This window comes from Jaculus jaculus, chromosome 8 (assembly GCF_020740685.1).
Source record: "Jaculus jaculus isolate mJacJac1 chromosome 8, mJacJac1.mat.Y.cur, whole genome shotgun sequence".
NCBI lineage: Eukaryota > Metazoa > Chordata > Mammalia > Rodentia > Dipodidae > Jaculus > Jaculus jaculus.
Window position 1 is genome coordinate 66095227 of NC_059109.1, and position 1153433 is coordinate 67248659.

A 1153433-nucleotide genomic window follows, 5' to 3' on the forward strand; every position below is an offset into this window, starting at 1 on the left:
ACAGCATAACACAATTGTTATGTTAGCGAACCCCAGGAATTAAATCTTTAAAAATTGTCTAAATACCTTTGGACTCGAGATTGAGTATAACGCGCCCCCCAAAACAGCTATTCCCAAAGTACAATTAAGAAAAAAAATAATTTGTAGAGGCCCAGCACTAATCTCTCCTACTAAATTCATTTTCTCTGTAGGCAAATCACCTCCCATGTGCTCCTACCTTGTATTCTATTTAATTAAAACAATAGTAATCACCAACTCATCTAGCTTACTCTTAAGAAATGATTGTATGCTCACTCGCAAGTCTGGTTTTGTTTATTTGTTCGTCTTCCTCTAGGGAGAAAAGGAGATTGAAAAAGGTAAGTATTGGTTTGAGGTTAGCAAGGAGATTTATGAAAGAAAATTAAAGTACCAGGAGAATCAACTCCATTTAGCCATAAAGCATCTCCTCTGCAAGCACAGGAAAGATTTCCAATTATTTACAAACAGATAACATTGTGTAGCTCCCACTGCATTACAGATAAGTCACCAGAAAACAACTAGTTTGACAAAATTGCCCAGCAGCCCATTAACTGTATGGCTCTGCTAATGTCCACCATGGGCCTCCCTTGCAGAATCTGCTAAGGAAGCGAACTGGAATGAGTATTCCATCAGTATATGGAAAATTTGGAGATGAGAGGTAGGAGATGCTTCATACAAATGACATATTAACTCTATCAGCAAAGGAATGTGTGGGGGTGTAAAAGAGAGAGAGAGAGAGAGAATAAATACGTGGTAAAACATCCAGTAATAGTAAATAAATGTCCCAAACCCTCTATTGAAGAATATTTATTGAAGAATATGGTCTGTCCAGGGACAACTCAGTTTAGTGATCATGATAGAAAGACCTGTCTTCTGGCTCAGCTTTTGAGAGTAAAATTATTTTTCTCATTTTAATGTAGATAAATTTCTACTGTGCTATGCTACAATTGGGAAGGAATTAAGCCATGCTAACTTGAGATGGTGAGACAAAATGACTGACTGTAGTTTAGTGTTACATGATTAAAATCCTACCAAGAAATACTTTTGAAAGCTTTTTTTTTTTTTGCTTTTACTAAGATACTTTCTCAGTAGATGTGGAGAGAGGTTCAAGTCATTTCTATTTTTGGAGGCTATTGTTATAATATAAAATAAAAATACATGCTAAGGTATAAAAGTCCCAGAGCTCCTTACCTAGCTTCCTTTCTCCCACCTTCCACCTGGCAATGGGGGGACTAGTTCTGGGACTCTGGATTCAGATATGCTAATTGAGGACACACTGGATTTAGAAAAGGGATTGTCACCTGTCCTTCTTTCAATGGATCCCTCACAGAGCAGTTTTCCTCCTCTTCCCATAAAATCCTTTTTCTGGCCTTTTCTCCCTCTCTTTTGGCTTTCATCCTGGTACATGCACTGCCCTCTCTTTTTCTCTCTCCTTCTGGCTGTTTTCGGTTCTCTTGCTTTTCCCCTGCTGTGTGTTCCCTCTTTCTCCCCTCCATCTCTCTGTCCCCTCTCAACCACCTGTTGTCTCATGCTCAGTCATTCCTTCTTTCTCTTCCCCCCTTTTCTTTCTCACCCCTTATAATAAAGTCTTAAACTCAAAAACTCTCATAAACTCAGTGCCTCTATCCTGACCCCTATAATCTAATACAAGTTTAAAATTACAAAAACTGACAGAATTTTAATATCTGAATTGAAGATTTTGAACTTTGAACATATAAGATACAATTTAATAAAACTGATTATTCTAAAAAATAATATGTACCATTATAATCTGAAATGAGATAGACATTTAAAGTTAATTGTTAAGGGCCTTCTTCTTCTCATCCTCCTCCTTCTTTTTATTGTTTGTGTGTGGATGTCCATGTTCGTGTGTGTGTGTGTGTGTGTGTGTGTGTGTGTGTATCAGAACGAGTATGCCATGGTGTGCTTGTCAGGGTCAGAGAACAACTTTTGAGTCAGTCCTTGCTTTTCCTCCTCATTTGAAACAAGGTTTCTGGCTTTGGATTCTCATTCTACTGACCACCACAGGTGTACAGGAAGTTCTTGTCTCTGTCTCTAATGAGTAGCCCACCCTGGCTTTTGGGTTTTTTTTTAGCAGGGATCTGGGGATTGAATTCTGGTACTTCAGCTTGGATGGTGAGTACCCACAGAGCAAGTGCTATAGTCTTACCATCTTCTCTTAATCTTATTGGTTCATTTCTGTGATTATATATGAAAACAACTACATTTGGAGAGAAGGTCACTAATTCCACGTAGTCACTGCATGGGAAGCCCAGTGCTCTGCCCCATCATTCTCCTGACAGGCCCTGAGTTTTCCTCATCCATACCTGCTCATGACAAATACAGTCTGAGAGTAGGACGTGATTTGGGAAACAGGTAATTCTCACTGCTGATCCCCAAAGCCTAGTCTGTAGAATGTTCCATGCTTCTGAATGATATGACATTGTCATTAAACATTCAGATTTGAAGGCCCAGTTTAGACCTTTTGCCGAGTGTCTTCAGCCTGGGTGTTAAGGGTCTGCATTTATCATAGAGCCTAGGTGTTGGAGATCACAGAGGTCTCTGAGCACCACTGAGTGAAACAACTCTGCTGACATTTTGTGTGTAAATACCATCTTGTAATGTTGGTGCTGTTCATTGCATCACTGGGAGCACTTGTATCACTGGATTTACTGGGGGGCAGTAGCAGCATTTTAAACTGCCAATGCCAAAGCCTTTTCAAGTTTTTAAACACGTAAGGAAACATAGGGAGCAAGTATTCTGGATTCAAGGTGCCATGGTAGATTCTTTTCTGATGTGGTCTGGTTGCTATTACCATGAGAGAATAAGCATTTCTTTCCTTCTAGAAACAGATATTTGTATTGCTCCTCTGAATACCCTAACAAATGTCTGCACATTGCTGTGTTGACAGGAACTGACCTTGAGAGGAGGAGAATCATGGAGGTGACAGGAGGGAAGCAGTAGGACCAGAGCTCCTCAGGGTGGTCCTACTGGGCATATTCTCTGTCATGCACAGTATAGAGAATTCACTGGTGGAAGAGGTTTGTGGCCAGTGAGAATATACTGATGTCCTCTGCCTGAACATGGGCCAGTCTGCCCTTTCTACCCATACAAACACTACTCAAATACAGAAAAACAATATGTTTTGACTACAATAAATGTTAGGCCTCTTTATGGGAAAGGATGGAGACAAGCTTTCCCCAAACCCCAGCAAAACAGAACTGGACTAGGTCTGGCTATGTACAAGGAGATGAGCTCTTGGATAACCCTGTGCACTCTACTGTTCTGTATATGATTCTTGGAGGGTAGGGTGCCCTGAATACAAACAGCTCTAATAGCCTGGGTACTGGGATGGCCACACTGACTTGGAAGAGAGAGTCTTGCTAAATTGAGGAAAATGGAGAATCAATGAGAACAAAGTATGTATGAAAAGTACCATGATGAAACTGTTATTTAGTGTGCTAAATTAAAAACCAATAAAAGTAAACAACTCATATTTTTGAATGAGGACAAGAGGGTGAAATTTGAAAGCTGTAGAGAAACTCTAATCAGTATATGTGTTCCTTGTAACTTTTATCATTTGCCATAATTCTAAAATTGTTAGATGATATCGTTTTCCAAAGAATCACATCTTTAGTAGAGGGGTTCTATCTCTATTAGTGCCTTTAACTCATCAAAACAAAGCCTTTTTGATATAGAAAAGTTATACACTATTGTGACATTTATTTTGATTCTGGAGGTTAAGTTACCCATTGTAAAGAAATGCAGGGCCCTTCTGAAGTGATATTTGTTTTCTGATTCCTATTGTCTCCATTAGAATCCTTCAAACCTAGGACAAATATTACACTCCTAAAACCCCTGACTCTACTTTCTTCAGCCAAAATTATCAGCTTAGTCATCTGCATTCTGGAGGCTTATAATTTCTACCTCCATTTAAACATTTTTGTCCCTCTTTCTTATGTGATGGCATTTCTGTCATCTGTCCCCACTCAATAATGACCTCTAGGAAAGTGGGACCATACCATCTTCATTAGGCCTAGATATGAGGATATTACCACCTCTATCACTCATAAACCCAAATAGTGGCTTTCAGATAGAAAATTCTTATGAAACATCCATTAAGCTACAGTTAATAGTCCTATAGCAGAAGTCATAAACTGACAGACCAATAGACCAAGGAGTATCTTTAACTTTTTGATATAATGGTAGAGCAGCAGATGTTGCAGTCAGCTTCACATTGCTGGGGCAAGCATCCAATCAGTAGCATCTTATTAGAGGAAGGGTTTTATTTCAGCCTTAAAAATTTCAGGGGGAAAACTATCAAGTACAGAAAAAGCTGTATCGCTTTAATAGATCCAAACAGAGAGACACCACCAAACAGCCAGCAAGTATCAATCCACCAGAACTCTAACTACGCTCCACACACTTTAGTGCTAGACTCAAGATCCATGCCACACACACCACATTCTGGACTCAAGATCAACCCTCAAACATACCATAAGGCTGGACTCCAAGTTCTGCCCCACAATCCCAGTGACATACCTCTTCCGCAGTATGTCTCGACCCACTGGAGACTCAAGATTAAAGCCTGAGTCTATGGGGCCATGCATTCAAACGACTACAGTAGATTTCACAGAAAAAAAGTTCCTGTAAAAGGTCATCTTATCAAATATTTGAAAAAAAATTAAAAATATATATGGGCTGGAGAAATGGCTTAGTGGTTAAGACACTTGCCAGCAAAGCCCAAAGACCCAAGTTCAAGTCCCTAACACCTATATTATCACATGCACAAGGGGGCACATGTGTCTGAAGCTCATTTCAAGTGGCTGGAAGCCCTGGTGTACCCATTTTCTCTACCTCTTTCTAAAATAAACAAATACATAAAATATTTATTTATAAGAGGACAAGCTTCTCTGTGGTTTCCTACATTTACCTCTTATCATTTATTTTACCTGATAATACCCCTGGGCACCCTTCACACAGAAGCCATTCTCTTACCTTCTTTGACATTAATGAGGATGAAACATCTCCATGTGCAGTGTGTACCTGTATGTACATGTATGTGTGTACATGTGTCTCTGTGTATGTGCATGTGTGTGCATGCATGTGTGTCTGTGTGCATGTGTGTGTGTATGTGTGTGTGTGTGTGTGTGTGTGTGTGTGTGTGTGTGTTTGTACATATGCTGATGGTGAAGGCAATTCACAGCCAGAGTCTAGTTGGCTGGAATTAACCACTTACTGGTCAACAGTCAAGCAACCAATTAGTTTGCTGCACTTAACAGTCTGATCTACTTTCTGAGGTGACAAAGGCTGACTATCATATTTTGTTAATGTTTAATGTTTATTGGCTTTATAGAATACTAATAAAGCTCCAGTGTGAAACTAGTACAGATAAAATTAATATTAACATTTACACCCAGTACTTGGCATGACACTTTTACACACTTATTTCCTAGAAATTCCTGTAGGCCTTTATGAGTTGTCATCATTTTTTTTTTTTATCACAGGTTTGTATGCTCCCACTTCCCTGTGTCCTCCACCTGCTGTAGGCTGCTCTCTGATCCCTCCTGAGCTGGAACATGGTTGTGATTATAGCCTCCAGGTTACCAAGTACAATGGTCATTTGTTTAGTGTTCTTTGACCTCTACCAACCTTTCCACTACTGACTGGTCTGCCTTTTGTCTGGGAGCTGTAATATCATACTTTTTATATTCCTTTTAACTACCTCATCACTCTTTGAGCAAATCCTTTCTGTACATATTTCCCTATACCTAATAATTGAGTTTTTCAAAACTGACTTCTGGTCCTTTTCTCACCTCATTCTATATATTTTTGCTAAAAAAAAAAAAAACAAAAAACAAAATTTTATACTGTCCTGTACTTCAATTTCTACTCACATGAGAGTGAAATTAGCTGTCTGTTGACTTATCTGTCTATCCTCTATAATATATCTACCATTATCCTCTTTCTTCCCATTGGATCATTGGCTACATAACACCTTCTTTTGGATGTCCCAAGGGTATTTAAATTTATCCCAAAATAATCCATACTCTCTCTTGAATTGGTCCCCTGCCAGGCTTATACAGCTCAGTTAATAGCACAGACATTCTCTATATATTAGTACTTCCTCATTGCTGTGACCAAATATTTGACAAGAAGTAACTTAAGGGAAGAGAGGTTTATTTACTTTCACAGTTTGAGAGGTAAAGTCCATCATGGTGGGAAAACATAAAGGCAGGTGTCTCCATGGCAGCAGGCATGTGTGACAGTTGTTTGCCCACATCACAGAGGTACAGGAAGCACAGACATGAAGCAAGCTAAGTTATAAGTTGCAAGGCCCAGCCCCATTGCCTCTTTCCTCTATGGAGGCTCTACCTCTTAAGAGACCCATTATCTCCCCAAAACACTACCACAATCTGTGGACCAAGATCTCAAGCACATGAGCCTGCAGAAGAAGATTGTATATTCAAATCTTAACACATACCAGTGAATCATTTGCTTTGCATACTTTTCTACTTGATGATCACCATCACCAAGCCTCATATTTAACCTCCTACATGCCTTTAGTCTGTCTGCTTGTCACCATCTATTTCATCCTATACTGATCCAAGCTACCATTATCTATGACCTGGATAACTTAGATGGCTTGCTAACTGGCCTCTTCTAGTTCATTTCCTGCATAAAGCCAGAGTAATCTAAATGCAAATGTGATCATGCTTAAAGAACCCCTTTAGTGGCCTTCCATCGCTCTTAGAATAGACCGGAATTCTTAACAAGGCTGTGCATGATATGGCCCCACCTGTTTCTTTGGTCTCCCTCACTGCACTTTTCCGTTGCTCTCTGTGCACTGACTGCAGGCAACTCACCATGCAGGGTCTTTGTATACCATTTCTCCCCTCCATGTTTGCAGTGCTCGTTCTTCTATTTCCAAACTACACCACTTCAAAAATTAGTCCTTTCTTCCTTCACTTCATCACGAATACCACTTTCCCTCACAGTCTTCTTTTACTTTCTCTAGGATGTTCTCTCTGTGATGGCATTAATTATAGGGAGTAATTATAAATTCAGTTTTCAGACTGATTAATGTTTCTTTCCCACACTGTTTTTTACTCACAGTTCCCTTAAGACTCCCTCTAGTTCCTATGTAATGCAAGGAAGAAACAAATTTAATAGAGGGTACAAGTTGATTTGCTAATTCTGCTGATTAGAAACATCTAAGTCCACCCTAGCAAAACACCCTATTATAGCTCATCAAGCCACTTCCCATTTTTTTAGTAATACCACATATAAATTGTCTGCAGAGCAAAGTTGATAGAAATGCCTTATTGAAAATAAGAACAGATTCCTGTGTATGTGGCTCCATATCATCTCTACACACACTCTAAATTTAAAATTCTTTTGTAGCTTCAGAAAGTAAAGTGTCAAAGATAGATAGCTAATGGCAGGATATTTAAATTGCTTTAGTAAAACCATTAAATGGAAACTGGGAACAATGTTTTGATTGATTCAGCATAGCAAACAAATTGCACTGATATGCTTCTAAATTGCTACTATCATGATCTTTAGCAATTGTATAGTGTAAATCATTAGTCAATCAAGCACTCAGTATACCGTGTGAGCGCCAACAAAAATGGACTAGATATGATAATTAGGTGAAAGTCTGATCATTAGATGAAAATGAAAACAGGGCTTCCATCAATAGTATGGATATGTTTGGCAGTTTTGGTCCCTATGTAGTGCACTAATTATTATTCCATTATTGTGAGTTTCTCTCTAAAGCACTGATGCACAAATGAACTCACTGGAATTTTTTAACCATGATATATAAAACATACTGTGACGACTTTAGCTATTTGAAGAAGAATTTCATAGATTTACTATTTTCAATTGTTGCTTTTCTAATTGAGAATTTTCTGGTCTTGTTACCCAGGAAGAGTAGAAATATTTTTCATGATTTCTCTTCAGACAACAGTAGGTACACTTCAGGAAGAAAACAAACAAACAAGTATACATAGCTGAAAAGGAAGACATGACAGCAAATATTTATAAGTCAAAACCCTGTATGTCTAGGTTGTGGAATATTTTTAAAGCAAACAAATGAACAATCCAAGCACATGAATGTGTTTCTCCAAGGTTATCTGTTTGGTCTAAGAAATACCGGTTTTCAGTACCACTGATTCATCTGGATACAAAAATGGAAAATGTGATATCTTACCCCTGCCTCTCTGCATGTGGATATTTCCCAAGTCAGAATGGAGCTTTGGGAATTGTAAAGTAAGGTCATGTTTGCTTGTGGAAGGCTGAGCTTTGAGTAACTTTTCCATCAGGTACTCTGATCAGTTTGTTTTGGTTTAAGAGCTGCTCAATTGCTCATGGGACATGAAATGGAATTAGCACTGAGCCACACTTCTGAGCACTAGGGATCATTCAGAAATCAAATCTCCTAACACAATCAATAACCAGTCGTTTATCTTCCAAAAACACATTTGACTAATCAGATTGTCTCCTTTTCCTCTATAGTGACTTTCAACCTGCTTCCTATTAGATAGAGGAGAAACAGAACTCTCTTTCCAACTGCTTTCCATATAATTAACATAAAAGAGAAGCAACTGATTCACAGTCACAGATAAAAAATTAGCCAATTATGTACTGAAACTAGGGAAAACAATTATGTCAATAAAATCGACTAGTACATGAAGCCAGTCACATGATATTGGGGTGTTTGGCAGAACCTAAGACTTTTATTCACTGCAGAATACTGTTATCCTTCCAGCCTGTCACTTGTGAACACAACTGCAGGACTAGGCAGGGAGTAATGGAAACCTGAATATGAAGGTCATGGCTGTAGCAGGGGTCTCTTCAGGCTGATTTAACCAGCAGGGCTGTCTAAGTCTGTGTAATGCAAAGAAAGCACTTTGCTTTTCCCCATACAAGCCTTAATATAGAAGCATTAATTGAGCATGCCTTGGACTGGTGAGCATTACCTTTTCAAAAAAGACTCTTTTCCCCTGGCATATAATTTGGAAGGGAAAAGAGATATCTTAAAAAAGTATGTACTGGAATCTTTGAACACTGTTTTCCAGACATTCACAAGTAAATTCTTGATTCAAGGGCATGCATCTCTGAAATGATACACACTGCCTGCAACATCACCCTTAACATTCTATCCTCTTTGAGTGGGCATAGACCTAAGGCAAATCCATGTGGATTGAGTGCACAATGGTGCACAGGTTATGTACTAAAGAGATGAGTTTTCTGGCTCTGTGTTCTTGTAGTTTCTGCTCAATGGATACAGCTTCAAGTTTGACTACACATTTATAGATAGAGATGCTCAGTGCTCCCTAATTTCTAGTGGTATTATTAAGGAACTAATTGTGGAACCCATTTGATCACCTGGTACCTGTGTGATGTAGATAATAAGATATATAAGTTCCTTTGTCCTACATGTGTCTGAATTCCTCCTCTGGATAAAGTTAGGGGCGTTGGAGGTTAATAAACTAAAGCCACTTAGAATATGATTTTATTCATTATTGCTACAGGAAGGAAATCTCATGCATGAACAGATAAAGAATAGTTATCTTTGTGTCTGGAGAAGAAATGTCACATTGGCTTGGCCTCTGACATCATCCTAACAATCTCCAAACATGCCATTTCCAGTACGTGTAGCCTCTAAATATTATTGAGTATTCTAGGGTAGGAGAGGGAGACTCGTACTTAGCTAACATAAATTTGGATTCTTGTAATTCTAGTATTTTTATTTTATTTTATTTGTTTGAGAAAGACAGAATGGGTGCACCAGGACCTCTAGCAAACAAACTCCAGATGTGTGCCCCACCATGTGCATCTGGCTTACATGGATACTGGGGAATTGAAATTGGGTCCTTAAGCTTTGCAGACAAGTGTCTTAACTGATAAGCCATCCTTTCTGCTCAATTCTAGGATATTTTAAAGTCCAAATACCTACAGTAATTTTCCAATAACCAAAAACTTCTTTTTACAAGTGAGTTTATTCCTTTGTAATTAAAGAAAGAATAGTATTGTCATCCAAATGCCAGTATCAGTCCAGCAAGAGAAGAACAGGAAAAGACTGTCCACTTGCCCTGTGTCCTTTTATACCAGATCAAGTGGTTGTGCACATAGTGCACAGAAAGGCAGTCATGGGCCATGAAAGATAGGGTGAGTAGCCAGAGTCACACCAGCATTCACAGCTGCCAAATGGACATTTGGAAAAGAACTATGTGAAGATCCCATGACAAGTCAGAGTGGCCAGCAATCGGGTAGAAAAGAACAGTCTTTGAAATTGTGATTTTTTTTCATATCATGTAAAGTATCCCTGGTTCCATTCATAACACAGCATAGTTAAAAAGAAAGCCCCAAGATCACTAACTTGAAATCCTCCACAAGTTCCTTTGCAGTTTTCCTTTTGTCTTGCCACCGCTGACCTCTGAGAGAAACTCCACTGTAAGTGGTGAACTCTTCTGCCTTGAAGTGATTTAGAGAACAAGGATGGCTTTAGTCACATGGAGTCATCCTTTTCCAAAGGTTGTCCAGAACTGACTTAACACATGGAGGCTGTTACACTGTCTTTTCATGGGTCCCATGCTGAACTTTGATGTACTAAATGCAGATAGCATGGCCGAAGTTCCCTGCACAATAGTTTGAGGACTGTTATCACAGCAAGCACTGAGTCCAAGAGGTGTGGGACTCCATACAAGAGTCACTCCCAGTGAGGTGGCCAGGTTAAGAGTTCCTAGAAATAAAATATTCACATCTGAAACTTCTCTAGACATTTTTGGAGAAAGAGTGCCTGGGGTATGGATGGGAACATGGAAGGGTGGGGAGAGGACAAGAACTGTCTTCTCCCATTCTACTGTCCTTACTTTTAAAATAAGCTAGTGAACATTATTTTTAAGAGTACTTCCAAGTTTCCAGCTGAGCAGGAGGTATAGAGAGTTCCCAGAGAGTTCCTATATTCCCCTCACTACCTTCTCCTGATATTCCCTATTATTTGCATCTTGCATTAGTGTGGCATATTTATTACAAATTGGGGAACTGATGATGGCATGTCATTAATTAGCCTTCATAGTTTACATGAGGGGTTACTCTTTGCATCACTCAGAATGCTTGCATTGTCCTATGAATAATCCATTCTCCACCAGTTCACTCGTCCCTTCCTACTAGACCTCAGCTAGTGTTATTTTTTTCACTCTCTCTATAGTTTTACCTTTTGCAGAATGTCATGTCATCAGAATACTATAACACACAGGTTATCTTTTTTCAGTTTGGGGTTCTTTTTTAATAAGATGCAGTTAAGTTTTAGTCACATCTATGTGTGACTTGACAGCACATTTGGGTTTATAACTAAATACTAGTCCATTGTGTACATATACAAGTTAATTTATCCATTTGCCCACTAGTGAACATCTTGGCTGCTTCCAAGTATTAACAATTATGAATAAAGATGCTAGAAACACTGATGAGCTATTTTTGTGTGTCCATAAATTTTATTCCTTCTATTTGTGCATATCAAATTCTGAAATTTTGGATTACATAGAGTCTCAACCCCAAATGATATACCCATAGGTCCAGTGAGAAGACAAACACCATAAACCTGCCGCCTAGACAGAGAATTGCTGCACAGTTGTAACTGCCTGATCACTATTGGCTGAATGAGAAAATAAACCAGCTTGCTAGATTGCCATGGACTGAATTTTATCCTGCCTTCTTGATAGGCTGGCATTCTAACTTCCAAGGTGGCTTGATTTGGAAGGGACATTTAGTATGTAATTAAATGAGGTCATAGGGTGAGAAATTCAAACAGAACTGTCCTTACAAGAAAAGCCACCAAAAATCTCTTTCTTCCTGTTATAAGGAACCAGGCATAAGGTAGCAATCTACAAGACAGAAAAAAGGCCTCACCAGAAGACAGTTTGGGCACCTTGGTTTTAGACTTCCAGTCCCAAGAGCTGCGAGGAAGTATTTTCTGTTGCTTAAGCCACCAAGTCTGTGGCATTTTGTTATAGCACCCAAAGCAGACAAACACATCAGCTCTCTCTTCCACGATGGCACTGGTGAACATGGGTCAAGAGACAGAGAGAAAGCTATCTACATCACAGACCCTGAGGAGTTGACATCATCCAGAGCCCATCTATTCTCAGGCTAAGAAGGGATTTCAGTTGACAGTTGTTGTCAAAAGGGGTTACAGAAAGTTACCCTGATCATTTACCTGGAGAAATCTAGATGTGGAATAACTAAGGTGGTATTTCTAGGTTCAAGAGTTTACTCAGCTCTTACGCATTGTCATGCTACCAATTCTGCCTGCTTCTACTTTTCCAGGAGGAATTTACTTACCTGTGCTACTATTGTCACTATAAAAAATAAATCTTGGTGGACCAGGGGTGACATGGTGGCTTAGAAACCAAGACTGTCAGAACAGCTGATTATAATTAGGCATAGGGAAGCAAAAGAGTAAGAATGTTGTACCACTTGGCAAGCTCATTATACTATCTTTACAATTCACTTGCTTCTTAGATGATTGGACTTGTTTCCTGTGGCTATAGCTGCTGCCTCTGCCTCTATCACCACAGGGGACAAAGCTGGAACACCACCTGACAGGACAACCTTGGGTTGCATCACTAGGGATCCCATGGAAGGGGCTCTAGTGATCAACATCCCACTCCAAACAGAGCTCCTATTACCACAAAGAAACAGCTACCTGCCCTTGTCTAAACGCTGCAACAGTTACTGCACAGTCAAGTCATCTCCAGGAATGAACTTCATACAAGCATAGGGCTGAGAATCTCCAAGAGAAGAACTTGACTGGTAAAGAATAGCACAGGGCTGGAGGGATGGCTTAAAGATTAAGGTGTTTACCTACAGAGCAAAGGACCTAGGTTTGATTCCCCAGGACCCACGTTAGCCAGATACACAAGGGGCACAGATGTCTGCAGTTCGTTTGCAGTGGCTGGAGGCCCTGGAATTCCCATTCATATTTTCTCTCTCTCTCTTTCTCTGTCAAATAATAATAATAATAAAAGAATAGCACAGAGCATAGTCTACAAAGACATGGAGGGACCATCAAAGGCAAGGGAGTTCTCAGTGACAAGCAGGCTTCAGACAAACCCTGAGTCACTTTTCATATACTATTTCCCTCTTACAGATATGTCTTCTTTATATAATACTCAAGGTCAATTTTCTAGGCCAGCCTGGTCACAATATATTTTCACCTTATATCTTTTTCGTTCTTCTCTATATTCTTTCCTTTCATTTTTCCTTTTCCAAAGAGCATAGGCAGGTCTGGTTTGAAGGATCACTTTGGCTCAACCTCCTCAGAGATGAGACTACTCTGTTATCTGATTACATATTATTAACCCTCCCCTTTCAGTCTACCTTTAATTAAAACTCTCACATTTCTCTACAATTGTTGCTGTTGTTTTTATGCCTCTATAGTACTCCCTTCTATTAATTTTCCCCTTCATTACATTCCAACTAACAACCTATTACCAATCACTGTACAATTTGGGTTTTTTCCTTCATTTTCTTTTCTCTACAAGTATACCCCTTCACTCTGTAAAATAATTTGTACTTAAAGAGTGATTTTTTTTATATAGTCACTAACTGTTAATCTATTTGCATAGTGGGTGTACATCTGGATAATGACTTTTGTTGCCCATACAGTATTCAATTCTCAGTGATTACTACTCCAACAATAGTATAAGAGAGAAATGTGAGACTTCAACCCTACTACAAACTAGCTCCTTCTAGACATTTCAAACACTTCTACTGAAAAAAAAAAATGAAAAGTAACTTCAATTTAAAAAAGAGAGAGGCTGGAGAGATGGCTTAGCAGGTAAGAAGAAGAACAGAATATCAAGGCTTAAAGACAAGATAGAGGAAATGGATCTTTCAGTCAAGGACAATTACAAATTTTAGATAACCTTCAGACAGATGTAGCATGTGAGATCTATAGGAACAGCATGAAACCAAGTCTGTGAATTAGGGGGACAAAGTATAACAACTCCATACAAAAATTTTGCTATATAATCGAAGAATAATGTTTCCATAAACTAGGCAAAGAGATGCCTATCCAGGCAAAAATGCATAAAGAACATGAAATAGATAGGACCAGGAAAAATATTCTCTATATTATATTATACTAATATTATTAAATATACAGAATAAAAAGATGCATAGAGAGGCACAGAGAGAAAGACCAAGTCATATATAAAGACAGGCTCATCACAATGATAGCCAATGTTTGAATGGAAACTGCAAACCCAAGGGTTTGGAATGAAGCATTTTCAAGTCTTGAAAGAACACAATGACCAGACTTGACAGCAATGCTATGTTTCATAATTGAAGGAGAACACATTTCATGATAACATAGGCCAAAAGTTATGGCCACTAGGGTAGCTCTACAGAAGATGCTAGAAGAACTTGTTCAAGCAGAAGGGTAAACACACTCAAGAGGTTACAAGGAAAAGAATACATGATGCTTGGACAGTTGTTAAACAAATTAGGACAAGGAAAACAGCAAACACTAAAAATCAACACAGGCAACATGAAATAATTCATTGCCTTTTAAAAAGAACTGTGGTTTCTAAATTCCCCAAACAAGAGGCCCAGTTTATTTAATTAGATTAAAATATAAGCTCCATCTTTTGGTCACTTTCAGGAAACATACCTAATTATTAAAGATAGACAATACCTTTGGAAAAAGAATATAGTAAGGTATTGCAAGAAAATAGAACCAGGAAATAAACAAACTTATCTAATACCTAATATAATAGACTTTAAGCCAAAACCAGACAGAAGAGATAAAAAAGGTCACTCCATCCTGATTAATGGAAAAATACATCAAGTGGAATTGCAATGCTAAAGATATATGAACACTAAATACAAGTATACCCAATTTTATATAAAAAAATACTACTAGATACCAAATCAGAGCTTAACTACAACATAGTTATCGTGGATAGCTGTCAACACCTTACTCTTAACCAAGTCATTCTAGCAAAAATAAACAGAGAAATAGGGAAGTTAGATGACATCATATGTCAAATGGTTTTAATAGACATCTACAGAACATTCTATCCAACCACTGCAGAAAACATCCTTCTTAGCAGTCCATTTAACTTTCTCTGAATAAATCACACCTTAGGGCATAAAGCATGTCTCAAAAAAATTCAGGAAAATTGAAATAATTTCTAGTATTCTATTTGGCTGAAATTGAATAAAGTAAAATATCAAGAGAAAGTACACAATTCATGCAGATTAAACAACACACCATTTAATGATGAATCTGTCACTGATGAAATCAAGACATGAAGGAAAGACACAAGATATCAAAATCTATGTGATACAATAAGGGCAATCCTCAGAGGGAAATTTATAACTCTAAATGTTTACATTTAAAAAAGCATAGTCCAACAAAAACTTAAAGCCTTGGTAAAACAAGAATAAACTAAGCTCAAAATCAGTAGAAGGAAAAGAGAGCATCAGGCAGAAATTCAGGAAAAAGAAATAGTAATAACAAAACTCAATGAAACAAAGAGTTGGTTTTGGAAAATACAAACAAGATAGAAAATCCCTCAGCCAAAATAATTAAAAAGAAGAGAGAACACTCAAATGAATAAAATCTGAAATGAAAATGGAGACATTAAAACAGAGACCAATGACACTGAGAAAAGTGTAAGAACATATCTTAAAAACATATATTCTTGGGGCTAGAGAGTTGGCTTAGTGGTTAAGTACTTGTCTGTGAAGCCTAAGGACCCAGGTTCAAGGCTCTATTCCCCCGGATCTACATAAGCCAGATGCATAAGGTGGTGCACATATCTGGAGTTCATTTGCAGTGGCTGGAGGCCCTGTCACGGCCTTTCTCTCTCTCTCATTTGCCTTTTTTGTTCTGTCTGTCTGTTGCTCTCAAATAAATAAGTAAAAACAGAGAAAAAAATTTAAAAAAAAACATATATTCCATTAAATTGGAAATCTGAAAAGAAATAGTTGACTTTCAAGGGTTATGACCTACGCAAGTTAAACCAAGATGAGTTACAGAAATTAAACAGACATATAACAAGCTATGAGGTTGATATGGTAACAAACAAGAATCTTCTGTCTATAAAATGCTGTTTCAGATGAAGTCACTACAGAATTCAATCACATATTCAGAGAGTAACTAACACCACATTTCCTCAAGTTACTCTGTAAAATTGAAAAAGGAAGAAAGCTGATGAGTGAACAATGAAAATGTGACACATATGCACAATGGCATGTTATTCTGCTGTAAAGAAATATGAAATTTTCAGGAAAATGGATGGATCTGGGACATGGTTTATTGAGTAAAGTAACCTAGGATAAGAAAAAGAACACCACATGTTCTCTCATATGTCAATTCTAAATGCTAATATTCATAAATGTGCATTTATGTGGGAGTGAGTATAAAGCCAGGAAAGTAGAAAGGGGCTATGTGAAGGGAGCAAAGAAACTTTGAGAAAATGAGAGAAATTAGACCACATATGAGGTGAAAGTGGAAGGGTTAATACTGGAGGGGAAAAGGTCTAAGGAGGTGTAGGAAGAAGGACATATGGTAAAGGAGATTGTGAGAAAGCAGATAAGCCAAAACTGAAGCTATATAAAAAAGCCATAAGGAAACGTGATGATGAGTAAACTAATTTAAAATAAAGATTTTAACCAGAAAACCCTACATGGACAGATATGGCTGCTCTAAAAAGCTATTGTTGGTTAAAAAAATATCCTAATGCCAGGGAAGGGCTGTTTCCCTGCTAGTGGTTGGTCAGGGAGGCTTTGGAGACCCTCAGAGAAATTCAGGCACTTGTTTCATCAGTTGATTGCCCACCATAACTAGATGATAACCCTTTATTTTTTAAGACACCATACAATTTGGTCATAGGATATTGTGAAATCAGGCTGGAATGTGGATTCCTCCCTGATGGCTAGTTCTCAGATAGTGTGGGAGGGAGCAACGTGGGCTGCTGGGAGTAATTGTGATCAAAAGCTTTATTCAGCTATGGTCCCTGAATGATGCACTACCAACAAGACAGGAAAGAAGTGCCCACTCATTTGAGGAGAGGAGGGAGAGAAAGAAATGCTTTACAACCTCCGATGCAAATCTTTCAAAGAGCTACGTGGGACACGGATCAACCGCCATGCGCACATTACTACAGAAGTGCCCACTCATGCAATGGTGGCAATTCAATAATGGGGCTAGCCAACTGCTTTCTGATTGCAGCTGACACTGTTCCATGAGAGGAAAGCCACATTGGATACTGTAAACCTAGTCAAAAACCCTTGGTAGGGGAGGTAATGGGCCCTAGTGGGCAAGCCATTTCTGTTGGTTTGATAAATGAACATATAATGTGCCAATAACACTGCCTTTTGAATAATTATGTGTATACCCAAAGATTAGTATTGCTGTCAGCTTTGGTCAGAGAATCTTTTATTACAGTGGATAGCAATTACCACAGAGACTCATAGCTGCTCAAAGTGCTAAGATTAAGTAACTGTGGAGTGGTGATCCCTAAATGGTACATCAGTATTATCCCTCCCAAGGCTCAGAGAATTTTGCAGAAAGGATATGGAAGGAATGTAAGAGCAAGAGGAAGGAGTGGAGTGGAATGCTGTCTTTGGATCATGGCATCACCACCATTGTACTCTTTTTATTATTATTAGTTTTTGAGTGAGAGACAGAAAAAAAGAGGGAGAAAAAGAGAGAGAATGGGCATGCCAGGGCCTTTCAGCAACTGTGAAAGAACTCCAGATGTATGCACCCTCTTGCGGCACATGCGCAACAGTACCTTCTGGTGTCACTGTGTGTCTGGCTACATGGGATCTGGGGATTCGAACATGCATTCTTAGGCTTCTCAGGCAAGGGCCTTAACCTATAAGCTATCTTTCCAGCCCCACCACTGGACACTTGATCTCACAGCATTGTGATGACCAACAGAAGACATGCATAAAACTGGGCCTGTCAACGTTCTCTCATGGAGGTAGATGGACAAGGCCCTGCTCCTCCCTGAGGACTTTATAGACAGAATGGTAGTAAGGGGGTAGGGGCTCTTGAAGCCTCACTTTTTTTTCAAAGAATTATTGGCAGTTAGTGCTTGCTGGGGTGGGGAGAGACATTCTCTTTAATGATGTAACCATTGGCCAGGAGCCCATGCTCCTTTAAATTATCCCTCACCCAGGATTCTATAAGCAACTCTAAGGAAACTCATTGGGTCCATTAAATAAATAAACAAGTAAAATAAAATAAAGATGGCTGGGCATGGTGGCATAAACTTTTAACCCCAGTACTTGGGAGGCAGAGGTAGGAGGATCACCATGAGTTTGAGGCCACCCTGAGAGTACATAGTGAATTCCATGTCAACCTGAACTAGAGTGAGATCCTACCTTGAAAAAAACCCCCCAAAACTAAAATAATAATAAATAAAGATATGAAAGTAGAAGGACTATTTGGGAAAAGGTCAGGAGGAAGGGAGCAAGAGAAGTTAATGAGGATGGATATGCTAAAAATACATTACATGCCTGTCTGGAAATGTCATAATGAAACACGTTACTGCATATAATTAGCATGTGCTGGTAAAATCAGGAAAACAAAATAATCAAAAGGACTTATATCAAAATTAATGGTGATCTTTAGATAATGAACTTATGGAAATGTTCTTTGCTACTTTCTGGTTTTTGTAAGGATCTTTGTGTGCACATATGTTATTCATTGTGTGGATGTTTGTGTGTGTGTGTGTGTGTGTGTGTGTGTGTGTGTGCATATGGGAGGTGTATATGATGAGCCACAGCACACATGTAGAGAGGCCAGAGACAACTTTTGGGTCATTTTCCTCTTTTCAGACCTCTCTCTGGATTCTTACTCTTGTTCTTTGCTGGGCTCACTGTGAGCTTTCTAGGGAATTTTCTTGCCTCTGACTCCCATCTTGCCATCAGCATTACTATGCTGTGATTTCAGGAGCCTCCAAGGCTTCTTGGAGTCTTGGAATTAAACTTTCAGGTACTCTGGCTTGAGTTGCAAGTAAGTCATCCACTGAGCTATAACTCTATCCCCTTTTGTTAGGATCTTTCCATTCAGTATATACTGTATTTGCAATTGGGATAAAACCTATACTATTAAAAATCTCATCAGCTTCATAAGCAAATCATATCTGGAAGCTTCTTCAATTGATACTTAGTTGGTACCTATTAAGGTAGAGTATCTTTGTTTTTTCTATGACTTACTAATTCATATGTTGTTGTATTCCTCTTGCTATATGTTCATATTTTCTCATGAAGTTATAAGAAATCTTTATGTATTAAGAAGACTAATCTGGCAAATGAGTATAGCTTTTGTGTGTTGTTCATTTGGATTTTTTACCAACTTCATTCATTGTTTCTGCATTTCATCATGTTCATAAACTCTCATTTTCAGCAAATATAAATGTATATTTGTCTCTTTTTCCATTTACTATTTTGTTGTTTGGGCTTCTGTAACAAAATTTTCAATTATTCTGGAAATTTCTTGTCTATAAAATGAACCATGGGAATGCTCTTCCTGCTCTGAAACAGACATCTGGAGTAGTATTTTCTCTTCTGACCCCTTCTATTTCTCACTGGCCTTGAACTACCTCAGCTGAGTTGGAAGAATACCCACTATAGGTGAAAACAGGTCAAGAAAAAAGGACAAGGAAGACAGAAATAAAAAAGGAGGTAGAGGGAGTTTCTTTGATTTAAAAAGCTAGATATAATAGTTACTTTAGTTTTTTCTGTGTTCAAAATAAGCACATTGGATAGCACAAGTAGTGGAACTCTATTCCAGCTCAGGTCTATAGGATTTCAGAATTCTGAGGGCAAACCTCAGCTTTAATCCCCTATATTTTTGTAAATAAGACTACTGTACCCTAAGCAGCTATGAGCTGAAATTATTTTTAAGATCAGAAAATGTTAGAAACAGAAAAGATTTCAGAGAACTTTGAAACTCGATCAAATGATTTTGCTGGTAAGGACAATGAGTCCCAGAGAGGTTGATGTACCAACCCCCGACCCCAACACTGGTCAGCCACAGAGTCCGTTGAGGGCTCTGGCCTTCAGGTCTTCATGTGGCTTCTCCCTGCCCCCAGTGTTTCAGCCTGCCCTTAATTTTCTTGTGACTTCTAAAATTTTGTTTGAAATTAATTTTACTCTAACCTTGATTTTTTCCATCTTCTGTTTATAACATTGTTTAACGATGAAAACTGAGGAAGATGATGGTTTGCAACAAGAAATAGGAATGGCTAGCTTATATCTTGGGAAATTTATCACTTAAGGCCACCATGTGTTTTTAGCTTCCCTTGGGCACTTTAAAATATATTTATCCCAGAGCAACCACCAATCTTTTCACTTTTCTTCTGAGAAAGTGATTGCAGTCAAAGCAATAGAATCTTCCATTTTTGCCTAAAAGCAGTGAAATGATTACCTATATCCTTAATTTAAATCCCCACTGACAGCTCAGATGCTGCTGCGGCTGGAGGTGCAAGCTGACCTTCATATTTATTGTCAATGTAGAGGCAGAAGGGAATGTTATTGACCAGAGAGGATAATGTGCATTAGGGAAGCCAAGCAAAGATGCTCTGACCTATTGGAATATATTGCGAGGTTAAAGAGCAGCAGATTGAAGCTGAGGTGCTTCATTAGCATAAATGCCGATTGTGTCCCACACTCGCCTGACCATCTGTGCCTTGGGGACTGGCAGAGGCTTGCTTTCAGCTGATCTTTGCTTGTTTGTGGTGCTGTGAACAGTGCTCACTGCCAGCCCCTTGAGGGCTGCTGCTTGAGAAAGGAGTAAAGGACTGATTGCAAGTTAGAGAATCCCAGAAATTCCATCTGCATATTTCAGAGCCTCTGATACACTAGGTCACTCCTTAGGGGGTCAGTTTACTGCATTTGTCTTTAGAAAAGAGCCCTCAGAAACCACTCCAGGGATTGCTTCCTGAGCAATTTTGCTTTCACAGTGGCCCTCCCCCTTCCCTGCTAAGTGTGTCTGAAAAGTGCCTCTCTAGGGACACTTGTTCCTGGTAATACCAAGTAGAACTACATGAGAATTCTTGTTTCCTGCTTCCCTCTCAGCCCATGCATAGGGGAACAGGGGCTGGCGCTGAGGTCCATTATGAGTCCACTCAGTGTCCTGGGAACTTGCTGACTTCAGCTGCTTTCCCATGCAGGGCTGCAGCTCCATTCTACAGAGAAGCAGAGTAGGCTCTGTCCTGTGTGCTTTATGCACATTTCTCACTAGGTAGTGTTGCTATCATGCCTCTTTGAGAAGGGAAGAAACTTTGGCCTGATAAAATTAAGCGTTTTCACAGAAAGATATACAGCCAGCAAGGGGAGAAGCTGTGATGTGACCCCAAGAACTTTAACTTCGAAGGTCTTAGTTCCTGATCTTTTCACCAGGACTTTGTTTTTCCCTGAAGTAGGGCTTCTAGTGTTCCACCAAGACCCACTGGCAGTAAGCAGGACCCCATTTCCTACCTAGTGGTAGTGTTGACTGATGACAATTCCTAATGTTAACTACTGGGAGATCCATCCTACTTCCTTATTGTAGGAATAGTCCACACCTACAACCTGAACATTGTGGGGCACAAAGTCTGATCCCCTTACTATACTGTGTGACCAATGCTGAGGACATTTCCTACTCTTGAGTTTTCTGTAGGATTAAGCTGAAGCTGGACACCAGCTTCACCATTGCATCCTCACTGAACTACGTTGCCTTTCTCTCTCTTTCCTGCCTTAGAATTTCAAGGTTTTCCAAAGAGTCAAACCTCAGGCACTTCCATGTCTTGTCTATGCCCTACTATATTGTCTTTGTACTGAGACTGTTTCTATGTAGTATCCAACACAAACCTCATAGTTCCAATCTTACATGGTCATGTTACACAAAGAAAGCCTCTTTCCCTCTGTGAATTCTATCATTTCTCTAAGACAGGATCCCCTGCCCAGTCTAGGTCATATGGGCTGGGTGAAGTAGAGGGAGTCACGTGATCAATAGTAACAAAAGAAATGCAAGCAGAAGAAATAGATTGAGATGCCAGCAAGTAGCTGCTAATGGGACCCTGAAGAATGACAAAATGATTTGAGAATCTTACCCACTTGTTGGCATGTCAGAGTCATCACAGGACAAAGAAAACCTTTGTTTACACATCGTACGAGGATGGAAGTAGGAAAGTGGACATGTTGGTTTGATGGCATATCTGTCTAAAATCATGAAGCCAGGAATCTTGAGTGAGAGCAGAGGGAAAAAAAATACTCAGATGGATCGGGAAGATAAGGCAACTAGCACTTCCAGAAACCACCTAACTTTCAGATTGTGTAGGCCAAGGTAAGTGGACAGGGGCCAGTAAAGCATGCTTTGCATCCTTCTCCAGATGGCATGTGCATTTGTAATTGGCTATTGAAGAAAAGCTCTTTTTCTCTTGTAAGCAATGGTGGTTGTAACTTTGCTGACTTTGTGTTGATTAACAGCACATTGACTCTGCAAGTAGTACTAGCCCCAACTACAGATAAGGGAAGAGTATTTCATAGAATTATACAGTGATCTGTTCCTAAGCTAAGAGGCTGACTTTCTGTCTCAGGCTTTCCACCCGTCAACAGATGGTGCTTTGTTTGCTGTGAGGAGCTTAAAAGACAGAGGGACCAGAGGACATTTCAGTTAAAAGCAAAGATTTTTGGAGTCCAAGTTTCTTCTTTCAAGAGAGCCAGTTTTGACATGTCTGGAACTACAAATCCATAATGGTTGGTGAGTTGAGTCATGGGCTGTCAGCACTGTTTGAGCTACTGGGGGCTTGGCATGCAGCCAGAGAAAGGGTTTGGCTGGTTTCAGACAGAACAGATTGGGAAGCCAAGACCCTGAGCATTCGCTCTTTAGGGGGGCTCACACAACTCCAGCAGGTAGAGAAAGGTCTAGACAGACAGATTGTTCATAGAAGGAGCAGGGGACAGTCACACAGGTGGTCGTGTTGAACTTGAATGAGATATATTGTGATAGTTGACACATAGATGGGCAGCATGGTCCCTCAGCTGAAAGGAATGTTGGGGGAATCACCAATGAGGTAGCAGCCAGAGGTCTAAGGTCTAGGTCTGGAATTTTAATTCACCAGAGGTAGGAAAAAGACAAGAGAGGGTTTTGTTTGCTGCACTGAATTCCTCCTTCTCACTGCATCCTCATATAAGGAAGACAAAACAAACACCCAAAAGACTATAAAGTACTAACTACATTCATGAGAGTGTGTCCTCTAAACCTAATCATTTCTGAAAGGCCCTTCCCACTACTATTTAAACATGTAAATTTGAGAAGAACATGATCTTTCAAATCATAAAAAAGGACTTGCATGAATAGGTGGCTGCAAGATCACACTGAGGTTACTGAGGTGACACTAATTGGAATCTATAGATGATGAGGCCTAGGAAGGCACCAGCTACTGAAGCAGAGTAGCACATCACTCTAAAACTTGGTGACATAGGACAGTCAGCTTGTCCTACTTATCTATTCCATGAATGAAGAATTCAAAGAGGGTACAGCAAAGGGAGCTTGCTGACATTCTATAATGTCGGGGGCCACAGCTAGGAGCTCTCCAATGCAGACTTGATGGCTGAGACTCAAATCTTCCAGATGGGTCTTCATTCATGTCTGGCTGCCAGCGATGACTGTCAATAAAAGAACAAGAAAGACCCAGGATGGGGCACCAGCCTATCTGCAGAAGACACAGATGAGTTGCAGAGAGTCCAAAAAGGCATCACAGGCCCTCATAAAGCTCACCAGCTGGTAGGATGGAGGACCAAATCCAAGCTTGTAATGTCCTTGGCTTGTTGCATTCTTGTTTCCGAACCTGATCAATGAACTTTCTTATCATCTTCCCAGACTCTTGTCTCCTTAAAGATGTCCTCCATTTTAAGCAGGACAAGGTCTAAATGATTTGAGAAAGTTGTAAGAATGTGTATGAAAATTGTGGGAACCAGATTAGAGAACATTATTGACGGAAGGAATTTCAGTACCTAATCAATAATTTTGAAATATTAAAATTGATCTTGCCCTCTTTTTTTCCAAACAAATCATGAGGTAAATCCCTGATATTTAGAGAAGATAAAAGCACAAGTGATCGTATTAAAGCAGGGGTGGGGTCATTACCTCTCCCCATAGCCCCTGTGAGTACTTGTGTGCAGCCCTGTAGTTCTCATTATGAAGAAGTAAGTTTAATAGACATGGGACTTGGGATTCTCACTCTCAGACTAGGGATGCAATATTTCCATTTGTTAAAGAAATTTTTTTAAAATTTAGATCACATTAGTAGCATGCTTCATAAAAGTAAAACTCACCTTTAATCTTTTGGTCAAGAAATAAATATTCTTAACAGTTGGTGTAAGTTATTCAAATCTTTTATATTTTTGTTACACAGGAACCTAACATAAACACTATTTTGTAACCTGACTCCTTCTCTTTATATTTTCATGTGAGCATTTAATTTAACTTAATTAGCTTACCACATCATTCATAAGGAAGTATCATGACTTATTGAAGGGCTCTCATTACATTTTGTCTACTTCCTTTTTGAATCAGCATCTTCAAGGGTACATAGTTTTGCACATCTGGTTTAATCTGATTTTGACACATTCCTAGGTGAACATTTATGGGTGAAAGTGTATATACATTTATTAGTTTTTTAATAATGTCAGCCAAGTTGACTGGAGCTTTTTCTCTATGTACCAGGGCACCTCTTCCTATGGGGTCACTCTGCATTGTGTAGTTCAGATGTTCACCCTTGGGAAGAGTTTGGAGTGCAGTGGTTGGAGTTTTTTAAATACAGAGCCATAGCAACATTGAATTGGGAGGAATTTGAGAAGCTAAATAGCCTATCTCTTTTTCTATTCAAACTAACAGAATTTAACCTGAGAATGAGAGAAATAGAAAGTTAGTAGGAGGAATCTTTCCAAATGGTCTCATGCTAGTCATTTATGAAGTTAACATAACATGAAGTAAGCATCAGGATTCCTTGCTTTGCCTACGTTTGGACTGAAGTATGCCTGACTATGCTTGAAGAAAGGCTGATGGTATATGTCTATCAGTGATGTCTGGACTAGAGGGTCCTAAGGAAATAGATTTCATGCAAGGATCTTAGAAAGAATAAATGATTCTGACTTGTGTGGATTTCTTAGCACAATTATAGCAAATTACCACAAACTTAGGGACTTAAAGCAAAATAATTTTTTTTTCAAATTTATAAAGGCAGAAGTTTATAATGAATGTTCTGAAGCTAAAATCAAGATGTTGACAGAGCTGATGCTGTCTGGAGCCTCCAAGGAAAACCTACATATTGTCTTTTTCAGCTTTTTGTGACTGCTGACAACTTTTGACTTCTATACCAATCTCTGCTTCATTGTTACAATGTTACCTTCTCTTCTGTAGCCAAAGTACACTCTCTTTCTCTTATGATTATACTAATTTTACGTTTTTGATTATATTTGAGGCCAACACAACTAACCCATGACAACTTCCTTATATCAAACCCTTAACTTTGGGCCTACTGCAAGGCCTAAATGCAAATGCAATTTGAAGCTCAAAGAGTCTATGATGAGAATATGGAAAGGAAATATCCTGACAATCCATATCTGCTGCCAAATGACAAAGGAGTAGCCCAGTATGGTGGCAGGACCAGAGAAGTGCACCATCAGGTCCCCGTGTCAACCACTAGAACCACTAGGAGCCATAACGTAAGCTCTATAGGCTCCAATGTGCATGGTCTTGCCCATGGACTCAGCACTTTGGTTTATAAGGCATGGGTAGAACCATATGTTTTCATGGTATTTTCTTGGCTTGGCCTACCTCCCACCTTAGCTATTACTTAAAGCATTCTGGAAGCAAAAAGGACACATGTGGATGTGCAGCTATGAGGACTATACTTATAAGCCCAAGGAGAATACAGCTGTAAGAGCCACTTGAGGGTTGGAAGAGTCTCACACTGAATCAACGTGCTGTGAGGTTGAGCCAGGTATGAACTATGCTTGATTCTAGCTCTTGGCTTCTTATAGCTACAAACTGGTGGGTCTAAAAAAGTGCATTGTACAAATATGCCAGTGCCTGTATGACCATATATTCACATTCAAACCACCACATAGCTTTAGGCTCAAATTTGCTTGCTACACTTTGTGAACCTCTTCTCTAATCTCTTTTCTTATCACTTTTCTCTTCTCTAATCTGAAGCACTAATTCTATCATGTAAGTAAGGCTTTTCTACTGCCAATGACCAAAAAGTCAGTTCAAAATGTCTCCAGCATGAGCAAAAGTTGTGAACTGGCTTACAGACCTGGAGCATCTAGGAGACTGCTCTGGAGTAGTTCAGCCGACAGGCTGGGGACTTCCTGTCTCAAGACTGTCTCTTTGCTGGTCGCAGCCCTGATTTCCTTCTTAGATCACCTCTATCCTCATGCAGCTCACCTCACTGCAGTGGGAATGGCTGTCAGAAGTCCAACCTTTATGTCTTCAGATATATTATCCAGAGAAAAATCTTCCAGTAGCTGTATTGGTAAGATAACATCTTTCTCAATGGCTTCTAACAAATAGCTAACATTATATTGGCTTATATTAGATGACCTGCAATGTCTGCATCAGTAACCAAAGTTCAAAAATAGGCTTCTCTTGCTAGCTTCAGTTAATTTCATGTAAATATGATCAACAATGGGACAAAGCTGGTTTTCCAATGGAAATACTGAGATTTACTGTGCAAAAGCTGGTTGGTCCAAGGGGCAATTGCATCAGTACTATCAGAGAGAAATGCAAATCTCCAATCTTACCCCATGCCTACAGAAATGCCATTCATGTTTATATAGAACCCTCAGACAGTTTATCTGCCTATTTCTATTTAAGGAGCACCAATTTTTGTTGCCAGGAAAGGCGGACAGAAGCAGAGGAAAAGCAGTAGGTGGCTGCTACACAAACTTCCCTGTTATGATATTAAATTGGTTTTGACAGCATTTTTCATAGAGATTACAAAATGACTTGCACCTTTATCATCTATCAGTTTAAGATTTCAATAACAAACCTAAACCTCAACAAGCTTAAAGAGTGAAGAAAAAAAAATTATCATGCATTACAAAATGGTAGAAAAGTAAGGAAATTCTGGGGCTTGTTCACTGGTTTTAAGAACTTGTTTTTATTTTGTGTTTTGCTGTTGTTGTTTGAAACTGGGTCTTGCCATTGATCTAGTCTGGCTTTGAACTTGCATTCCTCTTGGATTACTCTCCTGCATACAAGGATTACAGGCAGGCATGCAACACCAGGCTCAGGAGAATCCCTCCTTAAACATTTCCTTCCAGGAAGATGGAGACTATGCACCACTTTCCTTAGTGAATAGTTTAAACTAGAGGTTTGTATGGTCCACATCTCACATCAGTGCCTACCTCTGACCTGTGTCTACCAAGGCACATCTCCATCCCTGACTTGGGCAATTCAAGATATAACCAGGAGAGAAGTGGACTCCAAAACCAAGTCAGGCCCATCTGCAAGGAAAGACCGTGTTGGTATCCTGAGGCTAGCAGCTCATCTTCCATGTGTTAATGGAGTGTCCACTGATTGCTACAAATGTCAGTATCTAGAATTCTTTGATTACTCTGCTGCTGTATGTGAAAACACTAACATTATTTGTTTATATATTTAGTTTTCTAAAGTGAAGCTAATAAAAATTTTACTAAGAAAAAGCATAGACTAAGAGCAGCAGGAAAGGATTTTCATATTCAGACTTCTGGTGGGATGTGACAAAAAGGCAGAATAAATAAAAAAGACACTTGACAGAGTCCTCTATTAGAAAGGCCATATTTATTTTGTGCATGGGTAGCACAGCCTCCTTTCCCAGGCTTGCAGCTGGGGATCTGTATCTACCAGGATCAATAAAAATTTTGGCATCACGCTACTTTAGCCCTGGGGCACACATTTAAATTGTCATATTTGGTCTAACTCACAATGGCATTCTTCAGCAAGAAAAGAAAAATAATGTGTGGCTGGTGAGAAAGAGTGAAACTAAATATGCTCTTTTGCCTGTCACACAAGAAAGTTGGATGCTTTTTAACACATAGACTTGTTTTCCTTCATTAGGGACAAATATCAAGTTAATTCTCAATTTGCTAAGAACAAGGCTATGTACTGAGTGAATTAGAAGCACTTAATTATGCACAGTGCTCTTTCAACCTCTGAGCATGTGACAGCTTGCTAGGAAAGGATGGACAACTGGACTCCCCCGAGGCTGCAGCCTGTGAATGGCCAGGCTCTCTTCAGGGCTCTAATAAGAATATATGGCCCTTGAACTCTTGCCTTGTGACCCAAAATTCCATTGTGGTAGGGGCAGTGCTGGCTTTGTACTGGCTTTATTTGGTTGTTGAATGAATGGTCTCTGGACACATGATTTTCTTTGTCCACATTTGATTAGTAAGTTCCCTATGCAGAGAAGTTTGGACAAGTTCAACTCTTGCCAGAAGGGGAGGTTTTATCAAGTGTTTTATCCACTTTAGAACAGTCATGTTGGCATGTCACTAGCCTCTGGCAGCTTTTATTCCTAAGTCCTGGGTTGTTTTGGGCCTTCTCAGATATTACAAGAGTTAGAGCTTTTGCCATATTGAGGGCCCATAGCTGCCAAGTACCACAGTGAGATATTTAAGTGCAGCAGCTGATTCCATCCCTTCATGTAATTTATGAGCAACTAAGGCACAGAGGAACTTTGCCTTGCTCATGGTCACATAGCATGTGGATGGGAGATACAAAGGTCAAAGCCAGCCCTAATCTGCACTGAGGCTTTTTATGTTTCATTGCCAGGGTGATGTGACCCTTGGTCCCACCCTGTGCTTTGGTTTTATTTGTGTAAGAAAGCATATTGAGGCATGAGCAGATCTATGCTTAGAGGCTGGAAGTGAGAAACCACCAGCTCAGAGATTTTTATTCTGGTGTGTTTTCCTGGTAGACAACCAGGAAACACCAATCTTGCTTTTGCGATCCAAGCTCCTCATGTTATCATTAGCATTTTCCTAGTTCTCCAAGCCAGAGACTTTTATTTACTAATTATTGTATCCTAAGAACCAACACAAAATTCACTTAGAGAGGATTCTCCAGAACCAATAGAATTTTTGCCTGTCTTTGTTTCTCTTTCTGTATCTCTTTCTTATTCCTCATGTGTGTATGACAAAGTTTATTCTATGATTTTGGCTCCTGAGATTATGTTGGCTAAGAAGTCTCATGATCTGTCCTCTCCATGTTGGGATCTTGGGAAAACTAGCAGCGAGGTTTAATGGCTGGAGAGCTGGTGTAGTTTCCAGTTCCAGTTAACTTAAGCCCTAAGAATGAGCAACATCAAAAGCAGAAAACCAGCTACAGCTCAAGCCCTTAGACAGAGGTAATTCAACTTTCCTCTGTGTTTCTGGTTCATTCAGACTCCCAGTGGATTAGATGACAGCTCTCTGTGTCAAAACAGACCATCTGATCAGGAAAACTCTTAGATATACCCCCAAATAATATTTGAACAGGTATCTTTGCATCCTATATCCTAGTTAAGTTGATGCCTAAAATTAACCATCATAACCACCAAAATGCTATGAAATGGATTGGGGTGAGATCAGCAAAAGAGCAGACCCAACTTATCTCTTTTTATATAATCAGATCAGTTTTTTAAATTGTAGCTCCAATCTTAAGCAGGTGCTGTGTGACAGTGTGCAAGGCACTAAATACATCTGAGTTTTAAAGATAATATCTACCATGCAGGTGTTCTGACCTTAGGTAAAATGAGATGAGGAATAGAGTTTAACAGGATATTAGCACAGTATTTTGCCTATGTCGGGAATGATAATGCCATATCCATTTCTAATACAGTGAAGGTTTTGGGGTTTTAGACACTTAAGCTTCATGACCCCCAAGAAAGGTTTTTGCCTCTTGAACACATTGCTATGTAAGGAGTGGGCCCAGAGTTCTGACCATAGTGTGTAGCATATCTGTGCATTTCAACTGTCCACACCACTCACCTCATTCATGCCTCTGTTCATGGGGCTGGGGCTGGGGCTGACTGCTTTCCATTCCTGGCCTACTATAGCCACTATCATATCAAGAAACAAAAACAGGAATCTTCCTCTTCCAGGGAGATAGAGCCTAACCAGCATTTTTTCCAGTGAATATTTTTAAACTAGAGATTTGTATGGCTCATTCAGAACCATTGTACCAGAAAAGGCAGCCTCAGGGAGAAATGACGTAAAGAACGTGTGAAAAAGATGGCTTGGTCGGTCTTTGTGGTAACAGAAATACTGCTATTATTAATATCATGCACTTAGAGAGTGTTGTTTTCCAAAGGAGTTCAGAGCATTGCACATTAATTATCTTGTTTCTCCTTGCCATATGCAAGAGAGGTAAAAGACAGGACTAGGAAATCTCCAGGAAACAACCACTGCTTACTGATGTGCATTTGGGTAGAACTGGAGCCAACCCTGCCTGATAGGATGAGAATTAATGAATTGTATTCCCAGAAGCAGCTAACTTCCCACTAAACACCACTGAGTGGCAAGAGTGGTGAGAGTTTCCCTTTGAGTAAGACTCCAGCAACCACACCTCGGGAAGGAGTCAGTGTACTCTGTGTCTCTGGGTTTCCCAACACCCCTTGGCACTCATGGCTGACCACTGGAGCTATGAGAAGCTAATTCCAGTTACTGCCTTAGCATTTCAATGATCCTGACATCTCCCAAGGGTGCTCATGGAATTCTGCGGGAGGAGTTAGGAATGCCTCCATTCCACAAGTCCTCTCCCTCTGAAGGGCGTCAGACATACATAGGATTAGGCAGTGGAGGATGTGCTGGATTAGCTTTCTTGCTGATTTAGGGATAAAGGAGTGTATGCAGTATTATATGTCAAAGAACCTGTCTGCATGTTTTGGCATTTATTTCAAGCTATGTATCCTTAACCTCGGTCTAATCCAGAGCATGTCACTGTCGTGTTCATCCTAACTGGTACTTGACTCCATATAAAGCTAGCAGTAAAGGAACACATGTGGGTAAATATTGTGCTATCATGCAGACCTGGTATACGACAGAGGCTCAATCCCATCCTTTCAGGTGATGAAAACTTTGGGTGTAGTTAGAGCTCTCATAGAATCATTCAAAAAGGCATCTTAGCAAGTTGTGGTGGAGAAAGTGTCTGATGTCAGAATCAATCTGACAAACTGATTTCAAGTCATAGAGCTACATGTACTTGTCTGCAAGTCCTTCAAAAGCTCTTTAATCTTTGAGTCTGCTCCTCCACCTTAACCTCTAGTGAGGAGGCTGGCAATAAGACTAAAAGGCATATGGCAGCAGGTTCTCTCTCATGAAGGAAGTGGGGATAAATATTGGCACATAATAGCGCAGGGAATCTTTATGCTTTCCTTTCAGTTATAGGTACCTTAGAGTCTTTGGTGATTCTATGAAATGGTAAAGTTAGGTGAAACCTGTTGGCATTTCATGATCACTGATTATAAACACATCGATATATTCAGCCAGAGAGAATGATATAGGGAGAGAGAAAGAGAGAGATAGGTGAGACATCAAGGTGGCCACAAACTTGAGGCACTGGGCTAAATACCACAGACACTGTGAATGAGCAAGAGCCCCACACCTGCCCTCAAGGAGAGGAATCTGTGGTATTATTCTATTTTTAAATCCTAGGTGATTATGTACAAACTCCATGTAGGCTTAGTGAAGTTGCTAAAAGAATAGTGAAAATAAATAGCAAACATTTCTCTAGTTTATGAAGCTCTTGGATTCAGTACTTCCAACCATACCAATTACAGTCTTTTCTGTCATGATTGACCTTTGAGGAGATTGCTTCAATTATAAAAGGTCACCATCTCCTGGTCCGGGCATAACCATGTCCTGAACCTGGAAATAAAATAAAACCAAATAACCATGGAAGTCCTTTGTCTCTGCTATCTGTCATGACCCAAGGCTATCACAGATGCAAAATAGGTGCTTGACAATTAAGCACCTACATCTACAACATAAAGTTATGCACACACTTTTTATTAGCAATTCAAAATGGTTTTGCCTACCATTTGTAACTAGAGATAGCAAGTTTGCTGCTATTTCCAAATGAATTAATTCCAATGTTTAGGTCCTTCTCCCCGCCCCCATTGAGGGGTGTCCCTAATAATGGTAGGAATCTTTCTGGATAGGACAGCAAGTGAGCCACCAAGTACTTAAGTACCAAGTACTTAAGTTTTAGTTTACAGTTAGACACTTCTGGATTTGGACTCCAAGAAAAAATATGTTCTTTGATTTCACCTATAAGGATAATGATGACGGCTGAACTATCTTCAGTCCCACTGTGAGGTTCCATTCTTAGAAACTACAAGAATCCATGACCCCTCACTCAAAGAATAGAAAAAACACTCATGGTGACAAGGGGGCTTGGTTTCCCACCTGTGTAACTGCTTCTGTGACCCAAATACAGCCTTATACACATACTTACTCCAGAGAGATGTCAAAATTGTTCACGCTCAGGCCAGAGGAACAGAATCAAGCTGGCACTAACTTAAAGTACCTTGCACACAGCTTAGATAAGCAAGTGAAAATTTCTGACTGACACACTTTCAATATTTGGTTTGTGGGCTGAAGCTATAGCTCAGTAGTAGCATGCTTATAGCTCAGTGGTAAGTGTTTATAGCTCAGGGGTAGAGGGCTTGTGGGCTGAGAATGTAGCTCGCTAGTACAATGCTTGCCTGGTATTTGTGAGGCTGAGTCTAAGTCCCAGTACTGAAAATAAAAGGTTTGATTTTAGGTCTAGTTTTCAGTTAATAGTCTCTTTGATAAAACACCACTCTCAGGCCTCTTTGCTCACTTCTGTGAGCCCAGTGCTGCTGGCAGGACTCTTCCTGATATGGCTTACTTCTGGTAGCTTATAGGTGACTAGCAAAGATTAAAGGCCATTTTTATCTAGAGATAAAAACAATTGGAGAGGTCTGTTGACAGTAAAATGTGGTGGTCTTTAGAAAGTCTTTTGTGGGTGACTGGGGAGATGGCTTAGCAGTTAAGGCAGTTGCCTAAGGACCCATGTTTGATTCCCTAGTACCCACACAAACCAGATTCACAAAGGGGCTCATGTTTCTGTAGTCCGTTTGCAATGGCTAGAGGCACCCCCCATCTCTCTATCTGCCCCTTTCTCTCTCTCTCTCTCTCTAAATAAATGAATAAATAATTTTCTTAAAAAAGAAAGTCTTGTCGTTTTGAGTTGATATTAAGTATAAGTTGACTTTGTATCATTAAAATATTATGCTCAAGGACAAAAAAAAAAAAGTCTTTTGTGCCAGTATTCTGCCTTCACAATTGCCTTCATCCTATAGCACTGCAGAGCTTCGTAAAGCTGACAACAGAGAGGTCTTGACATTTTTAATGGTGTTGTATCATGGCAAATTGAAGACTTAATTTCACAATAGCAGAAGATTTCAATTATTGTTAGCCAATTTTCCAGGTATAAATAGTAATGAAGACAAAAAATCAGAAACCAAATGAGCATTACCCAAACTGAACTCATAAAAAAAAAAAAAAAAAAAAAAAAAAAAAGAGGCTGGGGACAAAAGTAAATAAAAGAAATGGTTAAATCTAAACTCAGAGAGATTAGAGTAAATATTTAGAAGATAATATTTCAATTTTATGATAAGGAGACATTCAGAGAACAAGAGAAAAATAAATATTTCTATTCATTAAAACACAGTTACCAAGCTAACCATGGTGACACAGCATTTGGGAAATGGAGGCAGGAGAATTACTCCAAATTTGAGGCTATTCTAGTCTATGTAGTGAGTTCAAAGCCACCCAAGGCTATATATAAAGACCCTGTCTTTATATGAAACATAAAAATTAGAAGAAAAAAATCAACAACTACTCATTTTTAAAGAAATCAATAAAAAGATTGAAGTCTAAAATATTTCTCAAAATCAGAATAAAAATATAGAAATAGGAAAATGTAAGAAATGATAATATACATAAGGAAAATAATAACCTAAGTTATAATTATCAAATTAATAAGCTCTTTAGAAAAAATAGGATTGAGAAAACAACGGCCAATAAAATAATCAGGAAGAAAATTTTCCAGAGCCCAAATTCTGATATGTTCTAGTGGAAAGTGTATACAAGGACTGACTCCAAGGGATGGGAGAAATCCTCCTCCAGACACAGCCTGTGAGTCTAGAATGTGTGGGACAAAGGGATGACTCTTGAGCCTTACAGAATTTTTATTTGCGGGGGAGGGGGGCTGTGACAGGCACTGGGCTTTGAACCTAGAGCCCAGTGCATACTAGGCAAATGTGTTACCACTGGACTATATCCCCAGCCCTGCAGAAATTAATTTTAAGTACCTGAAAAGAACAATGAATACTCTTGGCATCAATCTTCCAGAAAGTAACATTGGGTACTGGAAGTCAATGAATCAAGAAACTTCAAAGTTTTTAGGCAAAATGATGATCAACTTAAAATACTGTGGCCATTCCCATAGGAGGTGGGACTAACAATCTTACAAGCTTATACATGCTTAGGAAATATACATCTCATTACTGACAGGTTTCAGGCATTGAGAAAAATGGGTGGAATGGAGAGGGGTGGCTATGAAACAACCCGAGATTTGCCAAAATTGGGCTGCAACTGAAATTGATGGGTCTCTACCTGTATACCATGTAAGTCTGCCTAGGCAGATTGTCTCCATGGATTCCCTAGACACAGGACACCCCTGAGACATTGTTGTAGGGCTCATTGAGTCTCACTACACTAGCTGTTGCCACTACTACAACCCAGTGGGTACTCGTTGTGGTTTGCATTCTTGGTGTTTTTAATTTATCAATTTAAAATCATGAGCAGAGAAACCTGATGGATGAATCCTAGCCAACTTACTTATGGTATAGATGTGAAAGAGGGTAGAAAAGTGGACTGAGGTATTTTTGTGTGTCTAGTGGGGACCATTGGACTTTGGCTCCACAAAGATTCAACTAGTGGGAAAGTCTCCAAACATGTAGTTTAGACTCTGATTAGAAAATATACATATATCTTCACAAGATGGCATTTGAAATTACTTGGTGATGTTCTAAAGGCAGAAACACAAATGAAAATGAACAAATTAGAAGCTCAAAGAAAAACAAATGAAAAGATTATGATTGGCCATCTATGAGGCCAAATCACATTTTGCTTTGGCTGAGAGTAGTGGAAAAAGATCCTTTTAGCATGACTGTTAGAAGTGTGCTTACCTGTGACACAGGAATCACAACATGAGACCTGCAATGGCATGCTGGTCAATCTAATAAAAAATAACATTTATCATTGTGGAAAACAGTGTGGAGGTTCCTAAAACAGCTAGAGATTGATCTACCATATGACCCAGCTATAGCACTCCTAGGCATATATCCAAAAGACTCATCACATTTCCTTAGAAGTACATGCTCAACCATGTTTATTGCTGCTCAATTTATAATAGCCGGGAAATGGAACCAGCCTAGATGTCCATCAACAGATGAGTGGATAGTGAAGATGTGGCACATTTATACAATGGAGTTCTACTCAGCGGTAAAGAAAAATGAAGTTATGAAATTTGCAGAAAAATGGATGGACCTGGAAAGTATTATAATAAGTGAGGTAACCCAGACCCAGAAAGCCAAGCGCCACATGTTCTCTCTCATATGTGGATCCTAGCTACAGAAGACTGGGCTTCTGCGTGAGAATGAAAATACTTAGTAGCAGAGGCCAGTAAGTTAAAAAGGAGACATAAAGGGTAGAGAAAGGAAGGGGGGAGGATACTTAATAGGTTGATATTGTATATATGTAATTACAATGATTGTAATGGGGAGGTAATATGATGGAGAATGGAATTTCAAAGGGGAAAGTGTGGGGGTGGGGAGGGAGGGAATTACCATGGGATATATTTTATAATCATGGAAAATGTTAATAAAAATTTTAAAAAAAATAACATTTATATAATTATAGTAATGTAACCAGATTCTTATTGTTTCTAATGTTTCCTAATGATTTGTAGACAGTTCTTCTCCTATGGTTGCAGAACAGGATGTAAATGCAAAGAACTTGGACAATGGAGCGCAGGTTAGGAAGACAGATGGGACAGGACATCTTCACCTGTCAAGTCAGGTGTCAGGAATATTTTGAATATCAGTGGGACAGGAAATGTAATTGTATTTAAAGTCATAAAGAGCAATACTAGACAAGATGATATAAATGAACTATAAAATGCTGGAAGAAGAAGAGAAGGGAGCAGTGTGTACCAGCCACACCTACATATGGACCTTTATCTCTCCAGGTATGGTGCCAATGCAGAACAATGGCATTAATAAGGCTAGAGACAGCTGTGGGCAGTGAGACTACAGAGAAGAAAAGTAGGTAGCCTTGTTTTTCTTCACATGCTGTGCTGTTAGCATGTGTAGGCAGCTCTCCATATCTGCATGTTCTGCATGCACAGGTTTAACCAACTGTGATGGGAAGAGCTATCTCTGGAAAACATTGTGAGTATATTGAACATACATGTACAGCCATTTCTTGCCATTAACCCATAACCAATAACATACAACTATGTATGTAGTCCTTGCTTGTAATTCATGTAACTAGCCAAGAGGCAATGGAAAGCATCCAGAAGGATACAAAACTGCTATAGGCAAACAGCCTGTCATTCATAGAGTGTAGCCTCTTCAACCTGAAGCCTGTCACCTAAGAGGCCAAGGAAGGATGGGATAACTTCATAAAGTCTAAAATTCATAAGTCCCAAGCTGCAGAGACAGGTTAGTGGTTAAGGTGCTTGCCTGCAAAGCCAAAGAACCCAGGTTCAATTCCCCAGAACCCATGTAAACTATATATACAAAATGGCACATGCATCTGGAGTTCATTTGCAGCAGCCAAAGTCCCTGGCACACCCATTCTCTCTGTGTGTCTGCTTCTTTCTATCTCTCTCTCATATAAATAAATGCAAATAAAAAATATACATTTAAAATCATAAGTCTGTACTTTCAGTTGAGAAATAAACAAAATAAACAAAATTTATTTCTCTTTTTTGTTTCAAGATAGAAAGAAAATAATTTGAAACAGATTACAAAATAGAATTATCTTTAAGAATCTAGAATATTGACTTCTGGCCAAGATGGCGATGGCCTAGTTGTGCTGCAAATCCCAGGAAAAGAAAGGCAACATATTAAGGGTACACTGGGGCTTTTAGGGGAGGGAAATCTCCAATAGATTGTCAGTGAGAGGGCACAGGAGGGGGGGAGACAGATCCCCTTGGGGGCAGGTAGCCCACCCCTCCCCCCAAATAGCCTTCACGTTTGCCACCTCTGCTGCCGCTCATGGATCAATCCCTGTGTGCAGAAGCTTACACAGCTCTGCGCACTTGCCCATTTACTGCTCTGGACACCATATGTTCAGCAACTCCTGGCAATAACAGGGAATTCCTGATTCCCTGAGTAGCAAGTAGCCCACCCCTCCCAGTATCCACAGCACAGCTGCATTCAGATCAATCACTGTGTGGAAGTTCAGACTGCTCTGCCCACTTGATTGCATAATGCTCCTGCTGCTGCACGTTCAGCGAGCCCAGTCCCACAGCAACTGCCACACAAGCTCAAACTGTGACTCTCGCTTGTGCCAGCTCAGGTGCCTTCCCCTACCTGTCTGACATGCAGCCATCCGACATTGTCCTGTGGCAGGGAGCACAGACTGCTTCCAGTTCCCAGTGTTTGTAGCCAGAATTTGGGCTGCTTCAGTGCTTGGTACCTCAGTGTCCCTCCTAGCTTGAACACAGGCAGCTTTGGCACATTACTGCTTGAGAATTCAGGTCCCTGCCAGGCAGCAGATAGGCAGCTTTGGCAAGTAAAAGCCAAAGCTCAGGGTGCTTGGCAACTGCCCCAGGCTGCCTCAGATTCCCATTGCACTTGAGCCCAGGCTGATCCACCCACCTACGTGCCCATACACTGTCATGGGCAGACCACAGTGCAAAAGAAATCACATGAAAAATAAAATCCAAGAAAATCCAGTTAGATCACCCAGACCTACAATTAATATATCTAACCAAAACACAGAGGAGTCATTAGGATCAGAACATCAAATGAAGCTATGAGCAATGTAACCCTGAACAACCTACTGGTAGAACTTGCAGGAAAGCAACAAAGGACCGATAATCGTGTAGATGCTACCATCACTAAACTAGAACTAATAGATAAGAAAAAGAGAGTTAAGAGATTTGAGGGACAGTGAAAAAAAGAAGACCTTAAAAATCAGCTGGTCATGCTAAATGAAGACATAAAGAAATATAAGGATGAATTCCAAGAAGCATCAAGAAAATCAGAAAATGATGTTGACAGAGGGATGGAAATTATACATAGAAGAGTAGTAGAAAATGCAAACTTAATTGAACAAGTCTAAAACTCTCTAGAAGCCCTCAAGAATAGAGTCAGCCAAGTGGAGGATAGAAACTCTGATCTGGAAGACAAGATGGAAGAAACAGTTCGAGAGTTCAAAAATTTCAGTATGTTCAAAAGTTCCTGTTAACAGAACATGAGAGAATTGTGGGATACACTTAAACATCCTAATATCAGGATCATTGGAATACCAGAAGGAGAAGAAATTCAGACCAAAGTCATGGAGAACTTATTTAACAAAATAATTGAAGGAAACTTCCCCAGTCTCTTAAAAGAGAGGGCCATCAAGATACAAGAACTCCAAACAGACTGGACCAAAGGAGAAACACTCTAAGACATATTGTCATTAAGACTCTAAACATTGACATCAAAGAGAAAATCCTAAAAGCAGCTAGGGAAAAACAGCATACCACTTTCAAAGGTGATCCCATCAGAATTAAATCAGACTTCTCAATGGAAACCCTAAAAGCTAGAAGGGCCTGGAAAGAAACACTGCAAAGTCTAAGAACCTATGGCTTCCAACCCAAATTACTCTACCCAGAAAAAGTATCCCTCATAATAGATGGTGAAAGAAAAATTTTCATGACCAAACTCAGCTTTACAATTATAAGAACACAAAACCAAACCTACAGAGAGTATTTCAGGAAATTCTCCACAGAGAAGAAACAAACAATCAAACCCAAATACCTACAAGAAACAGATCACAACAACCAAACTCAGATTAGGCACAAAAAAAAAAAGTCCATGAAAACACCAACCCACATATACCATCACAATATGGCAGGGATCAAATAAAAATCTCACAGGCATTACCCTAAATCTTAATGGCCTTAATTCACCCATCAAGAGACATGAGCTAACAAAATGGATCAAAAAGTTAGACCCCTCAATCTGTTGTCTTCCAGAAACCCACCTCACAATTAAAGACAGACACCTCCTCAGGGTGAAAAGGTAAAAAACAATATTCCAACAAATGGAAATAAGAAACAAGCAGGTGTAGCTATATTAATATCGGATAAAATAGACTTTAAACCAAAAATAATCAAGAAAGACAAAGAAGGCCCCTTCCTACTTATCAAGGGAATGATCCATCAAGAGGATATTACAATCATAAATCTGTATGCACCAAACACAGGGCCACCACAGTACATAAAACAAAACCTACTTGACAATAAAACAGAAATAACCACCAACAGCATCATAGCTAGGGACTTCAATACACCATTATCAGTAACAAATAGATCATCCAAACAAAAGCTCAACAAGGAAGTAAGAGAACTCAACAAAACCATAGATCACTTAGACCCAATGGACATTCACAGACTACACATTCCTCTCATCAGACCATGGAACATTATCTAAAATAGGCCATATACTGGGTCACAAAGCCTGCCTCCACATATTTAGGAAGATTGACATAATTCACTGCATGATATCAGATCACAATGCTATTTTGCTAGAAATCAACAACAAAAGACCCACCAAGGATCCCAACAGCACCTGGAAACTGAACAGCACACTTTTAAACAATAAATGGATAGGGGATGAAATAAAAAGTGAAATTTTAAAATTTCTGGAATTGAATAACAATGAGAACACATCATACCAAAATTTATGGGACACAATGAAGGCGGTTCTCAGGGGAAAATTCATAGCAGTCAATGCCTTCATTAAAAAAGACAGAAAGATCCCAAATCAATAACTAACCATCCACCAAAAGTTACTGGGAAAACAAGAAAAATTCAATTCAAAGAGCTCCAGAAAGAAAGAAATAATTAAAATCAGAGCAGAAATTAATGAATGGGAAACCAAGGAAACAATTAAGACCATTGACAAGACAAAGAGCTGGTTCTTTGAAAAAATAAACAAGATTGACAAATGCCTGGCCAATTTGATCAAGCAAAAAAAAGAGGAAAAGGTTCAAATTAACACAATTCAAAATGAAAAAGGAGAGATCACAACAGACATAAGTAAAATTTGGAGAATCATCAGGATTTATTTCAAAAAACTCTACTCCACAAAACTGGATAGTGTGGAGGAGATGGAAAAATTCCTGGATGCATACCATTTATCAAAGCTAAACTCAGAGCAGATTAATCACCTCAATGAACCCATCACACTCATGGAGATTGAAAAAAGTAATAAAAAGCGTCCCCAAAAAGAAGAGCCCAGCACCTGATGGCTTCTCAGCTGAATTCTATCAAACCTTCATGGAAGAACTCAAACCAACCTTCCTCAAACTGTGCCACACAATTGGAGAACAGGGAAGTTACCCAACTCCTTTTATGAAGCTAGTATCACCCTAATTCCAAAACCAGGCAGAGATGCCACAAGAAAACTACCAGCCTATTTCCCTGATAAACTTAGATGCAAAGATCCTGAACAAAATCCTCGCAAACCGAATCCACCAACACATCAAAAGCATTATCCACCTTGACAAAGTGGGATTCATCACAGGAACACAGGGGTGGTTCAACATGCGTAAATCTGTCAATGTAATACACCACATATACAAGGTTAAACATATAAACCATATGATCATCTCGATAGATGCAGAGAAAGCCTTTGACAAGATACAACAACACTTCATGATCAAAACATTGGAGAGAATTGGCATAGTTGGTGCATATCTTAACATAATAAAGGCAATATACAAAACTCCAAAGGCCCAAGTAATTCTTAATGGAGAGAGACTGGAGGAATTCCCATTAAGATCAGGAACAAGACAGGGTTGTCCACTCTCACCTCTGCTTTTCAATATAGTACTGGAAATCCTAGCTCAAACAAAAAGACAGGAGAAGGAATTAAAAGGGATACAATTTGGAAAGGAAAAATTAAGTTAGCTCTATTAATGATGACATCATTGTATATGTAATAGATGCAAGACATTCCACCCAAAACACCTGAAGGTGATTAACTCCTATAGCAAAGTAGCAGGATACAAAATCAATGCACAAAAATCAGTAGCCTTTCTATATGCAAATGACAAAGCTACAGAGAAAGAAATAAGGGACATAGTCCAATTTTCAATAACAACAAAATGAATAAAATACCTTGGAATAACGTTAACCAAGGAAGCGAAAGATCTATACAACGAAAACATAAAAACACTCAAAAAAAAAAAAAATTGAGGAGGACTTGAGAAAATGGAAAGACCTCCCATACTCCTGGATAGGCAGAATTGACATTGTGAAGATGACAATCCTACCAAAGGCAATATACAGATTTAATGCAATTCCAGTTAAAGTCCCTACAGTGTTCTTCCCAGAGATAGAAAAAATGATCTCAAATTTCAGATGGAAAGGCAGAAGGCCTCACATATCCAAATGTATTCTCAGCAAAAGAAATACATCTGAAGGCATCACCATACCTGATCTAAAGCTATATTACAAAGCCATAGTAATAAAAACAGCATGGTACTGGCATAAAAAACAGGAGTATCAATGGAATCAATAGAATAGACTTGAGAACCTGGACTTTGGGGCAAGCAACTATAGCTACTTGATATTTGACAAAGGCCCGGACAATATAGACTGGAAAAAAGATAGCATCTTCAACAAATGGTGCTTGACAAATTTGATAACCACATGCAGAAAACTGAAACTTGATCCATACATTTCACCATGCACTACACTCAAATCCAAATGGATCAAAGACCTCAACATAAGACCAGAAACTCAAATACGACTGGAAGAAAATTTAGGAAGTACTTTCCATGACATAGGAATGGAAAAAGACTTCCTGAACAAAACCCCAGTATCTCCCAATTTTAACAGTCACTCAACCAATGGGATCACATGAAGCTGAAGAGTTTCTTTACAGACAAGCATACAATAAGCAAAGCCAATAGATTATCCACAGAATGGGAGAAAATATTTGTGGGTTATCCAACTGATAGAGGCCTAATCTCTAGAATCTACAAAGAACTCAAAAATCTAAACAGTAAGAAGTCAAACACTCCGCTCACAAAATGAGGCAAAGAGCTGAACGGGCAGTTCACAGAGAAAGAAAGACAAATGGCAAACATACACCTAAGAAAATGTTCATCATCCCTAATCATCAGAGAAATGCAAATTAAAACAACTATGAGATTCCATCTTACCCCAATAAGGATACAAACATCAGAAAATCAAATGAAAATAAATGCTGGCAAGGATGGGGAGAATTAGGAACACTCATCCACTGTTGGTGGGAATGTAGGATGGTACAACCACTTTTGAAAGCAATATGAAGACTCCCAAAAAAGCTGACTATAGAGATACCAACAGACCCAGTTATTCCCTTACTGGGCTTCTACTCTAAAACCTTCAAACCACAGGCCAGAGAGATTTGCTCAACCATGTTTGTAGCGGCTCAATTTGTAATAGCTAAAAGCTGGAATCAACCCAGATGTTCATCATTAGAAGAATGGATAGCTAAGATTTGGTATATCTACACAATGGAATTCTATACAGCAGTAAGAAAAAATGGCACAATGAAATTTGAGGAAAAATGGTTGAACCTGGAACAGATCATTCTCAGTGAACTTACCCAATCACAGAAAAAAAAAAAAAAAAAAAAAAATTACCACATAGTCTCACTCATCTACAGCACCTAACCTGAATCTACCCAAGATGACTTACACACCCAGCAAGTATCTCATGGACTAGACAATAGTTTGGGTGGGGAGGGAGGAGAGGGGAATGGAGGGGTGGGAAACACAAATCTAGATCCAAATGGCAATGGTACCATAAAATTCTACTTCCTAAAAGGCAGGCCAAATGACTGAACCTTCACCAGTCACTTATAGGGAACACCTGAACCACAAGACATTGGAGATGGTAGGATCAAGGCTAACCTTAATCTTCTGCATCTTCCCTCCATCTATCTCCCTCTCTCTTTTTCTCTTTCTGTCTAACTCTTGTATATTAGTTATCTTTTTCCTCATTTTCTTAATGGGCACTGACCTGTCACTCCCAGTACCAGCATGGGGCTATCATCCACAATGCTCTTTTGATCAGAGAGACCTAAAAGGTTTCTTAAAAGACAGGCAGATTTCTGTCAGAGTACTTGATGACCCACCAAAGGTTAGTGGTAAGACCCTACTGTTGAAGACACCATATGCCATTGACACGTAAAATGGAATGGCATGGCTAGAAGCTAGAAGAGAGTCAGTCCCCAGACAGTCAGCGCGTCTAGTGCCAGAAGGTTCTACATGGGTGACTGGGGGAAAATGACCAATATCTGTCCAAGCAACTCATGACTACTTAGCAGCAAATAACCTGCTGTAATGCCCACACAAGTGCAATAGTGTCACACAGCCGTGGTGGGGAACCAACTACTCTTGATTTGGCTAACTGATCCCCTCAGTGGTGTAGAACCCAAAGCTGGAGCTGGGAAACAAGTCAGAACCATATCCAAACATTAGCCCACTCTCCAATATCATACTACCATCAATCATGGGCTACAAGAGGGCCTACACCTATTAAATTCTGTATTAAAAAAAAGTAAGGGTTATCTCATTTTCCTGGTGCTAACTTACTCTCCATTGGAGAATCTGCTTCTCTTTTTCAGATAGATTTAGATGTAAGGAGAGAGCCACCCCCTCATACCTCAAAAGGGCCCCGGCTGAAACTAAGAAAAATTGGCAAAACAAGCATGGGCACTGTTTTCCTGATGAAGTGGATACCAGCACAAGAGGGAAGGAGACCAACACAGAAAAAATCAACTCCTACCAAGAGAGCCAGAGCCTCAGAGGCCCCCAACACCTCATCACTGAAGCAGACCAAAAATGAACCCAACATGGCTCAGGGAAATATTGCGGAAGAGGGGGTGGAAAGAGGGTCAGAGCCAAATGTTGGGCCGTGATATGCAGAGACATTTATCTTACCCATAACTGTGGGCTAACTCCACAAGGCCTGACCCATATACCTCAACAAGGAGGGGCTAATGGGGAAGGGGTAGGTCATGGATGAGCCTAAAAATGCTACCAAACTGACTGTATTTGCTGAATACAAAACTAATTATTAAAAAAATTAAAAACCAAACCAAATAAAAAAAGAATCTAGAATAGTTTCTTCCATATCTTTGTTACATACAGTTTAAGAACAATGATTTATTTTCATTTTACTGAAATATTTTCCAAAAAAGATATTTTAAAAATATTTTAAAGTAAAATACATGAATTCAGTATAAAACAAAAACATTAAGTGTTCACATTCCTTCGGAAAGTGTATATTTGCATTGAGTTGTTTCAGTTGTGCTCTCTGTTTTAGTTTGTGTTAAGGTGGTGTTATCTCCTGGCTTTTAATTTTAGAAGAGAACAGCAGAAAACTATAATATTTTAAACTAAGCAGCTCACTTTGACAGAAGTTGTTGTGTTCCACAATTTAACTCTTTTCTATAGATCAATGAATGGTAGAAATGGTGGATCAACCTTGACAAGATGGAACAAATATAGTCATTAGTGAAATCCTAACAGTGCAGAACAATTGACTGAATTTAGGTCAGTTTGCCGTCCTTAAAACACTTTTCCTCTTCACTACTTCATACTTGACTAATTTCTATTGGGTGCTTGACATGTTTTATAACTGCTTATAAGCAACTTGGCATCTTCATTTATTCATACACACACACACACACACACACACACAATGTGAGTATAGAGAATATGGCTAGCATAGTTAACCTGAGGTTTATCACAACGCAGAAAACCCAACAGCATGACTCTTCTAGAATCTCTAAATAAAACATATTTCTACAATGGCAGGTAGATGATAAGGGGGTAGAAAAGAAGTCTACTAGAGTATGGGACTGCAGGAGCACTGTGTCTATGGAAGATAAGGAAATATGGACCCAGGACCTATATATCCATGGCAAACTTTGAGAAGATTCAAACTAGAGAGGAGCCAAACTGATATGTTGAGGTAATATTACAACAGACACTCCAGATGTGACTGGAGATGCAACAGGCACCCAAATCATCATCAGTTTTCTGTGATTGATCATCAGATTGAGTTCTTGTGTTGCTTCCTTCTCCCCATGGAACATTCTTTGTCACTAAGAAAGACACAGGAGGCTTATTCATATGGGATTTCCTGGGAACCTAGTAGACCTGTTACATTGTCTCTGAATGTCCTTTATATTCAGCAGTGTGAAAGAGTCAAGGACTCTACACAAGTTTGGCAGGAATTTCCTCTGCTTGCTAACTAGAAACCACAGCATGGTCCCATATGCATGAGCTTCCTAGGGGACTCATGCTATGCTCTCTAGTACTCCTGTTTTGCATAATGTGTACTGTTTTATTTTCTGCTCAGAGTTTTTCAAAATCAGTTTGATGGATGACTCAGTGCCTCTAGTGTTTATTTTGTTGCACTCAGGTGAGTACACATCTCCTGGTCATTTTTTTTTTGCAGTCCTACTCAGAACCAAACAGGTTCACTTGCATATTCACTCCTGGCCTTAGCCTAGGTCATTAATGGGAAGTCTCCTACATGCCTGCAAAGTCCTTACCTAAAACCTTTAACCTAGTATGCATCTTCATTATCACAGGAAAGGAGCAGAGATTTGCCCACCACTGCCCTAACCTTTATCCCATCCAACTTCTCTTATATTCTGAACACCTTTCTATGAACAATTGCTAAGGCATCCTAACCTGGACTTTTGATCTTTCTCTCCACTATAAAGTTAGGGTCATCCACTGTGTGCATTTCTATTTCTCAAAGCTAGATTACCCCTACTTTATTCCTAAATTATACTAGCTTCACTGAATTCCAACATCCTTTGTTGAACATTGGCTATTCATTTTAAAGTGGATTTTGGAATAATCTTTTCTTTTTTTTAATTTTTATTAACATTTTCCATGCTTATAAAAAATATCCATGGTAATTCCCTCCCTCACCCCCCAACTTTCCCCTTTGAAATTCCATTCTCCATCATATTACCTACCCATCTCAATCATTGTACTTACATATATACAATATCAATCTATTAAGTACCCTCCTCCCTTCCTTTCTCTTCCCTTTATATCTCCTTTTTAACTTACTGGCCTCTGCTACTAAGTATTTTCCTTCTCATGCAGAAACCCAATCATCTGTAGCTAGGATCCACATATGAGAGAGAACATGTGGCGCTTGGCTTTCTGGGCCTGGGTTACCTCACTTAGTATAATCATTTCCAGGTCCATCCATTTTTTTAAAAATTTTTTATTTATTTTTATTTATTTGAGAGCGACAGACACAGAGAGAAAGACAGATAGAGGGAGAGAGAGAGAATGGGCGCGCCAGGGCTTCCAGCCTCTGCAAACGAACTCCAGACGCGTGTGCCCCCTTGTGCATCTGGCTAACGTGGGACCTGGGGAACCGAGCCTCGAACCGGGGTCCTTAGGCTTCACAGGCAAGCGCTTAACCACTAAGCCATCTCTCCAGCCCGGTCCATCGATTTTAATGCAAATTTCATAACTTCATTTTTCTTTACCACTGAGTAGAACTCCATTGCATAAATGTGCTACATTTTCATTATCCACTCATCAGTTGAGGGACATCTAGGCTGGTTCCATTTCCCAGCTATTATAAATTGAGCAGCAATAAACATGGTTGAGCATGTACTTCTAAGGAAATGAGAAGAGTCCTTCGGATATGTGCCTAGGAGAGCTATAGCTGGGTCATATGGTAGATCAATCTTTAGCTGTTTTAGGAACCTCCAGACTGATTTCCACAATGGCTGGACCAGATTTCATTCCCACCAGCAGTGTAGAAGGGTTCCTCTTTTTCCACATCCCCACCAACATTTATGATCATTTGTTTTCATGATGGTAGCCAATCTGACAGGAGTGAGATAGAATCTCAATGTAGTTTTCATCTGCATTTCCCTGATGACTAATGACATAGAACATTTTTTTAGATGCTTACATGCCATTCATATTTCTTCCTTTGAGAATGCTCTATTTAGCTTCATAGCCCATTTTTTGATTTGATTCCTTATTATTTAACTTTTTGAGTTCTTTGTATATCCTACATATTAATACTCTATCAGATATATAGCTGCCGAAGATTTTTTCCCATACTGTATGCTGCCTCTTTGCTTTTTTCACTCTGTCCTTTGCAGTGCAAAATCTTTGTAATTTCATGAGGTCCCAGTGATTAATCTGTGGTTTTATTGCCTGAGCAATTGGGGTTGTATTCAGAAAGTCTTTGCCAAGACCAATATATTGAAGGGTTTCCCCTACTTTTTCCTCTAGCAGTTTCAGAGTTTCAGGTCTGATGCTAAGGTCTTTAATCCATTTGGACTTAATTCTTGTGCATAGCGAGAGAGAAGAACCTATTTTCATCCTTCTACAGATATATATCCAGTTTCCCCAACACCATTTGCTGAAGAGGCTGTCTTTTCTCCAATGAGTATTTTTGGCATTTTTATCAAATATCAGGTGGCTATAGCTACTTGGGCTTACATCTGGGTCCTCTATTCTGTTCCACTGATCTACATGTCTGTTTTTGTGCCAGTACCACACTGTTTTTGTTACTATGGCTCTGTATATAGGTTAAAATCAGGTATGGTAATACCACCAGCCTTATTTTTCTTGCTCAGTATTATTTTAGATATTCGAGGTTTTTTGTGATTCCAAATGAATTTTTGGATTGTTTTTTCTAATTCCATGAAGAATGCCTTTGGAATTTTGATAGGGATTGCATTAAATGTGTAGACTGCTTTTGGTAAGATTGACATTTTCACAATATTAATTCTTCCAAACCAGGAACAAGGGATGTTTCTCCACTTTCTAGTGTCTTCTGCAATTTCTCACTTGAGTGTTTTAAAGTTCTCATTGTAGAGATTCTTTACTTCCTTGGTTAGGTTGTTTTTAGCATATATGAAGACTACTGATTTCTATGTATTTATTTTGTATCCTTCTACATGGCTGTAGGTTTTGATAAGCTCTAACAGTTTGCTGGTAGAGTCTTTAGGGTCCTCTATGTATAGAATCCTGTCATCTGCAAATAATGATAACTTGATCTCTTCCTTTCCAGTTTGTTTCCCTTTTATGTGTGTCTCTTGCCTTATTAGTATGGCTAAGACTTCCAAAACTATATTAAATAAAAGTGGGGACAGTGGACACCCTTGTCTTGTTCCTGATTTAGTGGGAAAGCTTCCAGTTTTTCCCCATTTAGTAATATGTCGGCTGTAGGCTTGTCATAAATAGCCTTTATTATATTGAGATATGTTCCTTCTATTCCCAGTCTCTGTAGGACTTTTATCATGAAGGGATGTTGGATTTTGTCAAATGCTTTCTCTGTGTCCAATGAGATGATCATGTGATTTTTGTCCTTCAACACATTTATATAATGTATTACATTTATAGATTTGCATATATTGAACCATCCCTGCATCTCTGGGATAAAGCCTACTTGGTCAGGGTGAATGATCTTTTTGATATACTCTTGTATTCTGTTTGCCAATATTTTGTTGAGAATTTTTGCATCTATGTTCATGGGGAGATTGGTCTGTAATTTTCTTTTATTGTTCTATCTTTGCCTGGTTTTGGTATCAGGGTGATGCTGGCCTCATAAAGGAGTTTGGTAGAATTCCTTCTTTTTCTATTTCCTGTAAAAGCTTAAGAAGCAATGGTGTTAGCTCTTCCTTAAAGGTCTGGTAAAATTCAACAGTGAATCCATCTGGCTCTGGGGTTTTGTTAGTTGGGAGAATATTGATAACTGTTTGGATCTCCATGTTTGTTATAGGTCTATTTAAGTGATTAATCTCATTTTGATTTAATTTAGGTAGGTCATATAAATGAAGTAAATCATCCATTTCTTTCAGATTTTCATACTTTGTGGAGTATATGCTTTTATAGTATGTACCTATGATGTTTTGAATTTCTCTAGAATATGTTGTGATGTTACCTTTTTCATCTCTGATTTTATTAATTTGTGTCTCTTCTCTCTTTCTTTTGGTCAGATTTGCTAAGGGTTTATCAACCTTGTTTATCCTTTCAAAGAACCAACTCTTTGTTTCATTAATTTTTTGGTTTTTTTGTTTGTTTGTTTGTTTCTATTTCATTAATTTCTTCCCTAATCCTTATTTCTTCCCAACTACTGAGTTTTGGTTTGCCTTGTTCTTTTTCCAAGGCTTTAAGGTGAAGCATTATGTCATTTACTTGTGACCTTTAGAATTTCTTAATATAGGCACTTAAGGCTATAAATTTACCTCTTAGAACTGCCTTCATTGTGTCCCAGAGATTTTGATATGTTGTGTTCTTATTATCGTTTGACTCTATAAATTTTTATATTTCCTTCTTGATTTCTTCATTGACCCATTCATCATTTAGTATTGTATTGTTTAGTTTCTATGATTTTTTGTATGCTTTATAGCCTTTCTTGCTACTGATTTGTAGTTTAATTCCATTGTGGTCAGATAGAATGCAAGGAATTATTTCAATTTTCTTGAATTTGTTAAGACTTGCTATGTGTCCTAATATATGGTCTATTTTAGAGAATGTTCCATGTGCTGCTGAAAAGAATGTATGTTCTGCAGCCTTTGGATGAAATGTTGGATAGATATCTTTTAGGTCCATTCCTTCTATGACCTCATTTAGTCCAGATGCCCCTCTGTTTATTTTTTCCCTGGTTGACCTGCCAATTGATGAGAGTGGGGTTTTAAAGTCACCCACCAACACTGTGTTTGGTGTTATATGTGACCTTAGTTCTAATAGTGTTTGTTTGACGAATTTGGGAGCCCCCATGTTAGGTGCATATATGTTTAGGATTGTAATGTCCTCCTGTTGGAGTGTGCCCTTAATCAATATAAAGTGACCTTCCTTATCTTTCTTGACTAATGTTGGACTGATGTCTACCTTGTCAGATATTAGGATAGCAACCCCTGCTTGTTTACTAGTCCCATTTGCTTGAAACACTGTCTTCCAACTTTTCACCCTAAGATAATATCTATCCTTTGTAGAAAGGTGAGTTTCTTGAAGACAACAAATTGTATGATCCTGCTTTTTATCCCAGTCTGCAAACCTATGTCTTTTCGTTGGGGCACTGAGGCCATTGAGATTAAGAGATATTATTGAAAGGTGTGTATTTATGTTTGCCATTTTTTTCTTTTTCTTTTTTTTTTTTTTTTGGTTCTGGCTCTACCTGTGCTCTCTTGTGTTAACTATCATTTGAGTATTGCTTTTTTTTTCCCTAGGTTCCTTATATGTGTGTTTTTCCTTTCTTCAGCATGAAGGATCCTATCAAATATTTTCTGTAGAGCTGGTTTTGTCTTCAAATACTCCTTTAACCTGCTTTTGTCATGGAATGTCCTTATTTCTCCATCTATTTGAATGGATAGCTTTGCAGGATAAAGTAATCTTGGTTGACAGTTGTTATCTTTCAGAACTTAGATTATATCACTCCAAGCCCTTCTGGCTTTTAAAGTTTGTGTTGAATAATCTGCTGTAATCCTGACGGGCTTGCCTTTGCACTTTATTTTTCTCTATAACTGCTTTCAATATTTTTTCTTTGGTTTGTGTGTTTGGAAGTTTGATTATAATATGGCAAGGAGAGGTTCTTTGCACGTTTTGTCTGGCTGGGGTTCTAAAGGCTTCCTGTATCTGCATTGGCACCTCTTTCCTAATTTGGGGGAAATTTTCTTCTATGATTTTTTTGAAGATGCCTACTATGCCTTTGGAATATAATTCTCCTTCTATTATGCCCTGAATTCTTATATTTGATCTTTTCATAGTGTGCAGAATGTCTTGAAATTCCCACTTATACTTTTCTATAAGTTTGTCTTTCTCTTTGTTGGACTGTTTTAGATTTGCCACCTGGTCTTCTAGCTTACATATTCTGTTCTCTCCTTCATCCATTCTACTGGTGAGATTATCTATAGAGTTCTTTTTATTTCATTAACTGTGTTCGTCATTGCTAGTAATTCTGCCTGTTTTTTCTTTATTATTTCTATTTCCTTATTGATGTCTTATATTGCCTTCTTTATTTCATTTAATTGGTGTCTTGTATCTTCTTTGATTTCCTCTTTGATTCCTTTGATTTCCTCTTTGATTTCGTCTTTGATTCCTTTGATTTGTTCTTTGACCTCTTTGAACATATTTACATTCTTTTGAAATCTTTCTCAGTCATTTCCTCTAACTTGTTTTCACTGGAGGTCATTTCTGATGCATTAATACTGTTAGGTGGATTTATATTGTCTTGCTTTGTAGTGTTTCTTGTGTTATAATGTATGTATTTTTGCATCTTGGATTAAGTTAATGCTTGGATTTTCTAGCTAGCTGGGTATTCTTAATTGTATCAATTGATTTGATATATTTTCAGGGTAGGAGCTTAAGGTGTCAGGTGTGGCTCTTAAGACTCTCAGAGTATCTACAAAGGTGTTCCTAGGGGTTGAGTTTCCCTGCTATGGGAGTATTCAAGTAGTCTGAGTGTAATAAAATACAGGTTGATTCTAAAAGTTAACTAAACACTGTACACATTCAATCAAAAACAGCCCCAAGTATGTATGCAAGAGTAGTTATTATAACAACCAGATCCTCTATCAACAAAGAGGTTAAGATTTCTGGTCTGTTGAGGTATCCATCAGCTTGTGACCAAGTGAGACCCTTCCCTGGTGCAATCCCAGTTACCTTGGTTGAGTTTGCTCTCAGTCAAGTTGCTGCCTGGTTCATCAGGCTACTGTTCTAATTTCAGGAGCTGGGCACTGGCTTTTCCTGTGGGGCAAACTGAGCCTGGAAACTGTGGCCCCTGTTCCCCACTGCTGGAACTGTTGCTACTGAAGCTGCCTCTGCTGGGTCTATTGCTGCTGCTGCTGAAGTTGCTGCTGCTGGGTCCACCACTGCTGCTGCCTCTGCTGCTGCTGCTGCTGTAGCTGCCACTGCTGGAGCCACTGCTGCTGCTGAAGCTGCTGCTGGGTCCACCGCCGCTGCTGCCACTGAAGCTGCTGCTGTTGGATCTCCCACTGCTGCCTTTGAAACTGCTGCTGCTGGGTCTGCTGCTGCTGTTGCTAGTGGATCTGCTGCTGCTGCTGGGGCTGCTGTTTCTGGTGCTGGAGCTGCTGGTGTTGCTTCCAGACTCTGCTCCTACTTGGGTCCCACTCTAGGCTCAAGTTGGCATGGCCAGGTTCTGGGACCACTGCTCTGTTCCCTTGAGCTGGGCTCAGGTAGTGGGGGAGGGGAGGGAGCCGCAGCTGCTTTAGTTTTCTTGCTGTTCCATGTGTTCTTCTACCTTGTGATCTGCTCCTCCATTGCTCACTGCCGCTCTCCCTTCACGTTTCTTGAGTTGCGGAGAGCTCTGGTTTGAGTGGAAGCTCCCCTCACCTGGTTTTTCCTGCAGTTTGAGCCAAGCCTGTGGCTTTCTGGTGTGCTGCCGCCACCGCCATGATTGGCGGAGCTGCTGCGGCCACTTTTGCTGGCCTGTGCGGGCTCTGGATGCTCTGTATTTCTTCTACTTCTCTGCTGCCACTTCAATTTCCTATATACCTTACTTTTTAGTAAAAGTGTGTATTTTGCTGAGTTTTTTGGTCTTTATCCCCCCCTAGGCTGCTTTGGTGTGTTACCTATGCCGCTATCTTGCAAGAACCAGAATAATCTTTTCTTTTCTTTTTTTTTTTAATTTTTATTTATTTATTTATTTGAGAGTGACAGACATAGAGAGAAAGACAGATAGAGGAAGAGAGAGAGAATGGGCGCGCCAGGGCTTCCAGCCTCTGCAAACGAACTCCAGACGCGTGCGCCCCCTTGTGCATCTGGCTAACGTGGGACCTGGGGAACCGAGCCTCGAACCGGGGTCCTTAGGCTTCACAGGCAAGTGCTTAACCGCTAAGCCATCTTTCCAGCCCAGGACTTACATTTTAATATAAGTTTCAGCACCCATTTTCTTTTCAACAATATTCTCCATGCTGTGGGGGAGAACTAATCTCTCATTTGGACAGGGATCAAATGTACATTTGAGCATACCTTCTTGCCTATCCTGCCCATGAAGCACTAATCAGGTACTTCCAAGACTTCACTATAAGCACTACAAAGCAGAGCAAAGTGAACAAAGAAGTATTATATCCTTTTTCTAGAACTAAGTTAGGTGTGCCAGAAAGACCTGACTAACTCACCATATCCAAATGAGAAAGTCATAGCAAAACATGAAAAACTTAGCCAATATGTCTTCCCCAAGAAATACCAATCCCATAATAGAGGATCCCTATGAGAACTACATAGAGAAACTCCAAACGGAGATCTCAAAGGAATTATTGCACATATGTAAAAAGAATTCATGGAAGACATAGATAAATGCATGAATAAAACTCTGAATGAAACAAACAAATACCAAATGAAGAAATAGATATTTTGAAGAAAACCCAAAATGAAGTAAAATTGGAAATGAAAATACAATAAGACAAACAAATAGCTCCATGGAAAGCTCTGCCAATAGAAGGGACAACTGGAAGACAGCCTTAAAGCAAAAGAACAAAAGTTAGACTAATAAGTGAAAACCAATGAGAATTCAAAATCCTTTGAACAGAATTGGAGAGATGTGTGCCATGCTCTGAAAAGACAATGTTTGAATTATGGGCATACAAGAAGGACGACTTCATGTCAGTGGTATAGAAGATATTTTCAATAAAAAAGCGCAAATTTCCAAGAATTAGAGAGAGAAAGGCCCATCAAGGTGCAAGAGGAATACAGAACACCAAATAGACAGGACTAGAAAAGAAATTTCCCTATAACATTATAATCAAAACACTAAATCCACAGAAAAAAAAAGATGGGATACAAATAGCTGCAAAAGATAAGCATCTATCACATATAAAGGCCAATCAATCAGAATTATAGATAATTTTTAAATAAGCCAAAAACCAGAAGGGCTTGAAATGATGTATTTCAAGTATTGAAAGTCCGTAGCTGCCCACTAAAAGGACTGTAACCAGAAAACTTAACTCTTATAATAGGCAAAGAAAGAAAAATGATCCAAGATAAAAACAGGCTAATGAAATTTATGAATACCAAGTGTACCCTATAGATGTTACTGCATGGAATATCTCACATAAAAAGAGGAATATACATATTCAAGAGGCTATAGGACAAAAAATGGTAACCAATGCTAGAACACTTGTTAAGCAAATGAAGACTAAGAAAACAACAAGCTCCACAAATTTCTCATGACATGGATTAACTTACACTTTTCAAAGAATAGCACTGAATATAACAGTGGCAACTTCTGAATCAAAAGACACAGACTAAGAGGCTTGATCTGTCAACAGGAACCATCCTTTTGCTGACTTCAGGAAACTTACCTCATTGTCAAACACAGACACTACCTTAGGGTGAAAGATTGGAAAGGAATTCTAAGCAAATGGAATTAGGAACATTTGGCAAGATAGACTTCCAACCAACATTTATCAGAAGATATAAAGAAAGGCATTTCATACTGATGAAGAGAACTCACCAAGAAAATACTGCAAACCTAAACAGCTATGAAACAAACATGTCCCTAACTTTATAAAATGAAATTTTATTACTATAGATAACTCACTACCTACAGATAGTGAGTGATTTCAATAGTACAGTATATGAATAGGTCATCTAAGACAGAAAGAAAATAAACAGAGAAACATAGGAGTTACCATGATACCATAGATCAAATGGACCTAACAGATATTTATAAAACATTCTGTTCAAAAATTACAGAATATATGTTCTTCTCAACAGCCCATGGAACTTTCTTTAAAATAGATCATAATTTAGGACCCAAAGCAAGTATCAACTTATTTAGGAAAATTGAAATAACCCTTTGGGGCTTAAGAGATGGCTTGGCACTTAAGGTGCTTGTCTGTAAAGCTGAAGGACCCATGTTTGATTCCCTAGTACCCACATAAGCCAGATGCACAAGGTGGTACATGTGTCTAGAATTTATTTTCAATGGCTGCAGGCCCTGTTAGGCCAATTCTCTCTTTCTCTGTATCTGCCTCTGTCTCACTCCCTCTCAAATAAATAAATAAATAAATAAAATATTTATTAAAAAAAGAAATGTTTCCTTGTATTTTATCTGAACACCATGAAACAAATTAACAAGAGAAACTACAGAAAATACCCAAATATTTTGAGATTGAACAATATAATATTATACAAAGAAATCAGGAAATAAACAAAAAACTTTCCCAAGAATTAAATGGAAATGAAAAACCTCAGAACATAAGGAAGGCAGTCCTGAAAGGGGATTTTATAACTCTGAATGCCTATATTACTGAAATAGACATAACTTAATGGTGCTCCTGAAGGACTTGGCAAAACAAGAACAAATCAAATCCAAAAGTACCAGACAAAAATAAATAATTAATGGGCTGGAGAGATGGATTAGCGGTTAAGTGCTTGCCTGTGAAGCCTAAGGACCCTGGTTCGAGGCTTGGTTCCCCAGGTCCCACGTTAGCCAGATGCACAAGGGGGCACACGCGTCTAGAGTTCGTTTGCAGAGGCGGGAAGCCCTGGCGCTCCCATTCTCTCTCTCTCCCTCTATCTGTCTTTCTCTCTGTGTCTGTCGCTCTCAAATAAATAAATTAATTAATTAAAAATAAATAAATAAATAATTAAAATCAGGGCACCAATCAATGAAATAGATACTAAAAGTAATTTAAAAAATTGATGAAACAAAGAGTTGGTTCTTTGAATAGATAAATAAGATTGACAAACCCTTAGCTAAATTAACCAAAAGAAAGACAGAAGAACCTAATAAATAAGAGTAGCAATGAAAGAGATGTGACAAGTACAAATGAAATTGAATAATAACTAAAGCAGATGTGTAACAAGCACTGAGAATGACATAGTAATTAAAAATTTCCCAATCAAGAAAGCCCAGGTCCAGATGGTTCACTGAAGAATTCTACCAGACTTATAGATGAACTGAAGCCACTGCTTATCAAATTATTCAACTAAATCATAAGATGGAAATGCTTCTCCTCCTTTTCCTTCTCCTCCACCTCCCTCTGATCATAAATACAAACATTTTTTAAAAAACAGGAAGGAAGCCAAAGAAACTGTCAACTGACTGAAAAGATAACTCACAGGATGGGAAAAAAATCTTCATGATCTATATGTCTGACAGAGAATTCATATCTACAACATATAATGACCACAAAATAAACTAACCAGTAATAAAACCCAACAACCCAATCAAGAAATGGGCCATTTACTGAAGAGAGAGTTCTCAAACGAAAAAAAAAAAATACTAATGTCCAATTAATATATTTTTTTAATATTCAACATCTTTATCCATTAGGGAAATGCAAGTTAAAACTACTTTGAAGGCTCTCTCCCTCCCTCTGTCTCTCTGTCTCTCTCTCTCCCCCCAACGACAACAATAAAAAAAAACTACTTTGAGATTCCTTTTTACCATGATCAGAATGGCTATCATCAAAAAAATTCAAATGACAACAAATGCTGGCAAGGGTGTAAAGAAAGAAGAACTTTAAATAGCTGTTGGTGGGAGTATAAACTGTTGCAGCCACTAGAAATCAGTGTGGTCATATCTCAGAAAGTTAAAAATAGATCTACCATATGACCCACTTATACCACTTTGTGGTGGTTTGATTCAGGTGTCCCCCATAAACTTAGGTGTTCTGAATGCTAGGTTCCCAGCTGATGGATATTTGGGAATTAATGCCTCCTGGAGGGAGTGTATTGTTGGGGGTGGGCTTATGGGCTTTATAGCCAGTTTCCCCATGCCAGTGTTTTGCACACCCTCCTGTTGCTGTGGTCCACCTTATGTTGGCCAGGGGGTGATGTCCACCCTCTGCTCATGCCATCATTTTCCCCTGCCATCGTGGAGCTTCCCCTCGAGCCTGTAAGCCAAATAAACCTCTTTTTCCCAGAAGCTACTCTTGGTTGGGTGATTTCTACCAGCAATGCGAACCGGACTACAACAGTAAAGTGGTACCGAGGAGTGGGGTTGCTGATAGACACCTGACTGTGTGGCTTTGGCCTTTTGAAGCTGATTTTCAAGAGGACTGTGGAAGGAGTTGAAACCTTGGCCTAAGAGATGCCTTGCAGTGCTGTAAGTACAGCTTGATGGTCTATCCTGGTCAGAGCTGAAAGACCTGAAGGCAGTAAGAACTATGGACTGTGAGGTTTGGCTTATGAGGGTGAGAAAGAGCTGTGCCTGGACTGGGCTAGCAGTTTGTGTGAGAAGCTTGCTCTTGTGCCCATGTCCTGAGAAGTTGTGCAGGGTTGCTTAGCGTAGAAATGAACTGGTGTGTGCAGAGGGATATGGCACAGAAAGAAAAATCTTTGGGTGAACTCTTGCCCGTTCAGCTGCAACTGATCTCTCAGTTACAACCTTTGAGACTTAGCTGACCTGCGCTGGGGCAACAAGAAGAATGTCAACTCTTTTGAAGGGGTCTGAGTGCTCAAGGAGTCCTATTCTTCAAAGTCTGCTTTATTCCCCCCTGGATTAACAAATTGGCACCCTACCTGGTATTGTGGAGTATAAGAGGGTCATTGAGTTTGCAACACGGTCTTGTGTTTTGGAAATGGCCATGGGCAGTGTGAAGCGGGTTTGCTGGTTGCCTGCATAGAGACCCCATGGGGCCATGAGGATGAATCGTGGCTTGCAGTGGAGACCCAGTGGAGATGCCGGGACCATGAGATGGCTGCCGAGGAGCTGCCGGCCCCGATGAAGTTTTCCAGGACTGTGAGTAGCCTAGCTGGAGGGGCGGAATTGGAATGCCAGAGACTTGTTGCTGGTTAGAATTATCGGACTTGAAGATTTGTCACTGGTTTGAGTTGCTGGACTTGAAGCTACAGAGTTTGATGTTTGCCCTGGTTGTTTTAAATCTTGTATTGGTTGAATGTTTCTTTGCTATGCCCAATGCCATCTATTGCAGTGTGAATATTTATTCTGTGCCATTCTGGGTTTTTTGAGGTTATATTTTGGTATTATGGCTCAGTTAAAAGATCTTGAACTATGGGGATGTATGAACATCATTGGGATTGATCAAAAACTATGGGGACTTTTAAAGTCAAACTGAATGCATTATATTTTACATCATGTATGATTATCAGTTTATGGGGGCCAGGGGCGGAATGTGGTGGTTTGATTCAGGTGTCCCCCATAAACTTAGGTGTTCTGAATGCTAGGTTCCCAGCTGATGGATATTTGGGAATTAATGCCTCCTGGAGGGAGTGTATTGTTGGGGGTGGGCTTATGGGCTTTATAGCCAGTTTCCCCATGCCAGTGTTTTGCACACCCTCCTGTTGCTGTGGTCCACCTTATGTTGGCCAGGGGGTGATGTCCACCCTCTGCTCATGCCATCATTTTCCCCTGCCATCGTGAAGCTTCCCCTTGAGCCTGTAAGCCAAATTAAATCTCTTTTTCCCAGAAGCAGCTCTTTGTTGGGTGATTTCTACCAGCAATGTGAACCGGACTGCAACAGTAACATATATCCTAAGAATTCTACTTCTTACTCCAGAAATATCTACTCATCCCTGCTCATTGATGCTCTATTCACAGTAGCTATGAAATGGAGTCAACCTATATATCCATCAACTAAGAATGAAGATATTGTACAAATACACAATGCAATTTTATTTATTTACAAGGAAAAATGAAAATTTAAAATTGCACTAAAATGGATGAACCTAGAAAATATACTAATTTAAGTAACCCAGGTACAAAAAGACAAATGCCACATGTTATCTTTCACATGCATGTCTTAGCATTGAAATTTAGATTTGCATGTAGGAGGAGGAATCAGTAGACGGGGTGTTAAGGGGAGGGAATAGAAGATATGTAAATAGAGGTACAGAATACTGGGGGTGAAAATACCTAAGATTGGTCATGGGAATGGAATGGCAGACTGAAATGAAATAGGGGAGGTCTAACCAAAATTAGAGATGACATCAATAAGCCATAATGGCAACCCATTTCTTTATTAGATAACTAAAAATATAGGGTGTTGCAGGAATATTCCATTGCCTGAAATGGGAAACCTCCCAGTAAGTTGTTGGTCAGGGAGACCCATGAGGCCCCCCCAAAGAGTGCAGCTATTACAAATGCATGGTTTCCCACCAGAGCTAGATAATAAAAATTGCTGAAGACCCTCATGCTTTGATTTCAGGCCATGGAGGAATCAGTCTGGAACTGAGATGAAGCCTCCTCCTGCCGTCTAGTTGCTACAGTGCTGGAAACTGCCATGCAGGCTACCAGCAGGAAAAGTCATCAATAGTCTTAACTAGGAGTAGAGCCTGCAGATTAGACAACTGGTCAGCCAACAAGATGAACCCACTAATGCAAAAGTGTCATGACATTTTGGAGGTAACCAAAGGCTTTCTGAATGAATTTAAGGCCCATTCCACAGTGATGAATTCATGCCTGTTATTGAAAACTTAGTTTTGACCTATGGCTTTGAAGGTCATAAGGAAGAAGCTACTACTATTGTTTGGCTAAATGAATAAGCTGTGTCCATCAAATGGCTCTCTAAATACCCATGTTTATGTTCATATAATAGTACTACACTCACTTTTGATTAGAGAGCTTCTGTTAGCAGATGAGAGTGACCACTAAGGAGACTCAAAACTCCTCAAAGTGCTGAAAAAAGTAGCAGTTAAATGCTCAGCATTAAATAATGACATCTCTATCACATCTTCCAAGGTCCAAGGGACATTGTAGAAGAAGGGGCAGAAAGAATATGAGAGGCAGAGGATGGGAATGAGAGCTTTTGGACATGGTATTCCAGAAGCAAGGTGAACATTACAGTATTGACATCATAATAGTTGTCATTACCTGCATGCACAATATTGGATTCATCAAAATAACATCATGGATGATGAAGAAAGGCAATAATAAGATAAAGTAAGAAGTACATAAAAATAATAAATGGCCTGGTTGGAAGGAGGATGGGGTTCAGTGGGAGAGTCACAAGAGAGAATGGTGGGAGGAGATCATGATCAAGATATATTATGTACATATGTAAGAACTGTCAATAAAGTTTTTTAAGGTACCTAACAAACTCGATGGGCATTGAATGTTCCTATTTTAAGATGTACACATACACATGGACATATTTTAAGATTTGTGTTAAATTGCTAGAAACACTTTCACAATTTATTTAGAACAAAACTCATCTCTGCTTTTAGCTTTACAAAAAACACCGCTTATTTATGCTTACTACAGTAAACAAATGTTTCAAAGGTAAATAAAGTTGTCAGACTAATCCCAAGGTTTTGTTTTTTTCTTTTCTTATATTTATTTATTTGTTTATTTGAGAGAGAGAGAGAAAGGATGGACACACCATGGCCTTCAGCCACTGCAAACGAACTCCAGATGCCAGTGCCACCTTGTATATCTGGCTTAGATGGGTCTTGGGGAATAGAACCTCGGTTCTTTGGCTTTGCAGGCAAGTGGCTTTAACTGCTAAGCCATGCCTCCAGCCCTAATACTAACTATTAAATTACCTTTTCAATTCAATTAAAAAGTTGTGGTTTTAAAATAGCTTCTAAGTGCTTATTCTAATAAGACTTAAATGTTTAACATATTATTAACTAGGTTTTATTAATGAAACATAGAACTGTTTATCTGTTTTGACTGTGATTTTTAGTGTTGGTTGTTTAAGATATGTGTACCTGATTCATGCATTTCATATACAGCTTCCTGCATCTTCACTTGAAAAGTGCTTCTAAACATAGCTTCCTGAGCTTTCATTTCAAAAGTGTTTATAATCACAGCTTCCTGAGTTCTCATGTTCAAAGTGTTTATAGGCTGTAGAGACAGTTTAGTGATTAAGGTATTTGTCTGCAAAACCTAAGGACCCAGGTTCAATTCTCTAGGACCCACCTAAGCCAGATGTACAAGGTAGCGATGCAACTGGAGTTCATTTGCAATGCCTAGTGTTGTGCCCATTCTCTCTCTGACTCTTTCTCTATCTCAAATATAAAAGTAAAATATTTAAAAAAATTTAAAAATGTGTTTACATACCTAGGAGAAAAACAACACAAAATGTCAACAATATCCACAATGAAAATTTCACAAAACTAATAAAAGAAGTCAAAGTGGATATTAGAAGATGGAAAGACTTTCAGTGCTCCTGGGTTGGCAAAATTAACATTGTAAAAATGGCTATATTACCAAAAGTAAGTTACTGATTCACTGCAATCTCCATCAAAATTCCAATGGCCCCCCTCATTGAGCTATAAAAAAATAATTCAAGAATTCATATGGAAGCACAGCACATCATGGATCGTCCTCGTCAAAGCAATCCTAAGAAGGAAGAGCACAGCTGGCACCAATGACGACATGCAGACCAATGGAACAGCACAGGGGACCTAGACATACATTCACACTTTTTTGGCCCTAATTTTTGACAAATGAATGCAAACTATTCAATGGGGAAAAGTCAGTCTATTTAAATGGTACTGGCAAAACTTAATATTCATCTGTAGAAAAATGACATTAGATTGATATCTTTTACCCTATACCAAATATCAATTCAAAGTGTACCAAAGACCTAAAACTTGAACCCCAAAACTTCCAGAGGAAAAAATAAAGAACATATTTCAAGACATAAGCAAAGAATTTCTTCATTTCTTTAGGCTTTCTGTTCCCTTTGCTGATGGTTTCTTTTTCTATACATTTTTTTTTTTTTAATTTTAAGTAGTCCCATTTCATTTGCTAATTAATGGGATTATTCCCTCTGCTATTAGAGTTCTGTTCAGAAAGCCTTTGCCATCATGAAGAAAACTGACAACAAATTCTGGGAACATGGAGGGCGAAAGGGGCTCTCATTCTCTGCTCCTGGTAGTGCAAACTAATGCAGCCATTATGAACATAGAAGTCAGTATAGAGGTATCTCAAAAAGATTAAAACAGAACTCCCATATAATCCAGCCATACTCCTTCTGGGTATATATCCTAAGGACTCTTTTCTACAGAGATACTTGCACATTTAACCCCTAAGAAATGTTATCAGTCTAGAAGTCCATAGACAAAGGAATGTACAATGAATGCAAAATGGAATTCTATTCAACAATATAGAAAAATGAAATTATGGAATTTGTAAGAAAATGGCTAGATCTGGAAAGAATTATATTTATTAAAGTGATACAAACTCAGAATGACCCAAACCACACATTCTTTCTAATATGTGGATCTGAGTGTATAGTATATATGCATATATGAGGGAGGAATGTGAGTAAAGCTTAATAGCAACCAAGGGAACACACACACACATATGGTGACTAGGAAGAGGAGGGAAGGGCAAAAGGATACATGATGGGGGAGGGATACTGGGGAATAGGGACTGGGGAGAGGAGGGGTGGATGAGAATCAACTAAAACAAATTGAACTTGAAAATACCAAACTGCACGATACCTAAATCACTGTATACAGGATAAAACCTTTCAAACTTTTGAAATAACAACAATAATATAGGAAGAGACCATCAAATAAAGCCATAAGATGTGTGTTTCTGATAAAGAAGGTTAAATAAGGTTGCATTAAAGGTCATTACATTTCTGGTTAAGGAACATTTTATAAGGTCATAAGAGTTAAGCAGAAAAAAGATGACATGGTTATAACTAAATTCATTATTGTTAAAGGTTGATACATTTCTAAGGTCAGAATTTTAATACTTTAGAATAAAACTAACACCTGATTCTCTATTTACTAAAATAAAGTTTTCCTAAATATTGTTATGATCTTAGTAATGCATGCAGAATTGCTTTAAACTGAGAATTTTATATTTTATCTTTATCTCTCAATGAGACCTTTAAAACCTATGATTAGGGCTGGAGAGATGGCTTAGCGGTTAAGTGCTTGCCTGTGAAGCCTGAGGACCCCAGTTCGAGGCTTGATTCCCCAGGACCCACGTTAGCAAGATGCATAAGGGGGCTCACGCGTCTGGAGTTCGTTTGCAGTGGCTGGAAGCCCTGGCACGCCCATTCTCTCTCTCTCTGTCTATTTGCCTCTCTCTCTCTCTCTCACTCTCTGTCACTCTCAAATAAATAAATAAAAATGAACAAAAAAAAATTTAAAAAAAACCTATGATTAAATTATATTCACATGATGAAAAAAGTCCTTTATTTGGCAGTTGGTATACTTAAAGTCTAAATTTTAACACAATCTAGAGGTCTCTTGAATGTTGTTCTTGCTTTGTCTTCAGTCTCATCATAGCCCATTTTCCCTTTGACTACAGCACGCCCAGCATCTTGGTCTCATATCTGTATATAGTGAAGTACTTTACCTGGACATTTTCAAATAACTGAAAAGTTCTTTCTCCCATGTTTTCCTAGATCATCCTTTCCCTGTCACCTCCTGTAAGATGCTCTCTGTGACTTACAGTGTGAAGCACACATTGTTATACTGTTGGGCCTTGAGAGGCCCTGGCGTGAGGCTTAGTGGAACTTCCTGAGCCTAGCTAAAGTTTGGTGATCTGCCTTGGCCAGCTATGTCTAATGGCTTCTGGCCTGCTACTTCTGAGTACTAGTTGGAATTCCCGCATGTGCTTGGGACCAATCATCTCAAAGGTCTCTGTTACTATTGGCCCTTACCTTACCCCCCCAAAAAACAATCTCTGCCTTTCTTCTCAACATTATATAGGCAACTGCCTGTAACAATAAAGCGAGTTCCTGCTTTGACAAGACTCCCTACTCAGTTTGTTTTTTTTTTTTTTTCTCTGTTGACTAGGGGAGAGGTTCTGAGTCATCCGAAGTTCATCCCTTCTTTTCAACCCCTTGGGAGGAACCAGCCAGCCTGGTCCCTACTCAGCACTACCTACCCGCCTGGGAGGAGCCCAGCATTATACAACACAGATCACTGCTTGAACTGACATGTTATTGTGTATACATATGAATGTCTAATATCTGTCTTCCTAGATAATAAGCTTCAGTTCATATAGGAAGAATTTAATCATATTTTTTCTTTTATCAATTTTTTTGTTTTTATTTTATTTATTTACAAGTAGAAAGAGCCAGAGATAGAGAGAAGAGAGACATACACAGAGAGAATGGGCATACCAGGGCCTCCAGCCATGGCAAACGAACTCCAGACACACACGACCCCTTGTGCATCTAGATTATGTGGGTACTGGGGAATTGAACCTGTGTCCTCTGGCTTCACAGGAAAGCACCTTAACTGCTAAGCCATTTCTCCAGCCCCCATATTCACTTTCCTATTCCCAATACTTAATACCTTAGCAAAGTGGTACTGTTACATGGTCCAAATCACAGGCTCATGTTTTGAACACTGAGTCCCCAGCATGTGGTACAATTTTGAAGGCTGCAGGCCCTCAAGGAGATGGGCCTGGACAGCAGGAGTAGATCACCAGAGGCAAACCTCTGCAGTTTATACTCACTTTATGGTCTATTCTCTCAGCTTCCTAGTCTATATCATTTGAGCAATTACCCATCACAAATTCCCACAACCATGGACTGAGTTGTTTCCACTACCATATATATACTATGATGAACTGAGACCCTCTGACAACATGAGTCAAAATAGATCCCATGTCCCGTAAGCTACTTCTGTCAAGCATTTTATCACAGGGAATAAATGAGAAAGTACAGGAAGCTACAAAAAATGTTGACTAAATGAATGGCGGTTAGCATACTGAGGGTCAATTTCTGTATCATCAGAGTTTATGAACATGGGTTTCTGACTGAATCCTGAGTACTAAGCTAAAATGTTACAGAAAAAAGTAAAGTTTGTTGAACATAAATGAGGACAGGCCAAACACACGGAGCAGATGGGGCCTAAGCCAACAGGATTAGGAGAGGTAGAAATAGGAATGGATGAAGTAGAAACAAGAGGAGATTTGGGTATGTCATATCTGTGTATGACTACTTGTACATAGAGAAGCATTATCCTATAAAAAGTAATGTAAGCCACATATGTAATTTTAAAGCTGGGAAGATTGCTCAGTGGTTAAGGGTGCTTGCTTGGAAAGTCTGTTGGGCTGCATTCAATTTGCTATCGCCCATGTAAAGCCACACCTAAAGTGGTACATGTACCTGGCATTTGTCTGAAAAAGCAAGATACCCTGGTGTGCCTATACACATACAAACTTAAAAATGCATAAATCTGAAATAACTAAATTAGAATGCATAAAACTGATTAAATTAATTGTGATTTTTTTAATACAATGTGTAAAATATCACTACATCAACATGTAATCTTTATAGAAAATTCATATTCTACATTATTTTTCAAGGAAGTCTTCAAAGTCTGCTCTTACCCATCTCTGGTAAAACCAGCTACATTTTAAGTTCTCTATAATTGCATGTGGTTGCCCAGGGAACTCCATGTTGGACAACTTTGTTGGTTTATGCCTTGGTATATTGGATGGTTATAACAATATTTTATGGACTGAGTGACTTAGACAATAAATAATACTTCTCCAAATATTCATTTGTGGAGGCTGAGTAGCACAAGATCATGATGGTGCATGTTTAAATTCTGGGTAAGTCCCTTTTTCCTGGCATGAATATCATTGACTTCTAGCTTTGTCTTTCCATGGTAGAGACTGAGTGAGGGTGAGGGCAAGGACACACCTGTTTAGTTCTTCTCATAAAGACATGACTCTCACCATGAGATTCCCTACCTTCATAAGGTCATCTAAACCTAAGTGCTGTTCACAGGGGTCATCTCCTAGTATCATCTGACTGCTGGTTAGGTTTTTCAAACATTCAATTCGTAAGTATTTTCAGAGGCTTATTTGTACCAACCATGAACTTCTCCTAGCTTTCTTACCATGGGACAGTGTCACTCAGATGAGGCATAGCTGCACAGCTGTTTATCTATTGTGTAGAGCTGACATATAAGAGAAGAAGCTTTTGTATACCTCCAGCATATGAATCAAGGAGAAGTGAGCCTCAGGAAGACAAAGAATCCTCAGAACCTGAATCTACAATGCACCCTGCCTACACTTCTATGAAAAGAGCTCAGCAGAGCCTGATGTCCACCTGGGCCCAGATTCAACAATTCAGTGAAGGCTGTGATCAGATGATTTTCCAAGTTCCTTTGAATCAGGAGAACCTATAATTAAATTAATCTTGGAATAGACTTCCAACAAACAGTAGTTTCTTTTCTTTTATGGCTTCCTCCTAGATTTTAGAAAATGCTTTAGATGACATTTTGTTTTCTAAGCAAATATATTGTTAATTCTAGCTATTCATACCAAGGAAACTGGAGAATTCAGATAACTCCTCAATCATTTTAGAGAGAAAGCAATGAAAACAAGGGCTGGAGACAATAAAATGAAAATCTCTTTAACATTGTTTTCTGGTGTCAGATATGCTAGTATCGACTATACTCAGGTGAATTTTACCTTCCACAGCACGCTGGAATAATATGCAATCTCATTTGAGAAACAAAATAAGTGAGTGGTTATATATGTGCGCAGCTCAGTTTTTGTCAACAAAATTCCAACCACATGATGAAATTAGGTAATATTTGCTAATAGACATCTATATTAGAGAAATAAGTAGCTCTAGGCAATGCTGACTTACTATGGTTGACTACTCCTAGCTTGTTAGGTCAATGTGTGATGCATGAAACTTCTGCTTGCTGCCAGGAATAGCCTCAGTGAAGTTCAAGCCTATGTGACGTTGAGTTCTTACCTCCCTCCTGCAGATAAGATAATTCAGTTCAGTCAGACTGTAAGGAAGACAAATATTAACATTTTTTGGAAATTGAAAAATTTGCAGAAATAGTTGATAATACAGAGAAGAGTAATATGTATTTTGCAATAACAAAATTTCACTATTTGCTTTACTAAAGGACTACGGTTTATTTCTAGAACTCTGCAATCTTACTTTTGGTATTTTTGATATGATTATTTTGAATGTGAAAAAGGACCCTTGGTATTTGTGGACAGAAGGTTACTAACTCTCTCAACTCTGACCCACTATCCATGTGGCCACACTCTTCAATCATTCCCTGCCTTTCAGCATCATTGAACATATTGACCTCACACATGTATATATGTCCTCATACAGATACACGTATGCACACACACACACACACACACAGGACATGGCAACAGGATCTCATGCAATTAATTTACTATGCAATTTATAAGTATAATTGATTAAAAATAACATATTTGCTCTTTTCCAAGCCTTTGTTTATCTAGGATCCTCCTATTATATCACTTGCCAGGTAGGATAATTTTTTTTTAATCAAGAGTAACACAAGCCCACTCTACAATATCAAGCTACCATCAATCACGGGGTATAAGAGGGCCTACACCTATCAAACTGTCTATCAAAAAAGTAAGTGTTATCTCAATTTTCTGGGTGCTAACTTACTCTCCGTTGGAGAATCTGCTTCTCTTTTCCAGATAGATGCAGATCCTAAGAAGAGAGCTGCCCCAACATACCTCAGAAGGGGCCCAACTGAAACTAAGGACAACTGGCGAAATAAGCAAGGGTGATGTTTTCCTGTGAACTGGATACCAGCACAAAGGGGAAGGAGATCAATGCAGAGAAAAATCAACTCCTACCAAATCAGAGAGCCAGAGCCTCAGAGGCCCCCAACACCTCAGCACTGAAGCAGACCAAAAATGAACCCAACATGGCTCAGGGAAATCTTGCGGAAGAGGGGGCGGAAAGAATGTCAGAGTTACATGTTGGGTCATGATTTTCAGAGACATTTATCATACTAATAACTGGGGGCTAACTCCACAATGCACGACCCATTTTCAATAATAAGGAGGGTCTAATGGGAGGGGGTAGATCACAGATGAGCCTAAATAATGGTACCAAACTGCCTGTATTTACTGAAAAGAAAACTAATAAATTAAATTAAAAAAAAAAAAAAAAAAAAAAGAAAAAAAAAAAAAAAGAGTAAGTTCAAAACCACTATCTCAGTGTCCCAAAATAATTTAAACCATGATAAAATCTATAAGACACTAAATAACATTGCATTTAAAAAGAATTTCACTCAGTTGAAATTTTCTTTTTTAAACATATTGTTTAATTCACTCACTCATTCACTCATGCATTCATTCATTCATTAAACCCCTAAACACCCACATATTGCCAGCTATAATACAAAGAGAGTAAAATCCATGTCTTGTAAGCAAGGGTCACATGAGTCAAACACTACTCTTACTGTAAGATTGTAAGTCTCAGAGTGGACAAATATGCATTGTATGTGGTAAGCATGTCGGAGAGGGAACAAAAAGCTCTGCCTGCCTCACAGAAGAGATGGGACCCATGCCAGGCCTTCAGGAATGCTGGGCACTTTTGGCACTCACCAGAGGGCGAGTGCTATAGCCCAGAAAAAAAGCAGAAAGTACAGGGCATGTGTGGGGAGACACAGGTGATGTGAAGCAACAAGGCTGTGGGGAAAGGGCTACAAAAGCCAAGAGAGATTGAGGAAATAATAAGGATGGTCCTTGTTCTGAGAATGTTCCTGGTCCTTTCTAACATTTAGAATTTTTTTTAAAAAATAAGCTCTATTAAAGATAGAGGCTTTAGAATCTTCTAGAATACTGGATTGGAAAGTAAAAATACCAAATAGGCTGTATTTTGGTAATGATGTCAGCAATGATAATTTCCTCCTTCTCCTCCCTGCTCTTTCTCCCCTCCTCCTTTCTGAGTCTTCTTCTTACTGCTATGAAACAGTAAGAATCGTCTTTTTGTTATAATTTCACAAACAATAGTTGATAGAATGCACATGGGGAAATTAGGGTGCTACTCTGTACTAGTTTCCCATTCAGAAACAAGACATAGATATCTCATAGACACTAGAATGTTACTGAGCTAAGGCTCCATGCCTGCTCTGAGCCACGCTGGGCAGCATCAACTGTGGGGAGCTCTGGAACTGCTGTGTGACATGCTTGACTTCAAGTGAGCTCAAAACCCTATTGTGATAAAGCTGTCCTTATCATGAAAGGAGACACTCACACTGAGACCTGCAGCCACAGAAAAGGGAGCTAGGCCACCAGCCTGGGAGGGTTATGCATTCTTTGTAGACCAGCATGACTATAGTCTTGTCTCCTAAATTGAGTCTGTTGATCCCATGGGAAAGGAGGAAACTTCAAAGTGAATTTTCTCTGCTGCCACAGTGTAAAATGGCTAATCAATCCTATTGACTCTGGAGAGCTAGCACTAAGAATCTAATTGCCAAGATTGTGTTGGTACTCCAGACAGATTCAAATCCAGTAGCCAGATTATCTTGCACACATAGACATACCCAGGTCCCCATGGTGCATCATTTATTGGCCTGACTTTTGATTAATCACTGCTAGTTCCTGGGGTGAATCTAAACCTTTGCTGCTCACCTAAGCAGCAAACAGGTTGGCTGGGTGCAGGCTTCCAACCTTGCAATCTTAATGCCATCACCATTTCTTCTGAACACATAGAAGCCACCACAGAAACACCACCATGCATTTCAGAAAGGGATGTAAAAGATCATTGAATGCATTGAATTTTGGAAAACTTAAGCTTCTTATAGTTTAACTAGTTTCTCCAAACTCTGTCTGAGCTTTGCCCACTCGTCTGGGACAGTGCTTGACCTACTGTCAGATCTCCTAATGCCTCCTATCGCGTCCCCCATCACCCAGTCAAGTGTGTTATGTTCTCTGTACTCACGAGGTGTAGTCTTTTTCACAAACTCAACCTCTTTTCTCATCTAAGTCCCTAACTTTCTAGCTTGTGTGGCTCTGGCTTATTTTCTGTATTCTCTGAACAGTTGCCAAACAATATCAAGGAAATATAAATATTTTTTCCTCTTCATATGTATTGCAGTAAATATTCATCAAATTAGCAATTTGAGGTCAAAATTATGTGCTGTGAAGGACATAAAAGTGTGGAAGAATTCTATAATTAAAAGCTATATTTGAAAAAAGAAACTAATTAGATAGACAAATGTACAAATATAGCATGGTAAAATGCATGTGAAATCACACTTGAAACTCTGAACTTTGGGAAACCTATAAAGAATGGCAGTGACTAGAGAGCTGAAAGAAATCACATAGGTAGCTGTGCTTTAACTGGATGGCAAGGTATATGACTTCACTTTTTATTGTTTTTGATATATATCTTGTATCAGAGATTTAATCACGCAGTGTAGCATACTAACAATCTGATTTCTAGTCCAGTCTTGCCAACTGTAGTTAGTCTGGACTCTGGAAGACAGTACCCTTTAGTGTCAGCCCCATCTGATTATGCTCTCACATTCCTCAACATACAGTGCGATAGGAGCCTGGACACAGTGCCATGAATAGGAATATGAGCAATATGTAGATGCTCTAGACCACCTGAAACTTAAGGACTCTAGGCCTCCTTTAAATACAGTGCTTTATACAGAATTATAACAGTCACTATGATCCATGTCAAAATATGACTGCTCTCTGCAAAGCTGTTACATATCTAAAATATGCCAAGCTGCTCTACAGAAGAACCTTTGAGACATTGAGATCTTGGAACCTAAATTTAGACACAAAGTTATTTAATGCTTGTGGGAATAGATCCACCTCCTCCTGAGCACATATAACTTTGCCACATGGGACAGAGCCTAGACAACAAATGGACAAGTCTCATTGATATCTCTATGATACTTAGTGGTGAACTTAGTATTAAAACAATGATTCTTTCATTGCATGGAAAGCTGTTCATAGTCTCAAGACACTTCAGCTCTTTGAAAATGATTTTCCTTGTGATTTGTTCTAGCCAATCTTCTTGCTGCGTAGGATAGGTTAACCCATTCAATGGAACTTTGGAATAGGCAGTGGTTAGTTCTGCAGTGATTTCCCATGAAAGCCCCATTAGTCCCCAATTCAATGTTATGGCTTTCTCAGTGGCTCCATGCCTGGGTCACCTTCTTCAGCCTCTAAGTCAGCCAAGCCGATTTCCAGCATCTTTGTTTGTCAGACACCAGCATGTGCTGAGCTCTCCTGCCTCTTCCACATATACCATTGGAGGCACTCAAGGTCCAGAGACTTGACTGTCTCCTTACGGCACTGGGCATCACTGTCACCATTTTAGCTCTCACTATCACATAGCGATGCCCTTTGGATTGGGAGAGTTTCACTGTCTAAGGTCTTGGTTTTCTTGACTGCCAGCTTGTGTTAGAGTATGTTAGCCTCCCAGGCATGGCACTAGTGGTCTTAGGAAATGCTGATACAACTGTAGCAATTTCCTCTAATTTGTTCCTGACAAAGAATTCTCTTCAAAATTGAGTTGGCTTCTTTTCTTTTGTTCGAAAATGCTGGTAAACACAATTAGCCTCGTTAACCTCAGTTTCTTTTTCATAACCAAAAATTAGCCTACAATCACTGCTTTGCTGGAAAGCACAGTTGTAATTAGTCTTTAACTGACTGATGTAAAAATCTGCCTCTTATTTAAAAAATTTCATTGACATCTCAGTGCATAGAAAACATGTCTGAACTCTCCTATGTTGGCACTTGAGACTGAAGTAAAAATAAATCAGGGATTTAAACCAAGGATCTCCAGCTGAAACATGAAATCCCATACTCTTACATGTGGACAGACACAGGGAGTGAGGAGGCATTTGTTGGGAAGAAGAGGGTAAGCGGGAAGATACTATGAGGTCTCTTCTCAATACCACCTTTAATACCCAAAGAAACTTTTTGGGAACACCGATGAAACTCATCCATCACCAAAATCAAGTTGTTATTTTTAAAAAAATGGGAAAAAAAAGAGTTGCTTTCTGGGCAAAGGGGGAGAAATCATTACTGTAGCTCTTGAAATTCATGCTGTTGACTAGCATTAGCACTGATGCCTTTTTGTGGGCAAGAAAAGAAAGTCACATTTTGCAAGCAGTCTCCACACAGTCTTTTTTGTCAGGCTAATGTTTGAAGACAAACCTCCAGTTCTTGTGATCTGAAGGCTGGAGCATGAGTGTAATCAAGGCCAGTAAGGGATAGCTAAAGCCTGGGTAACTTCTGATAAGGTTATGGGGTAGTGACATCTGCAGCTGGGGAGATAACAGATCAATGTGCAATATCTTTCCCACAATTAGCCTCAGTTTATGATCCCTGAGACCTGCCTAGCTCTGACACTTTGTGTGCATGCTAACCAAAGTAACCACCTCCAGCCTGAAAGCATTAGATTCTGAAAAAGACATGATTCATCTTCTTCATCACACCTCTCTCCCCTTCCTCATCTTACCCTGTTTTCTTAGTTCCCACTACTGACACAGAAATGCCCCTAAGCTGTGATCAGAGCTGGTCATTTCACACAGAAAACGCAGGCACAAATGGTATAGCTGCTTGAGACACTGGATGGATGGCTGTGGTGACAAGTCTGGAAATGAAGGGCCCATCCTGGGTAAAGCTGGGATTGCAAGCCCATCTCCCACTGCTTCCATCTTTTTGAAAGCTGGTTCCACTACTGGGTGGTCTTCATGGCGCCAAGGAAAATGGTGCACTTGGGAACTTTTGAATGTAGGTTCACTGACTCTTCTAAGATTGTTCCTCATGATCATGAAGGGACCAAACTGACACCATGACAGACTTCAGTAAGGTGCCACCCTAACTTGGTCTAAGTTTCAGTTTCTCAGAGTGGTAGACAAGACTTCTGGAAAAACCAGGACCAAAGGGCAGGCTGTTAGTCAACAGTAACCCTGACTTGTGGCCAAGGAAGATAGCTGCCATTTTGTTCTCTGGGGACTGAGTCAGTTCCTGGAGACATGTCCAAACATGCCCAAACATGTCATTTTGGTGTGCTTTTTCCCCAACCATTCAGAGATTCACAACTGTAGCTATTGCTTGTCTAGTCAATCACATTAAAAGATTACCTAACCCACCTGGGCATTGTGCTTAAAAGGAGCCTGCATGCTCTTCTTGGTGTCGCCATTTTGCATGAATTATTAACCCCTGCATGCTGGCTGATTCTGCAGAGTAAACACTCTTTGTTTTTACATACTATTTGAGTGTGTGGTCTTTCTTCAGCAATTCCCTGACCCTTACAATCACACCTAATTTGCATGCACCAATCAGGACCTGTTGGTGTTTATACAGACTCCCACACTCAGCTTCTCAGGGTGTGTCTCCCAAAGAGAAGACTTGAAGGATGAGGACCTGCCCCAGTCAGGGGCCAGCTGGCCTAGAAGGGCTACCTGAGCTAGGACTGCCATACCCCAGGTGTCTGGAACAGTTTGTGCCAGGGCTCCTAGAACTGCACCTTCCTCACAGAGCCAAGAACTGCAGCTGCTTGAGGTCCGGGGTCTTAGCTCATCCTGTGGGTACTGAACTTATTCCTGCCTCTGCAGGCACAGAGCTGTTCTCTGCCCAGCCCTACTTCTACTAAGAGATGATATGAATAGTCACACCAGGGCTTCTAGCCATGGCAAACAAACTCCAGATGCATGTGCCACTTTGTGCATTGTGCTTTATGTGTGGACTGGAGAATAGAACCTAGGTCTTTAGGTATTGCAGGCAAGTACCTTAATCATGGAGCCATCTCTCCAGCCCCACATCTGCATGTTTGCTGTCTGGGCTCTCTCTCAGAGAGACCCACCAGGACCTGCTGCCTCAGCAGCTTCTGGTTTGTGGTTAAGAGAAGACCCACTGCTGCTCCTGACCCTATGGACATGCTATTGGTAGGGAAGTGGTGGTACCTGCTCCATGCTTCCTGACTGGTATCCTAAAGCCTTTATAAGGACTCAGATCCGAAACACTTTCATGTCTTTTGGGTTGGCAAACTAGATGCCACTAAGAATTAAAGCTGTAACACTTTTACACCCTGTCAGTTGTCAAACCTGCTGCCACCAAGAGTAAGCTATAAACCACCTTTGTCTTCCTGGTTGGCAATCCCACATCCACCAGGAATCTAGATTTTTGTGAAAATAAATAAGTCTTTGTTCATTCACCCTTTACTCTCTGCCCATTCTCTTCTTCAGGTGGATAGACAAGGTTCTGGAAAGAATAGATCATTTCACTAAAATTCTTGTTTCAGAGGGCTTTCCCTATGGACTTAGATGAAGCCCCTAAAATGTGTGTGTTCAAAGTGTATGCATTATTTCATAGTGTAGTCTCTGGCTAGAGGGGGTATGAAAAGAAGCTGAGTTGTTCTATCTCAGTGCCCAAACTGCAAATGAGAAATCTTACAATTCAAATTGAAGTTCTCCTGTGTCACTCCCTGAACTTCTCATCAAGCCCCATTATGGTGAAATAAAATTTTCACTGAGTCAGGAAATAATATAGAGCAGTAAAGTGGCTTTTATTAGGCACCTAAGGCATCAGATGAAAAAAAAAAAGTAATGGGAGAGGAAATTAATATTCTTTCCTCTGTGGCTGATTGGAGAGAATGGCATGTGACACTTGACTCAGTGGTAATGTCTTTGAAACATCTTTGTTATTCTCTTAATTTTTGTTTATGTAGGAGACTTGTCTACATTGGAAATGGTCTTATGGTTGGAAAAGAGGATCTAATCCCATGGATTTTGAGATAGAAGTGTCTCACTTTTATGCATCCCCCAGGAATGTTGTGTGTAAGAACCACTGTCTTCCAAAGACTGGCAGGAAGCCTCTTGCTTGCTGATACATGTCTTTGCTGGACTGTTCCCCACCCCCTACCATCTCTAGCTTCTGAACCATAAGATACTTCCATTTTATTTTCTATTTATTTCAAGCAAGCATCACAGTCCTCCAGAAAGAGGAAAGAACTTAGAATGGCTGTTTTGACAAGGTACTCGGGGATGAAACCTCCCTTTCCCTGGCATTCATTTCTTGCAAGTGTAATTAAACACAGAAAGGTCGCCTTACATTCTGGCAATAACAGGAAATTGTAGTGGGGGAAAGACATAAAGCAAAAGCAAACAATATTATTTTTTATTTTTCTTCTAGTTTCTCTACAAAGGGATTATTTGTTGATTATTCATATGCCACCTACTTCCCTAAGGATTTTTGAGGCAGTCCAATTTGAAAGCACCTCACAAACACCTGCATGTCGCTAAATTTAATTTCTTGGCAGAATAACACAACACCAATACAAAAAATTGATTTGAGTACTTAAGTTTCAGAGAAATACAATATATGTGTCAGTGAAAGTATCTATAGTAACTTGCTCCAGTCCTCTGTTCCACCATCCACTCATATTGTCTTTAAGGGAATGTTTACCACCTTGCCCTGCTCAGATATCCAAACAAAAACAGGGGTATCCAAGACATGACTCTTCCATGTTATACCTTTTTCTCACATTGCCATGAGCTGTGTAGATATTTCCACAGTCCCCGGCATTTATAGAACCCTAGGTCAGAATAACCCTTTTTCAATATAACATAGCTACTGTAAGACCCCCAGAACGAGGACCCCACACTTTGCCCGGAAATGGCGACACCCCAAATCACTCACGAGAAACGGTCTTGATGCAAACAGCAAGAGGATTTTTATTCCAAGCGTGCTGGGGCCCACAGTCGTACACCACGCAGGGGTAGAGGACTGCAGAGCCCCGAATGCAGGAACGGGACAGTTTTTATAGGGTTTCTAACAAAGCCTGTGCATTAGACCCATCATTTTTTTAACATCAGGAGCCCGTGGGGTGTGAGCCAGTCAGTTTGTGCCACTCCATAGTTTTTAAGCCAATTAGTTTAATTTGTTCAAGCCCCTCGTGGACCAATCAGTCTCCTATGACCTTGGTGGTCAGCATTTGCGCAGGTCCTTGGGTGGGAGTAGCAGAGTGTGGTATCAGTCTCCTATGACCTTGGTGGTCTGAGGCAGGTTGCTACGGCTTATGGTGCAGGCTACTAAGGCTTACGGTGCAGGCTATTTACAGACACCAAATAAGTGGTTTACTTTATTACTCATTTCCCATCCTTGAGGGCTATCTCATGCCCTTTTTACCTAGTTTTATATTAGGAGCGGGCTCTGATATAATGAGAAGAGGGATTCTTTACTTGCTTCCAACAGAGAGTAAAGCCTGGAGTTTGAGGTATGCAGGGGCCCGCTTAAGCCCCCTTTGGAGCATGATAGTATTTTTGGGCTTCTGAATTCTTGGGGCTTTCACTACCATATTCCTATCTCTACAGGTCAGTTCTTAGAGTTCATACCAGAATATCAGTCACTTCCATTCTGGGCTTTATTTATTAAAATGGGTCTTTACCATGCTGTGAATAAACCTTGAGATTTACCACTCTGTGGCTATTTTCATGATATTCCTTAAGTCTAAAACTCTCCTCATTTAAACTGCTATAGTCCTGTTCATCTTCATGGTTTTGTAGAATGATTGCTGCCACGGGAAGTGGCGAGTACTGGCTATTGGTTGTCACAGTAAAGTTGCATAGAAGATCTCAGTTAATTTCTCTTTGCTGGGACAAAATACCCAACCAGAAACTGCTTAAGGAAAGAAGAAGCTTTACTTTTAGCTTACATTTTTAGAGGGAAGTACATGGCCAGAAAGCATGACAGTAGCAGGAAGCTGTGTCACATCATCACATCAGCATGAAGAGAAAAAGAAAGAAAGATGAATGCTATTGCTTCACTTACTTTTCCTTTTTATCCTTTTTATCGAATGTTGCCATCCACAGTTAGGATGGGTCTTCTCACCTCAATTAATCAACTCTAGAAAATCCCTAACAGACATGCTAAGAGATTTGTTTCCATAGCGATTCTAAATCCTATGAAATTGAAAACCTTGAAGACATGTTTTCTCTCCCCAGTCTAAAGGCAAGCAGTGAGGCTCTTACAGCTTCACTTGTACCCACTCACCTATTTGCAGACAGTTATGTGTCCATCTTGCCTGAGTTCTGTCAATGGAAGGAGGTTGGCTGGATGTGAAGTAATGTAGAACAGCTTGCTTTGGGACAACAGACAATTGTGCATTCTTCTCCATTATCTCTCATCTTTTATTTATTTATTTAGTTAGTAGTCCAGACTGATCTGGAATTTACTATATAGTTTCAGGGTGGCCTTGAACTCACAGGAATTCTCCAGCCTCTATCTCCTGAATGCCCGGATTAATGTCATGAACCACCATGCCTAACCATCTCTCATCTTCTAGTATAGTAACTAAGGTTTTGTCTTGTGGTATTGTCACATTTGTGAAAAAAAGAAAGAATGTCAAGGCCTCTTCAACCTAGGCTCAAAGATGACACACCAGCACTTCTGCTATATTAGCCAGAATAAGTCACAATGCCACCACAGTTTCAAAGATTAGGCAAATAGATTGTACTCCATTGAAGGCAAGACTCACAAAGTCACATACCACTGGGAATAGATAGGAAGAAAAAAGAGCTGAGAAAGTTTTGTGCAATTAATCTACTGGAAGTTTTTAATTGTGGTTTATGTTTTTCTTTTTTTGTAAATAATCTTAATATAGGGCATAATTTATGCACATGGTTTAGCTTTCTTTATAACTCCCTTAGAGTCAAAATCTGTGTCCCATTTATTGTTTTGGCTTCAAGTTGCTTAGTCTACTAGACATATTCCAAAATGAAGCATTTTAAATCCAAGGTAAGATAGAAAAAAAAAAAAAGAAACAGAATTTGAATCTGGAATAACTTCAAAACTGTGTCTGTTCCTGGGCTAGAGAGAAGGCTTAGTGGTTAAGCACTTGCCTGTGAAGCCTAAGGACCCTAGTTGGAGGCTCAATTCCCCAGGACCCACATTAGCCAGATGCATGGGGGGAGGGTGGGCACACACGTCTGGAGTTCCTTTGCAGTGGCTGGAGGCCCTAGTGTGCCCATTCTCTCTCTGACTCTTTCTGTGTGTCTGTTGCTCTCAAATAAATAAATAAAAATAAACAATTTTTTTTAAATGTGTCTATTCTATTAACCTACCTCGTAAACCTCTTTAAATGGAAGGCCAACAAAATCAGGCCCCCTCTCAGTTTGCATGTATCTCAATGTATGCATTATTAATGCTCCCTAATGCTTTACATTTCTGATTTCCTATTAGAGCAACCACCTTTCCATTTTTATTTCTTTTGATATGTCTGTCTTCCTCTCATCACAATGCTTCTTCACACTTCATTGATAACACTATCATTTTTCTTAGTGCTCAGTTTGGAAGCTGCCCAAACACATAAATGGCCATATCTTACCTACTAGATGCATAGTAACTGCTCATACAACTCAGGGTTATAAGAATTGCTTCTACCCCAGTGTCTTTCAATCTTATCTAATAGAGGGTTTTCAGGAATGATAGTACATAGTGCTGTAGGGAATGTTGGATTCTCTGTCTGTTGTGGTCCCTTCATCCCATGTCTCCCTAAGGGAGTTTGTCCTCAAGACTACTGACATACTGTGTCCATTCCAACTGGCATCCTCCAGTCAGTCTTTAAAATATATATGGAGAGAGAGAGAGAGAGAGAGAGAGAGTATTGATACCCCAGGGCTTCCTGCCTCTGCAAATAAATTCCAGATGCATACATCACTTTGTGCATCTGGCTTTACATGGGTACTGGAAAATCATGCCAAGGCTGTTAGGATTTACAAGCAAGCAGCTTTAATTTATTAGCCATTTCCTCAGGCACCCTCCATTCAGTCTTTTGGACAGGGCTGTATTATTTGGATGACAAAACCAGCCCAATATAAAGGGCAAATTGTGCTCTTAAAGGGAAAGGAGAGATGGACTTCTGTATTGATTCATTCATGTTGAGAGCTCTCCACTCTGGCAAAATGGAAATCAATTAATATTTCAGGTTTTAATGAAATTTGTTCTCACCATGACTTTTCCTGTCACTACTTATTTGAGTTCTAAGTTTGCAGAACTCAGTATCAAAGAAGGTCATTTATAATCAGTATACTCCCTTATGGATGTCTTCATTTGGTTTAATTCCCAAGTCAAATGGCTGAGAAAGAAGAACCTGGTTTTCTTTCAGTGGGATACAATTATTAAAAAGAGGATACAGTGGAACACAAATGATATGAAAGCAGTGGTGGGGCTCCTGGGGTCAGAAAGGGCTAAGCAGTGGTGAGAGCAGGGAGAGGGGTGGGGAAAGGGGATAGGAAAACCAAAACTTATGAGATTTGAAATAGCCATTAGAAAACATACTACTTGGTAAACTTAATAAAAAAAATCAAAATAAAATGTGGAATGCTTTCCAGATCCATTAATTGTCCTGGAAATTTCATTTTTCTTTAAACCATCTGTCTTCTAATTGGACTGGAGGCTGGCTCCATGGAAGGGAATACAACCCTGATACTGAAAACCTACAACAGGGGTAGTCATGAGACCTAGGGGTGTAACATCTGCTGCTGTCTGCATAAATTTATATACTATGCTTATCAAGATGCGCAGTAAGCACTTCTCTTAATGTTCATACCCATATATTAATGCTACTCTCACTTTTGGTAGAGAACCTTCTCTTTTCAGATGGCAGTGACCTTGGGATGACTCAGAAGGTATCATGGTGCTAAGAAGAAGTGACAGGAGTGCTCAGCACTGCAATATCTCTATCATACTTTCCAAGACTCTGGGTCTATTGAGGAAGAGGTGGAAGAAAGAACTTAAGAGCCAAAAGAAGGATAGGACTCCTTCCAATGTGCTCTCCCTGGACACAAAATGGCCTGGATATCCATGACCTCACAGTGCCTGACACTACCTACTCAAGACCATCATAATAGGAGGAAAAGATCATGACATCACAATAAAAGAGAGACTGATTGAGAGGAAGAGGGGATATGATGGAGAATGAAGTTTCAAAGGGGAAAGTGTGTGTGGGGGGGGAGAGAATTACTATGGGATAATGTTTACAATCATGGAAGTTTGTTAATTTTAAAAAATTAAAATTAAAAAATCTATACCAATAAAAAATCACTATGGAATGGAGAAGTACCAATGCAGGTGGACAATGCTGCTCCTGGAAGCCAAGGGTTATCAAACAATAACATTATTGCCAAGCATGGGATACCTCCTAGTGAGTTTGTGTTCAGAAAAGCCTCTGAGGCCCCCAAAAGAAAACAGGTCATGGTTCTTTGCTGCCCATTAGAACAGACAGGTAAGACCTTATTGCTAAAGACACTATGCCCATTGGTTATAGGACATTCAGAAATCAAGTAGGAGTCAAAGGGGAAAGGTCCTTTCTGCTGGCTAGTTTTCATAGTGCTAAAAGGTGTTATGTAGACTGCTATCAGAGAAAAGTCATCAAACATATTGCTCAATATTGAATCTACATTCTGCAACAGTGACCCACCAGGCAAGATATGCCCTCTGGTACAATAGTGGCATGACAGTGATGAGAGTTAACCAACCCTTAGATGATTGAATAATACCCACTCCACATGAAATAATTCATGGTGGGAACTGAGAACTAGGTCAAAAATCCATGATTTGGGGGAATATACACCTGTGGAAGAACCTAGAATTGCTGTGTTGCTCAAGAGTTATTTTGTCAAACTGCTTCTAAACATTCTTCTTGATACCCACAGATCATCTCTGCTGTTGGTCCCAGTCACAAAGAACCTCTTTTCCCTTTTCCTCTTTCCTTTTTCTTTCTTTCCTTCTTTTTCCTTCCTTCTTTCCCTCGCTCCATCTTCCTTCCTTCCTTCCTTTTTTCCTTCCTTCCCTCTTTCCTTTCTAACTTTCTTTATTTTCAGTTGGAGGCAGTTAATGCTGAGAATCAAAACTGCTAAGTACTGAACATAAGCAACTGATGAGTGCTTGGCCCAATACAGAACATATACATCATCCCCTCCAGGGATCAGGGAACATTGCAAAACATGGGTTGTAAGTAGTGTAAGGACCAGAGGTATTCTGTTGTCCTCAAAATGCAATACAATAACACTCATGGCCTCAGCAGCCGTAGGTATCTGTACCTGATGGACTGGGGGCTGGGGGAGGTGGTAGGAGACTGCTCCCCTCCCTGATGAGCTAATGACAGGTAATGGTTGCTGAGGGAGGGCGGTCTTGTCTGAGGTAGCTAAGGGAGGGTAATGTAGGGTCCATGTAATCAAAATGTAATGTATAATGTATAACATGTCAAAAGGCAAATAAAAATATCATTTAAAAAGAAAACCATATGTGGCCTAGAATTCTCTGCTCTCTATTGTTTGTTAAAATTTGGCATATTTCAAACCTCAGTTTGCAACACTGTATGTCATGCACATTTACCCCAAACCACTGTCTTATGAGGCAGCCATTCCTCTGTGACTTTAGGATAACCTAATGCCTATTTCTTTCTCACCATTTATCCGTCACATCAGATACTTCTCTATCCACAATTTGACTGAGGGTACTGCCAATCTCCCCAACTTTCAGGGTGATCTGTTAATCTTGAAGACTATAAAGTACAACTTTCTTGACTTTGAGTCATCACTGAAAAGACTTTTCTATCAGAAAAGACGTCTTACTTTACCTCTTAAAAGAAGGGGGATCCCTAGTCCAAAATCATTTTCTTTTCCCTATCAAGACCTTATTTGAAAACTCATACCCCCTTAAGGCTGCCTAGAAATGTACCAGACCTGTTAATTTATAGTTTGCTTCAGTGAAAAGGAATGTTTCTCAAAATCCTTTAGGAACAAAGCGATCAAAAATGAACTCTAGCTTGGGCAACATGGAGGATGTATTGACCCACATAAATCAGGGATAATTGGCTGCATGAGCTTGATAATATTCATAATATGCATATTCTGAGCTAGGTAAAGATAAAGCGAGAAGCAATTTTTCTGTCCTCTATTGCTCTGCTGCAAACCCATTCTGTTGAGTAATCTCAGAGATTTAATAGTTGCTTTCAGATTTGTTTTTAAAAAAGAAGTCAATCATAGGTGAATAATATACCATAACCTCATTCTCATGTACAAGGGCATGGAGTGTATGTTCAGTTCCATTTGTCTTCCTGTTCTAGTCTTTCTACATTTTAATAATGATTGACACTGAGGAGTAGGCGGTATCACAGGGCAGGCACACAGCTGGTGCTAATGGTAGCTGAGGATGGCATTCTCTGGTTGTGGCTAATATAAGTGGATTAGTTCTCCTGCTTATGGGACATGTGTATAGTTTCCTTAGGTTTGTATTCCATCAGGCCTCTGACTGTGCCTTCCCAATTTGGGAAATGCTTACTCTCTCTAAATATGTAGAGCACAGCATAAACCTTAGGCTTTCAGGCGTCCAAGCCATATATTCCATTCTTAAACACAGGCAGTAAAAACTTAGCCCTTAGCTTCATCTTAAGTAGGCACTGACTGGCCATATACTAACTGCTCCCCTTCTTAGGGAAAGAAGTGAGCGAATGGTTCAAAAGATAGCTCAAGGATAAAGTGCTTGCTGCCCAAGTGTGATGACCTAAGTTTTTATCCCCAGAACCCATGTAAAACCAGCTTGACTTTGTAATCCCAGCACTCCTACAGCAAGATGGGAGATGGAGACAAACAAATCCCTGGAGGATCTCAGGACAGCTAGTTTGGCAAACATAGCAGTGAACAATAAGAAGACTGTCTCAAATAGTGGAAAGAGAGGATCAACACCTAAGGTTGTAACCTCCACACACATGCCATGACACATGTTGGAGCCAGAAGTTCAACATATCAAACTTATTACTCATTGCTTGACCATACTTCTGGCACCTATGGCCTCAGTTTGCTATTTAAATGTCCCTTAACCTGCTTCTAGGGCAAAGCAAGCCTCTCCTTATATGTGCCATCGGCCTAATTGCAGACTCTGTTTTTGTGATCCACCTCCTGGCTCAAAGGGCAGTGAACAGGGGATGGATCTTATGTACACTGTATGGCTATAATCTCCTTCATAGTGAAGGATAGAGTCAGGGGCAAGGGAGACAGGAGCATCCAATATAGGCAGAAGACCAAAACCAAGGGCTAGGTTTCCCTGCATATCCCATTCTATGGTAGTAGCATTGTGGGACATCTGACAATTCTAAGTTAAAGCCCAGACTTCAAGGTATTTATGAAGACATATTTATCAAGATAAGATGATGAAATTCATTTTAGTTATTGTAGTAAGCTTACTATGTAACAAAAATATTTAGACATTCAGAATTGGTTCATGCAGCACATGGACTGTCTGTTGAATTCCAAGGTTCCAGCAAGATAACCTGGCCTGGCCTAGTTCCTTCCCCCAAGTCCTTACCTGGCTGGCAGGAAATGCTTCAAACTCACTACTGCAGATGTAGACTTCTCCCCTGCTGACACTTCCCCATTTGTTTTCCTCTGCCTGCCAGGCTGCTGGAGCCATGGCTTCTTATTCTCACACTTTTTCTAGGTGTGGATCAGATCAAGTATCACTTTTTTTGGTATTTACATTATTTAATCAATAGAATTATATATTTTTTTAAAAAATTATTTATTTATTTATTTGAGAGTCACAGAGAGCAGGAGGAGGCAGAATGAGAGCGAGAGAGAGAGAGAGAGAGAGAGAGAGAAAGAGAATGGGCATGCTAGGGCTTCCAGCTGCAGCAAACGAACTCCAGATGCATGCCCCCCTTGTGCATCTGGTTAACATGGGTCCTGAGAATCAAGCCTCGAACCAGGGTCCTTAGGCTTCACAGGCAAGCACTTAACTGCTAAGCCATTTCTCCAGCCCAGCATTATATTTTTTATTTATTTTTGGAGACAAAGAAAGAGAGAGAGAGAGAGAGAGAGAGAGAGAGAGAGAGAGAGAGAGAGAGAAAATGGGCATGGTAGGGCCTCCAGCCACTTCAAACAAACTCTAGATGCATGCATCACCTTATGCATCTGGTTTATGTGGGTCCTGGGGAATCAAACCTAGATCCTTTGACTTTGTACACAAGCACCTTAACAGATAAGCCATCTCCTCAGCCCCAATAAAATTATTTAATATAGCTCATTTGAATACTTAGAATGTAGAATACTCAACTTAGCACTGGAAATGGCTATTTTTTAGTATTTTCTTTTTTTGAGCCTACTTACACTTTATTTCCTATTAGTTATGGACATACTCAGTATATAGACAACACATTTTGATACCATCCATATCCTCATCCCTGTCCCCCCTCCAAAGGGACCCTCATTGTTGGGGGTGGCAATGATCCCCATGGGAATTGTGGGTCCTGCATTGTGGGGATAGCCATCAGGTATGGGAAAGAGGCAATATCTCTGAGCATAATGTCCCAGCTTTTGGTTCTAAAAGTCTTTCTGACCCCTCTTCCATGTATTTCCCTGAGCCATGTTGTGTTTGTTTTAGGTATATTCAGTGATCAACTCTTAGGAGCCTCTGTGTTTCTGCATCTCTGGTTTGGTAGGAGTTGGGTGTCTTCAGTGTCTATATCCTTCATCCTTGTGCTGATATCAGGTTCACTGAGAAAGCAACACTCTCTCATTTCCCCAATTCCTCTATAGTTTCAGCTGGGGTCCTGGTGAAGTGTGATTAGCTGTTTCTCTCCTCAGATCCTGCTTCCATCTGAAAAAGAGAAGCAGATTCTCCAATGGAGAGTGAAGTCAGCACAGGTTAAATGGAATAACCATTGTTAGTTTATAGAGAATTTAATGGTATATAGGCCCTTGTAGGCCAAGATTAGTGGGATTTTGATATTGGAGAGTGAACTATCTGGATATGATTCTGACTTGTTTCCCAGTTCCAGAAAGGTGTTCCTCTTCACTGAGTAGATCTTTTAGTAGCTGGTTACCCACCATGGCTGTGTGTCACTATTGCACTTGTGTGAGCATCATGTCAGTTTGTTTGCTTCTGAGTAGCTTAGACCTTGAGATGCATGGACAGATGTTGGCCACTTTCCCCAGTAGCTCATGTAGAACATTTTAACACTAAATGGGCTAACTGTCTGGGGACTGACACTTTACAGGTTCCAGCCAGGTCTCTCCATGTTCCATATGGACAGCAAATGGTGTCTTTAGTAGTAGGGTCTTATCATTAACCTCTGGTGGGTAATCATGTGCTCTGACAGAAACATGTCTTCTTTTGGGAAACCTTGTAGGTCTTTCTAATCAACAACTCATTGTGGGTGTTAACCACATCCTGGTATTGGGAGATACAAGCCAGTACCAAGGTAAAAGAAAGAAGAAAAAGAAAGAAAAGTAAAAAATTAAAAAAAGAGGGAGAAACAGGAGAAAATAAGGTTAGGCTCCATCTCCACAGCCCTTTGATTCAGGTGTTCCCTCTAAGGTCCTGATGAGGGCTCAATCTTTTTGTCTTCCAAGATATAGGATTTTATGGTACTAGTTCCATTTGGGTCCAGTTTTGAGTCCCCTTTTACCTTTACCCTCCCTTCAATCCTTACCCTCCCTATTGTCCAGTCCTTGTGATGCCTATTAGGTATCCAGGCTAAGAACTGCAGATGAGTGAGACCATGTAATGATTATCTTTCTGTGATTGGGTGAGTTCTCTGAGTATGATCTGTTCCAAGTGGAACCATTTTTCTAAATTTCATTTTTTCTAACTGCTGAGTAGAATTCCATCATGTAGATATACCACATTTTGGTTATCCATTAGACCAATGATGGCCCTCTGGGCTGATTCCAGTTCTTAGCTATTATTAATTGAGCAGCTATAAACATGGTTGAGCAAATCTCTCTGAACTGAGGAATGGAGCTTTTGGGTAAGTTCATAGTAAGGGAATAACTGGGTCTGTTAGTAACTCTGTAGTCAACCTTTTTAGGAGTCTCCATATTGCTTTCCATAGTGGTTGTACCATCTTACATTTCTACCAATAGTGAATGAGGGTTACTATTTCTCCGCATCCTCACCAATATTTGTTTTCATTTAACTTTTTAATCTTTTCTGTCCTTACTGGGGTAAAGTGGAATGTCATAGTTGTTTTAATTTACATTTCCCTGATGGTTAGGGACGTTGAACCTTTTCCTGAGTGTGTTTTCCATTTGTATTTCTTCCTCTGAGAAATCCCTATTCAGTGTTCTGCCCCACTTTGTGACTGGTTTGTTTGAATTTATATTGTTTAGGTTTTTGAGTTCTTTGTAGATTCTAGAAATTAGGGCTCTGTTAGTTGTATCACCAGCAAATTTCCTCCCATTCTGTGGGTAGTCTATTGGCTCTTCTAATTTTGTAAAAAATATATTTTCAGCTTCATGAAATCCCAATGGTTGAGTGACTGTTTAAATTTCTGAGCTACTGGGATTTTATTCTGGAAGTCTTTCCCCACTCCTATATCATGGAAAGTTCCCCCTAATTTTTCTTCTTATAGTAGCAGAGTTTGAGATCTCATATTGAGGTCTTTGAATCATTTAGACTGAATTTTTGTGCATGGCAAGGCCTGTGGGTATAGTTTTATTTTTCTGCATATGGTTATCCAGTTTGTCTGGCATCATTTGTTGAAGATGCTGCCTTTTCTACAACCTATATTATTAGGGCCTTTGCTCATGATCAAGTAGCTGTAGTCACTGGACCTGAAGTTCAGATCCTCAATTCTGTTCCATTTGTCCATAATGCTGTTTTAATGCTAGAACTATACTGTTTTGTTTTGTTTGTTGGTTTTCCTGTGGATTGTAATATAGCTTTAGAACAGGTATGGTAATGCCTCCAGAGGTGTTCTTTGGATGAGGATATGCTTGGATATCAGATGCCTGCTGAAATTCCATATGAATTTTGAGGTTTTTTTTTTTCTATCTCTGTGAAGAATAATGTGGGATTGTTGTTGGTATTCCATTAAATCTGTACATTGCTTTTGGTAGGATTTCCAATTTTCACAATGTTAATTCTGCCTATCCAGAAGCATGGGAGCTCTTTCCATCTTCTCAAGTCCTCCTCACTTTTTTTCTTGAGTGTTTTTATGTTTTCATTGGAAAGGTCTTTCACATCCTTGGCTAATGTTATTCCAAGGTATTTTGTTATTGTTGTTCTTGTTGCTATTGAAAATATGACAATGTTGCTAATTTCTTCTTGTGTATTTTTGTCCTTTGCAAATAGAAAGGCTACTGATTTTTGTGTATTGGTTTTGTATCCTGCTACTTTGCTGAAGGAATTAATCACCTTTAAGAGGTTTGAGATGGAGGATTTGGGTCACTTATGTATAGAATCATGTCTCTGGAAAATAGGGCTAACTTAATTTCATCCTTTCTAATTTGTATCCCTTTTATTTCTTTCTCCTGTCTTATTGCTTGGTCTAGGACTTCTAGTACTATGTTAAAGAGCAGATGTGAGAGTGGGTACCCCTGTCTTGTTCCTCATCTCAATGGGAATTCCTTGTATCTTTACCCATTAAGTATTACTTGAGCTTTAGTCATTTTATATATAGCCTTTTATGTTGAGATATAAACCATCCATACCTATTCTTTCCAACATTTCACTGTGAAGCGATGTTGTATTTTGTTGAAGGCCTTTTCTGAATCTATTGAAATGATTATGTGGTTTTTGTGGTTAAATTTATTTATGTGGTGTATTACATTGGCAGATTTCTATATGTTGAACAAACTCTGTGTTGGGATAAAGCCTACTTGATCAAGATGGATAATGCTTTTGATGTGTTGTTGGATTTTGTTTGTGAGGATTTTGTTTAGTATCTTAGCATCCAAGTTCATCAGGGATACAGGCCTATAGTTTTCTTTTCTTGTTGTATCTCTGTCTAGTTTTGGTATTATGGTGATGCTAGCTTCAAAAACAAACAAACAAACAGCAACAACAAAAATAGAGTTGGGGATCTTTCTCTGTTCTCCAATTATGTGGCACAGTTTAAGAAAAATTGGTTTCAGTTCTTCCATGAAGGTTTGATAAAATTTGGCTGACAAGCCAGCTGGTCTTGGACTATTCTTTTGGGGGTGGTTTTTGAATACCTTTTCAATGTCAGTGGGTGTGATAGGTTTGTTTAGGAGATTAATATGCTCCCAGCTTAGTTTTGTAGGTGGTATGTGTCCAGGAATTTATCCATTTCTTCCACATTATCTAGTTGTGGAGTAGAGGGAAGCCCTGATGATTCTTCCAATCTCACTTATGCATGCTGTGATTTCTCCTTTTTCATTTCTAATTTTGTTAATTTGAAGCTTTTTTTTTTTTTGTCGTTTGATCAAATTTGGCAGGGGTTTATCAATCTGGTTTATTTTTTTCAAAAACCAGCTCTTTTTTTTTCATCAAGTTTCTTAATTGCTTTCTTAGGTTCCAATTCATTAATTTCTACTTTGATCTTGATTATTTCTTTCCATCTGGAGCTTTTTGCATTGTATTATTCTTGTTTTTCCAGTGCATTTAGATGGATGTTTAGGTTATTGATTTGAGATCTCTCTTTGTTGTGAAGGCATTTAGTGCTATGAATTTTCCCCTAAGGAAAATTGTGTCCCATAACTTTTGGTATGATGTGTTCTCATTGTCATTCAATTCTAGAAATTTTGCAATTTCAGTTTTTATTTTATCCACCACCAATGTGTTGTTTAAATGTGTGTTGTTCAGTCTCCAGGTACTGATGGAGTTCCTGGTGTATCACTTGTTGTTGATTTCTATCTTTACAACATTGTGGTCTGACATCATGCAGGAAATTAGGTTAATTTTCCTAAATATATGGAGGCAGGCTTTATAGCCCAGTATATGATCTATTCTGGAGAAGGTTCCATGGGTTGCTCAGAAGAATGTGTATTTTCTATATTTTAGGTAGAATGTTCTGTAGATATCCATTAGGTCTAGTTGATCTATGGTGTTGTTGAACTCTTTTACTTCCCTGTTGGTTATCTGACTAGATGTTCTATCAATTGCTAATAGTGGAGTATTGAAGTCCTTGACTATGTTGGTGTTGATGTTTGTTCCTGTTTTGTTGTCAAGTAGGTTTTGCTTTATAAATTGTTTTGCATCTGTGCTTGGTATATAAAGATTGATGATTGTGATATCCTCATGTTGGATCATTCTCTTGATGAGTAAGAAGTGGCCTTCTTTGTGTTTTTTGATCACTTCTGGTCTGAAGTCTATTTTATCTGATATTAATATAGAGATGCCTACTTGTTTATTATTTCTGTTTGCTTGGAATATCATTTTCTTTTCTTTCGGCCTGAGGAGATGTGTCTGGTAGGGTGGGTTTCTTGAAGACAGCAGATTGAGGGGTATATTTTTTCTGATTTACCCTGTTAGCTTGTGTCTCCTGATGGGTGAATTAAGGCCATTAATGTTCAGGGGAATAATTGTGAGGTTTGACTTAATCCCTGCCATATTGTTGTGCCTTATGTGGTTTGGTGTTTTCTTGGACTTTGTAATTTTTTGAGTCTTGTCTGGGTTTGATTATTGTATTCTGCTTCTTGTACACTCTTCATGTTGGTTGTTTGACTCTCTTCTGTGTGGAGAATTCCCTGAAGTACTCTCTGTAGGTTTGGCTTTGTGTTCATATAGTTGTAGAGCTGACTTTTATCATAGAAACATTTTCTTTCACCATCTATTATGAGGGATACTTTTTCTTTTTTAAATTTTTTTGTTTATTTATGTATTTATTTATTTATTTGAGAGCAACAGACACAGAGAGAAAGACAGGTAGAGGGAGAGAGAGAGAATGGGCGTGCCAGGGCCTCCAGCCACTGCAAACAAACTCCAAATGTGTGCGCCCCCTTGTGTATCTGGCTAATGTGGGTCCTGGGGAATCAAGCCTCTAACTGGGCTCCTTAGGCTTCATAGGCAAATGCTTAACCACTAAGCCATCTCTCCAGCCCAAGGGATACTTTTCTGGGAACAATAGTTTGGGTTGGAAGCCATAGTTTCCTAGACTTTGTAGTGTTCCATTCCAAGTCCTTCTGGCTTTCATGGTTTCCAGTGAGAAGGCTGAGGTAATTCTTATGGGGTTTACTTTATATGTAATGGGTTGTTTCTCTCTTGAAGCTTTTGGGACTTTCTCTTTGTTTCATTATTTAGAGTCTTAAGAATAATATGCCATGCAGAGTTTGGTCCAGTCTTTTTGGAGTTCTGTTATCTTCTTATATCTTCATGGGACTCTCTTTTGAGAGTGTGAGAAAGTTTTGTTCAATAATTTTGTTGAATGAGTTCTCCATGCTTTTGGTCTGAATTTCTTCCCCTTCTGGTATAGCCATGATCTGAATGTTGGGATGCTTAAGGGTACCCCACAGTTCTCTCACACTCTGTGCACAAAAATTTTTGAACATGTTCAAATTTTTGATCTCATGAACTGTTTCTTCTGTCTTGTCTTCTAGTTCTGAGTTTCTCTTTTCCACATGACTCTGTTCTTGAGAGCTTCTAGAGAGGTTTGGACTTGTTCAATTTGGTTTCTATTTTCTGTTGTCTTTGTCTGTACAGTATCCATCACTCTGTCAAATTCCCTCTTCAGCTCATTTTCTGATTTTCTTAATGTTTCTTGGAATTCAACCTTGCATTTATTTATGTTTTTTTACACACAATTTTTTATTGACAAATTCCATAATTGTAAACAATATCCCATGGTAATTCCCTCCCCCTGCCGACTTTCTCCTTTGAAACTACACTCTGCTTCATATCGCTTTCCCTCACCCCAATCAGTCTCTCTTTTATTTTGATGTCGTGATCTTTTCTTATTATGATGGTCTTGTGTAGGTAGTGCCAGGCACTATGAGGCCATGGGTATCCAGGCCATTTTGTATCTGGAAGAGCATGTAAGGATTCCTACCCTTCCTTTGGCTCTTACTTTCTTTCTGCCACCTCTTTTGCAATGGACCCTGAAGCAGGGAAGGTGTGATTGAGATATTTCAATGCTGAGCAGTCCTCTGTCACTTCTTCTCAGCCCCATGGTGCCTTCTGAGTCATTCCACAGTCACTACCATCTGAAAAGAGAAACTCTTCTAACCAAAAGTGAGAGTAGCATTAATATATGGGTAAGAACATTAAGAGAAGTGCTTGCTGTGTAGTTTGGTGAACATAGCATATATATTTAGCCAGATAGAAGCAGACGTTATACCCCTAGGTCTCATGACTACTGCTGTTGTAGGTTTTCAGTATTGGGGATGTATTCCCTCCCATGGAGCAGGCCTCCAGTCAAATTAAAGGACAGTTGGTTTCCCCCATAATAGATGTGCCACTGTTGTACCTGTTGGCTCATTTGGCCTGTCTAGCCAAATATTAGGCTTGCAGTATCCACTGTTGGGTAACTTCACTGGTGATTTCTTTCTCTCCCATTGAACTGCATGCAGCGTGGCTTTTTCCAGCTTTCTGTCAGCTTGTCTACATGGAGGAGGTTTTCAGCTCAGCTCCAGCAGGATCTCTCAGTGACCTTGCAGCCCAAGTGGAGTCTTCAGCAGTAGGGTCTTACCATCTATTCCTGGTGGGAAACCAAGGGCCTCTCAATAGCCTGTAATGTGTTGGGGGCATCAGGGACCTCCCTAGCCAACAACTCAGTGGAAGGTATCTCATCCCTGCCACTGAAAATTTATGAAAAACAGGTCTCCATATGACTAATTTATGACCTCTTAGATTTTTATTAGCCCTCCCTCCATCTTTCCTTCACTCATTCTCTTTTCTTGACCTCACTTAGGCCTTTTCACCCCCATTAATCTATTCTTTTACTTACATATATACACTACCATCCCATTAAGTCATCCTCCCTCACTTTCTACTCCTTTTATATCTCCTTTCTAGCTTACTGGCCTCTGCTACTGAAATTTCTTCCTATTTACACAGAAGTCCAATCATTTGTAGCTTGGATCCACATATGAGAGAGAACATGCAATGTTGCGTCTTAATTGAGCTTAGTCAGCTGACTACTGAAGTCCTTTTTTTTTTTCTATTTCTTATTTTTTCTATTAAGTCCAACCTAGAAAGGATAGCATTCACACAATTGTTGGTATTTTGTTGATTTTCTACAAGTTCTGCCAATTGTTTGGGCAGGGTAACATAGCTTGTATCTTCATTTTGGGGCTGTGCTCCTGTTGTCTCTTCTATGTTTTCATTAGACACTTCCATTGTGGGACTGAGAAACCTTGTTGGGGTTAGCTCCATTTGATGTTTCATGTTATTACCCATACACTGTGGTCTGCCCATCACAGTGTGGAAATCTTATTTAATTCAGAAGAAAGCTGTAGTTCACCCTTGAAGTGTCTTCAGTAATTGTTCCCTTTTATGTTTATCTAAATCAGGCTTTTCATGGCAAGGGGGCCTGTCTTCTCAGGAAGGAGGGGTCAGTTGGGCCCTGGTGGGGACCTGAAGTCCTGGTGTGGAGCCTGTTGGCCAGTGGTGGGATGGGTGTAGAGGGGATGGAGCTGATCCAGCCTGGTGATGTGGTGGCGTGGTGGGGGGATGGGACAGTGCGGACCAGTGGCATGGTGAAGCAGGGGTACAGGACAGCATTGTTTGGTGGTGCAGGGAGATGGGATGGTATGGTCTGGTGGCATGGCAAAGCAGGAGGATGGGACCATGTGGTCTGGTGTTACAGTGAAGTGGGAGGATTGAACGGCACTGTCCGGTGGCCTGATGGGTTGGGGGTGATGGAACTGTACAGTCTGGTGGTGTGGTAAACCATGGGATGAGATGGCATGGTCTGGTGGTGCTGGGGAGATGGGGCTGCTGGTCCATTGGCATGGGTGGGGAGAGAAGCAGATGGGACCTCACACAGTCCAGTGATGTGGTGAAGCCGGGGAATGGGACTGAGTGGTCTGGTGGTGGGGCATCAGATATGGGACTGCATGGTTTGATGGCACAGTGCATTGAAGCAGGAGGATGGGATGAAGTGGTCTGGTGGCACGGCAGGGCAGGGGTATGGGGTGTTGGTCCCAGTGGTAGGGAAAAGGAGGAGAGCCACGGGAGGGAGGGAGGAATAAGAGTTGGTTGGCACAGGGAAGGGTGAGTGGTGCCTGGCCAGGATTTGCAGAGACTGCAGGTAGCACAGGAGCAAACCTCGTCCAAGGTGTAGCAGCTAGGACAGCTGCCTGAGGGGGTTGAGGGGCTTATGGGCTACCTGAGAGCATGTGAATCAGCAGATTTCCCACTATACTCCTCCAGGCCCTCCCACTGGAGGTGTGCTACCACCTGACCCTAAAGTCATCACTGATCTTGCCTGTTATTGCCCTGTGAGGTGTGAGGTGAGGCATGGTTAGGCTGACACCATCTTGACTGGAAGTCAAGTATCACATTCTTTATTCTTCTAAGTCTGGAAGTCAAGCTTTTTGACACTTCCTCTCTTTGCTTATGAAAATAAGATTGTGCTTCCAATCCTCACTGTAAAAGCTAGAGAGAACTTGTAGAATGGCAATTCTGTCCCAAATCTCTGCTATGACCTTTGTAGCTTTATAGAGTCTTGACTAATGTGGTGGATTGAATGCATGATTAAGCTTCCTACTTAGTCTCCAACAAGCATAGTGCTGCTAAAGAAGGTACCACTTGGGGGTGGGGGTGACCTTGAATCTAGTCCTAAGATGTCTTCAGAACAGGATTGAGCTCTGGATGATGGTTCTTTCTTTACTATGGATATATGATGAAATGAGCATGCTACTTTGCCCATGATGTGACCATGCTCTAAATAGGCTTGTTGGTCCTGAAACAACCTCCTATTATAGAAATAGAGATTTCAGCACTGTTGTTACCTCTGCCCTTTATGCTCATACTTGGGCTGGGATCCTAAAATTGCTACTTTGTATCATGTAATTAAAATGGTATATATATATTTTCTCTTTTGCACTTGACCTAAGAAATCAACTTCCACCCTTCTATCACCTGTTGATTCTGTGGTCTTAGTTTTCCAAAAAAGTATAACAGATGTTCCAGAGAGCCTGGCTACTTGAGGATCAAGCCAAACCTCTCCAACACCCCCAGCAGTACAGTACAATGTCTTCTTCTCTTGCTGCCTTTCCCTACCCAAAGGGCTGGGAAATCTCTTTCTTCTGTTAGGTAGTTCTGGATAGCCTTTCTTTATTCTGCCCTCTACTCTTCTATGTCCATTCCTCCTTCTGTCCTCTTCTCCTCTACATCCTCCTTTCTTCCTTTCCTCTACTCCTCTACATACTCCCTTCCACTTCTCCCCTACATCCTCCCTTCCTCCTGTCCTCTTCTTCTTTAGATCCTCCCTTCCTCCTGTTCTCTTATAGTCTAGATCATTCTTTCCTCCTGTCCTCTTCTCCTCTAGATCCTCCCTTCCTCCTTCCCTTTTCTCTAGATCCTCCTTTTCTTTTGTCCTCTTCTCCTCTAGAACCTCACTTCCTCCTGTCCTCTTCTCCTCTGGATCCTCACTTCCTCTTATCTTCTTCTCCTCTAAGTATTTCTTTACTCCTGACCTCTTCTCCACTAAATCATTCTTTCCTCTTGTCCTCTTCTCATCTAAATCCTCCCTTCTTCCTGACCTCTTTTCCTCTAGTCCTTCCTCCACCTGTCCTCTTCTCCTCTAGACCCTCCATTCCTCCTGTCCTCCTCTAAATAATTCTTTCTCTAAGCCCTCTTCTCCTCTAGATCCTCACTTCCTCCTGTCCTCTTCTCCTCTAGATCCTCACTTCCTCCTGTCCTCTTCTCCTCTAGATCCTCACTTCCTCCTGTCCTCTTCTCCTCTAGATCCTCACTTCCTCCTGTCCTCTTCTCCTCTGGATCCTCACTTCCTCCTGTCCTCTTCTCCTCTGGATCCTCACTTCCTCCTGTCCTCTTCTCCTCTAGATCCTCACTTAGTCCTGTCCTCTTCTCCTCTGGATCCTCACTTCCTCCTGTCCTCTTCTCCTCTAGATCCTCACTTCCTCCTGTACTCTTCTCCTCTAGATCCTCACTTCCTCCTGTCCTCTTCTCCTCTGGATCCTCACTTCCTCCTGTCCTCTTCTCTAGATCCTCACTTCCTCCTGTCCTCTTCTCCTCTGGATCCTCACTTCCTCTTATCTTCTTCTCCTCTAAGTATTTCTTTACTCCTGACCTCTTCTCCACTAAATCATTCTTTCCTCCTGTCCTCTTCTCATCTAAATCCTCCCTTCTTCCTGACCTCTTTTCCTCTAGTCCTTCCTCCACCTGTCCTCTTCTCCTCTAGACCCTCCATTCCTCCTGTCCTCCTCTAAAAAATTCTTTCTCTATGCCCTCTTCTCCTCTAGATCCTCACTTCCTACTGTCCTCTTCTCCTCTAGATCCTCACTTCCTCCTGTCCTCTTCTCCTCTAGATCCTCACTTCCTCCTGTCCTCTTCTCCTCTGGATCCTCACTTCCTCCTGTCCTCTTCTCCTCTAGATCCTCACTTCCTCCTGTCCTCTTCTCCTCTGGATCCTCACTTCCTCCTGTCCTCTTCTCCTCTAGATCCTCACTTCCTCCTGTCCTCTTCTCCTCTGGATCCTCACTTCCTCCTGTGCTCTTCTCCTCTGGATCCTCACTTCCTCCTGTCCTCTTCTCCTCTAGATCCTCACTTCCTCCTGTCCTCTTCTCCTCTGGATCCTCACTTCCTCCTGTCCTCTTCTCCTCTAGATCCTCACTTCCTCCTGTCCTCTTCTCCTCTAGATCCTCACTTCCTCCTGTCCTCTTCTCCTCTAGATCCTCACTTCCTCCTGTCCTCTTCTCCTCTGGATCCTCACTTCCTCCTGTCCTCTTCTCCTCTGGATCCTCACTTCCTCCTGTCCTCTTCTCCTCTGGATCCTCACTTCCTCCTGTCCTCTTCTCCTCTAGATCCTCACTTCCTCCTGTACTCTTCTCCTCTAGATCCTCACTTCCTCCTGTCCTCTTCTCCTCTAGATCCTCACTTCCTCCTGTCCTCTTCTCCTCTGGATCCTCACTTCCTCCTGTCCTCTTCTCTAGATCCTCACTTCCTCCTGTCTTCTTCTCCTCTGGATCCTCACTTCCTCTTATCTTCTTCTCCTCTAAGTATTTCTTTACTCCTGACCTCTTCTCTACTAAATCATTCTTTCCTCCTGTCCTCTTCTCATCTAAATCCTCCCTTCTTCCTGACTGCTTTTCCTCTAGTCCTTCCTCCACCTGTCCTCTTCTCCTCTAGACCCTCCATTCCTCCTGTCCTCCTCTAAATAATTCTTTCTCTAAGCCCTCTTCTCCTCTAGATCCTCACTTCCTCCTGTCCTCTTCTCCTCTAGATCCTCACTTCCTCCTGTCCTCTTATCCTCTAGATCTTCACTTCCTCCTGTCCTCTTCTCCTCTGGATCCTCACTTCCTCCTGTCCTCTTCTCCACTAGATCCTCACTTCCTCCTGTCCTCATCTCCTCTGGATCCTCACTTCCTCCTGTCCTCTTCTCTAGATCCTCACTTCCTCCTGTCCTCTTCTCCTCTGGATCCTCACTTCCTCTTATCTTCTTCTCCTCTAAGTATTTCTTTACTCCTGACCTCTTCTCTACTAAATCATTCTTTCCTCCTGTCCTCTTCTCATCTAAATCCTCCCTTCTTCCTGACTGCTTTTCCTCTAGTCCTTCCTCCACCTGTCCTCTTCTCCTCTAGACCCTCCATTCCTCCTGTCCTCCTCTAAATAATTCTTTCTCTAAGCCCTCTTCTCCTCTAGATCCTCACTTCCTCCTGTCCTCTTCTCCTCTAGATCCTCACTTCCTCCTGTCCTCTTCTCCTCTAGATCTTCACTTCCTCCTGTCCTCTTCTCCTCTGGATCCTCACTTCCTCCTGTCCTCTTCTCCTCTGGATCCTCACTTCCTCCTGTGCTCTTCTCCTCTGGATCCTCACTTCCTCCTGTCGTCTTCTCCTCTAGATCCTCACTTCCTCCTGTCCTCTTCTCCTCTGGATCCTCACTTCCTCCTGTCCTCTTCTCCTCTAGATCCTCACTTCCTCCTGTCCTCTTCTCCTCTGGATCCTCACTTCCTCCTGTCCTCTTCTCCTCTAGATCCTCACTTCCTCCTGTCCTCTTCTCCTCTGGATCCTCACTTCCTCCTGTCCTCTTCTCCTCTAGATCCTCACATCCTCCTGTCCTCTTCTCCTCTGGATCCTCACTTCCTCCTGTCCTCTTCTCCTCTAGATCCTCACTTCCTCCTGTCCTCTTCTCCTCTGGATCCTCACTTCCTCCTGTCCTCTTCTCCTCTAGATCCTCACTTCCTCCTGTCCTCTTCTCCTCTAGATCCTCACTTCCTCCTGTGCTCTTCTCCTCTGGATCCTCACTTCCTCCTGTCCTCTTCTCCTCTAGATCCTCACTTCCTCCTGTCCTCTTCTCCTCTGGATCCTCACTTCCTCCTGTCCTCTTCTCCTCTAGATCCTCACTTCCTCCTGTCCTCTTCTCCTCTAGATCCTCACTTCCTCCTGTCCTCTTCTCCTCTAGATCTTCACTTCCTCCTGTCCTCTTCTCCTCTGGATCCTCACTTCCTCCTGTCCTCTTCTCCACTAGATCCTCACTTCCTCCTGTCCCCTCTCCTCTAGATCCTCACTTCCTCCTGTGCTCTTCTCCTCTGGATCCTCACTTCCTCCTGTCCTCTTCTCCTCTAGATCCTCACTTCCTCCTGTCCTCTTCTCCTCTGGATCCTCACTTCCTCCTGTCCTCTTCTCCTCTAGATCCTCACTTCCTCCTGTCCTCTTCTCCTCTGGATCCTCACTTCCTCCTGTCCTCTTCTCCTCTAGATCCTCACTTCCTCCTGTCCTCTTCTCCTCTGGATCCTCACTTCCTCCTGTCCTCTTCTCCTCTAGATCCTCACTTCCTCCTGCCCTCTTCTCCTCTAGATCCTCACTTCCTCCTGTCCTCTTCTCCTCTAGATCCTCACTTCCTCCTGTCCTCTTCTCCTCTGGATGCTCACTTCCTCCTGTCCTCCTCTCCTCTAGATCCTCACTTCCTCCTGTCCTCTTCTCCTCTAGATCCTCACTTCCTCCTGTCCTCTTCTCCTCTAGATCCTCACTTCCTCCTGTCCTCTTCTCCTCTGGATCCTCACTTCCTCCTGTCCTCTTCTCCTCTAGTTCCTCACTTCCTCCTGTCCTCTTCTCCTCTGCATCCTCACTTCCTCCTGTCCTCTTCTCCTCTAGATCCTCACTTCCTCTGTCCTCTTCTCCTCTAGATCCTTACTTCCTCCTGTCCTCTTCTCCTCTGGATCCTCACTTCCTCCTGTCCTCTTCTCCTCTAGATCCTCACTTCCTCCTGTCCTCTTCTCCTCTGGATCCTCACTTCCTCTTATCTTCTTCTCCTCTAAGTATTTCTTTACTCCTGACCTCTTCTCCACTAAATCATTCTTTCCTCCTGTCCTCTTCTCATCTAAATCCTCCCTTCTTCCTGACTGCTTTTCCTCTAGTCCTTCCTCCACCTGTCCTCTTCTCCTCTAGACCCTCCATTCCTCCTGTCCTCCTCTAAATAATTCTTTCTCTATGCCCTCTTCTCCTCTAGATCCTCACTTCCTCCTGTCCTCTTCTCCTCTAGATCCTCACTTCCTCCTGTCCTCTTCTCCTCTAGATCCTTACTTCCTCCTGTCTTCTTCCTCTCTAGATCCTCACTTCCTCCTGTCCTCTTCTCCACTAGATCTTTTCTTTCTCCTGTCCTTTTCTCCACTAGATCTTCACTTCCTCCTGTCCTCTTCTCCTCTAGATCCTCACTTCCTCCTGTCCTCTTCTCCTCTAGATCTTCACTTCCTCCTGTCCTCTTCTCCTCTAGATCCTCACTTCCTCCTGTCCTCTTCTCCACTAGATCCTTTCTTCCTCCTGTCCTCTTCTCCTCTAGTTACTCCCTGCCTCCTGTCCTATTTACCTCTAAATCCTCCCTTCCTCCTTTCCTCTTCTCTTCTGGATCATCACTTCCTCCTGTCCTCTTCTCCTATAGATCCTCTATTCCTCCTGACTTCTTCTCCTCTAGACACTCCCTTCCTCCTTTCCTCTTCTCTAAATCATTGTTTCCTCCTGTCATCTTCTCATCTAGATCCTACCTTCTTCCTGTCCTCTTCACCTCTAGATCCTTTCTTCCTCCTGTTCTCTACTCCTCTAAATCTTCCCTTCATCATGTCCTCTTCTCTTCTAAATCCTTCCTTACTCCTGTCCTCTTCTTCTCTAGATCCTTCCTTCCTTGTGTGCTCTTCATCTCTAACTCCTTCCTTCCTTTTTCCTCTTATACTCTAGATTCTCCCTTTCTCCTATCTAGATCCTCTCTCCTTTCCTTTTCTCCTCTAGACCCTTATTTCCTCCTTTCCTCTTCTCCTCTAGATCATTCCTTCCTCCTGTCCTTTCCCCTCTAGATCCTTCCTTCCTCATGTCCTGTCCTCTGCTAGATCCTCCCTCCCTCCTGTCCTCTTCTCCTCTAGATCTTTCCTTCCTCCTTTCCTCATATCCTGTAGATCCTTCCTTCTTCTCCTCTCAATCCTTTCTGTCCTCTTCTCTAGATCCTTCCTTCTCCTATCCCCTTCTCCTCTAGGTTCTGAGTTACCTCTCCTTGTTCGGCTACTATTCAGATGTTCATTCTACTTGTACTCCTTCCTTTTTTATCAAAGTTATCTTCTTTTCCCTCCTTCTTGAACCAAACCATGCCACTCTCTTGCTCATGTTAAATAAAGCCTTGGACCCCATAAACTGGCAAAATATAGTCCTTTTATTTTAAACCTGACACTAGGGAGCCACTGATATGTTTTCTTAATTTTTCATTGACTTCCATATATGTAGAATGAGTTTGCCTTTTTTACTTATTTGTTTTTATTTTTTCTTTCGGAAAAAAAATATTTTGAGTTTCACCCAGGTTGTTTGTTGAGGAGTAAAACTTTGATAGTTTTCTACCGCTGAAGTGTGTTCAGTTGTAGGGATGTGCTGCAGTCTAGTCCCAATTAGTAGATATTTTAGTTGCATTCAATTTGGGTTTTTTACACAAAAAGCTGATATGAGCATCTATCTACAAGTTTGTGTGAAAAAAAAAATGTTTTCATTTCAGTTGGATAAATACCTAGAAATGGAATGGTTAGGTTGTCTGGTGGCATTATAGTTAACATTGTATTGAAACTACCAGACTGGATTCCAGGGTGGTAACATTTGGCATCTCTGCCTCAGAACAGTGCTTGAACAATTTGTCAGTGATTCCCTCTCCTGCCTCTCCTGCAGCTCACTGGTGCGCTCTGACATTTACAACCCTCCCTGTGTTACCCCCTTCTTTCCTATACAACTTAGAGATGGATCACAAATGAATGTTTGTTGCTGTTATTTTATGATCTCTTAAACCAAAGGGGTTAAAAAAAATAATTAAAATAAGAAGGGTGTTCCCTAGCTGCCTGACACTGGTATTGACAGGGGGATGTGGGGATCTTTGAGAGTGACAGACCACTTACAGCTCTTGGTTTTGCTTTAACCTGGGAGTTAGGGTGCCAGACTCTTACAGTCACACAAAACTGCCACTGAGTCAGTAGCCCCCAAGTTCTTGTCTAACAAACTCAGAGAATGAAATACACAAATAGAGGATAAAGATTAGAGTGAATTTATCCTAGAGATCACATATAGAACTTAAGAGAAGGAAGGAGTGCAGAGTTTTTGTCCAAGAAGCAGGAAGAGGGAGTTCTGGAAAATGAAAAAGCTAATCTAAGATAGCCAGGCTGGGATCTTGTAGAGCTTGGGAGAAGGAAAGAATCCAGAGCTCCCGCCAAAAAGGAAGCAGTTCAGGTGCCTAGAAATAGGAACTCTGACCTGGAAATCCAGGTTGGGGTCTTTTATGCACTGGATTGAGCCTCAAATAACCAGCCCTGATGCTCAGCTTCTAGGCAAGTGATCATGTTTCATTCTCCAGGGAAACAAATTATCTACCTTATCTCTTCTGGGAAAGGGGAACTCCTTTAGGAAAGAAAAGGCCAAGGAGGGATTCAGCTCTAAGGAAAAAGAGCTTTAGGGTGGGGACTCTCTTAGGCAAAAAAAATAAATAAATAAATAAATAAATAAAAATAAGGAAAGTTAGATTTCTTCTTACAGGCTCTAAGACATTTCTGTCCTTCAGCCACTTTTTGGTTACTTTTGTGGGTCCGCAGAAACCCTACACTGCCTCAGGATCTTAGATGAACATGGCAGATATAAGCAAAGTTGCCCTGTGTCCTGATAATGTTTCTTCAGACATACACTGCAATAGCCTGGGTGGTGTATCGGCTCTTGATCATATTGGTAGAGTTCACTACAGAACCAAAGCCCTGGCTTGTGCCAAGAGCTGTTTCTACTTCTCTAACTTCTCCATAAGCAATGGCTTTATTCTTCATAGGTCATACTCAAAAGGATTCCAACAGGACTGGTTTCCTTCTTAGGTCACATGCCCACTCCCTGTGTATTAGTTTGGTTTTCCTCACAGCAGAAGTTGATAAGACTTTGAATGCAGTTTTTAATTTGGGAGGGCCTCTCCAGAAAGCACACTGTGAGGAGTGTCCAGTAAAAACTTGTGAGCAGTTTGCAAGTAAGTAACTCAGAATGCTTAAGACCCTCTGAGATATGGAAATGCTTTTCAGCATTGCCCCATGAGGAGTGGGGATACTCCACTGTCAACCAAATTGTCCATCCTTAATGGATGAGAGCACCTTAAAGGAGCCAAGCTCTCAAGGGTTCTGCTGTGTGGACGCTGGCTGAGACACTGTGCATCCAGGCTCTAGTTTAGGCTGAAAGCTGCAGGGTCAGTTTGAACTTTCTGCAGGTCTCTTTGCAGCTAGACTAAGTGGATGTCTGAGGCACATCTGCATACTATGGTAGCATCATCTACAGCCTTGCGTAGGACTGCCTCTGGGGTAGGCCAAGAGGAAAGAGGACAGGCAAATGCTTTCCATGGATGACAAAGTAGAGTCTACTGTTCCAGCATTGTCAGGGTATGAAGCAGCTGAGGATGGTGGACTGGTCTCTAAAAAGAGCTTGTTTCAAAATACTTTAAAGAAATCTTCTATCTTTGAATAATTAAAAAATCTTTTACTGAGCAACTGCTATGTGCCTGGCACTGGCATTATGCACTGAGTATCCAAACATGAATGTCCTTAGGCGTACATTTTCTGCCAACCACATCAGAAGCCTGGGGCTCCCCATCAGGAATGCCTACAACATGGACTTCCTGTCTATGCAAATGTGGCATACCTGTGCCATAATGAAACCTCTTCCAACACAAATAAAACTCAGGGATAAATTATAGTGCTAATGACTGAGTGGGTGGTGAAGCTAGGAAAACCATTAGAACTTGAAATGAAGAAAAGTTTCATCATGAAGAGAGGAGCTGAAAAGATCAAGATATGGGTAATGAGTACCAACCTGGTATGGCATAAGTAGACTCATTTTCTTTTTTTATTATTATTTAATAAATTAAATATGAATGCACACACATACTTACTGGAAAAATAAAATAGCTTTAATATGTAGCAGTCAAATATTTTTAATTCTCTGTGGATAACTGCTTAAAACTTACTGTTAAAAGCATACAGATTTTTTAATTATTTAAAAAAATATTTTATTTGTTTATTTATTTGAGAGAAGAAGACAGAGAGAGAGGCAGAGGCAGAAAGAGAGAGAGAGAAAGAGAACAGGCACACCAGGACCTTCTAGCCACTGCAAATGAACTCCAGACACATGTGCCACCTTGTGTATCTGGGTTTACATGGGTCCTGGGGATTCAAACCTGGGTCCTTTGGCTTTGCTGGCAAGTGCCTTAACTGTTAAATCATTTGTCCAGCTCTCAAAAACAGATTTTTCAAACCTGGCTTGCATGCACTGTCTGTTAATAATACTACAGAGAAACAGGTACAGCTGCAAATATCTAGTTTTTTTTTTTTAATCTATAAAATGTTTACTGTGAAATGCCTCATTTTATTTTCTATTATGTGTGGTAGGATTTACCATAAATATCTCACTTTTTGATAAAAAGAAAGCAATCCAGGAGACTCTTCTCATCACATGAAGTTCTTCATTCCATAGTAATTTCTTGTATCAAGGCATCTAGCCTATCACTGGCCACAGTGGTAGTAAATGGAATGTGTCCACTGTGATGGTTAATCTCTAGTTGTCAAGTTGACAGACTTGAGACCATGTGCTTAAGTGAACTACTATGCAAACAAACCTCTGGTCATGTCTGTGAGGGATTTTCTAGGTTATATTACTTGAAGTGGCAGGATCCACCCTAAGGGTGGCCTGCTCTAAGGAAGGGTTCCTAGCTGAGTTAGCTGGGCAATTGGCATTCATTGCTTCCTACTTCCTCCTTTTTCTTATGTGGAGATAATGGTTTCCTGTTTCTGCCATGCTTTACCCACCATGATAGACTTCCCCTCAAAACTGTAAGGTGGGGCTGGAGAGATGGCTTAGTGATTAAGGCACTTGCCTCCAAAGTCTAAGGACCCAGGTGCAATTCTTCAGGTCCCTTGCTAGCCAGATGCAAAAAGTGGTGCATGAGTATGGAGCTTGTTTTGGTAGCTAGAGGCCCTGGCATCCCACTTATCTCTGTCTGTTCTCTCCCTCTCTTTTTCCTCTCCTTCTCTCTGTCTCTAATAAATAAAGTTTTAAAAAGAAAATCAATGACAATTTCTCAAAAGAGTTAGCATGAAAAATGTTGGCTTAAAAAAAAAACAACTCTAAGATGAATATAAACAGCTTGCTTCCTTAAGCTGCTGCTGGTCCACTTGTTTGTCTCAGCAATGAGAATGTGACTGATACAGAAAATTGGTAATGAGAAGCAGACTCATCAATGCCATAAACCCAACCATTTGGTTCTTACACTTTTGGAACTGTTTTTTTTTGTAAGGAATGTGGAAGAATATGGAAGTTTTACTAGAAAGCCTTTCAGTGTTGTAAGTAGAGTTTAATTGGCCATTCTGATGGGAGTTTAGAAGGCCAGAAGGCCAAACGAAATGTAGACTCTGCGGACACTACTCATGCGGTTTTAGAGAGGAAAAAGCACTTTATCAGGAACTGGACTAGAAGCACTTCATCTGATATTATGACAGAGAAACTGGTTATATTCTTCCTGTACTTAATTTAAAAGTAGTGGCTTGGCAGAGGAAATTTCAGTCAGAAAAGCACTGTATCTGTGTCATAGTTTCTCTATGCTGCCCTGTTTCAGAGCTACAAAGAAGTAGAGGAAAATATAGAACAAGAAGATACAAAAGCTGTACAACTAGGCAAGGAAGGAAATGTATGCAAATTTAAAGTACAAAGTACCCAGCACAGGAATGGCAGCCTCTCCAGCTACCATTGTTAGAGATCATTACCACGGAAGATGTCAGCTGCTCTGCACCGAGACAACGCGAAGGATGCAATGAGAACAAGATCCACCCACTGAAGGCTCACAGATAGAAATAATAAAAAAAGACTACAGGAAGAATTGTTAAAAAAAAAAAAAAAAGAATCTCTGCTTTCCTAGGTCAGCATAGAGAGGCTGTAGTTGTATTTCATGAGTACCATGCCTCATTCCAATCTGGAAGCAGAAATTGGCAGTACTGTCCACCTGCTACTAGTTTTTGAAGAACTTAAACCACACAATTTAGGAGGTCATACAATATTTTACCATGGTTTTGGAGGGCTGTTGAAGCTCAAATTTCCTACAGGGAGGCCTGTGACACTTAGAACATGTATCCCAAGTTGTACTGGAGACCTCAGGATGTTAGAGTTGCCAGGGCATGTCCTACCCAGGAGAGATCCTACAGACAGCACAGCTGGTATACCCAAGTCTGTCAGCCCAGCTGATCTCATTATGAGTCCCAGATGCCACATATAGATCTGTAAGATTTAGGGTTTGGTTTGATGGGTGGCTGTCTTTCTCTGGTGTGATCATTCCTTGATATGTCCCCATTCTTCCCTTTTGGAATGGTAATGTTTATTCTGTGCCATTATATGATTAAGTAAGATAAATGGTGTTTTTTAAAAATTTTATTTATTTATTTATTTGAGAGCAACAGACATAGAGAGAAAGACAGATAGAGGGAGAGAGAGAGAATGGGCGCGCCAGGGCTTCCAGCCTCTGCAAACGAACTCCAGACGCGTGCACCCCCTTGTGCATCTGGCTAACATGGGACCTGGGGAACCGAGCCTCGAACCGGGGTCCTTAGGCTTCACAGGCAAGCGCTTAACCACTAAGCCATCTCTCCAGCCCAAGATAAATGGTGTTTTGATTTTACAGGGCTCACAGTTAAGAGACTGCCATGAGTCTCAGATGAGGCTTTAGACTCTTGAACAGTATTGGAACTATTAAAGAATAGGAGGATTGTTGAAGGTGAATTCAGATCATTCTGTCTTATGAGATGGTGTAAGCCTTTCAGAACAAGGAGTAGAAGGTTATAACTGATAATTGAGTGTCAAGTTGACAAGGGGTGGACATGTGATGGTTAATATCTGTTTGTCAACTTGATAAGATGTAGAATCAAGATGCAGAAAAACAAATCTCCAGTCATATTGTTGGGCACTTCCAGGCACAGGTTGGAGCCTTCAGGAGAAGGGCCTGAGTTGCCAGGCACAGCTAAGGACACTGGGGTTGCAGGAGGCCACTCCCTCTCCAAGCCCAGCACACCTGAACTTAGGCATTGCCCATAGCCCTATGACCTTTGGCCAGTTGCCTAAGAAACTCCTTATCAGCAAGAAGCCTTTACACAGCCCATCCCCCTGAGACCCTCTTTCTTCCACCAGATCACCTGAACCCCCCCCCCACTCCACACCATTGCCTACTTACTGGAATGAATGTTCCCACATTAGGCATAAGCTAGCAACCTTTAAGCCCACCAATCCCCTTACGGTCCTCTTCCCACCTTCAACTGCTTATAAATCCATTTCCCTGTCAATAAACAGAGAGCTGTTCACTGAACCTGACTGCCAAAAGTGATTCTTTCTCTTGTCACACATGCACAACCTTGGTCTCCATGGTTGCCTGGGACACCTTCAGGGGAACCGTGGCCAGGCCTTGGAAGACACAGGAACCCACATATATCTCATAAGAATTTTCTAGATTAGACTAGTTGAGATGGAAAGACTCCTAACTGTGAGCAGCACCATTACAATAATTAGATTCTTGGTTTGCATCATAAGAAGAAGGCCATCTGAGCATTCAGTATCAATCACTCTCTACTTCTTGATAATGCAAAGATGTAATGTGCTTCCTGCTTCTTCTATGATCTTTTACAATAATAGATTTCCCCTTGAAGCTACAAACTGAAAATAAACCTTGAGCTTCTGTAACCTGCTTCTGGTTGGATATTTTGTACCAGGAACAAGACTGTAATTGATACATCCACCTTATCTTCTCATTGGGCACTTGTAGTTTCATTCCTCCTCCAAATAAATTCATAAGGAGATGGGGCCTAGTGCTTTTCAAGCATCATTCTGGTAGTCTCTATCTTGCTTTATTGGACTATGGACTGAATGTTATTCCTTCAAATTTATGATGCCTTACAGCTTCCTATACAGTATCCTTTTAGCAGAAGAAAGTTGTTCTTGATCTCCACTATGTTTAGGATATATACAGACCCTCCATTCTTATCAGAACAGTGGGTTCCTCATTATTATACATGCTCACTATGTAAATGCCTGTATTACTTTATCTGTAATCCAGTTGGGAGCCATGTCAAGCTTTGAAGTCAGTCATGGCAATGTAACTCCATTTGAGTAGCCCAATGTTTGTCCTGACATCTGGCCAGCAACTTCTGTCCTCTCAACTACTCAAGAGGCTTGAGGAAGAAGGGTCACAGCTAGCCTAGGCAATTTACCAAGACACTGATTTCAAATGGGAAAAAAAAAAATAAAAAGAGCTTGAGGGTATAGTTCAATGGTATAGCACTTGCATGAGGTGTTGGGTTCAATCTCCAGTACTACAAAAATAAATAAATAAATAAATCTTCCCATTGCTTCTGGGAATAGTCCTCCTGGAAGGAGGTATCTCCTGGCATATATAATCATGTAGCATTTGCAGTGGTGTACTAGAAGGGTTTATAAATTCTTTTTGTGAATTTTGTGAATCAATTTTTAAACTACTGGTGGCTTGGAATCTGTCATTTTGGGAATATTTTCACAATAGATATTCTTACACAATACATATTCTTAAATACTATGAATCAGATTTCACTATTCCCTTCCCCAGAAATCAAGTTATTAGCATGCCACTACACTTGAATAATTAAAATAAGAATAAGAAAACAAAGACATATTTTTCAAACATTATCCATATAAGAATTTTATTGAAAAATACTTTCTAGGTGGTCTTTTAAAAGTTTAGGTCAAAAAATCATTCACACAGGTAAGTACTCCCTAAAGAAAAGAGACAAAATTCTACCTCTTAAAAAATTGTTTGACAAATTGGATTTTGCTAAAATTAAAAACTTGTTAACTAGTATTAAGAAAATTGTTAACTAGTATTAAGAAAATGAAAGATAAGACACAAATTGGACAACATAGTCACAATATAACCAAAAAATGATCTAGAATATATAAAAATATTACAAACAAACAATGAAAGTGACAATTTTGTGTTGAATTGTGGAAAATATTTGTTGCAGTCAGGTTCCCATTGCTGGCAGAAATAATCCAACCAAGAACAGCTTGTGGGAAAAAGGGATTATTTTGGCTTGCAGACATGAGGGGAAACTCCATGATGACAGAGGAAAACGTGGCATGAGCAGAGGGTGGACATCACCCCCTTCTAACATAAAGTGGAAAAAGAAACAGGAGACTATGCCAAACACTGGCAAGGGCACACTGGGTATAACACCCATAAGCCCACCCCAACAATACACTGCCTCCATACACAGGAGGCATTAGTTCCCAAACATCCATAGCTGGGAATCTAGCATTCAGAACACCTAAGTTTATTGGGCTCAACTGAGTCAAACCACCACATTTTGCCCCTCCAGCAAGCGCCTCAACAAGTCTTGGTTCTTTACCTGGAGGGGTTATCCATACCTTCATTCCTGAAAGATCTGGGCCATTTATCACACTACCTTGATTGGGTTGTTGCAGTTGTCCACTGACTTTGATAACAGGGCATGGTAACCCTAGGATACACCCTACAGGATCTCCTGTACTCAAGACATACTCTTTACTATCTCTCCACTGTGGAGGAGCAGTCCAATTTTCCCCTGGCAGTCTGGATCAATCACCCCTGTTAACACTGTAACTCCTTTCTTAGCTTGTTGACTACAGGGCATTAGGATCCCAGAGTGGCCAGGGGAAAGTCTTAGCTTCTAGTTCAATGGAATGTTCTTTGTGCCTCCTGGCAAAAACAACAAAAACAAAACCAAAAACAAAACTCCATGCTCTGGCACCAAGACCTCTAGTCCAGCAGAGCAAGCGTAAGGTTGTAGGAACAGAAAGTAAAAATTGGGCTAATGGGTTGTTTGGGGTGATAGTAAGTGGGACATGATTGGGCTTGAGCAGGCTCTGAAGGCACAAGTAAGTTACATGAGGAAGTTGCCTGAATGCCTATGGTTTCTACTTCTGTTACAATGCCTTTGGTCCCCAAGCATGCTCCTATGGCATCATGATCAACTGACTGAGGAGAGGACAAGGGCATGTTTTACAGATGGTTCAGCATGTTTTGTGGGCATATCCCAGAAGTGGACAGCTGCAGCAGTACGGCCCCTTTCTGGAACAACTCTGGAGGACTATGGTGAAGAGAAGTCTTCACAATGGGCAGAATTTTGGGCAGTGCACATGGTCATGCATTTTGCTTGGAAGGAAAAATGGCCAGATGTGCGGTTATACACTGACTCATGGGCTATGGGTAATGGTTTGGCTGGATGGCCCAGGACTTGGAAGGAACACATTTAGAAAATTGGTGAGAATAGCATTTGGGGAAGGTTTTTGTGGATAGAGCTCTCTGAATGGGCAAAGGATATAAAGATACTTGTGTCCCATGTCAATGCTCATCACAAGGTGACCTCATTGGAGGATGACTTTAATAAGCAAGTAGATAAGCTAAACTGACCTGTTCTGTGGATAGTGGCCAACCTCTTTCCTCAGCCACCCTTATCATTGCCAGTGGGCCTATGAACAAAGTGGCCATGGTGACAGAGATGCAGGCTATGCATGGGCCCAACAACATGGACTTCCACTAACTAAGGCTGACCTGGATATGGCTGCTGCTGAGTGCCAAATATGTCAGCAACAGAGACCAACTCTGAGCCCCTGATATGGTAGCATAATTCTAGGTGACCAACAAGCAACTTGGTGGCAGGTTGACTTCATTAGACCTCTTCCATCATGGAAAGAGCAATGTTTTGTCCTTACTGGAATAGACACTTATTCTGGGTATGCATTTGCTTTTCCTGCATGTAGTGCTTCTGCCAAAACTACCATCCATGGGCTTATAGGATGTCTTATCCAGCATCATGGTATCCCACACAGCATTGCTTTGACCAAGGAATTCACTTCACAGCCAAGGAAGTATGGCAGTGGGCTCATGACTATGGAATTCACTGGTCTCACCATGTGCCTCATCACCCTGAGGCAGCAGGCTTGATAGAACCAGTGGAATTGCCTTTTAAAGAAACAGCTACAGAGTCAACTATGTGGCAATAACTTGGAGGACTGGGGGAGTGACCTCCAGCAGACTGTATATGCTCTGAATCAGTGTGGTATATATGGTGCTGTTTCTCCTACAACCAGGAGTCCTGGGTCCAGGAATCAAGGGGTAGAAATGGGAATGGTCCCACTTAACCATCACCCCAAGTGATCCATTAGCTAAATTTTTGCTTCTTGTCCCCACAATCTTAGGCTCTGCTGGCCTAGAGGTCTGGTTCCAGAAGGGGGAGTGCCTTTACCAGGAGGCACAAAGAATATTCCATTGAACTAGAAGCTAAGGCTATATTTGATAAGATAGTTCTTAAAAGAATATATGCAAATGGACAATAATCACATGCAAATAAGGTTTGACATCATCATTAGGGAGATGAAAATTAAATCACATTGAAATGCCATCTCACATTTCTTGCAATGCTGGATTAAAGGCTGTCTCAAGAGTGTGGAGCACCCAGAGCTCATATATGTGGCCTGGAGAAATTAAAAATGTTGTAACTTCCTTGGAAAATTGTTAAGAAGTTCTTTATAATGCTAAGCATACACCTACCCTTTGATCTTGTGATTCTGCTCCTGCCCAAGGGAAATGAAACATACCCACAGCAAGACTTGCACATGAGCCTGATGGCAGCTTCATTCACTGTAGCTTTAACCTGGAATCTTCCCAAATGTCCTCAGTATCATAGTGAATATGTAGCTGTGGTACATTTATTTATATAATGGAGTACAACATAGCAATAAAAATGAGCAAATCATTAATGTATTTGTCAACATGGATGAATATTAAAATTTGGTATGCAAAAGAATCTGAAGTTAAAGACTGCAGACCATGTGATTCTATTAAAATGAAATTTAAGGACAGTCAAAACTTACCTTTGAAATAAAAACAACAATTTCCTTACAGAGAATCAAGGTATCTGGAAGTAAATGGAAAGGTACACAGGGCAACTTACTGGGGTGATGGAATACTGCATACCTTGAGTAGGATAGTGAATTGAATGCATCCACTGATCATAGCTCATATCTATACGTAAATTCAACTCCATATAACAAAGGAATAAAACTTAAAATGAACCCTTCCTCCCAAATAAGCAACTGAAAGAACAAAACCTGAGTAGACGGATTTCATGATGACTCAGGACATTGGCCAGAAGACAAAAAGAGTAGAGATCAGTCCTATACATTCAGCATGATAGTACATTAAAGTTCACTACCATCACTCTACTTCAGCAGAATGTTTCCCTAGAAATAGCACTTTTACTCATGGCCCTTTAAAATTTTTATTTTGGCTTGTTTATTCATCTAGGTGGAAATAATAAATTCAGCAAGTCATTCCAGGCTTCCCATACTCCTTGGCTGGTGTTAAGCTTCTGACTGACAGTGTGGCTTCCAGGCCCAGCAGAACCTGCTTCAACAGGCTTTCTCATTACTACAAAGCCACAAAGATTTGAGCAGATTAGAGGAGGAATTAGAGAGTTGAGGAAGTCTTCTTATGAATTATGGGGCAATGTGGGCCCAGGTTGACAAGCACTTCTGAAACTTGGTGTGGTTAGTCTTCTTTGCTGTGAACACAGGCTACCATGGTGCTCCCAGAACCACATGGCTTGTGCTTTCCATCAATGGAGTGGTATCAGTGGTTATGCAATATAGAAGCCCAAGACCTAGACTTACTTTACCATTAAAATAGGATGGCTTTGGTATATCCCTCGTCCTGTTGACTACACCTCCCATTTCCCTCTGGACATTTCTGAAAATTCCTGGGTGCTCCCCACATGTCCTGGCATTACCTGTCAACACTCTCCCAACCTCACTCACATCCCCAGACCATCCAGTCCATGGGGGTGGGGGGCTGCACTGAGAGTACGATCCACCCAAAGCAACCTTGCCACAAGGCACTTCCTCAGCTTAGAGGACCGTCAATTTACTGGTTCTACTGAAGGCTTAGGGAGATGAAATGGATCATGATACATACTAGGAATAGACACATTAGTTTGGGCTGCTTTTACAAGCATACCATACATTGGTTGGTATGCAAACAACAAATATTGATTTCCCATGAAAACCCTACTCTTGCTCATTCTTGTCTGATGATGCTTAGTGACACAAGGTCATCGGTCCTCCTGACTGCGTGCCTGGCCATGGCCTTGATTCCCCATCTAAAAGTCCTCCAAATACAAGGGTAGCAATGAAAAGCAGTCTTCATAATAGATTACCTTCCCTTCCTTTTCATTCATTTATTATCACCTTGAATTTGTGTCCCTGATGACTGTTACATTTAGGCTAGATGTTTGTTGAAACTCATAATTCTATAGAACAGAGTTTAGCCTAGACTTTGATGGATGAGGAAGGGAGCTCTCTGCTAACACATGCTGTCTCAATAACTCTTGTTTCTGAGGTATCACTTTTGCAATCTTGTTTTTCATATCTTTCTTCTATTTTTCCACATTATGAGCACTGTGTATCTGCATCTGTCAGGTGAGCAGCCAGAGGACTAACAAGTTCCCTGAATTTGAAGCAAGCTGAAAGTCAGTGGTTTGGGCCACTAAGATTACTTCACTTGGGCACATGTGCTCAAGTGAACACACACACACACACACACTCTCTCTCTCTCTCTCTCTCTCTCTCTCTCTCTCTCTCTCTCTCATGCACATGCAAACATATTCAGCGCTTTACAGTGGGTCAGTTGCTTTTTTATAAACTCCCTTCTCTGATCCTGTGTGATGCGCTAGCCGTGGAAACAGTGTTCTCTTATCTGCTAAGTTTCCCCTAAAGTGACCTGGACGCCTATCTCCCAAAGCAGCTCAGAATTGGCCTTACCAACTCTTTACATGTAAAACATGGAAACACTAAAGCCACTTGTTTTTGGATCCAGCTTCTGCTGCCCTTGGTTTTGTATTGTGGCAACCTCCACTTCCACCTGGGTAAGAAGTCCTGGGAGCAGAGTCACACATGGCTGCCTGGCCTGGGAGCTTGCAGGCTTGCTGGCAGAGGCCAAGGATAAACAGACTGGATTAGCATTTTAAACAGGTTTCAGGAAAAGAATAACCATTGGTCACAGAAGAAAATACTGTGCACTGGAGCATTCTCAGACCAGCTTTCCAGCTTCTTCGTCTTACTGTCCTGCTGCCATATTATAGTGTTCACTGGACTACTGGACAAGGGAGCCTGATGTAGGGCCTGTAAAGGTCCAGGTTTACTGGCCAATAGTATTTCTTCCACTGTGGGAGATTAACAAACTAGAGATGATAGCTGGAGAGATGGCTTAACAGTTAAGGCGCGTGCATGAGAAGCCTAAGGACCCAGGTTCGATTCCTAAGTACCCACGTAAGTCAGATGCACAAGGTGGCACATGCATCTGGAATTCATTTCCAGTGTCTGGAGGCCCTGGAATGCCCACTCTCTCTCTCTCATAAATAAAACTTATAAAAAGAAACTAGAGATGAAAATGAAAAGGTTCTAGTACTTGTTATATCAATGCTTCAGGGGAGAAAGTCATGGCTACTTCTCTTTTCTTTTTTCCTTAAATAACCAGCACTAGGAATTATAGACAGCCAGCTCAGCTTGGGTCAACTTTAAAAGCCTACCCCTAGAATCCCACTAAGATAAGCAGCCCCCATGCTGAGGGGATCTACCATCAGCCATGAGGGACAACTGGGCCCAAGGTACAGAAAGGAGAGAGATGCTTTTACAAAAATAACATAATTTGGCTCCTGGAGGAAAAGGAGGGTAAAATGCAGGCTGTGTTCCTTCCTTTCTCTCTTGCTGACTTCCCTGGTGGAAGCACTAATAGGCTTAGTGCTTATTAAGGTGAAATCAAAGCAAGAGAAGGAGAAGGAAGCTGCATGAAGGATAAGGCTAGAGGTGCTTAAGTGTGAGGATGTCCAGCAGGCTTATTTATTTCAGGAAAGATTTAGAGAGGTTGGGGCCTCTTTCTATCTTCATTTGTCTTTCAAAGGAGGCCAAAAGACAAGGAGACACAGCTAACAAAGGTGTGACTGAATATAATGGATATTCCATTTTTCTCTTGAGCAAACATTAATTGTGTGCCTATTATGTGCCCAACATTGTGCTTACTATAAAAAGTATTTCAAATGACTCAGTCACTGAGCTCATCCTCATAAACGAAAATGTTCTAGTCACTGAAGCAAGCCTAGGATGATTCACCTGGGTCAGATACCAGCCGCACCCTGTCGTGAGTTACTTCTGAGTCTTTGTGATGGGGTGGAAGTGCTAGGAGAACCAATACAGCCCACTGAAAATCTTGAAAGCATCATCTTTGCCTGTTTTCTCTTTCTTACAACTCAATTACTTACAGCACACTGACATCACCCATATTAAACACTAACCAAATGTCTTCCCCATATTTGACCTCTGCTCCTCCATATGTGCTGCTGTGGAATCATCTGGTTCCGAGTCATTTGGAGCCTATAGCAGATGCTCAGCGCTCTTGAAGCCAGTCTGCACTGGTCTGTGGTCCTTATGCTCCCATCCTGCCTGCCTGTCTGTCTGGTCTCTGCTTAGCATTGTGTCTGCAAAAAGCCTTACTGAGAAAAGAATCCTGGAATATTCACCAAGAAAACAGACTTGCTTTCAGTTATTGGACATTGTTTTCTGTTTGACAAACAAAAAGAGTACAGAAATATGCATTTTTGTGTTCAGAAAAGTCTGCTGTCAGAAAGACCTGCAGGAATTCTTCTCTTAGAAAAAGACACTATGTGATACTTTAAGCAGCTGTATGTGTCCGCATTATTTATATTGATATTTTTTACAGCCTAGGCTGGTGTGTGTGTTTGTGTGCGTGCACATGCATGTATGTGCATTCACAAGCATGCAATGGGATTGGATAGTGTTATCAGTGGTCTCTGGGTGTCTCCAGATTCTGGGCAACTTACTCAAAGAATTGAAAAAGATGCAAACAAAAAGTAAAACAGCAAGAAATTTTATTAAAAGCAAAGTGATAGCAAGGTTTGAATACACTGCCAAGGAGGGAATACACTTGAGTGGCAAAGTCCTCAAGAGCCCTCATTATTGCCCAGGGCTTCGTTTTAAGGCATTTACAAGAAGGCAGGGTTGCTTGTTTTGGATGGTACTTTGGGTTGACTGACAGATTTGGGTTATATAACCTTTCTCCTATTGTACCTTCCTAGCATGCATCTGATTTTAGTCATATGTAAGCTTACCTACCTAATATTACCTAATATGGTAATTAGGGATTTTTCCCTAAAAATTCATTTAGAGAACATAGTTTGTCTTACTGTGCATCTACACAAAAACCAGTCAAGGCTGGATGCCTTCCCCTGCTGTGTTAGTCCCAGACCTATTTAAAGATATATTTGAATAGAGATTAACCACAAATAATGGTTGCTAGTGAAGGAGAAACTTGTTTCATTGTTTGGAGTGGGGTATATGTGGAGCTCAGGGCAGGTGGGCATCTTAGGCTGCTCAAGTGCATTATGAGAAAAGGGTGCGTTTACTGCCCAAGCCAAGCAGTGTTTCATGTCGCCAAGCTATTCTCTATGCTTGCCGGCCTCAAAAAGAAATTGAGCTAGGCATTTTTGCAGAAATTAAGCAATTGCTATTTGCTGGTACAACATCAGTTCGTAAAAGATCGCTTAACAGCATCAAATAACATGGCTTGGAAACGAAAAACCATCCCTGAGAAAACAGATGCATTTGTTTATTTGAAACCTCTGACCCTTGCAGTTAACCCAGACTGCAAAAGATAGGATCCCACATGCCCATCAGCCTAAGGACACTCTGAAAGCCCCATGGCCTTCAGCCCAAAGCCAATCACTTCTGGGGAAATGGGTGACTTGTTTACTTTTCATTGAATGGAAATTGGGAGATATTTCACAATAGGATTGGGGAAATTTTACCAGATGTTTCATCCCACAGTGTTCTTCTGGCAAGTCTACAAGATATGATGCTGAGAAAGGCTAATAAATCAAGCTAGGTTCAAAAAGCTTAGAGAAAAAAATTCATAAAAACTTGAACTTCAGGAGGACACCTTTTCTTCAGCAGCTTAAATATGATATTCTATAACTCTTGTTTTGAAACTTCACAAACAAGCTCATATAAATCCTATTTTTGCTTATTGCTCTTCTTTGTTGAGACAGGGCTTCATGTAGCCCAGGCTGGCCTTGAACTGGTTATGTAGCTGAGGATGTCCTTGTACTCCTGATCATTCTGAATCTACCTCACAAGTACTGAGACTATACAGCTTTCAACCACAGCTTCAAGTTGAGGAATTATGTTTGTTTTATCCAAGGAATGGTACAAATGAACAAATCCTGAGACTTTAAAAATATTTTATTTATTCGTTTGAGAGAGAGAGAGAGAGAGATACAGATAGAGAGAAAAGTATTGGGTGCACCAGGTCCTCTAGTCACTGCAAATGAACTACAGATGCTTCTAGCTTATGTGGGTTCTGTGGAGTCAAACCTGGATCCTAAGTCCTTGCAGGCAAGTACCTTAACCACTAAGCCATTCTCCAGACCCCTGTGATGTTTAAAATAACAAATTAATTTTAGCACCACCAAGCACAAAATGGAAAGCTTTATGTCCTGTCCTCTTCAAATATTTTCAGGTACTTTAAAAAGCAAATGCTTATACTAACTGTGGCACTAGCTGGAGAAACATTGGTTTAGACTTTATTCTGGGTATCTATTACTGACTAAGGATCCATATATGCCTTAGGGACTGTATTCCCAGGTGTCTTAGTTATCTAATGCTGCATAACAAAGCACCTCCAAACATGTGGCTCAAAACAACACACACACATGCACACGCACATGCACACACACACACACACACACACGAATTTGTATGTGTAGATGTATCTATATGTTCATATATATGTACATATAGTATTATTTTTCCTGCACATCAAGAATCTTGATAGCTTTGGTCAGGATCTCTTCTAAGATTACAGTCAAGATAGTCATAAAGGCCACATCCAAATGAAGGCCTGGCCACGGTTAGAGGATTCAGTTCCAAAATGGCACACTCACATAGGCTTCAATTCACTGAGGAGTGAATCCACTTTATGCTGTGGAGTGTCCTTAGTGTGGCAGTTGATATCCCTGAGAATCAATGTTCTGTGCAAGGACCTGAGAGACAGGAAACATGAATCCACGGGGACTTTTATGATCTAGTACTTAAAGACACAAACTGTCACATGTGCCTTATTCTACTTGTTAGAAACAAGTCATGAAATCTAGCCCAGGTTCGATGGGAGAAGAAGTAGTCTCCATTCTTAAATGGAGGAATTATGAATACATCTTGAAATTATTCTACCTGCTGATGAATTTCTAACTTTTGCAGGCTATAAATCAGTGCCATGCATTAAAAAAATAAGAGCAGAAGAGAAAGGAAAACAGTAAGAGAAGGAAGAAAAATGAAAGGAAAGAGAAGGAAAGAAAGGAAAAGAAAGGGAATAAAGCAAAGGGTTGCTTTGTTTCTCCATCCTGCCCAAATATCTTCTCTGAGCCCCAATCCATCCTTTATGCTTTTCCAACAGCACACTGTGGCTTTTACTAGCCTTTCCCTTCCCTTACTCACAATTGTTGGTCTGCTATTCGTATATTTCAGTAACACTCTTGATCTATTGTAGAAAAGAGCCAACAACATACAGAAACTCAGATAGCCCTGAGTTGTAAGAAAGCCCATTCCTCTGTGAATTTACAAGACGTAGGTGAAGGTCATGTAGCAGATTCGCTACTAATCTTCTGGGTGCTGTGGCTAAGGATTCTCAGAGAAGTCCCTTGGCTCTGTCATGCTAGGGACAGGCAGTCTACCTTGTGAGGAGTGGGGACTGGGGCTGCTCTCTTGCCCCCACACCTTTGAAACTCTCCAGAGCTTCTGGGCCCGATGTTCCCAGCCCCTGCTTAGCAGTAATTACAGCACTCCATCAGTCTTGTCTTCTCATTATTATCTAGGGACTTCCCATAGACAGCTCTATATATCTCACCAGGATGTAGATCATCTTTTCACTTTCTCTCTTTCATGCTCACAGCAGGCAAGAAAAGTGGCTTCTGGGACTACCAGCTCATACACACAGTCAATCCTAATGGTCTTATCACTGGGCTACCTGCTTCTCCTTCCCAGAGGGAATGCCCGTTAGTGTAGCTGAGCCAGAGAGTCTGGCTGAACCATCCTATTACTGTTTTATATAAAGCACTTACAGAATTCCTAGAGGGGCAAGGACTCTCTAAGGAGAAGCTGTCTCATTAAACTGCTGCCTGCTTTCTAAGCAGCCAGAGAAGATCCAGAGAGAGAGTGAGACCTTTGGGGTCTTGGGGATACTAATGCACTGATCTTTGGACACAGGGCAGTATAATGGAGGATGACCTCAGAGGATAAAGAAGGAAATGTGCCTTTGTCCTTTGCCCTACTTAATGGGGTTGAAGAAGAGGCAAAGACATCTTCATAGACTTAAAAATATACTCAATATGAAAGCTACTGGGTTCCTGTTCCTAAAAACTCTTTATGATTTGTTCTTCCCTTCTTTATGTTTTTAAAGTAAAATTCTCCTTCTCTCTCTGTTCTATAGCAGTCTCTACTTAGCCCTAGAAAGATAAAGAATATGGCTTCTGAAGATGTGGTGTTTTAAAAGCCTAAAGAAAGACCAGAAATTTCTTTAAAAGGCCCCTTGCCACAGTGTCTTTCAACTCTGATTCATAGGAATCATTCAAAGAAACCCTTTGGAAAATAGCTTTTATCTCTTACTAAGAAAGCATTCCTGAAAACAAGTCAGCTCCCAGGTTGACAGGATGCTCTCTGCACAGGCATTGGGGACTGTGGCTGCAATGTTTTCCAGAGCGGACCAATGAGTTAGGATGTAGAATACTGTGAATGACACACCATCATCAGGGCTCTTTCTGCTGCAGGGTCAGTCTGCACAAAGACACGTGAGCCCTTAGCACAATCGCAGATACAGCAGTGGGATGTTTGCTGAAGGCAGCTTTGTACCAGAATAGGCCTAGCAAACTCTCTCCTCCAAGCTGCTCAACATAGGGAGGAGGGTTTGAAGGACCTTTCCACATTAATACTAGGTGTGTGTGTGTGTGTGTGTGTGTGTGTGTGTGTGTGTGTGTGTGTATTAGTACAACACATATGTGCTGGCAGCAGCAACTTCCCAGTGCCTGACAACACGTGAGTATCTATTACCTCAGAGGGGCCATTTGCACTTGGAGTAAAATGCTGCACTGATTTTCCTTTACCAGGACTGAGCTTTGTTCTTTGGCAATGTATTGAGTCTTGATCATTAGATCTAAAAGCAACTCTTCTGATATTCCTTCCTTAGTGTGTTTGGCAGAACAACTTCTTCCAGTCTCCTTTGAAATACGCTGATAGCAATCTGAAGATCTGGCTTGTAGCTAACCAAAATGTAGGTGGAAATATGTGTGCTTTTTCTTAGTTGAAACTGTAAAAATTGTTACATAAGTTACATGTTTTACATGCCAGGGGCCTGACAATGGGCTACATGGTGATTGATTTCAGGGTGAGGATGACTTGGAATGGTGTCGTTGGTGTCCTGAGTGGACATGCAAAAAAAAAAAAAAAAAAAAAGTGACAAGCCTTTGCTGATCTAAGACATAAGATAACTGGATTATTTCTTATTGCACTATAGCATATTTTATTCTACCTGGCTTAAATTCCCCTCAGAAGAGGGGACTTCTAATAGCTCATGGAAGAATACTTCATGAGGACAATTATGGCCTATAGGAACATCTCTAGATAAGGGTTTGGCTTGGAAATGTCTCACTTCCAGTCTAGTCTAGGACACAAGAAAGGACCAAGTTGTATAAAAATTAACTATATGATTCTACTGTGCAAGGATAGGGGATTAACTATATTTTCAATTACATTTTTAAAATTTGCAATTATACTAATCCATCTTTTCCCCTAAACCTGCGTGCTATCTACAGGCTCTATAAAACATGTGTAGATGCTATTTCTTTCCAGGATACCCTTTGTTCTTTGAACAGGATTAAGGCAGAAGATCATGAATCATGTCTCCAGGGTGATAAAATCAGGCAGGATTTCTGTATACCTCATATTTGTTTTCTTCATGAATTTTTACACCTGGCAACTGCACAGCAGACATTGGCCTAGCTCTACTTCATAGCCAATAGGAATAAGCAAAAGGTTGCAGGCAGTAACTTATCACCATCCTACTGGCATCAAATGGGCAATGGGCCCAGGTATGTGGTCACACCTGTAATCCTAGCACTTCCAGGAAAGTTTGGCTACGCTGAAAGACTTTGTCTAAAAAAGAAAAATAATAACACACAAATCCATATACCCAAAATGGGCAACGTGAGGTATTACATGAAGAGTCTGCAGAGTAGCCATGGCTACCTCAGTAGTAGGTGAACCCCTTGGGCATGCATGAAGTCATCAGCTAGATTCTAGACAGAGTCCAAGGCAGGGTTGAAATGTGATGCTTACCTGGGGCAAACCATGGGAAGAGAAGCAAGCCAAGCTGCGCAAAGCGGTTTCTGAGCCACCCTGCTTCCGTAAGAAAACACTCTGCTTGTGCCTCTCTGCGGGCACCATAGGATCTTCTGCACTGCAGAGCAATCTGCCACTGACAGGATGCGGGCAGTTTTCCTTCTGGCTTCTTTCTGTTTTCTGTTTCTGACCATCTCACCATGTTATTCCTACCCTTACTCCACTGTCAGCCTCTATTCCTCAGCCTTTATAGGTGTTTCACTTCATTCCGACAAAAAATGAGAAGGACTCAAGGTTTTCATAGCTCCAAAAAGGGCTGTAAAGAGCAATTGAGCTACTACCAGTGGGGATAGAACTTTGATGTGTAGATCTGAGTACAATCCAAGCGCTAGTGGCATAAGGAGAGAGTGATGGAGCTGATGCTCAAAGACTGATTCCAGCACTGCCATTCGGTAGTGAAGAGTTGTGATATTTGTATGGAGGTAATGGTTAGAGTCCTTGGAGTTTTGCTATATGTTAGTAATTAACTAGTTTTCACTATAGATGGTTGTCACTCTGCCATGTGGGGCTAGTCAAGAAAATCAGTTTGAATAAGATTGAGGAGATTTTAGGGTGTGTCAGAACTGGTATACAGAGATTACCCAGCTTGTTGGATATTATAAGACCCATTCTGACTACTAGAAACTTTGAAAAGGTAAGACTGAAGTTAAGTAAGGCCTTTGTGACTACCTTTACAAAGTCAAGATGCCTAGGTAATTATACACATTCCACAGCCACTAACTAGAGTTTGCCAGAACACATGGATGCACACTGTCCAACCTGAAAAGTCAAAGAATAAAGCTACTGTCGCTAACTGCTGACATAGTCAGAGTAGCAGGATATGACTACCTGGTATCATAAATCCAGAGACAAATTATAAGTATCATATATATCAATATGCTTGGTTTATTGCAATACAATCTTGAATTAAGGCTGTGTGCATCATTGCCTTGGTTGGAACATCTTAAGAACAAGGCTCTAAGATGAAGTGTTTTAAAGAAGCTTGCTTAACTTAGAATTTCTCAAACTTATTTTTATCACAAACCACTGATTTTTTTGTAACAATGATCATCCATCCAATGATTTAGGCCACCTCTAGGCTATTTTGAAAGGCAACATTACAGGCAAGAATTCAGGCGGCTGAAAGCTACGCATTGTGTGCTGGACCAGCTTGCAACATTATTTCTCTATCACTTTAAAATCAAGTCACATACCTACACCATGCCTTAGTTTCTTCATTTTCCAAATAGAAATAGTTCTATGTTATAAGGCCATCAGGAAGGCAGATGAAAGAATGGGTACAAATGCAATTTGAAGTTAAAAGGAAAGAAAAAGCAAGTGAACTCTTCAAATGAACAATGCCATGTAGGATTGATTCAACAAGCACTCTCCTTCTTACAAATGAGTTTTGCACTGATCTGAGCAGGTTTTGTCTTTCTCAGCAGACTCTCACATCATTTTATGAATGCAGAGAGCCAAGAAGAGCGGATGTTGAGTGGTTGCCAGAGTGAAATGAGCAAGCCCTGCTGCCAGCTTCCCACCAAAAAAAGTAGGTGCTTGGACCATTTTATTCAAAACCAGTTCTTTGAAAGGTCTTTGTGCTGAATAAAGATCACTCAAATATGTGTGTGGCTTCTCTGCTGGGAGATAGGAAGTGAATCACTGAGTTGAGGGTCCACTGTGTCTGTATCCACACATCCCTCCTTGCATATTCCTCTGGGGTAAAAATGGAATGAGGAATATTAGACATAAAAATCCTAGAATAAAGAGAGCTTTAGGGTTCATCTGTCCTCTCTTGCCATTCATCTGAGGGGTAAACTGTGACCCAAGAGCTGTGCCCAGACTCTCTAGTCAAATGGATTATTAAAAACAGAGCTGGACTCAACTTTGACTTAAGTCAAAGCTAGTACTTCTCCTGTACTGCACCACCTCATTTCTGCCTCCCCAATGCTCTGAAGACCAGCAGTTTATCAAATATCACCACCTCAGAGGAACTGCATAAACCTTCTGTTGATGTTTGAATGTCAAATGGCCCCCATAGGCTCATGTGTTTGAATACTTGGTATCCAGCTGGTGACACTGTTTAGGAAGATCGTGGAACCCAGAAGGTAGAGTCATGTTGGAAAACATGGATCCCTGAGGGTGGGCCTTGTGGTTGATGGCCCTGCACAACTGCCCACCCACGCTCTGCTTCCTGACTGCAATGTGATCAGCTTTGTCACACTCTTGCTGCCTGATTTCCCCATCAGACTGTAAGCCCAAATTCTTTCTTAAAGTGCTTATGTCCAGTATTTGGTCACCATAACCAAAGGTAACTTTGTAGCAAAGTGTTTTCCCCACAGTTAAGGTAGATTTTCTACAGAGCATTACACAGAATAATAGAGTGGCTGGGTGAATTAGATTGGGTTTCTTAGGGACATCAGACACATGGGACCCATGAGAAGATAAAGGAGAAGGCTAACAAGAAGGCAGTCACAGGTGAGGCTTAGCTGTAAGGTAAGACCGGCTCTGTCTTATAAACAAGGAGGGTGCTGTTACCTCATGTCACTGCTGTGCACTTCTAGGAAGGGTAATTTTTCTCCCAGCAAGATGACTGTTGTTATCAGATGGTAGTTTTCTAGAGAAAGCTACAGCTGTGAGACATTATCAGCTACTCTCACAACATCAAGTGAAGTTGGGGTCCTAGCTGGGTCAGGGGTCTGAGCCTGGCACACACAGGTCAAGCCCAGGAGCAGAGCATGAGTATGAGATGGGAACAGTTAAGAAGAGAGCAGAGGCAGGCCTACTGTCACGGACTTGGACATAAGCATGGCCAGGACTACTCTTCAGGTCTGGGGAGTGAGCGGATTTGTGATTGACTCTGTGCAGCCATCCAGGTGTGATCCTTTCTGGTGCCTTAGAAGCCATGTGTGGGCCCCAGGTTGGGGGTCCTACCTTGAAGAGCATTTCCCCTTTTATTCAGTTCCCTCCACTATATGAACTCCTGATCCTGGCCTGTGAATCAGCAGAGATATTAATGCTAACTTATTTGCACAAACATATGTCAACAGTGCTATAAAAAAACAACAACATGCTCTTCTTGTCACTCCTTGAAGAAAATATTAATTCTCCAATTTGGAGAGGTTAGGTTTTGACACCCAACCTGTCACGTAGATAACATTAGATGTTATTTCTGGGAATTTCCTTAGGATACTCTCAGTTTAACCTCTTCATGTGAAAGGGGAGGAAATAAAAGTCCAGAGAAATGAAAGTTATCTGGCCAAGTATACAGAGCAACTTAATTTCAGGGACCATAAAGATCATTCCTTCTTTATTCTTCTTTTGGCCATAGTGAGATTGAACCCATGGTTTTATGCATGCTAGGTAAATACTCTATCATTGAGCTTTATCCCCAGACCTTTGTATATTTTTTGTTTTGATATAGTGTATTACTAAGTTTTCTGGGCTGACCATGGAATCTCTGTAACACAGAGCAGCCTTGAAACTTTCTATCTTCCTGCCTCAGCCTCCCATTTAGCTGTAGGACTACAGGCTTGCAACAACAGACTCAGTTGAGTATCACTCATTAAACAAATAGAGGAAAAGGTGATGATGCTTCCACTGGGTGATAACTGCTGAAGGTTGTGCAAGGAGCCAAGCATACCCAGCTATAAAGGATCCAGGGGCTGCCCCAGGGATACACACTCTGCGTAGACACCACTGGAAGTCTGAAGCAGGAAATGGAGGAGATGAGTAGTGAGTGGAACATGTAATGAGATTTACCTGTGGGAGCCAAACTTAGAGGATGGCTCAAATTTTAAAATTCAAGGAAGCAGGGAAGAAAGAAGACACAGCTTAAATGAAGCCGAGAGGCTTTTCAGGGGAGGCTCTTGATATGTGGGGAGATGTCCATGGGTTCTGAGCTGGACTTAGGGGCAGGAGTAGAAATGGGTTGTGAGTTCAGAGTATGAAACGTAGGTTGTGAGTGGAGAAGTAGGAGAGAAATAAATGAGGAAGACAGAGCACTGGCCAGACTCGTGACTAGTGGTTTTAAGAGCTGAGATTGGGCCTCTTAACTGTGAGGGCCTTACTACAGAGTTCAGTAGATGCCCTTTGAGTCATATGTCTAAAGTTCACTTTCAGGATTTATTCTTTTGAGCACTAAAACTGCCTCAGTCTAAAGTGAATACTATTAAAGAGCAATGCCTGAATGGGATTAGTCTAATGCACTAGGTAATGCCAGGACATTTGTGGATAGCTAGATGGTAGTTAGTTGTAAACAAGATCTGCAAGGAAAAGCAAACAGAGGAGGAATCCAGGAGCAGGGAGTTTGGTGGTAAGAAAGGGGAAGATGCTGAGAAGGGAGGTTTTGAAATATGTGCTGCAGTGGGCCCCACCTGAGGATGGCATGTATAGGCCAGATATGAGGTCAAAAAGAATTTTATCTGTCCAACTGACTTGTGGGAAAGCTTAGGGGAAAAAATAGGAAAATCTTAAGTTTACTATTTTACTTCTGGAATGTCGATAGTGTTGGCTTATGAAATTAACTGGTAATGTACTCACAAATAGAAAAACCATACAATGTTATTAACATTTCTAAGCACAGGAGCCATACACAAAGTATGAGATTCAAAGGCAGGATGACCAACCTGCAAAGACAGCTAAACAAAGGGGACAGGGGTGGGAGCACTGGGGGACAGGGTGGCACAGGGTATGAAAGGTTGAGGGAAATGGGTGGACAGTAAGCAAGGCTTGTTTTGTGATGCAGATCAAGTCCCCCAGGTGATAGCCACCTGTCAATTGTAAGTAGGTCACATGTTAGAACCCTAAATCACTCTCTTCTTCCTGTGGTCAAACCTGTCCTAGGCCAATTAGGGAATCCTGTTGAGGCCTGGATGGAGCACTAAAGATGGGAGAGCATGTCCCAATGCAGTCCCATTCTTCTTTGGTGTTTTGAGATAGGGTTTCTTTCTAGTCCAGCCTGACCTGATATTCACTATGTAGTCTCACGCTGACCTTAAACTCACAGTGAATCTCTGACCTCAGCCTGCTGAGTGCTGGTATTAAAGATGTGTGCTGGCACATCCAGCTGGACCCATTCCTCTTTAGGATAATAAGTACACAAAAAGAGTTGTTCAGCTGTGCCCTGTGGCTGGAGATGGAAGGGAGGCTACTAGAGGTATGCTGGATGTAAGAACAGGGTGGCAGTGGTTATATGGACAGGAGGAGCTTTCGTGGCTTTATTGCCAATTTCACTGATGTCTTGCTTCTTAGAAGGAAGTGTTGCTGAAAGCTGGGAGAATGATCTGCTCCTAAAGAGGTGTGACAGATCTAGAGAGAGAATGATTCAGATAGTACATGTTACCTAGACCCATGAACTTGGCCAAATCACACCTTTTGGTTTTCTGGATTAACATTTCTGCCAACCTTGATAGAAACCACTTTCCTCAAAGATTATGATTAAACTGAAAAGAACCAGCACAGACCTTATCCACTAACTCGTGTGGAGGAAAGCAGAGAAGGGACATATGCAAAGACATATGGTCAACATTTTCCTTCTTCTAAATTTAGTCATAGTATTCCTTCTTCTTTGGGGGGACTGACCAACTGCCAATACATGTGGCTCTAGTGTGATGAACAAACACTTTCCCTCACTTTTCCTGAGAGAGGTATGTGACTGTATTCTGGCTAATCCGAATAATTGTTTACTCAGCCACATTAATACCCTCAGGGGTGGATATTGATTGAATCGGGGACAGTGGGGTCTTCCTGATTTCCCTGTCAGTACTCTGAGGATGGCTGCTCTTGTCTTAACTGCTTTGCTATGCAACTGATAATGACTCTGAGCTTGAGAGCAGCAAACCATGATGAGCACCTGTGGACAGTCCAAGATGCCAGATAAGATCCTGGATACTCTTGTAGGCTGTCAGTACAGTAAATAAACTCCTTCTATGCTAAGTTAATGTGTTCAAGTTTAAAACAAATCAATTCATTATCACAGAAAAAGAATAGTCCACATAATATGCCTCTTTAACCATAGGGGAAAAAAAATGAAACATGAAAGAAAGCAAGTAGGAACACCAAAGAAAAGAAGTAAAAAAGTTGGGAACTGAGCTAGCATAACATATTAAAGAAATGAGAGAGCCGGGCGTGGTGGCGCACGCCTTTAATCCCAGCATTTGGGAGGCAGAGGTAGGAGGATTGCCATGAGTTCAAGGCCACCCTGAGACTCCATAGTGAATTCCAGGTCACCCTGGGCTAGAGTGAGACCCTACCTCAAAAATCAAAAAAAAAAAAAAAAAAAAAAAAAGAAATGAGAGAAAACTCCTGCAAAGGAGAAAAATACATTAAACAGAGAAACAAACAAACAAACATGGACATTAGCAATTCCAGAGACATGGACAATTATTATTACTAGGTATCATTTAGAATTTTAATTAAAACATAAAGTGGTAGCAATTAAAGGATAAACATAGAAGGTACAGGCATACACACATGATGTGTATAAATGAATAAATTTATCATGTATAAATGTATACATGATATGTATAAATTAAATATGTAGCCAATGCTCACAAGGAGTGATTCTAATACTAATACTAATAAAATATGTCTTAAATGCCACATATTTTATAAGGCAGCTATAATTCTTTGGGTGAAAGCCCCATAGGCTCATGTGTTTGAACACTTTGTCCCCAGTGGGTGGCACTTTCTTGGGAGATTGTGGAGCCTTTGGGATGGGAGGCATGGCTGGTAGAGGTATGTCCCTGGAAGAGGGCCTTTAAGAGTTATAAACCCTACCTTGTCTGTTTCCTGAATTCCACTGTGATTTAATAAGACATCTCATATCCTGTTGCTACAGCCATGAGACTTTTTCACAGAACATATATATATATATATATATATATATATATATATATCCATAAACCAATACAATACCAAACCTTATCCATTGCTTCTTTTGGTATTCTGTCACAATGACAAGGAAAGTAACACAGCTACTCTTATGAGGATCCTATGAAAGTAGAGCTCCATTTCATATGGAGAAAAACAAGTAACAAAGAGGTTAAGTAACTAACCAGAGTCACTTAAAGATAAGTGGCAGAGATAAGATTTGAAATGTGTGGGCTGGTTCTAGTGTCCATGTTCTGAACTGCTCTCTATTCCAGTTTTCATGTATGAGATGAAACAAACGTGGTCTTAAAATAGTCAGCAATGAAATACAAAGAAAATCTGAGGGAATGATAGTAATAGTTAAGTGTGATCTAATACTTATCTATGCAATCTATGCAAAATAAAAAAGCAGAAAATCTAGTACAAAATTATTTTCTCACAATCCAAGTAGCTTGTGATAAAGGATAAGGCATAAAGCAAAGGTCTTATGCCCTCCAGACAAATAATAAGTATAAGAAAATATCTTATTGGCTTTAAAGTTCTTAATTACCACATTTAATGATAAACTACCATTGACCAATCATGTGAAAATCCTTACAAAAATAATTTGGATTTCTTATTCTTATTTTTACCTTACATTATACTTTTGGCTTAAACATATTCATATATCATATGAAATTGCATTTTATTTTTACTCCCTTTGTTTCATTACTAGAGATAGAACACAAGTGAGAACATAATTATAAAAGCACACTATATGACTTTGCTGAAGTACAAAAAGTAAATCCATTGATGTACATACCATTATTTTACTACTTACTTAAACATTAAAACAGCAACAAAAGAATCTTATATTCACTTGACTATGATATTTTACCACTTTTAGCCATCTTTGTTTTTAAAAATATGTGGGTTTTGGTGCTGTACTCAGAGATAGAGAGAGGGCTTGCTTAGTGTGCACAGGGCCCTGAGTTTGAGCCCGAGCACTATGAAAACAAAAACAACCACAGCTTCCCACAATTCAAAGCAAAAACAACTATAGTCTTACACCTGTTTTTTTTTTTTTTTTTTTTTTAATTTTGCTTAAGTGGGTTATATTAGTTATGGTAGGATAAAGAAGTGTGTTCCAACTAATAGTATTTATCGTGTGTAAGTGTTCAGGCCCAGGCTCTATGACTGCATCTACAGAGCTCAGGACTGGGCTGAAAGTGTGGGTGGTAACCACCTGTGCTTTGTAGAAGGCTCAGTCAACACTGTCTGAGGCTGAAATAGTGAACTGTTTCTGTTGCTTTGTTTTTCCTTCCTCTCTTTTCTCTTTTCCTTCATTCCTCCAGCCTCCCCTCTCCCTCTTTCTTTGTTGTTTTTTGAGATAGGGTCTTTCTAGATAGACTGGCCTGGAACTTTCTCTGTAGCTGGTCTCAAAGTTGTGAACCTCCTGCTTCATCCTCCTGGGGATTCATCCTGATGGGATAATAAATATGTGCCACCAGGAAAGCTCTCCCAACATAGCCCATGCTGGCCTTGAACTGACAATCTTATTGTCCTTTTTGTCCCTTTAGTGTACATATACCACTATGCCTTGCACATAGGAGCTTGTATTTTTTAAATTGTAAAAGTTTTCTCAAGGTCAATATATTTTATTTTATTTGTTTATATCCTATTAATATTTTAGGTAATGTATTCTAATAAAATGACTTGTGTAAATTTTACTTTTGTGAAACTTGAAACCTGGAATCATGCACTGACTTAAAGTTCTCTAAGTACTCAGGAGCTATTTCTAGCTGAGATTCTTGAAATTGCTTGATTATTATTTTTTTTTCTGTGAGCAGCTATGGCTTTTATAGAAACATAAAAGTGAAAGTATATGTGTGTATTTACAAAAAATATCCAAGAAAATTAAATTAACTTCACATCCTAACAAATAATAATTATTAGGGAATGTGTTTAATTGGGGTTCATGGCTCACTGATATCAGCCAATGCCATCCCATTATGTCTCACCTAAGCTGATTTGGATCAGCCTTATGATTTATACAGCACCATATGTTGTCCCAACTGAATCCTTACACAGTATGAAATAATTCCTCTTGACAAGATAACCATGATTACAGCAAGTGGGCTAAACTAGGAAAAGATAGCAATCCAATTAAGGAAACAATAAGTAGACAATTACCTGTACCCATTACCAAATGTTGGCATGAGTCTGTTCAGGATGTTAGAATCTTACTGCAATTTGAACATTGCCCCTCCAGAATATATGTGTTTATAAATTGCTTAAGCTTTGTGATGGTGTTAAGTCTTGATTTTTGTAGTATTCTGAAAATTGAACATCTCAGTTCATGCCTCAGAACCTGGAAGTATAGCATCAGAAGCAAGAATATAATTGAAATTGGTTTTCTTTCTTAGCCTTATGCCTTAGTTTAATCACCATGAATGCTAATTTTAGTGTCAAAGGCTAATGTTTAATCACATGACTGAAAACGGTTGTATAGTCTAGAATGTCATGCTCATATGATCCTCCCTACCCTTTGACCCTGCCATCTCCCCTCTGCCTTCCTTTGTCATCAGCGAGCAAGCCATATCATATGTTGCAGTGAGTGACTTTGTAGATATCTCAGAGAGAGCTCTGCTGAAAGGTGTTGGCCACATGGATCTAGTCATCCCTTTCCTTTCAGAATCCTTACCCTTCCTTTTTAGCATGAACCATTGACTCCATTACTGTTCACTCTTCTGAACATATGATCGTGAATCATGCTGAGACTCCAAGCCTGGCTGAAGATTCATCCTGGAGGTACAGGCTTGGATGAACAATCCACTGGACAGCTATGCCCAGAGTGAGATAAGCTTCCTTTTAGTCTGAAGGCTAGCATGGAGGTGAGAATTTCTTCTGAAGCTAGAACAAAAAATTTAAAGGTGTAATTGAGGGATCTCATGGCTTGATTACAATCTAGGTCTTTAAAAACAGTCTGTTTACCTGCTGTAACATTTTATAAGACAAATCATTATCTCATTTTCTAAAAATTAAGAACCCATGAGCTTATAACTTGTAAGTTGAAAAAGAAGGGAAGAAGTACACCAGTGAAAGCTTGGAGGATTAAATGATAAAATCAAAAGTGCACACTGGTGGTTTTGAATACACCACAGAGCTTAGGTGTTGTACAGCCGCAAGGTATGGCACTGGCATTGTTAAGTTTATTTACCTTCATTTTATGTTATAGGCCACATTTAGTCTTTTCTTGATTTTTGCTCATATGTGTGTGTGCGTGTGTGCGTGTATGGGGGTGTGTGTGTGTGTAATGTATACATGTGTATTTGCCATGGTAGTGCCTCATGTGCTTGCCCAGGGCAAGGGACACTCTCCTGTGGAGTCTAGAGCAGAAGGCCAAGTATTCCACGCCGTTGCTTTCCTGGCTGCTCTTATGTGAGGTGGAGGCTCAGAATGATACAGAAGCTTGCAGTTTTTCACAAGTCTGGGGGATTCTGGGATCTCTGCTCCCCTTTGCAGGACTGGGGTTACAAGCTCATATGTCCATACCAAGTGCTCTACATGGGATATGGAGATTCAAACTGGTGCAAGTTCAGGCCCCCTCAAGCCCTCGTGAATGCCTGCAGCATTTCTTTGGCTCTGCAGGTATTCTTTATTTGTATCATTTTATCTGATTTGTGGATTGTACCCCTGAAAATGACAGAAGCTGAGGAAGGAGATTACAGATGCTAGCCAGTATAAACAGTCTACTTGGCTTTTTTGAAAAAGAACATAAAACAAAAAATATGGACAAATGAAGAGATTTATTATTAAGCTTCCCATTTTGATTGAATTACTTCATGCAAGAAATCTCCCCAGTAAACATCCCCTTCCCTTATTTATACAATAGCCTTTTAAACAATAACCCATTGGCAGTCCTCAAGTGTTTATGCCTGCTGCATGACCCAGTCACTGATTGGTTCATCCATCCTGTCACGACCTTCAGCCTTTGGTTTTCAAGTATTTCTGTGTTTCTAAGTCACCAAGAAATGTACTTTCATTTTTTTGTTTGTTTCTTTAATGTCTTATTGTATATAAGTATATATATATATATATATATATATATATATATATAAAACATGATCATAATCCCCTCCCACCACCCACTATTTTCCACCCCCTTGTCTTCCTGTAGTGAATTGCTTCTTTCCAACTAGTAACTCTTCTATTTTGATGTTATCATTTTCCCCCTATTATGCTACTTTGTGTAGGTAGCAACAACCACTCTGAGGTCATGAATATCAAGGCCATTTTATGTCTGGAAGAAAGTATGGAAAAGCACACCTCCCCTTCTTTTGGTTCTTATATTCCTTCTGCTGTCTCTTCCACAATGGTTCCTGAGTCTTGGCAGGTGTGATGTCTCACTTACTGTTAACTGTTCCACTGTCACTTCTCAACACTTAGATGAATTTTGAATCTTCCCAGTGGTCACTGCCATCTGAAAAGAGAAGCTTCTGTAACCAAAAGTGAGAGTGGCATTAATATATGGACATAAACATAATTATTTAGAGGGCAGTTTTATGGATACAAAATATACCAATTTATCTAGACAACAGTAGTAGTTTCCCCCCTAGGGCTTATGACCTCCTCAGCCATAGGCTTTTGATTAGTTTTTTAGTACTAGGCATGAATTCCCTCTCCTGGAGCAGCCTTCAAATCCACTTAGATCAGTTGTTTTCCTCCATAATAGCTATGTTGCCATTGTAGTAGTTGGTATATTTGGCCTAGCTGTTGAGCAGTAAAGCTTGCATGGTTCACTGCTGTTTAAATATGTTGATGACTTTTCTCTCTCAACAGATTGCATATGTCTTTCCAGAACCCTGACATCCTGATTTCTCAGTGATCTGAAGTCCAAGCATGTGGAGTCTTTAGCAATCAGGTCTTACCTTCTAGCTCTGGGAGCAATCAAAAGTCTTGGCAATAGCCTGAATGGTTTGGGGGCACCAGAGACCTACCTGACCAACAACTTGCTGGAAGGTGTCCCACTCCTGGCAAGAAAATTTTCTTGTACAATCTATAAACTCTGGGCACCGCATTATTCACTCCCCACAGGGCTAAGAGAGTTTTTGAGTCTCCTGAAATTCTTGTACTGGCTCCAAAGATTCTGATGTGATTGGTATGGATAGCAGCTAAGTTTGAGATGTTCTGCCATAAGGTAGTAGCTAGTAGCTTTCAACATGTTGTCCTTGGACCAGTAGCTACATGATCATCTGAGAGCTTATTCTCAAAGCAAAGGTTTCTGGGATTGGGACCAGCACCTGCTTTTAAAAGCCCTTCAGTTAGTTCTGATGCAGGCTCAATTTGAGAGCTAATTCCTTAAGTAAAACTTTAGAAACACACAAATAATATGCCAAAACTCATCTCCCAAATTGTATCTTTTTGCAGGAGACAGCAAGACTTGAGTTTGAAGCCCAGCTTCATCATTCATGAGCTGTATGTCTTTCTTTAAACATGCATGCACTTTAGCCTCTCTATGCTATGGGCTCTTCAGTTCTGTACCAGTGGAAATGTTATTTAACACATAATTTCAATATGAAAATTGTTTGGTATAATAATGTCTCCATTGGATTCAGAATATGTTAATTTATTCTTAGTTCCATGGCCTTCCTCACTTCGATTCTTCAGTTTAGCAAGCAATAGGAAGTACTTAAATCTTGGTAGGAGTGAAGTCTGCACTTTCATGTCAGCTCATACATATTCTTCTCTACCCACTTCTGAGAGCATTCCTTCATTTCACCCAAGTTAGCAGCATGACAAGGGACTTCATGACTATGTATGTCCCATGAATCAGGCTCAAAAACAGGCTGTGGTGATAAGGCCAATGAAAGAATACAATTATAGGTTCCTTAGTTTCTGGTGTAGAAAACAGTAAGGTGAGACCACTGAGAACCAAGCAGGCCTTTTACAGAGCTTTCTCAAGGGATGGGCATTTAATCACAGGCACTCACAGTCCTCAGAAGTATTTACATAACCTGTATAAATTGCATTGTCTATTTGCTAAGAAGCTAGGGCTTGCCAATACTGCCATTATACTATACTTTGGTGGCAAAGTTCTAGAATATCTCTTTCTTCTCCCCTGGTGATGCCCACTCTATCTCCTGTCTCACTGTGGCAAAACCCATTATACTGATTCCTAGCCCATGAACCATGTTTATTCATTCCTCCAACACCTTCTACCTGAGCAAAGGAGACAGAGAGAAAATACCAGAATTAGATATAAGATAAACTCCACAGTGGAAATCTCTGGGTCTACCACATGTAGCAGTGGAGAACTTACCTATGAAGCTGCTTCAAGGCATTTGTAAAATATAAAGAGATGGGAATAGCTGGCATAGTATATTTCTCTAAATTATCTTAAGTCATTTGGGAGAGTGGCACAGAATGCTGGCTGTAGCCCAGTGATAGAGTGCATGCTTACTATGTGTGAGTCTGGGTTTGAGTCCTAGAAACACACACACAAACATGAATGGTATAGATCCATTATTTCAGGCAAAATCATGTGCAGGGAATAAGATCTGCTATGAGTTCATGAATACAGCAGACTTGATATTTCCAGAAGATTACATTCTACAGCCCCCCTTCCCATCCTCCTGTTCTTACCTTCTTTCCATTTCCTTTTTCACGAGGTTCCCTGAATCTTGGAGGATGTGGTTTAGATGTCATGTTTAGGGGTGAGCAAAACCTAATCACTTATTCTGGATAACTTTGCCATCTATGCATGCTTGCATTTATACCCTTTGCATAAAGAAACTTCTGTGATTGAAGCTGAAAGCAATACCAATCTATGGGAACAAATATAGATATTTAAAAGGCAGTTTGACATATAACCTTATTAGGACAACAATAATAATGGATTTTCCCCCTTGGGCCGAAGTTCCTAGCCACAGACTTTTATCCAGCTTTATAGTACCAAGCATAATATCACTCCTGTGGAGTGGGCCTCAGATCCAGACAGAGAGAACTTGGTTACTCTCATACCGCTCAGGTCACTATTGAACCAGTGGACATATCTTGCCATGTAGCTCAGTTGTGAAGCACATGGTATTGTTGACAACTTTTCTCCCCCAGCAGCTTGCATAGCACAAAGAAAGCTAGCTGTTAGGCAGGAAGCATCCAGCTCAGTTCTAGATTGGTTTACTTATTTCTTGCAACCAGTGTGTGGTGTCCTCAACAGCTGGGACATATTATTCAATTTTGGTGGGCAACCAAGAGCAATGGCTATAGCTGATATTGTTTTAGAGGTTCCTGTAGCCTTTCTGACCAGTAGCTCATTGTGAAGTATCTCATCTCTGGGACTGGAAATTTTTATTAGTACTCTATGTCTTCTTTATTCTTTATTATTTATTCACCCATACAGAGGATCTTTGTTTAAACACTTTTTAAAAACTTTATATTTTAAATTTGCTTACCAAGTACTGGGCTTCCATATGCCTTATTCACTTTTCTTTCCTTATCTTCTCACCATTCTTGTCCCTCCCTCATGCCATGCCCTTATGCCTGCAAAAACCTTTCCCTGCTACTATTACCCCTACTTCTTTCATGTCCTGTGCATTCTACTCTATCTCTACATAACCTCCCCCATCATGGCTTCTCTCTACTTCCTGGCCTGTACAGACACTTATTCTGACTTTATTGAAATTACCTTCTCATGACTGGGACAAACACCTGACCAGAAGCAGCTTATTGGAGGACAAGGTTTGATTCAGCCTTGAAGATTCCAGGGGAAGCTGCCTTACAGAACCAATAGCCAGCACCAGTCAACAGGTACAAACAGCCAGATATCAAGCTGGCTCTCTACACACCTCTTAGGACTGGACTCAAGATCCACTCCCAATGACATACCTCCTCCACCAGGGCTCCAACTGCTGAAGACTAAGTAAGAAGATTAATCAAAAATGCCTAAGGCTATGAGGGATATACATTTACATTCAACCACCACAGACTTTAGTCACTAATATAGAAATTAGAAGCCAAGATCCTCATATGAGAAAAAGCATATCATGTTTGTGTTTCTGAGTTTGGGTTACTTCATTCAGTATGATCTTTTCTATTTTACTGCAAATTTTATAATTTCATTTTTCCTTACAGCTGAAAAAACTCCATTGTGTATATGTTCCACATTTTCATAATCCATTCATCAGTTTATAGGCATCTAATCTGGCTCCAGTTTTCAGGCTATATACCCAGGAGTGGTATACCTATGTCATATGGTAGATCTACTTTTAGCTTTTTAAGAAACCTCCACATTGGGGATGGAGAGATGGCTTAGTGGTTAAGGTGTTTGCATGCAAAGCCAAAGGATCTTGGTTAGACTCTCCAGGACCCATGTAAGCCAGATCACAAGGGGGTGCATGCATCTGGAGTTCATTTTACAGTGGCTGGGGGCCCTGGCATGCCAATTATCTCTCTCTCTTTCTCTCTTTCTCAAATAAATAAATTATTTATTTGGGAGAGAGAGGGGAGCAAATATATTTATACAGATAGACAGAATGGGCAATCCAAGGCCTCCAGACAATGCAAATGAACTCCAGACATGTGTGCTACCTTGTGCATCTGGCTTACTTGGGTACTGGGGAATTGAACCTGAGTCCTTAAGCTTCACAGGCAAAAGTTTTAGCTGCTAAGCCATCTCTCTAGCTCATGACTACCATTTGCTACTTTAACCTTGTAAATTTTGTCCACAGAGAGGTCCTCCTCTGCTATAATATCTGAAGCAAGTGATGGGGTCTTGTTGTCTAAGCCTATCACTCACTATGTCAATTACTGCATTGTCTTGTTTTGTTTTTTTCCTGCATGTCTCCACTGGATTCTAATCTTTTGAGAGCAATTATTTTGAATTCTGGATCAACTCAATTTCTCCATCAAATGAAAAAAAAAGGTGATAGAAATTATGACCAATGCCATTTCTATTTCTATGTTAATTCATTCATTTTTGTAATATTTGTGGTGAGAAAATGTCAAAGCTAGCCTTGAATGTTGGAGAATGTCATATAAATGGGCCATATGTGGATCCTGCATGGACTGATTGGATCAAGCATGACTCCAGCAAGTGTGGCATGCTGTGGCCATGAGGATGGTCATTCAAACTTGGCTCAGCAAGCAGGGTGCACACTCAGAGGGCATGCCTTCCTGAGGGTGACTCAGCAAAAAGAGAGATGTGCGCATGCAAAAAGAGAGATGAGGTTGAATCAATAATCTCTGCTCCCCAAAACAAATTTAAAAAAGCAACTTCCCTTCTCATTTCTCCTTTAATGTGGATGGATATGTTTTGGCCAGGAGCAAAAATGATGTCCTTGAAGACAGACTGATGTGTGTATTTCATGTAGACAGACCCTTTCCTGTGAGGAAGTCAATACTGAGAACACGCTTCAAAACTATTCTGCCCAACTAAAGGATGGGGAAAACATCAAAAGACCCGGCATGACCATTCTCACTCTCTCTACCTCTGTCTCTCTCTGGCTCTTTTCCTTTGTCAAATAAATAATTTTCTTTTCAGTTTTTCCAGGTAGAGTCTCACTCTGGTTCAGAATTCACTATGTAGTCTCAGGCTGACCACAAACTCACAGCAATCCTACTTCTGTCTCCCAAGTGCTGGGATTAAAGGCATTTGCCACCATGCCCAGCTCAATAAAATATTTTTTAAAAAGCACAGAAATTTGACTCAGAGTCTTGCCTACCTTATTCATGAGCTCTCTTTTTCTTGCCTGTCCCAATTTCAGTATTTCCACAAGACTCTTTTCTTATTTCCCTCATTTAGACTTTTCCATATCCATGATTTTAAGGATAAATAAAACTTCATTCTTCAGTCTAAAAACTTTATCTTTTTCCCAAGCTTCAGAAACTTATGTCACCTGTCAATAAGCTATTAAAATTAACAGCTTTATTAAGACAAAACAGGCAGTTGAGTAAAATTTGGTATGGTTAACATTTTCATATAGCCGAGAAACTAATAGCATTATCAAGATAAGAAACATATTCATCTGTAAAAGTTCCCTTGTGCTTTCTTTTGTAATTCTGAATCCTCCTCCTTGACATTCCAAAACACTGTTCTGCTTCTACTATAGATTTACCTTTTAAAGTTTTTGCATTTTACACACACACACACACACACACACACACACACACACCTCCAGGTTATACTTTTTTATCCCCTTTTCCTGGCCTCCACCATGCTGGAGACCCTCCCCTGTGGTATCACAGTTCCACTGTGGGGCCTGGAGGCCTTAGTTAATTCCTGTGGGGTAGCTGGGAGACCATGTCTCAGTTTATTCCTACCTACTCTATGGCTCTTACAATTTTTCAGTCCCCTGTACCATAATGTTTCCTGAGCCATGGCAGGCCTTTTAGCAGTCCAGTTTAGTGCTGAGTTCCCTGTAGCCACTGGATTTCTGCGTTTATAAGTTTTGATTGATCACTATATCCACCATCATCACCCTATCCACTTAGCAGCAAGAGCAGTGTTCATGTCTCTTCTTCCTCTGCAATTTCTCCTAGGGAAATTTAATTAAATGCCTCCCAACAATAACAAAAATCCAGACCCAGACAGTTTCACTACTGAATTCTACCAAACCTTCATTAAAGAACTAAAGACATTTTTTCAAGTTATTCCACAAAATTGACACAATGGGAATACTCCTTGAGTCCTATAAATGCAGCAATACACTTTTACTTAAACTAGACAGAGATACAACAAGAAAAGAGAACAATTCCTGATGAATTTAGATGAAAAAATTCCCAATAAAACGTATGGTCATTTGATTCAGGTGTCCCCCATAAACTTAGGTGTTCTAAATGCTAGGCTCCCAGCTGATGGAGATTTTGGAATTAACACCTCCTGTAAGCAGTGTGCCATCCTTTCCCCCTGCCATCATGGAGTTTCCCCTTGAGCCTGTAAGCCAAAATAAACCTTTTATGAGCACAAGCTGCTCTTGGTCTTTCTGCCAGCAATGCGAACCTGACTGCAACAAAATTCTTACAAACCAAATTCAAGAACACATCAAAACCATCATTCACCTGAATCAAGTAGGTTTCATCCCAGGATGCTAGGTTGGGTCAACATATAGAAATCAATAAATGATCAACAGACTCAAAGACAAGAAACATGATGATCTCAATAGATGCAGGAAAGGTCTTCGGAAAAATTCAGCATCACTTCATGATTAAAACATGGAGAAGATAGGAATGGAGGGACAATATCTCGCCATAATAAGGGCAATATACAACAAACCTAAAGCTTGTATCACACTAAATGGGGGAAAACTTGAAGCATTTTCATTAAAGTCTGGAATTAATCAGGGGTGCCCACTTTTACCATTGCTTTTCAACATAGTACTTGAAGTCTTAGCTCAAGTAATATGAAAAAGACATAAAAGGGATATAAATTGTCAAGGAAGATTCAAACTTGCCCTATTCACAGATGACAAGATTCTATACATAAGAGTACCAGAACCTCCTAGAACTGATAATCGCTTAGCAAAAATGACAGGATATAAAATCAACACACAAAAATCACTAGCCTTTATATATATCAATGACAACAATATGGAAAAAGAAATCAGGGAAGCACAAAAAAATCAAATACCTTGGCATTTCCATAGCCAAGGAAGTAAAAGACCTGTCCAATGAAAATACATAAATCCTGATAGCCTGGAATTTTCATAAGAAAATTATGCATGTATAGTCTTTGCTCTCTAGCTTCTTTCATTTAATGGCACTGTGTTAAGACACATTCATATTAATGTATCACTAACTCATTTCTTTTTTTTTTAATTTTTATTTATTTATTTATTTGAGAGCGACACAGAGAGAAAGACAGATAGAGGGAGAGAGAGGGAATGGGCGCGCCAGGGCTTCCAGCCTCTGCAAACGAACTCCAGACACGTGCGCCCCCTTGTGCATCAGGCTAACGTGGGACCTGGGGAACCGAGCCTCGAACCGGGGTCCTTAGGCTTCACAGGCAAGTGCTTAACCGCTAAGCCATCTCTCCAGCCCCTCATTTCTTTTTGTTACTTTATAGTATCCCACTGTGTGGGTATAATTGTTCTGGTATGTACAATAGCAGCCAAATGGACCACATCTGGCTCAAGATAGCTATGAATGAAGCCCCATACAAAATTGTAAGTTTGCTTAAAACATTATGAGTTTTTTTTTTTTTATTTTCTGTAACTTGATTGCATAGTTCATAAGCATGAACTTTGTAGATGACAGTGTTTATTGTAATTTCAAAAGGTTGGGCATGGGTCTAGGGAGATGGCTCAATGGTTAAAAGTACTTGCTCACAGAGCCTTCCAGCCCTGTTAAATTCCCCAGCCATCTATATAAAGCCAAATAGGCACTTGTTCATAGACACACCCTGGCACACCAACACAGACACACACACACACACACACACACACACACACAAATAAATAAATATTTTTAAAAGCTGACCTGTCTTTATATAATTATCTCTTGATAGACATTTAGGCTATTTTTAGCTTATAAAGCTACCATAAAGGTTTATATGAAAATCTTTGCATCACTTCATTTTCATAAATATTGAGATGTAGAATGTTTAATTTAAAAAACTGTAAAATTGTTTTCAAGATTGTACCATTACTTTTCAGCCACTTGGATAAGATTAAGCATAAAATGCTTGTACCAAGTTAATATTGCCAGCACTATGTGGAAGAGTTCCAGAGGTTCTATATCCTTGCCAAACATAATAAGGTCAGTGTAGTTTCAGCCTTAATGGTACTGGTGCAAGGTATTTATTTATGTGGTCTGATTCATATCTATCTCCTACTCTCTTCTCTCTTCTTGCATACCTTGTTTCTATGCCGTTTTCCTACTCAGGTCTCTGATGTCTTCTCACATTTCTTGCCACCCAAGAAACTATCACTTCTACACACTTGGCTACTTCCTACTTAGTACCACATCCATATGCTGACTATTATGTCTAGTTCGTGTGCCCTACCTTGTACTGTCTTAAAAACAAAAAGGAGGGGAGTCAGAAAAGAAAAACTCTACAGTATTGCTTCAAGTAAATTGGAATTCACAAGTATTATTAAAACTTTACCACCGTAAGGAACAGTGAGTTCCGTCAAAATTCAAACTAAAGCTTCAAACAAACTTCTCTTCCAAATAGCTTCTCTTTCTTTAATCATTTCTTTCTTTCATGAAAGTACCATTTACAGTGAAATATAGATTCATATTGCTGAGAACTAAACCCAAAGAGGGCAGTAGCAACAAATGATTACAAATGATGTTTCCATTAAGAATTTCCATTCCTTTCAAGTTTCATGCTTACAATTTAAGCACCCAAGGAAAAAAGAAGGAATTCTAGGTTTGCTGGGCCCCAGTTTCCATTTAAAAACAGAGCTGTTTTAGAGATGATATAAAAGCCTCCTAAGTGGGTTGGAGGGATGGCTTAGCAGCTAAAGCATTTACCTGCAAAACCAAAGGATCCAGGTTCTATTCCCCAGGATCCACATTAGCCAGATGCACAAGGTGGTACATGTGTCTGGAATTCATTTTCAGTGGCTGGAGGCCCTGGCGTGCCCATTCTGTCTATTTCTCTCTCCCTCTTTCTCTCTGTCAAATAAATAAATAAAAATAAAAAAAAATTTTAGAAAAGCCTCCTAACTGAAGGAATGTGTCTCCACTCCCTGTTGTGGCTGAGACACACGGCCTAAGGTAGATAGAGCAGCATAAAGAGGACTATTTTGCAGCATTCTTGCATTGCGCTCATCTTGTCTTTTGCTAAATCATTGTTGTATGGCAAGTTCTTCAGAAATGAAACATTCCCTTCTGGAGAGAGGAGGGAGGCTCCTGAGACTCAGGTCTTGGGGAGTTTCTAAAACTTACAAGAGCCACAAGACCCTTACCCAAGGTTATAGAAGCAGTAAAAACTTGCTGGAGAACTGACTCTCCTACCAGCAAACTGCTCCAGGGATGCCATTCTCTGAGGGGTCATCTATGCTGGGGTGGGCTTCCTGGTGATGCAACTGCCTTTGAGTCATAATACATGCTCCTGTAAGTAGCCTCCCACGTGTATTCCTGAGAGTAACCGCAACAAGCTCAGTGGTGTGCCAAGTTAGATTTCAGTTTAGTTGTTTGTTCTGTTGTTGGCACCGGGATTGAAGTGAATTGATGTTTGTTCACATCTCGTCAAGAAAAGTTGATGTACTGGTTGTGTATCAATAGAAGCTGACTTGTTAACAACAGAAGCTGATATTTTAACTGTTTTTTTTTTTTCCACTAAACTAAAGGTCTTATTTAGGTAACATGCCTGTTTTAGACTTCCTCAGCCATTGAGCTCAGACAGAGATTATAGAAGCAAAACACATAGCTTTCATCTCAAAGAGGTTTAGAGATTACTCTGAAGCCAAATAGGAGTGACCACAGCTAGGGAGCATAGGTTCTGGTGACCCTAAATTCTATGCTCCAACATGATAACAATTCTGTGATGGTTTTATAGCTACAAAACAAAAGAGTCATAAACCAAGTCACTTTTCAAATACATTGGTGGTAATAGCAAAGTAGGGGAATTTCTGCTATAGGCTTTAGATGTTATTTGATGGCATTCATAGCCTTTAGGCTGGTGGAAGCTAGTGGTCTATAAGTACATTCTGAAAAGTTTTCACCTGATCAACTGATAGTCACAAGGACGTTAGGTCAGACACTAAGATGGGTAATATATGGCTATAAAGGGGCAAAGGGTAGACCAGGCTAATTTGGCTCTGAGCCTACAACATCCCATCTACCCATAATCATAATTATATCAGTCCATTAACCTTGTTTGAAGTAGAAGCTGTGCTTTTGGAAACTTTAATTCATAGGATTTAAAGCCCAATTTTCTTGCCTTATACTTATCTGTATAACATAGGCTGCTCCACTCCCTTCAGGGTAACTGGTCTCATTCCTCTATACTCTGTCTTTTAGTGGAGACTAGTCTCATTAATGGTGCTAAGGAGAGAAGGTTGTGACTTGAGTATGTGGCTCTGCTCTGTGTGCCTGAGTTTACAAGAACTGAAAAACAGCTGTTTTGATGTCAGTATGTCAGGAAGCCTGTCTAGAACCTAGATACCAAAGACTCTTGTGATCAACCACTCTTTAAAATTTAGAAGAAGAGAGTGGGGCTAGGATGGTTCCTTGTAGATGGGAGGATTTCCACTATAAACTCAGCTTAAGTCTCAGCAGTTAGTGTTCCAGCATTTTTCCCCCTTCATAAAATGATTGTAAGCCTGGGTCAAAAATACAGAGTGGTGATTTGACTCAGGTGTCCCCCCATAAACTTAGGTGTTCTGAATGCTAGGTTCCCAGCTGATGGATATTTGGGAATTAATGTCTCTTGGAGGAAGTGTATTGTTGGGGGCGGGCTTATGGGTATTATAGCTTGTGTCCCCATTCCAGTGTTTGGCACACTCTCCTGTTGCTGTGGTCCATCTTTTGGCCAGGGGGTGATGTCCACCCTCTGCTCATGCCATCATTTTCCCTTGCCATCATGGAGCTTCCCCTCAAGCCTGTAAGCCAAAATAAATCTCTTTTTCCCAGAAGCTGCTCTTGGTTGGATGATTTCTACCAGCAATGTGAACCAGACTGCAACAGTAAAGTGGTATCGAGGAGTGGGATTGCTGTTAGACACCTGACTGTGTGGCTTTGGCCTTTTCGAGTTGATTTTCAAGAGGAATGTGGGAGGATTTGAAACCTTGGCTTAAGAGATGCCTTGCAGTGCTGTAAGTACAGCTCGATGGACTATTCTGTTCTGAGCTGTAAGACCTGAAGGCAGTAAGAACTATGAACTGTGAAGTTTGGCTTATGAGGGTGAGAAAGAGCTTCACTTGGACTGGGCTAGCAGTTTGTATGAGAAGCTTGCTCTTATGCCCATGTCCTGAGAAGTTGTGCAGGGTTACTTTGCATAGAAATGAACTGGTGTGAGCAGAGGGATATGGCACAGAAAGAAAAATCTCTGGGTGAACTGCTGCCTGTTCAGCTACAACTGAGAGATAACAACCTTTGAGACTAGGCTAGCTGACTTGTGTGGGGGCAACAGGAAGAATGTCTATTCTTTTGAAGAGGACTGAGTGCTCAAGGAGTGTCCTGTTCTTCAAAGCCTGCTTTATTTCCCCCTGGATTAACAAATTGGCACCCTACCTGATATTGAGGAGTATAAGACATGCAGGAAAGAGAGGGTCATTGAGTTTGCAACACGGTCTTGTGTTTTGGAAATGACCATGAGCATTGTGAAGCAGGTTTGCTGGTTGCCTGCATGGAGACCCCATGGGGCCATGAGGATGAACCATGGCTTGCAGTGGAGACCCAGTGGAGATGCCGGGACCACGAGATGGCTGCTGAGGTGCTGCCGGCCCCGTTGAAGTTTACCAGGACTGTGAGTAGCCTAGCTGGAGGGGCAGAATTGGAAGTCCAGAGACTTGTTGCTGGTTAGATTTATTGGTCTTGGAGATTTGTCACTGGCTAGAGTTGTTGGACTTGAAGCTACAGATGGTTGCCCTGGTTGTTTTAAATCTTGTATTGGTTGAATGTTTCTTTGCTATGCCCAATGCCATCTATTGCAATGTGAATATTTATTCTGTGCCATTATGGGTTTTTTCAGGTTATATTTTGGTATTATGGCTCAGTTAAAAGACCTTGGATTGTGGGGATGTATGAACATCATTGGAATTGATAAAAACTATGGGACTTTTAAAATTAGATGAATGCACTGCATTTTATATCATGTATGGTTATCAGTTTATGGGGGCCAGGGGCTGAATGTGGTGGTTTGACTCAGATGTCCTCCCTAAACTTAGGTGTTCTGAATGCTAGGTTCCCAGCTGATGGATATTTGGGAATTAATGCCTCCTGGAGGAAGTGTATTGTTGGGGGTGGGCTTATGGGTATTATAGCCAGTTTCCCCATGCCAGTGTTTGGCACACTCTCCTGTTGCTATTGTCCATCTTATGTTGGCCAGGGGGTGATGTCCACCCCCTGCTCATTCCACCGTTTTCCCTTGCCATCATGGAGCTTCCCCTCAAGCCTGTAAGCCAAAAATAAATCTCTTCTTTTTCCCAGAAGCTACTCTTCGTTGGGTGATTTCTACTAGCAATGTGAACAGGACTTCAACACACAGGCTCATCATTTTTTAAAGATACAACCCTGGAAGCCGAAGAGATTGCTAAATGGTTAAAGACACTTGCTTTCAAAGTCTGATGGCCTAAGTTCAATTCCCCAGTACCCATGTAAAGTCAGATGCACTGGTCTGGAGTCCATTGGTAGTGGCAGAAGGCCTTGGCAAGCCCATAGCCTATCTTTTCTCTCAAATAAATTAAAAACAAACATACAAGCAAAGCATACAGCCCTAAAGATAGGGAGCTGCATTCTTCACACAAATAGTGAGTATTGCTTTGACCTGAGTGACATCAAAAGTGTTGTATCAGACATACCTAGGGCAACATTTTTGAAATGAAAGAGAAAAATAATTTATTTTCACCTTGGAAAGGAAGTAAGATATCCTGATCAAGAGGTATGGACAGTGCTTCAGTTTTCAGAGATTGATTCCTTCAATGCACATGTATGTCCATGCACACATGCATGCTTACACACACACTACTAGGGAATCTGGTTGTAGCAGATTTATTATAATGCTAAATTCTTTGGCAAGCTTCCTATGAAGGCATCTGGCCCACTGGCTCTGCTTGTGAGTCTGAGTTGGCCTGAATGCTAATGTATCTCTGCCACTCTGGCCTTCAAGAGTCTGGCCTTCAAGAGGCCTCGTTGTATTTGTATACAAGTAGCCCAACTACAGCTTTGCCTTGAAATCATGCAGAGAGGCCTGAGATGCAGGGAGCAGAAGAAGGCCTTGCAGAGATCAATCTTCTAGCCATTTCTTATGGTTTAAATGTGAAATTTCCCTCATTGGCTCATGTGATTGAGCACTTGGGCCCCAGGAAGATGTACTTAAAAAAAAAATATTTATTTATTTATTTATTTGAGAGCAACAGAGAGAAAAATAGGCAGAGAAAGAAAGAGAATGGGAGCACCAGGGCCTCCAGCCACTGCAAATGAACTCCAGAGACATATGCCACCTTGTACATCTGGCTAATGTGGGTCCCAGGTCCTTAGGTTTCAGAGGCAACCTCTTAATTGCCAGGCCATCTTTCCAGCCCAAAGACGTACTTTTTTAAAAATTGTGTAACCATTTATTCATGGGACCTGGCCTGCAGATGTAGGGCCATAGGAGCTGGATGTGCATGTTGTGGAATACCTCTCTCTTAGCCCACGTTCTCCCATCTACTAACATGTGATAAGCCACTTCATGCTCCCACCACTGTGGGAAACAAGGGTTCTCATGTTACCACCATCATACCTTTGTCTGTGAGACTAAATAAATTCTTCCTCCCTTAGGTTGCTTTTGTGAGATATTTTGTCACAGGGACATAAAAGTAACTAATCCACCCACCAAGGCCCTAATTCTTTGGAACCTCCAGCCTAGTTGTCACCAGCTGAATTACCAATGTATTTTCTAAGTCCCCACATGATGCAGAGGAGTCCAGTTTTGACCCATATAAAGGAAACTGATTCTTGACCAATAAAAAATAACGTTTTTTTCTTTCCACTTCACCAGGTTTTAGAATACCCAGTTGTATATCAATATACTTCTGGAGCTCTGAGAAAGGACAAATTCTATAGAAGCCTCTTGTGAAAGCTGTCTTTGGGTCTCTCATTCCCTTTTAAGATCTCACCCTGATATATAAACCTACTTCTTTTCTAGCTAATAATATATATGTTATAAAAGAGAGAGTTTTGGCAGAAGAATGGATGGATTATTGTGCCTAGAAGCCATAGAATGTTACTAGAAAAGTTCAGTGTCAGGAGTGGGATATATTCCAGCAAATTGTTGGCTAGGAAGCCTCTGATGTCCCTAAAATAATATAGGCTATTGTCAGGGCTCTTGGTTAACCATCAGAACTAGAAGGCAAGACCCTATTGATAAAGACTCCACATGCTTGGGCTGCAAGGTCACTGGGAAATTAAGTTGGAGCTGAGCTGGAAACCTCATCCTTGGTGACTAGCTGTCATGATGCTGGAAAGTATTATGCAGCCTGCTGGGGGAGAATGAATAGTCATCAATGGTGTTAAGCAGCAGTGGACCCACAAGCTTTGCAGCTGGCCACCCAGGCCAAATCTACCAACTGGTACAATGGTGGCATGTCTGTTATGGAGGATGTTCTCTGATCGAATTTGAGGCCCACCCTAACTGGTGCTGAAAAGCCCAACCAAAAGCCTCTGATTGGGAAGGTCATAAGGCTTGGGGGGAATGGCCTACAAACTGTTGTCTGGAAAATGGATATATTATGTTTCTTTATCAGGGTGAGATCTTAAAAGGGAATGAGAGATCCAAAGACAGCTTTTATAAGAGGCTTCTATAGAATTTGTCCTTTCTCAGAGCTCCAGAAGTTCATTACTATACAACCGAGTCTTCTAAAACCTGGTCAAGTGGAAAGAAAAAACTGCCTTCTATATCCTTAGGTTTATGCCCACATATTAATACTACTCTCACTTTGATTACAGAAACTTCTAAACTTCTCTTTTCAGGTGGAAGTGACAACTGAGTTGACTCTCACCAACGTGCTGAGAAAAAGTGACAATGGAACATTTAGCACTAGGTGAGACATCTCTATCACATCCCCCTAAGACTCAGGGAACATTGAAGAAGACATGGCATAAAAAATGTATGAATCAAAAGAAGGGGAGGAGTGCTTTGTAGTAATATCTTCCAGACACAAAATGGTCTTAATATTCATGACCTTATAGTGGCTAACACTACCTACACAAGGTCTGCATAGCAGGAGGAGAAAATTATGACATCCTGAAGGGCTTCAGTGGAAAGATATGAGAGCAGAAAAAATGAGGGTGGTAGCATGGGATTATGATCATGGTATATTTATGCTTGCTAATAAAAAGTTTAAAAAACTCACCCTACCCTCTTCACTTTCCTGTGGGTCTAGTTTTTCTAGGACCTTAGAAGTACATTTTTCATGAGACCAGATGGACTCCTTATTTCAGTTTCCACCTTTGCTTTACTAACCTTAATGACTACACATGAAGGGGTGGACTCAAGATAGTGGCACTTTATGCTCTGATCATCCAGGATACCCTGTGACACAAACTTTACTGGTCCCCATTAGAGCTATTTAAAAGTTGTTGTTTTTAGGATTGAGAACGAGAATTATGCTGAAGAGGAAAGCTAATTTGTTCAAATGTTTTCTTCTTAGAATTGGAAAGGAAAATATTCAAGGAAATGATTAACTATAGTATTTTAATCTTGCCTCATTTTTTCTTTGTAATAATAATGTTTCTCTACCCTGATGTTCATAGCCTAAACCTTGTGCTTCATTTCAGGATAACAATTCAAAGGTTTCCAATTATTAGTCTCTGTTAGAGCTATTTTTCTCTTTCTCTTACCCACCTAAAATTAGCATTGCTAGCTGGGATCTGTAGTTAACGCAGTACACTGCTCTGACTCTGAGGAGATGTCAGAAATACCTTTTCAGCCTGAGTCCCAGGGTGCACATGGCTGTACTGTTCCAAGGGCATCAGTATAATGCTCAGCCATGTGTGGTCGCTTCTATTCTAAGGGATACATCTTATTGTTTATTGAGCAGCAAGAAACAGCCTAATCTTCACCTGCTGACAAAATAAGTGAGGGTAAGATGCTTCTGGGTTCATGGCGTTGGTGTTTGTGAGCAGTAATCAATTGACTTTAGGCATGGCTTACAGCAGGCACAAGCTTATTGGCCTCATATTCCCAAGTGATATAAAAAGAACTTTTCTTAGCTTGGTAAATCAAGAAATGTTTTGAAATTTTATGTGTCAAGATTACTCTGCTGCATTTTTCAAGGAGTTTTGGTTATCTTCTGATTTCTTCTTATCAAGATGTAGAATATTTGCTAAAAGCTCAAGAAGAAATCACATTAGAAGTAGGAAATCAGACTAAAGAAAGGATTATTTAGGATATGCTGTCAGTTGTAGAAAAAAAATGAGGATGGCTATATAACTTATTACCTAATAGGACATTGAAAGGAGGTATTTTAAATAATTACACTTAGGCAATATGCATAAACTTGGGCAATATTAAGTAAATAAGAAGGATGGAAATTTCCAAGTCAAATGGACTTAAGCAATGCAGAAGTCTTACTGGTCCAAATGACAAAGTCTAGAGACTGGATGGACTTGGGAATGGTTCAACTGATTTCTTCTAATGTCTCCTCTCTATCTTCCAGACAGTAGTTGTATCCTGTGGCTGCTTTTTGTGGTTGTTGAAAGGGTTCCAGGAGCAGCTGGATTTTGCTGTGCTTCATCTCAATCAGCAATGCAATGAACACTTCTGTCCCAGCATTCCTAGCCAGAATTAGGAGGCTCAGGCACATAAGTCATCTGCCTGCTGCCATATCACTAACACAACTAAAGAAATGAAAGCCTAACCTTGCTTCAACCCAGGTCTCACCTTTAGAGCTGTGATGGGTCATGAGGTAGGGTAGAAGGACCCCATAGCCACATATGTTTTACTTAGTCCTCAGCTAGTGGCAATTTGAGAGGTGGAGCTCTGCTAGAGGACATGTGCTGCTGAGTGGGCTTTTGGTGTTTTAGCCCATCCCCTCTTTCCCAGTGCTAGCCAGCTCATTCACTATTTTTTAAGTAGAAATTTTATATGGACACATCATGTGTTGGTACCATCATTCTTCTCCTCCCTGTCCACATCCCACTAAGAGCCCTCCTCAGTGGAATTGCTGGTATTCACCATGTGGCTGTGGGTTATGAATGGTGAGAGCAGCAGTCAGTTATTGGAGGTAAGGGAGCAATACCTCTGGATATTCCTTCTTACAAACTTTCTTCCCATTCTCCCACAAAATTTCCTTAGCCATGATGAGTGTGTTTTAAGTCTACTTTACTGCTGAGCTCTCAGCAACTTCTGGATTTCTGCTTTGGTTTGTTTTGAGTTTCGTCAGTGTCTGTCCCCATCACCCTGGCACAAGTTGTCAGGCTCACCATGGCAGCAACCCTGTTGCCTTTCTCACCAATTACTCTGTGGTTTCACCTGGTCACTAGTTGATATGTGAGGGGTGATTCATCTTCTGCCAGGGTGTCATCTCTCTTTACTTGTCTTGTTGATAGATTTTGGTTATTTTCAGTTCTTAATGCCTTCTGAAAAAGCAAAACATATTCTGTAATGGAGGGTGAGATCAGCATAGGTTAAAGGGGACAAGCACTGTTAAGAATTAGAACAATTTGGTATCATTCATTCACTTTTAAAAAAATATATTTTTAAAAATTTATTTATGAGGGCTGGAGAGATGGCTTAGTGGTTAAGCGCTTGCCTGTGAAGCCTAAGGACCCCGGTTCGAGGCTCGGTTCCCCAGGTCTCACGTTAGCCAGATGCACAAGGGGGAGCACGCGTCTGGAGTTTGTTTGCAGAGGCTGGAAGCCCTGGCGCGCCCATTCTCTCTCTCTCCCTCTATCTGTCTTTCTCTCTGTGTCTGTCGCTCTCAAATAAATAAATAAAAAATTAAAAAAAATTATTAAAAAAAATTTATTTATGAGAGAGAGAGAGAATAAATTAGAGTGCTAGGACCTCTTGCCATTGCCATCAAACTCTAGACACATGGGCCATTTTGTGCATCTGGTCTTATGTGGGTACTAGGAATCAAGCCATTTCCCTAGACTCAGATCATTCAGTTTTGATGCTTCCTTCCAGCTGCTGTGGCAAGATGTGAAGCCCAGCATCTGCTCTTCCATGCTTACCCTGTCATGATGAAATTCCCCTTCAAAATCATACATAATCATACATTAAAATAAACCCCTTCCGACCATAAGCTGATTCTGGTTGAGTATTTTTTCCCAGCAATGAGAAGGTGATTATTATAGGTTATTTTCACAAATACTTGGGAATTTTGTTTTTCCAAATTGAAAGCTAGGTAATGTTGAGGGAGTGTGGTAGTGAGCACTGAATAGATAGCCAGGAAAGTGTCTGAATCCGTGACTTCCTCTATGCTGTGATAATTAAGATGGTCTTTCTAGTGTTGCCAAGGTTTACACCTTTCATACCCATGTGAACTTGGCCATGGTTGTTTAAGGCATTTTTCTCTAATCCATAAATTAAAGATAATGATAGTGACTACCTTATATGAATGTAATACAATTAAATGTTATAAGCAATATGCTTATAATAATATCTAGCATGTAATAAGTGCTTAAAGAATATTAGTTTCTTATGTAATGGTCATTAAAATAACTTTTAAAGGGGTTTCTGAAGTATACTTTTATTTGTTTTCTTTAATGGTCCTGGCCTTATAACCTACTCCCTGAAGCAGGCCATAGAAACTAGTATTTCTCTTCCCCATGGCTGGTTATAGAAATTCCAATCTTTTCATCTTTATGTCCTCTAGCTGTCTGTCTTAGCCATATCTGATGGCAGATCCTATGACCCTGATGTTGCAGAACCTTCTTACTCATACTTGCAGAGAAGAATGCTGTAGAGAGGCCAAGAAGAAAGTAGGAAGCAAAGAGTCCTTGTCTTGTTTCACCACAATCTATTAGCATCTGATATATAATAAAATCTTCATAAAAATTCAAAAGGAAAATATTCTTTAAAAGCTTAGAAGGACAGGGTTTTAGGGCTTCTAGACAACTAAGCATGTGGACATTTCTAGGAAGTCAATTCAGCCATCAATGGACTGGGATTTCTCATAATTCTAGCTCCTGTGTTAGACTCCTACACTTCATCCTGGATATCTCATCACCTGGCAGTTTTGGTTCTGTCCTTGAAAGATGTCAGCATAGTCTTTCTCTGAGTTCTATGAGCCACTCTAGCAAACTAATCAAACCTGAGGAGGGGTTATGGGACCTATAATGGATAGCTGCTTGGTCAGACATTCCAGAAGCTCAGACTTGAGACTGGGTTTAAAGAGTAGTTAGTGAGGGGAACTGAACCTTCAGTCCAGTGTCTGAACTTAATAAAATTAGAGTATGGTACCTCACTTCCACTGCAGACTCCTTGACTGCCTGGAATAGAGACATTGCCACAGCTTCTGAGGTAATTAAATATTATTTTTGTTGTTATTGATTGTAATGTAGAGGAAGATGGTGTTTGTTTTTTTCCAGACACACAAGGATGCTATCAGCAGTCCAGAAATTCATTAACTTCGGTGAGGGGAGGACAGAGTAACAGCAAGTATAAGGGATGAAAGAAAGGTCAAGGTGAGGTCTGCATTGAAGGGAGAAGGATGACACCCAATCAGCTACAAGTAAAGTCAAATTCTAGAAAACTTAAGATGGTTTCTATCAGAGGTAAGACTGTTATTATTAAGCCTTACAACAGTTTAGCTTAGGGAACATTTCTAATGTATCATGGTCAAGAAATTCATATTCTGGATACATCCTTCTGGTTGCCACATAAACCGTTTTTTTCTGTCACAAAAAACATGGAGAAAAAGTTTAGAGATGCTGAGAGTTGAGATGGAGCTTCAGGGATGCTACAACAGGAATGACAAGGCTTAGTGACATCCGCCTTAGTAACAAGAGAAGGGCAGTGTCAGATGTCAGCCTGCGATAGTGTGCGTGAAAGGCAAGGGGACAACAGTATCTTTGACAAAGAGCAAGAAGGAAGAGGTTGGTCTGCCAGATAAGGAGTCTGATTTATAAACATCAGGTGGAGGTATTACCAGAGCTTTGAGTCTAAAGTCAAAATGATGTCAGAATAGTGAAGACATTTTTTTCCCCTTTTCTTTCCCTCCTAGGCAAGTACGAAGCTGAGAAATGAGTATAGAAAAATGGGGTACACAGGAACAACATCTAGAGACCTGTGCAAATTCTGGCAGTTTACTCTAGAAATACACCAGGGTAGATATTATCTAGTCTTAGGTTTGGTGTGATCATGAAAGAGAACAGAGCAGTGGTTGTCCATTTTTCTCTGCTTCCTATGGGGTTTTGTAGCACAGTGGGACTTTTTTCTTGCACCATTCATCAATGCAATGAACCATCTCCTTTATATATGCAGTCTCAACCATTCACAACAAACACACTTATGCATAGTTTAGTTTTTGCTTTCCTGTGTTTTACTATGGACTTTAGGACTATATTTGGCTAGATTGTTTTATTTAAAATGCCCCCCCACCCCCACACACAAGATGTAGCTTAGTTAGGGAAAGGAAAAATATGAGGCAAAATACACTTATAGAGCTGCATTTATAACAAGACCACTCGAAACATGCTAGGACCAATATGGCTAACAAGATGACAGCTAACTGTCCCTTTCTTCATTATAATCGTGCCTCTATGTCATTAACTTTGCAAAATTACCTGGTCCCAACATAATCTGACACCATAACAGACCTTTAAACTCTACACGAGGGAAGAAAAGAGACATACACACCATTCAGGGAAAATCCAGACATATTCCTGGAATTCTTTGTCTTTTCACAATGGTAACTCAGAAATAATCTTCTTTTCCTTTTAAAGTTTGCTCATGAAGCAAGCTACCCCATATTCCATCATGCTTTAAGAAGACTTCATTCAGTTCTTAGGTATATGCTTTTGCCCTTTAGCAAACATCATTCGAATTTAATAATTTGTTTTATGTCTGAATTCTTGTTCTGCTGGATACCAGAACCTGGAGAACCTGGATATAGGTCTCATTCTGGTACTTTATCTCATGGGGCTAACCAGCTGCCTTCCAACTGGACGTGAGGCCCACTTAATGAGAGAGAGCTCATAACTGGTGCTTGGAACCAAGTCAGTGCCACAGGCAGGAAACTCACAACCCCTAGAATCAAGCCTGCATTGTTCTGCCAACAAGTTGAGTGGTATCCCCACCAAAATGTCTCTCAAAATTATATACATAACCTCCTTAATCAAAGCTGCTATCACCCTTTGGAGGTGAATCTGATTTATTTTACAGATGGTAGAGAACAGTGGGGAGATCCACGATCCACCAATTTGATAAAAAAAAAAAAAAAACATAGCTGACTGCTCACTGAAAGATGTGCTACCTCTATCACGTTTACTGGGCTCCAGGAGAAACCACAGAGGAAGCAGCAACAGGAATATTGCTCCCAATGATAGCCTGACAACTGCCTCCAGGGAAACAGTAACAAACATGGAGGTGAACTGAAACATATTGTAACAGAAATATAAGGTTAAAGAGAACTCAACACTAAAAACAAACTGCTAACACACTCAAGGCTCAGGGACTGCTGAAGAAGAGGGGGTGGGAAGAGTGTAAGAGCTGCAGGTCGATAGAAATAGTCTAAAGTACAAACTCCACCCCAAAAAACTAATAGAGTTCCTAATTACTCCACAGTAAAGAAAGACCCTACATAGGACGCCCCTTGGGGAAATGGGAAGCAGAAGCAAGGGGATATAAGACTATAATCTATGTAAAAAATATTCATATATATATATAAATTGAAAAAGAAAAGAAAAGAAAAGAGATGAGAACAAATCAATTAAGTGAATCAACCTGTCAACTAGGAGACCTAAGTCTGTTCATAAGAAGTTTTGAAATATTATTTGTATTGATGTAAATTTGTGAATATGACAAAATAGTGTTGTGTGTTTTAAAATATATTTCCCCTAACTTATTAAGTTGCTTAAGAATTTACTTTTTTTGTTTTAACCACTTGGCTTACTACTGTCCACTAGTCTCAATTATTTAGCAGCTAAAGCTGACACTTAATAAGTATGTAAATAGGAAGTACCCTAATGTAATACAGGTAGCTTCCTAAGTGCCAATTATATGCCTCAACATTCCCTTCAATTTGAATGTGTTAGTAAGAATCTAATTACACTGGTTTATTGCTGATGGAATTACAGAAGGAGATTTCTCTCCTACATACTTATTAGACCTCAATAAGTGTTTCTTTGCAATCTGTTGCTATTCAATTACCAAGTAATAACTGTCTTAATGAATCTAATTGAAATGCTTATTTCAGACTCCCATCGCCCCCAAAAAAGAGGCTGCATTTGGAATGATCCTACTGAACAGGGCCTGACTTATTTAATCCAGAAAGCAGTGGCTTCCTAGGGAAGAGAGTCACATGTGCAGCCTGTGAAAACTTTCAATGATGTTCATATCTTTATCAATCGTATGTCATGAAACCTAATCTTGACCTTGTTATTCCAAGCAATGTCTACAAATATGTGATCAAGCACACACTCATTCCTCATGCATTTTCTTTTCATCATAAGGAGACTTGTTTAGTGTTCCTTGATAAAGACAAACTAACATTGATTAAAATTGTCAATAGGTATAATGCCAATACTGTCTAAAAACTTCATTAATCTCAACAAATCCTCTAATATGGATATGTATTATTGTCCTCAGTTAACAGATTTGGAAAAAGGATAGTTTAATTTTTGTAGGAGAGAAAATTCTGATAGGTTATGGGTTAATAAATGGCAGAAAGCCTGATGCAACCATAGGCTGGCTCAGGAGCCTACCACCCAGGCACACACACTCACAGAAGTAAAACTTGCCATGATCGTTAGTGCTTAGTTGATGCCATTTCTTGTCACTAGGAAAACTGTGTCTTCAAACTTAGACAGTAAAGATAATATTTAATGCAAGCCTCTATTTTGTGTATCTTGTTATATCTCCTCTTTTGTAACTTTTGTTTGTATCACCTTTTTTTGACTATATTTTTTTACTGTTTTTTTTAATTAAAAATTTTTATTAACATTTTGCATGATTATAAAATATATCCCATGGTAATTCCCTCCCCCCCCCACACTTTCCCATTTGAAATTCCATTCTCCATCATATTACCTCCCCATTACAATCATTGTAATTACATATATACAATATCAACCTATTGAGTATCCTCCTCCCTTCCTTTCTCTACACTTTATGTCTCCTTTTTACCTTACTGGCCTCTGCTACTAAGTATTTTCATTCTCACGCAGAAGCCCAATCATCTGTAGCTAGGATCCACATATGAGAGAGAACATGTGGCACTTGGCTTTCTGGGCCTGGGTTACCTCACTTAGTATAATACTTTCCAGGTCCATCCATTTTTCTGCAAATTTCATAACTTCATTTTTCTTTACCGCTGAGTAGAACTCCATTGTAAAATTGTGCCACTTCTTCATTATCCACTCATCTGTGGAGGGACATCTAGGCTGGTTCCATTTCCCAGCTATTATAAACTGAGCAGCAATAAACATGGTTGAGCATGTACTTCTAAGGAAATGAGATGAGTCCTTTGGATATATGCCTAGGAGCGCTATAGCTGGGTCATATGGTAGATCAATCTCTAGCTGTTTTAGGAACCTCCACACTGATTTCCACAATGGCTGGACCAGATTGCATTCCCACCAGCAGTGTAGAAGGGTTCCTTTTTTTCCACATCCCCACCAACATTTATGATCATTTGTTTTCATGATGGTGGCCAATCTGACAGGAGTGAGATGGAATCTCAATGTAGTTTTAATCTGCATTTCCCTGATGACTAGTGACATAGAACATTTTTTTAGATGTTTATATGCCATTCATATTTCTTCCTTTGAGAACTCTCTATTTAGCTCCATAGCCCATTTTTTGATTGGCTTGTTTGATTCCTTATTATTTAATTTTGAGTTCTTTGTATATCCTAGATATTAATCCTCTATCAGATATAAAGCTGGCGAAGATTTTTTCCCATTCTCTAGGTTGCCTCTTTGCTTTTTTCACTGTGTCCTTTGCAGTGCAAAATCTTTGTAATTTCATGAGGTCCCAGTGATTAATCTGTGGTTTTATTGCCTGAGCAATTGAGGTTGTATTCAGAAAGTCTTTGCCAAGACCAATATGTTGAAGGGTTTCACCTACTTTTTCCTCTAGCAGTTTCAGAGTTTCAGGTCTGATGTTAAACTCCTTAATCCATTTGGACTTAAGTCTTGTGCATGGTGAGAGAGAAGAATCTATTTTCATCCTTCTGCAGATATATATCCAGTTTTCAAACACCATTTGCTGAAGAGGCTGTCTGTTCTCCAATGAGTATTTTTGGCATTTTTATCGAATATCAGGTGGCTATAGCTACTTGGGCTTACATCTGGGTCCTCTATTCTGTTCCACTGATCTACATGTCTGTTTTTGTGCCAGTACCATGCTCTTTTTGTTACTATGGCTCTATAGCATAGGTTAAGATCAGGTATGGTGATACCGCCAGCCGCATTTTTGTTGCTAAGTATTATTTTAGATATTCGAGGTTTTTTGTGATTCCAAATGAATTTTTGGATTGTTTTTTCTATTTCCATGAAGAAAGCCTTTGGAATTTTGATAGGGATTGCATTAAATGTGTAGATTGCTTTAGGTAAGATTGCCATTTTCACAATATTGATTCTTCCAATCCAGGAACAAGGGATGTTTCTCCACTTTCTAGTGTCTTCTGCAATTTCTCGCTTGAGTGTTTTAATGTTCTCATGTAGAGATTCTTTACTTCCTTGGTTAGGTTTATTCCAAGGTACTTTATTTTTTTTGATGCAATTGCGAACGGGAGTGATTCTCTAATTTCATCCTCTGTGTGTTCGTTGTTAGCATATATGAAGGCTACTGATTTCTGTGTGTTTATTTTGTATCCTGCTACATTGCTGCAGGTATTGATCAGCTCTAACAGTTTGCTAGTAGAGCCTTTAGGGTCCTTTATGTATAGAATCACGTCATTTGTAAATAATGATAACTTGATCTCTTCCTTTCCAATTTGTATCCCTTTTATGTGTGTCTCTTGCCTTATTGCTATGGCTAAGACTTCAAAAACTATATTAAATAAAAGTGGGGACAGTGGACACCCTTGTCTTGTTCCTGATTTTAGTGGAAAAGCTTCCAGTTTTTCCCCATTTAGTAATATGTTGGCTGTAGGCTTGTCATAAATAGCCTTTATTATATTGAGAAATGTTCCTTCTATTCCCAGTCTCTGCAGGATTTTTATCATGAAGGGATGTTGGATTTTGTCAAATGCTTTCTCTGCGTCTAATGAGATGATCATGTGATTTTTGTCCTTCAACCCATTTATGTAATGTATTACATTTATAGATTTGCATATGTTGAACCAGCCCTGCATCTCTGGGATAAAGCCAACTTGGTCAGGGTGAATGATCTTTTTGATATATTCTTGTATTCTGTTTGCTAATATTTTGTTGAGAATTTTTGCATCTATGTTGTTGAGGGAGATTGGTCTGTAATTTTCTTTTTTTGTTCTATCTTTGCCTGGTTTTGGTATCAGGGTGATGCTGGCCTCATAGAAGGAGTTTGGTAGAATTCCTTCTTTTTCTATTTACTGGAAAAGCTTAAGAAGCAATGGTTTTAGCTCTTCCTTAAAAGTCTGGTAAAATTCAGCAGTGAATCAATCTGGGCCTGGGCTTTTTTTAGGTGGGAGATTATTGATAACCGTTCAGATCTCCATGTTTGTTGTAGGTCTATTTAAGTGATTAATCTCATTTTGATTTAATTTAGGTAGGTCATATAGATCAAGGAAATCATCCATTTCTTTCAGATTTTCATACTTTGTGGAGTATATGCTTTTATAGTATGTCCCTATGATTTTTTGAATTTCTCTGGAATCTGTTGTGATGTTACCTTGTTCATCTCTGATTTTATTAATTTGTGTCTCTTCTCTCTTTCTTTTGGTCAGATTTGCTAAGGGTTTATCAATCTTGTTTATCCTTTCAAAGAACCAACTCTTTGTTTCATTAATTCTTTGGATTGTTCTTTTTGTTTCTATTTCATTAATTTCTGCCCTAATCATTATTATTTCTTCCCGTCTACTGATTTTTGGTTTGCCTTGTTCTTATTTTTCCAAAGCTTTAAGGCGAAGCATTAGGTTGTTTACTTGCGACCTTTCTAATTTCTTAATATAGGCACTTAAGGCTATACATTTACCTCTTAGAACTGCCTTCATTGTGTCCCAGAGATTTTGATATGTTGTGTTCTCATTATCGTTTGACTCTATAAATTTTTTGATTTCCTTTTTGATTTCTTCATTGATCCATTCATCATTTAGTATTGTTTTGTTTAGTTTCCATGTTTTTGTATGCTGTATAGCCTTTCCTGCTACTGATTTGTAGTTTAATTCCATTGTGGTCAGATAGAATGCAAGGAATTATTTCAATTTTCCTGAATTTGTTAAGATTTGCTTTGCGTCCTAATATATGGTCTATTTTAGAGAATGTTCCATGTGCTGCTGTAAAGAATGTATATTCTGCAGCCTTTGGATGAAATGTCCTGTATATATCTGTTAAGTCCATTCCTTCTATGACATCATTTATTCCAGATGCCTCTCTGTTCATTTTTTCCTGGGATGACCTGTCAATTGATGAGAGTGGGGTGTTAAAGTCACCCACCACCACTGTGTTTGGTGTTATCTGTGACCTTAGTTCTAATAGTGTTTGTTTGATGAATTTGGGAGCCCCCATATTAGGTGCATATATGTTTAGGATTGTAATGTCCTCCTGTTGGAGTGTGCCCTTAATCAATATAAAGTGACCTTCCTTATCTTTCTTGACTAATGTTGGACTAAAGTCTACCCTGTCCGATATTAGGATAGTAACCCCTGCTTGTTTTCTAGGCCCATTTGCTTGAAACACCATCTTCCAACCTTTCACCCTAAGGTAATGTCTGTCCTTTGTAGAAAGGTGAGTTTCTTGGAGACAACAAATTGTAGGATCCTGCTTTTTAACCCAGTCTGCGAATCTATGTCTTTTCGTTGGGGCATTGAGGCCGTTGATATTAAGAGATATTATTGAAAGGTGTGTATTTATGTTTGCCGTTTTTTTTTTTTTTTTTTTTTTTTTTTTTGTGGTTCTGGTTCTACCTGTGCTCTCTTCTGTTAACTAGTATTTGAGTATTGCTTGTTTTTTCTAGGTTCCTTATATGTGTGCTTTTCCTTTTCTTCAGCATGGAGGATTCTATCAAGTATTTTCTGTAGAGCTGATTTTGTCTTCAAATACTCCTTTAACCTTCTTTTGTCATGGAATGTCCTTATTTCTCCGTCTATTTGAATGGATAACTTTGCAGGATAAAGTAACCTTGGTTGACAGTTGTTATCTTTCAGAACTTGGAATATATCACCCCAAGCCCTTCTGGCTTTAAAAGTTTGTGTTGAATAATCTGCTGTAATCCTGATGGGCTTACTTTTGTAGGTAACTTGATTTTTCTCTCTAACTGCTTTCGATATTTTTTCTTTGGTGTGTGTGTTTGGAGGTTTGATTATAATATGGCGAGGAGAGGTTCTTTCCAGGTTTTGTCTGGCTGGGGTTCTAAAGGCTTCCTGTATCTGTATTGGCACCTCTTTCCCAATTTGGGGGACATTTTCTTCTATGATTTTTTTGAAGACACCTACTATGCCTTTTGAATGAAATTCTTCTCCTTGTACTATGTCCTGGATTCTAATATTTGATCTTTTCATAGTGTCCCGAATATCTTGAAATTCCCACTCATACTTTTCTATATGTTTGTCTTTCTCTTTGTTGGCCTGTATTAGATCTGCCACCTGGTCTTCTAGCTTAGATATTCTGTCCTCTCCTTCATCCATTCTGCTGGTGAGATTTTCTACAGAGTTTTTTAGTTCATTAACTGTGTTCTTCATTGCTATTAATTCTCACTGGTTTTTCTTTATTATTTCTATTTCCTTATTTATGTCTTGTATTGCCTTCTTTATTTCATGAAACTGGTGTCCTGCATCTTCTTTGATTCCTTTGATTTCCTCTTTAAGTTCCTCTTTGACTCCTTTGATTTGTTCTCTGACTTCTTTGAACATATTTACAATCATTCTTTTGAAATCTTTTTCAGGCATTTCCTCTAACTCGTTCTCACTAGAGGTCATTTCTGATGCATTAATATTTTTACGTGGATTTATATCGTCTTGCTTTTTAGTGTTTCTTGTGTTATAATGTATATATTTTTGCATCTTGGATTAAGTTAATGCTTGGATTTTCTAGCTAGCTGGGTATTCTTAGCTGTATCAATTGATTTGATATTATATATTTTCAGGGTAGGAGCTTAAGGTGTTAGATGTGGCTCTTAAGACTCTGAGAGTATCTACAAAGGTGCTCCTAGGGGTTGAGTCTCCTTGCTATGGGAGTATTCAAGTAGGCTGAGTGGAATAGAACACTAGTAGATTCTAAAAGTTAACTAAACACTGTACCCATTCAGTCAAAAACAGCCCCAAGTATGTATGCCAGAGTAGTTATTACAATAACCAGATCCTCTATCAACACAGAGGTTAAGATTTCTGGTCTGTTGAGGGATCTCAGTCAGCTTGTGACCAAGTGAGACCCTTCCCTCTTGCAAACCCAGTTACCTTGGATGAGTTTGGTCTCAGTCAAGTTGCTGCCTGAGTCGTCGGGCTGCTGTTCTGATTTCTGTAGCTGGGCACTGGCTTTTCCTGCCGGGCAAACCAAGCCTGGCAACTGTGGCCCTGCAGATCAGCACCCCCACTGCTGGAACTGCTGCTGCTTCTCGGTCTGCTGTTGTTGCCGCTCCTGGGTCTGCCGCTGCTGCCGCTCCTGGGTCTTCTGCTGCTGGGGCCGCTGGTACTGGTTCTGGAGCTGCTGATGTTGCTGCCGAACTCTGCTCCTGCTTGGGTGCTGCTGACGGCTCAAGTTGGTGTGGTCGGGTCCCGGGACACTGCTCTGTTTGCTGAGCTGGGCTCAGGCAGTGGGGGAGGGGAGGGAGCCCCAGCTGCTCTGGTTCTGTCGCTGCTCCACGTGTTCTTCTACCTTGTGGTCTGCTCCTCCGTTGCTCACTGCCACTCTCCCTTCACGTTTCCTGAGTTGAGGAGAGCGCGGTGTGAGGGGAAGCTACTGCACCTGGCTTTTCCTGCGGCTGGATCTGAGCCTGGTGGCTTTCTGGTGCGCCCCACTGCCGCCGCGGTTGGCGGAGCTGCTGGGGCCACTTTTGCCGGCCTGTGCGGGCTCTGGATGCTCTGGATCTTACCTACTTCTCCACTGCTGCTTCAGTTTCCTATACACCTCACTTTTTAGTAAAAGTGTATATTTTGCTGAGGTTTTTTGGTCTTTTTTCCCCCCAGGCTGCTTTGTCGTGGTACCTATGCAGCCATCTTAACCGGAACTTTCTGTATCAACTTTTGTTGTATAAACAAGTCATAAAACACTTTCTCTCAAGATCAAGGGGTCATTTGTCTGAAATAACACAAGATTGTACCTTGAAAGATATCACTGAGGTAATTTTCTTAAATGAGTAATAGAAACTATTGTGAAAAAATAAAATTGATTCAGGAATGGCAAGTCACTTTGACAATGAACAATTTTTCTGAATATTCTGTGCATAAACTGCATTTTTTATTTTTACTTTTTTTATTAATTAGTTTTGTAACCAGCAAATACAGTCAGTTTGGTACCATTATTAGGCTTATCCGTAACCTACCCCCTCCCTTTGGCCCCTCCTTGTTGAGTTATATGGGCCATGCATTGTGGAGTTAGCCCTCAGTTATGAGTAGGATAAATGTCTCTACATATCATGACCCAACATGTGGCTCTGACATTCTTTCCACCCCCTCTCCCACAAAATTTCCCTGAGCCATGTTGGGTTCATTTGTGGTCTGTTTCAGTGATGAGGTGTTGGGGGCCTCTGAGGCTCTGGCTCTCTGATTTGGTAGGAGTTGATTTTTCTCTGTGTTGGTCTCCTTCCCCCTTGTGCTGGTATCCAGTTCACCAGGAAAACAGCACCCTTGCTTGTTTTGCCAATTTTCCTTAGTTTCAGCTGGGGCCCTTTTGAGATATGATGGGCTGGCTCTCTCCTTAGGATCTATCTGAAAAAGAGAAGCAGATTCTCCAAAGGAGAGTAAGTTAGCCCCTGGACAAATGAGATAACCCTTAATTTTTTTTTATAGAGAATTTAATAGGTGTAGGCCCTCTTTTAGCCCACAATTGATGGTAGCTTGATAATGGAGAGTGAGTTTATGTTTGGATATGGTTCTCACTTGTTTCCCAGCTCCAGCTATGGGTCTCCTACCACTGAAGGGATCAGTTAGCCAAATCAAGAGCAGTTGGTTCCCCACCATGGCAGTGTGCCACTATTGTACTTGTGTGGGCATCACAACAGGTTATTTGCTGCTAAGTAGGTTAGATGCTTGAACAGATATTGATCATTTTCCCCCAGTCACCCAGGTACCACCTTCTGGCACTAGACAAGCTGATTGTCTGGGGACTGACTCTCTTATAGCTTCTAGCCATGCCATTCCATTTTACTGTTGCCCACATAAGGTGTCTTCAGCAGTAGGGTGTTACCACTAACCTTTGGTGGGTCATCAAGTACTTGGACAGAAATATGTCTTTCATTTAGGAAACCTTGTAGGTCTCTCTGATCAAAACCTCACTGTGGGTGATAGCCACATGCTGGTACTGGGAGTTACAGGTCAGTGCCCATTAAGAAATGGGAGAAAAAGATAACTAATATACAAGAATTAGAGCGAAGAGAGAGAGAGAGAGAAGGGGGGGGATAGGGAGGCAGGGAAGCTGTAGAAGATTAAGGTTGGTCTTCATCATACCCTCTCCAGTGTCTTGTGGCTCAGGTGTTCCCTCTAACAGTCTGGTGAAGATTCAGCCATTTGGTCTGCCTTTTAGGGAGTAGAATTTTGTGGTACCATTGCCATTTGGGTCTAGATTTGTCTTTCCCACCCCTCCATTGCCCTCTCCTCCCTCCCCATCCATCCTATTGTCTAGTCCATGAGATGCTTGCTGGGTATGTAAGGCATCTTGGGCAGATTCAGGTTAGGTGCTGTAGATGAGTGAGACTATGTGGCAATATTTTTTTCTTCTGTGATTGGGTAGGTTCACTGAGAATGATCTGTTCCAGGTTCAACCATTTTTTCTCAAATTTCATTGTGTCATGTTTTTCTTACTGCTGTGTAGAATTCCATTGTGTAGATATACCACATCTTAGTGATCCATTCTTCTAGTAATGGACATTTGGGTTGATTCCAGCTTTTAGCTATTACGAATTGAGTCACCACAAACATGGTTGAGCAAATCTCTCTGGCCTGTGGTTTGAAGGTTTTAGAGTAGATACCCAATAAGGGAATAACTGGGTCTGTTGGTATCTCTATAGTCAGCTTTTTCAGGTGTCTCCTTATTGCTTTCCAAAGTGGTTGTGTCATCTTACATTCCTACCAATAGTGGATGAATGTTCTTACTTCTCCACATCTTCACCAGCTTTTATTTTCATTTGATTTTTTGATGTATGCTATCCTTATTGGGGTAAGGTGGAATCTCATAGTTGTTTTAATTTGCATTTCCCTGATTATTAGGGATGATGAACATTTTCTTAAGTGTATGTTTGCCATTTGTATTTCTTCCTCTGTGAACTGCCTGTTCATCTCTTTGCCCGATTTTGTGAGCGGGGTGTTTGACTTTTTACTGTTTAGATTTTTGAGTTCTTTGTAGATTCTAGAGATTAGGCCTCTGTCAGTTGGATACTCAGCAAATATTTTATCCCATTCTGTGGGTAATCTATTGGCTTTGCTTATTGTATGCTTGTCTGTAAAGAAACTCTTCAGCTTCATGTGGTCCCATTGGTTGAGTGACTATTTAAGATTGTGAGCTACTGGGGTTTTGTTCAGGAAGTCTTTTTCCATTCCTATATCATGGAAGGTACTTCCTAAATTTTCCTCCAGTGCTAGTTGAGTTTCTGGTCTTATATTAAGGTCTTTAATCCATTGGGACTTGAGTGTAGTGCATGGCGAAACGTGTGGATAAAGTTTCAGTTTCCTGCATATGGTTATCCAGTTTGTCCAGCACCATTTGTTGAAGGGGCTGTCTCTTTTCCAGCCTTTATTTTATTTATTTTTTTTAAGATTTTTATTTATTTATTTGATTATTTGAGAGTGACAGAGACAGAAAGAGGCAGATAGAGAGTGAGAGAGGGAATGGGCGTGCCAGGGCTTCCAGCCACTGCAAACGAACTCCAGATGCGAGCGCCCCCTTGTGCATCTGGCTAACGTGGGACCTGGGGAACTGAGCCTCGAACTGGGGTCCATAGGCTTCACAGGCAAGCGCTTAACCACTATGCCATCTCTCCAGCCCTCCAGCCTTTATTGTTAGGGCCTTTGTCGAATATCAAGTAGCTGTAGTTGCTTGACCCAAAGTCCAGGTCCTCAAGTCTATTCCATTGGTATATTCTGGTTTTTATGCTAGTACCATGTTTTTATTACTATGGCTTTGTGATATAGGTTTAGATCAGGTATGGTGATGCCTCCAGGGGTATTTCTTTTGTGAGGATATATTTTGATATGTGAGGCCTTCTGCCTTTTCATATGAAATTTGAGATCATTTTTTCTATGTCTGTGAAGAACAGTGTAGGTATTTAATTGGAATTGCATTAAGTCTATATATTGCCTTTGGTTGGATTGCCATCTTCACAATGTTAATTCTGCTCATCCAGGAGCATGGAAGGTCTCTCTGTTTTCTCAAGTCCTCCTTGATTTCTTTTTTGAGTGTTCTTATGTTTTCATTGTATAGATTTTTCACCTCTTTAGTTAACATTATTCCAAGGTATTTTATTTTTTGCTGCTGTTGAAAATGGGACTATGTTCCTTATTTTTTTCTCTGTATCTTTGTCATTTGCATATAGAAAGGCTACTGATTTTTGTGCATTGATTTTGTATCCTGCTACTTTGCTATAGGAGTTAATCACCTTCAGGAGTTTGGGGGTGGAGTCTCTCGGATCTCTTACATATACAGTCATGTCATCGGCAAATAGAGCTAACTTAACTTCTCCCTTTCCAAATTGTATCCCTTTTATTTCCATCTCATGTCTTATTGCTTGAGCTAGGACTTCCAGTACTATATTGAAAAGCAGAGGTGAGAGTGGACAACCCTGTCTTGTTCCTGATCTTAATGGGAATTCCTCCTGTCTCTCTCCATTGAGTATTATTTGGGCCTTAGGAGCTTTGTATATTGTCTTTATTATGTTAAGATATGAACCAAGCATGCCAATTCTGTCCAATGTTTTGATCATGGAGTGATGTTGTATCTTAATAAAAACTTCCCCCAAAATAAGAGTCCAGGACCAGATGGCTTCTCAGCTGAATTCTATCAAACCTTCATGGAAGAACTCAAATCAATCTTCCTCAAACTGTGCCACACAACTGGAGAATAGGGAAAGCTACCCAACTCCTCATATGAGGCTAGTATCACCCTAATTCCCAAACCAGGCAGAGATGCCACAAGAAAAGTAAACTACCAGCCTATTTCCCTGATGAACTTAGATGCAAAGATTCTAAACAAAATCCTCGCAAACCGAACCCAACAACACATCAAAATCATTATCCACCTTGACCAAGTGGGATTCATCCCAGAAATATAGAGGTGGTTCAACAAATGGAAATCTGTCAATGTAATACACCACATAAACAAGGTTAAACATAAAAAGCACATGATCATAAACTGCATTTTAAAGCCACCCTGGGAACTTAGATGAACACAAATAGTTGCTCTATATAGAGCATCTCAGAGACTTCCAGAAAACTCAGTTTGGCCTCAGCAAGATGTGATCTTCCTTAGACCTATCCTTGTCTCCTGTGCCATACACAACTCACTTACACCGCTATGTTTATGACCTCTGTGTTTAGTTCTAGGACATCAGATGCCTTTTGCATCCAGTTAGAAATTATTTATAAGAAGCAATGTGTCCTTGTATTTACCTTATTAATTTAGTACCAAAATTTCAGAGACTGCTAGCAGTTACACTTTCTTTTCTATTGAATGAAAACCACATAATAGAAGTGACTCATTTACCTTCCTGAGGAAACCCTAACTTCTATGAATGGGCCAAGCACCCTACTGGGATTCCTGCCACAAGGACTGACAGCCTGCAATCTTCAGGCCATCACTTTTGGAAAACTCCCAGGAATGTCCTCACAGTGATGTCCATGGGAAATGCAAACTGGGAAACAAATAGCACACAATGGAGAAAGGAGAGGCTGATGGAGTGCCTGATGTAACCCCATCCTTTCTAAACAGAAATGCTTGTCCAGAAGGTTCATGTGCTATCCAGAAGTATTTAGTACTTCTCCCACATTCATAAACACACACTTTTCTGCCATGGTGCAGGTGATATTCTAGGTACTGCAACCATCTGCCCTACTAGTTTACTTAATGAACTTTCCTACCTATTATGGTCTAAAGGGTGAATTCATCCGTTGTCTGCTAGCTGTGGCCTAGTGAGAACAATGGCCACCTTTAGACCTAAAAGAAATAAGAATCCAGCACAAGAATGTGGAGAATGCTGTGAGTGAGCAGCCACCCTGAACAGACACTTTCAATCTCAACTTTAGAATGCCAAATGTCTGCTAACTGTGGGATGAGGCTGGACACCGTGGAGGCTAGTGTCACACTGCACGTGCATATGCCACCAATAGGCTTGCCATCAAGAACAGAAAACATAGCTGGGTGTGGTGGTGCATGACTTTAATCCCAGCTCCCAGGAGGCAGACGTAGGAGGATTGCCATGAGTTAGAGGCCAGCCTGAGACTACATAGTAAATTCCAGGGCAGCTTGGGCTAGAGCAAGACCCCACCTCAAAAAGACAAAACAAAACAAAGCAAAAAAACAACAACAAAGAGCAAAAACACAATTAAAAAAAAAAAAGAATAGAAAACAGTATGCACCCACAAAATTGTAAAGCTGCATACAAAGCAAAAAGAATTATGGGCAGATTTCAGATAATGACAAAAGATTTCTGTGGGAAGTGGCAGATTACTTCCAACCAACTATGCAGAGTAAAATGTTCCACCCAAAGATACTTTGTTGGCATATTTCAAGCCTTAGATCTCCTCAGGCACTGAAATGGAAAGAGCTCCTTTTTATTTTATCTTGACACTTTCATTCATGTATGCAGTGTATTTTCATTCCCTTCCTACCATTTACCCTACCTTCATCTTTTGTTCCTACTAAAACCCTTTTTAAGAAGTTGAGATATATGTATGTATGTGTGTATGTATGTGTACATACAAGGTAAGAAATAGGGGCTGCAGAGGCTCTCTGGGATCCCATATCTATCTAGTAAATATTGTTTCATGGAGAGAAGAGACTGAGTTCTGACTTCAGATCCAATCAAATTACTCCTGCTCTTTTGGGTAGGCTTCTGAGGTATGTTACCTTCAAAACTAGGCATCATAAGACTGCCTTGGATTCTCTTCTGAACCTTCATGACTCTCCTCTCCCTTCTGGGAGACCAAAGTCCCTATTGCTTTGAGCCAGCAAGACAACTGTTATGTCTATGGTTTTTTTCTTTGAGGTCTATGCACTTTATGTGGACATCCATAGACATACATATAATAAATTGATTGTTTTTCCTATTATCTAGTGCTAGTTTGGTGTATAGGTTAATATTATCAAAGCTTCAGTGGAAAAAGAAAATGTAACACTTACCTACACAGCAGATGAAGAATTGTTTGTCTTGCACCTGAGGGAAGCAGGAGACATGGTGGTGATTGGCTGAGGACATTCTAGTGGAGGGAATGGAAACTGGAGGGTGATAAGCCAAGCTCTGGGGATGGAAAAGCTGATGCAGTTGCAGAAAATGGACAGAAATTCTGAACATGGAAGGAATTGTAAGGCCTTGGCTCTTTCTCAGAATCCACCCAATCTGTACCCTCATCACCTTCCTTCCTGTACCTGATACCTTCTCTTTCCCTCTTCTGTTGACTTTCTTTTATTATTATTTTCACCTCATCTTTTTTTAGATGGAGAGAATTTGGATGTGAGGGCAGATGAAAGTTGTTGGGATTCTGAAGGATGAATGTCACCAAAAACTTATCAAACTTAAGTTTCCTAAGTCTAACTCAGTCCTAGCCCCGGGATCACTTGTCAGATTGGGAAATAATCAGAAAAAAAGAAATGAAATGATTTCATAGCAATAGCTATCTTCTGTATCCTTTAACTCAATTCCCTTGCTTCTTGCTCTTTTTTTCCCCTAAGAATCAGGGGAAAAGCATGAGCTAGCAGAAGCAGGACAAATTTTAGAGACTGTTCTTGTCCTTTAGCATTTGGCCTTCGAAGACCAGATGCCAAATCTCCTATTATGAGTGCCAGTGAAGAACTGACTCACATCTCAACCAATGCACACATCCTGCTCATATACCTGAGACAGTAGCTTTTCACTTCTTATAGGACATAGCACTGACCACATGCCATTCAATTATCCAGCCAAAGTCCTTCCTCTACAAGGTTGAAATAGGCACTTAGACTCTAATTTTGGTAAATGCACTGCCTCCTCACTCTGGCCCACTAGCAACTAAAAGCAGGTGAGAGTCTAACATCTTTGCCTTCATTTTCTGTATACTTGTCTCATTTCCTGTGGCTGAAGGCAGAAGGATGCCATTTCTTCTTGGGTTACCTTGAATTCCCTGAACAACAGAACTTTGCAGGGCAATCTGACCTCTCCCCATAAGGACAATTACCTAGAATTGTAAAGCCATACTTTGGAGCAGAAGTAATCATCTGTTGAAAAAAAGACTCCTTAAGGCATGGCAGTAAGGACTTCATTGGACCTCCTTGCAGAGCCAGAATGGAGACAATGAACCAGCAGATACCTGACCAGGACTGCTTCACTAGCCATACCTCAACTCCTACCCACTTCAGTTCTTTCTGTATTTAAACCAAAACCCTATGCTAGTATTCTGGAATATGGACTTGGAGTCCCTGGACCCTTTATTTGTTCCTCTTCCCAAAGTGGTGTCACTGAATGAATCTTCTTACTCTCCTTTTCACCATTACCAGTTTCTTGCATTGGCATGGATAAGGGGTGGTGGAGCCAAACCTATTGGATGGCCAGGGCTTAAGCTTCGGCCTTAAAATCTCCAGTTACAGGATGACCCTGCCTAAGGAAATATTCAGAAACTATCCTGGCATTTTCTGTGTGTTTTTAGTTGCTAGGGCTTTTTTTTTTTTTGAGTGCTTGGCATATAACCCAGGGACTCACTCATGTAAGGAAGTGCACTACAGGAGTCACACACCCAGCTGTGTTTTTGGTTTTGGTCCTCTCACCACAGAGTCTTAGTTAAAGTTAAAAACTAAATCTCAAGAAAAGACTCTTTGGTTTCTGTAGGTGTTCTCACAGGCTCAGCAGCAGGAGTTCAGTACATGCCCACGTGATGAATGAATCACTATGTTTGCAAAAAGGTTATCTATATTAAATGTACTCCAATTGCCATTTAGCATTCCTTCCTCTCTAAATTACCATTTAGTATTTCTTTTCCTCCAGCAAGGAAAAATAATACTTTGGTCATTTCCCCCATCATGTGTTTTATTCTCATTAATCATGCAAACATTTTTCTATAACAACCCAAGACAAAATGGAGACTTTGGTAGTCTGACTGGGGTTTGCATCAGTTACTTTTTCATTGCTGGGAAAAAATGCCAGGTGAGAAGCAGCATAATGAAGGAAAAGGTTAATTTTCAGTTTCTAGTTTTGAGAGAGAGTTTTCACAAGGTGGGGAAAGCATGGCATGGGGAGGAAGCCTGTATTACATCAGTAGGGAGAAAGAAAGAGGAACAGGATATAGAGTCGGTTATAACATCTCAAGGCCTGCCCCCATGATTCATTTTCTCCATCAAAGCGCCACCTCCTAAAAGTTACACAACCTCCTGAGCAGTCCACAAGCGAGAAATTAAGTATTCAAACAAGTGAATCTATCCAGGACACTATATATTGAAATCACTTTCATGGCCCTTGAGAGACCAATGGTCTTGCCACTTCTGTGTAGAGCACCAAGCTTCACAATGGCTCATGGCATCATGGGAAGTGCTGATCCTCCAGGCTCTTAGAAAGTTCCATGCAAATATTCTTGCTCCATTCTCTCTTGGATCAAAATGGTATTCTATATCTCTACTTTCTTCAGCTGGGCCTTATCAAAGTTGGCGATTTCTCCCATATATGAGTTGCCTGCCACATTCTTTAAACAATTTTTTGGCATTCTGCTTTCAGCCAGGCTGCTAGTGTCCTCATTTGGGCTCCTGGCACCCTTACTTGGGCACTTGATGCCACCACTTGGGCTCCTAGAGTTCACACTAGGGCTTGCAGTACTCCCACTTTAAGTTCTGCAAAAAGAGACCTATGTTGAACATTCTTAAATCTTTTCCAGGTTTGACCATTTAAATCTTGAGCTTCTAGCAGACTGTATTTGGTCCATAAAAGACCCTAAAAATATCCTTGTTTAAATAAATTAAAAGTTGTGCTGGAGAGACTGCTGAATGGTGAAGGCACTTGCCTGCAAAGCCTAAGGACCCAGGTTTGATTCCCCAGAACACAGATGCATATGGGGGTGCAAGTGTCTGGAGTTTGTTTGCAGTGGCCAGAGGCCCTGGTGCTCCCATTCTCACTCTCTTTGTCTAAATAAATAAATAAATAAATGTTAAATCATTAAATAAGCAGCCCTGTCTTACAAGCATGATTATAAAAATTGCTGGTAAAAAATGAGAGACCATTACTGGGGCCATGTTGGGATGTACCTAGTATATAAGACTGAGGTAAATACAGTTTTGTTATTACTTATTCTTTTTGCTATAGGAAGGCTTGAAGTATTTTAAGCAGAGAGGTATTGAGTGATCAAGATTGTTTTAGAAAGATCATTCTGATGTATAGAAGATAAATTGCTGTGGTAATAAATTTGATGCATGGCTACACTTTTGGTGTTTTCAAAAACTGATAATGAAACATCACTGAATAAAAGGTTTTAGAATTCAAACCTAGGTGCAGCTATCTTAAATTCCATCAATTACTAATGGAAATAAATATCATATATTCACCATAAAGAGCCCAAGGGTATTTTATAGTTGTAGAAGACAAGGGACAGGTCCTCATGAGAGTAATATAAGCCAAATATGCACTATTATTTACCATTTCAATAAAGAACAAAGTAATAAGGAACTCTCAGATCCTTAATAGCAATCAAGAATGTCCTCAATCTAAGAGAAATGTTCCCATTCTCATTTTTTGACATCCCTTTGGAAAAATTAATTCTTTGATTTTGGCGGCTTTTAAACTGTTGGCTAATAGCATTGTATGATTTTGTATCTACTCTAACATTAGCAAAAGTTGCATCTGTGTAGGGAAATGCTGGCCCCTCATGGTAACACCTTCATGTTGTGTTTTGGACAGCACTTAGACTTTCTCATCAGAGCTCCCTGAAATATGTTGAACTATAGCCAAGAATGAAACACATCTATCTGTGCTTTTGCACCTCCACAACTACTCAAGAACCTCTTTGATTGATTATTCACTATGATATACTATGTATGACAACAGATTCTGTACAGCTTCCATTTGCCAGTATCCCCTACTCCTTCATCCAAACTGGATTGTCACTGACTTTGTGTGATCTCCAAGTCATTGCCTTGGAGTTTCCACTCGCAGAATTTTGGAATATTCCACGTGAAAGAGCTGAGGTGGACTCCTGAAGGAAGAGAGGTTTCATGGAGAGGGAGACACATGACAAGCCTAGTCCTGCTGCCCCAGATCTTCAGCTGAGACCAAAGCCATTTGAGGTCATTGAGGATTAGCCAGCCTTACAGACAACTGTGAGATGACCACTGTCAACATGACTTTGTCATTTAGAGTGCTCTCGGCTCAAAGAAATAGTGTTAGGTCACTAATGGTGCAGTGTTCTCTCGATTAATAGAAAGTCCAGATAGAAAGGGTGGGGACAGACCTCAGAGTTGGTTCATTTGGTGGCTCTTTATAGCCAGCAAGAACTTAAGGGCTTCGCATCCTTTGCTCGGCCATCTTCATCATGCACACCTGTCCACTACTGTAGTACCCAGGGGGGTGGGGGTGGCTGCTGGCTTATGTACCTGTCATATGTCACTGTTCAAAAGTCAAGGGTTTCTGTTCTTCCTTTTTATTGGGAAATAGGACCTTGTCCCAGACTCTTCCAGATCTTTGCTCAAATTTTGCTGTCTAGACCTGCATCATGTTTCCATGTACTTGGTGCATGAAAGGATGGAAAAATGGAAAATTTTGCATTTGTAGCTTCTGTTGGGGGACAAAAGTTCTTCCAGTAAGTTCATAGCAGAGGAAGTTGAATGAATGGCTAATGGGTAGATAAGCAGTAGTGTTGACCTTATGTGCATTTCCCCATCCACATATACAGAAAGACAGATACACAGACACACACAAATGTGATTGTACTACACCTGCTCTGTACTCTACTCATTTTTCTCTCACCTTCTGCTAATGCTGCCATTATAGGTTAGATTTACTATACTTTCTCCACTAGTATATTATCACCCGATGTTGATCTCTAATAAGGTTTTTAGGGTTTACATAAAATGTCCTGATGTGATGGGAGTGTATTACTATTTACTTACCAAAATAGGACCCTGCAGTATATAATAGTAATTCTTTTAAGTCAAATACATTTAAGTCAAGTGCATACCTATTATTACCTAACTCTCTCAATTTTTTTTCTCTCATTCAACTGTATTTCCTTCCATTCATATCAAGGAATCCATTGAAAAGTTTTCCTAGCCTACTTCATAGTCTGTTTCAGTTGTCATGGTAGACAGCTATGAAGCAAAATGTCCTCTAAATACTTTTCTGTCTTTCAACTAAATGTTTGCAACTTAAGTTTACTGGAGCTTCTGAATTTCCATTTCAGTTTTGAACTCCTTAATCTCTGCTTTCCTAATAATTTATTGCTTTAGCTTCTCGAACTGCCTTGTTCCCTGAGGGAGATTTCAACCCTTGGAATGATGTTTTTCCTCTATAAACATGCTTCAGTTTCCCAAAAGTTGTCACTCAAGCTGTAGAAATTTGGGGACTCAGTCTCTATAGACTCCTATTTGATCCAATGTTTATACCAACCCCATGGAGGTTTTTTTTTTTTTCTTTTCCAGAAAACCCTGAAATTCAACCATTCTGCAAAGTATTTCTACTGTATTGTGTTACTAGTTTTGAGAATTTAATTTATTTTTGTTTTAATTTGGTGTCAAAATCAAATGACTATTAGATATATTTATACAGATATGAATTTATAGATTTCTGTCAAATATCATTATCCTAAATAATTGTTTCTTCTAATTAAACTGGCATCTAAATGAGGAAAAAAAGAAAAGAAGCAAAAATAAATATCAAAATAAAAGACAGGACTTCCAGGTATTGTGGCAGCATGGTTAGTACATGAAAGCAATCTAGAAGGGAAAGCAGAAAAACAGCAAAATACACTCTTTGTCTGAAAAGTGAATGTGTATAAGGAACTATCAACCACAACAGAGAAATGGGAGAGACCTAGATCTTCCAGCAAGTAGGAAACCAGCCAGATTTGCAGTCCATGGCACAGAGCTGCAGGAGCAAAAGGCAGGTGAAGGGATTTTCCATTCATACCAGCCTCCTTACAAAGTTAAGAAACCTGAAAGGGAAGATAGCCAGGAACAGCTAAGCAGCTCCAGTACAACTCCAAGCATTCTTCACAACCTCTTATCCCCCAACCACACTGGTACAAGCCACTGGAAAACTCATCTACCCATGACCATACAACATCCAGTACAGCTGATAAGAACAGATCCAGAGACCCAAGCAGCACAACATAAAGGAACCAAGGTGGGTACTCAGCATAGGTGAGATTAGAAGCCATCATAAAGAAAGCAGGACCTCCTTACACAAAGCCAGGTACAGGGGCCTACTCTGGAAGTGTTAATCTCACTTTCATGTCAGGGCAGGTTATGTGTTAGATTTGATTGATGTATTCTTGGTTGGCTTTACTGTTCTCAAATAAGTTGTATTTTGGTGTTGACTATTGTTGCCTTTGACACTTCCTGATTTATAGGACCTTTTTCTTTATCTTCACTATTGGGGGCAGGGTCTCACTCCAACCCAGGCTGACCTGGAACCCATTTTAGACCAGAAATCACAGTCTTCCCGTTAACAGGATTAAGGATGTAGGATAGCACAGACCCTTGAGGACTTTGGCTTTATTAGATTATCTGTTAGTTTTAATCTCTACTCTTGTATAACTACTGTTTTTTATTGAATATGTATGTTGAATATGCTGTTTTTTATTGAATGTGAATGTTGCTCAGTTGAATTTTAGAATTTGCCAGTAATTTGCTCCACCCAGCCCACTAGAATATTTGCATAGCTGGCAAACACAACACCTAGGGTCACTTCTGCTGTTACTCTGGAAGTAATATAACAGCCACACCTGGCACCTTAAACTACTACCTTCAAGAGTTATAAAGTCAGATTTACATGTATAAGAATACTACAGATAATTAGAAAACCCAAGTATCATGTTAACTCAAGATGCAAAAATCTCTACATTATAGTAGAAGAAACACAAAAATTCAGGACAATACAACTCAACCAAAAACTATAAATTCATCAGAAATGACCTCCAGTGAGACTGATTTAGATGAAATACCTGAAAAAGATTTCAAAAAAAAAGATAAATAAAGGATAGCATCTATACTCAAACAAATCAAAGGAATCAAAGAACAAAACAAACTCTTGAAGGAATCCCAAGAGAAAACAGAAACCCAACTTAATGAGATAAGGGGGTCTATACAAGACATGAGTAAGGAAATAGAAATATTGAAAAAATTACCACTCAAAAATACTAGAAATGTAAACAGAGTAAGTCAAATAGAAAACTCTGTAGAAAGTATCACCAGTAGAATGGATGAAGTAATAGGAAGGCATGAATGGGAATTTCGAGATATTTGGGACACTATGAAATGGTCAAACCTAACATTTCATGGTATAGTAGGAGAAGAATTTTACTCCAAAGGCATAGTAGGTATTTTCAACAAAACCATAGATGAAAATTTCCCTCAAATTGGGAAAGTGATACCTATACAAATACAAGAAGCCTTCAGAATGCCGAACAGACAAAATCAGGAAAGAACCTCTCATGATGATATTACAATTAAACTATAAAATACATAAAACAAAGAATATATATATATATATATATATATATATATATATATATATATATATATATATATAATTTTTTTTTTTCGAGGTAGGGTCTCACTCTGGTCCAGGCTGACCTGGAATTAACTCTGTCATCTCAGGGTGGTCTTGAACTCATGGCAATCCTCCTACCTCTGCCTCCTGAGTGCTGGGATTAAAGGTGTGTGCCACCACACCCGGCTAAAAAAAGAAAATATATTGAAAGCAGTTAGAGAAAAAAATCAAGTCACTTATAAAGGCAAGCCCATCAGGATACCAGCAGATTACACAACACAAACTTTAAAAGCCAGAAGGTTTGGGGATGATGTATTACAAGTTTTGAAAGTTATAACTCTTAACTAAGATTATCCAGCAAAGCTATCCATCCAAACTGATGGAGAAATAAAGGCATTCCACAACATAAACAGGCAAAAGAAGTATATGTCCACTAGACCAGCTCTACAAAAAAAATACTTGAAGTGATCCTTCATGCTGAGGAGAAACAAAAGTACACACATAAGGAAACAGGAAAAAAACAAAACAGACTATACTCAAAAAAATAATTATAAGACAGTAAAGGAAAAAGATGAATAACTATAAAGCAAGAAGAATGGCAAGAATAAATGCACACCTTTCAGTAATAACTCAATATCAATGGCCTCAATGCCCCAACCAAAAGACACAGTCTTGCAGACTGGGTTAAGAATCCTGATCCTTCCATTTGTTTCCTCCAAGAAACTCACCCTCCATAAAAGATGGGCATTATCTTAGAGTGAAAGGATGGAAAACAATATTTTAAGCAAATGGGCCTAGAAAACAAGTAGGTGTTGCTATCCTAATATCTGACAGGATAGACTTCAAACTAACATTAGTTAGGAAGATAAGGAAGGTTACTTCATATTGATTAAAGGAACACTGCAACAGGAAGACATTACAATTCTAAACATATATGCACCTAGCATGGGAGCTCCCAATTTCACCAAACAAACAGTATTAGACATAGGGTTACAAATAACACAAAACACAGTTGTAGTGGATGACTGAAATACCCACTCTCATGAGTTGACAGGTCATCCCAGCAAAATAAATAAATAAACAGAGAAGTGTCTGGATTAAATGAGCTCATACAAAAAAATGGACCTAACAGATATCTACAGATTATTTCATCCAAATGCTCGCAGAATGCACTTAATTTTTTTTTTTAATTTATTTATCTGAGAGCAACAGACAGAGAGAGAAAAGAGGCAGAGAAGAGAATGGGTGTGCCAGGGCTTCTAGTGCAAGTGAACTCCAGATGTGTGCTCCCCCTGTGCATCAGGCTAACGTGGGTCCTGGGGAATCGAGCCTCAAATTGGGGTCCTTAGGCTTCACAGGCAAGTGCTTAACCACTAAGCCATCTCTCCAGCCCCACTTTTTTTTTTTTTTCTGGAGCACATGGAATATTCTCTAAAAGACACAAAGCAAATGTTAACAAATACAGGAAAATTGAAATAATTCCTTGTACTCTATCTGATTAGAATGGGATTAACCTACACATCAACAGCAAGAAAAGCTATAGAGCATTCACAAAGTCATGGAAACTAAACAGTACACTTGTAAATGATGAATTGGGTCAATGAAGAAATCAGGAAGGAAATAAAAGTTCATAGAATCAAATAATAATGAGAATAAAACATACCAAAACCTTTGGGACACAATTAAGGTAGTCCTAAGAGGAAAATTAATAACTTTAAGTGACTATATTAAGAAATTAGAAAAGCCACAAGTAAACAATTGAAGGCTTCATCCCAAGGCCTTGGGAAAAGTAGAGCAAGACAAGCCAAAAGTCAGTAGACTGGAAGAAATAATAAAGATTATGGCAGAGATTAATGAAATATAAACCAAAAAAAAAAAAAACAAATAATGAATGAAACAAAGAATTGGCTTTTTGAAAGGATAAACAAGATTGATATACTGTTAGTAAACCTGACCAAACAAAAGACAGAAGAGGCATGAATCAAAAATTTAGGGATGAAAGAGCCACTATCACAACAAATATCAATGAAATTCAGAAAATTATGAAGACATTCTTTAAGAATATATACTCCACTAAGTTTTAAAATCTGAAAGAAATATAGGATTTTCCAGATTTATATGACATACTAAAATTAAATCAAGATTAGATTAATCATTTAAATGGATCTATAACATGTATGAGGATTTCTCTACTAAAAAGTCCAGGCCCAGATGGATTCACAGGTGAACTTTACAGACCTTCATGGAAGAATTAATACCAATGTTTCTCAAACTTTTCCATAAGGCAGGGAAGGGTGGAATATTCCCAAAATTCTTCTATGAAGCCAGCATTATTTTGATAGCAAAACCAGATTAAAAGGAAAAAAAAAAAAAAAAGAAAGAAAATTACAGGCCAACTCCTCTCATGAACATAGATGCAAAAATTCTCAACAAAATACTGACAAATAGAATTCAAGAATATATCAAAAAGATCATGGGCTGGAGAGATTGCTTAGCAGTTAAGGCACATGCCTGTGATCCTAAGGACTCAGTATCATCTGAATAGAGGCAGAAAAGGCATTTGACAAAATCCAACATCCCTTAATGATAAATGTCCTAAAGACACTGGAAATAGAAGAAACATATCTCAACATAACAAAGACTGTTATGACAAACCCATAGCCAACATAATATTAAATGGGAAAAAAATTGAAGCTTTCCCACTAAAATCAGGAACAAAGCAAGAATGTTCCCAGTCCCTGCTTTTGTTTTTTAATATTTTTATTTTATTTATTTATTTATTTTATTTTATTTGAGAGAGAACATTTCACACACATACACATACACACACTTAGAGAAAGGGAGGGAGAGAGAGAGAGAATGGGAATATCAGGGCCTACAGTCACTGGAAATGAACTCCAGATGCATGTGCCACCTTCTCCATCTGGCTTATGTGAATGTCCTGGAGAATTGAGCCTGGGTCCGTTGGCTTTGTAGGAAAGTGTCTTAAACACAATCTTCATCCCTTGACTTTTACTTAATATAGTACTGGAAGTCTTAGCTAGAGCAATAAGTTAAGAGACACACACAAAAGGGATACAAATTGGAAAAGGAGAGATCACATTGTCATTATTTGCAGATAATATGATTCTATATGTGATGGAACATAAAGACTCTACCAGCAAACTATTAAAGCTGAAAAAAAAACCAGTTTTAGCAACATAGGAGGATACAAAATAAACACACAGAAATCAGCAGCCTTCCTATATACTAACAAATATGCTGAGGATGAAATCAGTGAATCACTCCCATTCTCAATGACCTCAAAAAAGATAAAGTATCTTGGAATGAACCTAACCAAGGAAGTGAGTGATCTCTATAATGAAAACTTTAAAACACTCAAGAAAGAAATTGCAGAAGACTCTAGGAAATGGAAAGACATCCTACGTACTTGCATTGGAAGAATAAATATTGTGTAAATGTCAACCTTACCAAAGCAATCTATACATTTAATGCAATCTCCATAAAAATTTCAATGACATTCTTCATGGAAATAGAGAAAACAACCTTAAAATTGATTTTGAAACACAAAAAAACCTCAAATAGCCAAAATAATTTTGAGCAACAAAAATAAGATTGGTGGTATTGTCATATCTGATTTTAAGCTATATTACAGAGCCATAGTACAAAACCAGCATGGTTCTGGCATAAAAATAGACATAAAAATTAATGAAGCAGAATAGAAGACCCAGGTATAAGTGTAGGAAGACACGGGCATTTGATTTTTAACAATAATGCCAAAAATATTCATTGGAGAAATGACAGCCTCTTTTCCAAATGGTGCTTGGAAAACTGGATATCCATATGTAAAAAGATGAAAATGGATCTTTGTCTGTCTCCATACACAAGAACCAAGTCCAAGTGAATCAAAGACCTTAATGTCAGACATGAAACTCTGAAACTGCTAGAGAAAAAAAAGGAAAACCCTTCAACATATTGGCACAGGCAATGACTTTCAAAACAAACTATGGAACTAAGTAGAGAGTTTTCAAATGAAGAAATAGAGATGGGATGTAAACATCTAAAAAAATGTTCTACATCCTTAGCCATCAAAGAAATGTAAATTAAATTTCTTTGAGATTCCATCTCACTCCTGTCAGAATGGCTATCATCAAGAAAACAAATGACAATAAATGCTGGCAAGGATGCAGTAAAGGAGGAACACTTTTACACTGTTGGTGGGAAGGTAAACTGGTACCACCATTGTGAAATGTGGGATGTTCCTGAGAGAGCTGCAAATAGTTACCTTATGACTCAGCTATACCACTCTTAGGTATATATCCTGGACTTGTCTCACTACCTTAGAGATGCTTGCACATCCATGTTTATTGTCATTCCATTCACAGTAGGAAATGGAACCAACCTAGAGGTTCCTCAGTTAAAGCATGGATAATGAAGATGTGGTACATTTATAAATGGAGTTTTATTCAGTGATAAAGAAAACTGAAATTATAAAATTTGCAGGGAAATGGATGGATCTAGAAAGGATTATACTAAGTGAGGTAATCCAGGCCCAGAAAGCTAAACACCACATGCTATCTTTCATTATGTGGTTCCTAGCTACAAATGTTTAGACCTTTATGTGAGTTGGGGTAAAACTCAGTAGCAAAGGCCAGTAAGCTAGAAATGGGCTATAAGGGAGGGAGAAGAGAGGAAGACTTGAGGGGATGGTACTGTATATATGTAAGCAGATGAACAGATTACTGGGGGTGGAATGGCCTAAGTGAGGTCATTGAAAGAGACTGAGTAAAAGAAGGGTGGGGGGAGGGTTAATCAAAATTTAAGAGGCTATGAACAAGCCATATGAACACATACATATTTAGATAACTATGTACTCAGAAGCCATAGATGACTATTAGAAAACTTTCAATGCCACAGATGGGCTACCTTCTAGTGAGCTGTTGGCCAGGGAGGTCCCTGGTACTACAAAAACATTATAGTCCATTGCCGAAGGTCTTGGTTTCCCACAGGAATAGATGGTAAGCCTCTGTTGCTGAAGAATCCATATGCTTAGGCTGCAAGGTCACTGAGAAATCAAGCTGGAGCTGAGATGAAAACATCCTTCCTGGAGCCGGGCGTGGTGGCACATGCCTTTAATCCCAGCACTCGGGAGGCAGAGGTAGGAGGATCGCCATGAGTTCGAGGCCACCCTGAGACTACAGAGTTAATTCCAGGTCATCCTGGACCAGAGTGAGACCCTACCTCGAAAAACCAAAAAAAAAAAAAAAAAACATCCTCCCTGTAGACCATTTGACAGTAAACTGGATAAAGCTATGTTGCATGCAGACCTATGGGCAAGAGAAGTGATCAATGGAGATAAGCAACAGTGGATACCTAAGATTGACCAGCTTTAAGTTTAGCCCGCAAGGCCAAATGAGCCAAGGTGTGTAATTGTGGCATGTCTGTTATGGGGGAAAATCAACTATCCTCTAATTGGACTGGAGGCCCACTCCATGGGAGGCAATGCATGCTTAGTTCTGAAAACCTATTCAAAAGCCTATGGTGGGGGAGGTCATAAGCCCTAAGGGTGTAATTACTGCTAGTTTCTGGCTAAATGAATATATTATGCTCACCAAACTGCCCCATAAGTACTTCTCTTGACGTTCATAGTCATATATTAATGCTACTCTCACTTTTAGGTTAGAGAAACTTCCCTTTTCAAATGGCGGTGACGTCTGGGTGATTCAAAAAGCACCACGGTGTTGAGAAGTGATAGAGGAGTGTTCAGTACTGAAACATTTCTATCACATCCTCCAAGGCTTAGGGCCCATTGTGAAAGAGATGTCAGAAAGAATATAACAGCCAAAGGAAGCATAAGACTGCTCACAAGGCAGTCTTCTAGAGACAAAATGGCCTGGATATCTATGACCTCACAATGCCTGGTACTTACCTATACAGTACCCTCATAATAGTAGGAATAGATGACGACATCAAAATAAAAGAGAGACTAATTGAGAGGGGTAGGGGATATGATAGACAGTGGCCTGTGAAACAGAAAGTGGAGGGGAGGGAATTATCATGGTTTATTGTCTATAATTACAGAAGTTGTCAATAAAAAAGTTAAAAAATAAAAGACAAAAAAATTTCAAACAGGACTGCCAAAAAACTGTCACCACTACTGTAAGCATGGGCTAATAACTTCATTAGGCCACTGTGGGTAAGGTCCAAGCAGCACACACTCAAGAAGCTGCTAACAGTGGTTCTTAGTGTGCCAGCACCTCTGCTTTAGGTCCTATTAGATTTAGAGTTTAAAACCATTCATTGTAGAAGATTTCATTGTAACATTAAGGTCTTTGGAGTCAGGCCACCCATCTAAAACCAAGAGAACTGTGTCCCTGTATAAGATAGCAAGTGTTTTTGACACTTGGATTTATGGCGCAAAAACCATATGGTGGCATTCTCCCTTTCCTAGTCTATGGTTATCTTCAAGGACTTATCTTGGTTATTCATTTGTGTAAATTAGGACAGTAGAAAGACTAGTGGGGAAAATGTGACAGAGAGATACCCCTTTATATGCCAATTCCATTTTTCTGGCTATACAGTTTAAGATTTCTTAGAAATGTCTTTAAGAGAGGAGGCAGAGAAAGTCATTCTATGAAGGGAGGAATTGATAAGTAGTGAAAAATTTGGATTTGAAAGTAGTGGAGGGAGGAGCTCCAGGGAGTTTCGTGAAGGAGTGTAGCTTTCCTGATGTCCTCAAGTGGCATGCTGTCAAGAAGGGTAGGATTTTGGCTCTACTAATTACTTCATATTTTTTCAAGTTGTCATTACCATAATCACCTCATTGTCTTTAAAGCTATCTGCTCTTTATTCATCTGCTGCCTTGCTTTATGTGTTCCTGAATTTAGGAAAATAAGACCAAGGAAAAAATGGGAATTTTCATATTTCTAAATTATTGCACTCTGAGACAGGCAGGGGATGAGGCCCACATGCCTCTACTATGCCTTGTGGACTCTGGGATCTTACTCATAGCCTTGCTGTGGCTCTGCATTGACCATTGGTGTCTCCTCACAGGCCCTCTCTCTCTCTCTCTCTCTCTCTCTCTCTCTCTCTCTCTCTTTCTGTCTCTGTTTTCATTTTGATAGGTCTTACTCTGTAGACCAGGGTTGAGATTATAGGTGTGTACCATTATAGACACCTCATAAAACCTTATTTTGTCTTTTGATAGCTTCAGTTTCCATATTTCAAAACCTGAACATCTCCTGCTAAAAAAGGAACACTTTGTGTAGACATTTTAACAAGCTAATGACATTGAAGCCAAGTGTGATAACTGTCATCTCCTGCTGGGCCATCAGATCTTTAGGGAGCTTATTTTCACTGGTGAAAAGAGACTTCTTCATTTCATGAGACTAGTTAATAGTCAAGCTATATTCAGACTTTTTCTTAAAACAGAATGAAAACATATTGAGAACTTTTTAAAATGCATATTTGAGTGAAGCACATTCTAAAATATTTCATTTTTAATGATTGTAACTGGTTTTTAATATTTTATATTCTTTTTTTCTAGATTGTTATAGTGATGCTTACATAGTATATGTAATGTTTAAAATCATTTGAGTTATATTGCATTCTTTAGTTTTAAGTATTTTTCTATTTTAATTCATTTATGGTATATACTTCTGGAAATTAACCAAACATTATGAGCACAGTCCTTTCTGCCTATATGTGGAAAGTGGAGGTAGATTCTATGCATTCCATGGGTAACTGGAAGTAATAGTTTATTAAATCCTGGAAATCTGATGGGATTACTCAGAGAATAGCCTCAACTTGTACAGTCTTAAGAGGTGACTGCCAAATCATGTGGAAGCTTGTTCATGAATCTCCCAGGTACTGCTCAACATAAATCCAACTTGACAGACCCAATAAATTGCTGCCTTTCAACCTGAGATGTCATGGATTTGGCCGTTTAAGTATATCCCAAATGTTCACTAATATTCAAGAGTTTTGATTTTGCAAATATATTCCAGGGATTACATTCATTGCTTTGCTTTCTGGTGCTGTGGCCCACTAATAGAATGCTCCTTTGAGAAGGTTCAAGAATGATGAAGAGGGTTCAGAAGCACCAGGAAAATCTGAGATTGATATCCATGCAAGCCAAGTCCTACAGGCAGGCGAACACACTAATTACAGCTTTTAAATAACAGAACAAACTTCAAGCCAGATTTGCAATTAGTGAGGAGATGAAATGTGACCCTAACTCCTCATGAGACACAGGGTGGAATATACAAGGTTTTTCTCATCTTTTAATCATATTAATACCTCCATGGAACTTCTATGCTTGTACTGGTGGTTGCCATTTAGATGGTGCTGTCCAGTCTGAAATACTTTAGGGACACTAGCCACATTTAAACTGCTTAAGAGTCATGCATAGGAGGATGCCATATTAATCAAGAGATATGGGGCATTTTCCATATTTGATACTAACAGTAAAATCCCTACTCTGACTGGTTTGAAGTCAGCCTTTATAGTATACTGGAAGACCCATCTCACAAATGAAGTGCAAACCATTCACAAAGAATAATGCAGATATAAGAGATTCTATATAGTTATACTTTCCTTCACCAAAACCCAGCATAAGGTTCTGAGGTGCACTGAAGTAGAATGTGTCCCAGATATTTAAAAACTTGTAATCAATATCTAATTTTTTTAAAAAAAAGACTTACATCACAGGACAGGAACTAGAAATATGCTATTTTCCTTTGAATGTGAGTTCTAGTTGACCCATAATCTGAATGTCCAGGACATTACCTACCTCCCTTTTTATCCCCCACACTCACCCTCTAAGAATTAAGATTGATTTTATTATAGGTTCATCTATCTTTGTTATGAAATTACATCTATTGGATAAAGAATGTAACACTGACAGGAATATAAATGTTTAACATGTTATATATGCTAAATGGGTAAGCATCAAATATGGATCCAAACTAGATAGCTTAGAACACATTGTTTATCATGCCTTACTTTATTGCTATTTTTCACATACATTACATATCTAACAAAGAAAGGGCTTCACACATTCATAAATAGCCTGCAAACCAAGGTACTGAGTGAGTAATATTTAAGCATAGCACTCATAAAATAAGTAACAGAATTACAGAATTGACAGAGACCATAGAACTGTCAGAGAAATGAATGTCAAACCATCTCTGTTCAGAAATGAGGTAACTCAAGTTGAAAGACAGAGTGCCCTAGTCACTTTATGAGTGATTGAATCTGGATGAGACCTGGATTGAAGGATGTTTGACTACTGTCTTCTTTGTCCTGGTCTAAGGAATATGAGGGAGGGAGGAAGAGGTGAGGAAAGAAAGCTAGTCTCTCTCAGATGGCAGGGAGTCTTCTTGGTGCCAGGCCAGCATGTACTCAAGGCTATAGCATCTTAGCTTAGTGTAGGAGATGGCCTTTCTTCTTAGCCTGTATCAGCATTCCAAGTATTCCATCTGAATTCAAAGATACACTTCCTAGAGTAACCTAAATGTCCAGTAAATGGGCTTCTGGAACAAGTATTGCGTCCCGAGTAACCTGTTGTTTGTGCCTTCACTCTCCAGCTTCACAATGCACTCCCTCCAAGTCCCTGTGCCCTGCTGCTCTCAAATGAGCTCTGGGTGTTTATCTTGAGGATTCATAGATTTTAGGGGACTGTGGGTTGCTGAAAAAGAAAGTGCAATTTACCTCTCAGGTCACTGTCTTCATTAACTACCAGAGATGTCCATGACTAAAAAAAAAAACCAAAAACACTAAGAATGCCTACAAAAGGAAGAAAGAAAGATGCAATTTTTAGAAAGAAAATTTACAGAATCTCAAAACCTCTCTTCTGCTCTAGGATAAGAAATACCAGTATAACAGAAATAGGCATTGTAGGGGAAAGATAAGGCAATGCTAAAAGATATTTAAATGAAGGTACAAATGGACTCTTGCATATTCCTGAGATGGGTGACACCTCTCACCAAGCAACACCATGGAGTTAGCCTTCCACACTTCCTCCCAGTGCTGGGTGGGGCTTAGGATGCCATGTTTGCTTTTCCAAGCCTCTGCCATGAAAGGATTCATGTGAATTTTTCCTCATCTCTCTAGACTGTTACATGCCATACAATGCAAATGGGCCCCATATCACTGAAATACATTGGCATAAACCTCCTCTTAGATATAAGACCCTGGCAGAATGTGGCCATTTCCACTGCTCAAAGAAGCTGTTGAGGTTCTCTGACAAGGTCAGGTCATATATTACTGTAAATCTGGGAGAAGCTGCTCCAAGTAGGCAAAGATTTCTACATCATTGCCTTTCAAATACCCACAGGGGCATTGACAACCACTACCAAATAGTTATGTGCTGAGGGACATGCATGGAATTCTATTAACTTTCACTTTTAGGGGATATATATTCTAATATTGAATTATAATAATGGGATGGAGAATTCATAAAAACAACACATGAAAACTGTTTTTCAGTTATAATTTTGAAGAAAATTACATTATAGTTTTCATGTGGTAATACAAATCATTAATGTTTAAAATGTTGGTTGAACTATATCTGGGGATAATGTACACCTGAAGCATTTGACCATTGATAGAGGTACAGTTCCTCTGATTTTCTGAATCATTTCTCCAGAAATCCTAGCCTTTAGAATCAGCCTCCCAAGGACAGAATGACAGTGTAATTGAGACCAGGTAGCAAGTACTACAAGTAAGAATATTTTGGTAGGTTTCGGAACAAACTCAGGTGTTGACTGAGTTAAAACTATGATGTAGTATAACCCCTTTAATACCAAGAGGCAGGATACCATCATTTGGATATTTTATTTTGACTTTACATGCGGTGTTAAAAACCCAAAGTACATATTATTTACACATACACAATACAAGTTTACAAGGTATCTATACACGTTAAAGTACTCTATAAAACAGTATAGAGCCACTTCACTTTAGGGTTATTTTTTATGCCGTACCATTAAAAAAGATACAATCTGTGTTTACCTTTGCACAAATGGATAAAGCATTTAAAAATTAAATTAACAGAATACAGACTAGAACCCATGTTAGAAATTCCAACATAAATACTGATAGAACTCACATTACAAACTATAAAGGCAGTACAATGTTACAGAATGTTATCTGGGGTCACACACAATTACCACACTGGGATTAATATTGGTAAGGTAAATTCAGAAATGTTTGTTGTGGGTGGACTGAGTAGAGTTTGTCATTGGGTGGTTTAATTTATTATTAATTTTTCATATTTTAGTTGCAAAAATGAAGCTTTTGAGAATAGTTGTTTCTTGGAAGTTCAAGAGCTGACAGGAAATTCTGTTTTCCACAAAACAATGTCTCAAAGGAAAAGAACAACTGTATCAGTATTCTACATTCTATATAAAGAAGATCTTGTCTTCTGTTTCCCATCCTCCCCCAAGTAACAAATACCATCAGCAGTAGCACAAGGAGTAAGTTGAACTTACATATCTGACTAGGTCAGGAGCCTTGGTTCAATAAACGTTTGGGTGGTGTGCAGCATATTAACTGAAAAAGAAGGTTGCACCTCATCCACAATCAGTGGTCTCTGCCAAACGACTTAGAAATGACTCTGTGGTTTCTGCAGGTGTTGCTTTCCCCTAGAAACCTGATTTGACTTCACATTGTCACCATCTCATTCTCAGCAAAGGGAGTGGAATACTTTTCATGACAAAGGATATATACTGTTGCTATTCTTTTTGGTGGATTGTTAAACAATTAGTTGTTCTAGGCTGCTTTGATGATTTTTCTAAAGGTTTTGAGGTGCTGGCTGAGAAACATTTACAACTGGCACTCAGTAAATGATGCGTGATATTGAAAACACTGGACACATATTTTAGTACTTATATCATTCTCGTGAATAAGGCACAAAATGCACAGATTCAGGTAAACTCACACATAGTATTTAGAGTATACTGTCATTACCTGCATGACTCAGGAGATAATTCTTACATAACACAACACAACGACATGATCACACCATAGAGGTTTTCATAGACCCTCCCTGTTAAGCAAATTGGAATTTCTTTAGTCTTTTGTCCTATTTTGCTTTTCCTTTTTTTTTTTTTTTTTTTTTTTTGCCTTGGACGTAGGAGAAGTAAAGGATGAAATTCTTTATTATATGAGGGGGAAAAAAAACACACACACACACAATCGAAATTAACCCTTAGGTCCAAGGTTAAGTACTGTGCCTCAGGCTTCAATTCACAGTGGACAGGTAAATTTTACTACTGAATACTGGTAGATAGATTAAGGATACCTCTTAAATTCTCTAGCTTCTTAAACTGGCAAGACTGGAATGAAATGTTAATGACTAGCAGCACGAAATTACTTAGAACTCTTACATCCTGGCATTGGATACCACCTATGTTAAGTTTTTACTGACTATCAAAGCAGCCTCAATTGTATTCCTTCCTCAGAGCTGAACCCAATGGACTGATGTGGGAAGAACTTAATGTTCTTATTCAGTCATGCTTAATGTAAACAACTCCATAGTACAAAAGATGCAATGGGCACCTAATTAAATCCAAGTGGGTACAGAGCTGTTTCTCTCCATCTCTTTCTCTCTCTGCCTATCTCTCTCTCATTCTATGTCACACACACATACACACACACATACACACACACACACAAACACATGCACCTCCAACATTTTGTTGGCAACATAAAAAAATGCTACAATTTGGGTCAAAGATTGAAGTTTTAGCAAATTGCTTGGTAATCTGTAAATTCATTTTGTAAGACATTACCATCCTTTTATTTTTGACATTTGTGCAAGAGGCAAGGTGAATGCATACATATTAAAATGTTCACATTTAATGGGAAGACTGCACATCATGGCAGTCTAAACTGAGCCCATTTTCAAGTATTTGTTCACAGATTCTTCTGAGTACTGTATCATCAGCTCTTTATACTGGGTGGGGCAGCCCTTTAGAGCTACACATCACTTCAGCTTGGAACAAAAGAAATGGAATGACCAGCACCTTCCTTTGTTTTCAGGCTAGTTCACAGAGCCTTGCTGCAGTAGCTACATGTGCCAAGTTCTGATGATGCCAAAGGGAGACAGTTTCTTTGGCTACTTGGTTTTCTTAAAAATCCAAGCAGGTCTCTTGTCTTAAGGTACCTTACAACATCCTTCTAACAACACAGACAGGATAAAGCCACACTGGAACAGCACGTGTGAGGCCTAGTAAGTGTATTTGTTTAGTGGTCTGACAGATGTGGTCTGCGGAACAAAGGAAGGCTTTGGTGGCACATCAGGTTTTAAGGACGGTGTCCTCTTTAGTCCCGTCCTGGGAAGCGTGCCATTACTGGTGTAGCTACTCTGTCTGGAGAGAGAGGGTTGCAAGTGGACACTTCCTGGTGCCCCCTGAATATAGTCCACCTTTGCCCCTGTGGGGGTGGGCATATATCCTCCACGGTTCATACTAGGCTGCCTGGATAACAAAACACCATTTGGTGAATTTAAGTTTTTAGGCATAGCAGATATAGAGTGCCTCTGGGAGGAATTTTTGTGATAACCACGTTGTCTTTCCAGAGAAGTCATTGGGACTCCAGGAGTGGTGGGAACATCCACTCGCTTGGTTGGACTATTTCTGGGAAGTGTTGAAGGAGGGGAGTACAGAGATGCCTCTCGGTTAGGTACTTTTGGTGGGACCTCAGACATAGGTCCCACAGGATCCAGCATAAGGGTCTGATGGGCCATTTGGATGTCTCCTATGATGGCTTTGGGATTACTATTTGGGTCACTTAGATGTTTCAGGAGATCATGAAGGGTATTTCTGGAATCAACAGACCGCCGGTGATCCCTCTTACTAGCTGACTTTGTAAGAGGGTGGTCAATATTTTGAAGCTTCTTTTCAGCTTTGTGAGCATTGGAGTTGGAGAAAGATGTGTTATAGTCATGGGTAGCATTTGGAAGAACAATGGCACTGGGGATATGCCCATGACTTAATGGAGAATGGGGTGGAGGACTAGAAGGGAAAAACTGAGGGGCTTCCTTTCTTGAAGGTCCATGGCTATGGCCCTTGTCTGAGTGGCTCTTCATGGCCTGCAGGGTCTTCTGGTGGAGTACAGGCGTGGACTCTGGTGTGGGGAGAGCAGCCAGTTCTGGAGGCTGGCCCCGATGGTCCATCACCATTGATTTTGTATCCCCATTGGGTGGTATCTCCTTGCGACTGGTCAGCAGATTACTATAAAGCTTAGGAGAATCAATATTCTGTTGATATTCCTTGACCGGGCTGTCCAAGAGACCATTCAGCTTGGCAAAACTTCCACTGGAGTCTGTGCACGACTGGGCAGATTCTGCATCTTTGTGGATTTTCCTGTTCTTCCGCACAAACATGTCACGGTAACAGTATACTGCCACTCCTGCAATGAATGCACCCAAAACAAAAGCGGCAAAGACACAGGTAATGAGGACATTCATGTGGACCATCTGGTTGGACTCTCCAGACTGGACTTCCCATCGCACACCTGCAGTAGACATATAGGAAAAGTCTGTATGATGGGCTTTAGAGAATCAATATTAAACAGTGAACTCATACTATCTTCACATGGTCCATCTGCCTAACTTGGAGACTCAAGTCATTTCCACAATTTCACATGTATTTTCCCCCTGTAATCACATGTAATCCCCAGAGACTACATGATTATTGAAAATGTCAGGATAACTACATTTCCCACTGATCAATACTTTTTTTTTTCTAATTTCCTCCAATCTTGTGTACTGAGTTGTTAGAAATGTTAAGAGTTTCTATCTAAAAATTAGAGTTGGAAGGTCCTAGGAAATTTCTCATGATTTCTACCTAATTCATATGTCAGGATTAAGGGACGGGTACTAGAAAATATTTAATAAGAAATACATATTATGTTAAGATAATGATACCAAAGCAATAATGTTAATTAGAATAAAACCATAAAATTTGTTCACAAACTAGAAGTATCCAATTGCTCACTAATAGCTATCAGTGTATTTTTATGTTACATAGAATTTTTAAATAATTTATATACAGTTAAATTTATTCAAGCATTATACTTTTATACAATAAGAATGTTATCTGGGAAATAATTTTTAATTATTTTCCATAAATGTAGACTTTCAAATTTTTTTATTGCATTTTGGGATGAAACATTTCTATGTTTCCTGCTATGTAAGAAAGCTAGATAGTGAGGAGATATTCTATACATTAGTTAAGTAATATTTTAATTATCTAGAAGTACTTGAGAAGTATTTAAATTATCCTACAAAGACAAGACCGAATTAGTTTATCATTATTGGAATTTTTAATGCAACCACAGACATCTAACAATCAATAAAAGAAATGTTAGTTCCAGAGGTATCCAAGTCTGTTACATGTTATTGACAGAGCTCTCCCAGCATAAGCAAGCCAGAAAGATCTGGAAGATTCTGTAGCATTAGGTTAGTACTAATGCCTTTGAATATTAGCTGCTTTTAATCAGTGTCCAGGGTTATGGGAGTCAGTGTCACTGAGAAAAACCAAGAGAGAAAAGAAGAAAGAAATGGTATGAATGAAGAAATCAAAGCAAAAATAATGATTATAAAATTGTTTGCAATAAAAATATAAAAACCAAAATCAACAGAAGTAAATCATGAATGACAAGGCAATGCCATAGAAACTGACTGGAAACCTGACACCAAAGTTTAGTATGCTCAAAGCAGTGATTTTTTGTTTGTTTGTTTGTTTTTGAAGCAATATTTCCAATAAGCAAATTCATTTGGCAGCTGTTGTGTAGCTGTTTCTGTTAGGAGCTGAGAGTGGCAGTTATGGACATGCACTCAATTATGCTTTATGACTTGTGGCATTTAAATAAGTCATCACTCCACATATGCTTTTCTCATTGCATTTTGAATTGAAACTAAGTAAGAGTCTGAGAAAATTACAGCAACAAAACATCTGATAATGGATATTTGCCAATAATGACCTTTTGTTTTTTCTAATGCTGTGAGAGTAACCCTTGAAATTCTCTGAAATTCAGAGGCTCTCAGCACCTTCAGATAGAAGGCAACACAGATTAGATTGTCTGAGTAGCTGTTTCACAAGCCATGTCTTCAACAGCTTTCTGACCCCTTTCATCCTTGATGGAATGCACTCAGACATAACCGCGGGAGGCCACTATCACTGTATCCATTTGGAGTTGAGGTGAAGCAACAGTGGTTGTACTAGATTAGTCTCTGGAGCCCTGTGCTCCTTGGACATGTTAGGAATCAGGTTTCCACTCAGTTACAGATGAGGCGCCTGGTGAGGCTTACCCTTTGGGATATCTGATAAAGTATCAGTAAGATCAGAAGTGATTGGGTCATCTTGAACTACAAATGTCCGGGAGTTCGTCAGATTAGGTATCCAGGTATCAATCACTTTAGGTGTAATTTCTGGGATACTTGCCACTGTGGTAACAGAAGATGAAGATACCTCCATGTCTGTGGTGGCAAACAGACGTTCATTAACATGAGTACCAACAGAAGACTCCTGAATTGGTCTGCTGCATTTTTAAGTTTAAGTAAGAAAGGGTTTTTGTTTTTGTTTTTGTTGTTGTTTGTTTGTTTAAGAATTTGTAGGAACACTCTTGAAGAGACTATACCAAATCCCTTACTTTTAAGAGAAAACAACTGAAAATTAACGGTAAAGGCATTTTTAGTAGATTTCTCACTTAAAGGCAGTCAAACATTCTGACTAACGCCTGCTGGAGCATGGTAATGTGAATCCCAATGCAGTTTTGTTGTGGTTCTCTCATTTTCTTGAGAAATATCATCATTTAATAAGTTTTTTAAATAAATTATTGTTTGGTGTGTATTTTGAAAGCACTTTCATAAATGGTCAGGATTATTGTATCCTTCACTGGAGAAGCTACAATGTAATTTCATTTAGAAAATACCTGCTTTAGTCCAAGTAAACACTTGATTTTGGAGCTGATAAACCAGCTTTGTCTAAGAGGCTGTTTGGTTTCTCCATGGGCCTCTGTCCATTTGTAGATTTCCACTGTCCTGTGAACCTCCCTTCCACAGTATATCACAAACCTTGCTTGTGTTTTCCAAAATGCCTGGGGAGTTTCTTTCAAAGAGTTATCAGCACTGATACTGGCAAACTGAGTGAAGATATTCAGATACATTAAGACCTGCCATCCTCTACTTGCCAACCACAAGAAAGAAGCTTCTACGAGCTGGAGAAATACAGCTGGAATACGAGAAACTTAACCATTTCCCATGTCTATTACCAACTTTCACCAACTAGATTTCCATGAAAACATGAGCAGATGCTTTTAGGCTACAACCTGAAACCACAGTTCATACTGGTGCAAAACATTCAGAGATGGAAATGTCTCAACAAACACAGAGAAATGTGCATGGAGACTCCACTGCACATCTTTATACAGTGAAACCCTGCTTCATTGGCTGAAGCTCTCTCACACCACTGAGACCACAACATTCGAAGAGTCTCAGGATTGCCAGAAATCATTCAAAAATGATCCTTAAATTTCAAATACACATTTTTGAGAAATGTGTATTTGTTCACTAGGTCTTAGGAATGGTGAGGAGAGAAGGGGAAACTTATGCAATTCTGCCATCCATTAAATAGATGGTCAGAGGGGGCATTCATGATGCAAAGGCAGAGAGAGAAGAAAGCTTGGGTGGGCATTGGTGCAGCTGGAATGCAGTGTATGTCAGCCCATTTGATTTCTCTTCGAGAACGTGCCTTGGTGAATGAACTGTAACATGCTACACAGCGGTGAAGTGCTGAGTAAGAAAAGTCTCTTGGTACCACTGGTGGGATATGAATCAAAGCAGAAAAATGAAGGATTGCCAAACTGCGCAAAAGGAGGGGAGGAGGGGCTGAAAATGCTGAACTGAAGGAAAGAAAAGATTGTTAATTCAAAAAAATTAAAAAAAACTAACCAGATGTTGGACCGCCAAATATTTTGTAATCTGGTGTAGTTGAAGTAGGCAAAATTTCTAAAAGAATTAAAGGAACAAGTAATCAGTGAAAAGTAACTGAAAGAAGCAAAAATTTATGAATTCCAATTAACTGAAAAAGGTCAAAAGACTGCAAATTAAAAGATAACCTATTGGTTAGACTGCCTTTGTCTAGAGTTTCTACAAAATTGCAATGGTGAAGGAAAAGTAAGATTCTTTTCTAACAGATCCCCATGACCAAAAGCTCAGCTTTTGCGAAGTTTAAGTTAAATGCTAGGATGGTATGTATCCCGAATCACTAAAAAGGCTGATTGTAAAATAATGTCCACGTGCAAAGGTGGTCAAAAATAAGTGGCAGGAAGGAAGGGAGGTTCTGCCTTACCATGGCAGTCCCCTAGGTGGGCTGTGCCGCCGTATTCCGTGTCCTGTTCATACCCTCCAGCGCTGTGGTTATGGAAAGCAAAGAAGTCTTCAGTTAACAGTCTTCGTAGGAACGCAAGTGTCAACCAGAACAGAACCAAGAACAGACAGATTAGTAAGAAGTGGTAGAGAGAGCAAGTCAAAATATCAACATGACTGTTAGCATTTTAACTAAAATGTTAGAATGTTTGAAAGAATACAAATGTTTCTTTCTTGGCATCATTTCTCTACAGTATTATTATGTCTACAATCTCCTTTCCTTCTCCCATTTACAGTTGTTTTTTTTCTTTAACCCATACCAAAAAAAAAAAGGAAAAGAATTAAAAGAAATGGAAAGTATTGTAATTAGAAGTTTAAGAATTTAGTTTTAGATGTTCTGAAGATGACTAACTTGACATATGTATACTCACAGCATCCCTAGGGTCACTCTTCCACAAGTTCCCTGGCTTAACCAGCCGCAGTATGGGTCACGTGATGCAATGCAAGACCTACATGAAACCGAAGAGATCATGACTTGAATTTGCTCATCCACATAGGACAGCAAGGCAGTACCAGAGCTGGTTTAAGGAAGGACCCACAGCTTACTTTTTACACGACCCATGCCGCTCGCAGCGGCTGAGGGGTACGCGGATGACGCAGCTGGAGAATGCCACATACAATGCATGGTGCTCTTTGTCCAACTGCAGGGAGAGAACCCTTTTGTCGTCCTCATTCTCCGCATTGCACCTATTTGAAAGGGCACATGTGGAAGCCATACATTTAGTCAAAACTACAAAGGTGTCCAAGGCAAGTACAGCTTGGTACAAATAAGCAAATCCATCATTTGGGAAGTGCTAGCTATGGAGCACATCTGCATGTCTGTGTATACCTGCTTTAATTTCAGACTGGACAAAGTCTGAAAATAAATTGTTTTCCTGTCATGATGGCCAAAGGGGATTATGTTCATGAAGAACATGCTGGACTCTAGGGAATGGAAAAAAAAAACTGTTTTTGGTTTTCTGAGGTAGGGTCTCCCTGTAGCCCAGGCTGACCTGGAATTCAGTCTCAGGGAGCCTCAAAGTCATGGCAATCCTGCCACCTCTGCCTCCCGAGTGCTGGGATTAAAGGTGTGCACCACCACACCCGACTAAAGATAATGTTTTAATGTATCAAAAGCTTCCCATGCTACATGTCCCTGGATGTCTACTTCACTTTGTTTCTCTCACCTATTTTTTACATGTCTTAATAGTGTGAATAATCTCTTAAGCTTCACTGGCTGGAAGAAAATGCCAAACTCTTAAACATAATCTGTGTGTGTATGCTTATAACCAACTGTCTGCCACGTGTAGCATCTTGAAATATACCTGCAAGGTATGAGGATAAGTGCAAAAGTGTTCTCATTTTCTGCAAATTAGAAAGAATTGCTGAATTACTTTTAAACTCATTGGCTGTTCACCTTGTTCTAGTGGGTTTAGGAAGGCAAGCTTAAAATGTATTTCAGTGAGGAAATAAGTAAAAAATAAACAAATAAACCCCAAACAAAAACACTGTATGCCAAATCACCTCTGATATAAAAGTGGAAAGGAAGTTACTAGATGAAACACACTGAAAGCTTCTGAGCAATGCTAGAGAGTTGTTTTCTGAAACATACTTACTTTGCTTGGTTGTAAGCTTCAATCTCTTCCAGTAACACACTGCCATTCAAGGAGAAAGGGCTGGTCTTTGCCAAAACTTTAAGTACCACACCAGCTTCAGAGCCAACGAAGATGACCGTGTAGTTCTGGTAGGGCCCTGCTGAATGGTCTACTGCGATGGCCGTAAGTCTGTACCTACCAGAGGAGGCAGTAAGTCAAACCAGGTGGCCAGTGACAAGAAAACCTCTGGGGTGGGAACAGGCCACTTCCTCCTACACACAACCTTACCGAACCCGAGTCTTTGTGAACCAGGGCTCATCAGCAATGGGTGGAACAGCAGCATCCATCAGAGGGTGGGATTTGATGAAAGACAGGGTCTCATCAGGGAAGTCAATGGAGGTTTTATAAGCTTCTGCAAGGCCATGTTTGGCACAACAGCCAGGTCTGAAAGGAAAACATTGTTCTTTTATCATCCCCCCCCCCCACACAAATCATATTTCAGGAGCAAGTGCACACCTCTAAGAAGGATGCAATAAAGAAGAAGAGTTAGCAATATCATTTCCCAGAATCCCATGGGTTCTCTATGTTCACACCCACAAGGCAGCAGATGGCTTCATCTGAGATGCTACAGATTCATTCCTTCCTCACATGTTGGAGGATGTATGCTTCCACTGAACACAGGGTTTCATTCAAAACAAAACCCTTTTCATCTCTTTCTTTACCTTGGCCTTGGTACTTTGTCTTCAGGAACTGCTGTCCAAACAGAGTCTGGAGTTTTCTGTTCTTTAAACCGTCCTTTAAATACTTTTTCAATGTCATCCATGCTAAATGCACAAACTGCAGAACCAGGGATGCTGAAAAATGAGAAAAGCATCAGGAAAGGGCTAGTGATAATAGGTCCATCCTTGGTTCTGACAAGTGAGCACAGAACTCCTTTTGAAGGGCCAGGAATCTGTTCTTACCTGTTGAGCTGTGTGGTAAACACCCCAATCACCATGGGGATGCCATTGATTTGAATTATGTCTGTAATAGACTGCAGAACATCAAAGTAGAAAAAAGAATCTCCAGGGACAGAACAGTTAAGCCGAGCCTTCAGAAAAGAAGTCCAGTGTTTCTCCAGGACCCGCTGGGATCCACCCATGTCGTTTTTACATATGCGTGCCACTCGGGAATATACTGCCTGCCCAGAGACAAAAGCAACCCAGGGAGGTTATGAGCATGGGAGAGAAATAGAGCAAAATGCTTCTATTCATGGGAGGGACAAAAGATCTGCTAAAGCTGCTTTTTCTCCAGGGTTCTGTAGAGCAGAATGTAAACAAGATTTACCTGTGAGGAAAAGGGAGCAATTTCCCCATTCTGGAATATATGCTTACCCACACCTGAGCTGCATGAAAATCATCCCCTCACTTTTGTCCCTAACTCCTGCTTCTCATGTTGCTCATAAAATGTTTAGTCTTTGAACGTGGCATAAATGGGGTTGTGGTTCTCTCAAATCAAATGGGCATTTTTACTGAAACACTCCAAACTGAACAGGATCCCCTTTTCTCCATTCTGCTTTTTACACTGAAAACAATGAGTGTCCATTGATTTCTAAAGAATGAAAGAAGCTTCCAGAGCTCAAGGGTACCTGTAGAACACTTTCTATGGTGACTAGAAAGAAACATGTGAAAGCTTCCCAAACCCAAGGCTGCTGTTCCTATTCTGGGCACTGTCAAGGTCTTTTCCAGCAGTTATTCTCATGATGAGTAATCTAGCTCTCTGAACTTGGCCTTACATGTATTGAGCTGAGTGCTGAAAAAAAATGGCAAGAGATCATCCATCACTCTACCAAATTCTATGCAGTCTATTTCACAAGACAAATCAAGAATAAGTACTTGCCTTGCCTAAGTTATTATGTTCTACAGCAATTTCTCGGAAGAAGAAATAGACATAGTTTCCATATTCTATGGCATGAAGAAAGTGTGGCTCTGAAAGAAAAATTGAAAATACGGTGGTTCCAAAAGGGTAATTCAATTAGCATAAGACCCTAACTGCTCACTCTGACACACAGATGTTACATAGTGACATTTATAGCAACGATTTTGAGGAGTCCTAATATGGGTGTGTTTAAGCTCCAGGGAGCACGTTGACTTTAAAGTCAGTTAATGGACTGTGAAAAGGCCTATAGGGAACTGAACTGCAGCAAAGGTCTTTGTTTGAACCAATTTATTCATTAACCTATTTAACTAGGAAAGAAAACCTCTTACATGAGAATTAAAAAAAAAAAATCTTGACTTCAGAAATCTAAACAGCAAAAGGGATTTGCAGCTATGAACTCATAATTATCACTGCTAACTTTCTGAGATGGGTGGATGGGGCTGGGCGCATACCCGTATGTGTATTGAGAATTATACACATTGGTATGAGATTTCTCCTTAGGTATCTTGTTTGTCTAGATAACTGCCTGGATAAACTTACTTCCTTGACTAGCCTGCTCGTCTCCTCATTCTCTGTCAATGCTTGGTTCCTAAGCAAAGCACCATGTGCTTGTTCTAAATGGATGGTATGACACCATGCATGGAACTTTCTGCCAGCCTAAGGTGCTGCTCCACTGCCCCCACGAACCCCAAAGCATTGCTCTGTTAAGGTACCTTTGATCCATTTGGAATCATATTTTATTGTGCGAAGGGCAGATCCATCCCCCATGCTTCGATAAATGACAGCATCACTGGCCAAGAAGTCAGCCACTGTGGCAGAATACAGCTTCCCATCTGAAACCAATGTTATAATTTGGTAAAATAACCATAATTATCCTCTACTTGTTAGTGCATGTAGGAATGTAGTGTGTTGGACCCTCTGCAGTGCTCTCTCCAGCCACCCCTTTCTATATAAAGCAGCCTAGATCTGATGCTTACCTTCAACCTCTAGCAGGCTGTCCAGTGATAGCAACACTTTTACAGATGAAGCATCTAAATATCAGATGTTAAACATTACACATGGTGTTCAAGGTAACTGGCTTAGCCAACAACACAGCCACATGTGGAATATCCATAATACGCCCTGAAATAGCCTTGCTTTTCCAGGCCTTTATTTTTGCAAATCTGTTCATAAACTTTAGCCCTTGAAATGTTTTTGTCAACGTTTATATCCAAGCTGAGCTTTTATTCCTTTTTCTTTAAATTCTTTTTGTACCTTCAATGTCATTAATCATTTATATTCATTATGGTATAGGTTCTTACCAGCAAAGAGGGCAACATTGGTTTGTTTGGCATCAAATGGGCATCTTGCCAGGCCACTAATTTCTTCCCCATCATACTCTAAGGTATTCAACTGCAAAAGAAAAAATAAATAGCTGCTGTCACATTTGCTCAATGTACCTGTTTGAAGGCAATACTGCTTTATTTATGCTGGAATTATATTTGAGGCATTTAGTTTTTATTCTTTTACAGCATTAGAGATAAAACAAATTACTGGGTTACAGCCGAAAAGATTCAACTATAACAGCATATCCATGTAGTAAAAATACAATTGATGAAAAAACACATCATGTAAAGCAGACTTACTTTGTAGTATCTACACATTGGATTGAATGCGTTGGTACCACAGACAAAAACCATCTCATCATTTCTTGGAACAAATACTTTGATAAAGTTGTGGCATTCATCCTAAAGGAAGTAATAATCACATCCATGTTAGGCATTTCCTGTGTGAGATATGGCACCAATCTTGCAGAGAGACGCGGTCCAGCAGGCCTCTGTCTGCTTTACTCACTTTGTGCTTGCCTTTCATAGCACAGTTTTCTCGGTCTTGTTGTTTTGACCTCCATGTCAGCTTCTGTATAAATGCAAATATCAAAGCTGTTTTAACTGGCAGCATTTTTGGGAAGGGGCATTATTCAAGTTTTGAGGGGATGCGAATAAATTTGCCCACGACACTTGCTCACCTTGCTTGGTGTGACTTCTGCTTTGGGAATTTCATTTAAGTTTACTGTATACACTTGATCCCTGTGGGGAAAATGCAATGAATCGTAGCATTTGAGTGCATCCAAATGTGAAGCTGCTTCTCATTTTATATTTCAGATCTGCTGCTACTATGCTTTGAAGATCATCTGGATTTTTTCTGCCTCCAACAAAGTCAACAAAGAGTACTGTTTCATTAGTGAGGTGCTTTTATACTATTATACTGTCACCAGGGAGCAAAAGAAGCTCTTCTCCTAGGTCTTAGGTCAAATGGACATGATATTAGCATAGACATATTTCTAATATTTGCTTGAATAATTCTAAGTTATAAAATAAAGACTTTTCTCCCTGCTGCTCTAGGAACAAAGAGAGAGAGAGAAAGGGAGAGAGAGAGAATGGCATGTGATTTCTTGATGGCTGTAATAAAACAGCACTGCTGAAGGCTTTAGCTCAGATTTTTTTCCTGGTACACAACACAGACTCTTCTTGGGGAATATTTTTGGCTACTTGCAATTCTTGATCACAATCACATATTAGTTTTTCATGAACTAGACACATTAATGCAAGCACCACAAGAGAAAAGAATTTTAATCTAATAAACCAATGAGAGGAAAATTACCTGCCAGCAATATAAAGTGTGTCTCGAATTTTCAACATCAGCTGAAAGTCCAGCCTGTGCTGCGATTCGTTGCCTGAAGGGCGTCCTCTAAAAACCGGATATTGCTTTGAATCTGCAAGTAAAAATGGGCTAAAACCATCAGTCAGGATTATAGAGCTGAAGAATCAATATACAGCATTGATTAGCTGTATATACTAGTTGTAGAAGGGCTGTAACTAAATTCCTCTCTTAAGGTCTTGAATATAAAAGAGTGAAAGATGGTGAATATCAGCAAATGGTCTTTTTCTTTTTATTGAAAATACATAACTTTTATGTAGGGCCACTATAGAAAAGTACCCAAAACTGTTTCAGTATCCCTAAACACAAGGAGATGAATACAGATAAGTTAACATGCAAAATATTTAAGAACGTATTAAAATCTCATTCTGGTGCTAAAAACAAGTACATGTGGAAAATGAACAACAAAAGGCATCTTTCTTAGACAAAGGCATTGCTTTGGAGAACTTACAGTGGTAGTCAACAGTGTTAAGGGGTTCATCGTCTTCAGGAAAGCTGATGGCCCTTAGCCTTGAAACCACCAGGAACAGTGTACAGACCCAAAGCAGAAAGAACCTCATTGTGGGCCAAGATGAAGCCAGAGCCGCCCCTCAGAAATTCCACTTAGCTACCTGAAAAACAAAAGCCATTTGGAAAGATCTAGAATGCTGCCATGAAACTGTTTTCTCCTTTATCAGCAGCCTGATCTCAACCCCTCCCCCAGCTCTTTCCAAGGCTTCCCTCCCACCAAGAGCCGTGGCCTTTGTAGCTCAGTTTTCTCCAAACACAAGGCGACCAGTAGCGCCCGGCCTGGCCTGGCTAACGCATCTTGAGCATATGCTAATGTTTTAGGTAAATCTGTCGGAATCATTGAGGTAACTCTATGTCATCACAGCAAAGTTCCAGAAAACACAAACAGAAACACTGCCTGTAGACTTCGTAAAGAGATGTGCAAAATGGGGACCTGAATTTTAAATTCCAATCAGCATCCCTTCCCTTAGCTCTGAAATGTATTCCATAGAGACATCTCTGCCCCATGAAAGGGTTAAACTGCTTCAAAAATATCCAGAGCTCAAGATCCTGTAACCTCTCATTGGCTTTATGCCTAAAGTATCTCCAACTTTCCAGCATTGCCCAAGTTGTGTCTCTAAATCCTTGGAATGCTTCTTGAAGCTTCTAAGACCAATAAGAAAAGAAAGGCAGGTGACCCTGTATCAGGGTGAAAGAGCATGAAAAGAAATGAAATGATTTCACGATAACCAATCAAGCAAAGCAGGGAGTGATGGAGCAGCCCAGCTGGCACCCAGCCACTAGGGACTCATGCATTTTCACATCAAATCATTTGAAGGCAAACCAATTTCCTAAGTGTGCCTGTCCTCTTAGCTTTATTGAGCTTTAGAGTGGTAGGGGGCCTTAGGGAACATCTTTTCCAGCCCCCTCATTTTTTTGATGAGAAAGCTAAGGTCTGGAAAAATGAATTCACTCAATGAATTTTATGGAGCCAGTTAGGCAAGAATAAAGTCCAGATAAACATCAACTGAACCCTGACCACGTTCTTTGCTCTAAATTAGACTTCTTCAAAAATATAGCATTACAGAAAAACTCTGGGGGACATGGCTAGATTCATCACCTTTTTCTGAAGTGATGTTTCACAGGTGGTAAATCATTTTAAATTTGTAGTTACTATAGATCAAATCCTCAATAAATCAGAAAACAGAACAGAACATTAAGCTGCATGATAATCTTGAAATCATACAAGACTTGAAATATCTGTATATGTTAACAACTTACTGAAAAAATAAATTGGGGCTTGGATGGCCAAAGGATAGGCACTTTTGTGAAACCCCAAGTATTGTGTTTTGCAACAAAACCATCCCTTCCACAATCTCACTTTCAGTTACTATGCTACACTAAAAATACTTAATCTAGCCTCACTCCTGTGTGCTAAGAACTTTGGGGGAAACAATAAATAACTATTTCAAATCCACTCATTCAACTTGTTCAAATACCGTAGTTCCCCATAGGTGTAAGCATGCATTGCTATACAGAATTTCTTATCCTAACTAGAGAATAAGCCAAGTATATGAGTTTTAGAAGTCATGTTTTGCAAGGAGAGAGTAACAAGGCAATAATTTTTTTCTTAATAGATGATTAATCCAGAAGTAGGTTAATATACAGAAAATGCTACCCAAAAAGTGCAGTGGAGTGGGACCCGTGGTAGTATCATTTCATGCTCATTGAGAGTACAGGCTGGGAAATCTGGCCTGAGTCAGGATGGAACTCCTCCTCCCTTGCTAACTGACTTGGGGAAGGTTATTCAATTTCTCTGAGCATTAGTTTGCTTATCTGTACATGTGGAAAATAATGCCTCTTCTCCTCAGAGGAAAATGAGTTACGTGTCTGGTTCACAGCAGGTTCTGTGCAAGGTCAGTACTATGTACGACTGAACAAGGTCTAGTGAAAAGACCTCCTAAAATATGATAGCCATTTGGCCAGTTTTTTTTAAATACAGAAATTTGGTTATTTAAAAATCCTAATGGACTTCTTTTAGAACAAATCTTACAACTGGTGATAAATGAAATAGGAAAAGAATCCCTTCTCAAATATTTTACCATCCCAGTGCAATAAATGTATTAATTTGTCATAGTATTTCTGCTTCATTTGTGCTTTGAAATGTGACAAGATGATCTTTTTCAACACAGGTATGTCTCCTGAGAAGCATCTGCATGCCATGTTTTTCCACAGTGTTTTACTGTTTACAAACACCCTACAAGACATTGTAGTATAAAGGAAAACAGTATCCTGAGTGCCAGTTTTATTGTGGAACCAGGCCCAAACTGCCTCTCCTAGAAGGACAGTCAGTGGACCTTCCTGCTAAGAACCAAGTAAAAGGAATCCAAAACCCACCATTCCTAAAGAAATATGAAAATACATGCATGAAAATCCATAGTTCTGTGAGTCCTTCTGTTCTCACAGCTCACATGAGGTTTGGCTGTACCTTCATACTCCAGCCAGGCAGTGGGAAAGGGACCTACCTCATCTGCAAGCACCTCTCAGCAGTGATCCCAGCACCCAGGTCACAGTGACTGCTGGCCACCATGTAGCTCATTCATCTGACACTTTTGGGAGCACTTCTCCCCACACCCTCACCAATCTTCAAAAATAAAGTTCCTACCATTAGCTACTTCCTGTCCCTTCATAACAACACAGATTTGCTGTTGACATTCTAAATGAACTTTCCTGTTACACATAGATCAAAGCAGGGCTGGGTGAGAGTAGATACAGTCTGGAAATACCTGAGAGAAATGCAAACCCATCAGGTTCTTTTGTTTTGTTTTGAGAGAAAGTTTTACAGTATTCCAGGCCAGCTTTGTAGCAATCTTATTTCAGTCCCATGAGTGCTGGATTTATAGGTGTGCACTACCACAGCTGGCCCTGATAACTTAGTTCTTCCTTTATTTAAGAAATAGACTGTGGATGCTAGAGCTATGTAAAATTAGGGGTCCAGTGAGGTGATATCAAAAGGCACTGTTGGAAACAAACAAGGACCTGGGGGTAGAAAAGCTGCATTCAAACTTGCACATGCCATTTATTTCCTGGCTCTGGACTTTAAGTTGGTATGGTCTCTTTATGACATGATTTCTCAAGTGTGAAGTGTAATTATCTTCACTGGCCCTTCTTAGCATTAGACTGAACCTGGTTCATAGCAAGTTTCTAGTCAACTTCAGTAAATATTATAACTTATTGTCACATTCCACTGGGCAACAAGATATTAAAGGGTTTTACACTTTCATCTTGTAGCACTCTTTACATACGTGTTTATGTTGTGGCCGCACAATATCCACAGATGTTTCCTAGAGGACAAATGCCTCCACAGAAGAGGAGGAGGAAGCTTAAAGTCCATTCCTCCTTGGTGAGGATCCTGTTCAGGAGGGACAGTGATTCCACAGTAAGCAAATGTTGTTTTAATTTTTTGGATTTACATTCTCCCATACATACTAGCACTGCATCTAATAAAATAATAAGGAGCTCTAAAAGGAGTTCTGAGCTGCTAAGACAGTCAGGGCATGGGTAGCATATCCCTAGAGAGAAGGAAGGCAAGCAAAGTGAGTTTTCCACCAACACCTAAATCCTAAGGTCTCTACAAATGAAAGATCTCTATATGGCTATAAAGGAAAAACAAAGCAAAACAACAACATATTTTTGGTTCTCCTAGAGAGTGCTACAAGTAAATGTGTGAAGGCTATCATTCCAACCTCTAAAAAGCTATATTATGGGGAGAGCAGAAAAACATGAGGGAGACCAAGCTTTACAGCAATTCCAACCTGATTTCCAGGAGGCCAAGACCTAGGACTGGGCAAATGTAATCTTCTCCCAACCTGGCAGGCTTCCAGAAAAGATAAGGTGAGCCAACTCCTGAGAAACGTAACATACTCCAAAGATGATTTTTCATATGCTATGTTCAACATTCAAACAGTAATTACTAGAGCAAGTACCGCAACTGCAGAACAGATATACAGATAACCCAGGCATTTGTTGTCAAGCATATGGTTAAAAAAAAAAAAAAAATAACTGTGCTTACTCTAAGAAAAAACAAAAACAAAAGAAATAAGGTAGGGAACCATACCAGAGAATTCAAATCCACAAACAGAATTAAATGGAAGTACTACAACTAAAAATACAGTCACTATGCCTTCTTCATAATTGTGTTTAGTGGCATAACTGTCTTACTTACTGAAGAGATTAGCAAACTGGAAAATAGGTTAAAGGAAGTTATCAGGCAGAAATATGGACAGCAGGCCTGCGGAGATGGTTCATTATTTAAAGGTACTTGCTTGCCAACCTGGAAGGCTCAGGTCTGGCTGTCCAGTACCTACATAAAGCCACATACACAATTTGGAACATGCATCTAGACTTTATTTGCAGTGTCCAGAGGCTCTGGTACATCCATCATTCATTCATTTTCATTCTTGCTCTCTCTCACTCTCTAGCCAGCCGTCAAATAAATAAATAAATATTTTTTATACAAAGAAATATGAAGAGCAAAAAAGATTAGAGAAAAAACATAAGGGACTGAGAAGGTAGCTTAGTGGTTAAAGATACTTGCAAAGTCTGTCAGCCAGGAGTTCAATTCCCCAGTACATATGTAAGGCCTAATGCACAAAGTGGCACGTGTCTGTGGAGTTAGTTCATTTGCAGTGACAAAAGGCCCTATCATGCACATTGTTTTCCTCTCTCCCCTTCCTTGTAACTAAATACATAGAAATATTTACAGAAACAAAGCAAAAAGTAAATACACATGGCCATGTGGGAAGATCTAACTCATGAGAGAAAAAAAAAAATAAGATGGACTATTTGGCAAGATAATGGTTGCATTCTTACTTCAAAATTGACAAATTAAAAACTAATAATTTCTAAATGCAAATAAAAATCACATTTAGACACATTGCATTGTAAATGCGAAAACTAAAGATTGATTTTAAAACTGTTAAGTGCTAAAAATAGATATATTACTGTCAAAAGAGCCAGAATAATATTAATATGACTTGTCCATAGAAATAACGGAATGCAGTAGACCACAGAATAAGATTTTAAAGTGTTGAAAGAAACTTCCAACTTAGAATTCTATGACAATAAAGATAATTTTAACAAATAAGAGTGTTTTTTAATCTTTCCTTCTCCCTTCTTCCTTCTCTCCTGGCCCCCTTCTCCCACTTTACAATAAATCTTGGGTCCAAGAAAAGAATGCTTTTTTATAAATAAAATCTTAAGAGACTGATTATTATCCAGCCCAAACAACAACAACAAAAGTACTCTCTAGATAGAAGAATTCACAAATGGAATTAAAGCTACTTGTTTTTATGGGTATAATGAAGTGGACGAATTTGCAATTCATGACTCCCAGATAAAGAAGCTGGTATTTAGGTCTCTGACTTTCTGCAAGTCACACAAACTCAAAGAAAATAAGCATGCAGCCCAGCCACACAACACGGATTGATTTTCACGCTTTTCTCTCGCTTTCTTGTGCATATACCACTTCTCATAGAGGGTCTGTCCTGTCTCTGAATTTGGCCCACCCCGAAATCAGGAAGCAGAGATGGTTACTTCTCATTTCCCAGTGACTTCTCCAGCCCTTGGGACATCATAATCTTAGAAGATGTCTTTGCTTACTTGAGGCTTGGCTCTTCCTCCTCTTTCTTAGGTTGACATCTCAGACCATTTCTGGATCTTTTCAAAGTAGCCCTTGCCAATGGTTCCATCCTGTGATTCCTCAAAAATGGGAAAAGTCTGGAAGTCAAACATTGCTTGCCCTGATCCTAATAGCTTATAGCTCCAGCCTACTTGTTTGATTCCTTCCATACTGACTCTTCTTCACAGCTCAGCCCACTGAAAGTTCTGTCCTCTCTAGTCCTGACACAATTCTCTCTGAAATGGCCTCACTATTTAGCTCATGCTGGCCTCAAAGTGAGGATTCTCCTGCTTCATTCTCCTGAGTGCTGAAATCACAGGTGTGTACCACCATAGCGCCCTTCACATGCATTTGCTAAATGCAGCAAGAAATCTCTTTCCCAAATATGAACATGGTCATATGATCTCCTAGCCCTCCAACAACTTCACATTACTTTTAGTACAAAGCCCCAGTCCTTCAGTGTAGCCTTCTGGGTTCTGTATCGTGTCTTTTCTCTAATCACATGCTGAACCCCTACTCCTCTGCTCTTGGTTTCCAATTATCCCAGCTCCACTTGGGAAACTTGAATGTTACATGCCGTTGTCTACTACCAAACTGTTTCTACTTAACCTCTGGATGGCCCTTAAGTCAGGGCTTTGCTATACAGCCCTAGCTGTCCTCAAATTTGTAGCATTCCTCCTGTCTGTTCCTCCTGGGTGCCAGGATTATACATGTACACCACTCAACTTGGATGGCCATTCCTGACTCCTGCTGTTGGCTTAGAGCCTACAGAAGCTCCCAGGTCCTGGAGACAGGTAAGTCCTAGTTACCACTGCCTGGGGAAACTGTGAATGAACTGTGAGGGAAGGAGTAAATAAAAATCATGTGTTCTAAATGGTCACAAGCCTGCAAGGTTTCTCTCAGGGCCAGAGGATCATTTGGGACTCCTGTCTAATCTAGAATAATAACAAACTATTAACCTAGAGCAGACAGCAGACAGTAGGTGAATAGGCATCTAGGGTTCCACTCTCAAACAGCATCAAATCCACTGAAAATGTTATGGGATATAGGGAGAAAGGGGTGGATCTATAGATGTAGCATAAAGGTACTATTCACACAAGTCTAGGAATTCCAGGCACTATAGATCTACTGTTTGATAGCCTTGCATTGTGACATAGAAAAGGAATTATGGGTTTAAGAAGCCTCAGAAGGTAATTAGAAGTAAGTGAATTGCTATTCCTTGGAGGCCACCATAACACAGACATGTAACTGGAGGTCAACTATAAAAGAGAGGTCTTGGTTTATTCATCGTTCCTTTATCTGCATTGGAAGTAGTGTGTCTTTGCAGGACTTTGGATTTCAGGCAGTGATCAATGTTGGTATGTAATCAGACTGGCTGATGGTATGGCCTTTGGTCCATAAGTAAGTAGTATGGTTTACTATTTTTTATCTGTGGTGATAAGGACCACCACTAGACATATCTAGATTCCAGAAGACTCCCAGGTAGAGTTGGGAGAGGGTCCTCTGGGTCCTGAACAAGGTGGTTGTTTCCTTTCATACAGGCTCAGCAAGTTCTTGGCTGATGGGGTGTCTTAGATGAGCATTAGCTCTTTCATCGAATGACTCTACTGCTACCCCATGCTCCCATGCGCACAGTCTTTGAGGCCAGGTCCACATATGAATAAATGAATACTTCCTTTTCTCCTTCCAGGCAAGGAAGTAGTGGCTGACAGACCCCTGACCCCAAGACCCTTTATTTCTCTGAGAACAGGGCTGCCAAGTTAAAGGAAGAAGATTCCAGCACTCTCACATTAATACACTTTAACTGATCCCTCAACTTTGTCCTGTGACACACTGAGGAAATGACAAAGTAGCTGAGTCACCACGCAGCTGCAGCCCGACAGACACCCATGGGAAGCCGGGAGGACGTGCCTTCTCAGTGCCACAAGAAGCAAGTTGGGAATTCTCCCACTGTCAGTGACATGAGGAGAAGAGAGAGACCAGGCATGTCACAGACATGCTGTGTTTCAGACACAGCACTCAACCTCTGTGACCTGAATTTCTTCACATAATAAATAAACACAAGCAGCTGGGGAGGGGGTGGGAAGTGAAACGGAGAGGAACCTTTATCTCACCAAGCATCCATGATCTTCTGGGAGCTGGAAGAAAGATTCCCAACTGCCTTGCCTACTCAGATAACCATCCAACTTGTGTAATCCCCACTGGGTTCCTTACATACGTGCCACCACGCCTCTACAAGAAAAGCAGCACGAGGGGCTTCCATCATAAACAGCATTTCCCCATCTGGATGCGGCCTGTGCAATCCCTCTTTCTCCTATCCACTCTCCCAGTCAGGCTTCTTTGATGATAAGTCTGAGCTAAGTCTATCGTCTATTTCCTCATTTTTTTAAAACTACTTTAACCACTCCAGCCTCACAATTCCCACTCATCAACCACTTAATTGCCAAATCTAAGGCAATCTGCTTTGCTTTTATTTTTAAAATACTTTGTTGACAACCTCCAAATATATACACAATATATGCTGATCATTATCCCTTTCCTTTCACTCATTCCCTTCCCCCACTCTTTCTCCTCTTCTTTCCAACTAAACATTTTTTGTTTGCTTTCTTACACCATCCATGACAACATGCTGATGGAAGCAAAGTTATGCAGTCCTTGCATAGGTAATGTCAGAAGTGGCAGAAAGAATGTAAGAGCCAAAGGATGGGGAGAAGTGATTTGGAATGCTGTCATTTTTTTTTTTTTTTTTTTTTTGTCTTTTAGCGGTCTTGTGTTGCCCAGGCTGGTCTTCAACTTTTGATCCTCCTGCCTTGATCTTCTGAATGCTGGAACTACAGGCAAGAATCATCACCATGCCTGGTTTTTCAGTGCTGGGAATTTAATCCAAGGCCTTGTCCATGCCAGACAAGCACTCTACCAATTGAACAACATCCCTAGCTCATCCAAACATGTCCAATCCTTACACAGGGCTCTTCCTGGTGCTAGGTTGTCTCTGGAGATTCAACTAATCTCACCAGCTAATCTTTGCCATCACCAGTTACCCAAATCACAAATCCACATGTCTCACACTTACCACATCCCTACCTCTGATTCCAGCTGTCCAACTCTCTACAACATACAACTGAAATTCGTGAAGGGCTATAAATGAGGTTAATCATTCTCTATTGACCTTTTCCTCTGAGTAATATATTCCAGACCACGGCTTAGAGCTGACATGGTCTGGACTCAAATGCAGTTACCATCACTTTCAGGTCATGTGAGTTCCTTTCCTCTAGCCATCCTAGGACTGTACACTCTTCTGCTCCTAGCCTGTTCCCATCACATGGCTCCACACAGGATGACAAATTATAAACTTATCAGAGTAAATACTTCCCTATAGAATTTAGTACTTCATAGTAATGGTATACATTTCCCTATTAACTCTGAAAAGTTAGATTTAATTAACAGCTATTTACATCAAATCCTACTATGTGAGATGGAGCAGCTGGGTGGAAAATCTATCTCCTCTTTAGCCCCAGCACTGGGTCCATAGGATATTATCAGGAAATATTTATTTAATGGACATAGAAAGAAGTGAATCTATGAGAAAGGTATGGGACTTGTCAGTGGGCACCAGGCCTTGGCACCACTGACTCTTGGGTGTACTGTTATTCTCTCATAGATTTCTCCAGTCTCCCAGGCCATAATCTTCAGGCTACAGAACAAGGAGCTGTTTACAAATGACAACAGATGCCTTATTTCACACCTGCCCATCACTGGCAAACTGCTCCTTGGCCCAGGAAACATGTGCAATACAGGATAAATAACTAGGTGATTTTCCGTTACTCACCCACTTCCACGCCTCCCTTGAATGTTGTTGGCTCACCATGCAGTTCTCCTGATATATACAGTAGAGGAAAGCTGAATGGGTCCTGAGAGGGGGGGGGTGTCAGAGAAGCCTGCTGGGCTTGACCCCCATTACTCAGCAAACACATATTCTGCAATAGAACATTTTTTTTTCTTGCTATCAAGTAACTTACTTATGCTAAAGCACAGTAGAATTTAGAAATCAGCATGAATACATTTACAGCATATTTTCTTAGGGCTAGGCTCTGACTAAGGAAAAAAAAAAAGAAAGTGGGAGTGCACAAACAGAAAGGAGCAGATAGCAGGTGAAGTAGACACACAGACGGGAGGTGAGGTAAACACATGCACTGGACAGGAGGTGGTTGTGGACAAACGGGAGGTGGACACAGAGACGGGAGGACAGTGCAAGATGAGCCACAGAAGTCTGGGGTCATTATTATTGCCTCGTTTTGTAAATCAAGGCCATCCTGACTGCTGCGTCAGTTTTCAGTTCCATTTTCCTTTTATGAACACTAGAAAGCAGACAAGTGAACCAAGTGTGTGTAGTGACACAGTTGGGATGCAGGTTTTCATTGTCTAGCTGGACTTCCTTAGAGCAAAAATTCACTCATAACTGAGTCAGAAATCAGTGATGCTTCAGTAATTCTTTTAGTAATTCAAAATGGAATTGAACTGAAAACATGTTGTACAGGAAGAGACAGAAAACGAAATCTAACTTGTCTTTGCCAAAGTCAAAGCAAACCTGAACAGGGATTCCAGAATCCCATATCTGACTGACCTGTTCCTGTGGGGGTGGGGGTATTCCAAGATAACTCATTGACAACTGCCTTTTGGACCCAAATCAAATTGGGTGACATTTTTAAAGCATAACTGTCTTAGCAAAAATCCTCATTTACAGTGAACTTAACACAATGATGAGATAAGTCCCAGATGAAAGCCAGAAGAACACACTCCCAGGACCATGACAAAACAAGCCATCCTAAGAAATCAAGCCAAAAGAACTAGCTTTGTGGAAACATAAAGTGCAGAAAACCTTCTTCAACTGAAGAAGGAAAAGAATGCACAGCATGAGCGTTGAGAACAATGGCATCTCCTTTGCTTTCTTCAGAGAGGACAGGAGGGTTTTTAAGGCTAACTAGTGAGGAGAGACATTAAAAGCACGTCTGTCCTTTATTATGGGTTCCACACTCGGTCCAGCCAGGGGATGCTCCCCTCAGCCTCTAAGAAATGAAGCTGCTTTAGACAAAGGCTGGCCTGGGCTCCAGAGGATGACTGGCATGCCAAAGGGCTCAGCCTTTCACTGGAACACTTGCTTACTCTACCAGATGACCTGCTACAGTTGCCATATGGCCTACGTGAGCCATTCTGCTCAGGGGAATGGGCCTGGGTCCATGTCTCGTTCTGCCCACAGGGCCAGGATGACAGATGTAGAGAACACACGTTCCAGTTCTACTGAATAATACAGCCACTCTGCAGCCTTAGCTTTTAATATCATCCAAGGAGATGTTCTTCAGGATTCAAATAATATAAATAAACATTCCCCAGCCAACAATTCTAGATCCAAGTTGTTTGGTTTTCAGTCATCAAAATATATGACATTGAGGCTGGGGAGATGGCTCAGGGATTAAAGATGTTTGCTTGCAAAAGCCTGCCTGCCTGGGTCTGACCCCCCCAGTACCCATATAAAGCCAAATGCGCAAAGTGGCACATGCATCTGGAATTCATTTTCAGAAGTGAGGGACCTTGGCGCATGCATACTCACACTCACACCCTCTCCAAATAAATGCATAAAATATTTTTAAAATATGACTTTTGTATCTGCACTGTGTTTGAAATACACAGCACTTTTCCATGGGTAAGTAAGAGGGTTTAGAATTGCTCTGAAAGACCTAAATCATCGTCAGAATTATACTGCCTTCCCAAAGGAAGTTCCTGACTTGACTCAGAAAGAAACTTCTTAGACGGAGGTACTGGGCTGTATACTATTGCTGCAACTTCCTGTTAGTTTATAACTATTTCAAAATAATTCATTTTAAAGATATATTTTGTCCTGAAGTTCTTGATGAGTTACGTTCAGTCTAATAGTACAGGACTAAAAATGAACCTGTAATCAAGAAGGAGAGCCATGTGAATTCTGTGACAAGCAGAGCTCCCAGGAGGGCTCACATGATCTTGCTCTGTAACTCTTTTGTGACATAAAATGTCTGGGAGACTAGGAACTTTTAAAACTTTTTGAAGGCTTGGGTGAATCCACATAAGTCCTTAGAATCTCAGCTAATATTTAAAAATATTATTTATTTCTTTGACAGAGAAAGAAGGGGGAGAGAGAGACAGAATGTAAATGGGCACGCTAGGGCCTCCAGCCATTGCAAACAAAGTCCAGATTAGTGTGCCCCCTTGTGCATCTGGCTAACGTGGGTCCTGGGGAATCAAACCTTAGTTCTTTGGCTTTGTAGGCAAACGCCTAAACCACTAAGCCATCCCCCAGCCCTCAGCTAATTTTTTTTGAGTGGGGTGTGTGTGTGTGCGTGTGTAAATATCTATTCATATGTGTATATGTGTGCATGTGGAGGCCAGAGACTGATGCTGTGTGTCTTCCTTAATTATCTTATTGATTTAGTTAGGGATTGCCATTGAATCCAGAGTTCAACAATTCAGCTAGTGTAGCTAGTCAGCAAGTGCTTTATCCACCGAGACATAGCCCCAGCCCTTCACTTGCTAAATTTTACTAAATCAACACAAGACAACAAGGGTATAAGCAAAACTACTGTCACTCCTTCATCTACTAAAGTTTTGAGCAGTAAACTCTGATAAAAATCACAAGCTCTGAAGCTGGGCTGCATGGGTAGAGTCCCAGATTTTCAATTTCCCCAACAATCTGACCCTGGACACGCTGATTTACTTCTTAATGCTGTCATTACCCTGTAAACTGGGGAGGGAGCACCATATTTGTTAAAAGGTAGGTTGAGTATTAGAAGCTTGTTCAAGGCCAACATCACAACTTTGAGGAAAGGTTGGGAGGCTAGAGATCATTACACCTCAAACATTACCCTACCCTTACCTATATTTTTTCTTCTTTTCCCTTGTGAATCAATGCAGGGAATCTCAATTCCAGCCATTAAACACACATAGAGGCAATAGGGAAGTAAGCAATCTGGATTCCAGACAGGAGGCCATGAAGAAAACCAAGACCCTTCTTCAACTCCATTTTCCTCATCTATATTAGCAGAGGTGGGGCTACAATATAGATGATCTCTAGGGCCCCTTCTAAATCATGAAGTTTTATTATTGTGAATGTGGTGCCTGGATTGAAAAGAGCTCTTTACTCAGTATAAAATGATTCCCAATTCACACTTCTATAGCATCAATGTTGCCTAGGATACAAAGTGCATGTGTTGGCTCTGAACCTGAGACAGGAGGGCTCTGTTCTTAGGCAAACCACAAATGGGATTTGTAGTGCAAATGAATCTCCACTGGTACTTATGAATGTGGACTTGGCACTCTGAAGGAGTTGCAAATGAAATAGCAAAGGCTACATTTGTTTCCCCACAACCTGGTGACCTTAGGAAATAAGGCTGTTAGGTACCATCTCTTGCTTCCCTGGCCTCAGCAGTGAGATACCGCAGGCCTCCCACAGGGCAACACTTTCTTCTCTAATTGCATGACGCTCTGTGGGAAGCACCATTCCTATATACTCACAAGCTCCACCCATGTCTCTTAGCCCTCCCTGCACTTTGTAGCCAACCAGAGGTGTTTCATAGACTTCTTTTGGGAGTCAAGGGTCCCTAGCAGTCCAATGATATTTAGTTTGGCCCAGGAAATGAGAAAAGCAAGTTTCACTTTTATAACAACTTATACCTCTTAAAGTAAATATATCTTATCTAGGCTAATCCTAGACTTAAAGGTTTAAGAAGAAATGTGATCTCCACTGAATGTCCTATGATCTACATAAGGACAGAAGTCATGCCTATGCTATTTTCTGTTTAATCTTTACAACCCACAGTAGTGACTGGTCCCTGATATCCACTTGCTCAATTAGTGAATGAAATTCCAAATAGTTAAAGAACTATATAAAGTCATACAGTTAGTTAAAGGCTTCAGGATCACCAGTCTCTAGGTTCTCTGCCCTTCCTATCACTTCATCAGTTCGCCCTGACTCAGGCAGCTAATACAGACGAAATTATTGTTTCTGCAGTGACATTCAGAAGAGGCCTGGCAATACGGCATCTGAGAGTGTCCAACAAGTAGCAATGTAGGATAACTCTTTCAACTCCTTTCATTCTGAGCATGTGAAGACTCCATACTAAGAGAAAACACAGCCTTCCTTCCCTGTGCCCTGGTGTGAATCCTGTCTACCACGAGAACATTCTTCACGGCCTGTTCTCTTCCTTTCCATGCTAATTCCTACGAAGAAATCAATCTGCCTCCTGAATCCCCTTTTCCTTCAATTGCCACCAAATCCAGGCTCACCTTCATCATAGTTCAGCAACTGTTACAGTTCTTATTTTTTCAATGTCTCTGTCGCTCCACATCCTACAAAGGTGCTGGAGGCAGTATCTTTTAAGTACATAAATGATTTTCCAAAAGAGTGGTTGGTATAATGGACTTAACAGGTTTTTTTGAATGAATTGTACCTTGCCAAGAAAGGAATTTAAAAAATATCCAAAGAGTACTTTTTCCCAATGATCAAAAAGGGCTACTGACATGCCTCCCCACCATCACCAGTTAAGAACACAGACACACACCAACAGAGCAAATTGTGCCCTATCATGTGTGAACCAGCTTTTCTTATAGTCACAGATTTGGCCATAGGAAGATTTTGGATGTCACAGATTTTTTCTCAAACTCTAGGAAGGGCAAATGCAAATGCCTAGGACCTGGGGCTCCAAATTCTATCCTATTCACAGGAAAGTTCTTAGGGGTGGCTGGGTGATGGAGTAGAAGAGAGTGTGGCTATAAATCTGTGAACAGCTGAGCAACGGTAAAAAGAAAAAAATACATTGAGAGAAATTAGCCTAATTACCTACAGAAAGAAAAGTGGAGTTTTTTTTTTTTTTTTCATTTCCTACCTTATTATAGAGTCACAGCTCTTTGATGTGAAAAGAAAGAATTATAAGGCTAGGGGAGGCATGGGTGTGGAGTCCTTTGTATGAAGGTGATAGGGACAAAATGGGGGTTTATTTAGAGCAGGCAAAGAGCTCCAGCAGGTCCTGAGTGGAAAAAAGACAAAGAGGGCCTGGAATGCAGGTGGCTTCATGAGTGGCTACGGCGATACCAAGCTAGGTAGAGAAGAAGAATTGCTTCATGTTGGCCATGTAGAAGGTCCCAAACAGTACTCAGATGAGTGGACACTCATGAACAGAGATTACCTTTAACCCATGGATTATCTTTAACTCAGTCCAGTAGAAGAGACTGGGCTGAAGTGCTCTAATCAGAATTTCTAGGCCCTAACCTCTTCCTGGATGCATCTGTTACATCCCCTCAGCTTACTATGTCGTTTACTCGCATCCAAGGTGCCCAAGGCAGAAGAAACAGTCTCTGTGAAGGAGAATGATCCCATACAGCAGAGAGCCACCTGCACGTGTTAGGCTTGTAGGGGGCCCAGCACCCTCCATCTCACTTTGTTGGAGGTAAGGTGAGGGCACATCTCTGCTTACTACCTCACCAATGCTTTTTAAAGGGACAAGTGAGAACATGTGAGCAAAAATACTTTTTCAGCTGCAAAGGTGCTATCTCTGAGGAGAGGAAGTATTATTATCATTATTGTTGCTTTATTTAGTCATTCTGCATCAGCCCAGTAGACCAACATGGCTGAGCTCAAATAAACAGGAATATCCATACTGCCACAGAAGCAGCAATGCTGCAAGTCCCCAGCCTTGCTGGAAAGTTCTACAACAAGGGCATCCTAACCATGCACCTTATAAGAACTATCGACAGTTTAATAACTTCCCCTTCCCTCTGGTCTCTTTTTTAAATGCTCTATCCTCTTCTCCAGTGGATTACCTTTGATGGGTAGCCTTCTCCATCTGCTTGCCTGACTTTCTGACTAGACTATAAATTCCAAGAAGGTATGCTCTACCATGTTTCAGTAGAGTTAAGTTCACAGAACAATGCCTGAAATCTTTCCTCTTGATGGCTCCCCTGCTATTTACCTAACATCATTCTCATTTTGTTTTCTTGTGACTCACCTGAACTCTGTGTATATGTAGATGAAGGAAATAAAGACAGTTACAATCATCACAAGCCAGGGCTGAGTGCTCACATAGCTTTTCAAATTGTGGTAGGTAGGAAAGCACCCACTAAGAGGTGGGGCAATTGTTCCAAACATGCATAAAGAGGCTTACTCTGGTCAGTCACAAAGTGAAAGAGTAGAGATGAGGTCCACTAGGTACCCATATCTGAAGATTTGGTTAATTCATCAGGAAAAGTGAATGAAGAAAGGGGATTGAAAGCAGGAAGAAGGCGTGCTCATTTTTAAAAGAAACACTGTTTTATTTTTAGCTTAATTTTATTACTTTAAGACATGAATACTACCTACATTTCAGCTTCTGTTCCAATGATCTAGCAGGTAACTATGACAAAGGCAAATAAGCAAAACTTTCTATGGAAAAAAGACACATGCGGGCTGGAGAGATGGCTTAGCGGTTAAGCGCTTGCCTGTGAAGCCTAAGGACCCTGGTTCAAGGCTCGATTCACCAGGACCCACGTTAGCCAGATGCACAAGAGGGCACATGCATCTGGAGTTCATTTGCAGTGGCTGGAGGCCCTGGTGCGCCCATTCTCTCTCTCTCTCTCTCTCTCTCTCTCCCTCGCCCTTGCCCTCTCCCTCTCTCTCTCTCTCTCTGTCTGTCTCTCTTTGTCTGTTGCTCTCAAATAAATAAATAAAAATAACAAAAAAAAATAAATAAAAAAAAAGACACATGCTAGAGGTCAGAGAAAGGGTGCTCTGAATACCTTGGAGACAAATGAAAGTCAAGATCTCTCTGGGATACCCACCCCCTCCCAAGTCTTTCCAGGTTAAGAATGGCTCCCTTTGGAACCTTTTCTTTGAAGCAATTGGTCCACAGGTTCAATATGAGGGGGAAGCACACAGCACAGTTCTGGAAAGCTTGTCTACTTTTTCACCTTTCTGTTTTCACCACCCAACAAAAGCAGAGGGCTAGAGAGATCACATAGTGGTGAAGATACTTGCCTGTGAAGCCTAAGGACCCATGTTCAACTCCCCAGAACCTACATAAACCAGATGCACAAGGTGATGCACACGCACAAGGTCAAGTATGCACACAAGGTAGTGCATCTGAAGTTCGACTGCAGTGGCTAGAGGCTCTGGGAAACCAATCCTCTCTCTCTCTCTCTCTCTCTCATGAGGCACACACCTTTAATCCCAGCACTCAAGAGGCAGAGGTAGGAGAACTGCCATGAGTTTGAGGCCACCCTGAAACTATGAAATGAATTCCAGGTCAGCATGGGCTAGAGAGAGACTCTACTTTGAAAAAAAAAATTAACAAATAAATTTTTTAAAAAGCACAATAGAAAGTGCTTGTCCTGCCTTCACCCCTGTGCAACAAAGTTGTAAACAGTACAACTGCAGAAAACTCCTGCAAAGAGTCACTGGATGACAGCCCATCTTCAGTCCATTACCTGAGGAAAATATCACCAAAGAACCTCATGAGGAAGCAGGTTTCACTGTAAAAATATTTTGACTCCACCTGTAATTAGCTATGCGACCTTGGAAATACATCTCCACCTTGCCCTGCTGAAAGCATACAATTGGACATATTGAAAATAGTAATTTTAAGAGCCGGGCCTGGTGGCGCACGCCTTTAATTCCAGCAGTCGGGAGGCAGAGGTAGGAGGCTCACCATGAGTTCAAGGCCATCCTGAGACTACATAGTGAATTCCAGGTCAGCCTGAGCTAGAATGAGACCCTACTTCAAAAGAATAAATAAATAAAAATAGAAAATAGTAATTTTAAGGGTTATAGACTTCATATATGGAAAACCTTCACAATTGTGCAAACGCTGGCAATTACTACAGCTCTGCTGGATTCTCAGTGTTGCTCCACCTCCTGTTGAAAATATTTGAAGACCACCTCTGATGTTTTCACTGTTGCTTTTTTTCCCCCTATATTTCAGATTTTCTCTTAAATATACTTTAAACATATTTTTAAGTTTATTTGAGAGAGCAAGAGAGAGAGAAAGAGGCAGACAGAGTGAGAAAGGGAGAGGGAGAGAGAGAGAATGGGTGAATCAGGGTCTCCAACCACTGCAAAGAACTCCAGATGCATGTGCCACCTTGTGCATCTGGCTTACATGTGTCCTGGGGAATTGAACCAAGGTCCTTTGGCTTTGCAGGCAAATGCCTTAACCGCTAAGCCATCTCTCCAGACCTTTGAATACACTTTTGAAGGCAGGATCAAAAAAAATTGTAGAGATACTCTGGTTTCTCTTCAGATCGCATAAATCTTTCGCCTTTTACTAAAGATTTCCGTGGAGAGGAACAACTCTGAGTCTTAAACCAATTTTTTGAGGCCTTGTGTTGGCAAGGCTAGAAAAGGAAAAAGAAAAAGAAGAAGAAAAAAAAATTGTAGAAGTTTCCTTTTTCCTAGCATCAGTAATAGGTGAAACATCTACGTCAACCAGTCAGCAATCTGATGGGATTCTCATGAACTGTCAGCAATTTTGTGGTATAATTGTACCAAAAATATTTAGCCATCCTATTTGAGATGCACCACAAACTTAGGCCCACCTTGTCAATCTTAACAGAAAAGGGCAATGATACAGGTGACAGGTGATGGAAAGTTCTAGGACCTGGTTCCTTGGGGAGGATTAGCAGGGCAGACAAAAGAATAGAAGCCAATTAGGAGAGCCAGGGCTGAATTCCTCATTGTAAGGAGGAGGATTAGGTATGTGGAGGACCTCTCCCTCAAGCACTCTGGGAACAGGGGTGGAGGTGAATACTCAATGCCTCACGGTTGCTGGTGTCCCATTGTCTCGATTCATAGCTGTTCAATGGGCTTCAAAGTTACAACCTGGCCATTTATAAACAATCTCCAAATGGTTTAATCCTCTCTCCATTTACAAGTGGGTATCTTACTCTTCCTATGAATATGGCTGTGACTGAGTAAAAGAACATGGTAGAAGGGTTTCTGTGCCAGTTCTGGGTCCAAGACTTAATAATGGGTATCACCTACTTTTATGTCTTCTGATGTGTGTTGTGGGAACCCAGCCACCAAAGCATAAGGAAGCCTAAGCTGCTGTGGCCTTCATGAAGAGGCCCATGTGGAGAAGAACACAGGCACTAGGTGGGCTCTCAGCAGATGAGCCATTTCAGATCTTTCAGCCTCAGCTGGACTACCTAGGAGAAACTATTATGGAGCAGAGATGAGTCTCTTCTAAGGTCTACACAAACTGTAGGCTCATGAGCTAAATAAATGACTATGGTAGTTTCAAATACTAGGCTTTGGTATGATTTTTAGTGTGGCTATATAAATGATATCTGCACTCCATGTCTGGTGGTGTGGGAACCCTCTTATACATCTCAAAGCATCTTCATGTTCCGTAGAAGGTTGAAGTTGGCTGTTGGAGTTGACAGAGTGGCACCTCCCTTGCCAAAACCTTCAATTTTCTGTGTTTCAAATAGGAAGAAACTTGTCCCCATGTCTTGTCAAAAAAAAAAAAAATCATGTTACTTGTCAGCAATGTTGTTAGATGTTAATTCGAGGGAAGTATAATTTACATTGGTAAAAGTACCTTTTAAAAAATATATAACTGGGCTGGGGAGATGGCTTAGTGGTTAAGCGCTTGCCTATGAAGCCTGAGGACCTCAGTTTGAGGCTCAATTCCCCAGGACCCACATTAGCCAGATGCACAAGGGGGTGCATGCGTCTGGAGTTGTTTGCAGTGGCTGGAGGCCCTGGAGCATCTATTCTCTCTCTGCCTCTTTATCTCTCTGTCGCACTCAAATAAATAAGAATAAGCAACAAAAAAGTTTTTAAAAATGTATAACTACTCAGGTCAAATGGGATGAAATAAACACACTGCACATGGCAGGATAATAGCACAGCCATCTTAGAAAACAGCCTGGTCATGTGTACCATGGCTCCCCTATCTACTCCCCAACCTGTGAATAGCTTCTGATAATTCATCCTAAGTAAATATCCTAATGTATGAAGAGTAAAAATATACAAGAAGATATTTATATTTAATAGTTAAACTGGAGACAACTTATATTTATAAACATAAAAAGGTAGTTAAAAATAAAAGTATATTATATTGTCACATGGAGTATTATGTAACTATTAAAGTTTTTAAAAAACTAGAGGTTGGAGATATGGCTTATTGCCTAAAGGCACTTGCTTGCAAGACCGCTAGCCCAAATCCATCTTTCTCAGTGCCCAATGAAAGTCAAATATGAAGTGGTACATGTGTCTGTAAATCCCAACCAGCCTATAGCAATGGGAGGCTGAGCCAGAAAAAATCCTGAAACTTGCAAACAGGGGCAAGAAAGACTCTCACGAAGAAACACCCTGATGATGTCTTCTGACTGCCCCATGCACTCCATGGCAAGCACACACCTGTAAACACAAACACGCAGCATATAATACAATATACATTCACACACAAGCAAATCACAAAATTAAGATAAAAACTGAAAATATTAACTTATAAATATCAATAATACTCAGTGTATATAAAATATTAAGTAAGAAAAATCAGAATATAAAATCATTTTCTGAATGTAATCCAGGCTGGCATTAATTTTTAAGGGTTATTTATTAATTTGAGAGAGGGAAGGGAGAAGGAGAGCAAAGGAAAGAGGGAGATAACTGGCACACAAGGGCCTCCTGCCATTGCAAACAAACTCCAGATGTATGTGTAATTTTGCATCTGGCTTTATGTGGGTACTGGGAAATCAAACCCAGGCCATCAGGTAAAGAAAGCAACTTTAACCACTGAATACTGAGCAATCTCTCTAGCCCCTATTTTTTTAAAATATTTTATTTATTTGAGAAACAGACAGAGAAAGGGAATGGGTGTGCCAGGGCCTGTAGCCACTGCAAACAAACTCCAGACACATGCACCACCATGTACATCTGGCTTATGCGGGTTCTTGGGAATCAAACCTGGGTCTTTTGGCTTCCCAGGCAAGTGCCTTAACCACTAAGGCATCCTCCAGCCCTAGTCCCTGTTTTTCTGTTTTGTTTTGAGGCAGGATCTCACTCTAGCTTAGACAGACCTGAAATTCCCTATGTAATCCAGGCTGGCTTTGAACTCATGGTCATCTTTCTATCTCAGCATCCCAAATTCTAGGATTATAAATCATGAGCCACATACCCAGCTATAAATTGCTTTCTGATCATAACTTTGTAGAAACAAATGTGTATATATAGACAAGTACCAGAAAGTAATAAACACAAAAGAAGTTATTTTTCAGTCTTTTTCTCATTTAAAAAACTATACTTTGTAATTATTTTAGCAATTTTTTTTAAAAAAAGGTCCAAGCAAGGTGTAGTAGCTCGTGCCTTTAATCCCAGCTCCTGGAGGTTGCATCAAAACTGCTACAGATTGACAGGTAACAATAGAGACTTCTAGGCCCAGCGCTCCAGAGTGAGACTCTGTCAACAAAAAACTAAAATAAATAAACAAGCACATAGATGGATAAATGAAATGAAAAAAATAAACTTGAAAGAAAGGACAGGAGATATTCCACTAAGTAAATTTTAAAAGTTACCTTCCAGTCATAGACCCTACTATTGTTTGGCTAAATGGATAAATTGTGTCCATCAAATTGCACTGTAAAGATCTATGTTTATGTCTATAGATTAGCACTGCTCTTATCTTTGGTCAGAGAAGCTTCTTTATGCAGATGGTGGTGGCTACTGGAGAGACTCAAAACAAGTCAAAGTGCTAAGAATAAATGACTGTTGGGTGCTCAGCACTAAATAAGACACCTCTGGCATGCCCTCCAAGGCCCACAGAACACTGCGGAGATGGGCAGAGTAGAATAAATGTGAGGGTCAGAGGATGGGGAGGAGTGCTTTGGAACACTGTCCTCCAGACAAGAAAGCCATCCTTGCATTCATGACCTCACAGCGACTATCACTGCCTACACAAGGCCTGCTTATTAAAGGGACCAGATTCCATCATGGATAGTTAAGAAAGGCAAAAAGACTTCACTTTCCACTAAAATAAACTTAGCAATTCTTGGTGAATAGCTGTTATCTATTGAACAAACCAAGAATTAATTAATGCTTGAATCCTCTAGGACATTTATGCAAGATGTAACTTATGTTAGATGGTATCTTGCTAGGGAAAAAGTGTTCTATCATTTTCTATGCTATGTTTATATTGTAGGCATGCAGTATGAAAATGAAGTTAATTTAGAAGTCTCACTTAAATTAGCATAATACATTGTTGGCTGTACTCTTCTTTCCTTCCTACCACTTACTTTATCCTAAGCTTCCAAACATAAACTGCTAAAAAGAAAAATCTACAATATTTTCTATATTCAGAATGAACTTTAATTCAGTTTTTATAAAGATCCATGCCAATTTAAAATCACCGCTACTTTCTTGCTGCCAGGAATAAGGGCTGTCTTTTGCATTAAAAATTAAGAATTACGATCACAGAGTGAAAAGAAAACCTCTTAGATTTCTCAGTGGCCAAATGTATAGCCGAAAAAAAAAAAAAAAAAGCTAATTATGTATTTAGATACCTAAAGCCAAAATCACTGTTAACCCATGGGTAATCTCGGTATTAAGATTTCCTTTCTGTTCTCTCAAATTCTGCACAGGGATGTGGCGATGAAGGCCTGGGTCTTTCATAGGACAAGCTTCTGGACAAAGTACAGAGTGTGGTGGCAGGAAGAAAGGGTGTCTTCTTTGCCAAATACTTGCTCTCCACTTGGGTCTTCATGCTGTACTCACTATTTTGACCCAAGCTGAGCCCACAGGCCACATGCACCCCTGGATGTCTATGTATGTGGCCCTCCACATTTGTATACAACAACAGGGAACAACATCAGAAGGTTGGACATCCTGCTATGACAAAACATCAAAACATTTTTTATAACTGTTTTCATAAACTCACTCACAGATACAGTGGCACTGTTTCCATTTATTTTGTAGATATGTGGTTGCTGGAATGTTGAATCCATTTCAGAATCTGGTCACAGTGAGCTAGTTTTCTTAGTCATAAAATAATTATTACAGCAGAGCAGGGTGACCCATAATTCTGTCTTTAGTTGTTGTTAGAACAGCAAGTCACATTTGAGCTATTTCGGGGCTCCTCTCCTACTTACCCCACTCAATGCTAATACAAATGTAAGTGCATTCTTTAGACCACATAGCTTCTTAAAGCATGGATCCTAGCCTGGCATGGTGGTTCATGGCATGAATCCCAGCACTCAGGCAGCGGGACTGCAATGAGTTTGGGGTTACCCTGAGACTATACAGTGAATTGCAGGTCAGCCTGGGCTAGAATGAGATCCTACCTTAAAACAAAAGCACACACACAAAAAAAAGAAAGGAAAAAAAAAAACAAAACTCAACATGGATCCTGACTCCATATGGGTCACCTAAGTGATTTTGGGAGGATTAGGAAATCTGATAATAGTAAAAGGTTTCTGAACACACAATCGCTAATAATGAATTCAAAAGTCAAACTGTCCTGTGCATACCATCACAAACCACAATGCTATTAAATGCTGCCTGAAACATTGTGGTTCAAATTTAAGAACTGTGTGTTGTACAGTGTTTTATTATACAGATTTTTTTTTTTGCTCTTAGAAAAACCTAATGATTTAATCACAGAAAACAAAAGATTTTAACCATTTCCCAACTGTCAGTAACATTTTGTATTTAGATTGTATTGTATCAGGATGTTTGACTTAAAAAATCTCTATCTGAATCACTGGCTGAAATTTTATTAAAAGTATCTTCACATGAATTTTAACTTGGGATTATAGAAGAGACTTTCCAATACTTTCTGAAATGGCCCTGCACATATTTCTGCCATTTTGTACCATGTATGTAAGTGGTGGTCTCACCTTTAACAGTCATAAAATCAAAATGCTGATGAACTCTGAAGATGTACTATGGCCTGAAGTATTAAACATTCAGCTAAGATTTAATTCTCATGTCACAATAAATAAGCATATCCACTCACTGGTGTGTAAAGTTGCTTTTGTCTTTCATAAATGGCAGAATTATTTGTATGCCAAAGAACTGCCTTAAAATAAATTTTTTATGATTTATTACCAATAAACATTTGATTGGTATTCCAATTTTTATATATTTATATACTCAGAATCTAGAAAAAATTTCTCAGGAAAAAGCATTAGGGATTAAGCTGGGCAGATGGTTCACATCAGTTGTCCCATCACTTGAGAGGGAGAGGGAAAAGAAGGAAAGAGAGAGGAAAGAAGGGGAGGGGAGGGGAGGGGGGAAAGGGGAAGGGGGAGGGGTAGGGAAGGGGGAAGGGGAGGGGGAGGGGGGAAGGGAAGGGAAGGGAAGGGAAGGGAAGGGAAGGGAAGGGAAGGGAAGGGAAGGGAAGGGAAGGGAAGGGAAGGGAAGGGAAGGGAAGGGAAGGGAAGGGAAGGGAAGGGAAGGGAAGGGAAGGGAAGGGAAGGGAAGGGAAAAGAAAGAAAATTCGCATAAAATGCAAACAAAAAGGTAAAGCCTCAGGAAGTGAAAAAAATGTAGTGTCTCTTGAACCAAGAGGTAAACTCCCTTTTGGTTTCCCAGCTTCTAAGCTAAGCACCTCACTGCTGAACAATCAAAACAGGCAGACATTCAGATACTCTCTCCCAAAATAAAATGAAATTAAATTAAAAATCAATAAATAAGCTGTCACATGCCTATAATCATAGCACTTGAAGTTGAGACAGGAGGACTGAGTTTCATGACAGTGTGAACTGCATCATGAGATACTGTCTCAGTAAAGAAACTTAAAAATTCTTGGCTGGAGAGACAGCACAGTAGTTAAAGGCACTTTCTTACAAAGCCTGATGAACCAGGCTTGGTTCTCTAGTACCTACGTAAACATACATGCACAAAAATGAAACATGCATCTGGAGATCTCTTGCAGGGGCAAGAGGCTCTTGCATGAACATTCTCTCTAACAATATATATATATAATATATAATATATGATATGTTATAATATAATAATATATATATGTTGTGTGTGTGTATATATAAAATAATTAAAATAACGTATACAAGACCTTCAAACCAGAAAACTTTTTCAAGGCCCAGTGACATACTTATAGCTCTTAAAAGTGCAAGTATCATTCCTTCTTTCTCCCGGTCTCCATTTTTTAGGTTGTTTAAAAGAATCTACATTAACACCTATGTAATGGTGTCAAAGTAAAAACTGCTTAGATCATAAGTATAAAAACCTATAGCACTATCACCTTGATCTTAGGCCTAAATTAGAGTTGTGTGGCTCTTGAAACTGCAGAAAACTCCCCATCTCTCTGCTGAAACAGGTTATCTACCTGCTTGCCAAGTGGAGTGACCTCTCACAGATGTAAATATGTTGCTGAGTGACCAAAGAGGCTGTGATCATCAACTTCTTTTGTGATCTTAAACTTGCTCAAGCAAAAGGTGGTTTCATGTAGAACTGACAATGCCTCTAAAATTGCTTGCTAAACCTCAGGTAAGTTAGTTTTGTTTGAAAAAGTGATCTCAAATCATTTCTTGTTATTTGTTTTGAGACAAGGTCTCACTCTGTAGCCCAGACTGGCCTGGAACTCTCTTCCATGTAGCCCAGAATGGTCTCCATTTAGCAACAGCCTTAGCCTTCTGGCTGCTGAAAAACTTCACCTTCATGAAAAGAAATGTAAGTGTTTATATGGGCTGGGAAGATAGCTCAGAGCACTTGAGGGCCTCGAAAGGCTTGAGACTGCCCAAGTTCAACTCCCCAGAATCCCCATAAAAAGCTAAGTATGGGTTGAAGAGATGTCTCAGCAGTTTGAAGTGCTTGCTTGCAAAGACTGATGGCCTGTGGTCAATTCCCCAGTACTTATGTAAAGCCAGATTCACAAAGTGGCCCATGTACCTAGAGTTTGCAGTAACAGGAGATGCCCATATTCACACTCTCTCTTTCTCTGCCTGTCTCTCTGAATTAAATAACTAAATAAATAATACATAAATAAACTATTCTTTTAAAGTTATGTGTGGCTTCTCAAGTCTGTAACCCCAGTCTGGGGTGGGGTGAGGGAACAGCAGTGGAGAATGGAGAATTGCTGGGGCTTACTGACCAATAATAGCATCTCTTGGTTGAGAGGGAAAAAATCTCTCTCAAGGAAGTACATTGATGAGCAATAGAGAAGGACCTCCTAAGTTACCCTTTGGTAAACACATGGTAATATGCACACACATGTGCATACACCACACATATTCTGCAAATTGGTACACAAGCCCCCCATGAGCATGCACACACAAGAGCAGGCACACACACAACCTTAGTTAATCTAGAAATTCCCTCACAAACAAACATGTGCAGACGTTTGTCTCTTAGGTGATTACAGAACCTCTCAAGCTGTCAATCAATATTAACAACCATAGGACTACACTAATACCCTTTCTAACTGTTAACATGGATGTGTAACACTATGGAGGTTATGCTAAGAGCTTGCATTCAGGTTGTATCACATGATGAATGTTGTTTTGATTGGTTAGTGCTCATGCCATAGCCCTGCTTGCAGTTAGAAAATTCTCAGGATGCCAATATTTGTATGTAAGTTTTAAAGTCTTGGATATGGATTTTTTTAAGTATGGCAAAAGTACAGGAGTGAGTTAAGTCTCCTTTGGGAAATTAGCATGAAATCTATAGAGAGGAAAGGACAGATCTAAATGAAATGAGCAGAATAATGCCACAGTCAATCAATTTGATTTTATGTTGCAGATCCAACAAGTAGCATGGAGGCCTCTGCCAGAAGCTGAAGGTTCCAGGAATGGTACAACTTTCTCACTAGCTATACAAATATGTTTTTTTAAAGAGAGACTGAGAGCAGGGGAGAGAGAGAATTGGTGCACTACGGTCTCAGCCACTGCAATTGAACTCCAGATTGTTGCACCACCTAATGGGCATGTGCAATCTTGTGCAACCTCACTTTTGTGTGTCTGGCTTACATAGTATCTGGAAAGAGATCAAACATGGGTCCTTAGGCTTCTCAGGCAAGCACCTTAACTGCTAAACCATCTCTCCAGCCCCACATATGCTTTTTTAAAGAAGAAATCCATGCACAAAGTCTTGACACCTTTCATATGTCAATACTTCATGTAATGCCAGGCATCTCTGATATGAAAGTGACAGGAATAACAGCAAAACTACTATAATTTGTTGAGTTGCTATGTCAGGTTCTATGCTAAATTCTGGGCATCTATTTCCTCTAGAAGACCTCTTAGCCTGGCCCCCTGTGCTCTCTCTCTCTTTTTCTCTACGAAAGAAATATAGCAACCATTTTGTTACTTCATTTTCTCGCTCTCTCTCTCTCTCTCTCTCTCTCTGTGTGTGTGTGTGTGTGTGTGTGTGTGTGTGTGTGTGTGTGTGTACGCATGCATGTGTGGATGGGTACACAGCCCAGAAGACAATCACAGGTAACATACATCAGGTGCCATCCACCTGTTTGTGAGACAGCATCTCTCATTGGCCTATAGCTTGCCCCTTACAGTGTTTCCATGAGGCAGAAGCATCCAAATTTACCAGAGAAGAAAACAAGGCTCCCCCTAGAAAGTTAGTAGCCAAGTCAGAACTTGAACTTGGGACACTGTCTTCATGGGAATAAGACTTGGGAAGGAAAATAGTACAGGCTGAGAATGCCTCAGGTAACAGCTACATACTGTCTCCTTTGAGAAAGAAGCCTTTGTCTTGATAAAGTCAAAATGATGTCTTACCTTGGTGAACAGAAATGCAACCATAAAACACTGAAGATAGAAATTCAGATATTGAAAATCAAGACAGTTAATTTTTATAGCTTAATGCAAAGGCAGATCAGCTGTACAAAGAAAATAAGGGAGGAGCCTCCTCACCCAGATTTTATGGTGCCATAGACCTGATTTAGTGTTTTACTATTTGTTCCAGGAAAAGAGGTTAAACAGTGCAAAGGGGAAGGAGATTCAGTTCAACTGATTTCTATTCAGGAAGCTTTCAATTCATTCTATTAAGTGACAAGAAAATGCAAAGAATGATGACCTTTTCTAGTAGAGAAAGGATTGGTCCTATGGTTCTATGTCACACAGGCAACTTCAACCTCAGAGCTCCAGAGGTTAAGGGCTTCTTTTAAAAAGAACATTTTTTTTTAATTTATGAGAGAGGGCAAGCCAGAGCCTCTTGCCAAACCAACTCCACACCCATGTTGTGCATCTGGCTTTACAGAGGTGCCAGGAAACTGAACCCAGGCACCTTTAAGTGCTGAGCCATCTCTCCAGCCTAGAGCTTCTTTTTTTTTTTTTTTTTAAGTAGGAGCATGAGAAAATGTGTATTTGTAGTTAAGAAATGTTGGAGAATTAAGTTAGCATTTTTGTCACTACCTATCAACAAATAAAAGCACCCTTAGAATGATGCTTTTATTTACCATGATACTTTCATGTCAGTCTGGTAGGAGAATCTCATTTCTCACTTCACATAAGCTACAAAAGAAAGAGCATGAGAAAGCAGACTCGTATATTTATTCTGTCCACCTTTTGGTAGCAATTTCCTCCAATGTCACATTGCTTATATTTTTAACTGCTTACTTAAGTGCCATTTCTGTTTCATAAATTTATGAAATAATGAGGAAAATTATTTCTGGACAAAATCAAACTTTTCTAGTTTGTGTGTTCCTACAAATACACTGCTGTGGTTTGCAATGTACACACACAGTATACCTATGTGGCACTGAAGAGAAACATGTGCTTTGCAATCAGATGTTCCTGCGCCCAGAGGTAGGCCGATCTCCTTTGTCCGTGACAGTGCTGGTGGTCCCATTCCCCTGGCCAAGACTGCTTTAGACAAGCTCTGAACAGATTACACGGCCCTGTCCAACAAGACCGAAAAGTCTGCCACTAAGACAGCTGTCCTGATCTCGTGCAGTCTCACCTGGAATGCTACAGTCCTACAGTGAACATGTAAACAGCTGCCTAAGGGAAAGGCCACCAGGCTGGGAATGGTACAAAGACCATGGAGGGCACCTAGGCTTTGATGGCTTTATTTAATTAGTTGAAGAATTGACCTTGAAGCCACCATATCCCAGGACTTCTAATGAGGTCATAATTATTTAAGTAGTGTTGAATTGGACTCTATTATTTTCATTTCCAAACATCTTAATACTAGAAAAGCCACCATGCCTGAACACCTTAGTGGGTTCTAATAATGGCAAGGACCAATCCCTCTGAATTACAGTTAACTCATTTTATATCTCTTTGAGAATATTTTTTCCATCTCACAGAAAAAGAAAACAAGACTCAGAGAAACTAGTGATACACCCAATTTCTCACATCCATTAAGAAAACAGGGCATATCTTCAAGAGAAATACAGTACTCCACAGTATTTTCTGTAGTTACCTATGGTCTGAAAATATCAACTAGTAAACACCTGAAACAAACAACCATTCATTAAGTTTTAAGTCCAGAATCATTCTGAGTAGCAGGAGGAAATTTTATCATCCCATGCACTCCTGTTCCACCCCACCTGGGATATGAACCATCCCTTTGTCCAGAGGCTCTATACTGTAAATGCCATCACCCACTGGACATGTAATTATGTTGTAGTGACCTGACAGATGGCTATGGTACCATGGTGCTTATGTTCATGAAACCCTTTTTATACTTGACTAAGTAATGTCCCCAAAGTACAAGAGTGAGGGTTATAATCCAGATATGCCTAAGAGAAGCCATAACTTGCTACATTAAAATGGAATGATGTAAGTAAATTAAGATATCTTGAGAGCTCAAATTCTCATAACCTTAGTAATGTTAGCACTGCTATAATGGTCATAATGGTCTATTCTTTTAAAAATATTTTTATTTATTTTCAAACAAAGAGAGCTAGAGAGAAGAGGGACAGAGAATGGGCATACCAGAGCCTCCAGCCACTACAAATACCAGTTGCATGTGCCTCTTTGTGCATATGACTTTATGTGGGTACTGGGGAATTGAACCCAGGTCATTAGGCTTTGTAGGCAAGTGCCTTAACCACTGAGCCATCTCCAGGCTCAAGGGTCTATTCTGTTATTAGTTAATGTTAATCTCTTACTGTGCCTAATTTGTAAATTAACTTTGTCATCAATATTTCTGAATAGAGAAAGGCACAGTATGTAAAGGGTTCAATACTCAGGTTTCAGGCATCAACTGGGGATCTGGAATGAATTTCCTATGAATAATAAAGGACTACAATTTTCAGCGAAAGATAGAAAATTTGTTTTTGAGTGGCTAACACCCTTCTCTTTCAGAAAATATTCTGTAAGTGAATACAGGCCTTCTTTTACTTCTTTGCTTTTTTCTTCTTCCTCTTCCTCCCCATCCTCCTCCTTCCTGACTTTGGATGCAAGGTTGCACATTTCTATACCACCAACAAAAATGGCCACAACCACTATGCTAAGGATAGCTCTGAGTTCTGGAGCTCATCAGCCTACTTTGTTGAATGGGGAATGGTGGTTCAGGGATGTAAGTGAATGTTACAGAGAAACTGTACAACAGTCCAACCCCGAGAGTGGACTGAGATGCAATTACTGTTAACTGAAGATAGTATCATCTATTTCTGAAAATGGAGTCTAAAAACTATAGTAACAGTAATGAAGTTCAAGTTATCCCAAAAGAAAAGAACAACCTGTAGCAAAATGTAAATGGCAATAAATAAATCTGAGAGGTTTTACTATCTGTCTCTTTATACAGGCAACTCTATCCTCTTTCCATCCACATTCACAAAATGATTTGTGGCTTTTAAAATCATCAGTATATTTGAACCTACTACCTATATAGTTAAAATATGTGCATAGATAGTGATTAAACAAGCTTGGAGGTTATGTAGACTCTCTGTTAATCACCCCAACCTCACTCTGTTCTAAGGAGACTGTGAGAACCAGTAAGGGCAGTGCCTGTCCACACACTTCCAGCTCTGCCCTCTTACTAAGTTTTCAAAGTCTTCTGACACTTTTTTAAATGACAGCATATAGATTGAACCTCAAAATTATGTTGCCCTTAGATATGTTAAGAGAGAAAAGTGTGTGTGGGGGGAAGCAAGTAAGGGAGAGGCCCCTGATAACTGTCTATTATTCTTTGGAGATCTACCCAACAAAGACATCTGATTTAATGCTGGACCTCTGGGACATCAAGCTTCCCAGTGGGAGGCCATCTAGGCCAGCAGTGAGGGAGCGTGTTGCGACAGTCTTACCTGAGGAAGCCCGTCCAGTTGGCCAAGAGACAGTACCAAGCCAGCAAGTATATGGACAGTTGCCTTTGTCATCCTTCTTTAGTCATACTCGCTGAATTGATCATGCTTTCCTACATACAGATCTTAGATTTCAAACTGATGCTTGTCTCCAAAATGCACCTTGTTTATTCTGTCTGTTTGATCAGAAAATACACATTGGCTCCAGGATCCCTACAAATTCAGTTACTCTAGTAAATAATATCCACCCTCAGGAAAAAAAAAAGTAGAATTCTTGGTATAGAGTTCAACATAAAAATCAATTTAAGAAATGTGTGCATTGCTACTAATTCTGATGATCATATTTTAAAGCCCCTAGCTGATTATCTTAAAAGGAATGAACCACTTATGTCCTATGATTTTTATATTTTTCCCCACTGATTAAATTGAGGAGGATTGTGTGAGTGATTGAGATCATGGATTTTGAAGTCAGACCTGGGCATCAATTCTGATTCTGCTTCTGCATGCTCCCAGCACGTTCTCAGACATGGTAAGCAGGTAACATTTCCTCCATTCAGAAATGTTTGCACCTAGCTTCCTGAAACCCGTGAATAGACATCTTATGCGACAAGAGGTAGATTAAGTTAAGGATCCTTAAACTTAGGAAATTCTGGATACTCTCAGTGGGCCCAAAGAAATCCGAAAGATCCTAAAACCATGGAAGAAGAGGCAAAAGAGTTAAGGGTGCAACTCTGCAAACAAAAATTAGAGGCTGTGAAGGAGAAAGGATAGTAACTGGGGAGGTGAGGACATCCTGGAGAAGCCAGGAAAGGCAGAGAGATTCTTCCCTGAGCCAACACCCATTTCAGACCCCACAACCCTGACCTTAGACCATCGATGACACCCATTTCAGATCCCGCAATCCTGATTTAGCCCACTGACACCCATTTCAGATCCAGCAACCCTGATTTAGCCCACTGACACCCATTTCAGATCCCACAACCAGGGCTTAGCCCACTGACACCCATTTCAGATTCAGCAACCCTGACCTTAGCCCACTGACACCCATTTCAGATCCAGCAACCCTGACCTTAGACCACTGACACCATTTCAGATCCAGCAACCCTGACTTAGCCCACTGACACCCATTTCAGATCCAGCAACCCTGACTTAGACCACTAACACCCATTTCAGAGTGTAAAGTAATAAACTAAATTATGTCAGGTTAGTGACCTGTGGTAATCGACTCCTTGAGATTTTGTATCCCTTCAAAATGGGAATAAAATAACTAGGTGCCCCCTCCAGGCTGCTAGGAGCCTGAGACAATGTAAATAAACAGGGCTTGGCATAGATCAAGATCGCAATGTTCAGTCATTCTGCATATTTTATCACAGGGTATAAATTTATAGCTTTCTGATTTCAATAAGCAGTGATTTCATAAAGTCTATTTCATTGTCATATGACACCTGGTTTTACAAAGCACCATCATGTACACTGTCTTACTCGATGCCCATGACAATTGCATGGGGCAGCAGAACACCCACAAGTAAGGAAGCTGGTCTGTGGGCCTAAGGATGGAGAAGTGGGTACCTGCTGCCAAGTGCAGCATGCTCCTGACCTCACTAGTAGGATATAAAGACAGACGCATATGGAACATGGAATCAGAATACTCAACAACAACGATGCAGCCAAATGATGATGGAGTGGCTCACTGCAGACCAGACACTTCCAAAATGGTCTTAGCCAGTGGACTTTCTGCCAGGACCTGCCTACAGCCCCTCTCTCCAAGCACATCCCAACACTTCCTTTTATGCATCTAGTCAACGGTGCAATGCAAATGGGAAAACTCCCGTTCTGATGGCAGCAGGTGATCACGTTCTCTACCTAGAAGCATACAGTTTGATGACTCTTATCTCAGCTTATTATTAAATCAAAGCTGCTGATGGGGATTCTGGCCTTGGTCTCTGTTTTTAAAATGATACATGCCAGTGAGCAGAAATGAACAAGTACCCTTTTTCTTTCAGAATTCTGCACATTATGGATTTTTGTAAGACTCCATCTTTGATCAAATGTTATTCCTGTATCTACTCTTCCACGAGTTGGCTGAGATGTCTTAGGTGTGGCGTCATTCTCTCTTTGCTGCAAGCAGCTTTGGTGGACCTAGTGGCCAGCCTGTGCCAGTACCTTGGAGACGTCACGTTATGCCAGGCACTGGGTCTAACCAGACATCAGTGGGTATGTAGGCACACTGCTAATTGAGAAGCTCTGGATATTTGGGGGAATGTTTTCTCAAGGGGTGGGGCAGGGACAAGGAGTGTTAGCTGGGGTCCTTGTTAACAATGCAGCCTTCGGGGCTCCACCCCAAACTCAGAGTTAGGGTTCTGGGGACCTGCACCTTAACTCTGTCTGATACTGCTGAGTTTTAAACTCAGCCTCTAAACTACCCATATCACTGCCTTGTCCCTGTTGGCTGAATGTGAGGCAGTGTATGCGTGAGGGTGGCAGGCTGCTGGGCAGCAGATTTCCAGACCTGTATGCTAGCTGACGCACAAAAATACAGTCACCTGTGAACAGAAGCATAGGGTAGGAGCCAGAAGCCAAGGCTCTGGAGCTAGGATTCATTTATTTTTACCTAACAGACAGTGGTGCATTTAAAACCTAACTGCATGCCAAGCACTATTATAAGTGCTTTTCAAATATTAATTCTTCTATGTCTCACAGCAACCTTCAGAGGTGGGCACTACAATCATGGTCCTTCTTTTATAAAGTGAAAGTGAGGTTCAGAGAGGTTAAGTAACTTGCTCAAGATCACACAGCTTAACTATCACATGGCCAGGCTCACCTTCCTCCAAAACTTGGCTGAGTACATATCTCAACCACATATTACACACCGTTGATGGGACCCTGCTCCTTATTTCCACTATTTGTAAATTTTTATTTGTTTTTTGAGAAACAAAGAGAAGCAGGTAGACAGATAAGTAAGTAGGCAGGCAGGCAGACAGACAGACAGACAGACAGATAGATAGATAGATGCATGCATGCATACATACACAGACAGACAGACAGACAGACAGACAGACAGACAGACAGAGAGAATGTGCATGCTACAGCCTCTAGTCACTGCAAAAGAACTTCAGACTCATATACCACATTGTTCATGTGGCTAATGTGGGTCCTGTCTAATCGAACCTTGGTCCTTTGGCTTTGCAGACAAGTTCCTTAACCACTAAGCAATCTCTCCAGCCCTCCTTCCACTACTGACTGACTGCTTGGCCCTGGGAAAACTACATACCCATCCATACTTTAGTTTCCTGATGTATAAAATGAGTATATTAATAGTGGCCAACTTAAAGAATATTAATGGAGTGATTAATATATTTATTTAAGTATCAAGCACATAGTAAGGACTCAATTATGTTGGCTATTAGCTAATAGCTTTACATTCTTAGGGGTGGCATGAGGATTAAATGAGACAACATACTTAAAGTGCGAGGCACAGCGCCAAGGCACGGAGAGGCGATCAGTGCATGCTAGCTGTTATTATCAGCCCAGCTTAGCCAGGCCAGTTTATTTTAGCTCTGTCTGTAGACAACTGTGCTCTGTCTGGGAAGGCAGCTTTGTCCTTCACTTCAACAAGCCACTGAGTAGGAGCCAGACCAATTAGTAAACAGGTTCTCTGTTTTAAATCACCAGAATATTCCTGAAAAGTTCTCCGTATTGGACTTGTTTATGCCTAGGCCTTTCCATTGTTGACCTATTTTATAGTTTCTAACTGATGTCTAACTGACAGTGATTCTGCTCCATGACTGTCACATAAGTATGAACTCATGAATACAAATATACTATGGAAAATATACCATGAGAGCACTTCTTGGCAAAGCAACTGACTTGGTCATTCACTAAAGTGTTCATATTCATTTATCTTTTCTTGGCTGTGTTTTTAATAAGCACACTTGTACTACAGAATCTCTGGGTTTTCCTCTCACAGAGCTTATTACCTCCACTATGAAACTTAACTGTCTATATTTATGTTAACCTTCTGGTTAAGAGTGGCTTGAAAACATTCATGCCCAAACATAGTTTGGAAAAGGCTTTAGCATGAGGGCAATTTGAAGAAGGTAAGCTGAGAAGCCAGATGACATGGGAGGTGTTATGGGGAGTACTGGGGGTAGCTGAGTTTATCTTGAAAGCTCAAAACTACAATGGGGTGCTGAACTCTAAAAGAATGTGGTGATAATTTTCCAAGTCACTTTCCTCAATTTGGAAAAGGCTGCCTTGGCCCCAAAGGTTCACCAGCCATGACTTCTACAATGTGATAAATTTTCTCACTTAATGTATTTCTTAAAGTATTTGTTGCACATGTATCATGTGTCACTCACTCAGCTCCCTGTACTCCAGTAACAGTCTTGGGGAGCCTATAAACTAAGGGAGTTTCAGCCATTCCACCTTACTAACATGGTTTAGCCCCTGCCTCTTGTCTAGGCCTCCTCTCCTCCCCACATGATTTATTTTTTATTACAGTCTATGTTTTTCAATTTAAAGAAAGATACAGAGGATAAATCAACAGCCTTGTAGTTTGGCTCTGTGAAGCCACTGTACGTGGAGGAAGTCTTGCTGGGTTATCATCTGCTATGTTTGTGCACTGACATGGGGGTCTTAGTTCTGATCATGGAGGATGGCACAAGCTATAGGGCTGTCTGCTGAATAACTAAGCATCAGAGCTCAAAGACGCTCCGCAAGCCTGTGAGGGTTGTATGGCCAGCTGCCTCCAAGCACCTGAAATGCAACTTTACTGAGGTGACCACTAAACTGTGCTCACCCTGATCTAGACGCTGGTTCCCTTCTGACCCCAGAACCTTTGCTTAAGCTGTTCTCTATGCCTGGAATGCTTTATCTTTCAACACCACTCCCTACCACCTCTCACCCTCATTGTCCACCTGTCCAAATGCTACCTAGTTCAAGGACCAGCTCAAATATCAGTGATCCACAAGGCCACCCCTGACTACCCTAGACAGAAATAACCTCTTAGTGTTCTCAGTTTCCATAGGACCGGGTCGATCATCTCTGGCATTTAAACCACTCTATTTTATTGTGGTCATTTGCCTACCCTGTGTTCTCTAGAGCATTCAGCAAAGCCCTTGAGCTCTGGAATGGTGTCATATTCTCCTTGGAACCCTGGGCCCCTGCTATCTACTTGTGCCAGGTATACTTGGTAAAAGCTGAGTGAATGAATGTCTGTTCCAGCAATGATATAAACAGAAACTGCACTGTGTGTGTGTGTGTGTGTGTGTGTGTGTGTGTGTGTGTGTGGTGTGATCTATGTGTGTTCATCTATGTGTAGGTGTATGTGTGGAGGCCTGAGCTGGTGTCAGGGGTCTTTCTCAGTCAGTCTCTACCTTATGCTTTGAGATACTGTCTCTAGACAAGCCTACAGCTCACTGATCCACCTAGAATAACCAACCAATGCACGCCAGGGATTCCCTCTCTCTTTCTCCTCAGTGCTGGGATTTCAAGCACACACTACCATGCTTGACATTTTACAGGGATGCTGGAGATCTGAAATTTAGTCTTTATGCTCACATGTAAGTACTTTACCCACTGAGCCATCTCCCCTCCTCTGCAACATTCTTCATCTCTTCTTTGGCCTCTCCTATAGCTTAAAACATATATACCTTTACTTGTTCTGGCATTTACCCAGGAAAGATGTGGGAACTTGAATGCAGACAACACTATAGACCAAAAAAAAACTTTCCAGTGAAGTCAGTGACTGTGGTAGTGAGAGCATAAGTCTACCCTAGAGAACAGCTGTAGACACTTCTTTCTTTTTACCACTCTTTTGTCCTTCCTTCTTTCTCTTTCTCTTTTTCTTTCTCTTTTTTTCTCCCTTTCTTTCTTTCTTTCCTTCCTTCTTTCTCCTTCCTTCCTTTCTCCTCTCTTCCTTCCTTCCTTCCTTCCTTCCTTCCTTCCTTCCTTCCTTCCTTCCTTCCTTTCTCTCTCTCTCTTCCTCCCTCCCTCTTTCTTCTTTCTTTCTTTCTTTCTTTCTTTCTTTCTTTCTTTCTTTCTTTCTTTCTTTCTTTCTTCCCTCCTTCCCTCCCTCCCTCCCTCCCTCCCTCCCTCCCTCCCTCCCTCCCTCCCTCCCTCCTTTCTTTCTTTCTTTCTTTCTTTCTTTCTTTCTGCCATAAACTTGATTTGATCACAGTGACAGAAAAGGTCTCCTTAGTCCCCTTCTGGGGCTCTGTAAGAGGGTGATGCTCAGTGTGCTGGGGGCTGAGTTGGACAAGGCGTCCCCAACAGCCAAGGCCTCTCTTCCTCTCATTGCTCTACCTCCATGTGCCAGTGGGAACTTCTGACTCTATTTCTAAGTACAGACTCCAATAATAGGCAAAGTAATTGCAGATCTTCCCGAGGCCTTATTATACATGGCCCAACATACTGAACTCTTAAAACCCATACTTCCTTCCCCTAAATATAGGTTGAAAACCTGAAATTTCAGCCTTATATGTAGTGGCAATGCATATTTAGTTGTATGTTTTTCTTCCCATAGGAATCTCGAATAAGAAAACACAACATCAACAAAAACAAAGTTAATATCTGGGTGACAATTTTTCAACTATGAGCCTGCCTGCTTATTCAGGTGAAAGGACTCTCTCTTGCAGACTAGAAAGAACCAAGAGTCAGCTGTGACAAACACGCAGACTTCATGGCACTTCCCTGCTTGTGCCACTAACCCAGTAACACTCCTGGGAAACGGGACAAAAATACCCCGTGATGTTCACCTGCTAACACCAGGATCACGGATGACAACTCCACCCAGATGCCAATGCACTTTTCCCAGAGTGAATATTGCATCCGTCTCACCCAACTGTGACCCTTTATGGGAAAGACCAATGTGGAGAAAAATAATGGTTGAAGACTGTTTTGAGATACTGGAAAAGAAGGTATAGTGCTTACTTAGATCACAAGAATGAAAATATGAGTAAAACAAAGAGGATTCAAGAGTATAGCCTTGGAATCAGTATGAACAATCTCTCCAAATGTGACTCTTTTACTTAAAAATATGAAAAAAATATCAAAGCAATTCAGCACAATGATGAAACAAATGTGCTAAGATGTTTGAAGGTCTGAGTTCAAATGACCTCTCCACTGAGTGACCTTGGGAAAATGATCCCTCTTCTGAACCTCGGTTTCCTCTCTGTTGGTGCACTGACACTAGAAGCCACTGCATGCAGCCACTTAAGTGCTACAGGGCATCATCAGGATGAAGCTCCTGTTAGGGTGCCCTCAACTTCGAAAAGGCAGCAGCCTTCATTTAGTGTGGGATTGTGCGTGCAGTGTTCTCTTCTGCCATCATCACCCTCTAACTCCCACTCTTTGTACTTGATTTCACTATTATGTATTAGAGAAGAAAGCATCCTACCTAACCCACACAAAAGCTTATCAAATTCCAAAAGTAGTAGTCTTAGTTAGAAAAGTTCAAATAAACAAATGAAAAAGCTAAGCAACATCACCTAGGACATCCCCCCATATGCTTGCTTGAACAAGTCATAGTTATGAAAACAGAGACACTATTAAGCAAAGAAAGAGAAATTGCAAAATATCATCAAGGTGCTAGGGATGTGGTTCAGCAGTTAAAGATACTTTCTTAAAAAGCCTGTTAGCCCCAGGTTTGATTCCCCAGCCACCCAAATAAGCTAAATACAAACAGTGGCACATGCATGCATCTGGAGTCTGTTTGCAGAGGCAAGAGAACGTAGCATGTCCACTTTTTGATGTCTCTCTCCTTCTGTCAAGTAAATAAATCGAATGTACTTAAAAATGTGATCCAAACCATTGAGACCAGTAGCCATGGACATGTATTTCGGTGCATCACACATTCTCTGCGGGAAAGCATGAAGCAAGAGCATGCACAGTTCACCCAAGACTGACCCAGGTCTTTCTGTCTTCAGTCATTGAGTATCACAGAATAAAGACTAACTTATGCTTTTTTGAATATTTCATTTATTTATTTATGAGAGAGAGAGAGAGAGAGAAGGTGCCACCTTGTACATGTAGCTTAGGTGGGTACTGCAGAATCAAACCTGGTCCTAAGGCTTCATAGGCAAGTGCCTTAACCACTAAGTCATCTCTCCAGTCCAAGGTCCCTTATTCTGTTCATATCTTTTTAAGCAGAATAAATTCTGAAGATGTAGGCAAACTAAGGTCTGAATAGCTCCTTCTAATTCTACAGTTCTGGTGTGGCTTACTAGTGTCAAGCCTGAAGAGTCATTGCTGTGGCTATTCTAAGTTGGCAAAAACCCTTGTAGGCCAGCAAAACCCATTACAAGTCCACTTCCAGAACTGTATGAGGGGCCTGGCACAGGTTGTGAAACAATGAAAACTTCCTGTTCTGGGTGTTAACTTTAGTTACCACAGCCAGACAATGCTGCCAGTGGTGTGGAAGAAAGAATTGCTGTAGCCAGCTGTGCTATTCACAGTCAGATGGGATCCATGTAGCTCCAAATGGTGATGGAGCCAGCAGCCTGTTGTAGCCAAGGACAGGATGATGGATGTTCTATACACTGTGTCCAAGTAGAGAGAATGGCAGAAGTTCACTACAGGGTTGTTAAAATGCTAATAGGGGTGAGTTAACAAAGCCTTATAGAAAAGAAACTTTTGAAAAATACGAACATCTCATGTGGTATCTGCACAGACCCCTCATTTGAACACCCTTGGTTACTTTCTGGTTGTCCTTCCAAGCAAGATGCTTTAGTAGTTTCCTGTTGGAAGCAATGAAAGCAGTTTCAGAGTTCAGCTGCGCTACCCATATCTAAGCTTAGAGTCTGAGGAGGAAAAGAGCTATCTCAACTGAAAAGGGTCCTGGCACGCTTAATAGAGTCACAGGGGTTTTAGTGTCTTCATGGTCATGGGAATAAATCACAACACATGTTTTCCCCCAACTGAAAGTTGGCAGCTGTTCACAAAATAATGGGAAACCCTAAGACGCTAGATTTTGTTGAGTTTTAACGCTAAGTCTCTATTCACTTAAGCCACGGAAAGTGCCACTGCTCACTGGAATGACTGATCCAATGTGTGAATTATAATAATAGACTATTGTGTCATCCATTCATACAGGAAGGCTAGGCTACTGTAAATAGTTGGTGTAGACAATCCTGCTTAAAATATTTTAGGGTATATTAATATACTCCAAAGGAGACATGCATTTATATTATCATGAAAAGATCTGGACTACCATTTAGAATTCTTGCTCGAGTTGAACATATGGAACTATATTTGGACCACCTGGGATTAGATCATGGGCTAGCAAAATTCCTTGTAAATGAGAGGTACTCAATAAACACTGACCTGCTGGCATAGTCTGATCATTTCTTGCTTCTTCTAGCAAAGAATCTAGTGCATGAACTCTCAAAGTCCATTAATTGAAATAAAACACCATTTTACCCTGCAGGATGGTAAGGAAGGAGTTTAACACCAATGTTTGCACCAATAATGGTTAGGCATTCAACAAGGCTCTTAGCTCTGCATAAAATGCATCAAAAGAATCAAAATGAGTGTATTTGAGGTGTATTTCCCAATTTTTGTATCTCAGTGAAACTCACATGCAAGAACAATGACTAAGCTAATTACCACAGTTCATTATGAAGGAACAGCAAGAAGTGAAGAACTTCCTAGATTCCATAAGTCCTTAACAATTATGGGCATCATTGTGAATCAAAGCTTTGATCCCTAGTTACTTGCCATCAGCCTTTCAAGGAAGAGAAATCACGACACAGGAAGTAGCAGCCCTCTCACCCAGATTATAGTACTGGACAGAGCCTTCCAGTGCAGCAAGTTAGGGACCTGAAGACTTGGATCTCCAGGTTGCCTTCTCTCTACACACTAACAGACTTCCATCACAGACATCTTTCAAATCCACCCCAAAAGGGGAAACATGACCAGATGGTGCTATTAGAGAGCACCTCCCCCAGCCCGAAGAGAGGGCAAAATGCCCACAAATCTAAATCAAACTCAAGTTAACCAGCTGTCTGGTGATGGGGAAGGCACAATATCCCTGGCACAATCTCAGCTGAGCATCAGAAATGCAGCATCCTAGTAGAAGTGAGGCAGACACTAACCTACGTTGTGCAGGACCCAGTAAGAAATGATATAGTAAGTGTCACTCTCACTAAGTGTGCCAATGGAAACTGCTCAACAACACGGGGAGTCCTCCACTTAACTGGTTTCTGAGAACACATTCTACAGACCTAAACAAAAGCATAGATACTATAAAAATACAAAACCCAGCCATGGCTGAGCAATCACTTATTTATCTTATAAAGACGTTTAAGTTTGTGACAATATGCAGCCAAATCTCAGAGCTTATCTGGCAATGTGTATGTATCTAAGAAAGTAAATGTGACTTGTGCCAGCTTAACAGAATGAGACTGTCACTCACTATATTAAACATGACTACACACAAGTTAATTTCCTGTAGATATCTGAGAGTAAATAGTGAGATTTATTTTTGTTTTTAACATCATGAATAAACCAGCGCCAAAACCTCTTGTTTTAAACCCCCCAAAAGACAGTGAAACTCTTCCTCTTAAGATTTCGAAATACAAGGAAGAAATCTTGAAAATAAATCTTCAAGTGGATTATTTCTCCAATTCTGAAGAGTTGATACCAAACCAGTTTAGAAAGATGTTAAACCTTTCCCCAAGATCTCAGACTTGAAATAAGCAAAATAATCTACTTTATTTCCCTACATATCGAATAGAGGGAAGACCCATCTTTCAAAACAAGCACCCACATTTTTGTACTGCATTTTGTACATTTTGTATTGCAGACATACGTAGCAGGCAGAAAAGTTCTGAGAGAATATTGCCTTAGACATTTTTCTCTCAAGTAACCAGAAATACTAGGTTATATTTAAAGGGAAACAGCCGCTGAGGGGCGGACATGGGGTCCAGTTATTGAGTACAAAGTGTGTGTGTGTATGTATGTATGTATATATATATGACAATTATCTGCTGTCTGTGAGCATGCTAGAATCACCTAGCAGGGAGGACGGTCCCAGTTCATCTAGCGCTCTAACTCATACCCTACTCCAATTGCCCCTACCTCTAACACTATTTATTATTCTTGCAAGTTCAGGATTTTAAACAATCTCCTGACAGCCATGGTCCAGACAGTCGATTAAGCAGAATTTTTCCAAACCCAGTTCTTGTTCATACCTCCAAGTCCTTTCTGACCTTTTCATTTGGTACCAAGAGTTAGGCATGCCAGAGGACACTGTAAACCTTACCCAACGAGGGGGTGGGGTGGGGTTTTCCTATCCCTTTCTACTGGCCAGGGACAAGCACCAGGGCTGTCAAGACTGGAAATAAGTTTCCCTACCTTCTCCCGAGCATGCCCTGGCCCGTGCTGCGGGCGAGCGGGGCTCCCTCCGAGCTGCAGGACGCCTCTCCAGGCGGCCGAGACGCGGCTCATGCAAAATTGACTCTTCCTTATTTGTTTCCATCCATAATTGATGGGAAGATGAGAACGCAACTCATCCCAGCGCGGAGCTCTTGCCGCCAGGCGGAGACCCCGTCCAAGGCGCTTCGGTGCGGCGTTTGCAGGAGAACAAAGCACGGAAAGTTGCGGGGGAGAGTGGCTGGGTGGAGAAGCCGGGCGCAGGGTGGGCGCTGGGCAGCTGGGGCCTCGGAGCCAGCCGGCGGCGAGCCGGGCCACCAGGGGGAGCAGAAGGGTGGGCGGGGGCCGGGAGCCCGTGCCGGGGCCCGCGGTGGGGGCGGCCCTGAAGCCCGAGCCCCCGCCCTCTCCCGCCGGCGCCGCCCGGGGCGGTCCCCGGCCGGCCGAGCGCGCGGACAGGTAGCTGGTGCCCGCGGCGGGCTGCTCTGGGGTCTTCCCGTCCAGTCGAGGCGGTCCCAACGTCCCCTCCCAAGGCCCGGAGCCTGCGGGGAGCGGCTCTCTTCCGCTGCCTAGAGGCTCCGTGCCGGGCACCCGAGCAACCCCTGCTCTAGCTGCCAGAGCGAGGGGGAGCTGCTTGGCAAGAAACTTTTGCTTGCGCCCCCGTCCGCTTCCCCCTTTCTTCCCCAGGGGTGCGGGGTGGGGGAGGGCCGCGTCCGCGCGCCCCTCCCCCAGCCGCCGCGGAGAGGGCCGGGCGGACGTCGCGGAGCGTCCCGGGCTCGACCGGCCGGGAGCTGCGGGGAAGAGACACCGACTCCCCAGGGGCACGACGCGGCTCCCGCACGAGCCCCTGCACGCCCGCACGCTGCGACTCGGGCTCCGGGGCTCTGGGTCCGGCCCCCACCAGCACCCAGAGCTCCGGCAAATTTTGCAAAGAGGGTCTTACCTCATGAGGAAGGCTGCTTTACAAACGAAAAAAGAAAAAAGAAAGGAAAACACATAAAGCTTGCGGCGATCAAGAGAAGACGGCAAAAAAGACAAAACGCAAAAACAGATATCCCCGTGTCTCCTTAGGTCTTGGCTTCCTCGATATATTCTGAAACTCGTCACCACCAGCCCTTGCAGCGGGGGTGACGGCGGAGGCAGCGAGACCCAGCAGGAGCAAAACAAACCGACGCACCGCAAATGGTGTAATTCGATCCATCTCCCCGTCAATCCATCCGGAGCGCCCGAGCCCGGTCCCTGCGCGCGAGCGGCGGCTCACGACTCCGTCCCACCCCCGGGCGCAGACGGCGGGAGGCGCGGGCGGCCCGCCTCGCTCGCTCGCCCTCGCCCGGCGCCGCGGCCAGCGCCGCCCCGAGGCCCCCTCCGCGCCGCGGCCCCGCCGACCCGCGCCGGCCTCCGCGGCCCGCCCGCTCCCCACCTTGCGGGAACTGCGCCGGCCAGCGACCCCCCCGAGCCTCGTTCATCCCGCTCGCCGCCGCCGCTGGAGCCTGCACGGCAGCCTTTTGGCTTCCCTTCCTTTTCCCTCCTTTTCAGGAACCCTCACTTCTTCCAGAGCATTCCCCCAGACATCCAGAGGACGAATCATGGCAGCCCAGTGGAGCTGGGGCGCACTTGTACCCCGAAGTTGTATCCCAGTTTTCTCGTCTGAGATGTAGCTTATGAGCACACCCAACACCGGCCCGCCGCCGTGTTGCCCCCACCAGCTCTGCTCCTTACAACCACTGAACCAGACATCTGGAAAGAAGCAATCACACCATGCTTTATCTTTACAAAGTACAGAAATTGCCTACTAAGAATCCTATTTCCACTTTGAATGAAAGCCATTCAGTACAGTGTAATTTTGCAAGCTAATGAGCCAGTTTTACAGGCAAGTGTTTTCGTGTACTACGTTGAGGGAGAAATGAAAATGTCCTTCAAGTGACATCATTTAAAATTGACTGTCATAAATGAAATAAAAAGACACATCTTCCAAAACAAGAGGGTTTTTAATCCAAAACTGGTTTCCACAAGCAGGCAGTGTTTATTAATTTCCAGTTACATCGTGCGTCACTAAGGACTCTTAACTGGCTGGAATGAACCATGACGTCCCGGTTGAAAAAAATAAATAAATAAAAGGAGTGTTTTTCAGCCAAACTTTTAATTTTTGTTTGAGTATGGTTAATTACCGTGAAAAGAGAAAAGGCGTCCACAGAAATGATAGTCCTTTCCTCGACGCCCCTGCTTTCTCCCAAAATTAAATGTTTATATTTAGAGGGGAAAAAAAAAAAACTGGTCCAAAAAGTCCACTGACAGCCTTGAGAAGGAACTCAAAAAAGACACCCTAAGGAAAGGCCCTGGACTTATCCGGAGAACTGCTTCCTTCCTAGTTAACACTTTGTAGCCAGAAAGGAAGCAGGAGAGGGGAAGGGTGGCCTTTTCAAATATAAACTCTTCCTGCTGTTCTATTACTAGAAAAGGGTAGGGGGCGGAAAGCACGGCTTCGGCAACACAGTTCAGTGATTTTTCTGTTCACTCTTTTGTTGGCTGGCCTGGTTGGTATTTTCTGGTGGTGCTGGGTTCTGACATCACTGCAAGTTACTTGGCAGTCAGGGCCATTCCCTGGCCCACTTCTGACCCAGAAAGCTGTGCTGGTTTCTGGCGTCCAGTCATTCCCTGCTTTGCCCTCTGCAGGCAGGGCACTGTGCTGGGCTCTGCATGCAGATGAAAGGGGCGGTCAGTGGCTTACTGAGGAAGCAGTAACCATCCACCTGGAGATAAAGGCTTGTGAGATGTTCTGTCTGCACTCGCTGAAGAAAAATAGTTCATTTCTACCGAGTACTGAATTTAATATTATTATTATTATTATTATTTTTTTTTTTTTTTGGAGACAGGGTCTCACTGTAGCAAGCTGTACTGTAATTCGCATGTGGCCTAGGCTGGCCTCCTGGTTGTGAAGCCCTCTTGCCTCAGGCCCTGAGAGTGCTGGGATCAGGCCTGAGGCACCACACCTGGCGCGGATTCCTGTCCTCATCACTGGAATTCTTCCACAAGAGTAAACTCCACAGCAGTAAACACCCAGAGAAGGCATTTTACCCTAGACTGAGTTCTGATATCCAGGGCTGAAGAAGGATAGGGTAATTTGTAATTTTGAACTATGGATTAGACATATTTTTAGTCTAAATATCAGTCTACACCTCAGAGTCAATCCCTGTATTTGCTCTGCTAGGTGAGGACACTGGCAATCCACTGGCTTGGAAGGAGTGGTGCCTTTTTCTGTTGGTCAAGATCAAAATACTAGTCCTAAGGGTTTGTTGTAGCTCTGCTTCCAGGAATGGTGCAACTCAGGAAAATGGCACTTTCAACTTGGCTTATGCAGATAAGCATCTAGGGAAACTGCTCAGTTCATGCAGCCTCCTCTGCTGTGGTTGATTGGCATCTAGTTGTGTTGACCTTACACGTAGTAACCCTTTAGCCCTGGTTTCTTCTCATACCAGCTCCTCCCGCTCTTCTTATCTTACACTGTAGTCAGTAGCACTGTGTGAATCCTTAACCCCCATTGTGCACACTCACGGTGGTCTCCATGGCTGTGGCACCAGTCCACACATTGCTGCTGTGTAGCTTCTTTTCTGGTTTTCTTCACTTAGCAACAACAATAATTTGTTGAGTATCAAAATTTCTCTTACCCTGCTAACATTTTGTATGGAACTAAATATCTTCTGTGCTCCAAAATGCTTGGTAATCCAGTTGAAAAGATGTCATTTGTTTGGGATGTCTTCCAAGCAGACACTTCTTCTTGACAATAAATTCTTTTTTTTTTTTTCTTTTTGGCTTCCATACTCAGACAGCCCCAGTTCCTAGCACAAGGATGTACACTCTGTAAATGTTTGTGGACCAGATGTGATAATAGAGCCTGCAGTGGTCCCACACCCTCTTCTGTGCTGAACCACAGAGGATAGCTCTTTCTATATTGGATGTTCCTCCAAGGCAGGGGTTATTCATCATGTCCCCAGTTCTCATGCCAGACACTTGTCACATGGGGAAAATGAAACACTGGTGACGGAAGAAAGTCTACATGGTCAGCGACCATGTGTCAGTGCTGCCTATGTGCGGCTCCTGTATGTAGAAAGTAGTAACTCCATTTCCAATCTAGTCGGAAGTATCAAAGCAATGTGGAAATTATAGAAAATCTTTGTGCATAATTATTGATAAATAATTATCAATCATCAGTGCAGTTCTTTATCAGTTACAATTACTAAACGCTCGTGCTTAATATGTGCCAAGTTTTGTTATAAACACTAAAAATATAGTTAAGAATTATGACAACCATTTGAAATTTGAGAAAATCTAGGATTAGAGAACTGTAAATGATTATGCTAATTTCATATAGGTTGTAATAAGGATTTGTATCCTACCTATTACTTAGTGAGGGTTCAATAGAAATGATTAATAATTGGGGCTGCGGAGAAGCCTCAGTGGTTAAAGGCACTCACTTGCAAAGTCTGATGGCCTAGGTTTGATTTCCCAGTATCCATATAAAGCCAGATGCACAAAGTGGCACATGTATTGAGTTCATTTGCAGTGGCAAGAAGGCCTGGCATGTCCAGTTTCTCTCTTTCTTATTCTCTCTCTTTCCTGTCTCTTTGCCCTGGCAAATAAATAAAATATTTACAGGAGAAAAGAACTAGTCAATAGTGAGGTCTTTGGAGTATTGTGCAGCTTGGATTCAAATGCTGCGTCCTCCAGATAGTGTTAGTTCTTCCCCATACTGGGCTTCAGTCTCTTTATGTGTAAAACAAGGATGATAGTGTCAAATGGATTTTTAGGAAGACTGAATGTGATAAGCTGTGGAAAATGTTTAGCATCCTACCTGGTGCACAGCAACCACTGAAACCACTAGGAAAGCATCTTATAGATGCCAGGAAGGCAATGCCATTGTGGAATGCTACAGAATTGGATTAGAAACTTATCCAAGCTCACAGTAAATGTGAGATTTAGGAAAATAGTATATGGTACACAGGAGATTTGCATTAAATTTTGTTCCATTCTATCTCCTTCATTCCCTTATCCATGTGCATATGACTGTAAATTCAGGTATACATATGACTCACTATACAGTTGGTAGGAAAATATTTCACATGAATCTTAATGAGTACCATAGTTTAGGATAGTGTTTCAAAATAAAATTTCAAAAGCAGCTTCAGCTTTCCTGATCACTTTAATGTGTGATGCACACGCACTATTCCTTGCACTTATACATTATACAAACTGCTTTTGTAGCAAGGATTGCTTTCAAAACTAATCTAAGTTCTCTATGACATGCTAAATCATTAATAATATAGACCCAAGCCTTGGCATCTGTGTAGCACAGCTGGCCTCCTTGTGTCTATACTGCATATGAAAGTGACTCTGCCAAGATATTTCATTTTAATGAAAACTATTTACCATGGTAAATCTTAAACCTCAAGATTTTACTGACATAACTCATTTCTATTATTATGTACTGTGATAATCTAGCACCACTGCTATGCCTATGCTTGGAAGGATAAATGTGACTTTATTTATTTATTTTTTTACTCATTGTGATTACTCTACCTTACATGAATAATTTTTGCTGTTCACTCTGAGTAACAGAAATTCTTCATGAATTTATGGAAATAATTAATTATCTAGTTTTGCTAATGACTTCATTGTTGCCACTGTGTGGACCCTGAGAGCTCAAGGTAAAGCAAAAGCATAAAGTGTAAATATATATATCTAGTTATCTCCATCAAAAGGATGAACAGCACATGGCTTTAGTAATAGTCAGTCTTCTGAAAACAGGCAAGAGAGATGAGTGCTATTGCCCTTTTATCTGTACATTGTATGCGTCCAATACTCAATACAACTGTACTGAATCAGTTGTGAATTACAAGGACTAAGATCTATTCAACACCATGCAAATCTATATTAAAACAAGTCCCATTCATTAAGCTATAAAGCACTTTCATTAATGGTTAGGGCCATATGGTCATATTTTCCAAACCTGCTCAACATTTTCATCACCAAATTCTCTCTATACAGAAACTTATGGTCCTTAGCAAAAAATGGGTTCAAGGCTGGGTGTGGTGGTGCATGCCTTTAATCCCAGCACTCGGGAGGCAGAGGTAGGAGGATCGCCATGAGTTTGAGGCCACCCTGAGACTCCTTAGTGAATTCCAGGTCAGCCTGAGCTAGAGTGAGACCCTACCTTGAAAAACAAAAAAAAGGGGGTTCACTGCCAAGAGCCACTAGAGTCACCTACTGGATAGAAGCAGAATAGAATTCTGGGTAATTTCTACCTTCCCAAATATAGGCACTCATGGCATTTTTAAAAAACTTTTCTGTTTATGTTCTTAGATAAACAAATGTATTGGAGTTATTGCAAATTACATTGATAATATGCAAGGATGGGATGGTGGTGTATGTATGAGGGCAAATGTAAGTTAATTTATTTTATGATAAAGAGGAAGAGCAAACACTCAGTGTTTACCTATTAAAATGATGACTAGGCCCAGAAATGAAGAAAATGATGCACCTGCTAATGGTGAGCATTTTAATCTGAACCTTGGATATGGTATCACTAAGTAAGTAGTGACTCAGAGGAGGTGACAGCAAGGACACACTTTACCAGTCACAGTTTCAAGGGTTTCATTTATGTCCTGATGCAAAAATCCTCAACAAAATATTGGCAAACAGAATACAATAATATATCAGAAAGATTATTCACCCTGACCAAGTAGGCTTTATCCCAGAGATGCAGGGATGGTTCAACATATGCAAATCGATAAACGTAAACATTATATAAATGGACTGAAGTACAAAAATCACATGATGATCTCATTAGACACAGAGAAAGGGTTTGCCAGAATCCAACATCTCTTCATGATAAAAGTCCTACAGAGACTGGGGATAGAAAGAACATATTTCAATATAATAAAGGCTATTTATGACAAGTCTACAGCCACCATATTACTAAATGGGGAAAAACTGGGAGCTTTTCCACTAAAATCAGGTACAAGACAAGGATGTCCACTGTCCCCACTTTTATTTAATATAGTACTTGAAGTCTTAGCCATAGCAACAAGGCAAGAGATGCACATAAAAGGGATACAAATTGGAAAGGAAGAGATCAAGTTATCATTATTTGCAGATGACATGATTCCATATATAAAGGACCCTAAAGACACTACCAGCAAACTTAAAAAAAAAAAAAATCTCCCTCATTTATGTCCTAAAAGGAATCTCAGAAGAAACACAATTTGTCCAACCTGTAGCTCTACAAAGTATTTTGTCTAAATTTTACTTGTCTCCCAAATACCTCTGGCCTTTGAACCTACTATTGGTTGTTAGCAAACAAAAGTAATTTGTACCTATACATTTTTATAACAAACTTTCTTACCAGGTCATTTCCATATGCCAAGCTATGTTTTGTTATCTGATTCATTTCACTACTGTCCATGGGAAGCTCCTTGTAGCTAACCTCCAAAAGTTTATCTTGAATTTTGACAAAGCATTCAAATTTATATTTTCAAGAAAAGCCTAAGGCGTCTTACAGAACTTGCCATCAATATTGTGTTTCAGTTACAAAGTTAAAGGAAAAAAAAAAAAAAAAAAACAAGGAAGAAACTGGGAAATTTTCTGAAAAATCCAGAGAAGTCCAGAAGGATGGCAAGGTTTTAAACAATATCACACAATAATAAAATTTGAATGTTTCCCTGTTATATTTGTACCTAATGATTTATTTTTCAAGTCTTCCTGTACATGGATGTGTGTGTGTGTGTGTGTGTGTGTGTGTGTGTGTGTGTATGCACGTGTGCATGCATGCGTGTGTTTTTTTCTCTAAGCGCCTGTGTAAAGGCTTTATGAGTTCTTTGGCTATATTAAAATCCTTGGAATTATGCTCATAAACTATCCCAATATGCTCTGAATTTCTGGGTTATAATTAAAAAATAAACAGATTCATTTCTCATCACGAATTTTAATTAAGAATTCCAGTTATGCAATTATTTGCTAATGAATAATACCTACTCACTACCAAGGCGTGCTATTAAATGTGTTTACTCAAAAGTATGTTTTCTGAAGACAGTTCCTGTGGGTCAGTGTCTCATTTGTAAACCAACAGCTCCAGTAGCCATCATAGTCATAGCACAATGAAAGGGCAACTCTTGTTTCCTACATCATTAAGATAGATGGGAACTCCAGAGGCAAGGACAGTTAATGATTGTAGGCTAGTCATCCGTGATTTCCACTCCTCATAATTACCAGCTACAACTTCTGTGACTGAGTTTTTGGTCAGAGTGGTAACTGAGGCTGTCCTTTTACCCCATGCTTGCCTTTTCCTATATGAGGATCAGCAGGGGAACTTACTTGACCCATGTTTCCTTATTTGAGAAACAACTGCAGTTGGAGCTACCTGTTCCATAAGTATGCTCTTGGTGCCATCCTACTGAGGAAAGTCAATTTGCTTTTGAATTATTTGCCAGGTTTTATGCTGAACAAACATATATATGTATGTATGTATGTATGTATGTGTGTGTATGTATATATATATATGAACACAAAGAAAACAGTAATCCATTTTTGAAATCAGTGTGTAACTTGTGGAAAGAAGACATGGTGTCTTTAGAAAGTGGAAACAAAGTTAACCCTTTCATGTGAAGTGACCACAATCACACACAAGCCTGGATTCAGTGAGTTCTAAGGAAACAAGAGACCTCCTATATATAATCAGGGCATTGGGAAATTGAATCATGGAGGCAAGGCTGCATCCCTGAGGTAAGACAGACGGAAGTGAAGGGGCAGGATCACTCACTCATTCCTTCCCGCATGCATGCATTTCATTCAGCATTTGTTATTAATAGTAGTAACCTGCTTTATGCGAAACCCTGTGCAAAGATAAATGAGAAGAACCTTTCATTAAGACAACAACTGAACATTTGAAAGCACTTTTATCATTCAGAATCCTGGCAGGGAGCACATGGCACACTTGACTGAGGTAATTTGAGGAGCTGTTTGGGAAGGTTGCAGGGAGGCCACAGGAGCCAGGTATACTGGGGCCTTCCTACCCTAGGTTCAAAGGAGCTGGAGGGGGGAGTAGAATCCAGAGCCACAGACGCTAGGCAAACAGGACCCCTTTGCAGGTGTGCTCCATGTTAGCAAAGGGACCCTGACAGCCTGTGGTGACCTGCAAGGATAGGACTAGGAAAACAAGTATCACAGCATACCCTCACTGGAAAGCCAAAAGGCAACTGGCCAGTTGATGTCACCTTTAAGTATGGAACTCTGGGGAAGCAAACTGGGGGCAATCAATTGAGAGCACATATAGAAAGTCACCATTTCATTTTATAGAACTCTACCTCCTGCAAATGAGGAAGCACTACTGGGAGGTTTGCTTATTAGAACTGGGTTCTAAAGCAGAGCTTTGTCTTGAACCTGATCTCCTCTCATGAATCTAATCCTCAAGCTTATCATAGCTCCTCTGTTCTTGGCCCTTTGAATTTCCTTCTTACACTTACCTCATAACCTTAATAGCATATTCTACTACTTCACGGACAGCTATTCTGAGAGAAGAAACTAGGTCTTTGTGTTATTTCTGTCTAGAAGATGGTTGGTACAGAAACTCTGCATCTTTGATGGATGGAGTAGTGAGTGAGAAAGTATGCAACCTAACTGGGAAGAAAAGAGCTAAGGGCACCTATAACAAAATGTTATGAACAGCTACTCTGAGGAAATGAAGAGATGTGTGTTAGAACAAGGAGCAACAAAGGCTATAGGACTAGATGGCAGAGCTCCTATGAGCTGAGTGAAGCACTCCTACAAAGATTTCCAGAAGTAAAGTGTGTGACAAAGAAACTGTTATAGTGGGCACTGGACCAAGAGGAAGGTGATCCCCTGGTGTAACTGGGATATGGTCAATGTTCACAGAGGCAAATAGTCAGACATGAGGCAGAAAAGGCAGGATAAAGTCATTGTATGGAGTATTTAATTGGCATGTACTGGTGTTTGAAAGTTTTTTGAGTGTTTAGAAGATAGACATTTTGGGGAAACTGTGGCTTGTCAGAATGATCTTGAGACATTAGATTTCTGAGGAAAGGATTATAAAGATGCTTCTCAGACAGAAGTCAAGCCCAAGAGAGCCAGAAATAAGAGGAGTCAGATGCAAGGATGCTGGTATGCAAAGACAGAGAGTGACAACACTGGAAGTGGAATCCAGAAGGAGGCTGGGTTCTGGAGGACACGGCAGAGTTGTTGGCTGCTTGAACATGAGGGGGTGGGGGAAAACCATAGATTTCCCCAAGTTTCTTAGTATGGCTGAATATAAGAAAACTTGAATTACTCTAAGACAGACATTGGGGGTGGAACAGGTTTGTAGAAGGTAAGTAACTGAGTTTGGGTTTGACACATAGAGCTTAAAATGGTGTCCATGATGGGATGCCCAGCAGAAAATTGGAAAATATTGTTATAAGGACAGCTACAAGACAAGGGAAACTTCCTTTCAGAGGAATAATGAAGTCTCAATGAGCCTAATACAGATAAGAAAGCAAAGAAATCTTATTTTTTTTCAGATCATATAGGTGAATCAATGTAGTTCCTTGTAGTCGCAAGTGGTCTGAGTAGTTGGAGAGCCACACAAGCAGTCTGTATTCCTTCTCAGCACCCCCGGCACGGGCATCCCACCCCAGCCTACCACGAGAACTAGGATGTCGTACCAACCCACACCATCATCAAAAAGCTTACACAATCATAAAGCAGGCCGGGTACTCACCCTGTTTTCTTTAGTATTTTTCTTTTCACCTGACTGTTCAGTGATATTTTCTCAGCCTGATGTATGACCTAAAATCATTAGCAAAGGTGGGGGGCACTTTGGTCTTTGTTAATATTATGTAAATGAGGAAAATGTGTCTAAAATTAATTTATTTTAACCAGTATCACTTATGTAAAATCATACAACCTTGGTTTTTGATGATGAATATCTGATTCTAAAACCACAGTGAACTTGGAAAAATATAGTCAGAGAGTCTTCTTGGAGTTGTGGGGTTTTTTTTTGTTGTTGTTCTTAGACAACATGGACATCATAACCCTTTTACTTGATTTGAAAGGTTGGAATGAAATATAATGAAAGATCTCAATTCAGAATAAAGAATCACATTCTGACTGCTGGGTGGTTCAGAAAGAGGAGGGGTACCAGGTACTGGGACATTAGTTAATGGTCAACGTAAACTTAGAAGGAACAGTATATAGAACATAATTTATAATACAATGCTTAGTAGTATTATAAGCCTGGCCACTTTATTATTATTTTATTATTATTAAGATTTTTAAAAATAATTTGTTTTTAACATATTTCACTCATTTATTCTCTCTCCCCCTTGGTCCCCTTTCCCTGGGGCCCTCCTCTGTGGGGTTATGGGATTTACAGTGGGCCATGAAGGCCTCAGTCAGTCCCAGTGGGATAGTGGCAGGGGAGAACCATGCCTCTGGTATTATTTCTATTTTTTTTTTGTTTGTTTGTTTTGGCTAGTGTCACCTGTCCTCTTTCCACAGCCTTGTGAGTGGCCAGTACTACAGACATGCCTGGCCACTGGGCCCGGCCTAACTCTACCTTATGTTGGTGGTGATTAGTTTCTTCATGCACATTATATAGGCCATTTCTAAAAAACGTATGTGGTGTTTTTTAGCATGTGGAGGAGATAGAACGTGTGACAGTGAAAAGGAAAGCAAATAAGAAATATAATTAAATAGCACATTTCCAAGAAAAGAGAAACTTTAGCAACATCCACAATCTCCACTTCTGAATTGTAAGTTCTTTGACTGTCAAGAGCTTCGGCCTTTTGTTTTATTATTTGTCATTAATGGAAGGAGAAATAAAATAGATATAAGTTATTATATAGAATGTATGCTTAATTATATAAGCAACCTTTTCATTAAAAGCATCATTTTATTTTCCGCTATAAACATTTTATGATCTGTTCAGCTTATGGCTAAATTAAGAGGAAATGAAAGGTGGGGATAAACTACAAAAGGGCTCTTTCCTCATGACTTAAACTGATTTCATTAGAACTGTAATTTATTCCTCTGCATAAATGAGCAGTTCAAGACTAGAGATAAGACAAATCTATACTTTTACTATTTAGTCAAATGTTGAGAAAGTAGTGTATGGCTTTGATGAATATTTAATATTCTGAAGTGCTCTAAAGATCCTGCTTTAGCAGTGAGATCTGGGCTGTTTCAGCAGAGACTGAATTGGCAGCCTATCCTCCAGAGTTCTTTCTTCATTTTCCTTCCTTTGGTATTCCTTAAGTTGCAAAGAGACAGAGGCAGGGTGGTGGGGGGAGAAGCAACCTTTAGTAAACTCATTTTCCTATTAGAACTTGTAATTATAGATGAGGAGCAGCACTCTGGATCCCCAGTGGTCCACACTCCAAGAAGCAGGCTGCTTTTGTTCTGAAGCTAGCATATGTAGCTGTCCAGCAATGGATTTGGACTCCCACAGGTGGCCCTACACCTTGAGGACTGGATAAATACACATTGTTTTAGAATCCTAACCACAGCATAGACTTTGGCCCTAGTTGAGCCTCTTCTCTCTTGCTTCTAGAGCAGACCAAGTCTTGTGGGAAGTAATAGGAGGACTGTCTGGAGTAAGCCCACATTTCAGGGGGATTGGAGACTGACAAGGAAGGCCAACTGCAATTGATGGTTGAGTGGTGGAAGTAAAACATGGGAAGCTTGGGGTTAGGGGGGAATCCCTCACTAAGATATGAATCCTAGACCTCTTGCCAAAATGTCAGGAACATTTTACAAATCATGTTTTAAAATTATTTTATTAGGGTTAGCATAAAAGGCTATCTCTCTCTCTCTTTCTCTGTACATTGAACTTAGCTTTGGGACCCTAACAATTTTGAGCTTTATGTTCTAGTTCTTTAGTGCAGAGAAAATGCCTAACTTGGCTATTATTATAAGCAAAATAAAGGATGTCTGTGAAAACATTAACTAAATTTTCTACAGAAAAACTTTGAAACTTGATATTAAGGTGAGAGTCCAGTGTTCATTTTGGGAGCCACACCAGAACCCCTTAGGATGTTTCTGCTGAACCATATCTCTCTCACCTGCCACTCTCCTTCTCTATGATGAGCCTGTACTGGGTCCTATTTCTGCACTCTCCCACTGAGTGTCATCCACTGCTGTGCTGTGGCTCACAGGCACTTCAAAGTAACAAAAAAGAGTGAAAATCATGGCTTTTAATAGTTCGTGCTAGACAATATGTGATTTGTTTATATCTGTAGGACAACACCTAAGTGCATTTTTATTGAATGGATAGCTTGAGTGATAACACAGATAAAACTGCCAGAAATGTGAATGCATTTCTACTGCTATACTACATCTTAAAAAAAAAAAAAAACAACTTTAAATGTGTCTTGCTTACATCTGTAAAACAAAACTAGAATATAATTTACCAAGATCAATGTATAACTTTCTCACATTAAACTCCAACATAGCCTCACCTTTTAAGTAGAAAAATAAAACTATGGATAGTAGTAATAAAATGTGCTTAATTTTTTTATAGCTAGCTAATGCAATATGCTAAGAAAATGAAATAGAGTCATAAAAATAAGATAAAAGGGGCTGGAGAGATGGCTTAGCGGTTAGGTGCTTGCCTGTGAAGCCTAAGGACCCCGGTTTGAGGCTCGGTTCCCCAGGTCCCACATTAGCCAGATGCACAAGGGGGCGCAAGCATCTGGAGTTCGTTTGCAGAGGCTGGAAGCCCTGGTGCGCCCATTCTCTCTCTCTCCCTCCATCTGTCTTTCTCTCTGTGTCTGTCGTTCTCAAATAAATAAATAAATAAATAATTAAAAAAAAATAAGATAAAGGAAAATAATTTTTTTAGGAAGAAAAAGTGAGTCTATTCCTTAGAAATTTGCAAAATAATATGAAAATCAGTGGTTTCTCTATTTACCTAATATATACACAAGAACTAGTTAACACATGAGAAAATAGCCCATTCAAAATAAAAATAATTAAAGATAATTATATATGGATAAACTAGGAGAGAAATGTGCTATATTTATATGAAGAATATTATTTTTTAGAAGAACATAAAAGTGTTGAATAAATGAAAGACTTGATTTTATTCTGATATATAAAGTATCAATGCAATAAATAACTCTCTAAATTCAGTGTAACTGTAATCTATATGACCACTAGTCTATTTCCTATATTTATTTATTGCTTCTAAACATTTCATGCATGTTCAGCATGTGATCTTTTCTGTCTGGCTCTTTTCATTTGGCATGTCTTCAAGATTAATTCATGTTCTACTATGTGTCAATATTTCTTGGTTTACAGTTAAAATAAATTACCATGAATAGACATACCATATTTTATTTATCCATTGCAAGTTGATGGGCATTTGAGTTGTTTCTAATTTTTGACTATTATAAATTATTTTGCAATGATAAATGTTTATATACTTCCTTTGATATATGCCTATATGTGAAGTTTCTGTCAAATTTTTGAGAATGAAAATTGTTCCTCAGTAGAACATTTTATTGTCTGATTAGAGCCATCATGTTGGGTGGAAAGTGACATTCCATGTTTTCCTCTCTTATGTGCTTGGTCTTCTGAATATGTTCCTTGGGAAAATGTCTGTCTTAATTCTTTAACTATTGTATAATTGAATTATTTGTTTTAATTGTTAAGTCTCAAGAGTTCTTTGTATATTATGTATACATTCACCTTATGTATAATTTGAAATTGTCTTTTACAAAAATTTCTATTTATTTAACAGAGAGACAGAAAGAAAAAAGCATGTCAGGGCCTTCTGCCACTACAAGTAAGCTGCAGATGCATGAGCCACTTTGTGCCTCTGGCTTAATGTGGGTATTGAGGAATTGAACTAAGTTTGTTAGGCTTTGTAGGCAAGCACCTTAACTGCTGACTATGTCTCCAGCCCAAGAAAAGTTTTCTAAACACCACAGAGCCAATACAATGTCCAAGCTGAAGGAGGTAGGCCAGGAAGTGGGACTCAGACTTCTGAACATGCCTTCCTTATTGCCTGAGTTGTTGAACCATGTGGCCATAATTACCTATAAAATTATTCACAAATAAAATCTGTGTATGTTTTTAAATGTAAAGTTATTCAAATAGACTAAGCACACCCATGTAATCAACAGTGAACTGCTGACCAGCAGAATTTGCTCTGCATTGAGTTTCTACAGTTTACATGGTGTTTCATGTCATGCTACTAGGAGCCTGTTGAGGCTGGCCTTGAATTCCTGATCCTCCTGTGTCTACCTCCCCAGGGTTGGGATTACAGGCATGCACCACCACACTTGGCTCATTATTTGTACTTTTGTTGACTTATCTAAGAAATCATTGCTTAATACAAAATGTGAAGCTGTACTCCTTGGTTCCCTAGTAGGTCTGTGATGCATTTTGAGTTAATTCTTTCTATGATATATGACAGAGATATAGGTTTATTCTCTTATATGGAAAATGACTGCTATTCTTAATATATTAAGAGCACTTTAATAGAAAATACAGATATGCCAATAAAAAAATGGAGAAATGATGTTGAATAAGTAATTTCAACTAACTGACCTATAAAAAGATATTAACTATATAGCAAGCAAAATGCAAATTGAAACAGTGAATTATCCATATTCAATGAATTTGGCAGCAAAATTTACATTTACAATGGTAATACATTTAAACTATTTAAACTATTTACAGTAGTTTATGTGCTTAGAAATGTATATGCCATATACTGATATAAAAAATATGTAGAAGAGTTAGGGAGTTAGCTAAATTTGTAAAATGTTGCCTTGCAGGTATCAGGACTTGAGTTTGAGTACCATTTTCCATGCAAAATGAGGAGCATGGTAGCATGTGCTGGTAATGTATGTGAAAACAAAGGCAGGAGAGTCCCTATCCCAGGCTCCTGACTGAGCTAGTCTAGCCTAATTGAAGAGCTTCAGGTCAATGAGAGACCTCCTCACAAAAGGAAGTGGAGTATGTTCCCGAGAATACCACCTGACATTGTACTCTGGCCTTCCATGTACACGTGCACATATGCTGGCACACAGATGTGCACTCATACACACACAAACACACACAGACCCACAATCACATATACACAACAACACACAAATTGGCTATAATTACTATTATCTCATATGCATCTATTTTTCTAAAAACCAAGCCAAATGTGTATGTGTAAATCCTCTCCTTCATGTTTCCCCAGGAACTGTGAGAGATTGTTTAAGATTCTCCAATGAGCAACAATTCTTTCTGTTGGCTGGAAAGCTCCTGAAACTTTACAAAGCTTTTAAAAATGAAAATGTAGGGGCTGGAGAGATGGCTTAGCGGTTAAGTGCTTGCCTGTGAAGGTGAGGACCTCGGTTCGAGGCTCAGTTCTCCAGGAACCACGTTAGCCAGATGCACAAGGGGGCGCAGGCGTCTGGAGTTCATTTGCAGTGGTGGGGCGCCCATTCTCTCTCTCTCTCTCTCTCTTTCTCTCTCTGTCTGTCACTCTCAAATAAAAATAAATGAAAATGTAGATGCGTAACTCCTATCGACCTTGAGCTACTTCCTTGGCACCTCCCCTTCATGAGTTCGCAACTCAGGCGCGCTGGAGAAATACAACATAGAGAAGGTCGTTGCAGCCCACATCAAGAAGGAGTTTGACAAGAAGTCCAACTTCACCTGGCACTGCATTGTGGGGCGGAACTTTGGAAGCTGTTCAAATATGGTTAAAAGCAAGGACTGCCAAACACCCAGTGATCCATCCAAAATAAGGACTGCAGCCTAAAGTCCAAATACCAGAAACGGAAGTCCTCCTCCTTTGAATCTTTACTGTGTTTGTACAGGGCCTCCTCTGTACTAGTTTATTGTGGTTATAAAATAATTAGTAAAACAAAAAATGAAGATGTTTCAATATCTGAATCAAATATATATATATATATATATATATATATATATATATATATATATATATATATATATATATACATGATGCATAAACATCCCATCAAGCCTAACCTTACTCTGGAAAGAGAGGTAGACCATTATTTATAATCTTATTTTAAACTCTTATATTGATTTCAATATTTCATGGAATGTGTGAATGTGTATGCCATTTCTAGGTAATTGCATTACTTTTCTACTTTCTTTTAAGTTAATAAAAATTCAAAATGTAGACATTATATTTCACAAGAATTGTTTTTTCCCTAAATCAGTTTCTAGAAGTTGTCACAAGATGGGTTGTTGCATACTACAATCTTTTCTTCTACAGGAATATTGACATACATAGAAGTTTGCATATCTGACTAAAATGTGTTGTTTTTGAGATATGACATAAGCTATAGTTAAATAAGAAATATATCTACATATTGAAATAGCAGAATTACATGTTTTCTATGAAAGCATGAAAATATTTATGATTGTACAAAATGCCCCAAAGTATTATGAAATGAAGTATAGCCTGTACAAGTGCAATTCTGCGATGCCATAAATTACAGTTACCTAATGTTAGTGAGCTAACTACAGTAAAGATTAAGACACATGATTAACAACATTCTGTATAAATTGGAAATTCTTTTAGAATAATTTGATACTTCAATATAGCATGTGTTCTTCAAAATATTGCACAAGAGGGTTGGAGAGATGGCTTAGCAGTTAAGTTGCTTGCCTGCAAAGCTAAAGAACCCAGATTCAGTTTCCCAGGACACACGTAAGGCAGATGCATAAGGTACTGTGTGTATCTGGAGTTTGTTTGTGGCAGCCAAAGGACCTAATGTGCCCCTTCTCTTCCTGTAACCACCTCTTTCTCTCTCTCCCTATCTCTCTCAAATAAATAAATAAATAATAACATTTAAAAATTAAAATATTTTACCAGAAAAATTGAAATAAAATATTTTGCCCTTAATATTAAATAAATTTGCAAGTGCAGCTCTGTTCAGAATCTTTAATTCATCCTTGCCCTCAAATATGCACACTCATTATATTTCCATTAGTGTTCATGGCTGATGTAGGTTCTATGGGAATGGACATCACAACATGCATTTATCACTAGAGTATCACATGAAATACTTCCATGGCTCTTTAAATTTTTTTTGTTGTTGTTGTTTATTTTTATTTATTTATTTGAGAGCGACAGAGAGAGAGAAAGAGGCAGGTATATAGAGAATGGGTGCACCAGGGCCTCCAGAAATGTGTGCCCCTTTGTACATCTGGCTAACGTGGGTCCTGGGGAATGGAGCCTTGAACCAGGGTCCTTAGGCTTCACAGGCAAGCACTTAACTGCTAAGCCATCTCTCCAGCCCATTTCCATGGCTCTTAAAATGTTCTCTGTACTTCATTTATTAATGTTTGTAATTCTCCCTCCAAACCCTAGAAACCAGAACCATTTTATAGTTATTCCCTATGTAAAATATTATGTAGGTAGAACCATACAGTATGTAGCCTTTTCAAAATGGTTCCATTTACTAATATACATTCAAGATTCTTCCATGCCATGTCATTGTTTAATAACTCATTTCATTCTAATTTTGAACAATGCTTCATTGTGTAGACATAACATAACATCCTTTTATCTTCTGGACCTCTTGATTGTTTCCAAGTTTTGGCAATGAGGAACAAAGTTATAAATCTATCTGTGTGCAGAGTTTTGTGTAGATACAAGTTTTGAGTTCCTATAGAGGAATACCAAAGAGTGAAATTGTTGGATTATATGAATATATATTTAGTTATATAAAAAAGCCCCAAAATGTTTCCAATGTGGCTATGTATTTTTCCATACCATAAACAATAAATGGAAGCTCCTGCTTCTACATTCTCATCATCAATTGTCAGTGTTCTAAATTTTATCATAATTTTATTGTTTTATCACACAGATTTTTTAAATTCTGATTTTTTATAAGAGAGAGAGAGAGAGAGAAAGAAAAAGAAAATTGGGCCTCCATCCACTACAATCAAACTCTACACAACCTTTTGTGCAAGTGTGATCTTGTGTGCTTGCATCATTGTGCATCTGGCATATGTGGAACCTGGAAAGTCAAATATGGTTACTTAGGTTTTGCAGGCAAGCATCTTAACCACTATGACATCTCTCCAAATGAGATTTTTCATATAGATCTTGTACATATACTGTATACATAAGTATGATATGTTAGCAGATGCTCATGTAAGTGGAAATTCACATACCACTTGTTCAACTGTTGGTATATAAGAAACAGTTAACTTTTGTATTTTAACCCTATATCCTAAATCATAAATTGTTATTTATTGCTTTTAATTTTTATAATTATTTGTCAATTCTTTGAGAATTTCTGCATGAACAACCATATCATGTTTGAACACACACATTATTACTTTTTCTTGTCTTATTACATTAGTTGGAAGTTCTAGCATACGTCAAAAATCAACAATAAGCATGGAGAGATATCTCAGTGGTTAAAGGTTCTTTCTTGCAAAGTCTATTGTCCTGGATTCAATTCCACAGCACCCACAGAAAGCTTGATACAAAGTGGAGCCTGTATTGTATATTTGAGAACTCATACACCCCCTGTATACACAACTAAATAAAATCTAAAAAGTAGCAACAATGAAAATGGACATCCTATTCATTTTCCTCATTTTTGGGAGGAGTCTTAGAAGATTCCAGTCAACATAAATGAATGACTGATTACTTACACCTTTCATGAGTGCTGCAAGAGGTACTAGAAAATCTTGAACTTATTTTTATTTATTTATTTTTAATTATTTTATTTTTATTTTTATATATTTATTTGGGAGCAATAAACAGAGAGAGAAGGAGAGGGGGGCTGGGAGAGAATGGGTGCATCAGGGCCTCCATCCACTACAAATGAACTCCAGATGCATACTCCAACTTGTCCATGTGGCTTACATGGGTCCTGGGGAATCAAGCCTCAAACTGGTGTCCTTGGGCTTCACAGGCAAGCACTTAACCACTAAACCATCTCTCTGGCCCTTGAACTTATTTTTATCTTTTCTTTGTTTTCATTTCTCCAAAGATTTCCCTTCTTCTGCCATTGAATTTATGCTAAAGGCCAAACATTATTTTAAGGGTCTGGGCATTTGGCATAATTGGCAGAGTGCTTGACCAGCATGTAGGAAGCACTGGATTCCATCCCAGCACTCCATGGTATGGTGGCATACGCCTGTATTCACAGCTCTTGGAAGGCAGGGATCAGAAGGTCAAGGTCATCCCTGGATATACAACAAGCCTGAGTTAAGCCTGGTATATATGAGACTCTGTGTCAACAAGCAAGTGGCATTTAATGGAAGTGCCTAGATGTGATATGAAGCAGGACTACCCATGTGTCATCTGACTGCTGCTCTGTCAAACAGAATGTCAAAGGTCTAAGGTCTTTTTCAAAAGGTCATTCAGTAGAGCGGTAAGTACATACAAAGAAATTTATTTATGATTCCCAATCCTGTAATAGGTGATTACCCTTGGAGATGTTACTTAAATTTGATGAGTTTTGATTTATTCAAGTATAAAATAGTGATGTTAGTAGTCTTCATAGGTTGTTAAGGCCCTACATGAGATAGAAGAAATAGACTTAGGCACATAATGAGATTACAGAAACTGTTAGTTCTCTTGTTCTTTTACCTAAGTTGTATGGTATTAGGGGTTTTAAGGGTCTTCATAGGTGAAAATTGAACAACGTGGAATCTCAGGAAAAGTGAAAGTCCCTTACAAGTCTGGTACAGACTGAGCTTTCATACTGTCCCTAGGCCAGGTGCACAGCAGGGGCTCAACAGCAGGGCGGGGAGGGGAGTAATCAGGATAAAAAAAGGCAGTTATGGATGACTGCTTAATGTTCTGTCTCTTCTGTAATCACAATCATTTCCCTTGGTTCTGCCTTTCCTCTCTAACACCCACTTTAAACTTAAGTTTATTGAATTTATTTATTTATTTATTGAATTTATTATGTTTATTGAAAGAGGATGTTACAATACTATGATGGGGTGTAGTTGCTTGTGCCAGTGTCTGGAAAACTATGCCAGTGTGTGGTTCATAGGAGTCCTGTAAGTGCAGAGTGCTGTGCCAGCTCTGAGAGTGAATGAGTGCTGTGCTGCACTGACAACGCGCTGTGGCCGCAGCAAGGACACCGCAGCATGAGTGATTACGTATGCCTGCCACGAGCACCGCACGAGCTTCTAGATGCCTGAGTGCCAGTGACGTCTAGTTCATAGATGTGGAAATACGTGGCATTACAGGAAAAATAAATGGAAGGAAAAAGTTACAGGTAATATCTATATGGGAATGGAATAATCAAGTTAATAAACATTTCTCATTGAATGGATTTACATTTTTAGACCCCATCAGTATAAGAACCCCTTTCATTTCCTTCCAGAAAAATTTTCCTGGTTATTAAATTTTAGTTGCCACATTATAAGGGAATTTAATTTTTGTTGCTAGAGGTTTTTCAGTAGCAGCAATAAGATTTTGTTTTTCTCCATTGGAAAATTTGATCATTTTGTCTACTAAGTAACACTTATCCTTACACTGTCCATTTTTTCTTATTTTCTCCCTGCTTCTATTGTTTACTTAAAGGTAATGATAGATTATCTCGAACTGCTTACATTTCACTATTTACTGACCATTACCCTTTCACTGAGCACTGTTCAAATATTAAATTTCATGGAATATAAAAAACATACAATCCTGAAGGAATTTCACAATGTCCATATTTAGATAATGAGACATTCTGAGGAAAAATGAAAGCATGGATAATCCCCCAAGCATGTTTCCTATAAGCAAGTGTTAAATGTCAAATTATTTCTAACAGAACAGACTTAAAATGGCATGGATTTTAAAGATCATCTGTGAACAAGTCTCTTGTTTTGCTGATATAACCATGGAGCTCCAGAGGAAGTGAATGACTCTTGCAAGGCCTTAGTGAATTAGGCAAGTACTGTGTGGAATGAAATTCAAGCCTCATGACATCACAGTATTCCCAAGCAAATATTACTGTGTTTGGTGCTTTCTGAGTTCATGATGTTATAATCTTTGCCTAACTAGAAATGCTGAGCCTGAGATGGAAAAATTAGGAAGGCATAATTAGTTACAAAGTAAGATTAATTAGAATTAACTTCAAATCATCAGAGCTTCTCTCCATTATTGCAAGAGAGATTATTGGGTTATTATACAAAATTTGTTAGAATTAGAGTGTAAATAAAATGAATATTGGAAATTAGTAATAAACCAATTGGGAAAATATTACCATAATGTTTGTGAGTGGGGGAGAAAAGGCAGCAGGTAAACTAGAGCCAGAGCCATTACTGGAGCACCCTGGACAGCAGCTCTGTGAGCACCCTGGACAGCATTACTATGATCATCCTGGGCAGCAGCACTATGAGATTCCTGGGTAGCATCATCATGAGCTTTCTGGGCAGCATCGCTATGAACATTCTGGGCAGCGTCACTATGAGCTCCCCGGGAAGCAGCACTGTGAGCATCCTGGGCAGCATCAATATGAGATCCCTGGGCAACATCACTATGAGCACACTGGACAGCTTCACTGTGAACTCCCTGAGCATCCTGGGTAGTCTCAGTATGAATACTCTGGGTGTTCCAGCATTTGATGTGGGAATTCAGAGAGCCAAGGCAGTGCTTGGACCTTTTAGAGAAATAGGATAATGGTTGACCTCTAGAATGCACATCAAGATTGTACTGTGAACAGACACAGACTTCTTCAGCCCTAGCAGAGGAAAGGGATATTTATATCCTGCATCCAGTTCTCTTGGTATTGGTAAATTCAAAATTGTGCTTTGTCCTTGTGCTTCTGGGACAAGATAAATACAGTTGACATAGTCTAGCATGTTCTTTAAAACCTAACACCTGTGTATAGGGAAGATGAGAAGAACAGCAAATGCATCTTTTTCTCTAATAAATAATTGATGAATCACTGTATGATGCTGAGCACACTGTCACATATTAACAAAGATCTTTACAGGGCACAGAGACTATGGGGATGATTGTGATGAGGATAATTGAGGTGACTGAGATGATGGTCATGGAAGCTTCTTGTCAATGCAAACACTTGCTTGGGTGCTATATGAGACAAGTGTTATTGTCACCAGCTTTAGACCTATGATTGTATACCCAGCTCCAAGCATAGGTATATGGCAACTCTTCCACTACTTGTGTGTGGTAGTGAGAAGACTTGATCTCTTGCAGCCTTTTTCTTTCATACAAAGTAGGAATAATCCATGTGGCAGGATTGCTGGTGAAGGGCTCTTCACAGTGCCTGGCTGTCAAGAAACTCACAGCAGATGTCAGCCCTCACTATGGCCACCCTCTCTCTGTTCTCATCTGTGGTAGCAAGATCCCTCACCAGGTGCTTTTGTTAAGTAGATGTCACCACAGAGAAGCACTCCCACTCCATTCTAAACTTTACTTCAAAAAGTAATAAGAATAACAAAAACAACTTCAGAGAGTTGTAATCTTTGAAAACAAAATCTACAGTATGCTACTCAGCCTCAGAGGAATCCTTATCCTGCTAGAACTTAGCAAGAAATTTCATTACTTGGGACATGTGTGGATTTTCAGTATGGGCAATTGTAGGAAGGGAGTTCAGAACTTGCAAACACTGCTTCTAATAGATAGATAAGCCTGGCACATATTAAGCCTGGGTCATCTGAACAAATGTTGTACTGAAAACAAGTTTTTGTTTGTTTGTTTTTAAGTTCACAATAAAAGCCTGAGAAAAGTCACGTTAGATACCCTTACTCCTGAAGGCAGCATTACCTCAAATCAAAGAAAGATACTGAAGGGGAATGAGGAGACTTCTTTAGTGATGAGGAAAATATCCATCCTAATGGGTAGAGGAGAAACATAAGTGGGGTAAACCGACACCCACACTTGCAAATGTAAATGTTCTTCTAGCAGCAGCTGCTTGTTAATGTGTGCAAAAGCCCCCCACGACCTGTTTCTAGCAGCACTTAACTGAAAGCCATGCTTACTGGATACACTCATGGTTTACTGGTCACAAAAATGTCAGCTTAGTTTGTCATAGATCAATAACTCATTACATGCTCCAGAATATACAGAAATCCAATATAAATCAACTTGCTGTCATATCCAAGCATTCAAATCTCATGTCAAGATGGACTTTCAGTCATGTGACCCCTCATTTTCCCTTTCTATACTAGCTTTGGAAATTTATATATATATATATATATATACACATACATACATACATACATACATACATACATTATATATATATACATATATATATATATATACGTATATATATGTGTATATATATATATGATCTTGTATAGCATTTGATCAGCAGTTGGAAGCATTGACAGTCAAAGAGGAAGTATCAAGCAATGATAGTAAGTTTTTCGTACAACACGATTATGCTTCTCTGTGTGCAACTCTTGCTTTTCTGTGGGTAGAAGCTGGTAGGCCTTCCATAAGTCAAATCAGCAGCACTGTCAGGAATGACAGACTTCTTCCAATTGATTTGAGATATGATTATTCTTGGCATATTGTGAGGTATTGAAGATGCCCACACTCCCTACATTGCTTACTCTATCATCTATTAGGGCTTGAGATTCAACTTCACTGAAAAGGGAGATAATATACACTGCTATTCTGGAAAAGCTCTTAAAGATTTTATGTTTCTACATTAGAAAATGTAGAATTCAGGTTTAGCATTAGTATACCAAATCAGCTTGAGTCCAGGGAAGTTTGATTCACATTTCAACAGAGATGAGGAGCTTCATTAATTGAGACTGCCAAATAATTACTAACTCATGGCTAGGCAATGGCCTGTCTGTGGAACTTAGGTCCTAAGCCTGGGAAACACATGCCAGACACAGTTCGCCATATTTTTCTTAAAGAAATAAATATATTTTTATTTATTTGCAAGGAGAGAGAGGGAGAGAGAGCAAATGAATATGGGTGCATCAGAGTCTCTAGCAGCTGCAAACAAACTGCAGATGCATGAGCCACTTTGTGCACCTGGCTTTACTTGGGCCCTGGGGAACTGAACCTGTGTCCTTAGGCTTTGCAGGCAAGCGCCTTAACCACTAAGCTATCTAATTGGCCCCATCTTGCAATTTAATTAACAAATTATTTCCATCAATGTTCACTTCAGCTTTTGCCTAGAACAATGGCCTTCTTAAAAGTTTGTTAGGGCTGGAGAGATGGCTTAACGGTTAAGTGCTTGCTTGTGAAGCCTAAGGACCCCAGTTTGAGGCTCCATTCCCCAGGACCCAATTTAGCCAGATGCACAAGAGGCACACACATCTGGAGTTTGTTTGCAGTGGCTGTAGGCCCTCATGCATCCATTCTCTATCTGCCTTTTTCTCTCTGTCTGGTGCTCTCAAATAAATCAATAAAAATAAACAAAAAAGTTTTTTTAAACATTTGCCATGTTTGAGGCCCCGAGTCTCGTCTCCATTGCTGACATGCATCATGACTCTCTCACGTACTCTGTTTGGACACAGATTTATTTTAATTGCAAGCCTTTCCTACCACAACTTTTCTTCTTTTTTATCATATTTTTAATCTTATTTTATTTTTTCTCAAGTTTTTTAATTTATTTGAGAGAGACAGACAGAGAGAGAAAGAGGCAGATAGATAGATAGAGAATGGGCATTCCAGGGCCTCTAACCACAGCAAAGTACCTCCAGATGCGTGTGCCCCTTGTGCATCTGTCTAACGTGGGTCCTGGGGAATGAAGACTCGAACCAGGGTCCTTAGGCTTGACAGGCAAGCGCTTAACTGCTAAGCCATCTCTCCACCCCTTTTCTCAATTTTTTCAAACATTTTCCATGATTATAAAATATATCCCATGGTAATACCCTCCCTCCCCCCACTTTCCCCTTTGAAATTCCATTCTCCATCATACCCCTCCCCATCTCAATAAGTCTATCTTTTATTTTGATGTCATGATCTTTTCCTCCTCTTATGATGGTCTTGTGTAGGTAGTGTCAGGCACTATGAGGTCATGGATATCAAGGCCATTTTATGTCTGGAGGGAGAACGTTGTAAGGAGTCCAACCCTTCCTTTGGCTCTTACATTCTCTCCACCACCTCTTCTGCATTAGACCCGGAGCCTTGGAAGGTGTGATCAAGATGTTACTTGATACTCTTGTCACTTCTTTCCAGCACCATGACACCTTCTGAGTCATCCCAAGGTCACTGCCATCTGAGAGAAGATTCTCTACCCAAAGTGAGAGTAGCATTAATATAAGGGTATGAAAATTAAGAGAAGTGCTTACTGGGCAGTTTGATAAGCATAGTATATACACTTATCCAGACATCAGCAGATGTTACACCCCTGGGATCATGACTGACCCTGTTTTAAGTTTTCAGTATCAGGGATGTATTCCCTCCCTTGGAGTGGGCCTCCAGTCCAATTGGAGGGCAGCTTGTTCCCACCATTACAGACTGCCACTATTGCACCCATTGGCTCATTTGGCCTGGCTGGCCAATTATAAGGCTTGCAGTATACACTGTTGAGTATCTTCACTGGTGGTATTTCTTTCTCTCATTGAACTGCATGTAGAATGTCTTCTTCCAGCTTTCTGTCAGCTGGTCTACATGGAGGAGGTTATTAGCTCAGTTCCAGGAGGGTTTCTCAGTGGCCTTGCAGCCCAAGTATGTGGAGTCTTCAGCAATAGAGTCTTGTCATCTATTCCTGGTGGGAAACCAAGGGCCTCAGCAATGTCCTATAATGTTTTGGGGGCCTCAGGGATATCTGTGGCCAACAACTCACAGGAAGGTATCCCACCCCTGGAACTGAAAATTTGCTGGCAATGATCTATGGCTCCCGAATGTTCCATAGTCCAAAATCAGAGAATTCCATATGATTTATTTATATCCTTTTAGATTTTGATTAGCCCTCCCTCCACCTTTCCTTTAGTCAATCTCCCCCTGACCTCACTTTGGCCCATTTACCCCAGTTAATCTATGCTTCTACTTACATATAGACAATACCAACTTATTAAGTACCCTCCTCCCTTCCTTTCTCTTCCCTTTGTATTGGTTTTTTAGCTTACTGGCCTCTGCTACTGAATTTTTTCCTTCTAACACAGAAGCCCAATCATCTATAGCTAGGACCCACATATGAGAGAGAACATGTGGCGCTTGGCTTTCTGGGCCTGGGTTACATAACTTAGTATAATCCTTTCCAGATCCACCCATTTTTTGGCAAATTTCATGACTTCATTTTTCTTTACTACTGAGTAGAACTCCATTGTAAAAATGTGCCATAACTTCGTTATCCACTCATCAGTTGAGGGACATCTAGGCTGGTTCCATTTTCCAGCTATTATAAATTGAGCAGCAATAAACATGGTTGAACACATAATTCTAAGGAAATGAGATGAGTTCTTAGGATATATGCTTAGGAGTGCTATAGCTGGGTCATATGGTAGATCAATCTTTAGCTGTTTTAGGAAACTCCACACTGATTTCCACAATGGCTGGACCAGATTGCATTTCCACCAACAGTGTAGAAGGGTTCCTCTTTTTCCACATCCCTGCCAGCATTTATGATCATTTGTTTCCATGATGGTAGCCAATCTGACAGGAGTGAGATGGAATCTCAATGTAGTTTTAATCTGCATTTCCCTGATGACTAGGGACATAGAACATTTTTTTTTAGATGTTTATATGCCATCTGTATTTCTTCCTTTGAGAACTCTCCATTTAGTTCCATTGGCTTGTTTGATTTCTTATTGTTTAACTTTTTGAGTTCTTGTATATCCTAGATACTAGTCCTCTATCAGATATATAGCTGGTGAAGATTTTTTTCCCATTCTGTAGTTTGCCTCTTTGCTTTATTCACAGTGTCCTTTGCAGTACAAAATCTTTGTAATTTCATGAGGTCCCAGTGATTAATCTGTGGTTTTATTGCTTGAGCAATTGGGGTTGTTTTCAGAAGTCTTTGCCCAGACCAATATGTTAAAGGGTTTCCCCTACTTTTTCCTTTACCAGTTTCAGAGTTTCCCATCTGATGTTAAGGTCTTTAATACATTTGGACTTAATTCTTGTACATGGAGAGAGAGGAGAATCTATTTTCATCCTTCTAAGGATACATATCCAGTTTCCCCAACACCATTTGCTGAAGAGGCTATCTTTTCTCCAATGAGTATTTTGGGCATTTTCATCTAATATCAGGTGGCTATAGCTACGTGGACTTACATCTGGGTCCTCCATTTTGTTTCATTGATCTACATGTCTGCTTTTGTGCCAGTACCATGCTGTTTTTGTTACTATGGCTCTGTAGTATAGATTAAAATCAGGTATGGTGATACCATCAATATTATTTTTTTGCTCAGTATTATTTTGTTGCTCAGTATTATTGCTCAGAGGATTTTTGTGATTCCAAGTGAATTTTTGGATTGTTTTTTCTATTTCCATAAAGAATGCCATTGGAATTTTGATGGGGATTGCATTAAATGTGTAGATTGATTTTGGTAAGATTGCTATTTTCACAATATTGATTCTTCCAATCCAGGAACAAGGGATGTTTCTCCACTTTCTAGTGTCTTTTGCAATTTCTAGCTTGAGTGTTTTAAAGTTTTCATTTTAGAGATCCTTTACTTCGTTGGTTACATTTATTCCAAGGTACTTTATTTTCTTTGAGCAATTGTGAATGGCAGTGATTCTTTGATTTCATCGTCTCTGTGTTTGTTGTTAGCATACATGAAGGCTACTGATTTCTGTCTGTTTATTTTGTATCCTGCTACATGGCTACAGGTGTTTATCAGCTCTAACAGTTTGCTGGTAGAACCTTTAGGGTCCTTTATATATAGAATCATGTCATCTGCAAATAATGATATCTTGATCTCTTCCTTTCCAATTTTATCCCTTTTATGTATGTCTCTTGCCTTATTTCTATGGCTAAGACTTCCAGTAGTATATTAAATAAAAGTGGGGACAGTGGACACCCTTGTCTTGTTCCTGATTTTAGTGGGAAAGCTTCCAGTTTTTCACCATTTAGTAATATGTTGGCTGTAGGCTTGTCATAAATAGCCTTTATTATATTGAGATATGTTCCTTCTACTCCCACTCTCTGTAGGACTTTTATCATGAAGGCATGTTGGATTTTGTCAAATGCTTTCTCTGCATCTGAGATGATCATGTGATTTTTGTCCTTCAATCCATTTATATAATGTATTACATTTATCAATTTTGGTATATAGTGAAACATCCATGTATCTCTGGGATAAAGCCAATTTAGTCAAGGTGAATGATCTTTCTGATATATTCTTGTACTCTATTTGCCAATATTTTGTTGAGAATTTTTGCATCTATCTTCATGAGGGAGATTGGTCTGTAATTTTTTTTTTTGTTGTTGTTGTTGTTCTATCTTTGCCTGGGTTTGGTATCAGGGTAATGCTGGCTTCATAGAAAGAGTTTGGTGGGATTCCTTCTTTTTCTATTTTATGGAAAAGCTTAAGAAGCAATGGTGTTAGCTCTTCCTTGAAGGTCTAGTAAAATTCAGCAGTGAATCCATCTGGGCCTGGGCTTTTTTTTGGTTGGGAGATTTTTGATAAATGTTCGGATCTCCATGATTGTTATAGGTCTATTTAAGTGATTAATCTCATCTTGATTTAATTTAGGTAGGTCATATAAATCAACACAGTCATCCATTTCCTTCAGATTTTCATACTTTGTGGAGTATTTGCTTTTATAAAATGTCACTATGACTTTTTGAATTTCTCTGCCATCTGTTGTGATGTTACCTTTTTCATCCCTAATTTTATTAATTCGGGTCCCTTCTCTCTTTCTTTTGGTCAGATTTTCTAAGGGTTTATCAATCTTGTTTTTTCTTTCAAAGAACCAGTTCTTTGTTTCATTGATTCTTTGGAATTTTTTCTTTTTTTTTTTTTAGTTTCTATTTCATTAATTTCTACCCTAATTTTTATTATTTCTTCCTGTTTGCTGATTTTTGGTTTGCTTTGTTCTTCTTTTTCCAAGGCTTTAAGGTAAAGCATTGGGTCATTTACTTGCAACCTTTCTAATTTTTTAATATAGGTACTTAAAGCTATAATTTTACCTCCTAGAACTGCCTTCATTGTGTCCCAGAGATTTTGATATGTTGTGTTCTCATTATTGTTTGACTCTATAATTTTTTTGACTTCCCTCTTGATTCCTTCATTGACCCATTCATCATTTAGTAATGTGTTGTTTAATTTCCATGATTGTGGGTATGTTCTATAGGCTTTCCTGCTATTGATTTCTGGTTTGAATCCACTGTGGTCAGATAGAGTGCAAGGAATTATTTCAATTTCCCTGTATTTGTTAAGATTTGCTTTGTGTCCTAATATATGGTCTATTTTAGAGAATGTTCCATATGCTGCTGAAAAGAATGTATATTCTGCAGCCTTTGGATGAAATGTCTTGTATATATCTGTCAGGTCCATTCCTTCTATGACCTCATTTAGTCCAGATGCCTGTTTGTTTATTTTTTCCTGGGATGACCTGTCAATTGATAAGAGTGGGGTATTGAAGTCACCCACTACCACTGTGTTTGGTGTTATCTGTGACTTTAGTTCTAATAGTGTTTGTTTGATGAATTTGGGAGCCCCCATGTTAGGTGCATATATGTTTAGGATTGTAATGTCCTCCTGTTGGAGGGTGTCTTTAATCAATATAAAATGGCCTTCTTTATCTTTCTTAACTAATGTTGGACTGAAATCTACCTTATCAGATATTAGGATAGCAACCCCTGCTTTTTTTCTAGGTCCATTTGCTTGAAACACTGTTTTCCAACCTTTCACCCTAAGATAGTGTCCATCCTTTATAGAAAGGTGGGTTTCTTGGAGGCAACAAATTGAAGGATCCTGCTTTTTAACCCAGTCTGCAAACCTATGTCTTTTCGTTGGGGCATTGAGACCGTTGATATTAAGAGATATTATTGAAAATATGTATTCATTTTTGCCATTTTTTTGTAGTTCTTCCGGTTTTACCTTTGCCCTCTTATGTTAACTAGTATTTGAGTATTGCTTGTTTTTTCCAGGTTCCTTATATGTGTGCTTTTCCTTTTCTTCAGCATGGAGGATTCTGTCACGTATTTTCTGTAGTGCTGATTTTGTCTTCAAATACTCCTTTAACCTGCTTTTGTCATGGAATGTCCTTATTTCTCCATCGATTTGAATGGATAGCTTTGCAGGATAAAGTAACCTTGGTTGACAGTTTTTATCTTTCAGAACTTGGAATATATCACCCCAAGCCCTTCTGGCTTTTAAGGTTTGTGTTGAATAATCTGCTGTAATCATGATGGGCTTGCCTTTGTAGGTAACTTGATTTTTCTTTCTGACTGCTTTGAATATTTTTTCTTTTGTTTGTGTGTTTGGTAGTTTGATTTTAATATGGAAAGGACAGGTTCTTTACAGGTTTTGTCTGGCTAGGGTTCTAAAGGCTTCTGTATCTGCATTGGCACCTCCTTCCCAATTTGGGGGAAGTGTTCTTCTATGATTTTGTTGAAGACACCTACTATGCCTTTGGAGTATAGTTCTTCTCCTTCTACTATGCCCTGAATTCTTATATTTGATCTTTTCATTGTGTCCTGAATATCTTGAAATTTGCACTCATACTTTTCTATAAGTTTGTCTTTCTCTTTGTTGGACTGTATTAGATCTGCCACCTGGTTTTATAGCTTAGATATTCTGTCCTCTCCTTCATCCATTCTACTGGTGAGATTTTCTACAGAGTTTTTTATTTCATTAACTGTGTTCTTTATTGCTAGCAATTCTAACTGGTTTTTCTTTATTATTTATATTCCTTATTTATGTCTAGTTCTGTCCTCTTTATTTCATTAAATTGGCATCCTGTGTCTTCTTTGCTTCCTTTTATTTCTTCTTTGACTTCTTTGAACATATTTATAATCATTCTTTTGAAATCTTTCTCAGGCATTTCCTCTAACTCATTCTCACTGGAGTTCATTTCTGATGCATTAATACTTTTTGGTGGATTTATATTGTCTTGATTTTTGGTGTTTCTTGTGTTATAATGTATATATTTTTGCATCTTGGATAGTTTAATGATTGGATTTTCCAGTTAGCTGTGTATTGTGAGATGTATCAATCAATCTGATGTTATATATCTTTAGGGTAGGAGCTTAAGGTGCTAGGTGTGGCTCTGAAGACTCTTAGAGTATCTACAAAAGTGACTCTAGGTGTTGGGTGTGCCTTCTATGAGAGTATTCAAGTAGGCTAAGTGGAACAAAATACAGGTAGATTCTAAAATTTAACTATACAATGTACACATTCAGTGCACAACAGCCCCTTGTATTTATCCAAGTGTAGGTATTATGACAACCAGGTCCTATGTCTGTCCCTTAGGCTGTGTGGTGCCTTGCCCACTCCCTTAATCATGACAACAAAGTGGTTAATATTTCTGGCCTGTAGAGGGTTCTAAGTCAGCTTGTGTCCAGGTAAGACTTTCCCTGATGTATAACAGAAGAGTAAACAAAGCCACTATAATTCAAGAAGCAACAAATAACAAGCCCAATGTACAGCTTATTTAAGAATGGCAAATTTGACCATCCATCCGGTTGAACATATAATTTATCCTGATATGGAAGGTGCAATTAGCACTTCTAGTTCAGGCATATATAGCAGGTTTATTAGGCGGGTACTGACCTGGTGTAATCCCAGTTACCTTTTGGGATGATTTTGGTCTCAGCTGGGCTCTTGATTGGGCCCGTCTTTGGTGCTCTGTCAGTTCAAGTGGGCATGGCCGTGCCCCTGGACTGCTGCTCTGTTCCGGAGGCCTGGGCACTGGTGGTGGGGAAAGGGAGGGAGACCATGCTGCTCTAGTTCGCCCGCTGTTCCACGTGTTCTTCTACACTGTGATTTGCTCATCCATTGTTTGTGGCTGTTCTCCTTTCACGTTTCTTGAGTTTGTGGAGAGCTCTGGTGTGAGTGGAAAATCTCCTCACCTGGCTTTTCCTATGGCTCAAGCCGAGCGCCTCCACCACGGCTGGAGGCATTTCTGCTGGGCCCATGTGGGCTCTGGATGCTCTGGATCTCTCCTACTTCTCTGCTGCCATTTCAATTTCCTACACAACTCACTTTTTAGTAAAAATGTGTATTTTGCTATTTTTTTTTTTTTTTTTTTTGGCTTCTTCCTCCCTAGGCTGCCTTGGCGTGCTACCTTAGCCACCATCTTAACTGGAAGTCACAAGTTTTCTTCTTTGTCATTTGCACATAAAAATGATTCTGGAGAGGGGAGGGAGGGTATTACCATGGGATATTTTTTATAATCATGGAAAATGTTTAATAAAATTGAGAGAAAAAAAGAGATTCTGTCTCCAGAAGAGTTGCTGTGCTCTTCTTGCTCCCTGTTGCAAAAACTAACTTGCACTTGACTGGCCAAAATAGACACATGCATTGAAATTTCCACAATTGGGTTGTTTGTATGTGTGTGAGCCTAGGAGAAATATTGCCATTTGTATCAGGGGAGTGAAGGTACAGCTCAACCACGGGCCTATAAACTTCAGCATGGTGACCGACCACCACAGGCAGGAGGCAAAGGTTTCACAGTAACCCTGCATTGACTGGAGAGACACACAAAAGCGAAGAAGGAGTGAGGCATTTGGAAGTTTATTGTATAATAAATGAAGGGCAAAGTCAAAAGGCCTATTTTAAAAATCACTTTGGGTAAGTTGAAAGTGGAAAGAGGAAAGTCATTTACTTATTATTATTTTTTTTTCTAGACAGATTGTACTTGCTCTGCAGCCCAGGTAGGCATGAAAGTCACTGTAACTCAGGCTGTCTCAAACTCACAGTAATTCTTGTGTCTTTGCCCTCTTCATGCTTGGATTACAGGTACCTAGCTCTCAAGTTCTTTCATAATTAAAATTTATTTTTAGTGTATTAAAGAATAAAAACTGCACATTAGGGGATACTATGTGATATTTAAGTACATATATATTGTATAACATTCAAATCATGGTGAACATATCTCTTCAAACATTTTTTAATTTTATAGTGAAAATATACAAAATTCTTTTCTGTAGCATTTATAGTATACATTATCATTATCTATAGTGACCAATCATGCAATAGCACTCCAGAATTTATTCCTCCTATGTGTATGTAATTTAGTACCTTTAATAAACCTCCCCCTATCCTTCCCTTCCCAACCTCTAGCAACTTCCATTCTACTATTCTGTGAGAGAAACTTCTTAGTATTCTGAACATGAATAAGATTATGTGATACTTGCCTTTTAGTACCTGACTTATATCACTCAAAATGGTCTCCAATTACACCCATCCTGTCATAAATGACAGGATTTCATCCTTTTTCATGGCTGAACACTATTCTATTATATATATATACCACCTTTTCTTTATCCATTCATGAGTTGATGGACATTTGAGTTCATTCTATATCTTGCCTACTATGAATAGCACTACAATAATCATGGGCATGCAGCTGTCCCTGTGACACTGAATTCATTTCCTTTGGATACACACTGAATAGTGGGATTTCTGCATTAAATGGGAATTTTAACTTTTTGAGGAATTTCCATACTGTTTTCAACATTAAATTATATTCCAATCTACAGTGTACAGAGGCTTTCCCCACCCCCCTTTATATCCTAACCAGCATCTTTTATCTTTTCTTTTTAATAATAGCCATTCTTACTGGCATGGATGATATACCTCATTGTAGTTTTGATTTGAACTTCCCTGATGATTAGTCATGTTGAACATTTTTTTTTTCCTTGTGCCTCTCAAACATTTAAAAATTTCTACATCTTCTCTTGAGAAATTACTGCTTGGGCCTGTTGTCTGGTTTTTATTTATTTATTTAGTATGTTATTGAGTTTTAAAGTTTATGATATATTTTTAGTTTCAAGTTCTCAAGTTAAATAGTGGGTCTAGGGAGATGGCTCAGTAGTTAAGAATGCTTGCTTGCAACTTGTGGTCTAAGCTACCTAGCAGCAAACAACCTGACGTGATGCTCACACAAGTGCAATAGTGGTGCACAGCCATGGTGGGTAACAAACTGCTCTTGATATGGCTAACTTATATGTTCAGTGGAATGGAACTCAGAGCTGGAGCTGGGAAACAAGTCAGAACCATATCCAAAAATGAGTGGGCTCTCCATTATCAAGCTCCCACCAATCATGGACTGCAAAAGGGCCTACATTTATTAAATTTTACAGTTAACTTTTCTTTCTACTTTGTCATAAATAATTTTAGTTGTTTATTTAGGGCTTACATAACAACAAGTACCACAAACTAGTTAGTTTAAAAACCAGTAAATTACAATTTCCCAGAATTAGGGGCCAGAAGTCCAAGGTTGAGACTGGAAGGCTGAGCTTTCCGAGGATTGAAGGTCTGTTCCACGTCTCTCTTTTGGGTTTATAGATGTTTGTTTTCTCTCCATAGTTTCTCAGAATGGTGTCTCTGATTCTGAGACATAGGTGCTTAGGAATTCAATGCTGTGTGTTGTGTGTGTGTATGTGTGTATGTGATAGTCTTTAATAATTCAAGGGAATTGCCTTAAATTAACCAGAAGTCTAGACAATGGTTAACTTAGACAATAGTACGTAGAATTGAACCTTCTGAATTATTTTAACTCTTAGGTACAAGTGACTCTAAAATGCTTCTAAGTATTCCAGCCTTCTGGCTGTCTTTTGTTTCTTTTTCTCCTCCTCTTCGCTATTGAGACAGAATTGCACTATATTGCTCAGGCTGGCTTTGTTATAGGCTCAAGTGATCCACATTCTTCAGCCTCCAGAGTAGCTGGACTAAAGGCATATTTCACCTTTCCTGGCTCATCTTTCATTGTTTAAGCAGCTCAGTCTCTTTCCCATTTTAGAATTACTTTGTAGTTCCCTCTACCCAGAATACCTGCCATATGGCATATGCATAGAGCAATCTTTGCAACTATTGAGATTTCATGCAAAATGCTGCCTCTTGAGTGAACATTTCTTCAACATTTTCATACAAATATCTTCTGCTTCCCACTTTTCTTTTATAAGCAATTGGCACTTTGTGTATTTTGTTTATTGGCTTTTCTTTCCTCTAGAGCATTAAGTCTATGAAAACAATAATTATACAAACAATACTTTGTATATGGTAAGCATTTAATTTAGATTTTTTTTAAGTGAATGAATGAACCCAGCTAATGAAGGGTTCCTAAGTATAGATAATAGACTATGCTATCTCTTACCAATTATGGTTAATATGTTTTTATTCAGTACTTTCTGTGAACCTATCCCTACATGGTAACCTTATCTATATAATCTCTAACACTGAAACACTCCTGTATTATTAACACTGCCTTGTTGAAAAGAAAATTAGTGCCTTGTCCACAACTAAAATTCTGAGTCAAACCCAAGACATGCTGACCCATCTATCTTCAGATTATTGTGAATTTAACAATTTTCTGATCAGTGTGGGAAGATTTCTCAGTGGTTCTTGTGTGCAAAGTCTGATAGCATGGGTTCAATTCTCAGCCACCCATGTAAAGCTGGATGGGAATTCATTTGCAGTGGAAAGAGATCCTCACATGCATGCTCACTTGCATGCACATGCACACATACACACATACAAATAAATACGAAAATAAAATTTATTTCTTTATTTTATTTATTTCTAAGCAGAGCGAAGAGAGGGAGAGAGAGAGAAAGAGAGAGAGAGAGAGAGAGAGAGAGAGAGAGAGAGAGAGAGAATGGTGCACTGAAGCATCTAGCCACTGCAAACGAACTCCAAACACATGTGCCACTGTGTGCATCTGGCTTTACATGGTACTGGGGAATTGAATTCAGGTCCTTAGGCTTTGAAGGCAAGTGTTTTAAGTGCTGGGTCTTCTCTGCAGCCTAAATAAATAAATAAAATTTAAAACAATTATTCAAGCAGTTGTATTTCTCTGTGTCAATGACAGTGGCAAAGAGGGCAGTTTTTGCAGTGCCTGTAACCTTAGCTGATACAGATGAGAGAGCGAATGTGCTGTCCTCCTTGCACTTCCTTTGCTTCAGGCAAGTAGAGGTACACAGTGATTAGGCTGATGAAGTACACAGACCTTTAGCTATCATCCTGGAATTTGAGCTTTTGAGAAATACTGGTTTAGGCTGGGGAGATATCTCAGTTCATAATGTGGTTGCCTTGCAAGCATAAAGATCTGAGGATAATATCCAATTTCCCCAGTAACAATTCTGGGTATAGTGGTGCACACTTCTAAAGCCAACACTACATAAATGGAGAAGAGAGGATCCCTGGAGCTTGATGGCCAGCCACATTAGCCTAATCGATGAGGTCAAGGCCAATGAGAGATTGTTTCTCAAAATCAAGACTGATCAGAAAATTGTTAAGTTCACAATAGCATTCCTGAAACTAACACTTGAAGCTGTCCTCTGCTCTATATTCGCACACACATGCACATGCACACATGTGGACCCCCCCCCCCCACTAAAACATTATTTAAATAAAATGGAAAGCTTTGGTTTCAAAGAGAAAATAGTAACTTTATTAGTCGAAAAACTTGATAATATCACTTCAACCAAATGTTCCAAGTCAATGTTAGCGAGAATAAGATACATTCATACCAAATACCTCATGATATGATGTTCTGAGATGGACTCAAACATTACTTCTTTGATACTTGGAACAAGAATATATAACTTGGGCTGGGAGATGGCTCAGTTGTTAAAGGCATTTACTTGCAAGGCCTGTTGGCCTGGGTTCAAATCTCCAGTACTCATGTAAAGCCAGACAGACAGAATGACACAAGTCTCTGAAGTTCATTTGCAGTCACAAGAGGCCTTGAAGTTCCTAATCCTTCTCCTCCGCCCTCTCTTTGATCTTGCAAATAAATAATGATTCTCACAAATAAATAAATATATTAAAAACACATAGCATCATTATTCATGAGATAGATAATGGCCAATTGAGACACATTCTAAAACCTAAAAAATAGCCAATACTTTCACAAGTATGGTGGTTATGAGGACATGTTCAAGGTTAGACAAGATTAAGGAGACAGGACGTTTAAGTACAGGCTGGATTCTCGACCAAGTAGCCATAGAAGAAATTGGTAAAACCCAAATAAGGTGCGCAGATAAGCTAATAGTACTGCATCACTGCTAAAGTTTATATTTAGATAATTATTCTTTGGTCATGTAGGTAAAGTTGATTAGAAAGTACCATGAAATCCTGTATATATTTTTTATAATTCTTGATTTAAAAATCATTACAATATATGATAAAAAATAGCATGGTTTCTGAAAAATCCAATTTCTAAAAATTAAAACTCAAGAAAAAACTACCAAAGGGAGTTTAGAATAACACTTGTTTGTAAATTGATGAATGTGTAAATTTAGGGCCACTGGGAGTCATTCTTTGGTACCAAAGGTTTTTTAAAGCATGATAAAGTATACTGTGGTAATGTTTTGCTATGGTGTGGTTCTTTTAAGATGGAATCACAGAAAATAAACTTACAAATCTATATAATATCTCTGCACATTGAAACAGGTAATTCTTTAATTTCCCCTCACTCCAATTCTAAATAATGTCTTGAGAAAATTGGGAGTTCTTTGTGGAAAATGGTGAAGAAAATCTGAAATCAAGAAAGAAAATGGAGCCGGGCATGGTGGTGCTCACCTTTAATAACAGCACTTGAGAGGCAGAGGTAAAAGTATTACCATGAGTTCAAGGACACCCTGAGATCACATAGTGAATTCCAGGTCACCCTGAATAGAGTGAGGCACTACCTCAAAAAAACACACTGAAAGGAAGAAAATGGAGAAGCTATGGAGACAGCAATCAGTAAAGTGCTTGCTTTGCAAACATAAGGACCTGAGTCCAACCTCCAGAACCCATGTGAAAAAAATATGGGTATTGTGGCATGCACTATGGGGGTGGAGATAGGTGTGTTTCTGGGGCTCACTGGTCAGCCATTCTAGTCTACATGGTAAGATCAAAAAAGGTAGATAGCTCTTTCTTATGGGGATGAGAAAGGGGGATAGAGAAAGAAGATAAGATAAAATAATGGGAGGGGATTATCATAAGAATATATATATAATACTCAGTATCAAAGAAAGATTTGAGGCTGGAGAGATGGATCAGCAATTAGGAGCCCTTCCCGAGTAAGTATGAGGGCTCAAGGAGTCTTAAGAGACCATTCAAGCTCCATACCCAAGACCACCTGAAACAGCTGGGTGTGGCCCACATGTTCTCATCCCAATCTCATTGTGCAGCAGAGACCCAAGAGTCACTGAAGCTCATGAAAAAAGGCGAGATTTGTGTCAGGAAGAGGCTGCGGCTCCAATGAGAATGGTGGAAGACTGATGGTGTGGGACACCCTAGTTTCCACTCTGTCCACTCCAGATGAGTGCATTCCACCGCAGGTAAGCACATGGAGCATGGCATGAACACATACCTATGCAGACACCACTCACTGGGAAATGACCCTAGAGGTTGTCCTTAGCCTTTGTATGTGCATACCTACACATAAACACACATGCACGCACCCCCACATGTGCACATGTGTGCGCACACACAGAATGATATATCCAGGGTTTCGCTTTTTGCTATTTCAATCACTATGGTTAATAAGAATAAGGGTGAGTCTTATGCTTCAGACTACACTTTTAAGAGAGATATCACATTCATATAACTTATTATACATTATTTTAATTATTCAGTTTTGTCATTTATTACTGCTAATTTTTTTCTGTGCCTAATTTATGGATTTAACCTTATCACAGATGTGTAAATGTAGGAAACGTAACATCATATGTGTGAAGGTCAGTGCTATCCGCAATTTCAAGCAACTACTGAGTTCTTTAATTTTTTTATTTTATTTCATTACTATTATTATTTATTTTATTTTTTATTTTTTTATTTTTTGGATTTTCTTTTTTTTGGTATGTGTGTACACATTTAGTTTTATTGTAACAAAGCAACTGATACACTTAACGTTTAAAACTGAGCAGTATCTTTCCTTTCCAGTGAAAACAAAGAAAATTTAAAAATAAAACAAAATTACAATAGAGAATGTCAATTCCAAATAAATCCTACAGGTTCTGCTGATTCCCCCATAGAGTGGCAGGGCTCAAGTCATCATTAGAAGAGAATTTTATTTTAAAAGTCTAATCTTAAACTGCAAGGATGTCCATTAAACATCACAACTAAACATGCCAAAGGAGAAGCCATGTTGTCAAAATGCCCACTTAACCCACCCAGACATCTCACCCTTTGCTGACCTTCTATACCCCATTTTTTTAAAAGATTTTTTTCTTTTTATTAAACAAGAGAAAGTAGACAGGTACATGTTGGTAAATACTAACTATCCGTATTCACATAGAGACACAGTGTAATCTCTGAGCCCAATATACAGAGAAAGGAGGAAAGAAGCTAGAATCTATGCACTACTACACAGGGCCAGCACCCTCCAGCTTCTGTCAGAGTGAAGGGAGAAGAAGGTTTGTCGAGGTAGGGTTTCACTCTAGCTCAGGCTCTCCTGGAATTCACTATGTAGTCTCAGGGTGGCCACGAACTCATGTGATCCTCCTACTTCTGCCTCCCGAGTGCTGAGTGCTGGGATTAAAGGCTTGCATTACCACACCTGGCTTTCTCCTGAGTTCTTGAAATGGATCCTGTGGATAAAGGGGAACCATGCTGTTCTGTCTATTTCACACCTTGATTTCTTAAGCTTTAAAGTTGTTTTCTCTAAATATCATGAAAGACTAAATCAACTAGTATCTCTTCCCTGTTTACCATACTCCTGTAATAGACTAGAAGAAGGTTTTGAGTAAGGTAATTATGATCCAGACTCTGGGTACAGAGCTGTAAGAGAACCTGAACTTGGTGTCACATGCTTTCATTCTTAGCTACTTGGGAGGCTAAGGTAGGAGGACCACTGAAGCCCATGAATTCAAGAACAGTATAGGAAACATAGTGAGACCTTGTCTAAAAACAGACAAGAGTAACAACACATGTTTTGAGACTTATAAGATTTTCTGTAGATGCAACTTGCCTCCTACTGCCTCTGGCCTACCACTTCATAGATGGGTCAAATTCAGTGTCTGCAGAGAAGCCACACAGCTGGTAACTAGCAGAAAGTGCCAGAGCCTGTAGAGGAGGTTGTGGGCTTGCTTTTGAGGAGCAGAACCTGTCTGCTCAGACAATATGTTTCAGGGAAAAAGTTTTGTTCCCAATCTCTGCTTACACCACCCTATCACAAATTCCTCCTTCCCAGGAAACCTCTGACAAGCTGTGACTAGGAAAGAAATGATCAAGCTTGCTGCAAAGCCATGTGACCAGCAAGCTTGTTCCTTCAGACTGCGGTGGAAGCCCATGCCATGAGGAAAGGCATGTCAAGAAGGGGCAAGGTGGAATAAAAACCTAGCTCAGGGCTAGAGAGATGGCTTAGCGGTTAAGCACTTGCCTATGAAGCCTAAGGACCCCAGTTCGAGGCTCGATTCTCCAGGACCCACGTTAGCCAGATGTACAAGGGGGAGCATGCATCTGGAGTTCGTTTGCAGTGGCTGGAAGTCCTGGCGTGCCCATTCTCTCTCTCTCTATCTATCTGCCTCTTTCGCTCTCTGTCACTCTCAAATAAATAAATAAATAAAAATGAACAAAAAAAATTAAAAACCTAACTCAGAGCAGGCAGTGAACCCATTTCTAAGAGCTGATAGAGCAACTATGGATGAGGACAGGACCAGAGAAGAATTAATATTTGTTATTGCTGTTGTGTGTGATGGACATTGAACCTAACTGCCTTGTGCACACTAAGTACACACTGTACCACTGAGCTTCGCTCTCAGCCCTAGCTAGGCTTCCTGGAACACGGTTTCCTCTTCCCATTGTGAGAGCCTTTAGCTTGACTGGGACTCTGAAGGGAGGAGATTCTCTTCACTCTACTTAGGGGCCAGCGAAAACCCCAGGATTATAGCCTTAGGAGAAGATGTTGGGCAAAGCAACCTAGGCATCTGCATGCCTTTCGATGCTTTCTACCTCAGTGATCTACCAGCTAATTTGATAAGGCCATGACACTTACCTTAAGAGATAGCCAACAAAGCAAGCATAATAGAATTCTCCAGAAACTGCCTTCTGATTAATATAATTTTATCAGATTTTAAAAATTTAAAAATTTTATCAATTTTTCATTCATAATGGTACCAAACTAACTGACTATGGCATACAGTTACATGTTGTTCAGACTGCTTTCCTATATCTAGAAATACAGTCTTTTCTGAATAAGTCATCAAAACCAGTGATTCAAATTGTCCTTAGGAAAATGAAATTCAAAAGAATGACTAAAGCTAGGATACATCTTAAATGTGCACATTGTTCAGCATGACGAATGTGAGTAGAAATCATAGGTGAATGCAATTTGGCAGTGAAAATTCTAAGTTAATATCTGCTTTCAGTAATCTATGCCCCTGCCACTCCCTCCCAGACTCCCTTTTCCGGCAGGAGTGTTTGAAGACTAGTGCAGCGGTTATATGTACAATGATTCAAAATGGCTTGTCCATGACTCAAAATTGGTTTACACTGTTATTGCCAACTTGCACAATGAGCCATGACTCATTTTCTTTCCCAGAAGCTCTCAATTTTTCAAAAGTCTTTTCGGGTAACCAAATATGCATGTGATAAATTTGCTGAGCTGAGCCTTATTTACTGAAGTGTAAGGACCGTTACCTTTAGGGACATTAGGAAACATTTTGCCAAGCCCCGATCTTTCTGTGAGGAAACTAAACACAGTTGGGTGGGTTGCCAGGTTACACAATGAAATTATAGGCTCAGAGTGAAGGTAAAAATCACCTCCCAGGTAGTCCGCTGGAATAATTTTGCTTCACTGAGGTCTCTCATGCACAGTTAGTGTGAATCACAGGATTGAGGGTTGGAAAGCACCTTAAAAGTTTGTTACCCTAGCATCTGTGTAAGCTTGCCATCAGCTCTGCAAAATCCTTAGCAGGTTTTCCTCTAGCTCCCATTAAAAACCTTCATGATAAAGAATGTACTACCTCTATGACCTTAGTAGTAATTGTTGAATAGTAAATATATAATAATTTAAATTCAGCTTTTTATTATCACCTTTCTAATTATTGAAAAAAATATTTTGTGTAGGTTGAGTATTCTCATTCACTTTGATATATCTTAGGTTCATCTTCATCTTTAGGCTCTTCATCTCTTGGTCTCATTTCTGTCGCTGCTTCTAGGATGATGTCCTTAGCATGGTCTGACCAGCTTGAGTGGGAACAGAACTTGCCATGGCTTTATTTTAGAACCATATATTGCAGTAGTGCACACCATTGTCACTTATTGCTTTGAAAGCTACATTAGATTGTTGACTGTATGAAGTTAGGACATTTTAAAACTGATTTTCAATATTCTATTTCTAGTTCACATATTTGTTAACTCTTTAAAAATATATTTATTTGCAAGGGATAGAGAGAGAGAGGATGGGTACACCAGGGCCTACAGCCACTGCAAACAAACTCCAGATACATGCACCACCTTGTGCATCTGGCTTAAGTGGGTCCTGGGGAATCAAGCCTCAAACCGGGGTCCTTAAGCTTCACAGGCAGGTGCTTAAATATTAAGCCATCTCTCTAGCCCCTATATGTCAACTCTTAAATATGTAGTTCAATCGTATGCATGAGTTTTATCAAGGTGCTTATATTCAATAATATCTTGGTCACCTATATTTGAATGAGCTATGGGATATCAAATTCTATATGTCTTAAATTTTCATTATTATTTGCTTTCCTTAAACTTCTACCCATTGCATAACTTCATCTCCCTAAAATGGTACTATCATATAACACAAGATTCAATTAGAAAATCTTGACAACTATCTATGAGTCTTCTTGATCCCCTCACATCTCATATCTGATAATTCACAATATCTACTTGTCTCTATCTCAACGATTTCCACTTCCATCTAGTTTCACCATTACTGGCTCTCAGGCTTTCCAGGTCTGTTGTATGGGTTTTTCTTTCTGTACTTTCTATGTGTATCTAATTCATATCATTTTCTTGCTTGAAACTGTTCAGTGTACTCCTGTTGCCCTTACAATAGAACTTAATTACTTAATGTGGCTTAAGAGACCTCTCATAATCTTAAAGTCCATTTTCCAGGCCCTTCCCTTCAGTTAGCTACTGTTCTATCAGGAGCATTCAGCTTCTCTGCCTCATGTGGCTAATTCCAACTCATTTGTATTTAATTAAGTCAATTAACTTTCTTGTTGTTTTTCTTAGGTGTATGGTATGTATGATATAGAATGTGTGGTAGATGTATGCCTTATTTGGATCATATTCACTTCCATTATCCTCTCTTATACCTCTCTTCTTCTTCCTCTTTCCAACTAGGACCCTTACTCATTTGTTATGCATATAAATACATGCATCCCATGAAAATGCACATGAAGACCAGGGGAAGACATCAGGTATCTTTATGGCTCTTCTGCCTATTTCCTTGAGGCATAGTCTGTAACTGAACTTAGAGCTTGTTGTTTTTTGCTTAGACTGGGGGGCTAGGAGGGCCCATGATCCTACTGTCTTGGCCCCCTTTGGCGCTGGTATTACCAACATGCATAAACATACCCAGCTTTTTATGTGGGTGCTGGGGATTGAACCCAAGTCTTCATGTTTACACAGCAAGTGCCCTTACCTGCTAACTCCCAGTCCATATTTTTTAAAATTTTTATTATTTAAAAACTGAGCCATAGAATTTCACTTATACAGTACAAAGGGGTATTTTTATATTTGTTTATATTACATGATGTTCTAATCAGAGTGAGCACATTTTCCATTATTTCTTTAACATGAAAATACTTGACATCCTTTGTTCTATTCTTTCCCCTGTTTTTTTTTATGTTGTTACTTTCTTTTTTAAAAAAGTTTTCTATTTATTTGCAAGGAGAGAGAGGAAGACAGAGTGAGGGGGAAGAGAAAGAGACAGACAATAGGTGTACTGAGCCATCTCTCCAGCCTTATTTGATTAATTTCAACCTGTGTTTAACCTATTTATTTATTTGAAAATTTCACACATGTATATAATGTATTTTGACCATATTCACTCCCATTATCCTCTCTTATACCCCCCTTCTTCTTCCGCCTCTTTCCAACTAGGACCCTTACTCATTTGTTGTCCTTTTTGTTTGGTTTTAGTCACCCACTGAGTTTAGTTAAGGCTACTTACATGAGTACAGGTGGGGTTTATTCATTGGATCTTGGGCAATCTAACTGCCAGTTACTCTTCAGGGAAAGGTGGGGCCTCAGGAGCACCCACCCCACTCATTGAATGTATGTACTAATGTGAATGCCACTTCTATCTCAGACATCATTTGTCTCAACAGTTTTTCTTTCACAACACTGGGATTCACACTTTAATTCTGCTAGCCTAATGGCCTGGCTTTGCTGCTGAAACCCATACAGTGAGTGCAGACAAGTAGCTCTGAGCCCATAGTAACTGACAGGATGGTGGAAGTAGCAGAATCTCAAACCTTTCTCATGGGAGAAAGAAAGCCAGAGGTTTCCATTTTATTGCTATCAAACTTCATATTCCTAAGTCTGTTCCATTGCTTGTCTTTGTTTCTGGTTATTCCAGTGACAGTTGGAATTGTTAGTATTATTTTAATTTTTCCCTGGCTAGTTTTTCAACAGGGTGCTCTTATGTAGTTATGGCTGTCTTCATGTTGTAATCCTTTTGCTTTCGCCTCCAGAGTGTGCCCCATTCACCTCCAATTTTGGTAACACTGTCTTATGTATTTCATTCAAGGAACTTGACACACATATTGATCTGATAATAAGATCACGTCCTGAAAGGTACATGATGAAAGAGCTGGAAGTGCTAGGAAGATGAACTATCAGGATTGACAAAACTAGAACTAGCTTGTGAGCCTCACCAAATGTGGTACCAGTTCATGTGTTGACTGAGTTCACCTATAATGCTGGCAACTAAGACAACTGTGCTGTTTTTGAATACATTCTAAAGCTGTATGAAGTGCCTTTTCTTGCATGTACTCAGGTATGTTGTCCCCTTAGACATTTGGTTTAACAGTTATTAGATGAGCAACTCTTCATGTCTAGGAATGAAAGTACTTTGAAGGGCATTTTAGAATGCTTGAACTTAATTAATTGACCTTCCTAAAAATCCAAATACTTAACTTCTTATTCCTTTTTTTAGGCCAATTCTTTAAATTGCTTTACTTGTGAACTATTACAAATGATTTTATTATAGGGAGCCCTACTGGGAACAGGGTAGGATATAAATAATTGAAAATGACTCAGAGTTCTCTTAGTACTACTATTCAAAAATGCATTGTTTTTTTTTTCATCTGCATCATAGCTGAAAGTCAATGACCTCTATATTTTAATTTCTTTTCCTGTCTGAAAATCCAGACCAACTTGCCCTCTGGTAGAACCTATGTTTTAGTAATCCTACTCACCCCAAGGATGCCTGATATATGCTGCTTCTAATCATCCATTTCCTTCTGGTGTGGATATCTCCCAGAGGTGTTTCATGGGGTCTAAAGGAGATATAAAAACTACTGTAGGAACACAGCATACATCCTTGGAGGTAGTTTTACTCCAAGTTTCTGTTTAGATACGTCATGGGGTTATCCCCAGAGTTTCTGTGCAGCCTCTGTCCCTGGACAGATCCTTTGATGGTCTCAAGTGCCTCCTAACTCTGTAGACTCACCTGCAGATGATGTGGCTTGCCTTATGGCTTCTTAAAGGGGGGGGGGGGCATGTGACCCATCCCAGAATGACAAGGAGCCAATTCTACGAGGGACAAATTTTCATCAACTGGAAAGGAACTATCAGATAAACTTCCTCCCTTCACCTCTTTACCTGTTTGGTAGACTATCCAACAACATTATAAATGCTATATCCCCCCGCCCATTGCCTTTTAAAAGACTTGCTGACAAATTAAGCATCAACTATGTTTGCTGCAAAGGGGTATCTGGCTCAGTGATGTCTCCCATATTCTCATCACTTATTGCTCCCCCTTATCCTCCTTTGCTCTCCCTCCTACCTCTCTTGTACTGGAGTACTCAGCACTTAGTTTGTGTGAGAATAGTTCTATTTTCTAGGAATTCTAAGCAATCTTATTGGGTGGTATTATACAAAAGTTTCATAAAATTTATGAAAATCACTCTCCAAAGTTACTTAATGCTTACAATGGTCTCTTAAAGATGCACAGCCTGGTGCCCTGGTAGGATGGCTCTCCTCTGCTCTTAGGAGTCTTCAGGGAAAAGTGAGGACTGGAGAATGCATGTCTCAGTACATTTAATCTGTGTGGTAGTTTGAATAGATGGTCCCCAATATATTCAGTGTTTTATTAGTTTGTTATTCGGATCTGCAGCCACCTCGCCAGAGAAGGTGTCACTGTGCTGTGTAGATCTTAAGATGTGGGGGTGGGTTTGAAATTCCAACCTGAAGATATGTAAAGTGCTTAATTCCACCTGGAGTTCCTGAAGTGCGCTGTGCCATGTGGCTTTTGGCTTTTGGGCTTGTGGCTTCTCTCTCTCCCTCTCTCTGCTTGGACCTGTGAAAGCAGGGCCAGCTTCTGCCATTATGGAATTTCTCCTGGATCTGTAAGTTTCAATATATATACCTTCCTCCATAACTGTGCCTGGTCTGGAAGTTCATCTCAGCAAACCTGAAGATGTCTGCTACAATCTTCCCCTCTTTTCTCTACTTTTGTGATGCAAGAATTACTCTAGCTTTACACCTATGTTCTCTGCTGGCTTATGTCTCAATGTTTGGCATTGAGTCTAACTTACAGAATCTGTTCATTCAGTAAATATTCTTAAATTAATTTATGAATGAGCAAATAAATGAATTATGAAGCTCTTCTCATTTTTTTTTCTATCAAAACTAACAGGCAATGAATAATTATAAGTGAGAATGCTTGTGATAAATCTGCCAAGTAGCACAAAATTTTCCAAAGGGAATTTCCATACTAAAAGGTCTAACATTTGCTAAATATTTAACTTTCAGTTATTATTATATAAATGCAAGCATAGAACCTGAGACAAGATAGGCTTATTTATTTAGTTAACAAATTATTATTAAGCTCCTACGATGTGAGAGTAGTCTTAAAGCCTGTAATAGAATGAAGCAGTCAAAGTTTGCTCCTCTCATGGAATGCTTGCTCTATTGGGTTTCTATACTTCATTGCTAACTGTAAATTGTTTCTAGGGAAAAAAAGTGATGTTATATGATGCCACTACAAATGAGCATAAATATGTCCAATGTCCATTTTCCCAGATAGTACCAGACATGTAGTCAGTATCCAATCAATAATACTTATTATTATTATTGAGTTTTAAATTATTGTTATCAGTGGTGAAATGGACTAGGGGCTATTCCATAAAATAATGCAATTCACATGAAGAGAATGCAAGTATGAACGCATGACTCCCCCCCATGGTGAAGGCAGCACTTGATGTGGATTTAGGAAGGCATCAGACTTTTAAGGGAAAAGAGAATGCAGTTATATTGCTTTTCTTCCTGTCCAAACTCCTTAGGTATGAAGACCCTTGAGCCTGCCATCCCCAAGGTGACTTCTTATCAACTGACACAAAGCAAAATCTCTTCTTCCAAGAGTCTTGCCTTATTACTGTCTGTCTGCAGCAGCTCACGGATTTTGCTATTACTAGGTATTCAACTTTTGAACAGCCACTAAATACATGTTAATAGAAAGATATGACAGTTACACATTACAACTGAAGATAAAGCACATTTCTTTTGTGTAGCCAAAAGTCCAGTCAGCCGTGGACTTCCTGCCTGATTTCTCAGAGAAACAGCCATTCAGTGCTTGCATAGCCACCCTACTACTAGTGGTAACTAAGTAACTATTTTGTTAAAATAGGGCAAATATCAATGTATTTTAAGCTAAATATACAAAGTTGATTTTTGTTAAGTTTAAATGCAGACATATAACTAAACTTTAATCATATTCAGGTAAAATAGGAGATTCAACATACAAACAGGGATATTTTTCCAAGTGCCAACTCTATACTAGAATGCAGATTTAGAGACGCAAGCATAGCAGACCATGGCTGAGAAAAGTATACATCACACTGTTCGGAACCGCATGAAGAGGACACCTGACACTTCCATGATGTTGTGTCAGCTCCCACCAACTTTTCATTTGACCACCTGGTATAGCATTAAGGGAGCTACAATCTCAGGAACTTCAGGTCAGCAATGTCACCACTGTTGATGGGGCCTACTGATATTGCCATCCATCAGTCCACCCATTTGTCCATTTCAACCTGGTCATGCCCTTTACCTCCATAGCTTCTGTGATCCTGAACCTCACTTTGGAAGCTCACTTTGACCCTGAGACTCCACTCAAACCTGTGACCCTAACCCTTGTCTGGAGTCTGGAGTGTCGGATAACTCACCCAGATCCCCTTTGAATTTCTATCAACTTCTGACTTCTGTCTCTTTAAAACTCTTCAAAATCTATTGAGGCCTCTTTTTAACCCCTTGTAGCTATCCTGCACTTTACAGACAGACAGACAGACAGACAGACAGACAGATAGATGGATAAAGATATAGAGATACTTTCTTTGTGAGGTGTCATGTGTGATCTGAGAGCTAACATTGGTAATTAAGTTTATGGGGACCAGGGAGATGGCTCCGTGGTTAAAGGTGCTTGCTTGTAGCTAAGTTGGGATAAAAGAACCTGCTTTGGCAATTACCAGCTGTGATGGGAAATTGGGACTATGTGGCAAATTTCAGCCAATGAAACTGATATTGATTGTGAATTTATTGCTGTTCAACAAATTCTGACACAAAAATGTCCATTAATGTTTCTGACATAGCACATTTAACATCAAAGAAATTGACAACACATTCATGTGTTATCATGTTGAACAGATCTTTTGCTAGGAAGCCCTGTGCTCCTTCTTGATAATGGTGCCTATGATATGCAGGGTTTCCATCTGACTTATCAGCGGACATATGTGGGCAGAGTTCTATGTCTTGCTCAGGACGAATGAACTCACATTTAAAAAAGTTAGTCGTTAGTTTATGTTATTAGTAGACATAGCTGTGTTATTCTGAGAGTATAGTACCAAGTGATTTACAGAAGCTTAATTATTATCTTCTTTGAGTGAGGTGATATGACAAGTCACCCTAGATTTTAAAAGTTCAAGATTTGTTATAATAGGGTAGGTAAACAATATAAAGAAGTAATCTTTGTCATTGAGTATATATAAATATGAAATATAGATACATAAATATAAATACATATATAAATATATAGATAGATAGATAAAATATATAAATATATATAGATTGTAAATATAAAATATAGACTATAAAATGTCCCCCAAGGTCTCATGTGTTTGTGATTAAGCCTTATAATTAATCCTCAGCTGATGGAGCTTTTGGAAAGTGGAGCCTTACTGGAGAAGGACTGTCACTAGTGTTAGGCCTTGGGGTGATACAGTCAAGCCCCTACTTGACACACTCAGCTCAGTCTCTCTACTTCCTTCAGGCAGATGTGGAGCTATGACACCAGGCTATCAGCTCTTGCCATGAGAGTCCTACCATAATAAAACTTCCTCTTGAAACTGTAAGCCAGAAATAAACTCTTTCCTTCCATATACTGCTTCTGGTCAGTGTTTTATTCCAGCAATGAGAAAGTAACTTCTACACTGAATCATTTTATTTTGTGACTTGAAAATAGGTTTTAGAATGCTGACAACCTGGCAGATATAACTGACATGAAAGTGGCCCTGTTTAGGTCAGGGTGGAGCACAGTTCTGTTCTGAAACATGACTGGTTGTGAATGGATTAAACAACTAAATTTATGCTTTAGGAGTTTATATATGCCCCCAACATTATGCCTTACCTAGTGACATTTAGTAAGATGAATACTGTGGGACTAAAACTTGGCTGTTATAAAAATTGAATATTATTTGAAACAACTAGGCCAAAGGACTAAAAGTTTTCTTTGAGATTGATTTTTATAATCAAATACTTTTATTTACACTTGAGCAGTTTTGCTCATAACAACTATCCAGTGATGAAGGCTCCTTCAGTTGGAGAAATATTAGTACAATTTATAACGATAATAAACCTTTTCAGGTTTCACCATACTTTATAATCAATTATCATCTCATTTCCATCTGAAATCATCACTGTGTGGAGATATTGCTCTCTGAGTCTGGAGAGGTGAAGTATCCATTCCAATATGAAATAGTGACTTAGTGGCAACTGTTGATCTCAAGCAGACCAGTGACATTCAGGGTGTTTCTACCTCTTTGCTATTGTGAATAATGATGCAATGGACATGGGAGATTAAGTAGGTCTTTACTGTATTGTTTCTATTTCTTTTAGAGGAATACCCAGTAGTATTGCTCAGATGTATAGCAGTTTTCCTTCTGAGCATTTTGAGAAACTTCCATACTGTTTATGATAGCAATTGCTTCAATTTGCATTACCATCAGTGCACGAGGGTTTCAGTTTGTCCATATGATCACACTGTTTGCTGTTATTGTAATAACATCCATCCTATAAGGTGTGAGGTAATACCACATTATAAAAATTTTTAACATTCCTCCAAGGATGGGTAAAGATGCTCATCTTTTCGTTTTATGTATTCTTTGTAGAAATTCAAAGTCATTGACCCACCTATTCAAGTCACTGACCATTGTCAAATGAGGTAACATATTATTTTCACTTTGAGTTATATGAATTTATTATGTTTGTAGATTCTTCCACTTTCTTTTGTACCACTGTTTATGTAGATTCTTTGTATGCAATCCTTTACTTTGGAATAAATATCTGACTTTCTGATATATGCAAGTATTTGCATTTATGCTATTAGCCTTGTTTCTATGAAGGCCATGATAGGAAGTCTTTTTCATACAAATCTGCTATCTGGAAAAAGAAACTTTAACCAATTATCCTGCATTTTTACCTAAAAATCATATTATTGACTAAATTCCATTATTTGGTTAAAGAAGGAATTCTATATGGAATGATACAAAATACAGAAACTAGTGAGTGAAGAACATTGATGTCTTTGGAGAACACAAGGTATGGCTAGGAAGACAGGCCTGGAGGTTTTGGGATGCACTTCAGTGTGGGGTTAGACACTGAACTGGAAGATGTAGTATGAAGAATAGTATGAGATTATGGTTTGAAGAGCTGCTGTGGGCAGCTGATGAAAATGGCACCACAAGCAATTGATGATACTTTGTCTCTGAAGAGAAGCTGGCCCCTGGAACTGTAGCACTGACAGCCCAGGTGCTGGCTCACACTCTGCTTGTGAGGAGGTCAGATCTATATCCTGCCACTTTAGGATGGGGCTATATTGTCAGGGACACTGAGCAAGTAAGTAGGGCCATTCCATGATGGGCAATGTCTGGTGATTAGCAGACCTTTGACTATTGCCATGGAGGCTCAAGCTGGATTATATGACTCTTTAAGGCTCCCTTTGCCATTGAATAGCTTGGAGATAGGTGAATGTAGATAACCTCTCAAGCAAATCATTTTTAGACTACCAATAACCAAGTCTTCTCCTTATGGTCACATAGACCAAAAGTCAAGAATTGGAAATGGTGCTTGATGTCTGAAGAATGTTACAAATATATTACTTGTAATTACTGTATTTTTTCTGCAGGTGTCTGATATTATAAAATTTCTCACAGAGAAATTTATTTCAATTTCAGTTAAAATATATATGTACACTGTGAAGAACTTTGGGGTACAGATAAGGAAGTCACGAAGAAAAAGCAAGAACAATAAGGTGTTGTGTCTAGGTGTCACTGAGACCCAACCAGAGAGGGGTCAAGACTGCAGAGTGGCCAGAGGGGAGCTCCTAGGAAACAAGGCGCTCATTCTTTTCTCTAAGAACCAGTGTGAAAGACCTACTTGCAGGAAAAGAAAAACATGCCAAGCCAAAGGAAAATTTATCTTTCTTAACCAAAAAATATGGCTGTACAATATTTTTGGATCTTAGAATCATATTAATATACACACACGTGCATGCATATGCAAAACACATGCACAGTATTGCCTAACTACTCTGAGAGTCACTCAGCCTGAAGAGATAGATCTGGGTCTTTTGATTATCAGGCTAGTGTCTGCTTTTCATATGATTTGAGTTCATAGCAGAACTCCACAGTTTGCAGTGACGGTGCTTGAAGAAATGCTTATCTGTAGTAGCAAGTAGAAGTTAGCACTGTGAGCATGAAGACGCAGTCTAGAACATCACACCAGGCTTTAACATCAAATTCTGCAGTCTAGAAATGCATGACTTGAGAACCCTATTATCCAGTTCTGAATGCTCTCTCTGTCTTGCATTGCTGATATATCGCTATGGGTCCTTAGTTTGTTTGCTCACGTGGATACTCACTATTATTTTTTATTTATATCTCTGAGGGAGCCAGGACATCGTCTGAGAAAGCTAGAATTCAGCAGATGTTAATTATGTACTAACTCCTTAACTAACAGGAATTTCTACTTCTGCTGTGGAAGTGATGCAGGCACATCCCATATCCCCAGTAACAGAGTTAAGTCAGTTACAAAAAGTTGTGTTCACCTTAATCCTCACACAATTCTTTCTCAGACTACAAAAGCCTTACCCTGTCCAGCTACTATCCTTCTCTTTTAAGCTTGCTTTTGGTTGAATCACATTTCTTTTAAAGACATATTGCAGAATTTAGACATAAAAAGCAGAATATAATAAGTAGTTCAGAATGGTTGTAAACAGAACCTTGACCATTTATATTAGTCCCTTTTTCCTTGCCATGATCAAAGACCTGGCCAGAAGCAACTTAAGGGCGAGTTTATTTTAGCACACAGTAATATGGTGACGACAGCTTTAGGCAGCTGGTCACATTCACTCTACAATGAGGAAGCAGAGAGCAACAAATGCCTGTGCTAATCCAATTCTCTCCTTTTTACACAGTCCAGGACCCTGGCTCATTAAATGGTGCCACACACAGTTAATGGGAGTCTTCACCTCAATTAAACAAATCAAGATAATCCCTCAAAGGCATGTCCAAAGACTCACCCAATCTAGAGAAAAGTGATTCTAGGTCCTGCCAAGTTGACAAGATAAACCATCACACCAGTCCAAACACAACGACTACAAATAGAAATACATGACATGAATACAAATGTAGTACGAATGTGTGTAAAGGGGGTAAAAATGACCTAGTATCTGGAAATTTCATTATGCTCTTAACCAAAGAACAGGTTATTTATTTAAAAAAATGTTTGCAGAAAAGGTGGCAGAAAGATCGAAAGAGCCATGGGTTGGAACATCATGCCCAGAGGCATTGCCTCCCCTCAATAACTGACTGCTGCTCCCACAATGCATAACCCACAACCCCATGGGGAATGCCAGCAACCCCTCTGAGGAGGGCCTCCTGCGGAATGGGGGCAGCAAGGAGGGAAAAGATGGTACCAACACATGATGTATCCATACAAAGTATGTTCTTAATTAAAAAAAAAAACAAACAAGTTGGATTAAAAGAATGTTTTATATGCCTGGCATGGTGGCGCATGCCTTTAATCCCAGCACTTGGGAGGCAGAGGTAGGAGGATTGCTATGAGTTCAAGGCCACCCTGAGACTCCATAGTGAATCCCAGTCAGCCTGTGCTAGAGTGAGACCCTACCTCGAAAAACCAAAAATAAGTTTTATGTTTCTCAGTAAACACTAATTATATACACACAGTGTGATTTAGTGCCTGGCTTTCATATGTGTACAGACCACATGCTTCCACTTTTGCTCCCATCCTCTCCTAGCGCCTTTCTTAACGTCTAGTAATCAGTATTTTACTTTCAAGTTGACTCCCCCCACCCACATATGTGAGAACATGCAACACTTAGTTTTTTGTTTTTATGGGGGACATCTGGCTTATTTATTTCAATGTGCTGTGATCCTGTCCTATTCACTTTGCTGAAAATGACAGGGTTTTGCTTTTCTTTCTAAATAATACTCCATTATGTATATTTACCTTATTTTCTTTACAATTCATCTGTTGATAGGCACCTATGCTCATTCTAAATCTCAGCACTTGTAAGTGTGGAAAGCCTTTTGCATGCTGATTTCGTTTCCTTTGGAAATCCCAGGAGTGGGATGGCTGGAACATATGCCAGTTTTACTTTTAGCTCTTTCATATTTATCTATGCTCTACTCTACAGGAGCTGTACTAATTTTCTCAAATAACTTGGCATTAGTTCTTTAATAGTTTCATAAAATTCAGTATTGAAGTCATCCAGTCTTGAGCATTTCTTTCTTGGGAGATTCTACCTCATTACTTATTATTGTTCTTTTATGGTTTTGTAAATAATCAAGTAGTTCAATTTTGGTTGGTCATATGTGTATGAATATTTGCTTATTTTTTCTAGATTTTTTCCAGTAGTTTTTCAAAATATATAATTTCTATGGTGGGTTCATTTTTCATCTGCAATTTTATTTCTTTGGGTCTTTTCTCTCTTTCCTTTGGTTAGTCTAGCTCAAGGTTTGACAGTTTTTCTTATCTTTTCAAAGAGCCAGCTCTGCTTCTTTGATAGTTTGTGTTTTATTTTTCATTCAAATTTCATCTCTACTATGGACTTAATGGATTAATTTTTTTCTACTCTGGACTCTGGATTAATTTTTGGTTTGGCTAGTTCTTGTTTTACAAAGTCCTTGTGATACATTACTAAGCTGTGTATTTGAAATCTGTCAATTTTTTGAAAATAAAGGCTTTCATTGTAACAAAATTTCCTCTTATGGTACTATTTTTTTTTTTTTGCATCCCATAGGTTTTGGTATGTTATAGTTCCATTTTAATTTGATTCAATTTCTTTTTAATTTCCCTTTTGAGTTCTTCAGTGACCACTGATCACTTAAAAGTGTGTTCGCTCTCCACGTGTTTCTAAATTTTCTACCGTTTCTTTTGTTATTGACTTCTAGATTCATTTCTTTGTGATCAGAAAGCATACAGGATATGGTTTCAATTATCTTAAAAATTTTAAGACTTCTTTCAGATCTAATATATGATGTTTTCTAGAGATTGTTCCATGTGCTAGTGAATAGAGATTATATTCTATAGCTTCTGGATGAAATTATTTTATAAATGACTGTTAATTCCACTTGATCTATGGTATAATTTAACTCATGTTTCTTTGTTAAATTATTTTTTGGTATGGGTGATCTGTCATTAATGAAAGTAGAGTATTGAAATGCTATACTACAGTTAGGTTCATGTAATTGTATAATATTTATATCTTCTTCATGAATAAATTCCTTGCACATTGTGTGGGGCCTGCTTTATCATTTCATACAGCTTTTGAAAAAAAAATTTTGTTTATTTTTATTTATTTATTTGAGAGTGACAGACAGAGAGAGAAAGAGGCAGAGAGAGAGAAAATGGGCACACCAGGGCTTCTACCCACTGCAAATGAACTCCAGACACGTGCGGCCCCCTTGTGCATCTGGCTAACATGGGTCCTAGGGAATTGAGCCTTGAAGTGGGGTCCTTAGGCTTCACAGGCAAGCTCTTAACTGCTAAGCCATCTCTCCAGCCCTCATACAGCTTTTGTTTCAAAGTCAATTTTTTTTTGTATTTTTAAAAAATATTATATTTATTTATTTGAGAGAGGGAGAGAGAGAATGGCCTCCAGCCACTGCAAACAAACTCCAGATGCATGTGTCATCTTGTGCATCTGGCTTATGTGGGAACTGGGGAATCAAACATGGGTCCTTAGGCTTCATAGTGGCTTAACTGCTAAGGCATTTCTCCATCCCTTAAACTCTATTTGCTCAAGTTTCTCAAAAGCTAAGTAGAGACCTACCATATGACCCAACTATATGACTCTTGGTCATATACCCTATGGACTCTACATTTGCTATAGAGATACTTTCTCACCCATGTTTATTGTTGCTTTATTCACAATAGTTAAGAAATGGAAATAGCCTATATAGCTGTCAACTGATGAATGGATAATGAAGATGTGCTACAAACACACAATGGAATTCTATTCAGTGGTAAGGAATAATGAAGTTATGAAATTTGCAGAGAAATAAATGGAACTGGAAAATATAAAATTAAGTGAAATAACCAAAATTCAGAAAGAAAAAAAAAATACCACATGTTCTCTTTCACATATGGATCTAAGCTTTTTTACTCTTTTTAAAGATCTTCTTATTTTTTATTTATGTATTAGAGACAGAGAGTGGGAGAGAAAGAGAGGGAGACTGGATATGCCAGGGCCTATAGCCACTGTAAAGAAATTCCAGATGCATGCACCACCATGTGCATCTGGCTTATGTTGGACTTGAAGAATCCAACCTAGGTCCTTATTCATCGCAGGCCAGCACCTTAACCACTAAACCACCTCTCCAGCACTGGATCTAAGCTTTTTGATTAATGAAACTTGGGATGGGAGTCAGTAGAGGCCAGACAGTGAGAAAGGAGCCATGAGGGGATCTTAAGAGAAGAGAATAGTAGAGCATGTGTGATATGAAAGTAGAAGGATGGAATTCTGAAGCTAGAAAGATTTATGAGGGGTCATGAGGGGACCAAGGAGTATAGGAAATAATGGTAGCATTAATTAAAACTTAAGACATGTGAAAATGGTAAATGGAAACTTACTTGTTTGTTAGTTAATTTAAAACTGCAATTGAAAAAGATTTTAAGTACAAATACTTTGGATGGGAAGATTATGCTGTGCCCAGAAACCATAGATTGTTGTAGCAAAGTTCCTGTGCCAGAACTAGTCAGAGAGGTCCCAAATCCCCCAAAACAACATAGGCTACTGCCCAGACTCTTGGCTTCTAGTCAGAGCTAGATGGTAATCCCCACTTGCTGAAGATTCCATATGCTTTGGTTGCAAATCAGGCTGGGGCTGAGCAGGAAGCTTCCTCCTTGCTGGATAACTGTTATAGGTGCTAAGCAGGCTACTGGAGGAGAAAAGTCTTCAACAATCTTAGCCAGCAGTGTAACCTGCAAGTTATACAACTGACCCATGAGTTCAGATGTGCCCATTAACACAGTAGTAGCATATACGTTATGAGGGTAAAGAAACTGCTCTCTGTGTTTGAGGCCTGGCTCTATGAGAGGAAATTCATGCCTACTCAAAAGCTGGGAGGTCATAGATCCTATAAGGAAAGCTACTTTTGTTTATTCTCAGCATTTTGTCCTCTAACATTTGTAGTCATGCCCACAGATTACTGCTGTTCTCACTTTTGATCTGTAAAGCTTCTTTGTTTTTTGTAGTTGGCAGTGACAACTAGAGAGACCCAAAACTCATCAAACTGTTAAGATAAGTGATTGCTAAGTGCTCAGAGTTAAATGAGACGTCTGTATCACCCTCTCCAAAGTTCAGAGAGTAATGCAGAAGAGGCAGCAAAAAAGAATGTTAAAAAAAGAGGATGGGGAAGAGTGATTTGGAATGCTGGCTTCCAGACAAGGAACATCCATTACATTCATGACCACACAGCAACCACCATTACATGCAAAACACTGGGTACATAAGCATTTCGCCATGGATGGTGGAGAAGGGCATGAGGCCCCCATCCCTCCCAGAGGACTATTGTCTATCAGTGGTTGCTGAAGTGCTGAGAGACATTTTCTTGAGTGGTGTAAGCACTGGTAAATGGGATGTGCTCTGGTAAGAAAGCCAATTCTCGCACAATCCAAATTAAACTAGTGGATATTTCTTCCTGTCTGTCTCTCTATCATACTCTCTCTCTCTCTCTCTCTTACCCTCTCTCTCTCTCACACATACACATAAGACATCACAGCAGAAGAGGGACCATTTATGAACAAGGAAGGAGTTTAGTGAAATACAGATGGGAAAGAGGAACAAAAGAATATGTCATGGAATTATATAAAGAATTAAAATAAGAAGACAATACAAATATACAAATAAAGTTCATTAACTAGTTTGTATCTTTTAGTTCAAGAATTTAGCCCATTTACATTCAAAGTTATTATTGAAAGGTATGAATTTATGTGCACTATCTTATTGATTTTTTCTATCTGCACATACATGTATGGAGGACAAAGAACAACCTTAGGTATCATTACTAAGATACTGTCCACCTTTTTGGAGACAGGGTCTTTTATTGGCCTGGGACTCCCTAAGTGGGCTAGACTGACTGGTTAGCAATGCCCAGGGATCCTCTTGTCTCTATCTCACCAGTACCATGATCACAAGTTTACATCACTGCACTCACTTTATTTTTTAGATGTATGTTCTGGGAATCAAACTCATATCATCTTACTTGTGAGACAGCCACTTTATCTACTAGCCATCTCCTTAGCCCTTCTAGTTTTTTTGAATTATTCATTATTTTCTTGCTGTTAGTTATCTTTCTAGTTTGAGGGTTAACCAAATTATTATGTCTTATTCTTTCACATTTGTCTTTTATTTATCTACTGTTCTAATGAAATATTTACTTACATATTAGTATCATCATGGTGCTTATATTTCTTTAACTTCTGAATGTAGGAATTCCTTAAGAATCTTCTGTAAAACTTGTCTGGTAGCCATAAATCTCCTCAGACTTCTGCCTGTTTGCAAGTCTTTATTTCTCATATATTTGTGAATAATAATGTTGCTGACTATATTAAATTTTGTTAACAGGTATTTCCATATATTTAATTTGAACTTTCCATTCTAATGACTCATGCCAGTAGGAGTTCTACTGAGAAATCCACTATTAATCTAATGGGGTTTCACCTAAGACTGACTACATTTCTCCTATAGATTAAAAAAAAAAATGTATATCCTTGAATCCAATATGTTGTGGTGAATTTTTTTTCTGAGCATGTCTATATGAGGTTCTGTATTAGTTACTTTATCTTTGCTGAGAAAAAATACCTTACAGACATCAGTTTAATGGAGGGAGGGTTTATTTCAGTTTACAGTTTAAGGTTCATTATAGTAGGAACCACATAGTGGTGGGAAGTTGAAACAGAGCTCGTCACATTCAATCCCAAGTGCAGAAGCAGAGGGTGATGAATGCTGGTGCTCAGAAAGCTCTTCCTTTTATATAGCCCAGCCCAAGAAATGATGCTATCACAGTTAAAGTGAGTCTTTCTACCTCAGTTAACCTATCAGATAATCATGCACAGAAATGCCCAGAGGCTAACCTAATGTACACAGTTGCTCAAAGGTAATTCTAGATTTTATCAAGTTGGCAATCTATACATATCTTGTGAATTAATATCCATTTCTGTTTTCATTTTATGTATCAGCTTTCTATGTCTTTTACTTTAATATCCTTCCCTTTGGATAGTCCAGTAATAAGGATGTCTATTCTTTTAATGTCCCAAAGATCTTTAATAGAGTCTGAGTTCTTTTTATTTTCCTTTTTTTTTCTTTCTCACTTTTTATTTATTTATTTTTGTCTAGATAGAATAACTAACAGGAGCCACCTTGGTGAATTTGGTACTGAATTGTCTGCATTCCCAGTCCCAAGGAGATAGTGAGTTCAAAGCCAGTCTGTGCTTTATAAAGACCCACTGTCAGAAAACAAAGGGCTGAGGATATAGCTCAGTCATAGAATGCTTACCTACCCTATGCAAGGTCCTGAGTTCAGTTCTCAGCACCTGCAAAAATAATACTGTATTCATGTTCAGATAATTTTTCTTCCACTTGACCTGGTATGCTATTCAGGTTTAGAGCTTTCTTAAAATTTGAATTATTGAGCTCTTCATTTTGAAGATTTCTTTTTCAAAAATATCTCTTTGCCTAATATCTCATTTGTCTTACATCATCTTCCTAATTTCATTTGACTTTTTATCCTAATTTTCTTGAATGGACAGGAAAGAATGAATTAACAAGGATTTGTTTACATACAAATATATATAATAACAACTTGAACAAACTCTGGACTCCTGATGGCTTCAGATTTGCCAACCAGAAGGCAAAGGTGGTTTGTAGCTCCAGCTCTGCACTACTCACACCCAGGCCTGATAGTACTGTACGTTCTGGCAAGGTGTAAGGGAAGCTCACAACAAGAACCTCCTAAGATCCTCAGTAGAAGCCCTGCCTAAGACTAAAACCACGTCCTTCCCATGATTGTGCATGCCTGATGACCAGGCAATGGCTGGGGTTTTCCTCCTGAATCTTATGCACAGCACAAGCACTAGTGAGAAGGGGCTGCAGCAATGCAAAATTACTATTGGAGCATGCTCTAGCTGTGCACACCCAGGGGTTAGTGACAGCTGGCACCCCTATCTCCTGGAACCTTTCAGCTGAAGTGGCTTCCAGGAAGTAAATGAAACTCAGACATGATGGAACAAAGCAAAATTCCTCCATGGAGTTCCTTATGCTCATGTCCTGGAATCATGGAGACAGCCAGAACTCTGCCACTGAGTGAGGCCCTCTGTGTAGGAAAGCAGTGGAAAGAACCATGGAGTAATGTTCCCAGCGCCCTGTGAGTGATTGGTTGCAATGAGGTGTGACTTCCTTCAGTCCTGGCCCACAGTTGGATCTGTATGACTATGCACACTGTGGCACTTAGAAGCCATGCTTGTTGTCTTTCAGGTCTTGGCACCCTGTGTTCCCTTCTGTGCTGCAGTTTCCATCCCCTTCAGTTCAGGACACTCAGTAAATTTTAGTACATCACTCACCTGGGCTGGTTTTGGATGCTCCTGTCCACTGAGCCAGGGCAGTGGAATGAATGTCTGTGTGGCCCCAGAAATGGGATAATGCAGGGAATTCCGACCCCTAGAGCAGAGCAAATTTATCCAAAAGCCCCTTATCAAGATGGGTTCTGGGTATAGCACCCTGGGGGGATGACTGGAAGATGATGGGAACTCTTTCTTAAAGCCAGGCTAGCCTTTCAGGTCTTAGGTCAGTTATTTAGTTGGGCTGTGAGGGTGGTGAAACTATCCAATAGCCATACAGCCAGTGTGGCCATAATCCACAATGTGGTTAGAATAGGAATTCTTCACCCTGCAGAGGGAGATTCCTCTCTGGCCATGAGATGGAGAGCAGGTGCTGTATATTCGTTTCTAGTACAGGTCACTGGGTCTTATTAAGTTCCTTTATCTCTTACTGGTTTCAAGTGTTCTTCCTCCATCAGTCATCCCAACCTGCAGGCACACAACAGCTGCCTTGGTTCTTCCTTACAAAGCAGCAGGTGAGTGCTGTCTCTGTTCAGCCATCTTGAATCCTCTATGGGCAATGTTTTTGGCCTGACTCTGGCTTATGCATTCTCAAGATTATGTGGTCTTCATATTGGAATAGAAGGGTTTAATGTGCCCCTAGTGTCATACATGGCAATGATGATGATAACTGAGGAATCAGATGGTTTTTCCACAATATACTTCTTTCCTTCCGGCCTGCCTTGACATTTACTCTTCTACTCAGAGAGAAAGTTTGGCTTGATGATGGTTCAGAGATTTGAAGATGACTGTGAAACTTTGAAAATAGACCTTCAGTTCTTATGGTAATAACCCTACCACCAACAGCACATTCCCCTATTTCACTTTTGAGGAGCCCAATTCAATGGACATGTGAGGCACTTGGCATAGGACAGCATTCCAGGAGTGACTGCAATCTGTGTGTTGAGGTGGGGTCATCTCCTAGACTGCACAGAGTGAAGAAAGAGCCATGGAATTTTTCCAGGGTTAAAATTGGATGAGATGCCCACAAGACAGGATGCAGAGTGTAACAGAAATGAAACATAGAGATTAGAAGCAGGCATTTCAAGACAGAAAAACTGACTCTCCTAGTAATGAAAGTGCAGTACCTCCCTTACTATGGAGACTTGAGAGAGTGTGCCTGCAAATTTCCTATGGGCAAAGAATGCTCTGAAGACAGCAGGTCAATTTAGGAGCATTACACCTTGGTTTCTTTTCATTACCTTCTTCCTAGTGTTCATTCTTTCTTTTAGAGCTCACTCTGCCCCTCTCCTCTTATGGAGCAGCACCTGCCCACTTCTTTTCCCCTCCTACTGCAAGATCCTGAGTATCTAAACAAGGAAGCTTCCCTGCAAATCTCCCTCCACAGGATGGGACAGCCCCCACTGATGGCCTTCCAGATCACCCCAGCTGCCCTGTGACAGGTGTGTGGGCAGAATCCTCAGTGGGGATTCTAAGTAGACAGCCACTTGAAAGCAGGGGTTAACTTGGAGAGGAGAAGGGGAGGGGAGGAGAGCTCTCAGCTCACACCGATTTCTGTCAGATTTCAGCTGAGGTTTGTGAAGAGATAATTGTGTTACATTTTCTCATCTTTCACAGCCTGGTGGTTCCTGTATAATTATATATGACTGAGCTTAATATTATTTCAGAGAGAAAGTATAGCACAGATTTTTAGCCTCAGGCTTCTTATGATTGGGTATGGATTTTACTCTGGAAAATAATTTAGTTCCTTTTTGCCTCCTTCTCAAAGAGTCACTGGCTCAAGTGGATAGCCAGCCATCAGAGATGAGAGTGAGTGAAGTTACCAGGGGGCATGTGTCATTTAGGACCCAATGACACTCACTAAAGTGGTCCTCTTGTGTTTTAGGTGATAACATAGATGGATTGTTCAGCCTCCATCAGAAGCTATAGGGGATTTGTTTGTGGTAAAAACCCTATCTGAAAAAAGTTCATTGTCTCTCTGATAGTTCAACAAAGTTTTGAAAAAATTAGGAATGTTTTTAAAAGGTCATTTAATTTTTGTCACGTACATTAGTAATGTGATTAAGTATTATTAGGTTATACTTATTATGTTGCATGGACTTATTATGATAATTAATACAGTGCCTACGGTGGAAAATAAAAAGCAGTGCCTCAAATTGAGTGAAATTCTCATATTGGCATTATATAATTATCATTATTGAACCAGAAAAACAAACTAAAACCATTAGGAAAATAAAACCTAGTCCAAATCTTTTTATTAATATTATTAATGCATGTACTCAAGATTGTCAAAAACATTAATTCAAGCTGATGATAGAATAAATTACATAAGCAATATAATTATTTCAATTTAATCAAAATATTATTAAGATATTTTTCATGGGTGGTAGCCCTATGTTTCTTCCTGTTTACCTTTTTTTCTGGATTTTGGTCTCTATATTGATGGCTTCCTTGCATAGTTTGGGAACTGCCTACTTTCACAAGCTTCTGTGGTCAGTGGTCCACAGAGCTCTAGACATCTCCACCAAGACCTCACTGAGAGTCAGTGTCTTGTGTGTGGAGTGGGGAACACAGGAGCACTCTGCTCCTAGGTGTTGGCCTTGCTGTGGTATGATGATATGAGATATGCAAAATTCGTGGTATCGTGCCATGGTGTTATGAGTTCAGACTGTGGAGCCACGCTCTCTGGATTTGAAACCTGGATTTAGGTGTGACTATTAGCAAGTCACCTAACCTCCCTGTAATTTGTTTCCTTTATAAGAAAAGTAGGGATGAGCATATTATAAGGATTATATGGGATAATATCAAAAAGGATATTAAAAGTCTATAAATTCATATTGGCAAACTTGTTAGAACAGTGTTTGGCTATAGTATTTGTAATGGTGGGCATCATTGTCACCAAGATGCTACTTGGCATTCAGCAAACTCTCAGTGAAGAACAGCAGCTATTCTTATAATTCTGCGTGTGCTAACAAATCAGAGTGTCCCTACTGCCTCTTTCATTGGAAGCATGGCCATCTTCTTCCTCTCTGCCATTCAAGCTTTTCCTGACTTGCTTGCCCTCACATGGGTCCTGTTTGCAAGCCTCATAGTAGCTTCTCTTGCATTGCTTCTATTCTGTTTTATTGTTACCAAACAATATATTATAATCACCTCTAAACTGATCTTCCTGCTTACAGTCACTTCCCATTCTGATCAATCCTTTGTGATATTCAAAGCCATGCTTTTCTTTTTTCTTTCCCTCTCTTTACTGACTACTTGTGTTCTACCCTCCTGATCCCTTGCTTCTTCAAGCCAAGCTTTCCACATATGGGATCTGGATACACTTCATAGTCTTGTGCTCCTGCCAGGCTGGTTTATTCCAGCACTATGGTCATCATCAATATTCTTTGTGTGTCTCCCCAATTATCCAAATTTTATGTACTTTCCTTCTTTTTTGTAATATTTTTATGAGAGAGAGAGAACGAGAGAGAGAGAGAGAGGCAGGGAAGGAGTATATTGGCATGCCAGAGCCTCCAGCCACTGAAATTGCACTCCAGACGCATGTGCCACCTTGTGAGCATGTGCTACCTTGCATGCTTGCATCACCTTGTGCATCTGGCTTATGTGGGATCTAGAGAGTCAAACATGGGTCCTTAGGCTTCTCAGGCAAGCCCCTCAGCTGCTAAGCCATCTCTCTGGTCCTGCTTTCCTTCTTAGGTTTGTCTTTCTAGCCATTCTTATTTTCTACCTGTCCTGCCTCTTGTATTCTTATGCATACCTTTCGTGTTTGGTAATAGGAATAAATACTGATTGAATTATTTCATAATTTGATTGTTGTCTATACTGAACGCATAATCTTAAGGGCCACTTCTAATAGTTTTCTTGAATACTTTATGTTGCATAGCATAGTGTTAAGCAAAATGAAAAGTACTCAAAAATTCTTAGAATAACTCTCCTGCCCAGTAAAAACTATTCTGTTTCATTTTCAACTCAATTCCACATCATTTTCTTGTTCTTATGCACAGTGTATAATGAGATTTACTTTGCATCATCAACACTGTAGGGGAATGTATAAATGAGAAAAAGAAAACCTACCACCAATTTCTTTGAAAATGGAATAAAAACACAAAGATATTTTTCCCCATATCCCATTATCAAAATATAATCTAAATTCAAAGCTACCATCTCAGTGATGCTTTTGTTTGCTCAAGATTGTGAATTTGGTTTAGGAAATATATCTATCAAAGCAATTAAATGGGAAACAAAATCTTTATAAAACACTACTGCATAATATTTCTTTCAACAAGAAATAGGCTTGGCTAGGGCTGAGTAACTAACACAGCAGAAGGAATATCACGACACTTATCATAAGGGTCATTGGATTGGGAGTGTGCAATAGCAGCCCTTAAAAATGAGGAGTGAGGTTAGAGAGCTTGGATTAGCATATAAGTACTGATATGTGTACAAAAAGAAGCCCTGCACATTTCTTTTGTTACTCCATTCCTGTGCTATTTTAATACTTTAGATGGTGTTTCTGGTAATCATCACAGCTACCAAAAGCTTTAAGCTTCACTTTAAAGAAGCCTATACAGCTCCGAAAAAGCTATGGCTCTGTTTCCCCATGCGAATTCTTCTCACATGCTACCTGTATTCTGTGGGCACTGGCCAAGATCACCCCAAATTCTCTTCACCTTGGTTCTACTGTCAGATATATTGCACCATAGGCAAGGATAGTCACATAAAACCATGACCTTCTTGCTCAAGACATACCATATTTTCAGTAATGGAATTAGCCTGGGTGTCTAAGACACAGTAGCAGACACAGTATAGTAGGTGTGACCACTCATCTGTTGGGCTTACATGAAACATAAGGAAGTCTCTATTGTCACTTATGGAGGGTTAAGGGGACACAAAGAAGGAGTAGGTTAATACTTTTTGTCTAAGGGTGGCCAAGAGGGAGGTGTTTACCTCTTAGCGTACTTCCCAGGCAGTAAGTCATGTGAGCAAGACCTTGAAGGACATGCAGAATTTCTACAGCTGGGAAGTGCTCATCATACTTTGGTCACAACACAACATTCCCAAAGGTACAGAAAGATTTAAAGGGCTCAGTGTATTCTACAGACTTTGAACAAGGAAGGGGTACTTAGGTAATTAACTGACTACCATATACCAGAAACTAATTCACAAATGTCAACAAAATGTTACTTTCTTAGAACAATATAATCCCCATCTTATAAAAGAAGTAAGGTTGGGCTGGAGAGATGGCTTAGCGGTTAAGCGCTTGCCTGTGAAGCCTAAGGACCCCGGTTCGAGGCTCGGTTCCCCAGGTCCCACGTTAGCCAGATGCACAAGGGAGCGCACGCATCTGGAGTTCGTTTGCAGAGGCTGGAAGCCCTGGTGCGCCCATTCCCTCTCTCTCCCTCTATCTGTCTTTCTCTCTGTGTCTGTCGCTCTCAAATAAATAAATTTTTTAAAAAATTTAAAAAAAGAAGTAAGGTTAGCAATAATTTCTCAGTATCATTGTTATTTTTTGTTTATTTTTATTTATTTATTTAAGAATGACGAGAGAGAGAGACAGAGAGAGAGAATGGGTACACCAGGACCTCCAGCCACTGCAAACGAACTCCAGATGCACGTGCCCCCTTGTGCATCTGGCTAATGTGAGTCCTGGGGAATCAAGCCTTGAACTGGGCTCCTTCGGCTTCACAGGCAATGGTGATAGAGTATAAGCATCTGCTGGTAAGTAGAGAAGGGAAGCTGGGGTTGGAGCCTGCCCAAATGTGTCTCTAGGATCTTGGAGGCATCCCTCAGTGTCACTGTTAATAGACTGCCTGAGCCCTCCTGGGGTCACATTTTGGATCCTGCAGGCTGCAGATTTTAATCCTCCCAAAATGGATATGCTAAAGTTAAACCCATTAGGGGCTGTGTTTTCAGGTGGGAGGACACAGGTCATGACAGTGGAGCTCCCATGCTTTGGCTAGGGCCTTTATGTAAAGACCCCTTGAGAGCTGTTCAGACCTTCCACACCAAGGAAAGTGACCATTCATGAACCAGGAAGTGGGCCCTCAGCAGTCATCATCAAATATTGCAGCACCCAGATTCTAGACTTCCCCTGCCTTTAGATCTGAGAGCATAAATTGCTGCTCTCCACCTAGTACATGGTGTTTTTGTTTTAGCAGCCCAAATGGACTAAGACCCCACATGAAGGATCAGGCCTCTACTTGTAGCTCTGCAAGAGAATGCTGAGAGCCCTTCACTTCCTAGAACTTGACCATATTTTGCTCACCTATCATTTGTTTATTATTCTGTGTGATTGTTTATTGGTTTAGAGAAACAAAGAATGATGATGGTAGTGATTGTTGCAATTGGTCTTGTCTTATAACAAACCAGCCCACAATTTATTTGGTGGCAGATTTACAGCATAGATTTTATGTTCCATAATTCCTGGTGCTTAAACTGGAAAGGCTGGAAAGAGGCAACAGAGAAGATTGAATCATGTGGCTGCATCTTCATGCTGAGGTTGGCCATCCGGGCTAGGATGACTTCAGCACTGAGCTCAGGTAAGATTGCTGACTGCATTTCCTGGGAGTAAGCATTTGCGTAACTTAGGCTTTCCCCCAGGAAGGCAGGGTTAGCTGTCTCTTGGGCAATTTGACTCTCCACTATATAAACCATATGAGGATGATTACACATTTAGAAAGTACCTGTATTTCAAACACTTACAGTTACAATGAATGTTTCACCTGCTGTTCATATGCTGGTTATATCACCTGCATGTAAAGAATATGGAAGAAAAAAAATGAAAGAAGTGGGAGATTCTCACAGTGATTACAGAAAGAAGAATTTAGCAAAATTTTAAGAGTAACAGCTTAATTCAGCCCTGCACTCTGCATATTCTGTGGTTGGTGCCACTGTTTTGCACCTTCTACACAGTTAAAGAAAATGTCATCAAGCCCATAGGACTTGCCTCCTTCCAGGGCATTCTCCACATTTTCAGGCCTTGCAATTTTCCTAAACAAAAATTAAGGAATAGGTGAGTAAGCATAGGGTTTTCCCTTAAATGTCACAATTGTGCCATCATCTGGGCTGTTGCTAAATATAATACCTAGTAAATTCCTTCTCGGGGATTTCATAGGTCCCTGGCCTTGATGTTATATAGAGTCTTGTCTGGGCTCAACTTCCTGAAGCAGGAAGGATATGCTATTCTTTTATTTCTTCTCACAACATTGAAGGTGGAAACACTGAAGGAGTGGGAAATATGAGTAAGAATTTGTAGAGAAAAACATTTTTGTGGGTTTAGAAAAAAAGTGTCATACAAAATTTCCTTTAACAATCATCTAAAAATATTATCAGAACTGTTCAAGATACCTGAAGTCTAAAGCTGTGGGGAACATTCATAGTTTTTTTTTTCTTCTTTTTGAAAAACACTTAATTTTAGAATATCAATGTTTTATAACCTAAGATTTGGAGATATGTGGTTCAATGATAGGACAAAACCTGAAATTCTGATTTTTATACTCTTGGCTTTATTGTTGTTGAGTGACCTGTGAGAGTGTATCTTCCTCTCTAAGAATGTAGGTTTTCTGGAGGATACCTTCATGCTTCTAGGCCTTCCATGTGAGGTACTCAGAGCAAACGATTTTTAGGATAGGAACCAGGGGTATTTCCCACCCCAAAGTCTGCCCACAGCCTCTCTAATCCTGTCCTTAGTCTGTCTACTTGCACTTCTGGCTTTGAAAGGCAGAAAAGAAATCATGAAAATATGAACAACAGTAGGAACTAAAAGAAATGATGAAGTGAGTGGAAAGGATGGAAAAGAAAGAATTCTTGTGAGCAGAGAAGATGGTCTAAATCTGTGGGAAAAAAAGCAGAAAATAGTTCCTTCTGCCTATCTTTTCTTTTTACACAAGACCCAAGAGACTCAGTGAGAGCCATCCATATATTGACTTACAGAAGAATGACAAATAATACATCTGAACCTCATCCAGTGAGCAGATACACACTCTGGATGTAGATAGGTATGTTTGACCAAGACAAACGTTGAAATAGGAAGCACCAAAGCTTTCTGACAGGTGAGACAGAGATTGACCATGTAGCACTCAGCCTCAGAATAGCTCTGCTCTCTCGCCTCTTTCAAAGCCAGGCAATTGCAGTGCCTGCACCTCCTAAGGCTGCTTCCCACACCTTCTAGCCCTCTAGCCTCCTGCTCCATTAATGAAAACACAATGAAGAGCATGCAGATTTAACTGGTGAGTTCAATGTCACAGGTGAGCTTGAGAAACTTGTGATGAGATGCTGAGTTAGTTCAATACTAAGAAGTGGTCAATCATCCAAGCTTGGCATCACCACTCATGGGGTGAGAATGAGGGAGTTAGATGGAAAGCAGTCTCAAGGGAGCATGGCAACCATGGAAGATGGTTCTGTTCATACCACAGCATAGCTCTATTGCCTTTTTAAGTTAAAAAAAATTAAGTAGATTCATTAACATCTTGAATGTTTCCTGATGTATAGGGTTGGAGCTCACTAAATAGTCTATAAACATGGTTCTACCAGAGCTCAGTTACTGTTTGGGTGAGGAATCTTTTAAAATAACCCAGTCTGATAAAATTCCCTTATTTCTTTTTAGGATTTTTAAAAATTTATTTATTAGAGAGAGATCGAGGGAGAGAGAGAAAGAGTATGTGAGAATGGGCATGCCGGGGCCTCTAGCCACTGCAAAGGAATTCCAGATGCATGTGTCCCCTTGTGTATCTGGCTATCATGGGACCTGAAGAATCAAACTGGGGACCTTAGGCTTTGCAGGCATACGCCTTAACTGCTAAGCCATCTCTCCAGCCCTAAATTCCCTTATTTTTAAATTTCTTTTTGTTTTAGAGTTTTGGGGATTGAGCCCAGGGCCTAGGCATGCTAGGGTAGTGCTCTACTATAAGCTACATCCCTAGCACAAAGGAAAGGGTATACCCTAGGCTGGCTTCCTACTTGAGATCTATCTGCCTCATTTGCTTTGATATTTGTCTTCCTACAAACACCTACACAAGCTGCACCAAGCTACCTGTTTCTGGATTCTTAAACCTCATTCATTTAGAACAAGTGTCATTTTATGTGCACTTGGACAGATGTGTTAATTGAGTAGAAAAGACTATAAATAAACAATGATGTCTGTGATAGATATAATGTCATAGGGCAAACACTGTTTTGCTTTGAAGCTCTGTTTATATATTTAGTCTTGTTGTCTTTAGATTTACTCTGACACTTATTTCTGAAATTTTTGTTCATAAAAAAATATATTAGTTGAGGCTGGAGGGATTGCTTAGTGGTTAAAGCATTTGCCTGCAAAGCCAAAGGACCTTAGTTCGATTCCCCAGGACCCACATAAGCCAGATGCACAAGGTGGCGCATGCGTCTGCAGTCCGTTCATAGTGGCTGGAGATCCTGGTGTGCCCATTATCTCTCTTTCTCTTTCTCTCCCTCTCTCTCTCTCTCTCTCTCTCTCTCTCTCTCTCTCTCTCTCTCTCTCTCTCTGTGTGTGTGTGTGTGTGTGTGTGTATACCTCTTTCCCTTTCTCACTCCCTCAAGTAAGTAAATCAAATTTAAAAAAGAAAAATACAGTAGTCAAGATGAAATACCCGGGAAAGAGAAACCAGAGCAGATATACAAGATAAAGGACTCACGTTTTAGTCCTACAAGGGCTCCTGATGGCCTAGTGACTATGGACAACAGCTTCCCATCGAATCAGGGACCTGACTTAAATCAGCTAAGTACTGTCCATGTGCCAGTCTTTCTGGATAAGACTAGCTAGCATTTTCCAACTTTGTCTACTCCTATCCAAATCCCCAAATACCTTGGGAATTTTAGCAGTTTCCTTTCATGAGTGTTTGAATTCAATGAAATCTTTTGATTGGTTTTGTTTATAGAACTTTCTTGAAAACCTGTGAGTGCTGTATTCCACCATAATACCAGTTCTAATGATCTGAGTCTAAATGTCACAAGGTTTATTTCTGTGCACCATTAAATCTCACATTGCTTTGCAAGTAAATTCTTTTTTGAAAGCTCCCAATCATATTATTATTGAAGAAATAAAACAAAGGAAAATTCTGGATGTTACTTTAGAGACTAATCTAAGATGAATTTGTGGTCAGGAAAAATGGTAATTTAGTTTCATATGCTATGCATTAGTCAGAATAAGTAGTTTACTAGTCAATCAGAAGCACAGATTCTGAGCATCATACTACCTGGAGCAGAGTAATTTTCCATCACGGATCCTGATCAGCTTTTAGCTCAGTCAGTGAGCAGTGCTTTTGGAACATTCTTTGTGAAAATTGGATGTGTAATTTTGGGGATGGGGCTCCTATTACCTACCAAATTAAAAAAGTTGATGATTATTAGGCACTTATATTATAGAGGACACTGTTAGATGTATTACATATGTTACCTCCGCTATTCAGTCCATATGATTCATTTATTTTTGAACAATGAGTCTTATTTTACCTTCTTTCCCTCCTTAAACTCATCCCTCAGTCTAGGTGAGATATCATCTGCTTTGAAGAGTATCTTTTACTCTAATCAAGTGGGTATATATTAATATTCAAAATACATGGATTGAATCAAAGTCATGTATCATTTGCTTAAAGTACAAGTTTAAAATGAACTGATTCTTAAGTGATGCAAATCTGCATAACATGGAGAAAGTCTCATTTGCATGTTTTTGTTAAAATGTATCTGAACATATTATGAGACTCATTATAAAGAGAGGAAAATAAATTCTAAGAAATATGCAAAAAAAAGTGGTGAACTAAGAACATGATGGCCTTTCTGATTTTATACTGCTACCGGTAACCCATAAGACTGAGATGAATGACACTCCATAAAGGCTTGGCTGATTTCAGTTTTCAATGATATATTCTAAGAGAATGGCAAAGTCTCAGAGATGGATGTGCCCTTGTGATTCTCACATTACTAGTTCTGCTCCTACATGTCATTGATAATCTACAGGACACAATACAGCCACATGCGTTACTCCAGGAACCAGTGTGTGTGGTGGGGGCAGGGGCAGTGGTAGTAGCTGGGCCTCTCTTTTGTATGGGGTAGGTTTACTGGAAATACTATAATCTACTGCTTTCCACATCCGTCTTCAGAAGAGCAGAGAATCATGCACACACTGTAATGTCCTTCTGCCCACCCAGTGAGGCATGTCAGTTAGATACCTAAGAGGTGCATATCACTTCTGAAGGCTGTAGTGATTGGGTTTAGAAGAGGTCTCAACTCATTGCTGCTGTTAGAAATACCAGAAGGAACTGAGCAATTTGTGATTTGTGCAAGATGTCTGGGCTGATTCTCCAACTGGGACAAGGGTCTCTGAGTAACACAAAGTTCTAAGTGTGAAGCAAACATTTGCTGTTTTAGAGATACGGGTTCTAATTTGACTCTTGCCTGTACTTTTGACATTTAGAGCAAAATCTCTGTGTAGCTAGGCAACGTGGTTTTGCTTTGAACAAAAGGACTCCCGCATCACCTTCTCAGGACACAAACTGATCATTATTCTCCTTGGACGCACAAGCATTATTACCTTCAAAGTTTCCATTTTCCCACAGAGCCAAAGCTTCGGCTCCTCTGTTCACTTCCTGGAATGAGCTTTTCACTAAGACTGTTTTTCTCTCTGAGTTCCTCCCTTCAGGAGAGAATGTGAGAAGCCAGCACTTCATGCAGTTTCCATAGCGTCCCTTCTCACCCAGAAAATTTTAGGGATTGTAGATTTAGCAGGGCAGTGCCAAGGTGTCCATGCCCAAATGGATTTACAAACATTAATTCAGCCTGCTAGGCAGGGATTACACCATCAGTATTTTCATCATAAGTTTTTATTTTAATTTTTTTTGTTCAAGTGGAAAAATAGAAAGATACAACTGTATATAAGAAGAAGGCATTTACTACTGAGTACCTCAAAAATAGTCATGTTCAATCTTTATATACTACCCATGAAGCAATTTCCCTTGGGAACCAGATACTGAGGATTTCAGCCTGGAAAGGGGAGAAGGGGCTATCAGGGCCTTGAAAAAAGGTGAAAGGTGTATCTAAAGTTATTAAGAAAGATCTACTTTTTCTTCAGTTCCCTTGCATGAAAAAGTGAATACAGAAAGAATCCGGTGCTCAAGAATTCAAAACTGGGTAGTTCTTTTTTGCTCAGAGACGACTTTTGGCAAATAGTACAGTGCTTCTTTATCCAAAATCTAAAATTTATTGGGACTGAAGCAGTAGACTTTTCTTTCTAAATGATCTAAATTTGCATTTGAAAACATAAGTTCTCTTAAACTAATCAAATAAGTGCAGAGAAATATAGTGAAAACCCCACTCTTCAAGATCTTCAGGAAGTTTATGAATCAATCTGGATTCAAAAAAATACCACTTGGAAGATCAAAACTAGATTTCCAATAAACTCAATAAGTAACAGAATTGCATGGCAAAAATATCACATGTTACAGAAAGAGAAAACTATCCACCAAAAAGTAATTTTTCTAAGAACCTCTGTCAACTTCCTGAAGACAACTCCCACTCCTGGTTCCTCAATGTCCCATCTATACACGCAGAGAGAGTTCCGCTATGTGACAGTCAGTGTGAGCCTGCTTGCCCCTGTGTACTGCTCATACCTTTCAACTCCCCTTTTCTGAACTTCAATACACATTACGGCTCTTTGGATCTATACATTTTGCCAGTGTTCATTATTTAATTGAGTCTCCTCTAACTGTACACACTTAGATCAATTTCAGACATTTCCAATAACTTTTGTGAAATATTTTATGTTCAAGATAGCCATAGGCAAGCTACTTAACCTATTTCTGTTTCCTTATTTAATTAAGAACAACAATTCCACTTACCTATAGCAAAAAATTTTAATTAGCTAAGTAACTATTTTCTCTTTACTGTTTATTTATTTTAGCAATATTTTATTTATTATTTACTTGCAAGGGTTGAGAGAGAGAGAGAGAATGGGTGCACCAGGGACTTTGCCACTGAAAACAAACTTCAGGGACATGTGCCACTTTGTGCATCTGGTATTACATGGGTACTGGAAAATTGAACCCCAGGCTGTAAGGCTTTGCAAGCAAGCACCTTTAACCACTGATCCATTTCTCCAGCCTTCCTTCTTGAGTTTAGAAGCATGACTTCATTTCACTGGCTATACAGCATGGGCAGATGGTTTAGTGGAATTCCTGCATTAGTCTTTTAAGATAAGAATTGGTTGGTTTTTTATTTATTTTTATTATTTTTTTGGTTTATTTTTATTTATTTATTTGAGAACAACAGATAGAGAAAGAGGCAGAGAGAGAGAGGGAAAGAGAGAGAGAGGGAATGGGCACGTCAGGGTTTCCAGTCACTGCAAACAAACTCCAGATGTATGTGCCCCCTTGTGCATCTGGCTAACATGGGTCCTGGGAAATCAAGCCTCGAACTGGGGTCCTTAGGCTTCCCAGGCAAGCGCTTAACCACTAAGCTATCTCTCCAGCCCAAGAATTGGTTAGTTTTAACACGATCGGTAGTGATATCTCCCCATGCTGGGGATCTCTTGAAGTCCCAGCACTAGGGCACAAGACCTGATATTGTAGCCTTTTATCTAGCAGTGTGTGAATAGGGTAAGGCTATCAGTTAAGAACTCTGGGTCCAGTATTTTTCAGCTATGCAACTTGAGCAGGTTACTTCAGTTGTGTCCCTCAGATATAATTGTACCTCCTATTTAAAGGATTTCCTGACTGTAAACAAGTAAATCAATAGAGAGTAAATCGGTGCCTAGTACTTATTAAATGATCAATAAATGTTGCTATGCATACCATCTGAAAAATGAAATTTACAGTGGATGAGGCTGAAAATCTGCATAATTATATATTTTATATAAATTTCTAAAAAAGGAAACAACTTCTGGATCAAAAAACATAGATTTGAAATTTTTTCTCAATTTTTATTAACATTTTCCATGAATATAAAAAATATCCCATGGTAATACCCTCCCACCCCCAATTTTCCCCTTTGGAATTCCATTCTCATTCATATCCCCTCCCCATCTCAATCAGTCTCTTTTATTTTGATGTCATGATCTTTTCCTCCTCTTATAGGTCTTTTGTAGGGAGTGTCAGGCACTGTGAGGTCATGGATATCCAGGCCATTTTATGTCTGGAGAGAGCACGTTGTAAGGAGTCCTATCTTTCTGCCATCTCTTCCGCATTGGACCCTAAGCCTTGGAAGGTGTGATCAAGATGTTACTCAGTAATCCAATCACTTCTTTCCAGCACTATGATACCTTCTGAGTCGTCCCAAGGTCACTGCCATGTGAAAAGAGAATATTCTCTACCCAAAATGACAGTAACATTACTATGCTTATCAAACTGCCCAGATTTGAAATTTTAACATGTACCATTATGTTATTCTTCAAAAAGTGTTTCAAATTAAAATCAGAATATACTTCCAGATACCCTTCCCAATGTGTATAATCAACCTTTTCTAATTTCAGATAGTAAGTAAAATTTTATTTCTGATTTTCCATACACTTATAATCCACTTATGTTTATTTTTCATTAACCATCATATTCATGATGTTGGTTTATTAATTTTGCCTTTCCTTGATTGAACTTTAAGAACTTTGTGTGCAGTGCATATGAAATTATTCAGTGTCATGGGCTACAAATGTGAATTGGTCTTTTAAAAATATCTTGTGTGTGTGTGTGCATGTGCACACACATGCATGTGAGTGTTTGTGTGCATGTGAGTGCAAGTTTGCATGTGCCATGAAACACATGCAGAAGTCACAGGACCTCAGGGGGTGGTCTGCAGTTTTTACCTTGTTTGAATCAGATTTTCTTTCTTTTCTTTTAAAAAAATATTTTATTTATTTACTTACTTCAAAGAGTGAGAGAGAGGGAATGGGCACACAGGTGCCTCCAGCCACTGCAAACCAACTCCAAACACATGCACCGCCTTGTGCATCTGGCTTATGTGGATACAGGAGAATCTAACCTGGGTCCTTAGGCTTCACAGGCAAGCACCTTAACCTCTAAGCCATCTCTCCAGCCCAAGAGGAAAATTTCTTGATGATCAGCACTGTGTGTGTTAGGATCTCTGACCCAGGAGCTTCTGGGGATTCTGCCATCTCCGTCTTTCATCTTGCCTTAGAAGCTCAGGAATTGCAGATGCCCGTTACTATGTCTGGACTAATGTGGCTCTTTATCACATTTGCACAGCAAGTATTTATCCACTGAGCCATCTCCCCAACACTTGTCTTTGCGTTTTTGTGTTTTGGGGGCACATGTGTGTGTTTCATATGTATCTAGAGAATCTGGGAAACAGTCTCCATGACATTTTAAAAGATAATTGTCTTAACACAATTCAGCCTCTTTTTGAATACAAAATGCTCCGTCATCCACTATCTAACTATGTAATAAATTATGACTATATATGATAGTATGATAGATGCTAGAAGATGATAAATCAAATCTTTGCAAATGTGTGTGGGAATGGTGAAGTTCTTATAATGCAAAATAAAAATTGGGAGAAATAGGGCCAGGCATGGTGGCACACACCTTTAATCCTAGCACTTGGGAGGCTGAGGTAGGAGGATCACCATGATTTTAAGGCCAGCCTGAGACTATGTAGTGAATTCCAGGTCAGCCTGGGCTAGAGCGAGACTCTAACCTCAAAAAAAAAAAAAAGGGAGAAGTGGGTTTGTTCAGTAATATTCATGTTAATGTTAAATTAAAACTAAATGATTTATAAAAATTCAGGAGTGTTTTTGTCTTATTTCCTTAATTCTAAGTGATGTGTGTTTTTCAATGTTTTTGAAATTAAGATCTGTCTTATAACTCATCTGTATGTTTTGTAGAAATGTCTCTCTTTCCTACTGAAATATATTTTACAATAACAATTGTATCTAAGGATTGCAGAGTATATTATTATACATTATAATCATATAGATTCCCACCTCTTATCCCAAAATAGCAAGGATATTTAAACTTATCTACTAATATTAGTCACATTTATACTCATCTCTCAAATATGCATGAAAGTATGGGAATGATCAAAAACTGTGAATGAAATTTGATATCATTAAATTTAAAACCTCTATAACACATTAGGTTAAAAGTAGCACTTAGTTTATATAATAAAATATGTAAAATCAACTGCTACTGCCACTCTTATAGTAAGACTTCACAGATATTCAAACCATGATAAAGAAATAGAGGTCCTCTGTTCCTATGTGGATTGAATTTTTCTATGAAAACTTAAGTCTAAATTAGTTGGTGTAGTATTGAAAACAGCAAATAGCTATGCCACTTTTATCAAAAGCAACTGGGACAACACATGGGAGACTTTTAAGATCAGGCCTATTGGCATTTCCCCATAGAAGTAAGGGCATGGGGAAGGTCGTCAGATCGCCACCTGAGATCCCAGGTGCCCCCTGTGCCAGCTATTTGCAAACATGCGGGAAGCCTGTTGGCCTCTGAGGGAGATGGAGTATACAGAGGTTAAAGGGCAAGGCTTAATGAGCTCCATCCAAATGTCCATGAGGAGGCCATCAGCCATGCTGAGATGAGACTTCTCATTTGTATGGCTGCTTTGGGGTCTCCACGCTCTGCAACTAAGCCCTAACCCTGAAGCTAAGGGAAGAACACTCTCAGAGGAAATACCAACACAGGGAGCTCAACCCAAGTAGCTCGGAAAGGGTGCCATCCATGTTGGGATGAACTTTCTCAATGTTACTGCTGCTGTGGGGACTCCACATTCCTGTAAGCAACCACTCAGTCTGTTCTATAAGTAAGCCCATTAAACTAATTGGTTCACTGAAACTGGTTTTGGCATAATCAGCCTTTGGTCTGTCATTCGTGTCTTATGTGGGGTGAATAGATGTTTGTTCGCATCTCCCCAGGGAAAACGTGTCACACAATGGTTGTATAAATACATGGTCATTGGGGCCAAGCGTGGTGGTGCACGTCTTTAATCCCAGCACTCAGGAGGCAGAGGTAGTAGGAACACCATGAGTTTAAGCCACCCTTAGACTACATAGGGAAATCCAGGTCATCCTAGCTAGAGTGAGACCTTACCTCAAAAAACATATACCTATATATATGGTTATTGAGAAAGAAGAGACTGTACATTGATGTTTTTACATGTATTATCTCAGAGGCAAATTCTAAAATAAATATAATAAGAAAATTAGGACATGCAAAAAATAACTTGCTCATATGCTTATAATCTCTAGTTCAAAATTAAAGTGGAAATAATTGTGTCAGTGATAACAATAATAATACTCATGCCCTAGGGAAAAGATAAGAAAGGATAGCAATGAATTTAAGAAAATCAAAAGTCTGCTGAAGTACACAAATTCACACACATGGGACTCTTATTTCTTCTTTTACAGAGATCCTAATTATTAAGCTATTCAGAATTTACAGATATGTAACATATTCCCTTTTTATATTTTGATATTAAAATTGCTGCTCCATTGACTCATTGCCATGTATTTGTGTATACCTGTTTATTTCAATAAATGTTAGCATAACTTTTCCTTTTTGCCTTTTATGGCAAGCAGATGAGTAAAACTGTGTTCGAGTTCCATGGCTGAGCCTACTTGCCTCCTACTGTACAGAGCAGAATGTCCGGCAGAGTTCTGGTATTCGCTGTGAGTTCAACATGGCCTCCAAAGATCTTGCCCAGCTCGAGGAATTACATGGGGTGGGGTGGGGATGGCATCTGTGGCTCCATATTAGTGTGAAGCTGTTCTTTTCTCCTCTTTGTGCGCCCATTATTTTCAACTGTCATAGTTTGTACTGATTTACACTCCTACCTCTGCTTTTGATATAAGCTGATCACTGTTCCATTTTTCTACATGAATTATAGCTGTGTGTAGGAAGCAGGTATAGACTTTCACACCAACAGACATTTCCCACTCACAGTGCCAGAAAGGACTGGTGTTGAATGCAACTCACTTTCACTGTTTTGGTGTTGAGCTGCTACTTGGCTGCTGTTAGGTATTTTTCTACCTACTTAGAAGTTCATAGAATTTCTGGAAGCCTGGCTTTTTCAAAAGACTCAGTTCTGGAGGGTAGATTTCCAGTCATGGAATTTGCCCTATAGATAAGAGAATAATGAAAAATGCAGTACAAATAGAATTAGTGCATCCATTGACGTCAATGCTTCTCTTTTAACTATCGTTGAGTTGAAGTGCTAACACAGGAGGAGGACATCTGCAATTGTGTGCCAGAAACCAAGTGGTTCTCATTCGTCACAGTGATAGGCAAAGTCATCACAGATGCTTCAGTGAAAACTGACATACTCCTAGGAACACACACCATGTTAAGTTCTTGCCAGCCTCTAGTCATAACATTATCAATAGCTCAGTACATAATCTATATCATCTAGCTTATTTGTGTGTGTGTTTATGTGTGTATAGTTTACATGTATGCTTTGTGTGGGTGTACAAGCATGTCAGTGGGTACACATATATGTGCATGGCTTAGAAGCCAGAGGTTGATACTAGGTGTCTTCCTCAATCACTTCCTCCTTTACTTACTGAGGTGTGGACTCTTACTTGAATCCAGAGCTTGGACATTCTGCTACTCTGGCTAGGAAGTTGCTCTGGGTATTCCTGTCTTCATCTCCTGAGTACTGACTGGAAATATAGGTGGCTGCTATGTCCATGTGGCATTTACACAGGTTCTGGAGATCTGAACTCCAGTCTTCATACTTGCCCAGCAAGCATTTTATCCAAGGAACCACCTCCTTAGCCCATATAATCTTGTTTTATGTATTTTTCTTTAAAGGCATCTTATTTAATATGATTTTTTAAATTTATTACCATTGAACTTATAGCCAATAGCACTGTCAATCATATTGGAGTGAAGCTCACCTCATGCATAAATTGTCTCCACAAGACACACCATAGCCTGTTTGTGCTGAGGAACATTAGGTACCATTTTGGCACAATGCTGGGGCCCATTTTCAATAGTGAGATAAAATAAAATAAAATAAAATAAAATAAAATAAAATAAAATAAAATAAAATAAAATAAAATAAAACATTGATGAGCAAATGGCACTTAGAACATGAATTGCAAATATTTAAGGCATGAGAGCAGAAGCAAGAGGCCAGATCAGCCTGTCTGCCCTGTCCTCTGTTGGGAATGACAGCATAAGGGAATTTCAACATTGTACCACTCTGCAAATATACAAGTGACTGCTGCAGTCTCAGGAGTATTGATTTTGAAGTTACAAGTAAGTTCTGCCAGGTGTGTGAATTCACAATTAGTGAATCTGTGAATAATGAGGACTGACTATGCTTGATTTTTCATTTTAGTATCACTAGATTATACATGAGAAATCTAAGATAGAGGAGTTTTTAAATCATGAGCTTCAAGAACACATTAATAATTTGCAGGGCTTTGTATGCTTAATTCTAAAAACTTTCCCACATATTTTCCAAATATTAATAATGAACATATAAGTTGATCTTTAAAGGAACTGAATATAGATGTCATCTTTAAAAGAAGATGCTTGTTTATACCAAATAATATAATGAGCAATGTGTTTCTTAGACATCTTGAAATCTTATTTAAGAGATTCACTTATCAATTATGGCAACAAAAACGCATGCACATGTCATTTTCTCTTAAGTTCTTGACTTCCTACTCAGAAAGAATAATACACATGTGAAGAAATAGGAATTCACATCAGAACTGGGCAAGTTGAAATAGAAAAAACTAGTGTCCATACCCTAACATAGGCCAGCAAATGAAAGTATCTGTGGGTAAGACTCAGGTTTCTGTAATGTCTTTGAAATCAGCTCAGTTTACCTGGATGTGCAGATAAGTTGAAATCCATGAAACCACAGGACAAAACCAAAATGAAACAAAACAAAACAAAACAAAACAAAAGACAATTCCCCTTTCTTCTTCTGTAGGAAGTCAAGAAAAGTATGGAGAGCAGAGTAAAGATGATCATAAATGTACAAAACTGGTTGGAGTCTAGCACCTTGGAAGTGAATTTAAAATGGAAAAGCCTTGTGACATGGGTGTAAACTTGTCATTGTCCTTTCTCTGTCTTAGGTGAAAACAACATTAAATTGTGGAATGATAATGGAAGTTTAATAGTCATATCAACATGGTAGATGAAATTCATATCACTGTAAATCACCCAAGAGCCGGCACTACTCCTAATTTGCTTTGCAGTGAATTCTCATAGCAAAATACAGTATCTGGAAAAAAAAATCAGACTTCATCAAATGTATGTTGGATATATTCATGAGGCATTGCACTGGTTCTGGAATAGAAAATGCTAGGGCCTTTCCATCAATGGCTAATTACCCGCCCATGGATGCATAAACATGCCTTCTGTGTGTACACATTTGCTATGCAGCATGGAAGAGGACTAGAAGACGTGTAGCACCATAAAATATTTACAGTATGGTTGTACATAGAGGCATATAAAATATTAGCAACCCATACTAAATAATTACTTTGTAACACCTCATTGAATTACAATGATAATAGGTATTGCTCTTGGGTGAGGGTTTAGATAAAGCTTTCACAAGTTCTAGGTCTATAAGTGGCTCCTGGAGAAATATGTTCTGTCTCAGGAGAAAGGAGAAGTGTTCAGAAAATGAGGGAAACATTAGTAGTGGCATCCTCTGTGTTCTCTATGGGCCTCTCACTATGAAAAGTTGTCATTTTTCTGGTTCTGGGCAGAATGGTGGGTACTAGGGAATGAGGGCCAGCAGTCAATTTTATCTGCTTTTTGTGATTTTTACTTTCATTACATTTTTGAAGTTTCTGCTATTTCCTGCGGAGTCAAGTTTCTTTTTATGTGCAGATTCTGTCGCACATTAAGCATGCTTACATGGGAATTGCTTCAGGTTACAGTTCTATTTGAAGGTTTTCTATGTAAAGAGTGATTCAGCCTTGATTTAAGAAAATTTCTCATTATCAGGCAATTTTTCCTTGTAAACTGATCCTACTAAATTACCTTGCCAGCTGTATAGGCATTCTTATCTGTTAAGAAGACAAGTATTTTTATCATACCCTTTCCTCACTAAAGAAAATCAGGATAATAAGTATGTATATCAACTATGTCTGTTAATGTTCTTAAGCTCTTTGCACCACAAACTCCATGTGGAAAGAGTATTTGGCTCTTGTATATTTTTAATATTTAAATTATCATAGTTTTTCTTGTCAAACAATTATTTAATTTAAATCAAACTTATGGCAGCTGGCATGGGAACCCTTCAAAAATCCCTCTACTCACAGGTGGGGAATAGCTCTATGAATATATACCAATCCCTAGTGGAAAGCAGAGATGAAAAAGACAAGATCCTTAAAAACTGATGTCTATAGAAATAGTAGCAAGTTACTTCTCAACTGTCTGTTTGGCTCCTGCTTCATTTGAAGCAGCACATGAAGTCTTTAAGTCTTACTGGGAAATGACGAGTAAAACTGAAGGTCTACACTTGAGGTGGGTCAAAGAATGCCGAGCAAGGACTTCTGTTTATATATGATTCAAAAGCACTCAGCAGTATCTAGAGATGTAATTCCATAGTTGCACTTTTAACACTGGAAAGTGAGAAGAGGTAAGGTGTTAACGAAGGGGAGGAGGGAGATTGGGGAATTCCAGAGAGTAACACACAGACTTCAAAGTCTTACTTCTGCTAATCTTCTAACCTTGAACTCCTCCATAAACAGCTGTTAGTGAAACTCACATTAACCTTTACTGTGCTGTCCCTTGCTAACTTGAAAGACTGCACAAAGAACTGATGGAGAAGTCTCTCTTCTCGCTTACCTTTATATCTTAAAGTTCTCATTCACTAACTTTAGTCTGGAATGAAACTTCTTTTTAAAAATTTTTAAAAATATCTTATTTACTTATTTGAGAGAGAGAGAGAGAGAGAAAGAGAGAGAGAGAGAGAGAGGAAGAGGCAGAGAAAGAGAGAGAGAATGGGCACGCCAGGGCCTCTAGCTACTGCAAACAAACTCGACATGCATGCTCCCCCTTGTGCATCTGGCTTATTTGGGTTCTGGGGAATCAAACTGGGGTCCTTAGGCTTCACAGGCCTTAACTGCTAAGCCATTTTCCCAGCCCTGGACTGAAACTTCTTAACGGGCAAATTGCACTCTAAAGAGAGCAAGGAATCCTTAGTACTATGAGAAATGTTTTTTAACCACCTAGAAGTTGTAATTTCTCAGTGAGCACAGAGAAGTACATTACATGTGATAACAATATGATTCAGCAAATAAGGTTACCAATATTAAAGCCAATATTAAGATAGGATGAGATCAGCACCAAGTTAGGAAATTATAGGAGTATTCCTTTATCTATGCTGACCATTCTTGAAGGACATAGATAACTGGTCTTCCAAGGTATCTTTGGGAGAAGAATGTGCAATGCAAGGGAGTGCCTGGTGCAACCAGGTTGAAGGGTGGTTCACACAGGACAGAATAGCTGATAATGCTGAACATGGAAGCTGGAACCTGACATAAGAGCGAAGTTCTTTCACTACGAGGTACATCATTAAGAGGATGCTGGATGATTGTCATGTTGTCTGCAGTATTGTTTGCAGACAGGAGAAGATGGGTCCCGTAGTATCGTTAGGGAGATAAGGATAATAGGTAATCATACAATTTATAGAGAATTTTATTTTTTTAGCATGTTCACATTTATCTCATTTAATATAGAGAAGAGGCGAGCCAGGCATGGTGGTGTACACCTTTAATTCCAGCAAGGAGGCAGTGGTAGGAGAATTGCCATATGTTCAAGGCTACCCTGAGACTAGTGAGTTGCAGGTCAGCCTGAGCTAGAGTGAGACCCTACCTTGACAAACCAGATTTTTCCTGTTTTGACAATTTAGAACATGGTCCCAAATGTTCTGCTAGGTAAACGGAGATGCCAACCATGGGGAATGAAAAGGAGAGATAGAAAAAGTGAGAATGCAGAGAAAGATCCACAGGTTTTAGTCTCTGATCTACATGGCATTAGGGACAGAAGAGTCTAGGCTCCATGCAACTCTTGGCTTCCATAGATATTTGGTAAATGATTCTTCACTTTTCTGGTCCCACAGCACCTTGTTCAAAGCACATAGTCAATCAGCTTATTATTTACCAACATGTTTCCTAATTATTACTTGAGAGTTAATCTTTTATGAGGGGCTGAAGATGAGCTATTATTTTATTTCCATTGTATTTCTTTTATCAACTAGCACTGAGGAAATACCAATAGGATTATTAGATAGTGCTTTATCATGTGTTTGCAATACACTTTCTTTGAATGAGAATGTACATCTCATGTACATGTTGGGAGGGGGGAGCATGCAGGATCACGTACAGAGTAGTAAGGTTGGTTGGTATAAAAACTCTCAAAAAAGAAATTGAGGAGGACTTGAAATGATGGAAAGACCTCCCATGCTCCTGGATAGGCAGAATTAACATTGTGAAGATGACAATCCTACCAAAGGCAATATATAGATTTAACGCAATTCCAATTAAAATCCCTACAGTGTTCTTCACAGACATAGAAAAAATGATCTCAAATTTCATATGGAAAGGCAGAAGGCCTTGCATATCCAAACATATCCTCAGCAAAAGAAATACCTCTGGTGGCATCACCATACCTGATATAAAGTTATACTACAAAGCCATAGTAATAAAAACAGCATGGTACTGGCATAAAAACAGGAGTATAGACCAATGGAATAGACTTGAGGACCTGGATTTTGGGCCAAGCAACTATAGCTACTTGATATTCGACAAATGCCCAAACAATATAGACTGGAAAAAAGATAGCATCTTCAACAAATGGTGCTGGACAAACTGGATAACCACATGCAGGAAACTAAAACTTGATCCACACATTTCACCATGCACAACATTCAAATCCAAATGGATCAAAGACCTCAACATAAGACCAGAAACTCGAAAACTACTGGAAGAAAATTTAGGAAGTACTTTCCATGATATAGGAATGGAAAAAGACTTCCTGAATAAAACCCCAGTGGCTCAAGTTCTTAAAGAGTCACTCAACCATTGGGATCATATGAAGCTCAAGAGTTTCTTTACAGACAAGCATATAATAAGCAAAGCCAATAGAATACCCACAGAATGGGAGAAAATATTTGCAGGTTATCCAACTGACAGAGGCCTTATCTCTAGAATTTACAAAGAACTCAAAAGTCTAAACAATAAGAAGACAAATACCCCACTCACAAAATGGAGCACAGAGTTAAACAGGCAATTCACAGAGGAAGACATACAAATGGCAAACACACACCTAAGAAAATGTTCATCATCCCTAATCATCAGAGAAATGCAAATTAAAACAACTATGAGATTCCACCTTACCCCAATAAGGATAGCCAACATCAAAAGGTCAAATGAAAATAAATGCTGGTGAGGATGTGGAGAAGCAGGGACACTCATTCACTGTTGGTGGGAATGCAGGAAGGTACAACCACTTTGGAAAGCAATATGGAGACTCCTGAAAAAGCTGACTATAGAAATACCAACAGACCCAGCTATACCATTACTGGGCATGTACCCTAAAACCTTCAAACCAAAAGCCAGAGAGATTTGCTCAACCATGTTTGTAGCAGCTCAATTTGTAATAGCTAAAAGCTGGAATCAACCCAGATGTCCATCATTAGAAGAATGGATAACAAAGATGTGGTATATCTACACAATGGAATTCTATACAGCAGTAAGAAAAAACTACATAAAGAAATTTGAGGAAAAATGGTTGAACCTGGAACAGATCATTCTCAGTGAACTTACCCAATCACAGAAAAAAAATTGACACATAGTCTCACTCAACTGTAACACCTAACCTGAATCTGCCCAAGATGCCTTATATACCCAGCAAGCACCTCATGGACTAGACAATAAGATGGATGGGAGGGCGGGGAGGGAATCAAAGGGTGGAAAACAGTAATCCGGACCCAAACGGCAATGGTACCATAAAATTCTACTTCCTAAAAGACAGACCAAATGGCTGAACCTTCACTAGACCCTTACAGGAAACACCTGAACCACAAGACACTGGAGAGGGTAGGATCAAGACTGACCTAAATCTCCTACATCTTCCCTCCCTCCCTCTCCCCCTCTCCCCTCTATCTCTCTCCTCTCTAACTCTTGTATATTAGTTACCTTTTTCCTCAATTTCTTAGTGGTTGGTTGGTAAAATGTTAGTGCATGGTGGTTTTCAAGACCTAAAGGAACTAGTTAGCCATCTGTTAGTATCTTGGTTCTCTTCCTAGAGGAAATGATGGAGCAAAAGTTTCTGTCATAGAAGGTTTCTATTGCAATGTATCTTGGATTATAGTTATTTAAAGGTGACTCCTGGGAGACAGGTACTTCCTATGAGTTGGCAAAAGGCCTTTGGTATGGAAAAAAGCTAGCACTCTGAAACTATAACTCTTCACGTGGGAAGAGGGCTGGGTTTCCAAGACAAGATACCAAGTCTAGAGATCATAAGATGAAACACACAAGAAATGATACTTTCTATAGTAAATTTTGGCAGCTATTATGGAAATAAAAAGAATCCTCAAAAGTACTTGAGCTAGAACTCCCACATGATCACCTATGCTACTCCTATGTATATAGCTGAAGAATTCTAGATCAGTACACCCCACAGAGCACCTGCACATCCATGTCTATTGCTCTACTGTTCAGAGTAGTGAAGATATGAATGCAGCCCAGATGCCCAGCAACAGATGAAAGGATAGGAAAATTTGGCATATATATATATATATATATATATATGAAAATGAAGTTTTATCCAGTTGTAAATATGTGCAAAATTTTGTCATTTGCAGGAAAATAGATGAAATTGGAAGCTATCATTTTAAGAAAAATAAACCAGTCTCATTAAAACAAATATCATATGTCCACTCATAGGTGGAATCCAGATCAGAATCAAAAATAGGACATGAAAGTAGAAGGGGGTTATTTTGCAATAGAAAGAGGATAACAGAGAGGAGGGAAAGGGCAGGAGAGGAGGGAAAGGGCAGGAGAGGATAATGGGGGAGTGTGAAGAAAGTATAACATGCACACATGGCAAAGCAAGAATTCAACTATTGTTCGTATGACTCTTAGTGAACCTTCAGAGATTTGTCCTAGTTCACTCCAGTCCCAAATGCTCTACTAGGCAAATGGAGAAGGCAGGAAGACAGGAAGCAGTAGCTAGAATAAGAATGCAGAGAAAGGCCCCCAGGTCTTAGACACTGATCTATATGGCATTAGATACAGAAGAATCTAGACTCCATTAAAGTATGGACTTCCTTGTATATTTGGTGAATGATTCTTCTTTTTTCTGGTCCCAGAGAACCTTGTCCAAAGCACGTTTTGTGTGTGTGTGTGTGTGTGTGTGTGTGTGTTTGTGTGCGTGTTTGTGTGTATGTGCATATATATGAAAGTGTCACAATGAAACTCATTATTTGTACAGGGACTATATGCTGATAATTAAAAAAAAATCAGGGCTGGAGAGATGGCTTAGCAGTTAAGGCGTTTGTCTAAGCAAGATCTCACATAAACCAGATGCACAATGAAGCCCTCATGCAAGGTGGCACATTCCCACTAGGTAGTGCAAGCACCTGGAGTTCTTTTGCAGTGGCTGAGGCACTGGTGCACCAACTATCTATCTATCTATCTATCTATCTATCTATCTATCTATCTATCTATCTATCTATCTATCTATCCATCCATCTATCTATCTATCTATCTATCTATCTATCTACCTACCTATCTACCTATCATTTCTATTTCTCTTGCTCTTTCTAACATTAAAAAAAAAACACAACAACTAGGATACAATGGTTGCAAATCCATATAATGAACAGAACAGGCCCCCAATTCAGTAGGTAACATGAATTTCAATCCAGTTAGGATTGAAGAATGAAGATGGGCATGAGAAGATCTTGAGTGGTTTTCCTACTCTGAAAGATTCTTTATGTTTCAAGACTAGTAATACAAATGGGAACTAATACTGGTTTAAAGTCTTCAACAAGATCTGATGTGAGTGGATAAGGAATTAGACTACTTTCCAGTGGTAGAGCACTTAAAGGGCAGGACTTATGTTTATTTCATCTTTATACCCCAACTAATTGTAGATCAGTAACTTTTTGATGGTTTATAGATTATAGTCAAAAGGAAGGGAAAATTGACTTTTGCTGGCTTGTGCCATTAAGGTGAAGCTCTGTCTGAAAATATGCACAAGACCAGACACAGGGCAGGGCATGTAGACAAATAACAACCTCATTCTTCAGTAGTCATGGAACAAAGAGCAGATGCCAACACTGTCCATTCTTGTGAATCAATGATGAGGCAAGGTCAGTGTTAACTTCCAGGTTATTATAAAGATTCTTCCTATGCCCAAATATCCAAATAAGTTTCCTACTCCCCAGGACAAAGTTGGGGTGCAGCAAAGTTGGAATTGCCACCCTGGACCTTTGCTTCAATTCCACATGGCACTTATTTCTTGGTGAATGACATTATCCTTTGAAGCCTACTTTTCCTAATTTGTACAGTGGGAACTAAAATTACCTTCCAGGCTGGAACAAGTGCCACATTCCAGTAATCCTAGAGCTAGGGAATAAGAGGGAGGATCATAATTTCTAAGACAGCCTGGGCTACATAATAATTCTCAGGTCAACCTGTTACATAGTTAGACCCAATCTCAAAAGAACATAACTAACAATAACAATAAATTGTTATTAATTGTTAACAAGAACAATAAATTGTTCTTCCTATGTTCCAATGAGGCTATGAAGTTAAAATGAATTAAATGAGGTTTGAAATTCAAGGCTCCTATGTTGTAAATCACTACATGAATAAAGGATACCTACATCTTTTGTCAAGGAAGTCAGCAATTAGTTACTGAGCTTTCAGGGATAGCTGTGCCTACACAGACACACGCATACACACACACACATGCACATGCACACACACAGTTTAATCTATACAGTACTTATGTGGAGTATTTCCCCTGTTATAGGCAGCATATCTTAAAATCTAAATTATGTTATATAGTCACAGTGGTTTCTTGGATAGAGATGTTATGTCTTTTGTAACACAAATCTTTCCCTGGGTGATGTTGACCTCTTCGCTTGCAGCCTCTGGTATGGACATGTTGGATAAGGCAGTACAGCTCATCTTGCATATGCACCTAGGTTTACTACCAAATCCTGCACTTATTAGTGTAACCTGCACATTACTACTCAACATTACAACTTTCTCCCTAGGATTGATGGGGAAAAGTAATTAGCACATACTGGCATGTCCAGGTGCACACTAAATTTTATAAATTAATGTTACTTAGGTGCTGGTGCTGGTGGTAGAGAAAAGGATACTTGGGACCAATAATTCTGCTTCCAAACTCTTACTATTGCTCTGCTATAAGCATATAGATTCTTAAGAAATGCCTTCTGTGTAGCCCATGTTTTTTTCAGGAAACATTTCTTACACCCAGTTTAGGTAGGTCAAGGAAGTTTCAAGTACACAGTATCTATCATCACCCACTCTTTCCTTATAGGAATTGTCTTCAGGGGCTATTTTGTAGCAATGTCCTTAAAGAGTTGTAGGTATTAGCCATAGTATGACAGTGAACTGCCATCTGTTGGTTCCACAGGCCTTTGCACAAGGAAGTTATCACACGTTTCTTTTGATGACTTGGGCCTGCTGATTTTCTCCCTTCTATTTTTGTGAAGGGCCAAGAAGAAAACCCATTCCTGTGTAGGCCATATTGACTGGTACTGAATTGTTCTCCTGTCAATTGGTAATGTTCCAATGGCCTGTGCAGTTCAGCTTTGAATGACTCAGTGACATCTGTGTCAGGCATTTATTTTTAGTGCATTTTGCCCCACAGATATGTCTCCAAGATGCATCTCTTCTGTTTCTCTGGCTCAATGCTTCTGTTTAAGTGGCATATAAAGTCTTGTACCCAATTCTTTATACTTAAACCCTCCTTATACCATTAGAACAGCCAGACAATACTGATAGAAATACTAGGTTAATATGTGCAAGTATGCACATAAAAAGATATATTTTTATTTTTATAGAAACATAGGGATTAATGTGTGTGTGTGTGTGTATGCAAATAATGGATTTTGTAACATAAAACAAATTTATATTTTCTTTCATTTTTGGTTTTATATATCCTATTTATTCAGCATACTCTACAAGTATATACCCTATTTATATATTTATTATATATATTATATATTTATTATAGCATACTCTAATGCCAACCTTTTTAATCTGTGAAAATCCCTTTATTTTTATTTGTGCAAGGGTGGTGGATAGAGAACACTTTACATGTAGGGACAAATTTATTTATTTATATATTTATATACCCTATTTATTCAGCATACTCTACAAGTTGTCAAGAATAAATGTGTATAATAGAACAATTCAGACTCTGTCTGTCTGTCGGTCCTTGCTTCAGTATGAATGCTGTCATCTCACAGCAGTGCACCCCCTTTCTCTGGTGATATACCATGTCACCAGCCATTGCTATCTCACAATCTGTGCAATAATTCTGGCTCTTGGGATTCATTGAATAATTTGTCTCTTTGAAGACTTTCTGTTTGCTCACAGCTGAACTGGGCAAGTTCACAGTGATATCTCATCTCCTTCATTCAGTGAAACTTTACCAAGGCAAAATGTGTGGATTAAGTTTAATCTGTAATTATCAGACTGATTAACAAAAAAACATGTTCCTACTTTCTGCTCTTCTTTCATTCATGAAAATATCAGCATGTCTGTGTGAAGTGCCAAAATGTATGATATTATGCACATTTATATATGTGCACGCATTCTTAGACCCTCTAGAGTGTCCCCCCATCACTTATCAGACATTTAATCTGTCCTCTTGAAGAGCCAAGATGTTTAATGAATACAGTTCCAATCATGTAATCCTGTTAGTTCAAAGTGAGCTTCAATAGCGCCTTGACTGATCCCAGCAGAGCCAGCTCAGGGCACAGAAACAAACCACAGGATTCTGTTCTTGTGCACACATTGGTTCTTGTTGACATATCATTAAATTGTTTTAATGTGGCCTACTTAAGAAGGTGTATATTTTGGCAGCTAACGTGTACTATGTGGTAAAGTACATTTCATTTCCAAAATAGTGCTATCATGGGAACATTGTAATTATGACCTTAAGCTACATAGCCAACCTATGTTGCCGGGTTTCACCTTTGAAGCACCTGTACCAAGCTAAAATTGTACCTGTCATTGAAATGGTAGTGATGGGGGTGGGATAACCATCTGGGACTTAGGCAGCCCATGAAGGGTGGAGGTTGCCACACAGTCAACCATACTTGAGTTGATTATTTCTAGTCACAGCTGTCACTAATTGAAACCCAAATCCCAACTTTTTTTTTTTTTTTTTTTTTTTGAGGTAGGGTCTCTCTCTCTCTAGCCCAGGCTGTCAAATGCCAACCTTTTTAATCTGTGAAAATCACTTTGTTTTTATTTGTGCAAGGGTGGTGGATAGAGAACACTTTCCATGTAGGGACAAATTTAGCCAGAGACACAGATTGGCCTAGCAAATGCACTGATGTAGTCCCAGCCCCAGAAGCAGTCTGCTCCTTTACCTTGCTGCACCCTGAGTTCCGGGGATGTTTTTATCATCACGTCCCAAGGAGGTGAATGTAGGGTCTGAAGTATGAATATGGCTCTGTATACACTCACCCTTGGGAATTGAGAAGTAATACTGTGACTCAGAATCACTGTGATGTTAGATCATTTCCAGCTGAGCTGCAACCATTTGACTTGCTTCTTTGAATTCCAAAAAATTCTAAAAATACCATCAGGAGATTTTCTCTATCACCAGATGATTTTACTTGTGATTTGTTTCTTCAGAGTGTTCTTTTCTTATTTAAAATGTAGGTCTTCCAAAATGTGTTCCATTAATTCACATGTCTATGAAGGCCCTCTTGTGACTTCAGACTGCCTGGCACACATCTGTAATGTTGTGAAATTAATACCTTTGGTCTGCATTTACTTCCTGGCTTATAATTTCTAAAGCTCTTGGGCTCTGGGAGTTATTGGTATGTCTATCTTGTATGCGAGTTTGAGGGGAGTTGGGGCTGATCACTAGAAAGTCCAAGGCAGGATTGAAAGGTTGAGAATTTTAGACTCATCCCCACCTCTGAAGAGGGGGACAGAGGCTGAAGGTCAAGTAATCACCTGCAGCTAATGATGTAATCAATAATGTCTACCCAATAAGTCCTCTAAGAGACATTGCATTGTCCCACCCAGAGTAATGGAAGTTCTAGGCCCTTCCTTATATATTTGGGCGGATGCATCTCATCTCATGCATCTGTCTGGCTGTTCAAGAGTACCATTTGTAGCATCTTTTATAATAAATCAATTAGCAAACATACACAAACCACTTCTCTGAGTTATTTGAGCTGCTTTAGGCCATGGGATAGATGAATTTATAGCCATTTGACCAGAACACAGGCACATCTTGGAGTTTAGGGCTGGCATCTGAGGTGGAGGACAGTCTCTGTGACTATGTGATCAACCTATGGGAACTGATACTATTTGCATTAGGTAGTAAGTAGAAGTGGACTATAGCACACTCAGCTGCTGTTCACTGGGGAACTGGCTGGTGGGCGATATACTCCCATACATCCGGTGTTGTGCTCATTGATAGACAAGGAAAAAAATATATATACATAGAAAAGCTTGGTGGGGGGCGGGGGGGGGCAGGGGTTAGGCTGGGGAGTGGGCTGGCCAAGGAGCAATAGTGGGAGGTACAATTGACAATTGTTTTCCCAAGTGTCTTATAAAGTACACACTGTGGCCTGTATGCACCCTAGGGCTTTTACAGACAGAGACACGACCATTCTAATTAACAATTGTTACTGAGATAACAATAGCAAGAGCACAATAACTGAGAAGGGAAAAGATGGAATGGAAGGAACTGCACTAACTTTCCACAGCTCTGGTTTTCTCAACGAGTCTCCAAGCAGGCATGAATATTTGCTTTGTGGTAAAGGCCTTCTCCCTGCATCCTCACATAGCAGAAGGGCAAGAAAACAATCTCTTGACAATGACACCAAATTCCACTGACGTGGAGGAACCCTCATGACATAGTCACCTCGTAAAGACCACTTACTTTTGATAATGTTGCATTGGCAACCTGTGAATTGTGGAAAGACACATTCAAACCATAGAAACTGCTTTGGGTAAATGAGAAGAAAGGTAAAATTAAATACATCAAAATATGTAGGTGACTGATTATGCTATAATTAAACAGATTTGCCTAATGAATTTGGCATTATTTATGGCACATGAATTTTAGTGCCCATGGTGTTGTGTATGTACTAAACATTTGCACCCCATTTTTACTGATTTTTCAGCTGTACATTTTGGGCCCATAGGATACCAGAACCTGATGAATTTTTAAATTTATAGGAAACTTGAAGCAGTAACTACTGTAGAAAATAATAAAAAATGGCACAACTATTTTGATCTTTGAATTTTTCTTGCATATAAGACAGGAAAACCAGGGAGAAACCTGGCATAGATACTTCTTTCAAGGCTCCCCAGGTGTATCCAGAGATGCAGGTCACTAGTCTAGACAAAGCTGGATGAATTGGCTGTCCACAAAGATGCTTTATGATCTTGCTTACAACCAATGTCAACACCTCTATGAAGTTTGTTAAAATGCACAACCTCAGACAAACTGAATCAGAATCTGTATTTTAAAAGCTACCTGGGTGATGAGCAGACACTTGAATGTTTGGAAAGACCTGCTCTATCATGTTGCTCACCACAGCTGGGGTAAGCATTTGAAGCCTTCAGCTAAGCTTCATCCTTCCTATTTTAAACCTAAGTTGGAAGCTTTGCGGGAGGCACAGACAGCAGCAAGACATTAGCCACTATTTGTCAGGCCTTCCAAAGAAGTAGAACCCAGCCCTGGATATGTTCTGTAAGACAAAGAACCAATTTCATTCACTGGAATTAGTTCAAAATATGTTCTCCACCAGAGAATAATGGTCACATGTGAACAGTAACAGATACAAGACTGTGCTTATTGTGTGTTGCAACCACCAGGGACTGATTTCTTATCATTTTAAGTGTGGTCATGTCTCCTTTCTGTTCCTATCTCCTTCTTTATCTTACTTTCCATTGCTGTCTTTGTCTCTTCCTCTACCTCCTTTTCTATTTTTACCTCTCATTCTATCTTTCAATGTACCTAGGTTCCTCACTGCCCCCCCCAAATAGTTACATCATACGGTTCACAATAAAACACAGGATAAACCCACTTGTGGCCATAGAACCTCCTACCTTCCTATGTGCAATGCCTTCTCTTTTAGGCTGTCTCTTCCTACTCAGCCTCTCCGCCTTGGAGGTCACTCCCGACTCCACTTTGGATCAGTGGCATCACCTCTTCTGAGAACTTTTTCAAAAATTCCTGGCTACAAATTTCAGCACTTTGACATCTTGTGTCTCCTCGTGGATCACTGCAACTCTTGAGTCTAGGTGTGAACATCTAGATTCAACTTCTCCCTCTAGAGAGGCTTTCAAGATCACAGTCTGACCTAGCTGCACTTGCAGCAGCTACGCAGCAACCACTTGATGCACGCGCACGCACACACGCACACACACACACACACACACACACATTCACAAAACATATATAAATTCTGAACTTCAGTTTATGCATCTGAAAGGGTGAAGGAGGTATAACAATCTCTGTGCTTCTTTCCAGCACAGACTTGCTCTATTTCTATTCATGTCCAATGTTGATCTACTGTCAGCATGAAATGCTTCAGAACACAGCTTAATTAGGATGTAACATATCTGTGAACTGAACAGTGATAGTCAGAAAATTGTCTCTAAGTTATAAACAGATCTGATATTATCATCATTATTGTTAGGGGCTTGCTCCACTAAAAGAACAGGTAAACATATCATAACACACTCAACAGACGTTTACTGAGTGGCTACCTTGTGCTAACTATGATGCTGAGCTCTGGCAGTACAGCCCTTAAGGCTGGATGGGGAGACAGACAGAGAAACTAAGCACCATGGCACAGCATGTTCTTTTCAGCACAGCACACCCTCTCTGACACATTGCCTACCCCCAGCCTCAGGGTGACCAGAAAAGTGATGCTGCAGATGACGGACTTAGAATGATCACTCCCAGCGACAGGTGGGAGCACTAGACTTCATGACAGATGGAGCAGGGAGTGCAATACAGGAGATATGGAGAAAATAAAAGCAGTTTAGCTCAGGTGAGAAGTGAATGTTTAGAAGCTATACTTCCAAAGGAGAAGGGAAAAATGTGTAAAGGGCCAGGAAGTCCTGAAGCCAATAATGGGAGTTCAGGTGGGACAAGTTGGAGACTTTTCTTCCTCACAATAGAAGCTACATTTTCTCCTATCTTCAGGCTCCTGTGAATGAGCACAGTCAGGCTGGGTCCAAGTCTCACCTACACACACACTGATGGCTATGACTTTCTCTGAAGGCTTTCCACAACATCCCAAGTACTTTTATAAGTAGGAATTAACAATTTTAGATAACTGGAGAGAGAGAGCGAGAGCAGATTCCTAAAACCGCATACCACATCAATCATAAACCCAGTCTTCACAGCAAGATACTGCCCACAGACCGATTGGTACTGCCTCTCAGCCCTTCACGGTGAAGACTTTCCCATGTTCCTAACATCTACCCAAGCCAGAACACTTCTGGAAGCATTTTTTGCTTCACTGCTTTCTCTTTTGCTTATCATTCCCTCATTATTTTCCCCAGATCTCTAGTAAGCATGGACATTTAGGAAGGACACAAGGGAGGAAGGGCTGTGGTGGTAGCCCAAGGCTCTTGGAGAATCCATGGAAAGTAGAATAACTTTTCTACTTCCCATACTGTTGTATATTTGAAAGGGCACCTACTGGGTACTGGGTTTTAGCACTAGTGACTTTCTTTCCTAAGAAATGTTGAGCCCTGTAGATAAGAATAATCCTGAAACACTGGGAGGTTCTTGAATATAAAGGACTGTGTAAGTGTGTTAAATTATAATTACCACTTTCTGTTCCAGAAATGATCTTTTTGAAAAGAAAAGTATGCAATTTTCAGCTTTTCTCCCAGACTGGCCTGTGACCAGATTTAACATTAATATCATATTCCTTTGGGTGTACATAATTAGGATGTTTTGTGATGAGTTAACTGCAACTTGAGAAGAATATTATATGACAATACTTTGCTCTACCACTCAGAAGTGAGGAGTCAGACAACCAACTCCAAATACCCTTGGTTCCCAAGAGCTACAAGAAAGTCTCTGAAATATCAACTAAATCTCCAATAAGTAGAAATTTCAGTTTAATCAACTAATAATTACCTTTCTGTGTGGTGATATCTGAAATACAACAGAAGGTCTTTCAGAGGTATGAGAAAATCACCAGTTCACTAGTATATAGTGCAATGTCTTGAACTACCTTTTGAACATAATTACCCAAGTACATGTTCCCAAGGCTTGCTCTAACTAAAGCAAGTTTCTGAAGATAACAGACCTATGTATTTATATATCTTAAAGACAAGACAACTCTTCATGTATTATCCAGTCAGTTAGCTCCCTAACCTATGAATTATCTCTGGTGTATGATATTTATTTTTTTGCATGCATGCATGGTATGCATGCATGTGTGTATGTATGCCTATGTTTTCATGTGAAAGGTGCCCATGTGTGCCTGCATGTATACAAGTGTGTGTTTGTGTATGTGTGTAGGCTAGAGGTCAGCATCAGATTCCTCCTTGATCACTCTCCACATTATTTACTGAGGCATTGTGTCTCACTTGAATTCAAAGCTTATTGGTTGGGCTAGTATAGTCAGCTAACTGCCTCTAGGAGTCCTGGTTCTACATCCTGAGCACTGACATTACAGGTGGGCTACCATTCTCACCTGGAATTTACTTGGGTTCTAGAATGTGAACTTCAGTCCTCATGCCTTTGGGAAAAGCATTTTACTCACAGATCCATCTCCTTAGCAGCCCTGATATTTTTTAAAAGAAACAATGAAGGGCTAGAGAGCTCAACAATGATGAGTACTGGTTGCTTAAGCATGTGGGCCTGGGATGGCCTGAGTCCGCTCAAGGTGATGTTCCCAGAACCCTCTTATAAAGCTGGGTGTGGCATCATATGTCTATAACCCCATTCTGTGTTCAGCAGTGATGGGAGGAGCACTGGGATTTGCTGACCACCCTCCAAAATAGCAGGTATAGGATGAGGAAGAGAAAGTGCGAGAGCAAGAGATCAAATCAAGAAAATGTACTCTTGAAAGATAGAAAAGGGCCCTGAAATTCTCTTTTGGCTGCCCCTCACACATGTGTGTGCACATGCATGCACACACGCACACACACACACACACCACCTCACAACTTTCCACATGTGCACACATACAAATAATAGTAAAAATGAGGCCTGAGGAAATGGCTTAGTGTTTAAGGCATTTGCCTGTGAAGGCTAAGGACCCTGGTTCAATTCCCCAGGACCCATGTAAGCCAGATGCACAAGGGGATGCATTTGTCCGGAGTTCATTTGCAGTAGCTGGAGGCCCTGGGTTGCCCATTCTCTCTTTCTCTATGCCTCTTTCTCTCTCTCTCAATTAAATAAATAAAATATATTTAAAAAATAGCAAAAATGACATATTTTCTCTAAAAAAAGTCTGTATTTTCAGATATCCAGGAAAATTTAGAAGAGAGAACCTTTGTATTTGCCTGTATGAAATTTTTCCATTAGAAACAACATGTACTCATAAATTTTCAAATAATGATTCTTATTGACAACTTCTATACTTACAATGACCCATGATAATCTTCTCCCCCACTTTTCTTTTCACAACTCCACTCTCCATCATATCCCCTATCTCTCTCCATTAGTTTCTCTTTTATCTTGATATTATTGTCTTTTTCTTCTATTATGAAGGTCTTGTGAAGGTATTGTTAAGCACTGAAAGTCATGGATACCAAGGCCAATTTCTGTCTGGATAGTTGCATTGTAAGAAGTGGTACCCTTCCTTTGGCTCTTACATTCTCTCCACCACCTCTTCTGCAATGGACCCTGAGCCTTGGAGGGTGTGATAAAGATGTATACCTTATTCTCAGCACTATGCTGCCTTTTGGGTCATCCCAGTGGTCACCACCATCTTAAAAGAGAAGCTTCTCTAACCAAAAGTGAGGGTAGCATTAATATATGAATATGAACATTAAGTTTAATGCTGTCATGGCAGTTTGGTGAGAAGAACATATGTATTTATACCCCTAAGGCTCATTACTTGCCCTGCCATAGGCTTTTGGTTAAGTTTTCAGTACCTGGCATGTATTCCCTCCTATAGAGCAGGCCTCCAGTCCAATCAGAGAGCAGTTGGTTTCCCCCGCAGCAGACATGCCACTATTGTACTTGTTCAGCAATTTAGCCTGTCTGACCAAACTTGAGGCTTCAGTGTCCATTGTTTTCACCACTGATGACTTATGTCTCCCATAGGGCTGCATGCAGTGCATGTTTTTCCAGCTTTCAGTTGGCTTGTCTATAGGAAGAAGGTTTTCAGCTCAGCATCAGCTTGATTTCCCAGTGACATTGCCATCCAGGAATGTGAAGTCTTCAGCAACAGGGTCTTACCATCTGTTACTCATGGAAAACCAAGGACCTTGGCAATAGCCTGTAATGGTTTGGAGGCAACAAGGACCTCCTTGGCCAGCAACTCACTGGAAAATGTTCAATCCCTGGCACTAAAAATTTTCTAGTAGCAGTCTATGGCTTCTAGATGTGTCATTATCCAAAAAAGTAAGTTTTTATATGTCTTATTCAAAATACCTTAAATTTTGATTGACCCTAACCCCACACTTCTCTTAATCTCTATCTGGCCCACTCCCTATAATCTGTTTTCTATTAACATGTATACAATATAATCCCCTAAAGTCCTTTCCTTTCCTCCCTCCCTTATAGCCTTTTTCAAGCTTACTGGCCTCTGCTACTGAGTTTTGGTTCTAGCTCACACAAAATTCTATACATTTGTAGCTAGAATCCACATATGAGAGAGAACATGCAACATTTGGCTTTCTGGGCCTGGGTTAACTCACTTAGTATAATCCTTTCCAGAGCCATCTTTTTCCCTACAAATTTCATACTTTCATTTTTCTTTACCATTGAATAGAAATCCATGTGTAAATGTACCACATCTTTGTTATCCACTCATCTGTTGAGAGATATCTAGGCTGGCTTCATTTCCTAGCTATTGTGAACAGAGCAGCACTAAACATGGTTGTGCAAGCATCTCTAAGGTAGAAGAGAATAAGAAGAGTCAATAGGATATATACCTAGGAGTGCTATAGCTGGATCATATAGTAAATATATTTTAAGCTGTCTCAAGAACTTCCGCACTGATTTCCACAATGGCTATACCAGATTACATTCCCACAAACAGTGTAGAAGGGTTCCCCTTTTTCTGCATCCTCACCAACATTTATTGTCATTTGTTTTTTTGATGGTAGCCATTCTGACAGGAGTGAGATGAAATCTCAAAGTAGTTTTAATTTTCCTTCTCCGATGGCCAAGGATGTACAACAATTTTTTAGATGTTTATATGCCATCTTTATTTCCTCCTTTGAGAATTCCCTATTTAGTTCCATATCCCATGTTTTAATTGGTTGATTTCTTATTGTTTTGTTTTTTGAGTTCATTTTATATACTGAATATTAATCCTCTCAGATGTATAATCAGCAAAAATTTTCTCCCATTCTGTATGTTGACTCTTTGCTCTATTCACAGTGTCCTTTGCTATAAAACAGCTTTGTAATTTCATGAGATCCCAGATATTGATTAGTGGTTTTATTTCCTGAGCAACTGGGGTTATATTCAGAAAGTCATTGCCTATGCCAACATGTTAAAGGGTTTCTTGTACCATTTTCTCTAGCAGTTTCAGAGTTTCAGGTTTGATATTAAGGTCCTGATCCATTTGGACTTGATTCTTGCGTATGGAGAAGAAAAGGATCTATTTCTATCCTTCTACTTGTAGATAATCAATTTTCCCAGCACCACTTGTTGAAAAGGATGTCTTGGGCTGGAAAGATGGCTTAGCAGTTAGGTGCTTGCCTGTGGAGCCTAAGGACCCCTGTTCAAGGCTCAGTTCCCCAGAACCCATGTTAGCCAGATGCACAAGGGGGCACACCTGTCTGGAGTTCATTTGCAATGGCTGGAGGCCCTGGCGCTCCCATTCTCTCTATCTCTCTCTCTGTCTCCCCTCTCTCTGTGCCTCTTTCTGTCTTTCTCAAATAAATAAATAAAAACGAGCAAAAAATTTAAAATTCTACTTCCTAAAATGCAGACCAAATGGTTGAACCCTCACCAGGCCCTTATAGGAAACACCTGAACCACAAGACACTGGAGAGGATAGGATCAATCTAACCTAAACCTTCTACATCTTCCCTCCCTCCTGCTCTCTCTCTCTCTCCTCCCTAACTCTTGTATATTAGTTATATTCTTCCTCACTTACTTAGTGGGCGCTGACCTGTGACTCCAAGTACCAGCATGGGGCTATCATCCACAATGAGCTTTTGATCAGAGAAACCTACAAGGTTTCCTAAAAGACAGGCAGATTTCTGTCAGAGTACTTGATGACCCACCAAAGGTTAGTGGTAAGACCCTACTGCTGAAGACACCATATGCAGTTGACACATAAAATGGAATGGCATGGCTAGAAGCTATAAGAGAGTCAGTCCCCAGAAAGTCAGCATGTCTAGTGCCAGAAGGTGCTACATGGGCGACTGGGAGAAAATGACCAATGTCTGTCCAAGCAACTCATGGTCTAACCTACTTAGCAGCAAATAACCTGTTGGGATGCCCAAACAAGTGCAATAGTGGCACACAGCCATGGTGGGGAACCAACTGCTCTTGATTTGGCTAACTGATCTCCTCAGTGGTACTGGATCCATAGCTGGAGCTGGGAAACAAGTCAGAATCATATCCAAACATAAACCCTCTCTCCAATATCAAGCTACCATCAATCATGGGCTCCAAGAGGGCCTACACCTATTAAACAATATATTTTTTTTAAAAAGTAAGGGTTATTTCATTTGTCCTGGAACTAACTTACTCTCTGTTGGAGAATCTGCTTCTCTTTTTCAGATAGATGCAGATCCTAAGGAGAGAGCCACCCCATCATACTTCCAAAGGCCCTGGCTGAAACTAAAGAAAATTATCAAAACAAGCAAGGGTGCTGATTTCCTGATGAACCAGATACCAGCATAAGGGGGAAGGAGACCAACACAGAGAAAAATCAACTGCTACCAAGTCAGAGAGCCAAACACTTCATCACTGAAGCAGACCAAAAATGAACCCAGCATGGCTCAGGGAAATTTTGCGGAAGAGGGGGCGGAAAGAATGTCAGAGCCACATGTTGGGTCATGATATGCAGAGACATTTGTCGTACCAATAACTGTGGGCTAACTCCATAGGGCATGACCCATATACCTCATCAAGGAGGGGCCAATGAGGAGGGGGTAGGTCATGGATGAGCTTAATAATGGTACCAAACTGCATGTATTTTCTGAATAGAAAACTAATAAAAAAAGAAAAAGAAAGAAAGAAAAGGATGTTTTTTCTCCAATGAATAGTTTTGGAATTTTTGTCAAAAATCAGATGGTTTTAGCTGCTGGATTAACATCTGGGTCCTCTATTTTGATCCATTGATCTATGTGTCTGTCATTGTGCCAGGACTGTGCTGTTTCTGTTGCTATGACTTTGTAATATAGCTTAAGATTGGATATCATGATACCACCAGCCTTATTTGTTTTGCTTATTAGAGGTTTTTTGGTGCTTCCAAATATATTTTAGGATTGATTTTTTCTATTTCTGTGAAGAACACCATTGGAATTCTACTGGGGATTGCATTAAATGTGTAGATGGCTTTTGGAAAGATTGACATTTTTCACAATATTTATTCTTCCAATCCAAGAACATGGGATGTCTTTCCATTTCCTGGTGTTTCTGCAATTTCTCACTTTAGTCTTTTAAAGTTCTCATTGTAGAGATCCATCACTTCCTTAGTTAGGTTTATTCCAAGGTACTTTATTTATTTATTTATTTATTTATTTATTTATTTATTTATTTAATTTATTTATTTATTTATTTTGAGGCAATTGTGAATGGGAGAGATTCCCTGATTTCATCCTCTGCATGTTTGTTGTTAGCATATAGGAGAGCTACTGATTTCTCTGTTTTTATTTTGTATCCTGCTACATTGCTAGAAGTGTTTATCAGCTCTAACAGTTTTATATAGAGTCTTTATGGTCCTTTATGTATAGAATGATATCATCTTCAAATAATGATAAATTGATCTCTTCCTTTCTAATTTCTATACTTTTTATGAGTATCTCTTGCCTTATTGCTATAGCTAGGACTTTCAGTATTATAATAAATAAAAGTGGGAACCATGGACACCCTTGTCTTATTCTTGAATTTAGTGAAAAAGCTTCAAATTTTTCCCCATTTTGTATTGTGTTGTAGATTTTTAGTATGTTGAGATATGTTCCTTCTATTCCCAGTTTCTGTAGGACTTTTACCATGAAGGGATGTTGAATTTTGTCAAATGCCTTTTCTGCATCTATTGAGATGATCATATTAGTTTTGTCCTTCAGTCTATTTAGATAATGTATTACATTTATCAATTTGCATGTGTTGACCCATTCCTGCATCTCAGAAATATAGCCTACTTGGTCAGGGTGAATAATCTTTCTGATATATTCTTATATTCTGTTTGCCAATATTTTGTTGAGAATTTTTTCCATCTATGTTCTTGAGAGAGATTGGTCTGTAATTTTTTTATTGTTGCTTTTGTTCTATCTTTGCCTGGTTTGGGTATTAGGCTGATGCTGGCTTTGTAGAAGGAATTCTGTAGAATCCCTTCTTTTCTCTTTTATGGAAAAGTTTCAGAAGCAATGGTATTGGTTCTTCTATGAAGGTCTGGTAAAATTCACCAGTGAATACATCTGTACCTGGACTTTTTTTTAGTTGGGAGACTTTTTATAACTGCTTGGATCTCCATACTTGTTATAGGTATATTTAAATGGTTTATCTCATCTTGATTTAATCTGGTAGGTCATATGAATCAAGAAAATCATCCATCTCTTTCAGATTTTCAAACTTAGAAGAGTATATATTCTTAAAATATGTCCTTATATTTTTCTGAATTTTGGGGGGTATCTGTTGTAATGGTGCCTTTTTCATCTCTAATTTTATTAATTTTTGTCTCTTCTTCCTTCTGGTCAGATTTGTTCAGGGTTTATCAATCTTGTTTGTCTTTTCAAAGAACCAACTCTTTGTTTCATTGATTCTTTGGACTTTTTTTGGATGGGGGGTTCTATTTCATTAATTTCTGCCCTAATCTTTATTATCTCTTCCCATCTACTGGTTTTTGGTTTGCCTTGCTCTTCTTTTGACAAAGCCATAAGGTGAAGCAGTAAATTGTTTACTTGTGAACTTGCTAATTTCTTTTTTTTTTCTTTTTGTTTTTGGTTTTTCGGGGTTGGTTTCACTCTAGCCCAGGTTGACCTGAAATTCACTCTGAATTCTCAGGGTGGCCTCAAACTCACAGCAATCCTTCTACCTCTGCCTCCCAAATTCTGGGATTAAAGGCTTGCACCACCACGTCCAGCTGCTAATTTCTTAATATAGGCACTCAGAGCTATAAATTTCCATTTTAGGACTGCCTTCATTGTGCCTCAAAGATTTTGGTATGTTTTAGTCTCATCATAATTGATTCTATGAATTTATTGATTTCCTTTTTTATTTCTTTAATGGCCTATTCATCATTCAACAGTGTACTGTTCCATGAATTTCTGTATGCTCTTTAGGTGTTTTTCATGGTGATTTATAGTTTAATCCCATTGTGGTCAGATAGAGTACAAGGGATTATTTCAGTTTTCTTGTATTTGTTAAGATTTGCTTTGTGTCCTAATGTATGGTCTATTTTGGAGAATGTTCCATGGGCTGCTAAGGAAAACTACAATTGTGTTTGGTATTATCTATGACCTTAAGTCTAATAGTGTTTGTTTGATGAAATTGGGAGCACCCACATTAGGTACAAATAGGTTTAGGATTGTAATGTTCTCCTGTTGGAGTCTTCCTTTAATCAGTATAAAATGACATTTTTTTACCTGTCATTTATTAGGGTAGCAACCCCTGCTTCTTTCTTAGGTCCATTTGCTTGAAATACCATTTTCCACCCTTTCACCCTAAGACAGTGTCTATCTTTTATTGAGAAATGAGTTTCCTGGAGGCAACAAACAGTAGGATCCTGCCTTTTAATCCACTATGCAAGCCTGTGTCTTTTGTTACCCAAAAGGTAACAAGACTGACAAAAAAGCAAGTACACAGGCCTGCACTGGAAGAGCTAATCTCTTTTTCCATGTCAGGGCAGATTATGGGTTACATAATCCAGGTTAGCTTTATCATGCTCAATTAAGTTGCATTTGGGGGTTGACTGTTGTTGCCCTTGATGCTTTCAGATTCATAGGGCCTTTGTCTTTTTCTTCTGTCATTGGGGCAGGGTCTGACTCAGACTCAGACTAACCTGGAAACCATTTCAGAACAGAAATCTTAACCTCCCAGCTGACAGGATTAAGGATATAGACCAACACACACCCTTAGGGAATGTGGCTTTATAAGGTTATCTCTTTGTTTCAGTCCCCACACTTAGATACTTTGTGTTGGTTTTTATTGAATGTGCATATTTTGCTCAGTTGAATTTTAGAATTTGCCAGCAAATTATACCATGCAGCCCACTAGAATGCTTAAATAGCAGGCAAACTCAATACCTAGGATTACTTCTGTGGTTAGATTGGAGTACAAGAGCTACTCATGGCATCTTAATTTATTTGTTTTTATTCATTTTTCATTTATTTATTTGAGAGCGACAGACACAGAGAGAAAGACAGATAGAGGGAGAGAGAGAGAATGGGCTCGCCAGGGCTTCCAGCCTCTGCAAACGAACTCCAGACGCATGTGCCCCCTTGTGAACTCATGGCATCTTAAACTCTTACTCTGATGGTACATAAATTTGTATTTACAAACCTAAAGGCAACAAGGATAATTAGAAAATCCAAGCATCAAATCAATGAAGGATGCAAAAATTACAACATTATAATACAAGAAACACAAAGAATCCAAAGAATCAAGACAATACAATCCCCCAAAAAGTTATAAATCCATCAGAAATGGCCCCCAATGTGAATGTTTTAGATGAAATGCTTGAAAAAGATTTCAAAAAGATGATTTTATCTTTGTTCAAATAAATCAAAGGAATCAAAGAAGAAAACAAAGGAATTAAAGAAGAAAACAAATTTCTGAAGGAATCCCAAGAGAATACAGGAAACAATCTTAATGAAATAAGGTCATTGCAAGACATGAATAAGGAAATAGAAATACTAAAGAAAAACCAGGCAGCAATACTAGAATTGAAAAAAAAAAGTCAGTCAAATAAAAAACTGTAGAAAGTCTCACCAGTAGAATGGACTGAGAGAACAGAATATCTAAAGTACAAAACCAGGTGGCAGATTTAATACCACCTAACAAGGAGAAAGACAAGCTAGTAGGAAGTTATGAATAGGAATTTCAAGATATCCAAGACACTATGCAAAGATCAAACATAAAAAATCAAGGTATAGTAGAAGGAGAAGAATTTCAACCCAAAGGGTTAATAGGTATTTTCAACAAAATCATAGAAGAAAATTTTTGCCAAATTGGGAAATAAATGCCAATGCAGATATAGAAAGTTTTTACAACACCAAAAAGACAAAACTTAAAAAGAACCTCTCCTCGCCATGTCATAATTAAACTACTAAACTGCAAACCAAAGAGAATATGTTGGAAGCAGTTAGAGAGAGGAAGCAAGTCACCTATAAAGGCAAGCCCATCGGGATCATAGCAAACTACTCAACACAAACTTAAAATGCCAGAAGGGCTTGGAATGATGTATGTCAAGTTCTGAAAGATAACAACTGTCAACCAAGATTACTTTATTCTGTGAAGCTATTCCACAACAAAAACAAGCTAATGGAATTTATGTCAACTAAGCCAGTTCTACAGAAAGTACTGGAAGGAATCCTAATGCTGAAGAGAAAGCAAAGCACACACATGAGGAAACAGGAAAAAAATAAACCATATTCAAATAACAGTTAAAATAAGCAAGTAAAGGGAAATAGGAAGCACTACAAAACAAGAAGAATGGTGAGAATAAACACATACCTTTCAATAATAACTCTTAGTATCAATGGTCTCAATTCTGTCTCCCCTTTATGTTTCTTGACTTTGCAAGGAGGCTGATGAGGTTGGACAATCCCCTTGCTTGGTCTCTGCTCCTGCAGCTGGGCTCTGGGTAGGTGCAGGGATCCACATGGATCCATGCTGATTGGGTCCCTGTCCAAAAGAGCCTTGGTGGGATTCTGGCTGATTTCCTCCTTTATTCTCTACTGCTTCTCTGCTGTGACTGATTATAAACTTACACACAGTCACTTTTCAGACAGAGAGTGTATTTTTCTGTGGTTTTGCTTAAATCCCTCCCTGGGCTAGATTGGTGTGACTCCTATGTAGCCATCTTATCCTCTACTCGTATTTATTAACTAATATCTCTAGTTGATATAGATGTCCATTCCTTTTACCTAATATTCATGTTCTATTCTAGAATCTCATCTAGAATAGCACTTGACATGCCATTGCTAGATCTTTGGGCTTTTCTGGCTTATGCCATTTTCTTAGTCTTTTATTTTGATGACCATGACAGTTGTTTGGTAATACTTAGTAAGCAGATTTCAGAATAGAAATCTCAAATCTCAGCCTCTTCTTTTTAAATCGTTCCAGCTTTGGCCATGGGGAGTTTTTTTTTTTATTCAGAGCTCATACTCCTTTGACGTATCACACCATTCTGCTTCTTTTTGGCATGTTCATGCTTTCTGGAATCATCATATGCACCAGGCTCTGTTGTAGATGTGCCTTTTACTGGCAATACAGTGTTGAGTCACTAGTGGTTAACTCTATGAAGGAATCTTCCCATAGCCTTTGAGTGAATCTTTAGAGTGGATGCAAGGAGGTACTTCATATAAACAGGGCTATGGCCTTCTCACTGCAGGAGAGGCCCCTGTGAATGGATGTGAGGGAGGATGCCACAGACAGATAAGAGTCTGGATTGAATACCAGAAAAGGTTAAAGCCATAGGACAGCCCTTTTCTGAGACCAAGTGCAACTTCTTCAGGCTCAGAGCACTGATATTCACAGCTGAAAGCAACCAGCCCATCAGCCATATCCATCTGCTGATAGGGTATTTGAGGCAGATGGTTTTAAAATACATTTAAGGGAATTTTGGTTTACACAATAGTGAGAACTGGGGAGGGAGAGCATAGTAGAAGCATCTCCTTGGTGTCATGTGCCAACCCAAATTAACAACTAATGAAAGCAGATTGTATTTAGCAGATTTTAATATAAATTAGGTTAATGGTGACACATTGGAAATAGTACACTGAAAAATCAGTCATAACAAGCTAACAGATGTTGGCATTTTTATTATTAATTATACATTTCATTATCATCTGATTATTGTCAAACATAAGTTGACAGAAAAAAATGTGTAAATGATTAATATACAGTTGTTATGATGCTAAAAGGTACCTGTTTTATTAATGTAGTGACAAGTTTTATGATATCATTCTCAAAACCTCAGGCTTAATCAAGACTACTGAACCATACAAAATAGGCTACAATAAGTTTTAATTTAAGGATGTTTGTCATGGGAAGATCTTAAAGAGTTTCCTGACATGAGTCTTCTTACCTACTTTATTGCAAAGCCTACAAAGAAGAGGCTTCCTTTCTAGAGAAACTGTTGAATGAATAAAACAGAGCCATCAGGCACTCATGGTCTTGTCTTTAAAGAATTCCAGAAAGAGATGGTTATGAACTTAGTTTCAAGTTTGAGGAACCAAGATTGTATTTTTGTCTCATATTAGCAAAGTTAAATTATGAAATGGGCAGCAGAGGCAGCCATATAATAAAATTTAAAATGAGGTTCCTATTAAAAATCTGATTATACAGTACAGACTTATAGATAATCTGTTTCTGATGGCCGTACTTCTGATAGCAGGACTTCTGAATATTGTAGGTTTCTTAGACACTGTGAAGAAAGTCTTCTGACTTATTTGTTGTCCAGGACTTTCCTTAGCCAAATGCTTCTAACTTTGTCCCTTAAGTGTGTGTCATTCATGGAAACTACAAACAAAAAAACAAAACAAACAAACAAACAAAAAACAGTACAGAAACCTTGTATGGTCCTACCATAAAGAACTGATAATAAACTTAGAGACATTTGTCAAAGAACACGGGTTATATTAGGACACTCCTTATATTTGCTTTAGGCAACTGCTCTATGTCATGAATCAAAAGAGCCTAAAAACTTCCTGGAAATATCTATCATCTTCCAAAATCTAGCATCAAACTTGCTTCCTGGTCTGCAGTTGCTAGCAGAAAGTCTTCCCATTGGTGAACTGGGAAGATGTTTGTGACAAGATTAGTGTAAAACATCCTGAACATTGAGGACAGCTTATAGTCCACAGGGGAAGAGTGCATTCTGTTTCAGCTAAGTGACTGACTGCCATTCACCTGGCTCAAAAAGCATCAGCAGGTTAATGGATGGCACAGCTAAACACTTGCCAATGATTCTCACTGTAAGGGGTGATAGAGCATGAATAAAAATGTGACAGAGTTCAAAACTGTACACTTGCCAGAGCTCTGCTCAGGGAACATGCTGTTCAGGGTGGAGCACATACCAATACCAGTAAGGGAGAGCTACCTGACTGTGGAAAGGATGTGTTTTATCAAAGCAGGACTTTTTTATTTTGCTGCAAAAATGTGGAAAGTTGAGTTGCTCAGAAGCACCAATGACTTTTGAGCCCACATTCCTTGTCTGCCTTTGTTTCACCAGCATCACCACTCATGTCTTTACCCATGCTCAAGTACTGTTTAAAGAACACTGTTGGGCTGGAGAGATGGCTTAGCGGTTAAGCGCTTGCCTGTGAAGCCTAAGGACCCCAGTTCGAGGCTCGGTTCCCCAGATCCCATGTTAGCCAGATGCACAAGGGGGCGCACGCGTCTGGAGTTCGTTTGCAGAGGCTGGAAGCCCTGGCGCGCCCATCCTCTCTCTCTCCCTCTATCTGTCTTTCTCCCTGTGTCTGTCACTCTCAAATAAATAAATAAAAAATGAACAAAAAATATTTAAAGAACACTGTTAACCAGCTACCAAATTATAAATCTACCAAATATGCCCACATATCACAGTCCAGACTAGGGAAGCCATGAGTAGGTCAGGGCCTAGTGAAGTAGTTACTGGGAATCTTCTAAAGAGGAAAGACCAATGAGGATTGACGAGGTATGAGCTTATACACAGAGAGGGCTCTGGGCCCTTCTCTGTTATGGGCCCCTCTAAAAAGGAGTGCTGAAGCAGGGCAAAACAAGTATTTTAGCTTCATCCCTACAGCCCCGAAACAGCTGACAGGATGAAACTTCAAGCCTTCCTTGGCCGTGAAGTGTTCTTGATGTCAGGAGATGTGAAGTCAGCATTCTGTGCCTTGTTTTGGCAAGGAATTTACCAGAGACTATGAGGTACACTCATACCTTTAGGGATTTATGCTGGTGCTATGTGATCAATGAAACTTTTCAAAAAAATTATTCAAGTTTGGAAAACTTCTTAATTCACAAAGAAGTATACTCTATCTATGGTGTTTCTACATTTAATTTTATTGTAGTACTTTTTTATATAATTTAGTGACTTTTAGTAAATTTTTAAATTGTGCAACCATTATCATAGCCCAGCTTGAGAATACTTCTATGATTCTTAAAAAGGTTTGTCTTTAGTCAATCTTTCTCCCTACCTGCACCAGTTGTGAGATCGTATCAGTAAATGCATGAACCCAGTTTTTTTTTTTTTTTTTAACCTGTTAGGCAAATGCTTTCCTATTGAGCTACATCCTAGCTCTTTATATACTTCATTTTGAAACACTGTTTCATCAAGTTGCTCAAGCAGGCCTTGAACTTGCCACTTCCTTGCCTTAGCCTATTAAGTAGCTAGGATTAGAGAGAGACATGTGCCCCAATGCTTAGCAATATTTTTATCTTTTGGTTAAAGCAGTCCTTATTCGTAGTAGTAACCAGGATGTTAGTTAAAACCTACATACCACCTATTACTGTGCCTGCTGACATGGGCTCAGTAGAATAGAGATGATAGAGGACTGAATGAATGAACTTGAGAACAATTTAGTAGAATTTGCCTTATCTGAATGACCAAAAGAAGACAGATTCAAAAAGTTAAATATGCCAGCCAGGTGTGGTGGTGCATGCCTTTAATCCCAGCACTTGGGAGGCAGAGGTAGGAGGATCACTAATAGTTTGAGGCCACCCTGAGATGACATAGTGAATTTGAGGTCAGCCTGAGCTAGAGTAAGACCCTACCTCGAAAAAATAGTTAAATAAGTCATAGGAACTTATATGTGGTTAAGGTAGAGGGAGTTAGCATTTGTGCTTTAGAACTCAGAAGGAAAAGAGAGCATGTGTTATACTGAATAAGTAGTTGGTTAACTAAAAATGAAAATGTCCCAGATTTTACAAATGACATATATCTATTCAAGAACTGAATGAACTATGGACAAAATAAACATAAAAGCCACACCAAAACACTTAATAATTCAGTGTCAGAAAGTCACAATAAAAAGTCATAAAAGCATATATAGGGAAATGACATTTAATGTCTAAGGAACTCAGAGAGAAGGATATAGGACTTTACAGCTGAACGTGTGGAAGCAGGAGGTGTCATGTCATTTTTTTTATGTACCAAGAAAATTGTCAAATGTGATTTCTCTATCCAGCAAACTTCCCTTGTCAAGGGCATGTAGGAGAAATAAAACATTCTGAGACCAAGGAGTCAAAGAAAAGCTAAGAAAATTTGTTACCAGAAAACCTACCCTTAAAGAATGGCTACAAAGGATACAATGGTTTTTTTAAAAAGGAAAAAAAAAAAACTTGAAAATTATAAAAGAAAAAACAATTCTGGGATATGTAAACATAGGAGCAAATAAAATGAAATATCTACTTATGAGTTTCTTAAATTTTAGTTGATGGCTGAAGTGAAATTATAACCTCATCTGATGTGGTGTTGAATATACATACTTGAAGACAGTTCTAGTTTAAATAAGCAGACTGGGTCTGGCGGTAGCTCTGTAGACAGAGTGCTTGCTGTGTAAGCACGAGCATCTGAGGTCAATCCTCAGCATCCATGTAAAAAAGTTGGGTGTTACATGCCTGTAACTGTAAGTGCCAGCACAGGCATGCCAGAAATAGGAGGATCACTGGGGTTCACTAGTCAGCTAGTCTGACGAAAAATGTTAGTTCTAAGTTCAGAAAGAGACTCCACTTCAAGAAAATAAGGTAGAAGAATGATAGAGGATACCTTATATTCTCCAAATGTGTGTGAATGGCATGTACATGCATGTGTGCACACATGCACACACACATACACGCACATGTACACACACAAGGAAAGATGAACTTAAATGCAAGTAAAATTTCTATACTTTACTTGAAGTGAGTAAACCCTGACATATTTATGTTGCCATATACAGAACCATACAAAAATCTACTTTTATAGAACTACGGGCCATCATACTCTCATCAACACTGTAAGTGCTAACAATATTCAAATAACCCACAGCAAGATAAAAATTAAAGAGAAATAAAAACCTAGAAGTAAAGAAGACATAATAAAATGACACAATCACCAATAATTATGTTAAAATAATAATATGCTAGTCAAACGCTAAAATTTGACTGAATAAATAAAGGTAAATTTTACTTAACTGTACTATGCTTAAGAGAAACTCTGAAAATTCAGTTGTGGGAAGTGGCAAGGTTGGAGGTAAGAGGATAGAAAAGGTATAGCATGTAACCAGTAACAAATACAAACCAAAATGGCCATATTCACAACAGATAAAGTTGAATTCACACACATAGAAAGGTTTCCTTGGGATGAGGAGGGATTAATCACCAGGAGGATGCAGTGCACATGAATGAGCACGTGTCAAACAACTGATGGAGGTGGAGCTGATGCACAACTCTTCTGCACCCCCACGCTCCTCAGCACCTGATAGGTGATGGGGCACACGGAGTACCAAGAGCAGACGAGTCCTGCACAGCAGCATTAACGAGAGAGAACTAGCATGTACACAACACCTTACTTCAAGCTAACAGGCTACACATTTTAAGATGAGCTGCGGGACTATCCCTCAACATAGACCATCTCCTGTACCTTAAGTCAAGCCTTCACAAATTTAAAGGAATGGAAATCCTAGAGTGGCTTCTCTGACTGTAATGCAAACAAATGAGAAGTCTACAAAATGAAGACAATAGAAAATCCTCCAGATACTTCAGAATTAAAGAGTAAATTCCTAAATAATCCATACTCAAAATGAGTCTCAAGAAAAATAATTAAAAATGAGAACTGAATAAAAATGGCACCATATCCAGATGTGTGTGGTGTGTTAAAGCTAGTGACTAAATGTTAGAGAACCATATGCTCATGTTACAAATGAAGAAATATCTGAAATCAATTATCTCCACCCCTATCTCAAGAAACAAGGAAAATCAAAGCAAAATAAACCCTAAAGAAGCAAAAGAAAATGACAGCCAAAAGAACAGAAATCAATGAAATTGAACAAAGGAAAATGATATAGAAAATCCATGAAATAAAAGACTGTTTTCTAAACACATCAATAAAATTGATTACTTCAGCATGACTGGCACAGATAAAGACACAAATCAATGTCACTAATACATGGTTCTAAAATCGTGATATCATTAAAATCTATGCCAAGATGCATTGTAATAGAGAATATATTCATATTTCACAGCTCCTGCCAATAACTTGTTGCAAACTTTGTGATTTAACACACACACACTTATTCTCTTGCATTTCTAGAGTTACAAAACTGTTGTCTGTTTCACTGGATGTTTCAGGTAAGGATCCATTCCTCTATACTTCCTGGCTTCTCTGCTATCATTTCCTGAATTCTTTAGGTCATGACCCCCTCCTCCACTTTAAAAGCCAACAGCTGAGTATCCTGCTTCCTTATCACATTGCCTTCTACTACCTTTGGGCAAAACTTCCATATCCTCCCTACTTAAAGACAGTTGGGATTGCATGCATTACTCTCCAGGATAAACTTTTCATGTCAAGGTCACGTAACTGCATCCCATTTGTAAGGCTTCTCATAGCATATAGCATAATGCTTTCACCAGTTCCAGGATTTAGGACATGGTTAAATTTGGGAGCTGTTTATTCCATCAACAGAATAAGTAAACAACTTTATACTCAAAAATAGTTAAACCTTAAATGATGCATTCTGAAAACCACAAGCTGCCAAAACTGGATGAAAATGAAATACACAAACAAAATAGCTTTGGAAATATTAAGGAAATCACATAGTTAATTAAATTGCTCCTCAAAGAAAATTTCAGGTACAGAAATCACTAAAGAATCACTCAAGATTCAGAGAAAAGTGAACACCAGTTTTACACAATCTGTTGTAGATGACCGGAAGCTGAGATACATCACCACTAGCTCAGGAGGTTAATATGCTTTGCTGCCCAAAACAAAAACACCACCAAAAGCAATAAAGCTACCGTCCAGGATTATTCATAGACTCTGATGCCAAATCCACAAAACTTTTAGCAGAGACAGAAAAATATAAATGAATTATGCACCATCACCAAGTGGGTTTTATTCTAGGCATGAAATCTGGTTGCATGCTAAAAAATAAATCAGTGTTATATACTATACCATCAGGCTAAAGAAAAAATTCTCATAGACATATCACTAAATACATACAGACACATTTGATGAAGTCTAGCACCAATTTATGATTTCAAAAATTCTCAGTAAAGTAGGAATGGAGAGAAACTTTCTTAATTTGGCATGGAACATCTAGAAAACCCAATATGTCATATACATAACTGTGAAAGGTGAAGCATGGTACATTCATGAACTCGAGCAAGGCATCTACTCTTACTAGTCTCACTCAAGGTAGAACTTGGTCTCCTCAATAAGGCCACAACGAGAGGTGAGGGCACAGCAATTGGTCAGGAAGTAATAAAACTATAGCTACTTGTAGATGAGATAAAGTTCTACATAGAATATCTCAGAGAATTGACAAAATTTCTATAACTAATAAGTGAATTTTGCAAAGTTACAAGATGGGTGATCAATACACAAAAATCAATCTCAGACCTGGAGAGATTCCTCAGTGGTTAAAGGTACTTGCTTACAAAGTCTACTGGCCTGGATTCGATTCCCCAGTACCCATGGAAAGCCAGACACACAAAGTGGTGCATGTGTCTAGAATCCATTTGCAGTGGCAAAAGTCCTCATGTACCAATTCTTTCTCTCTCACTCTTTTTCTCTCTAACTCTTTCAGACATAAATAAATAAATAAAATATTTAAAAAATAGAAAGTCAATCTAATTTCTTCATAACTAAAAACAAACATGGACACTGAAAACAAAAGCATATTATCATTGGCAAGAAGTGTTAAGGAAATAAAACAAGGAAATTTATCAAAATATGTGTAAGCTCTACATCTGAAAATAAAATGTGCTTATAAAGGAAATTCAAGAAAGCCTAAACAAATCAAGACAAGTGCATGAATTAGAAGGCTCAGTAAATAAGATTATCAGTTATCTCTACTATTTTTTACAACTGCATGTGAAGATACAATTATCTTCACATGCAGTTGTAAAAAATTAATAAATAAAAAGTTAATTAATAATTCAGCAGTTTTGAGAAAAGGGCTAGCATTTCGAGCACTTTCTATATAGTCAACATTTAGCTAAATGCTCTCCAGATATTATAATATATATTCTTTTTTTTTTTTTTTTTTTTTTTTTTTTGGTGTTTGAGGTTGGATCTCACTCTAGTCCAGGCTGACCTGGAATTCATTCTGTTGTCTTAGGTTGGTCTCCAACTCATGGTGTTCTTCCTACCTCTGCTACTGAATGCTGGGATTAAAGGCATGCCATGCCTGGCCTTGTGTTTTTTTCCTATCTCTCTATTGTGAGAGGCCTGTGTAAGTAATCATGCACACTTAATGATAGGGGCATATTTTGAGAAATGCATCCCTAATCAATTTATTGTGTGAACATTAGATAGTGTATTTACATGAACTTGTATACTACGGCCTTCTATATGCCTAGGCTCTATGGTTCTCTCTGTCTATCTATCATCATCATCATCTATGTAAAGCTTTTATATATATAGGTACATATGTACATATACTGTACATATGGCATAGCCTATTGCTTACAAGGCATTGATGAATAAAGCAATGTGATTAAGTCAAGCACAAGAGAAAATGATGCTATCAAAAGATGTGGTAAACAAGAGATGTTTAAGGTTGCTTCTAGATAGCATGGCACACTATTTGACAATAACTGCAAAAATATGTAAGTAGAATGATCATAATGTAAAATAACTATAAATATTATAATAAATACAAAAATTAGTAATCAGTCATAAGATTTGTCAAGCTCCATGTATTGTTCACTGTTTGCTTTTATATAAGTGTCAGTAAACAGGTTTTTTTTATACCACAAACACATAAAAATTTGTACTATGACAGTATGATGCCTAAGATATAACTAGGTGATAGAACTTTGTCAGTTCTGTCATAGTTCCATAGGTCCATTATTAAGCAGGATGTTATTATGTATCACATGACTGTCATTATGCCACTTTACATGAGGAAACTGACAGTTCAGAGACAAAAGATGGGCTGGAGAGATGCAAAGCCTAAGGACCCTGATTCAACTCACCACTGTACACATAAGCCAAATGCACAAGGTGGCATATGGGTCTGGACTTCATTTGCAGTGGCTTGAGGCCTTGGCATGCCATTGTCTCAATATCTCCCTCTCTATCTCTCAGATAAACAAATAAAATTATTTAAAAGAAATAAAAGAAGGGCTGGAGAGATGGCTTAGCAGTTAAGCGCTTGCCTGTGAACCCTAAGGACCCTGGATCGAGGCTCAATTCCCCAGGACCCACGTTAGCCAGATGTACAAAGGGGACACACGTGTCTGGAGTTCGTTTGCAGTGGCTAGAAGCCCTGGCATGCCCATTCTCTCTCTCTCTCTCTCTCTCTCTCTCTCTGTCTGTTGCTCTCAAATAAATAAATAAAATAAACAAAAAATAAAAATAAAAAAAAGAAATTAAAGAAGATTCCCTGTATCAGACACTGTGTGGGTAGGCATAGCAGGGTAAAGTAAATATGCCAGATCCCTGCTTCCCATCTTCTCCCAGTTTCCTGGAGGCCTGATCCCTATGTAAGCTGTGGAATCAGGCCTTTTGTTCGGGTATCCTGACTGGCCATTGGGTACCAACATCCAGGTTCACCTAAGTCAGAGGGTACATGGGCCAAAGGATAAAAACTTGCTTTCTCCTCAATAAAATAGTCTCCACAACACAAACACACACACACACAGACACACACACACACACACACACAGAATGAAAGTCAGAAAACTGAGAGACCTCCAGCAAAGATTGCCAAGTCCTACAATGGAAGCCTCCAATGAAATAATAGAGAAATCAACAGAAATTCAATCCCAAAATCAACACACAACAACCAATGAGATCCTGATCAAAAGAATTGCTGGACTGGAAGCAAACCCTTAAAGAACCAACTTGATTGAAGAAAATGTTAGAACCCTCCAAAGGAATACAAATGAATTGAGTCAAGAAATGGAAGGTCTTAACAACCATTTGATTAAGCTTAATGAAGACTTGATCAAATGTAAGGGTGAATTCCAGGAAGCATCAAGAAATTCAGAACTCGAACTGAAATTGTACCTCAAAAAAGAGATGTACATGATGGAAAATAACACAACAGAAAACAAAAATCAAAGAAAACTTATATAAACCTCTCTAGATCCCTTCGCTATCAGGGTTACTCATGTGCAAAACATAATCTCTTACCTGGAAGACAAGACAGAAGAAATTAATCTGGAGGCCAAAAGCAATGCTAAGTTCAAAAAACAGGTGAACAGAATATAAGGGAAACTTGGGATACCCTAAAACAACCAAACATCCAGATCATGAGTATACCAGAGGAGAGACAATCCAAGTCAGAGGCATAGAGAATATATTCAACAAAATTATTGAAGAAAAATTTCCACATCTCTCAAAAGAGAGGTCCATCCAGATACAAGAAGACCACAGAATATCAAATAGACAGGACCAAAGAAGAAACTCTCCAAGGCACATCATAGTTAAAACTTTTAACAATAAAAACAAAGAAAGAGTGTTAAAAGCAGCAATAGGGAAATAACTCACAATACACAAAGGAAATCCCATCAGAAATACATCATATTTCTCAGTGGAAACCCTGAAAAACAGAAGGATCTGGAATGGAACACTTCAAAGTCTAAAAAACTGGCTTCTAACCCAAGCTAGTCTACCTAGCAAAAGTATCCTTCATAATAGATGGTGAAAGGAAAACTTTCCATAAAAAAAAAAAGTCAACTCTATGATTATATGAACACAAAGCCAAACCTACAGGGAATACTTGAGGGACTACTCCACACAGAATAGTCAAACAACCAATATCAAGGGCCAAAAAGAAAACAATCATAATAACCAAAAATGGACAAGCTCAAAATAGTACAAATCAGAAGAAAGCACCACACCCCACTAAACCCCTCAGTGTGGTAGGGATTAAATCAAATCTCATAGTAATAACTTTAAACATAAATGATCTTAAATCACCCATCAAATGACACAGTTTATCAGGGTGGATGACAAAACTGGACCCTTCTACCTGTTGTTTTCAAGAAACCCACCTCACCACTAAAGATAGACACCTCCTCAGGGCGAAAGGATGGAAAGTGATATTCCATGCAAATAAAAATAAAAAAACAAGTGGGTGTTGCTTTACTAATATCTGATAAAATAGACTTCAAACCAAAAATAATAAGAAAGGACAAAGAAGGCCACTTTTTACTCATCAAGTGTGTGATCTAACATGAGCACATCACAATCATAAATATATATGTGCCAAGCACAGGTACACCACAGTCTATAAAACAAAATGTGCTTGAAAAAAAAAAAGAAAACATAAATACACACCAACACCATTATTGTCACATACCTCAATACTCCACTATCATCAGTAAACAGATCATCTAAGTAGAAAATCAGTAGGGAAATAACAGAGCTCAACAACATCATATATCAACTAGACCAACAGATAGCTACAAATCTTTCCAACCAAACTCTAAAGAATACACATTCTTCTCAGCAGCCCAGAGAACCTTCTGCAAAATTTACTATATAGTAGGCCATAAAGCATGCCTCCACAAAGTCAGGAAAATTGAAGTAACTTCCTGCATCATGTCATATCATAATGCTTTAAAGCTAGAGATTAACAACCAAAGACACATCAAGAGACACTTAAACAATGAACGGGTCATGGAAGAAATCAAAATAGGAATTGTAAAATTTGTAGAATTGAATAATAATGAAGTCACAACCTGCCAACACTTATGGGACACAATGAAGGCAGTCCTAAGTGGAAAATTCATAGTATTGAATGCCTTCATTACAAAGACAGAAAGATCCCAATTAATAACCTAACAGTCCATCTAAAGACAATGGAAAAACAAGAAACATCTAACCCATACAGCTCTGAACAGAAAGAATTATCAAGATTAGAGCAAAAATTAATGAATTGGAAACTAAGAAACAATTTTTAAAAATCAATGGAATGAAGATATGGTTCTTAAAAAAATTAAACAATATTGACAAACCCTTGGCCAATTTGAAAAAGAAAATAAAAAGAGAGATAGATAGATAGAAAGATAGAGAGAGAGAAAGAGAGAGAGAGAATGGAGTCTTCTGGTCAAGAAGGTGTCTGCCTAACCATGCTTCACCTTGGAGGGAAAGATAGGAAAGATCTTTGGGATTTTTAGGGCCTGCTGATCCTAGAAGACATCCAGTGGGAGGGTATGAAGGAACAAAATAGGGAATCTACTGATTCCTGTGTTCTGGGGTAGCCCACCAGTCCCCCCAAACTCGCAAGCAGCCATTCCAGCCATGGCACCACCAGTTTCCCTGCTCTTTTCCCTGTTTCCAACAACCTCAAGTGCTTACAAGAAGCAGATCACAATACCCAAACTCAGAGAAGGTGCAAAAAACTGTAAAGCCCAAGAAAACAGCAAACCACATAAACCACCACAATATGGCAGGGATAAAAGTAAATCTTACAGTTATCACACTAAACATTAATAGCCTTAATTCACTCATAAAGAGACATAAAGTAACAGGGTGGATCAGAAAATAAGACCTTTGAATTAGACCCTTCAAGAAACCCAAGTCACCACTAAAGACCTCCCCAGGGTGAAAGGGTAGAAAATGATATTCCAAGCAAATGGAAAGAAGAAACAAGCAGGCATTGCTATACTAATATGGAATAAAATAGACTTCAAACTAAAAGTAATAAAAAAGACAAAGAAGGCCACTTTTAACTTATCAAGGAAATAATCAAACAAGAGGATATCACAATCAGTAATGGTGATGCACCAAATACATGTGCACCTAAATTCATAAAACAAAACCTACTTGCCAAGAACACAAAAATAAACAACACCATCATAGCCAGGGACTTCCATACTCCACTATCAGCCATAGATAAATCAGCCAAACAGAAAATGAACAGGGAAGTAAGAGAGCTCAACAACACCATGGATCAATTAGCTCTAATGGACATTTAAAGAACATTGTACCCCAAATCTACAGAATACACATTCTTCTCAGCAGCTCATGGAACCTTCTCTAAAATATATCATATGCTGGGCAATAAAACTTACCTCCATTCACTTAGGAAATCGACATAATTTCCTGCATGATATCAGATCACACTTCTATAATGCTAGAAATTAACTACAAGAGATATACCCAGAATCCCACCAGCACCTGGAAACTGAGCAACACACTTTTAAACAATAAATGAGTAGTGAATGAAACAAAAAAAAAAATTACAAAATTACTAGAAGTACATGACAATGAGAACACATAGTGCCAAAACTATGGGACACAATGAAGGCAGTCCTTAGGGGAATATGCGTAGCACTAAACCCTTCATATCAAAGACACATCCAAAATCAGTAATCTAACCATCCACCTAAAAGCATTAGAAAAACAAGAAGAATCCAACCCCAGAAGCTCCAAACAGGAAGAAATAATCAAAAGCAGAGCAGAAACTGATGAAATGGAAATTAAGAAAATTGATCAAAGAAAGAGAGAGTTGTTTGGAAAAATAAGCAAAATTGATAAACACCTGGCCAATTTGATCAAGTGAAAAAAGAGACATTTCAAATTAACAAAATTAGAAATAAAAAAGGAAAGATCACAACAGATGTAAGTGAAATTGGAAGAATCAATAGGACTTATTTCAAAAACCTCTACTCCACAAAATTGGATAATATGGAGGGAATGGATGAATTCCTGGACACATACCACCTACCAAAGCTAAACTAAGACCAGATTAATCTCCTAAACAATCCTATCACAGCCAATGAGATTGAAAAGGTAATCAAAAATCTCTTCAAAAACAAGAGTCCATGACCAGATAGCTTCTCAGCTGAATTCTATCAAATCTTCATGGAAGAACTGAACCAGTTTTTCTCAAACTGTTCCAGAAAATCAGAGAACAGGAAAAGCTCCCCAACTCCTTTTATGAAGCTAGTATCACCCTAATACCAAAACCACACAGAGATGCCACAAGAAATAAAAAACCTATAGGCCTATTTCCCTGATGAACTTAGATGCAAAGATACTGAACAAAATTCTTGCAAAACAAACACATCAAAGGCATTATCCACCCTGATCAAGTAGACTCTATCCCAGGAATGCAGGGTTGGTCCAACATATGTAAATCTGTCAATGTAATACAGCACATAAATAAACTTAAACACAGAAACCACATGATCATTTCAATAGATGCATAAAAGGCCTTTGACAAAATACATCACTTCATGATAAAAATTAGACAGAATAGGCATTGACAGTTTATATTTTGACATAATAAATGCTATATGTAAAGCAACAAAAGCACAAATAATACTTAATGGGGAGAGACTTGAGGAATTCCCATTGCCATCAGGAACAAGACAGGGGGGTCCACTCTCATATCTGCTCTTCAACATAGTACTGGAAGTCCTAGCTCAAGCAATAAGACAGGAGAAAGAAATAAAAGGGATACAAATTAGAAAGGAAGTAGTTAAGTTAGCTCTATCCCCAGATGACATGATTATCTACATAAGTACCTGAGAACCTCCATCTCAAAACTCTTAAAGGTGATTAACTTTTTCAGCAAAGAGCAAGATTCAAAATCAATGCACAAAAATCAGTAGCCTTTCTATATGCAAAAGGCAAAGATACAGAGAAAGAAATTAGTGACACTGTCCCATTTTCAATAGCAAGAAAAAAATATATACCTTGGAATAACATTAACTAAGGATGTGAAAGATTTATATAATTAAAACATAAAAAAAAAGAACACTCAAGATAGAAATTGAGAAGGACTTGAGAAAATGGAAAGGCCTCCCATTCCTTCCATACTCCTGGATAGGCAGAATTAACATTGTGAAAATGGAAATCTTACCAAAAACAATATACATATTTAATCTAATACCAATAAAAATCCCAACATTTTCTTCAGATATAGAAAAAATGATCTCAAAATTTACATGGAAGCAGAAGTACTCAGATATTCAAGCTTATTCTCAGCAATAGAAACACCTCTGAAGGCATCACCATACCTGATCTCAAAGTATATTACAAAGCCATAGTAATAAAAACAACATGGTACTAGCATAAAAACAGTATTATAGACTAATGGATCAGAATAGAGGGTCCAGACTTTGGGTCAAGTGACTACAACTATTTGATATTCCACAAAGGCCCTAACAATGTAGACTGGGAAAAAAACAACATCTTCAACAGATGGTGCTGGACAAACTGGATAACCATATGCAAAAAAATGAAACTAGATCCACACTTCTCACCATGCACAAAAAATCAAGTCCAGGTGGATCAAAGACCTCAATATAAGACCAGAAACTCCCCTTCTACTAGGATAAAAAATAGTAGGAACTTTTCATGATATAGGACTGGGAAAAGACTCCCATAGCAAAACCCCAGGAGCCCAGGAACTTTAAAAAAAAATCACTTAATCATTGGGGTATCATGATGCTGAAAAGTTTTTTTCATGGACAAACATAAGATAAGCAGAAACAACAGACTACCCATATAATGGGAGAAAAGTTTTGCTGGGTATACAACTGACAGAGGCCTAATTTCTAGAATCTACAAAGAACACAAAAACTTAAAGAATAAAAAAAAAAAAAATCAAACACCCAGTCACAAAGTGGGGCAGGGAATTCAACAGGGAGATCTCAATATAAGAAATACAAATGCCAAACACACACTTAAGAAAATGTTCAACATCCCTAACCATCAGAGAAATGCTAATTAAAACAACTATGAGATTTCATCTTACCTCAGTAAAGATAGCAAACATTAAAAGATCAAATGAAAACAAATGTTGGTGAGGATGTGGGGAAATAGGAACCCTTAGTTACTATTGGTGGGCATGTAAGATGGTACAACCACTATGGAAAGTAATATGGAGGCTCCTTTAAAGGTTGATGATAGAGGTACCAACAGACCCACTTATTCCTTTACTGGGTATTTACTGTAAAAGCTCCATGACACAGTTCAGATATATTTTCTCAACCAGATGTATAGCCGCTCAATTCATAATAGCTAAGAAATGGAATCAACCCAGATGTCCATTACTAGACAAATGAATAACCAAGATGTGGTATATCTACATGATGGAATTCTACACAGAAGAAAAAAAAATGACACAATGAAATTTGTAGAAAAATGGTTGAACTTGTCACAAATAATTCTTAGTGAACTCACTGAATCACAGAAAGACAATGGTTGCATGGTCTCACTTATCTGTGGCTCCTAACCTGGATCAGCTCAAGATGCTGACATACCTAATAGGCATCTGGAGAACCAGACAACAGGGAGGGTGGGGCTTGAGGGGTGGGCAAGTGTGGTGGGGGACACAAAACTGGACCCAAATGGAACTAGTGCTATAAAATCCTATATCCTGAAAGACAGACTAAAAGGTTTAACCTTCATCAGGCCCTTAGAGAGAACACCTGAATCAAAGGGCCCTGGAGAGGGTATTATGAAGACTAACCTTAATCTGCTTCTGTTTCTCTCTTTCTTCTCTTCTCTTCTCTCTTTCTCTTTTATATTACCTATCTTTGTCTTCCTTCTTTTCCCTTGGTGCTGGCCTGTAACTCCCAGAACCAGGATGTGGTTAACATCCACAATGAGCTGTTGATCAGACAGACCTACAAGGTTTCCCAAAAGAAAACAGACTTCTGTCAGAGCACTTGATTAGCCCCAAAGTTAATGGTAAGACCCTACTGCCAAAGACACCATGGGATGATGGTACAGAAAATGGAGAGACCTGGCTGGAATCTGGAAGAAAGTCACCAGACAGTTAGATTATCTAGTGCCAGAAGGTGCTACATAAGCAACTCAGGGAACATGACCAACATCTGTCCAAGCAACTTGCGGTCTAAGCTACTCAGCAGCAAATAACCTGATATGAAGCTCACACAAGAGCAATAGTGGCACACAGCCATGGTGGGTAACCAACTGCTCTTGAATTGGCTAACAGATCTGCTCAGTGGAATGGAACCCATAGCTGAAACTGGGAAACAAGTCAGAATCATATCCACAAAACAAGTTCACTCTCCAAAATCAAGCTCCCACCAATCTTGGGCTACAAGAGACCCTACACCCATTAAATTTTCTCTAAAATAATAATAGTTATCTCATTTATTCAGCATTGACTTCATTCTCCATTGGAGAATCTGATTCTCATTTTCAGATGGGCATTGAACCTGAGGAGAGAATCAGCCCATTGTACCTCACCAAAGCCCCAGCTGAAATGATAGAGTAATTGGGGAAATGAGCAAGAGTGCTGCTTTCTTGGTGAACCTGGCATCAGCACAAGGGTGAAGGAGATAGACATAGAGAACACTCCACTCCTATCAAACCAGAGTTCCAGAGACACGGAGTCTCCCAAGACCTCATCACCAAAGTATATCTAGAACAAACCCCATGTGGATCAGGGAAATTCAGTGTAGAGGGGCAGAAAGATTATTAGAGCCACAAGTTAGGACATTATGCAAAGACATTTGCTCCTCCCCATAACTGATGGCTACCTCAACAATGCACAATCCACAATCCCCAAAGGGGAGGGTCCCTTCAGAGAGGACAGGGAAGAGGCTAATGATGGTACCAACATGTGCTGTTTACACACTGAGTATGTACATAATAAAGAAAAAAAAAAGAAGTAAACAACCAGACGTGATGCTCACACAGTGCAATAGTGGCATACAGTCATGGTGGGTGACCAACTGCTCTTGGATTGGCTACCAGATCATTCAGTGGAAAGTAAACCATATCTGGAACTGTGAAACAAGTCAGAATCATATCCAGATAATGATTTTGATTGCCAATGTCAAGCTTTCATTAATCTTGGGCTATAAGAGGGTCTACATCCTTTAAATTCTCTCTAAAGTAATAATGGCTATCCCATTTAATTGATGCTGACTTCACTGATCATTGGAGATTCTGCTTTTCTTTTTCAGATAGGAGGGGGACCTGAGGAGATAAATGACCCAGCACACTTCACCCTGGCCCCAGCTTAACCACACAGGAATTGGGAAAATGAAGAAGAGTGCTGCTTTCTTGATGAACTTGATATCAGCACAAAGGGTGAAGGAGATAGACACTGAGGACATTCAACACTTACCAAAGCAGCAATCCAGAGGCTCCTAAGAGCCCATCACTAAAGTAGACTTAAAATGTACTCAACATGGTTCAGGGAATTTTGCAGAAGAGGGGGCAGAAAGATTGTTAGAGTCACAAGTTGGGACATTTTGCACAGAGACATTGCCTCTCCCCCATAACTGACTGCTGCCTCCATAATGTCTGACCCACAATCTTCATGAGGTTGACCTGAATCCCCAACAAAGAGAAAATGGAGCAGGGATGAGGAAAATGATGTTACAAACATGTGTTGTTTACATATTTAGTATGTCCATATTAATAAAAATAAATTTTAAAAAATAAATAAAAGAAAACTTGGCTGATAGGAGCAGAGTTATAGTATTAACCTTTATCAAACAAAAAATATTGAAACATAAATCAATGTGATCAATAGTTTTTTTTTTATTCCCTAATGTTATATTTACTTATTGAATTCATTTAACAGTACAGGTGGTATTCCTTTAAGAACTAGATTGATATCAAGGCAGTATTCCTTATAATGGAGATCAAAGACATGGATTTATTTTATTTCTTCCTAACCTCCCCCAAACCCAATCAACATCACCAGGATGAAAGAAGTTTGGTAGAAAATGATTGCCAGTACCTGAGAAAGATACCCTAGTAATGACTCCTTGTAGTAAATAAGTAATCTGGGGTGTGGTGCTGAGTATGTTCTTTGTACCTTAACAGTTTGGTTTTGAAGTGTTGGATTTTGTCAGTGTAGCAGACAGCTTCAGTTTCCTGAGATGAACTTTCAGACCAGGCACAATTATGGAAGAAGGGATATATTTTGAAGTTTATAGATCCAGGGGAAGTTCCATAATGGCAGAAGAAACTGGCATGCTTTCACAAGACCAAACACAAAGAGAAACCAAGAAAAGCATAAGCCAAAAGCCAAAAAACCACCCAGCATAGCACACTTCAGGAACTCCAGCTAGGCACAGTTTTCATACTTTAGATTGAAATCTCAAACCCACCACCACACCTTAAGATCCGTCCAATGACACTGCCTCCAGCCAGATGGCTGCAGATGCAAACTACAAACAATAAAACAGTGAATATATTGGGGCCATCTATTCAAACTACCACAGTCAGTGAGAAAGATATGTTCTCTCCCTTACTCCCTGTGATTATTAATCACACAGTTCCTGAGTGAGTCTGTGAGGGCATTTACAGGAGGACAGAACACTTTTCCTTAGAGTAGGCATCCTTCCAGAAAAATCCTATATGTAAAGAAGCCTGAGGGATGAGGAGATGTGCAGTGGTTAAAGGCACTTGCTTTCAAAGCCTTCCAGCCTGTGTTTGATTACCCAGTATCCATGAAAAACCAGATGCACTAAGTGGCACATGCATCTGGAGTTCATCTGCAGTGACAAGGGGCCCTGCCATGCCCATATTTTTTCTATCTCTCTCTTGAAAAACAAATTAAAAAAAATAAAATAAGGAAGTCTGAGGGGAAAGAAGTGTTTGGGCTCATCTGTCTTTGCTCCATGGTGGTGAGGGCATCTACCTTGCTGCTGCCATTCTTTGCTGATTTGGAACCCAAATTTGTTGACTTTCCAACTTGGAACCAAGGCTGGAAGCTCTCCAGGAATCCTCCAGCCCTTCAATGACAGACTGGGAATCTGGAGGCAGCAAGACTCATGGACTGAGCAGCTACTTGGTTATCCAATGGGCAGACAACTGCTGAGGGACTATGGAGCCCATATTGTGTAGACAAATGTAATAAAATATCTTTGCAACCTATAATCATTCTATCAGTTCTGTTTGGGAGAACCTTACTAACATACTCTATCTCCGTATGATGTCCCTGGTGCTGTCCCCATTGTTAGCACTCCTTTGTGCCTTAGATGATTTTAAAAGTGTCAGGAAATTGCATTCTGAATATTCCTTATACAAATTTGCTTACACTCCATATAAGATATCCATTACAGAATTAATTCTTGTTCTTCTTTCTCTACTTCTCCTGTAATAATTCTGGGATGATTTATTTTACTTATTTAAATCTTATTTAAATGTGTGAGTGTAAGCATTCACATGACACAGAACAAATGTAGGGGACAAAAGACAATATTGGTGCTGGTCTCTGGCCTTCCATCTTATTCATGGGAAGGTCTCTCTTTGTTCCCTATAATGATCCCCAGACTGGCTGGTCTTCAAGCTTCTGCTGGAACTCTTCTATCTCCCGTCTTACCACAGATGCTCTGGGACTGCAGATGCCCAATACAGTGCCCTGTTTTAGAGTGTGGGTTCTTGAGATCTGTACTCAGGTATTGACAGTTGTACAGCAAGCACCTAATCTTCTGAGCCATCTTCCCAGTTCAACTTAAGTGAGGAGACTTTTTATGTATCTTAAAATTAATAGTTTAGAAGGGCAAACTTGGGAAGAAAAGGCATATGTGGAATGTGTTTCACTTCAGGAAAACATGCAAGGGTAAGATCAGAAGAACAATGACTAATTTGATTCAAAGTTCTTTAATTCATGTTGGTTTGGGTTAAACAGTTTTGTTTTTATTGTTTTTGTTGTTGTTTTTAAGGAAAAATGTACAGTTTTATTGAATAGGCACAGATTTCCTTTCTTTGAGAAGCTGATGGTCTTGCATTCATGAAGTCCACCCTCAGGAACATAGTCTAAAGGCCACTTTTAGCAAAAGGAACACTTCAGAATTGGGAGTATCAATGTCATGTGTATTGAAGAATAATTGTACCAAAGAGAAGTCACATATTTTTTATGTTGTAAATTATAGCATCAGGGCACCTAGGAGTTCCATGACTGATTTTCCATCTCTAGGGCTCATTAGAGGAGTTGCTTCAAACATGATTTTGATTTCATATAGTGCCAGCTGGGTGACAAGACATCTGCTCATAACTCTTGTGGTAAGCAGTTTATGTGCATTCCCAACAGCCCCAGCCTTTCCAGATATTTCTGGACTTGAGAAGTCTACCTGCATGGAAAGCTAGTGAATTAGCCCTAAGTTATATGCTTAAAAGTTTAGTAATGGCCAATCTCTCAGTCCTTCCTTCCCTGGATTTTTATAGTCTGATCTTCAAGCCGTAAGAAATCTCAAGCCAAAAGATAGCTTAGCTTCTGGATTTCAAAGTTATATGTGGTTACTTTAAGGCTATGAAAGTCCTTTTAATGGAATATAGAAAGAAAATACATGAAGTCATATACATTGATGTATTGTATCTTTTAGAAGTACATTTTCAGAAATTTTTGATTAACTGTGTATATAATGAATACCATTTAAATTGAATAAATACTCTTATTTTGTGTCCTATGTTCTCAATAGATAAAGATGCAGACATTGGGCTGGAGAGATGGAATGGCAGTTAAGACACTCGCATGCAAAGTCTAATGAACAGCATCAGATTCCCCAGTAGCCATGCAAAGCCAGCTCTGCATCTGGAGTTTATTTGCAGTTTCTGGAGATCCTGGTGCACCCATACACACTCCCTCTGTGTGTGTGTCTTTCTTTCTTTCTCTCTCTCTCTCTCTCTCTCTCTCTGTGTGTGTGTGTGTGTAGTATGTATCTCTCTTCTTGGAAATATATAAATAAAAAATATTAAAGATGCAGGCATCAAACCCACAGGATCCACTCATTTAAGTTATGTATGGCAGACAACTGCCTCTTTTCTTCCTAAAGAGAGATTTTGCAACCTTCAGTTAAAATGCATCTAAACATTTCATTGCTTCCTGAATTTATTCAACCATTCATTTCAATAACTTAAAAGTTATTACATCATAACAATTGGACTATATGTTGTGGACAGGAATTATTTTTCTTCTCTATGAACAATATTTTCCCCCAAAAGAATCATTGAGAGCAAAGTGATTTATTAACCAGAATCTTAACCTGCTCCGGGTTTTCTGAATATAAAAATAAAACAATTTTAGCTGGGCATAGTGGCGCATGCCTTTAAGCCTAGCATTTTGGAGGCAGAGGTAGGAGGATCGCCCTGAGTTTGAGGTCACCCTGAGAATACAGAGTGAATTTCAGGTCAGCCTGGGCTAGAGTGAGACTCTACCTCGAAGCAACAAACAAACAAATAAATAAAAAATTCAACCTTTTCATTAAAAAAACTATATAGTTGTGATAATATTTACCCTGTGTGTTGTAAACTTTGAATGAGATAATGCTCATTAATGCAGCATACTATTAACTGGAGCACAGTTGTTTAAAAGTGCAATGTAACTGCCTTGTTTGAGTTTCACAAGCAGCAATTTCCTTCTCCAGTCTATGCTAAAATGTCTCATTTTCTTCAACATTTTCTCCAAATATATTTCATTAGTTTAGACTTGGTGATGGAAAGTAGATGCTCTATTCTGCTCAGGCCACAGTGGAGGCAAATTTCCTTTCCAGCCGAATACATCAAACCTCATTTAGTGCATCTGGGAATAAGAATTTGTCCTTCATTTTCTTCCTGTAATGGCGCTTCACTGCTGACTCACATTTATCTCACAGCTCGTGATGCATCCTAAGTGTTTTCCACCCTGTTTCTGCTCATCTGTCCTGTATTTGTGTTAGTCTTTGGAGAATGACCTGGCATTTGCCATATTACATTTCAGCTTTTTGATGAAATCATTTCCTAATCTTTCAAGAACACTTACTCTTTTTCCACCATATCTAGAATTCTGGTAACCCAAGATAAGTTAATATTATGTAGAAATTTGATAACTATATGGCTAAATTTCTTTCATGGTGGTGATTAAAAAAATGACACAGTCCCTATCAGAAAGTGCTTGATACAGTGTCTGAAGTCAATGTCATTAATACCTCTTTCTATCTTATTTATTTGGGCTAAAAAATGTGCAAGGCAGTGGAATAAATGCAGTAGGATGGGTCAATATAGTCATCTCAGCATATCATGAATTCAACCAACCACATAGCAAAACATGTTAAAAAATTGCATCTGTATTAAATATATATGGACTTGTTTCTTGCCACTATTTTGTTGTTCTCTATTGTAGAGTATCAAGTATTTACATCAGATTTCTATAACCTCAGATGTTACAAGTAATTTGGAGATGCTCAATGTAGGAAGTCCCAGAAACAAGCTCCTGTGGATACAAAGGAATGATTGTAGCTGAAATCATGAAAGCATTCAGATATGCTCCCTATCATAATATAGGGAACCAAAAATGTCTTCCAAGAACATGAGATATGTTTTCTGAGACTTGAAGGGCAAGTAGGGATGAACTTGCTATCAGGTAAAGGTAAAAGGGACACAATGAATATTCTAAGTACAAAGGTCTGAAGGTAAAAGATATAGATCATATTTCTTCTAAGCAGTGAAAACAAGTCTGTATGGCAGAGGGAGACCAAAGTCCTGGAGAAGGATGAGCTGTGAGAGAACATCGGGGCCATTTAATCAGGGACCTTGCCAGCCAGGGTTAGGAGCCTGGACTTTGATGCCACTTGAGAAACATTGATTAATAAATTATCAGGGTAGAATCCTGACATCTGCAGGGTATTCCATGAAAAAATTAAAAATAAAATATTTTCCCCTCCGTGGAAAGAATGGATTAGAGAGAGGGCAAAACTTGAAGTAGAGCTATAGCTCTCTCTATTACGTGTGCTTGTTTTCATTTTGGTATCACACATATTCTGTAATAGGACAATAGGCTTCTTGTCATCTCTATTTTTTAGCATTAGCTCTTGAAAAAATTTTATTGAGTATCTCAACAAAGATAAATCACATCTGCATCTGTCCTGTTTCCTCGGCTATCTTGATAGCCACATTGGAGAAAATTACACGGATATGGCATTGGTATATTTTCACACAGCTCCCTCCTTCTAAGTGGTCACTAGGGGTCACTTGCTGATGCCTAGGGATGGTTGTTCTACTGGCTGATATAGCAGGGCATAGTTGGCTATCAGAAAAAAACAAACAATATTATTTTGTGTCTGTTGCCCTTCCTATCAAATGAAGGTGATAATTTTATATGAATGAAGTGGTTATTGTGAGCACTAAATGAACATAGATTAAGTGCATAAACTAGTAAAGAAATAAGCATTCAGCAAGTACCGGTCATTGTGTTGTGATAGTATTTTTAGCTACCAATAACAGAAAAAATCCAACATGGGCCTTCAAGGTCAAGGAGCTTAGATACATGACATGGAGTTTGGTCAAAGCCACAAATAATGATGCTGGTTTCCTACTGGCAGAAGGGACTATGTCTTGAAATGACTCTCCACTTTGACCAGAAATTAGGGCTGTGGGGGGGGGGGCATTGCTTGGAGTAACTGAGCTGGCACTGGAAAGGCAAGGGAACTTTGTTGGCACTTAGTCCAAGTGCCATTTGGTCCTTCACACTGATTCCACATTCATTTTCCTCAGCTTCTGTGCTCTTTACTTCTTTGAAATTTTATTTTGTTTTATTTAATTTATTTTTTAAAAAGCACTCAAATTATTAGGTTTCTTCATGGTGTTTTTCAAACAAATTTTGTTTTTTGTTTAAAAAGATGTGAAGTTTATTAGAGAAGCTGAATAAAAGGAACCATGGTAAGTCCTTTGTGATAGCCTGTAATATTATTTAGTTATGAGTTTACATGTATATAATTAATATTCTGCAATAAAGTAAAACTTGAATAGCACTGTAATGTTTTTTGTTTGTTTGTTTTGTTTTGCTTTGCTTTTTGAGGTAAGGTCAAACTCCAGCTCAGGCTGATCTGGAATTCACTATGGAGTATCAGGGTGGCCTTGAACTCTCAGCAATCCTCCTACCTCTGCCTCCTGAGTGCTAGGATTAAAAGCATGCACCACCACACCCAGCTTAGCACTGTGATTTTTGATTATTTAACTCTACTATTATTTTTCTTTTCCACTATTTCCCCCATCCCTTTCTTTCATGTGCACTCCTCCCACCATAGCCTCCTTTCTATATACTTGCTTTGTTTTCCCAGTTTCTCACCACTTATTGTTCCTCTCTTATGATCTCTTATCTATTTTGAACAGAGCAACAATAAAAATGGATGTGTAAGTATCTCTGTGGTAGGAAAAATAGTCCTTAGGGTATATATCCAGAAATGGTATAGCTGGATCATATTCAATTGTTAGCTCTTAAAGAAACCTCCACAATGATTTCCAAAGTGAATATACCAGTTTGTACTCTTCCCAACCATTAATAAAAGTTCTGCTCTCCCTAAAATCTCAAAAATATTGGTTGTCATTAGTTTTCTTGATGACAGACATTCAAATCTCAAAGAGATTTTAATGTTCATTTCCCTGATGTCTAAGAATATCGAATATTATATTAAATATATGTTGGCCATTTGTTATTCTTTTGGGAACTATTTAGTTCATTTTATTGGCCCAATTATTGATTGACAGTTTTGTTTTTGGGGTTGGAGATCCTGTTTTACTTCTAAGAGGCACCCTGCATCTGTCTCTGAATAAGCGAAAGTGACAGGGCTTGCACTTGCACGATGCTAGAACTTTCAGAGCGTTTGCACACATCCAGATTGACTTAATGGTGACTGCAAGTTGGAGCCTCCAAAAGTTCAGCTCCCACAGCCATGGGGGAGTAGACTGAGGGGTAGAACCCATGCTCAGGGCTCGCCGTGAGCCAGGGTAGGGCTGGACCTTTGCCTGAGATCAACTGAGTGTTTATTCCTTTCCTTCCCCTGAGGAGCAGCTCCTTTACTGATGCCTCCTAGGAGCACTTGCTATCAATTCACTCTCACCTAAATGATCATTTCAGGGTCTGCTTCTGCAGAGCTCCTCAGATAGTTGCAGGGAGTCAGAAGACAGAAAGCTGCATGGAGGTATGAAGAGGCCAAGGGGAAAAGATAAACTCAGCTCCTGCAGGTTTGGAACTGATTCTCCCATGACTCCGGTGCCGGTTGGTTGATCTGAATAGACTGAATTTTCTGTTCTCCTGTTTTGTACTCATGACAGGGCAGCATAAAAAGAACGGTTATGGAAATTTATTTGGAAATAAATTTATTTGGAAACAAGAAAGAGGCCCTCTGGTTACTTTCATTCCCAATGTTGAGTATCCTGTGAGAGAAGGTAGCTGTCAATAATCCCTGCAAAATGTTCTATCTGGTCTCTGCATGCATAGTGCCCTGACATGATGTGGCCACATCCTGTTTTGGTTAGAAAGTCATTTACCACCTCAACCAGTAGTAATCTATTCATATCATTGCTGGGTGTTGGTCATGCTGAATCAGCCCTCTCAGTGGTACCACTAAGAACTTCCTTCTTACCAGAACCTTCTGAGTTAGTATTCACCCATCAGCAGCTTTCATAGTTTCTGGAAATTAAGATTGGAGTTTTTGAAATTATTTGAAATTATTGGCATATTTGGAAACAATAATCTCTTAGTTGTCCTCAGACTACATGCTTGTACTATACTTTTGTAAGTATTACCCTGGTTGCATTGTGTTGTAAAAAGGTTGTAGAATGAATTCTATCCATTTGGGAGATGAAAAACTGAGACAAAGAGTTCAAATGAAGTCCTTAGCTGAATGAAAACCTGCTGATTTATGTGTTCTGTGCAAAGGGGTGGAGCTGAGGAATGTGGCTTGAGACCTTAACCACTTCTCATTCTCTAGAGCACAGTGGCAGCCAAAAGCTTCCAAAAGCAGCTGGTGAAAGCAAGATAAACTGTGGCCATGAAATGCAGCATTCTCTGGCTTCCAGAAATCACCCATAGTCCCAGAGTCGCTGGAGGCACAGCTGCTCTCTGCACAGGTTTAGATTTCTGTGCCAAGGAAGAATGAAAGTGAGTCATCATTGTTGATTCACTGGGCTTATGTATTTAGCTAATTCAGCTTAAAAAAAAAAAATCCTAGGGGAAGTTTGGACACGTAGAGTGTGTAACGCCCCCATTTGTATTTCTAATCGTGACTGTGGTTTATGGTATTTGGCAGTTCTTTTGCTCTATTAAGCAAAAGTCAGAGACAGCCATATATTATGCAAGTGATCTCTGGGGAGTTTAGCTGATGGGTTCTTGCCTGGTTCTGTAGCGGGTCCATGAGCATGCATGAATGTGTGTTCCTACAACAGAGGTTTAAGAAATTGCTATCTAGAAAATGAAAGTGCTGTCCCATGATATTTTCTCACTGTTGGCTGCAAACTGGAGAGGGAATATGACCCATTTCTAGGAGTCATTCTGCCCCTCGTGCAAACCACACTGATGTTGCGTCATAAAATCCTATGTGCGTGTCCTTCTTTCTTCTAGGCCCCTCCTCTTACACACACTGAATATTCCATGCTGACAAGGCCTTTCAGGAAATGGAATGCCCTGCTATTATCAATTCTGTGGTTTGGATATGGCCTGTCTCCCCCAAGGGTCTGTATGCTAGAAGGTCTGCGTCAAGGTGGTACTACTGAGAGGGGTGCGAGTGTGAAGACGCGGAGCTCAGTAGAGGTGAGTTGGTCTCTGGAGCACGGGGGCAGATCCTCAGGACACATCAGTAGAGGTGAGTTGGTCTCTGGAGCATGGGGCAGATCCTCAGGACACATTAGTAGAGGTGAGTTGGTCTCTGGAGCATGGGGCAGATCCTCAGGACACATTAGTAGAGGTGAGTTGGTCTCTGGAGCATGGGGCAGATCCTCAGGACACATTAGTAGAGGTGAGTTGGTCTCTGGAGCACGGGGGCAGATCCTCAGGACACATTAGTAGAGGTGAGTTGGTCACTGGAGCACGGGGGCAGATCCTCAGGACACATTAGTAGAGGTGAGTTGGTCTCTGGAGCACGGGGGCAGATCCTCAGGACACATTAGTAGAGGTGAGTTGGTCTCTGGAGCACGGGGGCAGATCCTCAGGACACATTAGTAGAGGTGAGTTGGTCTCTGGAGCACGGGGGCAGATCCTCAGGACACATTAGTAGAGGTGAGTTGGTCTCTGGAGCATGGGGGCAGATCCTCAGGACACATCAGTAGAGGTGAGTTGGTCTCTGGAGCATGGGGCAGATCCTCAGGACACATTAGTAGAGGTGAGTTGGTCTCTGGAGCACGGGGGCAGATCCTCAGGACACATTAGTAGAGGTGAGTTGGTCTCTGGAGCACGGGGGCAGATCCTCAGGACACATTAGTAGAGGTGAGTTGGTCTCTGGAGCACGGGGGCAGATCCTCAGGACACATCAGTAGAGGTGAGTTGGTCTCTGGAGCATGGGGCAGATCCTCAGGACACATTAGTAGAGGTGAGTTGGTCTCTGGAGCACGGGGGCAGATCCTCAGGACACATCAGTAGAGGTGAGTTGGTCTCTGGAGCATGGGGCAGATCCTCAGGACACATTAGTAGAGGTGAGTTGGTCTCTGGAGCATGGGGCAGATCCTCAGGACACATTAGTAGAGGTGAGTTGGTCTCTGGAGCACGGGGGCAGATCCTCAGGACACATTAGTAGAGGTGAGTTGGTCTCTGGAGCACGGGGGCAGATCCTCAGGACACATTAGTAGAGGTGAGTTGGTCTCTGGAGCATGGGGCAGATCCTCAGGACACATTAGTAGAGGTGAGTTGGTCTCTGGAGCACGGGGGCAGATCCTCAGGACACATTAGTAGAGGTGAGTTGGTCTCTGGAGCACGGGGGCAGATCCTCAGGACACATTAGTAGAGGTGAGTTGGTCTCTGGAGCATGGGACAGATCCTCATGACACATTAGTAGAGGTGAGTTGGTCTCTGGAGCACGGGGGCAGATCCTCAGGACACATTAGTAGAGGTGAGTTGGTCTCTGGAGCATGGGGCAGATCCTCAGGACACATTAGTAGAGGTGAGTTGGTCTCTGGAGCACGGGGGCAGATCCTCAGGACACATCAGTAGAGGTGAGTTGGTCTCTGGAGCATGGGGCAGATCCTCAGGACACATTAGTAGAGGTGAGTTGGTCTCTGGAGCACGGGGGCAGATCCTCAGGACACATCAGTAGAGGTGAGTTGGTCTCTGGAGCACGGGGCAGATCCTCAGGACACATTAGTAGAGGTGAGTTGGTCTCTGGAGCATGGGGCAGATCCTCAGGACACACTAGTAGAGGTGAGTTGGTCTCTGGAGCACGGGGGCAGATCCTCAGGACACATTAGTAGAGGTGAGTTGGTCTCTGGAGCATGGGGCAGATCCTCAGGACACATTAGTAGAGGTGAGTTGGTCACTGGAACACGGGGGCAGATCCTCAGGACACATTAGTAGAGGTGAGTTGGTCTCTGGAGCATGGGGCAGATCCTCAGGACACATTAGTAGAGGTGAGTTGGTCTCTGGAGCACGGGGGCAGATCCTCAGGACACATTAGTAGAGGTGAGTTGGTCTCTGGAGCACGGGGGCAGATCCTCAGGACACATTAGTAGAGGTGAGTTGGTCTCTGGAGCATGGGGCAGATCCTCAGGACACATTAGTAGAGGTGAGTTGGTCTCTGGAGCACGGGGGCAGATCCTCAGGACACATTAGTAGAGGTGAGTTGGTCTCTGGAGCACGGGGGCAGATCCTCAGGACACATCAGTAGAGGTGAGTTGGTCTCTGGAGCATGGGGCAGATCCTCAGGACACATTAGTAGAGGTGAGTTGGTCTCTGGAGCACGGGGGCAGATCCTCAGGACACATTAGTAGAGGTGAGTTGGTCTCTGGAGCACGGGGGCAGATCCTCAGGACACATTAGTAGAGGTGAGTTGGTCTCTGGAGCATGGGGCAGATCCTCAGGACACATTAGTAGAGGTGAGTTGGTCTCTGGAGCACGGGGGCAGATCCTCAGGACACATTAGTAGAGGTGAGTTGGTCTCTGGAGCATGGGGCAGATCCTCAGGACACATTAGTAGAGGTGAGTTGGTCTCTGGAGCATGTGGCAGATCCTCAGGACACATTAGTAGAGGTGAGTTGGTCTCTGGAGCATGGGCCAGATCCTCAGGACACATTAGTAGAGGTGAGTTGGTCTCTGGAGCACGGGGGCAGATCCTCAGGACACATTAGTAGAGGTGAGTTGGTCTCTGGAGCACGGGGGCAGATCCTCAGGACACATTAGTAGAGGTGAGTTGGTCTCTGGAGCACGGGGGCAGATCCTCAGGACACATTAGTAGAGGTGAGTTGGTCTCTGGAGCATGGGGCAGATCCTCAGGACACATTAGTAGAGGTGAGTTGGTCACTGGAGCACGGGGGCAGATCCTCAGGACACATTAGTAGAGGTGAGTTGGTCTCTGGAGCATGGGGCAGATCCTCAGGACACATTAGTAGAGGTGAGTTGGTCTCTGGAGCATGGGGCAGATCCTCAGGACACATTAGTAGAGGTGAGTTGGTCACTGGAGCACGGGGGCAGATCCTCAGGACACATTAGTAGAGGTGAGTTGGTCTCTGGAGCACGGGGGCAGATCCTCAGGACACATTAGTAGAGGTGAGTTGGTCACTGGAGCACGGGGGCAGATCCTCAGGACACATTAGTAGAGGTGAGTTGGTCTCTGGAGCATGGGGCAGATCCTCAGGACACATTAGTAGAGGTGAGTTGGTCACTGGAGCACGGGGGCAGATCCTCAGGACACATTAGTAGAGGTGAGTTGGTCTCTGGAGCACGGGGGCAGATCCTCAGGACACATTAGTAGAGGTGAGTTGGTCACTGGAGCACGGGGGCAGATCCTCAGGACACATTAGTAGAGGTGAGTTGGTCACTGGAGCACGGGGGCAGATCCTCAGGACACATTAGTAGAGGTGAGTTGGTCTCTGGAGCACGGGGGCAGATCCTCAGGACACATTAGTAGAGGTGAGTTGGTCTCTGGAGCATGGGGCAGATCCTCAGGACACATTAGTAGAGGTGAGTTGGTCACTGGAGCATGGGGCAGATCCTCAGGACACATTAGTAGAGGTGAGTTGGTCTCTGGAGCACGGGGCAGATCCTCAGGACACATTAGTAGAGGTGAGTTGGTCTCTGGAGCATGGGGCAGATCCTCAGGACACATTAGTAGAGGTGAGTTGGTCTCTGGAGCACGGGGGCAGATCCTCAGGACACATTAGTAGAGGTGAGTTGGTCTCTGGAGCATGGGGCAGATCCTCAGGACACATTAGTAGAGGTGAGTTGGTCACTGGAGCACGGGGGCAGATCCTCAGGACACATTAGTAGAGGTGAGTTGGTCACTGGAGCACGGGGGCAGATCCTCAGGACACATCAGTAGAGGTGAGTTGGTCTCTGGAGCATGGGGCAGATCCTCAGGACACATTAATCTAGTTCTCATGGCAACCTGATCACTTAGTTTCCTTAAGAGTGGGTTCTTATTAAACAACAACAACAACAACAAAATAACCTGAACATGACCCTGACCACTTGATCCTTTCTGAAGACCATTTATTCTATGCCTGCTTGCTGTTATGTCATAATTGAGCTGTAATCAGAGGCCAAATAATTCCTACTACTTGATTGGACTTTCAGCCTCCAACACTGTGAGATAAATAAACCTGCTATCTTTATAATGTTACCTGGCCTTGGCTATTTTGTTATAGAAGTAGATCAATGTACTAAGACATTCATTTGAGTCACTAACCATCTAGTCTAAAATCAGATTAGAATTTGGTCTGCCTCCATTTTCCCTTGGCACATTGATAAGGTGGGTAGATAAGATACATTCCAAAGGCCTTGTCATCCTAAAGTTAAACAACCAAACAAACACACCTAATATCAAATAACCGTTAAATTAATAAGAGATAATTAAAAGGGGGACAAAGCACACAGCCACAACCACCATTCCCCAATTTCTTGCCTCTAGTAGCCACTACATCATCGTGTGCTGATAGGATGATGAAGTAGGGAAGATGAATACACTGAGTATCAGCAAAGTGGGATAATTTGCTTTTTAAAAATGACCCAGGACTAGATCAATAAGTAACCAGGGGCACATGCTGACCTTAATTTTTAAACTAAATATTAGTTATTCCTTCCTATGTCCTGAAATTGCAAGAAGTGTCTCCATTATCTTGGCATGAGGGAGCTGTGTGATGGTATAATGAAGTGGACATTCTCATGCTCTGCCTCCACAGGAAAGGACAGCCAGTACAACCTGTCCATTGAGAGGTGCTTTCCTACCAAGCACACCCAGTAGTTAGAAGTCTTGCAAAAGGGCATACTTACTAAGGTAATTCACTGCACATGTCCCCAGTCGGCACACATGAGACACTGACCCTATGAGATGGCTCTTGAGAAAGTTCATGCAGACCTGGATGACATCACTGGACATAGAATCTAGGCAAAGAATGAGCACCACTGTGCTATCGCCTACTGGAACTAGGTTTCTGGTGCTGAGTTCAAATTTGAATGTCACATGTTACTGTGCTATTAACTGTTGGGGCTATGTCTCCAGGGCTGAGTGGGACCTGGGTACTACCTCTCTTAAGACATCCTGTGGTACTCACCAGGTATAATATAGACACAATAGAAGAAAATGATGTAACTTATGCATTGGAACAGCTGCAGAGGAAAGATTCCTTTTTGATTTTCTAGGACAATGAAAAAAATTGAGGCTCCTAAACTTGTACTTTATAACTGCCACAGACCCCCCCAAATCCATTTATTTTCATCATTATTTCCTTACAAAAGATTTTAAGCTCCATATTTAGACTGAATAACAGCTGAGTTGGTGTGTTTGAGCTTTACTGAGCAAATAAACCATCATGATAGAACAACATGTTGAAAACAAACTTCCCACCCCCATGCTGCTGATTTTGAGGTAGGGTCTTGCTCTAGCCCAGGCTGACCTGGAACTCACTCTGTAGTCCCAGGTTGGCCTCAAACTCACAACAATTCTCTGACTTCTTCCTTCTAAGTGCTGGGTGCATTCCCACACCCTGCTCAATTCTTTAATAACTTGGACAATGACCCAAACTTGGGCTTGAGGAACCTGGGGAGTCTACTGCATGTTTATGGAAATCTACTCTCTCTCAGAGCTACAATCCCACACCAATATCACACTATAGTTTGTATAAAACTTGCTGACAGATATCATTAGATCTATAAACCACCCTAAGAGAAGGTGTTTTTTTTTGCTCCATTTTTGTAGATGAAGAAACTGATATTTACTCTCTATCTGCTTGCCTAGTTCTATCTCTGAAGTTATTCTGTATGGTGGTGATGCAATGCACACTTAGACTGGAGATTATTCTCGCTCTGTAGGCTCCTCTGCCTGCCCTTTCCAACAGAGAGGTGGCAGAAGTCAAATGTAAAGCTAAATACTGATGGGAGATTAACTCTACTCTTTCTATAGTGGGGAAAACACACAAAATCCCTGTAGCCATATCACAGAAAAGTGACCCAATTAATTCAGTGACCAGATCGGCCACATTGATCATTGAAGTGTGGAGCAGACAATGCAGCACATTGATTGAGTGTTTCTTTTTTCAGAGGCTTGTATAGACATAGCCACAGGCAAGACTCTGATGAAAGGGTCGCCATGGTGACAACCAATGGATCTGCTCCCCCAGACTCCTGGGCCTGCCAGGGCAGTTCTGGTAGCACCTTCTTGGTCACAAGTCTTGTCTAGGTCAGCATTTGATCTCCACTTCTCAAGTTTCATGGCTTTTCAAACAAATAGGACAGCCTATTTCAATTACTAAATGCCGATTGATGGTTTACATTTACAAATTACTATTTATGTTCCTTTTGTTAGTAATCCAATCACGCAAAAGGGCCAATGGTAATGTCTCCATTGTACAAAAGAAGAATTAAAGCTCAAAGAACATTAGGTCACCCACAGACTAAACTGGGGCTAGAATGGTTTCTCCAAATTTGAATATTCTCTGTTTCCACCTTCTTAAAGATAACATCAGTGAAGATGCATTGACCTTGAGAGTCAACTAATTAGAGAGGAATAGACAGGAATTAGAGAAGACATTTTATCACACCCACCAAATGAATGTCTAGGGAAATCTCAGGTGGAGCACGGGAATGCCAAGGAGCCTGAAAGGCTAAGAGTACTGAACAGCTACGTAGCAGCTAGCTCTCGCTTTACTTAGATCAATGCAATCAATTCCTAGCTCAGCCTTCAGAGGGCGGGAGGCATCATTCCATTCTGCAGATGAAAAACTGAGTCTGCCTAAGTCATGCTATAAGTTAACAGATCTGGGATCTAAACCAAGTAATTTAACTCTGCAGGATGTGTTTAGTCATTGTGTCAAATGATTATAAAAGCAAGAGAAAACTTTATGATCTAGAGTGGGAAAAATATTAGAAGGAAACCAAACCAAATCAAGCATATAAAACTGATCACATTCCTTTCCTTAAAATCTTTCTCTGTTACAGTGTTACATTTCAAGCAAATAATGTCTTTGGAAAATAACAGAAGTGTCTACCGGCTTCTGAAGAGGCAACCTGGAGTGAATTTCAACACACAGGACATACCAAAACTTTATCCCATAAGCAACTGCATGAGCCCCTTTGTCTTTGGATTGTTACCAACCAACTACTGAGTGATTTTCCTGGGCCAGTTTCCTCCAAGCAAAAGGATAAAAGATGATAAACTCTTTCCTATTCTCTGCCACCAAATATATCCAGAAGGCAGAAAGCACATATCAACCTTGACTCAGCCAAACCTCTCACTCACCCATGTAAATATATCCACATAATTACAAAAAATCCCTATCCAGGTTCACATATGTTTTTTTTCCTCTTTGGGTGGCAATAACATATAGTCAATAACCTTCAGACTTGTTTTGCTGTTAATTTTAAGCACTTAACATGGGCATATAACCAAGCAAAATACTGGAAGTAGATTTTTAAGTCTAGAGATAGATACTTGAGCAAATCACCACTGAAAGAGGTGCTATTAATAAACACTTCATTTAGAATGATGTTGTCCTATGAGAGTAGGTAGAGGCTTTCCACAGCTGTATTTAGATACCTGTACAGGAAGATTTCATTCACGTAGGAGGTGATGTTGCAATATTTGAACTGATCTTTAGTGTGTGCATTTAGAGGAAAAAATTATTTTTAGTAATTGGTTATTTCATGAGACTATACATATTTTGATGCAAATCTCATGTTAATTTCAGATTTTAATACTCCTCTAAAATGATTTTTGTATTTTTGCCTTATCAATGCAAATGCTTTACAAAGACAAAATGTCTGTAAAATGTACATAAATGTCAAATGAAAAAAATTTCTTTAATGTGGCATGCTTTATTTTCTTTTTAAATTAATCACTTTTTTATTAGCTTACAATCAGTTTGTTACATCATGTTGTAATTTGAATTTTATTTTTTTTTTATTCTTTCTTTTTCCTCCCTACCTCCCCTTTGTGCCCTCCCCAACTGTAGCCTGCTTTTAGCTTTCATACTACACATTTTCTTTTGTTCTCCCTCCCTTTCTCATCACTTCTTGTTCCTCTCTCATGGCCTCCCATTTTGATTCATAGTCCATCATTCTCACATCTTTTTATTACTTAAATAGAGACATTAAAAGATTAAAATTTAATACCTGCCTATGAGAGATCATTAGCTTTTTATCTTTCTGGACTTGGAGATTATATATATATATATATATATATAATTTTCTTGAAAATCTCATAACTTCATGTTTCTTCACAGATGAGTATGTATACATACCATGCTTTTATTATCCATTCGTTAGTTTATGGATGTTTAGGTTGATTACATTTCCTAGCTGCTGTGAAGAGAGCAGCGGTAAACATGGATGTGCAAGTATCTCTGTGTTAAGATATAGAGTCATTTAGGTTATATGTACAGGAGTGGTATAGCTGAGTCATATGGTAGTTAACTTTTTAGATTTCAGAGAAAGCCCAAACTGATTTTCATAATGGCTGTACCAGTTTACACTCATATCAACAGTGAATAAAGATTTCCCTCTCCTCACAACCTGACCAGTATTTGTTGCTATTGGTTTTCTTGATGCTGGTCATTTTGACTAAGGTGGACCCGTTGACTACTTTGTTTCCGGCTGGCTAGCATGCTGTATGGTTCATGTTGTCAATAATATCTCTGCCTTCCAAGCACTTAGATGGTATGAGGAAGAAAGGCTGTGGATTATTTTTTATACTATAGCCATTTTCACAATATTGATTCTACCAAACTAGAAGCATGGATTAAAATAAGTTAGACTGACATGGAAATAAAATATCTTGAGCCAACAATTCAAATACATTAGAATTCATGACCTCTTTGTCCTCTTTATTAAGTACTTGTTTTTTCCCTTTTGGAATAGATGGAAATGACAAGTCTTAAAACTTGTCTATCTTTGCAAAACAAAGACAAAAAAATAAAAAATACAGGTTTTTATGTGTATAAATGAAGTCTTAATTTATAATTATAAAAGAGAAAGTAACTATAGGCAGCTGTTCAGTCATAACACTGTAGAAGTTTGGAACTACTTGGTTGAAAGAAATTTCCCTAGAATGCTTCTAGGCTTTATTTTATGGTCCAGTTATTTCAAGTTTATTGCCTGATAGAGTGAAGTTAGCACATACTAGGACCATGAACAAAAGTATCTTACCAAATACTGGTAAACAATGGCTAGACACCAAGTGAAATATAAGCTCATTGAATCATTAGGTTAAACCTGTGAGCTAGATATTACCATTAGCATGAATCTACAGATAAGGACACTGAGGCACTGCAGAAGTGGATTGTTAAGCTATTACCTCCTAAATGGCAGAATGTAGAGTGGTTTCTACTCCTGAGCCTTATATTTACATGAGGGATCTCTTGCACTGTAGGAAACCCTGGATTGACAGAAATTTCTGGGTAGCACTCTCAAGGCAGTTACATTGCACTGAGGAGATATGTGCACAAAAATATCTACCATGACCAGGAGACTTATGAGAGCAGATGTGCAGAAGGGAAGAAGGACTGGCTAAGAACACTGATTAGGTGCTATTGGCTAAACCAAGACCCAGGTGACTTTAGATAGGAAGCTTTTTTTCTGCCAGAGGAGTGTGGGAGATGAGTAAGAATTTGAACTACAAAGAATTAAATCCAGGTTGTTGATTTAAGGAAGGAGTTCTGCACTTGTTACAACAAAAGGTGAAGATGTTGACATATGTGAACCAGGAAGATGGTATATAATACCCTCCATGACTCAGTGAGGGGAAGACTCACTAATGCTGCAACAGAGTGCACCAAGCGGCAATGCTGACCCATGTGAACCATGAAGATGGTGTATATTACCTTCCATGACTAGAGGAAGAAGAACTCACCAATGCTGCAATGGGGTGCAATGATTCCTGATAGCCCAGGGAACTGCTTGGGACAGACTTTTTTTTATAAGGTTATGAGGCAGGTTTTGTGTAGGTGCATATGTAGGCTTAAATGTCCATGTGTATCACTCCTGGATCCAATCTATAATTGCTTTTGATTTTGTTTCATTTTGTTAAAGTTTCTTTAAAGTCATCTTTCATACCTCAACATGCTATTATTAAGTAGCTGGCATTCTTTAAGAAATTAAAACTAGACATGAAAAGGCTCAACTGCCACTTCATGGTAATAACATTAATTAGTACTAATTGTACTATGTTTAAACATTCCCCAAATAACACTCATTTAAAAACATATTTTGGGGGGAAACTCACCAGTTCAAATATATCACATTTATGAACATCTTTATTCATGAGTCCCATGGTGATAAAGGCCAAGTGTTACTCATCTAAGTGTCTTACCCCAAAGCTGAACATTGTCAGTATTTTTGCATTAAGAATGTTGTTTTTCACTATTTTCCTGAGTAGAATCATAGGTTTCCTGAGGGAAGAGATATTGCCTGTCTTGTTCAATAACATTTCCTCAGAATCTAGGAGGAGAGGAGTCTTGGTGCACAGCAGAGCTCAAGAAGTAGTTGGTGAGAAATGAATCCCATGTTAAATAACTGATGCTACAAATGTAGCACAGACTGTTTCTAAGGAATGAGTGAGACTCAAGCCTATCCTCACCTCTGTGATGTGAAGGGCTAGCATAGGTGACCTGAGGTGAAAAAACAAACAAACAACATCTATTTTATTAGAGTGAGTGGCTGAGGGAGGGGGAAAGTGCTATGCCTGTAATCAGTGACTTAGTTCAATATTATGTAGGGCAAGTTTTTAAAGTTTCTAGATTTATGAATAATTAGTGATGTTCTTTCTTGGAAAAGTATGGACAAATAATCTATAATTGTAAGCTCCATGTGGCTTATGAGAAACATTATCTGTGCCTTTCATATTTCACCTATACATCCACATTTATAAGGCTTCTAAAACACGTTTTACATTCTAAATTTTATGTTGAGGATATTATAACTCCAAGACCTCAGGAAGACATTGTAAAAGTTAAACATTTGTACCAAGTTGTCAAGAGAATAATGGCTTGATATTACTTTATTTATTAGATATTTGTCATCCTTAATAATCAGAATAAGCTAAGAAAGCTGTAGAAAAAAAAAAACAAGAAGGCTTTTAAATTGTCAGAGCACTGTTATTAAGATTTTGAACTAAAAGCCCATGCTCTTTATTTATAAAAAAGCTCCTTGGTCCAGTGCTGTGTGACACAATGCTGAGAAACCCTCTGAAAACCAAATGCAAGGGATAGCTACAAGATATAGACACAAAGTTCCAGGAAAAGGAACATGGGGAGAGGACAAAGCTCAGTCCTACTGGGATAATTGTGAGTAAAAGTGGTTTATGCTGCAGCAAATTTTAAGGGAATTACTCTACAGTGTAATAATTTATTACATTAACTTGCCCCAAAAGGAGAAGTACATTGGATTTTTTCTGTTTAGTTAGGCAAGGGACCAGTGATTGCATTATATAATCACTTGTTCTTAAAATTGCTTATTTTCTCTCTGGAAAGTTCAGTCTTAGTCATCATGAACCCTGGGGTTTGGTCACTATAGCTGAAGGCTCATTTCTATTAAGGATCCAATTATGCATTTTGCATGCAACTAGATTATGTATAGTCATAGAGATGGCATGACAGACTAGAAAGTTTGTAACTCGGTACACTGTTCTCTCAAAAAGAAAACCAAAAAAACAAAGAAATATGAACTTTGTAGGAAAAACTACTATGAAAATTCCTTATAATTTAACAGTTTAGTGATAAGCATGTTTTATGTATTGTACACATGTAAACCACACAACCATTACATGTAATAAGTTTATATTGGATATGATAATTTGAATATGTCCCATATCACTAACACCTTAGTAAATAGCCTTTTAACACATGAATTTTTTCATGAGAATATTCTATTGTTGTTATCAAATCATGCCTTGATTGTTAGAGATCAATGAGGTAAGATCAGTTATACATCTTGCTTGTAAATAAAAATCAGAGAGTATAATGACATGATGTCAGAAATTCTTAAGCAACGTTCTAGACCACTTCTGTGTATATATAAAATACTATGAACAAATATAACTGTCAAAATGTTTTGAACTGTCATTGAACATATAATCAATCCCTACATAACTCAGAGTCCAAAATACCCAAGAGAAACATGTTAAAGAAAGATTAAATTTGGATACCTGTTTTAGTCTGTGAGAATGGCCCTGTGTACTTGGGAAGACCATCATAGTGACAGAAACATGTGGTTGAAAAAAAAAAAAAAAACAAAAAAAACACAACTGTTCTGTCTTTGAAGGCAGGAAGCATAGAATGGCAAACTGGAAGGAGCCAGGGCAAGATATAGTTCCCTAGGGCATACCTCTAGGGACCCATTTTCCCCAACTAGGTAACAGCTCTTGCATTGTACCATATACTATTGATGCCATCATATTATGAATCCATCATTGGATATATGGATATAACCATACATTAGGTCATAGCCTTTGTGATTTAGTTGTTGAGTTGGAAACCCTCTCAGGTGTAGCATGATGGTTATGACTCTAGTGAGCCTCTGGCCTTAGGTATCCTGGAAACATTGTTAGGGCCTAGGGAGTCTTTATGTTATCTTAAGCTAGATAGATAACTCATTGTAAATAAAGGACCATTTCTTATCACTCCTCTCAATCTTATAAAAAAAGAAAACATCAAGTGTCTTTACTGCACAGCCTTGGGGGTATTACAAAAGGCCATAGGGTTGCTGCAGGGATGGAGGGTGTCACCCCTGGTGGGAGCCTCAGATACAGTTAAACACATGCTGCAATGCTGAGTTTAACTGTTGGGCATCACCTGGGAATGTGTAGGACTAGGGAAGCGGGAACTAATTGTACTGGGCTATTGGAGTTTCTGCAGGGGCAGAAAGTGATCTGCTGTGTGCTCTCATAATAGATTATCTGAGACTGAATAATCTATAAAGAACACAAGTTTGTTTTCATACAGTTCTGGAGACTAGACAGTTCACTATCAAGGCATCAACATTGGCCTTTTTCCTGTGATGGCAGAAGGGCAAACTACCAAATGTTCCCAAAGTTGCTGAGAATGGCCTTCATCCCCTTTACAAGGAGCAGCCATCTTGTACAGAGCAGCCATCAGAGGCCCCACTCTCCATGCACTCACATTGCTATCACATGAGATTACTTCCGGCCCTCTCCTCCTCCAGGACTCAGCCCAGTCTCCCAGGTAGTGAGTCAGTCGGCAGGGTATAAAACCAGGTTAACTGGGTTATAGGTATTAAGATTAAGTAAATTCTATGAGTTGATTGTGTCACATGAGTTATCTATTTTAGTACATAAAGACTTAAATTTCAAATAAATTTTAGAAGTGCTTTAGTTAAAAGATTTCCTATGGGGTCTATAAAGACCTGCACAAGTTCCTGCAAATATGGAAGGGACATGCTCATTGATGCAGAGCTATGGAAAACAAGCCCTACGTAAGGCAGAAGAGGTGGCTAAAATGGCCTCTGTGAAGGTCTTCTTTGTTCTTTCTCCTAACTGGTGAATCATATTTTTACTCCATACTGAGCTCTGGGTGCACAAGGCTGTGATGGTGACAGTAAACTGACAAGTTGTGCCCCAAATATGGATCTCAACATGTTCTTGGTAATGCTGAAGCATGAGATGCATTCGCTTTCCCTCCCTCCATTCCTTATTTTATTTTTCCACTTTTTGCATGTGTGTGTGCATGCAAGCACCTTTCTCTCTCTCTCTTTCTCTCTCTCTGTATGTGCATATGTGTGTATGTGTGTGTGGAGGGCAGAGGTTGATGCCAAGTGTCTTTCTTGCTCTGTTCTCTTCACTTGCTGAGGCAGGGGCTATTACTCCGACCTCATTGATCTGGTTAGTCTAGCCAGCCAGGTTGCATAGAGATCCCCTTCTCTGCCTCCCAAGCACAAGGATTACAGGTGGGCCACATGAAATCTACAAGAGCATGCAAGGAATACAGATGTATAGCTATGGTCACAAACCTTGGGGCTCGAGCTGGGAAGATGACTCACTGAGGAAAATGCTTCCTGTGCAAGCTCAACAACCCAAGTTAAGACCTCCAGAGCTCACGAGAAGCCTACATAGCAGCAACCGTTTGTCGTACTATGAAGTGAGAGGTGGACACAGGAGAATCTCCACCAGCCTGTACAGCAGCCAGCATAGAGCTCACAGCAGTGAACAAGAGAACTAGCCTCAAACAAGTTAGAAGGTGAAGATTGACACTTATGTGTGTCCTCAAATCTCCATATGCACATGCACACTCAAACACATGAACACACACCCATAATAAATACTCTATGGCTCCTTCATTCTGTTTGTTACATGACCTCAGTGAGTAACATCTACAGTATAGCCATGAAACATCCAAAGTCTCACAGTCAGTGCAAATTTATGGGTATAACTCAAACTACTGCACTGAGAATTTGCATCAATATGAGAATGAATCATACCCTGAACTATTGGCCCAATTATTCCTGTAAAAGTGTGAACCAGAGTAGAACATGTGACACAGATTAGCCAAAACATAGTACTCTTTAATAATACTGATTATGTTTTATAATCATTTTAATACCATTTGTGGTTTCTGTAGGAGATTATTAGAGTTAATAATGGATTTCAAAGGGGAAAAGATCAGTTTCAATGCACAAAAGTTCATTTAGTTGTACTAGAAAAAGGTGGTGAAAGCATGGTTCAACACTCATACTTTAAATGAGGAGGGTAAACTTTTTTTCTTGAATGTGCACCCAGAGAAAATGTTATATAATGATTGCACCTTATGATTTGTAACTAATACTAACTTATAAATAATAATAATAATGCATTCTCAAACATTGAATGATGTGAATTTCAGTGGTTAAAACTTTATTATAAGTTGGGAGGGTAGATCAGAGGCAAAGAGAAAGAGTAGAAGGAGAAAGTATATGCTATGAATTCTTGACATTTTATTATCTAAAAATAAATTATAAACAGAATAACAGAGAAAAATAAAATAAATGTAGTGCACCCTCATTTTTCATGTAGTTTGTGTCTTTGCAATATGAATAGAAATCTAGCAAATTTGGTATTTTAGAACTATTTTCTGTTTGTCAAAAGAGGTAAGGAAGGAGTTTATCTTCTTTAAAAAATATTTTTATATATTTGTGTGTTTAAGAGAGAGAGAAAGACAGAGAGAGAATGAATATGGGCACATTAGGACCTCTTACCACTGAAAACGAACTCCAGATACAAATGATACTTTGTGCATTTGGCTTTACATGGGTATTGAGGAATCGAACCCAGGCCATCAGGCTTTTAAAACAAGTATCCTTAACCATTGAGCCATACCTCTAGCCTAGAAGTGCATTCTCTAATGTTGAAGTCGACAAACAAAAATTCCTCTTCAAGCTCAGTAATTGGGCTAGTTCTTGGTTATTAGAAGGTCACAGATTCACCTAGGAAAAACACTTACTAGTGACAAAACACAGACAAAGATAGTGACAAAGACTGTGACTGCATATTTGGAGGCATCTAATGAAACTGCTGCACTGTCTCTTTAAGCAAATTGCAGTGTCCAAGCCTACCCCCATTTGGCACTCAAATGAGTCATTCCATGATAATATTATCTTGGTGGCAAAAAGAACAGTTTTTGTTTACAGTAAAATGGAAAACTTTTAAATAATCTTGAGGGTAGAGAATATACTACATTCTCTAAGGGCAAATTATAACAGTATAAAGAGTTCTGAAACGGGATAAAATGAGAAAAAGAAAAGAGACAAGCAAACAGCAGCCAGAGCAGCATTGGCAGCAGCCCAGCAACACTTGGCATCTCTTCCCTGGACTGTTTCCTGTCTGCAGAACCATCAGTTATCCACCACCAGCTTCTCTCTCTTCATACAAGTACTAGTGATCTCCTTCCAGACCTTCATCAATACTCATCAGGTCAAAAAGTGGAGCATAAATGGGCTACAGGCCCATATTTCTGGGTTTTGCAAGACAGTTTCTCCTAGGAGCAACATTACTCATGTGCAAGATCTACTAAACAGGGGATGACATCCTAATTAAGCATGTCCTGTTCAATGAAACTATTTTCTTGAAAACATTAGCACTATTCCCTCTAAACCAATGGTTCTATACTTCATTTTTTTTTTTTTAGGAGTCAAGAGAGGTATATTTGAAGTAAAGAAGTTCACAATTATATTCTTTAACAGACCAGCTATATAAATACTAAGTAAAACATACACATAAAAACTTTGAGGGTAACCATTAAGAAAATGAAGTATTAACCACAGGGAAAAACTTATCAGTACAAAATGAGTTAAAAAAGAAGGTATAAAGAAACAAAGCAAGGTAAATTAAAAAAAAATCACAAGATTATACCACAAAAAAAATCAAATAGGTAAAAAAAATCACATATATTTTAGGGAATTTATCTATCTATACACAAGACAAAAACTTTTCTGATTGAATACTTAAAAGAAAAGCTAAATAACTTTCTCATTTTTTTTTCTTTTTTTTATTAATTAGTTTTGTATTCAGCAAATACAGTCAGTTTGGTACCATTATTAGACTCATCCATGACCTATACCCTCCCCATTGGCCCCTCCTTGTTGAGGTATATGGGTTGTGCATTGTGGAGTTAGCCCACAGTTATGGGGAAGATAAATGTCTCTGCATATCATGACCCAACATGTGGCTCTGACATTCTTTCTGCCCCCTCTTCCGCAAAATTTCCCTGAGCCATGTTGGGTTCATTTTTGGTCTGCTTCAGTGATGAAGTGGATGTGGAGAAGTAGGAACACTCATCCACTGTTGGTGGGAATGCAGGATGGTACAACCACTCTGGAAAGCAATATGGAGACTCCTAAAAAAGCTGACTATAGAAATACCAACAGACCCAGTAATACCCTTACTGGGCATCTACCCTAAAACCTTCAAACCAAAGGCCAGAGAGATTTGCTCAACCACATTTGTAGCAGCTCAATTCGTAATAGCTAAGAGCAGGAATCAACCCAGATGTCTATCATTAGAAAAATGGATAACTAAGATGTGGTATATCTACACAATGGAATTCTATACAGCAGTAAGAAAAAATGACACAATGAAATTTGAGGAAAAATGGTTGAACCTGGAACAGATCATTCTCAGTGAACTTACCCAATCACAGAAAAAAATCGCCACATAGTCTCAATTATCTACAGCACATAAACTGAATCTACCCAAGATACCTTACATACCTAGCAAGCATCTTGTGGACTAGACACTAGGATGGATAGGGAGGGAGGGGAGGGCATTGATGGGTTCGAAACACAAATCTAGACCCAAATGGCAAGGGTACCTTAAAATTCTACTTCCTAAAAGGCAGACCAAATGGCTGAACCTTCACCAGGCCCTTACAGGGAACACCTGAACCTCAAAACACTGGAGAGGGTAGGATCAAGGCTAACCTTAATCTTCCCCATCTTACCCCCCTCCATCTCCCTCTCCCTCTCTCTCTATCTCTCTTCTCTCTAACTCTTGTATATTAGTTATCTTTTTCCTCATTTTCATAGTGGGTACTGACCTGTAACTCCCAGTACCAGCATGGGGCTATCATCCACAATGAGCTTTTGATCAGAGAAACCTACAAGGTTTCCTAAAAGACAGGCAGATTTCTGTCAGAGTACTTGATGACCCACCAAAGGTTAGTGGTAAGACCCGACTGCTGAAGACACCATATGCAGTTGACACATAAAATGGAATGGCATGGCTAGAAGCTATAAGAAGTCAGTCCCCAGACAGTCAACGCATCTAGTGCCAGAAGGTGCTACGTGGGCGACTGTGGGAAAATGACCAATGTCTGTCCAAGCAACTCATGGTCTAACATACTTAGCAACAAATAACCTGTTGTGATGCCCACACAAGTGCAATAGTGGCACACAGCCATGGTGGGGAACCAACTGCTCTTGATTTGGCTAACTGATCCCCTCAGTGGTATGAGACTCATAGCTGGAGCTGGGAAACAAGTCAGAACCATATCCAAACATAAGCCCACTCTCCAATATCAAGAAACCATCAATCAAGGACTACAAGAGGGCCTACACCTATTAAATTCTCTATAAAAAATATTAGGGGTTATCTCATTTGTCCTGGTGTTAACTTAGTCTCCGCTGGAGAATCTGCTTCTCTTTTTCAGATAGATGTATATCCTAATGAGAGAGCCACCCCATCATACCTCAAAAGGGCCCCGGCTGAAACTAAGGAAAATTGGCGAAACAAGCAAGGGTGCTGTTTTCTTGATGAACCAGATACCAGCACAAGGGGGAAGGAGACCAACATAGAGAAAAATCAACTCCTACCAAATCAGAGAGCCAGAGCCTCAGAGGTTCTCTGCTTCTTAAGCTGTGTGTTTGCCTGCTTTAAATAAAAGCTAGCAAGTTTTTTTTTTTTTTTTTAACTTAGCACCATAAAGAAAAATCATGCCATCTATGTAGTATAGTTGGTATATAGAAAGGGTCAAGAATTCAGGTGTTTTTGAATACAATGTGTGCTGGCTACTATTGCCTTGGGAAGTCACTTATCCTTCTCTAGCCATAAATGGAGAAGGTAGGCAATTTCTAAGGTTGGATGATCTATGATCTATCTGTACAGATAATTCTAAGCTGCTGTGCAACAGATACCACTTTGAGTATTCATGAGACTATGTGGCATACTCATGTATCTACAGGAGATCCATTAAAATGTTGTCTATTATAGTATTTTTCCTACACATGCAAACCACTAACAAAGTTTCACTTAAAAATTAAATTCAGTGAGAAGTTGACAATCACTTAGCATCTTAGGTACATCACATACAATTGTGGGTTTTTGTTTCTTTCCTTAAAAAGTTGAGAATTTATAGTTTTTGTGTAAAGAAAGCATTTGACTGCTGTTTTTCCATCCCTGAATTACCAGCATCGCTGTGCTTGTGCTTTGGGAACATTATTAAGTAAAACTATGTTTTTTGAAGATAAGTACTGCAGTACCATGGTCTAAAATCTGAGAGGGTTTGTAACCAACTAATAGGAAGGTAGTGTACATAAGGCCAATATGCTTGCCAAAGGGGTGATTCACATTCTAGTTGAAATGGAGGAAGCACTGGAAAATTTCATCCTACTTCTCAGAACAGTGCACATTTTAAAAGTGATGGATTTCTTCCTAAAATTTTCTATTCAATAATTTTGAACCTATGTTGACCACAAATATCTGAAATTGCAGGAGAAGAATATTACATAAAAAAGAAAGGTAGAGGGGTGGAAAGATGGCTTAGCAGTTGAGGCATTCACCTGCAAAGCCAAAGGACTCCGGTTCGATTCCCCAGCACCCACGTAAACCAGATGCACAAAGGGGCACATGAGTCTGAACTTCATTTTAGTGGTTGGATGCCATGGCATGCCATTCTTTCTCTCTGTCATAAATAAACAAATGAAATATTTTTTTTAAAGCAGGGTAATAGCAAGAGAGAATAGAGGGAAGAAGAAAGGGAGGGCGAGCAGAGCCTTTTCTCTCATTTCTAGGCTCGTATCCTCAATATTACTAAAAGAAATTCAACAAGATCTTTTCAAAATTATCAAACACGTTATTTGACTGTTAGAATCATATATAATTTTTAGCACAAGATGGCACTGCATGCATCATCTCTTTATCTTGTATTTTAGATTTGGGAAAACAGTTCTTGGCACAATTTGGCAGAAAAGTGCCAGAGTTTAGGACTATAGCATATGCCCCATAATCTTCCCAATGTCTGAACTGACTTCAGAAGGTTGAGTATAACACATAGCCCATAATATGAGCATTATAGGGGGATAATGATCAGGCTTTTATTTCAACAGATCACGTTGGAGGGTCATCTTAAATATGATTTTAGTAATACAACTGGATACCATGTCATCATCTAACCAAGAATTCACATTTTGATATTTAAACTACACACAAGAGAATACCATATATCTTTGAAATCTATACAAATAAAAGGCAGAAAGTTAATGGCATATGTGTAATCAGCCTTAAGGACCTCTAATCATTTTTGCCTCTTGGTACTTATGTCCTTGTGATGCAGATAAACATTAGGAAATAGTTTAGCAATTCAGGATGTCCTTGGCTTGAGAAGTAAACACACACTTTTCTTACAATGCAACTAGCAACCTATTAGCAACATGTGACCTTTCCCTAAATAATGAAGTAGGCATATCTGTTTTAGGCAATGGTTATAAATTATTTCTATTCAAACATGTTCTAAAATACATCTAGAATTAGAGAACAGGTGTTAATCCAACATGAACTGGTTTTAGGTAATGCACAGTAAAATAAACTGTGTCCCTTGAGTGAAATTTTAGGGAGAATCCCCTATTTGCAATCTTGTGACTATACATGATTCATCATACATACATTAAAGTTGGCTGCATCATGGGAAGGGCTGTGCATGGTAAAGAAAAGTTTATATAACTCAAGCCTGTCAATCAAAATACAGACTTATACCCCTTAGCAACTATCTTCTTCTTCCACTAAGCCCCATTAAAAGAAGCCTGAAACAAAAGCTGGGGCACTTGAGTACTTTGTAACTTGTGTGGCATGCTTCCCTTCTTGACATTGAATATAAACTTGTTCTTTTGTTTTATTCTTAATAAAGTTTCTTGCTATTTTACTTTTGAATGTGACTTTTCCAATGCTTTGGATAAGATGTCAAGAACCCAGCAACCCCACAGATCAGTGGTCACATTTCTATAGTTCCCTCTTATATTGTTTCTTAGTTTTTGTGACCAACACAATACAGCAAAATTGATCACTTCTGAAACCAGGTCATAAAAGTTATTGTGGCTTTGTGCTATAAGGAGGAAGATGGCTGGCTTTTGTCTCCAATTTTTCTTTTTTTACATAGAGCTCCCAAAATTTTTGGACTCTCCTGGATTCTCAAATCCCTATGCCACCATGTAGACAGCTTACTCTAAGACACAGATGTCTCCTTGGAACAAGGATAGTCTTATTTCCAAATCTCCCCCTTTTCACCTGGAGGGTCATCTACATAGCACAGAAAGTACCATCCAAGATTTTGAGATTTTGGGGAAAAGGAGTAGGGTGACCTCTGGGATTATAGTTTCCCTTCTCTTCCTTAGATTGATTGAGTTCTAATTCCCCCAAGTAATGAAGTGATTTTTAGCAGGCTCCTAGATTACTCTGTGATGAGGAATAGTTGTCAAAAAATATGAAACCTTTATTCAGAGCTTAGAATTTTCAACAGTACGCTCAACCCGCATAGAGGGAGAAGAGCCAGAGATTGATTTAATCACCATTGGTCAGTGACTTAATCAAACATGACTACATAATGAAAGGTCCATCATAAAAAAAAAAAAAAAAAACAACTAAGCAATACAGCACTTGGGAGGCAGAGGTAGGAGGATCGCTGTGAGTTCAAGGCCACCCTGAGACTCCATAGTGAATTCCAGGTCAGCCTGGGCTAGAGTGAGACCCTACCTCGAAAAACCAAAAAAAAAAAAAAAAAAGAAAAAACAAAAAAACAAAAAAAAACTAAGCAATAGAAATTCATGAAAGTTGATGAATGTTCAGAGGCATTGGTCATCTGGTCTACCTGGAAAGCAGTGTATAGACACTCATTGCTCTGCCCTGTGCCACTTTTGTATCTCTTTCATTAATTGGTCTTTTCCTCAGTTGTGTCTTATGTTTAAAACACTAATAACAAATGAAATGCTTTTGTGATTTCTGTGGTCTTAGAGAATTATTAAACCACAGCTTGGGCAAAGAGAAGGGGCCAGAAATCTCTAAAGCCTAGTATCTCATGGTGGCTTCTGAAGTATGGCTGGTCTTAAGGGACTGAATGCTCAAGATGGTGTCTATGTTAACCTTGTGAATTGGCATCAGAATTGAAGTGAATTGTTAGACAACTATTTCATGTCAGAGAATTGGTTTGGATGAACAAAAAAACCCCTTAGGCTTGCTATCTTTTTCTCTCTTACTCCTGTTTCAGTCAGATCACATACAGTAGAAGAAGTGAGATCCTGTGTTTTGAGGACAATTGCATAGCCTATGTACTGGCCCATGCGTAAGGACTTGCACTTTTGCTAAGAGCCTTAACCATGTGTCATTATGGGGAGCATCATCTCCTGAGGCACATCAAGCCTCCAGATTGCTAAAGGACTGGCACTTTGATTTGCACCCTTCAAGACCTTGAGCCTAATAGAGCTGCAACTAGATACCTGGCACTCAGAACTGATGTGCAATAACACATGCTTACTTACTTGCTCAGTTACAGGGTAATTAGACGTACAGCACTAGATACTTTTATTTATTAATTTTCTATTTAGTTTTTTAAATGTTTTATTTATATATTTGTTTGAGTCAAGAGAGAGATATCGGGCACACTAGGGCCTCTAGCCATTGCAAACAAACTCCAGATGCATGTGCCACCTTGTGCATCTGGCTTATGTGGGTACTGGGGAATCAAACCCGGCTCCTTAGGCTTTGCAGGAGTGCCTTAGCCACTAAGCCATCTCTCCAGCCCTATTTAGTTTTTTTTTTTTTGCAACTTTTTTTTAATGGCAGAGTGAGAAAGATAGAGAGAATTGGTGCACTTGGGCCTCCAGCCACTGCAATTGAGCTCTAGATGCATGTGCCACCTTGTTTGCGATGTGACCTTGCATCATCTTGTACATCTGGCTTACAAGGCATCTGGGGAGTCAAACATGGGTCTTCAGGCTTCACAGGCAATTGCCTTAACCCCTAAATCATCTTTCCAGCCCTAGTTTTAACTTTTATTTTTTACACTGCTGGTTAAACCCATGGCCTTACACATGGATAGGCAAATACTAAAATATTTCCTTAATCCTACAGATTATTCTTAAAGTGAATAATTTCTTGTAGCATTTTAAAGCCTCTGTCATCAAATTCACTAAGGAAAGATTCCTAGAGTTTTTGGGGAAAAAACTAATATTATAGTCTCTGAATTTTAAACAAAACCAAAACACACTGTAAGTATCATATGTAGTATATTAAATGAATGCTGAATATTCATGATAGATAATTTAGTTTCATCATGCTTCAAATTTCCATCTTTCCTATACTATTTTATTCAATTGCTTTTATTGGAAATATTAACATAGCTCTTTTCAATTATCATTATCAAGAGGAAGTCTAGGTATATATGCATACTTCTAAGAAGTATATCAATACTTTGTAGCCTCTAATGTTTTTTATTTTTTCCTTTAAGGTTGTCTAACCAGATGGATTCCATAGTATTTTGAGGATTGTTTGTTGTAGTAACAATAAAACTTTGTATAGTGCTTTAGAGCAAAACTTAGATGTGCAGAAATTATCCCATTTCTTTTTTTCTTTCTTTTTCATAAAGTGAATTAACTTGCTTCCAATCACCATCCTACCAGACAGATAAGAAACTTAACATTGATTTTCATTGATGTTTTCTCTTTTCCAACTCCCATAGGTGGGTCTTGGCCTTATTCATTGACACAGCATCAGGAAAGAACCTTGGCCTGCAGCTCCCAGCTTGGTTCTCTGTAACCTTACTTGCCAATATTGCACCATGGCTTCTTTAAGACAAGCTGGGCCATACATTTCCAATGGTGGAGGAGAACTAAAGACAGAATAAACACTACACAGTACCTCAACAAAACATGCTATTGTGGGGAATCAGAACACAAAGCAAATCTTTTGGAAAACTGAGCTTTGGGGTAAGCTTAGGGTAGAGTACTTGTCTTAGTCCTATGAGTAGGTGTCTCAGTCCTGGATTTGGGACCTAACACTTAAAAATAAATTAGGTGAAACAGAAAAGAAGTAAATAATATGGCTGTGATGGCTAAGCCTCATAGTCAACTAGATGTATTGGAACACACTGAGGAGATTACAAAACACACACACACCTGTGTATGCTCTTAAGAGTGTTTCCAGAAAGGACTAAAGTGATACCTTCCCATGGGTGGAGGCATGTCCTCTCTGCTTCCTGGGTACCATGATGCTCTGCTTGGACATGCCCTCTTTAGTGTAATAAGCTGAAAGCTCTAAAAGCTTTGACAAAATAAACCTTTCATCCCTTAGTTTGTTTCTCTCAGGTATTTACCACAGCAACTGAGAGTCTGATTAACACAATAGAGCAGTCTTAAGGTAGTTTAGACCCTCAACATCAAACAAAATTACAGAAATAAAAATTCAGGGAATAAAAGTAGAGCTATTTAAAAAAGTTCCATTCAATTTATAAGGCGGGGTTAACAGAAGGGAATCACCAGAGGAGCTTGGCTTAATGGCAGTAAATTGAAGATTTGGTGTTAAAATTCTACATTGATTTCAGTATTTAGAAATGAGATTGATCTGCAGACACATAATAAAAAGTGTCTATAATTATTGTCTTTTCCCACTCATTCTCTCTCAATATTACCTATTTATAAGCAACAGTATTTATCAAATAAAAAATGTCTTAAAATTCAAATCACACCCTTATCCCAAATTCTGGATTTAGTCAGAAAGCTTTTTGTTGTTTCCAATTCACTAGACTTAGTTATCTTCTTTAATTAGATTGATGATGGCAATTGTAGTTCCCTTCAGTGAGATTTCCTGTAATGTAGTTATGCTTCCTGCAACAGTGTGAATTTGGCTGGTGACAGACTTTCAGGAGAAGGATACACTTATGGAGGGCTATGGAGGACAATCATGTTGCCTCACAAATCATATTGCTATATTGGTGTATAGAAGTGAAGGAGCTATTTGCTAGAAACAGCTTTTCTGATCCAAAACATCTCTGTTTAGAGCTCTGCCATGACGTGAAGTGGCTGTACTCTAGAACTAAAAAATAAGCTGCCAGGAAGAGTAGCAATGCAAGACTCCCTCTTTCTTCCTGTTCCATCTCGCTATTGCTTATGAAAAGTGATTAGATCTGAAAGATACTGCCTGCTGTTGTGTGTTTTGGGAACAGGATCTTGCTATGTGGTCCAGGTTGTCCTTGAATCTGAAATCTGTTTGCCTATGCCCTTTGAGTGCTGGGGTTACAGACAGGTGCCACCACACCCATCATAAAAGGCATTTTAAAAAGTCTGCAATACCTAGTAAAATTTAACTCATTTTTTCTGTTATTTGAAAACTTGTGGTTCCTAAAAATAAAAGCGAGTAAGAGATGATAAGTTAAAAATAGAGTCACAATGAAGTCCTAAGAAGCCAGATGCTCTACTACCATACTACCATAATGCCTCTCTCTGTTTTCCAATAAACATATGGAGAACTTGAAAATTTTCAACTGAAAGCCCAGCCTCTAAATAGGACACACTTGCCAAATATACCACAAACACATGTATCTTTAGAAAAATCTACATACTTGAAGCCCACACCAGTCTTATTAGCTTGAGCATTGCTCTCATTAAAAACAGGGCTGCTTACAGGTTTTTCTTTCTGAAGCGCATGAAGCAAAGAACTTGGAAATGTACCCTTTGAAAATGTATTTCTGCATTCACAAGCTAGATGCTGCACATCCAATACATCCTGATTATCTAATGAAATAAAAACAATTCCTATTGTGTTCTTTAATATGATCAGCATGTACTCAATTGCTGGTTTTTACAGATCCTCCTGGAAGTTAAACAAGTTGGCCAATGCTGTCTTGCTGAGTTGGACAGAAGGCCTGGTGAGCTGTGGAGTCAGGGCTGTGCTGAGGGCCTTCTGCTTTTTAATTTTTCTAAAATAGGCTTTAGTGGAGGTGAAGGCCCTGCCACAGCTGCTTACAACCAAACTAATTCTGTTTTTGAATGTCAGAGACAGTCTGCTGTCTCTTAAAAGGGCTAATCAATCAAGAAAAGCCACTCCCCCACCCGAGATGCTCCTCTCTCCTTCTGTTCCTTCCTACCCTTCCTTAGTCTAGCCCAGGCTAATTCAGCTGTATTGTAATTATAGGATGCTCTTATCTTAATCACCAACACCTGAGCCAATACCTAGTCATGACAAGCATGTGAATGTCACACTCATGACACGTAGTCAAAATGCATCCAAAGCTAATTACATTATTCTGGATTTTGCCAAAATCGGGGGATAGTATAATGTCACATACCTTGGAGAAGATTATTTCATCTGATCAAAACCTGAAAAGAGAAAAGACAAAAGTGCAGAAGTGTTTTATTACTTCTGACCTTTGAAACCATAAAACTATTAAATTAAATTGAATTAAACATAGATATAGTTTGTCTAATAATTTAGTCAACTAGATTTTCATTCTCAAAATTCTATTGTCACCTGCTTGAAGTAATAGAACACCTTATAATAAGTTGGATTCTAATTTGAAACTGATTTCTCTACTTAATCCAAATATTAGAAATATGCTTGGTATAGGAAACACATGCATAAAGAAACTTGAATGAAAAATGGCCTAGACAATAGAGCTATGAAACAAAATAACAGCCTCTGACAACTTGCAGATCTCTGGACAAAAAGAGGGCATCATATCTGTTTTAAGTTATAATCTTCTCTCATTAATAGTAGGCTGAAAGAGTGCATGTCAACAATAGGTTCAGTCCCAGACACCAGAACGTGGGTGCATCACATGCTGTATAATGCCACTCCATTGGCTTGGGAGGTCTAAATCTAATAACTGACAGGATAATTTTGAATAGTGCAGTGTAAAAGCTTTTCTGATGTGGATGCTCAAGTCAGCCAAACATCATGCCTTTCTCCCAGTTTGTTTTGCAGAAGCATTGATTTTAAATCATAAAAGTGTGTGTTTCAACTTGTCCTATAAAGATTTAACTAAAAATAACTTCAGTCAAAAAAAAAAAAAAACCTCCACTGCCACCAAATGTTATTATGCTTGATCAATACTTGTGGATTTGAAAAAAGAAATTTCCCAAATGTTACATAATTCCTGGGGACCAGAAAGCTTCCTCTTCCTTGAAATGTAAGTTTGAGTCTCCTATAGGTTTTTTGCCAATTAGAAACAAAATGTGTTGAGCAAACAGTTGCTGATTCCAACAAAAGGTTAGGATTCTTTTGGTTTTAGTGCTCTCTCTTAATAGGCAAAAATTGATTGATTAGTTCTCCTGCAACGTTCTTAGCCATGGGCAGAAACAGAGCTTTGTGCACAGTAGTGGGCTGGAGTTTTAGAAGAAAAAAGGAGAATTCAGCAGACTTCAAAAGAGGAGGAAAATAGGAAAAGTGAGGTCTGAAGATATATTAAACCTTTTCATTATTCCAAATCAAATAGTCATGTGTAAATTGCATTCTTAAACTATATACTGTCTCTTTATCTTAGCTGGAAATTCACTCAAGCTCTGACCTCTAAATTTTGTTTACATAGTGAACACAGTCATCATCTGCATTTTTCTAAACTTCATATGCTATTTGATTTTTAAAAGTTTAAACAAATTTCTTTCCTCATAGGCCCACCTACCTCCACTGTACCACCAGCCTCCATTGCTCCTCTCCCTCACATCACTCACAGTGGCTTTGAAACTACTTTAAAACAAAACAAAAAAACCTTCTCTAAGTAAAAAGTTTGTTTACTTGCCATTCCCTCTCTTTGTTTCATTACCCCCCAGGAAGTTCCCCTAAGTGACCTTCTTTCTCCAAACATGCCCCTTCTTTCATGTTTCCACCACCTCCAGTCTACTCAAATCCTGAATCCATCAGTTGGCCCATTCATTAGGTCAGAAGTTTCATGATGTAACCATCTTTGGAAATGACCTCACAGTCACATTCAGAGGTATGCTTTATCAATCTACCATTTATCAGTTCAATCAAGTTGACCAAGGCTAGCCATCATAGACCAGCCCCAGCCTGTACACTAATCTTTGGGACTCTGATCTGACACTCTTCTGAGATTTTTTCCCCCTCAGGTAGCATTTTCCAGGGTGAATTTGTGTCAATACTAACTTCCTGAGACTTCCTGTCCTAGAACATAGGGATGCTTCAGAGAATAATCACCCTTCTTATTATAGAACATTATACATTACTCTTAAAGTAAAGAAAACCATTGCTTTTATTTCATCTATTATTCAAAAATATTATCCCAGGAAACTTTTTATGCACATATTATGCACCTATTAACTTTCTACATAACTAGTGTTCTACATAAAGTATTCTATGACTTTTTCTCAATTATTTCTTCTGACCTACTAGCTATTTAATAGGCCCATGATCTTCTACTCCCCAAAGGTAGCAAAATTCTAGGACCTACACTAAAATAATGTTACCTATGTGGATTTGAAGAGAGCCTAATCTTTCAGATTATAGGTTAAAAGACCAATCCAGAATAAAGCCAGGAGAGGAATGAATGTCTTCAACAAGTTGTCTTGTTACCCAACCTCATCAGAGCAAGCCAATCTTTCTAGGCTTTTCTGTCACCCTGATCATTTTTATAGGTTCAGTGACATAAAAGGGATCCTAAATACTAGTGGCTTTAACAAGATAATTTATCTTTATCTCTCTTATACATAATTACTAACAGGGACCACAACAATGGTTCTCAAAATATGGTCCTTTGCCTGTCAACATTAGCAACCCCTGGGAACTTGTTCGAAATTCAGGATCCCCCACTACCTACTGATCAGAGGTTCACCAAGCCCTCTTGGTGATTCTGATTCTTTCAGAGCTTGTCTAAAGATGGTCCAAGGCTAGTAAAAGTGGGCATTGTATTTCAAAGTGCCCAGATGCCTTCCTCTTTCTTTTTTCACTACCCCAGGGCATTTCATTTTGCATATAAGTCCAAACAACTTGTGGGCACATGCATTCAGTTACAAGTCTTCTGTTCTACTTCTCAGGGAAGGTTTTCCAAACCATACTCTTTTTCTGACTTTCTCAGCAACAGGTACGCTTACGGCTATCCTCAACTCTGCCTGGACTTGCTTATCAGTTGGCTAAATACTTCAGCTCTGTACTGCACTATCTAGTCCACCAGCCCTAACTAGTAGAGCCATCTTTATGATTTCAATGTAATTTTTGTTTCCTCCTTACCAGATTTTCATCTTATTCTCCAGCCACAAAGGTACAATAATCTTTCAATACCTGGCACCTTACTTCCCAGTCAGTGCTCAGCCCTTTAACAGGACATCTCTGGAATATCAGCCACAGTAAACACTAGAATCCGTTACTGCTCCCTGGCCTCCAGGTATTTGTCCATGCCAGCAGCTTTCCTGCAATGCTTCTACCATCTATGTGTAAAGCCACACATGCCCTCAGGTGTAGTTCATCTAGTTTTCTTTTATCTAAAAATTACCTGCTCTTCCTTCAAAGCATCTTCCCAACACTATATCGTTTTCTTATGCATTGTTTATGAGCTGGGTGTTCATGTATATCTGCATGTTCATGTGTGTGTGTCACACAGTGTGTGTACTGGTGCATGTGTCTGTGTGGTATGTATATGTATGGAGACCAGAAGTTAACATCAGGTGTCTTTCTCAGTGGCTTTCTACCTTTTTCTGTGAGACAGGGTTTCTCACTGAATTTGCAACTCATAGATTTTGTTAGATTATCTAGCCAGCAAGCCCTAGGGATCCTCCTGGCTCTCTACTGGGATTATAGGCGTGTGCTACCATATTTGGCTTTAACATGGGTTCTACGGATGTGAACTCAGATCCTTGTGCTCATGTGATAAGCACTTTGCTTATGAAAACATTTTCCAGCCCCTCCCCCACCACTTCACTGGCCTTTCCTTAGCCTCTGCAAGCACAGCAATTCCTTGTGCTTCCAGGAGAGCTTTTCTTGCCTATCCTGGAATGCTCATCAACCTTTATTGGGATGTTCTGTCTATTATTCTGCCTCCCCCACTTAGAACAGGAACATCTTGGTAACAAGGTCTTCCACTTATAAATGAGAATCAAATATCTACTTTGTGATGATGTCATGATTGTTATTAACCACTTACTTACAGTTCACCTGTGGGAACTGTAAGACCTGTGCAAGTGTCTTCATTGCTAATGCATTTGATCTGATAAAGGGGAATTGTTTTCAGAATGAGTACCAGACCTTAAGGACAAATGAGAATAGCAGAGAAGAAATGTGAGACCAAGGCCATAAAAGTAAACTTTTACCCACAAAGCAAGATTGGGCAAAATGAGCCCTATAAAAGTTATTAGGCTCTAAGGAGAAACAAATATCAACTGTCAGGATTTGTCATCCATAAGGCCCCTACCCTTGCTACCGAGCAGGCGTCATGAGTGACACTGTCTCTGTGCTGATGAATTAACCCCCACAGGCTCTGTCAGCCGTGCTCTACTTCCTCTTGAAATATTTCCCTTAATTTTCAAGCAGGGGAGAAGAACGCCCTTGTGCTTAAAGTGTTCCTCAGGTCCCTTACAAGAGAAAAGTCTTTTTAGTAAAATCCAGGAGTTTAAATTAAAATCCTCTTTTTCAGAAAATTTCATGTAATTCTCTACTTGACTTTTTTTTTATACTAATCATGGGACAAAAAACACCGACTATTTCTAAAAATCTAGATGAAATAAGAGGTGAGGGCATTTCTCAGAAATGAACAGAACTTCAGTCGTATCCCCAGAGAGGCAAAAGGGAAGTCCACTTTTTGTGAACTATATTGTGCCAGTACAATGTGTCTGTCAATTAAAGAGCCATACAATATAAACCCAAATTCCACAATCTTTTTGTAATTTTTACAAAAGGCCCTTCTAGATGTAAATTTTTATTTATATAATTTTCATGGGATATAATTTGATATAGTCTCTTTCTCTTACCCAAGGGATTTGTTGTGAACACTATTTAGCTTGCTATTACCATATAGTCAAATGACTAATCACTGAAATTAACTCCCTCCATGATCATTGACAAAAGTGGCCCCACTTAACATAGGCTGAAATTAACACAGAAAAAAAAATGTGCTTGTCCCTTTCCAACACAAGGGCAATCAATCAGAGCACCATGATGCAGCCACAGCTATGATGTGCTATGAGATAAAAGTAATCTGTGTTGTCGCAGTCAGAGGAAATTGGAACCTTAGATCCTGTTTTCCTACCCCAAGCTGGGTTGGATGCCATGGAGGGCAATATAGCATGGGTTAAGAGAAGACAATAAGGCAGTCTCTAAGTGCACTGGAAGAACCTCATAGACTTGTTCTCTCATTTTCTTCCTGATCAGCTCATGTCGACTACCAAGTATGAGGATATCTATTTTTCATGTGCACTTAGAAAATACTGATCATATTTTCCTAGATTTCATTACCTTAATTTCAGAAATGATATTTAGCTTAGTGACTGCTAAAGATGTCTGATAGGATTGCAAAACAGGAAATGCCAGCTAGAGTGTCACTGACAGCAGGGAGCAACTATACCTACTGGATGTCACTCTGGCCCCTTTCCTGATTACGCCCCTTTATACCCACAGACGCTGAGGTCTTGGGTATACGCTACTGAGGTTAGCTCTCTTTCCCAACTCTCCATGTTGGATCTGTCCATAAGTTGTTCTCTTTAGACCCTCTCCTACTACATGCTTACTGGTATCTGCAGATTATCTTCTTCAGACAGAGGAACACTACATGCAAGTACATAAACTCTTCAAAATTCCAAAATTTTGGAACCCATCTGCAAATGTCATTCTGCAGCCACACATATGTTGTGTCTCTGCCTATTTTATTCATTTCTCTATTGATAAAACTAAAAAGATTGTTCTCTTACAGTCTAAGGCTAACCCTTCTACCTAAATTCTGAATCCTATCCTATCTTATCACCACTACTTTCCCATCCTCTAAGTTTTAAGGATATATCAAAAGAAATCTTCTCCCTTCTACCTGGGTTCCATGGAATACTTGCTCTCACAGAAGCTAAGCACTATGAACAAGTCCAATACACCTGACTAAATGGAAAGGCTGTGTGAAAAGAAACCATGCTTAGCCAGGTCCATCTGTTCCTGCCATCCCAGATAAGACACTTGTTATGTGGAGCAGCCTCCTGGACATATAGTCCCATGGAGATTTTGTAAATTGTGCATTGTGAATTTTAATGTTAATGTCCCTCTCAAATGCATGTTGAAACTTAATCCCCAGCTTAGTAGTATTAAGGGATGAGGTTCTCAGGGGGTGATTATGTCTTGAGGGTTCCATATTCATGACTGAGGTTTATGTCCTTCTCTGAGGATGTGAGGGTCTCTGTCAGACCCTTTTGTCTTTCTGTCTCTTCCTCCATGCAAGGTTACAGCAACAAGGTGCCATCTCTGAAACAGAAAGTAAGCTCTAACCACATACCTTGATCCTAGTATTCCCTACCTCTGGACATGTCAGAAATTAATTTCTGTTTCTTATGAATTACCTGATTTAAAATACTTCTCTAGAGCTCCAACAACAGACTAAGCCAGGCTGATTCTGGCCCCAGTCAAGACCTGACTCCAGCTACGTGAGATCTTGTACTCCTAGGGCTTCCATACAAAGGGCCACAACTAGTTCTTTTTAAAAAGCAGAAGTTTATTCTCTCACAATTTTGGAGGCTACAAATCAAACTCATGGTGTCTGTGAGGCCACACTCCCTTCTGGCATGATTATTGAATCTTCGTTGTCCTTTCCCTGGGTACACTGGCAAGCAACAGTCTTTGGCATTCTAAGATTGCTTCTGAATTTATCTCCGAACCTGGTGTGGTCCCTATTTGTCTTTTCTTATAAGGATACTAACTGTATTTCATTAACTACCACTCTCCTCATCTTAGTTAACTGTATAGAGCCCCTGTTTCTATTTTATAAAGCTACATTATGAGGTATTGGGATTTGTAATTGTCTTTTAAATACTGGGAATTGAACATAGGATGTTTTCTCCTTTAGACTGTATACATGTGCATGTACGAAGTGTGTGGTTATAGGTGTGTGTGGGGGTGTGGTGTATGTGTGGTATATATATTCACATGTGCCCATACTGCCTTTCATGAGCTTGCCTATCACAGAGTATACTTGCCTTCCAGTGGTTGGAAAAGAACACTGGATATCTTGCTCCATTACTCTCCCATCTATTCTTACATGATCAGGCATTGCTTACCGATTCTGCAGCTTGCTGTTTTCCTTGAGCTCTTGTGATTCTTGAGTATCTGTTCCTCCAAGGGACTGGGGTTATAAAATTAGGTGGGAACACCCAAATGTTTATGTGGGTCCTGAGATCAAACTCAGTCCTCTAAGAAATATTAGCCATGTAGAATAATTCAGACCAAAAGAGGCTTCAATCTAGAACCACCCGGCTCAACTCTGTCAACTCATAAACCTATGTGACAGTAGTTACACCAATATTCTAGGGTGGGTTTTCCCTTAGCAAAAGAGAACCAACATACTAATTTTTACTTAGTTCCCCTCAGCCTGGCTCCTGCCAACACACTGGTCTTTGCAAGATCACCTGTGACTTTCTCGTTACTTTTTCTTCTTTTTTTTTTTTAAATTTTGTAATGTCTTTTGAGACAGGTGTTGCTATGTAGTCCTGACTAGCCTGGAACTTTCTTTCCATGTTGATCAGACTGGCACCAGATTTGTGGTGGTTTGTCTGCCTCTGTTGCATGAATATTGGGGTTTTAGACATGCAACGCCATACTCGCCTCCTTCTGAGTCTAAGGAACATAGTCAATGTTTCAGGATGCGCTTTAGTCTGTCATGTCTACTTCTCTTCCCTCTTAGAGTCCATTTAAGTCTTACCAAAAAACAAAGTCATCAAATCCATGAAGCACAAAGCAAAGGGACATGAACAGACCAGAAATTGAAAGAATTTTGTAAAGATTAAAAGGAGAAGAAGCCAAAACTCAACCTGGGAGCAGGGTAAGGAGTGGACCTCTGAGACTGCACACCTGCCTTCTCTAGAGAGCATAGTGTAGGGCCTGCGTCAGTACAGGGCTGGAGCCCGAGCCACAGGCTTTGTCAGAGCAGCCAAGCCAGCCTCTTCTATCCCTCCTGATTTCCCCTACCGGGAACAGCATGTGATGAAATATTCTGTCATCTGCATCTGTAAGGAAAAGTACCACAGCACTGCAGATGACACCAAGGAAATATTTGACAACCATTTGCATTTTCCTGCCACCATAATCCAACAGCATGTGGTGAGTTGGTTTCTGCTACTGTCCAGCCACCCACACCTTGAGAAGAAAGCTGGTCCAGAGAGCACTGTGGTGTGATTCACCTAGCCCATCCACCAATACTCAACCACTGCTAGTGTAAAAACAATGGCAGAGGGCTGAAGAGATGGTTTAGTGGTTAAGTGCTTGCCTGTAAAGCCTAAGGACCCTGGTTTGAGGCTTGATTCCCCAGGACCCAAGTTAGCCAGCTGCACAAGGGGGCACATGCATCTGGAGTTTGCTTGCAGTGGCTGGAGGCCCCAGTGCTCCCATTCTCTCTCTCTCTCTCTCTCTCTCTCTCTCTCTCTCTTTCTCTCTCTCTCTCTCTCTCTCTCCCTCTTTCTCTGTTTGTCACTCTCAAATAAATAAAAATGAACAAAATTTTTTTCAAAATGGCAGAACAGAAAGCACTTCAATCTTCTGATCTTCACCTCTTTTGACAACCAAAGCCAAGCACCTCTTGGCTGTGGGATTGGGGCATTATAGAGTGTTTAGTAAAATGCTGGGCCTGTTCCTGATAGATGCTGTAGTGTTTTCTCCTACTAGGTCGTGGCATCCAAAGGTGCCTCAAGACACTCTCAAATGCTCCATGGAAGAGAAATGAGCCCTGGTTGAGAGCTGCTGCTCCCAATTCTTCATCAACATCCCCTCTCTTTGAGGCTTAATTTTTGAGACAAGCCCAACAGACTGGCCTTTTTATGCAAGAGAGCAAGAACAAGCAAGTGAGTGCCAGAGAGAATTGGAATGCCAGAGTCTCCAAACATTGCAATCAAACTCCAGATGTATGTGTCCTCTCATGCACATGTGCATCCTTGAGTGCATCATTTTGTACATCTGGCTTACGTGGGAGGTAGAGAGTCAAACATGGGTCCTTAGTCTTAACAGCAAGTGCCTTAACTGCAAAGCCATCTCTTCAGCCCTCTTTGAATCTTTATCATGACTTGAAACCTAAAACTCAATCCTCTAAGAAATACTAGCCATGTCTAAGTCTAACTGTTCTCTAAACCTCTACTCTACTCTACTCTCTAGATCCTTCCAGGCACTTATTTCTCCCTTCAGAGTCCCAAAGGCAGCTCTGACTTTTAGACTAGGTCCAGGGGTCTGGTCTTTAGGCTACATTGCCTACAAATGTATTCATGATTTGTGCTTTCATATGCAAGCAGCTCTCATGCTCTCCCTATCCTTCTACCCATAATAGGAATGGCTTTCCTGTACTGAACCTGGAGAAGCATGGCTTACAAGAGAAAAAGTGGGAGTGGGCTGGTGGAAGGCTGATACCAAAAGTGGGGTTCTACTGAAGTTGGTGGAGGCACAAGTATTGACTGAAAGACCAGAGAAGGCAGTTCTGGCTCCTGGACCATTGGCCTTTCTGGAGTGTCTTTTGAATTAATCCCCCAACTCTGAGAAGAAAAGGAATCCTTGGCAAGGTGAGCCCTGCCTTCTTGTTGAAAGAGAGACTCAGACCCCAGGACACCTGTTGACGAAAGAAAGGGTGGGAGGGCATAGCTGATTAGAAAAGGTGTTTCCGTGGGGTTAATGACTGGAGTTGCATGAGGGGCTCTATGGGCAGACCAACTCCCATGCAAGGGACCCACATTATATGTGACATAGGGAGTCAGGAAGAAGAGGCCCCTTAGCTCAGCCTCCCTCAGGCACCAGTGGAATTTCTTAGGTCAAACTCCCTGTGTTTTCTTATGGCTGGACACACACACACACACACACCCTCTCACTTTTCTATTGAGAGAAGTTTCTTAAGTAAGCCACCATCACCAACCCAATTTGCATCCAGCTGTAACAGAAGCTTACCTGCTAAGAAACCACAAAAGGGGGCAAGATTCCAGCATTCTGTGGTTAAAAAGATATCAAAGTAGTACCTCAGTTTTTATTTTTTCATTTTCCTTTGCTTGCATGAGTGTGTGTGTGTGTGTGTGTGTGTCAGAGAAAGAGAGAGAGAGAGAGAGAGAGAGAGAGAGAGAGAGAGAGAGAGAGAGAGAGAGAGAGAGAGAGGGGGAGAGAAAGATGTTGTGATGCACTTGTATGGGCCTATGTGGTACTCTGTGTGCTTGCTTGCCTGTGATGCTGAGTGTATAATTTTGGCTGTCCCACTTCATCACTTTTCCACTTTTTTTCCAGTTCATATTTGAGCCAGAGCCTCTTACTGATTTTTTTTTTTTTTTTTTTTTTTTTAATGAGCTCCAGTGGTTCTCAGGCCTAGGGTTACAGATACAGGTGGCAGTGCCCAGTTGTTGATGTGGATCCTGGGAATCAAATGTGAGCAATCTCTCAGGCATACTTAGGCCTTTATGCTTGCACAGGAAGTGCTCTTAATCACTGAGCCATCTCTCCAGCTCAGGACTTCAGTTGTTTTGCTGTTTTTTGGGTTTTTTTGTTGTTGTTGTTGTTTTGAGATAGGGTCTCACTCTGGTCCAGGCTGACCTGGAATTAACTATGTGGTATCAGGGTGGCCTTGAACTCTTGTGATCCTCCTACCTCTGCCTCCCAAGTGCTGGGATTAAAGGTGTGCGCCACCACGTCTGGCAGGACTTCAGTTTTTAAAAGAAGTTTTTGTTGCTCCAACAGCAGTCAGTAAAATTTTTCCCTTACTGGAATGCAGCTACCCTATGTCAGTGCCTCTTTAGAACAAGACTAGAATAGTTGTGACAGACAGACAAGATGGTTACAAAGTCTACAATATCTACTATCTTGAGCTTCACAGAAAGTTTGATAACCTGGCTCTAGAGCACTCAAGACAATGCTTTTCACACCATTTGGTGTGTCTGTTTTCTTCTCTCATTGCAACCTTGTATACCTAGATCTGTTTCTGTAGAAGATATGTTTGGATTCAAGGTTTCTTACTTTTTTAATGAGATGCTTTTGAGATAGGTTGGGAATACTGTTGGCAGGAATTCATTTTGGCCCTCCATTTACCAGGGACATAGATAAAGTGAGCACAGGCAAGTCAGAATGTCTGCATGGGAGAAGGGAAGGTGAGGTCACAGAACTGCATGGAAAGCCCAATGGAGAGGGCAGGTGTTGAGAATCGTATCGCACAAGCCTCCTCACTCCTGCTTCTCCCTCAGTTCCTTTCTGTCCCCTTACACTTCTTCAGACACAGGAAGGTTTCCCAGGAATGCTGAAGACCCCATTTTCTTTTTCATGTAAGCCCATAGTCCCTGGAGACAGTCACCAAAATGCCCTACTGGCAACCTTCTGGCCTGCTGGGAGCACCCTGGTCTTGGGGTGGATAAAAAAAAAACTGTAATATTTCATTTTGAAAGCCTCACCCTGATTGAAATGCATTTCGAGCACAAAACAAGTATCAAAATAAAGTTTTTCTATACAAATTGACAGCCGCAGGGTTGGGTGCTCGTGAATGCGATGGTTCACATGATGTTTTGTTGAAGAAAATCGTTTCCTTCTTCAAAGCACTGTTCCTGGGCGCCAGCTGCCAGGCTTAGGGAGCTTCTTTAAATTGTGTTGCTTTAAACTGCCTCCACTTTCTCAAAGTCAAATCTGGTGTACTCAATGATGGGGCATCGTGACTTTGGAGTAACATGACCACCTGTTTTTTGACATTTGTATAAGCATTTTCCCAGGGAAGATCATCTTTGGTCCTTCCAGCCTATTTGAGAGGAAGGTCAAATGTCATTTCTTTGTAAAAATAAGTAAATTAGTCTCAGTGAGGTTAATTGTTTTTGCTGACCAAGACTGCTCTGGGGTAGAAAACTCAACACTGCTCTTTAAGCACTTGGGGTTCACCCAGCATCCTTGATGCGTCTACTAAATTCACAGGCTCATTCTCATCCCATTATAAGCCACTGTCATATCCTGTGAGAGGTTCTTGAATTAGTTTATCTGCTAAGTCTTGTCTAAGTGCTAAAATGCATCTAACTATGATAAATTGCATATAACTCATTTAAAAAGTTTTTTGGGTCAATTTGATAATAAATATTAAAATTATTTTTCCATTATTACCATTCTTTATTTTTTTAGGAATAGATACCCATTAAAAAGTGAGAAACAGTGTTGGAGAGATGCCTTAGTCGTTATAGTATTTGCCTGCGAATTGTAAGGTCCCAGGTTTGATTCCCCAGTACCCATGTAAGCCAGATACACAAGGGGTCACATGCATGTGGAGTTTGTTTTTAGTGGCTAGAGGCCCTGCTGTGCCTGTTCTCTATCTGCTTCTTTTTCTTTCAAAATAAATTCTAAAAAAAATTAAAAGCTGGGTGTGGTAGTGCATGCCTTGAATCCCAGCACTCGGGAGGCAGAGGTAGGAGGATCGCCATGAGTTCAAGGCCACCCTGAGAGTGCATAGTGAATTCCAGGTCAGCCTAACCTAGAAGGAGACTCTACCTCGAAAAACAAACAAACAAAAATTAAGTGAGATAAAATTAAAAGCGTGCTAGTACTGCTAGATTCAGTGTTAGCTCAGTGGTCTGCACTTAAGATATCATCCTGACCAAGTGTTTCCATCCCTCCTTCAAAAACCTAGATAATCATAACAGCTCCATGAAAAATGCCTGAATTCTTGGTATTTTCTCAAGCTGAACTTCAACATACAGAAAATCATACTTCATGGAGTTACTGCAGGGATTAAAGAGTGCTTTAAAGTAATTCTGTAACAGAGCACAGTGATTGATAGTTACATTTTTGTTAGAATTATTAATAGTATTACTGGCATGAATTATATATTTTGGTCTCTCCCCTATCTAAATGAGTATTCTCCTAATTTCTGAGTAAATAGACTGCATAGTAGAGAAGTTGAATGCATGCAGAAACTTGTTACAGAAAAGGTGGCCTATCTCTTATTTTTCACTAGGTAGTGTTCCTGCCTCTCAAAGCCAGCAACAAGCCCCAGGCAGTATTACCTTTCCAAGATGAGAACAGGCTCCCACATTGGGCTGTCAGAGAAAATCTGGGACATATGAGCCATTTAAATGAATCATACCTGACAAATCCGATTTACAGATTAAACTAATGTTGTGATATTTACCAAAAGTATATACAGCAAGTTAAGACACCTCCAGCAGACAGACATTGATGCCTTTTTTTATCAACTGGTATAATTCAGCTCTAACCAGAAGCAAAATGCTTCAGAAAGGTAAATCAGATCGCAAATCATTCTTATTTTGATGCATTTTTAAAATCAAGGAAGACATGTTCAGGGTTTGCTACAAGGTGACCCATCTGCTATATCACATGAGGTCACATCAGATTTCATTAGGATGTTTGGAAAAGATCTGACTTGATATAAACAGATACCAAGCAAAGCATTAAAACAATTTCCCTAGGTACTAGTGTATGAGGAGAGACAGTGGGCCAGGAGCCTGACATCTGCATACGTTCACTTAATCTCTGATATCCCGGGACTTTGTCAGTATACCTGCATCAATATCTAACGTTTCTGAGCAGAATCAAGAAATTTTATCCTTGAAAGAGTCCTAAAGCAGCTGTCTGTCTAGAAAGCCTGAAGCAAGGTTCCTGCTTACAAGAAGCATGATCTACCTTTCAAAACTTATTTGTTGAATGAATATATGAATGACTGAAAGAATTCTCCCACCCCTGGAAGGCTGCTTTGCCCTGGGGGTATGAAAGTGACTTGGTAGTCTGGGAGGGCCCAAAGGGCTTTTAAGCATTATCTACTGCCTCATTTATTATTTATACTCTTGCCTACTTCTACAAAAAAAAAACAAAAAAAACAAAAAAAACAAAACTTGAGACAGCTTACAACAAGAGATAGCAGCACTAAAAAGCCTTGTCCCCAGCCATTCCTTGCAGGGTGGCGGGGGGCGGGGTGTCATTATCACTTTCATGATCATCAAGCAAGAATATTAAATGGCAATTTGCATGGGATACTTTGCCAGGGGCTGAATAACTCAGGCAGAGCTAGGCGCTGACCTCAGAACATTTCCATCTGTTCAGTTTGCATTCATTCATTCTTTCTGACAAATGTTTATCTGCACGTTCCATAGGCAAGAGTGTGGTAAAAATAGGCAAACTTTGTCCTGCCTTCAGGAAGTTTACATACCAGTGCTGAAGACCTAAGGCCAGCATACACAGTAGCCCTGACTTGGATAAGGCATAAACATTAATTGGCTGAGGCCAGGCAGAAGGGATTCAAGCTATGAGCCTATTGCAGAGAACATGTAGTGGGAGGATAGGGGCAACTAGTTTGCTCACTGACAGGAAGAGAAACTCCCCAAAGCAGAATAGGTTGAGAGCAAGGCTACAAAGGAGGAGGAGACCTCCTTGTTTTCCTGGCGCTCTCTGCTCCTTTCTCCTCTTTGCCTTCGCATCTGGACACCCACTAAGAGGACACAGCTGTACAGGTTCGCTTTTTCTTAAGGACCGGCACATCATCTAGCTCACATGTGCTGGGTACATGCTCGTATTTGTTGAAACCCTCTCTTTATCAACAGTAGACCTGTGTAGCCCGTGTTTTCATGAGGTAGAAATAAGGAAACCCATGCCTAGGACCAGACATAACAGGTCAATGCTTGGGAACAATCTTGGCACCATATATGGTTCCTAGAGATATCTTTTTGGATGACAGCTTTCTGCTGTACTCAGTTTCAGGACAAAAACAACTGCAGTCCTCTCTACCTACAAAGATGGATGTCCTGAGAGAAATCCCCTTGAAGGTTCTTACCAACATGAGAGCTATCACAGCTCATGACTTTAGCTACATTTCCTCATTCCATGGAGCTGCAATTCTTTTTTGTTGTTATTGTTGCTTGTTTGTTTTGTTTTATTTTGTTTTTTGAGACATGGACTTTCTATGTAACCCAGCGAAGTGACCAACTCACTATCTTCCCAGCTCAGCTTCCTACCTGCTGGGATAATAGGTGTGTCTCACTATGCGCAGCATGAACAGTAGTTCTTGATTTTTTTTTTTTTATTTTTTGACATAAGTCACCTGAGAATCTTAGAAAACTTGCAGATTTCCAGGTTCCACTCTGGAAACTCTTTAAAAAGTCTGGAGTGAAGCTGGGCATGGTGGCGCATGCCTTTAATCCCAGCACTCAGGAGGCAGAGGTAGGAGGATCACCGTGAGTTCTAGGCCACCCTGAGACTCCATAGTGAATTCCAGGTCAGCCTGGGCTAGAGTGAGACCCTACGTTGAAAAACAAAAACAAAAACAAAAAGTCTGGAATGAGTCCTGACTATTTATCATTACCAAGAATCACAACTATTTCTGAGACTATCTTAGTGCCATTCTGGAGATATAAAGAGATCAGGACTTCTGTTCTTGGAGGAGGTCGAGAATAGTGGGGCTGCCCCTGCTGGCTCATAGATGAGCTCCAAGCACCTAGACCTTGATCAGTGCATGGCTCAAATGAGTCAGACACTTGCTGAATTGGAAATGGATGAGGTCCCGTCTTGCCTCTTGGAACCACAGAATAGCCCTGTAAAGGCATAAAGATATAAAGGCTCTATGTTACATATACATGGAATGGGGTGAAAAGAACATTCATGTGGTTGAGCAATCACATATGTACTTTGTCCTGGAGAAGTTGACAGGCTGAGAATGGGGAAAGGAAAACACCTTGTAGCTTCACCTCAGCATGTCAGTTCTGCCTTAGCACTCTCCCTAGCCTCCCAGACTTCAGAGAAGGAACTAAAAGGGAAGAGATGGGCTAAAAGCAAGACCTCTTCACTAAGAAGCAAGCAGTGAGGGAGCCACAGCTATGGGGGCAGGATGCACAGTGGCTACTGTCTTCCAGGCCCACCTAGGACACTGAGCACTCTTCTCACATCTCCTACTGCTGCTGCTGTTTCTCCTTAGCATAGAGCAAAACACCAATAAGGCTGCTTTCTTTCCAAGGCATTCACCCTATGGCATTTACTCTATTGTCAGTTTAAATTTATTCTTTCGTCTTCATACTGGCTTTGATTTAAAAAAAAAAAAAGTGTCAATTCATCTGAAAAGAGAAATCCCACTGCATTCTTCTGTGGTTCATTGCTGGGCCTTGTAATCCACTGTCAAAAACTTCTCATGCCTTGTGTCTCGTGTCAGTTCGTGGGAGAGCCGAGAACACTCCCGGCATTCACTGACTCCATCATTAGACCCCTTCAAAGCCTTACTCAGGCCCAGTAGCTCTGGCACCCGCAGCTGTTTCAGCATGACAGGCTGCTTTATTAGGTTGCCATGATATGTGATGACTTACTTGCCATCTCACGTACATCTATTTTCCTCTATCAGTGGGATGAAATAGGACACTGGGCATAGTCTGGTTAAATTGGACTTTTGCTCAATACTATCATGCTCAATGAAGCAATTACTGGGTCTAGCATATGTTTAGGGACAACCTGGGGAACTTTTGCAGTTAATATTCTCTTCACCATAGTTCCCATGAAGAATTCCTCTAGGAATTGCATTATATAACCATTCCCATACGTAGAGATCCAAGATACCCATCTTCCCACTGGTGATGTGATAACAAGAATGACACATAAGCTTTTTGGATCAATGAATTAAGTGGTTTCTTCCATCAGCAGGGAAAAATTCTCCAATGGCTTCTCACCACATTTAACATGAAATTCCAACTGCTTCCAGTGGCAACTTATGTTCATCTATAAGTTGGCGTCCAGCTGTTGCACACACCTCTGTTGCTTGTTCACACCAAGCTTGTTCATGCTTTGATCTTCCCTCCCTTCAGAAAGCTCATGCCTCAGATTTCTGCATGATTGGCTCCAGTGTTGGCACCTGTGACACCTTCTCAGAGATGTTTCCATGGCCACTCCACACAGCTACTCCAAACTATGTCCTGTAATTTAACTTCTTATGCTACTTACCATTAACTAGAATTATTTATTTGGTAACTTGTCTATGTATAAGTAGTTCTGCTAGAATGTGACATATGTTTTCTTAAATATCAGTGGGACACATGAAATTATACAATGTAAGTGGCAAGATAAGATATTAGATAATTTTCATATCTAAAGAGAAGTCGGTTCTTCCCTTGGCTATTCATAGAAAATATATGATTCATTTATTCTTTCTAAAGGCATGGCTATTTATGGGCTGCTTTGCAGAGTCAGTGCCGAGATACCAATGTGAGCACAACCCATGAGCATTACTGAGGGCCCAGTGTTACAGTAATTGTTCCTGGACCTCTTCTCATCAAACAGCAGAGCAGGCAAGTGTGTGTGGATATCGCACTCCTGCTCCTCCTCTCTGCATAATTATGTCACAGGCCTAAACTTTAATCACTCACTAAGTCAGATAACAGAATTAGAAGTGGTTCTGAAAGGTCATCCCAGTCAGGTGGGTTGTGTCATATTCCTAAAAGGTTTGAAAAATTGTTTAAATTTCAAGGAAACTTTTTAGTACGACTAAGTAAAAGGTCAAATCAGAAAGTACCCAAATAGCAAAGAAATGTTCTTTCGCTTAAATTTCCTTTGACTTAAATTCTAAACCTAAGAAAATGTGTTTTCATATTTCATTTTCAATGCAAATGTGTGGTTGAGTTGCTTTAGCTTATCAAGAAAAACAGAGAATATTTTGTTATGATTCTTCATTTCCTTAGTAACTGCTCATCGTATGGAGAGTTGAGTGGAGTGGCAAAGTAATTACATGGTGAGTACCATATATTTATGATTATTTATGTTTTCTAGATTGGAGTGCAGGGTAATTATTTTTGGTCTTATTAAGTGCAAATTACCAAGTAGTCTTCAGGATCATGTAATTACTATGTGCTGTAGTCACATGCCTCTTACCAGGCAAAATGAATGCAGTGAAAATTTCATTTAATACAAGCAATAAGATTCATATAGCTTTATGATCCCAAGCACAGGGCCTGCCTTCTTTACTTTGGATAGGAAAGAAAAGCCACTTCTCTTAATATAGGGCCTTTCCTAATTTAGCTAGATCAACTATTCTCAAAGGCTGGTACTATTTAAAAATGCAGATTTAGGAACCTCCCCCCACCAACCCAGACCTACAGTCTGACTCTCCCAGGTGACATCCTGGATCTGTGTCTTCAGCAAGTGCCCTAAGTGCTCAGCTCATACCACAGTGACAATATCTGCCCCACTTTCATAACATGCTCTGATCAGTAGATTCTCCTCAAGGCACAACAGGTAAAATATTTTGGAGGTTTTCCTAGATGGCAGGCATTTTTTATGATTTTGAATTACTGGTTTTTGTTATTCCTTTTAGATTGGGCTTTGAAAAGTATCCTTGGGCTGGGGAGATGGCTTAGCAGTTAAAGGCATTTAACCTGATGGCCTGGCCCTGATTCCCTAGTACGCATGTAAAGCCATATACACAAAGTGGCTCTTGCATATTATTTGCAAGTGGCAAGAGGCCTTGATGTGCCCATTCTCTCTCTTTTCTCACAAATAAATGAGAATATTAAAAGAGAGAAGGGTACTTACTTTTTCTTTATGGCATAGAGGTGTTATTAAAAAATGAGTATTTCCTTTGATATTTTCTACATATACATACCATCTACTTTTAATTTTGTTTAGATCTCTCAATTACTAGTGGATAGTGCATACATCAACACACATGGGTGGTTATGTACACACACACACACAAACAACACAAGGAAAACTGGAGGCTAACTAGTGATTTGACTCATAGTATGTCAGCTACTTTCTCATTGCTAGAGTTCTGGGACACACTAACGATTTACATATGCAATGAAATTTTGCTTTTCTATATCAGCTGTTTGATAAGTCTTATTCTCTTCATTGAGATAGCTCATCGAGATGGCTACAGTCTCAGAATGTAGAGCCAGAGGCCCTTTTGTGTCTCACTACTTACTAATTAGGAAACCAGGGGCAAGCTACTGCAATGGGCCACTTTCTTCAACTTGTGGATTAGCATTGATCATAATTCCTAACTCAGAGGGTTATTTGGAGAAACAAATAATATAATGCATGTAAAATGCCGACAGCACTGTTACTATCTATAAAATCTCTATCAATTTAGTTATTATTTATGGATTAAACATGAAACACTAAGTTTATATTTTTGGCACTTTCACTTCTTCCTTACACCTTTGCTGAAAAAGAATCAATATAATAAATTTTACACATTTTTTTCCCTTTCACATTTTTTAAACTCTATACACACAGCTAGGCATCAGTAGAACATGCTTTGTCTTTTGCAAGGCAGAGGAAGGGTTAATTTTTGGACTTTAGTTGAAACCAGTTGGAGAGACAGACTGTCTGCTAATGGTAAGGAAGGGGAAACAAGGACTAATTTTAGCTACTATTCCTCAATCACTGTCCCAGTCCCCTCATACTCTTCTCTGGCCCTCCCTTGTCCCTTCCCCCAGAGGGATATAATTCACAGCAACCTACCAACCTCCACTGAATTGCAGAAGCTTGTGCATCAGCATCAATGTGCACTTAAATACCGGGATCCCATCCCTTACAAATTATAGCTGTCTTTTTCTTTGAAACATTCATGTAGCTCTGCACCTTTCTTGGTACCTTTTGCTGAAAGGGACCTTTTCAGAAATGTGAAGCATTGATATAGACAATTTTGAGAAAGTCCAGATATGCTTAAACTTGCTCTTCAAGTAAAGGGTTAAAAAAGCTAAGATAACCCATTGCTAGGTAGACCCATATGATTGCATAACTTTCTATGCCCTTGCTTCTAAAGCCAAATACCAGAGGAAAGTGAGTGAAAATTATGCAAGTAAATACTAAACTTTAAGGGCCTGGCTATTCTGCTACATAGTTTATGAAACACAAAATACAGTTGTGAAATTCAAATATCTTTTACTTACTAATATTTATAATTAAGGCACAGATTCTTACTCAAACAAAACTCCTAGCTTGGGGAATAGAAACATAAATAGAAACACAATTAAAGTTTTTTGTTGATACCAGGTTTCTTCTGTAGGTGATTGCAAGTGTTTCTATATTTGCATAAATACAGAGATATATTTCTGTAGGTACAGAACCCTACATACACATAAAACATGAACCCTGGCAATAAGAACTCAAAAACAAATGGAATAGCTAACTGCTGAGGCCAGAGAGCCATTCATTCTGTTCTGCATTAATATGTAATGGAGAAAGGATCCTATGACACAGTGTGGTCACAGAGTGTAGGAAAGAGGATAGTTTTTTTTTTTTTTTTTTTTTTACCCAGCCAGGGAAAGCCTGCCTAGAAGATTCTACTAATACCTAGTCCAGGTCCAAGGAGTATATGAATAAAAGAAATCTTATAATTTCCAGACTATAAGAGGTTTTAGTAATCCCGTAATTCCACCTCAGATTTGTTGGCTGAACACCTTAGTGACTGTGAAGTGACTGAGAATGGCTTTTGCTGGGATAGGCTCAGAGAACAGCAAAGCCTGTCAGAAAGCCCCAGTGTGGAGATGACACCATCACAGGAAAGGAGGGGATTGGCCCCCTCCCCCGCTGCTCAGAAGCATGAACACAATCTGTTTGGACCTGAAGCTGTACCTGGGGCTTCTACGGCACTGGATCATCAAGAACTCCTATTTGAGGTACATGTCCTTTGGTTCCCTTCCCTTTGATGGGGAGGTGTGTGGAGGCAATTATTTGGACTGTTTTAACTCACTTCACCTTCTCCTTATTTCAGCCTTTTATCTGCATTTTAAAGGGCAAATGTCATACTAGCTTCTAAATATACCATAATATAGCTTTGGTTAAAATTAAGTACAGGAAATGAGTTCGTTGCTAAAAAAATTACACACATACACACACACACACACATGCATATGCATATACAAACATATGTATATATTGTTGTAGGGATCACTTATATTCACTTTTGTTCATTCTGATAGCTGTACATCTTCCCTGCAGTTTCTACTTCTATACAGGTGGGTGAGAGACCATGATGTCTTATTGATTTCTTTAAGAGAACATCTGGATGCTTCAACAAAGCCCTTCCTGACCGAGCCCTGGCTTCTCCTTACAACCAGCCTCCATCTAAGTGGCTCTTTCCTGTGCATTCTGCCCATGTTTCCTAGTTCACCCCACCTCTAGGCTTTCTGTGCCTTCAGCTAAGACAGCATTGAGTTTCTTATTGACTTGACTTCCATCTTCACCCTGCCAAACTGCTTTGCAATGCTTTCTTCTATTTCAGACACACTACATGGTGGAAGAAAGCCATGCATCTACTGATCATTTTTCACCAGCCTTAAAAGCGTCTAGGGAGTGGATAGATTAATGCATAATTGATATAATTAATTTGTCTCAATGAGTGCAATGGCAATTGTGGCCACAGTAACCTTGTTTCCAGCAGCTTTGTGATCTGACCATCAGATCTGGTTTCACTGCCTGTATAGATATACCCTAACAAACACTCTTTGTAAGTCGTCTCATTCTAGAAACCTTGTGACATCATATTTTTAATGTTAGAGGCATTCTTTACTAAAAAGCTAAGCATTCTTTGGTTTTTACAATTTGATCCAGATATAAAATGATCTAATAAATACTACTCTTTGAACAGTGACTAATCCTAATAATGTAGAGAAATTGGAAGACAAAAGAGACCTGACAAGAAGATGTATCTCTCTCCAGAAGAAATGAGATCCTATTCAATGATAATTTCATGTAAATGGGTCTAATGTAAGAACACAGTTATAGTCATTTACCTGATGCTGTGATAACCATCCAAACAAGACATAGTTTATGTAGGAAGGGATTTATTTCAGGCTTACAGTTCCATAACAGTGAAAGAAACTGCCCCTCCCCCCAGATTCAAGCAGAGAGAAACCACCACTAGCCAGCACACACCAAAAGCAAATACAAAAATCATCAGGGACTTAGAGAACACAGGCTTCTCCACTTTTGTCCTAGAAATCCATTCTGCCCCCATAATACCTTGGAACTGGACTGCAGAATCTGCTTTCAGTGATACCTTTTCCAGCCAGGCAGCCAGAAATCCAAGTTAACACCTGAGTCTATAGGGTGGCACCCATTCAACTACCACAAACATATAGTAATAATAGAAAGGAGCATTATGATACAAATAATTAAAGGTTAAAATATAGAAAAATATTTTCTGTATATAAAAACATGAATGTTTTGTTGCCCAAAGATGACTGTTCTTTAAAAGTATTTTGTTTAGAAGGGCAAAAAGATTGTTAGACCCACAAGTTTGGACATTATGCACAGAGACATCACCTCTTCTCCGTAACTGATGGCTACCCCCAGAATGCATGACCCACATTCCCCATGGGGATAACTGGTGTCCCCAATGAGGAGGGTCCCTTTGGAGGGAAGACAGGGATGAGGGTTAGGATGCTACTAACATGTGCTGTTTACACACTGAGTATGTACATAACTAATAAAGAAAAAAAGGCAAATTAAAAAAGAAGTATCATTGTCACATTTTAAAAAAAATACATATTTTAAGCCAGGCGTAGTGGTGCACGCCTTTAATCCCAACACTCAGGAGGTGGAGGTAGGAGGATCTCTGTGAGTCCAAGGCCACCCTAAGACTACATAGTGAATTCCAGGTCAGTCTGAGCTAGAGGGAAACCCTACTTCGAAAAACCAAAACTAAAATAAAATTTTAAAAAATGTATATTTTTTTGTTTAGTTATAAATCAATTTCTATATCTGACACTCATTATTTGAGTTAGTTCCAATAAAGTGGACAAATATCACATTTTGACTGTACATCAATAAATTTTTGGTTAAAGTTGTGTTTCTTAAAATATATATTTATTTATTTTAGAGAGAGAGAGAGAGATTTGGCATGCCAGGGACACAGCCACTGCAATCGAACACCAGATGCTTGCACCATTTTGTGGGCATATATGACATTGCACTTGCCACACTTTTGTGTGTCTGGCTAATGTGGAATCTGGAGAGCAATCATGGGTCCTTATGCTTCACAGGCAAACAACTTAACTGCTAAGCCATCACTTCAGCCCAAAGTTCTGGTTTTGATGGGGGAAACCTTGTTTCCACTTGGGTAGGAGAAAAGGAACTATGTATTTCTTTATACATATAGTTTCAATTAACTTTCCACATTATTTTCAATTACATGAGCTTTCAGGGATGGAGGTATCAATTGAATGGATGTATCCAAGCAGCCAGCCAGTTGTGGTTTCCATTTCAAATCTAGATGATTCAGGTCCTAAGTGCATGGAAATATGCATCTGCAATCTCATAGCCATCCATTAAAGTCAATGGTTCCTGCTGAACAATTGAAAAAAGTAACAGCTACAGAGTTTGCTAATTCCCTGCATCCCAGTTGGATCAGTACTATCCTCATATTTACAGATGCTAAACTCTGGGAATGTCCCTAGGCTCATTCAATAAATTATTTGCATAACCAGAGTTTAAACCTAGTTTGCTGACACCAGAACTCAACTTGTCAAAATCTAAAGTTTCCAGAGAACAGTATACATTCTGGAAAACAAAACTGAGTGAAAAGAAGAGCTCCAAAACAGACTGAATTTGTCATGGCCGACTTGGTAGATCTGTGCTTGACCATCATAATAGAGAAAAGGCAGCAGTACTGAGAGATGTGAGGAAGGCAGGGCATGGGGTGAGGAAGGAACAAAGGGCATGGGTGTCGCTGAGGTATGAACAGTGTAGGACTGAGGCCTGGGAAGGATTTCCATAAAAAGTTGGTGAGGTAGGGATGAATCCGCAGGAAATTTAAAGCCAGGCTAGATTTTGACTTCATTAAGTATAAAGAGTCCAATCAATGGTCAGCAAAGGGCATTTTAATAGTAGCAGTTCAGTAAGTCAGTGCCATGTTAGATGTGAGAGATGATAGCAAGGAACAGCAGCAGTGGCATGCCCCAGGGACCTCAGTGGCTCTCAGATTGGGGTGCACAGATATTATCAGTTCATGAGATACCCTAATGGAATAAATGACAGCTTCACTAATTGGCATAAGGTTCATGTTAAAGCAGTTATAAAAGCAAGAAGTATTTAACTCAACAAAATATTGTCATAGTAAAGTCATTTTTATGTTCTGGAGATTTTTAGTAATGTACTTAGCATACATTTTTGTAATTAAATTTTGTCTGTCTTATAAAGTTTATTTTTCATGTTTGGCTTACATTTCATCCCAGAAAAGCAAAAGTACATCTTCTGTATTTCTAGTTTTCTTGTATCTAAAAATCTTCAGGGTTTATGTATGCAATTTGGTCATTGTTTCTGAAGTTTGAGCTCACCTATCTGGAAAAGCAGAAGGGGGAAATAAGGATCCTGTGGACAGATGGTGGCAGAGGTGGCCCACAGCTTCTATGAGTAACATGCAAGATTCCACCTAAAAGAAAATCATTTGTTCCCAAACATCAACACTTGCAATGAAATAATTCTTTTTTTTAATTATTTATTTATTTATTTGAGAGCAACAGACACAGAGAGAAAGACAGATAGAGGAGGAGAGAGAGAATGGGCACGCTAGGGCCTCCAGCCTCTGCAAATGAAATCCAGACGCGTGCGCCCCCTTGTGCATCTGGCTAACGTGGGACCTGGGGAACCGAGCCTTGAACCGGGGTTCTTAGGCTTCAGAGGCAATCGCTTAACTGCTAAGCCATCTCTCCAGCCTGAAATTATTCTTAAAATACCAAAAACTTGCTGACTTTCCTGTATGCATGCTATGTCCAAAGTTTGGCAGATAATGCATAATACACAAATTATTTACTTCTAAATGTAACTGATACAAAATGTTTTTAAGAGAGCTGGGAAGACAGTTTAGTGTTTAAAAGCACTTGCTTACAAAGCATACCATTCCAGGTTCAAGACCCCAGCACCCACATGAAGTCAGATGAAAAGTAGCACATGTATCTGCCATCCCAACATGCTTGTGATAAGGGAGGCAGAGCCAGGAGAAGCTGAAAGCTGGCAGGCCAGCTGGTCTGACATTCATTCACAGTCTGGCAGTTCATTTGCAGTAGTAAGAGACTGCCACAAAGAAGGAAGAGGCTAACAAGTTGAAGTGGCCCTCTGAGCTTCAGCCATGTGTAGTGGCATGCACACACACACATACATACACATAAACATAAATAAATAAAAATTTAAATGTCTTTAAGAATTCAAAATAACCTGTAAACCTCATGAAAATCACCTTTGATCAGAGGGACTCAGTAACTTTTACAGAACCTTTTAGAAAGACTCGGCGGTTGTCCCCTGGGGATGACACCCAGTGCTCCATGACTGTACTATCCTGAGGACCCTTACTTGCCAAAATGACACGACCTTAGATCACTTTAAATTTCATCTGCAGTTAGAACTGAGGCCGATTTAAATCTATGACAATGTGTAATCTGTCTTATGTTTCTGTACATTAAACTGTGGATGGGAAACTCAGCTCCAACCAGCAAAATAACAGGTTTGATTTTCAAAGACTTTTTATAGATGAACAAACTTTTTGTTAGTTCCAGGTAAAGATGAGCTGAAGTATAGAATATACAGAAACACATCCACACCCACCCATAAACAAGCCCCCCCCCACATATTTATATAAGTTCAGATATACAATTTCAAGACCTGTAGTTTCTTAATTTAACTAAGACTACAAATTCTTATTCCTTAGCAAACATTGGTCTTATAAACTTTAATATATGTGGTTGTGGGGATCATTATCCAGTGAGGCCTATTTGAGCATAAACATGTATAAACCATAGTTGTTCAGTAAAACTATTTAACAGAATATTTTCTTCAATGCTTTTTCAGGAAATCTTCCTAACTACAAAGTAGTTCTCAAACATCAGATATTTAGCTTTCTTAAAATGAGATTAAAGATTGACAAAGGTTCTGGGGTGTTTTTAAGTCATTGTAATTATAAATGGTTGATCAAATTTTCCAAATTCAGACTCACCCTTTGACTTCATGGACTGCTCTGATCTCAAGAATGCTCCCAGCCTGCAGAGTGCCTGTAATTGACATGCTGAAGGCCAATGGCCCTGGAGGCCACTTGAGCAAATTCCAGAAACATTTGCCTCTGAAAATATCCTTTGTTTTATTTTCAAATGCTTTTTTTTCTAAATTGGACTTCAGATTGTTTCCTTATCCAGTCACAGAGTGAGTACAGTGTTAGCTGCTGCTAATGCCAGCCTCAAATATGTTGTAGTCAGTGGAGTGATCCCCATCAGAAATGCCCTAATAACCCTTTCAATCAAAAGAGAGAGACAGAGAGAGAGAGAGCCACAGTGATTGTGCAAGAGGAAGATGGCATGACAGCTTGCCATAGAGAGAGAGCACAGATAAAGTGTGTAGCTTTGTATTTTTCTGGATTGTGCACACTCCAAAATTCATGTCCACATTTGGATCACCTTTTGAGAGACAAAACCTCTCAAGCCCTAGATGTTCATTTGACAAAGCACAGAAGTGTCTGCATCTTTGTGATTATTTTCAGATTCGAAGAAACACACTGAGTATTTCTCATAGCACCAGGTCACTCCACCACTGCAACTTCCAGGCCCTTCTGATCCACTACCATTATGTTGGAGCTTGCAGAGGCTTTTGGCCACAACATAATCACTTGAGACAACACTGTTTAGAAAGGGCCTGTAAAGTACCTGAGCTGTCTTGTGGCCAGGACAGTGGCTCTGACCCAGCGGTGACAGAGCATGATGTGGAAGTGATCCCCGTGAGGTGAGAGAGCAGGGCAGCAGCTGCAGGGAGAGTGGGCACAGACACTGCCCACCTGACTGACCGATGGACCTAACGACTCACTGACAGTCAGAGGCTGAAAGCAGAACCAATGCCATGCTAAGAGGTCCTGTCCCTTTTGTTGCAGAGACTTGGAGAAAGCTCCAAAGCCATCTCACCAATGTCATGTTTAGATATTTACATTTAAGCTAAACATACTCAACACTCACAAAATCCCATATAATTGCACCATTTGCAGGGTAATTATGGGATTTACAGTAAGTGTGTTGTGGTAGAGCTCAGTTTAAGCAGTGGGATGTGGTAATGGCTCACAATTTAGGTTGAAGCCTGGACTCCTCTTTGAAACCTTACCTGTGTACCCCCTTAACTGTTTGCATCACCTCATTTGACAATGACCTCAGAGGACTAATCCAGGTGAGCTCTGACCCAATAGGCCACCAGTATGGGGTGGGGCACAGGATTGCAGAATGGAGCCACATGTGGGCTGGTAGGCACACAGGTTTCTGCACTTCTACAGTCAAATAATGGAAGAGCCTTATTGGGTGTGGGGCCAGCTAGGGGTGTGAGGTTGGGGCAAAGTGATACAGGAGACTGCTTAACCAAGAGACCTCATGGTTTAAACAAAACAAGATACACAACAGAAACAGATTTGTTCAGATCAACACTGTTGGGCCTTGAGAGGCCTGGACATGAGGCCTAATGGAACTTCCTGAGCCTAACTGCCTCCACCCAGCTATGACTCAGCAGGGTGCCAAATGGCCTCTGGCCTGCTATTTCCACACAAGAAATTAGAATTCCTGCCTGTGGGCACTTAGAACTCAGCAGGGGGCCAAATGGCCTCTGGCCTGCCACTTCTGCACCGGAAGTTAGAGTCCCCTGCTCATGCACGCTTACAACCAATCATCTCAAAGGTCACAGTGTGCTATTGGCCCTTACACCTCACCCCATCCTAAAGTCTCCGCCTTCTTTCTCAACATTATATAAACACCCGCCTGTAAAAATAAAGTGAGTTCCTGCTTCAAAAGGATTCCCAACTCTGTGGTTTTTGTCTGGTGGCCAGGAGAGGTTTCTTGGTGGTCTGATGCTCATCATCCCCTCAACCCCTAGTGAGGAACAGGCAGGCCTCGTTCTTCCCTTGGCACTACCTGAGCGGGAAGGAGCCCAACATTTGGTGCCCAATGTGGGGCTCTGGAACCCTGACAGACTAACGCACCCCGTGAGAGGCAGTTATTGAGGAGGTAATCTGTGTGCGGGTGAGCGTACCCTCATAAGTTATGAGGTAGTCTTCATATTTACTACAGTAAACTTTGGTTCTACAACCTGTACTTACTTGTGGACATCTCTTCATTCTCTTTCTCTTTCCTTTCACTTTCGTTTCGCAGACAAGCTGCATCTGTGGCTTTTGTACAACACGTTTACCTATCTGTTGGATCCTTGTGGTTGTATTATACTCGTGTGTCTGTGGGTTGCTATTGCCCTACTTTTATGGCCATCTCTCTCTCTCAACTTTATAATAAGGGACAATCTACCTCTAAATCCAATCCTGCCTTAGAATCTCTCAGGGCACTCCTAAAGAGTAGAGGGCTTAATTTGACTGATAATCAGGCTTGACAGACCTAGGATTGCCTTTTCAAGCTGGCGCCATGGCTGCCAGAAGGAAATCTCTTTGATTGGGACACATGGGATAGGGTAGAGGCCCTTGTTTGTCGGGCACATGTGGAGAAGGGTCAAATACTCCCTACGATCTGGGCCCTTAAGGACTGCTTCCCTCCAAGACTAACCAAACATAAACAAAAGACAGAAGGAAAAGATAATATACAGGTTGATCTGGCTACTTCTCCTGGAGATACAGCTATAAAAACTCCAAAAGACAATACATCTTTATACCCTTCACTCAATCCCTTTGAGAGTGCTCCCTGGCCTTCTGGGGGACCTCCTCCATTGACTAACCCTTTCTAGACCCCCTCGGCCCCTCCTTCATATTCAGCTGCCAAGCCACCAGAAAATAAAGCTACTTTTTTATTTCCCATCAATCTAAATCCTGGGGGCCATCGCCCTGCTGCTTGGTATCCGTGGGAAGCTCAGGACCTTAAGGAGCTTAAAAAGGCAGTCTCTGAGGATGGACCCAACTCTCCTTGGGCTGAGACCCTATTACAGGGACATGCCCATCAGCCCTGTACAACCCAAGATTGGAAAAATCTAGTCAGGGCTGTCTTGTCAGGTCCCCTATACCTTAAGTGGTGTGCCTATTTTAGAGATGAGTGCCATACACAGGCAGAATGAAACCAAAATCAACAGCCCCCTGTGTCAATAACTTTTGGGATGCTCTCTGGTATCTCTGATCAATATGCTACAGGCACTCAACAGGCAGCTATACCTGACCCATATAGGGACCAGGTCAGGACATTGGGCTTAGCGGCATGGAAAAAGCTTGATGAGGGACCCTCTGAAACCCCCCTTATGAGTATTACTCAAAAACCATCTGAGGACTTGGCCACATTTATGGATAGGGTGGAAAAAAGTCTCCAAAAAAAATTTCCCCCAGGAGCATTATGAGATCAATTTACTAAAATGTTGGTCTGGGAAGGGATGACGGCTGATCACCGCCTCGCCTGTGCAGGTCTCAAGGACAACTCCATGAGTAGATGGATTGTAGCCACCAAGGATGTTGGCACTATCTCCCATCAGGCTAGGGCCATGGCTGCCGCCCTTCAGGAAAATAAACAGGGAGATTTAACTGATACGACCTGCACATTACAGTTAAATCCTAAAAACTCAACATGTTTCGGGTGTGGGCACATGGGTCACTTTAGAAAGGAGTGCCCCAACAAGACAAAGCCTCCCCTGCCCTCTGGGGGGATGACCAATGCCCCTCGCACCCACTGCCCTAAATGCAATAAGGGGTTTCATTGGGCTAGGGACTGCCAATTGAAATTTAACATACAGGGAAAGCCTTTAAACTCCTCCTGGGGCTACCCCCAGCCCCATTAAATAAGGTAAAAGAATCTATCAAAGCCCATTGGACCGTCCCCCTGGCCCCTGGCCTTAGACCCAAAATTATTTTAAATATTAGCAATAAAAATTTCAAAATCGACACTGGAACAGACCAAACGGTCCTGAGAAAGGAGGAAGTGCCCCCACCTGGCAGCTTATGCCCGGCCCTCCCCTACTGGGAGTTGGCAGGCAATCCACCTCCTGGGAGACTGCCATGTGGCTCCCTTGTATTGACCCAGGCGGAGACAAGGGAAGAGTCCACCCTCTCATGGTGACTGGGCTCACTGCTAACTTACTAGGACAAGACATCCTTGGAGATGCCGAGGCTTTCATCACTACTGACCATAAGGCCTTTTATAATGATTTGTTAAATAAGAGAAAAAAGTATCAACAACAGTTTGAGGAAGGTAGAAAATGTCATCCCAATTACTCCAATGAACACCCCCAATTCTAAGGGCCACTGCCCAGGCCCCCCCATTTAAAATCCAGTGGATACCGGGGGACCCTATATGGGTTGAGCAGCGGCCTCTCCCTTCTTCTAAGTTACAGCAACTCCACATACTTATTGATCAACAGTTGGAGGCCGGACATATCCATCCCTCCACTAGTCCCTGGAACTCTCCTGTCTTTGTCATAAAAAAGCCTAATGGTTCCTGGAGATTTTTACATGATTTAAGAAAGATCAATGAACGCATGATCCCCTTCAGAATCCCCCAGAGGGGACTCCCATGGATCCCAGCTATTCCCAATCTATACCATATTACTATCATTGACATTAAAGATTGCTTCTTCTCTATCCCTCTCCATCCAGGAGACATGGAAAAATTTGCATTCTCTGTACCCTCTGTTAATTTTCGTGGCCCAGATAGGAGATTTGAATGGACTGTCTTACCTCAGGGCATGGCTAATAGCCGACCCATTTGTCAATATTACCTGTCATCCATTTTCTCTTCTCTTATCAATCTCCCCAATACCCTGTTTTATATCTACATGGATGATATTATTCTTGGGTGCCTAGATTCCTCCACACTCCAAGACCTTACCCACCAATGTCTAACTATCCTTCATACTCACAGCTTTAAAGTAGCTCCTGAGAAAGTTCAAACTGTGCCTCCCTTTAAGATCTTGGGCTCGACCCTTACCCTAGATACAGTTTCACCTGTTAAACCACAACTTTATATTCAGGATTCTTACACCTTGCCTCAACTCCAGAAGCTCTTGGGAGAAATTAACTGGATAAGTCCTTGGATACCCATAACTATTGAAGCGCTGTCCCCTTTGTTTGACATCCTAAAGGATCTTAACTTCTCCTCTCAGGTAATTTTGTCCCCTTGTCATCAACAAATTTTTTATAAGGTCCAACAGGCTATAAATACTGTGACCTTAAAGAGGTTCAATCCTAATTTGCCCATCTCCCTCTACATATTCCCTGGGGAAACATTATGCACTGCACTGTTGGCCCAGGAAGGTGAGCCCATCCAATGGATCCACCTCTCAATCAGTGGGATCCCCAGAGTTTATTCTATAACCAACCAGGTTGCTGATTGCATTATCAGGGGCAGAGACACCTCTGTCCGGTTGTTTGGCACAGAACCTCACCTTATTGTCACTCCCTTTAAGATAACTGATTTCACTGGCTTCAAAGAAATAATAACAGAGTTGCTATGGCTCTCAAGGGGTTTCTAGGTAAAATTGATTACCATTATGGCTCCCACAAATGGATGAGTTCTTTCTCCAGGTTAGAATGGAAGCCCCCCAGGCTTTTCCTGTCTCAACCTAACCCTAACTTTCTTACCGTGTTTACCGATGGAGGGCGCCTGGGGACTTCCCTAGTCGTTTACCCTTCCTTAAAACAGAAAAAAGAGCCTATCCCCATAAAGGCAGTCTCCCATGAGGTTGAGGGGTCAGCACAATTCAAAGAACTATTTGCTGTTGTTCTAGCTTTGGACACTATTCAAGAGCCATTTAACTTATTTTCTGACAGCCTTGATGTTGTTAATTTATTGCCCAACCTGGTTGAGGCCCATATTAGACTGGACTCCAACCCTATATCTCCTTTGATGATTCAAGCTCGTTCCCTACTCAAACAAAGAATCAATCCCATTTTTCTTCAACATCTCAGGGGTCATCAAAACTTACCAGAATTTCTCTCTCAAGGAAACAATTTGGCTGATAAAATGGCTTCTATGCCTCAATGTAATACTATTACAGAAGCTACATGCTTCCACTTATTGACCCATGTCAACTGGAGAGGTCTCAAGCACAGGTTTCCACAGGTATCAGTCAAGAACCATAAAAAAATTGTCCGGACTTTTAAGTCCTGTCAGCTTTTCTGCCAAGTACCTCCCCTTCAAACTACATAAAACAATCCTCGAGGACTCCGCCCTAATCATCTTTGGCAAATTGATGTCACACACTATTCTCCATTTGAAAAACTTAAATAAATCTTTCTTTCAGTTGATACCTTCTCCCGTGCCTGCTGGGCATCAGCACATGCTGGGGAAAAATCTAAACATGCCATTAGTCATATGCTTCAATATTTTGCCACTCTTGGGCTGCCTGATCAAATTAAAACAGATAATGGCCCCTGCTTCATAAGCAAGGCCTTTATAGACTTTCTCCAGACCTGGAAAATCTCACATTCCACAGGCATCCCATACAACCCCCAGGGCCAAGCTATAGTTGAAAGATATAATCAAACTCTTAAGACTCAATTACAAAAACAAAAGGGGGAATCCTTACCCCCACATGACCAACTAAAAAAGGCATTATTTACCCTAAACATTTTAAACTTTTCTAAAGAAAATAAACAGTTATCCCCTTTTCAAAAACATTGATACTCATCTGTTACATACAGTTCTATCTGGGTAAGATGGAGGGACTCACTGACTGGGGCCTGGAGAGGGCCTGATCCTCTCCTCACAGCAGGGAGAGGGTTTGGATATGTCTTCCCTCAAGATGAGAAAAGACCCATTTGGGTACCAGCAAGACACCTAAAATATTTGTCCCAACAAGGGGACACTGACAATCACTTTTCTAGGGAGTGTCCCACCCCTGAGGACTGTTCCTAAAATGGTCCTTTACCCTGCTAAATTGAGTAACTCCCTCCCTTGCACAGGATTGCTGGCTTTGCCTCCGATCTGGGCCTCTCTGGCTAATTACAGTACAGTTGTCTGTACGACCTTAAAAAACTGCTCAGCCACCTTCCCTGTCCCTGTCCAGCTTTTCTCAATGTTTCCTCTGGGCATTTGGGCCCCGCCTTCCCCTAATAATTCCAGTATAGATGTGAGAGACATTCATCCTTCCTTCTGTACTTTTAACACAACTGAGCCCAGTGCTCAACGCTGCCTGCCTTCTGGAATGACTTATGTTTGCGGAGGTGAGATGGCCTATGACTTTCTGCCCAGCAATTGGATGGGCCTTTGTGCCCCAGCCACCTTAATCCCTGATGGGGATATCATTTCTGGAAGCTAGATTCCCTGGCTAAGGTAATCCTACAAAACAGGAGAGGACTAGACCTACTAACAGCCGAAAAGGGAGGCATATGTTTGTTTTTACAGGAAAAATGCCGCTTCAACGCCAATAAATTGGGAATCATCCAGGACAAGATTAAGAAGCTCCAGGAAGACTTGGAGAGGAGGCGACGGGACCTCCAGGACAGCCTGCTGTGGACGGGCTTACATGACTTCTTACCCTATCTCCTCTCTACCTGGACCCCTACCTTTCCTTCTCCTTCTTCTCCTTCGCCTCCTTCTCCTCACTGCCGGGCCTTGTGTAATTAACAGAATTACACAATTTATTCACCATCGGCTGGAGACAATAAAACTTCATCAGGCCGAAATACATTATCATGGGCTGGCAACTCAGGAATTAAGTTCCTCAGATGACCCACTGCCACCTCATGTGACAAATGACAGGTAAGATCCCCAGAGGGGGACAACCTAAGACAGGCCATGGAGTGGGTTCTCAATGAGCTAAACACATGGTACCCAATGACGGGTAAGATCCCCAGAGGAGGACAACCTAAGACAGGGGCCATGGTGACTAATGCTCTTACAAAAACAAAAGGGGGAGATGTTGGGCCTTGAGAGGCCGGGACCTGAGGCCTAGTGGAACTTCCTGAGCCTAACTTCCTCTGCCCAGCTATGACTCAGCAGGGGGCCAAATGGCCTCTGGCCTGCTATTTCCACACAAGAAATTAGAATTCCTGCCTGTGGGCACTTAGAACTCAGCAGGGGGCCAAATGGCCTCTGGCCTGCCACTTCTGCACCGGAAGTTAGAGTCCCCTGCTCATGCACGCTTACAACCAATCATCTCAAAGGTCACAGTGTGCTATTGGCCCTTACATCTCACCCCACCCTAAAGCCTCCACCTTCCTTCTCAACATTATATAAACACCCACCTGTAACAATAAAGTGAGTTCCTGCTTCAAAAGGATTCCCGACTCAGTGTGGTTTTTGTCTGGTGGCCAGGAGAGGTTTCTGGGTCGTCAGATGCTCATCATCCCCTCAACCCCTAGTGAGGAAACAGCAGGCCTCGTTCTTCCCTCGGCACTACCTGAGCGGGAAGGAGCCCAACACAGCACCTCAAAACTCTTTGTTAACAATCCAAAGGATTAAGTCAAGATAATGGGTGTGCTTGAAACCAACTTCTGCATTCCGTTAAATAACAGATGTGGTCAATCACAAGGAGTGACACTCTAACACTAGAATGGAAATGTGTTTAAGGCTTCTTGAGTATCAGGTCCCTGTGCTTGGGATGACAAGGTACCCTGAGGTGGTGTCTGTTCCTCTAAGTGGACCTTACATGGTGGCCTGTGTAACCAGACCCAAGTATCTGGTCCAGAGCACTCTAAGTGGCATGTGTCAAGGTCAGGAGCCACCAAACTACTTCACACTCATATCAGCCTGTATGAAGATAATGTAAGCAATGACCATAAGCACTGTTGGCCAAAAATGTTCTACTTTCCAAAAATCTCCTAGAAACGTACAAGATAGGAGAGGATGTAAGTAAGGCAGAAAAGAAAGGAAGGCCAGAAACAGTAGATGTTGAATATCTTACTTGTACGGTGAGGTACAAATGAAGAATGAGAATTTTTTTTAACAAGAATGTGGGATTTCTTACACCTTTATGTGCTGATCAAAGAGGCAGTTATCATAGAACTGTATTCTTTTCAGTAAACAAAAGCTTGCTTGGAAGTCCAAAGTGAAAACAGATTAAAAAAATTGCAACCTTTCATATCTAAATATTTCATATTGAAATCCTGTGTTCTTTTCCCAAACCAGAGACTTGATAGGGGCTGTAGCCCTCCATGAAGGTCCCTGGGGTACCACAGAGCAAGATTTGTAAATAGCTCTTATACTTAGCTCTCATTAGTGTAGAATTGATGACAGCTATTAAAATAGTATTGATTAATGAGAACAATAGCTCTATAATTTAAAAGCATTTTTATGTGTGCTCTCTCAGAATGCAATAACCTGAAGTAGATCACCTAATTCTTAAGATGAACCACCATGTAGAGTATATTATCTGAGTTGATTTCCTTCGTTTGTCTATATATCTTTTTCAATTTGAAACAAACAAAATATAAAATGTGCAGAGGACACATAAATACTTACATTCTTATCACCTGAAACGAACATATTTACTCAAGGTGTAATTATGCAAAATTTCAAATAAATAATTGCCCATTGTTTTCCTCTACAAGCTTATTGCTATGTTACTCTAGAGGAACCAATATAATTTATGTAATAAAGGTTGGGTACTTATTTACAAACAACACATAGAATTGATTTGTAAATTTTATTTTTGGTTATATGGTCTGTGAAACTTACATTGTCACTCCACATTAAATCATGTGTATGATTTTACAGTGCTGCCTTACATGATTTCCCTACCATTAATCTATCATTTCTTCTCCTCTCCCAATGGGCATTTTAGGGGTTCTCGTCATCTGAATATTAGCCATTACTGTAAAGGTGTGTGTAGCCATAAGTGGATCATCTTGGGAAGAGTTAGCAAATGATTATCATCAGTTACACTAGCAGGTGTGACTGTAGTCATTAAATTACATTTCTACCAGTAGTGTATAAAAATTTTGACATATATAGATTCTTCTTAAAACTTGAATTGACTAGCCTTTAATTTATTAAAAAAAAATACGTATTGGGGGCTGGAGAGATGGCTCTGTGGCTAAGGTGCTTGCCTGCAACCTCAAACAGCATGCGCTTGATGCCCTAGTGCCCACATAGTGCCAGACACACAAAGTGGCACCTATATCTGGAGTTTGAATTGCAGCAGCTAGAGGCCCTAGCAATTCATTTTTTTCTCTCTCTCTGCTTGGCAAAAAATTAATAAAATATTGAAAAAATGAATTGGAAATTATATGATACCACATTATTCTAGTTAAGATTTTTCCAATATTACTGAAGTTGAACATTGTTTTCAGATGTTTATCAGTCGTGTGTGTTTCCTCTTATATGCATCACATTTGTGAATTTCTTTTGTATTTTTTAGTTGGATTATGTTTCTCATAGTCATCTCATTCATTCATTCTTTCCTTTGTTCTGTAGTTTCTGACTGAGGAACTAATCCTGACTCCAGAATATTAGAGTCCCAGTCTTTATGGGCTTCCACGCAAATGAAAAATACAGCAAAAGTATGACCCTATGATATAATACCAGATAGTGAAAATACAAAATAGAGAAATACAAGTTTAGTGAAAAGAAAGAATGAGAAATGAAATGTGTATGTACCATAGGAAAGCACAGTCAGAAATGGGGTCTCAGAGGCATAGTCTAATAGAAACCAAATAAAGAGAAAGAACCTTGGGAAGATTTAGAGAAAAAAGAATTTCAGGGCTGTGAATCAAGAATGGTGATCAATGGGCTGGAGAAATGGCTTAGCGGTTAAGCGCTTGCCTGTGAAGCCTAAGGACCCCAGTTCAAGGCTCAATTCTCCAGGACCCCGGTTAGCCAGATGCACAAGGGGGTGCACGCATCTGTAGTTCATTTGCAGTGGCTAGAAGCCCTGGCGTGCCCATTCTCATTCTCTCTCTCTCTGCCTCCTTCTGTCTATCATTCTCAAATAAATAAATTAAAAATGAACAAAAAAAAAGTTAAAAAAAAGAATGATCAAGAAGTATTAACTCAAGATATAAGAACCAAAACTATGTTTTCAATCATTTACAATATCCTTCAACATTACTTTCTATTTAAAAATGTTTTATTTATTTTTAACTTTTTAGTTTATTTGTGGTGCCAGGCCCCTTAATATTGAGTTTGTTATTACACTGCCTAATTGGTTATATGTAGTATAGAGGCCTAAATTTGAAGTTGGAATTTCTATTGTAAAATGGCACATTCTTTCTGTTTTATCTTGATAGTACTTTTTCTAAACAGCTGTCTTTAATTTCATTTTTATTTACTTGAGATAGAGAGAAAGAGGCAGATTGAGAAAGAGTGGGTGCACCAGGGCCTTCAGCCACTGCAAATGAACTCCAGATGCATGTGCTACTATGTGCATCTGACTTATATGGGTCCTGGGGAATCAAACCAAGGTCTTTAGGCTTTGCAGACATTCACCTTAACTGCTAAGCCATCTCTGCAGCCCCCTGATACTACTCTTGAAAAGCTATGTGAAGTGCAGCCAAGATATGCCGAACATTGTAATTAAGGCAGAGGTTTTCACAAAGACTAGTATATTCTCTCAAGCTGTTTCATAGCCACTACCAATGCTGGTGGCGGACTCCTTCCAAGCAGCCTGTTAGCTTCCAGCCATGACTTCATCCTACAGAGCAAAGAGAAGCTGTTTTTCTTCAATGCTTGTCCAAAGAGTTCAAAATGGGAGGCCTGGAACACTTGTTTTCTCCTCAGATAAACTAAAAACACCCTCTGTCTTCTTTCAGAACTCATATTTTTGTCAGGACTACATGGCTAGACTTTACTAAAGATGATCACATGCCGGGCACTGGACAGTGTCTTACATGCATCAGCTCATCATGTTCTCATAACAATATTAAGAATAAGTATTTTTAGCTACCATTTTCTGTATGTGGGCACTTAGAATGGCAGAGGTTAGATTTTGTACTCATAGCCACACAGATTCTAATAGGCTTCTGATATCAAATGAGTTTCTAGTTAGTATTAAAGAAAAACGATGGGCTAGAGGGATGGCTTAGTGGTTAAGGCATTTGCCTGAAAAGACAATGGACCCAGGTTCAATTCCCCAGGACCCACGTTATCTATATGAACAAGGGGGTGCATGCATCTGGAGTTCGTTTGCAGTGGCTGGAGGTCCTGGCACGCCCACTCTCTCTCTCTCTGTCTCTCCCTCCCTCTCTCTTTCTCTGTCAAATAAATAAATAAAAATAAAATATTTTATTTGTTTATTTATTTATTTATTTTATTTGAGAGCCGACAGACACAGAGAGAAAGACAGATAGAGGGAGAGAGAGAGAATGGGCACGCCAGGGCTTCCAGCCTCTGCAAATGAACTCCAGACGCGTGCGCCCCCTTGTGCATATGGCTAACGTGGGACCTGGGGAACCGAGCCTCGAACCGGGGTCCTTAGGCTTCACAGGCAAGCGCTTAACCGCTTAGCCATCTCTCCAGCCCAAATAAAAAATATATATACATATTTCTTGTTTTTGTTTTTGTTTTTCGAGGTAGGGTCTCACTCTGGTCCAGGCTGACCTGGAATTAACTCTGTAGTCTCAGGGTGGCCTTGAACTCACGGCGATCCTCCTACCTCTGCCTCCCGTGTGCTGGGATTAAAGGCGTGCACCACCACGCCCGGCCCAAATAAAATATTTTAAAAAGAAAAATGCTCAGCTAGATAGAGGGCTTAGCAGTTAAGGCACTTGCCTGCAAAGCCTAAGAACCACTCCCCTGATCCCACGTGAGCCAGATGCACAAAGGTGATGCAAGCACAATGTCACACATTTGCACTAAGTGGTGCACATATTTGGAGTTTGATTTCAGTGGCAGAGACCTTGGTATACCAATTCTCTCACTCTCTCTCTCAACAAAAGAAAGAGGGGGGAAGGGAGGGAGGGAGGAAGAGAAAGAGGAGGAGGGAGGGACCGAGGAAGAAAAATGCTCTATTTAAATAGGCTTCTGAGAGAACCTCTGAACATTCCTTGGCTTAAACCCATGGCACACTTTTTGGTTGCCTTGGGCTCTGTATCTCTAAAGCATGTATATTTTGTGGTTTAATGGAATGTACTTGGTCCACAATGCACTCAGTTCAAGTGAATACACTCTAGGTTTACTTTCTTTTCCCCAGTATCTGCTTTTGCCTTCTCAGTTCACAAAGAGATCTCCCTCTTTTTTTTTTTTTTTTTTTAACACTGCCCAGGTGGGCTATTCATGAAGAGCAGAACATGTCATGGCCCAATGACTGTGATCCCAACACTTTGAGAAGGTCCTCAGTCTTTTGAAGACCTAGGAACTTGTAAATTTTAGAATTGGAAGTGACCTCAAGAGATGGATGACTTCATCCAGCCATCTGCCTTTGTCAGTTGTCAGACATTATCTCAATTCTGATGATGAGGTAACTGGACTGTGTGAGGTGATGGGACCCATACAAGGTCATGTGCTAAGGAAGTGACTATGCTGGCTTAAAGCCAGGTCAAGTAAACTTCTTTTATTACATGACTAAAGACTCTTTGGGATTTTGAGATTTTTTAAAAAATAATTAAAATTTTATAAATCAATTTTAAACTACAGAAAATGTGGTATTGTGACAATGTTAAGAGCTAAAAGAGAAACCCAAGGGTGGGGCGACACTCTTACAAGGAAGAGGGGGAATAAGGAAGATAACTTTTTCCTGATTTTATGCTTTGTAATGAATAGACTACCTTCTGCATTTGAATGATACTTTCTGTAATTCTATAATGAAGATGGAGAAAAGTAACAGAATAATGCATTATAATCTATTTATTTGTTACCTCATTGATTCATTCTTTAAGAACCCCACTCATAGGATGTGTTTCCCAGTCCCTTTCCTAAAATGCCACTTTTAATATGGTCATATTCTCAAAAGTTAACACGGTACATTTATCATAAATCAGTAAACATTCATAGTGGCACCTGGGGTAGCATCTTGTATCAAACATATTTGTATTTCTTTAGACAAAAGTATGTATTTTCTTATTAAGAGGATCAAATGAAGACTATAAATAGTCCACATCAAGTCAAGTAAGGATTTTGCACACAATTAAGTTCAGAACAGGTCAGGCTTTATTTAAGATCAAATGAGGTATTTCACAAGATTCTGCTTTGAGAGATTTTTCGAATCTGGAATTACAGATAAAGGATTGGGGAATCCACATTAATACCCTGCATTATTATCAAATCACAAATAAACAAACAGATTTTGAGTTGAACTAATTATCCAAGTTACCACAAACCTGTGCCAGGAAATGAAAGTCAAAGCCGTCAACCACACCCAGTCTCACCATGGTTACTTCTTGGCACAGGGTTTCTACTGTGAAAAAGATGGAGTATATGCTGTGTGGGCAAAGGGTCCTTGTCTTTTGCAATGTTGGCATCTTCCAGGGTGGCTTGCATGGCTTGTACACATGATATACAATTATAGGTCTATGGGGGAATGAATTCCAAGGGAGCATGAGGGAATTAACTGGAAATAACCCAGAAGTAAAGTCAAAAGTCTCTGAACACATAGTAAAATAGCCGTCAGAAACCTTTCAAAGAAAGTACATCAAATGAGATGCTGAGCGCAGACTTACACTTGCCATTGCCTGGTGGGTAAAGAGAAGGGTGGTGGGAGGACGTTGGTCAGAGGCATTTGGGGGAAAGTTCTAGATGTGTGGATCTTTGGGAGGATGAATAACGTATTTAAGTATTTTTTATGAATTTTAAGTCCTGGTTAAACATCTTAAACATGACTTTGTGATATCTTCTTTGATTCATTGCTTATGTAGCAATGTAATTTTTAAAATTTCTAAATACTTGTGGTTTTCCAAGATTTCCCTATGCCTTGGACATCTTTTCTAATCATGCTGTGGTCAGATCTTGTACTTTGTAAAATTTTATTGTGTTCATATTTATCAAAAGATTTCTGCATTATATACAACAAGGTTTATCCTGCAGAATCTGAGAAGGCAGTGTGTCCTATGGCCATGGGTGGAAGTGACCACGAGTGCCATGACTTTATTGTTGAGATTGCACAAGTTTTATCCAGCCTTGTTGTAATTATGATTACCCTATCAATTACTGATTATTTCATATTTCTTTGTTGAGATATCTATTTCTCCTTAAAATTCACTTTTGCCTGATGTATTTGGTATTTTGCTACATGTATTTGCATTCATAATTGTTATTTGTTCATAACATATTGACACATTTTCACAACAAAGTGCTCTTAATATTCATTTGTTTGTTTACTTGTTTTCTATTAGTATTCTCTCTACCTCTCCTAAATTACTGCTTGCTTATGGTATATTTTTCCATCCTTTGGGCCTATTAATTGTACCTTTGAATCTAGTCTGTTCTTTATGGAACATATGTACTTTTCTTTTATAACAAGTGTTATCACTCCTATATTTTTATTGGGGAGTTTATTTCATTTAGAATTACTATATATGCCAATATGATTATAGTAATATATCAAATAAGTATATATATATATATATATATATATATATATATATATATATATATGTATATATATAAATCACACACACACACACACACACACACACACACATATATGTATATATACACATATGTCATTAGTGCATATCCATCATACATGGAACTGGCTTTAATGTGCTTTTGCAGCTCATGTCATGATTCCATGCATGTCATTTAATCCCTCATTCAGCTGCAGAACTTCCACTGTGTATGATGCTTATGTGGTTCCTTGATGTTGTGATGTTTGGTTCAGTTTTATTCCACATTTTTTCCTGTTCTTCAAACTGAGTAATCTCTATGATTTGTTCACCTTCATCTTTTTTCTTCTTCCATGTTAATTCTGTTCTTTTATCCCTCTTTGAATGCTTTAATATCAATAACTATGTTTTTTTTTTGATTCAAGAATTCCATTTTCTTTTCTTTTCTTTTTTTTTTTTTTAGTAATTTCAACCTCTTTGTTAAGTCATTGCCATCATGCCTTCTTTTAAAAACATAATGCTCTTTCTTTATTTCAGGAATATATTTTTTTAAAGTTATGTTGAAATCTTTTCCTGATAAATCCAACAACTGTGCACAACCATAAATAGTCTTTATTAATTGCTTTTCTCTCTTCTGAATATTGATCACGTCTCCAGTAGTTCTTTGTGTTTTGAGATGTTTGACTAAATACAATTTAGATAACATGGAGGCAACTTTGGATTCTGATTTTGACCCTTGAAGATTGTTAGTTTTTCCTAATTATTTGTTGTTTTAGTAATTTAAATAAACTAAATGTCTGATGTGTCCTTAGTAAGCTACAGCTACAAATGTCCCTAACTCAGTGTTTTGTTTTGTTTTGCTTTGCTTTTCAACCAGTTCCTCTAGGTGTCAATCCCTTCTCTGCATGAGTTAGAGTTCAGAAAAACATTGGTCAAAAATTATGCTGAGCTGGGCGTTGTGGCGCATGCCTTTAATCCCAGCACTTGGGAGGCAGAGGCAGGAGGATCGCCATGAGTTCAAGACCACCCTGAGACTACATAGTGAATTCCAGGTCAGCCTGAGCTAGAGTGAGACCCTACCTTGAAAAAACAAAACAAAACAAGAAAAAGTTATGCTGAAACTCCTTGGAGATCAGAAAATAGTTTAGTCAGTAAACAGGACCCAAGTTCAATCAACAGTATCAATGAAAAACCATGCCAGGCATGGTGGCACACACTTGTAATTCCAGTACACAGGGAAGTGAAGACAAAAGGACCTCTAGGGCTTGCTGATCAGCCACTCTATCCTAATTGGCGAGCTATGGAGTAATGAAAGACCTTGCTCCAAAGGAGTAGATGGTGTCCTTAAGAAGGACACTGAGGTGGTCCTCCCTCCACAAACATGCACTCACAAATATTCACACACATATACATGCATTCATATACCAGCACACAACAAACATGCACATACACAATGCTGAAACTCCTTAAGCCTATAAGGCTTTGGTTCTGCTAGTAAACTGTGTGTGAGCTTGAGCACATAATCAAATTTTAGTCAATTCTTGAATTTATTTTAACTTTTTCTAAGGTCTCTTTTATTTCCTAAATGAATATAAGTGAGTGCTCAATTAGCTATCGACCTTTGTGTAGCTTAAGTTTACTCCAGCAACCTCTGGGTAATGTGTCGAAATCCTATCAACCTCCTTTAATTTACCCCATCTTTCCAGAAGTCCCTGTTAAACCTCTCACTTATCTGTATTTCAATCCTTAGTTTTCTCATACAGGACTTTAGCACTAGGTAAAAGAAACACTAAATCTCCTACTAGCATCCTACCTCACTAACTGCCAATGTGATGCATTGTCATTATCCAGGAGAGGTGGCAAGACTACTGAGTTTCATGAGCTAATAGAGCAGCCACGGAGATGGGAGCTGCTGTTGGCCAGAACTTTTACAGTCTCACACTGTCCTAACCTGACACATTATTCTCAATAAATGATTCTTAATTTATTGCCTGCCTTTGGTTGATTTCTAGAACTAACAGTTGTGTACAAAGGTTTTTTTTTCATTTTAAAGTTGGCTACATGGACAGAATTTGTTTATATCTTCCTTCTGTCATGCTTGAAAAGAATTGCTTAGTTCAAGACTTTGTGAATCTTACCTTTGCTTTCTTCAGCACTGGACATTGACTTTTCAGGAAACTTTGGTTCCAGCAGCTTAGGAGACAGGCTAGATTAAGTCTGAAGATGGTTTAACTCAAAAAAATGAAAACTGTCACTATCAGTCTTTTAATTTAGCCAAAAAAAAAAAAAAAAAAAGGAAAAGAAAAGAAAAGAAAAGAAAAGGCCAGGCATGGTGGCACACACCTTTAATTCCAGCACTTGGAAGGCAGAGGTAGGTGGATCACTATGAGTTCAAGGCTACTCTGAGACTACATAGTGAATTCCAGGTCAGCCTGAGCTAGAGTGAAACTGTAACTCAAAAAACAAATAAAATAAAAAATAAATAAAAATATGGAAACATTTGCTATAATTTCCAGAATATCTAACTTCCCCTTGCAAACAAGTTGCTGTTCTACACTGCTCTTTCACAAATATTCCTGGTTACTTCAGCTCTTGCCCATTTAAAAATTTGCCATTATATTTTTAGAAATTATGCTGATTACATCATATCATTTCACAAATATTCCTTAAGGCATTATTTTTTCTTATGTTCCCAGGATCCCCAGAGAGATTAAATATATTGAGAGTAGAAGTTAATCTATTGTTATTTTCCATGTCTCAAAGATTGTGCTGATATCCTACATATAACTAGTGTACAGTTTAGAGTTCACAGGTTCAATTATGCTCTGATGAATGGTTTCCTAATTGGTTATTACATACTGTGTTTTTTTAAAGCTGATATCATAAAAAGATATTCTGCACTCCACAAACTTTTATGCCTGCCTAATTTACCCTCCTCTAAAGTCAACATAGATAACTTCCTTTAGTGAATCTCGATTCTCTCCCTGAAATAACAGCAGATCCTGACCAGTGCCTGCGATATTTGTCACTTTGTGTTCTGTACCATAACTATTGAAGTAAATGACTTTTTTGTTTGCTTTTTCAAGTTAGGGTGTCACTCTAGCCCAGGTTGAACTGGAATTTACTATGTAGCCTTAGGGTGGCCTTAAGCTCACGCAAATCCTCCAACCTCTGCCTCTTAAGTGCTAAAATTAAAGGCATGCACCACCAATCCTGGCTAAGTTTTCTTTTTAATTTTTTTTTAAATTTACTTATGAGAGGGAAAGAGAGAGAGGGAGAGAATGGTGCCAGGGCTTTTAGTCACTGCAGATGTACTCCCAACATGTGTGCCCCCCTTGTGTGCATGCATGGCATTGAATGCTTGGATCGCTGCATCTGGCTTACAGGGAACCTGGAAATTTGAACGTGTGTTCTTGCCTTTATGGGCAAGCAACTTATCCATTAAGCAATCTCTCCATCCCTGAGTTTTTAAAAATTAATTATTTATTTATTTGCAAACAGAGAGAAATAGATGAGAGAAACAGAGAGAATGGACATGTACCAGGGCCTCCAGCTTCTGCAAACAACCTCCAGATGCATGTGTCATGTTGCCACTTTTGCATGTAGCTTTACATGGGTACTGGGGAATCCAAGCCATGTTATTAAGCTTTGCAGGAAAGTACCTGTTCTCCAGCCCTGTAAATTATTCTTCTTATTAAATATGAGTGTAAGCAAGATCTTACCTCTGAAGCCTCGCTGGTTAAATTTAACAGTACACAATTTACTTTTTATTAATATACTGAATGAGTGAATGAATGAATGAGCTAAACTTTGGCTTTATAGATTTAATGCAGCTTATAATATACAGTGATTGGAATGAGAATTATATTCTATAAATTCAAAACTTAGTGTTGAGGCAGGGAAAATGGCTCAACAGTTAAAGGCACATACTTTCAAAGCCCAGTGGTCCAGGTTCAGTTCTCCAGCTAACTATATAAAACCAGATGCATAACATGAGGCATGTGTCTGGAGTGTATTTGCAATAGCAAGTAGCCCTGTACCCATTCTCCCTTTCTCTCTTCCTCATTCTCTCTCTCTCAAATTATTTTTTTTTTCAAAAAATCAATTATCACTTTAAAAAGTCAGTGGTATAAAGAAGCCCACTGATAATGTAAAACTGGTGAGGTGGAGTGAGGCTGCAATGACTTGGTTCAGAGGGTGAGCAGCAGGGAGTTCTGGGTGGCTGGTTAGGCTGCCTTCATGCTAGGGCCCATTCTTCCCTCACAGTTGCAGAGTGTCAGGGCACCTCTGCACATGTTGTATGAATCTCTTGATTTCAGCAGAATTCCATGGTTCATGCAGAGTTTCTCTCTATTGTTTCATGGATTTGATCTGCAGATCTTTCATACCAATAGTCAAGTGGACCCAGCATTCAGTGTTGAGTAATAAAATAATGGATTCACTGTAGTGGCTGAGTTGCCAAGCTTAACAACCAAAGGGTTTTCTTTGATGTTAATAGATCCCAACATATTGATTGGTCCTTAACAAGGAAGTAAATTCAAAACTAATATGAAAATGCAAGGCAGATGTGATTTCTCTAACCCAAACAGGGAACAAATAGAACTCTCTCTGTGAAGTGTATTGCAGCTAAACTTTAATGATAATATCAGTTCCCCTTGATGAGGGTAATAGTGGATCCTCAGTTCATCTATTATAAACACTGGAATTCAAGCTGATTGCACTGCACTTGGCAGGAGGCCAAGCATTAGAGAGCTAATGCAGGCCATATTCTAGCCATCCTTAATGAAGGCAGCACCCAAGATGTCAACTTCAAGCAAAAACCTCATCTACATATCTGCTTCACATTTAATAGTGGTGCACAGTATTTGAAAGGCTGTTGATATTTCAGTGCATGTTAGCTTCATGTAAAATACAGAAAAATCACAAATATAGATTCTATAAGTTAAGTAAGATATGATCAGATTTGTGTTTTCATTATGAATTGGTGGGGATACTTTTGGGATAGGCATTCACATAGATACTTACCTCCCGTCTTTTAAAAAGAACTCATATGTAGGACTATAGAGATGGTTCAGTAATTAAGTATACTTCCTGAGAAAGCATGAGAGGGCTAAAGGGGCCTGAGACTTGCAGAGTTCAAATCTTCTGATTCTCATTAACAGCTATGTGTAGTCTCACAAGCTTAGGAATCAGTAAGGAACTCTGGCTCCAAACAATGACTGGATGGTAAAGCGATAGCGCTGCACCACCTCACCATAGTTGAGCACTGCCCAATGCAGGTGGGTGAACGGGGCACCACACCACACCATAAATACCAAAATGAATTAAAAATTCATTTATAGTTCATAGATAGTTACTATAAAATTCCTCCTAGACCATCTTTCCCTTTACCCATTCTTCTCTGTGACACACTCCTATGGCACATGAGCTTAACTATAACTGAATCTTTTACTTCTTAAACTGTATTATATACAGGTTTCTTGCCATATGTTCCCCTTGTCCATTTAATTCTGGCAAGTCTTTCAGGTTAAGCATTGCTACATGCATTTTAAAGATGAAGTCAAGACTCAGAATAAATGACACATCCAGTCTCAGCTGGTAAGGGATAAGACACATCTTAGGAACATGATGGTTTCTGCACAACATCCTGAGTTAATAATTCAACCATTTACTGGACTTTGGGTACACAAAAGGTATCTCTTTTAATTAATGGTCTCAACCTTCTCTGTTTAGATCAGAGGGAAGATAAGTATACAATACCAGACCTCTAATAGTCCTATAGGACTCCTCTGTTGACAAGGAAATCCTCCCAGCAAGGAAAAATGGTCAGGGGAAAGGTATTTTGCCTAACTATTCTCATTCAGTTCTGGATGACCAAAGTACCTATGCAATGCCAGCCATGGTGACCACTTTTGTTGCATGGCCTGAAGATGATAATGACTAAAACAGTAGGAAAGTCAGGAAACATCTTTCCATGCTATCCCATGCGTAGTGTTTGTGGATGGACTTAAACATAAGGAAGCAGCATACACTAGGTGTACACTATAGATAAAGTATTCTCACCAAACTCATTTCTTAGTCTGATTTCATATGGAAATCTCTTTCATAACACAGTTACAATGTCGAGTGGAAATAGCAGAGAATAAAATTTTATCCATGCTATCGTTATAATTAAGAAAAATTCTCAGTGCATATGCATAATAATAATTCAATGGAAGCAAAAAATGTCAAGAGTAATTTGTTGAAGTGGTAGGTAGCATTGTGAGACATTTTTCCAACCCCTTTAAAATTCCTGTTAAAGCTACTATAATGCTGCTTGCACAATAAATAAATTTTAAATGTGTAATGGTGAAAACCAATTAAAAATTAAACATGTGCTCTAATCATTTGAGAACTTAGAGCTGTAGGTGGATTTTTCCCTTGTCTGGGCCTGGGATGGCTTGGTCCAGGCCCAGGCCCAGCTGAGAGGGACCCATAGCCCTTACTCTCCACATGGGTTCTTTATCCCCTTCCACTCTCCACATAGCAGGAGTGCCTTGAACTTGATTTTCTCGTTTATTTCCACACTTTTTTCCCCAGACCCTCTATGTGGGATCTCTAGCCACATAGGTACCTTTCCTTGGCCTACTTCCCTCAATAAATATAATAATTTAATAATTATCCTTCTCAGTTTTCTTTTCTTATTCAATTCTGTGACTAAAATTAGAGATGAACCTAGAGCTTGCGGTGCAAGGACTTTTCTGGACCCTTAGCACCCCAACACACCGGTGGCCCATTCTCTCTCTCAAATGAATAAATGAAATATATGTGGCTACCCATATTCCAGGCTCCTAAAGAATAGAGAGGGGAAAGCAGTACAAGAAACCCCTTCCTCCAAAAAAGCATATAGGCTGTCAAGACAGGAGTAGATGTGGAAGTTTTCACAGTTGGGCCTATCTTGCCAGTGGCGCTGCTTATATGTCTGACATAAGAAACATGCAGGGATGGGGGAGTGCTGGAAGTACTCTGGCTTGGAAGTTGGCCAAGCAAGATGAGCACGGATAGCTTGTCCTGGACTGTCCTTGCTCCTGGAGACACACAGACTATACTGTGTGTTCTCATTTGGTGGGAGAAAAAGCAGGGAAATTTGGATGAGGACTCCTGTAGGCAGGAGATGCCCCCCTTCTATGAGCAGATGGGGGCCAGAATTGGGCATAACCTGGCTGTAGACTCTTGTTTTCACTTTCCTCCACTTTGTTTCATATGGGGACAGTCAGCTTCCAAGATAACCCAAAAGTCTCTGCTAGCCTGTCTCCTGAGAAACAGGGAGAACAGGAATTGCTCATTACTTTTTCCCAGAGACTGACAAAGACTGGTAACAGAACCACATAAGAGCTTAAAACAGCTGTTCCAGGTGCAACTTCTACTTATAATTTGGAAGCAAGGAAAAAGAAAAAGGGATCAGAAAGGGAGTAAAGAAAAAAGGACAGAAGTCATCAGGAGATCATCACGGTAATGAAAGTTGCTCAGGGAAGGGCATTTAATTGGATAAAATCTAAAATATGTGTAGTTGATGTCAAGGTTTTATCCAGTATAGAAACTGAATCTTATGGTTAAGGCCTCACTCATTAACAGCTTACTGATGCTAATTTGTTGTAGCTTAAGGGTTATAAAAACTGGCTTTAAGACTCTCAGTACAGTAATTAGGTTCCTGTATTTGTCAAGGTTTTCACTATTGGAGAAACTGTGTCTTAAGATAAAGGTTCACATTGACTTCTGGTCAAGATGGCATTTGCCTAGAAAGGCAAGATCTTTGGGGTTCATTGGGATCTTTATGGTTTGAAGGACCTAGTAGACCTCCAGTGGGAGGGCTGAGAGGAGCAAAGTAAGTAATCTGCAAATTCCCACACTTTTGGGTAGCCCCCCAGTCTCCCAATCCCCTCAAGCATCTATTCCAGCTGCAGTTCCAGCCATAGGTCCTTCCTGCACTAACCACAGGCTACTGGACCCAGGCCCAGCAGGTTAGCATCCCTACCCCCCACCCACAGGCATTCCAACCATCACAGAACTCCACCTGCTGCACCACTGCCCCTTTAAGCACAGACACAAGCCATCAGGCTGGCATTTCCACTACAGAGCTCCACATGTCACTGCCTCTCTGTGTGCCAACCCTGACCACAGGCTAGCATTCCCCCTCCCCTAGGTGTTCCCACTACCAGGGAGCTCCACACATAATGCAGTCCCACTCACCTGCCAACCCCTCACCCTGTCTGTGGACCCAGGCCATCAGGCTGTCCTTCACCCTTCCCCCACTTCCCAGCATACCGACGGACCTCAACCAATCCTCCTCCCACGTGTCACCTGACTCATAGCAGTTCCATGCCTTGTCATAGGACCAGGCAGTCTCATTCACCACTTGCTACATGGTCCCAATGTACTGGCTGTCACGTCCCCTCACCCCACAGCATCAGAGAACCACCATGAATTCCCATACCCACTACCCCTAGAGCCCAGCCTCAATACCTGTCTGCTTTGTCCCATTACCCCCTGCCCCCTGTACCCTCTGGCCACATGACCTACACCCCATACCCCGAGTCCCATACCCTGAGCCACCAAACAACAAGCCTCTTCATCAGGTCCTCAGGCCCCCACCAGAGCCTCAGGGGTTCCTTCCCTCTGAGCAGGCAGGCTCCATTGCCATCAGAAGCCTAGTTGAAGCAAACATAAAATGGAATAATCACTGAAGACACTTCAAAGTTAAACTACAGCTTCCTCCTAAATTAAATAAGATTTCTACACTGTGATGGGCAGACCATAGTGTAAAAGGAATAATGTTTAAAAAAATCAAATATAAGTAAATCCAACAAGATTGTCTAGTCCCACAATGGATGTCTCTAATCAAAACATACAAGAGATAATAGGATTAGAACCCCAAGATGAAGACATGAGCTATGACACCCTGGCCCAGCAAATAGCAGAGCTTGCAGAAAATCAACAATAGGCCAATAATTGTATGAATGCTGTCGTTGCTAGATTAGACCTAATACAAAAGAACCAGGAAGGGTTCCAAAGACACTTAAATGAGCTGAAAGAGAGAGAGAAAAAAAGAGGACCCCAATAACCACCTGGCTAAGCTCAATAAAGACATAAGCAAATGCAAAGAAGAATTCCAAGAAGCATTAAGAAAATCAGAAAATGATGTGAAAAGGGAACTTGACAGAGAGATGGAAACTATACTTGAAAAAGCAGTGGAAAATACAATCCAAACTGAACAAGCCTAAAACTCCATAGAAGCTCTCAAGAATAGAGTCAGCCCCATGAAGGATAGAAACTCAGAACTGGAAAACAAAATAGAAGAAACAGTTTGTGAGTCCAAAAGTTTCAATAAGTTCAAAAATTAAGTGAACAGAACATGAGGTAACGGTGGGATACCCATAAATGTCCAAACATTCGGATCATGGGAATACCAGAAGGGGAAGAAATTCAGACTAAAAGCATGGAGAAGTTATTCAACAAAATTATCCAATAAAACTTTCCCACTCTCTCAAAAGAAAGTCTCATTAAGTTACAAGAAGCCAAAAGAACTCCAAACAGACTGGACCAAAGGAGACATTCTCCAAGCTATATTACCATTAAGACTCTAAACATCAATAACAAAGAGAAAGTCCTAAATGTAGTTAGAGAGAAACAATACATTACATATAAAGGTAACCCCATCAGAATTACTTCTGACTTCTCAGTGGAAACTCTGTAAGCCAGAAGGGCCTGAAATGGAACACTGCAAAATCTAATAATATATGGCTTCCAACCCAAGCTTCTCTACCCAGCAAAGTATCTGTCATAACAGATGGTGTAAGAAAAACTTTCCATGATAAAACTCAGTTTTGCAATTATGTGAACACAAAGCAAAATCTACAGAGAATTCTTCAGGAAATTCTTCACACAGAAGAATCAAATAACCAAAATCAAGTGCCTACAAGTAGCAGATCACAATAACCAAAATCAGAGAAGGCACAAAAACCTACAAAGTCCAAGAAAACACCAAACCACATAAACCACCACAATGTGACAGGGATTAAATCAAACCACACAGTTATTACCCTAAATATCAATGGTCTTAATTCACCCACCAAGAGACATAAGCTAATAGGATGGATCAGAAAGTTAGATCCCTCAATCTGCCATCTTCAATAAACCCACTTCACCACTAAATACAGACTCCTCCTGAGGGTGAAAGGATGGAAAATTGCATTCCAAGCAAAAGTAAAGAAGAAACAAGCAAGTATAGATATACAAATATCAGACAAAATAGACTTTAAACCAAAAGTAATAAAAAAGACAAAAAAAAAGCCACTTCTTACTTATCAAGGGAATGATCAGACAAGAGGATATCACAATCATCAATCATTATGCACCAAATACAGGTGCACCTCAATCTATAAAGAAAAACCTACATGACAACAAAATAGGAATAACCACAAACATCCTCATAGTTGGGGACTTCAATACTCATCTATCAGCAATAGATGGATCATCTAAACAGAAAATTAATAGAGAGGTAACAGAGATCAACAAAACCATAGATCAATTAGACATAACAGACATCTACAGAATATTCTACCCCAAATCCATAGAATACACATTCTGCTCAGCAGCCCATGGAACCTTCTCTAAAATAGATCATATAGTAGGTCATAAAGCCTGCCTTCATATATTTAGGAATATTGACATAATTTCCTGCATGGAATCAGATCACAATGTTTTATTGCTAGAAATTAACAATAGAGATGTGCCAGGAATTACACCAGATTCTGGAAACTGAATAAAACTTTTAAATAATAAATGGGTAATGGTTGAAATAAAGATGAAATAGCAAAATTACTAAAAGTGAATGACAATGAGAGCACATCATACCAAAACATATGGGACAGAATGAAGATAGTCCTTAGGAAAAAAATTCATACCACTATATGCCTTCATAACAAATACAGAGAGATCCTAAATCAATAACCTAACCATCTATCTAAAGGTATTGGAAAAAAAAAAAGAAGAATCCAACTCAAAAAGTTCAAGATGGAAAGAAATAATTAAGATCAGAGCAGAAATTAATGGAATGGAAACTAAGGAAACACTTAAGAAAATTGATGAAAATAAGGACTGGTTCTTTGAAAACATAAACAAATTTGATAAACCCCAGGCCAATTTGGTCAATAAAAAAGAGGCACTTCAAATTCATAAAATTAAAAATGAAAAAAGGAGAGATCACAACAGATGTAATTGAAATTGAGAGACTTATTTCAGAAACCTCTATTGCACAAAATTGAATAATATGGAGGAAATGAATGAATTTCTGGTCACATTCCACATACCAAAGCTAAACTCAGAGCAGATTAACTTACTAAACAAACCTATCATACCCATCAAGATTGAAAAGGTAACAAAAAACTTCCCTGAATATGTAGATCCTAGCCATAGATGATTGGGCTTCTGTGCAAGAAGGAAATTACTGGCAGAGGCCAGTAAATTAAAAAGGAGATATAAAGGGAAGAGAAAGGAAGGGAGGAGGGTACTTAATAGGTTGGTATTGTATATATGTAAGTTGAATGATTGAGATGGGGAGGTAATATGATGGAGAGTGGAACTTCAAAGGGGATAGTGTGGGGGTGGGGAGGGAAGGTATTACCATGGGATATTTTTTTATAATCATGGAAAATGTTAATAAAAAAATGTGAAAAGATAAAAAAATAAAATAAAATAAAATTATTAAAAAAAAAACTTCCCTGAAAAGAGGAGTCCAGGACCAGATGGTTTCTCAGCTGAATTCAATCAAACCTTCATGGAAGAACTGAAACCAATTTTTTTCAAACTGTGCCACATACTCAGAGAACAGGGAAAACTTCCCAGCTCCTTTTTTGAAGCCAGTATCAACCTAAAAGCAAAACCAGGTAGAAATGACACAAAAAAGAAAACTTTAGGCCTACTTCCCTGATGAACTTAGATGCAAAGATGCTGAAGAAAATCCTTGTAAATCAAACTCAACAATACTTCAAAAGCATTATCCAATTGACCAAGTGGGCTTTATCCCAGGAATGAAGGGTTGGTTCAACATACAGAACTCTGTCAATGTAATACACAACACAAATAAGCTTAAACATAGAAACCACATGATTATTTCAATAGGTGCACAAAAGGCCTTTGGCAAAATACAACATCACTTCATGATAAAAAATTGGACAGAATAGGTATGGATGGTTTATATCTTGACATAATAAAGGCTATGTAGAAAGCTCCTAAAGCCCAAATAATACTTAATAGGGAGAGACTGAAGGAATTCTCATTGAGATCAGGAATGAGACAGGGTTTTCCACTCTCACCTCTGCTCTTTGACATAGCACTGGAAGTCCTAGCCCAAGCAATAAGACAAGAGAAAAAAATAAAAGTGATACAGATTGGAAAGGAAGAAGTTAAGTTAGCCCTATTTGCAGATGACATTATTCTATACATGAATGACCCAAGAGCCTCCATCTCAAAATTCTTAAAGGTGATTAATTCCTTCATCAAAATAACAAGATAAAAAATCAATGCACAAAAATCAGTAACCTTATTATATGCAAAGGACAAAGAGAGAACAAAATCAGTGATATTGTGCTATTTTCAGAAGCAAAAAAAAAAATAAAATACCTTGAAATTACATTAACCAAGGATGTGAAAAACTTATACAATGAAAACATAAAAACACTCAAAAAATAAATTGAGGAGGACTTGAGAAAATGGAAGGACCTCCCATGCTCTTGGATAGGCAGAATTAACATTGTGAAAATGGCAATCTTACCAAAAGCAATAAACAGATTTAATGCAATATCAATAAAAATCCCAACACTTTTATTCACAGAGATAGAAAAAATGATATCAAAATTCATATGGAATGGTAGAAGGCCTCAGATATCTAAGCACTTCCTCAGCAAAAGAAATACCTCTGGAGGCATCACTGTATCTGATCTAAAGCTACATTACAAAGCCATAGTAATAAAAACAACATGGTACTGACATAAAAACAGGATTATAGACCACTGGAACAGAATAGAGGACTTGGACTTTAGACCAAGTAACTACAGCTACTTAATATTTGACAAAGGTCCTAACAATGTAAACTGGAAAAAAGACAGCATCTTCAACAAACGGTGTTGGATAAACTGGATAAATATATGCAGTGAAATGAAACTAGATCCACACATCTCACCATGCACAAAAATCAAGTCCAAATGGATCAAAGACCTCAATATAAGACTGGAAACTCTGCTATTACTGGAAGAAATACCTGAGAAACTTTCCGTGATATAGAAGTGGGAAAGACTTCTAAACAAAACCCCAGTAACTCAGGAAATTAAACAATCACTCATCCATTGGGAACTCATTAAGCTGAAGTTTTTTCACAGACAAACATATAATAAGCAGAGCCAATAGATTACCCACAGAACGGGAGAAAACTTTTGCCAGCTTTACTACTGACAGAGGACTAAATTCTAGAATCCACAAAAAACCCAAAAAACTAAACATTAAAAACAAATTAAATAACCCACTCACAAAGTGGAGCAGAGAACTGAATGGGGAATTCTCAGTGGAATGACTATAAATGGTAAACACACACTTAATAAAATGTTCAACATCCCTAACCATCAAGTAAATGAAAATTAAAATAACTGTGACATTCCACCTTATCCCAATAAGAATAGCAAACAATAAATAATCAAATGAAAACAAATTTTGTTGAGAAGGTAGAGAAATAAGAACCTTTATCCACTGTTGGTGGGAAGGTAAGAAGATACAACCACTATGAAAAGCAATATGGAGACTCCTAAAAAGCTTGACTATAGAGTTACCAACAGACCCATTTATTTTCTCACTGAGCATTTACTCTAAAAGTTCTATGCCCAGGTCAGAGAGATCTGCTCAACCATATTTGTAGCTGCTCAATTCATAATAGCTAATAACTGGAATCATCCCATATATCTATCATTAATCTAATGGATAACCAAGATGTGGTATATCTACATGATGGAATTCTACATAACAGTTATGAAAAATGACACAATGAAATTTGAAGAAAAATGGTAGAACTTGGAACAGATCATTCTCAGTGAACTCATCCAATCACAGAAAGACAATCATTGCATGGTCTCAATCATCTGTTGCTCCTAACCTGAATCTGCTTGAGATGCTGACAATAGGGAGGGTAGGGCTATAGGTGTGGGTAAATATGGAGGGGGGATACAATACTGGTAAATGTGTGTGTGTGTGGGGGGGAAATACAATACCTGACCCAAATGTAACTGGTACCATGAAACAGACTAAAAGGTTCAAACTTCATCAGGTCTTTGGAGTTAACACCTGAATAAAAAGGGCCTAAAGAGGGTATGGTGAAGACTTATCTTATTCTTCTCCTGTTTCTCTCTCTCTCTTTCTCTTTTATATTACCTATCTTTTTCTTCCTTCTTTTCCCTTGGCACTGGCCTATAACTATCAGTATTAACATGTGGTTAACATTTACAATAAGCTGTTGATCAGAGAGACATACAAGGTTTCCCAAAAGAAGACAGACTTCTGTTAGAGCACTTGATTACCCACCAAAGGTTAATGGCAAGACCCTATGCTTTGGACACCATATGCTGTTGGTACAGAACATGGAGAGACCTGGCTGGAATCTGGAAGATCATCAGTCACCAGACAGTTAGTCTAGTGCCAGAAGAGGCTACTTGAGCAACTGGGGGAAAATGGTCAACATTTGTCCAAGAAAATTATGGTCTAAGCTACTCAACAGCAAACAACCTGACATAGTTCTCACCCAAGTGTAATAGTGGCACACAGCCATGGTGGTTAACCAACTACTCTTGAATTGGCTAACAAATCTGCTAAGTGGAATTGACCCCATAACTTGAACTTGGAAACAAGTCAGAATCATATCTACAAGACAACTTTGCTCTCTAATATCAAACTCCCACCAATCTTGAGCTACAAGAGGACCTACACCTATAAAAATTCTCTCTAAAATAATAACGGTTATCCTATTTATCTAGTGCTGACTTCACTCTCCATTGGAGAATCTGCTTCTCTTTTTCAGATGAATGCAGAACCTGAGGAGAGAATCAGCCCATTGCACCTTACTAGGGCCCCAGCTGAAAACATAGAGTAATTGGGGAAATGAGCAAGTGGGCTGTTTTCTTAGTGAACCTGGTATCAGCACAAGGTTGAACAATATAGACACAGAGAACACTCAACTTCTACCAAGCCAGAGACACAGAGGCTCAGGGAAATTCATGGAAGAGTGGGTGGAAAAATGTTAGAGCCACAAGTTGGGACATTATGCACAGAGACATTGCCTCTTCCCCATAACTGATGGCTACCCCAATAATGCACGACCCACATTCCACAATGAGGATTGTCCCTTCAGTGGGGGAGGACAAGGAGGAGGCTAATAATGGTTCCAACATGTGCTGTCTACACACTGAGTATGTACATAACTAATAAAGAAAAAATGATAAAGGTTCATGTATAAGTGTTTAGTTTCCAAGGTTAAGGTACTCATACCTAAATTCATTGTGACTTTAAAGATAAGTTCTGCTTTATCTATGCTAATTCTATTAAATGGTCATCACTAGGTTTAGTCACTTAGGTTGAAATGATTTGATTTCAGTCACAAGAACTTTTATCTTCCTGTCAGGTATCCTGTTGGGATAGCTGGTCTAAGCTCTATCAATTTTAAGTCATGAGTAAGACATATGTTGTTTTATGTTAATAAAAAACTTCTATGGTGCATAAATTAATTGCCATCAAGATTAAGCTAAAAACATTGGTTTTAAGATGGTGTTTTCTCTTCCAAAACAGATTTCTGAAGGGTTGTATGAGAGCTTAGTTGTTTTGATCAGCAATGATCAGATTCTGCTCTATTATATGTAAAGAAACTATCTCAATTCTAGCATCTCAAGTCCAGTGTTTATAAACAAAATAAACTCTTAAGGCATTCCCTGCTTTAGGGTACATCTTCATGTTCAAACTATTGTCCTCATCTGAGAGAAATAATTTCAAGCTGTGATTCTGTTTCCAATGTTCCCTGGGTAATTGGTTTCCCACATGTATCTGGACTAATCAAAGATGTTTTCAAACACAGGTGCTAAGACTTTATACTGTCTTACTTGTCTTTTTGCTGACAATGTCAAGGTTAAATTAATTGGTTTATATTTGTATTGTTTTCAAGGTTGCTAAGGTTCTGCCTCTGTTTATAGCTATTAGATATTTACTTAAAGGGCAAGATGTGCCTACTTTCTATGGCTCTGATATGGCCTATGCTGCCACAGGACAGCCAAATTTTAAAAGGTTGAACAAAATGACTTTAAGATGTTGTGCCATTTTCTAGCTAAATATATTTCAGTAATCAAATAAGCTCTATATGTACATACATCCAGGTTGGTGTGACTTCCTTTCTAAGTATATTAATAACAAATTGGAATCACCTAGCTAAGAAGGCCAATATTTTGGCCACTTCTCCCAGGTCATCAGGCCACTGGAGAAGATAGGACACTTCTACACTGGACCCTGGTAAGTCACCTGATCGGGGAGGATACAGAGACCCAGAAACAAAAACATCGATGTACAGTCTGAAGCAGGAGAGTTAAAATTGAGGAAAAATATGTCCTTCTGGCTTCCCCCCAAAGGGAAAACTACTTGGCCAGTATGGCCCTGACTCATTCTAGCAGACAGAAAACACCAATTTTGAAGAAGGTACTCATGGGTCCCTAAACTCTCCTTTGAAGAGCCATTAGTGACTTCCAAAATTAATCCTTTATTAAAATTTGTCTATCTGCTTGGTCATTATCACTCAGAGAGAAATGTGTAAGTAAAGATAAAGGGATACCTCAAATATATGAATGGCCTATTAAGTGATAACAACAAGAGCTTTCCAAGAGGTGAAATAAACAAGGCCTTAAAATATGCTATCCTCATCTCAGCTTAAATTCTATAATAAGGAGAAACAGTCATAGATGTTAAAAGAGTTATTTTCAAATCTCGAATATATATAGCCAGAGCCAAAGTTTGGTGCTATAGAGCCATTGGGTCCCATTAAAGGGAGTCACTTAATTCAAAAGACTCCCTTACACTGGCGATGACGATAAATCTCTTTTTAACTTAAATAAGTCCTAAGATCAAGAATATATTTGTACAGCCTTTAGTGGCACCCCCAGAGCAAATGTATAAAAAATTACACCCTGGAAGGCTATTATACAAAATATTGTATACTCACTATTATCAAAGTTAAATGTTATATATGTGTTTGTAATAGCTCTGCTACTATCTCATCTGTTTTACATGCCACACAGAAACAGATTCAAGCCATGTCCAGCACAACTGTGTCATGAGTTCTGGAAGAAAGTCTCAGCCACTTCATGTTCAAATGGGCCTGAGACAATCCAACTCCATCTACCTGGGTTCCCTAAATACTCTCCAAGGCCTACAAATCCACAAGAAGAATGAACCTAAAGGAAACCATTTTTTTGTGTACTCATTTCTCATTAACTCCCTACTTTTATTCTTTCTCTATAGCATTCTTATCCAATACTACCTTCCTGCACTCCATCAGTACAATTTTGGGGTTACTTTAGAGTAGTTCCGCTCTCTGGGAGAGACTCTAACTTCCACAACTTCATGTCCCATTCAGCACAAAATAGTTAACAATCTGATGTCATTGCCCCTTGTTCTCTAATAGCAGAGTGTCTTCACATGAGAGGGGGAAATGAGAGGGGGGTAGAGTTAGGATAATTGGACCCCTGAAGGTAAAAAGGGCAGGAAAATTTGAACTTGCTAGAAATTAAAGATGATCTAATTTCTTATCCCTACTGCTTAGTTCCATAGAACTGTTTTTCCACAGTCAGAATCCCTCCTGGGAGGGAGAACTTTCGTAGGATTTAAACATTGTGGTTGGTCAAGTTCAATCCCCAGAACTCAATGCCAGAGCTAACTTCTTCCTGAGATAGCCTACAGCCCTTAACCATCCAGGTGTCCCTGTGGTTTACCTGAGCCAGAAGACAGCCCACCTCCACTAAAAGGTTATAAATGCCTTTTCAAGGCAAAAGCAGGCTCTCTGATCACTTTGGAACTTCCAGATGTGGGTGAGTTTTTCCCTAGACTGGCTGGCTCTGCCCAGGTCCAGGCCTAGCTGGAAGGGGCTCAGCCTAGGCCCTAGACCAGGCCTAGTGGGGTTGGCCTTCACATGGGTTCTTTATCCCCTCCAGCTGCCCACATGGCAGGAGCACCTTGAACTTTCTTTTCATGCTTCTTTCTAGGCCCTCCACATGGGATCTCTATCCATGTGGCTGCCTTTCCTTGGCTCTACTTCCCTCAATAAATATAATAATTTAAAAATTTAAAAATAAACATGTAAGGTATATGTCAACATCAACAGGAAGCATAAATATGGTATTTCTACTTTTGCTGGAAGTCTGGTTCCTAATGAGGTCTTTATTCTTTATGTCACAAAATGCAGTCCATCTTCAATCAACTTTGATAAGGAAGGACATGCTGATGAGGGTCATCCCAAAACATGAGCAATAAGTGGCCAGAGGATTTCACTGGCTACTCAGCTGGAAGTCTTCCTCTTATGTGAGGACCTGAAGCCTGCCTGATGAACATGGGTTTGTATGCTATTTCTAAAATATTTATATTGATTACCATGAAAGCATCTATATTTTGGCTTCAACACTATAATTTGACACAAATTATAGTCATCTCCTATGATGTAATGCCATCTGATAATGATCAGCTGTATTGTGAGATCTGTGCTGGTGGTTTTTAAGCTGTGGTTGCCTTCTAGTAATGTTGAGGATTTGCCAGAAATAAAACCAAATACATACACACACACACACACACACACACACACACACACACACACACAATCTAATCTGGCCCCATAGAAACTCAGCAACCTGAGTTTGAACAAATACTCCATGTGATGCTAATGGTGAGTGAATTTTGTGAGCCACCCATTAGGGTTACTTCAGATTCTCAACTTGATTAGATTAAAAAATACCTTAATCCAATCTGTTAATGAGCTTTACCCCTGGGCATGTTTTTGAAGGTGTTTTGAGAAAGGCCTATCTGAAGAGGGAAAATGCATCTTGAGTGTGAGTAGCACCATCCTATGGACTGGAATCCTGCACCGAATAAAAGGAGTAAGGAGAAAACCATTTGAGCACTAGCATTGATCTCTTTTTGCTTTCTAGTGCAGATTTAATGTGACCAGCCACCTCAGGGTCTCTTGACCATGCTTTCCTCACCATGAGCCAAAATAAACCTTTTGTTCCCTTAATTTGTTTGGTGAGGTATTTTGTAACAGCAATGAGAACAGTAACACATACACTTCCATAGTGTTCCTACCCTTCCTTAGCTAAAGCATCTAATATCTTTGCCTTTTAAAGAAATGAGCTCTGAGTTCATACTACTAGCTTTACTATTTCAGGTCAAAACAATGAAATGTTTCCAAATGAAATATGTTTCATAGAAAGGGTAGTGTTTAAGTTATATACATGACAGAGGACAGTCTTGAGACAATGAAGCAGAGGCTACCACTGAGGCTAGGGGGTTGCAGAGCAGCCCCTGGGACAACCTTGAGATGGGTAAGTCAGAGTCCTGCAACTACTCTCAGAGACCTTAGACTTGGCCAATAATGATCCTATTCATTGAAACTAGTTCAACACCCTCCTTGGGAAGTGGTTCAAGTTGACCCCACTTGTGTGTAAACACTGATGTATTCATTCCCTGAAGCATCAGTTTTTGCATAGAAACAAATTATACTTATAGCATGCAAAGCTGATTTTAATCAGAGCAAAAAATGTGCAGCTCAATTCTTGTATTCAGGTATAATATGAATCATTGATCTTGGATTGATTGCTGAGCATAGTTTCATCGCAGAGCACTGTAGTCCTCCCGAGATGACAGCAAAATGTTCCTGGCTGTGGCACATCCTTGCTGAGGGCTTATTCCATAAAATACACAGAAGCTTCACAACCTAAGCAGACCCACACCCAAGACTTGTGGATAACGTTATCTACAACAGTGACAGGCAACCAGTCCCTTGGGCACTCCTTCCCAAGCTCCACTTCCATGCAACGTCACTGTAAATTCTCCCAGTGTCACTGTAGGTTTGGCTTTATAGCAGAGCACTAATGACATAATTCTAGTTGCTGCCTAATGAGCCATGAGGCACCCTAAACAAATTTGCACTGCAATGAGGTTGACTAGCTCTGTGGCCACATTTTTGTCCCCCCTCCCCCCAAGTACCCTTTGGAGAGTGTTAACCATGAGGGTTGTTGCCTACACTGGCCAACTGCACCATGCTCCTGGTATTACCCACACCCACCCCTGATCAGTCTTCTGACTAGGCATGGAAGCTGGGAACCTCTGAGTTAGAGTTGAAATCCTGCCTTCCACCACACGTAAGCTCAATGTTTGTGTTGATAAGCTTTCTTAATCACCAGACTATCAGAGTCAGCTAATTGAGGAAATGTATAGTTTCACAGGTACACAGTGTATACTCAGTAAGACCTTACTCCTATTCTTACATCTGTTGGTCACTTCATCTTTCTCCTGGCCACATTCTACGTTATCACTCTTTTTCTAAAATACGTTGCTAAGAGCCCAGTGTCCTGCAATGCTCCTCCCCGTGATAGCTTCTCTCTTCTGCTAGAGCTTGCATTTCTCCACTAATGATCATCTTTAAATGCAAACACCAATTTATAACAGAGTTTAGAAAAGACCCACAGGAACAATCTCTGTTCACAAACATTTTAACATTTTTTTTTCTTCTATCAAACAATACTGAAATGGTTACCACCCTTACTATGGTACCAATATGGCAAAGAATGTTTTGAGCTCATACACTGCTAAGTGGAGACTGATTTGTAACCCAAACACAACTTCAACTTCATTTCTACTCATGTTGTTACAGCTTTACCCTACTAGGTGTTCTCTTTTTCAAGTTCAATATTCACTGGCATGATATATCAATACCTTTAAGCCAGCTCTTTCAGGAAGGAAATGTGATTTGTGGAGCTATGATATGCCAGGAAAAAAGGAAATGAGTGATAAGCTGATAGACGTGGGTGTGGACAAAAGGTGTTTTATGCAACCCCACTGGAATATTATCCCTTTAGAAAACAATTTTACAGTCATATAGTTAAATTAACTCATAGTTAAAGGCAATTATGTGATAAAGTAAAAATATTTATGTTCTTTAAAGTTCCAAAACTGTCATTTGAAGTGTGACAAATTTTTAAGCAATTTCAATTGCAACTTTTGAGAATCTATGACAAAGGCAATAAAATGGAAGTAGGTTGACACTGTGAAGTAAAATCAAACTGATCTCTGCCTTGTAATGTTGCTTGGATCTTGTGTTTGTAAAATTTCTCATAGTCATAATTCTGAGGGTCATATCTTTATTTGCTAAGCACAAACGTGCACAGGCAGGGAAATATGACACATGAAATACAATGCTTGGTTTTGTGTGTGTGTGTGTGTACACTTGTGCACACATGTGCATATTCTAGATTGTTGATAAGTATGAGCATGTTTTCTTCTATTTTTACTATCAAAAAAACAGAGTAAAAACTATATGCCATGAAAAAGAAGAAATTACATATAGTCTACAAAGTTGTTGTATTGCTCCTTACTCATTTTATCCCTGCCCAGATAGTTTTACATTTTTATCAATTGTGATCATACTGTTTACACGAATCTGTGGTTTTCCTTAGTATCTTGTTTAATTTTTTAAAGTTCATTTTTACTAGATGTGGACATATTTAGTATGTAAACAACACATGTTGCTACCAGTCTTTCTCTCCTCCCTGCCCCTTTCCTGAAGAGGCCTCCCTCATTGGGGCTGCAGGTCAACCCCATGGGGATTGTGGGTCATGCATTATGGGGCCAGCAGCCAGTTATGGTGGAGAGGCAATGTCTCTGTGCAAAATGTCCCAAGTTGTGGCTCTAATAATCTTTCTGCCCCCCTTCCACAAAATTCCCTGAGCCATTTTGGGTACGTTTTAAGTCTACTTCAGTGATGGGAACTTAGGAGTCTATGGATCTCTGGTTTGGCAGGTGGTGAGTGTCCTCAGTATCTATCTCCTTCACCATTATGCTGATGTCAGGTTCACTAAAAAAGCAGCACTGTTGCTCATTTCCCCAATTCCTCTGTGGGTTCAGCTGGGGCAGGGGTGGTTATAGAGTGAAAGCAGCACCAGTTAAATGGGATAACTATTATTAATTTAGAGAGGATTTGAAGGGTGTAGACCCTCTTATAGCTCACTATTAGTGGGAGCTTGACAATGGAAAGCAGAATCATTATTTGGATATGAGTCTGACTCGTTTCCCAGTTCTAAATATGGTTTCCTTTCCACTGAGTGTATCTGTTAGCCAATCAAAAAGCAGCTGGTTACCAACCATGAGTGTGTGCCACTATTGCACTGGTGTGAGCATCACATCAGGTTGTTTGCTGCTGAGTTGCTTAGACTTTGAGTTACTCGAACAGATGTTGGCCACATTCCCCTGGTAGCGCATGTAGTGCCTCCCAGCAATAGATGGGCTAATTGTCTGAGGGCTGGCTAACTTTCAGATTCCAAACAGGTCTCTCCATGGTCTGTGCTAATAGTGTATGATGTATTAACCACTAGTGGGTAATCAAGTACTCTGACAGAAATCAGTGATATAAACCCTCCAGGCCTATTGTTTCCAGTGTTTTGATCATGAAGCGGTGTTGTATTTTGTTGAAGGCCTTCTCTGAATCAATTGAGATGATCATGTGGTTCTGATGGTTCAGTTTATTTATGTGGTGTATTACATTACATTGACTGATTTCCATATGTTAAACCATACCTGCATCCCTGGGATGAAGTTCACTTGATAAAGGTGGATAATGCTTTTGATGTGTTGTTGAATTAGGTTTGCAAAGGTTTTGGTCAGGATCTTTGCATCTAAATTCATTAGGGATATAGGTCTATAATTTTCTTTCCTTGTTGCATCTCTGTCTGGTTTTGGTATTATGTTGATGCTACCTTCATAAAAGGAGTTGGGGAGGATTCCCTGGTCTCCAATTATGTGGAATAGTTTGAGAAAAAATTTCATTTGAGTTCTTCTATGAAGGTTTGATAGAATTCAGCTAAGAAGCCATCTGGTCCTGGACTTTTCTTTTTTAGTAGGTTTTTATTACATTTACAATCTATATGGTTGTGATAGGTTTGTTAGGGAGATTAATCTGCTCTGAGTTTAGTTTTGGTAGGTGGTATGTGTCTAGAAATACATCCACTTCTTCCAGATTATTCAGTTTTGTGGGTAGAGAAGCTTGGGTTGGAAGCCATAGTTTTTTAGACTTTAAAGTGGCCCATTCCAGGCCCTTCTAGATTTCAGGGTTTCCACTGAGAATTCTGACATGATTCTGATGGGATTGCCTGTGTATGATATGAGGTGTTTCTCTCTTGCTGCTTTTAACACTCTCTCTTTGTTTTCATTGTCAATAGTTTTTCATTGGCCCTGTCTGTTTGGTGTTCTGTGGCTTTCTTGTGTCTGGATGGGTCACTCTTAAGAAATTCAGAAAATTTTCTTCAATAATTTCATTGACTATTTTCTCTATGCCTCTGACCTGGAATTTCTCTCCTGGTAAACTCATAATCTGGATATTTGGTCATTTTAGGTTATTCCATAGTTCCCTCATATTGTGTTCACTTGATTTTTTTTTTTTTTTTTGAACTTAGCAAAGTTTTTGGCCTCCTGATAAATTCCTTCTCTCTTATCTTCTAGGTCAAAGGTTCTGTCTTCCATATGAGTAACTCAGTTGGTCAGGGGTTCTAGGGTAGTTTTTATAATTTCTATTTGTTTATTGTTTTCTGTTGACTTATTTTGCATAGTACCCATCTCTCTTTTGTGGTCTGATTTTAATTTGAGTTCCAATTTTCTTGATGCTTCCTGGAATTCAATCTTGCATTTGATAAAGTCTTCATTAAGCTTAATCAACTGGTTATTGAGATCTTCCATTTCTTGACTCACCTTTAATTTGTTCATATCTCTTTGGAGTGTCCTAACCTTTTCTTGCATCAAGTTAAGCCTACTGTCCAAAGCTGAACGCTCTAGGAGATGATTCTGTTTAATTTCATTGAAAAGATTGTTGGTTCTTTGATGGTTTCCTTCCACTTCAGTATCTTTTTTTGTTTTTTTTTTTTTTGGATGATCACTAAATCCCAGGGATCTGGATGTCCCTACTTCCCCTTTGCTGGTATTTTTACATGGGTACTGAGAATCAAACTCAATTCCTCATGACTGCAAATCAAAGACATGACTGAGCCATTTCCCAAGTAGTCAGACATTATTTTATTGAATAAATTCCCTGTGCCTTTGGTCTGAACTTCTTCCCCTTCTGGTATTTCCATTCTCCAAATATTAGGACGTTTGAGCATATCCCAATTTCCCTCATGTTCTGTTCACAGAAATTTTTGAACTTATTGAAACTTTTGCACTCTCAAACTGCTTCTTCTGTCTTTTGTCTTCCAGATCTGAGTTTCTATCCTCCACATGCTGACTCTATTCTTGAGAGCTTCTTAGGAGTTGTGGGCTTGTTCAATTAGGTTTGCATTTTCTACTACTTGTCTATGTATGGTTTTCATCCCTCTGTCAAGTTCCCCTTTCACATCACCTTCTGATTTTCTTGATGCTTCTTGGAATTCCTCCTTGAATTTTTTTATGTCATCATTTAGCATAGCCAGCTGGCTTTTTAGGTCCTCTTTTTTTTGTCACTTTCCTTTATATCCATTAACTGTGTATGGACCCCTTCTGTTTTCTTATCTATAAGGTCTAATCTAGTGATGGCAGCATCCACATGATTATCAGCCCTTTGTTGCTTTTGTGCAAGTTCTACCAATAGCTTGGTCAGGGTTGCATTGCTTATAACTTCATTTTGGTGTTCTGATCCTATCCTCTCTTTCATGTTTTGATTAGAGACTTCCATTATAGGACTAGGAGATCTCATGGGTTTACTTGCATTTGAATTTTTATGTTATTCCTTTTGTGTTGTGGTCTGCCCAATACAGTGTAGGAGCAGAGAAAATAGGGCCATGGTTGAGGTAGGTGAGGGAAGTGGTGCAGCTTTGTGGGGGGCAAAGATGGGGGAGGGAGAAGCACAGGAGCAGGCTGCACTGGGTCAGGGCAAAGAGGCAAGGTTCAGGAGTTGAAGAGTGATGAGGGTCAAAAGTCTCATGGGGGCAAAGTGGAATGCAGCAGAGTAGGTCTGAATTCACAGGGGCTGGGGACAGGGTCCTAGCAGAGCAGAGAATAAGTCTGAAGTTGCACAGGTCTGGGATGGAGCAGATGGAAAGTCACTTGGGGGTGGGGCAGGGACGGAAGTTGTGGGGGGGCAGGGCTGAGTGGGGCAGGTGGAAGTTGAGTGGGGTCAGGGCAGAGTGGAAGTGGGCGGGATGGAGCAGAGAGGGACCGAAGAGGGAGGGGTGGGGTGGTCTGAAGATATGTATGTGTGGGGGATATGGATTCTAGCAATCACTTGTGCCAGGGCGCAGGTGGAACTACTGGCCTGGGTCTCCTTGAATGCAGTCACTGCAAGAGTAGCCTGAGGTTGGGACTCTGGCTAGGACAGCCTTTTGGGGAGTTTGAAGGACTGGTAGGTTACCCCAGAGCGATTCGGTTTTTCCCCTATGCTCCCTCCCACTGGCAATCTATTAGATATTGCTTTCCCTAAAAGTCCCGGTGACCCCTTAATTGCTTGCCTTTCCTTCCTGGGAGTTGCAGGGCAGTTGAGCAGATGCCATCTTGGCTGGAACCGTCAGCCATTATTTTAATAGGCTGGAAATTATTCTCTTCAATGGTTACATCATAATAGTATTCATTTATTTTGGGCACTTAGATGGCTTCTGTTATCACTACCCCATACATAGTGCTGTAATGAACAATTGTGTGTTTATGTTTCTCTTTCTTTTATTCTATTTCCTTTAGCTAGAGTCCCACAGGTGGAATTACAAGGTCAACACAGGTGCACTTTTTCTTTCAATAGCTTTGATACTTAAGGTCAAATTGTTTTGCAAAGTGTTTTATCAGTTTACAGGATCTCCAACAGTATATATCTGCATGGCTTTCAATTTATAAAAAATTATTAGTTTATATGGTTTCAACTTTATGGCACATAACTCGAATGCATTTAACATGGTTCTCAATTTTTGGCCTTGGTAAATATTATTTTGTTCCTCTAGCCTTAATTGATGTTGACACCACAGCATTCATGTATAAATGCCTATACTACAGACAAACACACTGCCTCAGATGTTACAGTTGGAGGTAGTTGAAAATTGGAGACACTAGTCAAATATCTATATCAGAAGCATTATTCTATAAAGGCAAAATGATATGTAATGTATGGCTAAGGACCCAGGTTCAATTCTCCAGTGCCCGTGTAAAGCCAGATACAAAAGATGGTGCAGTGCATGGAGTTCCTTTGCAGTGTGTGGAGGCCCTGTATATGAAGGCTGTAGTATGATTTTCATTATGGTATCATAGAGAATGTATGTCTATATTATAGTAAATGTAGAATTTTCAAAGTGATAATGATAATACCATGTTTAGTTCTTTATGTTTCCCACTTGGAATTTTCCTCCATTTTGCTAAGTTTCTGCAGAGGGTAAGTGTCAGCTCCTTTGGGTTATAGAACATTATTTCTCCATCTACCAGGAAGGTGTTGAGACAGTAATACAGGCATTGTGTGCCTTTTGCAAATTTCTTGCAAAGGCACTTATTTGGAGTAGCTGTCTACCTCTGGAGCATGGAATGTCACTTCGCACTACCTGCAGCTCAAAGCTGAACTCACATGAACTGGAGGTTGGAGGGTTGAGCCTTCCTCGAGATAGCTGGGTCAGCCCATCACAGAGGACGAACATGGGCTTAAAGATTCTCTTGAGATGATGCTCAATTCTTTGGCATTAGTTTGGTTTCTACATTAGGGAGCACATCCTTGGATACTGCTGCCAGTCCTGTCAAAATTGTGCATTCAAGTAGCTGAAAGCGGCGGGGGGCAGGGGGATGGCAAATAGCACTCGATAGGAAGTCATGGGAGAACTGCTATCAGGACAGCTTCACTTCCATCCTCCTTGCTTGTTCTGCTGCTTTTACCTCGCCTGCAGTGACAGACACATCTATGACTTTGTTTTACACCACTAATGTTAAAAAATGGACCCAGAGAAGATGGCTGACTATTCTCACTCTGTACACAAATTATGTGACAATCAGAATTTGAACAGAGGTAGGCATAATGGCACATATCTGAAACCTAAGCACTTGGAAGGCTGATCCATGGGAATAGAGAGTTTGAGGGCAGCTTTGGCTACATAGGGTCTACTTTATTTAAAAAATAAATAAATAAAACTGGAGGCTTGGAGACATAGCTTAGTCAGTGTGGTGGTTTGATTCAGGTGTCCCACATAAACTTAATTATTCTGAATGCTAATCTCCCCAGCTGATGGCAATTGGAAATTAAAGCCTCTTGGAGTCAGCGTGTTATTGAGGGCAGACTTATGGGTTTCCACTTGCCAGTGTTTGGCACACTCCCCTGTTTCTATTGTCCACCTTATGTTGGCCAGGGGTAATGTCCACCCTCTGCTAATGCCATCATTTTTCTCTGCCATCGTGGAGCTTCCCTTGAGCCTGTAAGCCAAAATAAACCTCTTTATCACAGAAGCTGCTCTTGGTTGGGTGATTTCTACCAGCAACAGTCAGTAAAATCCTTGCCTCACAAACATGAGGACCTAAGTTTGTTTCCCAGAACCCCTGTAAAGATAAAGCAGGATGTATTGGACCACATTTGTAATTCCAGTACTGAGTGCCAGAGAAAGACAGATCACTGGGGCTTGCTGGCCAGCCAGTGTCACCTAAGTGCCAGGCTCCAGGCCAATAAGAGATCCTGTCTCAAAGAAAAGTGGAAGATGTTCCTGAGGAACAATACTGGAGGCTCCTTTGGTTTCCACATACATGTACCCATGCACCTGAAAGAACACATGCACTTACATGCACATACATGTGTAATACAAAGTGAAAAATTTTAAAAAAGGCAAAGCAAACAAAACGCCTCCAAAACCAACCACAATGACACAAAAAACAAAACTTGGAAAGAAGACATTAGCTCTAAATTTTGTTTTTGCTATCACTTTAGATCACTGTCTTTTGATATTAGTTTCCAATAATAAAAGGAAAGGTCTATAAGTATGAAATACCATGATATATTGTATTTTCTATCAAACAAGCTAGTAGTGGTCAATGACATCTCTCTTCTCTCTGTTTACTTAAAACTTAAAATATATATGGAACACTTTAAGAAAAATAAGGAAAAACCACTCTAAGACCTAAATTCATATGACCTTTGTCATTATCTCCTATGCAAATTCAGGCAAATATAAATACTTGAATCAAGGAAAAGTGACACTTTCCCAGGTCCATAGTAAATACAAAGCCAGTTTCCCCACTTCAGAACCCCTTCCATTTTCTTTAAAAAAAATTGGGTTTGGGGAGAAGGAAGAGTTATTGAAATGATAACCTTGAGGTTTTATAAGGCTAAAAGCCAGAGCCCTAGTAGTAAGCAGGTCTCAATGGTTATGTTCTTGGGTAGTGCACAAATGAGTTTATTGCCTTCTGCAGAAATAGACCCTGATAGCATCTTACCTTCCTGTTTCTGGAACAAAACACCCAGGCTGAAATAGCTTATGGAAGAGAAGTGTTTATTTCAGGATTACAGTTTTGAGGGGAGGTTTCACTATGGCTGGGTGAGAGCAGACAGCTGAGCATCCTTTCTCCACAGCAGCAGAGTACAAGCAGGGAGAGTGAGCTGAGGGTGGCAAGTGGGGCTGGGCTGAAACACCCAGCCTGCACTCAGTGATGTACCTCCTCTAAAAGGTTTCAACTCCCAAAGGCGCCACCAGTGAGGATCAAGTGTGAAGCTTATTACAAACACTTGAGGCAATACGGACATTTCTCACTCAAGCCACCATAACCCAGAGTGAAAAATCAGTTGGCATTCTAGTACTTTTAAAACGTCACACATAAGATGTTTCTGGGGCTGGAGAGATGGCATAGTGTTTAAGATGCTTGACTGCAAAGTTTAATGACCCTAATTCAATTCTCAGCACCCACAAAAAGCCAGATGTGTCTGAGTTCTTTTGCAGTGGCTGGAGGCCCTGGCATGCCCATTCTCTGTCTGTCTGCTATCTCTCTCTGCTTGCAAATAAATAAAAATAGTGAAAAATGCTAACCTAATAGATAAAATTTCTGATTTAAAAACCCATCACTTATGATGGGTTTAAATGATACACCCTCATGCCTCCATTGCATGCTACTTAATTTCTAGTGCTTTCAAGATTTGAAAATAACTTCCAAGGAAGTAAACCAACTGTTCTGGAAAAAGAACAGGACCCTCAATATAACCATAGTCCCACAGCCACTCTGTAAAACAGGGGATTCTACAACACTTATAGTCACCCTTTCTGTTCTGGCCCCGCTCAGGAGGTGAGAACGCATCTCTACGTGAGCATAACTGATAACCAGTGCCAGAAGCTCTGGAGCCCACACCCCAAGTCCAAGCTGACTGCTGAGTTGTTTTAAGCATGTCTATGGTGGGGCAGGACATGGCTGGCTCTGAATGGGTTATGGAGTCCCCAGTGATATATGTAGCCCAGCCCGCTAGATGAATTGGTTCAGATCAAAGTGTAATAGTGTTTAGCAGCATGTTCTAGCTAGAAAGTCTGCATGCCATGTTCTATGCTCCATGGTTGTTGTTGTTAATACTAATGATAATGTGATACTGTCACTACAAACAGTGAGAATAGGTTGGGAGGTAGCCTAGAAAAATCCACGACAGTTTTATGGGCTAACACTTTCTATGCATTTTTTAGTGTTTATACTAAGCATATTACTTTAGATTAAAAATATGCATATATAAGGGCTGGAGATATGGCTTAGCAGTTAAGCACTTGCCTCTGAAGCCTAAGAACCCCAGTTCGAGGCTCGATTCCCCAGGACCCATGTTAGCCAGATGCACAAGGGGTCACATGTGTCTGGAGTTCATTTGCAGTGGCTGGAGGCCCTGGTGTGCCCATTCTCTCTCTTTCTCTCTCTACCTCTTTTTCCCTCTGTTGGTCTCAAATAAATAAATAAAAATTTAAAAAGATTAAAAAATATGCATATATGTGTACAGGTCTACTTTTACATGTGTAGATGTACATGCATATGTGCATATATAAATATACATACATGTACATGTATATCTACATCATCTATATTTATAATTACTGCTATTAAGTTGATATCCCATAAAAATATTCTACTTGGACTTACTGAAGGGGATTCTTAGGTTTGTCAACCATGTTTAGGGGAGCACAATGTGCTGTCCTGAGAGTATACATACTGTTTGAAGAATGTCCAAATGGCAACTGGGATGACTCAAGTGGTTTCTGGGAAAGCTACATTGAAAGGGGCAAGGGCCCTCTCCATATTTTTGAAAATGTGCAAAATTCCCTTGCCTATACTTTGTGTAGTTTTTCATTTCTGTGCTTGCTTCCAGAAAATAGAGGGCCAAGAAACAGCTGAACTTGGTCCAAAGGGAGGTGTTTTCTGGCAGGTGTGAGGGTTTTAAGATAATAAAAACATGTAGCAACCAGCAGTGTTCTCAGCTGAGCAGCAGCTGCCTCTCCAGGCCTCCTACTAAAGCCTGCTCTTGGCTTCAGAAACTACGTGGACCCACTTCTGTGTTTCCAACCATTTGATCTTCTTACCACTTACTCATCACTGGGGATTCCCAGCTGCTAAATTAGGAGAGTTTGAAAAGCTCTTCATTTCTACACCAGTTCCCTTCAACTGTGGCAGGCAACGCACATGATCTTATCCTAAGCTCATCATTTTCCTTAAATAGCTATGGCAAAAAGGCACATGGATACGACAAAATCAGGGGCAAAATGTGTCAGCAGTCACATATCTGGGGAGAAAACAAGTTTTCACTTCAGAGCTGGGAAATTTCAGAAGCTTCCATTTCTGATCTAAATTTAGAACACATGTAGGTGAGAAAATGGAGCCATTTTTCCTCATTTATCTAGTTAATACAGTAAGAGATGCAGTGAGCTGAAATCTGGCTTCACATTGCTTGCTACCTCGTAAGTATATGTAGACATTAATAATGTTTTAGGTATACATTTTTATGAGTGTTCCATAGGCCCTGGGCCAATATAGGTGGTTTTCTAAGATTTCTTTTATGCTATGTGCACACTTTTGAGTTTCAAATTTGGGTTCTATGAGCCTGTTAACTTCAAGTGCAGGAAATGACATGATTGAAAGAAATCTCTATTAAAGAAGAATAAAGATAGATGAACACATCTTCCTCCATCTTACATGGGCTTATCAAGTATTGAAAATTTAAAAGAAAAAGGAGTCAAAACCAATAGAACATAGTAATAGGAGCTGTGCTAGACGTTTCAAATGAAAAACAAAGCAAATTCCTAAACAAGGTATTTCACAGAAAGCACAAATAAAGTTGGAAAACCAGAAATTTTGGTCTGCAGCAATGTCTCTCCTGCTTGTATTGCAGAAAAACTAGCAGTAGCCCCACAACAATTTTCTCACAATTAGTCTTGTTGTTGCTATTGTTTCTGGAAGAATCTCGGGGGGGGGGGGGAGGTGTTTGATTTGGGCATAATTTCCCCCATCCTGGATTTTAAGATTAGTTTGATTTTCCAGTCATCTCCATAATAATGCAGCAGAAACAAACTTCCCAAGAAGTATTTGCATATGTATATTTTGATTTAATGTTAACTGGTTACATTTTATAGGTTCACGTAAAGTAAGAGGTACTTGTGTGCACATGTGTGTATATTTCTTTGGGTGGGGGATAGGGTCTCACTATAGCTCAGGCTGATCTGGAATTCACTATGTAGTCTTAGGGTGGCCTTGAACTCATGTTACTCCTCCTACTTCTGTCTCCCAAATTCTGGGATTAAAGGTATGCGCCACCACGACTGGCTCTGTGTATGTTTATTATCACAATTCCATCACTGTCTCTCCCAGGGAAGGGTAAATCAGGGAAAGACTGACTGTTTCTGTTAGCTAGACTGTCTTGCTCTTTACAGAACTGGGTTAGAACTTGTGTGATGGGGCCAAAGCTGCAGCTTGGATACCAATTCTGCTTTGTGCTAAGGACATGTGTCCTTGGGCCAGAGATGCCCCTGTTCATCTGACTGGGAGCTACACATGGCTGATCTCAAGGGAAGTATACACTGAGTGGTCCAGTATGATCAGTCATGTCCATAGGCCTATACACTAAGGGCGCATGCTCCATAATGGTCATAAGGTGCCGAGTTTGTGTCCTAAAACTTTGGAGGGTTTGATGGGCATATCATTGGTACCTTGGCTTTATTTTCTAGGTCATACACCCTGGAAGTTTTGAATAAAAGTTTGATTATAATCTGTAACTTTGTTCTGTACTGAAGATAGTTTTCTTTCAAATACCAGAAATTTAACATACCTACAGATATACATCTTCATCTATTTAATATAGGTTAACTGACTAAATCTTGGTTAGGTAGACAAGATAATGCATAAAAGTTACTTGACTTTAAAGTCAGGCACATTTATATTCGAATCTCAATACCATATACTTTCTACTTATATAACAAGTTATTGAGTCCTGTCTTCCCAACTCTTAAAATGCAGCAGGTTTCACACAATTAAACTTCCCATTTGGTCAGATGATTGTGAACTTCTCCTTAGAGCCACATTCATCTTTTTCTTTGTAGGTATTTTTATTTCCATCATTTTTGGGATTAAGTTTCCTTAAATGAAGAGTTTTATTTCCAAATAATAACTTTGAAGCTTTCCCTACCCCTTCTGGTAAGGCTAGCTCCAGCCTCTCCCCTCAGCTGCCCTACACATGGCACTCTAGCAGGAGGGGATGAGGGTTTCAGGCAGTGTTCCTAGTGCCTCTCAGTTTGTAACATTGAGCTGTGTGTAGTTTTCTGCTTTCCATCCAAAGGGAAGCTTTACATGACCTAGAATTGTTTCCACAATGTAGATGTGGAAGTTTGGAAAGATTGGTAGATCCACTAGGCAAGCATCATCACAAACTACTGACAAGACACCATCTGAACTGGGTTAAAATAGGTGGCCCTTGGATGTTCATTTCAGGGCTCTTTTCATTCATTCATTTTTCCCTATGAGTGGCAGAAGACATTACTTTTTATATCTCAGATATTTCATAAAGGATATAAGAAATACTATGAGTCTAAATTAAACACTGATCATATTTGCTTAAGCCTCAGAAATTAAATTTAAAGTAATTCATCTCTGGACATGTGAAGAGAAGGAATACTACATAGATTTGGTTTTGGGGAGATGGTTGAGTGTGCAAAGTGCTTGCCACACAAGCATGAGCACCCTGTGAAATAACCTTAGTACTGGCAAGGGGGCAACAGGAGGACCTCCATGCTGGCTGATTAGCTTGTTTATCCCAGTCAGTGAGCTCTGGGTTCAGTGAGAGAACCTGTCTCAAAAAGTAAAGTGGAGAGAGATCAAGTAAGACACAGATACCAGCACACACATGTGAGCCTAAACACACAAACATATTCATAAAAACATATACAACTCAATCAAAGCTGGTCAAGTTGGGAATACATACTAATATTTAGAGCTAATAGCTATATTGATATCAGAAAAATATGATATCTACTACACTGTGATGATCACTATAAAGCATGAGCAACTTCTAAGCTGAATAAATATGATAGCCAATAGAAAAAAATAGGATGCATCTTTCAGAACAAACCACTATTATCATTGTTCTAAATTGATCAATTGATTTAGAATAGGTACTAGTAGAGTACAAAGCAGTAAGTTCCACGGTATTCACCCAGTAATGGATAACTTAGCACTCTACTTTAATTTACCTTAATTTGTAATTCATTTGATTATACACTTTCCCCAAAAGTGTTAATCAATTTTCAGTCAAAGATGATTGAAATATTATCCTGGATCCCTTCATCATCCTAAAGCATTATGATTTTTGAAAATAAAACTCAGTTCCCTGGTATATGCCTCTATTTTTTATGGCACTCTCAAAGCTATGGATCTGTTAGTTTACCTGCCTTCTGGTACAATTAAAGATCTACCCACTCTTCACTCACCCTATACTATCTTGCAAAGAAACCAATTATTGCACAAGGATTTTCCATAAATCTATTATTTAAATAATAACTTGCATTTCTTCAAGTTTAGATATTTTTATATAGTTATCTTAAAAAGTATCTGCTTACTTATAGGTCAACACAACCATTCAGCATATATAACAGGCTGCTGATCTGAATTCTTTAAAACATTGACTTTAGCCTATTGATATATTGAAGGCTACCCAGGAAAATATGTGTCACCCTGCCCTTATGTCTCCCTCTCTCTCCTAGAGCTCTGGTCTGCACCCCCAGTGTTGTATATGGGAGAAAACTGTTCTGGTCTGCATTTCCAAAGTCTTCCGTGTTCTGGAAGGCTTTGTAGTTTCTCTCCTCATCACAACTTATCTGCCCTGAATCCCATTTCTTTATGATTCTTGTATGACAAGTACTCATCTAATTTGTTTGACCTTGGAGGTTAATAAGCTAAAGTGAGATGCTAATACTTCATTAAAATGCAAGTTCAGTAAGAGACTATATCACAGTATTTTTCAAAACTTACTTTTCATATAGCTAACACTTAACTTCTAGTAAACATATAAAAATTGGGTAGGTATTACTGGCTCAAAAGTTAAGAATAGTTATTTGCATGGTTACAATGTTGTTAGTTTTAACCAAAAAGTTTTATGATTATAGTATTATTAAAACAAAGAGTACACAAGACAGAAATATTTGGGGGTTATAGAGATATGATGAATGCTGTGTATTACTAGCTATCTGACCCTCATAAGTTAGGCTAATAAAATCAATTTCACAAAAATCAAGTTTTGTATTATGCATGATATTTCTATTTAGCAAACACTAACTTATTCTAATAGAATTTTTGAATATATGAACTTGAGTCTACAGTCTTTAATTTGGCTAGTTCTGGTGATTAAAACTGGCAAAACTGACATTAGTGATGACAAAAGAGGCTCCTGATTGTCAGAGATATGCAGATCTTCAAGGTGAGTTGACCGACAGACTATGAGTTTGCTTGCTAAGAGTACTTCTTCTGTTCTGGCAAATTAATTTTTCTCATTTCTCACCATCTATCTTTGTAGTTTTATTGTGGCTTGTTTACAAGATAGGGTTTGTTCCCCTTTTGACACTGCGAAGGTACCCAGAATCAGTTTCAGTAGGATGATATCTTTTTGTTATAGTACCATAGGAATGGCATAACCTTTAGCTTTTTATAGAATACCAGAGCTGGAAGGAAACACTATTGATCATGTAGTCTATACTATTTATTAAAAAGAAAACAGATTTGTCTTACTCACTAGCTGAAGGTGATGTAGCATGTTCAGACAGACAGACATATGGACCATGTAGCTCTTATTCCAGGGATGCTCTGGGCACCCATTGTGCACCCTGCTTACTCGTGATGTCATTCACATGTACAAAGCCATTTTATTTGACTGTCTGCAGTGTGTAAACCCTGTAAAAGAATTGATGTCGCAGTAATACAAGTCAGAAAACTAATGGCTGTAGCTCAGAGTGCTCAGTGTCTAAATAAATTGCAGTGGTAGGAAACCTCATGACATTGGGAAAACACCAAGCAGAGCTTCTATTGCAAGCCCATCAAGGGAATAACATGGTTGACACTTCTTTTTTATACCCAGTGCTAATTTGAACAGACATCTGGTGTCATTGCTGAGAATATGAGACTTACAGGACATGTTTCCTCTACATCATAGTGCTTTTGTGACAATGAAGTAATCTACTCTATGTACAATTGATTAGTGCCAGCTGAGAAACTACTGTCTTAAAAATAAACCAAACATCTCAGAGAAAGGAAAAAAGAACATTGCTGCAAGGAAAATCATATTCTCAAGTTTTATAATATATGAAGACAAAAACAAGAATTCTAAAAGTCTACAGTGTGTTAAGTTGTTAGACCAAAATACATGACAGCTATAATGGCATCTCCACTAGTGAGATGCATATGGGGCTGGTCAGCCACTGCAGTCGCCAGGCTAAACAAACACCTTGCAGAACCAAAATCCAGACTGCATGGAGTCAAGATGAGGATGCATTTTTATAGGCTGCTTAAACATCAGTTCTAGCATAGAGGATTCCCTATGAGTGGTAACTTATGGCCGGGTTTAGAAAGTTGTGCAAGTTCTCCATGGTGACATGTTTGAGAGTGCCACAGACTAGACTCTTAATCTAATCAATCCCATTTGTCAGCCTACTGGACTATTTTGCTTTGAATTATGTTATAGTAGAAATCGAGGGGGAAATAGATTATAATATTATATGAATTCATTGTTAGCTTACTATTAAAGTCAATCCATAAATTTAGGAGCATCTGTAGTTTGGTTCTGTGGGTGGCCTTCATAAGGATTTCACAGACTGCCAATGTCTTCATTTTTCTTTTTGTAAGAGCAGCTTTACTCTTGCATATATGCACGTATAACAGTCCTTTAAGGGAATGAGAAAATGTTTCAAAGGGTCTTTTTAAAAATCAAATAAGCAGCTGCAAATACAGAAATAACCATTCCGACTTTGTTTGGGAAACAGTTCTGATCACTCAGAGTATTCATCCTCCACACAGGGAACTTGTGTAGAGCAGCTCTGAATACATGTGAGCACCAGCTCTAAGCTAATTCAGCTGATTGTACTCTTGGCAGCTCTTTTTAGACTGCTAATGCTTTGCAGCTGTAAAAATGAAACAAAAACACCCTTTAAATAAGTTGGGTTCATATATGAAAAGCACAGCTGGGCTATTCCCTAGATCATCCATAGATATAAGGTGATGTTTCTCAATGATATTTTATAAATGGGAAAGACCATGGCCATCTATGAAGAAAGGGCAGAATTGCAAAGTCAATTGACACACACACACACACACACACACACACACACACACACACAAATCTTTCCTGTCCCACATCTCTGGTATCATTTTACTGAGTTCTATAGACACTGCTGTTAGAAACCAATTTGGGGCTGTAGAGGTTGCTCAGTGGGTAAAGTGATTGTTGCCCAAGCATGAGGTCCTGAGTTTGGATCCCCAGCAACCACATAAAATACCAAGCATGGGGCATACATCTGCAACCCTAGAGTTTGGGAGGCAGAGAGGGGAATTGTAGGGCTTTCTGGATAACTAGTATAGCTGAGTTGGTGAGCTCTGGGTTAAACAGAAGATTCTGCCTCAAAAAATAAGTACAAGAGCAAACGAGTAAGACACTGGGCATTGACCTCTGGACTCTACATGCAGCACACACAACCACACACATGTGTACCCATCCCCACATATATGAGCATGCATGCACACACAAAGAAAGGATTTAAAAGAAAACAACACCAGTTTTGTCTGCGTGTACACAGAAACAAGTAGAGATTGATTCATTCTGCATTACTCCTCTTGTTCTCCCTTCCCACTGAACCCCTTCTTCCCAAATAGTCACATTTTCACTTTGATATCCTTTAGTGTGTATGTGTGTAACTCATTGAATTTAATTGGGGATATTTGCATAAGAATGGGAACATCACTGAAGAAAATATCTCCTCCTCTCTCAACAATGGTTGATATTTAGTGTATTGGAAGTAAGATTTTTTTTTTTGAAAACTTTCAGTCCATCTCCAGCTTACCAAAAACACTTTCAGAACCAAATAGGTAATTATTTATTCATTTTTTTATTATAGTGCACATAAATATCCTGTCATGTCAAAAAGTTTCAGAAAGCTCCTTAGTTAGTTTACTGTCTACAACTTTTCACACACATAGCATCCTTGCTTTGTGCCTGGACAAATTTGATCATGATTCTAAAATTCTCCATGGTTCCCCTTAATATGCATTGTAAACCTTTAACGTCCACCTGATTCTTATTTCCTTTCTTGTCTCCTGCACTCCAATGACTTTCTTCATCAACAATTAGTGTTGTGCTCCCGGACATTCCAAATTTACTTATACATCTTTGCTTTTATAGAAAATGTTTCCCTGTTCTTAAAGTGCTCTGCACTCTGCCTCTATGATACCAGGATGCTTTATTGTCTCTGGTTTTTCTCACTGTTGACCTTTCCTTTGAAGTGTTCTTCAACTTTCTCAAGGCAGTCCTGCCAGTCTCTTTCCAGCCAGCTCTTCTTAAGGACAGTGTGAGTTAATCCATTCCAAGATTGATCATGTTGGTTTCCCTTGAGATGGAATGCCCCCCACCCCAAGGTCTAAGACCTTGTCTTTTTACTCTGCCCTCCCGAAGTGATACACAGACATTGATCATGCTTACTTGGGTCATCTGCATGGTCTGTACTAGCTAAGTTCAGCCTGTCTGTGCCATTGCCACATACTCCTCACCATTTGCTAATCCAGGGAACCGATGACAGAATGAATATCCGTTTTGTCAGCACATGTTCATGATGGAACTTACTAACCCTTGTCTTGTGGCAAAGGATGCTTTACTAACTCTGAAATACTATCTCATCCTCAGAGGTCATTCACTGTGGAAACTTGTAAATATTTTCCTGGTACTTTATTCAGATCATATCTAAAGCTACAGGCAACTCTCATTTATATGGGGGTGGATTATCTGAATTATGATTTATTCACAAAGCCTTGTGAATAAATCTTATTAAGAATTATCACCTACTCTAAATTAATTAAGTGTTCACAGTATGGCTTCATTACAGAGTTTGAAGTGTTTTGAATTCCCAGAGCACCAGGCACATCCGTATTCAAATTTGAGTATAAAAATAAAACACACACACACACACACACACCACACCAGAACTAAACATAAAAGTCTTTCAGATTGTGCTGCTAATCAGCCCCTGGGTGAGGAGAGTCCTTTATACCACCAGGTGGTTTGCAGGCATTTTGTGAAACTGGGGAGGTTGTAATAGTCCCCTTTCACAGATGAGAAAACACACTGACAGAAGCCATGACTTGCCCAGTGAAGTGTGACTCCTGGCAGAAGGGTCAGAGCCACTGTCTCTAATAGGATGGGGACTTGTCATGTGTCCACTGTGTTATGAGCTGTACTTCACTGCAACTGTATCTGTTTCCAGCATCACTGAGCACACAGAACAAGATGTATTTCCTATTTTTGCTCCTTTTTGTTGTTTTCCTTGGGATAAGATTGAGTTAGGTTTAGCATGGTAAGCGTCTCTGTATCAGAGATCTTTAAAATTGCATTATTTTAACAACATAAATCTTTGATAATGCAAGCTCATTTCTTTTGAGAATAAATTTACAATGTTTTAATTGTCACCAGAGTATGTGGTAGATGGTGACAAAATTGTAAGCAGATGCAATAGGCAATTTCAATGACAGTATCAGGCGATGACAACACATTACAATACACCTTTAAATAAAAATTTTATGTTTTAAATTATCTGGCTATGTCATAAAATTCAGTAAAGTAGAATTTTTTTATATTGGGCACTGGACAAGTTTTCAGTCAGCGTTGGCTCTCCTTTTCTCTTGGCCCTCATGTTACCCCTTCTGAATCCTTAGAACACCTACAGGAGCACCCCTCCACCCAGGGTAAAGGTAATGACAGTTACTTCTACATTTTAACAGCCAATGCAAAACCATGTTACTAGAAAGTTCTGCATTAAAAAAAAAAAAAGCAGTGGTTGATTTGAACTAAAATGAACTGCCTTATCCACTTCGGATGTTAGACTTTCAAGTAACCATGTTGTTCTAAATCATGGATTAGTCTTTCTAGAGAATAATTAAAAATTTTCACAATTATCTAGCAAATCAAATCCAAACACTGGAATGGCTTTGAAGCTCCCCATGACCACCAGCCTAGCCTATTTTCCATGCCTCATTGACAACTACTTCCCTGAAACCAATACAAGTTAACCAAATACTTGCTGTGTCTGCCTAAATTGTTGAACTTGCCAGCATGCTGTGTCTCTATATCGGAATATTCATTCCATCTTGGATACATAAATCTAGCTCACCGGTTCCGTGCTGCCTTCATGAACTTTTCCCTCATATCATCTGTCTGACTAGTTTCTTTTCCCTACTCACTGGTAATGAAACAATCAATCTCTTCTGAAAATTCCCAACTGATTCATCAGTGTGTTCTTCCTCTTATTTGTGTCACATACTAGGGGGTATAATGATGTTACAGTTACTCTTGTCAACTTGATCAGAATGGTAATTAAGTAAATACAGAACTCTTGGGAGGGTTGTTAGGGTCTTTCCAAGAAGGAGTGCTGGAGGGAGGAAGGCCTTTCCCAGAGTTTGTGGCTCTTCTGGTGGTGGACGATATATGAGAAGCCCCAGCAGAGCCCAGGGCCTTTTGCTTGGCTGCCTGAGACACTTGCTGGTACGTGATCTACCCAGCTGCTGCCTTCCTTCATGGACACTGGAACTCAGCTTCATTAGCTTTCTGAAATCGACTAAAGACCAGCAGCTCTCCAGGAATTCTCCAGGCCTAATGCACCAGATTAGGAATGCTGAGGCATCTAGCCTTGAGGACTGAGCAGCCACTGGGTACTCAGGATCTCCAGCCTGCAGACAGCCATCAGTGTACTGTCCAGCCTGTATCCTGTGAGCTAATTATAGAAATCCACTTTAAAACCTACATTCATCCTATCAGTTCTGTTTTTCTAGAGAACCCTGAGTACAACTGGTGCCTGGAGTAGTGACCGATCTGACTTGTTTTCTCCCCTGATGCACTGTCTTTCAGGAATAGGACATCCTTCAAAAGTCCTTATCAAATTTATAATAGCATGGTTTCCAAGAATCAAAGGACTATGGATCAAATGAACTCAGTCTATATCTCTTCTTTGCCTTTTCCCATCAGTGGCTTTGCAAGCTCCTTTACATCTGTCTAACTCATCTGCTCATCTTTTGAATAGGCTAGTTATTCTGTCTACCTGGAAAGGTTTAGAATTTAATTAGTAACCTATAAAGCACTTGAGGTAATATCTTGTGTGTAGAAAGCATTATAAAAGCATTAGCTTACCCCCTCATCCATGCTCCAGAACAGTCTTCTCAGAGTCAGCTACTATTTTCTGAAAAGTCTTCTCCTGTCATCTCACTGGGTTTTATACATTCTTTCCCCTCATTTTTGACACTGAATTATCTGGTGTTGAATGACTTTCTCTCATAGCTCTTGTTTCTTAAGTCCATTTCCAGTTTTCCTGAGCTTAATATTAATAAATAGCTACATTTATATTTACTATGTGTAGGCTAATGTTCACTATATATACATAATATTCAAAAGAAGAAAGGACCCTCTATCAGTGTTACAGACAGACATATGTGATTGCATGGTGGAGATAGTATTATAATAGCATTTATGTGTGCATGTGTGCAGGTAAGGGTGAGTGAGTAAAAGCAAAAATTCATGAAGGTAAAAAATGAATCCTTTCATATGAAGGGTTCCTTCAGAAGTCACAAATGTACAAAAGCATTACATAATCTCTTCAACAGTTGGGTATTGGAAGTGGTAAATGTAGCTCAGAGGTAGAATACTTGATTAGTATGGACAAATTCCTAGGTTTTATCCCTACTGTGACAGAAAGTGGGATATTGCCAGTTTAAATTATTGACTTTCATGAAACTTTATTTATAAAAGCCAACACATTAGCCTAATTAATGAGATCATACTAATATGTTTATACTAATATTAGTAATTATTCTATTTTTAATAAGAATTTTATCAAGCCTTTAAGAAATAGTCATTTTTGGTTTAGATTCATTTTTGTGCCTATGAACACAAATTCTCATTGCTGATGTTTCTTCCAGGTGACAACCACCCTGGTAACCTATGTCACAGGTACTTCATAGCTCTGCATCGGTTTTCTTTGTGACACTTTTATATTCAACACATGTCTCTTTGTCTTTGTACTTTATTTAAAGTTAGCATACCAGTGAAACAATTTATTGTGAAATTCCCAAGAGTACTTACGATAGTTACACACATGAAAAAATTATGCCCTTTGTGTTTTGAGTTCTTTATCCAATTGGAGCAATCATAGCACATTCAGTCAGAATAACCTTGGCTTATGTGGCAAGGCAGTTTGGGCTTCTATGTTAAACTTGGTAAGCACCAGCCATCCTTTATCCATTTAAGAGGCCAAAAAGGCTTCTCTCTGCACATTCTTTCTCTGCACATTCTTTGCTCACTTGTCCCTCCCTCATTGCACAAACAGAACATGATGGTCACGTGGTGGCAGAGTCACAGGGCATGACTGTGCAACTGTCACACTACTCACCCAGGGCAGGTGGTCATGCATTCCGCTCCGTGACGGACACTTCTTTGTGTCCTCACTTTTCCACTGCCTCCATCTCCTGAAAAGAGTCAATCTACAGACTTGATTTTGAACTTCAACAAAAACGAACAGGTGTAAACAAGTGCTGCTGACTGCCATATTTTCCATAATAGTTCAAAAGATGAAATGGCCACAAAATTACTATTTTCTATTCTCCATGATGTACTTTACAGATCAATGCTATAGTCAGTGCATTATCACTCTGCCTATACTTGAGGGTTTTTTTTTTTTTTTGAGGTAGGGTCTCACTAGCACAGGTTGACCTGGAACTCACTATGTAGTCTCAGGGTGGCCACGAAATCATGGCAATCCTCCTACCTCTACCTCCCAAGTGCTGGGACTAAAGGTGTACACCACCATGCCTGGATGGTTTTGGTTATTCTGTAAACAATTTCCAGAAGAAAATTGAGACTGATTCTCTGTAACCTTGCAACGTAATATTCTTGGTTAAGGGGAAGTATGGTAGATTATTGATATATACCTAAACATTTTTTTGAGGTAATACAGGCTGGCCTCACACTCCCTAGTATCAAAGGATGATCAATTCCTGATCTTCCTGCTACACCTTCCAGTTACAGGTGTACTAATATGCACCACTTTACATCTATACCTTGACCTATACTCAAGTTTTGCTTTTGAATATTTTTGAGCAACTGATGATCTGAATGACTTTTCATCTACGAAGGTAAAAATGAAAACACATTATTTCAAGGATAAAAATCTCAGACACCAAGGGCTTCTCAATTTTAATATGGCTATTCTATGAGTTACTATTGGAAGCACTTAAAACATTTATAGCATGTGAGGGCATTTTTCTATTTTACTTGCAAATGTGACACCTAAGCCAGCTGACTCTTCTACAGATGCAGCATCTCATCAATGTCACTGTCAACATTATCACACCGTCTTTGTCAACTCAACAAGTTAAAATGCAATTGTGCTAAGCGATGTATCCTTCTGATAATACCCATGCCAACCAAAACATTAAAGAATATATACTGTGAACATTTGCCATCCAGCAATCTTGAAATTGAGAATGCTCAGCTTCATAAAAGATTTAAGTGACATTAAGACAGTCAATTTGTCTTTTTCTCTTCTTTCGTTGTCTGCCATAGATAATAGCCTTGATGTACCTGTCTACACAAGTTCACTGTTGGTCAGTATGGTTTGAGCCAGGAAAGCATAAGAGACCCAACAAGAATCAATACAAACAGAGAAGCCAGCTAGATAGACTCTCCTAAGGATGTTAACTGGGACCACCTGGAATCATAATATAGGGTTTGACACTGACAGTTGATGAAGGTTTGAGGATAAAATCAGGGCCATATTAACTCCAAGCTCCATGCAAATGAAAGTCATCAGGAGTTGGAGGAAAACCAGGGAATAGCAGAAAGAGCAGAGATGAGTGATATTAGAAACTTAGAGGAAAAGGGAGTCATTCCAGAAAATTCTTTAGAAAATTGGGTTTTTGTTACTTTTAAAAAAAATACTTTTTATATTTTATTTTTATTTATGTGATGGAGAGAGAGGGAGAGGAAGCGAGGCCTACAGAGAGAGGGAGAGACAGACAAGATGCATTACAAATGAATTCCCACACATGTGCCATCTTGTGCAGCTGACTTACGTGGGCCCTGGGGAATTGAACCTGGGTCCTTTGGCTTTGCAGGCAAATGCCTTAACCAGTAAGCCATCTCTCCAGCTCTTGAGATTTTATATAGTCTTTTAATTAGCATGTTTATTCATTAAGTTTATTTAGAGTGGTCATGGCTCGGAAATATTCTTTAAAGTATTCTTCAAAAAGATAGTGGCCAATTAAGACAAGCTAATTTTTGAATGATTAAAGCATATTCATGGTCATTACAGAATGACTTCCTGGACTGAATTTGACTTCATATTGATGGTTAGAAACATTCTCCAGGACCTTTCCATGGCCAAGGTTTTTGAATGCTATATAGAAAAAGGTAGAGTAGATTAAGTGCTGATGTACATAGTATGGAGAAGAAGGGTATATTGTGGAAGTCCTATAAGGAGCACTACACTACTGGGTGCTTCACAACAAAATCACCCTCAACACAATGATCAGTGTGCAATAACTTGACCTCTAAATGGCACTTCACAAGGAAAGTAAGTAGAAAAGAATGGCAATGGGGGCTGGTTGTAGAGAAAGAGAAGGCAAGCTATCAACAGAGCACTGTCTTTGATGTGCAGGGCTCCCTGGTGTCCTGACACTGACTCCATAGAGAAGACGAGTCTGTGTAGAGAACAGGGCTATCCTCTTGCCCTTACCAATTTGTCCTGATGGACTCCAGAGGAAGCACTGGCTAAACTGTCAGGTTCACTTATCTAACGGAAGACAGTCACGAATGCGTATGTATACATGCAGAGTCCTTTTGCCTGGAGACATATGTTGATACAAAGTAGTACTTTAAATAGCTATGCCAAGTGTGCAGTTCCTTTCTAACACCTGGCAGTTGGGGTCAGAATTATGTTATAGAATACACTGTGTGTGGTCATGAAATAAGAAACCAGACATAATTTGCCCATACATATGGAGGCCAAAGGGCAAAAATGAGGTTAAAATTGTGATTTCTGGTTCAATTCTTGTTTTTTTGTATGTGTTTAAGTTCACTATTAATACCACATTGATGTTTTCTGTACTTATAGCAAATTGACATTGCATAGTTTCTGCTCTAGAAACTAATATGTAGGAAACTTTCCTAATACATATCAGTAGAATACAAATTTGACCTATATTTATTTTCACTCAGACTTTGGGTCATATAAACACAAATTGGATAGATTATCATAATTCATTTTTCTTTATTTTTTTGGTATATGAATATGTTATTATTTATAAATACAAACAGGAAAGTAATGGGCTGGTAACAAGGTAATTTTGAATATACTGACCATATAATATGGGCAAATAAATAGACACCCAGGAAAAACACTTTATTTCCCAGGGTCCCTTGCAATTAAATTTAGCTTAAAATAGTACTAGACAATGAAAAATTAGGGAAATGATATATAAATCTTCTGTGTATCAACAGTAGAGGAGAGGTCTTTCCTTTTCTTCTGCTGGTAGTGGTGGTCATTTTGAAAAAGCATAGATGACAACACGGAATAGAAAAATAATATTCTTTTACATCACAATTGTAGAGGAAGGTTACAATCCAGTTAGTTGTGACAATGGAGAAGGATATAAAGGAATGAAATGATTAGGGAAATGCTGATAGGAAACTGTCCACTGACCAATTTACCAATGTTCCAACTTCTCCAAGTTGAATACTGCATTAAAGTTTGAGGATCGTGCATATAGTTATCTTAACAGAAGAATTATACAATCTGCCCTAACAATCATGGAATGATGATGAAGATCTAGGTGTGTGTGTGTGTGTGTGTGTAGAGTATAGGGGCAGTCTTGGGAAATCTCTCCTTCCTATTTGTAAAAACAAAAGTAAAAATTGCATTAAGTGTTTATTTGGTGTCCTTGAAGCTGAGGCACTGGCCTTGTTCAGATGAAAGCGCATGCAGTGTCCACCTCAAAGTTTAACACAGACAGGATTACGTCATGTAGGGCCTCACACTGCCCTCGGGTTTTCTCTGGAAGCAGTCAAGCATGAGGAGCTGAAGTGGCAATCTGCCTACCCCATGTCTAGCTGGCAATAAAATAATGCTACCTTTTTCCAGATAGGGAATGGCTACTCATACAGCACAGGAACTCTCCTTGTGGAAGCAATGCTGGAGACCCAGCCTTAAAATAATAACAGAGAATTGTACTTTATGATACTAACATACAATATCTTGAAATCTGCAGGGGATTTTCCTACCTGCTGGGGGTCATAAAGTGTGGTAAAACAGCTGTTAGCAGTTTCAATGGTGGACTATTTCACAAAAATTTTCATGAAAAAAATAATACACATTTTTAGTATTTATTATTCAGAAGGCATCTTGAAAAGAATATAAATTTATGTCCCTTTTCCTCCATTGCTCAAAATGCCCAGAAGGGAACAAATGCAGTGAGAAAATGAAGTGAAAGGCTATGAGTTTTATAAAATTGGCATACAAAATTGCCTTCCTTATTTTGTGCTGTGAATTCAATCAAACAATTTATTTTTATATGAAAAGAAACTCAAATACAGAAGCATACATATCTACAGAATGCCTTTTATCAATTGCTTTCACTAAAAACAACATCTTTGAAAGGTTGGCTCTCTTATTTTCCATTGAAATTAGATCTATAACAAGCTCTACAATAGTCTACATGTGGTAATCCATGATTTTTCTTCTTGGTGTTTCCATATGGGTTTTTTATCAATATCATCCCTCCCAAAAAAAGATGCTCATTATTTTTAAGACATACATACAACATAAGCAGCTTTAGTGTGTTATTAAGTAGAACATTTGATTTGGAAGGAACTATTTTTGTCTGTTTTGGTCTTCTTATGAGGAAAGCTCAATCATTACAGTTCAGGCCTATTCCACACCCACTCAACTGACAGGACTAGACACTTTTTGCCAAACATTCTTATCTTGGAAGTAATTCCTGTTAGCAGATAATTGGCAAGCAAAACTCCAAGACAATGAGAAAATAAAGTACTATCCACTTAGGAGTCATTGGCTCCATTTTGTTGCCAAAAACACCACCATAAAAAACCAAAACTAACAAATTGAAAACATTCCTGGCAGGCCAGGGCAACTGGTTGCCCACCACTATGATAAAAATACTCATGTACTAATGATAGAGTCAAAAATACAGTATTCCCCATACTCTGGCTGAATTTTTGTATGCACTTGAGCACTTGTTACACAGCATAGTCTGGTGAGTCTGGGTCTTTGAGAGGACTGTTGATAATATTCAGGCCCCCAGGAAAGGACTAGAATCTCATAATCAAGGACACACCTTAGTAAATCAAAACCTTCCACTGGCCCTTTTCAAGTATCTACACCTCCCAATATATCACCTTGGAGACCAAGCTTTAACCAATGGGCTCTTGAATACAGACCTGGCTGAAACCGTAGCACTATGCTAGATCCTCAGCTCTCATCTACCCCCTCTATAGTGTTCTTTCTCTTATTTGGAATCTTCAGGGTCAGTCCCTTTGAAAAAGACAAGTAATTCTTTTTTTTTTTTTTTTTTTGGCTTTTCAAGGTAGGGTCTTACTCTGTTTGGTCCAGGCTGACCTGGAATTAACTATGTAGTCTCAGGGTAGCCTCGAACTCATAGCGATCCTCCTATCTCTGCCTGCTGAGTGCTGGGATTAAAGGCGTGCGCCACCACGCCCAGCAAGACAAGCAATTCTAAGAAAGATGGGATAGCTGAGAAGGGGATAGGTATGACAACAAGTGGAGGAAAAGTTTAGCTTGAATGGACTGCCAGACAGGGAAGCAACCAGAGTGGGGTGAAGTATAAAGGTGCACATGCCGGAAGGAGAACACCAAAGACTTTCTGCGGCAAGGAGGCCAATGACCAGCTCACAAGCTCAAGACCTCTCCTATTATTCTGCTTTCCATCAGTTCTCAACTTACCAGGGGAAGGAGGTATGTTATTTAACAGGCTTTCCCCCAAATAGATGCAGAGAGTATCTACATCATATGTTCTCGCCCTGCTGGAATTCATTTTTCATTTGTTGTTTCTTTTTCTATCTCACTCTTTAAAACTGCCATGGGAATAAGTGATTCTGAAACTGCCTATTGGACTTAACACCCTTGAAAGGCTCCAGCTCTGCAGCCTCGTGGAAGCTGAGGATGTACATTCAGAGAGCATTTTACATCAGGTTCCAGCTGATGCGTTACTTTTCTAGTAATGACTATAAGAGAGGTCTTCTGTTAAAATGATCATGGTAGTTTTCAACTTCTAATTTCTCTTGTGGTTAGTTTTTTTTTTTTTTAAATACACCCCACAACCAGGATTTGGTGAAAGAAAAAGGAGTGAGCATGAATAATCTGAGAAAGAATAGGAAAAGGCACACGGAGGATGAGTTATTGGAGTGGCAGGAGAATTTAAAGATGACAAGAGGACACTCCAGAGGATTCCTTCATCTTTCCAAATGTGCAGTGTAAATGCTGTGTTGTCTTTGAGAAAGTGTCTCAGGAAGGGAGTGTTTGAAAAAAAAATCTCGATTCTGTAGTACTTTCTCCCTCTATGCAATTAGGTTCTGGAGTGATCATACCCCTGAATCATTTGGGTTTGACTGGTATTAAGTCATTTATAATTAGGTATAACTACAGCAAAATTTCTATTTGTCTATGGTTTATCCATGGTATCAGGCATCTTTAGGAAAATAAGCCCTTTATATTTCTTTTATCAGTAGAAACCTTATTAATTTGTGGTGTTTTTTTTTTTTTTTCCCCCAGATAAGACTCAAATTACTACCAAGGTAATCTTAGAATAAGTTTCAATCAGCAGGCTCACATGGGGAATGGCAGGCAAGCAAGTGGAAACAAGGGCCCTAGCCACCTGCTCAAGAAGCCTCCAGCTCATCCTCCCACACAATTCCAAGTCTCCTGAGGGGATGTGGATTAGTTGGAGCATGCTAGTTCAGGAGGAATCAGATGGGGTTCCATCTTGAGACACTTTCAGCCACATGTAGATGCAGCAACATGCAACAATATCATCAGTGAGATGACATCAGGCACAAACTGGTCCTAAATTATCCACAAAAGCCAGTTTTGCAGCAGGGACAACAGATATGATGATAGATCCTATGCTGAAGCAGAACACAGAATTTCTATCTATCCCATGTCCCATGCATCTCCTTGATAAAAGTTAGGAGGAAGGTATATTTGTATTCTGGTTTCCCCTGCCCAGAGTGCTTAACATGCTTATGGGACAAAGGAAGCTGCTTTGTTTCTTATCTCCTGGCTTCCAGAAATTCTCGGTTCTGATAGTGTGCCATTGGAGTTCTGAGTTACCACATAATGATGTAATGGCTTGGGGAGTACCACAAACCACAGACGTCCAAATGAATTGACACAATTTCCTGCAGAGGAAGCAATCTGAAAATAATAGACAGAAGAAACCCCGACTCCTTTTACACTTGAAAGAGATGGCAGACATCACAGAAAAGGTGTCTGGGAGTGTTTTACTTGGTTCACAAAAAAGAATGCTCAAAAAAACCCCTCAGCTTTCTAAATTGACAGTGAGCCCACCACACTGTATTTACTTTCTCTGAGCAAACTGGGAGCAGTTTTGTGGAGTGAACAGCCCATGCTGAGAATCCTCAAGCTGGCCTGTTTAAGTGTGGGCACAATGTCAAGTGCTTCACGAAAGCAGGAAGGTGAGGCAGGATTGCAAGTTTGGGGGCAGCGTAGGATACATAGAAAGTTCTAGACCTACTTGTACATATTTGTACCCTGTCACAAAACAAAACAAAACAGGAGTTCCAGGAGATGATACTGTCTTTCACTTCTTCCCTTTGCATCTACTCTTTGTGTGAAGTCCAGTTCCTGACCAGCCACTTATCACTGTTGTGCTGTGACTCCTTCCAAAGTTTCAATGTGGCCTCACCTGAGAAGCCCGCAATGAGGTAGAACTCAGAGTCCTTTCCATCTGATTTCTCAGTAACCTCATAGCATGCTTCCTTTTGCAGCATGCTACTTTCCCCTGGACAGTAGCTGCCAGGGCAGGAACTGTACCTATTCATTCATTCTTCTATCCCTAGAAGTCTCCCCAATGCCCAGCATGGAGAAGATGCTTATAGTTACTAAACGAATATTAAAAGAAGAAATCCACATTATGGACCTTACTTTGTTGTTGAAGTTTATTGTTTTGGGTTTTTGTCTTTAAGCCAGATAGATGCTTGCAAACTCTCTTTAGCAGACTTAATGGTTTTTGGCACAGCCTCTTTGCTGGGTAATGCATTGACCCTTAGGGATCTATTTTGTTGTTTTTAATTAATTAATTTCTTTAATTTTGCCTCCTGATTTGAGTTTGGGGAGACTGACCTCTCAGGTGAGCTCCAGGTAACTGTACCTTCTGGTTCTCAGTTGCATCAGCCAACAAAGTGTTGAACATTAGAAGAGAGGGAGATACCTATATTCATTGCCACCCAGTCCCTGGTGCCTCCCTGATGAGATGGTAAGTTGTCCCTCTGTTAGACACTTCTGTAGCCATAGCTCTGTGGATTTTTCTTTGGCGAAAGTTGAAAGGTAGCGAAGTGTATTTGTGTTGCAAGGCAAGTCACCAGCCTCATTGTTTTCCCTATTATTATTGATGCAAGCCCAACAGAATGGCCTTTGTTATGTGAGACAGTGAGAGTGGGAGAAAAAGCGAGAACAAGAGAAAGAGAGAGAGAGAGAATTGGCATGCCAGGGCCTCCAGTCACTGTAATTGAACTCCAGATGTATGTGCCATCAAGTGTGCATGTGCGACCATGCACACTTGCATAATCTTGCATCTTGTTTACCTGGGACAAGCTTCTTAACTGCTAAGCCATATCCCCAGCTCTATGGTTTCCTGATTTATTTTATTTATATGTATATACACACATACACACACACACACACACACACACACACACACATTATTTTTTTAAATTATTTATTTATTTATTTGAGAGTGACAGACACAGAGAGAAAGACAGATAGAGGGAGAGAGAGAGAATGGGCATGCCAGGGCTTCCAGCCTCTGCAAACGAACTCCAGATGCATGTGCTCCCTTGTGCATCTGGCTAACGTGGGACCTGGGGAACCGAGCCTCGAACAGGGGTCCTTAGGCTTCACAGGCAAGCGCTTAACTGCTAAGCCATCTCTCCAGCCCACACACATTATCTTTAATTTATTTTATTTATTTGACAGAGAAAGAGGGAGGGAGAATGAGAGAATGGGCATGCCAGGGCTTCTAGCCACTGCAAACGAACTCCAGATGTGTGTGACCCCTTGTGCATCTGGCTAATGTGGGTCCTGGGGAATCGAACCGAGGTCCTTTGGCTTTGCAGGCAAATGCCTTAACCACTAAGCCATCCCTCCAGCCCCCATTTTTATGCTTTTAAAAATTTTATTTAGTTATTAGAAACAGAGAGATTGAGAATGGACATGCCAGGGCCTCTGGCCACTGTAATGGCATGCATTACCATGTGTAACCATGTGCATCTGGCTTGTGTGGAACCTGGAGAATTGAACCTGGGTCCTTTGGCTTTGCAGGCAAGTGTCTTAACCACTGAGCTATCACTCCAGCCCAGTTTCCTGATTTTTAAAGTCTCTTTCATTAACGTAATTCTCCCAAAGGACATGATTTGAGAGTTTTCAATTGTCCTTCTGTACCCTAATTGATGTGCTTTCCTTCCCTGGATGTGTGTAAATGGAGGCCACACAAAGCATGGTCCCTGTCACCATGATCCCTTCTTGTGATGGTGGTAGAGTTATGCTTGCTAATGACACCCTCAGAACACTTTCTTTGGTTTCTCTTCCACAAAAACTAAAACACTGACAGTTTGATAGGGTGTGGACCCACTCAGTGGTCCACTTACCAATCATTCAACAAATGTGTGCTGAGGCTGTGTTTGACCCTCCGGGTAGAATGTAAGTAGGAGAGGCCACGCCCCTGCCATCAAGCAGGAGGAATCAGACTACAAGTAATCTTCAATTTTCACCCGTAGAAAAAGTATAAGGAAGAAATGCACCTATTTCTTATATAGGTCTAAAATCTAGTAAACATGGCTTTGAAATATAATTACTAATGTGATTAATATCTATTGAAAAGTGCAAGATATTCTGAGACTCCCATTGAGCTCCAAGTACAAAGTTTCCCAGTTTCACAGGAGCTGTTCTATAAAGGTGACCTGGCACATTGAGCCGTTCTATTCATCGATGGCGTAGAGATGGGTTGGACAAGTAGAGGCAATTGCTAGTAGTTAAAGGGATATAGTTCTTCTCAAGAACATTGATATTAATAAATCTTTATGCCATGTTTGCTTCCAGCTTCTAATAAAATATTATTTTTTTAAAAATCAAAACAAGTTATGTCTGTTCACTATTTTTATGAGATTACAATTTGGAGTGATGGTTTGTTCAAAGAGAAGGGAACTTAAATTAGTATGCAGTCATCTTTGGAAAGTCCACCCATTTATTCAACTAACTCTTGTTAGATGCCTGCTGTAAATGAGCTCTGGCATAGATGTCTGGGGATATGAACTGGATATAGGCACTTAGACCCTTGAGGAGTTTACATTGTCATTGAGGAGATTGTCCAAAATCTTAGAGCAGGAGAAGACAGACCTCAGAATGGCAATTGCTCCTAGCCTTTAGTAACATACAGTGGAGGAAAGTCTCTGAAAGATCCTGTTGACAGCTCATACTGTCATTGTACTTTTGGTCTTTCCTTGACCACAGTCCTTCCAGATGTTCCTGCAGAACATCTTTTCCCCTCAGCGATCACCAAAGAGCACAACTAGAGATCATAGATGAAGAGGTCCAAATTGAGCCATGCATCTTTAAGAGGGCTCTGTGGATGGCACATATTGCTCTTGCCAACTGTAACTTCAGAACCAAAACCCACTAGGGGAGGTGGCTCTACTCTTTTTATAGTACCATACAAAAAGGCAACTTTACCCTTTACTAACCCACTTTTTGACCCCACTTGTCCTGCCTGAAGCAGGGTAATTATAGCCCAAATATCACAAAGCCCAAGCTTTCTCTTTAGTCCTTTTATTTAGACACTTCTGTTTCTCAGACATGGCCAGCACAGGGGCATATGACAGACACATTAGCTTTTCTTACAATATAGCCTGGTTTCTTAGCACCTGACATTTGGGTTCCCTAAAATTTGTGCCTGTTAGATTCCCCATGCCATTTTTGATTTTAACCCTTAATATATGTGGAAAGTCATTCAGCAAGAGACTTCCATTTCTGGTTGGAATACAAGTGTTCATGGGATATCTCTCAGAGAAAGCTTCCAGAATTGTCTCAAGACCAGTACACATTGCACTAGCTTCAAAACAGTAGATTCAGACATCTAGAAGCTCAATTATCTTATTGTCAGTCTTGTACAAAATGTGAAATAAAACTGTGTTAAAGCATCCTCTGTTCATTTTCTGTGCTGTCACACTGAGAAAGTGTGATATGGTGAGGAAAAAAAAAAAAAAAAGAGCTCTGGTTTATGTCACAGGAGGTCCCTTTCCTCCTCTTTGCTCTGCCCAAACTGAAAACTCAGGGCCTCCACTTCCTTGGATGTCAATTTCCTCGTAGCACTCTTTTCCTATTAGGACTTGTTAAGTGTGAAATAAATCCCCAGGACATAATTCTTTGCAGCCAGTTTTAAACTATATTTTAAAACCAAAAGGAAATTGATTATATATCACCCACTGGATTCTCCACTATTCCAGCAGGTGAGAATAACCATTGTACTATGGAGACACAGAATTGTGCATATGAACAGGCCCAGGATAAGATACAAGGTCTCTATTCATTAATGATCTTGCTTAACAGAGAAATATTCTTCCAGCTCTCCCAAATTCCTATTGGGAAAAACTTGGAAGGTCAGTGGCAGGAGAAAGGATTAAGACAGACAGAAAAGCCAGTGCTGACAAAAGAGTGGGTCCCAGCATGAAGCACAGCATGAGAGTGTTTTCAAACATTGTGGGATGATGATGATAATGACAGCATCATGTATTTCTCCCAAGAAGCTCAAAGAATTTCACAGGCCTCACATCAATCATCCTTACCACTTCCCCATGAGGAAGGAAGAGGGCAGGCACTAATATGATATAAATGGCAGCAGCAGAATAAACCATCACATTCAACTGGAGCCTTATAAATTGTTTGTTGTTCCTTGTAACCAAACAGCAGCTACAGTGAAAGTCAGGGAGGAGATGTGGCCAGGTCTCAGGCCAGAAGCTATATTCCCATGGAGACCTTTGGATAAGTCAGTCAACACAATTTATATAAAGGGCATTTTGGACAGCCATTCATCACTGATTAAGTTCTGTCTACTCTCATAGTCTACAAACATTTTTGCTGTTGTGATCTTGTTTACTGAATAAAACATGTTCTCTACAAAATAGCGATGACTGGATTTCCTCCTAACCTCTGACTGTTATCAGATACTTATATTACCATTGGGGTTCTTGTACTTTAAAAAGGGATGAACCAAAAAGATTCTGGTGTTTACACATCATAGCTTAAAAGAAATATAACAGCCTTCCTCTTCCTTTCACTACTCAGATTGCTTCCAGGGATTTCTTTAGCCTATTATCTTCCTTGTCTACTTGTCTTCCTGCCCCTGTATGTCTTCCTTTACTCTTTATTCAAAACAATTCCTGAGTCAGGTGTGGTGGTGCATGCCTTTAATCTCAGCACTTTATTAGGAGGATTGCTGTGAGTTCAAGGCCAGTCTAGAAGTACAGAGTGAGTTCTAGATCGCCCTGGGCTACAGTGAGACCCTACCTCAAAAAAAAAAAAAAAAAAGTTGTTATAAATAAGATTCCACAAACACATGTAATTCAAGTTCAGAAGTAAAACCAAAATCAACATTTAGTGGGTTCCTGTGACATTCAGGACACAAGTGCTGGTCAGAGGAAGCTGAGGCAAGCCATAGTCCTTGCCTTAAGAGCAATCTGCTTCCTCAAATAAATTAGTGTCTAGCAGGGCTTAGAATAAAACAGCAGGGACAATGGCTAAGAGACTCATTGTGGGGAATGGGGAGGAACCATTTCCGTGAAGGAGATGCCCTTCCTGTCTCCTAAGCTAGATTTGGGCGGAATTATTTCTTTGGTCTGTTATTATAGCCCTTGCCTGGGGTGATTTGTTCATGTCTTCTTAGGAAAAGTTATACAGCAATTATTATCCTTTAAAAAAACATGATATGCATTGGGATAGAACTGGAGAGATGGCACACACCAGTCAAAGGCACTTTCTTGCAAAGCCTGACAGCCCAGGTTTGATTCCCTAGTACTGACATAAAGCCAGATGCACAAAGTGGCACGTGTCTGGAGTTTACTTGCTGTGGCATGAATTCTTGCACACATATACACCTCTCTCTATTTCTCTCTCTCTCTGAGTCTGAAATATGTAGACATTAAAAAAAAATGATGACAACTGGAGAGGTAGGATCAAGTCTAACCTAAACCTTCTACATCTTCCCTCCCTCCCTCTCCCTCCCTTCCTCTCTCTCTCTCTCTCTCTCCCCCCTCTCTAACTTTTATATTAGTTATATTTTTCCTCATTTTCTTAGTGGGCACTAACCTGTAACTCCCAGTACTAGCATGGGCTATCATCCACAATGAGCTTTTGATCAGAGAAACCTACAAGGTTTCCTAAAAGAATGACAGATTTCTGTCAGAGTTCTTGATGACCCACCAAAGGTTAGTGGTAAGACCCTATTGCTGAAGACACCATATGCAGCTGACACGTAAAATGGAATGGCATGGCTGGAAGCCAGGAGAGAGTCAGTCCCCAGTCAGCGTATCTAGTGCCAGAAGGTGGTACATGGGCAACTGGGGGAAATGACCAATATCTGTCCAAGCAACTCATGGTCTAACCTACTTAGCAACAAATAACCAGTTGTGATGCCCACACAAGTGCAATAGTGGCACACAGCCATGGTGGGGAACCAACTGCTCTTGATTTGGCTAACTGATCCCCTCAGTGGTACAGGACCCATAGCTGGAGCTGGGAAACAAGTCAGAAACCATATCCAAACATAAGCCCACTCTCCAATATCAAGCTACCATCAATCATGGGCTACAAGAAGGCCTACACCTATTAAACTCTCTATATAAAAAAAGTAAGAGTTATCTCATTTGTCCTGGAGCTAACTTACTCTCCGTTGGAGAATCTGCTTCTCTTTTTCAGATAGATGAAGATCCTAAAGAGAGAGCCACCCCATCATACCTCAAAAGGGCCCCGGCTAAAACTAAGGAAAATTGGAGAAACAAGCAAGGGTACTGTTTTCCTGATGAACCAGATACCAGCACAAAGGGGAAGGAGACCAATACAGAGAAAAATCAACTCCTACCAAATCAGAGAGCCAGATCCTCAGAGGCCCCCAACACCTCATCACTGAAGCAGACCAAAAATGAACCCAATATTCTTCAGGGAAATTTTGTGGAAGAGGGGGCAGAAAGAATGTCAGAGCCACATGTTGGGGCAGGATATGCAGAGACATTTATCATACCAATAACTGTGGTCTAACTCCACAATGCACGACCTATATACTTCAACAAGGAGGGGCCAGTGGGGAGGGGTAGGTCATGGATAAGCCTAACAATGGTACCAAACTGCCTGTATTTGCTGAATAGAAAACTAATATAAATAAATAAAGATGACTTAGTAGTCAAAGGTGCTTGCTTACAAAGCCTAAGGGCCTGGGTTCAATTCCCTTGTACCCATGTAAAGTCACATGCACAAAATGGTGTATGTGTCTGGAATTTATTTGCAGTGACAAGAGTCCCTGGCATGTCATCTATCTATCTATCTATCTATCTATCTATCTATCTATCTATCTATCTATCTATCATCATCTACCCATCTCTATCTATCTCTATCTCTCTCCCTCTTTCTCCCTCTCATTCTCTCTTCTTATAAGCAAATATATATATTTGGGATGGAAAGATGACTCATTGGTTAAGGTGGTGCCTGCAAATCATAATGACCTGGGCCGGATCCCCCAGTACTCACATAAAGCCAGATGCACAAAGTGGCACATGCATCTGGAATTCATTTGTAGCAGATGGAGATTCTGATACACCCATCCTCTCCCTCCCTCTCTTCCTCTCTCTCTCTCTCTCTCTGTCTCTCTCTCTCTCTCACACACACACACACCTATACTCTCTCTCCACATTTCTCTGTGTGTGTCTCCATCTCTCACTACTTGCAAATAAATTAATAAATTATTTAAATAAAACATGACATGAAGCAACTGCAACTGCTAAAAATCTTTTCAAGTCAGGAGAAAACTCCCCTTCCAGGTAAAAGTCCCCTTGGTGGGGAGGAAGAAGAGGAAACAAATACACAATAGCAAGAGCAGCAAAATCAAAAGCCTTTTCACCTTGTGTAATTTTTGTAGATATAGCTTTGTATATATTTTGCTTCCAGCCCCAGTTTCCTGAGGTACATCTAAAAATGAAAAAGGAAAGCTCAAAATAGGATTCTCTGCACTCCGTGGTCTATGATGTAGCAGCATAATGAATGCCTAGAAAGCAGCAAATAGGTTTTACCTATTTAAAAAAAAAAAAATGAAACCAACCTCATGCCAGAGTCCTTGGACTAAGTGAATTTTAGAGCCAAGGCTGTCTGACCTCCAGAACAACTGCCTCCAAGTTCAGGCTATGATCTAAATTTCAGCTTACCCACTTTGGATATTCCTGGCAGGCAACAACTATCAATGTGATCACAGTGGAAAATTCAGGCTACTGCAGAATCAGGGAATAGCATAGAACTGCCTCCTGGAAGAGTCTGTCCCCTGAATGTCTAAGGATAATAGGTACTGGTTCATTCCTCATTCATGGCACAGTTATGCACCTGAAAACTTTTCTATCAAAGGCATTACTTTTCCTAGAAATGCAGCTAGAAGCTAAACATGAGAGAGCAGCATTGGTTCTTGAAGATGTGTTTTTCTAGAAATTACTGCTCTGCACCCCAGGAAACTGCTTAATTCCAACACAGCCTTCAGTAAGTCTTAATTGTTCTTGGAAATTTAAATTTTATATTTTAAATGATTCTTACTAAATAAATAAATGAATAATCAAAATGCATTATTCCAAGAGCTGTTTCTGAGTGTGGGTTCCTTGACATACCCAAGACACTAGGCTCTGGACTGGTGATGGGGGGGCATGTTTTAGCTTGGTAATTATTTTACAAGAGCAAGTCTGAAGTCTTGCAACTTATTACTTACCACTGTAATGAAGCCATCCTCCCACTAACTCCCTTGAAGATGTGAAGTGCCTCAATTACCAGTTTATATAGATGAGGACACAGTCTTATGGTACATACATATTCACAATTTTTCATACCAGGTATATGATACTTAGTTGCTTCTCAATATTATAACACTAGGGAGGGCCTATGAGCAGTTGGTATTTAATGTTTTCTCCTATTGATAGAGATTAGGAACAAGGTAGCACCATTTTGTAGTAGTGAGTCAGGGTGACCAGTCAAAGAAAATAGGCAGATATCTGTATAGCCAGACAAAGCCAACAAGTACAGAGGTTATGTAATGGGTCGAGAAAGCAGAGTTTGGGAACTAAAATCTAGAGAACACTTGACCTCTGAAAATTCAAAAGCTCTGACTTATGCTGACTATGTTGCTTGGCCTATACAAAGTAACCAGTCTTCTGTCTAACTCACTGACCTATCAGGAGCCCCTCACATACACGCAACCAATTGAATCTACTCCAACTTGATACTTAATTTACTTCCTAAGGGCACAAAGTAACCAGTCTGTCAGTTGCTCCCATGCACATCCAAAGTAACCAATCAAATCCACCTCCACCTGATACTTAATTTATATCCCCAAGAGTATAAAACCCCAATCTGGGTTAGAGAGATTGCTCAGTAGTTAAAGTACTTGCCTGCAAAGCTGAACAACCCTGGTTTAAGTCCCCTGTACCTACATAAAGCTAGATGCAGAGTGGTGCATGGATCTGGAATTCATTTGCAGTGGCTGGAGGTCCTAGTGTGTCCATTATTTCCATCTCTCTCTTCTTGCAAATAAATAAATAAATATTTTTTAAAAAAAACAATCAAAATCACTAGCTGGCTACTCACTTGGATTCTGTCCCAGCTCCAGCACTCTACTGCCTTCGTTCTTTTTCTGCATTATTTGTACTTTATGTTCTAATGAGCCTTGTTAAATCTAATCTCTATGTCTGCACTCATCATTCTTCACAGGTTGCAGGATGAGAACTTGAGAGCCACTGGCTTGAGGAATTTTAGCGACTATTGAGTATCCAGCACTCTGACCAGTAAGCTAAGCCCATCTAGAGCCCCAAAGGCCATGACATTCTCAAAAGGAGTAACAATATTTCCTGAGAAGATATAATAAATAGACATGGTAGAGAAATTAGGCTTTGTTAAGACAACTCAGTTTGATAGCAATAGTTACATTCATGAAATAGATTGACAGCACTGAACAGTAAATTGAGGGGCTGGAGAGACAATTCAATGGATAATGCATTTGCTTTCCAAGTATGAGTACCTGAATCTGCAACCCCAGCACTCACACAGAAAGTATACTGTGGGCACTGGAGAGGCACCTCAGTGGTTAAATGTGCTTGCTTGCAAAGACTGATGGCTCAAGTTCAATTCCTCAGTACATATACAGAGCCAGATGCACAAAGTGGCACATGTGTCTGGAGTTTGCAAAGGCAAGAGGCCCTGGTGTGCCCATTCACTCACTCGTGCCTCTCTCCTTGCAAATAAATTAATAAAACTATAAAAAGTATACTGTGGAAGGTGTTTCTAATCCAAGACATGCCTTTGTGTAAGAGAGGAGGTGGAGACATGAGAACATAGCCTGGGGCAATAGCAATTTTGAACACTGTGCCTCAAAAGAAGTGGAAGGTGAACACAGATACCTGAAAGTTGATCTCTGACCTCCACACATACACTGTGACATGCATGGGTTCTTCACACACACACACACACACACACACACACACACATTGCTTACTTTCCCCTCAAAAGGAAAGTAAGTTGACCTGGTGACTTTGATGCAAGTAGGTACTGTGACCAGGAGAACAGAAAAGTAATGCATATAACTTCATTTCATTTCAGAATATTCCTTTGTAGTTGCATTTCAGTGACCTGTAAGGCCCAGCCACTCAAATCATGGGATTAAACTAATGTGCCTAGTAGTCCAGTGAGTGTGTTAATGAGTAATACATGGAGTAACTGTAGCTGAGAAATGAATCTGGTACTCAAAATCACTCTGAAGAATCACTATAATCATAGCTTGGTCCCATAACAAAATGCATCCATCTTCACATGCTCAGTGAAGACAACTGTGCAAGGAGAACCCAATGGCTTCCAGGTCTAAGGCTCAGTTCATGTTCAGTTCACAGCATGCCAGAATTTGGTGTATGGCTCTCTGGTTTCCTTATCACTGTGTTCTTTTCCATTACCATCCAACTTACAGCTCTGGCTATGCAAAAAGACTTGGAAGAATGACTTCATGGTAGAAAAGATATTTTTTCTTGAAAGGTAATTGCCTTATTAATTGGTTCTGCTCCAAATCTGGCCCATGAAGTAAAAATATATCAAAATAACATAAGGTACCCTCATTGAAAAGTTGACCTATGCATGGTTTGAGTATTTTGCAAGCTGGAGACATATGCTTGCAAATACCCTGGTATAGGCTGTCTTCCAGGGTGATACTAGCTCAAATATAATGCCTCAAAGACGGTCTAAGGGAAGGAAGACTTTCTACAAACTTCACATCAGCTGGGTTGCTATCTACAGAATGGGAGCAGAGCCTCTGTGATCTCTTCAGGTTTGTGTCCTCTCTTGGGGATTGAGGCAGGGTGATGAATCTGTACCGTTTTGAAATGGGTGCTGCAGAAATTTATACATATCCATGAAGTAGCATGTATCACATGTTTACCTATATCTGCAGATTTATTCAGTAAGTATTCAACCCACTATGTTTCAGAGATGATTTCAGAGGGAAGATATATTTCTGGATGCCCTTGTACACTTGATGTTTCTGGAAGAGGCTGTGGGAACATGGAAGCTAAGTTGACCTAACAAATAACTTATATGCTATGTTAGTACATAATAATGAGTAAAGAAAAACAACACAAATGTTACACAAGGGAAACTGTATATATGAAAGGGGAGCAATTAATAAAGTAATCTAGACAGGCCTCTTTAAGGTACAAAAGTTTGAAGGAGATATAGGAGGTATTGACTCTAGATGATAATAATTTAGGTAGAAGAAGCAGCCAGTGAAAAAGCCACATATCTGAGAGGCCAATGTTACTCTGCCAGTGTGCCAAGGGGTGACAATAGAGAGAATGAGATAAAAAATAATGGTACACAGATAGATGGGGTCTTAAAGAAGAGCTTTAGTGTTCAACCTCATATAGATTTCCATAATACTATGAAATGAAGCATCATTTCTGAGGGTAAGCTTTTTGTATCTCTGACAGTTCTCCATGCCTCTGGTGTTGCTGCTTTCTGGAACGTACTGTGTGTGGTGATACCTGATGACCATAAAGGCATTTTCTCTGAATAAAGTGAGGATCCACTGGAAGATCTTGACAATACCAAGAAGAGAATGTGTTGGGGAAAGGAAGCTCATGAAAATCGCTAAAATCTAGTCATGTTTTGGAGGTAGAGTGACAATAATTTCCTGAGGGGTTAGAGGATGTATGTGATAAGAAAGAAACAAAATTAACCAGAACCATTTGTTGAAGATTCTATCTTTACTGTAGTGTAGGTTGATATTCAAGTTCTTGACCTGAGAAACTCAGAAAAGAAATGACCACCAACTGAAAGAGAGAATGTTTTAGAAGGTAGTTTAATTTTTCCTCAAAATAACTCATTTGGGTTGTTAAGACGGAGTTAGACAGAAGGCACTGGAATGGAGACATATGAGGGATTGGTATAATATTTGCCAATTCTCTCTTTATCCACTTTTCTGTGCTTTGTATATGTTAGGCAGGTTTCTGCCACTGAACTACATGCCCAGTGCCATAAGTTACTTGAAGATATAAAATTGGATGAGATATGTAGCAGTTACCTTCTCCTTGCAGGTGCAAACCTCCTAACCAAAAGAAGCTCATGTGAGGAAAGGCTTTATTTTGGCTTATAGTCTTGAGGGGAAGCTTCACCATGGCAGGGAAAAACATAGAATTAGCTGAGGTTGGGCATCACATCTGCCACAGTAGGTAGAAACAGCAGCACTAGGGGCTAATTATCCTCATTTCTCCCTCCAGCAATATGCCTCCTCCAGTAAGGTGCCACCTCCCAAACTGCCATCAGCTGGGAACCAAGCATTCAAGACACATGAGTTTATGGGATATAACTAATTTCAACCTACAACACGACAACACAGAAAGTGAATGAAAATAGAAACAGAGGCCAGTAATATCCCTTTTGCCCCCAATTGCCTCGCCTCCAGGGCTTCTCTCAAGGAGTCTCCTATTCTTCAGGAAAAAACAAACAAACAACAAACAAACAAACAACAAAGTTTTGGAAGAGAATTGTTTCCATGTTGCCTTAGAAGCAGCACCTCTGGACCTATTAATTGCACTCTCCTCCCAGTCTCCACACTCCATCTCAGTCATGCAAGTAGCAGTTCCTTTATGCCTTTAACAATACCTGGTAAACAAATATAAGTGGGTCTAGAGTTGTACTTTGCTAAACTCTGAACCACAGTCTCTGTGGTGAAGTTTCTTGGAGCAGCACAAATCAGCACTTTCATGGTAATCGAAATCCATACATCCTTTGTTGAAACAGGTCCAGAACAAACATCCATTTGAGATAGCAGCACAAACATATACATCCGTTCATTCAAAATCAAGGAGCAGTACAGTAGTATGTATTGGCCTAGAGAATATAGACATTGCAGAGAAGATTCCATGTGACTGTTACCTGACCATGTTAGCACCCCAAACACCCAAACATGGCTTGATATCCTTCATGCAAAAAACAAGATGCATCTACCTATATCCATTCATCCACACCACTCATTGTCCCATGGAAATCTATCTTGGATTTGCTTCTCAGACCTGCTCATTCCATCTGGCCAGGCGTATGTTGCTGACTTATTCCCTTGCTATCGTTTTTTTCCACCTGCTACCTTGCCAATGGGATTTTAGGTTTGTCTATTTTCCTTAAATACAAAATTGACTCAGTTCAACTCATATTTAATGCTAGCTATAGTTCCCAGGGAAGATGAAGTTATAGGCCTCCTTGCATATTTAGGATTATAGACAGTTGATACTCTTGTTAAGAAAATGGTGTTATAAAGAGTTTAGCATTCTAGGATTGCATAATGAATGAGCTGAATATGTGTGTGTGTGTGTGTGTGTGTGTGTGTATAAAATTTTAAGTTATTTTTGTTTTTTTTCAAGGTAGGGTCTCACTCTAACCCAGGTTGACCTGGAACTTGCTCTGTAGCCCCAGGCTGTCCTCTAACTCACAATGATCCTCCTACATTTCCTTTCCATGTGCTAGGATTAAAGACATGTACAATCACTCCTGGTTCTAAATTTATATTTTAGTGCACAGATAAATAGATTATTATTATCATAAATACTGTCATGTATTTGCATATACAGAATATATCTATATCTATTAGCTATATATAGATATTATATATGTGATATATTTTCCCATGGGAAAAATAAAAAATAGCAATATGTATATATGTATATTAGGAATATATATAACTATTTTCTATTTTCTCAGGGGATAAAACTACTATTCCCTAATATCCACACAAAGGTTAAATGTGTGCCTCATAATGTCCTTATTTCTATTAATAGTCCATTCTGAGTCTTTCATCCATGAATATATCTATATCTTTCCTGAAGCTATTGACATTTCAAAACTACCACTCAATGGGAGTAATGACATAGCAGTTTGTACATTACTGAAATGTGACAATGGAGGAGGGATCTGTTCAGGATTGTATTGGTCCCATCTTCTCCACACTTCAGAGGACACAGTCTTTCCACTTATAAACTAAACCCTGATTCAAACTCAAGGACTGGTACTGTCTTGAATCATAAATATAGAGGCCCTTCAACATGTAAATAACACAGAATTAAATCCCCATAACTATCAATTCTGTTAGACTACATGATTCAGTTCTATGAATGTGCTTCTATCTTGTGCCCAAGTTTAGCTCCCCACCTTATACCCCAGTTCTGGGAGCACATTCTTTATCTAGTTGGAACTTTTTCTTTTCTTTTTTTCTTTCTTTTTTTCTTGGTGTTCATGGTGTGTGTGTGTGTGTGTGTGTGTGTGTGTGTGTGTGTGTGTGTATGATTCTATTCTATTCTGAGTACACATATCTGTGAGTATGTGTAATGTGTGTACACATCAGTGTGGAGGATGATGGGTCTCACTGAATCACTCTCCATCCTATTGACTAAGGCACTTGAACACTGAGCTCATCAATTCAGCCCTTGGGAGTCATCTGTCTCTACCCTTTCAGTGCTGGAATCATAGACAGGCTACCACACTTACCTGACATTCACATGGGGACTATAGGTCAGAACTCAGTCCACATGCTTGGGCAGCAAGTGTGTAATCCACTGAACCATCTCCCTTGGCCCTGTCTTGTTCCTTTTAATCTCTAATTTGGTTGGCTGTTTGTATTCTAGGACTTCTAGAAATAGTCCCTGTCTACTTTTCCCAGGGCTGTCACCGATATAGTGGAAATCTTCTTCCTGAATACTAGAATTGGCAGTTTCTTTTGCAACTATCCATCTCTAGGTCCTTGTGCTTCATGGTCCTACATCTGTGCTCTACCAATGAGGAGTACACAGATATTAGCATCTGACCTTCTCTACTCATTTCCTGCTGGGTCCACTCAAAGCCCTAATTGATACTGTGAGTGATGCACGAAGATTTGCTCTGCTATCGCACACATGAAGAGAAACAGAGAATATTAATGTGGGTAGCTGTTTACTGCCTTGCAGATCACATACCTTTATACACTATCCATTTTGAATATGGTGTCATATGTTCCATGAGAAGGGTTCAACATAACATGATGCAAATGGTATCCCCTGGGACTGTGATAAGCAAAAACTATGATGTCTTGACTATACAAGAAATGGTTGTGCTTGTAGCTGCTTAATTATTAATTGACAAAAGTATCAGCATTTAGCAATACCAGTGTCTAGATATTGGGTCAGACCTGGATAATCTTCATATCCTAAAACCAAGGTCAAATTCAAAGGGAAAATGTGAGGCAGCATGCTCTGTCCAACATTAATAATGTTAAAAAATTGATTTAATACACAAAACATTCTCTTTCCTGTAATTAACAACTTGTATTTAAAAACAGCTAAGGAAACATTTATACAATAGAGTTCTACTCAGCGATAAAGAAAAATGAAGTTATTAAATTTGCAGGAAAATGGATGGATCTGGAAAGGATTATAGTAAGTGAGGTAACCCAGGCCCAGAAAGCCAGGCGCCCGCATGTTCCCCCTCATATGTGGATCCTAGCTACAGATGATTGGGCTTCTGTGTGAGAAGGAAAAAATTCAGTAGCAGAGGCCATTAAGCTAAAAAACCGATTCAAAGGGAAGAGAAAGGAAGGGATAGGTTGGTATTGTATATATGTAAGTAGAAGAATAGATCAATGGGGGTGAAAAGGCCCAAAGTGAGGTCAGGGGAAGAGACTGAGTAAAGGAAAGGTCGAAGGAGGGCTAATGAAAATCTAAGAAGATGCAAATAAACCATCTGGAATCCTCTGGTTTTGGACAATGGAACACTCAGGAGCCATAAATCGTTGTTAGAAAATTTTCAGTGCCAGGGGTGGGATACCTCCAATGAGTTGTTGGCCAGTGAGATCCCTGATGCCCCCAAAACATTATAGGCCATTGTCAAAGCCATTGGTTTCCCACCAGGAATAGATGGTCAGACCTTATTGCTGAAGACTCCACATACTTGGGCTGCAAGGCCACTGAGAAATCCTGCTGGAACTGAGCTAATAACCTCCTCCATGTAGACCAGCTGACAGAAAGCTGAAAGAAGCCATTCTACATGTAGTTCAATGGGAGAAAGAGATACCACCAGTGAAGATACTCAACAGTGGACACTGCAAGCCTTGTAATTAGCCGTTCAGACCAAATGAGCCAACGAGTGCAATAGAGGCACGTCTGTCAAGGTGGAAACCAACTACCTCCAATTGGACTGAAGGCCCACTCCATGGGAGGGAATACAGCCCTGATATTGAAAATTTAAAGCAGGGGTAGTCAGGAGCCCTAGGGGTGTAACATCTGCTGATGTTTGGCTAAACATATATACTATGTTTATCAAATTGCCCAGTAAGCACTTCTCTTAATATTTATACCCTTATATTAGTGCTACTCTCACTTTAGGTAGAGAATCTTCTCTTTTCAAATGGCAGTGACCTTGGGATGACTCAGATGGTATCATAGTGCTGGAAAGAAGTGACTGGAGTACTGAGTAACATCTTGATCACCCCTTCTAAGGCTCAGGGGGGTCTAATACGGAAGAGGTGGTGGAAAGAATGTAAGAGCCAAAGGAAGGGTAGAATTCCTTACAATGTGCTCCCTCCAGACATAAAATGGCCTTGATATCCATGACCTCATAGTGCCTGACACTACCTACACAAGACCATCATAAGAGGAAGAAAAAGATCATGACATCAAAATAAAAGAGAGACTGATTGAGATGAGGAGGGGAAATGATGGAGAATGGAATTTCAAAGGGGAAAGTGGGGGTGGGGGGAGGAAGAGTATTACCATGGGATATTTTTTATAATCATGGAAAATGTTAATAAAAATTGAGGAAAAATTAGGAAAAAATAAAAATAAAAAAGAAAAGGATTTTGAATCTTTCTAATACAAATAAATGTTTGACATGATAGATATGCTAATTGCCTTCATTATATTACTACTAATTATATATGTGGATCAAACTATCACACTGTACCCATAAACGTGTATGTTGATGAGAAAAAAATAAACTTTTTCCTAACAGAATCTTAAGGCCATGAAATATGCTTCTCTAGGACAGTGACTTAATCCTAAACAATGCCATACATTCTTCAGATTGTAATGGCCCTCACAGCACAGAAGTCTGTCCGAAGCCAGTATTGCTTTAGGCCATCTCCTCCCACTGCCAGAGACCCTAGACTCCTCATCATTAAGGTCCAATTTTAGGATTAGTTGAATCATAACCCTATTCAAGTCCCTTATTTCCCCTAAAATATTTTAAATCTTGAACTATTTGATGAATCAATATTACTGACTTTATGATTCACAAAAGCCTCTGAGGGGCTATATGTAGACCAGATGTGTGGGGAAAGAAAGTAAGATATAGCAACGTCAAGATCCTGGCACTTCTAATAGGTGTGACACACAGGTGAAAGAAGCCAATGTGAGGTGCCAGAGATGTGGGACCCAGGAGCCACACCACTGTCCACATGTCAGTCATGGTCATGGAATACTGATATGCAGGGCATCTGCCTGTCCAGCTGAATGTGAGCCAATCAGGTCAGATGCATCCTAAGGCACTCCCTACCACTCCAACTTCAAGCTTTGTGATGGGAAGTGAAGCATTTTTCTCATGGAGAGTCACAGTGGCATCTTTGGGTAACACAAGGTCACTGACCAAATTGAAACCAAACTACGTGAAGATATGCCCCAAACAACCCCACCTCCTCCGCAATTCTTCCCCAAGGCAACTCTGAAGGAAGCAGAATGTTACATTGCAACTCAGGACCTCAAAACTACTGAGTCTGAGTAAAAAGGTTTGTGAGCAGCATTTACAAGTTATGGAAATTGGAAGCTGTCCATGTTCACATTCATTTAGAAGGTGGTACTTGTGAGTGTTCATAATACACAGAGATTTTCTTATCATAAACTACAGTGTAATGTCCTTGGTTAACTAACAAGGAATTAATAAAAAAATTAATCTTAGTCATAAAAGTGAAGTATTTCCAGATCTTGCACAGTGCTCCAGGAATCAAGTACCATATGTTAGTAGTATCAGAGGAGGAGGGAGGCTTATGAATGATCTCTGCTCCAATTGCAGAAAATGCACCCTCATTCTTGTCCACAGGCAGACCCTGCCATTCAGGCTTAGTTCAGGCCCCATTTCTCCATGACCAGTGGCTACAAAATCTTCCCATAACCCTGCCACCTTCTCATTGCTTGTGACATTGCCTGCTGCCCCTCTGTGTTCCGGCCATCTTTATTCTTTTGATGGTCATCTTCTATATGCAAGTCTTGACATTTCACCTTGAAGGAAAACCCCATCAGATCAGATGCCATGATGCATTTATCTTTGATCTCTGCAAGGACTGTGCTGGAGGCCAGTGCTTATTAAGTGCTCAACAAACATGCACTGAGCAAAATTAATTTCTCAGACTCATGAAAATTATTATGGGCTAGGTTAGAAGATTACAACATGCATATTATAGAAGTTCTGTCTTAAATACTTTTACAAGGAGAAAGTGAAGGGAGACATGTTTGAAATATTATAAAGGCACAAGTGAAGAACAAAACATTTTGCAAAGAGGAGAAGGGTACACTTTAAATATTTTTATTTATTTATTTGCAAGCAAAGATGAGAGACACAAATGAAGAGAATGGGTGTCTCAAGGCCTCCAGCTACTGAAAATGAACTCCAGATACATGTGCCACTTAGTACATCTGACTTTACATGGGTACTGGAGAATCAAAACCCAGGACATTATTAGGCTTTGCAGGCAAGGTCTTTAACCACTGAGCCCTGAATGGTATACTTTAAACAATATTCTAAGGTTATATCCTCAGACTTAGCCTGTACTGGAATTACTCAGAGATCACCTCTTATCTTGCAGGGCCTCCCCTCCAAAATTTCTTATTCAATTCAAATAATCAAGACCTTGTATTTTTCACAACTTTGTGGGTGACAATGAAGCCATGAGTCCAGGGGTAGTACTTTGAAAACCACTAGAGTAGCACCTAAGTCCAAGATGAATGGCATCTCAACCACACTATTTTTATCTTTTAATTATAAAGCAGTGGGTGAGGGGGACACTATTGGGTAAGCTGGGTTAATTATAAGGCTATATAAAACATGGAAAGAGGCTGGAGAGATGGCTTAGCAGTTAAGTGCTTGCCTGTGAAGCACCAGGATCCCGGTTTGAAGCTCAATTCCCCAGGACCCACGTTAGACAGATGCACAAGGGGGCACATGCATCTGGAGTTTGTTTGCAGTGGCTGGAGGCCCTGGCAACACCCATTCTCTCTCTCTCTGCCTCTTTCTCTCTCTGTCGCACACAAATAAATAAATAAAAATAAGCAAAAAAATAAAAATTAAAAAAGAATATGGAGAAAGTTGCACGCTGATGCCAAGAAAAGGACAGCAAAAGGAAAGGGCAGAATGGACTAGAGGACTTGGTAATTAAGCCACTTAGTCCAATCTGGCTTTATTAAGGGAAACCAAATAGAACTGATACACATATTCTTCTGTGTTTCTGGGGTTCATCTGAGCAGGCAACACAAAGGTCACTGAGTTGGGTCTTGGGACTATACTTTTATTATCTCTCTCTCTCTCTTTCACACACACACACACAGTAACACAGATATATCAGAATTTAGCACTTGTCTCCACACACTCACTTAAAGGAACTTCTGAATATTTGAGGGTGGAATAATCAGTTACCAAATGCAGAGTGAAATCTTGCTCTACCAAGAACTAAAGGTATAGGGAATGGTACAAACCCAATAACTGGGCCTGTTTGAAAGACAAACAATTGAGTTTCAGCTCTATTTCCCAAATAAAGGTGACAGCAGACATAACAAATCAGGTATTGCCATAAGCAGGATAATATATTATTTAGTTTTCAAAGATAAAAGATTATTGGGTATAGCAGAAAGCTTCAGGTTTGCTGAGATGAACTTCCAGACCAGGCATAGTTATGGAGGAAGGGATTTATTGAAGCCTACAGATCCAGAGGAAGTTCCATAATAGCAGAAGAAGCTGACCTCTTTCACAGCTCCAAGCAGAAAGAGGGAATCATAAGCCTAAAAGCCTAAAGCCACACAGCAAAGGACACTTCAGGAACTCCAGACAGGCACATTTTGCATATCTTTAGATTGAAATCTGAAACCCACCACCACACCTTAAGAAGCCCAGTGACACTGCCTCCAGTGAGGTGGCTGCAGATGCAAACTACAAACTAATAAAACAGTGAATATATTGGGGGCCATCTGTTCAAACTACCACATTGGGGCTGAGAAAATAACTAAATGGTTAAAGGTACTTACTTGCAAAGCCCACTGGCCCAGGTTTAGTTCCCCAATACCCACATAAAGCCAGATGCACATATGACACATGTACGTGGAGTTTGCAGCAGCAGAAGGCCCTGGTGTTCCCAATCTCTCTGTTTCTCTCTCTCTCTCTATCACATTTATGTTATATAAAATGTTAAAAAAATAAATAATAAGTGTTTTTATTTTACAGATGATAAAAGCTAGATATAGAAAAGTCAATAAATGTAAGAAAGACACAGTGAGCAAGAGTTGAGCCACTTTTGGACTCATAAAGGGAAAAATCAGCGTTTATGTGTTTAACCAGTGTACTAGGTTTGTACTTGCAGAAAGGAATCCTAAGATTACACATGCATTTGACCAATGAAGTTTTGATCTATGGGCATCTTCTCCCTGATGTCCTCACTTGCTCACTTTCTTCTTTCCTTCCAGTGGTTGAGTATCTATCATGCTATCATGTGTGAAACACACACACACAGACAGACAGACAGACAGACACACACACACACACACACACACACACACACACACAGCATTGCTTTTAAAATAGAAGCAAGGAAACTGTCCTAAGCATGGAAACAATTCTAACAGTGAACTGTACGCATGATCAGTACATTAGGTCTTCAGAAAGATCAAACACTCCATGGGGCCACTCTTTTGTAATGAAGCTTTGGTGACTCTTGCAATTTTAATAAAATTCCAGAATCTTTCCAACCCACCTCATTTAGTTTCCTATCACAAGGCATATGAACCTTTTTGCAATGTCAAATACGATTCAACCCTCTCTCAAAGAAGATAGTGAAAAGAGGGCTTTTATATTGTTTGGTGAAAAAATATTAAAACACATTCATCTGAAGCCTTCTTTAGATTCTCCCATGGAATGCTAACTTTTATTTGCAGCTTGTGAAACTCATATCAAAAGCTTTCTATAGCCTGAGGTTTAAATCAGAACATTATGACTTGGTCCTGAGGCAGGTACCTTTGTAGTTTTCTAATCTCTGTGACAAAGTCTGGCATTTTAGGAGATGTGGTTGATGTTTCCTACAGAGGATCTTCTATCATTTCATGGGCAGGAATGCATTATTGTGATATTAACCCGTGAAGTTTGAATCTCTACATTTGGCTTCATTGCCACCATTGGCCTTATTATAGGTTCAGGGCTCAATGACCATGCATACAACTTGCCATCCATAGCCAGAAGATACTAGAATCAAAATAAATATATTCAGGATACCAAAGACACCTTAGCATATGCAGATGCCCAAAACGGCTTTATGAACCAAAATCCTTTTATAAGTCTGAGACAGGTCTGAATTTATTTAAATGTCTAATTGTAGATGTAAGTATGCCTGACAGTAATGTTTACCATCTGTCTGACACTGCCTGTTGGGGTAATTGTCAAGCTACAATATGACATATGGTGCACATATTTGGACCTTAAATATAATAGCCTTGGCATGAAACAATTGGAAATCCGAGTTTAATCTTTGGTATCATTCAAGTTGGAGTTGAGCAAACAGAAAATTCTGGGGTATTTCTGTTTTCTTCCCTGATGATAAATACTCCTCCACAGACATGTCTGAGAGCAACATTGCAGTGGCAGGCTTTGTTTCAACGTACTGCCTTTGCACACTCTAGCTCTGTCACTTAGGAAACCAGAGATGATGTCAATGCTGTGGTGAAGGCCTTGGAGAGGGGCAGTGTCTGGTCTCAGCCAAGGGCAGGAAGGAGGGTCCTATTGAGAATTCAGTGGGGCCTTTTCCTTGAAAGGAAGCTGAGGAACAAGGCAGGAACAGCTGGACCTCTTCCCTCTGCTCATTCTATTCGCCTGCCTTCTCTCGCATTTTCTGTTTCAGTTCTCTAATGAGCCAACCCATCATCACACAAATATGGTGGCAAGGTGGTAAGGAAGAACACACAGTAGGGACTGGCCATTCCATGAGCTGCACTATAGGCCTGGGGGTCTGCACTTGACTCCAAGAGAGGAGAAACAACATCATTTTCAAGTTATTTTGAGTAAATGATAAGGACACTAAAGTGAAAAATATCTCAGGCACTTCTCTCTTTTCTTTTCTTTAAAAACTAACAGCTCTGGCGCATTACATACAGCTGTATAGATGGCTTGAAAGACCTACTTTATGCCAGATTAGAGGATGAGTGTTGCTATTGTGGTCACACTCACTGCAGGTTGCAAAGCAATGTAAATATGACAACAGGAATAATATAACTGTTGCAATAATGTAGCTAAGAAAGTGGCTGATGCTGCTTCTCCATGAGCATGACATGCCATTATACAAGACACGTTATACAATAATAGCTTCTAGCATCAAGTCAACAACACATTGTTTCTCTAACCCTGCTCTGTCCCTTAACTCTCTGCATTTTTACAATGGGAGGCAGTGGGAAATTCTGGGAGATAGGCAGGATATTAAACAATGGTGTGTGTGTGTGTGTATGTGTGTATGTGTGTGTACGTTCATTCACACACATTCAGAGACACACATGTATACACTTATCTGAAAGTGAATTCCCTCACACTTTTAGGAGGCCTAAAAACTTGAATGACAATAGCCACCAAGGTGATTCATCCTTTTTTTTATAGTTTAAAATGATTACTTGATTCTGTGGTTTGGAGTTCTGCCAAGGCCTGTGTTTGAGCCTCAAGCTTTACATGTCCTTTGTTCCTAATTAGCCATGAGGCTAAATTTAGCACAGTCTTCTCTGGTGCCTCTATGGTCACAAAATGACTCTGAAATCTAACATGAAGGCCTATGATTTGATGGAGCTAGAAAAAGATGAAACAAACCTGCCACCAGTGCCTCTCTGGGGATTGGATTGTTTGGGATGCATAGTCGTGGCAAAGTGATAACACTGGCCATTGAGGATGCATTTATACTCTAGTGTGGAAAATGTCCTCCCTTGAGGTCCAGAGTACACATTTTTTAAAATTTTTTATTTTTATTTATTTGAGAGCGACAGACAGAGAGAGAAAGATTGGTAGAGGAAGAGAGAGAGAATGGGCGCGCCAGGGCTTCCAGCCACTGCAAACGAACTCCAGACATGTGCACCCCCTTGTGCATCTGGCTAAGGTGGGACCTGGGGAACCGGGGTCCTTAGGCTTCACAGGCAAGCGCTTAACTGCTAAGCCATCTCTCCAGCCCCAGAGTACACATTTTTGTGATACATGGGTCAAACTCTCTGAGAGGCCAGGCCCAGGGAAAGCAATACAAAAGGGGGAAGATTCTTTTCTCAGGCTTCCCAGCTCATGTGATTCCTTCTGCTCTCTGATTTCAGTGCTTTTTCTCTGTCTCATCATAGCCTCCACAAACCCAAACCCCCTCATGGATTGACATCCTCCCCACAGCCGGACTGCCCTCATGGAGACTAAAGCTTCCTGCCAATAAGCCTCGCCACCCAATTGCCATCAAAATTTCTCCATTGCTTCTCTCTGATTCTCCATAGTTTTTATTCATAAAGGTTCCAAACCCTTAACAGAGCTGCAAGAAAACATAATGAACAATATGCAGATGTGTAATCTTGGCTTCCAGGAACCAATTGTTAACATCTTGCCACAGTTACTTTATTTTCCTTCCTTTCTCTTTATGTGTGCATGAACATGCATGTATTTATTAGGTCTGTGTAATATTAGTTTCTAAACCATCTGAGAATGAGTTAGACACCTTGGATCTTTCTTTACATTCTTGCATGTACATATATACTGAGAGCATTAATATTACCTACATAACAATAACAGCCTTTATTACAGATTTGGGAACTGAACATAACATTGATGCTATGCTACCAGTTACAACACAAGCCATGTTCACATTATCCCTTAATGCCCTTTTCTGTTTTTTTGTGAAAAGCATTGATGTTCATGGAAGATTTAGGCCAATTATTTTGCAAACTGTACTCATTGCTTTAAATTTTGTTGTCATTTTTGCTACTTGATTGATTGTCTCACACATCACTGGGTATAGTTATATCTTAAGGTCTTTCCCTACTAAATAGATATAGATTGAAGATACTAGGTACCCTGCAGGGAGGGCACACATCTTATTGCTAGCAACACATTTCTGCTGATAACCAGCCTGGGACCAGTCAAAGAAACTGAGAAAAAAGGTACATTTATGGTGCTTTCTCTTCCCTTTATCTTGGCTCTTCCACAACCATAAATCCAGTTTCTTCAGGCCCAGTTTCTGTTTTTTGCTCCAGGCTTACTTGTCACTTTTGCTGTCACCAGCACTCTGAGCCACTATAATTCAGTCTTCCATCAGGTGTCTGCCTGAGTCTCTGACAAGAATGAAGCAAGTTCTCTCACTAGAGGGAAACTGCCTTCCTCAGAGAGAGAAAGCATGGAGGCAGTTCCTATGGGCACTCCCACTTGAAGCAGCTGGTAAAATTTGGGGATGAATCTACGCATGCCCAAATCAGTCGTTCTTCTTTTACCCCAAGCTGCCTGCCTGGGAGACACATGTGTTCACACCATTCCTGGTGTGGAGGGAGCAAAGGGTCTGGTTCAGTATAGAGGGCATGTTAAGACAATTGGTAATATGTCAAAGCCACATGACATCCTCCAATTAGCTGCATCAAAACTACAGCTCCTTGGGAGATGTCTCCATGGGTAAAGTACTTGCCATACAAGCATCAGGTCATGAATTTGGATCCCCAGTACCCACATAAAATGCTGGCCATGGAAGTATGGACTCATAATCCCAGCACTGGGGAGGTTGAAATGGGACTCCTTGGGTTTCACTGGCTAGCTCGTCTAGCTGCATTGATGAGGTGTATGTTCAGTGAAGACTCACACAAAATAAGATGGAGAGTGGCTGGGGAGGCCTCTGGCCTCCTTTGACACATGTGCACTCATAGAATGTGCCCATATGCATATGAGCATGAATACACCCACAACATATGTACACACAAAATAGTAAAAATTAAAAGATTAAAACTGCTGTTTTAATGTTTATCTGCCTTATATCTGCAATTACCTGTTGTCTTCAATCTCAGCAAATAGAAAGGTCTTATTTACTGGCTTTCTGAACCCCCATATTTCTAGAAATGCCCTTAACTAAAACTGGAGAATACAAGTTTTCTACCTCCCCTGCACATGGTGGAACGAGCTCTTTGCTAACTCTGAACTTTTCTCTCTTGAGTGGGATTAAGGGTTGCCTAGGCTGTGGGACAATGGAAACAACTTGGGACCACTCAGACAAAGGTAGGGGTGACCTGCCAATGTTAGCTGAGTCCTGGCCAGCTGGTCTGCCTATAGACTCCAGGAATAATTCAGAAGCTGGGAGGAGAGACCCACGATTATGGGAAGTAGGTGCAGAGGCAATAAAAATGAGTGGGGAAACACTCAAACCCCCCTTTTAAACTTTTTGTGAAGACAGACCTGCCTGATATTGCTGGCCACACACTACCTCTGATCTCCAAATCACCTAGGGAAGAAGATGGTTGTGCTACCCACTAGGGGCTCATACATCTGCTATGGAAGCAGCCGCAGGGTCTCTACAGGTCTCTGCAGATAGTCAGGCGTCTTTATCAGGAGGCCACTGGAGTTCTTCTTTCTAAAACAAAGCTTTTCCCTCAGATACAGAGCAAAATTGGCTGCAATTAAAAGGGGATGATGGTGTGGGCTAAAGTGTAAATGGTGGAAAGTGTAAAGATTAATATGTTCTGCCCTTTTGCTTACATCATAAATTCTTTAAATTATCCCAAGTGATGTTTGTTTCCTTTCAGAGGGTGGGAAGAAATGAAAGGAAAAGACATTTCAGCCAAGAGTGCAAGTGCGACTGCCCTGGCCTGGAGTTACTACTTAGAGGCAGATGTGATATGGTGTGATATAGTGATGGTGGTGGTGGCAATGTGTGTGTATGTGTGTGTGTGTGTTTGTGTGGGTGTGGGTGGGTGGGTGTGGACACATGCACACCTGTGCATGCCCATGCACACATGTGCATGTGTGTGAGTAGACATAGTTATTCTTCTTCCCTAGGCACAGGGCTGTTAATGTTCATGCCACCTCTGCATGGCTGGCAAGACTTGGGTAATTTAACAAGTACTGTTACCTCCATCTTCACACACATAGCTTTGTCTCTCCTCCCAGATAGTCTGAACATAATGGCCTTCTTCTTTTCCCTCAATACCAACTAGAATCACTGCGAGATTGGAGTATGTGCAGGATTGAATGGCTTGTCGTCTCACTGCAACATAAGACCCTGTAATTATGGAATTTATCACCATACATGGCACAATTTAAGTGGTTAAGAAGAGGGTCAGAAATGTGTGTCTTTTCTGAGCTGAAACAGAGCTATATAACTTATTAATTTGATAACTAGGCAAGATACTGAACTTCCTTAGGTCTTATTTTCCTTGCCTTACCTACAAAACAATGATAATAATAATAATGGTCTTGTTCTGTTGCTGGAATGTCACAATATGGCTCAAACATAGAACTGAATTCCTGCAAATACAGTGTTTTTCTTCAGTGCCAAGGTTAGTTTTTTATGAAAAAAATATTATGTTGGAAAAATCCTTCCTGGCACTTCAAGCCATCCTCTGCAAAATTGAGTGGACTGGGTTCTCAGCTGATCACAGTGCATATGCAATTGTTTTGTGTGCAGAAGTTTGTATGATGGTGAGGTCTTTATAGAAGACTTTTGAAGCTCGGAGAACAGGGGGAAGTTTTTCAACAAGTATTATTCATGATACATACTATCTGCCTTAGTCCAGAGTTAGAAAAGTCTTTTGCCTGACATTAAAATAAAATCTCAATGTGGGTTAGAAGGAACACAATTTGATTTGCTGTATAAACATTTGACAGGTATTATTCTAAAGCCTTATAATACTAATCCAACATAAACATGACACTCATGCTGGCCCCCAAATATTTTGAATGATAGAATGGGTCAAACTCATATATTTCACCAAGACATGAAGTCATAATAAACTAAAAAGGATACTCATGCTCTGTGTCATTTTGAGGAACTGTCACACTCAGTTGTCCAGTGTGTGACTCAATGCATTTATTATTTTTAGCTGTCCAGTGGCATTGCTTGACTAGTGAGGTTTCTTCCAAAGTTCTAGTTTCACCGAGGAAAAGGAGGTGCTGGTTTGTCTTTAGAAGCAAAAGTCACACATGGTACCATTAATGGGCTGAACATATTTTCTTTTGTGAACACATACATGTAAGTGAACATAATGAGACTTAGAGACAACTAAATTATGGATACTATCAATTTCCTGTACTGATGCCATGATATTTCCTTTTTTTCCCTTGCAATGATCTATTTCAGTCCCTCATCTCAGTGCTCAGAGAGTCCAGGGTTCCTCTATTCTAGAGCCAGGAGAATAAATTGAACATATGCATCAAGTCCAGATTTTAGAGATAAGATGAAAGGAGCATGGTTCTACTTGAACACACACACATACATGCACGTGTGTGTGTGTGTGTGTGTGTGTGTGTGTGTGTGTGTGTGTGTAGGCCAGAACCATATGCTTTTCTTGACTGAAGTCCTAACAATGCCATCTCACTCTTAGGATGCAGCATTAGGGATTACAGCCTCAGTTATTTGGACATAGCAAGAGGGTCCCTGTAGCCCTCTCCCAATACCTGGCTCTCCCTCCCTCACTTGCCATCAGACTTTTAGAGAGGTCTGTCTGGGTCAGGAATACTTTTGTTTCAGAACATTTCAAACCATGACTGCCCATATCCTTTGAACACTTGAAAAACTCCTACAAGTTACCAAGGAGTGAGCCTATGATTTTCAATACGTATGAAAGAACAACATGTGTATGAAATATTTTGCTTTCTCTTAAAATTGGACATTACTTGAATTCTTTAATGATTTTTTTTCTTCATCTGTAAAGCGCAGTGGGATGATTAACCTGGACTGCTAACTTGATTAGATCCAAGGATACCAAAGGAGATTAGTAAAGCATGCTTCCAAGGATGTCTATGAGGGGATTTCAGTAAGGTCATGAGAGGTGTAACTTAGTAAATTGTTTAGTCCATGGATGGATTCAAAGTCTGAATATATTTTGGGAGCTGGTAGAACTGTGAAAGGCGAGTTTAACTATAGAAAGGGGACGATTGTAAATAGGCCCTTGAAGTGTGGTATCTTGGCCCTGGCTCATCGTGCTCCTTCTCTTTGTAGCCTGGTTGACATGTGGTGAAGGGTTATCCTATGCCCGTGCATCTCTCCACTATGTTCCTGCCTTGCTATAGGCCTGGAAAACAATGGAACCAGCTGAACATGGATCCGACTTCAGAGACTGTGAGCTAAAGTAAATCCTCTCTCCTTTATATCATTTCTTTAAAGGCACTTCATACAGTGATTAAAAACAAAAACCTGACTAACATATGCAACCATTAGTGCATAGACTTCAGCTGGTCATTACAATTTTAATGGTATTTTTTATTAAATAGATGTTCAACTATGTAAGCATTTTTCTTCTTCAAGACCACAATGCTTATATGAGGGCTGAGTAATGGCTCCATCTTTCAGAATGATGGCTGTCCAAGTGTTGAACTTTGAACTATAACAGTAATGACTTCCATGGTCTAGAGAGCAGTGGGCAGATGCACTGGAGAAGCCCAAATACTGATATCAGAACACCTGGAAGATGGGGAATAGCTCAGGGGTAAAGCATATGACTGCAGAACACCTGGGCTCTAGTTTTAGCTCCTTTATTAACTAACCCCTAACTATGAGCAAGTCATCTTATCTCTCTGGGTCTGATTTTATTCATCATCAAATGCTTGTACTATCAAAGTTGCAAAGCATGATGAAGATGTTGAAGATGGGGTAGCTCTGTGTTTTCAATAACAAACTCAAGATAAAGAAGTGGTATCAGCATATGAAATACCAGCAGTCAAGGATCTGCCATAGAGGCTCCTTCATCAAAACTGCTGCTCTGTAAAGGGACTGTAACCTGTTCAAGCCTTATGGACAGGTAGTCCTTCATTAAGCAAATATGGCATATTCATGAAACATTTAGTGATGCTGGGCCTTGAACTAAGCTAATTTTTCTTCACAGAAACTCTGTATTCTTTATAATTTCATTTTAAAGATATGGGAACTATACCTTGCCCTTCGCTGTTTTGATGGTAAGTGACAGATCAGCTGAAATACTCAAAAGTCCTGCCTCTTTTGAGCTCACCACATAGACAACCTCATATTCCCCATGAGCAACAGATTTATAAGGATCTAGTGCAATCCAACTCACTTCCTTTTTCTTTCTGTAAAAATTGAGTTCAGATTTGGAATCAAGAGTCAATATGATGAATGGTGACTTCATGTTACCTCACTTCAAGCAAAATCAACAGAGAAAAAAAATCCACCTAGATGGACAGAGATTATTATAAATTATATATATGACACATATTATTATACTATTATATATTAGTATACCAATATTAGAAATTTGTCTGAGTTCATTAAAAAATATTTCCCCAAGACATCAAAATTACAACTTGAGTTTAAAAAAATCTGGTTCATGACCTTGATGTCCATCATTAGACAAATGGATAATCAAGATGTGGTATAACTACACTATGGAATTCTACACAGCAGTAAGGAAAGATGACACAATGAAATTTGAAGAAAAATGGTCAAACCTGGAACAGAATGTTCTCAGCGAACTCACCTGATCACATAATCATCACATGGCCTCACTCATCTGTGGCTCCTAACCTGAATCTGCCGGAGATGCTGACATACCTAATAAGCATCTCAAGGACAGGATGGGGCAGGAGGGGAGGGGAGGGTAAAAGGAAGGGTGGGAGACACAAAACTGGACACAAATGGAAATGGTACCACTAAATTCTATATCCTAAAAGACAGACTAAATAGATCATCAGGTCCTTAGAAGGAACACCTGAATAAAAGGATCAAAGGGCCCTGTAGAGGGTATGATGAAGACTAACCTTAATCTTCTCCTGTTTCTCTCTCTCTCTCTCTCTCTCTCTCTCTCTCTCTCTCTCTCTCTCTCTCTCTCTCTCTCTCTCCTTCTTCTTCTTTCTATCTCTATCTCTTTTATATTAACTATCTTTTTCTTCTGTGTTTTCCTTGGTGCTGGCCTGTAACACCCAGTACCAGCAAGAGGTTAACATCCACCATGAGCTGTTGATCTGAGAAACCTACAAGTTTTCCCAAAAGAAGACAGATTTCTGTCAGAGTACTTGATGACCCACCAAAGGTTAGTGGTAAGACCCTACTGCTGAAGATACCATATACTGTTGGTACAGAACATGAAGTGACCTGGCTGGAATCTGGAACAGTCAGACCCCAAACAGTTAGATTGTCTAGAGCCAGAAGGTGCAACATAAGTGACTGGGGGAAAATGACCAACATCTGTCCAAGCAACTCAGTAGCAAATAACCTGCTGTGATGCTCACCCATATGCAATAGCAGCACACAGCCATGGTAGGTAACCAACTGCTTCTTCTTGGATAACTGATCTGCTCAGTGGAACAGAACCCATATTTGGAGCTGTGAAACAAGTCAGAACCATATCCAGAAAATGAGCTCACTCTGCATTATCCAGCTCACACCAATCATGGGCTATAAGAGGGTCTACACCTATTAAAATCTCTCTAAAATAATAATGGTTATCCATTTATCTGGTGCCTACTTCACTCTCTATTGGAGAATTTTCTTCTCTTTTTCAGATGGACCCAGATTCTGAGAAGAGAATCAGCCCATCACACCTTATCAATGCCCCACTGAAACCATAGAGTAACTGGAGAAATGAGCAAGAGTGCCACTTTTTTAGTGAACCTGATACCAGCACAAGGATGAAGGAGATAGACAGAGAGAACACTCAACTCCTACCAAACCAGATATCCAGAGACACAGAGGCTCCCAAGACATCATCACTGAAGTAGACCTAAAACAAACCCATCATGGCTCAGGGAAATTTGCATAAAAGGGGGCAGAAAGATTGTTAGAGACACATGTTGGGACGTTATATACAGAGACATTGCCTCTTACCCATAACTGATGACTAATCCCTCAATCCACAACCCACATTCCCCAATGAGGAGGGTCCCTGCAGAAAGGAGAGGACAGGGAGGAGGCTAACAATGATACCAACATGGCTGTATTCACACTATGTACATAACTAATAAAAAAGTTGAAAAAAAAAAAGAAAAAAATCTGTCTTGTGCAGATATTTGAACTAAATTACTTGGATAAAGCAAATATAAGAGTGGTACATAAAATAGGCAATATTTGGGCAGAATAAAGGTACTGGCATTTCATGTTTGTCAACACAGAAATTAATATAATTACTGATGCTTAACATAAATATCAAATGGGCGAGGCGTGGTGGTGCACACTTTTTATCCTAACACTTGGGAGGCAGAGGTAGGAGGATCACCACGAGTTCAAGGCCACCTTGGGACTACAGAGTGAATTCCAGGTCAGCCTGAGCTACAGTGAGACTCTAACTCAAAAAACAAAACAAAACAAAAAAAAGGGCTAAGTTTTAAAGCAAAAATGAAATTGGACTTGGGAGACAGGAGGCCACAGTCTCCTCATGGTTCCTATCCTTGGTTGATTAGTTTGCTAGTGGGATCACAGCAAAAACATGATCTGAGGAAAGCATATATGCTTCTTTGTCTTGGACTTTAATACTTTGGGTCAAAAGACTCAGGAATGGTAGAAGGCAGAAAAAACATGAATGAATATATAAAGGCAGTGTCAAGACACAGTTCATGGCTCAAGACATTTTTTTATGGTTTGAAATTGTTAGAAAATCTGTTTCCATTCATTGAGGTAGAAGAGAACAGTTTTCAAAGATGACACATGTGTTATCACATTCCCATATTTTGGGTCACAGGCTTTAACAATTATTGATAGCCTGTAGTGTTTTTGTCCCATATCATTTTGTTTCCATTGGCACCTCAGGATAGAAGTAGGAGGATAATGTCTTTCTTTTCATGTGGCTTTATCCCAGGAAGCCCATTCACTGGTGCCAACTGAAAAAAAAAAAAAAATGGTACACAGGATCTGCATCTAAATACTAGGTTCCTAGACAACACAATGTTCTATAGTGTACTTTGAAATCATAGAAATTATTTATCCTCACTCTGTCCCTCTTTCCCTCCCTTTTTCCATTCTTCTCTATCTCCCTCCTTCCTTTCTGTCAGTAACACGAGTCAGAGGCATTTAATCAACACCATGCAATGTGATAATCTAATTTGCATTTTGTCAAAAAAAATGTATTTTGAGAACAGACTGAATATGATAAGTATGATGTCTTTTTATGGTCACTGCTGAGATATGTGTACAGCACAGATTTTCTGGGCTCATTATTTCATCTGTCTCTGGGTAAATATTGAAATTGTTTTAAGTGTGAATGCTAAACACTGAAAAAACATGGGGAGATGTTGTCCTTATTTCATTCTGAGTTCATCTAGCTAACGCCAAAATTACCTTCTGGCATATGAACCAGGATAAGTGATATTCAAGAAGGCAATGCAAGACTAGAAAGTTCTACAGGCCAGATATTGGAGTGCTGTTGAGTAAATAATATTTTTAAAAAGCTATAGGAGGGCTAGAAAATTGAAAACAAAAATAAAAACAAAAAAAATTCCTCCAACCAGTAGGTGGTGCCAATGTTTATAATGTCTGACTACTTTAAGCTTTATCAATAGCTTGCTAATTGCTGTTAATTGCTTTGCCAATTAGTATAAGTGAGTTAATTTATTTTCGTCACTGCATGATGGTTTATTAAAGAATTCATGTTCAGCTCCTTGGCTGCACATGATCAGACCATTTATTAATGTTGCTAATGATCTCCAGGAACTGCCCAACTCCACCACCACTAGAATGCATCTAAGCTTTAAACCTGAAAATCCTCCCTTTCCAACACATCAGAGAAAATCTGCCTTTGGTTTTAAGTGGCAAAGTCCCCTAATTTTCATGTCTTCTGTGTATAAATTCTTCTCTCTCTCCCTTTGTTAAAGAAGTTGACAAAGAAATATTGCATAGGACAAGAAAGGGAAGTAGCTAACAAACTCAATGAAAAGGGGAAATTCCCATCAGTGAAAGGCCCCCTGAAAGCTCCTATTTCCTCTCAAGCCTAGTACCCTGAAAGTCAGATTCCCATTGCAAATTGGAGAAATGTTGGAACTGCTCAATTCAATGAAAAGACCCTTTTCCAGGAATCTCCATCTGCCCAGAGGCATAATGGCTTCAGTTCTCTGCATCATCTATCCTAGAAACCCTTAGATTGATGCCACTCTGTGCTGCTTGGAAGCAATTATACCACATGAGTGAATAAGAATATTTATGTGAAATAGTCTCATAGCTGTAGAAAATGAAGCAGAAAAGTTGCCTAAGAGCAGTAAAGGAGAGTTTGGCAATGATCACAATTCATCTCCATAGAATATCCACCTGTAACTGTCAGCAAATTTACCTTTCTGAAACCAAAGGAAGCCATAAAGGACATTATTTTTATCTGTTAGATTTGGCAAAGGGAGACGTTTGAAATCGATTTAGGAGATGAGTAGAGTGACAAGTCACCAGGGCCTGTAGGTCTCACATCACAATGATTATGTTAGAACCCTGTGAATAAAACCTAGGCCTCGGCATTCACCAAGTTTCTTCAAGCATTTCCTATAAATACTAAAGATGTAATACTGGATAGCAGGGTACTTGAAAGCAGTGGAGAAGGAAACTAGAATTGTGTTTATTTTATTAAATGTGTATAAAATTGTTCAATTTTATCATTTGATATAAATATGGAATAAATTCATGTATTTATTATGTCATGATTAAAATTATTTTAAATTCTATAAATACATAAAATAAGGCCTCAATTATGGGCATAAAAACATACAATTTAGGAATCATCAACAGATGTTGGTATCTTTATATTTTCCTCAATTATGATTCAGCTGCCCAATTACACTTGGTGGCATTTGTGGAAATAGCAACAACCAGCATGACACTTCAGTGAGTACAATCAGATGCTGTAGGGCCCATCAAGCATGTGTTGAGCAAAGGGGGGTTGTCACAGTAAGTGTGGTTTCTATACAGAAAGAGCCATTTCTGGTGACCATACAAGCCAGTCTGCTCATGTCTCTTCTGCCTGGTTATGAACCTGGTTATAAAAAGAAAAATTTTAATAACTAGACTATTAAACTACTAGAAAGAATTTTGGCGAGGGCAGAATTGTTGGGATTATCACTTTTGGGTTGCTACTCTTCAAACTGTCCCGGTGATAGCAGGAGCTCCTTTGGGAAGGAGTATTCAGACTTCCTTTATTCATGAGAGACTGAAATATAAGCTTAATTTACTAGGATCATCACCTGTATGCTATCTGACCCTGGTGCTCTATGGAGGTAAAAGAACAGACTATAAAATTTGATTTATCTGCAAAAGCTTTAACACTATAATTTCAAGCCTTGTAGACACAGCTCTAGCTTTTATTTCCATCAAAGAGATCATGAGCAACTATAAGGTATAGTTGAACCCCAAGTTTCATAAGGCAAATTAATTTTGAGAAACAATGTTATAGAATTATACAAATGAAAGTATTAAAATTATCTTAATCTAGGGCTGGAGAGATGGCTTAGCGGTTAAGCGCTTGCCTGTGAAGCCTAAGGACCCCGGTTCGAGGCTCGGTTCCCCAGGTCCCACGTTAGCCAGATGCACAAGGGGGCGCACGCGTCTGGAGTTCGTTGGCAGAGGCTGGAAGCCCTGGCGCGCCCATTCTCTCTCTCTCCCTCTATCTGTCTTTCTCTCTTTCTCCCTGTGTCTGTCGCTCTCAAATAAATAAATAAAAATTTAAAAAAAAATTATCTTAATCTATAAGTATGATCTATTGATCATATTTTATGAAGCCAGACACTTAGATACAAATGCAGTTCTAATAGTCTTTTTCAAATGCTTGCTCTAAATTATAATTTTGTGTAATGCTAAACAAATACATCTCTAAGTTTTTTTTTATGAGAAAGAAATTGTGAGAGAATTGGTATGCCAGGATCTCTAGCCACTGAAATCAAAGTCCAGACTCATGTACCACCTTGTACGCATGTGTGACCTTCTGCTTGTATCATCTTGTACATCTGGTTTGTCTGGGACCTGAGGAGTCAAACATAGGTCCTTAGGCTTCTTAGGCAAGTGACTTAAATGTTAAGCCATCTCTCCTGCCCTCTAATTAATTTTTAATACATATTGTATCAATTTTTCCTTTGGTGACTGGTTGACTCTGGCTTTGAACATCAGTAGTGAGTGCATCTGGCTTTATGTGGGTACTGGAGAACCAAACAGGGGTCAATAGGTTTTGAAGGTAAGTGCCTTAACCACTGAGCCTTCACCACTTAACATCTTATTTGAAAATACAAGCAGTACATAAAATCATACAAAGTTCTTTTAGGGTATAAATTTAAAATAATAAAAAGAAAGTGAAGAGCAAAGTATACAGCAAGTATGTAGAAAGTGATAGGAGGAACGTTCATATAATTATTAACATTGACATTGATCTTCTTCAGAGAACCACCAACCATCACAAAGTCTTCTATTAAAACATGGCACAAGGGTACAATAACTGACAATGTCAACTCTGAGACTTAAAACTTTTAGTTCATACTTGAGGCTAATATCTTCTCTGTCATTCTCCTTCCTCCTCTGATATAGCTGTGGAGCCTCTTGTACTTCAGACAGTTCCCTGGGATAATGATATTGACCTTACATGGGGACCCTTAGAAATCCCCCAAAGTAAATCTTTCCCAAAACTTATATTTGACTTAATCCTTGATAAATATCTTTTCCACAAATTACAAAAAATCTCCTATTATAATTTGTGGTAATAGAGGCAGATATGAAGCTTTATAGACATTAATTGACATTACTATTTTTACATAATTCTAGGCACACATAAAAGCAAAAGGTGTTGAATTTCTGGGATATTTCCTTCCAAAGCAAGGGTCCAGAAAATTTCTTATCTTCCCTCGTACAGGTATCCCACCCAGGAGCCTTCAACAAAGATTTGATCATTTGATATACTTACCAATGTTGAAAAGAGGTTGGAAAAGCAATAAAATGTTCCAAAAGTAAATAGGCTTGTTTTGCAGTTTGGCTCTAGGCTGATCTATAACTCTTCATCCCTGGGACAAAAAGGAGGTGTTTCTTAACTTGGGAGATGAAGGGTATTTGTTCTATATGTCCCACTGCTAAGTCTCAGGATCCTGTAATGATAAATGTAGGTCATACTAAAATCACTAATTTTATTCCCTTGGAAACATACTCTTCAAGTGATGTTGTATTTTTAAAGCAGAAGTAGAGTTTGCTTAAATGTGATGGACCAAAGTATGAAGGCAATGACTGACAAAGCATTTGCTTACTTTCATAGATAGCGGGTATCAATGATGGTTTAAGTGACAATAAAGTGATTCTCTAGGAAATAAACTGACCATGTGTATGAGAGGCAGAAAATCACAGAGCAGATTTACTGTGCAGTGGTTCCTTTGGGGAAGCCTTGAGGTTCATTTACTTCATTTGCATCAGAAAGATGAAGACAAGGCATATAGATATAACTGTCTGGACGCTAAAAATGGCTGGAAGTATGAGAAATGGAGATCACAGATTAGAAAGATTCCAATGCTTTAACAATGGTTGAATGGAGTATGTTGTTACAGTGAACAGCATTAGGACAGTAAATGTGGAGGACACATTTGATTTTATCCTTGGTGGACATGCTGCAAAGACTCTCACCTAACTGGTCAAGACACATTGGTGATGGAATATACAGCTGTGTAAGGAAGTTGGGCCTACATATAAACATTTAGGGAACCATCTGTTAGAGAGAAATTTGCCACTGAAAGAATTTTGTAAAATTATTCTCAAAGAAGAGAAATATAAAACAATAACAAAGAAGTATGAATTGCAAAAGTAACTAATAACAATGTCAGTGTGAAAAAGTAAAAGCAAATAATGCTAGCAATGATATCAAAGACAAAGACACACATTAATATGTTCACATGTTGACTACAAGAAAGGATGAGAGAAGTAAGACAACAATTTAGGGATGTGCCAGCCTGAACAAAGATCTCTTTCTCTCTCTCTCCAACTACATTGGAAACACCAAAGTAGAGGATGTTTGATGGAGCAAGAGATTAATAGACACAATAAGAAATGGAATCAAGAATTGAAAGAAAAGGACAGAAAACGGGGCATGAGATTGAAATGAAGGGACAGTATGGGCCATGAGGCTGCCTGTAGGGAATGTAAAGAACTGGGGCTGGGACTAAGAGATTATGAACTATCTAAAACCATGGTTGAGATTTTGCAGTTAGCTATGAGTAAGGGACTGCAATGCAATTATGTTTATCTACATGAGAAGTGACAGTAGAAAATAGTGCTCTTTCTGGAAGGATTTTTCTTGTATGTTTTTAGTATTCCAAAAGTTGAATCACTCAAAGGTCTTTGGTATTGGAGACAAGCTAGGTGGAGGGTAGAGGTCACGCAGGTAAGAATTATGATGCTATGATACTGAATTTTCATCAAAGTCCAGACAATGAAGAAAGCAGAATGTGGAGCTGGGGGATTATGTCAAGAACATGAGGATTCAAGTTCCAGAGGGGATACTTAGGATAACTATCACCTTAGGTAACAGGTAGAACAGGCAGAATATTGTTATCAGAGGCGAATTAGGATGGTGGCAGTGATGATGAGATCTATTGTGTGGTCCAGTCACTGGTGTTTGAGGCAGAATGAAACATTTGCACTAGAGATGAAAACAAGAGGAATGTGCATCAAACAGGGAGGAGAGTGAGCCCAAAGTACAGAGGTGAACAAGAGGTAGGAAAAAAAAAAAGAGATAGGCAGTGGTAGATCTTGAGGAAGACAAGAAGATGTCATGGACACATGAAGGGCAGTTTGTCAAAAACAATTCCTGTTTCCATGGAACTAGCACTTTCAGAGACTAATAATGGAAAACTACTGGACTGTTTAGTCTTGACCAGCTACAGAAAATATTGAATTTGAAAGTATAATAAATTAGCTCTACTATTCCATTAGTATACATTAGTGCCAGTAATCAGGAATCTAAAACAGAAGCTTAATGGGAAAATGGAGGCGGTCCCAAGCGCTTTCAGTGTGCTCCATTATCTAGTGAACATCGCTTCTCTTTCCCTTTGAGAACTTTCTCTAGGAGACCAAGTGAAAAAATGCATCTATAAAAGAAGTAGGTATTAGTTTAACAATGTCATTAAATTTGATTAACCTTTTAAAAGCATTAGGTAATCTTTTTAAATAGACAAAGCAGAAAAATACTTGTGCATTCAATGGAGGGCACCTTTTAAATATTTCCAAAGTTTATGAGAATTTGATACCTATAAAACTGAAAGTTAGCATTCAGGATTTTAAACTACTTATCATTTTTCTTGTGTCTTACTAACTTTTCATTTTAATTTGCTCAGAAAGTCCTTAGATCCTGATTTCTTTTCTCTTTTACATTTTCAAAATTCTACAGTACCCCAATTTTTATTGATAGATTCACAAATAAAACCTCATAAAAAATTCCTAACCAATAGCAATGGAGCTAAAAAGAGAGGACAAACATTTACATCTGAGCTGCAGGAGCTAAACCCTTCTTTCTATACCTTTTAGCATTAGTGTGGAACAAATTTAATTACACAGCCTTGCCTTATTGCCAAGGAGTAACATAGGGTCCATGGGGGATTCAAACATCACTACAAAGAAAGATGGAGAGTTAAGCTTTCAAAAAATTACTGGGAAGAAATCTATTCCTCTGAATGGACAGTTATAAGAATGGTTATTTTGTGTATACCTTTAATCATGCATAGCCATGAGAATGGCTTCTGATTTTCTTTTTCCCATTTGGAATAGATTTTTAAAATGAAAATGGTAAGGCATTAGAAACGTAGTCCCTTATGTAGTTGACCTTTTTAAAATTCAGCATTTTTATTGATTGTCCACAGTGTTTCCTTTTCCTGAGATATCGGTATGGTAATCAAAGCATTGGAAAAGTCAAACATTATTACATAACCCCAAAGCCAAGTGTTCTTTCTACAAACAATTGCATCATTCTTAACACAACTAACTCTGTGATGAAATGTAAATTAAGTACTAGCTATCACAGCAGGGCTTCCTATCCTATACAGAAGGTATTTTTAAAACAATGTGTGTGTGTGTGTGTGTGTGTGTGTGTGTGTGTGTTCTCCAGATAAAAATAAAAGAATTATGTATTTTTGCATTATAATAGATACCATTAAATACGTTTTCAGCTGTTTACTATGTTAAGTAATTTATAGCAGCTAACGGTTCACTGGATATATCTATTGTCTATTCTTTAAGCATATATTAAAAAATAATGTCCAAGTTGCCTCAAAAATAACACAAAGATTTTAAATTGTAGTACATGAGAAATTTTGGCACATTCCTAGAGACTTTAATGCTGCTTAGGAATATTTTTATGACTCCTTTCTGACTTTGGCTGTGCTACAGATAGAAGTCATTTCTAGACTATATCTTATTACTTCCTGTGTTGCTGAAGGAGGTCATGTTCCATGTTCCGTTTTAAGATAGAGTATAAGATTACACCTTTAGAATACAGACAGTGATATCTATCAAAACTGGTCTCTTGCTGTTTATAGTAATTCCTGCTATTTACTGTTTGATGGACACTTGTGAGTTGTAGAGAGGATGTGCTGAGAATGTGGTGAGGCCACTGTGACAACCAGAAGAACATCATCGACTGCAGATAGTCTGAACCAGAGAGCACTTGGGATCTCAAGGCAGTGCTTAGTGGACAACATCTTTGGTTTTGAAAATGAAACTAACTTTGAAAAACGTTACCAGAATGTATGAACTATCTATCTTGCCTGACTTTCTTTGTCTTATTAAACTTTTTCATGTTGCATAAATTGAAGTCTTGAATTTTCCATTATACATTTTGTTCAAGTTGAAGTTTTGAAAACTAATCTCATTTTCAACAGTCTGGCTATGAATAGTATGGATTTCCTCATGCAAGTGCAAACCGTGAGCATGGGCCATTGTTCTGCGGCTTCCACTGAAGTGCCTGCCATCCTGGTACAAGCACGAAGTGTAGGGCAAGTGTGAAAACAGTCTTTGGGTGAGTGGTTTTCAGTGGACATTTGGAGACATCCCGTGGTGGTTTATTCTTATCCTAACAGCTGCATTCCTGTTCTGCAGCTGAACCTTTTTGATTTGAAATTCAAATGTGTTTTGTAACAGCTCATAGTTGGCAATATCTAAGCCAAAGTTGGGAGCAAAAGAACTGTAAAAAGTATACACAGGCTGAATTGATGGTCCAGTGGATAAAGTTCTTGTCCTTCAATCTTGAGTTCCTGAGTTCAAATCCTCAGCTCCCACCTACGAACCAGAAGCCATGGTATCCTGTGTAATCCCAGCACACTAACAGCAAGATAGGAGAATCCTGGAAGCTTACAGACCAACTAGCTATATAATGAAGCAGTGAATGTCAAGAACAAGAGACCTTCCGAAAATGAGGTAAAAGGTGAGGGCCAACACCCCAAAATTGTCCTTTGACCTGCATATACACACTGTGGTACATATATTTACATACTCACACACATGAACATGCATACACATACTGTATGAAGAATGTTGACCTGTTTTTAAAAATATTCACTGTGTATATATAACATAATGTGACTCACATTTGGCCTCTGCCATTAACCCCTAGCAGCCAAGAATAGTAAACTACCATAAAAATATGGGTGGATACAGAGGATGGCATGCTAAATCTCACCCTCTGAGAAAAGCATGAAAACATCTTTGCATTATTGTTGGAGTTTAAAAATGATTCAAAAAAAACAGGGGCCCTTTCATGATCTTAAGTTGCTTTCAAAACATGTTTACATATCATTTGCAGAGGCAGAAAACTAAAGTCAGGGTAGTGTAAAAATGCACACGTTTAAGTTCTTGGCTAAAGACCAAATGTTCAGAGAGCTGGTACAAGCAATCTGCATGGTTGCCTCAGAAATAGGCACTTCTTTCCTTGATGGATGGGTCAGAATGTTTAAAGTATTAATCATGTTTTTCCTTTTTTTAAAACTCCTTTTGCCAAGAATTGGAGAGACAATGCTATATTTAAATAATGTAGCTACATGGTATCATTTATAGAAAACATCTTTTTTTGTCCACCCTAATTTCAGTCTAATTAAAATCTAGTTGATCTTTCAGTCTCATTCAGAATTTTCTCTTTCACTCTGGTTATCATCCTGTAAAAGTACTTGAACTGTATGTTTCTTTTTTCAGCTTTTTAATTGATAGTTTTCATACATTTCCATAATATATTTTGATAATAATCTCCTTTCATTACTTTCTTTTGTCCTCTTCCCCACCCCCTCTACTAAACTCATATTTTATTTTATTTTATTTATTTTTTTTTGTTTTGTTTTGTTTTGTTTTGTTTTTCGAGGTAGATTCTTACTCTAGCCCAGGCTGACCTGGAATTTACTATGCAGTCTCAGGCTGGCCTCGAACTCATGGTGATCCTCCTACCTCTGCCTCCCGAGTGCTGGGATTAAAGGTGTGCACCACCTTACCCTGCCCATCTTGTATTTTAATGTCTTCGTTTTTTGGCCCTCATCATTCATGATGACATGTTGATGGGCCCAATATTGTACAGGTAATGAGAACTGCTATGAAGTCATGAATGTAATGCTCACTTCATATGAAAATACGTGAGCTGGATATTTCTGATAAAGGTCTTTTTATGCTTCTATAGCTATACTACTAACATGGTTTCTTACCTTCACATGAGCTGCTTTACTGTTATCATAAACATTAAGGATCATGTTATGGTGTTCTTGAAATTTTACATGTTGCAGGATCTACAACCCAAGTAGCCTCATCTCAGTGCTTGTGATTGAAATCTACTGCTTTATGCAGCTATTACTCATCACAGAGAAGAGCAAAGTTAATGGCAAGAGTGTACAAATTACCTACTGTGTTTCTTTCTCCAATTGCTTTTAGCTCTAGAGAGATAAAAACCAGTCATGAAAACAAGGACCAATTATAGCACTAGTAAAAGAGAAGGGAAGTCACAGAGAATGAGATTTCTTTGGCAGAAGTTAGTAAGTAAACAGACACACACACACACACAGACAAAACCTCAAGTGGACAGACTGAATTTTATCTTAATCTTCATTCTTAGGTATTATTGGTCTATGGCCATCTTTTGTCTTACTTCAGCTATACCTCTACTGCTCCCTTTTGAAACAGGAATGTTTACTGTATGCCATTATATGTTAGAAGTATGTAACTTGTTTTTTGTTATAGGGCTGATAATTAGTTGGTGACCCTGTCTGGAAAAGGTGGAGAGCATATGTAAGAGGTAGAGCTTTGCTGAAGGAAGTGGTAGAGGTGGTCTTGAGGCTATCTATAATTCCTCCCTACTGATATGATGACTCCTGCCATGCTTTTCTTGCCATGATGAAACTTCCTCTCAGAAATGTAAGCCAGATAAACCCTTTCCTTCCCTCAGCTACTTTTATTTGGCTCATTTTGTCTGAGCAATGAGATGGTAACTAATTCATATGCACACATACACCTTGGAATCCTATGAAGTTGTTTCAAAAATGAGTGACAATTCTATACTCTTTGATATAAAAAACATCTCCAGAAGTATTAAGTAACAAAACAAGTTCAAAATGATATGTCAAGCATGACTTCATTTATATTATTAAAAATACCCAAACCACATATGTCACAAAGCTTCATGTATATATGGAAACATATAAAAGAGAACTTAAGACAATATCAACTGTTGACAGATAGGAAAGACAGGGAAGTATTGAGGGGGAGAAAAGATCTTTCATATTTCCTCAAGATATTTATGTTCTTTTCAACAATTTGTAAAGAAAATATTGTGTCACTTATATCACAAAATTAGGCAAAATAGACATAAAAGAAAGAATCTAAAGCAGTTATGACTGATTCGGGAATGTACAAATAGGCAAACATAATGGAAAAGCAAGGCTAGAAATGGGTGCCCAATTTGATGGAAGTGTTTTTTCAGATCAGCCAAAAAAATGCAGTTCTGAAATAAATGGTTGTGCACATTATACTTATGTTCCTATAAATAAATGCCCAACCAGAAGTAGCTTTTGAAAGGAAAACAGTTTAATTTTGCTTACAGTTCCAGAGGATAGACTCCATCCTGGCAGGGAAATCACAGAAAGACCGAACAGAAAGCTGGTATCACCCAAGCAGTCAGGAAGCAAAGAAAGAAAGGAATATGTGAGACCAGGATACAACATTTCAGGGCCTACCCCAAAGTGACATACTATCTTGAACAATGCTCCACTTTCTAATCGTCTACAAACCTTGCAGAACAGTTCCACTTTGCTGAGGGTCAGGCATTTAAACGTACTAGCCTATGGGAGGGGCCATTTTATACTTAAAGCACCAATTCAACCCATGATACCCATAGACTCCATGGCCATATCATGAAAAATGCATTCAGTCCAACTTTAAAAGTCCCACAGTCTTTACCAGTACCAACATTGTCCAAATGTCTAAAATCTAAATTCTCACCTGATACTCAAGTCTCTTTTTACTATGAACCTGGTAAAAATTCAAAATTCAAGTTACATTGTTCTAATATATAATGGGACAGAATAAATATTGCTGTTCTAAATGAGAGGAATGGGACATAGCAAGAGCAAAAGTAGACTCAAGGCTAATGCAAGACTTTTTGGCAAGACCCAACATGGTATACACCAAATTCTGCAACTCCATGTCCATCATCACTGATGAGATCCTCTGGGCTCCAAAGGCTTGGACAGCTCCAACCTTCAAGCTGTGTGGATACCAGGGTATCACATGGGCCATAACCCATGGTTTTAATTGGCACATGGCCCATGGCCCTGGCATTTCCAATATTCTGAGATTACCATTACAACTTAGGGTTCACCTCCACAGCACACAGTTTCACATAGCCTTCCTGTGTGGACTTCAACGATGCCTCACACTGCTTAGCCTCAGTGTTTCTCTAAAACAGTTGCAAAATACTCCAGGAACCCCTACATCTTACATTTTTAATTATTCCAAAATTAGTATTATGTGGGCCATACTGCCAAGTTTTGTTGTCAGATTGAGATGCAGCCTGGCACACACAGAACATGGCTGTAGCCTCTGCATGCTGACCTTGTGAAGCAGAAGTAACTTTTAGAATTCTTCCTTCAGGCCTTTCCGTTTCTAAACAATTCATATTCTCCCTATCTTGAGTCTTCAGTGAGCTGGATCTTTCCTTCGGGGTATCTTTCCTTTTGTCCTAATGAAGAACAGTAGTATTCTTATTAATGGTAGTAAACTGTGTAACTATTATAGCTGAAGTGGCTATAATTCCTTTGCCTGGAATTTTAAACTTTTTCAATTCCTTTTCTTCACATTTTTTCTGCTCTTCATTTTGCTCTGTCAATGTAGATCTGAGTAAGACCAACTAAGAGAAGATGTGTCACAGACTCAGTGCTATTCTGCCTAAAGTGTTCCTCTGTCAGACACATTAGACTACATTTTAAAATTTCACCTCATTCAAATTTTCAAGATTTATGCAGAATTCATCCAATTTCTTTGTCAGGATTTCATACAAATTGCTTCTAGCCCAGTCCCTGATAGAGTCTTTATTCCTCTCTGATACCTCATAAGCCTACAGTCTACACTTCTTTTAGCCTTCTGTTCTTTCAAACTCCTACCAGAAAGGCCCATTAAGCTCTGATTATTGCCTTGGAAGGCTTATCTAGTTCCAAGTTCCAAATCCTACAACATTCCTCCTACAAACCAGTTCCAAAAGAATAAGAACCACATGGTTGAGATTATCATAACAATGACTCCCACTTCTTACTACTAATTTTCTGTATTAGTTCCTTTCTCATTGCTATGAAAAATACCCAACCAGAAGCAGCTTATGGAATGAAACATCTTAATTCTACTTAATACTTCCCAGAGGGTAGAGTCCACTATGAAGGATACAACAAAACATGACAGGAGTGGGAAATCAGTATCATCTTGCCAAAGTGGCAATCAGGAAGCAGAGACAGGAGACAGCACATGGAGCCTAGCTATAACACCTGAAATCCCACCTCTAGTAATATACTTCCTCCAACACGGTTCAACATCATAAATGTTCCACAAATTTATATAATAATGCAACAAGCTGGTAATAAAGTATTCATACACTTGAACCTACAGGTGATCTTTTGCATTCAAATGCCCATAATGATATTGAGACAAATGACTGGAAATTTGGTAATAGAGGCTGAGGGAAACCAAATAGCAGATTCTTGAATCAAAGCACTCATCATAACACATATTGAAAAAGATAGCTCAGTATAAAATTGAAATATTATGAAAGTATTGGGAGAATATAAGTGTCCCAGAGAAAGACTTGTGTATGTGTATAAAGAAGCATGTATTAGTATGTTCGATGAAGAATTTAAGCTAAAAGCACAACAAAGGTAAATGTCCACAAATAGTAGAGGAATATATCAAATACTTTTATCCTGGTATGGTAGCCATCTTTCTTACAACAAATGCCTATTGAGGGCAGGACAGCTATAGAATTAGATGGTTAGAAACAAATTCTCTCTGTTTTATTTTCTTTGTTACTAGGTACATAGATTTTATATTGTATTTAACCAATAAATTTTATATCAAAAGCTGGAAAAGAAGATAATTAAATGAAATGTGAATTTCTACCCAGCCCAGCTCAAATATTTTAGGGAATGCAAATGGTTAATCACACTGAGATTTTGAAGTTTTTTGTTGCTCCTACTACCACAGTATATTTTTCCCAACTTGGGTTTGAGTTTTCTATCAGATTGTTTGAGTTTAGGGTCTAAGTGTTCTTTTGTCTTTATTTACCAGACTTCTGGATCTGCAGATGACAGTACACAGCCTCTTACAAAGGAATTGGTAGGATGTGACTTCAAAGAAGCAGTCATTGTCCTATCCAGAGGTCTCATATGTGCAGCCATGGAGAAGAAAGCATGCTCTGATCTCTAGAGGTGCTTCCAGAATGATTAAAAATCCTGCTTTCCCTCACTAAAAGGAAATGAGAGGAGGAAAAGGAGGAGAAGGAGGATAGAGAGTGTAAAAAATGAGTGGATCACCATTTGTGTCATTGTAGCTAGCCATGTATTAACTCATCATGCTTTAAGGCCAAACTCATCCCTAGATCTTTCAGCTATAGAAACCAAAAAATTTATTTTAAAAAGTTATTCAGATTTTGTCTCTTTCAAGTGGAAATGTTGGTGAACCTAAGCACTTTCCTATAGACTCTATATGTATTTCTGTATGATTTGTTGTCTTCACAACTGCTAAAAGAATGTATTCATGTCTTACTTGCATTAAAAAGTCACACTTTGGGCTGGAGAGATGGCTTAGTGGTTAAGCACTTGCCTGTGAAGCCTAAGGACCCCGGTTCAAGGCTCGATTCCCCGGGACCCACGTTAGCCAGATGCACAAGGAAGCACACGTGTCTGGAGTTTATTTGCAGTGGCTGGAGGCCCTGGCATGCCCATTCTCTCTCTCTCTCTCTCTCCCTCTGCCTCTCTCTCCCTCTGTCTGTCATTCTCAAATAAATAAATAAAAATAAACAAAAAATTTTTTATAAAGTCACACTTTGACTTATATTTATTTGTGTATTTTTAAAACTCATTTAGCTATGCTTAAAAGATAATATATGTTTGTTGTATATTACTTTCTCAATATTTATTTAAATGTAATAGTGAACAGAAATGAATCAGCCAACATCCGCAGGGAGGTACAAGTCAGCCAACCCAGTCCATGCAGGAGATCCAGACAATCCCTGTTCCAAGGAACAGTTTCAGTTAGCACATAGAGGGATCCAGTCCCCAAAGGAAGGAAAGGCCATCCAGCTTGCCAAGGATGCCATTCATGACACAAAACAGCATTGCAGAAAATTCTTTAAGAAGTAATATAGAAGGATAAAAATAATCTCATCCACAAGAACATGGAGGATACTCACCAAGAAAAGAAAGGGGAGAAAGAAGAGGTGTGAATGAATCAACCATGTTCAATAGAGCAAGCCAGCTGCAAATCTCCAAAAGAAACCAGAATCAGGCATATTTGTATATGAAAAACAAATAACTATAATACAACCAGTGAGAACATCAGCTATAAAAGGCATGAAAAGATACTCTCAATAGTAACTTTAAATGTAAATGGCCTCAACTCACCAACAAAAAGACTCAAACTAATTGACTAGATTTAAAAAAAAAAATGAGCCAGGTGTGGTGGTACACACCTTTAATCCCAGCACTCAGGAGGCAGAGGTAGAAGGATCACCATGAGTTTGAGGCCACCCTGAGAATATATAGTGATTTACAGGTTAGCCTGAGCTAGAATGAAACCTTACCTAGCAAAACAAAAACAAACAAAGAGACAAAAAAAAAAAAAAAAAAAAAAAGACCTGAGCTGGAGAGATGGCTCAGTACATGCATGAGGGTCTGCTTACGTCTGAGCAACCACTCACATCTGATATCCAGACACACATGAAAAGCTGGATGTAGCCACGCATGCCTGTAGCTTTAGGCATGTGGGAGCAGAGATTCCCAGAGCTTGTGTAAAAAGAGCAAGCTTGTGGATAAGTGAGAATGAAGAGCAATGGTAAGGGATCACCAATGTTTCTTGCACCCATGACAGGCAAGCACACAGGGTGCCACATGCCACATGGGCACATACACATGCATATACCACAAACCCATACACATACCACAGCACATTACACACACATCCACCCCCACATTAAACAAAAAATCCAACTATCTGTTGTCTCCAAAAATGCACTTACCTCGCAATGATGGCCACCAGTTGAGAATCAAAGAATATAAATGAATCTATCAATCTTCCAGTCAAAGGGAAACCACCAAGTGAATTCAGCTAGACTCGCATCTGATAGACTACAATCCAAATCTAGTCATTAAAGACAAAGTGGCCACTACACATTAATAAAGATAATAATAGTTCATCAAGAAGATATAACACTTGTAAACTTTTTTGAATCATTTTCATATAATATATCAACATCAAAAGGCATGAAGATCCATATAGGTCTTTTTTTTAATTTTTATTTTATTTTATTTATTTATTTATTTATTTATTTATTTATTTATTTATTTATTTGAGAGCGACAGACACAGAGAGAAAGACAGATAGAGGGAGAGAGAGAGAATGGGTGCGCCAGGGCTTCCAGCCTCTGCAAATGAACTCCAGACGCGTGCACCCTCTTGTGCATCTGGCTAACATGGGACCTGGGGAACCGAGCCTCGAACTGGGGTCCTTAGGCTTCACAGGCAAGCGCTTAACCGCTAAGCCACCTCTCCAGCCCCCATATAGGTCTTGACATGGTCATAGTAGGTGACTTCAATACCCCTTCATATATTTAAGTAGGTCCTCCAAACTAAAATCCAGCAAAGATACTTCACAGCTAAATTATGCTGTAGTCCAGTTGGATTTAACAGATACCTACAGAATATTCCATCCAAGAAGTAGGCAATACACATGGTTCTCCATGGGACATGAAAGTTTCTCAGCATTGATCATATCATAGTTCACATAATAAGCCTTAACAAATTTAATAAAATTGAGATGATTCCATGGATCCCATCAGACAACCATAGATGAAAATGAACAAGATAAACACTACCATACACTACTGAATTAACAGTGGATCATGGTAGAAACCAGGAAGGAAATTTACAAATTTCTGCAAATGAATGGAAATGATAACCTATGAGGTCTCCAGGGATACACAGTCAAGGCAGTTCAAAGTGGAAGCTTTTTTTTTTTTTTTTTTTTTAGCCAGTAAAAACTCATATTAAAAGTCCAGAGAAAGCTGAAATAAAAACTCTAATTATTCAACTTAAGGTACTAGAAAGACATCAAGCAAATCTTAAACCCAGTATATGGCACATATTAATGAAATAAATTGTAGACTAAATCAACTGAATGAATATTAGGTTCTTTGAAAAGAAAATAAAAAGACTGACACACCTGTAGTCAAGGTAACCAAAAGGAAGTGAGAGATGACTGAAACAAAAAATAGCAACTAAAAAGGAATTGTCAAAATGACTCCAATGTTTTGGGAAATCTAGTAGGTCTCTCTGATCAACAGCTCATTGTGGATGTAGACCACATCCTGGTACAGGGAATTACAGGCCAGCAGCAAGGGAAAAGAAACAAGCAAAATCCAGAGAAGAAAGAGAAACAAGAGAAATTTTAGGTTAGATTTTATCTCACTCTCTCCAGGTCCCTTCAATTCAGGTTTTCCTTCTAAGGTTTGCTTGAGGGTTCCATCATTTAGTCGGATTTCCAGGATATAGGATTCTATGGTACCAGTTCAATTTAGGTTCCGATTTTGTGTTCCCCCTTCCACACCTTTCCCCTTTCCCCAAGCCCTGCCCTCCCTATTGTCCAAGCCTCAAGATGCTATTAAGTTATGTCAGCAAGTTGGGCTCATCCAGGTTAGGATATGCAGTTTATTGAAATCATGTGACGATTGTGTTTCTGTGCTTGTGTGAGTTCACTTAAAATGATCTGCTCCATGCTTGACCATTTTTCTACAAATTTCAATGTGTCATTTTTTTCCTATTGCTGAGTAGAATTCCATTGTGTAGATATACCATGTCTTGGTTATCCATTCATCCAGTGATGGGTACCTGGGTTGATTCTAGTTTTTAGCTATTATGAATTAAGCAGCTATGAACATGGTTGAGCCAATGTCTCTGAACTGAGATGGGAAGCTTTTATGGTAAATGCCCAATAAGGGAATAACAGTGTCTGCTGGTAACTCCATATTTATCTTTTTCAGGAGTCTCCAAATTGATTTCCACAGTGGTTGTACCAGCTTACATTCCTACCAACAGTGAATAAGGGCTCCTATTTCTCCACAGCCTTGCCAACATTTTTTTATTTGATTTTTTAATGTTTACAATGCTTAGTGGGGTAAGGTAGAATCTCACAGTTGTTTTAATTTTCATTTCCTTAATGGTTAGGGATATTGAACATTTTCTTAAGTGTGTGTAAGCCATTTGAAATTCTTCATCTGGGAATCCCTATTTAGTTCACTGCCCCACTTATGGAGTGGATTGTTTCATTTTTTATTGTTTACTTTTTGAGTTCTTTGTAGATTCTAGATATTGGGCTTCTGTCAGTGTTATAGCTGACAAAAATTTTCTCCCAGTCAGTGGGTAATCTATTGGCCAAAACAAACAAGACAGACTTCTGTCAGAGCACTCGATTTCCTACCACAGGTTAATGGTAAGACCCGACTGCTGAAGACACCAATTACTGTCAGCACAGACCATAGATAGACCTGATTAGAATCCAGAGGAGAGCCAATCCTCAGATAATTAGCCCATCTAGTGCTGGAAGGTGCTACATGAGCTACCAGGGGAAAGTGGCCAACATCTGTCCAAGCAACTCAAAGTCTAAGTGACTCAGAAGCAAACAACCTGATTTGATACTCACACAAGTGCAATAGTGGCACACAGCCATGGTGGGAAACCAACTACTCTTGGATTGGCTAACAGATCCACTCAGTGGAAAGATAACCATATCTGAAACTGGGAACTAAGTCAGAATCATATCCATATCATGATTCTTCTTTCCATTGTCAGGCTTCCACTAACCTTACACTATAAAAGTGTCTAAACCCTTATAATTCTCTCTAAATTCATAAGGGTTATCCCATTTAACTGGTGTTGACTTCACTCTCTGTTAGAGAAGCTGCTTCTCTTTTTCAGATGGAAACTGGACTTGAGGAGATCAACATCCCAGTGCACTCTACCCAGGCCCCAGCTGAAACCACAGAGGAACTGGAGAAATGAGAAAGGGTGCTGTACTCTCAGTTACGCTGATATCAGTATTAGGGTGATGGGAAAAGATATTGAGGACACTCAACACCTACCAGACCAGACATCTAGATGCTACTAAGTGCTTATCATTTAAGTAGAGTTAAAATGTTTCCAGTAGGGCTCAGGAAATCTTGTGGAAAAGGGGGCAGAAAGATTGTTAGAGCCATAAATTGCAACATTTTGCACAGAGACATTGCTTCACCCCCAAAACTGACTGTTCTGTCCCACAATGTATGACCTACAATGGCCATGGGGTTGAGCTGCATCCCAAGTGAGGAAGGCCTCTTCAGAAAAGGAGTAGGGAGGAGGGAAAAGATGGTACCAACATGTGATGTTTACATATAAAATATGTCCATTTCTAATTATAAAATATATATATTAAAAATAGATTCCAATGAAATCCTTAAGATCATTTGGGAGTACTTTGAAATTGTATTCCTAAGTCTAAGAAACCAAATGCAATGGATAAATTTCTAAACACTTATATGCTGCCAAAATTAAAGCTAGGACAAAAATAATTCACAGACCTGTAAAGAGCAATGGGATTGGAGGTGTAATTAAATGTATACTCCAAAAGAAAAGTCCAGGACAAGTGGGATTCACTATTAAATTCTATCAGAGTTTTAAGGAAGATCTCATACCAGCATTTTTCAAAATGCTCCACAAAATAGAAAGGGAAGCAACATTAACAAACTCAATCTATAAAGCCAGTATTACTCTGATATGAAACTGGATAAAGACACCACATAATAGGAATACTACAAACCAATTTCACCAGTGAACAATAATTCAAAAATTATCCCCAAAAATACTTTGAAAAAGAATTCAACAACACATTAAGAAGATTTTATAATATGACAAAGTTGATTTCATCCCAGTGATGAATAGTTGGGTCAACATACAAAAACCAACAATCATAATTCCCCAGCCAACCAACAAGGACAAAATGATATGGTCATTTTCATAGATGTAAAATAGTCATTTGACAGTGTTCAATAGCCCATGCTGCTGAAAGTTCAGGAGAAATTAGGACTAGATGGAACAAACCTAAGAATAATAAAAAGCTATACTTGACAAACTTATAACCAACATTATACTAAATAGGAAAACAAAACAAAACAAAACAAAAAACCCAGAAAACAGTTTCTTTGAAATCTTGAATGAGATGGAAATACAGACTCTCACCACTGTTTTAATACTGTTCTTGAAGTCCTATCTGGACAAGGAGATAGGAGAAGGACATAAAAGTTATAAAAATAGGAAAGGAATAAATGGAACCATCACTATTTACAAATGACATGATTCTATAGTGAAGTGACCTGCTAGACTTTATCAGAATGTCTTAGATTTAGTAAACACTATAACAAAGTTGCAGAACACAAAAATAACCCTCAAAAATCAATAGCTTATATATTCCAACAATGACCTTGCTGAGAATGAAATTAGTAAAATATCCATGACAGACCAAAAACTAATAATCAAGTACCCAGGAATAAGGCTTACCAAGGATAGAAAGACTGACTTCTGTAAAAAAAAAAAAAAAGACCCTGAAACATGAAATAAAAGAATGTACCAGACATTGGGGAAACCTTTCTTATTCCTGGATGGGTAGAATCAATATTGTGGAAAAGGCTTTATTACAAAAAGTAGTCTACAGATTCAACACAATTTCCATCAAAGTACTGATGGCATTCTTCTCAAAACTAGAAATTAATTAATTCATATGGAAACACAATAGACCACTCATAGACAAGTGAACTAAAGCAGAAAGAACAATCCTGGAAGTGTCACAATTCCTTCTTAAATTATACTACAGAGCAGTCATCACAATGACAGCATGACACTGGAACAGGAACTGAGAAATAGAAGGATAGGCCAGCATAGAAGGACCCAGAAATAAACCTACAGGGCAACTGTCTTCTAATTTTAAAATATTTATTTATTTGAGAGTGAGGAGAGTGGGGAGGCGGGAGAAGGAGAGAGGGTGGGAGGGAGAGAGAGAATTGGCATGACAGGGCCTGCTGCCACTGCAAAGGAACTCCAGAAGTATGTCCCACTTTGTACATAGGAGGGAATGAATCCTGGGCCATAAGGCTTTGCAAGCAATCACCTTTAACAAGCAATCTCTCTTAGTCCTTGTCACCTATTTTTTTAAATATTTCTTTATTTATTTGTAAGCAGATAGACATAAGAGAAATAGAGATAGATAGATAGATAGATAGATAGATAGATAGATAGATAGATAGATAGATAGATAGATAGATCGGTCGGTCAGTCGGTCGGTCGATCGATAGATAGATAGATAGATAAATAGGCAGATAGATAGATAGATAGATAGATAGATAGATAGATAGATAGATAGATAGATGAGAGAGTGAGAGAGATTGGGTGAGCCAGGGCCTCCAGCCACTAAAAACAAACTTTAGATGCATGTGCCACTGTGCATCTAGCCTTACATGGACACTGGAGAATGTAATACAGGTCATTAGGCTTTGCAGGTAAAAGCCTTAGCCACTGAGCCATCTGTCCATCCCCTAATGTTTGACAAATGTGTCAAAAGCATGCACTGGAAAAAAGACAGCTTATTCAACAGATGGTATGGCAAAACTGGGTATTTACCTGCAGAAAAATAAAAATAGATCAATGGTTCTCATCCTGCATAATGATCAATTCCAAATGTAGCATTGACCTAAATGTAAAACCAGAAACACTGAAAATATTAGCAGAAAGCACCAATAATGCACTGAAAGTTGCAGGTTTAGTTAAGAACTTTCTGAGCAGGACTGTAATAGCATAGGAAATAGTCTCAAGAAACAAAAAAATGAGACACATGAAATCAAAAAGTTGCTGTCTCAAAAGAAAACTATCAGTAGAATAAACAGAAAGCCTACATAATGTGAGACAATCTTCACCAGCTATTCCTCAGAAATGGGAGCTGATATTTAGGATACATAAAAAACTGAAAAAAATTAAACATCAAAAAACAAAACTTTCCATCAATAAATGGGCCATTGAAATGAACAGAGAGTTCTCAAAAGAAAATACTAAATGGACAACAGACATTTGAAAAAGTGTTCAACATCCTTAGTCATCAGGAAAGTACAAATTAAAATCGCTTTGTGATTTCATTTCATTTACCCTAATAATAATGTCATCAAGAACACTAATGACAGCAAGTGCTTGTAAGGCTGTGGGAAGAAGGGATTCCTTATTCACTCGGGGTAGAAAAATAAAGTGGTGTATCTGCTGTGGAAATCAGCATGAAAATTTCTTAAAAATCCCAAATGTTGAATCACCATATGACCCAGCTATACCATTTCTAAGCATACACAGATATACCTACACATCCAAGTTCATTACTGCTATTTATAATGGCTAGGAAATGGAATCAATCTAGATATCCATCAACTGATGACTAGAGAATGAAAATATGGTACATACATGCAATGGAATCTTACTAGGCTATTAAGATAAATAAGGTTAAGATATTTGCAAGAAAAATGGGTGGAACTTGAAAAAATTATACTAAATGAGGCAATCTAGATCCAGAAAAACAAAAGTAGCATGTTCTGATTTATGTGAGGGGATGTGACTAAAGATAAGAGACCACGAGAGGAACAGGGGTGCTGAGAAGGGGGTGGTGGGGGACAAGAGAAGCGTGTAGTAACCCAGCAAAGGAGGCTGTGGTGGAGAAAAGGCAAAATGGGGAGATGGAAAGCCAGGAAAGAGTGCAGAAGGGAAATAAAAATCAAAATTTGTTTGAAAAACATTATAAAACTTAGTTTTAGTAAACTGGTATATAGCAAATTCCTCAGATTTGAAATATTCCCTCCTGAAGGAAAGAGAGAGTCTCAGCAGACCTTGAGGTTAATTCCGAATAGGCTGAATCTAAAATTGTTTCATGACTCCTCCCTAAGTTTACATAAAGGGTAAACAATTGCTTGGGAGAGAGAGACCAGCCACACAGTCAGCAAGGCCCACACTATGCTTCAGAGATGCAGCTTTTGTGAGGCATCTCTTCAACTGCGGCAGGCTTTTGGGTTTGCAGCTGCCTTTGTGTAGCCCATCCTCCTGTAAGCAACCCCTCACCCTTATTCAACCCCAACAAACTCACTGGTTCACTAAACCTGGTCTAGGTGAAATTATGCTTTGTTCTGTTGTCTGTGCCCTATCTGGGGTGAACAGATATCTGTTTGTGGCTCCCCAGGAAAATAGTTTCACACAACTTTTGCCAATAAAAATAAATAAATGAATGAACTATGTGGGGAAAAAAAAACTGTGTGTGAACTTATATCTTAGGGAACAAGGATACTACAGGTGGTAAGCATGTTAGGGAGAAATTATGAAGGACACTTTAAGCCACACTGCCAACTTTAATTTAGATTTAGCATTCATGTCATCAATTAAATCTCTTTACTAAGTTCTGTCCTATAAAAGTATACATAGTCAGCTATAGAGACTTTCATAAGGTCAAAAATTCATTAAAATACAATTGTAGCCTGCCCTGTCTTTGGCCTGGGGGAGAGTCTGGTTTCAGCAGGGTGCATATGAGGCCAAGATGACAGATGTGTGTTTTGGTAGCCTGTTTATTCTTGTGCATGCATATCCAGCTGTCTGGCAAAGTTGTATGGGAGGTCATAATGAGAATGAGTGAGAGCTGGCCTCGATCTATGGGAAAGAGCTCAAAGCATGCTTCTGGGGCTATCAGTATCTTCAACCTACCCAACAGAAGACAATGACTTTGCATGCTCTGTTACCAAAAGAATCAACATCTTAAGTTTCATCTTCAAAAACTCAAGAAGTTCTTTCATTCATCGTTGCTCTTGCCTGTGGTACACATCTTTTTTTTTTTAAATTATTGCAACATTCATTGCACATTACAAATTCACTCGTTATATGCACGGAAAGTATTAGCAGGAATACTGGATGCAGCTGTCTTTTTCAAATCTGATGCTGTTTGAAACTCTGTCATAGTTTAACCAAAAATGAAGCATTATATCCACTCACAAGTTTAAACAATTCTATTTTCCTAGTAGCCTTAATCTTGGACATCAACAGTCTGTGGTTTGTTATCTACTTTGGACATTTATTCTAGCCATACTCTCCTAGCTAGCTGGACATACTTCCCTAATTCTTTCACTCCAAAGACTTTTTTGTGTCATCTTTCCCTTTTCTTGTCTATAAAACACACTCAGTAACACTGACTTACGACAGGCAATGCTATTGACTCTGTGGACAGAATCTTTCTGGCTTCTTTAGGAGGTACTGCCTCCAACCCAGTAACTGTGGCTGAAGGAAGGGCTCACAGAGTGGGCTGTACTGTGGGAAGCATTATCTTAATCCTTGGGTGCACTGAGCACAGCACTTTCCAGAATTCCACTTGTGTCAGTGACTATCTCCCACTTCCAAGAAGCAGGTACAGACTCCCTTATTTGTGTGTCTGGGTCTCCACAGTTCAAGTGACTATAATAAAAAGGATAACATATCAGTTCATCAACTAACTGCTAGCAGTGTTTTAGATATTTGTAAAGAATTCTAACAGTATTAAAAATGAAATAGTGAAGGTTTTAACATGCTACGTGGCCTTTGCAACAAAATAGTCCATCAAGATCAGAAGTACCTCACTTCTCTAGCACAATCTTGTTAACCTCTGATGATGCTACTCAGGAAATGTTCCACATTTACTCAGAAGTATCCTTGCATTGTTACTGCTGGTACAGGACTTTCGATAGTGTTACACAGGAAATACCTCTGACTGACTGTTGATGAAGCAGGGACATTTAATGGTGCCACACAGGAAGAACCTCTGCACTGACACCACTGAGATAATGTTAGAGTACTGCCCAACAGGGAAAGTTTTCAGCTTGGTGCCAGGAAGACGATAACTCTTCCTGCCAAAAAAAGACTGAAAATGCTCCTCCTGCTGCCAGAGTGTGCTTAGACTACTTCAAAATGCAGAGAAAATGCTGATTGTGCCAAAAAGAATGAAGAGAGGAGGGAGTCCTTCAGCGTGAGAAGAGCTGCAGAGCCAAGCTGCTATTGAGGCCTACTAGTAAGTCAGGAGCCAGAAATTCGGTGCACGAAACAAAAATGGCTGTAAAGGTTCAGCATGAAATGTTCATTATGTTTTTCACACACAGAAAATCCAAGAATGTATAAATAATGGCTTTGCTATAAGAAACCTTCAGCCTGGTATGAAGGGTGTTTTCAGCACACCAAAGAAGTTCCAAGAAAAAAGAAGAAAAAAAAAATACAGAAGGGAGTTGAAACAGAGCCAGCAGGGACCCATTCTTCTGCCATGAGAGTTACAGGATTTTCTCAAATCCTTACTAAGAAAAACTAAACTCCATTTAATGTCATTATAGTCAGTCTGTAGTGACCATATGTACTCTATTGTTAGCTGAGTAATATAGCCCACATAACCTGTAATTTTATTATTGCAGAGAATAAGTTTATTCCTTCAACAAATTCTATAAAAAGTCCTGCTTTAAAAATTCCATTTAGGTATTTATAGAAATTTAAATAGGTGATATACATGACTATTACAGTTAACGCTCTTGCTAGTTGCATTTAACACTTTGTTCCTGGTGGGTAAATCCAGGAAGAATGTCCTCTCTACCTATAGAACAAAATTTATCAGGTAAAAAGTAGGGAATCTAATGGCTCAAATGTTCATCCTCCTCAGCTATTAGAGGGTGACTAGACTTTTCTTCCTTCCTTAAAGGTAGCATGATCAGTTAAGAGTCAAGATGATCCATCTTCAGGTTTATAAAATATCCTATTGCATAGGCCATAAGCTGAAGGGACTGCAGTTAGTGAGTCTCAATGACCACTGGTTAAAAAAAATGGCATCAGTATTTCTTAAGTGGTATAGAGTTATCCTAGAAAAGATTATGACATGTCAAATAATAAAGATTTATGTTTTCCAAACCCTTTCAAAGTCTCTTGAGTTATTAATAATTCTCTTTCTCGCTATAGATTTCTTTTCTTTTATTTCTCATCTTATAACCTATGTAACTATCATATCTATGGTTAGTTTTCTATTAAGTTTGGAATTATGTACGTAAGGGCAAGGTGTCTACATTGACTTTATTGACCAATTCATCTCAAATACCCAAAAATGTCCAATATAGAGGGTAGCTTATCAATATATACTTGTTGAGGCTTCTGAATGAATAACTATGAATTCTAATGTGACTCTAAGTCACTTCTATCTAGTTAACCAAATTATTATTGAATAAGACTATTGTACCATTTCTTCACCCAAACAATAATTTATCCTGTATTCCTATTTCATTCATGGAAGAATGATTTAGACCCTTAGGATTCTATGTTTTCAGTCACTATCATTCTTTCTCACCCTTTATGTCATGTCATCCTACCAGCCTAACCTATATTTAATGCCTACACAATATTCCCAATTATATTGTTTCCATATGTTCCAAGATAGTCTTCACTAGGAATAGCATTTAAGTATCATCTATGATATTCATAGTGGAGGGTTACCAGAGGACTGTGCTAAAATGGGTTCTGGTGCCATACTAAAGGCTTCCTGGACATTTTTTTTTTTTAAACAGGGAACCATTAACTCTCTTGGAATAGCTAAAAATATGTCATCCCTGGTGTCACCCCTCATATAGTTAACACAAGGCACACAAGTTGTAGCTGTATCCACTTCAATATCTTTACCATGAAAGCTTTCTACCAATCTTTCTCAAAAATATTTTTGTCATTTTTCTCTCCCACCACTCAGTAACTCGTAATGACTCCTATTTTTATCATATCAAGACAGACTTAATCCAAAATCTAGACTGCTCATTTACTGAACCTCTAAGAGATAAAAGCACTGATACTTTCCCTGTACAGAATGTTTGCTTAAGCCAGAGGCTCTGCTCATTTTCCCTGCATGTTTCACTGAGCACTATCTGAGTCTCCTTGCACATGCTACATGATCCACTGGGAGTGCCTTCCCTCCTTTTCTCTGCCAAATGCTTCCTAAACACTGTGAAAAACTAAGTTGCTTTCTAAAATTATCCAGGCAGGTTAGATCACACCTTTGCTCTGTTCTTTCTCATGGCTCCTATGTTAAGTCTTTATTAATTTTATATGAGTTATATGCATAGATGTGTTAACACAAGCAGTTAGGGATCATCTATACATAACGCCCATCCATGTTGCTTCCTTTGCAGCAGTAGAATCTGGGTTAACATACAGAAGGACTAGTTTACAAGAATGACAAACTAAGTCCAAATTGCCTCTCTTTTCAAGCACTGCCAGCACACTTGGTGATACAGCTCAATGGATCAGTGAGTTGGAGGTGATAGGGTTAGTAGTGGCCTGACTTCAATGCCAGCTACCTGGAAGCTACTGTGGTTGTGAGTTGAAACAGCCTTATAGTCATCAGCTTCCAATTCTTATAAACACTTACTCAAGGTTGATTCCAAATGAATCATGGGAAATGTCCCACTGCAAATAATTGGAGCTCAGGTGTCTAAAAAGGCTTAAGAGTTTAAAATGCTTGCTACTTTCTCAAATCCCATCCAAACTCTTTTCAAATCTGCCCAAAGTGCTTATCCTCTTCATGCACTTAAGCACAGAGCTGCTTTGTAGCTGTAAATGGGGGCAGCTGTGGAGTTCAAGATGACAAAGCCCAGGCTGACCATAATTTTAGAATCTGAAAACGAAGTGTTTTGTGACTGCTCACCTCAGAAGGGGCTCTTTGAATCTTATCTAAACTGCCCACGTGTGCTGGAGACACTCTTTTCAACCCTACCAAGAAAACTGCTGTGGGTCTGAGGCCTTAAGGAGATACTCAAGCTGTTCCCAGCCTGGGAATATAATCAACAGATCCTGGGAGATTTGTAGTATAATAGTCGAAACAGCTGTATAATTAGATGGCTTTACCTCAGTGACGTAGATCCAACATGACAGTATGAACCAAGTGTGAGAAAACAAAAAGTGCATAACCCAGGCTGAAGCATTTAAGAAAGGCTTTCTGAAGGAAGTGATACTGTACTGAAGTAGACGTTTACTGGATCAAGGAAGAGAGCAACGTCAGGGAAAACATGTTCATGTTATTATGCTTTTGTTAGGAAAATACAAAGAGAATTATGGCAAGGCCTCTTTCTGCATTTTACACTATTATTGATGAGACTAAGTTGGTCTAGGAATAACTTAATGCAGGTGAAAATGATTTGGATAAAATCTTAGGAATCAGAAGCAGAAAGTGGTAAAGGTCAAAATCAACCAAGATGTGTCAATTCGTAGGACAAACAAAATATTAAAAATTAAAAACATTATATATTTGGGTCAGCATAATCCTGGGAATACAAATGGGAAAGCAAGAGCACTGTTGGAATTGAAATGTAGGACCTTTACAAAATAAGGAGGGATCCATTCCAAAGGAATGCTTGTCGGTAGTCAGGAGAAAGCGTGTCTTGTAAACAGTGGAGAGTCACTTGTTTTTGAGTGGGAGGCTCATATGGTCAGTTACCCATTATGTTTCATAGGAGATGCCCATAAAAGTGGAGAATTATATCAGATATTTTGAAGCTAGAAAAGCTGGATAGGAAAATTATGAATTTAAGACATATTGCAGTACATAAGTAACAGAATTTCAGACAATTTACATTTGTTTTTATGTGTTTTCATTTCAGTTATGGTGTCTTTTTCTATCCCTACACCTCTCTGAATGCAAATGGCCCCTAGAGCTAGTGCCTTATAATTATTCTATTAATAATTTTAAAAAAGTTCCCAATGTATTCACCCCCAAAGGGTGGTTTCCAAGTCACTATTGAAAAGTTATTTTACAGACAGCACAAATCAAATTCTGCCTCCCTCTGTTACACCACCTCAGGAAGTCATTTTCCTAAAATGATTAAGTACATAATGTGAAAAGGATAATTGCTTTTGCACATTTATCAGTGTTATGTTTTACATATAGTGTTTGCTCTTCAAAAGTTTGTGTGCTACAAGTTTTGTCCCCATTGGGACCAAATTGGGATGATGAAACCTTTAAGAGGTGATGTGTAGTGGAAGTGCTTAGATCATGGGAACATCATGTCTTTAGAAAAGTTTGATGGTGATCTTCTGAGTGTGAATTTAAGTTTGAGAACAGCAGCTGAACCAACTTCAAGCACCCGAAAAATGGCAGAATTCAGGAATTAGGGAGAGTTGGAATGTTACAGGCTCCCAGCCAAATGACGTTGGGCTACCTCTAGACCCCTTCATATCAATATATTGCCCACATCTGCATTTGATCTTAACATCTTTGTGACTATCAGGAGAATTTTTTGGAATATACCAACAGAACACTATCTTCTACAAACTCAGAAACTAAGAATGTCATCACATAACATCTGAGGCCTAGAAAAGAGATTTCTCCTGCTTTTCTATAAGCCACCTACCTAAAGCTTCCACAAATGAATTTCAAAAGTGTCTTGACTTAAGACTTCCTGCCTTTTACTATAAAAACTTCATGAAACTATACCTACATTGGAATATGGTATTTAGGATAACCTAAATCTGTGTCCTTGGGCATGGTCACTCATATTGAACTTCCCTTTGAGGTCAGGGCTGCATTAGTGTCCACAATCTATGTTACCCAAAATTGGGACTCTCAAAACAATCTATCTTTCACTGGAGAAGTCACCTGCATAGGCACAAACTACTAATACAGGGTCCAATGAACCCTGTCAACAATCTTTGATTCCTCAGGTTGATATTGGTGAGTTGTTTTCTGGGGCTCATGAATTCCTGGCTTTGGTTGAATTCCCACTGTCTTATTCTAAGGTAGTTCATTGTAGGACTCTATTTGTGGGGCTCATTATTTTGGATTGCTTTCAATGCATGTGATTTCAGGCATCCTTTTTGCTTGTTTTGAAATTATTTTGGTTTCTAATTATTTCATTGATTTTTATTTTCTAGTTTTCATTTGGTTTATGCCAGCAATCAGATCTTTCTCCTGCCATCCTCAATATCTAATGCAAAGAAATAGTACATATTTGGAGAAAACTGCCATTTAGTACTCCGGCTGGTTTATATTTATATAGCTTGCAAGTACTAGAGAAAAAGAAAGATAGAAAGGAGGGAGAGGGAAGGAGAAAGGTAGAAAGAATAAGACTACTATCATAAAAAATAATTAATAGAGTCTTATGACTATATCTGAGTTAAAAGGAGATAGTGAATAAGCAAGTAAGTGATACCAAAAATCAGTACCAGCAATGGAGTCATTGTTGTAATAAACATGAGCATGTGGTTCTTAGTCTTTTGGAATGTGTTTGCAGAACAGATTTGGAACTTTGGACTAGAGAAGCATTATAATGGTAAAAGAACAGCATAATGGACCATTCTAGTAAGAGTGTGAACGACTAGAATGTTGACAATAGAGGCTCAGATAATGAGGATTCAAAAGAGAATGAGGACTCTCAGACACCTGGCAAGAGGCAGTTCATTAGATAATCTGAAAAAGAAACTGACTCCATTCTGTCTGTGTGCTGAGAACTTGAACAATGTTGAGTCGAAGAGTATGGGGCTAATATATATAGTAGAGACAATCTCAACGTAGAAAAACATTAAGTCTATGACATAGCTTCTGTTTACCACTATGATTCACATCTATGAAAGAGAGTCAAACTGAGAACACTGAGATACAAAACTGTAAATTTTGAGATGAAAAGAAATCTAAACAAGTTTAAAATACCAGGTCCAAAGGTCAAAGATTATAACCACTTTGGTTGTAATTTTTAAGTTGCTTACTAAAGATAAGTCAATTACTCTATACTGGGACAAATGGAAAGATGCCCTGATGGTAGGACTCACACTATTGAACAGTACACCTAAAGCATATGTAACTTTTTAAAAAGAAAAGGCCTAGAGGAAGAATGCGTAAGTAAAACTCTGCTTCCCAAGGTCACCACATAGAGGCTGCTTCAGCTGTTCCATGGCTGTAGGTTTTATCTCAAGCTGATAGTGAAACCTGCCAGCACCACACAGTTTACATGGTGCTGGCTTGGAAGAATGTGAACAACATTGAGGAGGCCATAGAACATTGTGCTAAAGAGCCACTGATGTCTAGCAATGTGAGGCAGGGTCACAGTCTCTGCAAGGAGCTCTGTGAGGTCACTGTGTGAAGCTGTGAAGACCCTGGCTGTAATATGGACTTTAGGATGTTGGAGATGTCAGAGCCATGGGCCACATGCCCAGACAATCTGCAGGCTGGGGGCATATTCAGCCCATGAGAAAGATTACAATATGACACTGGTTTCCTGATTCTGGCATGTTTTACCTGCCTTGATGGACGGTAACCTCTGGAACTACAAGCTGAAAAAACTACTGCTTCTCCTAAAGCTATTTCTGGTTGGGTATTTTTCCCAATATTCTCGTGTGTGTGTATGTGTGTGTGTGTGTGTGTGTGTGTATGTGTATGTAGGTGCATACACACGTGCATACTAAGAAATCTCTATTACAAGGTGACATACACTATTATAAAAGATTTCAAATTACGATGACCAAAAATTTAGAATTGGTTACAGTCTTTCCACAATGAGCTCCTAAAACAAAGGAGGAAACAAAATGCAGGACAACATTAAAGAGCCCAAATATGTTTGTGGGGAGATGGAATCTTACAGGTTCAGGGCCAGATAATCTTGGGTTACTTGTAGTCCCTTTAATAACTATTTATTGTCCACCTCTGCATCCGACTTAACATCCTTGTGACTATCAGGTGAAACTTTTTGGAATGTACCAGCATACATTAGCTTCCACCAAATCAAAGGCTAAGAATGTCCTCACATAAAATCCCAAGCCTTAACAAAGAGATTCCTGCTTTATTACCTTCTGACACGATATTTCCACCAATGTAGTCAAAAAATGTCTTGATTCTTTTCCAGTTACTCTAAAAACCTCACGAAACTGTTGTCACATTAGAACAAGGAAGTAATATCAGTCGGTATTCTTGGGCCACAGTTACTCATATTTGACTTAAGGATAGGCTATCATTTCCTTTGATCTGAGAGCTGTGGTTTTTCTATTTCTTGAATCTTTGTTTTTATCTATTTATATTTTTAAGGGACAGAGAGAGATGAGAGATAGAGAGAGAGAGCCAGAAAGAGAGACAATTCACGCACCAGGGTCTCAGCCACTGATATTGAATGCCAGACACTTGCGCTACCTAGTGGACATGTGTGATCTTGTGCTTGCTTCACCTTTGTGTGTCTGACTAATGTGGGATCTGAAAAAACTTAACTGCTAAGCCATATCTCCAGCCTTATTTATTATTTTTAAACATCAATTCTTACAGAATAGTTTTCTCTTAAAAAATTAAGGATATTCCATACACTTAGTCCCTTCTGTATATGACTAGTGCCCTTTCTGACTTCTGTATGTGGACAGTGTCCTTTCTGACTTTCCAGCACACTATGGTACAGATTTGGGGGGTGGTTACTAAGAAGTTGCCTCCAGGGCTGGAGAGATTGCTTAGTGGTTAAGGTGTTTGTCTGCAAAGCCAAAGGATCCTGGTTTGATTCTCCAAGATCCATGTCAGCCAGATGCACAAGGGGGTACATGTGTCTGGAGTTTGTTTGCAGTGGCTAGACGCCACGTAGATCCATTCTCTCTCTCTCTCTCTCTTCCTCTCTCTCTCTCTAATAAATAAATAGTTAAAATATATTTAAAGAAGCTGTCTCCATACTCCTCAAACACCAGTGCTATGAGCTATATAAACCTTTTTCTTTATTAAGCATCCAGGCTCAGGTATTTTGTTATGGCAAATGAAAGCAAACTAATACAATACTATGACTAGTGTAGTTTTATATATTAATAGCTATGCTTAGAATTTCTACACAGTCAATCTCAGTGCCAAAGTAAAGTGTTCAGTACTATATACTCTGTCTGTGTCTCATTGAACTTGGCATATAGAATTATACTGGGTATAGGCATTCTGGATAAGCTATTAAAGAGCTCTTCCTCAGCAGATGCTCAGCTTCATACCAAACATGGCAGAAACTATGGAAGATTCATGAAATGAACTTTTGTCCTCATGAGCTTTTGAACAATACATGAGATAACTTTGTATTTATTTATTTTTTTGAGGTAGGGTCTTGCTCTAGCCCAGGCTGACCTGGAATTGATAATGTAGTCTCAAGCTGGCTTTGAATTTACACAATCCTTCGACTTCAGCCTCCAAAGTTCTGGGATTAAAGGTGTGTGCCACCACACCCTGTTGCATAAGAGGACTTTTGAACTAGAATAGTTCATACTTTGGAATCTGCAAAATGAGTGGGGAAACACTTGTGTCTTTCTCAGTCTCTGTATTATCTGCTAATGTCAGTGCTTCTCCATGTGCTGACTTACAAACTGTGCTTATTGAAGGCTGGTCATGGTCCAGTTCCACTCCCTCCACCTGACCTATTCAATTCATTGCCCTTGGATCTTTGATTTCACCTTACTGGCTCCATGGTAGCTTCATAACGTCTGACAGCCTGGCCCTGTTGGAGAATATCGCCATTTTTTCTATCTCTGAGACTTAAAGTTGAACCATATAAACAAGAACTTCCAACTCTGTTACTGCCCTTTGTTGACACTTCCAGCAAGTTAATTGTCTGTTTGCCTTCCTATAATTACTTTAATTATGTGCCATTAGTGACCACTAATACATAGAATTGTGCTTTATTTCCATAAGTCTCATGTTCCCAATCTATCTGCAGAAGTCTGTCAAGGCCTTCATATGCAGTTAAAATATAAAGGGAAGCCAATAAGCACATTGACATTTAACCTTTGAGGCTAACAGGAAGATAAAGATAACTCACGAATAGGACAATCATTTTTCCTGGTTTCTAACAATGACCAGCATTCCTTTTAATGAAGCTACACATATATGCTTTGTATTCACTTATAAGTGGTAAAAGTTAAAAGAGGTTGAGAAATGAAAGCGGCATAATTGCTGCTATTATTGCAACTCAAGGAGAGACTTTCTGGGTGATATTATGAGGATTGGAAAATTATTGAAGATTTTATTGATGGAACATTTTTGCTGTAACTCCAAGCCACAGAAAATGAAGGTCATAATTTTAGCTTTGATGAGCACCTGATTGAGTATTTCTTCATATGAAAGAGATGAAGTTTGAGGAGGCTAGGCCAGTATTCTCCCGTGTTAATTTTCTAGATCACATTCCAGTATCTGGTGCAGAATAGTTTATTGTATTGTCTTCTGGTCAGCTTGAACAGTGAGATCACCTGACAGCCTGAGAAGATGAATCATTGCTAGTCTGATGTGTGTCATTGAATCACACAGCCAAAAACAAGGACAAAAAAGAGGCAAGACCAGACATTCTGTGGTTACTGACAGGATATTTCTAATATAATATTTTTACTAATTAAAACATTAAACCTACTAAGTTCATCTCTAATAAAAATATTCTTGTTATAGATATAAATGATTTTAACCCCTAATTTCTAAAGCATGTGATACATTTTCTCTTGAAGAGAAAATGGGCTATTCCAGGTCACTCTTAGTCATTCCTTGTTATAAAACAAAACATTTATATATATATATAAATGTATGTATACACACATGCACACACACACACACACACACACACACACATATTTTTTTTCAGGAAAAGGATACACTTTTCTAAAATTTTATAAAGATCTAATTTGTGTGATTTTTTTAGTTCATTAAGACTGGTTAAATATTTTGATGAAAATAAAATATATTCCATTTTATGACATGTCATAAGTCTTCAATTGGATTCCTGAACCACAGCCTTCAATCCCACAATGTGACCCTTTTACATGACTACTGTTAGTCACTATTGCTTTTTTAATCTGAGTCAGAGAAATACTCGAAGGAATGGACAAAAAGTGGTCTTAGGTCAGGTTAGCTCCACTGTCTATACTTTCCTCATTTCCATTGTCAGTGTTTATTTATTAAAAGGGACAGGAGCATAAAGAAGGTTGTAAGCAGAGCATAGCTAGGTGGAAGATATGTATTCTAAACTATTTTTAAGACATACCATTTATTTGTGTTTAATTAAATCTGGATATCATACATCATAGAAAGTCTTCCTGCTTATGCTTATAGTCCACCAAGGAGCCAGTTGGTAGACAAAGATCCACGTGGTCATTCCTATATCTGTGTTGACTTCCCCATCTTGGAGCTACAATATCCAAATTGTATCCTTCTGGATTTATGCCATTAAATTATACCAGTAAGTTGTGAAAACTGTACCATGGCTTTCACTATCTATGGAAGTGACCAAATGTCACTTTCACTCAGAAATAACTGTACATAGTTGGTCAGTGTGCCCTGACTAATTACAAAAACACAAACAAACAAACAGAAAAAAAAAAAAAAAAAAACAAAAACAAGGAGGGCTGTGGAGATGGCTCAGTAGTTGAAATACATGCTCTCAAAGTCTTCCAGCCTGGGTTTGATCCCCAGATACACAAAGTGGTGCATGCACCTGGAATTTCTGTGCAGTGGCAAAAGGCCCGGATATGCCCATGCTCTCTTGCATTCTTGCTCTCTCTTTTTTCCTCTTTGCAAGAAAATAAATACTTTTAAAAGGCTGAGGATATAGGGGTACAGATAGACTATTTGCATATCAGCATTATTATCTTGGTCTTCATGATTTAAAAGATGAGGAACCAAAAAGGATTAAGATTCAACTGTCTTTTTGCACGTAGCAACCAGCAGAGGTGTGAAGTGGCCTTGATAAAGCCAGTACTGACATGAGTGAAGCTGCATAGATAAGCATCTCATTGAGGTCACCCACATCTCTTTGAGAACGTTTATATTTTAACATGGCTTTTTGGAGTCATGTAGCATTTTCTGTAAAAAAAAAAAAATAATCTGTAAAAAAAAATATAAGACTTAATGTCTCTTGGTTCTTGTGCATTGCTTAGAGAAAGATGTGGTTGTAGTTTATATATATATATATATATATATATATATATATATATATATATATATATATATATTGATTCCATGAGATCTTTCCTATAAAACTCTCCAAAGTTATTGTTATTTACTCCACAGTCACCTTCTCTCAATTTACAGGAGAGAGGTTCTGGCAAAGAAAGTTTGATCCTAGTGGTCACAGGTCTGTCTGCCTCATGATTTAGCCATAAGCCACACATAGGCAGCCCTCAGCCTATTCTGAACATAGAATCCTCATTAAGTTCCCAAATAAGATGACAAGCTAAGAATAAGCCAGGTCCTTGGACTTCTACTCTTCCTCAAAAGCTAAAGAGACAGCATGCCACCCCTTCCTAGGCCCAGATAGACTGGAATTCTGCCTTCTGATAATCTCATCCTCATCCTTCCCTGACAATATGTAGATTGCCTTCCTAACTTCTGCCTCTCCTGGCCAGCTTGGAGAGACATGGTCTTTACAGATCCTGGAAGCTGTAGGCAAGTTGTTCTCTTCACATGCAAGCCAGGATTGAGAGCATGCAGAACCATCTTCAAACCTGGTCATTAATTGATGTTTCAAGAGACTGGATGGGAAATAGTTTCCAGGGGAAAAATAAAATAGTGTAGTCATGGATTTTCCATAATTAGTTGATGTATTAGTCAGGGTTCTCTAGAGGAACAGAATTACTAGAATGAATTATTTTATAAAGGGAATTTATTGGATTAGCTTACAGTAGTCCAATAGCAGTTGCAGGCCTGAGAATCACCGAACCTGGTAGCTGCTCAGTCCACGTGGCCAGATGCCTCAGCAGTCCCGACCGGCACTGCAGATGGTGCCGGAAAACCTAGAGGCCTCCTGAGGAGCTGGAAAGCCTGGAGGCTTCCTGAGGAGCCGCTGGGTTTCGATCCACGTGGGTCTTCAGTTGATGTTGGTCTTTAGTCCGCACTGGTCTTCAATCCACGCTAGAAGGTAGGGAGCAGCTCCGGCAGCCAAGTGGAAGGAAGGAAGGAAAAAAGGGAACTCTTCTACCCAGAGCTTCCTTATATCAAGTCCCTCTCTGAGCGGGACCACCCACTCTGGGGGAAGGGCTCACCCTGGGAGAAAGACCTCCTCCTTTAGTTGATCCTTCCTAGAAGCAGCCTGTGGATTACTAAACAGATCAAGTTGACAACACCTTAATTATCACAAGTCCACCCCTTGTCAACTTGGCATCAAATCATGTCTCCTTACATCATACTTAATTTCCAAATGAAAACAGTAACAAGCTCATAATTCCGCCTAACATCGCATAACTATCACATGTACAACCGGAACCGCAAAATCTTCCCCCCAACACAAGCTTAGTCTCTAATACAATGGGTCTAATATAAATTCAACAGTTTAGCTAATGATACAATCTTAATATTGGTGTAGATATAACACTCTGTTATCAAGGCAGGACAGAAACATTGCAATCACAGTCCTCGTTTCTGTAACTGATCACGTGGCCTTAGCTGATATTTGTAACTGCCTTCTTCTACTACCCATTCTGTATTCCCTCCACCTTCAGCAAGCACCTCAGCAGGTCTTGGTTCTTTACCTGGAGGGGTAACCCATACCTTCATTCCTGAAGGATCTGGGCCATTTATCACACTACTTCTATTGGGTTGTTGCAGTGGTCCATTGACTTTGACAACAGGACATGGTAACACTAACAGACGCCCTAAAGGCCAGAATAGTCCATCAAGCTGTACTTACAGCACTGCAAAGCATCTGTTAGGCCAAGGTTTCAAATCCTCCCATATTCCTCTTGAAAATTAGCTCCAAAAGGCCGAAGCCACATAGTCAGGTGTCTAGCAGCAATCCCACTCCTCGGTACCACTTTACTGTTGCAGTCCGGTCGCATTGCTGGTAGAAATCACCTAACCAAGAACAGCTTCTGGGAAAAAGAGTTTTATTTTGGCTTACAGGCTCGAGGGGAAGCTTCACGATGGCAGGGGAAATCGATGGCATGAGCAGAAGGTGGACATCACCCCCTGGCCAACATAAGATGGACCACAGCAACAGGAGGGTGTGCCAAACACTGGCATGGGGAAACTGGCTATAAAGCCCATAAGCCCACCCCCAACAATACACTCCCTGCAGGAGGTGTTAATTCCCAAATATCCATCAGCTGGGAACCTAGTATTCAGAACACCTAAGTTTATGGGGGACACCTGAATCAAACCACCACAGTTGATAATCAGAGCAAACATTTTTCTTCTAGGCGACCCTAGGCAGTCTGGAGGACGTTTCTGAAATCTGTTCTGAACCGTATTTCACTGGTTTTATTCATAAGAAACTATTTTTAAGCATTAACCTCAATTCTCTAATGCATGAAAAATGTAAGTTGATACTTTGTAAGAATGCATGAATGGTAGGTATCAAATCTCTACTTTACATAGAGATGTCCTGGGGAATAACGAGGCAGCAACTAGAGATGATCTTTCCCTCAGACTGCTTCATGCACACCAGGGGATTTGATCTAGGATGAAGATATTTTTCTACTGCCTGCTGCTTGGTACAGCACTGATCTTAGAAGGTAGATTGTATTACCAGGCTTGGTAAGTAATAATGTTGATAAAGAAATTGGCAGAGACATACTTTCTATGCCCAGTGATCCCAAGAGTTTAAGGATTGATGAGAAGGAAAACCTGACACTTTCTTTTCTTTTCTTGTCTGTCTGTGTGTGTTCATGTGTATGTATGTGCACATGCACATGTGTCTGTGTGTGTATGGAGGCCAGAGGACAACCTTGGTGTCATTCCTCAGGGATCTTCCACATTTGTGAGATAGGATCACTTTTGGTTTACAACTTCACAATTAGGTGAGAATAGCTATGCAATTAGCCTAGACATCCTGCCTCTGCAGTGCTGGGATCTCAGGACCACACCACTATACTAGGTTTTCTTACATGGGCCCTGACCATCAAATTTGTACTTACAAGCTGTGATGGTTAAGTTTTGTGTCAACTTAATCTGTTTAGGAATCCATAGACATTCCTCATAAGTGGGTCTCTGAGGTTGCTTACAGAGAGGATTAACTAAAGGAGGAATCTTTCCCCCAGAGTGAGTCCTTCCCCCAGAGTGGGCATCTTTCTCACAAGGGGAGATGTGCTTTACCTAAAAAAGCTCTGGAAGGAAAGGATCCCCTCCTCCCACCTGGATGCTGGTGCTGCTTGCTGCTTTCCAGGGTGGACTGAAAACCAACATGGGCTGGAGAGCAGCATCTCTCCAGGACACCTCCAGGCCTTCAGTGCTGGATTGGGACTCTTGAGGCATCCAGCCTTGGGGACTGAGTACTTACCAGGTTCCTTAACTCTCAAGCCCGCAAACTGCTATTGTTGGACTGCCAACGTCATAAACTAATCCAAAACCCCATAAAGTCCCTTTAATACAATTCATTCTATTGGTTCTGTTCCTCTAGAGAACCCTGATTAATATACAAGGTAAGCACTTTATTGACTAAGCTACCTCCCAATCCCCAAATCCAGGACTTTTCATCTTAAAAAATTCCAAGCAATTTTGTTCAGAGAGCAATGGAAGGGGTTCTGATCAGAGAGCAATGACAGTGTGCTGGTCATAGAGCAGTTAATGGCTGTCCTGAGTATCATTTGAATGCCTTCCATTGTGAGTGTGAGAGAAAACCGATGTCATCCAAGAGAAGGACCATTCCCTGGAATCTATTTGTCTACCAGGTGTGGGCAATTTTGCCAAGGCCATGAAAGCCTGGGTATTAGATATTGTTAACCAAGCTTTACTTTCATGATATCTTTGCTACAAAACATAACCAGAGAAGTACTGTTTTAATACTTGCACAGCCTATCTGTACCACTGATATAAAATAGGAGGATATGACTGGAGTGTGGTCCTGTTACTGCTCTTGTTCCCTGTTTGGCTTGACTCTGCTCTCTTCATGTCAATGCTGCCTCTTTCAGTGTTCACCTCTTGGATGACAGGGACTTGGTCCTACTCAGATCCCAGCAGCATCAACTTAAACCAAGCCCATGACCCAATGATACTCCTTCATGTTGTGGACTCCACAGACAAAGGTTTGGTGTTTCAAGTCACTTGTCTCCACATCTTTTTTTCCCCATTTGATTTTGATGGCTGAAGCTAATGATAGAATGGTTTCTTTTAATGCTGTGAACTCAGAAAAAATTCTACTATAATAAAAATACCAGATAGAAATCATGCTCAGCTGTGACCACAGTTTCAGTGAAGGTTCATAGATCTGTACACACCCAGTTTTCCACAGGACTTATGTAATACACGAGGCTGAAGCTAAGCTTCTGACTGTGCAGCTTTTGGAATGAGGCAGTCAGATCTAGGGTAGCAAGTGATAGCCAGTGGCACAATCCCATCATTTACACAACACATGTACCTGCCTGTGCTTTATTAAGTACTGTTTTATCAATGGCCTCATCTGAATCTCATATTTGAGCCATGGATATTCTTAGGTCCACATTAAAGATGAAGATGATCACTAAGGCCTCGCTCAGAAGTAGTAGGGGAATGGGCTCAGGCTTATCTTTTGTCTGCCTGCTACTCCAGCAGTCACATCTACTTGGTGGCTTCCATGCTGTGGGGATTCAGAGTACAGAGCTCTCTGTATTCTTCTTGCATCATAGCATGGAGAAAAAGAGCCAATATGTTAGTCCCAAGAACATGTTGCATGTGTAATGAGGATGTGGCCAAGGAAGAGAACACTGCTTCCCATGTTCCCGCCACTATCACTAGCTCATCACTAGAAAACTCAATAGCCATTACATCTTTCTAACCTCTCCCTCTGATTAGAACTTGTCATTAAACTAACAGTTTCCAGTCCATTGACCCACAAATTTGCCAACCTTCTTGATTTTCCAGCCTTCAAACATTTAATGGGAATGTACTGGATATATGGCCTTAAGTCATGTTTCCTTGTCTAGACAGTGTTTTCTAGCAGGTACTAGCATAATTCCCAACATGTTTCCAGCATAGCCACTTTAAGTCCCTGGGCCCCAACCAGACCTTCTATGTGCCAGTCCATAGTGATTTTAAGGGCTGGAGATGATTACTGGTCCATGTAACACAAATTACAACACGTGACTAGAAACTTGGAGTGCTGCTTCTGAGACAGGACCGGCTCTACAGCAGGCAGGCATAGGGCCTTCATACTGACATGGGCAAGCCATGATTTTCTAGGTCTTCAGGTTCCCATGTGAAAAGCAATAGCAACAATCTTTATCTTTGTGAAGAAAAGGGAAACTTTGCACACTACTGGTAAAAAATTAGAGTAGCCATTGGCAAAAGCAGTTTGGAGGTGCCTCAAAAGACTAAAATTAAATATGATATATTATCACTTCTAGGTATATATCCAAAGAATTGAGAGCAGTGTCATAAGAAGATACCTGTACTCCTACGTTCAGTGCAGTATTGTTGACAATAGCCAAAAGAACCATCTGTCTATGGATAAGTGAATGAAGGCAATATGACCATGTTTAAGGCACAGTGCCATTCATTCCTGAAAAACAAAATGAAATCCTGCCATTTGTGACAAGGTGGGTGCCCTTGAATACATTACACATAGTGAAATAATGTAGATACCAAAAGAAGAAGTTTACTGGGCCTCACAGGTAAAATCAGAAAAAGTCAAACTCATAGAACCATAGAGGAGAAATGTAACAGACAGGAAATGGGGGAGAGAAATGGAGAGATTTTGATCAAAAAGCACAAACTTCTAGTTATAAAATAGTTATCTTCTTGATTTCAACATGGTAACTATAGTTAATAATAATGTATTATACACTTAAAATTTTATGTCAGGGTCAATCTGAAATTTTCCTCCCAAACACAGACAAAAAAATGGCAACCATCTGAGATGATGGATATATTAATTATCTTGGTTGTAGCATACATCTATCTAGCTATCTATCCATCTATCTATATATGTATATATATAAACATCACTTTATATGCATTAAATATATATGTATATATCTGGTTATTTGCTGATTTTACCTTCTAAAATCTGAAGAAATACAAAATTAGTTTCTCCAAGAAAAATTACGAGGGAGAATACTTTGACATGAGAAAAAAAAAAGTCAAGTCCTATGGAAAACTCACCAGCAAATATTGCAGAGGTGGGAATCAATGCAGCCCTAACTCTAGTAGGAGAAAGAGACATTTCAGATTTAAGCCTGTCCTTCTTTCGAATCTGTTCCCTTGATCCCACACCACTCTGGGGCCTGGCGGGGCCACTCTTCTCTGCATTAGGTCCAGCTTCTGTGTGAAATGACTTCAAGAGGGCTAAGGAATGTTTATGTTTCAATCTATTTTCCTTCATAAATTAAAAACTGTAGCACATGTTAAGACTTAAATGAGACTTCTATGCAGTCAGGATGCCTGGAGTTGAGACAAGAGAACTTGTTCCAGTTTGAAGTGATCAGTGAATGTTTGTAGAGAAAAGCTTTGCATTGCATATGAGAAAAGGCCTGTGGGAAAAGCAGGAATCACCATGTTTCTGAAGGTCTGAACAATATTTCAAGAAAAAACTAAAATCCTCATTTAGGATAAATTATGTGACTAATTTTCAATGAAAATCTTGTATAAAAATAAAAAATAATTTAAATCTTGTCCTTTTTTTCTGTTATTGGTAATATAGATTGTTACTATTCCTTCTGGAACCTGCAGGGTTCTTATCTATCTGCAGATGCTTGCTTTTCAAAAAGAAAAGAAGAAAGGGAAGAAGGAATAGAAAGTCTTTCCCATGTCCAGGATTATTATGATTTCAGTTTTGTATCTGCATACATGGTTAGATATTTTCTTTCTGTCAGTTTGCTTCCTCCGATGCCATCCATCTTGCTGAGGGACTTAATGTATTACTAGCCAAACCAAGGACACAGGGGACCACAAAAGCTGGGTACTGAAAATTTGCTGGGTTTCGCTTTTCCTTAAACTTCCCATGTCAGCCAAGGTCTTTGAGAGATAAAGTTACTTGAACTCCTGGCTAACCTTAATAATGAGAAAGAGAAGGCATTTTATCTACTTATGCTAAACAGGATAATCACAGTTGTCAGTGGCCACAGGAATGGCAGGGTTTGGGAACAAATAATATCACAATATGGTTTTTTTTTTTCTGAGAATCAAAAAACTTGGTAGTTTTAATTCTAACACACAAACAGCAATTTACTGGTTGATGGCAAAGAAGTAAGAAATATATTTCTATTCAGGGTAGCGACTTCATTACTTCTGATCAATGCTCACAGGGTGGCACAAAGCATGGATGCACATCTTACCTGGGGAGGGCTTGCAGTGCTGACTTGGGGGGAGGGCTTTTCCCTCCAGAAATGCTCACTGGGCTACAGGCTATGCATAGTGCTGGAGACTGGGGAATTTATTTATTTTTATCTTAAAACTCTGGCTGGCAAGTTGAAACAAAGAATCTTAGATTTTCAGCAATAGCCCTAAACAATGGAAATGAAAGAATTCCAAATAAGTCTTCAAGACAACAAAAATAGCACCAAGCAGGCTGCATTTAATTATCAACAATGGCAACAGGATGCCAGAAAAGTAGAAAGAGTATGTCACACTGAGAGGTCAGGAAAACTCCAACATACTACCAAGATTTGAGGTGGATCACAGCAAATGGCTGTCCTTTTGGGTCATGCCAGGTGCTGTGGCAAGCACAAGTCTGTCCTGCTCATGTGACAGGATCAAATCTGGTGTATTCTGATTGAAATGGAAGAATATTTTACATTCTTCTTCCATGCACAGAGTCACATACACACCTCTCCTTTCCACCAGTCTGTCTGTCCTTCAAGTGCAAGTTCATGGACTTACTCCTTTAGGACTATTTAGATTTGCTTTAGCTCACCCCCCTTAATTAGCATTTCAAATGTACTGTCTCATTCAAGGGCAGTCAGCAATTAAATTTCCAAAAAGCTTTTCCTCCCCAATATCCTGGACTCTTCATTTTACAGAAAAAAAAATGTAATAATGGGTATTTCCTTATCAGAATTACTAATTTTAATATTAGAAAGATTGGCTGCATGCCCTCTGTCATGTTTTCAATGGTCAAATCTGTCAGACCTCAAGTCGTGGGTCTTCCAGATTCAACTTAACCATTTGTTCAACCAGTATGATGGACTGCCTGATTTCCACTGGACAGCCTAGTCTGTGTGTGTATGTAGCCCACAGTCAAGAGCAAGTGTGCTGAACAAGCAACCTAATGAATAAAGCCATTTCAGTTCTTGAGGTGTTTGCTGCATAGTAGCAATGACTGTGTGGAGATAGAGAGGGACATCTGGGCTGGCAGAAGTGAGGGTGCAGTGACCTCAGGGAGTGGTCACCAAAGGTTTCTACAACACAGTTTCATTTGAAGTAAGAATTGAATGCTGACAGTGATGTAAAGACTAGTGAATGAGGTTCATATGACTGAGGAGCAAGTACCAAGGCCCTGGGGTGGAAATGAGCTTGTTCAGAAAGCAACACAAAGGATCAGAAAGGTATTGTTGCATGAAGGACAGGCCAGGTCAGAAGAAAGGAGGAGGAAAGATGGGAAATCAGATGGTCCTCAGCAGAGTGGGTCGTGGCCTTGGAAGGGTTCACTATGCCTATTAAGACAAATGTCAACAGTGATTTGAGATCAAGGCAGTTTTAGCTGAATTACTTTTGAGGTCATACACTCTGCTCTCATATGTGAAGGTATTACAGGAAAAAGATATTATAGGAAAAGACATTCTGCATGCTGACATGAACTAACAATACATTATTCACCTAAACTGAAGTACTGTGGACATGGTTTGATAATCACAGGATCATCGTGGCTCTAAAAAGAATGAGGGGACTTGTGTGGCATGTTTTGGTGCTCTGCCCACCTCTACCAAATCATTGTGTGCGAGGTTGGGCAATACCAGCAAAACAATTCACAATTACATCAACATCCAGTCAGAACCACCTGTTCTGACCTGTGACGTTGCACACATCACCATACAAATAATTTTCCTACAGGGTTCCAGAGTACCTCCAGGGCATGGTCTTTATCATTTTGTAAGATTTAGTCATGGGCAAAGTTTTTCAGGTAACCCTAAATAAATATGGTCACCTGGCTTCACTGATCAGTGCTGGAAATCATTTTCCTCCCTCTCTGACACAAATCTTTATTTCTTACCAAAACTGGTCTTTCAGAGTTAAAGAAAGAAAAAGATTTATGATGAATTTATTGTTGATAAGCAGTAATGAACTTAGGCCCTTACCGAGCACCTGGGTATAACGATTAGATTGTATGTAGTTTCTAAATCATTTCTGAGTATGCATAGTGATGTATCATCAGGATGTGCAGCTGCGTGATGGCTAATTGCAACACTTCAAACTTGCCTCACAGAACCTCAAAAGTAGGCATTTTTAAAGACCATTTTGACTTGGGGATTTGAATATAGGACCTAGGGAACTTAAAAGGTCAATAGAGGAGTTAGTGGAATTGATTTTTAAGAATGGATTTTATTGTATAAATTTATGTGCTGTTTAGGAAATTGAAGTAGAAGAAGCCAATACAGTACATTATAAACAGTCTGTACAACTTCACATTCCCTAGATAGTTTCTCCCTTATCACTGCAAAGATGCAATCATTTTAATAGAGTTTAATGGAATTTCCACAAGAAATTCTTAATAGAGTCTAGTACTGGCTTATGTGGAAGGATGTAAGAAAAGAAGAAACCTCTGGTTTGTTTTGAGGTTTTTAAATTTCAGTACAATCCCTTGCATGCTTCACAGCATCTCATGTGTGGCACATACATGGTGAAGGTATGTCTTTTTTTATTTATTTCTTTCTCTCAGAGCATGCTAGATTAACTGCACAATCTACCTGCAGGCCAGTAAAGATGTTGCAGATGTGTTTGCAGCTCTGGGCTCACTAAACAACATGCAGTTCCAAGCACCTTCAGATCACTGGTGGAATTTACTTCTGTGGACTGTGGTCTGGCAGAGAGAGAGAACAGGAGGTGGGACCCTAGCTAAGAAGCCTCCAGCTAGGCTCTACCTCAAGCCCCTCCCACCCAAGTCCCCCCCTGGGGACCAGGTGTTCAAACACATTACCCTAATGGGGACATTTCACTTTCAAGCCACAACAGTTGAAAAATGTTATTTGTTAGTTATCATTTGCATCCTTCAATTTGCATGGTAGACACTTTTTGGTGTGGGGGTATTTCAGATTGTTGTGTTCTCTTGATGATCAGAGCTTGGCATTCTAAGATGAAATTCTTTACCCTTAGTCATATTATTTTGTCTGAAATATGTCAAATTAATAACCCTCATCATACTTGGGGATAGCCCTTTGGGAGCTAATTTGTGTTGGGTTAGGCATGAGGATAAGGTCTTTGTGATCAGTAGCTTTACAAAAAGAGGAAGTAGTCAATCTTCCTCCCTTTCTCTGGTAGGCACACTAACAAAAGTCAAATGAGGACACAGAAGGTATGTGAGTCCTAAAGAAAGCTTTCTGCAAAGAAAAAGAAAGTGACCAACACTTTGAACTTGGAATGCTTTGGGGGCTGGAGAGATTGTTCAGTGGTTAAGGTACTTTCTTGCAAAGCCTAATGACCTGGGCTTGATTCCCCAATACTCAAGTAAAGCCAGATGCACAAGTGGTACATATACCTAGAGTTCATTGGCAGTAGCTAGAGGCCCTGACATGCCCACTATCTCTCTCTCTTTCTCTCTCTTGCAATAGTTGTTAATAAATAAATATTTTTAAAAAGAAATAAAAATTCTTTTGTTTAAGTCATTCCATCTAGAGTGTTCTTTTATTACAATCTGACTGCTCTGACATCTACCCTCTTTTCTTTTCAATTAACTCAACATATTTTACATTATTCTCCTTATATCTTGTGTTGACTTGTTAGTCATACATTTTAATCTAATGGCTGCCTTGGAGATAGTGATATATATTTTTAAACATTACCATCTAACTTCAAGTAACATTGTGCCATGTTGTGTAGACTCTAAGACCATGCTGACAGTATACACCTATTTTGTTACTCCTAGCCTTCCCTACTCATTCTATATATTTACTGCTACATAAATTATAAAAAACTTAGCATTATAGTAGCAGTTCAAAGGTCAGTTGGCTTGTAAAGACATTTTTATAAGTAAGAACTATACTTTTATACATGCTCACATATTTGCTATTCCTAATACTCACCATCACTATGCATGAATCTAAACTCTGATCTGATTTGTCCATGTGCCCCCTCCCCTGCTCCTTTTTTCCTGCCCTTTCCTTCTCTCCACCCTCCTTTCCTTTTCCGCTCTGTTTTTGTCTCTCTCTTTTCTTTTCTTTCTTTTTTTTTTTTAGAGGAAATAATTCTGATAAGTTGACAAAAATGTTGATTGAGTACTTTAAACATTTCATTCCTCTGTTTCTAATCAGAAAACTCAATTGTTTTTGGCTTTTCTCCACACTTAGGTATTTTTCTTCCCTTTATTATCAGTTTTAAGCAGATAAATTATAATGGATCTGGTATAGTTTTCTATACATTCTTTTTTTCCAGAGGTCTACTAAGTTTCTTGGATCATTTGGTTTATAATACTCACCAAATTGGTAAAATTTTACCTACCATTCATATGATAATTTTATCTGTGCTCCTTTTTCTCAGGACTCTGTTTAAAAATGCACTTGTCTGCTGGACAATGAGCTCTGCTGTCCACGTTGTTTGGTCTCTGTTACTGTGTCTTCCTTTTCAGTATTCCTTTCCTGAAGCTACTTTCTATGTATTTATCGATCTCAGGCAATTATTATCAACTTTTAATTTTTCTCAGGGTCTTTTAATGTATACTTTGTGTTTCTCCTTAGTATGTCCATGCTTTCTTCTTATTTCTTGAGCATATATATTTATAACACTGTTTAAGTATTCTCATGTGCTAATTCTTTATGGTCTCTGAATACTTTTAAAATTCTTTAAAACACTATTTAGGTGAGAGTACAAAGAAGTAAGTTTCACTGTGGCATTTTTCATAAAACTTTGCTTTGGTCGACCCCCCCCCCATGGTGTACCCATCCTCCTTTTAGTCTTCACTCACTTTCATGTGACATGTATTCCATTGCCTTGTTTTCCCTTTCCCTCTCCTTAAGGCCTCTTGTCTCTCAAGGTTCCCTTCTTGGTTTCATTTTCTGTACTCACACCTGCCGTCATATGTGTAGAAATTAAAATGCAGAATCCTAGTAGGAGAGGAAACATGCGGTATTATCTTTCTGAGTCTGATTTACCTCACTTAATTTAATACTTTCTAGTTTTGTTCGTTTTCCTGTATCTGTCATGATTTCATTTTCCTTGATGGCAACATTAAGTTCCATTATGTACATGTCCCAAATTTTCTGTAATCATTCATATATCTAGACCATTTCTATTGTGAACATAGCAGAAATAAATATGGATATGCCATTATCTCTGTGGTAGAGCCTAAGAGGTCTCTGTGAATATAGGCAGGAGTGGTATAGCTCAGTCATATGATTGTTTCATTTTTGGTTTTCTGAGAAGCCTTCAAACTGAAGTCTATGGTGGCTGCGGCAGTTTCTATCTCCACCAGCAGTGGGTATCTTCAGGTCCTGTGTGATTTGTTGTCATTCATATGACTGGCGCAGGATGGAATTTCAAAGTAATTTTTATTCACATTTCCCTATAATAGCTAATAAATGTATTATTGGCCATTTGTATTACTTCTTTTAACAAATGTCTGACCATTTCATTAGCCTAGTTATTGATTGAAATATTTGTGTGCATTTAATTTTTGCAATTCTTTATATATTCTAAATATAAACCCTGTGTCTAAACTATAGATGACAAAGACTTTTATGTAATTCTGTAGGTTTTCACTCTTCTGATAATTGTCTTTGCTCTGCAGAAGCTTTTCATTATCAGCTAATCCATTTTGTCAAATCTTAGGGATTTCCTAGGCTACTGGAATTCTTTTCAGAAAGTTCTGTTTATGTGTATACCTTTTTTTTTTTATTAACATTTTCCATGATTATAAAATATATCCCATGGTAATTCCCTCCCTCCCCACCCCCACACTTTCCCGTTTGAAATTCCATTCTCGATCATATTACCTCCCCATTACAATCATTGTAATTACATATATACAATATCAAACTATTAAGTATCCTCCTCCCTTCCTTTCTCCACCCTTTATGTCTCCTTTTCAACTTACTGGCCTCTGCTACTAAGTATTTTCATTCTCACGCAAAAGCCCAGTCATCTGTAGCTAGGATCCCCATATGAGAGAGAACATGTGGCGCATGGCTTTCTGGGCCTGGGTTACCTGACTTAGTATACTTTCCAGGTCCATCCATTTTTCTGCAAATTTCATAACTTCATTTTTCTTTACCGCTGAGTAGAACTCCATTGTATAAATGTACCACATCTTCATTATCCACTCATCTGTTGAGGGACATCTAGGCTGGTTCCATTTCCCAGCTATTATAAATTGAGCAGCAATAAACATGGTTGAGCATGTACTTCTAAGGAAATGAGATGAGTGCTTTGGATATATGCCTAGGAGCGCTATAGCTGGGTCATATGGTAGATCAATCTCTAGCTGCTTTAGGAACCTCCACACTGTTTTCCACAATGGCTGGACCAGATTGCATTCCCACCAGCAGTGCAGAAGGGTTCCTTTTTTTCCACATCCCCGACAACATTTATAATCATTTGTTTTCATGATGGTGGCCAATCTGACAGGAGTGAGATGGAATCTCAATGTAGTTTTAATCTGCATTTCCCTGATGACTAGTGACGTAGAACATTTTTTTAGATGCTTATATGCCATTCGTATTTCTTCCTTTGAGAACTCTCTATTTAGCTCCTTAGCCCATTTTTTGATTGGCTTGTTTGATTCCTTATTATTTAACTTTTTGAGTTCTTTGTATATCCTAGATATTAATCCTCCATCAGATATATAGCTGGCGAAGATTTTTTCCCATTCTGTAGGTTGCCTCTTTGCTTTTTTCACTGTGTACTTTGCAGTGCAAAATCTTTGTAATTTCATTAGGTCCCAGTGGTTAATCTGTGGTTTTATTGCCTGAGCAATTGGGGTTGTATTCAGAAAGTCATTGCCACGACCAATATGTTGAAGGGTTTCCCCTACTTTATCCTCTAGCAGTTTCAAAGTTTCCGGTCTGATGTTAAGGTCTTTAATCCATTTGGACTTAATTCTTGTGCATGGCGAGAGAGAAGAATCTATTTTCATCCTTCTGCAGATATTTATTCAGTTTTCAAAACACCATTTGCTGAAGAGGCTGTCTCTTCTCCAATGAGTATTTTTGGCATTTTTATCGAATATCAGGTGGCTATAGCTACTTGGGCTTACATCTGGGTCCTCTATTCTGTTCCACTGATCTACATGTCTGTTTTTGTGCCAGTACCATGCTGTTTTTGTTACTATGGCTCTGTAGTATAGGGTAAAATCAGGTATGGTGATACCACCAGCCTCTTTTTTGTTGCTCAGTATTATTTTAGATATTCGAGGTTTTTTGTGATTCCAAATGAATTTTTGGATTGTTTTTTCTATTTCCATGAAGAAAGCCTTTGGAATTTTGATAGGGGTTGCATTAAATGTGTAGATTGCTTTAGGTAAGATTGCCATTTTCACGATATTGATTCTTCCAATCCAGGAACAAGGGATGTTTCTCCACTTTCTAGTGTCTTCTGCAATTTCTCGCTTGAGTGTTTTAAAGTTCTCATTGTATAAATTCTTTACTTCCTTGGTTAGGTTTATTCCAAGGTATTTTATTTTTTTTGATGCAATTGTGAATGGGAGTGATTCTCTGATTTCATCCTCTGTGTGTTTGTCGTTAGCATATATGAAGGCTACTGATTTCTGTGTATTTATTTTGTATCCTGCTATATTGCTGTAGGTTTTGATCAGCTCTAACAGCTTGCTAGTAGAGTCTTTAGGGTCCTTTATGTATAGAATCATGTCATCTGCAAATAATGATAACGTGATTTCTTCCTTTCCAATTTGTATCCCTTTTATGTGTGTCTCTTGCCTTATTGCTATGGCCAAGACTTCCAAAACTATATTAAATAGAAGTGGGGACAGTGGACACCCTTGTCTTGTTCCTGATTTTAGTGGAAAAGCTTCCAGTTTTTCCCCATTTAGTAATATGTTGGCTGTAGGCTTGTCATAAATAGTCTTTATTATATTGAGGTATGTTCCGTCTATTCCCAGTCTCTGTAGGACTTTTATCATGAAGGGATGTTGGATCTTGTCAAATGCTTTCTCTGCATCTAATGAGATGATCATGTGATTTTTGTCCTTCAACCCATTTATGTAATGTATTACATTTATAGATTTGCGTATGTTGAACCATCCCTGCTTCTCTGGGATAAAGCCTACTTGGTCAGGGTGAATGATCTTTTTGATATACTCTTGTATTCGTTTGCCAATATTTTGTTGAGAATTTTTGCATCTATGTTCATGAGGGAGATTGGTCTGTAATTTTCTTTTTTTGTTCTATCTTTGCCTGGTTTTGGTATCAGGGTGATGCTGGCCTCATAGAAGGAGTTTGGTAGAATTCCTTCTTTTTCTATTTCCTGGAAAAGCTTAAGAAGCAATGGTGTTAGCTCTTCCTTAAAAGTCTGGTAAAATTCAGCAGTGAGGGCTGGAGAGATGGCTTAGCGGTTAAACGCTTGCCTGTGAAGCCTAAGGACCCCAGTTCGAGGCTCGGTTCCCCAGGTCCCACGTTAGCCAGATGCACAAGGGGGCGCACGCGTCTGGAGTTCGTTTGCAGTGGCTGGAAGCCCTGGCACGCCCATTCTCTCTCTCTCCCTCTACCTGTCTTTCTCTCTGTGTCTGTCGCTCTCAAATAAATAAATAAAAATTTAAAAAAAAAAAAATTCAGCAGTGAATCCATCCGGGCCTGGGCTTTTTTTAGTTGGGAGATTATTGATAATTGTTCAGATCTCCATGTTTGTTATAGGTCTATTTAAGTGATTAATCTCATTTTGATTTAATTTAGGTAGGTCATATAGATCAAGGAAATCATCCATTTCTTTCAGATTTTCATACTTTGTGGAGTATATGCTTTTATAGTATGTCCCTATAATTTTTTGAATTTCTCTGGAATCTGTTGTGATGTTACCTTGTTCATCTCTGATTTTATTAATTTGTGTCTCTTCTCTCTTTCTTTTGGTCAGATTTGCTAAGGGTTTATCAATCTTGTTTATCCTTTCAAAGAACCAACTCTTTGTTTCATTAATTCTTTGGATTGTTCTTTTTGTTTCTATCTCATTAATTTCTGCCCTAATCTTTATTATTTCTTCCCGTCTACTAATTTTTGGTTTGCCTTGTTCTTCTTTTTCCAAGGCTTTAAGGCGAAGCATTAGGTCGTTTACTTGCGACCTTTCTAATTTCTTAATATAGGCACTTAAGGCTATAAATTTACCTCTTAGAACTGCCTTCATTGTGTCCCAGAGATTTTGGTATGTTGTGTTCTCATTATCATTTGACTCTATAAATTTTTTGATTTCCTTTTTGATTTCTTCATTGACCCACTCATCATTTAGTAGTGTATTGTTTAGTTTCCACGATTTTGTGTATGCTCTATAGCCTTTCTTGCTACTGATTTGTAGTTTAATTCCATTGTGGTCAGATAGAATTCAAGGAATTATTTCAATTTTCCTGAATTTGTTAAGATTTGCTTTGTGTCCTAATATATGGTCTATTTTAGAGAATGTTCCATGTGCTGCTGAAAAGAATGTATATTCTGCAGCCTTTGGATGAAATGTCCTGTATATATCTGTTAGGTCCATTCCTTCTATGACCTCATTTAGTCCAGATGCCTCTCTGTTTATTCTTTCCCTGGAAGACCTGTCAATTGATGAGAGTGGGGTGTTAAAGTCACCCACCACCACTGTGTTTGGTGTTATCTGTGACCTTAGTTCTAATAGTGTTTGTTTGACGAATTTGGGAGCCCCCAAGTTAGGTGCATATATGTTTAGGATTGTCCTCCTGTTGGAGTGTGCCCTTAATCAATATAAAGTGACCTTCCTTATCTTTCTTGACTAACGTCGGACTAAAGTCTACCCTGTCTGATATTAGGATAGCAACCCCTGCTTGTTTTCTAGGCCCATTTGCTTGAAACACCGTCTTCCAACCTTTCACCCTGAGATAATGTCTATCCTTTGTAGAAAGGTGAGTTTCTTGCAGACAACAAATTGTAGGATCCTGCTTTTTAACCCAGTCTGCAAATCTATGTCTTTTCATTGGGGCATTGAGACCGTTGATATTAAGAGATATTATTGAAAGATGTGTATTTATGTTTGCCATTTGTGTGTGTGTGTGTGTGTGTTACTGGTTCTACCTGTGCTCTCTTCTGTTAACTGGTATTTGAGTATAGCTTGTTTTTTCTAGGTTCCTTATATGTGTGCTTTTCCTTTTGTTCAGCATGGAGGATTCTATCAAGTATTTTCTGTAGAGCTGGTTTTGTCTTCAAATACTCCTTTAACCTGCTTTTGTCATGGAATGTCTTTATTTCTCCATCTATTTGAGTGGATAACTTTGCAGGATAAAGTAACCTTGGTTGACAGTTGTTATCTTTCAGATCTTGGAATATATCACTCCAAGCCCTTCTGGCTTTAAAATTTGTGTTGAATAATCTGCTGTAATCCTGATGGGCTTGCTTTTGTAGGTAACTTGATTTTTCTCTCTAACTGCTTTCAATATTTTTCTTTGGTTTGTGTGTTTGGAAGTTTGATTATAATATGGCGAGGAGAGGTTCTTTCTGGGTTTTGTCTGGCTGGGGTTCTAAAGGCTTCCTGTATCTGTATTGGCACCTCTTTCCCAATTTGGGGGAAATTTTTCCTCTATGATTTTGTTGAAGATGCCTACTATGCCTCTGGAGTGGAGTTCTTCTCCTTCTACTATGCCCTGAATTCTTATATTGGATCTTTTCATAGTGTCCCGAATATCTTGAAATTCCCACTCATACTTTTCTATAAGTTTGTCTTTCTCTTTGTTGGACTGCATTAGGTCTGCCACCTGGTCTTCTAGCTTAGATGTTCTGTCCTCTCCCTCATCCATCCTACTGGTGAGATTTTCTACAGAGTTTTTTATTTCTTTAACTGTGTTCTTCATTGCTAGTAATGCTGACTGGTTTTTCTTTATTATTTCTATTTCCCTATTTATGTCTTGTATTGCCTTCTTTATTTCATTAAATTGGTATCCTGCATCTTCTTTGATTCCTTTGATTTCTTCTTTCCTCTTGATTGTTTTCATGTGTTCTTTGACCTCTTTGAACATATTTATAATTATTCTTTTGAACTCTTTCTCAGGCATTTCCTCTAACTCTTTCTCACTGGAGGACATTTCTGATGCATTAATACTTTTAGGTGGATTTATATCGTCTTGCTTTTTAGTGTTTCTTGTGTTATAATGTATATATTTTTGCATCTTGGATTAAGTTAATGCTTGGATTTTCTAGCTAGCTGTGTATTCTTAGCTGTATCAATTGATTTGATGTAATATATTTTCAGGGTAGGACCTTAAGGTATTAGGTGTGGCTCTTAAGACTCTCAGAGTATCTACAAAGATGTTCTTAGGGGTTGAGTTTCCCTGTTATGGGAGTATTCAAGCAGACTGAGTGGAATAAAATACAGGTAGATTCTAAAATTTAACTAAACACTGTACACATTCAATCAAAAACAGTCCCGAGTATGTATGCAAGAGTAGTTATTATAATGGCCAGATCCTCTATCAACAAAGAGGTTTAGATTTCTGGTCTGTTGAGGTATCCAAGTCAGCTTGTGACCAAGTGAGACCCTTCCCTGGTGCAATCCCAGTTACCTTGGGTGATTTTGGTCTCAGTCAAGTTGCTGCCTGGGTCGTCGGGCTGCTGTTCTGATTTCTGGAGCTGGGCACTGGCTTTTCCTACGGGGCAAACCGAGCCCCTGCTGCCACCTCTGCTGCTGTCGTAGCTGCCACCACTGGAGCCACCACCGCTGCTGAAGCTGCTGCTGCCGTGTCCACCGCCGCTGCTCCCCCCGAAGCCGCTGCTGCGGGATCTGCCGCCGCTGCCGCTCCTGGGGCCACTGGTACCGGTGCTGGAGCCGCTGAAGTTGCTGCCGAACTCTGCTCCTGCTTGGGTCCCGCCGTCAGCCCAAGTTGGCGTGGCCGGGTCCCAGGCCGCTGCTGTGTTCGCTGGAGCTGGGTTCAGGCGTTGGGGGAGGGGAGGGAGCCGTGGCTGCTCTGGTTGTCTCGCTGCTCATGTGTGCTTCTACCTCGCAGTCTTCTCCTCCGCTGCTCGCTGCCGCTCTCCCCTCACGTTTCCCGAGTTGCAGAGAGCGCGGTGCGAAGGGAAAATCCCGCACCTGGCTTCTCCTGCGGCTCGAGCCGAGAGTCTGGCGGCTTTCTGCTGCGCACGGTTGCGGCGATTGGCTGAGCTGCCGGAGCCACCCTTCCCGCCTGTGCAGGCTCTGGATGCTCTATAACTCTTCCACTTCTCCGCTGCCACCTCAATTTCCTATACACCTCCCTTTTTAGTAAAAGTGTGTATTCTGCTGAGTTTTTTTTGGTCTTTTTCCCCCCTAGGCTGCTTTGGCGTGGTACCTACGCCGCCATCTTAACCGGAAGTCCACTTATGTGTATATCTTGAAGTAGTTACCCTATGATTTATTCTACCAGTTTCAACATTTCAGGTTTTATGTTAAGATCTTTGTTCCATTTTGAATTGATTTCTGTGTAGAGGGAGGGATAGGAAGATAATTTCATTCTTCAGTGGATATTTAATTTTCCCAACACCATCTTTTGAATAGGGTGTCTTTATTTACAGTATATGGCTTTGATACCTTTGTCACAAATCAGGTGGCTGTACCTGTATGGGTTTACTTCTGGTCATTTGCTGTGTTTCCTTAGTTTACATGTCAGTATTTGTACCAGTCCCAGTCTGTCTTCATCACTATGGATTTGTAATAAAATTTAAGGTCAAGTAATATATGCCTCTCTCTATGTATAATACCTCTATTAGTCTTTTTTTCTTGTATATAGTTTTGCTTTGCTATTAGGGGACTTTTGTGTTTTTATATAAATTCTAGGATTGATTTTTTTATTTCTGTGAGAAATGATATTGGAATTTTGATGGAGATTGCATTCAGTCTATAGATTACGTTTGGTAAAATAGCCATATTCACAATATTAATTCTGTCAGTGTAGCAGTATGGGTAATATCTGCTCATGTAATATGCTCTTCAAAATCTTTTTTCAGTGTATTAAAGTTTCTATTGTAGATTCTTTTCACCTCTTAGTTGGGTTTTTTTCTTAAGTATTTTTCAATGTATGGTATATTTTACCTAATTTTCTTGTCATCAAATTTGTCATTGGCACACACACAAGCTACTGATATTTGTAGATTGGTTTTTGTATCCTGGAACTTTGTTGAAAGTTTATCAGATGTAAGTATTTTCTGCTGGAATTTGGGGGCCTTTTAAATATGAAGCCATGTCATTTGCAATAGAGATAAACTGACTTTTCCCTTTACTATTTGTGTCCCATTTATTACTTCCTCTTGTATTGCTGCTGCAGCTTAGACTCCAAGCACTATATTTCATAAGAATGGAATGAATGGGTATGTTTGTTTCATTCCAGATTTTAGATTAAATATTCTCAGGTTTTTATCACTTAGTATCTTATTGACTATAGGTCTGCTGCTGTATATAACGTTTATTATGTTGAGATATGTTTCCTCTCTGTAAGTATTTTTTATTGGCTGATTTTTTTTCTCCAAACTCTGTATTTCCTGCTATGGCTACTTTTCATATGTGAGTAAATTTTTTATTAAATGCTTACCATTTGAATTTCACACTTTCTGATTTTTATATTTTTTACATATGTTTAAGTTGTATTCTGATACTCAGATGAATTATTAAGTAAGTTTTTGTAGGCTTGTCTATACGTTTTATCTAGAGGAACCAGTCTTTCATTTAAAGCTAATTTGGGGTACTATTTAGGCAATACACTTCTCAGTACTTTACCCAGTTTCTTGTGTTTTACAAGGTTATTTTTGTCCTCTTTTACCAAGGGGTGGTTCCTCTTGTTTCTTCCATTGCTTTCTCAAGATGTGGGAGATTCATTGCATTCTGTGATGAAGAGAATGCAGTAGATGTGAGACCACTTTTGACTCAACAGCTAGTCTCTCTCTCTCTTTGGTTACCTTCCTCTCTTCCTCCTCCCCAACCTCCTTCCCTGTAGCCCTTTCTTTTTCAGTACTCTGACCTCCAAATGCTAGTCATTCTGAGTTCCTTGAATTCTCAAATCCATCTCCAAAGTGCAGAAAGTTTAAGTTACTGTGTGACACCCTTCTGCCTGTGCAACTCTTTAGCCAGTAAGCTGTGATGAGCATAGAGCTCCTCTCATTTCTTTCCTTCCTATCAGTTATGCTTGTCTTTCACTGTCTATCATCTAATGTCTTAAAGATTATTTTGTATATGTTTTTCTTTTTCTTGTTTAGAGGCAAACATATGATCTTTGTACCTTCTCTGTAAAACAAAGTAAGCAGAGAAATATAATATATTTTTAAATTTTATGTCTTGCTCACTATTGCTAGTTGAGTAAACTCTATGTATTCTTTCCAGAATATTGTTCCTAAGTTCATTTAATGCAAGGAAAACACATTTTCCTTGAAATAACTTTACCAAAATACTTAAAAATAATTATAGCACTACATGTATTATTTATCTAAATATTAAAAAATTCTAGTGGCAGTGTTATAATTACCAGACTTTGAAGTAGTGCTAAACATAAATTACATTTCCAGGTATTTGAAAACAGCTATATGTGATTGAAAATATTTGTAACATTTTTGGCAACAAAATTACAAGAAGTGCTAATCCTGTTGAGATTTGAGGTTTAAGTCGTGGTTCACAGAATTTTCTGCTTCTGGGAACTTTGTCTTTTAACATTCACTACTATCTGTTTATCTTCATTGTCAATGAGTTCCTAAAAATTCTAGGAACAAATAGCATTTGCCATTTTTTTTTACAAAGTTCAATGAATAAACAACAGACACAATACATGAGCTATTTATTATCCATCATAAATCTCATCAGATTGAGGCAGCAGTACCATTTGGGGTGTTGATGTTCCACAGAAGAAGTCTCAAGGAAACCAGTAAAATATTTTCCTTTGGAAAGTTTCATAAAAATTCTTTACTCTTTTAATCCATTACAAAAGTTCCTCTGAGTATCTGAAAAGCCACCTGGGCAAATGATAGTGTCTGAAACTTAAGATTCTTAATTTAAACTTTATGGTAAATTTGCTTTTCATTGTCATTCTGATTCTCATCATAATAATTCCTCTGAGTTATTCAAAGCTCCTGGAGATAATGGTATGTGGAAGTGTGAAAAGAACTACCACAAGAGGCTTACAGTTTAGAGCCACTGGATGGTAATTAAATCCTAGAGTAAAATTTTCCTATGTTCCCAACATCAGGCATATTAGAATGGATGAAGAACAAAACTTAGCTGTGGAACAAAGAGGCCCTGTCTATGTTTCCACTCTATTTCCACCACTGAGTTAATATAGTAGCACATAGTGAACATTCCACACATGAATACAGTTTTGTTTTTCAAGAGTCTTTTGAAAATAAAGCGAACCTAAAAGAATATCAGAATAAAACAATGAATATGGGCTGTTATGCTTTGAATATGAAATGTTCCCGTAGACTCATGTGTTTTAATTCTTGGTCTCGAGTTGGTGGTGCTGTTTGGGAAGGTTGTGGAATCTTTAAGATGTGAAGTTTTGATGGAAGACATCAGCCACTGGGGATGGATAAGGAGGTTTATTGCCTGGCCTCACTTCCTCGTCATCTTTCTGCTTCCTGGCTATGGCTATAATGCAACCAGCTGGTTTCCTGCTCCTATGGTGGTGTGTTTCCAACCATGTTGAAATTTATTTCCTTGAAATTATGAGGCCGAATATTCTTTTCTCAATGGCTACACATTTTGGCTTGTTCATTCATTAGTACTATAAAGCAATGGCAGCTACAATAATTGGGAGGTTAGTTTCTCATTACCAGTGAAGGCATCCATAGGGAAATGAACATTATAAACAGCAAGGCTTTCTGGGTCTCTTCTGAGGAGGGTCCTTATGTGTAGGATGCTTGTTTGGGATTACTCCACTTTGTAGCTTCATGTGTTATAATTTCCCAGCCTATATATGGCATGTTGACACAGGTTGAGACCTGCATGGACTTTTGTTTCCCATTGCTAGAAGTGGTTCATGGGAAAAAGAAAGATGTTTTGAAGGAGATCAAATGAGTGGCATTTGATTCTGTATCTTTGTGGACAAGGCCAGTTATTTAGTTCATAGAATAAAACTTGAAATTCACAGACATGCTGTTACTCAAAATTGATCCCATCTCTGAAGTTAAATACAGATAGATCCCACATAGAATTCCTAGCTCTCGCCTCTCAAAGGTTTTGTACACACAAGGAATTCAGGTATTTTAATAGCTATTTGTACCAATCAGGTTGCTGTTGTCATACTTCTGCAGACGTATGGTGGATTATTATGTGGGCTTAACCTTTTAGATTTACTTCTTTCATATCTGTGCCTTAAGTAATAGAAATTGTCATTTTCATTTAAAACACATTCTTTTGGGGGGAGAAAGGGCACATAAGTCATTTTTATTTAAAATAAATTAATTAAATTTATCTTCTTCCTTTGCCTCTACATGACCTTTAGGGAACTTGAAAATTAAATTTTCTCCCCATATTTTACTTTCCAGCTTGGCAAACATTGATAATATTTAAGATTCTGAACAGGTCTCTTTTAAAAATCACTCTTGGCTTTAAATAAGAAATTATAATATTTCTGGAGGTTTGTTTGCCATGGTATGGGCTTTAATATTTATTTTTAAATGAATTACAAATGAGAGGATAATGATGAACATAAAAAATAATGAGATCATAAAAAATCAACTAAACAAACCAAAAACACTCATGGGAGAAGTAATTTCAATATAAATATACTCATTTAAAAATGGAAAGAAGTTTTGTTGCTCCTTAGTTACTACTATTATTTGTTATTGACAAACAATAATATTCTTGAACAGAAATTGAAATATATATTCTTATGTAGAATGAGTTAAGACTTGTATTATTATGGTAATAATATAAGGTAAATATTTCCACATTATATTAAGGAAAGGAAATAAGTAAAGCATAATTTGCTATTTACAGCTATTATTTGCTAATAATTCTCAGAAATGAAAATCATAACATAATGAGAAACTTTTCAGTTAAAAATAAATGTGAGGGCTGGAGAGATGGCTTAGCAGTTAAGGCACTTGCCTGCAAAGCCTAAGGACTGAGGTTCAGTTCTCCAGGTTCCACATAAGCCAGATCACAAGGTAGCACATGTGTTTGGAGTTCATTTGCAGTAGCTATAGGCTCTGGAACACCCTCTCTCTAATAAATAAAAATAAATTTTAAAAAATCAATGTGAGATTATTTTGCCTTAAATTTTCATATCTCTATCCCAAAAATCTGAAATCTCAAATGCTCTAAAATACAAACTTTAAATAGCGACATGATGCCACAAGGTAAAACTACACACTTAACCTCAGGTGACGGGTCACAGTCAAAACCCAGATGCATTAAAGATTTGTGTACAATGGGTATATGAAACAAATGGATTTCATGATTAGACTTTTGTCCCATCCTTGAGAAACTGCTAATATTCTGAAATCTAAAAGAACCAGCCCTCCCCAGTCTCAAACATTTCTGGCCCCAAGCATTTTGATTAAGGGATGTTCACTGGCATTATGCTAATCACACTCTATGAAACACTAAATACATATGTCCTTACCATATATGGAAATATTACTCTACATATATCTCATTCCTCCATTTAAAGATATAAAATTGGAGTTTGAGAAGTGAACAACTGCCCTATAAGAAGTGTCAAAGCCAGGATTTAAGTACCAATCCTGCCACTTTGCAGCTTACTGAATAGCAAGCTGTCTCTAAATTCATGCAGAGCAGTGAGGACAGTATTCCATATGATGAATGACATGGGTGCCTTCCTTGAATAAAGCTATTTATTTCATTAATCTCATCACTGGATTCATTAAATTAGTGCTTGCTACCTCTATAGAGAACTCAGATAATGATGAAAGTTAGGGTCTATTCCAGGCCTTGAGGAAACAGAGAAAGAAAAATTTAACAGAGGTCTATAATACTCTAAACAAAGATCCTGACATTAACTCCCATGTATGTGCCTTTATGAAAAGAAGTGATCAGCTGGAAACTGGAATGAAAATCAACAATTAAATTTTTGTGAGATTTGCTTGTCTTAAACATTGTTGGGGTATAATTTACATATAGTAGATAGAGTATATATTTCTTTAATGCTTTAGTCTTTGTTGACCATCAAGACCAAGAGCATCATCGCCCTCCAAAACTGCTTCTACTCTCCTGCAGCCCATGCCACTTGGATGCTAGAATTATTAGTATTTAGCTAATCTGTGATGGGCATGGTAAAGGCAAGGAGTAGAATCAAGAGAGATCTTGGGCAAATTCCACAGCTGTTAGAATGTCAGGTTAGAAATATTCAGGTAAGAAAGGAAATGTGAGCCAGATTTGGTTCCACCCCACAGCCATTTTCTAGTCATTTACACCATCAAAAACCCTGTATTCATCATTGTTTATGCCTTTAGGATGAAAATGGAACCCAGAAACCTGTGTTGTTGTGAAAGCTGCAGTCTGGACAGCACCGGTTCCTCCAACTACCATTCTATATGTTCATCCACCTGTGCTAAGATTCTGCTAAAGTTGGTCTTAAAACTTTTGGAAGGTCACAAATCTTAGAAAGGAAGGAGTAAAAGAATAAAGAAAGCTCTTGGTTCTCTTTCTAATAGAATACACATCCACAAATAATTCTGTATTCAATGTAGGTGTTTGACAGAAACCCTGAAACCTATTTGAGGAATCTCAGGATTTCCCTAGTGTTAAGTGCAAAATGCTTGGCATAACCTGTGCAGTTTTCTGAGTGTCTCTAAACAGGAGAAAGGAAAAATACTCCATACTGTGCTGAAGGAATCAGGAGAACCTTCATGTTACTGCTTTTATCCCTACTTTAGCACTTTCATTGCAAAGCATTTTTATCCTTTCATAATACTTTGCCCTTTCCTTGCATTAGAGGTAAGACTTTATACTACTTTATACATGAATAAATTTCTGAAGAAATATTGTGAGTAAGAAGTGCTGTGTGGTATGTCATAAAGCAATGCAGCAGAGGGTAGTGACAACACAAAGGACCCTAGGGTTCCCACAGACCCTATTCTTTCTACAACTACAGTTATATTCTTGAGAAATCCCAACCATAAGATGTTCATCTTTCAAATGAGAATAAATTGTACTGGAGAGTTCCTTCAAGCTCAGTCTTCAAAATTTTAAATCTCAGGCTACCCATCTTATTGTATAATTAAAAACAACTGGAAAATTGAAGTCACCTTTAAGATATCCAGCACACAAATCTGGAACATGTAGATATTTGAAAAGCCCATAAACAAACAAACAAAAGGGGGGGGGGGAAGCCCACAACATAGGGGACCTGAAATGTAAATGACCAGAAGCCAATTTCTGAGGATGGAGACCATGTCTTGCAAGATATTCCTTCAGAGGCCACCCTTCCATGAAAGTTCAGGAAAACAGGCCTTGGTTTTAGTGACCACCTGTCTGTAAATGCTCTAGAAGTGTCAAAGGTTTGCTAACATTGAGAAGCATGGTGATGTCATGACTACATTGTGTAGGTTTATGTTGAGGAATATCACACCCTGATGCCATTTAGCACATCCATCAATTAATCATCAGAAATCAAATGAAATACATATGTCTTGAATGAATGTATGAACACAGAGAAAATTTCTTACATTATTTGGGCATAGGAAGGAGAATAGGAATTATTAAATTAGGTATTTTGGATTATTGTAGCTGGAATTATCTAGTTTATTAAAATGATTTTAAGGTAAGCTTACCTTGGGAGTTCCCTTTGCCTGTGAACTCATTCTATTTGTTTAACTTCTAAGCTTATTTTTTTTAAAAAAAATAATCTTTATTTTTATTTATTTGCAAGTGCCAGGGAGAGAAAGAGGCAGAGAGAGAGAGAATGGGCACACCAGGGCTTCCAGCCACTGCAAACGAACTCCAGACACGTGTGTCCCTTGTGCATCTGGCTAACATGGCTCCTAGCGAATCAAGCCTTGAACCAGGGTCCTTAGGCTTCACAGGCAAGAGCTTAACCGCTAAATCATCTCTCTAGCCCTCTAAGCTTATTTTTAAGAGATGATTAAAATGATGCCAAACCATCCCCGATGTACAAAAGGTTAGCCATTTCTCAAAAATAATTCTCACTGCTTTCCTACTTGTGGAAACCCTGATGTGTCTCTGGGAGTTTCTCTAATTCTTTGTAACATTTAAAATAACTGTTCTGGGATAGCTAAACACATAACTTGTCATCTAAATATGCATTTGGAATGTCTCATACATATTATAAATATGTACTTAGGGATTTTCGTACAAGAAATAAAAAGCTTTATAATAACTCCTTTGGAAAGAGCATGCTCTATTATGTTACATGTGTTCAGTCTTTTAAAAAATTTATGCTATTTTCCCGATAGACCAGGATGTCTGATAAGAGGTGGAAACATGACACTGTCAGTAATGAGTAGAGAATATCAAATTCCACATATGATGCAAAGCCTCATTCTTCACACAGATAGGGTATGTGGTGAGTAGCTTAGGATACTTTGTTTATTTATCATCAATAATGCAGCACAATTGCTCACATGTCAACTGATAAATGGCAGGCACAATAGCCATGAACTGAATCATCAAGTTCAGAATAGTCTGTGAAAGGGAACCTACCCACAATTCTAAGTGGGACACAGGGCCTGCCTCTCAAACCAGAGGTCTGGATTCAGTGAGCTTCTACACAGGGTCCTGCAGGCTCCTTCCCCTGTCACATTGCTATGGCTTGGAACTTGCACACCATATGATTATCTGTAATTTTTTATTTTTAGATAAAGTTTCTCTATGTCACATGGGCTAGTCTGAACCTAAGTTTTCTTGCCTTATTGTCTCAAGTGTGGGGATTACAGTTGTGTCCCATCATGCCCAGCAACACCAATATTTTTGATTATGTACACATTGAGAAAATATTTCTGGAAAGGTAAATGACTCAGTGGTTAAAAGATCTTGCTGTGCAAGCCTAATGGCCAGAGTTCAGAATTCCAGAATCCACTTAAAGCTATATGCAAGTAGCACAAAACTGTGTTATCCCAATATGCCTACAGCGATGGGAGGTATGGTCAGTAGAATCCTGAAGCTTTGGGCCATCCAGTCTGTTATGCACAGAGACAAAAGGAGAAGGCAAGGCCTGACACTCCACGGTTGTCCTCCATACATGACACTCCATTGCTGTCTTCTGATCCACATACATGCACATTGTCATATACATGCCCATATATACACACACAAAGGAAAAGGAAAATATTTTTGTAAATGTGTCTCTATTATTTTATATTTATTTTCTTTGTAAATATTTTATTTATTTAGTCCAGATGACTCTCTGTTTATTTTTTCCTGGGATGACCTGTCAATTGATGAGAGTGGGGTGTTAAAGTCACCCACCACCACTGTGTTTGGTGTTATCTGTGACCTTAGTTATAATAGTGTTTGTTTGACGAATTTGGGAGCCCCCAAGTTAGGTGCATATATGTTTAGGATTGTAATGTCCTCCTGTTGGAGTGTGCCCTTAATCAATATAAAGTGACCTTCCTTATCTTTCTTGACTAACGTTGGACTAAAGTCTACCCTGTCCGATATTAGGATAGCAACCCCTGCTTGTTTTCTAGGCCCATTTGCTTGAAACACCATCTTCCAACCTTTCACCCTGAGGTAATGTCTATCCTTTGTAGAAAGGTGAGTTTCTTGGAGACAACAAGTTGTAGGATCCTGCTTTTTAACCCAGTCTGCAAATCTATGTCTTTTCGTTGTGGCATTGAGGCCGTTGATATTATGAGATATTATTGAAAGGTGTGTATTTATGTTTGCCATTTTTTTTTGTGGTTCTGGTTCTACCTGTGCTCTCTTGTGTTAACTAGTATTTGAGTATTGCTTGTTTTTTCTAGGTTCCTTATATGTGTGCTTTTCCTTTTCTTCAGCATGGAGGATTCTATCAAGTATTTTCTGTAGAGCTGGTTTTGTCTGCAAATACTCCTTTAACCTGCTTTTGTCATGGAATGTCCTTATTTCTCCGTCTATTTGAATGGATAGCTTTGCAGGATAAAGTAACTTTGGTTGACAGTTGTTATCTTTCAGAACTTGGAAAATATCACCGCAAGCCCTTCTGGCTTTAAAAGTTTGTGTTGAATAATCTGCTGTAATCCTGATGGGCTTATTTTTGTAGGTAACTTGATTTTTCTCTCTAACTGCTTTCGATATTTTTTCTTTGGTGTGTATGTTTGGAAGTTTGATTATAATATGGTGAGGAGAGGTTCTTTCTAGGTTTTGTCTGGCTGGGGTTCTAAAGGCTTCCTGTATCTGTATTGGCACCTCTTTCCCAATTTGGGGGAAATTTTCCTCTATGATTTTGTTGAAGATGCCTACTATGCCTTTAGAGTGAAATTCTTCTCCTTCTGCTATGCCCTGAATTCTAATATTTGATCTTTTCATAGTATCCCGAATATCTTGAAATTCCCACTCATACTTTTCTATATGTTTGTCTTTCTCTTTGTTGGCCTGTATTAGATCTGCCACCTGGTCTTCTAGCTTAAATATTCTGTCCTCTCCTTCATCCATTCTACTGGTGAGATTTTCTACAGAGTTTTTTATTTCATTAACTATGTTCTTCATTGCTAGTAATTCTGACTGGTTTTTCTTTATTATTTCTATTTCCTTATTTATGTCTTGTATTACCTTCTTTATTTCATGAAATTGGTGTCCTGCATCTTCTTTGATTCCTTTGATTTCCTCTTTAAGTTCCTCTTTGACTCCTTTGATTTGTTCTCTGACTTCTTTGAACATGTTTACAATCATTCTTTTGAAATATTTTTCAGGCATTTCCTCTAACTCGTTCTCATTGGAGGTCATTTCTGATGCATTAATACTTTTATGTGGATTTATATCGTCTTGCTTTTTAGTGTTTCTTGTGTTATAATGTATATATTTTTGCATCTTGGATTATGTTAAGGCTTGGATATTCTAGTTAGCTGGGTATTCTTAGCTGTATCAATTGATTTGATGTTATATATTTTCAGGGTAGGAGCTTAAAGTGTTAGATGTGGCTCTTAAGACTCTGAGAGTATCTACAAAGGTGCTCCTACGGGTTGATTTCCCTGCTATGGGAGTATTCAAGTAGGCTGAGTGGAATAAAACACCAGTAGATTCTAAAAGTTAACTAAACACTGTATCCATTCAGTCAAAAACAGCCCCAAGTATGTATGCCAGAATAGTTATTATAACAACCAGATCCTCTATCAACACAGAGGTTAAGATTTCTGTCTGTTGAGGGATCTCAGTCAGCTTGTGACCAAGTGAGACCCTTCCCTGGTGCAAACCCAGTTACCTTGGATGAGTTTGGTCTCAGTCAAGTTGCTGCCTGGGTCGTCGGGCTGCTGTTGTGATTTCTGGAGCTGGGCACTGGCTTTTCCTGCAGGGCTAACCAAGCCTGGCTGCTGGAACTGCTGCTGCTTCTGGGTCTGCTGTCGTTGCCGCTCCTGGGTCCGCCGCTGCTGCCACTCCTGGGTCTGCTGCTGCTGGGGCCGCTGTTACCGGTTCCAGAACTGCTGATGTTGCTGCCGAACTCTGCTCCTGCTTGGGTCCCACTGTCAGCTCAAGTTGTTGTGGTCAGGTCCCAGGACGCTGCTCTGTTCGCTGGAGCTGGGCTCAGGCGGTGGGGGAGGGGAGGGAGCCGCAGCTGCTCTGGTTCTCTTGCTGCTCCACATGTTCTTCTACCTCGCGGTCTGCTCCTCCGCTGCTCACTGTTGCTCTCTTCACATTTCCTGAGTTGCAGAGAGCGGGGTGTGAGGGGAATCTCCTGCACCTGGCTTTTCCTGCGGCTGGAGCCGAGTCTGGCGACTTTCTGGTGCACCCCACCGCCACGGCAGCGGTTGGCGGAGCTGCCGGGGCTGCTTTTGCCGGCCTTTGCGTGCTCTGGATGCTCTGGATCTCTCCTACTTCTCCGCTGCCACTTCAGTTTCCTATACACCTCACTTTTTAGTAAAAGTGTGTATTTTGCTGAGGTTTTTTGGTCTTTTTTCCCCCCAGGCTGCTTTGGCGTGGTACCTACACCACCATCTTAACCAGAAGTCCCCATATTTTATTTATTTATTTGAGAGAGTGAGAGGGGGGAAGAAAGAGAGAGGGAGAAGAAGGAATGGGTGCACCAGGGCCTCAGGCCACTTTAAATGAACTCCAGACATATGCACCATCATGTGTATCTGGCCTATGGGGGTACTGGGGAATCGAACTGGGGTCCTTAGGCTCCATAGGAAAGCATATGAACCTTAGCTGCTAAGCCATCTCACCAGCCCTTATATTTATTTTCAATTCTTAAACAACATATGTAGAATAGTGTCAAAAATTAGCCTATGTGCTAATTTTCAATGCACTGTGGCTACAAGTGCTAAGATTTTCCCTGTTCCTCAATAAAATTCCAGGGTTCAGAGAAACCAGCCAAGACTGGAGAGCATGTTCACTCACCAAGTCCTGCCCAGGACATTTCTTGCTTCAAGAAAATCCTTTATAAACCTGAATAGAAGGACATCAAAGCCTGAAGCCTCAGTAGTTCATGTCAAGAATTCTGTTTGTCAACCACATAATAGTGACAGGTGGGTGAGAGGGCAAAGTTCTGAATGAACAGTTCACCATGACCCACAGATTTCCCAAAGCCCTCCTCATGAAGTACTGACTGGTGCCCTTCAGAGTAAAGAAAAAGACCTTCCCAAAATACCTTATGGGAAGAAGGTAGTCATCTTGCTGGCTTCTATAGGTAAGGCAGGCCCCTTCTTCATGAACATGTTCTTATAAACAAGGCCAAAGTCTAAACTGGGACCTTTAATTGAACTCCATTTGCTTCTAAAGAGAAGGAAAACGTTCTTCTCTCTCTACCAGATTGAATCTCCAGGGTCCTCATCTTATTCTCTTTACAAGAATCAGGCTCTGGTACCAGAAAAATACTATAATAAATACATTTATTTATCCTTTTTTTGAGACAAGCCCAACAGACTGACCCTTTTTATAAGAAAGAGAGAGTGAGAGCGAGAGAGAATGAGGGAGAAATTCAGGGGGAGAAAATTGACATACCAGGGCCTCCAGACACTGCAGTTGAACTCCTGATGTGTGCCACCTTGCATGCATGTGTGACTTTGTGTTACTGCATTAACTTGTGTGTCTGGCCTACATGGAACCTGGAGAGTAGAACATGGTAGGCCCTTAGGCTTCACAAGTGAATGTCTTAAACTGCTAAGCCATTTCTCCAGCCCTTATTTATCTACTGATTTGAGAAATATCATTGCACTCCAAACAGGCTGAGGACCAGCTGCCATAAGACCATGCTCTGCCTTCAATGTTCAGGAGACAATAACCAGGTCTCCCAAGAGAGGCTGTGTTATAGCCCACTGAATTCTCGCAGCACTGCCTCTGTCCATGGACTGGCCCTTACCAGCTGAGCCCAGTTAAACTGAGATTATTTTCTGAAATATGCTCCCCTCTTCTCCATTTTGTTGCCACAAGGGCATGAACAAAGGATAGTGTTCCTAACACAGTGCTAATAAAAGTTGTGTTGATGGGATGAAGGAATGTAGAATGACAGAAAGTGACTGGGTGAGTACAGTGCAGCTTATAAACCAGCAAGAACTCTGCAGTGAGATAATCATAGCACACAGGATGCCCCAAAACAGTCAACTGTGTGGATGGGTTTCTTTGCTTCTGTGAGTGTGACTGACAGCATATCCTGACCTGACATTGGGGACTTTCTTTAGGAGGAAGAGATGTTGCACATAGCTTGGAAAGGATGAGTGTACGTTAATCCACCTGCTAAGTGGACATGGGTTTTAAATATACTAGTGACAGAGCTGAAGAGATAACCCAACAGGTAAGCTGTGCAAGCATGAGGCCTGATTTTGACCTATAACTCCAGTCCTATGGGGTGGGGGAAGGTTGGAGAATTGATGTGGCTTGTTGATCAGCCAGTTTGCCCATAAAAACAAAAACGGTAGCTTCATACTCAGTAAGCAAATCTAGGTCAAAGAAATGTGGAAGAGAATAGAAGCAGATACCCTATATTCTCTTAGAGCCTTTACATCCATACACACTAGGCAATACACCAGCAGTTGCACATGCATATGGTATACAACACATACATACCATGCCAGACATACTATGCACATACACATACACAAAGATTGCAGCTAAGTTGTCAGATCATGAATTTATCAAACTTTCTCTGGAGAATAATTTCATGGCAAACTAAGCATAGGCTCTGCCCACAAGTGTTTTGCAGTAATGTAGGGGTGCCAGAAGTTTAAGTTTCAGATTATAGAGACAAGTAATTGCAAATGTAAGTCTTGTTAAGTACAGGCAAATGTGAAAAGGATCAATTATATGTGACAACTCTGGGAAAGTTTTAAAAGGAGATGCTGACAAAATTGAGAAATCTTAAAGGATGATGACAGTGCCAGCATGTTGATGGGGTTAGATATTCCCCTGCAGGAGAGAGTGTGCTAAAGGCTGAGGCCTAAATGGAGAGTTATGTGCACTGTATCATGGGGGATAGAAAGGGTCTCAATTGGAGAATGAGGCCAGGGATGGAAGAAGGAAAAATCTGTGTGCCATGCTGAGATTCGTGGACTTTCCTCCATTCAGAAGTGGGAATTATTATAGGTTTTAAAGAAGGAAAATGTACTTTACAATGGACTATATTTGTTGAACTCCTTATTTCCATGCTGACCTGAGCTTTCAAATCCACTACAGCACACCTGCCTCACAGTATTTCTGCTTACAAGATGCTTAATCTCTGGTGCACTAGCTGGAACTTCATTGCTTCTCTCAAGAAAACATACTGAATTTAAAGCAGAAGAGGGCAGGTTGGTTATATATAACACTGAAGAGGAAACCAAACTAAGTCAGGTGCTCACTGTTCTGTTCAAGTCAAAGCATCCACCTTTTGAATTAAAAGGTTGAAATGCATTCATACTTCCTTTGTATAATAATGTATACAGCTTAGCAATATGACTTATTTATACAACAAGGATGTATCAACTGAAGTAAATATTTTGGGATTGATCCTTGGGATCTGTGAGAAGCAAAGCATTCCACAGATACCCCTAGTGCATCAGGTCAGCATTCACAAAGCTAGTAGTTCTTTCTCCCAGATCACTCTGCTTGGCCTAGTGATCAATGTCTCTTCTGTTCTACCTGTCAAGAGAGTAGTATGGAAGCAGACTGTCAGTGAGAAGCAGTCCAATGGGCCTGATCATCCAGGAGTAGATAGAGATATGAATAACAGAATGGTGGAACCTTGGAGATAGCTCAGTCAGAAAAGTGATTGTCTTACAAACAAGAAGACTTGAGTTCAAGCCCTAGTAAAATTGACCCAAATAGGAATGCTGGGAATAGTGCGATATGTCTGTAATTCCAACAATGAAGAGGCGGAGATGGGATGACATATACTCATGTGCCTGCACACATGCACCCACAGTACAAAACACAAATGGGAGTGTAATGGAAGAAATCTGGATGCCAACAAGAAAACCTTTGCACACAGTTTTATCATTTTTCTTGGTGGGATTATATGTTTTCCTCAAGGTAAAACTAAGGACAATTCTTTGTTAAGTGAACAAACAAGTGTAGAATTTGACCTGCTGTGCAATGTAGCCAGCACTGAGTGAACGATGAAGATGTGATTAAGAACTGAGCAGAGGGGTTACAATGACAACAGTTGCCATGTTATATATATAAAAAGGGATAATTTTCTTATTTTCTCTATGCACAAATTTTCTAGTTTCTTTAATAAAAATATCATGATATGATTATTATAGCATAAGAATTTGAATAATATTTTAAAATTCCAAATTATGAATCAGAATTTAATCTGACTTATAGTTGTTTGTTCCTTTTCTTCACTAATAAACCAAACCAGCTCTTTCAGGAGGCAACTGAGCAGGTGGTATAATCATCTGTCATGTGAAAGAAGCTTCTGATATGTAGTCCAAGGACTGAGTGTGGAATAGGGCCCGTGCCTTGACACTCATCTTGGCATCAAGGACAACTCTTGAGCTTAGTTAAAGAAGACCAGCACATCTCCAGATATTCTTTCCTTATTATGTTCTGTGCTGAAAGCCCACACTATTCTATGTCCATTGAAATGTCATCATTGCCTTTTCTGTCCAACAAGACTTGCTCCTTGAGCATGTCCAAGGTGACCCTCAGTACTGCCTGTGGTGTGACAGACATTATTTTGTTTGTACTCTCCATGAGGTTTTGCTATGCTCCTCAGGCATTGCTTCTCACGCATGGATCCTGCATGTAGTATGTAGGCACAAGAACAAAGGTCCAAGATACAGTTGCTGCTGTGAGAGACAATAAAAGTCTCATTCACACTTCAGCTAGAGGCAGCTCACACCCAGAACAGGGGTTGGAGTGACACTAAAAAGCAAGGGAGTGCTGAACCAGAATCTGACCACATCCCACAGGACACTGTGACTTCTGATTAAGCAGTCATGTGTTTGTTAGACTTGCTGATAATGTTTGGATTCATTTTTATCAAACAATGGTGAGTTATTACTAAAAAGGCATCCTTAAATTTCCAAAGAAGATAATTTTTCTGTGGCAGATGACCATCATTGTATCATTTCCTAAAACTACCAGCCAAGAGTATATACCCACCCTTATTATCACAAAGCTGAAGAATTATCAAAGCTGAGAATATCTGGTGATCATAACTTTAAAAATATTTATTTATTTATTTGCAAGCAGACAGAGAATGAGAGAAGAGAAACAGATACAGAGAGAATGCACACACCAGGGCCACCAGCCACTGCAAACAGACTCCAGATGCATGCACTACTATGAACTTTTGGCTTTATGTGGGTACTAGGGAATTGAACTTGGCTTGTTAGGCTTTGCAGGCAAGCACCTTAACCACTGAGCAATCTCTTCAGCCCCTCATGAACATATCTTAATGAAAACTCTCTAACTGCTTCTTGGTATTTTCTGTGTAGTCTAGTTATTTATTACTATATAAAAAGTCATCCTAAATATACACTTACCAAATCATTAGTTAGCTGCCTGGTTTCTGAAATTCAGGGATTTGAGAAGGGGTTAGGTAGATGGTTCTGGCTATAACCAGATGGTAACAACAGGTGTTATTGTAGCAGATGGGTGTTGTTTGGGCATTTCTTTCTGTTCATGTAGTCTTGGAACATCTATCTGATCACTTGACATGGACTAGTTTTGACTTCCTTGCAGCACAGTGGCTTAAGAGCAGTCAAGCTATTTAAATGGTAGGCAATGACTTTAGAAGACCTACTATTCTTATCTAGCAAAGTGGAAGCTGCAGAACATTTTAAAATCTTGCCTCAAAAGTCATATCAACTCTTGTCTATTGACTAATAGTCATAACAGCTTGTGAAATTTCAACTAGATGGATGTAGACCCTACCCCATGTGAGAAGAGTGTCAGAGTGGGAGACATTACTGCTGCTATATTTGGAAAATACCATCTGTCACCAGGTAGCATATCTGTCATTAAATTCCATGTGATTAGAAATCACTTTAATTTGCTGAATTACAATAGCCATCCCTGGCACAAGAAGGCTAATTTTCTAGTCACTTCACTTTTTTGTAATAATTTGCATATACTCCTGGTTAGAGCAATATTTGTCTACATTTATCCTTCTGGAGAATATTATTTGGTGCATACATCTGCAGTTTAGAGGGAGAGGGACAATAGGTACCAGATCTGGTTTATTGGAACTCATGGAGAAGTGAAGGTTTTAGTGTCTGGTTGTGTAACAGCAGGTTTTTTTTTTTTTTTTTCTATCTTACAACAAAGCTTTCTATACAGAGAATCAACACCCAAAAATAACAGCCCTCCCATAGTGCAACTGATAAAGAGGCCATGAATGACCAAGTAAAATATAATTTCTGGCATTTCTGACCTGGCTGAGCATGATGAGGCAGTCTTATATAGCACTTCCCAAAGATTGTTCAAATATTACATAGAATTTCAAAACGTGAGAAGCACTTCCACAGTGCTGCTTTTTAAGCTGTGACCTAGGGCAAGTGCTACCCTCAGCTAAATGATGACACTCTTCATCGAACCCAATATACACTTGAATCTGAGAAAAGAAAAAACACATGGAGATTAACACATAGGCCATATGGCCAATTGGTGACAAAAAGCAGGATTCAGGATCTGAAGCTATAGGCTAAGACTCCTTTCTCCTGAGCACTGAGGAACAGGGATAAAATCTTCCTTGCCTTAAGCCTCAGAGGGAGCAGCCAAGTTTCCATGACCCACATAGCATGGAAGGTGACATTAGAATCATATACCTTCATAGGAAGAGAATGGTAAAAGGGAAGACCTGAGCTTGAAGTATCCCAGAGATAGCCACATAGGTCACTGCCTTGGAAATCACCAACTTAACAGGATATTGAATCATCTTGAAGAAAAGTTTATGGATATGACTGCGAGGTACTCTGAAGATTAGATTAATGAGGTGGGAAGACCCATGATAACTGTGGGCAGCAGCATTTCATAGACTGGGTCAGAATAAAGAGGAGAAAATGAGTAAGCATGAGAAGTTACTGAGTTCTGTTTCTTGACTGTGGATCGAATGTGATCAATTATTTCACAATCTTACCATCATTTTCCCTGCCATGATGGATTGTATACCCTCAAACTGTAAGCTGTAATAAAATCTTCCTCCCTTAAATTGCTTCTTTTCAAGTATTTTTTCACAGTAATGAGAGAAGAAACTAATAACCTAGCCATGCAGTGTTTCTTTTCAGAATATCTACTCTAATTATCATGTACTAGATTAAATTAGGATGGATTTTAGTTGCTTTTGAAATTCCAGAATTTTTGCATGATAAAGGAAGTATGGAAAGTTACTTGGAAAGTGCTAATTCATGAGTTTAAAAGGTGGCTAAGGGTTGGGCGAAAGACTCAGTCAGTAAAGTACTTGCTGTGTATGCATAAGAAACTCAGTCTAAGTTCTTGGGCCCCCATGTAAATGCCAGCCATGATGGTACATGCCTATAATCCCAATGGCCAGGAAGCAGACAGTAGATCCCTGGAACAAGCTAGGTTGCTAGAAGAACTAAACTCATGAGGTTTGGGTTCAGTTAAAAATTGATCTCAACAAATGAGGAAAAACTTGAGGACAATACCTAATATTTACTTCAGACCTCCACATGCATGTGCACACATGTAAATAGGAACCCACACACATACCCACCCACAGGCATATACACAAGCAAAAACACCTAACTAGTTATTTTACTGAGCTATACTCATGTTGACACTACACTGTGAAATACTGTGTCACAAGTGATTGCTGTGGTATAGTTATAACAGCCCCACCCACCCTCCATCCATAGCAACATAAAGAACCCTACAGAAATCAGCAACAGACTATCTACAAGCACTTTCTGCCTTATTTCTTGGAATGAAATATTTCCCATTAACAGATATTCATGATATATTGTGGTTTGGAATATTTTCAAATCAGCCTTATTAAAAAATAAGTCCTATTAGCTGTGATTCCATAAAATATTTCGGTATACAGAATCTTCTATGGCCAGTTATTTTCAGTCACCTGGGATATGTTGTTGCCAAAAATAATGCAATATCTATGGCTGAAAAGACAGCTCTGCATTTTGAAATTCCTGCCCATAAACATTTAAAAGATGAATGACAAATCAAGCTATTGTATAAATGACTTTGTGTCTACATTACTTTACAGCCATAAACATATCATTTATGTTGCATGTTGTAACAGGAACATTTCATTTTGTCATTTCTCACTACACCTTGTTCTCACCATCCCAACTTACATTACATATTTCATTTTACCTGCTATTTTCTTTTCAACACTATTTGTTCCTCTATTTGCCTATTATTTTCCATGTGATCTTTTTTTTCCCTCTGAGGTAGGGTTTTACTCTAGCTCAGGCTGATCTGGAATTCACTATGTATTCTCAGAGTGGCCTCAAACTCATGGCAATCCTCCTACCTTTGCCTCCCCAGTGCTGGGATTAGAGGCATGCGCCACCATGTCCGGCCCCTCCATGTGATTATTTTTATTGAATGTAAGTCATAAGACGAATTTCTCATACTAGACACACTTATCTGAAAGGACATTATGATCTACATTGGTGTCATAATTCATAAATACATATCTACATATGTGACATGGTTCATATGTACATTTCTACCACACAGGTGTCATGGTTTATACATACATATGAAGGACCGAGGCTCATAAAGGGATAAAAATGTTATACCAAGTGAGTGTCTGAAAGCTAACAGGACATTATTTGAGATTAATCTCCCAGGGCTGCCATGTAAAGGTAAGTGTCAAGCACAGTGTCAGAGGGATGGTGGCATTTCACAGGTGACAGGAAGGAGCAAATTACATACAAGGCAATGACAAGTAGATCAGCTCAGTTGTAGTGTTCACTCTCCTAAAGGTCAAAGAAGAATTATAAATGTGAATCCTAGCAACAGATTTCTTCAGCAGGCGTCATAAAAATGTATCACAATTCTAATTTTATTTTCCTGTTTCATTTTCCTGTACTAAACTATCTGGATACATATACTCTAAATTGCCTTCATGCTCACATTTCTAATGTTGTGCATCCAGACACAACCTGACTACATGACTTATTCATCAGTAAAATGTCCTGTAAGTTCATCTCACCCATCTGTCTTTCCCTGTCCTTAACTTGTCATCTCCTGTCTCACACATTGTCTGGTAGCATCTCTGTAACTTTTTGCCTTCAGAACCACTGCACCCTTGCATCCCTAATTTTACTTCCCCTAGTTGATCTAAAAAGAAAAGAAAACTGATCCTCTTTTCTCACTCAGGCATGAAAAGCATTTCTTTTCCAAGTTTAGTTGGAGTTGTATGCTCTTTTCCTCGATGCTCTGATTCTTTCCAGTCAACAAATCCCATGATCCTATTCAATATATATCTGTACTTTACTCTCCCACCACAATCCCCAGACCAATATTTACTACTGAATCTAGCTTGTCACAGATTTTTTTAACCAATATTAAGTGAAATATTACTGCTACCAAATTCATTATCAAATCTATATCCCTAACTTGTGCAAGCATCCACTTCCATGTCTTTGGTTTAATTGGTGGTGCGGACAATCTGTAGCCTCTTTATATTCTTATTTCTTAGGATGCCATTTAAGTTCCTTCATTTCTTCACTCCATCATTATATTTCTCTCTCTCCTCTGTTTTTGGTATTTTCTTTTCTCTATTTATAAAATGCTTGTCTTCTTCAAATCTTTAACACATGTATAACTTTCGAATCATATTCTCTGTCTCCTGCTGTTTTCCCAAGTTCAAGTTCCTGCATTTGAGCAACTTGCTCTTATTCACCACCTCAGACTCCTCATGAAGAGTGTTCTCCATTTAGCTCTGTCAGGTAACCAAGTGCTTGGCAGAAGCCTACATTGTTTTGGGGTCCTTACTGAGCTCCCTGGCCAACTTCTAACTGTAGGGGTCACTCAGCTCTGGTCTTGGGATTAAGCTTTCTTTACCTTCTCTGAGGATAATTTTCAGGTCAGTCCACCTTCTTTAATATGGGGTTATATCTTGTCTACTGATATGCCAGGGGAGTTTCTGAATGTACTAACTACTTTTGTCAAATTTTGTGCGGTTTCCTTCCCCATTGGACCTTCCCCCAACCCAAATATTCTTTACTTCTATTAGTTTGTTTGTAATCCTCTCCTCTCCTCCCTCCCTATTTTTGCTTTACACTGGTCTCATTCTACATATATAATGATAATTCTAATGGTTACTACCTTTCACCCTCCTTTTCAGCTGCCCCATTTTAGGAGCTATATGAGAGAAAATCTGCAGAGTTTGACTTTTAGACTGTAACTTCACTTAGGATGACATTTTCTAAGTCCATTCAGTTTCTTGAAAATTTAATTTTTGCACTTTTCCTTACTGCTGAGTAGAATTCCATTGCTGAAGACACCACAGGCTGTCTGTCATCCCTGGACATCAAGAGACCATGTGAAAACTGAGAGGAGAGCCAGTCCTCTCCAGGTAGACTTTCAGGGTGCTGGAAAGTGCTATGGGAGCCACTATGTGATAATGGTCACAACTGCACAAATAGGCAGAAGCCTGTACAAGCTATGCAACCCACCCAAGAGACAAGAAGCACAGAGGAGTGCCACAGTGGCACACAGCCTTTGTAGATAACTAACTGCCCTCCGATTGGATATAAGGCCCACCCAGTAGACGAGAACTTATAACTGGTACTGGGAACCAAGATAGTTCCCCATAGGCAAGAAACTCACAACCCCCAGAGAGAAGTCCCCATTGTCCTCTGGACAAGTTCAATATGTATCCTCATCAAAATGTTTCTCAAAATTGCATGCATACTCTCCTTAATCAAAGTTGATCTCACTCTTGATTAGAGAATATGTTTTGCTTTACAGATGGCAGAGAATACTAGGGAGATATACGATACATCTATTAGACAGAAAAAGACAAATGACTGCTCTCCACAATATGTGCCACCTCTACCACATTTACTAGGGACCAGAAGAAATTTCAGAGGAAGCAACACGAATATTGTTCCCCCAATGTTAGCATGACAACTGCCTCTAGAGAAACAGCGACAAATAGGGATAGGAGCTAAAACATACTGACAGAAATACAGAGGCTGCAGAGAACTCAAAACTGAAAACTGCTGAAATATCCAAGGCTCAGGGATTGTGGTGGAAGAAGGGGAAAAAAGATTATAAGAGACACAGGGTGGGTAGAAATATCTTCAGTACAGCCCCACCTGAGAACTAACAGAGGCCCTAATGACCCCACAGTGAACACCAAGGACTCTAGTGAGGAGGGTCTTCAGGGAAATTAGGACTTGGGGGGCGCGATTTATAAGACCACAGTTTGTAATATGTGTGTGTGTGTACATTTTAAAAAATTAAAGAAAGAATGTGCTCAATATATGTCAGAGATTGGCATGTTCTGTCACTGGAGACTATCTTGGATGTGCTGTGTTTGTTTTTTTGTTATTACTTGAAATGCTTTCTCTAAAGAAATAACCACCTTTGTATTTAAAGTCCTTTTGGCAATTATGACCTTCAGGCAATAATTTTAGCAATATCTCAGTGAGTTCTTATAGGTTTTGGTGAATTTAGGTTTGTTAACTTGTTTGATTTGGGGGACTGCTCATTTATATTTTGTATAATTTTTATTGTCTATTTAATTTCTGAACAACACAGAGCAGAATTCAAATATAAAGTCTTGGATTATGAGGAGAGCATATGCATTTAGAAATAGGCTGTGTGCTTCCAGATCCATTCATGCAAAGGGAATGAGAACTCCCATACAGAAAAGCCAATAATAAAGGACCATGACCAAGAGGGAATTGCACAGATCATCATCATTAAGGTCACATGACAAATTCTCTGTAATGGAGAGTGCACACATCCAAGAAGAGAGTAGATCCAAAATTATAGTGCTGGTACAGCCCAAGCTGAACTGTATAAGCTGTTTCTAGCAAATATGTAAACAAAAGCCTAAAGTCTTATAATTAAGGAATTTTAAGAACTTGATCAGTATAAATATAGAGAATATAAGTACTCAGGTTATGTATTTTTATTTTTAAAATAGTGATTTGACTGATAAACATTAAATATGTATACAAGTTACTAACTTCCAAATGTGTAGCTATTGTTTGATTACAAAAATAAAACATCAGTAATGAAATAATTTCCTGATTATATGCTCAAATTAACTAGCATACTGTACTAATTATGTAAGGAGTACAAACTGATTCCCTTTTTCATGGCATAGAAATTAGCAATTAAAAATTGACAAAAGCTCTAGTCCTCAGATGAAAGGTTGGCTTCTCTCTTTAATTTGGCATCCAAGTGTTTTCAATCTTTCTCTTTGTTTCTTCCATCAAATGTCATCCTAAAACCACCTATTTATGTGCTCAAATATATTTTCTGAGATACCTTTTTAATTAGCATTGTATCGAACTCATTGACTCATTGTATATTTACGAGAGATCTATTGTATAACTGATTCAGTTCTGGCCATTTGGGATAGGACAAGGAGACAAGTTAGCAAGAATTTTCTCTCACATGGAGTTTACATTCTAGAACCGTAACAGCCAATACATGAAAGAAGGCTGAGAGAATGAGCTGAATGAGTAGAACTAGTGCAATCCAGATGGGAGCAAGGGCGAGACCCTGGCAGCCCTCCAGAAAGCCATGGAAATTGAGCAGACTTGAAGGCAGTAAGGAAAATAACTGCATAGAAAGAGCCTGCACAGTGAAAGAATAGGCATGGAAGACCTGGCCAGTGAATATTTTGAGTGGTCTGAGGGCAGCAAGGAGGCTAGTATAACTCTATCACAGGCGACAAGAGGGTAGGACTAGGGCAAACGCTAGGCTGTCATAAGGATTTGGGCATTTACTGGAGGTGAGATGCAAATCTATGACGGGATGTTTGAGAACAGCAGTGTGATCTGATATAGATTTTTAAAGACCAATCTGACTTCTGAGTTAAGTGATTTCTGGGGACCAAGAGGGGACAGAGAGACATAATTTAGAAGGCTACTATAGTCAAGAGGTCATGGCTTGTGCCAGAATGGCAACAATGAAGGCAAGAATGATTACGATTCAGGATGTATTTTAAATATAGAGTATATTTAATTTTCTGATAGATCAGATTTGATATGTGAAGGAAGAAAGAAGCCAGGAGAATTGCAACATGGTTTAGCCAAAGCATTTTAGCTGGGGAAGACCACAAGTTGAACAAATTTTGCAAGGACAAAGAATTTCAGGATATGTGAAATCAAATAATTCATATACCCAATATAATTTGGTAGCAGTTAAATAATGAGCCCTGAGAATAAGACACCTTTTATTGGACCTCCCCTCATTTATCCAGAAGCTGAAGGTACAGTGAGGAATATTTCTAAAATAATTATCAGGGACTAGAGATTTCTAGGGTTTGTTTCCAGTGCTTTTAGAGAAAGGAAAGAGGGACATAGGGAATGAGGAAGGAAGAAAAGGAGGAAGAAAATAACGAGGGAGTCAGGCAGGAAAAAAGAAAAGGAATGAGAGTCAGAGAGAAATAAATTATTAAGAAGAAAATCTAGACCTGAAGTTTAGATTCTATTTATGTCCTAGGAAAAAGAAAATTCATAATTATAGCAAATTAGCTGAGTCACCTTGCCCAGGGTATGACTCAGACAAACCCATAGTAGCATGCAGACCTCTGGAAGGAGGATCTCTTTAACTGAGAGGAAATGGCAGTGATTGGGAGGCAGCTGGGAGGGTGGTTCTCAAGGTGACAGATTACTTCTCTGTGAAGTTGAACCAATACATCACTGCTTAGTTACATTACTAATTTCAGACTTCTGTGGGTGGAGAACGACTCCAGATTAAGGAATAGTATTAGTATTATGTAGGTGAGTGTTCTAGGAGAAATTTACACAATTTATGTTCAGACACGCTGGCGCTGAGTACTTAAAAAAATGGGCCTGACTCACCTATAGATTACTAAAAACCCTGACACCTTCATCCAAAAGCGAGCATTTGTTATTGTTTGCTATGGCTCCTCCCCACAGAGTTCAGTAAGGATCACGAAGCCTCTAAAAACTTTACATATTCCTTCTACAATCTGAAGGGGGGTAATGATGAGGCAGTTTAGGGATGACAGGACCCCTAAAGTAAATATTTTTTCTCCTGGCTAAATGTGGGAAATATCCTTGGGTCTATAGAGAAAAATCTAGGTCATTTCACTTTGCTATAGGTCAGAAATGCCAGAAGGAAGAATCTAGTTTTTTTTTTTTTTTCTTATCTCAACAGAGGAGGTAAATAAATGCCTCTGTTCTTCTGAATTTGTTCCTTTATTTAAACTCCCTTTGTCTTAAAGCTCGTACTTCTAAAGCTTTAAACTATAATTAAATTGTTCTGAATCTTATCTTCCAGTCTGTGGATCTCATTTATTGAATTTATAAGAGCCCAGAGGCCTTTGGCTTAGTGGAAGTTTTGTGTGATAGTCTGGAACCTTAACTCCTGAACTATTGCCATTACAGGAGTTGAGAAAGGCTCTGTCACTCTCAAAAAGACCCTCAAAAATATCCTTATCAATGCCAATGACAGTTTGGGATGGGTACATGAACACATCTAGACCATCAGATGTTTTCTAAAGGAATCATAGGAAGCTCCTCTTTTACCATGAACCAGGGAAGGTTTTTCTTTTGTTTTGTTTTGTTCCTTTTACTGCCAGTGGGGAACACACAACCAAACCATCTTTTTTTTTTTTTTTTCTTTTTGATGTGTATGTGTGTGGTGTCAGTGTATGTGTGTTAGTATATGTATTAGTATGTGTGTAGTGCACATGCGTGTGGAGGCTTGAGGCTGACAGCAGGTATGTTCAATCATTATTCACCTTATTTATTGAGACAGTCTCAGTGGAACACAGGCATCCCTGTCTCAGCCTTCTAGCAAGCACTGGATGACAGGCAGACTGCCACTCCCACCCAGCATTTATACTGGTGCTGGGGATCTGAACTGAGGTCTTCACGTGTGTGTGGCAAGCACTTTACAAACTGAGTCATCTCCCCAGCCTAAACTTCCCTTTTTAATGTTCTAATAATCATTTTTCCACAGCACTTCTATAACATAAGATTCAAAATGCAAATTTCTAATTCAGATAAATATTTAAAATATGCTTTAATGTATATGAATCAGGTCAGGCTAAGAACATTCAATCACATGTCTCCACATCCATCAAATTTCTGTTCGCCTTTACCTGTTTTTAAAAACTGTTTTTATGTATTTATTAAGAGGGGGGAGAGAGAGAAAGAGAGGGGGGGGAATGGTGTGAGGGCCTGTAGCCACTGCAAGTGAACTCCAGATGCATGTGCCACCATTAGCATCTGGCTTACATGGAACCTGGAGAATCAAACCTGGGTCCTTAGGCTTCTCAGGCAAGCACCTTAACCACTGTTGCAGTCCGGTTCGCATTGCTGGTAGAAATCACCCAACTAAGAGCAGCTTCTGGGAAAAAGAGGTTTATTTTGGCTTACAGGCTCGAGGGGAAGCTCCATAATGGCAGGGAAAATGATGACATGAGCAGAGGGTGGACATCACCCCCTGGCCAACATAAGGTGGACCACAGCAACAGGAGGATGTGCCAAACATTGGCATGGGGAAATTGGCTATAACTCCCATACCCCCCCCCAACAATACACTCCCTCCAGGAGGCATTAACTCCCAAATATCTATCAGCTGGGGAGTTAGCATTCACAACACCTAAGTTTATGGGGGACACCTGAATCAAACCACCACAACCACTAAGCCATTTCTCCAGCCCTGCCTTTCCCCTTTGACATGGCCATTACAGTCACTAAAGACCAAATTGGTGGACACTTAGGCAACTGGAGACTGGTGCAAGGAGCATGACATTCTTATTTTCTTGGTCCACGAGTAGCTCATGCCACTTTTTCTCATAACTAGTAGGCTAATATTGATGACCTCAGTTCCATTAAGCTGCAAAGAATCTAGAAATGTAAGACTTATTTCACAAATACTTGTTTATCCCATGTTAACATTTTATTATTTTTGTGGAAATAAAAACAAAATAGTATAACTTGGAAATAGTCTTAGCAATCCAAGATATTATTGTTCATTAAAATGTATATAAAAGTAAATGGAACACAATTTAAGACCCTTTCTAAATTCCTAGCAGAAGACAAACTTCTCAGAAAGGACCCAGTGTAGACTGTGCATCACCCAAGGATCAGATTAGAATACATGAAATGGAGGAAGTAGGAGGAGCATCCATGGAAGGCAACTCCAGCCTTTCCTTGGCTAACAGGCTCAGAAGGAAATGAAGCTGGCTGACTGGGTGGAGCTCGTATACAACCTGCCTTGCCCTATGCCAGTCAGTACTTCTCATCTAGGCCTTGAACAGTGTATTTCACAGCAAGCAAGGGAGAAGACAGATCTTGTCAAGGAAGATGGTTAGAAGGTGAAGAAAAGCAAATTCAGTTACTAATGATACAGTGTAGGGAGTAAGAAAATTTTCTCTAAAAGGGAGTTAGGTAGGGACTAGCTCACAGAAACATGGATTCCACCTTGCTATACTAGAAAAACTAGGTTAAGACAAGAATTTGCGTCTGATTTTAGTTTCATCCAAGATGGCTGTAAGCAACAACCTCCTAATACTTCCTTAGCAACAGCAAATGCTTCTTATTTCTTCCTCAATTTTGTTAGCTTAGCCTCTGTGAGCTGATTCTTTCTGAATCAGTCTCCTGGGCCCCCATCAGCCCATCAGAATCCTCTCAACCCATCTGAACCTGGTGCTAGACTCATTCTAGTTGGATGCCTAATTCATATGGATGGACCTGAGCCAACTGTGTGAGTACTTTTCTTCCCCCACGATTCTCCTCTGGAGTGAGGCCTCCCAGTTCCTTTCTTCTTCTCTCTCAATGATGCTGGGAGTAGGGTGGGGGGATCCCTCTTTCCTGCTGCGGTGGCTTGGATCAGATATCCCCAATAAACAATGTGTTTTAGGTGCTTGGTCTCCAGCCGATGGCAATTTGAGAGGTGGAGGATTGCTGGAGAATGTGTGTCTCTGAAGGTGGGCTAGGGGTGTTATAACTAGCTTCCACTTACTCTCCTGCTGCTGTTTCTGTTCTGCTAAGGCAGAAGTTATGCCAGCCTCTGATCTGCCATGCTTTCCCTGCCGTCATGAAGCTTCCTATGGAGACTATAAGCAAAAGTAAACTTTCCTCCCATCAGCTGCTTTTAGTTTGGGACTTTGTCCTAACAATGAGAAGATAACTACAACACCTGCCTTTTTGTCTACCCTCTTGTTTCCACCTATACTTAATAAAATCGTATAACTTACCCTTCTCTGTGTTCATGATTTTCAATTCATTGACAATTTGAACAAGGACTCAAAGTTTGGGGTTATGAGCCTAGAAGCCTCTTTTATCTTTAGGGAGATCACATCCCTCCAAGAGCTCCTCCTATGACATTAACACTTTGAAGGACTACAGAATCAAAATAGGGATAGGTGGTTTATAATCTGGATGGCTTCTACTGTAGACACCTCATAAAAGACCCAGACTAATATTTAGAGCATTTCCAGCATCATTCAGGAAATGGTCCTTTCAAGCATGGCTTTCCAAGAAAATCCTCTTTCCCTTCATCAACACTAAGCACAAAATCTAATAAGTCAAAGTATAAAAATGGGAATGAAACTTAAATCTATTTTGATGTTCCCAACATGTTTAAGATTAAAATCTGGCTATTTTCCATGAATTTGCAATCTAGTGATTTGCTTTGAACATTTTTTTTTATCTTCTCTTAGAATCAGAATAAAGCTGTGAAAGACTATGCCCTTGGTCTAGAAAGATGGCTCACTGAGTATAGTGATTTCAGCACAAGCATGGGGATCTGAGTTTGGATCCCCAAAACATGTGTCAATGAACTCGACAGCATGAAAATCTGCAAGAGCCCTTTTCCCTCACATTGATGTTCTGAGAAAACAATTCTTTCGAGCAAGGGAATCTTCTCAAGCTGTAGTGGAATTTATAAAACATGTTTTTACAATTTTACTTTAGCTTCTGACTGCTAGATTAACTGGTATGGGCATGCTTGACATGGATGCTGGTGGGCCTTCAGAGATCCTTAAAATGAATAAGTACCCAAAGGTTGGGGTTCATGTATGTGGGGGGACTTCCTGAACCCCAAAACCTTGCATTACTTAGACTGAGCTGGAAGGGCCCTCCATATAGGCTAGCTTTCATAGCAGGAAGGCACTGTGCAGGCTTCTGGGGAAGAATTGTCATTAGCAGTCAGTCTTGCTCAGGTATGAACCATGAATGCTGCAGTACCAACATTCCAGGCAAGATGTGTCCACTGAGTTTATAGTAGCACAGACTGTTGTTGCTGCAATGAACCTTCAGAATGGGGTTGTACTTGGCAATGCTGCAGTTGCCCTTTCAGTCACCAATACTCCCTTAAGAAACTTCTCACTTGGGCTGGAAAGATAAGCTTAGTGGTTAAGGCGCTTGCCTGTGAAGCCTAAGGACCTTGTTCTACTCTTCAGATCCCATACTAGCCAGATGCATAAAGGTGAGGCAAGTGCAAGGTCACATGTGCCCACTAGGTGGCAAAAGCATCTGGAGTTCAACTGCAATGGCTGAAGCCCTGGCGTGCCAATTCTCTTTCTCTCCTCTCCTCTCCTCTCCTCTCCTCTCCTCTCCTCTCCTCTCCTCTCCTCTCCTCTCCTCTCCTCTCCTCTCCTCTCCTCTCCTCTCCTCTCCTCTCCTCTCCTCTCCTCTCCTCTCCTCTCCTCTCCTCTCCTCTCCTCTCCTCTCCTCTCCTCTCCTCTCCTCTCCTCTCCTCTCCTCTCCTCTCCTCTCCTCTCCTCTCCTCTCCTCTCCTCTCCTCTCCTCTCCTCTCCTCTCCTCTCCTCTCCTTCTCCTCTCTTTCTCCTTTCTCCTTCTTCTCCTTCTTCTCCTACTTCTCCTTCTTCTTCCCTCTCCCTCTCCCTCTCCCTCTCCCTCTCCCTCTCCCTCTCTCCCTCTCACATAAAACCCACTAAACCCATTGGTTTGCCAAGTGGATATTGGGGAAATTGTTACTTTGGTATGCCATTTGATGCCCTATGTGGAGTGAATGAACGTGTGTTGGCTTCTTCCTAAAGAAATGTTTCACTAGACACATGCAAAAGCCTAAGGTGGAGAGCAACAGGAGAGGACAGCTGTCATTGACTTCTGGCCTCAATTCTCATAGGCACACATGTGCACCCACACACATAATGAACACACAAACACAAGCATGCACACCACACACATAACATATAAAAAATTTCTTCTCTCATTTCTGAAGACCAGCTTTGTTTAGTCCCTCTAAAAATAAAAGGACCCCTATTCTTCCCAGATGGCCTGCCTCTTACAAAGAGCACACTGATATAAGCACAAAACCCATCTGAGGGTCAGTCAATGAGACTTCACATGTGACTTGAAGGGTCCACAGATCAGTCATTTGTAGAAAGACGTCTACATACCAGACATTATTTATGAGCTATGTAGGGCACAAAGTTGAGTCAAACAGACTTGAATCATGAAAACCTTCAGTCTGTCACTTGTCTGTTCTTAGACTTGATTCATGAAATATCTTTAGTCTGACACTTGTCTTTGGTAGTCCATCTTTTGTAGATGGAAAAAGAATACCTTGTTTATGTGCAACTGCTTGTGAGGCCAGGAGAATTGTCAGAACGGCACATGGCAAGAATCAACAGAGATGGAGGATGGGGAAAATAGTAAGCATTTGCCTTGCCTCAGGTACATTAATACTTTAGGTCAGTGACTCTTCCATACCTTCAGGCCCACATCACCACCAGCCTGTGCATTAGTCCAGCCTGAAGGATGCAGGGTTCACAGCTTCAACAGGATTAAACTCCCATCTGCAAACTCATTGTTAAGTCAATGATTGCAATATTCATCAAGATGCTTGAAATAATAGTTATTTTCTTCTTTTCCTTCATCAGCCCCCAAACCTAATCCTTCTTCCCAACTTATTGTGCATTTTCATCATGTAATTAACATTGTTTGCCTTTTGAGAACACACTGTTTCATATGTTTTGTCTTGCTACAATTAGGTTTTTTACTTACATTCTGCTACTTCTCTATTACATATGATTTTAGCTGACTTTGTTGGGATCTTGGAATTTGAGATAATCAGTTACTTTTTTCTAATAATACTTGTATTTTAACAATTTCAATACTCAGTAATTAGTTATAATTATGAAAGCCCACTTTATAAGTTTGTGTTTTTAAAAGCATAAATGAATCTCTTAAATAGAATATGACACTCTTGGGACTAATGACTTCTTTCTCTTCATCTCTTCTACATCTTATAATTAAATTGATTCTGAACTTTCAGCCATGTTTTATGTTCATCTCACTATACTTTGCAAAGAGACTAAGAAGTAGCCAGACATTTAAAGGTTGGATGATCTGTGTCTATGAGTAGAAATCAAGCACATCTCATACTACACAATTTCAGTGAGATTAGTATCCTTTTCTTTTTTCTGAGGCCCAGGCTGACCCAACATACACTATGTAGTCTCAGGATGGCCTTGAACTCACAGTGATCCTCCTACACTTTTTGTTTGTTTGCTTTTTCGAGGTAGGGCATTGTAGTTTTTTAATTAATCATTAACCTCGAACAAAATCTAGCCCCAGGCTGTGTAATCTGTAAAATAATGGCCTTCAATATTTTACAGAAAAATATTTTAATAAAATAAAGCAAAAATATATCAAGTATACCAATCTTATAAACAGTTACATTAAGGGACAGTTTTTATTAAAAATCTAAAACCTAGTAATTTTTTGAGACAAGATTTATTTTAGCTGGAAATGTTGACTGGTTAATAAAAAGCTACTAAAATCTCCTTTGTAATCTATATTATTGTTATTTGATACAATGGTCTCTGATTTATAATTTATCTTTTATAAACATACACTTAGATAAGTGGCTAATATATAAATATATATACAAAATTCAAGATTAATAAGAACCTCTTATTAGTATTACAGTCATATAAATCACCAAAGGCCCTAATTTCAACTTACATTTGAACTGTCCATGAAGAGAACTTAGCAAAGGAAACATATAATTAAGAAGGAATTGTCAATATCTAAAAAGAACAGATAGTATTTATCGCAATTGGTAATTACAGCTGTAGTTTACATAGTTTGTAGTGATAATACCACTGTCTCTCAACACTTAGTACAGTACCTGACACAAACTGCATTTTTTTTTTTTTGTGGTAATGAGTCTTTTTAGTTTCTATCTTATAGTGACAGGATCTTCTTATAAATCATAGGTGAATCATTTTTTCCATTTGAAAAAAAAATTGAAAATTCACTAATTGGCTCACATGTGGTTTAGTTTATTTCTTGGTTTAAAAAATATTTTTCACATTCTGAACATTTCTACTTTTCATCCAAAGAACTTTTGTGTGATCATTAAAAATTTTGGATCTTCTGGACTTCTGGTTAAGATGGAAGCATAGGAACCATGCCAAAGTAGCCTATGGGAGAAAAAAGCAAAAAACAAACAAACAAAAACACCTCAGCAAAATACACACTTTCACTAAAAAGTAAGGTGTATAAGAAATTAAAATGGCAGCAGAGAAGTAGGAGAGGTCCAGAGCATCCAGGGCCAGCGCAGGCCGGCAGAAGCGGCTCCAGCAGCGGCAGTGCCAGGTCTACGGGGTCACAGCGGCCAGGCTCAGCTTGAGCCTCAGGAAAAGCCAGGTGAGGGGATTTGCCACTCATACCAGAGCTCTTTGCAAACTCAAGAAACATGAAGGGAGAATGGCAGTGAACAACGGAGGAGCAGATCACAAGGTAAAGGATCACGTGGACCAACCAGAGAACTAGAGCCACCATCCACAGCCTCCCCTCCCCCACCTCCAATGCCCAGCTCCAGCAAACAGAGCAGTGATCCAGCAACCCAGCCAGCCTATTGAACCCACAGTGCACCAAAGAGGAACCCAAGCAGGAGCGCAGCATAACTGAGACCAAAATCATCCCAAAAGGTAACTGGAATGACACCAGGTCAGTACCTGCCTAATAAACCTGGTATATAGCCCTGAACCAGAAGTGCTAATTGCACCTTCCATATCAGGATCAATTATATGTTAAATCTGATGGATGGTCAGATTTGCCATTCTTAAATAAGCTATATTTTGGGCTATATTTGAGTGGCTGTGGTTAGGGTTGTTTTCTCATCTCCTGTGGCCTCTTCAGTACATTGGCTTGGTATGCTTCTTTGCAGACAAACTCAAAGAAAACCTTTTTCTTTCTTTCTTTCTTTCTTTCTTTCTTTCTTTCTTTCTTTCTTTCTTTCTTTCTTTTTCTTTTTCTTTTTGGTTGATCACTCAGCAATTGTAAATTTGTACATAGAAGTATAAAACACAGGCAGGTAAGAGATGAGACAAAGACAATCAGAACTGTCAGTCAGTATCTAAAAGGAAAAAAAAAATCCTCTTTTAAGTTTTCACTAATGTAGACCTAAATTGTTCTTCTTTGTTTTTATTGATATATATTTATATAACATGTTTATTCAGGAAAACCTTTTTTGTTCTTACTTTCTCTGCTATTTCTGTTTTGCAAAGTATAGCAGATATAAGAATCTAATAATATAGTTTTATGGAGTGGACCATGGCTCTCTGGCTAGTTCTTTACAAACAAGGCATTAGCAGGTCTGAAAGTGCTCTTAGCTCTCTTGACTTCATTAATGATTTTCTGATTTTTCTTCCCTGTTTTTAAAGCAGAAAATACCTTCACACATTACTTAATACCTTGGCATGTCATCCCAATTCAGCCATGTATCATTGCTAGTGAATGGGGGTGAAAAGGAACCATTGATGCTTTAAACATATTTCAAGATTGACTCAATGAATGTAAATGTGCATATACAGAAGACATTTATTAAATCAAACAGGAGCTTGTTTATAATTATTGTTCTTGTTTCAACAAAAACACTGAGATATCTTAGTCTCATAAGGCATGCTTAGATGTCAAAGGCATTTTTAGTTAAATTGTATCTAAATGTAAACTGTGTGTTTCTTTTGGAGGCGACTGATAAAGAAACATTCAAATCACATCACATAGGAAGCATTTTTTATGGTGGTCTCAGAACTTGGACCAACGAAATTCACTCACATTCGCATTCTGGAACCGAGAGGGCAATGACCACATATTGTCCATGGTATCCATGGTAGCATTTCTGCCAGCCACAACCCTGTCCTTGCCAAACAGAAAGATGCGGTTAGTGGGAAATTTGGGACCACTGTGGAAGGATGTGGGCTTGCTGAGTGGTAGAAAAACTGCACAGAAAAAAATTGTGCTCATAAGGAGGAAAAGAGAGCAAAGGGTTGAGATTTGAATGTGGAGCCACTTAGGTTTTGTGCAATGTTTTGGAGTGAGGGGGAGTATGGTATCATGCTCAAACTGTGCTTAGAAATGTTAATTTGAAGAGTCTTTTCCTAAATAGATTGTGCACATCTTACTATACTATTTACTTTATTATTCTATTTAATGTAATACATACAGTAATAATAGTATTTAACTTCAACTATATGGTAAAAACTTGAGGAATGAAAAGATTTTCAAGAAGAATGTTCATAATTGCATTATAATATACCTTAAACAAAAATAGTCATCTCTCAAATCAAGTGTCATCAAATCCAATAGGTATCATCTGTGTTCCTTCATGAAAATAATAGTAAAAACTTGGTTCATGATGATGATGAAAAAAAAAATCAAATACTACCTCTCAAAGTGAGTCATGTCTTCCTAATTGAGTCTTTAATGGCTGGTGGGGCTGTGCTGATGACATGGTGCAGAGGATGAGGAAGGAGTGAGAGCATTTGACCAGGTCTTGGTAAGCTGTGATGGCAGACACTGCTTCTCTGTGCTTTTCTTTCTATCTTGACAGTGCTTTATTTGTACAGAGAGCAAACAAATGGATCATGTACGTTAGTGTTTGGAAGTCAGTACCTGTCTTTGTGGCTTAGCATCTGTTTACCTGGGATTTGAGATTTCTATGAGCCTCCCCAGAGCTGACATGGGAATCTGAGCAAGGGAAGCATGCTATAACCTTGAGAAGAAATGTGTGTTCTTTCTTCTCAGCATCGTACACTCCCCTATCATTTTCTCAGCCTTCACATTCCCAGGCACAGAGGCTAAGCTGTTTGGCTCTTCAGATGGGGGACTCATCTCACAGAGGCTTCTGTATCTAGGTTTCTACCTTTCCACCTACCTTCATTAAATAAAAATACACATTTTATTTTGTTGAGGCAAAATTAACTTGTTTTACCCAGGCTAGTCCCTAGGCTAATTAGATTCCAAAAAGGAAAAAATTTCTGGATGATCACAGAGAATAAGAAAACACACACCAAGGAAGTGAGAGGTTTGTCAGCAATCATGCAAGACTTGAGGCAAAATGTGAGCATTTTCCTCTTTCATAAAAGCATGGAAAGTGGTTTGGCCTACAAAAGTAGTAATTCTCTGGAGAATAGAGTAAAATGGGAAAGAAGAAAGGACAAATACTTCACACCTAAACCAAAAATCAGCTAGTATAATGCACTTTTCTTCATTTCCTTGAATCCGAGAAAGTTCTCTAAGTCAATATTCAAAGGAATAGCTAAATGAAGTAGTACCCACATAGAAATCTCTCACTTACAGATTCATGGTTGTATGGGCTCAAGATCACAGGCAGGTTTCAAACAACATATTAGATGCTCGGTGTGTTACGTCCTTTAATGACACATGCAGTAAGAGCAACTTAGCATAGCTCGACACTAAAGCACTGCTCAGTCTCCAAATTTCACTGTTCTAGATAGTCTCAAGGTCAACAGAGTTCATCACAAATTCTGAAAACTTCAAAACCCCTATGGACAAAATTAAATATCATTAAAAACTTTAACAAACAACATTGAACTATTTCAGTTATGAATGGATTTTGACAAGAGAGGACCCAGGAGTCTTGACTACATAGGACAATAAAAGTTAGTTCAGTGGAATACAGAGCTTATTCCTTTCCAAGCAGCTGTTTCTCAAAGAGCCACATAAATAATTTGCATAGCGTTATTACCAGGAAATGTTCAGTACAATATATTCAAAGATATTGCATATTTCTAATAAAATTCCACTTAAATCACAACAGACTTTTGAACAAATCACAACGGACTTTTGAATGATTGGCAAGATTGGACATTTTATGACCTTTGGAGCTTTTTCCCCTTCCACATGTATCAACAACACTGTCTCAGAGATGCCTAACCTCTTACTAATTTCATAAACCTTGATCCTTACAAGAATGTTAAGAAGAAAGAATATCACTGTGTAAAAGAATTCAGTAAGAATATAAGCAGTTTTTCTGTGGTCATATAGGTAAAGACCAGTAAATCCAGGAATGAGCCAGTAGGACCTGAAATAGGCACTGGAACTCTGCCTTGTATCTCTGTTACGTCCAGGTAACTCAGTTCTAGGAATTTGGGCAGGTTGCAGGCTCACACACTCTCTAGAGGAAGTGTCACTCACCAGCAATTATTTTGGTCTTAAACAGGCGCCATGTTTTCTTGTGTTTTTGTTTGTTTGTTTGTTTTCTGGAGATGCCTTCCTACCTATTCTCTTGTCTGTATACCCATTTATCTGAATCATTTGTTGGATACCTGGATACTGACACTACACAATGGTCCTGAGAAGAAGCCAAACATAAGAAAAAAAGTGGGCAACATCCAAACACAGTCTTCTGGAATCTCTAGGGAATAAACTTCAGAAAGTTGAATAACATCCTTCAATATAGGTGTCTGATGGCTAAAAGCAAAACAGAAAACCTTACAAAGCAGAAAATCAGAATCCATCCCAGAAGGATTCAGGGGTGAGGTGCTCTTCCCTCCCAATGAGAGACATGAAAACCACAGCTTAAGCAGAGACCCTCAGAAAATAAGTATTGTACTTTCTCAGTAACAGACATTTTAGTTAGAAATAAAACAGAGACCTGTACACTGAATCCTGGCCAAAAGAAAACCTCTGGATTGCGGGGTAGAAACTTTGAATCAGAATGCCACATACTATTCAGTGGCATGGAAAACTGGTCAGAACCAGACACCACAGGGACACACAGACACAGGGATAAAGTAGCAGAATCTGTCATTAGAAGGATGGTCAGCTGGCAGGAAGGACTGGCATTTGAAAAAAAAAAAATACTTGAAGGACCAGTAAGAGGTGTGACCAGCATCTGTGACCTGGCCCTCCAAGGGATAGCCCAGGAATATGACAGGCATCTGCGAGTCCAGGAAGAACTGCCCAGAATAGAGACTGGAGCCAGAGAGCATGTGAGACTGTTCTCATCCTCTCTGTCTCTTTTTTTTCTTTGTCATTTTCTCTTTTGTTTTTCTCTGTGTTTTCCTTTGTTTGATAGGCTTTCTCAAAGTTGGCTGGCCTGGTTTGTGAGTCTCTAGGAGTCAACTTTATGAGAGCTAGAACTATTTGAGGTTCTATGACTCCATGACTTTACCTCTCTCTTTTCTTATGCCTTTAACCAAAACTGTCTTCTCTTCCTTTTCTTGTCCCCACTATTCACCCCTTTTATTTAGTCTTCCCTACTTCATGAAAGTCCTCAACCACAGAATAGATCAGAGACAAGATTGGTGATTTGTGGCATTTAGGCAATGTCAACTGTAAGTTAATAAGAAATCAAGAAGAGAACACAAAATAGAAAGATACATTTCACAATACAGGCATAGAAAATATCTTCTATAAAAATGTAGTAGAAAATTTCCCAAATCTAGGAAAATAGATGTCCTTCCAGTTATAGGATGCATTTAGAAAACCAAACAGAAAAGAACTTTCTCATGCTATGTATAAGTCAATAAAAATACACAATAAAGAAAGTATATTGAAATTTGCAAGAAATAAACACAAGATATAAAGGCATACCTATCAGAATAACAGCAGATAATTTTTTATAAAAAAGAAACACCAACAGTTTAGAATCATTTATTTCACAATCTAAAACCCATTGCAACCAAGGCTACCATATCCAGCAAAACTATGTGTCATAATTGAAAGAGAAAGAAAAACTGTCCATGATAAAACTGGCTAAAGGAACTAATGAGCACTCAGCCAACAATACAGAAGATAAAGATTCTCTGAGACAAAGAAGAAATATAAATATATCTATGAGAATGAAAAATGGAATAAACCATGCTAAAATAGTAGTTAAGCAAATGAGAAATAGTAAAACGACACTACAAAAATCACCAAATTCCGGAATTAATGCACACATTTAAATAGTAACTCTTAAAGTTCCCAATTCCTCATTCCAAAGATAGACAAGTAGATTATATTTTAAAAAGAGGGCTGGAGAGATGGCTTAGCAGTGAAGGCGCTTGCCTGTGAAGCCTTAGGACTCGTGTTCAACTTTCCAGATCCCACATAAGCCAGATGCACAAAAAGTGAGGCAAGCTCAAGGTTGCAGATGCCCACTAGCTGATGCAAATATCTGGACTTTGATTGCAGTGGCTGAAGTCCTAGCATGCTAATTCTCCCTCAATCCTCCCCTCAAATAAAAATAACTAAATAAATAAGAAAAAATAGTCCTTTGAAAAAAGGACCACATGATCACAGACAGATGCAAACATAAGATGGACAAAAACATCGAAAGAGAAATTCTAAGCAAATAGATCTAGGAACCAAGCTGATGTTGCTATTCTAATACCTGACAAAATGGGCTGAAACCAAAATTCAAGGAGGTAAAGAGGTCACTTCTTATTTATTAAATATATAATCAATCAAGAGGACATTATAGATTTATGCATAAACCTACAAAACATGGGTGAACCCACTTTTATAAAAGAAATTTTACAAGATATAAAGACAGAGGTTAACATGAACACAATAATAGTGGGTAACTTCAATTCTCCATTCTCACCTATAGAGAGATCATCCTGGCCAATAAATACATATACATATAAATAAAATAGAGGAATCACAGTTAAGTGAAATTATAGATCAGATGGACCCAAAAAACACCTACAGAATATTCCATTCAAATCCTGCAGCATACACATTATTCTCAATATCCAATGGTACTTTCTAGAACACAAAGCAGTACTGACAGACATAGAAAAAGTGAAATAATTTCTCACATCCTACCTGATCACAGTGGAGTAAAACTGGCAATCAACTGCAAGAGTACAAAAAATACCGAACATTCTTGGGAAGATTCCAAAGCACATAACATCTTTGAATGATGGATGAGTCACTACAGAAATTAAGAAGGAAATCAAAATAATTGATACCCAGTCTCAAAAAGAGATGGACAGAAAGGAAGAGCAAGGAGAGCTGAGCACATGATGTTGTAAGAGAAGAGAGCTGTCCCAACATACCTCAAAAGGGGCCCAACTGAAACTAAGGACAACTGGCGAAACAAGCAAGGGTGATGTTTTCCTGTGAATCAGATACCAGAACAAAGGGGAAGGAGACCAATGCAGAGAAAAATCAACTCCTACCAAATCAGAGAGCCAGAGCCTCAGAGGCCCCCAACACCTCAGCACTGAAGCAGACCAGAAATGAACCCAACATGGCTCAGGGAAATTTTGCGGAAGAGGGGGCGGAAAGAATGTCAGAGTCACATGTTGGGTCATGATTTCCAGAGACATTTATCATACCAATAACTGGGGGCTAACTCCACAATGCACGACCCATTTTCATCAACAAGGAGGGTCCAATGAGAGGGGTAGATCACAGATGAGCCTAAACAATGGTACCAAACTGCCTGTATTTACTGAAAAGAAAACTAATAAATTAAATTTTAAAAAAAGCAAAAAGAAAATTGAAATTTGAATTTATTGAACTTGAAACTGAAAAGCACAATCACATTAAACATGATTTAAGATTTTTAAATGTGATCAATAACAACTTACTCAATGTAACTCATTATTGACTAATGCTCATAATGGACAGATATCATTAATAAAATACTAAATTCAATTTCTAATTGTCCAAAACTGCTTTGGGTTAAAGGCAACATGTTGCATGAGGTGTTTGATATTCTACAAGACTTAATAAAAACTTAGAGGAAGAAAAAAAAAAAAAAAAAAGAAAAGTGCTCAGTGCCTTTAAGTGCAAGCTTGCGCTACTGGACCAAGACTGCCAGGTGGGGCTAGAAGCACAGTATGTCTGAGGAATCAGCTGTCTGTGAGGGCTCAGGTCTAGACTGAAACGTTGTGCAACTTTTGTGGATCAAATTTAAGGAGGGCTTTTTCTTCCCGAAGCAGATATTTCAGGATGACAGAATTTGGCGCTAGAATTTGTGGTGGTTCAAAGTTACAGACATGTTTGCTCAAGGTGCAAGTGGAGGCTAATCAGAATTTTCAGAACTAAAACCTTAGGAGAAAATACACTGAAAAGGAAAAGTCTTCATACCTTTGAGCCTTTTAGCCTCCCTTATCACTGGGAAACACTCCCCATTTGAAAGCCTTTGATCGTGTTCACTTTCAGAGTACTCAGAACACCCAGTAGCCTGGCTTGCCATTCAGCTCTGGAGAGTTATGTGCATTTGAGAGTGGTAGGCTTATCCTTCCTTTTTAGGGAACACATGAGCACTTTTTGTCCTGGCCTTTATAGCCAGGCACAGACTCTGGACACCTGAAAGACTTGAGCTTGCTGCATATCTCCAGGGACCTCTGTGCTCCTAAAAGGCTTTGGACCACTCTTTATCTCTTGGGCCATGGGGAAGAATAAACAACCATTGAATAATACTAAGGAGAGAGGAGTAGGAAAACCCCAGACACCACCACATAAGCACTACAGGAAATAATATATATCTTCTACTAGTAATTCTGAATACTAATAGCATCAGTCCATATTCAAAAGACAGAGACTAGTTTACTGGATTGAAAGGCAGGATACTCCTATGCATTTTCCTCAAGAAACCCATCAAGTTATAAAACAGGGACATGACCTTAGGGTAATAGGATAGAAAAATATTTTCCAAGTTAATGGAAATGTAGTTATGTGCTGATGTTTTAATATCTGACAAAACTGACTTCACACAAAGACTATTTACAAGTGATAAATAAGGTCACTTTGTACTGTTTAACAACATAGTCCATCAAGAGGACATTATATTTCTAATGTGTACCAAATATGAGTGCACCCAATTTCATAAAAAAATACAATTAAAGTCACAAATAAACCTTGACATAATAATTGTAGTTAAGTTTAATACCCTACTCACGCCAAATGACAGGTTATCTAGACAAAAAATAAAAAGAGAAATATGTGAATTGAGTGACATTAAGATCAACTTGACTTAGCAGTCCTCTATTCAACATTTCACCCAAACACTGCAGAACACATGTTCTTATTCTTCTCAGTTGTTCATGGAATTTTCTCCAAAATTAAATATTTATTATGACACAAAACAAGTCTTAATGAATATATGAAAATTGAAATAATTCACTGTATAATATCTGATGACAATGAAATAAACCTAGAAATCAACACTAGAAGAAAATGTACAACATTTACAAAATCATGAATATGAAAGAATACTATACGTTAAGTATATTATGGGAAAAAGTAAAAAAATAAATCAACAAATTTCCAGAAATTAATGACAATAAACACAATATGTCAAAACTTACAGGATATAATAAATGAACTCCTGACAGAGACATTCATAACTCTGCAATCCTATATTAGAAAACCTGACTGATCTCAGATGAATAACTTAATGACTCATGATTTGGCCTTGAAAGCCAAAACAAGATAAACTCATTATCAGTAGGTGGAAAGAAATAATTAAGAACTGGGAAAAATTAAAGAACCGGAAACCAAAAGATGATACAAAGAATCAACAAAGCAAAGAGATGGTTGATAAAAAGTACTAATAAGATTGACAAACACTTAGCCAAACTAACAAATCAAAAGACTGTCCGGAGCTGCAGCTGCTCTTTGACCTTGGGAGTTAAGGGTGTTCTCTTATCTCTCTTTGTGATCTCTAATCTCCTAATCTCTTAATACAAAGGCCTTATCCATAAGGCACCTGATACTAAGGCATTGTTTAGTTTAGAGCCTAGGTGGAGTGGGCATCTGATTCTAAGGCATTGTTTAGTATATAGCCTAGGTGGAGTGGGCATCAGACACAGAGGGTGAGGCTGACCTTAGGCACATAGGCATTGCCAAAAGTTCTATCTTCTGTATATAAGCTATGTCTGCCTGAATAAACCTGAGCCTTGATCAGAACTTGTCTTGGCTCCATTCCTTGTGTTCTTGTCTCATATTCATTCCCACTCCCTCCTTCGAGGCCCATATCAACCTTCGTGCTGCAGGCCAGCACAGAAGACCAAAATTAATAAATGATGACTAGAAGATAGAAAGGGAGCCATTACAATATATCCTAATAAGATTCAGAAGAACTTAGGACATAGCATGAAAACAGTAACAAACAGAAATAGCTCTAATCACAATTACCTCAAAAATATCTAGAAATAAATCTAACCATGAAAGTAAAATATCTTTATAAGAAAGACATAAAAAAAAAAACTCAGATAGAAATGCAAACATTAAAAGCTGTAAACATTTCCCATGCACATAGATCAGAGGAATAAAAATAGTAAAAATGGCTGTTTTATCAAAAGCAATTTACCAGATTCAGTGCCTTCCCCCATCAAAACTAAATGACATGTTTTTACAGAAGTAGAAACAAAATCAAGATTCATTTGGAGGCATAAAAGACTTTTGATAGCCAAAGCAATCCTGAGCAAACAAAACCATACAACAAAACAGAGGTTTTACCATATCTTATTTCAAGCTACATGACAGTGCCATAGTAACAACATAAGTGTAGTACTATTATTAAAACAGACAGATAGGTCAATGGTACAGAGAAAAAGATCTTGACATTAACCTTTACAGATATATATCTACCTGATTTTTGAAAAAAAAAAGTAAAAAATTCTCATTGGAGAAAATAGTCATTAACAATTTTTGCTGGAAAAACTGGATATCCATATAAAGAAAAATAAAACTATATCCTTCTACTCACCATGTTGCAAATATCAACTCCAAATGTATCAAAGATTTTTTTAAAATTTTGTTTATTTTTATTAATTTATTTGAGAATGACAGACAGAGAAAGAGGCAGATAGACACAGAGAGAATGAATGTGCCAGGGCCTCCAGCCACTGCAAATAAGCTCCAGATGCATGTGCTACCTTGTGAATCTGGTTTACATGGGTCCTGGGTAATCGAGCCTCAAACCAGGGTCCTTAGGCTTCACAGGCAGGTGCTTAACCACTAAGCCATCTCTCCAGCCTCTTTATCAAAGATCTTAATGTGAGACTGAAACTCTGAAAATACTAGGGGATAAAACAAGGAAAATTATTCAATAGGAATGGACAAGGGGAGGTCAATGGAAGGGTGGGAAACACAAATCTAGACCTAAACGGCAATGGTACCATAAAATTCTACTTTCTAAAAGGCAGACAAAATGGTTGAATCTTTACTAGGCCTTTAAAGAGAACACCTGAACCACAAGACACTGGAGAGGGTATGATAAAGACTAACCTTAATCTTCTACATCTTGCCTCCCCCCCCCACTCCCTCTCTCTTCTCTCTAACTCTTGTATATTAATATCTTTTTCCTCCTTTTCTTAGTGGGCACTGACCTATAACTCCCAGTACCAGCATGTGGCTATCATCCACAATGAGCTTTTGATCAGAAAGACCTACAAGGTTTCCTAAAAGAATGACAGATTTCTTTCAGAGTGCTTGATGACCCACCAAAGGTTAAAAGTAAGACCCAACTGCTGAAGACACCTTATGTGGTTGACATGTAAAATGGAATGGCATGGCTGGAAGTTGGAAGAAAGTCAGTCCCCAGACAGTCAGTGCATCTAGTGCCAGAGAGTGCTACATGGGTGACTGGGGGAAAATGACCAATATTTGTCCAAGCAACTCATGGTCTAACCTACTTAGCAGCAAATCACCTGTTGTGATGCCCACACAAGTGCAATAGTGGCACATAGCCATGATGGGGAACAAACTGGTCTTGATTTGGCTAAATGATCCCCTCAGTAGTACAGGACCCATTGCTGGAGCTGGGAAACAAGTCAGAACCATATCCAAACATAAGCCCACTCTCCAATATCACACTACCAGCAATCATGGGCTGCAAGAGGGCCTAAACCTATTAAACTCTCTATAAGAAAAGTAAGGGTTATCTCATTTGTCCTGGTGTTAACTAACTCTCTGTTGGAGATTCTGCTTCTCTTTTTCGGATAGATGCAGATCCTAAGGAGAGAGCCACCCCATCATACCTCAAAAGGGCCCCACCTGAAACTAAGAAAAATTTGGCAAAACAAATGAGGGTGCTGCTTTCCTGATGAAACAGATACCAGCACAAGGGGGAAGGAGATCAACATAGAGAAAAATCAACTCATACCAAATCAGAGATCCAGAGCCCCAGAAGCCCCCAACACCTCATTACTGTAGCAGACCAAAAATGAACCTAACATGGCTCAGGGAAATTTGTGGAAGAGGGGGCAGAAAGAATGTCAGAGCCACATGTTGGGTCATGATATGCAGAGACATTTATCTTACCCATAACTGTGGGGTAACTCCACAATGCACGACCCATATACCTCAACAAGGAGGGGTCAAGGGGAGTGTGTAGGTCACAGATGAGCCTAATAATGGTATCAAACTGACTGTATTTGCTGAATACAAAACTAATTAATAATAAAAAAAGAACTTTCTGAATAGGACCCTGGCTATCCAGACAACAGGGTTAAAAACTGATAAATTGGAACTCATGAAATTAAAAAAAAAAATGTATAGCAAAGGAAACATTTTATTGAGTGAAAAGACAGCCTAATGAGTGGGATAAAAATCATTTCCATCTGTACTTCTGAGAGAGGAGAAGAGCTAGCATATAGGAAGTAATTTAAAAAAAAAAAAAAAAAAAAAAACTAAGCCAGGTGTGGTGAAGCATGCCTTTAATCCCAGGACTTAGCACTGGGGAGGTAGAGGTAGGAGGACTGTCATGGGTTTGAGGTCACCCTGTGTCTCCATAGTGAATTCCAGGTCAGCCTGGAATGGGGCAAATAACTGGAAAGACAATTCTCAGAGGAAGAAATATAAATGGCAAGCGCATGCTTAAGATAACGTTTATTATCCTTAACCATCAGGGAAATGCAAATTAAAACAACTATGAGATTCCATCTTACCCCAGTAAGGATAACAAACATTAAAAAATCAAATGAAAATAAATGCTGCCAAGGATGTGGAGAAATAGGAATCCTCATCCACAGTAGATAGGAATGTAAGATGGTGCAACCACTTTGGAAAGCAATATGGAGGCTCCTACAAAGGTTGACTATAGACTTACCAACAGAATCAGTTATTCTGTTACTGGGCATTTATCCTAGAAGCTCCATGTCTCAGTTCAGAGGTATTCACTCAACCATGTTTATAGCTACTCAATTCATAATAACTAAGAGCTAGAATCAACCCAGATGTCCATCATTAGACAAATGAATAACCAAGATGTGGTATATCTACATGATGGAGTTCTACACAGCAGTAAGGAAAATGATACAATGAAATTTGAAGAAAAATGATCAAACCTGGAACAGATCATTCTCAGCAAACTCACCCAATCACAGAAAAATAATCATCACATAGTCTCACTCATCTATGGCCCCTAACCTGAATCTATCTGAGATGCTCACATACCTAATAAATATCTGGAGGACTGGACAATAGGGTGGGTCAAGCAGGAGGGGAGGGTATGGGAGGGGGACACAAAACTGGACCAAAATGGCAATGGTACTGTAAAATTCTATATCCTAAAAGGCAGACTAAATGGTTTAACCTTCATCAGGTCCTTAGAGGGAACACCTGAATCACCAGTCCCTGGAGAGTGTATGATGAAGACTGACCTTAATCTTCTCTGGTTTCTCTCTCTCTCACCCTCTCACTCTCTTCTATCACTTTTATATTTTTATATTACCTATCCTTTTCTTCCGTCTTTTCTTCGGTGCTGACCTATAACTCCCAGTACCAGCATGTGGCTAACATCCACAATGAGCTGTTTATCAGAAAGACCTGCAAAGTTTCCCAAAAGAAGACATATTTTTGTCAGAGTACTTGATGACCCACCAAAGGTAAGACCCTACTGCTGAAGACATCATATGCTATTGGTACAGAACATGGAGTAACTTGGTTGGAATCTGGAAGAGAGTCAGTCCCCAAACAGTTAGATTGTCTAGTGCCAGAAGGTGCTACATGAGTGACTGGGGGAAAATAACCAATATCTGTCCAGGCAACTCATGGTCTAAGATACTCAGCAGCAAACAACCTGACCTGATGCTCACCCATGTGCAATAGTGGCACACAGCCATAGTGATAAACCAACTGCTCTTGATTTGGCTAACTGACCTGCTCAGTAGAACAGAACCCATAGCTAGAGCTGAGAAGCAAGTCAGAACCTTATCTGAAAATGAGCCTGCTCTCCATTATAAAGCTCCCACCAATCATGGGCTACAAAAGAGCCTACACCTATTAAATTTTCTCTTAAAAAAAAAACAATGGTTTTCCCATTTATCTGGTGCTATCATCACTTTCCCTTGGAGAATTTGCTTCTCTTTTTCAGATGGATGCAGATCCTAAGGAGATAACCTCAAATGGGCCACAGCTGAAACTAAGAGTAATTGGGCAAATGAGCAGGAGTGCTACTTTCTGGGTGAACTTGGTACCAGCACAAGGGTGAAGGAGATAGACACAGAGAACACTCAACTCCTACCAAACCAGATATCTAGAGACACAGAGGCTCCCAAGACCTCATCACTGAAACAGACCTAAAATGAACCCAACATGGCTGAAGAAAATTTGCAGATGAGGGGGTGGACAGAATGTTAGAGTCACATGTTGGGTTATTATGCACAGAGACATTGCCTCTTACCCATAACTAATGGCTAATCCCACAATGCATGACCCATATTCCCCAACAAGGAGGGTCTCTATGGAGGGTAGAGGACAGGGAGGGGGCTATTGATGGTATCAACATGACTGTATATACACTATGTACAAACTAATAAAAAAATAAAATGAACTAAAGAAATAAATAGAACATTCTCAAAAGAAGAAATATAAATGGCCAATAAATATTTTAAAAACGTGTAGTATCATTAGCTGTTAGGGAAATGCAGATTTAAATTACTTTGAGGTTCCATCTCACTCCTGGCAGAATAGCTGGTACTGTGAGACTCCCACTTCATTGGTCCATTTAGAACTTTTGACCTTTCATGCATGTCATCAGTGTGATTGATTAGTAAATATTTGGTAGTTAACAAATTCGTGAAACATTCAGTCCCTTCAGTTTGAAGCCAGAGACTTTGGTGTGGTGTGTAGATAAGTGTTTGACTCTGAGAAGTGGTTCCCCTTCAGATTACTTACTAGGGAGTTATGGTGTTTCAGGATGTGCATCTACGTCAGCTACCTACAATTTTAATCTTTACAGTATTCAGCAAGGGATGGATCAGTACTATCTGGTGATAAATGAAGAAAGGAAATAGCCCTGGAACACAATAGATATGTTTGTGCTTTCATTCTAGAAGTTATTTTCATTTCTGATAATAAAGTATAAATTAAACTTAATTTTTCAAAGAAAAAAAATAAACTTCATAGGATATACCTTCAAAATTTATATTCTACTGCCAGGGGTGGTGGCGCATGCCTTTAATCCCAGCACTCGGGAGGCAGAGGTAGGCAGATCACCAAGAGTTCAAGGCTACCCTGAGACTACATAGAGAATTCCAGGTCAGCCTGAGCCAAAGTGAGACCCTACCTTGAAAAATCAATATATATATATATATATATATATATATATATATATACACATTCCACTAAATTGAAAATTTTAAATAAATGCATGAATTTCTAGATGCTCATAACCAACCAAAAGATAAACCAAGATTAAATAAACAACTTAAAATATCTATAATGAAATAAAGGTAATTATAAAAATCACTTTCAGCTGGGCATGGTGGCACATATCTTTAATCCCAGCACTTGGGAGGCAGAGGTAAGAGGATCTCCATGAGTTCGAGGCCACCCTGACACTACATAGGTAATTCCGCGTCAGCCTGGACCAGAGAGAGACCCTACCTCGAAAAACAAACAAACAAAAAATCACTTCCAACAAAAAAATTCCAGGGCTGGAGAGATTGCTGAGTGCTTAAGGTACTTATCTGCAAAACCAAAGGACCCAGGTTTAATCCCCCAGTACCCACTTAAGACAGATGTACATGGTGACACATATGTCTGGAGTTATTTGCAGCAGCTGAAGGCCCTGACATATCCATTCTCTCTCTGTCTGTATTTCTCTCTCTCAAATAAATAAATAAGAAAATTTAACAATATTTTAAAAATTCCAGGTAGATTCACTGCTAAATGTTACAATATCTTTAAATTTTTATTTTTATTTATTTTATTTTTATGGTAAGTCTCTTTGTTGGTTACTTTTCTCATTGCTATGACACATCTGACAAAAACACATTATGGAAAGAAGGAAGTTTTGGGGTACAGCCCATCATGGTGGGGAAGGTATGGTGGCATGGTACTAAGCAGCTGGTCACATTGCATGTATAGTCAGGAAGTAGAGAGAGATGCAGGCTGAAGCTCAGCTTGCTTTGTTGCTTTTTTCTCAGTCTGGCACCTTAGCACATGGAATGTGCTGCCTACATTTAGAGTGGGTCCTCCCAACTTAATTACTCAGTCTAGAAACTCCCTCACCGATAAACCCTGAGACTAATCTACTAGGTGATTCTAGATCTTGTCAAGTTGATAATCAATATTATTTACCACAGTTTATTTCTGAAATATTATAAATCCCTTAAGTCTTGAACCATTCTTGAGAGGCTAAGTGTTTTAAAGTAATTTTTATGAAAGCAGTTTTTGATTATCTTATTTCATCTACCCCATTCCATTTACTTTTTCTATGAATAATATACAATTCAACTTAGCCTTCTTTAAGAGATTTGGTAAGAAAATTTAGCAATCCAGAAAGGATTCAATAGTACAAATGACTTTATTTTTTCTGCATCCAGGGCACAGCTCTTGGAGTTAGTACTAATGCTGATAAAGGTAACAGTAATAATGTGTACAATGCAAAAGGCCCACAAAGCAGTAAGCTTATTTTTTTTTAGAAGTGGCATGTGTAAGCACCACAATTCTGATTTTATCAACTCTAAATATCTCCCAGGTCATATATTTAAATGATATCTCCCAGGCCACATATTTAGCAAGGGACATTGTGGAATCAAATAGATATTCCTAATGTCACATCCAGCATCCTTTCCCTTGTGTATTTTTTAAATATAAATGTTGCCCACATAGAGTCCCTCCCCTCTCCCCCCAATTCTGCCAAGGGTTTAGGTGGGGTTAATTGTATTCATTGTGGTGGCCAAAAGGCCTCAGTTAATCTCTGCAGGGATTGGGGAAACATGGTGACACAAGCTATTTCCACCCATCCTGAGACTCTTAAAATCATTCCACCACTCTTCTACTAAGATCCCTGAGCCTTGGTGGACAAAATTGAGATCTGATTTAGTGTTGCTCTCTCTGTAGAGTGTGGATCTCTGTTTTTATGAGGCTTGAGTGACCACAGTGTCTGTTGCTATTTTCCTGGAACTGGTTTTCAGGCCAGCTATGAGAGCAGTATTTGTGTGCAGTTTCCTCTATACTGACTTCTGGGTCCAGAAAAATGAAGTGGAGGTGATCCATTTCCTAGTAGGCAATCTGCTCTCTCTTCTTTTTTTAAAATTATTTTTATTATTTGTATACAGAAATAGAAAGAGAGAAGAGAGACAGAGAGAATGGGTGCACTAGGTCTCTAGCTACTGAAAACAAATTCCAAACACACGTGCCACTTTGTGCTGGCTTTATATGGGTACTGGGATATCAAACCTGGGTCATTAGTCTTTGCAGGCAAGTGCCTTAACCACTGAGCAATCTCTCCAGACCGGCTCTCTGTTCTTGAGATATTGTTGTATTCTTGATCTCGCTCATATTCTCCTCCACACCTCATGAGTTCAGGGTCCCCCTTTTTTATTTCATTGAAGTAAATACCTTTATAATATAAAAGGTAAAATACCGAGATCTATGTTTTTCAGTGTTTTCCACAGGATTATAATTCCATAGAAGAGTATAAAGTGTGTTTGAAAGTTCAATAAACTTGGGAAATGTGAAGCTACAACAGGTTAAAATGCATTTTCTTTTACATGCTGTGACTCTACCTGAGTATACAGTTCTCCCAGTCCCCCTAGACTGTAGAGTGTACAGTACATAGCTTTTGTGCATCTGTGTGTATCTCTCTATGTGCATGCATGTGTATGTTTGTGTGTGTGCATGTGTGTGCACATACATACACACATAAGTAGTGAATTTCAAAGGATAATGATTTTGAGATTTGTGTCCTTAGACACATTTTGGACAATGCTGATCAATGGCCTCCTTTTTTCCTTATAAAATGGTTCAATGAAATGATGCTATAATAGAAAAGGAATCTTATCACAAAAGAAAATGAAACCATGCTAGTGTTTTAAACTGTATGTGACACCTGACATTAAGTCCTTTTGTTACAAGTTTTATTCATATGAAGAAGCATGTGCATTCTACTATTTAGAGGGTTTTTGTTGTTGTTGTTTTTGTTTTTTTCAGGCAGAATGAATGGGTTACCTATTCAGAGGAGGTAATGAGATACAAATTGCTATGTAATTGTGGATAAAATGGACAGATTTTTTTTTTCAGCTAAAAATGGGAAATGTCCTTGAGCTTATAAAGTGGTTCAGGTTTTTCCTTATCTCCTTTTTTCCTAAAGGAGATCTCTATCCCTAAAAACCTGACATAAAGATGTAAATGAAATCACCAGATACCTAGACACATGACATTGTATCTGTTTTCTCCTTTTCTCTTTTTCCCCAGTGTATTTCCCTTCCCTAGAAACCTGACAGGAAGATAAGACTAAGATTATAAAGTGCCTGATACATGATATGGGAGCTGGACTGCCCAGCACAGTTCCTCTTTAGTAAATCCCCATAGAAGATCCCAATGACAGGCACCAGGTGAGGCTTTCCCATTTCTGGAGACCCCTGCCTTATATGGCTCTGCCCTAAACTCTATAATAAAATCTTTCTAAATTTCATTTCTAAATGTGGTCTGTGAATTTTTCTTTGCAATCACAACGTAAGAGCATGAAGGCCACTGATTCAATGAAAGTTTGTCTGACTTTGGCCATCTGGCACTATAACTCCTGAGTTATAAGCCCAACCAAGAGCTGAGAAGGGTTTTGCCAATCTCAAAGACACCCAAATTCCCACATAATTATCAGTAAAATGATTATCATAGCTTTTTAACAGAAAATATTCTCTTGAATCTGACAGAGAAAAACTATGTTGTTTATACAAAGGGAAAAAAAATCACTGAATTTAGAGAACATTATAAACAAGTTGAAAAATAGTCTTTTATATCCTTGCCTACCAATTGCAGGGAAGATCTTCAGCGGTATGAATATGTGTGGAAGATAGAGGTTGAGTTTCTGTACTCTATGAAGTAAGTAAGAAGCAAGGATGTGCTTTTATAGGTTAGAGTAAATATAATAAAATATTGCTTAGTCACCTTCTTGCTACTGGGACAAAACAGCCAACCAGAAGCAGGATATGATAGTAAAGAGTTTATTTCAGGTTTACAGTTTCAAGAGGAAGTTTCATCATGTTGCGGAAAGCATGGCAAGCCATAGCAAGAAGCATCTCTCCTGTCTCATCTTCAGAGCAGCAAGAAGGATATAGTCTGAGTGGATTGGCTAGCTGATACCAAATATGGCTGGAATATTAGATCTCAAAGTCTTCCCCCAGTGACACACTTTTCTCCAGCAAGGCTCCACATCCCAAAGACTCTTATCATCTATGGATTGAGTGTGAGGCCCAATTACAAACAGATAAGGCTATGGGGAACATTTATATTCAAACTAACCCCAAAATCAAAATATATTTTCAACTGTGTTTCCATCATTTTTAAATAGCAACACTGGGGAAGAAAGATTGTGACCAGCAATGGTCCTAAGGTCCTATATGTCCATTTAGAAAGACTACATCTTCATGTGTCCCACATATGGATTCAACCAGAAGAAATTTGATCCATTTAACCCAGTCATATTTATGTAGGGTACTGATTATAAGAACTGAATTTGTTGCATTTTGTCTTCATAGGGAGTTCTGTAGTCTCTTCTGATAAAATAGCAAATCATTTGTTACAAATGTTGCACAGAATAGAGCAAAAGAACTATGAAAACTCTTGTGTTCAGCTATTGTAGTGGAGAAGTGTAGTACAACCCCCCCCGTGTGTGTGTGTGTGTGTGTGTGTGTGTGTGTATGTGTGTGCACCTAATAAAATCTATAAACAAAAAGGCTTTCAAGGGATGGGACAAATAGACTATGTACAAATTTATTAGTACATATAGCATAACTGAGGAGTGTCTTCTAGGTTATTCCCCCTCATTGTCATGAAACACCTGTCAATAACTAATAAATATACAAAAAAATCTCCAGCAGAGGATGATTAAAAGTATTTAGAACAGGTGTTTATTAGGCTGAGAAATTAGAAAGAAAACTTCAGATTACATATTGAAGAGAGAGAATCCTTTCCCTGTCTGAAAATATCCTTGTATTCTGTAAAATCATGGAAGGAATGGTCTCACTATTCAAGGCCTTTGAATTATGTAGAAGGTAATGAAGAATACCAATCCAAACCACTGCCATACTAAGGGGTAAAAGGGTAAATTTTAACACAATAATTATTATTCCTCTTGTGAGATGCCTTGATGAGCCATCAGCCTCCTAGACAACATGAAGATAGAGACAGGATTCACATATGCTGTCTATCTTTTCCCAAGTCACACGATTCAGTTCCAGCTTTCTTAGCAGGGTTCCAAAGCTCCACCACTTGCCTTGCTCTGCCAGTAAATGAACAAACAAACAAACAAACAAATCAAAACATAAATGAATGAGAAGATACAATGTCTCATACATTCATTCTCAACATATTTCCCAATTAGTCATCAATGCATATATGGACCAATTTGACTGACACTTATGAAAGGTGAAAATTTTATTAAATTAAACTCCACTTCTGGGGCTGGAGACATGGTTTATTGGTTAAGGCACTTGCCTACAAGCCTAATGACATAGATTTGATTCTGCAATACCCACGTAATCCTGATGCACAAGGTGGCCCATGTATCTGGAGTTCATTTTCTGCAACTGGAGGCTCTGGTGCACCCATTCCTTCTTTCTCTCAAAAATAAATGAATAAATTATTTTTAAATGATCTAAAGTGTCTGCTTCATTATGGTCTGCAGCATCCTGTGTTTTTGTCTGTTCTGAAAATGTGCTCAGTAACCCGATAATTTATTACTAGTATATATTATCTGTACATTGAGTACACCATTTACGACATTAGATGTTTCCCTTTTGGCCTTTATTTTTTTGTTTGTTTGTTTGTTTAAAATTCAGTAACGCTGCAGAATTCCATGACACAAGAGAAGCATCCCATGAGCTTGTTTTCTTAGAGTGGAAACAAGCTGAAAATTCCTTGTCTGTTAATTATGGACATAAAAAGTTTGTTTGGTCCTAAGGGTAAGTGTTATTTCTAAGTGATCTTAGTTTTATTTAGTGCTCACGACAAAAAGAATGCTTGGAAATAGTAATGCCAAGCTCCAGTAGTTTTTAAGCACTACCCACCTCCAATGCACACAAAATAGCTTGTCGTGGCAAAACAAGACTGAAAGAATAAAATTAAATCTTGCTTGCTGGGTCCCTCAAGTCTGAAGAAAAATCCATACTTTAATTTGTTACTGCAGTGGTGGATATTTCCTATACATCAAGACACACTCTAGTATATCCAAAACATGAAATATAATTTTTCACTTGAGGAAAAAATATTGATTCCTTTAACCTGTGGATCTGTAGCTGCTGGTTCTCTTTGGTATGTCATCTTAAAGGTTTAATTGTGGTATATGTTTCTTTGATGAGGATTTGGATTTTCATTAGACATGGTCCCAGGTGAGCTATCAAGTATGTTATTAGACATGCTTTGACTAAGAAAGCAAAGAGGTCGGACTCAGGGCAGTTGTAAACATTCATAGAATTCTTCTAACAAGAAAGGCTATTTACCAGCAAGCTTTCCCTGGTTAAGTATGCCTGATAAGAAGGGGCAGTGAAGATCATTTATCAATGGAGGAAATCTGAGATCTAGACTCCAAGGTCACAACATGGCTGTACAATACATGTTTATACTTGTGAGACCCTCCATGTTGAGTTTGTAAAGCAGGTGGTGCTGGGGTTCACCCCTCTTCCTTGAGGTGTTTTACCACTGAAAGCTGAGTTTAAATGGCCCCTAAGCAGAAGATATGTAAGTCAGCATTCTAGCCTGTCTACAATGTGGCACCAGCATTACTAGTGACTCAGAGCCAAACTGAAAGTAAATGAAATAAACGTTGCTTGCAGCCTTAATTCTTACAAAAGGCAAGTCCTTACCTTTTGTTTATAGAGCTCTGTGAAAGCCTTTCTTTAGCCAAGGATCTTTTCTTCTCTTACCAATTACCTTTGAGAGTTGGCCTTCCATTTCTACTGAGTTATTTTGATGATAATGTTACCTTTAAGATAATTATTGGGGCCGGGCGTGGTGGTGCATGCCTTTAATCCCAGCACTCAAGAGACAGAGATAGGAGGATCACCGTGAGTTTGAGGCCACCCTGAGACTCCATAGTGAATTCCAGGTCAGCCTAGGCTAGAGCAAGACCCTATCTCAAAAACTAAAAAAAATAATAATAATAATAACTAATTGTTCAAATTTCAAACTAATAATAATTTATCCCATTAAAAATATTCTGAGAAACACAACAACATTTTGAGATGTTAATTGTTCATGTTATAAGTCATCCATGGAACATATGCCAAAAATTATCTAAAAGGTTCCAAAATGTCTCTTGCAGCTATAAATCCTTAGCAGGTATAATTATTTAAGAAAAGAAATACAAAAAAAGTGCATGCAACATCTGGAGTTAGATGGTTTATTGAAGTTAAATTACAAAATTTAATTGAATGACCTTAATTGAAAAGGAGAGGGGTGCCCAATTTAATGTGGACATTAATCATATCCTCATTGAAGTTCCTTCCAGCATCAGAAAAGCAGAGTAAAGTCGAATACGAAAGGCAGATAAAGCCTCCAGTGGACTGTGAAATGCCCCAAACACACAGTCTTGACATGAAATACCTTGCTGTTTTGACAGGACTGCACCAGTCAAGAAACTGAGCTTGAAGCTTATTGGTTTCAACTCTACTCTTTGACGTTGAATTGTGCATATTTCATTACTTAATGATGGTTATTAGGTCTTTAATTTTGCCCCTTGATGGTTCTATGTGGCATGTTAATAAAGGTCATACAAATTTCACATCATAAATTCCCATCATCTCATCTTTTTCCTCAACTCCATAAATACTTAGTTTTGTTGTCCTAGTCACGAGCACTGTTCCTTCAGATCTGTTGCATTCCAGAGGCCCTTCCCATGGAAACCATGAAGTTAACACAGCACACACTCACTACTAAAGGATATAAGGACCACAGACCATTAAAGCAGTAAAATGGAGCGAGCAGTTAAGAAGGTCAAAGAAAATAAGCAACACGAAAACTCAGCAGTACCAGAAGCAAAAATCACATAGTTGATGATAAATAGAGATTTCCCATAAAAATACTAGTGTGGGATCTTTACCAAGTGGTAGAGTGCTTGTTGCACATGCAGGTGGATCTTAGTTTGGATTTCCAGTAGCCACATAAAATACTGTGTATGGTGGTGCACACCAGTAATCCCAGAGCTAGGGAGGCAGAGACAAGCAAATCAGGAACTTGCTGGCATGTTATCTGGTGAGAGACGCTAGCTTTAGTGAGAGACTTTATTACAAAAAGAAAGAAAGAAAGAAAGAAAGAAAGAAAGAAAGAAAGAAAGAAAGAAAGAAAGAAAGAAAAAGAAGATAAAGTGGAAATCTTATTAAGAAAGATGAAGATAATCCACTTAGGTCTCTTGCCTCCACAATCACACATGTCTGCATATACACATGTGCATAAACACACATACATGCAAAAACATTACTAGTGTATTACCATGGGATATTTTTATAATCATGGAAAATGTTAGTAAAAATTGTGAAAAGAAAAAAATAATAAAAATAAAAAAATATATTACTAGTGTGTATTTATTATCAACTATTCATGCTAAGCACTCTATACGTCAGGTCAGTGAAACACAGAAACCCTAAAAGAACATAGAGGACAGTGGAATTTTATCAGCACTGTGCAGTTGGTAACTCAAACATCAGCATTTTGATTCCATATCCCGTGCTTTTACCTCCACAGCACACTGCCCATGAAGCTACAGGGATGAAAAACATGTTAAGGGAGATGAGGCATATAACAAGAATATTGTCTGGGAATGAGGAGAGAGGAATAATCCATACTACAAGAAAGTGTGAATAATGAGCAATTCTAACTGTTAAGAAAAGCTCATTCATCTAAATCATGCGTCTTTCACTGAGTCATAGCACTTATTTCCCATAAAAGTACAAAAATATTGCACCTCAAACTCCTTACGATATCTCAGCATTATAAGAAAATTGGATAAATAACAACCCACAGGTTTATGATAATCCCAATGGTGAGTATCACTAATCACTATACTCTCTCACTATCTAGTTCATATATACATTCTGTTATACTCAGAGAACTCAATAGCTGCCCTAAGGGCAAAAGCAGAAAGCAGATTTAGGGTTCATATTTGATTATAGTTTGCATTTTAGTCCCTTACACTGACTGACTATGGGTAATGCCCCCAACTCCTGTTGGAAACTACTATGTCTTCCTAAACAATTCTGTGTTTTGAAGTACTCAAAAGAATGAAGAAAATACAAGTGTGGTTTATGAAGTAGCTTTATTACCAAGTTGGGTCTGCAAAGGTAGAAGGTCAGGCAAAGGAAAGCCTTACTAGAACTTGAAAGGCACGTATCTTCACCTACTTCAAACACTACATCGAAGTTGAGAAAACCCATGGAGAAAGCAGTACTGAGAGAAACTCAGAAAGACATAGGTAAGTACTTCAGAGAAAAGTGAAGAAGGAAGTCTACAAATAGTCATTCACTCATTTCATCAAAAGAATGATATAGGGGAGACAAATGAGGAAGGACTACCTTTAAACAGGTTGAGAGAGATGAAAGAACAATCAGGAAATGTCAGGAAGTACAGCAGTGAGTTCCTCAGCTGGCTCTGTGGACCATGAGCCACGTACAATCAGCAGGACAACAGTTTGTTGAGGAAAGAAGTTACAGACATCTCTGTGGGGATGAACCACTGCTCTGTAATGATAAGTTCAGAAGGAGCCAGCTTGCTCAGTGTTACACTACAGAGCAGCAGTCTCATATCAGAAGAGCTCTGTATGCTCTGAGTCATGCTACTGATCCAGAGGACAGCTGTCCTATCTAAAACACTTAACCAGTCCTTTAAGAACCCTTCATGTTCTTGAAAACTTTTGCCTCACACCTCCTGAATCTCTTTATTTATTTTTATTTTTTAGAGAGAGAGAGAGAGAGATAAAAATAGAATTGGCATGCCAGGGCCTCAGCCACTGAAATCAAACTCCAGATGCTTGTGCCACCTAGTGGACATGTGTGATCCTGTGCTTGCATCACCTTTGTGCATCTAGCTTATGTGGGATCTAGATAGTCAAACATGGGTCGCTAGGCTTTGAAGGCAAGCAACTTAAATGCTAAGCCATCTCCCCAGCCTATTTTTTTTTCTGAATCTCTTACATGACTCCTGTTGGCTGTCATAGACTTCGATATGACTTGAAAAGAAGGATAGCCTCTGTGAGTAGTTCATCATACTAGCCCAGGATTTCTTTCCTGTTCTCTAATCTTCCCATCACATTGCTCACTCTTTTTTCTGACCTTACCCCAACACCTCCAGAAAGTTTTTTTTTTTTTATTGAATCCTCTGATATTTATATTAGGTACCACATCCACTCATTCTCTGCTTCCTTTGTAAACTTCTTTTCCACATTTTCTTATTTTATTTGATTTAGTTGAGAAAAAGAGAGTGAGAGAGAAGTATGGGTTTGCCAAGGACTCCAGCCACTGCAAATGAACTGCAGACATATGCACCATCTGGCTGACATAGATACTGGGGAATCAAACCTGGGTCCCTCAGCTTCAAAGGCCTTAATCACTAAGCACTTTCCCCAGCCCCATACCCGCCTACCCGCCTTTTCTTGCAGTAGCTGAAACTTAGCTTTCCCACCCAGCACTGACTCTACTAAAGCTTCTGACAGAAGTAGCTATAATTCCCCCAATTTTTCTTACCAAGGAGCCTTCCATGTGGCAGACATCCTACTTAATCACTTTTACACTGTATGACCTACCCCACACCTCTGTTGGAGCTCCTTACACCACCCTTCCAGGTCACTCCTCCTCCATCCATTGCACATTTCCATCCTGAGTACTCTCTGTGAGACATTTCCATTTAAATTTCATCTATCTTATTATTGAATGGTATGGTTCTTCCAAATATACTGTCCTCTCAGATTCTTTATGTCTTAGCTACTAGTGATTTCATCAGACATCTTTTTTCCTCACTTACTTCTGAAGTCATACATTTGACCTCATGATTATCAATCAAGAACCTGAAAAAAAAAACCCATTTCAAAAATCACTTTCACTGATCATAGTTCCTAAAATTTTTCTTGATCACAACTTCTAACACCACTAACCCTATAAATCTACACCTTTCTAAGGACCTAAATTCCACTCTTCCTGTGTCTCTGCCACATAGAACTCTCCAAGGATAGCTTTTCTCTCCTTTCAGCCAAAGTTCCATACTTATTATAATATAATCTTGGATTCTTTACTTTTGGGGTGAAATTATGATCCTTATTAATTTAGCCAGGTGCCTCCACTATACAGCCTAATGTGCCAGACATTTGACAGACAGATAACCAGTACAGAGAGTTCAGGCGCTGTCACTACCACCTCAGCCCACATATACATACCTCTACCTCGCCTGAATTTTTGTCAAGGTCAGTTTCCCCACCTAGGACAGGTTCCTACCATCTTCTCTCTTACTAGAACTACTGAAGCAGCCTCCTGGGTGGCATGCCAATTGGTCCTTCACTGCCCTACCCCAGGTGCTGCTAAACCATGCTAATTATTTTATGTGTTTCCCCAATTCATATGGTCACCCTGAAGTTGTTACTGTGAAGGTGACTGGATCATTTCCTATTAATAAAAACTCTTTGGCATTGAAGTAACCTGAGTGGCTTCCTTGTTGCTTATAAAATATACTCAACACTCTTGCTTCAGAGTCTGTGCACTTCCCATTCTCTCCACCTATGACAATGGTTTCTGATATCTGTCTGGCTTGAAACCTCATTTCCTTCAAGTCTTTCCTTTCTCCTCTTAGATGATATCTATGAGATAGGATTTGCTAGAACACTCAATGAAAAAGGCATTTCCTTAATCCTGGTATTTCATACCTACTTCTTAATCTTTTTCCCCTTTATGTGTGCATGTGTGCACACAACACACATACCACAATGTACAGGTCTGTAAAATGGGAACATTCTATGTACTGTAGATCCCTTTATCTTGTCCATCATTCATCTTTTAAAGGAAAATATTCAGGTAGGTGAGATTTTTATCACCTTGGTTTATATTAGTATATAAAACAATATATAGCAATGCCTATTTGGTGACCAAAAATACTTGTTCAGTGAATAAGTCAATAAAAATAGACATATGAGGGATGGAGAGATGGCTTAGTGGTTAAGCACTTGCCTGTGAAGCCTAAGGGGCCTGGTTCAAGGCTCAATTCCCCAGGACCCACGTTAGCCAGATGCACATGGGGGCACATGCATCTGGAGTTTGTTTACAGAGGCTGGAAGCTCTGGCGTGCTCATTCTCATCCTCTCTCTCCCTCCCTCTCTCTCTCTCTCTCTCTCTCTCTCTCTCTCTCTCTCTCTCTCTCCCTCCCTTACTCCCTCCCTCCCTCCTTCTCTCTGTCGCTCTCAAATAAATAAAAAAAATAGACATATGAATCATTAGAGAAAAATAAAACCAATAATTAGATATCTCTTTCATGTAGACTAAGATATCTACATATTTCTTCATGAAATCAGGATCTTAGGAGAACTGAAAGATATAATAGTTTCCCAGAAAATGTCATGACCATATGTTAAAACAGTTCCTGGGCAAAACAAGGACACTAGGAATCAAAGCAAATCCCTGATTATGGGTTATCTTAGCAGACACTGTCACTCCTTAAGAAAATTGTTTAAACTCCCACCCGCCCTCCTTCTCTCTCTCTCTCTCTCTCTCTCTCTCTCTCTCTCTCTCTCTCTCTCTCTGTGTGTGTGTGTGTGTGTGTGTGTGTGCTTCCTCTACAGAAAGAATGCAAAAGCGGACTCTCTATCCAAAGGTATATCGTATTGGCACATGCCTTCCAGCCTGGTGTCAGAATAAACCATAGTATGTATAAACAATGTACAATTCTCTGCTCCCCTTGCCTACTACATTCCCAAACAAATATTGTATATTAATGCTCTCATAAAATGTTTCCAGAATCATATTTGTGACTTTGTAAAGCACTTTGTAATATATCTTTAAATATTTAATTAGAATATTTTACAGATGGTTGATAACACAACAGATATTATTAAAACGTTTTTATCCTATGTCCCTCAATTGAATAGAATCCTTCAGTCATATAGATATTGCTTTGTACCAAAGGCTCACCATTCGCTCAAATTTCCCATGAGTCAATGTACTCTAAGGACATTTTAAAAGATGCATTACTTGAAAAGAAATTTTATTTTTACCTTCAGTACAACAACAATGTCTGGGAGATAGCAGGGACCATTGATGATAAGGTGTTTCCCTGGTTCCTATTGTTAGTCATGGGTCATTTTTATCAGCTGCAAAATAATGGTGGATAGCTAGAGTAGAAAATATTTGCAGTTTTCTGAAGTTTCAATGGAATAGTAATGAAATGGCTGAAATTGTAGAGAGCTCCTTGAATTTCTTCCAGTTTCTATCATTCTATGATCCCATTGCTACAAAGGGCTCCACAGAACCTCATCGGCTGATTATTTTTCACATCTACCTTAACTTTCTGGAGAAAAGGCCAGTGGTGAAAAAGAGGAAGTGCCTTTTGAGTTGGGGATATAGTAAATACAATGAATCCAGATCAGCCAAATTATGAGAGAAATGGTTTACTGAGTTGTTAGTAGCATCATCAGTCAAGATGGAGACAAACAAGTTTCTGGATAATTAGTTAATCATCACATGAATATTTATATGAAGTATCTTAAGATAACAGTTCCCATTCTTAATTTTATTTTAATTCTCTTTCATTATTCAATCAGATTAGTTTCAGAGTTTTCTGACTCTGAGGGCAAAATGGACAATAGCCACACTTTAAGAGCCACCAATAATATCTTTCTCTTGGAAGAAAAATTAATATAAAGGATGTTGGATTTTTTAATAGTTAAAGAAGGTGTAAAGGATGCCCCCATATGTTGGGGAGTGGTCCTGTCATTGGAAGAGGAAACCATTAAGGAGGATGGTAATGAATAGAGGCATGCAAATTTTATCTGAAAAAAAGGAAATGTATAATACTGCTGGCTGATGTTTCATTTGTCTGCCAATTACTCTGACCCACATCCATTAGGTTATATTCTTCTTTAGCACACTGGATTGAAACTTGGACCACTGTACTTACTTACCTTCATACATTATTCATAGTCCTTGATTGCTTCTATCATTAGCATGTGAACTGGGAGGTCTAGACTATATTCTATGTCTTATGGGATTATTAAAAATTCTTGTTTATTATTTAGGTGTACATTTTCTAACAATTATGCCTGCTTGCTTTAGGACAATTCTTTGTAGAGACCTACACTTTAGTGTGTTCAAGCAAATTGTGGTTTTTGACACAAGACATACCCCCATTTATATTGATTGTCTGCAGACTTTATAATGGAATGGACTTGGAGGGTAAACTCAGAGCTTTAGGGTGTATTTGTCTAACAGAGCAAACACTTAAGGCAGAGTTTATGGAAGCAGAGAACTGTAGGTCAATAGTTAAAAATATCACCCTCAAATGTAAACAAGCAAAGGGCTTTCTGAGTTATGAAGGAGGGGAGAAGGGAGATCAGAGAGGGTTTGGAACATGAGATGCAGGCAACCAAGCAGAATTTTGTTTGGTAAGAAGTCCACATCTGAAAGGAATTAGATCTGGGCAAGACTGATTTACCTCAAACTTCAACCCCAGAGATCTCCTTCATTACTCTTTTTCTCACTGATAGGGACTGTACAGCACACAGTTCTCCTACACTCACCCTGATTTCCTTTTTGCAGTATTTTTAGAACACTGAAATTGGACTCAGTGCAGCATGAACACTAGGCACAGTTCATATGTAAGTCAGGAGTATATGCAATAATTAACTCTTGCTACTTTCATAATTTAATGAGAAAAGTCAACAGTCTTAGAGCTCAGAACACCTACAATGTGAGGACATCCACCAGACTGCTGAAGGTACATTTCTGACCTAATAGTCAAACCCAACAATACTAGTATTGAGGACTAAGCTGTTTAGCAAGATGAAATCCTGGGTAATGATTTAATTTTCCTCAAAGTGTCTCTCATTTATTCATTTTCTTTTCTTTCTCTATGTAATTCTACATAAGTGAAAAGTTAATATTGAATTTGATTTTATGAGGTCAAACCTAAGGCCCAACATTTAGTGAATATTTAAATTCTCAAGGCAAAAGATATAAAAACTTCTCTAGCTAAGTAAGAAGGTTTTAGAATTTGGATGCCAGCCTACTAAATCCTTAGCCAAAGCTAGTCCACATTGATCCTTAGCATAAATACATACAAGCCTACCTCACCAACAATGTCCTCACAGCATACATGGACTCAGTATATTCTTTGGTTCTCTATAAACATAGGAGTGCTAGACCACTTTCAGAAAACTTCCCCATATCCTAAATGGAACAAATCAATATAGTACGATACACTGGATTTCTCTGTTGGTCTTATTCTTGATAACAAAAAGCATCATTTCATATATAGAAGTTATATGACTTCTGGGTTCCCAAAGTTAGTTACTTTCTGAAAGGTTTATGATTGCATTAAGGCCAAACTCCTTCTCCCTCTCCCTCTCCCTCCCTCCTTCCCTTTCATTGTATTGCTTGGTCTGTGGGATTCTAATAAGCTTGTTCCATTTAACTCTGGTGTTTCTAGTATCTGAGATTGATGACTGAATAGTTAAGATGTTTTCTTATATTCCACATAAGGTTAAGGAATTCATGACTCATGTGTGGGAAGAACAAGAGTAAGCGTTTGGTGGCATCTGCTAGAAGGTATAGCCAAGTCATGAGTGAAACATTAAACTCAGGGAGAAAGTTATTGAATTTTCAGGAGCACTATAATATTCAGATAGATGAAATTGTAATGGTACGTGAAGTTGTTAGTACTTATATCAAACTAAGAATGGTATTTTTCACTATATTTCACTATAATTCTTTAATTGTTCCATAAGTACACTTTCAGAATATAAGCAGCTAAACTAAAAGTTAATATAATAAGTGAATAAAACAGTGAGTCAATTTGAGAAGACTATACTTAGAAAACTAATTATGATTTTCATGCTGATTGCCAAAAGAAATTTTTAGAGAATTCACAGACATGAAGCTATATCTAGTATATAAGAACAGAAAATTAGGTGACTGAAAGCCATGGTCTGTTCAATGTACTACTGATGTGCTACAAAGCCACATGAGTGCTGGGATTCAGAAGTGTATAGAAAACACATGAAGATGGTATTATTCACAGACCTGAATGGACTGCATATAGCCTTATCCTATGAAGTTCTATCTCAACTTCATGTTGATAATGTACTAGAATTTATTCCTGAATTATATCCATTTATTTAAATAATTCAAAGTAAAAATAATTGACTGATGCCTGAATGACATGGCTGCTTTGACTTCAGCTAACCACATGCTGGTGCAATTTCTATCTCATATTGGGACATGACCAGAAACTTAGATACTGTCTGTAAAATACATAAATATTGAGTTTCAACAGGTTTCAACACATACACAAGAGTTAGAGACATCTCTTTTAAACTGGCTATTCAGTAACATAATTTGTACATATTTGTACATATTTGCCAATATCTTCACCAGTAAAGCTATGTTTTTAAGCAGTGGTACACAGATGTGCCTCTGTTGGCAGCAAAAGTATTCAGTGTAAAGGGTGTGTCACCCAGATTAGCCATTCTTCTTTTTATGCAGCTTCATTCACTACAGATTTCATTCAGTTACAACCTAATCTCAGGGCCCATGTTAGGGCATGGCTGCCCCTACAAAATTAAAAAAGAAAAAATTAACAATCACTTCCTTTTTTCTCCAATGATCTTAAAAACTTTGCTCTGAAATAATATCTCCTTTCAAGAGATTGCTTCATTGTCCAAAGTGGAAGTTATTGCCCCTATCTGGTCCAATTTTACCACTTAGTTTCCTTATTTTTATCCATTACAACAATACTATGTTCAATATATCTGTACTATGGATTTCTCTTATGCTTTTTGGTGGTTTTCCAGACAACAGAAAGCTGAACTGGTTAAAAGATATAATACCTATGTAGTTGCATTTTCCCATTTAGTACAAAAAGCTAGAATTCAGTAATATTTAATATTCTTCATTTTTATATTTTTAAATCTTACCACTGCAAGTAGATGTGAAAATCCTTATATTACTGGCCTCAGAGTTCTCATGACCACTGGCATATGCTCAAGTTGGAGATCCTGCCAAAAGTCAAAGGAAAACATTCATGAGACAGAGCCTCATGGATAATTATTTTAATCTTTTATGCCCACCCCGCCAACAAGCTTGGTTTGTGAATGCCTGCTGCTGCTTGGATGATAAGACATCTTATATACAGCAGGACAGCAGCAGACGATCTTTTCCTGCTCTAAGAGACTAACTATTGATTTCCAGTTGGATGTTCCTGTTGTGACCATGCCATTCATGAATACAAACAAACAAAAAAAATGTATACTGCATAGGCACATAGTTTCTGCAGGAGGGAAAAGGTCCAATTTTAAGGAAGCATTTGTTTATTTTGTTGCAATGTCTACAACATGCTATGTACCATACTTGAAGGCAAAAAGAATTTGGCTGATTACTACGTAAGAGTGAGATAGGATCTCAAGCACACCCTACATGCATCTGAATCTGGTCCTTCAACTTTGCAAGCAAGCACCTTAACCACTAAGCCATAATTCCAGTCCTATTTCTATCTTTAAAGAGAAAGGAAAGCTATGGAGATAATCCTTCCCTAGGAAGAATACAGGTAAGTGTGGCTGTTCATATGAAGTATGTACTGAGGAAGCCCTTGAAAACAAGGACACAGAGACAGAGCCTTTCCACTCTTCACAGACCCAGTGAGCAGCCGCTGTACCAGACAATCCTCTCCTTTCATCTCAATGGACACAGAAAATATTTTCTTTGAAAAATAAAAGAATAAAAGCATTACATATAGGTATACTTTTCTGAAATCAAGAACCCTGGCACTTCTGTAAAACTTCAAAGAGCATGTTTGTAGTCTGACTCAGATGTTCCCAATAAACTCATGTGTTCTGAATGCTTGGTTCTCACCTGGTGACAGTTTTGGAGGTGGAGCCTTGATAGAGGAGTATGTTGCTGGGGGCAAGGTTAAGGGCATTATAGCCTATACTCCTTTGCTTGCTCTCCTGCTGCCATTGTCCACCCGATGTTGGCAAGGAGGTTATGTCCACCCTCTGCTCATGCCACACTTTCCCCTGTCATCATGAATCTTCCCTTTAACACTATAAGCCAAAATAAAACTGCATCAATCATTATCACTAAACTTTGAAAGCATTTAGACCAGTATTTGGGGATGGAAGTGGTCATCTATGATTGCGCATAAAAAGTTCCTAGAGAGTTTATAAAAACTGCAGGCACAGAGAGTTTATAAAAACTGCAGGCACACAAGTAGAAATAAATGAAAACAATGTTTAAATTCTTGTTTTAAATATAGGGTCTTTGGCTCTCCTTCCTAAAGATTCTGAGTCGATGGTCCTGGGTAAAATCCAGGATGGTGTGCTTACCACCTAAGGAGTCCACTCAAGTCTAATTAGTCTAATTAGCAGAGGCCACCTTTTAATGCAGCTAATGAGAAAACCTTTCTGTGTCAGCTGGCCCTGGTTTTGAGATCTGGCTCTAGGTAACAAAAGCTGAGCACAGAATAAGCAGAAGTATTTGAAAGATGAACAACAGTTGTGATGTTTAAAAGGGAAACCATTGCTGGAGAGATTGCTTAGCAGTTAAGGCATTTGCTTGCAAAGCCAAAGGACCAAGGTTTGATTCCCCAAGACCCACGTAAGCCAGATGCACAAGGGGGCTCACACATCTAGAGTTTGTTTGCAGTGGCTGGTGGCACTGGCACTCCCATTCACTCTTTCTCTCTCTTTCTCTACCTGCCTATTTCTGTATCTCTAAATATATCAAATAAATAAACAAAAGCTCTATAATTAAAAAAGGAAACTAGCCTTTAAAACTCAGAAACTGCCATCAACAAACTGATTTATTTGGAAGATCATCTCAAACTTGTTTCATTTACTTTTCATACAACAGAAAGTGTTAAATCCAAGAAGCATTCTCTATACCACATATAGATATGCTTCTTTCAACATTTGGTTCCAAATAAAATGTTGCACGAGGGGCTGAAACTTGAAGTTGAAGAACCTTTCCTCAGATAGTTTGCAAACATCATGTTTATGAGGATAATACATTTGCCTTTCCATCCAATTCCCACTATTAGAAGACTCACAATTTTCATCAAATTTGTATGTGTACTCTTATTCAAAAGCGTTAAATGCCTTTGGCTGGTGATTTCACAGTACTGGTTATAATCTTAGCTCAATTTCTAACTGTTTTGATGACCTTTGACAAATTTCTTCTTTCCACCTTGGTTTTCTCATCTACAAAATGAGAATGCTGAACTAAGAAATTTTGAGTACATTTTTAGGTCCACCATCCCAGGAAGTGCTAATGACCTGGGAGTGTGTGGAGCTGAACAGTATCTCAACATGAGTATTGGGCTCATCTTAGGGATTAAAGTGCAGTCCAGAGAGCAATTATTATAGTTGTATAAGATCAAAGGCTGAACCAGAATTTCCACTCATATATCAATATAGTCTGCATTATAACCCACAAGAAGTTTGTCAAGCTCTATTCCCAGCTCATTGTTTTGCTCATTGAGCATGGGAGCATTTTAGGAAGCATCTTTCTTTCTTGGCCAGAAGAGGAGCATGATGTGCCCTTTGGGGGTTCTCTCCCAGATTTTCTCAGGGAGAAGACATATGTCTAGGTCCCTGGAGAATTGTACTCCCACACTCACAGCTGTACTACATACAAAAAGAAAAAAGAAAGAAAGTGTGTACAAGCTTTTAAAAAAAGCATCTGAGAAAGTGCTCTGGGGCATGTTTAGGAAATGTTCCAAGGAAATAGCTATTATAAAAACATCACTAGGCTCTCTTCCTCTGGATCCTTTTCCAGACACAGATGTTAATATTTTAGGTTCATCACATATCATCATTTATTTGTCCAAAGTTCAACACTTAGCAAGTACATGGTGGTGGGGGAGGAGCGAGCTGAGAAACAGGTGGAACCCTTGCTCTCCTAAAGCGTGCTGTCTAGTGGGAAAGTGGCCTCCTACCTGCCTACCTGAGAGAATAGACACTGAGAACTATGCTTTCTTGAGTTGCTCTCTTATGAATTTGCAAGCATGGGTCACTAGAAATTTTATTTGCTTGGCTCAAATCAATTTATCCAAATCACTTTTGCTAAACCTAATAAAGCCTGGTTGTCTTTCCTCATGCTAAGAACACTAATTTGCTTATCAAAATGTTACTTATCCAAAAACACCTAGATTAAATTTTCCACCCTTAGTGTCCTAGTTCTGTTAATCCCACCTTCCTAAGGAGTGCATAGCACAAACTTTTTTACTCTCCCCTTATAGCTCTGAAAGTAGAAGACTGCAGACCTCTTCCAAAGTATGAGATTACACATCATTTACTTTAACCTTGCTTTATAGAGAACAAAGAGTGATCTAGAAAGATGTCAAGAGTGGTTGTTAATACCTAGTTACAGTTGAAGGGAAGGCAGAGGGAACCCTTTTTAGCTTTTGCTCTATGCTATGTTCCTCACAAAATGCTTTAAATATATTGCTATATCTAAATCTCAGAAAATCCTGCTTGCTAGACACACCATTACTCACTTCACAGATGCAGCCAGCAAGTTCCTGATCAGGTGAATAGCAAAGTCAAAGAGCTATGACTGGCAGGTGGCAGAGGTAGGCTACAATCTTTGCCCTGTCTGAGGATGCCAGAACATGATGAAAGAGTTACTGCCACCCACCCTTTACACTCCATTCCAGGGAGCAGAAACAGAAAAAGAAAGTACAGCAATTTATTAAGAAAGGGGATTGGGAAAGTACTAGTGATAGACAAAAGGATCATGACAACTGGTCAAGATCCCAATCTACTGTTCTACTTCTGAGACCTACCATTCCTCCCCTGCTCAGTGCATGGAGGGAAGCTAAAGGCATGCAGGTGTTATCCTCATAGAAGGGAAGTACTGACGACTGGCAGAGCACTCAAGTTCCTGAGCTTCAGACTGTTCTCAGATAGACTCAGTGAATCTTGTTAAAGCCATGGGGTGATTATAGCTCAGCAGCTATAAAATATAAGCACTTTATGCACACCATTTTCACAGAGAAAGGAACACTTCCCAATCTTTATTACAATATCTATCTGCTGACCATAAAAATTTCTGCATCTATTTTGCATCTCCTTAAAATATTCTTGAAACAGTGATAAAGTCATTGTGCCTAAAATAATGATAATAACCACACCTTATGGTTATTTGGATTTTTTTTCACCTTACAAAGTATCCCTATCTGTGCTATTTTAATTTATACAAAAGATATGTAATAGATATAGGGCAGGACAGTTTTTTTTAAACTAACAGTTATGTTTATATCTATCTATCTATCTATCTATCTATCTATCTATCTATCTATTGCCAGATTTTCTAACTTATGACTGACAAAATTGTTTCTCTGCTGAGTGTACAATGTAATGTTTCAACATAGATATATACTTGACCCTCAGTATATATAGGAGATTGACTCTAACATTGCCTGTAGATAAAAAAAAAAAAAAAAAAACATGTAGATTTCAAGTCTCTTAGAGTCACATATAACATATATATGTAACTTCCATGTCCAGATTAGTAATATCTAAGACACTATAAATACTATGCAAATAATTATTAATCTTTATTGTTTTTTATTTTGTTTATTTGCAAGCAGAGAGAGAGAGAGAGAAGGGGCAGAGAGACAATGGGCACTCCAGGGCTTCTAGCCACTGCAAACAAACTCTCGACGCATGTGCCCCTTGTGCATCTGACTTACGTGGGTTCTGGAGAATCAAACCTAGGTCCTTTGGCTTCGCAGGCAAATGCCTTAACCACTATCTCTCTAGCCCTAATCTGTATTGTTTAGGGAGTAAATATAAAAGAAAAATCTTCATGTGTTCAGTACACATTTTTTCCAAATATTTTAAGTTGTTGGTTGGTTGAGCAAACAAATTTGCAACCTTTGGATATGAAGCCAAATGTACACTGTAAAAAGATTACCAAAATTAAGTTAATTAATATACCCATCACCTCAGAAAAAGTTACCTTTTGTGTGCCTGCGCAGCAAGAACATTTAAGATCTATTCAACAAATTTGAAGTGTATTGTACATTATGAAATACCATCACCCCATGCTGACACCTTGTGGTGTCAGTATTTATTCCCTCTGACTAACATCTACCCTTATCTTTCCAAACTCTAGTAACCACAATCCTACTTTCTATTACTGTGAAACTGATATATTTAGAGTCCTCATATAAGGGTGATCATGTTATATTTGTCTTTCTGGTTCTGACTCACTTTACTTGACATATGTACTCAAGGTTTATCAATGTTTCTGCAAACAACAGGATCTTCTTATTTTAAGGCTGAATAATCTTCATATATAATATATAAATTATATATAAAATATACATACAGACCACATTTTTTCTTTCTATACATATTAACCTGTTGATGGACACTTGTTCAATTTTACAAATAAGGGAACTGAAGCTAAATGATGTGTCCAAAATAGCATGTAATGACATAAAAACAAAATCTATGCCCTTTGAAGGTTTGCTCTGGTGTACAAACTAGTGGAGTATACTTCATAACTACTCCATGATATAGGCATGATCATTTCCATTAAATAAGGAATCTGAGCATGAAAATTACTGTGTTACTAGGTTGCAGGTATGCAAAGTTGGACATAAAATATAAATAATGTATATACTTCTCAAATCTCTTCCTCACACCTTCCATGGGTTTAGAAAAAGGAAATCAAATAATTGTGAAGAGAGGAAAAAAAGGATGTTAAAACATTTTCTTTGCAAAAAGCAGTTCTCAGGGCCCCTTGCACAGGAGGCTCTGTGAGTGAGCCTGTGCTTCTTGAGTCAGTGCTGGAGGGCATGTGTCTCTGCAAACATATGCATAATGTCCTTTTCACACTTTTTAAATTTTTTTTATTTTTATTTATTTATTTTATAGTGACAGAGAAAGAAAGAGACAGACAGGGAGAGAAGAGAGAGAATGGGCACGCCAGGGCCTCCAGCCACTGCAAACGAACACCAGATGTGTACACCCCCTTGTGCATCTGGCTAACGTGGGTCCTGGGGAACTGAGCCTCGAACCAGGGTCCTTAGGCTTCATAGGCAAGCGCTTAACCACTAAGCCATCTCTTCAGCCCCTTTTCACACTTTGAAGTTACTACATGTTTGGTTCTACTTGAAAAGAGTTTGGTAACCCACCTGAAAGTCACAAGGATTTATAACTCATTTATGCAATCTGTAGACCCCTCTAGATGACATCTTCCACACTGAAGACTGAGAGAATGATGTAATAGGGCCAACAATGTAAAGGAAATATTAACAGTACAGTAGCTTTTATGAGGCATCCAGCTAAATGAGAGAAATAGGCTATTGAAGGGTCATGCCTTCTGACAACATGAGCAGCAAAGACAAAGGAAGCAAGGACTGTCTTGGTGTCCAGGAATAATTTTGTTGCTAGGGAGAAGACCCTGAGCCATGGATTCCATTTACAGGTGGCTATATAGCCTAGCACTGGACTCTCCAGGCTAGCAAGTGTTAGATGGAGCTGTAACTTCCTACCATTCTCATCTGACCTCTAAAATCATCTACCACCAGAGATAGAATGAGAGGTATAAATGTATGGGCAGAGGCAGGATGAATTCAAGATGAAGTCCTGGCAATGCTGGAGGAAGGATTTTTAAAAAAAAGCTTGTATTTACTTGAAAGGGAGGGAAGGAGAAAGAGAGGGAGAGGGAGACAGAGAGAGAGAGAGAGAGAGAGAGAGAGAGAGAGAGAGAATGGGCACACCAGGGTATCCCTCCACCACAAACTCCAAGATGCATGCACCACCTACTGCATCTGGCTTATATGTATACTGGAGAAGCAAACCAGGATCTTTAGTCTTTGCAGGCAAGTGCCTTAACAGCTAAGCCATCTCTCCAGCCCTGGAAGTAGGACTTTATTATTTTTTTTCTTTTCACAACTTTTATTAACATTTTCCATTATTATAAAAAATATCCTATGGTAATACCCTCCCTCCCCCCAAACACTTTCCCCTTTGAAATTCCATTCTCCATCATATTACCTCACCATCTCAATCATTGTACTTACATATATGCAATACCAACCTATTAAGTACCCTCCTCCCTTCCTTTCTCTTCCGTTTATATCTCCTTTTTAACTTACTGCCCTCTTCTACTAAGTATTTTCCTTCTCACACAGAAGCCCAATCATCTGTAGCTAGGAGCCACATATAAGGGAGAACATATGGCGCTTAGCTTTCTGGGCCTGGGTTAACTCACTTAGTATAATCCTTTCCAGATCCATCCATTTTTCTGCAAATTTCATAACTTCATTTTTCGTTACCGCTGAGTAGAACTCCATTGTATAAACGTGCCACATCTTTATTATCTACTCATCAGTTGAGGGACATCTAGACTGTTTCCATTTCCCAGCTATTATAAATTGAGCAGCAATAAACATGGTTGAGCATGTACTTCTAAGGAAATGAGATGAGTCCTTAGGATATATGCCTAGGAGAGCTATAGCTGGGTCATATAGTAGATCAATCTTTAGCTGTTTTAGGAACCTCCACACTGATTTCCACAATGGCTGCACCAGATTGCATTCCCCCCAGCAGTGTAGAAGGATTCCTCTTTTTCTACATCCCTGCCAACATTTATAATCATTTGTTTTCATGATGGTGGCCAATCTGACAGGAGTGAGATGGACTCTCAATGTAGTTTTAATCTGCATTTCCCTGATGACTAGTGACGTACAACATTTTTTTAGATGCTTATATGCCATTCGTATTTCTTCATTTGAGAATGTTCTATTTAGCTCCATAGCCCATTTGTTGATTGGCTTGTTTGATTCCTTATTATTTAACTTTTAGAGTTCTTTGTATATCCTACATATTAATCCTCTATCAGATATATAGCTGGCGAAGATTTTTTCCCATTCTGTAGGTTGCCTCTTTGCTTTTTTCACTGTGTCCTTTGCAGTGCAAAATCTTTGTAATTTCATGAGGTCCCAGTGATTAATCTGTGGTTTTATTGCCTGAGCAATTGGGGTTGTATTCAGAAAGTCTTTGCCAAGACCAACATGTTGAAGGGTTTCCCCTACTTTTTCTTCTAGCAGTTTCAGAGTTTCACGTCTGATGTTAAGGTCTTTAATCCATTTGGACTTAATTCTTGTGCATGGCGAGAGAGAAGAATCTATTTTCATCCTTCTACAGATATATATCCAGTTTTCCCAACACCATTTGCTGAAGAGGCTGTCTCTTCTCCAATGAGTATTTTGGGCATTTTTATCGAATATCAGGTGGCTATAGCTACTTGGGCTTACATCTGGGTCCTCTATTCAGTTTCACTGATCTACATCTCTGTTTTTGTGCCAGTACCATGCTGTTTTTGTTACTATGGCTCTGTAGTATAGGTTAAAATCAGGTATGGTGATACCACCAGCCTTATTTTTGTTGCTCAGTATTATTTTAGATATTCGAGGTTTTTTGTGATTCCAAATGAATTTTTGGATTGTTTTTTCTATTTCCATGAAGAATGCCTTTAGAATTTTGATAGAGATTGCATTGAATGTGTAGATTGCTTTTGGTAAGATTGCCATTTTCACAATATTGATTCTTCCCATCCAGGAACAAGGGATGTTCACTTTCTTGTGTCTTCTGCAATTTCTTGCTTGAGTGTTTTAAAGTTCTCATTGTAGAGATCCTTTACTTCCTTGGTTAGGTTTATTCCAAGGTACTTAATTTTTTTTGATGCAATTATGAATGGGAGTCATTCTCTGATACCATCCTCTGTGTGTTTTTTGTTAGCATATGTGAAGGCTACTGATTTCTGTGTATTTATTTTGTATCCTGCTACATGGCTGTAGGTTTTTATCAGCTCTAACAGTTCACTAGTAGAGTCTTTAGGGTTCTTTATGTATAGAATCATGTCATCTGCAAATAATGATAACTTGATTTCTTCCTTTCCAATTTGTATCCCTTTTATGTGTGTCTCTTGCCTTATTGCTATGGCTAAGACTTCCAAAACTATATTAAATAAAAGTGGTGACAGTGGACACCCTTGTCTTGTTCCTGATTTTAGTAGAAAAGCTCCCAGTTTTTCCCCGTTTAGTAATATGTTGTCTGTAGGCTTGTCATAAATAGCTTTTATTATATTGAGATATGTTCCTTCTATTCCCAATCTCTGTAAGACTTTTATCATGAAGGGATGTTGGATTTTGAAAAATGCTTTCTCTGCGTCTAATGAGATGATTATGTGATTTTTGTCCTTCAACCCATTTATATAAGGTATTACATTTATTGATTTGTGTATGTTGAACCATCCCTGTATCTCTGGGATAAAGCCTGCTTGGTCAGGGTGAATGATCTTTTGGATATATTCTTGTATTCTGTTTGCCAATATTTTGTTGAGAATTTTTGCATCTATGTTCATGACGGAGATTGGTCTGTAATTTTCCTTTTTTGTTTTATCTTTGCCTGGTTTTGGTATCAGGGTGATGCTGGCTTCATAGAAGGTGTTTGGTAGAATTCCTTCTTTTTCTATTTCCTGGAAAAGCTTAAGAAGCAATGGTGTTAGGTCTTCCTTGAAGGTGTGGTAAAATTCAGCAGTGAATCCATCGGGGCCTGGGCTTTTTTTAGTTGGGAGATTTTTGATAACTGTTCGGATCTCCATGCTTGTTATAGGTCTATTTAAGTGATTAATCTCATCTTGATTTAATTTAGGTAGGTCATATAAATCAAGGAAATCATCCATTTCTTTCAGATTTTCAAACTTTGTGGAGTATATGCTTTTATAGTATGTAGTTATGATTTTTTGAATTTCTCTGGAATCTGTTGTGATATTACCTTTTTCATCTCTGATTTTATTCATTTGTGTCTCTTCTCTCTTTCTTTTGGTCAGATTTACTAAGGATTTATCAATCTTGTTTATTCTTTCAAAGAGCCAACTCTTTCTTTCATTAATTCTTTGGATTTTTTTTTTGTTGTTGTTGTTTCTATTTCATTAATTTCTGCCCTAATCTTTATTATTTCTTTCCCATCTACTGATTTTTGGTTTGCCTTGTTCTTCTTTTTCCAAGGCTTTAAGGCGAAGCATTAGGTCGTTTACTTGCAACCTTTCTAATTTCTTAATATAGGCACTTAAGGCTATAAATTTACCTCTTAGAACTGCCTTCATTGTGTCCTAGAGATTTTGGTATGTTGTGTTCTCATTATCGTTTGACTCTATCAATTTTTTTGATTTCCTTCTTGATTTCTTCATTGACCCATTCATCATTTAGTAGTGTATTGTTTAGTTTCCATGATTTTGTGTATGCTGTATAGCCTTTCTTTCTACTGATTTGTAGTTTAATTCCATTGTGGTCAGATAGAATGCAAGGAAATATTTCAATTTTTCTGAATTTGTTAAGATTTGCTTTGTGTCCTAATATATGGTCTATTTTAGAGAATGTTCCATGTGCTGCTGAAAAGAATGTATATTCTGCAGCCTTTGGATGAAATGTCCTGTATATATCTGTTAGATCCATTCCTTCTATGACCTCATTTAGTCCAGATGTCTCTCTGTTTATTTTTTCCCGGGATGACCTGTCAATTGATGAGAGTTGGGTGTAAATTCACCCCAACTGTTAACTGGTGTTATCTGTGACCTTAGTTCTAATAGTGTATTTTTGATGAATTTGGGGGCCCCCATGTTAGGTGCATATATGTTTAGGATTGTAATGTCCTGTTGTAGTGTGCTTTTAATCAATATAAAGTGACCTTCCTTATCTTTCTTGACTAATATTGGACTGAAGTCTACCCTGTCTGATATTAGGATAGCAACCCCTGCTTGTTTTCTAGGCCCATTTGCTTGAAATTCCGTCTTCCAACATTTCACCATAAGATAATGTCTATGCTTTGTAGAAAGGTGAGTTTCTTGTAGACAACAAATTGTAGGATCCTGCTTTTTAACCCAGTCTGCAAACCTATGTCTTATTGTTGGGGCATTGAGGCCATTGATATTAAGAGATATTATTGAATGGTGTGTATTTATGTTTGACTTTTTTTTTTTTTTTTTTTTTTTTTGTGGTCCCGGTTCTACCTGTGCTCTCTTGTGTTAACTAGTATTTGAGTATTGCTTGTTTTTTCCAGTTTCCTTATATGTGTGCTTTTCCTTTTCTTCAGCATGGAGGATTCTATCAAGTACTTTCTGTAGAGCTCGTTTTGTTTTCAAATACTCCTTTAACCTGCTTTTGTCATGGAATGTCCTTATTTCTCCATCTGTTTGAATGGATACTTGGCAGTATAAACTAACCTTGGTTGACAGTTGTTATCGTTCAGAACTTGGAATATATCACTCCAAGCCCTTCTGGCTTTTAAAGTTTGTGTTGAAAAATCTGCTGTAATCCTGATGGACTTGCCTTTGTAGGTAACTTGATTTTTCTAACTGCTTCCAATTTTTTTTTTTTTGGTTTGTGTGTTTGAAAGTTTGATTTTAATAAGTCAAGGAGAGGTTCATTCCAGGTTTTGTCTGGATGGGGTTCTAAAGGCTTCCTGTATCTGCATTGGCACCACTTTCCCAATTTGGGGGAAATTTTCTTCTATGATTTTGTTGAAGATGCCTACTATGCCTTTGGAGTGGAATTCTTCTCCTTCTACTATGTCCTGAATTCTTATATTTGATCTTTTCATAGTGTCCCGAATATCTTGAAATTTCCACTCATACTTTTCTATAAGTTTGTCTTTCTTTTTATTGGCCTGAATTAGATGTGCCACCTGGTCTTCTAGCTTAGATATTCTTTCCTCTCCTTCGTCCATTCTTCTGGTGAGATTTTCTGCAGAGTTTTCTTATTTCATTAGCTGTGTTCTTCATTGCTAGTAATTCTGCCTGGTTTTTCTTTATTATTTCTATTTCCTTATTTATGTCTTATATTGCCTTCTTTATTTCATTAAATTAGTGTCCTGTGTCTTCTTTGATTTCTTCTTTGATTCCTTTGATTTGTTCTTTGACCTCTTTGAACATATTTACATTCTTTTGAAATCTTTCTCAGGCATTTCCTCTAACTCATTCTCACTGCAGGTCATTTCTGATGCATTAATACTGTTAGGTGGATTTATATCATCTTGCTTTTTAGTGTTTCTTGTCTTATAATGTATGTATTTTTGCATCTTGGATTAAGTTAATGCTTGGATTTTCTAGCTAGCTGGGTATTTTTAGCTGTATCAATTGATTTGATGTTATATATTTTCAGGGTAGGAGCTTAGTTTCCCTGCTATGTGAGTATTCAAGTAGGCTGAGTGGAATAAAATACAGGTAGATTCTAAAAGTTAACTAAACACTGTACACATTCAATCAAAAACAGCCCCAAGTATGTATGCAAGAGTAGTTATTATAACAACCAGATCCTCTATCAATAAAGAGGTTAAGATTTCTGGTCTGTGGAGGGATCCAAGTCAGCTTGTGACCAAGTGAGACCCTTCCCTGATGCAATCCCAGTTATCTTGAATGATTTTGGTCTTAGTCAAGTTGCTGCCTGGGTCGTTGGGCTGCTGTTTTGATTTCTGGAGCTGGGCACTGGCTTTTTGTGCAGGGCAAACAAAGGCTGGCAACTGTGGCCCTGCAGATAAGCACCCCCTCTGCTGGAAGTGCTTCTGCTAAAGCTGCCGCTGCTGGGTCTGTCGCTGGTGCTGCTGAAGCTGCTGCTGCTGGGTCCACTGTTGCTGCTGCTGTAGTTGCTGCTGCTGGAGCCACTGCTGTTACTGAAGCTGTTGCTACTTGGTCCACCACCGCTGCTGCTGCCACTGAAGCTGCTGCTGCTGGATCTGCCAATGCTGCCTCTGAAGCTGCTGCTGCTGGATCTGCCAATGCTCCCTCTGAAGCTATCGCTACTGGACCTGCTGCTGCTGGGGCTGCTGTTGCTGGTGCCAGAGCTGCTGATGTTGCTGCTGAACCCTGCTCCTGCTTGGGTCCTGCTGTTGGCTCAAGTTGGCGAGGCTGGGTCCTGGGACTGCTGCTCTGTTCACTGGAGCTGAGCTCAGGCAGTAGGGGAGGGGAGGGAGCCACAGCTGCTCTAGTTCTCTTGCTGTTCCATGTGTTCTTCTACCTCATGGCCTGCTCCTCCATTGTTCACTGCCGCTCTTCCTTCACGTTTCTTGAGTTGCAGAGAGCGCCAGAGTGAGTGGAAGCTCCCCTCACCTGGCTTTTCCTGTGGCTCGAGCTAAGCCTAGCGGCTTTCTGGTGTGCTGCCGCAGTTAGTGGATCTGCCAGGGCTGCTTTTGCTGGCCTGTGCGGGCTCTGGATGCTCTGGATCTTTTTTACTTCTCTGCTGCTGCTTCAATTTCCTATACACCTCACTTTTTAGTAAGAGTATGTATTTTGCTGAGTTTTTTCGGTCCTTTTACCCCCTAGGCTGCTTTGGTGTGGTACCTACACTGCCATCTTAACTGGAAGACCTGGAAGTAGGACTTTTAACAGGCTCTGATTCTATTGCCTGGTACCATTCTCCTTCTAACATGCCTATAGCATCTTCCTGCACTTAGAGTCACCCTTCTCCTCTTCAGAACAATTATAATGATCAGGAAAATCCATTCCATCTTCTTAGAAGATGGTATCGGGCTTTTCATATCTTGCCTCTTTCAGCTCTGCCACATGGCTTATGTTGCATGTCCTGAAACACCTTCTCTTTGCTATGCCTTTCCTAGTCTATTCTCCTATAGTGGCTTGCTCACTTCTCCACTGGACTAGTTTCCTCCTGGTCTTTACAGAAACAGCTGCCATATCTCCAGCTGGGTGATGCTGTTGTCATGACACTTTGCTTATGTCTCTACCTTCTACTCCCATTTGGTTTATGTGTTTCAGCTGGTATAAAATGTGAATTTGGAGAGAGTAGGAACAATGCATACATGTACTGATTAAACTGAGAAAAATCCCAGAACTAGATTAATTTAGTAAATACATGGTAATTGAAAAAGAACACACAACTCACTCATTTCCTCTTCCCATTCTTTTAGCAAAGTAACATAGGAGCCTTCATCTAGACTTGTAAATGTGCTGCTTTAGAAGGCAGCAGAGCAGAGTATTGGCTTCTCATTGTTCTCCATCCTTTTTCACAATTTCTTCTTTCTATTCATGGCACCTCTCTAAACCTGGTCACATGCTCTCAGATAACAGTTCTAAATACCCAAAGGGAATTATATTCTGTGCAGAAGGAGGTCCTGCTTCCTATCAGGTTTTCCTGGACTCAAACCCAACATGGCCTCATGTTGTAGCCAGACCTGGAACAAGGTTTAGACCCTTTCTGAAGTACAGCTAGATTTTACATTTAGGATTCAAAGTTTATTTGAAATTTAGCCCATTCCTTGGTAAAATGAGAACAAGAAAGCCTACCCTCAAGATGTATAAGAACAAAGTTTAAATTGTGGATGTCAAGATCATGGCTCATTTCAGTTTCTTAACCAATGCAATATTAGTTTTTGCTTTTAGTCTCCATTCTTCCCACTTCTAGGCTTTCAAAAGTGTCCCTTCATTTAGAAAATTTTTGATGAGTTGTCTAGAGGGTGCCTTTTATTACCAGAACCATCAGGAACAACTTTCCAAACTACATTCTCTTTGAGAAGCTTGTTTTCATGTACCATCTTTATTATGAATAGAAGTACTTTTTTTTTTTCTTCTCATAGGTAGTATGGCACAAAGTGTACATGGATGTGCTTCTCTAGAACATGTTTGAAAATCATACTCTATTTTCACAGTCATAATTCTAACTGGAACCCTAGTCTCCACCCTGAAACAGTCCTAACAGCTTCCTAGGTGACCTTCCTATTTGGAGGTTGTTCTCTTGTCAATCCTATCTAAATAACAACAATCATTTGTACACTTCAGAAATGACCTTCTGTTGAAATGGGTGGTCAGTGAATCTCATCCCCTAGCCAGCCACACCTTTTCCCTACCAGGGGCTGCATCTCACCCTGTGTCCTCCTCTGTGCTCCTGATTCTGACTGGTAGGCAGAGGGGAGTGGTTCCTGCTCCAGTGTCCACCTTTCCCAACTCATGTAGATGAATTTTGATATACCATCCAGGATAAGCTCAGTCCCTCAATCCCTCTATCCTCATGCAATCAATGTACCTAAATTAACTCTATGACTAAATTCACAACTTTGTTATGCTATTAGTTTATAAATCTTACTGATGTACTACATTATCCATTCTTTAAAAAATAACATTTCTGTCCTGGACAGATGGCTTAGTGGTTAAGGCACTTGTTTACAAAGCCTAAGGACCTGGGTTCAGTTCCTCAGTACCCATGTAAGCCAGATGCCAATAGTGGTGCATGTGTCTGGAGTTCTTTTGCAGTGGCTAGAGGTCCTGGATTGCCCATTCTCTCTCTCTCTCTCTGTCTGTTTCATAAACAAATAAACAAAAAATTATTAAATATCCATGTTTCTTTTCCTCAAGTAGATGTTGAGTGAATTTTACCAAGTGGAATTACTGAGTGGAAATAACTTCCTGTTCATGTAAGCCCCTGCCATCTTCTAGGATTTGTAATTTGACCATATGTGCAGTACATGTGTGCTCTGCATTTCTGAGATTTCCTCATTACTTTACACTTCCTCAGGGATAGAGGTTGTGCAAAACTGATGATTTGTACAGTTATTTGTCTAGTTCAGGTTAGAAGAACTAGGGAGTCTCAACTAATTCTCCACCAAGACAATGATTGTGGAAACAAGCCTTTTGTTAAGATATCTTCATTGCTTTTTGCTCATTAAACCCAAACTTCCTCAAGAGGACTGCACAAGTTATTGCCCACTTCACTGAAACCATACCCACTCTAACTGCCCAGAGTAGCCTACAATGCATAACTGCTTTTCTGTGACTGTTCTAATAACAGAACAGGATTCTGTTTCTGCACATCTTTCTCCTTAGAAGGTGACATTGATGTAATTTGGTGTACTTCAGTGTATTCATTGCTCTGTGACAGAGGCATTGGCTATTGGCATACCAGTAATTGTTGATTTATTCTTTGATTTGATGTTTACTTATCCATCATTCCTGGTCCTTGGCCTTATGTGAAATGGTATATAAAATTATAGGGTAATAAAGATCCATGAGGAAAAATGTTGAGTCTTAAGGAAGTCACACTAAATGAGGAGAAGACACAAACCTTAACAAAAGATAGCAAAAACTGAAAAATATACATGTATATAATCATCATACATATGTAGAATGCTAGAAGGGCCTCATAAAGGTAGATAAAGGAAATCTGATATTGCTCCCACCTGCTGGTTCTGTAGAAAACCTAATGTCATCTAATACAGACATCTCACTCAAGACCCCAAAATCCTCTCATAAGCTTAAGATTTCTTTGCCCAGACTACTCACCTTGCCACAAAATCACTATTGTAGCTATGTGAGTGGGGTCAAGAGCATGCATCCCTGAATCTGAAGAGTTACTGCTCTAATAAAAAAACACTGATGCCTCACTGCAGCATCTTGTAGCCTCCAAGAGCCACATGTCCAACTTCTGGTCCCTGGCTTGCTATGGATATGGTATGTAACTGCAAAGGAACTATGATGAGGCATACTCTAGAATAATCTTGGAAAAATCTGTTCCAACTCAAGCACCAGGTCATCCAGGACATTTATCACCATATTATTCCACATGAAACAGTTAAAATGTCCCTCATCCTCATACCAGACACATTTCATAAGTTTGCTGACACATGAGGCTGGTGGCTATAATGTGAAAAGCATTGCTCAAGAAAATAACCCGATTTGTTACTCACTAATTCATTTATGCTGTTGATTTTTATCACTTGCTTACTTAAAATATAGTTCTAGATCCAGGGAAACCAGGATAAAGAATAAAAGTCAAGTATAATCCAGTTGGATTTAAAAAAATCAAAAAGTAATATAAAGAAAGAACATTGAGCTATGGGTGGAATGAGGGACAGAGAAACAAAGCAGAAGACCTCAAAGTAACTTCAGCTGATTCCTATGGACAGGTGGTGACTTTCCTAATTTTCAAACTGGAAAGAACATTGGTTGTGATGAGACTAGTATACACAGATTCATGGGATATGGAAGTGCTTAGTACACATGGAACTACAAGGCATTTAGTATTCCTTGAGTGGGATGGAAAAGTTTGTGAAGCTGGGCTGGGAAAGCTGTGTATCAAAAGGTATTAGGTTAGCAAGTAATGACAGGATCAGAAAGAAGACAGAAGCATCAGCCAGTAAACTTAGGGAATCTGAGGTTTAGGTGTCAGGATTTAGGAAAACAGGGGTTCAGGTAGCTCATACATAGTTACAAACTAGAGTTCTTGGGGAGATGCAGCAGGATGGTGACTGGACTGAGAAGTGGGTGGTTGAATTTTGGCTAAGCACTTGATTCAAAGCAGATAGTTGGAAGCAGAGTTGTCATGGGAATCTCAGTGGACTAGAAAGGTCACCATAGGACTGAGACCTAGACCTTGAACATGTTACTTCACCTCCTTGATTCTTTTTGATTCTTTGTTGCTTCATCCTCTGTTTTTTTTTTTTTTTTTTTTTTCACCATGAAATGCAGATAACAGTTGAAAATAATAAAAAACTGCAAAAAAATCAGTTATCAGTGATGGTTAATTTCTGGTTGTGAAGGATTTTCTATATATATATATAGAAATATATAGAATATATATTCTATATATTTCTATATTGAGGTAGAAAGATGTACCCTGAAAGTGGGAAATCAGCATTATTCCATGAGCTGGGGCCCTAGGCTGAACACAAAGAGAGGGAGCTGAGCAACTGCATTCATGGCTCTCTGTAGATGGAATGTGACCAGCTGCCTCAAATTCTTACTCCCATACCTTCCTCATCATTATGGATTGTAACCTTGAGCTATAAGCTGAAATATATTGTTCCTTCCTTAAATTGCTTCTTGCCATGTATTTTAATAGCAACTATGAAAGTAAAATATAGAAATTTGGTATAATTTCTGTAATAAACCTGTCCATGAGATTCTTGGGCCTTTGAAACTCTGGGCTAGAAAATCCCTTGAATGATGTAAACAGAATTTAATGGACCATTCTTGGAGGAGTATGGGAGACAAGAATGGTAAGACAAAATTGGGCAATGGTTTGCGAAGAGGCTTAAAGTTCCAGACAAAAGAATTGTGTTGACAAGCTATCTGAATGTGTTGAATAGATTAAGATTAATTCTTTTAAAGAAAGCCTCACTCTCTTCATAGTGATAAACAGAAAAGATGTCCTAGGGGCAAAATTCTGTCCATTAAAGACTGACTTGTGAAAATGTAAATTCACTTGAAAAGAGAAGGCATCTTAGAATACTAAAGGACTTCCTTGTTCCTGGATAGCAATTGCCAAGGGAAATATGTCCCTAGGGTCAGCACACAGAAGCTGCTGCATCTGAGGTCCAAGGGGCCCAGACTCCCCCCAAAGTGGGCAGCACAACTTAGTAACATAGTCTGCTTGGTACTGGCTTTATAGGCAAGAAAAATGAAAGATGGAGGGAGTCATGGTATCTTACTCCATGGTTTCAGAAAGCAATGGAAACTACAGGTATTTGTTCACAACAAGGAGGAAGGTAACTAATATGACTGAGAAAATGTATTTTAGCTTACATTTATAAATTGTCTTTGAAATTACAAGCTATTATCATCTGAAGAGTTTACATGAAAATACCTGGAAAGACAGTGGCTTACCATTGTTGACTTAAACATCTTCACATCAATAGTTTGGTGATGTGTTCTAACAGGAATTTTAAGGTATGAAAAGCTTACTTACACCAACCTGACTATCTCAGCCTTTGGACAGTGACATCAGGTTGAGTACTGAAAGGTTGAGGACAGTCATTCAGTATCATTCCCTAACTCTAGGACTGAAAGGAGTGACCCTGGAACACTCTGCTACCACATTCTGTGCATGCATCCTCCCTACATTCACATTCACAATAGTTTCCCCCTTTTCTGTCAACCCACATGTCTCCATTCCTTTAAAATTCCCTGCTGAGCTGGGCATGGTGGCGCATGCCTTTAATCCCAGCACTTGGGAGGCAGAGGTAGGAGGATCGCCATGAGTTCAAGGCCACCCTGAGACTACACAGTTAATTCCAGGTCAGCCTGGACCAGAGTGAGACCCTACCTTAAAAAAAAACCAAAAAAAAAAAAAAAAAACCCATAAATAAATAAATAAATAAAATTCCCTGCTGAATTATAAAGGGTAAAGGGAGTATCAATTGGGATGCCTTGAATCATCATTTGAAGAGTAACATGAAAAAGGGAGCCTACAAAAACACAAAATCAAAGCTCCTTTATTCATTCCTGTGGTATAGACACAGACCTGGATCCTGTGCCAACTCACCAAAGACCAGCAAAAGTCCAGGAGTTCATAGAATCAGAAGTGGACCTATAACTTTAGATGGTCTGACAGGGTATCTCATTTGATAGAAGCCAATAAAGTAGAAACTGGAGCCAGATCAGATAAGAAGAAAGAACATCCCTGGACAGAATTAAAAGGCTATTTCAGAATATGTCACAGAGGATATAGCTAGATTGGAAATGACTGCAAGGGTGATTAAAAAGGTGAACAAAAAAATGTTTCTTGAGTTCTGGATAAGAAGGGAAACACTCTTAATCATTTTTAATTACACTTCATAATTAGCCAATTCACAAATGCCAGGGCTGTGATGAAAAGATAGAACTTCTATAGAATTTTGCTTGGTGGGGATAGAGGCAGTGCTGACATCCTTTTAATTTAGAAAGTGATTTGAAAACTAAGCTTCATATCCATGTGTGCTCATTCATAAAGCACATTTTGAAAAATACTGTTGTTCTATTTTTGCAATTTTCTTCTTTCAAAGGAAATGAAAAACAGCAATGGAATTTTTTTCAGAGAACAACATCTCAACAACCAGCCACTGGAAATTGCTTATGAAGCCACTGGAGATAATGGCTATATAAAAGTACAGTGGCTGTGTAGCACCTTCAAAGACAAGAAACAGAGAATATGAAATTATTGCTGTTTCATCTGAAGAAGCTCTTCCATACTAAATGTTATTAATTAGTATCACAGAAGGCATGTAAAACAGGTTAATTGCTAATAGAAGAAAAATTAATAAAATCATCTCTACCAATCATGAATATAGACTGTTAATGTATAATTTGTACTAGAAAAACAAGCCTCTTTAAACTGGAGAGAATTAAGAAAAAGTCTAGAAGAAAAATAATATTTTTGAATAACTTGCTGCTTATAATTTTATTCATTCCTGGAATACTTTGGCTCTTATTATGCATAAGACTTTTGATTCATCAATAAGATTGCTGTAGCAGTTGGTTTGTCATTATTTGGACAAAACACCTGACTGGAAGCAGCTTATATAAGGAAGCAGTTTGTTTCCATCTACTATTCTAAGGAGGAGTTTAATCATGGTGGGGAAAGCATGGCATGAGCAAACATCTGGGCATCACATCTTGTCACATCATCAGGAAGGAAGCAGCAGGAACTCCAGCTCCTCCTCCAGTGACATATCTCCTTTAGCAAGGCTCTAGTTCCAATGGCACCACCAGTTGGGGATAAAGCATAAGGCTTAATCACAAACAAAAAAGGCTGTGGGGGAGTATTCTCCACTCAAAACACATGAGACTCTAGGGAGCACTCTTCATGCAAGCTACCACTTTGCCTAGCACACGATCTACTGCTCAGGAAGCTTGTAGTATAAAGAGCACAACATTTTTTCTGTAAATAAAACTTTTCTTCTCAAATTCTCTCTATATTATTTCATTTGGTTGACAGCTTTCAGTAAATTTAATCTGAAGAATAGTACCTGATTACTGTCTTATCTGACTCATATACCAACCAAGCCCAAAGAGGCCCATGGATTTTCTCCATTGAAGTCTAGGAGGGATGTCAAATGAGTATGTCCAAATTAGACCCTCCCCCATTTATTTCTCAGTTATTTACCAAGTTCTACTTTTCTCCAAGGCCACTAGTGAAAGAGTTGATGTGGCAGAGAATGACAGGAGAGATGATGGGCCCAGGAAGATTCTGCGTTTGACTTAAGAGTTCTTTTCTACTGTCTGTAAATCTTTACCTTTAGCTTTGAACTTTTGTTGTTCATTAAAAGTCTGATGGGACAACTGAGTACATGTGTGACAGGATGCTATCCATACATGAAAAGACACATGGATATATTAGTGTGGTCAGTAGCATTATTTTAAAAACAAACTCTGCCTTAGTCTGTTTTTTTTTTTTTAAACTGTAACAGAATGCCACAAATTGAATAATTTATAACAAAAATAAATTCATATCTCTTAATTGTGGAGGACAGGAAGTTAACAAACATGGTACCTTATCTGACCAGGACCCTCATGTCCCATCACCCCATGTATAAGGTGACAGGGCTAGAAAGCACACTAGGAGAACTCATGTTAATCACAAAGTCATTCCCGTGAAGACTAATCCTCTCCTAATTAACCCATTTATAAAGACAGAGCCCCCATGATCTGATCACTTCCTAATGGTTACAATTTCCAATATGGACACAAAAGCAATTAAATTTCAATGTGAATTTTAGAGGAAACATTTTAACCATAGCAGGCCCCATATTTTCACTTTGCACTGAGTCCGTTAGTGTGGGCTACCATAATAAAATACTACAGAGTGAGTAATATAAACAGTAGAAATTTCTGTCTCATATTTCTATAGGTTGAAGTCAATATCTGGCCATAAATAGGTTGGGTTTTAGCGAGGGTCCACTTCCATGCTTACTTTATCCTTATATAAGTGACAAAGAATTCTTCAGTGTCTAAAGTTTTCTTTTCACAATGACACTAATCCTTTCACAGGGATTTACCATAATGACCTTATCTTATCCTGATTAGCTCCCAAGATTTCCACCTCATACTATCATCCTGTAGGGGGATAACTCAGCACATATAGTCTGTGGGGACACCAACATTCAGCACATCAGCCATATATCAGCTAATCATGTATATGGATATTCTGCAAACGAAGTTCAGCTAGTATGTCCATTCCTCATTTCTTTGCCTACCTTCCTTGTTTTAAGTTGATCTGAGCATGGACTACATTTTTCTGTTCATGGTCTCTGGCATAGCTTGCTAGACTTAGAGGTCACTACCACATGCAGGCATGTCCCACATGACAACACATGTGGTTGCCCAGGCCTTCTCACCTGTGTGTGTTCTCCAGAACTTATTCTTTTAAAAGTCTTTTTATTTTTCTAGAACATACAATAATTAACAAGTAACTAATAAGTCCTCTTTTAGAGTAAGAGAGACAGTGGCATGCCAGGGCCTCCAGTCACTGAAATTGAACTCCAGACTCATGTACCACTTTGTACTCATGCATAATCTTGTGCATGTGTCGCCTTGTGTGTCTGGATTATGTGGAATTGGGGGATTCAAACATGGGTCCTTAGGCTTTAGGCAAATGCCTTAACTGCTTAGCTGTCTCTTCAGCTAGTATCCTCTTTCTTCTCATCTTTTTTGGCATTGGAGACCAAAGCCAAGACCTTTCTCAGCTAGGCAAATGGAGCATATTTTTGATTGTTTAAAGAAGTATGCTTGGTAGACTTCTGCTCCATATGATGTGACTAATACATTGAGTCTTTCCATTGACAGAGACACTGAAGATTTTGCTTGTTACATTTCAGTATTCTCCAATGACATTTTAAAATGCTCCCTCCCAAAAAATACAGATGTTTTTGAAATCCCAAGAGAACTCTTTGAAGAAACTCTTTACCACCTCACAGTGCTTCAAGGAAAAAATAGAGTATATTTTCTAAGGTACAGCTAATTGGAGCTCTTTATCTTTCTTAGTTTCCTGTACTTCAAAGTACCTATTATATGTGTAATTTTATAAATAAAATGTATTATAATACCCAAACTTTTATGCTTGAGTCATATCATTTATCAGTTTTTTAAATTTTATTTTGGTTATAGCATCTTAGAAAAATTTACCTGTACGACCACAAGTAAATATATGAGGTTTGTTTTGGTATAATGGCAACAGGGACAAAATAAAGGATTACCCTTTCTTCCTTCAATAAGAAAAACAGACATCATAGGTTTCTGCTTCACAGTGATGTCTTAATATTCTCTCATTTAATTATGTAAATTGTCAAAGAAGGCTGCTGTTTATGGTAATTTGTACATATGGAGTTCTGCTTCCCAAGGTAAGCTAATTTAAATCAAATTATAACTAAGGGAGATTTACCACTTGTTGGTTTAGACAGACAATCATTTTTAATTCCACCAAAAGGCTAGTAAAGACAGAAGAACATCAAAAGGTGAAACAGTAATGATCCTACAGTGAAAGAAGTCAGGTGATATGCTGTGGAGGGACTTAGAATTCTATTGATAGCAGCAAGAATTAAAAGCAACCTGCTTTGTGAGAGCAGTGATTAGTGAACAATGTGGACCCACAAACCTCCACATTCCAGTCATCCCTTGCATATGAAATTAAAGTGTTCTCTCCAACTAACTCACCCTCTCCTTTGATATGAATCCATCATTCTTCAGAACCTGTCTGCATTGCTGTATCAAATGTTGAATGTAACTGAGAAAAGATTATTGTAAACCACTGAAGTGTTCATGTGTCCCAAATTCTTTCCTTTCTTTGCTTTCAGTATTTTTTAAATTATTCAAGAGTGTGTTTCAGGAAATCAAGCATGTGGAAATTCATTCACTGTTTTATGGGCACATTTGTCATGGAATGATTGTCCTCTGTAGACAGCTAATGAAACTGCCTATATTGACTTGCCTTGAGGTCCTGGTCCTCTTGGGTACAGACATGACAAGGACCACAACTTGGCTTTGGCAACAAGGATAATGTGAACATGGCAAACCAATTAAGAGTGTGGGTTTATGAGCCAGAGAAAGGTGGATCCAAGTACCAGTCCCACCACTCACCAGCTAGAAGACAAAGAAATTTGTTCAACCTCAGTATGTCTCAATGTGCTTGTGGAAAGATTGTATCAATTATATTTTTCTTATAAGGGGCACATTGTGACTTAACATACCAGTTCATTCAGTTCACAAAGCTTTATATGTATGTTTATTTAAAAAAAAAAACAGCACTCATAAATGACAATAATGGTGATGGTGCATGAAAATGGATAATTTCCAATATAATTAAGGGTAAAAAATTAGTATAACCATTTACCCTGTGATGTGAGCAGCTGTCTTTCATTTAACTGTCAAACTGTGCTACCAGGTTAGGTCAGGGTAGTGTGTTGGCTATGTTGTAAATAGATGCTATTTATGGTAAAATGTGACAAAAGATTAAGAAACTGCATCTTAGCTGGGCAGGGCAGAACCTGTCTATAATTCCTATACTTGGGAGACCTAGGGATGAAAATTGTGTGACTTTGATGCTAGCCTTGACTACATAGAATAGAAAGTACTGAGCTAATCAGGGCTATATAGCAATACCATCTTTCTAAAAAAAAAAAAAAAAAAAAGCCAAACAAATTGCATCTGAATTGGGAGATGTGTATATGAGGTCAGTCACCTCGGTCTTCTGTAGGTACACAGCTGCATTTCTAACTGTCATTCCTTTTGTGAGCTCCCTGGCAATTATACCTATGATGTTATCCCATGAGTTTTTGGTGCTTTTAAGCACCTGACCAATGTATATCTCCTCTTTTGCTGCTGGCCTGGGCTGCACAGAAGTCTGAGAAATCTACCACAGGAAAAACACTTTAGGTCTATTCTGTAGCAAGATGTTTCTCCACCATGACCTTCAAAGGAAATATGAGGTTGAAAATCTGTTATGGTAATCATACAAGTCTAAGTATATAGCAGGAATAGTATGCAGTGGGAGAATCTGTCCAGAGACATATTCTATGGCTGTCAGAATGAGCAACAGAACCTAAAGATGTCCTCCATTGTCACTCGCTTACCTGGTGGGAGCCATTCTCAACTGTGGCTTATGAAAAGTACTAAGCCCTTGTGTTCTGCACCATATTTAGTAATTCTCTGTCATTGCTATAACAGATTTCCACCAGGTAGTAGCTGAAACATAGCCCTAGTTTAGTGTAGGCCCATGGCATGGAAACCAGAGGCTCTCAGAAGCTCAGGCATCTCATTGGGCTGTAGTGAAGATGACAATGGGACTATGATAATTTGGGGACTTTGGTGGACAGGGCTTTTCAGGTTTGGAGGTGCTTCCTGGATTTCTTGGGTCATGGTCATCTCTTACCTTCAGAATCCACCACAGAGCATCTTGACATGTTCTCTCACTCTGACGTCTTGCTTCCATCTTTGTCTTCAGGGACTGGACCTCATGTTTAAATTAAGCCTCTCCAAGAAGAGCTTCTTAAACTTTCTCTACTTATAACCCCTTTTCAGAAAGCTCAGCCATTATGATCTAGGATAATCACTCCATTTCAGGATCCTTGCATAATTACATTTACAAAGTCCCCCTTGCCATATACACTAATATATTGACAGGTTTAAGAGATTAGGAATTGGGCATCTTTGAGTGGGAGACATGACTCTGGTATCCTGTTTGTCATTCACTCATCTCTTGTGCAGCTAGCATGGTACCAGGTAAATATAATCCTCAGAAGATCTGAGAAATGTGTCACTTAAGTTATTTCTATTTTTAAATGAGGAATTTTAGTTGTGAAAAAACAATGAGTATCATAGATGAATAGATAGAGTTTTTAGGAATAATAACATTATTTTAAAAACAACAAAAACAGCAGCTGGGCTTAGTGGTGCACACCTTTAATCCCATCACCTAGGAGGCAAAGGTAGGAGGATCACTGTGAGTTCAAGGCCACCCTGCCATAGTGAATTCCAAGTCAGCCTGGGCTAGAGTGAAACACTACCTCAAAAATAAAAATAAAAAGTAATATAAATAAATAAAGACAGAGTTGCAGAATAATGGATATAGGAAGAATGGCTTAAAATAAGATGCATTTTTTGGGTAAACAAATATAAGGAAAGATAAATGTTGAAGGGGCAAGGTTAGGGGAAAATTTGAATATAAATAACTGTTGCCCTCAAATTCTATTTTTTTTCTAGAAGTCTCTAGTTTCACTTCTCTTTCCAACCAAAATAATAATAATAACAAAATAAAAACCAATAGTTGTTTCTGTTCTCAAACTTCATCTTTGTCCTCTTTGTGAAAATGCACAGCTCAGTTCAGAGTTAATAGGTCATTTCAGTCCATGTGAGGTTTTCATGATTAACTATTAATTTCCAGACATCAGGAAAGTCAGAGTACTCCAGTCAGACAGGGTCACCTCTCCACAGGCACCTTGGCATTATCTTTTATTTTTATTTATTGGCGAGAGCAAGACAAAAAAATGGGAAAGAGAGAGGGGGGGAAGGAAGAAGATGGGCACGCCAGGGCCTCCAGCCACTGCAAATGAATTCCAGATGCATGCACCACCTTGTGCATCTGGCTTACGTGGGGATTCAAACTCAGGCCCTTTGGCTTTGTATGCAACCGCCTTAATCCCTAAGCCATCTCTCCAGCCCCTGACATTATCTTTTAATTGGTAACAGAAGCCCTTGTCTGATGGAGTGGTCCTAAGAACCATCACATAGTTGGGCAGAGGGCTGGTAGACTCTGGATAGCAGTACTTATTTCAAGTCAAGTGAAGTCTTTGGTAGAAATTTAGGTACCCAGTGCACCATGTACAATGGTTTCCATCACAAGACTCTGTGATCACAGGATATAGGCCTGGCTTTGGTCTTTGCTCTCTAGTATTTGGCATGTGTGAGATTAAGGAACAGTTCAGAGAACACAATAAAGTAGGCTGGCTAAGTGGGGTTACTGACAGCTCCTTTGGGGAAGGTTTTCTGAGAAGAAACAGAGGCTGCCTTCTGGAATGAATTTGCAGAACAGAATCTCAAAACTGAAAAAATAAATATTCTCAAGAGAAAAGACAGAACAAAGAGTATTAGCTACTGAGACTGGTTCTCTGAAGATGCATGAACCAAATACAGGAAGACAAGGATCATGACTGCTAAGCACCCTCTAGTGAATATTTTTTGTCCTGTGTGTGTGTCTTGTAAGCCCTCAATTCTGCTTCTGATTTTCATCCTCTACTGCTTGATGATCAGTTGTGAAGGAAGTCAGCATTTTAAATAACACAGAAGCTGGAAGGAAAAGAAAATCATCCTACTAGTGGAGATGGATTCAAAAGTTAGCAAAAGACAGCTATGATGAAAAAATTGACATAAATGTTAGGAAAGAAGTCGAATAAAGAGAATCACAGGAAGTTACCTTTCACTAATAGGTTCAGGAAGGTCCTTTCTGAGAAGTTGATATTTAAGTTTGAATTATAAAGAACAGCCGTGGAAAGACTTGGAAGTTGAGGGAAATACATTTGCAAATGTCTTCAGATGGAAAACAGCTTGTCTTATTGGAAGAACTAAAAACAAACCAACCAAAGATACAAGCATGAGGTTAAGTCAGGTAGGCATATCCAGTGGTTTATTTTACTCAAAAATTCACACCTCTTTCTTACTCATTTTCATGGAATGAATATGCTTGTCCATTCAACTGTTGTTGTATGTGGACATGTGACTTGCTTTGGCTTCATGGTAGCTGAGTGGTTTCCTGACCCTTAACTTTCAATTCAGCCCTGTCATTTTAGTCAAGGGTTCTTTAGAGATAGGATACAAGGCAACATTGAAGAGCTTGTACCACTGGGCGCCTGATGAGGCTTGTCTCAATCTTTGGTGACAGCACATTTCCTAGATGGCCCATTGGCAACAGGAGAAGGAACTGTGTAGCAGACATGCAGGTCCCGTGCAGTGTGGTGTCCAGCAGAGCTGAGCTCCACCTTGATAAGCCTGCCTCCCGATGACTGGAAGCTGCCTGAGGAAAATGAAGCATGGGTAGCTGAAGCCAGAGATTACAGGGTGATTACTTACTCTGAACTGCTATGAGGTGAGATAAGAAGAAGGGTATATACTGATTACCTGCCAGGCTGCATGAAAATAACTGAAGAGTTCTAAGTAGCAAGTGATATATGAACTAGATTTATTGATGTCTGCTGTGAGAAGTCAGCAAAAAAGCAGCAGTTGGAAGCATACATGCACAGAGACTGGCAGCAGAAGGGAAAAAAGGAGCTTATCTATACTTCTGTCTTCCTTGTCCACATGTATATGGACTTAAATCTTGGAGGCAGAACTACTACTTGCTGTGGATTATATAGAGAGATGACTTCCAGATTTCCAGCATGGATATCTGGGTGTAAAGTAAAATACTCAGGTTTTCCATGTTGCTATTATGTCCTACGATAACAAAAGTACAAAAGTACAGTCACTAGGTATAAAGTAACTTAACTATTAATTTCTTTTGGGTGTTGGTTTTCAGCCTTATTCTTTTATCAAAAACTCAACAGTGCTTCCAGTACATTTAATTTTTTGAGTATTTTAAATTTGAGGGTATGTGTGAATTACAAGAAATGGGGAGAACAGGACAAAGTCATTTCAGGGGTGTGTTTATTTCCTCCGCAGAGTCCACCTTCCTCCTACAGATAGTGGATGGAACGTGGAAGAAACACTTTTGTAAGAACAATGCATGTCACCTGTGAAATGTCACAACTCCCTCGAGGTACCTAGTAAAATGGCAGAAGCAAACATAACAGCAGCATTTCATGTCCATGATGGTCACTCTTAGCATGGTAGGTATACCCTCACAAACATCATCCTCACAATACTCCAGTTTATAGGTCAGGAAGCATTTGTCTCCAACTGTGTATGAAAAGGTAGTATAGATGTCACTGAGTCTACAGTCATGAAGATCTTGAAACCCTTGCTAAGTTCATCCTAGTATTGGTTTGGACCTATGAAAGAAAACATTTCTCTTTTTCTCCCCAAAATAATTTTGTGCTCACTCTCAGGAAACAGTAGATTTTTTTTTTTTTTTAATCTGATAAATTTGGCACCAAATGGCCCATTGTCTTTCTTCTAAGCACATGGCAGAGTTTTACTAGGCAGATATTATAATTGAGTAAGTTCTGGCTACTAAAAAACTGGGAGCCAAATGTCTATCTCATTTGTGGCAAGGGTCAGTATTACACTGTGCACATTACCCTCAGAACTACCATTGTTTTCTGCCTTATCTTCTTTTCTCTCTTATGTTTAATTTTAATTTATACAGTGAGGGATTTTATGCATGTTTGAAATATTTCATAAATCCTTTCTAAAACTCAGAGAGGTATAAATACATAAGTAAACACACTTAGGCAAGCCTTATAAAACGAATACCAATATCTAAACAACAGAAAGTACATGTCATTATACACATATAACAGATGAGAGGACAGGTTTCAGGGGGTTATATAACTTACCCAATATTGTAGGGCTAGTGAACACTGGACTTGGGTATTGATCAAAGTTTGATTAGAACCCAAACCTGTGATTAATCACCTAATGTTTTCTTCTTGGGAAATAAGCTACCAATCTTCTCTGATGTTATTTCTTATACAGACTTCATCTGTCCTGAATTAATAGTTATCTGAACCAGTTAGGCAATCTTCTAGCCCAACCAACTGGCCTATATGCTAGGTGAGGACACCTTTAACGTTTTTATTTAATCCTCACAATAGTTTCACGAAATGCATAATATTTTTCCTTTTTAAACTTGAACATACAAGGACTCAAAAGGTTTATGCTTATTATTCAAAGTTAAAACTTTAGTTTGAGACAAAGTGAGGATCGAATGTATCTCTAAATCAATGTTCTGTTTTGAGGTTTTTCTCCTCTGGTAGAGTATAAGCATGATGTTAAGAAAACTATAATGTACTTCAATTCCATCCTTGGTACAAGGAAGTCACAAGACTTACTTAAAACTTCCTTGACTAAGCGAGATGACTACCTAAAATAGTCAAATGTGATGATCTAAAAATTAGGTCCCACTTCAATTTAAGTCTCACTAGTAACAATGCATTTTTGCTGTCCTAAAAGATAGCTTACCACAGAGGTATGATCACAACTCTAAAATTCCCCTGGAATATTCTGAAAAAGGGAAACAACAGGGGATGGATGAAGCCACTTGGGCAGCAAGGTTCATGGTAGCACAGGAGTGGGCAGCACTCATAATGACAATGCTCCTGGGATAGTGCCACCACTGCTACCTCTCTAATTGCCATCCCTCACCCTTACTGCATTACATGCTTATTTGCAATTGTAAATATCCACAGACAAATGCTCTTTCCTCTGTACCCAAGTCCAATGGGCCTATAGGACAGATCATTGTGGCTACAACAACATATAACTTGTAGCCTCTTTGCAGCTGATTATGATATCACCATAAGAGATTTCTGACAGCTGAGTGCAATTGTATCAGAATGTATTGATGTATTATATCACAGTCTGCCAGGCCTTGTCAGGCTTTATATGTACTGCACATTCATTTAACTGTCATAAACACTCTGAGGTTTAGATGATCATATACATGATCCCAGAGAAGAAAAATTAAGCTCAGAGAAGTTAACTGACTTGCCTAGCTCTGCACAACTAGTTTGCAGGAGATCTTATTTTGGCTGTCAGTTTTTACACTAAATTCTGTGCTCAAATTGTTATTCAGTGATCATCAAAAGCCCTTGCTGATGTAGTACTTTTAACTCCTACAAAACAAAAGTGCTGAATTCTGTCTGGAGCAGATGGCTCTTGTTTGGGGCTCAATTGTAGTTCCTAATGCCAACCTTCATTGTCTAGTTCTCTTTTTGTTGCTTTTTAGTTTTTGTTGCTTTATTTGAATCTCCCTGAGCCTTTCTCTTCAGAGGAGTAGTGGGCACAGAAGACAAGGATCCCTGGATCTCTCAGGGTTGCAATCAGATGCATGTGAAAGAAAAGATACATTCTTTTTGCAGAGTCAAAACAGACTCATCTTAGGGAAAGTGGAGGCCAGGTGGTGCTTTCCTCTGTTAAAACAAAAAGAAACAAATTTCTATAAATTTACACAGCAATATCGTTATGGAAACTAGAATGAAATTCAGTACTACCAGTTCCCACAATGGAGACCACACTGCCTTCATAGCAGAGAGGCACAGCATAATACCTTCTACAGCATGCCAACATGTGTATTCATGAATCTTGAGGCAAGGCGATATAAATTGAAGCCAGGTCTATAGAGTCCCTTACTTGACTTAATGGCACATACTCACTGTTGAATTCTTTATTACAATGTTCTGTTTGTAGTGAAAATTGTGTTATTAAGTATTAATGAAAATTCCTAAAAATATCCCTCTATCTATTCAAAAGTTGGGTGTAATATTTGCATGAGTTATGAAAACTGTTGTATATAATGAGTTGGAACACTTGCCTTGTGAATTCGATGGTAAAAAATTACAGTCCAGCTTCATGAATGTAATTATTCAGGCACCCAGTCTGATCTTTCATCTTGATGAGAAACTAAGCCATGAAATATCCTCTGCTAGAAACCAGCCTTTGCTCATTTGGCACATGTACCCAAGAGAAATAGGATGGGTGAGGAAAACAACAAATGATCTGCCAGTACTAGTTAGAGTATATTTCTTTTTCTTACTAAAAAAAAAAAAAAAAAAAAAAAAAAAAAAAGAGTTGGTAATCTAATGTTAATTTTGAAATAGACAAGGGGAAAAATAACTACACATCCCTGTGTGTGTTTTTTGTTGACAACCTTTGTATGTGTTTTCTGTGGGTGCAAGCCTGACTCAAGACGAGAAATGTCTTCCTTCATACCCCTACTTCATACTAAAGAGCAAAACTTCAGGTGAAGACAAAGGCATCAGGCTCTCCATTGGATCCTGTCCACTGCACTGCTCATTGCACAAATGACAGAAAATGAGTCATACTGTGTGCAAGCAAGCAGGCCTGATGAACTCCATTGAAGTCAGCTTATTGAGAAATCCTTTCAAAGGGAAACAGGTCCTTCTCACCGATGGAAGAGTAGGAAGCTGAAGAGTTATTAAGAGAACAGAAAAGGTGACATGGAAAATAACCAAGCTTCCAGGTGCCAAACAAGAGACAGATAAATGAATGTGCATTAGAGGGGTAGCAAATAATGTGAGTATGCTCCTTAATCTGTGTAAAAGCAACTAATATGAATTGACAGGCATATTGTATTTAAGATTTTCTATTTCTTTAAAATGACTGCAGTCACTTGGGGATTTCATGTGAAAGCTAATAGTTGCCTATGATAAATTGTGAGTAAATCCTGCTACTTTGGTCTTTGTGAAGGATCCCTGTAATTCTTGACTTTTTTAAAATTTATTTTTATTATTCATGGACATACTTAGTAGGTCAACAACACTTGTTGGTACCATCCTCTCCCTTATCCCTGCCATTTTCTAAAGGGGTCTTCCTCATTGGAGATGCAGGTCATCCTGATGGGGACTGTGCATCATGCATTGTGGGGGCATCAGTAAGTTACAGGGGAGAGGCAATGTCTTTATGCAAAATGTCCCAACTTGTGGCTCTATCAATTTTTCTGCATCCTCCTCCACAAAATTCCCTGAACCATGTTGGGTATGTTTTAAGTCTACTTCAGTGATGGGCTCTGGATCTTTGCTTTGGTAGGTATTGAGTGTACTTAGTGTCTATCTCTTTCACCCATGTGCTGATACAAGTTCACTGAAAAAGCAGCTCTCATGCTCATTTCTTAATTCCTCTGTGGTTTCAGCTGGGGCCCAGCTGAAGTGCAATGGGTCGTTAGTCTCCTTAGGTCCTGCTCCTGTCTGAAAAACAGAAGCAGATTCTCCAATGGAGAGTGAAGTCAGCACAGGTTCAATGGAATAAGCATTATTAATTTAGAGAGAGTTTAATGGGTGTAGTCCCTCTTATAGCCCAGGATTAGTGGGAGCTTGATATTGGAGAGCAAAATCATTATATGGATATAATTCTGACTTGTTTTCTCTGTTCCAGATATGGGTTACTTTCCACTGAGTGGATCTGTGAACCAATCTGAGAACAGTTGGTCAACCACCATGGCTGTGTGCTACTATTGCACTTGTATGAGCATCACATCAGGTTGTTTGCTTCGGAGCAGATTAGACCTCAGGTTGTTCAAACAGATTGTTGGCCACTTTCACTCAGTAGCTCATGTAGGACCTTCCAGTATTAGACTGGCTAACTGTCTGGGAAGTGGCTCTCTTCCAGATTCCAGCCAGGTTTCACCATGTTCATATGAACATGCCAACAGCATATGGTGTCTTCAGCAGTAGGGTCTTACCATTAACCTCTGGTGGGTAATCAAGTTCTCTGACAGAAGTCTGTCTTGTTTTTGGAGACCTTGTAGGTCTCTCTGATCAAGAGCTCATTGTGGATATTAACCACATCCTGGCACTGGGAGTTACAGGCCAGTGCCAAGGCAAAAAGAAAAAAAAAAAAAAAGAAGAAGGAAAAGAAACAAGAGAAATTTAAGGTTAGGCTTCATCTCACCCTCTCCAGGGCCACTCTTTGTAGTTGGTTCCCCTAGAGTCATGTTGAGGGCTCAAACTTTTAGTCTGTCTTCTAAGTCATTAGGTTTCTATGGTACCAGATTAACTTGTGTTCCATTTTGTGTTATCTCATCCCCCACCATTCCCCTCCCTGCAAACTCTACCCTCCCTATTCCAGGCCTAGAGATGCCTATCAGGCATGTCAGCAACTCAGGCTGATCCAGGTTAGGAGCCACAGATGAGTGAGATCATGTGATGATTGTCTTTCTGTGATTGTGTGTATTTTCTGAGTATGATCTGTTCCAACTTTAATCATTTTCCTATAAATTTCACTGTGTAATTTTTTCTTACTGCTCAGTAGAATTCCATCAAGTAGATATATTGCATTTTCGTTATCCATTTGTCAATGATGGGCACCTGGGTTGATTCTAGTTCTTAGCTATTATAAATTGCATAGCTATAAACATGGTTGAGCAGATATCTCAGAACTAAGGTGTGAAGCTTTTAGGGTATATGTCAAGTAAGGGAATTAATGGGTTTATTGGTAACCTTATATTCATCCTTTTCAGGAGTCTCCATATTGATTTCCATAGTAGTTGTACCAGCTTACATTCCCACCAACAGTGAATGAGGGTTTCTATTTCTCTATATCCTTACAAATGTTTGTTTTCATTTCAGTTTTTAATATTTGCTATCCTTACTGGGGTAAGGTGGAATCACATAGTTGTTTCAATTTGCATTTCCCTGATGATTAGGGATGATGAACATTTTCTTAAGTGTGTGTTTACCATTTGTATTTCTTCCTTTGAGAACTTCCTCTTCAGTTGTCTGCCTCACTTTGTGTGTGGGTTGTTGGATTTTTGTTTATTATTTAGGTTTTTGAGTTCTTTGTAGATTCTAGATATTAGGCCTTTCTCAGTTGTATAATTGGCAAAAATTTTCTCCCATTCTGTGGGCAATCTATTGGCTCTGCTTATGGTATTCTTGTCTGTGCCAAACCTTTTCAGCTTCATAAGATCCTATTGGTTGAATGATTGTTTAAGTTCCTAAGTAGGAGAGTTTCACATTTTATATTGAGGTCTTTAATCCATTTGTACTTGATTTTTGTGTATGGCTAGATGTATGTATCTAGTTTCATTTTTCTGCATATCCAGTGTGTTCAGCACCATTTGTTGAAGCTACTGTCTTTTCTCCATTTTATGTTATTGGGGCCTTTGTCAAAGATCAAGTATCTGTAGTTACTTGACCTAAAGTCTGGGTCTTCAATTCTGTTTCATTGGTCTATATTCCTGTTTTTATGCCAGTATCATGTTGTTTTTGTTACTATGGCTTTGTAATATAGCTTTATATCTGATATAGTGATGCCTCCAAAGGCCTTTATTTTGCTGAGGATATGTTTGGCTATCTGAGGCCTGCAGCCATTCCATGTGAATTTTGAGGCCATTTTTTTCTATGTGAAGAGTGATCCTGGGATTTTTAATGGTATTGCATTATATCTGGATAGTGCTTTTGATAGGATTGTCATTTTCACAATGTTAAATCTGCCTATCCAGAAGCATGGGAGGTCTTTCCATTTTCTCAAGTCCTCCTTAATTTCTCTCTTAGTGTTTTCATATTTTCATTATATATGTCTATCACATCTTTGGTTAGTGTTATTCCAAAGTATTTTATTTTTTGTTCTTGTTGTTGCTATTGAAACTGGGACAGTGTCACTAATTTTTGTCCCTGTATCTTTGTCCTTGAATATAGAAAGGCTACTGATTTTTGTGTGCTGATTTTATATTCTGCTAACTTGCTGAAGGAATGAATCACCTTTAGTAGTTTTGATATGGAGTCTTTTGGGTCACTTATGTATAGGATCATGCCATCTACAAATAGGGCTAGTTTGACTCCTTCCTTTCCAATTGTTATCCACTTTATTTCTTTGTCCTGTATTATTGCTTGGTCTAGGACTTCCAGTAATATGTTGAAGAGCAAAGGTGAGAGTGGGCACCTCTATCTTGTTCCTGATCTCAGTGGGAACTCCTTGAGTCTTTCCCCACTTAGTATTATTTGGGCTTTAGGCGCCTTTATATATAGCCTTTGTTATGTAGAGATATAAATCATTTTGATCATGAAATGATGTTGTATTTTGTTGTAGGCATTTTCTGCATTGAAATGATTATGTGGTTTCTGTGGCTAAGTTTAACCATGTGGTATATTATGATGACATATTTCCATATGGCAAATTATCGCTGTGTTCCTGGGATAAACCGTACTTGATCGAGGTGGATAATGCTTTTAATATGTTGTTGAATTCATTTATAAGGATTTTGTTCAGGATCTTTGCATCTAAGTTCATCATGTATATAGGCCTATAGTTTTCTTTTCTCTTGTATCTCTGGTTTTGGTATTAGGGTGATGCTAGCTTCATAAAAAGAGTCTGGAGGCTTTCCCTGTTCTCCAATTATGTCTAACTGTTTGAGAAAAAAAAATGATTTTATTTCTTCCATCAAGGTTTGATAGAATTTGGCTGAGTAGCCATCTGGTCCTGTATTCTTCTTTTGGGGGAGGTTTCTGATTAACTTTTCAAGCTCAGTGGGTTTGTTTAGGAGATTAATCTGCTTTGAGTTTAGTTTTGGTAGGTAGTATATGTCGAAGAATTGATCCATCTCTTCCACATTATCCAGTTTTGTGGTAGAGGTTTGGAAGTAACTCCTGATAATTCTTTCAGTTTCACTTATGTCTGTTGTGGCTACTTCATTTTCATTTCTAATTTTGTTAATTTGAAGCGTCTCTTTATTTCACTTGATTAAATTGGCCTAGGGTTTATCAATTTTTATTTATTTTTTTAAAGAATCAGTTCTTTGTTTAATCAGTTTTCTTAATTGTTTTCTTAGTTTCCAATTCATTAATTTCTGCTCTGATCTTGTTTCTTTTTGCTTGAAGCTCCTTGAGTTGGATTCTTCTTGTTTTTCTAATGTCTTAAGATAGATGGTTAGGTTATTGATTTGGGATCTCTCCATGTTTGTTGTGTGAGCATTTAGTGCTATGAATTTTCCCCTTCATTGTGCCTTCATTGTGCCCTATATGTTTTGATACATTATGTTCCCATTGTGATTCAATTCTAAAAAATTTTACAATCTCCTTTGTGATTTTTTTCATTACCCATTTATTGTTTAAAAGCATGTTCTTTAATCACCAGGAGCTGATGGAGCTCCTGGTGCATCTCTTGTTGTTAATTTCTAACTTTACAGCATTTTGATCTGATACACAGGAAATTATATACATTTTCCTAAATATATGGAGGCAGGCTTTATGGCCCAATATATGATCTATTTGTGGAGAGGTTCCATGGACTGCTAAAAAGAATATGTATTCTGTAGATTTGGGGTAGAGTGCTCTGTAGATGTCCACTAGTTCTAGTTGGTCTATGGTGTTGTTGAGTTTTCTTATTTCCCTGTTGATTTTCTGTTTGTATATGTCTGTTGATCATAGTGGAGTACTGAAGTCCTCAACAATTATGGTGTTGGTGTTTATTTCTGTTTTGTTGTCAAGTAGGTTTTGTGTTATGAATTGTGGTGCACCTGTGTTTGGTGCATATAGATTGAGGTTTGTGATATCCTCTTGTTGGATCATTCACTTATCAGTAAGAAGTGGCCTTCCTTGTCTTTTTTGGTACCTTTTGGTTTGAAGTCTATTTTATCCAATATTACTGTAATGATGCCTGCTTGTTTCTTATTACCATTTGCTTGGAATATCATTTTATACCCTTTCACCCTGAGTAGGTGTCTCTCTTTAGTAGTGGTAAGGAGAGTTTCTTAGAAGCAGCAGAATGAGTGGTCAGTTTGTTCTGATCCATCCTGTTTACTTGTGTCTCTTGAATTAATGTCATTAATGTTTAGGGTAATTACTGTGAGGTTTGATTTAATCCCTACCATACTGAAGAGATTTGTGGTATTTGTTTTTTTCTTGGACTTCATAATTTTTTTGAGGCTTCTCTAGTTTTGGTTATTGTGACATGCTTCTTATATAAGCTCCTGAGATACTTACTTGACTCTTCTGTGTTGAGAATTCCCTGAAGTATTCTCTGTAGGTTTGGCTTTGTGTTCATATATTTATAGAGCTGACTTATCATAGTGAGTTTTTCTTTTACCATCTATTATGAGGGATAGTTCTACTGGTTTTGCAGTCAGTTTCACATTGCTGGCAGAAGCCACCCAACAAAGAGCATCTTGTGTGTGTGGGGGGGGTTATTTTGGCTTATAGACTCAAGGGGAAACTCCATCATGGCAGGGGAAAATAATGGCATAAGCAGAGGCTGTATATCACCTCCTTACAAACATAAGGTGGAAAAATCAGATGAGAGTGTGCCAAACACTAGCAAGGGGACACTGGTTATAATACCAACAAACCTGTCCCCAACATTACACTGCCTCCAAGAGGTGTTAATCCCCAAATCTCCATTAGCTGGGAACCTAACATTCAGAACACCTGACTTTATGGGGGACACCTGAATCAAACCACCACATTCTGCCCTTGGCCCCCATAAACTGTTAACCATCCACTTTGTAAAATACAATGAATTTAGTCCAGCTTTCAAAGTCCCCAAATTTTTTAATCAATCCTAATGATGTTTGAACATCCCCATAATCCAAGGTCTTTTAACTGAGCCAGAGTAACAAAATAAAAATCCCCCCAAAATAATAACAGCACAGAACAAATATTTATACTGCCATGCAGGTAATCCTGCTTCACATTGCCCATGGCCATTTCCAAAATGCAAGACCATGCTGAAAATTCAATGATCCTCTCTTTCTTGCATTTATAAAACTCCATAATACCAGGTAGGGTGCCAATTTGTTAATCCTGGCTGGGGTGGGGAATAAAACAGACTTTGAAGAAAGGACACTCCTTGAGCATTCAGGCCCCTTCAAAAGACTGCATTATTTATGCTGTCACAATGCAGGTCAGCTGGCCCAGTCTCAATGGTTGTAATCTTTCATACAATTACAGCTGAACAGGCAGCAGTTTCAGCCAAACAAATTCTTTCTGTGCCATATCCCCCTGCTCACACCAGTCCATTTCTGTGCAATGCCACCCTGCCCAAATTCTCAGGACACAGGCATAAGAACAATCCTCTCACACAAACTATCCAGCCCCCTCCAAGCAAAGATCTTTTTCATCCTCATAAGCCAAACCTCACAGTCCATAGTTTTTACTGCATTCAGTTCTGTCAACTCTGACCAGAATAGTCCATCACACTGTACTTACAGCACTGAGAGGTGTCTCTTAGGCCAAGGTTTCAAATCCTTCCCCATTCCTCTTGAAAATCAGCTCTACAAGGCCAAACCACACAGTCAGGTGTCTAGCAGCAATGTGCCACTCTCAGTACCAACTTTACTGTTGCAGACAAATTCACATTTCTGGAAGAAATCACCAAGAGCAGCTTGTGGGGAAAAGAAAATATTTACTTTGGCTTACAGGCCTGAGGGGAAGCTCCATAATGGCAGGGGAAAATGATGGCATGAGCAAAGGGTGAACATCACAACCTTGCCAACATCAGGTGAACAATAGGAACAGGAGCGTTTGCCAAACACTTGCAAAGGAACAGTGGCTCTAACACCCATAAGCCTGTCTCCAACAATACACTGCCTCTAACAGGCATTAATTCCCAAATCTCCATCAGCTGGGAATCAAGCATTCAGAACACCTAAGTTTATGGGGGACACCTGAATCAAACTACCACAGCTAAATACAGTAGTTTGGTTTGGAGCCATAGGCTTTTAGATTTTGCAGTGTTCCATTGCCAGTCCTTCTTGCTTTCAGGTTTTCCATTGAGAAATCTGCAGTAATTCTGATGGGGTTAACTTTATGTGTAACGTGTTGTTTTGCTCTTTTTCCTTTTAGGACTCTCGCTTTGTTTTTGTTGCTTAGGTTCTTAATGATAATATGCCTTGGAGAGTTTGTCCTTTGGTGTAGCCTGTTTGGTGTTCTGTTAGCTACTTGTATCTTGATGGGACTCTCTTTTGAGGGGTAGGGAAGTTTTCTTCAATAATTTTATTGAGTAAGTTCTCCATGCCTTTAGTCTGAACTTCTTTCCCTTCTAGTATACCCATGATCCAAATGTTAGGACATGTAAGGGTATCCCACAGTTCCCTCATGTTCTGTTCACAAAAGTTTTTGAATTTATTCAAGTTGTTACACTCACCAGCTGTTAGTTCTGTCTCATCTTCCAGTTCTGAGGTTCTGTCCGCCACATGACTGACTCTATTCTTGAGGGCTTCTACACAGGTTTGGACTTGTTCAATTTGGTTTGTATTTTCTATTATCTTTTACTGCATAGTATCCATCCCCTTGTTTAGTTCTCTTTTATGGTAAATTTTTTAAAATTTTCTTAATGTCCTTGCATTTGTTTATGTCTTCATTGAGCTTATCCAGCAAATTATTGAGGTCCTCTGTTTTTGGCTCTCCTTCAGATCACTTAATTCTCTTTTGAAATCTCTCTGATTTTTTTCTGTTAGGTCCCACCTAGTGAGAACAGCATTCACAGAATTTTTGCTTTTTTGTTGATTTTCTGCAAGTTCTTCCATTTGCTTGGTCAGGGTTGCATATCTTGTGTCTTCATTTTGGGGTTCTATTCCTATTGTCTCTTCTATGTTTTGATTAGAAACTTCCATTTTGGGACTAGGCAACCTTGTTTGGGTTCCTTCCATTTGAGATTTTATGCTGTTTCTTTTGTGCTGTGGTCTGCCCATCACAGTGTGGTAATCTTATTTGATTCAGGAGGAAGCTATAGTTTACCTTTATATTGTCTTCAATTATTGTTCCCTTTTATGTTTGACTGCAGTAGAATGTTGATGGCTTTTTATTCAGGGATGTACAGACTGTAAACCCTGGGCTGGTGCTTACTACCAGCAGTAGAATTGAGGTTGGCATGTGGGCCTGTCTGCTCAGCAGGGGGGAAGTGGCATGGTCTCAGGCATGGACTCAATGGCAGGGTAGGACTTGGGAGACTGTGAAATACAAGTGGTGGGTAGAGAGAGACAGGAGATGATGTGGTCCTGTTGTTGAGTGGGGCATTCAGGAGATGGCACAGTTAGTTGCAGAAGGGAGGGAAGAGACTCAGTCAGAGGGACAGAAGGTAAGAGGAGATTGGGTCCCCAATCTGTGTAGCATGCATGTAATGAAGCAGCAAGTCTGTCCATGGGCTTGGCAGCTGGGATGGGTGCTTGAGAGGTCTTCAGAATCTAGTGGGCTATCTAAGAGTGTAGAGTCACCAGATTGCCCTATTTTGCTCTGCTGCATCATCCAACTGGAGGTCTGCTAGGACCTACTGACCCTAGAATCCCACAGATCTTGCCTGGTATTACCCCATTGTTAAAGGGTGGTGAAGTACATGCCATCTTGACTGGAAGTCAATTCTTGACATTTGAAAAGATTTTAAAACCCCCAGTCAAAAATGAAACTGGGTGGGCTGGAGAGATGGCTTAGCGGTTAAGCACTTGCCTGTGAAGCCTAAGGACCCCGGTTCGAGGCTCGGTTCCCCAGGTCCCATGTTAGCCAGATGCACAAGGGGGTGCACGCGTCTGGAGTTCGTTTGCAGAGGCTGGAAGCCCTGGCCTGCCCATTCTCTCTCTCTCCCTCTACCTGTCTTTCTCTCTCTGTCTGTCGCTCTCAAATAAATAAATAAATAATTAAAAAAAATAAAAAAAATGAAACTGGGTACACATAATAATTGAACCTATTAAATAAGAAAGTAGAAATAGGCTTTATGTGTGCTTTGAGGAAGTGGAGCTTAAAGCTGGATCTTGAGATACATGGAGATGATCCTGAGAACAAATGTAAGTGTGATAAACAGTTGGAATGTGAATGTGTACTAACATTTTTTAGCATGCTAGAGACCACCCCATATAGTCTGGAGTTTAAGAGCTTCATCTTCAGAATCAGAGAGAGTACCAGCAGCCATTCCTAAGCTATATAAGGCTCGGCCATAGTTACTCTCTGTAAGCTTCAAGTTCTATCACTTTACAAGATAGAGATGATTGTAATGCTGAACTCTTAGCATCTCTGTGAGGTAAAGTTGTCAGTGATTAAGCTCATTGATACACTAAAAGCACTGATTAATGTGTTGTGAATATCAAGCATCCACCAATTCCATAAAGAATCTGAAGTGTATGGTCCCTTAGGGTCCACAAGTGCTGGCAGCTTTAAACAAATAGTAGCTATAGAATGGGAGGATCTGGGTACCAATTACAGTGCCCACTTCCACTTTCAATGGGCAATATTACTTACTCCCATACTTTCCATATGTACTAGCTAAGGTAATACATCACCAAAATGAACCATAAATTCTGCAAGAAGCCTTTGTCTACCAACTCTTCCCAGATGACTTGAGCATAGGTGAAGAGATAAGAACATTTCCTCTAACCAGAGGAAATCCCAATCCTCCATGTTTTGCAATAAAAAGGAGCATCTCTGCAGGGTCATTTAGGTGCAGTAGATCTGTAAATACCAGGGAGCTGAGAGAAATGTCACTGTCTTCTTCCATATAGTTACATGAGAAAATGCCCTGGATCACTTCAAGATAAATACCAGAACCATTGCAAAGTCATTTGTCCTCATCACATAGTGCCAGAAGGCAAGCAGGAAGAGTTATATACTATCAGAAGATGGCCTTTTTATATTGTGCCCTATTTTGCCCCACTCAGTGAGGACAGAAATTGTGCTTTAGCTATGTTCACATATTCTGCTTAAGTAATAGAGCAAAACACACCTGTCTTATGTGGCTCTGAAAACATGTGTTGACCTAGTTTTAATACCTTTAAAGAAATTTCTCCTAGCATAAAATAAGGATCCTTGACCCTTAAAAGGATTGCATTGTCACGTGTTTATTTGCAGAACAGCTTCTCAAATTCTGTTATCTTGTTTCTGCTATGTCAATAAATACAGTGATAGTCTGCTAAAATCAATCAGTAGTGATTCTTCAAATTTTTCTTTTTATTTTATCATATATATTCTTTTTTTAATTTTTTAAAATTATTTATTTATTTGAGAGCGACAGACACAGAGAGAAAGACAGATAGAGGGAGAGAGAGAGAATGGGCGCGCCAGGGCTTCCAGTTTCTGCAAATGAACTCCAGACGCGTGCACCCCCTTGTGCATCTGGCTAACGTGGGACCTGGGGAACCGAGCCTCGAACCGGGGTCCTTAGGCTTCACAGGCAAGCGCTTAACAGCTAAGCCATCTCTCCAGCCCTCATTATATATATTCTTCCTGACAAGAAAAGTAATGTGAAATACCTACAGAATATTGATAGGAATGGAGACTACCCAAACCCAATGCAGACTGTGGCCCAGAGTCAACATGCAGCATATCCTTACTGAGTGAATAAGCAGGGAGAGATTAGAGGATCAGAGGCATCTGTAGCCACATGCCAATAGCCCTTCTCATCCTCACTGTCTCAGTCATCTCTGAGGTTTGAATGTAAAATGTAAAATGTTGCTTGGGGTGGACCCTAGGGGTTGAGTAGTTTAGCCCAGTGGCTGTTCAGAGGCTGCTCACTCTTGCCACTTCTCTCTGCTGCAGATATGTGAAGTTGTCAGTCAGCTGCCAAACTTTTCTCTACTATGAGGAAGCATCTCTTTGAAACTCTAAACCTAAAATTAATCCTTTACTCCCATAGGCTACTTCTGCTTGGGTGTTCTGTCCAAGAGATGGGAACTTAACTGCCTCAGTGTGAAAGTTTATTTAGAAAGAATAACTCTTAACCATTTCCAGTCAAAAGATAAATCACAAATATACTACTAATTTCCTTGTCTAAGTTTCCCATAGACCTTGTGAATTTGTGCTGACATTGTATAGTCTGAGATTGTAAATATTCCATAATTCATTGTAATTTAACCATGTAAACACAGTTATGGTACTCTACTATAACAATGTTGAACCAGATGTCCACTAAATGAATGTTTTTCCCGAGCCCAGCAGGCTGGTAGCTTTAGTCTCATTTAATTCACAATTTTGGATTTATGTTATGGTATGGTCCAGAGATAGTCTCTTGTTTTCTCCACTTGCAGTGAGTTTTGTTTTCTCTTATTGGCATTTTGTTTTTTATTACAAGAGATTGATGTCATGAGTGACATATGATCACCACCAGGTCTTTGACTGGGAGTTACTTCCAGTAGATTCCTTAATCTGAGTTGCCTTCTTAATTTTCTTTTATTCCAATAGCTTCTTCAATAGAATGCTGAATAGTTACTTATTCTTACCCAACTACTATATATATAATTCATCTCTGAAAAACACAAAGCCAGACCCTTCACACTGAATTCTCAAATTTGACAGATTCTCATTAGCAAGCCATGTACTTCTGCACCCAAAATGTGAATTGTGAGCTTTCTGACAGTCACCTGTATGTTTCTAAATCCAATTATGTAGTTATTCTTACTATGAAACTTATAGTATAGAATTTAAAATTACAAGTAAATGAATATAAAAATCAAAGTTTTTGTTACTAAGGGAAATCATGTTGATGTGGGAAACTTTTTCTGAAGGCATGTCCCTAAAGAAGCTTGTGTCAAATTTTGTGTACGTAACAAAACTACAAGAATTTGAAGGAGAAAAATTTGAAGGAGCTGAGTAGGAGACAACTCACATTGCTTTGCAGCATTTCAGTGTTTTGATCTTACCCATAAGGAACTCAAGCTGGACATTAAGATTAGTTCAAGAGTCATTAGAAAGAAGAGAAATCATAACCCTTCAAGTGGTGTTAGCATTACACACATGAGACCAGCAGAGTTCTGATCCCATCAAGTGTGGGGGAAGCACTAAAGGACTGAGACAACCAAACAGAGGAAAGATGAAGGTCCTCATTGGATGGAGATGGGGGAGAGGGGCAAGAGGATAACTGATAGGAACACAATCAAATTACTATATGTTCATATATTAAAGTTCCCAATTTTAAAAATCTGTACAATAAAATAACATATAACTTGGCAAAAAAGAGAGAATCTAACTCAAAAATATACCACTCTGATACTACTTTGAAATTTATGGTTGAGTGCAAATTTATAAGTTTTAAATTAAAATGCTTTATATGCCTTATTATTTCATGATTGCCATCCCTAATGTTCACTTTTGGTTGTCCAGCCAATCAGAAGAGCTTTGGGTGTATTTCTAAATGTATTTACTCAGGTTAAGGAAATCCTTCTTTGTACTAAACTACCTACTGTATGTCTGTAGTTGTGAGAGCTACTAATCCAACTAAAGTTTCTCTTCTCCAATCTCATTTCACAATCCTATTTCAAATCTGCCTCTTCTAGGAAGACTTCATGGATTAACTTCATCCCTATGGTAATTAATTATCTGCCTTAAGTTCCTTTAGCAGAGCAGGGTTCAGTCTACTCCATGTCCATTGTTGTCCCCTTTACTCTGCCAAGTGTAGACTGTGTTGGTGCTAGGTGAGTCTCCCTGAGTGGATGACAGATCTGTTGCAAAGAAACAACTGCTGCTTCTGTTTTCAATTTCCTTTCAGTGCCTATGGCAGTACTTGGTACAATGAGGTTAGTTTATAACTCTTAACTGACCTACTGCTTTAATGGATTAAATAAGCAAAGCCAAATATACAGGTCAACCTACGACTGCTGTTGTGAACAGATGAGATATTAAACTGCTTTCTAAATGCTTTATTTCTTTTAATTTTCTTTTTAATTTGAGAGAGAGAGAGAGAGAGAGAGAATTGGAATACCAGTGCCTTAAGCACTGCAATCGAACTCCAGACATTTGTACCACCCAGTAGGTGTGTGTGACCTTGCACTTGCTTCACCTTTGCATGTCTGGCTAACATGAGATCTGGAGAGTTGAACATGGGTCCTTAGGCTTCACAGATAAGTGCCTTAACCACTAAGCCATCTCTCCATCCCTGAATACTTTTGTTTATACTAACAGATAAGTGCTGCTCTCAGCTTTGGCAGGAAAAGCTTACTGTTTACACTCTTGTAGTTAATGCATAACTGACCAAGTGCTCAATGGAATTGACTGTTGAGTGCTCAGCCTTGTATGGCATCCTTCCCCAAGGCTCAGGGAACATTGCCAAAGTGGGAATAGAAAGAATGCATGAGCTGGATATTGGTGAACTCCCATTGAATAGCCTGGACACAGGATGGCCATTGCACAGCAGTTGTTGTTAGCTGCACAAGACAAGATAACACCAGTCACCATTCTGCCATGGATTGGGGAGGGGTTTTGAGTTCTCACCTTTCCCTGAGGACCTATTAGTAGTCAGTCATTGCTGGGCTAGGGTACGTCATTCTCTTCAATGGTGCATCCACTAGTATGCATTGGAACAGGGTGGAGTGAGATGGGGACTGAAGAGCACAGTGAGGGCTTTATACGGTCAAATTACAATATAGGCATGTATATATATGAATGAAAATTTCAAAGAACAAATAAAAAACTTCTTACAGATGAGCTTATATCTAGAAGTGAGATATACATTCTGGTATGGCTCATTGAGTAGCTCATTACATTATGTGACATCAGAGCAAAGTTTACTACTAACAGTGTTCTCTTTCATTCCAAGTAAACTTATTTTATGGTTTATAATATCTAAACCAAGTCTGGATGCATTGAAAGGAATCCTATTCTTTCCAAATCACATTGATGGAGGATAGGAAAAAGTTAGCTTTTTTTTCAAAGGTAGTTTTAGTTAGAGATTAAGGCCCAGAGAGAACAGGAGATGCCACCTCACAGGCCACCTCACCCTAGCACAAGAATTAATCTGTTGACAGAAATGGAACTTGTGTCTGATCAAGATCGATATATAGCACCTCTTGCTGCCCACAGTCTTGTGTACTGCCCAGATGTACTGGCCCAGGTGTGCTGGCTCTAGAATCTACCCTTCAAATCTTCAAACCAATCAGGTCTTACTTATAAAGGCTCAACCTGCTTACCTCAGCTCCACACTGTTTTTCTGGCTCTACTGCTCTGTTCAGCCTCTCTTTGCTTGGCCACAGGGACACATGTGAGTCTGGCTCCCCCTCACTCAGCCTGGTTTGGTGAGCTGGGGGAAGGAGCATAAAACTGTTGCTTGGTCTGGGGCAATTTTTCTGTTTTCTTCTGCTTTATAGCTTGGGATAATTTCACACTTTGACTACATGCTTGATTTTTCTTTTGTTTCTTGATCTTCCTTATACACCAGGTCTACCACATGAGTGCTTTTACTAACTCTAGGTCTGCAACCTATGTAATTTCTTTAAACTTGGGGTAACGATGAGTGTAGCTTTCTTCGTTACTCATTTCTCCTCTGAATCTTCTGGTCTTTGCTTTGATATCTACTCTCTCATTTTTCACTGAGCCTCACCATTTTTCCCTCTTAACTTCTCTATATAGAAAAGCGTATGGCAGATGCCATGCTGGTTCCTCCTATGCCTCACTATACAAGTTCCTAGATTCGACTTTCCACACATTTGTGGCTATACTCTGATCTCTCCTTAGAAGCCTCATTTTTCTAAAGTTTATGTGATTGCAGCTTTACTCTAATTTCTTTGTAAAAGCCTCAGTTTTTCTAAATCCAAATCTCCCTTAAATAAACCCCACAATTTGTAATTTCCCCAAAATAAACTTAATAATTCATATTTTATTCTTCTTTAGTCCATTTTTATTAGTTCTTTATTAAAGGTAGGGTAGACCCCAAAACTTGCAGTTCATAAATTCTGTGGGAGGCCTCATGAACCCCCAAATCCTGAATCAACATTACACTAACTGTCAGTGTCTAATACAAAACAAATGTAGTTCAACTTTATTCAGTCTGTTGTCCTGACCAACTCAAATAAGCAAGACAGTACCAAGTGTGTGCTGGAAGAGTACTCCAAATGAATGGACTGAGTATTCACGGAAGTTCTGTACTGTCATGAAAATTCTTAGACTAGAAGAAAAGAGTAAAAGTACTTAAATTTCAAAAGGTGTTCCAGAGCACACTTCCTAGGGATAGCACACTAGTCCACCAGTGAACATCGTGTACAGGAATCTTCTCCTTGAGTCTTCAACACCGAGAACAAGGTTTGATATTTCCATCAAAGGTGGAGAGAGACCAGCACTCATGTACACAGTTCCTCCAGCAGTCATTTTTTTCTGGATGCACTGCTTCTGCCATGTACAGAACGGTGTTTCTATTGTCACTCTACCAAAACAAATCAAAACTGCTCTCAAGGAAGTTAATGTGTTTTGAAGCTTCTTTGCCATGAACATTTCCAGCTAATATTGTCAATTAATAATGACTATATGATGCAAACTTTCATTTTAAAACCAAATTTAAGGAGGCTGGAGAGATGTCTCAGTGGTTGATGGTGCTTGCTTGAAAACCTGACAGTCTGGGTTCAATTCCCCAGTACCCATTTACATCCAGATGCACAAAGCAGTGCACTCCTCTGCCTGCTCCAGCTCTACAAATTCATGAAAAAAAAAATTTATATAACTTTCTTTAAAATGTAAAGAATTCTCAGGAACATAGTAGACATCTCACTTTTGAAGGATGACAGCCTCTCTCCAAAAGGAAAAGACAAAGAACTAGTTGTGTGATCTGCCTCTACTCTTCTTGCCAGTCACAAAATCCCAGATTTCTCCTACTACTTATCAAGGGGCTGGAAGCCATCAGGAGGGTTATGTTTCCTTTTTAGCCTCTAGAAAACTTCTCTATTTCTATAGAACTTCCCTACAAGACCACTTGGGCCCACCTCCTGATGGCTCCAATTTGACAGCCAATCCCTAAATCATTTCATGTTATTAAGGCACAAATTTATTATCACTGAATAAGTTATATAGTTGATTAAAAATTCAGGCTAAATGGAGAATTAGATTATTACTCTCATCCTGCAAAGATTTTATTATTAATTTGTTCATTTGAAATTTAATAATTCTAGGCAGGTCAAATAAATTATTTAGGATTGTATTTTGCCCTATGACACAAATCTCACATATCTCCAGGCTTTCAATCACTCATCATATATAGCTTCTTTAGAAGATGAAATGTTAAGGGGCAAAAAATTATCATGGAAATAAAGTCACTGATCATCAGCATCAAGGGACCAAGTATTAATTGTTTTAAAGCAAATTGATTGTTTAAACTATAGAATAATAGAGGAACAATAGATAACCTTATATCCAAATTATGCCTCTGATGTGATGGTGGGGAAAACAAAAGGCTGATGAACTTCTCATTAACAAATCCAGAAATAATTAAGTCAGGGGTTTGTGGAGACTGCTGGTATTTAACATGATTATTCTACAAGAAGACAGTCACTTTTTAAGCACACATGTCTGCCCCTCTCTACAGATATGTAACCCAACAAAGAGCAGTGCCTTCAGCCTCCCATGATCTGTAGAAGTTGTTTATCTTTCTTTAGCAAACTCTGCAAAAAGAAGAGTAGTTTTCCAAAATCAGGCTTACAAAATAGCATTTTGGTTTTCTCACAGTAGCAATTTTAGGCGACACTAGTGCTAGGCTAGAAAGCTGAACAAACATTATAAACATCCTTTCACATAACCACTGGGTGGACAGTATGAGGAAGCCAACTTTTATGCACAACATCTCCACTGTGAAACCAGCTTGGCATTTGGTTTGTAAAAGTAGATGAGCATTTCTGCAAAGGGTCACGGTATGAATTTCTTGTTGGGCTCTGCATCAAGCATTATTAGTTTGTGCAAATGCAGGTTAGGATAAAGAAAATAAGTTAAAAGGAGTTTCTAGAAAGATAGTCAAAGGACAGGCAGAGGAGATCTGAAGGGAATATTTACTGCAGAAAATGACATCTATGAGAATGGTGTGACCATGGCTCTTTATGAATTCCATTTTCTATGAAGAATTCCTATCCCTGAAAAATAGCTCATCAGGTGTTAGGAAATGTTTGCTTCTAAAAAAAAAAAAAAACTGACAACATTTTTTAAGTTCATTTTAATGATATAAATTATTTGAAGACCCAGTGATAGCTCTATTTGTTTATTAATATTTTATCTATTTATTTGAGAGAAAGAAAGAGGCAGATAGAGAATGACAATGAGTGTGTCAGTGTAACAGGGTTGCTAAGGGTCCAGGAAAGTTCTTGCACCCCAAACCCTAGGTTCATTTCTAATTTTAGTCAAAGAATTAAATAAAAAAGAAATCTGAGAAAGATAATTATTAAATTATTGAGGGAAGTACAGAGCCATGAATAGGCAGCCATGTGGCTAGAAATCCCACATGGAGGGCCAGGAAAGAAGCATGGAAAGAAAGGAGAAAAGAAAGTTCAAGGAGCTCCTGCCATGTGGGGAGCTGGAGGGGATCAAGAAGCCCATGTGCAGAGAAGGGCTAGCGGGCACTCCTGGCTAGGCCTGGGCCTGGGCCAAGCCAGCCAAGGCCCAGCAGAGGGAAAATCTCACCTACAACTAGAAGTTCCCAAGCGATCAGAGAGAGCCTGCCTTGTCCTTGTAAAGGTATTTATAACCTTATAGTGGTGGGCTGTCTTCTAGCTCAGATGAACCGGAGGGACAGCTGGTTGGGTAGGGCTAGAAGCTGTCTCAGGAAGACGTTAGCTCTGGCACCAAGACCTGGGAGCTGAATGTGACCAGCTACAACATTTCAATCCTATGAAAGACCACCCATCCAGGAGGGATCCTGGTTGTTTGTGGAAAAACAGGTCTAAGGGAACTAGGCAAGAGGTAAGAAGTCAGATCATCTTGAGTTGCTAGCAAGTACAAACTTTCCTGTGCTTTTCACCTTCAGGGATCCAGTCACCCTAACTCTAGCCCCCTCTCACCAGGGCCTCCAGCTGCTGCAAATTAACATGTGCCACCTTGTGCATCTGACTTACACTGGTCCTGGGAAATTGAAACTGGGTCCTTTGGATTTGCAGGCAAGTGCCTTAACAGCTAAGCCATCTCTCCATTCTGGTAGTGCTATTTTAAACAATGTGCCTTCTTTATATGAGTTGTATCCTTCAGTTATATATATAAACTTTGGAATGGAAACAATCTGAGTGAATTTAGACTCTTTCAAGGAATGTAGGTACTGAGACACATGCACCCACACAATCACTACCACAAGCAACAATAAGAAGTAGCAGCAGAAGCAGCATTAATCCTTCTCCATTTCTTACCTATGAATACACTAGAGCATAAATCTGAATGCCTATTGTCCTTTAAATTGTTTTTCAGTCCACTATAAATTCTGATCCACACAATTTATTAGTGGAGTAAAATTTTGTTTGCCATGCTTCCATGATCATTTAATTTTTAATGACTTCTGTAAGTAAATCCACATCCTTCTCTTTATTTTATAAGAATTAAAACTGTAACTAGGTCAATAGACCAAGTGTTTGCTGAAACACTGGGATTCTGAATTGAACTGGTATTTCTTTTTAATTTTCATGCCATGCTATTAGGTCATTCTCTTGGTTTACCCACAAGATAATGTAACTAGAAGATATAAAATATGCATCAACATATAATTTAGCAAGCATGCTGAAGATAGAAAATATGACAAGTGATTTTCCTTAGAGAAAATAAGAATAGAAGAGACAGATTTCATAGTAGACAGAGACTTTCAGGAGAAAACAGGATGATGCAAGGGAAAGACAAGAGTGAAAGGAGGGAGAGGCGTGTGCAGCAGAGTGGACATAAGACTTCACAGTCAATGAACATGCAGATAAAAGTGTTCCACTCAAGGTGTTAGAGTAGCCCACAATGACAACTCTCTCCACACTCCTGGGCTCTGTACTTACTTGCTCAAGCCTTTACTCTATCCAGCTTTTGAGGACCAAGGAAGTATGGGCTTTTCTAGCATTTGTACACATGAAGAGTTACTGTCTTTCAAATGTTAGACTCCTACTCTGATTAGTCTGCTTTTCATCTTATAGGAGCAAACATATATTTTTTATATGGTTTAAAAGTTAGAAGAATGGCACAATAAGGAAGTTCATAAGATAGGTACAAAGTTACAAACTACACTGTAGGAAACAAAGAAGCAGTAAGCTTTGACTACCTAGCCATGCATGGCTCTCCAACAGAGCAGGAGGAGCCTCTCAGCAATGTAAGCTTATTGCAGTCCGGTTCGCATTGCTGGCAGAATTCACCCAACCAAGAGCAACTTTAGGGGGAAAAAGGATTTAGTTGGATTACAGACTCGAGGGGAATCTCCACAATGGCAGGGGGAAATGATGGCATGTGTAGAGGGTGAACATCACCCCTTGGTGAACATAAGGAAGACAATGGCAACAGGAGAGTGTGCCAAAAACTGGCAAGGGGAAACTGGCTGTTATACCCATAAGCCTGCCCCCAACAAATACGCTGCCTCCAGGAGGCATTAGTCCCCAAATCTCCCATCAGCTGGGAACCTAGCATTTAGAACACCTAAGGTGATGGGGGGCACTTCAATCAAACCACCACAGAGCTGATGGAGAGCCTTTAAGTGGTTTTCTTACCTTTCTCATGCAGCTCAGATACCCAGGTAGAACAGTGTTTTTCTATGTAGGCTTTTGAAGGGATCTAATGGCCAGATGAATAAGACATCTAATCCTCAAATGAATACATTTCAATTTTGACCCTACTATGGCCACCCTCATTTCTGCATAATAATTGAGGGCTTAAAGACAGAGGCTGGTGGTCTCAGCAATCATATACAGAGTCCATCTATTTAATACAATGTGTCTCCTCTGTGGTGAAGACAGCCAAACTAAGCTTCAACATCTACTGATGTCTGCCCTTTGTAGACAGATGAAATGGAAGATCTCCAGGAAAGCCAAGTACAGAGGCAGAGAAGGGTGTGAGTCTATAGGATTGAGGTGGCAGCCTATATCCCTTGCCACTTGTTCCTAAGAGGTTCTTCTAAAAGATTGGTGAGGATTCCATCTTTAGTCAAATAATAAAGCCTGCCTAAGTTTCCTTTGCTTTTCTTCCCTCTCATAACTGAAAGAAAGTCATTAGATATGAGCGTACTCTTCTTTGCCACCACTCCACCTGAATGAAAGTCCTCTGTGAGCCACTCCCTGATACTGCTCCTTTCCCCTGCTCAGAGCATATTCCAGTTACTTAGGGTGGTTCTCATTCTGTCAATTCTGGATAATACAGACCAATAGCTATACGTATTTTAATAGTTACCAGGAGTAAATTTGGAGCTACTATAAAGGCAATATACTTACATATATATATATATATATATATATTTTTTTTTTAACAAACATTTGGTATCCTTTGTAATAGGATATATCCAGAATAAGCCTGGTTTCTATCAGCTAGTCTGGACATTTGTTATTTGCTGTGATTCAGTGTTTTGATGAGTTATTTATTGTCTTGCTCTCTCAAAACTTCAGTCAAATGAGAAAAACTATTTACTTACTTTTATACAACATAGAAATTAGGTCTTCCATTTAAACTGTTCATTTCAAATTTAGGGAAACTTTTACAATACACAAAAGTTTTGGCAATAATTTAAAAAATCTTTTTATCATAGTTAATAAGAAGCCTCATAAATAATAAAATAGCTTAAGAATTATGTGATAAACAGCAATATTTAGCCATGAGATTGAGATATTCCGACATTACTATTCACATACAGAAGTCACATGATATTCTATAAAGGTAAAGCTTATTTTAATTTGGAAGAGTTTGTCAAAGAATGAGGAGGGAGGTTACTGTTACGTTGTCCTCCTTGCTGTTGTCTATGAGGACCCTTACTTCTGACTACATGTCTCCAGCATCTAATGCTTACTCTCTTTCCTCTTAAGACATAAACACAGAGCCAGGCATGGTGGCACAAGCAGTAATTCTACCACTAGGGAGGCTACGGCAGGTGAATCATAAGCTCAAGGCTAACTGGGGTCATGGTAAATTGGAGGCCAGTCTGGGCTACATTGTGAGACCCTGTCACAAAAAGATTTTTTTAGAAAAAGGCCAGAAACTTGATATAAAGATGCTAATATAGTTATGCATAAGAGTTAATGCATATCATTGTGTTGATTCAAATATATAATATGTTGTAATTTACAGTTTCCTGTAATTTTCATTCATGCTTCTTTTAAAAACACAGCAAGAATTAGAAAACAAAGGTTTCAAGAGGAACTTAGCTAGTCCATTAAAACCCCACTGCCCACGTCGAAACTGCTACAGACACAAGTAGGTGGCATATCGATTACACATGAGATTGCATCTTTTGGCCACCTGATGGGCATTATGAAGTCACATAGATCTGATGGATGCACCCCTTCATACTTATCACAATAGCCGTACAAGATGCACAAAACAAGTGAGTAACAATAAGGTGAGAGGTAGCCATGTAATCTTTTGAGAGCTAGGCAGGGAAATAAAAGTTGAGATAGATTTTTATGCCTGTGTGTTCTTGGTAGAATTACTGTGATCTAAGTTTGGCATTTGGTGACCTTGTCATCAAGGAACTAGAAGTTAGGAATTAAAGTTATGTTTCTTGTGACACACAATCTGGATTCTATTTCTTTCCTCAAACCTCAAAATGACCCTGGCTAGTCCTATGATTATTGACTAGAATTAGCAATGGGGGAATGTTCTAGTAGAAGTGCAGCCTGGGTGGCAGGAGAACAGCAGGTATAAATATCCTGGAGGGAGCTGCTGGATTTCTAGGTGAAAATTTTAGTATGGCTGTTCCTTTGCTTTGTAGCACCTGAGGCCACAAAATGAACAAGGTTGGGGTTTTATTGAAACACTAAATACATGGTGATTTTTCAATGACATTTACCTAATCATGGGAGAAAGTATACCAAAGGGGCTTGGAGCAGCCCTGCAGGTCTGTGCTTTGTCAGCTACAGCTTCAGCAAACATTTCAGCAGAAGCAGGAAGGAGGGTTCAATAGGGAAAGTTCAAGTCATGTGAAGTTTGAGGCTAGCCAAATATGGAGTAGGCTTTGCATCTGCTTCTTCAGGACCAGCCATACAGTCACAAAGACAACAAAAGAAGCAATTTCCATCCCATCCCACTAATCAGTTTGTTGGAAATATGAGCATGTTCCCTTCCTACTCCAGTTTCAAAGAATTATAGAAGGCTGTGTAGCATGTCTCTACGGTGAGGTAGCTAGCACACTGGACAGGGCAGTCCACCCATCTTTTATCCCTAACACATACAAAATAGAGTGAGGCAGGGAGGCTGACTCACCTTATTGGCTGAGGCCGGGGATTACAATCTATGTCAGTATTGACTAAGGAGAGTAACAGCTCAGACAGAACAAGAAAAGGCTGACACAGATGAATGGGGATGAAGGAGTTCTTTCTGTTGGCCCCGAGTTATTTTAGAACTTTCTTATCATGGGATAGGGAGGTGTTGTGGCCTAAAATGGAGTCATTGTAGTGTGATACAAAAGAGAAGTTTTTCTTTTAAGCTAAAACATGTGAATTTTTAGGATTTTCTATTTTAGAGCATCATGAACAATATTTGGTCTCCTGCTTGAGACTTGGAGAGACTCATGACTTGTTCTGGGTGTGATTTTGACTAGACAGTAAGGTTATCAGGAACAACCATGAACACAGTGGATACCATTGGCTGGGTGTCAACTGAGCAAGAGTTTCAAGGTCAAACTACTTAAGTCAAAGTTTTAGTCATGACTGGGAACTGGGATGTTGTTGGTCTGAACATGGTTTTCTAACAAGTTATTCAGCCTTGAGCATACCATTAGACCTCAATTTTCTTGTCTATAAATGGAAGCAAACGTAACTTCTAACTCATTGCACTATTGTCAGCATTGGTAAAATGCTGGCAAAGCATTAGGCACAGCATCTGATACTGAACATTAAGATCTTCATCTAATACAAAAGAGGGCGAGAAGAAGTAAACGCGAGCTTCAAGCATGAGGTTGTAGAGTGATGTCTTCAACATGCTCAGATGTCCAAATACTGTTTAGTTACTCCCAAGTTATATGGTAGGGTGTTCATTCAAAAAGCAATAACACAGAGTCAGTGAGTTGCTCCACCACATATGGTCCTATAACAGTATCGAGGGATATCTCAAGCTATTCCTTATACCTTTCCTGTGTGTCACTTTAGGCAAGTTTTATTAAGAAGTTTTATGAAGCCGTTGACTCAGACTGAGATTGCAATTGGAAGGAAAGAGTAACTAGATTTTTCAAGCATGATGGATAGCAGATATACTGGCTTGACTCAAGTGCCTGATTGTTCTATCACATAATAAATCATTTGCTTTATTCAACAGATTTTTCTGTCTATGACCCAAAGATGGGAGTCAGGTGATGGTCATCATTACCTGGAAGAAATCTGGACTCCGAGGTCACAGTTGTAATTAATAAGCACTAAAGTGGACAGGGAAAGGTCTCTGCAATGTTACCCTAGGCAAGAACTTGTAATGAAATAGCTGCCTATTGGCTCTTCATGAACTATGGCCCTAAAGGAAAGTAAGTGAAAGTCCATATTGATTCTGAGAATTCTGTGCCATCCATGAATGTGACCATCTATTGTTTGTCACTAGACTCACTGAGACCCTGCCCAATGTCTGACACCCATTTGCAGCAAGTCATGTCAAAGTCCCACTTTTTATTTTTTAAATTTTTTTTTATTTATTTGAGAGCGACAGACACAGAGAGAAAGACAGATAGAGGGAGAGAGAGAGAATGGGTGCGCCAGGGCCTCCAGCCTCTGCAAACGAACTCCAGACGCGTGCGCCCCCTTGTGCATCTGGCTAACATGGGACCTGGGGAACTGAGCCTCGAACCGGGGTCCTTAGGCTTCACAGGCAAGCGCTTAACTGCTAAGCCATCTCTCCAGCCCAAGTCCCACCTTTTGTACCTCAGTCCTTTACAAAACAACCTGGAGTTACATCTTTCCTTTTGCTCTCTCGCAGACTATCCCCCATTCTTTCCTTTCTATCAAATAAATGCAATACCCTATTTCTATCCTCATGGTTATACTTTGTGAGGCCTTTCTCTTCATTTATTTATCATCTCAAATTTTCTACATCCTAATTGTCATTTTTCCATTGAAGGTCATTCTAAAATCTCAATAAACTATTTAAGTGCTGGAGGGGAGAGATGAGCCCTTGAGAATAGCCAGCTTGTATTCAGTCAAAAGACAAAATCCATACTGAGTATGTTCATGTTTTACTGTTTAATTTAAAGCAAGTTCCATACCATTATGCCATTATGTGCCTTTGTTTTTTTTTTTTTTTTGATCTATAAAAGAGAGAAAGCAAGCTGTATCATGCCAATGCAATGTACCTAAAGCATTGTGTAATCATCATTTAATCAGTGTCAGATGTTTTCAAAGTAATTCTGTAGCAAGTGCCTCATGAAAGGATAGCACTTAGTACATTTTGCATGGAGGCTTTTGAGAATTAGAGCATCTTACTGTTTGAGGCCTTCCTCCACATATAGGGATTTCCTTTATTTTCATGACAGTATCGTGTACCTCAGCAGGGGTTCCTGATTCAACAGAATTCTAATGTGCTAGTATATGGTAAAAATTGATCAGTGATTATTACAATCATCAGTAAGGCTCTAAAATGAAACCACATGTCCTTATAATTGGTATTTTACAGTTGAGGGCAAAAGGAGAATTGCTACTTTTGAATTTCAATAGAAAGGTTTTAAACCTTAATAATAGACTGGAATTCTAATTTTCACAGTAAGCTCAATACAGATGAAAAATCAGCATTTTGGAAAAAATATGGAAGGACAATTTTCTAGGTTTAAATTTTTTTTAACCAAATAATTATCTATTCTTCCAAAAGATAGCAATGCATTATAAAGGTATCAGACAATTCAGAGAAGTTAGTCAAAAATTCTTTAAACTCTATGATGCAACATTTCCAAACATTTTCTCTGAATTATATGTGCACAAATTATGTGTGTACCTTTCAATTCATTTTCACAACTGGAACACTCCCCTGTCACCAGTTCCAAATCAAGACTAGTACTGAGGATCCTCTTGGACCTACTTTCAATTTTGTTCACAAATAACCAACCCCTTCCTTGATTTCTGATACCATCAGTTTGACTATTCTCAGCTTTTATAAATGAAGCCTTAGGTACCTATATGACTTCTTTTGTTCCAGGATATTTATGACATCTTCGGTTCTATATTGTGAAATTTGTCCTCTAAGTGACTAGTTCCCCAGCCAGAACTCACAGATTACACAGGGCCAAAAGGGGCTAAGAGAACCATGTGCAAAAGAGAGGGCATCTCTCAACAGCAGTTATTTGAAGAAGTTTTAATGTTGTGATGTAAAAGAAAGACAGTCTTGATGAGCAGAATCTGATCTCCAACGCTTGTTTGTGTCTGATTTCCCTGCCCTCTGCTAAAAGAAAAAAGATGTCCAAGTATGTGGAATGGGTTAATGAGGATATATTAAAGGAGCCGTGGGTAAGCCTTTCATCAATCACACCATTAGATAGTGAGTCTTACTGTGTGCTTTTATAGTGGTGAGAATCATGGTCCTCAGAGCACCAGATAACAGGGGTGCCTGCCTTCCTCTATGTCTAAGTCTTTGAACCACTGGAAAGCCAGCTACATGAGAAGGCAGCTGCTCAGGACTCCATGCTGGGAGCCTAGCACAGTCATCCTGGTGTTGTACCATAGAGCTGACTCTTGCCATGGCTTTAGGGTTACAAAGCTGGTATCCAAACTAAAAGAAATACAAAGTGAGCCTTTGGAAAGAGATCAGAAAGGCTGGTTAACATTTTTTTTTTTTTAAAAGCAAAACCCAACTTGTCCCACTACTATTTATAATGGACACAAACATTATGTTCAAATCACACACCCAGTGTTCTTAGGAGAATACAAAGGGGACACTATGTGGCAGGAGCCCCTACACACTCAGAAATGTCCTCATCCTGTCAAAGCTAAACTGGAACTTTTGACTCTGAGCCAAGATCTGTCATTAGAAAGACAGAAAGGCCTGATCCAACATTATTTAATTAAAATGTTAAAGAGATGCCTATGTGCTCAGCTTAAATACAAGGATTGCAGTGTTACTTAATGAAGTCAATATATTCTCTCCCTCCCTCTCCCTGTCTCTGTTTACCTCCCTCTCTCTTTGTTTATTGGTATAAGTAGAGGAAAATAGTCACAATCCCAGATAAATACTTTTTCTTTTCAGAAATTCCATTTGAAATAGCTTATGATGCCTTTAATTATAATTTATAAAAATAATTTATTGAAAAAAATTTATATGATAGAGGAAACAGTTCACATACCTCATAATTAAATATGCATTAAACAGAACTTTGAAAAGGAGTTATTGGATGTGAAAAGACAAAATACTTGGGACATAACCAATATTTTCTGTTTTCAGACTGCTCATGTCAAGTAGATGTCTAGATGACATGAGGTTTGCTGTTATACCAAACTAGACTAGTTTATTATCTAGTCAGAGCAAAATTGAGAAGAAGGATTGTAGAATTTAGAACATTTGCAATAATTACAAGAGTTGGAAGAAGAAAGAGGGAGGAAAGGGAACCACAGAAAAAGCAATGCAGCTAAAATGTAAGACCCACCAACAATTAGCATGCAATTACTAGCTATAGGACACTCAGACAAGTGACTTATGGCACAGATATCACATGGGAAGCTTATATCAACTCTGGGTGTTTGGTGCTATTCTTAATCCTCTGCCAGTGCTAATGAAACTGAATTGCATGGAGGTTAAGTAACCACAGGTGATGACCCACATGGTTCTATTCCAGAGTCCATGCTGCCTCTACACACAAGATCAGAGTCTTACTGACCATCAGTTTTCAGACTGGTGCCTAACCAGCCAAGCAATTAGTATGGAATCCATTTCTTGGGATATTTTAAGTGAGATATGCAATAGTTTAATAAGGACACTTTCTGATCTGTCTTTCCCTATATTTCAAACTACATCTGTCCTTGGGCCATCTTGCCTATAGCATCATCACCACTGCTTTCTAGTACTGAATAATCTCTTTTCTCTACAGTAGTGCTGTTCATAATCTTGTCATTTACACAAGAATACCTCTTCCTGGCATTGCTTTTTCACTCTACATAATATCTACCCATTCCTCAAGACCAAGACCTCATTTGTGTCCTCTCCTCTGTGACATTGCACCTGATTCTTCCAAGTACAGTTACTAATTTTGTTTATCAACAGAATTCTGTGTGTCCCACAAATATAGTCTTAGGGAATACAGTACAATTTACTTTTTTTTTTAATATTTATTTACTTGAGAGACAGAGAGGGAGAGAGAGAGAGAGAATGGGCACACCAGGGTCTCCAACCACTGCAAACTCCAGACACATGTGCCACATTGTGCATCTGGCTTATATGGGTCCTGGGGTATAAAACTTTTGTTCTTTGCCTTTGCAGGCAAGTTCCTTAACCAGTAAGCCATCTCTCTAGCCTAGTTTTTGCTCTTCCTTAAAAAAGAATAATCTGTCTTTCTCACAGAGTATTTTTGATAGGCAGGAGCTTTCCCATCTTCTCAATATTCTTACCAGGTGTTATTGAATAGATTACTGCTTTTGTCCCCATAGGTTAGCCATACCATGAGCTGTCTCATACAGCTATGCAGGGTTATACTGCATAGCTTCAGAAAGTGCCATTCATAAACATTACCACATGAAAGGGCAAATGGAATCATGCAATAACTTCTCTGTAAAACGAAACTTGGCAGCCTGGTGTCAATAGGAAGATATTTAAAACAATACAAACATACATGGCATAAACAGACCAAGAACTGTGTCACACGGCATGTATATAAATTCCAGAGCAAGGTGACATTATTTCGAACCAACACAAAACTTCTTTATCATGTGTGAGTCCTTTCATCCCAGTTCAAACAAAACATCAATGTTATAAAGAGAGGTGTTGGGTCATAACTGACCCAGACCACAACCTAAAATCTCCTAAATGTATTCAAAAAACATTCATGGATTCTGCTGCTGATTTGGGTGTTTAACATTACTCGGGTATTGACAAACTAGTTTCTTCATAAACATAGGAATAAATACTTGTCTCAGTCAAGAGACTGGTCATTGATTTAGGAATCAATTGCTTGAAGGGAGGTTCTACATTCTTATGTTACCATGAAGGGTCTTAGATAGGTTGCTCACCTCTGTGAGTCCTAGGGCACAATTATAGGGCAAGGAGATGGAGATTATATACATTCCACCAGGCAAAACAATGCCAGGAAGAGGCAAGTGTGTATGTGTTAAGTAAGAGAAAACAACCCTAACCTGTGTGCAGCTCATAAGCAGACATTGTGAGCAAGGCTGTCATCTCAAGGCCTGATGATCAGCATTTATACTTTGCTCAAGTCCATGGCTAATGAAGACTCTGTCTGTGGGATGCCCTCTCAGAGCCTTTTAGACCCACTAGGCCAGCTGAAAAGCAAATGATTGGAGGTGGCTTTTAATTTTCTCCAGGCTTCTTCTTTTGTTGTCTTACTGCCATCGATCTCTCAGATGCTTATACTGGATGGATTCCATGGAGATAAAGAAAAGACAAGAGTAATTTCTTGCCTACGATGCTTTTCTTTTGATCTTTTGTGGTTTTATTTTTGCACTTTGGAGTGTGGCACTCCTACTGTGCAGCCAGATGTGCCTGTAACCTATTGATGAAGCCTGGGGCACACAAACCAAAGCCAGACTCTGCAAGAAGGCTGGAATCTTGTGTGTTCTGGGCCTAGGGAAAAGAGCAGGAAATAAAGAAGGAAGGGATTGATAAAACAAAGAAGAAATTTGCAGAGGGGGAACAGGTTATGGGACCTGATGTCGCCAAGGACAGAAGTCAGCCTGCCTACCCTTCAGAGTGGTTAGCATCATATTTCAGGGAAAATGAATGCACCTATTTTGGTTACATGGAAACAAGTTACAGCAACTGCATAAAATCCCATGTTTGCAGTGTGTCACTGTAAGTAATGGCAGTCATTCTATCTTCCTCAGGATCCTGTATGTGACCCCGAGCAGGCCCCTAGGATGAGCCTATTTGAATGAAAAACCCCATTAGATCTTTCTCCTTTATTTTCATCCTTCTTCCTTCTGACATACATTTTTGTATGCCATGGTCAGTGTGAAATTGTAATAACGTAATACAGTGGGGATACTGCTGCTCAGAGATTCAGTCACAGCTAGACCTGACCTGTAGATTTAAAGGTTTGAAAATAGTTCCAAACCCATATACCAGGCCTTCATAAGAAAGTTTTGTTTTAGAATAAGTATAATGGAGAGGCAACTGGATCATCCAAACATGCTCTATCTTAAGACCTCAGCACAGACTGAACCTGACGCCTGACCTGGAAGTATATGTATTAATTTTGTGAGTTTCGTTCCCATAGTACATAAGCCTTTCTGGCTTCTCTTGTTATGCTTTGCTTCACAGGCCTACCTTGTCCTTGTCAGCTATGCTTTCATTCCACTTGCCTCTTCCTGGCTTTGGTTTCTAGGAGGTGAGGTTGGGGCCTACTTCACAGGCTTGTCATTGGTGTTCAGATGGGGCTTGTGCTCACTTCTGCTCAGTGGTTTAACATCAGCACTCAAACTTCTTCACAGCTTTTGAAAAGGGGATCCTTTATATTATTTACCTAGTTCCTAAATTTGGATATGAAATGAAATTCATAGAACCCACCCTAGAGCCTACTTTTGGTGAGGTTTATATGTATGTGTTCACTTGTAAGGGATTGTTTTTAACATAGTGGCTTACGAGACCAGATTCTGATGTCAGACCATTGAAGTCTCCAATTTCAAAATCCTTCCAGCTCTAATGTTAGATAGGTTACTTCTGTTTCTCAGATTTTATCTATAAAACCAAGAGGATACCGAGTGAACATAAAACCATTAAAAAATATTTCATTTACTTAGTTATTTGAGAGAGGGAAGGTGATATATATATCTATATATATATGGAGAGAGAGAGGGAGAGTGAGAGAGAGGAAGATTTATATATAGAGAGAATAGATGTACCAGGGTACTCAGCCACTGCAAATGAACTCCAGAAGCGTGTGCCACCTTGTGCATCTGACTCATGTGGGCACTAGGAAATTGAACCTGAGTCCTTAGACTTCATAAGTAAGTGCCTTAACCACTAAGCCATATCTCTAGCCCAACATAAAACTATTTTGGCACATAATGAATGAATGGCTTTCACCAGCTGCTGTGACTTTTTATTTTAAATAAATATATACAGATAAAAAATGTATATATTGGGCTGGAGAGATGGCTTAGCGGTTAAGTGCATGCCTGTGAAGCCTAAGGACCCCGGTTCAAGGCTCGATTCCCCAGGACCCACGTTAGCCAGATGCACAAGGGGGCGCACGCATCTGGAGTTTGTTTGCCGTGGCTGGAAGCCCTGGCGCGACCATTCCCTTTCTATCTGTCTCTTTCTCTTCCTCTCTCTCTGTCACTCTCAAATAAAGAAATAAAAATGACAAAAAATATTTTTAAAAATGTATATATTAAAGAGTAGCATGCAATGTTCAGATATGTGTATAATTTATATAAAGTTTAATTAAGTTAAACATATTTATCTCTTCGAATATTTATTATGTGTGCTGAAGATTTTAAAATCCCTGCTGTAGTGTATTGAAATGTGCATTTTATTATCTGTAGTTAGCCTGCTATGCCACAATACACCAAAACTTGTTGTTATCTGTGACTTAGTATTCAGTGATACATTGATAAACTTCTCCCCACCCCTCTCCCCATTTCTTTGGTAACTACCATTCTTGGTGCTATAGCCAGGAAATCATCTCCATAAGTATTTCATATGAAGGAGATGATACGGTACTGGTCTATCTCATGCCTGGTTAATTGCACTTATATAGTGTGTCTAGTTCCACCTTATCAATGACAGTATCTGATTCTTTTCTCTGGCTGAATACTGCAAGTATTTCATTTTATTTGCTTTACCCATTTGTCAGCTTATTGGCACCTAGGTTGTGTCCACACCTTAGTGATTGTGAATAAAGCTGTCAGGAAAATATGAGGGCTGATGTCTCTGATGTGCTCATTTTATTTCTTTTAGATTCTACTCAGTAGGGGTGTTCTTACTGTGAACTTTTAAGGAGCTTCCATAGTATTTTCTTTAATGGACATACTAATTTCTGTTCCCATGTCCTTACTAATACTTACTGACACAGTTTAGGGGTAACAACCCCCTCCCTCCCCATGTAAGCAAAAGAAAACAATGTCCTTGAGCCTGCTTGCAAGGAAGAAGGTACTTTTTCCTGCATCTCTTTCTGCCTAAAGGAACCCCTAGAGCCTCACTTTGCTAGAGGCCAGAAGGATATGGTCTTTCCTTATCTCTTCTTTCATGAAGGAATGTTTCTCCTTTCCTAGAAGAGATAAGTGTCCCCTTGTGAAGAAGGATACTTCCCTTTCCTAGGAATGTAAAGAGATTATACTCTTTTCTGATTACCTGGCTGTACCTAGGCCACTAGCATTGCTGCTGGACTAATCAGTTCAGCCCCCACCCAGTAAGCTCTCATAAAGACCCTGAGCTATAAGGTGGGATTTCCATTTCCAAAAACCTCTTCCTTCTTCCTAGACAGTTCTGTCCCCTGCTTTTTTCTTAAGCTCTATAATGAAATCTTATTTGCTTAACCCATTTCTGTGAATATCACCCTTTGAATTCATAAAAGAAGGACCTAGAAGTCACCAACACAGTGGAAATTCTGTGTGACCATTATGTTCAGGACCTTGACTCCTGAGTTATTGCCCACCAGAGTCAAGAAAGGTTCTGTCATCCTGAAAGACACCCCAGCATTCCCTCATCATTTCAACCTTTAGTATTTTTGATATAGATATTATTTGTTTGGGTTTGAATTTCCCTAATGAATAGTGATGTGGGACATTGTTTCCTCATACCTTCTAGGTACTATGTATCTTCCTGTAAGACATTCATATGTGGGTCTATTACCTTGAGTATTTATAGTTACTTGTATATTCTGCATTTCAAGCCCTTGTCAGACTTCATACTATACAAGTATTTGCTTCCATTCTGGATGCTATCTCGTTATACTATTGGTTGTTTCCATTTCAATGCATTAAACTCAGTGTCATCTGACTTGTCCAGCTTTCCTTTGTTATCTGTGATTTGGGGGGCCTGTCCAAAAGAACCTTTACTTATCCTAAAATCTTTATTTACCATGGTTTCCCCTAGAAGTTTCATAGTTCTAATTTTTTATATTTAATCCTTTTTTTCTTTACTTTTTTGTTTTGTTTTATTATTATTATTATGTTTTGTTTTGTTTTGTTTTGTTTTTGAGGTAGGGTCTCACTCTAGCCTAGGCTGACCTGAAATTCACTATGTAGTCTCAGGGTGGTCTTGAACTCATGGTGATCCTCCTACCCCCTTCTCCCAAGTGCTGGGATTAAAGGCATGTGCTACTACACCTGGCTTTACATTTAATCCTTTAATGTATGTTGAGATGATGTGTGTAGACTACAGAGAGTAGTCTACTTTCATTCTTTTGCATGTGGATGCTTAATTTTCTGGAAAATTTACTGAAAACCCTGCTTTATCCAATGCATATTTATTAAAAACCAGTTGATTATAGATGTGCCAGTTTATTCCTAAACTGTATGCTGTCCCATTGGTCTACATGTCTGTTTATATGCTAATGCCATGCTGTTTTTATTATTAGAGTTCTGTGGTATATTTTAAAACAGCAGTTATGTTTGCTACTTTGTTGTTCAAAAGAGCTTTGGCGATTGAGATTGCTTTTGTGTTTTAGGCTTGGTTTTTTTGTGAAGAATGTCATTGGTGTTTTGAGAAGGATTGCACTGATTGTGTAGATCACTTTTGGTAGAATGGTCACTTTAACAATACTGATTCTTCCAGTGCATGAACACCAGGTGAGTTCTCACATTTGTGTGTCCCCCTTAATTTATCTCATCAAAGTCTTAAAATTTTCATTGTAGAGATTTTCTTCTCTTTGGCTAAATTTATTTGTGTGTGTGTGTGTGTGTGTGTGTGTGTGTGTCAAACTGTTATTTTTTGGGCATATTATTTATTAATGTCTACTACTATTTTACTTGGAGACCTTTTTCTAATTGAACAAAATTCAGCTATATGAGAGAACACTGCTCAGAAGATTTGCTAAAGAAGTCAGATGTTGTAGAGGCTTGTCAAAGAAATCAGGTTGATTTTTCAGATGCCGGGATTTTGTCTTTCATTTGGAAGAGACTCGCTTTCCCCAAGAGTAGGGTAAATAACATGAAGTTGGTAACTCTTGAACAAATGGCCATAACTCAAGGAATGTAGACCCCAATCTGGCTAGTCTTCAGGAACACAACATAATCAAGGATTAGCAGCCCTAAGCAGAGCCATGCAGCTGACTGTTCACCAGTCCCTCTCACCTGCCTCTACAGGAAGGCTGCTTGGTGGCATGCCACAGTCACTGCACTCTGCTCCAAACCAGTTCTGTCCCATTGGTCTATCTGTCTGTTTTTATGCTAATGCCAAGGTGGCTCCAGAGAGGAGAAGTCACTATTTTGATTCCTAAAAAGCTCCTCACATACAGCAGATATCTTTGTGGTGAAACTCCATGCAAAAGCCATGGGGAAGTAGAATCAACAGGCATCTTCAACTGTGTGATGAAGACATTGAGAATCCAGAAGGTAAGTCACCCTAGTAAGGGCTGAAGTGACAGGACAGAACTAAGAGGACAAAGCTCTTATTGATTATTAATGAAGTATTATTAATGAAGTTAACCAAGCCCTGAAGCTCTGTACTTACACTGCACCACTGAGCATACTGTGCACCACTCCTGTCCCAGACTAGGTTGTGGTTCTAGCAAGCAGGCACCTGAGTTTCCTATGACCCTCTCTTCTTGACTGTGGCCAGCTTGACTCTGCCTGCCCTTCTTTTCCTGCATCCTCCCCTACACCACTTCCCTAGCAGTGGGCTGATGACATTTTGCCTTGCCAATTAAGGCAGTCCACTCAGTCTTCAACAATTTAGAAAGAGTGGCCACAGAAATCAATGTATTATAATAAAAGAGGAGCAAATTTAAGAAGGCTAATTTACTCTAAAAAGCTCATTTTTGTTTTAATATGTTTAAGTCTTGGCAATTCTATTAAATTGAAATTCCTGGAGGACAATGTTGCAAGGATAATTATACAGCATGGTTTGTCCTCCCGTTACATATCCACAGAGAAATCAGAAATGATGAAGTAACCCTGTGAAGCCTCTCAGACTTCCCAAAGCAAAAAGGAACAGCAGGAGTGACATAAGGAAAAATGTGTGAAAAGTGTCAGAATGAATAAAGTGAGGCACGGGAGCCCCTGAGCTCAGGAAAGGGTGTTGAGTAGCCATGCACCACACACCCTGCGGTGCTGGGAGATGTCACGGCACAGGACTTTACTCTTGGGCCTGTCAGTTTAGCAGTGTGCCATTTAGTGGTGCTTATAAAAGTCTAAGAATTGTAGAAAGAGATTCTTTAGCGAAAACTTTCCATTCTGCACATGGGGAACAGGGCTCCGAGGGAAGAGTTTGTGGCCACTACTGTCAGCATTCAGGTGTCCTGATTTCTTTTTGAACTTTTTTCTATTTTGATGAAACTGGTGGAATAGCAAAAAGATGCCTTATAGCTTCTTCCTACCATGCCATGGGCATAAGGTTTCTTGCTATCCCTTGTTATGGGGTATCCACCTTCTGACTGAATCAACACAGATCAGAAGGGATAACTAGGTAAGGACTGTCACAAAAGACAGGCTGAATCCCAAAGCGGTGCAATGAGTATGGAACTGGCAGGATGCAAGAGCAGGTGAAGGCGAATGAGGCCCAGAGGAGAAGATGAGGAAGAGGAGGAACTGAGTGGGACTTAATAGTTGCTACCTACCCACTTGTACTTGTTTGTCCTTAGGCTTCCATTGGGTGTCCTCATGACAACCTCGCCAGGAAAATTTTGCCTACTTATATTCATGGATGCCATTATTAGACAAGACCAATTTAAATTAGGTCTAGTTTGACTGGTTTTTATATATGTGTTGATAGAATATAGAAGATATATGTAGAGATAATAAAGATCAATTTATATTTCAAATATCTACTGTACCACCTATAAAATTTGCCAGTTGTGTGGGTTCTTATAATTTAGTGCTTTATTATACTTTACATTTTATTTTACCTTTAATATTTATTTTCTGACTACTTTGTAAATAACAATAAGGATCCATAATTACTTAAAATCAGTGAAGCTAACTGGATATCTATGAATTGACATGTGAGGAGAATAAAGTGCTCGTAACCCTTCCTCCTTGCAGACTTATGTTTTCACAGGTTGTGTTTTCCTCAAACAGGATACTCTGTTTTCTCAGCTGACCAGTCTTCTCCAAGTACCCTTTGGGAGTCATGCCCTACTCTTCCCTCATTCAATATGGTGTGTTCCAAGTCTGTGCTATCCAACAGTGTGTCCACTAATTGCATATGAAGTGTAACTTGTGTCCTTGAGAAGTTAAATTTCTAATTTTGCTTACTTTTATGAATGTAAATACAACTTCCACACTATTACCAAAGCATAGTCTACTTTGTGTCTATTTTATGGCATTTTTCCTCTGAGCATAACACATGCCATCCAAAGAGGGAAGAAAGCTTTGGTCCAGTAGCCATGGCAACTTTGTAGCAAAATAAAAGTAGCAGGGCTATGGTAATTGTAATGGAGCTACCATTCTGCTGTCCTCCAGTAGAAGAAGGAGGGGAAGATCAGAAGACCCTTACCTTGGATTCTAGCTATGATTCCCTCTTCCCTTCCCCGCCCCAGTAGCTACATCTGATCTTGAAGAATCTAGAAAATCTAGAAAGTAGAAGGTTGACTTTAAGATGATTCCATCATACAATTTCCTAAGGTCTCCATACAGGATGGGATGGGATTTTATAATAATGTAGCTGCCTGTGATTCACCTATGCTCCTTAAGTAACCCCTCACTCTTGCTCTGTAAGTAACCCCAATAAACTTACTGGTTCCCCAATATTGGATTTTGATGCAGTCATGCTTTGGTCTGTCATCTGTATCTTATGAAAGGTGAAAAGGCATGTGTTCTTATGTTCCCTGAGGATAAAAAAATCCACTCAACAATGTCTAAAAGGACCTGTCCACCAAAGTTTCTTAGACCAACCTCCATGGGTCTGCTGAGCAGGCTGAACACATGCTAAGGAGAAGCTGAAGAGCACTGGTGCCATGGTATGAAGAAGCAAATGTCAGAAGCAATCTGGGATAATAGCCTCAGCAGCATCCAGACATCATTAGTGGACTTAAGGATCCATTATGTTTATAAGCTCTTCACTGATGTGTAGAATGTATTTGCCTGATGTGGCTATGGCACATTATTTTGCAGGCAGAATGAACATTCTGGAAAATTTGTATCATTGTTTAGAAGAATAGGGAGGGAGGGAATCTTTCAGTCTGAAAGACGACAACAAACAGATATTTCTGAAACCACTTGTGGGCCAGCATCACACTGAGCATTGTCAGTGATGAATAGCAGTATTCCTCAGCATTACTCTATTGTTCAACCACATCAGAATATTCCTTAGGGATTTTTCACCCTCCTCTAGCTATATTTAATCCCCTTAAGGCTACTTCACTTCACAAAATTCATAATAATTTAGTCATAAAACTAACTCTGACAGACCTCAGAATGAAATTCTAACATAATCTAGGCGAAATTACTATTCTTCCTTTTTAAAAAAGTTTTTATTCTGTAATAAACTTAAGTGATACTAATCACTAAAATGATTGTTTTGGTTGATATTAAGTAAATATTTTCATTTCAAAATACCTTTCTGGGCTTTACATGTCATAAATATGTCCTGTAATTGGCAGAACATCTATATCTACAAAGAATAAGTCTTTGTGGTAATTCTGCTTGAACCCAAGAGAGGAGTGGAAATAGGAAATCCTTCTCTGTCTACATTCCAGGTAGGCATCAAGTGCCCACCATTTGCCAAGTCCTCTCCTAATGGCTTTCCATGTACAAAGATTCATGTTGTTAATTGTTATTATATGTTTGGAAAGCAAGGTGGAAAGACCAGGGAACATGATTTGTCAACAAATCTCAATCATATGCTGTTACATATGATTATGATTCCTACTTTCAAGAATTTTCCCAGGCATGGTGGCACATGCCTTTAATCCTAGCACTTGGGAGGAAGAGGTAGGCATTTGAGGCCCGCCTGAGACCACAGAGTGAATTCCAGGTCAGCCTGGATTACAGTGAGACCCTACCTTGTAAAGAAAAATAAAAGAACTTACCAGTACAAAAATGAGAGGAAAACCTGCATCTGCACATATAAGAAAGAAAGGGGTAGCACACTAGAGTCCATAAAGGTACGAAATCCAGTGTTATCAGAAAGGAGTAACTTACTCATAGTACTGGCTGAAATGCGATTTCTCGTACAGAAAAGGTACCAGATTCCCTAGCTGCTCCACAGTTCACAGCTAAGATGGGTGGCAAAAGTTTTAAGATTCTACTCTTCAGACATCAATATTATAAATGTATGTTTAATAAATTAAGTTAAGCTCAGAAAATATTTGAATGTTCTTATGCATGAAACAGCTGTGCCATAATGCCCAGATCAGAGCCTTGTCTTACTGAGGACACAAGGGATCTTTCCTCTGAGAGTGATCAAGTCCAGATCTCCCCCAGTGTGGGTGCTGAAAGAACATCATTAGTGCATTACCACTTCAGTCCCATGGGAAGAATTACAGCCAGGTGGTCTCCTCCATGGTTCAGAAGCCAGAAAGTAGAATATAGAAAGGTTATTCTTTCACCAGATGACTCAGGCAGCTTTGGCAGGATAAAGGGGTTAGATTTCTATTTCCTACAATCCAAGCTCCATTCCTCTCCCACTTCCTCAATAGTCGTGAGAAGTTCCCACGTTCAGAAGTCAATCATCACCAGAAATGAAGCAATTATAGTAAAAAGCTAAACTTGTACTCTGTCATTTTATGAGTTAAAAAAAAAACCTATACATAAATTTTGTGTGTAGATATAACAACTGCTATGGAGAAAAAGTCAGATTTGTAAACTATAATGGGTAAGAGATAAATGGTAATTATGAAGGTATCCATAACTTTCTTCCACAGGTTTTCATAATCATTTCACATTGGAGAGTAGTCACTAATGTCATTTTATCAAAACAGTTGGGGGGACTTTCATTCACAAGTGGTAGCCACACAATCTTTGAGTGGACAGATAAGGAGTTTGTGGAATAACATGCACTGACTTCAGGGAAAATCCAGAGCCCAGGTTTGAGAAAAACTGTGTGGTTCTGGCAAGGTGACCCACTAAAAATTTCAGAAGTCGATGACAATATGGGGATTTTCTTAACTGGTTTTCCATATACTCAATAGATTTGAAAACTGGTAGTGATCTTTTTGTATGAGGTCACTTTCTTCTAAAGAGGACTATGGAGAGGATTGCCTACCCAGGTCACCTTCCCTGCTAGAGAGTAAGTGATGGTACTGCAACTGGGTGGAAGGATTTGAGTCTCTGATATTACCATGAAACACAGTTAATAGCTATGTACACATTTAGTCAAATATTTATCAACTTTTTCCAGAGTCCAGTTTCACTGAATGATTCTCTGGGTTTTTATTTTTATTTTTTATTATGAACTTTTCTACCAGAATATCATATGTGACCTCATGTTAGGTACACACTGAAGCCTATTCATGACTTGAATAGAAAGGATGTGAAAGGTCATCTGCTCATTTGGGGTAGTCAATATTTCTTTCTTTTGTCTTTTTTATTTTGGTTTTAGCATGTAGTATCTGTGATATATGGATATGTGTGTGCAGATCCATGTGCTCAAATGTGGAGGACAGAGTAAGACCCCAGGCATCCACTATCATTACTTTTCTATTTTATTTTTCTGAGATAGCTTTTCTCACTGCCTCTGGAGCTCCCCCCACCCATTTTTCATTTGAGCAAGGAGCAACAGTGATCTCCCTAAGTCTGCCTTTTTCAGTGCTAGGGATGCAGGCATGTGTAGCCATATCATACTCAGCTTTCTACATGAGTGCTGGAATTGGGCTCATGTGTTCTCTCATGCTCATTATGCATTACCCCCTCCAACCCACAATCAATATTTGATGCCCCTACAAAGACAGAAACAATTAAAAGCTTGCTTGGCTCTGTTCTCGTTTATGCATATAATACAGTAAAATGTTTTGGAATGGTTCAAAAATGAGTACTGGACTGAGGGCACAGGAAGCTCCATGAATACATTGGTCACCTGGAGGGCTGGCTAAGAGGACAGATGACAGTGAGATGGCGAAATGGATGTGGGACACAAGGCAGGAGAGTAAGCTGGCTAGTGAGGTCAAAGCAGCATTCGAAGAAACCAGATGCAGAGAGAAAGATGGGAAACTTCCCATTTCTATCAAGGCTGACTAGTTACAGAGCATGGGCAAAAAAGCATGTAGCATGCAATGACCTAGAGAGGGCCCAGTCACATTCCTCTCATCTGCATTTCACTAATTGGTAATTCAGTTCATTTTATTCCTTCCCTTCTACCCTACTTTCATTCCAGCCCCACAGCCTTTCACCCCTCTCCTTACACCCTTGCCCTCTGACTAAGTCCCTTAAGAGAATCAAATCAGAGGACAAGGAACTTGGTGTTCCATGTTTAGGAACATTTTTAGTTGCATACTCAAATACTCTTTTCTGGCCCCCTTAATCTTCTGCAAAAAGAGACTTGGTTTCACATCATAAACACAATGTCTAATGAAGTCATTGCCATAATTCATAAACCTTTGGGATGATTTTTCCCCTTAGGATTGGACACACAGTTTTAGGCAGCTTAAAGCTCTTAAGTAAACTTGTCACACTTTTTTTTTTTTTTTTCTTTTTAGTTCCTGTGCTTATGCTGTCAGCCATAAGGACACACTGGGAACTACAAGGCCTTTTGTTGACCACACAGATACACTCTATGCCGAATGGCAAGCAGCCACTGCTAACCACAACTACTGTGTGCCTGTATCATCGTGGGAAATTTTTAGTTTGTATACATACCCCAGACCCTCTCAGTGAAAGGGTTGCACTGGTGGGAACTTTCAAGGGAAAGGATAACAAATCCCAAGATGCATTTCTTCTCTCAAATAGCAGACAATTCCTTAAATCTTCAACCTCATAATGATCAGAGAGGCTTGAGGGAAGAGGGAGTGGACTTCTACAGTGTCATGGAATCATGCATCATAACTTCTGAACATAAAATTTAAAAAATAAACAAGAGATTAAATAGATGAATCAAGTAAGTAGCATCTCAAATCCTTTTCCAATTTTCTTCACATGAGAAATTAGAGAAACTGAAGTACCTACTCTGGAGACAAAGAAGTTGTAGCTGGATTGAAACAGTTGAAACACTTCAATGGGAAAGAAGAATCAGAAATGATATATGTAGCCCTGTAGAGAAGAACCAAGACCAATGAGTGGCTATATTTTGGGAAAGTTAATTATACTAGAGAGCAGTTCACGATAGCCAGAATTATCCTAGTAGAAGACAAGTAGAGTTTAAAACCAGTAGGCTTGTTCAACAAAAACTCAGTGAACACTGGCTTGTTCTTTCTCACATGGCCCTAATCGTGTAACAGAGGAAGAATTGTACCAGAAGTTAAAAGTCCTCTCTGACACCTAGTGACTGTATTATACTGAGAAAATCAATTAACTAATTTGGACTTTAACTTTCTCTTCCAAAAAGAAAATAAAAGAAATGGGTAACCATATCTATATGGTCTTTCCAGGTCTTACAATATGTAATTATTTCTTTTGTTTTATTCTACCAATTTTTCATGAATGGAAGAAAGGGTAGTGGTGATATGCATGCATGTATTTGAGTATCTTCTCAGATTTTATGGTCTTGATTCAGAATTCCTTATGCACTGCAATGAAAATTCCTCTTCTAATCACAAATGCTACAGGGTATTTTCTAGTAACATGTTTCTTGGAACTGGTACCACTACATTTGTATCAGGAGAAGTTGTGAGTAGTATGAAGGGAAAACAATGTGTTAGACTCAATTAGGATCAGAGCCAAACAGTTTTATTGATGAAGTGTTCTGCTATGTGTTGTTCAAAATAAAATGGAAACCTATGGTAAAGATGCAGGTTACACTAAGGTCTGATAGGTAGCAAGACAGGGTTCAGTAAAGTACACTCCAATGTTCTTTTTTTGTTTTTTCCTTAAGACTAAGAAACCTCAAGATTGAATAGTGGCAAATGCTAGCCACTCTAGAAAAATGTCACATTATTATTAATACCTATTCCAAATTCTCACATTCATGAAATTAAAAAAAAAAGTTTATGTTTATTTATTTATTTGAGAGAAACAGACAAACAGAGAGAAGGAGGCAGATAGGTAGAGAGAAAATGAGCGCTTCAGGGCCTCCAGCCATTGCAAATGAACTACAAATGCATGCACACCTTGAGCATCTGGCTTACATAGGACCTGGGGAATCGAGCCTCGAATGGAGGTCCTTAGCTTTCACAGGCAACTGCTTAAATGCTAAGCCATCTCTTCAGCCCTCATGTCATTTTTGAACCACACACACTCTCGCTTAACACCAGCATCTGATCAAGTTAAAAGATAGTTCATTGGATGCCACTATGATAAGAGAAGAAAGACAGATGAAGTGGCATGGTTAAAATTATAGAAAGGTGCTGAGCATGGTGGCACATGCCTTTAATCCCAGCACTGGGGAGGCAGAGGTAGGAGAATTGCCATGAGTTTGAGGCCACCCTGAGACTACATAGTTAATTCGAGGTCAGCCTGGGCCAGAGTGAGACCCTACCTCAAAAAATATATATATATATGAAGTAGTATATGAGTCTATAATGTACCAGGGGAGAACAAAACTTGGAATCATTACAATCATGATAAATCCACCTGTTTTCTCAAAGCCATTATGACCTTCATTTGATGGGGAAGATGAATATATTTATATCTTTCATTATTCAATCACTAACAGACAAAGACTTCAAATAGTTGCTAAGAAAAGTACTAGCACACCAAAAGCCATGAAAGGGTGCCAAGAAAGCAAATGTTATATCAGAAATTGAATATGTGGGAGTGACGGTTGGGAACAGAGAGCACACTTATCCATGGGGAGCACAAGTATCCTACAGAGAAAGGAACTAAATATTTCCATGTCTGGTTACTTGTGAAATATATTTTTCACAATCTTCAAACATTCCAATCAATTATGTTAACATGCATGCATCATCGTCAACTATGTATACCAAGTGCTCTCAGAGGAAAAGGGATAAAAACTGCAACACAATAGTCAGTCCTACCAATCTTATCCAGTGTTTTATATAAATGGTGCACATAGTACAACTCAACAACTGTTTACTATCTATCCTGCAGAGAGATCTCTCCTGAAGCTTTGGTGGACTCACAGGTGAGGTCAGGGGCTGGAGTGATGGCTTAAGGTGCTTGCCTTCAAAGCCTCAGGACCAAAGTTTGACTCCCCAGTACCCATATAAGTCACATGCACAAATTGGCACATGTGTTTGAGTTCATTTGCAGAGGTTAGATGCACTTGTGTGCTCATTCTCTCCTCTCTCACTCACAGTCTCTCTACCTTTCAAATAAGTAAATAAATAAATATTCTACAAGGTGAGGTCAGTATTCTTCTAATCTCAAGTAGTTCAACCCTCAAGCTTGGAAGACTGGGTGTATAATTTTTTTTTTTTAATACGATGACAGTTGTAAGAAAGTTATAACATATGACTGAAATTTCTAAGAGAGGGACATCAATTCTGCTGGACAAAGTCAGAGAATTACTCATGTATAAGGTAAGTTCTGACTGCAGAATTATACATCCACAATGGAATTAGTATATGGAAAGGTTTAAGATATAAAGCGCTGATGTATACTTTCTTGTTTTGTGAAGTGGGGGGGGGGCAGTAATGATCTACCCTGAATTAAAAAAAATAATGATTTGATGTTCATTTTGTTGGCTTTAGAAACCCCTTGAACTTGTTCTTTATGGCTAAGGGAAACTTAAATGAGATATATGCTTATGGAAATCTGAAGCAAAATAAAAACACAGTAATTCTTAGGAGATGTCACTGTAATTCACCATTAGCAAACTGGGTATCTTTTGTGAGACCTTTGAGTCAACTTGTAAAGGTTAATGATGAAGATGTCATTATGAACAGAATTTTAATGAAAGTGGTAATGTTATGGTTCAAATATAAAAGTGTCCCTTTGAATAGGTGCATATATTAAAGTCATGATTCCTAGCTGATAGATCCAATCACTGGGAGATAATTGGATCACAAGAAAACTAACTTCATCAAGGAGTTAATCCACTCATGAGATCATGTGAATTTCATGAATGAGTTAATCCACTGGTGAGGTCATATTGAATGAGCTATAAGAATCAGAAGTCTGTTCAGAGGCAATAGCTCTAAAAAAGTATATCTTTGAAAGCCACATTTTGGCGTGGCCTATTTGTTGTCTTTTCTGATTTGTGATCACTGTAAGATGAGCAACCTGTGTACAAAATCTGCCACCGTGCTATTCCGCCTTACCACAGGCAGAGACACTAAACTGGCTGTCCATGGACCCAACCTCTGAAACCAGGAGCCAAAGTAAAATTTTCATTGTTTAAGTTGCTTTACAAAGGTATTTTGTCATGGAAATGAGTGTCTGGCTATACAGATACTAAAAGACCCAAGACAATAAAACTATCAATAATAAGTAAATGCAGAACCAAGATTCTAACAGTACCTCTCAGGACACCTAATGTACGATTAAGTAATCACCTGAGTAAACACTAACAATAACCTTATCATGAGATTCCATGAAACTGGTTGTATCTATATGATTCTAATTATCCCTAGGTAGGAAGCCAGCAGCAGAGTCAACCTTCTTGGAACTTTGTAGCACAGTATATGCAATCCTGTGAATGTACTTAATGTTTAGGGTACACAGTTTAGTTTCACCCTTAAAAATATAATCAAAAACTATCAATAAATTAACCCTTCTTATCAACTTTTGTATCCCATGTACATGAGGATTGTGAAAAAAGTTAAAGTGACTCTCTTTAGCACCCCAAGTACACTGGGAATGCAGTTAGAATTACTGAGGTAAGTGATTCTGAAGAGAAGATTCTTCTGGCTCATAATGAGCTTCTCACAGGCCTTTCCTTTCTAAATGTGTCTCAGGACATGAAGGTGGAAGTATGGTATATATTCAAAACTGCCACTCTTCAGTTTCTTGGGCAGAAAAGTAAAACTAAGACAATGTGTGCATAAAAGTTCTTTGTCTCCCAATAAGATATTTTGTCTTCAACAATCTCTCCTACTTCAATTTTGAGACTCTGTTAGTCAAAACTGAGGAAATTGTTCTTATTTGTTTTAAAATACACTGAAACCTATTTTAATATTTTTCTTTTAGCACGTGTCTGTTTTTTGGTCAAAGCTATATTTTCCATTTTATTTGGATGGCTGTTAAACATAGTACTTTTCTTTCTCAAGAAATCTTCCATGTCAGAGCTATAAATGAATGTGAAAATGTTGGTTCTAAACTTTTCAGTCTTTTACCAAGTAATTTTCAACACTTACTTTTGTGTGAAACACTGAGTTAGACTACCAAAAAAAGGAACCAAATACAAAATTTAGCCCTCAAGTAGTAACTAATATAGTAATTCAAGTCATAGGTAATTATACAACAGAACAGAATATGGTAAGTGACATGGAAAAGGAGGTGTGGCTTTGAGGGCTTGTATATCTTATTGGTTAAGTAAAGGTCTAAAACTACCTGCCTGACCCCTGGATAACTATGTCATTGTGAAGAGTAGCTTCTTATGTGAGTTAGGAACATGAATAGCACCTCTCCTATGGGGTTGTTTAGTAGATTAAATGAGATAACACACAGGAAGTTATTTTACATTATTGAACACATTTAATATTTGTTATTTTTTTGTTAGCAAAGAAAATAAAGAATTGCAAAATGGGATGTTGCACTGGAGTGGTTCCCCTTTCAAGTGCTAAAGCTATCGTGGGCAGTTGACAGTAGAAGTAATAACGTCTATAGAGAAGGGAAAAAAAAATAATAGGTCATATTAAGAAGCAGGGAATTTTTCAAAAAGAAATTTGACATTCAGATTGACCCTTTAAAGACTGGAAAGACACATATACAAAAATAAGCAGAAAAATGTTTTCTTCTGAAGGGTATATAAGAAAAGGCAGAGGCAAGAAAGCATCAGGCATGCATAGAAAATTTGAGGCTTCTGCACCTGGCAACTGGGCAGGGTATATGAAGAATCTCAGGCCCACTGCTGACATCCATCCAACAAAAATGCACAGCCTAAACTCTGCAGCAAATGTGGGACACTGGAGGTATGGAGGAAGCCCACGTGACTTGTTTAGTTTATATTCAATGACTGCCATGGCTTAGGCAACTAGAGTAGATTTTACTTAATAAAGGACTATTTTATTAAAAGTTCACTAATACTGTTTTTGATACCTAACCTATAAAGTTTTATGATTTTTTTAATATTGGAAAGTTAATTTGTGATTAAGAAATATGACTGGGTTATACTGAAAACACATTTATGTGTTTTCACTGATTTTTCTAGGGATGTTGAAAAATAAAATATTCTTGATTTATATTGATTTCTACAGTGAATAAACTGCTGAGTCAATGTGAAATTATTCTGAAACAACAGATTGCTTTAAGTTAATTTGATATTGTGTTGTAGTTATTGGTATATCCTAGACAGTAACATCATGACACCTTGAAAAGTTATTTTCTCTTCCAAAGATAAGATAATAACAATGCAACAATAACCAAGATTAAGCCAGGATTTTACTCTTGAATATATTCAACAGCATTAGCATTGCGACCAGATTTCAATTTACTCCAGGCAGTTACAAAAGTCTGTTTTTATATTAGGCTTTATCTCTAGATTCATATTTTTTATAATGATTTCAATTCCACTTTCTTTTCCTGAATCTTGGTAGTAGCAATACCTGCTTAAATGCAGTTAAAATTCATTGTAACATCTCATTTATATGATAGCTTCACACAGGATTATCAATGAATATAACATTCACATTTTAAAACACCAAGACAAAGGCCTTTCAAGCCACAGAACGTCTATATAATATTTCCCCATCATCTTTACATTCAAAACATCTTAGCACCCTGACATGGTGGTAGGCCTGACCCTAAGAACATCTCACCAGATGCACCAACCTATCACAGAGAGTCTGGAAGGACAAATAAACAAAAGCCTTCTGCCTGCAGAGCTGTGAACCTACACCTGTGAAATCTCACATCACACCCTCTGATGGGAAATCAAATCAAATCTGCAGAAAGTGCCTTCAGCTTCTCATAAGAGAGTTGCTATCAATATGTCTGGCAGTATTGCTTCCAATGAAAATGATTCCCTTATGTGCGGGAGAAGCAGGCTTAGATAAATGATTATGGCTAGGCCACCCTGCATTCATACCATGGAGAACAACACAGAAAGAAATGCTTCCTGGACTTGCTCTGGAAAAGCTTGGAGACAGGAACTCTCAGTACATTGTGAAACTCTAAGTCTGGTCCCTATCCACAGCCCTCCCATCCATCCACAGGATAGCTGCACCTGGATGCTTAATCCTTTGCATATTACCCATTCAATACCTTGGGCCTATCAATTAAAAAACAAAACAAAACAGAAATTCTGATCTCTTATTGTTACATTAAGATTGGTTTGAGCTATTTCAAAACAATACTTATAGTGGCAAAGAAACAAAAATGATTTTTTGTCATTATAAAACACCACGTTCATTCACACTGAATTAGGGATTAGTTGTGGTAGATCCATTTTTCTTTAAATCTACAGATGCATGAGTACCGGTTTTCTATAGGGCAGACATAGTAAAGAAGAAAATAGTGCCACAAGGAAATGACAGGACACAGTCTCCCTTTCTCATGACTTATAAAATTTGGCATTTGCCCTTTTAGGAAAAGCAGAGATTTCACTTGTTTTATAGAAGAAAACATGAAGTCAAGCACTGTTATTCTGCAGAATGTTACCCACATAGATTTGTAAGCATGTCTAACAAAGTTGCACCTGTCTAGAGCCTGCCTCGCAGGTCACTGAGACAAGGGCAGAAGTCTGAAGAGAGTAGCTATTGTGATCAGTGTTCTCAGTTGTAGTTTTTAGGGGCATGGCTACTTCCTGCGAGAAGAGACTATTTCATTTACTTTTCAATACCAGTTGCAATAAGGTCTCCACTTGGAAGAGGTATATCAAATCTGTTGGGATTTAAGTTTTAATTTTTACCAGTTCCTATAAAGCACCTCCTGACATCCTTGGGTAAATTGGCATTGTGTTAAGAAGTAGATTCCACTGGAATCACAAAAGCTCTGGAGAGCTTGCAGGTTGTCACCAGTTTTACAAGCGCTAGTTCTGCCAGAGTTAGAAAGTATTAACTTCTTTATAAAATGTTTTAAGAAAAAAAAAAATCACTGAAGGCAGAAACCTGGCAGTATTCCTAGATGAGATGTGCTTTTAAACTCTTTTTTAAAAGCGGAAAAAAGATTAGCAAATCTTTTATCTAACTCTTACTATGTCACTACTGAATTTCACTTTAATTATTCTGTTTCTAAATTTGATGAGTTTTATTTGATTTTTATTTAAAGGTATATAGCTCTTCTCACATTATCCTGGGATATCATTGGGTAGTTAATCTTCCAGCCACCCTAACCCTCTCAGACCACAGCTACAACTAGACAGAATGAATCAGGAATATATTTTAGGGATTAAATTTAAATTCCTCTTTTTTTACATGTGGCCCAGAGAGTGTTGGGTAACATTTTTAGACATAGAAGAACTACAGACAAGAGCCAGATGTAGCTAAGCCAAAACCTTTGTTTCCAAACTCAATTTTCCCTTTAAAGGAAGATCCCTAAACAAAATATAAATACAGTATCTTAAAATCCTCAAATTTATTACAAGAGATGGGCCAGCCTGCAAACCCAAACTCAGATGTTTGGCAAAACTGGTGTTACTAAGTGTGGTAGTTTGAATGGATGTTCCCCTAGAGATCCAGGAGTTTATTATAGCCTGTAACTTAATAGATTTCCAACTGCCTGGCTGGTGGTGGCATGTCACTGTGGGAGGATCATTCTAGGGTACAGCCCTACCGAGTGTTTGGGGGTGGATCTGGATTCCAGCCTAAGGTATGCAGAGCAGTCAGAGCTCAGCCTGGCCTCCTGGAGTGTGCTCCCTTGTGGAACTGGTGGTGGCATTTCTCTCTGTGCAGACCTGTAAAAGAAGGCCAGCTTCTGCCATTACAGAACTTCCCCCTGGATCTGTAATCTTCAAATAAATTCTCTTCCTCCTGTAACTGTGTCTGGTTCAGAGGCTCATCCTAGCAACATAAAACTGACTACAATACTAAGGAAGCCATTTATCTTTTCCTTCTCTGGCTACTTTGAATTCTGACATTTCCAGCAAAAGGGTTTCCTAAGAGTAGCATATAAGGTGATTTGTAAATCAATATTTTGTAATAGTCACATACTGATATTCTAGTAGTTGTTCTGTAGCATAAATGAAATGATAAAATATTTATATTTAAGGCATAAAGCCTCATAAGTTTAGGCATGCCTGTATGCAGCTACAAAACTATCGCCATAATCAAGGTAAATATATAGGGATTAAATTTATATATATATATATTTATGTATATATATATACATAAATATATATATATTTATATATATTTATGTATATATATATATGCATATATATATGTATATATATGTAGCAATCACTCCCAAGAGTTATTGAACCATCCCTACTCTCCTTCAACCTCTCCATCTCCAGAGAACACTGATCTGCAGTCTAGCAAAATAAGAGTTTCATATTTCCTTAGAACTTTTGATAAGTACAGTCATGCAACTTGGTGTGTTTTTCATCTGACTTTATTTTTGGCTAATACTTTATCACATTAATGGCTTGAAAACTTATTACCTACAGCAAACATTAGACATAGGAAAATGAATTCTACCAGAATGTCTCAAATGAAATTTCCAATTTCCACCAACAAATGTTCTAATTCAATGGCTAAGCAATTATAATGCATTAGACATTTACCACAATGAATGTGCTGAAATAGAAAACATACACTCATGAAAATGTTACTTACAACAGCATTATTACAATGTTTAATTCAATTTTATTATTTTGAGAGCCATCCATGTTGTTTTTGTTGATGGTGCTTTTCTTTAAAAAATCTACTTAACTATCTATTATTTTAAAATCTAGGAAGATTTTACTATAGAGATTATAGAACTTTTAGGAAGAAAGAACACAGAGCTCTTCCCAAGGGGCAGAAATAGGGTTTCTTGGATATTGGGAAAGCCCACCAAGATATATAGATTGGAATCTTCCATGGTTTGGGGACTGAACTGGTTAGTTTTTCCTCATCACCAGGTTTCCAGCTAGGTGTCAGGCTTTCTTGGAAAGGGGGCACTTTTCCCAGGGATCTTTTGTACCTATCTATCTATTTTAGACTGGTTCTTGCTATGTAGGCCAGCCTAGCCTTGAACTTCCAACCCTCTAGCCTCAGCCTCCTGAGTGGTCAGTCACAAACATGCATTTCCATGATAGCTAAGGGTGTTGAACTTTTTTTAAGTACTAAGTAATCATTTGTGTTTCTTCTTTTGTGAATTTTTTTTTTTCATTAGTCCATTTGGTTACGGGAAGACTTTTTGTTTTGGTATTTAATTTTTACAGTTCTTTGTGAACTCTGGTTATTAGCCTCCTGTCTACCATATAGATAGCAAAGACTTTTCTCCCATACTGTGGGCTGGGCTACATCTTTTTTTTATTGGTGGTTTCTTTTACTGTGAAAGGCCTTTTAAATTTTATGTAGTCTCATTTGTTGATTTTCCATGCTATTGAAGTTCAGAAGGTTCTTGTCTATTTATAATGTAAAGAGTTTTCTTTATTTTTATTTTTTTCTGCGGTAGGATTTCATTCTAGCTCAGGGTGACCTGGAATTCACTATGTAGTCTCAGGGTGGCCTCAAACTCACGGCGATCCTCCTACCTCTGCTTCCCGAGTGCTGGGATTAAAGGCATGCGCCACCACACCCGGCTTTTCTTTTATTTTTTTCATCTAGAAATTTCTGTGTTTCTGGTTTTAGATGAACGTCTTTGATCCACTTCAAAGTGATATTAGTACATACACAGACAGAAAGAGAGATGGATTTAATTCCATTCTGCAAGTGAACATCCACTTTTGCCAGTACCACTTGTTGAATAAGCTTTTGTCTACTGAATATTTTTGGCTTGTTTGTCAAAGATTAGGTGGACAATGCAGTGTTGACTTATTTCTTGTTACTCACTTCTGTTCAGTTGGTCGATATGTCCATTTTGTTGCCAGTCGTTAATCTGTTTCAATGACTACTGCCCTTCAGTGTAGCTGAGACCCCCTCCCCTCCCGCCCTTGTGATGCCTCCAGCCGTGTTCTTTTTTCTTAGAACCGCCTTGGCTATTTTTGGTCTTTTGTGATACATATGAATTCAGGGGTTATTTTTTCGAGTTCAGTGAGGAACATAACTGAAATTTTGACAGGAACTGTGCTAAATTTGTAGATTACTTTTGATAAGGTAGCCATTTTCACAATGTTAATTCTGCCAATCCAACAGCATGGAAGGTCTTTTTTTAAAATCATGTTTTGAACTTCTGATGTTTATAGTTTGAGTGTTGTAAAGTTTTCATTGTAGAAATATTTTACAGTGTTGGTTATGCTTATTTTTGTTAGGTATTTTATATTTTGGTAACTATTGTGAATGTAATGCTTTCCTTAATTTCTATCTCTGTGAGTTCATTACTGGTATACATGAAAGCTACTGATTTTTTAAAAAATATTTTGAAAGCATTTTTATTTTATTTGCAAAGAGAAAGAGGGGATGAGAGAGACGTAATGGGCATGCTAGGGCTTCTAGTGACTGCAAATGAGCTCTAGACACGTGTGCCACCTTGTGCATCTGGCTTATGTGGGTACAGGGTAATCAAACCTGTGTCCTTAGGCTTCATAAGCAAGCTCTTTAACCACGAAACCATCTCTCCAGCCTGAAAGCTACTAATTTTTATTCATGAAAGCTATATCTTGCAATTTTACTGAAACTATTCATTGCTTTAGGAGTTTTCTTATAGATTCTATTGTGTCTTTTCTGTATAGAATCATGTCATCTACGAGTAGGGATAATGTGGCTTTTTTCTTTCCTTTTTAAATTTTATTTCCTTTTTTATTTTTATACATCTTATGTTTTTTCTTTGTCTTATTTCTGGAGCTCAAACTTCAGCACAATACTGAACAGACGTGGTAAGAAAGGATATTCTTGGCTTTTTCCTATTTTTAGAGGAAATTATTGTAAAATAATGTTGGCTGTGGTTTTGTCTTATGTCTTTACTTATTTTAAAGTGTGTTCCATCAATTACAACTTTCTCCAGGACTTATCATTAAGACATGTTGGACTTTGTAGAATGTCTTTTCTGAAACAATTAAGACAATCATGTAATTTCTGTCTTGAAAGTTATTATACAGTGTCTTAAATTTACTGATTTTTGTATGTCTAACCAAGCTTGAATCCCCAGAATGAATCTTACTCCCTAATGTGTTGAATTTGATTTGCAAGAATCTTACTGAGAATGTTTGCATTTGTCTTCATCAGGGAAACTAGTCTGAACTTTTCTTTCTTTCTTTCTTTTTTTTTTTTTTTTTTTTTTGTTGTTGTTGTTGGGTCTTTATCCAGTTTAGGGATCATGGTTATGCTGGCTTCACAGAATGAATTTGTCAATGTTCCTTCTTTTTCTATATCATGGAACACTTGGGAAGAGTTGGTATTAGATTGTCCTTAAAAGTTTTATAGAATTCCATGGTGACTTTTCTTTGTGGGGAGGGTTTTAATTACCATATTAATTTTATTGCTTACAATGGATCTGTGTAAGTCATGATGTCACTTTTAACTTTAGGAGGCTGTATAGGTTTAGAAATTTATCCTTTCCTTCACCATTTCCAGCTCTTTGGAACATAACTGTTGTTGTTGTTTTTAAGTATTCTCTGATGATATTTTGAAATTTATTGTGAAAGCAACCTTTTCCAGCTTTTTCTTTGTTCATGTTTCTTTCATGGACAGTATCCTATCTTATGTGCTCACAGATGGGACTTTCTTCCTTCTTCTTTCTTGTAATGTATCCCTTTCAGAATTTCTTGTAGAGCTGGCTTGGTTAACAAAAATTGTCTTCATTTGTGTTTGTCTTAAATATCCTTATTGCTCCACCAATCTTGAAAAATACATTTGCTAAGAAGATCATCCTTCGTTGTTTGTCTTCAGAGCTTACAGTATGTCCTTCTATTCTTTTCCAGCTTTTAGAGTCTTGAAGAAAGGTGTGAGGTTATTCTCAAATCCTTGTCTTTGTGTGTGAGTTAGCATTTTTTCCTTACAACATTTAGTATTGTTTCTTTACAATGGTTATTTTAAATTTATTTATTTATTTATTTTACAGAGAAAGAGGGAGAAAGGGAGAGAGGGAGGGAGGGGGGGGGAATGCAATGGGTGCATCAGGGTTCCCAGCCACTGCAAATGAACTCCAGGCACATGTGCCCCCTTGTGCATCTGGCTAACATGGGTCCTGGGGAGTGGAACCTGCATCCTTTGACTTTGCAGGCAAGCGCCCCTTAACCGCTAAGCCATCCCTCCAGCCTGTAAATAGTTACTTTAATATTTTTATTTACCTATGAGACAGAAAGAAAGAGTGAGCCTCCAACTACTACAAATGAACTCCAGATGCATTTGCCACCTTGTGTATCTGGCTTATGTGAGTCCTGGGGAATGGAACCTGGGTCCTTTGGCTTTGCAGGTAAGTGTCTTAATCACTAAGTCATCTCTCCATCTCCCTGCTATGAATTTTTGACATTCTTATTATGATGTGTCATGCAGAGAACCTACTCTGATCAAGTCTGTTTGGAATTATATCTCATGCCAACTTTCTACAGATTTGGGAAATTTTCTCTAATAATTTCATTACATAGGTAATATTTTTTTCATATATCTCAGTTTCTTCTACCCACTGCATTCTAAGGTTTGGTTGCTTGAATTTATCCCAGAGTTCTTGGAATCTCATCTTTGTTTTCTGAGAATCATCCTTTTGCATGACCTTGTCTGATAGTAGTGTATTCTGAAGTAGTCTTTATTTGATTGAGTATTGATTTCATTTCTATAATATCTGTTTGATTGTTTTTCAGCATTTCAACTTTCTTGCTAAATTTATCCTCCATATTTATGACTTTTTCCTCCAACTTACTGTTTCATATCACTCTCATCTGCCTAGCTGAAATGTCCATGTTATAGTTGTTTTCATAAGTAGGGCTCCAAATTCTCTCTCTGACATTTCAGCCTTCTTGTTTTCTGCTGTGGGTAGCTGAGCCTTTAGGAGCGTGATCTGGTGGTTTGTTGTCCTTTGCTCTTCATATTTCTTTCTTGTGTCTTGGGCCTTTTTACAGATGGGTCCCCCTCCCCTCTTACTTGCTGTTTTTCCTCCACTCTGTTTGATTGTTTCTTTTTTTTTAATGTAGGTCCTTTCAGTTTTACTCAGAATCGTGTTCTGTCAGGTTTACAGGGGCAGGCCCGTGTTTGTTGGTAGTTTTGTTTTTGATCAGCTGTATGGTATCCTTCTGTGTTGCCATCTTGTTTCCTTTGGTTTCTTTAAGAATATGTAACATTTCAATATTAGTATACCAATACTGTGTTGGAGCAGTTTGGCTACAAGGGCATTAATATTACTTTCAGGAAACAGCAAGTGCATTAGTAGCAAAAGGGACAGGAGACCCTCAAAAGCCAAGACAGTAGGCCTATGAAGAATTGAGAAAGTAAGAAGAAAGAAGAAAAGGAGAAAATGAAGAAGCACAGTAATAACTAGAAAAAAGACAAAGATTAAAAAAAATCCAATAATACCAACACCTGACTAAACAAAAATAAGCAAAACATTACAAAATAGAACAAAACAGAAAATCAACAACAAAAAAGAATGAATGAATGAATAATCCACTGGGAAAGATAAAAAAATACACACACACATGTGTGTGTGTGTGTGTGTGTGTGTGTGTGTGTATGTGTGTGTATCTATATATATATGTAATTTTTTGCTAATGTCCTTTCTTTCTACCCTCAGATTCCAGTGTATAATGGTGGCTTCACTAGCCAGACAGATTTAGCCTATGTGTATGTCACTCTGGAAAGAACAATTCTGTAATGAAGTCAGCTGGGCAGATTGTTTCTCATCCATAATCCTTGCACTTTAGAGTTTGGAGCAAGGGTCATTGCTGAGTTCAAGGCTGGCCTGGGCTACTGAGTGAGAGGTTAGCCCAGGCTAGAGCAATACCTTGCTTAGAAGAAAAGTGAGGGAAAAACAACAGCTTTTTTTTTTTTTTTTTGTCAGTACTCAGGCATGGGCTATTCTCTCGCCTTGGCTAAATGGAATCTAACACCAGTGGCACTGAGACTAGACTTTCTGCCCACAGGCAGGGCTTTTTGTGGGTTGGTAGAATGTAGGGTTTGGTCCGTCAGAGCATCCCAGCCTACTGCTCTAGATTTAAGCACTTAGTTCTCTTGTACTCACAGGGAGTACAAGGTAGTAAGGGGGTCAAGAATTCAGCAGCAGAGCAGCTTGGAGCTTCTAATTTTCCAAAGGATATACTTCCTTACCCATGTGCTTCTTTGAAGAGGTGAGTTTACTCCATGGCCCAAACATTATTTAGGAATCCTCTGTAGTAAGTAATTGCAGACCTTTGCCAGGGCTGGAAAATGGTTAGGGGCCAGCTAATGAACAGCTCTAGGCACCAGATGTTAGCCGAGGGTCATCTTTGTAGTAGTCTTGGGGCTGTTCTCGAGCTGTCTTCACTTGCAGCTTCTCAGGGCCTCTTCTTGTCAGCTCTTATTGTTTGAGGAAAACTGTGGGGTTGCCTCTCAGAGGTATTTCTGGTCAGATGATGCCAAGAAGACTCAAAGTTTTCCCACCTTGATCTCCAGAGTCTTTTTACTATGCTGGGGATGGTTAGTCCCAGCTAGGTTCATGGCCACTTGGCTGATCTAGGGGCAATGGAAGCAAGAGTTTCCTTGGCCATACATAATTATTACTCTACCATGGAGTTGACTTGGCAGACGCTGCTTTGGGAACTTTGTTTCTTTGGCTTTGCTTCTCTGTTTGTTCATTCAAGCATGACTTGTAGTCCAGCATCATATCTGGATATCCAGTTTTGTGATTATCAAAAGTATGCAGTGGCATGTCCCTCCAGTGACTAATAATAAAGAGCATCTTCATGTTCCTATTTGTCACTTATAGGTCTTCTTTGCTGAAGTGATTGTTGAAGTGTTTTGCCCAAGTATTGTGTTATTTTCTTATTATTAATCTTAAGATCTGTATACTGAGTTCATGATCTACATATGTAACATGTACCTATTAACATACAGATGTCTTCTCAAACAGCATTATTTGAAGAGCATAGTTTCCAACTATTATTAGGTCTACTTCACTGATTAGGTTTTGTGGGTCATGCTTTTGATATCATATCCAATAAATACTTGCTTACCTCAAAGAAACAAATGAATTTTGTTACATTTTCGTCTTAAAGCTTTAGGTTTTGCCCTTAGGTCTGTGACCCATTGTTGATCTAATCTTCTTATATGGTATATAACTCAAAGCACCTATGAAGCCTGTTTGTTCTCCAGTGAGTAGCATTTACTACTATGCTGGAAAACTGTCCTCATTTATGAGTGAATCTGTTTCTGTACTATATGTTATGTTTCATGTGTATATCTTTACTCTAGTACCACAAATCTTCATCACTGTGGCTTCATAATCTGGTAGTGCTAGCTCTTCAAGTCATTTTGGTATTTTACATTATTTTTATTTCCACCTAAAATTTTTGGATTCACCCAGTACTCGGGAGGCAGAGGAAGGAGGATCACCCTGAATTCAAGGCCACCCTGAGACTACATAATGAATTCCAGGTCAGCCTGGACTAGTGTGAGACCCTACCTTGAAAAATCAAAAAAAAACCAAAAAAACAAAAAAAAAAATTAGATTCATTTTGACAGTTTCTACAAAGGGCTCTGTTGTAATTTGGTTTAGAATTATATTTATATTGATCAATATGAAGAGATTGAACCTCATAATACCACATCACTCAACTCATAAACATGGTATATTTTTACATTGATTTATATCTTCTTTAATTTCTCTTAGCATTACTTTGTAGTTTTCAGTAAATGGTACATTTCTTTTTAGATTTATCACTAAGTGTTTGATGTTTGTGATACTATTCTAAATGACTGATGTTTTTATTGCAACTTCTAAATATTCATTGCTGGAATGTAAAAACTACAATTGAGTTTTATATATTGATTTTATATTGATGATATATCTTGTAACAGCAAATTTACTTCCTAGCTTAAGAAGCTTTGTGGTAAATGCTGCTAAATTTTCTATGAAGATATTCATATTTTCTGCAAAGAAAATAGTTCTTTTTCCTGGTTGACTTTATTTGTTTATTATTTTGTTCCTGTATAACATTGTGCTGATCAGTACTTAATTGAATCATAAAAAACTTTGGCAGATCTTTGGCAGTTTTCTGTGAAGTTTTCTTCTCTAGGGGTCTCTGTTCTGAGAAGTCTAGAAACCTTAGTCTTCTCAGATTTTTAGCTTTGCATCCCTCTGCATATTCCCTTTTCCATTCCATGGCTAGGAAACTCTGTTAAGATGAGTGGGGACAATCATGAACCCTACCTTGTATTTTTCTACTCCTCCAGAATCATCATCTTTCATGGCTAACAGTGTCATAATGTCCATTATTACATACCTTTTTCTCCCTTATTGGTAATTAATTACACACACAAGTCTAATTCTATTCCTTGTTAGTTCATCTTTGGCTGAAGTGGCATTCTTTATCTATTTATTTTAAATATTATATTTATTCATTTATTTATAGAGAAAGAGGCAGATAGAGTGGAAGAGAAAATGAGTGCACCAGGGCCTTTAGCCACTGCTAACGAACTTCAGATGCATGTGCTCCCTTGTACATCTGGCTTACTTGGATTGTGGGGAATTGAACCAGGGTCTTTAGGCTTCATAGGCAAATGCCTTAACCACTAAGCAATCTTACTAGCCCTTTATCTATGTATTCTAATGTACACTAAATATGAAGAAAATCAATTATAAAATTTATTTTTTCAAATAATTCTAAGTAAAAGAAGCAATTTTTCAGCCTTACTTAAATTCTTGCAGGTAGTTTTAAAAATCTAGGTTATAGAAATCTATAATAGTAAGTACATTAAAACAGAGGCAGGGGCTTAACCATAAAGGAAGTCAATAGGAAATATAACTTTAAAGAAGAAAGCAAAAACTTTGGATTCTCAAATTAATTTGAACCTAGTTAATTATGGGGGAAATGTAAATTCACCTAGCCAAATCCTAGTAATCATTGGGATAATGTACAGAAACAGTGTTGTTCATAATGATAATTTTCTGAAGATCTGTTTAAAGGAGAAATTAGAATAGAGATTTCTTAATGGGTACAATGCTTTCCATTTAACATGAGAATCTAAGTTTGAATATACAGAACTCTCATAAAAGCAGCTACTTACCTGTAATTCCAACACTGTGGAGGAAAAGACAGGAGGATTCATGGAATGTGCTAGCTTGTCCATCTAATCAACTTGGTAAGTTCAGTGTGAGTTCTTCTTTCAAAGAATAGGGTAGAAAACAACTAAGCCAACTTGATATCAATCTTTGGTCAACATGTGCACATGCACACACACATTTACCTACACACATCTGAACATAAGTACATGGAAAGACACATGCAAAAAAAAAAAAGTTAAACTGTGTTTAGAATTCCATTTAGCATAAGTGACAAGAATGCATTTTAGGAAGAATAAACATTATTTAAAATGTCTTGTTCCAGGAGTAAAGACCTAGAGATACCCAAAACTTATGTACTGACAATAGAGTTTCTAGAAACTAAGGAAGGACAAGTTGTATTGCTCATGACTTTATCTCTTTGATTATTTTGTTTTTGCTTTTGTTTCTCGAGGTTGGGTCTCCTTCTACACATGGCTGATCTGTAATTCACTATGTAGTCTCAGGCTGACCTCAAAATAATAGCAATCCTCCTACCTCTCTCATATCTGCCTCCCAAGTCCTGGGATTAAAGGCATGCACCACTGTGCCTGGCTGTATTGATAATTTCTTTTTCTTTTCTGTTTAACATAGGGTCGTTCTCTATACCAGGCTGGCCTGGAATTTATTATGTAGTCTCAGGCTAGCCTACAACTCATATTGATCCTCCTACCTCTGCCTCCTGAATGCTGATATTAAAGGCACATGCCACCACACCCAGCTATATTGTTCATTTCTTTGAAGTACTGTTAAAAGAAAATGTTTAACACAATAAATCTAATACGATATCGAATAAAGAACATTGGCTATAGATCCATAAATTCCTGGGTCAGTCAACATTCTTTCATGGGTGATGGAAGAGGGTATCAGTCCCCATCCCTCCCTGAGGGGTTATGAGCAGTTGACTTTGCTTTAGGAGCAGGAGGTATTTTATGAAGTGGTATAGCCACTGCTCTGATTTTTAAAAAAATCCCCCATTCATACCCATGCATGCAGCCTTAATTAAACCCAGAGGTCAAACAGACACAGATGAAAGAAAAGACAGCAAAGTAGAAGAAGGACTAGTTGAGTTTTGTTAGTTGCTGCTTTCTGATAAATCTCTGATTTCCTTTTGGGCACCTAAGCCCATGGGGCTATCTGAGAGCTTCCTCCTAGTATGTTTTATAAGGGAGTATATTGTGTTAGAGATGACACAGAAAATTTTCATTGGACTTGAAGGGTCCTTGGTTGGAGCAGCTCAAAGGCATGATGGCAATCTCTCATATCTGCAAGTGGAGTGAGGGCATAAGGGGGTAAGCATGAACTTGCCATTATGGATGATCAGCTCCCTAGATGCCATGAGGAATGACATGAGCCTAGGCAGAGCCACTCTTGTCCTACCAACTGAGATCACATTTGTGACACTGTCAACTAGAAATAAGACTTTTGTGAGAGACACCTTCACTCTTGCAAAGCTGCTTAATCGTGGTTACTTATTCATTATTTTTTTAAAAAAATTTTTATTTATTTATTTGAGAGCGACAGACACAGAAAAGGACAGAGAGAGGGAGAGAGAGAGAATGGGCGCGCCAGGGCTTCCAGCCTCTGCAAACGAACTCCAGACGCGTGCGCCCCCTTGTGCATCTGGCTAACGTGGGACCTGGGGAACTGAGCCTCGAACCGGGGTCCTTAGGCTTCACAGGCAAGCGCTTAACCGCTAAGCCATCTCTCCACCCTTATTCATTATTTTTATAGTTAAAAAGTATGTAATCTTATCTCAAATTCAGTACTCAGAAAAACTAGAGAGAGTGCTATCTATATTACAGAAGAGAAAGTTCTGGGAGAATGTATCCAGTGAAATATGGAAAAATGTGGAAATGAAAACAGACCTTTCTCTTCCAGGCAAGGGCTGTTTCCAGCTCTCAGAAATAAGCTGAGTCTCATTCTTACATTTTTGGTCCTCTGATAGTGTTAAAAGCTTAACGGAATCTACTGGCAGGCATAAGCAGTCTATAAGTCTCCTAAATTGACGGTGTGTGTGTGTGTGTGTGTGTGTGTGTGTATGTATATATATATACATATATATATATATATATATATATATATATATATATATATATATATATATATATATATATAATGTATATGTTTCAGATCCAAAATGGGCTTAACATTTCTGTCTGCTCTAGATAGTTTTGCAGTGATAACTTGGCCTACTATTTTGAATTGCTCAGCTCAAATACCCCTACTGTTCTTCTCATCTCAATGGCATAACAGAGTATGGGGAATTTTATCAGTGGCTATCAGGACCTATGAAAGTATAGAGTGGAGTTTTACTTTCTACGCAAGTGTATTTTTCAAATGCCTCACCTCTCCTTTGCTAATGACAGTTTAATTTAAGCCTGGGCTCTGGACCTAACAACAAGATCGAACTGACCATTCTCACATCAGCACTATATTTTTACCCATTGACCAAAATCAACTACAGGAATAAAGCTTCAAGATCTGGCCCCTTAAAAAATGTAAATGTTTCCTAAAAAGAATAATAACTGGCAACTTTCTCTTTGACTTATTTATTTTCTTCTTTTCAAGGTAGGGTCTCACACTAGCCCAGCGTCACCTGGAATTCACTATGTAGTTTCAGGTTGGCCTCAAACTCATGGCGATCCTCCTACCTCTGCCTCCTGAGTGGGGAGATTAAAGGCATGTGCCAGCACACCAGGCTCTGACTTTCTTTTTAATTCAGTTATAGGTAAGTTGTTTTACCTTGTTTATAAAGATAGTTCTAAGAAATAATTTAGTTCACCCAATTTCATCCTTTCCAAACATTTTTATACCCCTAATTGCTAGATGATTCTGTCTGCAACAATGGGTTGGATGCAGGTGGCTCCTAGTCAGCTTGGTGACTTGTCTCCTTTCATTATGCCATCTTCCCAGTCTATTTTATCTGTCCTGCTTCACAACAAACAAAAATGCTTTTACTTCAGGGCCTTTGTACCAAATTTCCTATATCAGTTACTTTCTCATTGCTGTAAAAAATTGTCTGCCCAGAGCAACTATAGGTAGGAATTAGTTTATTTGGGGGACAGCATGGCTGGAGCAGGAAACCACTCTGTCTCTTAGCAAGCAGGAAAGCAGAGGGCAAGTAGTAAGTGGGGCAGGTTTAAACACCTCAAGGCCCACCTCTATTGACACATTTCCTTCAGCAAAGTTTGCCTTCCTAAAGGTTCCACAACCTTCCCAAACAGTGCCGTCAGCTGGAGACCAGGTATTCAAACACTGGAGCCTATGGGAAACATTTCACATTCAAATTACCACATGTCCCTTCTGCTTAGAATTCATTTAGCACATGGCTTGCTTCTCCAATTGATTTAAGTCTTTGCTAAAATGTCACCTGATTTCAAAAGTACCTGGTAAAAACAGTGACCTCCCTACTCCAAGTGTTCTTTATCCTCATGCAGCCTCATTTTTCTTGGTTGCATTTTCAACATCTGTTGGATTACACATTTACATGTTTACATTTTTATTGTCTGTTTTCCCCTAATTAGAAAGAAACTTCTATGACAGCAGGGGATTTGTCTATTTTCTTTCTGGATGATCTCCAGCAACCAGAATAGTACCTGGCAAAGTGGATACTTGGTAAATCTTTGTATGCTGATGTTGTGCCATCAAACTAACTTCCTACATTTCCATTACATGCCATGACATGTGGCACCAAATTTTAGGCAGTGCTTATCAGACCCAGACTAATGGGACTGTTGACTTCTAAATGCTTGGATGACCTGTCACAAAGTAGCCATTGGGCCTTATCTGGTGGTATTTTGACCTTAACGACAATGTTTGACATGACTTATGTTCTTTGGAAGGAAACTATCTTAGTAGGTCTCAGGTTCTATTATGTGCTATAAAATTTGTTTCTCTTGTCACTTCTGGGAATAGAACGTAGGGCCTTATGCATACTAGGCAGGTGCTCTAACACTAAGTTGTATCACCAACCCTTTTTGTAATTTTTCATTTTTAAGACAGGTTTTTACTAATGTACCAAGATTGGCCTTAGATTTTCATCTGCCTGTTTTAGATTCCTGAGTAGCAGAGATTAAACAGACCTCTGCCACCAGACCCAATTTTTAAGTTTTTCTTAAATTTCTTTATAATACTTTTTAAATTAGATTTGATTATGATGTTTTCTACTATGATGTGTTCTTTCTAATAATGTGAGAACTATTACAAATATTCACTCATTAAATCTTTATTAACCATGGCCTATATAGCTAGCATAAAGTCAGTAGATGTGAAGTATTCATTCTAGACTCCAGAACTTTTAAATTCATAAGAAAAATAAAAGGTCACCAAACTATTCCTTCTAATCAAAATAATATTCCAATAACCAAGAACACGATAGTATCTATGAATCAAGTCCTTATATTATTGGTATCTAATTTTCTTCGTTTGCAACGAGTGTTTGTTTGAATTTGTTGAGCTATGACTTTCTCTGGTATGTCCTGGTGATACTGTTAAATGGATGGGCAATCAGTGCACAAGTGGCATAACTGTGTAAATGACTGGTTACTCATGCCTGTGGCTGAATGATGCCTACATCCAGAGCTCAGTGTCATGCATGGATGAAGAGCTGTTCTGTAATTCAGGAATCATTCCACTTAGAGCTCAAACCCATGCCTAAAGTACTGCGTCCAAACATGATTATCATGTTGGCACTGCTACAACCTAACCTGGCAGGCCAATGCTTTTAAGACTGTGGCCAGGCATATTCTCTCACCCATTTCACATCTTAAGAATGAAGCACAGCTGGATTGCAGAGGTTCTTGACTTAAAGCTTACTAGACTTAGAAAGTCATTTTGACTTACATTACCAAGGAAACTCAGCTTGGATTGTGGAAAAAAAAAAAAAAAAAAAAAACTGCCATCTTACTTTTCTTATGTCACCCATGGTCATGTTACCAAGTTCCTCTGCTTATATTTATCCAGAGCAGCAGCACCAGCAACACACAATTAGATGAAATCTCTGATGTTATAGATAAGCTGTCAGGGACAAGACCCATTTCATTCATAGACTCACTACTTAGACTTAATATTTCTGCAGCCTATCATCACTGACTCATCCATCCAATGATGAGGGGAAGATGGTATATCTTTGTTCTTGCAAGTATTTTTTGGTCTCCACTCATGATCACATAAATATGTACAAACCAATTAAAGCTCAGTTATGGTGCAAAGGGGCCTTGTGTGTTGGCGCTGCATGCAGCATGTGTTGTTAGTGACAAGAATTAACGATGATGTCTGCACAGGAGCACTAATAATGCTCACACTCATTCACAGTAAAGGAAGCTAATGTACAACAGACTAAGCACTTCCCATTCAAAACCCCATCACCCTGGAGGAATGGGAATAAAGAGACAAAGAAAGGGGCATTTTATGCCCAAGTTGAACATGGATATAGAGCAAAAACAAAAGCTTTTGTGCTGAGATTTTCATTCTGAAACATGTAAGTGACTTTGTCATCACTACTTCAATCAGGCTGCTGCTGGTGTGAGATGAGAACTATAATCACACTAAATGACTGAAAACACAGGTCATTACTGTGTATCTGTTTTCTCTTATTGGCTTCTCTCATAATGACCAAAGACAGAAGCATTTACCACACTTCTATTTTTGGCTTCTATGTTTATTTCCTCTTCAATCTTCACTTCATTTCTAGGCAATATATTTCTATTACAAAATCCTTGACAATGTAGAAATATATACACAGGATAATAAAAAAAATCATCTTTAATGACAACATCAAAAATGTTACTGCTATTTTGTTGTGCTGCATTTCCTTAAGATTGTCTGTTTCCACATGCATGTTTATCCATTCACTCTATGTTCTTCTACAAAATTGGCTATTTAGCTTTCTATCCAGTTTTTTCAATGTATATAGTTAATATTTTCTCATGTAATTAAATATGGAAATAAGATTTAGTTATTGAAAAACATTCTATCATATAGTTGCATAATACTCAAGTAAATTGTTCAGAATTTTTTGTGATTTTTCAGTATTATACATAATGCTGTACTGAACACTTTTCTGTTTATATCTTTGCATATATACACACTATTTTATAGCCTGTGATTGAACACCTTCCCATATACATGTTTGTGGGTGAATACATATAAGCTAATTTTTGTAATCTGTGCTTTGTATACATGTATATATGCATGTATATGATGATTAGACCAGTGTTTATAAGTGTTGGCTCAAGAAAATATTGAAAAGAAAGTGGCCCAGGCAGGATAGTTTCCACCTGTAATCCTAGTATTTGGGATTCTGAGGTAGAAGGATTGCTAAGTAAAGGCCAGCCTGGGTTACAGAGTGACTTCTAGGTTAGCCTTGGCTAGAGTGAAGCCCTTCCTCAAACAAACAAACAAACAAACAAACAAACAAAATAAAAACACTGGGTGGCTCAAGCATTGAACTCTTCTCAGAAGCATCCAGCTACCCAGGGATGTGGTAAAATATACTATGTCATGAAAGCCAAATAGTACTTTCCAGGGGATTGAGGTCGTAATAGGATATGTGCCATTACCCTGTCATTGCTTGTAAAAATACCCAACTAGAAGCTGCTTATGGGAGACAAGGGCTTATTTGAGCTTCAAGTTCTGAGGGGAAATTTCATCATAAAGTGGAAAGCATGGCAGAACAGACATATGTGTGTTATATCTTGTCACATTAGCTGGGAGGAAGCGGCACTGGCAAGGGGTCTGCACTATAATGTCTCCAGACCCACCCCCAGTGACACACCTCCTTCAAGGTTCCACCTCCAAAAGTTCCACCACATGGCAGTTAGTTTGAGGCTTAATCACAAACACACGAGACTATGGGCAACATTTCACATTCAAACCACCACGGGATCAGAAATTAAATTTATGAGTTGGATTATTATGAGCTCAACTGAGGACTGAAACAAACCTTCATAAACCAGTGTAAGAATGGAGGCGTCTTTCTTCCATGTGACATGCAGGCCCTCCACCTCGATAGCTACCCAGGCTTCCTTGATACAATTACCTTCACATGTCCCCCTGTTACATATCCTATAATTAGAATCTTTTTCTGTCTTTGATCTACCAGAAACTTACAAGATGTCCACTAAAGCTCACTTGAAAATCATTCCCTCTCAGAAGCTTTTCCTAAAATTTCCACAAAATCTGGCTATCTCTGAAGTCTCAAATCTTTGTGTTGAGAAACCATTATTTGTCAGTGTGCAGGTTACTTCCCAAGAATACTTCTTGAGGACACAGACTACGTCTTTATCTTTGGAGGACCAGTAAATGTTGGTGAAATGAAGGAGTGGTGATTGAAACTGATACTGTGAACTTGGCTCATTCACAAGACAGGACACTGCTCTATCAACTTTGAAATATAGAATTAAAGAGCATACATTGCCATCTTACTACCTGAATTATCTCATTCATATTAGCCTCAGTCTTCCACCAATGACCCTGTTAAATGTCATAAAAAAAATCTTACCTACTTAGCAATTCTTTATGTGATGATATCTGCCCAACTGCTTTGCACCAGGCAGACAAAGAAGAGGGCTCTATTTCCAAGGGACTGTGGTCAGCTACTTCCTGTCCATGAATATACACTCACACATACATTCACATAAGCACACACACAGAAGCACATTAATTTTGGTGTTCATTTGTACTAATATGCACACAATACTAGGCAAACAAGGAAATGAATAAACCAAGAAGAAAAAAAGATAAAAAGGAGAATCCTAATAATAGAGTATGCTTCCTATGTAAGGGAAGATCCCTAGGTGGGAAAGAGAAGAGGGAATTAATTATCAGAAGAGGGGCCAACAGATGGCAAAGACAACAAGCAGAGGCAGCAGGAGGGGGCCAGGCACTATATTAATCTGTCACCTTACTAACCTGGAGGTAAGAGGCTGATCACACAGGCGGTGTGTGGCTCCTAACTAGCATCTTTACAGGGTGACTGAGACAATAATAACTACATTAATGAGACAGCAATGAAAAGATGTGACTATAAAGCATTATTTCCCTAAGTCTAATGTTCAGGAGAAACATTTTAGGATCTTGTTTAAGATTTAGATAACCCCAGTTTTAAATATATTTTGGTTCTGCAAGTTTGTGGTAAAGGCCATGACATTTTCTTTCTAATAGCCTCCTCTCACCACCCCTTTACAAAAGCATTCTGAAAGATGACTGTAGGAAATTCTTTAAATATATATATATGTATATATATATATATATATATATATATATATATATATATATATATATATTTAAAATTTAAAATTTAAAATTTCATTCAGTATTATTCATTATTTGAGAAAGAGAGAGAGAGAAAGAGGCAGATATATATGGAGGGAGAATGTGCATGCCAGGGCCTTCAGCCACTGCAGATGAACTCCAGATGCATGCACCACTTTGTACATCTGGATTACATGGGCCTTGGGGGGGGGTCAAACCTGGGTCCTTCGGCTTTGCAGGAAAGGACATTAATCACTAAACCATTTCTCCAGCCCTGTATGGCATTCTTAAAAGAAGCAGTACTCTCAAGGGATGAAAAGAGACAGTAAGTTAGGGAAGTAATACTGCACACATTAGTAAACTACAATAATTAGGGAAAATCACAATTTTCTTTTCTTTAAAAGTTAAAATATTATATCAGGATATTGCTTTATTGTGTAGATATGAGGCCATAACTTTATAAACTTGTTCCTTTTTACTTGTATCTACAGATGTATCTATCAACTGATTATACTCAATATATAGTCATCACAAGAACTATGCTATCTTTGTTATAGGCCCATGTTATAAGAGGCATGGCTTATTAGTGAAGAGAATAAGAAAACTAAAAAAAGTTAGGCTTTCCATTCATTTTAAATATACTTCCCACAAAGTTTTCCCTTTCTCTCACTATGCTCCCCCACACTAGGATCCTGTAGTTCTCATGAGGGCAGAATCTCATTAGCCTGATTCAACTGTGCATTTTCACACCAAAAGTTTTCTGCTGAGAGAATGAAAACGCTTTCTTTTCATTGATGAAAATAGGCTCTAAGGTAATAGGACTAGGAATTTTGCAGAAGGGGAGCAGAAGGATTATTAGAGCCACAAGATGAGACATTATGCACAGAGACATTGCCTCTGTCCCATAACTGACTGCTACCCCCAAGAATGCAAGACCTACAATTCCCATGGGGATGACCTGCATCACCCACAAGGAGGGTCCCTTCAGAAAAGGGGAGGGATGAGGAAAAGGATGGTAGCATCATGTGGTATTTACATACTAAGTATGTCCATAACTAATAAAAATAAACTAAAAATAAAATAGGCTCCAAGGTAATAGGACTAAAGGAAAGTAATGAAGTAAGATATCAAAATTTATTTTAAGAATTAAGGCTTTATCTTGATAGATGAAAGTCTACCCCAATGTTCTGACCAAAGAGGAAAGAATTAAATGATAAGATACCAAAGAATAAAATGATAAAACAGACAGGAATGCTTTCTCTACTGAAGAATCCATTATTATCCCCTTCTTTTACTATAGTCTCTGAGTCAATAGAGGTGAGCAAGCAAGAAGAAAAGAAATCTGCCAGGTGAGGAGGGGTGCAACAAAGCTCACAGTGATAGGAACATACAGACTTGCCAACAGGATCAAGGTGGATCACTTCACAGTAGAGCTGAACTGGAGGCTGGGCAGAGGAGAAAACACTATGGTAAGGGCCATAAGATGCTATAATATTAGGCTAAAGCAAATGCTGCCCGTTACTGACTATGTTTCTAATACTGTCCAGGACTTTTACCTTGAAATGAACCCTTTGTGATTCCACATTCCATCAGGCCCTTAGTCTCCCTTGGAAAAAACACCATACTCTAGGTAATCTGCTCACTGCCCACAAGCATATTTATGTCCTCCAAATACTTGTGTGTTAAAGAACTTGGTCTAAAGTTGGTGCTGCTGCTCAAGAAGTTGTGGAGGTTTTATGAGGTGGATGCTTGCAGAAGGAAGTGTGTCATACAAGGAAAGCACTGAGGTATTATAGTCCAGATCCAGTTGGTACTCTTTAAGGCTTTCTACTTTCTCCCTGTTCTTAAGACATGACACCTGTTGTCTGCTCCTGCCATACTTTCTTGCCCATAATGAAACTTCCATTTTAAACTGTAATCCATATATAAACCCTTTCTTTCCATAAGCTGCTTCTGATCAAGTGTTCTGTCCTAGCCACAAGAAGGTAACTGACACAGAAATTGATAGTGAGAAGTGTATCACTATAACTTGACTTTGTAGTTCATAGGCTTTTAGAACTGGTTTTCAGGAAGAATGTGGAAGGACTTGGAACTTTGGATTGGAGAAGCCCTATAATGCTGTAGCAGACCTTAGTGGGTGGTTCTAACAGGGCTTTGAAAGATTAGAATATCAAAAGAAGTGCAGGCCTAGAAGCTCATCTTATGAGGTTTCAGTGGAGAAAAACATATTTTATTGGGAACTTAGCTAGAGTTACTTCATGTGGTATTTTAGCAAGTGGCTGGCTGCAGTCTTCCCATGTCCTGAGAACTTGAACAAATGAATTTAAAAGTAATGGGTTGGTGTGTTTGATATAGGAACAGAGCAGAAAGTTATGAAAAATAATGAAGTTTTCATGGGAGGGAACATGAACACCAGAGGCTACAGTAGCTTCAGCCGCCAAGGTTAAGGGCAGCCACTCTGTGCTAGAACCACAGGAAAAACTCTGACAAGACCAAACCCATTGAAAACTCAAGATTGGCCTTGATTCCTGCCTGGTACACACATAGTACTAGTTTTGGGAGTATCAATGATGCAAAGAGTAGCAGGTCATGGATTGCAATATGTTTGATGGGTACCTCTGAGGCTGGGAAATGAGAGGTAGAGTTAAAGTCCCCGTGGGTAGGCCCTGTGGGTCATTATGTGAAGGTGTGAAGATGAACCATAGGTTGTGGTAGAGACACTGGAATATTGGTGATGCCAGGACTATGGTATGATGTCTTCCAGAAAAGACTGATCCTGGAGAAGAACTTTCCAAAACTTGGGACTTCATGTAGCACAGTCGGAGTAGTGGAGCTGCCCAAGCCTTTTGAAGCCCACATGAAGTCCCAGCTTCTGAACATGGAAAGGCAGGATCTGATGTATTGTCCCTGCAGGTTTTGATGTGGCATTGATTGGTCAAGTGTTTCCTTATTGTGCCCCATGTCTCTCTTTTAGAGTGGGAATGTTGACTCTGTGTCATTATATGTTGGAGGTTTGTAATGTGTTTTTGTTTGTTGTTGTTTATTTTTATTTATTTACTTACAAGTGACAGAGCAAGAAAAAGGCAGAGAGAGAGAGAGAGAATGGGTACACCAGGGCCTCCAGCCTCTGCAAACAAACTCCAGAACTCCAGACGTGTACGGCCCCTTGTGCATCTGGCTAATGTGGGTCCTTCGGAATCGAGCCTCGAACTGGGATCATTAGGCTCTGGAGGCAAGGACTTAAAAGCTAAGCCATCTCTCCAGCCCTATAATGTTTTTTGATTGTATGTGACTCCAAGTCAGAAGAGTGCCCTCTTAATCTCAGATGAGATTTTGGACCTTTGCACAGTGTTGGGACTGGTAAAAACTATGAATACCCTTAAAGTTGGACTGAATGAATTTTGCATCACAAGCTGGTCAAAAGCCCATGAGGGCCAGAGGCAGAATGTGGTAGTTTTAAATTAAAATATCCTCCATAGCTTTACACAGTCTCTTGTGCTTGGAGACTTGATTTCCAGTTGGTGGTGCTATTTGGGAAGTGTGTTGTACCTTTAGTAGGTGGAGCCTTAAAAAAACCTTGAGGTGATACAGTCCAGCCTTACTTAATACTCTTTGGTGCTTTCTACTTTTTCCCTACTGATGTGAAGATATGACCCCAGCTGTCATGCTTTTTCTGCCATGATGGACATTTCTCAAAATCATAAGTCTTCCACAACCAGCTATGGTCAGGTGTTTTGTTCCAGCAGCAATAAATTAATTGATCCAAGGATCTAGGTATAAAAGTGATCTAGAGGGCTGGAGAGATGGCTTAGCTGTTAAGCGCTTGCCTGTGAAGCCTAAGGACCCCGGTTCGAGGCTCGGTCCCCCAGGTCCCACGTTAGCCAGATGCACAAGGGGGCGCACGCATCTGGAGTTCGTTTGCAGAGGCTGGAAGCCCTGGCGCGCCCATTCTCTCTCTCTCCCTCTACCTGTCTTTCTCTCTGTGTCTGTTGCTCTCAAATAAATAAATTAAAAAAAAAAAAAAGTGATCTAGAAAAGCTTCCCCAAGAATTCTACTGTGGCATTTTGATTAGGAGTTTCGAATTCATGTCAGCTGTGCTTCCATGAACAGTCTATATGCTACTGCTTAAAGCTACATAATTATCTTAAAGGAGCATGTTGCATGTACCTTTGATCTATCTGAGGTATTTAGAATTAGGATTCAAGATTGGCTTTTGTCTTTGTGCATGAATCACCAGATTTTTAACAATGTACTCTAAAGTCTTCTTCATATCTATAGGGCAGGACCTAGACTCCAGAGGGCAATTCCTTTCATAGCTAGTAAACCTAGATGGATATCTTAGTTTTGTTATTTATTTGCAATATTTCCATGAATAAATAAGTTAGCCTTGTTTCCTATAGCTAAGAAATAGAAGTATCACAACAAACAGGTATGATGCTGAGATAGTTAAATGAGAAAAGGGCTAAAAGTATCTTGATCCTTGTATTTAGTATGTATTTAATAATTATTATTTCCTCAGTCTATTTCCTAGCAAAGGACTTATCTTGTAAGTGAAACACTCCTGAGCAAATAAACTTTGAGGGTTTTGCCAATATAGTCTCATAGGCAAAGGCATTACTTCCAACTTTATTTCCCAGTTCAACCCTTGATGCCTTCCTTCATAATAGGCAAAGGGAACTAAGTGAACAAGGATTTTTTTGCTGCTCTTTGTACCCTATTACATAGTTGCCTTATATTTATATTTCCTACTTTTAAACTAGAAGCTAAGGATCAAAAGTAGTATTTTAAAAAGCATAAATATAAATATAAAAAGAAGCTTCCTAGTTATTTTTAAGAATTTAAATACTTAACATTGAAACATAAAATAATTTTACCACAACTATTAATCTAAACATGTATATACTAATATAAGTAATGAAACAGACAGAATATACTTTATTAATATATTTTAATAAAAAGTTTAAAAATATGAGGGCATGAAAATTCATGTAATAACTGCTATGAGTATTATATTATCACAGATGCAATAGAGGACACACAGTAGTTTATAATGTAATACCTGATTTAATCATGACACACTTATTAATTAGATGTGGCTTTCAGTATTTTAAGAACTGGGGAAACTTTAGAAAAAGGGACTAATAACAAATCAGAGGTCACCTGCCTAGACAGTAGGGAGCTAAGATGCTGGACCTGATCCAACAGACACTAAGGCGTGTTCATAATAAGCACAGTGTGTGTAACCTCCATAGTCATCAGTTGATGAACCAATACCTGTTTACACAAGAGGCCCAGTCTCAGTGCAGTGGACTGACTTCTACTGTCATAGGATGAGTATCCACAGAACTCTCATTGGAAGAGCCCATTTCTTAGAAATAGCACTTCTGGACATCGGCAACAAAGGCTTGGGATGTGGAATTACATGTTTCAAATTTTCCAGAGGCGATGATGGCCACCCACTGTAGATATGTGGATAACTCATCTATTCTGGTGCAGAATGGGTGGGGAAAGGAGCAAAGAAAAATGAATTTGGTGTCAAAGAAACTGTCTTTATTCTCTGACAAGTGACAAACTTCAATTGCTTACAAACACACATGGGCACACACACACACTCCACACTCACACCTCTGAAGGCCCTTTTATTCTTTTAACAATTGGTGTATAAAAACTACCATGTTACAGACTTGATTCGTTGACTCCCAAGATTCAGCTTGCCACTTTCAAAAGTCCCTATCAGATATTGTCTCGGTTCATATGGCAACACTGCTTATGAACAACTCAGGCCTTCTAACAAAGATCCAATGGAAACCTGCTTGTAACCTAACTGAAAATAGCAAGCTACTTCTGAACATGAGAGCAAAGAAAGATGTTCTTCCCTATTTAACCTGTTTGGAATTCTGATCTTCACACCTCAAGTGAATATGCCTTTTGAACAAGAATATACATAGCAAATGCTTTTAGTAAGACAAGCCAGATGGAATAAAATGATCTCTATTTCTTTAAGATAAAGGATAGCATGACTGCTCTACTGGTTAAAAGCCTATCCATTATTGCCATAAGTAAAATGAAATAACATGTATTATAACATTTTTGTAACTTCCTTACAATTGCTCTGATTTGAGATTTGGGGTGTGATTGTGAGAATGGTTCCTGTTCTTTCATGCCCAGTAGAAAAGAAATTAGTGGCAAGTGCATTAGAGAATCTGTTTCTGTCACTGTCTTCATGTCACTGCTCTCTTCCAATGCAGGGCAGTGAGTAGCTTTTCACTAAGGAGACGGGAAAGAGGATCTGGCCTGGACCCTTAATGTTCAAAGTAATTTAATAGTAGCCATTTTTTTTTTTTTTTTCTGAAAAGCTTCCTGAATTTCCTACAAATCTAAATCCAATTACCTGTGCTGAATCTAATAAGTAGTAACATGAGTGTTTTTCTCTTTCTTTTCCTGGCACTGGGACAGCTGACTAAGCAGCATTATTTGTGTCTCTTATAAACAATATTTAGATTTTTTGTGTTTTTTTTAAACCACTAAAGAAACAATAATAATTACAAATGAAATATTTATATCAGTCCTTTCATTAATGACTTGACAAGCTTAGGCATGGAGGAAAGGCAAGGACACATGCAGCTCAGTTGAGGGAGACCACACAGCTAGAGCCAACCATGGAATGGAGCAAAAGCAATACTAAATACATTGGTGGCTGGGGAGCAGGAGAAAGACAATTTGAAAGGCAGTGAGGGCTTAAAGTTATTTTCTCCTTTGGGCATGGGATCTGTGTAAATAATGTGTTTTATGAGATAGACATCTGTCACAATTCATTAAAATATCTGAAAGGTAATAATACTGACAAATCCTGCATCTAACATCCTTCACCTTGTATTCTTACTCTGAATGTGGGAACACACACCTTTAATCCCAACACTGGGGAGGCAGAGGTAGGAGGACTGCTGAGAGTTCAAGGCCAGCCTGAGACTACATAGTAAATTCCAAGTCACCGTGGGTCAGAGCAAAACCCTCCCGGGAAAAAAAAAAAAAAAAAAGTTAAGGACAATGTCTAATTGAGTATTGCCTTTTCTAAGTAAAAACAACTGATTAAGATAGAGAAAATATTACAAGATCTAAGAGGTGCTAAGATCTAAGAGGTTGTACAAAGCAATAATTTCTCAGATTGCACCTTGACCTGACAGACTCCATTTTACAAATATCTCTTGATTCAGTTTTGCAGTTGGAGGCTGACTTTGTACCTGGGCAGACACATAAATGTCACCATCTTTCTGGCACCAAAGGCTGATACATAACTGCTTCTCAGAGCAGAAAGGGTGCTACCCTGTAAATTTACAAGCATGAAATGGGAAAATAGAGGCACAAGGGTATATTAAAGTCATCAGACACCAGACCCAAAAATTTATTGGTCACATAGAAAGAGAGAAAGAAAGAAAGAAAGAAAGAAAGAAAGAGAGAGAGAAAGAGAGAAAGGAGGGAGGGAGGGAAGATAGATCAATCAGGTGGGCATAACTCCCTCACCAGGACACCATAAAGAAGTCATCTAAGTGCGTTGGTGATGGCCCACTGACCTGAGCACTTGTGTGTGTTAAGGTCGGACAGACCAAGAACTCCAGGCTATTACAGGGGCTTCTTTTAGGCTCAGTCTCACCGTTGACACAGCCTACTTGAGTTACCATCTGCTTGCATGTTGGCCTGGACTTGCAACCCATCTGTTCCACCATTCATTAAACAGGACCCAGTCCTCCCCTTTTGCATCTGTAGCCTGTCACTGTAGCTCTCCTGGAATTTGTGACCAGGCAGCAGCCAGCTTGACTCCTACCAACAATAATCCATCTTCAGCAAGCCTCCAGTACTACTGGTAATCTCACACTCACAGAGACGATTTGCATCTCTGTCAGCTTCCCACCTCTCAGTTAGTTCTTTAACTCTTTGTAACCTACAAATATGCATATAGAGAAATACAGTTACCGTGTAACATGTAATGTGAAACTGAGAGTTGATATTAGTGATCAACTAACTCTGGTATCAAAGAAAATGGGACTACTTGACAAATTACTGCCAACAAAACTGTCTTGTGAATTTATTGTTGACAATACGTGGTGGCAGTGTGAGAAGACATACATATTGACCTTCTATGTTTCTGAAATGCCATGATCACAACATCTGGGTTTAAGGGTTCTGCTCAGAGTGGGAGAGGATTATGACACAAAGCAATTTAGAGAATAAACAATGTAATTATGTTGATAAGTACAGCAAGGAAATCATACATATATATTGCAGAAAAACCAAAAATATCAAAACTCACTTGAAAATAGAGAAAAAAGAATGTGACATCACCTTCCTCTATACACAGTAGAATAATAAACAGGATTGCAAAAAGCAATTAAGAGAGGGTGTGGTACATCCATCATATACATATGCTGCCAGCAGGATCAGCAATCAGTGCCAACCTTGAAACATAGGATTTTATAAATCTGGATAAAGATATATATAGCCTTAACTCAATAGCACCACAAAAATTGATAAAAATAAAAATAATCTTCAATAATGAAATATTACAGTCAAAATAAAATGCCAATGAATAGCAGGTTTAGACTCAATGAACATTACATTGAATAATATAGCCTTTAAAAATGAGGTTGAGGGCTGAAGAGATGGCTTAGTGGTTAAGCGCTTGCCTGTGAAGCCTAAGGACCCCGGTTCGAGGCTCAGTTCCCCAGGACCCACATTAGCCAGATGTACAAGGGGGCACATACATCTGGAGTTTGTTTGCAATGGCTGGAGGCCCTGATGTGCCCATTCTCTCTCTCTCTCTCTCTCTCTATCTCTATCTCTATCTCTATCTGCCTCTTTCTCTGTCTGTCACTCTCAAGTAAATAAAAATGAACAAAAAAAAATTTTAAATAATGTTGAGCCATATTCACGAGCATGAAAGGATGGTAACAATAAATCTCTAAGTAAAACACACTATGTCCTATACATATTGTACTTATACCTTATATATGTATATGTATGTACACACACACACACACACACACACATACACACACACACACATACATAGATATCCTCTACTTACTATATATATGCATAAGCCTGTGAATATATATTAGATAGTATAAACTATATATAATCTATATATAGTATAATATAGGTAATATATAAACATATACACATATGTGTGTGATACAATAGTGAAATTTGCTGTTTAAGTCATCAGAAATTGTCAAATAAATTTCTACTCCTATTCATCTCACAGCATAATAATATTTCCATAAGAGAAAATGTTTACTATCTGAGAAAAATTCAAAACCTCATGAGGGAAATGCTAGTTACAGGCAACATCTACCATAGGACACTAGAAGCAGTGTGCAAGTGTTTGAAAAGAAAAATGATGGAAGATTGACTCCAAATATCTGTCATCCATTTTAAAGAAAAATAGATCTTCTCGATCACAGAAATCTAGTAGATATTAACCAAGTTAATATCATCAATGACAATACACAACATCAAACACCATGTATCAAGAAGCATCAGCATCATTCCTCTGCTATACCCTTGATCTAACCATGAGAAAACACTTGAAAAAAATTAAATTGAAAGTTATTTTAAAAAATAACTGGCAGAACTAGAAAGTTGTCCAAATCCTAAAAGATAAGGAAAGAATGGAGAACTGTTACAAATTGGAACAAATTAAGAACACACAAAACTAAAAGCAGGGGTGGGAAGATTGATCAGCAGTTAAAGGCCCTTGCTGACAAAGTTCAGAGGTCCAGGTCCATTACTTCAGTACCTATATAAAGCCAGATATCCAAGTGGCGCATGTGTCTCCAGTCTGTCTGTAGTATCAAGAGGCCTTTGTGCACCCATTCTCTCCCTCTTTTTTCTCTCTCTTTCTCTTTCTCTCCCCCCCATCTCGCTCTCTTTCCTTGAAAATATTTTCTATTATTAAAAAATAAACTAAATGAAATATGCAAGCTTGGACAGAATGCTAGGCCAGAAAAAAAAAACAAAAAAAAAAAAAAACCTGACATTAAGGGAAGTAATATACAAAACAAAAACAGGGCTGGGAAAATGGCTTAGCGGTTCAGGTGCTTGCCTGAAAAGCATAAGGACCCATGTTCAGCTCTCTAGATCCCCACATAAAACAGACACACAAAGTGAAACAAGCACATAGGTTGTACAGGTGCACAAGGTAGCACTCACATGTCTGGAATTTGATTTCAGTGGCTAGAGGCCCTGGCATGCCAATTGTCTCTGTCTCTTTCTCTCTTGCTCTGACATATTAAAAAAAAAAAAAAAAGCAAGTCGCCCAGTGTGGTGGCACACGCCTTTAATCCAAGCACTCAGGAAGCTGAGGTAGGAGGACTTCTGTGAGTTCAAGGCCACCCTGAGCATTCAGAGTGAGTTCTAGGCCAGCCTGAACTAGAGTGAAACTCTACCTGGAAATACAAAAAAAAAAAAAAAAAAAAAAGCCAGTCTGTTCGGCTTGCCAAAAAAAAAAAAAGAACTTTAGCAAGATTTGAAATTTACCAAATTGTATTTTACCAGTGTCTATTCCATTTCCTAGCGGGGGGGGGGGGGGAGGCAATGAATGAAGGGTATAATTAGGAATCCCTGTGCTCTGTTTTTGTAATGTTTTAGTACTTACAAAATTATGTAAAATAAAGTACTTTTTTAATAGGGAGATATTGGTCTCTGCCTACTTTTTTATTTCATTTTTGGTCCACAGATGTCAAAGAAACTTTGAAATCTTTAAATACAATGTCTAGTGTATAAAATCATATATTTATCCTGGGTCTTAATAATATAGTTAAAAGAGATTTTTCATAGTCACTACTGTTACATAGATAAATTAATAACATGTTTGATTGCTTAAACAATGTTTTACAATCAGCAAGGTCCTTTCCTGCTCTTTATGAAGTAGCTGAGTAGGAAAAACATTGTTAAATTAAGCATTTAATAAATGGACCCACAGAGAAGTGTTGAAAGTATTTATTTAGTCATCACTTGGAACTATCAATGCCAATATAAATGATTGGAACAGAAATATGAATTAACTGGTAAATAAGGAACACAAAACAATGGTATATTTGTATCTCCTTACATTAAAAGGATTTTTCCTCATAAAGCATTAACACTTCTATGGGTCTGAGGAGATGGTTCTCCAGCACCCATATAAAAACCAGGTACGACTGCACATGTCTGTAACAGTTTGGGTGAAGGACACAAAAATACATGTGTCAAAAAATTAAAGACAATCAAAAAGAAGTTGATAAATGGAATGGAGGAGAACTTACCACAACAACAAAAATGACCTCCAAGGACAATGGAATAAATTCAGTGAGGATATAATCAAATGCAGGAACAAATTCCTACAAAACAACAAGCAAATCTAACCAAGGAATGAAATTGGAATTCTACAAAGAGATTGAAGATGATTAAAAAAAAAAAAAAAAAAAAAGGAATAGACAACAACAAGGAAATAAATGTTCTAAAATGTTCCCAAGGACTTCCGGTTAAGATGGTGGCATAGGTACCACACCAAAGCAGCCTATGGGGGAAAAAGACCAAAAAAAAACTCAGCAAAATACATACTTTTACTAAAAAGTGAGGTGTATAGGAAATTGAAGCGGCAGCGGAGAAGTAGAAGAGTTATAGAGCATCCAGAGCCTGCACAGGGAAGAAGAGCGGCTCCGGCAGCTTAGCCAACCGCCGCAGCCGCGGCGCAGCAGAAAACCGCCAGACGCGGCTCGAGCCGCAGGAAAAGCCAGGCGCGGGAGCTTCCCCTCACACCGCGCTCTCCGCAACTCGGGAAACGTGAGGGGAGAGCGGCAGTGAGCAACGGAGGAGCAGACCGCGAGGTAGAAGAACACGTGGAACAGCGAGACAACCAGAGCAGCTGCGGCTCCCTCCCCTCCCCAGCCTGAACCCAGCTCCAGTGAACAGAGCAGCGACTCGGGACCCAGCCACGCCAACTTGGGCTGACAATGGGACCCAAGCAGGAGCAGAGCTCGGGAGCAACATCAGCGGCTCCAGCACCGGTACCAGCGGCCCCAGCAGCAGCGGCAGATCGCGCAGCAGCAGCTTCAGGGGGAGCAGCGGCAGTGGACACAGCAGCAGCAGCTTCAGCAGCAGTGGTGGCTCCAGCAGTGGCAGCTATAGCAGCAGCAGAGGCAGCAGCAGCGGCTCAGTTTGCCCCGTAGGAAAAGCAAGTGCCCAGCTCCAGAAATCAGAACAGCAGACCAACAACCCAGGCAGCAACTTGACTGAGAACAAAATCACCCAAGGTAACTGGGTTGCACCAGGGAAGGGTCTCACTTGGTCACAAGCTGACTTGGATCCCTCAACAGACCAGAAATCTAAACCTCTTTGTTGATAGAGGATCTGGTCATTATAATAACTACTCTTGCATACATACTCGGGGCTGTTTTTGATTGAATGTGTACAGTGTTTAAATTTTAGAATCTACCTGTATTTTATTCCACTCAGCCTACTTGAATACTCCTATAGCAGGGAAACTCAACCCCTAAGAACATCTTTGTAGATACTCTTGAGAGTCTTAAGAGCCACACCTAATACCTTAAGGTCCTACCCTGAAAATATATTACATCAAATCAATTGATACAGCTAAGAATACACAGCTAGCTAGAAAATCCAAGCATTAACTTAATCCAAGATGCAAAAATATATACATTATAACACAAGAAACACTAAAAAGCAAGACGATATAAATCCACCTAAAAGTATTAAAGCATCACAAATGTCCTCCAGTGAGAAAGAGTTAGAGGAAATGCTAGAGAAAGAGTTCAAAAGAATAATTATAAATATGTTCAAAGAGGTCAAAGAACACATGAAAACAATCAAAGAAGAAATCAAAGAGGAAATCAAAGAGGAAATCAAAGGAATCAAAGAAGAGGCAGGACACCAATTTAATGAAATAAAGAAGGCAATACAAGACATAAATAGGGAAATAGAAATAATAAAGAAAAACCAGTCAGAATTACTAGCAATGAAGAACACAGTTAAAGAAATAAAAAACTCTGTAGAAAATCTCACCAGTAGGATGGATGAGGGAGAGGACAGAATATCTAGGCTAGAAGACCAGGTGGCAGACCTAATGCAGTCCAACAAATAGAAAGACAAACTTATAGAAAAGTATGAGTGGGAATTTCAAGATATTCGGGACACTATGAAAAGATCCAATATAAGAATTCAGGGCATAGTAGAAGGAGAAGAACTCCACTCCAGAGGCATAGTAGGCATCTTCAACAAAATCATAGAGGAAAATTTCCCCCAAATTGGGAAAGAGGTGCCAATACAGATACAGGAAGCCTTTAGAACCCAGCCAGACAAAACCCAGAAAGAACCTCTCCTCGCCATATTATAATCAAACTTCCAAACACACACACCAAAGAAAAAATATTGAAAGCAGTTAGAGAGAAAAATCAAGTTACCTACAAAAGCAAGCCAATCAGGATTACAGCAGATTATTCAACACAAACTTTTAAAGCCAGAAGGGCTTGGAGTGATATATTCCAAGATCTGAAAGATAACAACTGTCAACCAAGGTTACTTTATCCTGCAAAGTTATCCATTCAAATAGATGGAGAAATAAAGACATTCCATGACAAAAGCAGGTTAAAGGAGTATTTGAAGACAAAACCAGCTCTACAGAAAATACTTGATAGAATCCTCCATGCTGAACAAAAGGAAAAGCACACATATAAGGAACCTAGAAAAAACAAGCTATACTCAAATACCAGTTAACAGAAGAGAGCACAGGTAGAACCAGAAACACACACACACAAAAAAATGGCAAACATAAATACACACCTTTCAATAATATCTCTTAATATCAACGGTCTCAATGCCCCAACGAAAAGACATAGATTTGCAGACTGGGTTAAAAAGCAGGATCCTACAATTTGTTGTCTGCAAGAAACTCACCTTTCTACAAAGGATAGACATTATCTTAGGGTGAATGGTTGGAAGACGGTGTTTCAAGCAAATGGGCCTAGAAAACAAGCAGGGGTTGCTATCCTAGTATCAGACAGGGTAGACTTTAGTCCGACGTTAGTCAAGAAAGATAAGGAAGGTCACTTTATATTGATTAAGGGCACACTCCAACAGGAGGACATTACAATCCTAAACATATATGCACCTAACATGGGGGCTCCCAAATTTGTCAAACAAACACTATTAGAACTAAGGTCACAGATAACACCAAACACAGTGGTGGTGGGTGACTTTAACACCCCACTCTCATCAATTGACAGGTCATCCCGCGAAAGAATAAACAGAGAGGCATCTGGACTAAATGAGGTGATAGAAGGAATGGACCTAACAGATATATACAGGACATTTCATCCAAAGGCTGCAGAATATACATTCTTTTCAGCAGCACATGGAACATTCTCTAAAATAGACCATATATTAGGACACAAAGCAAATCTTAACAAATTCAGGAAAATTGAGATAATTCCTTGCATTCTATCTGACCACAATGGAATTAAACTACAAATCAGTAGCAAGAAAGGCTATAGAGCATACACAAAATCATGGAAACTAAACAATACACTACTAAATGATGAGTGGGTCAATGAAGAAATCAAAAAGGAAATCAAAAAATTTATAGAGTCAAATGATAATGAGAACACAACATACCAAAATCTCTGGGCCACAATGAAGGCAGTTCTAAGACGCAAATTTATAGCCTTAAGTGCCTATATTAAGAAATTAGAAAGGTCGCAAGTAAACGACCTAATGCTTCGCCTTAAAGCCTTGGAAAAAGAAGAACAAGGCAAAGCAAAAATCAGTAGACGTGAAGAAATAATAAAGATTAGGGCAGAAATTAATGAAATAGAAACAAAAAGAACAATCCAAAGAAATAATGAAACAAAGAGTTGGTTCTTTGAAAGGATAAACAAGATTGATAAACCCTTAGCAAATCTGACCAAAAGAAAGAGAGAAGACACACAAATTAATAAAATCAGAGATGAACAAGGTAACATCACAACAGATCCCAGAGAAATTCAAAAAATCATAGGGACATACTATAAAGCATATACTCCACAAAGTATGAAAATCTGAAAGAAATGGATGATTTCCTTGATCTATATGACCTACCTAAATTAAATCAAAATGAGATTAATCACTTAAATAGACCTATAACAAACATGGAGATCCGAACAGTTATCAATAAACTCCCAACTAAAAAAAGCCCAGGCCCGGATGGATTCACTGCTGAATTTTACCAGACTTTTAAGGAAGAGCTAACACCATTGCTTCTTAAGTTTTTCCAGGAAATAGAAAAAGAAGGAATTCTACCAAACTCCTTCTATGAGGCCAGCATCACCCTGATACCAAAACCAGGCAAAGATAGAACAAAAAAAGAAAATTACAGACCAATCTCCCTCATGAACATAGATGCAAAAATTCTCAACAAAATATTGGCAAACAGAATACAGGAGTATATCAAAAAGATCATTCACCCTGACCAAGTAGGCTTTATCCCAGAGATGCAGGGATGGTTCAACATACGCAAATCTATAAATGTAATACATTACATAAACGGGTTGAAGGACAAAAATCACATGATCATCTCATTAGATGCAGAGAAAGCATTTGGCAAAATCCAACATCCCTTCATGATAAAAGTCCTACAGAGACTGGGAATAGAAGGAACATATCTCAATATAATAAAGGCTATTTATGACAAGCCTACAGCCAACATATTACTAAATGGGGAAAAACTGGAAGCTTTTCCACTAAAATCAGGAACAAGACAAGGGTGTCCACTGTCCCCACTTCTATTAATATAGTTTTGGAAGTCTTAGCCATAGCAATAAGGCAAGAGACACACATAAAAGGGATACAAGGAAAGGAAGAAATCAAGTTATCATTATTTTCAGATGACATGATTCTATACATAAAGGACCCTAAAGACTCTACTAGCAAGCTGTTAGAGCTGATCAAAACCTACAGCAATGTAGCAGGATACAAAATAAATACACAGAAATCAGTAGCCTTCATATATGCTAACAACAAACACACAGAGGATGAAATCAGAGAATCACTCCCATTCACAATTGCATCAAAAAAAAATAAAATACCTTGGAATAAACCTAACCAAGGAAGTAAAGAATCTATACAATGAGAACTTTAAAACACTCAAGCGAGAAATTGCAGAAGACACTAGAAAGTGGAGAAACATCCCTTCTTCCTGGATTGGAAGAATCATTATCGTGAAAATGGCAATCTTACCTAAAGCAATCTACACATTTAATGCAATCCCTATCAAAATTCCAAAGGCTTTCTTCATGGAAATAGAAAAAACAATCCAAAAATTCATTTGGAATCACAAAAAACCTCGAATATCTAAAATAATACTGAGCAACAAAAAAGAGGCTGGTGGTATCACCATACCTGATTTTAACCTATACTACAGAACCATAGTAACAAAAACAGCATGGTACTGGCACAAAAACAGACATGTAGATCAGTGGAACAGAATAGAGGACCCAGATGTAAGCCCAAGTAGCTATAGCCACCTGATATTCGATAAAAATGCCCAAAATACTCATTGAAGAAGAGACAGCCTCTTCATCAAATGGTGTTTTGAAAACTGAATAAATATCTGCAGAAGGATGAAAATAGATTCTTCTCTCTCGCCATGCACAAGAATTAAGTCCAAATGGATTAAAGACCTTAACATCAGACCGGAAACTTTGAAACTGCTAGAGGATAAAGTAGGGGAAACCCTTCAACATATTGGTCTTGGCAAAGACTTTCTGAATACAACCCCAATTGCTCAGGCAATAAAACCACAGATTAACCACTGGGACCTAATGAAATTACAAAGATTTTGCACCGCAAAGGACACAGTGAAAAAAGCAAAGAGGCAACCTACAGAATGGGAAAATATCTTCGCCAGCTGTATATCTGATAGAGGATTAATATCTAGGATATACAAAGAACTCAAAAAGTTAAATAATAAGGAATCAAACAAGCCAATCAAAAAATGAGCTATGGAGCTAAATAGAGAGTTCTCAAAGGAAGAAATACGAATGGCATATAAGCATCTAAAAAAATGTTCTACGTCACTAGTCATCAGGGAAATGCAGATTAAAACTACATTGAGATTCCATCTCACTCCTGTCAGATTGGCCACCATCATGAAAGCAAATGATCATAAATGATAAATGTTGGCGGGGATGTGGAAAAAAAGGAACCCTTCTGCACTGCTGGTGGGAATGTAATCTGGTCCAGCCATTGTGGAAAACAGTGTGGAGGTTCCTAAAACAGCTAGAGATTGATCTACCATATGACCCAGCTATAGCACTCCTAGGCATATATCCAAAGAACTCATCTCATTTCCTTAGAAGTACATGCTCAACCATGTTTATTGCTGCTCAATTTATAATAGCTGGGAAATGGAACCAGCCTAGATGTCCCTCAACAGAAGAGTGGATAATGAGGATGTGGTACATTTATACACTGGAGTTCTACTCAGTGGTAAAAAAAAAAATGAAGTTATGAAATTTGCAGAAAAATGGATGGACCTGGAAAGTATTATACTATAAGTCAGGTAACCCAGGCCCAGAAAGCCAAGCACCACATGTTCTCTCTCATATGTGGATCCTAGCTACAGATGACTGGGCTTCTGTGTGAGAATGAAAATACTTAGTAGCAGAGGCCAGTAAGTTGAAAAGGAGACATAAAGGGTGGAGAAAGGAAGGGAGGAGGATACTTAATAGGTTGATATTGTATATATGTAATTACAATGATTGTAATGGGGAGGTAATATGATGGAGAATGGCATTTCAAATGGGAAAGTGTGGGGGTGGGGAGGGAGGGAATTACCATGGGATATATTTTATAATCATGGAAAATGTTTATAAAAATTTAAAAAAAAAATGTTCCCAAGTAAAGCATGACTAATAGAATAGAACGTATGAAAGATAGAGTATCAAAACTTGAAGACAAGACAGGAAATAGTCCACCAGTCCAAAAGCAATGAAAAATTAAAAAACAACCAAACATGTGAACAGAATATGAGTGAATTGTGGGACACCTTAAAGAGACCTTATTCTTATTATTGGCATATGAGAGGGGTAATAAAGGTCAAAGACTTAGAGAATATTTTCAATAAAATATTGAAGGATTCTAGCCGGGCATGGTGGCACACGCCTTTAATCCCAGCACTTGGGAGGCAGAGTTAAGAGGTTCACCATGGGTTCAAGGCCACCCTGAGACTGTCTAGTGAATTCCAGGTTGGCCTTGGCTAGAGAGAGACCCTAACTTTAACCCTCCCCCCAAAAAAAAGTATTGAAGGAGATTTCCCTAACCTTACAAAAGAGAGCCCCATCAAGGTACAAGAGGGGCACAGAACACCTGATGGGACCAGAGAAGAAACTCCCCACATTATGGTCAAAGCCTTCAATACTGAAAACAAAGAAAGTGTTCTAAATGTTGCAAGAGAAAAGGAATTTGTTACATACAAAGGTAAACCCATCAGAATTATGTCCAACTTTTTAATGTAAATGCTAAAAGCCAAAGGAGCTTGGAATGGAGCATTGCAAATTCTAAATGATCACATCTGCCAACCAAAAATAATAGACAAAATTATCCCTCAAAATAGAAGGCAAAAGAAAAACCTTACATGATAAAATCTGGCTATTAAATTATATAAGCACTAAGACAGTCCTACAAAGAATATTGCACAGAATAATCCAAACTTAAGAAGCAACTGATCACACTCACGAATCTATGGAAGGGAAGAGTATCAACCAAAGGTAGAATAAGATATGAAAATTTCTATGAAGATAAAATTCCACAAAGCCTCCAATACAATAGGGATCAACTCACACCCCAGTTATAACTCTAAACATCAATGGACTGACTCAATGCCCTTACCAAAAGACACCAGCTAAAAAGGTCCTGACACTTGGTCCCATCTACTTGCTTTCTACCTTAATCAATGAAGACAGATACCACCTTAGGATGAAAGGATAGAAAAGATATTCCGAGCAAATGGAAATAGCAAACAAGCATGGGTGGATATACTGATATCAGACAATATAGATTCCAAACCAAAAGTAATCCAAAGAGATGAAGAAGGTTACCTTATACTCATCAGAGGAATAATACAAGAAGATATTTTCATCATAAATCCATATGTACCAAATATAGGTATCAATTTTCATAAATCAAAATCTGTTAGATAAAAATAGAAATAATCACCAACACAATCACAGTAGATGACTTTGATAATACACTGTCTTCATTAGACAGATCACCTAAGCAGAAAATTAATCAAGAAAAAAGGGTGTTACATAATACCATAGACCAGTTTAGACAACAGACATCCACAGAATATTTACTCCTAACTCCAAAAAATATACATTCTTATCATCAGCTCATGGTACCTTCTCTAAAATAGACCATATGTTGGGGCATAAAATATGTCTGAATATATTCAGAAAAAAACTGTCTTATTTCCATGAACTGTTCAAAAAACATTGCTATATAGCTAGAGATTAACTTAAAGGGAAACAGCAGAAAACCAACCAACACCCAAGGATAAACAATTCACTATTAATGGAGAGGCAGTTGAAGAAATAAAAAAAATTGTCTAGAGCTAAATAATGAAAACACAGTACATCAAAACTTATCCCAATGAAAACAGTATTAAGATGCAAGTTTATAGTACTAAATGCTTTCACTAAAAAAAAAAAAAAAACAGAGATATATCAAGTCAATAACTTAACTATCCAGTTGAAAGCATTAAAAAAAGAAGAACAATTCAAACCTAATAGTACTATACATAAAGAAATAATCAAGATCCAATCAGAAGTCAATTAATTGGACATAAAAATAACTATTAAAAATGAGGAAACAAAGACCTGGTTCTTTATAAAAATAAACAACATTGATAAACCCCTATAAAATTTGATTAAAAGGAACAAAAAGAAGGCTCAAATCATCAAGATCATAAGTACAAAGAAAGAAGTTACAACAGACCCTAATAAAATTGGAACAATCATCAGGACATATATATCTATATTCCACAAAATTGAAAAATCTTGATAAACATGAATTTCTTAATTCCTGCCACCTAAAATAAACTAATATCAGATGAGATAAATCACCTGAATAGAGATATAACATCAAATGTGATTGACAGTGTAATTAAAAGCTTCTCAATAGCAACAATAAAAATACAGGCTCATATGGTTTCACTGTTAAATTATACCATACTTTCATTGAAGAACTAAAGACAGTTTTCCTTGTTATTCCACACAATTGAAATGGAGAGACTATTTTCTGATTCATGCTACGAATCCAGAATTATATTAATACCAAAATCAGACAGAAATACAAGGATAGAAAATTACAGATCAATATCCTTTATGAACTTAAATGTAAACATTCTCAATAAAATTCTTTTAAACCAAATTCAAGAACACATAAAGAAATTATCTACCTCAACAAGTAGGTTTCATCCCAGAAATGCAGGATTGGTTAAACCTATGTTAATCAATAAACATAATACATCATACAAATAGACTTAAAGTCAGTAACCACATGATCACCTCAATACATGTAGAAAGGCATTTAAAAATTCAACATCCATTCATGATTAAAACTCTGAAGAAAATATGGATGGAGGGATGATATTTCAACAAAATAAAAGCAATATACAACAGAACTGAAGCCTGTATTTTATCAAATGGGGAAAACTTGAAGTTTTACCATTAAGTTCAGGAACTAGATGGGAGTGTCCACCTCCCCACTCCTCATCAACATACTACTTGGAGTCTTAGCTCAAGCAATAAGACAAGAGAAAGAAATAAATAGAATACAAATTGGAAAGGAAGAAGTCAAAATAGTTCTACTTGCAGATGAGATGATACTATACATAAGAGAACCAAAAAAATCACACCATAAAACTTCTAGAAGTGATCAATGCTTTCAGCAAAGTTGTAGGATATAAAATCAAAACACAAAAAATTAGTAGCCTTCATATATATCAATGACATTAATAGGAAAAAAGTAATAAAGGAAGCTGTCTAATTTACGATAGTCACTAAAATGAAATTAAATATCTTGGAACTTCCCTAAACAAGGAAGTAAAAGACCTGTAAAATGAAATCATAAAAACATTTAAAAAGAACTGAAGGAAGACATGAGGGGCCTTTCAGGCTCATGGCTTAGAATTAATATTATAAAAATGTATATCCCACCAATAGCAATATACAGACTCAATGCAATCCCAATCAAAATCCTGGCAACATCCTTAAAAAAAAAAAAAAAAAAAAAAAAAAAAAAAAAAAAGTCTTGAAGATTTAATAGCTTTCCTGAAAATCAGAGGGAATTAAAGAGTTAATAATGATCCCTAAGGCTAGAACATCATAAAAGAAACAACAGAGGAATTCAGCCACCATCTCCACCCACTGATGTATTCCTCTTAGCTCAGATGACCCTTGAAGGACCAGAAAACATCTGATTATCTTCTCTTAGACAATACAGGCTGAAAAGCTTATTCTAAGCAAGGACATTAAAAGCAACAAGTTTCTTATCTACTGCAGTGGTACAGTCTGTTTCTCTGAGGCCTTCTTCCTTTTCTTCTTCTTTTTATCCTCTACCACCAGACCTTTGAACTCCAGACTAGAGGCCCCATACCATGTGATCTGCTGCATCCACACCCTCAAAAATTTAAAAGCTTGTGGCCAAGGTATTCATTCTGGGTCTATTGTGGAGGTGCCCTACCCCAGACCTTAGAAACTCTGAGAGTTTCTACTTTTCGGTCCTTGGACAATTGGAAGCTCTAGGAGGCCCCATGTATCATTCCATACCTCACATATTATGAGTGCAGGGATGCTGCCTCCTAATCCTTGGGTTTCATTTGCCCTCCCTTATCCTGGGAGATGACCCTAGTAGCAGGATTGGCCACTCTAGTCCTTGTCCTCCAAAATGGGCCCTGAATTACCTGTTCCAAAAGACTCGCTATCGACATGTCTTAAGGCCAATTTAAAGAAACTCAAATTTCCTGTCAAATTACTCTGGTCTTCTGTTTAAATTTGGCCACAGTATTCCTTAGATAATGGCTACCACCTGCCTGAATTTTGTACTTTTGATTTTAATATTCTTATTGATCTTTACAACTTCCTCAGAAAACATGGCAAGTGGTCCAAGGTTCTTTACCTTTAGGGTTTCTTTTCCCTCTGTTCCTTCCCTTCCACTTGTACTCTTGTTCTACCTGCCAAACTCTTCTCTGTCACCAGAACCCCTCTCACATCCTCTGCCTTTAAAACTTTCTCACACAGTTCTGCCATCTGGCTATGACTTGTCAGGGTCTATCCCTCTCACACTAAATTTAAGCCATCTCACTAAATCAAATATAAACCTTGCCTTCTTAAAGAAACTCCTGCCTTTAATGGACCTCTTTAACTTCTATGTATGTATCTAATTTTTTCTCTACTTGTTAAAAATTAAAATCACTATATAGCTCCTAGGGTTTTTTTTTCCTTTTGTTTCCCTTTCCTTCTTCTTTTCATTAAAGCCACCATAAAAAAAAAGTCAACTTTAAATTTAAACCACTAGCTGTTGTCTTGTTAATATTAAGTCCTCACCAGTTTAAAACATAACTAAATCTTAAGAAAAGATGTCTCTCCATGTTTTGTGTTGTCATGTCTAATGTTGGCCAATCATGTCATGTCATATGTTCTATGTTTTAGGTAATCTGTTTTTATATATGAATAAATTCATGGTCATTAATTGTTCCAATATTTATGGTCATTAAATATTCTGATGCTCATATATTTTAAATGATATTAAATTATTAAAACCAGGTTTACAATGTATTTAAAATAATTAACCTCTACATTTTTGACAATATGCTAGTTCATGCTTACTACAACAATAGACATACTTGTATACCAAATTCTAATCCTGTTTCTACAAAAAAGAGATATTTTTGGATCAAAACCAACTTTGCAAGGTAAAAGATTGTTGTAAGGTTGGTTATCAAAAAGATATAAAAATAATATAGAAAGGTTGTGAGACTTAAGCTGAAGAACGTTTGGGCTGCCCATGGTAAAATAGGATAACTTAAAAGTTTTCATTTTCACTATTTTTCTCACCTTATTGTCATATCTCAAATCAAAGGTAAATTGAGCTATACCTCTTTCTCCTCCTGTTAAACTCTAACTACTGAAAAAAACTAAATGTTTAACAAAATCAAGACTCATTTTTAATGAGTTTTTGTTTGTTTATTTACATAAAAGTCAAAAATAGAATATAACTGCTAACCCAGGGAAATGAAAAGACAGACAACCAAAATCCAGACAGTCTATTTATAATTAACCATAGGGGGGAAAAAACATACAAACAAAAGTTTAAAAAGTTAAATGGTCATATTAGAAGTCTTGTGGTACAGACAATAAACGTTTTTGTTGGCAGTTATGAGATAAACTGGCTAAGGGGGATAAACTAGAGAGGAAAATTTAAATGTTGGTAAATGTGTGATAAAAAAAAGATTGTTACAGAGTGGTTTTAAGGTAAAAGTCTGTAGATAAAGGTGTGAGTAAATATATGGGTAAAGATATAAATAAGCTTAAAGAGAAGGTTAAAGACAAAGTTGATTAAATCTTACAGTACTTGATCAGATTATAGACACCTAGATATACAAAAGGTGGGTAAGCCTAGGGCTTATATAAGACTAGCAAAGAATGGCCTTTGCTGGTAACAGGATGCTATGGTATCCAGGTTGTAAACTTTAACTCATTGATATTAATCTGGTCACGATAATGGTTGTGAAAGACTGGCTTTAAGGTTCTCAATAATTTACTATGTTCCTTTATTTGTCAATTTTTTATTATTTAATAAGATTATTATATCTTTAAAAAAAAAAAACAACACTGTAGCCTTAAGTTAGTTCCTGTCTTATTCATGTTGTTTTACTGGGTGATTATCACTGAGATTACTGTCTAAGTCTTATAAAAGTGACTTAGTCATGGTAACTTTGTTCTTAGGGAAACTGAAAAAACTCTTCCTGTCCTAGAAAAGCCTACACTATACAAAGAATGTTAATATAGTTTGTTTAGGCTTCATCTATTCTACCAGTATAAATATTGCCTTATGTTAAACTTAAGAGTGGTTCAATGATTAAAGAAAACTTATTAAAAAATCACTTTATGTCTATCATAATGTCTCTAATGTATGTTATAATCAGACTAATTTAGCTCAACAATGACAAGGCTTGGCTTTATTCTTAAATGATAATATAATCAGTCTCGATCAATGTTTTGCTTAAGTAATTGTCTCATTTTTTTTCATTTCCCTGCTAAGCCAGGGAAATGAAAAGAAAGAAAAATAAAATCCAATCTATTTATAATTAACCATAGAACAAAGAAACATAAAACAAAAGTTTAAAAAATTAAATGGTCATATTATGGTAAGAACAATAAAAGTTAATTTTTATAGTTCATTGTTAAGTTCATTGCTTATAGGTATATTGATACTTATGACATGTTCCATGCTCTAAAAAAACTGATCTTAAATACTGCTGCTCTGCTTCCAGTGGTGGGGTAATTGGTACTCACACAGGTATCTAAACTAATCAAAGGTGTTACCAAATACAAATGCCAAAACTTCATACTGTCTTACGTGACATGTTCTGCCTGTACTTATAACTATTAAATATTTTAAAAATAAGATGTGCCTACTCTCTAAAAAGCTGGTTCTTTGTATTTTGCTTGTCTTGTTCACATAGCTCAAATTTAATTCTCTATAACAAAGAGAGAAATTTATTTATAATGTCACATCTCATTGTCCTATACTATAATACATGTTTATGCTAATTGTGTCCCATATTACATAGTCTTTTGTACTGACACTGTAGTTTTTGCACTATTTTAAGGCCATAGTTTGTATAACAGCTTCTGGCCAGTACTAAAATTATCTTGTGTTTCTTCTTAACTCCACAACAGAGGTACAGATATCTCTCTATTGATTAAATATATCTATATCTATATATATATATATATATATATATATATATATATATATATGTTTAGGCTTTGGAAGAGATTCTCCTAGACTCATGCTAATATAAAAAATAGAGTGATTCTCCACTCCATTTCTGATGTCGATTCTGTAAACCTTAGTTTCCCATATAAATATCAAGGTTAACATGATCAAGATATTTTAAATTGTTTTGTCTATTTATTTAAACTTTAAGTGTGACATAAAAATCAAAACTAAGGGCTGGAGAGATGGCTTAGAAGTTAAGGTGCTTGCCTGTGAAGCCTAAGGATCTAGATTCAATCCTCCAGGTCCCATGTAAGCCAGATGCACAAGGTGGCAAATTCATCTGCAGTTTGTTTGCAGTGGCTAGAGGCTCTGGAACACCTATTTCTCTCTAATAAATAAATAAAATAAAAATAAATCTTTAAAAAATCAAAACTAAGCATTTATTGTGTTACATAGGACAACTGTTTACAACAATAGGTTTCTTAAATGTTATAGTCTTATATGTTTTCCTATTTGGTAAGACTTTTGTTTATTTGCTATAAATTTATTCGAATAAATAAAACTGGGTCTAATCATATAAATATATTTCATTGTATTATCTAACCAATATAAATATATAAAACATAGTTTCATTATGTTTATAAATAAACAACTGATAAGAACAAATTATCAAGATTAATCAAACCTTTAACCTTTCAGCCTAACATACTTTCATTAATTCTCCTAAAGATAAAACTTTTTGATCTTTAGACTAAGTAAGTCAAGACCATAAACCTTCTATATTAAAGACATGCAAAAACCTTTAAACCTAAACTTCAAAGTTAGGTAACTTCTTAATCTCTATCATATTTATATTTAAAATATTTAAAAAATTGCTGAACCAAATATTTATATTTTCACAAATTCCAATTAACTTCTCATTCAAGTTAACAACACCTTCTTTCTTGCCTACCACATCTATTATTATTATTTTTATACCTTAAATGTAATGTTCATGTCACCTGCAAATGTCATAATACATACAAAATCTCATGCATAGATAATAACCAGATCATTATGGCTAGTATATTTCACATGATCTAAGTGTTTCTTTCCTAACTGCTCTGATAACTGTCATGCTTTTGAAGAGCTGCCTCCTTGCCTGTGCATAAGATCAATGTGGGATCATAGCCTACTATGTACACAAACTGCAAAATAAAGTTTGGCAAATGAAAAATTAAAAGCTAAAACTCCCCAAAGCCACACCTGTGTAACTAAGACTTCAATGATAGAATACAATGATTATAAAGAGGTAAATGTTACCATCCCAGAGCCAATAATATTTTGGGATGTATTAGCCCTTTTAATGGTCAACTAAGGTATCTATTACTATAAGTTAAAAAAATAATCTCACAGATCTACTCACTTTAAGTTAAACCCATCCTGTCTCTAACATGTACTTTATTCCCCCTAATTATGAGAATGTTCACCATCTCTTTTGGTCCTTACATACTCAGATTCCTCACTAAATTTCTCCAAGATAGAATCCTTGCCTTAACTTCACAGTGAATCACTGAATTCTTCATTCTTCATGGCCAGTGGATATCAGCCATTAAGGTACCTAACTTTCACAGGACTGTGCAGGATACCCCAAGAGATGTACTGCTCCCCCAACAGAAAGTAACCAGAGTATCTGATGTCACCTCCACTCCTGCCCACAAAGCCCATCCCTACAGTGACCCACTTATTCCCAGTTTTCCCCAATCTTTTTTATCCTTCCTGAGTCTAGACTGAAGGATTAACAGTTTCCCTGAAAACCTGAGGGAACTAAAGAGTTAATAACTGTCCTTAAGGCTAGAGGGTCATAAAAAAAAATAACAGAAGAATTCAGTGGACATCCCCGCCACTATTGATGTATTCCCCTTAGCTCAAATGGCCTTGAAGAAACTATCTGAGTATTCCTTAGACAAATCTGGCCCAAAATGCTTATTCTGAACAAGAACGCGAACAGTGACAAGTTCCTTATCTACTCAACCTGGCAGTGTGCTTCTCAGGATCCTCTTTGTAAGTTTAACCCCCAGCCTGGCCCAGGGCTTCAGCCTTCATCCCACCGGAAGGCTGCTGCCCCCTGCTGTTTCTCTCAATAAACAGCCCATCTGTAGAGATCAAGTCTGGTGTTCTCTTTTGCTTTTCTCTTACACACTCCTTACAAGTCTCAAAACTCACATGGAAGCACAAAATGTCTCACAAAGCCAAAAATGTTCTCAGCAAAAATAACATTTCTGATGGTATCATTACACCTGATTTCATGTTATACTGTAAGGCCATAGTAATAAAAATAGCATGGTATTGTCATGAAAAGAGGCACACAGATCAATGGAATAGAATTGCAGGCCCAAGTATGACATTGAGTAACTGCAGTTACCTGATCTTTACCAGAGGAGCCCAGAACACTCACTGGATTGAAGACAACTGGGACCTCATGAAATTAAAATGCTATTGTACAGGTAAGCAAAACAACAGGCAGCTTACTGAATGTGAGAAAATCTTCACCAGTTATATCTCAGACAAAGGATTAATATATAGAATATACAAAGAACTCAAAAATATAAACAATTAAAAACCAAAGCTGGAGATATGGCTTATGACTAAGGTACTTTCCTGTGAAGCCTAAGGACCCAGGTTTGATTCCCCATTACCTATAGAGGTCAGACACATAAGTTGGCATATGTGCCTGGAGCTGGTTTCTAGTGGCTAGAGGCCCTGGTGAGTCCATTCTCTTTCTCTCTCTTTCTGTACCTCTTTCAAATAAATAGAATAAAATACTAATAATAAAAAAGAAAATAGTGAAAGAAAAATAAAGCAGCCCACTTAAAAAAAGTGGGCAGGGAATTGAACAGAGTCATCAAAGGAAGAAAATAGATGGTCAACATCTCTTCTTATGGAGGAAATTCACTTTAAAACAGCTATGAGATTCCACATCACTCTAGTCAGATTGGTAACCATCAAAAAATCAAATAACAGCACATGCTGGCAAGGGTATGGGGCCAGAGGAACACGCATCCACTGCTGATGGGAGTGCAGCATGTACCACAACTATGGAAATCAGTATGGAGACTCTTGAAAAGGCTAAAAGTAGGACATTATTAGATCCAGCTATACTTATTTTGGGCATATACCCTAAAGACTCTACTAAGTATAATAGAGATACATGCTCCACCATTTTTATTGTGCTCTATTCACAATAGCCAAGAACTAGAAGCAGCCAGACGCCCATTATCAAATACATGTTAATGAAGATTTGGTACATATACACAATAGAATTCAACTCAGCAGTAAGGAAAAATAAAATAATTAAATTTGCAGGAAAATGGATGGACTTGGAAAAAATCATGTTTGAGAAGGTCACACAGTCTCAGATAGACAAACAGTGTGTGTTGTCTCTCAGTCTTTCATGTGGTTCCTAACCTCGATCAGCTTCAGTTAACTGTATGCCATATAAAAATATCATCAGTATTGACATGGTACTAGAATGAAGCTAGGGAAAATGGGAAATAGAGAGGGAGGGGAAAAGGGATACTTGACAACAAGTTGAGGATCAGCAGAAAGAAAGAAATAGAAGAAACTAAAAAAAGAAAAACCAAGAGAACAAGCAAGCAAGAAAGGGGTTGCAAAGGTATCAGAGACAGAATACAGGTTTGGGTGGGGGAGGGGGGAATATATACAACTAATGGCTACATGAATAAATTCCATGGAAACCTTCCTCGTGGATACCATTCCACAAGTCACTATCCTCAATGAGAGGAGAACAGACAGAAACAGAAGGTACCCATAGCAGATGGAGAAAGCATAATTCTAAACCCATGGGCTTTTGCAGGTAAATCCCAGGGCCAGAATTGAGTTTCCCCCATAGTAAGCTATTGGTCAGGGAGGCACATGAGGTCCCCAAATTAATACAGGCTACTGCCAAAACATTTGGTTACCTGCAAGAATAAGTAAGATCCTATTGCTGAAAACACCACAGCATGTGGCCACAGGATATCAAGTGACTATGCTGGAAATGAGAGGGAATCCAGTTCCCTCCCAGGTAGTCCACATAGTGGTGGAAAGCACTGTGAGAGCTGCCAGAGAAGAATGGTTGCCAACAGAGTGAATAAGCAGGACATCCTGTTAAATACAAAAATCAACAACCAAGCAAGAAGCACACACTTGTGTGATAATAGCACATAGATATGCAGACAAATAACTGCTTCTGGGTTGTACCTGACCCGCTTAGTGTGAAAGAACTCATTTCTGGCTCTAAGAACCAAGTCAGGTCCCCTAGGATGGGAAAACAATAGACTCCAGAGAGATTATCAATTGTTAAGAAGAATGGATATACATATGAATAAGTCTCTCTATTAACTATATTTATCTCCTTTAATTCAAACTGCTCTCACTTTTGGTTGGAGAATCTGTTGTGATACTGGAGAACACTGGGGAGAACCAGGATATATCAATCTATAAACAGTATCTAACTATCTATACCATGAGATGGGTACCTCTACCTTTAACTGCCCAGACCCTGCAGTCATTGCAGAAGTGGTGACCCAAATACTGCTCTCATGGCCTGCCTGCAAACCGGTTCTAGGGGGATGGTGACTGACACTAGGTGCACTCAAACCTCATCAAAACAGAGATCCAGAGGCTATAGAGAACTCAACACCAAATCTGATCTCTATCTTTCCTACCAAGGCTCAAGGAACATAGCAGAAGAGAGAGCAGAAAAATTGAAAGAGCCTGAGGGTATGAGGGAATAGCCTGAGACACCATGTTCCCCCATCCCTGCAGAGACTGACTCAGGCCTCTTGGTCCCCACAAAGAATACCAATAACTCCACTATGGAAGACCAGAAGAATTGGGGTTGGGGCAGGGGATATAATAGTACAACTTTTTAAAATAAAAATCAATTTAAAAATGTATAACATATAATAGTTTGTCCATAAAGGGCAACAAAGTTTGTAACAGACATTGATTTTTTTTATTTTTGACTTGGAGACTATATTTAATGACCACATTTTCAGTCAGTAGATGCTCAATAAATATTGTTTAATGATAACTGATGATGTTCAATCATTTGATCTCTAGAACTGGTCTCTGCATTATTTTCCATAGTAAATCCAGAGTATATAATCTTGATAATCATCAGTTCTGTCTCATTTGACTCAGTCAGTGAGAGACAAGGACTCAACAGAGGGGACCTCTCAGATGGTGTAGACTCTGTACCATGAAAACAGGTTTCCTGGGTTGAGCACTTGAGTGGTACATACACATTTTTCACATTAACATTTATCTGGTCAAATCTGTGAGAATCTTAAAAGCTAGTACCTTACTGCCGCATTATTTATAATTTAGCATGCAGGGAAAGCTACTTCAGGGGCATCATAGAGTGTGTGAATGTTGAGCCATGTAGCAAGGTTAGCACACTCTCCACCAATTTTCCAACTGTAGTGCTTAATGTTATGTATGAAGATACACATTTCCTGCCCACAAGAAACTCACATGACTAAGAAAGAAAGTTTAAAGAGGAACAAGAAAAGCAATATATTAGTGAATATCACAACAAAAGAGAGGCAATTAGATGCTTCCTGGGGACAGGAGAGGAGGGGATGCCAAGAATTAATAGATAAAAGGAGAAAAAAGTAGTGAACTGGGCTACAGAGATGGCCTTGCTGTTAAGGCACTTGCCTGCAAAGCCAAATGTTCCATTCCCCAGGACACACATAAGCCATATGCACAATGTGGTACATGCATCTGGAGTTTGTTTGTAGCAGCTGAAGGCCCTAGCGTGCTCTCTCTCTTTTTCTATCTATCTGCCCATTTCTCTCTCTCTCAAATAAATAAAGAAAAAGAGTAATAAAGTAAAGATAACAGCTGGAGAAGGACATTGTAAGTAGGAAGAACAAATACTGGTTGAGGAAAGCATGAAAGCCATGAGGAGTAAGGAGCTATTAAACATGTGATTGGTAGTTGCATATGGAATAGGAAAACATAGGTAAATCCATGACTAGAAAGTGAGGAAGGACCAGGACAAGAGGTCTTCTGTGATACATATTTTAGTGAGGCTTCATAAGATAGATAAAGGGCAGCCACTGCCATCAGTGAAGTCAGGTGATACAATTTTATTGTTTGAAGACAAAATGCAGAACTACTGCAAAAGAGGGAAAAAGTCAGAATGTGATCATATTGTGTTAGCAATAGTCTCTTGAGGTGGAAGTAAAAGTGGAAAAAAATCAGCATTGGCATTAAGGTTTCCAGTCAGGGTTTCTGAGAAGGTGGTGATAGGATGAGGAATGCATAAAGGAAGCACATGCGGTCCCCCTCGATGTGACAAGCTGGAGGAAGCCCAGGAATACACACACACACACACACACACACACACACACACACACACACACACATAGGGGACAGACAGTAAGACCCAGGGATCATAGAAAAACAGACAGATAAAAAGTATGAGGGTATTGAGCTCTGTTTCTCCATAAGAAATGTGAAAATGCATGGCCACTTCACTCTAATTGCAAAAACAAATAAAGAAGAAATCAAACAGGACCTTTACAAAGGCCAAGACACAAGGTTGTTCCCAAGATAGGAATACAGGGCATTATGGCTTACAGAAATAGTGTCATCAGTGAAAATGTCCATGAGAACCAGTGATGTCAGAGGGAACTGGAGATTGCTCAAGACTCACTATGCACTAAGTAGGTGGAAAACTCACAGGAATCAGGCACAGGAAAGGACCTTCAGAATATTATTGTACAAGCTATTAGGTCAATCAGGGTCCCATAGTAAATACCAAAGAAACTGTCCCATGCTTCAAACAGAAGGGAAAATTAACCATGTTCTTCTGAACAAGGTCTGACCTCAGAAGAAATAAATTAACTGGAGACCAATCTGCCATTACATCGTGACATCCTAACTGAACTAAGGGAAGGGAAGGATAAAAATCCACTTAGCTGTAGAATTCTACATAAGAGAAGGGAAGTGATCAGCTCCAGCCTAATCCAGTTGTCCTGTCCCACCTAAGTGGTGAGAAAACAAACTTATGATACTTAGACTAGAGGCCTCTATTCAAAACAAGACTAAGACACACTCATAGAAATAAACAATGCTTCTCTTTCATTTACTTTATACCACCATATTACTGAAGTCCATTTACAACAGTTCCATTCACCTAGTACAAAATGTTGAGTTAATATTAATTATTGACTAAGCATGAATGTTAGAATTATTAGACTGAGAATTTAAAAGTATGTATGACATTTTATTCCTCTAGCCAATAAGGGACACTCAGTAACTTAGGGACAATTGAAGCAAAGTGATGAAAATCCTAAAATAGAAAAAAAAAAATACCTTTAATGATTAATAGATTCTGGGTGTCTGTATAGAGGTACTAAAACAAACAGGCTTCTAAATTAAGACTTTACTGTAAAGAGTAGAGAAAAAAGGGGGAGAGGGAAAGGAGAAGTGAGAAGGAGAGAAAAAGAAGGATATATGGAGGCAAGGAAAGGGATTGGGGGAAAGGAGTGTGCAGACACCAGGGATCAGGACAGCCAAAAACAAGGAAAGGTCAAAGACTGAATTAATGGGAGAAGAAAGGAAACTATCCTGAGAGGGTAATTACTGAGGTAGGGCTGGGAAAGGTGACATTCTCTATTATATAACAGGAAGTAGTACCAAAATCCCAGACCCAGCTTGAATATGGCCAGGTGGGAAGAAAAAAAGGTAAATGAGGCTCTTACGATGATATTTTGTAATATTATTGGAAAAACTATGCTCTTAGCAAGGTAGATGGATCTCTGCACCCCAAGGTAAAAGGGAGAAGTTTATACCCTAAGCTAGATAAGGTAAGATGCACCTCTGGCATGTAGCTGGCATTTCTCCAAAACAATAAACACAGCCAACAGATCCATGAAGAAATATCTGTGACTCACACAACTTGTTTGGCTGTCTGTCTTAATAGTCTGTTGGTCCTTCACATTTGTGATGCAGGCAAAATGACAGTTACAACCAAGATGATCAGGCTGGATCCCTGCAACTGGACTTACTCATTAACTGAACACAACTGAGGAAAGAATCTCCGAACTTCAGGAGATGCTTCGAAAACTCAAAAATTAAAGAACAGAGATTGAAGGGAATGGATACCCAAGGACTATGGCACAACTGCAAAAATATGTGTAAACACAAAATGGGAAAACAGGAGAAGAACAAAGGAACAGAAGAAATATGTAGAAAAATGACAAATTATCCAAAATTAATGACAGACATCAACCTACAAATCCCGGAAATGCATAGAACACCATGCAAGATAGCCACAGCAAAATGACATCAGGATCTATGAGTTTCAAACTACAGAAACACCAGAATGAAGACAAAAACCCTAAGATAATTCAGAGGGAAGGAAATACCTTAACTATGGAATTTAAAAAATCATCAACTTCTGATAAATCATGCATGAAAGAAAAGAATGGAGTAACATACCTAAAGTATTAAGAAAAATACTCCAACAACTTAGAATTTTGTACCATGAAAATTGTTCTACCCAAAATGATAGACAAGTAAAGATTTCCCAAATGGAAACTGAGTGAATTTGCTCAAGTAAAAGAAGACCATCAAAGAAAGAATAAGTAAAGGAGGAAAAGGAACTCATTTTTCTTATTAATTGATCAGAATTGAGAGCAAAACTAGGATCTAAAAGATAAACTTCTGCTATGCAAAGACAATGTCAACAACTTCAACAAAGAAAGAAGTATCACTTCACACAAAGAAGTAGAAGCAGGAAGAAACTAAAGAGAGCTAAGCTATTATTTATCTGTGAAATTGTGTGTGTGTGTGTGTGTGTGTGTGTGTGTGTGTGTGTGTTTAATACAACAGCAATGGGATTGGGAATAGGAAACCCTAGAAAGATACCTAAGCAACAATAAGTGCTATCAGATGCAATTACAATTTAAACTTTGGCCCCTCAATATTGGGTGGTCAGGGTAACACCGTATTCACAGTGGAGAGGCCAAGCAAGAGAGGTTGTTTGTTGTACCTTGTTTTAGCAAACACTAGTAGGGCATTTTATAGGATAAAATCCTGCTTAAGATGGCAAAATGGAATACCTCCTTAGAGAGCACTAGGAAATGGAAAAATCATTTAAGATAACTCCACACCATTAAGAACCAGCACCAGAAACTGCTTTCTGTGGGTTTTTGCCACTACAAACATTTGGATTGCTTCATATTGACACAGGATAAAACCTACCAGAAGAGCTTTCTCATAGGCAAGGAACAAATGTGAACAGCCTGGGGTATTTCTGGACTTCTGCTAACTGCTATGTGAAAGAAAAAGCTATATATGGGTTTTTTTCAATCCTGTTTCTATATTCTTAATGAAACCAAAAGTCTAAGTAAAAGGATTCAAATTTTAAAATCCAATAAACAACAACTTAATATGTAAATGAAATGAAATGCCCTTTTTTCTTTAGAGTAAATTTCACTACATTGATCTTCAAAGTGTCCTAATTCTAAAACTGAACACACACACACAAAAAAATAGACAAGTCTATCCAATCTCTCCTGCCTCCTGCAAGATTTATATATTGCATGTACCCCATGATCTCCTGTTGGCTCCAAAGTACAGTATATTCAAAAATCAAGAGGTGAAACAGCTGGATGCAAATACCCATTAAAATGACTGTTGTGTCACCAACACAGCAATTGTGTATGAGTAACTTCTCTTGAACCTTAAAACCACTTTAGCTCTCACAGAGTGGTAGATTGCATGCAGAAGCAACTAACTCTTAGTTTCTCACCCATATGCAGTCTTAGAACAGGAGAGAACACATCATGCATCCTACTAACTATTGAAACCAAAACATGAAATCACTACATGACAGCCTGAAAGATATTAGAAGGCTGGGCTCTCTATGGGTCATTTTTTCCTGTGCTGACAGGAAACTTGAACAGGCAGTGGCAGGACAATATTGTTTATGATAGTATATCAACTGAAATTCCAAATCAATGGGCTACAATTTTATTTAGAGATTTTCATCCCAAGCATGTATTATAGTATCATTTTTTCAGAGTTTTAGTAAGGAAATTAGCTAATATGTGACATAACCAACACTGATCAGTCAAGAAACCCTGTGCTCACTTATGTATATCAAGTCACAGTAAGAATACTTGCAAATTTTATTGAATAAAAGATGACAAGATAGAAGCTAGATGTCACATGTCTATTTTTTTTTTTTTTGCAAAATGTATGTAGATATGTCTGTTTTTTCTTTGTCCTGAGTTCTCCAGTAGACTGTGCTGTTGTTCAGTGTCATGTGTGAACCTTACATTCCTCATAGACAGTATTTTAAAAAGGCTGATACTCAAGAGACTTGTGAGGAACAAGTGAGACAACAATTTGCAGACCTAGTGGATCTCCACAAGAGTAGCTATCACTATTGAAAGGCTTCACACCTTTAGGTTAAAAAAATCATGAGGGCTGGAGAGATGGCTGAGTAATTAAGGTGCTTGACTGTAAAGCCTAACAACCCCAGCTGACATCCCCCTCCCCAGTATCCAAGTAAAATCAGATACACAAAGTAGTGCATGTGTCTGGAGTTTGTTTGCAGCAGTTGGAGGTCCTGGAGCACCCATTCTCTCTCTCCCTCCCCTTTTATTCCATCTCAAATAAACACCTAAGTACAGCAATATTTAAAAAATCACAAACAACATATTTTTAATGAATTTAGAACATCATCCCCCAAAGCATTTGATTTACAACTTTAAAAATCCCTTCAAAGTAGCCCCCAACTTCAGTGATGATGGAAACAGGTATGAAGAAAAAAAGTGGTTCATTTCAAATAAATGATGACTGTATTAAAATAAATCATGTCTGTTCTACTGAGCACAAGGAATTAATAACAATGTATCTCATTTCCACCATCAGCCTGTACCACCTAAAACCCCATAACAGCTGCCTGTATTCCATAAATAGCATGGGGTGTAGGTTCTTTAGACAAAACTGGAGATTTCAATCTTTTTATCATTAAATCAGTAGTGAGTATACAGATTTTTTTTGAAGGGGATTCTGGGTATCTGTCATAAAGAAATAATTCATCTTGTTTGTATTTCTAACAGCCATACACTTTAGCAGATACATTTACAAGGACCTTTCTCATGATACACATATGCCAGAAATTTAGAATTTGTAATGTATGAGCTTAAAAGGAATATACAGGTGAATCATATTCCCCTTCTTTGAATAGTAAATTCTTTTTATTTTTTAATTTAATTTAATTTAATTGACACACACAGAGAAACAGGGGGAGAGAGAGAGAGAGAATGTATGTGCCAGGGCCTTTAGCTACTGTAAATGAACTCCAGATGCATGTGCCACTTTATGCATCTATCTTCTTTTGATCCTAAGGAATTGAACCTGGGTCCGTAGGCTTTGCAGTCAAGTGCCTTTATCACTAAGCCATCTCTCCAGCCCCTGAATAGCCAATTCTTCTGAGAGGAATGATCCTACATTCCCTCAAGTATACCACACTTTGTAATTTCACAAGCATACCTCTGAAGACACAGGTCAGTGCAGAGTCATACTGAGTGATGGAACCTGAGTCTTAGGCTTGAAAGATGCTGGGGGATTTGGCTTCTGTGTGTGCTAACCTTGGCCACTCCTTATTATGCCAAACCAAGAAATTCAGACCAAAGAACAGAATGGTGTTTGAATATGTTCATTATAAAACTTAATTGCCAGGTGTGGTGGCGTACACCTTTAATCCTAGCACTTAGGAGGCAGAGGTAGGAAGATCACTGTGAGTATGAGGTGAGCCTCAGTCTACATAGTGAATTCCAGGTCAGCCTGGGCTATAGCAAGACACTCACCTTGAACCCCCCCCCCAAAAAAAAAACCCTTTTAATTAATTACAGTAAATTTCAAATTTCAACTTTTTTGTTTTTTCGAGGTAGGGTTACACTCTAGTCCAGGCTAACCTGGAATTCACTATGTAGTCTCAGGGAGGCCTAGAACTCATGGTGATCCTCCTACCTCTGCCTTCCAAGTCCTGGGATTAAAGGTGTGCACCACCATGCCTGGTGAATTTCAAGTTTCTACTCCACATATTCCACATAAAAGTTTAGAGGAGTATAATTTCTTCTACAAACTCTCCTATAGTTATAAGGAAAAGGTCAAAGTATTTCTATCAATGACAACTGCTATTTTTTGGCAGAGATCCATGTGGTGTGCAATCTACTGTATCTATGCTATCATCAATGTTGTCCAGTAAGAGAACTGGTCATCTGTTTCATGATTGCTCTAAGCAGCAATTCTTGTACTTTTTTAATAATAAGCCTTTGGACCCCTGTGTCTCAGGGTTTTCTCCAAAGATTACAAGGAGACTATTTTGGGTTTCTTAGAAGATGAATTTATTCAAATCATAACTTATTTTGCAAATTAGAGGTAAAGGAAAATAATTTAATAGTCAACAGATGAGAAAGAATAGTATCATAATGTTGATTATCCACTGTATATCAGAAATGATGCCAGATGCAGTAAATATTATTCTTACTTAGCCTTAAAATGGTACATTCCTATTTGACATGAGGAAACTGGGCTTTGAAAGAATGCTAATTTATCCGACAGCATATTAAGACCATATGGTAGAGCTGGACTTTGAACAGAGAACTGTACAAAATATGTATCAGGTAGAAGAGTACTACAGTAAGGCCAGCAATTAAATATTGGAAAGTAGTTCTTTTGGTTTCTTACCTTTTAATAACTATTCATTGAAATGTGTGAATTTAGAGACAATCTGTGAACTTCTCAATTATCTTTAAAAATATCAAAGTCAGTCCATGGAGATGGTTTAGCAATTCAGTGCGTGCCATTAAGCATGAGCACCACCAAGTTCGACTCCCCAGAACCCATGTAAATAGTTTGGTATGGCCACTCACGTATGTAACCCCAGTCCATGAGGGGTGGGTACTAGAGAATCGCTAGGGCTCACTGATGGACAGCAGCTTCAGGGTGAGTGAGATACTGCATCTCAAGCAAACAAGTATATGAATGGTAAGAGGACACCAGACATTCTTGTCTGGCCTCTGCATGTACACCTCTGCACACATACATGCACACAACACGTGTCCTACATAACATACATACCACATCACCCATATCATCTATACACACACAAGCATATGCAAAAAATAGCTTTCAAAATACTCCAGGAAAATTCTGCTACATTTTTGCAGACAGTAAACATGCAAAACCCTTTGTCTTATCAGAAAATCCCTGATTAAATTGGAAAACAAAATATGTTTCAATTAGACATACTGATCTCTTTTGTGTAATTCTTATAACATATCTTGGAGAAGGCAAGCTTAAATGGTAAGGCATATTAGAACCATTGCTATGTTGCAACAATTAGTCATGCAATTTTTTACTTGAAAAAAGTCAAAACGATATATTGCATATAAAAGGAAGGTTTGCACAAAAACAATTAACACTGCTTTCTGTTCATCACCGTGTACATTTTGCCTTACCTTAGCACATGTCAATCATGAACGAACACTATATTGATAGAGATGGTTTCCAAACTCCCTGTTTAATCTTCTGGATTTTGGGTACTTACTTGCCCCTAATTTGAACATCTGTCAACTTCATGAACAAATTACAGAAATATCATGTAGTAATTGCATAGAAAATTTCCATAGCACTTTTTTTAGTTGTGAGATTAAGAAGGTGCTAGAAAAGTCTTGAAGAACAAAATTGAGTTTCCCCCAATTTCATCAGCACCAATCTCTCGAGTATATCTCATCTTTACATTTATTCAAAAACCTTGTTATTTGATGGTCTCTCACTTGTCAAAATAAAGAAATACAGAAGAGACTAACTCTAAGATTTTTTTTCTTGTCCAAATGGTATACATTTGCATGTGACAGGTTCTTTCCATCACTGTGTACAGCATCACTTCTTGGCTTTCATCATATAATTATCTGATCAATGATCTCACTGATCACCACAGCAGACCAATAAAATATATACTGTGATAATCACTAGCATACATGAGGACATGGAAATGCAGTGAATACATGGTAACATTTTAGGCAGAGCCAGAATTTAAGCACAAACAGTTGAGCTTTATTGCTTGCATTCTTAAGGACAATACTATATGGCCACTACCAAAGTGGAATAAACATAGATAGAAATTACTTTATCAAAAAATCATACTTATTTATGACATTAAATATATACCTACTTATATTGAGTTGCAGAGTCACACAACTCCACTGAGCTATAGTAGAGAAGTGAATGATGTATGAGCATAGTTCATTAGAATAGGAAATGTTAGTGATGCCTTTGCATGGTGAGACTATCAGTAATCACTCTCTTGTTTAATTGTGTTACCTGCTATTTTAACTAAATGTTTGGATTCTTTTCACAGAGAATATAGCGACACTTTTATAATTAAAATAGTAAAATAGAGAAGAATTCCTGGCATGATCCTCTAGCAGTAAAGCCAGCTAGAAGATAAATTAGTGTGAAGTCTTTATTCTCGCCTAAACGGAAATACCATCTACCTATTGAATTTGCATAGCACTTTGCAGTCAATCAGAGCTCACAGCTCCATTTGTCATTCAACACAATACAGCAACAAGAAGGAGGCTGATCCAAGTGCTAGCACAGCAGACCTTAGGTGAAGTGTAGTGGCTCACACTAAATATGCTATGAACCATGCAATGATCTGCATGGGGCGTACCCTTCCTAGCTAAGAACTCATCGTGGCTGCCCTGATGGTTGTCTCTCTAGTCCACACCTGGGGCTACCATGTGGTCAGAGCTTCTTCACAGCCGAAGAATCATTCTTATGATGGTGACCATAAACCTGGAAAGTCAGGAACATACCGCACTAACACATATATATATACATATATATATATACATATATATGTGTGTATATATATATATATATATATATATATATATATATATATATATATATATATATATCCTGCATTAGATAAATTCTACTTGGTTGACTATAGGATAAAATTGCAAACGGCTCAGATGGGACAAAAATGAGCAGCACTTAATTATACTCTTCTTAAATACAAGACAGCTGTACTTAGCTAGAGAAATCTGGCAGGGAAGGAATGCTCTTCTCCCTCCCAGTTACCAAATGATGCTACTTCTTGGACAGTAGCCAATGAGGAATATCACAGCTTTCACAAAGTAGTTTGGAGCCCTCCTAAGAGGTGTATCTGAGCATGTGAAGCCACGTTGCCCCACAGACATTTCTATGGCTTTGTGACTATCAGATTGTCCATCACACCACATATATTTCCTAGCAATGCCTCACCAATCTACTTACTGGCTGATTATCCATCTAAATAAGAATAATTATAAAGAAGGGGTCATGCTACCTTCTAAGCCAGTTGGTCCAGTCTTTTCACATGTAATTATAATTGTCTTATCTCTCGGTTCAAGTTTTAGAGAATTTGATTCAGTTTGTCTGGAAAGAGTACCTTTAGTCAACATTTATAACAAGAAACCTAGGAAATTTCTTCAAGTATTTATGGTGAACATAAATGAAAAATAGGTGTTACTGTAACAAAATCCAGCATTAATTTTTGTTTCACTCATAAATTCTCACCTAAGCATGAGTAGATATGGCCTGGGGAGTACTTCAGCTTTGCTTCATTAATAATTCCACAGGAATGAATATTGTTGTTCAATATATTTGAGTGATTTCTAACTTGGCAGGTCTTGCAGACAAAGTTCCTACCATATTCCCATCATCACACCAATCTGAACTATGGACAGAACAAGTCTAACTTTCACTCCAGGGTGATGAGGGTGAGCCAACACTTTAGATAAGGTCCTGTCCACACTTTCATCTTAGATACAATGAAAGAAGATACACACTGCTTTTCAGAATTAAGACATGCAGCAACTTGAGGATGATAAATAATGGGTAAATAAGAAATACTAACTTGTGCAAGAAATACTTTCACATGGAATTAAAAACATTGTGGTTCATATTGAGAAAAGAGTAATACAGATGAGATCTGGCATCCTTCTGCTAAGATAAGTACATTGGTGAGCTGTTTTGTTAATTTTTATGGGTTTTCTGGCCACTTTTATGGAAGAAAATATGTGCCTTCACATTGAATAGAATAGTCTAGATATGCCAAACCAAAATAAGAATAAATACTAAGCAAACTCATAGCTATAATAGAAATTTATATCCATAAAACTCACAGAGGTTCAACTTAAAGTATGATTATCATAACATGAAGACCTCTTTCTGGAGAGAGAATGTGACTTGCTCACCCTAGCTAAAACACCATAACTAGTGTGATTTCCCCATGCAGTGTGTTAAAACTTAGTATCCTACACACTCTGCAAATACATCCTATATAGTTATCTATGTGCTTACCAGGCAAAGAGTGATACAGGATCAGTGGCAATGGAGAGAAGGGGGGAGCGAGCATAGCTGTTTTGACATCAGGGAGGTGGCACAAAGCTAATGTGAGTTCTTAGGTGCAAACAGTTCAACATGATTGGTTTCCCTGGAACAGAAGAAATAGCATCATCCTCGGCACTGATCTTAAAATGTCTACCCTGATTGACAGCATTCAGAGGGAAAGGTTTATGTTGAGCCAGCACACCTTAAAGTCAAACAATTCTTTATTCACCTAGTAAATATTAAATGTGTATCTTAGGTACTACCAAAACATAGCTTATTTAAGTAAATTGAACATGACAGTCATGCCCTTATGATGTATGTTTTTAAAAATAAATATTTTATATTTTATTTCTATTTATTTATGAGAGAGAGAGATACATAGAAAGAGAGAATGGCCATGCCAGTGCCTCCAGCCACTGCAAACCAACTCCAGATGTATGTGTCACCTTGTGCATCTGGCATACACCATCCCATGAGGGCAGCAGTTGTCTTGGACCTCTTGAGAACAAGGCTATGGTAAAGTTTGACTGCCAGATGTACTTTGTGTTCTGTCCTTCCCATGTCTCTGAGCAAGGGCAATTTCCCAGATGTACCCAAAGCTGAAGATTATCAGACCAACATCTGTCCTAAAAAACAGGTTAGACATGGGACAGGTTCTGTTTTAGATGGGACATTTGAATCTGCACAGGAAGACTCACAGTAAGCTGATATTGCTTATGTTTAGTTCATGCAATAATTTTCTATGGGGCAGTGAGTGACATGTTAACAGTTACTCAATGCCTGAAAACAGCCTATTTGTATCATTTAGTTCTACAGGTGAGGAGTTTGTCTGAGTTCTCTCTAGGGTAAACTCAAGCTTACTCCACAGGGTTGTTTTCCTTTCTCTGCAGTCTGGGCAGGATACACCTCTGCTTTTCCTATGTTTAGAGGCTAGTCCCCTTTCCCTGGTTTGTGGCCCCCACTCTCCATCATCAGAGTCAACAAAGACTGTGTTGAGTCCTTTCCATACCCTACCATACTGACCTTGCTTCTGAAGTCACTTCTTTTTAAAAAATTTTGACTGTAACTTCTGTCATCCTTTCAAGGGCCTTTCTGATCACACTGGTCCCAATTTTTATCCTGTAAGTCCCAATTTACTGACACCTACCAAGTCACCTTTGCTGCAAGGATGGTGTACTTTGGGAGGATTGGGAGATTAAGATGTGGCTAGAGAATACCACAGCTTGTACGCTTTTTATCATTTTGCTTATTAATGCTTATGATCTGATCAAAATCACTCACTGAAAACTGGCAAAGGATAGGAAAGGTTTCATCTGAATAGACAACATTGGAACAGAAACTATTTTCTAAAATAATTTAAATGTAGGGTAAAGGGCAGCTTATCAGTGGGACCACAAGCTGAGTATTTCATATCACTCCCACCACTGTCTTTTGGAAATGTTGAGAATAGAGCCACCAAGAGAAGCCCTAACAGAGTTCTCCTTGAGCCTTGGGGAAGTGAAATAATATCACCAGAAAATGGCAACATATGACCATACAATATTATAAAAAGCAACAAATAAGGGGGTGAAGAGATTGCTCTGTAGTTAAGGCACTTGCCTGCAAAGCCTAAGGATCCAGATTTGATTCCCCAGTACCCATAGACAGCCATAGACACAAGATGGTACATGCATCAGGGGTTCATTTGCAGAGGCAACAGGCCATGTCATGTCAATTTTTTTTCTCTCTCCCAAATGAATATTTAAAAATATAAAAGAATAAATAAGTTGAACCAACCAATAGCCTCCTTAGCTTATTTTAATAATATGTAAATTAGGAGCAATTAGTTATTCACTCTGAGCCTCAGTTTCATCAACGCAACCTGTCAGGATTGTGTGATCAGTAGCCACATAGTGCCTCATGGACACGCTAGACACCTGCTTTGTCAGTATGATTATTTTATTTCTTATGACATTACCAACATTTTCTTGTTCACTTGCTTCTACTTCTCTTAATCTAGTCTCTAAATAAAAGAAATCTAGATTTAGAAACATTTTCTATCTAAATTAACCTTCACTATGACTGTTTTTCTCTGCTTAAGAGCTTGAGGGACTTTTGAACTCCCTATGCAAATCAAATCCACCCAAAGACCAAATCAGTGTGCCACAGCACAGACCCTGCAGCTATTTTTAAGAGAACTGTCCTATGTCTGCAAGTCTTCCCTTTTCTGCTCTCCCTCAGCTATGCTGAGTGGAATAATAATCACCCAAAGAGCGGGTGTGCAGCAGCTGTCTATGCTGAGAGTTGCCATCAGGCATCCAGGGCTCCTGCCTTCTACTGAGGCAGCCCCAGAGCTTAGACCAGGATGCCCCTGGAGCAATGGACCATCTGGCCATCCACCTACCAAGCAACCTGCTCCTCCAGAAAAGACCTAGGTGGAGGGAAGAGTGGCAGCTACCTGTTGTTTCTCCTGTTCTGCCTCTCATAAGCCTTGAGTACATTTCTTATGCCCGGACTCTGTTCCAGATCCCACATCTGAGGTATCTAGTATGTCTAGCATCTGACTTAATAAAGAGTTTGGGTTGCAAAGACACAGCAGCATCTGCTCTATCTAGACCCATGCCAGTATGTGTGTTGGGGGAGGCCTGACTGCCAATAGTTACATAGGCTTACCTGTCTCTGACTTTTACTGGACAAAGCCATTGAATATTTGATTTGTGCCTTAGTGGAAACTGAATTCAAGCATTATTAATTAGGGGTAAGTAAACAAAGAGCCAGAAAGACCCTGGAAGAGTAGAATAAGAACTGTGTCCTAGTGAGTTCTCAGTTTACTTCACATTCACTCAAGGCCTAGGCTCTTGTCCATATATCTCAAAATGTTGTATGGAGTAAAGTGACACGTGGCCCTGCTATCATTTAAACTGAAACATTGTGTACTTGCAGATGAAACAGCTGGAGCCAATAAAAGGCTTTTTGTAGGTGAGTTAGGACAGTAGTAAGGCCAATTCAAGACAATTCTGTATTTATGTTGCAGCACCACAGACTGTGCCTGTGGCTGCAAACAGCTGTGTTAGCCTAAGCAGAGATTTGACGACTACACAGAAGGCAGATGGGTGTCAGGAGGGAAGGCTGCTCAATGATTAGAGGGGAGTCAAGGAAATACGTCCTTTAAAGTTCTCTGCAAAGAGATCATCAATTTCTACCAATTTCTACCATCCTAAGCACTCGGCTATCACTAATCAGTAAAGAAAAACCTACAGGCACCAGCATGAGACCCTCAAAGAAAATCCCCTAAAATGCCAAATCTATTTAGATAAAATAGCATCTACCTGCATAAGTACAAAGGACATCCTATAGGACCTAAGTGTATTTCAGGGGTTGGGACCATATTCTTGTTTTTGATTTTTCTCTCCCAACTGTCACTATTCTTTTCTGCACAGGCCCTAGGATTCAACACTGCAATGAACACAGCAAACACTCTGGAAATGTTTTAACTTGACTACATTCTTTTGCACCTACCTCAAAATGGGAAAAACTCTCAATTTCCCCTTTTCAAGATTACTCAAGAGGTCTAGGTTCACTTGGCACTACAGAGAAGGCTTGAGCAATCAGTAAAGAATGAAATGCCCTAAAGACTAGGAAAACAGGCATTAGAAACCCTTGCTGGCAAAAGACCTCTGAGAGGCACAGGGAGGTACTGTCTCAGAGCCTCAGAAGGCAAAGACTGGGCTCCCTGTGACCTGATGACCCTGTTATTCTCCAAGTCTGCTCAGATTAATCAGAGTCTCCAAATTTTCCGAGGCAATCTAACACCAAAATAATAGCTATATAGAGTATAAATGTATGCTAATCTGTTTAATGTGCATGCCCCACATTCTCTGTATAATTGCTAAGGGCTTCTTAAATACAGAAGCAATTGGAAAGTCTTGGTAATTCTCCACACTGTCTGTATTTCTTTTAGTGCTCACACACATGTATGTGTGATTTCTTACCAAGAATTTGCAATTTTATTATTTTCCACATCAGCCTCTGGTATACAGCAGTTTCTAAGGGACAGATAGCTTTGTAATGAATGTAGTTTACTCAAGTGTATTTGCAGATTCCACCCAGGCTCATTTTCAGCAACAATGACAATATGGATATTTTGATTTATGTAAATACTCATTAATTATTTCCTTACAAGTAGCTACATTGGAGAAGCTCTGTGTATGCTAAATTTACTTTAAAATTTTTCATCTTCCTGTGACTGCAGGCTTCCTGGAGTCTCTACCAAAACAGCTATTGTTTGCTGGCCAACTCCGAGAGGCTTACTTCCCTGCCAAAGGTAAATGCCCAAGAGGCATCCAAAATTACACTGGATGGAAATTTGGATGAACACCATTAGGGATTTAATTTGGGTAAAAACATCCTTCAAAGGTTATGTGCTGGGGAGGAGACGTAGTATATTAGGTAGGCTAAAGGTTGCTAAATAACTGAAGTTATTCTAAGCTGCTGGTCCATGCCACCAACTGGTTATTTGCAGTGAACCTGCTGGATAGCATGGTGTGTCTGCTTGCTGTAGTCTATAAGGACCAAAACACTCACCTATGGGCTAAGTGTCACTATGGCTAGAGTGACCCTTTTGTCTACACCTTCCATGCCCACCTCTGTTCTTCTTCCTCCCTTTCTCCCTTCCCTTGGCACTAGATTACAATGGCTTTGACCAAGTCACAGTCTTTCTAGTACTCTGAATGATAAAATAGGAACACTAATTTAGGATAAGGCAGATAATACAAGAAATACAGCACGATGCCTACAACAAAGAATATGTTGTGTGGATATATACCATATACTGTTAAGGTTATCATCATTACTTGCATCACAAGCTGCAGAAAAGAAAGAGAACCACAACAGTAAGGCGGTGGAGACATGGGAACAGAGCTGGATCCCTAGAACTAGCTATGAAAAAAGAGCTAAGAAAACTTTATGGTGGGAGAAGATATCCAGGGCCGACACCTGAAACCTTTCTGTAACTCTTGCCAGCCCTCCAGCCTACTGGGGTCATGTGACTGCAGAGTGGATGTGTGTTACCCTGACATAGAGACATTTCACCCCTGCATCCAGAGCAGACTGAATAGAAGGGTTGGGACTACTGGGTGTCCCACTGGAACTCTATGCCTATCTTACTCCATAGCAGTTATTTCTTGCAGGGAAACTCATGCCACAAGCTGTCCTAAATGATTTGTGGCATAATTTTTCTTTCTTTTTTTAATTTCTTTTGGTTTTTTGAGGTAGGTCTCACTCTAGTCCAGGCTGACCTGGAATTCATTCTGTATTCTCAGGGTGGCCTCGAACTCATGGTGATCCTCCTACCTCTGCCTCCCAAGTGCTGGGATTAAAGGTGTGCACCACCACACTTAACTTATATTTATTTATTTAATTAGTTAATTATTTTTTTAATATTTTTTTAATATTTTTTTAATTTATTTGAGAGCGACAGACACAGAGAGAAAGACAGATAGAGGGAGAGAGGGAATGGGCACACCAGGGCTTCCAGCCACTGCAAACGAACTCCAGATGCGTGTGCCCCCTTGTGCATCTGGCTAACGTGGGACCTGGGGAACCGAGCCTCGAACCGGGGTCCTTAGGCTTCACAGGCAAGTGCTTAACCGCTAAGCCATCTCTCCAGCCCTAGTTAATTATTTTGAAGTAGGTTCTCACTCTATCCCAGACTGACCTATAACTAACTCTGTCGCCCCATGCTAGCCTCAAATTCACAGCAATCCTCCTACCTCAGCCAATGATGGGATTAAGAAAGCATGTACCAGCTGTTTTGGTATATTTTTTTTTAATTGATGTTTAGAGAAGTAAGAAGAGAAACACTTTTTTTTCCTATATTATACTAAGCTTTACAGTCACAGTGAGAAACACCTAAAGACTCCTTGAAGCTAGGAGCTTGGAGCTAGACACTGAAGGCTCCCCTCTAGTGGGAGCTCTGTCCCACTCTGTTGCTAGGGAGGGCCTTCTCTGACCTATATTCTTTCCTTCCCACTGGTTTACTCACTAACAACTCCTCTTTAAATTGGTCCCATGTTGTTCAGCCACAAAGGGCCATCATACTTCAGGATAAAAACCAAGGTTCTTTCCCAGGTTATAGAAACCACCAAGGTTATAGAGACCAGCATGCTTTGGCACTGTTTCACATATTCAACAACATCTTAGACCTTACTGACTCCTGTCCCTCTAATTGCTACCCTTCTGTTCATGAAGCACACAGCATCTTGCACTCCACATCGGTGCTGGTTTCCTCTCTACACGGAACTGTTGTCCTTTTGTCTCTTCCTGGGCTTCTTGTACTCAGCTCAAACAATATCTCTTACAGGCTCCCCTAGCCACCCATGGAGAGAAACCTTGAGCTTATAACCTTAGCTTTCTGCCTCACTTTTATGCTACCTTCGGAGCATTTGTCTCAAGGGCTACTTATGTGTGAGTTATCTGTTTAGTCACAATTGCTGCTGCTTGTAAGTCTGGGCTTATGCATCACTGCTGAATCCAAAGCAGCCTGGCCTCTGCCTCAAATAAAGTAGACATTAACTCAATATTTAATGAATAAAGAAATTAATTCTTCCTTTAAGACTTTCCACTTACAAGCATGGAATTTCTATTGTGAACATGTTTGGGGACATGTGAATAAGATCATGAAGATCAGAATGGAAAGAGAAAAACTGATCATAGGGAATCTTTGACCTGAGTACAGTGGCACCAAAGGGTTTGTAGAATAATGTGCAAGAAACAAAATAGAAATGTAAATATTTACAGATAAAATGTCTGATTAATAAAGTGACACTTCTGATGAATGACAAAACTGTTTGACTTATTCCTTTCCAGAAACCCTGACTTGCAGGTCTTCTGTACATCACCAGTGGTAATCTATTTACTACACTGGCTTGCAGTGGGGAACTGGTTGAGTTTTGTGTGCATCCTTGAACTAAGCAAAATGACTCCACTTTGATGATTCATCTTGAAAGTAGAAAGAAACTTTCTAAATGGGCTGGAGAACTGTATGGGGGAAGAAGGGAAGGGCTGTGTTATAATTGTACCCAATTTCTTTTTACAGACAAAAATGAAAAGATGACTTTGAGAATTCCATGTGCTTCTCTCCACCCCACAGTCACATGACTGTCAATGCTCCTTACAGAACAGTGAGTGCTAAAGGGATGCAGGTGTTAAAGTGTATTCATATGGAAAATATCCTTCAGACATGGTCCTAAATTGTGCTTGCTGACCAATTATGTGAATATTTATGGCTGAGTTTGTGCATCCATTAAAGGAAGGAGGTTTTTTTCCATGAAAGCCTTATATCTTGATAAAAATATTCATCATATTATAGTCTACCTTTCCAAAGGAATTGTCTGTTAAAAATATATCTGGTTCTTTACTTTAAAATTGTTATAAAATATGTTCAGGCACATAAATTGCTTTCAAGCTAACATTACTTCTTGCTATATTTTCTGTATTCATGTGAGGTAACTCTGGGGATAAGATTCATTACACAGCCAGATTTTTTTTTACTTTAATTTTCAATGTGCTAGGTGACTGTATTTTTTCTAATTTACTTTTAAATAAATTATTTGTTATTACTTGAGAGTGGATGTTCCTAGATGTGCAGCTACATGTATGTAAACATGCATGTGGAGGTCAGAGGACAAGCAAGGTGTCCTCCTCAAGACTACTGCCCACCTTTCTTGAAGGTGGGTATTTCACTGGTCTTTAGCACATCAGGGAGCTCCAGGGATCCTCCTGTGTCCAGCTCCTTAGTGCTGGGATTACAGGAATGCACTACCATGCCAGAATTTTATGTGGGTTCTGGGAATCAAACTCAGGTCTCTGGCTACTGAGGCAATCACTTTACTGACTGAACTCTCTCCATGACCCTTAGGATTGCATCATTTTTATAAGGTCATAAAGCAAGTATCTATTAAAAGAAGGAAATAGCAATGCTGTTTCTAAAAATATCTGTGCTCTGATGAGGTTAGCATAAGTGCTGTATGCACACACTCACTATTCTGCACTTATCTCTCCAAAGTCCATCATTACAGTATCCTTACCAATGCTGTTGTGAACCTCTACATTGAATTTCAAGGCTTTCTACAGATAAACAGTGCAGGAAAGAAGAATGAGTGGATGGAGAGATACAGGAGAGAAGTAGCATCTTAAATGTAAGGTTTTAATTAAACTAGAAACTTGGCAAGTTTAAAATGTTGCCTAAAAAGTTGATTCAATTAGAAAATTGACATCTAAAAGAGATCAAATAGAGTTAACAAAGAATAAGTACCAGCAAATTCTGGTTCCTTGGGATAGGAAGAGGGCAAAAGGCCCATCATGGAGGCAGTATTGTCCGCTTCAATTGGAGAACCGTTCATAGGTGAAGCTAAAAGTAGAACATATTTGTGACAAGTACCTGAAAGCCTGAGGGGGGAAAAATGTCTTAGCTAAATTCAGGAAAAAAAAAAAAAATTCTGGCATTCTCTGGCATTTGGTTTTGTCCCCAACTAAATGGCTCTAAATAGGACCAAATGTATATCTAAACAATTTTATTTTTAATTTGACTATATTTGTACTTTACCTTAATCCTGCTAATTCTAACAGTGTACTTTTTCATGATTATATGCCCTCCACTTTACCACAAGTCCTAGATCTTTCTGGGCTGGAGGACTGACCGCTCTCTGCCGAGGAGCTCCTCCAGACAGTAAGGATCTCCTCTATGGAATCTTCTCCCTGGAAATCTTGCAAAAATTCTTGGGGCACTAAAATCAGTGAATTTTTGTCTTGGAAAAGACTATGCTATTCCTGTTTCATTCTGCTCATGTACTGTGCAGTCAGGTTCGCATTACTGGTAGAAATCCCTTGACCAAGAGCAGTTTGTGGGAAAAAGAGGTTTATTTTGGTTTATAGGTTCAAGGGGAATCTCCATGATGGCAGAGGAAAACGATGGCATGAGCAGAGGGTGGACATCACCCCCTGGCCAACATAAGGTAGACAATAGCAATAGGAGAGTGTGTCAAACACTGCCATGGGCAAACTGGCTATAACAGCCAGAAGCCCGCCCCCAACAATACACTCCCTCCAGGAGGCATTAATTCCCAAATCTCTATCAGCTGGGAACCTAGCATTCAGAACACCTAAGTTTATGGGGAACACCTGAATCAAACCACCACACATACACTGTGACTTTATAGAGTGGGTGGCAAGCAAAGAAGAGCCCATGGTCCACATTCTCCTTGTGATGGCATCATCACCTACACTGACATTGTAAAGTAGATTTTCAAAAATCATTTCTCATTCACAAACTCAATTGTTGCTCTTAGATATATAAAAATTAAAGAATTTTTAAAGTCTTCCATGTATGGTAAATAAATAAATCCATATGTTTTCATTCACTTAAAGAACATGCCTTTGAGCCAGTGAGCACATAGTGAGAGCATCTTACTCAGTGCTGCTCCAGCTAGCTGTCTGCTGTTCTTTTGTGTCTTCATTTTCCTAGTAGCCTGCGGCTAAGCTCAGGCTGAAAGTGTCTTAAGGATCCCTTTTAAAAGCAACCCAGACAAAGGAAATATTACACAACATTTCTTCAAGGGAATAATAGCTAATCATTCTCAAATACTGACATCACTGCTTCCTGTCTCTGTCTTTGTCAGTTGCTGACAATAACTGAGAAGAAAGAAATAAAAATGTATGCAATATACACATCCCACCTTCCTTGTAGCCTTTAAGCTAGATGCAGGAAGAAGGAAGATCTCTCAAAGTACAGAGGGGAATCTTCTGGGAAAAAACAGAGAAATATTCTACTAATAGTTCCTGGCATTGTTTCTTCTTTTTTTAATGCAAGACAGAGTTTTGTCCTTTTTCTACCTAAGGAGAAAGCCAAACAATGAGGAACACAAAGAAACTCTTCTTGTAACCTTTTAAATTTTGTTCCTTAATTTTGAGAGAGGTCTAAGAACACTAGCATTATCATAAAGTAGGGGGGGTGTGTTTCTTTGTTTTAAACTAACAAAGATTTTGTTTTTTTAAATTTATTTATTAGAGAGAGAGACTGAGTGAGTGAGAATGGCCATCCCACGGATCCTAGCCACTGTAAACAAACTCCAGACACAGGTACCACCATGTGCATCTGGTTTATATGGAACCTGGAGAATCGAACCGGGGTTCTTAAGCTTCATAGGCAAGGGTCTTAACCACTAAGTCATCTCTCCAGCCATGTTTGTTTAGTTTTTCGGGCAGGGTCTCTTTCTAGCCCAAGATGACCTGGAACTCACTCTGTAGTTCCAGTCTGGCCTTGAACTCACAGTGATTTAAGAACTTTGGAATATCAGCAACCAGGACAAACAGTTGTTGCTACCAGTCTTTGCTCTGTGTTTGGTCCAGAAGCCCTCCTAACCTGGATGAATTCATACCAATGACACCACAAGCAATGTAAAAAAAAAGTAGAATGAAAAAGAGAATATATTTTTCATGTCAAGAAAAAAAAATCCAGTGAGTTCAATACATCAAACCTTTTAATTATGTAAAAATCAAGCACTCAGGGTGGGCTCTAAGAAAAAATTCACCTGCCATACTCTCAAATTAGACATTTTTCTAAGATTAGATTCAGCAATCTCAAAAAAAGATGCCATAAAATCAATTTACTGATAAGGAAAAAAATATCTCTTCAAGAGCACACAGGAGACAGACTGCATGGCAAGATGAATGAGTCTGGGTATACAGTAAACAAAGACTGCTCAAGGACACACAAGGAATAGCAAATATTTGAGTTGGCACACCTGCTCACTCAGTGTGATGGGTATAGTTGTCAACTTGACAGGATTTAGGATCACCATGGAGACAAATCTCTTGCCATGTCTTTTGAGAGGTTTTCTAGATTACATTAGTTGAAGTATGAGGACTCATCGTAGCTGTGGGCAAGGATATCTTATGGGCTAGGTTTTGAGGCTGTGTAAAATGAAGGAAGCTAGCTAAGCATTCAGCATTCATCTTCCTACTTCCTCCCTTTGGATGTGAGGATGTAATTCTGACTTCCTGCTGCTGCCTTGCTTTCCCAGGATGTACTCTACCCTCTTTAAATATTTGCCAAAATATGCTCTTTCCTTCCATAAGCTGCTTCTGGTTAGGTATTTTATCCCAAAATTAAGGAAGTAAGTGATACACTCAGAAAACCAGACTTGAATGAAAAGGCTATCAAAACTAATGACAAATGCTTTCTCCATCTAAGTCATTACTCACCTGTCTAGACAGTGGGCTTAGCTGGAACTGTGGAGCTACTTGGTATGCACTGTGGTTTGCTACTCAGACCGTGTGAGACTGCCTGTCCTTACCACGTTTGTCCATTTGTACCACCCCTGCATGGAAATACATCTTGGCCCAACAGTACATGTGCCAGGTTAGTTGCAGTCCTCATCTCAGGACCTTGATCATCAAATTCATGGTTAAAAAGCCTCAAAGATTCTGAATGCAATCATTGCAGTAAAATTCCTCTGATTAAAATTAAAACAAAAAAATGTAATAATTGCCAGGAAACTATCTAAAGAAAAAAAGTATACGAATGATTTTTTAAATGTTGCCCATCAGCTGCCAAGTGAACATATTGTCTTTGTTTTATGGGGAATCATGAGACATGTCCAGAGCAATTTTATGTAGCCAGTGGGTGCCAACCAAACCGACAAGCAACTTACATTTGCATGTCCGTTCTCTTCCTGTATACCACTGATCACCTTCAAAGTGAAGGTGCATCTTTTGTACACTCCTTCTGTGTCTGTCACAATTCTCTGAAAACAGTGCTCTTATGACAAAAGTTCAATATTTGATAAATATTACAAAGAGTGAAGAATTCACATATTTATTTGTATTTCTCTTTTCTAAAGCTAACAAGAATTACTTCTCTATTTTAATGTTTTTCCTACATTAGAGAAAAGAGATTTCATGAAAAACAAAGAGCAGAAATTCTATGATATGTGCATATACAGAGTTCCTTTACAAACATGCCAGTAGATAGAGCATGTTAAGTTGATTTTCCCAGAGATCGAAAGCCAAAATAGTGCTTACTGCTGCATATTTAAATCCACTGAATTATGAGAGGATAAAACAGAGTAAAACAGCCAAAATAGTTCTACCTTAGACAAACATATTCAAACTGCAAGAGGCCTAGCAGAACATTAAGATGTCATCACACTCTGCTGATGCTAACAATAACTGGGTAACACTATGAAATGAATGAGTACTAGTCGGATATGTAGATTGAAATTGGCAAGTTACAGGTAGTAGAGAGACAAAAGAGTGCATATATATTGCAAAGTAGGAAAGAATTTAGGAGCACAGGTGACAAAAGACTTAAGGAAATTGTATTAATTCTCTAAAAACTTTCATCAGGAGAAAATTATCACAAATGATCCAGATAAAGGGAGGTGGTTTGGAGAGGAAATAAAAATTAAAAAGCAGACAACATGCTGAGGGAGGGCTACAGCCAAAGTCTCCAGGTCCATCCCAGATGTTGTCGTGGGGAAAGTACACTGCTAGAGGTCTACAACTGCATTTTCACACCCACATTTCCCAGAGATGGTTGTGGGAGTCATGTGAGCATAAATAGAGAAGTTAATGAGGTTACAGAAAGCAACTTGCATCTTTAGACCCCAGCCAAAGTTCTTCTCTATCAACACAAAAGGAACACCTGAGCTACAATATTATACACAAAAGGAGAGCCTTCTGACCTGGCACACTCAGAAATGCCAAAGGGATGCTTCAAGTCATCATGGCCCTTCAGCATTCATCTTAGATTCAGGCTATTGTATGTTCAAGTTAGATTAGATGCAGATGATGTGGTGATTCATTCTTGCTGACTCTTCCTGCAGAAAGAACTGAAGCCACTGGGATACCTGGGAGAGGTTCAGCATACATCACTAAATTCCACATTTGCCCCCCCCCAAAAAAAAATCCGTTATAAGAGAGATCAAAAAGTTTTGTGTAAAGAGGCTGTTTCCACACTGAATAACACATAACACAGCTTTGTTCATTTTGACATAATTCCCCTGAAATAGTTCCCAGATGAGCAAACAGAAATTGTACTGTGAGATTTTATTTATCTGGTTTCAAATATATTCTGCCTGTCATGATCATAAGAGGAGTAGTATAAAGTAGTTTACAAATCTGTGGCAATTTTTATGGCATTATTCTTGATGTTTCAGTTGCTAAAGAAGTTATTTGATGTTAGCATGGCTGAGAGGGTATACACTTATTTCTGGATGCACAGGTATGTATATAATAAAATTCATATGCTGTATATTAACTAAATATAAATAATTTTCAGCTATCTTTGCTAATGATGTAAGTTTATACTTTAAAATGTTTGATTATTTTACATAAGAATATCATCTTATTTACAACTCAGCCATGCTGTTCTACTTCTGCAGAATCAGACACTTCTGCATCTCCCAAGTCCTCAGTGTTTCTCTTCCGCTTTCATTCCAGTGCCATTCCCATATGACTGGTAGGAGTAATTGCCCTTTGAAAAGTTAAGCGAAACATTCTTATTTTATTTTCATGAATAAAAATGTTGTATTTTTTTAAAGTCTGGTTTACTGCCTGACCTGCTAAAGGAGGCAAGATGAAACTGGTGGGCTTCAGAACTGCAGCTGTGGCTGAAATCTTACAGTAACTTCTGTGATGCATACCCAAGCCTGTCTCTGCTACAGATGTGAATGTGTGCTTGTATTTCTCCCATGAACAATCCTCCTGTCAAATAGGCAGCGTGCTGCGAAAGTACCATAGAGGCTCTACGTAGAAAGACAACTCTTCCCCAAGAACACCTAGCGGTATTGTTTCTTTTAAAATGCTGAACTTGCCCATCCCTGTCCCACTCAGTCAGAATCTGTGACATAACCCTGCCTTTCCCAGACACTGACTTCCTCCTTCTAGTCACAGCATTGGTCTGCCATCACCCGGGGCTCTTAAGGCTGGTACAGGGAGGAACAGACCCTAGAACTCATGGAGCACAAACAAGGCACACACTTTCCCTCTCCTATCTTTGGGATCTGTGTAAACTGCCCTGGTTTCACCTACCTCAGACATTTTCTGGTTGTTTTTGCATACCTGCAACGTCTATTGTTTCTTGTAAGACCCGTGCCCCTTGCTTTGTGCTTCTAGAGTTTCTGCCAGAATGAGCACATTCAGTTTTTAATTTGCTTTTCTAGAAAGAAGTCACTCCAGAGGAAAGCTGGCATTTCACAGCCACTCTTGCTTCCCTGAAGACACATTTTCTTTTCACTCAAAATCTAATCCCCTGGCTCTTTGTTACCACACTCTTTCAAATGAAAAATTAGATTACAATAAGTTTATAAATGCTGAACAACAAATGTTCTGGCTTGAATTTAGCATAACTTTTTAATGTTCATTATGGAATGATATGTTGGTGCCCTAAAATAAATCCTCTCTGACATTTGATTTTTATTTATTCTTCACCTTGGCTGGAGTTTAGAGCCTCCTTTTCTCTTTACCCTCCCTACCTTCAACTCTAGGTTGCCCAGCAACCTCAAATAGCTGGTTGTCCAAACAACAAAAGTAAATGGGATTAACTCTGGAGGAAACAAATTGAAGGAAGTATTAGTATGCCCCCAATCAGAGCTCTCTCAATACTACATGATTAAGTTGTGCTCTCTTGTCCTAAGTGTGATCATGAACTGTGCAGAGTACAGGTGCAAGTCTGATGATGTAGACTCAAAGATTGAATAGTTCCAGGAGCAACAATCACCATAGCCAGAGCAGCCCTGGCCCTGTCCTTGTAACAGGGCTTGCAGCCATATCAGATAGTCTTCTTAATCACTTGTTTATCATGAATCCAGGTGTAAATTTACTCAATAATCAATTCATAAAGACTTAATTCACCACAATGGGACATTACAGAAATTCTATGAGGTGACCAGACAGCTATTTCAGTCTTGGTTCTACTTTCAAGCTCTAGGATACTGAACAATATTTCTTAAACCTAAGGCTTAATTTCAACATTGGCAAAATCATGTTATCAATGCCTGCTCCAGAAAGATATTGAGAAAATTAAGTCAGACAGAATGGATTAAGTACATTATCATAATTGGGACAAAATACCTGACAAGTCACAGCACAGGAATTTATATCCACTGTTTTTTTGTAGGAAGAAAAAAGGGTGAACTCTTCAATAAAGTAAGAAACAGGATTTGTTACCTGCTTTATTTTTCCTGTCCTTGCTAAATATTATATATCTCCTCTACCCTGAGTCAGTCAGGTCTGAAAAAAAAAAAAAAAAAGAAAATGGGGAAAAGGCAGACGATAGGAATATTTAAACTAAACAGAATTAATAAATAATTCAGGGATATTAACCTCTCAACTACCCACAAAGCATTCTTTGTAGCCCAAATAGTGAGGCAGTCAGTGAGAGAAATGGTGTTTATCATTTATTTAATACACATAGCTGCAGCCTAAAGAAGAAAAGTTTAAAAGTAATGTCAACAGGCAAAGGATCACACCAGGAGTCATCCAGCTCACCTTGGGTTCCTCCCTGAGGCAGAGCTGATGTGAATTCATTCCAGGCCATTTTATTATTCATGCAAGGAACTGTCCATCACAAATGCAATATGAAAGGGAGGTACGCCCCATGTGAGGCATGAAATATCATCTCTAATGACTGGCAGTTTAATTTCAAGATTTCAGGACTGCTCATTTAAAACTACCTGAAGCAAAGTTCTAAAGCTGGGAAAGATAATCATTGTCATTACACTTTTAAAAAACTTTGTTCCATTTCTGTTAGAAAGTACAAAAAAAAAAAAAACCAAACCCTAGGTTTAAAAGAAATTTTATGAAAAATAATAAAAACACCTGACAATAGGATGTCATGAATGTCAGTGCCTCAGAGCTTCTCATAACTGTAGCATATTCACTAGTACACAGTTTTTGTGATTATTTTGGAAAGCTAATCTTGTTCTTTTCTAATTCTAAGCCAACTGAGAAGAGAATCCAGAAAGTTAACAGCAGAATCTCAAGTTCACAGTGGGATCTAGATCTGAAAGTATGAATTCTTTTGTCCATTGTAGACGCATGGAAATGCTGACTGCACAGTGAAAAAGGGCCCTGGGAATCACACAGTCTAGTACACACATGTGAATGTGTATTAGTCAGGGTTCTCTAGAGGAACAGAATTGCTAGAATGAATTATTTTAAAAAGGGAATTTATTGGATTAGCTTACAGTAGTCCAATAGCAGTTGCAGGCCCAAGAATCACCGAACCTGGTAGGTGCTCAGTCCACGTGGCCAGATGCCTCAGCAGTCCCGACCCGGCACTGCAGATGGTGCCGGAAAGCCTGGAGGCTTCCTGAGGAGCCGCTGGGTTTCGATCCACTTGGGTCTTCAGTTGATGTTGGTCTTTAGTCCGTACTGGTCTTCAATCCACACTAGAAGGTAGGAAGCAGCTCCGGCAGCCAGGTGGAAGGAAGGAAGGACAAAAAAGGGAACTCTTTTACCCAGAGCTTCCTTATATCAAGTCCCCCTCTGAGTGTGGCCGCCCACTCTGGGGGAAGGGCTCACCCTGGGAGAAAGACCTCCTCCTTTAGTTGATCCTTCCTAGAAGCAGCCTGTGGATTACGAACAGATCAAGTTGACAACACCTTAACTATCACAAGTCCACCCCTTGTCAACTTGGCATCAAATCATGTCTCCTTACATCATACTTAATTTCCAAATGAAAACAGTAACAAGCTCATAATTCCACCTAACATCGCATAACTATCCCACGTACAACCGGAACTGCAAAATCTTCCCCCCAACACAAGCTTAGTCTCTAATACAATGGGTCTAATATAAATTCAACAGTTAGCGAATGATATAATCTTAATATTGGTGTAGATACAAACACTCTGTTATCAAGGCAGGACAGAAACATTGCAATCACAGTCCTCGTTTCTGTAACTGATCACGTGGCCTTAGCTGATATTTGTAACTGCCTTCTTCTACTGACAACACCTTAACTATCACAGAATGCTTAAGAAACTGGGATCCAGTGCAGACATACAACCAAAACTATAGACTCACGGTAAACCAGGGCTACTTCTACAACAACCTATGACTTCAAAATAATCTAAAGTTAATAGTAATCTGTTAAAATCCATTATATCAATAGGTCAAGTTCATGTTGGCAGATGATCAAACCCCTTGACCTCTCTCCTCTTGTTGGATGCCTCTAATTTTGTATCACCTGTGGTCTACTTATCTGAACCCCTTGAACTGGATGTGTTGTGAAGAAGGATTATCACCTAGATCACAGTAGCTTGGTTTATGGGATTCTTAGAGTCTAAGCTCTACAAAAGAATCACAAAATTAAGAAATGAATCCAAATACCATTCAACCAATAAAGGGACTTGGAAATAGAAAGTCAAAGAGAATATGGCTATTACAGAAAGACAAGTTCAAGAATAGCAGCAGATGTACTGAGGACCTGCTTGGGAGTGATGGCCTGAAACAGATGTTGTCTATAAATGGCTTATATGCACCAGCTGTAGCTAATATGATTAAAAGCATGGTAAACATAGGTTAACACATGTGTGAAGTGTTAAGATGCTTTAATGCTATATTTCTGGTTTAGTCCCACATTTCTGCAGCTGGGCACATCTACCAGTGTGAGAAAGCAGAGGTAACAACTGGAGGCTCAGTCCACCTTCTGTTGATGAGCCTGCCTCTCCTCTGAAGGCCACTCAGACCCAAGTGTTCCTGTTTACACTTCCAGTACACTGTGGAAATCATCAAAGCAGTGGTTTGTAAGGCAAAGGAAATGAAAGCAAGGGAACAAACACACAGTAATTAAGTCATAGGAGACCAATGTCAGCTGTAAATAAACACTGAAACCTGAAACTGAAAGTCAAGAGAACAATTCAACTAACTGATCAGTCTTTACAGTCCTCAGTACCACTGTGCCCTTGTGCATGTGCATTAAACTTACTCCGAGTGAGGCTGTGAGCAAGTGAAAGCACACACAGACACACAGCAGCACAGTGAGATACAGGCACAGCACAGAGAGAACAAGCGTGTGTTCTTCTGCTGGTTGTGTTCTGTGTGTCTGTCAAACGACCAACTCCATGGCCTGCCACTGTCCTTCAGAGGCTCTAGAGTTGAAGGAGCAGGTGGAGAAGGATAGGATGGGGACTTCCCTGCCACAAGGGAGGAAACAGAAAGCATTAAAAAAGATTTTCCAGAAGTTTTCCTGCGAGAAACCAGAACTCAAAAACCACTCTAGCCTGTAGAAATTCTAGATCCAGTTGCACTCAACATCAGTGAACTCCGCGAAACAAGCACAGGGGAGAGGGTGTATTTACAAGCAGCTAGAGCTGGTGGGGGAGAGGGAGCAGAACAGAGAAAGAGCCAAGACGCCTTGGAGAGAGACCAGAGGAAAGTGTAGTTTGCTGCCCAAAACTGCTAATGGGAATCCAACTGAAAATTGGGAAAGGCCTAGTTTGAACCTTAGCAATGTTTAATGCATAGAAATAATACATACTGTGGTCCACAATCTACTCAGAAGCTTGCAGAAAAGTTTCAAGCAGAGCATCCATACGTTACAGAATCTGAAAGCATGTGAAGTACAGTCATTTTCCATGCAACCTCCTCGAATGACTGTGAAATAAAACAGTCACAAAACATTTAAAGGTACTTAAAAACTGAATCCATGTACTCTATGAACATTCTATTCCTAGGTAGACATCCAAAAGAACTGTATCTATTTATTTACCAAAATACATTTAATAGAGTGCTCACAGCAGCAGAATTTACAGCAAACAGCCCGAAACCTACTAAAATGTCCATTATCAATGGATGGAGAAATAAACTGTGGTAAATGCAGTAAGACATTGTGTTACAGTTTTGTTGCTGTAAATATTCTATTGATAAAATAAGAATACATCCCACAAGTATAACATTGTGTGAATGAAGCCAGACATAAGAAGTATTTATGAATCAATTTATATAATGTTTAAAAATAAAATGTCTGGCATGTTGCATGCTATAATCCTAGCCCTGGAAAGGCTAAGAAAGGAGGCCTGCATATTTGAGATCAAATGGAACTACATAGTAAGAGTCTGACTCAAGAAAAATGAAACAGGACTGGAGAGATGGCTTAGCAGTTAGGGCACTTGCCTGCAAAGCCTAAGGATTCATGTTTGACTCTCCAGGTCCCACATAAGCCAGATGCACAAAGTGATGCAAGTGTACAAGGTCGCACATGCAAACAAGGGTACATTCATCTGGAGTTCCAGAGTAGAGGCTGGAATCCGTGGTGCACCAATTCTCTCTCTCAGACATAAAAGAAATGGACAGACTGTTGGGATCACCTCAAACAAACAACTAAATAAAGAAACACAATAGGTGAAAAGCACCAGCTACTAAGACATCAGTCAGTACAGTCAAGGTTTGCTGTGGGAGAGGTCAGGGCTTAACTTCTAAACAATAGTTATGTCAATATTAGCTAACATACTGTTTTCAGTGAGAAAGTATGTATGCATACACACAAATTCTTTGTGTTTAAAATGTCAAACACATTTATTTCCATGAAATTTGTATTATAAAGAGAGATCTACGGCTGGAGATATGATTCAGTGGTTAAGGTACTTGCCCGTGAAGGCTAAGGGCCCATATTCTACTCTGCAGATTCCACATAACCCAGACACACAAAGGTGAGGCAAGCACAAGGTCACACATGCACACTATGTGGCAAAAAGGGTCTGGAGTTAGATTGTAATGGCTGAGGCCCTAATATGCCAATTCTCTGTCTCTCTTCTCTCTGTCTCTCTCTCCCTTGGTAAAGAGAGAGAGAGATGGAGTGAGAGAGATCTAATTTCCCTGGCTTATACTCCATTGCAGTCAGGTTCACATTGCTGCCATAAATCACCTGACCAAGAGCAGCTTGTGGGAAAAAAAAAAAAAAAAAGAGGTTTATTTTTACTTACAGACTCGAGGAGAATCTCCATCATGACAGAAGGAAATGATGGCATGAGCAGAGGATGGGCGTCACTCCTTGACCAGCATAAGGTAGGCCATAGCAACAGGAGAGTGTGCCAAACACTATCGTGGAGAAACTGGCTATAACACCCATTAGCCCGCCCCCAACAATACACTGCCTCCAGGAGGCAGCAATTCCCAAATCTTCAACAGCTGGGAACCTAGCATTCAGAACACTTAAGTTTATGGGGGACACCTGAATCAAACCACCACATAGTCCAGTACTATCATGGAGGGGAAAAAAAGGGTAATGTTAAAGCTAAACTACTCGGTAATCAGGGCCATCTGTACATATTTTAATTTTGCCATTTTTTGAAATTGGGATAAAAGTATCATTACCATGGGGGTATGATGAAATTTAAAATAATGACAAATAGCAAGTATTAACAGAGACCATTCAGAACATTGGCTTTTCTAGTATCACCAGTCAGACTATAATGTAACTCATCTTTGGGAAATGATAACTGTACTTTTCCAGGCTGATGTGCCTGTTGGCCACAGAGAATGTGGTCCTGGTCTCTGAAATGCTCAGAACGGCCTCTGCCATTGGGTCTGAGGTGAAATCAGTGGATTCTGGTAACATTTCTTTTGTGTCTTACTCATATGTAGTGTTCTTCATTCTCTTGCACTTTGTGCAAAACCTATCTTTCTTCCCAAGAGATTGGAATTGCAAGACATCCCTGGCCTGTTTTACAGCTGCTCTCTGCTAGAGAGATAAGAATCCCTTCCTACACTCTTTATAGGCAAATTCACCTGCTGGACAAGTGGAGCATCTCCAGGCTTTCCAACTGACAGCAATAGTTCAGAGAACACAGGAAAAGTCCATTCTCAAGGAGGGATGGAAACCAGGGCTCAGTAATGGTGCTGGGGGTAGAAGGAGGCAGAGACAAAATAAGTGAGGCACAGGATGAAAGTATACACTATTTTCCCTTGTTCCAAAGCTTTACATACCCCTGAAATCATGGCAGTCACAGTCCTAAATCTTTTGTTTTCACATATTCTCTTCTTCTTATTTTCTGATTCCTTTTTAACTTTTCTTAGCTGTATGTATCTATTTCTCTATAAATTCAGATTTGTTATTATGTATTCATTGAGCTCACAAATAGAACTGTGCCCTGGAGTAACATCCTGATAAATTAAATACATTGTATTCAATTTATTTTGAAATTAATATTATAGCAAGTGAACCAAAATTTCATTTCTTTATATACTGGCTAATGAACCCACATCTGGGCAGACATGAAAGCCTCTTTCAGAGATTTTCCCTCTTCTTTTGAGGGCTTTAATAAAGTAGCTTTACAGGCAACTTTCAGTGGTGGGGTGGTAAAGATGGAAGTTTGATAGTACAAATCTCTTTTCTCTGGAGTTTCAAGCTTCCCTTCTCTCACTCACTGTCTTAAACAAGCAGGCAAATATTTTTCCTCTTTTATTTTTAATTGCTTATGTGTATGTGCAAGACAGCACTTTCAATGACATGAAAACAGATTGACCCACATGGCAATAAAGAGGGCTTTGTGGGCCACTCAGCATGTGTGCGTTTCCCTGAAGCCTTTAGGGCCAGAGCTTGCACTCCACAAGGCAGAGAGTACATTTCAGCTTCTCTCCCTCCAGACAAAAGAGATGCTTGGGCTGTGAGAAAAACAGCAGGTAGGATAGCCACCCACAAAAATGTCCCCTTCTTCACCATGTCTCACACTTCTTTTACTCTGGAAGTCAACGTTACAGTTTAATTAACAGTTGTACTTTATAAGGATATAATGAAATGCCATCATGATTCGGGAAGCCAGTGCTGACTAAAAGCTACTTCACTTCAAGATGTCTGCTATTCAGATAGCCTTCCCTGTTAATACATCCTTACAGTACCTGTGATTAGAAAAAGTCATATTCACTAATTTACACCTAAAGGACACATAAAAGGTTGCTAAGTGCTTCAGAGTATAGCAAGTTATATTTTCATGTAGAGACTAATATATTTTCTGACTAAAATTAAACTCTGGCTAAAGACCACAGACAATGTACTAACAGAAATTACCTGTGCCAATTCAGCATCATTCTCAAAACTCACTGTTCACTCAAGTACGGATTTTACCTTCTACAATTTATTCAAAGGTTCATATTCAACAGAGAAAGCAACAGGTAAATGACTTTACCCTTTCCCAGGCAGTTTTTTCTCTTCTCTCCTTCCTTCCTTCCTTCCTTCCTTCCTTCCTTCCTTCCTTCCTTCCTTCCTTCCTTCCTTCCCTCCCTCCCTCCCTCCCTCCCTCCCTCCCTCCCTCCCTCCCTCCCTCCCTTCTTTCTTTCTTTCTTTCTTTCTTTCTTTCTTTCTTTCTTTCTTTTTTTGAGGTAGGGTCTCACTCGAGCCTAGGTTAACCTGGAATTAACTGTGTAGTCTCAGGGTGGCCTGGAACTCACAGTGATCCTCCTACCTCTGCCTCCCGCATGCTGGGGCATGAATCATCATGCCCAGCACTCTTAACCTAAGTTATAAGCATCTAAATCCAGGTAATCATAACTACCATTAATGTTGAGGAAAAGTGCACATGTGTTCTCTGGATATGGGCTTGGTTTTCTGAAGCCTTATGTTTTTTAAGGCATGACTTCCACAGAATATTTCCAATTCAGAAAGGTTAGGTCACTCTTGAAGCATTAACATTAAAAGCAAAAGGTGAAACTCACAAAATATATTCACCTAAAATTCCTTAGATGATCTAGAACAAAGGTTGTGGCCACAAAGAAGACAACAATGATATGATTAAGAATGTACTGCACGGTCCTCAGCTTCACAGGGGAATGTATAAATCAGCTGCAACAAATACCTGAGACACATTAGCCACATCAGCTTTGAAGCAAGAAACATTTAGGAGGATGATTCAGCACCTAAGAGATGGATCAGAAGCCCGGCGGGCATGGTGGCACATGCCTTTAATCCCAGCACTCGGCAGAAAGGGGAAGGAGGATCACTGTGAATTCAAGGCCACCCTGAGACTACATAATGAATTCCAGGTCAGCCTGGGCTAGGGTGAGACCCTATGTCACAAAACCATACCTCTCAAAACCAAAAAAAGAGAGAGAGATGGTGCAGGCAGAAAGAATTTGCTCTCCAAATATGAGGGCCTGAGTTTAGATCCACATGAACTGGGCACTGTGACACACTCCTCCTCATGGTGGATGATTTGATATACAACAACAAGTCATCTGAGAATGAAGCATCCTTGGGGGGAACCCCAGAGTGGCTGTCTTGTCTTCTTCTACTTTGTATGTGATGGCATGCCTCCTTGATGAATGGAGTCCACCACATGAGTATAGGTATGCTTTCTGATCAGCTAATGGACTAGAGAATATATTGCAAGCCCTAAAAATAGCACAAATGGGACAGGATCATAAACAAGCTGTGACATCAGTTGTGTGGCCTTTATTGTGGGTGATGAGACATGCAAGAGAGGATACGTTTCCTTCCCAGAAAGAATTTGCTTGTGTATACGAGGAATTACAATGAATGAGAGGGAAAATATGTGTTGTCTGTCTTGTATATCAGCCTCTGATTTGACAGGAAAAATAAAAATACAGGAAAGATGAGATAGAGGTATAAACTTGCCATTTTTTTTTTCCAGCTTGCCTGATGAAAAGAATGTAAGCTATATCTGAACAACCTTTTCTGAAATTCAAAAACTTGGAAATCATGGGAGGAATCATATAGAATGAAGAGAGCTAGATAGAAATGCCAGAAGACAGCCTTCAGGTCTGATATTTAAGAGGGGGGAGGGAAAAATCCATGACTCATCATTCAAACATGGGTCTTAATAATGACTCAATACAAAGAGCCATGGTGATCAGGGGATGTTTGGCACCTTAACAGTGTGAACTAGGAAAGACTTCTAAACAAGCAATAAAAGAACTTTTCAAAGCCTGGCTCATGAGGTTGTGGGAGATGGGATTAGTATGAGTGGCACTCATAATAAATGGAAATGGGAAAACTGAGTAATATGACTAACAATATCTGTTGAGACAAACGCTGCATCACCCAAGGCAATATGAGGGAAATGAGTCCCAAAGGTCTGGCTCATGTGATCCGTTAGGGAACCCTGGTTACCACTGGCTGAAGTACCCATGAGTATCATGTCTGGGAAGTAAACAGAGAAAGAAATGACATTACTAAGGGACCTGGACATGACAAATATAATGTTTCATGTCCTGTTCACCAGGATGGATAGGACTATATTCATAGAAGAGTTAAGAAACAGTTGTTCAGAGATCCTACCTGCTCTATGTAAAAAAGTCTCATTGCATCAGAAAGGTTGTTTTGTAAAGGAATGTAGGAGTGGTGTGGGACTCTGGTAGCTGGGCTGAGGACTATGAGAGCGCATGAGTTTTATGCGGTAGTGGAAGTTCTGGCACAAAACGTCTTAATGGCATTGGATGGCATATGAAGTGCATAAGCAACCAAGAGGGGATGAGAGGACAAAGCAAGCAGAGGAGTCTTCTGGGTCACTTGAAAGTGAGTGTGGTAAGACTGGTCCTGAGCCAGATTTCCTACCAGAAAGCCAAATTCTGTGTTAGTAAGCTTCCAGAAGGCTTTAGAGCCAGAGCAGCAGTTCATGAAAGATGCACATGATAAAACAATACAGGTGAAAATAGTTCAACATGGCCTAGGAGGGAGCAGCTCTCTCTCCAGAGTAGGCAGTACACATTTTTCCACTGTGAGAAAATGTAATGGATGTGGAAATTCTTTGTTCAAGGAGGAGGATGTCATCCAAGACCCTGTCAGAACCAGGGAGCTAGCATCAGTGGAATGGTAGGCTAGAGTTCAACTCTTCTTCTCGGGCCTGAGCCAAGCCCAGTAATGAATGCCATCTGCACAGGTGATATGGGGGATGTTGGGGAGGCATACTGTGGCTATGAGGCAGTAACATCCCAGGATGAGGAAGCCAGACGGCTTAGGAAAATGTGGATTATGGACAGCTACATGTGATAGTGTTTCCCATCCATGCCACTGCACCCAATATTGTTCTTTTGATAAAACAATTGATAAGAGTGATGAGGTCTTTTCACACCACACTATACCTTGATAATATTTCTTTTTGTTTCTGCCAAGATCATCTGGCACTCATGGCAGGTCTTCAGAGATCTTATCTGCACTCTGTAAAAATGTTTCACTTCAAAATGCCAACCTTTGAGTGCCTTATAGACACTCAAAAACTGAAAGAATAATAAAAGTAGCAATTCAGAAGGTTAAATGAAGGTATGTTCTTAGAGCGAGAAAGACACACTCAGAAGCCACAGCGCCAGGAATGGGGTAACTCACTATGAGATATTGGCTGAGGAAGTCCATGAGGCCTTCCCAAACCATAAAGTCTATTGTCACTGCTTTTGGCTGCATGACAGAAGTAAATGTTAAGTCTCTGTTGCTGAAGGCATGGCATATGTTGGCTTCAAAACATGGAAAAACCAGGCTGAGGCTGAACTGGAAACTCCCTGAAATGGGAACCCTCTCCCTACCAGGGGTTTTAATAGTGCTAGAAGGTGTCATGTGGGCTGCTGGGGGAGGATTTTTTCCAACAGCCCTCCTCTGCTATGGTCCTGTGTGGTATAGTACCAACATGCCAGACTAAATATTCCCACTAGTACTATAGTGCTATGACTGTTAAGGATTCAACTAATTACTTTCTTGTTTAGCTTTAAGGCCTCCATCAGAAGAGGAAATTCACATCTGGTACTGTAAGCCAGAGCAAAAAACACGTGACTAGAGCAATCATAGGCTCCCCCTACTAATGTTTTTTATATAGCTGTTACATTCCTGTCAATTTTCCTTCTAAACATTTATGTTCATGCCAACAAATTACTGTTGCTTCAACCCAAATTGGTCATTGAAAGAAACCTGTTTTGCAATGGGAGGGGTATTGCAGAGATTCCTAACAAGTCAGACTCCTGAGGCTAAATGACAGTCATGGCATTGCTGCCTAATTCACAGCCCACATGTGGAAAAAATAAAATCATACATCTCTGGGACCCCACCCCCTACAAGCTCACAGAGAAGAAGACGGGTGGAAAATATCCAAAAGCTGCTAAAAAATGAGTAGCTTCTAAATTTTCCAAATGGAAACATTATGTTAAAGCTTAGGAAGTAAACAAAGCTTACAAGTCTCTGGAAGCTCCAGAAACAAGGTTCGCAAGGCCCCCTGCAAGGTGGTATAAGCAATGACAATGACGAGCAAGAGCACCTGACCTGGTGAGCTCCCTGTAAGCAGCGCGAATGCTCCAGGGATGCAACCATGCTAAGGTGGTGTTTTGATGATGTAGTTGCCTTTGATTCATCTATGCTCCTGTAAGTAACCTCTCACTCTTAAAACTGTAAGTAACCTTGATAAATGTATGGTTCACTAAGCTTACTTGGGTGAAATCACTTCTTTTGTTGTTGGTGCTAGAAGTTAGGTGAATAAATGTATGTTCATGTACACCCCCAATCCAGAACAGTCACATAGTAATACTGAACAGTACTTAACATCTTTACACTACAAACTATGAAATGGTTTTGAGAGAAATAACTAACTAAATAAATGTAGCTGGATCATGTTCTTAAATCAGAAAAGGTATGACTATGATGGACCATCTCTGGCTGAAGAACTCACTCTCCATAGTCACTGGGCCTTACACAAGTTGTTACTGATGACATTCATGGGGCTGCACCGCAGAAAACTGCCCATTCTGGCCATTTGTACTTTTAGCTTTAACCTTGCTGGACTTTTTAATTTCAACCATCATGATATACTTCTGAACAGCTGTAGCTATGCTGTAGAAGAGCTGACCTTTTTGGCTTAATATATTAAGAACCGATTGCTCAACTCTTTTCCTCTGCGTTGTCATGCCATTCAACTCACATTAAGGAGGAAGTAAAGGACAAGTCATTGGTAGCCAAATGTTCTAGTTACATGGCCATTTTCAGAATTGATTTGTTGAGGAAAAAGTTTGAGAGGAGACTTAGGTTCACAAAATTTTGTGACTACCTTCCATATTCTGATGAGTTAATGGTTGTCTCCCAGACCACAGGACACATAAACATTACACATATAAGCCTGAATTATCCTTTATCAGTATCTCAAAGAGAAATCAGCATTATTACTAGGAAAACATGATTATACTTCTTTACTTGTCCGGGGAATATGGACCAAAGAAGAATCTGTTATTTCATGAGTAAAGATTTTGCATAAAATTTGAAATTGTATAAGTTTTGGAAACTATATTTCTCTCTCTGTTCAGTTGATACCAACCACTGAGGGTAAAGTGTCCTAGGAAACTAGGTATTGCTGATGTCTCACATTACAGATGTTTAAATCCTGGAAGGAAAGGTAAGAGAACTGAATTTAGAGAAGTAACATTTAGGAAAGAGGTCTCTGCAGATATATAAAAATGTGACAGATTCCAAACACACTTAATCCTCAAATTTATTTTACTTGTACTAACACAAACTATTCAAATAGGTAAAACTGTAAGTAATATAACCGTAAGTAATAAAATATTTCCCAGTGTGGGAATTACTAATAAGAAAGTGAACTCTGAAAAGAAATATTTTTTAATTTTATTTATTTATTTATTTGAGAGCGACAGACACAGAGACAGACAGATAGAGGGAGAGAGAGGGAATGGGCATGTCAGGGCTTCCAGCCTCTGCAAACGAACTCCAGATGCGTGCGCCCCCTTGTGCATCTGGCTAATGTGGGACCTGGGGAACCGAGCCTCGAACCGAGGTTCTTAGGCTTCACAGGCAAGCGCTTAACCATTAAGCCATCTCTCCAGCCCAAGAAATTTTTTAAATAAAATATTGAAGAATACAAAAATCCAAAAGTAGTTAATGGGTTAAATGGTATACAACCTGGACACAATAATTCTTAATAACGTTAACAGAGAAACTCAATTTGGTATATGACTTCGAATAACTCCTACAGTCAACATTAACCACAAAAGTACTTCCAAAAAAGTAGGTAAGACAAGGAATCTAACATCCTGTGTTAGAAACAAGCAGTTCCTGAAGTTGAGTATAGAGTCTTTTAGAGTGAAAGTTCTCAGCACCCCAGTTGATGGGCCATTTTCAGGAATGATTCACAGCATTGGGATATATCACTGACTGTGAAGGTGGGCTTTCAGAAGAGCTGCACCCAGGGCTACTATCCATGGCTGAAACCCTCATCCTTTCCTACTAGATGCAAATTCCTAACATTCATCCTCATATTATAGAATAAATATAATACATAGATACTCTTTTGGATTTGCAGACAAAGTAGAACTAGAAGGGATAAATATAAAATGAAATATATTAAGAAAAGCAAGGAAAATAAGTGACACATATCACATAAAAAATAAATGTGCAGCTGGAGGGATGGCTTAGCAGTTAAGGCCTTTGCCTGCAAAGCCAGGACCCAGGTTTGATTCCCCAGGACCCATATTAGCCAGATGCACAAGGTGGCATCTGCATCTGGAGTTCATTTGCAGAGGCTAGAGACCCTGGTGTGCCCATTCTCTCTCTCTGTCTCTCTCTTTCTCTCTTGTCAAATATATAAATATATATGGCTTTCCATAAAAAATATGGCTTACCATAAAAAATAAATGTGAATGAAAGTTCAAGGTCCATATCTCTCACATTCAGCTGCATTTTACAGTAACCGGTATGCCTTTGCCACATCCCATAGCGATGACATCAAAACTTCAGACACAAGAAGTCATTAACCTCTTTGTGTTATTTCAATGTGTAGTGAAGTTTAAGCAATGCTTCTGTAACATCAATGTGCAGAAGGATCACATGGGACTGTGTTTGAGGGCACTTTCATGTGAGGACATTCTGTGTGGGACTTTCTGTCCTATGTTCCTAGTATACTTATAGTGATAAACATGCCTCAGGTTTAAAGACCACACTATGGGCAACAAGCTTCTAGACAGTACTGATGATATAAAATTGAGAAAAATCTATGAGAAAAACAAGGTAAATTATGAAAATTTATTTTAGAAAATCAAATCTAGGAAGATAAGAAATATAATGTCAAAATCCCTAAATTTTCCATCTAGAAATAAAGTGAAACAACTAAAGAATCTGGAGAAATATGTGTGCCTCAGAATTTAGTAAAATACTAAGTGGAACATCATCTCAAAAGATGATAAAATCATAGAAAAGGAGACAAGGTGAAGTACCAAAATAGCATCTCCAAACATTTAGAAAAGTGAAAAATAGCTGGAGTTGTAGAATAATCCATGTGAACAACAAAAATCAAAAAGATTAAAACAAATTGTGGGAAAATTATGGGCATAAAGAAAATAGAGAATTTAACATGAATAATTTTATTTCTTCAAATTAATCTCATAAACAGATCAGAGAAATATATTGTCTTAAATGAAGAAAAATAAATATGTAACTTAAAAGGATGTGCTACACATCAACAAAAACAGAAGTACATACATGAATTAATTTCAAGAATAAGAAAAAAAAACATTTCTGGAAGCAAAAAAATGTTACTTTAAAACAACATAAGATAAAACAACAATAAAAAAAATCCCTAGACATTTCCATAAAACACTTTACTGCCAGAGACAGTGTAGTGATATCTAGAAGGTTCTACAAAAGTATAGGGTAATTTAAGCACTCTTTTATTCAAAGACACACAAAGACTTCCTCCCTCCTTCCCTCCCTCCCTCCCTCTCTCCTTCTCTCTCTTCCTCCCTCCCTCCCTTCTTTCCTTCTTTTGCAAGCAGAGAGAAAAACAGAGAGACAAATAGAGAGAGAGAAGAGAGAGACAGAATGTACACTCTAGGGCCTTCCTGACATGTCAGGGCCTCCCCAGCCACTGCAAGTGAACTTTAGATGTATGTGCCACTTTGTGCATTTGGCTTTACGTGGGGACTGGGGAATGGAACTAGTGTCTTTAACCTTTGTAGCAAGCCCCTTAACTGCACCTTAATCACTAAGCCATCTCTCCAGCCCACATAGACATTCTTTATCGGAAACACTCAAAGAACACTCATCAGCTGCTCTTCTTGAAACAAGAGTTAGTGATAACATGTATCCAATAGAGGTATGAAGCAAAATGGAGAAGTCAGAAGTGGGGTGGGCTCTGTTCAAATGGCCAGAGCTAGGCCCAGGGATACAGGTCAGTGGTAAAGCACTTTCCTAGTATGCATGAAGCCCTACGTATAGTCTCTAGCACTGGAAAAAAAGAATTCATAGAGTTGGATCTAATTTTGGCATGACACATAGAAGACCTCTGTGAACTTTTTTCCAGTAAAACAAGTGAAAACTAATTTAAAGAATTGTATAAATCCTGGAAATTATTAGGAGTACATGCATATTTATTTTAAAAATGATGACATTTATTATAAAATTCAGCTAAAACTAGCGACCACAGCAAGAGATTGTTGTTTTTAAATTTTATTTCTTTATTTAGGTCTCTGTGTGTAATATATGTGGTGTGGTGTGTGATATGGTATGTGCAGTGTACGTACATGTGTATACGGGCGTGCACCCTGTGCCCGACGTCTGGAGGCCAGAGGAGAACATCTTGTGCCTTCTTCTCACACACCTGCCTGTTTATTTGAGACAGAGTACTTATTCAATCCAGAGCTGCCATTTTTCACCATTTTTTTTTCTGTCTATAAGCCTCAGCAGTTGTCCAGTCTCTACCCCTTGAAGAACTGTGATTACACACCTGTGTAGCCATGCCCAACTGTCTACATGGGTGATAAGGAATCAAACTAGGGCAGTCTTGTATCTTCTCAGGCCATCATGTTTGCCTAGCAGTTCTCTCTCTCTCTCTCTCTCTTTGAATCTTTTTTTTTTTTTATTTCACTTTCAAATAAAATTTATTTTTGTTGGTTCCCATCCTTCTCCCACACTTCCTCCTCTTCCTCCCCATTTTTTCCTTCCACCTGTTTACATGTCACAATGCATGACACAAGCATCTCTTGCTTTTTCTCCCCCTCTTCCAGCTTACCTTTTGTAAATATTTCAGTTTATTTATTTGCAAGGACAGTGTGTGAGAGAATAGGCATTACAGTGCCTCTTGGTACTACAAATGAACTCCAGGCATCTGCATTTATAAGGTACCAGGGAATCGAACTCAGGTCGTCAGGCTTTGCAAGCAGTGTCTTAACTGCTGAGCCCATCTCTCCAGCTCCCAACTCATCTTCTCATATCCTCTTTGCATGCTCTAACCTGAGGAGAGGACAACTAATTCTGTGGCATTTTTTTTTAATCCTATAAGCAATTGCTCCTTACCTGCTGAGCCATCTCCCCAGCTCAAGTTTGATGCTTGAAATGAATCTGCTCTTTTGCTTTATTCTGCCAGTTCAGCAAGGCTGTATTTATCTACTGGTATAGGTAAGAGCTCAGGGCTCTTGCTCCCTGGATCATTATGAGAAGGGACAATTTCAGAATCTCTTATCCTGGTCCAGCTCGTGAGACTGACTTAGGGCAGATGTAGATGACAACTGAGCATGCCTTTTGTCAGTCCAGCTCCAGTTCATGCAGCGGAAGCTCTATCTCCAGAATAGAGCTGCTGATAGAATAGGACCTTAATAGCCCTCTCCAGTACCAACACTTGATCATTCTACCAAGTACTCAACTTCAGATGTAAGGGATTGTCACTTAAGAGAGAAACATACTTGTCTTAAGAGCTCCAGAGCCATTACTCAGAAATTTTTCCTAAAATGAAAAGCAAATAGTTTTTACTTTCATTCCAGAATAAATGATTTGAATTTTAACAGACTATTGACAAGTTCAAGCCTTAGGAGGTTGAGGTGGGTTGTGAAATGTAATTGGGAGGATATTAAGGGCTTCATCTGCCACATAGGCAAAATTATGGGCCAGGGCCCAGTTGTCTGTTAAGGAAAAAAGAAGGAAAAGGGAGCCTGTAAAAATCCTTATTGTGCCAGAACCAGTCTGAAAAACTAACTTCAGTAATTTGCTAGAAAGACAAAATTTTACTGAATCCATTTCTAAAGTGCGTTTTTGACAGTTTATTATATATAAATTATAGCAGGTTATATTCTATTATGACCTTTCCCCAACTCCCATTAACCCTGGGAGCTCTGTTGGGTAGTGTTGACAAAACCATTGACCAGCCAGCAAGTAGCAACACTTCACAAGTGGGCATGCTCAAGGAAAGACAGTAAGTGACAAAAATCACTGCTACCACCACAGTTATCCCAGAGTGGGTGTGGTTATACCCAATGGCTGTGCCCCAGCAAGCAAGGGCAGAGGTTTAACAGGTGTGTAGGATACAGTCACTAAAACAATATGGCCATTCACTAAATAATTAAACAGGTAAGTAAAAATGTATTGTTTCATAGTAGGGAATCAGAACCCAGTGTGGCTACACTATATTTCCTAAAATATGCAGTTTTCAACAGAAAATTAGGCAGCAAATCATTATGCATAGATCAAAAAGAAAGAGGTAAATATTAAAAATGGGTAACATAAATATCCTAAAAGAGTAACCATACATTAGATTTAGCAAAAACTTAAAAGTAGCCACCATATAGATTCAAGGAACTAAAGAAACCATGATTAAGGAAAAGAGAATGAGGAGGACAATGTTACACCAAAGAGAGAATACTACCTAAGAAGAAATTACTTTATAAGCCATGTGTCATTCTAGAACTACAGAGTGTCATAACAAGTATGAAAAATTTGTTAGATTGGATTTGAACTGGAAGAATAATTACCAAACTTGTAATACACATTATGTAATCCAAAGAACAGAGAGGAAAAAAATAGAAAATAAAACACCTCAGAGAAATGGGAGAATGACAGCATAAATGAAATAAGAATTCAATACAAAAGAGAGGGGACATTATATTCACCCTAATTATGCCTAGTATTTCCCAAAAATTACTTACAAACAAAGCATTAATATAGATATGCAAGTGGCTCAGTGACTGTCAAGCATGTTAAGTGTGTAAAGATCCACAAACATGTCCATGATTTTTAAAAATGATGAATGTCAAAACAAATATCTTGAAAGCAGCAAGACAAATCAATATTTAAGCAAAAAGAACGCCTCACTACCAGTGTGGAAGTATCAATCCAGAACAGCTGACTTTTTGTCAAAACAATGGAGTTCAAAAAACAGTGGCACAATGGACATCAATGAAAACAATCCCCAGGGGCTGGAGAGGTAGCTTAGCGGTTAAGACATTTGCCTAAAAAGCCAAAGGACCCAGGTTTGACTCCTTAAGCCATATGCACAAGGGGTATCTGCATCTGGAGTTTTTTTGCAGTAGAGACTCTGGCATGCCCATTCTCTCTGTGTCTGTCTCTCTTTTCTCTCTCTCTCTCTCTCTCTCTCTCTCTCTCTCTCTCTCTCGATCTCTCTCTCTCTCTCTCTCTCCTTGAAAATAAATAATTAAAATTATAAAAATAACTATAGGTATCATTATATTAATGATGAGTGACCAGATGTATTTCCCTTAGGATTGAAAGAAGCCATTTCTATTCTATGCTGAATTTGAAGTTCTACCAGGAAAAGTAGGCCACAAAAGGAAATGAGAGGCATTTATATTGGACGAGACAAATTAAAAGTTTATCGAACCACAGAAGACTTGATCTTGTACATGTGAAATATCTAATTCAAAACGTTAGTAATAATGCCAAAGTTTGGCAAGGCTATACTATACATTATTATTATACAAAGTTGTATTTCTGTAATTCTTTTAATGAATAATCAGGAAGTCAAATTAGATTAACATTCCATTTTTCCAAAGCATTAAAAGAAGTAAAAGGTGTGGGAATAAATTAACAAAGGTTTGAAAAACTTATGCTCTGGAAAATGTATAGAATTTTTTTTGCTTTGTTTTGCAATCCTCAGAGTTGAACCCATGGTTGAATGCATGGAAAGCCTACAAAATATTGTTGAATAAAATTAGAGAAGACCTAAATAAAAATTTAATCCTATGTTCATCAACTAAACTGCTAATTATTGTCAAGGTGCTAACACTTAACAAGGTAATCTCTAAATACAACATAATCCATAACAGAATTGCAACAGACATGTTTTTTAGTAGGAATTAAATAGCAGATTTTAAAATTCATGTGAAATTGCATGGAATCTTAAATAGCCCTAGAGAAACAGAACCAACAGGTTATAGTGCATAATGGAAACTGTCTTACATAACATGGAATCTGAGAAATTCCAACCATCTGTTGTCTGCAGGCTAGAGAAATAGGAAAGCTTGGGCACATAAATCACACTGAGCTGAAAGGCTTGGCAACCACAAGGGTGGTCAGTTGTTCACTGATTAAAATGCCACATTCTAAAATCCTAAGAAGTTGTAGATGTGATAACTGAGAACATGCAGAGAGAGATGTGTCATCTCATGTAGACAGCTGAAACACACCCTTTCATCTTTCCTTATATTTCTGATCTATTTATGTCCTACCCAGACTGAATGGTATCTACCCACATCAGTGAGGCTTTTCCTTACTTTACTGTATCTATGGTTGCCAAGGCTATTTTTTTTTTTTTTTTAAGCAACTTCATCACACATCATGAAAACCATCTTGGCATCCTTTAACCCACTCGCATTGCCACATAAAATTAGCCATCAGAACAAAATTGTGCTGTTTTGTTTGCTTTGCCTTAATTTGCCTTTTGTCCCACCTTGCCTTTTGTCTTGCCTTGCCTAGCCATATTTTGTGAGCCATTCTAACCCAGTCTAGCGCAGGCCTCAAACTTGTCACCCTCTTTGTGAGTTTCCCAAGTTCCTGGATTACAGGCCAATGCTGTTATTCTCCTCATACCAGGTTCAAAGGTTAATAATTACCATAAATGTATGATCTAAATGCACCTATAAGAAGAAGGAGACTCTCATGGTACATTTAAATAAAGTTCCCTACCACATGCCACTGAGAAAGTCTCCACATTCAAAATGTGGTCCATTAAGTAAAGTGTTCCATAAAACAACTCATAAATTTAAGATAATTGAAATCATGCAGAGTCTATCTCCTGAATTTAATTGAATTAAACTGGAAATGAAGATAGACAACAGTGAAATTCTAAATGACACACTTTTATCTATCTATCTATCTATCCATCTATCTATCTTCTATCTATCACCTATTTATAACAAATTGAGATTATAGGGGAATTAGTTCCATTCACTAAAGGTCATCTACAAATAAATGAAAGCTAAGACTATACTTAATGACAAAGGACAGAATGCATTCTCCTCAGGTCAGAAATAAAACAAAAATTTAAGCTTTCATTTCTATGATTCAACATAATATCAGAAGCTACACCCTGAAAAATAAGGCATGAAAATGAATAATATCGTATGGATTGAAAAGAAATAATGGTCATTTTTCCCCAGTTGGCTATGTAGCACCATCTGGCAGTAGATGCACTGTCTGGGGACTGACTCTCTTCCAGCTTCCAGCCATGTCACTCCATGTTACACGCCAACAGTATATGGTGTCTTCAGCAGTAGGGTCTTACTTTTGGTGGGTCATCAAGAACTCTGACAGAAATCTGTCTTTCTTTTAGGAAACCTTGTAGATCTCTCTCATCACATGCTCATTCTGGATGATAGCCACTTGCTGGTACTGGGAGTTACAAGTCAGTGCCCATGAAGAGAAGGAAGAAAAAGATAAGTAAAATAAAAGAGTTAGAGAGAAGAGGGAGAGAGAGAGAGGCTGAGAGAGAGAGAAGCAGTAGAATATTAAGGTCAGTCTTCATTGATAGCTACCCAAGCAACTCATGGTCTCACTTACTTAGCAGCAAATAACCTGTTGTGCTGCTCACACAAGTGCAATAGTGGCACACAGCCAGGGTGGGAAACAAACTGCTCTTGATTTGTCTAACTGATCCACTTGGTGGAACGGAACCTATAGCTACAGCTGGGAAACAAGTCAGAACCATACCCAAAAATGAGCCTGCTCTCCATTGTCAAGCTACCACAAATCAGGGTTACAAGAGGGCATACACCTACTAAATTCTCTCTAAAAAAACTAATGCTTATCCTATTTACCTGGTGCTAACTTTACCCTCCATTGGAGAATCTGCTCCTCTTTTTCAAATAGACGCAGATCCTAAGGAGAGAGCCACCCCATCATACCTCAAAAGGGCCCCAGCTGAAACTAAGAATAATTGACAAAACGAGAAAGTGTGCTGTTTTCTTCATGAACCTGGTACCAGCACAAGGGTGAAGGTGATCGACACAGAGAACAATCTACTCCTACCAAATCAGATAACCAGAGACACAGAAGCTCCCAAGACCTCATCACTGAAGCAGACCTAAAATGAACCCAACATGGCTCAGGGAAATTTGCAGAAGAGGGTCAGAAAGAATATCAGAAATTGTCAGAATGTCATGATATACAGAGACATTTCCTCCCACTCTTAATTTATGGATAACCCCACAATGCATGGCCCATATACCCCAACAAGGAGGGTACAGGTGGAGGGGGGAGGACAGGGAGGAGGCTAATAATGGTACCAATTGACTATTTACTGAGTACAAAATTAATTTAAAAAAGAAGGAATGCTCTCCCAATGCAACTGACACACCTATACTATAAAATCTAAATGGATCTTGGAAAAAACTTGATTTGTTAAGTGTTTTTCTGAAGGTAACAGGATATAACATCAATGCAAAGATATTACTTTTTAATTTTACTTATGTATTTGGAAGAGAAAAAGACAGATACAGAGAGATGGGCATACCATGGCCTCTAGGCACTGCAAACGAACTCCAGATGCATATGGCCACATTATGCATCTGGCTTTATGTGGGTACTGGAGAATCAAACCAAGGTCCTTAGGCTTTTCTGGCAAGCACCTTAACCACTGAGAAATCTCTGCAGCCCCAAAATATCACTTTTTAAAAATATTTTTATTTTTACTCACTTTGAGAGACAGAGACAGAAAGATCAGCACCTCAGGGTATTCTGCTGCTGCAAATGAACTCCAGACATATGTGTCACTTTGTGCACTGGGCTTTACCTGAGTACTCAGGAATCACACTCATGCCGTCAGACAAGGAGGCATCTTTAACCACTTAGTCATCTGTCTAGCCACCAAATATTAATATTTTTAAACATTTTATTTATTTGAGAGACAGAAAGAGAATGCACATGCCAAGACCTTTGCAGCCATTGCAAATAAACTCCAGACACATGCACCATTTTGTGAATCTGGCTTATGTGGGCCCTGGAGAATCAAGCCTGGGTCCTTTAGAAAGCACCTTAATCACTAAGCAATCTCTCCAGCCCCAATTATCAATTTTAAAACATAATGCAGAAATAGTAATTTATAAAACATTATAGTTGCTCCAACAAAAATTTCATACTTAGGCACACACAACAACATTGTAACAAGAACTATGTGAGAAAAATATTAAAATGGGAAGGGAAGATTCAAAGGCAATGCCAATACAACAAAAGACTTTCCATATTGAATGTGAAGGTGCAGCATAGAATGGAGTGTTTGACTTTTCCAAGATGATTTACAAATGTAGGCCAAGTTCTATCAAAATCTCAGCAAAGTAATATTTTTTAGAAATAGATCACTTTATTATGGTAGCACACAAACCATGAAGTAGCTGAAAAAACTTTGAAAAACATAACTAATATGAAGAAGTAGTCTTCTTGATATTAATGGTCACGGGCATAATAATACACTGTAGCATTAATAGAGGTATAGACATACAGGTCAATGGGACAGAACACAGAACTCAGGAAAAGACACTGATTTATTAGAGGGCATGAAACATTGAATGGAAGAAATTATTTCAACAAATGGTTTCTGAAACAACCAATCAAAATGAACCTCAACCTGAACCTCAAACATTTTACAAAAATATCTCAAAATATGTTATTGATTTAAAGGAAAAACTTGAATTGACAAAACTTTTAGAAGTAATCATGATAGGAACTAAGAAACTGAGAACTAAGAAGACAGTTCTGACACTTGAAATTTTAAGAATAATTCCAAAAATGAAAATTGGTAAAATTTAATACTTACGAATAGACTTCCTTTTTATGCTGCGTGAAAATCTATATGAAGAGAATAAGGGCAATATAGAGATTGGGAGAACATATCTGTAATATGGATACTAGGAAAATTTATCTGTAAAACACATTTACAATAAAGATCTAATATCTAAAACATGCAAATGAATTCCCAAACTCAATAGAGAAATATTTAAAAGTGGCCTAAATACATAGCCACACTTCACTAAAAAGGACAGACAGTTGTCAAAAAATAAATAAAGAGGCACACCTCTCAAGTCACCAGGAAATGCAAATCTGAACAAGTAAGAAACAACTACATAACCAGAATATTGTAATAAAAACTAGACAAAAAATAGCTGAGATGTACTTTGTAGAGTCTTTGCTACTTGCTAATGATTTGTACTCTTTAACAGTTGCAGAATATTGCTTAAAAGATCCTAGAGGATTGATTTGAAAAGAAATGATGCATAAAATAACCAATGTGTATACTATATTAACATAATACCACTATTATGATAGTAATACTGCAATAGATTGTCCCTAGAGTCCTTTATACACGATCTAAGACAGAAATTAGGAGTGGTTGGATATCCAGACAAGAGCAAGTTTAGCATGCTGTGGCAATATAAACTCGTGTTTGGAAGTAAGAGTCCAAGCCATGCATAGATAACAATGATAGCTAAGAGAGAACAGACATTATAGATTCTGTTGTAAAAATAAGAGATTTTCTGATGATGAATCTTCCTTATCAAGTACAAGATGAGGTCAACAATATTAGAAGTGATGTAAAAGGACTGCCTATAATTCACAGGGAGGCTAAAATTGTGAACCACTAAGGTCAATCTCACTTGATTTCTGCTTTTTAAAAATATATATATTTCTTAACTTGCAAGCAGACAAAAATAGAAGAGACACAGAGAGAAAGAATGGAAATGCCAGCTGTTGCAAACAAACTCCACATGCATGTACCACTTTGTGCATCTGGATTCATGTGAGTACAGTGAATCAAACCCAGGTTGTTAGGCTTTGCATGCAAGTGCCTTAGCCACTGAGTAATCTCTCCAGTCCCTAGAATTCTGCTTTTGATAATGGGAAGACTTCTGATTTTTTAAATTACTTTATCTAGTAGTGAGGGTTTGTAACATTTTTTGACTCATGCTTTAATAACTGCTGCCTCTGAAAAGTTTGTGGGGAAGAGATTTCAGGTAATATTGGTGAAGAACAGTAAGTGAACGTAAAACAAGGTACCTGTACCTTTCACTGCCTTAATCACTTAACATCATAGATTTCTACGTTGTACACCACAGAAAGAATCCCCTCCAGGAAATCATTTTTATTTTTTGGTGAATGTAACTGGAAAGCATCAGAGGCAAAAACATGGCATCGACTTATGCCCGAGTTCCCAGCCTTGTCAGCCTGCACTGGCAAGAGGCAGAAGAGAGCTGCAAGCAGCAACATTTGTACCTGTGGTCCCCTGATCACACTCGGGGAAAGCCCATCCCTCTTTCTTTGGCAGACCTTTAAGGGTGCAGTAGAAATTGTTTATTCCTTTCTCTCCGTAAAGATGCCATTCAAACTGAGGGCTAGTGACTGTCTGCCCTATTTAAAGGAACTGTCACTCATTTTATACAATTTCCAATGTGTGAAGAAAGTTTCCAAGCAAACATTCATAAGGAAATTATTCCTTTACAACAGTGTTGAAAATGTTTTTACACAGCATTTTATTTCTGTGTTTGGCATGTGATTTGTGGGCATTACACATTCTGTGATTATCCTCTTGTCTGTTCTTTCTCTGGGTAGCCTCTGTGTCTGGGATACATACACTTCCACCCTTCAGTTAGAAAATAGTGGCAGCATGCCAATGATGCAAGGCCACTGTGAACATCAGAGAACTGCCGGAGAAAATTGATTGATTATTCACAGACTTATATTCTAGACTGCAAGCTACTCTGAGGCAGGCTCCACATCTTACTCATTTCTCATGAACATGGTTTTATTTCACAACTGTATGGTGCATGAAGTATGGCCTTAATTTATATTTCAAATTCAAATGCATTTTTTTTTCAAATCCTCATTCAGTATCTTCCACTTCTGCCTCTGTCCCAGCATTGTGTGATAGCTGCCTATTGACACTGTTAAGAAAGGTGGGCGGGTCCTGGGTTGTTCTTTCCATGGGCTTAGTTCTGAGATGCATAATAACAAAATTCAAGAGTTCCCACAAGAAGCTGTTAAGAATGCCTCTGCTCATAGCACCTCCTCCCTCATGATTTATTTATCCAAGCACCTTTACTTATCATGATTCTCAAGATCGGCCACTTCTTCAGTGGTGTCTTCTTAGTCTTCTACCTTTTGTGACACAGATTCACCACTCCTCAGCTTCTAGCCAACAGTCTAACCCTAGTCCTCACTGAAACCAGATGTTAAAATACAAATCTTTAAGCTCTTCCTTAGATTGTAGGATGGCAATGGTTCCCTCATCTTGAAGCCTTGAAGAAGGAAGAAAGGTTAAAGGTTATAATGAACCCGTAGGAAAACAAAACTATGTTCGTCTTTTAGGTGATCCCACCATTACTTTTTGTATCCCTACTGTGTGACACATGAACAACAGAGAATGTAGATGAAAGCTTATGTGTCTTACTAACAGTAAGATCTTAGAACTCAGGTAGTCTAGTATAAGCTCAGGTTTCATTATTAGTAATTGCTATTAAGGACACATGCACCTAACCTCAGCTATACCATGAAGAATTCCAAATTTTAAAACCAAGATTAGCCAAGATTACTACATAAATTGACAGGATGGCCACAGTGATATCACACTAAACTCTAAACATACATATTTTAGACAAATTACTGTTATGCCTGACATTGTATATTGAAAATCACAGCAATAATAAGGTTTCAGATAGATGAGAGCTGAATTTTCAAGAAAAAAAAACTGCTTATATCTCTCAGTGTTGTTAAAATTTTACTGTTTTAATAAATATATACTTAGAATAGACTATGTATAATTATGTCTTGAGCAAATCAAAGCCAGTATAATTTAAATTTCTGTGACTATTTAATGAGATCACTACAAACACTGTATGTTCCAGCCCATATAGAAGCAAGGTGCCTTCTGGGTACTTGGGATTAAATTGGGCTTTACACTTAACAGGGAATGACCCTGCCTGCTTATTTGCCTAAACCACAGGAATCTGTCTGTCATTACATTTTAGCATTTTCTTTGTAAACATTTTTCTTACTTCTGGCTTGATGATGCTTTGTTGGATGATAGCTGTTGTTTTTACTTTATAAGCTTTAATTTTTGCTTCATTGTGCTAAAAGATTAGAATATGGAACAGTGATATTTTAGATCTAGGAATAAATAAGAACAAAACTATTTTTGATTTTCATTGGACTGTTATTTTAACACCTGTTTTAGTGTAAAAAGAATGTTTATTTGGTTTCTGTAGGCTTAGGGATGTCATAAGCTTACAATATCACAACCAGTTGATTTACATGGATGCAAATTAGACTTTGCAATTTTCAGAGCAATGTCCTAATTTGCAACCATTTACTTTGTTTTCCACATGTGCGTGTGTGTGTGTGTGTGTGTGTGTGTGTGTGTAATGTGTGCTCATGTGTCTGCTGATGCTCACATGTGTGGAGGCCAGAGGAAAACACTGGATGCTCTATTATTTTTCATCTGGTACCATGAGATGGGGATCTCCCCCTTTAACCCAGAGCTGCTATGTGTCAGTAAGCCCCAATGATTCTCCAGTCTCCACCCCCAATTTGCCTATGAACTAGTATTATAGACCTGTAGTCACTTACAGCGTTCATACATGGGCTCTGGGGAGTTAAACTTGGTAGTCTTCAGCCTGAGAGGCCTTCATGGCTTATGTAGCAAGCCCTTTTAATGGCAGCAGTATCTCCTAAGCCCTTCTCATACAAAGTTTATAATTTCATGTATTTATAAAGCCTCAAAGGCCTATGTCTCCATAGTCAACATGGAGAAAGGAGTGATATCCTCTCTTTTGCTGCTGATACCCAGAATCTTCCTTGGCACACTGCACTCTACAAACTCTGAACACTGAGCTGCTTTACCCTATGGGGTCTCAGAACCTTACAGGTGATGAATGGTTAATGAAACCATTAGAATCAGACTACTTTGTCTCCCATATTTCAATCATACCTTATAGTGAATCCAGATACTAAATGTGTGTAAGTGATCATACATTTGGGACTGAGAAGAATTAAACAACAGCAAAGGAACATGAGAAGAAGGCAAAGTACTGGATGCAGAGATGGACAAAAGGCACAGGAATGGAAATGTGTTTACCTGGGATGACTCCACTTTATTATTGCTATCCAGAAGAAAGAATATACAAACATTTCATAGTTTTATTCAAGTAAGTTTTACTTCCCCTTCTACATTATTGCTTTTGATAACTTAAACCTTAATCACTCTTCAGGGTACAGCTTACAACTACTGTGAAATAGCTTCCATAGTTTCTACAGAACTCTCATCTATACCCTCTCCCTGTAGTCCTTCAATACCTCCTATTTCCATTTCTCAGAAATGGTTTCAGATCTATCAGCTCTTGAGCTGATTAAATGATAAATGCTTAGCACACACAATATCTTGTACATCTAGTACATTTTGTTTATTTGCAATTACCAAAGATTGATATATAATAGATGAACAAGTAATAACTAAATAAGTGCAAGATTCACTGGATGCAGTGGCATATGCCTTTAGTCCCAGTACTCAGGAGGCAGAGGTAGGTGGATTGCTGTGAATTCAAGGCCACACTGAGACTACATAGTGAATTCCAGGTCAGCCTGTGCTAGAAAGCAAAATCCTACCTAAAAAAAGTTATATATATCATTATGTGTTTGCGTGTATGTGTGTGTGTGTCTGTGTGAATAGATGTGTAGCATTAGCAGTCAATAAATCTAACCTATTTGTAAACATAGATGAGAAAGAAGTAGATGTCGACTACAAACATTACAGATGAGAAATAGATATCAACAGCCTATATGCTGGCTACTCTTCATTGGTTTTCTTCCCCTCACCAAATCTACTTTTCATTTTTCTGTCTTGCAGTGTACCTTGTGGGAATGGCCTATATAAGGAGGATTTAGTACGAGCCATAATGAAATGTTGTCCATGACCCAATCTTCAGAGCCTTGACTAAAATACCTTATGGTATTCTGGTGGGGAGATTATCCTACAATGTCTGGGTGGGATCCAGGTAATCACATGGAATCTTAAAAACAGAGAAAGAACTGTGATCACAAAAGCAGGGATAGAGAGCTGTAACATGATGACAACAACCTTGCTGAGCTGATGACTGGGAAGATAGAGACTGTCCATAAATTAAGGGACCAGGATGGTGTGTAGAAGTTGGAAATGAAAGGGAACTGGCTATTTCTGATAGTCTTCATAAAAATGTGTCTAACGATGTTATGGCTTTAGTCCATTGAAAGCCACTTTGAAATGCTGACTATCAAACTAATACACACAGTGAATTCTTTCCTATTTGAGTCCTCTTCAGTTGGCTCCAGCCTGTGCCTTTGACTCCCACTGCCTTTTCCTTCTCTGTGAAGCTCCCATGGGCTCTGCTGATAACATTTTCTTCTGTATCCTGTCACATTGAGAAACAGCAGTAACTCCCCACTGGTTCTAAAAGTGTTTCTCTCTCTTGTTCATTCCTGAAATCCTACTCATGCCCCTGTTAGTATCCCCCCACCATTATACATACATTATTTGAAAAATCTGTTTCCTCCTCAGTCCTAGACAGGATATCTTACTCAATTAACTTAATTCACTATAGTTAATGTGTTAACTATAAGTTAAGGAACTCTTCTTCCTTGTGGGTGGGCCAGAGAAGCCCAAAAGGTCAGGTGCTTATGCTTAAGGTATTGTTAAAGGTTGCTACATTCTGTATACTCTAGAGAAGCATATACCACAGAGATGGGAGAAGGGCTCTGCCCAATCATCTGGATTCTCAAAGAAACTTAGTTTCTTATGAGTTTTCTATTTCCATAAGTTATGGCATTGATTTTCCTTACTCTGTGATATCCACCTACGTTTGCAATTTACATGCCTACTTCTCCCTTTCTGCCACATACACATAAATATGGATTTTTATTTTATTTTTATTTTTATATGGATTTTTAAAGAATATTTTATTTATTTATTTGAGAGAGGCATAGAAAGAGAAACACACACACAAAGAGAGAGAGAGAGAGAGAGGGAGAGAGAGAGGGAGAAAAATGGGGTGACAGAGCCTCTAGCCACTGCAAACAAACTCCAAATGTATGCACTGCCTTGTGCATCTTGCTTGTATGGGTGCTAGGGAATTGAATCTGGATCATTGGGTTTCAAAGGCCAGTTCCTTAACTGCTAAGAGATCTCTCCAGCCCTAAAATGGATATTTGATGAATATCTTCTCATTTCTGTAAGCAATGTCTTATGCTTACAATCCCCTTTCACCTTTTGTATTTAATGTCCAGGACATAAAGGGATCTCCAAGTAGACCAGGTACAACTCTACTCCATGCTCAGCAGGTGAAAATTTGGTGCACTAATGCTAGGAAGGTGACTAATCAAATGGCTTCATGCAGTGAGGCAGTGCCTCCCTGAGCACAGAATCAGATGCCCCCATGGTCTGTGCTACAGTCAGAACTGTGTTCCCAAACAGTCACACTGTGACTCTACAGATGTCTTGGCCTCACTGCACAAGTGCTGCCCACTTCTGCATGTACTCATAGGTCACAACACAGGAACAGATGATACTTTAAGATCACAAGGTCTAGCTCCTCCAGAAATTAGCATGGGAATGATTTAAAATGTCTTGGTGTGTCCCACATAGGTGCTTAAGTTTGGTTCATTGTTGTAATTATCTTCTCATTGCTGGGACAAAACACCTGACCAGAAGCTATTTATGGAAAGAAAGGGTTTATTTAAGCTTACAGTTTAGAAGGGAAGTTCCATCATGACAGATAAAGTATGGAATGAGCACAACAGTAGGAAATTACAACTTGTCACATTAGCTGGAGGAAGTAGTCTATGGACTTGGTTGGGAAATGGGCTATAATATCCCAAAAGCTACCCCAGCAACTACGTCCTGCAACAAATCTCCACAACATTTCAAAATTGCCACCAATTGGAGACCAAGTATTCAAAGCATATGAGCTTATGGGGGGATAGCTTACACTCAAACCACCACATTCATGGAGTCGGATTTCTTGGTAGTTTCAAATTTAGCTCTGGCAAACTTAGGCAAGTTACCTTCCTTCTCTGTTCCCAAACCTTTACATCTATATAATGAGTGTAATAATATTGCATTATACAAGGTAATGGGGAAGATTCAATAAGATCTTACCTGAAATTGCCTTACAAAAATGCTTAAAGTACAGAAGTATGTTGAGGGTACTAGATGAAAATTAAATCCTTACAGTTTTATGCATACTTAATTTTAGGAGTCCAGAAGATAATATACCCTTCTTTACAGATAGTAGTAAAACAGCTCAAACTTCATGGCCCAAAGCCCAAATTCTTGCTCAGCTCAGGTCCCCTTGATTATAAAACCCATGCTACTCACATGCTCCCACACTGTGACTCCTTCATTCTGAATAGTAGCAGTCACCTAGTTGCCACTGACACCAACATGAAACCAATGTGTATCTGGAGGCTCATGCTGCTAAGTTTACTGTTGACAGTCTTCCCCTCAGCATCACAAATATGCTATGTAAGGCAGCACAAATGCACAGCCTCAAGCCTTTCTTTGGTTTAATTTGACTTCTTTATACCACTTATCATTATATGTCATCATAAATCATACTTATTTGCTTATTTTTTATCTTCCCTATCCAAACTGTAAACTATCAAAATGTATTAACTTCTGTCAATTTTTTGATTACTGTACCCATAGCATGGAGAATTATGCCTGTATGAATGATAAGTGTTCAAAAATAGTTTTGATGAAAAATGAGAAAATAAGTAAATAAATGGATGAGTGAATGAACAAAATTATTTCCTCTGGAAATAAGCAACATGAGCATTCAATGTGAGTACTCAACAAGTATGCCAACATCTTTTCCAGGCTCAGTCACAAATAGTTCCTGGAAGGGCATTAAACACCACCCCTGACACTTCCCTTAATTATGTTGTGTCTTGTAAAAAACACAGAGGAGAAGGCATACTTCAAACCACTTGCCTCATGCTCCACCTGTTTAGAAAACTATGACACCTGACATTTGCTTCCAGACTTCAGCACCAATGTGTTGATTAACCATGGCATTCCCAGCTCTTTTCCAGCTTTCCTATATTGTTTGAAAATTAACTCTTCTCATTTCATGGTATGTCTCAAATTCTAATTATTGTTGTCTGGTTTATATTGAACATAACTGAAGGACTTGAAACTCTCTAATGAAACTTCCATTATTTCCAATGACATTAGTATTAGATTAAAATCAATTCTTCTTATGAAATGAGTACTGATAAAAATCACTGAGAATAATTTGGTCTTTATTTCTTCATAGTACAAAATAGAAAATCAAATTGTCCCACTTCTTACTTCTAGTGAATTAAAATTTGTTATAAATTGTAACAGGAGGCTAGAGAGTGGGCTTAGCAGTTAAAAGGCACTTGCCTGCAAAGCCAAAGGACCCCGGTTCAATTCCCCAGGACCCACATAAGCCAGATGCATAGATCACACATCTGGAGTTTGTTTGTAGTGGCTGAAGACTCTGGCATGCCCATTCTGTCTACCACATCTCCCTATCTGCCTCTCTATCTCTTTCTCAAGTAAATAAATAATAATTTAAAAATTATAATACAAGTTAATTATACTAGGATAGAAATCATATACAACAACCAATTGAGAAACTTTGTTTCCTGAAAAGCAAGGGGATTTGGAGAACAGAGGTGATCCCATCTGTCCACCAACTAGGTATTGAATAGTAAAATTTGTTATTCTGCATTTTACTGTTTGTCGTTTGTTGTACTTTAAATCTTCTTCTACCATTTGTATTAAAGTTGCATTTCTACACTTAATCTTAGCCAAAAGGCTGAGAAGCAATAAAGTTATATTTTTTACTACATGGTTCCCCAAATTTCAAACACTATTTAGGCTTGGAGATTCCCATTTCTCAGGCAGCTTCTAGAACAAAGATACTTTGTGAGTACAAGAGGCTGTATGTGTTTCCAAGGTGCTAAAAGTTCACATGATAAGGTTTCAAGAACTTCACATATATCTATCATATGCTAAAACAGTTTATATTCAAGAATTTTAGTTATAGACCATAGCTATTATATAATAATGAGTTTAATCTCAATTCTCTAAAACTGCTTATATTGTAGATATGCATTCATATTTTGCATAATATATTTGCATAGATTAATATTATACACAATGTAATATTTCATACTAGTGAAGTTACCTTAATTGTCTGAACTTTCCAAACTTTTACAAATGATCAGAGATTCTGATTACAATTGAAAATTATATTATTTAAAGAGAGACGCATAAATATGTAATGTCCTGTCATACTATCTGTATCTTAGCCTTTCTAACTTCAAACTAAAGAGCGATGCATTTTCAATCTAACACATGAGGGTACCAATAAACTTTCCCCTTCACATCCCTCAGCAAACTGTCATTAGTTTTTAATTTAACTCAATATCTGTTTGTGCAGATTTCACAAAACTTCCAACCTGATCCCCAAAGTCTGCATACATATGCATATGCCCTATGGCTCTTTCTTCATCAGATACCAACCATAAGTCATTAATATGCAGCCTTATTTGATTGAGCCTGGCCCAGGTCTATAAAGAAAGCATTATGCAAGAAACAAAGGAAAAACTGGGATGAAAATTCTGATTAAACAGCTCAGCTTTGAGTATCTTAGAGCTATTTAAAACCTTGGAGAAATAACTACATGAAGTAATCCTGAATAATCGTGAAAGAATGGTTTGACGCCTCAAAACATCCAAGTCCATGTTCTTTAATATAATACCACCTTGTAGTTACTAAGGACCTGGTCAACCTATGCTAACCCCCAAGTCATGCGTTATATAGATTTGTTGTCACAGGAAGTAGGAAGAACTACTTTATGCCATTTTAAAAGTATATAAATGATCCAGTGACTTTCCCAAAGCCACACAGTAGTAAATACCAAAAGTGAAATTGATAACCCTATTTACCTGCCTCCAAACCTCCAGTTCCTTTCTGTAAATGCTCTGATCAACACTGAGTAATTTGCCACTGCAGGAACTCAGAGAACCAGGGTCAGGATTGTAAAAAGGGATACCTAAACAACCTGTGCCCTCCCCCGCTCCCTACTAAATTCACCAAGGTAAATAGTTTAAGATGAAGGACAGAATGAGGAAATATGTGGCCATGAAGACCTACATGTCCTTATGGGCCAGAAAGATAAGACAAACGTACATTTTACAAAGTGTTTTATTATCTTTCAGGTTCATTTTAAATAGTTCTTTTCTTTTTTGCTCTCTCTTCTCTTCCTTGCTGGGTCTGGAAGCTAAATGTAGCTCTAGTATGTATGTACAACATTTTATCTCACTAGCCTTGGAAAAACCATGAGAGCAAAATTCATGGAATTTAGCTAGGATGCAGAGAGTAAAAGAGAGGAGGGAAACATATAAGGACAGAATATACATATAAGGCCAATTTATACTATGTAAGATTGAAAGTGGTGATCTACAGATATTTTTCCTCCCAACTCCAAACATTTCCATCCTTGAAATCTCAGGAATTAACTCTGATTTCTAAAACCCTTTGTATGTTTGATGTTCTGAGGTTCTCATAGTAACTAACAGAGTTAAATAGAAATAGAATATTGAGTGGTAATAGAAAAATACACCTCAACAAGACCATTTGGTTCTAAGAATGTTTTCTAAATACACATACATTTTGACTTGCAAATTGTTTTAAGTTTATATAACAGTTCCATTTGCATTCTAATCCTGACTGAGTCCCTGCCTTATGGGGTAATAGATGAATCTTATTCTTTCTGTGTTTTAATTTCCTCAGTGATTAAACCAGAATGATATATCCAATCTACCTTTCAAAACTTCTGAATATATTACAACAAAACCTTTCATAATGCTCAGGCTTAAAGGATTCCTCTCCAAAGCAAATTTATGTTTCCAATATTCTATTTTCCCTAAACAGTCATCAATAGGATTCACAAAGGAAATATATCTGTATAATTGGATTAATTTCTGCAAATCTTTGGATGATCTCAAAATGTCTAGCCATGACTAATCAATGAATTTGAATTTTTGGCAGGTGGTAATCATTATGTAGGTTTCAAAGATCTACACTGTTCAGCATAAAACAATCTGGTTTAGCTAATTGTGAGAATGCCAATTTTAATATTCAAGAGTATAAAAATACTGTTTTTCTGGACTAAAATTCTCCTAATGATATGGGAAATCAAGATGTGAAAAGCCCACAGAGATGCCAAAACATGAAGCATTCCAAATTCTATAACATATTGTGAGTCAATACTGAAAATAGATTATATAAAGAAAAGCTTGTGGAGGAACTTATGTGATAGATAAGGGAATAAAGGAAAGAAATTTCCCTAAGCAAACAGTGGTGATGGGCCCTGAGCCATGTCGCATCAAATTATTCAGTCCTCATCACAATTCCATCACTGTTCCACATTTCCAGAAAGCCAAGGATGTAGCATAATATGCCAAAAATTAATGGTGTGACCAGGATCAAACTCCAAATTCTTTGATATCTATGAATTCAAATGTTGAGCCAAAAACCTACAAGATTACTTATTTTAGCAGCAAAGTATTAGCCAACAAGAGAACAAATTTTCCTTCAAGAAGCAATAATTGCTGGTAGAAAGCTTGTGCAGTGACAGGACATGATAAGACCACATGTGGTCTCTCTTTAGAATGACAGATTCCTGCATATGGAATAGCATCAAGCTTGTTCCAGTTTCACATATGATAGAGAACAAAATTTATAATAATCCTGGTATAAAAATAATAGTTCCAACTTACTGAGCATTTGAAATATGTTAAGGACTTCAAACATGTAACTTATAAACTATGTTGATGCAAAGCACACAGCTCTCACCTCAAGGGCAATAACAAAGTTAATTCTGGAGCCAAATATGAGTATCGATGGACCAAGAAAAGATTTATGTAACCCAAAATGTCACGTTTCAATGTGCTATCATTGTTATGAAGTTTTTATAGTTAAAAAACAAAAGATCATATGCCAATATACTTTTCTGATACAATAATGAAAACATCAGGTAGGCAGATTATAGCAAATCAGTGAAATCTCTGCTATGGGTTTCCGATGCTACCTTATGGCATTCTTAGTCTTTGGTTGGTGAAAAATAGTGGTCTGTTTCAACACTGCAAAAAGCTTTCACCTAATCACCTGACAGTCACAAAAATGTTAGGTCACACCCAAAGGTTGGCAATAAATAGCTATGAAGGGGGTCAAACATAGCCTAGGCAAATTTGGCAACATTCCATCAGTGCACAATGACAGAAGTCTATCAGGCATTGAAATTCAATTTATACGATGTTTGAAGTATGTGCAACTACTTTCAGGAACAAAGTTCACAGCTTCATCTACCTTTAAAGGGAGATTGTTGTAATCAACCCAGTTTCATAGATAAGAAATAGAAAAGACTTGTACAGAATTTATATGCCCAAGCACTAAGTCTTTGACTATATGTTACTTAAGTATTACAAACATTACTTATTTAATCCTCAAAATACCCCTTACCCAATTACTCCATGGAAAACTGATATTCAAAGAGGTTAAAATCTATATGGCTGTACAAGTCTCAGACAATGAATTCATATTTCATACTTAGAGAAACTGGCTCCAACAGCTACAATCAATTTTATTATCTGTATCATATAGATACCATAGAACTATATGAGCTAATACCTGGATTCCAAAGGACATAATTCTCTCTTTATCTTTTCTTCTCCTCCCTAGTTGTTCTTTGGAATAAGGTGGCACCATCTGGGCATAAGCCTTCCATTGGAGGTTGTGATCATTTTGTCATGTTCTTAGTTGAGCTGCCAAATTATTCCTAAGAGCCAAAATATCCTAAGGAGATGATGAGCACATCCACTGTTGTTCAGAATGAAAGTTCTCATTTTGACCTTTAATTGACTCTTATTAGGCTCTGAAAGACAGTCTGGGCCCACAGTCACTGGTCCAGGCTAAGCAAGGCTACTGGCAAACCATGGCCTTAAAATATGCAAGGTTGCTAAGTGTTCACATGCTTCAACACAGAGCCTTACTTTTCAAACACAGATATGGACAAAATGCCACAACAGGTACTCTGCAAAACAACAAAAAATTTCTTTATCCTCAAGAAAAGCAAAATCTATTTGGGAAAATGTGAATATTAATATCTAAGTGTAATTCATGTTATAGTGCTAAGGAGTCTTTGGGCTCTGCATGGAAGTTCAAGTACCAGCTAAATGTGAGAAAATTAGAACAGGCTGAGGCATATTCTGGGGATCAAATCAAGGCACATGAAGGTGAGATATGGGGCAGTTCAATATCTTTCTCTCTCAAAAGTGTGTTTAGGCAACACTATGTGCTCCTAATATGCGCTGGAGAATTAAGCAGGCCATTATTAGAATTGCTTCTATTTAATTCTCCAAGTAGGAGTTTATAGCATCTTCTCTTCATAAACTCAACAATTCCTACACCCTCTCATGAATATTAATGTTATCTTTATTTATTGTTGGACAAAATACACAAGAATAAAAATGCACTACAGCAAAAAGAACATAAGTACACCAAAAATATCTAGCTATTGTCAGAATTCTTGAGTCATCATTTTTAGCAAAAAGTGCACACTTGCCAAGCATGCTTGCTCCACAACCCAGAATTCCTCTTCACCACTGAGCTTTCTGAAAAGGTACTATTGTTTCTTTGGTTGCCAGTCATGGGCTTGTACCCATTTTAAATTTGTACAATTTTGGTGTGCTATAACTAGAAATAAGCTATTAGTAATATTGGGACAGGAGATAGGCAAGAACAGCTTTTCAGAGAGATTTCAAAGCCTAAGATTCTTTCCTTAAAAGATTGTACCTAGAAGCTCATCTACAAAACAAAAGGAATTTAAGCAGTTCTGAGTGACAGGCATACAAATAAGAGTATAGCCTGCACAGACCTGTCCCATCCTACAGAAGCCTGAAGCAACTCTGGGTAACCTTTGAATGTGTACATCACACTTGCAACGTCCCTGATCTAGTCTACTTTACCAGTGAAGGCCCAGAATACAAGGCTGATCAAAGAAGCAAAGGACACAGAGGCAGAAAGAGTAGGGATTGACATTACAATTCTTTCTGCCCTAGTCCCATAACCTTTCTATACTACTGCCTATCTCCGCACATAGGACAATTTAAGAGAGGTGTGATATGGGAATCTGAGAAGTCTTTGAGAAGCCAAAATCCTTATTTCAGATCTCATATGGGCAATAACTCTGAAGTTTGATTGGTCATGAAAAGCTCTCACTCAGTCAGTAGCCCATAGATCCTTTTTTTGTTTTTGTGTGTGTGTGTGAATTTTGATGTATGAAGCCTACTGTCACTAGAAACTTTTCCTCTGGTTTGATGCAAGCACACATCTTCACCCCAAATAGGCAAAAAAGGCAGACCACCAAAGGATGACTACAATAATACCAGTTTGGTGAACCAATGAATTTATTGGGGGTCACTTACAGAAAATGGAGAAAAGTCATTTATAGGAATGTAAAGCCCCCCAAAGCAGCCAGTTTGATGCGGCTTCTTGTGTCAAGACTACTCCTCAGATGTTCCCCCCTCAGTTTCAGTATGAGGGCTTACTTGCAGAGCATGGAGGTCTGGTGACCCTCTTCATTCCTTCTCTTTTGAGTTGACCCAACTCTTTTTGATAAAGCTGGTAATAGTTCTTTAAACTTTTTCAATGTGGACAAAATTTGTTACAGAATACCTACAGACCACAGGGTATTGTTTAGGAAGATTTTATTATCAGAAGACCTTACAGTTAAAGAAAAGAAATACAGAACTGCTATCAGACAGGAGCAGCAGAGTTCTTGGGAAAACGGAAGACCACCCTGAAACCCAGGTTGTGGTCTTTTATGGGATGGGGGATTGAACTGGTCAAAAAATACTTCTTGTTTTCATTTTTGGGGGGTGGGGGTGTAGGGACTCTTGTTACCTCTAAATGGCCTCCAAGGGACAATTTAAAAGGGATGCTAATTCATAGAAGCCTTGAAGGGTTAATAGTTTTCCCTGAAAATCACAGGGAACTAAAGAGTTAATAACTATCCCTAAAACTAGAAGGCCATAAAAGAAACAACAGAGTATCATCCTTTAGACAATCCTGGCTGAAGAAGCCTATTGTGAACAAGGACACAAACAGATACAAGTTCCTTATCCACTGCACCTAGTACAGTCTGTTTTTTCTTAGGATCCTCCTTATAAACTTGCACCCCAGCCTGGCTCAATGCTTCCGCCTTCATCCTGCTGCTGGAAGGCTGCTGCCCCTTGCCGTTTCTCTGAATAAACAGTCTATTTGTAGGGATCAAGTCCTGTGTTCTCTTTTGCTTTTCTCTTACACTTTCCTTATAAGCATATTTTCCAATACTGGTAAGATGGAAACTCACAGTGTGATTAGTAAGCATACTGACTTACATATTGGATACATTATATGGCATGGAGAGCTTCAACATGTTTATTGTTTGTTTGTTCTGTGTTCCTGCACCTGGAAAAGAACATAGGAAACTCCTGGTGTGTAAAGCCTTGAGGTTTAGCAGAGAAAATTAATCTTGGCCACACTGACAAGTTGACCAGGATTCTAGAAAGTATAGATACAGTCATATAGTATTGTATAAAATTTTGTGATTTTGTTCTCTGAGATGTAAACAGATGTCTATTTCCTCCACATACAGTGCAAATAACAAACCAAAACAACAATGCACTAAAATCCAAGCAGCTGTGTAGTGACTCTAACCTTTGCTACATTAACCTTGGAGACTTTGTAAGTTTTGATTTTCCTAGATTTGTTCATCTCTGGAGTCTTCTGAGTTCCCCTCCTCCCTGCAGAAAGAAATGTTTCTCTTTGAAGCACTCAGGAAAGGTACAGGCAGCAGCCCAAAGCACCTTTGGACTAAAATGCTATTGGTGAACCAGTGAGTTTATTGGGATTGGCTTCTGGAGCATGGGAGGCTCAAAGATAGCTGTATCACCACAAAGTCCCACTCTGTCCTCCATAATAACCTCACAGAAGCAATGAGATAGAACTCATCAATAGCAACTAGGCTGGTCAGCATCTCTCCTCAACAGTATTTCTATTTTCTTTTTGTTATGAGAGAGAGGGAGAGAATTTGTGTGCCAGTGCAATTGAACTCCAGACGTACGTGCCCTGTTGTGCACACGCCTTGTTCATGTGTCACCTTGTGTGTTTGGCCTATGTAGTGTGTTGAGAGTCAACCATGGGTCCGTAAGCTGTGCAGGCAAGTGCCTTAACTGCTAAGCCATCTCTCCAGGACCTCAGTAGTATTTTTATTGCTTCTATAACCTGGACTGGGAGGGGGGATCTTGAGACCTAGTAAGTTTCAGGAGACTCCTGATACTTGTGAGGCCCTCAGACTTGTTTGTTTACTGAGCCTCAGTAAGCTTTATAAGTTCCTGAGTCTTAATGAGGTCCCCTTTGGGATGTTTCAATACTGAGGAAATGACTATACACCATACAATTGAACCTTAGCTCCAGGGATTGTCTTGAACCCAAAGCAAAGCTATTGAACCACTGGTAATTCTGTTCAAGGGCACAAACCTGCAAGAGTTGGAGTATTGTGTTATCTGTGAGATTCAATAAAAGACAACCATTATCCAGCAGGACAGATCCAGTGTCATTGTCACTTGGGCCTGAACAAATCCCTTCCTTAGTTATATAATAAATGGAGCATTGCAGAGCATTAGAGGCTCTGTGGTGACCCTGACATTCAAAGCCTCAGCTATATCTGGAGTCCAGTGCTATCTACCCAAGTGGCTTCATAAGTTATGTCCTTTTTTTTCTTCCTAAAGAAGGTATTTGCTAATATTCAAAGTGGGCAAAGATTCACCAATATATTCTTGTTCCCTTTCATAGAGTGGAACTGCGATTGGCCTGACCACTCCTGCAGCAGGGTCTTCTCCATACAAAATATTCTCCCACACCTGTACTCCTGATGGCATGCAGCAACAGCAGGACTTAGCTGAAGGCAGCCAGAATTATTTTATTTTCTCAAAATATTTTCCCCTTGTTGTTCAAATATTAGGACATAATTCATTTGTCTAATATAGTAGAAAGATAAGTAAACAGATAAATACAATGAGAAATGTTACAATTTAAAAACCTAAACACACTTAGGGAATTGTCATTATCACTAATATTAATTCCATAATGTGTAATGTTTTGAATGATGGTATTAAATATTTTGAATTCAGGGCTGGAGAGATTACTGCTCCACAGTTAAGTTTTTTGCCTGCAAAGCCTAATGAACTTGGTTCAATTCCCCAGTATTTTCTTAAAGGCAGATTCACAAAGCAGCCATGCACTTAGTGTTCATTTGCAAATGGCTAGAGATCCTGGTGCACCCATTCATTGTTCCCCCTCTTTCTCTTTTGCTCCCTCCCTCTCTCTCTCTCTCTCTTTCTGCTTGAAAATAAAATGAAGATATTTAAATATTTTAATTCCATTATGTTAAACACTGGGAGTGACAGGGATATGGAGTGAGAGAGAAGCCCATGCTGAAAACCCTCTGTGACAGGGCTGAGCTTCCCAGTGTCATGCACAACTCAAGTAGTCCTGGAAGAAGCAGATCTTTCCAGTGAGTGCAATGCACTATTCAAGCAGTCCAGGAACAGACAGATATTTTCCCATTTCAAGTATCAGTTTTCAGACTTCATGGGGAAATGGTAGATTAAAGAAATCCAAAAACATATCCTTCCATAAAAGCAAAGAGAAGCCTATCAAAATCTACTGGCCACCATTTCAGAATACTGGAATACAACCAAGTAGGTTCAGCAACCCAGATAATATTAAAAAAATAACAAATACTTGATATCCTTCAAGAAATACAAATTTGTTCCTGAGTTTACCCTACTCTCATCCCCTGCCACATAGCTCAACAGTAGCCTTGAAAAACATAAACAACAAATGAAATATAAAAGTCCATATTATAGGATACAAAACTTGGCAACAGAACTCAGGTTTTTTGTCTTGCAGATGCCTGGAAGGCCTGCTCAGATACAAATCTATTTCTCCCCTGAGTAGAAATTTGCTGCTGCTACTGCGATGTCCCTCCACAAGGCCTTGTACAAAATCACAAACAGAAAATGTTAAGCTTTTCTTACTTGTTTCTCAAAGCCTAGAATTTGGTCTGAGTGATGGGGTTAGCAGTGTGTGGAGAAGAGGCTCAGGTGCCATTTAGCTGTCTAGGGTCTGGGTTTGTTCATTCCTTGGGGTGCAGCAAAGAACTTGGCAAGCAAAAGTTTCCTTAGGTATAGAAGTCACAGAGCTTATAATCCATTTGAGCAGGCTCTGAAACTGGGTTTTTATAGGGTGGTCCATTTACCTCTTCATTCCCCCCTCCCCTTACATGAATGCGGGTCCAGTTCAGTTGCTCATTTTCTCACTTGTCACTCTTGTAGGGGGGTGTATCCTGGGGACTGAGGAGGGGGAGCCAACTCCGTCTTCAGGTGACTCAGGCAAAAGGATAACTCTTCCTCCACTATTCCAAATTTCAGATGTCCACTGGGCCTGTGATGGTGGACATGGGCTCCACCCCAGAAGCACCATAGCTCACCTGGGTTATTCAGGGTCATAGCTTCTGTGTGCATGCTGTAGGCCACAGTCCCAGCCACCACCATGGACAGGGCCAGGGTCTCATAAATGCAGCTACATCTTGGAGCCTAATATCATTCTTGTGTCCTGATGGCAGCTGAAGTCCCTCTCAGCAGAACACAAGATGCAGGTGGCTCCCACCTGCTCTGGGCTGTGCTCTGTTTGATGGAGAAGATGACAGCATAATCACCAGGAGTTCCTCTCAAGAGGTTATTGCTTTAAGCCTTCTAGGTATTTCCTAGGCCTTTCTAGATTTTTCAGCCCTCCAGAAATATGTTAGTTATTGCGTTCTTCCTAAAATACCCCACTCACAGTCTTTTCTCTCAAACATACTTAGTATATCAATTGCCCCAAGTGTTACCCATTTATTTTAAGCCATAGGCACTAGAACAGGTCTAGACATTTTCCATTTAAGATCTAGAACATGGTGAGTTGCTGTCATACCTGATAGGCAACTCAAGGCCCAGTCAATAGGGACAGATGGAATTGGGAATCAGATCAAAATTTTATAGAGACAAAGATTATCTTCTCCAGTGTCAAGTTCTCACTAGTCTTTGGCTAAATAGGTTACATACATCAAGTTCTCCCTAAATTAAAAATGCTTATGAAATTTAACCTATGCTGACTTTACTCTTCATTGGAGAATCTGTTCTTTTTCAGAAGGTAGTGATGTGGTAGAAAAGAAGCTAAAAGTTGAACTGATTCACTGAGTTACTATGAGAGCTAATTGCTGAGGAGCTAAAATTTATCTTCACCAGAAGGTAGAAAAATCCCAAAGATGGAACTGTCTAGAAGAGGCACAAAGGGATGATAGGAAGGATTGACAGTTTGTGCTAAAACAAAGTAAAATGGAGTCATTGTTAAGGTATACTGAGTTCAGAAATGATTGATATGTAAATTGCCACATCTTGTTTTTTCACTTACCCCTCCCCTTGGCTATGAAAACTATAAAATGTAAGTAAAGCCTCAGCTCAGGTCCAGACCTTCCTTGGAGGGCTACCTGATCTTCTTGGCCCCCGGTAATAAACTCCTCTACTTTCAATCATTCTGAATTCCAGAGAATTTCTACAAAAGCAAGGCCGAAGGAGATAAACTACCCCTCACATTTCATCCAAGCCACAACTGAAACCACGGAGGAACCGGGGAGATGAGCAAGAGTGCTGTTTCCACACTGCACCTGATAATCAGCGCCAGGGTGTAGGAGACAGACCCTGAAGATACCCAACACTTACCAAAGCAGAGATCCAGAGGCTCCTAAGAGTTCATTACTGAAGCAGACTTAAAATCACCCACCATTGAATCTGTATATTGTCTTTAGTACGATTGTCATTTTCACAGTGTTAATTCTGCCTATCCAGGAGCATGGGAGGTCTTTCTATTTTCTCAAGTCCTCTTCAATTTCTTTTTTGAGTGTTTTTATGTTTTCATTGTATAGATCTTTCACTTCATTAATGCTATGCCAAGGTAATTTTTTTCTTGCTATTGAAAATGAGACAATGTTACTTATTTCTTTCTCAGTGTCTTTGTTATTTGCGTATAGAAAGGCTACTGATTTTAGTGCATTGATTTTGTATCCTGCTACTTCGCTGAAGGAGTTAATCATCTTCAAGAGTTTTGGGATCTCTGATCTCTTATGTATAGAATCATGTCGTCTTCAAAAAGAGCTAAATTAACTTCTTCCTTTCCAAATTGTATCCCTTTTACTTTTTCTCCTGTCTTATTGCTTGAGCTAGGACTTCCAGTACTATGTTGAAGAGCAGACGTGAGAGTGGACACCCTTTTCTTGTGTTCCAATCAAAATCCCAACATTGTCCTTCACAGAGATAAAAAAAAATTATCTCAAAATTCATATGGAAAGGCAAAAGGCCTCAGATAGCCAAGAATATCCTCAGCAAAAGAAACACCTCTGGAGGCTTCACCATACCTGATCTAAAGTTATATTACAAAGGCATAATGATAAAAATATCATGGTACTGGCATAAAAACAGGAGTATAGACCAATGGAATAGAATCAAGGACCCAGATTTGTGTCAAGAAACTACAGCTACTTGATATTTGACAAAGGCCCTAACAATATAGGCTGGAAAAAAGGAGACCATCTTCAACAAATGGTGCTGGACAAACTGGATAAGCATAGGCAAGAAATTGAAATTTGATCCACACATCTCGCCATGTACAACAATCAAGTCCAAATGGATCAAAGAACTCCATATAAGACCGGAAATTTGGCTACTAATGGAAGAAAATATAGGAGGAACTTTCCATGATAAAGGAATAGGAAAAGACTTCCTGGACAAAACCCCAGTAACACAGGATCTTAAACAATCACTCAACCAATGGGATCGCATGAAGCTGAAAACTTTCTTCACAGACAAACATCCAGTAAGCAAAGCCAATAGATTACCCACAGAATGGAAGAAAATATTCACTGAATATCCAACGGACAGAGGTGTAATCTCTAGAATCTACAAAGTACTCAAAAAATTAAACAATCCAAAGTCAAACAACCCACTCACAAAATGGGGCAAAGAACTGGACAGGCAGTTCTCACAAAAAGAAATACAAATGGCAAACACACACCTGTTCATCAACCCTAATCATCAGGGAAATGCAAATTAAAACAATTATTAGATTCCTCCTTACCCCAGTAAGAATAGCAAGCATTAAAAAATCAAATGAAAATAAATTCTGGTGAGGATGTGGAAAAATAGGCAGCCTCATCCACTGCTAATGGGAATGTAAGATGGCACAACTACTGTGGAAATCAATATGGAGACTCCTTAAAAAGCTGATTATGGAGTTATCAACAGACCAAGTTATTCCCTTACTGGGCATGTACCCTAAAAGCTCCATGTCTCAGTCCAGAGATATTTGCTCAACCATGTTAATAGCTGGTCAATTCATAACAGTGAAGAGCTGGAATCAACCCAGATGTCCATCATTAGATGAATGGATAACTAGGATGTGGTATATCTACACGATGGAATTCTACACAGAAGTAAGAAAAAATGACACAATGAAATTTGAAGAAAAATGGTCAAAACTGGAACAGATCATTTTCAGTGAACTCACCCAATCACAGAAAAATAAATGTTGCATAGTCTCACTCATCTAAGCTCCTAACCTGAGTCCACCCAAGATACTAACATACCTAGAAAGCTTCTCAATGACTGAACAATAGAGAGGGTGAGGAGGGAGTAGAAGGTAAGGGAGGGGCAGGGAACACAAAATTGGACCCAATGGCAATGGTATGATATAATTCTACAACATAAAGACAAACGAAATGTCTAAACCTTCACCAGGCCCTTAGAGGCAACACCTGAATCACAAGGCCCTGGAGAGGGTATGATGAAGACTGACCTTAATTGTCTATTTCTGTTTCTCTCTCTCCCCCATCTCTCTTATCTCTCTATCTCTTTTATTGTAGTTATCTTTTTCTTCCCTCTTTTCTTGGGCATTGACCTATAACTCCCAGTACTAATACTCCCAGTATAACACCCAGTAGGTGACTATCATTCACAATGAGTTCTTGATCAGAAAGACCTACAAGGTTTCCCCAAAGAAGACAGATTTCTGTCAGAGTACTTGATGACCCACCAAATGTTAGTGGTTAGACCCTACTGCTGAAGACACCATATGCTGTTGGCTGGCACCTAACATAGAGTGGACATGGCTGGAAGCTGGAAGAGAGTCAGTCCCCAAACAGTTAGTGTTTCTATTGCCAGAAGGTGCCACATGAGAAGCTGGGGAAAAACAACCATTTGCCCAAGAAACTCATGGTCAAACCTTCTTAGCAGCAAACAACCTGATGTGATACTCACACAAGTACAATAATGGTACACAGCATGGTAGGAAACCAACTGCTCTTGATTTGGCTAACTGATCTATTCAGCAGAATGGAACCTATAGCCAGAGCTGAGAAACAAGTCAGAACCATATCCACAAACGAGCCTGCTCTCCATTATCAAGCTACCACCAATCAGGCAAGAGGGCCTACACCTACTAAATTCTCTCTAAAAAATAATGGTTATCCAATTTATCATGTGCCAACTTTATTCTCTGTTGGAAAATCTGATTCTCTTTTTCAGATACCTGTAGATTCTAATGAGAGAACCACCCCATCATACCTCAAAAAGGCCCCAGATTAAAGTAAGCATAACTGGGGAAACAAGCAAGAGTGCTATTTTCTTGGTGAGCTTGGTACTAGCACGAGGGTGCAGGTGATCGACACAGAGAACAATCTACTCCTACCAAATCAGATAACCAGAGACACAGAGGCTCCCAAGACCTCATCACTGAAGCAGACATAAAATGAACCCAACATGGCTCAGGGAAATTTGCAGAAGAGGGTCAGAAAGAATATCAGAAATAGTCAGAATGTCATGATATACAGAGACATTTCCTCCTACTCATAACTGATGGCTAACTCCACAATGCATGACCCATATACCCCAACAAGGAGGGTACAGGTGGAGGGGGGAGGACAGGGAGGAGGCTAACAATGGTACCAATTAATTGACTATATTTACTGAGTACAAAATTAATTTAAAAAAGAAAGAAAGAATGCTCTCCCAATGCAACTGACACATGTAAACTATAAAATCTAAATGGACCTTGGAAAAAAATTGATTTGTTAAGTGTTTTTCTGAAGGTAACAGGATATAAGATCAATGCAAAGATATTACTTTTTAATTTTATTTATGTATTTGGAAGAGAAAAAGGAAGATACAGAGAGATAGGCATACCATGGCCTCTAGGCACTGCAAATGAACTCCAGATGCACATGGCCACATTATGCATCTGGCTTTATGTGGGTACTGGAGAATCAAACCGAGGTCCTTAGGCTTTTCTGGCAAGCACCTTAACCACTGAGAAATCTCTCCAGCCCCAAAATAACTCACTGCTACTCCCACAATGCATAAACCACAACCCTATGGGAAATATCTGTAACCCCACTGAGCATCCCCAATGGAATGGGGGCAGGTATGAGGGAAAAAGAAGATACCAATACATGATGTATCCATATGAAACATGTTGTTAATAATAATAATAAACATTATAAAAAGATCTAGAGCAAGGCAAGAATGTCTATTCTTGTCACTGTCATTTAACATGATGCTGGAGCTCCTAGCTAATGCAGTAAGAGAAAGAAATTAATGGGATCTAAACTGGAAAGTATAAAGTAAAAAGTATCACTGCAGATGGCTTGATTTTTTGTGATACAAACTTCAAAGATTTTATTAAATGAATAAAATTACTAAATGAATCAGTAAATTAAAAGATACAAAATCAATATATAAAATCCATTACATTTATATATATTAGTGGTAAATTATCTGAAAGGAAAATAATCACATTTATAATATAGAATAAAAGGATAAATTTAACTAAGGAGGTTAAAGGTTGATATACCAAAAACATAACATATTGTTGCAAGAAATTAAAAATTTTAAGAATGGAAAGACGTCCCATGTTCATAAATAGGAACACTGAATGGCATTACGATATTACCTTCCCTCATATTGACCTACAGACAATATAATCTCTTCAACTGCTATTATTCTAGTAGGAATGGGCAAAATGTTCCTAAAATAGATTTGGAAATTCAGGAGAGCCTGGTAAACAATATTGATAATGAAAATCAAGTTTGGGGAGCTTATAATGTCTGGTTTTAAATCTCACAGTGTGTTATAGGCAAAAAGACTGACCCGGAAATCAATGGAACAGAGAACAGGAGCAAGTAGAGTATGAATCATGGTGAGTTGACTTTCAATGAAGGTTGACAACGCCATTCATTGGGAAAGAATTATCTTTTCGACAATGGTACTGGAAGTGTTGTATATACACACGCATGAGTATGAATGGGGATTCCTTACTCAAACTATATACACTAAGTAATTCAGATTTAAAGATCTAAGCATAAAAGCTAAAACCATTCAGTTCTTGGAAGGGAACACAGGTTCAAATTGTTGTGAGTTCAAGCCATGGCATCTTCACTAGTCGTATAAGCACCTAACAAAACATAAATAAACATGACTTCATCATTACAAGCTTGTGTGTAAGCCCAAGAACACTGTAAATGAAAATACAACAAAATGGAATAAAACAATTATAATGAAGGATCATATGAAAGTAGTTTATAGAATATGGGAAGAACTCATACAATTCAACAACAAAAATACCAACAAACTAACTTAAAAATGTGGAAATGTTTTGAGAAGTCATTTCTCCAAAAAAAGATATAAAAAAATAGAAATAGAGTTGGAAAGATAGCTTAGCAGTGAAGGGAAATTTCTTGGGCAACAGGATTGTGATGGCGACTAAAACTATATATTTGTAACACGTTTCCAGGTATGGCTGCCTGACATTTCACTTAGGGAACTTTGAGAACCACTTACTTCAAAAAGCAGTACACAAAACTAGAGACCTTGGTGACCTGTGGAAGGAAGGATGGAGGTGAGGAGTTGGAGCACACTCCATCTCTGCTAGGAACTGCGGTGAGCAGAGGACGATGTGGTAGATCTTGATACTGTCAACGCTGACCACACATGGGCCTCTGAAAGCCACAGGTCAGTCAGCTTGCTTGACTTCTCCACACCAATTATTCCTAAATGTAACCAGTGCACTTTACTAAAAATTAATTGTATGTCAGTTATTTTACTTTGCATATATCAGATTCTGTATAAGAAAAATGCAGCAGTTTGTCATTGTGGGGAGGGCTATGTTTCCAGATATTCCCTCCCTCCTTGTGGCTAGTACATTCTTTCCACACCCTCTTCCACAAAGTTCCCTGAGCCTTGGTGAGTGTCCTTTAATTCTGCTTTAGAGCTGAGTTCTCAGCAGCTTTTGCTCTCACAAGTCATAACCCACAGCTTCATGGTGAATATCTGCAATCCCACTATGGAGGGCACTCAATGGAGTGGGGGCAGGGAGGAGGGACATGATGGTACCAATATATGATGTTCCCACACAAAGTTTCTACTTAATAAAAAGAAAAAGAATAGCCAGATGTGGTGGTGCACACCTTTAATCCCAGCACTCGGGAGGCAGAGGTAGGAGGATCACTGTGAGTTCGAGGCCACCTTGAGACTACACAGTGAATTCCAGGTCAGCCTGGACCAGAGTGAGACCCTACCCTGAAAAACCAAAAAAAAAAAAAGAATAATGCATATGCTTGTAACTGGGCAGTAGAAGAATTACATAAGCAAGACTTGAATCAGATAAATACAAAGGCTTTTTTTTTGTTTCTCTATATGTTTATTACTACTAAAATTTTTAAAAACACAAGGCTTTATTAAAATTTCTGAAAATATTTATCTATTCTAATTATTATATTCTCACAAATACTCTTTTTACATCCTGTTGAGAATATTCACCTCATACCTTAGGCTTCTGAAGCACATGGGATTACTTGAGACTCAGGTGCATCTCTGGACCAAATCTAAGAGTAGACGTCTAATGAAGTCACTCAGACACAGCCAAGCCACACACACCCTTATATCTGACTGGTGACAATGTTAGAAGCAATTCTCAGCACTAAAAAGATATGAAATGTGCGAAGATCAATGCATCTCAGAACTCATTTTATCATAGACATGTTATTTAAGAGTATTCTTGAGCAGCTTTCTCACTGGCTGTGTGTTACCACCAGCAAAGAAAGTGTATGAGCTATGCCTACACCCACTTTTCCTCCCTCCTTACAGGAGGATCCCATCCATGATAGACTCAGAAACATGGGGAGCATTTGAAAAGCACATTTCTGCCTTTACTCTGTTCTCTCTTCAGACCAGCTGCATAGGTGATGTGATGAAGCCTCAAAACCAGCTTCAAATTAGCCCAGAACGAATGACATGGTCCTGAACATGACTGAAAGACCAGACCCAAACAAATGGCCATGAAATAATCCAACCTCTAGTCAAAAAGGTCAGTGCTGCAAGGGTTTTAAGATAAAAATTTAATTGATTACTTTACCTTTAAATATTCTTGAACAATTCTCAAGGGGACATAAAAACATCTAAGTTAGACTTGCCAGAATTAGAAAATAAGAACACAGAATGTCCTATTAAATCTGCATTTGGAATAATAAAATATGTCTTTTAATATAAGAAAGTTTTAGGTGCTATGTACCATTTGAGACAGATACTAAGACACTTATTTTTTTCATTATTTATTTAAAATCCAAAATTTATTGGGCAACCTACATTTTTTTCTGGCTAACCTAATCCAAGAGAACCCTGGCTAGGTAGTCACCCAGTAAACACGTGCTATGTTGTCAGTTTCGTAAGGAAGACAGAAACGGAGGCTCTCGTGCCCCCACATCATAGCACAAAGAACAGGAGGATGCGCACACTGAGACGGCATTACAACCCAGTGGATGGGATACACGGTGACTGTGACAGCCGATGCTGGGAGCACTATTGTCGAGCAGGTAAGCCTCAGCTCATCCTGAAGACTGAGAAGAACTTGGCAAGCTAGCAGGTGGTAGAGAGGCTATGCAGAAGCACAGAGAGTATCAGCATGAAGTGGACCGTCCAGACTACAGGAAAGGCCATGAGCAGCTGCACTGGACTGAACCACATCTTCCACACTGGGCACACTCCACCAGCACCAGCAGAATAGCTCAAGTTACTGATCCTCATCCACATGTCTCCATGACCACACACCTCCATCACAGTCCCTTTGTTCCTGAGGACAAGAAGAACTTAAACTGCAGCACAGCAGAAGGTACCTACATACTGAAAACCCTTAGGACAGGAAACAGCCTCTGATGCGTGCAGTATTTCTAATTAGAAAATAAATGGACTTTTTTTTGTCACAAAACCAAGGAAAAAATACATGGGCAGTTTTGCCTGTTGGGAGAGAAAAAGAGGCAGCATATGAAAGGCATCAACTCTTTCTCATATTCAAGTATGAAGTGGAAATTTTGCATCCTGCACACTCAACGCGGTGATAACAAGCCTCTCCTTGGAGCCAGCAGACCCAGGTCCTGGTCTCTTGAGGATGCTTTCAAGTGAGACTGTCTGGGTTTCAGTTCCCCAGCTGCAGAGCAACAGTTTGGGACTGTATGGCTATTTCAGTTCAACATTCAGTGATTAATTGAATAAATCATCCACTCATTAAATGCTTACTAAAAGCCTGCCATATGCAAGATTATTTTCTAGAGCTATGATGGACACAAAGAGTTATTTATTCATCACTAGCTAAAACTGTGAAGCAAGCAGTTTGTCCCTTCTCCCTATTGATAGACCCACTTGGGCACTCTACAGGCCTTGCCCCTGGCCAGGAAACTCAGGCTTCAGGATTTGTTAATGCTAGTCTCCTGCCTCCCTTTTATTTTGTTTTACCTTTCTCCTTATTTCCCTCAGGGAAACACCACCTGTCTGCACTTCATTCCCCAGGGGTCCTGTCTCAGCCTTCCAAGGTAAGAACCAACTCATCTGATTAACGCATGTGTATCAAAGCCCTGGACAAAGAAAGGAGGGGCTATATTTGATCAATCAGCAAGGTAAAGATAGACTTCAAGCCTTCTTTCTTACATGTAACTAAGAATTGAATCAGATTAAAGAAGAAAAAAGAAAAAATAAACATCTACCACAGCTTACTGTAGAAGAGGACGTATAAAGATTGTAAAAGCCACAGGTTGGGATGTCATGCCCAGAGGTATTGCCTCCCCCAAATAACTGAATTCTGCTCCCACACATATAACCTACAACCCCATGGGTAATACCAGAAACCCCATTGAGGAGGGCCCCCAGAGGAACAGGGGTAGGTAGAAGGGAAAAGATGGTACCACCACATAATATATTCATACAAATATGTTCTTCATTAAAAAAAAAAGTACTTTGGGGCTGGGAAGTTGGCTTAGGGGTTAAAGCACTTTCCTGCAAAGCCAAAGGACCCAGGATCAATTCTCCAGGAACCACGTAAGTCAGATGCACAAAGTGGCACATGCGTCTGGAGTTCATTTACAGTGACTGAAGGCCCGGGTGCTGCCCTTCTCTCTCTCTATCTTCCGGTTTCTCTCTCTGTCAAATAAGTAAAACAAAAAAATTAAAAAGTACTTTGGGAACAACATTTATGTTTTATTCATGTTTAGACCCACTAAAGTATCATGTGTTAGGTAGTCTCCTTGATTTCATACCACATTTTTGTAGCTAGAGCCAGAATTAATATTCTCACCTTTTAGAAAGATGAACATGACAGTCAACATACTCCTTGAAAATTAGGAGGTTTTAGTTATTTATAAAATACTTATAAAGATTTTATGGATCTTCTTTTATTTAGTTTGTCTGATCAATGTTGAAATCTATGTATATCTATTTTATTTTTTTATGCAGAGAGAGAGAGAGGAAGTGAGAGAGAGAGAGAGAGAAAGGAGAAGAAGGAGGAGAATATATGAGCACACCAGTTCCTCCAGTTACTGCAAACGAACTCCAGATGTATGTGCCAATTTATGCATCTGGCTTTACATAGGTACTGTGGAATAGAATTTGGGTGTTTAGGCCTTGCAGATAAGTGTCTTATAATGGCTAAGCTATCTCTCCAGCTTGCATGTCTTTTTATTATAATTTCTTGCTTGAAAAGTGACTCTGTTTTCTAAAATCATAGAAACACTAAAATTTAGTGTTTCAATTTATAAATTATTCTTATTTTCAAAAATTGTATGCTTCTTACTACAATTACCCTTGTGGGAAGCTTTTTAAAGTTGCCTTTCATCATTCTGTCATTTTAGGTTTATAACTTTTTTCTCAAAGATTTATCATCCCTCCTGAGGCTTGTAAGGATTTTATGGAAGTTTGACTACTCTCCCAATTTTCTCGACTTCCATTTTTTGTCATGGTGGCATTCCTATTTAAGTAGTTTTTCACTGAAGCCAGTATTTTGGATGATGGCCAGTGTCCCAACCTCATGTTGCATGTTGTCATCTTGGTCCAAAACCTCCAGGCTAGCCTCAAGTTTCCAGACGAGCCACTTCTGAATGTGCTTCAGCAGGTGCTAAATAAATTAGGTCACTCTCTCTGGCAAGCAAGAGTGTAGATGGCAAGGGAGAAAATGCTGTCTTGCAAAAGGGAGTTCTTGGATTAACGGGTATAATATATGTTTACTTGTTTTACTTTTCTTACCTCTCCATTTATGTTCCCTCGCTCAGACTCTTCCCTTTCCATCCTGTAAATATTGCTACCTTCCTACATCACTGATTATATGGAAAATCACTGGTTCTTCTTGACAGACATGACAGAACTGTGAATATAAAAATGAATTACCTGGCTTGGGAGACGGTCAGCAGCTAAAGTATGTGAGTGTCAGGTTTTGATCCCTGGGATAACTATTGATGTAGTCAGATACTCTCTTACCATATTTTGGGCTTTCATCTCTACAGGGAAGGTGGCTAAACCTGCATAGAAAATTGATGTCATATCTCAGGTGGGCACATAGCAAAGAACGATGAGCTGAGTGGCTTAAACAACAGAGATGCATGGTCTCACATTTTTTGAAGACCAGAGTTTGAGATTAAGGTGTCAACACAGTTTGTTCCTTTGAAGACTCAGTGGAAAAATTCATACCATGATGTTTTCTCAGCTTCTGACATTTGACTGATAAGTTGACATTCTTTCTTCAACTTGTAGGTGCATCATTCAGTCTCTAACCTCATCTTTACCTGGCATTCTCCCACCACGTGTCTCTACGCCCAATATTCATTTTTATATATATCATGATTAAGCCTCATTGTCTGGTCATCTATAAAGGCCCTCTTTCCAAATAAGGCCATTGTCACAGGCACTGAAGATTAGAATTTCTTCATCTTTGGAGGAGACATGAACCAACTTGTAGCGTGTCAGGGACTCTGTAAAGAAGCCACAAAATAAGCAAGATGAGAAAGTGCTGCCTCATAAGTCGTAGATATGGCCTTGGAATCTTCCACTTAAAGGACCCAGAACTAACCCTTTCTGCATAATTATGGTGGCTTTTTTTTTTTGATTGTCTTATTCTTATAATACTTCTTTTCTTCCACTGGCTCAACAATGCTGTTCATTATGATTTTTCAACCTGGCTAAACATTGTTTCAATATCTGTCCTTCTCACAAACAAGCATCTTCTCAAGGTCTGCTCGGGCTAATAAAGGGATAATGGGACTCATTTGCTACAAATCACATAGAGTGAAATGATCAGACACTCATTTTTACAGAGGCAGATGTCCTGAACACATGACCAGTGCCACAGGCTGTACCATATCATGCAGAACACTGTGATTGTCACAATGAGAATAAAAGAATTAACGAAAACAGCTACACAGAAATAATAAGCTTAGAAAACCTAACCACTTAGTTGTTCTGAAGCCATAGTAGCCAAGGTATTGAGAGCAGCTTCTGACTTTTTTTTTTAATCCTGTGTCTGTGTGTGTGTGTGTGTGTGTGTGTGTGTGTGTGTGTACGCATGTGCATGGGTGCAGGGTAGTATTATGGAGCAGTGTATGTTTGTGGGATTTGTGTGTGGTGTTGTGGTATATGCTCATGCATGTGCTAATGTGGTACCCATGCACTCACTAGTAGTGCCCCATGGGCTCACTTTTGGTGGACAGAGAATGTCAGGTGTCCCCTCTGTCACTCATGCACCTGATGTTTTTTTTGCACTGGAGTACCTTACTGCTTCTGGAACTTACCATTCACAAACCATGGCAATCTTCTATTATCTGCTCCATGAGTCGGGGGTTACATATGTGCATGGTCACACCCTGTCTGTTGTGTACATGGGTTCTAGAGATTTGAATTCAAGTGTTCTCAGGATCTTTCAGGTCCCTCATGCTTGTACAGAAGCTTATTTGACTGCTGAGCCATCTTTCCAGCCTTTTTCTTTTAGATTTTTTTTTATATAAAATGAAGTAGGAAGGTTTATTTATTTATTTATTTTTATTCAGAACAAAAGTAGAAACTAAAGGAATAAATGAAGTGGCTCCTTATGAGACTCAACACCTCTTTCTGGGTTGCTATTTGAGGTGTTTTTCTTATCCTTCTCACAACTTCTTCCCCCCCATCCTCATTTTCTGAGTTCTCTCTCTCGCCACCCCCTCTCCCACATGCATACACATGCATACACATGCATACACAGATGCGTGCATCCATCAAAATGTACTCTTGTATAATATAGTCATAAAATGACCAAAGTCAAAAGAGCTATATTCTTCATTTCATGTTTAATTATAAGTTGCAGTTAATTTTCATCTGTTCAAGTGCAGGCTCATGTGGAGGTCAGAGGACAACCTCAGTTCCTCACCTTATACCCAGTTTTTCCACTCTGTTTGGAGCAGAGTAATCTCATTGTTCACCACTGAGTCCACCAGGATAGCTAGCCTGCAAGCTTTGGGGGATTCTTTTGTCTCTGTCTTCCATCTTGTCATACGCTTGCTGCAATTACAGGTGCCCACCACAGCACCTGGTTAAGGTGGCTTCTGGGGATCAAAATTCAGGTACTCATGCTTGTGAGGTAAGTGATTTATCTACTGAGACATCTGCCTGCCTCATGCTTTAATTTTTCAAGCAGCAAGTTTCAAGATGTATAAGACAATTATATATCACTTAAATTCTGTAGCATAAATGCCTACAGGAAGAAATATATTTTAGAAAATAGCTGTGGACATGGTGTATAAAATCCCTGGAGTGGCAAACCACAATTTGTCAATAGAATGGAATTTCCCATCACACACCTAGATCTGACCTTTTACTCTGCTATGATTTGAGTATGACCTGGCCCCTGCTGCTTAACATCTGTGAGTCTATTTCCTGTCTTTTGAAATACACAGAATAAAATTTGCTTCATAGAGTAATTTTGAAAATTATGTGAAATAAGATATATCAGTAATGTCTGGCCTACAATATGGATCTATAATTTTACATTTCCATTCTCTATGGTGAGTATGAAGCCCATTACCCAGTTAAACTTATCAGTAGTTCTATTAGCTTCTTTCAAGGCAGTGCAAGCATGACTGGTATAATAAGCAACATGGAGAAAGAAAGAATGTATTTTTGTTTGACACTATTAGTCACAGCCCAGCCCAGAAAATCTCCAATTTCAACAGATTGCATTCTAAAATTCAGTTTGTGAGTCAATTTTGGAAACATTTTTGCAGATGGTGGCTAGGTCCTAAAGAAGCAGCAGACCTACTATGGTTGAGTGACACAACTTACCTCTGGTTTCCAGAAGTGGAGATTCATGTGGGAAAAGAAAAAGACTTAATGAGGGAGAAAAGTGACACTGCCATGGGAAATGTATTAAGAGCACTAAGTAAGCGAAAAATAACTAACTTTGGGCTGGAGAGATGGCCTAGCGGTTAAGTGCTTGCTTGTGAAGCCTAAGGACCCCGGCTCAAGGCTCGATTCCCCAGGACCCACGTTAGCCAGATGCACAAGGGGGCGCACGCGTCTGGAGTTCGTTTGCAGTGGCTGGAGGCCCTGGCATGCCCATTCTCTCTCACTCTCTCTGTCACTTTCAAATAAATAAATAAAAATAAAGCAAAAAAAAACTTTAAAATAAATAAATAAATAACATTTATGGTGTATTCATTAGGTTCTCAACATTGAACTAGGTGCCTAACTATTTTTATTTAATACTTACATCTCTGTCATTTCCCTCATTTTACCAATAAAACAACAGTGATATCATCTTTATAGTGATGTCAGTTAACTGGTCCAAGGTTAAAGTTTAAGCCAAAGCCTCAGGTTGCTGCAGTTATATCACAGGGCAGGAGATGGGTCATCCCCCCCACAGTAAGATGATGATCAGGGAGGCCAATGAGGTCCCCAAAATAATGCCAGCCACTACCAAACACTTAGATATCTACCATATCTAGATGGTAAGACCCTATTGCCAAAGATACTACAAGCTTCATTCAGAGGACATTAAGAAATGAAGCTGGCCAGGTGTGGTGGTGCTCGCCTTTAATCCCAGCACTCAGGAGGCAGAGGTAGGAGGAGTGCTGTGAGTTCGAGGCCACCCTGAGATTACATAGTGAATTCCAGGAGAGCATGAGCTAGAGTGAAACCCTATCTCAAAAAAACAAAAAAAAAAAAAAGAAAGAAAGAAAGAAAGAAAGAAAGAAAGAAAGAAAGAAAGAAAGAAAGAAAGGAAGCTGTAGCCAGGCATGGTGGCACATGCCTTTAATCCCAGCACTCTGGAGGCAGAAGTAGGAGGATCACCCTGAGTTCGAGGCCAGCCTGAGATTACATAGTGAATTCCAGGTCAGCCTGGGCTAGAATGAGACCCTACCTTGAAAAACTAAAAACTAAACAGAAAGAAACAAAGAAAGAAACAAAGAAAGAAAGAAACAAAGAAAGAAAGAAAGAAAGAAGCAAAGAAAGAAACAAAGAAAGAAAGAAAGAAAGAGGGAAAGGAAGGAAGGAAGGAAGAAATGAAGCTGAAACTGAGATGGAAGTCATCTCCTATCACCTAAGTGTAATAGTACTGGAAAATGCTATGTAAACTGGTGAGAAAGAAAAGTCAACTACATTTCAAACAAACAGTGGATCCTTAAAGCTACAAAATCAACTGGACAGGCAAGATGTGCCAACCAGTACAATAGTGGCACACAAGTTAGGAGGGCAAACAACTGCTCTCTGTTTAGATATGATGCCTGCTCACTGGGAGGGAATTCATATCTAGTACTGGAGAGGTTATGCCCATCAAACAGCCTTCTAAATGTATTTGGTTAATGCTGCTGTCATTTTTGGATATAGAGCCTGCTTTCTACAGATGGTGATGAATACCAAGGGAACCCAAGGCTCATCAAGATGACAAGAGGAAGAGAAAGCCCAGTGCTTAGGTAGCACTGGACACGTCATCTCTATCACAACTGCCAGGACTCAGAGAATACTGCAGAGGAAGTAGCAGAATGAATATAAATGCTGTTTTAACTGCCATCCAAAGAAGCTTCTCTATGGAGTTGGTGGTAGACACTGACGAGATGCTAAACTCATCAAAGCAGAAAATAAAGAAGCTGTCAATAGCTCAAGACAAAATGAGTTATAGGTCACACTCCAAGGATCAGGGAACAAAAGCAGCAAGATTCTGAGCCCATCAACATTTTAACATAGAGTTTGGAGGACAAAAGGAATAAGACAACAAAACAGAGGAAGAGCTACATAGAAAAAGGAGAGTCCTCAGTGGAATGAGTGTTGGGGAAAGGTGGCAAAAGAGTATAATGGGATAGAGACATAATCAAATTATAGTATGTTCATATATTAAAGCTCTCAATTTTAAAGAAGCAAGCAGTGGAAGTCAAAGAGCTCACTGATCATTTACATAAGAAGCTACTGAAGAAATAAACAGCAGAACTTCAACTCAATGGCTTCAGGTGAAATATCTACATAGTAAGAAGGCTCCTAGTTTCCTATACAAATAATACAAAAGTACATTTCACATAAAGTATGTCTATTTAAATATATTTAATTTTAATTCAGGAAATATAAACCTTTTTTACACAGTAGAGGAAGGTATAAAAGAAAACATGTCCTAACACTTATGTTTTCTTCTAGTAAAATATTTGACTATGACATATGCCTACAAACATTATGCACCTATATATACACATATATCACATTTCATTAGTAAATATTACCCCCCACTTTTTTTAAAGAGAGAGAGAGAGAATTTGTGTACCAGGGCCTCAGCCACTGCAGTCAAGCTCCAGGTGTTTGAGCCACCTGGTGGCCATTTGTGACTTTGTGCTTACCTCACCTTTGTGTGTCTGTCCTACACATGATCTGGAGATTTGAACAGGGTCCTTAGGCTTCACAGGCAAGTGCCTTAACTGTTAAACCATCTCTCCAGCCTTTGGTTTGGTTTTTGAGACATGTAGCCCAGGCTGACCTTACACCTGTTTAATAGCCCAGAGTAACCTGGAACTTTTGCCTGATCATCAGCCTCATTATTGCTAAGATTACAAATAAAGTATGTTTTATTCAATACTTAATATAATTTTCCTCCCATTGGTGGTGATTTTCATTTTTTCTCCAACTATTTGTTATGTTTATCAGTATACTCCCCAAATCTTTTTATATTTTTATTTATTGATTGATTTTTAAATTATTTATTTATTTATTTGAGAGTGACAGACACAGAGAGAAAGACAGATAGAGGGAGAGAGAGAGAATGGGCGGGCCAGGGCTTCCAGCCTCTGCAAATGAACTCCAGACGTGTGCGCCCCCTTGTGCATCTGGCTAACGTGGGACCTGGGGATCCGAGCCTCGAACCGGGGTCCTTAGGCTTCACAGGCAAGCGCTTAACCGCTAAGCCATCTCTCCAGCCCTATTTATTTATTTTAATTTGGTGTATATAGTATGTGTGGTATGAAGGAGTCAGCAAACAAGACCCCAGTTGTCAAAATGTTTGCCTGGAAATTATAAAATGCCAAACAACCTTGAACAAACAGTCTGACTGGAGATTACACACAGCATGCAACCTTGAGCAACAAATCAGCTTACTGGTCCTAGCTTATCTGAAGAAACAGCTTGCTTCTCCCTCTTTCTCACTTCTCCCTTCTTCAGTTTTCTGTCAGCATATTCCTACCCCATGCCCTAAAAGCCTTAAAAAGCCCCAGCCAAGTCATGGATGGTACACTCTCTTCTTTCCAGGGTCATAGTGACTTCTGGAACCTAAGACATAGTCTCAGGCTATGAATGAAGGTTACTCTTGCTGTGGAGATTTCTATCCTTTCCGTTCTTCTAAACTCACCTATTTTTTTTCCTTACATGGTATGTGGTTCAGTCAGCTTCACATTGCTGGAATGAACCTTCAGACTACACAGCATTATGGGAGGAAGGGAATGTATTTGCAGCTTACAGATCCCTGGGAAGTTCCATAATGGCAGAAAAAGCTGGCCTCTTTCGCAGGTACACACAGAGAGGAATACCACCACCAGTACCATAAACAAGCACACTACAGAAGCCACAGACAGAGCTCAAGCACTCTGCATATCTTAGGCTGGAATTAAGATCTACCTCCACACCTTAGGGCTGGACCCTAGGATCCACCTACAATGACACCAAATTACAAGCTTGAATAACACTCCTGAATATATTGGGGGATAGCCATTCAAACTACCAGAATGTGTGATGTGTATGTAGTATGTATATATTGTATGTACACACACACGTGTGTGTGTGTGTGTGTGTGTGTGTGTGTGTGTGTGTGTGTGTGTGTAGGTATATGCACTCACTGTGCATGCATGTGGAGGCCAGAGGAGGAGGTCCAGTCACCTTGTCTACTATTCTTCTGCCTTAATTCCCCAAGACACAGTCTCTCCCTGAACCTGGAGCTCCCCAGTTTTTGGATAGGCTTGCTGGTGAGACAGTCCCAGTACCCTCCTCTCTATTACCCTTCAGTGCTGGAGTTACAAGCTTGCTCACTCATGCATGGATTTTTGTGTGGCTGTTAGAGATTGAACTCTGGTTCTGATGTTTGTGCAGCAAGGGCTATTACCTGATGAACCATCTTCTCAGACCCTACACAAATATCTCAGTATTCTTGTTAGTTAATTATTAGGGTAAGTCCTAGAAGGAGAAGTTGCATTGTCAAATGTGCTATTGATTAATTAAACTGATTAAAATTCTGACTAATAATGATGAATTTTCTTTTCAGAAATGTTACACCATTTAGTGCTCCTCCCTTATTGTCCAAGATGGCTTCAGGCTTTAAGGCTTCTCAAACAAAACACCATAGACTTATAGCTCATGAGTAGCCACACAATATTTCACACTGCTCTGAAGGTTTAGAAATCTAAGATGGAGGACTTCCAGGTAAGATAGTATAGCCACGCCAAAGCAGTATAGGAAGGGAAATAAGCAGAAAAACAACAAAATGTACTTTTCTACCAAAAAGTGGACAAGTTATTATCATCCACAGCAGAGAAGCAGGGGAGACTAAGATCTTCCACAAAGGAGGAAGCCAGCCAGAATCCAGCCAAGGTGCTACCAGCCCAGTTCCACAACCACCTCCCCAGCTGGTACAGAGCTGCAGGAGCAGAGACCAGAAGAAGGGATTTTCCACTTATAAAACCTCCTTCCACACTAAAGAAACCTGAAAGGAAAGATAGCAGGAACCAGCCAAGCAGCTGCTGAAGGAGAACAAAAATGAAACAAGCTGAACAGCTCCAGTATAACTCCAGGTATCTTGCAAAACTTCCCATCCACCAGCCATCAAGGCTATGAACCTCTGGAGATCTCATTCACCCCAGCTTCACAGCATCCACCACAGGCAATCAGATCACCAGATCCACAGTGCAACATAGGCAGATTGAGGAAGGCACTCAACATTGGTGAGATTGGAAGCCATCCCAAAAATTAACAGGGTCAATTTACACAAAGGCAGGTACATAATCCTGTACTAGAAGTGTTAATTTCTCTCCAGGTCAGGGTAGGTTAATTGTTACATACTTTTAGTTGGCTTTACCATTCTCAAATAAGCTGTATCTTGGAGTTGACTATTGTTGCTTTTGATGTTTTCTGGTTCATGGAGCCTTTGTTTTTTTTTCTTCTGTTGTTACTGGGAGCAGGGTTTGACTCAGTCCCAGGCTGACCTGGAACCCATTTTAGACCAGAAATTTAAACCTCCCAGGTGACAGGATTAAGGGTGTGGGGCAACACTCACCCTTAGGGACTTTGGCTTTATTACATTACCTGTTAGTTTTGTTCCTCTCTACTGCATAAATACTTTGTGCTGGTTTGGATTGAATGTGTATATTGTTAAGTTGAATTTTAGAATTTCCCAGAAAGTTGCCCCATCCAGTATACTAGAACAATAGAATAGAAGACAAACTCAAGACATAGAGTCAGTCACTCCTGATTTGTTTTTGAAGTATAATAGCTATAATTGGCACCTTAAAGACCCACCAAGAATATATATATAAAGTCATATTTAAACTGATAAAAACATGTCAGATAACTAGAAACCCAAACATCAAATTGACTCAAGATGCAAAAACACTCTACATTCTAATAAAAAGAGACACACACTCACATACAAATCAAGACAGTACAATCCTACTGAAAATTACAAATCCATAAGAAATAACCCCCAGTGAGACTATTTTAGATGAAAAGCCTGAGAATGATTTCAAAACAATGACTATATATATATATATATATATATATATATATATATATATATCCCCAAAGAAATCAAAGGAATCAAGAAGAAAACAAAGTAATCAAAGGTGAAAAATACAGGAAACCAAATGAATGAAATAAAGAGGTCAATACAAGACATGAGTAAGGAAATAGAAATAATGAAAAAAATATCAATCAGAAATATTAGAAATGTAAAACAGAGGATGTCAGATAGAAAACTCTGTGGAAACTTTTACCAACAGGATTGATTAAGGAGAGGACAGAATCTCTAGACTAAAAGACCAAGTGGAAGTTCTGATATAGGCCAACAAATAGAAAGAAAAACTGATAAGAAGACATAAATGGGAATTTAAAGACATTTTTGACACTATGAAGAGATCAAAAATAAGAATTCAGGGCGAAATAGAAGGAGAATTTCATTCTAAAGGCATAGCAGAGCAGGTATTTCCAACAAAATCATAGAAGAAAACTTCCCCCAAATAGGAAAAGTGATGCCAATGTAGATACAAGCCTTTAGAACACCAAACAGACAAAATCAAGAAAAAAAATCTCTTATCATCATATTATAATTAAACTACAAAACACACAAACCAAAGAAAGTATATTGAAAGTAGTCAGAGAGAAAAATCAAGTCACATACAAAGGCAAGCCCATCAGGATAAAAGCAGACTACTTAACACAAACTCTAAAAGCCAGAAGGGCTTGGAATGATCTATTCCAAATTTTGAAAGATGACAACTGTCAACTAAGATTGCTTTATCCTACAAAGCTATCCATTAAAGGAGATGGAGAAATAAGGACACTCCACAACAAAGACAGACTAAAGGGATACATGACAACTAAACCAGCTCTACAGAAAACACTTGAAAGAATTCTCCATGCAGAAGAGAAAGAAAGCCACATATATAAGGAAACAGAAAAAAAAAAAAAAAAAAACAAATCATACTCAAATAACAGTTAATATAGGAGAGTAAGGAAAAATAGGAAGAACTACAAAACAAGAACAATGTCAAGAATAAATACACACCCTTCAATAATAACTCTTATTGTTAACAGCTTCAATGCCCCAAACAAAAGACACAAGTTTTCAGACTGGGTCAAAAAGCAGGATCCTTCAATTTGTTGCTTCCAAGAAACTCACCTTTCTACAAAGGATGGGCACTATCTTAGGGTAATAGGTTAGATAATGGTGCTTCAGCAAATGGGCCTAGAAAACAAGCAGGGGCCACTATTCTAATCTGATAGGGTACACTTTAGAATAACATTAGTTAGGAAAGATAGGAAAGGCTACTTCATACTGATTAAAGGAATACTCCTAGAGGAGAACATTACAATTCTAAACATATGTGCACCTAACATGAGGGCTCCCAATTTCATCAAACATTATTAGAACTAAGGTCACAGAAAACAGCAAACACAGTTGTAGTGGGTTTTCCAGGTCGTCCTGGCCAAAAATAAACAGAGAGGCATCTGGATTAAATGAGGTCACAGAACAAACGGACCTGACAGATCTCTATGGAACATTTCACCCACAAGCTATAGAATACACATTCTTTTCAGAAGCACATGAAACATTGTGTAAAATAGACCATATATTAGGATACAAAACAAACCTTAACAAACACAGGAAAATTGAAATGCTTCCTTGCACTCTGTCTGACCACAATGGGATTAAACTATAAATCAATAGCAAGAAAAGCTATAGAGAATACAGAACATCATGGAAACTAAAAAGTACACTACTAAATGATGAATGGGTCAATGAGGAAATTAAGAAGGAAATAAAAAATGACAATGATAATACAACATACCAAAACCTTTCAGATACAATGAAGGCAGTCCTCAGAGAGAAATGTATAGGTTTAAGTGCATATATTAAGAAACTAGAAAGTTTGCAAATAAACAACTTCATTACTCACCCTAAAACCTTGAAAAAAGAAGAACAAGGCAAACCAAAAGTCAGAAAATGGGAAAAAAATAATAAAATTTAGGGCAGAAATTAATGAAATATAAACTAAAATAAAACAAACAAAAAATCAGTGAAACAAAAAGTTGGTTCTTTGAAACGATAAACTAGATTGATAAACCCTTAGCAAATCTGACCAAAAGAAAGACAGAAGGACACAAATTAATAAAATAAGGGATGAAAATGGCACCATTACAACAGATACCAAGCAAATTTAGAAAATCATAGGAGCATACTATAAGTAAATATACTTCACTAAGCTTGAAAATATGAAAGAAGTGGACGATTTCTTGGGTTCTTGTGACCTTAAAAAATTAAATAAAAATGAGATTAATCATAGATAGATAGATAAATAGATAGATAGATAGATAGATACACACACACACACACACACACACACACACACACACACATACATACAACAATATGGAGATCCAAGCAGTTATTTAAAAAATCTCTGAACCAAAAAATGTCCAGGCCCAGATGGATTCACTGGTGAATTTTACCAGACCTGCATGGAAGAACTAACACCAATGCTTCTCAAACTTTCCCTTAAAGTAGAAAAGAATGGAACCCTTCCAGAGTCCTTATATGAAGCCAGCATCCCCATGATACAAAAACCAGACAAAAGTAGAATGAAAGAAGAAAATTACAGACCAATCTACCTTCATGAACATAGATGCAAAATTTCTCAAAAATATTGACAAACAGAATGCATGAATATACCAGAAATATCGCTCACCCTGACCAAGTAGCCTTTACCCCAGAAATACAGGGATGGTTCAAAATATGCAAATTGATAAAAGTAAGGCAATATATCAACAGACTGAAGGACAAAAATCACATGACCATCTTATTAGATGCAGAACAAGCATTTGAACAAAAAAAAAATCCAACATCCCTTCATAATAAAAGTCCTATAGAAAACAGAACTAGAAGGAACATATCTCAACATAATAAAGGCTACTTATGACAAATACACACAGCCAACGTAATATTAAATGGAGAAAAACTTGAAACTTTTCCACTAAAATTAGGAACAAGACAAGTGTGTCCAATGTCCCCACTTTAATTTGGTATAGTACTGAAATGCTTAGCTATTGTAACAAGGCAAGAGATACACATAAAAGGGATATAAAGTGGAAAAGAAGAGGTCAAATTATCATTATTTGCAGATGACATGATTCTATACATAAAACACCCTAAAGACTCTAGCAGCAACCTATTAGAGCTGATAAACACAGCAATGTAACAGGATACAAAATACACACAGAGAAATGAGTAGCCTTCCTATATGCTAACAACAAACACTCAGAGAATCACTCCCATTCACAATTGTGTCAAAAATAAATAAATAAAGAAGCCTAACTAAGAAAATGAAGGATCGCTGTAATGAAAACTTTAAAACATGACCAAAAGTGCAGAAGACACTAGAAAATGGAAAGGCATCCCATGTCCTTAGATTGAAAGAAATAATATGGTGAAAATGGCAATCTTACCAAAAGCAATCTACACATTTAATGCAATCCCCATCAAAATTCTAATGGAATTCTTCATAGAATTAGAAAAAAAAACAATCCTACAATTCATATGGAAGCACAAAATACTCTGAATATTTAAAACAATTTTTAGTATCAAAAAATAAGGCTAGTGGTATCACCATGCCTGATTTTAACCTATATTACAGAACTATAGCAACAAAAACAGTATAATACTGACACAAAAACAGACATATAGATAAATGGAACTTAATAGAGGACCTGGATGTAAGTCCTGACAGCGAGAGCCACCTAATCTTTTACAAAAATGTCAAAAATACTCATTTGGGAAAGGACAGCTTCTTCAACAAATGGTGCTGGGAAAATGGGATATGTACCTGTAGAAGGATGAAAATAGATCCTTATCTCTCTATATACATAAGAATTAATCCAAATGGATCAAAGACCTTAATATTAGACCTGAAACTCCAAAACTGCTAGAAGGAAAAGTGGGAGGCAACCCTTCAACATACTGGCATAGGCAACAACTTTCTGAATATAACCCCAATTGCTCAGGAAATAAAACCAGTAATCAACCATGGGGACCTCATGAAATTACAAAGCTTTTGTACAGCAAAGGACACTGTGAATAGAGCAAATATTTAACCTACCAAATGGGAGAAAAATCTTTGCCAGCTATACATCGAGCAGAGCATTAATATCCACGATATAAAAGGAACTCAAAAATGATAACAATGCATCAGACAACCCAATTAAAAATGAGCTATGGAACTAAATAGACAGTTCCTAAAAGAAGAAATACAGATGGCATATAAACTTCTAAAAAATGTTATATATCGCTAGCCATCAGGAAAATACCAATTAAAACTACTTTGACATTCTATCTTACACCTGTCAAAATGGCTACCATCAAGTAAACAAATGACAATAAATGCTTTCAAAGAGGTGGCAATTAAGGAACCCTTCTACACTGTTGGTGGGAATGCAATCTGGTATAGTCATTGTGGAAATCAGTGTGGAGGTTCCTAAAACAGCTAAAAATTAATCTGCCATATGACCCAGCTATAGCATTCCTAGGCATATATCCTAAGGACTCATCACACTACCTTCAAGACACTTTCTCAATCATGTTTATTGCCACTCTATTCACAATAGCTAGGAAATGGAACCAGCCTAGATGTCCCTCAACTGATAAGTGGATAATGATGTGTTACATATATACAATGGAATTCTATTCACTGGTAAAGACAAATGCAATTCTGAAATTATCAGAGAAATGGATGGACCTGGAAAGGATTATACTTAGTGAGGTAACCCAGACCCAAAAGACAAGTACCACATATTCTCTCTCGTATGTGAATCCCAACTACGAATGTTTGGATTTCTGTGTGAGTTTGAACAAAACTCAGTAGCAAAGGCCAGTAAGCTCAAAAGGGGCTATAATGGAATGATAAAGGGGAAGACTTAAGTGGATGGTATTGAATATATGTAAATAGATAAACAGATTACTTGGGGTGGAAAGGCCTATGTCAGGTCAGCAGAAGATATTGAGTAAAGGAAGGGTAGGGGAGGGTTAATCAAAATCTAAGAGGATGTGAATAAGTCATCTAGAAGCCTACGTTTATGGGCAATGGCACACCCAGAAGCTAGAGATTGTTACTGGAAAATTTTCAGTGTCAGGGATGGGATACCTTCCAGTGAATTTGTGGCCAGGGTGGTCCCTGATGCCCCCAAAACATTCCAGGCCATTGTTGAGGCTCTTGGTTTCTCACCAGGAATAGATGGTAGCCTCCACCTGCTTGGGATGGAAAGTCACTGAGAAAACTTTCTGGAGCAAAGGTGAAAAACTTCTTCCTATAGACCATCTGAAAGAAAGCTGGAAAAACTATGCTGCATGCAGCTCCATGGGAAAGAAAGCACATTGGAGATAAACAACAGTGGACACTGCAAGCCTTAGGTTGGGCCAACCAGGCCAAAACAGTCAATGGGTGCAACAGTGGCATGTCTGTTATGGAGGAAACCAACTACTCTCTAATTGGACTGGAGTCCTGCTCAACTAGAGAGAATACGTGCCTGATGCTGACAACCTATGACGGGGGAAGTCATGAGCTCTAGGGATATAATGCCTCCTAGTTTAGTCTGAATAAATGCATACATTATGTTCACCATATTGCACAGTAAGCATTTCTCTTAATGTTCATACCTATATATCAATGCTGCTCTCACTTTGAGTTACAGAAGCTTCTTTTTGCAGATTGAGCTGACCTCTGGGATGACTCAAAAGGCATTATAGTGCTCAGAAGTATTGACAGAGGAGTGCTCAGCACTAAAACATCTCTATCACACCTTCCCAGGCTCAGGATCCATTGCGGAAGATGTAGCAGAAAGAATGTAAGAGCAAAAGGAAGGTTAGGACTCCTTATAATGCACTCTTCCAGGCACAAAATGGCCTGGATATCCATGACCTCACAATGATGGCGCTACCTACACAAGACCAGTATAAGAGGAGGAAAAGATGATGACATCAAAATAAAAGAGAGACTTATTTAGAGGTGAAGGGGTAAGACGGAGAGTGGAGTTGTGAAAGGGAAAGTGCAGGGTGGGGGAGGGAATTATCATGGTTTATTGCCTGTAATCATGGAAGTCACCAATAATAAAAAAAAAATTGGAAAAAATGCCCAAAGATGAAGACGCCAGCAGATTCGATTTCTGACTGAGGTCCATTTCTTCAGAGAAAATACACAGTGTCTTACAGGGAAACAGGGACGAAGTAATCTTGGGCTTCCCTCTTATAGAAGTGCAAAGCTGATTCATGTGGTCTTCATGCTCATTGCAGCGAAAGTCGCCATTCTTTGACCCCAACATCATCTTCACAGTCAGGATTTCAGCATAAGAATCTGGGGTGAGTCACTTCTTTCTAGACCACATTAGTGTCTTTCTTTATCTCTTCACCAATGCTACATGGAATAAGCATTTTTCATGCTTTCCAACTACGCAGGATGAAAATAGCATCTTATTTTGCATTTCCTATCTTTGATTATGTTTTTCATTTTTCTATAAATTAATTTTTCCAAGAAATAAACTTAGTACCCAGGTATCTTTCTGTTACATTGGTTAAGAGGACACTATATGTTTGTTAATGCTAGTAGCATATTTGGCCACATAAAATAGATTTTCTTTTATTGAATTAGCAAACTGATTTTACGTACTTGACTCAGGAATTTTTGTTTGTATGCATATGTTTATTCTTGAATTTTTGCTGTTTTATTTGAATTTTGAATTTTTTTGAATTTTGAATTTTTGCTGGATACCCATGACCTCACAGTAACTGGCACTATCTACACAAGACCAGTATAATAGGAGGAAAAGATGATGATATCAAAATAAAACAGAGACTGATTAGTTTTAGTGAGCTATGAAATCCTGTTTCTTATACTTCTAGACTGAAAGCATTTGCACTAGGTCACTTTTAATTCCATGTTCACACTACTATGCAAGGTGGTAGCCATCCTCAAGCAGTTCCTCTGCATGCCTGCCTTCCTCTTTATCAGCACTTTTATGGACCAGCCTGGGCATCAGGGAAAGAAAACCTGAAGATGAAGCTTGAATGGAGTTCTGGCCCTTGTTAACCTGGATGAAATATGTAGAGATGAACCGTTAAAGGTCATATCCATATGTCATATCCATGGAGAAGTATAGATGTGATAGACGGACAATATGAGAGGTTTGGAACTATGGACCCCATCTGAGATCCCATATGACAGTTCATATCTACTCATCTCCTAGGACTGCTAATGATTCAAGTAAATTACATGTTTTTGTAGGGCAGCTTCCTCAGAATTAAAATTTCTCTCCTGAAGAGAGGAAGGAGGCTCTGGGGATTCGGGAAATAACGTCTGGGAGACCTGAAACTTAAAGGTCTCACAATAACTTCCCAAGGATTTATTAATTTGAAACTGAACCATTCCTTCCTGGGAGGGGTAGGAAGTAAACAAATCTGGAAAAATGTTGGAGGAACCTGCCCTAAGAGGGAATGACTGGTTGGAAATGAGATTTTGGTTTGAGCTACATGCAAGCCATTTATTTATTGTGTTTAAGAATCTCTGAATGAGCTGTGTGTCGCCTATGCTGTGGTGGACTTTCTGGTGATGCAACTTCCTTTTTGAGTGAGGCAGATATGGAAGGGGTTGTTCATCCAGGATGGGATGAGATTTTTCTGAGGTGTAGCTGCATTTGAGTCATTTATTGCTCCTCTAAGAAACCCTTCTCCATGCTCTGCAAATAATCCCTATAAACTAATTGGTTCACCCAAACTGGTTTTGTTAAAATTGTCCTTTGGTCTGTCATCTGTACCCTGTCAGGGGAGAAGATGAATAGTCATGTAGCCCCAGGGAAAAGGTTTCCTGGGACACATGTTTTGTGTTTTACACATTCTGTCAAGAGCATAATAAATAAATGTTTAGCCAATCAATTCAAAGACCTTGAAATCTTATTTAAGTAGATTTGCATGCAAAATCTATTACATTTTTTAAGTACGTATTTATTTACTTGAGAGGAGAGGTAGGGAAGGAGGGCAGAAGAGAGAGAGAGAAGGTACATCAGGGCCTCCTGCTACTGAAAATGAACTCCAGATGCCTACACCACTTTGTACATCTGGACAAAGGAACAAAGGAATCAAACTTCAGGATACCAGGATATGCAAGCAAACACTTTAACTTCTGAGCCATATCTCCAGCTCAATTGTAAATTTTTAATAATTTAATGCTCAAATCTTCTCTAAGAATAAGAAGTGTCATCCTAGAGGTGTTCTTTTAAAAACAGAAAATTACTTTTCTGTAGTAACAGTTACCTCCTCAGAGAATATTAGTCATTCAAAACATTTTCTTTGAAAAACTTTTGTCATTATTAGCATCCATTTTGTAGCAAAATGTGTTTGTGCTTATTTGTAAAACCCTTTTGAATATATACCTGGAGTGGACAAAGAAAAGCATCCTTTAATGTCCAAGGACAACTATAAGCTGGTTCCAATGACTAGCGTTTAAAGAATGCTCTTTTTTCCCTTAAGCTCTTCAGAGAACAAAGATTCTCTATCCACAGATCTTTAATAGCTTCTGTCTAGATTCAGGTAAATTGCACAATATAAAATATAAACAGCAGATGTTAATTTGAATTTAAATTTAATTGAATTTTCCATCAAAAGGAATATAATTCCAATTTATAATTGGCTGCCAAATAAATGAGAACCTCTTCCTGTCACAAATGAAACATAGGTCTGTTTACAGAACAGTCATTGGATCTTGTTTTCCCCTGCTTACAGACAGAACATGCTCTCCCCTAATGGACCTTTAAAAACCCCTATAACTGTCAGCAAAGACAAGAACAGACTAAATGGGCAGATGATGCCACATTAGCCAAAGCTCTCTTCTTCCAGCAGTTAGGTCTGATGGGAGTTTGTGTCCATCTGCCATTTTCAAAAATGAACTCAGAAAATTCTGACCTAAGAAATCTGGAAAATATTAAAAGTGATTGCAACTTTCCTCAGGATGAAACTTTCTGTAAATGGTCATTTATTTGTATCAGGGCTGAAAGACCATAGAGTCCCATGAACATTTCTATCATGTCAGCTTTTCTGTAATAATTCTGTTCTGCCCATAAGGAAGGGAACCAGACAAGAGCAGATGCCAAATTCCTTCATTATGTGTATTCTAAACACAAGTGTCTTCTACAAAAACCTCAACACATTTGGGGGTTCAGTTAAGTAATCATTCTGCAGGCTGCTGGCAGTATTGCATGGCTTCCTGGCCTTCAGACACATGTCCGCATGACCTTTTCCTCCTGTTCCATTAAAGGTTTAAACCTCTCTGCGGGTAAAGCCTTGCAGACAGTGCTTATCTCTCACATGCCGCTGCCTCCTTTCCTTCCTCTCTGTCAACAAGAAAAATTCTGGACCCTATTACAATCTGGAGCCTGTTCACTGATAGCAGACTTTTTACACTTAAACAGTTTAATTACTTGCCATGATTTTTCATTTACAAGATTCATACAGTAAACAGAACTGGTCAGGCTCCATGACCAGCCATCGGTGTAATGTATGGTTTCATATTACATTGCATGTGGGGTTTTAACAGTTTTCTCCATGGTGACACACATGGGTGACATTCTGATCAATGACCCAATCTCAGAAGTGAACTCAAGGCTGGCAGTAAAGACCAGTATTCCAGGTGCCTAATCTCCAAAGATTTCTGTCCCATTCAACAAAGCACTCAAGAGTGTAAATAGGCAAACTGCACATTATAACCCCAGTAACAAAGAATATTTTAATTAATTAAAATAACTTGGAAGTACTGAGACTTTATCCATAACTACAAATGACTACCCACATACCTCAGAGGTGACCACAGCATGTCAGTGTATTGTGTCTCTGTGGTTCATACCTCATGCCACAGGCTGTCCTTTTCTTATGAACTTCCTCCAAAACTTAACATTGTTAGGCATGCTCACAAAGACCTTTATTGATTTTGTAACTAGGTTTAAAAATAAGTGAAGCTAGGATTGAAGGGATGGCTTAGCAGTTAAGCATTTGCCTACAAAGCCAAAGGACCCAGGTTCAATTCCCCAGGACCCATGATAGCCAGATGCACAAGGGGTGCACATGTCTGGAGTTCGTCTGGAGTGGCTGGAGGCCCTGGTGTGCCCATTCATTCTCTCACTCTCTACTTCTTCCTCTGTCAAATGAATAAAAATAAAATATTTAAATAAATAATTAAAGCTAGTTAAATCCAAAGGGATATGAGTTTTCATATTAAAAAAAGTCCTGGAGACAAGTGTGCAAGGTAAACATCAGATGTTGGCTGATTTAAGACTAGTTTTAGTAGAGGAAAAGGTAGCAGAAACAGATTGCCAATATTAGAGTTGACAGAATCATCTCTCTCCTCCTTGGAATCACTGACATTAGATAAGCTCACAAAATTCCAATTTGAATCTGAAGACTATCATGCAGAATGTGCAGTGCTAGCCATGTATTGTCTAGTATAGTAGCCTGCAACCACCTGTGTCATTTATACTTAATGCAATGACAAACAGACCTTTTTGCAATGAAGAAATATCTTGCATTTGTGCTATTCTAGATGAATATCTACTAGCCATGGTCTGCTAAGAACTTGAAATACGATTACTGCAGTTAAGCAACTAAAGTTTTAAATTACTGTATCACCATTTAAATTAAAATATAGAACACAGCCATCACTGGAGGAATTCTACTGACTGGTACATTTCTAGATCTGGAGGACCTTATTAAGCTGAACATGCACAAAAAAGGGAAAGAAGAATGTAAGACAAGCACATGCTGTCTGCCAGACACATTGTTATATGGCATGTGTGTACATGTATGTATGTCTGAGACACATATATGTCTTAATAGCAATTAAAAGAAATTGCTGTTCACCTAATAGATGAGGCTCAAGAGATTTCATCCCACATCTTTACAATATCTCTTGAGTCAGTCACTCATTGATGTATATAGCATTTAATTGGAATTCATATGATCATTATAAAATTATCTGAAAAAAAGATTAAAAATGACAGGTCACTAAAGCTTGTAAAAAGAAAAAATATATGTTACTTTAGATATTTGACAGTAAACACATGAAATGTGGTGCTTTTCAGAGATGGAACAGACTTTAAATAAAATCAAATTATGGGAAAGGAATGATCATTTTTCTATTAAGACACACTAGAAATGCTTGAAGAGTCAACACTGAAATTGTATTATAGTGATCATCATAACAATAGCTATTATCTATTGAATCCTTCCTATAATTTATCTACCCTTCACATTTCAGGTGAGCACGTCTCTGTCAGAGAGAAAGTAGCCTGGAAGGAGGAAAGTGCTCCCTGATTAACCATTCTCATCTTGACTGCGATTTCCCAATGCCTGTAACAGTCACACTCAAAGACAGAATCCAGCATTAGCAAAGAAAGGCACACCACCTCTGTACATCCACGCCTGAATTACAATTATTACTTATCTTTACATATTCCCTAGTCTTGTAATCTTTATAATAGGTGTCCACAATTATTTGCAAGGCAGACATTAAAATTTGCTATTTTTTGTTTTTTGGTTTGGATGAATAAGTTAACTTTCATACACCTTTAAAATATTTTTGTAGGGGATATGTTGCAGCTTAAAAGAATATCAGTTTGAGATGGGTGAATAGCTCATGCCTGTAATTTCAGCACTCAGGAGGATGAAGTAGGAGGGTCATGGAGAGTTCCAGGCTAGCCTTAGGCTACCGAATGAGTTCCAGGTTAGCCTGGGCTAAAGACATACCCAGCTTCATTAAAAAAAATAAATCAGTTCATCTTTGTCTGCTTGATATTTTCTCCTTTCTAGTTGTTTTCATTATCATTCAAAGGGAAATAATTGTTATAACTGAATAGGTGAGAATAGATTTAAGGAAGTAACAAATACCTTGACTGTCTGCAATAGGTATCTCTTCATGGCTAGAACTAATATAGGGGTACCTAATTATCAAAGAATCAAAAGCAATGAGCACTTAACATTAATGTAGGTGTTAATATTTAACCCAATCCTTGACATGGAAAACCAACTTAATAATTATTCTTCCTTCATTAACAATCATAGTACAATTACAAGTAAATTTGACCAAAAGTTTTCCTCTCCAATTCAATGTCACAATAAAAAAATAAAATTCTATTCCAAATTTTGTTAAAAGATGGCTTTAGTAAAATTCTTAACTCTGACTTTCAGAAAGCATGCCATTATTTACATTAAAGGATACTTGCCAATATACATTTTGAAAGATTGTCAAATGAAAACTACAGGTCTAAAGGATACACATGTATTTTATAAAAAGAGCTGGATTTTTACAAAATCATGCTGTCATCTTTAAATGGATTAAAAAACCAGAAAAATATATTCCTAAATTTTTCATGAAGTAACTTTAGATATTTTCTTCACTGATTGAATAATTTATATGATAAAGCTTATGGTAGATATTATATAGTTATGAAGAAGAATGAAGTATCCTTACATATTAGCAAGGACATAGAAAATGAACAGTTATAAGAAAACAGTCAGATGTACAAGTGTAGGCAAGTTAAGGTTTTTAAAGCACATTATTTAAATTTGGATAATTTTCAAATTGATAGATGTAATAGTTTGAACATGAAATGTCCCCCAAAACCTAATGTGCTTGTAATTCAGTCTCATACTTAATCCTCAGCTGGTGGAGCCTTTGCTAGGTGGAGCCTAGCTGGGTGAGGTGTGTCACTGGGGGTGGGAATTGGGATTTTATAGTCTAGCCAGGCTTTTCAGTTGGACCTCATTCTTGCTGTTTCCTCCCAGCTGTTGTGGAGATGTGACGGAACCAGCATCAGAGATGGAGTGGAGAATCTGTCTATTTTTACATCAGCATGAGTCCAGGGGAATTTCTTCCAAATCCTGAAAAAAACAGTTAATTACTAGAGAGATATCTGTGGCTGTGTTATGGAGTTAAAAAGAAGCACAAGACAATTTTAGTACTGGCCAGAGATGTAATACAAACTATGGCCTTGAAACAGTACAAAAAGTACAGTGTCAGTACACAATCTATGTAGTATGGGACATCATTTGCTTGAACGTTTATTACTATATAAGACATAACTTTGTGCCAGAGACATTTATCTTATCATAATATAGTGTATGAAACTATAAATAAATTTATTACCTTAATATAGAAAATTGTTTGAACTATGTACACAATTAAGGCAAAAGAAATACAGAGAAATACTTTTTAAAGGTAGGCACATCTTATTCTTTAAATATGTAATAGTTATAAGTACAGGCAGAACATGTCAAGACAGCATCATATTTTGGCATTTGTATTTGGTAACGTCTTTGATTAGTTTAGATAACTATGTGGGTAACAATTATCCCACATACTCAAAGCAGAAAAACAGCATTTAAGATAATTTTTCTAGAGCAGGGACCATGTCTGAAGTATCAATCTATTTATAAGCCATGAACTTAAGATACAAGAAATGAGACAATTTAGGAAAACATTGACCGAGACTGATTATATTTAGTTTAAGAATAAAGACAAACTTGGTCATTATTGAGCTAAATTAGTCTGATTTTATCATGCATTAGAGATATTATGATATACATAAAGTGATTTTTTTTAACAATTACCTTTAATCATTGAACCATTTTTAAGTTTAACATTGGGCAATATTTATGACAGTAGACTATATGAAGCCTGGAAAAACTATAATAACATTTTTTTGTACATTGTATGCTTTTCTAGGACAGGAGGAGTTTTTTTAAATTTTTCTAAGAACAAAGTCACAATAACTAAATCACCTTTTATAAGACTTAGACCATAATCTCAGTGAGAATCACCCAGCAAAACAATATGAATAAGACAGGAACCATCTTAAGGTTACAGGTTTTTTTAAGATATAATAATTTTATTAAACTGTATAAGATTGACAAATAGATAAACATAGCAAACGTGGCTGAGAACTTTAATGCCAGTATTTCACAACCATTATCATGACCAGATTAATATCAATGAGTTAAAGATTTTTAAGTTTACCACCTGAATGTCATAGCATCCTGCTACTAGCCAGGACCATCATTTGTTACTCTGATTAAAGCCCTAATGTAATAGTAATCTTATATATCTCATTGAGCCTGTAATCTGCTCAAGGACTTTAAGCCTTAATCATCTTTACCTTTAACCTTTTGTTTAAGCTTACTCGTATTTCACACCTTCATCTACATGCTTTTACCTTACAATCTACGTAACTACTCTGTAACAATCTTTTTCATCAAAGATTTACCAACATTTATAAAGTTTCCTCTTCAGTTTATCTTTCTTAGTCAGTTCATCTCATAACTACCAAAAAAACTCTGTCCTTACCTTTTAATATGACAAATAAGTTTTTTTTTTCCCAGTAGTTGGAGTTTAGCAGTAGGAAATATGGGTATAGTTTAACTTAATTTTGATTTGAAACATGACAATATAATAAATTTATCAACTTATTACAAAGAGTAAAGTCTGAACTATATGAACAATCAGGTTGAGAAAAAAATCTGAAGAATAAAAACTTTTAAGCCAACCCATTTTATCACAGGCAACCCAAATCTTATTCAGTTTAAGTCCCATAACCATTTCATATCATTTTTATATCCTTTCAATAATACACCTTACAACAATCTTTTTTCTTATAAATTCTTTTTTTTTTTTGATTGAAAAATATATCTCTTTTTGTAGAAGTAACATTAGAATTTGGTATATACATATGTCTATTATTGTAGTTAAACATGAACAAGCATGTTTTCAAAAACATAGAGGTTAATTATTTTAAATACACTGTAAACCTGGTTTTAATAATTTGAAATCATCTTAACATATAACATTTAATTACCAGAAGCATTGGAACAATTAATAATCATAAAGTTTGTCATATGTAAGGACAGACGACGTGAAATATAGAACATATGACATGACATGGTTGGCCAACATTAGAAATGACAACATGGAACATGGAGAGACATCCTTTAAGATTTTAGTTGTTTTCAATTGGTGAGGACCTAATCTTAACAGGGCAACAGCCAGTTGTTTGAATTTAAAGTTGACAATTTTTCTTTGGTAGATAGTAATGAAGAGAAGGAGGAAAGTTTCCCTTTTAAGAAAAAAAATCCTAGAAGCTGTATCGTGATTTTAACTTTTATCAATGAGAAACAAATTAACTATCTATATGTACAAGAACTTAAACAGGTCCAGTAAAGACAGGAGTTTCTTTAAGAGGAAAGAGTTTGTATTTGACTTAGTGAGATGGCTTGAATGTGGAGAGAGAGGGAGAGACATTGGCAAGTAATAGCCAGATGACAGAACTGTGCGTGTTTTAGAAGAGGCAGGATTTTAGAGGGGTTTTAGTGACAGGAGGATTTTGTAGGTATAACAAGGAGTACAAAGAGAAGGACGGGAACGGAGGGCAAAGAAGCCTTGAAGGTAGGGAACTTCAGACGACTTCCCATGTCTTCTGAGAAAGTTATCAAGATTAATAAGGATGAAAATCAAAAGTACTAAATTTAGGTCAGTGGTGGCCATTATCTAAGTAACATTGTGGCCAAATTTGAACAGAGAGCCAGAGTAATTTGGCAGGCAGGAGTTCAGGAAGTTCGAGTTTCTTTAAATTAGCCTTCAGACATGCCAATGGAGTGTCTTTTAGAAAAAATAATTTAGAGCCCATTTTTGGAGAACAAGGACTAGAGGGGCAATCCCGACACCAGGGACATAATATAATCCCAGGCTTAGGCAAGACAAAGGAAACACAAGAATTAGAGGGAGCATCCTCACATTCATAATGCTTGGGGTGCCTGGTGGAATGACATGTGGGAGGCTCCTGGAGTCTCCAATCCTCCATGAACAGAAAAGTGAGAAATTGCCAGAGTTTCTAAGTTCTGTGGCAGAGCGCCTCCACCACAGACTGAGAACAAATACCTTGTCCTGAAATAAGTTGATGAGGGTGAGGATGCGGCAGATCACATGGTGAGAGGCCTCTAATATGAAGTTCAGAAGTCCGGTGGGAGAGGGTGAAAGAAGAGAGGGAAGAAGCACCCAGGTATCAAGCTGGAAAGATTAGAGGCTTCCGGTCACAGGTGGCTGTTTTAGTTCATAGTAGTGAGCACAGTGAGTTTTTGTTACCCTGAGGGGGTGAAATATTGGCAGGGAGATGGAGAGGAGAGAGAACTGTGACCTGGTGGGTTACCTAAAGGGCTGTCAGAGACTCACCTGAGCTCAGAGAGAGATTTCGGACATTCATCAGGGAGTAGCCCTGGCCAGAATTCCTCAGTCTGCACAAATGAGCTGCTGAGTTCACACAATCCAAGGGTAAGAGTGAGAGGAAGAAGAGAAGGAAAAAGCTGTCAGGTGTCGAGTTGGGTTTACACAGGGCACCAAATATAGCTCTCTGAGCGGTGAGGCTGAACAGAACTTGCACCATTCACGTAGACAAAAGCCACAAAAGACCAGAAGTCTCAGGTCAGACTGGTGACCATTTAGTCCAAATAGTGAGCTTGGCGAGTGCCTCTGTTCCCAAGGGAATGTCACACTGGCAGGGAGGTGGAGAGAAGAAGGGGTACCATGCAGCCCGAAAGCCCTGGAGGGGTATCTGAGTCATGGCACCAGAAATGTAAGGAAAGTGTAAGAGAAAAGCAAAATAGAACACCAGATTTGATCTCTACAGACAGACTGTTTTTTTTATTAGAGACAACAGTGAGGGGCAATAGCTTTCCCCTGGGATGGAGGCGGAAGCACTGGGCCAGACTGGGGTACAAGCTATAAGGATGATCCTTAAAAAAACAAAACACACAAACAAAAAAACAGACAGTACCAGCTGCAGGTTCAAGGGAAGTAGATAAGGAACTATAGTTATTTGTGTCTTTACTCAGAATAAGCATTTTTTGGGAAAACTTGTCTAAGGAGTATAACCCACCAGACTGTGGTTTCTGTTCCCTCAAGGTTTTCTGGGCTAAGGGAAGTTTAGTTTATCATCAGGGAGTGGACAGGCCCCAAGGCCATGTTTCTGAAGTTCCTTTGTTGTCTGCTTGTCTTAGGGGCAGTTATTCACTCTTTAGTTCCCCCCAGTTTTCAGAGAGGTCTATTAACTCTTCACACAGAAAGTTCCTTTTGTTTATGACTTTCAAAAACTACACTTGGGGTAGAGAAAATGGCTCAACAGTTTCAAGTGTTTACTGACCTGGGTTTGATTTCTCAGTACCCATGTAAAATGAGACTCACAAAGTGGCACATGTATTTGGAGTTTGTTTGCAGAGGCCAGAGTCTCTGTCATGCCCATACTCACTCTTTTTCTCTCACGCGTTTTAAAACAATTTCTTTTATGTGATCCTCTGAATTCAAAATCAAAATGGAAATGTGTAAATGCACAAAAACCCATGAAATCCGGGATTGGATGGATTATCGTGTGAGACTGGAGTCTGGATGCAGTAAAATCTATTAAAGTCTTTCTTTACTGCAAGAATATGCCATAGAACTCAGTATGCTAAATATGTTTTAAAATTTAAAATTTAAAATGGAAGGACAGCTCCATGGGATAAAGGCCTAGCATCTTCCAAGAAAGAGGATGTATGTCACAAGCAATTTCACATTCATTATCACTAACCTCCCTTTTCTTAAAAAAAAAAAAGCCTAAAGTAAGTTTTCTTCTCTTAGGGTTAAAAACCTTACTGTCACACTGGCATAAGAACTGCCAGTCATTTAATTTTTCTTTTTTTTGTTTTTATTTTCTTCTAAATTATGAAATATTGATGTTCTTAAAGGGGGGATCACAAATGGTGGGGCTTGTTTAAGGAAAACGGATTCTGGTGGTTTGATTCAGTTGTCCCCCATAAACTTAGGAGTTCTAAATGCTAGGTTCCCAGCTGATGGAGATTTGGGAATTAACTCCAGGAGGCAGTGTATTGTTTTGGATGGCATGAGGATGAACCATGAATTGCAGTGGAGACCTCAGTGGAGATGCCAGGACAACAAGATGGCTGCTAAGGAAAGTTGCTCACCCTGATGATGTTTCCTAGGACTGTGAGTAGCCTAGCTGGAGGGGCAGAATTGGAAGTCCAGAGACATGTTGCTGGTTAGAGTTATGGCACTGGAAGATTTGTCACTAACTAGAGTTGTTGGACTTGAAGCTACAGAGTTTGATGTTTGCCCTGGTTGTTTTAAATTTTGTATTGGCTGAATATTTCTTTGCTATGCCCAATACCATGTTTTGTAGAGTGAATGTTTATTCTGTGCCATTAAGGACTTTTTTTTATTATTAATATGGCTCAGTTAAAAGACCTTGAACTGTGAGGATGTTTGAACACCATCGGGATTGATAAAAAATAAATAAATAAATAAATAAATAAAACTGGGCTGGAGAGATGGCTTAGCGGTTAAGTGCTTGCCTGTGAAGCCTAAGGACCCCGGTTTGAGGCTCGGTTCCCCGGGTCCCATGTTAGCCAGATGCACAAGGGGGTGCACGCGTCTGGAGCTCGTTTGCAGAGGCTGGAAGCCCTGGCGCGCCCATTCTCTCTCTCTTCCTCTATTTGTCTTTCTCTCTGTGTCTGTCGCTCTCAAATAAATAAATAAATAAATAAATAAATAAATAAATAAATAAAATTTAAAAAAAACTATGGGAACTTTTAAAGTTGGATGAATACATTGCATTTTATATCACATATGGTTATCAGTTTATGGGGGCCAGAGGCCAAATGTGGTGGTTGGCTTCAGGTGTCCCCTATAAACCTAGGTGTTCTAAATGCTGAGTTCCAAGCTGATGGAGATTTGGGAATTAACAGCTCCTGGGAGGAGTGCATTGTTTGCATTGTTGGGGGCAGGCTTATGGGTGTTATAGCCAGTTTCCCCATGTCAGTGTTTGGCACACTTTCCTGTTGCTATGGTCCATCTTATGTTGGCCAGGGGGTGATGTCCACCTTCTGCTCATGTCATCATTTTTCCCTGCCATCGTGGAGCTTTCCCCTCAAGCCTGTAAGCCAAAATAAACTTCTTTTTTTTTTTCCTACAAGCTGCTCTTGGTTGGATGATTTTTACCAGCAATGCGAACCTGACTGCAACAGGAGTTTAAGAGAAACTGAGACTTTTAGAGAAGGATTAGAGCAGAGTTGCAGGCACATGTAGAGTTCACTTATGTAAAGCCACAAGTGTACGGAGGACAAAATGTGGGAGGTCATGTGAGGAGGTTTAGAAGGAATTCCCATGGCATTTGCCATGTGCTTTCCCCGTGGAAGAAAATTAAAAGAGAAAATGGTGCTGACTTAAAAATCTCAAAGCGGAAAGCAAGTAATTCTGAAGAGAAACAAGTAATGAAGAGAGTTACACTCATGGTTACCCTAAGTTTAAAGAAATTACACCACTAATAGGCCCAGTTAGAGAAGGCATCCACGTGGTAGATTTTGAGTGTAAGGGAAACATGCATGTGGTAGCTTCGGAGACCAGAGGAAAACCGTGCATGCAGTCAAAGGGAGAAGTTACCTCCAAACTGTAAAGCAGAGCTTAACAGAAAAGTTTCTTCAGACCAAGAAACAGTATTATTCTTTCCCCCTCACCCAGTGAGGGGAAAGCTAGGCTCACATGTGTCCAAGAAGAGATGAAAGTGAATCCAGAGAAAGCTCCACAAAGAGGAAAAAGGCCTAGTCAACCTACTTTAATGGCTGGATAGGCCCTTGGCAATTGCCTCTTTGGCCCAAAAAACAAGTATGAATATGAATTTCAATCTTTCACTATTCATACATAAACATCAAGGCAGTATTGACAACCTTTGATAAACTGAGTATCAGGAATACAAGCTGGTCTGTCATATAAGCACTCATGAAGATCAACACAACAGATCTGGACAAGCAATAGGGATCAGGAAAATCTTTGGTTTTAAAAGAATTGTCTTTATCTCCTACATTTTTGTATATATACATTCTTAAATAATATCCTCAGAACTATTACATTATCTCTGATATTTTTGAACTGAAAGGATGTTATGGTATACTCTTAGATGGATATGCAGTTTTTAGGATATGGTGTGTGTGTGTGTGTGTGTGTGTGTGTGTGTTATGGATATGTGTCTAAAGCATGTAGAGGCCTGAGGAGAACAGTTGAGTGTCCATCCTCTACCATTCATCTGGATATTTCCTTGAGAGAAAGTCTCTCTGCTAAAACATAGCTGCAGTTTTCACAAGCCCCAGTAATTCTCCAGTTCCTGTGCCTGACGGGAGTGAGGTAGCATGGCCATGCTTATGCAACTGTTTAGGGGGGTCCTGGCAAATCAAACTTTGGTTGTCTCAGATAATCTCTTGGGCCTTCATGCTTGTGGCAAATGCTATTACTGACTTAGCCATCTCCCCAGCTTTTAAAATTTTTTTGGATATGTGTACAGTGATATAGTGCGTGTGTGGTGTTTGTACATGGGAGTGCAGGTGGGCATGCCCCATGTGCACATGTGGAGGCCAGAAACAGTTTGTGTCATTCTATTATCACTAATTTGTGTGTCTTCTTGAGACAGTGTAGAGGCTCTTGGTGAACTTGGAGTCTCATTTTTCCATAAGACTGCCTGACCAGCAAGTCTCAGACATTCTCCAGTCTTGGTCTCTGCTCACCATAGGACTGGGTTTGTAGGCATGTGTGGCCATGCCTGATTGTTTATGTGGATGCTAAGGAACTGAGATCAGGATGATTCAGGCCCTCTCCATCCCTCATGCTTGTGCAACAAGTGCTCTTACCCACTGATCCATCTCTCTGAACCTTTCATTACTATTTTCAATGAAAGCATTAATACTTGGTGTATTAGGAAGCAGAAAAGAGTATTAAGAAAACTTCCTGTAGCTTTCAAAAGTTTCCATTCAACAGATTACTGATCCCATGAAATATTTCTTTAAAGCTACGGTTCTAGGACCATTATCAAGCATTTCATACTATTATTTGCTTCTACTGCTAATTTACTGTGCATGTACTCATTACAGAAGTAGACATGAAAAAATATTAATTTTACATAGTTTGTGCCCACATTTTTATCATGGAAAAATCTTACTAATACTCTACATAGATGATATTATGGCAAATATTAGATTATACAAACTGTTGGAAATAGCAGAATGGCCTTGGGACCAGGGACTACAGAAGACCATAAACATATCTGAGAGTAACAAGGAGAGAGCCACACTTTCAGGGCCAATTAACAATCTGACTTTGTGTTTTTGGCTTTTGTGTATAGAGAGTGTATGTTGTGGTATGTATGTAGGGTGTGGTATAAGTACATGAATGTCCAGATGTGTATACTCTCTGTGAACACAGCAGAGTTCAGAGGAGAAGGTTTAATGTCCTCTATCTCTATTCTTATTATTTCCTGGACACAGAGTTTCTCACCAATCCTGGAACTGATGTTTTCTTTCAGACTGGCTGGCCAGTCAGCCCTGTGTCACTGCTTTCCACAGGACTGGTGTTTCAGGTGTTCATGGCCATGCTTAGTGTTTACATGTGTGCAGGGACTGAATTTAGGCCCTGCCAGGCCCTCCTACTTATGTCACAGTGCTTTAACCTGCTTAGCCATCTCCCCTGTTCCAGCATCATGAAATCTGACCACTTAGACTACTACTAGTAGAGATCTCTGTCACATCATGATTTGGTCCTGGACATAAGGCAGCGACTGAAGCCACTGGAAATGCAGCCTGGTTCTCTTTAGCCAGACCAGCTAAGTCAATCCATTATTGTTTTAAATGATTGCACTAATTCCAAAGAGATGATATACCATGTTTCAGATCATCTTGTTGGTCAGTAGCACCTCTGGAATGGAAGCCTAGGTCTTTGAGTCCAGACTCACAGAATTTCTACCCATAGTGGCAACTTCTAGCCAGTGATTACTGTTGATATAAATATACTTGAACATTTTTAGTATTACTTTTGAGTTCATTTAAGTCTATGATTAAAACCGACAATGGAAGGATGATAAGTGTTTAAAAAAATGTTAATATAAGGTAAAGAGTCATGTTTACTATTTCTTTTATGACACAACTTCTAGTGTTCCTAAGCTATTGAAGAAATAGAAATCAGTAGCATGTATGGTGATAAGTATAATATAGTGAGTATGAATATAGTATAATACTGTTATCACCCTTCTACTGAGCATAGACAGCTCAAAAGAATCTATATGCCTCTAACAAATCTTACATCAAAATTCACCTTGTGTTTATAGAGTATTCACATATCAGGAGAATTTTCACTTTTATTATTTGGGGGAATTAAAGTAACTTCATATCCCACATCTGCCTTTTCACAAGACTTTGAGCTTAAATGTCTTTATTATAATAATGTTAGTAATATATAATAATATTTGTTGTGTTACTGGACTAAGTGTTTTAAATTTATTATTTAATTACTATAAAATCTTATAGGGTATGTTTTATAATTTAAATAAAACAATGTAGAAATAAATGATCAGGTAATTTTTAACTTCCTACATATTTCATACTTCTTTTTTCTTTTCTTTTTTTTTTTTTAGGTAGAGTCTCATTCTAGCTCAGGCTGACCTGGAATTTACTGTGAGTCTCAAGGTGGCCACAAACACATGGCGATCCTACCTCTGCCTCCCAAGGGCTGGGACTGAAGGCATGTGCCACCATACACAACAGATCTCATAACTCTTAAGTGGCAGAGACAAGAGCTAAACACAAGGCAGATTGACTCCATAGCTGGGATTCTTCCACCATCAGAGTGTATGTAGCACTCCATGGGCATCTCTTAGTGTCCTTGTGTCCACTAGTGATTCTTCACTGTTCACTTCAAAACCTTAAGTAGCAGAATCACCTAGAGAACATGTTTAAAATAGGCAACTTAACCCTCTCCCCAAGATGCTCTGATCTAATACTACACTAGGTAGTTTCAGAAAGCACAGCAGGGTTGGGGCAGAAGCTGTAGTTCATTGGCACTGTGCTTATTTACCATGCTCAAGGCCCATGTTCCACTCCCTAGCAGCACACAAATCTGAGTGTGGTAGCACATTTCTGTGATCCCAGTACACAAGAGGTCTAGGCAGAAGGATTAATTTAAGGTTACTCTATGTTATTCTAGGGAGTGACAGGGCAGCCTGGGATATATGATACCCTATCTCAAAAAAAAAAAAAGCACCACATTGCGGATCTAAGCCCTTTCATTTAGATAGGAGAACTGACTTCCTCATCAAAATCACTGAATGCACATGGGGAGCCATGAGGGTTAGAAGGATGTGTAACGCCACCATACTAATTTGTAACTGTACCTCATCTCAGAAAGTCTATACGTCCCCTTGGCACACAGTGAAGTCCTCAAGAACAAGCACAAATGCCTACTATGATTTTGCCTGGTGTGCAACAGGTGCTCAGTTAATGCTTTCTGCTTATGGTTGGGCATTGTTTTCTAAGGACAACACCAAGGTGGTTTGCTCAAAAGACTCTTAAGTGTTCAGACTAATAATTGTCCGCTGCTCTGATGATGGTAAAACCACACTGCTGCATATAGAAACCCCAGTAAGTGGTCTTAGTTGTTCACCATATGGGCAAAAAGGAAGGGAATGGGTCAGGAACCAACAGAGCAAAGGAGGAAACAACATTTAAATGACACCTGGCTAGAAAAACTGCGCATTAATTGAGAAATTAAATATAATTATTTGTCTTCATTTCAACATTAAGCATCATGCCAAGTTACCAAATTGCAGTATTTTCTTAATTCTTTTGGGTTGGCTTCCAGAGGACTCAAATAAATTACCTAGTCACCCACCTCCTCTGCAGCCTACCTGGCTCACTACAGGCTGATGCGAGACCAGGTTAAGCAACTAGCAATCTTTTTTTTTTTTTTTTTTAAATTTTTTAATTTATTTGTTTGAGAGCGACAGACACAGAGAGAAAGACAGATAGAGGGAGAGAGAGAGAATGGGCGCGCCAGGGCTTCCAGCCTCTGCAAAGGAACTCCAGACGCGTGCGCCTCCTTGTGCATCTGGCTAACGTGGGACCTGAGGAACCGAGCCTCGAACCGGGGTCCTTAGGCTTCACAGGCAAGCGCTTAACCGCTAAGCCATCTCTCCAGCCCACTAGCAATCTTTTTAAACATCATTTCCTAAAGTACCATCAGGAGTGATTCTAGGTTTTCCCCTTAAAGCTATTTTCCTCATTTATTTGTTTTTTGAAGCATTTATGCTGACAGTTCTTTGCTGTTATTTCTGAAGCAAATCAAGAAAACTAATTTGCCTTTGTTGATTTTTGAAAGCTACCCCAATGGGAGCAGTTTGCTGTGACCAGCATTGCTGCCTGCAGGTGAGAGGAGGCAAACAGGAAGGCTGTTTCACAGACAGGTGAGCACACTGACACAGTTAGCCCTCTGCGTCTGTGGATTCAACCAACCTCAGATTGAAGGCTTTTAAACTGCTCCTGTACTGGAAAATACAGACTGTTTAACGTCTTTGTCACTATTCTCTGCACAGTATAGCACAACAGATACTTACATGGCATTGGTATCATGTTAAGAACGTATGTAACCTAAAGATGATTACAGTATATGTGGAGATATGCACAGGTTATATGCAAACATTTTGATGCTATATAAGGTATTTGAGCTTCTATGTTTTTTAAATTAATTTTTTGACAATTTCATAAATGTACCTAACATATTATGATCATATTCAGTCCCCATTACTTTTTCTTATGCCCCTTGCACTCACAGTGATCCTCTCCCCAAATAGTCCTTCTTCTACTTCTACTTTCTATTTGTTTGTTTGTTTGCTTATTTGTTGGTCATGGGGGCTTTGAACAAATTGTCCTTAGATACTGGGAACTAGCATTACTATATTCTAAAGCTGAGAAACAGAATTTCTGATTTTGAGAAGAACCAGAGAGCATATAATCCAGACTGCCCATGAATCCACACTTACTTTGTCTATCAGTGTGTCCACAGAAGCCACTGCTTTCTGTGATATACATTCCTGTATTTCTTCGGCATGGGAATGTTTTGCAGATGTAACGCTAACTGTAAGTTAGTAGAGAAACTCTTTACAGGCTAAGAAACTGGAGAAAACTGGTAGCACATTTCAGGATGATGTGAAAGGCATTTGGAATACAGGATGGATGGAAGAGCTCTGAACTCACTTGGAATATATAGGTTTTATCTCCCTCCCTAAACTGTTCTTCCTCTGTAAAACCAGGATTTGAGATCAATAGTTTTCAGCACTGCAATATCTCTATCAAACCTTCCAAGGCTCAGGGTCCATTGCGGAAGAGGTGGCAGAAAGAATGTAAGAGTCAAAGGACGGGTAGGACTCCTTACAACATGCTCCTCCATACACAAAATGCCCTGGATATCCAGGATATCCATGACCTTACAGCACTTAACACTACCTACACAAGACCATCATAATGGGAAGAAAAGATGATGACATCAAAATGAAAGAAAGAATGATTGAGAGGGGGAGGGGATCTGATGGAAAGTGGAGTTTCAAAGGGGAAAGTAGGGGGAGGAAGGGAATTGCCATGGGATATTTACAATCATTGAAGTTGTTAATTATAAAAAATAACAAAAATTTAAAAATAAAAACAAAATACATGTTAAAAAAATAAAAATAAATTTACTTAGCCAAGAAAATAAACTGGATAAGAAAAGAAATGAACATTGGCATTAACTTTTAAAAACAACTTTAAAAGCATATGACTTGAAGTCTACATTACACATATTTAATCCAGTAATCCATGTATTTCTAAATTTCAATATTAGAGTGCTATTAAAGAAAACTGTAGATCTCAAATCCTGAAAAACATTAGGTTATTATGGGGATGGGGAGGCATAATTTGTTGGTATTATCTTTTTATGACATTAATTGAGATAGTTTTTGAAATGTACTGAAAGACAATAAAATGAACAAATGTTAAAATAAAAAATCACTTATCCTGATGCAAATATTTTTCTGCATATCACTTCTCTGAACATCTGTGCATATATTGTAATAAATCCATGTAATGTACTTTCTATTTCACTTATATTTTTCCATAAACATAAAGTTTCTACATAATTATATTCAAGTGGCTCATGACACCAAACTATATTACTACATCATAGTACATGAGTGTTTTAGTTTGTCACTTTTCCTATTTTTTATATTTTATTTATTTATTTTATTTATTAGAGAGAGGCAAATAGAAAGAATGGGCATTCTAGGTTCTTCAACTGCCACAAAGGAAATCCAGACACATGTGCCACCTTATGCATCTGGTATACATGGGTCCTGAGAAATCGAACCTGGGTCCTTCCACTTTCCAGGCAAGTACCTTTACTGCTAAGCCATCTCTCCAGCCTCAGTCTTCCTACTAATATTGATTGCAATAAAAAAATGTTTGTGCTTATAGTGGTTTAGTCTGTTCAAAGACAAGATTTTCTAAAGCAATGGGTACAAATATATCTGTAACTTTTGCAATAGATGACCATATTACTTTGCAATGAATATATTAACTGAAAATGTCATTAGCAAGGAAAATGCATTTAATTTTTCACTAGAAATTCACCATTTTTATTATGTAATATTTTACACATTTCAGAACTTGACCAGGTGATGTTACAGATTATCTTTAAAAAAGATCCTCAACAATTTTTCTTTGACCCTACTCACAAAAATTTGAGCATGCCCTGAAGATTCATTTATTTACTCATATTTATTAAAAAGCTCTATACCAGGCACAACTATGTACTGATGATATGTTATAACCTGTATATTCAAAGGTGTACTTTACTTTGAGGATTCATTTTCTCAAAGAGAGAAGTTTATAGAAGCATAAATGTGTCATCAGCTCTATTACAGCATAGTCCATGACGTATTAGAGTGAGCACACAGGAAAAGATGGCAAGTAGTCATTGTTTTTCTGTAGTAGTGTACTTTCAAGGAAATATAGGAGGTCTCAATAATTACCAGAACAATTTTTATATAAAATCAACCCTGCCTGATTTATTTTATGTGTATTTGAGTGTATATATGTATATATACACACATATATATATATACTCAAATATATATACACACACACACATACACACACACACACACACACACACACACACACACACATATATATATATACACTCAAATATATATACACACACACACACACACATATATATACTCAAATATATATATACACACATATATATATACTCAAATATATATATACATATATATATACTCAAATATATATATATATATATATATATACACACACACACATATGTATTAAAGTAAGACTTTAATATATACATACACACACACACACACACACACACACACACACACACACACATATATATATATATATATATATATATATAGTCTGATAATACATATAATATATGAAAGGTTATAATCAGGTTAATATTAATTTTGATGTTTGACTTCCTCTTACATGGCTCTACATTCCTCTCTGCCCCAAATGCAGTGCTCCTAGTAAATACTTAGTTAATCTCTAATATTTCTGTCTCTTTTCCTTCATTCCCAAGCCTTTATATAACATTATTTGGATTAAAATGGTTTTGACTAAAAAATTTCACAAGGACTCCTTCTTCAAAAAGTCTAGTAATTCTTCACATCTCTCTCACAACCTCCTTAAAGTAACCCCATGTATCATGGAGGATTTAATATACAACATCTGCTATAGTAGAACATTTATATATCATTCATTATTTTTGAAAAATAATCTTCCAAAATGCTTACAGACTTAATTACATAAACCTTTCTCAATTTTTAGTGGAATAAAACAGTCAGACTTGTTTAGGGAGCTTGGGACTGACATCTTTTGTACTCTGGTGGATAGAGTCTACATCTTAAGATTTTTGGCTTAAGAAATTCCTCCAGGTTGGCCACATTTCTTTTCTTCAGAAGTATTATTGGAAGTTCTCCCATCCTACACACCACCTATTCAAGGAATTGATATTGCCAAACTTCTATTAAAATTGAACAATGCCTGTATTGTTAAAACCACACTTCTGATATGACTTGTTATAATTCAATAGAAAAGACAAAACCCAGGATCATAGGAGAGTCTATTAATTCATTTTTTCTATTTACAACATTCCCATTTTGTGTCATTGATTTGAAAGCATTATCACTATTTCTTAGATAAATTAGTGCCTTGAATCTCATAAATGAACTTGGTATAACAATTCCATACTGGCATATGGTAGACATTTCTGTAACTCATGCAATTCATCTTTAGTGGTTTTTATTTTGAATTCTCTTTGCAAATGCAGTGTTGGTTCATTTTACTTCATGAAACCCTTATGTAAGTATTGTTCTCTACAAACAAGGCAACATAATGTGGAAACAAATTATCTGAAAGCAAATTTAAAAGACTGAATATTTTAAAATGGAAATTACTCAAGCTTTCTAGTAAGTAGATGAGCAAGACAAGGCAAACAGTATTTGCCTTAGCTCTCTAAAGACAGAGCCCATGTTGAGCATAGTTCACATATTTCTCCCCACACCTTCCTCCCTTCTGCCTCTGACTTTAAGCACATTCAGGAAAAGCACACAGCTCTAGAGAAATAAATTTTGAAGTCATCATAATTCTGGGAAATTTTTCAAAATAAGGTAGAATCATTTTGTTAGGTCAATATAGAGCAAGGAAATCTTAGGTGGCAATCTAAGTTAGTTATAGAAAATCTCTCTTGTTTACTGCCTGTGTAAAACAGAAACTCGTAATGTTTACAGGGCACTTAAGAAAACTGTCCTGCATTTTTAACACAATTTCAAAACTCCAGCACTCAAAAATTTGTATAGAAACTTAAAGTGACTTTCCAGAAATGGGAGCTGGTTAAGAGTAGTGTGTAATTAACTTGCCTGTCATCCATTAGGCTAACAGTTAACAATGGTGAACACTGGCTGAAATGCTAAGTATCAATTTAAAATAGCATTCAGAATGTATTTCAGGTTTTTGATTTCAGTAAATATTTTGCTTCCAATAAATACGTGAGTTTATAAAAGGTATTTCCAAACACAGGAAGGATTTCAAGTCCCCACCACATACTCACCACTTAAATGTCTTCAAAAGTTAGTGTACTTCCCTCACCCTGTATCATCTCAAAATACTTTCTACACATGTAGCTGGTCTTCCTAGCAGCACAGTAGAATTCCTCCAGCAGATACTTAGACAGTGGAGAGCCAGAGCAGAACTTGGTGCTGTGATTCATGTTCCTGTGTCCCTCATTCACGTAAGGGCACAGATAGATCATCTGCTCCCTCCTGGAGAGGTCTTAATTTCAGCTTGATTGAGCACTCTGCTCTATGCCTGGAGGCAGTGACAGAGTATGGGCCCTGAATCTGCCAGCAGTTCCTCAACAAACAGCTGAAGGCTGAGCATGGCACTGACCTCTCAAAGACTGTGTCTCCATCTGTCAAGCAGTATTGGTAATAGCAACTTTCCCACAATGAGAGCTAAATAAAATAATGTATGGAGCTAGCCAGCCTAGTGCAAAGCAAGCAGTATGACTTTAATAAATGCCAACTGTTTTTATTAAGACACACCAACTTACAAACCACCTCCACACACCAACACTACTTTATAATAAACCTTCGGCATTGACTCTAAGAACTATGCAGGAGAGAAGACAGATCTATTTTAGCTTAGTACGCTTCAATGGTAAAAACTGTTTGGGGAATGTTTTATCAAGTAAAACAGTACAGGTCAAGATGAGGGAAATTAATTAATTTTTAGGCATTTTTAATTTTTATGGTTAGGTTTTCATGCAGAGACCATATTGTTTCCTTTTTATTTTCATGTTTATTACTAACATGGATAGATATAGATACATGTAACCCCTAAAGACTTTTGAGTTTCACACTAACTTTTTAAATATTTTATTTACTTATTTGAGAGAGAGGAAGAGGAGAAGAGAAGAGAAAAAAAGAAAAGGAAGACAGCATGGGTACACCAGGACTTCTTGCCATGGCAAATGAACTCCAGACAGAAGCACCCACCATTTTGTACATTGAGCTTTATACGGGTACCAGAAATTGAACCCTGGCCAGCAGGCATTGCAAGTGAGTGCCTTTATCTGCTGAGCTATCCCCTTAATCCACACAGTAATTTTTTCATGTCAGTGTTATTTTATATTATAGTCCCCCTAATTAATATACTGAACAACATAAAATATAACCATAGCAATTAGTAGAAGTGAAAAGGGCCCAGACACTCAAAGCTTGAGGAAAATTACTATAAATTATTTCTACCCATCTATTTTGATTGTTGTCTTTCCATCCCATCATTCCTTCTACTGTTTCTTATAGATGACAAGTTCTACTTCAGGTACTGTGATGGTTAATTTCAACATGATCCGCTGCAGGATTAACTAGGGGGCATGCATCTCAGCCAATCTGTGAGGGCATTTTCAGGAAGAAGAAACTAAAGGAGGAAGAGGAAGACTCTCCCCAGAGTGGGAAACTGTTCCTTCAGCAGCCTAGATACCAAGAAGCCTTGGTGAGAATAAGGGCTGCTTTTGCCTGGCTGCCCTTGCTACTTGATGATGGATACAACAAACCTGGTCTTTGCTGGAATCAGAACCCAGCTTCAGTCTGCCCATGTGGAGTAGAGACCAGTAGTTCTCCATGAATCCTTGAAGCCTTCAGAGCCAAATTATGTCTGTGGCATCCAGCCTCTTGGAATAAGCAACTTTCAGCGTGTCATTATTTTACTACCCAGCCTAGGTATATAAGCCAATCTAACAAACCTCTTCTGTAATCCATTAATCCTATCAATCACCCTCCAGTAGAACCTGACTAATATGGGGGCCTGTGATAAGCTTTGAGGATTGAGAATTGTTTATTCTGTGTGTTCCTATAGTTAAGAATGGCTCAAAGACCAGTCCCCACATTTCCAGACTTTATGATTTCTACAGCTAAATATTTGGTAATTTTTCTGCTCGGTACTACCTTATTAGGGCTACTATAATAAACATACTGAGGAGTAGTTAAAATGGCAGGCATTTTACTCAGCTCTGGAGAGTGGAAGTCCAAGCTCAAGGTGCTGGCTGGTTTCCTTCCTCTTGAGTTAAGTTACAGATGACCACCTTCTTGTTTTGTCTGTGAATAGGATCCTTCCTCTGTGAATGTACATGCCTGATATGACTGTCTTTTTCTGATCTTTTCCTTTAAGTAAGGACACTGACAGTCACATTTTTCATCATCTCTTCAATGGTCCTTTCTCCAAATATATTAATATTCCAGACACTGAATTAGAATTTTAATATATGAATATGGAGAGTGAGGGTGTATTAGTCAGGGTTCTCTAAAGGAACAGAACTGCTAGAATGAATTATTTTAAAAGGGGGATTTATTGGATAAGCTTACAGTTGTACAGTAGCAGTTGCAGGCCTGAGAATCACCGAACCTGGTAGCTGCTCAGTCCTCATGTCCAGAAGCCTCAGCAGTCCCGACCTGTCACTGCAGATGGTGCCAGAGAGCCTGGAGGCTTCCTGAGGAGTCGCTGGGTTTCTATCCACTCAGGTCTTCAGTTGATGCTGGTCTTTAGTCCGCACTGGTCTTCAATCCATGCTGGATGGTAGTGAGCAGCTCTGGCAGCCAAGTGAAGGGAGGAAGGAAGGAAGGAACTCTTTTTTACCCAGAACTTCTTTATATCAAGTCCCCCTCTGAACAGGGCCACCCACTCTGGAGGAAGGGCTCACCCTGTGGGAAAGACTTCCTCCTTTAGTTGATCCTTCCTAGAAGCAACCTGTGGATTACTACACAGATCAAGTTGACAACACCTTAACTATCACAAGTCTACCCCTTGTCAACTTGGCATCAAATCATGTCTCCTTACATCATACTTAATTTCCTAATGAAAACAGTAACAAGCTCATAATTCTGCCTAACATAACAAATATCCCACATACAACCGGAACTGCAAAATCTTCCCCCCAACACAAAGCTTAGTCTCTAATATAATGGGTCTAATATAAATTCAACAGTTAGCTAATGATATAATCATAATATTGGTGTAGATACATACAAGCACTCTGTTATCAAGGCAGGACAGAAACATTGCAATCACAGTCCTCGATTCTATAACTGGTCACGTGGCCTTAGCTGCCTTCTTCTACTACCCATTCTGTATTCCCTCCACCTTCAGCAAGCACCTCAGCAGGTCTTGGTTCTTTACCTGGAGGGGTAACCCATACCTTCATTCCTGAAGGATCTGGGCCATTTATCACACTACTTCTATTGGGTTGTTGCAGTTGTCCATTGACTTTGACAACAGGACATGGTAACACTTAACAGAGACCCTAAAGGATCTCCTGCACTCCAGGCATACTCTTCCTTACCTCCATTGTAGAGGAGCAGTGAAATTTCCCCCTGGTAATCTGGATCAATCACCCCTGAAGTCACTGTAACTCCTTTCTCATCCTGTTCACTCAAGGGCATTAGGAACCCAAAGTGACCATGGGGAAGTCTTAGCTCCCAGTTCAATGGAATGTTCTTTGTGTCTCCTGGCAAAAGCACTCCCTGTTCTGGGACCAAGACTTGTAGTCCAGCAGAGCATAAGGTTGTGGGAACAGGAAGCAAAAACATAGCTAATGGGTCACTTGGGGTGATGGTAAGTGGGACCATTCCCATTTTTCACCCCTTGATTCCTGGACCCGTGAATTCAGGCTATAAGAGAAACAGTACCATATATAGGACACTGATTCAGAGCATATACAGCCTGCTGGAGAGGAGTACATTTTTTTTTTGTTAAAGGGACTGCTACTATAATATACATTCACACAGCCATATGCACTGACTTAGATGTGTAAATGTTCTAAAATATATTCCTAGTAGACAGAAATGGCCATATCCTATGCTGTAGTGGAGAGCACACACAAACCTTCTGAAGGTAAGCATTATGAGTAGTTCTTGGTTCTTAGCTTTGCCTTGCTTACTAGGAAATCTTCTTTTCCTTTTTCTTTTCTTTTCTTTTTTTTTTTTAATGAGAGAGATGGAGAGAGAAATGGCTCACCAGTGCTTTGAGCCACTGCAATCAAACTCCAGACATATGTGCCACCTACTGCAATTGTGTGGCTTTTCACATTTGCGTCATCTTGTGTGTCTGGCTTAAATGGGATTTGGAGAGTCAAACATGGGTCCTTAGGCTTTGCAGGTAAGCACCTTAACTGCTAAGCCATCACTCCAGCCTCAGAAAACCTTCTTTTTCCAAGACTACTTACAAAACACCTTGCTGGAAGGTGTTAATTCACAGGAACTGCAGTTCTTCAGATGGTGTGATTCATGCACAATATAACCAGAGCAGCTGAAACCATCTGTTTTCATAATGCTTTTTCCACCTTAATAAAAACCTCTTTACTAGCCACTATGTCCACTCAACTATACTAATAGATTTCTTACCATAAATATCTTTGTGGAAAAATTAGAAATAGACAAAATCAGATCACCAACTTTCAGTGACCTTTTATAACATTTGCTTCCTACAAATGTTTCATCTCATGGAACCTGAGAAAAGGGATTGTGTTCTCCATATCTTCTTCAGGCCTCCGAGCGATGCATTTGATGAAATATTCACAAGAAAGTACATTCATCTCTACTCTGTGAAATTCCTTAGTTTCGGTGCTTTTAGAAAGGCACAAAGCATATTTACACACAGTTGCCCTCCTTCCTTTCATTGAATAAGTTATCTTTTGAACCAAAAGATTTGTCAAATATTGGTGCCTTCAATGAAATATAATTAAAATTTGGGGGATGGAGAGATGGCTCAGCAGTTAAAGTACTTGCCTGCAAAGCCTAAGGACCTGGGTTCAATTCCCCAATACCTATGTAAAGCCAGATACACAAAGTAGCACATGTGTATGGAGTTCATTTGCAGTGGTTAGAGGCCCTGACACATCCATTTCTTCTCTCTCTCTCCCTCTCTCATAAATAAATAAAGATTAAAAGAAATTTGAAACTTGAAGTTTAGAAGAAACTGAACAAAGGGTCAGAAGTTTGATTAATAGTTAACCAACCCTTTTTATTCACTTTAAGAAAAGAATAACAAACCATTCCACCCCATTGTCATTCTTAATGCAGGCCCAACTTATAAATCCTCAGTGTCAAAGTGCTTTAAAGGTATGTGGCCTTCTCAGCAGAGCCAGCAAAAAAAGCAAGACAAGAATCCAGTCAAGGCGTGACCATTCTAATTCACTACCTTCTACATCACTATCACTGGGGAGTAGCATGACCATAGCAGCAACAGCATCCACAGTTCCGTATGCTTTTACTACTTATTCTTTTCTTTTTCTTCCATGACTTGTAACTTTTCATATGTATATATTGTATTTTGGTCCCATGTACTCTCTTATCCCACTAATTTCACTCTACTCTTTATCTCTATCAGTACCTCATTAAGGAAGGGATCTGCATATCCATAACAAAATATTGTCTGGCCCTACCATGTGTAAGTCTACTGCAAATAACAGGTGGTACAAGTTCATGTGTGCAATGGCCTTGCCATATCTAGTGACAGAGTTCCACAGTATTCCTCCCTATCCTCCAGCTCTTACATCCTTTCTGACCCATGTTCTTCAATATTCCCTGATCCCTGGTGGTGGTGGGGTGATGTATATGTGTCAGGTAGAGCTGAGCACTCATCAGTCACTATTTCAGTATTTGACTAATTATGTTTCTCTGCATTGACTGTCTCTCATTGCCAAGAAAAGATTTTCTAACATGGACTGAGATCAGGGATAACCTGTGAGCATAAAGATAAATTTTTATGAGGCAGTTTGAAAACACATCTGTTTAGCAATATAGTAACAGTAGATTCTTCCCTAAGCCTATATATGCTCCAGGCTGGATGGACATTTGACCAGGTTTTCAGTACCATACATGAGTTTCCTCCTGTGGAGAATGTCTCAAATCCAGTCAGAACACTAGTGAGATGGCCCAGAGGTTAAGGCACTTGCCTACAAAGCCTAATTACCCAGGTTTGAGTCCCCAGTGCTCATGTAAAACCAGATGCACATAGTGGTTCATTCATCTGGAGTTTGTTTTCAGTGGACAGAGACCCAGGTGGATCCATTCTTTCTCTTTCTCTCTCTGCCTCTCTCTCCTTCCTCTCTCTCTCTCTCTTCTCTCTCTCTCCTTGCAAATAAATAAATTAGTAAAATAAAAACCAATCAGAGGGCAATTGGTTACTCCTGCTATAGTCATGCCATATTGTACCAGAGGGCATATGCTGCTTGGTATTGTAGAATGCAGGATTCTTCACTGAGTGATGTCATTGGTGACTTTCTCTGATAGCAGCCTGCATAACACCTTCTAGCACTATGAAAACTAGCCCACAGGAAGACATCTGTTTCCGCTCCCACTTGATCTCTCTATGTCCTACAGCCAATGTATGTGCTATCTTCAGCAAGAGAATATTATCTTTCATTTCTGGTAGACAGCCAAGGGGGTAAGCAATAGCCTATATTGTTTTGGGAACCTCAATGACTTCTATGACCAACACTTCACAGGGAGGTATCCTATGCCTGCCACTGATATTATTGTTTGATAAACCATGTTTTTAGGACAAATATTATCCATCTAATTGAGATACCTATGCTTATTATATTTTCTTATTTTGTGTATTTTATTAGGTTTATTAAATAGCAAGTTTTCTTACAACCTTTTCCATTGTCTCTCGTTTTGAGTACACCTCCTCTGACACTTCCTCTTCGTATTTCCACCCTTATTCTTCTTTAAACTTTTCCAGCCTCAATACCTTACTCTACCTACTGTTTTCATATCAGTAGTGTACTACTATATTCCTGACTTAAAGCCTTTCCCCTGACACCCTTTACTCTTTTCTAACACTTGGTCTCTATAGAAACTCAAATAGAACTTATACGCCTAGAAATTTGAAGCTATGATCTGCATATGAGAGAGAACATGAGGCAGACATGTCTTTTTGAGCCTGACTTACCCTCATTCAATATAATTTTTTTAGATCCATCATTTTCCTAAAATTTTCATAGCTTTATTTTTCCTTATGGTAATATTCCATTGGGTATCTGTACTGTATTCTCATTATTGATAGACAACTAGGTGATTTCAGGACTTGGCTAACTCGAGTAGAGCAGCAATAAATGTGGACATACAAATACCTGAAGTAGGATATTAGATTTTTTTTTTTTTTTTTGGCTGAAAGTCTAGGAGTGATAAAGTTGGGTCACATGGTAGCTCTATTTTTAGTTTTTAAGGAATAGCCACACATATTCCCATAGTGGCTATAGTAGTTGAAATTCCCACCAGGATTGATTAAGAGTTCCTTTTTCTCTACATCCTCCCTAGCATCTCTTGCTGTTTGTTTGTTTTTTGTTTGTTTGTTTGTTTGTATGACTTCCATTCTGATTTGAAAAAGAGGCAATCTCAAAGTCAATTTGTGTTTCTCTGATGGCTAAGGATATGAAGCACTTTGTAAAGTGTTTATCAACTCTTTATATTTCTTCTTTTGAGATCTTCACTCATTTGGTAGCCCACTTTTATTATTATTTTTTTTAATTTGACACAGAGAGAAAGAGGAAGAGAAAGAGAGAGAGAAACAATGGGCTCACCAGGACATCCAGCCACTGCAAATGAACTCCAGATACATGTGCCCCTTTGTGCATCTGGCTAATGTGGGTCCTAGGGAATCAAGCCTAGAACTGGGGTACTTAGGCTTCACAGGCAAGCGCCTGACCACTAAGCCATCTCTCCAGCCCTGGTAGCCCACTTTTTGATTGAGTTGTTTGTTTTCTTGATGTTTAATTTTTGAGATCTTCATATATTCTAGATATTAATCTTTTCTCAGATGTGCTGTTGGCAAAGATTTCCTCCACTTCTGTAGACTACTTTTTGACTGAGTTGATAGTTTCCTTTGCTGAATAATAACTCTTGAGTATCAGGAATTTCAATTTGTTAATTGTTTACCATATTTTCTATTCAAAAACTCCTCCCCTATGCCCAGATCTTGGGGTGCTCTCCCTACCTTTTCTGTAGCTCCTTGAACCATTTGAAGTACTTTTTATGGACACATAAAACAGATAAGGGACTATTTACAGTTCCTACAAGTAGATATGCAGTCTCTCCAGCATCATTTGTTGAAGATGCTATTTTTTCTCCAAACGTTTGTTTCTGACAGCTTTGTCAAAAATTAGATGGCTGTTGTTACATAGATTTATTCCTGGATCCTCTATTCTATCCCATTAATTGACATGTCTGTTTCAGTGCTGATGCCATGCTGTTTTTCTTACTATGGCTCTGTAGTATAACTTGAAATAAGGTGTGGTGATACTTCCAATAGTATTCTTTATGCTGAGAACAGTTTTTGCTATCTAGTATTTTATGTTTCTATATAAACTTCAAGGATTTTTTTCTATTTCTATGAAGAATACGACTGAAGTTTTAAATTGGGATTGCATGAATCTGTAAATTTCTTTCTGTACTATGGCTATTTTCATGATATTAATTCTTTGAATCCATAAGCATGAGGGATATTTCCATCTTTGATGTCTTCAATTTCTTTCTTTAGTGTTTTAAAGTTTTCATTATAAAAGTCTTTCATTCTTGGTTAAGGTTATTCCTAAGTATTAAATTTTTCATGGCTATTGTGAATTGAACAGTTTCCCTGATTTCCTCCTCAGTGTGCTTTTGTCATTGTTATATAAGAAGGCTACTGATTTTTATATACTGATTTTCTATCATACCATCTTGCCAAAAGTATTCATCAGCTTTGGAATTATCAGTTAATAATTATTAATTAATTTGGAATTATCTGTTAATAATTATTATTATTAACAGAATAATATCTTCAACATATAAGGATAGTTTGCATTTTGCCTTTCCTAGTTGTATCCCTTTTATTTCTTTCTCTTATATTAATACTCTAGCTAAGACTTCCAGCATTATATTAAACATGTCAGAAGAAAGAGGAGGGAGTGGACACCTTTGTCTTGTTCCTGCTCTTAGTAGAAATGCTTTTTATTATTCTCCATTTAGTAATTTAGCATAATATTAAGTATAGATTTGTCGTATATAGCTTTTATTATGTTGCAATATGGACTCTCCATCCCCCATTCTGTGAGGGTACTAGTACCACCATATATTACTGTGCTTGGATTCCTCTCTGAATTTATATCCAGCAGGATAAGTTTTATGAAATCAGGTGCACCTATGTTTAACACATATGTCTGGAATTGTAATGTGCTTAATTTTTGATTTGAAATCTGTTTTGTTAGATATTAGAAAAGCAACATCTGATTCCTTCCTGATGCTAGTTTTATTAAAATATCTTTTCCAGGCCTTTCACCCTGAGGGAGTGTCTCTCTTTGATTGTGGGATGACCTTCTTGAAGACAGAAAAGAGATGGATCTCTCTCTTTCTCTCTGTTTTTGTTTTGGAGACAGACTGTGTCTTTTTTAAGCTTTTTTTTTTTTTTTTTTTCATTCTGTGAGAGAGAAAGAGAAAGAGAGAGGATGCATCGGGGCCTTCAGTCATTGTAAATGAACTCCAGACACATGTGCGATATTGTGCACTTGCATATTGTGCATTTGGCTAAAGTGGGAGCTGGAGAATCAAACATGAGTCCTTAGCCTTCACAGGCAAGTACCTTAACCTCTAAGCCATATCTCCAGCCCTGTTCATGCATGTCTTTTGATTTGGGGATTGAGATCATTAATTTCCAGGGTCATTATTGAAAATGTGAGTTAATCTCCTATGATGTTGATGTTGAACAGTCTTAATTTTCAGTTCCTTAACAGCTATTCTACCATTATTATTTTTCCCACCTTTAGTTTCTTGAATGTGGTTTCCCCTTCTCCTTAATGTGAAGTATCCCATCTAGTATCCTCTGTAGAGTTGTCTTAGTCAACATATATTTTACTAGCCTACTTTTATTATGGAAAGTGATTTTCTTTCTCCATTATAATAAATATTTTTGTTAACTTAGTAGTTTGGGATGGGAGTTGTGGTCTTTCCATACTTGAAATACATCATCTCAAGCCCTGCTGGCTTTTAGAGCTTCCAGTGACATTCAGCTGTTATTTTGTTGCATCTGTCTTTATGTGTGACTTGATAGTTCTCCCTTACAGAGTTCAGTATCCTTTCATTGTTCTATGTATTTAATGCTTTCACTATGTAAGGTGGGGGATTTTCTTTATTGGTCTTATCTGTTTGTTGTTTTATATGCCTCTGGCATCTGGATGGGCATCTCTTTCCTTAGAATTGGGAATTTTTCTTCTATAATTTTATTGAAAACATTTTCTATGCCTTTGTTCTCAGGTTATTCTCATTCTATGCTTATTATTCATAAATTTTGTTTTTTCATGGCGTCTGATATCTGTCATGTTCCATTCATATGTTCTTAAATTTTTTTTTTATTATGATTTGCAAGCAGAAAGAGAGTAGGGAGGGATCGGAACATCAGGGCTTCTTTCTACTGCAAACAAACTCCAGATGCATTTGCCACTTTGTGCATCTGGCTTTATGTGGGTACTAAGGATTTGAACCTGGGCCATAAGGCTTGAAAGCCAGCATCTTAATCACTAGGCAATCTCTCTAGTCCCTATTATATGGTTTTTATTTTAATATCTCCTTGGTTTTGACAAACTGATTCAATTGTTGTACCTTTTCTTCAAGGCTTGATATTCTATTTTCCATTTGATCCATTCGGTTGGTGAACTTTCCATAGAATTTATTTCACTTACTGCATTTTTCATTTCCATTTTTTCTTCAATATTCTCTGTTTATTAAATTCCATTTTCATACACTGAGAAGACTTCTTCATTTCATTCAGTCATTTGTGTCCTTCAGATTTCATCCAGGTATCTGTCCATATCCTCTTTGAGTTGTTGGCACATATTTTAATCACTCTGTTGAGTCCTTTGGAATTTCTTCAAAGTAGCTCTCATGAAAGGACTCTTCTATGGGATTGGTAATTTTTTTTTTTACTATTACTTATTTAAATGGAGAAGCAGATAGAAAGAGAGAGAGAGAGAGAGACAGAGAGAGAGAATGGGCATGTCAGGGACTATAGCCACTGCAAATGAACTCCAGATGCATGTGCCACCTTGTGCCTCTGGCTTACTTACTGGAGAATCTAACCTGGGTAGTTAGGTTTTGCAGGCAAGTGCATTAGGCTAATAAGCCATCACTCTAGCCCAAGGGATTGATCAATCTTTGGAAAGACATACGGACTTCACTCTTCATGTTACCTCTTTTGCCTTGAGACTTGCCCTTTTGGACTTGGTAGATTGCTCAAGTGTTTTAGGCACACCTGTATCAAAGTTCTTCAAACAGTGCTTTGGGATCCTTTGTCTCCTCTTTGTCTTTGCTCCAATGGTGCTTCTTGAAGTCCAGTCACAGAGATATTTTTTTCTGTGTCATGGATGGGAAAGATGAGGTGATTATAATTTGGCTGAGAGGGTATGCACAGCTCCTTTACAGTCCAGGGAGTTTGGGTTATGTTGGGGGCAAGAGAGATCAAGAAGCATGGGGAATGGCCAGCTGTGCTGAGATTCATATGCAAGAACCTGCAGGTGATGAGAAAGGTTTTGGGGAAAGGTACACTAGAATGTGAAAATGGTCCTAGACTCAAGGATGCAGGACCCTAGCTCCGGTGGCTTCAGTGAGCAGAGGGGAAATGGCAGTAGAAGCAGGCAGCTATGCCTAGCTCATGCTTATGAGATCATGGCTCTGGCCATGGAAATGGTACTGGGTGTAGGGAGGGGAATGGGGCTAGAGTAGACAGCTGAGCCAAAACTAACATGTGGGACCTTGGTAAAGTACTCAAGCTCCAATATGTACTTCATTATTTTTAATTTAATTTTTAAATTGACAAATAAATTATATTTATTACATATAATATGGCATTCTGAAAGTTATGTACATTATAGGATGATCAAACCAAGACAGATGTGTTGCTCCATGAAATTTTCAATTTCATCATAAGAATATTCATAATCCACTATCTTAGTATTTTTCAAGAACAGAATGTATTGTGATTTACTATCTGTTGAACTCATTCTTCCAAACTGAAAATTTATATACAGTAACATCTTAAGCAGGTACACCACCCACAATATATGCTGAAGCTCTAGCAACTGATGTTAATTTATATGAGCCCTTCTTACTTGGATTCCACATATCAAAGAAATCATGTGATATTTGTTTTTTTATTCCTGAGTTATTCCACTCAATTTAGTGTCCTCAGATTCCTTCCTACAGTTTCAATTATGACATTTTGTGCTTCTTATGGGTTAACAACATCCCACTATAAATATATGCCACTTTTCTCTGTCCATTCTTTCCACTCATGGATATCCAAGTTAATCCCATAATTTTAAAATAGAAAAAACAATAGAGAGATTAAGAAATCTCTGAATGTACCTGATTTCATCTGTTCTCAGAAGCTAAGTAAGGTCAACCCTGATCAGTACTTGGATAGATTAAGAAAAAAAAAAAAAATAAGAATGGTGTTATCACTAGGTTTGAAAATTTGTCAGTTTTATTAAGATAATTGATGTGGGGCCAGAGAGGTAGCTTAGTAGTTAAGGCGCTTGCTAAAAACCCTAAGGACCAATGTTTGATCTCTTGCCAGATCCCACATAAGCCAGATGCACAAAGGTGAGGCAAATGCAAGGTCACACATGCCCACTAGGTGGCAAAAATATCTGGAGTTCGATTTCAGTGGCTGGGGCTCTGGAATGCAAATTCTTTCTCTCTCCCCCCCTCTCTCTCTGTCTCTAAAATAAAAAATTAAAAAGATAATTGATATGATTAGAAGAAATAAGATTAGGCAGCAAAGGAGGCTTCAAACCTTGCCTTTGCCTTAGATTAAGGAGAAGTCATCACCAAAGAAATCTATGATTCCCTGGATATTTTGGTACAAGTGTAACAAGGAAGAGGATTAGTGAAAGGCCAAAAGTCAGTGGCAGTGGGGTGGGGTGGGGGGGTCACAATTCTAAGGTAATTCCTGCTGTAAAGAACTCAACAGGAGGTAAGAAAAGATTCACTCATCTTATTATATACTGTGGAAAGATACATTTTTTATTACTCCAGTTTGATTCTCCTATGTCACAAAGATTTACTAATTCATAATATTGCTTCTAGTTTGAATATACTCCTTAAATTTAAGTATAATATAAAGTAAATGCCTTTGTAAGATTGTTTATAAGGACATTTTCTGGAAGAAATCTTTTTTATGGTAAATATTCAGTCTTTCAAACTTCTTCCTTTATTATCAAAGATAATCCTTGGATTGACAGTATATTTACAACAGAAAATAAAGTCAGCTCCAATCTATATATAAATGTTTAATTTAGGATTGTCTCAGTGTGCTAATACAAAAGGAGAGGACTAGCTTATTCTTCACCTGATCCTTAAGAGCAATGTTCAAGCCTGGAATAGAGGAACCCTCTCAGCACTTGGGATGCAGAGGTAGGAGGACTGCTGTGAGTTCAAGGCCAGCCTGAGACTACATAGTGAATTCCAGGTCAGTCTGGGCTAGAATGAGACCCTACCTCAAAAAATACAATTATATTTAAAAAACAGAGCAATGTTACAGACATTTAGCAATAGATGTGGTGCATCATGAGTCAAGCACAATGGAGGTCAGTCCAAAAGGCTCAGAACAGGCACTGACTACAGACAAACAATGCAACAATGCCATTGCAAACCCATGAAGTGCAAGGATTGGGGTAATTACTGTAATTTGGCTGTCTATCTAGTGTTTTGGAAGTCACACTGGTAACCCTCATTGGTATCCACAAACATAACAATAATTCTGGATCTTTCTTATTCCCTCCTATGACAGGCAGCTGCTTTATTCATATGTCAGACCTCTAATACTCAACTTGCTACTTCAAACTCTCCACATGCTCTCATTGGGATGTGAGTGCTGGATCCTTCTTTGAAGGTCTATCTATTGCCAGCAAGATGATTGCTCTACTTTTACTCATGTCATGTTGCAGCTTCTCCTCAAACCCTGCTGTGTCTGAGCCAGGTGTGGTGGCACACACTTTTAATCCCAACACTTTGGAGGCAGAGGTAAGAGAATCTCCATGAGTTTGAGGCCATCCTGAGACTACACAGTGGATTACAGGTCAGCCTGAGCTAGAGTAAGATCCTACCTTGAAAAATCATACACATGCAACCAAAAGAGAAAGAAAGAAAGAAAGAAAGAAAGAGAGAGAGAGAGAGAGAGAGAGAGAGAGAGAGAGAGAGAGAGAGAGAGAGAGAGAGAGAGAGAGGGAGGGAGGGGAAAAGAAAAGAAATGAAAAAGAGAAACCCTGCAGTCTCCTTGTAGATATCTGGGACATAGATCACTAGCATTTCTACTCAGCCACACTCTATATACTCAGTCTTCTGATCTTAGACTCCAGGAAGGAAGGTCAGGATACTGAGTATACTACCTTCTGAATATTGAACACTGGGTTGTTTTCTCTACGACAATTCCTTAGGGCTCAAAGGAAGGATTTTGCATGTTCTCTGTCTGATATTGTTTGCTCTACCTGCTGGAATGTGTCTTCTCATCTATTTCTAAATCTTGGTTCTTTACTTGTTCCTCAGTATTAATTGATTTTTAAAAATTCTCCCTCAGTAATACAATAGTTGACTCTCCCAGTCATTTTAGAGTAAAGCAAGGAAGCCAAGGAGTCAGACTATGAAGCCCATAGCAGAGTACTGTGTTATCTAAACACCAGCTCAGTTCTTTTTAAGGACAATAAACATCTTGACTTTGCAAAACATATTCTTTACATATATCCAAAAATTACTCCTTTACAAAAATGAGCCAGGTATTAACAACAAAAAGGTGTAATCTATTGTTAAAAATTAGGAAATTAAAATATAATTTAATAATACTGAGAACACTACCTTGTGTCTGCATTTTATTTTTTTTAAGATTTTTTTTTTAATTTTTTATTTATTTATTGGAGAGCGACAGACACAGAGAGAAAGACAGATAGAGGGAGAGAGAGAATGGGCGCGCCAGGGCTTCCAGCCTCTGCAAACGAACTCCAGACGCGTGCGCCCCCTTGTGCATCTGGCTAACGTGGGACCTGGGGAACCGAGCCTCGAACCGGGGTCCTTAGGCTTCACAGGCAAGCGCTTAACCGCTAAGCCATCTCTCCAGCCCTGTGTCTGCATTTTAATACAGTACCTTAACTGATGAAACCATGCAGACACCATTCTCAGTCACGGGATCAAATCAAGATGTTTCGGATAAACTGCCCATTATAGCCAATGGTAAATAGAAGTAGATAGGCTAGAAAGTCCTTCCAGTGAGTTATGAACCATCAAACTAGACTTTAGGTTATGAGGTTATGATGGGAATTGGTTTTTCCTCCTTAATTTTGTTTCTGTAGTTAAATCAGAGCCTATGAATAAACCATCCTGGACGTATCTCTGTTTACTACACTCTTCTCCCTCACTTTCACTCCTACCATAAGTTTTCAAAAATGACAAAATTGCAAATTCAATCTTTGAGATGCATTTTTAAAAGAAAGGAAGCTAAAATAGCAGTCTGTTCAAGACCTGCACCTAATCTGAAGACAGAATTTCTGAGAAAACCCTGATGTTTTAACTATATTCCAAGGTTTTAGAATCCAAAGTTACTCCCTGTTGATGCTTCAGCAAGTCTGCACGTGGGGAACCTGGAAAGTGAGGCTCTAACCACACAGGAGGTATGGTTCCATATGCCACACCCTTTCAAATAATCAGACTACTATGAGGGAATATTCTGTGATGGGGAATCAAGTCTCCTAGGCGTTAGTATGGAAGCAACACTCAAGAACCATCTGAAGAAGTGACCACCCAGCCAAAACCAACCTGCAGAGGCATGCTACCCCAGCCATGGAATGCCCGCATTGAGGAGCAAATGCATTCTGGAATGATAAGTGATTTCTTTTTCTTGAACACAGCTATGATCTACCTAATATATCCTATTCAAGACACTGTTTTCCAGCGTTTAGAATCTGGCATTTTTCCCAGTTACTAAAAATTCTCATGAAAAGAAGCAGCGACACAAACGCACCCCGACAAGCCAAAGATCTCTGTCGCTGTCTTCTATGACTGATGCAGCATGTGTATTTAGAATAAGCGGACACTGTGGTCTTGTTTCAGGTGCTCATTTGATGTGTTTCACATTCTTGTGAATTGTGTGAAACTTCAGCTATTTCCAATCATCTTACTTTTAAATACCTCAGCTTACAATATGAAAGGGCTTACAGCTATATTTAAATTAAGACATTTTACATAGCTTTGCACTCATTCAAAATACTCAGTCAATTAACATAAGCTCCCTTTCTGAGGATGTGCTTTAAGTCAGGTGGAAAGGAATATTATTTTAAAGTCAAAGAAGAAAAAGGAACATATGGAATATATATAGCAAATCAAATAACTGAACAAGCGTTAATCTTGTTTAATTTCCCTGTATTTTAAGAGCGGGTATCTGTTTCCTCTTTTAAAACATCTGTCAAGAAGATTGGTTTCTGGGCACATGAAGTCCTCCAGGATATCTTGAAAGGGACAAAAAAAAAAATTCAAAATAGCCCCTCTATTAGAGAGAAGCTCAGCAAGACTCTGTGCAGCCTCAATATACTGTAGGCTCAATTAGCCTGGGGTGCTACCATTAATCATTCCTAGCACACTAAATGCCCTAACAGTCTTGAGTCTGGTGGCATAAGACAGGTCCAAAGACAGAGCGGTCTGACAGTTGGTCCATGCTGCCACCTGGAGGACAGCAGGAAACACAGCGCCAAGGATGCCTGTCAGTTCCCTCCAGTCCAGAGCAGCTGCAGTGTGTGGGCTATGCTGGATGGATTCCCCTCTTCTAGGGTGGTTAACTCTCCTCCCATTCAAAATTCTAAGACGTTTATCATCACTGTTCAGTGGCAGTGCATGAAGGCAGGTGCCCTGTGGCCCTTGATTTTCTGTATTCCTTCATTGCACTCTCATCCACTGTGCAGCTCCATCTTTGGGTACACTTTTCCTTTTACCCATTCTGTTCATTACCATTAGGAGTGTTATGTTCTATTCTAGAAACCCCCTGAAAGTAACTGAAGTACTAGGTGCTGTGCGGGGGGGCAGAGAATGGATTCCTAATTCAGTCACAGGAACAGATGAGAGAATATGAAGGATGTCTCCCCTGGAAAGAAGGATATACGTTTGAAATCTGATGGCATCAGGTTTTATCACAATTTCTATTTCCTCAACTGGAAAAACTATAATCTCAGTACCTGTTTAATGATGACAGTGCAGCAGATAGAAACCATATGTGCCAAAGAGTTTATATTACCTCAACTCGAAATGCTTTTATGTTTTTAATGAAAATTATGCTTTTACAAGTAGAGAGAAGAGGCAGAAAACTACACACTACATACCAAATCAGGTGAGACAGTACTGAATCCAGAGGTCTTCCAGCACATGTTATCCTCATACCTAACATCATTCACTCCTCATATCTGTGGCCATTGATCTTCCATTACTGTTTGCCTTTCCTTCCTACAGCCCGCATTCAGTACTCAAAAAGAAAGTACAGCATTTGTTTCCAACATACTAAATCTTTTAATAAAGTTTCAGCTACTTTATGATTTAAAAATTGTTGGAAGGAAAAATAGGCATCTGGAATTTTTTTTTTTTTCACCATCAAATTTCCTTCAGGTAACTTGGAAGAGAATGTAATGGGTGATTGGTGATGATGCTCTGATGAAATACTGGTGCCAGCTAGTGTCTCAGGATGTGCTGGGAGTCTGCATGAGCTGTAGTGACACCTCCTGGAAAGACAAAGAGAGTAGCACTGTGTGCAGCTTGTCATGCTATTACCCTTACATGATCAGAATCAATGAAGATAATATCTATTTTCAACATGCAGAATTTCCCTACAGGAAAAAGAGCTACCTTCAAAGATAGACAACTTCATATGTACATGCATTTGTATTTGAGTGGCTTTCATTTTAAAAGCCAGCTAAGTCAAAGAAGGCAAAAATAACAAAAATTAATGAATCTGATTTTTTTGGAAAACAGATTTTTATCTACTTATTTTAGCATCATGCAGACAAGGCCCTCTTCATATCTAGAGAAGTGAATTTTTTGGAAGCGACTTTATGTAATTGTGATCTAAGGAAAATGCAAGTCTGACTCTCTTTTGAATGCCTGGACTGTCAATATACCGACCCCTCCTGTGCATGCTCTGCCTGCTCTCTATCCTCAATACTGTAGTTTCTACATGGGTCTGCCATGGCCTGAAGGGTATCCTGATCCAAGTGTCACCCTCCTCTCCTCACATATTCTACCTGTTTTAAAATGTAATTATGTTTTAGAAAGTCAGTTGAAGCCCTGTGTGCAAAAACTAAAATAAAAATAAGCATTACCATCAAATTACTAACTTTCCTTAGTGACACATAGACCCTAAAAATATGAAGATAGCCGTTCTAAATATCCAACTCCACACTTCTAGTAGGTAGATTCTGATAATCCCTCTCTTTTCCCCCTCCATTCACCCATTCAATATTCAGTCATTTATACATGCTCCAGCTCTGTGCTAGACATCAGGAGATACAAAATAAATCACATGATGGACTTTATGCTTTTTACCAAGGACCTTAAATTCTAGTAATCAAGTATCAGGTAATAATCATTAACCAAACCAAAAAAAAAAAAAAAGCTCAAATTCTGGTGGTGTCTATTGAGATAACAAAGTTGTGGAAAATGAGAAAGGAACAGGTGTCTCTGGAAAAACAGAAGTCAGGAAAGGACTCTCAGAAAAGGAGGTGGGATTGAGGTGTAAGAAGCAGAGAAAAGGAAGAATATAGGCAAGGGCCCTGTGTCAGACAGAGCAGGAATTGTTCCGTGAAAAACTACTTGGGAAGCCAAGCAAGGAACAGATGAAATAGGCGAGTATGACTGCATGGAGGCCACAAAGCATAATAAGAAATTTAAAATAGGTTTAAACCAAAGAGTCATGGTAAACAGCTATACACACTAGCACTTATTTTATTTCAGATTAGCACTTGATATTCAGCACAACTTCATAAGACAGGCATTAAGATCCTTAAAATACAGATGGAACACAGCAGAGAAGCAAGCTGCCTCCTAGGGTTATGGCTAATAAAGGCAATGCTAGGAGTCAGCCTAGCCATGCAAGTGGGTTCATGCTTCAAACTATTGTAATTAAAACTTCTCATTTTTGCTAAAGCAAGAGTGAGAAATACTATTCGAGATCAAGGCAATTATCATTCCAAAACAATGTTACTTAGGCCAGAAGAATAGCAGTGGTGAGATATGGCTTAATGGTGAGAATTAAATGGATTTCTAACATGTTTAAGCAGTAAATCTAACAGACCTATTGGTAGACTGTTGTTGTGGGCAAGGGGAATGCCTGGTGGGAATGAATCTTGTAGTACAGTTGACTCACACTACAAAGGTGGCGTTCCCTACTGTGCTTATTCAATGAGCAGTTTCTATGACATCAGAGTCTCTTACCACTGTTTCTCAATGTCTAAGAGGAAAATCTTTTAACACAGCCCATTTTTCTTATTTCTATGTGCATATACAGAGTTGTATCTTACCCATGTGCAGTTTATATATATTTATATCATCTATTTTGAGTCTGTTAATAATAAATAATAATTATTCTTTGAAAAGTGCTTACAAATGATGATTAAAATTCTACTAATGCCAGGCATGATGGTGCAGACCTTTAATCCCAGAATTTGGGAAACAGAGGTAGGAGGAGCGCCATGAGTTCAAGGCCACCCTGAAACTCCATAGTGAATTCCAGGTCAGCCTGGAGTGAGACCCTACCTCGAAAAACAAAACAAACAAACAAAAAATTCTACTAGTGTCTGGAGGTATATACCTCAGTAATGCCATACTTGCCTAGCATGAGCATGGCCATAGGTTCAATTCCCAGCAGTACAAAAAAGTTATCATAAAAATACGTTTTCTAGGTACCCCCCCAACTATTTTTTTTTAATATTTATTTATTTATTTGAGAGAGACAGACACAGAGAGAAAGACAGATAGAGGGAGAGAGAGAGAATGAGCGCGCCAGGGCTTCCAGCCTCTGCAAACGAACTCCAGACGCGTGCGCCCCCTTGTGCATCTGGCTAACGTGGGACCTGGGGAACCGAGCCTCGAACCGGGGTCTGTAGGCTTCACAGGCAAGCGCTTAACCGCTAAGCCATCTCTCCAGCCCCCCCCCCCCAACTATTTTTGAGTGGGTACTGTCTCTAATTTGTTCTTACTAATTTCCTTTGTATAAATCTTTTTTATTAAAAGCTTCATTATTTTCTAAGACCAAGCAAGTAAAAAAATGAGGCTCAACAGATGCACAAGGGGGTGCAAGCATCTGGAGTTCATTTGCAGTGGCTGGAAGCCCTGACGCGCCCATTCTCTCTGTCTACCTGCCTATTTCTGTATCTCTCTCTCTCTCAAATAAATAAATAAAAATAAAATATTTTTTTAAAAATGAGGCTCAAGGGAATGGTTTCATTCATTGATAAACTGCAGCTACATATTTTACATATATTGTTTTTCATTTTTGGTTTTTATGAGGTAGGGTTTCACTCTAGTCCAGGCTAACCTGGAATTCACTATGTATTCTCAGGGTGGCCTCAAACTCATAATGATCCTCCTACCTCTGCCTCCTGTGTGCTAGGATCAAAGGTATGTGCCACCATGCCCAGCTTTATATCTTTTCTAAATATTTAATTTATATTTATTTATTTGAAAGATGGAGAGATAATGGATGCACCAGGACCTTCAACTGCTACAAACAAACTCCAGATGCATGTGCCACCTTTTGCATCTGGCTTACATAAGTCCTGGGGAATTAAACCTGGGTCTTTTAGCTTTGCAGGCAAGTGCCTTAACCATGAAGCCCTCTCTCCAGTCTCAGTTACATATTTTACATTGTATTTCACTAAGTCACAACCATTGAAATTTTGCTAATGTTATGTGAAAGAATCTGAAAGAATGTGGCTATATGGGAGCAGAGCTTAGTAATAAGATATAGGTAGCAATGGGCTTCTAGGAAAATTCTCTTTTGATGTCTTCAATCTATCAGTGAACAGGAGGCAAAATGTTCTTCTGAACGTGAGGGTATCTAAGGAAAGAGGAGAAAATGTCCTGTAGGAGAATGAGTAGCCAACTTAGAACAGTAAGATTATCTGAAAACTTCAGGAGCACACTTAAGATGAATGAACACAAAATGATACAATGGTCGTGAACTCTCCTTTAAGTATGTGTGCAGGCAAACTATAAGAGTTGAATTCAATCAGGATCAAAATTCCACATCTTTATCTGGCCTTTATGTATACCCCATCTGTGTCTAGGCTTTCTGGTTTCTCTCCAGTAGCTCTGTGCTGGAGAATGGGTCACTACCTTACCTGTCAGTTATATTTACCCTTTTAGCTCCAGTCTCCAGGTTAATTCTTCCATCCCACCTCTCATTTACTCAGTTAACATATATATTTTTGTCATAGACTTCACATATTCGGTATAATTTCATTTTCCAAACATTCAGTATCTTTCTAGCTGCCTTGTTTGAAATCCCCTCTGGACAAGGAACTTTTACTTCTTTTGTGGTGTGCTTGCGTGCGTGCGTGCATGCGTGCGTGCGTGCGTGCGTGCGTGTGTGTGTGTTTTGAAGGCATGTATGTGTCTTTGTCATGTATCATGCACTCACCTGTGATAGGGTGTGCATATCTGAGGTTTCCAGAGAGGGATTAGAATGTCCCACTCCAAGCCCATTCTTATCTGAGCTGGAATCTCTCACTCATCCTGGAGTTTGCTGTATTTTTACAAGCTTCAGTGATTCTCTGATCTCTGCTTTCCTACTGGATTGCTGTTACAAGGCATGTGTAGCCATGTCCAGATATTTTCATGGGTCCTAAAGATCAAACTCCAGAAGTTTCTCAGGCCTATTTAGTTCCTCATGTTTGCAAGAAAGAAAGTGCTTTCTTAACTACTTGTTGAATCATCTCTAAAGCCCTTATTTTCTTTCCTTTGCATATTTCTTTCTACAATTTCTGGCACATTGTAAGTTCTCAAGTTAGTAAAATTTAAGTTTTCCCTATTTATGAGCTATCTTTCCTCATAAACTTTCATCAACAAAAAATAAAGTTTCCTTTATCATGACTGTGGTTGGTTACAGAATTGAAAAAAAAAAAATAAAGGTTAATGAATGATAAAGTTCTCTACAAAGTGAGAGTATTATACTAAGAATTACAGGACACATCTGCCTCAAGAGGCTGTCAAAATGCATACTGGGGCTGGAAAGATGGCTTAGTGGTTAAGTGCTTGCCTGTGAAGCCTAAGGACCCCGGTTCAAGGCTCAATTCCCCAGGACCTACATTAGCCAGATACACAAGGGGGCACGTGCGTCTGGAGTTCATTTGTAGTGGCTGGAAGCCCTGGCACACCCATTCCCTCTCTATCTATCTCTTTCTCTCCCTCTCTCTCTCTGTCACTCTCAAATAAAGAAATAAAAATAAACAAAAAAATTTTTTTTTAAAAAATGCATACTGAACAGAAATGGGCAGAAAAAAACAGAGTACCTTGTTTTTAATTTTTCCCTATTTTCATTATACCTTAAAGTGGACACAAACGCAGAAGAAAGACAGAAAAGAAAGGCCCGATTGGATCCTAATTAAATAGTATGGGAATTGAAAATAATAAGTAATTCTTTCATTGTATTCTTCATACACAATCTCTAATGGGACATAGATATAAATGAAATATCAAACACCATTAGTGAATGAAAGAGAATTTCCACTTTGATCTTTAGAAATCACAGCTCTTCAAAATTATTTCTCTTGATAAATGTTCAATTTTCTTTCCCACTTTTCTTATGTAATTATTTATCTTATGTGACCAGGATGGAACTAAATACTTCCAAACCTTTTAGTTCAAATTTATAGTCCCTACCCAAACTTATTCATACCTAACAAGCTTGGGAAGGATACTCAATAAGTCTCCAAAGCTCCTGGGGATAATTTAAAGACAAATTGTCTTCCCAAATGTTATTAGTTATATATTTAATACCTTTGCCAGTTTATTTCTGTTTAGGTTTAGAGATCAAAGGAAGGTAAGAAAGAGAAGATAAAGCTTAAACATCAATTTGAATTGAGCTACACAATGAGAATTTACTCCTGCACTTTGTTGCAATATAATCTATGAATAAATCTCTGAGGTTCACTTGCCAATTACCAGCCATCAGATGGCATGTACCTTAGATGTCAGTAGTTAATTTACATGTCAATGAAACATTAATTGGATGAAAATTTTAAAGATTTATGCACTATTTATAACATAATTGGAAGCATAGTAAGTGTACTCATCTGCTGGTTTTTATTGTATCCAGTGATTTTTTTAAAAGGCCTACTTTAAATGATCAGTGTTTATCATTGTCTGAGAGGTTGTTTCAGTTCAGGACATCACATCTGCATTTTAGATGTTAAATTATTTTAACATTAACTCTAATCATGATGTCAGAACAAAAGTCAGTCATATCTATATGGGGAAAACAGAAAAGTTTCAGATTTATAACTAGAAGTACCTGGTTAGATTTGTAAATTTAATTCACTTTGTAGTCTTAGCCATAAACATTTCACCCGGGTCAACAGTTTAGTCCCTTTTTTTTTTTTTTCAAGTTTTTCTCTTTCTTTCTTCTTTTTCTTTTCCTCCCCAGATTTTTCTACAGTTGAAAAGGAACAGTTATGTGGGTGGTCTCTGCTAAACACTGAGAATGGTTGTTGACTCTACTACAAAGGGAAACAACCACTGGGCACTTAAACTTAACTACTGTATTTAAGTGCAGTACTTAGAACAAATACTGTATTTACATAGACAGAAATTTCAAAAGCTGCTGGCCTGGCAGGTCAGCTTACTATTAAAACTGCCACACTTGTCAGTCTATGCCAGCCAAGGCAGAAAGTAGAAAAGAAAGGAAAGGAAGAGGGAAAGAAGACAGGAGAAGCAAAGTTTGTGGCTGTGAGTTTCCAATGTCATAAAATCACACTGAGTATCCAGAATTTTTTTTTTTGTCCTTATATGCCAGAATACTTGAGTTTTAGTGTATACATTAGGGAATTCTTCCTTCTGCCCCTGCAAGTGCCTCATTTTAAATTTGGCTACATGTGGTTGATTGGGGAATTGAACCCAGGCAGGCAGGCTTTGCAAATATCCCACATTTAATCAGGGAACCATCTCGCTAGCCCCAGGAATTCTTTTTAATAGAAAATTTCAATTACTGTGCTTTGCTTTACTGGTTGATGCTAGAACAGAAGTTTTTTTTTTTTTTGTTTGTTTGTTTGTTTTTAATTTTTTTTTCTAGAAAGTGCCTGCAGGCTTTCATGACATGTAGAGGTTGAATTTTTATTTGAATGTTCTCATATGTTCATATGTTGACTCAATTAACAGTTAATTTTCATATACTTATGACATCTTCAAGATTTATGTACCTTTAGATCAGTGGTCAAAACATTGTTTGCCTACTATCATTTTAGCATTAGCCCTTTTAGATCTTAAAATTATTGCATTTTATTTCCAAATACTTGTTCATACCTATTGTAATGGGCTATCTCTTTTCATGAGTGAAAACAAATAATAGAACAAAATTATATATCCTGACAGACAAAACAGGCACATATGTACATCAAGACAAGATCAGAGAGAAATGACACAAAATATATATTGCATGAAGCTGTGCATGATTAATAAGTTGGATCTCAACTTGGTACTGAGTCTTTCAGAGGCTGAAGCAAAAGAAAATCTGATAAGTTGAAAGTATTATTTTTCAGAAAATTGCAAAAATATAAATAAATCTTTATTTTTTCACTTTTATTCTTTGCTTCATAAATTTTATCTTTATTAATCAAGTTAATCTTAATTTTAAAGAAAGTCTAAGTGATTATTGATTTTTAAAATGAAAACCTAATGATACTTTTTTCCTTAAATTAGTTTATGGCAAAGAACATTAAATGTAATATTTTTTAAATAAACTTGGATCACTTAGCCATTTTGGTTCTGGATTTATTGCCTTATGAAAATTGAATGCCAAATATCCTCTTCTTTAGTAAACATTTACTAGATATTTATAGAAGAAACTAGATTTTTAAAATAAGAATTTCCCAAAATAAACATTGGGAAGTTAACGTTTTACATAAATAGGACTGCATTAAAAATATATAAGGAAACAGCCAGTAATTTTTTGATAGTCAGAGATAAGTGTGAATAGATTAAAGCCAGCATTCAAATGTAACAAAGCAAAGATTCTATTCTTTATGGTCTATGGATCCAGTGTCTGAATTGGCCAAAAGCGCACCATGCATTACACAGCGTAGACTTCGAAAGGTCAAAGACATCCTCAAGGCATTTTATTCAGTGAAACCTGCTCTCCTATTCTTGTCTTAACTTCTGACTCAAGTTTCACTAGTTATTCTCTTGCCTTCTTCACCATCCCCAACACATCCTGTCTTCAACAGGAAGCTCCTTCACAAGACTACTCAACGATATCTGTATATACATTTATGACTTAAGAGAGACATACATCAAGAGAATCAGACCTGACAGGTATTAATTTAAAATGCAATTCATTTTGAAGAGAAGGGGACCAGCATAAATTCAGATTTGAATGACAGCATACAGTACAAATAATTCTTTATTTGGGGATCCTGAGAAATTTCAGCAAGTGGTTTTAGAGTAATGAATGTAATTCATTAGCTGCTATTTTAAAATGCAAAGCACACCGTGACATCAATGATGTTCTTTTTAATCTCAACAAGTAGGCTATTACAATTAAATCACTTGCAGAAAGACAGTACATTTCAATATATATTTGAGGAAATTTTAGTGTTGTAGTAGCAATAATTCAATAGCATTTCATAATTCTACAGATGATGACAATATCTTGAGACTGTTTAAATGAAGCAATGTTTTATGAATTGTTAGTAATAACATTTATATACTAAAAATGTCTTTTTAATATCCCTTAGTAAGGTTTTAGTATATCTTTAAGAAAATAATCACTATTTATTCAAATTGCATGTTTTTCCCCAAAGAGAACATTTTTAAATGCACCATTTTCTTTTCTCTTTCTATCTTCCTTAAGCCACTAGACAACAAAACAATGGCTCTTTCTTCATGTGGAAGAGTAAACTTCATCAACACAAATGGCCACAAGGCTTCATAGCACAGAAATTACAGATTCATAAGGACTTTTTCTTCCTATTTATGAACAAATGAGTTTAAAGGGCCTTTCCTAACATGCTTTAAAGTATATATATTTCAATGATATAATTATCTTGTCAATACCAAACATTGCTGACTAATAAATGAGACCCAAATAATTAAGTTCTGTTCTTTGTGCAATCAAGATTTAGTGCAGTAATCAATTTGGGTAAGAATTCCTAGTCTGGAGGCTGTAGAAGATAAGCAAGCTACTAACTAAAGTTGGTCATGTGGGAAGGTGTTTAAATGAGTGCTCAGTTTACATGTAGCCATGGATAACTTCCATGTCTTGGTCTTCATTAGTACTTGGATGATTCATTGTCTATTTGTTTCTGCACTAACTTGGATGTGGTGTACAAGTAAAAAAAAAAGAACAATTGAAAAATAATTCAATACATTCAAGAGCACTGTTGATAATTGAACATGGAATACAATACCAGGCTAAAACACAACCGCTCTGCTTTTCACTTACAACAAGGGGTACAAATGCTGCTATGAAATCCAAGATGCAAACATGTGGGTGATAACAGAGCACACAGTACACTTTACAGTGTTTGTGGTACTGTAGGCCTGGTGTGGAGGCCTACCCAGGTTTCTGCTTTTATTTATCTTCTACTCAATTTATTCTTTGCTACTTAGAATAAATCTTGCAGCTTTCCAGACCCTAAACTATGCTTTCTTGCAAATTCTTTCCCTTTGGGATGAAATTATGGTTTCCATGAGGTATCTCTCTTGGGGCACGACATCATCAAATCAAACCAGGGCAACTGAGTATGTTAGGCTATAGCGATTCACACCGAGCTACATATATATGTGCATCTGTATGTATGAAACATGTATGGAATGATAATACTGAAATCCCTTTTGTCAAAAGCTTATTCATGTGTACATTAGGAAAAGGGAACATTTTGGTAAGTGCATTCTTATCTCACGGGCTGAGGAGTAGGCACCGTGAGCATGTGATACCACTGTAACTTAATCAGTTGGGGGAACACAAATAAGACTTAACTATCCTCAATGCAAAGAAAACAATATGCACAAGATATCCCTTCACGTATCCAGGAGGGATGGAGGTTTCCCCTGCCTCTGGGTGCACACTCTTGCGACCATCAATGTCAGCAAGCTGCGAGGATGGGGAGCAATGAACGTCTCCACCACTGCTGGGTCATTCATAGAAAGGAAAATAACTCTTTAAAAAAAAAAATCGAACACCAGAATCATCTCCCAGAACCATATAATCTGACTACCTGAGGGTTACAAATACAAAAAAAAAAAAAAAAAAAAGAAAGAAAGAAAGAAAAGGAAGAAAGAAAGAAAAGCAAAGAAAGAAAGAAAAAAAGAACAAGAAAAAAAATCCACATCCAACAGGGAGAGGCGCGAGAAGAAATAAACCCCACCCAAGACCCTTCAGCAAAACAGGTGCTACCAAGAGAAAACAGCTAGTTGGCAAAAACACTTCAAACTCCATCTCCTTTACAGTAGAGGCAATCTCGGTGTGAGGGAGTATCGTTCTCTGTGTGAGGGTGTCTCTCTGAATTAGAATTCACTAGGTCTCTCTGAATTAGAATCAGCTCCTAAGTTTCACCCTCAAAAAGGATTTTTGCTGTCGACTACTGGTGTCTTCTGAGATGAAAGAAGTCCGTTTTGAAGACGCAACTCTGACCCTTACTCCTGCAAGTCATCACTTAATCTACAGGCCCGTGAGTGGTGTCTGTATCCTTCAGCCTGGTCCCAGGAACAGTTCCCGCGAACAATGAGCCAGACCAGAGACCCACCCAGCGAGACCCGCCGCTGCCCACCGCTCGGTAGCGGCTGGCGCGGGACGCTCGGTGCACCTCCATGCTGCACCTCCAAACCCCAGAAGCTAGGAGGTAGGTGGTCCTCTTCCGTGACACCGTGCCCATCCAGTGAGCCCTGCCTCACAGCGCCCACCAGTTAAAGATGCTGTACCAAAAAAAAAAAAAAAAAAAAAATTCAGAAGAGGGGGCGGCGCAGCAGTCCAGCAGGCCGCCTACCGGGACCCCAAGTAGCCAGGCTGGGGAAGCAGGCTCTGCTTGGAGCCTGTGGACTCGGCTTTGTGAAATCTCGAAGGACGGGGTGGGAGCAAAAGGTGGGGCTAGGAGCCACAAAGTAGCTTTAGGTTCCCCCCCCCCAACACCCCTGGGCCTGGCATCCTGCATGACACAAAAGACCGGTACCATCGGTGCCAACAACTCTGCCGCCGCCTCGGTCCCGCAGCGCCTTGGAGCCCAGCGGCCCGGCCTGGGCGGTCCCCGCGGGGCGCGCCGGAGGCTGGAGCATCCCTGGACGCTGGACCTCGCGGCGCTCCCCCGCCTCCGCCGGCGAGCTGCAGAGAACCAGGCGGCGGAGAAAAGGGAAAAGCAAGACTTACTTGGGGCTGAAGGCTCCGCGGGACTTGCGCCTCGGACTCGGCAGGTGTCTGGCCCCGCGGGCCGGGAGGAAGCGAGGGCGGCGCCGCGCAGGTCTGCACTAGGCGCCGACGGAAAGTCTCGCCCTCGCCCCGGTTTCCAGATGCGCCTTGCTGTCGCCGCGCCCCGGCCTCCGCAGCGGGTCCCGGAGCCGATCTCCCGCTCCGCTCGTTCCCGGCAGACCACACCCTGTCACCCCACAGCCCTGCACTCCTTCCTCTTTGACACTTGCACCGTACTCCGTCGCCAACGTTCTCCCACCCCCTTGGCCCACGTGCTCCGCGGCTCGGAACTTCCCCAGCCAGGAGACCCTCCGCGCGCTGGGAACCTCCGGTCAAGGCGGCTGGAAGGTGCGCCCCCCGCCCCCCACATCCCCTAACCCCATCAGTATGGAGGCCCTCGCCTTCACCGCGTCACTGCGATGATGCTGTAGGTATGCTGTGGACTAGATGTAATGATGTCTTTTTTAATGAGCCACGCATTACATTTAATATGATAGAAATGCAATCCCAGGAGTGTCACAGAGTCATCATTGAGTAGTTTTTCATGGCCTTTGGGGACAAACAGCCTAGCTTTCTCCACACGTAAAAAGCCCAGCAAAGTTCCCAAGCATCGTTTTTAGTCAAATCCAAACCAAACATACCATTTCCTACTGATTCTACTCCCCCCACCTTAGTTGTTCGTGTTGTTACAGAAGTACCTTGTTTTCTTGTCCTTCGAAGTTTGAACTTCTTTCTAAGGACTGCCTGAACGTTCTGTTCATAGGTTCATGAAAATACCACCGCATGTTATTTTCTGTTTGCATTATTCCCTCTAATATTGGTCCATACACTCCTGTACACATTTTCATATTTCATATTTGTAACCATCAATAGCTCATGGTATAATCCTTTGAGTACTGGATGTTTTCACAAGTGTTCATAGAAAGCATACCCTTTGAATAAGGAATGAGCTTAGTGATTTTATATCATGGTTAAAGGAATCAAGACTTCACCTGTATAGTGGCTATGTATCCCAAATATTCTGGAGAAAATCAGTAACATCGAACCTTTTGGCTGGGACATTTCTCATTCATTCCTTAAAGCAACTTTTGTGGGCTTCTCCATGTCTAGACTCAGGAACATCAATAACTTAGCGGTCTCTCAGTTTGAGGCTTCATAGCCTTAGAGCTGGAACTTCGTGTCTCTTTACACCAGCACTAGCTGCGCACGGCTGACCTTTCTTAATGTCACATCTAGCTGCCTGCCTGTCCAGCCATGAGCCCTGTCTGATACTAGCACAGCTATCTTTTGTTCAAGATAATGTTTATTTCCCCTTTCTATTCTTTCACACTCTTAAAATTATTATTTTATTTATTAGGAGTGAGAGAGAGAAAGAAGGCAGGAAGGAAGGAAAGAAGGAAGGAAGGGAAGGAGGGAGGGGGGAATGAGCAGGAGCATGTCAGAGCCATTTGCTACTTGCAAATGAATTGCAAACTCATGTGCCACTTTGACACTTTGAGCATCTGGCCTTTTGTGGGTACTGGGGAACCAAACCTGGGTCAGCAGGCTTTACAGTCAAGCACCTTAACCACAGAGCCATCTTCCCAGCACTTACTCTTTTACTCTTCATCCTCTGAACTTGAAGTTTAAGGAAACAAAACAAACATCTCTTAAAGTATAGATCTCTTTACCCATTATCTTGGTTCTTTAAAATAAAAATTATTTTGTATATATGTTGCTTCAGCCATTCACACATGGTTCCTGATATGTTTTTCCAATTGAAACAAATAGCCATTCACATTTATAAACTTAGACAGATGATCCCACAGCCAACCATTGCTCCAGCTCATTGAATCTTCAAAAGCCCTGTGAGAAGTAGCCTACTTTACAGATGAGAAGCAGGTACAGCAATGGGATCACAAAGCTAGTAATACTGGAGCAAGGACTGAAATCCAGCATGTTCTTGATCTTCAATACCACATGAATCAGACTGTCATCCTCTCTTGAACTAATGTGTTAACAAATATTTTAAAAATAATACATATTTTTTCCATCCACATTTAGCTTCACACGGGAAAATTAGACAGTTACACTATAAAGACCATTGAGAGCTTTGAGTTTATGAAACTTCCTCAGATAAAGAACTCTTTCTTTGGTGGTATCATGGACACTACGCTCTGTATTTGAAACATGGGAGAGACCCAGTCCAGCTCGGGACTTCAGGATTTTCAAATTTGGATTCAACTGCCCACTGCCAACTCATGTTTGCTCCTCAGTAACCCAGCTGTTTGTAGAAGTCCCCTTACTTCCTGTGGCAGATAGACTCATGGACCACAAGGATATCCACATCCCAGTTCCCCTGGGACCTCTCAATGCTACTTGATGATGAGGTGGGGAGACTTTGCAGATGTATTTAAATGTCCTTAGATGGGGAGAGTGTCTTGGACATTAAGGCTGGAACCTAAGTGAGATTATATGGTTTTAGTATGCAGAGGAACACAAGGTAATTGGCAACAAAGATGACAGCTATAAAGCCACAAGCCAACCTCTGACAGTGGACAGGGGAAGATGGAAGAAAGGAAAGAAACATGATCATCATTACTGGTTGACTTTCATCCATGAATGTGATTTAGGAATTCTGGCCTATAATGAAATGTATATTGTTTCAAGATACCAAGCAGCCAAAGGAAACCAAGTCCTCAAATCTAGAAGGTGTCTTTCTATACTTAAGGGTGAAAGAAAAGACAGTGTGGTGGTTTTAATCAAATGTTCTCCTTAAACTCATGTATTCTGAATGCTTGATCCTCAGCTGATGGCCTTGCTGGGTGAAGTGTGTTGCTGTAGGCAGGCTTGGGTGTGTTAAAGCCTGTTCCCTCTTACTGGAACCTGGTTCACTCTCCTGCTGCTCCTTTTCACTTGTTGTGGCAAAAGTGATGTCCAGCTTCTGCTCATGCCATGTTTTCCACTGCCATCATGGAGCTTTCCCTTGAGACTATAAACCAAAATAAACTCATCCCTCCCATCAGCTACTTTTGTTCAGGTGTTTTGTCCTAACAATGAGACGGTAACTACAATGGGCAGATATCCCAAGCAATGGGTCATGCCCCAGTCTGCGGCTGGAGAAGCCAGTCATTTCAGGGAAAGTGGGGGAGGGGGTATTTGTCTTTGAACACAAGATTATATACCAGCCTTCCAATTCAGATTGTGTAATTAGACCCAAATTGAATATATACAATAAGGGATATGTTTATATGATTTAGAGCAGATTTAATAAATGTAGCATTTTATTTTTAGTACTGTTTTATTTATTTGAGAGAGAGGAAGAGAGAAAGGGGACGGGTGCATCAGGCTCTCATTCCAGTTCATATGAAATCCAAACACAAGTGCCACTTTGTGTGGTTTTATATGAGTACTGGAGAACTGAATGTAGACCAGTAGTCTGCCAAAGTATGCCTGTAACTGCTGAGCCATCTCTGCAACCTCAGACTTGAGATTTTACGTTTGTTATTGGCTATCCAACTATACTACCTTAAATATACAGAACTTTACATTTTTCCTTTCAATGGATTTGTAATTAAGATTTTATCACCACTTCTGAGGAGCACAGAAATCCTCTATTGCTCCCTGATAAGAAGCAGCCACCAAACCAGAGAGGCACAGTTCTATTCAAGCCATGAGCAGACTCTAGAAGCCTGCCTGACAGCACAGCAGTCAGCAGTTATGTGATAAACACATAAGAACGTGTGAGAAGGTGTCATCTGAGAATTCTTACCACAGCCCCAAATAAACTAAAGCAGATCCATTTCAAATATACTGTATCAGACAGCTTCAGGTTCACTGAGATGAACTTCCAGACCAGGCACAGTTACTATGGAGGAAGGGATATTTATTGAAGCTTACAGATCCAGGGTAAGTTCCATAATGGCAGAAGAAGCTGACCTCCTTCACAGGACCAAACACACAGAGAGAAACACAAGCCTAAAAGCCAAAAAGCCACACAGCACAGCACACTTCATGAACTCCAGTTAAGCATCCTTTGCATATCTTTAGATTGAAATCTCAAACCCACCACCACACCTTAAGATCCACCCAATGAAACTGCCTCCAGCCAATTGGCTGCAGATGCAAACTACAAAGTAATAAAACACTCACTATATTGGGGGCCATCTATTCAAACTACCACATATACATTCTGTAATTACCTAGTGAATAGTAAAAATACATTTACCTTAAGCTAAAAGCATTAATTTAAATGATAAATTGCAGGAACTCTTCCACCATGTGGCCCAGGCTCTCTTTACCTCTAAGAGGAATTTGTACTTAACATTAAGACATATTATATCAGATTAAAGCTATGTGACTTCTCAAAACCAAGACCACAGATAAAATAGAAGACTTCCAGTTAAATATAAATTACAAGTTACTGCATGTTACTTTTTTTTGGTTACTGTGACAAAATATCTTGACCTAAGTAATCTAAGGGAGGAAAGACTTACTTTAGCTCACAATTTGAGAAAGCATAGTCTATCTCCATGGCAGGGAAGGCATAGCAGCAGGCATGTGAGACGATAGCTTTCTCCCTTTGATTCCGTCTGGGATCCCACCCCGTGGGATGGTGTCTTGCACAGTTATGGTGTCTTTCCATCTCAATTAACCTAGCCTACAAAATCCCTCAGAGACATGCCAAGCTATTTTTCTCCTAGGTTATTCTAGATCTCATTAAGTTAATAATGGGATTAACCATTGTTAATTGGTTAGCTTTAAGTATGAGATAATATATCATATACTCTTTGGAATAATAAATTTCATTTCACAGCATGGTATCAAACATAATAATTTCCATTTGTGAACGTAAATTATAAAGTTATTCATTGTTTGTTTGTTTGTTTGTTTGTTTCTGAAGATCAGTTTGAGCTAGAACTTGGTATGTTTATGACATTAATTCGAAAACCCTGTGTTTTGGTTTCCATTTGCTCAGGCAGTTGTTCATATCTCTACCTCTCCTCCTAGTCTTAAGTTTAATTTTATTTCAGGGCTGCAACCCCTCACAACTGGCCTAGAGCTAGCAACCTTGCTTTAGGTATCAGAAAAGAAAAAATGGGTGATTTTACTCATATTCTGTCCTAAGGCCTGAATCACTGAGGGAAGCCTGCTGGGTCACACCCAGGTATAGGAAGCTGCTGTTCTTTGCACCAATAGGCTATATAAGGGCTGGAGAGATGGCTTAGCGGTTAAGCGCTCGCCTGTGAAGCCTAAGGATCCTGGTTCGAGGCTCGGTTCCCCAGGTCCCACGTTAGCCAGATGCACAAGGGGGCACATGCGTCTGGAGTTCATTTGCAGAGGCTGGAAGCCCTGGCACACCCATTCTCTCTCTTTCCTTCTATCTGTCTTTCTCTCTGTGTCTGTCGCTCTCAAATAAATAAATTTTTAAAAAAATAGGCTATATAAAACCATGATTTGTTTTTCTGTTAGAAATACCTTATCCCATTCATGGCTCCTAGAATTTAGTAAAGTATTTCTAGCCAATAGTAAGTGAATATCTCTGCCCATTTTGTGACCTTTCTTCAGCAGGATATTTGTAGGCTGTCCAAGGACAAGGGCAGGGAGGAGGAAAACATAGGTGGCTATATTTGAAGATTGAAAGGGGGAAGTCAGATAAATCAATAAGCTGTTTAGGATTTGTTTCCTCTTCTGTAGAAACACTACACAAACCTAGATCTTACCCACTCCATGTCTGTACCCTCTTAAATTTGCCATTTTTATATCTTTCTTAGATATCCAAGAGCCTTCATGAAAAATAAATTATTTTGATTCAAACATCAGTGCTTTTGCTTGCTAGTTGAGTGAAGCAATAGTATTTTTGTTTTGGTTAAGGCAAGCTCAACAGACTGGTCTTTTGTTTTTATGCACGAGAGAGAGAGAGAGAAAGAATTGGCATGCCAATTGAACTCCAGGTGTGTTTGTCCCCTTATGTGCATGTGCAGCTTTGCATGCATGTGTCACTGTGCACTGGCTTACATGGGACTTGGAGAGTTGATCATAAGTCCTTAGGCTTCACAGACAAGCACCTTAACTTCTAAGGCATCTCTCCAGCCCAATAGTTTCTTTTTTAAAAGTATTACTTATTTACTTGTAAATAGAGAGAGAGAGATAAAAAAAGAGAATGGGTACACCAGGGCCTCCACCTCCTGTAAATAAACCCCATATGCATGCACCACTTTGTGTATCTGGCTTTACATGGATACTGGGGAATCAAACCCTGATCACTAGGCTTTGCAGGCAAACACCTTAACTGTAGAGCCATATATCCAGCCCTGAGTGAAGCAATAGCTTCTAACCACTTTGAACATATGATTCTCCAAATCAAATTAAAATATAACAATAACCACTTCATAATACTGTTATTAGTTGAGGAATAATCTGGAAATGTCCAACACAAGGCTTCATAATGCACTGTCCACCAATATGCAGCCACTGTTTTTTGTTCTTACCAGACAGGATGGTTCCATGCAGCATGTGACCCTTCAGGCATGCCTTCTGCAAAGATTTGAAGTAATAAGTCTCAAAATATAGTAAATAAAATGAATGGATGGAGATAAAACAACTTTTATAAAAGTATGAAGTTCACAAAGTGCTGTAGAAATCTAAGAGGTTACTACTAATAGTAATAATTAATAAACCATAATGGGTACCACCAGTGAGTTTTTGATTCTGGTTCAGCCTTGGAGAATTGCTCTGCAGGAAATTGTTTGATGCTTTGCCTTTTTCATCTAAAAATTCAATTGAGAGAGGCATAGACCAGCAATGTCTATTGATCAGTGGAAAATGTTTCATTCATTCCACTTTGCTCAGTAAAAATTCCCATTCATCCTTCAAGTACCTTTTACTATATTTCACTGTGACTATATCAATTCAATTTGTATAGGCTAGATTTAGAAAGACATCCCCTTTCCACAGAAAAGGTTCAGCTGTTGTCTCCTTGATCAGAAATATGGGGCTCAGCTGGCCTCAGTCATTGTGGATGAAACCTTCAGAAACCAGGGCTGCCTTTAGCTCACTGTGGTGTTGGGACTCTAATTATCACTGCTTTATGTACTGGGAGTAAAGGAAAAGATAAAGGGGCAATAGTAAAACAAAATGAGCTTTTCTAACTGAAACAAACTTCTTTATCTTCCTCTTCTGTCTCCTCTCCCTCTTCTTTCTCCTCCTCTTCTCCTTCTTTCTCGTTCTCAGGTCAAGACAAAAAATAGGGTAACTGTTAATTTTTAATGTCACTTATTGATATTTTATTTTAAATCACAATAACCTTTTAGTAACATATGGACTACTTAGCACTTTTGTTTATGACCTTATTTATTTATTGTTCCAACCTCAGTACCCCCTTTCTGTTTTGATGTCAAATCTATTCTGTTTCAACTGCCCCACTCAAAGCTTCCTTTTCCTTTCTTGTGGTCCTTTTACCAATTTCTTAGCCTATATGCATATTTATATCCACATATGTACATGTTTATAAAGATTAAAAGGTTAAAAGATCTGCATTTGAGAGAAAATATGTTATACTTGTTTTTCTGAGTATGAGTCACCTCATTTAATATAATATTCAAACCCATCCATTTTCCTGTAATTTTTTAAATTTCAATTTTATTTATGACCAAATAAAATTCCATTGCACATATGTACCACATTATCCATTCATCAGTTGAAAGTCATGTTGAATGATTTCATTTTCTTGCTATTTGAACAAGATAGCCATAAGCACAGATGTGCAAGTATCTCTATGGTAAAGATAAAAGGTCCTTTGGATATAGGCCTAGGAGTGGCATAGCTTAGTCATAAAGTAGTTGTTTTCTTTTCAAATTTTGAGGGGTCTCCTAACTGGTTTCCATAAGGCTACACAATCTAATGCTACCACCTGTAGTGTATGAATGATCCTTCCCCACATCCTTGACAGTATTTATTATCACTTGTTTTCTTAATGGTAGTCATTCTTAAATCACAAAGTCATTTTAATTTGCATTTTGCCTATTACTAAGGATATTGAACAATTTTTATAGTGTTTATTGACCATTGTGTTTCTTCTTTTGAGAACCATCTACTAGTTGATTAGCCCATTTGTTGTTTGGTAGTTTTGTATTTTTTGTGGTTGATTTTTTCCAGTTTTTTATATTCCAGATAATAACACCGTGTCTGAAGTACAGCTGGCAAAAAATTTCTCCCATTCTTCATGTTGTCTTTTCACTCTGCTGATAATTTTCATTGCTGTACAGGTACCATTTAATTTCATGGAATCCCATTTGTCATTCCTTGGAGCTATTTCCTAATTCAATTTTTTGTATATAGAATGAGAGTTATGAATATAATTCAATTCTCTGAAGATATATAATAACACTTGCATCACTGTCTATTGAAATGGGTGTGTTTTTCTCCAATATATGTTTTTGATACCTTTGTCATATATTAGATGGCAGAGATTTGTGAGTTTATTTGTGGGTTATATATTCTGTTATGTTGATCTACATGTCTATTTTGTTCCCATTCCAATTGCCTTGTCACTCTAGCACTATAGTATAATGTGATGTTAGGTATTGTGACACTTCCAGCACTCTTCTTTAAATTTTTTTTTTTCGTTTATTTTTATTTATTTATTTGAGGGCAACAGACAAAGAGAGAAAGGCAGATAGAGAGAGAGAGAGAATGGGTATGCCAGGGCTTCGAGCCACTGCAAACAAACTCCAGACGTGTGTGCCCCCTTGTGCATCTGGCTAATGTAGGACCTGGGGAATCGAGCCTTGAACCGGGATCCTTAGTCTTCATAGGCAAGTGCCTAACTGCTCAGCCATCTCTCCAGCCCACTCTTCTTGATATTTAGGATTGCTTTGGCTATCCATTGTCTTTCATGTTTCTATATGTTGTATTTTTTACTAGTTCAGCAAAGAATGCCATTGGAAATTTGAATGAATTTCATTAAATCTTTGGTGATATAGGTATTTTTATAATGTCAGTTCTTCCATTCTAGTAATATAGAAAGTCTTTCCATCAACTATGTCTTCTATAATTTCTTCTTGCATTTTCTAATTTATTTCTTATAAAGGTCATTATTGACAGAGAAAAATGACTTATTTTATATGTAAATTTTGTATACTATAATGCCATGTTTTGTTTTGTTTTATTTTTGGTGTTTTGAGGTAGGGTCTCACTCTAGCTCAGGCTGACCTGGAATTCACTATGTAGTCTCACAATGGCCTCGAACTCATGGCAATCCTCCTACCTCTGCCTCCCAAGTGCTGGGATTAAAGGTATGTGCCACCATGCCCGGCTGCCATGGATATTTTTTATTGGATCTGAAGGTTGCCTGTTATGTCTACAAGGATATTTATTTATTTATTATCTTTTTAAATATTTTTATTGACAACTTCCATAATTATAAACAATACCCCATGGTAATAACAACCCTCCCCCACTTTCCCCTATGAAACTCCACTCTCCATCATATGCCCTCCAACTCTCAATCAGTCTTTCTTTTATTTTGTTGTTATGATTTTTTTTTTCCTATTGTGATAGTCATATGTAGGTAGTGTCAAGCACTGCAAGGTCATGGGTATCCAGGCCAGTTTTTGTCTGGAGGAGCACGTTGTAAGGAGTCCTACCTTTCCTTTGGCTCTTACATTCTTTCTGCCATCTCTTCCACAATGAATCCTGAGCCTTGTAAGGTGAGATTGAGGTATTTCAGTGCTGAGCACTCCTCTGTTACTTCTTCTCATCACTATGGTGCCTCTTGAGTCATCCCAAGGTCACTGCCATCTGAAAAGAGAAGGTTCTCTAACCAGATTACTATATGGATAGGAACATTAAGAGAAGTGCTGACTGGGCAGTTTGGTGAACATAGTATATGCTTTAGCCAAACAATAGCAGATGTTACATTCCTAGGGCTCATGACTACCCTGTTGTCGGTTTTCAGTATCAAACTGAAATGGAGTGGGTCCTGCAGTCAAATTAGAGGGTGGTTTGTTTCCCCTACAATAGACGTGCCACTATTGCACCTGTTGGCTCATTTGGTCTGGCTGGCCAAATAAAAGGCTTGCAGTGTCCACTGTTGGGCATCTTCACTGGTGATTTCTCTCTCTCCCATTGAACTGCATGCAGCATGCCTTTTTCCAGCTTTCTGTCAGCTGGTCTTCATGGAGGAGGTTTTTAGATCAGCTCCAGCAGGGTTTCTTAGTGACCTTGCAGCCCAAGTATGTGAAGTCTTTAGCAATAGTCTTACCTTCTATTCCTGGTGGGAAATCAAAAGCATCAGCAATGGACTGTAAAGTTTGGGGGACATCAGGGATCTCCTTGGCCAACAACTAACTGGAAGGTATCCCATCCCTGGAACTGAAAATTTTGTAGTAACAGTCTATGGCTCCCATGTCCAAAAAATGTAGGTTTCCATATAACTTATTTATATCCTCTTAGATATTCATTAGCCCTCCCTCCACCTTTCCTTATTCAATCTCTTCCCCTGACCTCACTTAGACATTTTCACCCCATTAATCTTTTCTTCTACTTACATATATATATAATACCATCCTATTAGGTCCTCCCATCTCTCCCTTTATATTCCTTTTATATCTCCTTTCTAGATTACTGGCCTATGCTACTGAGTTTTCTTCCTACTTAATCAGGAGTCCAGTTATTTGTAGCTAAGATACACATATGAGAAAGAAGAACATGTGACTCTTAGTTTTCTGGGCCTGGTTTACCTCACTTAGTATAATCCAGCCACTTTCCTGCAAATTTTATAACTTCATTTTTCTTTACTGCTGAGTAGAATTCCATTATATAAATGTGCCACATCTTCATTATCCACTCATCAGTTGAGAGATATTCTAGTTATTGTGAATAGAGTGGCAATAAGCATGGTTGAGCAAGTATCTCTAAGGTAGCAAGATGAGTCCTTAGGATATATGCCTAGGAGTGCTATAGCTGGGTCATATGGTAGATCTATTTTTTAATTTTTTTTTTGTTTTATTTTTATTTAAGAGTGACAGAGAGAGAAAGAGGTAGGGAGAGAGAGAGAAAGTGAGCGAGAATCGGCATGCCAAGGCCTCCAGCCACTGCAAATGAACTCCAGATGTGTGTGCCCCCTTGTGCATCTGGTTAACGTGGGTCCTGGGGAATTGAGCCTCGAACCAGGGTCCTTAGGCTTCACAGGCAAGCGCTTAACCGCTAAGCCATCTACCCAGGCCAAGATCTATTTTTAGCTATCTCAGGAATCTCCACACTGATTGATTTCCATAATGGCTAGACCAGATTGCATTTTCACCAACAGTGTAGAAGTGTTCCTCTTTTTCCGCATCCTCACCAACAGTGTTCATTTGTTTTCATGATGGTAGCTGTGGTGGTTTGATTTAGGTGTCCCCCATAAGCTTAGGTGTTCTGAATGCTAGGTTCCCAGCTGATGGAGATTGTGAATTAATGCCTCCTGGAGGGAGAGTATTGTTGGCGGAAGGCTTATGGGTGTTATAGCTAGCTTTCCCAAGCCAGTGTTTGGCACAGTCTCCTGTTTCTATTGTCCCCCTGTTGGCCAGGGGGGTGATGTCTACCCACTTCTCATGCCATCATTTTCCCCTGCCATCATGGAACTTCTCCTTGAATCTGAAAACCAAAATAAACCTCATTTTCCTACAAGCTGCACTTGGATGGGTGATTTCTACCAGCAATGTGAACCTGAATGCAACAGTAGCCAATCTGACAGGAGTAAGAATCTGCATTTCCATGGTGACTAGGGATGCTGAACATTTTTTTAGATGTTTATATGACATCTGTATTTCTTCTTTTGAGAACTCTCTATTGAGTTCCATAGCCCATTTTTTAATTGGTTTGTTTATTTTCTTATTATTTAAATTTTTGAGCTCTTTATATATCCTAGATATTAATCCTCTATCATATGTATAGCTGGCAAAAATTTTCTCCCATTCTGTAGGTTGCCTCTTTTCTGTATTCACTGAGTCTTTTGCCATATAAAAGGCTTGTAATTTAATTAGGTCCCAGCAATTAATCTGTGGTTTTATTGCCTGAGCAATTGGGGTTATATTCAGAAAATCCTTGCTAAGACCAATATGTTGAAGGGTTTCCCTTACTTTTTCTTCCAGCAGTTTCAGAGTTTTAGATCTGATATTAAGGTCTTTGATCCATTTGGACTTAATTCCTGTGCATGGAGAGAGAGAAGGATCTATTTTCATCCTTCTACAGATACATATCCAGTTTTCCCAGAACCATTTGCTGAAGAGGCTGTCTTTTCTCCAATGAATATTTTTGGCATTATTGTCAAATATCATATGGCTACAGCCACATGGACTTAGATATTGTCCCTTTATTCTGTCCCACTTATCTACATATCTGCATTTGTGACAATACCATGCTGTTTTTATTGCTATGGCTGTGTAGTATAGGTTAAAATCAGGTATGTTGATACAACTAGTCTTATTTTTGTTGCTCAGTATTATTTTAGATATTTGAGATTTTTTTATGATTTCAAATGAATTTTTGGACTGTTTTGTTCTATTCACATGAACAATGCCATTGGAATTTTGGTGGGGATTGCATTAAATGTGTAGATTGCTTTTGGTAAGATTGCATTTTCACAATATTGATTCTCTTGATCCAAGAACAAGTGACTTACTATAAGAACATATACTAGCCAGGAGTTGTGGTACATGCCTTTAATCCCAGCATGTGGGAGGTAGAGGTAGGAGGATCATCATGAGTTCAATGCCACCCTGAGACTACATAATGAATTCCAGGTCAGCCTGTGCTAGAGCAAGACTCTACCTTGAAAAACCAAAATTAATAAAAGAAATGAAATGAACATATACTAAGTTTGAAAATTGTAAAGAAATGGACGATTTCCTTCATTTATATGACCTACCTAAAGTAAATCAAGATGAGATTAACCCCTTAACTAGACCTATAACAAGTATAGAGATCCAAGTGGTTATCAAAAAATTCCAAACAAAAAAAGTCCAGGCCCATATGGATTCACTGCTGAATTTTACCAGACCTTCATGGAAGAACTAACACCATTGCTTCTTAAGCTTTTCCATAAAATAGAAAAAGAAGGAATCCTACCAAACTCCTTCTATGAAGCCAGAATCACCCTGATATCAAAACCAGGTAAAGATAGAACAAAAAAAAAAAATGAAAATTACAGACCAATTTCTCTCATAAACTTAGATGCAAAAATTCTCAAGAAAATATTGGCAAACAGAATACAAGAATATATCAGAAAGATCATTCACCCTGACCAAGTAGGCTTTATTCCACAGATGCAGGGATGGTTCAAAATATGTAAATTGATAAATGAAATACATTATATAAATGGAGTAAAGGATAAAATTCACATGATCATCTCATTAGATGCAGAAAAAGCATTTGTCAAAAATCTAACATACTTTCATGATAAAAGTCCTATGGAGACAGTGAATAGAAGGAACATATCTCAACATAATAAAGGCTATTTATGATAAGCCTATAGCCAAATGCTAAATGGAGAAAAACTTAAAGATTTTCCAGTAAAATCAGAAATAAGACAAGGGTGTCCATTGTCCATAGTACTGAAAGTCTTAGCCATTGCAATAAGGCAAAAGACACACATAAAGGAGATACAAATTGGAAAGGAAGAGACCAAGTTACCATTATTTGCAGATGACATGATTCTATCCATAAAGGACCCAAAAGACTCAACCAGCAAACTGTTTGAGCTGATAAAAACCTATATCCATGTAGCAGGATACAAAATAAACACACAGAAATCAGCAGCCTTCTTATATGCTGCAACAAACACACAGAGAATGGAATCAGAGAATCATTCCCATTCATAATTGCATCAATAAATAAATAAATAAATAAAGTACCTTGGAATAAACCTAACCAAGGAACTGAAGGATCTCTACAATGCATACGTTAAAACACTCAAGCAAGAAATTGCAGAAGACACTAGGAAATAGAAAGACATCTCTTATTCTTGGATCGGGAGAATCAATATTTATTATTTTAATTTATTTATTTGAGAAAGAGAGAGAGAAAGAGGCAGAAAAAGAGAGTGACTGGGCTCACCAGGAACTCCAGCCACTGCAAATTAACTCCAAGACACATGTGCAACCTTGTGTATCTGGCTTACATGAGTCCTGGGGAATCAAACCTGGGTCCTTTGGCTTTGCCAGTAAGCACCTTAATCACTAAACTATCTCTCCAGCTCTATAATGTCTTTTATGTTTAGAATCATGTTCTCTGCAAATGGTGATAATTTGTCTTCTTCCTATTCTATTTATATCACGTTTTTGTCTTACTTTTGTGTTCTTACATTAGATAAAACATGGAACATGAATACACACACACACACACACACACACACACACAAGTGCAAAAATATTTTAAAGATATAGCTTTACTGGGCATAGCAATCTTGGTTCATAGTAATTTGAAATATATCATTCAATACTTTTCTGGCTTTTAGACTTGCTGATGTAAAATCCTATTTTACTTTGTTGTTTCTTCCTTTATATGTGAGCTGGTGTTCTTTCTTTTCAGATTTTAGTATTGTATCTTGGCTTTATATTTTTTACTTCTTTACTATGAAGTATCATGGTGAGTTTGAGTTCATCTCTAGTCATATCTATATGGGGTTCTAATTGCTTCTTTCTTTAAGCATAAGAAACTTTCTGCAATACTTTCCTTGGGTAAATTGTCTATGCCTTTTGACTTTCTCTCAGCTCCTTCTATGACCCAATGGAGTCTTAGTTTTGGCCTCTGAAATGTTTCCCAGACTTCTCAGAAGTTTGTTCATGTTCATTATTTTTCTTTCCTTATTTTATCTATACTTAAATGTATTACTGTCTCAAATTTCTCCTTTATTCCTGAAATGCATTTTTGCTTGATCTTATCAATTGCTCATGGTTTCTGCTATGGTGCTGTGGTTTTAGTTGATTGATTGAGTTTTCCATTTCCAGAATTTGTTTGGTTCTTTTTCAATATCTCAGGTATTTTTTCCACATTGTTAAATTTCTCCAAGTTACTCATTATGCCATTTTGGCAATGTAGACTTAGTCTAAAACCTCTATTGATTTCCTTCATTCTTTTGTTTACTTGAGTATCCTGCATGGCTACTGATTATTCTTAAAAACAGGACTCTGAATTATTTCCCTGACATTTCAGCTGTCTTGGTGTCTCTGATGTCTGTTATGGGGCAGCTGTGGGACTCAAATATATCATGGTAGTTTGATATTGCAAACTCTTTGTGTTGTGTTTTGCAAGTCTGTTGGAATTAAGGTGTCTTACAGTTTTAAGTTTTTCCATTCTTTTAATATTTTTGGCTTATTTCTTAGGTGAGCCTTCCTATAGGGTTTTCTGCATTAGGAATTATGTTTTCTACTGCTATTTAGGGGTATACAGCTGCAGTTACAAATAATAATTTACCAGCAGTCTTGGCATTGACTTACAATTAAAAAAAAAAAAATCTTATGCTGTTAATTGTGTTCCCAACAAGGATTAGAAACCATACCATTTGGGTACTGTGTGGAGAAACAGAAATTAATATGGTGGCTTGTTTTGGGCTAAGGGTTTTAATATTTAAACATAAAAAGGAGGAAGGAATGGAAAGGGGGTAAGGGAGGTAAAGAATGAATAAGAAGGAGAACATATGGGCCAGCGGTATAAAAGATCATCGATTTGTAAAAATGTAGAAAAGATTTTGTGGGTGAAAAAAAATGTAAGGTATAGTCATGAAGGTCTCTTCTGGTAAAATAGAAGTAAAAACACATCAGTTTGCTCAGATATAGCTTATAATTCATCATCTTACCTAGAAGGCTGCTGTTCAATCTGCTAAAATCTACAGTACTCTCCAAAATGTAAATTTTAGAACAGTTTTGGAGACTCAGTGTCTTGGTCACCTCTACTCTTGGGATTTTACATGACTCAGAATTTTTGCCAAATAACACCCCCCCCCCCAGAAAATACCAACTTGAATAAGGTAGTATTTATGGAGCACTACCATTCCTCACCAGGGCTCACACCCCATACTGAATAGCAAAACAAATAACTGTGTTTCTCTCTCTTCCTCATATCTGTGCCTTTGACTCAGTTTTCTTATGACAGATAAACTATCCCATCTATATATTCCCTCTTTATTTCCCCTACTTTTTGGATCACTGTTGGGAGCTATGAACCAAACCTCGGCCATGTTGACAGAAACCGCCACATAGCAAGTTAAGTTTCTATTTCCTCATCTAATGATCTTTTCCCAGAAATGAAGGAGCCGTTATGCCTGGGTGACAGCCTCTCCTGGTGCTGCCGGTAATTGATGAAGAAACAAAGAAATTACATTTAACCAGTAACCCTGTGATCTCTGGCCTGGTTATGATTCCTTCCCCCTACAACCCTATAAAAACCTATGTGTAAAAAATAAACTTTGAGACCTTGACAAATACCTAGCTTGGTCTCCTTCTTGTGTCTGTTTGCCTCCCCCATTCAGGTTGGCTTCTCCCTGAGTCCTTGTTCAACTCCCTGCTGGCTGGGGCAAGTGGCGCCCAATGTGGGGCCTGGGGTACAAAGAAAAAACCTGAACGTCGCTCAGGTGGACGGCCGTCCTACCATTGGATCGCCACCCCACCAGGGGGGTGAGGGAAGATCCACATAGAGGTCACTGCAGGCAGTCCGCGCCTGTAATACAGACCTGCACTGTGATCGATGCAGAAAGAGCCTGCCTGCGAAACTGATCCATTTGAGGTAAGCGACAAAGTTTAGGCAATTAAAGTAAAGACTATTTAGTCAAATTTCAAGACACAAGAATTGCAGGTTTTCTCTTTCTACTTCTTTTCCTCCTTTTACTTTCGGATGGCGCCATTGCATGGAATTGCAACATAGCGACAGGGCAACTGAAGCCTCTTGGCCAGGGCTACCCTCTGGCATTGGCTGAAGGCCCCTAGCTCCCTGTGTGAGTCCCGACAGCCCATTCGGGCATTGGCAAAGACCTCCTATCTAGCCTCTCTTCCTATCAACAAAATTGGGTACTCTACAGCCAGTAAATGCTCTTAGAGTGGCTGCCAGCTCTTAGAATTGCAGTTAGGCTTACCGTAGGCCCACGAGGGAATCCCCTGTGCCAGTTCTCCGACTGGGAACGTTGCCCTTTGGTCTTGCCATTTCTCCTCTTTCCTTTTCTATCATGGGACAGACAGTAAACAGGAACTTTTTATCCAGGGACTTAAAGACTCCCTCAAGACTCGTGGAGCAAAAGTTAAGAAAAAAGATCTTGTACGTTTTATCCTCTTCTTAGAAGATTTATGTCCATGGTTTCCCCAGGAAGGTACCATTGATGAAAAAAGATGAGGAAGAGTGGGAGATGTTTAAAAGATTATTATAGGATTTTTGGCCCTGAAAATGTCCCGGTTCAAATCTTCTCATATTGGAACTTAATAAATGACGTACTTCAAGTTCACTGGTGTCAACCAGATGTTTCAAAAGTTGTTAGAGATGGAGAATTATTTCTTAAAAATAACCTTAAACCTAGCCAAACCCCTCCTGTTCATGAACTAACTCCCTGCCCTCAGGATCCCCGAGTGGCTACTGCTGCTGCTGCAGCCACTCTCCCGCCCCCCCCCCCCAGCCGCCCTGCCCTCCAGGCAGGCACCATGGCAGCAGCTCCCAGGCAAAGGCGCTAGGCAAGACAAATTATCCCCCTTTGCGGTGCCCCTCTGTCATTATTCCTATGCCTGAGGATGACCCACCTGCCCTTAAATCCATTTATCCTATTCTCTCCAAATCTGCAGTTACCCCTCCCCCCAATGCCCCTCTTTCCCTAGATGAGGAATTAGAGCTGGAGGATGAGGCTGCCAGGTATCACAACCCTGACTTGCCACCTTCCACAGCCCCCATAGCAGACCCTCCACCTTATCTTCACATGCCTAAGTCACATCACTTCTGTGTCCCTGTAACTCTTGATTGTGATTTTGAAGCAGTCACTCGACAGGCAACCCGCCAACTTTCCTGGGAAGCCCAATCACTAAAAACTCTCCTTGCAGTTAAAAAAGAAAAGGCCACTTTACTTAAACAACTCCATGACTTAGACCTAGAAATCCACTCTCCCTCTCCTGCACCTGTACAGCACATCAAAGCTAAAATCAAACAACCTAAGACTGTTCATGTGTTTCCAATAACACACGCCCAAGTGAAAGCAGGAGCAAATTCCTTAACCTGTTCACCACCTGAGTTGAGTGGGGCAAAAACAGATTCAGGGGAGGAAGGCTCTGAAGGTGATAAGCACTCTACATAATCCACTGATTCAGATGATGATAGCCAACCAGACAGGAACAAAAGTATTGTTATTAATCCCCAACAGTATTTAAAAGTTAAACATATCAAGGAATTAAAAAGTGCTGTTTCCTCTTATGGACCTACTGCTCCCTTTACCATGACCCTACTAGAGGCCCTTACTGATAATTGGCTTTCAGTAAATGATTGGAAAATGCTTGCAAAGGCCGTCCTGACATGAGGGGATTTTCTCCTGTGGCCCAGGCCAAAGCAGCTCACTCTGTACATCACCTCAACGCTCAAACCTTGTGTCTTCTTTTTAAAATAACTAGAGAACAAGCTCACCAGATAGTCAAACATTGCATAAACTATGTCACCCCCCTACCCATTCCCCACTTAGGCCTAAATCCTAGAGGTTTAATTCCCAATGAGGTTTGGCAAATGGATGTAACACTTGTTCCCTCATTTGGCAATCTTAAGTACCTCCATGTTACTGTGGATACCTTTAGTGGATTCATTTTTGCCAGCCTCTATGCTGGAGAAGCTTCAAAAAATGTCATTGCTCATGTACTCGATTGCCTTACTGTCATGGGAAAGCCCCAAATTATTAAAACTGATAATGATCCTGGATATACTGGAAATAAATTCCAAAATTTCTGCCATCAATTACAAATTAAACATATTACAGGCATACCATACTATCCCCAGGGTCAAGGAATTGTTGAGCGAGCCCATCAAACTATTAAACATACCCTCCAAAAGTTAAAAACGGGGGATTTATATCCCATAAAGGCTCCCCCAAAAACATTCTTCATCATGCTTTGTTTGTCTTAAACTTTTTAACCCTTGACGCTCAAGGAAAGTCAGCTGCTGATTTCTTTTGGCACACAAACACAAAAAATACCTTTGCCAAAGCCATGTGGAAAGATCCTTTAACCTTAAAATGGAATGGCCCAGACCCAGTACTCATTTGGGGCCAAGGATCAGTATGCTTGTTTGACACCAAAGAAAATGTTGTGAGATGCCTGCCAAAGAGACTTGTAAAACAGGCTGATGATCCTCCAGTGACATCTCACATATCCAGGGAAGAAACACTTCCCTGAGAAACTCTCCTTTTTTCCTAACAGGACAAAGCTGGAAGGACCTCTACTTATTTTAATCCTCCTACTCACAATCAGACCTATTATTATAAATAAAATCATGTCTTTTATACGTCAACAGATTGATGCTATTAAGATGCAGCCTTTGCAGATTCATTATCATAGACTGGAGCTGGTGGATCGAGGCATTGCCACTGAAGACCTACCACCTGCAGCTGTCACTCTCCCTTGGATCTTACATTCTATACTCATTTACTATAATGTGTACTTTCTGTACTCATTTACTATACTGCTGTCCTCTACACCTCTGCTATTGCTGCGGTCTACCTGTCATGGACAAATAGCTACCCCTCCTACGGGAGCTGCATAGGATTCAGACCTATGCATATCAACACACAATAAAGTGAGTGTGATATGGGCACCAACATGGGTGCGAGGCAAAGCACCACAAGGGAAGGTCCCTTTCTGACCGCTTCTGAATTCCCTGAGAGAAAAACCTGACTTAGATGGAGGTTGGTACCATAACTGTTATCACTAAGGCCGTGACTCACTCTGGCCACATAGGCTCTGCCTCCCCTCCCCAAAAGGTACCAAGGGCCAAAAATTGTGGGAAAAAGACATCCCATGGTCCATACTCCCCCAGTTGGTTAATGCCCAACGCTGCAAAGTGGGCCTCCCCCTCTTTTTGTATAAAAGAAGGGAGGACATGTTGGGAGCTATGAACCAAACCTTGGCCATGTTGACAGAAACCGCCACATAGCAAGTTAAGTTTCTATTTCCTCATCTAATGATCTTTTCCCAGAAATGAAGGAGCCGTTACGCCTGGGTGACAGCCTCTCCTGGTGCTGCCGGTAATTGATGAAGAAACAAAGAAATTACATTTAACCAGTAACCCTGTGATCTCTGGCCTGGTTATGATTCCTTCCCCCTACAACCCTATAAAAACCTATGTGTAAAAAATAAACTTTGAGACCTTGACAAATACCTAGCTTGGTCTCCTTCTTGTGTCTGTTTGCCTCCCCCATTCAGGTTGGCTTCTCCCTGAGTCCTTGTTCAACTCCCCGCTGGCCGGGGTAGATCACAAACCTGGCATCATGTAGCAAAGGTGTTGGATGGCAGAACATGAAGACAGGAGGATTCTGAACTCCTGGAAGCCATATTCAATTCTACACTGTCTTGCTTTGTCTTTCTTTCTGAACTCAGGAAAGTAAATATTTATTTTTTAAAACTATAGCCATTAGGGCTGGAGAGATGGCTTAGTGGTTAAGCACACTTGCCTGTGAAGCCTAAGGACCCCAGTTCGAGGCTCAATTCCCCAGGACCCACGTTAGCCAGATGCACAAGGGGGCACACGAGTCTGGAATTCGTTTGCAGTGGCTGGAGGCCCTGGCACGCCCATTCTCTCCCTCTCTCTCTTTCTCTCTCTCTCTCTGCCTCTTTCTCTCTGTCTGTTGCTCTAAAATAAACAAAAACATTTTAAAAATATAGCCATTGTGTTATGTTTGTGTAGCTTTTGTTATCACATATCACATGATGTACTAAGGAATTTTCTTTTTCTTAAACCAATGCAATGCTGAGACTCAGAGAAACTCTATCAGAAATTGACATGTTAATTTTATCTAAATATTCTATTTCTATTTCCTATATTCATTCCCAGATCCATAATTATATCTTTCTTATCATTTGGAACTATTCAAATAAACATCACAAATAAAATTTTATCACAGAGGCCAAATTTTAGTGTCATAAACATTGCATTAAGAGGACACTGATAGCTTTAATTAAATATTGTTCCTAATTATTCATTCCAAATTTAGCAAAAATATCAATAGTTTATTCTTTTTAACAATTCTGTGCATTTGCTTGGATCATTTGAGTGTATTTTATTCAGGTGTCTGTATTCAGCTGCCAGATCTGATATGGCTGCAATGTCTATAATGTCCAGAATGTATGGAATAGCTTCTCACTATCCATGACTTCCCTCTATCTATCTTTTTCTTACTCTCTTGGCTATGAGTTTGTTTACAGCACTTTGGTTGACTTCCAAGGGAGGGTGTTGTAAGAAGATAAGCCTAATTTACTTATTAAGTCTATTTTTGCATTATGCTTGCTCATTTCCATTTGAGCAATTATACTTGCATGGCTGAGCACAGTGTGAACATAGAAAGGAAATGCAGGCCCAAGAGTAAGGGCATCAAGTTTGGCTCACTTGGGTCCATTATCACTTTCAATATTCACTTATTGGCTTATTATTATTTTTCACCCGTATTCATATGTTGAATGTAATGGTGTTTGGAGATGGTATCCTTGGAATATAATTGCATTTAGATGTGTTCAAATATTATGCTTTAGTGTTCTTTTAAGATCAGGAAGGAATAGGAACTCTCTCCACCTGAATATACATGCATCTAGGAGAGGCCATGAGCAGAAAGTAGGGCTTCAAATGTCTAAAAAGAGGGTCCTCACCAGGAACCTAATCTGCCAACACCTTGATCTTGGACTTCCTAGCCTCTAGAACAATGAGAAATAAATGCCTGTTGTTTAAGCCTCCCAGGCAATGATACATTTTGTGTCATAAACAACATGAAGGGTACTTTTATTCTTTTACTCCAACATCCACTAGTAGTCATTGAATAAAAGAAACAATTTCTTTTACTTCAGGAGGATTCCCTCATATACAGAATGAAACATAAACATGGAAACATCTTTTTAAGATTCTTGACATATTCCCTTTATTAGTGTATTTTAAGTTTTTTTTTTTTTTTTCAGTTGCTGGCTAGTATATGCCCATAGTTGTGATAGGAGCAGTTATTACTCTACCATGAAAAAATTATGTGTCTGCTTCATTATGGCTAAATCAAATACAATTTCTATTAAAGATGTCTCCTCTTTCCTTCCATGTGTTATGTTAGGTTGGGACAAAATGGAGTTACCCAAGAAAGCAGGAAGGTGACAGACACAAGGAAGTGGTTCATCCACATACCTCAAGAAATCTGCCCAGCCATTATCCCTTCCTTGCCTAACAATGCCTCAAGTCATGGTTTCCTGCCCCTTTATCTCCCAAATCACCTGGTTAGAGTTCTTTTCCCTTCTTCACCTTCCCCAAACTAAAGAATGATATCTGTAATCTCAAAGTTGACTGTGCTCTGCTCTTCAGAGTCAGTCCTGGAAGCTCATGTTTTTTTTCCAAATAAAAGCTTCCATCTTTGCCTCAGAGTGGTCTCTATAGTCTTGGTCACTCCTGAACCTTACATCTGGTACTTGTGACTTGGATAAGAAGGCTTCTGGTTACCCTCTTGGGCAGCCAGACCTCCTTTTCCCCTGACCAGGCCACTGAGCTGTCATTTGATACTTTGAAGGATTCGAACAATCTCTGCCTGATACAGGCTCTCACATCCACCACTATTCACCCTCACTGTTCTTCCCTTCTACATCTCCTCCCTCCTTCTTGGTAAGAGTACCTCTCAGATTGGCCTGCTCCCAAGTTTCATCCTTCCTCATGGAAGCCATGCTGGCACACCAGGCTACACCCCTCAGCCATTAGGCCCCAACCCCAGGTCTCCAGAAAGGTGCACTCTAGACACCTCAGGTCTCACTCTCTGGTCTACTATACCCTAAGGGGTTCCTTTTGGTTCAGTTACCATCTTGGGACCATCCCTCTCACTCACTTCTCTCCCTCTCCCTTCTGAGCTCTCATCTTCCACTGCCAGCAAGTTTCATCTTCCACAGCCAGCTGCTTTTGCCATCAGGAGCGCAGTTGCCCTCCTTGCCCACTAACAGGAAGGTGCAAGCCCCATTCACCCTAACAGTCCAGGGGGTCATATTGGTGTTCTGTGTAAACCCAGCTTAAGCCCTGGTTTATTTTTCTCTCACCTTTGTTTTTCTCTTTCCTTGTCTCCTTAAGAACATAAAGCCTCTACAACTTTTGGACAACTCTGATCTTTCTCTACAAATCTTCTTGGCCACATTCATAAGCTGGACAATGGGTCCAAATGGCCTGAGAATGACATTTGATTTCCAAATTCTCACTGATTTAAAAAAAAAAAAAAAAAAAACTGCTGCCAATGTACAGGCAAATGGTCCAAAATACCCTATTTTTCACACTGCATGCCAGCGTTTCTGCTCTGCCTGCTCTTCTCACCAGATCTTTCTAGCCAAGGTCTCAGAATGCCCTCTCACTCAACCCCTCTTTGTTGGAGTATATGGGTCATAAATTGTGGGGTTAGCCCTCAGTTATGGGTAGGAGGAAATGGTCTCTGTATAACATGAACAAACATGTGACTCTGACATTCTTTCCACTCCCTCTTCCCAAATTTCCCTGAGTTATATTGGGTTCATTTTAGGTCTGTTTCAATTATGAGGTCTTGGGAGCTTCTGTGTCTCTGGATATCTGATTTGGTAGGAGATGACTGTTTTCTGTGTTGATCTCCTTCACCCTTGGCTACTACCAGATTCACCAAGAAAACAGCACACTTGCTTATTTCGCCAATTATTTTTAGTTTCAGCTAGGGCCCTTTTGAGGTATGATTTCTTTCCTTAGGATCTGCATCTATCTGAAAGAGAGGCAGATTCTCTGATGGGGAGTAAAGTTAGCACCAGATAAGTGGGATAACCATTATTTTTTTAGAGAGAATTTAATAGGTGTAGGCCCTCTTGAAGCCCACGATTGGTGGTAGCTTGATAATCATATATTTTTTTTTAAATGTTGTTCAGGAAAATTATAAGAAACAAAGTTCCAACATCTACATGTTTATTCTGGGTAAATAGTATAAGTTAAATCTGATCAACTCTTTCATTAAAAAAAATTATTTCAAAAGGCCTTTTGAGAAAAAATTGGCCATATTGAAAGTCTTATGGTAAGGACAATAGAAGTTTTGTTGGTAGTTATGAGATGAACTGACTAAAGAAGATAAATTGGAGAGGACTCTTTAAATGTTGGATATTAAAAATATTTCTTTTTGGCTCAGAGTAAAACGTTCTTATTTGCAAAGCCAGATGCACATAGTGGAACATATATTTGGAAATTGGAAACTAGAAATTGTTTGCAGTGGCAAGTGGCCCTGACATGCCAATTCCCTCTCTTTTCCATGAGCCTTGTCTCCTTTTTATAAATTAGATCATGGCAGTTCAGTCCAGTGTCTCTATTCTTTAGGTATTTTTTTTTAATATTTTTAAAATTTATTTATTTATTTATTTGAGAGCGACAGACACAGAGAGAAAGACAGATAGAGGGAGAGAGAGAGAACGGGCGCGCCAGGGCTTCCAGCCTCTGCAAACAAACTCCAGACGCGTGCACCCCCTTGTGCATTTGGCTAACGTGGGACCTGGGGAACCAAGCCTCGAACTGGGGTCCTTAAGCTTCACAGGCAAGTGCTTAACCACTAAGCCATCTCTCCAGCCCTATTCTTTAGGTATTTTAAATATTGCTAAATTAATTTCAGAAACTATCTTATAATTTCAGAATCTAACTTATAGTTTGATGGGCATCTTATGTAGATTTTAAAAGTACTAAATCTCCTCATAAACTATATAAGTATATATTATATAAAGGGATTCCACTTCTGACAAACTTTGAAATTATATAATTTTTCATGTCTTCATGAAATATTACTACATAATATAGACTTCTTATTTATTTTTAATCCTGTCAGCAGATCTTGTGTTCATAGTTTACTCTCTGTAGACTCATGTGCCTTAATTATGTACACTCTACTTTTTGCTAATACAGCCTTTTCTAGATATCAGAATATTGTAATTTGGTTTATACAAAGTCCATGATATTTGGCTATCAATAAGCATACATCACCATGCCTGACTAAAACTCAGTAATTTTAAGATGGTTCTTGTCTTGTTCATGCTGGCTTTGCTATCACTGAGATTCTAATCTAAGTATTATAAAAAGTGGCTTATTGTGATTTTGTTCTTAGAAAAGCTGTAAAGCTCCCCATGTCTTAGAAAAATCCACTGTCTACAAACAGTTTTAGTATAGTTTATCTAAGCTTCATATAACAGTCATAAATAGTTCTTTAGTTAAAACTCAAAATTGTTCAAAGAAATTACTTTGTGTCTGTCATATTATCTCTAATGGAATTGAACAATGTCCAAGTTTTATTTTATTCTTGGGCTATGTATAATGAGCTTCAGTAAAGGTTTCACTTAATTAATTGTCTCATTTCAGCTATCTTAAGTGCATTGCTTATAGATATATTTGTACTTAAGAAATGTTTCCTGCCCTAAAAGATAATCTTAAATTGCTCTTATACTTTCAGTTTGGGGGTAGTTGGTACTTACATTGATATACAAACTAGCCAAGGTTGTTTTCAAACACTGTTCTGTCTTTTTTCCTGGCACACACCTTTTAGATTAAATTAATTTCCTTAAAGTTACTTAAAGTTACTGATAAAATAATTGGGAAAACATTGTTTTCATGGATACTAAAATGTTCTTTTTTATACTTATAACTGACAGAAACTTAAAAGATAAAGTATGTATGCTTTCTATGTCCCAGATATAGCTTATAGTATCACCTGACAATGAAACTTAAACATTAATCAGAATGATTATACACTATTGTGTCTTTCTCTAACCAGACTTGCTTTGCTAACAGATATATACTGTATCATTTTTATCTAATCAGTCTTGCTAAAGAGATATTAACAGTCTCTCTGAGTGAGTAATAACCATATGTAGAAGCCAAAATCAATTGGAAACATTGGAGTTAAAAGGGCAAACGATATTTTGGTTCCTGCTCCCAGGTCAAAAGGCCACAAGAGATGATGGGACCCTTGAACTTCTAGCCTCTGGTAAGTTACTTGTCTTCTTGATCAGATAAGATGTTGAGACCCAGAAATGAATTCCAAGTCAGTGTATCTGCAAGAGGACAGTTACATGGGAGGAAAATCGGTCCTCCAGGCTTCCTAAAAGAGTCAGGGCCACTTGGTCAGCATGGCCTTCACTAATCCTAGTAGATGACAATGCTGAGAGTCATAGAACTCCTTACAATCCCTAAAAGTCGGTCCTACAGTGCCATTATTGACCTCAAAAATATACAGTTAATTCTTGCAGCCTATATGGTCTTAATTACCCAGTAAGAAAAATAGAACTACAATATAAACAATGATTTGGACTAATACACTCCCCTGTCTAATGCTGATTTACAGTATTGGACTCCAATATTAACTCAAGCTCTCTGCCTCTGCCTGTCTCTGATTAACTTCACCTACCTTGACACCAGCTCCTCCCACTTGCCTTAGCCAGAATCAGAGCTATTCATTGGGCTGCATCCTTCCTTAGCCCTTACTCTATCTCATCCAGAGATAAGTATACTGCCACCCCAATGGGCACTCTCAAACTTAAACTCTCTTGTGTTCCGGCTCTTCCCTGATTCCAAAATGCCCCTCTGCCTTCTCTTTCCCCAAGACCTCTATCTCTTGCCTCTGAATGCTCATCCTCGCTTTACACCTGGCGTTTTGATGTCATAACTAAGGAGAAGAGTGTCATGCCCCTTTATTCTCCCTTCAGTCTTCTCACAGGTGCATGGAGCCCATCTCCCTCACCTTCCCTATAACATGTGTCTGCCAGTGACTGCCCTGAAGCCAGCTCAACACAGGAATGGTATGAGAGAAGTTTCTACTTTGCTCATGACCAAGTAACAACATTTTACACTGCCGCTATCCATCTCACTACTCTGCCACCTTTAGCCAACATGAAACTGCCTCCTCCTCATCTGCCCTGAAGGGATACCCATCAACTGCATTATCCATCCTCTCCCATAACAACTCTTCACCCTTACATTCAGCATGAAAAATTAACTTTCATCTCTTACGATTAACAAAAGGCTGCGATATTAGGTCTAAACAAAATGGAGTCACCAGAGACAGCACAATGGCGACAGACACAAGGAAGTGGGTCATCCACATTCCTCAAAAAACCTGCCCATCCATTATCCCTTCCTTGCCTAACAATGCAACCCCAGGTTGTGGTTTCCTGCTCCCTTATCTCCCAGGTCACCTGGTCACTGTTCAATTTCTTTTCCCTTCCTCACCTTCCCCCAACTAAAGAACTCTCTTTAGCCTACTATCTGTAATCTAAAGTTGATTGTGCTCTGCTCTTGAGAGTCAGTACTGGCAGCACATGTTTTGCCAGAATAAAAGCTTCCATCTTTGCCTCAGAGTGGTCTCTGTGGTCTTGGTCACTCCAAAACTTTTATGTTAAATAGGAAATTGCTCTTGTACCAATTGAATGTTAGCTGTAACAGTTGTTGTCCTAGATATTATGGTGTGTTGGCTGCATTTATCTCATTTAAAATGTATAAAACTGAGAAGGCATATTTTTATTCAAATATAGAGATGAACAAATTGAGTCAAATAGAGTGTCAATAATTCATTGATATTATATATTTAGAAAGTAGCAGAGTCAAGATTGAAATTTTTTTTGTGAAACCATACTGTGAAAATAATGCCATTTGGGCCATGTGACTTGGAACCTACAGTTCTCATTGTACATGTATAAGCATTGCCTTTCTAACTATGCCCAACTAGAAAAGAAATAATGGCAATATTGTGTGCTGATCTTCCAGGTAAAACAAAAAGTGTGTTTTAAGTTTACAAATATTATACAAATGCTGACATGTAAGAATTCTATGATCTCTGGTTATCCTCTACAGTTCTAGGCAAAGAGTCTCCTTGTTTCATACAGAATGATCATGGTATAACTAAATACTGTTTCTTCTGGAGCTAGGCTGGGATGGAGCTGTCACTGGAGAGATATGGGGGCAAAGTGGCTGTGCCCTTCTTATATCAGTTAAATTTCTAGGCAAAAATGTTTTTCCCGCTGGGCGTGGTGGCACACGCCTTTAATCCCAGCACTCGGGAGGCAGAGGTAGGAGGATTGCTGAGAGTTCGAGGCCACCCTGAGACTACATAGTTAATTCCAGGTCAGCCTGGACCAGAGTGAGACCCTACCTCGAAAAAAAAACAAAAAACAGTTTTTCCCTCAGTGTTGAAATCCACTTTTCTTACCTCAAATTCAGCAGATGTACTAAGACATTTAGATAGCAAGTAAAGTTTGCACGAATCCTTTACCTCATTTCAATACAACTAGAAAAACCTAAAGGGTATGTAAGAAGCACCTTTAGCATTTTTAATAATATCTATTAAAACTCACATCATTATGCACAGAATGCAATAGACTCAAATCAATTGTTGTAGGTAGTAAATGGAGCCCCAAATGCTCTGTAATATAATTTATTTTGCAGAACTATCACAAAATGCTTCACAGGTAATTATGCTTGATATATAAAAATGCATACTTCAAATATGAAAATTTATTATGCAGGCTGCATTTACAAAAGGGATGGGAGGATTCAGACAGTTTGCAAAGATGAGAGGAAGAAATTTGAAACATGAAACCTGATTATTCTAGTAAAAAGAGTAACTTTTAGTCTGGAATAGATTAAATGATTTGAAAGTGACAAGGTATACCTGTAAGGAATTAAGTTCCCATTGCTTTTTGGCCTAAAATCTACCAAATACATCAATATATTTACTCTTTACCTGACTGCTTTCCTGTGTATCATTGTATAAAGTCCATTCCCTCAGTTGTCTGCCATTCCTCTGCTATTTCCCTGTTTCCTGATATTACTCTTCTTGTTTTCTTTGTACCAAACACAATGCTTAATTTCTTCTTGAAAACAATAGGACTACTTCTATTGTAAATTGCTCTCTCTAGTGCTGGGAATGTCTTTCCCCTGGAAGTACATATAGCTAGCTCTCATGCTTTCATATCCTTAGCTAAATGACACCTTTACCCCAAGGCCCTATTTAAAATTTCATATCACCACTACAGCACACAGAGGATATTCAATAGATAGTTGTTGAGTCATTGATAAACTCTCAATTATGCAATTACTATTCTTACCAAACCTTCCATTACAACATTGATTTTTCAGTTTTGTGTTGCATGTGAGTTTATTAGGCAGCGCAGTGCCTAAAAGCATGAGAAGTGAATGGTGAGTTGTAATCAGCAAAAAGGAGAGAGAGAAACTATCACCAAAGAAGAAAAGTTATTCTGAGATAATGTACTTAGGATACAATTCTAGTTAAAAACCTCCTTCTAGCTGTTAAAAATTACTGTAGCTGGGCTGGAGAGATGGCTTAGCGGTTAAGAGCTTGCCTGTGAAGCCTAAGGACCCCTGTTCGGGGCTGGGTTCCCCAGGTCCCACGTTAGCCAGATGCACAAGGGGGCGCACGTGTCTGAAGTTCGTTTGCAGAGGCTGGAAGCCCTGGCGCGCCCTTTCTCTCTCTCTCCCTCTATCTGTCTTTCTCTCTGTGTCTGTTGCTCTCAAATAAATAAATAAAAAATATTAAAAAAAAATTACTGTAGCTTAAAGAGGCAAGGTCTCTGGTAGCCTATCCAGGTGTGGTGGCATACATCTTTGATACCAGCACTAGGGAGGCAGAGGTCAGAGTGTCTCTATGAGTTTATTTGAGAGCAAACTGAGACTACATAGTGAATTTCTATCTAAAAAAAAAAAAAAAAAGAGCCGTGCAAAAAATAAATTTTGATGCATATCACTGTAATCATAACCACGATTTTAAAACTCTAATTTACAAAATTGTTATTCAGAGGGATTCCTTTAAAGGTGAATCTATTATCTTATATTTTGAAGTTCCTTATCTTCATCTCTTTAAAACAAAGATTTTGTCAATTAGGATATATAGTATCCAAACTGTCAGGTAGTGTTGGCCTTGGGCTCAAGGGGTGAAAGTCAGATATTCACACTTGTGTCAGCACCCAGTTCTGCATAGTCTGTCATCTCTAAAATCTTCTTCTGCTTCTCATTTTTTTTTTCTAGGATACAAAGAGTTAAGTATTAGCAGTAATTGGAGTACTGGAAAATATGAAACAAGGATTTTAGGGTCATATGTTTTGGGAAATCCAACACTGAAAATAAAGCAATGTTGAATGAGCTTACTGGATGTGACTGCCTAAAATCTACCAAATGCATACCGCATTAAAATGTGTCTGAAAACTGACCAAACGCAAGAAGGATGTGTGTGTGTGTTTGTTGATCATCATTTCTTTCCCTAGTAGCTACTGAATGTTCCGTGATAGCAGACTCTGATTTTATCACTGCCTAGTATGACATAGGAATCATTAAATATATTTAAATGTATAAATTGAAATAAAATGCGTGCATTATGCATTATGCTTTTACAACATAATTATAAGAAATATGTCATAAACCAGGCATGGTGGCGCACGCCTTTAATCCCAGCACTTGGGAGGCAGAGGTAGGAGGATTGCCATGACTTCAAGGCCACCCTGATATGACAGAGTTAATTCCAGGTCAGCCTGGACCAGAGTGAGACCCTACCTTGGAAAACCAAAAAAAAAAAAAAAAAAGAAATATGTCATATAATTTTGTTGGGAACTGGCGGGAAGAAAATCCCTACATTAATTCATTGTTTCTTCTAAGAATTCTAATATAGTGACAATTACAACATACATTTTATCATTAAACCATAGATACATTTTCTTATTAAGTAATTGCACTGTTTAGTTTTTATTGTAATACACCACCATACATTGTACTTTACCTTAGTTTAACTATATGCAGCAGGATATTTATCATGGTTTGAATAAATACATATAAATGCATGTTTCTATACAAATACCCTAAAATGTGATTGTTTAAAAAGTTTACAAAATTAAAGACAGCTCTCAAGAAAACTAAAAATTGGATTTCTGTTTGTTAAATGTAGAATAAAAGAAGAATGGGGATTATAGAAAGCTGAACTAAAAATATACTGAAAACACAAAGTATCTGGAGATTAAAACATGTAAAATGAGATAATAAAACACAGGTTAAATATATTTATTAAAACATTATACATGAATTAAAATTCTAATTCACAATAATGAGAACAAAATGGAATTCAAGGTGAAAGTATTAGTTGGGGCAGCCTGAAATTCTACAGATTTATTTCATTATGAGGAGAAAATAGTACTAAAACTATATGCATATAAAACATAAGAAAAATGCCAGAAATATTTTATATAAAAACATATTTTTATAGAAATATTTTAGATACAACTATAAGAAAACTGAAAGTGCTTAATAGGTTGAGTGTTTTTAGGAGAATTTTCTGTGCAGTATGATGGTGGATATATTCCATAATACAATATCCAAACCAACAGAGTGTCCAGCATAGTGTGAATCCTAATGTAAACTGAAGACTTTGTATGATTATGAAGTGTCTCTGGCTACTAATTACAAGGAATGTATCCATTGTAAGGTTCAGAAGTGACCAAGACTATAGAGATGCAAAGATGGAAGCTTATAGTGGGGAAAAACATGGACTGCCAGGACTGACTCTCAAGAGCGAAGCAGTCAACTTTGAGATTACAGGTAGTGGGCTAAATAGAGTTCTTTAGTTGGAGGAACTTGAGGAAGAGAAAAGAAGTTGAACTGTGACCAGGTAACATGAGATAAGGGGGCAGGAAACCATGACCTGGGGCATTGTTAGGCAAGGAAGGGATGATGGCTGGGTGGTTCCTTGAGGAACGTAGATGACCCACTTCGTTATGTCTCTGTCACCCTCCTGCTGTGATTCCGTTTTTGTCCTGACCTAACACTCCAGCCTTTTGTTAATGATAAGTAATGAAGGTTAATTTTTGTATGTTGACCATAAGGGCAATTAGTTGTTTTGGGAGAGGCTGGATAATGCAGTCCATGGGTCTTGCTTCAGGGCAGGTGACGAGGAAGCAGTTTCATGGGGACTAGAGGTGGCAGAGTGGTGAGATCAATCGTGCCAGTGCAAGCAGACTTGGTTCTGAGCAAAGCAGAGACTTCTCTCATACCATCACTATATTGAGCTGGCTTCAGGGAAGTCACTGACAGCCACATGTTATTGAGAAGGTGAGGGTGATAGGCTCTATGCAACCTGTGAGAAGAGAGAAGGGAGAATAAAGGAGCTTGATACTCTTGTCAAAATGCCAGGTGTAAAGGGAGGATGAGCATTCAGAGGCAAGAGATAGAGAACTTGGGACCAGAGGAGGCAGAGGGGTAGTTTGGGATCAGGGGAAGAGTAGATACAGAAGAGAGTTTAAGTTTGAGAATATCCATTGTTGTGGTGGCAGTGTACTTATCCCTGGATGAGATAGAGTAAGGAGTAAGAAAAGAGAGGTCCTGAGGAATAGCTCTGATTCTGGCTAAAGCAAGTGGGAGGAACTGGGGTTTGGGTAGGTGAAGTTAATATGGACAGGCAGAGGCAGAAGGCTTGAGTTAATGTTAGAGTCTAATATTGTAAGTCAGCATCAGACAGGGGAGCCTATTAGTCTGAATCATTGTTTATATTGTAGTTATATTTTTTGAATTGGGTGATTAAGACAATGTAAGCTGCTAGAATTAACTGTATATTTTTGAAGTCAATGATGGAGCTGTAGAAGAAACTTTTAGGGACCTGTGAGGAGTATTATGACTCTCAGCATTGTCATCTGCTAGGATAAGTCAAGGCCATACTGACCAAGTGGCCCTCCCTCTTCTGGGAAGCCTGGAGGACTGATTTTCCTCCAATGTGACTGTCCTGTTGCAGATACACTAACTTGGAATTCACTTCTGAGCTTCCACATCCTCTCTGATCTAGAAGACAGGAAACTTAACCAGATGCTAGAAGTTCAAGTGTCCCATCATCTCCTGTGACCTTTTGACCCAGGAGCAGGGACAAAACTACTGGTTATTCTTTTAAGTCCAATGTTTCCAATGATTTTGGTTTCTACATATGGTTATTAATCACTCAGGGAGACTGTACATATCTAATTAGCAAAACAGATTTGTTGAAAAGAGTGCATAACATATTTGGTTAGCAAAGTAGACCTGGTTAGAGAATGACACAATAGCTTATAATCATTCTGATTAATATTTAAGTTTAGTTGTCAGGTGACAGTGTAAGCTATATCTGGGACACAGAAAGCATACACATTCTATCTTTTAAGTGTCTGTCAGTTATAAGTATAGGGAGTACATTTTGTAGTCCTGAAAACAATATTTTATTAATTATTTTATCAATAAACTTCAAGGCAATTGATTTACTATAGAAATTATATGTTAAGAAAAGACAAGAAGCCGGGCGTGGTGACGTACGCCTTTAATCCCAGCACTTGGGAGGGAGAGGTAGGAGGATCGCCGTGAGTTCGAGGCCACCCTGAGACTACATAGTGAATTCAAGGTCAGCCTGGGCTAGAGTGAGACCCTACATCAAAAAAAAAAAAAAAAAAAAAGACAAGACAATATAAAAACCTAGCATTTGTGTTTCAAAACAACTTTGAATATTCTGTATACCAATGCAATTACCCCCAAGCTGGAAGCAGCACAGAAATTTATGATTATTTTTTTACAAGAAGAAACATGTCTTAAGTATCAATATTTCTATAAGCAATGAACTTAAGATGTCAGAAATGAGACAATTACTTAAGTGAAACTTGACTAAGACTGACTATACATAGCTTAAGAATATAAATAAGACTTGGTCACTGTTGATTTAGGCAAGCCTGATTTTAACATGCATTAGAGACAATATGACAGACACAAAGCAATTTCTTAAATAACTACCTTTTATCATTGAACAACTTTAAAGCTTCACTAAAGAATTATTTATGACTGTTACATGAAGCCTAGACAAACTACATTACTATTGTTTGTATACAGTGCATTTTTCTAAGACATGGGAAGCTTTTTTTTTTTTTAGTTTTTCTAAGATTATGACATCCAAATAAAAGAGAGACTGACTGAGAGGGGAAGGGGATATGATAGAAAGTGGACTTCCAAAGGCAAAAGTGGGGGAAAGGAGGGAATTACCATGGGATATTATTTATAATCATGGAAGATGTTAATTATAAAAAAAATAAAATTAAGAACAAAATCACATTAAGCCACTTTTTATAAGACTTAGATCATAACCCCAGTGATAATCATCTAGCAAAACCAGCATGAATAAGACAAGAACCATCTTAAAATTACAGAGTTTTAGCCAGGCATGCTTATTGATAGCTAAACATCATGGACTTTGTATAAGCCAAATTACAATATTCTGATAACTGGAAAAGCCTGATATTAACAAAAAGTAGGGTCTACATATTTCAGGCACATGAGACTACAGAGAGTAAAGTATGTACAAGATCTGCAGACAGATTTTAAAATAAACAAGCAATTTATATTATGTAGTAACATTTTTGGCTTAAATATGAAGACATGAAAAATTTTATAATTTTTTAAGCTTATGAGAATTGAGATATCTTTATATACATCATTTTTTGAGAAGATTAAGTACTCTTAAAAGCTAAATAAAATGTCCATTAATGTATAATTCAGTTACTGCAATTAACTTAGCTATATTTAACATACCCAAAGCATAGATGAACTGGATTAACCTGACATGATCTAATGATAAAAGGAGACAAGTATGATGGAAAAAAGAGGAATGGGCATGCCAGGGCCACTTGCCACATCAAACAATTTTCAAATATATACTCCACTATGTGCATCTGGCTTTGCAAATAAGCACCATTAACTGCTGAGCCAAAAGGCATATTTTTAATCTCTTTCAAATCAATTTTATAGAACTATATTGAATTCCAAACATACACAAAATTTTATGATACAATCTATAGCTGTTTGAACCTTAATCAACACTATATTTATGTCTGTGGAACTTTGGTAAACTTGTTCAGTAGTGACATAAGTTAAAACTAAAGTATTAAGACTGATTGTTGGAGCAATTGAGGAATTACATCTTAAATCACAACATAACTTAGTTTAGATTTTTTTTTTTACAGTTTATAATGAAGGAAATAGTTTTTTAAAGTGTTTGACAGATAAATACTGTTTAATGCATTAAATGTGTTCTATTTACCTTATAAAATAGAAAAAAAAAAGAGTTAATAGTTTTTCTGTGAGATTGTTTTGGCAGGGTTTTAGATATAATAACTTTAGGATAGAATTAAATATTAGTGTGTTAATTTTAACCTTAAAATTTAGTTAAAAGTTTGACAAATAAAGGAACCTAGTTAACTTCATTGGGTACTCTAAATTCAGTCTTTCATAACCATTATTATGACCACATTAACATCAATGATTTAAAGTTAAGTTTAGAAATTGAATACCATATCAACCTGCTACCAGCCAGGGCCATACTTTGATGTGTACTAGGCTAATAGTCATTTTTTATCTTAAGAAGTCTGTAATCTGATTAAGTACTTTGTCTTTAACCTTCTGTTTAAGCTTACTCATATCTTCATCTACATACTTTACTCATACCTTCATCTACATACTTTTATCTTACAATTCATGTAACCACTCTATAACAGTCCTTTTCATCAAATATTTAACATCCAACATATAAAGTTTTCTTTCCAGTTTCTTTTTTAGTCAGTTCATCTCCTAACTACCAACAAAAACTTATATTGTCCTTACCATAACACTTTTAATATGACTATTTTTCCCTTCAAAAGGCCTTTTGAAATAATTTTTTAAAAGAAAGAGTAGATCAGACTTGACATATAGATTTTGCAATTTTGTTTCATATAACTTTTATGAAACACATTTTTAAATATGAAAGCATATTTGAACATTATTAGAAATTTTAGAAAATTTATTTTACAAATTCAGTATCAAGTACTTCTAAATTAAAGCTTAAATCTTGAGGCTGCTGTCTGTTTGTTAGTAGTTCCATAGAAGCATAGAAAAATAAAGAAAATGCAGAAACAGTTAAACATTTCTGATAAGAAGTCCCCATCTGTCTATAGCAACTTGGCTTTCATTCATCATCAAGCTGGGGCCAGGATCCTAAGATTCCCTGTGCTTGCAGCCCCCTGGCTATAGAAGGCAGGGAAGCTAAGAAGGATCCATCCCCCCCTCCCCCCAAATTCCAGGGAGAATATTTGTTTTCCATCAGGGCTGCAAGGCTGCTTTTCTATCCTGCTATTTTACAACTCTTTAAGAGTAGGAGAATGTTGTGTTTTGTTTTTTTTTTTTTCCCCCTATGATCTTAATTACTTTTAATGTTCCTTCTGAGGGACACTCAATAGTAAAAATTGGCTATGCCATCTAGTACAGTGGGCTTGCTGGAAAACATCCCCACAATAAAATGGCACTGTTCAGAACAAATCATTCTGCAGCCTTAGGGCTATGAGCCATGTACATATATACACATTCTTTCAAGTGCACTTTTCATACAGACTCTAGATAACCATTTCCCTTTCACACATTCATTCATTCATTCACCTATTCAGAACTTATACATTCCAATTTTAAATTTGTATTTTATTTACAACTCTGGAGACTAAAATCAAACATTGTTATCAGGCAGGGCATCAGGAGAGGCTGAGGGAGCTGGAGGAGGCAGAAGATCTGTTAGTGTCAGGTCCTCTATGGTGTCCAGGTCAAAAGCAGTGGGTGAGGACAAGTATGGGGGAGAGGTTGAGTGAGAGCACATTCCTGAGACCTTGGCCAGAAGGATCTGGTGAGAAGAGCAGGTAGAGCAGAGAGAAGGCTGTGTATGCAGAGTGAAAAACAGGGTATTTCAGACCATTTATCTGTGTTGCAGTCCGGTTTGCATTGCTGGTAGAAATCACCCAACCAAGAGCAGCTTCTGTGAAAAAGAGATTCATTTTCGCTAACAGGCTCAAGGGAAAGCTCCACGATGGCAGGGGAAAATGATGGCATGAGCAGAGGGTGGAAATCACCCCCTGGCCAACATAAGGCGGACAATAGCAATAGAGAGTGTACCAAACACTGGCAAGTGGAAACTGGCTATAACACCCATACGCCCGCCCCCAAGAATACACTCCCTGCAGGAAGCATTAATTCCCAAATTTCCATCAGCTGGGAATCTAGCATTCAGAACACCTAAGTTTGTGGGGGAAACCTGAATCAAACCACCACAGCCTGTACATTGGCAGAAGTTTTTAAAATCATTGAGAATTTGGAAATCAAAAGTACCATTTCAAGCCATTTGGACCCATTGCCCAGCTTATGGATGTGGCTAAGCAGAGTTGCAGAGAAAGATAAGATGTTGTCCAGGAGTTGCAGAGGCTTTAAGTTATTAAGGACACAAGAAAAGAACAAAACAAGGATGAGAGAAAAATAAACTAGGGCTTAAGCTGGGTTTACACAGAACACCAATGTGACCCCCTGGTCTGTTAGGGTGAATAGGGCCTGTACCTCCAACATGGGCAGAGGCTGTACAGGTTCCAACTATCAGCTTTATAGCCTGTTAGTGGACAAGGCGGGCAACTGTACTTCCAGTGGCAAAAGAAGCTGGCTGTGGAAGATGAAAGGAGCTGGCATTGGGAAATGAGAGCTGAAGAGGGAGAGGGAGAGGAGGGAGGAAAAGGGAGTGTCCCTAGATAGTATCCAAAACAAAAGGTGCCCCTTTAGGGTATGGTAGACCAGAGAGTAATAGATCTGAGGTGTTGAGAGTGTATCTTTCTCAAGACCAGGGGTTGGGGCCTGATGGCTGATGGGTATAGCCTGGTAAGCTGGCACAGCTTCCAGGAGGAGGGATGAAACCCAAGAGCAGGCCAACCCAAGAGGGACACTTACCCAAAAAGGAGGGAGGAGAAGGAGAAGAAAGAACAGAGAGGCTGAGTCATGGAGGGTGTGAGAGCCTGTATCAGACAGAGATGTTCTGAGGCCTTCAGAGGGTTAAATGATAGCTTGGTGGTCTTGTCAGGAGAAAGGAGTTCTGGCCACCTAAGAGAGCAACCAGTAACCTTCCTATCTGAGTCACGACACCAGAGGTAAGGTTCATGAGTGACCAAGATTACTGAGACCACTCTGAGGCAAAGATGGAAGCTTTAATTTGGGAAAATTGAGTTGCCAGGACTAACACTTTAGTGCAGAACAGTCAACTTTGAGATTACAGAGAGTGCACTATATAGAGTTCTTCATTTCAGGGGAGGTGAGGATGGGAAGTAGCTAGGGTGTGAGACCAGAACAGTGACCAGGTGACCTGAGAGATAAGGGGCAGGAAACCTAGACCTGGGACATTGTTAGGCAAGGAAGGGATGATGGCTGGGTGGCTCCTTGAGGAATGTGGATGACCCACTTCCTTATATCTCTGTCACCCTTTCTGCTGTGACTCATTTTTGTCCTGACCTGACATCTATAGTGACATATTGATAGAGGAGCCTTTCTACAGGTAGGAGTTCAGAAACAATATATGAAGTCTCTGAACATTCAATTCTTCCATGAATCTAAATTTGCTATAAAAAATGTCTTAAAGATTACTGAGTGAGAGAAAAATGATCTCTAGAATGAAGAAGATATAGTGAGGAGCTTGAGCTCAGCACTATCAGAAACCACAAATGGAATAAGTAAGAATACTTATGAATGCTATAAAATAATAACACAGAGAAAATATTTTGTCAAAGCCTGGAGAATATTTATAAAATTTGATTGTGTCTAAACCCAGTAATTAAGACTTTTAATGTTTTTATTGGAAATTTTATTTATTTCTTAATTATTAAAGAGAGAGAAAGAGAGAGAGAGAGAGAGAGAGAATGGGTGTGCCAGGTCCTATAGTCACTGAAAACCAACTCCAGATGCACATGCCATCTTGTGCATCTGGTTTTACAGGGTACTCCAGAGTTGAGTCTGGGTCCTTTAGCTTTGCAGGCAAGCAGCTTAACCACTAAGATATCTCTCAAACCCTTAATTTTTAATTACATTAAAAAAGTATCTAAGTAGGAAATAAAATTTAATGCAGTGTTTTAACAATTTAAACTGATAGGAAATGTACCAAAATTTCTGGAATAGTCATAAATACATACACAAAGGTAAAGTTATATTTTACAGAGCTATTGTTTAAGAAGAAAAATGAATGATGGAGAGTTTTATCTAAACAGTTACAAATTTTTAGGAAGAGTAGCTTTAAATGAGATAGGGGACAGGAAAATAAAGAATTAGGTAACAGGAAAAAGTAAAACACATCAATCGAATTTCTAAGGAGTTCTAAAACTAATCAGCTCTTGCAAATATTATTATTTGAAATCAGTTTATAAAAACAAAGTAAGGGGCTAGAGAGATGGCACAGCAGTAACGGTGGCTTGTCTTCAGAGTTTAATGACCCAGATTCAATTATCTAGTACCCATGTAAAGCCAGCTGCACAAAAGGGTGCATGCGTCTGGAGATTTTTTGCAGTGGCTTAAGGCCTTGGCATGCTCATTCTCTATCGTCTCTCTATCTTTCTGATTGCAAGTAAGTAGATAAAACATTTTTTTTAAACTTTTTTTAAAATTAATTAATTTATTTATTTGAGAGCGACAGACACAGAGAGAAAGACAGATAGAGGGAGAGAGAGAGAATGGGCGCGCCACGGCTTCCAGCCTCTGCAAACGAACTCCAGACGCGTGCGCCCCCTTGTGCATCTGGCTAACGTGGGACCTGGGGAACTGAGCCTCAAACCAGGGTCCTTAGGCTTCACAGGCAAGCGCTTAACCGCTAAGCCATCTCTCCAGCCTGATAAAACATTTTTTTAAAAGCAAAGTAAGTATTAAAACATGCATGGAAAAGATTTCAACTTTACATATTCATTCAATATGTAGCTGAACACAAATAGCTGCATGCAAATGAATAGGAAAATTATAATTTGTTCAAGAAATATTTTCAAGGCAAAAGCCCTGCAACACTCTTATGTACATAGCTACAAAAATATCTTGGTTATGGAAGTTTTACAAGGAAGCTTTTCTAAGTTTACGAAAATGATGGCCACAGTGTGATATGAAATATCCTAGAGCTTAAAAATGATAGAAAATTGGAGCAAATTTTTAATTTATTTCTGACCTCTGCACATATACTCTGACACATGTGAGCCCACATTCACACACACATACATACACACACACACACAATAATTTAAATAATTTTTTGAGACAAGTCCAAAATTCTGATCTTTTTTAAAAAAAATTATTTATTTATTTCTTTGAGAGAGACAGACAGAGCGAGAAAGAGGCAGAGAGAGAGAAAGAGAGAATGGGCGTGTCAGGGCCTCCAGCTGCTGCAAATGAACTCCAGAGGTGTGCACCCCATTGTGCATCTGGCTCACGTGGGTCCTGGGGAATAGAGCCTCGACCCCGGGTCCTTAGGCTTCACAGGCAAGTGTGCTTAACCACTAAGCCATCTCTCCAGCACCTGATCTTTTTTTGAGAGAGAAAGAGAGAGAGGGAATTGGTGCACCAGTGCCCTTAACTGCTGCAATCAAACTCCAGATGTGTGTGCCACCTTGTGCACCTGTGTGACCTTGCAATCTTGCATTACCTGTGCCTCAGGCTTATGTGGTACCTGAAGAGTAGAACATGGGTCCTTAGGCTTCACAGGCAAGCACCTTAACCTAAGCCATCTCTCCAGCCTTAAATAATTTTTAGTAAAATAAAAACTGTGAATTAATGGAACAAAGCCATTTGATGATATAGGCTTTAAAAATTAGTGCCTAATATTAGTAAGAGATAAATAAAAATGCGCATCTTAGTTATAAATTAGTCATGAAAACTTAGCTTCTAAAACCTTATATGCATGCTAAACAGCCATAAACAATGGAAAGACAATTAGATGGTTGTATATGGTGGCACATGCCTAAAATCTCAGTACTGAGTAAGCTGTGCCCAGAGAATCCTGAGTTAGAGATCAGCCTATTCTACATAGCGAGGCCTTATGTAAGAAAAAAATAAAGAATTGGATAAAAGTACAATAATGTACCATAAAGCCTCTTCTTTGACTATAGGAATGCACAGGATTTTATTTTTGTCTTTACAATTAAACAAAATTACTTTTACAAATAAATTAATCAGGTAATTATGGGAGAATAAGTTAAAAAGGCACCAAATAGAAATACTTTTATCTTGATTTGAAATACATAAACATTTCAGTTAATTGTTTGCCCCTGTGACAAAATACAGCCGAAGGAAACATTTATTTGGGGCCATGGTGTTAGACCATGCTGCCTGCCGTTTCTTATGCTGCAGCGACTCATATGCCATGGCTGGAGGAGCCAGTAAAAGACAGTGGCATTGGAAAATTTTAACAATGATTTCTCCTGGGCTTTTGATTAAATGATTTTTTTTTCTCTTTTATGCTTTTGTCTGTACGTTTTATGAGCACATGTTTTGCTTTTTCCTGATCAGAATAAAGTTTAAATTTGAACTATCAATAGAAATTTAGTTGACTCAATTGTAATACTATGGTTTATAATACCCATGGTCAGTTTAGTAGGCCATCTTGTTCCCCACTGTTCTTGCCTTATATTGTTTTCTCTCTCTTAAAAAAAAAAAAATTCTCTATACTCTATTTCATTTTGCCTCTCCTAAAGAGGACAGGTGGCCTGGTTTGCAGGCCCTCTGTGGTTCAGCTCCTAAGAGGTCCTCTGTTATCTAATTGTGCATTCCCCCTCTTCTCTTCGGGCTAAACTCCCATATTTCTCTTCCCTTTTTTGAGGGTGTGATTTTTCATAATCTTAGATGTGTTTGTTGCTAGTATTTTGTTTATGTGAAGGAAACTAGCAAGAACTTATTAGGCTCATGAAGGCATGAAGGGCATTTAAAAGGCTTGTTGTAATAGATAACACCTGTATAATAAAATAGTACGTAGATGATTATGTTCTGATTAAATTTAATTTTAAAGTAAAATAATAAAATGTTATATGTACTTATTTCAATATCTTTATTTAATACAGGGATTGTGTTTTGACAGCCTATGAAGCTAAGTAAATGTGAAATCCCCATCTCAATCAGTTGAGTTTAAACTGAGATCAGTTTGCTCAGATGGAAAGAGGAGCAGAAAACACCATGGTTAGATTTATATGATAGTGATGCTACAAAAAATTGATAGCTGGAATTTAATGGGTATATGTAAGAGTAGAATGGAGCATTAAAACATGATTATATATATTAATGGCTGAGGATGTATCTCAATGGTAGTGTGCTTGCCCAGAATTTAATGAGTCTCTGAGTTTGATCTCTTATCTTACCAAAAAGAAAACAAAACCAAACCTGTTACAACCTATATTTGTGGGGTTTCTTACCTCTATTCTAGTAGATTCCTCTGGGCTGTTAGCAACTATGACTATGAAATATGAGGGGCTCAAGTTATGCTTAGAGCTGTTAAAGGGGATGGAATTGGGAGTCAATTTTTGTATGGAACTAATGAGTGTTTATTGGTTTTATACTGGTTAATTTTTTAATCGTTATTATTTTTGACTAAATAATTTGCATGCTAATCTTTTGCCAAATCAAAAATATTTTCTAGTCAATGTATTGTCTTTTAAACCTCTTAATTATGCATTTAAAGAAGACATTAATATTGATAAAAATGGCTATCTCTTCTTTTCTTCCATGGTATGTTTCATGTCTTATAGAATAAATATGTGTCTGTAGTAGTATCATGAAGACTTCCTCTTATATTTTTTCCTGAAAGTCTGGAGTTTTAGCTTTTAGGTTTAGACCTATGCTTCATTTCTGAATACAGGTTGGGTGCAGTGGATATTAGGTTAAAGTTTGTAGAAATGTCCAGGTGTTTTGCACATTTGTTAGAGACTCCCTCCCTCATTTAATTGAGGTGGCAAATGTCAAATAATTATTTTACCAACCTCCAGGTTGTATGGCAACTGAAAAGCCTTGTTTATGTGAGTGGCTGATTGTAGCTGGGGGAGCAGAAAGAACAGAAATGCTTTATAAGCAGGATAGATGCTTCTTCCATCTCCAGAATGGGACTCTATTTCCCTGGTGATGGGACTTGTCACCATTGCAAGCCATTGCCCTTCTGCTGGTACTGCTAGCAGACCAGGCTTTAGTGGTTGTGAAGGGAATCTCCCACAGAAGCACATCACTAGGGATCTTGTAGAAGGTGCCAGTGTCCACTGCCCTGGGTCTGTGCTCAGTGTCCCAACGGGGAGACCACAGGACTAAGACTCAAGCTCCAAAGAGTGCCTAGCCACCATAGATGAACAATACCTTTCCCAGCCTAACACATTAATGTAAGCTTGGCAGAGATCTCTCACCCATCCTATCTCTGAGAACAGAGTTAGTTATCTCCATGAGTGGACATGACACAGATATGGCTCTGAAAAGAGCTCGTTTGGTTAAAAACAACAGGGAGCACAATCCACAGCTAAACTGAGAGGAGAGGAATGCAAAGGAACTCTGGTGGGAGTGAAAATCCAACAACCAAGCCAGTAGGGTTTGACATCCCTGTATTTCCACAAACCTCTGTTTCCCCCTCTTTATAAAATCCCCAAGGAAAATTTAACAGGCTACCCTGGTCCCCCACTATTCTCACCTTATATTGTTTCCCTCTGGGCTTTCTCCCTATTTTTCTTTGTTCTATATTTTACTTTGCTTCTCCCAAATAACACATACTGGTCCGGATTTCAGGGTCTCTTCTAAGCAATGAGGCTGCTCTGTCATCTGATTGTGTGCTTTACCACTTTTCATTCTACCTTTAACTGAACTCCCCCATCTCCCCCTCCCATTTTTGCCTCCACAGTTCCCGTTCTATTACATGACCCTTCTCTATTTTCCATCTATCAGCCCAATACCAAACCCTAATACCACTGCTCTTCATTTTCTTTCCACTTTTATCAACAGTAACCACAATATGAATATACATAGAATTAGCAGTGCCCCTTTACTCCCTAGAGTGAAAGGTACTTAAGCAAAAATTGTTTTGTAGTCAGTTCTTACTGTTTTCATAGTGGTTTTGCTCCTGTGACTGCCTATGAACAGTACTCAAATCTCAAGGGAGGACTATAGATACAGCCTAGAACTCTGAACATCAGACTAAAGGAAAATGTCACCTGAATGGTGTACCACCATAGTCCCTCTTGAACTCCAGATAATTGACTTAAAGAAGATTACCATCAAACTAACTCCAGACATGCAAATCCAAACAAGTAACATGGGGGAAAAAATACATCTTCTTAAAAATCTACCAAGATAGTCACAGAACATGTACAATATTGGGCCCATCAACATTTCCTCATGGAATTTTTGTGGGGGGGGGGTGTAAAAAAGATATCATGATTGGAAAGACAAAGGGGTACAATGGAAGTGGGACGGGGGAAACAGACAAAGGGAGGTGTAATATACACATATGAAAGTTGTCAATAAAAACAGTTAAAGAATTACCAGTCTCTTAGTAATGATCCCTAATAAGAGCAACTTCAATGAAATTACACACAGAAAATTCAAGAGTGATTATAAATATGTTCATAAGCCTGAAAGAGGACAATAAATAAACTTCTGATTGAATTCCAAGAGACCACAAACTGTTGAACGAAATAAGGGAGTCCATTCAGCATTTGAAAATCAAATCCAAAAAGAGAAAGAAACACTACAGAAAAATCAAAGAGAAAAAAAGTGAGAAATGAAAATTTCAATGTCAAGCAAAAGCTTAGCGAAAAGCCTCACCAACAGAATGGATCATGTGAAGGACCAAAGAACAAGGTTTGAAGATAAAGCAGAGGAACTTGATCATTTAGTCAAAGATAAATACACATTTAAAGACCAATATGTGAACGGAATATGCAGATGATGATGTGGAGAAAGGAGAAATCTTGTTCGCTATTGGTGAGAGTGTCAGTTGGTATAACCACATAGAAAACTAGTGTGGATAGTCCTCAAAAAGCTAAAAATAGAGCTACTACACGACCTGGGTATATATCTAAAGGATGCTATTTCCTACCACAGAGGTACTTGAACTTCCTTGTTCATTATTATCTATTCTTAATAGCAAGGAAATGTAATTAGCTTAGATGTCCATCAACTGATGATAACTTGATAATGAATATATGGTACATATGCATGATGAAATTTTTTTCTGCAATAGTGAAAATGCAATTATGTAATTTGCAAAAAATTTGATGAAATGGAAAATATACTGAGTGAACCCAGGCTCAGAGAAACAAACACCATAATTTCTCATATGTAAATCCTAGCTGCTGCTGATTTTCATATATGTGTATTTATGTGGATTAACTGTGGATAAGGCCAGAAAATTTGTGGAAATGAACTATAGAAATTAACAGTGAGAATGAACTATGAAAGTGAATTATGGGAAAGAACTATGAAAATATGAAATTATAAATAACTCCTCCTCTGAGAATATTGCTATGAGATGCTTTTTCTGCTAAGTTCCTGTCTTGTATTTCCACAAAGTTAATCTACAACCATGCAATAAGCCTTTTTAGAGTTGTGTGACCAGGTTTCCTATGTCTTAGTTTGCCTATGTCCTGAACAGCACAGATGACCAATAGTGACAAAAAAATGTGAAGAGATATTGAGTGAATTTAAGCCATGCTCTTTGCCCTGCTTCCTCAGTGACTAGTTGAACTCTTGACACTAAACAATGTTTTCACATATATGCTTACCATAGTTAAGCATAATGGACGTTGAAAGTAGGGGTGTAAAGACTGAAAGAGCCAGGGAATACCTTGACATTGCCCTCTTCCACAATGACTGACAGCTGCTCTCACAACTCATAAACCACAAACCCATGGTGAATACAAGCAATCCCAAAGAGGAGGACCCTCAGTGTTGGGGGGGGGGAGGGAAATGATGGTACCAATACATAGTGTGCCTCCCAAGTGTTAGACTCTTACCTATGTTAGCAAAGAATTTAAAATGAACACTCATGTGAGGGGTAAGTTCAAAATTTATTTTAGGGAGAGTTAAGAGGGAAAGCAAAGCCAGAAAGTGCAAGTCAAAAGGAATTCTTATCCAGGCTGGGGAGGCGGAGGAGAGATTGAAATGATTTCCCTCAGGCAGGAAAGGTCTCTCTCCCAGACAGAAGCCTGGGGGAGGGGGAGGCGGGGACCTGGGTGGGAAGGTCACATATGTGGAAAGCAAAACAAGAAACAGCCAAAACCAAAACAAATTCTCTGCCTGCCCAGACAGGCTGTGGAGTGGAGGGGAAGACAGAGAAGAGCTGTTTCACACAATGATGGAAAGAAAAAGCTGCTGGGAAGACTAAGAGAGTTTACACCTCTGGCTCGGGTCCAAGAATATGAATTAGGCATCAGAATCAATCTCCTCACCAGTCTCAGGTCTGTAAGGGAGAAACTGATTTTTTTATGGGATCAAAAGGCTGGTTCCAAATGGACCAAGCTACAGATGATAAGCCTAGAAGTTGAGGAAGAAGGAGGAAACTTCTGGGGTTGCTGGGGTTGATGCTTCTAGTCATCTTGGATGAGACTGGATCAGATAAGGATTTGAGTCTTGTCAGAGCAGGTAGAATAGTGAAGGACTCAGGAACCAGAGGGATGCCATGACAGGCTTCAGAGTCACCAGTAGGCCTAAGTTTCTGTTTCCCAGCAAGGTGTAAATAAAAGTTTAACAGTTACTGAAAAAAGATCACAAATTGCTTATGCCATACATTTCTATAGTCATAAGACAAGTTGCTTAAGTTCCTCAAACACACATAGCCAATCACAATAAAAGTTGCCTAAATCTGCTTGAAATTCCCGTAGCCCCCTGCCCACCAGCTCTGCATCCCAACATCCTAAGCCTGTCAGAAAAATACAAGTGCAGTTACTACTTAAATCTACCAATCATTTAACCATTCCCCTACTTCTTTGTTCAAATCCCTATAAAAACCTGCCCCCCTGCTGCTCAGGGCTCTTGTAGGGATCCACTGCATTGGTGAATTCAAGAGTCCTAGCTTAAGCCCAAAATAAAGCTCCTTGCCTTTGTATGCTTCTCCTTGGTGGTCACTGGGGGCACCGAGAACTGGGCATAACAATAGTATCCATGCTTCTATGGGCTAGTTCCCAGCTAACTACCTCTGAGAAAAAAGCTACCTCGCTCCTAATCCATATTAAGTTCTTTTACTTTGCTTTGTTGAATTTCTTTTCTTGTTCTAAACCTTGGGACCTCTTAAAAATATCCTTACTTATTACATTTATTGTCAGTATTCCTCCGTAATTGCAGTATCACTCCTTAAGATATTTTAATTTTTTTTTTTTAAGAAATGGATTAAATATGGGGCTGAAGAGTTTACTCAGTGGCTGAGGCATTTGCCTCCAAAGTCTTATGACCAGAGTTCAATTCCTCAGTACCCTCTGGAGTTCCTTTGCAGTAGCTGGAGTCCCTGGCACACTCATTCTCTCTATCTTTCTGTCTCCCTTCTCTTTATCTCTCTGCTTGCAAATAAATAAAAATATTACAAATAAATGAATTAAAAAATTTTAAAGTTTAAAAATAAGTGGATGAAATAATTTCTACTGCATAGTTTTTCTTTGACTTTTCCTGTCCTTAACTATTGGTTTTTAGGAATTTGGCTGAATCAATGTATTATTTTATTCCTTTTTGCTTCTCAATAAATACTGTGCCTTTTCCTGAAATTCCTAATTAAGTGTGCATATAGGATTCTCTGTAATAAGGCTTTTCAAGTCTCTCTTAAATGTTTAACTACTAAATAAACATTATCAACATTTATCAACCTTAACAAGTGAATGAAAATAGGTTTATCAGATGATGCTAGTAGAAGACAATGATAAGTATTAGCATCCATCCATCCCTTCATTCCTTTGTTCATTCACTCAACAGATACTTATCTAGCTTGTTGAGCCATTTGTTCACTAAATTGGGTATTGCCACCATTCTAGCAGATCTTAATCTGCTGCTGACATTTTCAGACATCTACTACTTGAAACATAGATGTATATAAATGCTAGGATTTTTGTTGGATTAAAAACTTTACAGTGGTCATAATTGGATCAGCATGATAGTATAAGATTGCTTAATAAAGTGCTCATAATTATTTCATAATTCATTACAACATTTAAAAATATTTTTATTTGAGAGAGATAGGAGAGGGAGACAGACAAAAGAGAGAGATAGAGATACAGAGAAGAGAAAAAGCATGCCAATGCCTTTTACTTCTACAAATAAACTCCAGGTGCATGCACAACTTTATACACTTGGTTTTACATGGGTACTAGCAGTCAAACCCAGGCTACTAGGTTTTTCCAGAAAGTGCCTTTAACCTCTGAGCAATTTCCCCAGCCCTGTAACATATTTTTATTTTCTGAAAATTATTTACTATACGTACTTAGCTTATTCAACACAATGGTCTCACTTTCATGCGTCAGTATGAAAGATGTCGATTTACAAGAATGAACTACAATTTGATCTAAATGGAGAGTGAACACAATGAAAATTCCCAGTGCTGAAAGTTTGTTGTGGGACCAGGGGAAGGAAAATGTCTGCACAAAAGAAAGATGTGTTGCTGGTTTGCAGGACATAGAGATCCTCTGTGACCAGAGGCAGCATGAGGATCTGGAGTTTGGACATTCAACAAAGAAAGAAGGACAGTGGTGTGGTTAAAGAGACACAAATCTCTTTCACAAAGTAGTGCAAGCCAGCCCTGTTTATGGCCTCAGGAATCTTGTAAGGTGCTGTTGACTTGGGTTATGAGAATTTTCACATAAGCCTTATGGATTTAGCTGAGTGTGGATGGTGTGCCCATTGTCATGTGCTGCTACCCATAATATTTACAATCCCACAGACTGTCATCCATAGGAGGGGCACACTTAATAGACAAAAATCAACTGAATATGTTTATAATGCTTTTTTTCCAGACTAATTTCTTTCTTTCTTTCTTTTGCATGTATATGTGTGTGTGATATCCAGGTATGTATGCATGTTCATGTATGTATAGTAAAATACATGTGTACATGAAGCCAGAGGTAGACTTTGGGTGTCCTTATCAATCACTGTACACATTTATAATTTGTGACAGTGTTTTTCAGTGAACATGGAGATCACTGATTCATATAGCATGGATAGACAGCAAGCCCTAAGGGATTTATTGTCTGCCTTCCAGTCCTGTGATTATAGGCACAAACCATGGTGGCATGTATTTTTGTGGGTGCTGGGAGGACAAAATCAGGTCCTTGAGCTTTCATAGCAAGCACTTTCACTGAGCATCTCACCATCACCTCAAGAGTATTTTATAATACCTCTTACTAATCCCACTTTAATTTTCTGGGAAGATTGGTATGTAACTTATAAAATAGCACAGATTATTTATGGGTAATAATTTTATCTGTTCTATTACCTTGATATTATATCAGATTTTAGTTTTGGAAAGTAAATGGAAAGTCACATTATAGAAGAAATCAGATAAGAGCACAGTATTGCTTTTTCAGGCATCTTTGCATTGCTGGACAAACATCTGACTCAAAGCAACTTAAAGGACAAGAGGGCTTATTTTAGGCTTACAAATTCCAGGGATATACCATGAATGGCAGAAGAAATTGGCTCATTCCCATAGATCCAAACAGAGACACCATCAAATACCCAGCAAATACCAAAAAGCACAAATAGCTAGAGCTCCAAACTGCTCTCCATATACCTTAGAGCTGGACTCCAAGATCTGCCTCCACCAATATACCACCTTTATGAGAGATTTTCCTGTGAAGAACTCAAGTTTCAAGCTCAATTTTAATAAAACACCTGAGTATATGGTGCCATACATTTAAACTATCATATTCAAACTGCCACATTCTGCCCCTGATCCCCATAGATACATGGTCATCTCACAATGAAAATTGTCTTCAGTATAACTTCAAAGGTCCCCATAGTACCCACCAATTTTAAAATTGTTCCAAAGTCCAAAGTCTCATCTGAGATTCAAGACTGTCTCGTAACTATGACTTCTAGAAAATAAAAACAAATTATATATTTCAACACATAGTGACACAGACTAAACATTTTCATTGCAATAAGACATAAAAAAGGAGAGACTAGACTGATACAAATAAATAAAACCCAAACATCTGCAATTAAAGTCTGACATCATTAACCAGTAACAAAAGTCTCTGGATTCTAATTCTACCCCTCAAAGGCCTGAGCCAACAATGTTCCATGTTAGTCATTGCATAGTCCTGCATACACAAAACATCTTTGGCTCTACAGTGCAAACCATGGTCCATCTTCACAGCTCCATACAATGACCTTACTGAGCCTCCATACAGGGTCCTATTACTGCTTCATTTTCTGCATCTCATCAGTGGCTTCCGGAACCATGTTGCACTTGCAGTAAGATGATTTATGCTTCCCAGACCATTACTAGGTGTGCAGTGGCACAGCCTATTTTATAAAACTAGGGAGGAATAAACCTTGATGTTGAGAAGCAGTGTATACCTTTAGAACACTTCCTTCAAGTGTCTTCCTTGAATGAGAATTTATATTCCTACTCATTGAGCCTGATATGTGCTGATCTCACCCTCAGGCATCTTTTCCATTGTATCAGTCCAAAGCAGTTGACCCACCCTTAATAGTAGTAGCCAATTTAAAATTGCAGCTTTAGTAACCCAAACTAGTCTCTATGTTTATAACTTTAAACTTGCTTGATTTTTTTTTTCTTTTTGGGGTACGCCATTTGTCAAGCACACCAGTCCATGACTTTTTTTTTTATTTTTTTTTTAATTTATTTGAGAGCGACAGAGAGAGAAAGAGGCAGATAGATAGAGTGAGAGGGAATGAATGGGCGCGCCAGGGCCTCCAGCCACTGCAAATGAACTCCAGACGCGTGCGCCCCCTTGTGCATCTGGCTAAAGTGGGACCTGGGGAACTGAGCCTTGAACCGGGATCCTCAGGCTTCACAGGCAAGCGCTTAATTGCTAAGCCATCTCTCCAGCCCACTCCATTACTTTTAAATTTAACCTTTCTCAAATTTTTAGGGCTTGAGCAGAACCAGCCTTTCCATCCATACCCAAATTCCAACAAGGTTTTCTGCTTCCCTTTTGGATGTTCATAAATGAATCCTTCACAGTCCACGCTTCTCTCTACAATTAGAATTTTCAAACTTCTACCAGAATAACCCATAAAACTTCTCTTACTGTACTGTGAGGTTTCCTCAGCCTCAAGTGCCATGACCTTTCATATTGCTTCAGCACACAAGTTCCAAAAGACCAAAGTCTACAGAGTCAGATTCATCACGGTAATAATCCCCCTTCATGGTACCAAACTCCTGTTGCAGTCAGCTTCACATTGTTGGACGAACACCCAGTCAAAAAAAAAAAGGAATGCCATCAATGGTGGAAGAAGCTGTCTCATTTCCATAGACCCAAACTGAGACAGCAAATACCAAAAAGGACAAACAGCCAGAGCTTCAAACTGCTCTCTACACCCCTGAGGGCTGAGCTCAAGATCTGCCCCTCAAGCATACCTTAGGGCTGGACTCCAAGATTTGCCCCAGCTGCAGGCTTCCTGTAGCAAGGATCTGTTGCAAGTTCAATTTTATTAAACACCCATGTCTGTGGGGCCATATATTCAAACTGTCACATTTAAACTACCACATCACTTTAAATTCTCTTTTAACAGGGCTGGAGAGATGGCTTAGTAGTTAAGCACTTGCCTCTGAAGCCTAAGGACCCCGGTTTGAGGCTTGATTCCCCAGGACCCACGTTAGCCAGATGTACAAGGGGGCGCATGCGTCTGGAGTTCATTTGCAGTGGCTGGAAGCCCTGGTGCGCCCATTCTCTCTATCTATCTCTCTCTCTGCCTCTCTCTCTGTGTCTGTTGCTCTCAAATAAATAAATAAATAATTTTTTTTTTAAAAATTCTCTTTTAACAATCTTGTCTTTTTTCATGTACCAATTAATTATTCTTAGCAACAGGAAGAACAACAAAGGGTTAAACTTGTCAAAATTAAGATTTGTAGGGTTTTTTTTTTTTTGCCATAATCTATTTCTTATTTTATAGTCACAAATAGAAAAAGGATTCTAATAGGAACCATCATAATATTTCCCTTTTATTAACAAAATATGAATATTGCTTAATTCTTAAATTCTCACTAATTTCACTGCAGTGACACCTTAAATGTTCACTTAATCAATATTTACTTTTAGTGAATAAAACATCATAAATATTGTTACTGTTAGAGATTTGTATCTTTTGTATAATTTAGATAAGAAAAATACAGTACATTTTTTATACATTTTATACATTTTTTATAGTATTGTACAAGTCATGCTTAAGCTTTACCAGTTTTTCTACTTTGTATATGCCATGCTATTCCTTGCAATTATGACTACACATACCCTCTCCCTTATTGGCAGCTAATTGTTATTTTTATTCTTTTACTAAAACTTTTATTTTTAATCATTCTTATTTCCCTGGTCCTATCCCTTCTGATTATATACCATTCTGTTGCACACTGAGACTCTTAATCTTATGTACTTCCTTGAGATATGGGACTTATATCTATGATAGAATTTTCTAGAAAGGAATGATTACTTCTTTTTTGCCACTTCATCAAGGCTTTGTGTACCATAGAAGTATAAACCAATAAAGAAGGCAGATTAGATGTATAATTTGGATCTGAACACGGGAAGAAGGAGAGTGATAATGCCTTCCAGCTACAGATGAAGGACATAAATACTAATGTAAAACATAATGAAAAGTTATACTTCATTCATTAAATTTAAAATATTCCTAGTTATTTGCTATTAAATTCATTAACAATGGCAGTGAATTTGTAAAATGTCTGCCTCAAAATTCAAAACAAAACAGAAAATAAAGGAAAAAATGGTGTCCTCAACCTGTACTGTGAAAATGCCAAGCAAATATTTTTGGAAGGAGAAATGAGTGCGTTATAAGTGCAGAAGTGCCTTTGTGGGCAAATACAATCTATGTGATGAAATGTTTGATCAACATGTTTACCTGAAAATCTGGTATTCTGCTCCACTGGTGGAAAGCTTCTAGCCCAAACATTTGCTTTTGTCATTGTGAAAGCCAGTTCAGTGAATTCAATTAACCAAGCACGAAAGACTACCTAAGGCTAGCTGCACTCTCTTAACACCTTTTCAGAGGGTCACTGTTGTTTAAACTTACATGGTCACTCCAGCCCTTCTCTGTGCTTCTAGGCAGTTCACTTTACCATAAGTATTTTTAGGGAAGATGGGAAGCAGTCATGGTCTTCATGATTTGTCAGATCACATGGATGCCTAAGCTTGTGGCCTACTCTGTGGTAGCAGCTGTACCATTTACCATGGGACATCTTGTACAAAGCACCCCATACAGTCATGTTCTCGCTCAATCATAATAGTCACAGAATGAACATAATTGATCCCCTGTTTGCACAAGAGAAGAAAGACCGAGTCTGAAGGAAGGTAAATAACTTGTTTGATGTCATATAGAAATAAATTCTATCGGGCTGGAGAGATGGCTTAGTGGTTAACAGCTTGCCTGTGAAGCCTAAGGACTCTGGTTCCAGCTACTTTTTAAAAATATTATTAGATAGTTTAGAGATCTTATCTTGCTATTCTTAACTAATTCAATGCCTGGGATAAAGCTTTGTCTAAAATGGACTCTGGGTATAGTTCCCATCCAATTAATTACTTTTCTGCACATTAGTAAAATTATATGCTGTACTTCCTATAGAGAAAGGACACCCAATTCAATGATGGGGTGACTAGAGAGATAGGAAGAGAGGTGAGGCATAAATATTGTAATCAATGTATATACAGCACACTGTAAGTGGATTTTTAATTCAGTATAAGAAACTATTTTTATTTTATTATTTATTTATTTATTTTATTAATTACTTTTGTATTGAGCAAATATAGTCAGTTTGGTACCATTATTAGGCTCATCTGTGACCTACCCCTGCCCCTTGGCCCCTCCTTGTTGAGGTATATGTATCATGCATTGTGGAGTTACCCCACAGTTATGGGTAAGATAATGTCTCTGCATATCATGACCCAACATGTGGCTCTGACATTCTTTCCACCCCCTCTTCCGCAAACTTTCCCTGAGCCATGTTGGGTTCAGTTTTGGTCTGCTTCAGTGATGAGGTGCTGGGGGATTCTTGGGCTCTGGCTCTCTGCTTTGGTAGGAGTTGATTTTTCTCTGTATTGATCTCCTCCCCCCCTGTGCTGGTATCTGGTTCATCAGGAAAGCAGCACCCTTGCTTGTCTTGCCAATTTTTCTTATTTTTAGCTGGGGCTCTTTTGAGGTATGATGGGGTGGCTCTCTCCATAGGATCTACATCTATCTGAAAAAGAGAAGCAGATTCTCCAACAGAGAGTAAGTTAGCAACAGGACAAATGAGATAACCCTTACTTTTTTTATAGAGTTTAATAGGTGTAGGCCCTCTTGTAGCCCATGATTGCTGGTAGTGTGATATTGGAGAGTGGGCTTATGTTTGGATATGGTTCTGACTTGTTTCCCAGCTCCAGCTATGGGTCCCATTCCACTGAGGGGATCAGTTAGACAAATCAAGACCAATTGGTTCCCCACCATGGCTGTGTGCCACTACTGCACTTGTGTGGGCATCACATCAGGTTATTTGCTGCTAAGTAGATTAGACTATGAGTTGCTTGGACAGATATTGGTCATTTTCCCCCAGTTGCCCATTTAGCACCTTCTGGTACTAGATGTGCTGACTGTCTGTGGACTGACTCTCTCCTGGATTCCCGCCATGCCATTGTATTTTACATGTCAGCCACATAAGGTGTCTTCAGCAGTAGGGTCTTACCACTAACCTTTGGTGGGTCACCAAAATATGTGGATCAAGTTTCAGTTTCCTACATATGGTTATGCAAAATTTCTGGAATTGAAAGACAATGAGAACACTTCATACCAAAACTTATGGGACACAATGAAAGTGGTCCTCAGGGGAAAATTCATAGCACTCAATGCCTTCATAAAAAAGACAGAAAGATCTCAAATCAATAACCTAACCATCCACCTAAAGGCACTAGAAAAACAAGAAAAATCCAACCCATAAAGCTCCAGAATAAAAGAAATAATTAAAACTAGAGCAGAAATTAATGAATAGGAAACCAAAGAAACAATTAAGACAATTGATAAAAGAAAGCTGATACTTTGAAAAACTAAACAAGATTGACAAACCCCTGGCCAATTTGATCAAGGAAAAAAAGGAGAAGCTTTAAATTAACAAAATTCAAAATGAAAAAGGAGAGATCACAGCAGACATAAGAGAAATTGGGAGAATCATCAAGACTTATTTCAAAAACCTCTATTCCACAAAACTGGATAATATGGAGGAGATGGATAAATTCCTGGATGCATACCATGTATCAAAGCTAAACTCAGAGCAGATTAATCACCTCAATGAACCCATCACTCTCATGGAGATTGAAAAAGTAATAAAAAACCTCCCCCAAAAGAAGAGTCCAGGACCAGATGGCTTCTCAGCTGAATTCTATCAAACCTTCATGGAAGAACTCAAACCAATCTTCCTCAAACTGTGCTACACAATTGGAGAATAGGAAAAGCTACCCAACTCCTTTTATGAAGTTAGTATCACCCAAATGCCAAAACCAGGCTGAGATGCCACAAGCAAAGAAAACTAAAGGCCTATTTCCCTGATGAACTTAGATGCAAAGATCCTGAACAAAATCCTCATAAACTGAATCCAACAACACATCAAAAGCATTATCCACCACCAGGGTGTGGTGGCGCATGCCTTTAGTCCCAGCACTTGGGAGGCAGAGGTAGGAGGATCACCATGAGTTCAAGGCCAACCTGAAACTACATAGTGAATTCCAGGTGTGCCTGAGCTAGAGTGAGACCCTACCTCGAAAAATGAAAAATAAATAAATGCATAAAGACTAAGTTAGTTTAAAATAAAGTAAAAGCATTATCCACCTTGACCAAGTGGGATTCATTCCTGAAACTATTTTTAAAACAAGTCACAACTAAAGCTTGACACTTGAGAACTCATTGATCTAGTCCTTACGATGACTCATCTTGGCTTTGAACATCTGAGTCTTTAAATTCATATGCTTTTTAATCACTAAATTACTGTATATTATCAATGAAGGACAATTCCAAAGACATATATCAACAGCCATGTGAACAAGACAGAGGTTCAATTTTTTTTCTTTCTAAATGATGGAAATTAGAAGAAAACAAAGTGGGCTTTATGATTCTGCTTCTCATGCAGAGCAGGGGCACATTATCCTAGATCTATAACTAACTCTTATGATGCTAATTTTAAATGTCATTTGTGCATTAGTAGCCTACTGAAAAGAAATTGCCTTTTATTTCTGAACTTTTATCCTGTAGTCTTTCATGCAATCACTTGTTAGCCTTGGAAAGTTTTCTTCAGTCAGTTTTTTTTTTTTCCTCCAGATTTTCTATGTAGACAATCTTGTCATATCCAAAGATTTCTTTCTTTCTTAAAAATATACTTATTTAATTAATTATTTATTTGGGGGGCATAAACACAGAGAGAGAGAGAAAGAGAGAGAGAGAGATGGAGATGCAGTGAGGTCCTTTGGCTTTGCAGGCAAATACCTTCACCACTAAGCCATCTATCCAGCCTGAAATATACTTATTTTTTTTTTTAATTTTTATTAACATTTTCCATGATTATAAAATATATCCCATGGTAATTCCCTCCCTACCCACCCCCACACTTTCCCGTTTGAAATTCCATTCTCAATCATATTACCTCCCCATTACAATCATTGTAATTACATATATACAATATCAACCTATTAAGTATCCTCCTCCCTTCCTTTCTCCACCCTTTATGTCTCCTTTTCAACTTACTGGCCTCTGCTACTAAGTATTTTCATTCTCACACAGAAGCCCAGTCATCTGTAGCTAGGATCCCCATATGAGGGAGAACATGTGGCGCTTGGCTTTCTGGGCCTGGGTTACCTGACTTAGTATAATAATTTCCAGGTCCATCCATTTTTCTGCAAATTTCATAACTTCATTTTTCTTTACCGCTGAGTAGAACTCCATTGTATAAATGTACCACATCTTCATTATCCACTCATCTGTTGAGGGACATCTAGGCTGGTTCCATTTCCCAGCTATTATAAATTGAGCAGCAATAAACATGGTTGAGCATGTACTTCTAAGGAAATGAGATGAGTCCTTTGGATATATGCCTAGGAGTGCTATAGCTGGGTCATATGGTAGATCAATCTCTAGCTGCTTTAGGAACCTCCACACTGTTTTCCACAATGGCTGGACCAGATTGCATTCCCACCAGCAGTGCAGAAGGGTTCCTTTTTTTCCACATCCCCGCCAACATTTATGATCATTTGTTTTCATGATGGTGGCCAATCTGACAGGAGTGAGATGGAATCTCAATGTAGTTTTAATCTGCATTTCCCTGATGACTAGTGACGTAGAACATTTTTTTAGGTGCTTATATGCCATTCGTATTTCTTCCTTTGAGAACTCTCTATTTAGCTCCTTAGCCCATTTTTTGATTGGCTTGTTTGATTCCTTATTAGTTAACTTTTTGAGTTCTTTGTATATCCTAGATATTAATCCTCTTTCAGATATATAGCTGGCGAAGATTTTTTCCCATTCTGTAGGTTGCCTCTTTGCTTTTTTCACTGTGTCCTTTGCGGTGCAAAATCTTTGTAATTTCATTAGGTCCCAGTGGTTAATCTGTGGTTTTATTGCCTGAGCAATTGGGGTTGTATTCAGAAAGTCTTTGCCAAGACCAATATGTTGAAGGGTTTCCCCTACTTTTTCCTCTAGCAGTTTCAAAGTTTCCGGTCTGATGTTAAGGTCTTTAATCCATTTGGACTTAATTCTTGTGCATGGCGAGAGAGAAGAATCTATTTTCATCCTTCTGCAGATATTTATCCAGTTTTCAAAACACCATTTGCTGAAGAGGCTGTCTCTTCTCCAATGAGTATTTTTGGCATTTTTATCGAATATCAGGTGGCTATAGCTACTTGGGCTTACATCTGGGTCCTCTATTCTGTTCCACTGATCTACATGTCTGTTTTTGTGCCAGTACCATGCTGTTTTTGTTACTATGGCTCTGTAGTATAGGTTAAAATCAGGTATGGTGATACCACCAGCCTCTTTTTTGTTGCTCAGTATTATTTTAGATATTCGAGGTTTTTTATGATTCCAAATGAATTTTTGGATTGTTTTTTCTATTTCCATGAAGAAAGCCTTTGGAATTTTGATAGGGATTGCATTAAATGTGTAGATTGCTTTAGGTAAGATTGCCATTTTCACGATATTGATTCTTCCAAGCCAGGAACAAGGGATGTTTCTCCACTTTCTAGTGTCTTCTGCAATTTCTCGCTTGAGTGTCTTAAAGTTCTCATTGTATAGATTCTTTACTTCCTTAGTTAGGTTTATTCCAAGGTATTTTATTTTTTTTTGATGCAATTGTGAATGGGAGTGATTCTCTGATTTCATCCTCTGTGTGTTTGTTGTTAGCATATACGAAGGCTACTGATTTCTGTGTATTTATTTTGTATCCTGCTACATTGCTGTAGGTTTTGATCAGCTCTAACAGCTTGCTAGTAGAGTCTTTAGGGTCCTTTATGTATAGAATCATGTCATCTGCAAATAATGATAACTTGATTTCTTCCTTTCCAATTTGTATCACTTTTATGTGTGTCTCTTGCCTTATTGCTATGGCTAAGACTTCCAAAACTATATTAAATAGAAGTGGAGACAGTGGACACCCTTGTCTTGTTCCTGATTTTAGTGGAAAAGCTTCCAGTTTTTCCCCATTTAGTAATATGTTGGCTGTAGGCTTGTCATAAATAGCCTTTATTATATTGAGATATGTTCCTTCTATTCCCAGTCTCTGTAGGACTTTTATCATGAAGGGATGTTGGATTTTGTCAAATGCTTTCTCTGCATCTAATGAGATGATCATGTGATTTTTGTCCTTCAACCCATTTATGTAATGTATTACATTTATAGATTTGCGTATGTTGAACCATCCCTGCATCTCTGGGATAAAGCCTACTTGGTCAGGGTGAATGATCTTTTTGATATACTCTTGTATTCTGTTTGCCAATATTTTGTTGAGAATTTTTGCATCTATGTTCATGAGGGAGATTGGTCTGTAATTTTCTTTTTTTGTTCTATCTTTGCCTGGTTTTGGTATCAGGGTGATGCTGGCCTCATAGAAGGAGTTTGGTATGATTCCTTCTTTTTCTATTTCCTGGAAAAGCTTAAGAAGCAATGGTGTTAGCTCTTCCTTAAAAGTCTGGTAAAATTCAGCAGTGAATCCATCCGGGCCTGGGCTTTTTTTAGTTGGGAGATTATTGATAACTGCTCGGATCTCCATGTTTGTTATAGGTCTATTTAAGTGATTAATCTCATTTTGATTTAATTTAGGTAGGTCATATAGATCAAGGAAATCATCCATTTCTTTCAGATTTTCATACTTTGTGGAGTATATGCTTTTATAGTATGTCCCTATGATTTTTTGAATTTCTCTGGAATCTGTTGTGATGTTACCTTGTTCATCTCTGATTTTATTAATTTGTGTCTCTTCTCTCTTTCTTTTGGTCAGATTTGCTAAGGGTTTATCAATCTTGTTTATCCTTTCAAAGAACCAACTCTTTGTTTCATTAATTCTTTGGATTGTTCTTTTTGTTTCTATCTCATTAATTTCTGCCCTAATCTTTATTATTTCTTCCCGTCTACTAATTTTTGGTTTGCCTTGTTCTTCTTTTTCCAAGGCTTTAAGGTGAAGCATTAGGTCGTTTACTTGCGACCTTTCTAATTTCTTAATATAGGCACTTAAGGCTATAAATTTACCTCTTAGAACTGCCTTCATTGTGTCCCAGAGATTTTGGTATGTTGTGTTCTCATTATCATTTGACTCTATAAATTTTTTGATTTCCTTTTTGATTTCTTCATTGACCCACTCATCATTTAGTAGTGTATTATTTAGTTTCCATGATTTTGTGTATGCTCTATAGCCTTTCTTGCTACTGATTTGTAGTTTAATTCCATTGTGGTCAGATAGAATGCAAGGAATTATTTCAATTTTCCTGAATTTGTTAAGATTTGCTTTGTGTCCTAATATATGGTCTATTTTAGAGAATGTTCCATGTGCTGCTGAAAAGAATGTATATTCTGCAGCCTTTGGATGAAATGTCCTGTATATATCTGTTAGGTCCATTCCTTCTATGACCTCATTTAGTCCAGATGCCTCTCTGTTTATTCTTTCCCTGGATGACCTGTCAATTGATGAGAGTGGGGTGTTAAAGTCACCCACCACCACCGTGTTTGGTGTTATTTGTGACCTTAGTTCTAATAGTGTTTGTTTGACGAATTTGGGAGCCCCCATGTTAGGTGCATATATGTTTAGGATTGTAATGTCCTCCTGTTGTAGTGTGCCCTTAATCAATATAAAGTGACCTTCCTTATCTTTTTTGACTAACTTCGGACTAAAGTCCACCCTGTCTGATATTAGGATAGCAACCCCTGCTTGTTTTCTAGGCCCATTTGCTTGAAACACCGTCTTCCAACCTTTCACCCTAAGATAATGTCTATCCTTTGTAGACAGGTGAGTTTCTTGGAGACAACAAATTGTAGAATCCTGCTTTTTAACCCAGTCTGCAAATCTATGTCTTTTCGTTGGGGCATTGAGACCGTTGATATTAAGAGATATTATTGAAAGGTGTGTATTTATGTTTGCCATTTGTGTGTGTGTGTGTGTGTGTGTGTTACTTGTTCTACCTGTGCTCTCTTCTGTTAACTGGTATTTGAGTATGGCTGGTTTTTTCTAGGTTCCTTATATGTGTGCTTTTCCTTTTCTTCAGCATGGAGGATTCTATCAAGTATTTTCTGTAGAGCTGGTTTTGTCTTCAGATATTCCTTTAACCTGCTTTTGTCATGGAATGTCTTTATTTCTCCATCTATTTGAATGGATAACTTTGCAGGATAAAGTAACCTTGGTTGACAGTTATTATCTTTCAGAACTTGGAATATATCACTCCAGGCCCTTCTGGCTTTAAAAGTTTGTGTTGAATAATCTGCTGTAATCCTGATGGGCTTGCTTTTGTAGGTAACTTGATTTTTCTCTCTAACTGCTTTCAATATTTTTTCTTTGGTTTGTGTGTTTGGAAGTTTGAGTATAATGTGGCGAGGAGAGTTTCTTTCTGGGTTTTGTCTGGCTGGGGTTCTAAAGGCTTCCTGTATCTGTATTGGCACCTCTTTCCCAATTTGGGGAAAATTTTCCTCTATGATTTTGTTGAAGATGCCTACTATGCCTCTGGAGTGGAGTTCTTCTCCTTCTACTATGCCCTGAATTCTTATATTGGATCTTTTCATAGTGTCCCGAATATCTTGAAATTCCCACTCATACTTTTCTATAAGTTTGTCTTTCTCTTTGTTGGACTGCATTAGGTCTGCCACCTGATCTTCTAGCTTAGATATTCTGTCCTCTCCCTCATCCATCCTACTGGTGAGATTTTCTACAGAGTTTTTTATTTCATTAACTGTGTTCTTCATTGCTAGTAATTCTGACTGGTTTTTCTTTATTATTTCTATTTCTCTATTTATGTCTTGTATTGCCTTCTTTATTTCATTAAATTGGTGTCCTGCCTCTTCTTTGATTCCTTTGATTTCCTCTTTGATTTCCTCTTTGATTTCTTCTTTGATTGTTTTCATGTGTTCTTTGACCTCTTTGAACATATTTATAATTATTCTTTTGAACTCTTTCTCAGGCATTTCCTCTAACTCTTTCTCACTGGAGGACATTTCTGATGCATTAGTACTTTTAGGTGGATTTATATCGTCTTGCTTTTTAGTGTTTCTTGTGTTATAATGTATATATTTTTGCATCTTGGATTAAGTTAATGCTTGGATTTTCTAGCTAGCTGTGTATTCTTAGCTGTATCAATTGATTTGATGTAATATATTTTCAGGGTAGGACCTTAAGGTATTAGGTGTGGCTCTTAAGACTCTCAGAGTATCTACAAAGATGTTCTTAGGGGTTGAGTTTCCCTGCTATAGGAGTATTCAAGCAGGCTGAGTGGAATAATATACTGGTAGATTCTAAAATTTAACTAAACAATGTACCCATTCCATCAAAAACAGCCCCGAGTATGTATGCAAGAGTAGTTATTATAATGACCAGATCCTCTATCAACAAAGAGGTTTAGATTTCTGGTCTGTTGAGGTATCCAAGTCAGCTTGTGACCAAGTGAGACCCTTCCCTGGTGCAATCCCAGTTACCTTGGGTGATTGTGGTCTCAGTCAAGTTGCTGCCTGGGTCGTCGGGCTGCTGTTCTGATTTCTGGAGCTGGGCACTTGCTTTTCCTATGGGGCAAACTGAGCCGCTGCTGCCGCCTCTGCAGCTGTTGTAGCTGCCACCCCAGGAGCCACCACCGCTGCTGAAGCTGCCGTTGCCGTGTCCACCGCTGCTGCTCACCCCGAAGCCGCTGCTGCGGGATCTGCCACCGCTGCTGCTCCTGGGTCCGCTGCTGCTGGGGCCACTGGTACCGGTGCTGGAGCCGCTGAAGTTGCTGCCGAATTCTGCTCCTGCTTGGGTCCCACCGTCAGCCCAAGTTGGCGTGGCCGGGTCCCGGGCCGCTGCTGTGTTCGCTGGAGCTGGGTTCAGGCGGTGGGGGAGGGGAGGGAGCCGCGGCTGCTCTGGTTGTATCGCTTCTCCACGTGTGCTTTTACCTCGCTGTCTGCTCCTCCCTCCGTTGCTCGCTGCCGTTCTCCCCTCACGTTTCCCGAGTTGCGGAGAGCGCGGTGTGAGGGGAAAATCCCGCACCTGGCTTGTCCTGCGGCTCGAGCCGAGAGTCCGGCTCTTTTCTGCCGCTCCGCGGTTGCGGCGGGTGTATACTTATTTTTATTATCATTTTTTCTTAATGTTTTTTGAGAATTCCTAGCATGAAATTACAAGAGGAGATATCTTTACCTTGTTGCTGATGTTAGCAGGAAATCTTGAGTTTCTCAGTTTTCCATACAAATTAGTGAAGCCTCTTATCGTCTTCCTGAATCTGGCCATCCAGTATTTTATTGAGGACTTTTTCATCTGTGTTCACCAAGATTGTTGGCCTATAATATTTTTCTGTGATATCCTATATAGCTTTGGAATCTAGTAAGGCTAGCCTCATAAAGTAAATTTCGTGGTTTTTTTTTTTTTTTTGTTGTTGTTGTTTTTCTTTTGTCGCTGGATGCCTTGGAAAAATTGTATTAGTTGCTCTTTCTAATTGCTTGAGTTAATTCAGCAGTGAATTAACAAGTACTTCAGTTTTCTATGATTGGAGTTTTTTTTGTTTTTTTTTTTTTAATAGTGATTTAATCTCCTTACTACTAGACTCTTCAGGTTTTGTATTTCTTCATCATTCAGTTTTGGCAGGTTAAAATTATCTAAGAATTCATTCATTTCTCCTAGATAATATAATGTGTTAGCATCTAAGTGCTCATAGAATATTTAACAATCCCTTGTATTTCTGCGGTATTAGTCATAATATTTCCTGCTTGGTTTTTATTTCATTTGTGCTCTTTTTCCTTAGTCTAAATAAAAATGTTAGTTTTATCTTTTCAAAAATTTAACTCTCAGCTCTGTTGATTCTTCATATTGTTTGTCTAGTCTCTATTTCATTCCTTTTTTAAAAGTTTTTTTTTTTTTTGTAGCAGGGTGTGACTTATACAGTCTAGGATCTTTTTGAACTCAGCATTCTCTTGCTTCAGCCTCTTGGGAGCTGTGTCACCATGTTCTACTATTACATTTATTTCTGCTCCATTTTTATTATTTATTTCCTTCTATTAACTTTTTACAATTTGCTTTTATCAATTTCTTTAACATATAACATATGTTGTTTGAGATTTTTAAATTATATAACATTAAGTGGTTGGTTTGCAATCTTATCTAATTTAAAGTTGATATCTTCATCCTTTTTTGGTGTAGGAATTTATTACTATATGATTTCTTTTATTTTTTAGCATTTTATTGACAACTTCTAGAAATATTTACAATATACCATGACCATAATCCCCTACCATCACCCTCCCTTTTCTTCCTCCCAACCCCTCTCCATTGAATCCCTTCTTTTAACTAGTCTGTCTTCTATTTTGATGTTATCATATTTTTCCTTCTATTACACAGATCTTGTATAGGTATCATCAATATCTATGAGGTCATGAATATTGTTGTAGTCACGGGAAGAAGGGAATTTTTTTGAAGCTTACAGATCCAGTAAAAGTTCAATAATGGCAAACAAGCTGGCCCTCTTTCACAGATCCACAGAGAGAGGAAAAACTACCACCAGTTCCATGAGCAAGCACACTACAGAAACCCCAGGCAGAGTTCAAGCACTCTGCATATCTTTGGCTTGAATTTAGATGGCCCCAAATAAACTTAGGGTTGTATCCATCCACAGTGACATCAAGTTACAAGCTTGAATAAAACTCCTGAATCTAGCCGGATATGGTGGCGCACACCTTTAATCCCAGCACCAAGGAGGCAGAGGTAGGAGGATCGCCATGGGTTCAAGGCCACCCTGAGACTACATAGTAAATTCCAGGACAGCCTGAGCTAGAGTGAGACCCTACCTCAAAAAAACAATAAAAAATAATCCTGAATCTAGGGCTTAAGAGATGGCTTAGTGATTAAGATACTTGCCTACAAAGCCAAAGTTTGACTTCCCAGGACCCATGTGAGCCAGATGCACAAGGTGGAGGACATATTTGGAGATTGTTTGCAGCAGCTGAAGGCCCTGAGGTGCCCATTCTATCTCTCTCTCTCTCTCCCACTCACTCCTTCCCTCTCAAATAAATAAAAATATTAAATATTAAAAATACCTCCAGAATCTATTGGGGAACACACATTAAAACTACCTCATTATACCGCTGCCCTCGATAGATTCATAACCATCTCACATTGTAACTTGTAAATTATATTTAGTCCAACTTCAAAGGTCTCCATACTTTTTACCAACTTCAATTCTGTTCTAAAGTTCCAAGTCTCATCTGAGATTTAAGAATATTTTGTAACTATGAGTCTTATAAAGTCAAAACAAGTTATATATACTTTCAACATATAAAGGCATAAAGTAAGAATTTTGACTGTTATAAGGCATAACAAGGAGAGACGAGACCTATGCAAACTCAACAACCATTAAGCAAACATCAAACATCTGCAGTTCAAATCTGATATAACCAGAGACTGAAAGTCTCCAGAATTCCCAATCACCCCTCTAGCTGGGTTGAATAGCCAGGGAAAACTTCCATCCTGAGCCAACAGTGCTCCATGGTAGCCTTTGCATAGTCTTGATGTATCTAAAACATTTATGGGCTTCCATGAAAACCATGGTCCATCTTCCAAATGCTTCTGTAGCCTCTTTATTAGGGGTTATCACTCCCTGCCTATGTGCCACATCTCAACAGTGGCTCCTGGAAGTCTGTGCACTTCATGACCCCACTCCATGTATTTTTCATGCTTCCAAAACTAATACCAAGTTGCAAGACATAGCCATATTCATAATTCAGGTACATAAATCATGACTTTGAGGAGCAGGTTCTGTCCTGTCAGTCAGCTCCTATCAGAGTTTGCATTCCTACCATATAGTCTTTCTGGGTGGAATCAGCTAAGCCATTCTCTCCATTGTTTTAGTATAAAGTAGTTTGGGTATATTTTTTTAATATTGCTAATGTGCTTGACAATAGTAGCTTCAGTAACCTAAAACCAGTTTCAGTGCCAGTAAATTTTAAACATGTTTGAGTTTTTCTAACTTTAAAGCTTAAATTTCTCAGTTCCATATCTTTATCCAAGCATATCAGCCTATTACAAATTTAACCTTTATTAGACTCTCTGGGAAAGTGCAGCAGAACACAGCCAGCCCTTATGCCAAAGGCCCAGTCCCAACAAAATTCTCTGCTATCATTCCTTCCACTTTGAAATTTCATAAGCAAAGCCTCCAAATACAATTTTCTCTGCACTTAGCATTTTCAAATCCTTACCAGAATAGCCCATAAAGATTGGCTGACCACTTTGGAAGGCATCTGCACTTGTAAGTACCAGGTCCATGCCCATTCCTCCAAAATAAAAAATCAAAAAGACCAAAGCTGTTGTTGTTGTTATTATTATTGCTCTTGTTTTGTAGCTCCCTCCTCCTTTTCCCCTTCTTTCTCCTCCTTTTCTTTCTTTTGGATGTGATAGTTTTCTGTAGTGGTATGATTTCAATCTTTCCTACATTTCTGTATCTAAAGATTTTTGCTTTATTTGGCTAGCAGGCTTGCATTAAAAATCTTATAATAAGCTGGACATGGTGGTGCACTCCTTTAATTTCAGCACTCAGAAGGCAGGGGTAGGTGGATTACCATGAGTTCATGGCCCTCCTGAGACTACATAGTGGATTCCAGGTCAGCATGGGTTAGTGAGCAAGACCCTATCTCAAAACAACAAAAAATTTTATAATACTGTACTTGAAATAGGCTGATACAAATTCAACTTAGATAACATATGATTGAAATTCCCATCCTCTTTTAATATTTTTAATGGCAGAATTTATGTCATTTTTAAATTGGACCCCTCTAGGAGAGTATTCTGGATATGACTTTCCATTATTCTTATGATTTTCATAAGCTTTATGCCATTAATTATTGGACTTTTGCTTGAGCTTAAAACATTCCCTTTAGCAATTTCTATCAGTCAGATCTGGTAAATATATATATATATATATATATATATATATATATATATATATATATATGGTAGTTTTCCTTTGCCTGGGAAAGATTTTTTTTAATTTTTCCCTCATTTTGGAAGGATGGCTTCACAAATACAGTAGTTTGGGTTGGCAGGTTTGTTTTGTTTCCACATCTTCCAAACTTTGAATATATCAGCCATTCTCTCCTTGCCTTCTAAGGTTTTGATAAGATTGACACTGAATATGAAACTATCTTTTGCTCATTGCACAAGTTTTTCTTTGTTTTTAATCTTTGATAGCTTTATTGTTATTTGTCTTGACAACTTTTTCTTCAGGTCAAGTTTGGTTGGAAATATCTAGCATCTTTACTGATAGGGGGAAAGTTTGCAATTACTTTTTAAACTTCTTTTTTCTTGGCCTTTTTCTTTACATTCACTTTTGAAATTCCTCATATGAAAATCATTGTACTTAGAAAAAAGAAAGAAAAAGTAAATGTACTTGATGCTTTCCCATAATTCTCAATTTTTTTCCCACTTTATTATATTCTTTTGTCTTTTTCACCTCTGACTGGATAATTCCAAATGTTTTGTCTTTAAGGTCATTGATTCTTTCTTCTATTTGGTTGATCCTTGTGGAAGCCTTCTATAAAATGTGTTATTGGAGGAGAAACATGAATAAGATACCTTTTTGCTGGTAGTTAATCAGGGAAAGAAGACCAAAGAGGGAACAAGGAGATGACATTCATCTATTCCAGCAAACCGGAATGCCACTCTGATCCTATCTCATCCAAGAAGGCTTGCCAGCTAACATACCCGGCATGACTTCTGCTTCTTCCTGGCACTGATTCTCTGAGTCAGCCTCTTGAGTCCATGAACCAATCACCTGAGTCTGATAACAAGGTTCACCTTAATAGAATGTCTTATCTGTATAAAGGAGACTAATGACATGTGCAAACACTTTTCCTGGTGACCTTGCCTGATCAGGCATGTAAGTCTGCTTCTCCCTTTCCCATGCAGGCTGGGAAGAGGAGAGCACTTCTGTCAACCTTGTATATTTCTGCTTGTCTGCTGTGTCATGTTTTGGGGTATTTTCTCACTTTGATTTTATGGGTGATTTTTGTTTGATATATGATTCATTCACTATTTCTTAAACCTCTCTGATCTTTATTGCTTTGCCTCCAGTGTGTGTTGATGTTTCTGTGTGATAGAGATTCTCTCCATCCCTCCTCTCCCCTTCTAGCAAGGCAAGGCAGAGAATTCTATCCTGATTTGAGTCATTCAGCTAGCCTCATACCTAGATCTTAATTCCCCTGATAAAAAACCTTATTATTCAATTTTCCCTAAATAGAGTTAATAATTCATAAATTATTCTGGAGTAATGAACCAAGGCAGAAGAAGCTTGTTTGTTCTTTAGTTGGCTGTTCTAAGGCCTTTGCTTTGTAAGTATGTGAGTGATGTTATATCAGAGGCTGGCTAATCATCTCTGTGGGATAAACCACTGGCTCAGCTCTGCTATCAGAAGGAATTGCCTGTTGTGTATTATGATACCTTCTGATCAAGACAGTCCCAGCATACAGTCCTAAGCTGGCCACTCCATTATTTTAGACCTACCATTTGGAAGAGTCATAGGCTAAGCTCTGACATTTTTAGGGAGTTGCTTGGGACCAGCAGGACCAAAGAATATGCACCTTCAGTATATACAGTTGTCTCCTTGCTAATGGAGGCATGAGGCAGCTTTTTGGCTGAGCTTAGCAGCACTTTGCCATCGTAAGTCAAGTAGTTCTAAGATCTGCACTTCCTTAAAATCCATATAATTGGAAGTCTCCCTGCATATGTGGGGTCTCTGAGTGGAACTGGGAGTGACACTGCATAGTGGGGTCATTGGGTGGGCTTTATGTCTAGTCTCTTTGCTTCCCAGGTGAAGAAGGTGCTGTTCTCCTGGTTAGGCAGGGTTATTTGTTTGTATTCTGAAGCTATGTTTGAGGGGAGCCACATAGGGGCCCAAGTTTGGTCTTCACAAATGGGCTGTGTGGTTTACTGGAAGCTGTATGCACAGCTGTGAGCCACAAGGAGGATGATCAAGATGTTTCTGGGCTTTTAATCAAGGGTCTCTGAGACTCACTCTATTTTTTTTTCTATCTGACTCCAGGCAGTCTAGCTGTGTTCCATTGTATAGAGTTCCCTGTGGGATGAGACTAAACAGGGGTTCTTCAGAAGCCTCCAGCAAGCACAGAAACCTGAAGATGTATCTCTTGTCCTCTGTGAAACTGGAGGTGTGCAGATTCTTTCTGTGGGCCATTGTAAGGGGAAGGCTGATGGGATCAAGTGAAGAAATCATTCAGTTATATGGTCCACACAAGGCTATTACATAATTACTAATTTGTGGTATTTTCACCAAAGTGGTGTTCTTTGTGGATAGCTGCTGGCTGAATTTTCTGTAAGAGGCAGTGAAGCCTTCAAGCTCCTAATGTGCATGTTGTTGACATCACTTTCTTCAGAATTGACAAACTTATGAATTTTCAGCACCAAATGACAAGGTTGAAGGCTACAATGCAGTTCTACTTGCTTACTATGGTACTGGATCCTGGGCAGGATTCCCTCCAGTACATCTATCTGTTTAGTATTCTGACTTTTAACAAAGGCTTTGTCCTGTGACCTGGATGTGGAATCCATGATGAATCATTAGCTTTTCACTTTACTCAGCATTTTACTTGTTATTAGCTCGCAGTAGCAACCTCTACTTCTCCAGTGGGTTGCCAACTGGAAGTAGTGAAATTATCTTTAAATAATTGCTTTTACAGTTGGCCTTCAGGTACAGATTTAGCTAATCTTATTCCCAGTTAATGTTATTTTATTATTTTTTTCTTTCTTTCAGCTTTAAAAGACATTAAGGAGGTATTATGGCTCTCTGAAATTGTTCTGTCTGATGATGTAACTTAATAGAGGTCTAAAGAGCAATGTAAGATTTAAAAAAAAACGTTTCATAGATAAAATTACACATATTTCTTACTTTAGTGGTATTCATACTGGAATATATGTCCCCTGGGGATACATTAAGAATTTCAATTAGGTACTATAGCAAGAATATTTTTAAGGAAATAGATTTCCAAATTTTCAACTGTCATCTGAATAGTGTCCTAGAATTGATTTGTCTGACAATTTTGCAGTGGCCAGTGCATCACACTAGATGCTTCCTGACTATTCTCTTTTACTAATTTCCCATTCATATTTGTCTTTCTCTCACTTTATAATAGAAAGCTGTGGACTTAACAAAATGGGTACTCTTCAAAGATGAGTAGATGAAGATGAGATTTCAATGGAAGGGATAATTTAAGGGTGAAAATGATGACTGAAAATATATTTTGTCAATCAAGTGGCTTTTATTTCTTTACTCTCCACAAAATTGAATGAAGTAATGTTTTGGTTACATTATTACATATATATTTTTAATGTGAGATTAATGTATGATTTTATAAGTTGAAAAATGTTTAATTAATTGAGTTAATACCTATCACAAAACTCTTTGCATTCAATTATTTTTAAATGTGAGAATAAGTTACTATTAATGCATATATCTAATAAAATTAGAATAAAATTGTTCTTTCTACCTGCATTATTTTAAAAGGGGGTACAAAAACTAATGTGAATGAAAACTTTATTATGTTTATTAAGAACTCTGTTCCTGTTAACATTTTTGCTTATTGTCCTTGAAGAGAATTAAATGCAATCAGAGTATATGTTTTATATGTGTACCATAAGGAGATTCACGATTTTATGCAATTAATCTACACTGATAAAATTTTAAAAATTTATTAATTTATTTTGCCTTGATCAATATAATCATGTAAATGATAAATAACAGTGTATTTATTTGTTTGTATTTGCTGCTATTAAGGGAGTTAGAAATTATTTTTATATAGAACATAATGTATGAGGACTAGATTTTATGAGAAAGTGAAATAGAAATGTAAAAACAGTGTCAAAAATAAATAATGTGTTCTGGGAATGTGGCTTAGTGGTAGAACATTTATCTACTAGGCCTAAGGCCTTGAGTTTGGACCCTATTAGCATAAATGGTGAATTATGTTATATTTCAAAAGGATAAATTTATTATTTCCTTAAATGAATGATAGTGGGTTTCAAACCAAAACACTCTACGGATACAGTAGTGAAATTTATGAATTCCAGTGTTTAGAAAATTGTTTCCAGACTAAAGCTTACACAACCTGTCCAGGATTCAAGTTTTGCTGCTCACTGTTCCTATTCTCAGGTTTTCTTCTACTTCCTGAGTAGTTGGTATGGTTTCTAGCTTGGACATGCTCCTGCTTTATGACAAAACCTGCTACACCATATCTCCAAACCTTCTGACCAAGAAAGAGCTCGTGTGAGCAAGTAGAAGAGAACTGGATCTAGGGTCAGGAAATGAGATTGCAAATTTTGACAATGTTGGAGTATGAACATTTTTTTTTTTTGTATTTCAAAGGATATTAACTTTTACAATTATAAAATAGTGAAATTAAATTAACTATCACAGAACTTTCTTCAAGGCTTCAAGTAGATGACCCTCTATTAGTTACTTTAATCATTGCTGTAACCAAACACCTAACTAGAAGCAGTTTAAGGAAGGACAGGGTTTATTCTGACCTATGGTTTTGAGGGAATATATTTCATCATGGAGGAGAAGGTATGATAACAAAAGCAAGATAAAACCTTTAAGCCCACCCCCAGTGACTCACTTCCTTTGGCAAGGTGATGAGTCTTAAAGGTTCCATAGTCCTCTTAAACAGCACCATCATCTGGGGACCTTTTTCAAACACCTGAGCCTACTAGGGAGTTTTACATTTAAAGTGCAATAGATTTTATGTAGGAACTTAGCTAATAGAAATATTGTATTTAATGTCTATGTTAATTATAGAAACTTACTAGTGCATCTTGGGAGATGGCTCAGTGAGTAAGAATGCTTGCTGTGCCAGCAGGAGAGCATGTGAGAGCCTGATTAACCCTGAGTCTGATTTCCTATGCCCACTAAAAATTGAGCATTGCCACTCATGCCTGTAGCCCAAATCCTGTAGGATGCAAAGATAGGAGAATTGATGGGGTTCAGTGGGTCAGGGAGAAACTGTATCAAGAAAACATGTAAATAAGAAATAAGGGAAGACAGCACACCATTTCCTCTGACCTCTGTACCCCTACATAAAACACATACATACCACATATACTATATAAACATACATACCACATCAGACCACACACACTATATACACAAAGACATACCACATCACACTACACACACTATATACATACATACACATTACGAACATACTCATCACACCACACCACACATACTATATACACACAGATACACCACACCACACAGCACCACACACACTATACACACAAAAGAAATGCTACCTCCCTAGTGAATTTTATGATAATAAACTGACAAAAATTTCTGACTTTCAGAAGTAAATGTAGTAGTATTTATTGAATGTTGAATGTTATTTACTAATTGTTTTACATGTATTTACATTTTTTCATGTTATTATTCTATGCTCAATAGGAATTTGATCCAATTTTTATACCTACTGAAGTGGTAAATATTATTTAAATCTAAAGATATTAATAACCTGTTCAAAACTGCATTTTCAATGACAATGCTAAGACTCAGATACAGTTCTGTTAATTGCTATGTTTCCTTTAGAACAACTCCCCTACAATTTGAGGACAAGCTGGGGAAGGAGCTGCTTATATACTAAGCTAGTTCTCTCCAAATCCTCGCCATTGAGAAAAGAGTAGACAGGCCTGGACATTTCAAAAAGCATTTTAGAAATTTTGCTTTGTTTTGTATATCTTGTAATAAATAGCACAATTGGGATATAGCTGTGGCTTAGTGGTAGAGCCCTCATGTACTATGCTCAGTGCAAGAGGTTTGATCTCCAGCACTAGGAAAATAAAACATAAGCAAGCCAAGCTTCTCATACTCTTCTATGGGAAAGAAAAAAGCTACAACCAAACCAAATCAAAGAAACAAAAAAATGAGCATAATTCAAAGAGACATGAAAATTGAAAAAAAAAACAAAAACATCAGAGGAGTTTATGTTTTTGTTGCTTCATGTAGACTTTAATTTAGGGTCTCTTCCACTGACTGTAAGTCACCACACACACACACACACACACACACACACACACACACACACACACGGGGGGGGGGTGCTAAAACTTGTTATCTCCCTCACCTGAACTGTTGTCATATTCCCCCAGAAATCAACCCTGAAGTGTGTGCATAATCAGAATCTTGGATGTACTGGGTGATTTTTTAGGTGCATAGAATTTTCTGTAATCAGCAGTTATTTGTGACCTATTTTAAGCAGAAGTGAACAAACACATTAAAAATAACCTATAGGAAAAGATGGATTAAAAACCTGAGTTAAAAAAAAGAAATGCTAATTGATTTCTTCCTTTAGAATTCCTTATAGCAGAACATATAGTTATAAGTATAGTTAAATGTGCTTTTGAATAAGTAACAAATTCATTTTACTGTCACCTGCCATGAATTAATGACTGAGATGGTTTCTCTTCAAATAAAAATGGTCCTTACATTGGGGTACTGAGCTGTAGTATACATAAGAAAGCAGGGATGTACCTACAAATTAAAAATTGATGGTGGCATCTTTCATCATTCCCAAGAGAACATTACTTGCATTTACATTCAAAAAGTCACACCCTTGGCAGTTTTATCTGGGAAATTAGCATTGATTGTCTTTTGTCCACTGATTCTACTAATGTGTGCACAGTATAGTTGCTACCTACGTTAGTTTTCAAATTCTAGTTATTCCTAGAAATAAGAAATGAATATTTCATGTGATGTGATTTCATATTGGAACCTATCTTGATCAAAATGGTGACATTTAAAATGTTTATAATCATTGCTGCTGTTTTCTTAGGGTAGAGGTGAAGAATAAGATTAATTTCCAAATTTTAAGAAAAAGTAAACATACTCATTACATGTTTTGAATTTTCATGTAATCTCTGGTAAAACCACGTAGTATGATTTGTAAAGCACACATCTTACCCTAGGCTTGCTTTTGAATTGAACCTTATTTTTCATGTGCAGAAATAGAATGAATTATAAGTGATTATAGTACTTAAATCCTAGTTTTGTTTTCAAGTGTAACTGATTTAACTTAAATGGGAATTCTGTAGGTAGTAATTAGGAATGATAATTCTCAGCAATTTGTAACTTGGACCTAAAACAGGTGTTCTCTGTCTTTTCTTTCCCATTCCTTCCTTCCATCCTCCCTCCCTTCTTTCCTTCCTTCCTGTCTTCATTCCTCACTTTCAGCCCTGAAAAAAGATTTGTATAGTGAAAAACTTAGCCAAGTACAATATAATTTGTATATTGTGTTACAATTTTAGAAAGTGTTTTTGTTGAATAAATCAAAGAAAATAGCATTCCTACTTAATATATGCATTATTTGAGGTTTTGATATCAGTTAGAAAACTATAGTTAATAGTTTGAATAAGCATTTGAAAACAATAATGAAAAATTATAGCAAAATAAACCAACATAATTATATGTTAGGCATTATTATAGAGCATGCATATGCACACATAAGTGCAAAATCAAACTATTTCTTTTATAAACTAAATATTTTGATGTAGATCCAAAGTTACATCTTATTACATCATGAGAATCAAAATGATGATTGGGCATGGCTATTTGTACTATTATTGACCACACAAGTCTAAGAATTTGGTGTTAGAACAAATTATTAAATTAGCAAAGTAGTAAGACAACACAGTATTAAAATGTGGCCACAAGACTGGGGAGTCCAAGCATGAGGGCCTGACAGGGCCAGGGGCCACCAAAGTTTAAATCTCCAGATCCCACATAAACAGCTGGGTGTGACCACAAGCACCTCTAACTCCAGTCCCACAAGGGAGCAGGGACCCATTAATTGCTAAAGATGCATAAACTCTAGAGTCAATAAAGAGATTATGGCTCAAAACCACACCAGCTAGAAGAGCAATGGAATGGAGCACCTGATGTTCCACCTTGGCCACCAGAGGCTAGCTCCCCCACCCCAAAGGCAAGCATATGGGATAACTACCACCAACCCACCCCCCAACACACACACACAGCCACACACACACCATTCCAAAAAACAAAAACAAAAAACAATGTGGCCTTAACAAATTTCAAATGTTCAGGTAAAATTCAAAATTGTTTGGAAGGAATGTTTTCCAAAGTAGCACATGCTCAAAATGGTTTTCAGACCATGTATTAGTTACTTTCTGATTGCTTCAATAAAATACCTGCCAAAAGCAAATTGAAAAGGAAGGGTTTATTTCAGCTTACAGTTCAAAGTTATGTCCACCAAGGCAGGAAAGCCATGATAGTTGGAGCATGAAGCAGCTGGTCACAAATAGTGCACAGATGTGAAGCAGAGAGAGATGAACACTGTGGCTCTACTTTCTCTCTCTTTTGTGCTCAGTGTAGGAGCTCAGCCCATGAAATTGTTTCACCAACAAGTTTGACAGGTCCTTCCACTTTAATGAGTCTTATCTAGAAAATCCTGCATACATATGTTCAGATATTACTTCCATCATGACAAATGTCAAGTTGACAACTAGATATTAACCATCACCACAAGATAGATTTAAGGGAAAGGACATCACAAGGTAGGCCTGTCAAGAGTACTCTGACCATCTTTTTAGTATGCACTATGTTAAATGAGACTATTCCCAAGAATGGGACTGTCATAGTCCTCTTCACCTCTGGGATGAACTCCATATTAGACACAGTTTAAAGGAGGAACAGAATTTATTTCAGACTTGTAGGTCCAGGGGAAGTTCCATAGTGGTGGAAGAAGCTGGACTCCTTTCACAGGTCCATGCAGAGAGAAACACTACCAATAGTACCACAGCAAGCACATTCTAGGAACCCCAGGCAGAGCTCAAGCACTCTGCGTGCTTTGGCTGGGATTCAGCATCCACCCACAATGGTATCAAGTTACAAGATCAAATAAAACTCCTGAATCTATGGGAAGACATTGATTCTAACTACCTCTGGCCCTCACCCCCACCTAACATGTGGCACTAACATTCTTTCTGCCCCCTCTTCCGCAAATTTCCCTGATTCATGTTGGGTTCATTTTTGGTCTGCTTCAGTGATGAGGTCTTAGGAGCCTCTGTGTCTCAGGATATCTGGTTTGGTAGGAGTTGATTTTTCTCTGTGTCAACCTACTTCACCCTTATGCTGGTAACAGGTTCACCAAGAAAACAGCACTCTTGCTTCTTTCCCCAATTATGCTCAGTTTAAGCTGGGGCCCTTTTGAGGAATGATGGGGTGGTTCTCTCCTTAGTATCTCTGTTTATCTGTAAGAGTAGCAGATACTCTAATGGAGAGTAAAGTTATCATAAGATAAACGGGAAAACCATCATTTTTTAGAGAGAATTTAATAGGTGTAGGTCCTCTTTTAGCACACAATTAGTGGTAGCTTGATAATGGAGAGCAGGCTCATTTTCGGATATGGTTCTGACTTGTTTCCCAGCTCCATATTTGGGGTTCTCTTCCACTGAGCAGATCAGTTAGTGAGATCATGAGCAGTTGGTTTCCCACCCTGGCTGTGCCACTATTGCATTTGTGTGAGCAACATGTCAAGTTGTTTGCTGCTAAGTAGGTTAGACCATGAGTTGCTTGGACAGATATTGGTCATTTTCCCCCAGTGGCTCATGGAGCACCTTCAGATACTAGACATGCTGTCTGCAGACTGATTCTATTCCACCATCCAGCCATGTCACTCTTTGTTATGTCCCAACAGTATATGGTGTCTTCAACAATAGGATCTTCCCAGTAACCTTTGGTGGGGCATCAATTACTCTGACAGAAATATGTCTTATTTTGGGAAACCTTGTAAGGTCTCTCTAATCAAGAGCTCATTGTGGTTGATAGCCATCTGCTGGTACTATGAGTCACAGGTCAGCATTCCAAGAAGAGAGGGAAGAAAAATATAAGCATTATAAAAGAGATAGAGAGGTAAAAGAGAAGAGAGAGAGAGAGAGAGAGAGAGAGAGAGAGAAGTAAAGAAACAGAAACAGGAGAATATTAACATCTTCATCATACCCTTTCTAGGGCCTTGTGAATCAGGTGTTCCCTCTAAGGGCCTGGTGAAGGTTCAACCATTTGGTCTGTCTTTTAGCATGTATAATTTTATGGTACCATTGCTGTTTGGAGCCAGATTTGTGTCTCCCACTCCCTCTCTTAACCCCCTCTTCATCCCCACCCACCCTATTGTGTGGTCCTCAAGATGATTGCTAGGTATGTTGGCATCTTGGGTAGATTCAGATGAGGAGCTGTAGATGAGTGAGATTATGCAGCAATTATCTTTCTGTGATTGGGAGAGATCACTGAGAATGATCTGTTCAGGTTTGGCCATTTTTCTTCAAACTTCATTGTGTCGTTTTTCCTTACTGCTGTGCAGAATTCCATTCTGTAGTTAGATCATATCTTAGTTACCCATTCTTCTAATGGTGGACATCTGGGTTGATTCTAGCTCTTAACTATTACTAATTAAGCAGCTGGTTGAGCAAATAAGTCTGGACTGAGGCATGGCACTTTCTAGGGAATAACTGGGTCTGTTGGTAACTCTATAGTCAGATTTTTTAGGAATCTCCATATTGCTTTCCAAAGTGGTTGTACCATCTTACATTCCAACTAGCAGTGGATGAGGGTTCCTATTTCTCCACTCCTCACCAGTATTTATTTCCATTTGATTTTTTGATGTCTGCTATCCTTACAGGGGTAAAATGTAATCTCATAGTTGTTTTAATTTGCATTTCCCTGATGATTAGGAATGATGAACATTTTCTTAAGTGTGTGTTTCCCATTTGTATTTCTTTCTCTGAGAACTGCCTGTCCAGTTCATTGCCCCATTTTGTGAGTTGGTTGTTTGTATTGTTTAGGTTTTAGAGTTCTTTGTAGATTCTAGAGATTAGGCCTCTGTCAATTGGATATTCAGCAAATATTTTCTCCCATTCTGTGGCTTTGCTTATTGTATGTTTGTCTGTAAAGAAATTTTTCAGCTTCATGTGATCCCATTGACTGAGTGATTGCTTAAGTTCCTGTGCTACTGGGGTTTTGTTTGGTAAGTCTTTTCCCATTCCAATATCATGGAAAGTTCCTCCTATATTTTCTTCCAGTAGTAACTGAGTTTCCAGTCTTATATTGAGGACTTTGATCAACTTGGACTTGACTCTGTGCCAGTAAATTTTAAGCTTCTTTGAATTTTTCCAGTTTTAAGTCTTTTATCTCTCAGTTCTATATCTTTAGCCCAGCACAACAGTTCATTACAAATTAAACATTAATCAAAGTCTCTGAGTATGGGCAGAAGAATGTAGCCAGCTCTTATGCCAGCATCCAAGTTCCAACAAAGTTTACTATGGTCTTCCTCTTCCCCTAGATAGTTCATAAGCAAAACCTCCAGATATAATTATTTCTGCACTTAGCATTTTCAAACTGTCACCAGAATAGTCCAAAAAACTTGGCTTACTGCTCGGGATGGAATCTTCAGTTGCAAGTTTCAAGGGCATGCTCATTCCTCCAGAACAAAAGTTCCACAATCTTTATGGACAGATTCATCACTTAGCAATACCCACTCTCTGATGCCAATCTGGTTGCAATCAGCATCACCTAGCTGGGATGAACCTTCAAACCAAGCACAGTTTATAAGAGTAACAGAATTTATTTCAGGCTTATAGATCCATGGGAAGTTCCATAGTGGAAGAAGAAGCTGGCCCCCTTTCACAGGTCCATGCAGAGAGAAATGCCACTAGTAGCACCATAAGCAAGCACACTAAAGGAACCCCAAGCAGAGCTCAAGCACTCTTTATAGCTTTGGCTGGAACTCAGATCTTCCCCCAAACACATCTTAGTGCTGAACCCTAATATCTTCCCACAGTGACATCAATTTACAAGCTTGAATAAAACTCCTGAATCAATTGGGGGAAATCCATTCAAACTACCACAAACACCAAGCCAACAGGTATGCAGAAAACAAGGTTACACTGAGATCTAGGGTTCTTTATTATTGCAAAAGGAATGTGAAGTGAAGGGCTTTAATTTATATGGCAATATGTGTGTATGGTTTGGCTAAGTACTTCAGTAGAAGGAATCACATGAAAATTGATACACTGTCCATTAATTTGTTTATAGTGGACCAATGTCCAAGTACATAATTTAACCATAAGTAAATAAAATAAATAATAATTTTGATTATTAAACCTGATGCTAATATACTAAAAGGTTGTATTAGTCAGGGTTTTCTAGAGGAACAGAACTGCTAGAATGAATTATTTTAAAAAGGGGATTTATTGGATCAGCTTACTGTAATCCAATAGCAGTTGCAAGCCTGAGAATCACCAAACCTGATATCTGCTCAGTCCATGTGGCCAGATGCCTCAGCAGTCCCAACCCACCACTGCAGATGGTGCTGGAAATCCTGGAGGCTTCCTGAGGAGTTGCTGGGTTTTGATCCACATGGGTCTTCAGTTGATGCTGGTCTTTAGTCCTCACTAGTCTTCAATCCACACTGGAAGGTAGCGAGCAGCTCTGGGAGCCAAGTGGAAGGAAGGAAGGAAGGAAGGAAGGAAGGAAGGAAGGAAGGAAGGAAGGAAGGAAGGAAGGAACTCTTTTGGCATGTCCCCCTCTGAGTGGGGCCACCCACTCTGGGGGAAGGGCTCACCCTGTGGGAAAGACTTCCTCCTTTAGTTGATCCTTCCTAGAAGCAACCTGTGGATTACTAAACAGATCAAGTTGACAACACCTTAACTATCACACATCCACTGCTTGTCAACTTGGCATCAAATCATGTCTCCTTACATCATACTTAATTTCCAAATGAAAATAGTAACAAGCTCATAATTCCACCTAACATGGCATAACTACCCCACGTACAACTGGAACCACAGAATCTTGCCCCCAACACAAAGCTTAGTCTCTAATATAATGGGTCTAATATAAATTCAACAGATAGCTAATGATATAATCATAATATTGGTGTAGATACATACAAGTACTCTGTTATCAAGGCAGGATAGAAACATTGCAATCACAGTCCTCATTTCTATAACTGGTCACATGGCCTTAGTAGCAGACAGCTTCAGGTTCACTGAGATGAACTTCTAGACCAGGCACAGTTATGTAGGAAGGGATTTATTGAAGTCTACAGATCCAGGGGAAGTTCCATAATGGCAGAAGAAGCTGGCCAGCCTTCAAAGGCCCAAGCAAAGAGAAAGAGAAGCACAAGCCAAAAGCCATAGCACACTTCAGGAACTGCTAGGCACACTTTGCATATCTTTAGATTGAAATCTGAAACCCACCACCACACCTTAAGATCCACCCAGTGATACTTCCTCTAGCCAGGGCATCAGGCCCTACCTTATGCCACATCTCAGTAGCAGTTCCTGGAATCATGTGCAACTCATGACCACTTCTTACATTTTCCAAAAGCTCTTTCAGCCTATTAGGGCATCAGGCCCTACCTCATCCTGCATCTCAGCAGCAGCTCCAGGAAGCATATGGAATTCACGACCACTACTTACATTTTTCATGCTTCTGAAACCAATACAAGGTATGTAGGACACAGCTATATTCTTTATTCACAGACAAAATAAATCATAACCTTGAAAATCAGGTTTCTTCTCTAGTCAACTCTTTCTAAAAGTGTTTGCATTTCTATGATATTCTTTCCTCAAGCATCCTTTCCATGATAAAGCAATTGGACCATCTTCCTTTAAGATTGATAATATGTTTGACAATAGCAGATTCAGTAACCTAAAACCAGTCTCAGTGCCTGTAATTTTAACTTGCTTGAGGTTTTCTAGCTTAAAATCTTAAATCTCTCAGTCCAATATCTTCAGCCAACCACATCAGTCCATTACAAATTTAACCTTGATCAAACTCTCTGGGCCTGGGCAGCAGGACACAGCCAGCCCTTCATGCCAGTTGCCCAGTTCCAACAAAGTTCTCTGCAGTATTTCCTTCCCCTTAGGAAGCTCATAATCCAAGCCTCGAATTTCAATGCTATCTGCACTTAGCATTCTCAAACTCTCATCAGAATAGTCCATAAAACTTGGCTTACCACTCCAGACCACATCTTCAGTTGCAAGCACCAAGTCCATGCCTATTCCTCCAAAACAAAGGTTCCAAAAGATCAACATCCAGATAGTCAGGTTCATCTTAGCCCACTCCTTGGTACCAAGATCTGTAGTAGACAGCTTCAGGTTCACTGAGTTAAACTTCCAGATGAGGTAAAGTTATGGAGGAAGGGATATTTATTGAAGCCTACAGACCCAGAGTAAGTTCCATAAATGGCAGAAAAAGTTGGCCTGCCTTCACAGGCCCAAGCACAGAGAGAGAGAAGCACAAGCCAAAAGCCATAGCACACTTCAGGAACTCCTGATAGGCACCGTTAGCATATCTTTAGATTGAAATCTGAAACCCACCACCACACCTTAAGATCCACCCAGTGATACTGCCTCCAGCCAGGTGGCTACAGATGCAAATTACAAACAAAAAACTGAATATATCCAGGGCCATCTATTCAAACTACCACAAAAGTTAAAGTTTTTAGGAGCACTTTCTTTGTTAAGAAAGAACAAAGGTCTCATTGATTATTTACTTGATTGAGTTCCTTGACTGATTTCATATGAGTAGCGTGATGAGTATATTTCTACTATAAAATATTATTCACAGGCTTGCTCTGGAAAACAGTTCTCCATTTCATTTCATCTCTTAACAAAAGAACCAGGTTACTTAATTGGAAGGGTTTTCTGTTGACATCTCTATATCAGACTTCCACTCATATGTGTCTGTCCTTTTAAAAGCCATGTCATCTAGCAATCACGCTCATGGTTTCATTTTCTTCAATAATCTGATTCCTGACTCTTTATTCTCACCTCAGGCAATTTTCATGTAAAACCCTAGCATGAACCCTAATGGATCTGTTGACAGTTTAAAAACCTTTCTAAGTTAATGGTCTTTCCATTGTATTTAAGTATTGTGCCTCCTCTATGACACTGCCATTAGAGGTCCAAAGTAACCACTCTGAGCAGGATACACTGAATTCTTTCAAACTGTAATGGCTAATGTAATATATAACAATTTATGACATCTATTGGACAAAATGTCACTTTAACTCTTGGACATTTTTGTTATGAATATAGGATTATGTCATTACTTTACAATTGAATGAATTTAGAAAAAAATATGCTTTGGTATAAAAACTAGTTCTGGTAGATAAACAATTAGATTTCCATATATATATATACACACACACATATGGTTTGTTTGTTTGTTTGTGTTTTTGAGGTGGGATTTCACTCTAACCTAGGCTGACCTGGAATTCACTATGGAGTCTCAGGGTAGCCCCGAACTCATGGCAATCCTCCTACCTCTGCCTCCCAAGTGCTGGGATTAAAGGCATGTGCACCATGCCTGGCCCATATGTTTTTATCTACACAAAATTTTCAACATTTTCTTGAAAGGAAAATATGATATAGGTCATATAGTGCTTATTATTATCTTATAAAGTATGCAGATTTGTATTTCAGCTTAAGTTTATTGAGTAATAATTATAACAAGCTAAATTACTAACATTTAAGATATACTATGTGAGTACTTTTGTCCTCAATATGCACTCATGAACCATAACCACAGTAAGAAGGAAGGGCATAGTTACCAGACTAAAATATACTATTGGACTTTGTAAGTTCTGCCTTCCATCACTTTCTTCCTAGTATATTTTGTCCCCTAGCAATTTCTGGACTAATTTTTGTCAGTATTAATTAGTTCACAGTTTCTACAGTTTCGGATAATGAAATCACAGAATGTGTGATTGTTAGACTTTTATCAGTCTATTGTTTATTTATTTTATCTTATTTTTGTACTCAGTGAATACACTCAAGTTGGTATCATTGTTAACCTCCTCCCTGTCCCCCACCCATCGACAGGGACCTTCCTTTTTGTAGTATATGGGTTGTGCATTGTGGGGTTAGCCTTCAGTTTTCGGTAGGAGGAAATGTCTCTGCATATCATACCCCAATGTGTGGCTATAACATTCTTTCCACCCCATCTTCTGCAAATTTCCCTGAGCCATGTTGGGTTCATTTTTGCTTCAGTGTTGAGATCTTGGAATCCACTGTGTCTCTGGATATCTGGTTTAATAGGGGTTGATTGTTCTCTGTGTCAAGCACCTTTACCCTTGTGCTCATTCCCTGATCACCAAGAAAGCAGCACTCTTGTATGTTTCCCCAATTATCCTTAGTTACAACTGGGGCCCATTTGAGGTATAATGTGGTGGTATCTGAAAAAGAGAAGCAGGTTCACACTTGTAGTCCACCATTGGTGGGAGCTTGATAATGGAGTGCAGACTCATTTTTGGATATGGCCTTGACTTGTTTCCCAGCTCCTGCTATGGATTCCATTTCACTGAGCATATCAGTTAGTGAGATCAAAAGTAGTTGGTTTCCCACTCTGGCTGTGTGCCACTATTTCACTTGTGTAAGGATCATGTCAGGTTGTTTGTTGCTACATAGGTTGGACCATGTGTTGCTTGGACTGATTTTGGTCATTTTTCCCCAGTTGCTCATGTAATTTCTGGCACTAGATGTGCTAATTGTCTGGGGACTGACTTTCTTCAGCTTCAAGCCATGTCACTCCATGTTAGGTGCCAACAGTGTATGGTGTGTTCAGCAATAGGGTCTTACCACTAATCTAGGGTGGATCATCAAGCGCTCTGAGAGAAATGTGTCTTTTGGGGGCCACTTTTTAGGTCTTTCTGATCAAAAGCTCATTGTGGGTGACATCTACCTGCTGGTACTGGGAGTTACAGGTCAACACCCAAGAAGAGAAGGAAGAAAAAGATAAGTGATATAAAAGAGATACAGAGATGAGAGAGAAGAAGGAGAGAGAGAGAGAAACAGAAACAAGAGGAGATAAAGGTCAGTTTTAGTCATACTCTCTCGAGGGCCTTATGAATCAAGTGTTCCCTCTAGGTGCCTGGTGAAGGGGCAACCATTTGGTCTGTGTTTTAGGAAGTAGAGCTTAAGGTAACATTACTGTTTGGGAACAGTTTTGTGCCCCTCCCTTATCCTCCCCTTCATCCCCACCGTCCCTATTGTCTGGTCCTTGAGATGATTGCTACGTATGTTGGAAACTTTAGTAGACTCAGGTTAGGAGCTGTAGATGAGTGAGACTATGCAGAGATTATCTTTCTGTGATTGGGTGAGTTCACTGAAAATGATCTGTTTCAGGTTCTACTAGTTTTCTTCAAATTCATTGTGTCAATTTTCCTTAGTGCTGTGTCTAATTCCTTCCTGTAGATATTCCACATCTTAGTTATCCATTCTCTAATGATAGACATCTGGGTTGATTCTAGCTCTTAGCTATTATGAATTGACCAGATATAAATATGGTTGATCAAATCTGTCTGGACTGAGGTGTGGCACTTTTTAGGGTACATGCCAGTAAGGCAATAACTGGGTCTGTTGGTAACTCTATAGTCAGATTTTTTAGGAGTCTCCATATTTCTTTCCAAAGTGGTTGAACCATCTTACACTCCCACTAACAGTGGATGAGGGCTCCTATTTCTCCACATCCTTACCAGCATTTATTTTCATTTGATTTTTGATGTTTGCTGTCCTTTCTGAGGTAAGGTATAATCTCATAGTTGTTTTAATTTGCATTTCCCTGATGATTAGGGATGATGAACATTTTCTTATGTGTATGTTTGTCATTTGTATGTCCTCCTCTGTGAACTTACTGTCCAGTTCTTTTCCCCATTTTGTGAGTAGGTTGTTTGACTTTGTATTGTTTAGGTTTTTGAGTTCTTTGTAGATTCTAGAGATTAGGCCTCTGTCAGTTGGATATTCAGCAAATATTTTTTCACATTCTTGGGTAATCTACTGGCTCTTCTTATCATATGTTTGTCTGTGAAGAAACTTTTCAGCTTCATGTGATCCCAATGGTTGAGTGATTGTTTAAGATCCTTTGCTACTGGGCTTTTGTTCAGGAAGTCTTTTCCCATTCCTACATCATGGAATGTTCCTTCTCAATTTTATTCCAGTAGAAGCTGACTTTCTGGTGTTATTTTGAGGTCTTTCATTCATTTGGACTTGATTATTGTGCATGGTAAGATGTGTGGATCAAATTTCAATTCCTGCATATGGTTATCCAGTTTGTTTAACACCATTTGTTGAAAATGCTGTCTTTTCTCCACCTTATATTGTTAGGGCCTTTATCAAATATCAAGTATCTGTAGTTACTTGACCCAAAGTCTGGGTCCTCAGTTCTATTCCATTGGTTTATACTCTTGTTTTTATGCAAGTACCATCATGTTTTTATTATTATGGCTTTGTAATATAGCTTTAGATTAGGTATGGTGATATCTCCAGAGGTGTTTCTTTTGATGAGGATATGCTTGGATATCCAAGGCCTTCTGCTTTTCCATGTGCATTTTGAGATTATTTTTCTATCTCTGTGAAGAAATGTTGGGATTTTGATTGGAATTACATTATATCTGTATATTGCCTTTTGTAGGATTGCCATTTTCACAATGTTAATTCTGCCTTTCCAGGAACATGGGAGGTCTTTCCATTTTCTCAAGTCCTCCTCCATTTCTTCTATTATTTTACAATTTATATAACCTTATATATCAAGAGTTCCTTCTTGGGGCTGGGAAGATGTCTTAGTGATTGAGAGAGTTTTCTGTGCAAGCATAAAGGCCTTCAAGGGCCTGATTTTTGCTGAGTTCAATCCCTAGAACCCACATAACACATTAGCATCTTCTCATATGACTTTATCCCCAAGCTTGTCAGCAGCAGAGACCAGAGAAGCTCAGGTGTTTATGAAAATTGTTGCTCGAGTTAATAGAGACTCCTTTCATGTAAAGGAAATATACTGATGAGCAGTAGAAGAGGAAACCATGTGGTGTTCTCCAGCTTTTGAGTCCACATGTACAGGGCACACACACCATACCATACATACTGCAAACTCATACAAAAATGAAAGAAAAAAAAGTTTAGTCAATGTCCCAGTTGGCAAAATGTGGAAAAGTGCTTGACTCTGAGGACTGCCATTATATTCCCACTACTTGTGTAAATATCTGATATGGTGGTACATGCTTTTAATCCCTGCCCTGACAAAACAGAGAAAAGGATGATTACTGGGGCTCAGTGACCAGGCTGTCTGGAATAAATGGTGAGCTCTAGGCCAGTGAACGATCCTATCTCAAAGGAGGTGAAAAGCATTGCTTAGGATGATACCTGAGGTTATTCTCTGGTTTATGCATGCATGTGCATGCATACTTATATGGACACAAGTGTCCTCCCCACATGAACATACACCCATACACACATATGAAAAAAAAAACACCCTTCCAACAGCAGTTTATTTAGTTTTTATTGCTCAGTAATAATCCATCATGTAACCATACCAACTAATTTTTACACATTCACTTTTGAATGAACATTTGAGAATTTTTTTAAAAAATGATTTTTAAAAACAAATCTTGAGCTAGAGAGATGCCTTAGGAGTTCAAACACTTGCCTGCAAAGCCAAATGACCCAGGTTTGTTTCCCCAGGACCCATGTAAGCCAGATGAACAAGGTTAGACATGTCTGTAATTTGTTTGCAGCAGCTGGAGGTCCTGGCACACCTATTCTCTCTCTCTCTCTCTCTCTCTCTCTCTCTCTCTCTCTCTCTCTCTCTCTCTCTCTCTCTCTTCCTCTCTTCTGTCTGCCACTTTCTATCTCAAATAAATAAATAAAAACAAATATCGTTATTATTATTATTATTATTATTATTATTATTATTATTATTTTTGAGGTAGGGTCTCACTCTGGCCCAGACTGACCTCGAATTCACTATGGAGTCTCAGGGTGGCCTTGAACTCATGGCAATCCTCTTACCTCTGCCTCCCAAGTGCTGGGATTAAAGGTGTGCACCACCACACTCAGCATCATTAATATTATTTTTAAAAAGTCAGGTGCTGGAGAGATGGCTTAGTGGGGTGTTTGCCTACAAAGCCAAATGAGTTTGGTTTCATTCCCCAGACCCACATAAGCCAGATGCACATGGTGGTGCATGCGTCTGGAGTTTGTTTGTAGTGGCTGGAGGCCCTGGCATGCCCATTCTCTCTCCTATTCTCTCTCACTCTGTGTCTCCCTCTTTCTCTCTCATGCTCTCTCATATAAATAAATAAATTTTTTTTAAAAAAAATTAAAAACTCAAAATTTCTCTTTTTTGAGGTATCGGGATTGAACTGAATGTCTAAGACATATTTAGACAGTGTTTTAATCCTTAGCTGCATCACAGAGTAACAAATATAATTTCTAATACCCACATTACACTATGAAGAACATGTTTTGTTCATGAATTGAGGTACCAAATATTAAGATGTTCATTCAGTCTAAAAATTTAATCCAATACCAATGAAGGTTGCAACAGTCATTTGTATAAATATTAAAAAGGCAGTCCTGAAGTTTATATGAAAAGAAAAGGGAACTAGAAGAAAATTACAGTATTTGAAGGCCTATTGCATGTTATGTAATTGAAGTGTGGTACTTGTGAAAGTTGATCACATATAACTAGTGGAACAGGTAACAGAGGCCAAAAATGGATCAACTCAAGTATCATTGACTTGTTTTTCCCACAACTTTAGGGACTGTTCTACAGAAAAAAAAATAACACATCTGATAGATGGCCCTAGAACAACTGTATGTGCATTTAAAGAAGGAATCTTGACATATGTCTCACAATTTAAATGAAACCATGCAGACATCCTTTATCAGATGAAAGAATTTCTCTTTTATTCCTAGTCTTCTGGTAGTTTAAAATATGAATTGATAATTAGTCTTGCAATGATTATTTTCAATATTTTTAAATCTGTTGTTATAATTATGTTTTTATTCTTTAATCTGAAAACTTACATGCATTGTACTGTAGTTGTTTAAAAAGCCTGTACTCTTGAAATAAATCCCATTTGATCATAAGGTTTTAAACTATTGCATATTAGCTTTTTCAGTATTTCTATATTTTATAGTTTTCTTTCTTTTTTCTCAATTTTTATTAACATTTCCCATGATTATAAAACATATCCCATAGTAATACCCTCCCTTCCCCCACTTTCCCCTTTGAAATTCCATTCTCCATCATATCCCCTCCCCATCTCAATCAGTCTCTCTCTTTTATTTTGATGACATGATCTTTTCCTCCTTTTATGATGGTCTTGTGTAGGTAGTGTCAGGCACTATAAGGTCATCTGCATTTTGTATTAAAATATTACAAGCTTTGCAAAATAAGGACTGGTATGTTCCTATTTTTTTCTGTTATCTTGAAGAGATTACAAAGAGTTGGAATTGTGTTTTCTCTAAACGTTCAGTGGAATTTTCCAGGGAATTTTTTGGGCATGAAAATTTTCATTTGTGTATTTTTAACATGAAATTCATTTTAATTTCTATAATTAATGTATAGTAATTAATGGTATCTTTCTTTTAAGAATGAATCTATAGCTAAGGTGATAGCTCTGCAGTTACAGGCACTTGCTTGCAAGGGTCTGTCCATCTAAGTTTGAGGCACAAAGAACAGTGCGAGGTAAGCTAGACAATCTGAAGTTCATGAGCTGGCTAGCCTGGCAATTATTTGCAGAGAAAAGAGACCTTGTCTCTTCTGTCCTCCCCACATGTCTTGGGACCCGTATACCCATATACACATATGTACAAAAACATTCACATGCAATAACTAAACTAATTAAAAATTTAAAAAGAGTCTAGCTAAAACTTTAAGCACAAGTTCATATGTACTGTATTGTTTTAATGATTACAACTTTACTTTCTACCATTTGCCAGTAACTCCAAAGGGTATAACTTTTGAAAATATGCACAACTGTAGACGACTAGATTTGTGAGCAAATTGGGCAATAAATATATATTTTTTTATCAAAGGCCATCATGCTTTTTGTCATCAATTATACATTATAATTTGCTGGAATATTCGTTTCATTTTCCTGGTGAGGACATGCTCTGCAGTCATCCTAGTTGTACTGCTTATTCTCTTATTAGGGTTATCAAGAAGCTTTGTAGAAATGCATAAGAAAGAATTTTGATATATGCATAAAATTGTTTTGACCAGTTTGTAAACATGAAATTGCCTTACAAAAAGACATAGCTTTTGCTTTAGGAAATATTTTCACATGCATAAAATAGTAGGAATTTTGAGGCACTTGTCTTTTGCATTCATATTTTTAGTGCAGCACATATATGCACAGTTGTATGTGCACATGTTTGTGTGTGTGTGTGTGTATGCACGTGCATGTGCACAAAGAGGTCAGAGGTCAACATCAAGTGACTTTCTCAATTGTTCTCCATCTTATTTTTCAATATCAGGTCTCTCACTAAACCTGGAGCTCCTCAGCTCAGCTAGACTAGCTAGTCAGCAAGCCCAGGGGATTCCCCAATCTCCACATTCTCAGCTCTGGCATTCTAGATGCAGGCAGTTGCACCCAACTTGTATGTTGGAATTCCAACTCAGGTCTTCATGCTTGTAAAAGAAACATTGCCCAAGCCCTAAAGCATAGTTTTAATAGAAAAAAATTTAACAACTTGATTTTTCAATAAGAGTAAGATTGTTATGTATGTATGTATATATGTATATATGTATGTATGTATGTATGTATGTATATATGTATGTATGTATGTATCTATCTATCTATCTATATCTATCTATCTATCTATCTATCTATCTATCTATCTATCTATCTATCTATCTATCGCAGTCAGCTTTACATTCCTGGCAGAAAACACCTCAACAAGTGCAGCTTGTGGGAGAAAAGAATTTATTTTGGCTTATAGACATGAGGGGAAGCTCCATGATGGCAGGGGGAAACCATAGTGTGAGCAGAGAGTGATCATCACCTCTTGGCCAACATAAGATGGGCAATAGCAACAGTAGAATGTGCCAAACATTGGCAAGAGGAAGCTGGCTATGAGTTTGTCCCCAACAGTACATTGCTTCCAGGAGGCTTCAATTACCAAATTGTCACCAGATGAGGACCTAGCATTCAGAACACATAAATTTATAGAGAACATCTGAATAAAACCCACCAAATTCTGCCCCTGGCCCCCATAAACTGATAATCATCCATTATGTAAAATGTAGTGCACTCAGTCCAACTTAAAAAAAATCCCTATAGCTTTTACCAATCACAATGATGTTCAAATATTCCCATATCCAAGATCTTTTAACTGAGCCACACAATACCAAATAAAATAAAATAAAAAGTCCATAATGACACAGAATAAATATTTCCACTGCAAAAGATGGTGCAGGACATAACAAAGAAATATTAAACATGTTCAAGATTTAAACGGGGCAAATATCAAACTCTATAGCTGCAAGTCCAACAACACTAGTCAGTGACAAGTCTCCAAGTCCAGTAATTCTTACCAGAGACTAGTCTCTGGAGTTCCAATTCCACCTCTCCAGCTAGGCTACTCATCAACCCAGAAAACATCATCTGGTGCTGGCAGCTGTCTTTGGCAGCCATCCCATAGTCCTGGCATCTCTACTGGGTCCCTAACTGAAACCCACGGTTTATCTTTATGACACCATTGGGCCACCATGCAAGTCACAAACCTTTTTCACACTGCCCATGGCTATTTCCCCAAAACCAAACTATGTTGCAAATTAAATGACCTTCTCTTTCCTGCATTTGTAGTAGTCCATAAGACCAGATGGGCTACCAACTTGTTAATCCAGGGGAGAATAAGTCAGACTTTGAAGAATAGGACACTCCTTCAGGATTCAGGCCCTTCATATGACTTTGAATTCTTCCTGTTGTATTAATGCAGATCAGTTGGCCCAATCTCAAAGGTTGCAATCTCTCAAACAATTGCATCTGAATGAACAGAAGTTTCAACCCAGAGATTTCTGTTTCTACTATATCCCTTTGCTCACACCAGCCAGTTTCTACACAATGCAACCCTGAACTAGTTCTCAGGTCACAGGCAAACATTTCACACAAATTTCCTCCAGCTCAGTACAAGCAAAGCTCTTTCTCACTCTCATAAGCCAAACCTCAAAGTCCATAGTTCTTATTGCATTTAGGTCTTCCAACTCTGACAATAATTGTCCATCAAACTTTACTTACAGCACTTCAAGGCATCTCTTAGGCCAAGATTTCAAATCCATCCACATTCCTCTCACAAATCAGCTTTAAAAGGCAAAAAACCACACAGTCAGGTTTCTAGCAGTAATGACCCCACTCCTGGTGCCAATTTTACTGTTGCAGTCAGCTTTGCATTGATGCCAGAAAACACCCAGTCAAGCACAGCTTGTGGGAGAAAGAGTTTATTTTGGCTTATCGACACAAGTGGAATTTCCATGAAGGTAGGTGAAAACCACTGGCGTGAGCAGAGAGTGACCATCACCTCCTTGCCAACATAAGATGGACAACAGCAACAGGAGAGTGTGCCAAACAATGGCAAGGGGAAGCTGGCTATAACACCCATAAATGAGCCTTCAACAGTACATTGCCTTCAGTAGGCTTCAATTCCAAAAATGCCACCACATGAGGATCCAGAATTCAGATTACATAAATTTATGGAGGATACCTGTATCAAACCACCATAGTATGTATGTATGTATCATTTTTGATTTTTAAGACAGATTCTCATGTTGTCCAGACGAGTCTCATTTTGTACCTGAGGAAGGCCTGAAACTTCTTATCCTCCTTCCTCTACCTTTCAAATGCTGGGATTGCAAATGAATGCCACCAAGTCCAGTTTTTGGGTTTTTTTTTGTAAAACAATAGAGCTTAGAAAAAGAAAACAAATCTGTGGGTGGACTTAGCTTTATCTGTATATTTCTATTCTTTTAGAAGAAGAGAGTACTATGAAACCTACATAAAATTATATTCAAAACAATATGAATAATACATAAAAGAATTTTATCATTTTATTATTATATGATGACAGACACATACTATATTTTAAAAACATAAATAATGTATCATTTTTAAGGCCCTTTGCTTGCATGACTAATTTGAAACTGGCAGATGCTCTTACATTAGCTATCCTGAGGACACAAAACTCAGGGTGCTGGCAACACATTTTTCTCTCAAATTCTACTGTAAAGTAGACATGACAAAATTTTTAAATATATTGTGCAATGATATTAAGTATGCTAATGTTTAAAAAGTATTTGTGTGCACATGCATGCTAGTGTGTGCATGTGTGTGTGTGTGTGTGTGTGTGTGTGTGTGTGTGTGTAAAGAGGGGGAAGAGAGAGAGAAATAGAGAGGGAGAGAGAATAAGTGCATTTGATTCTCTTGCTGCTGCAAATGGATATCAAATGCTCGTTCAACTTTTTGTGATCAGTATTATATGGGTGGCTGGGAAGAATTGGACAGGCTCTCAAAACAAGTTCCTTTAACTTCTAACCCATCTCTACAGCCCCAAAAGCATTGTATTCTTTACAAAGTATAACACAGGGCCTTAGGAGAAAATCTGTGGTCTGGCCATGGTGGGATTTAAACCCATGCCTCTGAAGAGACAGGGTCCTAAATCCAACACATTAGACTGCTCAGCCACAATACCTATGTGCATCAATATTATCTGCAATAATCATCATGATCTGATCCATTTCCTGAATTCTTTTCATCTTGAAACTGAATTCTAGATGAGTAAGACCAGTTTACAACAACACTTCATATTTTCTTATTTGAGCCACTGATAACTATGCCACATTCTGTCTCTGTGATTGTGACTATTCTAAGAACCCTTCAAGGTGGACTCATATAATATTTATATTTTTATGCTTTGCTTATTTCACTTGGCATAATATCCCAAAATGATCACCTATGTTCTACCATATAACAGAATCATCTCACTTTCTATGCTGATAAATATCTCACATACTGCATCTATATGTCGCTATCTCCTCCATATTGAAACATCCCTTAGGGAGAAAAGGGAGTTTGGTAGTTTGAATGTGAATGTATGTCACCCATAGCTTCATGTATTTAAGCTTCCTGCTTAAGTGTCCAGCTGGATGTGCCACTGGGGGCTTATCTGATTCTAGCCCAAAGCTGTGTGCAGAGTATTTTGAGCTATGGAAGGTTTATGCTTGTTCCTTATTGGTGTTTGCTTTCTACAGTTGTTTGGATGCATGTATGGAATTGAGTAAATTCTTCCACCATGGATGGAATTTCTGTTGGATTTTGTAAGCTGAAATAAACCCCTTCTTGCCATAAAATGTGTCTGGTTAGATGTTTGTCTAAGCAGTATGGAGCTGACTATATCAGAATTTTATACTAGAGAGTTGGGGTGCTGCTACAAATGAATCCAATCATATGAATTTTAATCTTTTGAAATTTGTATGGTAGAGAAATGTAAGAATAAGCAAGCACTTGCAACTGCTGAAGCCTTACACAGCAGTAAGCCAAAGTTTATGGGCTATTCTAGCAAGAATTTGAAAATGCTAGATTCAGAATTTTGTTGGTTTATTAGGCTGAAGGGATGGATTAATGGTTAAGGTACATGCCTGTGAAGACTAATGACCCAGGTTCCATTCCCTAGTAGTCATGAAATACAGATGCACAAGGTGGTACATGCATCTGAAGTTTGTTTGCAGTGGCTGGTGGCCATGGCTTGCCCGTTCTCTTCCCCTCTACCTACTTCTCTCCCTCTCTCTCTCTCTCTCTCAAATAAATAAACAAAAGATGACAAAAAAAGATGTGTTGGCTTATGACCTTTCAAAGGGGAAAGAAAGACAGCAAAGAACTTTGTGGGAATCGGGCTGCTGGCATAAAGGCTGGATATGTTCTATTGTCCAAGCCCCCCAAGTTTGATCAAGTAATAGACTTGTGTGCTTGGCAGAAGATGAGAAATAAAAGATGTACAATTTAAAGTTGGAAAAAATCAAGCCATTTTAATTACAGGCATGGAGGCTGATTTTGGATTGTTAAAGATGCTATTGTTAAATAGATTGCCACAATTAAGGTGTGTGGAGGGGGGCAACTTATTTACATTCAAACAGTAGTGAATGGTTTGAGGTGAATTCCACCCAAGAAAAGCAGAATGAATACAAATGCAAACTGTTTTGAAAGGAAATGACTGAAAGGAAGAATTCTGAAGGTTCAATGTCAAGATTTATTTCCTCCTTGGATTAACAAAAAGCTATGCTGTTGCACACTTGTTATTGATTTTGAAAGTATGACAAATGCAAGGAAGCATATGTTATTTCCAGTTTTTAAAGATGATATCCATCATAATGGGTGTGAAATGCTACTTTATTTTTATTTGTATTTTCATAATAATTAAAGGTACTGAGAATTTTTATTTTTAAAATTGTATTAATATTATTTTATTTTAGTTTACATTGAAAATTGATAGACTTAAATTGAAAATATTATGTAATTTTAAAAATTTGGAAGTATTTTATTCATTTATTTACTTGAGAGACAAAGAGGCAAATAGAGAGAATGATAACACCGGGACCTCCACCCACTGCTGACGAACTCCAGTCACATGTTCCACCTTGTTCATGTGACTTATGTATGTCCTGGGGAATTGAGCCTGGGTCCTTTAGCTTTGCAGGAAAGTGCCTTAACATCTATGCCATTTCTCCATCCCCGTTTTAATTTTTTTTTTTTTAACAAAATATAATTGCAAATGTTTCTGGGTAGAGGTGGGCATGTGGCTCAGTGATGGAATGATTCTCTGGCGTGCATGAGGCCCTGGATTCAATTCTCAGCCCTGCAAAAGAATGAAAAACAAAGAGAGAATATGTGAGTTCAAAGTAATGCTATATTTATATACAAGGTATATATTAATAAAAATAAATATTAATATATATTATATATATGTATATATATATATATATATATATATATATATATAAAGTCAAACTGATCACAGTATTCATCACTCTACTTATCTATTATTTTATGAGATATTTGAAATTTACTTATTTTCGAAGAAAAAAAGCATAAATTTCTACCTTATAGGGGTCAGGTTTGTTCTCTCTACAAATTATAGGTTTAAAAGATAGTACGATATTTGAAGATAAAGGAGACCAAATTTTATTTAAAGAAGAATAAAGTTTATTTTAAATGAAAGTATGAGGTATAGAAACACAAATGGCTATTATAGAGAGAGAGAAACATCCCACCCTGTTCTATAAGTTGGTCAGTTCCAACAAAGTGGTAGATGTTGCTTGGCGCACCAATCATCTTCAGTTGTGCAACTCTCAGAAAGTACTTGGAAAAAGCCCATCAAACGTAGGAAATTTCACTCATGTAAACAAACCAGGATGTAAGTCTCTGCCATGTTGGGGCAAATTAGTAAAAAGCAATAATTATTTACTTAATTTACCTCCTTTCCTTATGTATCTGTCTAGCAGAAGAAACTATCTAACTCCTATAGTCCCTAAACATGGTATTGACTGAAGTTTTTTTGCTATGCAATAAACCTCACAACCTATTCCTACTCATTGAAGCTTAACACTGCTTAACCAACAACATCCCAGTCCTTCTTTCTTCATTCCTCCCTTGTAACTGATTCTATTCTTTACTTCTGCTATTTTGACATTTTAATATTTCATGTATGTGAGCTGGACAGATGGCTTAGTGGGTAATGTGCTTGCCTGCAAAGTCATAGGACCCACGTTTGTTTCACAAATTTCCACATAAAATCAGATGCTTTAGGGGGTGTATGGATCTGGAGTTCCTTTGCAGTGGCTAGAAGCCCTGGCACATCCATTCTCTTTCTATTTATCTTCTTCCTTTGCATGTGTAATCTCTCACATAAGTAATAAATAAATAAGTAAATACATAAAATATTAAAAACATTCATGTATGAGATCTTTTGGTGTTTATCTTTTTGTTTTTGGTTTATTTCACTTAGTTTAATTACCTCAAAATTCATATGCATTGTCACCAATGCCAAAATGTCTATTTTTTATGTATAATTATACCCCCTTGATGAAGGCCATTCATTCCTTCTTTGCTTTCCACTATTAGCTATGAAAGGACACAGTACTCTTCCCCTCCACAAATACAGGACTTTAGACACCATCTTTTGAGAGGATAACATTTGCTTCAGTTTACAGTTAGGCCTAAGTTTCAGTTTCCTGGAGAGGCATGTAAGACTTCTGGGAAAAACCATGAACAAAAGCCTGTTAGTCAACAGCAACCCTGACATGTGACCAGGGAAGATAGCCTCCCAGGGGCTTGAGTCAGTTCCTGCAATACCTCTGGACTATGACCAAAAAAAGGATTTGCCCAATATAGTGGACTCCAGGGCTCAGTCAATTCCTGCAAAGTCTCTAAAACATGTCTAGATATGTCCAAGGATGGTAAAATCTGGGCCACAGCCAATCAAAGGTGTACAAATGTAATTGCTGCTTGCTTAACCAATCACATTAGAAGATGATCTAACCCTCCTAAAACTCCCCTAGCTGTGCTTAAAAGGGACCTGTGTGCTCCTCTCAGGGTTGCCATGTTGTATGAATGGTTGGCCCTTGCATACTGGCTGATTCTACATAATAAACACTCTTTGCTTTTACATATTATTTGAGTCTAGGGTCTTTCTACAGCAATTCTCACACCCTTACATTTGGAGGCATATCTTAGATTTATGGAGACCACCCAAACTCAGTAGTGAAGCATTTCTAGGGGAGCAATTGGTTCTCTATTGATCAGTGAGTTGGGGCACCCCTCTGCACTGTGTGTCTTTGTTCTGTTCTATTTCTTGTTTTTCTGATAGCTCTGGTGTCCAGACACAATGTGGAGGCCCATGAAGGTCAGGTGGATGCACCAATTATTACCAGGCCAAGGCGTTCCAAAGATGCTCTGGACCCCCATCTGTTGAAGCTGGAACACTCCAGTTTGACTCTGGTTTTGATAGATACTGATGGATCATGCTCGTCTGGCAGAGCTCGTTTATGGGTAGGCTGCCATCAGCATTGTTTTGGTTTCTTTTTCACTCCTCTGGAGGTGTAATTCTGTGTCTGTATGTTTGTGTCTTGTTCATCCTTTTCTACTTTCTTGTGAGACACCATGGGACAGGCAGTTGAGTTCCACCCCACTGGACCTAGTCCAGTCACACTCCAAGGATTTCCTACACCTGGTGGACAATCTGGGTTTAACAGTATGGCTAGGAAAACTAACCACATTTTGCAGGAATGAATGGCTGACTTTTAATGTGAGATGGCCAGAGGGAGCTACCTTCCACCTTCCCACCATTTACTAAATTAAAGGTATTGTGTATGGGAATCCTGGGCATTCTGACTAGGTCACATACTGTTTGGCAATATCTGGTGGAGAACACCCTCCCCCCACCCCTGCCACTTGGCTGAGACCCTTTTGCCACTGACTCCAATAATCCTGTTGGTTTATGAGTTGAGGCTGCCAAAGGACTGCAAGCTGGTAGTACTACCCCCGTCCATTCCCAAGGAGGACTGCTATCCACTTCCCTATATATCTATCCCAATGCCAGAATCCATACTGCAAATGGTCGCTGCGGATCTGGGCCCAGGGGAGGACAGAAGGAATATGATAAGTCCTCCTCATAATGGTCCTGGAGCACGAGACAGGCACACTCTACTATGATTATACTGCCATTCCAAGCTACTGGCCCACAGGATCAGAAGGGCTGACAGTCATTGGCCCACATCACTTTTGTCATTAGTGACCTATTAATAACTATAAAATGCAAAATCCCAAGTTCTCAGAGAAACCCTCTGCCCTTCTAGACCTATTAGACTCTATTATGATTACCCACAAACCCACATGGGAAGATTGCTAACAGCTTTTGCAGGTGCTCTTCATGACTGAGAAAAGAGAATGGATGCCAGCTGCAGCTTGAATGTTGGCTGCAGAGCCAGCCAGCCAGCTCACGGTGGTCCAGGCAGATATTGACGTGGCTTCCCCTTTGATTTGTCCAAGCTGGGACCCTAACGACCCTGCAGATAAGGAGAGGCTGAAAGTCTACCAACAGATTCTAATGGGTGGTCTCCAGGAGGCCACCAGAGGCCTAAAAGGTTGTCTAAGGTAGGCCAGGTCATACAAGGTAAGGAGGAAAGCCCAGGGGCCATCCTAGGGGCCTACCAGACTTACACACCCCCTCAATCCTGAAGTGAAGGAAAATCAGTCTGCTGTGAACACAGCTTTTGTTAACCAGGCAGTGCCAGACATCTGCAGAAAGCTCCAATGACCGGATTTGCGGGTAAGCAAATGGCAGAGCTCAAAGCCATAGCAGGAAAGATCTACAACAATAGGAAGAATCCAGAAGATAGACAAACAAAAAGACTTGCCAGAGTACTACTGGTGGCCACAGAAAGAGAAAGATCTGATTCCCAGGAATTAAGAGATATAGCCTATGGAAGGGGGAAAGACAGAGAAACCCCTCATTAAAAGGAGGGATGACCCCATCTCCAAAAAGACCAGTGTGCTTACTGCAAAGAAATAGGACACTTGAAGAATGAGGGATAAAGGAACAAAAATTTTGCAGATAGAACTGAGTGACTGGGAGCATCAGGGCTCATGTCCCCTCCATTAGCACTCCATCCTAAAACAACCTGTGGGACCCCTGTCTAACAATAAAACATGGGTCCAGGGGGCCACTGGAACTAACCAATATCCATGGAGTACCTGAAGAAAGGTGGACTTGGGAGTGGGATGGGTAATCATTCATATATTGTCATCCCTGGGTGCCCATAACTGCTCTTGGGATGAGACCTTCTGACCAAGATGGGGGCAAAAATTCATTTTAGACACGAGGGAGTACAGGTCTTTAATGAAAATGGCCCCATAAATGTTCTGACTCTGTCTCTAGAGGACAAATACAAACTCTATGCCCTGCCCCCTCCAACTGCCAATAAGGAACCATACTTGGAAAAATTATGGGAGGAAATTCTATGTGTATGGGCAGAAAGAAATCATATGGGGTAGCTAGACATCAGTTCCCAATTTTGGTATGACTAAAAGCTGATACTACTCTAGCCCAAGTCTTCCAGTACCCCATGTCACAGCAAGCAATAATGGGGATAACACCACACATAAACCAACTCTGGGAACAAGGGATATTAGTTCCTTGTCAGTTGGCCTGGAACACCCCGCTTCTGATGGTAAGAAAACCCCACTCCAATGACTACTGACCTGTGCAGGACTTAAGGGAAGTTAATAAAAGAGTAGAAGACATTCACCCCGCAGTGCCCAATCCATAAACCCTGCTGACCAGCTTACTGCCTGAGTGGAATGCCTATATGGTGTTGGTTCTTAAAGATACATTCTTCAGCCTGCCATTGGCTCCAGGTAGCCAACCCTTGTTTGGCTTTGAATGGAGTGACCCGGAATGTGGTTTCAATGGACAGCTGAACTGGACTAGCTACCACATGGATTTAAAACTCAACAACTATCTTTGATGAGGCACTCCATGAAGACTTGGGTGAGTACTGGCAAGCATACCCCCAAATAACCCTCCTAGAGTATGTTGATAACCTCCTTATAGCTGTTCCCAGATGAAGAAACCTGTCATTTTGCGACTGGTGCCTTGCTCAGAGAATTGGTCCAGATGGGATATTGAGTGTCTGAGAAAAAGACACAGCTCTGACACAGGGAGCTAACATACCTAGGGTAAATACTCAAAGGGAGCCAACATCTGCTGTCTCAGGCCCAGAAAGAGACAATTCTCTGTATGCCCACTCCCAAAACTCAATGACAAATTCATGAGTTGCTGGGTTTGGTGGGATTCTGTAGACTCTGAGTGCCAGGATTCATGGAAATTGCTAAGCTTTTCTATGAGGCCACAAGTGGGCAGAAGAATGCCTTGGACTGGACTTCAGAGATGGACAGAGCCTTCCACTGGCTCAAGGAGGCACTCCTTAAGGCCCCAGCGCTGGCCCTACCACACATCTACAAGCCTTTCCACCTGTATGCAGATGAAAACAAAGGCATAGCTAAGGGAGTGCTGACTCAAACTCTAGGCACTCGGGAAAGACCAGTAGCCTATCTGTCCAAAAACCTGGGCCTAGTAGTGCAAGGATGGCCAGCCTGCCTGCACATAGTGGCAACCACCATGTTGCTGGTTAAGGGTGCAGATAAGATTACTATGGAACAGGAACTGATCATAATTACCCCACATGCCATCAAAGGGATTCTCAAGAACCCTCAGATTGATGGATCTCTAATAACCAACTGGTGCATTACCAATCTCTGCTCCTTATCTCGCCCTGCATCCAATACCACCCTACCTCAGCCCTCAATCTGGCTACTTTACTGCTGAACCCAGACCAGGACATTACACATTACTGCTCAATAGTGTTGATCCAAGTCCAAAATGTGAGGCCAGACCTGACAGATAGCCCCTGTCTGAATGCAGAGGTGGAGTACTTCACAGACATGAACAGTTACATGCAAGATGGAATCAAGTTAGGCACTGACTCTGTAGGATGGGCTTCTGCCCTACTACCTGGGACTTTGGCCCAGAGGGCTGAACTACTTGCTCTGACTCAGGCCCTTAAAATGGCCAAAGACAAATTTGCAAAGGTCTTCATGTAGAGCCGATACCCTTTTGCCATGGCTTATGTCCATGGGGTCATCTATAAAGAAAAGGGGGCAGCTCATGGTGGAAAGAAAAACCATCAAAAATAAAGATGAGATCCTAGCCCTATTAGAGGCAATATGGCTACCCCACAAGATAGCCATAATCCATTGTCTAGGCCATCAAAAGGGGAAGTTAAAAGAGCAAAAGGAAACAGACTGGCTGACAAGGCCGCAAAAGAGGCTGCACTAAACTCCACAGCCATTGTTTTGTGGCTATGGTTCCACCAGGGCAACCTTTTACTCCCCATTACAGCTTGAAAGATAAGGAGGACCTAGCCAAATGCCAAGGGCTCTTTCAAAAAATAAGGATAGCTCCATACACCTAAGGGTTGAATAATTCTCCCTTCAGAATTTGCTAAACAGCTCATTCATCAGATTCATCAAAATATGTCTTAGAACACTTAAGGAGCTGCTGACAAATACTAACTACAAAATTTTTCACTTAGGGCCCTTAGTGAATGAGATCATTTCCCACTGCCCTGGACCTGTAAGGCAGTAAATTCCTTGACTGTAGGACAAAAGCCCCTGGGAAGCTGGCTACGCAGACAGAGACCAGATACAAACTGGAAAATAGATTACACCAAAGTCAAACCAGGTTTATATGGATTCAAGTACCTTTTAGTTTTTGTAGATGCCTTTTCAGGCTGGGTGGAGGTGTTTCCTACCAAGAAAAAGACTACCACTATAGTAGCTAAGAAGCTGCTAGAAGAAATTATCCCCAGGTATGGACTGCCATCATTGTTGGGATCTTATAACAGACACACCTTCATATCTCAGGTAACACAGTCACTTGTTAAGATTGTGGGGACAGATTGGAAACTCCATTGTGCCTACCATACCTAAAGTTCAGGCCAGGTAGAAAGAATGAATCAGACCTTAAAGGAGACTTTAACTAAATTAACCCTTGAAACTTGTGGTGACTAGTTAGCCTTCCTTCCTTATGCCCTGTATAAGGCTAGAAACACCCCTGTACTGTAGGCCTAACTCCCTTTGAGACACTATATGAGAGGCACCTTCTCATACTAGATCCTTGCAGAATTTGACCATCAGAAGTTCCTGGAATACCTACAAGCTCTCCACAAGGTCCCAAAACAGATTTGGCTGGATGTACGCCAAATCTATGAGTCAACTCCCCCTCCTAACCCCCATTTCTTTGAACCAGGTGATGAGGTCTGGATTAAGAGACACAATCACAAGGCTCTCAAGCCATGCTGGAAAGGTCCTTACATGGTAATCTTGACCACGCCTTCAGCTACGAAGGTTGATGGAGTCAGAACCTGGATACATCACTCCCACACCAAACCTGTGGGATGAGAGGCCCCTCAACAGTTGCAACAGTGATGGGAGATGTCTCCTGATGACTCAGCTCCGGAAGGATGGCAGATTCAGCCCCACCCATTGGATCCACCAAAGCTAAAATTTTATAAATCCTGATCTTGATCTCTGCTATGAGTTTGACCCTCATTGGACCTAACCATCATGAGCCATATAACCTCACATGGGTGGTTACTAATACAGCTACAGGGATGATTGTTAATTCCACACCCCACTCAGCCCTTATTGGAACTTAGTTCCATGACATAACATTTGCCTTGTGCACATTGACTGAAGGGGATCAGGATACCTATGCTGAGCTCCAAAATTGCTACCACCCAAGCAGGCACAACATGGTGTAACACACCTCCTTCTATATCTGCCTGGGGGCAGAAGATCCAAGTCTCAGAAAACCAAATTTGGGTGTCTGGGGCAGAATCGTTCTTTTGTGCAAACTGGGGCTGTGAATCAACAAGAATAATCTCTTGGGATGCCCCAGTTAAGGATGACCTCATTAGGGTTAAATGGAGTTCAGGGTCAGACTTTCCACGATGGGGATATGAACTGCAGCCTAAACTCTACTCAAATGGTCTCAGTGGGCAATGTGCTTTTAGTGCTAATCACTATTAAGTTTACCCAAAAGGTAAAAAAGCCACAAACTGGGGAGCATAAAACACATAGGGACTATGGTTCTATAAACCAAATAGTGAGTTTAGGATATTATTCACCATTTAACTCCTAATTCAAAAGATAAAATTCAGGCCTGAAGTACCATTAGGCCCCAACCTGGTCCTGTCACCCATTAAAATGTCACCACAGGAGCAGGTAGCTGGGCCTACTGAAAGCCCCAACCTAACAAATAAGCCTAGGGTGACTTATATCCCATCCAGGCGTCCTGCCCCAATTCAGGAGCCCTAACACTGATCCAGACCTTTGGACTTACTCCAGGCCATCTATCAAGTGATAAAATAACTCTATACCTGAACTCACTGATGACTGCTGGTACTGCTTAGATACAAGGCCTCCCTATTATGAGGGAATAGCCAAAGTCATCCTTGGAAATTATACCACCTCTGAGGATAATGAGGCCTGCTGCTGCCATCACCTGGGCATTGGGAGGTTAATTTTAGAACTGGTTGAAAGGAATGGACTCTGCATTACAGGGGGACATAAACCTGTCCATACTCATAGACACATATGTCACACCATCCAAAAAACTCCACATCAGGAGATGTACCTCACCTCTCCAGTTGATGCCTGGTGGGCCTGCTCTATTGGGTTGACTCCTTGTGTTCATACTTTAACTCTCAACCACACTGATGGATTCTGTATGCTGGGCCAGCTAACTCCTAAGATCCTTTATTATTCAGGTGAAGATATGAAGACTCGACTCTCCCCTCTCCCAACTGGAAGATCAAAATGTATGGCAATCACTGCAGTTGAGTCCCCACCCTCCTAGGACTCAGTGTTGCTGGGGCCACCAGAGTGGGCACCTTGGCCCTAGTTCTTCAAGACAACAATTACAAGGCCCTAAGCCTAGCCATAGATGCTGATCTCTCTGAGCTAGAAAAGTCCATCTCTCATCTTGAGCCTTCCTTATCTTCACTAGCCAAAGTTATCCTTCAGAACAGGCATGGACTAGACCTCCTATTCCTCCAACAAGGTGGACTATGTCTATCCCTAGGAGAATAATGCTATGTTTATGCTAACCATTCTGGAATCATCAAAGAATCAATGTCTCTAATACAGTAAAGATTACAAGATAGAGAAAAAGAGAGGCAAAAATCCAAAAACTGGTGTGTATCTTTTTAATTCGTCCTCTTGGCTCACTATCCTCTTTTCAACAGTGGCAGGGCCCCAGATGCTGATGCTACTCGCCCTCATCTGTGGGCCATATATCCTTAATACTCTCATAATGTTGGTCAAAGAATGTGTATTTAGGGCTGGAGAGATGGCTTAGCGGTTAAGTGCTTGCCTGTGAAGCCTAAGGACCCCAGTTCCAGGCTCGGTTCCCCAGGTCCCACGTTAGCCAGATGCACAAGGGGGCACACGCGTCTGGAGTTCGTTTGCAGAGGCTGGAAGCCCTGGCGCGCCCATTCTCTCTCTCTCCCTCTATCTGTCTTTCTCTCTGTGTCTGTCGCTCTCAAATAAATAATAATAATAATAATAAAAATTTAAAAAAAAAAGAATGTGTATTTACCATTAAGTTCATGGTATTAAAGTCCCAGTATCAACCCCTAAACCCCTCTCAAAGGTTTAAGATGGAAACTATCTCAAGGGTGGAATGAGAGGATCAAATTTACTCCAGTTTACAGCTAGTCCAAAGTTTCAGTTTCCTAGAGAGGCAGGCAAAACTTCTGGGACAAACCACTAACAAAGGGCTGTTAATCAACAGCAACCCTGACATGTGACCAGGGAAGATAGCCTCCCATGGGCCTGAGTCAATTCCTACAATACCTCTGGAATATGACACCCCCCCAAAAAAAAAACAAAAAAAACAAAAAAAAAAAAAAAAAAAAAAAACAAAATTCGCCCAAGATAGCAGGCTCCAGGGCTGAGTCAGTTCCTACAAAGACTGTAAAACATGTCTAGATATGCCCAAGGATGGTAAAATTTGGGACACAGCCAATCAAATGTGTACAAGTGTAACTGCTGCTTGCGTAGCCAATCACATTAGAAGATGACCTAACCCTCCTAAAATCCCCCTAGCTGTGCTTAAAAGAGGCCTGTGTGCTCTTCTCAGGGTCACCATTTTGTATGAACGGTTGACCCTTGCATGTTGGCTGATTCTACAGAATAAACATTCTTTGCTTTTACATACTATTTGATTCTGGGTCTTTCTTCAGCAATTCTCAGATCCTTACTCTTTGAAGTAGAGTCTGGATCCTCACCAGAGAGTACACAAGACAGTAGGTTGATCTTAGATTTAACAGTCTCTAAAAACATGAGATACACATTAATGTTGCTGATAATTTACCAAATTTCAAAATTTTGTTACAACATTACAAATGGTCCAATACAGAAATCTTTACTCAAAAAGTGTAGCACTGTTATGGCAAGAATGGAAGTGTAGACACAGTCTTGAATTGGTAATGGTTAGAAGTATCCTGGAAAGTTTATAAGATAATGTAGGAATTGCTCATTTAGTTATGAATGGAGAAATAAGGTTCCTGTACTAAGGGCTCAGAAGAGAAGAGCTGTATGAATGGTCCATTGTTCTCAGAGATTACTTAAGTGACCTTGAATGAAATCATGGTAAAAATATGGACAATATAAAGAAATCTGATGAGTTCTCAGATAAAAATGAAGACAAATGTATAGGAAGCTAGAAGACAGGATACCCTCCCTATAAAGTACCAAGGAAACTTGGCTGAATTATGCCTGAGTAGCCTTTGTGGAAAGTGAACCTTAAGAATAATGAGGATAAAAGATAATCGGTATAGTAAATGACTAAGGGTGATGTGTGACTCTTCTCAACTGTTTGCAGTAAAACTTGAAAGATGTTCTAAAGTCACAAGGTATCATTATAAGTTGGAAAACTATGAGTTTTGCCACATAAAGTATAAGAGAAGTGTGTTAAGAAGAAAATATCAAAAATGTGGGAATTTGGAGCTGGATGGATTGATTAGTGGTTAAGGCATTTGCCTGCAAAGCCAGCTGACCCAGGTTCAATTCCCCAGGACATACATTAGCCAGATGCACAAGGAAGCACACACATCTGGAGTTTGTTTGAAGTAGTTCTAGGCCTTGGTGTGCCCAGTCTCTCACTCTCTCTCTCCTTCTTAGTTTGTCAAAGAAATCAACAAATTAGAATAAAACTATTTAAAAAAGAATGTAGGAGAGATTAATTTGAATAGTAGGAAGTCACAAGTTTTTTTTAAAAAAAAAATAAGAAAAGCACAATCATTCCTTATTTACTCCACAAATTCATCAATCAATATAGGGAAACAGAGGTCAGATAAAGTGATACAGTTAGAAGACTATAAACCAATATCCCAGTGAAAATTATTGCCAAATTCTCCACAAAATACTGGCAATATAGGTTTATATGCATATTAAGAGCATTTTAAGTTGACACATACAATGGAATGGCATGGCTTTCTGTCCAAGCAACTCATGGTCTAACTTACTTAGCAGCAAATAACCTGTTGTGATGCCCACACAAGTGAAATAGTGGCACACAGCCATGATGCAGAAGCAACTGCTCTTGATTTGGCTAACTGATCCTCTCAGTGGTATGGGATCCATAGCTGGAGCTGGGAAACAAGTCAGAACCATATCCAAACATAAGCCCACTCTCCAATATCAAGCTACTATCAATCATGGGCTACAAGAGGGCCTACACCTATTAAATTCTCTATAAAAAAAAGTAAGGGTTATCTCATTTGTCCTGGTGCTAACTTACTCTCCATTGGAGAATCTGCTTCTCTTTTTCAGATAGATGTAGATCCTAAGGAAAGAGCCACCCCATCATACCTCAAAAGGGCCCTGGCTGAAACTAAGAAAAATTGGCAAAACAAGCAAGGGTGCTGTTTTCCTGGTGAACCGGATACCAGCACAAGGGTGAAGGAGATCAATACAGAGAAAAATCAACTACCAAATCAGAGAGCCAGAGCCCCAGAGGCCCCCAGCACCATCACTGAAGCAGACCAAAAATTAACCCAACATGGTTCAGGGAAATTTTGTGGCAGAGGGGGCGAAAAGAATGTTAGAGCCACATGTTGGTTCATGATACCATTGGATATTGTTTACAATTATGGAAGTTGTCAATAAAAAAAAAAAGAAAAAAGTAAAATGTGAAGGCTAATTTTCTTTCATTTTAACATTAATATTTATAGCTATAACATTATTCATTAATGTTCTTTCCATGTCCTAAAAGCTTTTGTCTGTTGTATTTTTGTTTCCATTCACATCTAAATATCTTTGCACCTATTGATGAAAACTAGGTGTTTCCTACTTCTTCCTATTGCAATTACAGATGATTTACATGGCATAAACTTTTTTTTTTTCTTTTGTTTGTTTGTTTTTTAACAGAATCTCACTGCAGCCCAGGGTGACCTGAAATACATTAAGTATCCTAGGCTTGTCTTGAACTGTGATCCTCCTTTCTCAATCTCTCTAGTGTTGGGGTTATAGGCAATTTTTTCAGGTTGCTTCAAAAAATTTGATGTCTATAAGTTATAGGTGTTTATACTTATGTTAGATTGTTATTGTGGTGGTTTGATTCAGGTGTCCCCATAAACTTAGTTGCTCTGAATGCGAGGGTCCCAGCTGATGGAGATTTGAGAATTAACACCTCTAGAGGCAGTTTATTGTTGGGGGTGGGCTTATGGATGTCATAGCCAGTTTCCCCTTGCCAGTGTTTGGCACAATCTCCTGTTACTATTGTAAAACTGATGTTGGCCAGGGGTTGCCCCGGCCAGATGGGAATCGAACAAAGAAGTGAGGTGAAAATCAACCTGAATGAAAGTAGGCAAACAGACGCAAGAAGGAGACCATGCTAGACATTTGTCATGGCCTCAAGAGTTTATTCTTACACATAGGTTTATATAGGGTTGTAGGGGGAAGGAGACATGGCCAGGGCAAGGAGTTGTCAGGAAACCTAGAGGGGATGTAATTAGGTATTCATCTAATCTTGCCTCACTGGCTTAACATCCTGACTGCACCAGGCTTCACATCCTGACCATAAACTGGCCTTTTGCAAAAGATAAGATTCTGTAAGCAGCCTGCTGACCGGTTCCAGAAGTACCTAACAGAAAGCTGGATGGACCAGCTTTCTGAGTAATGAGTCAGTTTATGAGCAGGCCCAGGCAAAATGGAGAGGCTTTTGCTCTATGGCTCCCGACAAGGGGTGATGTCCACCCTCTGTTCATGCCATCGTTTTCCATGCCATTGTAGAGATTCTCCTCAAGCACTTTGAGCCAAAATAAACCTATTTTTCTCCCACAAGCTGCTGTTGGTTGGACTGCCTTTTTCTACTAGCATTGTGAACCTGACTGTAACAGTTACTCATCTGAGTATATATAGTGTCTTTTAAAAATATTTTTATTTATTTGCAAACAGACACACAGACACACACACACACACACACACACACACATATATGGAGCGAGAGAGAGAGAGAGAGAGAGAGAAAGGAAGGAAGGAAGGAAGGAAGGAAGGAAGGAAGGAAGGAAGGAAGGAAGGAAGAGAATAGGCATGCCAGGGCCTCTAGCCTCTGCAAATGAACTTCAGATGCATGAGCCACTTTTCCCATCTGACTTTACGTGGGTACTGGGGTATTATTAGAATTCGTAGGCAAGGGCCGTAACTGCTAAGCCATCTCTCCAGCCCTATATAGTATGTTTTATGTTTAACCACTGAACCATCTCTCTACTCTGATAGTTCTTCTATAAACTTTTAAAATTAAAAATCTATTTTGTGTGATAGTAATATAGCCTCCCAATTTTATTTTGGTTATTATTTGCATGGGATAGTCCTTTCCTTCCTTTCAAACTAACCTATTTGTGTCTTAATACAGAAGGATTTCTTCTGAACATAGCCCAAATTTGAGTCATTCAGTCTAATCCAGTCAGCCAATATCTGCTTGTAATTGGAAGACATTCGAAAATTGCTTCCTTCCTTTCTGCCTTCCTTCCTTCCTTCATTCCTCCCTCCCTCTCTTCCTTTCCCTTCCTTCCTTCCTTCCTTCCTTCCTTCCTTCCTTCCTTCCTTCCTTTCTTTTTGATATCTTAAAGTCTCAGTTTAGCACAGGCTGATCTGGAATTCACTATGTAGTCTCAGTGTGGTCTCAAACTCACTGCAATTCTTGTACCTCTGTCTCCTAAGTGCTGGGATCAAAGGTGTGCACCACCATGTCCAGCTCTGAGGCTGGTTTCTAACTTTCTATATAGACCAGGCTGGCCTTGAACTCAAGGATCTTCATGACTTCAACTCCTGAGTGCTGGGATTTAAAGCATGGGCCATCATGCATTCCCCTCCTATTTCTTACTGTAATGTTTTTCTTTGTGTTGGTGTATTTTATTATGAATATGTAAATTCTTTCCTGGTCTTTTTGTGTTTATCATCTTGTTATTTTCTTTGGTATAGCCACAAGGATTGCATTTAATATTTTAAAACTTGGGCACTCTAAGTTGAATTTGTACTAGCTAAACTTCAGCAGCCTTGGAACACATTACTACTCCAGGAGCTTTGCCACGAGCCCTTGTTGTTAATGTAATTTTTTATATGTTAAAATTTTAAAATTTATTTTAAAGCAGAGAGAGTTAGAAAAAGGAAAGACAGAGAGAATGGAGCATGCCAGGGCCTCCAGCTGCTGCAAAGGAACTCCAGACACATGTGCCACTTTGTGCATCTGACTTTACATGGGTACTGTGGAATTAAACCTGGGTCTTTGGCTTTCTGGGTAAGCACCTTAATTGCTAAGCCATCTCTCAGCCCTATAAATGAATAATTTTAACATGACAGTGAACTAACTTTTATTGAAAATAAAGTGAAGTTACAATCCAAAAATATTTATATTAGCTTTAGGATGATTGTATTAAAAAAAAAAAAAAAACCTGCCTTAATCTCTTTAATTAAGTAGACAACAATAAACCTACAGGTCATTGTTACTTCACTAACAGTGTCTATCAGTACTCACGTATCTCATTTCTTTTTATACCTGTTTAAGGTGTCTCTCACCATCATTTCATTTCAACATACAAAAATTTTCAGGAAAAAGCTTAGTTTTTGTTTATTTATCTGGACATATCTTAATTTCTCTTTAAATTCTGAAAGTTTTTTTTAGTTTGTTATTTTACATTTTCATTTATCACTTTATATATACCATTTCATTGCCTCTGACCTCCAAACATTTTGGTGAAAAGTTTATCAATTAATTTGAGATCCCTTGTATGTGATGACATTTTATTTTCTTACTGTGCTTTCAAATGTCTCTATTTTTTGGCTTTAGACTGATTACCATGTGTCTTTGAGAGACTGACCTTTTGAACCTCCTGGATGTTTCTATTAATGTATTTCATCAAATTTGTCAAGAATTATTTCTCCAACTATTCTCTCAGCTCAATTCTACACTATTTCCCTTCTGTCATGTTCAAAATGTATAAAGTAGCTCTCTTGATGGTGCCCCACAAATCCTTTCATCTGCTCATTTTTAAAAATCCTTTACCTTTTCCTATTCCTCTGACTCAATACTTTGTTGTATTCTCAAGTTCATTTAATCCTTTCTTCTGCCTCCTCAAATCTGTCTTTGATTTTTTTAATGTTTTCATTTTAATTATCAGAATTTCCATTTTCTTCATTCACCATCTTGATTTTATCTATATGTTCTTTGACTTCTAGCTTATTTAGCTAGTAGTTCAAAGTAGATTAAATAGAGTTAAATGTCTTGATCTAGTAGATCAGGCTTTTTCAATAACCATCCTAATATTTCTAGCCTCTCTGCCCTTGAATGAGCCATACTTTTCTCTTTCTGTGTAGTTTTCATTCAAAGATGACTAATTTATCTCAATTTAAAAAAAAATCAGATTCTGTTGGAGATGAGGAGATGAGCCCTGAACAGACCTTTGCCCTGAGATAACCTCTGTCCTGAGCAACTTCTGCCCTGAGCAACTTCTGACCTTTCCTCATCCCCCCACCCTGCCATACCTAACTGATTCCATCCCCCCACCCTGCCACACCTAACTAATTAACACCCTGCCTGGCAACTGCACAGACATGAGAACTGTACCATGAATTTTTGGAATAACCGCAAACTGTCCTAGGCCAAAGGCCAAGAAGATTCTGTAACTTTCCACCACCTGCCTCCTCCAGCCCCCCCTCACCCAAAACCCTAACCCTAACCCTTAAAAAGGCCGCTGTGGCTTAATAAAATTGGACTCTTGACAAGTGTACATTTGCTTGAGTCTCTTCCTCTCTCTCACCCATCTTATTTCAGGTTAGGGTCCTCCTCGCCCCCATGAATAACTAGGTCCTGCGGGACGGGACATGTGTCACCCAATGTGGGGCTCAAGGCATGGACCCCTGCCGGAGGGAGACCCCCCAGCACATGATCTCCGGAGTGTTCCTGACTGGTCACCACTTCTCCGCCCAAGAAGATGGCAAGACCTGGTAAGTTTTCCCTCTTCATTCCGTCCCATCAAGATGGGCCATTCATTGTCTAAAGAGGCTTCTTTCATAAAGGATTTAAAAGCCTCTCTCAGAGAGCAAGGAATACGGGTAAAGAAAAAGGATCATATACAGTTTTGTATTTTTGTTGACAAGACATGTCCATGGTTGATGATTGATGGACCTAATATTCATCCCCAAAAGTGGCAAAGAGTAGGTAGAGAATTAAATCAGAAGCTCACTGAGGAAGGCAATGACTCACTATCCCCAACTATTTTCTCTTTTTGGGGCTTAATTCGAGACATTGTCGAGGAAGCAAATAATGACTCTGGTAAACGCCACCTTCTCTCTGTGGCCGAATATTGTCTCTCGTCTTTACAGCCTGGCTCCCGCTGCCTTTCGCGTCCCCCCTCTCGAGTTTCAGACTCCTTTTCTCTCATTGATGTTTCTGACTCTCATATTTCTGATCCTTCGAATCTTCCCCAACTTTACCCTCCACTACCCCCAATTGACATTTCTAACCTCCCCCCCCATAACCAATCGCCTCACCTAATCAATCCTGTTCTAAAGAAGCAACCTACCACTAACCCTCAGCCTCCTCCTACTGGCCCCTCATCCTCTTCCTCCTCTCCAGATGACCCTCTCGATCCTGGCGATGCAACCACCTTAGAAGGTGAGGCTGCCCGTTGTCACAATCCTGATTGGCCACCCCTCACCCCTGCTGCCCCAACTCTTTCCCCCCAAACACTCCCCTCTGCTCCTCTTTTGACCTTGCCCTCTTTTCCTATTGTTCCGCCTAATTCCCTTTCTGAGACTGAGCTTCGCCTCTCCTCTCAAGTTCGAGAACTAAAATTCTCCAACTTCAAAAACAACTTTCTCGTTTCTCTGCTCACTGTTCTGCCGAACTCCCCCCTCCCCTACCCCACCCTTTCACCCCTCATCTTCTCCTTATTTGGCTTTTCCTGTTATCCGCTCACAAACTAGACACGCTCCCGATCAGAGATCTGGGTCCGACCCCCTCGGGCCTTCCTCCTCTGTCCTTAATCGCAATGCCCCATCCTCTTCATGCCATCTCCCTGCAGTTTCTGTTCCCTTGTCTTCCTCTGATGAGGATGATTCTCAAAGTAAAAATGAAAGTGAGGGAAAAAAAGTCAGAATATACCACGCCACAATATGCCCACCACAGGCCAAGATAGTCAAGGTGAGGAGACTGTTTATCGCCGACTTCTCTTTAAAAACCTAGAAAAAACTTAACTCAGCAGTCAAGGACTATGGACCTAATGCCCCTTTTACCCTTTCCTTATTGGAAAGCTTTGGCGGGGGAGGTTATCTGACTCCTAATGAGTGGCTCACCGTTGTACAGTCGGTCTTAACTAGAGGACAATTCCTTTCATGGCAGGCTGATTGGGTCGATCGCTGTAGGACCCTGTCTCAGCTACTCCAAAAACAACATGGACAGGTCTTGGCTATGGCTCACATTTTTCCTAAGGGCCATTGCTCCTCCTGCACACCAGGCAGATAAAATAACCTGGAAAAATAATTCCCCTGTCTGGGTAGATCAATGGCCCCTTCCTCAACATAAGTTAACAGCAGCCATACAGTTGGTGCAGGAACAATTAGTGGCTGGTCATATTGAACCCTCCACCTGGCCCTGGAATACACCCATCTTTGTTATACAAAAAAAAAAAAGGGGGGGAAATGGAGATTAATCCAAGATCTAAGAGAAATTAACAAGACCATGGTTCCGATGGGGACCCTTCAGCCTGGCCTCCCATCACCAGTAGCCATTCCTAAGGGCTATACTAAATTAGTCATAGATCTTAAAGATTGCTTCTTTTGCATTCCCCTCCACCCAGAGGATTGCAAACGTTTTGCCTTCAGCATCCCTATTGTTAATTGTATCGGTCCATCTCCCCGCTTCCAAAGGAAAGTTTCGCCACAGGGGATGGCCAATAGCCCTACCCTCTGTCAAAAATTTGTCGCCCAAGCAGTAGATCCCTTTCAGCTTAAATATCCTAATTCATATATCATTCATTACATGGATGATATTAGCAGGCTCAGAGACAACAAAATTATATGAGGTGGGACAAGAATTAATCCTTATACTCCAAAAATTTGGACTACAAATAGCCCCAAAGAAGGTTCAAATCCATCCTCCCCACCTTTTCCTTGGATTTGAATTACACTCCAATAAAATCCTATCTCAAAAAATCCAGTTAAGAAAAGATTCTTTAAAAACACTTAACAATTTCCAACAGCTCTTGGGGGACATTAATTGGTTACGACCTTATTTAAAATTAACTACTGGAGAACTTAAACCCTTGTTTGATATTTTGCGAGGGGATTCTGACCCTTCCTCGGCTCAAGAGCTTACTACAGAGGCTAAAAATTCCTTACAAATTGTTGAAAAGGCCATTCAGACACAAAAGATTGGATAGTTCTCTCCCACCTCCACGTTATGGTTACTTATTCTCCCTACAACTTTTACACCCACCGGTCTTTTATGGAAAACTAAGCCTTTATATTGGATCCATTTACCTGCTACCCCCCCCACCCCCAAATTCTGCCTACCTACCCCTCCCTGGTTGCCCAAGTTTTAAAACTTGGGAGAGAAAGTTCCCTTAAACTTTTTGGAAAAGACCCAGACACCATTAGTGTGCCTTATAGCGCCTCCCAGGTTCAATGGGTAGTACAGTCTTCTGATGAATGGGCTGTTGATTATGTTTCCTTCCAAGGCAAAATAGATAATCATTATCCTTCAGACAGACTAATTCAATTCCTTTATAGACAGTCCATTGTTTTCCCAAAACAGACTAAAAGCTCTCCCATTCCTGGAGCTATGTTAGTTTTTACTGATGGTTCTTCATCTGGAATTGCAACCTTTAACATCAATGGAAAAATCTCCAAAGTCCAAACTAAACTTTCTTTGGCACAGTTTATGGAATTGGTTGCTATTATACAGGTGTTTGAGACTCTCTCCTATCACCCATTTAATCTTTATACTGACAACACCTATGTAGCCAGCTCAGTCCCTTTGCTTGAGACGGTCCCTTACATCCGTCCCTCTACCAATGCTTCCCCTCTTTTTGCTAAACTTCAACAACTAACCCTGGCCAGAACTCACTCTTTCTTTGTAGGACATATTTGAGCACATTCTGGTCTTCCTGGACCCTTAAGTAAAGGAAATGACCTTGTGGATCAGGCAACTCAAAATAGCTCTGTTATCCTAACGGGAATGGTCGCCCACCTGACCCCATATCTCAGGCACAAGAGACACATCGGTTACACCATATTAATGCCCAAACTCTCTGACAGATGTTTTCTATCACCCGAGAACAGGCCCGACAGATAGTCCGCCAGTGCCAGGGCTGTATAACATTTTTGCCTGAGCCACACTTGGGAGTTAATCCTCGTGGTCTTACACCAGGGGAATTATGGCAAATGGATGTTACCCATTATTCGCATTTTGGAATATTAAAATATATTCATGTGTCTATAGATACCTTTAGTGGATTTATTTGTGCTTCCCTTCAGACGGGAGAAGCTACTAAAAATGTTATTAATCATATATTTGCTTGCTTTGCCTTTATGCCATTGCCAAAAGTCATCAAAACAGACAATGGCCCTGGGTATACCAGCACTAGCTTTAAACAATTCTGTGCTCAATTAAAAATAAAACATCTTACTGGTATTCCCTATAACCCACAGGGACAAGGTATAGTTGAAAGAGCACATCAAACTCTTAAAAACATACTCTTTAAGTTGCAACATTCTGGGGGAATATTATACTGCCCAGCAAGAAACTCGAAAACATTATTAAACTATGCCCTGCTTGTCTTAAATTTCTTAACTTTAGATAAAGAAGGCAAAGCTGCAGCAGATAGGTTCTGGCACCCCTCCACATCAAATAATTATGCTCAAGCTCTATGGAAGGACCCAATAACTCACAAGTGGTCTGGCCCAGATCCTGTGTTAATCTGGGGGAAAGGACATGCTTGCATATATGATTCTAAAGAGCAAAATGCTAGATGGCTCCCAGAGAGACTGATAAAATTGATTAATTCTGATCCCCCCCAAGGAAACCCCTGAGAAGAATTTCGACTGTGCTTAATTGCAGAAAGATGCTCAGTCCTGCCATTCTTTCATGTCTACTTATGGCCCGGCTGGTGATAAGTGCCCCTTCCCCTTATCAAATTTATAACTACACTTGGATCATTGAAAACCAGGCTGGAGATATTGTTAACTCTAGCTCTTCAGTCAGATCCCAGCCCCAATGGCCGGATCTAGAAGTGGATCTCTGCACCCTTGTCTTTGGAGCACAGCCTGATTGGGGCACGGCAGAGGAACTATGGCCTCAGCCCAACAACAAGGCACCTGAATTGGCCAGACACAGCCTTGATTCCCCCAGCTGTAGAAACACTGACGAAAGAAGCCACCTTCATGGTGCAACGGAAGGTGTTTATGTCTGCCCAGGAGCCCACTGAGATAAGACCCTTAATTACAAGTGTGGATGCGCTGGTGATTATTTTTGTGCCTCCTGGGGTTGTGAAACTACTGGGGACACCTATTGGAAGCCCTCCTCCTCCTGGGATTATATCTCAGTAAAAAAAAAAAAAAAAAAAAGGTACACCCTAAAGCAACACCCAACCACTCCCCTCGGGACTTAGTAAGATTCTGTGATCCCAACCAGTCCCCTACAGGTGGCTGATGTAGTCCCCTATTAATCCAATTCAATTCCCAAGCCAGACCACACGATTGGACCAGCCAAGGATTTAAATGGGAACTCCGAATCTATAGAGAAAGAAAAGACTTTGGGCTCACTTTTAAAATCAAATTACTCAAAGCTATTCCCAATAAAAATTCTGCAGCCATGAGACCAAACCCTGTCTTACTCAAACCAGCCAGACCCAAATTAACTGTTGTCTCAAGGTCTACCACACTCCCTATTGTTACTCAGTTATCTCAAAAATATACCTTGTTCCAACCCACCATCCCTGAGGGACCCCCAAGTTCGGCTGATCTCATTGTTTCTTTAGTAAACGCTTCCCTAGAAGCTATTCATAATACTAGCAATCCCGATTATCAAGAATGCTGGATTTGCTTTTCTCCTACACCTCCCTTTTATGAAGGTGTTGCGATGCTTATGGCCCCTATATTCACCAATGATACAGATGGCCTATCCTGGCATGCTGCCCCAGATGGAGGCCTTACTCTTAGTTCCATTTCAGGTATTGGACTCTGTCTTGTTGGCCCTAAAATGTTGCCCCCCCCATTCACTCATATTGGTCTGTAATCAGATTGCTATTGTCAATGAAACTTCCACCTATATTAAAGCCCCTAATAACACCTACTTTGCTTGCTCCTCGGGTCTGACTCCTTTTATAGTCAATACGGATTTTATTAATAATAAAGATTACTGCGTTGTAGTTATTGTGCTACCGCGATTCCTTGTCCATAATCCAGAAGAATTTTTATCCACTCTGGATCAGGGTATCTCCATCAGACAAAAAAGAGAGCCTTTAACTGTTATTACACTGACTGTGCTCCTGGGGCTTAGTACTGCAGGGGCCGGGACAGGTTTGCCTCAATGGTTACCTCCCAACAACATTTTTCACATCTCAGTGCCTTAGTGGATAGAGATCTCAGCCTCATACAGGAGGGAATACAAGATCTTTAAGATTCATTAGCTTCCCTTTCTGAGGTAGTTCTTCAAAATCGGAGAGGATTAGATTTAGTCTTCCTTAAAGAAGGGGGACTCTGTGTAGCCCTCAAAGAAGAATGCTGTTTCTACTCAGATAAGATTGGGCTAGTACAAAATAGCCTTGATAAAGTTAAAAGAAATCTAGAGGATAGAAAAAGGACTCGAGAACAATAAGAGTCATGGTACAAAAATTGGTTTTCCACATCTCCATGGCTAAACACTCTGCTTCCCAGTCTGCTAGGACCTTTTGTAGGTTTCCTTTTACTTCTCTCTTTTGGCCCCTGGGCCTTTAAACGATTAACAAGTTTTGTTAAGAGTCAGGTAGATTCTACAATCAAGCCAGTGGAAGTCCACTACCATCGCCTTGCCACAGAAGAAACATCTGCCGCTGACCCGCCAAAAGAACAAGACAACCCCCCATCTCGACCCTTAGACTTTACCTCCCTGCAAAGATCCACCCTGGGGTGGAAATTTTGGTCCCGCCCCTCCAAATAATAACTCAGGTCTCCGCGACCCCTCATACTAATTGGCTACCAAACATATTTCCTCCAGGATCCTTATGGGGCTTTGACGGTCTTGTTGAGAGCAAAATGCGTTACATTTCCACAAAGTGAGTGGTCTGGTAAGTCAGCGATGGAACGGGTGGCTAAGTCTTGACCCACCTAAGACAGGACGACCTCGCCGAGAGGAGGCCGATCCAATGATGGTTAAGGGTCCAGCACTGCTCTTCTAACAGGCTCAGACCCTATTTGTGCCCCTTGTTCTAAGGTCAATCCAAATGACTTTATCGAAATCAATGGCCTATGAGTAACAGCGCTCAACCTACTCTGGGGAACGCTCGCCTCTCTAATGTCAGGTTGCTGTCAGGTTGCTCCTCTGGATCCATTTCTACTCTTAAACAAAAATAATCGGCCACCAAAACAAGCCCTTCTTTGGGACATCATTAAGGGGTCACAGTAACCTCCCTATCCTGGTCCTTGTATACAGAAGAGGGGGAGATGTTGGAGACAAGGAGATGAGCCCTGAACAGACCTTTGCCCTGAGATAACCTCTGTCCTGAGCAACTTCTGCCCTGAGCAACTTCTGACCTTTCCTCATGCCCCCACCCCGCCATACCTAACTGATTCCATCCCCCCACCCTGCCACACCTAACTAATTAACACCCTGCCTGGCAACTGCAGAGACGTGAGAACTGTACTGTGAATTTTTGGAATAACCGCAAACTGTCCTAGGCCAAAGGCCAAGAAGATTCTGTAACTTTCCACCACCTGCCTCCTCCAGCCCCCCCTCACCCAAAACCCTAAAAAGGCCGCTGTGGCTCAATAAAATTGGACTCTTGACAAGTGTACATTTGCTTGAGTCTCTTCCTGTCTCTCGCCCATCTTATTTCATGTTAGGGTCCTCTTCGCCCCCATGAATAACTAGGTCCCATGGGACAGGACAAGATTCACTCCCTTACCTAAGGTTTTATGGGTTTAAATATTGTTCTGTTTGTGGAAGGCATGCCTCTAATCTCAGCTCCTGGGAGGCTGAGTTAGAAAGTTCATCACAACTTGACAACCAGCCTGGGGCCAAACAATGACTTCCAGGTCAGCATAGGCTAGGGTGATATCCTGCACCAAAAATAAATAAATAAATAAATAAATAAATAAGAAAGAAAGAGAAAGTGTTCCTTTAATTTGTGCTTTAATATACATTTCCCTTATATGTGATGTTGGTTTCTAGTACTTCTTCAGTGTCTGTGTCACACAAAGGGTAAAGAGAAAAACAAAGAGGAAACAGGAAAGGTGTCAGCCTTTTAAATTCCCAGGAAGTCACTCCAACTCTGTGGGAAAGGGAAGGAAACAATGGTGCAATGGGGGAGTGGGGAGGCACTGCAGCAGTGGAGGGTAACCACATAATTAGTTCTCCCAGTATGTTATTCACTATGACTGTCAGGGAAATTAACACCCAAGCTAGATAGCTTTTTCTGTAAACATGATAACAAATGTGAATGTATGTAAAGAGTTTTTTCTTTTATAAGTACCTATCCTCCTGCTTCCCTCAAAGCCATGACTCAAGTTGGTGTGAAGTCCATACATCAAAGGAAGGGAAAGTTTCTTTCTTTCTTTCTTTTTTTTTTTTTTTTGTGAGAAGTTTGTGTGCAAGCATGCTAGGGATTGAAGCCAGAGCCTAATGTCCAAATTCTACCTTTTAGCTTCACTCCCTAGCCTTAGAGACAGGATTTATCTAAGCCACATAAACTCCTGTGAAACTGATAATGCACTTTCCTCATCTTCCAAATTTTACAATTGTGGAGCAAAGCTTAAAATTTGTGTAAAAGCTTGTCAAGTATTAGTGTGACTTACTTAAAATCCATGTTTTTATGATTTCATTAAATTTGATGTTTTCTGTTTTGAAATAATTCTTTGTGACTCAAATTCTATATACAGTTTCCTGTTTCATGGATGGCGATATTCAGAAATAGTTATTTGTTAATAATCTTGAAAATCTATAAATTAGGGCTAGAGAAATGGCTTGTAGGTTAAGGCAATTGACTGTGAAGCCTAAGAACCTATGCTCTACTTTCCAGATACCAAATTAGCGAGATGCACAAAAGTGAGGCAAGTGCAGAGTGATACATGCCCACTAGGTGGTGTAAGTGTCTGGAGTTTGATTGCATTGGCTGAGGCCCTGGAATGTCAATTCTCTATCTCTCTTCTCTCTCTCTAAAATACACACACACACACACACATGTATATCTTTAACTTACTTTACTTTTATTTATACTACATGCAAATACATTTTCTCTTATAGAAATCAATAAATTATGTTTAAAAACCAAATTAGGAAAAAAAGAAAACAAATTAGGGCAAAGATTCTGATTACCCAACATTCCATATTCTATTGTAATAACAATTCATGAAGACTTTATAGTTACAGAACAAGTCATAAACCAAGGTAATTTTCAACTATGGTGGTGGAAATATCAGGTGAGCGATAATAGCAAAGTAGGGAAATCTCTGTTAAAGGCTTCAGATGTTATATAATGACAACCTTAGCCTTAGCCTTTGGGCTGGTGGAAGCCAGGTGTTCTGTTTAATTCAAAAAGTTTTCACCCGTTTATATGCCACTCACAGGTATGTCAGAGGTGGGCAACAAATACCTATAAAGGAGCACAAAGTATATCCAAGGCATGGGAGCACATGCCTTTAATCCTAGTATACTTGAGGTGTGGATAGCAGGATCACTGTGAGTTCTGGGCCAGCCTGAGCTACATAGTGAGTTCCAGGTCAGCCTGAGCAATAGTGAGACTTTGTTTCAAAAGACAAAGAAAAAAGGAATAATGTTGCTAAAAGCAGTTCTACTTAATTTGGCTATGATTCTGCAACATTCCATCTTGGTATGATCATAGGAGTTCTATCAGTCTGTTCAGCCTTACTTGATGTAAAAGCAGTACTTTTTGAGAATTTTTTTCATAAATATAAAGGTTATAGTTGTAACACTTACTTCAGCTTGTTGGTAATGGAATTTTCTGTTGAGAAAATAATAATGGTATATTTTCTTACATATTCTATATGTATATGTACACATACATTTATACACATATATAAACATACAGCTATACATCCATATATAAAGTCATGAATATTTTATGATATTGGCCCCTGGCAACTCAGTCAACTGCTCTGTAGCAACTTGAAAACATGAAATGAAGCATCTGTGGTATTGGTATTCCAGTCAGTCCACAGGGAACCCACAGACCAAGACAAATGTCAGATAGATTATCCTTAGTTAGCCCAGTAGTGTAAAGGCAGCAACAGATAGCCCACCTGATTTTAATGCTGACATTGAGGAAGAGAGCCTAGCTTGACCTGAAACTGAATACACATCTCTAACATGCCCCAGGAAATCCTGAAAGCTAGTTCTGCCCAACACTAAAGCACTACATACTTTACCAAGGACCTCAAAGTATAATCCAAGGACTACATAATTCAAAACCAAGTAGTAGGTTCTGGGATTCCATTCCCCAAAATTTCATGAATTGGCATTTCTGTGGCTTAGTTTACATTTTCAGTTCTCACAATGTTCTCAGTAAACTATCTTAAAAATACTTCATAGATATAAAACCATACACAATAAGTTTGTGTGATGAATAAGCAGGCCAAAATAAAGAGTATTTTTTTTTTTTTTTTTTGTTTTCAAACATTCCTATAGTCTGTTTCTGGAGAAGTCACAAAGATATACTAACTGGGCTTGGCATAATGCTGTTCTTCCTTAGAAGATATGAGTTATATCTCTTCTGGGACATAAGTAGGGTTTACAGTAGATAATCTTTGTTTCCTGTTTTCTTTCCTCAACATATTTTTTTCAACTTTTTTTTGTTCATCTTGATTCATTTATTTGAGAGTGACAGACAGAAAGAGAAAGAGGCAGATAGAGAAAGTGAGAGAGAATGGGCATTCCAGAGCCTTCAGCCACTGCAAATGAATTCCAGACGCATGTGCCCCTTGTGCATCTGGCTAATGTAGGTACTGGGGAATAGAGCCTCGAACCAGGGTCCTTAGGCTTCTCAGGCCAGTGCTTAACTGCTAAGCCATCTCTCCAGTCCCTCAACATATAATTATTATTTTTATTTTTTATTAACAACTTCCATGATTATAAAAAATACCCCATGGCAATACCCCCCCCACTTTCCCCTTTGAAACTCTATTCTCCATCATACCTCCTCTTCATCTCATTCAGTCTCTCTTTTACTTTTGATGTCATGATCTTTTCCTCCTCTTATAATGGTCTTATGCAGGTATTGTTAGGCACTGTGAGGCCATAGATATCCAGGCAATTTTGTGTCTGGAGGTAGCATGTTGTATGGAGTCCTACCCTTTCTTTGGCTCTTACATTCTTTCCACCATCTCTTCTGCAATAGACCCTGAGCCTTGGAAGGTGTTATAGAGATACTGTAGTACTGAGCACTGCGGTCATTTCTTTCCATCACCATGATACCTTCTGAGTCGTCCCAAGGTCACTGCCATCTGAAAAGAGAAGATTCTCTACCAAAAGTGAGAGTAGCATTAATATAAGGGTGTGAACATTAAAAGAAGTGCTAACTGGGCAGTTTGATAAGCATAGTACATACATTTAGACAGACAACAGCAGATGTTACACCCTAGGGCACACGACTACCCCTGTCTTAAGTTTTCAGTATCAGGGATGTATTCCCTCCCATGGAGCAGGCCTCCAGTTCAATTAGAGGGCAGTTGTTTTCCCCCACAATAGACGTGCCACTATTGCACCCATTGGCTCACTTGGCCTGGTTGGCCAAATATAAGGCTTGCAGTGCCCACTGTTGAGTATCTTCACTGGTGATTTCTCTTTCTTCCATTGAACTGCATGCAGAATGGCTTCTTCCAGCTTTCTGTCAGCTGGTCTACATGGAGGAGATTTTAAGCTCATATCCAGCAGGATTTCTCAGTGGCCTTGTAGCCCAAGTATATGGAGTCTTCAGCAATAGGGTCTTACCATCTATTCCTGGTGGGAAACCAAGGGCCTTGGCAAAGGCCTATAATGTTTTGGGGGCCTCAGAGAACTCCCTGGCCAACAACTCACTGGAAGATATCCCATCCCTGACACTGAAAATTTTCTAGCCACAATCTATGGCTCCTGAATTTTCCATTGTCCAAAAAAGTAGGATTATATATGATTTATTTATATCCTCTTAGATTTTTATAGCTGTCCCTCCACCTTTCTTTTACTCAATCTCTTCCCCAAACCTCATTTTGGGCCTTTTCACCCCCATTAATCTATTCTTCTACTTACATATATACAATACTATCCTACTAAGAACCCCCCTCCCTTCTTTCTCTTCCCTTTATATCTCTTTTCTAGCTGACTGGCCTCTGCTACTGAGTTTTTTCCTTCTCACACAGAATCCCAGTAATTTGTAGCTAGGATCCACATATGAGAGAGAACATATTATTTTTTAAAGCCAGGAGAACCCATACTCTCTAAGGCTGAAATTCCTATAATAAATTCCAATGATAAACTCCTTTGACGTGATAGAGAAATTTAAAGCATACCATTTCAAGGCTACCTTACACCTGAGGCACATTCTGCCATGGTCACCCGTTGGAGTGCTTAGTTGAGTTTTCCTGCCACAAATTATTTCACTCATAATGCCCACACCGTATTAAGAAACAGCAGCTGCATTTTCTCCATTCCTACAGTTAAACTTGTCTTCATTCTGAAATTTTAAGGAGAATTTTAATAACACTACAATGACAGCCTGACAAGAATTCAGTAACACTGTCTTTAAATAAAATCATCCCAAGTGACTGAATCATTCAGCCTTCATGATTTCCTCTGAGCCCTTTCTACTTATTTTCTACTGGCTTTTACTCAAGAATTCTAAGAAGCCTTTTACAATAGAGGAATAACACAGTGAGGACGAAAAGGAGCACATATGTGGGAAACATGAAAATTTTAGTGGAAAACACATGCAAGAACACCTAGGAGATGTGGTCCCGTGGGAGGTTACAGAGCACTGCAAGCTCAATGCTGCAAGCAGTTGGTCTTCTGCTCCCCTTTGGTTGAATCTTTCACAATCAAATAATTGTAAGATTAAAGTTCTGTTGGAGATGCCACTTCATTTTTCTTTCTTTTATGTTTTTCTCTACAGACTGGAATGATGTCAGCCAGCTTTTCATTAGATGACTACCTCTCCTGGTCTTTGATGTCAGAAGAATTGATTGGAGGAGTGCGATGTGTGTGATCATAGTTCCCAACTGCTAATATACCAATAGGGCACTTTAATGGGGTCAGGAGAGCGAGCCTGTGGGAATAAATAGGAAAATCCAGGTGGGGAGGGCATATACATGGCTGCTGAGCAGTGCACAGCCTGGGAACACAGGGTCCAGGAGACAGGAAGAGAGGGCTAATAAGAGCAGTTTGAGCTAACATTGACCTGGAAAGAGGAATGTGCTGGGAAATTTGGAACCCTGAACATTACTTTTGTTTTTTCACTTGCACCTATAAGACTGGTTAATTTTTAATGTAATTCCACAATCAATTTAGTTTTATACTGTTTGCTTAATTCCTTTCTAGAAATAACTGTAAGGCTCCGAGAAAAAGAATACATGTTTAAATCAACCCTTACATTTATAAGTTGCACTTCTTAAAGCCAATGCTAAGCCACATGGGTTCTTTAACTCAATCAAGCAGAAAACACATTAGATTATTACCTAGTGCTGAATCAGCTTGAAACTGTGGGCTTTGTAAATGGAGCACAAAGCAATGACAGATGACGGTTTGGGTTCTTTGGGATGCTGCCGGATCTGTTTTCATTTATTGTAGGTGTAAAGGGTGAAAGCCACAGAGGCTCTGGGTCACCCAAGTGGCCTGGTAGCTCCATTACCTTCAGCTTCAAGAAAGAAGGCCTCATCAAAAATGTAACAAATTCAGAGTTAGATCTATTCCATTAATTTGACCTATGGTGCTTCCCCATTGATTGAATGTGAATTACATTTCATGGTAATGTACCATTTCCATGCCGTGTTCCTATTCTGTGCATCTCTACTAGAAAATTTTGTATCTTTGAAGTTTTGTGCTGAGGCATCAGGTTTCAGAAAAAGGAAAGAACATATGATTACCAGTTCTCTTAAAATGGGCTAACTGTACAAAATCAAGGAAAATAGATTACATTGGGTACCAAAAATATGTGTCAAAATTGTGTTTCTACTACTTAATAGCTGTGTATCATATGATGTGAACTTCATTTTCCTCTGTGAATTGGAGATAGTATTAACATACATGGAGTGGATTTTTTTTAATTTTTAATTTTTTTATTAATTAGTTTTGTATTCAGCAAATACAGTTTGGTACCATTATTAGGTGCATCCATGACCTATCCTCTCCCCTTGGCCTCTCGTTGTTGAGGTATATTGTCATGTACTTCAGAGTTATGTCAGAGATCATGACCTGACCGCCCTAGGACAAAAGAAGAACTAACAGCCTTCATATGGCCCCTCACCACCCTAGGACAAAAGAAGAACTAATAGCCCTCATATGGTCCCTCCCCAAGGGCAAACAACAGCTCTGGAAAAATGTCACAAGACGTTCAATTCCAAGATGTTCCAGAAAGATTACGGCCAGCTAGCCCTACCTCCTTGTGCCCCCTGCTAGACTCCCCTGCCTGCTGACTGATTATAAAAAGGCTAAAAAATCCAACATTAAACGAGTCCTTGACAAAACATCCACTTGATCTCCTTCTTCTTTCCTGCCCGTTCTTTCAGGTTGCAGCCCTCCTTGACCAACCCGCGTAACATTGGCCCCGCAGGTCGGGGGCAAGTGGCGCCCAATGTGGGGCTCAAGGCACGGGTCTCAACCGGACGACTAACCGCACTGGAGATCTCCTTGGGATGCTGAGAGACATTTTGAAGAGTGCCCCGCCATTTCATCACTCGCAATTTTGGCTACAGGACAAGGTAAGTCAGGGCCCTTATTTTTCATTCTTGTCTGATTTTCAGAATAGGCCAAAAGCTTAGTAAAGAGGCTCTTTTTCTTAAGGATTTAAAGAGCTCACTCAGGGAAAGAGGAAATAGAGTTAAGAAAAAGAACCTCGTTAATTTTTTTGTTCTCATTGACAAAGTGTGTCCATGGTTCATTATTTCTGGTCCTGATATCCATACTGGAAAATGGCAGAAGGTTGGCAAAGATTTAAATCGCTGCCTCCAAGAAGAGGGGCCCAATTCTGTCCCCTCCACAGTCTTTTCTTACTGGGGACTAATAAGAGACATAGTGGAGGAAGCACACTCAGACCCCGATAAACAACAACTCCTTTCTGTTGCAGAATACTGCCTCTGTCCTCTTTCACGTAGCGCTTCTTTAGTTTCACTTTCCTCTCCTCCTGAAAAATCCCCTTGCCCGTCAGTCATTATCGATATGGGTTCTAACTCCAATAACTCTGGTGCTCCCCGAGTAGTAGAAAGGTTGTACCCGCCCTTGCCCAAGCCTGCTGCCCCTGAGACTGCTTCTCAATGCACACCCCTCATTAACCCAGTTTTTTCAAGGAATTGCAATCCCGAGCCTCTTGATCTGGGTGATGCTACCTCTCTTGAGGAGGAGGCTGATAAATACCATAATCCCGACTGGCCTCCCGCTGCATCGGCCCACCTTTCAGACTGCCCCCTTACCCCTCCCAGCTTTGTGCACCCACTCTATTACCCACTCTGCTACCTCCAGGGGTTCACCCCTCTATCCTTACTGGTGCCAAAGAACATCTCACTAAACAGATAGCTGAGTTACGGGATGTGCTTAAGCTTCAAAACTAGTTTGCTCAATTATCTACAGATTTAAGCTCTTTACAAGCTTCAATTAATGAGACCATACTTAACACCCCCCCCAAAAAAGTCTTATACTGTCTCTGATCCAAAACCGCTAAATTCGGAATGCGGACATGATTCTTCTAGAAAAGGGTGGTGTAATCCACTCAATATCAGCTTCACGCCAGAAGGCAAAAGACAGGATTGGACCAACAGAGGCTTTGAGTGGGGCCTTAGGTTATATGCCTACGGGACAGACCCCGGCCTTACTTTTAAAATTAAACTTCTTAAAACACCCCCTCAGTTCCCTAAGGTTGCAATAGGACCAAATCCCGTTCTTCATCAACCCCCTCCCAACCAAGCAAAGAAAAAAATCCCTCCTTCTCCCCCAACCCCACAAGCTGTCACCGGCATCACCCTGTTCCAACCTACCTTACCACTAGGATTGCCTTCATCGGCAGACCTTATTCTGACCATGGTTAATGCCTCTATAGGGGCCATACATCAAACCAATGTATCTGAATTTCAGGAATGTTGGGTATGTTATTCACCTCGACCCCCTTTTATGAAGGGATAGCCTTATATGCAGAACTAACTGTGACCAATGACACCATGGCTTTACGGTGGCAATGGCAAGATGGGGTTGGCCTCACGGTTGCCCAGGTATCTGGGAGTGGGGTGTGCCTCCTAGGTCTGCCCATGCTTCCCCCTATAGAGCTTCAAACAACTTGCAATCTCACTCATGTTGTTAACTCTAGCTTTCTCTATATTGTTGCCCCTGCTGGCATTTACTTCACATGCTCTATTGGTCTCACTCCTTACGTTGTAACTTCCACCTTCTTAGCTCACAAAGATTATTGTGTCCTTGTACAACTCTTCCCCAAGCTAACAACATTCCAAAGATGAGTTCCTCCATTTTTGGAGGGAGGAACATCTCCATCACGTGCCAAATGGGAGCTTATCACTGCCATCACTCTTGCTGTTATCCTGGGGTTGGGTGCCACCGGAGCAGGCACAGGCATCGCTTCATTAGTCACATCCCAACAACAATTTAATCAACTCTCTTTGGCAGTAGATAAGGAGTTGCAGGAATTACAAAAGGGTCTTCAAGACTTAAAGGACTCTATGGTATCCTTGTCTGAAGTAGTCCTCCAAAACAGACGTGGGCTAGACCTAGTCTTTCTACAAGAGGGGGGACTCTGTGCTGCACTTAAGGAAGAATGTTGTTTTTATGCGGACAAAACTGGCCTAGTTTTAAATAGTATTGACAAGGTCCGTTCCAGTTTGGAGGAACAAAAGCCTAACCAGGAAAATCAGGAGTCATGGTACCAAAACTGGTTCTCCTCTTCTCCTCTGTTTTCCACATTACTCCCCTCTAATCTTGGTCCCTTTGTAGGACTCCTCCTTCTTCTTTCTTTTGGACCTTGGGCATTTAAACGACTAACTTCTTTTGTCAAACAACAGGTTGATTCTGCCACCAGAAATTCGGTGTCTGTCCATTACCACAGATTGCAGCTACAAGAAGAAGAGGGCCAAACACATGAGGTACCTCTCAGCTCTCCTTTGGCCCGACTTGATTTTTCTCCTTTGGCGAACAATAGGTCATGGTTTCAATTCCCTAAATGGATGCAAGGCTCTCAATGATGGGATTATTATGGAACCAAGCCCAGGGGCACACCGCTAAGCTATGGCTGCAGCCAGAGATGAGAATATTGTAGGGCCCATTCCCTGGAGGCCATCCACATAGCCTAAGACAGGCGGATCACCTTCCATGAGCTGTGATCATGGCCAATGTCAGGATTATTGTGGATCCAGGGGTGGAGACAGCCCTCATAGCTTAAGACAGGCGGGGCATCTTCAGTAACTGGTGCTGGGAGTGGAAGCATACCATATAGGCTAAGACAGGGTACCTCGCCCATTCCAATTATATAAAGAGGGAGTAAATGTCAGAGACCATGACCTGACCGCCCTAGGACAAAAGAAGAACTTACAGCCCTCATATGGCCGCTCCCTGAGGGCAAACAACAGCTCTGGAAAAATGTCACAAGACGTTCCATTCCAAGATGTTCCAGAAAGATTACGGCCAGGTGGCCCTACCTCCTTGTGCCCCCTGCTTAGCCCCCCTGTCTGCTGACTGATTATAAAAAGGCTAAAAAATCCAACATTGAACGAAATGTTGACAAAACCTCCACTTGGTCTCCTTCTTCTTTCCTGCCCGTTCTTTCAGGTTGCAGCCCTCCTTGACCACCCTGTATAACATTGGCCCCGCAGGTCGGGGGCAGAGTTAGCCCACAGTTATGGGTAGGATAAATGTCTCTCTGTATATCATGACCCAACACGTGGCTGGAATAGATCATTCTCAGTGAACTTACTCAATCACAGAAAAAAAAAATTGCCACATAGTCTCACTCATCTACAGCACTAACCTGAATCTACCCAAGATGCCTTACATACTCAGCAAGCATATCATGGAGTAGGATTTTTTCTACATGAGTATCAAGTGAAGTAATCTTTGTGCACATCCTCACTATACTGAAAAGTATTACAAAGCTGTCAGATTTCAGCTGTCATTGACAAAGGTAATCATGATGACAAACAAACATCAAAGCCCCTTACAAGTCATATAGTTGGAGTCCAAACCAGTTTCCATTCCTTGTAATGTGTATCATAGTTTTTTGTCATATTTCCTTTCTCTATGTAATTGTTTAAGTGTTACTATTGGTAATAAACACAAAAGTAACTAGATATTTTTGAAAAGTATACAATTGTTAATAATTCCAATTAAATGAGAGAGGATGAATAAGTGCTATTTTTCCTTTAGTTCTACCAGCCACCCATGACCATGTGTACTTATATATTCATACAATCTTAAACATAAATTTGGGACAAGGGTGGTAGTTGGAACTAGTGTAAGAGTTAGCAACTGTATTTTGAACTAAGGCAAAGAGCAATATATATATAAACATGTGCATCATCTGTTCTTTTTTTTTTTTTTTTTTTTTTGGTTTTTTGAGGTAGGGTCTCCCTCTGGTCCAGGCTGACCTGGAATTAACTCTTTCATCTCAGGGTGGCCTTGAACTCATGGCAATCCTCCTACCTCTGTCTCCCGAGCACTGGGATTAAAGGCATGCGCCACCCCGCCCGGCTTATCATCTGTTCTTATAAGAAAGCTCTTGGTTTAGACCAGACACTGTCATTTTCTTTTTTATTACCTATTGTTATATTTGCATAGTAATGACAGTTGACTAATTATAGCAATGACCATATAGGCCACACACCCTAAAGTATTTACAGACCCGCATGGCCCTTAACAGAAATAGTTTGTTGATTCTTGTCAAGGCAAGAGTCTAGTGTTATAAAACTGCAGAATGGATAGTGCCATCACCTGGCATTTACTTTTTTGAATAACAGATAGATTTAAAGTGCAATAAGATAGCAAATGTTTAGGTGTCAGGATCTTTGTGCAACCCAAGAAACTTCAGTTTGTCTTGACTATGTCATCCCTATTTATATTTGAAAGTCTAATAAGATATTTTAAATATTTTATGTTAATTCATTAAATGTTAAAGTACATGACATTGTTTTAAAAATATATTTTCCAACACTATATATATGTACACATGTACACACACACACACACACACACACACACACACACACACACACACACATATATATATACATATATATATATATATATATATATATATATATATATATATTATGAAAAGGGTTAAAATTGTCTTAGTGTCTTTAGGGTTGGGTTTATTTAATGTCAAAGGGACTCTCATATTTTTCTCTGCATTAGAACTGTCCTTAAATTTACATGGACTTCAGCAAAGTTTTCCTTTGGTCACTTTTAATAGAGGAAGCTTGCCAAAGGTAGTGTCCAAACATTTTAATGAAAATACCTTTGACTTTGTGATAATCTGGTTGTTCCAGATTATACTTTAAGAAATGCTTTAATAATATGTATTTGAATAAAATCAGATAAATTTTAATTATTTAATTTATAATATCTAACTTATAATGTTGAAACCCTGATAAAATTATTCTTTGCTTCATAACCAACAATTTATCCTGAATGAAGATATGTTTGATATATTTTGTTGAGAAAATAATGGCCTAAGATGTCATCATTCAGCTAAAATCTCATATAGTCACATATGTATTTTCCATGGATTCACATTTTAAGAAATGAATTGACATACACCAGGCTTCACATACTTTTGCTGCTATGATCCTTTTTTGTTTTCCCTTGGGGAAGCATAACATCACCCCAGTCCAAGTTAATGACAGTTGCAATTATTTACTATTTTCAAGTCTGTTCTGAAATCTTTCCACTCTTTTCAGTTTTAGAAAATACTGCTATGTTCTTGGTGAGGAGTGTTACTGTCTGTAGCAGGTGTTAATTGTGGTTGTGGATTCATCCAGAGATGGAGATTATGAGGTGCTGTTATTTCTTATATGATACCTATATATGTGTGATAACATTTGCCTAATTTTTTTTTTTTTGTTTTTTGTTTTTTGTTTTTTCGAGGTAGGGTCTCACTCTGGTCCAGGCTGACCTGGAATTAACTCTGTCATCTCAGGGTGGCCTTGAACTCATGGCAATCCTCCTACCTCTGCCTCCTGAGTGTTGGGATTAAAGGCGTGTGCCACCATGCCCGGCTTGCCTAATTTTTTTTTTTTAAAGTGGTACTAAATGACTTTTTATTTAATGTTTTTCTTGCCAAACCTATTCCACTATTTTAACAAAAGCTTATCACAATAAATGCGCATTTGGAAATATTAGGAATATATCCTTTGCTAATGTTTTGCTTAATAATCTTTTACTTTGGAGTTAGGAAAATTACTTAAAAACTTTCAATCAGGGCTGGAGAGATGGCTTAGCGGTTAAGCGCTTGCTTGTGAAGCCTAAGGATCCCAGTGCAAGGCTTGATTCCCCAGGTCCCACGTTAGCCAGATGCACATGAGGGCGCAAGCATCTGGAGTTCGTTTGCAGTGGCTGGAGGCCCTGGCACGCCCATTCTCTCTCTCTTCTCTCCCTATCTGCCTCTTTCTCTCTCTGTCACTATCAAATAAATAAAAATAAACAAAAAAAATTAAAAAAAAACTTTCAATCAATTTTAATTTTTTTTAAATTCTTATATATTTTGTTTGAGAGAGAGAGGTAGACAGAGAGAGAATGGGCATGCCAGCACCTGTAGCTACTGCAAATGAACTCCAGATATCTGTACCACCTTGTACATCTGGCTTATGTGGTACTGGGGAATTGAACCTGGGTCCTTGGGCTTCAAAGGCAAACACTTTAACTGTTAAGCTATCTCTCCAGCCCTCAATCAATTCTCCACATAGGGAAATAATCATTTCCTTACTAGAATGCAAGACAACAGATGAAATACTGATTTGAAAGTTCGAAGTCGCCGGATGTGGTGGCACACAACTTTAATCCTAGCACTCTGGAGGCAGAGGTAATAGGATCATCATGAGTTCAAGGCCACCCTGAGACTGCATAGTGATACTATGTCAGCCTAGGCTAGAGCAAGACCTTACCATAAAAAAGAAAAAGAAAAAGAAATAAAGTTAGAAGTCAAAATATAAAGATGCATAGCAACTACAATTTGAACTTAAAATTTCAGGAAAGAAAAGATGAATAAATGATTAATATTGGATTTATTTATTTGTTTAATTTTGAGGTAGAGTCTCACCCTAGTCCAGGCTGACCTAGAACTTACTCTCTTGCCCAAGGCTGGCCTCTCTCAGTCACAGATGTCCGTCTACCTCTGCCTCCAAGCATGCTCTGATTAAAGGTCTGCACCACTACGCCTGGCTGAATTTTTAAAAATATATCTCTTATTTATTTGAGAGAGAGAAAGAAAGAGAATATGAATGAATATGTGTACACCATGACTTCCTGCCACTGCAAACAAACTCCAGATGCATTTATCACTTTGTGTCTTTGCCTTTATATGGGCCGAGAAATCAAACCCAAGCCATTAGGCTTTGCAAGAAAGTACATTTAACCACTGAGTCATCTCTCCAGCCCTCTGATATTTGAATTCTGGCCAGGTAACAGTGAAATTTAATTTTGTAGAAGCAGAGTAACTAGAAAATAAGAAAATAGAAAGAGGACTTGGCATATGGCCAATGAGATCTTCAGCAATCATATTTGTAACATGGTAGTAATTATGCTTAAAATGATAAATCCAGGCATTTCATGTTTTTATAGCACATGGTATTATTATACTTGAGATGATCAACTTCAGTATTTGCAAATCTATAGCCTCACAGAATCAGCAATATAATCAACATACACTAGAATCATTGTAATGGTGTCATAATAAATAATCAGGAAAGCATGTTTATTGAATAGGATGTTCAGGAGAGATGTAATCTAATTTATGGAAAAATAGCCTCACATAAGTGTTTGCTAAAACATATTTTCTGATTGTTGGACATGAATATCTTTAAAAAGATAAATATTAGATGTAATGGATCAACAGCCCATCTTTATTAGGATCATTGAATACTCATTTTTAAAGAAGCAAAAAATAGACAAAGTTGTAAGTGAAATTCAAATTTTTTCTTACTAAAAGGCCATCAATTTTGAAAATCATCCAGATTTTGTGCTTATACTGGAATATATTTTTATTACTATACACAAAGAAGGAAATGTTTGGACTTTAAAAATAACATAAAAGGCAAAATGAAAGGAAATTTAGGTCTAATTGAACTGGTAAAATTGAGTGGTGTATTTCATGGTAGTTTCATGGAAATATTGCTTTCTTTTATGGGGATTATTGTAGTTGCCCTCCAGTTACTGGGACAAAACACCTGATCAAAAGGAGCCAATGGGAAGAAAGGTTTTATTTTGGTTTACAATCTCAAGGTGAAGTTTCATCTTGATGGAGAAAGCATGGCAGAGCAGCTGACTGTCTGATGTCTTCATACATCAGTATCATGGCAGGAGCAGCAAGAGTGACTTAGCTAAAGAACAATGAAAAGGGATGGATTAATAAACCTCAAGGCCCATCCCCAGTGACACGCCTCCTCCAGCATGGCTCCACCTCCCAAAGGTTCCACCAGCTGGGACTAAGTATGAACCTTAATCACAGTCACATGAGGTTAGGACAGATAGCTCACATTCAAATCCCTGCAGTGGGGCTAATATGACATTCCATTAAGAAAAGAAGTTCTTCCAGATATTTGGTAGAACATATCTATTACTACTTTCCATGCCTCATAGGTCAATTTCTCCTCAAATGGGACTCTCTTCTAGGGAAGTTAAAGCCTGGAGAGGGAGTTTGTAATTGCTAACATTATTCATGTTAAGATGATTCACCAAGTCTGAAGCCATTAGGAGAGACCAAGAATACAACTTGAGCTATATAGCTCAACCAACTTCTCTTTCTGACACATGAATGAAGGAAAATAAATGAATAGTATGATTTTTGCAAAACCTTGAATCTCTTTTTATTTATGAAATAGTACAGTATTCATAATTGAGACTATGTAATTACTAACACATTATTGACAGTTTTAATTGGTGAGCTCCAACTCTGTAGATTTAGAATTTCTACTAATTAATAATATCTCATTTACTTAGGTCCATAAAACTCCTAAAGCACCCCTGGTGGCTCCTCTTTCCTCTCTAAGTCTTTCATAATCATCCTTTGCTAACTCTTGCAAGTCACTGTTTGCAATCTTTGGCGATTTGAATGCAAATGTCCCCCATAGCCCCAATTATTTGTGTTTAAGCTTCCTACTTAGATCTCAGTGGGTAGGTCCTGCTGGCAGAGGTGTGTCACTCAGGGTGGATTTCCAGTACAGCCAACTGTGGGTTCAAAGTCAGCTCTCACTTGCTACTCCCTCTCTGCTGTGCATATGTGATAGTTAGCCAGTTTCTTCCACTGTGATGAATGTTTCCCTTGAAACCCCAAACCTAAAAAAATTTCCCTCCCATAAGCTGCTTCTTGTCAGGTGTTTTGTCCCAGTAAGAGAAGCTAACTGCTATAGTATCCATCCTTTCTCATACTGCTTATAGCTTAATTCAAGTTTTTCTTACCTTTCACCTGGGAAACAATAAAGACCTCAAGATGTGATGTAAGAATGATTGAGTCTACATGTATGTTATAATTTGAATGTCCTTACCAAAGGGCATATTCCTATCAACCTTTTTAAAAAGGAGAAGAGAGACCCATTGCAGGAAGCTGTCATGCAGTGCCATGTAAATGTCCTGTGCTACATTGGGAAGTAAAGAATCTCAAGAAAGCCAGATGTAGCTTATATATTTTCCCAGCCACAAGAATTGTAAAATCTAAATTTATTTCTTTTATAAGTACTCTGGTCTATTATATTTCCTGATAGCAATAGAAAAATGAACAATTCAGTACATTTCCCATTTGTGCTCCATATTAACATAACATTCTATAACTTTACTGAATTCTTGGTCAAAGGCCCCATACCTTTCCACTCATCTATGAGTCTAAGCAGTCTTGTCAAGTGTCAGCATTCCCTTCAGCAATTTCATTCTTATTCTAAATACACATTATGATTCAATCTGCACATACATATTATTTCCACATTTTTATTAGACTGTTTTGTCTATGAACATATAGACTTCCTATGGCCAGAAAATCTTCAATTTCTTCAATATTATGTTCCCAAGTACAATATAGTATATAGCCACTCACTGAGTATTTATAGAGAAAATGAAAGAGGGAATAGAAATGATACATGAATGATTATTTAGAATAGTTTCCTCATCACTTTTTACCTCTTGCAATGCTCTTGTTTTATACATAAGTGTAGTTACAAGTAGTTATGCATGTTTTCCCAACAGAAGAGAAGGTCAAAAGGTACAGGATGTCTTTGGAGGGTTGTGGGAAAATAGTATGTTCTATTGTTTATTCAATAAGTTCCCCTTGAGTAACTCCTCTGTACAAACATTATTCTTGCTTCCATCATTCCTGTTTCTGAAGACCACAACACCTGACATTTCATGCTGAAAATCAGATCCCAGGGATTATTGTTTGTCTTGTTATTTTGATGTTTACTCATAAAATAAAATGAAAGACATAGAAATCAGCAATCATATTTGCTGTGTACTTTGGAACATCTCTGATAAGATGACTTAGAAACAAAATGTGCAATAAAATTTATTAGAGTAATAAAAAGGAGATAGGCATGTACAAATTGAAGCGACCTTTTATAGTAAGTAGGATGAATTTTCATGATCTTGAAATAATATGATGAAGAGTGCTCTTAGCAACCTATCTGATTATTACCTGTGCAGTGGGAAAGAATGGACTGAGAAGAAAGGCTAGAAGCAGGCTGTGGAAGCCTGTGGCAGATGCTGTCACTAGGACCCTGGAGGAGAAAAGCCAGTAGGAAAATCAGGGAATACAGAAACAGGTACTTTGTACTTAACTTTAATTTTGAGGCAAGAAGGGGAAATAAATTTAAATTATTATTTAGAAAGAAGAGGAAAAGAAAATAAGCACTAAATTTAAGAAATTTGGACAAAACAGACAAAATAAGTAAAGGGACCCAAGACTAATAATATAAATGGGAGAGAGTGAAATATAAAACAAAATGTTTTTTGAAAGTAAATATGTTTCAATAACAATGTCTAGACAAAGCACACATTTTAAAGCAGAAATTTAAAAAAAATACTAATTGTAGAATATGTAAAAGTGAGGGAAGATACAAAATATTTTTTTAATAAATCTGATGATAACAGGAATAGTGCAGAATATTGAGGAGGATTACACAGGAAACTCTTAAGGAAGCTCATACCCTATATACCTGCCTAAGAACAGTTCAAAGCAAATATCAGGAAAAGGAGAACTACAATATCTTTAACTAGTGTCTGAATGATGCCAATATAAAAATTGTGAAGAATTTCATTTTGCAAAATTATTTTTATTAAAGTGACCAGGACTATAATAATTGATAATTAGCATTTGACATGCTTATGGAGATTCTGATGAAAGCAATCATATTTTGAATAGAAATAAATAATTGGACTGAGGTGATACCAAATATAAATATCAAGAGTTGGGGCTGGAGAGATGGCTTAGTGGTTAAGCGCTTGCCTGTGAAGCCTAAAGACCCTGGTTTGAGGCTCGGTTCCACAGGTCCCATGTTAGCCAGATGCACAAGGGGGCGCACGTGTCTGGAGTTCGTTTGCAGAGGCTGGAAGCCCTGGCACGCCCATTCTCTCTCTCTCCTTCTATCCGTCTTTCTCTCTGTGTCTGTCACTCTCAAATAAATAAATAAATAAATAATTTTTTTTTAAAAAAAAGAGTTGTAAAATGGCCATAAGATTTATTTACAAATTCTAAATGTATCTGAAGAAAATAATATTAAGGATAAAAATGTCATCAACAAAAATATTTTTGGAGTTAAATATACTAACAAATATCTGGAAAAGAGTAAATAATTAGCTTCAGGGAAACAGTCTGAGAATATAATACTTTACTGCAGACTGATATTTAATTGGTTTCCATGAGGCATTTGTACCACACAGAATATGCATATACTGAATCTGCCTGAAATGCAAAAACAGCTATAATATTAAATGTATAACATTATGTCAATTGTGCAGAAAACATCAAAGAAGAAAATGGAAGGACAGTTACAAATGATTGGACTTTTATAGAAGGTTCTCTTTTGAAATGGTAGTGACTTTGGGAGGATTCAGAAGGCAACAGGGTGCTGAGAAGAAGAGACAGGAGTGCTCAGCACTGCAATCTCTCTCTCACACCTTCCAAGGCTCAGGGTCAGTTGTGAAAGAGGTGGTAGAAAGAATGTATGAGCCAAAGGAAGGGTAGGACTCCTTACAACGTGCTCCTCCAGGCACAAAATGCCCTGAATATCCACTGACCTCACAGTGTCTGACACTACCTACACAAGAGCATCATAATTGGAGAAAAAGATCACGACATCAAAATAAAAGAGAGACTGATTGAGAGGGAGAGGGGATATGATGGAGAGTGGAGTTTCAAAGGGGAAAGTGTGGGAGGGAGGGGATTACCATGGAACATTGTTTATAATTATGGAAGTTGTCAATAAAACTATGAAAATAAATATAAATATAAAACTTAAAAAAAAAAAAGAAAATGAAAGGAAGAGAAGAGGACCTGAATGGTGATTATCTTTGGTCCATGCAATCTTAGTTCCTTTTCTTCCTCTTACCAATTTAGAATTTGCCACAGGATATGGGAATACATTATATGTATAATTAGAAAACATACAGAGGGTTATATAAACAAATATATCAAATTCTGTTTAAAATTCACTTCTCATGAGAAACTTTCTCAGATTAACACTGTTGGCATTGATCATTATGCTACCCTCACACTTATGTATTCAGTTTGTACTATATTAATTTGCATATTAAAAAGCTATGAGTATAGTTACAGCATTTCTGCATTTATATAATATAGTCACCAAACTGAATTACAGGCTTGAGGATATGAGAAACAACAAGTGTTTTTCCAATGCATTTCTACAATAATTTATGTGGCACATTTATGCGAGTGTTGTTAACTTAATAAGAAAGTGACGTAGCATGGATTGGGTAATGTCTGACAAGGAGAACAGATACAAAATAAAATCAAACATAAACCAAAGTTCTCAATGTCACTGAATCTTGCTTGTTGTATTAAAATATTCATGTATAGAAAAAAATAAGATGGGATACTCAGCAGGTGCTCAGACTCATGGCAGTGTTTGTGAGTTCTCACTAAAAAAAAAAAAACAGTTATGAACAGTTATGTAAATTTTCCTTCCTTTCTCTTCTTTGGACAGAAGCTAAAATGGTAAACATGCTCTTCCTAATACTGTTTTTTTTCCACCTTTTCTCAGTAAATCTCCCCTGCCTTATGAAAGAAAAAACATAGATCATCATAGTGTGCACAGTTTTAAGATACAAATTTTAATGTTAATGTAACTTCTAATAGCTCATGAAACAATGCTTTCACTGTAAAAAATGATATGTTCTAATCTTCTACCATTACTACATTATCATATTCATGTACACCATACTTCTTTCATTATCATCAAATTCTCTTTTATTCATGTTTTTCATTCTTCTCTCCACCTTTACTACATTCTCTTATATTAATGTATGCCATTTTTCTCTCCACCATTAGCATGTTCTCTTATATTCATGTGTTATTCTTCTCTTCTCATGAGGTTCTCCTCATGTTTATATATGCCATACTTCTGATTTTCCCATAAGAATTCATCTATTTTCTTGTAAAATTTAGATGGTGAAGTAAATATGGTTAACTCAACTTAGTTGGTAGAAATCATGACCTCTAGGATTCCTGAAAACATACAGGCCATCTCTTTAGGTTCCAGACATGCAGGTGTATAAGAATAAAGAACCAAAGAGTGGAAACCTCACTAAACCAAGCAACCCATACAGTGCATTGATGATAATTTTCCCTTAAAAAGTGAATGCAACTGTAACTTGTGGATATAGTGACGCAGATTTCTTTTCTCCCTCTCTGCCCCTTTGGACATGTTAATTCTGGATTATAGACCTGGGTAAGGAAATATGGTTGAGCACGTACTTCTAAGGAAATGAGATGAGGCCTTCGGACATATGCCTAGGAGTGCTATAGCTGGGTCATATGGTAGATCAATCTTTAGCTATTTTAGGAACCTCCACACTGATTTCCACAATGGCTGGACCAGATTGCATTCCCACCAGCAGTGTAGAAGGGTTCCTCTTTTTCCACATCCCAACCAACATTTATGATCATTTGTTTTCATGATGGTGGCCAATCTGACAGGAGTGAGATGGAATCTCAATGTAGTTTTAATCTGCATTCCCCTGATGACTAGTGACATAGAACATTTTTTTAGATGCTTATATGCCATTCATATTTCTTCCTTTGAGAATGCTCTATTTAGCTCCATAGCCCATTTTTTGATTGGCTTGTTTGCTTCCTTATTATTTAACTTTTTGAGTTCTTTGTATATCCTAGATATTAATTCTCTATCAGATACATAGCTGGCGAAGATTTTTTCCCATTCTGTAGGTTGCCTCTTTGCTTTTTGCACTGTGTCCTTTGCAGTGCAAAATCTTTGTAATTTCATGAGGTCCCAATGATTAATCTGTGGTTTTATTGCCTGAGCAACTGGGGTTATATTCAGAAAGTCTTTGCCAAGACCAATATGTTGAAGGGTTTTCCCTACTTTTTCCTCTAGCAGTTTCAGAGTTTCAGGTCTAATGTTAAGGTTTTTAATCCATTTGGACTTAATTCTTGTGCATAGAGAGAGAGAAGAATCTATTGTCATCCTTCTGCAGATATATATCCAGTTTTCCCAACACCATTTGCTGAAGAGGCTGTCTTTTCTCCAATGAGTATTTTTGGCATTTTTATGTAATATCAGGTGGCTATAGCTACCTGGACTTACATCTGGGTCCTCTTTTCTCTTCCACTGATCTACATGTCTGTTTTTGTGCCAGCACCACGCTGTTTTTGTTACTATGGCTCTGTAGTATAGGTTAAAAGCAGGTATGGTGATACCACCAGCCTTATCTTTATTTATTTATTTATTTATTTATTGGTTATTTATTATTGAGTGTTTTAAAGTTCTCATTGTAGAGATTCTTTACTTCCTTGGTTAGGTTTATTCCTGCCTGCAATACCTAAGGAACAAGGTTTGATTCCCTGGAACCCACATAAGCCAAAGGCACATATTGGCACATGTGTCTGGGGGTTCATTTGCAGTAGCTAGAGACCCTGGCATGCCCATTCTCTCAGTTTCTCTATTTCTCTCAAAATAATAAGGATTTTTTTTTTAACCTGGAAACTAATGAGAGCTGGTAATGGAAAAACAGTTAAGCTTGCTTGCCCATTCTGTAGCTTTAGAAGTCTACATTACAACAAGCAACATGTAGCTGAAACATGTGGTTTCAAACAGATATCAGTTATAAAATAATGTTTTCCAGGGGATTTTAGTTTATTCAGGGTGCTATAACAAAAGTAATTTATAAAGGAACTGAACTCATTGCTCACAGCTCTGCAGGCTGGGAAGCCTAAGCTCGAAGGCCTCACAGACTGTGTCTACTGAGGGATGGTTTCTCACAGAGGCCCCTTCTGGCTGAGGCGTCCTCACACATCAGAAGGACATGTTTAGTAGAGTCCTAATTTCACTGACAAGAGCTTGAGCCTTGTGCTCTAGTCAACTCCTCAATGCACCACCTCTAAACATTCACACACTAGAGATTATATCTCAATAAATTATTGTGAGAGGGTCAGAGGCATTCAGAATATAAAACAAGCTAAATTCTGAAAAGATGAGCTACCTATCACAGCACATTTGAGGAAAAGAATCTTGTAATATTAAGGAAATTGTATTATCAAAGACAAATTCTAACAACAAAATAGAATGCAAACAGTATCACAGAGAAATATTTAACTTTAGCATTGAGGAAAAGCTTTGAAACAGATTGCATTCAATTATATGATAGTTCAAAAAGTAGGCACCTATGGACTTCAGTTATTATCTCAATAGTTCATGATTATTGCTATATGTTCATGCCAACACATTTGGATCTATTTTGTTTTTCTCATACAGTACAGTAAGAAATCTTCTGTAAAAGAACAAAACAGAATAAACAAACTATGTCTTATTTTTTTCAATTGAGGTAAAATCTCTTTGGATTTTACCAAAAGAGATTTGGATGTAATAGCAGGAGGAGAATTAAAACTTTGTAAGTCTAGTAATAAATTAAAAGGTTTATCATGTTCTGTTTATACTTGCCCCAGACTGTTTTCAATATGAATGTTTTGGCAAGATTTACATGTCTAATAAGTAAATCTAGTATGCAATTAGCTCCTGATTTGGCTGAAATTGTTACCAACATAAATGCTTGTAGGAAAGAATAGTGATTTTCTGTCATCCTAGATGAATGTAGACATGTGGTGTTTGTGCAAAAAGAAGTTTCAGTTCAGTTTAGTGAAAATTTATTGACAATCTGTGAAACAGTGGTGGGGAGGAAAGGATATGGAGAAAGAATGAAATAGATTGATATTTGGGCATCTGTACTGCTAAGTAGTTATAAAGGGCTGAATCTGTAAAGGTGAGATAGACCTAGAAACTTCTAAAAGACAAGGAATATGACAATATATAAAATAACTAATTGTAACTCTAAGGATTGCACTTACATCCTTGTCTGGTACTACCTCCAGACAAATAAGTGGTTAACTAGTTCAGTTTACTGAAACTGATTACTGTAGATTGGGTGACTTATTGACCACACTTTAGTTTTACACAGATATTTGCAAGTCTGAGATGAGAGTATCAGCATGAATTTTGGCAAGGGCCCTTATCCTGAAGATAGTAGGAGAGGCTATATGGCTATCTTTCATTTTATTATTTATTTGTTAGACAAAATCTTTCTATATTCCTCATTAGCCTGGTACTTACCACATAGACCAGGTTGATAGAAATCTTGTTTCTGCCTCTTGGGTACTAGGATTACAGGGACAACTATCAAGCTGGTAAGGTAGTTTAAGGTGACTGGGCCCCAAAAGTAAAAACCAAGAATGTCCTTGAGTTTGCCCTTGCAATCTTCCTTTTGCTGGAGATCAGAAAATAATCTAGTCTCTCCTTATGTCTTGTCTTAAAGGAGTTATTTATATCTGTTTTTTTCCCCCCCTTCCATAAATAACGTGAGTCCCGGGCTGGAGAGATGGCTTAGTGATTAAGCGCTTGCCTGTGAAGCCTAAGGACCCCGGTTCGAGGCTCGGTTCCCCAGGTCCCACGTTAGCCAGATGCACAAGGGGGCGCACGCGTCTGGAGTTCGTTTGCAGAGGCTGGAAGCCCTGGCGCTCCCATTCTCTCTCTCTCCCTCTATCTGTCTTTCTCTCAGTGTCTGTCACTCTCAAATAAATAAATAAAATAAAATAAAATTTTTTTTAAAAAATAACCTGAGTCCCTTCCTGGGAAGGAATTCCCCTTTCTTAGAAATAAGGTTTAAATCTGATCTTGACATTGTGGTTGGTTAATCTCAGTCCTAACACTTGGCATCAGGTTTGGCCTTTTCCTTGGCTAGCCCTGGAGTTTAGAACAATCAGCCATCTCTCAGAATTCACTGGCCCCCAAGAGTAATGCCCACCACAATAAAATTATAAATAGAGGCTTGGAAGTAGCTTCCTGTAGTTTATCTTTTTGGCTATTCATCGATCCTGACATCTGAACCTCCAGGTCCCTGCTCTGATAGGACTCCCCTCATCCTAGCACTGGGCTGGGTGGGGAGAGCAGGAGGAAACCCATACTCCCCTGTGGGCTGTCTGCCTCCTCTTGCTTTCCATTGGCAGGAAATCTCTACACTTCCTTCTCTTAATCTAATAACATTTCTCTAAACCTTACTCTCTGGTTTGTGGGGTTCAGTGCTTTGAATTCATAAGAATCTGGTGATATCCCTAACTTATTGATGTGCTGGCATATGTTGGTGTATTGGTGAGAAACACCAAGGTATATGATTGTCTTCATGTGTCCTCACGCCGCAGAAAAACAGCATCTTTCTTGGCAGTCTCTTATAAAAGCTGTACTGGCATATGTGAGGGCTCTGTCCTTATTATCTAATTACCTGCCAAAAGCCCCATACCAGAATAGCATCACATTGGCAGTTATGAGGTTTACTTATAAATTTGGAGGGGATTTGACATAAGTGCTCAGTCCATAAAATCAGAATGTCAGTTTATATCAAGCTGGAATTTATATGGCTTTGGGTGACAGATTCATAAAGGAATTGAAATTGTCCTTCCTCAGTGTGACCTAATGTTTTCTCCTTTTCCTTTCATTTCTAAAAGTTACAAAGATTTCAGTGTCAGAGCTAGAGAAATGACTCATGTTTAATGTCAATTTTCTTTGACAATAAGTTTTTTTGTTATTATAACTGACAGTAAAGTATTTTAATTGGCCCTCTCATTATACTTTTCATTATGGAAAACACACTTTAAACATTGCTCCCATTTTAGATATTTTGGCTATGTTTTGACATGAAGTGGAAACTTGTCGCATACTTCTGTAGAGAAACATAAAACATCTGTCTATATTATTAATAAAATTGTAAAATTTAGGGGCAGTCACTAGACAAGAGTAAATGATTCAATGATGTGAAACAGATATTAATTTCTTCAGTTTCTCACATAAGTTGAAATGTGTTACAATTTACTTCCTGTTAATTGTTAGATAAATTAGATGAATATCTTTCCACTGTTACTTATTGTCAGAGACCATGACCTGACCACCCTAGGACAAAAGAAGAACTAACAGCCTTCATATGGCCCCTCACTGCCCTGAGGACAAAAGAGAACTAGCAGCCCTCATGCAGCCCATCCCCCAAGAACAAACAGCTGCTCTGGGAGACGTTACAAGAGAGAATCCCAGAAGATGCTCCAGAAGATTACGGCCAGGTGGCCCTCATTCCTCCTTCCTTGTACCCCCTCCCCTTTCCCCCCCCTTATTGCCCTACCTGCTGGTTGATTATAAAAGAGCTAAAAAATCCAACATTAAATGAGACCTTGACAAAACCTCCGCTTGGTCTCCTTCTTCTTTCATGCCCGTTCTTTCAGGTTGCAGCCCTCCTTGACCACCCCATGTAACATTGGCCCCGCAGGTCGGGGGCAAGTGGTGCCCAACGTGGGGCTCGAGGCACAGGTCTCGACCGGAAGACTAACCGTGCTGGAGATCTCCTCCGGACGCCGAGAGACATTTTGAAGAGTGCCCCACCATTTCGTCGCTTGCTATTTCGGCTATGGGACACAGTAAGTAAGGGACCTTATTTTTCATTCTCGTCCGATTTTCAGAATGGGCCAAAAGCTTAGTAAAGAGGCTCTTTTTCTTAAGGATTTAAAGAGCTCACACAGGGAAAGAGGAATTAGAGTTAAGAAAAAGGACCTTGTTAATTTTTTTTTTTCATTGACAAAGTGTGTCCCTGGTTCATTATTTCTGGTCCTGATATTCATCCTGAAAAATGGCAAAAGGTCGGTAAAGACCTAAATTGCCGTATTCTAGAGGAGGGACCTGATTCCGTTCCCTCCACGATTTTCTCCTACTGAGAACTCATAGGAGACATAGTGGAGGAAGCGCATTCAGATCCAGATAAACAACAACTCCTTTCTGTCACTGAATACTGCCTCCGCCCTCTCTCGCGCAGTGTTTCTTTAGTTTCGCTTTCTTCTCCTCCTGAGAAATGCCCGTCAGTCATTATCGATATGGGTTATAGCTCCAATAACTCTGGTGCTCCCCGAAAAACAGAAAAGTTATATCCGCCTTTACCTGAGCCTATTCCCCCCGAAACTGCTTCTCAATGTACACAGCTCATTAACCCGTTTTTTTCAAGAAATTGCAATGCCGAGCCTCTTGATCCGGGTGACGCTACCTCTCTTGAGGAGAAGGCTGCTGAATACCATAATCCCGACTGGCCTCCCGCTGCTCGCCCCCCCCCTTCAGACTGCCCCCTTACCCCTCCCAGCTTTGTGCACCCACTCTATTACCCACTCTGCTACCTCCAGGGGCTCACCCCTCTACCCTTACTGGTGCCAAAGACCATCTCACTAAACAGATAACTGAATTACGGGATGTGCTTAAGCTTCAAAAAGAGTTTGCTCAATTATCTACAGATTTAAGCTCTTTACAAGCTTCAATTAACGAGACCATACTTAAACCCCCCTAAAAAGTCTTATACTGTTTCTGATCCAAAACCACTAAATTTGGAATGCGGACATGATTCTTCTAGAAAAGGGTGGTGTAATCCACTCAATATCAGCTTCACGCCAGAAGGCAAAAGACAAGATTGGACCAACAGAGGCTTTGAGTGGGGCCTTAGGTTATATGCCTATGGGACAGACCCCAGCCTTACTTGTAAAATTAAACTTCTTAAAACACCCCCTCAGTTCCCTAAAGTTGTTATAGGACCAATTCCCGTTCTTCATCAACCCCTCCCAGCCAGGCTAAAAACATACAACCCCCCTCTCTCTCAACACCACAAGCTGTTACTGATGTCACTCTATTTCGACCTACCCTACCTTTAGGATTACCTTCATCGGCAGACTTATTTTGACCATGGTTAACGCCTCTATAGAGGCCATACATCAGACCAATATATCTGAATTTCAGGAATGCTGGGTATGTTATTCACCTCGACCCCCTTTTTATGAAGGGATAGCCTTATATGCAGAATTAATGGTGACCAATGACACCATGGCTTTACGGTGGCAACGGCAAGATGGGGTTGGCCTCACGGTTGCCCAGGTATCTTGGGTGTGGGGTGTGCCTCCTGGGTCTGTCCATGCTTCCCCCTATAGAGCTTCAAACAACCTGCAATCTCACTCATGTTGTTAACTCTAGCTTTCTCTATATTGTTGCCCCTGCTGGCAGTTACTTCACATGCTCTACTGGTCTCACTCCTTACTTTGTAACTTCCACCTTCTTAGCTCACAAAGATTATTGTGTCCTTGTACAACTCTTCCCCAAGCTAACAATACATTCCAAAGATAAGTTCCTCCATTTTGGAGAGGGAGGAACATCTCCGTCACATGCCAAACGGGAGCCTATCACTGCCATCACTCTTGCTGTTATCCTGGGGTTGGGTGCTGCCGGAGCAGGCACAGGCATCGCTTCATTAGTCACCTCCCAACAACAATATAATCAACTCTCTTTGGCAGTAGATAAGGCCTTGCAGGAATTACAAAAGGGTCTTCAAGACTTAAAGGACTCTATGGTATCCTTGTCTGAGGTGGTCTCCAAAACAGACGTGGGCTACATCTAGTCTTTCTACATGAAGTGGGACTCTGTGCTGCACTTAAGGAATAATGTTGTTTTTATACAGACAAAACTGGCCTAGTTCAAGATATTATTGACAAGGTCCATTCCAGTTTGGAGGAACAAAAGCGTAACCGGGAAAAGCCGGAGTCATGGTACCAAAACTGGTTCTCCTCTTCTCCTCTGTTTTCCACATTACTCCTCTCTATTCTTGGTCCCTTTGTAGGACTCCTCCTTCTTTCTTTTGGACCTTGGGCATTTAAACGACTAACTTCTTTTGTCAAAGAACAGGTTGATTCTGCCACCAGATATTTGGTGTCTGTCCATTACCACAGATTGCAGCTACAAGAAAAAGAGGGCCAAACACATGAGGCACCCCTCAGCTCTTCTTCAGCCTGACTTGATTTTTCTCCCTTGGCTGACAACAGGTCATGGTTTCGATTCCCTAAATGGCTGCGAGTCTCCCAATGACAGGATTATTATGGTACCAATCCCAGGAGCACACCGCTAAGCTATGGCCACAGCCAGAGACGAGAATATTGTAGGGCCCATTCCCTGGAGGCCATCCACTTAGCCTAAGACAGGCGGATCACCTTCCATGAGCTGTGATCGTGGCCAATGTCAGGATTATTGTGGATCCAGGGGTGGAGGCTGCCCTCATAGCTTAAGACAGGCGGGCCATTTTCAGTAACTGGTGCTGGGACTGGAAGCATACCATATAGCCTAAGACAGGGTACCTCGCCCATTTCAATTATATAAAGAGGGAGGAATGTCGGAGTCATGACCTGACCGCCCTAGGACAAAAGAAGAACTAACAGCCTTCATATGGCCCATCACTGCCCTGAGGACAAAAGAGAACTAGAAGCCCTCATGCAGCCCCTCCCCTGAGAACAAACAGCTGCTCTGGGAGATGTCACAAGAGAGATTCCAAGAAGATGCTCCAGAAGATTACGGCCAGGTGGCCCTACTTCCTCTTTCTTTGTACCCCCTCCCCCTTTTCCCCCCTTATTGCCCTACCTGCTAGTTGATTATAAAAGAGCTAAAAAAATCCAACATTAAACGAGACCTTGACAAAACCTCCGCTTGGTCTCCTTCTTCTTTCATGCCCTTTCTTTCAGGTTGCAGCCCTCCTCGACCACCCCGTGTAACATTGGCCCCGCAGGTCGGTGGCAACTTATCACATCAATTCATGTTCTCCAGTGTATGCTTTCACTGACCTAACCTCTCTAAAATGCCATTTCCTCCTGAATGTCAGATGTTTCTCTGGAACTCTTCATCTCTTAGGTACTGCATTACTATTTCCCAGAGTTGTAGTGCCAAACTCAGATGGACATTTTTCTCATTTTAACTTATACCTCATATAATGATTTTGGTTACAGGATTTTGCAGTTGGTTTGATTTTTTTTTTTTTTTTTTGCTTTATTTGTGAGAAATCTTTCCAAAATCAGGGGAAAATTTGTTTCTTCTTATTTAAAAATGATGAGAGATGAAAAATAAATCTGATTTACTCCATACACATGAAGACACACAAAGGGAATGATTTTGGTTACTGAAAATGTGGAAAGTAGGGCAACGCCATGTCAAAATTTAAGGACAAATATCTATAATTTAGAAGAGTACTGGTGGATTCTTGAATTGTAGCAATTAGAAGAAAAAAATGCTTTCTGATTGTTTTGAAAAGATACTATGGAAAAAAGTAGAAATTTCTACATATTTCCTTCCTTATATTTTCCTAACCAAACAAAAGAGCCTGAGTCAATAGTAAAACTGGGTAGAGTAACTTTGTATGTGAGCAGTGACATACCAGGAGAACCTCAGCTTTAATATGCCCCTAACAATCTTAATTTTTATCAGTTCACATCATAACATGTGAAGTTTCATTACTGACAAAAAAGTATGCTGAAGTGTATGGCTGACTCCTGAGGAAGATGGAGGAGTAGAGTTCTCACAGAGTGAAGGAATTCTTTAACCCCTTAGAAATGATGCAATAATGTTAGGAAACTCTTGTAGAATCCCAGTGTAGAGAGAAGGTGCCAGCTGAAGGACACCATTGTCATTGCCTCTACAACTTCTCACAATGAATAATGCAGCAAGCTCATGGCCTTATGCTTCCAAACTTTCACTCGGTGTGTCTATTCCATAATGCATCCAGTGTGTGTGTGTGTGTATATACATATATTTACTTATTTATCTTGGTTTTTCAAGGTAGGGTCTCACTCTAGCTCAGGCTGGCCTGGAATTTGCTATGTAGTCTCAGAGTGGTCTTGAACTCTCAGTGATCCTCCTACCTCTGCCTACCAAGTGTTGGGATTAAAGGTGTGTGCCGCCACACCCAGCCAGTTATTTTTTTTATTTTTTATAAAATATGAGAGATGTCTAACCCAAGGAGTATGAGGTTTATGCACCATATATATCCCAGGATTTCTAGGAATGTAAACGTATAGAAAATTTTAGACTTACTTAAAAGATAAGATTTGTTAGCAACTTCTTTTTTGTAATTCAATTGTTGTTCTAGACAGTGAATTTTGTAGATGACATCCTGTTTCAGTATTAACAAGTTGTGGCTTCCTATAAAATTCAAAGTCTCTCCTAGGCCTGCAAGCAATGAAGAGAGCCTCTTCAGGCTACAATTCTGAGCTGTACCAGTGGCTTTGCACTTATGTTGGCATATATGAAGCACAACCTCATTTTGAATCCCCGTCCACCATTTTCTTTGCCTGCTTTGCTCTGTCTTAAGATATTCCCCACAGGTCTTCCTCCATAGTCTCCATTCTCTCCATAGTCTACTCATTCTTTGTCAACAGTTCAATGCAGACATCTTCATTACTTGTCTAAAACAATTTCATTGCTAACTTCTTCCATTTCTTTCTCTATATGATACAGGGATATTAGGGTGTCATTGAAAGCACTAGAGCCTTTCTTGGTTGGACTATAACCCAAGAGTTAGGGTACCAGAAAAATCAACAGTCATGCAAAACTCCCACAGAGTCAGGGGCCTCTGTATTCTTGTCTAATGGATTCAAAGAACTGAAATCCACACACCAGAGGCTGAAGTTTACAGGTTTTATTATATTGTAAGTGGGTTTTAAGAAAAGGAAGAACTCATGTCCAAGAGGGGCACACCATGACCCAGGTTGGAGTCTTTCTGCGATCCCCCTGGATGAACAGCTATATTAGACAGTTTATTTCAGACATCAGGTGTCTGAGTGGCATCAGGCTCTGGGGAAGGGGCAGGCCCTTCACAGTCCTCCCTCCCACAGGAAAGGAAAAGATAAGAAAAGAGGCACTGATTTACTCCCTCTGCTGAGGTTTTAGGAGATACTACAAAAGCTGTATTCTCTATTCTGACATTTCTGACCTGTCACAAAATGGAATGACATAGATTCTGCCCCTGCAACACCAAGGATAACTTCCACATTTAACCAAGATACAGCCATCTTCTTTGGGTTGTCTTATTAACCTTTAAACTGTGTCACAGACATCCTTTATTAGTTTGTTAGACCATCATCACTGAAATGCAAACACAACTCAGATATTCTTGTTTAAAAAACACATGATATCTACTCAATATTTTTTTCTTTGAGGCAGGGTCTCTCTCTATCCCAGGATGACCTGAAACTCATCCTATAGCCCTGGCTGGCATTGAAGTCATGGAGATCTTCCTACCTCAGCCTTTCTGAATGCTGAGATTAAAGGTATGAGCCCTCTTCTACAATATTTTATGTTTATGCTCAGCTCAAGAATCTTTTATGTATATGGTACCTGCTTTCCTACTGTACATTGTTGCATAGAAAAAAATATCTATTCTTTTCACCTTGCTTGACTGAAACTCTATACTCATTGAATAATTACAACCTTCAATTCTTCCTCCCAGTTAATGACTGGTAACTACAATTTCATTTTCTATTGCTAGGAGCTTGACTGTTCAAAGCTATTTCATATAAGTGGTATTATTGAGTATTTTTTCTTTGTGATTGGCTCATTTTACTTAAATTCATATCCTTAAAGTTTATACATAGTTTTGCAGGTAGCAATTTACCCTTTTAGTGTTGAATAATATTCTATTTTACTTATGTACCATATTTTCACTATCTTTTCACATTTACCATGTCTCTACCTCTTGGCTCTTGTCAGTCCTTTAGAAAACCCTGTGTTCTCATGGTCAGAATGGAAGACATGTGTTCTACACTTCACTTCTGAATGTTTCCTGTTTGATTACATTTCAGTGCTGCAGACATATGAGTGAAAGTCACAGCATTTCCTGCTGGATGCGATACTTGGCTTCAAGCTTACCAATTGTTTGTGAGTCATGTAGTCTTTGGAGTTTTCAGAAAAGAATGTATTTATTGTTGACTTGCTATCACTATGTGGGAATAAGGGTCTAGGGCTTCCTAATCTCCTTGCTGAGGTCCTTAACAGGAATGCTCAACCTGGTCTTCTTCCCCCTGAACCAGTAAATCCTTCTTCCATGTTCATATTCATTTCCTAATGACCAGTGAACAAATTGAGGGAAATGGATCTACAGGGGAATGTAACTCAAATGGAAAATGGACTCCCAGTCCTGGTGAGTTTTAGTTCTGACTCTTGGTGACAGTGAACTGTCAACCAAGAGGTTGCTGTTCTGTGCTGTAGCTAAACCCATGACAGGCTTTGAGACACCTGTCAAGATGGGCATTGAAGCAGGAATCAGAATGATGAATCTTGGAGATAGGAATAGCAGGTCTGCCCTCAAGGCAAGTGAGGGAACTTTTCCTCCAAACAGGAGGAGAATCTGCCCCAAGGAAAGTATAGGAACTCCCTTTTTCAGCAATCTGAGGTGAGTCTGATCCTAAGTTAGAAACAGTAGCCCCACTTCTGATGATTTCTGACAGGCAAGTCTGATCTTTCTCCCAGCAAGACATTTCTCTTCAGTGTCCAGCAGTCTGACACATTTGGGCAGTGGTGTACAGGGCTTTATATAGACAAAGGGAGGCCCTGATTGGCAGGTGTACATAAAAAAGATGAAAACATGTGCTGTTTACACACTGAATATGTCCATAACTAGCAATATTTTTTCTAAAAGCCTGAGGACCAAAGCAGGTCTGCCTGTCAGCTTGGAAGGAAAGTGAAAACCAGCCAAAAGATGGCTACTCAGTTCCCTTGTGCCAAGGCATCTGGGGGACAAAGTGGATCTTTTAGGATTGTTTCAGTAAAGAAATGAAGACAGTGAATCCTAGCAAAATTATATTTAAGGCAAGTTTTATCATGAAACCTACAAGGACTAGGTGAAAAGTGATGCATTCTTTTATTGTGGACAACTATAGATTTTAATTTCTTATTCAAATTGGAGTTTTGAAACTTTAGGACTTCTTTAAACATAAGAGGTGCTAATATAATTATTTTCTCTTATCTTTCTTCTTTATTCATATAAAAAGAAACTTATCTACTTGCATGTTCTCAGGGTTATAAGCCATATAAATTTTGCTTTTTGGATGAAGAAGTCTTTTCAGAGGAAGTTTTATCACAGATAATCTGGCTCCAACTGTCAGTTTTACTTTTAACTTCTTTCTTCACCTTTTGTCTCATAGGATCCTTTTATAATATAATATAAATAAGTAAGTTAACTCAGGGAACTAGTTTACTTCAAAATACAAAAAATACTAGGTGGATATAAGTTTCCCTATTTTAGATCATTAGTCTATAATTTCATAAAATAAAATATGTACAATTTGATTCCTTAACATAAATAACAAATAATTTTTTAAATATATTTTATTTATTTGAGAGAGAAAGCAGGGGGGAGAGAGAGGGAGAGAGAATGGGCACATGAGGGCCTCCAGCCACTGCAAATGAACTCCAGATGCAGTGCCCCCTTGTGCATCTGGCTTATGTGGCTTCTAGAGAATTGAACTGGAGTCCATAGGCTTCTCAGGCAAATGTCTTAACCACTAAGCCATCTCTCCAGCCCAAATAATTTTTTACATAGTGAATTACTGACAAAATCATTATTTATTTATTTATTTATTTATTTGAGACAGAGGGGAGAGAAAATGTGCTTTTCAGGTCCTCTAGCCACTGAAAACAAACTCCAGATGCACGTACCACCATGTGCATCTGGCTTACATGGGTTCTTGAGAATTGAACCTTGGTCCTTAGGTTTTGCAGGCAAGTGCCTCAATTGCTAAGCCATCTCTACAGCCTGTGACAAAATCTTTTAATGTCATGTTACAAATTTTACTTAAAAAAATTATTTATGAAAGAGCGCGATAGAGAGAATGGGTGAACCAGAGCTCTAGCCATTGCAAACCTTTCCAGATGCATGTACCAACATGTGCATCTGGCTTATTTGGGTAAGTTCCAGGCTACCCTGAGACTACATAGTGAATTCCAGGTCAGTTTGGGCTATAGCAAAACCCTACCTCAAAATACCAAAAATAAATTATATTCTCATAGTTTTTCTCTTCCAATTTATCTAAATCTATGTTCATTCTTTTAATTTGTCTATATTTGCTAATCTCAGAATATGTCACTGAATTGGTTGTTTAATTTTTTTAAGTCTGGTACCAAACACAATAAGCAATATCTTTTGTCTTTCTTATGTTTACTTCTCACATCAAATGGCATGACTTTTCTTTTGTGTGGTCTTGACCAAAGATGTTTTCGTTTTCTATCCTGCTTTCACTCATCCTTCCTGGTTTAAAGTAACATTTTTATCATATATTCTTTTTTTTTTTTAATTTTTAGTTTTTATAGGAAAAGCAGTTCATTCTTTTAGCAGGAATCTAATATATAATTTTAATATCTATAGTCTTCAGCTTGTACCTTAGATTACTAGATTTATTTATCCTACATATCTGCTATTTTTTTAAAATTTAATTTAATTTATTAGTTTTCATTTCAGTGAATACAGGCAGTTTGGTACCATTATTTAGGCTCATCTGTGATCTACCCCCTCCCATTAGACCCTCCTTGTTAATGAAAATGGGTCGTGCATTGTGGAGTTAGCCCCCAGTTATTAGTATGATAAATGTCTCTGCAAATCATGACCCAACATGTAACTCTGACATTCTTTCCGCCCCCTCTCCCTCAAGATTTCCCTGAGCCATGTTGGGTTCATTTTTGGTCTGCTTCAGTGCTGAGGTGTTGGGGGCCTCTGAGGCTTTGGCTCTCTGATTTGGTAGGAGTTGATTTTTCTCTGCGTTGACCTCCTTCCCCTTTGTGCTGGTATCCGGTTCACAGGAAAACATCACCCTTGCTTATTTCGCCAGCTGTCCTTAGTTTCAGTCAGGCCCCTTTTGAGGTATGTTGGGGCAGCTCTCTTCTTAGGATCTGCATCTATCTGGAAAAGAGAAGCAGATTCTCCAATGGAGAGTAAGTTAGCACCCGGAAAATTGAGATAACACTTACTTTTTTGATAGACAGTTTGATAGGTGTAGGCCCTCTTATACCCCGTGATTGATGGTAGCTTGATATTGTAGAGTGGGCTTGTGTTTGGGTATGGTTCTGACTTGTTTTCCCAGCTCCAGCTAAGGGTCTAGTACCACTGAGTGGATCAGTTAGCCAACTCAAGAGCAATTGATTCCTCACCATGGCTGTGTACCACTATCGCACTTGTGTGGGCATCACATCCGGTTATTTGTTGCTAATTAGGTTAAACAATGTGTTGCTTGGACAGATCTTGGTCATTTCCCCCAGTCGCCTATGTAGCGCCTTCTGGCACTAGACACGCTGACTGTCTGGGGACTGACTCTCTCCTGGCTTCCAGCCATGTCATTCCATTTTACGAGTCAGCTGGTATGGAGTCTTCAGCAATAGGGTCTTATCACTGGCCTTTGGTGGGTCATCAAGTACTCTGACAGAAGTCTGTCATTGTTTTGGGAAACCTTGTAGGTTTCTCTGATCAAAAGCTCATTGTGGATGGTAGGCCCAAGCTGGAAGTGGGGGTTACAGGTCAGTGTCCACTAAGAAATTGAGGAAAAAGATAACTAATATACAAGAGTTAGAGAGGAGAGAGATAGAGGGGAGAGGGGGAGAGGGAGGGAGGGAAGATGTAGGAGATTTAGGTCAGTCTTTTATCATATATTCTTGAGTACATATTACCAGTCCTACAGAAGGCAACACTTACATACATCCTTTATCCTATCCTTATAAAATTATAATTTGTTTTGTTTTTAAAATAATTGTTAATAGGCAGGGAGGAACTGACCATCAATAACACCCTTTATTTATTTCAGAAATTACTGACATAGGAGCTGGGAAGATTGCTTAGTGGTTAAAAGGTGCTTGCTTGTAAAAACCTGCTGCTGGTTTTCAATTCCTACGCAACTCATGTAAGCCAGACGCCTAAAGTGGTGCAAGCATTTGGCATTCTTTTGCAGCAGAAAGAGGCCCTAGGATTACTATAAACATATCACACCACATATATGCACACATGTCTACATAAATCAATGTACATATAAATAAGTAAAAAAATAATAAAAATAAATTAAAGAACCAAATAAATTTCTCAGAAGCCCATGGAAATCTCTCTAAAATAGATCAAATTTTGGACCATAAACCAAGTCATTTTAAAAAGTACGTTACTTTTATTTATTTATTTGATAGAGGTAAAGAGGGACAGAGAGAGAGAGGGAGAGAGAGACAGAGGGAGAGAGAGAGAAAATGGGTACACCAGAGCTTTCAGCTACTGCAAACAAACTCAAGATGCATGTGCCACATTGTGCAACTGGCTTATGCGGGCACTGTGGAGTAGAACCAAAGTCCTTTGGCTTTGCAGGCAAGCACCTTAACCACTAAGCCATTGCTCCAGCCCCAAAGTCTTAAATAGAAAAGATTGTCAGAGACCATGACCTGACCACCCTAGGACAAAAGAAGAACTAACAGCATTCATATGGCCCCTCACTGCCCTGAGGACAAAAGAGAACTAGCAGCCCTCATGCAGCCCCTCCCCCGAGAACAAACAGCTGTTCTGGGTGACGTCACAAGAGAGATTCCGAGAAGATGCTCCAGAAGATTACGTTCAGGTGGCCCTACTTCCTTCTCCCTTGCACTCCTTCCGCCTTTCTCCCCCCTTATTGCCCTACCTGCTGGTTGATTATAAAAGAGCTGAAACATTCAACATTAAACGAGACCTTGACAAAATCTCCACTTGGTCTCGTTCTTCTTTCCTGCCCGTTCTTTCAGGTTGTAGCCCTCCTCAACCACCCCGCGTAACATTGGCCCCACAGGTCAGGGGCAAGTGGCGCCCAACATGGGGGCTCGAGGCATGGGTCTTGACCGGATGACTAACTGCGCTGGAGATCTCTTTGGGACGCTGAGAGACATTTTGAAGAGTGCCCCACCATTTCGTTGCTCACGATTTTGGCTATGGGACACGGTAAGTCAGGGCCCTTATTTTTCATTCTCGTCCGATTTTCAGAATGGTCCAAAAGCTTAGTAAAGAGGCTCTTTTTCTTAAGGATTTAAAGAGCTCACTCAGGGAAAGAGGAATTAGAGTTAAGAAAAAGGACCTCATTAATTTTTTTTGTTTTCATTGACGAAGTGTGTCCCTGGTTCATTATTTCTGGTCCTGATATTCATCCTGAAAAATGGCAAAAGGTCGGTAAAGACCTAAATTGCCATATTCTAGAGGAGGGACCTGATTCCGTTCCCTCCACGATTTTCTCCTACTGGGGACTCATAAGAGACATAGTGGAGGAAGCGCATTCAGATCCAGATAAACAACAACTCCTTTCTGTTGCTGAATACTGCCTCCGCCCTTTCTCACATGGTGTTTCTTTACTTTCACTTTCCTCTCCTCCTGAAAAATTCCCTAGCCCGTTGGTCATTATTGATATAGGTTCTAACTCCAATAACTCTGGTGCTCCCCAAGCAGTAGAAAGGTTGTACCCACCCTTGCCCAAGCCCGCTCCCTCCGAGACTGCTTCTAAATGTACTCCCCTCATTAAACAGTTTTTTTCAAAAAATTGCAATCTCGAGCCTCTTGATCCGGGTGACGCTACCTCTCTTGAGGAGGTGGCAGCTAAATACCATAATCACGACTGGCCTAATGCTGCATTGGCCCCCCCTTTCAGACCATCCCCTTACTCCTCCCAGCTTTGTGCACCCACTCTATTACCCACACTGCTACCTCCAGGGGCTCACCCCTCTACCCTTACTGGTGCCAAAGACCATCTCACTAAACAGATAACTGAATTATGGGATGTGCTTAAGCTTCAAAAAGAGTTTGCTCAATTATCTACAGATTAAAGCTCTTTACAAGCTTCAATTAATGAGAACATACTTAACCCCCCCCCCCCCAAAGTCTTATACTATCTCTGATCCAAACCCGCTAAATTCGGAATGCGGACATGATTCTTCTAGAAAAGGGTGGTGCAATCCACTCAATATCAGCTTCATGCCAGAAGGCAAAAGACAGGATTGGACCAATAGAGGCTTTGAGTGGGGCCTTAGGTTATATGCCTATGGGACAGACCCCGGTCTTACTTTTAAAATTAAACTTCCTAAAACACCCCCTCAGTTCCCTAAAGTTGCTATAGGACCAAATCCCGTTCATCATTAGCCCCCTCAAAGCCTGGCTAACATACACCCCCCCCAACATACACCCCCCCCCAACACCACAAGCTGTTACTGATGTCACTCTATTTCGACCTACCCTACAGTTAGGATTGCCTTCATCGGCAGACCTTATTCTGACCTTGGTTAACGCCTCTATAGAGGCCATACATCAGACCAATATATCTGAATTTCAGGAATGCTGGGTATGTTATTCACCTTGACGCCCTTTTCATGAAGGGATAGCCTTATATGCAGAATTAGCAGTGACCAATGACACCATGGATTTACAGGTGCAACGGCAAGATGGGGTTGGCCTCATGGTTGCCCAGGTATCTGGGTGTGGGGTGTGCCTCCTGGGTCCGTCCATGCCTCCCCCTATAGAGCTTCAAACAACCTGCAATCTCACTCATGTTGTTAACTCTAGCTTTCTTTATATTGTTGCCCCTGCTGGCACTTATTTCGCATGCTCTACTGGTCTCACTCCTTACGTTGTAACTTCCACCTCCTTAGCTCACAAAGATTATTGTGTCCTTGTACAACTCTTCCCCAAGCTAACAATACATTCCAAAGATAAGTTCCTCCATTTTGGGGAGGGAGGAACATCTCCGTCACATGCCAAACGGGAGCCTATCACTGCCATCACTCTTGCTGTTATCCTGGGGTTGGGTGCCGCCGGAGCAGGCACAGGCATCGCTTCATTAGTCACATCCCAACAACAATATAATCAACTCTCTTTGGCAGTAGATAAGGACTTGCAGGTATTAGAAAATGGTTTTCAAGACTTAAAGGACTCTATGGTATCCTTGTCTGAAGTAGTCCTCCAAAACAGACGTGGGCTAGACCTAGTCTTTCTACAAGAGGGGGGACTCTGTGCTGCACTTAAGGAAGAATGTTGTTTTTATATGGACAAAACTGGCCTACTTCAAAATAGCATTGACAAGGTCCGGTCCAGTTTGGAGGAACAAAAGCATAACCAGGAAAAGCAGGAGTCATGGTAACAAAACTGGTTCTCCTCTTCTCTGTTTTCTACATTACTCTCCTCTATTCTTGGTCCCTTTGTAGGACTCCTCCTTCTTGCTTTTGGACCTTGGGCATTTAAACAACTAACTTCTTTTGTCAAAGAACAGGTTGATTCTGCCACCAGAAATTCGGTGTCTGTCCATTACCACAGATTGCAGCTACAAGAAGAAGAGGGCCAAACACATGAGGCACCCCTAGGCTCTCCTTCGGCCCGACTTGATTTTTCTCCTCTGGCTAACAATAGGTCATGGTTTCAATTCCCTAAATGGTTGCAAGGCTCCCAATGATGGGATTATTATGGTACCAAGCCCAGGGGCACACTGCTAAGCTACGCCGTAGCCAGAGACGAGAATATTGTAGGGCCCATTCCCTGGAGGCCATCCACATAGCCTAAGACAGGTGGATCACCTTCCATGAGCTGTGATCGCGGCCAATGATGGGATTATTGTGGCTCCAGGGGTGGAGGCAGCCCTCATAGCTTAAGACAGGCAGAAAATCTTCAGTAATTGGTGCTGGGACTGGAAGCACACCATATAGCCTAAGACAGGGTACCTCGCCCATTTCAATTATATAAAGAAGGAGTAAATGTGAGAGACCATGACCTGACTGCCCTAGGACAAAAGAAGAACTAACAGCATTCATATGGCCCCTCACTGCCCTGAGGACAAAAGTGAACTAGCAGCCCTCATGCAGCCCCTCCCCCGAGAACAAACAGCTGCTCTGGGAGACGTCACAAGAGAGATTCCGAGAAGATGCTCCAGAAGATTATGTTCAGGTGGCCCTACTTCCTCCTTCTTTGTACCCCATCCCCCTTTTCCCCCATTATTGCCCTACCTGCTGGTTGATTATAAAAGAACTAAAAAATCCAACATTAAACGAGACCTTGACAAAACCTCCGCTTGGTCTCCTTCTTCTTTCCCGCCCGTTCTTTCAGGTTGCAGACCACCTCCACCACCTCATGTAACTTTGGCCCCACAGGTCGGGAGCAAAAGATAAACCTTTTTTTTAATGTTACAAGACCATAAGAAAGTAAAATTTTAAATCAATATTACAATGACTGACTGCTGTTCTCACATCTCATAACCCACAACCCCGCAGGAATAGCAGCAATCCCAATTGAGGTGGGCCCTCAGTGGAATGGTGGCAGGGATGAGAAAAATGATGGTACCAACAGATGATGTGTCCATACAAAGTTTCTACTTAATAAAAAAAAAAAAGAAACCATATAAATAGATAAAGGCTGAACAACCCATTCTGGAAAGACTGGTGGCCATTAAAGAAATCATAAATCAAATTAAAAAAAAATCCTAGAATTAAATTAAAATGTAAGCATAATTTCCTACATTGGGATACACAAAAGACAGTTCTAAGCATAAACATTATGAGTGCTTACACTAAAAACAATACAACAGAGAATTGTCATATAAGTAACTTCATGATGATTCTCAAGTCAAACTCTTAGATAAACAAGAACAGTATAAACCCAACAGCAGGAAGTGGAGTGAAATAATGAAGACTGGAGAAGAAATTAATGAAATGGAGAGAAAAATATATTATAGAATAACTGGACAATAATTTAGAACCAAAGAGTTCTTTGGTTCTAAATTAACAAGATTGACAAATCCTTAGCCAAATAACTAAAACAAAGAAAGAAGGCCCAAATTAATAAAATTGGGATAAGTATATGCCACAGCCTTGTGGCTGAAAGGGTTTGAGCCTGATGGGGAGTGATGATTAAGGAAAGACAGAAGAAAGAGTGGAAGCATGGACTCCAGTCCAGGGCTGAAGCAAGGCCTCAAGCCAGGACTGAAGACATGGTTTATTTCACAGTATTCCTTTTTATATCTTTTTACAAACAGTTTTTCCATGGAAAAGATTTTATGAGCTTTACAAATTTCTATCAAAAAACCTTCCTGTTACAGAGTTTTTGCATTTCAATCATTTCTCAGTACAAAGGACCAGCCAAATGGCTGAGGATACCTAATCTTGCTTAAAGGTAGGCTGCTATAGTTTTGCTAATGTCTTGCTGCCAGACAGCTTCTTGACACTGAAGATACACAATCTTACTTGCAGGAAGGCTGCTATAGTTTTGCTAATGTCCTGCGGCCAGAAGCCCAGGGCTATGGATACAAGTCCAGCCAAAATGGCTCCCGACAAGTATAAAAGGGGGAAATCATGAGATACTAAAGAAATCCAGAGGATAATTATGGAATAATTTGAAAACATATGTTGTAAAATTCTGGAAGGCCTAGAAAATGGATAAATTCTTAGAAATATATATGCTACAAAAATTAAGTGAAGGGCATATAAAACATTTATGAGCAACACAATGAAAGTAGTTATCAAGACTCGTCCCATAGAAATGAAGCCTGAAGGACTACAGAGATGACTTATCAGGTAATGTACTTGTATGCGAAGCCTAAGATCCCAGGTTCAACTCCCCAGTACCCATGTAAACCAGATGCACATGGTGGCACATGTATCTGGAGTTTGCTTGCAGTGGCTAGAGGCCCTGGCACATCCATTTTCTCTCCCTCTATCCTTGTCTTCTTGAAGGAAACCCAGGAGGGGGACCCCACACTCTGCCCGGATATGGCGACACCCCAAATCACTTACGAGAAGCGGTCTTGATGCAAACTGCAAGAGTATTTTATTCCAAGCACGCTGGGGCCCACAGTCGTACACCACACAGGGGTAGAGGACTGCAGAGCCTCGAATGCAGGAACAGGACAGTTTTTATAGGGTTTCTAACAAAGCCTGTGCATTAGACCAATCTTTTTTTTAATATCAGGAGCCCACAGGGTGCGAGCCAGTCAGTTTGTGCCACCTCATAGTTTCTAAGCCAATTAGTTTAATTTGTTCAAGCCCCTCGCGGACCAATCATTCTCTTATGACCTTGGTGGTCAGCATTTGCGCAGGTCCTTGGGTGGGAGTAGCAGAGTGTGGTACCAGCCTCCTATGACCTTGGAGGTCAGCATTTGCGCAGGTCCTTAGGTGGGGGTAGCAGAGTATGGTATCAGCCTCCTATGACCTTGGTGGTCTGGGGCAGGCTGCTACAGCTTATGGTGCGAGCTACTAAGGCTTACAGTGTGGGCTATTAAGGCTTATGGTGCAGGCTATTTACAGAAACCAAATAAGTTGTTCACTTCATTACTCATTTCCCATCCTTGAGGGCTATCTCATGCCCTTTTTACCTAGTTTTATATTAGGAGCGGGCTCTGATATAATGAGAAGAGGGATTCTTTACTTGCTTCCAACAGAGGGTAAAGCCTGGAGTTTGAGGTATGCAGGGGCCCGCTTAAGCTCCCTTTGGAGCATGATAGTATTTCTGGGCTTCTGAATTCTTGGGCTTTTCATTCTCTCTCTCCCTCTCAAAATAAATAAAATATTTTAAAAATAAAGCCTAGGAATATATATATTCTCTGCTAATTTCTATCAGAACTTTAAAGATGAGCTGATCACAATGCTCAAGGATGGCTCAATATGTACAAATGAAACTGAATGCAGCATATACACTGATGACAGGACAGATAGCACACGCTCATTCCAATAAATGCAGAAAAAGTATTTTTAAAATATTTAATTTATTTATTCATTTACTTTTGGAGAGAGATGAGAGAGAAGCAGAGAGAGAATGGGCATGCCAGAGACTCCAACTACTAGAAACAAAGTCCAGATGCATGTGCCACCTTGTACATCTGGCTTCTTTAGGTAATAGGGAATCAAATCTGGCTCCTTAGGCTTCTCAGGTAAGTGCCTTAATCACTAACCCATCTCTCCATCCCAAGAAAAGGTTTTTGACAAAGTTTCAACATCTCATTATGATAACAGTTTTGAAGAAATGAGGAATGGAAGAAATATACCTCAACATAATAGAGGCTGTAAGTGGAAAACTTACAGGAATGATTCAAAGGTTGCCTACTCTAAATATGATTTGAGTTTTGGCTATAGCAGTAAGATAAATGAAAAAAAAAAAAAGGTACACAATAAAAGATGATATGATCCTATATTTAAATGACCCTAAATTTTCCACCAGACAACTGTTAGAACTGATAAGCTCTTTCATCAAAGGAACATTATAAAATCAATATTCAAAACTAGTGGCTTTTCTACATAACAAGAAAAAATTACTGAGAAACAATTTAGGAGAAAACCCTACTTAATCTCAAGAAGTTAACATGTCTATGAATGAACCTAAACAGGGAGTGAAATTTCCCTGTAATGAAAATTTTAGAACGCTGAAGAATAAATGAACACACTAGAAGATGGAATTACCTCCCATACTAATGGATTCAGAGAATCAATATGATTGCTACAGGAAGTGAACTACAAATTGAACACAATTCAAGTCAAAATGACATTCTTCACATGACTAGAAAATGAGTTAGGTGAGGTGGTGCATGCCTTTAGTCCCAGCACTTGGGAGACTGAGGTAAGAGGATCACTGGGAATTTAAGATCCCCCTGAGAGTACATAGTAGATTCCAGATCAGCCTGGGTTAGAGTGAAACCCTATCTCAAAAATCATAAACAAGGGCTGTAGAGATGGCTTAGTGGTTAAGCGTTTGCCTGTGAAGCCTAAGGACCCTGGTTCAGGCATGATTCTCCAGGACCCATGTTAGACAGATGCACAAGGGGGCACATGAGTCTGGAGTTCAATTGCAGTGGCTGGAGGCCCTGGTGCACCCATTCTCTCTCTCTCTCTCTCTATCTGCCTCTTTCTCTCTCTGTCTGTTTCTCTCAAATAAATAAAAAGTGAACAAAAATATGTTTAAAAAATCATAAACAACAAAAACCAATAAGGAACTTAAATACAAAATTTATTTAGCAGCAAAAAAGACCCCAACTTTCCTTAACAACACTAAGCAGAGAGTAAAATAGTGGAATCATCACATTTCCTAATCTCAACTACAAATCCCTAGCAACAAAGCTGTATGGTACTGTGATAGTTAAGGTGTTGCCAACTTGATCTGTTTAGTAATCCACGGGTTGCTTCTAGGAAGGATCAACTAAGGAGGAAGTCTTTCCCCCAGGGTGAGCCCTTCCCCCAGAGTGGATGGCCCTGCTCAGAGGGGGACTTGATATAAGGAAGCTCTGGGTAAAAAGAGCTCCTTCCTTCCTTCCTTCCTTCCTTCCTTCCTTCCTTCCTTCCTTCCTTCCTTCCTTCCTTCCTTCCACTTGGCTGCTGGAGCTGCTTGCTACCTTCCAGTGTGGATTGAAGACCAGTGTGGACTAAAGACCAGCATCAACTGAAGACCCATGTGGATCAAAACCCAGTGGCTCCTCAGGAAGCCTCCAGGCTTTCCAGCACCATCTACAGTGCCAGGTCGGGACTGCTGAGGCATCTGGCCACAAGGACTGAGCAGCTACCAGGTTCAGTGATTCTTGGGCCTGTAACTGCTATTGGACTACTGTAAGCTTATCTAATAAATCCCCTTTTTAAAACAATTCATTCTAGTAGTTCTGTTCCTCTAGAGAACCCTGAATAATACAGGTACTGACCCAAAATGAACATATGGACACACACAAAATTAAACCCTTGAGCTATAGGTATCTAATTTTTAAATAATTTTTATTTATTTTATTTGCAAGGACAGAAAGAGGTGGGGGGATTTCAACTTTTATATTAAATGGTGGTGGGAAATTGGATATCCACATGTAAAAGAATGCGATTAGATCCTTATCTCTTACTTTGTATAAACACTTGCTCAAATTGGACCATAGACCTTAATGTTAGACTTGAAACTCTCAAACTTCTAGAGGAAAACATTTTGAAATGCTTCAAACTAAGTAAAGACTTTCGGAAATGCTCAGCATATAATCGTAAGACTTGAAAATTGAAATCACAGGCAATTTAAAACTTTTTATATGGCAATGTAAACAATCATCAGAATTATGAGAAAGCTTACAGGATCAGAAAAAATGTGCATATTCTACATGGAGCAAGAGATTAGTGTCTAGAATCTACAAAGAACCCTAAGTGTTAAATACACACAAGCCATATCGCCAATCAATACATACATACACACACACACACACACATATATGTGTGTGTATGTATATATATATATAAAATGTGTGTGTGTGTGTGTGTGTGTGTGTGTGTGTGTGTGAATTGAAACTACATTGAACTTCTATTTCATCTCAATAAGGATGGCTATCATAAAGTAAACAAATGGTCAGAAATACAGAGAAAGATGAACCCTTATTCACTGTTTAATGTGAATTGAAACTGGTATAGATACTGTGGAAATTGGTATGTCAAATATATAAAATCTAAACATAGAACACTCATATGATCCACCTATACTATTCCTTGGTTTATAGCTACAGGAATACAAATTAGCACACCACAGAGTTACTTGCACCTCCATGTTTATTATTGTATTATTAAAAATAGCCAAGATATGGAATCAGCTGAGATGTCCATCAACACTTAAAATAGATAAAGAAGGTGTGGTCCAAATTCACAATGAAACTTCATTCATCTCAAAAGAAGAATGAACTAAAGTAATTTTGCCAGAAAAAAAATGGACAGCATTGGGGATCATGTTAAGCAAAATAAAGCAGAGTCAAGAAGACAGCTGTCATGTTTTTCCACATTTTTCAAATCTGTATTTAATTATGTAAAACACACATAAGGCAGCATTTGGCTTAAGGAAGGGGATTAATGAGAGGAGAGAAGATACATGGCAAGGATAGTGTGGGATGCAAATGAACAAGGTATAATTATATATATGAAAATGTGAAAATATTATAATGAAACTCATTAGTTACCATAAATAATTATAAATTGCATAAAGATGAAAATTCCTGACTAATTCCAGACAAAAGGCAGAACAAAATTTTATCTGCATCAATGTTATAGACAGAACTGGTCTTCTCTAAAACTGATATGTTAAAGCCATGGTTTCCAATGAGATGATATTTAGAAATAGGTCCTTTGGGAGTTAATTAGGTTTTGACAAGGTCATGAAAGCTGGGCTCCCATGACAGGATTAGCTCCATTTAAGACTCACAGAGAGACTGAACTATGTCCATTATTGCCATGAGAACAGAGATTGTCTGCAAGGGAGCCCTCACCAGATCGACACTCCTTAAATACTGTTTCTAGAACTATAAGGACGCACAATTTTGCTATTTAAATTACTCAATGTATATTGTTTTAGGATAGCAGAATGAGCTAACTATGACAATGATACAAATTCTGATCTTCAAAAATCCACCAAAATTCAACAGGATTAGAGAATAAGTCTTTCATAAGATAAAGCATAGAGCATTAGAAAGAATTGTAATTAAAAAATGAAATAATAAGTAGAAATAATCAAAAATAAACATGCTATAAATAAAATACTAGAGATATATTTTGAAATGTTTCCTAATATTTTCATTAAAGCAGTGTTCTGAAATCTCAAACATTTACATAATGACTAGATTGTGTTCTGATTGTGTCAATTGTAGTTTGTCCAATTTTTAAGGTAATATAATAATTTAAAAATTATGAAGAGGGGCTGGAGAGATGGCTTAGCGGTTAAGCGCTTGCCTGTGAAGCCTAAGGACCCCGGTTCGAGGCTCGGTTCCCCAGGTCCCACGTTAGCCAGATGCACAAGGGGGCGCACGCATCTGGAGTTCGTTTGCAGAGGCTGGAAGCCCTGGCGCGCCCATCCTGTCTCCCTCTATCTGTCTTTCTCTCTGTGTCTGTTGCTCTCAAATAAATAAATTAAAAAAAAATTATGAAGAAGCAAAGTATATAAGGGGCATATTAATATGTCAAATGTAAAATCCTATCATGTATGGACATAATTTTAAAGAATTTTTGGGAAAAATGCCTAGCAAAATTAAAGTAGTGCATCAAACTCTTACTTGTAAACTTTTGTTTCAGAGTAATTATAATGAAGCAAATTTATTGGTGCACTAAATTATTTTCATATGATATTCTCTATATGAGAAGTTCAACATTTCCATCTTGGACTATTGCCTTTCAACTAGGAAAAGTGATTTTGATCCTAATGCCTTCAGTGAGATAGAAGTAGTCATAGATCTCAGTTTATGACTGTTGTCTGGCATAATTGCTAATAATGTCACTTTCAATTTCACAACTTTCCTAATTTGGTGAATAAATTACATAGTTATCAAATACATGAGAATCTTAATTTTTTCCTGTTTTTAGCTGTAATACACACAACACTGGACAAAGAACTTATTTATAGAAACATTTGATTCCATTATAATATAGAAATAATATCTGCTACCTAATGTCATAGGAATGCTGTAAGGATTAATGAGGAGAGGATTACAAAATACTTTGAGCTCCACACTGCAGATTGCTCTCATATTGTCCTTTACTGGCTTGCTGAGTGGGAAGTCAGGGCAAGTCAAGATTTTTGTGAGCATCAGTAATCAAAGAAAATCAATCATGAATGTTCTGGTAGCACATTTTCCACAAGTGCCCCAGAGCACACACACCTAAAACTCTCTGAAACAAATAAATTATTAGACACATAGGCTAAATTTTGAGTCTATATTGCTGGTTCAATTAGGAGCTATGATATTGTACTCTTTGTAGGTGAAAATATTGTGCTCCATTAAATACTAACCATATGGACATTTTGGAAGCTGAACAAAGACATTCATTAAACTTGAAAGGCCAGATCTGAGCCAGATAGCACTTTGTGCCCTGGCACCAGGCCTTTAAATCAAGGCTATGATTTTAGAGACCAATTAAGTTTTTTAGAAACTCAGTAGAAAGGTCACATCTTCACAAGATAATTTCAGTGCATGGATACATTGGTCTGGCACTAAAAGCCCATCATTGAAATTCTTACAAATGAAAATCAATAAATCAGTCTAGTTCCCAGGCAACAAAGAAATGGGTGAAAGGCAACAATGACACAGATTAAAGTATCACAATCACTTAGGAATATTCTCGAGGAAATACCTGGAAGTTTTGCAGCCAAGTACAGCCATTGGTCTCTTTCTTCTCACTGAAACCAGCATCCCTTATGTTAACAATGGCATCACACTTGTATTTTAAATTGGACATAATACCTTATTTTTCTTGACACTGCAAGTGTATTACAGATCACAGAATTGTTTTTCTTTCCCCTTGTCAACATCTTACCATATCTAAAATTCACACTTGACCAGTCTTCAAGAACAAATCTACATTCTTCCTACTGTCCATCAATTTGCTGTTTTCTTCTTGATGCTAAAGGAAAAGAAGACATGTGTTTTCTCCATTTCCTTATTTTTCAGAATTTGTGAAGATAAAAGTCGTACTTGGAGAGCATTATCAAAAAAACAAACTAGCTATTAAATATCATATTAGTCACAAAAGAATAAACAGAGGGTCAAAAGGAGACATTATTGAAGTAATCATTCTATTCCATTTTAAGTGGGACATATTTATATGGTAATGATTTTATTTCATAACAATAAAAAGATTTTGATATGTATCTTAAGTATTTACATCTCAGAATTATTTTCATATTTCTGGATCTATGGCACTTCTATGAGCAAATAGTTCCCCAAATTTAGATAACTATCCAAATAAGAATGGTGAATATTTATTTAAATTTTTTATCAGGATAATCTGAAAAATAATATGGTGTAGATTGAATGTAAAATGTCCCAAAGGCTCATGAATTTGAACAGCTAGGTGCCAGCTGGCAGCATTGGTTGGGAAGATTGTGGGACATTTAGAAAGTGGAGCTTTGCTATCGAAAGTGGGTCACTGCAAGCAAGCCTTAATATTTTTTAGCCTGGCCCCATATTCTATTCTCCCTCCACTTCTGCTTCATTCTCCTGCTGCCATGTCTTCCCTACCACGATGGAATGTATCACTTCCAAACTGTAAGCTAAAATAAACCTCTCCTCCTTAACTTGCTTCTGGTGAACCAACAAGATAGCAACCAATTCATAATAAAAAAAAATAAGAAAGAAATAGAATTAAACATGAGAGAGTACCTCGATTATGAAAACCAATCATTACACGCTATTCTGTTGATGCTGTCTAATTTGCATTTTTTGCATTTGTTATCTTTTTAAATTTATATATTTGAGTTAGAGAGAGCAAGGTAGAGAGAGAGAATGGGTGCGCCAGGTCCTCCAGCCTCTGCAAATGAACTCCAGATGTTGTGCCACCTTGTGTATCTGGCTTACTACTGGGGAACTGAACCTGGGTCCTTTAGTTTTGCAAGCAAACACATTAACCACTAAGCCATCTCCCCAGCCAGCACACTGATTTGTGTTTTAGAAAATTTGCTTTTAGTATATTCCTTCCTTTAAATATTCTCTACATAAACCATTGTAATGACTGTGTAAGGAATAGTCTAGAATACTATTTTACCTATTGTTACTTACATTGATGCAATTATGGATGTTAAATTTGAGTTCACTGGGTTCATGATTCTCTACCCCAAAATTGGCTATTGTAGCTGCTACTACTTAGACAGTACTTTGGTTTACGTAATCAGTATTATTTGGAATATTATACAAATACAGAGTAATTATGGAGTTTTCTGATAGGGAACCAGCATTTGCCTCCTAATTATTTTTTGACAACATTTCCATAATACTAACCTTATGAAGTCAAGTATAGGCCAGCATATTATTTATTTATCTTCTAGGTATGTGATTACATATGACTGATGTTTTCATATCAGGTGAAAGAGCTGAATAAGTGAAGGGGGTTGCACTCTTGTTGGGTTCTGTGTGACAGTCACTCTGCCTTTCAGTTAGTTTTCTTTGACAAAAAGAACCTCATAGAAGCAGTCTTACAATCTTTGGCCACACCAGCTATGGACTGCAATGTGTGTTCTTTCTTGTGGGAAGCCCTGTTTTTGATACAAAGCTTCTACACAAATGACAATGCATGGCTGTGGGACCCTCCCTCTTGCTTCAAAGTAAGACATGTAAATTGGTAATCATGGGTGTAAGCTTCGACTTGGTCACTAAGGCATTCACAAGAACTCTCTGAAGGTAAGGTTCAGGGCTAGGTGTTACGTAGATTCATTTGATGAAATATGTAGCAGCTGAGTCCTCAACACTCACAGGACCACCTTTGCTTGTGTGGAATGTGTGTGTCAAGGGTGGGTTTAAACAGGTGTGGGGAATAGGGAGCATAAGCAGGCTATGGGTTATTTTGGTGAGTTCTAAGTCACCAGTGTCCTCATGGCAGAGGCAAAGGAAGGCCAAAGTGGCAACAGTAGCAGGGGATTTGAAGATACAGTGCGGCTGTCTGTAGGAAAGGATCATGGGTCAAGAAATGTAGCCTCAGAAAACAGAAGAGGCAACAGTAGATCATCTTTCAGAGCCTCCACATATCTGCTCATTTACAGTGCTGAATCGTACTCAATACAGTTTAAATGTATGTTCATACATTTATATTATTTGTATGTACATTTAAACAATGTTTCTAAAGCCACCTTTGCATGTATCTTGTCAGCTAAGTAGTAAATAGATGTGAGTTTATCTTAGCAGTGGCTGGGGAATTGCATTGCTATGTATCTTCAGTAACTGTAATCATTGATCTTTTAAAGGTTAGACAAGCTGGTTGTGTATAATGGTGTACCTTACAGTTTTAATTTCAACTTTTCTATTGAAAAGTGAACAATTTTTCATCAAGGACAAGATTAGGGTGAAACAACTTATAGTTGTGTTAATTGCCATTCTTTTCTCATCCTGGTTTTAATACATATTTCTACAATGTCAAAGTTTCTAACATATAACGTGCCATACATATAAACACATAAAAATTGCATCGAATCTGTAAATCATTTTGAGGGAGCAGACATCATCCGGCCTGCTGATCATGAGTGTGGAATATTTTTTCATGTACATAAGGGATTAATTTTTCCAGTTCTCTTTGTATTTACCGTATATTGGTTCTAAACTTTTTTTTTTTTTTTTTTTCCGAAGTAAGGTCTCCTCTCACCCAGGCTGATCTGGAATTCACTATGTAGTCTCAGGGTGGCCTCAAACTCATGGCAATCCTCCTACCTCTGCCTCCCAAGTGCTGGGATTAAAGGCATGTGCCACCACACCCGGCTGGTTCTATACATTTTTTGAAGTTGTATCTTTAATACAATTTTTGTTCCTTTAGACTACATGTAGAATTACATATTTTTAATTGCCAGCATATAGGTAGGTAATTAAGGTTTGCTTTTTGTGCATTAATCATCAGTCCAGCCACTTTACTAAATTGATTTTTAATTCTAAATTTCTATAGCTGCTTTGGGAATTTTGCACATAATTGTGCCATCTGTAAATACAGCTGTATTTACCTTTTTTTCTGCCATGCATATAAATTTAACTTTTATGTTGCCTTATTGCATGAGCTAAGACAACTAGAATGGCTTTTAGAATTATTTTGCTATTTTAGAATCTGTAATGATTACTTCTTTATATAATAATTACTGATATGGATTTTTTGTTTTCTCTCTAAATTGCATTTTTGTTATTTATTTGAGAGAGAAATAAGCAGAGAGAGAGAGAGAGGCAGATAGAGAGAGAGAGAAAATGGGAGCACCAGAGCCTTCAGCCACTGCAAACAAACTCCAGATGCATATGCCACCTTGTGCATTTGGCTTTTGTGGGTCCTGGGGAATCAAACCTGGGTCCTTTGGGCAAGTGCCTTAATTGCTAAGCCATCTCTCCAGCCCTATATAATTATTCTTTGAGAATCTGTAGATTCATGATTATACCAAAGAAAACATTTCATGTTTGCTTTTCTTTTGTATATCATCCATTTTCCAATAATTTCCTCTCCATCACATCCCTTCATGCACTTGGTTATATTTTTAATGGATAGTCATAAGGTAAAAGTTTGGAACGAGGAAGATAAAAAAGCAAGAGAGAGTGGCTAAACAACAGCATAGGGTTTATTCGGTTAACCACCTGTAGTGGGGACTCTGGCAGAGGATCTAGAGTCCATGATCTACTAACAGACAGGGGCAGTTGTAGTTATAAGGCCCTTTCAAGGAAGGAAGTGGGACGGGAAGTTGGGCAGCTAACCAATCCTGTACTGGGAGTGACTGCTATTGATCCCATTAGTAGAAGACAATGGGGGTTGAACATTGTAGTTTAGAGAAAATACTAAATTCTTGTTCTGGTGATTTTACATCTCAAGATGGAACTTCTAACCCTGGGCATTACGTGTTAAAACCTGAAGAAATAAACCCATGGCCCTGGAAAATGTTAATTTTTATTAGAGAGGGGTTGCATTTGTCTTTTGTATGACGGTAATGCAGCATTTTAGGAAACCTTTCATGCAGGCACAAGTATACTGATGATTTGATGCCAGTTTGATGTCCCCTTGGGCCTGGTACTATCACATTGAGGCCTTGCTCACACAGAGCTGGAAAGCCTGTGCTTCTCCATAGTACAGTCCCTCAGATGCACCAGCACACATTCATTTTGCTGCCAAAAGGCACACTCCTTATTTTCATCATCCATTTTATAACATCCTACAGTCAACAGAAATGCTGAGTTCTGAGGTCATGCTCAATGCAGAATTCTCTCTTGGATTTTAGTTTTGTTATTCTCCATTGCTTTGTTAATATATTGAAGTTGATTTTGTCCTCAGCAGAAGACCTGGTGTCTCTTCCAAGTCTGCTGTCATTGGTAGATGTTCTTACAGGTTGCCTTTTTACTTTCAGATTTTAATTTTGGACTACATCATCAAAATATTTTTATAGAAGATTATGCAATTAGCACTATCTTTTTTATATGCATTCCTCTCTGAAATCTCTGACATCTTATGCCTTGAATTACTTTTACTTTGGTAGAAACTATAGTTTTTACTCTGTTACACAAAAAATACATGTGCTATCTAGTTATATTTAATTTTACTTGTAGGATTTTTTAATTATCTTTCATCATTGTGTGTGTCTCCACTTAACTCATTTTGCATCATTCACTGGTCAGCCAGATTTTGCAGGGTGATTTCTTCAGGAAACTGTTTATTTGTTGCTTGAAACACCACTTAGGTTTCATATAGCTATTTGAGTCATTCTTTCTTTTCCAGAAGAATTTTTCATTATTTTATGTAATCTATATTTCCGAATTCATTTTTTTTGTTTTTCCAATTTGTGTCATCAGTTTCAGTACTGGTATTATTATTTCTTCTCATGCATTGCCAATTTTATAATTGATTGGCTTTCTTTATTTCTTAATCTCTCTTGGAGGAATAAGTAACTTACATATTTAGACAAATGCAGTGGAATATCCACATATTTTATCAGTAAGGCTATTGGAATAACAATTTTCAACACCAGCCATACTTGAGGACCTTACACATGAATGAAAAGACTGCAAGAAGTTTAGACACTAAAAAATGAGGATTTCCAAATGAAAAATAATGAGTGAACTGGATAGCAAAAAGGGTGATACTAGGGCTGGAGAGATGGCTTAGTGGTTAAGTGCTTGCCTGTGAAGCCTAAGGACCCCGGTTCGAGGCTCGGTTCCCCAGGTCCCATGTTAGCCAGATGCACAAGGGGGGCACACACGTCTGGAGTTCGTTTGCAGAGGCTGGAAGCCCTGGCGCACCCATTCTCTCTCTCTCCCTCTATCTGTCTTTCTCTCTGTGTCTGTCACTCTCAAATTAAAAAAAAAAAAATTAAAAAAAAAAGGGTGATACTAGTGGCATTGGGTTCAAGTGAAAAACAAAGTCAACTGGACTACATGATAAGTATTTCCAAAATATAATATTTGGAAAGACTAGGAAAAGAAAGTTTTGGCAACTCAAAGAAAATGTAGAGAAAGAAGGAAAACTCTAAAGTAGAAAAGGGCATGATATACAAAAATACTAAGGAAAATTTACAACTTTAAAATTTAGAGACTTATATTAAAATCATATCTAAGATAATTATAGGGGGTTGAGAATATAGTTCCATAGCTAAATGGTTTGCTTGCCAAATCTGTCACCATGAATTTAATTTCCAAGCCATCCACATAAAGCCAGATGCAAAAGTTGGCATAGGCATGTGATATTCATTATAGTGTCAAGAGGCCCTGGCAATGCCCCACCATGCACAATGTAAATAAATAAATAAAAACTTAAAAAGTAACAGAAAATAATTATAAATGTATGTGTAAGATAGAAATAAAATTAATTCATATAAATTAATAATATTTTAATAATTGAAGATGTAGAAGACAAATCTGCATATGTAATAAAAATAAATATTTAAGGGAAACACAATTTAATGTTAAAATAATTTTGCTTCCTGAGAACTATCTCAAAGTTAATGACAGAAAATACACTGGAGGAAATTATCTACATAGTACCAATAAAAATGCTATCTTCCAACACATATTGGTAATGAACTATTTTATTGAATTCAAGATGTCATTTCTTACAAAGTAAAAATTATTTCATCAACAAAAGATTGCAATACTGTTAAATAACCTATGGTACTACTTTATCATTCCTTGTTGAATTTTTAAATTTCTATTCTTTTTACAACATTTTTATTGACCACTTCCATAATTATAGACAACAAACCATGATAATTTCCTGTCCTGCCCCACTTTCCCATTTACAAATCCACTCTCCATCATATCCCTTCCCTCTTAGTCTCTCTTTTATTTCGATGTCATCATCTTTTCCTCCTATTATGAAATTCTTGTGTAGGTAGTGGTAGGCACTGCAAGGACATGGATATTGAGGCCAATTTCTGTTTGAACAATTGCACTGTAAGCAGTCCTACCCTTCTTAGGCTCTTCCATTCTCTCCGCCACCTCTTCTGAGATGGACCTTGAGTCTTGGAAGGTGTGATAGTAATGTTTCAGTACTGAATACTTCTCTGTCCCTTCTTCTCAGCATTATTTACCTTCTATTCTTAATGCTTACTAAAACATGACTTTATGTAGTATATACTATCACTGTGTAAACATGAAATCAGAAGTTCGTACATTCCTTTGTAATAATAATCTTGCAGCTTTAATCCATTTATTTTTGAGTCAGAGTCATATTATATAGCCCAGGCTAGCCACAAACTCATGAACCTTGTGCCTTGTTTGCCAGAATGATGAAAGTACAGGTGAGGACCTGCTCTGTTTTCTTATTTATTTATTTATTTAACTAATGCTTAATTTACATACTTGAACATAATGTGAATTGATCATACTTACATCTAAATCTTTTATCTCTTCTCTGCCTCCTCCCTTTCTCTGAACTTTTTTCTGACTAGTCTTCTGCCATAGTGTCAACATATTTGTGAGTTCAGTCTTGTGGAGGTAATGACAGCTGCTGGGGAGTCACAAAGTAATAATGCACATGAACTCAGAAGATAGTATCCTAAAGTAATCCTCCTTAGCCTCTAACATCTGGGTCTACTCCCTCTTTTTCAGTATTAGCTGAGCCTTAGAGTATGTGGTATTGATGTTTCATTTATCATTGGGCACTCAACAACCATTAACTCTTCTTAATTTGATGAGCTTTGAGTCTTCCTGGTAGTCACTATCTCCTGCAAATAATAAGTAATAAATAAATAACCAAATAAATAATGACCAAAGGTGTGAACATGACTAATCTTTGGAGATAAACATAATACATAAATTGGAGCTTCATGGGTTCAACACATCTTTTTGTCAACTTACAGGAGTGGCTTCCCCAATGGACTACATGAACTTCCAAGCCATAGGTTTAAGATTAGGTTTTCAGTGCTGGAGATGAATTTCTGCACAAGGAATGGTATCAGATTTACTCAGAGGCAGTTGATTACCCCATGTTGTAGTCAGTTTTGTATTGCCAGGAGAAATCACACAACCCAGAACAGCTTGTGGCAAAAGAGGCATATTATGGCATACAGACTTGAGGGGAAGCTCTGTGATGGCAGGGGGAAATGATGGCACGAGCAGAGGGTGGGCATAACTTCCTGGCCAACATCAGGTAGACAACCACCACAGGAGAGTGTGGCAAGAGGACATTGGCCACAATACCCATAAACCTGTCCCCAGCAATACACTGCTTCCAGGAGGCATTAGTTCCCAAATCTCCATCAGTTAGGAACACAGAATTCTGAACATCTAAGTTTATGGTGGGGGGTCACCTAAATCAAAGTATAAACTGGTAAGCATCCATGATATAAAATGTGATACATTTAGTCCAACTTTAAAAGTCCCCATAGCTTTTATCAATCCTAATGATGTTCAAGCATTCCAATAGTCCAAAGTCTTTTAAGTGAGCCATAATACCAAACCCCCCCAAACCATAATGACACAAAATAAACATTCACACTATAAAAATGGCATTGAGCATGACAAAAAATATTCAATTATTATAAGATTTAAACAGGGCAGATATCAAACTCTGTAGCTCTAAGTCCAACAACTCTAATCAGTGACAAATCTACAAGTCCGATAATTCAAAACAGCAACAAGTCTCTGGAGTTACAATTCTGTCCCTCCAGCAAGACTATTCACAGTCTTAGAAAACTTCATCTAGAGCTGGCAGCTCTCCTTGGCAGCCATCTCGAGGTTCTGGCATCCCCACTGGGTCTCCACTGAAACCCACAGTTAAACCTCATGGTTCCATGGGCTGTCCATGCAGGCACTTAGCAAACGTGCTTCACACTGTCCATGGCCATTTCCAAAACACAAGACTGCATTGCAAACTCAATGATCTTCTCTTTCCTGCCTTTTTTATACTCCAAATTTGGTAATCCAGGGGGGAATAAAGCAGACTTTGAAGGACACTCCTTGAGCATTCAGGCCTTTCCGAAATAGTACATTCTTTCTGTTATCTTAATCAGGTCAGCTGGCCCAATCTCAATAGTTGTAACTTCTCATACAATTGTAGATAAACAGGTAGAAGTTTTGGCCCAAGGTTTTCATTTTCTCTCTGCCATTTCCCTCTGCTCCACCAGTCCATTTCTACACAATGCAACTCTGCACAAATTCTCAGGACATGGGGATAATAGCAAGCCTCTCATACAAACTGCTTCTAGCCTAGTCTAAGCAAACCTCTTTCTCACCCTCACAAACCAACCTCACAGTTGATAGTTCTTACTGCATTCAGGTCTTCCAACTCTAACTGGAATAGTCTATCAAGCTGTACTTACAGCACTGCAAGCTATCTCTTAGGCCAAGATTTCAAATCCTTCCACATTCCTCTTGAAAATCAGCTGTCTGGTACCAACTTTACTGTTGCAATCAGGTTCACATTGCTGGCAGAAATCACCCAACCAAGAGCAGCTTGTGTGAACAACAACAACAGAAAAAGGTTTATTTTGGCTAATAGACTCATGAGGAGGCTACATGATGGCAAGGGAAACAATGGCATGAGCAGAGGGTGGATATCACTTCCTGGCCAGCATCAGGTGGACAACCACAACAGGCTATGTGCCAAACAGTAGCAAGGGGGCACTGGCTGTAATACACATAAGCCCACCCCCAAAAATATACTGCCTCCAGGAGGCATTAGTACCCAAATTATCAGCTGGGAATCCAGCATTCAGAACACCTAAGTTTATGAGGAACACTTGACTCAAACCACCACACTCCATAACAGTCATGTCACTATTGACTGGTGGGAACATTATGCCTGGCTAGTTGGGCGTATAACATGCATTGTTAATTCATAGCTGGCTAAGTGAGTCTGTTGGTGACTCTACTTTACTAGAAGGTTGCAATAACACTTTCTAGAACAATAGCTTGCCAAAAAGGGAAAATGTTTCCTCCTTGTTCCAGCTTGAATTTTTTTTTTTTTTCAGTGAACTGTGATTTATACTTGCATTTTCTGTGATAGTGTCTTAACAGCAAGATTTTTGGGGGCAGCTTAGAGCCTTGGCATGAGCCTGTATTATTTAGGGGGTTTGTCTTTTATGACAAACACACTGGAAATTAGCACATGTTTTCTCCTGTGATACCCTATGGCTTCTGAGAGCAGGATTATCTACCCTCATAGGAAGTTTATGCCAAACTGGAGCTCCACCCCCCACCTTTTTTTAAAATTTAATTTATTAGTTTTCTTTTCAGCAAATACAGGCAGTTTGGTACCATTGTTTAGGCTCATCTATGATCTACCCCCTCCCATTGGACCCTCCTTGTTGATGTAAATGGGTCGTGAATTGTGGAGTTAGCCCACAGTTATTGGTATGATAAATGTCTCTGCAAATCATGATCCAACATGTGACTCTGGCATTCTTTCCACCCCCTCTTCCACAAAATTTCCCTGAGCCATGTTGGGTTCATTTTTGGTCTGCTTCAGTGCTGAGGTGTTGAGGGCCTCTGAGGCTCTGTCTCTCTGATTTGGTAGGAGTTGATTTTTCTCTGTGTTGGTCTCCTTCCCCTTTGTGCTGGTATCCGGTTCATCAGGAAAACATCATCCATGCTTGTTTTGCCAATTTTCCTTAGTTTCAGTCAGGCCCCTTTTGAGGTATGTTGGGGCAGCTCTCTCCTTAGGATCAGCATCTATCTGAAAAAGAGAAGCAAATTCTCCAATGGAGAGTAAGTTAGCACCCGGAAAATTGAGATGACACTTACTTTTTTGATAGGGAGTTTGATAGGTGTAGGCCCTCTTGTACCCCATGATTGAAGGTAGCTTGATATTGGAAAGTGGGCTTGTGTTTGGGTATGGTTCTGACTTGTTTCCCAGTTCCAGCTATGGGTCTAGTACCACTGAGGGGACCAGTTAGCCAAATCAAGAGCAGTTGGTTCCTCACCATTGCTGTGTGCCACTATTGCACATGTGTGGGCATCACATCAGGTTATTTGTTGCTAATTAGGTTAGACAATGAGTTGCTTGGACAGATATTGGTCATTTCCCTCAGTCGCCCATGTAGCACCTTCTGGCACTAGACACACTGACTGTCTGGGGACTGACTCTCTCCTGGCTTCCAACCATGCCATTCCATTTTACGTGTCAGCTGCGTACTGAGTCTTCAGCAATATGGTCTTACCACTGGCCTTTGATGGGTCATCAAGTACTCTGACAGAAGTCTGTCATTGTTTTGGGAAACCTTGTAGGTTTCTCTGATCAAAAGCTCATTGTGGATGGTAGCCCCAAGCTGGAAGTGGGGGTTACAGGTCAGTGCCCACTAAGAAATTGAGGAAAAACATAACTAATATACAAGAGTTAGAGAGGAGGGGGGGGAGAGGGGGAGAGGGAGGGAGGGAGGGAAGATGTAGAAGATTTAGGTTAGTCTTGATCCTACCCTCTCCAGTGTCTTGTGGTTCAGGTGCTTTCGGTAATGGTCTAGTGAAGGTTCAGCCATTTGGTCTATCTTTTAGGAAGTAGAATTTTATGGTACCATTGCCATTTGGGTCCAGATTACTGTTTTCCACCCTTCGATGCCCTCCCTACCCTCCCCATCCATCCTATTGTCTAGTCCATGAGGTGCTTGCTGGGTATGTAAGGTATCTTGGGTAGATTCAGGTTAGGTGTTGTACATGAGTGAGACTATGTGTCGATTTTTTTTTTTTTTTTCTGTGATTGGGTAAGTTCACTGAGAATGATCTGTTCCAGGTTCAACCATTTTTCCTCAAATTTCATTGTGTCATTTTTTCTTACTGCTGTATAGAATTCCATAGTGTAGATATACCACATCTTTGTTATCCATTCTTCTAATGATGGACATCTGGGTTGATTCCAGCTTTTAGCTATTATGAATTGAGCCGCTACAAACATGGTTGAGCGAATCTCTCTGGCCTGTGGTTTGAAGGTTTTAGGGTAGATGCCCAGTAAGGGTATAACTGGGTCTGTTGGTATCTCTATAGTCAGCTTTTTCAGGAGTCTCCATATTGCTTTCCAAAGTGCTTGTACCATCCTGCATTCCCACCAACAGTGAATGAGTGTCCCTGCTTCTCCACAACATCTTAGGGCTCATGACTACCCCTGTTTTAAGTTTTCAGTATCAGGGATGTGTTGTCCCCATGTAGCAGGCCTCCAGTCCAATTGGAGGGAAGTTGATTTCCATAATAACAGACCTGCCACTATTGCGCCCGTTGGCTCATTTGGTCTGGCTAGCAAATTATAAGGCTTTCAGTGTCCACTGTTGAGTATCATTGGTGGTATCTCTTTCTCCCTTTGAACTACATGTATAATGGCTTCTTCCAGCTTTCTGTCAGCTGGTCTCCATGGAGGAGGTTATCAGCTCAGTTCCAGCAGGATTTTTTAGTGGCCTTGCAGACGAAGTATGTGGAGTATTCAGCAATAGAGTCTTACCATCCATTCCTGGTGGGAAGCCAAGGGCCTCAGCAATGGCCTATAATGTTTTGGGGATATCCCTGGCCAACAACTCACTGGAGGTATCCCATCTCTGGCACTGAAAATTTTCTAACAATAATCTATGGCTCCTGAGTGTTCCATTGTCCAAAACCGGAGGATTCCATATGACTTATTTGCATCCTCTTAGATTTTGTTTAGCCCTCCCTCCACCTTTCCATTAGTCAATCTCTTCCACTGACCACACTTTGGGACTATTCACCCCCATTAATCTACTTTCCTATTTAACACATATACAATGCAAACCTATTAAGTACCCTCCTCCCTTACTTTCTCTTCCCTTTATATCTCCCTTTTAACTTACTGGCCTCTACTACTGAGTTTTTTTCTTTTCACAGAAACCCAATCATCTGTAGCTAGGATCCACATATGAGGGAGAACATGTGGTGCTTGGCTTTCTGGGCCTGGGTTACCTCATTTAGTATAATCTTTTCTAGATCCATCCATCTTCCTGCAAATTTCATAACTTCATTTTTCTTTACTGCTGAGTAGAACTCCATTGAGTAAATGTGCCATATCTTGATTGCCCAGTCATCAGTTGAGGGACATCTTGGCTGGTTCCATTTCCCAGCTATTATAAACTGAGCAGCAATAAACATGGTAGAGCATGTACTTCTAAGGAAATGAGATGAGTCTTTAGGTAGTATGCCTAAGAGTGCTATAGCTGGGTCATATGGTAGATAAATCTTTAGCTGTCTTAGAAACCTCCACACTGATTTCCACAATGGCTGGACCAGATTGCATTCCTACCAACAGTATACAAGGGTTCCTCTTTTTCCCCATTCTTGCCAGCATTTATGGAGATTTGTTTTTATGATGGTAGCCAACCTAACAGGAGTGAGATGGAATCTCAATGTACTTTTTTAAAAATATTTTTTGTTCATTTTTATTTATTATTTATTTGAGAGTGACAGAGAGAGAGAGGGAGACACAGATAGAGAGAGAATGAGCGTGCCAGGGCTTCCAGCCTCTGCAAATGAACTCCAGATGCGTGCGCCCCCTTGTGCATCTGGCTAACATGGGTCCTGGGGAATCGAGCCTTGAACAGGGGTCCTTAGGCTTCACAGGCAAGTGCTTAACCACTAAGCCATCTCTCCAGCCTTCTCAATGTACTTTTAATCTGCATTTCCCTAATGACTAGGGATGTAGAACATTTTGTTAGCTGCATATATGCTATCTGTATTTCTTCTTTTGAGAACTCTCTATTTAGTTCCATAGCCCAATTGGCTTGTTTGATTTCTTAATATTTAATTTTTGAGTTCTTTGTATATCCTAGATATTAATCCTCTTTTAGATGTATAGCTGGCAAAGATTTTTTCCCATTCTGTAGGTTGCCTCTTTGTTTATTCACAGTGTCCTTTGCTGTACAAAATATTTGTAATTTCATGAGATCCCAGCAGTCAATCTTTGGCTTTATTGCCTGAGCAACTGGGGTTGTATTCAGAAAGTCTTTGCCAAGACCAATATGTTGAAGGGTTTCCCCTACTTTTTCCTGTATCAGTTTCAGAGTTTCAGGTTTGATGTTAAGGTCTTTAATCCATTTGTACTTCATTCTTTTTTTAAAATTTTTAAATTTTAAATTTTTATTTTTTTAATATTTTTATTTTTTAATTTTTATTAACATTTCCCATGATTATAAAATATATCCCATGGTAATTCCCTCCCTCCCTACCCCAACACTTTCCCATTTGAAATTCCATTCTCCATCATATTGCCTCCACATTACAATCATTGTAATTACATATATACAATATCAACCTATTAAGTATCCTCCTCCCTTCCTTTCTCTTCCCTTTATGTCTCCTTTTTAACTTACTGGCCTCTGTTAGTAAGTATTTTCATTCTCACGCAGAAGCCCAATCATCTGTAGCTAGGATCCACATATGAGAGAGAACATGTGGCACTAGGCTTTCTGGGCCTGGGTTACCTGACTTAGTATAATACTTTCCAGGTCCATCCATTTTTCTGCAAATTTCATAGCTTCATTTTTCTTTACCGCTGAGTAGAACTCCATAGTATAAATGTGCCACATCTTCATTATCAACTCATCAGTTGAGGGACATCTAGGCTGGTTCCATTTCCCAGCTATTATACATTGAGCAGCAATAAACATGGTTGAGCACGTATTTCTAAGGAAATGAGATGAGTCCTTTGGATATATGCCTAGGAGTACTATAGCTGGGTCATATGGCAGATCAATCTTTAGCTGTTTTAGGAACCTCCAAACTGATTTCCACAATGGCTGGACCAGATTGCATTCCCACCAGCAGTGTAGAAGGGTTCCTCTTTTTCCACATCCCCACCAACATTTATGATCATTTGTTTTCATGATGGTGGCCAATCTGACAGGAGTGAGATGGAATCTCAATGTAGTTTTAATCTGCATTTCCCTGATGGCTAGTGATGTGGAACATTTTTTTAGATGCTTGTATGCCATTCATATTTCTTCCTTTGAGAATGCTCTATTTAGCTCCATAGCCCAGTTTTTGATTGGCTGGTTTGAATCCGTATTATTTAACTTTTTGAGTACTTTGTATATCCTAGATATTAATTCTCTATCAGATAAATAGTTGGTGAAGATTTTTTCCATTCTGTAGGTTGCCTCTTTTCTTTTTTCACTGTGTCCTTTGCAGTGCAAAATCTTTGTAATTTCATGAGGTCCCAGTGATTAATCTGTGGTTTTATTGCCTGAGTAATTGGAGTTGTATTCAGAAAATCTTTGCCAAGACCAATATGTTGAAGGGTTTCCCCTATTTTTCCTCTATCAGTTTCAGAGTTTCAGGTCTGATGTTAAGGTCTTTAATCCATTTGGACTTAATTCTTGTGCATGGCAAGAGAAAAGGATCAATTTTAATCCTTCTGCACATATATATCCAGTGTTCAAAACACCATTTGCTGAGGAGGCTGTCTCTTCTCCAATGAGTATTTGGGGCATTTTTGTCGAATATCAGGAGGCTATAGCTACTTGGGCTTACATCTGGATCCTCTATTCTCTTCCACTGATCTACATGTCTGGTTTTTTTTTTTTTTTTTTGGTTTTTCGAGGTAGGGTCTCACTCTAGCCCAGGCTGACCTGGAATTAACTCTGTAGTCTCAGGGTGGCCTCGAACTCACGGTGATCCTCCTACCTCTGCCTCCCGAGTGCTGGGATTAAAGGCGTGCACCACCACGCCCGGCTACATGTCTGGTTTTGTGTCAGTACCATGCTGTTTTTGTTACTATGGCTCTGTAGTATAGGTTAAAATCAGGTATGGTGATACCACCAGCCTCATTTTTGTTGCTCAGTATTATTTTAGATATTCGTGGGTTTTTGTGATTCCAAATGAATTTTTGGATTGTTTTTGCATTTTCCATGAAGAAAGCTTTTCGAATTTTGATAGGGATTGCATTAAATGTGTAGATTGCTTTAGGTAAGATAGCCATTTTCACAATATTGATTCTTCCAATCCAGGAACAAGGGATGTTTCTCCACTTTCTAGTGTCTTCTGCAATTTCTCGCATGAGTGTTTTAAAGTTCTCATTGTAGAGATTCTTTACTTCCTTGGTTAGGTTTATTCCAAAGTACTTTTTTTTTTTTTTTGATGCAATTGTGAATGGGAGTGATTCACTGATTTCATCCTCTGTGTGCTTGTTGTTAGCATATATGAGGGCTACTCTTATCTGTGTATTTATTTTGTATCCTGCTACATTGCTGTAGTTTTTGATCAGCCCTAACAGTTTGCTAGTAGACTCTTTAGGTCCTTTATGTATAGAATCACGTCATCTGCAAATAATGATAACTTGATCTCTTCCTTTCCAATTTGTACCCTTTTATATGTGTCTCTTGCCTTATTGCTATGGCTAAGACTTCCAAAACTATATTAAATAAAAGTGGGGACAGTGGACACCCTTGTCTTGTTCCTGATTTTAGGGGAAAAGCTCCCAGGTTTTCCCCATTTAGTAATATGTTGGCTGTAGGCTTGGCATAAATAGCCTTTATTATATTGAGATATGTTCCTTCTATTCCCATTCTCTGTAGGACTTTTATCATGAAGGGATGTTGGATTTTGTCAAATGCTTTCTCTGCATCTAATGGGATGATCATGTAATTTTTGTCCTTCAACCCATTTTTATAATGTATTACATTTATAGGTTTGCATATATTGAACCATCCCTGCATCTCTGGGATAAAGCATACTTGGTCAGGGTTAATGATCTTTTTGATATATTCTTGTACTCTGTTTGCCAATATTTTGTTGAGAATTCTTGCATCTATGTTCATGAGGGAGATTGGTCTGTAACTTTCTTTTTTTGCTCTATCTTTGCCTGCTTTTGGTATCAGGGTGATGCTGGATTCATAGAAAGAGTTTGGTAGAATTGCTTCTTTTTCTATTTCCTGGAAAAGCTTAAGAAGCAATGGTGTTAGCTCTTCCTTAAAAGTTTGGTAAAATTCAGCAGTGAATCCATCCGGGCCTGGGCTTGTTTTAGTTGGGACATTATTGATAACTGTTCAGATCTCCATGATTGTTATAGGTCTATTTAAGTGATTAATTTCATTTTGATTTAATTTAGGTAGGTCATATAAATCAAGGAAATCATCCATTTTGTTCAGATTTTCATACTCTGTGGAGTATATGCTTTTATAGTATGTCCCTGTGATTTTTTTTGAATTTCTCTGGAATCTGTTGTGATGTTACCTTGTTCATCTCTGATTTTATTAATTTGTGTGTCTTCTCTCTTTCTTTTGGTCAGATTTGCTAAGGGTTTATCAATCTAGTTTATCCTTTCAAAGAACCAACTCTTTGTTTCATTAATTCTTTGGATTGTTCTTTTTGTTTCTATTTCATTAATTTCTGCCCTAATCTTTATTATTTCTTCCTGTCTACTGATTTTTGGTTTGCCTTGTTCTTCTTTTTCTAAGGCTTTAAGGTGAAGCATTAGGTCGTTTACTCGCAACCTTTCTAATTTCTTAATATAGGCACTTAAGGCTATAAATTTACCTCTTAGAACTGCCTTCATTGTGTCCCAAAGATTTTGGTATGTTGTGTTCTCATTATCATTTGACTCTATAAATTTTTTGATTTCCTTCTTGATTTCTTCATTGACCCATTCATCATTTAGTAGTGTATTGTTTAGTTTTCATGATTTTGTGTATGCTCTATAGCCTTTCTTGCTACTGATTTGTAGTTTAATTCCACTGTGGTCAAATAGAATGCAAGGAATTATTTCAATTTTCTAGAATTTGTTAAGATTAACTTTGTGTCCTAATTTATGGCCTATTTTAGAGAATGTTCCATGTGCTGCTGAAAAGAATGTATATTCTGCAGCCTTTGGATGAAATGTCCTGTATATATCTGTTAGGTCCATTCCTTCTATGACCTCATTTAGTCCAGTTGCCTCTCTGTTTATTCTTTCCCTGGATGACCTGTCAATTGATGAGAGTGGGGTGTTAAAGTCACCCACCACCACTGTGTTTGGTGTTATCTGTGACCTTATTTGTAATAGTGTTTGTTTGATGAATTTGGGAGCCCCCATGTTAGGTGCATATATGTTTAGGATTGTAATGTCCTCCTGTTGGAGTGTGCCCTTAATCAATATAAAGTCACCTTCCTTATCTTTTTTGACTAATGGTCGACTAAAGTCTACCTTGTCTGATATTAGGATAGCAACCCCTGCTTGTTTTCTAGGCCCATTTGCTTGAAACACCGTCTTCCAACCTTTCACCCTAAGATAATGTCTATCCTTTGTAGATAGGTGAGTTTCTTGTAGACAACAAGTTGTAGGATCTTGCTTTTTAACCCAGTCTGGAAACCTATGTCTTTTCTTTTTTTTTTTCTTTTTTTTGTTCATTTTTTATTTATTTATTTGAGAGCGACAGACATAGAGAGAAAGACAGATAGAGGGAGAGAGAGAATGGGCGCGCCAGGGCTTCCAGCCACTGCAAACGAACTCCAGACGCGTGCGCCCCCTTGTGCATCTGGTTAACGTGGGACCTGGGGAACCGAGCCTTGAACCGGGGTCCTTAGGCTTCACAGGCAAGCGCTTAACCGCTAAGCCATCTCTCCAGCCCAACCTATGTCTTTTCTTTGGGGCATTGAGGCCGTTGATATTAAGAGACATTATTGAGCTGGGCGTTGTGGCGCACGCCTTTAATCCCAGCACTCGGTAGGCAGAGATAGGAGGATCTCCGAGAGTTTGAGGCCACCCTGAGACTACATAGTGAATTCCAGGTAGCCTGAGTCAGAGTGAGACCCTACCTTGAAAAACCAAAAAAAAAAAAAAAAAAAAAAAAAAGAAAAAGAAAAAGAGATATTATTGAAAGGTGTGTATTTATGTTTGCCTTTTTTTTTTTTGTGGTTCCGGTTCTACCTGTGCTCTCTTGTGTTAACTAGTATTTGAGTATTGCTTGTTTTTTCTAGGTTCCTTATATGTGTGCTTTTCCTTTTCTTCAGCATGGAGGATTCTATCAAGTATTTTCTGTAGAGCTGGTTTTGTCTTCAAATACTCCTTTAACCTGCTTTTGTCATGGAATGTCCTTATTTCTTTATTTGAATGGATAACTTTGCAGGATAAAGTAACCTTGGTTGACAGTTGTTATCTTTCAGAACTTGGAATATATCACTCCAAGCCCTTCTGGCTTTAAAAGTTTGTGTTGAATAATCTGCTGTAATCCTGATGGGCTTGCCTTTGTAAGTAACTTGATTTTTCTCTCTAACTGCTTTCAATATTTTTTCTTTGGTGTGTGTGTTTGGAAGTTTGATTATAATATGGCGAGGAAAGGTTCTTTTCAGGTTTTGTCTGGCTGGGGGTTCTAAGGTTTCCTGTATCTGCATTGGCACCTCTTTCCCAATTTGGGGGAAATTTTCTTCTATGATTTTGTTGAAGACACCTACTATGCCTTTGGCATGGAATTCTTCTCCTTCTACTATGCCCTGAATTCTTATATTGGATCTTTTCATAGTGTCCCAAATATCTTGAAATTCCCACTCATACTTTTCTTTTTTCTTTTTTTGTACTTAAAAAAAAAATTATTTATTTATTTATTTATTTGAGAGCAACAGACACAGAGAGAAAGACAGATAGAGGGAGAGAGAGAGAATGGGTGCGCCAGGGCTTCCAGCCTCTGCAAACGAACTCCAGACGCTTGCGCCCCCTTGTGCATCTGGCTAACGTGGGACCTGGAGAACCGAGCTCAAACTGGGGTCCTTAGGCTTCACAGGCAAGCGCTTAACCGCTAAGCCTTCTCTCCAGCCCCACTCATACTTTTCTATAAGTTTGTCTTTCTCTTTGTTGGACTGTATTAGATCTGCCACCTGGTCTTCTAGCTTAGATATTCTGTCCTCTCCCTCATCCTTCCTACTGGTGAGATTTTGTACAGAGTTTTTTATTTCATTAACTGTGTTCTTCATTGCTAGTAATTCTGACTGGTTTTTCTTTATTATTTCTATTTCCTTATTTATGTCTTGTATTGCCTTCTTTATTTCATTAAATTGGTGTCCTGTGTCTTTGATTCCTTTGATTTCCTCTTTGATTTCTTCTTTGATTCTTTTGATTTGTTCTTTGACCTCTTTGAACATATTTATAATCATTCTTTGGAACTCTTTCTCAGGCATTTCCTCTAACACTTTCTTACCGGAGGATATTTCTGATGCATTAATACTTTTAGGTGGATTTATATCGTCTTGCTTTTTAGTGTTTCTTGTGTTATAATTGTATATATTTTTGCATATTGGATTAAGTTAATGCTTGGATTTTCTAGCTAGCTGGGTATTCTTAGCTGTATCAATTGATTTGATGTTATATATTTTCCAGGTAGGAGCATAAGGTGTTAGTATGGCTCTTAAGACTCCCAGAGTATCTACAAAGGTGTTCTTAAGGGTGGAGTTTCCCTGCTATGGGAGTATTCAAGTAGGTTGAGTGGAATAAAATCCAGGTAGATTCTAAAATTTAACTAAACACTGTACACATTCAATCAAAAACGGCACAAATCATTTATACAAGAGTATTTATTATAACAACTAGATCCTCTATCAATAAAGAGGTTAAGATTTCTGGTCTGTTGAGGGATCCAAGTCAGCTTGTGACCAAGTGAGACCCTTCCCTGGTGCAATCCCTGTTACCTTGGATGATTTGGTCCCAGTAAAGCTGCTGCCTGGGTTGTCGGGCTGCTGCTCTGTTTTCTGGAGCTGTGCACTTGATTTTCCTGCAGGGCAAACCGAGCCTGGCAAGTGTGGCCCTGCAGATCAGCACCCCTACTGCTGGAACTGCTGCTGCTAAAGCTGCTGCTTCTGGGTCTGTTGCTACTGCTACCTGGTCTTCTAGTTTAGATATTCTGTCTCATCCTTCATCCATTCTACTGGTGAGCTTTTCTACAGAGTTTGTTTTTTTTTTTATTTCATTAACTGTGTTCTTCATTGCTAGTAATTGTGACTGGTTTTCCTTTATTGTTTCTATTTTCTTATTTATCTCTTGTGTTGACATCTTTATTTCATTAAATTGGTTTCCTGCATCTTCTTTGATTCCTTTGATTTCCTCTTTGATTCCTTTGATTTCTTCTTTGACATCTTTGAACATATTTATAATCATTCTTTTGAAATCTTTCTCAGGCATTTCCTCTAACTCATTCTCTCTGGAGCTCATTTCTGATACTTTAATACTTTTAGGTGGATTTACATTGTCTTGCTTTTTAGTGTTTCTTATGTTATATTGTATATATTTTTGCATCTTGGATTAAGTTAATGCTTGGATTTTCTAGCTAGTTGGGTATTGTTAGCAGTATCAATTGATATGATGTTATATATCTTCATGGTAGGAGCTTAAGGTGTTAGGTGTGGCTCTTAAGACTCTCAGAATATCTACGAAGATTTCCCTAGGTGTCAGGTTTGCCTGCTATGGGAGTATTCAAGTATGCCGAGTGGAACAAAATACAGATAGATCCTAAAATATAACTAAAGAATGTACACATTCAATGAAAGACAGCACCAAGTATTTATGCAAGCATAGGTGTTATAACAATCAGATCCTCTATCAACAAAGAGGTTAAAATTTCTGTTCTGTTCAGGGTTCCAAGTCAGCTTGTGACCAAGTGAGACCCTTCCATGGTACAATCCCAGTTACCTCAATGGATGATTTTGGTGTCCCTCTTTGGGCCCTGTGGGTTCAAGTAGGCTTGCTGGATCACTGGACCACTGTTCTTTTTTCTGGAGCTGGGCACAGGCTTTTCCTGTGGGGCAAGCCTAGCCTGGCAGCTATGGTCCCACAGAACTGGCACTATTGCTGCTGGAGCTGCTGCTGCTGTAGCTGCCGCTGTTGGAGCCCCACTGCTGGAGCCGCTGCTGCTGCTGCTGGATCCACAGTTGCTGTGGACCGCTGCTGCTGCTGCTGGAGCTAGGGCCGCTGCTGCCACTGCTGGATTTGCTGCTGCTGGAGGTGCTGCTTCTGCTGCCAGAGCCAGTGCTGCCAATGCTGGAGCTGGATCCAGAGTCGCTGCTCCTGGAGCCTCTTAGGCCTGCCTGCATGGGCTCTGGATACCCTGTATTTTCCTACTTCTCTGCTGTCATTTTAATTTCTTATACACCTCACTTTTTAGTAAAAGTGTGCATTTTTCTGGGTATTCTTTGGCTTTTTCTCCACTAGGCTGCTTTGGTGTCATTCCTAAGCCACCATCTTAACTGGAAGTCCTCTCTACTTTTAGATTTTTGAGAACCCCCCACACTGCTTTCCATAATGGCTGCAGCAAGTTGCACTCTTTCCAACAGTGATTAAATGTTGCTCTTTTCCCACAGTCTCACCAGTATTTGTTGTCAAGTGACATTTTTGATGATAGCCATTCTAACTCGCATAAGATGGAATATCAGAGTAGTTTTAGTTTGCTTTTCCATGACGGTTAATGATGTTGAACATTTAAATAAGATTTATGTTTCATTTAATTAATTATTATTTTTCTTATTATCATGAGCATGAATGGCACATAATATCTTTCAAATAATTCTCTAAAATGTTTACTAGGAATTTTTTTAAAGCCATTCTGTAAAGTTTAGGTCTGTACTGTCTTACCAGAATGTGCCCTAGTTTTCAAACAGAAAGCAATAAATAATGATTATTTTGGCAGAAACATAAGCAGAGCTTGTTTACCCAGCCACCCTATAAATATTAAAGTAAATTTACTGAATAAACAATGGCAGTTAGATAAAAACTGCTGAGTCATCATCAGTGATTGCAATAAAGGATTCTCTTAAAGTCAATTCCTAATTTCAAATATATTTAATGTGGATAACCCATATCATACAATTACTATCAATATTTGAATTGAGATTCATGTATCATTTGATACATTTACCTTACTATTTCTCTTCAGTTATCTAACTGGTTCAATAACAGTACTTTTTCCAGGCTATATGCAGGCCTGTATCAAAAGGGAATTGCAATTTTGACTTTACTTAAAATTTTGGCATAGGGTTTGTGGTGGCCTGAATGTGAATGTATGTGTGTCCCCATAACCTCAGGTAGTTTTGAATATGGTTAAGATTCCAGCTTAAGTTTCTAGCAGTTTGCTAGAGGAAGTATCACTAGGGGCTGATGCTGGGGTCCAGCCCTCAGGTGTGTTTGGGGGCAGATCTTGATTCCAGCCCAAAGGTGGGGAGAGAACAGATTGAGCTATGGCAGTTTTGTGTTTGTTGGTTTCTCTCTGCTTAGATGTGTGGAACTAAGTAGTTTTTGCCATTGATGGAATTTCTTCTGGACTTGTAAGCTAAAATAAACTCCTTCCCTCATGAACTATGTCTGGTTGCTTATTGATCCTAGCAATGAGAAGCTGACTGTTACAGAGTTCTTCATGTATTTTTGCATTGATTTTTGGTTTAATAAAATATGTTCTCTGTATATATCTGCCTGTCTTTCTCTGAAAATAAAATGAATTAAAAAAATTAAAGGGCTGGAAAGATGGTTTAGCAGTTAAGATACTTGCCTGCAAAGCCCAAGGACCCAGGTTTTATCCCCCAGTACCCACATCAGCCAGATGCCTAAGGTGGCACATGCATCTAGAGTTCATTGCAGTGGGTAAAGGTCCTAGTGCACATATTTTCTCCCTCCCTTCCTCCCTCCCTCCTTTCCTTTCTTCCTCCTTCTCCCCTTTTCTCTCTGTCTCTTTCTCTCTTTCTCAAAGATAAAATTAAATAAAAAAAATTAAAAAAAATACATGGTTATTTACCTTTCTTACTAAAAAAATTTAATCACCTTTTTGTTAATTTTTTGTTCAACCAAAGTATCAGTGTTACTTCTTCACCTTAGGCCAGGGTCTGTTTTCATTACACTGGTTAAGATTTTTTTCTTTCACTGTTTCTTCTATGATTGTTGCTCTCCAGTTTGTTGCCCTTCCAGAAAGCCAGCAAATAGGCACTGGGATTAAACAATAGCTGAAATACCAATAAATAACCCTGGATTGGTTCCCTTAAGTATTCCTTCCCTCTCATGCTTTAAGTGGGGATTATTCTAATTCATACACTTCTTGTACATGCATCAGTTGCTGAAGTCCATCACTTGCCTCTTCCACATGAACTCAATAAATACAACTTTTCTTGTCTAGTCTGCTTCCTATTTCTCAGTCCTGAAGAGGTACCAAATTTGATAAGTGGCTATTAGGAAGTACTAGGTAGATACTGAGGACTTTAGAAAAATGTTATAATGTTTCTATACATGTCTTTTACTGCTGTAACCACAAATGTGTTACATAGTCATCATTGATAGAACATTTTTTACTCAGAGTTGGCTCAATGATATTTAAAACTGATTTAATGTTTTCAACATAGCAAAAAGAAGGAAACCATTATTTATGCTGGGGGGGGGAAGTGACATATAATATTACTAGAAACACTCTTCATTTTTAAAATATAACTTATAATCTTCAGTTATATTGTTATATGACAATGCATACAATTTCAGAAATTTATTTTGTTGCTTTTAAACTTTCAACATAGTTTTAATTTTGAAAATGAAATAGGAAAGAAATTACTGTACTTTGTTATAGTCTGTTTGGTTTATTTGTGTATATGTAGGTGCTCAGATATGCATGGTGTATCTGTGTGTAAAGGATGGGACAACTCCACATATACTTCTCTGGTTTGGACAGTGAGCCCCATGGATCCTCCTGCCACTGCCACCCCGTATGTGTACAATTATGCCTGGCACTTTTACATGGTGTTGCAGTCAGGCTCACATGGCTATTAAAAATCATCCAACCAAGAGCAGCTTGTGAGAAAAAAAAAAGAGGTTTATTTTCGTTTATAGGCTCAAAATGAAAGCTCCATAATGGCAGGGGAAATGATGGCATGAGCAGAGGGTGGACATCACCCCCTGGACAACATAAGGTGGACAATAGCAACATGAGAGTGTGTCAAACACTGACAAGGGGACACTGGCTACAATACCCATAAACCTGCCCCCAACAATACACCACCTCCAGGAGGCTTTAATTTCCAATTACCATCAGCTGGGGAGAAAAGCATTCAGAATTCCTAAGTTTATGGGGGGGCACCTGAATCAAACCACTACATTCTACCCCGGCCCCTATAAACTGATAACCATGCATGATGTAAAATGCAATACATTCATTCAACTTTAAAAGTCCCCATAGTTTTTATCAATTTCAATGATGTTCATACATCCCCATAAGTCTAAGATCTTTTAACTGAGCCATAATACAAAAAAATCCCCCCAAAACAACAATAATGGCACAGAATAAACATTCACACTGCAAAAGATGGCATTGGGCATAGCAAGGAAATACTCAAGCAATACAAGATGTAAAACAACCAGGGCAAACATCAAACTATGTAGCTTCAAGTCCAACAATTCTAGCCAATCTCCAAGTCTGATAATTTGAACCAGCAACAAGTCTCTGACAGTCCAATTCCACCCCTTCAGCTAGGCTACTCACAGTCCTGGAAAACTTCATTCAGGGCCGGCAGCTCTCCTTGGAAGCCATCTCATTGTTCTGACATCTCCACTGGGTCTCCACTGCAAGCCACAGTTTATCCTCATGGACCCATGGGGTCTCCATGCAGGCATCCAGCAAGCCTGCTTCACATTGCCCATGGCCATTTCCAAAACGCAAGACCATGTTGCAGACTCAATGATCCTCTCTTTCCTGCATTTTTTTATGCTCCACAATTCCAGGTAGAGTGCCAATTTGTTAATCCAGGGAGAATAGAGCAGACTTTGAAGAATAGGACATGCCTTGAGCTCTCAGGCTCCTTCAAAAGAGTCTACATTCTTCCTGTTTTCCCAGTGCAGGTCAGCTGGCCCAATCTCAATAGTTGTTACCTCTTAAACAATTTGCAGGTGAACTGGCAGCAATTTAAGCCCAAAGTTTTTTTTTTTTGTTGTTGTTGTTTTTTTTCTGTGCCATATCCCTCTGCTCACACCAGTTATTTTCTACACAAAACAACCCTGCACAACATCTTAGGTTATGGGTATAACAGGAAGCTTCCCACACAAACTGCTAGCCCAGTCCAAGCAAAGCTCTTTCTCACCCTCATAAGCAAAACCTCACAGTCCATAGTTCTTACTGCATTCAGGACTTTCAACTCTGACCAGAATAGTCCATCAAGCTGTACTTACAGCACTGCAAGGTGTTTCTTAGGCCAAGGTTTCAAATCCTTCCACATTCTTCTTGAAAATCAGCTCCAAAAGGCCAAAGCCACACAGTCAGGTGTCTAGCAGCAATCCCACTCCTTGGTACCTCTTTACTGTTGCAGTCAGGTTCACATTGCTGGTAGAAATCACCCAACCAAGTGCAGTTTGTGGGGAAAAAAAAGATGTTTATTTTGACTTACAGGCTCAAGGGGGAAGCTCCATGATGGCAGGGAAAATGATGGTAGGAGGGTGGACATCATCCCCTGGCCAACAGAAGGTAGACAATAGCAACAGAGGAGTGTGCCAAAGGGGACACTGGCTATAACATACATAAGCCCATTCCCAACAATACACCACCTCCAGGAGGCTTTAATTTCCATTTGCCATCACCTGGGGAGACTAGCATTCAGAATACCTAAGTTTTGGGGGGATACCTTAATCAAACTACCACACATGGGTAATAGGGATAAAACTTTAGTCTTCATGCATAAGAGGTAAGCACTTTACTGACAGAGACATCTCCCTAGCTCTATAGTTTATTCTAATATTTGAATTAAAATTAAAAATAATACTGTCAAATTTTTCATAGCTTTTGGTACATCAGGCTTATTTGTACTAGAATATGAATATTCTCATGTGGACAGACAAAACAGACCCAAATATATGGTAAATCTCTTCTATGGCTTTTCTTTAAATCACAATGTGTTTTAAATCAGTTTAGAACAAACACATTTAATTAAAACCAATAAATTTAGATGTCCTTCTGTAGTTGTTATCCTTTTATTTTGTTAATAAAAAATAGCCAGACTTGTTCTTTGGGGTTTGCTATAATCATGGATCTCAATGTGAAAAGCTTTCTTCAATGTTCCAAAAAAAGTGATTTTGCATTAAAGAGCTTTACAATTTTGTATTTAGGTGAGTGTTTCTTGAATAATAACCCAGGGAACATTTTTTCCCAGACTGATAGTTCTTTAATTACTGAGTGTTCATTAGATTGGGCTAGGATAAACACACACACACACACACACACACACACACACACACACACACATGTCGTGAGTAATTGTGCTCATATAAGTGTGTAGTGTTCATGCATATATGCATATATATTTACATGAGGGTGTGTATACACATTATAGATATATATGCCAGAAGTTGCTGGAAAGTGTCTTCCTCAGCCACTATCTACCTCCTGTCTACAACAATATCTCACAATGGATCCTGGTGCTCACTGATCATGCAAAATTAGATAACCAGCATGCTCTAGGGATCCATTTATCTCCACCTCCCCAGTGCTGGGGTTATAGGTATGTAATGCCATGTCTAATTGTTATGTGGGTGCTGGGATTTTGTACTCATGCCCTAATGCTTGAGCAGCAAATATTTTACACACTAAGCCATCTCCCCAGCTACATAGAATATTCTTAATGTAAAGAAAAGAAGATCTAGGAGAAGAAGCAGGAGAGGGATGCTCTATCAAAAGATGTCACAGAATCTGACAAATTTACTTTAAATGTAGCAGATGTTATCAATTTTACCTTCCTCAAATCTTTCACATTTGCACAATATTTATGAGAAATTTTCTAACCTTCCCAAAAATCAAAACCCATTCATAATTCATTCTAATTCTAAAATGCTGTATTAGGATTTATTGCCAACATAACAAATCACAACAGTATTAATAGCTTAAGCAACATAAGCTATTACCTCACAGACCTGCATGTTGGAAACCTGCCTGGGCCCGGCTGCATCCACTGTGGTAGGTCTCACAAGGTCCAAGTTGGTGTCAATGTGCTGGGATCTACTGGGAAGCTCTAAGGAAGAATATTACAGGTTCATCAAGGTTGTTGGCAGAATTTACTTGCTTGTCTTTGTAGTCACCATTTTCAGAAGCTTGCACAGGGACTGTTGGCTGCATGGTCACCACTGACCATCAGGCTTCTCTGCATCTGATGAGGGGAATAGTGTATCGAGCAGGATCCCCTCCATGCAGAGGATCAGTGGTGGGTGCTCACTCCCTAGAGAGAGACTCCCATGGTCACCACAGTGGTATACTTTTTCTACCTTGATCCAGACCAGAGTTTAATACCAACATGCCCATGTATTCTGACAGATTCCAGTTTCAGAACAAGAGAGCCTGGTTAGGTCAAAGGCATTGCTTTTGAAGTTGTTTAAGTCTGTTGATGCTCAAAAAGATTCTTAAACTATAAGAAAGGTTATATTTTCCCTTGGGCTAGTATATTAAGACTAAAAGATTATATAATGAGAAGCAGCAAGTATATTGTATATTGTTCAAATGATGTTCTTAGAGATTTGTTTGGAGTTCCAAACTTCTCTGTGAAAGAGCACAGGAAAATATGTACAATGATCTACTCGAACTTGGTAGTAGTAAGTCAGCAAGAGCCATCAAACTCTGGAAGGTCCATGAGTGAGAATGTCTGTCCTCTTTAAGGCAGGAGTGATCTAAAGGACCCTGTCCAAGAGCAACAGAAGAGAAGTCCTCATCTTGAGGGGTGGCTTCTTGACCATCTGCCTCATCTAGAAGGACAATAAGTGGGGCACAGGAAATCTCAGATGCTTTTCTGGTGAATGCAAAGAAGTACCACAAATCCCTGTCCTCTGATGAAAGCCTGGCTATATGCGTGATATGGGAGCTGTGCTGTAAAGGAAGCAGTGGCAGCAAGTCCACAGAGGCAACCTTAAATCAGGATCTTGATGATGGCATAAGTGACCATTCAGGTGCTTGGTTAGATTAAGATTCAGTTTCTGATCAATTTAGACTAGAATTTGAAGTTGAATCTCTTAATTCAGAATATTATTGTTTTAGTGCAGAAGGAAAACTCTCCGATGAAGACAATGAGGCTGTACTTGAACTCATTGTGATCCTTCTACTTCAGCCTCCCATGCTCTGGAATTAAAGGCATGAGCCATCACACCTGGCAGCCCATTCAAATGATTGTGCTCCCATACTTCAACTAGCTGACCTTCCCCAAAATAGAATTCTATATTTCTTAAATATGAAACCCTAAAAGTTTAGACAACATACACTTTACTTTTATTCACATATGAAGGCAAGAAATATTAGTCTATGTAAATTTATTTGTAGTATAATTTACCCTTCTTGGAAGTAGGATTTGTGAACATTACTCTTAGGAAAATTTAACTTCCATTTTTATTTGTTTGGGTTTTAATGTAAGTTACATGAGCTGTATAGCTAATCTTTTATTCTTACCCTTTATATTTTACGTAATTTCTAATTACATGGGAGGTATCTTTTTAAAATGTAAGTAGAACATCTAACTTATAAAGTATCTTTCATGTAAGGAGTAGAAGGACATGTGAAGGTTTGAACATTTAAATTTTAGACACTTTGATACTTTAGTTTCTTTTAGAAGTTGTAAGTTATATATGGTGCTATAGAAGTAGAAGCATGCATCTTCTTTTCCAGAAAGCCTCATTGCTATATGTAGTGTGGGATAGGTGCTACTTTCAGCTGAAAACACCTTTTTGGACTTAGTTATATGGTTTCCCAATCAGCAGACCTGTACTTTAGGATAGTATTATAAACCAGTGCCTTCTGAAAGATTAATTCAGAGATTTGATACACAGAACTATTTATTTTAAAACACAAATGCTATTCTAAGATTACCTCTCTAAGTAGATTAACATCTTGATATATAACTAAATAAGAATTTTGAGCAAAATAGTGAAAATGACTCTTGATTTAAGACCTAGTTACTTTTCTCCCATGTATGACATTTATACATGTTCAGATACAGAAATAAAAGTAACTGGACCATAAGTTCAGAGTAATAGAAAGATAATTTGGTATTAATTGTTGGTTCAAATTTCAGGGAAAAAGGCAATCTTCTCACAATGACTTGACAAAAAACCAGAAAGAGCTTGGGCAGTCTTAAAACTGAGGTCTTATTCACTTGGAATTTATAGTACTGACTCTCAGTGTATATCCTAGTGGATTACTAATGTCTAATAATGTATGGTTTACTATATAAGTATTATTTATTCGAAAATAAGTGATATTAAATATTTGATGAATAAAAGAACATACTTTGTAAGAATATATCCTATATTGGAACCATCTTTTCCCTCGTCCCTACCCCCATCCCACAAGGGCCCTCTTCAGAGGGGTTGCAGGTATTCCCCATGAAGTTGTGGGTTATGTATTATGAAAGCAGCAGTCAGTTATTTGGGGGAAGGTTGCCAGGCTCTGCGGGCAGACAGGTAGTGCCGAGGGAAGAACCAGGCCTGCTGGTTCCTTCCTAAGGGTTGGGAAAGATGATGAGTATCAGACAATTCAGACCTCTCCTGGCCACTAGAGAAAAACCACACTGAGTTGGGAGTCTTTTCGATGCAGGAACTCGCAAAAAAAAACCTCGCTTTGTTACTCTGAGAAGTTGCCTATATTATGTTGGGGATGAAGGCGGGAATTTTAGGGTGGGGGGTAGAAGTAAGGGCCAATAGTAAACTGTAACTATTGAAATGGTAAATACAATTGCCGCATGGTGGTGGCAGGTCAGAAGCCATTAGGCATCTTGATGAGTCCTAGCTGGCCAGAGACACATTGCCAAACTTTAGCTAGGCTCAAGAAGTTCCACTAGGCCTCACGCCTGGGCCTTTCAGAGCCCAACAGGAGGTGAAACCTCTGCGAATGAAATCACAACCTATGGTTCTAACAATCTTTCTTCCCCTACTTCCACAAAATTCCTTGAGCATTGGTGGGTGTGTTTTAAATCTACTTCAGTGGTGAGCTCTTAGGAGCCTCTGGATTTCTGCTTTTGTATCTGTTGTGTATCTTCAGGGTCTGTATTCTTTACCCTGGAATTGATTATGAGGCTCACCATGGAAGCAGAAGTCTGCTCATCTCCCTAATTCCTCTGTGGTTTCACAAGGGTCTTGGCTGAGAGCAGAGGGGTGGTTTATTTCCTTGGGTCTCGCTAACTTCTGGAAAAGAAAAACAGATTTTTCAAATGAGAGTAAAGCCAGTGTAGGTTAAATTGTATAAGCATTGTTAATTGAGGGAGATTTTGATGGGTGTAGCCTTCTTTTAGTCAGAGACTACTGGGTGCTTGACATTGGAGAGCATTACCTTTGTTTATATAGGATTCAGACCTGGTTTCTAGTTCCAGATATGGGTTCCTTTCTACTGAGTGGATCTCAGACAATCAGAAAGCCATTGGTTAACCATTAAGACTGTGTGCCACCATGGCACACTGTGTACTTCTTGTCAGGGTGGTTGCTTCAGAGGATCTTGGCTGTTGTTTGTTCACACCATCGTTGACCACTTTTCCCTAGTAGCTCATTTAAAGTTTTCAAGCACTAGATGGGCCATCTGTGGACTGGCTCACTTGTGGAATTCAGGCAAATCTCTCTTTGTTCTATGTCAGCAGCATGTGGTTTCTTCAGCAATAGGGTCTTACCTTTCACTTCAAGCATATAATCAAGTGCTTTGACAAAAGCTTGTCTTGTTTTGGGGACCTTGTAGGTCTTTCATATCAACAGCCCAATATGAGTAGCACTAATTTATGGTGCTGGGAGTTATAGGTCAGAACCCAAACTTTTTAAGGTTAGTCTTCATTCTACCCTCTCGAGGGCCCTTCTTTTCAGATATTCCCCCTATACTCCTATTGAGGATTAAATCTCTTAGTCTACTTTTAAGGAGAAAGGTTTCTGTGGTACCAATTCATTCTTTCCTATAATTTTATATTTATTTTCCCCAAATATTTCCTTTCTCTTCCCCTAAACCCTTCCATCACTGTTGTCTAGGCTTCAAGTTGCCTATCAGGAATGCCAGCAGCTCAAGCTGATCCAGGTTAGGAACCAAAGGTGAGTGAGAACATATAACATTTATGTTTCTGTGATTATGTATATTTACTGAGCCTGATCAGTTCTAAGTTCATTCATTTTCATACAAATTTCAGTGTGTCAATTTTTCTTACTGCTGAGTAGAATTCCATTGTGTATATGCAACACATATTTGTTATCCATTTGTCCAGTGATGGGCACCTGGGTTGATTCAGTTCTTAGCCATTATGAATTGGGTAGCTATAAACATGGTTGAACAAATATCTCTGTAGTGAAGCATGGAGCATTTAGAGTAAATAATTTAGTCTGGTAGCAGTTCTATGTTCATCATTTTTAGGAATCTTCATATTGATTTTGATTATACAAGTTTCATTCCAACCAACAGTGAATGAGGGTTCCAATTTCCCCATATCCTCAGCAACATCTGTTGTCATTAGATTTTATTTTTAATGATTGCCATCCTTACTGGAGTAAGGTGGACTTTATAGTTGTTTTAATTTGCATTTCCCAGATGGTTACAGATGTGGAACATTTTCTTAAAAGTGGAGAAGTAGGAGAGATCCAGAGCATCCAGCCCACACAGTCTGGCAAAAGTGGCCCCGGCAGGTCTGCCAAGCGTGAAGGCCACCAGGCTCAGCTTGAGCTGCAGGAAAAGCCAGGTGAGGAGAGCTTCCACTCACACCAGAACTCTCCGCAACTAAAGAAATGTGAAGGGAGAGAGGCAGTGAACAACGGAGGAGCAGATCACAAGGTAGAAGAACACATGGAACAGCAAGAAAACTAGAGCAGCTGTGGCTCCCACCCCTCCCCCACTACCAGTGCCCAGATCCAGTGAACAGAGCAGCGGTCCCAGGACCCGGCCACACCAACTTGAGCTGACAGTGGGACCCAAGCAGGAGCAGAGTCCAGCAGCAACATCAGCAGCTCTGGCACTGGCAACAGTGGCCCCAGCAGCAGCGATCCAGGAGTGGCAGCTTCAGCAGCAGCAGCAGCAGTTCCAGCTGTGGGGGTGCTGCTCTGCAGGGCCACAGTTTCCAGGCTTGGTTTGTCCCACAGGAAAATCCAGTGCCCAGCTAGGGAAATCATAATAGCAGCCCAACGACCCAGCCAGCAACTTGACTGAGACCAAAATCATCCAAGGTAACTGGGATTGCACCAGGGAAGGGTCTCACTTGGTCACAAGCTGACTTGAATCCCTCAACAGACCAGAAATCTTAACCTCTTTGTAGACAGAGGATCTGGTTGATATAATAACTACTCTTGTATAAATATATTGTGTTGTTTTTGATTGAATGTGTATAGTGTTTAGATCAATTTTAGAATCTACCTGTATTTATTCCACACAGCCTACGTGAATACTCCCATAGCAGGGAAGCTCAACCCCAAGGAATACCTTTGTAGATATTCTGAGAGTCTTAAGAGCCATACCTAACACCTTAAGCTCCTACCCTGAAGATATATAAGATCAAATCAATTGATACAGCTAAGAATACCCAGTTAGCTAGAAAATCCAAACATTAACTTAATCCAAGATGCAAAAATATATACATTATAACACAAAAAACACTAAAAAGCAAGACAATGTAAATCCACCTAAAAGTATTAATGTATCAGAAATGAGCTCCAGAAAGAATGAGTTAGAGGAAATGCCTGAGAAAGATTTCAAAAGAATGATTGTAAATATGTTCAAAGATGTCAAAGAACAAATCAAAGGAATCAACGAAGAAATCAAAGAGGAAACCAAAGAGAAAATCAAAGGAATCAAAGAGGAAATCAAAGAAGACAAAGGACACCAATTTAATGAAATAAAGAAGGCAATAAGAGACATAAATAAGGAAATAGAAACAATAAAGAAAAAAACGGTCAGAATTACTAGCAATGAAGAACACAGTTAATGAAATTAAAAAAAAAAAAAAAAACTGTAGAAAATCTCACCAGTAGAATGGATGAAGGAGAAGACAGAATATCTAAGCTAGAAGACCAGGTGGCAGATCTAATACAGTCCAACAAAGACAAATACAAACTTCTAGAAAAGTATGAGTGGGAATTTCAAGGTATTTGGGACACTATGTAAAGATCAAATATAAGAATTAAGGGCATAGTAGGAGAAGAATTCCACTCCAAAGGCTTAGTAGGCATCTTCAACAAAATCATAGAAGAAAACTTCCCCCAAATTGGGAAAGAGGTGCCAATGCAGATACAGGAAGCCTTTAGAACCCTAGCCAGACAAAACCTGAAAAGAACCTCTACTCACCATACTATAATCAAACAACCAAATACACAAACCAAAGAAAAAATATTGAAAGCAGTTAGAGAGAAAAATCAAGTTACTTACAAAGGCAAGCCCATCAGGATTACAGCAGATTATTCAACACAAACTTTTAAAGCCAGAAGGGCTTGGAGTGATATATTCCAAGTTCTGAAAGATAACAACTGTCAACCAAGGTTACTTTATCCCGCAAAGCTATCCATTCACATAAATAGAGAAATAAGGACATTCCATGATAAAAGCAGGTTAAAGGAGTATTTGAAGACAAAACCAGCTCTATTGAAAAGACTTGATAGAATCCTCCATGCTGAAGAAAAGGAAAAGCACATATAAGGAACCCAGACAAAACAAGCAATACTGAAATCCTAGTTAACGCAAGAGACCAAAAGTGGAACCAGAACCACACAAACACACACACAAAAATGGCAAACATAAATACACAACTTTCAATAATACTTTTTAATATCAACAGCCTCAATGCCCCAACCAAAAAACAGGTTTGCAGACTGGGTTAAAAAGCAAGATCCTACAACTTGTTGTCTCCAAGAAACTCAATTTTCTACAAAGGATAGACATTATATTAGGCTGAAAGGGTGGAAAATGGTGTTTCAAGCAAATGGGCCTAGAAAACAAGCAGGGGTTGCTATCCTAATATATGACAAGGTAGACTTCATTCCAATGTTAGTTAAGAAAGATAAGGAAGGTCACCCTATATTGATTAAGGGCACACTCCAACAGGAGGACATTACAATCCTAAACATATATGCACCTAACATGGGGGCTCCCAAATTCATCAAACAAACACTATTACAAATAAGGTCACAGATAACACCAAACACAGTGGTGGTGGGTGACTTTAATTCCCCACTCTCATCAATTGACAGGTCATCCTGGGAGAAAATCAACAGAGAGGTGTCTGGACTAAATGAGGTCATAGTTGGAATGGACCTAACAGATATATATAGGACATTTCATCCAAATGCTGCAGAATATACTTTATTTTCAGCAGCACATGGAACATTCTCTGAAACAGACCATATATTAGGACACAAAGCAAATCTTAACAAATATAGGAAAATTGAAATAATTCCTTGCATTCTATCTCACCACAATGGAATTAAACTACAAATCAGTAGCAAGAAAGGCTATAGAGCATACACAAAATCATGGAAACTAAACAATACACTACTAAATGATGAATGGGTCAATGAAGAAATCAAGAAGGAAATAAAAAAATTTATAGAGTCAAACGATAATGAGAACACAACATACCAAAATCTCTGGGACAAAATGAAGGCAGTTCTAAGAGGTAAATTTATAGCCTTTAGTGCCTATATTAAGAAATTAGAAAGGTCGCAAGTAAACGACCTAATGCTTCACCTGAAAGCCTTGGAAAAAGAAGAACAAGGCAAACCAAAAATCAGTAGACAGGAAGAAATAATAAAAAATAGGGCAGAAATTAATGAAATAGAAACAAATAATCCAAAGAATCAGTGAAACAAAGTGTTGATTCTTTGAAAGGATAAACAAGATTGATAAACCCTTAGCAAATCTGACCAAAAGAAAGAGAGAAGAGACACAAATTTATAAAATCAGAGATGAACAAGGTAACATCACAACAGATTCCAGATAAATTCCAAAAACCATAGGGACATACTATAAAAGCATATACTCCACAAAGTATGAAAATCTGAAAGAAATGGATGATTTCCTTGATTTATATGACCTACCTAAATTACATCAAGATGAGATTAATCACTGAAATAGACCTATAACAAGCATGGAGATCCAAAAGTTATCAATAATCTCCCAAATAAAACAAGCTCAGGCCCAGATGGATTCACTGCTGAATTTTACCAGACTTTTAAGGAAGAACTAACACCATTGCTTCTTAAGCTTTTCCAGAAAATAGAAAAAGAAGCAATTCTACCAAACTCTTTCTATGAATCCAGCATCACCCTGATACCAAAAGCAGGCAAAGATAGAACAAAAAAAGAAAGTTACAGACCAATCTCCCTCATGAACATAGATGCAAGAATTCTCAACAAAATATTGGCAAACAGAGCACAAGAATATATCAAAAAGATCATTAACCCTGACCAAGTATGCTTTATCCCAGAGATGCAGGGATGGTTCAATATATGCAAACCTATAAATGTAATACATTATAAAAATGGGTTGAAGGACAAAAATTACATGATCATCCCATTAGATGCAGAGAAAGCATTTGACAAAATCCAACATCCCTTCATGGTAAAAGTCCTACAGAGACTGGAAATAGAAGGAACATATCTCAATATAATAAAAGCTATTTATGACAAGCCTACAGCCAACATATTACTAAATGGGGAAATCCTGGGAGCTTTTCCTCTAAAATCACAAATAAGACAAGGGTGTCCACTGTCCCCACTTTTATTTAATATAGTTTTGGAAGTCTTAGCCATAGCAATAAGGCAAGAGACACACATAAAAGAGATACAAATTGGAAAGGAAGAGATCAAGTTATCATTATTTGCAGATGATATGATTCTATACATAAGGGACCCTAAAAACTCTACCAGTAATCTGTTGGAGCTGATACAAACCATGTAGCAGGATACAAAATAAATACACAGAAATCAGTAGCCTCCATATATGCTAACAACAAGCACACAGAGGATGAAATCAGAGAATCACTCCCATTCACATTTGCATCATAAAAAAATAAAGTACCTTGGAATAAACCTAACCAAGGAAGTGAAGAATCTCTACAGTGAGAACTGTAAAACACTCATGCAAGAAATTGCAGAAGACACTAGAATGTGGAGAAGTATCCCTTGTTCCTGGATTGGAAGGATCGATATTGTGAAAATGACAATCTTACCTAAAGCCATGTACACATTTAATGCAATCTCTATCATAATTACAAAGGCATTATTCATGGAAATAGAAAAAAACAATCCAAAAATTCATTTGGAATCACAAAAAACCTCGAATATCTAAAATAATACTGAGCAACAAAAATGAGGCTGGTGGTATCACCATACCTGATTTCAACCTATACTACAGAGCCATTAGTAACAAAAACAGCATGTTACTGGCCCAGAAACCGACATGTAGATCAGTGGAACAGAATAGAGGACCCAGATGTAAGTCCAGGTAGCTATAGCCACCTGATATTCGATAAAAATGCCAAAAGTACTCATTGGGGAAAAGGCAGCCTCTTCAGCAAATGGTGTTGGGAAAACTGGGTATATATCTGTAGAAGGATGGAAATAGATTCTTCTCTTTGCCATGCACAAGAATTAAGTCCAATTGGATTAATGACCTTGACATCAGACCTAAAACTCTGAAACTGCTAGAGGAAAAAGTAGGGGAAACCCTTCAAAATATTGGTCTTGGCAAAGAATTTCTGAATACAACCCCAATTTAGATTAATCACTGGGACCTAATGAAATTACAAAGATTTTGCACTGCAAAGGAGACAGTGAATAAAGCAAAGAGGCAACGTACAGAATGGGAAAAAAATCTTCGCCAGCTATATATCTGATAGAGGTTTACTATCTAGGATATACAAAGAACTCAAAAAGTTTAATAATAAGGAAGCAAACAAGCCAATCAAAAAATGGGCTATCGAACTAAATAGAGCATTTTAAAAGTAAAAAAATACGAATGGCATATAAGAATCTAAAGAAATGTTCTATGTCACTAGTCATCAGGGAAATGCAGATTAAAACTACAATGAGTTTCCTTCTCACTCCTGTCAGATTGGCTACCACCATGAAAACAAATTATCATAAATGTTGGTGGGGATGTGGAAAAAGAGGAACCCTTCTACACTGCTGGTGGGAATGCAATCTGGTCCAGCCATTGTGGAAATCAGTGTGGAGGTTCCTGAAACAGCTAAAGATTGGTCTACCATATGACCCAGGTATAGCATTCCTATTCATATATCTGAAGGAATCATCTCATTTTCTTAGAAGTACGTGCTCAACCATGTTTATTGCTGCTCAATTTATAATAGCTGGGAAATGGAACCAGCCTAGATGTCCTTCAACTGATGAGTGGATAATGAAGATGTGGCACATTTATACAATGGAGTTCTACTCAGCGGTAAAGAAAAATGCAATTATGAAATTTGCAGAAAAATGGATGGATCTGGAAAGTATTATACTATGTGAGGTAACCCCGGCCTAGAAAGCCAGGCACCACCCGTTCTCCCTCATATGTGGATCCTAGCTACAGATGATTGTGCTTCTGGGTGAGAAGAAAATACTTAGTAGCAGAGGCCTGTAAGTTAAAAAGGAGATATAAAGGGAAGAGAAAAGAAGGGAGGAGGGTACTTAATGGGTTGGTATTATATATATGTAAGTACCATGATTGAGATGGGGAGGTAATATGGTGGAGAGTGGAACTTCAAAGGGGATAGTGTGGGGGTGGGGAGAGAAGGTATTATCATGGGATATTTTTTATAATCATGGAAAATGTTAATAAAAATTGTGAAAAGAAAAAAAAGTGTGTTACTGTTTGTCTTTTTTCCTCTAAGAATTCCCCATTCATTCCTCTATCTTATTTTTTTCATGAGTTGTTTGAGTTTTTTTATTGTTTAGTTTTTTTAGTTACTTGTAGATTTTAGATATTAGGCCTTTGTATAGCTGGTGAAAATTTTCTCCTATTATGTTGCTAATCTATTGCTCTGCTTATGGTTGTTTGTCTGTGCAAGAGCTTTATAGCATCATAAGATCCCATTGGTTGGGAAATCGTTTAATTTCCTGGGCTACTAGGGTACTGTTCAGGAAGTACTCATATATCATGAGGAGTCTCTCTTATTTTTTCTTCCAGTAGGAGAAAAGTTTCATATCTTATATTGAGGTCTTTATTCCATTAGCGTCTTTCATATCTTTGATTATTATTATTCCAAGGAATTTGAATTTTTTGTGGCTATTGAAAATGGCACAACATTGCTGTATTCTTTTTCTGTATAATTGTCCTTTCTACATAGAGAGTCTACTGATGGGCTTACCTTTATATGTAATGTGTTCTTTCTCCCTAGCTGCTTTTAGCACTTTCCCTTTGTTACTCATGTTTAGAGTCTAAATAATAACATGTCTTGGTGAATTTCTCCTTTGGTCCAGTCTGTTTGGAGTTCTGTTAGCTTCTTGTATCTTGATGGGTCTTTTTTTTTTTTTTTTTTTTTTTTTTTGAGAGAGTGGGAAAGTTGTTTTTGGAAAATTTTGTTGGGTAAGTTCTCCCTGACTTTGTTCTGAACTTCTGCCCCTTCTGGTATACCCATGATCCAAATGTTGGAAGGCTTAAGGGTATCACACAGTTCCCTCGTGTTATGTTCACAAAAATTTTTTGAACTTATTCAAGTTTTTGGAGAACAGGGAATGATCTCCAACAACATTTATGAAACTATCTAACATCACACTAATACTAAAACCAGACAGAGATATAAGAAAAGAAAACTAAAGGCCTGTATTTCTGATGAACTTATATGTAAAGATCTTGAACAAAATCCTTGCAAACTGAATTCACCAACACATCAAAAACATTATCCACCTTGATCAAACTAGATTCATACCAGGGATGAAGAATAGTTCAACATAAGGTTCAACATAAGGAACCAGAAAATGTAATATACCACATAAATAAACTCAATCACAAGAACCACATGATCATTTCAATAGATTAAGAGAAGGCCTTTCACAAAATACAACATCACTGAGGACTCCTTAAGCTGAATTAATGCTATTCCTTTATGTGGTATGAAAACCTAGCAAAGCTTTAGAGTGTAGCAGTGCCTTTCTTTAACTTAGAGCCACAGCTTATAATACTAATTTACATGTATTAGGTTATATTCAAGACTATGGAGTATATGATACTTAATTTAACCCAGACAACAACACTGTGAGGGACATGGAATGATTATGACTTTTAAATGGTGAACTTAGTCCCAGGTAATTTTTAAATTCCAAGCTACATATTACCTTTGTCACTGCTATAACAACATACATGACAGCAGCAAGTTAAGAGGTTTAATTTGACTCATGGTTTAAGAGGGCACAGTCCACCATGCTGGGAGAGCGTGATGGAGTTCATGGCAGATGATTCTGGGGCAGGAATTTCTCACATCTCTAAGCAGATGGAGGGGAATGTGGCTATAGCCCTAAAGGCTGACCCCAATGATACACTTCCTCCACCTAGATCTATATTTTTAAGGTTTCAGAATCTCACAAACACAGAGCCATCAGTGGGTGACCAAGTGCTAAATGCCTGAGACAGTGGAGGATATTTCACATCCAAACCATAGCAGCCAAACTTTATTTAGTGCTTTGATTTTTTATATAGTATTCCTATCCATGTATCAATAAGAGTATCTTAGATACTGTCTGTTTATAGTCTCAAACTCTGAGAGTACTGTACATGCAATTTTAATATGCAAAACTAAAACATCCCCATTTTCTTTCTCTTCCCATTATGACAATATAAAATTTGTCTTCCTGATTATCACTGAAAAACCTTCAAATATTCAAAGACATATTTGATAATGTCACCATTAATTTTTTTAGGTGAATATTTTCTAATATTCTTTGGGTCTCTTTGTTTCTGTTTCCATCCAATATTATCTATATTTGGCCTAGTTTTTTAAGGAATCTAAAAGTATAAAAACTGTCCCGTGTGATCACACAGATTTCTTTGAGGCTTTTAGGTGCTATTACAAAGCTGTTTACCTTTTCAAGATGAGTAACACAATAATGTATGTACAAAAGTCACTCTGGTAACTAGAAGAGTTGGTATAGTTATGATTTATAGATGAAAGCCTAGGGCCAGAGTCTTCCTATAGGAAATCAGGCCTTCCTTCCAATGTAATATTTTTCTGCTGTTGCCTTCTTTCTTCATTCTGGGTGCTTTCTCTCTCTCTCTCTTTTTTTTTTTTTTTTTTTTTTGAGGTAGGGTCTTATCTTATTCTAGCTCAGGCTGACCTGGAATGTACTATGTAGTCTCAAGGTGGCCGGAAACTCACAGAGATCCTCCAACCTCTGCCTCCCCACCAGGTGGTTTCTAACTGTCCCTTGCCCATTGAACAGAATAAGTAAAGAGAACAGTGAAGCATGCCCCACCTTTTACTGGCCTCTGGTGCACACGAACAGACAATGAAATGCAAAGTTAACTATGAATCTTATGCCTGCAGCATTAGGGAGTACATGTTTTCCATAATTAATTCTATAGTTTTAGAAATAGTTTTCCTTATGAAACAATCGTTAATGGGTAGGAGTTGACATAAAAAATAAGACTGAAGAAGATTATGCACATGTATTATAGAGGATGTACATTTTACTTGGGTGAATAAAGTAAACTCCTGGCTGGATTGACTTGTTTGTAAGCTTCTGTTAGGGTCCAGAATGATATCAATTCTTGTCTTAGAACAAGGACAAAAACTCACATGAAGAGGAGGCACCCACTTCTCTGCCTCAAAAAGGAAATCAATGCTGCTAGTATTGCACTTCATGGTGTAATTTAATATTTTTATCAGCCTATCATAAGCAATGAACTTCAGTAGCACCTCACTTGATTTTTTGATGACATTAGAAATACTTTTTTTTCTGAAAAATTATTTGTGATAAATCAGTGTTGCAGTCAGGTTCACATTTCTGGTTTTAATCACCCAACCAAGAGAAGCTTGTGGGAAAAATAGGGTTTTTTTTTTTTTTTGGCTTGAAGGCTCAAGGGGAAGCTCCTTATTGGCAGAGGAAATTGATGGCATGAGTCGAGGGTGGACATCACCTCCTGGCCAACATAAGGTAGACAATAGCAACAGGAGAGTGTGCCAAACACTAGCAAGGGGCAGCTGGCTATAACACCCATAAGCCTTCCCTCAACAATAAATTCCCTCCAGGAGGTATTAATACCCAAATCTCTATCAGCTTGGAACCCAGCAGTCAGAGCACCTGTTTATGGGGGACACCTGACTCAGACCACCACAATGAGTAAGGGAAGAGTCAGTGACTGGGTGCGTCTGAACAGGTTACTCTTTGCCACTACTCCCCCTGGGATGTTGGAAAGGACCCATCTCATGGAAGCACATACATGCACTTTCTTATGCCACACACATCTGAGGAATGGGCCAACATAATAACATTCTCGACATTAGCCGACATGTCCATTCACTCTCTGGAAGTTTTAAGTATTGTTTTATTGACACTTAATATTTGTACATATTTAGGAGGTAAAATATGATAATTCAATATGCATAAATGTATAATGATCAATTAGATTATTAGTATCTTCATGTACTCAAATATGAATCACTTCTATATATTGGGACCCTTTTGACTCTTATAGTTATTTTAAGTTATGTCACAGGTTGTTGTAGACTAATGTTGCACTATTAGGCAGAAAAGGCCAGGCACAATTCCTTTTAATATATATTTTGATGGCTCTTCTTTTTCCCTCTACTCTTCCTGGTCTATACTAACTATGATTCCATTCTTTTTTTCTGCATAGTGTGGTAGTTTGAATACATGCCCCCCACCCCAAAAATTCAGTGTTTTATTACTTTGTAGTTTGCATCTGCAGCCACCTGGCTGGAATTAGTTTCACTGAGTGGATCTTAAGGTGTGGTGAGGGGTTGGAAATTTTAATCTAAGGATATGCAAAGGGTGCTGTGCTATATGGCTTCTGGCTTTAAGGCTTGTGTGCTTCTCTCTCTCTTTTCTTGCTCCTGTGGAAGCAGGCCAGCCTCTTCTGCCATTATGTAACTTCCCCTGGACCTGTAAACTGCAATAGATCCCTTCCTGAATAACTGCGCTTGGTCTGCAAGTTCATCTCAGCAAATCTGAAGCTGTCTGCTACAATGAGATTATAATTTTTAGATTCCACAAATGACAGAAAACATGCAGTTTTGTCCTACATAACATATTTCATTTAAAATAATGTCCTTCAGTCCACCCATGTTACCACAAATTAATAACTATTTTTATGTATGGTTAATAATCTGCTGTGCTTGTGTAGCATATTTCCTTTATCCATCCATTCATCAGTTAATAGACATTTAGATTGTTTATATTTCTTCACAATTATAAATAGTGTTATGGTAAACACAGGCCTTGTATAAAAATCAACTCCAAATGGATCAAGAACCTCACTGTAAAACTCAAAACTCTGAAACAAATAGAAGATAAAATAGGGAAAAGACTCCAAGAAATTAGCATAGGGAAATACTGAATAAATCCCCAGTAGCCTAGGGAATTGGGCAAGTACTCAACCATTGGAACATCATGAAACTAAACTAAAAACTGAAACATCAAACTAAAAATCTACTGTACAGATAAGCAAACTGTCAACAGTGTCAATAGGCAACCTACTGAATGGGAGGAAATCTCCTTCAGCTATACATACAACAGAGGTTTACTATCTAGAATCTACAAAGAACTAAAATATCTACACAATAAAAAAAAATCAAGCAACACACTCAAAAACAGGTGTGGGAGTGGAGAGATGGCTTATGAGTTAAGGCACTTTCTAGCAAAGCCAAAGAACTCAGATTCAATTCCCCACAATCCACATGCCAAAAGCACAGTGGCATATGTGTCTGGAGTTCATTTGCAAAGCATAAAGGCCCTAGCTCATCCATTCTCTTTGTCTCTATCTGCCTCTTTCTCTTTCTCTCTCTCTCAAAAATACATAAAATAAAATAAATATATATTTAAAAAATTGGGTAAGGAATTGAGCAGAGAGTTCTCAAAGGAAGAAATACAAATGGCCAATAAACATCTAAAGAGTTGTTCATTTTTATTTATTTATTTGAGAGTGACAGGGGGAGGGGGGAGGGAGAGAGACTGGGTGCTGAACTCCAGATGTGTGCGCCCCCTTGTGCATCTGGCTAATGTGGTCCTGGGGAATTGAGCCTTGAACTGGGGTCCTTAGGCTTCACAGGCAAACACTTTACCACTAAACCATCTCTCCAGCCCTAAAGAGATGTTCTTTGTCTCTAATTATCAGGAAAGTGAAAATTAAAATGACTTTGACATTCTATCCCATTTCAGTCAGAATGGCAATTATCAAAAAAAAAAAAATCCAATGACAGCAAGTGCTGGCAGGGATGTGGTGAAAGAGGAACCCTCATCCACTGTTATTGGAATGCAAACTTGTACAACTACTATGGGAATCATTATACAGACTTCTCAGAGAGCTGAAAATAATTCTACCATTACATCCAGCTATACCACTTTTGGGCATATACCCTAAAGACTTATTACAGAGATATTCGTTCATATTCATTGCTACTCTATTCACAATAGCTAGGAATTGGATCAGCCCAGATGGTCATCAAAAATGGATGGTTAACAGCACATTTACACAAAAGACTTCTACTCAGAAGTAAGGAAAAATAAAATAATGGAATTTGCAGAAAACTGGATGGATTTGAAAAATTCATACTAAGTGAGGTAATACATGCTCAGAAAAACACAAACTGTATATTCTCTCTCATATGCAGTTCCTAACCTGGAATACTGAGTTGATTGTTAGCAGTAGTAAACATCAGGAGTATTGACATGGAACCAGACTGAAGCTAGGAAAAGGGGGAAATGGGGAGGAAAGAAAGGAAAGGCTACTCAACCAGTAAGGTTAGGGACATAAAATGAAAGAAAGAAGGAAAAAACTCAGGGAGTCAAAGGGTCTTTGGGGAAGGGTGGGGGGATATATTGTGGGGGGGAAATACACAAAACTAATGACAACATGAATAACTTCCATAGAAAATGTCTTCCTAGAGATCTTTCTTTAACATATAACCCTCCAATAATGGGTGGAGGACCTGAACAGAAGGACCCTGTAGAAGGGAGAGAAAGCTTAACCTTAAAGCCATGGGCTTTGGCTAGTAAATTCCAGGGTTAGAATTGGGTTACACATGAGGCCTCCCAAATAATGCATACCATTGCCAAAGTACTTGGTTACCTGCCAGAGCTAAACTTTAACACCCTATTGCTAAAGACACCACACCCTGCATTTGCAGAACCATGCTGAAACTGAGGGAAATGAGTTCTTTCCTAGATAGCCCTCATAAGGTTGGAATGTTCTATGGTAGCTACTGGGAATTAATAGCTACCAACAGCATGAATAAACAGGAGACCCTACAAATTACAAAATAAACCAGCCAGCCAAGAAACAGTGCAATATTGGCCCACAGCCTATGCAGGTAACCAACTGCTCTTAGATTGGACATTAGACTTACTCAGTGGAAAAGTACTCTTACCTGAATCTGGGAACCAAGACAGAATCCCATGGACAGGAAACTCAGACCACAGAGAGAACTTCTAGGGCTCTTTGGCTAAGAAGAGTAAATATACACATCAAAAGTACTCTTAAATAGCTTTGTTTATCCCTTTTCATCCAAGATGATCATAGTTTTGTTTGGAGACTCTATTTTATTTTACAGATAGCAAAGAGTACTGGGGAGCTTCATAATATATCATTACAATAAAAAAAAAATAGCTGACTGTCTACCACAAGACATATTACCTCCACCATGTCTAAGGGTACAGGAACAATTGCAGGGGAAGTGGCAATGAGTACTGCTCTCACTCCTAGCCTGAAAATCAGTTCCAGGGAGATGGTGACAGACACTGTGGTCACTTAGATCTTACCAAAACAGAAATCCAGAGGCTCAGAGGATTCAACACTAAATCAAATTTTTAACACTAAACCAGATTTCTAACACACTCACCAAGGCGCAGGGAACATTGCCGAAGAAGGGGGATAGAAATATTGTAATAGCCACATGGATTTTCGGATTATCCTGAGGCATAGTTTTGCCCTCTCCACTACACACACACACATACACACACACAGAGAGAGCGAGAGAGGAATTGACTGAGACCTTCAAGACCCACAGTGATTACCAATAACTTCCCCTGAGGAGGACCCTTAGTGGAATGGGGGGTGGGAGAAATAGGATAAAAGAGTATGACCTGTAAACAAGTAATTTTTTTAGAAAATAGAAAGAAATCATTGTATAATTTATTGGCATTATATGGTAATATAATAACAAGGAAAAATCTTACTTCAGAAATAATAATTTCATAATTCCAATTGTTTTCCTTGTATCCCTTTTCCAACCTTTACTGTTTTAACTGAAAGTCTAAGTTTGTGTGTTTCAGGTTCCCTTCTAGCTACTTTCAAGATACATTGGGTTAGTCAGAGCACTGTTAGTATATGACATAGAAGGATGGGAGAGGGGAGAGAGACTTTGGTGTTTTCTTCTAGATTCTCAATTAATATAGTTCCTACCAGATAATTCTTCTGACAACATGGAAACTTCCAATTTTTTGTGTAATTTATGCCTCTGTCTCGTTAAGTCTATGTATGGTAACAGTTACTCAATTTCTAAACAGTTTGTTTTTTATTTAAATTTTATTTACTTATTTTAAAGAAGAGAGAGAAAGAAGATATGAATAAGTGGGCATGCCAGGGCCTCTAGATGTTGTGCCAAACTCCATATGTATGCACTACTACACACATCTGCTCTAAGTGGGTACTGGGGAATCAAATTCTGGTTGCTAGGCTTTGCAGGGAAGTGCCTTAACCACTGAGCAATCTCTCCAGCCCTCTAGTCTGTTTTAGACTCCAGTATCATTTGTTGGGTTCCTGAATCCTGCTCACTCTGAAGTAAATTTTCCCTTCACCAAAGTGGCTATTGTCAAATAATAAATCAGATTTAGTTTCCTTCCAGTATATTAATTGATAATAGTGGCTATCAAAATCCAGTACATAAGAATACCTCTTTTACAGAAAATGGAAAGTATTTGCATCTTGCCATGAACACTATGCAGAAAGAGCAGGACAGGCTTTTGAACTTTAGAAGCAACATTACCATGTTTGTATGCATCTTGACCCATTTATTTGGCCAGTTCACAAGCCTACCAGCCTTTAGAGCAGGAGCGGGACCAAAAAGCACCCTGTGGTGGGTTTAATCTGTGCTCTAAGCTCCCCGCTGCTTAGACACTGTTGATCAGAAGATCTAATGGTATTTGAATATCTCAGGCTGACAGTGAGGCTATTTAAGGTTTGCAGCTAGTTTAAAAACACAGTCATGGTTCATGTAACTAATGACTTCAAAGCCAAATTACATCCTTTTCTGACAAATATTCTTTTCTATTTCAGAAGTCTGGTTTGCAACTGTGTCCCAAAAAGACCGTGCCACACCAGATAGCTATGTGCTTTGAAGAGATCATCCCTAACTGGATATTATTCAAGTTATCAAATCTTTAATGTGCATATCACTATAAAAGAAAGCTGTATAAATAGAGACCAATGGGCATAGGAATCATACTCACTCACAAGTAAACTAAGTGAGCCAGACCACTAAAAGTTAGTCCTGTTTAGAAACACACAATTCTCTGAAGCAGAGATGTCCAAATTTTTGCCTTCTCTGGGTCACCTTGGAGAACTGTCATGGCCCACTTATTATATGTACAAACACTAACAAGAGCCATGAGCAAGACAAAACAAAACAAAATTCTGTGTATAATTTTCATATCAGTTACAACAAATAAAAAAAAAATCTCTCATAGTCATCCCAATTATGGGGTGACATATTTGTGGAGTCTGAAAATTATTGAGTAGGTCTCAAGTTTGTCATCACTAATATCCAAATAATAAAATATTGATTTTCTATTATTATTCTAAAATTAAAGAAAAAGAGGGCAACATGAAACTATTGAGATATATGGCTTTATATTTGAGAGATTAATGTATTCATATCCAGTTTGATGGGAACAGTTGCAATTCTCAGTGAGTTCTCAAGGGGCTCATCAGACACTTTGGTTCTAATTTTACTCTTGGTGAGCTCATTCTTAAAATACTTTCTTGCAAATGTCAGTCTCCCAAAGGTGATGACCTGCACAAAGACATATTGTGAGGTCAGGAACATTTGTCTCTGGGTAGCTAGGGCCTATGGAAACATAGTGAAGAAACATGATCATATTTTTTCTTTGAGATGGATATCAGATTGAAGCTCTATGCATTCCACTTGAAATTTGGTAGATAATACATGTCAACTAAAAATGTAGTTTCAAAATAAAAAAAATATTATTTTCCCACAAATATTGAAGTATGTTTTGAAGTCTGTATCAAATCAAAACAAAAGGCACACTCTTTTGCTGTTCCCCAGATATATTGAAATTCACATAATGGTCATTTTCACTTTAATTTGCCATAATTTCATATTCATTTAGAATGTTGTAATATTTGAAACATGTTGGTACATTGGTTGTTTCCTTAAAGATGTTTCTACAACACATTTGTTAGTGGTTACATCAAGAAAGATGTTAATTCTGTGAACCAGTTCTCATTGTTAAGTTTGGTATAAATTCTGGTTTTGATACTATAAAAAAACTTGACAATATGTCACAAAATCAGATTTTTTTTTCAATTTTTGCCCTCAAATTAGACATTTTACAAAAAGTAAATGATATTGCCACAGTCAACATCAAAACTGTTAAGAAATTTCTGGATACTTTATGTGATATTATCTGTTTTTAAACACTTTAAAATTTTTTATTTTTATTTATCTGAGAATGACAGACAGAGAAAGAGGCAGATAGAGAGAGGGAGAGAAAAAGAATAGGTACACCAGGGCCTCCAGCCCTGCAAATGAACTACAGATACATGCATCCACTTATACATCTGGCTAAGGTGGGTCCTGGGGAACTGAGCCGCAAACTGTGGTCCTTAGGCTTCATAGACAAGCACTTAACCACTAAGCCATCTCTCCAGTCCTGTTTTTAAATACTTTGAACACCAATTTCCTTGATGTATTATGCAACAATACTTCATGAAAGGTGAATTTGAACAGCACTTGAATCATCTGCTTTACTTTTAAAATTTATTCTTTTACCTACAATCACCTACCATCACCGAGGGACTATCAGTAACTATACCAGACATGTTGACAATGGGCAAAGAAAATCACTTTAACATATTTTCCCTGCTTTCTAAAATCTCTTGATTTAGTTGTGCTTCATAATGATAATAAAGAAGGCATTTCCTTCCCCCCCTCAAAGGTAGGGTTTCACTCTATCTCAGGCTGACCTGGAATTCACCATATAGTCTCAGGGTGGCCTCAAACTTGTGACAATCCTCCTACCTCTGCTGGGATTAAATGTGTATGCCACCATGCTGGGCAAGAAGGCATTTCTTCAATTATGTTAAAGTCACAATTAAAACCTCCAATAAAAAGGGCAAGTTGTGGCATCTTTTTGGCATCATAGCTGTCATGGCAGTGCCAAAGCATAAGTTTCAAAATCAACTTTACATACTTCTTTTGATAGATGTTCCAGGTTCTTCAATTTACCTGACCAATCTACAAACTGATTTAGAAATATATTCTTTTTTTTTTCAAGGCACTTTATATCTGCTATACAGTCTACACATTGCTTAATAACCTCACCTTCAGAAAATGTCTTTTTGATCTTTCTTATTCTTAAGTATGCTCTCACATAACTAGCATTTATAGTAGAAAATATCAGAGTTTGAACTTTATAAACATTTTTCAAAGACAGATTTTTTTCTTGTTCTGCTATTTTGTCAATACAGAATTTGGGGTCATATTTTCTGCATAATGTACTTCCAAATTATAGTCTTTGAGAACTTCACAAATTTCCTACAAATTAAACAGAACACTCTTTGCCTCATTAAAAATCTAGTCATCTGGAGCTGGAGGGATGGTTTAGCAGTTAAGGTGTTTACCTGCAAAGACAAAGGACCCAGGTTAGATTCTCCAGGACCCATGTTAGCTGATGCACAAGGGGATGCATGTGTCTGGAGTTTGTTTGCAGTGGCTGGAGGCCCTGGCACACACATTGTCTCTCTCATTCTCTTTCTGTCAAATAAATAAATAAAAATAAAAATAAAATATTTTTTAAATGTAGTCATCTGTGCTGTAGCGATGGCTTAGCAGTTAAGGCACTTGCCTGTGAAGCCTACTGACCCATGCTTGATCTCTCTCTAGATCCCACATAAGCCAAACACACAAAGGTGATGCAAACAAAAGGTTGCACACACAGTAGGTGGCGCAAGTATTTGGAGTTTGATTGCAGTGGCTGAGGCTGTGGCATGCCTACACTCTACACCCCCTGCAAACTGAACCCCTTTGTGAGTCTAAATAAAGGATGTGGTTAATAATCAAGTAAATCTGTTATATGATCTTCCCTATGGAAGTCTGTCAATCTCCTTTCCCAGATACACAGGGACTTACTTAACATGACCATGCAAAATGTAATTATAGTATTGTGGAAGGAAAATATGCATGATCTGTGTGAAATGGACTGTTTGCTAGCATGTCTGATCTATTGCTGAGTATCAACCTGCAAATAACAGAGGCCACTGCTGATCTGATATGGGACTGTTACCTAGGGATACCAGCAAGTTACCTGCTAGATATATTATATTAACCCTTTGAGTCAGGTATGGTTGTTCACACCTAGAAATCTAGCAATAATTAGGCTGAGTCGGGAGGATGGCCATAAATCTGAGGTCAGCATGGGTTACAGAGCGAGACTGTGCAAAATACGTAATGTATCAATAAATGTAAAAATACTTTCTGTTGTGGGTGGGGAATGAATTGTTGGCATAGAAACAAATAAATATTCCAGAAATGGTTCTGCCCCAGTACCACTGCATCACCTGTGCCATGTGTGCCGCCTTACAGAGTACTTCTTCCACTGTCATCGTTTCATTTAGCAATGGTGGTGAACAGGAGCTTATTTGCAGCACAAGAAATGCTGTCAGACATGGATGACCCTCAAATCCATGCTTTCCCATGTGTCCAATCACCAATAAGCAGCTGGACTGGTAGAATGACAGAGGACATCCTGAAGGCTCCCTTTTAGTGCCTACTGGGATGAAGTATGGCTTGAAATTGTACATTTATAACAGATTGACTAATATTTATAGTGCCATAATCCCCAAAGCCTTAAAATGCAAATTTAGGAATAGAGAAATGGAATTGACAGAAACCTATCTCATTCTGTTTTGCCCAATTGACAAGACAGATTATGTCTTTTCACTCAAACCTTATAGATGTTGGCTTTGAGGGAACACTTCTGCTAAGAAATATAGTTATTTTTCCATTAAATTGTTGTGGAATTGTTTTCTTGTTCTTCTTAGCTACTGATACTATTTACCTAACTGACAACAAAGAACTTTACTGTAGTAGCTGTGGTAATTAATTTTGAATAAGGGAAAACTAGGTCAGAAATATGAGTGGGAGTTCAGAATGTTCATTCCAGAGAATTTAACATGTCCTGTTCAACTAGCCAATGATGAGCTCTGCAGCTACCAAATTCAGAAGCAGTAAGAATTCTGTCTTCCTTGAAGGAAGAACATTGGCTTAAACCTGAGAGCCTCTTGCCAGAATCTTGAGAAAGTGTGGCTTGAGTCTGGAAATGGTGATTGAGTTAAGAAAGGAAATAATGGTTAAATGTGGCCTCATAACCAAAAGCACAAGCAGTAGGAACTAATTATAGTAGTCATATTAAGTGTTTCTCTCCTCCCATTCTCCCGGCTATTGTCCTGCATGGAGAATACTACTAACAGGTAACATGAAAATCTACATTTTGGTCAGGAACATGATGGATAGCTGATACCTGGAAACAGTTTAAATTACTGGGACATGGTCTCTACATTCTGTGAATATGATTTTCTTAATTTAAGCAGAAGGCAGGGAAGGATACTAAGTTGAAGTTGCTTTCTTAGATTCATTTTTCTCTTTGAACTTAAATTGTGTGGATGGATACCATAAGTCTAGCAACATTCAGATTCTTTTGTAGGATGAATCCTAAGAGAATGCATTAAATGGGAAACTTCTGTGGCATTTAAGTTAGGTGGTGAGAAGCTGCTTTCCTACCGTCCTGCCTGGACCTTTACCACTCCTAACCGGGATCCTGCAGGGAGTTAAGTCCTCCCAGCCTGCCTGCCTGGCTCTGCTATACCATCTTCCCTTCTGCATCTTCATGGCTTCCTGTGATTGGTTCTTTGTGTCCCTTTGTTTCTGTCTGTCCATCTGTCTTTTCTCTCTCTTCCCCATTCTCCAGCTCCCTGTCTCTCATCGTCTCATACTGTCATTTTTAAACCATTTGTCTGACTTCTTTAATCCTAGTTTCAACTTTGTAAACAGACAATTGTATCTCTAGAGTTGGCCCTCTTAGAGGAACTGGTATTCCTTCTACTTAGTAACAAAGACAGCAATTTGTTGTTTACAAGAAATAAATTTAGCAAGAATTGCAACATTTGAAAGTGAAGCTTTAAGTAAAGGCACGGCAAACAAATGGAACCCCCCCAAAAAAAGATCAAGATAAGAAAATCCCACTAAAATTAAAATAAAATAGTATATACATCAAATAAGTCTGCAGTTAGTAGGAAATAAAGTGAGACAAAGTCAGATACTTAATGTTAGATATATAGGACTCAGATGTTTACTAAACATCATTCCTGAAAAAATATTTAGGAAAATTTCTCAAAAGACGATTATGATGCTCTTTTCTTAGGTGATGGTGGATCAGTGATTAAGCACAGGTGATGTCAAGGAGGACATGAATACGGGAAGGGAGATTGTGTCACTACCTTCACTCAACTGTATAAAGAACAAAAGCAAAAGGGACAAAGGCTTGGCCCTAAAGGTTTATTGAATACAGGATTAGAAATGAAATTTCTGTGAGCATGTTCAAATTTCATGGACAATATCAAACCTGTTTTCAAGTGGTTTTCCCAGAAGCATCCCAAATTTATTATAAATACCATGACTGGTATCATTATTAATAGATTAACTTAGGAAACTCATAATTTTATAATTTTAGTTTTCAATCTATGAACCTGTTCCATATCATCATTTACTCAGATTTTACTCAACAATGTAATATATGACTATAGAGGTTTTTATATACATGTGATGTATTTATCCAAATGTTTTTATTATTTGATGTGATTGTAAGTGGTTACCATTTGGTGTCTATGTATTGTCTAAAGAAATAAAATTTTCATACTGTATTTATTTCTAAGGTTACATTAAACTGCATTGTAACAGTTAAGTAGAAAAATTTTTTGGAGTTTTCATGACCCCAAATGTATAGCCTGATAATGAGAACAGCATTTTGCCCTTCCAAATCTTTACTCTGTAACTCTCTGCTTCATTACATTGATTATGAATAGAATAGAAAGAAATGGAACAGAAATGATGGGAGCAATTTAGTCGTGTGTGTGTGTGCGTTAGAGACAAATTTTGTTTTTAAGGCAAGCTCAACAGACTGCCCTTTTTATGAGAGAGAAAGAAAGAGAATTGGTGTACCAGGGCCTATGGCACTGCAATCAAAATTCACATGTGTGTGCCCCCCTGGTGTGCATGTGTGACACTGTGTGCATGTGTCACTCTGGGTCTGGCTTATGTGTGACCTGGAGTGGAATATGAGTCCTTAGGCTTTGTAGGCAAGCATCTAGAGTGTAAGCCATCTCTCCATCCCAGAATTTGTTTTAATATTTCCCCGCTGAGAAAACTTTGCTGCAGATTTTTCACACACACACACACACACACACACACAAGCATTTGCCATATATATATCATATAACATATCCTACCTCATGTACTCTACACATACCCACTAAAGTTAAAAAATAATCTATGGGGAATGACATTTACTAGAATTATTAAGCAATTTATATAAATTCCAGTTATAAATTCCTGGGAGATTCACCTATCTCAACCTCCCATTTTACCATACATGTCTGGGATTATAGATAATCACTAAATTATGTAGCTATACATGGTTCCTATGGATCCAAACTCAGGTACTCAAGCTTAGGTGGCAACCACATTATACACTACTCCTGGCACCACTTTACTGTTGCAGTCAGGTTCGCACTGCTGGTAGAAATCACCCAACAATACACTGCCTCTAGGAGGCGTTAATTCCAAACTCTCCATCTGCTGGGAATCTAGCATTCAGAACACCTCAGTTTACCGGGGACACCTGAATCAAACCACAACATTCTGACCCTGGTCCCCATAACTGATATCCATAAATGATATAAAATAAAATACAATGCATTCAGTCCAACTTTAAAAGTCTCCATAGTTTTTATCAACCCCAATGATGTTCAAAGATCCCCATAGTCTAAGATCTTTTAACTGAGCCAAAATACCAAGAAATCCCCCCAAAACCCATAATGGCACAGAATAAACATTCACACTACAAAAGATGGCTTTGGGCATAGCAAAGAAATATTTAACCAATACAAGATTTTAAAAAAGGCAACCACCAAACTCTGTAGCTCCAATAATTCTAGCCAGTGACAAGTGTCTAAGTTCGATAATAATAAGCAGCAACAAGTCTCTGGCATTCCAATTCCCCCCCCCCCCCCCCCCCCCCCCGCTAGACTACTCACAGACCTGGAAAACTTCATTGGGGCCGGCAGCTCCTTAGCAGCCATCTCGTGGTCCTGGCATCTTCACTGGGTCTCCACTGCAATCCAAGGTTCATCCTCATTGCCTGATGGGGTCTTCATGCAGGCATCTAGCAAACCTGCTTCACACTGCCTATGGCCATTTCCAAATCACAAGACCATGTTGCAAATTCAATGACCCTCTCTTTCCTGAATTTCTTATACTCCACAATACCAGACATGGTGCCAATTTGTTAATCCAGGGGGGAATAAAGCAGACTCTGAAGAAAAGGACACTCCTTGAGCACTCAAGCCCCTTCAAAGGAGTCTACATTCTTCCTGTTTTCCCAGTGCAGGTCAGCTGGCCCAATCTCAATAGTTGTTACCTCTTAAACAATTTGCAGGTGAACAGGCAGCAATTTAAGCCCAAAGATTTTTTTTTTTTTCTTTCTGTGCCATATCCCTCTGCTTACACCAGTTATTTTCTACTCAAAACAACCCTGTACAACCTCTTAGGATATGGGCATAACAGGAAGCTTCCCACACAAACTGCTAGCCCAGTCCAAGCAAAGCTCTTTCTCACCCTTGTAAAGTCAAACCTCATAGTTAATAGTTCTTATTGCATTCAGATCTTTCAACCCTGACAAGAATAGTCCATTAAGCTGTACTTACAGCACTGCAAGGTGTCTCTTAGCCCAAGGTTTCAAATCCTTCCACACTTCTCTTGAAAATCAGTTCCAAAAGGCAAAAGCCTCACAGTCAGGTGTCTAGTAGCAAGCCCACACTTGGTACCACTTTACTGTTGCAGTCAGGTTCACATTGCTGGTAGAAATCACTTGACCAAGAGTAGTATGTGGGAAAAAGAGATTTATTTTGGCTTGCAGGCTCAAGGAAGCTCCATGATGGCAGGGAAAAATGATGGCATGAGCAAAGGGTGTACATCATCCCCTGGCCAACATAAGGTGGACAATAGCATCAGGAGAGTGTGCCAAACACGGGCATTATGAAACTGACTATAATACCCATAAGCCCGCCCCCAACAATACACTCCCTTAAGGAGGCTTCAATTACCAAATCTCCATCAGCTGGGAACATAGCATTCAGAACACCTAAGTTTATGGGGGACACCTCAATCAAAACACCACAGCAGCCTACATTCTGTTTCTCTTGAGAATGTGAGAGTTATACTAAGATTTCATTATGCATGTACTGAAATTGTTTTATGTTTTCTCCATTTGCTTATGATTCCCTTTTTCTTCTTTTTCCAAATAATTTTAGGTCAAATTGCCAAATTTCATCCTTGTCCTTAACTTAATCAAATTATGATCCTATAATCAAATACATCTTTTTATAGCCATGGTAAAATTATTAAAATCAAGATCAAAGTTTTTTAATAAATTGTCAGTGCTAAATTATCCTTGCATTTCTGGAATAAGAAGAAATCTTTAGTATATATTAAAGTTTTACAATTTGTTACTTAATTCATTTTGAATCTATTTGTATAGAATTCTACCTTCTTTTATTTCTTTTTAAAACAATCTTTGTGTTTTTATGTGCATTTCTATGTGTGAGTGTAGGCATGTACATGTTACGGTGTACATGTGGAGGCCAGAGGACTACTTCAGGTGGCATCCATGCCCTTCTATCATATTTGAGGCTGGACTTTGTTAACTGTGGCAAACACCAAGCTGGCTGATTCACAAGGTCGTGGCAAACACCAAGCTCACTGGTTCACAAGGTCATGGTGATGCTATTGTCTCTGTCTCCCATCTTGTCATGACTGTACTGACATTACACCCGTGGCTTTGCATTCAGATTTACTTGGATGCTGGGAATCTGAATTTAGCCTTGTGTATGCACAACCAGCACATGCGCCCCCTTGTGCACCTGGCTTACATGGGTCCTGGAGAGTCAAATCAGGATCCTCAGGCTTTGCAGGCAAACACCTTAACCACTAAGTTATCTCTCCAGCCCTAGCTTTAGGTATTTTTAATAATGCTATAAATAATTGCATTGATCTTTTCCTGGTCATTCCTCCCTGCTACTTTTAGGAGAACTTCTAGCTGGAATATAAGAACACATTAAAAACAATAAGACATTCTCTGGGCTGGAGAGATGGTTTAGTGGTTAAACGCTTGCCTGTGAAGCCTAAGGACCCCGGTTTGAGGCTCAATTCCCCAGGACCCATGTTAGCCAGATGCACAAGGGGGCACATGTGTCTGGAGTTCATTTGCAGTGGCTGGAGGCCCTGGCATGCCCATTCTCTCTCTCTTTCTCTGCCTCTTTCTCTGTATGTCACTTTCAAATAAATAAATAAATAAAAACAAAACAATAAGACATTCTCAAATATTTTCCCAAAGTGACTATAATATTTGGTATCAACTTAACAAATTAGCATGGATACTTTTGTAGCCTTTAAATGTTAGATTTTCTCCAATTTAACACATATGTAGTTAGGCATTGTAGCACTTTCTTTTAATCCCAGGATTTGGGAGCAGAGGCAGGGGGATCCTGTAAGATCATAAGATCAAAGTCAGACTAGTCTACAAGTGAGCTCTTGGACTGCCTTGTCTATGTAGCAAGGCCCTGACTAAGTGTGTGTGTGTGTGTGTGTGTGTGTGTTGATTTATGTTTCTCTAATGAAGAATGAGGCTCATAATTCTTTCATGGACTTATTGGCTCTTTCTGTATTTTCTCTAATAAATTTTGACATGACTTTTCTTACCTAATTTTTAAATTTAAAACATAAATTTTTATATTCTCCTAGTGTTTTATATATTTAGTCTATAAAATATGGAAGGAAAGTATGAATTCAGACCACCAACAGAAAATGTACTGTCTGAGAGAATATGTGTGACCAGTACTGAACTGAGGAAGATTTAGAAAAAGCGTTTGTTGGTCTTTAAAGTATTTGTCATTTTTATGGACCAGATTCACAAACCCATAGTTGAACATTTGTTTTGGTCATATGTTAAGAAATCTCATCTTAGGTGACACCTCTAATTTTCCGGGGGGGGGGGATATTTCCAAGTCTACTTTTTCCCCTTTAAATTTGTTAAAACCTCCCATATATCTGTTCTAGGACCTTATTTTGGCCATCTGTCCTGAAAAATCAGGGTCCTAAGTTCTTTCTTCCCTGTTTTCCTGAACTAATACTATGCAAGATACTTATGATTTACAAAACAAAGCAACAAAACACATAGCTAGCAAAAAGTTAAAATTAGAGGTATGCAAGGAATACCATCTCAGAAAATGTTAGTCTGCTAAAACCATTAGTAAGTTTCTATATCTCTAATGAAATCAGGCTCTATGTCACAAAACAGAAAGTCCTGGAGCACTTTTAAAATTGTCATAGATAGTGATTGATCAGGTTTAGATGTAAAACAATCCAATGGCTCTTTAATAGTAAGTCACTTCAGCAATGATAGCTTGTAAGAAGAATGAACAGGCCTTTTTTTTTATTAATTAGTTTTGTACTCAGCCAATACAGTCAATTTGGTATCATTATTAGGCTCATCCATTACCTACCCTCTTCCCTTGGTCTTTTGAACTGCAAAGAGTATGTTAAGTTCCACTGTGATTCACAGTGATGTTAATTTTCCAGAAAGAATGGAACTCCTCACTGATGTACATCAGTGTTCTCCATATTTTGTGGTATAATATTATATGCATCATTTTGTAATTTAATTTGGATTAAAATACTACTTTGTTAATACATATGACATTTAAATCAGAAAACTAAAATTTTCTTCTATGTGCTAATATTTCCTATGATGATTTTTCACTATATTGCAGATGATAATTACTTTGAGAAAGCAGCTATTTTATGATAACATGGTGTGAAAATATTTTATCATCAAATTATTGGTCACCATCAGTATTCTTCAAGGACTCATTTGTATGTTATTACAAGTTGGTATTTACTTAGTTGTCCATTTTTCAAAATCATAATGTTGTATAATTGTTCAAGGCATAACTATAAAAATTAGCACCTTAATCACAGTAATTATCATAAATACAATATTATCAAAGAGAAGCAGTAACAGCAAAAAAAATTAAATATAAATTATGATGTTCCTAATATTACCTTAAGGATAGATACACATTGAAATTTTCAAGAGTTTTCTCATCTCTATTGTCTGAAACAGATCCTGTACCTGATGTTATTTTACAACTGAAGAAAACAAAGCCTAAAACAGGTACATAACTAACCTGAAGTCAGGTAGCTATGTAGGTTTCATGTCAAGAAGTAAGTTTCAACAACTTATAGTATTCCAACACTACCTCTTCCCCTGTATTTCCTTCACCATGTTCAGTGTGATTGACCATGGTGCATGCAGTAGAGTCTATTAATTCATAGACACTTGAATTGCTTTCATATCTCAATTTTTTTATTCTTGTTGAATTAAACAAAAAAAGACAAAAATCACATGCATTTTGTCACTAGTATTTGATTGGTTTCAATTATCTGTAATTATGCTGTACTTTTTGCTAGTGTTTGAGGTTTGTGTCAGCTACTTTCTCATGGCTGCAAATAAATACCTGACAAGAAGTAAATTAAGGGAGGAAAGCGTTTATTTTGCTTAAGTGCTCCAGAAGGCAAGGTCCATCATGGCATACCTAATCACAGCTAGTCATATCTCACATTGGAGCAAGAAGCAGAAGGTTAACAGAACAATGTGGAGCTGGGTTATAACACCTCTAGGACTGCTCTCAGTGTCACACTTCCTCCAGCAAGGCTCCTCCTTTTAAAATTTCTAAAATCTTCTCAGACAGAGTCACCAGTTATGGATCAAGTGTGGGCCTAAGGAGGGCATTTTACATTTCATTCATAATACTTTGCACCTGGCCCCAACAGGCTCAATGGCTATCTCATTATGCAAAATGCATTAGCTCCAACTTTATTAGTTACTATAATATTTACCAATCTCAACACTTAAAAACCCAGAAGTTCAAAGCCTCATCTGAGACTTAAGGTGGTCTTTTAACTATAGGTCCTATAAAATGAAAGCCAAAGTTATATATTTTCAATATATAATGAATCAGAATAAATGTTCTAATTTTAAAAGGGTGGAATGCTAGCATAGCAAGGAAGGATTGCACCAAAGCAAGACCAACACCCAACAGGACAAATACTGAACCCAAAAGTTCTATGTTTGGTATCTGGGACTTGTGATGAAATCATTTGGGCAGCAAAAGGTTGGGTCATACCATCCCTCTAGCATACATACTGTCTCTCATGGGCATCTTCATCCTGGCACTACAGCTTTTCTTGGTAGATGGTCCATGGCCCTGGCATCTCCCAACATATTGGTATTTCCATTACAAGTTAAGCTTCTTCACAGCTTCATGTAGTGGCCTTTCAGGGCCTGCTTGCCAGATTCCAGTTCTGACATATTGCTTGGCCAAGTGTTTCTCTGGCAGTTTGTGCGACCCTTTTTGTAACTCTCTCTCAATCATGCATGTTTATTTCTCTGAAACCATTACCAAGAAGACAATGCTGCCAATTCTTCTACCAGCTGGTGATGAAGCCTCTGTTGTTGCAGCCTCGGTATACTGACTATGATGGGCAGGAGACTCTTTGGGTGTTGATCTTTTTTTTTTTTTTTGCTCCTAGGATTTGCAGCATGCTAGACACATGCTTTACCAAGGATTAACATTCCCTAACTACTTATCCACAACTTTTAAATAATTCTTTGACTTTCTGGTTTCAAATCAGGCAATTTACTATATTGTGTATTTCTCTAAGCACCCCAACTAGTAGTTTATAAATTGTGATTTTATTGAATATCCTGAGAAGCATTTTTCATTTATTTCTTTATTCTTATGACATATTTTCACTTGTTTACTGAGACATTTTTAGATATCCAGAAGATACACTTCCTATGGTCAGAATCTTGAATCACCATTTCTTAGGCTGTTGTGTGAAGGCATGGTTCTCTCACTTCATTTGGTATTGTTGGGAGGTAATTTGTTTTGCCTCATATGTTTCTCCCAGAAATGGAAAGGTGACCTGTCACACCCATAGGTAGGACAGAAAAGGCTCAGGACTGAAAAAAATTATAGACTGAGATCCATGCGTTAGGTAATTTACAAAGTCATGTTACATGGGAATGTTCATATTAATTCACTGCTTACTTAATTCAAAACAATGATGGTTTTTACATATTTATGTAATTTTTATTTGATTTACAAAAAAATCATTTTTTGGGTATGGAGAGATGAGTAGGTCTAGTTTCATTTTTCTATATATAGTCATCCAATTTGTCCAACACCATTTGTTGAAGACGCTGTCTTTTCAGCAGTCTACATTATTGGCTCCTTTGTCAAAGGTCAAGTAGCTAAGTACTTGACTTAAGATCTGAGTCTTCAATTCTATGCCATTGGTCTAACTTTCTGTTCTTTTTTTTTTCTGGGAAAAAGAACTTTATTTTGGCTTACAGGCTCGAGGGGAAGCTCCACAATGGCAGAGGAAAATGATGGCTTTTTAAAAGTTTATATTTTTTTTGTTCATTTTTTATTTATTTATTTGAGAGCGACAAACACAGAGAGAAAGACAGATAGAGGAAGAGAGAGAGAATGGGTGCGCCAGGGCTTCCAGCCTCTGCAATCGAACTCCAGACGCGTGCACCCCATTGTGCATATGGCTAACGTGGGACCTGGGGAGCCGAGCCTCGAACCGGGGTCCTTAGGCTTCACAGGCAAGCGCTTAACCGCTAAGCCATCTCTCCAGCCCACCTTTTTCATTTCTGATTTTGTTAATCTGAGACTTTTGTTTTTTTGCTTGGTCAGATTGACCAGGGGTTTATCAATCAAGAACAAGCTCTTTGTTTCTTCAAGTTTTAAAATTGTTTTTGTAATTTCCAGTTCATTAATTTCTGCTCTGATCTTGATTATTTCTTTCTGTCTGGAGCTCTTAAGGTTGGCTTCTTTTTTTTTCAGTGCATTTAGGTAGACAGTTAGGTTATTAATTTGGAAGCTCTCTGTTTTTGTTATGAATGCATTTAGTGCTATAAATTTTCCCCTTAGGACTAACTTCATTGTGCCCCATAAGCTTTGGTAGGATTTATTTTCATTATCATTCAATTCTAGGAATTTTACAATATCTTTTTTTTTTTTTAATTTCTTCCATAATGCTTTCATTGTTTAAAGCATGTTGTTCAGTCTCCAGTAGCTGGTGGAGTTCTTGAATAGTCTCTTGTTGTTGATTTCTAGCTTTATAACATTGTGATCTGAAATGATGCAGGAAGATAATTCAATTTTCCTGAATTTATGGAGGTATCCTTTATGGCTCAATATATGGTCAATCTTGGAGAATGTACCATGGGCTGCTGAGAAGAATGTATTATGAAGAGTTTGGGTGAAAAATTCTGTAGACGTCTGTTAGATCTAGTTGATTTAAGGTGTTGCTGAACTCTATAATTAACTGGATGATCTGTCTATTGATGATAGTGGAGTACTAAAGTCTCCAACTATGATAGTATTAGTTTTTATTTCTGATTTGTTGTCAAGTAATTTTCTTTTATAAACTGTGGTACACCTGTGTTTGGTGCATATAGATTTGTGATTGTGATGGACTCATGTTAGATCATTCCTTTGATGAGTAAGAGTGGCCTTCTTTGTCCTTTTTGATTACTTTTGGTTTTAAGTCTATTTCATCAGATATTAATATAGCAACACCTGCTTGTTTCTTATTTCCATTTGCTTGGGAGGTCATTTTCCATTCCTTCACCTTGAGGAGATGTCTATCTTCAGTGTTGAGGTTCAGATCCTGAAGAAGACAGATTGAAGGATCCAGGTTTTGATCCATCCTGATAACCTATGTCTTTTTATGGATGTGTTAAGATCACTAATATTTAATCTTATTACTGTGAGGTTTGAGTTAATCTCTGCAATGATGAGGTACTTTATGGGGTTTGGTGCTTCCTTGTGTTTTGTGTTTCTGAGCCTGGTCTATTTTTGGTTTCTGTGATCTTCTTCTTGTTGGCTCTTGATATTGGTTGTTTGACTGTTCTGTGTGGAGTATTCCCTGAAGTATTCTCTGTAGGTTTGGCTTTGTATTCATATAATCATAGAGTTGACATTTTTCATGGAAAGATTTTCTTTCACCAACTATTATTCGTGATATAGATGCTTTTGCTGCGTAGAGACTTTGAAATGTTCCATTCCAGGCCCTTCTGTCTTTCAGGGTTTCTACTGAAAAATTTGATGTAATTCTGATAGGCTTGACTTTGTATGTTGTGAGTTGTTTCTTTCTTGCTGCTTTTAACACTCTCTTTATTTTCATTGAAAGGAGTTTCAACTATTTTGTGCACTGAAGAGTTTCTTCTTTGGTCCTATTTTTTGTTCTGTGGGCTACTTTTATCTGATAGGCCTCTCTTTTGAGAGATTCAGAATTATTTTTTCAATGATTTGGTTGACTATGTTCTCTAAGCCTCTGGCCTGATTTCCTCTCCTTCTGGTATACTCATAATCTGGATGCTTGGTCGTTTTAGGTTCCCTGGTATTCTGTTCCCTTGATTTTTTAAACTTAGCAAAGATTTTGGCCTCCTGATCAATTTCTTCTGTCTTTTCTTCCCGGTCAGAGGTTCTGTCTTACACATGAGTAACTCTGTTGGTGAGGAGTTCTATAGAGGATTTTATTAGCTCTATTTGATTTATGCTTTCTGTTGTATTATTTTGCATCATGCCCATCTCCTTTTTCATTTTTTAATTAATTATTATTTTTCTGTGACTTGTTTCTTTTTAATTTTTGTTATTAATTAGTTTTGTACTCAGTGAATGTAGTTAAGTTGTTACCATTGCTAGCCTCCTCCATGTTCTAACCCTCCCCCATAGCCCCTCCTCATTGAGGTATATGGGCCATGCATTGTGGAGTTAGCCCACAGTTATGGGCAGGAGAAATGTCTCTGTGTATTATGACTCAACGTGTGGCTCTGACATTAGTTATGATTTCAGTTTGAGTTCTGATTTTCTTGATGCTTCCTGGAATTCATTCTTACATTTGTTCAAATGTTCCTTAATTGGTTAATGAGATCTTCCATTTGTTGAGTCACCTTCAATTCATTCATGTCTCTTTTGAGGGTTCTAACATATTCTTCAATCAAGTTAAGCCTATGTTAAAAGCTGAGTGCTTTAAGAGATGATTCTGTTCCATTACATTGTTATAATTATTATTTGTTTATGGCTTTCTCCCAGTTCAGCAATTCATTTGATCAGGGTCTTATTGGTTGTTGTGTTTTCATTTGGGGATTGAATTTCTGTTAATTTCTCTGTGATTTAACTGGAGGCATCCTTGGTGGAGATCTCTCAGTTTTTTGAGTATTGTTAGCTTTCGTGCATTGTGGTCTACCCATTTTCGGGAGACACTTTATTCTATTGAGGAAGAAGCAAGTTTTTGTCCTTTTAGGATCTTCAGAGGGTGTTCTGTTTTAAATGTGAACTGAATTGGTATACTGGCTACAAGGACGTTATAGCCACAGATGCACAGATGGTGGAGATTGCAGGTACTTCAAAGGTCCTTGGGGAACTGGGAGCTCTGGCCTACTCACTCCACTTGCATGTATTCTTCTGCACCCAGCAATTACAGGTTGGGGAATCAGGCAACAAAAAGCTGGAGAGCTAGAGGCAAGAGGCCTGCTCCTACAGTAGCAGGTTAAGGGGGACCTATAGGGACCAGAAGACTTAAAGGAGCCAAGGAACAGTTATCTGGCTACTCACTGTGTGCATCCTCTGGGGCACAACCTCAGGTGCACGGTATCCCCTAGTTGGGGACTCAGGGACACTTCAATGATAGAGAAGGCAGAGCAAGTGGCCTGCTTCTGCAGCAAGCTCGCAGTAGTGTCAAAACAGCACCAAGCCAGCAGCAGGGATCCTACTAGGACCAGGAAACTCAGAGGAGCCCCAGGGAACAGGGATCTGGCCTATTCACTCAGAGCCTGCTGTGTGGACCCTCAAGTACATGTTATCTTTGAATTGGAGACACAGGGGCACTTTGATCAGGAAGTTAGAGCAAGGATCCTGCTTCCACAGCAAGCTTTCAGGGTCCAACCAGCCCCAAGACAGCTGGAGGGGAACCTAGAGGAACCAGTTAAGTTTCGAATTTCGACTTTTAGTGAAATCAATTATTTTAACCAACAAAAGTGGAAAGATTAACTTTGTAAACATACTTAAGAATAGTGACAGATTAACATAAATAATGGATAGATTTTATTACAAGTAGGTCCTTATACTAGCTTTGGAGTAACAATAAGTTAGAGATCCTTGGTCACATGAATATAGCATAATGTTAACTTGGTTAGTGTGATTCAAAACCAGAGCATAAGCTTTAATCGGTGGCATTCTCAGCAGGATAGCTGTAAGGTGGGAAGTTTTAACATAATCACAAGGATATTCCCTCAAGCCCTACCTACCCCTGGGTTTTGATTATATCAAACAAAGCATCCTTTTCTCTAATACTGTAAAGAATACCTCAGTGACATAAGCCAAAAAATTGAGAGTATGTCTATTTGGAAACTATTTTCTTCCAAATATACCAGAAGACATTTTGGGGTTAGTTATATACCAAGTCAATGGATTTAACTTTTCAAAAATATGTAAGCACTATCATATTTTTTAGAACGAATCTTAAATATTTATGTTGTAGATTGAATGTAAAATGTCTCCCATAGGCTTGGGCACCTGAATATTTGGTCACCAGCTAGTGGTACTATTTGGGAAGGTTGGGCAGTGAAGTCTTTTTAGAGGAAGTGTGTTGCTGAGAGCATATTTTGAGATTAGATATATCACTGTCATTTCCTGTTTATTTCTGCTTCCTGCCTGCTAATGTGATGAGCTTGATAACTACTCCTGCCATAAGAATGTATACCAATGGAATGGTAAACCAAATTAAATTCCTTCCTTTCTTAAGTTGCTCTGAGGTGCTGGGGTGATGTCTCAGTGGTTACAAGTGCTTGCTTGTAAAGCCAGTGGACTAGGATTAAGCTCTCCAGCATCCAGACATAAATCCAGACACAAAGTGTCACATGTCTGGAGTTTGTTTATAGTGACTAGAGACCCTGGCTTGTCCACTTGTCTAACACACACACACACACACACACACACACACACACACACACACGATTTTTTTTAAATTTGCTTCAGGTCAGGTATTGTGTCCTTCTAG

The 1153433-nt window shown here is 39.1% G+C and overlaps 1 protein-coding gene, 1 non-coding gene and 1 pseudogene across 17 annotated transcripts; 2 read left to right on the forward strand and 1 right to left on the reverse strand.

Annotated features, from left to right (window-relative positions):
• Positions 1 to 185607: 185607 nt before the first annotated feature.
• Positions 185608 to 922022, reverse strand: Sema6d (semaphorin 6D). 16 transcript variants are annotated; one of them, XM_045155779.1, is made up of 22 exons: positions 921658 to 921721; positions 876814 to 876933; positions 647198 to 647278; positions 403055 to 403085; positions 199866 to 200025; positions 199358 to 199469; positions 198723 to 198783; positions 198551 to 198613; positions 198343 to 198444; positions 198019 to 198109; positions 197431 to 197550; positions 196679 to 196767; positions 195763 to 195980; positions 195523 to 195654; positions 195089 to 195244; positions 194822 to 194995; positions 193773 to 193913; positions 193598 to 193675; positions 193150 to 193250; positions 192750 to 192806; positions 191109 to 191276; positions 185608 to 189310 (listed from the first exon to the last, which is right to left on the reverse strand). In XM_045155779.1, the coding sequence occupies exons 5-22, from the start codon at positions 199972 to 199974 to the stop codon at positions 188022 to 188024; spliced, it is 3261 nt and encodes a 1086-aa protein (XP_045011714.1). In that variant the 5' UTR covers positions 199975 to 200025; positions 403055 to 403085; positions 647198 to 647278; positions 876814 to 876933; positions 921658 to 921721; the 3' UTR covers positions 185608 to 188021. The 16 variants fall into 16 exon arrangements, with proteins under 16 accessions (XP_045011714.1, XP_045011715.1, XP_045011716.1 ...); XM_045155780.1 differs by lacking the exon at positions 876814 to 876933 and having other exon boundaries at positions 921658 to 922022; XM_045155781.1 differs by lacking the exons at positions 403055 to 403085; positions 647198 to 647278; positions 876814 to 876933; positions 921658 to 921721 and adding an exon at positions 243594 to 243859.
• Positions 217863 to 217978, forward strand: LOC123463028. The gene has a single exon (XR_006638641.1). It is a non-coding gene; the product is annotated as a U5 spliceosomal RNA (small nuclear RNA).
• A 154574-nt stretch (positions 922023 to 1076596) lies between the features above and the next one.
• Positions 1076597 to 1135105, forward strand: LOC101593951 (annotated as a pseudogene).
• Positions 1135106 to 1153433: the final 18328 nt, after the last annotated feature.

Coding starts and splice junctions, on each gene's coding strand:
- Sema6d (XM_045155780.1), bottom strand. CDS start 199,974: ATGAGGTTCTTTCTGCTTTGGGTCTGTACACTGTTCCTGGTGGTTTCA. Junction 197,551..198,018: donor CAATGTTGCCCTCTTTGCTG/GTAAGAACCTAT, acceptor CATTGGTTTCAG/ATGGGAAGCTGTATTCTGCC. Junction 193,251..193,597: donor AGAGTGACCCTAGGGATGCT/GTGAGTATACAT, acceptor GTTCCTACGAAG/ACTGTTAACTGAAGACTTCT.